Source organism: Triturus cristatus, chromosome 2_1 (assembly GCF_964204655.1).
Source record: "Triturus cristatus chromosome 2_1, aTriCri1.1, whole genome shotgun sequence".
In the NCBI taxonomy this organism is placed as follows: domain Eukaryota; kingdom Metazoa; phylum Chordata; class Amphibia; order Caudata; family Salamandridae; genus Triturus; species Triturus cristatus.
In genome coordinates, this window is record NC_140581.1 from 676,867,352 (window position 1) to 678,020,784 (window position 1,153,433).

The 1,153,433-nt window shown below is 45.3% G+C and overlaps 1 protein-coding gene across 4 annotated transcripts; it reads right to left on the reverse strand.

Annotated features, from left to right (window-relative positions):
* Nucleotides 1-41,794: 41,794 nt before the first annotated feature.
* EPB41L4A (erythrocyte membrane protein band 4.1 like 4A) lies at nt 41,795-863,179 on the reverse strand. Of its 4 annotated transcripts, XM_085632595.1 has the most exons (24): nt 862,859-863,167; nt 705,757-705,861; nt 614,178-614,229; nt 558,226-558,304; nt 500,634-500,731; nt 458,610-458,730; nt 427,169-427,256; nt 415,976-416,064; nt 411,111-411,174; nt 348,220-348,311; nt 293,124-293,201; nt 226,500-226,621; nt 158,474-158,558; nt 143,894-143,977; nt 133,910-134,023; nt 114,987-115,034; nt 103,823-103,900; nt 100,881-100,931; nt 92,591-92,710; nt 68,765-68,812; nt 68,422-68,490; nt 59,969-60,079; nt 58,883-58,964; nt 41,795-42,506 (listed from the first exon to the last, which is right to left on the reverse strand). In XM_085632595.1, the coding sequence occupies exons 1-24, from the start codon at nt 862,955-862,957 to the stop codon at nt 42,372-42,374; spliced, it is 2,112 nt and encodes a 703-aa protein (XP_085488721.1). In that variant the 5' UTR covers nt 862,958-863,167; the 3' UTR covers nt 41,795-42,371. The 4 variants fall into 4 exon arrangements, with proteins under 4 accessions (XP_085488721.1, XP_085488722.1, XP_085488723.1 ...); XM_085632596.1 differs by lacking the exon at nt 100,881-100,931 and having other exon boundaries at nt 862,859-863,177; XM_085632597.1 differs by lacking the exon at nt 59,969-60,079.
* Nucleotides 863,180-1,153,433: the final 290,254 nt, after the last annotated feature.

Consider the following 1,153,433-nt stretch of genomic DNA (forward strand, 5'->3'; position numbering starts at 1 on the left):
TTAATCGAGTGATCACTTTAATTGATCATGCAATTGTGTCAGGGAATCCATTGAGCCTTATATTACTGGATGCAGAGAAGGCCTTCGATCAAGTATCGTGGGCCTTCTTATGGGACTTGATGAAGCTACAGGGGTTTGGGCCTAACTTTATTAAATCAATACAGGTGCTCTATCAAAAACCTAGTGCACGGATCAATGTAATGGGACTTCAATCCGCAGTGGTATTAATTCAACGAGGGACTAGGCAGGGATGTCCATGCTCCCCACTGCTGTTTGCTCTGTATATAGATCCCTTTTTAAAAATGATTGAGATGAGTAGTAGGGTACCTCCAGTTAGGATACAATCACAGCAGTATCGTGTATTGGCGTACGCTGATGATGTCGCAGTGCTCTCACCAAGACCGTCTATGGCTATGCCCGAAATTGAAAATCTTGCAAAGATATATGGAACGGTATCGGGATATAAATTAAACACTGCTAAGACCCAAATACTTTGTATGAATATCAAGTCTTATGTTGATCCACGAGTCTTAGATGAGGTTACTTATTTGGGAGTACAGATTTGTGCTGGTGCTTCGACTACGGTAGAGGCTAACTGGCAGAAGCTGATACACGGGGTCCGTAAACAGCTGGATCAGTTAGAATGTTTACATTTGACACTGGTTGGCAGATGCAACATCTTGAAAATGATGGTATTGCCTAAGGTGCTGTATCTTTATAGATGCCTACCATTAGAAATCACTAGTGTACGTATATCACAGTTGCAAGCAATATGTATGAGGTTTATTTGGTCTCAGGGGAAAGAACGACGGGCTAAGAAATATATGATGCTGCCTAGGGCAGTGGGTGGTTGGGCAGTCCCTGACTTCCTTTTGTACTATTATGTATGTATGTTGCAGCTTATGAATGGTTTACTAACTGGTCAGGGACCTGCGGAGCCAGCACTACAACCCTCTATATATTCTTTGCTTTTAGGGACTGATGCTAGGAACCGCCTTTTTATTGACACAGATTGGAATTATTACAAGCGTACTAGATTTAAGGTGATAGCCGCTGCATATAAGGTCTGGAAGGTAATAAGGAAACAATATAATATTCGAAATGTGTCTACCTATACTCCTTTAATTGCACCGGTATTACACCCCAATATATGCTGGGATCGCATAGTAGTCAGCTGGCGTTTAAGAGGTTTAATAACAGTGGGAGATTTATATACACTAGACGGGTTAAAATCTTTCTCCCAACTGAAGAAACAATATTTGTTACCCACTTCGCACTTTTTTAAGTATCTTCAGTTGCGTGAGTATTTTGTTAAAATAAATATTTTGAATAAATCTAACCCTCTTATTGAGGCAAATAAAAAGTGCTCTCGTATAGGAGTACTATACAATATAATTCTTGAGACAATGTCCAACGATCTGGAAACTCATCGTACGAGATGGAAAGAAAGATTGGGATGCTCTGAAATATCGCTGGAGCTCTCGATTGAATTGGCTAATTGTTTATTTATGTCAGCCAATCTTAAGGCACAGCATTACAAGACTATGTTCTATCTCTATCGTACGCCCGATAAAATTGCAAAGTGGGGAGGAGATCCAGATGGAAAGTGTTTTAGATGTAATATTTTACACGCTGATGTAGCACATATCTTTGCCACCTGTGCTAAATTATCAGAATTGCTCGGACATATAAATAGATTCTTGTCTGAGATTCTTGGTGTTTCTATACAAGTGTCAATTAGTGAGATTTTATTGGGTATAGATGCAGGTGGGGCACGCACAGACTCTAGTAAGGAAGTCAGGTATTTGATATTTATGGCAGCAGCAGTGCTTAGGATGTGTACTGCCTCAGTGTGGCTACAAATTGATGCCCCCACATTTGAGATGTGGAGAACTCGTTTTTTGTTCAGGTATAATATGGAATATAACCTTTATATTGTTAAGGGGAGGTGGAAAATGGCATTGGGACAGATGATTTGGGGTGCTGTCCGTGCATATATGGATAAGTAGGATGGTCTTGAGTTATTTGGTGTACCTATTAAGTACCTGGCCTTATCTTTTTTTATTCTTTATTTTTACATTGAATGATATAATGGAATTATTTTTCCTTTTGTATCAGTTATACTGGCTGCTATACAGCCTGAAATCTGCCGAATATTATAGCAATTTAAATTTTGTGAATTGATCCTGCATTATATAACAAATTGAATCGTGTGTTATGCTTTTCTTTTGTTTGTACCCGTGATCTCTATTCAATAAAGAAATAAAAAAAAAAAAAAAGAAAACAATGGAGTGCTCCGGGCTTATAATGGCTGGTATAAGCCCGGAGCACCAACATTCCAATGTGTCTTTGTTCACAGCTCTGGCTGTGAACAAAGACTTCAGGGAGCCTGAGGGGATTTCAATCCCCTCTCGCTCCCTGAAGGCTTTGTTTTGTTAGAACATTCTGCCCTCTAGTGGCAGAATGTTCTAATAGCCTTATAGCCCTTCGTAGCAGGGCTATACCGGCTTTTAAAGTCCCTCTGCTTTGTTAAAGTCCCTCGCCTTCGACTCGGGCCTTTAACGCTGCAGCGGGCCTTTAACAGCCGGTATAGTCCGCTACGGCGGGCTATAAGGCTATATTAAAGGCCCGCTCCAGCGTTAAAGGCCCAAGCCGAAGGCGAGGGACTTTAACAAGGGAGCGAGACATTAATAGCCGGTATAGCCCAGCTACAAAGGGCTATAAGGCTATTAGAACATTCTGCCACTAGAGGGCAGAATGTTCTCACAAATTAAAGAAAGGCTTCAGGGAGCCCGAGGGGATTGAATGCCAGCATTTGTAAAGCACAAAGCTACCTCCGGAGAGGTGTCTCAGCGCTGGGGGCCATCGGGAAGATGAAGCAAGCTATTGCCCAGAGTCACATGGTGATGGGCTAACCTGCCACCAGAGCCAGGGATCGAACTTTGAACTCTCTGGTCCGAATTCAGGCACCCTGGCCGCTGCGCCACACCTCTTCCACTGCACCACGCCTCTTCCTCTCCCCTCAGGCTTCCTGAATCATTTGTTCACAGCTAGAGCTGTGAACAAAGAAGAACAAAGAAGAATTGGAATGTTGGAGCTCCGGGATTAAACTAGCCATTATAAGCCTGGAGTACTCCATTGTTTTCAATGGAGCTACCAACATTCCAATGTTCTAATACATATTAACAGTGTGAATATGTTAATTGATAACTGTTAGAACTGGGGGTCTCTAGTTGGCTGAGGTAGGTACCTTAGTCCAAATAGGAACCCTTGCTTCTAAGTTAGGGAAAGGAAGGACACCTTCTGGGATTGCCCCTGCTCACCCCCTCGGTAGCTTGGCACAAGCAGCCAGGCCTATCTCCAAGGCAAATGTGTAAAGTATTTGCAACCACGCTCTCAGTAACCCAGTGATAACACCACATATGGACTCCACTGGAGTTTCATGAAAACAATTATATGTTTATTTAGAAAAGGATATACGATGAGACCACACGAAAAAAAGCCAACATATGCGTATTTGTAATATTTCACCTTGCTGGTTATTAGGCCAGCATGTACCGGTATGTTCTTGCAGTATTAATGAGCAATTTTGAATGATCTAATGCAGTCCTAATGCAATGCTATACAGTTCGTAATGCAAGAAACAGGCAGTTCGTAATGCATCAATCAGGCAGTTCGTAATGCAAAAATAACGCAATTGGCAATGCTCAAATCAGGCAGTTAGTAATGCAAAATCAGGCAGTTCGTAATGCAAAAATAATGCACCTCATAATGCAACAATCAGGCAGTTCGTAATGCAAAAATAATGCACTTCGTATGCAACAATCAAGCAGTTCGTAATGCAAAAATAAGGCACTTCGCAATGCAACAATCAGGCAGTTCTTAATGCAAAAATAATACACTTCAGCACCAATCGTGGTGCTCTGCACAGTCTCTATGCTACTCTTATTGACTCGCGGTCAGCTACTGCCAAAATATGCCCCCAACACTGTTACGATGGAAAACCAAGTGCAACTCCACACTCTCTGGTTCCGGTACTGCCACTCCTCGGCAAGTACGGGCCCCGATTCAGACTGGAGCGGAGGCTCGTGCTACAAAGAGGGGAAAGGCCGAGAGCGTTTCTCTCGGAGCCCTCACCCCACCCCAGGTGGCGACACACGCACGCTCGCTTAGCGTTACTTGGGGGGTGCGATCTCACTCTCCTCTTCTCGCGGCTTGGGCCTCCGGTGCGATTTTGTTGATCTTGGGCAGTAAAACTCGACCCCCGAGGGTGATGGTTTAGGGTCTCTCCTTGGGAAAGGCAGGCTCAGGCCGGCGGCGGTGAATTCTCCCAGCTCCTCTGGGGATGCCGGTCCGGGCCGATGGCAATGACGATCGCAACGCTTCTGGTCACGCTGTAGATCGACGCAGAGAACAAGACTGCTCCGGGACACACAGTCACCGGGAGATTTCTTACACAGGTCTCAGGCTGCTACAGGTCACACGCACACAGCATCGCTGAGACTCACTTGGACTCCGGGTGCACACGATCAGAGGACAATCCTCACGAAGGTCTCAGGCTGCACGAAGCAAAAAACACAGCGTCGCTGATACTCACTTGGACTCCGGGTGCACACGATCACGGGGCAGTTCTTACAACGGTCTCAGGCTGCAAAAAGCACGCGCACACAGCGTTGCTGAGACACACTTGGAAACTTTTATGTTCCTGAGTTTCCACAACAGGGAGCCAGCTCTCCCTGGGCCCTGAGGACAAGTTACTTCAGGACACAGCACACAACAAAGTCCTTTCAACCAGGGGGACTCAGCACACAGCAAAGTCCCTTAGCCTCTCCTTGGTTAAATCAGCAAACTGCAGGCAAGCCCCAGAACACACAGCAAGGGTCAGTCCTTTCCTTTAGTCTCTTCAGCTGTTTCTTCCTTGGCAGAGGTTCCTCTTGACCACGAAGTAGTTTCGATCCTTTTCAGTCTTGATCAATCCAACGTTCAGGGGTTTCAGTGCTCATAGTTATACCCCTAAATGTCTTTGAAGTCTTTGTATTCAGGGGGCACTGACCCCTGTCCTTCCTTTGATAGTGGGGGTCTGGGTTCTCAATCACTCAGCAGGAGATGGAGCCCTTGTTTTATGGAAGCAGCCCAGGCCTCTTCACCTCCAGGGGCTACTCCCCCCTACACTCCAGATGCAAGTCAGCCTGTTGCTGTCTCACCTCCTCCTCCCCTGGGTCAAGACATTCTCCGGATCCTATCACAATCAAATCCAGACACTCAATCCACTACCAGGCAGAGACACACAGAATTGTTAGAACAAAATCCACACAATCCAAAAACCACCTTCACAAAAAGATGTGTTATTAAATTGTGAGTTCAGGCACACTAAACGTCACCTCTCCATCTTAAGCCTATGGGAAGATAGGCGGGAAACATATTACACAGCCTCCCCCATTCTGTCCTATGGGCAAGATGGCTTTGCAACAGTGAAAAATGAAATGGAGAGCATTTCACTGTCAGGACATGGCACACACCTTAGTAGATGTCCTACCTTTCACATACACTGCACCCTGCCCAGGGGGGTACCTTAGGGCTACCGTAGGGGTGTCTGATGTGCATAAAAAGTGAAGGGTAAGGCCAGGCAAGTGGGTGAACTTGTCAGGACAACAACGCAGTTTAACACTGCGCACAGGCACTGCAGTGGCAGGACGGAGTTCTCTCGTTAGGGCTACCGGTGTGGGTGGCACAATTAGTGCTGCAGGCCCACTAGTAGCATTTGCATTACCAGCCCTGACACACATAGTCATAGTACACTTTACTAGGGAATTTACTAGTAAGGCAAACATCCCAATTATGGACAACCAATTACCATAACACTTTATACAGGGAGCACTTGCACTATGACACTGATCAGCAGTGGCAAAGTGCCCAAAGCATCCAAGTTGGCAAACACCATGTCAGAAAAAATGGTCTAGGGGAAGGCAAAAAGTTTAGGGAACTTTAGCCAAAAAGGGCCAAGTACAACAATAACTATTTCTCCCCTTGGATTTCAATTCACAGATAGTTGGCACTCTTGGTATGAAATATTTTAATGTATGCATATAGGAACGTATAAAGTAAATATTATGTGTAAAAAATTGGATTAATAAACACACTTTTGAGAATGTCTGACTCTTGAAGTGATGCCTTTCAACAGAGTTAGTGGGATTATCCCTAGTAAAATTAGTGGAGCTATACCCAACTTATTCAGTGGAGTCAGCAATGTGGTTTCTTTACGTTAGAGGGTTGTCAGGCCAGGATAGTCTCAATATTGGCCTGGAGGGGCTGTATCTAGCCCCCATCCACCATATGGCCCAGTTAAACCATGGACCTGTGCCCTATCTGGCACTAACTGTCCTTGATAGTCAGGCTCACCTGCTTCAGGGCCTGAAGCCCCTCCTGCAGGTGGTAAAGGTGTTATTACCAGCTGGAGTTGTAGACAGCTAGGTCGTCCAGGTAGGCAGCACAGAATGCATCCTTCCCAGCTAGGACCCTGTTGACCAACCTCTGAAAGGTGGCAGGAGCATTCTTCAAACCATAGGGCATCACTCTGAAATGAAAGTGACCCTCTGGGGTTGAGAATGCAGACCTCGCTTTTGCCCTCTTAGTCAGAGCAATTGGCCAGTACCCTGATGTTAAATCAAAAGTACTGCGGATCATGGCAGTGCCCAGGCTATTGATGAGCTCATCAATTTGCGGAATGCGGTGTGCGTCACTTTTTGTGATGGAGTTGAGACCCCAGAGTCGCACCCGGTGAGGCTGCTTTGGGTACCAGCACTACAGGGCTGCACCAGGGACTGTTGATAGGCTCAATCAGCCCTAACGCTAGCATCTTAGAGATTTCTTCCTTGATACTGGACCTCACCTTATCTGACAGTCTGTAAAATTTAGTTCTTAACAGGTGGACTGTCATGATGTCATGTACGCACAGGTGTGTGAGTCCAGGGATGAGGGAGAACAAAGAAGCAGAGAAGCGAACTGTCCCAGCAACTGGTAGCAGTCCTTCTGCTGTCCAGGAGTCAGTGTAGGGGAGAGGTTGACACCTTCCACTGACCCATCATGTTCCTGGGCAGACAGTCTTCCACTCACTCACCCGTTATCAGCAGCATGCTCATTTTGGACGTTTCAAAGTGGGGTTTGAGGCGATTCATGTGGAGCACCCTTAGGGGTTTTTAAGGGTCTTGAGATCCACCAAGTAGGTGGACTCTCCCTTCCGCAGGAATCTACAAATTTTAAAAGGCTTATTACAATGAGCAATAAATAGCATGTCTGCAACAAATAACACCATGGCTAGGTGTTTTTAAAATGTTACATTCCAGTTTCCCCTGACGAAGGGATCCTTCCTGAAATGCATGCGGTTTTACGCATATGGATGTATTTTGAATATTTACATGGATGGAAGTCAACCGTAGAGGTTTTTACTATAAATTTTGAACATCAGAATTACCAAGTTGAATGAAAATGGAAATTTGGAACATTATTGTTTCAGAGTGTTCATAACTGGATAAAAGTGTATTAAATAAGTTAACTGTTTGAGTCGGAATGGCCCACGGGCTTGCGAACAGGCTGTGCACCTTGAAACTGATGAACCACTTGGTCATCAGCTTTGCTCAAGTAATTGTATGCGGCTACAGGGCAGTGCTCGCAGCAGGAGCTGCACGCCGAAATTCATGCCTTTGAGTGTTTTGTAAACATTGTTTAAAAGAATTGTTAAAGAATGAAAGAGTAGTTGTGTGCATACTATAATTTATATTTCAAAAAGTTTATTTTGCCAGGTCGAAATTTCAAGCCAAGTGCGCTGCGGGAAAGTCATAAAAAGTGACGATCCAGCGGCTCACTGGGCTTGTTAATAAGCCCCTTAGGGCCTTAAGTACAAGTCCCTTGCACCGCAGGAAAGCAATTTTTTCCCATAATAAAAGTGCAAGGGGTTTGTAAATAAGCCCCTTAGTCTTTTTGCCAGCAGTATATGTATCAAAGACCTCTTCATGTTGGGAGCTGTCCCTTCCACTGGGAGTTTTTCAACTCACCCTTGAGCTGAAGACATGTCAAATACGCTGGGAGAAAATTTGTCAAAGAGCCATAATCAATTAGTTGATTGCCTCTACATGATCAATATTTCTGATAGTCCCACGAATCTGAGTGTCGGTATAGTCACATCAAGAACAAAGGAGAGGGCATTTCAGTCCCAAGCTCAGGGCAACGCAGTTCCTGGAAAAGGAGATCCATTCTGGGGAAGCAAAAAAAAACAGTTCTATGAGCATTGTGAAGCAGGAAGCAAGAATTATCCGCTAGACAGGTCTTTGGTACCAGGGCAGATTCGGTCTCAATCCAGTTCATATCCTTATTCTGAAACGAGAGACTGATTACCTTCCTCGGGTGCGCCACCGTGTGGTACAAATAGAAACCAAGTAGAAATGTGCCACTGTAAACCTTGTACACACAAATGTAAGCACATTGTCCTGCCTATTATTCAAGAATCTTTTGATACCCATATAAAAAAGCTTTTCGTAGCATGGATAAAATCAAGAGGAACTTTAATTTTAATATAATATATACTTAAGTGTCATTGTCTTTCACCATCTATTTAAAGCTGTGTTGAAGCTGAAAAGGAGTGGGTAAATATTAATGGCATTAAGTGGGTAGGTCTAAGGGAAATGACACTCAAACATTTAAATGAGGAGTTACCCTTTTAAAAAGCACTGCTGTTGTTTTCTTCCTGCACACATTTCGGCTGGTAAAACCTACTAAAAGTGCGAGGGAAAAGGCCCAGAATAGGTGAAAAACATGTGGAAATCAACAAACAAACACTGATTCCTGCTGCCATTCCCTAATGTGAGGGAGAAAACTTGAGATGCCCTAGAATTTTTATCCCGGAAAAATAATGATTCACCCAGTATCAGAACTTCCCTGCGATGAAATGCCCAGCGCACAAGAGGGCCTTAGTCAAATGACCATGAATCCCGTAAAGACATCCTAAATCGCATCACCTGAAGCAAAGCCCAAAGAGAGGACTGGGGTGCAACAGGTATAGGAGCATGTATTGGGAATAGGGAGAACTTTTATGTGTCTTGTGACCGAGTTCCACAAGTTTCATATCTTGTTCATTATCGGTCGCGAGGGAACAGGAAACTGCCCTTCTTGTCCATCTACACAGCAATCTCTCAAGAACAGAGGGCCCAATTCACAAAAGCAATCTGAGACAAAATCCTAACTTTACGACTTTCGGTATTCACAAAGGACATTTAGGAGTAGTAAAGTTAGAAATCCTAACTTTACTACTCCTAAATGCCCTTTGTGAATACCGAAAGTCGTAAAGTTAGGATTTTGTCTCAGTTTAGGGGTAGTAAAGTTAGGAATCCTAACTTTACTACTCCTAAATGCCGTTTGTGAATACCGAAAGTCGTAAAGTTAGAATTTTGTCTCAGATTACTTTTGTGAATCGTGCCCAGAGATCTTACAATGGCTGGACAACAAAACTATCCCTGGGTCAGAGATCTTATAACAGCCGGACAACAAAACTATCCTCTGGGGTCAGAGATCTTACAGCAGCTGGACAACAAAACTATCCCCTAGGGTCAGAGATCTTACAACAGCCGGACAACCAAACTATCCCCCAGGGTCAGAGATCTTACAGTAGCTGGACAACAAAACAACCCCCCAGGGTCAGAGATCTTACAACAGCTGGACAACAAAACTATCCCTCGGGGGTTAGAGATCTTACCAGCTGGACAACAAAACTATCCCTCAGGGTCAGAGATCTTACAATAGCGGGACAACAAAACTATCCCCCAGGGTCAGAGATCTTGCAACAGCTGGACAACAAAACTGTTCCCCTAAGGTCAGAGATCTTAAAACAGCTGGACAACAAAACTATGCCTTAGGTTCAGAGATCGTGCAACCGATGGACAACATAACTATATCCCAGGGCCAGAGATCTTACAACAGCTGGACAACAAAACTATCCCCCAGGGTCAGAGATCGTACAACAGATGGACAACCAAACTATCCCCCAGGGTGAGAGCTTTTACAGCAGATGGACAGCAAAACTATCCCCCATGGTCAGAAATCTTACAGCAGCTGGACAACAAAACTATCCCTCAGGGTCAGAGATCATCTAACAGATGGACAACCAAACTACCCCCCAGGGTCAGAGATCTTACAACAGCTGGACAACAAAACTATCCCCCAAGATCAGAGATCTTACAATAGCTGGACAACAAAACAATCCCTGGGGGGTCAGAGAGCTTACAGCAGCTGGACAACAACACTATCCCTCATGGTCAGAGATCTTACAACAGCTGGACAACAAAACTATCTCCCAGGGTCAGAGATCTTACAACAGATGTGCAACAAAACTATCCCTCGGGGTCAGAAATCTTACAACAGATGTGCAACAAAACTAACCGTTATCAAAAAAAGGGGGGAATTAGAGGTTGATGGTTAGGTTCACCCTCCAGCAGTATATGTATAAAAGAACAGCCTGAACTAGTCAAGTAGAAGAACCTAACCTAGGGGGATGGGAGGTGTCAGAAAACAATTTTGATTCTGAAATACACCAAATGTAGAAAAAGGAAAAAAATGTCCTTTTCTTGAGTCCCCTCACTCACCAGGGTTTCCCCACGGTGACATGCTTCATCATTGGGGTCCTCCCAGTCCTCTACGGACTGAGGCGTGCTGCGACTTGCGAATTACGTAGGAGCACTAAAATCAGACTATGTGTAGTGCAAGTGAAAAGGTGGAGTGGAATTTAAAATTAATCAGCTAGTGGGCCAAATAAACTGTATTGATGCTCTAAGCTGAAAAAATTAAAAATGGGGTGATATGCTAAAGTCCCTAATTTGAGACAGTGCCACTCCTAGTCAACCTTAATAAGGTGCAAAATGTGAGACATGCAGAGACAGAGACTTATTATCTCTAGAGACGAGCAAGGAACCCATCAAAAGAGGCAAAAAATGTGTAGAATGAAGAGGCAGCTGCTGTTACTAGACATTTAAGCCTCGGTGCTTAGACCAGTGGGAGTGGGAAGACCTTTGTGTTCATGCAGAATGACAGCTAGTCCAATAAAGAGGTATTGAATGAATTGTACTGAATACAGTTGGTGTAAAGATCCCAGCTTCAGTTTCTGTTGGGAGCCACCAGGGTCCAGATTTATTGAAAGATTTCCTTTGGCACTAAGTGGCGTAAAGCAACGTCTTGCAAGTATTAACCTTCCAGTGCAAAAGATATTTGCCATGAAATGTGCCATTTTTTGGCACAAATAGTGTTTTGCGTTGCTTTGTGTGACTTTGCTAAAAAGAGGTGTTACTGAGGTGAAATTTGGGTGGATCAACGCAAACACCCATAGTTTTTGGCGCAAAGCCTGATATGCTAAGATAGACAGGCCAGGCTCTGCTTTGAATCAGAAAACAAAGCCTCCTTGAAGAAGGTATTAAAAAGGGGAAATGCTATCATTTCTCCAACCAACCCACACATTGCATTGTGCTGCGGTATAAATCACACAAGATAAGAGTTTGTCTAGCCATAGTAATTTTTGCTGGAAGTGCATGCTTCCAGTATAAGCCCTATGCTAGACAGCGCATACTGACCTCTGCATCTTGCTGTGAGGCTTTGCGTCATGCAACTCAGCCTTTTTCAGTGCGACAACCCTGAGGATGACAGCAGCAGTATGGCAATTTTAATAAATATGGCTGCGCGCTGTTTTCTTCCCCTTGTGCAAGGCAGAATCTTTGGTTGCTGCTCTGCCTTGCACCAAAAGACTCATGAATCTAGGCCTTATTGTCCTTCCGCGAAGTAGTACTTTTAAAAATTTACCCTCAGGAATAAGGTGGAATATGGAGCTATTGAGCACATGTCCAACAAAAAAACCTGGATTTCCAAAAGTTATTTCAGGCTGCAGTTCCCCTTTGGGATTCATTACGTTTCTGAATTACAAAGCATTTAGATCATCCTCCACCTTTCTTTGGGGCATATCAACAACAACCGGCGATAATTATCGCTAAGCGCATTTAGCGCTAGGATAATTATCGCCGGCTAGCGTGAATTTTTATCGCTGAGATAGCGTGCTATTAGCAACGCTTATCTCAATAGCGATAAAAATCCTCACGCTAACAGGCTAACGTGAGATTATCGCTGGTAACCCAGCGATAATCTCACGTTACCTTGTTGATAGGGACAGGCAAATCTAGCCATGATATCCTCCTTCCATAGGATATCATGGCTAAATCAGAAAAATACCAGACGTAAAAAAGCAGCATTAACCGCGGTTCGCGCTGCTTTTTTGTCTCTAACAGGGTTAGCGACATTCTTGATAATAGGAGAAATGTCACTTAGCGACATTTCTCCTATTATTTTACTCTGGAACGGCCCCTTTGCATCTCATTAGAGATGCAAGGGGAAGCGTAGAGTAAAAGGGTGCTAACATGCAACTTTGCATGTTAGCACCCTGTTGTTGATAGGGCGCTAGTTTTATCTCTCCTTTTTTGGCTTTTAAAGCCAAAAAAGCAGAGATAAAGCCCTTGTTGATATGCCCCTTAATTCGTAATATGTGAATGTCGTTGCATTTTAATCGTCATAGTATTTTTGGATCCGCTTTTTATGGTCTGCTTTGACAGCGCAGCTGTAGCCAGACAATTGTGGGGCATATTATCAAGACAGGCGATAAAATTATCGCCGCTTTAGCGACAGAAAACTGCTGCTAAAACGGCGATAATGGGCTTGATAATATGCTCTATGGAATTCCAATTGAAGCCCATGTTAGATGTGCAGGATATCTAACATGGGCTTCAATTGGAATTCCAAAGAGCATATTATCAAGCCCATTATCGCCGTTTTAGCGGCAATTTTCTGCCGCTAAAGCAGCGATAAATTTATCGCCTGTCTTGATATTATGCCCCTTTGTGAGCACCACTACAGAGGGGCTTTGGCTCCACGTTGGGAGGGGCTTTGGCTCCACGTTGGGAGACAGGAGTAGTGTTGACTGGGCCGAAGTTGTGTGCTTCCACAAAAAAAGTGCTTGCCCACTAGCAGCTGTGATAATTTTGTTTATGTATTCAACTGGTTCAGTTTGACCTTTCAGGGGCACACAGTAACATTCTAATGGTGTAAATTGTCTTAGATTACTAGTAATGTTTGCATTTTGTATTTCTCTGGCACTTAAAGAGATGAGAGGAGGGTGATCATTATCCTATGTGAATTTGAAGGCCTGGCTCGACAGTGCAACTGTCGCCTGTCCTTTTAACCTACGCCAATGTTATTCTGCAGTTCTTTGCTTCCTTAGAAATACATTTTTTGTTTCCATGCTATTTACTTGTAATGCTTCAGATTACCATACAACATTTATTTAAAACCGGACCTATTGACATTGCCAATGCGTGTTTCCTTTTAGATTCCACCTTTGTTTGTAAACTACAGTGCATGCTTATTAATTAGAATCATTCAAGAGCTAATGCGTTCTTAACGAATGCAAATTAACTACTAATCTTAGTGTGTAGTTTGACGTGCTATTTTTTTTTTTTTTTTTGCTTTGGTGCCGAAATAGATATTTCTTACCTTGCAGTGCCACCAAGAGGTCATTACGAAAACATATGATTGAGAACTTCCAAAGATATTTTTCACTTTAGCCCCCATCTATGGAGTAAACAGACTGGTGGAAGTTCAAATCTTATTCTATTTTTTTTTTTTTTTAAATCACTATAGCAAACAATGTACACCTAGCGATTTAATTAAATTACAAGTTTCAGTTACGACCATTAATAAATAAATATGTTAAAAAAAAAAATGAAAGACAAAGACGAGTCTTACTTACACAACTCAGTCCAATTAATCACCTTTCAGAGATATCTTCAACTGTTCTTTAGGAACTTTTTCTAGCAGCTTAGGCAGTTGCTTTATATACATATAATTTACATACAATCAGATAATCTCCATTACAGCGCTGCTGCATTGTGCAGTTAGACATTAATTCCGTCTCCTGCACTTTGCATAGCTAAATCGAAATTAGAAATAGTATGTACATTATCGGTTCAGTAGACCAGAATCATACAATTTGATTACTTCAGAAACAGAATATTATTTAATCTTACATCGTTGAACACATAGTGGCCCTAATATCGGCACGTGTGGGGCAAACACACAGAAAATAGTCCGTAGATTCGAAGTCAAATAAATATAGGTGACAAAAGTTATAAAGTAAACGTATTTCTTCCAGGGGTTTGTAGTCGTCACTGGGTCCAAATGTCTCTCTCAATAATGTAAAAACCCACATCTAACATAAGAGACGATTCGCTCTGCTAAAATAAATCCCATATCTCATATAAAGCCTTACAGGTCTTTGACTGACGCAATGAGGTCATATAATCAATATAAAGATGTTCATGAGTCTCATACTTTATATTTCCATTTTTTTGTTTCCCGATATCGCCATGCCCTTCCAAACTGCCCTCAATCTATATTTATTGAGCATTGAATTTAAGCAATGCTTCCGACCAGATATCCTTAACATTGTTGTATGCTTACCTCTATTCCAACTACTCCGTAAAAAGGCTGCAATAGTGTTTGATGAGGCATATTTAAAGCATATGGGATAAACTACCCAGTGCATACATTATAAGGATATTGCAAGTCACAGAGGAGTTCCCTGACCAAGTAGAGGAATGGAGTCTAAGGCCAATTTCCTTTATAAAGTTATGGAACTTCGAGATGACAGTATCCTTATCATGTACAGCACGGGGTACCTTTTCCTTATAATACATGGTCACATCATCAACTTTCCCATAAACCACTTAAATCCTTGGTGCGTAGCTGTTTTACATGAAAGGATGAAACTGAACTTATCATAAAAGCTGTAAGATTTTGTTGCTAAAAGATATTAAACTTAGTTTAATACAAGTCAGTTTTATAAAGCAGTAGCTGGAAATGGTAGAAGCATGCAGACATATTCTATCTTTTCTGTAATTACTGAAAGAGTCCATAAAATAAACATCCTGCCATAAATATCTACTTTCTGCCTGTCAATGTACAGCAAGAGGAAACAGAACAAAAGAAAGAAAAGCCATGTGTTGTTTATGTTCTTTAACCCCTTCGCTGCTGCGGACATTCCGCTGCAGCGCTGGGGGGGGCAGGGGGGCAGCGCGGCGGGCCTGTGCTCATGACGGAGCCGCTCCGTCATGAGCCACAGTTGAGCTGTGCTCATGACGGAACGGTTCCGTCATGACTCCGCCCATTTGCGTTGTCCCCTCGCACAGGCGGGGAAACAGCGCCGCGCAGGCGGAGCGGCCGCCAACAGGATTGTCATGACGGAACCGTTCCGTCATGAGCACACGCCAACCGTGGCTCATGACGGAACGGTTCCGTCATGAGCAGGGAAGGGGTTAAACAGCTGCTTTAGTAGTGGCCTTCCACTCGGCTGCTGGCTTCGGCAGCAGGCATTGTGACGTCAGAACTCAACCGTAATAAATGATTACAACTGAGCAGCTATGTAATTTCTTTATAATTGGCAACAGGGTGCATCACAAGTTGCCTACTAGTATAAAGAAATTATAGGCGTGTTTTTAGGCAAGGTTTGCTGAATTCTAAGTCTTATAAATAAATTAGAGCTGGTTTGTATACAGGGATTGCAGAATCCCATGTATTATAAAGGCATCCTAGCAGCCATTTTCTAACTCTATATAATGCCAAATTCAATGCAGAATAACATTTAAGAGGCAGCACTTAACTTCACAGATTAAATATGTATTATAAAGCTTCACTTTTAGTGGTATTTAACGCTTGCCTAACAAATCATTGTAAACTATGAAACAGCAGAACAACAGTGGCAGAAGTTTGCAAGGAAAAGCATTCAATAACGGAGCCAGTGATAACCCTACATATTTGGAATGAAATATTTTAACCCATTGCATGCCATATTAGATATATTGATTAGATTATGAGTCTGAAAATACCAGGATAAATTTCTTGTTAAACTAATACCCCAAGTAACACTAACGTTTTACTGCTCCACAACTTACACATTTAGTCAATATTTGAATTTGCTACCCTTACGAACCAATCTTAGTACTTTTGTTTTATTAATACTGATATTTAACTGCGTGTCAGAGTTGTGTGAAGACAAGTATTATTAGCTGGACACGGAGACTTCTTTGACAGCTTGGCCTAGGCAAATCCTAGCTAAGGCCACCTTGTTCCCTCATGAAATAGACTGAGAAAAGGATCAATGGCTCTCATTGATGGGATTTTGATGGGATTTTGGCATAGGGCAGGGCAGCAAGTCACCTTGCTGCACTGCCAGTCTAGCACCAACGTAGGCATCCTTGGGATGCCTCCGTTGCATGCAGGATAGTTTTTGTGCAGGAAGGGACACCTTCCTGCACAAAAACAATACTAAGAACCGTTTTCCTCTTTCTATGAATAGAAAGAGGAAAAAATGAGGAGAAATGAACAAATTTCCCCACGTTACATCTCACCTCAGGAGGCCTATGGATTCGGAGCTTCCACAGGTTTACATGATTTTGTCAATCTGGGCACTGTCAAATTCCATGGGTTTTGCATGGGAAAACCCACAGCAATGCTCATGAAACACCCCCCAACCCCTGGGCGCAGAATAATACAACACAGCGATTTGCTCTGTGTTGCCTTACTCAAGATTTATGAGGGCATTCAAAGCCACACAGGGTGACTTTCATTGGGTATAAATCAGATTGAGAGCCCTGCATCACACATGTACTACTTTACGTGGTGCAAACATGACGCAGGGCTCTCATAAATAAGCCCTGACCAAGTGTCTGTGATAAAGGGTCACAGTCTCAAAAGCAGGGAAGCATGCCAAAGGCATAAAAACTCCTTAGAAAATTTGCTGGAAGCAGAACCAGGAATTTAGCAGTCTCAAGAAGGATTGACACAAGAGACTTGGAAACATGACTGAAGTATAGGATCAAACTGGAGCTAGAACTGTTGTGGAAACAAAAAGACACGTGTGGCACAGTGCATAGACACCAAACTTAATGAATATTTTGAAAACTATATGGCATTGGGTTCAGGAGAAAATTACCAGTTTCTAGGGTCATACCACCAAAAACATGGCTGCTGCCTTGTCACCTGGAAGCAATGATATCTTGGAGTGTCGACCAACAGCCAACCAAAGCAGCGCCCAAAAAAACAAGACCAAGCACAGTGTTCCATGCCAGCAACTGCCAGAAACCAGAAACCACGCACCCAAAAAGCAGAGGGTGGGAAACACTTCTCCAGGCATGCAGAATGGCTAGGAATGCAGGTGACGTGTAGCCCCAAACCCGCTCCCAGACCGAGGTATAGCTGGATCACCTTGGTTAAGACCACAACAGATGTGAAGTCTTAACACCAAACTCTGCCTGGTCTGTGATGACCATATCATCAGAGTGCGTTTGTATAGATAATTATTGGTCTTTAAGAAACTTGCCTGATCACCCATGTACAAACCAAAGAGAGGCAGGGCCAGAATGCATCTTTTTTTTTTTCATTTAATTTCATGTTACATTATGTTATGATATGTTATAGGATTTGTAGAGCGCAGCCTATCACCTGTGAGGGTATCCAGGCGCTAGGAGGGTGTTATCTGAGCCTGGTTGAGGAGGATGGAGGGACTAGCATACTAGTCGAAGAGGCAGGTCTTCAGCTTCTTTCGGAATTCCGGCAGCGACGAGGCAGTCCTGAAGTGGTCCTGAACACATTTCCTGTGTTGATTTTGGTACTTGAATGAAAGGCCACTATAAGAACTAGGAGACCATGATCAATTCTCATAGTAGACAATTTAAGCCATAATCTACCCCTATGTATACAATCAAATACAGTAGAATAGTCTACGATACAGGGAAATTACTGTTTCATGCGCTTTGTTGAGCTTTCGTGCCAAAGGGAGACAAGAGTCAAGATATTATCTGTCATACTTACTCTAATTCTAAGCCTCGATTCCTCAATGGGTAAAAGTGGCTTTGCCTTGATCTAGTTATTTAGATGTTTAATCAAATGGTCGTTTTTGCATGTAGTTCACCCTTGCAATCCAGCAGAGCTATTTTGTGGCAATTTGTATGACTAACTCTTGTGCCCCTATTGTGTATTCACCTATGGTTCTCACCCTTCAAAGACTCAGAAATGCAGCAAGTTGCTGAGACAGCTGCAAAAGAGGATGAGGGGAGCGGGTGTGGCCTAACAGCCAGAGCTGCCGACTTTGGAGCTGGGGATCCAGGTTCGAATCTAAGCGTCGCTTAACATTATTTGACTTTGGGCAAAAGCACTCAATGTCCCAGTGTCTAGGAACAGTGTCTAGAGAACCTCACGGGGGATTAGCTGTGCTAAACAAATCCCAGTATTATTATTTATTATTAAAAAGTGGAAGGACTTGAGAAGCCAAGAATTTGGCATTAAATTCAGCTTTAAGATTAGGACCTGATGCTCGTTTAACAGCTGAATTTATTTTATGCTCACTTCTTGGCCATCTAAATCCTCCTTCGCTTGACGGCTGTAAATTTCTTCAAAACAAAAAGATGTACATCGTAGGGATTTGCAATATGTTATACCATCGTGGTTCTTCTGTTTGCTTTCCTATCCTTTAAATCACTATTCTTTCACATATTTACATAGTGCTCATGCATCACTAATGGGAAGGATATTACTATGCATTCCCCAGAGCAGTGATTGGCAAGGCTAGGCATCAGGATGCAAGAATTGGCTTCAGAAGTAGCGGGCTCACCAGGCAGTGTCTGAGGGATGGGAACGGGATTTGTCTATCAATGGGCATGCTGTTCCAGATCTGTGGTCCAAGCGTTCCCTTTTGGTTTATGTATTTGGTAATCTCCCTACAATCAGTAGCGGCTGCTACATGGCAGTAGTGGTGGGCAAGGAAAGAGGGCGGCGCGGGAGTTATATAAAAAAAAAAAGTCACTTACCTGCGCTGTCGGGCGACGCTTCTCGTCTGTCCTCTTCGATCCAGCAGGAACCAGACTCTCTTACCCAATCACGAAGCTGCTGTCACCATGACAGCAGCGTCGTGATTGTTCTGGGCACTGCGGTTCAGCGTTCAGACAGGCAGTGGGAGCATGTGCATGTTCTCCAGCCAGGCTGTGAATTACAGCCTGGAGGAGAACACGCTAAGTGTGCATGACTGCTTGGCTGGCCCAAGACGACTGACCAAAGCATCATGTTCACCACTCCTCCCCTTGCTCTGTGGGCAGCCCCGCCACACATCTTCAGAGCCATCGGAAACAAAAAACGATATTAAAATGAAGTTATTATCATTTTATTTTTCCAGTGCGGCGATGCTCCTCCACCTTAGCGGAGGAGACGCTGTTGCCCACGATTCCCCTAACTAGCCATCAGGGACAAATGCATAGTGAGAATGCGCAAGCTTCCAGGGAGCCAATCTCGTGCAATATTGCCCGCTCCTATCCTCGGCATGGGAGGGGTGTACAGTCCAAAAATCCCACACTGAATACTTGGCCGTTGTATGGCTCTGACTGACAGCCAAAAGTGAGATGGCCAGTTTGTAAATCTCGTTATTCACTGCTATAATTTAAGAACGAATGAAAACAAAGGTTGTTTCCCACTGTTGCTACGTCATAAATGAACTCTAGGCTGCTCTTACAGGGCTCTCAGACAGCCTATCAGCGCAGAGCTAGCTCTCTTCTCTGAAGGAGAACAGACACAACAGCTTCTGGAGGAGAGTGAAGAAAAGGCACAGAGGGTGGTGAGGGTAAATGGCAGGAAGCAAGGTATTGTTGTGTTATATTTGGGGCAGGAATGGGAGGCTTTATGTGTGTGCCCCAATTACTTCTCTACCTCTGCGTAGTAGCTGAAAGTAGGGGCAGGTGATTTTGGGGGCCATACATAACATAAAATATAGATGGATAAAAAGTGAATGCCAGGGATATTTTCCACTTCAGGGTTCTGAGAGATATCAAAGAAAACTCAAGCTTCGCTCTCATGGTCTATCTGATGTCACTCTGAACCCTTCAGTGAAAAGCATCCTTGCTATTCACTGCTACCCATATATGTACAATGCAGGAGGGTTCAATACGCGTCCACTGTTTGTACGAAGAAACAGTCTGCAAACTGATAGTTGTTTTATTCACAATATTTTGTATACTTTTACTGATTTTATAAGCAATTTGTTTATGGTGTGTATTTGATTAAGATTTTAATTAATCAATCAATAAAACCTTTCTTATGTTACCTCAATTTGAATCCTCACAGACAAACCATGTATGTTTTTTAACCCCTTGCGTGCGCATGACGGAACCACGCCGTCATGAGCCACGGGCGGCGTGTGCTCATGACGGCGTGGTTCCGTCATGCTGCGGCCGCTCCGCCCACGCGTCGCTGATTCCCCGCCTGTGCGGCGAAATAAAGAGTGGGCGGAGTCGTGACGGAACCACGCCGTCATGAGCACAGCTCGCCCATGACTCATGACGGCGTGGTTCCGTCACGAGCATGGCGGCGCCGCGCTCACCCCGCACCCCCCCAGCGCCGCGGCGGAATTTGCGCCGCGGCGAAGGGGTTAAAGACAAGCTGGAGATTATCACGTGGGAAACTGCTTTCCGCAGTCCTGGTCTGAGATCCCTCACTGTTTCATCTTCACTTACTGTGACACTGGCAACAGTTAGGGATCTCGCTGTGACGGAACATGGCGAGTAACAGGAAAAGGTAAGAAAAAGCAAATGAAGGAGACTTTGTTGATGAAGGTAAGGTACTTGGAGGTAAGGGAGGAGTCAGGATGAAAGTAGATTGCTAAAGAAACCTTACTTAGACCCAGCTGAGTTGTGGAAATATAAACTAATCACCCAACTCTGTGAGAGCTCGACTGAGTTCCTTGATGGCCTCTTGGTTGGATTGGAACTTTGCAAGACACCTTTGAAATTAGGTATTGTCTTGTTGAGATGAAGCTGGTCGCATTTGTTTGCCACCATCAGCCTCTCAGTTGCTTTTCATTTAGTAAATCCATTCCATGAGCCATCACTTGAGTCAGTGAGAGATTTTGTGAGTTCACTTTGACGTGTTTTACGTAGTTTCAAGTGATCCTAAGCACACAGTAAGAATGGAAGAACCTCTACATTGTGTTTCTTTGGTGTGTCTCTTAGTCACAGCTCACATCCAAGTGTTTGGAGCTCATCTGGGATCGTAAACTATGGTTTCGATTTTCATAGTTCCGGACTCCATTTCTTCCATGTTCTACAATCCATGTTTTGTGTTTGGCATAAATAGCTAGGACTACATCACACCCCCTTTGAATGCCTCTCCATAACACCCTCTAAAGAAAAAATCAAACTTCAAAGTCTTCTATCTCAATCATAAGTCTTTACATGGAAGATCAAAGGACTAACTATTCATGCCTTTCCATCCATCCAGGAGCTTGGGATCCAAGGACCACAGCTTGTTTTTGCTCAGACTGTTCCGCTATAAGACGTTTGGCGGCAGGTGCGGTAGTAATCCCTATCCTCATTCCCTGTATGTAGCGTCTGAAATGCTGAGAGTGAATGATGCAAAAGAATGATGGTGTGTGTTGTGGAGTAGTAGCTACATGACTGGGACAGTTAATGGAGGGTGGAGTCCTGACAGGACCTACCTGATGTTGCTGTAACCTACGGGCCTAACTTAAAATAAAGAAATTACCTTCTAACTGAATAGGTCCATAATCTTTTATGAAGACCATGCCCTCTAACTTCAACATTTTGTCAATGAGTTGTTAAAAAGACCTGTGCGGAAATGTAGGTGGAAGATCAGAGCCATTTCGGGGGGGGGGGGGGGGGGGAGGTCTGGCTTGAAAACCATGGGGGTGGGACCATGTAGGAGTAGCTTGTGCCCCCCGCCCTCCCCTCAAATCCACTGGCAAGTGGTGTCAGCGCTGGTTGCTGAGCACGAGAAGCCCAGTGGGGAGGGTGGGCAAAACAGCCAGCTGAGGGAGGAGTTAGGAACTAAGGTGTTGTGTCCCACTGAATAGTTTTAAGCTTAAGGACAGTGCTCATAAGGCCGGCACTGTGGAGACAGTGGGAAGAGGAGGGAACTCTCCTTTACAGTAAGCATAACTTTGAAATGACCCACCGAGCTTCAGGTAGTAATGCATTGGTGATTATGACATTAGAAACATTTGCGAGTGTTCAGTATGTTTTCTCAATTATGTCACAGACTAGTCCATGCCCTTGAAGGGTCCTGTGTATTAGTGTACTATGACAATTATACATTGTTCCATTTGAATTCAAGTATCAATTGTGCTGGGCATTTAAGCCATTCACAAGCTGTCCGCTTCGCTAGAGGGGCATGTGCCACACTGGAAGCAACAATCCTTGTGAGCACATGAGGCCTGACTGAGCTTGGGGAGGACAGAGTGTGGTCTCTAAGAATTCTGGTTAAAGACATTCTGCATTTATGGGGCCCAGCGAGGAGTGACCAGTGGAGATGGTGGGGCTATTGCCAGCACTGTAGTCAAGGTGATGGACAGAATGTTTCTGATAATGCGCAGCGCCAGGTAAATGGGGACTTTCCACTCTGGCGCAACTCAGTTGGTGCAGGAAGAAGAGGGTGTGGTGTTTGAGAGCATAACAGTGCAACTTGTTCATGAGAGATCCCACAAATGTTTTGGATTCCAGATCTGGGTGCTAGAGTGGAGACTTGGCCATCATGAAAGGGGAGTAGTAAACCAACGAAAAACTGTGAAAAGTCTTGAGACATTGAAGAGAGACTACCCAAGCCCTCCTGGTTAAGAGAAATAAGATTATCTCCAAAGACAATCACGATAGAAATGTGACTGTGTTGATCGAAGATCTACTGTGTCCTGAAATCATGAGAAGGTAAAACCTCACCTGTTGGGCATTCAATTGTGATGTTAAAATATGACAATTAGGTAATTAATTTGTGGGGTTGTTTGGCATTCATTGAGTTATTATTGTATGTGCTCTGTTGTGAAATGGGCCTTGTGTAGATGTGTGCTGGTTGTGTGTGTCCAATTGTCACGGATGTGGGAAAGAGTAGTACCCCATCACAATAGATACAAGTGTACTACAATTGTGCAAGTGTTGGTGCAAACTGGAGTAAGAGCAGTAACCTGTTGCTAGAGGTAGTATGTAGGGAGTACCCTGTAGTATGTGCAACTGGGGATAAGTAGTCTTCTGTTGTGAGAAGTTGCCTGGGGAAGTACCCCATGGTGTGCGAAGTTGGAGGATAGTAGTACCCTGTTGTAAGAGGCTGCATGGGGAAGTAACCTGTTGGTAAAAATGTAGAAAGTGTAGTACCCTATTGTCACAAGTTGCATGGGGGAGTTCCCTATGGTATGGGATGTGGAAGAAGAGAAGTACCATGTCACAAGAAGTTGCAGGGGGGAGTACTCAATGCAGTGAAAAAAACTGTAAGTACCCCGTGGTGTTTTGGGTGATAGCCACAATTTTTACCAATATGTTGTGAGTGATACCTGCAAATTTCTTCAGATTCGTCATTCGTACAAATGGAAAGATTTGGCAGGTGTGTGATACAGGAGGTGTAGTATGTTTGCGATTGTGTTGTGGTCCATTTCATTGATTTTACCTATAATGGAGTTGGTCAGTGGTATGTTTGAATAGTAGTTATGTTAAGTTATGTTAAATTCATTTGTATCATGCACAGATACTCAGCAGAGTGTCCCGGCGCAAACTCCAAGGAAAGAAACCACTAACTATTCAGAATAAGAAGGTTTTAAGCTTTCTTTTAAATATCAAAGGATCAGGAATACTGCGTAGAGTCAGGGGTAAGGCATTCCATGCCAGAGCAGCTTTACGCACAAAGGCACTCCCACCCAGCCTCTGGCATTTGAATCTCGGGGTCAGCCTCAGGAACAGAGAGGAAGACCGCAACTCTCTCGCTGGTTTATAAAAAACAAATCTCTTCTGGAGGTAAACAGAACCCAGCCCGTATAAGGGCCTGTGCGCAAACACCAGGGTTTTGAATTTAATTCGTACCTCCACTGGAAGCCAATGCCAGGAGCGCAAATGAACGTGCATACTACACCTGCGAGATAAACCCAGCAGAAGTCTGGCAGCGGCATTCTGAACAATCTGTAATTTGTTCAGAAGGAAGCCAGGGATGCCGACATAAAGTGCATTGGCATAGTCCAAGCAAGTAGTGTTTGATGTAGCCCTGGTGTGCTCTAGGTGAGCACTTCTTTACCTGCTGAGGTGGTCTAGTTTCAAGGGTTGTAGTGCTGGACAGTTTCTTTGTTGTGTTCTGTCACATTTTCTGCATGTGTATATCGAGACTGTCATCATTGTGTTCAAAATATATCCTAAAGTTTGTTGCTGAAGTTTCTACAGGGTGTGTTACTGGGTACAGATTAGATGTATTCTTCAGCCAGGCAATTCGTCATGTTAGTTTGACTGGATGTGAGGCACGTTAGAGTGCTGGGCTGCCCTTTTGTGTGTGGTGGAGTGTGTTGTCCTAAGGGGTCGTGTGTGTGTTGCTTGTGAAAGATGTGCGAGATTGTTGTCTGTCAGCTGTGTAATTTAGATGTGTGATGTGGAAAACTGGGGACTTTGTGTATGATTGTTGTTGTGAGGACAGGTTTTGTGTTGGAGTCGTTTCAAGGGAGTTTTGAGTTAAGGTGATGAATGGTTTAGCTTTTTTGTTTGTGTATCGAATGTGCAGACTGATGGGAAAACCTTTGTCGAAGTAAGCTGGTGGGTTCTGTACTCTGGCTGTTGCGTCACTGAGTGTTCGTGAATGCATATCCAGTATTCTTCAATCAAGTGAGTTGACTAAGGATGTGGCGTAAGCTCCATAAAATGGGTATGCATGCAGTTTTAATGAAACTGTTTCAGGCTTTGCATTCAAAGAAGCAAAGATGCACTATTACTTCTCATGTATGCTAATGATCTGGGTTAAATAGTTCAAATCCAAATAGGCCTACAAAGATTAATTAGTTCAGTGGGAGATCATAACATTGCGAACTACCTCACATTGTATCTGTTAAAAACCAAGGGGCATAGTCACAAGAAAATGTTGGAGCATGGAGTTGCGTCAAATTTTGCAGCGCCACACTGCAACATTTTCAAAATGAAGGGATGCGCCGTATTCACAAAAATGCGGCGCACCCCTGTGTTTTCCCGAGTGCTAAAATTAGCTGCCTAGCGCCAATGTAGACATCCTTACACCATAGTGAAAGGGTGCCTGTGTTACAGGAAATTATTCTTTGTGTGCAGGAAGGTGTCCCTTCCTGCACATAAACAATCACTAATGGTGATTTGTTACATCTATGTGTGCTGCATAATGAGCACACATAGAAGTAGCAAATCGTCATTATTTAATGATTGCTTATGTGCAGGACGGGACACCTGCCTGCACATAAATAATCATTAATGGCACTTTGCCCTTTCTATGTGTGCTGCAGAATGCAGCACACATAGAAGAAGCAAAAACGAGGAGAAATAAAAGTATTAATCCTCGTTTCGCCATTCTATCGCCTGCTCTTGCATGGTGTTAGTTTTTGGCTCTGCCTCAGATTTACACCTCCTTGTAAATCTGGAGCAGAGTCAAAAAATAATGGATGTTGCAGTGAAATGCTCACAGCAACACCCCTTGCACGCCCCTTTCATGCTAAGTGATGTGTGTAAAGGGGCCTTTTTTACAAGGTGGCGTTAAGCCAAAAATTGTGGCTTAACGCTGCTTTTTAAATATGGAGAAGGGCATGTTGCCACCAGAACATCGCTAAAAGTGACGTATTGGTGCCGATAGCCCCTTGTAAAAATGCACCAAATGTTCTTGTTTTAGGCAAGAGAAACAAAAAGGTTAAACACAACTATTATGTAAATGGAATTACAAGACGCACTGTATAAGTGTTTTTTAATGGTATGGGAGACTGCATGGATTTGAACTTGCTGCTGGCAATGTTTGTTTTAATATCAAGCAAATCAATTGTAAAAACCAGCTCTCCAAACCACAAAACAGGTCCACAAATAGCCCAAAAGCCAGCCCACACACTGACCTGTCTGGCCAGCCCATTGGGCATTGCCTGATAGCCCGAAAAGCTAGTCCGACCCTTTCCATCAAGGACGAACTGCAGAGCATTATGCCCATCAAAACAGAAAAGACTGAATCCTTCAGAAGGACCCAGCGCAAGAGGAGACTCACACACATGTAGCAATGTAGATGTAGAATTCCGGGCCTGCAGCTACTGCAGTGCTAGAACCACATTCTGCATCCCAGTGGCCTACATGAGGAAAGACATACTCTAATTGGGGAAAACTAAACACTACATATAGGCGTGCTGAGGGGGATGCAGAGGGTGCTGCCTGCAAAACCCATTGCCCAGAACAAAAACACTCCAAGCTGTCTCACATTAACTGGGGGAGATGAAGTCAGTCTGCCCAACCACTTCTAACCTACTACTATGGTTAAGGCGATGAAGATAACAAGATATTCCCCATCTCATTCATGATCTACTCTTGTGTGTGTTAAGCAATTCAGGCGACTACACCCCCACCCACTCCTAACCACGACCAGAACATATATTTGGAAATTCTAAGCCCATTCCATTAGTGGGAACCTTCATAGGCAGAGTAGCCCAAGGAAGGCAGGCAACCAACACAAAGTTCTTTACTACCAAGACTGGAACTGACATGCTGCGCAGCTGCGCAGCTGCGTGATAGCAGAGACACTGAAACTTGTACCATTCTCAGGTCAGGTGCATATATATTGGAATCTGGGATCTGGGACTTTCAAAAACATCTTAACAGGGCTAGATTGTCACAAGTCAAACCCCATCAAGCTACACATTAACTGTTCCGTCCATTCCACCCTCTCAGACATTGGTGGAGGAGTATGAACTGCGCAAACTAGAGGAACTTGACATGATCGAAAAAGTATCTGAGCCAACATCCTGGGTGTCCCCCATGATAATGACTATGAAACCCAAACATTCAGGCACCACTTGAATTTGTATTGACATGACACTACCTAACAAGGCCATAAATAGGAAAAGCTCCCCTTACCCCTATCGACAACACATTGAAGGACCTAAATGTAGCACAGTGGTTCTCCAAGCTAGACTTGAATGCGGGATACTACTAACTTCAATTGGAAGAAGCCAGCTGCTACATAATCACTTCTTCATGTGTGTAAGCCTGCACCAGTAAAAACGCATAAACTTTGTAATTTCCCTACGCCTGACATCTTTAAGAACACCATCAGGAGAGCAAGGGGACCTAAATGTTAGTGATGACATTCTTATCCACGCCAAATCCATGCCAGCTTTATGGCAATGCAACTGGTGATGTCACACCAGGCGCCAAGCTCTCGGGGTGCTGCAGTCCGAAATAAACTCTTGGGGGTAAAAGCACCTGATGCAGACTTCTTTGAGTGCTCAGCAATTTTCAGGCAATCACAAACATTCAAGATAATTCTGATGATCAATGTACCTATCCGAGAGATCCGAGTTTTGTCTAATAGCACTTTTGACTCAACTGAAACAGTGGTGGCAGATGAAGTTTGAGAGTGGTGGGGCTGGGCTTAGCGGGGTAGAGGCAGGACAATGGGGGTTCACGTCGGTGGGGGCACAGCATTTTTTGCGAGGTATAACTGAACTCGAGGGCGCAAAGTTATTCAACTTGGAATGATGACTGATTTGTCATTTAAACTGCTGAAGTGCAGGTTGCACATATGCTTCAGCAAAGTGCTCATTATTTTGAGCCCCTAGCACATAACACCAAATATTGTCTGCCACACCTATGGGGTAACCCAACACTCACACTTGTCTTGACTAAGCACCACTCTGCCCCTCAAATTATCCCTCACCTGCACGCACATACAACTGTCAGGGCCCATGACAAACTTTCAGCGTCAAGTTGGCACTGAAGGTTTGTGATTGGCCCTGACAGTCTCTCAGTGTTATCAATTCGAGGTGCTTTTTAGCTCCCTCTCACTGTTCCACACGCACTTATTGTGTTATATAACTGAAGGTTGTGTAAAGTGCTCCAAAACCATTGGGCCGAGTTCGCACTACATAAAAACTGCAGAAAAATACACAAAAGGTAAAAGCAAAGCCTTAACATACAGAAAGACAAATAGATACCCAATTCCTGGCTGATCTGCACAAAGTGAAACCATAAACCTAGGGAAAATCGAGGCTTCCCCGCTTAAATTGCATGATTTTAGGCAAATATTTTATTTTACCAAAACTCCTTTTTCGTCATTATGGTGTATGAAAGTACTTTCAAATATATGAGTTCAGACTATCAATTACACAAAAAGCTAATTCTTTTGATTTAATAGACTGCATTGTTGTTCAATAATAATCTGGGACACGTACAGGGTTTACATGACAACTACCTTGCCTCATAGTTCACTGATGGTTCAAGTTAAAAACCATCACCATTAATAAAAGAACTTCTCAGTGCAGCCCTTGCAGACGCCTACTATTGGCTGCAGCAGGTTCCAGGGGGTAGCTGCAGTTTTAGCCTCATGAAAAGGTGACTGCTTACTTAGCCGCTGTCAAACTGTATGCAAGCATGCTATGCCTGGCACACTCCTCGGTTTGTCTCTCTGGTACCTGTTACGATGCCGTAGTGGCATAACAAGAGCCACCGCAGCCCCCGCGGTGTGGGGGGCCCCGAGCTCCAGGGGGCCCCCACAGTAAAAGTGATAGGCAATGGGCAGGGGGTCTCCATGTACTTTGCAGGGGGGCCTCCTCAAGATTTGTTACGCCACTATGGAGGTCCTTGTCATAGCGCCCACCCTTGCCAGGCTCGAACTCTGGTACACTAGGTCGCGTAGTATTATTAATAGTACACTGCAGTCACCTTTTTAAAGAGGAGAAGCACTGGAGATTATGGAAGGCCCTGTCACTCAGCCTGAAGAAGGGAGCATGTGATCTCTTTTGCTGCAGTGGTGATGTAGGCTCCACACTTGAGCAGATCATTTTTCTTAGAGAAACTGATTGTTTTTGTCATTGGCAGTACTTTGGAAAAAGATCGGCTATGTGTTCCCCTCCAAAAAAAAGGTGGCAATTATGTTCCAGGTCCTCATCACCGATCATGAAGCCCACACCTTGCTAAAAGTGTCGCTTCAAAAGATTACCCTTTTTTTGCACTTTTATATAGCGCGAGCTTGACCCGAAGGTGAGTGAGCACTTTACACGAGTACCAGTTACATTACACAAGGACACATTCATGTTTTGTTTCAGGCATGGAGAGATTGTGCATTTCCCAGAATCATAGGATGCTGAGCCGACGCAGAGACTCCAGCGAGGTTCTCCAGTTCCAAAGTCGGCAGCTCTAGCCCTTAAGCTACATCCACATCTCGGGGTGAGCTCATTCTCTTACTTGTCAGCTGTCCACTGCCTCGACCTTTCCCTTAATCTTCACCGTGGAGTTAACCATATGTCATTTTTGAGGTCATCAGAAGCCAATTAATTTGCACTTTAGCATGCATTGGTTGACTTCAGGGTGAGTGCTAGTGTAGAAACTGGTGTGCTATACTAGCTTAGTAATCAGTCAACCAATTAACAAATGACCTTCTACCACTAACCCTGGTCTGAAATTGGCACATTTGCAATCAGAATCACAACCCAATCAATTTGGTTTCATATCCAGTTTGCAAAGCTTCTTTCATCTTTGAATGCAAGTCCACAATTGAATACCATTTAGCTATATTCTACCACTCCTATTTATTTAATTAGAAGAACACTCGGGCTAGACGGTTTGAGGATGCTTACCATGACTGCAGCCATTTGTGTGTTAGCAATCCACAGCAGCGATTGCATAGCTGCTATTTACATTAGGCCAGACCTGCAACTGCTAAATGTGTCTTTTACTTACCTCAGATGGTCGGGGCTGCAGGGCAGCTCCTTCAGCTTGGAGACGCCGATTCCTTTACAGTTTAAACAGACACACGCACCTGCAGTGAGCACCACTTTGCTCCACATCATTAGTCTACTGGTTGGCAGTGAAACACCAGAGCCTGATGGCGTCCTGCATTCACTGCAGCGTGGGAAGCAGACACAGCGAGTCTGCGCAGTGTATCTTTAAAAGTCCTGATGACAAATTGTGCAGACTCAGTTTCTAGGCTTCCCACCTGCCTGCAGCCTCTACACCACCCTTTCCCAACTCCCCCCGTGATGAGTTTGAAATGGGTGGGGTGACCATGCCCTCCCAGGGCTAATTCTATCCCTATGTCATCAGGGGGTGGAGACTGGTTCCCAGGGCTAAGTCTTTGCCGAGCTGATGACCTAACAGGCCCGAGAGTTGTGAGATCATCTGCCTGGCAAATAATCTAGACTTTGTGCCCACCCACGGGCAGCAGCTTTAGGAAGTGTGAGTGTCACTGCAGCCACAAGTGCGGTGTGTGGCACTGTGCAGCAGGCTGCACCCCCGGCACTCAGCAAGACAGATAAAAGTGCGTGTGAATTTTTTTAAAGAAGCAGTTTTTACCCTTAACAATTTGCTTCCTTTGACTTGCCCTGGGGGTTGAAAGTAAATGAGGCAGAGCCCCGACGTCCTCTACCACCAACCGCCACTGATCTGGAAGTAGCACAGATGGTTAATGTTCCTGCTGCAAAGCATATCTAAGATGCAGATAACAGAATTGTATTTCATGTAAATAGTTCAGTGAGTTACCACTTTTGGCACAGACATCCTTTTGTTAATTGCATTTCATATGTTACAATCCTTCTTATATAGCAGCGTGAGCGATAAACTAGCATTAAAGAGCTGCATGTAAACTGCAAAGCATAGGTGTAGAACCTTATGTTTTTCCCCAGTCTTTCCGTATCCTAAGGTTGCTAAAAAGGGTTTGGGTAAAAATAAATTCTTCTTAGTGAAGCCAACCCTAGCCACTGTGTTATCTATTAAATCTAGACTTTGTGCTTCTCCGGACCAAGTTCTCTTAAAATATACTTCCTGCCAGTATGGATGACATGTGACTACTACACCTTGGGCGGGACCTCACTATCTCATGTAACATTTCATATAAATTGATTTACACACTTGTATGATTCACTGTCACTGTCTACTGTGTGTGTGAAGTAAAGGTCTCTGACACCCTACACTGGTAGGAGTAATGCTTTCAAAGAAATGTAATACACATGAGAGAGGGATCGTGGAGAGATGAGGGGCATCCTTGGAGAGTGATAGTGAGGAAATAAATGGAGGAGGAGGTAATTGGGGCAACAAAGATTGCTGCACCGTGCGCCACCAGAGCTAAAACTAGCACTGCCCCACATTGATCACTGAACATCACCAGAGGCTCAAAGCAACCTAACAGAGGATATCTAACTGTGGCCTCACTCCATAATGCCAGAAAGGTGCCTTCCTCATGGACAACATCCATTTCAACGGATAAGTGTAGACTCCCAGATGGTCATAAGCATTAGAAGTATCAAAGCCCATGAAAATGGATACAAAATGAGCAGCTTCCTTCTACCTATTGCAGGAAGTTCATCCCCAACCTGGCTCTTCTCACAGACCACCAAGACAATAAACAAAGGCCAAATCTCTATGACTGTAGAAGGAAGAACACCCAGAAGAATGTGTGAGAATCAAAAAGACCTTGGTCAGTGACAGCCTTGAACTACTTCAGCTCAAAGCTGAAGACAGAACTGGCAGTGGATGCAAGTCTAGTAAGAGCTGTCAAAACAGCAAGCAAACACACGTGTGCCAGTGGCGTTTGAAATCTACACACTGTCTGACAAATAGGCTTGCTCCTCTCACATCGACAAATAGGTTCTGGCTCACAAATGAAGTTGCACTCATTTTCATCACTAACTGTAAAGAACAGGACTTCAACATTTTCACAGACCACAAACCGCTGATACATTTATTTGTGAATGACACCACACCACTCTCAACTGAGGAAAGGAAAATGGGTCCTCCAACTACAGAAGTATCAGTCCAGTGTGTTAGACCATCCTGGCTGCAGCAACGCAGCTGACCTCCTCTCTTGCTGGTCCAGAAACTGCTAGTTTCTCCAACAAGATGACACCAAGGAGCACATGAGCTTAGTAGGGTGAATGGCATGTCCAAAGGTGACATACAGGTAAAAGGTCAGTCCCTAAGAACTGTTATGTATGTAATGTAGGGAAGAATGTAGGTGAAAGTTTGCAATTTTACCTGCGCCTATATAGGGTACCTATATGGAATATAACAGGGTCTGATGTCCTCTTCCCAAATGGCTTCTAAATCTTACCTTGGATGTGCAGTGGTGGGCTCATAAAACACTCCAATATAAAGATTACCATGGACACTATCCATGGTAGTGAACTAGAGGCGGTGGGTCCTCAAGGGTGGGCTGGCCTCCAATCACAAGTGTTAAACACAACTGAGCCACCCACTAAACTATTTAAACCAGTGCTACACCTTACAACAGCCTATCTCTGGGCATACACAAAAATGTGAGGGGATGTCCTCATACTTCACCAGGTCTCATGCTTCATCATAGGACTCCCCACGCTCTTCAAAAACCCGGTTTGCTGAAGAGCAGGCATACACATGGAAATCAGGGAGGCACTTCTAACTAAGAGTGGACCTGTGACAGTAAAAACCAGAGTGATATGCTAAACTGACCTTTATATTAAATGGAATATCACTTGGTATTAAAAACCAATGTGGAGAAAAGGGGAACTAGTACCTCATCACCACTCAAACCATAAACATGTTTCTGCTTGTTGGCTCCTCTGAGTTTGTGGCATTCTTCAGGATGGAAGCACGGGATCGCTGCATAGCACACACCCTTTTGCATGCCACGATCAGTTTAGGGCTGACCTTTGTCGACCCTCTCAAATCTTAGGTCTCTAGGCACCCCAGCTTTGAGTTATCTGGGCCCCATGGAAGAAGGGCTCAGGAACCCATGTAGTCACACATTCGTCAAGGTCTATTCCGCTCCGTAAACCTACTGGCATTGGCTCCTGCCTCCCGACGAACCTACACATCACAACATTGCCTCAGGTCTCAAGTTACAGCATGGCCTTCTTCCTTGCCCCATACAGATTTATCTTTGTGTTCCCCCAAACAAGAGTCACCTCTTAGCCCAGTTACGTGCACAAAGTACCTTAGGCAGATAGAAGTCATGTTCCTTACATGTAATGTATATAATGTAATGTACATGTAATGATCTCATCAAGGCCTTAACACTCCCCATAATTGGCTCAATCAGGTAGAAGGAGGGTGGGGGCTGCATACTGGATAAACAATCACCTTACCTGCTAAGGAGACAGAGAATTACAAACACATGGTCAGCTTTTCACCAGCCGATTTGGGTGGGCATTCTGGGACTTTGCTGTAAGGTGTGGAAAATCCCAGAATGCGGTACTCTAACCCCTGATGGGTGAGACTTGGCACAGCTGCTCTTTGGCTGCTGCCTCTAGCTTGAAATCAGTCTTCAAGTTGCTTAAAGTGCAGTACATAAGACCATAAAAATTAAGTAACAAAGTGAGCCTGAATTCAAACTAGGGGTGGGCGGAACTCATAGAGTTACCTAAAACTCTGCGAGACTACACAAAGCTCCACAAGTGACGGAATATCAGTCCATCGCCCTGCTCGCACTGATTTTTAACGCCAGGAGCTTGTCCCACGTTGTAAAATCAGCGTGAACTGCACCACGCGGCATGCAAGAGGGCTCTGCTTCTTTCTGCTGCTCGAGTAGATATACTCAAGCTGCAGCTTTCGCAATGTGATCTGCAACTTTTTAATGTGAGCAGTAGCGACCTGCCGCGACTGCCCACATTGAGAAATCTTGCTGCCAGGCGATCAAGCGCTCGCTTTTCTCGCTCACGCCACCCTTTTAACATTAGCGAGCCACACACAAAAAAACTCCGCCAATACTTTGTTGCGTTTTTCTCGAATTCCGCGCTCCGCGGAAAAACTCCATGAACTCTGCTGCCAGAGCGGAGTTTACCACCCACCCCTCATTTACACATGTCTTTGCCACAAAGTTGCAAAACACTCCATACATTATTTAGTTAGGCGTCTGATTAAATGAATGGGGAATAACAATTATATTGAGAAATGTGCCACTAAGACCCCAGTAAATGCACCAACGCAAGTGATAAACTCTTGACAGTGCGCAGCCATATTTGTGCATTCATGATACAAGAGGAACACGGAGAAATGATCTGCAGAGTAAAAACCTACTGGACCGGGGAGCGTGGCTTGGATGCCGGCGGGAATGGTCGCTCGTCTGTGAGCTCCGAGGCGGGGCGGAAGGCTGTGACCTTTTCTGCAGAAAGAGCTTCTGTGAGCGGTTCGGAAAGAAACTGCTGCGAGGATGAAGCTAGCGGCATCAGTTTTCAAAACTTTATAAGGTCCTGGCAGTAAGCGGGAGACCATATTTCACAATTCTTTGAGCTGACACGAGCTCCTCAGTACTCGCGTCCGCCATTTTGATTTTACCGCGAGGTTGCTTTCTCCTCAAAATAAACACAGCATGTCTTCATTATCATTCGATATCAATGTTTTGTTGCCTTTCTGGATGTTTTAATGGAGAACTGCTCTGATATTCGTTACTTTAATGCCTCCTAAATGGTTTTGAGGTATTTCTATTATCCTCTGGCACCTCTGGCTTTTACCTGATGTTTTACTATATGGTGAAAGCTGTATTACGGCGCTCCTCACCAGACTGTCTGTTGCCTGCTCTTTTGTGATACTTATGTATGGGGAGAACAAAACCTGCTTACCGTTCTATGACAACTTCCTCTCCATCTGTGTTTGATTTCAATCCTTTCAGCGTTCTCCAAGATAACATTGCAGAGTCAGAACAAGAGGTAATAACAAGTCCACCAATAACACAAATTTTGTTACCTACCTCCAAAGTTATATCTAAATTATCTGGCACGTCGACGCTTTCATCTGGGAAAAGAGTCAAAAAAGACCCTCCTTCACCAATGACATCTCCACCCCCAATTTCAATGGAACTAATTCTTGAGGAAATTTGGGCTCCTAAGCCATACATGAAAGAGACTAATAACCGTCTTTAACAGCTGGACGATAGATGGTTGCAAATGGAATGTAGGGTTGTTCAATTGGAGAATAGAGAGGAATCTTTTCATTCTGTCGCTGTTCAGGTTCTCTCTATGCAATCTCAGATTTCACATCCTCAAAAGATTGAAAATCTGGAAAATTGCAGCAGACGCAATAATTTGTACAATAGAGGGACTTGAAGGACCTAATACTCTCTCCTTTTGTCAATCCTTTCTTCCAAAACTTTTGGATATTCTGGAATCCCCACAATTGAACATTCAGCGGCTCATTGTTTGGGTCATGTTCCACTGTTGACGACCACATCGAGTAAACCAAGAGGAGTAATATTGTATTTTTTAGAATTCACAGACTTGTTTAGAGTTTTACAAGCAGTTAAAGCCAAAGGTAGGATCTCCTGGCAAGGCTCTACTCTTTTCTTTTCACAAGGTTATGCCAAAGCAACAGCGGATATATGAAAGAAATTTTTGGATATGAGGCCCGTGCTACAGAATATCAATGCCAGATTTGGTCTTATTAATCCATGCCTTTTTAAGGTTATATATAATAACAAGACTACGTCCTATGAGGATCCTTGTCTTCTTCAACGATTTTTGGACAATTGCAGACTGGAGGATATAGAAATTACTAGATCCACTGTTTAACTTTTTTATTATTTATTATTAATCTATTATATTGTCCTGGTTATATGTTTTTTTATATTATTTCTGTTAATATTTGTGTAACTTGTTTTCTTTTTCTTTTCATTAGGTAGAATCTTTTTCATAACCATACATGTGACTTTTTGTCCTTCTGATGGTATACCATCTTCCTCCCTTACCCGTTCCAAGAGTTCCAGTCATTGTACTGTTTCCTTTTGTGGCTCCACCACCTTCGAATTTTGTGAGTTTTCTCGTATGTCATTTTTTGTATCTTATATATGGTTTGTGTCTTTTTCTTCCTTTTTTACTCTATCCCTTCTGTTTTTCTTCCTTCTACTTACTCTTCTTAGATGGTATTTATCAAAATCTTATCTTTCTCTTTTCATTCTTTTCCCCCTTCTTTTGTTTTTTGATTCTATTTCTACCTGTAAATCTGCTACTCTTTTCTCCTCTCTCTTTATTTCTATCTTAAATATTTACTTCATTTGCAATCTACTTTGTTATAGTATCACACTTTCAAGGTTATATTTTACCATATTCGTATTGTTTTCACAGAGCAAAAGTTACTATTACTTATTTTAATACTTCTGATGTATTATTGCGTTGTAGATGGCTTTAAGAATCATTTCATGGAAAGTTAAAGGTTTAGGCTCTCCTATAAAACGTCAATGGGTTTTATCTCATATCTCCAATTTAAAGGGTGATATTGTTTTGTTACAAGAAATACATATCCCACACAAAGAAGTCTCGAAGCTTAAAAGACAATGGGTTGGTCATGTTTTTGCTTCTCTGGGCTCAGGAAAACACAACGGGGTAGCGATTTTATGTCATAAACGTCTTAACATACAAACTCTTGCCCAAGATGTTGACTGTGATGGCAGATGGGTCTCAGTTGCCTTACTTGTCAATAAAATTCCTGTAACTATTGTTAACTTTTATGCATCTACTCATCCAGATTGCTTTTTTGGGCCGGGAGTATTATCTAAATTGATGACTTATACTGACCATTATTTGATCGTTGGTGGTGATTGTAACATGGTTTTTGATCATATTTTAGACAGACACTCCAAAACTAGATTCATACCTTCACAAATGCATTCTCAATTTAAAGCGACTCTATCCCAATGATTTCTTGTTGATGCATGGAGATTGTGCAATCCAAAGCTTTAAGAGTACACTTTCTTTTCCCCTATCCATTTTCTCAGTCTCAGATAGATTATATTTTTATTTCTGATGCTCTTGATCAATGGGTTATCAACTTGGACATAGGATCAATACTGATGTCTGATCACGCTCCTGTAACTCTGGACTTGGAACTCCTTCCATCTTTTCAGGGAACTCGACGGTGGAGGTTTAATAACTCTCTTCTGTCAGATTTGCATTTACACGCAATTTTGAACAACTTGCCCACACATTCTTTAAAGAAAATAAATCTCCTGAACTATCTCCTCAGGTGGTTTGGGATGCTTTCAAAGCCACCTCTAGAGACTTTAGTATCATTTATGTTTATCAGAAACTGAAATCAGTGGCCAACAAGTTAAAGACACTTAACTCACGTAGCAAACAACTAGAACATTCCTTTTACACTTCCCACTCCAAAAACATTTTGAATGATCTAATGACTGCTAAATTTGAATTTAATACGCTCTCTACAGAAAATGGCAACTCATATTTTCTTAAGTCCGGTGAAAAATATTATGGGGGTCAAAATAGAGCGGGGAAACTTCTTGCCAATTATCTGAAAATCAAAAAAGAACGCACTAAAATTGATTCTATATTGACTTCCACTAATCAGAATTTACATAAAAATGAGGATATACTTTTGGAATTTACAAAGTTTTATCAGACCCTTTATTCCCGGGAATCCCAATCTGGTTCCCAAGCACCTTATCATTATTTATCATCCATTTTCTCGCCTACACACCCTGAGATTGATTTTTCTATGTTAGAAAAAGATATTCTAATACAGGATATTTCTAATGCTATTTGCTTTATTAAACATGGAAAAGCTCCGGGACCAGATGGTTTCACAATTGAATTCTATTTGTATTTTCTTCATTTCTTATACCTAAACTACACCAGCTTTATCTTTATTTCATATCCTCTGAGGCATCAGGTGGCTCTTTTCAAGAGGCACTGATATGTCTTCTTCCCAAGGATAATAAAGACCATAGACTATGTAAGAATTATCGCCCAATTTCTTTAATTAATTTAGATTATAAAATGTTTGCAAAAACGTTAGCTCTCCGTCTGGATAAACTATTACCCCAATTAATTGGGAGAGAACAGTGTGGGTTTATTAAAGGTAGGCATCTTTCAGATAATATTAGTTTATTTTTTAATGTTATCAGCAAATCCAAATCTTATAATTCTTCTTTGGCAGCTGTTTCTTTAGAAGCGGAAAAGGTGTTTTATAGAGTTAACTGGTCTTTTATTTTTGATACACTTTCCTAATTTGTGTTTGGTACTCAGTTTATTAAATATATCTCTTTGGTATACTCTTCTCCCAAGTCCTCTATTTTAGTTAATGGCCTTATGTCTCCATTTTTTCCTCTTGATAGAGGCATACGACAAAGTTGTCCACTCTCTCCTCTATTATTTATACTCGCCTTAAAACACTTTTTAGTAAAGATTTTCTCTAATCCACAAATTACAGGCTTCACTTATGGAATTAATCAACTTTAATTTTCCGCTTATACTGATATCTTGTTGTTTATCTATCATCCACAGACATCTTTACCGGCGTTTTTATTTAAAGTTGATAACTTTGCATATGTCTCAGGCTATAAATTAAATGGGGATAAATGTGAAATCCTTCCATTAAATAATTGATGCTTTCATGCTGATTTTAGTGAGTCTCCTTTTCATTGGAATCCAGATAAAATTAAATATCTTGGTTTGTGGTTCTCGGACAGTGTTAAGAACTCCATTGCCCTAAACTTGAAATCATTATACACAGTCTTACTTGAACTTACATCAGGTTGGAACCATTTATTATTATCTCCGTGGGGTCATCTTGATACTATAAAAATAATGCTTGTTCCTGTTATATTTATTTTTATTTATTTTATTTTGAAGGTTTTATATAGCGCGAACAAGACCCTTGCGGGTATCAGAGCGCAATCAGCTAATATAGGAAATAGACATATACATAAAAAATACTATTAGTTATATTAGTCCAACAGTGGTAACTATTAAAGTATAAAAAATATCTACAAGACGGCATCTAATTGTTCAAGTGAATTTGGCCAGGAGAATCGATTTCACTTATTTTTTGAAGGATGCCGTGTGAGGGTTCTGTCTTGTTTTTGGGGGCAAGGCATGTGATCAGTCTGGCGGCTGCGTTAATTGACGCTCTTAGAGGGGCTGTCGTTGATCTGGGTAGGCCTCAGAGAGAGACACTCCCATACTTCACTTTGGGGATTACTAGCTTTTGAACTGCCTGTTTAAATTCATTTGCGGGTATGAAGGGTTTCAGTCTTCTCAAGGTGTTCATCTGAAAATTTGCTCCTTTAGTTTCTGCGCTGATGTGCTTCTGCATATTTAGTTTATTATCCAGAGTTATTCCTAGCGATTTGGCAGAGTTGATAATGAGCGGTTAGCTGTTGAGTGCTGTTAATTGCTTCATCCATTCTTGGATGATGGTTGTTTGGCCGGGGGCACTATAAGGAGGAATTCTGTTTTTAGGGTGTTTAATTTTAGGTGGTTATTTGCCAGCCAGGTCTGCGTTTTTTGGAGCGTTGAGTTGAGGGACTTGATGTCCTCAAGTGAGTGGACCTTAATGTAGAGTTGTGTGTCGTCTGCGTACATATGGTATTGGACATTTGAAGAGTTGAGAAGCTCGGTGAGTGGTTACATAAACAAATTGAAGAGTGTCGGGGAGAGGGAAGATCCTTGGGGTACTCCTAAAGTGACTGGAGTGGTCTTGGATAAAGATTGATTGGTCTTGAATCTTTGTGTTCTGTTTTGAAGGAAGGAAGTGACCAGTTGAGAACCGGTCCAGATAGTCCCATTCTATATTTCAGGAGGTCTAGTAAATTGTCGTGTTTGACGTTGTCGAAGGCGGAGGATAGGTCCAGCAGGATTAGTAAACAGGCTTTGTTTTGGTCCAATATTTTTAATGTGTCGTCTATTATGTGGGTCATGGCAGATTCGGTACTGTGCACTGTTCAAAAGCCTGATTGGAATTTATCGAGCAGGTTGAAGTGGTCAACGTGGTTGATAAGCTGCATGTGAACACATTTTTCTAATAATTTGGCCAGGGTAGGGATGTTGGATAAAGGGCTATAGTTATTTAGGTCTGCTGAGGGTTTCTTTAAGATGGGTGATACCTGCCCAGCTTTGAGGATGTCTGGGATGGTTCCTTGCAGCAGAGAGGTGTTTATAATCCGGGTCCATTGAGGCACTAACATCGGTATGAAGTCTTTTAGGTGGGTTGCTGGGAGTGGGTCTGAGAAGTGATTGGTTGCTGGGAGTGATTGGAGGGATTCAAGGCCGTGAGCATTTTTCGAATAGTTTCTTCGCGGTAGAAGTTGAAGGAGGCCCAGTCGGCGTTGTTTCTATTATTCTATATTTCAAATATACCTATTAACATCCCCCAATCTCACTATAAAAAGGTATATTCAATTCTATCTACATTTTTATGGAATGGCAAAAAATCTAGGATGTCTCTCTGTAAACTTAAAAGATCAAAGCATATGGGGGAAGTCAATTTTCCGGACTTCTATAAATATCATTTAGCATTTTGTCTTAAACAAACTTCTTTTTTGCTACAAGACAATGATTCTGTGCTCTCCCCCTTATGGACAGATCTTGAGAAATCCTTTTTGTATCCCTTTTCCCTAAGGGAGTGTTTGTCTTTCACTTCTAGACCTACATCCTTATCTCTTCCGATTTTTAAGAACACATGCAAGATACTTTCCCCCATCTTTATTTCTTATAAATCTCCCAAGGATCAATTTTTAAACTCATCAAATGCTTCGATCAAAATAAATAATAGAATAATTTTTTGGAAGGATTGGTATTCTAAAGGTTTTAAATGGGCTCTTCAGTTGTTTCACAACGGTACTTGCCTGCCCTTTTTGGTAGTACAGTCACTCTTCTGCTTCCCAGACTCGTCTAAGGACAAATATAGATTACTTGTCTCTGCAACTCAAACAGATTATCACAAATTCTCCCCTGAACAGATATCTTCTTCCCCCCTCCTCCTATTTACAAGTTACTAGATGCATTACCATCCGCATTTCAAGTATATGAACATTTAACACTAATCCCTGAAGAAAGAGATAAAACAGAGTTAGAACATCTTTGGGAACTTGACTTGCAAACTACTTTCCCCATTTCTTTTTGGAATACAATTTGGACCAAAATAAGAAAGTCTTCTAGAGCGGCTAATACAACTCTAACCTTATTTTTTGTTTATAATCGGCTTTTGATTACACCTGTTCAATTACATAACTTAGATGCTGTCATCCCTTTCAATTGCTGGTCTTGTTCTCAGCCTTCTGCAGATCTTAAACACATGTTATTTGAATGTCCCCTTACATATGATTTCTGGCTGAAGGTTTGGCAACAGATATACTCTATTTTTAATACACAAATCCCTTTTAATGTTATTAATCTTGTCCTGGGTAGTACTTCCGACCACTGGTCATCTCAATGCAAAGATTTTTATATAGTAGATTTACTTCTTGTGGTTGCCTTTCAACAAATTACTAAATCTTGGAAAGATACATCTCAAGTATCTTTTCAAGCATGGTGGTATGGAGTGTGTTACCACCACAGACTCGATAGAGCATATGTGTCTCCTGTTACATTACCTATTAAAAGAGACCTTTTATGGCTCCCAGTAACCTCTTTTTAAGACAAGTCTGCTCGTGAAGCACAATTACACAAGCTACATGACTTGTTCTTTATTAATAAGATTAACCTATTTGTTTTATGCCCTTAAATCTTTTTATAGAATGTTCTATTATGGTTACATAATTAATATTATTCTTCCTGATGGTGTTACGCTTTTCAAACCTGTGATTGTATGCTCAATGAATATGTTGCTTCTTTTTGTATTATAATTGCAACTTTTTCTCAATAAAACTTTATTTTCAAACTAACATTTTTTTTTTTTAAACCACTGGACCCACCACAAAGATATTACAAAAAAAACCAAGAAGCAAGCTTAGGTAAATTATCAGCATTGTTGGATTTAATGTCGTTTTAAATACTTCGTTGCATTGAACGTATAATACTGCAAAATAAAAATATAAAAGTAGCACGATAAACCATATAAAATATATTCCAGTTCGTGGGGTAACGTTTCACTTAATGCACAGGAAATGGAAACTACCAACCTGATGACCTAATAAAACTACTTAGTAGAAATTCCAGTTAAGCGTGATAGCGGGATCCCGCTTCTTTAAATTGTGAACAATGAATCTGTCTGTCAACACGAGTGCTCTTTTCAACCAGTGCAGGAGTCAACAATTGGCCTACGTCACATGCATACACCTGTTAGTCCGTCCAGCAGTTTTGAAGGTAGTGTTTGTGCACTCAAGAGTCTTCAATTCTTCTGAATTGAGCAAACGCCTTGCAGGGGAGGCGGGGGTCGAACCTCCCCGACGCCAGGGATGTGCCTGACCTGTCAAGCAGGCGGGTTTGTGTTCAAAACAAAGGTGAGTGGTCACAGTGCACCGTTTCCGCCCAGGCTCAAGGAGCGCGTCTCGAGCATCCGTGACTGTTCTCGCGCCACGTTGTGCGGACGCTAACATCCTATCTCTGTTTTCAGCCGCATCACCTGTACAGTTTTTATTGTCTTCACATTGTGCTTTCCGTCTAGGCTGCTTGTGGACACCGGGGACTTTCCGTCCGACAGACTGTCTTTGGATCCATTTCTCCTCTGAAAAGAAAAGGACAAGTGAAAAATCTAGATTCTGAATATGTGGAACAGGTCGACACTAACCACCAGGTGGAGCAATTGCACACTGTATGAAAAGGCTACTGCTGGTTAAACATTCACTACTAACATAGAAATCTGTAGATTATAATGCGTGCATTAATGCGGAGCTTCAGTTGCCTGATGCAGAAAGGGAAGGAGAGGCGAGTCGCATGCACTGTGAAGGGAGAGAAGAAATAGGGCAGGAAATCCTCAGCAGGGGGCATGCTTCTGAAAGAAATACAAATGGGTACAATGAGCGAATCAGCACATCTCAAGCTACGAGGGAGCGTGTAGGGTTTTAATTCATAGAGACATCTGAAGGTTTGTGCAGGGTCCTAATGCAGGCCCAGCCCTTTGTAGAGGCAGGGAGCATTTTGCCGAAGATCAATCAATATCTGCGAGAAATGGGAGACTAATATGCCCCTATTCACATTCGATTTCTCAAAGTGGACCTAGCCCATTTCAGTGGTGCGTTGCATTTCAGCCCCAGAGTAATGGCTTAGGTATTCTGTGTATATATTCACAGAAAAAACATATATATATATATAGACGCACATTCTTGTTCTGCTCACAAATAGTGTTGGCCCCCATCTGGTGAATTTCTACAAATCTATAGATGTACCTCACATTTGTGCACCTTTCTAAACTCAGGTATACATTATAGATTAGATCTCATAAACTGCATTTCGACTTAAAACTCTCCAAGGATTGTTTTTCTTAAGCACACATGAACTGCTGGGTGGATTTACAGCAACCTTGAACAAGAAGACAGCTTTGGTTAAGCTCAGATTCTGGACGCATACTGTAGCAGCTGGTGACTTTTGAAAGTGGTGTGGCGTAAAAGTTGCTGACGAGTGTGATGGAGCGAAGAATATATATATGAGTCCACCTGCCAAATGAGGGGGGGAAAGGAGCTCTCTTCTTAGGAAAGTATTTGAAAAATAGGACAAAATAATGCAGTTTTTTTGCACATTTTCATAAGGAATTTGTTTATAAAACCCAACCAGATGTGGAGTATTTTTCCATGAAAATTAATTTCTTAAATCAGGCATCAGGTATAAAGAAGCGCGTGTACAGGCCTTTACTCCCCGTCCAAAGCATGATGAGAGATCAGATACACTAAATAAATTAACATTATTTTTATAGAGAAGGGTACATGGTAAATTGTCTCTGGAGATATGAAAGGGTGTATTTTTATTTTTGGAATAATTTGAATGAGAGGAGGGCTTTAGCCATGTTGTAAGACCTTGGAAAACAAAGTCAAAGAACAGGAAGGAAATGCCATCTGTCAGATTCACTTCAACTAATTAAACTACTGCCGCAGTTCAACTAAAAAAAGACAACCGGTCACTAAAATTGAGTACACAGGAGGTTACACTTTACAGAACTAATTCAGAAAAGGGTTGCATGCACCCTAGCACCTTGGAAACCGTCAATCTGCAGTACGCTGTTTTTATTTTGATTTTGACATAGCTTTTGCAATCCTAGTTTTTGTATTCTTGCATCCAGTCTTCACAATCTATCTAGTTACTGGTTTTTTGTTATCATGCTCCCTAATAGTTGTGCAGCTTTGAAGCACTGTGAATGCTGCCAAGGCGCACTTCATCAATAGTCTTCAAACTAAACGACTGCGTGCTCATTTTTGATCGCACCTTATTAAAGATTGAATAAAACTGGAGGGGCAGCCCCACCTCAGTTACAGTCTGCAGTTTAATAAGAGCTGTTAGATGTGAAATTTGCCTCACCCTAATAGATCCATGAGTTCTGAACCTATGCTCACAAACTGAAATACAACTTTGGTATATTTATAAACACTGTATTTCTAGACCGTGTTAGCCATTTCAACAATTCTATGTCAGGACTGGAGGCGAGGATTTTGCCTTCTACCTTCACTTTATTTCCATAGCAGCATGAAGGTAAACAAAGACTACGTTTCCCATGAACCATAGGGAAAAAGGTAGTCAAAAAAGGACAACATGGTAACAACCAATCAACAAACAGCATCAACGTCCAATCCAAAGCGAGAGCGTCCCACATAGTCCTTTGCTAGTGTCCTCTCTTCCTCTTTCTTCGCTGCTCCGCAGCAAGATAAGTACTCTTCAGTTTCTTTTACTGTGTAGTGCTTAATCGAGGTTATTGTGCTATTTAGATGTTCTAGCGTTTAGGCTATGATTGTATTTTCGTATATGCTAATTTGATTTCTTGTGGGGGGTTTTACCTCATGTGTATTGCTGTCGCGCTTCTCGGCGCTGCTACCCCCTTTTTATAGGCTTCACATTTGTTGGTATAGTGGTTGTGCAACACGCGTTGTTGTTTCCGCGCTCCGGCGCATTTGTTTATTCAAGGGCGCCGCGGGGTCGAGGATCTCCTCGTCCCTACGCGGCGCGTTGCTGGCTTTGCTCTTAGACCTCCCGCCACTAGAGGGCGCAGGAGGTCGCGGAAGGCGCGTCGCGGGGTTTGATTCTCTTCAGGGAATTCAAACACCGCGCGCGCCATTCCCAAAGAGCCCGGTCTGAGGAAAACGCCCGCTTGGGGGTTTGTAACGGCGATCGACAGTAAAGTTAACCCGCGATCGGCCGTACCTGCACATTACGCTCTGTTTTTCGCCCATAGTTGTTAAGAGCATTTAAAAACAGAGTCTTGTATCCTTTTATTGAACGCCTCGCTAGAGGTCTTGTACTTTCCCTGTCCAGGGATTCCTAAAGGGACCCAGCCCAGCCTGGTGAGCCCCCCTCTCCTGGCATTGGGGTTGTGGTGGCTACGTGTATTTCTTTCTGCCAGCAGTGGTCCCTGGGGGCTTGATTCCCTGCAATTGCGGCACTTCAGTTGCGCAAGTGAGTTGGCTGACACCCAGCCTATTGTTGAAGGCCTGTATAAGGGCTGTTTAAGTTGCCACTCCATTGTCTCTGGTCATGGAGTATTACGACCAATTCCCGGAGGAGGAAGATCCTCTAGCTGAGATGCCCTGGGGGATGCCTTTTATGAGGCGGTGGATTCCTCAATTTCCCAAGCCGTGGGTCAGGCTATATCCCCCCTTGAGAACAGGCTTTCGCGCCAGATAAATGAGGCGTTTTCTCGCCTGAAACAGCGCATGGGTTACCCGGCCGCTCTGCCTACTCCCTCTGTTACCCTTCCCACGGGTTCCCCACCGAACAAGCACCCTCGTGTGCCTGGAGTGGATTCTGACGATTTTGAGCGTTTTCGGCAGGCTTTCCTGGACAATCAGGCGGTACAGCCGAGTGTCGTCCCCCCCCTTCACCCTCCTGCCCCTAGAGATGCTGACCAGGATGCATCAGGCGATCCAGACTCAGATCCCGGCCCTTAGAGGCCGTGGCTTCCTCCTCGCCCTACTGTTCCCCCTTCGGTTACCTCGGATATGTTGGATCCAAATGATATTGTTCATCCCCGCTCTTTGGAGTGGGTACCCGGGGAGAAGGTGGTGGCATATGTTGCAGAACACATCCGTCGGCCCTTAGAAAACGAGGCCCGTAATTGCCTGCGGGTGGAGTGCCCTCGCCCCTCATTGGAGGGTAAAGTAGCTCTCACCCCCGAAATTGACCCCAGGATGTCCACTTTCTTACAAAAGTTCATACGGGACCCCAAAAAAGGCCAAGGAGTCAGGCTCCATTATTTCCCCGGAAACCCTCTCCAACTGGGCTCAAAGGGTGGTTATATTTCTGGGCAATGCAAATTGCGCCCTTTCTACTGAGCGCCGTAGGTCTCTCCTTATAAAGATAGATCCCAAGTTGGGAGACCTGGCGGATTCCGAGGCTGGCGCTGTGGCTCAAGGGGGCCTGTCTGGCGAGCCTTTTGTGAAGGAACTGGACAAGTTCGGGAATACCTTCACATCCCTCGATAGGGCACAGTCCACCATCAAGAAAGTCTTTCTCCGTGTTTTTCGCGGGGCCGGCCGAGGCAGGGGCCGCTCGGCCGGTCGAGGTCACCAGCAGGGTAACCAGAGAGGCTCCGGTCAGTCGCAGGACCAGTCCCGATTCGGGAATTTCTACCCTACAAGAGGCCGCAGAGGCAAAGGAAGAGGATTCCGCGGAGGATCCACCGCCTCAAACTCCGGTGAGTCTTCACATTTTTTCCCCGTCAAAAATAGGGGGGCGGTTGGCAAGTTGCTTCCAGGCTTGGTTGTCTCTCACGCACGATGCTTGGGTTCTCCAAATGGTGCAGGGGTTCCATATAGACTTCACGGGGTTCCCAGTCCAGTGGGCAAGTCCCCGTCCCATTCAGTTTTCGGCTACAGATGCAGCCCTGGTGGACGAGGAAGTTGCATCCCTCCTGCAGAAGGGCGCCATTCTTCCCGCATTCCGCCATTCAAGGGGATTTTTGAGCAATATCTTCTTAGTAGACAAAACAGACGGCAGCAAGAGACCCGTCATCAATTTAAGCGAGTTCAACGAATGGCTTGTTTACCGCCATATCAAAATGGAGGGGATTCACCTCCTGCGGGATGTCTTGCGACCCCACGATTGGATGGTTCGCCTGGATCTCAAAGACGCCTACTTGGTGATTCAGATTTTCCCTTCACACAGGCGGTTTCTTCAGTACACCTGGCGCAACCGTGTTTACGAGTTTGCTTCCCTCCCGTTCGGTCTCTCGTCGGCTCCGTGGTGTTTCCCCAAGGTTCTCAAACCGGTGGTGGAATTTTTGAGAGCAAGAGGGGTCAGGATGATCGTGTACTTGGATGACCTCCTTTTGATGGCCTCTTGCCCGCGCCAACTGGAAGTCCAACTGCAGATGGCGGTGGGTCTCCTTCAAGATCTCGGGTTCGTCATCAACCAGAGCAAATCTCTCTTACATCCAACCCTGTCGCTTACCTTTTTGGGATTCGTGATCGACTCAACGTCATCCACTCTCAGCCTTCCGGCCAAGAAAATCTCCAAGATCAGACACGAATTGCGTCGTGTCCTGGCCAGGCAGAAGATCTCCCTCCGTCAGCTCGCCCGAGTGGTTGGACTCCTGTCAGCCTCCATTCAGGCCATATTTCCAGGCCCACTTCATTACCGGGCTTTACAGCGCCTAAAAGCTACTTTCTCAGGAAAGGTTTCCCATATTCTCACACAATGTCACTCACTCCAGAGGTGAATGCCGAGATCCAATGGTGGCTGGACCATATGGAGGCCTGGAACGGCCGAGCAATTTTCAGGTCAGCCCCGGATCTGGTAATCGAATCAGACGCCAGCCGAATCGGCTGGGGTGCACGCTGCGGGGAGTTGTCCACAGGAGGTTTGTGGTCTCCAGACGAACAGAAGTTACACATAAATTGTCTGGAACTTTTGGCAGGCTCGTTTGCCGTACGTTGCTGGACGAAAGACTTGGTGCGGTCGTGTGTTCTGCTGAAAATGGACAACATTTCCGCAGTCAGATATGTAAACCATCTGGGGGGCACCAGGTCCAAAGCCCTCTCGGATCTAGCGGCAAGTTTCTGGCAGTATTGCCTGGACAGCCAGATCTCAGTCACGGCAGAGTATCTCTGTCTCTGAGTACAGGGGAAGTTCCCTTAGATTGGAAACGGGCGCTGGTAAGACCTCTCAGGAAAAATAATGCCATACCCTGGACAGAACTATCTAACCCGAGACCAATCTCTCTTCTTCCCTTTTTGGCCAAATTAACAGAGAAGTTCGTTAATTGCCATCTATTGACGTACATCGAAAAAGCTGGGATTCTGGACTCCTCCCAGTCAGGGTTCAGCCTAGACACAGCACGGAGACCACCTTGCTGTCCGTCGCAGACGATCTACACATGCTCCAGGATGGGGGTTATTCCGTTATACTGGTGCTGTTGGATCTGTCTGCGGCGTTTGACACTGTGTCACATAACATCTTGACTTCCAGGCTAGTTGACAGTGGCCTGAGAGGTAAGGCACTGGCCTGGCTGAGGAGTTTCCTAACAGATCGTACCCAAAGTGTTACCTTGGGTACATTTCAATCAGAGGAGTTAAAGATCTCTAAATGGGTGCCGCAGGTCTCTTGCTTGAGCCCTACGCTTTTTAATATCTACGTGGCCCCCTTGGCTAACATCATGAGATCCCATGGGTTCATCCCGGTGTCTTATGCCGATGACACCCAACTCCTCTTCCCATTCAAAACTCTTACTACAGAAACTAGGAACTCTTTTGCCCAGGGTATGAAAGCAGTGGCACATTGGATGGCGTCCAATTACTTACAATGCAATGTGGCTAAAACGGAGGTGATGCTATTTGGCGAGGCTGAACGCCTGTGGGCTCCGGATTGGTGGCCTCTAGATCTTGGGTCGGTCCCTGAGCCCAAATTGGTAGTGAAAGACTTGGGGGTTAGGCTGGACCATGAGCTTTCCTTAAAACTACATGGGAACCAAGTGGCGGGCTCATGTTTCCACATCATTGGGCTGCTCCGGAAGGTGTTTCCTTTACTCCCAGACGCCACACGAAAGACCTTGGTGCAAGCGTTGGTGTTGAGCAGATTAGATTATTGTAACGGCTTGCTTCTATCTGCCAACGAAGGAGTCAGTTCAAGATTGCAGGTGGTTCAGAACACTGCTGCCCGCCTTGTATTAAATGCACCTCCTCGAACAACCTCCAAACCTTTGTTGACTAAACTTCACTGGTTAACTGTGAAACAGAGGGTGAAGTTTAAAATATGTTGCATTATACATAAATGCCTGATGGGGACTGGCCCGGCCTATTTGGCCAACAAGTTCACTCCATATGTCCCCACACGCTCCCTTAGATCTGGTGATCAGGCGCTGTTATGTGTCCCCAGAGCTAGGAAAGCAAGACAAGGGTCCAGAGCTTTATCTGTGGCAGGTCCCATGCTGTGAAACAGTCTCCCTATAGCCATCAGATTACATAGGGAACATCTGTCTTTTAGGAAACTTTAAAAAAAATTCCTCTTTCAAGACTAAGATATCATCTCATGTTACAATTTATAGGGCTGTTATTTGTTCTTGAGCTTGAGGCTGATGACGCTAAAGGGCGCGGAGATACTCCTCAGGGAGTTGATTCTAGCGCGATACAAACATGCAAATAAATAAATAAATAAATCTCCCCGGTCGGGACAATTTGGAGGCGGACTTCCAATCCCGCCATTTCTGAGACTCCAGCATGTGGATGTTGGACACAGTCATTTTTGTGGCTCTGAACGAGCTGTGGGGCCCGTTTTCAGCAGATCTGTTTGCATCCAGACTGGACCACCAGACACCTCGGTTTTTCAGTTGGAGACTGGACCCGTTGGCGGCGGCCACGGACGCGTTCATCCAGGATTGGAGCTTGGAGCAGGGGTACGCGTTTCCCCGGTTTGCAATGATCACGCGCTCTTCGGCGCAGGTTCGCAGGCAGAGGGCGGACCTGGTGATAGTCACTCCCTTATGCAGGTCGCAAGTTTGGTTTCCAGTTCTTCTGGAACTTTCCTGGGAGTTTCCAATCCTACTCCCCCAATCTCCCACTCTTCTCACGAATCCCGACGGGGTTCCTCACCCGCTAGTGTCAGCGGGTTCGCTGTTTCTCATGGTGTGGCGGATTTCCGGGGTAGATGGGAAACCCCAGGCCTTTCGCGAGCGGCTGAGAGCCTCATCTCAAAGGCTTGGGCGGACAGCACAGTTAAAAGATACAAGTCCGCGTGGAACCGATGGGCCAGTTGGTGTGTGCGACGGGGTTACGATCCCTTGGTCGCAGACGTGGTTGAGGTAGTGAATTTTTTGGCCCAGCTAGCTTCTGAAGGTTTGGCCTATCGGTCCGTTAATACCTTTAGGTCGGCTATTTCATCGGGCCACACCCCGGTTGATGGCGCACCTATAGGGGAGCACCTCTTGGTTTGCAAACTGCTTCGGGGGGTGAGGCTTTCGTTACCTCTGGAACCTCGTTACTCCGCCTTGTGGGACGTGAATCGGGTTCTTAATCTTTTTCTCTCATGGCAGCCTAACCGGTTTCTTTCTCGGAAGGAGGTTTCAGCGAAACTGGCGATGCTCCTTTGTTTGATCTCTTGCAGGAGAGTCTCGGATGTGCGGGCCTTGGATATTTCTGGAAGGATGTTCACCCCTGACGGGGTAACCTTCACTCTTCTACGGCGTACTAAATGCCATACTAGGGTAATCTCGTACCCGGCGTTCCCGGACTCACCAAAGTTATGTGTGGTTAAATGTCTAAAGGCTTACGAGGAAATGACGGAAGAGTTCCGTCCCCCAGGAGAACGGCAGTTGCCCATTGCGCTACGGAAACCCTTTAAAGCGGTTTCCTCACCCACCATCGCCAGATGGGTCCGGTGGGTGATGCAAGAGACTGGTATAAGCCTTCGAGACTTTGGAGCACATTCTGCTCGTGGAGCAATGGCATCAAAGGCGTTTGGCCTAGGCGCGCGCATTGAGGATATCCTCAATGCTGCAGATTGGTCTTCGGACTCTACTTTTAAGAGGTTCTATTTGAAGCCAGTCCTGAATATGGCTCAGCTGGTTGTGGGCAAGCTATGAACAAGCATAATCCTCACCTCCAGTCCTGATATAGAATGAAAAATTTCCTAGCTAACGTAACGGAAAGTTTCAATTCTATTAAGGACCCGGAGGCGAGGATTATCCCTCCCTTCGCTCCTGGAGGAGATCCCTCCCCGTATGACAGTAAGTAGATGTTTTCCAGTGCTGATTGACACTTTACTGATGTGTGTAACCTGTCTTGCTCTGTAACAGGGTTCCATTGTGTTTCCTGGTGTAATGCGTCTCTATTGTTTGCAGGTTCAGACGCTCAAAAACAGGATATTTGAAGAGTGCGGACCAGCTGTCGTCGCGCTCCGAAAGAGGAAGAGAGGACACTAGCAAAGGACTATGTGGGACGCTCTCGCTTTGGATTGGACGTTGATGCTGTTTGTTGATTGGTTGTTACCATGTTGTCCTTTTTTGACTACCTTTTTCCCTATGGTTCATGGGAAACGTAGTCTTTGTTTACCTTCATGCTGCTATGGAAATAAAGTGAAGGAAGAAGGCATAATCCTCGCCTCCGAGTCCTTAATAGAATTGAAACTTTCCGTTACGTTAGCTAGGACATTTTTCATTAATCAACAGAGGATGTAAGAGAAGTTTATGGCAGAAATTAGCAGAAAAATAAAAATTAGAAGGAATATATTTTAGTAAAGAGTACATTCGTAATACTACTGCCCCTTCATCTACCGGGCACATGGAAAGTCAAAGGCTAGCATTTACAGCATTAAATGGAAATATTAAGCTTTAACGAAAACTGGACTACTCTATCTTACGGGCAAAATTTTGGAGCCACAGAAAGTTGCATAAGATGAAAACGACAGATGTCACGCAATCATATGATATCACAAAATGAAAATCAGCTATATTAGTAAATATGTATACTGCCTGGCACTTTTAGGATTTTGTAAATAATGTGAATAGCTGTGTTTAAGCATCAAATTTAGGCTCTGCCTATAGGCGCCTTGTGTAATCATGTGCCTCAAGTCCCTACTCGGCTGAAAGCGCTTAGCAAACTGATTTACTGGTGTGGATTATGGTATGATCATATACAGACCGCCGGGGCCGGCAGGTGGTTTTTTAGAGTCTATCGGCCAGGCTACAGCATCTATTGCCACAAGATATAACCATTGCATGGTCCTTGGTGATTTGAACCTACATTTTGACCAAAAAGAAGACCCCGAGGTCAAGAAGCTATGTGACTCTTGAAACATTTTTAGTATGGCCTCATACGTGTCTACTTCAACCCATGACAAAGGTCATATTTTAGATCAGATCTTTTCCACACATAATATTGAAGTTGAGAACCCCCGACCGATTGCCTGGTCAGACCATTTTCTGCTCACCTTTTGGCTGAACAAAGAGTGCAACAAGTCTTGGGCTCAGAGCACTAATCAAAAGAAGGAAGCTAGATCTTTTAAGGCTATTACTTCTGACTCTCTAGCAGAAATAATAAGTCATCATCTGATCCTTGTGGAAGGGCTTTTAGAGGATGCAGCATCTGCGCTAGAAAGCTGGCTTCACAAATGGACACTTTTCTCTCTAGCCACCGGTAATGTTCCAGTAAGGTGGAAACAGGGTAAAATCATCCCCCTTCTGAAGAAACCTTCTGCTGATCCAGCTGTTGTTAGCAACTATAGGCCCATAACACTGCTTCCTTTTTTTGCTAAGGCACTTGAAAAATATGTGAACTCTGTCATCACCAACTATATTGAAGCTACTGAGGCCCTTCATCCCAGTCAATCGGGCTTTAGAGCTAACTACAGCACCAAAACAGCCCTACTGGAAATTACAGAAAGCATTAAAGGCACCCTTGATAGAGGAGGAAAAGCAGTTTTAATACTGCTCGATCTCCCGGCTGCTTTTGATACCGTGCCCCACGACCGTCTCCTTCAGAGACTTAGGATTTGTGGTCTTGGGGGCACGGTTCTCAGCTGGTTTGCCTCCTTCCTGCATGATCGTAAACAATCTGTCTGGTCCCCACCGTTTTCAGCAGATATTCCCTTACTGAACGTTGGAGTGCCTCAGGGCTCAGTATTGAACCCGACTCTTTTTAATATCTATATGGCTCCTCTGGCTTCACTCGCCGAAAAATTTGGCGCTCAGCTCATCACCTACGCAGACGACTCCTGTTCACATACGGAAAGGATTAATCTTTTAATGATAGCAAAATTAACCTGTGTTTGTCCAACATCTTTGACTGGTTTCGCCGGAATCAACTTTCGTGTAATTCGGCTTAAACCGAAATCATCTTTTTTGGACCCACACCGGGTGATGAATGGAGGAATTGGTGGCCTCAGGACCAACCTTCCCCTTCCTCCCCCAGCCCTGTCACCACTGTAAAAAATCTTGGAGTCCTATTAGATTCTGATCTTTCTATGAAATCACAGGTTAAATTGGTGACTGGCATGTGTTTTCGGCTTCTAAAAATGTTAAGAAATTTTCTCTCACTTTTACCTTTGCCTCACAGGCAGACGGTAGTTCAAGCCCTGATTACCTCAAGGCTGGACTATGCTAATGTCCTGTACTTGGGCATTCCGAATTACTTAATAAACCGCCTCCAGTTGGTGCAGAATGCGGCGGCTAGGGCTATCTTGATGGTCGGGCCTAGGACCCATCTGCCAAGTCACCTAAAAACCTTACACCGGTTACAACTGAAAAACAGAATTAACTTCAAGGCGCTGGTACTAGCTTTCAAGGCCTTGCATGATAGCGGGGCATTGTATCTCAGAAAAAGAATCACCCCCTATTGTCCGGGTAGGACACTAAGGTCTTCGACCCAACATCTGTTAGTGGTGCCAAAATTTCTTTTAGTGCGGAAGGGAGGACGCTCCTTCCAGGTGGCCGTAAGCAGAATATGGATTTCTCTCCCTCCCTCCCTTAGAAGCGAACGTGAACTCCTTAGCTTTAGACACCATCTTAAGACCTGGATGTTCCATCAATAATTTTCGCTGTGTAGAAATGGAAGTGTGCAGGACTTCTCCCTTATCGAGGTGCGACTTGAGCGCCGGGACACTCTTTTTGAGTAGCCGTGCACTCTTTACAAATCCCCATAACATAACATAACATTAAGTGCTCCTTAAACATGTGAATATTAGTAACTCACATCCTTCCCTGACTCAAAGGCAGCTCGTCACAGGGCTATTCCCCCACAGTGGGAAAACTTTAATACCATGTCCACATTGTTTAGTTTCAATAACGTAAAATATAGGAACCCAATAATTATTTCCAATTTTTAAATACCCATTATGTATACAACTCTTTAATTCAAATGCGTTATTTCTCTCTGTCAGAAACAGATAAATAATGCCTTTTGAAAAAAGCTAACTGAAGTCGTAGTTTGGACGGTTGGATGAGGAACTGCCTCTTGATAAACAGGCATGGCTGGAACTTGCGTGCTTGAGTCATGATTTTTCAGGACAAAATATGCTCTCACTCGCTCACTCACCCGGACGGATTAGATTGTCTGTCTTCTTAATATCCCTGCAAGATCAATGCTTTTTCTCCCCCCTCCCACCAGCACTGACACGGGCTCCGCACCTCACCTCGTCTTCACATTAGCGCTGAATCGATCCATGAGCCTGCCCTGCCCTGCCCTGCCCTGTGCATACCGAGACAGAGGACAAACAGGCACAGTGGCGTAGCTAGGGGGGGCAGGTGGGGGCAGTCCGCCCCAGGCGGCACTAGCTTCTGGGTGGCAGCCGCGCGGCACTTGTGGCCCGTGGCGGCGGCCTTTATGATTTATTTGGGGACACTCACTGACACTACTGTCAGTCATTACGCGCCCCCCGTGTGAAGTGCAAGGCAAGCGCACCTGCTTGTAAAGGCTGTAGAGTAGTGGTGGGGGTGCGGTGCGCGACGTACCGCGTTTGTGGTTGTGGGTCCCGTGAGGTCCAATGCCACACTCACCCCCCGATCTGTGTTAATGCTCCCTCGAGCCTCCAGGTCTGCCTTGTCTTGCTTACTTTTCAATCCAGGGTTCTCCTGCTACTGCTGATGGATAGTGGGGCCATGTTTCTGTAGGCGCAGTGCAGGTTTACTCCAAACTGTGTGCCAATGTGTTCAAAATGGACTTTACAACCAATTCATCTATTATCAATGATTATTAGTAGTGGGGGGGGGGGCAGGGGTGGCGGTCTGCCCCGGGCGGCACGAGTTTTGGGGGCAGTGGCCTTCCCCTCGCCTCCCCCCCCTTACCTGCGGCTGCACAGGGCAGCAACTGCAGGATTCGATTGGCAGCACACACACCCTCTTAAGGCTGCCGCGGGGTGGCAAAGGCTGGGAACGCCATGGGCGGCAAAAGATCTAGCTACGCCTATCCACCCCCGTGCTCGCCTGTCCTTTCTCCCCACTACCTGCCATGGGCGGCAATCTGGGGGATAGCCCCGGGCGCCAGAAGCTCTAGCTACGTCACTGAACAGGCAGCTCTCTCAAGGGCAGTGCTTTCGTTTAGTTCCCTCACGCACAGTGTTGTCAGTTGTGCACGAACGGAAGGAGCACGCGACATGACCAGAGAGACTGTTACAGACACTGCTGTCTTGCTGTTCATTTCAGCAAACAACATGAGCGCAGTATCCTGACTGGTTGGGGCAGGCAAATCCTCCGCTCTATAGGAGACTGGGGGCTGAGTCTTCACTCTCTCTGGCTCCTACTACAGCAAGTATTAGGGAGGCTTTGAGGGCACATGTCAGGCTGGACAAAGCAAGGTAACTGTCCAGACTGGCATGCACACTACATATACCCTCACAAAGTTCATTGCTCTTGCTTCTGCCAGGATAGGCCCCGCCCTCAAAAACACTAGACTGGAAGCAATAGAAAGAGCGCTACAGTCAGGCAAGACAGAATGGGGACAAAACAGTGTAGATTCGTAAAATGCTATCAAATTAAAACTATGTGATGTGCAGCACACAGAAGGGGTGGGGCAACGCCCTCACGCCCCAATGAAGGAACCGCCCTGGACACCTGTAAAATGATTCAGAACCAAAATTTGCATGAAAAATCTGATTTGATTTTCTGGGTATGCACCCTGAATATTGAACGCACAATATCAGTCAGAGAGAATATTGTGGGCAAAATATCAAAAAAATATATTTACAGGTATGTAAGTCTAGATCTTCTATACCTAACTCCACATATATGTACCTACGCAGCACATATATCTTCAAGGTACATAGATGTGGAATTAGGAATAGTAAATCTATACTTCCCTATATGTACTTACCTTTCAATATTTTTCCCTCAATATTCTGTCTCTCGATATTGTTGGTGTCCATATTCAGTAGTACAACTGATATTCTGAGCAGCTTTTTTCTCGTCAGCGTCAGCGATAAGCAAATTACTAGTCTCCGTTCGTAGATCTTGTAGAGTATGCACTCTTACTTTTTCCTTCTCACTTAAGTTCATCCAAGAGTCAGGTGAACAGATTTACGATTCGAAAAGAGGGCCCTGAGGCCACAGCTTCCTTGTTACTCCTGCAGGAAATATTCATGGAAAATAGAGGCAGTGGTAGACTTTGATGACGATTGCATCAGGTAGCCCATAGGACAGGCAAATATAGTTTCCTAATAAATGTATTGAATTTGGTCCAAAATGCATGAAACATTAAGAAACTATTTTTTGATAACTGTTCAGTCCTCGGATATTTTGTATGGAATGGTTAAGGCAGTGGGAAAGCATTAGGGGGAACCTACAAGTTTTGTGAGGAACTACAGAAAAAACCCTGGGCCATATGTATGACGAAGCGGCGGAGCGTGTTGATAGCCTCCTGGGCTTAACAACATGCTCCGCCACTTCGGAAACGCAAGGCTGCACCATATTTACAAGAATGTGGTGCAGCTTTGCGTTTCCCCAGAGTGCAAGGGTGTCTGTGTGTAGGGGAGGATTGGTTATGTGTAGGAAGGTGTCCCTTCCTGCACATAAACAATCCTAAAATGCCATTTTGTAACTTTCATGTGTGCTGCTTCATGCACGCATGAAGCAGCACACATGAAAGTTGCAAAATGGCATTTTTAAAAAGGTTTGTTTATGTACAGGAAGGGACACCTTCCAGTACATGAACAAACCATGGCATTTTGCTTTTTCCATGTGTGCTACACAAGGCAGCACACATGGAAAAAGCAAAAACGAGGAGAAATAATGCATTTCTCCTCGTTTCGCCACCTTAAGACCAGGGATTTCCTAATCTTAATTTTGGCGCTGCCTCCTATGTACGCCACCCTTGTACATAGAGGGCAGCGTCAAATACAATGGGTGTTGCGGTGGAACGCCCACCACAACACCCACTGCATGCCCATTTCACACTAAACATAGCATGAAGAGGTGCCTTATGTACAAGGCAGCGTTAAGCCACGTTAAGTGGCTTAACGCTGCCTTGTACATAAGACAAGGCCCCTATCACCACAGGAACGTTAAAAAAGTGACATTCTCGTGGCGATAGGGGCTTGTACATATGCCCATCTGTTTTTATGAAAAGATATGGGATCTGATTGGATGTTAAGTGATGGACATTTTCAATCTTTTCGCTGTTTTGTGATGACACACAATGTCTGTGGATTGCTATGAATTCTGCTTATGCCATTCTGGACAAAATGGGCCTTGGGACTCTGGAGAAAGGGGGGGGGGGGCAGGGGCGAGTCACATCCACTGTCAGGGAACAGGAGCAATCCCCAGGGGTTTGGAAAATATCCTCCCCCACATTTACGGATAAAATGTGACAGGACTCAGCAAACAATATAGATTGTTTTTCAAAGAACGTTTAGGGTGAGATAGCATTAGAGTTTCTTTGCCAAATAACAGTATAAGTAGACCTATTCGTAGCATGAGCTCTACACTGGTGCCAACATGAACTGTGTGCAGGACGTTTTCAGTACCAATTGATACTGGTACAGACAGTTATTGTTTATAGTTACAGAAAAATTAATTTTGGATTGCTCATGTTTTTGCCTTTGTGATACAAATCTGCATGAGATGTTCCAAAAACAGAATGTGTTCACCTGAGTTTGATCTTGGGGAGCTGTGTGCAGGTTTGTAATGGGAGGGGATAGTTAGAAAGATTGTAAAGTTACATTTTCAACACACATTCTCGGACACAAAAAATTGATATGGAGGAATTAAAACATTTTTGCCTACGGGTCAAGGTCAGTCAGTACTGCTAGGGGGACATTGCACAGTTCATGCTTTGAGGCCAGTGCCTTCTGGGCATGGCCGTGTGTTGTGGCATTTAGGGTGGAGCTCCTGGTGCAGTGCCAAGTCAAAGGGCACATCTGCTGGGCAAAACCAAATTCTGTTGACACTAGGGGCGAAGGCACAGGTTGTAGTGTTGGTTCTTGACACAGCAGTTGGGCACAGCCGAAGAAGCAGGTGCCCACCACCCCTCTAGCTATGGCCGCAAGCAACATTCTACAACACAATATCGTGCAATGCAACTGCAAGAATTACAATGGCTTCAGGATCAGGAGGCAGTCTGTGTTTCAGCTTGAAGAAATTCAACCACACCTCAGTAGCTCTAAAACCCAGCTTCTGGTTTTCGTAAAGTTCAAGGTCAAACTGTTTGCTGTGTGACTTGCACAACTCTTTTTCAATAATGTATCCTTAAGTAACACATGTGCAGCATATCCCTTCTGGATCCATTTTCTCAATTTTTGGCCAGGTGCACAATCATTCTGTCATATCAGCTGGTGCAATATCTGTTTGCTCCTCTTCGGATCACACACACAGCAAACGGATGTAGCTGCTTCATTGCACCATTGTAAAGTTTTGTGACAAGGCCCATCGACAGTAGTACTGGTATGAAAGTTGCCTTATGACAACAAAACTGTGCTCAACAATACAAATTAATACGTAGGTATATGGGAAGTGCAGGTTTTATGTTCCCTACTCATACTGACCTGCTGCGAAGCGGGACCACCAGAACACTGTCCATCGGAGGCACGCGTCACAGGTAATGGAGGCACCAGATCATTCTTCGCACTGAAGAAGAAAATTACAGTTTTAACTCACACAGAACAAAAATGCTATAAAAAGAAAAAAACTGTATGGTTGCATTTTTCATTCCAGCTCGCAGCCTGTCTACTTTTAGGAAAGGCGGTCCTATTATTATCTTGGTAAAAGTTCACGGGATCTCAAAGCAAAGTACATTTTTATCTCTTGTTAATTATCATGAGAGAACACTACTGTTTTTTGTGTTTTTTTGGTAAGGATATGTTTTTAACATTATTATATAGCTTATTAGTTATTTTGGAACTTGATATGGAGAGAGGATGTAGCTTAACGGTTAAGGTGGCGGCCTTCAAATCTGGGGAACCGGGTTCGAGTCTCGGCAACGACGCTCAACATCCTGTGATTCTGGGCAAATCACTTAATATCCCCGTGACAAACAATAATGTGTCCTAAAGTAATGCAACTGGTGCTCGTGTAAAGAGCTCTGATACCTGATTTCGGGTCAAGTTCGCGCTATATAAAACTTTGAGAAAAGGAAAAAAAAACGAATAGCCATATGTACCCTATATTATGAGTAATGTGGATTTATATGGAGGGATACTTTGTGGCAGGAAATATTTCCGGCCACAATCTCCACACATCAATCTGGCTACTATGAATTAATCCCACGGAATGGAGGAATGCTTGGGCACATCTGTTTTTTCAAGGTCATATTCTGCATGGAATTCATAATTCCAAGTAGATTACCTAGCAAATTTACCACCTGCTTTGAGAAAGTGGTAAATGGTTGGGGTGGGGTGGGAGGAGCAGTGGGCAGGAGTAGGTACAGCTTGGCACCGACAGCGCTGACATTCGCCCCACTGCAACGTACAAAATCCAACAAGATCCCTAATCACGGCAGTGGGTACACCCCAGAACTCAGAACCACCAAGCGCAACTGCCACCAACTAGAGAAACGATGGCGCGCCACCAAGAACCTCGCCGACAGAGCAGCTCACAAAAGAGCCCTCAGCATCTATCTATGTACCACTTACTTGACTTCAGATAGGACTGATCTCTCCCCATCCGAACCTTGGGAGCGTCTATTCTGACGGAAGCTCCGAGGTGAATGGGAATGCCTGATGCGAACAGGGTCCCCCTGAGTCCTGAAGATATAATAATTTAAAATATTTATTTGCACATGTACTGTTCCAGCACTTCAAAAAAATACCACAAGTTTCACCAGGCTGTATGACAGAACACTATGGCAGAGAGACATGCTTTGCAAACCATTTTAGGGTACTTCACAATTAAATGTACTTAGAAAAAAAATAGTTCATGTTAACTGAAAACATTCCTATGTCTCCAATTTTAAAAGCAAGGGATTCCAACAAGAGGAAGTCTGTACAGATTTTTTTTATTGAGTAGACAGAGCACCTCACTCAGTAATTTATGCAGGATATGTATGCTCATTGTATAAGGGTAGGAATGATAAAAGGGCCACCTTAAGTATGCCTAAAGTAGGCTTTATTTCCAATAAAATATTTCCCAAAAATGACAAAGCGAGATCAATCTGACTCCTGTTTTCATTTGGAAGGCCTGGTGAGGAGGCCTCTATGACAAATGCCACATCGTGACATTTCAGGAAGTGTGATGGCCAGGAAATTTCCCTTTCAAAATGAAATAAATAATGAAATACCAGCATTTGTAAAGCGCACAGCTACCGCCGAAGTGGTGTCCCGTCATTGGGGGCCGTCGGGAAGATTAAGGGAGCTATTGCCCAGAGTCACGTGGTTCTGGGCTAACCTGCCACTGGTGCCAGGGATTGAACCGTGAACCCCGTAGTCCAGAGTCAGGGACCCTGGCCACTGCGCCACACCTCTTGCACTTCTAAAATGTATCTTAAAACTTGACCGGGATCAAAATAAGTATTAATTAACCCATCAGACCACTAACAGGTTTTTTGACTGAAAAATTAAAATGTGTCTGGAGTTCCCCTTTAACATATTTTGATATGTTCATATCTAAATGACTAGTGTTCATTATTTCCTGCTTTAGAGACGGTCTTCATCATAGATGAGGAACAATATCCTGGAAAAGATCAAAATAGTTCAACCATATGTAGTACATTTGGCACAGAACCTTGTGGTGAAGACAGTATTGCTATCATATCAGCAAACACTAAATGTCCATGGACCCGACGTACCAAACATTAGTCGCATTATACGATCAATGTGGAATTCTGCCAACCAACCTATGTGCTAATAGGTCAGCTTGCAAAATTCCCATATGGAGTGTGTTGCAATTCGAGGCAAGTCGCAAATTGTGGCTTACTCTGACTAAATGCCACGACAGGGATGGTGGCCTACTGGGGTCAGCAGACCACCATGTCTGCGATTACATTCAAATAAATGTACTGCATTTACAAAAATAAAACAGATTCTTTTAAAAAGTTTGTTTGAGAGTTGGCAGTGGTCCCCTGGGCGACTATTTACTCCCCAACAACCTTTTTTTAATTCACAAAGGGGGAGGGATTCAATGGGGACCCCTTCTGTTTTGTGCATGGCTTACCACCCTAATTCCAGCATCTTGTGACTACATTTCGGTCTGAAAACACTGACTTATCTACTACAGAATTGTTATTTGGAAGGGACGTCAACAATACACCCCTTTCAAATAGAGATTCCTAAAGGAGTTCCAGACGTGTTTTAGGAGTCGATAAGACAATTAAAAAAATAGTATTTTAAAATGTTTCTTACAGGCACAAACAGTCCGAGTCTGAAAAACATTTAGTACATCAAGCCCTATTTTCTTTATTTGCTACATAAAACCTTTAATACATGCTTGCATTCTAAAACAAGTGCATGGGGTTCAGAGTTCGGGGTTAAATTAAACTGCAGAAACAGTAGAGGACAGTCCTGTCTGGTTCCTTTGGTAAGACTCACATCTCCAGAAAGCAGTGCATTTGTTTGTGAATCTTACCAGAGAAACTTTATGTAAACTTTATATAATTAAAAATGTACTATTATAGAAACACTTCCCAAAGTTCATTCTTCTAAGGGGCCGATTCTGACCTGGGTCGGAAAGCTCTCCAACCGTGCCGGATCCGGAGTGTTTTCCGACCAAGCCGGACTCCTGCAGTCCGCCCGAGCGAGTACAATGAGGCCTCATGCTGCTGGACTCGGTTCGGTCGGACTCCCATAGAAGTCAACGGGAGCCGGTTGTACGACGCGTACATGGGCTCCCATTGACTGAATGGGTACGTCTCGCACAAGGGCGCCCCCTACAGTGGGTACGTGTCGGTGCCATCCGCACCGTACATGCCTGTGTTGGGGAGACCCTTGGGTCTCCCCCTGTGTCCGAGTCGTAAGGCTGCGGTTGACGGGGGGTCCGATGCGGACCCCCAAAGGCAGCTTCCAGGACGTTTTGCGAGCTGGAAACTTTGGCTCAATCCGGCTGTCCAACGCGTGCATCGTACTGGCTCGGTCGGAAATCGCATCCATTACACGGCGCGGTTTGCTTACGTACGAGACGTACGGAGTGGTTCGGACCCGGAAATGATTCAGTCGGCGAATTTCGCGTTGCTCGCATTGTACTTGCTCGCTCGTACAGCTTTACGAGTCTGGCAGAGAACACGCGTACGGCTCGTACTTTTTCCGGCCGGATCGCGTTCGGAGCCCTTACGAGCGAGATCGAAATCGGCCCCTTAATGGTAGATTTAATCAGAGCACATTTTCAAATGCATCAAGACTTAATAAAACATGGTGATTAGGCCTATTTTAATGAATGCATACTATTTCTCTTCCTGGTCTTATCAGAATCCTTTCTTCATTTAATACATCTAGACTGATTGGTGTCAATTAAGCCTTTTTGCCCACATTTTGGGTAGGATGTTGAATAAAGATAGGATGATAGATAACATTCACACGTTTGGTGATCTTTCCCTGCTTTTGGGGCTAAAGTGAAGTAAGATAGTTTAATATATTTTGGGAAGTTTTTATGTTTGATAAACACATTTACAATAAGCCAATCCGATCGAGTGATTTACCTTTTTAAATATTGTTAATTATCTCAGAGAAATAAATATTTTATTGAAGAATATTTTACTGGGCACATTAGAATGAGAAACAAAGTTATCATTATTGTTTTTGTTAGCTGTAATAATTGACCCCTCTATGTGATTATTAGTGGATCTCCTTCTTATAATCCAGCTGTTTAGCTGTAGATGTGATGATCTCTGCTTCTTCTCTACCTTCCCAGGATTTTCGTTGACATTTTATGTATTTTATTTTTGTTCTCAATAAATTAAATTTCACTTTGTTTGTGTACACTTTGGTTATTTGGTGTTTAAGAGTTTCAAGTTGCCTTTTCAGATCAGTAGATGCATTATTAATCTAAATGTCTTTGTCAGGTTTCCTGAGAACTCTTTTGTCTCCAGCTCCTGTGGTTCTGTCCTATCACATTTCGATCATTTGATTCACAAATAAAATTCTCTGATGAAGCATTTGAAGCTTTCACACACTGTGACTATGCTACTTCGAATGAAAGCAGAAATAATATATTTGAGGATAAATATTACCATAGATACTAATCTATAGAAGTGAAATTTCTACCAAGAATTGTATACATCTTCTAGAACCTAAATGCAGTAGCTCAGTATAGGGTATGGCAGATACCATGATAATGAGCGTTATTTGATCCCTCAAGATCTTTTATGAGACTTTCTCTCTATCATCGTCACAGAGACTCCAAAATTGAGCATAATTTGAAATATGGCAAGGAATATTGAATCTTTTTCAGTACCTTTATTTTTCTGAAACTTAAATACATGCTGTTTTACCCAAGATATTACGATTTCATATTGAGTGGGTTGCTATCTGAAACTATACTAAAGTGACTATTCAAAGCAAAAAACTGTTTTGGAAAATTGGGAGCCGACAGAAAGTATTTATTTCTATACAGTGTTAAGAGACAATGAAAGGGTTTTCTTTGGATCACTGAAGAAAAATTACTGTTTACGTAAACATTACTTATTTCATGGAGGAACAGACTATTAAATGTTGCGATATTGTTAGAATTTATTTTGCACTCCTACACATAACACACTCAATAGAAAAGCTGGACCATTTCACCAGTGAGAATAATAATAGACTAACAAGGAATCTTGTTAGCATGGAAAAAGTACTTACTTCGCTTCCTTCAGTTACCAAGAGAAGGGGGATGTCTGTGAAGGATTTGCAGTTTAGGGACCTAGGATTATACCTATAGGTTTCTCCCTACGAGTGTGTGTGAGTTAATGATGGATGCAGGATCTTTTGGCATCCTCCCTGCCAGAGTGTTGTACGCAGTGAAAACAAGTTTTAATTTTCTCTTAAAATATACGGAGGATAAATTGAGTAGTAACCAACAGTTTCGGGCATTGCTTCTTACTTTTCTGTTTTATTAGATAGCCTTCAGGGAGGTGTATTAACCTGCAGGTACACTCACTTAGTTGCTGACTGCCTATGGCCGACATTCTTGTGCGGCAGTACATTGGGCTGGAATGCACTGAAATGCTCTTGCACTGCTCCCAACGTAATGAAACGGATCATTACCATACTTCCCATCGAAGCGCATTAGGCACAATGTAGGGTAAAGTTCGTTGCTTGGCGCACACCATTAAGGGTCAGATGTACGACCATTGGCAATTGCGAATCGCAAATTGCGAGTCGCAATTGCCAATGTATGACAATGTCTGAGACACTGTTTGTGATTCCCAATAGGGTTGCAAATTGCATGCCTCATGCATGTTCATGAGTCTGTCGCAATTTGCGACCCCATTGGGAATGGCTGGCACTCCCAGGGATGGTGGCATGCTGGGGTCAGCAGACCTCCATGTCTGGGACTACTTTTAAATAAAGTAGTTTATCTTTATTTAAATGCAGCCCGTTTTCCTAAAAAGGAAAACGGGCTGCATTTAAAATAAAATTTAAAAAAATGTTTTTTCAGGGCAGGTAGTGGTCCCTGGGACCACTGTCTGCTCTGAAAAAATGTTTGCGCACCCATTCACAAAGGGGAAGTGGTCCCCTGGGGACCCGTTCCTGTATGGTTTACCACCCTTTTGAAGAGGGTGGTGAACGAGTGTTTTGCGACCGTAATTGCGGTTGCAAAACATTCTTAAATAGGGTTCAGACACGCTATTAGGAAGGGACATCCTTGGAACACCCCTTCGTAATAGCGAGTCGCTAACCCTATTTTGCAAGTCGCTATTCAAGAGAACTGTAAATGGCTCATCATTTTGTACAGCTTTAATGCTTAGCTCTCAGTAAAGAACGATCAAGGCAATAATTCCTCTAGCCATGTTAGGTTAGTCATGTATTGTGGCTGACTTTAAAGAGTACCTTATGAAACTCAGCTCAAGAGAGGTTGGGCAGTGGCAGAGTTTGCGGTTTGATATCGGCCAGTGTCGCTATAGCCGATGCAGTTGGCAGTGCCAGGTTCTGCTGTTTCAATGGGAAAGTCCCATGCAGTGCCAGGGTGTGCAATCAGAGCGTGCATTGCCATCAAGTGCTCCGTCAGGTTGAACAGGCTCTACTGGTTTCAGTGAATGCAGTGCCAGCCTGTACTGTATCAAGGTAAATAATGTCGGAGTGTGTAATACGTTTCGGAGCCTTGCCCAGATGACTTGGTTGCTGCTGAGGTTTTCTCAAATTAGTCGGACAGTTTGTCTTACTTTCTGGTTGTTCATGAGATACCTCACAAAAGTCTAAGGGCTTCTGCGTAGGATACCTAATTTAAAAGTGATATCCACTGAATGAAAGATCATTGCCCTGTGCTGAACACTCAAGCACAAATATGTGATGGTTTCCTCAGCTATGTTCTAAAACTTTCAGATGGCTTCTGTCATTGACATTACTAAGTAGATTTTGCTCTAATTTACTTTCCAAGCCCTTTGATGCAGGCTTCCTAACCCTCAAACTGAGGTAAATAATTAAAAACAGCTAGTCATTCACGCAAAAAGTTACCATAAAACTGATTAGCTGCTGTGCCACCAGAAAGCGGGAGCAATCATTAGTCTAACATTTTGCCCAATCTTAATGGCAATTACTGAGCGCAAACAAAGGTGCTGCAATTAGGCTGTGCATTATTTTTCCTGTACTAAGAGTTTTAATTCATAAACTGGGAGACAAGGTTTGGAAAAAAGGCATTTTATTATTTTACTACATTTATGGGTGCAAAGGAACTGTCAATATTAGCTGGTAGTAATTATCATCGCGATATAGCATATTACTGCAGTAATTACAATCAGCGGATAGGGCAGAATAAATAGTTTTGCCACATTTTTACCATTCCCTCATCTCACTGCTCTCTGCTCACATAGGCAACTCAGTGTAATCTATTTTTTTTCTGCTGACTTCCGGGATCATTTAAATAGAGCAATTTCTCTTTTTAACAAAACGCGAAGTGTCTGTTGCACACACTGCAGCACTCTATGGTATTTATGATTCCTTTTCGACCATGTAGTCAGGAAAACTAGTAAGGTCAAGTTATTTGAAAAATAGAATTAAAAACAGTGGTGCAAAGCAATACAAAAAGTGTGTAACAAGAACAAATATGTATTTAATCGCCTGTAGGTAATTAGAGATCCTTGCATGATAAATGCATTTATTTTTCCAGTTGTCCTTAATGAAATAGGGAACATGGACCTTCCACTTCATTTTACTTTGTAAATAAATAGCCCCCCAAATCAGACAAAGTGATCCAGAGAACTCAAAAAGATGTATTCGTGTAGCTGTCCATTTGTAAGTTCCACCTGCCTACTCTAGGAGGACTATGCAACTTACACAAGATTTACAAAGCTGCTGCACCTCAAGTGCACCGTACAAACGGGCAACTATTTCAATATATCTGTTTGGGATCTACAGATCACTTTGTCTGATACGGAGGACTACTACTTTCTAAATTAAAATAACGCAAATTATCAATGTATTCTACTGCTGCATTAGAAGTAACTGGGAAAAAATACATGGGTTTCAATTTAAGGTTTCTCTGATGGTCTACAGTCGATTAAATAAAGTTTTATTCTCTTTGAACAATTTATGTATTGCTGTGTATCAATGTTTTGGGTTTTGCGCAGCCTCGTCATGCACTTCTGTGTGTTGCACACCCCAACCACTGTCACAACCAACCCTTTAGGTGACAAGGGTTGTCACAGGATTCAACACCCTTTGTGGGAAAATTATTCTCATCCAAGCTGGTAGCAAATTTTACTCTGAGAATTTTTATGAATAAGGCTAGGCATACTTTTGTCACCCTGTTATAATGGGTTATAATGACATATGTAACAAGACAAAGAAGAGTGCGAACAGACCACGTGTGAGTTTGCGACAAGGAGGTTAACCTGGATTCGGCACTACTCAACTACCAAGCATGATCAGCAAAAAAAATCTAGGCTTAACTGAAGCCATACTGCACTGCCATGCACCACTCGTTATATGGAGATGTTGTAATAGTTAGCAGAAAAGGAAAGACCTGTGTTTTGTGTGCTCTTTTTCAGCCGCGGCCCATGCAGATAAGAGGGGTGGGGCATGGTGGGGGGCCCCACCGGGGGAGTGGGAGACGACGAGGAGGGAAAATTAAATAAATAATTAATTTTCCCTCGTTGTCGTCTTTCGAAATCCCCCACCCACCCAATCCAGCCCCACCGCTCTTACCTGCACGGCCCACGGCTGCTCTTTTTAATCAGGAGGTCCAGAAGCTAAGGTCTGTGAGCTAAACATATTGCGCTCTGAAGGTTGCAGTTCAAACTGGTCAGAAGAGTATGAGCAATTCAACCGCGTACATATAAATAGCTTTCAAAAGGGAATTCAAGCAGTTGAACATAGGTACAGGTGTGTGTAGTAATTTCTGCTGTACACTGGATTTTGATGCATTTGTCTTCCCATCACACAGTGAGGGTAGTCAGTAGCTAAAAGTAGAATATCTATCTATCTATCTATCTATCTATCTATCTATCTATCTATCTATCTATCTATCTATCTATCTATCTATCTGTCTATCTATCTATCTATCTATCTATCTATCTATCTATCTATCTATCTATCTATCTATCTATCTATCCATCTATCTATCCATCTATCTGTCTATCTATCTTCCTTTTAGATGCTGACTGCCCTCACTTTCCTCTGTTTATCTGAGGTTTAGCTTTAGAGTGCCCTTTCACTTTTTCACCTGATACACCTAACTTCCTTCTTGAAGATGCATGACATTTTACTGCTTCTATTTTGGACTATCAATAATTTGCTTAAACTTTTTCTCCTGGTGCACTTCTGCTGCGTCAGGTACCAACCTGCTGCCTGATACTAAATTCCAGGGACGTTTGTGCCACTTTTCCGGAAGACCCTAAGAGTTGCTAGGAGGTCGCACTCACATACACATGTATACAATATCCCGTTCATCAACGTATGTGTGAACCTATCCAGGAATTATCCACAAAAAGTAGAGAAATACTGAAAATGTATCCACTCACGCTATCTTCGTGTATGGAATCTCCTTTAATTGGTCGACTGACAAACCAGATGGGTCAACGAGTTCCTTCCTGAAAAACATTAACAAGGAAATTGCACATATTTATCTGAATGAAAAAGGAAGGCAAAAATGCTCTGGTTAAACAATAGGGCCAGATGGCCCTGCCATGTACATAAAGAATCATGACATGAAGAGGGCTCCTGGCATTAATTAATGCTTCCTTCCAGCACTGCTGCTGGGCTTCAAGGGAGAGCTCAGCTCCCTGTGAAGACGCTCCCTCCTCCCCAGCGTCAAGGCTCGTGTTTTTATTGTTGTACATTCTAAGGTTATGTTATAATACTCACTGTATATATTTCCACAGCTCTTCCTTCGCTTGCACATCTGGACTTCTCCTACAAGAATGCAGAAAAGAAGAGGCACCTTAGAAATCTGAAACACCCTGAGATGCTTCCTCCTGGACCTGCCTGTTCTCAAGGCAACAACGAATAGTCAGTTCATTTCCTAGGTCTCAAGACTCTAATGTGATTGTAAGAAGTTAGGTTATTAGTTGAAAAAGGTGGGAGCCCCGTCATCACCCAAAAAGAAATCGCAATCCTTGAACCACACACATCACTAAATAAACTTGTGATTATTCCTCAGGTAGCTTGGTACAAAACACTCAGGCTTAACTTAGAGGCAATGTGAAAAGTATTTAGGCAGCACTCAAATAGTGATAAAGTGAAGACACAAAACAAGAACGATCCAAAACAACTTATAGAAAATAGAGAATTTGTTAATAAATAAAATGAGTGACACAGAAAAAACAAAAATCAAATCAGAAGAAATGGAGTTATGAGTTGTTAAAGTTTAAGGTGAAAAGATATCCAAAAAGGTGCATAGAGCCAACTGTGGGTATTTCGTAGTGCCGACCGGGACAAAGTAAAATTTTCAGGCCAACCATGACGAAGCACCGGTTGGGTATGGGACCAAGTGCGGCCCGCTGGGAGTTGCACCTTTTGTTATCGATGCAGGACTGAGTAACGCTGCATCCCATCCATCGAGCCACTGATCAGGAGCTGTGCAGTGCTACGATGTGAGTCTCTGCATCACTCTTCATCATATTCAGTGAAGCCATTGATCGGGAGCTGCACCGTGGTGCAACGAGAGGACCTGTGTCATTCTGCATCGAATCTGGTAAGGCTGCGGACCAAGAGCTGCAAGGCTCTGTTATGCGAGGCCCTACATCGCTCGGTGCTGCACTGCATCGGATCTGGAGAACCCTTCATTTAAGCAGGGAGTCGTACACTCTGACCCCAACCAAGGATCCAGGAACGTGAAGGCAGCACTTGGGGAGTCAGGAATCCCTCCCACAGAGGCCAGAAGAGGGGACCAAGTCACGTTCAGTTGGGTGTGGTCAGCTGGAAAGCAGGAGAGGCCTCTGGAAGCTTGTTGTGTCCCTGTAACTCAAACAGGAGGTCCTGTGTTCAAGGCAAGCAGGTCCAGTTTACCTCCTTCAGACAGCAGGCCAGTCCTTCTGAATATTCTTGGGTCTAGGAGTGTTATGATTTTTGGCTCTGAGGGTGGCACATTTATACCTAGTTTCAGCCTATTGCGGGGAACACCCCTTTCTAATGCTAAAACTGGGTCTGGTCAGTTTCCCCCTTTCCACTTTGTTTGGCTGCAGTCTGTCTATTGAAACAATGGCAAGGCAGACCCAGTATGAACTGCCTTTGCCAGTGACAGGATAGGTATCTTCTGAAGTCAGGAAGGGGTTGGATACAGTCCTCAGACTACCATCTGAGGCTCAGAAAGGGGCTGGGTACAACCCTGCAGGCCATCCTGCTCAGGAAAGGAACACCCTTACCCCACACCCAGGTCCTTTGTCCTCTTTCAGGTAGGAATACACATCAACCCATGGAGAGCCATTAACAGTCATGTGACCCTGAACAACACAGAAAGACTCATTTGATTTAGGCAGGAAAATGCAGCTTTCTAATAGTGGCATTTTTGAAAATATTAATTTAAAATCTGACCTTACCATTAAAGAGGATTTAAAATTACAAATCAGTGAGTGGAAGAAGTATTTTTCTATGTCATCTCATACTGAACATATCATGTATTAAATGTAATAAGATAAACCATTGCTAGCCTATGGATGCCAGCCGTGCCACAGCTAAAAACAACTTTGTTTTTTTTTCACTGCCGGGACATGTAAAACTTAATTGCACATGTCCTACTTTTTAAATACAATGCACCCTGCCCTACAAGCCTTTAGGGCCTACCTTAGGGGTGACATTTAAATATTAAGAACGAAGATTTGGGCTGGCAAAAGGTTTATTTTGTAGCCACAAAATGAGAAAAAGGAGGGAGAGATGGTGGACCAAAGGTATCAACTGTCTCTTTAGAACATTTTGAGAAAAACATGAGGTTTGATAAAAACTACCATCATCCACTAGATCGTGGCATGCTTCATCATAGGGCTGCTACATCATCCCAGAGCAGGCCAATGCCTGGGAAGGAGCAAAGAGAGGGGAGGACAAAACAAATATTAATGTGTTGGGATCCGTGCAGTAAACAAAAGGACAGTGAAAGAAATAGTCTAAAACTTACTCAGAGATACCGTAAATCAAACTTTATTCTTAGGTTTACTGGGTCGAATTAAAAGATAAAGAGGAGGAGATGGTTTAGGGGAAATTAGGGCCCTCTTCTTCTCCTGTACTGCTTCTATGCCGGCATGTTTCGTCCTTTACCATTGCCCATAAAGAGTAATTTCGGCCTTCTTCAGGACTAGCGATCCATGATCTGAGTCACTCCCTTTCCTGGTCAATAACCAAATCTTCAAGGGAATGTGTGTGTTTGACGTGATAAGTGTTACTACATATAATGAATGACCTGGCTCGTCAATTTCTGTGTAGACACTTTCATGTGTGTTACTGAAATGATAAACACACCACATAAATATAGGTACAAACCAATACAAAACCATACAAGACCTCACGGTTTTCAAATGCCATTCAAAAACACATGTGTATGTATATGCACATATCTTTTGATTAAGGTTTATAGGGAATACGCCCTCTGTATGTTATACCTTAATCCCATGTGTTCATAGGTATAATCAAGGAAATCCCTTGATTACCACCAGCCACAGTTGTAATCACTTTTCACTCAAAACTCCCATCCCATTAGTGATTGGGAAAACAATGGTTTAGATAAATTCATCAAAGAGAGAGAAATGTCATATGATTTCTTACCTAGTTTTATAGGTACGTTCCTCAAAATAGAGTGCAAGGCGGAGCATCCCCCTGTAGTCACACTCTGTGTAAATAACTTCATGCTATTACTCCAGACTCTAATCTGATGCAATATAGAAAGGACCATAGAAGCGGTTTCCCAGGTTGGTTTTAGCACGCTTCTTGTGTTGGTTTTCATATACATAATTATGTCAAATGAAAACAAACCAGGTTCAAAACAACTGATTGCCAAATGAATGATATTGCACAGTGACTCTACCAATCGGCTAAGATGACACGCACTGAAATGATGAAAGAAGGTTGCGCATCGGATGAATACTAAGCATCCGAGAATGTGATTTTATGACCCCTTCTGAGAGGCCCAGCAGCCCGAGCCAGCCAGCCTCCGAAGGGTTTCAGTGAACCTCCATGCCCCCGCCTCTTGTTTTCTTTTAGACTGGCGTCACCAAGGTGATATCTTTGCCTGACGGCAGGGATTTCACCTAAGCACTTCATGTGTTGTGAGCATGGGGTGGGAGTGGGAAGATGTGCACAGCAGGGTGAAAGGGATGGCCAGTGCAGGTGACGCTTTTCCTTTGTAAAGGAATTTCTGCTGGCATCATAGGCAGTCTGTGCACTTGTAAGGATGTGTATTCCATACAAGTGCACAGACAGCAAACCCTGGGCTATGACGCCGGCAGGAATTACTTTAGAAAGGAAAAGCGTCACCTGCACTGCCATCCCTTTCCCCCTGCTGTCTGTGCACTTGTATGGAATTCACATCCACGGCGATGCTCACCAGATAAATGGTGAACAGGGCCATGGATCTGTCTCTTTTTGCATCCAAGGGCACCAACGAAGAAGCAGAGGAGGCCCAGGCAAGGACAAACCAGGAGACATTTGACCCACATCTATCTACACAATGAGCCCTTCGGGAGGGGCTGGATGCCAGGACGACAGTGCTGCTGATCAGCCCGACTCCACAGAATAGTATCAGAAGAGCAGGTAGCACTTTTTGTGTAAGTTCCAGTAACTTTAATGCATTCTAGAGCATCAGCATTACAATCTGCCTGTTTATCTAGGTTACTCTAAGTGAACAGTGTTCTTGACTTACATTCAAGGAAACATCAAGGAGGACAGTCCCCTCCGAATATGCAAATGTAGTGTAAGCATGTAGTGTTCAGCTTTTGGGGTGCTAGGGGGTACCTTTAGGGTTCAGGGTGGGTGTGGGTTTTAGGGTGCCAGGGAGTAATTTTAGGGTTCAGGGGGGGTTAGGGATTGGGGTGCGAGGGGGTAATTTTAGGGTTCCTGGTGGGTATGGGTTTTGGGGTGCCAGGGGGTAATTTTAGGGTTCAGGGTGGTAATGGATTTTGAGGGGTAAGGGTGAAATTTTAGGAATCAGTGCAGGTATGGGTTTTAGGGTTCCAGGGGGGGTTATTTTAGGGATCAGGGCGGGTATGGGTTTTGGGGTGCCAGGGGTAATTTTAGGGCTCAAGGCGGGTATGGGTTTTGGGTTGCCAGGGTTAATTTTAGGGTTCAGGGTGGTTATGGGATTTGGGGTGCCAGGGGGTAATTTTAGGGTTGAGGGCAGTAATGGGTTTTGGGGTGCCAGGGAGTAATTGTAGGGTTCGGGGTGGGTATGGGTTTTGGGGTGCCAGGGGTAAATTTAGGGTTCAGGGTGGGTATGGGTTTTGGGTTAATTTTAGGGTTCAGGGTAAGTATGGGTTTTGGGGTGCCAGGGAGGTAATTGTAGGGTTGGAATGGGTTGAAGGGTTTTAAGGAAGTGTGTGTGTGCGTGTGTGTGTGTGTATATATATATATATATATATATGCTTTACTAAAAAAATAAGCCATTTACAGGGAAATATAAACCTATAAACATGTATATATATATATACATCCTTCAAAGTGAGTCCCGAGCTCGAGGACGCACTCCATCACAGGCTAACTGTCAAAATTATTTTCATTTAGGGGAACTGGCAGTTGCATTACTGAGTTTATTCACGGCCTAACATGTTTCAGAGCCCCCAGCTCCTTTCTCACAGGCAGTCCTCAGCCTCGCGCAGAAAATCAATGTGCACTCGTTTTTTCTCTCATTTAAATACCTTTAATAGGTTGCAGATGAGACAGTTTACTAAGGATTCTGGTATCCGTAGTCCACAATGAATTAATTTCAACCCTCCAGTGGGTGTTGCACGACTGAGGAAATTGTCAAAAGTATTTCAACCCTCCAGAGGGCCCCAGTTACTCAATTGTACGGTTCTAATACATGTCATAGTCTGGTAACTTCTTATCTAGTACTACAGACCTGCACATTACGTCATATTCTAAAATTAAATTTAGTTCTGGAATACCTTTCTAAAAAAAATAGTTGGACGATTATAGATTCAAATTGCTTGCCCAGTTTGTGATTAATTTTTCAGCCCTTAATAGATGCAGACACCTCTCAGTAACTTTAATTTCGGGTGTCAAGAAGTTTCAGCTAGCAGGTGCTCTTCGGTTTCAATAAGTTTCAGATTATTGATGAGGCCCAAAACACACACTTTTTTAAAGCACGTCCAAAGTATGTTGATTGGCTCTTCGAATGTGAGATTTTCCTGCAGGTAATCCAGTGTATCAAAAATGTATGTCAAGCAGGCGGGGTGTAGATTGGGGGTATTTTGAAAACACCATCTTGGTTACTCAGACGTTACTAGGGCTGGACTTTTACATGAGAGCGCAGAGCTCAGACATTTAAGGGCTCCATTGGTGAGCCTCTATCCTGACTTGAAACATGCAATCATATTGGGGTACTGAGCCATTTAGAGTGTATTTACGTTGCTTGCTGATGTGCACCACTCCCTAATATCGCAATTATGAGAGCATAATATCCACATTTGGTAAACGCACTTTGCAATGAACTCTGTAACCTGCTGGTAAATCGGGTACGCATGTGTTATCCTATCTGCTATCCTTTCATCCGTCAATCCAACCATCCAGCCTTTCTGATTTCAATTTTCTCTGCCAACCTTACACCAACCCATTTAGCCATCATCTCAGATATCTATTTACTCTACCATCCCTTTACCAACGCATCCATCCACTCACATTTATTCTGCTATACTTTCACCCTTGTATCCATCCATTCTGATTTTCTTTTACATTACCATCATTTTACCCATTTAATTGGGATTTACCTAAACCACACAAAGCCACTTTGTGTGGTTTTGTAAATCCAGAGTAATGAGAGGCAGAGCATTGAGCTGCCTTGAGTTACCTTGCGTTGGGAAGTCGTTCCATGGGTGGAGCTAGGGCATTTCCACACATCCGTCTATGGATTTTGACACAATCCCACAGTTACTTTGGTCAGTAAACCTGGGAATGCTTCCAAATGGTGCGCCTCCCAGACCCAGGCGTTATGAGGAGCATTATCTTTATTTATCCTTGTTGATTCCTTTTTCAATGTGAGCTGCTGTTCCTTCACAGAAAGAATCCTGCTCATAACGCAGGCACCATTGCACCATGATGTCTGCATTGGCACTATGAGGCACCAGTTGAGGGAGACAGCGGAAATGTGTCATATTTTTGTAAATATGGCACATTTCTGTTCTCTGCCTTTCATGCAACACAGAGCAGCATGTTCCCTTGCCAAGTTGTGGTGCATGAAAGTTTAGTAAATCTGGGCCTAAGTAATTTTTAGGCCTGTTCTTTCTGTAGGTAAGCGTACATTGAATGCATAGATGGCAGAAGTCTTTGCGTCAAACATTAGAAACTGTAAAATTCTAATTATATACCCAGATGGTTTTGCACAATTGTTTGGGGCTGATTTGCATTGGACATTTTCATATTATAAGAAATTCCAGCCATTTCATTGAAGTTTAGACATTTGGTAAGTGTGTGATATAATTGTACAGAAAATCAGGCTACTTCTAGCTTGCTTCTTTAAAGAGTTTAGGGTAATTTAGAGAGGTACTGGATGTTTAACTTGTATTTCTTGGCTTTTTAATGTTGGTTTATTGTACAAAATGACAGTATTCTTTCCCCCCGCAGTTTTGTAATAATGAAGTAATTGACCTGAGGGCCTTTTTTATATTTCACTAGACATCGCTATCTGCATACAGCAGGATGCCGAACACCAGAGGCTTTGGACCACAAAATGTTAAGCGGCGAAAGATAGAGGATTTTTTCACTCGTCAGCCAGCCACTCAAGACCCTTTGACACCATGTTCTGATTTAGGTGTAGAACCTGCCCTGCCAGCTTCCGGCTATACTCCAGAAGAACATTTAGCATTACTTCATTCTGACTCTCCTGCAAATACAACCACTGGTATGCCAGCGACTAGGAGTCCATGTTTGAAAAAGTCAAGGAGTTCATACATCTTAGATATAGGAGTATATATAGATATCTCAAAACTCAGCACAGTTTCATCATCAATCCCAGATGATTTACGCTACCAACTTTTGCACACTTCATGGACGCCAGAGACATCATACAAGTTTCCAGTAGCTCAGCAGGGAATTCAAGCACGTCGCTTTCAACATGAATGGTTATTATTATTAACACAGTTTTATATAGCGCGAACTTGACCCAAATCGGGTATCTGAGCACTTTACATAGCACCAGTTGCATTACATGAGGACACATTCATTTTTGTTAGGTGCAGGGAGATTAAGTGATTTGCCCAGAATCACAGGATGTTCAGCGTCATTGCCGAGACTCGACCCCAGTTCCCCAGATTCAAAGTCGCCCGCACTAGTCGTTAGGCCAGCTCCTCTCCCCTAAAGAGGTTGAAAACCTATCGCCCATGGCTTGCCTAAAGTGCTAAACTTGAGCGGGCCTTATGCAAGATGTGTGTACTCTTTGCCTGTAAAGAAGTTGGAAGAGTTTCTCATCAAGCTGTGAGGAAATTAGTACTTTGGCCCATAACAAAATGGAAACATGCACAAAGTGATTTTCGTTTCCATGCTTCTTCCTTGTATCACAAAGAGAGTATGACAGCGGCAGCTAACTTCTCATATGTTTTTGAAGGGAAGTCTTATGCTGTTACAACTATGATCGAGAGCAACTGGAAGAAAACTATTTTGGAAAACAGAAAACGACTTGTGCCAATAGTGGAATCAGTACTCCATTGTGCCAAACAAGGTATAGCTCTTCGAGGACACAGAGACAGTGGACAACCTATTGCTTGAAAGGAACCCGAAGAGAATGATGGGAATTTCCGTGCTGCTCTGCGCCTACGACTTCAAGCTGGTGATGAAGTTCTGGCATGGCATCTGGCAACGTGTCCCTCTAATGCACCTTACCCAAGTTGGAAGATTCAGAATGATACTATCTCTGCTTGTAACATTCTAATGAGAAATAGAGTTGTGGAGCACGCAAACAATGCAAGATATTTTGTGCCATTTTAGCAGATGGGACAACTGACAGTGCCACTATCGAGCAACTTGTTCTAGTAATTCGTTTTATACAAGGTACATCTGTGTATGGAGAATTCCTTGGCTTCGAAGAGCTTCAGGATGGAACAGGGGTTGAAATTGGAAAGAAAATTCTCACTTCTTAGAAACATATGGCCTGAATGTAGATTGTATACGTGGGCAAACATACGATGGTTGTGCTGCAATGAAAAGTTCTGTTAAAGATGCATAGGCGCTAGTTTCAGTGCGTGTGCCAAATGCATTTTATGCACATTGTGGAAGTCATACACTGAACCTTGTGATTGGACATTCATGTGATATACGTCAAATCCGTAATTGTCTTTCAACACTTAAAGAAGTGTCTAATTTTGTAAGAGGCTCTGCAAAAAGGATGGCTGTCCTAAAGGCGAAATTTGCTACTTTGCCAGACACAAAAAAGAAGCTGATAAGTGGTTTATGTGAGACACGGTGGGATGAAAGGAATGCATCGGTTGTTCGTTTTGTTGATATGTACCCAGCTGTGGTTGACTCTATGCTTGAGATCTCGGACTGGCAAGATCACAATGCCTCTTCCAAGGCTGAGCAATTTCTTGCAGCTGTTCAGTCCCAATAACTTAATTGTTGCATTACACATCCTGGCACGATTTTCTGGGCTAGTACTTCCTGTTTCAGCTGCACTCCAAAATCCTAATACAGATATGTTGGAGAGCATAGGACAGACTGAAAATGTCAAGAAAGTAGAGACAAAGCTGAAGAAGCATTTAATGAGATTTTTGTTAAAGCCCAAACCACAGCAGGGGATCCTCTGACCATGCCACACCTTACTGGCAATTGCAAAAACAACAATTGATGGACAGAATGCAGAACAATGTCATACATTCACCCCAGTACAGAGGTCTGGGCTTAAATCCATCGTTTTTTTGCTCACCATGCCGTTCCAGTTTGAACCCAGCCATTTGCAAATCAGTCTTGACCCTGTGCCTCATGGGAACAGTCCAGCCCGAACTGCCAAGCCAGGTCCTCCCTGAACTGGAAACAAGCATCCTAGGACCGGTTTCGGGGTTTCACCCCTCTTCAGCCAGGATAGCTTGATTACAGTGGCATGGAGAGCAAGGGACCCACGTCTTGGCATACCTTTCCCACTCGGGGTGACAATTGCAAAAACAACAATTGATGGACAGAATGCAGAACAATGTCATACATTCCCCCCAGTATAGAGATCTGGGCCTAAATCCATTGTTTTTTTGCTCACCATGCCGTTCCAGTTTGAACCCAGCCATATGCAAATCAGTCTTGACCCTGTGCCTCATGGGAACAGTCTAGCCCGAACTGCCAGGCCAGGTCCTCCCTGAACTGGAAACAAGCATCCTAAGACCGGTTTCGGGGTTTCACCCCTCTTCAGCCAGGATAGCTTGATTCCAGTGGCATGGAGAGCAAGGGACCCACGTCTGGGCATACCCTTCCCACTCAAGGTGACAATTGCAAAAACAACAATTGATGGACAGAATGCAGAACAATGTCATACATTCACCCCAGTACAGAGGTCTGGGCCTAAATCCATCGTTTTTTTGCTCACCATGCCATTCCAGTTTGAACCCAGCCATTTGCAAATCAGTCTTGACCCTGTGCCTCATGGGAACAGTCCAGCCCGAACTGCCAAGCCAGGTCCTCCCTGAACTGGAAACAAGCATCCTAGGACCGGTTTCGGGGTTTCACCCCTCTTCAGCCAGGATAGCTTGATTACAGTGGCATGGAGAGCAAGGGACCCACGTCTTGGCATACCCTTCCCACTCGGGGTGACAATTGCAAAAACAACAATTGATGGACAGAATGCAGAACAATGTCATACATTCCCCCCAGTATAGAGATCTGGGCCTAAATCCATTGTTTTTTTGCTCACCATGCCGTTCCAGTTTGAACCCAGCCATATGCAAATCAGTCTTGACCCTGTGCCTCATGGGAACAGTCCAGCCCGAACTGCCAAGCCAGGTCCTCCCTGAACTGGAAACAAGCATCCTAGGACCGGTTTCGGGGTTTCACCCCTCTTCAGCCAGGATAGCTTGATTCCAGTGGCATGGAGAGCAAGGGACCCACGTCTAGGCATACCCTTCCCACTCAAGGTGACAATTGCAAAAACAACAATTGATGGACAGAATGCAGAACAATGTCATACATTCACCCCAGTACAGAGGTCTGGGCCTAAATCCATCGTTTTTTTGCTCACCATGCCATTCCAGTTTGAACCCAGCCATTTGCAAATCAGTCTTGACCCTGTGCCTCATGGGAACAGTCCAGCCCGAACTGCCAAGCCAGGTCCTCCCTGAACTGGAAACAAGCATCCTAGGACCGGTTTCGGGGTTTCACCCCTCTTCAGCCAGGATAGCTTGATTACAGTGGCATGGAGAGCAAGGGACCCACGTCTTGGCATACCCTTCCCACTCGGGGTGACAATTGCAAAAACAACAATTGATGGACAGAATGCAGAACAATGTCATACATTCCCCCCAGTACAGAGATCTGGGCCTAAATCCATTGTTTTTTTGCTCACCATGCCATTCCAGTTTGAACCCAGCCATATGCAAATCAGTCTTGACCCTGTGCCTCATGGGAACAGTCCAGCCCGAACTGCCAAGCCAGGTCCTCACTGGACTGGAACCAAGCATCCTAGGACCGGTTTCGGGGTTTCACCCCTCTTCATCCAGGATAGCTTGATTCCAGTGGCATGGAGAGCAAGGGACCCACGTCTAGGCATACCCTTCCCACTCGGGGTGACAATTGCAAAAACAACAATTGATGGACAGAATGCAGAAAAATGTCATACATTCCCCACAGTACAGAGATCTGGGCCTAAATCCATTGTTTTTTGCTCACCATGCTGTTCCAGTTTGAACCCAGCCATATGCAAATCAGTCTTGACCCTGTGCCTCATGGGAACAGTCCAGCCCGAACTGCCAAGCCAGGTCCTCCCTGAACTGGAAACAAGCATCCTAGGACCGGTTTCGGGGTTTCACCCCTCTTCAGCCAGGATAGCTTGATTCCAGTGGCATGGAGAGCAAGGGACCCACGTCTGGGCATACCCTTCCCACTCGGGGTGACAATTGCAAAAACAACAATTGATGGACAGAATGCAGAACAATGTCATACATTCACCCCAGTACAGAGATCTGGGCCTAAATCCATTGTTTTTTTGCTCACCATGCCGTTCCAGTTTGAACCCAGCCATATGCAAATCAGTCTTGACCCTGTGCCTCATGGGAACAGTCCAGCCCGAACTGCCAAGCCAGGTCCTCCTGAACTGGAAACAAGCATCCTAGGACCGGTTTCTGGCTATCAGCCGTCATCAGCCAGGATAGCGTGACTCCAGTGGCGTAGTGAGCACGGGTCCCACGTCTGGGAATACCCATCCCACTTAGGGCGAAAAGCGTTACAACAAACAAATGATGGACGGAATGCTGACAATGCAGACATTCTCCCCCAGTCAAGAGATCTGGGTTAAATCCATCGTTCTTTTGCCCACTACGCCACCCCAGTTCAGACATGGCCATATGCAAATCAGTCTTGACCCTGTACCTCTGTACTGGGGTGAATGTATGACATTTAGTAGTTGGACTCCTAAACTGAGAAAAATCCTAATTTTAAGGCTTTCGGTATTCACAGAAGGCATTTAGGAGTCCTAAAGTTAGGAGTCCTAAACTTAGGACTACTAAATTGAGAAAAATTCTAATTTTAAGACTTTCGGTATTCACAGAAGGCATTTAGGAGTCCTAAAGTTAGGAGTCCTAACTATACTACTACTAAACTGAGAAAAATCCTAATTTTAAGACTTTCGGTATTCACAGAAGGCATTTAGGAGTCCTAAAGTTAGGACTCCTAACTTCTGTGAATACCGAAATGAGTAAGTGCCTTCTGTGAATACCAAAATGAGTAAGTACCTTCTGTGAATACCAAAATGGTAGTAAGTTTAGGATTTTGTCTTAAGTTAGTTCTGTGAATCGGGCCCTACTCCTGTAGGTTCCCTTGCGCGTTCAGAATAGATTTCATAATGTTTAGACAGTCGTAAATATCTGCAGCAGTACTCCTGAAAATATACAAAAATAAAAGATGTCCAGGGTTATTCACACTGGCAAGCATTTACACATATGGGTTTTCACTGGGTAGAAAATTAACATGAGCTAGTCAGGGAGAACTGTGCATTTGTATAGTTAAGGTTTAACTTTTTTGCTCAACAAGCATAAAATCCTTTTTAATATAAAAAGATATTACTGGGCGGCACAACTCACTGACATAAATGAATGTATGTATAGGCCGCAGGGAGAGCCAGGATTTAATATGGCTAGATGGCTGCTCCCAGGGAGAGGCTTTATGGGTGCGCTCTATGCTAACCCCTCTAAATTGAAATTGTCGGGATTAACTGGACATGCGGTCCGGGTGTGGCGGACTGCCACGACAAGTTTGGTCTGGAAGGATAGGATTACACTGGCTACCCCACTTTGGGATGTTGACTTGCTAGGCAATCTACAATACACTAAAGGCTTCGACCGGTGGGACTTAATAGGCATCTCCACGGTTGGTGACCTATGGAGGAGGGGGGGACAGTTGCCTTCACCCAACTGCAGGAGGAATACGACCTGGTCAACACAGAACAATTCAGGTACCTACAGATTAGACATGCACTGCAAGCAGTAATACCAAAGGGGGAAACGCCACCAGAGTCCTCTCCGCTAGAGGATAGGATACTAGATGGGAATCTCCTTGAGAAGTCAATTTCGTTGATATACAAAAAGCTTTCAACAATATGCCTGATCCCCTACTTTGGCTCAGAACTAAATGGGATCATGACGTAGCGGGACTGGATGATGAGGAATTGCTTGAAGCCCTCGCTTCTCCTAGGGAAACAGCCATTTCCTCCAGGCTCAGGCTCGTACAGCTCAAGATACTCCACGGAATATATCTCGCAGGGCCGACGCTGGTGAAAATGAGCTATAGGACTGACACAGACTGCACAAGGAGATGTGGGCAAGAGGGCCCTTTCGTACATATGCTTTGGGAATGTCAGGTTATCCAAGGGTATTGGGCTGGATTGGCTAAAAGCATGGAGGAAGTAATGGGCGTTAAGATTGATTGTAACATAAAGCTGTGCCTCTTGAATATTTGGGGTCCTACTGACTTAAATACCAAGGAGAGAATATGGGTGACACTACTGGGAATGATGATTGCCCAAAGGAATATCGCAAGGTTGTGGGAGGCGCAGGAAACGCCGTCATTGAGAATATGGGAAAATGATATGGACCATTGCATGTTTACTGAGAAGACAGTGTATGAGTCTAGAGGTTGCCCCAACAAATGGACACAAATTTAGAGCAAATGGAATGGTTATAGGGGAGAGATCTGTGAACCGCCGATGTCTAGACGAAGGCAGGAGTCAGGGTAGATTAGTCCCACTTTGATTGACCGTGCAATGTTTGTAATTGGATATTTACTTATGTTTTTGGGGGACCGGTACCAGCAGACGAATCCTTGGCAATCATGTTTGTACACTGTTTTACCTGTGCGACCTTGTCTTTAATAAAAAGAAAAGTTGGGAAAAAAATCCTTTTTTAAGAGACCACTTCACCTACAGAACTATGAAATTCATTTTTTTTTTTTACTTATTACCAAAAAGGAAACATAACTACTCTATTCTGTTGTTTATGAGTAGCTTTGCAGGGTGCGATGCGCACATAAAATATGTGTGAATAACCATAAGATTCTGGGTGATACTCACAATTTGTATGGCTTCCTCCTCTCCGCTGACATGCCCTCTTTTAAGACTCTGATCCTAAACTTATGAATCTCAAATTCCATGTACCCTAATTCTGTGAACCAGGACGTGGAATTGACAGTGGCAAAGTTTTGTCTGCACCAAATTCAAACTAAGTTGAGCAAAAATGTTTGTGTATCTTGTTCTACGAAAGATAATTGCCCTGCTGCTTGTTTTCATTGACAATAAAGATACTGGTGGCCTGGACTTGGATGGACAGGCTTGAAAGGATTCAGTTGGAAAGAAAGGTTGGACAAACGTGTCTACCTACATACAGATGATATTCTGGGATGGTCTCAGGACCCAGCCTCGTGGGTTCCCACCGAATTTGATTGACAAACCTGTTGAGTTGGAAGCACTCTGTAGTAAAATAAATGCGAGGAAAACTGTGATTCCATTCAGTGGTACGAGCATTGCTTCATTTGTGAGAGAATGAGTGCCAGTGTCCAGAGCTCTGTTCAGAAGATTGCGGCCATTGCTATTTAATGTCTATGACGGAAAGTTTTTAATCAAATGCTAGATTAATCTAGTTAAAGTCACATGTGCAACGTTAACATGCAATTTATATTGAACTGACATGACATTAAAATGTGCAAACTGCAATATGTAGCTTGTTAACACTAGGCCACAAAATATTTGAGCAAGCTTCATTTTTATAAGTAACTAAACCAAATGTAGTGAGACGTGCACAAAATGCTTAAAAAGTTGACCTTGGGGAGCGTGGCTTGCCAGCAGCCAGGATGGCCGCCTTCGGGTAGAGCTCCGACAGTCACCACAGCTATAATCCCCCGTATCCGCTGCAAATATCCGTTTTAGGCTCAAGTGTCAGTGTTTTAGATCACGAAGGCAGCCGATCTCCCCTGGTGTTGGTCCGAGACTGATCAGTGGTCGAATGCCGCAGATATTGGCCCGGCGTCCCGCAATGCAATGGAGGCATAACATTGACTGTGACGCCGCACGGATCTCCACGACGAGCAACGACCCGGGACTCAAAGTCGCCCTACTCATCGATGTTCACTGAAGTTGGTGTTGGGCCCCGCTGGGGAAATTACCGACGACAAGTTCACTGTCTTCGAAGGGACGATGACAATTCCCTTTGACACAGGCGTCCATAGCAGCCTGATCCGGCAGACATGGCCACTGTGAAGGGCACCAAACAGACCCCTGCTGCACGTCTTGCTAGGTTTGGAAACATTAAGATGCACGGAGCGGATGGTCAGAGAGGCTCCCCGGAGGTGAAGCAGCGATCCGGAGATGAGGCTCTTACCCTGGCTGATGTCATGGCGGTGATCCAGGGAGTCCGAACTGCTCTTGAGGGGAAAATCGATACAGTGACCACTGAGATCACTTTGATCCGAGCTGATCTACGGAAGATGAGTGATAGGGTCAAAACAAACAACGGTTCTATCGCCAACCTTTAACAATCCACGAAGGCAAAGGAAGGTGCGATGAAACGCCTTCAGACACAGACCACGGATTTGGCTGCGAATCTGGAGGACTAAGAAAGAAGGGCGCAGCGGAACAACGTTTGCATTTTGGGGGTTCCGGAGCGGGTGGAGGGGCAGGCGGCAGATCTCTTTGTGGAAGATCTCATACAGAAATCTTTAAAGACAAGATCCCTGTCGCAATTCTTCTCCGGTGAGCGGGCCCATAGAGTCACTGAGAGGCCACCGAAGCCCAGGGCCCCGCCATCTCCTCTCCTGGCTAGAATTTTCAACTTTAGGGATAGGAATGTGATCCTTCAGACAGCAAGGGCTGCTCCACCGCTTAAGTGGGACAACTCAACTATCACCTTTTTCCCGGATTTCAAGCATAAAGTTCAGTTGCAGCGTCGTTCCTTCTTGGAGGTCAAGCGGGTTCTAAGGGGCCATAACTTAAAGTATGCCATGCTGTTCCCAACGAAACTCCGAGTACAAGATGCTGGAAAAATGTGGTTTTTCCAAACCCCGGAGGACACCTGGGATTGGCTTGAGAGTTGGAGGTCAGCAGAATCACGACAACATTCCTCCCCGTTGACGATCCCTAGTACCGAAGAGTGACAAAACTTTTTCTGTCCCTCTGGGGTGACTACGGACTTGTTTCAGGTGCAATTGTATTCAGGAGGGGAATGTGCCGCGTGGAACTGGGATGGTCTATGGCACGGGGTTGCATTGCCAAGCACTACAGTGTTCTTAGTGGGCTGCTTGATTCTGTCAATAACTAATGGCCTTAGTCCTTATTCATGGCGGTTGGTTTGGTTTCGAAGGAATTGGGTTCCGAGGGTGGGGAGGCTCCAACACTGTGGGAGTAATGGTTCTAGTAGACTGAGGAGCCGAAAGAGTCACCCGACATGGAGCACACCTATGGTGTTGACTGGGGGGGGGGGAATTGCAAAATTTCTGATAAGCTGTGTTCCTGGTTTGTCTAGGCTGAGTAGTGTTTCCCTAAATATAGTCTTGTTGTTTTTAGGTATACAGGCACTCTGCATGGTTGGGGGGTGGGCAGTTCTAAGTCCACGTTGTAAGGAGGCAGGGAGGGGGGTAGGATGTAGTAGTTTTGGGGATTTCGTTTGTAGACTTTTTTGTGTTTTGTCACCTTATTTTAGCAGTCTTTTCTCAGTGGCCTACTTTCATGACGACAACTGGAGAATATTGAATCCGAGATTGCGGAACTTGAGCATGACTTAGTGGTGGGGAGGCCCTCGGAGACCTCGCATAAATTGGCGATCAAGCGAAAGGAATACAGAGACATATCGAGCGAGGCAGCCAAGGCGTACTATAGGGCCTCTCAGCATAGGATCTATGATATCGGCGATAAAGCGAGCAAGCTGCTGCCGTGGCTTGATAAAAGAGAACTGGTGAATAGGTGGGTGGCCGGAATTGTTGACGACGATGAGACCATGTGTCACGATAAGAGTTGGTATTGCAAACGCCTTCGCTACTTACTACAGCCGGCTATATTCTCCGACGGCTACCTCCACTCAGGAGGAGGCGGCGGAACTGTTAGCGACGTTGCCCCTCCCAAGCTTGGACCCACAAGAGATAGCAGATCTTGAAGGAGCGATCACGGTGAAGCAAATCTCTAAGGCCATTTCCTCTTTACAATCGGGCAAGGCTATGGGACCCAGCGGGCTCCCGATCGAATTATGCAAAGCAGTAGATTCACAAATTGCCCCTTTCCTCCTACGTATGTATAATGAGAGTGTGAGCGAGGGCTTTCTTCCGGCCACGCAGCGTTTGGCGCATATAGTGGTTATCCATAAGCAAGGGCAACCCCCTGAGCGCTGCTCTTCCTATCGACCTATTTCATAATTGGACTCGGAGGTAAAGATTTTGGCAAAAATCCTAGCTCGTCGGATTTCTCCTCATATTCAAAAGCTGATTCATCCGGATCAAAACGGCTTTATGCCAACCAAAAATACGGCACTTAACCTGCGTTGCCTGTTCGGGGTGATGGGGCGGAACGCCACAATACCAGGAGGATGCAGTTATTATGTCCTTGGATGCCAAAAAGGCATTTGACATAATCAAGTGGCCCTTTCTCTTTGCGGCCCTCGAGAGATAAGGCTTTGGGAGTCAGTCTATATCTTGGGTGCGACTTCTATATTCCGCACCACTGGCGCGAGTCGCCGGGGAACGGGGGTAGGTCGGCTGCTTTTGGGTTGGGGCGAGTTACGAGACAGGGGTGTCCTTTGTCCCCCTTGCTCTTTGCTCTCACGCTTGAACCTCTCGCGATATGGTTCAGAGGTGATTCTGCTATTCGAGGTCTTAATTGAGCACCGGATTGGAGAGATTTGATATCCCGCTACACGGATGATATTCTCCTGTATTTGGCGAGACCCAGGTTTTCCATTGGAGAGGTCCGCCACGTGTTCACCCTTTTTCAAAAGTACTCCGGGTATACCATCAATTGGAATAAGTCCCTTATATATGTTCTAAGCGGCCATCCACCTATGCTCCCCTCCGGTTGCGAGGCTAAAATTGTAACCGAGGGATTTCGATATCTCTGTATATATACCACGACAGACGCAGAAGTCTTTTATCAACGTTATTTGCAGCCCCCCCCCAGAGCGTCTCAAAGCCGACGTTCAACATTGGAAGTCGCTCCCTCTTACACTCCTGGGATGGGCAGCGCTTTATAAAATGATGACTTTACCCCGCTTCTTATATGCCCTTCAGAACACACCGCACCCTGTCCCACCTCATAATTTTACGTCTATTTAGTCAGAGGTGCGTAGTCTATTGTGGAACGATGGTCCGCCCCGTATTGCACTGGCCAAATTAACCAAGAGTTGGTATGATGGCGGGATTGCGTTGCCGGCCATTCAGTATTATTATTGGGGTTCACAGCTGGTGGTTCTCAACCATTGGATGCACCGGCCCATTACGGATCCATCATACAGAATGGATAGGCACAATATGTTGCCCGGCACCTATCTCAGAGCGCTATATGGTGGATCAAAGCTAGAGCCTAGGTTCACTCCGACTTCGACAACTGTCTCCATTTGGTATACGGTGAGCTCAGCCCCCGGCTGGAGGGGTAAACTTACGCAGGCAACCCCTTTGTTGGATTCCGGCTGTCTGGGTCGGCTTTGGCGTCAGCCCGGTTTCGACAAATGGGATCTGATTGGAATATCGAGATTGGGAGACATTTGGGTGGATGGTGCCGTTATTCCATTTGGTGACCTGCGGCTAAAATACAATTTGCATGAAAACGAAACCTTCCGCTATCTCCCAGTGCGTAGTGCTGTATCCAAAGTTCTCTCCAGGGGTGAAGTTTTACCGGTGTCTTCTCCTCTCGAAGAAAGGCTCCTGGATGATTATCCCCCTGAGATGGCCATCTCCCTAACGTATCGTAAGCTCCAAAATAGCGCACCCGACCTTATGGTTAAAGTTCGGGCACAGTGGTGTTCAGATGTGGGTGATATTGACAATGAGGACTGGAGAGAGGCCCTCGCTTCACCTCGGGAAACGGCAATCCGGTCCCGGTTTAAATTAGTCCAATTTAAATTACTTCATAGGATCTATTATACAAGTACTGTCCTGGTAAAAATGGGTCTCATTAGTTTTCCCGTCTGCCCGCGGGCTTGTGGCCAGCTGAGCATATATCTACATCAATGGTGGGACTGCTCTGTCCTCCAGAAATACCGGGGAGAGATTACCGCAGCTGTGTCCCAGATTTGTGGGAAAGAAATTGCCAGCTCCCCGAGACTTTGCCTTTTGAATATTTGGGAGGCCACGGACCTAACGAGGCCGGAGAGACTGTGGGCCTCCATGGGATGCATGGTAGCCAAGCACAATATTGCCAGGACGTGGAAAGGTGGAATTGAATTGAAATGCTCAGATTGTGAATCTGATATGGACTGGTGTATGCAGGCTGAGAGAGCGGTGTATGAGAGTAGAGGCTGCCCAGGGAAGTGGACCAAAATTTGGGCCCCATGGAATGAAAGCAGAGGTTGGCTGTGCATCCCCTTTAGAGATACTTCCCCATTCGCGATGGAGACGGAAACAATGTAATCTAGTGCCCTATGACTGCAGCTCCACTGACTATGCCTTAAAATTATGCATGTGTAAGAAGAGCTCCCCCACCCTTCTGTATGGTTTCTTATTGAATTTGTGCCACATTTTCTTTATCCTGGTTTCGTAATATCATGACTGTTTTTGTTTATGTGTTTATGTTGGTGTTAATATTTGATTTGTTGCCTTAAATAAAAAGATCTATTAAAAAAAAAAAAAGTTGAACTTACCTTGACAAGCCTTTAATAAAAGCTTCACATCATATTGCAGAATGTTCCTGAATAATAATAACGTTTTGAAATCTTTGCTAGAAACACTTTATTGTTAAATAAAATGAATCCTTATTTCACACAATAAATACAATGCAAAAATAGAAAATGTTGATCTTTTAACATATTTTTCCTCGTTTTATAATAAAAGATGTGGTGCTGAATAGTATTAGTTGTAGCTGATGTTTCCATTTAACATAGCCTATTGTTTAGTAAACATACAATTTATTTTACTAGAAGGTTAAGACTATGATCATACCCCCCGTGTCCGAGGTATTAGGACAGGAAATCTCCCTGGAGGCTAGATAGGACATTTTGTGTGTGACGGGCGAGTAGGCATGGAAAAAATTTCAATAGCTGTGGCTAATGGTGGCAGCAATGGTGGGTAAGAGAAACATTGCCAGGGCCTAGGGGTTGAGTCCCCCCCCCGAGGGTAGAGTAGTGGAAGTCCAACCTATACTGGTGCAGTGCAACAAAAAAGGTGGTCTATGAAAGCAGAAGCTGCCCCTGGAAATGGGGGAAAATATGTGGCTGGAATATAGGGGAATTTGAAGAATAGGTGGCGGGGAAGGGAGGGGAGTACACACAAGACACTATTAAGTGAATTAATGCTGATGTAAAGCATATGGATGGGACAGGATCCATAGTAAATGTTGTAATAACAAACTGCAAATGTAAAATGTAAGGATTCTATGTATTACCAACACTCATGCACACGTGATAATGTATACTGCAACTGACAGAAGTTTGATAAAAAGACAGCTTTAAAAAAAAATATATGATCATATCCATGGGGAAGGAGCTTTAAGAATCGAAAGGTCTCATACGTAGACAAATATGCCCCTAAGTGCTTTGAGGGGTAGATGGTGTGATCCAGTAGGGTGAGAGGACTGGGAGGAAATGGGGCATATTTACAAAGAAATGACACAGCGCGGCACTGCAAGCGATTTAGCAGCACCGCACTGCATCATTTAAAAAACGCAGAGATGCGCCGCATTCACAATAAAATAGTGAACCCCTGTGTTTTCCCTTGCGCCAGCACTAAAAAAGCTGCCTAGCGCCAATGCAGACACCCTTGCGCCATGGTGCAAGGGTGCCTGAGTTGCAGGGATGATTGTTTAGGACGCCTTCCTGAACATAAACAATCAATAAAGGTGATTTGCTCCATCTATGTGTGCTGCAGAATGCAGCGCACATAGAAAGTGCAAAAACCAAGGAGAAATAATAATATTTCTCCTCGAAGCACCACTGTAACGCCTGCTTTTCAATGGCATTAGTTTTTGACGCTGCCTCTGATTTACAGAGCCTTGTAAATCTGGGTCAGTGTCAAAAAGCAATGAGTGTTGCGGTGGAACGCACACAGCAACACCCATTGCATGCCCCTTTGATGCAGAAAACTGAGCGAAACGGTACAATATTTACAATGCAGCGTTACGCCACGCAAAGTGGTTTAGCACCGCATTGTAAATATGGAGCAGGGCATTGTGCCACCGGAGAGTCGTAAAACGGGACGCTCCGGTGGCGGAATGTCCTTGTAAACATGGCCCAATGTGTATCTACTGATGGTCTTCTTGCATTGTAAAAAGTGTCAACGTTATTCTATAATACGCCACTAGATGGCAGGAGCCGCTTCGTTGCTGAATTGTACCCGATTGCTGCCACTGGGAGAGGACTTCAGTACCCAGAAGGCCCTGAACCCGCGCCTGTAGGCGCCGACGCTGCTGCTGTGCGCCCGGGGGCTTTAAAAACAACTCGCGGCACCCGCTTGGCGGGATCCGCTGCGTTGCTGAATTGTACCTGATTGCTGCCACTGGGAGAGAACTTCAGTACCCAGAAGGCCCTGAACCCGCGCCTGGAGGCGCCGACGCTGCTGCTGTGCGCCCAAGGGCTTTAAAAACAACTCGCGGCACCCGCTTGGCGGGAGCCGCTTCGTTGCTGAATTATACCTGATTGCTGCCACTGGAAATCCTTCTTTTAAGAAGATTGTTATCAGTACCAACCTCTACTGCCACTATTATATTGCATAGGGAGACTGATACACCATATGTAAATGACTTGATCAGTACAGCCGCTCTAACCTTGTGGCATCATATTTGGACTAGGGAGGAAACACATTTTACGAGGGATATTATCTTGGATTGTCTCACTCAGGATCATAGTAAGAAAATAACATGGTTAAATCATATTTGTGGTCTTTTAAATGAATGAAAGGTAGCTGCGAATCTCAAGCCCCTGAGGACATCCAAAATTCTAGTAAAAAAGAACTAAAAAAGAGGCTTCTAACGTTAGGGCTTCATCAAGGGGGGTTGCCTTGAGCACAAAATCAAGTATAACCTTCTATCTTGAAGGACCCTTAGCAGTGGGCATCCAGCCGTATCTCATTTTTATAACTAACATACAACACAGATTTTATTTAACTAGCCTACGGCTGAATACGCTCCACTGCCAGGTTGCATTCCCAAAGATGAGTAAGTGGAGTGCAAACTTACCAAATTGCCCGTGTGATGGTAGATCTCTTCAGACTACCCTCCATTTTTTACTTTTCTGTAATTTTTATAGAGACATTAGAAAAGCCTTTTTACGCCCCCTTTTTATTGCTAACAATCTGTACTCTTTTAAAACTGCTTTTAATCAAATCTGAAACTTGGACAATGTATTAACTTGTAATGCGGTAATTTGCTTTATAGTGTCGGCCATTAAACAAATAAAGGTCCTTACCTACTTGGAAAATTTAAATGATGAAACTTGATTAAATCACATTTTGTTAAGCTGCCACCTTTTATGCAAAAATATTAGGTTATAAAATGCCTTTTTTTAACTTTTTGGAATAATTGTATATAAATGTATCTTGGTGTTTGATGTATTACTTTTTACATTATAGTATGCTTTTATGGACATTTTTAATGTACCGAATAAAGCTTGATTAGATTTGATTTGTATCCACTGATGGTCTTCTTGCATTGCAAAAAGTGTCGACGTTATTCTATAATACACCACTAGATGGCAGGAGCACGCAAGAAGTCACCATTTATAATTCCAAACCAACCAATTACAATGTCACCTTAAGGCTTAACCTGAAAGCATGAAACTTGATCTAGATAGGTAGATCACAGAGTTCAATCACTGTGGACAGTAGTAATGCTTTCACCTCTATTCAAGAGTCAGGAGAAAGGTGGGCGGTTGTGCTCCCACCACAGTACACACGGCGATACTCGATGGTGACGCCATAACATTTTGTGTGCTCCTTCAGCAAGACTAGGAGAAGGATCCGTGTAAGGGGGGTTGTCTAATTACCTTACTTACAATAAAAATAAAGTCCACGCACAAAATATGAAATGCAAGGTAGGTAGTGAAAACATCCAGAATGTTCACTATATGAAGGGATGCCCTCTGCGGTGCACAAGAGATGGCTGACTGGTGGATGCTGCTCAAGAGAGCCAGCTCTGGAACTACACACGCGCTATCCTGGAATGTGTGTTACCTGGTATAGCGACTGCGTGTAAACTCCTACGATAGAGGGCTACTTTAGCCCGAAACACTTCCTTCCACTCAAAAAGGGTTGCAGTGGTTTAATGTATTCCTTCGTCACGGCACCCAATAGCTCACACGTTGAATCCCAAGTGACAGCACCGCCCTACTCTTCCCTAAGGAGTAATCAGCGCCTTTTCGATGACCTCACAGACGGAGACGTCCCTTCATTCTTCCAGCCAGGGCAGCCTTTAGTCTAACCTTTCAGGAAGTTCCCATATCCAAGACCATTACAATCAGTTCGGGCCTAAAAACGGTGCTTTAAAGAATGTCCTCTCACAACATCAAGAGACCCACTGTACTTGTTTGAGGAAAATTGGGAAATTACAGCAGGTGAGCAGCCCTCCCAAATGGCCCCTCTTACATTTACCATTCTGTCTTTCAACTTCAGGCTCACATGAAAAACAAACTTGATAGCTAGAGTGAATAAGATGTTAGGTGTGCTGCTGCACAAGAATGGGAGTCTACTTACGACCGGGATCTGTGCCTGGATCTCCTGAAGTTGGGATCCGCCTGGTTCTTCTCTTTTTGTCGTCTCAAAACAGCTTCCCACTGAGGCGCAGAATCCACCATGTCATTCTCCTGCCGCAACCTGCAAGGGAGGCACGCACAGAGATGAGCATTTCACAAATAACATACTGATCCCTTGTTGTACATACATCACAGTAAAGTACATTAAACAATAGTAATAGCAGTTATTTACAACCCTTAGAAGCGACAGAAGTGCTGTGAGACGCACCATCTAAATACAAGTTATGATGCATGTTCTGTGGCCTCCTAAGCATAGAATGACACCTGCTTGGCTGGGTCTCTTTCCAGAGGGGCGAAGACCACTTTAAACGGACCCTTGACACCCCGGCTGTGTCGCCCCGGTCTACAGGGTGCGCAGATTCCTGACCTGGGAAGGCTGCGTATGTCACGAGGCCAACGCTTTCTCCAAAAGGCTGATACATTTCCTCAACCCAAAATACCTTTTCGCCTACTGAAAGATGAAGCACTTTTTAGGTCACTGCCTTCCCTGATAAGTACTTGCATGCTGGCCATTGCTGGCAGCCGCCTCATTTAAAATGCAGCAGAACCTTCAAAGCTCAGTGGAGATGAGAGGGACACCTACATTTGTGGTTTAGAGCAGCTAGAAACTCAGAAATAAAGAATCCAGACACAGATCACCTCTGACTAAAGCAATGAAGACTCGTGATATCTTGGTTTATAAAACTCTTCTTTTACACGAGCAAATTCATAAAACGCACACACTCCTCTGATGCTGAAACTGCTTCACTCTGGATGGAACACTCTGCCTAAAGCCTTCATCGTCAACGTGATCTCATCTCCAACGGCAGACTTGTCCGTCCATCCATCCATCCATCCATCCATCCATCCATCCATCCATCCATCCATCCATCCATCCATCCATCCATCCATCCATCCATCCATCCATCCATCCATCCATCTATCCATCCATCCATCCATCCATCCATCCATCCACACACACCTCCCACCCCAGAGCACTGTTAGACAGTGCTTGATAGGGTGACTGGTAAAAGGGAGCGGTCTGCGAAATCCTGATAGGATCCAGACAAGTGGAAATACAGGTGAATCTCTGGGCTTCAGACTTACGCAGTACAGAATGGCCAAAGCCGCCGAGGTGCCAACATCTGCTCCAGGGTATTACAAAAATGAAGGCTTTAAGGGGCATATTATCAAGGACGGCGTTAAAATTATCGCCCTGGAGAATTCCAATAGAAGTCCAGGTTCACACGAGAACATAGACTTCTATGGGAATTCTCAAGGGCATATTATAAAGCCCATTATCGCCGCTTTAGCGGCAGTTTTCTGCCGCTAAACCGGCGATAATTTTTAACGCCGTCCTTGATAATATGCCCCTTAAGGTTCAACTTTTCTTGTGTGGTAAAAAACAGAAGGAGACCTATTGCAAATAATTGTGTTTATTGTGGAGGATGGATTTTGTAGTGATTGTTGTATTCAGGTAGGGAACATCCGTTAAATTACAAAACCTCAAAGAACAAAAATGCACAAGAAGACAGACATCACACCCTCATGAGGTACAGCCGGCAGGCTGCTATGACGCACTCAGCTACGGAAGTGACGTACCACATAGAGCACATGATTCCTTGGGACCGAATCTACATAAGGTGAAAGTCAACAAGTAAGTAATAATCAAGTGCCTACTACTGGATAGTAGCAATCTCTTTCTCTCACGCATACATTTATTGCCGCGCCAGTCAAAGTAAAGGTTTGTAAAGTATTTGGAACAAGGGCATTAATAAACACAGATTCACACATGTATTACTATTGTGGTAAGCTATTATTACCACAATAGTAACTCACTTGAAAAAGTATCCAAATGCATCATATATTCTATTCAGTTTACCAAAGAAAACAATTGGGGCCATGCTCATCAGACCTAGGTATTGTGATTTGTATCTCACTGCACCCATTTAACCCTGTGTTCTTGTTTTGGTTATTACACTCTATGCATCGGCTTGCATATCTCGCTCCCTCTCCCTCGTTCCCTCTCTCTCTCTCTATATATTTTTCTCTACTAATAAACAAAGGTCGAAGTGAAGTATAATTAGCGTTGATCATAACTCCATAACATATATTTAGAAAAGCTTGTGAAATACACTCAAAAAGCACAGTTACCATGCAGTTACGGTTACAAATTCAAACCAAAAAACCACTGAGATTCACAAGTTATGGTTAGGAGCACGATCCGTTCTTGCACAACAGCCATGCAAACCCTACCTTGCACATCAAAATGTGGCCATGCGCAGAGGGAGGTTGGCCACAGACCCTGGCCTCTAGTCAGTCTATACTCAACTCATTGCAGACTGCCACCACCTGCAGCCCATTGCCTTTGGATGTGTGTAACCAGGGCCTGCTTTAGGGCAGTGCAACTGGTGCAGCCGCACCTGGTACTGACTTTGGTGGGCGGTTGGGGGGCTGTGTCTAAAAATAACTTTTGGTTTAAAAGCAGTGAACTTCCTTGTGTATCCAGTTTTCAGGCAACAATAAAAGTGTCAAGGTAACTCTGGTGATTAATGTTCCTACTGGTGAGAGATCGGAATGTTGTCTTGTTATAATGAATGTTGAAAATGAAGAAGGCCTACTCATGTCAATGAAAGCACCAGCAACGAGACGTGGTCAGTGTTACCAGTGCTTTAAATGGGCCGGTACTCACCGGTACTGAGTACCGGCACTTCTCAGTTTTCTCCCCTAGAGTACCGGAACTTCTCCTTGTGTCAAGAGAGTACCGGTACTCCGAGAGGCATGTTGGGGTCAGGCTCTGGGGTATGGGTACATGCAGCGCAGGTGCTGCTCAATACATTCAGAGGGAGCGTGTCTGTGAGGTGCTCTGATAGTCAATAGTGAATGTATTCCTGTTCTAGGTTGCTGCTACCTTACACTCCTAACTGACAGCGTGACAGGAGTAAGGAAATGTGGCCTGACGGACAGAGCTCCTCACTTTGGAACTTTTGCGCTGTCAGTTAGAGTGTAAGGCTGCAGCGCTGGAATACACTCGCCACTGACTCTCAGAGCGACCAATGCCTTTGGCTAAGTTCGGCTCGTGTGTACAATTTGTACTTTTTTTGCAGTTATATATAGCGCACACTTGGCAGGTGGTATTAAAGCACTTTAAATGAGAAGTGCAAGTTGTACACAAAAGCATTCTTTATTTTGTTTTTTTGGCACGGGGAGTTAAAATCAAATCCTATTATTCTGGGCAATCTCCCCTTGCCATAAAAACAAAAAAGGTATGTTTTCATGTAAAACTTCTGCTTCTCAAGTAAAACGCTTTAATGCCCTTTTGCCAAGTTCACACTATATAAACTGCAAAAAACACCAATTACGCCCTGCACATATGAAGGAACTTAGCCGAAGGACACTAGTGGGCTTTTGCATTGAATAAGAAAATGACACTATTGTTACAAATACATGCCTAGAGGCCACGCCCCCAGGCACGCCCCCACCAGCTCCTCAATCAATTTGGTGAGTACCGGCACTTTTCGTTTTTCATTTAAAGCACTGAGTGTTACGTATTATAGGAGGAGTACAGGCCTAAGCTGTCATCGGTAGCAGAATAAAAACTAGCACAGATGGAGACCGGACACTGGGGCGTGGGAAGTGGATAAGAACTTCAGTAGGATAAAGAATTATAATTAGGCCCAGAACAAATGGAAGGTCACAGGCCCAGGTGCGTAGGGAGTAGAGCACTGCTATTATGAGACACAACAAGGCAACTATTAGTGAAGCGGTGATGTGGAAGCGCTACTTATGATAACGCACACACCTGAGACGCATTTTCGTAACCACGTGACTAGCTGTTTTTACAGAAAGTATAACTTTTGAGAGAATGTGGCCTTATGGCTAGGACGGTCTACCTTGGAGCTGGGGAACCGGGTTCGCGTCACGGCAGTGACGCTCAATATTCTGTGATTCTGGGCAAATCACTTAATCTCCCCGTGCCTAACAAAAAAATAAAACTGTACAAAAAAAAGAATATTTTTTTTAAATGTTGTGCTTAGCAGATGTTCATTGATTATGCAGATGTATGACATATTCATGACTATAAGACTATAAAAGTAGCTGTCCGTTGCATTGCAAATTAAAGCTCAGATTTCAGTTCTTCAGAGCTGACTGGCCTTCTGCTTGCGCACTTGCAGTTTTTTATTTTAAAGTCTGTACTACTTTGCCAGCAGAAGTTGTGTCATCTTTTTCTTCATTTGGCAACATTCTAGTGGCAGTTTTGGCTGAGCAGAAAGTAGCGAAGAGGGTTAATGTGCCTGCTGCAAAGAACGTCTACCATGCAGATCAAAGAACGGAGTGTGAATGAACTATGAGTAGCACTATATAAAAAATGAAATGTTTGTCAGAGAGAGACTATGGAGAGATGCGGTGCATTGTTGGAGAGGTGTAGTGAGCGAATTCATGTAGGAGGTCAGGAAGAGGTGCCAAAAAGATTGTCGCACGGGACTCCTCCAGTGCTAAAGCCAGCCCTGTGCGCAACAGAGGTTTGATGCAGGCCTGGGCCTCCAACCAGGCTCTATGTCCATCCCACCACAGCCTGCCAGGTTGTGATTGAACAATACTCGCAGCATACAGCTTTAGGCCAACTATAGTGGGGTTGACCACAGGGCCTTGCATCCAATTAGCCCTTCCTTCTATACCTCTGTGGGTAGCCAACTCCTGCTGTGCATTCCCTCTGGCCGTGCACAGCAAGGGTTGGTGCAGGACCTGGCTTCTGACCAGGCCTTGTGCCCAACTATCCTTGGGAAACCAAAATACCTGTTGTGCACAGATTTTAGCCTCCTCTCTGTAGAGATAATGAGATACAGAATGGAATTTTTCCTGTGTAAGGAGGATGCACAGAGTTGGGGGAATTATTATTGAGTACGAATGTACATAACTGGGAGACACAGGGAACTTTCCTGTCATCCGAGTGCAAGTTAAAATCTCCAGGGAAATTATTGCTCAGGGAGGAGATAGATATTCCAGTGGGCAGCTAAAAATATTCATCTTTGTGGGTTATATAATCTCCTGAGAGTGACAGATGATATGCCACATTGTAGACTAAGCGCCCATCATTTTATGTCCACAGACAAACATTGAACAGTGAGGACTTTGTCAGGTTTCAGGGTCTTGCAGACTAGGAACTCATCTATGGAAGGCAGATAATAGACTATGTTGGAGGAATGAGTATGGCCATCAGTGGCTGAGACGTCTTGCTTTGCCCAGGCCCCGTCAGGCATAAAAGGTCAAGATTATGAGACGTGATCAGATCAGGAATTTCAAGGCTATGAACAGCGGTCAATCTACACCACAGATGAGTCGGATGAAGGAGGACTGATTGGTGCAGGATAAAAGGATAGGCAAAGTAATGGCACAGATGACCAAAGAACAATTGTCACAGTCATTCAAGGAAATTCCTTACCAGCAAATTTGTGATATTTCATAGTTACGTTTTAAGGCAAAATTGATACTCTTAGAGCAATCGTCTCTAGCACCATTATTTTCTGGCATGAATTCATCGGGGGGAGCTTCAGACCACATTCCATGAGTTTGTCTGAGATGCAACAGTAACTAAGATTATAAACCCGCTGACACCGACTGTCTCTCAATTCAAAATCTGCAGCACAAAATACATCAAAACATCCAACCAGAGTTCACACCTCTCACCACAAGACCCTCATGACATCTGGATGTGGCTCTCAGCAGGTCAAACACCCTGTGATGCATCCACTTTGGAAACAGCTTCATGTAAAACCTGAGACCTTATCCAATCACAGACCAATCACCAGAGTCTACTAAGTGAAGATGGTTGAGACAGCAGTGATTGCTAAGCTCTACGCATATCTAAAAAAAAAACCTCTCATAAACGTATAATCTTGATTTTGATTCCAGAATTGCAGAAAGACCTTCTTAATGAAGGATAAGGAAGAAACATCATGCTTGCAAATGACCCCAAATGAAGGTTTCTGGGATTCATCACTGTTGACTATGAAAAAAAGGCAAAAGTAGATCAGAAAAAAATCGGAAATACTTCAGAAATAAGAACATTTCCACTAATAGTACACACAGTTGCCCTTTGCTGAAAACCCAGATCCTTCTCAATGTCATGAGCTATGTTGATGACACCTTTAGAGCTCGGCTCCCTGGGAAACACTGTGATAAAATAGGAGCCCCTGTGAAGAATGACTCGCTTTTAGAGAACATCGGATTTCTCCTTCAGTCCCTCCCAGGACCCGAGGAGTCATTGCTTTGTGTGATTTATTGTCTCCTTTGTCTTAAAACTTGTGATTTTTTTTACCTTTGATGGTGCCGCCAGGCTGATCCATATCATCTCTGGCTGTTATATGTTGACACTGAATCTAGCCACCCTACAGTAAATCTTACCCTTAATACAGTCCCTGACTTTTGTTTTCACTAGATAAAAACCACAGAAGTCAACAATGATGTACAATGAGCAGTACTGACATTTCAGGAAGTGCAAGCTTTGCGTATCCTGGCTGCACAGCAGCAGCAATACCTAATCTATTACCTAAAGAAATGGCACTACTTACTGATTTACATGTGTTACCAGGTAATATATAAACCATCCCATTTATCTGGGGGCAGAACTTTCATTTTAAAACCTATTTCTTAAAATTACTTTCTTTGATTTCCATATAAAGTCAACAAGAAAACAGTCTGCAGATCGATTGTTCAACCAGCGTGTGCAAGAAGCAAGAGGCACGATTTGCTCAAACCGCCAAAGTTTAAGAAACCATTCCAACTGGCGAATGCGCCAGTCCGACTGTGAGACGCTTCCTCCTGATTGTGCTCAGGACTTGGCTGTGCCCAAAACCAACTCATGCAAGAACTTGACAGTAACATGGAGCCCTCTCCACCTAGTGATCCATTGCCAAGAATGGTTCATTTCCAAACAAAATATTCCTATCTACAGTTCTGTTCGCTGATGCACTGTTCTGAAAAGATGGAAACAGCTGCTTGAAATGGACATATGTGGGATCTACAGATTTTAGTTTTCATGTTGGCACTCAAAATTTGGTTTAACTAACCCTAATCCAGTGTGTGCCAACGGGTTACTGTACATTAACTCTTGACACCTTGATTCTACTGTAATCGGCTTGTAGACACGATACAGTGAAGATATCTGAAAACACGCACCTGCTAAATTAGCAAAGGTGTCCTCTATTAGGTTATCTCAACTGATTTTGAGCAGCATGTCAATGCTTCAATGATGTTTGCACCACATGAAAGGTAGCACCATTAACTTGGACTGAAGCCAATGGAGCTCAGGGTCAATCCTTTGATTAGAAATAGGCCTGCTTGTTACAGGAATACCTGCAAGTACTTGGTCCTGCATATTAAACCCACCTATTGCAGCCATATAAGCTTGAGAAGTGTGCTGGATTCTTCATCTATGAGATGCTACAGGGTTACAGAATGTAGTGTGTGAGTAGTGTGTGTGTGTGTGTGAGTGAGTGTGTGAGTGTGTGTGAGTGAGTGAGTGAGTGAGTGTGTGTGAGTGTGTGAGTGAGTGAGTGTGTGTGAGTGTGTGAGTGAGTGTGTGTGTGTGTGTGAGTGTGTGAGTAAGTGAGTGTGTGTGAGTGAGTGTGTGTGTGTGTGAGAGAGAGAGAAAGAGACAGATATTGTGTGTGTGTATGAGTGTGTGTGTCTGTGCGTCTATGTCTGTGTCCGTCTGAGTGACTGACTGTAGAAAAACTAAGAAGGGACACTTAGTGTATGGGACATCCAGATGGCCAGAACAAGTGTCAGATGGGCAAGGGAGTGGGTCTAAGGATATGCGACTGGATCTCTATTTTGCGCATATGACCAAATAAAATAAAACAAACATGACAAAAGAATAGGCAGGTTTTCAACAACTGCAGTTGAAGGTCCAAAAAACATCAGGTATGGTAGCACTGACAAAATACCAAATTGTATTTGCTGGTAACATTTTTACAAAATACAACTGATGAATTATATGGAAAAATAAAAAAAGCCGTAGAACAGTGTGCATGCTGGTATGAATATCAAAAATGAGAACGAAGTCATAGATAATTAAGTAAAAGTCGCACCGTATACAGGAGAGTTATGTTACCCCAGGGGTACAAAGGGCATTGTGCTGATCAATGGGCATGTGAGTCAGGCACCTTCCATACTACATGTCAGTTCCTTTTCGTCATACGTTCCGACACAAACAATGGTGGTGTGAAAGAGAAAAGAAAGCATCTCACCTCGTCCAGGAAAGTATGTTTTTACAGCTGATAGCCCTGAGAGAGAGAGAGCTAAAACAAAGAGGAGAAGAGAGCTCACAAAGACAGCATTGTCAGGTTACAAGGAGAATCAGGGGGAGAAACATGAACACACAACGCCCTCAGCTGGTTGCCTGGCTTTCCCTTGACTCAGGGCTGCGTCTCAATGTACCCTGGAGCTTTTGAGATCAAACAGTGATTTACAACATGGCATACAAAGGTCACCGCATGCAGACAGCCCTTTTCTACAGAGTTGCCCTGAAAAAGGCAAACATCTCCCTTTATTCCAAGAGTGGGCACCTTGCTTTCGTCAGTAGAGGCTCAATCAAATATGTTCAGTTCTATCTCTAACTCACCCACCTCCACCCCCAGGAAGTGACATGCACTGAAATAAGGGTGACTTGTATCAACCAGTCACATAACGTAAATGGAGGGGTCACCCTGCAGAATGCATAAGGGGCTCCAGGGGCTCCCATAACACACACACACACGCATTGCCCTTGGGCGGAATGGAGCCCCTCAGATGGGTTTTGGGCCCCGCCCTCCTGCGCCACAGGTGCTGCAGGGACCTGTGTTACGCCCCTGGTTTCAACTAGAAGGAACCCATCGGAATATGCCACCAGACAAGCCAGGCTGTCATTTCACTAGTGTAACATGCTAAAAGCTTGCAGAATATCGAATACTGCATTCATACAGAGGGAGTCTGTCCTGCTTACAGACTGACAAACAAGACGAGAGCATTTGCAAGACCAGAGAGTCATTAGAAGAGTACACATTTCAAAGCAGTGATGAGCAAGAACACACTAGCACGTTAAACGTCTATTTTTTCAAAGAAGCACAATTAAAAGTGGTGAAAAAGAAAAATGTGGTACATGTGAAAAATGAGAGCTATTGTTTTTGTTTTTTCAGCTTACTTTTCAAATTTGTAAACTTTTCTACATCATTTGTTCATTGAAAAAGGAGAGAAGGAAGACTTGGATGTAGCCAAATAAGTCATTGCCTCGCCATCACGCTAACACTCCTGACAAATCACGGAGTCGAGGGTGAAAATAGCATCTTGAAACAAATGAGCGAACAAAACACGGCTAGAAGATGGCCGACCATGTATGATCATGGATAACGTTGCCCTAAAATAGAAGATAGCTACCAACTATACTGGCACTCCTGAGTCAAAATAAGCAGCACATATTTAACTGACCTCAGTAGTTGGTAAGAGAACATGATTAGCTTATGAAGCGCAAACAGAATTATCCCCCGGTCTGTATTAAGAACCCAGCTCCACTCATGCAACAATGGGCGCTCCTGGCAGCCATCTTGCCCTTTCGAACCTTCATCATAAGAACTGGGCCTGCTATAGGCAGGATTAAGTAAGTCTTCAAAATGGCGTGTCCAACTCTGTTCAGCAGTATGAATAGGCTCTGGCTTTTCTGGACATATTACAGTCACGTCTTAAACGTCTGTCATCAAAAGCATATTTTCCACAAGTCAACATCTCGTGCTAGATTTTAGAATTCACTGGTGGACTTTCCCTTTTCTTAGCTAGGAGAGTGAACATTTTTTTTTATTTTGGAGTGAGCCTCCCAAATCAGAAAAATATTAAACGACTTGTGTAAAGTCTTTGTATTTGTTTTTATATATTAATTTTGCATAGCACACAGAAGTATCAAGAGCTTCACTGCGCTTTACAAAAATTAGTCATAGATCAAGAGTTACAACAGAGCAGCAACGAAGAACAAGTAATGTAAAATCCAATATGACTGGCATTGGACACCAGCCTTTTGGCTTTGTCAATAAATGTTTTTGTTTTGTCATGATGTGTGCAAAACGTTACTATTGGGAAATCTAAAAAAAACACACAATGGTTAAAAGCAAAACACCATTTTCGGTCACAGAAAGCACTCATTGCCATTGAAGTGGCTAGCACTTAAGGGAAGTACCTGGAGTGCAGATGTGCTCCTTGTCAAGGACAGAATACCGTCACTCACAGTGAGGTTAGCCAATGGCCAAAGTGAGCTAAGCCACTGCCCTGTGGGGCATTCTTGAGCATTTTCACATACAGCAATACAAACTCTATTACCAACCATGACTAAGCCTGCTACATCCCGATCTTGTAGCAAAGACTTCTTCCAACCATTAAACAACCTTTTAAAAATATTTGAGGGGAGTGGATCACTTAGTATCAAAGCATGCCGCACTATTCTCAGAAAAGTACCTTGCTGAGCAAGTTCCCAGACACAGAGAGATCGCTAAGAGCAGCCAGAATGTAATGTCCTGATTGAGACTTAAATGGCGTTGACATATTTGCCAGAGTAGCGGTGTCTCACGCAGAGAATTCTGCGTTCCTCCATAATTATAGGGCATTTTCCTCCAGTAAATTTCAGCAGGTTAAACCTGCCGAAATTAGCCTCGAGCAAATTGCGCCTGGTATTTACATCATGCCGAGAACTCCCCTGGGCTCAGAACTCAGAAACCTGTGCAAACTGGCGTTTATGCAGGGATAGGCGTCCTGCCCCATATTCACAATCCGGCCTATGTTGTGGACATTGGCATGGGGTTAGAAAGTGCGTGGCCGAAGAGCACATGGTGAATCATCAGCAAATCTGGACTCTTAATACAAAACTCCCGCATCCAATGGCCCTTCGGCCACAATCAGGCAATACCTCATCATCTTGAATTACAGATGCCGTTGAGAGTAACAAAATGTCAATCACTCAGAAACCTATCCGGAGATGCCACATGTAAATGTTCCCAGCAGAAAAGTGAGGAGGTAATACCCATCACAAGAATTCATAAACGATAAGTGGTGGAACTCAGCATTGCAAAACAACAAGCCTGCCCCTTAGCAACAAGACCCCCTCTGGGCTCACGAACGGTATGGAGCTGTGCAGTCCCATCATGCACTTCGAACCATGCAATATCTTCACCTGTTTCTCTTTTTTCGATGCTCTCTGTTGCAATTTTCGGATTCACTGCCACTGCTGGTATTACAACGAGACCGTGATCTTCAGTGAGTAGAGACAATAAGGAGAAACAGAAAATATAACAACAAAAATTAGTAAAAGGATCGACTTCTTGCAGATGTCTTTGAAAATAATATATAGATCAGGCATTTAAAATGTTCAACAAGAACATATACTTTGAATATGTATGCCATTAATATAGCCTTTGCAAAACCTACACCTGCAGCACCAATACGGGGATGAGACTTGAACAGCGTACTAACGTACAGGTGCAGCACGGCTTCACCGACAGCGGCAGGCAAACAACTAAATATTGATTGGATGTTTTTTTTTTAAAAACATTCTTTTTATTAAACAATTGCTTGGTACACCATTGCAATAATATAGAGACCGGATGCCGTCCGGCGGTAGTGAGCAGGAGCAAGCTATACAGGACTCAATCCCCTTCCATTCCAGCACCTCCCCTGTCTCACACAATTAGTTTCTAATTTCTCCTATGGGGTCCAGATCTTTTCCCAATTTGTAGGGGATCCCTCTACTCTGGTAGACCACTTTCTTCGCCTGTTGGCACCAATCTAGTTTGCGTTCCCAGTCTCCAATCTTTGGGGGAGTGGCAATCCCCACATTCTCGCAATGCATTGAATGTTTAAGGCTTCTTCCAAGGACCAGAGCAAGAATAAAGTGAAGATGACAAAGGTAATAGATGGATGAACAGACCACAAGACACCGGTTAAGAAGGCAGCACCGAGTCGTTTTGACAGGTAGAGCGTTTGAAGAAATGAGCAGGCATCATTTTATTTTGTGTATCAATATATCTGACAAAATAAAAAAAGATTGGAGGACTCTTCATATGGCTTCACTTGAAATGTTATCATTAAAACATAATCATAATCCAGTTGAAGCGTATGTAAATGCTTTATGCGAAGAAAAAGTAGCAGTCGACGTGTTTTGCTCCAGAGTATCACCCAAAGAGCTTTTTCAAGGCTGAGAAATATGTTTATCTCGTTAGTACGGGTTAAATGTGTGATAATTACTACACCCTGTGAGGTTAATGTTCGAATGGTGTCCAAAATTGTGTGAGATTTAACTGAAACCAGAATTGAGTACAGATCCTATATTATTAGGCAAGTGTGGGAAACATCAAAGATAAGGGCAATACCGCGACCCAATGTGCAAGAGAATGTGTGAAACATGCACAGCGGTTCCACCACAGTAAAATATGAGCAATAGGCTTGTGGACGGCAACATGAAAGGTCCTTAATTTAATAGCAGCAAACTTAAGGAAAGCAGTTGAAATAGAACATCAAGTTTGCTATTCTTTTGTTGGAGGGCGTACATAAACTCCATTGGGGAAAAGATAAATCCCACCCGATTAGTTACCCACAGGTATTGGGGTACAGATGAGACCAAGGATCCATTACAAAGGACAATGTATGGGTGTACGTGAGCGGTGTTCAAGCTTCCCACCGCACATCAATAATCAACATTTAAATGTATGTGCTTTGCACAGGACAGAGGTGTGCCTGCTTGTTAATGTTGTTGGTACCCATATATGCTGAAGATTCTTCGAATATAGTCAGAGTCAAACTTAGGATGCAAACACATGTAGTCAATAGCGTGGAATAGTCAATTTGTATATAGCAGACAAAGGTATGCAAAATGGTAATAGATGACAACATAACGGTAGATTCCAAAGTATAGTAACCTTTCAGTTCATCTTGTTGTAAGTGAAATAGCTCATCACTGTCTTATCTGGAAGTACAATAAAACTGAGGTTCAGTCATGGACTTAACCAGATTAATATAATCATGTTGGTACAGCATCACAAGTCAGACAAAAGCTCTTATGGTCACCGTTTATGTCATGTAGGCTCCATGTTCACACGCAAATGTTTGAGCATTATCAAACACTGGAAGCCATCCTGAATGTTGCCAAGTATGTTTGAGGTTGGCATTCATAAGGTAAGAAAGTGAAACGTTGGTTGCCATCTTGGGTGCAAGGGCACCCTGATAGTGAAACCCGAGTATAATGTAACACGTGTCATGATGGAGTATAAAACAGTAGGCAACAGCCCTTTAGAGGCAATGGTCTGGAGACATCAAGAGGTTTACTCTGATCGAGTGCTAGTGATAGGGAACAAATGTATATGGGAAATATCATGTAAAATGGTAGACAAATCAAACCTGCATTGAGAACCATAATAAGGATGATTAAGCCCAGCATGATCACGCCTTGAGGATGCCTTAGTCCAGTGTGGAGCAAAAAAGTAGGGTGGCTTGAATGGCTTAATTACAAAGATCATAAACTGTGGTCGGAAGCAACAACTATGGCTCGGTCTACCTTATCCTTTATTGTGGTCTACAGACGGCTGAACGGGAGAGGTCACTGGTTGGTGAGTTAGAAGCAATACGTGTGCTACTGTATTACTGTTGACCAGTTGCAATACAAGCGAATTGTCTTAGCTTAGCTGATGGCCTCAGGTCAAGTTATTTAATATCGATTCTTATGTAAATAAGTGAGTAAAAGGAACCTCATGTTTCACAATAACTGTTAGTCCATCCAAGCTATTCAGTCTTGGGACAGTCAATATGCAAAGTCAATTAAAAGGGAGAGTATAGTGCATGAGGAAACAGCTCATATGTTAATTAAGCGGAGTGTTGTTGAAGTTTGATGGGACCAGGCTTGTGCAATGTCCAAACAAGTTCAATATTTAAAGAGTCATTTTATGATACTAGTTCAGACTTGATTACAATATCTACAAAAATGGTCAAAGTAATCATGTATACATATCGGCAGCTTTGTTGAGGCCAAACGCGACGATCTCTTTTTGGATCATTCGATGGCGCTCACATTTCTATAAAGGAAGTGCTCTATTAGTTCTGGGTCTTAATATCTTTACTTGCGCTGTTTCAAGAAAGAAAAGTTTATATTTATGTATACGTTTATAATATGTGGTATTTGATTACAGTAGGATGGCTAGAGGAAAAGAACTGTATATCTTCCAGGTCTCACAACAATTGTCAGCCACTTACAAAATGCAACATCAGTTGACAGAGTGAAGCAGATGATCGACATGGGAAAATAGATTATAAATCCGAACAATACAGAACAGAAACTAAAAGTACTGACTGGTGTTTTCCAAGTAAAGCTTGCAGCAGACTTCAAAGTGTCTCTAAAGATGCTAGAGATGGCATCTGTGGCGTATGATACGGTGTAATACAAAAACACAATGGCTAGGTTCCCTCCAAGTCTTCACTCATACAAAAAGAAACAATATAGCATACCCTTGCCAGAATTGTACCTCACACTCACTAGAGTCATTCAATTTAACCGATTTTTCCAACCCCCTACTGAAGTCCTTACGCCTGCGTTTTATGCCGTTGGAAGTCAATTTGTTTGAAAAAACTGATTACTTAAGTTATCTTTGCAGTGGTTTCAGCGAAGCTCCATAAAGTGAAAATCTATGAAGACTACACATATATCAATTACTACCCTTAACAAGTACTGTCAATAAAAGTAGAAGGGTGGGACCCAGTATAATAGTCTCTCCTCTCCTTCTCCTCGTCCCCTCCTGGTTCAGTCTTACCTGGGGCTTGCCTACCCATTATTCTAACTAACTCATGTGGAACTGATGAGCAGATTTGCATTTCGTTTGTACGGGTGCATTATAATCATGAGTAGTCTGCACCTGCATATAATCTTTTATTGTGTGAACATCTGTGCCATTAGCTCATGTATTGTGCTAACGTGCAAAGTTAAGTGATAGGCATATTTTCGTATAACGTGGAGAAATCAACATTGCAATTTATGATTAGATCTATCATTAGATGAAAACCCTAGCGTGAAGAATTGTGACTGTGACTAACGAATGGTATAATTCATATGTATTTATTTCATTTCTTCATTTATTTGCGAAGTTTTATATAGCACTGGCTAGACCCGGAGGCATCAGAGCGCTTTACATGAGAATCAGAACGTTACAAGTTACATAATTACATCAAGTTACAGGCTTCAAGTAAAGACATAGGAGAAAACAAAAACATGAGCTGCGGGAGAGGGAAGGAAACACAATGGGGCAACGAGGAAAACAATGTCAGATGTCCGGCTGGGGAGGTGTCGGCCGAGGGGGTGAACCAGAGCCAAAACTCCTCTATAGCTGCATAGGACAGCGCCACCGGGCATCGGCCAAGGTTGCTCGGGCTCCGAGGTAAAACATATGCTTATGCAACACATTCATCTAAATGTGCTCGGTAAAAATGATATGTATACGTGTGTTTTATGAGTTACTTGCTGTTTCTTATGTTGGCCGATTCTGTAGACCTAATGTGTATTTCTCCCTGCTGCTCTCACGATAGGTGTGCTAGTAGTGTTCTTGCATAGGCAGAATTTGTTCTTTCTAACGTTTCCCATTGCAGGTGGAGAAATGCATCTTTGTTAGGGAGAGGAAGATACATTGAACAGCGATGCTGATAAGGTGGGATGGTGTTCTTTCTCACCAGAGAGAACTTGGGAATCAAGGTCATCGAGCCAAGGCCTAGGAGCATCGCTGCCGAATGAAAAGTTGCCTACGAGGAGGTGTCTTGCGTGGGTGGGGTGATGTTGCACAGAATTATGGGAAGTCTCACACCCATTCTTGATTGGAGCTAGGGACAGAGTCTGGGGACTTCAGCCTTGCCTTGAGAAGAGAGAGCATCTGAGAACGAGCTCTGTAGCACCACGCTACTTGACCCATTCACCGTGAATGGTCTTCTTAGGAAGCCCTCACGCGCTGACACCTTTTTCGGAACTTGCCTTTGGGAATGCTAAATAGGAATGTCACTTTAACGATAGTGTAGGGACAGACTAATGGTTTTTACCTACGAACCTCCAATGAAGGAGACTCTTGCCATCGGAGCTGTTATATTCTGCGTACAGTATTTCTAATCCATTGTCTTGAAGTGTTTGTATGTCCAGTTGTTCTTGGCTTTGTAATAAACTAACTACATTTTGAATCGAGAGTCTGTGATTTTTTGGAGTCATGGTTCATTGGAACTGTAATGTATAATTGGCTAAAGATATTTTTGCTCCACTCCCCACTTTCAAGCAGACAAAAAGAGATATCTGCCAGGGGTTCCAGAGTAAGTCTAGAAAATGGAACCCGGCTCCTTCAAAACCAAAAATTATCAGGGCATCTTAAAATTTAGAATACATATTTAATAGTAATTCAAGTTGGTGTTTCCATCCCACATAATTTCGTAACCTATTTCCTTGTAAAAGAATATTTTGTAATTCAATACATTATATCTTCTGTAGGTAAATCGTAGAAACCGAATATACACATTATGCCTCGTGCAAAATATACCTGAATTATAATTGGGAGGTCATCCTTCTCGATAGAAGGAGCATGCTCAGCTATTACTTAAAATATGCAGCTATGTCAACGGAGCATTGTTATCCTCAGTAGAGCGTTTTAACAGACGTAAATTACCCAACCCACAATTATGGATCCCTGCCAAATGGAAGGACAGATAATCAATAAGGAGAGTAAACAGCAACTGGTAATGCCCATCAATCTCAGCATTCCACAGACTGTAAAATCAATCAAGTTACTTACCTTCAGTAACATTCTTTCTGGCGAATGCTCGATTTTACCGCCGATTCCCCTGCTTTTGAATATCACACAGGCACCAGACTGCCTCGCACACTGGTAGAGGGCATTGTGCAGCTCTGCGCTGACTCCATACCACCCAGAAAGTGACGGAGAGGAACCACATCTAAGTGAAACCCCTGTGTGCTGATGTCGGTTTTGTGTCTTTTCCCTTTCCCCACCCGCAGACATGGAGTGCAAAAGAAATGCAAGGCAACAGTGTTCTGATATCTAACTTGGGACCTTTGCCAATGTCGAATAGAGACCATTTGACAGAACAGGGCCGCAGGAAGGCAGTGAGGAATCTGCAGTTGAAAACATATCCCAAAGCAAAATGACACGTACTGCTGATGGATACTTCTGCTGCAGATTTATCACATTTTGAACAGATACCAAAGCACTACCTTCCGAAGGTGAAGGGTTTGTGGAATTAACTCAAATAAAAAAATCCTGTAGGACAGACCAAGCAAAGTGACCTTCTTGTCGGAACTGGCAGTCAATGTAGTAGTGCTTTGGAACATAGGTGCCGATGTCCACGTCGCTGCCTGGCAAATATCGAGAATAGGCACCCCTCATGCCATTTCTGTTGTAGCAGCCTTGGCACTGGGAATGCGCTCTCAGTACCTCAGGATGCTGTTTTTTGGCCAGTATCGCATATTGATGCAGAGGACTTTGCACCTCAACAAGAACAAGGTCCTCCGCTGCACAGCCTTCCCTTTCTTTGCTCCAGAAAACCCCATAAAGAGCTGACTGTCCACTTGATGGGCCTCAGTACTATCAATATGAGAAATGCAAAACCCTGTTTGGGTGCCTCAAATGAGGCCACTTTGCTTTCTAGGGGTGAGGGCTAGCAAAAAACACAATTAGAGTGACTGACTGCCTAATGAGGAAGGGATTTGTAACCTTAGGTAAAAAGGCAGCCTAAATCCACAGCACCAATTTGTCTGGGAAAAAGCTGGTATAGGGTGGTTGCACTCAAACCTTTCATAATGTGCCTGGGTACCACACCAGGTTATAAGATTGTCCAACCATCCACCATAAATGGATTTAGAGGAAGGGCGTGTGGCAGCCAGAATCACATCCACCACATCAGATGGCAAGTCAAACGCAGTCAGTTCCGGCTGCTTACTATCCATGCATCGAGGTGTAATTTGTGTAGGTTTAGATGAAGGATTCCGTTGCTTTTTCTGAGACAGACAGTCCTCCTGAAGTGGTAGCCTCATCAGAGGACAGAAACTCGTGTTCAGGCATTCTAGGTACCATGATTTCCTGGTCCATTCCCAACAATTAGGATGAACTTGTGCCCAATCATTCTTGATCTACAGAACCAGAGGCAGAAGAAGTAGCAGCAGAAAGGCATACAGGCATTCCTTTACCCATTCCAGCTGGAATTAGTCTACTAATGAGTGTTCTTGCAGAAGCTCCAATGCACAAAACTGTTGACACTGCATTTCTCAGAATGGCAAATAGATCTAGTCAGAGCTCTTCCCACCTATGCCCTGCACCACCACAGAAGATAGAGGCCACTGGTGATCTGCCAGACAACATCTGCTTAATTCTTCTGCATTGGCATTCTGGCCCCTGTCAGGTGGTTTGCGACTATAAAAATGTTCTACTACTCCAGCCTCCGGCAGACACACAAGGCCTCTTGACATAGGCCCAAGGATCCCACTTCACCATGTTTGTTGGAGTACACATGGCAGTGGTGCTGTCCATGAGAAATTGCACCAGCTACCCCTTGATGGATGGCAGGATAGCCTTCCGGGCCAAACGAATGGTTCATAGCTTCAGTAACTTCATGTGGAGCTGCCTCTACACTGGAGACAAGAGGCCTCTACATCTCCACAAATGACCCCCATTCCCAGTAGCGATGTGTCCATGATTTCTGTCAGCTCCTGTGTGGGGAATGGAGAGTGGTCTGCAGCAGGACAAATTGTTATTGTCTGCCACTACTACTGATATTTGTTTATCTCCATTGAGACCTGGATGGAACTTAAAAAGCAATCTTAATGTTGGGCTCACTGGAATTTCAGGTTCCACTGCAGGGCCAGTGTGCGCAGCTGACAAGGAAGAGGCCACCCTCACCAAGATCCAGGATCGAACATGAAATATTGGCATCATAGCTCAAATGAATGTCTCTGACTCACTGTGGTGAGGAAAAAGCCTTGAACCTCACCCAATCCAGGATCAATCCAAGGAATGGAAGCATTTGTGAGGGAAGCAGGCGGGATTCCGGCTCGTATATGATGAAGCCCATTAATGTTTGGCTTTCTGCCATCATCTGAAGATGGTCTATGACTGACTGCGGTGAGCCCAGTTTCAGCAGCCAGTCATCAAGGTATGGGCATACAGGAACTCCTGACCTCAAATGAAGGGCAGTGACCACCACCATCACTTTTGTGAACACCCGTGGGGTGGGGGTGAGGCTGAAGAGGAGTATGGAAAATTGAAAATGTTTCTTGATCACCATGAAATGCAAGTAACGTCTGTGAGACTGCAGAATGGGTATATGAAAACACAAGTCAAGTAATACAAGACACCACGCAATCCCAGGTCCACAGCAGATAAAATATGAGCTAACGTAAGCATTTTTAATTTGTCCTTCCTCAGGAAGGTCTTCAGGAGTCGAAGGTCAAGGATAGGCCTGATGCCTCCATCATTTTTTGGGACGAGAAAGTAGTATGAATAGCTCCCATTCTGAGCCTGGCCCCCTCTTGCACGCACCTTTAAATAGTAAGAATTGTACCTCCTGCAGCAGGATAAATAGATGCTCCTCCAAAATCTGTAATGGTGCAGGAGGAATGTTAGCTGGTGAGAAATGAAAGGCAGGGCATAGCCCCTTTGGATAATCTGTAAGATCCATGTGTCGGATATGATGAATTACCAACCCCAGAACAAATATAGATTCCTGCCTCCCACCAGTCAGTCGAGAAACACTGAGGGGAAACTAAAGTGTCTAGGTTGCTGGTGTAGTTGGGGATGTGGAGATGGAGGACTGATGCACCTGCAGGCCTGTGCGATGTCTGCCAAAGTTGCGCCCCCTGACCCCGAGTGGGAATAGTAATTTTTACCTCTCCACTATCCAACACTTTCCCTACTGTTGCATTCACTGGAGTGGGAATAAAAAATGTTATCCCTCCGCTATCCAACACTTTCCCTACTGTTGCACTCTTTGGAGTGGGAATAGTTATTATTTCCCCTCAGCTATCCAACACTTTCCCTACTGTTGCTCTCACGGGAGTGGGAATAGTAACTTTTACCCGTCCGCTATCCAACACTTTCCCTACTGTTGCACTGCTTGGAGTGGGAATAGTAATTTTTACTCCTCCACTATCCAATACTTTTCCTACTGATGCATTCTTTGGAGTGGGAATAGTGATTTATTTCCCCTCCTCTGTCCAACACTTTCCCTACTGTTGCTCTCACTGGAGTGGGAATAGCAATTTTTACCCCTCCCTATCTAACACTTTCGCTAATGTTGCACTCACTGGAGTGGGAATAGTAATTTTTACCTATCCCCTAGCCAACACTTTCCCTACTGTTGATTCACTGACATGGGAATAGTACTTTTTACCCCTCCGCTACCCAACACTCTCCCTACTGTTGCACTCTTTGGAGTAGGAAAAGTAATTTTTTCCCCTCCGCTATCCAACACTCTCCCTACTGTTGCTCGCACTGGAGTGGGAATAGTGATTTTTAGCCCTATGCTTTCCAACACTTTCCCTACTGTTTCACTCGCTGGAGTTGGAATAGTAAATTCAATTATTTTGCTATCCAACACTTTCCCTACTGTTGCACTGATTGTATTGGGAAATGTAAGTTTATATATTTTGTAACAGTTTAATCTTTTAAATTATTGTAGAATGTTTTTTATATTTTAAATTATTGATATATATATATATAATTTTAAATAACTTTAAAATTTTAGAATAAATTAAAGATAATAGTTTATTAAATTATTTTAAAATAAAAATATATATGTGTATACATTATTGTTTTTGTGTTTATTTTTTTATTGAGTTTATTTGTTATATTTTGGTAAAATGTATATTCAAATTTAATGTATTTTGTTAAAATTAATATTAATATTTAATATATTTAATATATATTATTTTATTTTATATATATATTTAAATCGATATTTTTTACCTCTATATTTGTTACATCGATATTTTTGATTCAATATTTTTATACTTACCTGTGTAGGTATGTGAGTCGATATTTTTGTATTGTTTTTTTTCTTTTGATATTTTTAACATCGATGTTTTTGTCATCGATATTCTATCAGTAAACCGTCTACAGCATTACTGGCTGGGAAGATCGCACTGCTTATAGACTAAGCTCCTGGAATAACTCCTAAATCTTCAGAACTGATGGGGGATTGTTTTGCAGGAGTCAAAAGCTCCAGGAAACATGCTGTGGCCATACTATCTTTAGACAGTTCCATATCTATCAATGATGCCTGCACATCACCAGAACGAGCAGAACAGTGGTACTAACTGCTCTACCAATGTAATCTGTGGTGCCAGCCTCTGTGGATGACATATTTTACAGCATCCTGCCCATCATGGATTGTCGTAGCAAGATCACTCTGACCAAGTCATATAAGGCTTGTATATATCAGTTTAATAGGTTATGTTTATGGACCACAGTGCCGAACTGGCAGAAGAAAATATTGCACAACAACAGCATCCGTTCTGTTGGATTCTCAATCCGAGGGATTAGTCAGAAAAGTATTAGGGCTAAGCTTTTTGGTCAAAACCTGTACAATGAAACTGTCCAGGGTAGGGTGCCTGGTGAGGAAATTTAGATCTCAAGGCACAGGCCTGTATCGTAGGGCTGCCTGCCCCCTAACGCTCATGACACAGCTTGAATCCTGTTGTCTTTGGTGGGGAAATCGTGCCCTTGCACACTGAAAAGTTTTTGGAGTTGATGGAAGACTAACAAAGTTTGGGAGTGTAGCACAATTAAGGCCCAGGAAGAGGCTGAAAGAGAAGAGCTGATGTCAGAGTGCATGGTGGTGCTCCTCAGCGTCACTCTGGGGCGGTATGAAGCCAGTGTAGAGTCACACAATGCCACATAGTGGCACGAGAGAGCACTGATGAATAATTCTCTGTGTTCAGTCTGGGCCTGAGGGATATTTTAAAGGTGATGAATCTGCAGTTAGAAGTATCCATCAGAAGTGCCTGATTTCTTGCCCACATTCACTACAAAAAGGGAACTTTTTTAGTCATTGCTAGGTGTGACATATAAATCAAGCTGCGAACTAGAACAGATATGACCAGTGGTACATGTAATCTAAATATGTATGAATATTCTAAAAGTATGGTAATTACTTTCTTAGCAATGGCTTAAGTAGCTACTTAAATACTGCTTCTCGAATCACCATACAAATTATTTTACTAAATCTATATATGGTTCTTCTAAACAATATAAGCATTATAATCTCAACAGATCACTTAACCTACAGCCTCTTCCATGTTCTATCACTAAATTACATACCTCCTTCTTTGTTTTAGATCGGAGGACTCTCCACTGTTTTGACCTTTCCTGAAAAAAGACCAAGAAAATCATTTTAGTGTAAAATCCAACTTACCAGCGGCAAATGACAAGCTCATAAAACCATATCACACTCCAATTCCTCTAAAGAGGAAATAATATTATTCTGCGCATGCACATATTTTGAAATAAGGATTACAGCTCAATACGGGTCTGATGTTTAAAAAACACAAAAACGTTTTGTGGTTGCAAAGAATTATATTTGCAACATCACAGACTTTGGCTTTGCCACCACAAACAGTTACGTCACAGTGTATTAAGTTACTTGAGTTGGAAAAGTATGCCTGGATCACAAAACAACTTTAGAAACTCATTCATAATTGCACATAAGAGAGGATGTGAAAGGAGTGCCCCCCCCCCCCCTCTGTTTGCACGTCACAATGTAAGACGTCAATCACAGAGAACACAGGTAAAGTGGCAAACCATTTATCAGCTGCTGACCCCCGACTTGGGGTGGTAACCAATGCACAAAGGTGAAGCTGTGTCCATGAGACGCCCCCCCCCCACTTTAAGAAAAACATATGAAAACGCTTTGGGGGAGCTGACACTGGCCCAGGGGGGCACTGCACGCTCACTCTGTTGTCATTCATTCCAAGTGAATATTTTAAGAGGGCATGGGCTTTTTAATGTTCACTTTGAAGGAATGCTAACGCTGCAATAAAGGTCTTCTGTCCCTCACAGGCCTCCATCCCCACATGCACAGGCATTCACAGGGGATCACAAAAGGCCCCATCTTCATCAATATTCATCGGCAGGAGGCTTTGTGACCTCCTGCAAATATACATTTTGCATAGCGACAGATCAGAATAACAGTTGGAGCGCAGGATGAGGCCCGGTCGGTGTACAATTTACACGTACTTGTTTGCGAACAGGGATTAGTAAAACAACCCTCATATTCTCTGGACTCTAGACAGCTGGGACATTAGTATGCGCGGTTTTCACATTGAAATATAATATTTTCAAAATCTATTCAGTTATTTATATTTGTATCAGTGCATCGCGCCTACAAACTTCGTGCAGCAGATTCTAGGCACTTGGTACTCAGAACTTGAAACAACATGAAATAAACGCAGTAGCCATAATGTTGACATTTTTATAAGCACCTCCGTGGCACTGGCAGTGCATGCCACCCTCTCCATGCAACCCCTTCCAGAAAGGTATGGGACCCGCCAATAGATAGGATTCGAATGCAAAAGAGCATTGTTAGGAATAACCCTGTAACATGTCATGGGAAGTGTTGAATGGCGCTGCTTTGTATTTGTTTCACTATTCACAACGAAGGGTGGCTTTTTTGGTTGTCTTTGGGAATTGTTTTTTTGTTGGTTGTCTTTGGGATTTGTTTTTTGTAGCGTCCAAGCTTTGTGGCCCACGTCTTTATTCTTCGACATGCCACTGTTAACTGAACGTTCTATGTCATAAACTTTATTGATCACACCCAGAGACACCGAAACACCGCCCAACGGGTTACGTAACTTTGTAAGAAGTTCACCGAGGACCACAAGGGTCCAGCAGCACATGATCAGATGACACTACACGTTTCATAGCATGTGAGAGCTTGTGATGTCTCAAACATTTTAAAGAGTTGTTCCTACAGACATCCTTTGTGAAGATACACTTGCATGCATGATGATAAGGAATGAATATTGAAGAAACCTTGTAGGTGGGTGCCTACTGAAGAATATATTGAATTATGAGAGAAACACCATCTACTTGAAATAAAACTATTATTTATTTTTAACATGCGTATTAAGCACAAACAATCCACAGAGGCACCTCAACAGGCATGCTGGTTTTCAAAGGAAATGTGTCATGTGGACTAGGGCAGCCTCAACATAAATCAGAGTGGATCTGGGACTGTAACACTGCTGAAAAAGGGGGGACAGGTCTGATCATGGAATGGCCTGGATTAGTGTCCCAAAGGCTTGAAAAACACACCGCTCACCTTATATTAAAGATGCGCTGACAGTGGCACGTCTGGAAAAGAAGGAACCTCTGTCTGTATAAGAAGCAGAACAACTGTGCTCTATTGCCAAAGATTTAGCCTCGATTACAATGTGCCTACCAAAACTGAGACCGCCAACATCCTGCTTTATCACCGGCCTAAGCGGTCACTTGCAGGCTGGCATTGCTACTCCCTGTCAGCTGCTTGTAGACCCAAGAGTCATGAAGCTAGTGTGCTGTTGCCTTTGGAGTTCAGGAGAGCGGAAGCCAGAAGGATAATGGAAGTAGCTCTTCTGAGACGACCAAGCTCTTCACCCCGCCACAAAGTCCAGTAGCAGCACTTAGTATGTCTTCGGAATGTTCTACCATTTCCCATTGGTTTAAGTGACTTCTATGCAAACAGTTTACTCTAGTGACTTCCATCCATTGTTACTATTTTAATTCTTTTATGATATTGGTTTACTGATTCTCTTAAATGAACTGCTTTTGAATATTTCATCCTACAGTACTTCTCAGAGAATCAGAGGGAGTTATGTCCATGCTACGAAAGCTAACAAATTACAGAATTTTAAGGTGACCGTTGACTTGTATCTTAGAGTGTTGTAGGAGTTCAGGCAAAGCTAACATAAAGGTATCTAACCTCTACCCCATTCCTGCCCCGTCTGCTATATTTTGTACAGGTTACCAATGATTAAAATGTCTTTGTTTTGCTTGCAGTTTAATTATGATTCAGAACTTTAAAAAAATATTAAGAATATTCATGCTCACATCAATTACGGGTAAACGACATTTGTTAATGTGTGCAGACTAGGCAGATGACTTCTAAACCGATGCCATGGTGCCCTACACACACACCTCACTGCAGGACCAACTCCAATGACGAGGTTCCTCTCTGCCACAGCTTGTTTAGAGGTTGCACTGTCCCTGGGGCTTCAGAATGAAGGTCACATTCTTCACTTTGAAAACCCACAGTACTGTTGGGGACCTAGATGATATATTGGCTTAGTTTATGGATTTTACCTCCAACCACCCTTATTGTTAGAATATTATCCACAGAAGAGCAAGCATCATAAGAAGGGGGCTATGTCCAAATACAGCTCTTTGAGATTGATTTTCTTCAAAGTCAAGCTATTCAACTAATGTGTGATCCATGTATTAATTAAACATATTTGTATAGCACGGACCTACTCAGATCGTCAGCAGAGTGCTTCACCATGAATATGAATACAATATAGATAAGGAGTCAGATGAACACTAAAGATGGTAACGTCAAACGTCAGATGTGAGTCAATGTGGGTGGGGAGCACACAGTGACAAAACTGAGTTTCACTCTAAACGGCAGGTATAATGAGAAAGTTATGTCTCATACTTAAGCTTTGAATAGGGGGGTCTTCAGGGTTCTTCCGAATGACAACAGAATATCATGAAGCCTGAGATCCTCTGGCAGGTTGTTCCAGAGTCTTGGCGCTTGATACGTGAAGACTTGGTTCAGGATTTTGGTTTTCCTTACTTTTGTGATGTCTAGTATAAGTTGCGATTTGCTTCTGGGCTTCTCTTTTCTCTGGTGATCTTATGTTTTTCACCTAAGTAGGAGAGTACATCTGGATGAAAAGTTCTGTGTGCTATGCATGACTTTTAATTGGATTTAAGTGGATTGGGACATTCAGGGGCAATCCCTCATTGTGAGGTTGACATGGTCAGGTTTCTTGACGCCCTTGACAAGATGTCATGCGGCATGTAGGTCATGATGTGAGTCTAGTTTTAGGAAAACAGGTAAGTCTTGCATTACTGCGACGGAGGTGAAAGAGGACCAGGGCATTAATAATGGTTCTTGAGGTCTTCGGTTGGGGTGAAGGGCTTTTGTTTTCAGAGGAGGTGGAGCTAAAATTGAGCTATTTTAGCTATCTGGAAAATGTTTATACTCAGAAAAACATTTTGTAAAGTGGTAAATTCCAGGGACTGTGCACCAAGGACCAAGGTGTCAGCGATGCCCAGGTCAGTTAGACACATTATCCAAATATGGACCAGGAGTGAACGGTGTTGGAAGGATTCAATTTTGGAGGAGTTGAGTTTGAGAGGCAATGTGTTCATGTATTTCAAAAGATTCTACAATAATATTTATTGGGTAGCAATAGGTTTGATAGCTTAAGGTACATTTGGGTGTCATGTGAGCACAGATATATTCTTTTCCATTCAGTGTGCAACATTGGTCCTAAGATTGCATTTAAAGGCAGTCACGGCCGGCATGGCTCACAGGTAGGAGGGGGTGGGTGCGGGGGGGGGGAGGGGTACGGGCGAGTGATCATGCGGGGAGGGGGGTTTTAACAATAAAAAAGTACCTTTCCTGGGTCCCGCCTATTCCAGGCTCTGGCACCTGCTCTTGCTTTCCTACCTCCGCAGCAACAGAAAGCAGGTAGTCTCCCTTCCTCTCCGAAGCCAATCATAATGCTGCACTGGCAGCGTTGTGATTGGCTGGGACGCCGACCGCACAGGCGTCTATGAGGAGGCCAATTTCTCCAAGTAGGCTGCATGCAGCCTACATGGAGAAAATGGAGAGTGCACATAACTGGTTTGGTAGGTCCCAGAGGGCCAACCAAACAGTCATGGCCCACAACATTGGGCTAGCCACTCCTCCCCTGCCCTGTTGCAGTACCGGCCACCCCCAACAAAACCCTTTTCCTGCTTTCTTGCAGTGCGAGAAGAAGAAACATACAATGGTATTTATAATACCATTTTATGTTTCTGCTTCTCGCACTACGAGAAAACAGTGGGGCGACGATCCTCCGCCCACATGGAGAAGCCGCCCCTGTTTAAAGTCTGAATAGAAGAGAGAGTTCAATCACCTGTCATTATGCGCAGACAACTAGAGCTGAGTCAGTGAGCATCACAGTACTAGCCATTAGCATGCCTATCGCAATGAAAAGGATTTAATAGCCTTTCTGATACTCCTCAGGGAGGTGAGTCATTGAAGCTCCAGGGACACGATGTTCAACAGAGCCTGAAAATTATAAAATAATAATAAACATTGAGTTTTCTGAGTGAGCCAGAGAATGCTGATGAGAGAAGAAAGTGCTATGAAGTCAAATCTGAAACTTGCAGGAAGCCAGCTAGGCTATTTATTTTAAGGGCTTGCTGACCACCAATTGACACTTGAAATTTACAAACTAGGAAAAGAGAGCCACAAAATGGAATCATAGGTTTGGGGGTTTAAGCTAAACAGAATGATTAGTAAAATGTCAAAAATTCTAAAGTTGTGTCTGAAGATCAACCACTATTTATCTCCCTATTTCAAATGCATTGGGCCCAACATAACTTTCTTCACCCAAGAAACCCAGAACTATCAAGTAGAATCTGCCATGGAGGGACAGATGATAAGGTTCTTCTAGGCCACACAGCTCGCTGAGGATGCCATCTTATGGATTTTTGGGTTCCAACAAGACATATGTTGGAGACCGCCGTTTAGAACAACTTTGAATGTATTGCACATTTTCAGCTAATCCAAGCCCTTGTGATGCCAAAGAATGTTGAGCTATGTTAAACTTTCAGAAAGGACTGCACACAAAACAGCTGAAGGAGTTCAAACTGCCCAGAGAACACCAGCTAATTTGAAAAAAGGAAAGTTTAAACGTGCATTGATAAAGCCTTGTTTGCGCTTGGATCTAGGTACTTTCGCCTTCCAACATCAATATTTTACATCTAATTCGATGTCTAATCAGTCTGTCTGTCCCATTGTAGGAAGGAAATGGTAATGGTGGCTTCGTGGATTTTCAGCAAACTAGTGCATATTGCTAAATAAAAGGTATAAATATAGTGCTTTAAATTGTGGCTTTAATTACCTGATATTCGTAATAACAAATAAACCACCCTTCCGACCTGCAACAGTGAAAATCATAACACTGCTCTGATGATTTTAACAGTCCATCAGATCAAATTTGACCATTTTCTCCTTAATCCTCTTCCTCTGCTTGTCACTCCTCTCCTCTATGTGTACACCTGTCTAGCTAAACAGTGACCTCTGATGGTTGAGTAAGAGAAATGTGAGGGAGTGGAACACCACAGAAAGACATGGAGGTTAAGAGAACAGTTTAGTAAGAGTGCTGAAGTAGAGGAAGGAGCAAGATAGAGATAAAAAGAGGTAGCGCAATAGATTATCTAGAGAGAGACAAAAGGTAAACCGAAATGTGAAGGAGGCATAAAAATACAGAGGTAGAATGAGGAAGAGGTGGGGAAGAAAAAGAGAGGATGAGAAGGTTTTAAGGGAGGAAGAAAGATCTAAAGCTGGGGAGAAGAAGATTTAGAGAGTGGGGTGTGATGAGGTAGGCAGTGAGGTATGATAGAATGAGAACTGAGTTCGAGAGAGGTAAAGGATAGTAGTGGTAGACCAGTAAGGAATTGTGGGGCATAAATAATGAGAAAGGCCGGTCTTCTTTAAGCAGGAAACTTCTTTATGTCCAACCCTGTGTACACCTGTCAGCTCTCTACTCAAACCCCCTAGCAACTGCCAACACATACAAATATGAACGACATTCGAATATCAGGTTCCATGACATCACAAACCATGATGTAACTTGGAATCCTGAACTACAATACTACACAAATGTCCCTCTTTAGCAAAATTAAAAATAATAGTAATTTACAATAAGGAACAAGAACAATTTGATTAAATACATTTGAAAGAATACAAAAAGCAAACAAAAAAGCGTGGGTCTCATTTGAAAATATAATACCCAGTCCAAAATATAATCCTTGAATTTGGTGGGTAACTGGAGGTGAATGTTTGCATAGTTCAGCATTCCGTCCATCATCTGTTCTTTTTGCTTTTGTCACCCAAAGTGGGAAGGGAATGCCCAGACGTGGCTCCCGTGCTCAATGTGCCATTGAATTCAAGCTAGCCTGACTGATGAGAGGTGATACCCCAAACCTGGTCCCAGGATGATTGTTTACGGTCCAGGGAGGACTTGCACCAGTACAATTCGACTCTTATGGTAGTAGGTTTAAGACAATCTTTTAAAGAAAGCTATCCTAGTGGTAGCTGTGGAGAGCAGCCTTCAGGCTAAGTCTTTAGAGGAATGTAAAGCAGCTTGTTTTACCTTATAATCTCTTAAATTACTAAATGAAAGGACACCACACAGGTATATATATCAAATATATATGTATTTATTACTAACAACTCTCTGCTAATCTCTTTATGAGATTAGAAGTCAGGAACATATGCGCAAATCAACATTTCACAACAAGTTAAGCACAAATATGGCTGGGGCCCTAGGGGCGTACCAGACCATATACTAAAAAAGAGCCTTAGAGATAACGACTTGCAAGGGGACAAGGCCTTGGGCCTTCAGAAGTACTGGGGCCTCACTAATCCACCCAAGGCAGATAAGTAAAGGACCCACGGGAGACCTATGCAGTGTGAGAACACAGCCGCGGATCACAATTGACTTTAATGGAGCAAGTCGCGATTGGAAATTTAGAGTTTAAGGATACTTTGGGAGAGTCTACAAGCAAGTCACTTACAGGATAAGTAGTTCTAGAGCCAACACCCACAGGAGCACCGTAGTGCTGGAGTTACTTCACCCAGGGAAGCCGGGTGCATAGGTGTCTTTTGGTGTCGGGTCGCAGCGTTGTTTTCAATGGGAGCCAAAGAAGACTTGCTGCTTGTGAAGACAGGAGAAGTGTCCGGTGGAATCCAAGGCTGGATTCAGAAGAAGAAAGACCTGAAAGCAGAGGGGACAGTGTTCAAAGTCACTTGGCAGTGACCCGGGGCAAGGAAGATGGATGCCCACAGTCGTCGGGGGATTTCAGGTGATCCACGGGTGTCTTGACTCTTCAACCACGAGGTCCAGAAGGCGTCGACGACGACCAGGAGCTGGGTTCGGCGTGTGCCACGAAGTCTGCAGCTTACTGCGGTGTCGGCGACCAGATTGGAGCCAACAAGCCTTGGCACCAGCAAGTCTCGTGGAAAGTCTAAAAAGTCAGCGGTGCAGACCAGCAAGGTCTGAGGGACTCACCCAGCGAGGGTAAGTCAGGGCAGGCCTGGAGCAACCAGGGGAGCCCTTTGGAACTGTAGAAAAGTCTTCTGGGGACCCACAAGTCAACCGGCAAGAGATCGCGAAGACGCCTCGGAAGGATTCACTTAACAGGGGCCCACGGTCACTCGGGATGGGGTAGGCCTCTGATCCTTGGTGGAAATCCTGCTGGAGACTTGGACCACACGTGGTCCAATGCACAAGTTCGTAGAACGTCGTGAAGGGGTTGCACGGTACCCAGGGATTTTGGTTCCTCGTCACTCGTGGGGTCCACTTGCCTCAGCGTCGCTGGGGACTCACAATAGCCTTGGAGAAGTCAGGAAACCCTCTTCCTAGGATGCAGGGACTTCGGACTCCAGCAGGAGCGGGAAAGTTTGCGACCGTTGATTGCGAGATTGGGTGCCTGTCAAGCAGAGGAGTCACTCCTTGACTCCAAGGGAGATTCTTCAGTCTTCCAGAGGTAGTGGAACGTCGAAGGTCCAGGATTCTTCTTCAGAGCGTCGTCCAGGGATATCTAGTTTGCAATGGCAAGGGTTCCCTAACTTATACTGAAAGGAAGGGAGGGACTAGCTCTATGACCCCACCTATGGGAGGGTCAGGGGAGTGGGTGGCTACACCCACTTTCCTTTGTCCAGTTTCGCGCCAGAGAGGGGCAGGTAGCCCCTGAGCCGGTTTGAACTGGTGTATGCACAGAGGAGCCTACTGCTCTCCCGGTGCAGGACTTCAAAGCACTCTAGGAGTGCACCCACCCAGCCCCAATACACTAAACCCTGTCTGGGAGGTGGTTACACCTCCCTGTGACAGGATGCCTATTGTTGGGCCTCCTCCATTGTGAGTTCCGGTCATCAGCAGGAGGACAGCCCAGTGTCTGTGACTGGTGGTATCCATTTTGTGATGCCAGGGCTCTTCAGGATTCTATGATGTATCCAAAGTAGGTACATGTCTATCCCTCCAGAAGGGTGGGATCATAGTCCCACACCAGTTACTGGTGTGGGGGTATGATTCCAAAGCTTTGACACCAAACACGACATGTTTGATGCAGCCATCCCACAGTTAGCATTTACCGCAAGGTTATAATGCACTTAAGAGTATATGGTTTGACCGCATTCACAAACAGCCCCAGAGAATGGACTCTGAGAGCTGCAGAGGGGCCCTGCTCAGGCAGAGGCACCCCCTCACATGGAAACCAAGCACCCTGCCCTCAGGATTGATAGGGCCTGCCTTAGGGGTGACTGATAGGATTAAATGTGTGTGCAGGGAGAGATATAGTGAACCTATATCTCAGTGATGAGTGCTAACACTACCTCACCCAGGCTGCAGTAGCAGGACTGTGGTGTCAGATTTAGTCTGCTTCCCAGGGGTGGCATAATACATGCTTCAGCCCCTGGTAGGCCTGTGAAGTACCTATGCCCTTGGTACCTAAGGTACCATATACTAGGGGCTCATAAGGTACCACAGTATCCAATCACTAGTGCACCTAATATGCACTCCAAGTTGTTTAGAGAGAACAGAGAGGCTGGGGCCCTGATTAGCAGGGTCCCAGCCAGACTATAGCCAGAAACCAGTGTAAACATAAAAAAAAAAAGTGGGGGCAACATAAGAGGCAGATCCTACTCCCCTACAGCAATGTTCAGCATTCCGTCCATCTGTTTGTTTTGCTTTTGTCACTAAAAGTGGGAAGGGTATGCCCAGATGTGGGTCCTGTGCACTACCATTGAATTCAAGCTAGCCTGGCTGATATGAGGTGATACTCCAAAACCGGTCCAAGGATGCTTGTTTTCTAGCTAGGCAGTTCGGGCTGGACTATTCTCTTGAGGCACAGGGTCGAGACTGATTTGCATTTGGCTGGGTCCAAACTGGGGTGGCGTGGTGAGCAAAAAAACAATGGATTCAACCCAGAAGACTGGGGATGAATGTATGCATTGTTCAGCATTCCGTCCATCATCTGTTCTTTTTGCTTTTGTCGCCCTAAGTGGGAAGGGTATGCCAGGACGTGGCACTGCTCACTCTACAAAAATAAAATTCCCTTTTTTAATAGGTTTGTCAGGGGTCTAGTTTTGTCTGCAAAATGGGGAACACATTTTGAATAATACTTGGCTAACCCCAGGAAGGATCTCAACTGTTCTTTATTACTTGCAATGGGAGCTTCCTCAATAGCCTTAAGCAGCTTTAATTTGGGGTTGATTCCATCCTAAGATATGCGGTGTTCTAAGTAGTCCACCCCAGACTGTTCAAATTTCCATTTGTCTCCCCTCAAAGTTGCTCCTTGGTCCTGCAAAATTTGCAAAACCGTGTACAAGCGTATGTTAGGCTGTTAGAGATCTTGGCCAAAAATCAGTATATCGTCCTGGAAACATGGATACCCTCACAATCATTGAATATTTCCTTCATAAGCTTTTGGAATACTGATGAGGCATATGCAAGTCTGAAGAGCATTCACTTAAAATGGAATTCTCCTTCTAGAGTCACAAGTGAGGTCAAGTGTCTCGACTCCTCACACGCATTTTTTGCTGAAGCCACATAATTGGGAATTCCACACCTAAAGCACACAGTAAAGACACCAATTTTATTTCATTTGCCTTCTAAAAGGATGTGTAACTTCCTGTCTTTACATCCTTCCTTTGCCTGCAGGGCTTTCACACCTTTAAAAATACTAGTATTACTATAGCCTGACAATTCCTTCAAGTATGCATCCAAATTCTCTACTGCCCTAGCTATGGTGATCGCCATTTCTGAACTAGGATCTTCAGTAGAAAGCAGTCTTTCTTGGGTTTTTTCGCTGTGAGTTTTTTTGATTAACAGGTCACAAATTATTTCATTCCTGTACTCCCTACAAGGGACCACTAGTTGACATAGGGCTGGCACAAAATCATCAATAGATTTGCCTTGCTGTTGGTCCCTTTGTAAGAATGTATGTCTCTCCAACACAACGTTCCTTGAGGGAGAGACTCTCTTGTCCAAAGTTTTCATAACAGAAGCATACTTGTCCAACACGTCTACTGCTACTAACTAGCAGGATGCCCCTTCCTGGTGTAACTGCACCTTTACTTTTATTTTAAAATGTATCTACCTTCTGGGACCAAATTGTGTATGTGTAACTTTTATTTTAAAATGTATCTCCCTTGTATCTACCTTTTGGGACCAAATGGTGTATGTGTAACTTCTTTTCTTTTTGTTGATGAATGTTTCACTAACAATGGAGTCCAATTATGCCTCAATAAAGGGGGTGTATCAGGTGTAGATAAAAATGCAGGAGGTGCTCCAATACTTTTCATTTTAAAATAGTAAGTTAGGTGAAAAGAGCGCAAAATGAACTATATAAATATGCAGCTCAGCTATGAGCCCAATTCAAAATGGCTGCTCCAGAATAGTAAAAGTGAAACCAATCCAAAATGACCACTACAGTTACAGTAATGTTGATCCAATTCAAAATGGTTGCTCTGTAACAATAACCTTGAGCCCATTCCAAGATGGCAGATCAAACAAGGCCGTACCGGGTGACTTCTACTGACACAGCTACAGCTTTGCCCACAGACAAAATGGCAGATAGGCACACGCACTGAGGAAGGAGGCGTGGTTTGCTAACATTGGCAATATCTGTATAGGTTTACTGCCTACAGTTAAGATGGCAACAAGTGATGCGCTAAGGAAGGTAGGCGTGGTTGCTGGGCCTACCTTTACGCTGGCGAACTTCGAGTGCGGCAGAGGTGGGCTGCACTGAAGAATTGTATAGTCTGGGAGATGGTAGCCACTAGTGTCAGTGCCAAAATCACATGCGTCAGAGGTGGGTGTGCCGGAGACAGTCAAAAATGCAGCTGTGGTGAGCGTGTCGAGCACCAGTGGCCAATGTGGGATGGTGGCAAGCGATGGATTCAGCACCTGTTCATCGCCAATGAAAGATGATGCCACACACCTGAAGGTAGGACTGGAGGCTTTATTTTCAAGCAGTTACTGATATAACGCCATCAGTAGGTCACACAACCTTACAACCACCGTTTTTCCCTGTTCTCCAACCGCCGTCCTGGAATATTCAACCCAAAACATTCCACGTTCTTTTTCAGGTTCCATCCAGGTGCCGATCCAACACAGTACCACCCCATTGCCAATTCAGACTCTACGATGCGAAAATAGACAAGGTAATTCTTGTTCTATTACCAAAGTGTAGAAATACATTGGTCAGTTCTCTACTAAAAATCCTTGCAACAGCCAAAACATACACACATTTAATGACATCCCAAACCCTGAGGTAACATGAAATCCTGAACTACACACTATAACAGGTGAGGTAGTGTAACACAATGTAGAGAAACCAGTAATGCAAAGCAAGATTTGAGAGGTAGAGAAAGAGAGGTGAGGTAGTGAGAGAAAGGCGATGTAGAGAAGTAGCGAACAGATGGCAAGATCAATTAAGAGACTAGGCTTTAAGAGCAAACAAAAGGTGGGGTAGAGAGAGATGAGGAACTGAGAGATGCGAAGTAAAGAGAGGAGAGCTAAGGAAGATAGTGGTGAGGTAGAGAGAGGGATGACAGAGGAAGCGAGAGTTGATTTATAAACAGATGGAGAGAGATAAAAAGATAAGGTAGAGAGAGATTGGTTTGAGAGAGAGGAGAAGTAAATGGAATTAAGATACAGAAAGTGAGGGGGAAACAGCAGTGAGGCACAGAGGAATGAATGAGGTAGAGAGGGTGGAGACAGACAGATAAGTAGCAGCAGGCACAGAGTGGTAGAGGTCATGAGAGAGGGAGAGAGAAGTGGATTAGAGGGAGGTCTATTGAGCTAGAGGTAAGGTAGACATAAATGAGGTAAACAGAGATGAGATAAAGCAAGAGGAGTGGTACACAGAGATACTAGATGTAGGTAGAGGGAGAGAGAGTTAAAGAGGGAGGGGATGAGGCAGAAGAGGTGAGTTGAAATAATGAGCAAGAGAGAGAGAGAATGATTTGTTTCATTTAATTGCCACTAACTCTCTGAGAGCTCAAGTGTTAAGGCTTGACATGCAGGTAATGCTGAGATGTCATGAAATGAATCTGTTTTTATGCACACCCTTACAAGAGTGGGACATCTTACTGGCCCCATCATTTTACAAGGTGGCTGCAGGAAAGATGTGGGCATTCGGCCATTACACATTTTGGCCAGGCATTACAACAGCTCTGTAGGGATGGTGTTTACAACCACCTCCACTATTCTCACTATAGTTATCCAAACCACTTTTGATTAAATGCTATCGAAAATTATTTAGGGGTAACTGTTTATGTTTTAGTAGTACATGTGTGAATAGGACTGCAATTGTGTAGACATCTGCAGTGGTTTAACTGCAAATGTCCTCTGAGCACGTTTAGTTATTTCTTCGTGTGTGATCGCAAGTCTTCCAAGGAGTAAATCAATATTCTCATGGATATATCTATATTGTGTTAGAGGGTCTCGATTCACAACAGATTGCATGCACCTACGTTGGCCGCTGTGTAGGCAAATGGCAGATACAGGTCAGTATTTGGAATATCTGCCAGGAAGGTTGATTTTCCACAGTGACAAATATAAGGTTATTGGTGGGAACATGATTCAAGGGAAATGGAAGAGAGTTCTGTTATGCTTTATCTATTCTTAGAATGTTATGTTGAATGCCATTGTTTAGAACCTTGGAGGGACAGTTGATAGGAGGATTTGTGTTGGCTGTCTGTGCTGCAATTGCCGGTGTTTCGGGTTCAAATAGACTTGAAATTCTTCAACTGAAGGGTGGATCTACTTTACAGGTGGACACTGAGAAGGTGGTGAACATCCACGATGTAGTAGCTCTCAGGTAGCCACTAACCTTCTCAATAGTATTCCACAACCAATTATTGCTCCTAAACCTGTTGCCATAAAGGCTAGTTTACATGTGCAAAGTAACTGTGAAAAATACTCCCACGCAGCCCATTTTCACGGAAGAGATTACTAGGGCAGCAGATTCGTTTTTGGCAGAGAAAAAAGTTTAATGTGCTAATGCACATTCCAACCTTATTAAATAATCTTGGTCGTCTTCCCTGTGGATAACTGATAGGAGCAAATATGCAACAGAAGGCATAATCATGGAAATCTACTACACCTTCTTTTGAGGATTTTGCGTGCTTCTCCAAAAAGTCAGAAATCTACTCAAAAGTTGACGGGAAATTTATGATAAACAGATTTCCAACTTTCAAAGAAAGCATCAAGTAGAAACGTAGCTGATGTGTACTTAATTTTAATATGCACAATGATAAATGTTCTACATTTTAGAATGCAGAATATTTGGTTTTTAACAGGGTTTTAACAGAGCAGCTCTCAAACAGATCTATTAATAACAGTATAAATAGAATGGGTGGGGGTCTGCTCCTTTATACCTGCTGGCTTCGACCAGCCTCCTTTATCCATCAGCTTTAGACTTTGTCAATCATGTGTTTGCTCAGTTCTGAAGAGTAATCTCTCACCTAATGCTTTTGGTTGTTTGAGTGTATCCTTCTACCTCCACTTGACTGCCTGCATTAAACTGTATGATGGACGCCTTTACAACTATAGCCCTCTCTGTCCCTTGCTACTTGCTCTATGCTGTGTGTCTTGTTCCAATGTGGTAAGTATGCATGTGTTAATTCATTAAACCCAGACCTATTGGTTTTACCAATGCTTATCGTTTTCTCAATCAAAGAAAGGGACCAAGTATTCTATAGAAAGCAGCAATGAAAAGCAGCACATACAATGCATAACAGTCCACTACTCCATGCAGTGATCTCAATCCATCCCACTCCTTGGTCAAGATCAGTTAATCAGGATGTTTAGAGATCATACACCATGATCGATAGCATCTATCCATAAATGTGGGACCATACTAAAAGCCTTCCTTCATGCTACTTATTTCCATAATCTTGATCTATACCTAAGGAGGTACACACACTAGAGATTAATATTGAGTATCTGTGTATTATTCCCCAATAATGCATTGGTCAATTCAGTCCATTTCAGAATCATGTATGTGCCCCACTTGTGTATACTGAGCTGAATATTAGGAAATATACAGTTTTGGTAATATGAACCTCTGTTCACATTATTTATATAATCGTGTACGTTTTTCTGCAAAACCTTCTGCTACATAGAATTGCATTCAGGAATGAATTTTTAAAGGCTACCTACTCTATTCTGTGCCTCCCCCAACCAAGAAGAGCTGAGGTAGTGTTACCCCTATTGAAAATTTATAAAACTCAGTGTGTACCTACAGCAACATATGGAGCAGAAATTTGGGGCCACGCGAACTGCAACAGCATCCAGGTAGAAGAAAATAGATTCTGTCGGAGAGTTTTGGGGGCACCGATTTGTTCTTCTTTTATCTGTCACCATGAGTGAAAATTACCTTTTATTGAGGATTACATCAGGACACGTCCAGTTATTTTCTGGATAAAAGTATGGCAAAACTCGGCAGCCACGTTAACTAGAGACATTATAGCTGATTGCCTTAATTGCAGCAAGGGTGGCGATATACCATGGTTGGCGGCTGTCAAGGATAGCCTGACCATTGTAAATCTGTCACACATTTTACAGACCCAGGCATTATGGCAGGCATTAATAAAAAGATTATCCAGGGGGCTCTGTACGAATACTATGGCGACCTGAGGTGTAAACAAGAAACCCTGAAATCCTCAGTCGCCTGGTACATAACCATGGTGGATGCCGACGGCCCGCCGACAAAACTTCCAGCTAGTTATCTTTTAAAGGTGACAAACCGCTGAGAACACAGCCTGCTTTTCGCCTTAGGGCTGGCACCCTAAAATATTTACTTTGCTTTTACTTAGACTTTAACATAAATTTAGAGCAAATGCCCTGCCCTTGTGGAAATTGGGGGAGCCAATCCATGCTTCATTTTTTATTCTTTTGTAATTTTTATCAAATATATAGCAAGCAGCTGCTGATCCCTTTCTTTAAGGCTTCAGCCATTACTGATTTTAAGGTGGCATATAGGGATATTGTTATGCTCAACGGGGAAAATGTAATCCTCTGTCAGTACCTTCTTAAGACTGGCTGTTCCCTGCCGCGCCTCTATGAGCATAGCATAAACAGTTTTGACTGCAGGCCCGATATCTGAATCTTTTACGGGCCGCACAATTTTATTAGATGGATTTTATCGCATATAAAAAATATTCTATATGCTATATTCAAGTTCATACTGTTACTACCCCTGATTTAATGATCTAAATTACAGGCCCATGATGAATTTGTTGCATTGACCTTCTTTTTGCACTATGTATACATTTTTATGTATTTATAGTCATGCGTCTATCGTACTAATTGTTTTTAACTTTGTATTTATGCATGCATCAATTTAATGTTGTGCTGGTATTCTTAATCTGTACTTTTATGGATATTTTTTATAGCCGAATAAAGAATGAATTGAATTGAATATGCATTACCCTTTCCTTTATCCAGGTTGGTAAGGTTAGGTGCTTTACTTTCTGAGTTACTTAAAGGAGGTTGTGTATTGAGTATCAAATGCATTAACATACGCCCATTCCTTCACCTTACCAGTGGTCAGACACAAAACGTCAACCAGATTAATCCTTTTTAACCCCTTGCATGCGTCAGACAGAAGCATAAGGGCTAATGTGACAGAAATGTGAGGAAAATGTGTTTTTTTTTTTAAAGAAATGTTTAGGTTTGCAAGGGATTCTGGGTAATAGAAACTGGTGAGAGCCAGTCAAGTCACCCCATCCTGGATTCCCCTGGGTGTCTATTTTTCAAAAATGTATAGGTTTGCTAGGTTTCCCTAGGTGCCGGCAGAGCTAGGGTTCAAAATCTACAGCTAGGCACTTTGCAAAAAAAGGGTCAGTTTTCACTGTAAAAACAAAATGTGTCCACGTTGCATTTTGAGCCGTTTCCTGTCGCGGGCACGAGGCCTACCCACACAAGTGAGGTACCATTTTTATCGGGAGACTTAGAGTAACACAGAATTGTAGAGCAACAGTTATTACCTATTGACTTTCGATGCATTTATGCCTTCCAAATGAAAGACAATATGTAAAAAAGAAGTCATTTTGAAAAATGACCTATAATTCTCATGCTAGTATGGGTACTCACAATTTCGGAAATGTGAAAATATCTACTGTTTCTAAACTCTATATTTTGTTCCAATTTCAGAAATACATATAGGTGTCTTTCATACCGATTTTTCCATGTATATATTTTCCCAAATTAATTGCTATAAACCCAGTACATAATAAAAAACCATTGCAAGACACTGCTCAGTTATTGGCTCTGGGTTCGTCGGGTTCTTGCTGGACCTACAAGTCCTATATATCCCCACAACCAGAAAGGTCCAGCGGATGTAACGATATATTGCTTTCAAACAGCTATCATAATTAGAAGTTACAGGTGAACACGATGACACAAATGGCTGTTTTTTCAACTAATTTTCAATTTTTCCTATATTCAACTGTTAGTTTCTATAAAGAAGCCTTGGAGGATCTACATAAATGACCCCTTGCTGAATTCAGAATTTTGTCAAATTTTCTAAAATGTATGGCGTCCCAGGATCCACAAAAGTCTGCTTGTCCCTGAAAGCTGGGAATATGGTGATTTCAGAACCACAGCCTCTTTGTTGATACCATTTACAGGGAAAAAAACAGATGCTTTCATCTGTAGCCCTTTTTTCCCATTTTTCCCCAAAACCCCAAAATTTTGCTGTATTTTGGCAAATTTCTGGGTCCCCTCCAGGGGAATCCACAAACCCTGGGTACCTTTAGAATCCCCATGATGTTGGAAGAAAAGGACCTTATGTGGTCAAAACGTTACAGGGGCCTAAGCGCGAACTACCCCAAATAGCCAAAAAAAGGCTTAGCACAGGGGCGGGAAATGCCTAGCAGCGAAAGGGTTAAAATATAAGGAACCCTCTGGTGGGCTTTGTTCATAACATGATCCTTCATCTTAGCTAAGAGAATTCCTTCCTTCCACTCACTACAAGGGGGAAACATGTAACAGGATGGAGGCCATTTCATATGTTGATGCACACTCCCAGTTTCATGAGAAAATGTGTATCAGCATCATGACTTTTTCCACACTTAACACTGTCCTGCTTCATTCACGAAAGAACTAAAGTCTACCCACCCATGTTAGCCACGTACTAGAGGCGCCATATTTCAGCCTTCAATTCAAAAAGATAGAGGGCCAGTCTACCAAATCTCTATTTGGAAAAGAACAGGGTTTAGCAGGATTCATATTGCTCATTATAATATTCATCACATCCACAATAGGAGATCACTTAAAGTACATCTATTAAAGGAGACATGCATATATTTGCATGCAGTCTAGGTAATGTAGTAGAACACCCTGCATTCTGAGGACCCATGTTAAGTAAACCTTTAATAAGCTCTGTACATGGTAATTGGCATATTGCATGGACTGGAGTAGGCATATCTATATTTGTTTTTATTAGTCACACTAGAAGGGGCATTTCTCATGAGAATTATGCCAACCGCTGTAGAGTTTTGTGGAAAAAAGAAAGCACAATCTAGGACTATCTCTATGACCAGTGAGGTAGCTCCAAGTCTGAGTATAGTAAACTTCACATTTTATGGCAATGTGTTGATTCTATGGTATGCTTATGACCTTCCTTTGTGAGCTAGCACCACCACTCCACTTCTTTTGTGATTGTCATGGCAAATGCATGTCCTTGTAACGAGTGAAACAAAACAAAAGAGCTGGAGACTTCCAAAGCTCTGGTACAACAATGGCTTTATCACAAAGTAAATTCTCAAGCAATAAACGTAAGTTTGAACACATAATAAAGTAGAACATGATTCTCAAAGATGCATCGTTGTCATATTTGAAGAGTTTAAGCAAAAATGAGATGAGAGAAAAAGGCATATGGGATGTTCAATGCGGAGATAATTTGTTTGTTTGTACCTTCTTCGCCCAGGCTGGCCAGAATCATTGTCACTTCCACCTGAAGGGTTTCGTCGTCGAGGGGTGGGAAACTTGGGTGACTTGTTGCGGTCAGTGGGAGAATTGTACAGTCCACTGTAGTGAAACAGCAAAAGTCAGCAATCACCCTCAGAAATATAGCCAGCCAAAAACAAATAATCCTGATAATGCTGACGTTTTTAATAAGCATGTTAATCATTCCTAGGAGGAATACTGGCAGACCGTGTAATACAAAGACTTTCTGTGACACAACAATCATTTTTAGCAATACTCTATGGTCAAATACACTATCTACATTGCTATTTTTGAACCACTTTCTAAGAAGAATGATAATGACAAACCGATATCAAGAGATAGTAGTAGTTTTAATTATTTATTATAAAGTGATTAACAACAAAGGTATTTACAGAAAATGATATATAATCAGGATTGTAAAAAGAAACTGGAGCTCTTAGGTAAACAGTTGTAACCGTTTTTTTAAAAAGACTGAAATTCATAATGAAAAGACTATACTTATAGGCTTGTAAAAGTTTGAATTGTTAAATAACCAAGATTTAACAGTTAACTCCAAGTTTAATCAATTTTAAAGAAAGCTGGCTTTGAAAGTAGAAATTTAAAGAGGTTTTCAGAAGTTTTAACATCTTCGTATTATGAATAAAAAAACTGTAAAAGTCTTTTAAAAGTTAACAGAATTTTACATTGTTAAAAAGGATGGCATTGTGGTTACAACACTATACATGCTAATATGAGCTAAACATTGGGACTGACTGAGGTATATAAAACTGGAGTTCTAATTAAAATGGAAATATATTCTTGGTGAAAATGTTGGATTTGTAAAGCAAGTAGGGTTATATAGAAGACATGTTCACTTGTTTTTCTTGCCAGAATTCCTAAAGTCACAGAAAATAAAAAAAGTTTTCCTGCTGGAATTTCAGAGGGAAGAATAGTAAGAACCTTTTTTAACTCCCTTAGATGCCTGGGTGGTTTAACGCTATGTTAATGGTAAATTTAGGTTACTGCAAAGCACACCGAAAAGGCAGATATATGCCTTTGACAGCCTCAATGGAGTCAAATTGGCAACTGTCTTCCTCTGTTGATTTCACAGGCAGACATGCCTGGGTGGAGAGATCTTATTTCATTCTTTCTGACCACACTTCACTCATATATGGTACATTAGAGTGTTCAAACCCTCAGAAATCTAAAAACAATTATAAATCAAAAATGTAAACAATCACCAGATAGACTAGAATGGATTAGGAAAGGGACAGGAATAAATTATAGTTGAGGGCATATGGATTAGCTACAATAATGTAGCGCTCTTCATGAAAGAAAAGGGATCTGATTGCGGCCTTGAAATTAGAGTGTAGTTTTAGGATGTACTTTTTTGTCAACAGTTTCTTACCAGTGATCTAAGGAATGGTGTCTCTAATTTATCTTATTTTATTTATTTGAAAAGTTTTATAAAGCGCAAACATGACCCTTGCGGGTATCAGAGCACTGTACAAAGAGGCGAAAGCATGAATAAACTCAACAATGGAGGTCAACACTGTCAAAACAAGAAGGAGTAGACAAATAAGGTCAGGGACTGGGTAGTGGGAACCGCTAGTTACGTTTCCGACGAGCCATAGAGTGCAAAGGAATTCCTGTAATATTCAGCAAAACAATCATAAAGTGACTCGGAACAACATAGTAAAACATAGTAAAATAAATTACAAATCTGTAGTCCGCCTAGCTAGTATAGTTTCAGAGGGGCCCTAGCATAAAATAACAACTAAACAAACTAGCATAAATAAAATCAAGACCAACATGTTAGAAAAATTGTCAAATCGGTAACAGGGTGACTTGAGAAAGGGAACAAGTTGATGCAGTTAATGTACACATCGGAAAAGCCATTTGGCCTATTTCTTGAAAGAGGCAGTGGAAGGATTGAATCTGATCTCGGGAGGAAGAGCGTTCCAAATTCTAGGAGCAAGACCGGAGAAGGCACGTTTGTACGTACTTTTCTTTTTGAATCTGGGAGGTTTCAAGAGTAGGGGGGACGTACTACTTAAGTTCTGACCCGAGCCAGAAAGAACAAGCTTGTTGGCCAGATAGGCTGGAGTATTGTAATGCAAAGTTTTATGCATTAGGCACGCTACTTTAAAACGTATCTTCGCATCAATAGACAGCCAGTTAAGTTGCAAAAGGTTAGGTGTAATGTGATTGTTTTTTTTTTTAGCCTGTGATGAGCCTGGCCAATGTGTTGAGAGTGGCTCTGAGAGTGGCCAAGCTCACTTTAGGATGCCCCGCATGGGTCACCAGACCATATTCCAGTCACGATATCACCAGAGATTGTACTGCAGGCCGAATGTCTTAAGGCGGAAGGAAAGGCTTGATCTTAAGGGTGTTAAGATGAAAGTTGGCACCCCTAATAGTAGCACTGATGTAAGCTTGCATTTTAAGGTATTTGTCCAGGGTAATGCCTAACGATTTAGCGGAGTCAAACACGTGAGGGGTGCAGTTTAAGGGTGTGAGTTATTTTAGCCAGTCCAGAGTAGGTGCAGAGTGGTTGTGGGGGTCAATCAGCAGGAATTCAGTTTTGAGAGTATTCAACAAACGATGGTTCTGGGCTAACCATTGTAGAGTTTGTGAGAGAGCCTCATTTAAAGTTTTAATGTCATCCGGAGAGGAGATTTTCAAGTAAAGTTGCGTGTCATCCGCGTACATGTGGTAATGAATGTTAGAATGGTTCAAAATGACAGTACGTAGTTCCATAAAAAGGTTGAAGAGCGTGGGCGAGAGTGCAGATCCTTGCGGCACTCCAATCCTGACCGGTGTACTGGATGCAAGGGAATGGTTGAGTTTAATCCTTTGTGTGGGGTTATGTAAGAAAGCAGCAAGCAACTTTAGGACCGGGCCCGAGAGACCCATCCTATGTTGAAGAAGATTAATCAAGTGTTCATGTTTGATGGTGTCGAAAGCACAGGATAGGTCAAGAAGGATCAAAAGACAAGGGACATTTTGATCTAGGGATTTCAGGGCGTCGTCCACAATGTGAGTTAGTGCAGTTTTAGTACTATGCCCTGCTCTGAAGCCGGATTGATAGAGGTCAAGTAGTTGAAATTTCTCTATATAGTTGCAGAGCTGCTTGTGGATGCATTTCTCGAGCAGTTTGACTAGAGTCATGATGCTGGTGATAGGCAGGAAGTTGTTATGATCAGATAAATCAGTGTTGGGCTTCTTAGGGAAGGGAGTCACTTGTCCAATTTTGAGGCAATCAGGGAGTCTCCCCTGCAGGAGAGATTCATGAATGACCCTCGACCAAAGAGGTAGAATGGCCGAATTGAGGGCTTTAAAAATTTTAGCAGGCAATGGATCGCTAAAGTGATTGGCTGGTTTTAGAGTTGCCATATCGTGGAGTAGCTCTGTGAAGTCTGGCAGGATAAAGGAATTCCAAGAGGAATCATTTTGGGAGAACAACCAGAACATAAGGAGACTGCTGAGGGAACCACAAGCTCCGCTGATGATGTGGTGTATATTAGAGGCAGCACCATGGGAGTGACAGGTTGCAGCTCCAGTTCAATTTTCCTAGTTTTTTCAAAGAAGTGCACTGAGAAGTCCTCCCCACTAGGAAGCGGACTCAAGGGAGACAAGGTGGGGTTGGAAGTGTGGTTAGTTTGCTGCTTGATGATTTCAAATAGCATCCTGGGTCTGTTTTTAGCGCCGTCCAACTGCGTCCTGAAATAGTCAGTTTTAGCAATGCAGATTTTTTTTTTGTAAGTACTTCTCATTTTCCTTAGCTGATAGAGGCTAGTGGTGGATGGCTCGTTTCTCCAGAGCCTCTCTGAAAGCCTAAGTTTACGTCGTTCGTCATTTCCGGAACCATTAAACCAAGGTTTGGATTGTTTGAGAGGAATCCTTTTGAGTTGTTTCGGCACAATGGTGTCAAAAATATTAGCCACGGTGCTAATGTAATGATTAGAAAGATCGTCAAGGTTGGTCATGTTAGGAGAAGGCCGAAGTCTGTTCATAGTGATGGAAGTAAGAGCATTGATGTTGAAGTCTCTCATGTTGCGAGTCAGTTGTTTAGCTTTAAGCTGTTGTCCCTTTCTGCGAGTGATCTTTTCCAGTATGTAGAAGGAAATTTGATGATGATCCGACCAGTCACATGGTAGGATGTCACGCAGTTGAATGATATTGTCTTCAGCAATAATGAGGTCGAGGATGGCTCCTTTGTTGTGGGTAGGTCTCTTACAAACCTGAGAGAAGTTGAGATCGGAGAGGAAAGACTTAACGGAGCTGACTAAAAGATCATTGGTGTCATTCCAATGTAGGTTAAAGTCTGCAAGGAAGATATGGTATAGGTAATCCGAACACAAGCTAATTACCGCCATGATTTGCTCTATGAAGAACAAACTTTCACCTGGTTGATGATAAATCGTGTGAAGCACACAGACAATCTTGCCCTTATTCCAAATTTCTGTCACTAGTTGCTCAGAGGAAGATAGCAAAGCATTCTGAGAATGTTTTATAGTTAGGCTGGAACGATGAATGTATGCAATACCCCCCCCCCCATTTTAACCAGACCATCACATCTGATAGTGACATAATCAGGTGGGATTAAGATGTCGAGAACAGGGGAGGAGGCATCTTTGAGACAGGTTTCAGTGAGAATCAATAAGTCCAAATCTTGCGCAATGATGAGTGCAGAAATGCCAGCAGCATGTTTCGCAGTTGAGCAGTATCTAATTAATGTGAGGGGAGGTTTTAGTCTCCTCATGATGATATCTGGAGTAGGTTTTCCTTATTAACTGATCTTAATCGGTTAATAGTGTGGCAAAGCAGACAGGGAGTAAAGCACAATCTTAAAGATCAACTCGTTTGCCATCAGTTATAGGCAAATGCCCTTCATCCCTCCTATATTTGAAAGTCTGTGATTCTGCCACTCCTCAGGCTCTTCAGGTTGCTTAGTTTGACAATTATTGGGCTGACAATTTGCTCAGCCAGTGCAAGTTAAAAGTACAAGAAGCTACCCAGATCTTGTGTTATATGTATATTGGGACATTAGTTATGAGGTCTTGCATGCCCTTTGTCAGCACAGACTTTTCTTTATTATTGAGGGCAACAAGTTCAGAAAAAAAAGTTTAGGGTACACTTGTTAAGTGGGTTGCTGTTACAGTCCAAAATCTGTTGACAGAGGCTGAGCTTTGCTCTGATGTAGGGGCTTTGGGAATTTGACCACTGTAAGGCTTTGGGGAAGACCTCATGCGTGGTATTGGAGGCACTGCCCTCAGTCCAGTTTTTGATTCTGTGACCTTGACAAGTTTGTTTCCTATTTCAGGGTGCAGACTGAGAAAGATTAGTCTAACGGCTTGAGGTTGTACTAACAGGGTTGCTTTTCCCGTCTGTAGACTTCTTTGGTTCCTCTTGAAGGCTCTGTATTTTTCTCTCTGCGCTTGCAGGGAGTCCCTGAAATATTTGTAGGACACAAATAGAGTGGCAGGCAGAGTGATGTCTTTGAAGAACTCGGAAATAAGCACCGTGTCAGGCTCTTTGTCATCAGGCGGCTATTGTGGTAAATCTAATCTTGGATTTATGCGTTAAATGATTTAGTGCAGCAGGGAACAGGTTGAGCTGGAAGTTGGCAGAATCACACGCCCTTCTTGAGACTCTCCATACTCAGATCTCTTGGACCCTTGTACAGAAGAGGCCCATTACTTTGATCACTTTTCTCAAACATTACAGACAGTTAGCGATAGCCGTAGCCTCAGTTCCTCTATCAACCCCACCTGCTTTGGTTGCTGAAATAAATTCCTCACCATCTTTAAGCACTCCCTCTGTCACAGTTGTGGGATTCTTCTTAGAACAAAATGTCATCCTTGTTCCCTCTGCTCCTTCACCAGAGCTTCCTGGGTCAGTGGGTGGAGCAGGAGAATTAATTCATGGTGGCTGGCAGCCTCCGTTTGTGACCTACTTGCACAGTCCTCTGGTCAGCATATTACTAATATTTATTTGGCTCTCTTCTTTTGAAACCAAAAGCTTGTTTTTTGGGTACAAGAGTAGTATAGGGAGTCTGTGTGGCACCATGCACCTTAAAACTCATTGTGCTTCCTAGAGTTGAAAGGATAGATGGATTCGTTGATCAGCTTATCAACCTAAGGGGCTGGGTGACACTCTTGACAGAACCTTGCGTTAATGCTCTACTGTGTGATAATAGTGATGGGTGGAATGCTTGAATCAATCTGAAGCACTGGTCATTACTCTTGATGCATTTCAAGCTCTATTCTTTTAGCTTGTCTTGTCACTATGTGCCCAAAGAGATTACTCATTTGGTTGTGACATCACTGGGAGTTCCCCGAATTTCCGATGCGCTATTAAAATAGCTACAGACCAAAAATGGAATCCTTAATTACTTCGCTTCTCCTCACCTTGATGGAGTTCCTCTTTAATGCACCCCATCATCCCTGGCTACTTGCCCTAATTGCTGCACTGCAATAGTTTCAATTTTTAAGCGTCATAAAGAATCGGTCTCCGTGAAGACTATTTTCTTAATTTGCTTTTTTGCACAGATTTCCATCCCAAAGCATGCACCCAAGGATTGCTATATCAGAAGTTTAGCTACACCTTCTCACTGCTACACCAACAAGTTATTCTGTTAATGTCCTAAAATTGTGGGGTCACTAATTTTGTGTGGCTCAATCACACAATTATAGGATGGGCCAATACTCATTTGCTTATGGTTTGCCCCTGCCTTTAATAGCACAGATAAGCTAACAAACAACTGACTAGAAGAATACGAGGGATTTCCTTGTTGTTAAAACTGATACAAGCATTTTGTTGTACCAAGTCTTGCTGTTAAAAGGAATCTCCACGTGGCCAGACGTTCTTCCCATACTCGCTGCACGACGTCAGTAAAGCAATACAAATGTGAAACGTGTTTGCGGCGTCTTGTGTTCCTTTTGAGAGTGTGCGAAGTATGGTAGTTCATGTTGGCATGCTCATTCGGCTGCAGGGCCTCAATTCATAGGCAGGCAAGTTGCCCATGTTGCAATGGCATAGGTGAGCAACAAATAAACAGAACAGAAAGCTAGCCAGAGAAACTGATTGATGAAATTCAATTTATCAGCTTTTGCTTTACATTTCTATAACGCTCAACTTCTTCGCATCCTTTAACATGAAAGCATTTGTCCAGCTAGACCTTTCCATTCAATGCCTTGGACTTGAAGAATGCTTCAGAATATGGGATCAGGAAACTGCATGAATTTTAGCACGAAAACGAGAATTATGACCTTGGAATCAGAGTATCTTGAGGGCTATGCAACAGTAGCATGTTAAGGGTTTCTATAAAAAGTAAAAACCATTGTTTTTAAACAACAAACATTGGCAAATTTGATACGTCTGGCGTTGGCCAGTTTCTGTAAAACTTCATCGTTCAAGATGCAGCCAGGTCCTCATTAATCTAACAAAAACATTGGCTAAAGGCAAAAATGTTTCTGGTCTCGAAAAGGCACCCATAATCATAGCACTCCCTGGAACTGAAGGTTACTACTTTTTCTGTGGATGGGCTCCTTTTGAAAGGGCAGCATGCCACAAGTCACAGAGAAGTCAGCCAATGGCTGAAATGGGCTGATGCATTGCCCCATAATGCTTGCTGGACTGGATGGAAGAAAAATGAGAATGGCACGACAAGAGAGTAATGGATGAAACCTGCCTGAAAATCCCTATAAATAAGTATATTATATACATAATTATATTAAAATCAAAAAGTCTTGGCTAACACTGCTCTAAAAAAACAACTGGTCTGGCATTGGCTGCTAGCTTCGTATCTTTGAGAAATAAGGCAATTAAGGAAAATGGCAAACAAGAAAATCCAGAGGAAAGAAAGACATGGTTGCAAAGAAAGAGTAATTAGCTTATATTCAGAGGTCATGTGCACTGAAGGTAAGCAAAGAAAGGGGGGAGGAAAGAAGAGAATAAACAAAAAGAAGTAAAAAAGAAGTAAAGTAAGAAACAAGGAAGGAGGGAAAGAAGGAAAAGGGGAAGAAGGAAAGAAAGAAGGGGGTATAGAAGGAAAAAAGTTGAAATCAAAGAAAGGAGGAAAGATATAGATGTAAAAGGAAAGAATGAAAGAAAGAGAAAGAAAGAAAGAAAGACAAAAAAGAGGATGGCAGAGGACGAAGGCAAGAAAGAAGGAAGGCAGGAAAGAAAAAGAAAAAAGAAGGAAAGAATTAAACAGAGAAGTTAACAGAAACAAGTATGGCACGCTGATTAGTTTATGTTCAGATTTCTTGTGAACTGATCAGAAAGAACAGCAGTCGGGTAAAAGTCTGCTTCAAAGGAGTTTACAACAGCTTTAGAAGCAGATGGGGTCTGATAAAGCTGCAATGTGCCTTGTGATCACATCAAAAGGGCCCTGCTATCTCATTAGGCTCTGAACACAAAGGCAACACTAAATACATTATAAACTAAAAACAAAAATACTGGCACTGAAGGGAACTGACATATGTAGGTGTGCTCTTTGTGAAAGAGCAAAATGCAGTCATTCAAACTGAAGTTAGCCAGTAGCTTAAGCAGGCTGACCCACTGCACCATGTTATATGCTGTAGTGGGCGGAAGTAAAATGTGAAGGACACAACAACAGACCAATGCATGAAGAGAGGTGGCGGAAAACCACTGGAAGTATATTACACATAATTTCAGTAAAATCAAAAGGACTTGGCTAATGCCAGACCTAAACATGTCATTATCACTTATCTCTAAAGCATACTTGTATTACTTAGAATTGCATGGTCGGTGGGTTGCTATGTAAGCTTTTTTCATTGGCCACCATCCATGAGCAAAACACGGAATATGACTGACCTGCGGTTGGCAACATAACAGACACAGGCACTTGGTGCAAGCCGTACGACAGCTCTTAATACAAAATCAGTTAAAACTCCAGTTAAAAGGTTTCTAAAACCATGTTAAGCCAGTACATTAAAGGTGCAGACACAACAGCTGCTCTAATAAAACATGCATTAACTTTTAATTCAGATCGAAAATACTGAAGATTTGTGCATTTTGAAATAGTTGCAAAAGTTCACTTTATATGTTACTAAAAATCATGGATTCCTTTCTGTAAACTTATTCGTGTAGGAAAATTCAAATATGAGAGCGGAACGGGTATGTCTGCATTTCAGGGCTCACAGATGCCTTCTTCTGGAACAATATGAACACAACAGAATGATATCAGCACAAGAACACCAGCATCTGTTGGTGCTTTATGGTGAACATATTTGACTTCATTTCAGGTGTATCTTCTAAAAATACCTTTAATGAGACCATATTACAACTTTACATTAGTTTGCTGATACAGTATTATGTCTTGCGGGAAACTATAGCCCACCTATGCTTCTTACCGGCTTCTCGTGCCAATGAGCTGTAATGATTTAGATTTGCAAGATGAAGTTCAGAGTACTAGGTTTTGCACCTACTACTAATAAAGTGCCAAATCCAGTGTTTTGATATGTGAGTTTATAATACTCATTACTGGAACATATGTTGGCATTGTTTGGCTAGCCCACCTCCTCTCATTCAAAGCAATTGGATGGTAGTGTCAGCAAGATGACTGAAACATCATTGCTAAAGCGCAGACACCCCACACCCCAAAGTACCGCCCAATTAGTTTACATACATTAAGTCTGTGTGGGAGGATTAACTGTGCCATAAGCCCCCTACTCCATTGCACCCCTCGCTGCCACCAAGGCGTTTCAGGAGACAGGAGGGGTGTGGGCGCGTTTCAGGAGACCTTTTATGGCAAAGGTCAACTGCTTTCTGTAATTCCAACCTTCCTCACCCCAGGACGCATTTTTCTAAGAAAAAATCTGCAGGGGTTGAAAGGGGCAAGGGATGGGTTGAGTAAGTGATTTTAGGCCTTTAAATACTAGGCTTTGAATATCAAACAGGTTAGCACTGCTCGGGCAATCTTTGCTCCTTGTCATACTGTACCTCTGCGGTCCATTCCCTTCCCATGGTGCACTTGTTTTTCTTTGTTGCGAGTCTGGGCTGTTATCACATTTTACTTTCTTTGAGCTGTAACAAGATTAAAAGGTGAACATCAAAATAAGATTTGCACTGTTGGATAACAGAGCAGCAAGCTGGAAAATACAAAAACAATCTTTAACATGTGATGTAGGAATGTATTTGCTTTACCAGTCAGACTCCAACACAAGGTTTGTTTAGGAGTTACGACGGTGACCGTGGCCAAGCTGCCAAAGGTATAATAATGTTCTGACCGCAGTTCAGAGATACTAGAAGGCTGGACAGGGAAATGTGAACGGTGGGTGGTGGTTTAAGTGTGTGTCTACTAACTCACCTGCAGTCTCTTACATACACCCAAAGGCAATCAAACAATGTTTCAGGCTACAAAAAGGCAAGGTGCGCACAAGGGAGATACCTCTTCTAGAGTCAGTGAGTCACGAACCGTGCACAGATGATAGATGTATCTGGTAATGTTCCTCTGTGTCCCTTATACAGACACTCCGGCCATACTGTTCCACTTCTACTAACTACAGAGACACACTGCACTCATGAACTCCCTCATCTACTGTCCCCTTGCAGTCCAACCATATGAAAATCTAGAGCAAAACAGGCGGCGATCTGCACTTTACATACTTCTATGTGTCCCAGGTAACACAAAGAAGAGTCCATGCTAGCTCTGTCCAGCGAAGAGAACAGGGGGCTTTACTAGAGCAAACACCTAGACAAAAAGGGTTATTTCTTGATTCTAGTGGGCTAGAGAAATGCCAGGCATGGCCTTCAGCGCCCTAATGCCCCCTTCGACTGCCCTCCCAGAAATCAGCCACCAGTAGGGAATTATTCTTCTCCTGTTCTTGCTTGCAGTGACGCTCCAATGGGCTCAGCACACATTGTTAAAGGATTAACATGCAAGCCATTAGTAGGCACCTCAAAACCAATGAGAAACGAATTCTTAAAGTACCCGCTCACATGTTCCCATCAGTGTGATGGAGTTGGTATATTCACACCTTCCTGAGAAGCGGGCTCAGGATAGGAAATGTTCACCCGCTAATCTGTTATACAGTCTATTCATCCAGTTAGCTCAGTGCTGATTATTTGGAACTCATACCTCCATATGGCTTATTTGCACAACCACTGTACTTGGGTTCTCAAAAATAAACCTTGAAAATTGGTTCTGGCAGAAGAGGGGCTTAGAGAGACATCCCAAAACGTTGCCTCTTGTACCAGAAAGGTGTCCCCGTCTATTCTGAGAGTAGAGGTAAGTCATTCCATCCAGCTGAATTTTGCAAGTGACATTTATAGACAGGCTCTAATGGAGATACATGGAGGTGACACACGCCTTTAACTTCTTGAAATTCTAAATCCAGGGTCGACTTACAAATGCAGAAGTGGATCAAACATCCTAAACATTGACTGTGATGCATATAACTAGTTAATTTAATGGTCTGAAAGTATAAAGGACAACTTTACAACATTACAACATAAGGACAACTTGAATTACATTTCACTTGATGTCTCCCAGAAGCGCAATTGATATCATGGAAGTAGTTAGTGTCCCTTGGTGAAGAATGGAAACTCAGACATATTCTCACAGACCTGGTTCTCTCTGTAGAAATGTGACCTTTGACACTGCTCTTGCTTGTCCACGTGTCTTGTGTTCCCTAACCTAACGCACATAGATATACAGCAGCTACGAGTACACTTTGAAAGGCTTGTTCACTTACACGAATATACCCTCCCACCAACACGCATATATTTGGAATAGTTCCACATTTCTAAATCTACATTTCAGTTGCAGCCAGAGCTGGGAGCGATATATAGTCAAAATACCGCAGATTCTTTTGCTTTTAGTAAAGCTCTTCGGCATCACCAACCTTTGGGGGTCATTATGATGGCGGACGGACTGAAGTCCGTCTGCCATCACCCCGGTGATGGCGACCATCGGCCTATAAGGCGGCAGTCCCACATATCAAATCACAATGCGTCCGCCACCACGGCAGCCAAAAAAGGCATTTTTCACACTGCGGCAAGAGCTGCTGGCGGCAGCACCCCCTTCAATGTAAAAAAGGCAGGTTTTGCTTTCCACTGCACTACAGGGAAATGTAGGTGACAAACTGACCCTGCACAGGGGGGGCCCGCAATGTGCCCCCAAAGTCAATCCCTACCAGCCTTTCCATGGCTGGTGAACCGCCATGGAAAGGCTGGCGGAGAACCTGCATCCTAATCTGGCGGACGGTGTCTGATAGGCAACACCACTATTCTGTAGATGTGGGGCGGTCCGACAGGCAATCATAACGATTGCTACAGTCAGACCAGTGGCGGTTGGGCCCACCAGCCCACTACCCACCAGCACAGTCTTGTGGGCAGTAATTGGCCTTTCGATACAGCCACCGACAGCCTGTCAGTGGTGGGTCCACCGCCATCGTAATCAGGCCAATCAATCAATCAGGGGTTTATAAAGCGCGCTACTCACCCGTAAGGGTCTCAAGGCCCTTTGTTTTCTTTTTGTAACAACCTTTTTTTTTTGCCGATGCGGTTAGCCTCAGCAATAAGAAAAGGCCAACACTTGTAATGACTGAAGTCCACTTTGTGATACCGTTCATTTTACTAGTAAGACGCAGGGTTTACTTATGAAAACAGTGAGGCTGACTTAAAAAAGCTGTCACACAGCCTCATTTCTTTCTGTTCCGTACTCTGGCCTTTCACTGCATTCCAGTGGTAATATGCAAGGCAAACACCCCAAGGCTCAGGAATGAGGGCGCCTTAAAGGTGTGTTTAGTACTATTCATTCGAGCAGAGGCCTAATCCCCAATGTGACAGAGAACGGTGTTCAGTTTCATGCACTGAAACAGATGAAAGAGAACCAGCTACCGTACTGGTAAGTGATGTGTTGTATGAACTGGAAGGAATGTCTCTACATCACACAGCATGAAGATCTGACTTTGGCTACTGATGGTTTTCATTTTGTACATGGGATAAGATGCCTCGGGTTGTACTTTATAAGATCATTGCAAGGTATCAATGATTTCCCTGATCATTTAGAGGCACCAGCCCACGGCGTAGTCTAAAATTTTACTAAATCCAGGATTTCACAGGTTAGGATCTACATTTGTGTGTGTGGAAAAGTAGACACAAAATGTCATAAAAGATCACACTGGATATGCATTTGGTTGCATTTTATTTAATGGCAGCTTGCCAAAACCTCTGAAAGGCCCCAAAGTTACCCTGATGCCTATGCCTGGTGGGTACAGTGTGGGTTTGTAGACTGGTCAATACATGAAGCTGTTGTGTTATGCATGTCGTCCACTCTACATACATATATCTATCATGCTGGGGCAAAGCTTCCTGCCACACTGTCTATTGGGTGGTCTCTTCACAATAACAATGCAGCCTTACTCTGCTTCATTCAGGGTCATCCATGAGGATCGGGGAGTCCTCCCATCATCATGCTGCAATGCTGAGGCTGCACTCACACATGGAGTGTGACAGAGAAAAGTGACGCACATTAGAGAGCCTTTGACCTGTAATCGGACACTAGAGGGCAGAATGTTATAACAAATAAAACAAAGGCCTCACAGAGGCTCAAATCCCCTCGGTCTCCATGAGGCTTTTTTTCACAGCAACAGCTGTGAATGACAACATTGGAATGTTGGCGCTTCCGGCTTCTACCGGCCATTAGTAGCCCGGAGCACTCCATTGTTTTCAATGGAACTCCCAACATCCCAATTTTCTAATACAGCCTTAGAACCCACTGTAGCGGGCTATACCAGCCTTTAATAAGGGAGCAGGCCTTTAATGGCCGGTATAGCCCAGCTACGGCGGGCTATAAGGCTATTACAACATTCCGCAACTAGAGGGCAGAATGTTCTTACAAATAAAACAAAGGCCTCATGGAGCCCGAGGGGATTTAAATCCCCTAAGGCTCCATGAGGCCTTTGTCCACAGCAAAAGCTGTGAACAATAAGCATTGAAATGTTGGAGCTCCGGGTTTTTACCAGCCCGGAGCACTCCATTGTCTTCAATGGAGCTCCGAACATTCCAATGTTCTAATTTTATATTTCAGACTGTTATAAATTTTGAGCATATGCTACCACTTCAAACATCACTATTCTGGGGTTATGGGTTTACATAGAATTTTCTAACAGAAAATGCCACACTTTATTCAAAGTTAAACAACCAGAGCATTAAAAACAGAATATGATCAACTATAAGGATTGAATTTGTCACACCCATTTGTCACACCCATGTACTGGGAGATATCGATTATGTATTGCTCCTATAAAGGTTCAATAGGGCTAAGGAATGGTGGCCATTTGTAATTGTTTCTATTTACGTCAAATGTGTAAATAAATTATTGATTTGGCTATTGATGCAGTGATTTGCTCGCACACTCAAATATTAGCTTGTGATAAGCAATATTGCAAAAACAAACTATCGGGGTCACTTCCCTTTCTTTCCTAAGTAAGTACAGACTCAAACCCTTGGGTCTAATACAGGGACCCTCACCCTTTGTACATGTTAAAGATCAACCCCTCAAACATCTTGCAGTGATAGTAAATCTTCCTGAGCACATCAGACTTTAAAGAAAGCCAGATCAAGGAAAATGGAGGCGGAGATATAATAAGCAGAAACCTAGGTACAAAAGCAGTGGATATGGATTTAGTTGCATTTGTATTTTATTTGCGATTATGCATTTGATTCATGTCCCCTTTCTTTTTCAGACACTCTGTAAAATTGAGGTGTTTTTGATACACTTCTCCTGCCCTCAGCTCTTTATCCCCATTTTCATCCTCTCATCCTTTCTCACATGGTTTTCTCCAATCACTTCTTCACCCTCCTTTTCGCTCTATACAGCAATTATCCCACTTTTCCATCCCCTTTGCTATTCACCCTTGTTTCATCTTTCTGCTTATTTCTCTTTTCCCCTCTTCGCATCACTTCTCCATACCACGGGTTTCCCATTTTTCATAACTTAGCCCTCTACCTAGCATATTCTCAGTTCTCCATCCTCGATTCCCTTGTAAAGACCCTGTTCTCTCTGCTTTATAGCCGCAGCTCTTCTCACACCTCCGTGAGCCCCATGTCTTCTTCCTCTCCTAACAGCATGGGTACTCACAAACTTTCTGTCGGGGACCAAAATTACAGTGTGGTTTGTGGCCGAGGTCCGCACCGGTAGGGGTGGGGTCAGTGGGGGGCGGGGCTAGTGAAGGGGATGTAGGGCTAGAGTAAAAAAAAATAAACCCCTTTTCAAAACAGTATCTGGGTCAGCCAGTCTCTCTCAGTCAGACAGTCTCTCTCTCTGTTAGTCAGTCTCTCTCGATCAGTCAGTCTCTCTCTGTCAGTCTCTCTCTGTCAGTCAGTCAGTCTCTCTCTCCCTCAGTCAGTCAGTCCCTCTCTCTCTTAACAGAGAGAGAGGGACTGACTGAGGGAGAGAGAGAGGGACTGACTGACTGAGGAGGAGAGAGTGACTGAAAGAGAGAGACTGACTGACAGAGAGAGACTGACTGACAAAGAGAGACTAACAGAGAGAGACTGACTGACTGAGGGAGAGAGAAACTGACTGACTGAGGGAGAGAGAATGACTGACAGAGAGAGACTGACTGACAGAGAGAGAGAGACTGACTGACAGAGTGAGACTGGCTGACAGAGAGAGGCTGACTAACAGAGAGAGAGAGACCAACAGACTATGGGAGAGAGAGACTGACTGACAGAGAGAGAGAGACTGACTGACAGAGAGAGACTGACTGACTGACTGACAGAGAGAGACTGACTGACGGAGAGAGACTGACTGACGGAGAGAGACTAACAGAGAGAGAGACTGACTGAGGGAGAGAGAATGACTGACTGAGGGAGAGAGAATAACTGACAGAGGGAGAGACTGACTGACAGAGAGAGACTGGCTTACAGAGAGACACTGACTAACAGAGAGAGAGACCAACTGACTGAGGGAGAGAGAGACTGACTGACTGACTGACTAAGGGAGAGACTGACTGACAGAGAGAGAGACTGACTGACTTATTGAGAGACTGGCTGACTTAGAGAGAGACTGACTGAGGGAGAGACCAACTGACTGTGGGAGAGAGAGACTGACTGACAGAGAGAGAGACTGACTGACTGAGGGAGAGACTGACTGACAGAGAGAGAGACTGACTGACTTAGAGAGAGACTGGCTGACTTAGAGAGAGAGACTGACTGACTGACTGAGGGAGAGACTGACTGACAGAGAGAGGCTCACTCAGTCACTCTCTCCCTCAGTCAGTCAGTCAGTCTCTCTCTCCCTCAGTCAGTCAGTCTCTCTCTCTGTTAGTCAGTCTCTCTCGTCAGTCAGTCTCTCTCTGTCAGTCAGTCTCTCTCTCTCTCTCTCTCTCTCTCTCTCTCTCTCTCTCTCTCTCTCTCTCTCCCAGTCAGTCTCTCTCCTAGTCAGTCAGTCTCTCTCTGTCATTCTCTCTCTCAGTCAGTCTCTCTCGCTCAGTCAGCCTCACTCTGTCAGTCAGTCTCTCCCTCAGTCAGTCTCTTTCTCAGTCAGCCAGTCTCTCTCTAAGTCATCCAGTCTCTCTCTCAGTCAGTCAGTCACTCTCTCTCTGTCAGTCAGTCTCTCCCTCAGTCAGTCAGTCTCTCCCTCAGTCAGTCAGTTAGTCTCTCTCTCTGTCAGTCAGTCTCACTCTCCCTCAGTCAGTTGGTCTCTCTCTCTCTGTTAGTCAGTCTCTCTCTGTCAGCCAGTCTCTCTCTGTCAGTCAGTCTCTCTCTCTGTCAGTCATTCTCTCTCCCTCAGTCAGTCAGTCTCTCTCTCCCTCAGTCAGTCAGTCTCTCTCTCTCTCTCTCTCTGTTAGTCAGTCTCTCTCAGTCAGTCAGTCTCTCTCTGTCTGTCAGTCTCTCTCTGTCAGTCAGTCAGTCTCTCTCTCCCTCAGTCAGTCAGTCCCTCTCTCTCTGTTAAGAGAGAGAGGGACTGACGGAGAGAGACTGACTAACAGAGAGAGAGAGAGTCTCTCTGTTAAGAGAGAGAGGGACTGACTGACTGAGGGGGAGAAAGACTGACTGACTGACAGAGAGAGACTGACTGACGGAGAGAGAGAGACTGACTGACTAAGGGAGAGAGAGAGAGGGACTGACTGACTAAGGGAGAGAGAGAGAGACTGACTGACAGAGAGAGACTGACTGACAGAGGGAGACTGACAGAGAGAGAGACTGGCTGACTGACAGCGAGAGACTGACTGACAGAGAGAGACTGACTGACGGAGAGAGACTGACTAACAGAGAGAGAGAGACTGACTGACTAAGGGAGAGAGAGAGGGACTGACTGACTGAGGGAGAAAGAGACTGACTGACAGAGAGAGACTGACTGACAGAGAGAGACTGGCTGACAAAGAGAGACTGACTAACAGAGAGAGAGACCAACTGACTGAGGGATAGAGAGACTGACTGACAGAGAGAGAGACTGACTGACAGAGAGAGAGACTGACTGACAGAGAGAGACTGACTGACTGAATGAGAGAGAGACTGACTGACAGAGAGAGACTAACAGAGAGAGAGAGACTGGCTGACTGACAGAGGGAGAGAGAGACTGACTGACTGAGGGAGAGAGAATGACTGACCGAGGGCGAGCCTGACTGACAGAGAGAGACTGGCAGACAGAGAGACTGGCTTACAGAGAGAGAGACCAACTGACTGAGGGAGAGAGAGACTGACTGCGAGAGAGACTGACTAAGGGAGAGACTGACTGAGGGAGAGACTGACTGAGGGAGAGAGGCTGACTGACTGAGCGAGACTGACAGTCAGTCTCTCTCTCCCTCAGTCAGTCAGTCTCTCTCTCTCCCTCAGTCAGTCAGTCAGTCTCTCTCACCCTCAGTCAGTCAGTCTCTCTCTCTCTGTTAGTCAGTCTCTCTCTGTCAGTCAGTCTCTCTCTGTCAGTCAGTCTCTCAGTCAGTCTCTCTCTCCCTCAGTCAGCCAGTCTCTCTCTCTCTCTCTGTCAGCCAGTCTCTCTCTCTCTCTCTCTCTCTCTCTCTCTCTCTGTCAGCCAGTCTCTCTCTCAGTCAGCCATTCTCTCTCTCTCTCTCTCTCTCTCTCTCTCTCTCTCTCTCTCTCTCTCTCTGTCAGTCTCTCTCTCTCTGTCAGTCTCTCTCTGTCAGTCTCTGTCTGTCAGTCAGTCTCTCTCTCTGTCAGTCTCTCTCTGTCAGTCAGACTCTCTCTCTGTCACTCAGTCTCTCTCCCAGTCAGCCAGTCTCTCTCTCAGTCAGCCAGTCTCTCTCTCTCTCTGTCAATCTTTCTGTCAGTCTCCCTCTCTGTCAGTCAGTCTCTCTCTGTCAGTCAGTCTCTCTCTGTCAGTCTCTCTCTCTCTGTCAGTCAGTCTCTCTCTCTCTCCCTCAGTAAGTCAGTCAGTCTCTCTCTGTCAGTCAGTCAGTCTCTCTCTCCCTCAGTCAGTCAGTCTCTCACTCCCTCAGTCAATCAGTCAGTCTCTCTCTAAGTCAGCCAGTCTCTCTCTTAGTCATCCAGTCTCTCTCTCAGTCAGCCAGTCTCGATCTCTGTCAGTCTCTTCCTCTCTGTCAGTCTCTCTCTCTGCCAATCTCTCTCTGTCAGACTCGCTTTCTGTCAGTCTTGCTTTCTGTCAGTCTCGCTTTCTGTCAGTCAGTCAGTCTCTCTCTCTACTCTATTTCCACTCTCTCTCTTCACTCTCTCCCCACTGTAACTCTCTCTCTCCACTCTCTCCACTCTCTCTCTCTCTCTCTCTCTCTCTCTCTCTCTCTCTCTCTCGGGGGCCATGGGTACATCACCTGCAAGGTCCACGGGCCGCCAAGGAAGGTCTGACGGGCCGCTGGCGGCCCACGGGCCGTACTATGAGTACCATGGCCCTAGAGCACCCCTCAGAAGAAGTCCTCAGAGAGTAGAGCTAGTTTGTCCCAACCCACCCTGAGTCAAGAGGGCTGACTTGTACCACACAATCAACCTAACAGAATACACACAGGCTCCTCATAGGTTGTGAAACAGCCGTAGGTTTCTATCACTATATACTCCTACAAGACTACTGGCCAGGGCTGGCAGCCTCCAGAGAGAAGTGGTGAGCCCTGGCACTTGTTATTCCTTAAAACAAACCACTGCTGCTAAACCTTTGGTGATGGCTCTGGTAGGAAAGTGGCTGAGCGGTGAGGTACATGTTTTTGAATACTTGGGGTGGGAATGGGTCTGTTGACGCGCCAGTCATCCCACTTGCCTTGACCAGTTTTTCAAATTTGGTGCCAGTGAGCAGCTTGAAAGATGGATGCATGAGCTGCTGCAGTGCAGTTTATTAGGTAGGGGAGCTGAGGTGGAATACGGCATTACATTTGCACATGAGGTCACTTTACAGACCCTTTGCTTTGGAAATATAGTGGGCAGATAGTGCATTGCAGACATCTTGGAAGAGAGCGATGACGGAAGTGGTGCATTCTGGATTGTAGAATTTGTTGATGATTATGTGCAGTCCCTTGGATGGCCATGGTGTCTTGGAAAATTGATGGGAGTAATGGGGACTGTCTGCCTTCTTCTTGGGGGATGCTTTGTGTATTCTAAAGTGTTGTAGGAGTTGGTGCTAGTCTTGGGAGCAGCTTGTCTTTCTCCAGTATCTTTCATAATTTCTACTTTTAGTCTTCAGAGTCGTCACATCTGGGTGGATCCTGCTGTTCTTCTGTTGGTTTTGTGGGTGTATGGATGGCTTGAAGGGATCAATTCACTGAATGATTCAGAGGGAGTTTGTACTTTTGTACTTCTCGTATGTGGCTGCTTGGCCCATCAGCTTTGATTGGGGGGTAAAGACATTAAGCTTCATTCATGGTCTGAGAATGGGGTAGAAGTGGATAATGAGGTAGTAACCTCTGATGATGGGATGATCTGCTATCACACGAATAGGTTCACGCAGGTTGGCAATTATGTCAAGTGTATGTCTGGTTGTTTGCACAGAAACACAAACCTGTCAACGGGAATTTCAGGTTTTCTAGATCTGAAAGGAGGGATCAGGTTTGAAGCTGTTCTGATTTGCTTAACCAAATGGTCAGGATGCACAAAATACAGAGATTTTGATTTTTTTTTCTACATGGTACCTAACTGCAGCTGCAAATGGGTGGTGCTATTGTGTTCATGGCCATTCATTCTGACCAGCACCCTCATTGTTCCCACTTTAGGCTGCTTCCCACGCTGGTGTCCACAATGCCATTGAGGAAAAGTATTTGAGAAAGAGTGCTTGTTCCATAGTGATTTATAGATGGTGATCGGCAGATAAGTAGATATGAGCACAAGTAGGTTAGCCAAGATGAGCAGGGGCAAAGTAAATATTTGTGTTATGCAGCTGAACGATCTTTGCGGTTGGTAGCTGGTACAGAGTTCTTGAAGATGGCTGTGACCGCCCCACCTTTGTTCTAAGTTGGACGGTTTCTTATTTAGATTTGATAACTTGATGCTGTGGATTCATAAAGCATGAGGACTGGATCATCCCCTATGCAGGTTTCTGTGATGAAAAGACGGTTGTGAGGGATCAAATGAGCCCATGAGTAAGATGTTTAACTTATCAGGAAGAGCCAGATTAGTTCCATTCAATACTGGACTTGGTTTAGGCAGTTAGCAGGTGCTCACTAATCCACAGCCTACCTCATATGTTGCGTAGTGATCAGAAGCGGCTGCTACCAGACCGGGGTGGTGAGGCCGAGGAGGGTATCCAGTCCAGGCCGGCAGCAGCAGCAGGAAGCACCAGGGCACGCAAGCTCTCCTGTGCCAATCACAATGCTGCAATGCAGCGTTCTGATTGTCTCCCCATAGCCAATCACAATGCTGCAATGCAGATCAGCACTCAAATGAGGCCTCAGGCCTGGGTATGTTCCCCATTAGGTTGTGTAATGTAGCCTAGTGGGGAAAATGCAAAGTACGCATGACTGCTAGGCCGGCCCAAGGGGGCAGGCCAAGCAGTCATGCGCAATTAGGGAGTACAAACCACGCCTCCCCCTGCGCTGCCCAGCCCTGTCCTGCCCTGCCCTGCGAGCCACTGACTTCCATAGGAAAAATACAATGATAATAACGATATGTTATTATCATTGTATTTTTCCTTTTGATCAGTGGGGTGAGGCTCTTCTGCCTTAGCGGAGGAGCCACCACAGGTAGCGAGCAAGCCTAACCACTATAAATCGATTTAGGGGAGGTGGGTTTATCCACAAAGAAAATTTGGGGAACAGTTGCGAAACTGGTGTTTTCTCTTTTAAACATAATAAATGATGACACTGCAGTGTACCAGAATACGACAATCTTTGTTGGGGCCCTACAATGGGCCCTACAATGATTTCCTCACTATGACCCTCCAAAAGTGTCCCTCGTCAGTCCATAGCCCCTCTCTCACATGTATTTAATTTGTTTTATAGTGCCTCTCATACCGATGTAGTGTTTTTAGAGGACTTTCCAATAGACACACATAGAGATAATGTATAATATGTGTGTAAAACAGTGTATAGAAAATTTTACATAAGACAAAGGAGACTATGACGGGTTGTATTCACGTCATCAATACTGGTAGATATTTTTTCAGAGTGCTTGGTTTGGAGAAGAGCTAACTCAGGATTCAGAATGTAACACAGTCGTAAGGGTTGACTATACTAATAAGAGTTTATTTCTACACAAAAAACAATTTGAGCAACATTAGGATAATGAAAAACTGGCAAAAAGCATAACTTTCTAACCTATACCATGCAGTTGGCATGCTGCTCTTTGATGGCAGTTCATAGGTCACTGTGCTAGATTATGATTGTAATTGATGAACTGCACAGTAAAAAAAGGATCTCTGTGACAAAAGCAGTAAGTCACTGAGCTATGAACATAAAATACTGTTCTGTGATCTGCGTGGTACACGTTAGTTGCAGCAGGAGTATTACCCCTTTGCGCTACCTTAGATGAGTCACAACTGTCACTAGACAAAACTCCAGTCTCTCTCCAGCAGGAAAATTAATCACCAGAGATATCTTGAAACTGCTGGATATACAAAGACCTCTGTAGCGAGTGCTTTTAAAACAACTTAAAAAACACAGGGAGGATGGAAACAAAAGTAAGTGCTGAGTGGATTATGCTCGATCTGCTGATTTTGTTACTGGGGGCTCATATTGTGGCACTGCTGCAAACCCGTCGTCCAGAAACAAAACAGGGCCCCCACCCTTCCAGCCTACCGGGGAATCACCCGATGACCGGTGCGGCCAGTCCAGCCTTGAGTGGACACAAACTCAGCAAAATCTCAACCTTACATGAATACCTCTGTGTGAACATTGACTGCACTTAATCCAGATTTGATACTTTGGCAGTTTATAGTATGGGTCCTATGTCTTTCCAAAAGAACATTTTGAAGTCCGTTTTCACAAGGAACCACAATAACCCCACTATGGTGCTTAGCACCGTATGCTGGTGGGTGTCCAAGAACAGCCAAAACTCAATCTCACCAATTCTGAAGTCATATTCCCACAAACGGTAATTTTGTCTATGGCCTCCATCGCCCTCAACAATGGTCCACAATCCTGGTACGCTTGTTGAACAGCATGTCTTGCTGAGTCAGCAGATGAATACAGTTTTAGTTAAGAACTACTTTTGATCAACTTAAACAGTTAAAGGATGCTCATGTTTCTGTCATTTTTCTAGTGCTTGCAACACAGTCAATGAATTGATTTCAGGCCATCTGGATTATGGAACGCAATCTGCAACTGCAGTCAAAATCCTGCCACAACAAGACATCAATCAGGCGAACGACCTTTACAACGCGGTCGTTACACCGCAATACTTTTACATCGCTGTCATTACATCGCAAGTCGTTACAACTACTTGCGCTGGATGGCGCTCTGCACTAAGGAATAGTATGATTTACTATTCCAACACCTTCCCTACTGTTGCACACACTGGAGTTGGAATAGTAAATCATACTATTCCAAAGTCCAGCGCCTCTAGCGCAAGTCGTTGTAACGACTTGCGTTGTAATAACCGCGATGTAACGTACCGCGATCTAAATGATCGTGTTGTATCGTCACATGTCCCATCAATCAGTGCCTATACAGAGCACCGGCTTTTACCCACTCTTTATTATTTAAGGCCCCTGTTTCTGGGAACCTGAGGCCCACTGTACTAGTTACTGGTTGCAAAATCTAGCTGCGATTTACAACATTATTGTGCGACCAAAAAAGTAATTAACGACCGAATTTATGCATTAATGGGTTGGCATGCTAAATTCTAATTCAATATGAGTTGTAGTATGACCTACCGCTTAAATATTAATAAGATAAGTCGCAACTTGCAATTCACTCCAATTAGTGGCCATTGCAGGTATAGTGGCCTGCTTGGCTCCGCAGATCACAGTGTTTGTTATCACCTATCACCTCTCAATAAAATAAACTTTCTTTTAATGCATACATTTTCCCCTAAGAAAACAGTGCTGTGTTTAAAAAAAAGTTTTATTTTCGGAAAAGTTTTTTGAGGGTTTGCAGTGGTCTCCTGGAACATTTCCCCTTCTCTTTTGCAAATGCATTACTATCCCAACTCAGGAGTCTGTATTCTTTCAATGTATTGCTCCCAGTTGTAGGGTGCAAATCATTGATACACTGCATACCGATTCGGTATTTGAAAAGGACACCTACAATACGGCCTTTTCAAATACTGACTCGGCATTGCGCGCATTCGCATTTTAGGAGTCGGTAAACATTTACTGATTCCTAACATGGATTAGTACATTTAAAACAGGAATTCTGCAATAGCAAACTCTGATTCAGAGAGTTTGTGACCATAAAAATGCTTTGTACATCTGCGCATGTGTAAATTTGCTGGACATGCTCCTAGAAGCCTACTCAGATATACCTTTAGTCCCCTTCTAGAATCCCTTAATGCCTCCCTACCAAAAGGATTGATGGACAACAGAGTTTTAAGAATGAAGGCGGCAAATCGGTGGACCTCACTGTCAAATGCAAACCAATAGCCATCGAACCGTTGCAGGGTCCAGTATTGTAGCCTAACTTTTAAAAATCTTTCTGTGTTGTTATAAACACCACCATGATAACGTAAAGGAGATTATGTTCTTCACAAAAGATAAAACATGGTCGATAAAACTATAACAGTCATTGTGCATTAAGAAATATAAACGAATCCACATACAGATAACGCAGCACACTATGCTAAGTGGCTTCTTACAGACCCACTCCCTCTTCTCTACCATTACCTTCCCTTCCTGCTCTGATTGCATGCACCTAATGTGCCTGCAACCAGAGTCCCTGGCTGACTGCATTCATTTCCTGCACCTTTACTCAGCCTGTCCTTCAGGGGCAATGGCTACAGGACACCCCAAACTCCTACACAAGGTAGAGTGTGTTCTACCCGCTCTCTCTCTGTCACTGCACCAACCTTTTCTTCAGTAGGCGGCCATTTGTTACAATAGGGAAATTTCCTATAGTTTGAAAACAAACTCTGATTTTACTGCCATTTTAGAGTGAACTAAAAAGTGTATTGGGGCATTTGAATATTTTTTTTAGTTGTAGGTAAGTATGAGTCTTTTCAAAATGCTGCTTGCCAACTCACCTTTTCACTGGGGATGGAGCAATAATTTTAGTGGTTCCTTCATTTTCTCCATTTTCCATGTGTGTGCTGTTTACACTGTGCGATCCTGGGAAGAAAATAAAAGAATAATAAACAATGTTATCTGCAGTTAATTGTAAACGTCTTCTACAAGAGGCTGTACCAGGTCTATGTTACAGGCCAAGATGTTTTACCACGCCTATTCCAAACAAGCGGCGCCAGACATATTGACGACTAACCAGACCGCCCCTACTGTAAAAACAATACAACACCGGAAAGGTGGAACCATATAAACTTTGCAACAGGATCTTCACCTTCTGTTGAATTAGTGGCATTTCACCTGTATCACAAGCTGCAACTTCCTAAATCTTCACTGCCAGGTGCAGTGGTGGCTGGCACCTACGGGGATGGGAGAGGGTGGGAGAGGGCACGCACGAATAAAATTAAAACATTAAAAAGTAAACACACTTACTGAACACATCCTCCACTCTGGATCTCAGACCTATTCTTCAACTGCAGTGCAGGCACCAGCAAACTCCCTTGACCAATCCTGGCGCTGCACACATGCTGTTAACAAGCATGAGAGCAAAACTCTGATTTGAGAGAGCGGCCTCACACGGCATGCGCACTTATAACAGTGCAAAGGCAGCCCTCTGCCCACCGCTCCTCCCTGCTGCCACTCAGCAGGCCCCGCCCCATCCTGACACTAGGTTCAGGATGGAATGATGAAAAATAAAATGGTAATAAACTACCATTTTATTTTTAATCTCTGGAGCTTTGAGGGGCATTTATGTGGGGCGACGCTTCTCTGCTCTAAAGGAGGAGCCAACCCTGGCAAAGTGATGTCATAAGTATTTCGAACAACAATGGCCTCCGGGGTATGGACCCAATGCTAGTTTATTTGGGAAGGCCCAAACCTACAAGTACACCCCTGTAACATTATGTGGTTAGCACCCAGCTCCCAGATAGTGGTAAATGACCTTCCAGCTGTCCACCACTGCAGACCTTAAACATGAATGCAATGTATGGAGAGAAGTTAGGCAAAGTTCAGAGTCTTCTACAATTCTTAGTTTTTAAGAAAACTATTTTGTTATGAAGAGCGATCTATTCATGAACGTGATACCCTCCCTGAACATTGATTTAAAGGTAAGTGTATGTACACATTCATAGTCAACACCAGCTTTATTGTGCTGCATAGCGTTCAGCATGCAAATGCACCACAAATGTGTGTTATCATCCCCCGCTGACAGAGCTTTTGAGTCGCTTCAGGTTTTGAGTTGCAACAAAGGTTTGAACGCTCAACCCCCTGAGAGCAAAGCCCTGCCCCTCGGTGCCTAGGCAAGCAGTAAACATCCTCCACGCGCTTAAATAAGCGCATAATAAAGGTATTCATCTGTCACAAGTGAAGTGTATGCAAATAGTCCTACAGCATTATCAGATCTTGACGTCGCGTGCCTGATATGTAAACCAAGCACGTCCAACTCAACAGTAAATTATTCTACAATTGCTAACCTTTGGAATATTTGTGCTAACCCTAACACCGAGCAGGTTTTGCATTCTAGGAGGAATGCAATATCACACTGCAACAAGGTACGCCCACTGCGATCATATTGCGGATACCTGTGTCACAAAAATCGAAACTGTATGAAGAGTGTGGCGTTGTGGTGTGTTGTGAAACTATCATACGAATGGCATTGTAGCGCACAGAGCGACTGCTGGCAGACCAGCGTATTTGTTGGAGATTGTGTGGCTGCAAAGCCTTGGCAAACCTTCGACTTTAACCAGGCCGCTCAGCCCTTACTGACCGCCTCCAAGCGCGTGGAGATGCCTCGGGCATTCAGATATGTCTTAGCTTTCCAGAGCGCCAAAAGGTCACCTTCTGGCCACTTCCAAGCACAGAGAAATGTATACCACATATTCAAAGATAACCTTGCCTTCAAGTTAGCAGCGAGACTAAAGTAAGCTGGGATGAATGAGTGAATGGTTAGATTTGTAAAGCACTACAGCTACTCCAAGGAGTGTCCTGACAGGGGCGGCTCCCCCATTAGGGTGGAGGTGCGTCGCCCCACTGCTTTCTCGCAGTGCGAGAAGCAGAAACATAAAATGGTATTTTAAATACCATTTTATGTTTCTGCTTCTCGTGCTGCGAGAAAGCAGAATGGTATGACTCGTTGAGGGCGGGCGGGTGTGCGGGTGGGGGAGGAGTGGCTTGCCCAATGCTCAGTCACGCGCACTCTGCATTTTCTCTATGTAGGCTGCCTACAAAGAGAAAATGGCCTCCCTACAGGAGCCCGGCTGGGAGCGCCGTCCACACCAATGACAACGTTGCTATTGCAGCATTGTGATTGGTTTAGGGGAGGGGAGGGAGGATGCCTGCTTCCTGTTCCTGCCAGAGGCAGGAGAGCAGCAGGAAAACATGGGTGCGGGACCCGGCCAGGAGCAGTGGCGGCGCAGGACCCGGTAAGGTAAGTTAAAAAAATAATTAAACCCCCCCCCCTCACCCACAAGTCATGTGAGCCGCGACTGTGTCCCGGCGCTGTCTAAAAGCCATAACATCTAGCCACACCCCTCAAAATAATCCAGGACAAATAATCTTGTTTTAAAGAATTCCCTTACGTGTCTCATTGCTGTTGAGGAGCTCAGAAACAGCAGTCCCTAATCTGGTGTAACTGAGCTAAGAGTTCTGGTTGTCTCATAATGGGAAACACGCTCTGAGAGATACTTAGGCCCAGAATTGTACAGCGCAAAATGGACCAGGACAAGGACCTTGAACAGGACCCGTTTTTGTTACAGGTAGTCAATGAAGCTACTTAAGATAATGGGAAACAGAAGCACATTTAGGGATCTTCACAGTAAGCCATGCGGCACCATTTTGAATTGCCAGTAAAGGCTAATCAGTCTACACAGAAGGCCAAGGCATGGACTACAGTTTTGTATGTCGAAACCGGGAGGAGGTCCAGAAATGTTTTTAGAGATCGAAGCAACGCAAAACATGTGCCAACCATCGACAGTCCTTAAGGCCGAAAGGACAGCTTGCTATGGAACTTCACACCCAGATTTCTAGCCACCATGACAGGCTGCGGTGGTGGCGGGGATAGTTGTTCGGGCCAGCAGTTTGTGAACCAGTTCTCCATGTGACGTCCAAAAAGTAAGATTTGGATTTTACTGGATATACACTGCAGATAGCTTACTCTCAACCAATAAAAGATCCTGGACAAAAATGTTTTAAAAGTGGACTGCCTGCAGGCTGACAACATACCAATGGTAAACACCAGCTGTGTGTCATCTGCACACAAGATTAACTTAAGGCCTAAAGACTCAATACGAAGAGCCAAAGGTGCTCACCTATGTTGAACAGGGTCAACAAAGGGAGGAATCCTAAGGTACCCAAAGAATAGCTGTTTACTGCATGATGAGTGTAGGGCCATCCAGACAGTTCGCTCTCTTTCGTCCTAGAAGGACCTAATCCAGCCAAGTGCACAACCTCCCACACCCTCAGCGGTTGGAGGAGGATGGCATGAGACACAGTACTGAACACAGCCGATAGATCTAAAAGAATAAGTGCTCTGTTCTTAAGTTGATCCAGTGCAATTATGATGGTATCGGAGACTTCTAAGAGTGCCGTCTCTCTGCTGTGTGGAGGTCTGAAACCAGACTGGCTTGGGGGTTAAAGCTTGTTATGCTTCAGGCAAACAATTGGGTATTTGAGTCACCAACGCTGAATCCAACAAGTAATGAAATAGCCTGTTGAAGATTAGTTTAGTGACAGTTCCAGACATCTCCAAAACTGAAAGAGGACAGGGTTCATAAGGTGAACCCAATTTGCAGAAGAGAAAAGCTTATGAGGCTTTTTATAGAGATATGGGTCTGAATGTATGAAGAGCGTGTGACGATTGGCGAGGGGGGAATCCGTGAGAGAAGCTGCCATCTTCCCAGCTTCCTCACTTGCGGGTAATGGAGAAAAGCCAGACAGAATTTTAAAAATCAGCTTTTCAAAATTGGTGAAAAGTCTTTCACAGCGGGCAGGCAACACAGGAATTACAGGATTGCAGGCAGCAAGACATAAAAAGATTTGGCAATACTAATGATTTCACACGGAGTGTCTTTTGCTTGATTTTTTTTTTTTTTTAGCATATAAATTAGATCGTGCTCCTTCAATAGATTTATGGTAGATTCTGGGAGCCATTCATCATCATCAACAAAACTTTATCCCCGCTGCCACACTCCTGATGCCCCATTTATCCACATGTTTTGGACATGCCCCACGCTACAAGCTTTCTGAGCAACAGTGCATACTACATTACAGGAAGTCACGGGCCTGACAGAACTTCAACATGGGAGGCGTGCGCCCTCAGCATTTTCAAGCGACTTAAGCAAGAAAAGGTAGAGACCAAATTTGAAACACTAGCCATACTCCTGGCTAAACGTAGCATAGCTATGCACTGGAGCTCACCGGGGGGCCCCCCAATAACCGCATGGTGGGGGAAGGTCAAGAAATGGGGCGCGGCCGATGATATAATCAGGCAGGAAGAAGCACGCGGTGCGCGACGAAACCCCATATCAATGGACTGGGCGATGATCCTCCATAACTTCATACAAACACAGGCTACCCACGGGGAGACCCCACAGGCCACCCAAAAGGAACTAGGACCCAACGCACATCGACCCTCACAACCCCCACCCCGCACTAGCTCACCCCTCCAGCCACCCTCAGTAGACCATTCCACCAGCAATGACGGGAACCATTGCCCATAAATAACAGACCAGAGGAGTGACGCTCCCTACCCCCCCCACATCTTCCCGAGTTATATATTCCCAGTTCGGTTATGAACATGGATTACCCCTTCTGCACTACCACATACAGACAATAAATGTCTAGCAATTGTCATAAGGGAATGAGTGACACAGTAGTCCTCTCAATATCACCTATGGGCATGTTTCCAGCATACCATACATAAGCAGAGCGGCACCCCCCTCCCCCCCCCCCCCCCATCAACGGACACGCAGCTATCCCCGTTGAAATGTTGATACCAGATGTAATACATTAAAAAATGTACCTGATTGTTGTAAAACATGTATGATAACTAAAAATCCAATAAAAAGGTTTTCCCACAAAAAAAACAACAAAACTTTATTTGGTTCTTTAAAAACAACATAAACGTCATACAAACATCAATAAAACGTCACCTATATACAGAGTATTCCGACAAGGTGACCATGATCAAGTGATTACAGTAAGATGACAAGCAGGAAAGAAAGAAGAAGCACCTACTGACAAATTAATCACAGCTTAAGCTCAGTCTAATGGCAGCCCTTAAAAAACTAAGAGTATACAAGATAGTTTCGTTAGATAAAAGTTGTAAAAAGATAAAAGCAGGTCTCACCCGCCTAAAACCAACCTTTTTAAGAATGGGAATAATAAAAGACTTTCTAGGGTCCTCATAGAAACTGCAAAACATTAATTATATACGTGTTGATATTCAGGTCAATAGTTGCTATCATTTGCAGTCCAATTACTTGCACACCTTTTTTCTGTTGGTAAAAAAAAACCTGGGGGGAGGCAGGCTGAGATCTCTAACTTTTGAGGATTTGTTGTGGGGCAAGTAAATCTGCGACTGACCCTAACCAGCTGCTGATCATCTCCAGATCCTCATCTATGATGGCCCAGAGGTTGGTGACACAGTGTGGAGGACTGGGGAGAGTATATTAAGATCAACATTATTCAAAGTGCAAAATATATTTTTTTTGCCCAAGTTGTCCCTGAAGGACTGCTCTGTAAATTGGCAACTAAATAGAATTAAGCAATGGTCAGACCAAGTTAGCTACAGAGGAGCATCAGTATGAAGCGTGGAGTTAGAGAAAAGCAGGTAAAAAATATGACCTGCCTTATGTGTGGGTGCCACTGCCTGCTGATACAAATTAAAATACATCAATAAATCTAACAAAGATTGTGCCAATTTGCCATTCACATCATCAATATGAAGATGAAGACCACCCAAAATTGTAAAATTTGGCTATGGAAGACAAAATGGTGAGATCGCTTCTTCAACAGAATTTAAGAAGTCAGCTGGATTTGGAGGGTGGAGGTGGGCTAGAGAACAACTCCAAAGAAGGACATCTTGGGACAATAGGTAATGCAAAATCTTAAACTTTCTGCCTCTCCGTCAGTCCACCCAGAAGATACAACACTGTAATGAATTACTTAAAATGATTGCAATTGCTCCCCAAACCTGTCCTCTCTATTTGATGGAGGATAACATAACCCGGTGGAATAAATGCTGCAATATCAGCATCAGATGAACTATTCTGACAGGTTTCTCTTTAAAATATGACAACCATGGAATCTGCCATCAAGTAAAAAGAATATGTATGGTGTGTTTGGACAACGAGAGCACGTTAACCAGACAGGCCCAGGGGAAAAGATGACCCCCCATGTGTCTGCCTGATCGTTAATATTAGATATCATATCAAATTCAAATGGGAGAGAGGCGTGCCAAGTGGAACAGGACATGGGAACACTACAGGGATCTAACAACTGTTTCACGCAGCAGTTCCAAAATCTTTAAAGCCTCATAAAATCCTCCAAGAAGTAAATAAATGTGCTGCACCGATCGAACCCAAAACGGGCTTCATGGCAGGTGCTGTGTGTGGCAAGGACACAGACAGGCGCAGATAGGCTTGCCTTTAGAGCACCAGCGGCGTGCCCATTGTGCACATCTGCACAGTAGTCTAACATCTAGTGTTGTGGCATGGAAACATACCTGGCCACTAGAGCGTGCACCACAAAACTAGCACCTATAGATGTGTGTCCACCATATTAATGTCCAGTATTTGTGAAGTGCGAACAATAACCCGAGGGTATCAAGGCACTGGGAGCCGTCTGGAAGATTAAGAGAGCTATTGCCCAGAGTCACATGGTGTTGGGCTGAACTGCCATCGGCTCCAGGGATCGAACCATGAGGCCCCGGGTTCCGGAGTCAGTTGCCCTGTCCGCTGCGCCACACCTCTTCCCTAGATGGTGCAGAGGAGGATCATTTTCCATCAAGAAAACACTCTCTCTGCCAATAATCGTGGACTAGAGAGTAGAACACTCCAAGGTATAGCCTCCCTTAAAGATACAAAGGGGAAAGGTAAAACCGCTCAATAAAAGTAAAAAGAAAGTGCTACAGTGCTATAGAGCCTTGCACTCCTGTAATCCCCTCCACACAGAATACTAAACCGATTCAGAGATTTTAAAGAATAAAACCAGAGTACCTAAACCTTTAGACGCACTGTTTGTCACTGCTCCATGTTACAAAAGAAAGAGGCTAGAAGAATCCTTCTCCCAAATTAGGGTAGGCTAATATGATTATATGGGAACGAATATGTCAGCACAATATAACTAAACGTGGAATGTCCGAGAGCTGCGAAACACGGTTAAGAGACATCGGGTACATTCATATTTGAAAATGTGGGGTGTACATTTTGCTCTGCTACAAGAAACTAATCCCACAGCCCGCAACGGTAAAGCGTTACAGTGCAAGTGGATGGGACAACTGTACTCGACAGGTCATTCTGTCTTTTCCAGGACGGTTTTGGTGTGGATTTGCCTGGGAGTTCCCTTCCAGATTGTCCTTAGGTATGGGTATCTGGGATTCTAGAGGTAAGAGAACTACACATACTGGCATTATAACTTACCAACAGACGGCAGGTTGCCATGCTAAATGGGCTTAATCTCTTATTGACTACTGACCCACGTATACCACTGTTGGTCGAGAGTGACTTCAGTTGTATAATAGACATACACAGGGATAAATCGCATTCCCCCATGCCATGCACAATGTACAACAGCATTGAAAACTGGTGAAGCACTCTCAGTATGGGGACCTTGCTGGGGACTTGCAGATAGCTAGAGGGCATTATTACCTACGAGTCAGGAGTGCTCCTATTATTCCTCTGTCCATGATCTACACACACACACAGACATGATACTCCTGTCTCTAAATATTTAGAGACGCTTACATAGCCTTGACTATTTAGCACGCACCCTGCCTGATCACGACCTCTTGCTATACACATACTACAATAGGGAAGGGTGCCTACCAAATCTCGACCTGGCAACATCAGCTGAGGAGGTATTTGTGAGCTCAGTTGCAGACTAAATAGATGAGTATTTCAAGTTCAATCAAGTTTCAGTGGGTAACGCTTAGGATGAAAAGGGAGGCCTGCAAAGTCTATATCAGAGGAATGTTCATCAAGACTACAGTGAGGATGTGGGACTGTAGGACCAGCTACATAGAGTTGAAGATGAATTGCATAAACTAGAGCAGGCAGCAGTAGGTGGAATCTCTGGCAGGGCAGCAAGCACTATTAGACATGGCACGCAAGCACAAAGATTTAAGTATCAGGCCAAACCTCAATCATTACAGAAAAAACGTAACACAACAACACCTTAACAGAGACAAGTCAGTTAACTGTTAGCCCACTTGACCCACCCTGATGGGCAACAAGCCCCCTTGACAGCGATGGGACATAATGACAGACATCTATTGAACTACTCAGACATAAATCAGTTGTTCATATGCTATTATAGACAGCTATACTGCTGTGGGCTAGATAGGGATAGACTAACCAAACAAACACCACAGCAAAGTGAAGACCAAGTAGCTTGATTGGTAACAGAGGAAATACAATCAGCCATGAAGCAATTGACGGTGCGGAAAACACCCGACAGTAATGTACTACTGACTGAGTTTTAACAAGCTTACCAACATTAATTGACACTTGCTGGAAGTATACACTGAGGCCCCTGAGCTCTACCACGCACAACGCAAGATACAGTTAGAGCTGTGTTGCCTAAAGCAGGCAATGACCCAATGTCCTGTCAAGCATATCGACCACTGTCGATGTCGACTATTGATTGCAAGATTCTTGAAAAGGTCATTTAAAAAAGGGACCAGGGACATAGATATAGTACACCCATACCAGAATGGGTATATCCCAGATAAAAGACTGCTCCGAATATACGAAGGTTCTTCAGTGTACTGGATGATGCAACTGAGGCACACACAACGGCAGCACCTATCCCGACTGATATGGAGAAAGCCTTTGAAACATTAAATTAGAATTATTTGTTTGACATGTAGGAGGCCATGGGATTTGGGCTAAACATCAGGATCTGGATCAAACTCCTATACACGCAACCCACAGCCAGGATAAAGACAGGAGCTACAAGACCTGAGGAGTGGCAGAAATGCAGGGGCATGATTCAAACTGGTAGGTAATCACCTTCCAAACTCAAGCCGCTACAGCTATGCGAGTAGTCCATTTAAGGAGTCTAACATTCAGGAACCACATTTAAACCATTTAATCAATTGTGATCCATATTTTATTCCAAAAGTTCTTTGATGTTATTACAAAGACAGTGTAATGCCACACTTTTAGTGCAGTAGAAATGCCAATCCAGGCCTTATTCTGTAGCATGTTAGAATTCACTTTATATCCTTGGGAACCATGCAGATATATATACCCAATGCATTTTGGGCCAATGAGCCCTTCGTCAGGGGTCTGGAATGTAAATAAAGCACATCAGTTAACAAAATTAAGCAAAAATACGCATGTAATCATAAATCCACCATTTCAGTAACTTGCTCTTATACCCTATGATACTCTCTATATTTAAATTAAACTCATCCTGAAACTGAAACACTATCCTGTGACTTCCCTGTTATGAGCACCACTACTATAAGCTCAATGACAACCAAAAACGATTATGCAGGGGCAACAGGCAAGGATGTCTCGTGTCGCCACTCGTCTTCACCCAGGCAATGAAACCCTAAGCCAAACATATGAGAGACATCATCGACAGCCAAGACTAGAGATCTGGGGTCATAAACATATAATTTCACTGTACACGGACGACATATTGTTGTACGTGGGGGACGTAAACAAGGCACTACCTTAGATATTGGCTAAGCTGGAGCATTTTGGGGCTGTATCAGGTCTGGTTATGAATAGGTCCAAGACGTGTATTATCCCAAAAGTTGGACAAATGATGGGGAAGACAATTGGACAAAAGAGGCCTCAAATTCGAACATCACACATTTAAGTGCTTGAGTATTAATATTTATAGGCACGGTATTTATAATATTTATAGGCAAGATAACAATATCTTGCCAGGTTACTTTAAGAATGTGTTGTCATCTGCTAGGGCATCAGTGGTCCATGCATAGACTGGTACTGGCCAAAATGGTCGTTCTGCTGTGACTGCTCTGCTTCTTCACCAGTACACCACTGGCACCTGGGAGGGTGTTTTTTCTGACCTAAAGTCAATATTAATGGATTTGATGTGGGGCACAGGCAGGCGCAGGGTAGTTCTGTAGAAACTTTACTTACCCACAGATGAGAGGGGTTTGCGAGCAAATGATTCCGAATCCTACTACCAAGTGGTGCAACTTCAGTGGGTGCCGGCATTGATGAGTCAAGTGCTATGCCCTTAACTTGACTATGTGATTAGGGAGCTGGATGGAACTCCAACAGAAGAATATGTATATGGGCGACAATATCAGAAGGGCTCACAAATGAGGCTTCTGCAGGTAGCTAAGACTTTTTTTAGGAGGTGTTCCCTTCTCTTACTACCTTATAAGGAGATTGATGCCAAGCTTTCGAGAATGCAAAGGGGTCAGAGATAAATTTGTGAACACCCACTAATGTCTAAGTGGCCAATTTAGACTACTCGCGAGTACCACTTTGAAGTGATATGACCAAAATAAGGTGGAGAAACCCCTTGTATTTAGATTGAAAGCAAAACTATGGTATGCCTACATCAACTCCTTCAAGAATAGGAAGAGAGAAAAGTGGAAGGGCGAGGCAGAAAAAGTGGGTAGCTTTTATCAGTAATAATGTAGGGCTGAACCAGTCAGTCCAAAACTAGTGTAGGTATACATTGGACAAGCTAAATTATACAAATTCTCCCTCAAACAGAAAATCTAGATAAACCTATAGAAAAAGAGAAAGTTATCAAACCTATCAAAAGCCTCACAACCTCTAGATTGTGAACGATGCGGGTCTTTCACAAGTAATAGGTCCACAATCGTCTCTTTACTGGGAACCAAGTATCCCATTCTAGCACTAGGGGTGGGGTGTGGGCTAAAAACCTCAGTTCACAGGCACCCAATGTCAATACTTAATAAATTATTGTCCCGTCAGAGACTATTCTTTAAAAAAAAAAGAAAAGTACTTTTATTGCGACCCACTACTAAATACTACACAATAGGTTACAAATATATACATTCAGGGAGCTGGAAGTACCTTGGTGACACACCCACATCATATTTCACCCCTAGTGGGTCCTGAACACCACGATCACCATACGCCTACCCCACCTATACCAGACACATCATAATATAGGGGGATGTAATTAGACATAAGGCAGGCCTACTAGCTTTGTCAGGCTGTCACCACATTAATAAAAACGTGTTTTATTTACCAGTCTATCACCATTAAAACCACTTTTGGACAATAATCAGGTTCAAGTGCATTCAGTAAAAATTAATCATTACAATGTTCATCACCAACATGGTCAGTAAAACATTTAAAATTGGAAATGTGTGATAAAATCTTTCTTCACTGTGTACAGGTCATATAATGTAGCTTAAAGACTAATCGTCCCCACACTTCAGACCCTGAGAACAACAACTCTGTACTTTCAAATTAAAAAAAATCTCCCCTGGGGTCATGTGTGCAAGGTCCCAGAAAACCCAAGGCTAATTTTCGAGAATACATTGGGGGCACTGCTGCACTTCTGCAACCCCCAAATACTCCAAAGCAAACATTGGTGGTGCCCCTGCCAATTGTGTGACCACCACAAGAAAAAGTAAAACTGATGAGCGGGTCTGTGAGCTGCGAACAGCCTCCACCTGGCGTCTTTTTCACTTTATTTTTAGGCGCAGCCTTGCACCTCTGTTCTATTTTTATTTGTGGGGTGCCCTGGTCCCACCTGGGTCACCTTTGTGCTGCTTGGGTCGTTAGGTGCTTTGAAAGGATCCCCAAGGCCTTGCGGCCCCAGCTGGCTTCCCAAATGTCTTCCAAATGAGGAGCGGGAGCCAGCAATCCTTTAACTCGGTTCCTGACTCAAATTCAATCAACGCTGCCTTGCTCCAAAACAGCTCCTACTCCTGTTCCATGCCCATCTGTGCTCTGTTCTCCCCCAGGTTTGGGCGGTGTAAGGTGCCTTTGAGCACCTGGTCTTCCTTGGTCCCTGGGTAAATGGCCCCTAGGGGACCCCGAAGAAAACGTTTTAGAACTGAAGTGCTTTGTGCTGGCCCCACTAGAGATGGAGGCCTCTGAGGCACAGGGAGGGAGCCCATGCATGCCCCACCACATCAAAAATGGGAGTACTTCCTGATGTGCTGATTCTTTGGCACAGTGCCCTTACGCACCCCAGGAGTTCATAAAAGACATCAGGCAGAGTGTCATACACTTGGTTATCTTGTTCTTTTTGCTTTAAAAGTGCATATCATTAAAACTGTACATCTCTAACCCCGTTGGGCTAATTTTCTCAATCTTTGGTTTGTTCTTCCTCCTGGAGGCCAGCCATAGCCACCAGGACATCCAGGAGAATTTTCTTCAGGCCTCCTGGCCTCTACAACATGCTTTTTGGAGAAGTGTGGCTTAATGGTTAGAGCGGCAGACCCTGATGCAGAGGTCTGGCCCGGGACCAGGGTTCAATTCCCGCCTCGGCGGGTCTTGGGCTCAATTCCCTTGGACCTGTTAATTCTCGCCTCAGTGCCTATTCTAATCATGGGTCCCACTCTGTAACTCTGGGCAATAGCTTGCTTAATCTCCACAACGGTCCAACAGCGCTGGGATGCCTGGCTTCACCTTCGGGGTGCCCAGGAGTGGACATTTCACAGGGAAAAGCCAGGAAGGGTTCCACAGCGGTATGAGTACAGCGCCAGGACACCCCAGGGTAACAGTGCGCTATACAAGTACAACACATTTACATTTGTGGGGAGCACAGTTTTGTGGCTCCCTGCGCTAGACCTGTTTCCTGCTTGGCTCTTTGTGCTATTCTCCTGCTGGCGGGGGAATTGTGTGCAGCTTCTCAGGGGCAACCAGCCAGCAACATACCCACAGTGCTGTGCCACACACCCCCCCAGTCTCAGAGCCTGCAAGTTTTTGACGGGCAGCTGTGTGTCAGCGGAGTCGAGGAATACTCCACAGAAGTCTACAGGAGAACCCTCCAGGGTCCCGGACAGATCTATTAATCAACTGTTTCTTCTGGAGGATAAGGGTGCCAGTGCCTCTGGCCCTGAGGAGGCTAATCCTATCCATGGGTGTCAGCTGGGGTAAAATTCATTAGCCCATCTTTGCAGGGCATCATCTGGCTTCTTCTTCCAACTGTGAATCCTTTGGTGTTGTAGCACACAGGTCCACACAGGTCTAGCATCTTTTCCTCTGTCTCGCGACTGTACAGGGATTTTTAAGTGGTGGTGGAAACTTGTTGATGCTACACACCCCTGGCCAATCATAGGATGCCACATTATCTCTCTACCCCTGTCCCAACCCTCCTGCACAGCATTCTGGGACATCCAAGATGGCGACCAAGTTTTCTCTAGTAAAAGCTCCTCTGAGGGCCTCAGCTCTGCCCCTTGCTGACACAGCTGACTGATCCCTGCCCAGGAGCAGCGTGACAAGATAATTATCAAATGCAGATTTCCTCTCCATTCCTCACCATCTCCTTTACCAGAAACTGAGTCAATCACTGTCAACTGCCTTTTTGTGTGTGGAGGCCTTAGATCCCTCTGCTGGGGACCAGAATATTGAACTTGGCTCAGCAAATAGGAAAAAGGTCTGGAATCTGAGTTGAGAAAGAGAAATATGACTAATGTTGAAGTTCCATGGGGTCTGGATGTAGGTTAATGAGGACTGCAAATTCATACTCGGTGTGCCCGTTTCGCCTCATGTTGATACTTTGCTAGATCATGTAGGCCTAAGTGAAGCGACATTGTAATTTAGGCAGATTTCCCCTGTAATGTATAATACAGTGAAGCACTACAGCCCTACACCATGAATGCCCACTAATTGTATAAGGCTTACCTCAGATCAGTGCTAATTCTTGCAGAGTCCCTTCAGTGACAGGCTAGCTGTGCGCAGATAACAAGCTGTTGTCTAACACATACACTTGTGCTCACATGTTCACGTGTGGCACTCCCAGTGCTTCTTACTCTAGCTGTGCAGCAGCGACCTTATCTTAAAAGGTGAACACTTGGGGTTAGCACCCTCAGTCCGAATATCATGAATTTATCAGGAGCGAGACTCAGGTAGTGAGACTCACTCACAGTAAAAGTCTAAAATATGGGTATTCAGAAGCAAAAACTCCTGGTGGACTCAAAGGGTGGAACCCATTTGCTAAAGGAATATCAGACTTCCTCTAGAGTGCAGTTTACTTGAGATACTTATGGAAATGGTTACGGGAGGAAGCAGAATAGCAGTGGTGCTTTTTGGATCACATGTTGGCTCCCATAGATGAGACAACGAGATAAGCAGAGGCACTTTTGGGATCACTAGACCTTGGCAAAACACTTAAAATATGGGATGTGATGAACATTAAAGTCCCCCTTTGTTCCCAGAGTGAAAGGTTCCGCTATACATTAATTCGGCGTGCAAATAAAGGGGCAGCAACTCCGGAGTAGGCACCATTTGTGAAATTTTACGGACGGCCCACACAGGCCAGACCTGGTCTCAAAATTGTACCCAATATTGAGGACTGCTAAGGAGGTACCAAACTGGAATTTTCAGGGTTCTTGGGAAAGGGAACTTTGTGTGGGCCGAGCTGAATTTAGTTTGAAACCACTGCTAAGATAGCACATTACCCTAGTGAAACTACATGCAACAGATACAAAGAAGCTAGAGACATGTTGGAGGGGGGCACACTAGTTCATGTTCTATCCAATTGCAGCAAATTAAGACTGAGATGAATTACAGGATTACATGTACCAGATCACTGGCTTTAAGGTCCCAATTCCTGCCTATAACAAGACAGACCCACCTAAGAGAAAAGACTGGTATCACAGACCATGGCTTTTATTAGGAATGGAGAACTGTCACAGCACTGGGGACATGGAAACACATTTTAGTGAACAGTGGGGCTCAATACTGGACCTTTTCACAGAAAAGTTTAAACCGCTCACATGTCCAAGAACTTTGAGAGAGCTTAAGCTCATCTCCCGCAACAGCTGAAAGTCATGGCTGTTGAGTGGCTCTGCAGGATTCCCTCCCTAAGAGCTGCATGTCTTGATTATTCTTAGATAATTCCGCAAACCAGCCTTCCCATGATATTCATTACACACAGAAAATCACCCAGGTTGGGGAGGGGGGACGATAAAGAGGGGAAATAGGAAGGGGGTAATGGTTGCATTATTAGATGTGTCCAATAATTTAAATTTAATTGAAATGTATTGAATCACAAATGGATATGGGTACCTGCAATGGTGGATATTTAAGACATGTCATAGTGCTCAAGCCATGCTAATAATCAGTCACTTAATTGATCGATATATCAACATATGCAAAGGGTATTAAAAATGCTCTAAGTACCGACCCCTGAATGTCGCTGTACGTTACACAAATAGATAGCAAAAAATTGTGACATCCATTTTTCTGAAGTATATTTTTCCATCTCTTTTCTCCCCATCTCCGCCTAACAAAGAGTTTTTTTATTACAATGTTGAATTCTCCAATTAACTGCCCTTGCATTGAATGTACTGGTATGGACAGGTTTTGCCGCTTTGAGACAAGAATGACAGCTAAAAACATAGGTTACCAACTGATGCTACAGGATGAGTCTGTCCGCATAGAATGGCATGGTTTCCTTTGCAAATTAAATTTAAATAGAAAATAATTGCATGAAGCACTTTCCTTACACAATGCAATGTTGTGGGCAGCTCTATCCAGAACAAAATATCAGCTTTTAGATAAAATTGACCTATTTTAGACACTAATGCCTGTATTTCCAAATCCCTCTGTTTTGCATGAACCTCAAGGTGCTAAGCCCACACATCTTGGAAAGCAATGATGATTTTCTAAGTTGAGGCTGTTATCATTTATAAATGTCAACCAAAGGAAGAAATGTGACTGCAAAAACTGTAAAATAAGTAACTGTCACCAGCTCCTGTGGTTCAATCCACTCTGAGAGTCATCCCACACAGCTCTAGTCATTATGTATTTCTTCCTGCATATAACATATTTGTTGACAGAAACAATGGTAAACAGAGATTGTCTGCTTGCCCAAATTTGAGGGCACTTTCTTTATTGCACTGATGTTGATTGGAGGTGGCTGGGATGGTTATGGGGAATAACGATGGGAACAGGAACATCCCATTACCAGTAGTTCCTTCCTTTTGGGAGTAGACAGATTTATTGTAATCCAAAGACCTGTCAGAATGAATACGTATTATCAGTTTTCTGGTGTCCCAGAAAGTTTTATTCGAGGAGGCAGGGTCTATGGGGTGAGTTTCAAAGGGAAGAACCAGGAACATTGGGAGTTCTAGGCCGTAGGCTCAATCTAGATGCAAACAGTGCTCTACAATTCCTCCCTTGTCACCCATGCAGACAATCTTCCCCACTAATGCTAGGCATGGGCAAAATACACTGGTTCACCACTGCTACACTTATAAAAATCTGAATAAGTAATTGAAAAAAAGGAATGGCAGCAAGTTTAAGGCAACCTTATACAGAACAAATAATTAAAGGGAAGAAAAGTATTTTCAACAAGAATACAAGAGAAAAATCCTCAACAGCAAGTTGTTCAAACTGCTTAAGACATAGAAAATTCTATAAATGCTACCTCAAGGTTGTGAGAATCACCCAAGAACTGTCGAATTAACCAAACATTTCTCAGCAAAAAGGCAGATAGGTGAGGGGACAAAATAATCGCCAACCAATGTTCTTGTCAAAAGACCCAGAATTTAATTTAAGTTCAAACCATGCTTAGTAAAATCGCAAGAGGAAACTGTTTAATTTAAAACAAATAATTGAAGCTGAAATAAATAAAAAACTGAGATTAAGCTTTAGAGTATCAGGATGTAGAGGCAATCACGCTCAATCAAAAACTCTAGTTGAGAAGGCAAATAATCCTGTTCAGTTTTTCTCTGACATCATCAGTGTTTCTTTTGCTCACTCAACCGTATCGTCTTGCTTGTTTGTCCAGCTATACAAGAAACGATCGCTTGACCATGAAGACCTTTACATTTTAAATCAATCAGTGAGCATCATTTCTAGTAAACACATGCAGAAAAAGACTCTAGGGTGGAGGAGTCCCATCACTGTCATTTCAAATATAACCGAGCTGGAAGACAAACATCTTTACTTGATATCAGAGGACAACTCCTAAAAGAGATGATTTGGGGCATTTTGTAGGTAACGTTTGATGCTTGTAGTCACCAAAGATCACAAGAGATCATCAGGCAATTAAAACACCATTACAGTGAATCTAATCACTGATGTCTCATAGGACGTAGAAAAACATATTGGCCACAGTGAGAAAGATTCTTGTATTTCAACATCCAGAGATCCATAGGACCCAAACTTGTAGCCCCAATTGTCCAAATACCAATAAGACAGATATGCTGCAAGAGTTATCCCTCAACTAGTACTATACTGTTATATTGCCGGGTTAGGCCTATGTAGCGAAGCAGCTTCTTACATTGTCCTCCCAATAACATTTCAGCCGTGAACGTTTGCACATATTTGCATGCACAACAATGTTGGATTTGTTTTTCTGAAAATACTTTGTTTACACATCTAGCTTCATTAACATTATCACGAGGCCCAAAACATCATGTGCCAGGCCTCGTTATGTACTATGTACAAATGTACAAATGTCGTCCTGACCTTATCCATGGGCTGGCAGGGCTATCTACATATCCATAACATCGCTAATCTACACATACATCACAGGCTGCTTTCTTTTATAAATAATGAGCATCCCAATAGATTAGCAGAGGAGGCACTTCAGCTGACACCGAGGGTCCCTGCATGCTGAGACTTCACTGCGCAGCGGTCTGACATCTCTGTGAGGGGGTGTCCAGTTCATGGCCAAGATGGGCTCCTACATTTTCTCCCATCAGGTTATGGGGTTGGATCGTCCCTTGTAATCACCAATAGAACAGACATAGAATAAATGAAGATATATGCCACATACTGCTGGACAATTGAAGGACTCTAATCTACATCCACTACTGAAGGTCCCAACTAGCTACATACTATGACCGCTTCTTTTTTTTGTTTGTTTTTTATTTATGATTTTCACAATGCAACACAATACATATCGACAATAATGCAATATAAGAACAATGTGGACAATTCAAGGCTAGCAAAAAGGGATAATATCATCAAACATAATAACAACAAAAAAGGAAAGAGGCCGTATTAAGTACGCATAGCAAGGTAGATTCCACTTGTTACCACATATCAACAATGACAGTACATCATATTCAAAGACAACATTAGCAGTTATACAGCTTCCATAACAGAGGCATCAGGCACAGCAATGGAACTTAAATAAATGTATAGGGGTTCCCAAATATCATTTGGCCGGGAGGGTACAGGAAGCTCTTCGGCATATAACACCAGATTCTCCCTACAATATGTCAAGTCCTTAAGCCATTGTGCCTCCGTGGGATTGCGTTTACTGTCCCATACCATCGCCACTCGTCGTTTTGCAATAAGCAATGCTACTCTGGCTAGTTTACCTATAGCGCCTTTTAAAAGGGGGAGCAGGCCCAACAAGCACACCTGGGGTGAGCAGACCAAGGTAACACCAAGGACCCTTGACAATGTGGTGGTCACTTCGATCCAGTATGCCCGTACCTTGTCACAGGACCAGGCTAGATGCCAAAAATCCACCCCAGAAGCACCGCAGCGGGTGCACCTATCTGATTCTCGGAGACCATATCTAAAAAGCCGCTGTGGCGTGTGATAAATTTGGTGAAGAAAATGTAAGTGTATGATGCGAAGATTCCCATTAGATGTGAGGGCCCCAGTTAAAGGACAGCAATGTTCCCAATCTTCGCTAGAGAGTGGCAGATCTAAGTTCTCATTCCATTTATTCAGACTCCTATCCTCAGGAGGCATTCCATCCGCTCTGGCGGCCCGATATAGTTTAGTGACAAGTTTATGCCTGGTGGGGCTGATTAGCAAGGTCTGTAAAGCCATTGCTGTCAGAGGTTCCATAGGAAAGGTAGGAAAGTGCACGTGTGATGCCCCTCTCAATCTATGCAACGTAAAAGTAAACAACAGGGATTGAATTTGGATATATTCTGTATCCACAGAAGTCAGAAATGAGCCATTAGGGAATAGATCCTGCATCTTTTCAATGTCCGCCTGAGCCAAAATGCGCATAAGTCCTTCCTCATGCGTCACCATTATATTCGCATGATAAGCAACAGGGAGCAGTGGCGAATATAGGGGTAATTTAACGGCCAGACGACCTAGTGCCTGCCATGCTGCAATTGTCGAGTTGACAGTATTTATTTCGTCACGGGGGTGAGGCGACGATGATGAGTACGAATAGAGTTCAGCGGAATGGGATGTGCATCCCAGTGTTCCACCGCCACATGAGGAATGAAGTCGTGATGCGTGAACCAAAAATGTGCGTAATGTGCCTGAGCACATTAGTAGTATAAATAGAAATCAGGTGCATTAAAGCCCCCATGTTTGTATTCAAGAAGAAGAGTCTGCCAGCTCACTCGCACCTGCTTCCCACTCCAGACCAAGGGAAGCAACATGAACCGCAATGTTTAAAAAAAATGTTGAGTAAGAGGAATAGGACAGCACCACCATTTTTATAAGCGTGAGCCGGTCCGCGAGAGAAAGTGGAAGGCGAATCCATTTGTCTAGCTGGCAGTCCAACCACGTAATAGCCGTACCATAACTCTCCCGAAAGACCATATCTGGATCACGGTGTACCCAGATTGCCACATACTTGACAGACGCCGAGGCCCACACAAGAGGGAAGTCCAATTCATGCGGTTCCGTGCAGACGGTCAAAGCCAGTACAACCGAATTTGCCCAATTTATAGACAGCCCAGAGAAACGCGCAAATCGAATATATTCGCAAAGCACCGGCGTTAGATGATTGCGTGGCGCACGGATGAAAAGCAGCAAGTCGTCTGCATAAAGCAATATGAAAAGAGGCCGATGATGTAGAGTTAGAGCCGCCTGTTTGTGGCATTGTCGAAAAAGACAGGCCAGAGGCTTTCGCGTCAGGGCAAACAGCAGCGGTGACAAGGGGCATCCCTGCCGAGTGCCCCTAGTGATGGTAATCGGTCTCGAGGTGTGACCCCCTACCCTAACCCGCGCCGTCGGTCGCGTATACAGTAGTTTAACCAAATTGATAAAAAAAGGGGGTGAAGCCCATGTGTTGCATGATAAAAAATAAATACCCCCATTCAATTGAATCAAACGCCTTGGCTGCGTCCAGCATAACAGCTACAGCTGGCAATTCAGGTGAGAGTGTGTGGAACAGTGCAAATAAAGTACGGAGGATGTAAGATGTAGAACGAGTAGGTATAAACCCTGATTGATCTGGAAGGACCAGATTCTGCATTAGCGGTTGTAGGCGTGTGGCCAAATTTTTTGCTAGAATTTTTACGTCAGTATTAATTAGCAAAAGCGGCCTATAAGAGTCGCAGTATTCAGGAGATTTATCTTTTTTCAAGAGCGTGATAATTAAGACCTCGCGTAGAGACGGAGGGAGGATACCCGAATCATAAGCCTCCGTATACATCTCTAGCAAAAAAGGGGCGAGCTCTTCCGCGTAAGCTTTCATAAAATTCAGAAGTAAAGCCGTCCGGGCCCGGGGCCTTCTTATTAGGGAGAGAAGCAATAGCCATATGGATATCCTCCACTGCAATAGGAAGACCCAAATACTCCAGCTGCCCTTCCGACAGCCAGGCAATAGCCACCTGTGACAAATATGCATCTAATTCTATCCGGTCAGTCTCGCCTTGAGATGTGTACAGTGTCTCGTAGGTCTGCCTAAACTGCTCCGCAATGTCAGGAATATTATAATGATCCTGACCCGAATCATCTGTTATCTTAGTGATGATGTTGTGGTTCATACGGCGTTTGATTTTTTGGGGCTAAGTGATGCCCAGGGCGTCCACCCTCCCCGTACGAGCGAGCCACAAAGCGCTTGGATATACCTCACGGATTGTTTCTAAATAAAGAGGATCTAGCAAGGACTCAGAATGGAAGCACCACGTGAAGAGCTGTGTGAGTATCGTAGGAATGCATAATGTGAGTTGGACAGGGCAGTGATCTGAGAGCGTACGCGGCAGATTCTCAACCACCATCACCCAGCCTGCCACCTCGTCTCCCACCGGCCAGTAGTCAAAGCATGACCAGCTCCTGTGCAGGGAAGAGATATGCGTACCAGCAAGTGTGTCTATATGTTGTCAAATGTCTAACAGGCCGAACTCTTCCAGTCCAGCATTTAATACCTGTGCTGCTCCCAGTGAATGCCCATCCCTGCCACTAGATTTATCTTTCCTGGGGTCTAGGTGCACGTTAAGGCCCCCACATGCTCGCCGCATCAGGCCAGCTGCGCAGTAGTTCTAAAAGGATCACGTATAGCCCAGGGTCATCTGTATTTGGACCATAGCAGTTGACTATGGTGACCAATTTGCCTGCCAATGTAGCAGGTACGATAGCATATCGCCCCTCATAGTCAGTATGTGTGCGATGAGCTGTAAAAGAGAGACCTCTCCGTATCAGAGTAAGAACCCCTCGGCTATAAGAGGAATAGGAGGAGGCAAGACGAAAGCCAGCCCAGCGGGCCCCGACTTGCTGATCCGTGTACTGCGTCACTTGAGTTTCTTGTAGGAGGGCAATGCTGATATCGTGACGATCTAAGTGTGCCAGCACTTGACGGATCTTTTTCAGTGAGTTTAGCCCCCTCACATTCCATGTTAAACAGGGAACAGTCACATCGCTACCATGCATAGTAAAAAGGAAGCATATAGTTTGCGGAATCTACCACTTGTCCTGGATGCATAGAGAAAAACACAAGCAAACATCGATGGAATGAATAGCCATCCAGCCACATGAACAACCCACAAACCCTCCCCTCCCCCACTCAACACCCCTCCCACTTCAGCAACCCCAACACGCCAAAGCCATCCCGAACACCCACAAACACATACTCAGCAAAGTACCAAGGAGGTAACCATTGGCGTGGAACACCCATATAGGGGGGCGCTGAGCGCAAACTCCCTCCCAGTATAAGTAGGAGGTGGCCAAGCTAGCACGATCAATTGACCTAAGATGCATCAAGTATGTACCCACCCAGTACAAGTAGAATAGCCGTCTCAAAAAATTTGCATCCACCAATTCCGGAGCCACCACCACCCCTAGTAGTCCCAGCAAACATGTACATAAGGCAACATCAAAGAGGAGAAATCAGTAACAGAGCACTCTTGCAAATCCGTGGTGTCAGCGTCCGCCTCATGCTGCAGCTGTATTCTCAGGATCCCCAGCATCTGCGTCTTCCGTGGCCCTGGGGGATCGATTGCGACGGGACACAGCCTTTGCAAAGTCTAGAGCTGATTTCAGACAGGTAAATATCTTGTATTTCCTGCTGTCCTCCACACGAAATCTGGCTGGGTAGAGCATGGCGTATGGAATTTACGCAGCCAGGAGTCGTTTCTTTGCAGGCTGGTACTCCCGACAGGCCTCCTGTACTGCCACTGTAAAATCGGGATAAAAAGCAAGGGTGTTTCCATCATGTGTGAAGGTACCTCTCTCCCTAGCAAAGCGAAGAATCACATCCCGATCTCTATAGTTTAATAGGCGGACAATAATGGGGCGAGGTGGGGCACCCGATGGGGGTCTGGCAGCCAGTGAGCGATGTGCACGCTCCACAATGAAGACCTGTGATAACTGCTCCCGACCAAAGATATCACTGATGAGCTTCTCCATGTACGTCTCTAAACATCCCGTATTTGTGGATTCTGGCAGGCCCGTAACGCGCACATTGTTGCGGCGCAATCTAGCTTCCAAATCCTTGTTATGGGCCTGGATGACAGCAAGGACCTTTTCCATAGAAGTCATCTTCTGAGTGACCTGTTGTAGGCCATCTTCTGCATCTGAGATGCGCGTCTCAGCCTCCCCCAGACGCTGCGCATGTTTGTCCAGCTTGGATGACATGTGATCTATACGAAGATTAAGATTGTCTATCTTGCCATCGATGGATGGTAGGCTGGCCTGCACCGTGATGAGAGTCTTGTCTATGTTTGTCAAACGATCTGTGGGTGCGTCCGCCTCCGAGGCCGCATGCTGAGCTGCTCTCCCGCCCTCCGGGGCTCGAATGTGTGGCACGGTTGGCTTTTTCCCATAATGCACACCCAGAGTAGCACGCCCCACAGTTGGAGTGGTCAGGCCGCGGCAATCGTCACAATGTCCAATATGAGCTGTTGTCCCAGGAAGCGGCCGTGTGCTAGTAACCGTAATGCCAAAGCACTGTAAGAAGCTCGGGATGTCTCATAGACAGCATCGTGGATGAATCGTTAGCTCCTCCACAGTCCAAAATCCTGTAATTCCCAGATAACTCCAAAGGCACAGTCAGCAGAATAGCTACGCCTCCGCAGCATGCAGGTGAGGACACGCACGAGTGGTGACAGTATTTTCAGAGCAAACGGCCCGCACCTCCGGTCTGTGTTATGCCTGTGGAAATGGCAGAGCACTAGGCCTCAACAGTAAGCCACGCCGGTCCGCTTCCTTGTGCTGATGCCTCTATCTTAAGTGCTGGTGCGGAAAGGTAGGCCCAGACATGGAAGGGTGGATTGCGGCCGATAAAGCACCTCACAGACAGCACCGATGAGGCAGACACAGAGGGTTATATTTCACAGGCGGGTATCAAGGATCTCGTAGCACAGCAGCGGTCGTCCTGAGCGCACCGCAACTGGAGCTGAGGCAATGTGGCCGCCCACATAAGACAGTACAGTATCCTCCGCTGTCGTGAAATATTAGCAGGGAGGCTCACCAGCCAGTTTTAGGGCACTGTGTAGACCAAACTCACTCGCTAAGCGGCAGCAGCCCAGTGTGTAAAACGGCTCGGCGAGCAGCTCGCAGCAGGCCCGCAGACCCGCGCCGGCAAGCCATGAGTTCCAGAGACGCGGCACAGATTAATGTCAGCCCCGCCGCCGGCAGGCCACGCAGTCTAGGCCCCCGAGGTAGTGTGGCACCTCAGTGTACGATATACAGGCAGCTGAGCGGCGCCGCCCCCACCTGAGCCGCCGCACAGCACACCACAAGCCAGGTCGGAAAACCGCACCCAGCCCGGCACCCCCAGCCTCCCCAAGCGCCAGCCGCAGCCTACCTTAAGCTCCCAGCCCGAGCGTGCCCGGAACAGCCATGCTGTCCACGCCGAGTCCAGTGCCTCACATGCCAATATCTCTGGAAAGACGCTGCAGCTCCTCCCAAACTCCAGCCACTATAGTCCACCGCGGTCAGGGAAGCTAATAAAGCAATTTGAGGCAGATAACGGGCAGGATTACAAGGATAAAGGCCGGAGCTTGAGCTCGGCCGGCGGAGCAGCTCTAATGAGCGGCCATTTTGCAATGCGCCCTCTAGCGCCCCCTACTATGACCGCTTCTTTACATCTCACAAAGTCAATCAGATATGGGATGATAGTTAACCCTGGGTGGGTAACTCCGCTCCGCCAGTGGAGTTTGCGGAGATTTTGCTTGTTCCTGCTCCAAGCGCAATTGTTAGAATTCCTAGATCCCGGGTTGATCAGGATCATACCGGTACCTAGAGTTTCCCAACCCAAAAAGTATCCAAGTATGAAAATAAAGGCAAGCTGTAGGGTTTTTTTAATGATATTTCCCAAAAACTTTTTTTTTTAACTAATCTTTTTTAAAAAAAAATATTGAGAGCAGGATACATTCATTAATCTTTAACATTTCTCAGCGTGATCTTTACTCTTATTTTATTTTACCTCTTGCTACAACCTCTTCCTTCCCCGCTTCCTTGCACACACGGGTCAGTTAGTCTTTTGAGATTTTCTATATAAGACATAAAACAAATATTCCACAAGGACACCTCGAATTTTATAACAGGTTTGTTTACTATGAAGCTTATTGAGTGGAAATAGAAGGGGGACGATAGGGGAACTTTGTAATCTGTGCAGCTCTAAAAACTGGACAATCCACTCCATTCAGAGAAGGAGACTTACACATAACTCACAAAAATCGAAAGAATAGAAAAAAATACAAAGAAACAAATATATAATTTGTAAAATGTCAGGGGCTGCTGCTTTACCTATGATGTTGATATAAAGGTGCATTAATTAAATGAATTAAATTAATGACCTTTCATCATCATGGCCTCCTAAAACTTTAACCTGGTGAAGCAGAATAGGCATGATAAGAATAATGATCGTGCCACTCATCAACTTCATCTCAAGCATGCTACCTATAAACCTAACCACCCAATTCTTCACATCTGTAGATAAAGTTATTACAAAATGTAAATGGCAAGGAAAGAGAGTCAGAATAGCGGGCCCACTCTAAAAATGAACAGAAACAGAGGAGGTCTAAAATTGCCTGACTTCCATAGAAACCAACAATCTTTCCTGGCAGCACAAGGCTACTGGTGGTTAAAGAACTCTTCGGACTCCTCACCCATTTGGCTGCAAATTGAAACACACCTACTACACCCTTTCCCACTAAAATCGACCTTAACGATGCAAAATATAAAAAATCTACCCATCTCCCACTCTTACCCCAAATTAGACAATACAGCATCAGCTCTCCATCGCATTGACAAAACACTCCCCAACCGGCTCATGGACTCTACCATGGCTTCCCTGTGGCACAACCATAAATTCAAGCTGTATTCAAAAACCTTGTGTTGAAAAACCAGGACAGAAAAAGGCATTAACTGCATCACCGATCCACTTGATCACCATACAGGCACTTTAATGTAACTGTTTGATGAAAAACTGCAAATGTTGTTGTTTATGCTCGTGTACTCTGTCTGCATCAGAAATCTTTAAAAAAAAAAGGTTTAAAAAAAAATCCCACAAAAAAATTTATTAGCGCTCTAGGCTTCACGACTAATCACATTTCCTTTGCTGATTTAAGCTCATGCTACAACCTCCCTCCAATTGATCTCTACAATTTCTTAAAACTTAAAATATCAACCAGGTCTCTAAAGAACCCTCACAAACCAGACTTACCTGATCTATTGGGGAAACTTAAAAGAATAGGCCACGTGGCTTCCCACATCTACAAAATCCTAGATCCCCAAAGACAACACATTACCAAAGCATTTAAAAACAAATGGTCGACCCAAATGCCTGTAATACTGTCCTCACATTTCTCAGAACCTATCTGGCACAGAATAAGGCAATACCCCCTTTCAATCAAAAATTCCTCCTTCGATTCCCAGTCAAGACTCTGGACTATTCACAAATCCCACTGGACCCCCTCCAGGGTACACAAACTGGGGATAAGACAGACTGATATATGCTGGTGCTGCAAAGAAGCTTCTGGAACACACAAACATATGTTCTTCACCTGCAAAATGGTCCAACCCCTATGGTCCAAGATACAACAATCCATCCAGAACATCTTCAACATTTACTTTACACTGACTCGACTCACAGCAGCTCTTCGCCTCAATGTACATCACCCACCCATCGCCTTATTGCAGCAAGACTCACTCCTACTCGACCCTATGCTAGCCCTCGGCACCAAAACAATTTGACGGATTGTAAAGCAACCACAGAGTCATCTTACTAGAAATGGTGGAACCTCTATGCGCCACCAGAGGGGCTGACAATATCATAAACTCTCTTGACCTTTTCCTCCAGAAGGTTGACCCCACATAAGGACACTTACGCCAACACTGTGCCTTGTAGACCTGCTCCTTCCATAACCCCTCTAGTTGTAATTACAAATCACCTGCCTGCCTTTCCCCGCCCTCTGTCCCTCTTCCATATTTTTCATTTCGCACTCTTGCAAACGTCGCTAATTCTCTCTACAATTAGACTGTACACCTCAATAACATGCTTGCAAGCACAATAACCTCTCTCTTAAGGACTCATCATGTGCAAATTGATGTAGATGGAGGAGGAGGATGCCAGCGACTTGTAATGCTCCCGCCATGTCATTTAGGCAAGGTTTTTACCAAGACCCCAGATTAAAAACTTCCCTCACTTCAGACAGTCACAAGGAAACAACACAAAAAGACTTGTAAGCATTTGTATTACTCGATGCATGGATACAGTTGAAAAGAAATTGGAAATCTAGAGTACGCCGGTGATGGCTCCATTACCTTCTCCTGCAGCAGTAGCTGAATAGCTTGCCCCTTCCTGAGCTAAAGCACCTCCAGGTGAAGCTAATAAAAGACAAGCATTGTACTTGGATATTGAGGAGTAAGAGGCCAGTGTAAAAGGGCATTCCTATTGGATATCTCACTAAAGGAGTGAGCATTATACATGCAGTCAAGGCAGGGGTGTGGAATTTAATAAAATATCTACTTGTCCATGGGGCAGGTTGCTTCATAAATCTACTTGTCCTGTAACAAAATCCACTTGTCCCTTGGTGCCATGTAGTGCGGTGACAAATTATGGCAGCAATCTCATTCTATAAGAGCTCTGATATAGCCTCCCTGATTATGACAGGGCTCATACCATAGTAGTGTTTGAATAGTTGCAATCCCCTTATGTTGCCACGCTTCCGCAGATCTACATTCTGGGGCTGAAGGTAGTGGTGAGCAATAGTTCCATAGTTAGAATGCCCTTTTGAGTCTGTGCAAACCTACTAACTTGCATGTTTTTAGGGTTTTCAACAACTCTTCTCTAATCCTTTCCCACACTGTGAAATGTTGGAAATGTACTCCTGACATAAACCTTCCTCCACAGTTGGGAAAAAAGTGGTTGGAGGGAAAGTGAACCTGCAAACACTCAGATTTTCGCATAAGCAAATCTACGCATGCATATTTGCTCAGGCTAAAATGCAGTTCACAAATATTTTCTAGGAGTACATTTCTTGTCCTACTTCTGTAAATTCTTAAGAATTCACAAAAGCCGTATAGCTGCACTTAATGCAAGGACATATACCATGGGTGCACTATTGAGACTTTCTTTAATAATTGGGCCCCTCATTTGGTCTGCCGTTGACTATGACCTTTTGCGTTTATTAAAATTCTGTCTCTCTCTCTCTCTTTATCGGCTGGCTTCACTGTGAGTTACAGCATTCTGCTCTTTCACAAGAAGCATATCGGCACACAAAGTAGGTTTTTTAAGGCCAGTAACTACTGTGGGAGTGTGTGCTTTTTGAGACCAAAAACAAGTGTTGCTTTTGCCAATGTTTGTTATAATGGTGAGGCCCCGGCAGCTCCCACACCAATAAGGTTTTACAAAAACCATGCCAAAACAATTCACACATTGACAAAACCAAAAATCTGACCACCAATTTCAGACCTACTGGCTTTGCCAATGCTTGTTTATTTTTATTTCCCATAATCTTATTGAAACTGGTTACACTCATTTTCCATTATGAATATTTTGGGAAAATACTACCATGCAGCAACACATTATACTAAATAATGCTGCAAAGAAATGGTACCTGAAATTTTACAGTAGTTTAGCTAAATGTTTTTTTCCTGCTTTACACAGTACCAGTTGCATTACATGAGGACACATTCATTTTTAGGTCTCGGCTGGTGATAGCAGCATGCATGCGCTGCTCTCGGCATTTCTAGAGCTTCTGAAATCAATACAGTTGACGAAGGGGACTTGAAGCCCCGCCCCCTCTTCCCATTGGCTTGCGTCATAGCTTAGGCTAAACGCTGGCACTCTATTATTAAGGAGGCTTTTTAGTCCCTCCTTGGTGTCGCCCTGTCCACTTTTGGCCTTGCCCAAAGGGACTGGATCTTTTACTGGCGGCAGTACACACACTCCTTTAATAATTAGCTAGGCACTTTTTTCCCCATTCGTGTAATGTGTTGCAATAACAATCGGACGACTTGTTGCCTTCGGGGTGAAAAAAAAATCTTACCTCTGTAGCAGTGCCACTCGTCACTACTTTTGAGGTAACTTCAAGGAGACTCGTTATAGTTCTTTCAGTCTCATCATTTCAGAACGGGAGCATTTTCAATGTTGTATACAAGGAAGCCGTAGTTGTTGCTGATTTATCTTACACAAACAACAACCATTGGCAAAGCCAATAGCCCTGACTTGCTGTAGGTGTAATGTTACTTGTTTTATCAGTATTATATATCTGTATGCAATGACAGAAGCAGCAAAATACAAGTTGTCATACACGACCACCAGCAAGGCTCCCTTTAATAGAGCTGTGTGTCTTAATCTCCATGTCTATCCAGCTGCAGGGTTGACTGTGGCGTTACAACCAGAAATGCAGAATTTGGAATTTGAGAACCATGACTGAATCTCAGCGTGCTCAAAATCCTGTGATTCTGGGCACATCACTTCTCCCCGTGCCTCAAAACATGAATGTGATCTTGTGTAATTTAATCAGTGCTCATGCACAGTGATCCAATATCTTTATGTGGAGTTTGCGCTATATAAAACTGCAATAAACCCTACTCCATCACGGTTTTACATTTGTTTTCATCTTGTTACTTAGAGGAGTCGAGCGAAATGCTGCGCATGGGCGGCCTGCTGTGCCACTTCTTTTCAATCTCCTAGTACTTGGGCCGGCTTCTCAGGCGTCTCTCCGACCCCAGCTGCACTAAAAACCTCTGGTGTGCCTGCGCAAGTAGCCGCTCTTCCTCACACTTTTCAGGTTACTGGTGCTGCACTTTGACTCCAGGGAGCACTTCAGCTGCAGATCCTCGCTGCCCCCCCTGCTACCCCACTGTCGGGGTCTTTAATGGTGCACTCGTGTGTGCCCCCGATCGAGGCTAACAGAGGGCACCTTGGCCCCAGCACTGCAGCGGTTCGTATTCCTCGAAAGCGTTTGCCTCGAGGTTAACTGCAAACGTGAAGCACTCTTCAAAATTTCACCACGCAGCACGCTGTTTATTTGCAGTCTGCACCCATTATTATGTGCCACTGTGCTTGTGCAAATTAACAAAGCAGTGCTTTCTTTTAGCTACATAAATAAAAACATTCCGATTTTGAAACGCAACGGTCACTTTATTTTCAGGCACCATTTATGGGTGCTTTTTGTTGTACATGTTTTGTGTTTAACGCACTATTAATTTATTTATAGCCTGTAAGATTTATTGCTCAATGTTTCTCATTTTTGTGCTGGAATGAGGGGAAAATGACTTAATCGGCGTTAGTTCAACCCAGATATGAAGCGGCAGGGCTGTTTCAGAGGTCTCCCTTCTGTTGCTCTTTCCCCCACATCTGTGCTTTTATGGCTGTCTCGCCAGTGTGCCTCTCTGCTTCGTGCACTTCTCCCACATGACGGACCTGGCATGCTGTCCTGCTCCTCTGTATTCTATCTGCTCTGCCACACTTTTCACACATAACAGGTATTTATTTTCTCACATAAGCGCCTGCTGAGTTGGGCCTCTTTGCTTCGCTAGGTGGCTGTTTTCCATAAATGAGCTCCCTGCCGAGATTAATGGCTGAATCTGCTACTCCACCCTTCTACAGTGAGCCATTAGACTTCACATGTAATGTCACCAGGGCAGTGTCATAAACCCAGCACACTATCAGGTCAAGACTTTGTATTTAGATTACTGTGCACTTTGTATGTCTGAGTTCTAATCCTATTTCAAGAAACATGTTTAGAGTTTGCATTTTTAAACATTTGAAATGCTGCTGAAGCTTTATTCCTTAAAGCTGCATTCGCCACCTAAATTATATTTAAAAAGTTATTTCTTTTCCAAGTCATGGGCAAGGGATGGTTTAAAGTGCTGCATCCAAATTGTAATATCACCTGAAACCCTTCATTTAAGTACTCTTTCTGGCAGCATCTCCAGGATCTGTGTTTATTTATTTTTTGGAAATGTTGTGGCGGTTTCTGTCTGGTAACTTTGCATCCAACAACTTACTAAGGCTGAAACAGGCCCTGCAAACACATATAATTTTGACAGTCCTCCTGCAGCCGTTTTTACCGTTATTCATAAAGGATAATAAAGTACATTCAATATAGCCTTTGCACATACGTGCACATTAATCATTGCCACCTAATTACCTAATTACCTAAATACCAGATAAATACATCCCACATAAAACCACTATGCCACATAGCAACCATCCATACAAATACACTCCACACCATGCCACATAATTCCCAGCAGCATAATTTCACTCAAAATACCACACAGTTCCACGTCACACAATTCAGCTCCACACATTTCCATTCTGCACCAAATAATTCAACAACAAACCACATAATTCAAATCAACACACTTACACAACAAATGCATCTAATCCACACCTCAAAATTCAACATCATGTCACAAATTCAACAGCTCACCACATAATTAAATTCCACTACATACCACGCCACAAGACAACATACCAATACACATATTTACACTCCATAACACTCAATCCCATTCTACATAATTACAGCTAATTTAATACCACCTAATTACTATCCACGTAATTCCACTACACAAATACACACACACTATTCCACCCCACACAATTCCACAGCTAACAATTTCAATCCAATCCATATAATTAAACTCCACACTACATACATACACTCCATAAACAAAAGACATTGTCATTTACAACACCATTAACTCCAACTTTCACTAATGGGAGACTAATTGCATTGCAAATGCTTGTGTTACTGTACTTTGTGGCAGATCTGCTCCACAGTATCTCTTGGGGCTCTACAAACAAATTTGGTGATGAAGAGTAAATTGTATTGTTCTTGACAACTTTTTAATTAAAAAGTTCTTCTCTTTACAAACAGAAGGTCCGTAACCTCATAGGCCCAACGGCACACTCAATTCATATATGGCACGTGGTAAATAAGCACATTGGCTGGCTAGACAGACTGACACAGCATACTCCATTGTGGGACAAACTAGGACTACTGGGTAACAGCAAGGAAAAGTCCGATTGGCCGCACTCTGGTCGTCCTACCAGCGTGTTACCCCAAGGCATTGTGGTCCATGAAGTAGCGTCGGCGAATACGCCTGTGCCAAAGTTTTAAGTGAAACTACTGGGTAACAGCAAGGGTTTCCAAAAATGCCATCTGATTGGCATCTCTCTGTTGGGGGACCTCTGGCACAATGGAGAGGTTGTCAGCTTTCCCTATTTGCAAGAGCAATACAAGATGGCTCCAAGCGAGCAATTCCGATACATGCAAATCAAACATGCGATTGATGCAGCCCTTTCCACATCGGGCACACTCCCTGAATCATCCCCTTTAGAGGACTGATTACTCACCGATTATCTACACATAGAGGCAACTTCACTAACCTATAAAAAAATTATTAATAACCGGGCCGACCCACTTGACCGACTCAGGGAGCTCCGGCAATCAACGGTTGGGGACATGGATGACCCCGACTGGCGAGAGGCAATAGCATCGCCCAAAGAAGTGCCAATCTCCTCTAGACTGTCATTAGTGCAGTTTAATATACTACACAGGACAAAATATACATGGTAATACTACACAAGATGGGGAGAACTCTTGACCCATGCTGCCTATGCCTCTGCGGCGCCGTGGGCACCTTTTACCACACCTTGTGGGAATGCACCAAGCTTACACCATACTGGGAAGCAGTGATGGGAACCATCACAGAGGTCACTGAGAAACATGTACCACCTGAGCCTAAATGCTGCCTCCTCAATGTCTGGGAGCCGACAGACCTCACCCACGCTGAACGCCAATGGGCAACGACTGGCATGATAACAGCCAAGCGAAATATAGCGCAAAAATGGGGAGTAGGGAGTATACCGACTTTAACAAACTAGTGCAGAGATATGGATGTTGTCATGGTAGCGGAGAGGGCAACATTTGTTAACAGGAGATGCCCGAAGAAATGGGGAAGGGTGTGGGGCAAATGGAACGATTATAGGGGAAACATCTGCACGCCTCCAGAGTCAGAATGTGAATCAGACGATGACATGTAATATAGCTGAAGTCAAGAATATGCTAAAGTACATTATATATCGATTGACTGTGAAAGATTGCCATTATGATTGTAAACAGTATACGCAGATCATTGTTGTTTAATAAAAAATAAAAAAAATAAAAACAAAAGAAAAGTTCTTCTCTTTAATTTCCTGTAATTCCCATAGTTGAAACAACAAGCATTTGCAATGCAATAGGTCGTGCATTACGCGAGTTTGAGCTATTGGCAAGTGGGCTGCTGGATGCTGGTGGAGTGGTTGATCATAAAAACTTGCAGGAGACACATGTGAACTCTCGTTCAACGTTGTGTGGTGCAGTGTGGCAACAGTGCGGTGAGCGGCAGCCAGGCCTGAAAGCACAGAGGAGTGCAGCATGGTAGCGGGGCTTGGGACAGAACCAGGTTCCCTGGTGCTGGACATGGTGCAGGTACAGATAGGCTCAACTGTGCCTGCTGCACGCATCCTTTCATCATCCGTTTTACAGCTACCATTAAGTTGTTTGTGGGAAAAGAGGAGGAGTGCAGGGTGCCGTGTGTGGGAAACGGAAACCAGTTATGTCACTTCCTGTACGATGGATGATCGGAAATCCAGTGACGTCCCTTTCTGTGCAGATGGTTGATAGGAAATTAAGTTCTCTTTGTAGGTTTCTTCTACTGCCTAGATATAAGCCCTCATTTATTCCCCATGCTTGCAGTGCAATACAGCAGGTTAAACATTCACACTACACATATAGCCAGCGCACCTTTGTGCATGATGGTGTTTACATGCATGAGCACATTGAAGCTTGGTACAAACAGACTACAGCATTAGTTCTGTATTGAAGAGATAAAAGTTGGAAAGATTGTGGCTCTTCTCGAGAGTACATATGGAAAGATAAACTGTTTTCAGAGCCTGAGTTCAATACGTTTTATCTTGAGTAACACAGATGCAGGCCATGGAACTGCTAAGCTCGACATTTCATTATTGCAAAATATCCAAGATAAGGATTGACTGAAAACTGGTAAATATAAAACTTTGCATCACTTTGCAATTAACACGAAGGTGTGTTATTACCATGAGTGCTTGGTGCTGTACCTGTGTGCGTTCCATCAGTGCTTGGCGCTGCACTGTAATGGCCTTCTTGTAAAAAAAACATCTCTGGGGTAAAAACAGGGCACATCATTTGACAGATTATTTTCCCCTTCTTACTACCATACTCCCGTCGGTGCACTGTAGTCACCAGCAAGCCACTTTCGTCCTCATGAGAAGGAATGACGGCAGCCGTTTCACCAACTCTCTGAGTAATACGGCTGGGTTTGGCAGGTACCATGCATGCAGTCGGAACAACTCGCAAAAAAAAAAGAAAAGCATTACAAATGCAATAGCTCTCGCCTTTCAATAAGTTTGCTTTGCTATACAATACCATGAGCAAAGCAAATGGCTTTAACTTAATCAAAGGTGAGGCCTATTGCATTTTCAATGCTTGTTCTTTTTTGTTAGGCATCAAATCATAGCGCATTCTGGGAGCATTATACATAGCCTCATATTGCTAAAATTTGAAAACGTGTGTACACATTTTCATACTGGAACCACAGTCCGTATTGCAGTCAGAGCTAATAATAAAGGCTTTCAATTAATGTATCATAAATACAAGTTTGAACAGCAGTAACATATGGGTAAAAATATTACCTTAACTGCAGACAGTGCCCTTCCCTGATCCATTATGTGGTACTGCAAACTGGCAGCCAAAGGGTTTGAGCTGCAGGTATTTGGGACTTCTTGTCCTAAGGACAAAATACCCATGAAAATGTGTTTCCTTTGACCCCTAACAATATGTCCAGGGAGTCGGGCTATAGGAATTCCACATCCCTGCAAGGGAATACAGCAGTCTACGTCCATGACACTTCCTACCTATCGGCACTTGAATATGCTTTAATTTAAATTTTTCACTCAATCAGAAACTAATATGGGTCACCATATTTAGATGTGGCTGCCGGCTACTGAACTGTACTGAGGGAAAACCTTAGATGACAGGGATGTCATTGTATTGCTGGCTAGCTGTCTACATCCAATCACAGTCGATGGAATCAGGTGGAGTCGTCGTGCATTATTCTGTGAATTTGATTGACTTACAATTAGGGTAGGTATTGCAGAAGTTACTCCTTCATGTGTTATGCTCTAAGAGACAAGGACGTCTGGTGGTGTGGCCTGACACTTATCCTGTCTATTATGTTACACACAATCACAACAGTGACACTGCAATTTCAGACATGTACGCCCTGGATGAACCCGTGCAGTTAAAAGTGTGAAGAGCCATTCATCTCAACCTCTAGAACGCATCAGATCTTCTTTAGACCCCAGTTGGCCATATGGACAGCTGTGGCTCATGCAGGTAAGAGTGGTGGGGCCGGGTGGGGGGGATTTTGACAGACAACGATGAGGGAAAATTAAATAAGTAAATAATTGTCCCTCATCGTCATATGTTGAACCCCCGCCCCACCCCCACCCGGCCCCGCCGCTTTTACCAGCATGAGCCGTGGCTGCAAATGGATGTAAAAACACATCAATAAAATTGCACAGTGCAGTTTCGTCCACACATGCCAATGGCTAGCACTTAATTTGCACTTTATAAGAATAATTACCATACTCAAATGTTCACATCTTACTGTTTTTAGCAAACTAAGTAATTAGGTGCTTTTGTAACGATCTTCAGCTCATCAGTGTTTCAAGCTGCAGCACTGAAGCAGACAACGTACAACACTGGGCCTGGAGGATGACCATCCACATGAGAAATTAAGTGTAAAATTAAACCACACTTGATTTTAGGGTCAAAGTAAAAAATGTATGTCCTAAAGGGGTTGATAAAAGCTAGATACTGGAATTAACCCCCTATACTAGAACCCCGGTCAGTGACCGCTCAAATAAATCAAACCCCTTGTGAAGTGGGCCTCCAAATAATGAGCAAACCACCATCCAACACATGGTGCTGACTGTCACCTCGCTAGCCTCAGTGCCCACAGTCACGTACCTGTGATCTGCACGCTACCCCAAAGTATCCACACCGACAGCCTTGAGTGGACTGACTCAAAAGGCAGCTCAACTGGTGAAGAAACAGGATATGCTTGAGAGGTTGCAAGTCACCTCTTGACAGCAATTAGTCCTGCTGTAACAGAATTCAGGTACAACCCACTAGCCAAGCTACAATGGACAACAATCGAAGAACTATGAGCTCAAATTCAATATCAGGCAGTCGGACCTTTATATGCTGTTGTGGCATTCAGGAGAAGTCAGTAGTTAATTTTCTGAAAGACCTATGTATAAACAAGTCCATTCAGTTAAAAGAATTCTGATCTGGAGTACGTTGTAATCTAGCTAACTCATTAATATTCATAGAGTAGGTCAAAAATTGGAACTGACTAATGGCCATCACAGGGATGGGGGCTACCGAGGTCAGTAGACAACTAAGTCTGCAATCGCCTTGAAGAGTTAGACGATCTTTTTTGACACCTAAAATTAGAAGTAGTACATTGGAAAAATCATTTTATCAGTCGCAAACACCGAATCTGAGCATTTGCGATTGTTAAAATGTTTTGTACAATTGATCCTATGAGACTAGAGAGAGTGTTAGCAAGCAACAGAAAGACATGTTCATGCCTGTGTTATGTTATGAAATTTATAAAGCACATGGCTGTCCTGGCAAAAGGACATCCCAGCGCTAATTGCCAGAGGTGAGGATGCGAGAGGAGCTACTGATCATTTTAAAAAAGTCTGATCTTTACTGCCCTTCTAAAGGACAGGAGGTTAGGAATGTTTCTGATAGAAAGTGACAAGAGTTCCAAAGAGTAGGTGCAAGCACCTTGAATGAGCATCCTCCTGCTCTGGATCTGTGGAATCGGGGCACGTGCGCCAGATGAAGGTCGGCAGAGAGAAGGGGGCGTGGCTTGCCATGCTGCGAAATGGCCGCTAGCTAGGCGAGCTCCGCCGGCCAAGACAAAATCCTGCTAATATCCTTGTCATCGGTGGGCGCATGCCGAACTAAAAAACCCCAAGAATATAGCCCGGGGAGTTCTGTACCTGATGTGCCGCTGATCGCCTCTGGATGTGCCAAGGGGGGCGGCGAGCGTGCCCTGATCTGCGGTGGCTGCTGGTCGCTTGAGGGTGCAGAGCGAGGGAGGCGGCCAGCACGAAAATTGAAGCCGCGGCGTCACTGATGCGGTAGGCCACGATCACTGCACGCAGCTTTGCACGCAGTGTTTTCCCCGCAACAATATCGCTGGATCGGAGCCACCAGGGGTTCAGAAGTATCCGGAGCGGACCTGCAGCATTGAGTTGAATCCCCCGACGGTAAGAGGGCGGCGAGGAGGAGGCGAGCCCTAGTGGCTGATTCGGCCGAAGTAGGAGGCTGGCACTGAGACGGCCATCGCCCATACCCGGCGGAGGGGCCCTGTGACAGCGCGTTTTGGGAAGGAGATGCACCAGAGCCTGCAGAGCGGGATTGCGGTGGTTGCATATTGACGCTGCATGAGGTGGCCGCAGTCAGAGTTGTGAGAACGGTGGCCTTCCGTGCGGGGCGGTTGGAGGGCGGAGACGGCGCTGCACCACTGGGGAGGCCGGTGAAACATTGCACCTACCTCCAGTGCCCTGGGGAAGGGTAAGTGATGGCTCCTGTTGCGGTCTGTGACCAGTTTCTTGTAGCCTACAGGAACCCCTTAACCTGGGAATAACCTCACTCGTTTTGCTTGGACTTACCTCTGCATACACACCCTGCAACAGAAACACCATCGGAGAACACAGGTATCAGGGGCCCTGACCATGGACTGTGTGATTGCTCTGGAGGCATATGCTGATTGCACAATGGCAATGCGGGCCTAGACCACAGAGGCTCAGGTCCAGTGGATGGTTGGTAGACGGTGTGGCCCGGCCTGATCATTTCTGGATCAAACCACGATAGATTGGTGCAGTGCACGTTTTACATTTCGGTCAGTTACCGTCGGCGCCATGGGCAAACAAGACGCAAAACAACCGAAGGTAACCTTCGAGCAGCGGAGAAATACACAGCTCACAGAACATGATTTGGAGGCAGGAACAGAGAGGCCACCAGACCCACAAACGGAGGACCAGGGAGAAGATCTGCGCACTTTAATGCTTGAAATGATGTCCAGTTTGCAGACTATAGACTTAAAGTTGGACGCACTGACCTCTCACCTAGACGCTGTGAAGACACAAGTGGGGACAAACGAGACTAGGCTGGATGTCCTGGAAAACAGGGCCTCAGACTATCACGACTTTCAAGTGGAGATGAAAGAACAACTCCTCCAGATGGACAAAGTGCTTGGCATAATGCAGGCTAAGCATGAGGATTTGGAGGCCAGGTCTCGGCGCAACAACCTCCGTATTACTGGCATACCGGAGACAACAGCAATTTCTAAGATGGAGACCTACGTGGCTGACTTACTACACAAACTATTTGACCCGCACCTTTCTTCAGTCTTCGCCGTGGAAAGGGTGCACCGTGCTCTTGGCTCTCGACCACCTGTTGGCGCTACTCCTTGACCCATCTTGGCCAAGATCCTGAATTATCAAGATCGAGATACTGTCCTGCATCTAGCCCAAGGCAAAGGGACGATTACATATGGGGGAAATACCGTCTCCTTCTACCCAGACTTCACCCCCACTGTGCAGGTGGTGCGGCGGGAGTTCCTGCAGGCCAAACGTCTCCTGTCGCAAGCCCAGATTCCATATGCGCTTCTTTATCCAGTCAAACTGAAAGTATCTTATGATGGCACTTCCCATTTCTTTACGGATGCTAAATTGGCCCTCAAATTTGCAAAATATATCGGTGGGAAGGCATCCAAACAGCGCTCTAAAGAATTGGCTACTGAAGAGACATGTTTAAGCGACAATGACTGACATGGATGTCAATCCTGAGACCCCCTTGGAATATTCAAAGATGACTCTCACTTGCATGAGTTTTTCTTTTCAACTGTTGTAATTGGGAAGTGCGATTTATGTGTGTATTTTTTCATTACTGGTATATGCTTTACTGCACTGTTGTGGTTGTCTGATGGTTCTGTGGGCCCTACATCTGTTCTTACAACTTGTTGGAGCTAACAGAGGCATCTTAAATTAGTATAGATTGGGAACTGTCTGGACAAGTACATGTTTATCGAAAGCAAACCCGTGGGTTGGGGTATCTGGGGGTATCTAGTGTTACGGGAAGATAGGTATGGCTCATCGTAATGTCCTTGGCCACCCTGAGTAATCAGGGGAGTATGCCGGCGACACTGCGCCCCTGCGGGAGAGCTCCCACTAGTAGTTACAAGTTTTAAGCTGTTTGGGATGGGTATTCTGAAACCTGATTGGGGGATTGTAGTGGGTGGTGGGTTGGGGGGGGTGGGGTTGTTTTAATGTTCGCCAGATCTATACTTTTTTGTCTGCTACATGTCATGTGAAACTGTTTACGACACTATGCTATGCTCCTAATGATTTGCTGCCTTATATTGATATAACCCCCCAATGACCTCATTCACTTTCCTTACATGGAACATTCGTGGGTTAAATGATGGTAGGAAGGCCAGGTTAGTGTATTCGTTTTTACTCAGACATAACATTGATATTTGCCTGCTACAGGAGACACACTTAAGCATTCCCACCTCACCTAGATTGTGCCACAGCAGATGGGGTGCGGTTTATTCCTCTGTATACTCTAACTACGCTAGAGGAGTTACTGTGCTGATGAGACGTGGAATGGATTGGAAGGCAGATGAATAACAACTAGACCCTGAAGGTATATATGTAATTATACAAGGTACTCTAGCTGGCAGTCCATTGGTGATAGTTGCGGTGTATGGCCCAATACTGACACCTCAGAATTTTTTCAAAATGTATGGGCTAAAGTGAAAGCGACAAATTGTGATACTATTATCTGGGGAGGGGACTTTAATGCCCTTCTCGATAACGAACTAGATAGGAAGGGGATATCTCGAGCATTACACCCTCTAGCTAGCGCTACATTGCAAGCCATTCTATCAGATGGGGACTTGGTTGACATCTGGAGGAGGGAGCATCCGTCGATTAGGGAGGGCACATGCATTTCAGAATACCATATAAGGCATGGTCGCGAGTTGATTATTGGTTAGAATCCCGAGATGTAACTACATGGACGAGAGAGGTCCTGCATCTTCCTTGATCCCGTTCAGATCATGCACCCTGTCTATTGCACTTGGAAATACCACATTCCATACCTAGGATGTATACCTGGAGATTGCCCCAAGAAGCCCTTTTAGATGACGCCTTTAAAGAAGAAATTAGAGGTGACATTAACGACTATTTTTCCTTAAACACGGGATCTGTGGATACAGTGGCTACGTTATGGGGAGCCTTCAAAACTGTGATAAGGGGCAACTGTATAGAAAGACAGGCCAGAGTGTTGAAGGCCATTCGGGGGACTCTGAACTCACTTGAGAAACAGATTAGAGACTTGGAACAACAATTTTATACTCCCGGCGAGCCCAACACTATGGCTTCGCTGAAAGAAAAACTATTGGAATTTGAAGAAGAAGCGATCAGAGAAGTCAAATTCCTTGATAAACATGTTCAGGCTAGGAGATATGGAGAGGGCGCAAGGCCTGGGAGGACGCTGGCGGCAATGCTGCGACCCCCCAGATCCTCTACATTTGTCACTGAATTGAAGGCGGCGGATCACTCTACAATCAGGGGACAGAAAGCTATACTTGAGGAGTTTTCCAGTTTTTATTCCCAGCTCTACACCACTACACAGAGCTCCAGCCCAGAGGGCCTGCTGCCATTCCTAGACTCTCTCGAGTTGCTATGGCTGAGTAATAGATACGGGGAATATCTGGATTTTCCATTTACAGCGGACGATGTAGCGCAAGTCATAAAAAGCCTACCATTAAACAAAACCCCCGGTTCCAATGGTCTAACCACAGCTTTTTATACAACCTATGTTGAGTAATTAGCGCCCCGACTATTCGAACTTTTTGAGGAAGCCCGCGAAATGGGTGTCCTGCCGTCGTCAATGCGAGAGGCTATTATAATTACCCTTTTAAAACCTGGGAAGCCCGAGGATGAACTAAACTCCTAAAGGCCACTCTCACTGATAAATGTGGATGTTAAAATATTGGCAAAGCTCAATGCTAACCGGTTGCAACCCTTGCTCCCATTGGTGGCCTGTCCGGACCAATATGGGTTTATACCCGGGAGGAACACCTCCCAAAACCTTAGGACTTTATTCTTGGTATTGCATTATTTGCACCCAGAATTACAGGCAGGCGCTGTATTTTTAGATGCCACAAAAGCATTCGATACTTTTGAATGGCAATACTTATTTGCGATCCTTGGTCGTATGGGTTTCAGTCCGTTGTTTATCAATTTAATAAGTCTGCTTTACACGCAACCACAGGCATGTGTGAGAGTGAATGGTCTCATCTCGGCACCCTTTAATATTTCGTGGGGAACAAGGCAGGGCTGCCCGCTTTCCCCCTGCTATTTGCGATTGCGATGAAACCACTCGCGGCGCGTATCCAAGAACATCATACTGTCAAGGGGATTGGATTTAGTGCCCGTAGTCTTCTAATTTCCCTCTCCGCAGACAATGTCACCTTGTATGTTTCTGATCCACAAACAAATCTAGATCCGTTATTGAGAGAATTCATCAACTTCGGTGGCCTCTCCGGAATATCGATTAATTGGACTAAATCTGTTATTTTCCCTCTGACTGACACAACTGTCCAATCCCAATCTGAGTTTCCCCTTACATGGACGACAGACCCTGTGAAATATTTAGGCATATGGGTTAGCAGGGATATCCAGGTCTAATGGAACATGAATTATTGACGTGCCTACACTGGTTGGAAGAGAAGGTCGCTGCTTGGGCTGGGCTCCCGCTCTCATTGGCCGGGAGGATAGCTTTGGCCAAGATGGTGGTACTTCCTAAATTAATTAATTTATTTGTAAATCTTCCACTCCCGCTAACGCAAGCCTTTTTTAAAACCCTACGGTCCCTGTTGATTTCCCTGATATGGGCGAGTGGACAAGCTAGAGTTTCCTGGGAACTTCTAGCAATTCATTTGCGGCAGGGAGGGCTTGGAGCTCCGGACATGCAATTATATGCGTGGAGCGCACAAGCACAGTTCCTACACTATTGGGCACACCCTACTCCATTTCAGCCCCATGTGGCAGTGGAAGCAGCGGTTGCGGTGCCTCTCCCTCTACAGGTTGCCCTCTATAAAGACTATAAACGCCCTAGAGAGGATATAGATACAGTAGAGACTATGCGATGGGCCTGGAACGAGCTGCGTAAGAGGGCCGGCGCTCCCATTATGTATGCCCAAGCAATGCCCATATCACATAACCCGATGCTGTTCCCCACGGGGAGGGTATTGGAAAGGACCTGGCACATAACATGAAACTACACACATTTGCGGATCTTTACCCAGAAGGGTCTTTCCGACCACCCCCTTCGGCCACGGAGGAGCGACAAGTGCCTTTTTCTGAATTGTTTACATATCACAAACTCAGAGCTGCATGCTGGTCCATACGTGACACTTTTCCTGAAGCCCCACCCACCCTCAGCGCATTAGAAAATGTTCTAAAATCAACCTCCCCCCGCCGACTAATCACCAGGATTTACAACCACATGCAGAATTCAGCCGCCTTGACGAAACCACGGGCACTACAGGCATGGAATGTAGACTTGCAGACTCCGCTCACAGAAGACCAATGGCTTTATTGTTGTAGCCAACTTGCAGCCCTCTCTCCTAATTATAAGCTTCGATTAGTCCATTTTAAGTTCCTACATAGATTTTCCAGAACACCTAGTAACATGCATCATATAGGTCTCAAGGAGGATGATAGTTGCTGGAAATGTGGGAGGGCCCCGGCTGGCTTCTTACATGTTGCATGGGATTGCCCGAGGATAGTAAAATACTGTCTCGATGTATTTCATATAATCCACCAAATAATTGGGCAGCCTGGAGAGCCTTATCCTTTACAGGGACTGCTAGGGTATGTTAAAGACACTCCTGCCAAGTTTAGGAAACTACACGCACTGTTGCTCCTTTTCGCTAAAAGGCGGGTCGCTATGCATTGGGGGTGTAAGCGGGTCCCATCCAAAACTGACTGGATAGCAGATAGAACATTTGGACACTCACAATTGACCACCTTCTGGGAGCTGATGCCTTCCACATCTAGACCCAAAGACATATGGGAACCATTTGTGGTGTGGGCCCGTGAATATCAAGAGACAATACTACCGCGGTACCTTAGGAATACTCATATGGGAGAAGGGAAGGGCCGCGACATACAGGTTGGGGATATAGCAAATATGTAAATGTGTCAGATTATGCTATTCGCTTTTCAAATTTTTGGGTTGTTTAATTTTGAATGCAATTTGTCCTGCAATGATTTATTGTATTGATGATACTGCTGCATTCCCTCTGAAGAAACTACCTTTCATGCTGTTGGGACTATATGTCGGAGTGATTAAGTATACATATGAAGTAGAAACTCACATGACACTGTTACGAAAAGATGATTCTGTATTGCAAGAGCAAATGACTGGCCGTGTTTGCAACTGGTTGTCTTGTTGTATCATTGAAAATGTCAATAAATTAAAGCAACAAAAAAAAATAAGGAAAACAAAAAAAAGGTTGGCGGAGAGAAGAACACGGGTCGGAATGTAAGGGTGACACAGGTTGCTCAGAATCGCTGGACCTAAGCCTGCAAGGATTTTGTGTGCAATGTAAAGTGCTTTGAACTGGATTCTTTGCTCTAAAGGCAGCCAGTGAAGGCAGCACAGCAGACCAGAGACTGAACTATACCTAGGGAAGGCAAACAGTGTTCGGGCTGCCGCGTTCATGGTGTGCTGTAGCCTATTGATCACGGATTTATATGAGCCAAGCAACAGACTATTGCGGTAGTCCAGCCTGGCCAAAACTGTGAAACCTCATGCCCTTAATATGTCTCCATGAAGCGTATCCTCTCACTGTGAGATATATTTATAGCTGTCCAGCCAGAGAACCAGCGGTGGCTGTGCACGTGCATGCACACAACTGGCTGACAGTGACCCTGAATGCACACTTGGAGTGCATCTTGCAGCTTCCACCATGCCTCACACCAAGAATAGGGAAAAGAAACATGGTGCCCAAGGTATTCAGCATAATTGACTTTCCCATGTCCTGCCACCTGCTCCCCTCCCCCAGTCCTTGCCACAACATGCCGGTCCATCCACACACAGCACATGTATGTACCCCCTACTAGGGCTCCCTGGTAAACACTGCCGCAAAAAAGGATTTCACCAACATCCGTTGGACCCGGCGAGATTGTTAACAGGAGGAGGCGGAAAGGCCTTCTGCCACCCCGTGAGTTGCTAGCACCTTCCCTTTAAAAGGACTACAGAGAGCGCCTGCTGCCGTCGGGTGCGTCATCGCTGCTGCCAGGGTTTGGCAAAGGTGTTTATTGGGTAAATTATGCTGACTGCAGGAGTTTCTTTGGAGACGAGCGGCGGCACTGAAATGCAATTAAACTCCTATGCAATTATGTGCTATGATGGCGGGGTCAGGGAGTAATGGAATAAGGAAAGGGTGGAGAGGCTGTACCAGAGAAATGTGTATGTTCTGATTTTAAAAAGCCATTAAAGTTTTATGCTCGAGCTTCAAAGAGGTGCTAGGTACGGTATGCATCGCGCAGAATCCAGCCATATAAAGGTAATAAAAAACAGAGTTTATACTTAAATGAAGCCTGAAAATAATTGCTGTTTCTTGGCCTCTTGGAATGTGACACACGCCCACATAAGCATTAGGGACAGCACACCTGGGCCGGGATTACTGCAGCACAGCAGGGTTAAAGCCTCGGCTCGCGTCTGGACTATTGGCACAGACATTTATTCTAAAAATATTGATTCCCGAAAGAAAAAAAAGCGGAATTTAGAGCAACATTTTTTTGCGCTGGGCGCATTGCACACCTGCTCACATGAACGTACATCTATACTGTTAATATTTAAATAACGTCGGACAGAGGATACCGCAGCAAAGCGGGAACATTTAACTTTTTGTTCCATTGCGAGTGCTTGCAGGCATTTGGGGTGGAATACTGACATTTAAAGAATGGACGAGGTCACCCCGTGTCTCGCTGCCACCTTAAATAACTGTATAACAAAACACAACAAAACACAATAGTAGTTAAAAATAACATAACGTGAAATTAGGTAAAAACGAGTTAAACATACCATGAACCCAGTCGTCCCATTTATATCACTCTGTTCACAACTCCTGCTCCCCTGGATTACGCCTCATCACACCTTATACCGATGAATGCACATTAATATGTCACACTGCAGACACCAGCACAACATATTAACCAGGCGGCATCTTCGTCAGCCGCTCTTGGTTCACACTCATCCATGCGCACCGTGAATGTCCTTGCCCAGCAGGCTAAAGCATACAATATATTGAGTGCACACCCAAAAGCCAGAGGAGGGGTTGCCATCATTCACAAGTCTGTCTGCCCAGGTGCACTCCAGAATTCCACCACCCTCGCCTCCATGGAACTTTGCACCCAGAACTTCCCCTCTCAGCAACACAGAAGAACATTTTCCATCTGATGTAGGCTCCAGCGCCCCCACTCTGACGAAATCACAGACATTGTGAAGACACCATATAACATCCCATGACAACATCTTTATCTGGAATCTCACCCTCCCTACCTCAACCCCTACCATGAATATGATGTAAGTATTCTTTCACTTCTTGGGCACCGTTAATATCAATCATTTCATCACAGAAGCCATTCCAAAAGCAACACTGTCAAACTTGTCTACACAATCAAGAAAACCAAAGGATGGCAGAACCCACTGAAACTAAAATCGTCTGACTATGCTGCAGTTCCAATATTCACCCACCTTTGGCAGCCTAAACATTACAACACTACCTCCTCTTCAAGAACAGCCCTACTGAAATGAGCAATCAAGAACCCCACACCACCAAACTGGAATGAATTGGCTTGGGTGGTATTTTACCAATCCAAAGCTGTAATACTGTGCCTAGAGTGGTAAAAGGCGTTCATCATTTTTTAGCGCAGTGTGGATACATTAGCTAATATACAAGTTACTTACTTGTGTAACGATATATCTGTAAGAGACATTAGTTAGTGATAGATTCCTTACCTTAGAATATCCCCAGATGTCAGACTGGATCCGGAAAGTTGCGCTTAGCAGTACCCCTGCGCGTCAGTAGGTGGTGAAGTGCGACTCCGCGTCCGTCACTGGCGTCGTAAGCGCCGATATGACGCCACGGAGGGTACTTAGGTGCCCTGCCCCATGCGTGCTGACGTCAGTTCTGTACACGACTTTCCGCACCAGAAACGCAGAGCCATGCAAGATACTGACCATTGGGGCAGAAAACTAGGGCCCTAAGAGGGATCACCTTAACCCTAGCAACCAGTTCACAGAACGGGGAGGATGGGTGGGGCGGTAAGGAATCTATCACTAACTAATGTCTCTTACATATATATCGTTACACAAGTAGTAACTGCATCTGAAAGAGACACGTTAGTGATAGATTCCATACCTTAGAATAGATAACCCAGCAATACCAACCCCGGTGGTGGGTCTACGAACAAGATTACACCAGAAAGTCATGGAGCACAGAACGGCCAAAGAAGCCGTCCCTCCAAATTTGACTGTCAGGGCAGTAGTGCTTGGTAAACGTGTGCAGCGAGGCCCACGTAGCTGCCTGACAAATGTCCTGCAAGGAAACGCCGCGTCCCTAGGCAGTAGTGGCTGCCATTGCCCTGGTGGAATGGGCACGCAGCCCCATAGGAGGCTCCTTCTTAGCCAACGAGTAAAATGCCTTGATGCACAGAACGCCCCACCGAGAGATGGTCCGCTTGTGCATGGCCCAACCTTTTTTGGCGCCCACGTAGCCAACAAAGAGTTGGTCATCCACCAGAACCGCTGTGTGTGCTTCAGATAGAACGAGAGCGCACATTTCGGGTCCAGATGGTGGAGCCTCTCTTCCGCTTTCGAAGGATGCGGAGGCAGAAAGAAGGTGGGTAAAGTGAAAGTGATGGTTTGCCCGATGTGGAAGGGCGTAACAACCTTCAGCAAGAAAGAAGGACAGGTCCTTAAAACCACCTTCTCTGAATGAACAGAAAGGAAAGGAGGTTTGGAAGAATGGGCCTGGAGCTCACTCACTCTTCTGGCAGAGGTCATAGCAACCAGGAAAGCAGTCTTTAAGGTGAGAAGACGCAAAGGAGAGTTGTGAAGCGGCTCAAAGGGAGCGCACATCAAGTAAGTCACCACAAGGTTCAAGTCCCACTGGGGCATTACGAACGGAACTGGAGGGAACATGTGTGTAATGCCTTTCAGGAAACGGTTAACAACCGGAGACTTAAAAAGAGAAGGCTGATCAGGAAGCCGGAGAAACGCGTAGATGGCAGAAAGATAACCTTTGATAGTGCCCAGACCAGAGCCCTGCCGGGCCAAGGAACGCAGGAACAGAAGAACTTCTGAAAGAGGGGCAGAAAGGGGATCCACAGCCTTCGCTGTGCACCATGCCACAAATTTGTTCCACCGACAGGCGTATACTGTTTTAGTGGAGGGACGCCTGGCTGCCAGAATGACATCACAGACTTCGGGAGAAAGATCGAAAGCTGTCAACTGTCACCGCTCAATCTACACACATGGAGGTGGAGGCTGGACAGGTTCGGGTGGAGGACCGTCCCCTGCCGCTGCGATAGAAGATCCTCCCGAAGAGGCAGTCAGATCGGGGCATTGATAGCCAAGCTGAGAAGCTCGGGATACCAGTATCTTCGTGCCCAATCCGGAGCCACAAGGATGACTTGGGCCTGGTCGCGCCTGATCTTCTTCAGCACTCTGGGCAGAAGTGGTATAGGCGGAAAGGCATACAACAGACCGCAACACCACTCGCGATGAAAAGCGTCGCCGAGCGAGTACATCCTTGGAAACTCCTACGCGCAGAACTGCTGACATTGTGCGTTCTCTTCGGTGGCGAATAGATCTAACCAAGGTTCTCCCCACTGCTGAAAGAGACCTTGCACCACCTCCGAGTGAAGACGCCATTCGTGATCCAACATGCACCCTCGGCTGAGTTTGTCCGCCCTGGCGTTCAGAGAACCTGCCAGGTGTTGAACCACCAAGGAAATGCCTTGACGTTCCAGCCACGTCCAGAGACGTAGAGCCTCCTGACATAGGGTCCACGACCCCACCCCGCCTTGCTTGTTGCAGTACCACATGGCGGTGGTGTTGTCTGTGAACACCTGCACTACTCTCCCCTTGACAGAGGGAAGGAATGCTTTGAGTGCAAGTAGGATCGCCCTTTGCTCCAAAAGGTTGATATGGAGCTTGGACTCTGCCAGAGACCAGAGGCCTCTGATCTCCGTCTCTCCCATGTGGCCACCCCAACCCAGGAGGGACGCGTCCCTCACTACTGTGTGCTCCGGTTGGGTAAGGGAGAGGGATCTGTCGCTGACCCAAAGCTGGTTCGTGAGCCACCACTGCAAGTCCTGTGCAGTACCCTCTGAGATCTGGATGGAGTCGGACAGGTTCCCCTGATGCTGAGCCCACTGGAACTTCCCACTGCAGAGCCCACAAATGCCATCTGGCATGGTCGATTAGCAGGATGCAGGAGGCCATAAGGCCCAGCAGCCTCAGAGTCTTCCTGACCGAAACCCAGGACCAGGGCTGAAAGATCGGAATCATAGCCCGAATGTCCCGGACTCGCTGTTTGGGAGGATAAACCCGAAACTGTGCTGTATCCAGAACCGCTCGGATGAAAAGGAGCTTTTGAAAGGGAATCAGGTGCGACTTCGGCACGTTGATGGAAAACCCCAGCAAATGCAGGAGGTTGGCCGAAGTCTGGAGGTGCGAGACGACTGCCTGGGGCGAGCCCGCTTTCAACAGGCAGTCGTCGAGATAGGCGAAAACTGAAACCCCTGATCTGCGCAGATGAGCTGCGACCACCGCCATCACTTTCGTGAACACCCGAGGGGTGCTGGTAAGGCCAAAAGGGAGCACGGTGAACTGAAAGTGCTCGTGGCCCACCGTGAACCGTAGGTAACGCCGGTGGGCTGGCAGGATGGGAATATGAAAATAAGCATCCTGCAAGTCCAACGCTACCAGCCAGTCTTGCGGGTCTAGAGCAGACAAGACCTGAGCTAGCATGAGCATCTTGAACTTCTCCTTCTGGAGGAAGCGATTGACGTTCTGGAGATCTATGATAGGGCGCATACCTTTGTCCTTCTTCGGAACCAAGAAGTAGTGGGAGTAGCAACCACGACCTACTTCTGGGGTCGGAACGCGCTCGATGGCCTCCTTGGCCAAGAGGGCCGAAACTTCCTGCTGGAAAAGTGCCAAGTGTTCCCCCGACAAGCGGTGGTGCTGAGGAGGCATGGCTGGAGGGGTAGATTCAAAGGGGATGGAGTAGCCCCTGCAGACTATTTGCAGAACCCACCTGTCCAAGGTTACGGAGCGTCTGGTGGGACTGAAACACCGGACTAGGAAGGTTTAGAGGTGGTTGGCGGCAGGGGAGGTGGTGGACTGACCCATCCGCTGTCCCCGGGATCCACCACGGCGGGTCCCACATGCGCGGCTGCGCTGAGACTGTGGCTGCGCAGACTTGCGGGTCTGAAAAGAACGCGGCTGGACGCTCCGACCTTGGCCTCGAAAGGACCGAAAAGCAGACCCCGAGGGAGTATGCGTGGTGGGGAGACCCAAAGACTGGGCCGTAGCCCAAGAGTCCTTAAAACATTCCAGGGTGCTATCCGCCTTATCATCGAAGAGGCGTGTACCGTCAAAGGGCATGTCCAACAGAGTGTTCTGGACATCCGCAGAGAAGCCAGTAGTGCGGAGCCAAGTATAACGACGGAGCGCCACAGTTGTGGAAAGTGCCCTACCGAGAGAATCACTGTGTCAAGCCCACAACGAATAGTAAATTTCGCAGCATCTCTCCCCTCAGGAAATGGCTTGGGAGAGAACCGCCCGTGCCTCCACAGGGCACTGAGGTAGCACCTGTGCCACAGTGTAACACACAGAATGGGAATAGCGGCCTAGAAGGCACGCAGTATTCACCGCCCGCAACACAGAGCTGGCAGATGTGAAAATCTTTTTCCCAAATTGCTCCAGTTTCCTAGCTTCCTTGTCCGGAGGAGCAGAAGGGAACGCACTCGGCGAGGCAGAAGCCTGGACAACCAGACTCTCAGGTGTTGGGTGTTGAGAAAGCTGGGGTCGCCCGGCGCCGGGCGATGGTGGAGCGCCACACCCTTATCCACAGGGACTCCTGTGTTAGGTTTAATCCAGTTGCCCAACAGGATATCAGTAAGCACTTCATTGAAGGGCAGTAACGACTCCGCAGAGGAGGACTGCGGCTGCAGGACCTCAGTCGGGAGATTGGTCCTGATAGGTACAGAACGGAGCTCGAGGTTAAGAGCCTCAACTGCCCGACGTAAAACCACCGAAAAAGTCCCAACCTCCTCCGTGGCCACGGAAGAAGGGGACAGAGGGCCAGGGTGTGGAGAGAAATCCAGATCCACTGGACCCTCCACATCGCCTTCCCACTCAGGCTCATCCTCGCATTGAGCTGCAAGAGGGTCCTCAGACCCCTCCCAGTATCCCCCTTCGTCCACCGGTTGCTGAAGGGGCCGGTAAAGACGAGGAGCCCTGGGAAACGGGATAAACTCCTCTCCAAGAAATGGAATGGGAGGGTAAGATACCAGTCCCAGGTAGGCACCATCCGGCGTCTGCGGAGGTGCCTAGCGCCGGAGCCAGATCAAGGGCCAGCACCGAGTCCGGAGTCGGCACCGGCGCCGAAGCCGGAGCCGGCGCCCTGTCCGAGGTGGGAGCCGAGGCTGGGGCTGGCGGCGCCGCAGGGTATGGTGCCGGCGTAGCCAAGGCCTGAGGCGGCGGCACGGGGGCAAACCATTCCGATGGATCCGCACGGCCCGAAGGCGCTCTGGAGGGACCCAGCGGGGCAAACAAATGACGCATGGCCGACATAAAGGCCTACACCTCGTCCGAAGTCGTGCGCAGCCCCGGAAAGGGAGGGTAGGCCGCAGGCAACGACGGAGGCTCCAACAGAGCCGCGGGGGAGTTACCGCCCAACCCCTCCACCGCGTCCCGTGAGGGGTAGAAGAAGAGCGACAACGCTTCTTCGACTTTTTATGGCACCGAGACTTACCTGTCCCCGCTTCCGACGAGCGATGCTGATGGCTCCGCGACCGGTCCCTTGACCTCCCACGGGATCGGGACCTCGATCGGCGCGGAACCGATTGCCGGACCTCCAACTACTTTCGGGAATGCTCCTGCAAAGCTTTCTGCGCCATGGCCCGGCAATCGGGGCACGCCTCGGGGTCATGGGCATGCCCCAAGCAGAAGAGACACACGTCGTGAGGGTCCGACACGGACATGTTGCGGCGGCAGGCCCTACAGGACTTAAACCCGGGAATCTCTATTGCACCAGGAGTCAAGCACACGACAAAAGAAGTTGTTAGAAACCAAGTTAAACTTTTAACTAGTGGTACCGCTCTCTCTCTCGGATCTGCGCTGTTGCGCGGAAAAAGAAAGAACTGACGTCAGCGCGCGTGGGCGCGTCTAAGTATCTCTGACGATGTCATCTCGGCGGCTACGATGCCAGCGACGTACGCTGAGCCGTACGACGACGCCTACCGACGAGCAGGGGTACTGCTGACGAAAATTTTGCAGATCCAGTCTGACGCCTGGGGATATTCTAAGGTAAGGAATCTATCACTAACGTGTCTCTTTCAGATCCTATGCTTAAAAGACTGCCACTATTCTATCTTGGCGTAGATGGCACTGTGCTTATCCTATGCTTAAAAACTCTGCTAGAAAAATAGACATTTGTGGTGAGCATTTTTAGAGTGTCAGTGGTGTCATAGAGTGCCCTTTATAAAAGAGCTGCTCTCCACCTAAAACTTGGGAATTAGAGAGAGAGAGAGAGAGAGAGAGAGAGAGAGAGACAAGGCCTGACAAGGTTCCTTTCACTTGCCACGTTTTTTTTTTAATCAGTTTAAAAAATCTATTTTATATGTGGGGTCCTGCATTTGCTGCTGGGAATTGTATTAAGTGTAATTGTTGTTTACGGTGCTGCTGGGGAACTGTTCATTATTCAGGGAGGAAGCAATTTTTAAAAGACACAAACGCTGCAAATTTTTTAATCTATTTTGTGCCTCCTCAACTCCGGTTTTAAAATCAATTCGCTGGCCTCATTATTTCCTGATCCTTGGTGGGGTGTGAATCTCCGCTTTTTAGCGGCCATTTTACCTGTGCCATTTCCATTCGCGAGTAGTGTTCTAGCTCTCGCACGCTGCACACGTCCACTTTAACCCTACTTAATGGGCGAGGCTCGGACGCGCAGTGCCTGACAAGGTTCCTTTCACTTGCCACGTTTTTTTTTGATCAGTTTAAAAAATCTATTTTATATGTGGGCTCCTGCATTTGCTGCTGGGAATTGTATTAAGTGTAATTGTTGTTTACAGTGCTGCTGGGGAATTGTTCATTATTCAGGGGGGAAGCAATTTTTAAAAGACACAAACGCTGCTAATTTTTTTATCTATTTTGTGCCTCCTCAACTCTGGTTTTAAAATCAATTCACTGGCCTCATTATTTCCTGATCCTTGGTGGGGTGTGAATCTCCGCTTTTTAGCGGCCATTTTACCTGTGCCATTTCCATTCGCGAGTAGCGTTCTAGCTCTCGCACGCTGCACACGTCCACTTTAACCCTACTTAAAGGGTGAGGCTCTGACGCGCAGCGCCAGACAAGGTTCCTTTCACTTGCCACGTTTTTGTTTGATCAGTTTAAAAAATCTATTTTATATGTAGGGTCCTGCATTTGCTGCTGGGAATTGTATTAAGTGTAATTGTTGTTTACGGTGCTGCTGGGGAATTGTTCATTATTCAGGGGGGAAGCAATTTTTAAAAGACACAAACGCTGCTAATTTTTTTATCTATTTTGTGCCTCCTTAACTCCGGTTTTAAAATCAATTCGCTGGCCTCATTATTTCCTGATCCTTGGTGGGGTGTGAATCTCCGCTTTTTAGCGGCCATTTTACCTGTGCCATTTCCATTCGCGAGTAGCGTTCTAGCTCTCGCACGCTGCACACGTCCGCTTTAACCCTACTTAATGGACGAGGCTCGGACGCGCAGCGCCTGACAAGGTTCCTTTCACTTGCCACGTTTTTTTTTGATCTGTTTAAAAAATCTATTTTATATGTGGGGTCCTGCATTTGCTGCTGGGAATTGTATTAAGTGTAATTGTTGTTTACGTGCTGCTGGGGAATTGTTCATTATTCAGGGGGGAAGCAATTTTTAAAAGACACAAACGCTGCTAATTTTTTTATCTATTTTGTGCCTCCTCAACTCCGGTTTTAAAATCAATTCGCTGGCCTCATTATTTCCTGATCCTTGGTGGGGTGTGAATCTCCACTTTTTAGCGGCCATTTTACCTGTGCCATTTCCATTCGCGAGTAGCGTTCTAGCTCTCGCACGCTGCACACGTCCACTTTAACCCTACTTAATGGGCGAGGCTCGGACGCGCAGCGGGCGCGCCAAAGGCGCGCCTAAGGCAAGCCTGTCTGCGCCCGTCCGCGCCATGTCAGCGGCAGAGGCTAGTTATGCTGCCCATTTTGTATCTTCTGTCGGAGCTATCCTCCAGCTGTCAAGTGAGTGCCTTAAATCATTTCGACCACCCCCCTGCCCCTGTTTAGGGATTAGGCCCTCGCTCCTTAGCGCCGATTTTTTGTGTGTCGATTGTGGCTTTGCCTTCAATTCCGAGGTCCCCTTGGTCCTCACTAACGCTCCGGAAAGGCAGCGTTTGAAAGCCGCTTTGATAAACGCTAGATCAATGAGGAGACATCATTTCGAGGTCTCTGAATTACTGACGGATAATGCTCTTGATATATTGTTTATTACAGAGACCTGGCTGGACGATGTATCCAACCCCATCATTGCATTGGTCACACCCGCTGGTTTTAAATTTTGCAGGGTTGACCGCCCTGCTGGAAGGGGAGGCGGTGTAGCGATCCTTTATAGAGAGAACCTATTATTGAATAGCGAGGTCTCCACCCTGTGGGATGGGTGTGAGGTCTTGGATTTTAGTATTCATCTTTCTGATCACTTTACTCTAGGCGGTTCACTTATTTATCGTCCCCCTGGTTTAGCCAGCGTGTTTTTGAAATCATGTGGGGATGCGCTAGCTGATCGCTCACTACGCTTCTCCCACTATGTGGGTTTAGGGGGATGTAAATCTTAACCTTGATCAACAAGACGCAAAGGAGTCGATGGCCTTCCTTGACTTTCTGCAACTTGCTCACCTTACCCAGTGGGTTTCCTCACCTACGCATCAGGGTGGCCATATACTTGACCCTATTTGTTCCAATTTCCCATTGGTAGTCGACGAGCCTGTGCCGGTCCCTTGGTCGGACCATTTTTTTTATTAGCTTCTCCTGGGACATTAGTCGGCCAGTCCAGTCTTTGTGCTCTCTCCGCCCCCTATGTTTACTAAAATTGATCCATTGCAACTCAAGATGGCCTTGGCTGCCTCTAGGCCCCCCTGTCAACAAGATCTTACAGGGAGTGTGGTTGAGTTCACAAGGTGGATTGCTGATGCAGTGTCCTCTCTTTCGGCGTCCCACCCACCCAAGCTTTCCAGGGAATCGCCCTCTAAACCGTGGTACCTGCCGGAGCTGAAAATTCTGAAACATGACTGCAAAGTGTTGGAGAGGGCCTGGCGCTCTAGTGGCTACTGCCCCTTGGCGAAGCTCACGCTGAGATCTAAACAAAAGAGCTACTACGCAGCGATTGCGGTGGCTAAAAGTCAATACTTCACCAGGCGGATCGACCAGGCGAACAACAACTCTAAAGAAATCTTCTCAATAGTAAAAAGCTTTATGTCTCCGATAGCTCTGGTGCGTCCTGTTCTTGCTACAGAGGACTGGTGTAATATACTGGCCAAGTTCTTTCAGGACAAAATTTTGGATATTCAATCCACCGTTCCTACTAATTCTCATACATCTGTCCGAGACATCTCTGTCTCTCGGCCACTTGAAACTTCCCACAATTTCTCCTCTTTTTCAGTGGTTGATCTCCCTACCTCTCTTAAAATTTTGACGGCCCTAAAATCGGGCTCGCCCACAGATCCCTGTGCGGCCAGGCTTGTGGCTGCAGTTGCGGAATGTGTTAATCCTGAGGTCAATCAGATTATAAATATGTCATTGCGGGAGGCCTGCGTTCCATCCTCTTGGAAGCAAGCTAAAATTCTGCCTCTTCTCAAGAAACCATCTTTGGACCCTCTTTCCCCAGGTAACTACCGCCCTATTTCTTTGCTTCCTAGCCTCGCCAAGGTTTCCGAAAAGGTGGTCACCAATCAGCTCACGGATTATGTGGAGGCCTCTGGCCTGCTCCATCCGGCACAATCAGGGTTTCGGACGTCTTTCAGTACGGAGTCTGCCTTATTGGAGGTATCGGAGGCAATTAGAGAGTGCCTTGATGCCGGGGGGAGGGCTGTGCTGGTTATGCTGGACCTCTCGGCAGCTTTCGATACGGTGCCCCATGCTTTACTGCTCAATCGCCTCCTCGAGATTGGAATCTCTGGGTCGGTATGGGGCTGGGTCAGGTCCTTTTTGGAGGGCCAGTCTCAGCTGGTATGGCTTCCACCGTGTGCTTCGACACCACAGATAGTGGCTACTGGCGTCCCTCAGGGGTCATCCCTTAGTCCCCTTCTTTTTAACATTTATGTTACTCCGCTTATTTATCTGGCCGAAACCTTGGGGCTAAGGTGATGGCCTATGTAGATGACACTCAACTGCTGTTTTCCTGGGGTCATGACGAGATCTCTGTCCTCCCTGCGCAACAGTGCCTCTCCTCGTTTTTCGCTGGCTCGCCCAAGCTCAGCTTAAATGTAATGAGGAGAAATCAGAGATCCTCTTGTACGGCTCCTTCCCGGATGACTTTAGAAGGATATTATGGCCTCCTGGGTTTCCACTCCCTTGTTCTAGGATGACTCTGTTAAGAACCTTAGGATTTGGTTTAGCGAGAACCTGATTTTTTCCTCACAGGTAAAGAAGTTAACAGGCTGCTGTTTTAGTATCCTCAGGTCTTTTAGGAAGTGTTTGCCTTTTCTGCCCAGAGCGGCTAAGGAAACTGTGGTTCGTGCGCTAATCCTCTCACGCCTTGACTATGCCAATGCATTGTATGCTGGCATTCCAGTTTACTTGTTGGATAAACTGCAGGTGATCCAAAACGTGGCCGCCCGTCTTCTGCTGGGCCTTTCAAGCAGATGTAGTGTGCGTGCACACTTGCGACTGTTGCATTGGCTTCCGGTAAAGGACCGTATAAAATTCAAAATTGTATCCATCGCCCATAAAGCCTTGTATGGTTTGGGCCCTACCTATCTACAGAATGTAGATAGGTTTTATGTCCCGGTACGACAGCTGCGCTCCTCCTCTCAACTCTTGGCAGAGATTCCTCGCTTCAAGTGTGTAAGATTGGGCGGCTGCTCTTTCTCACGGCTTGCGGCTCAGGCTTGGAACGCGCTGCCATTGACTCTGAGGGGCATTAAAGATCCTGTTATTTTTAAAAAGCATTTGAAAACCCTCCTGTTTTAGTCCCCTTTCTTTGGCTGTGTTATCCTTGTTGGGTTCGCACCGGGACACTCCTCGGAGTATCTGTGCGTGCTACAAGTGCATATAACATAACATAACAGAGAGAGAGAGAGAGAGAGAGAGAGAGAGAAAGTGTGTGTATATATGTATGTGTATATATATATATATATATATATATATATATATATATATATATATATATATATATATATATATATATATATATATATATATCAAAAACACAAAACGTGATGGGAGGAGAGGAATAATGCATTCACTTGGGGTAGCATTCCAACCCATCATTCTTTTGCCCACCATGCCACCTCAGTTAAGAGTAAGACCCAGACATATGCAAGTCAGGTTTGACCCTCCTCCAATAGAAACAGTTCAGCCCGCATTGAGGCAGGGCCTGGGCTGGCAGTTTATCACCAGGCCCAAAGTTATCCCCTCAACAACTTCCTGTTTGTTGATCAAGTGCCGTGGCATAGCAAAGATGCCAAAGGACTTATTGAAAACAATGAAAACAGGCTCCTATATGCCCCTGTAGAAGTAGTAAAAAGTGATAATTATGGTTTACTGAAATATTGCTCAAGTGGCTGTAGATGTTCTATATTTTAACCTAATGAGCCAATATACTGTAAACAATATTTAGGAAAAGATATTTTTGACAGACTATATTTAAGTCACGATATTCTGGTACCACACCAGTCGAAGACAATAGCCACTACCCCTTAAGAATCCCAATGGATCCTAAAGGATGTCTATGTGAGTGATCCCACGCATTAAGAAAAACAAAGCAATAATGGACGATTGTATCAAAAAAGGAACACAAGCATTGTATACTCCTCCAGTGCGGACCATTGCACACAGTAAATGTTTCTTTTTAAAACTACTTACATCGAATGACAAAAATAATTAGCTGAACCTTTAAAAAAACTCTTTAACATCTTTACAGAATCTGACAATGTTCAGTACCACTCAAAATGCTTTCAGATGGGAAGTATGGCCTATTGCAATGAATGTTGCAGGTACTGCCATAAAAGTCTCAGAAAATATCTAAGATGAGTGCTATAGTCCACCTCACAAAATTTCCAAATATTTAAATGAAATTTTCTGTGATTCCAGTACTGGAAGTGGGTATGGTCTCTGGCCAATATGTTGAGGATCATTGTTGCATGGTACGCTGTTCTTGGACAGAACATTACTTCAGAGCACAGAACTATTATGGGACATAATACGAGGCTTTATTTCTACTGTAACGCAACTGGTGCTCATGTAAAGCACTCTAAAACCTTCAGGCCGAGTCTGCGCTATATAAAACGCTCCCAAAATCTGGTTACAGAATAGTTATAATGGTAATGATTATGTAGCAGTGTACCTTATGCTATTTTGTTTACCAGAAGGCATTATATGTGTTACTGATTAAACAGTATTTTAACATTATGGTACCCCACGCTGTAACACATTTTCACATAAATGACTTTTGGGACTCTCTTTATCAACTCTCTTCTACTGGACTCCTGTAGACCATTAGCTCTTCCATTAACATCAGGAATTTTTGAGGCCCTATGATTTTAGTAGACCGGCCAGCACCCCCATATTGAAATGTGTTAAAACACCAGTAGACCTTATGTGTTATTATTCAATCATGCAATCAGGCCGCTGCTGATTGGAGCTGCATGGAGAAGGGTGGGCTGTCTAATGCACTGTTCAAAGTGCGCAAGTCTTTATGGCCGGCCGGCGCACACATGAGCACTTTAAACCTCTCCATCCCAGCTGTCTTAAGACAACTGGGTTGAGAGTAAGTGCCTGCCTCCAGTGAGCTGCGGAGCGCCGAGTGAGGCCGCTCCCTCCAATCGGGGCGCTGCTCACATGCTGCATGTGAGCAGCGCCAGGATTGGGCAAGGGAGTTATAGCATCCGGTTCCTGTTCCTGAAAAGAAGAGACCCGGAGCGAGGACGTCGCGTTAGGTACGTTTTCTTTTTTGTTTGTTAGTTTTTGTAATAATATTTTGGGTGCCCCCCCTCCTGTAAATGCCAGCCACTACTGAGTGGGATACTGGGTTGTAAGGACATAGGTAGCTTGTAAAGAGCTGCATGAATGCAGAAGTAAGTTTTGATGGGAAAGGCAACCATATATTGACGAAGGTGACACTCAAAGTCTAAGTCAGATAGTGTTTATTTTGAGCCAGTGGTGGACACCAGCACTCTTTCTGGGGGACCAGGGCTTATTTTTCATCACCAGAGTTTGACCTGGGACAAGCAAGAGAAAAGTAAGAAAGAAGGAGGGAGGGAGAAATAGATAGGACAATTGTGCAAAGTAGGGATGATATAGGATCTGTAAAAGTGGGATAAAGATGCACGAAGTGTAGGGTGGAAGAAAGAGGGATGGGTTGGGATTAAGAGTAGGCGGCCTTGGTATTCAGAAACGAGGTGTATGTGTCTGTGTGATGTGTGTGTGTCTTACAAATTAATTAAGCACTTAATCAGAGGTCCAACGTCGGTCCAGGGGTGATGGACCCATGCCCAGAATGTCAGGCTCACCACTCATTACATCAGAGTTCCACTTAAATGCACAGCCTATTCATTTGTATGACGTGAACATCCTAACAATCTGCCATGGATCCGGTCCTTCTCGACCTATGACGTCCAGCCGTGCTCTATGTAATGGCCGCTCGTGACGTCGGTATGTGACGCGCACTGAACAGTGTTTACATGAGAACTATAAGCTCCTTTATGTAACAAAGACAAACTCTTGGTGCCAATGACCTCGGGTGGCGTGGGTGCCACAGTCTGCTAACCCTGACTGACAGACATGCGTCAGTCTTGGCTCAGGCGGCCGTACACCCAAAGGCGCCGGCTGCTTGAACACAGCGTAGCTGCATACACGAAGAGGCCTTATCTCCAGGTAAAATCTAACTCGTCACGGTTCGCTGCCTTCTAAAGGTTCCCGTGCGGGGGTTCGGCGGCTAGCAATTAGTAACTGCTAATTTTCCGGATCGATTTCCTTTTGTGAGCGCCAGATTACGCCCGGGTGGCAGCAGCAGACCGAGGGGCCCGCTGCCCGGTGACTTTGAAATCCATGCCTGCTAAGCGGGGGCCCCGGCGACCCTCGGGGCGCCTGTTCACAGGGGCCCCTCGCGGTGCGCCCAGCCGGTAGCACTGAACGTCTCACACTGCTCCTAATTACAGACGGGTTCCATTTCCACGGGGCAGAGACAAGACACATCATGCTGGCTTGGCCTGGGATACCTGCCACGTGGCTTTGATAAATGAATTCAGTGTCTGTCTACTTACACCCTAGGCGCATTCCAGGAAAATAATCGCACTTTTAAAAGAATAATCAGGAAGAGTCGTGAAATATTAACATTCTTATAAATGTTAAGTTCGTATTGCCAGTCTGGCCGAACAGCAGTCGCACAGAGGCATTTTATACCGATGTCAACCCTGAACGCCCTGCGGTTTCTGTGCACGCTCGGCTGAGACACGGCCTCACGGCGCTTGTCTGTTGCTGTCCTGGACCTAATAACACAGATGACAGACATCCCATCTGGGCGGGCCGTACTGGCGCATGGAAGCAGCAGGATCTGTGTTCTTTTTCCAACCATCAGTGCAAGAACTTAGGGCTCGACACATTACACTCTTTCAATCAATCAATCAGTGACACTTATAAAGCGCGCTACATACCCGTAGGGTCTCAAGGCGCTGGGGGGGGGGTGCCGCTACTGCTCGAACAGCCAGGTCTTCAGCTTCTTCCTGAAGGAGAGGTGGTCTTGGGTCAGGCGCAGGTCGGACGGGAGGGAGTTCCAGGTCTTGGCGGCCAGGTAGGAGAAGGACCTTCCTCCTGTAGTTGCTCTTCGGATGCGGGGGACGGCGGCGAGGGCGTGGCTGGCTGATCGGAGGTGGCGTTTGGGAGCGTAGAAGTTGACTCGGCTGTTGAGGTAGCTCGGGCCTTGGTCGTGTAGGGCTTTGTGTGCGTGGGTGAGGAGGCGGAAGGTGATTCTCTTGTTGATGGGGAGCCAGTGAAGGTCTCTCAGATGTCCGGAGATGTGGCTGGATCGTGGGATGTCGAGGATGAGTCTGGCTGAGGTGTTTTGGATCCGCTGGAGTCTCTTCTGGAGCTTGGCCGTGGTCCCGGCGTAGAGGGCGTTGCCGTAGTCCAGTCGGCTGGTGACGAGGGCCTGGGTGACGGTCTTCCTGGTCTCTGTGGGGATCCACCAGAAGATCTTCCGTAGCATGCGTAGGATGTTGAAGCACGCCGAGGAGACGCTGTTGACTTGCCTGGTCATGGAGAGGGAGGAGTCCAGGATGAAGCCCAGGTTACGTGCATGGTCTGTCGGTTTGGGTGCGGTGCCCAGGGCGGGTGGCCACCAGGAGTCGTCCCAGGCGGAGGGAGAGGAGCCCAGGATGAGGACCTCCGTCTTGTCCGAGTTCAGTTTCAGGCGGCTGGTCGTCATCCACTCGGCTACCTCTTTCATCCCTTCGTGTAGGTCGGCTCTGGCGGCGGCGGGGTTGTTGGTCAGGGAGAGGATCAGCTGGGTGTCGTCGGCGTAGGAGATGATGCTGAGGTGGTGTTTGCGTACGATGGCCGCGAGGGGGCTCATGTAGACGTTGAAGAGGGTGGGGCTCAGGGATGATCCTTGGGGGACGCCGCAGATGACTTCGGAGGCCTCTGACTTGTACGGTGGTAGGCGGACTCGCTGTGTTCTTCCGTCGAGGAAGGAGATGATCCATTCCAGCGCTTTGTCCTGGATTCCGATGTTGCTGAGGCGCCGTATTAGGGTGCGGTGGCAGACCGTGTCGAATGCCGCGGAGAGGTCTAGGAGGATGAGGGCCGCTGTTTCTCCATTGTCCATCAGGGCTCGGATGTCATCGGTGGCGGCGATGAGGGCGGTCTCGGTGCTGTGTTTGGCTCGGAAGCCGGACTGTGAGGGGTCGAGGGATCCGTTCGTCTCGAGGAAGGCGGCCATCTGCTTGTTGACGGTCTTCTCGATGACTTTGGCTGGGAACGGGAGAAGCGAGATGGGGCGGTAATTCTTGAGGTCGGTGGGGTCCGCTGTTGGTTTCTTGAGTAGAGCGCTGAGTTCCGCGTGTTTCCAGCTCTCGGGGAAGATGGCGGTGTCGAAGGATGTGTTGATGATGTCTCGCAGGTGGGGTGCGATGACAGCGTCGGCCTTGTTGAAGATGTGGTGGGGGCAGGGGTCGGTTGGTGATCCGGAGTGGATTGAGTTCATCGTGCGGATGGTGTCTTCTGTGCTGATCGGGGTCCAGGCGTGGAGGGTGGTGGTGGGGGGGGGTGGCTGGTCGGTCGTGGTGTGCGTTGGTTGGTTGTTGAAACTGCTGTGTATGTCTGTGATCTTGTTGTGGAAGTAGGAGGCGAGGGAGTTGCAGAGGTCTTGCGATGGGGTGATGTCGTTGTTTCCTGCGTTGGGGTTGGAAAGCTCTCTGGGGGTCACAAAACCTAAGAGTGGAAAAAAACAGTGTTTTGCGACTACAACAGATTGCTTTCAAATGTACTAAACCCTTTTGCAAATCGTAAAAGCCTTTCTGACTCGTAAAAAGGATAAGGGAATCACAATTAAGAATGTGAAAGGGGAGTCTCCTATTAATGCCGATTCAAAATGACATGTATCTATAGTTTGTGACCACAACTGCGGTCGCAAACCATTGATAAGACACCTGGGGCCGTAATAACGGAGGGCCCTGGCATTTGCATCCACTTTGCGCGTCGCAGGGGCACTTTGGTATTACAGAAGGGGCAGCAGACGCGCGTGCGTCCCTTTCTGTAATACTGAAAGCGCTATGGGATATGGGCTGCTTTTTAAATATAAATGTTTGCCATTCACAAATGCAAATGTTGGAACGAGGGCCACCATTTGCAACCAATCACAGGAGTTGCAAAATGCAACATTTCCAATGTCAATTTGCAGGGTCTGTGAAGGGACAATTGGTGATGCCGCATCTTTGTCCATCAGCAGCACTGCATATTGCATCCCTACTCCAAAACCAGTCGGTGTGCAATTTGCATATGCTGGTTTGTGAACAGAGATAACTGCGCCCAGCTACCCTCCCAAAAACAGAGGCTTCTTCCCTCTAAAGAGCCATAGAATCTGCTGGACGGCCCTAATAACCAAAAGAGTTTCAGAAAAAGTTATAAGATTCTTGCTCAGCACGCTCCGGCCTGAAATGCATTGAGGTTTTATGAACAAATTAAGCCATATGAATGGTTTGTTCAATGCATAACTATTGTAGGGTTCCATACAACATTTTAAAAATTACATAAATATCGATCATTTATACAGAGTTATTCATTAATCACATGTACTCTGACACCAATTGTTTCTCCAATTTATCATTAAGATCACCCCCCTTCAATTAATCTGACTTTACCTAAATCATCCTAAATTTTCTACCAGCTCTTTTGCAAAGTACGTACATGTGCTCATATTTCAGGAATCCCCTCATTTTAAGTTGCCTTGTATCAAATTCTGGTCCTAGCGTGGACATCCACAGATAAGTTATCAATAGCCGAGCTATGAGGGATGAAAATAAAATAAAGTCATATCATGGGGAATAGTAGAAGCACGAATTGTCGGCCTAGCAGGTTAGTATTGTTTTTCTTACAAACTGTGAGGGCATTTAGGAAGTACCACTGACCCAGAAAGACAGAACTTCAGATCTTATCAAGCGAGAGTATTTGGTAAGAATTCAGTTTTTGAAGGTATCTGGAAATTGTACCGTTTTCTTGATCAAAATAGAAAGAAAACGACTAGATTGGTTTGGGTTGGGTCTTTCAGGTTGAAAATTGGTATCAATTCTTCACAAGTAGCACTAATCAAAATACTTCACAATAATACTCTGGATGTCAGCAGGCGCATGGGGGACTGGTGCCACACGGCGGGGGTCTTTCTCAAATTAGAAGCCTGATTTGGAGCTAGAACCCTGTCCCATAATCAGCCTCGGGGAGGGGGTGAGAGGCGGGGGGGGATTCCACAGATTTGCTATTAGGAAAACTAACCAGATTTTGGAGACAGAGCTGTGCGCAGAGAACCACGTTACATAGTGTAGCTACGTGAATAGTGTCTATAGCGCAAAAATGATTGTATGTTTTTCCTGTTACCAGTAGTTCGTAACCACTGTTGCAACACAAACTATTATCAAAATGTCATCCTAGGAAACCGTGAAATGATCGTAAAATGGCAAAACAAAACATCATAAACATTAGATTATCTTCTTTTACTTTCCATCGACTCATCTAGGGATTCAGCTAAACCCAACCATCCATGCAACCACCATACACATGAACCTAATGATACATCAACTTGCATGCTTATGCATGGATGTATGATGTAACAACGCGTACCATTACAACGCGGTATGTTACATCGCGGTTTTAACAACGCAAGTCGTTACATCGACTTGCGTTGGAGGGCGCTGGACATAGGAATAGTGTGAATTATTATTCCAACTCCAGTCTACGTACAGTAGGGAAGGTGTTGGAAAGTAATTCACACTATTCCTTATCCTACAGCGCCCTCCAGTGCAAGTCGGTGTAAGGACTTGCGTTGTTAAAACCACAATGTAACCATACCGCGTTGTAATGGTTGCGTGGTAAAGGATGTTTCCCTTATGCATCAATGAATCCACCTATGAGTGTTGTCTGTGACAGTGTAATGTGAATGGGTGCCTGTGCGCATGTTGCTCTTTATGCGTGTTGTTGCAGTGCCTGCAGTTCTGTTCCTCTAGCCTCATGCATGCGTATATCTGTTTACCTACTCCCATATGATGCTTCGTCTGGCTGCATGCCCTGTACGGACTACATATTCGCTGCTATTGCAATGATTCTTTACCAATTCTGCCCCAGAACTATTTGTCATGGATACTGATTCCCTCTTTTAAAATTGAATGAAATGCGGCAGAACACAATGTGAAATGCCACTGTGTTTTAAAGTGTAACTGCACTGCAGCCAGAGCACACTGCTCCATTCTAATGTCTTCACCTTGCCACCCCCTTCTCTTCCAGTCCTGTTTCACGTTTAGAATGTATATTGCGCCTTTAAGCAGTTTTGGGTTTGGGTTTGAAGCAACTGTTTCTGCTATTTCCAGTTTTTATTCACAACATTTACACAGCCTTACATAAACAAGAGACTAAAGCAGTGCTTAATTTGCAAAATAAGTGCCAGGGCCCTGACCAGGAGGCCAATGCTGCTTGCACCCCCCATTGCCTCTGTCATCCCTCCCAAACCAACTACTAACCATCTCTATCGCCTGCAAGTGTGACGGTTCGTATTATTCTAGGTCCTCAAAGCTAAAGGAATGGCTAGAGAGGCAGGAATTGGTCATTTTCAATGTGTATTGTATTTATAAACCACCGTTGTTCTGCTCATCTCTAATTTAGGTGAGTAACGCCACCACGTGGCCGACTTTCTTAAATGCAGTGTTGACAATTAAGTGCAAGTGCCAAGCCACCAGAAACCAATTAAGAGCAGGTGCTCAACACCGGAAACAACCGGCTCAAATTAAGCACTGACATTAATGAGAGATTGAAGTCTGAAGAATGGATGAATGGACTGCTGCCAAATACAGGGCCTGTCAATCAAGAACCATACTTACCTGTGACTTACATGAATGAGACATTAAAGTTTGAACAATGGATCAATTTCAATGCTGTACAATGTATGGTGTTTGCAAGCCACTATGGATCCACAATCATCCTATTTTGTTCTTGCATGAATGAGAGAATGAAGTCTGAGCAATGAATGAATATGACCGCTGTAATAGAGGCGCTGTGGATGAAGGACCAATGTAAACTGTGCCCTGGTTGGATGTGATTTAACAGAAAAACGATTTCTGGGAAACCATTTCACCTAAACTTGCAGAATGAATGGCATTTACCATTTCATAGAAAGTGTAAATACAATGATTAGAGGTCTTACTTTCAGAAAGTGTTTGTGTCTGAGGTATTTATTTCAGTGCTTTACTTTAGTGGACATTACTTCAGATCTATCATTTACATTGTCAGACAATTACTTTGCATACTTATAATTCACTGACCTCCTCGCCAGCCCTAAAGACCATCCATCCGTGACCACTTGCCATCCATCCTTGACCCCTCAAAAGCAGCAACCATGCCTAAACCACAACCATCCCTGATACCTAAACTCCACCCACCCCTGAACTTAAGAACCCCTCACTAACTCCACCCATCCTTGAACCTTTAAAACCCTCACTACCCAAAACTCCGCCCATTGCTGAACTCCAAAGCTCTTTGTCCATAAACTCAACCCATTCCTGGCCCCTAACATCTACCCATTGCTGAACCCTAAAAACCCTTCATACTGCAAAACTCTACCCATCACTAAAACTTAAAAAACCCTCACCAGCTGTCCATCTGTGAACCCCAAAAATCCCTCAACGATCCTACACTTCACCCATCCCTGAATCTTAAAAAATCATCACCACATTTAAACTCCAATATTCTGTGATCCATGAAAAACCGTCACCACCACTAAAGTCTGCCCATACCTGATCGCTAAAAACTCCCACCACCTCTAAATCCATTAAACCTAAACATCTTTTTCTAAACCTGAATCCACCTGTCCCTGGCCACTATAACCCCTCATGACCCCTACACTCCACCTGATCCTGAACCCTAAAAATCCTTCACCACTGTTAAAGTTTATCCATCACTGGTCCTTAAAAACCAATCACTAGCCCTAAAATCCACTAACTGTGAACCCTACAAACTCCGCACTCCTACACAACACCCATCCCTGAACCATAAAAGCCTCTCACCACCCCTAAGTTCCAATATTCCATGAACCATAAAAAACCCTCACCACCACTAAGCTCCATCAATTCCTAGGGCAGCATTAAAAAAAGTGCCCCAGGGGTGCAACAGGCATGTGTGCCCACTCTGCATGCCCCTGGGTCACTTAGGTATTACAGAAAGGGCCGCAGACGCTTGTGTAGCCCTTTCCGTAATACAGAAGTGCCATTGATATCACTAGAGGGTGTTCCCTAATTTGCATGGGAAAATGGCCCCATGCAAATTCGGGAATCCCTTTGCCTCTGCGCCGTATTAAAGACACAGGCGCAGAGGCAAAGAAGCTGTCAGGAGACACACTGACAGTGTGCCATCTCAAGGGTGGCACAATGTCAGTGCGCCCCCTGATTGCAACCTTCTAAAGGAGAAAGGGCCCCCCAGACATCCCCTTGCAGGAAGGTGCAAGTCACTCACTGCTCCCGCCTGCAAGAGGATCTCTCATCCCCCTTAAAAGTTCAGGCGAGTTGCAGCCTGCACAGTGAAACACAGAGCAGCTGCTTCAAAGCCGCTCTGCATTTCACTTGAATGTGCCGTCCCTGGGGAAGCGTGACTTTGGGGTGCCCTGGCGGAAGCGCATTCAACGCAATACAAGATAATACAACGTACTCTCCGTGTTAGCACTGAGCGAATCTTTTGAAAAGTGCGCACGGCGCTTACGAAGAGAGTGCGCTGTATTCTATAATACGGCCCCTGGTCGTTAAAAACTCTCCTCAGCTTTAAACTCCACCAATCCCTGAACCTAAACTCCCCTTTCTACACCTGAACTACAGCGGTCACTGACCACTAAAAACACCTCATCAACCCTAAACATCAGATAGCTCTGAACCCAAAAACCTCTCCTTACCCCTAAACTACACCCAATTTAAAGTCGTTTTAAATTTCTCCCAAAATGATCTTTTCTTTAACATATTTACTTTAATTTTTGATTTTTTTGTATTCCTTTAAAATGGTCTTTCCTTAAAATTGGCTTTCCATGATTTGTTTTCCTCCAATGCGGTTTCTCAGTTTCCGTTTTTCCATTATTTCACATATATTACTGATCCTTACATGAAAGACAGTTTGAATTCTGAAGAACTGATTAATGTGGCTGCTGTAAAATACATGGGCTTCCCTGGCACTGTGGATCCAGACACATACTAGCCTGCATTACTGGGTGGCTGTTTTTAGCCCAATACTGTATTTTGTGTATTTTAATGCAGCATATTTTACATGGTGCAGAGTTGCTCCATTTCTTTTCTTAGGGACACAATTCCTCTACGTTGCTCATTCCATATATTCATGAGGCAGATGTATGGCTTTGGCATGTATCCAGGCTCTTATTTTCCAGCAACTAAGTCACATCCCTTTTAAATGAGAGAAGACATTAACTTCTTGGATGATACATTAAAAAGAAGAGACAGAGGGTGGACAACAAGCAAAGAGGAGAAGGTAATGAAAGAAACAACAGAAGCAAGCGGCACAGGCAGTAACATCTCCATTGCATGTAGGTGCTCGCCTACTGCTTACCGCTCGGCTGTGAGTCCCCTGTCCTTTTCGGGTAGGTTTTACTCCGGCTCCTCTCCACGTTCTGGTTTGGCCGTGGCAGCTGAACAGAAAGGTCTCTGCTCATCTGAAACGCTGTCCTGCCACTGAAAAGAATAACTTGTGATGAATATGTGATTCAAAAATGTAAACAAAATAGATAACAATGCATTTCAATATGAGTAAAGCGCCTGAGTCGTGCTTGCCAAAACCGCCTGGGTGATTGTGTTAACACACATTCACCTTATATGTATGTGCATGGCCATCAGGTCACAAAAATTCCAGGGGTAGCAGAAGTGACATCACATACACTTTGCCTTTAATGACATCGCAGGAAGTGAAGTCCTATGACTTTTGACTCTGAATCTTCCCAAGAAGTGATGTCACATTATCTTGACCCAGATGACATCACAATAATTGAGACTGCTGAAATTCCATAATAATTGTGTGATTAATATAATATAACAATACAACACAAGTGCACCTTTATTAGGGTACTGACGTGATCTTTGAAAGTGGAGGGGCACGATACAATACTTGGCCTCAACTGCAGCGAGTGAAGGCAGTGAGCCGGACCTCGTCCACTGACACTGTACAGCCAGCATACAGTGCCTCCACTGTACAGCCAGCATATTGTCATTGCTGCGCCCCACATGCAATGGTTTCCCGGGTATGCCAAATAATTGAATACAATATGCCAATGATAGAATTTTGCCAATAATGCCATCTATAAAGTGTATGCCAGTAGTTACCTATAGTAGGTCAGAACCAGAATTATGTCATACCTATTCCCCTCCAAAATGCCACAGTTCTCCAAAAAGTACCTCCAATGCATTAGCAACTGTATTTTGCCAAGAGTGCCCCTATGCCAAGAATCTCCTCAAGTATGCCAGCATCAGCCTTTTTCCACAGCTGTCTATATGCCAACAATTACCTCTACTACGCCAGTACAATATTCTACCATGAGTGCCCATTACGCCAAAAATTATTTACAGTTTGCTAGCACCAGGACTTTCCAAAGATGCCAAGAATTACCTCCAGTGTGCCAACCTTTTGCCATGAATGTCCAATATTCCAAGTATTACCTCATGCATGCCAGTGCCAGTATTGTGTCATGTATGACTGTCATGCAGGGCCAGTGCAATTATCTGACGGAGAAGGACCAAATTAAGCAGTAGGGTTGACTAAATAATGTGTATAGAATTGGTAAATTATGCAGCACGCTTTGTGATAGTATCACTTCATTATTTTGACATTTATACACATTAACACTATCTGGGTAAAGGTTTTACCCCATTAGTACCAATTTAATATGCAGTTTAACACCCAACAACTGTAATAACCTTTGCAAAAGGGCCTTACACTGCGCTGTAACAAACGTCACTCTATTTTTTGTGACTTTTGATGCATTTGAACAAATTATGCACAAGATGATGGATTATGTGGCAAATGCGTAAAAATCATAGTTATTCAGAAACCACAGCAGCTACAGAATTGCGTGATTCCAATGGCGTTGCTCATGTTAAGAACTGCCTCCAGTATGCCAGCGCCAGTATTGTGCTATGGGTGCCTCTACAAGCCAAGAATTACCTTCAATATGCCAGTGCCAAAGGTATACTCGCAATCATAATACCATATTCCCACTCGCATTCACTCATGTACACTCATTTAAAGTCAGTCCTTTTCACTCAATTAATCTCACTCATTTATTCATCCTCACTCTCATTCATTCATCCTAACTCATTCACATTCACTCGCACTTATGCTTACTCTGATTCACAAATACTTTCTCACTCACACTCCTCAATACTCTCCCTCCCTCACTCTCACTCACTGTAAGTTATTCTCACTCACTCTACTCTCATTTTCAAATTCACTCTTACTCATACTTCCTTACTCTTATACTCATTCATTTTCACTCCCTCCCACTATTACGATCACTCATTCAACTACATACTCTAACGCTTCTTCATACTTATTTTTATTCATTCACTCTCTCATCCACTCACAATCACTTGCAGTGATGATTACTCTCAGTCACTCATGCCCATTCACTGTGATTCACTCATGCTTGCTTCCTGACCATGAATCTCAATCATTCTCACTCACTTGTGACTGTCGCTTACTCATACATGCTAACCCATACAGACACACACTCTCACAAAAACTCTCATCTGCAAGTACACAACATGCATTTAAAAGCATGTTTTTACTTGCCTTAGCTGCTAGAGAAGGTTCTATTCCAGCTTCTTGTACTCCATTTTTATTACACCAATGGAGAATTATTATTCACTATTGGTACAATAGAAATGGTCTGAAAAAAAGGTATATGTAGTTCTGGTGCCAATAAGGGAAAGCTGTCTTTCTTGGCAATCATTTTGCCACCTCTGAGGCAAGGGGTTAGGAAGGCAGTGCTGGAGGTCGGAAGGGGTAAGCCAGGGGTCCCAGTTGCGACCGCTGGTGACTCCTAAATGCATGCATATGTTTCTACTTTCCTTATAAAGTGCACACTCCACAATGAAACAATTTCAGGGGCTTCCAGCACCAGATCAATTCTATAGAAGATACAACATGACAATGTCAATAATGGAGGGTTCAAGGATTTTTGGTTCTCTATGCAGAAAGGGAATGTACAACGCCCCCACTAACTTGCATACAATGTCACAATACAGAACATTACATCACAGGAAAAGCCATCAATTGACTATTTATTCTCTGGCATTGTAGAAACGACTTTGCCAGAAGAAACTTTCCTAGTGCAGATATCAATAAAAAATGTTTTTTTTTAAACCCTTACTCAAATAGGTACATATATTTAAAAGCTCTATTACATGGAAATTCATTATATTAATCACAATGGGTACAAAGGCTTGGCTCAGGTCTCTTCAAAACGTATGTATTTACTCCAATATTAACATTATTTTGCAGATTAGTATGTCATTATGTATGCATGTGTTATTCAAATAGCACACATTTCATCTTACAAGACCAAAAAGAACTTTCAGTGTGCAGGATTCTGTAGATTTGTACTTCTGACTGCGTATTCTACCGGTGATTAGTTGCCACTTAATCCAGTTTCTGTGCAGGTTGTGGCTGGGGTGTTTTAAATAAAGACCAGAGTATCCAATTATGGATCTATGGATTTTAATTTCACAACAGTCAAACGTATTAGGAGGGGTAGCTGGTTTGAATATTGTTACTGCATCATGAGGTAGTGAACTTTAAATAGTTGAGTATTCAGCTTTTTCTTAATGTAGGAATGAGTTGAGGGTGTCTGGACCGATACAGGGTTAACCATTGTTCCAGATCCTTAGTGCACAGACGAAGAGAGCCTTTTGCCTTGTTTTTGTTTCTTTTGCACTTCTTCATCTGAAGGTATCCAGGAGAAGAGAGTGCTGGAGCCACCAGATATGGTGAGACGTCATCCAAATAAGGGTGAAAGTGGCGATGGCTTTGTACATGAAGGACCTGGGGAGCCTGTGGAGATCCATCAGGGTGTGGTGATGTGGCCATAATTTGATCAGTCTTTAATGTGGTGTGCTGCAGCATCTAGGATGAACTCAAGGGGAATAGTGGTGATTACAATTCCAAGATTTCTTCCCAGACACCTAGTGCAAGATAAGATATGTGGCACAGAAGAGCTCTGAGCAAAAAGATGGGAAAGCAAACAAAATAGATAAAAATAGCCTGACGTCTATTAAAGGAGTCACACAAGTTACTGCAGAGCAGGGCAATGAGATCTAGAGAGATACATTTGAGTGCTACTATATTTCGCTTTTTATTTGAAAGATTAGAAAGTTTAGGAAAGACACAGGAAAGGGCAACGGAGTGCTGTATGAACAAGTTATTAATGTTTACGTTGTTCTCTTACCGCGATTAGTATTCTGTGATTTTTAAGCCCAAACATACACTGTTAAATGTACCTATCAGAATACAATGTTACATAGGCTGAAAGAGTTCATTCGTATGTGCCCTGAGCCAGAGTTACAAGATCTCCATCAACCCACAGCAGCCTTTAAAAGTTATGTCAAATATTATTAGTATACGCTTAGAGGAACTCAGAGCATATTTCCTTTTGTAAATGAGCATGATGCAGACTCAGGCAACAGGTTTGAGATATATATCCTTTCACCTGCATTCAATCCAATTTCCATTTTGGCAGCACTCCTGAAAAGCAGATATCTAAATGGAATTACATGATGATGCAAGCTTGGCTCACTGGAATATTGGGTAGCAGGCCCAAGGGGCGAAGCCAACCCTCTAGGTTTGCAGCCTGCAAGTCATTGTGCAAGCATGGCCACAATTTTAATTTCTAAAACAGAAAGAAGAAACATTGGATAAAGGAGAAAAAGACAATATTTTTTTATGGGTTCTACACTACAGGAGGACCAAGGCTGATTTGGACATGGCTGATCTTCGCCTGTAGCACAATGAGCAAAACAACGATGGCCTTAAAATGTTTACTACAATAATTAATAGGGGCTCAAAATAATTCAAGAATTTTACCAACAAATACAAAAAGGTGAAGGATGAAATGCTTGAATTTATATCAGTGAAATGTCCTAAGTACAATTAGTGTGCTCAGATATGCATAGCTCACTGGGCCTTAGGGCATCATTTGCACCTCATTGAGGAGGTCTAACAATGTTGAGACCAGTCTGGGGTTGTTTGTATTTCTGTTGAGAGGTGACATGACATAGTGGACTGTTCTATATGATCAGGACCAAGACTGAGTTGCAGAATGTTGGTCCCGGACAGTACTAACATTTCCGCACAAATAATTACCCATGTCTAAGATCAACTAAAGGACTGCTCTCATCACTATTTTTGCTTAGCTGAACAAAAGAGAAAACATCTTAACAGAATTGCAATGATATAAGTATATAAAACAAAAAAACATTGGTGCACTAACAAGTTAAAATCTCTCAAACTGGAAGTGCACAGAGTATAAAGACAATGGTGCAGGGACTAAGATATAAATAAAAAAACAAAATCTGTCAACATAGCTAGCATGTATAAACTTAGAAAAGCTGTTTCTCTAATCATATCTCCCAAGTTTTGACCCTGTCATAAGAATTATTCCACATTGTATCACAACTTAAATTTCCTTCAGCTTCCCCAGCTACTACACAACACTTCAAACAGCTATGCGTTAATTTTACTGAATTTCTCTTCAACAAGATATAAATAAAACACCAGTAAACATCCAGTCATAGAAATATCCTACACCTTATAATCTTCCTATCTCAACTCAGAACATCCAAACTGTGACTACCTTCAACTCTTTGACACCGATTGATACGGCTTGTTTTGAAGCTGCTCTTACAAGCTGTTGTCCGCTCAGGTCATGCACAGCTAAAGTCCTGAAACATTTTTGTCTTTTCTCAAAACTTCACTGCTCGTCATTTCACTGCTTTTTAGGAAAGATATTTTAAATAAATAAATAAATAAAAACATCTGGGACCCAACAACTTTCCGCCAATTTCGCTTCTACCATTCTTTGGCAAACATTTTGGAAACTGGCTTTTACACAGCTACAGCAATTGGTTGAAGCCAGTAACGCTTTGGATGCCTTCCAAGCTGGATTGTGGCCCGGGCACATTACAGAACTGATGATCCTATTGGATTTGGATGGTCTTCCATGCCTGGTCGACAACGGGTGTGTTGGGGCACTGGTACATTCAGACCTCTCAGCACCCTCCAATAAGCCTTCAATATTATTATTCGTTCTATCATGAAAAACTGATAGATGAAGAAGTGCTGGGTGGCCACGTCATTAAATGGATTACAGCAGTTTGATCTGACCATCAGCAGTTCATTAAGTGGCTACCTTTCCACTCCACACACAAGCAACTGAACTGTGGTGTCCCACAGGGCTCAGTCCTGTGTCTGCTGCTTGTTAATCCACTCTCCTATAACACCTCATGGTCAGACATGAATGTTAATGACATTCAAATCCTATTTATACTTGTACAAGACAGAAAGACTTTGTTCAACTCTGCTACTTGAAAAGGCTAGTGGATGTCTTCTAACTTCCTGAAGATGAATCCTACCAAACCCCAGGTATTGCTAATCCCCAAAGCATCTCCTTCCTGGCTCATGGCCTGCTGTGCTAAATCTGTGCAAACCTATGCATCACCACAGCAGGTCACACAAAATCTGTGCCTTCATGTCAACACCAATCTATCACTCAGAACACAAGTGATAAAAGACGCTGATATGTGCTCAGGCCAACTCAAGATTTTAAAACAACTTTTACTTTACATCAACAGCATTTGGCAGCTATCAGTAGTCAGCGTCATGATTCAATCTAGGTTGGATTATGCTAAGGCCATTTATTTTATTTAGCTCTCCTTGAAAAACTCCTACATAAACTTCAACAATTAGTGTGTTCTTCACAAAAAACAAAGCATATCTTTTTTGAACAGACATGGCCATGTGCAATCTGAAAAGTCTCTGTGTAACAAACTTTTGCATGGATTTTGTGCACGGATGGATTGGGATATGAGACCATCAAATCCAGTTTGCAAGCTGGAATGCAACGGAAATTATTCTTAGAACTCTAAAAGTAATCAAAGGCAAACCCAGGGCCCCTTTACCATGGTCTCGCAGTGCTTTACCGAGGCTGTTAAGTCCAAGGGAGGGGCCTGCCCTGGACTTTGCACCAATGGCCCAGCACTGCAAGGCCAGGGAAATGCTCAGCCTCCATTGATCATCCTCCCCTGGCCCTCACAACAATGACCGAGCATTGTGAAGCCCAGGAAAAGATCCCCTTCACAGCCACGGTCTAGCAGAGCGGGGTCCAGAGGAGGCACCTGGTAAGCCAAGTATAGCATCCACAGTATTCAGTGACCAGTTAATACTTAGGCCCTGAATAAAACCTACACGGTCTAGGTGGGTCAGAATTACTAGGGGCCTAATTTACCATTTCTGGACAGTAATCCCATCCCTGAACCATGCAATTACAGGTTAAACAGGCTGTAAACGGAGATAACTATGCAGACCCAGTGTTCTGAGCCAAAAACCAAGTTTCACACCTTTTCAGGTGAGAAATTTCAGCAGGTGGTAAGTGGGAGTGCCAGGGCCGGTTGGAGGGCAGGGAAGCGGAGGAGTCAGAAGAGTGCCTGCTGGCACCTTTGCAGCTGGGCTGGGGTGAGATGAGGCTGCCTCCCAGGGTTCCCCATCAGCCCCCGTGGTATGCAAGGTGATGGGATGTGGGCACTCTCAGCCTCAGCTCTCTGGCCAAGGGCCATCTTTACTGTTCTGGGTGGAGGCAGCCGGGGAAGGGTGAGTACAGCGCTGATGGTGGTGAAAGGAAAGCTGGGGTGGAGTGGAATCTGACAACATTATTAAATGTGAGGCTGATCCTGGGGTGATGACAAGCATGAAGGAGGGAACGACTTCCTTCTAAGTGCAGCGCGACCCCCAACCAATCCTGGAGTTGCTCTCATGCTGTTTTCTGCATGAGAGCAGCTCCAGGATTGGCTGGAGCAGGCTAACCCAGTGCCCATTTTCTAGCTGGGAGCTTGTGCCAGCAATCCCTCGTCTGTTTCTTAGCACAGGGCTTGCTGGGTCTGAAGTGAACATGTCAGACAGGTTGGCTGTAGACAGCCGGACAATCTGAAATGCGCACTGAGCCTTGGGAGACCCCCTGCAATCCGCAGGAATCTGACCCAACGCCACCCTCACACTCCAGCAGCGTGGGCCGGCAGCACACAGAATAATAAATTGGCAATGACCATTTTGTTATTCTGTATTTACCGCTGTGCTTGCAGCAGGGCGACGCGCTTCCGCCCATGAAGGGAAACCGCTGCTGGGGAGGTATGGATAGCTATACCACCATGCTGCAGAAGGCAGGCAAGACCCAGTATGTGCTTCTCCCTGCATGACCTGCACGCCGCAGACACCAGCCAGGTTTTACAGTGCAGAAACTAACTTGGTGAAGCAGACTTAGTAGCCTGGTTCACACCCGATTTTACTGGGTGTGTCAAAATCGCACCCTGTCTTCCCAAGTGCAGAAACACTGGCCCACTTCGAATGGTGCAGAGTGATAGCTGCAAGGGGATAATGCTCCAGCTCACGTGTAATCAGGGTTGTAATAGAAGCGACAGCGCAAGAGCAATATGTTGCCATTGGATGAGCAGTGCCTTCATAGTGTCCACACTGCCATGAAGAATCTCACATTTTATTGCATTCTTCAGCCACGCCTGGTGGCAGGGTCTTTTTCTCTTACATGAGAATATTTGTGTCTGAGTTTGGAACAGAGTTAAAATCTCTGATAAGACTGTTTACCCACGGGTTACTGGTCAATAATCGGGTCCTAACTGATCTACTTTTTTCAGATTTCCTGCTGGAGTGAGTCTTTGTACAAGTGCCCACGTTACCCACACCAGCGGTTTAGTAAGGGGCACGGCGGGTGTCATTGCAGCTCCAATCTGCCTCTGCAGGGATAGTATGCATTTCAGAAACTTCTATAATTTTCTGTAGATACTGTAGGCTTTCCTTTAACATACATTCCACAGATTTTGACTTTGCCTAAAATGATGTGTATTTAAAGGGGCATTCAGCCAGCCCTCTTCGTCTATCAGTCTATTGTGTTATTCACATTTCCTTCGGCCCATTACAGAATACAGCATAGGGCAATAGGTCAGCCCATCTCAGCCAATGGCTAGTTTCTCTGGGAGTGATGTATTCTGCCCTTTCATAAGAATCACATCCACATATAAACTATTTCCCTTAAGTACCAGGGAATACAACAGCAATGTGTGCTGTGAGTCCAAACAAATATTTTTGTGTTTAGCCAATACTTTTTTTAGATTGAGGTGTACAGAAAGTTTTGCAAAAAAGCACGAAAAAACAAGCACTGACAAAGCCAATGTCAGATCTATTGGTTTTGCCAGTGCTTGTTTAATCTTGCAACCACCACTGAAAGACCCAGTATTGTGCTTAGTTCCCAGTGATGGTTCAACACAAAGGAAATAGGAGGTCATATGTGCTTCAACCTTTGCATGCAGAAAGCCAATGCTGTGCTAAGTGGAATATTGCAACCATACATAACCCCAAGTTACAATGCACTAAATGGATAATGTGATTCACAATCACAACTGGAATTTGTGATGGAAGCATTGCAACTCTTTGCAAGTAAGCATATAAGGATATTTTGTGCCACCCTCCTTGTGGCTGGTGTTGCCATCGATCCACAGTACACCACTTCCACTGCACAGGGAGTAGCTGCCTGCACTGAGGATGAGTAGACAATCCATTAGATCTTACGCCTCCTTCTCCTTTAAGCAATGAGTAGCTACTACATCTGGCACTGTCACTCATGTCACTTTAGTGTACATGGGTTGCAATGCAGGTGCATTGTGAAACTGAAAGCAGGACCAGAGGTTTGCTATCCCTTTCAGGCATAAATCCCCCGCCTTCCCATCCGTGCATAATGATATCCGGATTGTGAGCTGCATGTGCCTCAATGCACCAACCTCCATTGCCCTCTGCCCAGTCAGTAGGCAGGAAAGGATTGGCACTGTCTCTAGGGTGGACTATGAAAAGACATCACAGTGTTGTGACATGGCTAGTCCATATTATCTGATCCAGTACACTCTCTGATGGGCACTAAATCTAAACACATCAAAATGTCCGTTATTAAATCATTTGATCTACCAACATTAACTTTGGTTGATCCACATAGTTTATAGATTGACCCCAGCCACTCCTGAGACAGGCTAAGAAAGAAGTACACTTCGGGGCACGAGGGCCAAGATACTTATGGCCCGATTCACAAAGATTCTACTGTGCTTAGGTGTGGTGTACTCCTGTAGTACTTGTGTCTTACTCCAGGAATTGAGTAGTAAGCCTACAGTACTCCAAGAATGAGTCACATCAATGCTTTGTGAATCCGGCACTTGCTTTGTAAGCTTTGTATAAATGAGTGTATAGGATTCAGCTTCAAAAGGGAAGTACCTTCCGGAAGTGAGGAGTAAATCTCCCTGAGTGGAGTAAATCTCCCCGAGTGGAGTAAACTAATAGCAAGCAGTACAAGTTAGAGAGTTTGATTTGCTGTTATGATTATGGCTGTTTGGATATATTATATAATATTTGGATATATTAATCAGTATTTCCTGATTAAGGAAAGTAAGCAGTGGCAGCAAAACATACCAATGTCAGTAGCAACACCAGCAGCTGAATGGGGACAGTGTGCTCTGCCGAAGGCAGCATCAACTGTGCAAGACACAGCTGGAAATGTGAGGAAATAAAAAAACGCTGAGAAAAAAGCTATAATTGCATTAAGGAATATTTTGGCAAAACTGGAACATTTGATTCAAGGGGGTAAATTGCATCGTCCGTGTGGCACTGAGTTCAGAGAAATACTGCCAGAATAGCGCGTTCTAAATATAGCGTAACACAAAAATATAATGGCCAGAATATCTACTATAGAAATATTGTAAAGGTAAATATGTATAGTTAAGTTTAGATTTATTATCCTTAACTCCACATATGTTTAACTTGATGACATGTATCTCTTCAATGTACGCAGAAGTGGAGTTAAGTATAATAAATGTATACCTGCCTATATATACTCATCATCCCAACATTTTGCAGTCGATATCCGGTCTACGATATTTCTCTAGCACAATATTTTGGCAGTCAATATTCTGACTTGCAGTCCGCTCATAGTAGGCATTAGTTGTTTCTATGCTCTGGCTTTCCTGGACTGCTATGTGTTCTAGCCCCTGCTGGCATGATCAGGGCCTGGCTGAGCTCCTGCTTTACTCTGGGCTCTGCTAAACTATCTAGAAGAGAACTCTGCAGCGTAGATAAGTGCACTAAGGATTACCCAGGCTTCTCTGAGGTCCAGTCTGGCAATGCAACCGGTGGAGGTAGAATGAACTCACCTTTGATGGTGGCAGGAAGGCCCACTGAGCCCATCACAGACCACTGATTACCTCTACCTCAACAACCCCAGCCTGCAGAGTCTGCATGTCTATCCAGCTCCAGCCTGTCCATTATTCTGATATGCTCTGTTTACTGGAATTCTTCATGTGCTAAAGGCCACCTAGGGCCTGCCCACACATTGATTGCTATCTGAAGCAAACCCGGAGCTTGATAATGATTGACATTTCCATTAATGATGGCTGTTATGATTCACATAACTGATCTTCCCGGTGTCACCAATATATCCTGGGCGGAGAAACTGAAATTCTGGAGAACAGCACCACCAACCGGGAAAATTTAGGAAAGTACTGAGCTGATCTGTTGTCCAAGTAAGGTCTAGATATAATTACAATATACATAAAAGTATACTACCACTTTACTAGCTCCAGACCCAAATTGCACGGTATAGAACAAATCTTTGTAATCCTTCCAAGGAGATCACAACACAATTTTCTTTGCTTTTTTGAAGGACCCTCACTCACTCTAATAGTGGCTTGCTGCATCATCGGGTCGCATCCTGGTCCCTAAAAACCAAGGGGAGCTCAACCATATTTCAGGGAACACTTTGGAGATTGTTGTCTACTGGGGTTTACAGTAAATTAAAGCTACCTCAAGACATCCAGGAAACTATTTTAATAGCAGATGTTTTTGGTATGGATAAAACCATGTTTCTACGGTTATAGAGTGGTATTATAGCCATAAAGCCTTATTCAAGTCGACATGTTCTAACCCTTGTTAGAGAATGGCCCATTAGGGTAACCTGGACTTTCACCCAAACCAAAGAAGAGCCCTGGAACATACTTGGCCTGTTGCCAATATCTGTCTGTCTCTTGCCCTGGCTCAGTCAGTCTGGATGTGCAATACACAACAAATAAAAAATACAAGGTTTTGTCTATGTGAGGTTTATTGGCTTTGCTAATGTTTTTTAGGTCTCGCCTGAGACAGCGCTTTAGCGCTGCTCTGGCGAGACTTATAGTAAGGGACTTTTGGAAGTGGAAACGAGTGCATTTCAGGCCGCCAACTACAGTGCATGTGCTCCGGGCGCGCGCACCATTTGGCAGCCTGAAAGCATTCGTTTCCTTTCACTTTCGCGGCCGCACGGCCGCTTTGATGTTTGATCGCGATTGCGATCACTTTCACTTTCGCGGCCGCTTGTTCTTGTTTAAATTGCACTCTGACATCTGCTGGGGGGTGTGTGTGTTTTTTTTCTTCCACATCGGGATGGTTCACGTAGAGGTGTTTTCGTGTCCTGAACTCAACCGGCTCCCATGGCTTCAGGCTTACACCTTATACATCCAGGCAATCCTCAACTCAAAGTTGACCCTGCTCCAAAGCCTTCTCCCTTTCATTACTTTAACTTCAGAACCCTACTGCCGCCTTCACATCCAAACGGGCGTAGCTGGTCAGTAAAATTGGGGAGCATGTGAGCCTGAGATTTCCAAACACTCACCATGGCATATCTAAATAAGGTCTACTTTCCTATCTTTAACTTGGGAGCTTGCGTGACAACACCGTTCAGCAAATTCGTTTTGCGGCTGAAACCTGACGTGACCAAAGCACAAAATGAATTTTTAACATGACGCATCAATGCCACCTATTATCTGCTGCGATCGCTACAAAAGTAAATAAATAAAAAAGAAATATGGCAGGCGCACAACTTTTATTTTCTATTTAGTGACTTGTGGCAATGGCGGCACGCCGCCCTTTAGCTTTAAACATCTAAAGCCAAAGCGCGGCATGCCGTCATTGCTTCAAAAGTCAATAAATAGAAAAACAAAGGCGGGAGGAAGGTGCATTGTTTTCCGTTGATATACTTTTATAGCAATCACGGCACGCATTGCTTTACACATATTAAGCTAAAGCGCAGCGTCCCAGGATTGCTACAATAGTAAATAAATAGAAAAAAATACGGCAGCCACAAACCTTCTTTCGATTTAGTAACTTTTTTAGCAATGGCAACACACCACGCTTTAGCGTTTAACATCTAAATCTAAGCCGTGCCGCGATTGCTACAAGAGTCAATACATTTCAAAACAAAACCAGGCGGATTGCACATTTCTATCCCATTTGCAAAGCCAATAGCTCTCCATTTTTTTTTTTTACCACACTCCTGGCGTCCCTGAAATTATTCCTGAATCACGCCTGTGGGTATCGCTGCCGCGTGTGAAGGGTTCCCAACCCTGCCGCACATGAGACACGACGGTCGGTGTCGTATTGACCCAATTAACTGTCTCTTGCTCTGTGGCTCTTGCAGGCTTCCAATGGCTCTTGCAGGCTTCCAATGGGCCCTGCAGTTTCCCGCCTTAGGGCTTGGGCGGCGACCGCTCTGCTGAGGTGTGCGGGGTCTGGGGCAGGCCATTAACATTCTTGCGGCCCTCTTGACCTGAGTAAACACGCCCCGGGCAGGCTCTGGCCTGAGGAGTTCTGGGGAAATCCCAGCAGCAAGGCCCGCACTACTGAGCACACAAAAGAGGCAATGTATTCCGGAAAGACCACCAACTTATTCCAAAGAATGGACGCCAGAGGGGGCTTGAAGATAGAGCATGCCTGCAGCGCTTAATTTGTAAATCAGTTCACCACAGGGGCCCAGGGCTTTGGGTTTGTACACCAAGCCTCGTTCTTCATTGTAACCCAATCATTGCTTCTAAATTCAACACAAAAATAAACTACGCAGTTTATGGATTGGAAGAAAGTGACGCAAGTTTATTCATCCTATTGACACACAGGTGGGGTTAATTTACGGGCGATCCGAGTGTTCAGCGCAGTGTTACAATCTAATCGCTGACACCCCATCCTGACCACCAAGCCAGAGCAGCGGGAATACAATACTTCAGTGCACGGCATCCGGTACTCGCTGTGCTGGGCTACGGCCTACTTGTAGAATACTTAAGTAGCGGCACCCGCGAGACACGGAGCGATTAAAAGCATATTCCCCAGTTGTCATTATACCAACTGGCCCTTAATGGATAAAGGGGTCAACATCGATTCCTTCTCAGGGCCCCCTATGGCCTGAGGACATGAAGTGTGTGGCCCCATTTCCATTAATTGGATCCTTTTATATGTCTTGCCTTAGGATGGCCCTGTAACTCCGCTTGTGACACTGAAAAACAGAAACATCACTTAATAGCTTCTTGTTCTCCAAGCCGGGCGGGCGGATTTTACTGCAGCCACGAGGAGGAAAGAGGGCGAGCATCAGCTGTGAGCCCTCGCCAATGCCCCCATCCCAAGCCTCGCGGAGCCGCCCAGGTTGGACTACCGCCCCGCCCCTCCGGGCAGCAGTTCCCGCACCCGCCGAAATGACCTTGTGGTAGCCACAGAAGACACACGTCACCGGCTGATGGTAAACACTGAGGCTGGGCGCTCTATTGTCATCCTGCGGGCGGCGTGGCCACCCCCTTCCTTACTGCCCTCGGCAGCACTGCTGGATGCCAGGGTTGCTGAATACCAAAGCTGCTGGTGCAGAATCCCAAGGCTGCCAACTCTTGGTTCCACCTTATGAGTCCCAGCACCCTCTCTTCCTGTCTCTTTATCTCTTACAAGTTCTTTTCCATCTGCCGTTGTCACTGTTTCCTTTATTTCCTTTCCTTCTCTCTTCTGTTTTTTCTGCCCTTCTCTCTCTTGCTCTGAGAGAGTCTGATGAAAAAGTGAAGTTCAGGTTTCCAATTCTGGGTCAGTGTGCTAAAGAGAGAAACCGACTTGACGTATGTTATTGAAACAGGTGCAGTGCTATCTTTTGGGAGGGTTTTCCCTGGAGTAGCCTCAAGCAGTATATCGTTTAAAAAAAATAATCTTGGAGTGAGAGTATCAAACTGGTTAAAACCCTCCCCGCCTGTCTGCCTGATCACTTCGCGGCCCCTTTGATGTCCTCAGTGAGCCGCGCGGCCACTGAGGACATCAAAGTGCACACCATTTGCACTGTGCCCGCCCACACTCCCCCCTCCCACTCCCTCCTCGTCAACTTCAGTGCGCGCTTGTTTTTTTTTTTACCACACTCCTGGCGTCCCTGAAATTATTCCTGAATCACGCCTGTGGGTATCGCTGCCGCGTGTGAAGGGTTCCCAACCCTGCCGCACATGAGACACGACGGTCGGTGTCGTATTGACCCAATTAACTGTCTCTTGCTCTGTGATCCGGTTAAGAAACCACACAGAATGCGCATTTAACCCCATAATAATGTTACCATAGACGCAACATGCTCTCCTTCCTAACCCTGGAAATGGCCGCCGACACACCCAGTGAGCTAGTTTTTTCTTGTCTCTGGGGACCCGCGGTAGCGGATGTAATATATGATCACGTTTTATATAATTGTTGCATACATGCCTAGAGACCCGATTCAGGAGGGATACACCCGATTTTTTTACGCCAAACATGTCTATTTTGGTGTCTACATTGCTTCTGATTCGATACAAATCAATGAAGAAAATACATTCTCCCGATTATCGTTTTTTTAAGGCTCCCAGCTTTTCCTCTTCCAAAATGCTGGCACGTACGTGGTTTCATTCCTTGCTCGTTCAGTGTTTCCACCACTCAGTGACATGGCCGAACAGGAGGTGATTAGATATACGTAAAACAAAGTGAAATGACTAAAGTCACACACATCCTTTGCTTACGTTAGGCCAGTGTGCGCTGTTTTGTTTTATGTTAATTAGATGCTTTTTATTTCTGTGCATGTGCAGTTTCAGTGAGAGTTTTTTCCCGTCGCTTTTTGTTTGTTTAAACGATTGTGCGCAAGAAAGAATCATGGTAACAGCTTGTTTATTTTTACCTTTTGTCAATCACACGGATTGATGCTCAAATCAGTGATTTAGCAAGCACTTGTTTGGGCGTGATGTTTTGTGCAACTACTATTTAGCGCACGTGGATGTAAACAAGGGCCAGTTGCTTTTGAGTTTATGCTTTATTTTGCTATGTTTGGATAAGTCTAATAATGCAAAGAACAAACACGATTAGAATACAATTCCTTGGAGTTTAGCCAACATGCGAAATCAGTGGCAGCACATGTAATGTTTGCCCCTTTTTTGCCGGCTTGTGATTGCACCTGGAAATCCGCCCTTGTGTGTTCACCCGTGCCGACTTTGCGAATTGGAGCCTACAGTTATTATTATTATTATTTTTCTTTAAGATTGGTGACAAACATTTGCCGGGAGCGGAAGAGGAATAGAGAGGACATGGAATAGCAGACATTAGGTAGTGGATACTGCGAACTGTATGGAATGCAGTGGCACAGTCATTCGACCAATGAAACAGGAGTGAGGCTTTAGGAGAACTGGCCTCGCAACATCTGTGGGAAACACACTTAACGCATCACACTTCTAAACTCTCAGTAAACAAACAAAGAAGGCTATTATCCTGGGCACAAGATAAGGAACGCTTTCACAAGCGCAGACACTCGTGGCTATGCATCAACACATACAAATCGCCGACACAGAGGTATCTCTTCAAAAGAGAGGGAGAGGCGTGGTGCAGTGGTCAGAGTGGTGGACTCCGGACGGCAGAGCCTGTGGTTCGATCCCGGCGACAGCGGCCTCACTTCCTGCATCCCCTCTTACAACAATTAACTTTCGTTATAACTCACACCCCATATGCTCGTTCCCTCCCACCCTTCCTTTGATGTCCGCTTTTCTTGTTGTTTACAAACCACACCACACTGCTGCACACCACACACTGCTGCACGCCGCACACTACCGCACGCCGCACACTGCTGCATTACACACTGCTGCACGCCTCACACTGCTGCACGCCTCACACTACTGCACGCCTCACACTGCTGCACGCTGCACGCCTCACACTGCTGCACGCTGCACGCCACACACTGCTGCACGCCACACACTGCTGCACGCCTCACACTGCTGCACGCCTCACACTGCTGCACGCCGCACACTGCTGCACGCCTCACACTGCTACACGAAACACTGCTGCACGCTTCACACTGCTGCATGCCTCACACTGCTGCATGCCTCACACTGCTGCACGCCTCACACTGCTGCACGCGCACGCTGCTGCACGCCACACACTGCTGCACGCCACACACTGCTGCACGCAGCACACTGCTGCACGCCGCACACTACCGCACGCCACACACTGCTGCGCACACTGCTGCATTACACACTGCTGCATTACACACTGCTGCATGCCTCACACTGCTGCACGCCTCACACTGCTGCACGCCTCACACTGCTGCACGCCTCACACTGCTACATGAAACACTGCTGCACGCCTCACACTGCTGCACGCCTCACACTGCTGCACGCCTCACACTGCTGCACGCCACACACTGCTGCACGCCACACACTGCTGCACGCCACACACTGCTGCGCACACTGCTGCATTACACACTGCTGCAGTACACACTGCTGCACGCCTCACACTGCTGCACGCCGTACACTGCTGCACGCCTCACACTGCTACATGAAACACTGCTGCACGCCTCACACTGCTGCACGCCACACACTGCTGCACGCCACACACTGCTGCACGCCGCACACTGCTGCACGCCGCACGCTGCTGCACGCCACACACTGCTGCATGCCGCTGCATGCCACACACAGCTGCACGCCACACACTGGTGCACGCAGCACACTGCTGCACGCTGCTGCATGCCACACACTGCTGCATTACTCACTGCTCCATGCTGCACGCAGCTGCTGCACGCAGCACACTGCTGCACGCCACCCACTGCTGCACGCCTCACACTGCTGCACGCCTCACACTGCTGCACGCCTCACACTGCTGCACGCCTCACACCTCACACTGCTGCACGCCGCACACTGCTGCACGCCGCACACTGCTGCACGCCGCACACTGCTGCACGCCGCACACTGCTGCACTCCACACACTGCTTTTATGCGAGTTTATGCTACCGACATTGTAAATGACAATGCCTTTTATTTGTTTTCAAAACAAAACATAAATAAAAGGCATTGTAATTTTACAATGCCAATAGCTCAAACTCTTATAAATGCGAGACCTATTGCATTGCAAATGCTTGTTTAGCTATGTTGCAAATGGTTGAAAGTAATGTAAAAAAGCTGTATGACACAGCCAGTGTTGTCTGTGTTACAGCGTTTTTATGTTTTTTTTATTTTCTTCAGTTATGCTGCACTGAAGCTAGCGCTAATGTACCATATGGCTTAAAAACATTGACAAAACCGATAGGTCTTACATAGGGAAGACCTATTGGCTTTGCCAATGCTTGGTAAGGAATGCCATATGGTAAGTTATACATATTTATATAATATTTACAATGGCTGAAGTGCTAATGTTATACAATAGAGAATGTCCTTGCCAAGATGTTAGTGCGTCCAGATTCAGAAGAATTTTAGGACCATACAAAAACTATAAAAATGTGCCATATAAATGAGCTGAATGTAACATAACTTTTAGGTAGACAGAAAAGTCCAATAGATTACAGCTTTTATTACAGTGATGCTTTGTGTTACTTTGGGTGCAATGGTTACAAAAGAACCAAAAACGCACTCCTGACTGCTTGTTTAGTAGTGAAATATCGCAATAATCTGTGCTCAGCGGTTTCCTAGTGGGATTCCTATGCCACTGCACCTGCTGCACTGTTGAAATCATAGCCCTGGTGCCTGCAAGGTGAAATATACCAATAATCGGTGTTCAGTGGGTTTCCAAAACCTTTTGGTCCCTGTGTCAATGCACCTTTAAAATCACGACCCTAGTGCATTCAAGGACAAATCATGAAATCGTTTAGATCCAATGATGTGTGTGTTCCAAAAAAAGCAAAGTTGCAGATGGAATTTATAATTACTGAGTGGGTAAACATAAACACAAAAGCTTTCACAAAAAATGCCTTTAAACTTATCCAAATCTCCAAAAAGAAGTTGCCGTTGATGTCATAAATAAAGCATATGCTTTACACATCAAAGTGAAAACCAAGCATTGTTAAATTGTGGCTGTCTCTTTCGTGTGAAAAGATCTTAGCCTGTGCATGACGGTGAATGGGTCACAAACATTGTAAATTGCCCAAAATCCCCATATGTTAGGCTGACGCTGAGACTGAAATGCGGTTTTGTACTTTGTTCCTAAAAAGGCAGTTTCACAAATTAAATGAACGCCCCAAAGATGAGACACGCCTCACAAATCAAAGCCATCAAACACAAGGTTGAAACCACAAGGCCAATAGCAAGCCACTGGCGGAATGTATCCCCAGGTCAACTTTGTGAAAGTCCCAAAATGTCTTTCGCATACCACAGAATAAGAAATATAAGTGCACTCTAAGGACATGTTTCAGCCTCTGAGCATAGTGCTGCCGCTGACATAATTAGAATAACATCAAACTTGATAACAATATTTTTGATCCACTATGATTTGTTGAAAACCATTGGTAATAGGCTGTATTACATTGTAAAGAGATAGAAGGTTCGCTCCACTTAATGACAGATTGCTAAGAAGTGAACCCGCTCTCAGCAGTGGCCATTGGTAAATAACAACTCCTTCAACTTGAAATAAAAATGAAGGCTGGTACTGTGAATGAGGAGACAGAAGCGAAAGGTTGTGTGTATGTGCTAAGTCCAAGTCATTGTAATGTAAGCAAACATGAAAATACCAGCAAAGTGAGATTTATTGGGGCCCTCACAGAGCAGGTTTCCAAACAGAACATTCATTAGTGTTGGCTTTGACTGGGTAGTAAATGTAAACAATGTCAGGTCGTCAACAGGAAGAGCTCCAGATAAAGAGTGAGTATTTGTTGCAAATTCCGCTGGGGTTCTTGATTAAAAAATTAACTGCAAAATTCAGTGTTTACTATTTTTTGGCCCTTACATAATCATGGTGTTTTATAGTGTTTATAAAGAAATTTGCTTCCATTTACATCCTTACTTGTTCATTCATTTTTATTAAATATATCTCCCTCCTTTCCTTTCCTGCTCCTAACTCCCTTATTTGAACCCTTTTTCTGAATCTGCTCTTTCAAGTACATTTTCATTATTTCACCTCACTCCCTGTCCAATTTTCCAGTACTCAAATCCCTCCTGCCAGCAGTCCACTTCTGCCCCATGTCAAACATCTGCATGGCTGCAGGTATGTTTACACCTCATTACTATCCAATGTAGCAAATAAAAGGTTAATCATGGGCATTCAACACACCTTCTTGCTGTTCTTTTCTTCAGGAAAATAGCAAAGATTTGCTGATTGAAGGTTTTCTACCTAGGAATTGATTTATATATATAGGGGGCGCTCTGTGCTCAGCTATTGCAAACCAGTGGCAAACCGTCTTGTTCTTTGCATCGAGACACCAAGGAAGTACTGGGCTAATACATGTATTATTACTGTCTGACATGGGCCTTATCCCTGCTCTACACAGTCATAGAGGAGAAAAATGCAAAGACATTAATTTGTATATTGTTAGCAATAGGGTCTTTGGTGGTAGAAAACTGTGCAGCTGAGTGAACAAGCAACTGAGGTAGTAAAGAAACTCCATGACCTACAGGATGCTTTGAGCCACTTCCTTATGCAGTTCACATTGTGAATGAAGTTGAAATTATATTGTTGGGTCGTGTTGATGGGATTTTGATTTTATTTAAAAGCCAGCCCAAGGACCCATAGGAACAGATGTTTACCAGGCATGTAAGTGGGCCTTTGTTTTTAAAAGCAGTGCAGAGATTGTCTTCTTGCGAGAAAGGTATGACAATTGCACAGGGCACTTTACTTTTGTGAACTGGGCAGGGTGCACTGTTCCAGTGGATTGTTTATCTTGCGGAAAGAATGATCACAGCTCAATATGTTTAGATTAAATATTATCATAGATATTTGTACTGGTGATGTTACCAAATGCTGAGGTCAAGTCTCTTTGTGGCACCATAAGTTTCAAGCTTCATTTTGACACGGAGGCATTAGGACTGAAAGTTGAACGAGGTGATCTTGTGGCTATATCATGAATGTATTATGTTTTTGCTGAAACTACACTGTCTCAAGTATCAATCAATCAATCATTGATTATGCACAAAATCACCCGTGAGGGTCTCGAGGCACTGGAGATGCTGGCTTCTGCTTGGTGATTTGCTCATTTGAACATCCAGGTCTTGAGTTCTTTCCTAAATAGCTGGAGCAATGGGGAAGTTCTGAGGTGCATGGGAAGGTTGTTCAAAGCCTTGGCCACCAGGTGCGAGAAAGAGTGTCCTACTTTGCTGGTTCAGCGGATCCGGGGGGGTGTCTGCAAGGAAGTGGAAAGAAGATTGTAGGTATTTGGTCGGTTTGTTGATTATGGACCTTCCTTGTGCAAGGCTTTGAATGTGTGGGTCAGCATCTTGAACTGACATCTCTCTTGGATTAGGAGCCACTGTAGTTTCTTGAGGTGGGGTGTGATGTGGGTCCTTCTGGGGAGGTCGAGCTTGAGTCTTGCTGCTGAGTTTTGTATTGTCTATAGTCTCTTCAGGAGGCATGAAGTGATTACTTCGTAGAGTGTGTTCCCGTAGTCCAGCCTGCTGGTGACGAGGGCCTGCGTGACGATCCTTCTGGTGTTGACTGGGAGCCACCTGAAGATCTTGCGGAGCATGCATTGCGTGTGGAAGCAGGCAGTAGAGACTGCGTTAAACTGTTTCTTCATAGAAAGCTTGCGGTCCAGGCTGATGCTGAGGTTGCGGCGTGACGTTGTTGGCCAGGGGGGTCATGCAGGTGTTGAAGATGGTGGGGCAGGGGGATGATCCTTAAGGACGCCACAGATGATCTTCTTGGACTCCGAGGTGAATGGTGGGAAACAGGTTCTTCTGGTGAGGTATGAGGCGATCCATTTGAGGGCATCTCCCTTGATTCCGATGTGGTGGAGTCTATTCATCAGGATTTGATGGGGGACGGTGTAAAAAGCAGCTAACCAAGAGAATGAGGGCTGCCGTTTCACGCGGTCTAGGTGGGCCCTGATGTCGTAGGTGGCTACTTGTGCAAGATAACTAGCAATTGAACAACAGTTATCAAATCTTGGGAGGACATGAAAGGTTTGCTATTCCACAGACATTATAGTTGGCACCGGGCAGTTTTTCTCTAATATGGAAGTCGAAATTGGGAGTTTTAGCTTGACTACAAGAAATTTAGTGGTGGTTACACTTTTTGGGAGGATGTGGTGGTCTTTTGAGTTACTAAGACCACTCATTAGAGAGTTACAAGAGTTATCAGGTAAGAGAAGGAGACTTGTTTTTGGGAAACTGAGCTTGAGTTTGCTCTGGACTGCCCATGAACTACAGTCAATGAGACAGGTAATGAGGTGGCAGCTGACATGGATTTTCCTATGTTAACACACACAGATTTGTTTGGCAAATAGATCTTAGGCAAATTTAGTTCTGTGCCTTTGATGTCGATCCTATTATTTAGCATGCATAGAAGAAGGTTATGGGCCAGTATGAAAGGCAGCAGAGACGTCAAGAACCACCAGCAAGCACAAAGCACCTCAGTCAAAGATTGCGACCCCGAAAAAGCTGTGTTTTTCAGTATGGAGGTTTTGGTTCTATGTCCTTACTTGAAGAAAGATTGGAACTGTGCCAGTTGAGGTGAAGTTGTCTTGCTGAGACATCTCACATCTCTCAAAGAGCTTTGCAAGGAAAGGAAGGGCTGTGATGGGGTTACAGTGTTCTGGCATATTAGGATCTAAGTTAATATTTTGAGCCAATGATGATGAAGGCCAATTTTTAATTCTTCAGGGAAGATAGATGCAGTGCTTGAGAGAAGTATCCAGAGAGAAGTATTCATGATTTTCAGCCAGAGGCGAGAGTATCCACATGTTGTTTTGCAAGAGCGAGAGAGATCAGATGGGAAGTGTAAGATGGTTTGGTAGTGGATAAGGTGAGTTTAAGATTGGATTCTGAGATAAATTAGAAAGAAGTCTCTGATGTGTTGTGGGGATTTTCCTTGAGTGCAAGAGCTTTGCATTAAGTGATGGAGGAAGGTAATCAATGTTATCTCTATGTTTCCCAATTATATATAAAGTAGTAATGTAGTCTGCAAGATGACTGCAATCTATGTTGTACCAGGAGTAAGAGGGATCTTATGGCATTGTTCTGTAGGTGTGCTAGAGGAGTTGTGGAATTTAGCACTGAAAAATGCTGCTTTTGCCTTCCAGAGAAGATCCTTGCTCTCAAATCAAAGGTGGCCTATTTAGAAATATACAACATTTTCTTCAAGCTCTTTCTGTGGCACTGAGAGCATTCTTTTTTCTTTTTACCTAAACCAAGAAACGCTTTCCTTCAAGGATTTTGATTTGGTTTTAGGAGGTGCAACTTTTTTGTACATCAGTTATTTTTTGATATACTGGCCAACAAAATATGAAGGGAGGTAGACATGTAAATGAAACATCTGGAACATAGAGCCAATAGGGTTGTGATTAATTCCCTTAATGCATCTAATGCTGGTCATTATTTTAGCAAAAGACACACAGATTATAGACAGAATGCAGAGCAAATCAAACCTTCACCTTCAGTCAATAGATCTGGGTTAAATCCATCGTTCTTTTGCTCACCATGCCATGCTCACAATGCCACCCCAGTTTAGACCCAGCCATATGCAAATCAGCCTTGACCCTGTGCCTCATGGTAACAGTCCAGGCCGAACTGCCGAGCCAGGTCCTCCCTGGACCGGAAACAAGCATCCTGGGACCGGTTTTGAGACATCACCCCTCATCAGCCAGGCTAGCTTGAATCCAGTGACACAGTGAGCCCAGGACCCACGTCTGGGCATACCCGGTGCACTTAAGGTGAGAAAGCAAAAGACACACAGATGATGGATGGAATGCAGAGCACATCAAACATTCACCCCCAGTCGATAGATCTGGGTTAAATCCATTGTTCTTTTGCTCACCATGCCATGCTCACAATGCCACCCCAATTTAGACCCAGCCATATGCAAATCAGTCTTGACCCTGTGCCTCATGGGAACAGTCCAGGCCGAACTGCCAAGCCAGGTCCTCCCTGGACTGGAAACAAGCATCCTGGGACCGGTTTTGGAGCATCACCCCTCATCAACCAGGCTAGCTTGAATCCAGTGACACAGTATAAGCCCGGGACCCACATCTGGGCATACCCGGCGCACTTAGGGTGAGAAAGCAAAAGACACACAGATGATGGATGGAATGCAGGGCAAATCAAACATTCACCCCCAGTCAATAGATCTGGGTTGAATCCATTGTTCTTTTGGTCACCATGCCACCCCAGTTTAGACCCAGCCATATGCAAATCAGTCTTGACCCTGTGCCTCATGGGAACAGTACAGCCCGAACTGCCAAGCCAGGTCTTCCCTGGACTGGAAACAAGCATCCTGGGACCGGTTTCGGGGCATCACCTCTCATCAGCCAGGCTAGCTTAAATCCAGTGACACAGTGAGCACGGGACCCATGTCTGGGCATACCCCTGGTCATTATTTTAGAGCTGAGTTCTTTTAAGGGTTGAAAGAAGTTTTTCATGCGGAATGCGATGGACGATTATTCTGACGAATCTACAATGGATGGTTTATAGAACTGTATGTATTCAGTCTTGTCAGTCTCTAAGTCCACACTGAACCTTTTAATGTCTGTGTATTCCAAGGGCACTGTTGTGTTAGTTAATTTTCCATGAGAAAGATTTTAAGGTGAGGTTATATTGTCGTTGGGATTACTGCAAGGCAAGTTGAAGTCACCTAGAAAAATGACTTTACCTTTTGACAGGGAGTGGAATCTTAAAATTGACTTTACATTATGACAGGGAGCGGAATGTTAAAAAGTCCAAATCATCTTCTTTAAACAGATTTTGTGACATAATGTGAATTCTGCTTTTATGCAACAGGAGGTTCCGAGATCTATGGTGAACGCTTAGAAAGCTCAGATGGGTTATAATCTATCATTTTGCCTGTGAGGGATTCTTTCTGGATAATAGTTGCACCAGCCCCAATTCTATTTTGTCTGTCAAGGTATAGAATCTCATATCAAGCAGGCAGGAGGATATGAAGACGGAGTTTGAAAGAGGAAAAGAGCCAGAATTTTATGGCGTGTTAGAAAATCCAACTCATGGGCCAGCAGAAGAGGAGAGATGGCTGCTAACTTGAAAACAGTAGATTTGCAGGAGAGGAAGAATTGTTGAAATTGCTGCTGATAATTATAAAGTTAGTTGGGCATACTTCTCTGTGGATTTTCTTGTACTGTCTAGGTCTAGGAATGGCAGGATTCAGAAGGGAAGTAAAAATGAAGGTGTGGGGCAGAATGGTATCAAGGGGGGAGCTTGGGGGTTCAAGGTGGTATTAGGTTAATGGGGTGCAGTATTGCACACTTTTCTTTGCATCATTGTTTAAGAAAAAGTAATCTCACATGTTACAGCACTCTTACACTCTTCCACCAAATCAAGTGCATTTATCTTGTTATCCTCGGGGCTATGTAGCAATCAGTGTTCCATCTTCAATAAATTACAAGCCTTTCCTTATTTGATGTCTTTTACTATTTTTTGGAGAGAAAGAATTCACCTTCTCTGTAGCAAACATTAGATATACTATTCTGCTTAATGCTTCCTAGCATCCCCAGTAACTTCTCCCCAGATAATGAATCTCTGCTCTCACTCAACGGTGTTATATCTAATTTCGAAGCTGAAAACTTGGATAGGACGTATTTCCGAAACTCCAGTTCATTCCACATCCCGGGATCAGGGCCAGACTGGGAACAGAAACCGGCCCAGGCAAACTGCTCAGCTGCCGCCCCCTCCCCCTCCCCCCCCGGTGAGGGGGGAGTGCAGCCGGGCAGTTTGCAAAGGCCGGTTTCGGCCGATTTAGTTACAGGGGGCCGATATTGCCGACCCCCGGTAACAAAAACGGCCCCCAGGGGTCCAAAACCGGCCCCCACCCTAGCGGCCTACCGGGGAAACGCCCGGTGCCCGCTATGGCCAGTCCAGCCCTGCCCGGGATACTGCTTGAGGTATATACCCCCACCCTAATTTGCTCAACAGAGACTTAGTGAATATCGTAGTACCAGTGGCCTACTTACTACCACGGCCAGACTGGAAACAGCAACCAGCCCTGCCAATTCGCTTGACCAGCCCCCGGACTGGGGGTTAGGGGTGAGGTGCTAGTGAGAAGCGCCACTCCCGCTGCACCGCTCCTGCTTTTGTTACAGGAGGCCGATATTGCAGCACTGGTGCAAAACCAGCCCCCAGTGACAAAACTGGCCCCCAAGGGTCCAAAACCATCCCCCACCCTTTCAGTACACCGGAAAACCGCCCAGTGCCCACTACGGCCAGACTGGCCCTGCTTGATTTCATACATGATACATACTTATTTTCGTGTTATGAAACTTGGGTTTATAAAAATCATGGCTCACTCATAATGATTGAAGAAACAGAAGTTATTATCTATCTGTCACGAGTAAGTTTCCATCTCACTGTGATCTCTTCTGAAACAATCAACTCTAGTTTACCTCAGCAGTGTGTCATTATGGAAAAATAACCTTAGGCGCTGCAAGTAGGTGTGTGGGGGTGCTGCAGCACCCCCAGAATAATCATGCTGGAGTTCATAAGGTGAATGAGCAATAAAGATACCTTTAGATCTCGTTTTTATCTTGTCACATTTGCTGTGCATTCAAAGACAAAGGTCAAATGTCGGGCTATGTCTTCTGATAAATTGGGGCTTATTCTTTTAACATGGAGATTGGTGTCTATGTTACTTTGTTGGACATCAAATCTAGAGGATTCTGTAAAGTGAACTATCTGACAATCTTGCTAAGATAAAGAGAGCGTGAAAGGAAAGGCTTTAGCATGTACCTTTTTTTCTAACATCAAAATGTAAATGGCTGTAAATAAACTGTACAAATATTTCAAAATATACCAACATTTAGGAAAGCACAAATGAAGAGCATGTTTTTGTAATTCTGAAATGTGATGGAAACAAAGATTGTAATAGGATCAAAACAAATAAAAACACTTTACTTGGTGATATGCAAATGATACATATTTGCTGAAAACCTGGTTTTCACACATTATTGCTTGTGCGCTGTATAGTTTTATCAGTACAACTGCATGTTAGTAAGAATTTTGTGGCCATTTCAATTGAAAATGTGCTGTCTATAAATGACAGTGTACTACCACATCATGATGATGAACAGAAATGTATAAAGCTCACAGCTGCTCCAAGGAGTGTCCCAGCGCTAGTCCTCACAGGTAAGCACTTAAATCCAATCAAAGAGCCATGGTACCAGCTTCTTCTAAAAAATCACCTGTTCAGATCTTGCAAGACGAAGGGGAAATTTATTCCAGGTCCAAATAAGAAAAAAGAACAAGCACCTGTCCTAGAGCGACAAATCCATGGTACCATTGCCAAGGCCATTTAGATGACTAAAGCTTCCTAAAAGGAAGACAGAAATAAATTCTAGTGGTAAGAAAGTTGGGACATATGTGATGTAAGGCTCTAAAGGTAAGAACTGATGACTTAAACAAAATAAATTTCCTCGCAGAGAGCCAATGCAAATAATGGAGGTATGGGGATACCTGTGTTCTCAAAGGACGATTGAGAAGCAGCCATGCATGCCACTGCCTTCTGAACCACTTAAAGCGTTTTGATTAACCCCTTCAGCGCGGCGCAGATTACCGCGCCGTGCTGAATGTTCGTTGCGCGGGCGGGGCCGTGACGGAGCGGTTCCGTCATCCGCACAGCGCGACCGATGCGCATGATGGAACCGCTCCGTCATGCGCATCGAAAGGGTTAAGAAGTCTGGCAGGCCCAGATACAAAACATTTGCGTAATGCTTCAGCAATATATTTGCCACAGTGTGCTCCAAAATAGACTATTGCCAATATACTACTCCCTTATTACCATCCTCGACTGAATGGACGGGGCTCATTTGCTGTACTTGTTGCTTGTGAAATGATTAGATTTTTCACAATCCCTATGACTTCAGTGATATAGCATTGATGGCAGTACCCCACTCAGAAAATTCTTCCAGCACCATTGAAAACAACCTGTCAGCAACGATACATCACCAATGGAAGCGGACAATATCCAGTAAATGAACCACTGTGGGTCACTGTGTGTTCAGACAAACACAACTTAAATTTCCTGATAAGACTATTAATCAAGCACAACCCAATCAAACTTATTTGCAGCAGTGTTTTTCTTGGCAGTACAGCGTGTACTGTATGTAATCAGACTATAAACAAGCAACGGTATGATCAGCGGCGTCACTAGGGTCGGTGTCACCCAGTGCGGTAACTCATGGTGACGTGCGGTCCGCACCCCAGCACCCTCCTAGTGACGCCACTACTTGCCGCCACCTTTATGACACTTTAAAATAGAAAATAAACTGTGGAGAAAATGTGGTCTTGTGTCCACCGGAGTCAAAACCAAAGTGGATCTTACTTCGTCTTCCGCTTATATAAACACTGTGATCTTGGGCAGACCGCTTTAACTCATCGAGCCAAAGCCCCCTCAGTCTGCCTAGTTTAAGCGCGGGCGGGACACACTCAACGGACCTTATGTTATCTATCATCCATAGTTGAAAGGCTAAATGTCACTAAGACTACCCCCTTCCACTGGCAAAAGAGTGATTTACTGTCAGTCAGTGCTACAGGGCATCTTTTGTGGAAATCTGGCCCGTAGGATCCCATTTACAGCCAAGGGCGGGGGGCGGGGGGGCGCAGACCTTGATGATCCCAGTGCCGGGGAACGAACAAGAGTTTCTGCACCCCCTCCCCCAACCCAATTTAAGAATTACCAATCCCTTTATCGCCCCCACAATGTCACATTAAATCCCTTGTTCTTTCAAACATCAGCCATTTCCAGTAATTGAAATGCCTTGTGCTGTTCTTGCACAGATGAGGCCCCCGTCCATTCTGGGGAACTGCTCTGCCCCTACCCCCACCCCACAACCAGAGATGTCCCCGTCAGAGACAAAGGCCTCTTTGTTGCCCAGACGGAAGGCAGCCTCTCCCACCTACACATCCCTGACTATAAAACCCCTATCCCACACGGACACTCGTGAACGGGAAGTCAGAGCCCTAGCGAGACCCCCGCGGTCGTACCCCTAAGATCCTATAACACTGCGAGGAATGATTTCTAAATGATTCCTGAGGCGTCAAGACAGACTCACCCCTCACAGCTCGACCCACCCCTTATAACTCGAACCACCCCCCAGGAAACCTGAGGGCACCTCGTCTGGCCTATCCAGTGTGACCCATTGGCTTTTATTTATTTGAATATTTTATGTAGTGCCGCTCTGCCAGAGTGGGCTTCGGGGTGCTAAAAGAGCGAGGCAGGTAACAGACTACGCACGCTGTAACTAGAAAGCAGACACCCGGAGTGTCACGGTGTCACCCCATGTGATGGTGTCACCCGGTGCGGTCCGCACCCCCCGCACCACCCTAGTGACGCCACTGGGATCGTGGGTGCACTGTGAGCGTTTTGGGTGTCCCCGCAGTGCATTTTTCATATCTGAAGCCTGTGGCTGCAGACTTCAAGTCCTTTTCTCAGTTCCAGTGCCTGCAGCATGTGTTCCCTTCGATTACAAATGCCTATCACGTGACTGTGTGGGAGGAGGGCTTGCCTGAGGAAAGGAGATGGGCTTTCCAGCCCATTGCTTCTCTTTAGGGTGATGCATTTCACATATTTTGCAGTTCTTAAAGGCATTTTATTTCTGTTCTGCTATGAAAGATATTCAAATAGACTTAGCTGGTTTGTCCATGAAGTATCTGATAATGAGATTAACATTTGTGATAACAGGACTGCATTAGCACAATTGGCACCTCAAGTTACACACCCCGTTGGGCCTATGAAACAAATGCTTCTAGATTTAGAAAATAGAAATCATCAATATAATTTGGGCATTTTTAATTTACTGGAGAGCACTGAAGGACAGAACTACAGAGCCTTCTTGAAAAATGTATTGCCATTGTTACTGAAATTACAATTTTCACAGAAACTTGAAATAGCTAAGGCCCATTGCATAACATCACATCGTAAACTTAACCAGTCTAAACCGTTATATTCAAAGTGTTGCAGCATCATCACCTCATTATGCTAATCAAAGTGGCCTAGGAAATTCCATCATTAATCGTAGAAGGCAATAAGGTATATATTCATCAGGACTTTGCAAAAGAAACTGCAGATATATGTAAAGACTGTTCTGATCTACATCCTAGACTTCATGATGCCAGCTCTAAATATGGACTATTTGATCCTTCAGTCATGAGAATATGGAAAAATTGTTTATCTGAGTCTTTTTCTGCACTTGTAGATCTGGTTGCTTACTTGGATCTTCATGCTCCAGATTCTCAAACTTCTGTATTTAATGCAAGTTTCATCTGTATCACTTTTATAAACATTTTTTCTTTCCTCAGCAGGTTAAATGGTGGTCTATCGCCACTTGGATTGTGTTTTCGCTGTTTCAATGTTTCATTTAATGTTTTCTCCCCTTAGTGATATATCTGTTTTGCTTATCTTGTTTGTTATTGTATATGAGTTACATCCGATTCCATCTTCCTTTCTCTTCTTTCTTATGAGATGGCAAATAATCGTACCTTAAAAATTGTCTTGCTAAATGTTAAATATTTTTTAAAAAAAACACACATTGATGATCATATACTTGCCTATATGAAACAATCGCGGGTTGGTAGTATAGTTTCATTAACCCAGCTGCACCACATTGTCCGTTTAACCCCAAGTATATAACGGGAGCCGCCACTGGCACCAGTTCCCGCCTGCCCCCGGACGTGTGCTGACCGACCCGACGACTCCACAATTTGTGGTAAGTGCCGCCGCTCCTTCCGCCCGTAGTTTAGCTGCACTATTCCTTACGCGGTGAGTAGTGACGTTTCCTCTTCTTGTACTCCACCGCAAACACTGCCCGGGAGACGCTCTCCCGCGTTCTCCACTGTCGCTTCACACTAAGCGCTGCCAGGGCGAACCTCGCAGCAACCGTCAGCACATACAGCGCGGGCACATAGGTCCCGCTTCAGAGACTTTAGGTCCCTTCCTCAGATGGCAATGATCCTTATTAGGCAGCAGTGGTCATGCATCCAGGCTGCCACACCATTTTTACAAGCACTGGTGAATTATTCACGAACCAGCGAGACCCGTTTCTTCACCGGGTCCCATAACATGTTTGTTTTCAAGATCTCTACATAATCCCCAGCATGTTTCTGTGTGTTGACCTACAGTTAGGCCTACGCACCGATCAAATCTTGCTACAACCGCGTTCAGCGGTTCTCGTCTTGTGCACCCTTCTCTGCTCGGGCCTCTATTTCTCTAAAAAACAGCAATTTTGCATAGACATCTTATGCTGAGGCACCTTACACGCTAGAGGTCTTATGATTCGCAATCACGCTCTATCTCAATGTCCCTTTCTTGGGATTTTCTGTTTTTAATGCCATAAACCTTCTTTGACAGGTTTTGGCGCATGTACCAAATGTCTAGTATGCTGGGACAGATGTAGTGAACTTCACAACCAAAAGTGGTGAGTCATACGTCACAGTCTATTACACATTGATCTAATATGTAAATGTGTTTTAAAGCACCACTAAATGGCAGGATTAACTGTGTGTTGTACTCATGCTACAACTTCCTTGCACATATGTATGCTATGGTGACATGTTGCCTTTTGTCTCAACTATAGGTTGTACACAGAGCATACTGAACAGTCAACCTACTGGTTCAGTATCACATTATTGTCTTATGCACGTGTTTTTTCATGGTTTTTTTCACGTTTATTGCACTTATTTATCGCAGTAGCTGAACCACTGACCCTGAAGAACGTCGTGACACTACCTTAGGTCGTTTGGCCGAAACATGTTGGGCTAGTTTCTACAGAGCTGCCTTCAATGACGGCACCTGTGTTACCAGCTATTCACTGTTTTTAATCCTGACACCGGGTAGCTGAATAAAGTTACAGCATAGCTAACCCCGTAGCCAATTTTAACTATTCACATCACAGCACTGCACTCTGACGAACACGCCAGACTCACATAGGGCCTTAGTACACCCGCCCTGACTCAATAAAACATCCCTGAGCTCCTCCCTCGTAGCAAGGGGGTTGTAGCCCGCGTAAAAACTAGGTCTTTCACGTGAGGAGGCACACCTCTGGTGTGTGAGGGAAACCGTCCTGAAAAGGGAAACCCCTCCCCTCACGCAGTAGAGTACACCCAGTCAGTTATATAACCTCCTTTTGATTTCTGACCCGTGGCTTTTTCTGTGATTAGTATAGTTTTATTACCTGTACAGGAATATAAAAATGGTGTGGCTATATGTTTCTCTCCAAAGTTACAAGTTTCCATTTTGAACTGCAAACTGATTCTGATGGTCGGTATGTTTACGTTCAAACATCAATTGACAAATACCCTATTCATTTCTTAACCCCTTCAGTGCCCATGACGAGCTGGACTCGTCATGGGCCGCGGTGGCGCTGTGCCCATGACGAGTCCAGCTCGTCATAGACCCCGCCCGCTAATGCAACGGCCGGCACTGGGCGGGGAAAGGGGCGGGCACTGAAGGGGTTAAATATTTATGTCCCAAAACAAGATGAGCCTAATTTTTGGAAATCAATTTATTCAAAAACGTTGCTTATTGGGAATGTACCTCTTATCATTGGAGGAGACTATAATATGATTTTTGATGCACTTTAAGACAGAAGGTCCACTGTGAAATTCCATCTTCCAAGGTCCCATGTTCATTTTAAAGCATTCCTAAATAATACAAAGCTAGTTGATCATTGGAGGCTCGTTCAACCCACTGGTAAGGACCTCACATTCGACTCTGATGCTCACTTTACATATTCCTGTATTGACTAATTGCTTTCTTCTAGGAACTTGTGCCATTTAATATCTATCCCTACAACATAACCTAAAACTGTTTCAGACCATGATTTAATCTAATTTATCTTACAACTGAAGATATTCACAAACATATTCCTACATGGAGAATGAACACTGATTTTGTATTATCAGATATTAATAAGAAAACAAACTGTTATCTGCTATTCCTGAATACTTACATAACAATCAGCCACAGGACACCTCCTAACTTACTCATAAGGATGCTTTTAAGCCTTACATCAGAGAGGCAGCTATCTCAATGAGGACGCATGAGAATAATATTTTCAACTTAAAACTTAATAGTTTAGAACAGCAAATATCAAAAACTGAAAAGCAGTTTTTGTGATCTACAGACATTAAGGTAAAAACACATTTACAAAACTTGTGCTATAAATATAATACTTTGCTTAGTAAAAGAGCAGGTCTTTTTATTGACAAGCAAAAAATTTACTTTCAATTCACAGCAAACAAATCTGGCCAAATATTTGCTAATTACTTACGAATTAAAAAGGATAAAAGTCAGATACATGTTATAAGTAATTCAAACGGACATCTATTTCTATCTGCCATGGAGATTGCTACTCAATTACAGAACTTTTATTCACACCTTTATAATAGTCCTCTAGATATTCCTAATTCCGTATTGAATAACTTCCTATTCAGTTGCAATTTACTGTCCATTTCACCCTCTGACCGGAGTACTCTTGATGCTCCTTTCAGGAGGTTTTGTTGCCATTATATCTCTTATTGCCAAAAAAGCACCACGTCCTGATGGTATTCGAGGAGAATTTTAAAAAGCTTTTATAAAGCAACTTTTCCTTCTCATACTATCACTGTTTCAGGAATTTATGCATAAAGCTTCTGTGGAAGGTTTGTTTATGAAGAAACAATAATTATTTTCCTCTAAACCAGACAAAGATTCCCTCATTACTTCCTAATATCATCCCATTTCACTCACCAATCAAGATTGTAAAAATTATGACAAAAGTTTAGCAACTGGACTTTCTTCAATTATAGACCACATTATCCACCTTGATCAGACTGGTTTCCTGAAAGGTAGACTATCTTCCCACACACTAGACTACTATGACACACATTATCTTACCTTAAAAATTGTTAATGCTCTATGGGCTTATTAGCATTAGATGCTGAAAAAGCCTCTGATGAGGTCAATTGGAAATTATTTAGAACTATGCAAAATGTCTGTTTTGGTGATCCATATATTTCAATGCCTAAAGCGTTGTATTGCTCACCCATAACAACTATTTTTGTTAAAGACATTACCTCTTCCCCTTTTCGATTGTTTAGAGGCACACAATGGGGATACCCTTTACTTTTTAAATGGGCCACTGAACCCTTTTCAACTCTTATTCATTTGTCTAAGGAAGTCGCAGGTATTACCATCAATAATATAGTTCTCAAAGTGTCTGCGTATGCTGACGATGTATTATTATATGTTAAGAACCCTATGCTTTCTATTCCGTGATTTTAGATATTATTGATGGTTATGCATCAGTTTCTGGATACACTTTAAATATTCATACAACAAAATTCTTTCCCTTTAAATATATTTTGTACTGCTGATATGTAACATGGCACAAACATCCTTTGGAATAATACAGCTCTCAAATAACATGGTATTTATTTTTTAAATACTATAAAAATTGTTGATTTCAATTGGAAAAAGTTATTAATTAAAATTATGGGAAAATGTAGATAAATGGACTTCCCTCAACCTATCATTGTGCGGGGGAATAGAGATAATTAAAATGATAATAGTGTCACACGTGTTATTTCTATTATCAATGTTGCCTGTTACTTTTCCTTTCTCTTTTTTTACCAATATTAATAAAACCCTTACTACATTTATTTGGAATAAGACTTCACTTATGAAATACATGTATTTACAAGCTGTTAAATTAGAAGGGTAGGTGCTCTAGATTTTAAGAAATACCATACCTCCTTTTTGACTGTGCAACGTGTTTCATGGTTTTTTAATCTGGATTCCCTCATAACACCCTTTTGAAATTTACTTGAAAGAAATATTGTAGCACTTTTTTCTCTTTCCCGGCCATTCTTACTATAGATCTTAAGAAAGTAAAGCTTTCTTCTCCAATCCTTCATATTAACAACAAAACGCTATATTAAGTCTGGATGCAACATTTGGTAATAGACTTATATTTTCTTACAGGGTATCTTTATGAAATAATCCTCTGATTAAACTAAGTTCCCTGGTCTCTTGTTGGGAAAAATGGATTCATGCTGGTATATTTTGTACATCAGATATTTGCTTTAGTAATATGTTTTTATTGTATTCTGAGTTCGAAATTTCTGATTTTGAATAACATAGATATGTTATATTGTGTAATGCAATTGTCAATGCTTACAATAGCTCAATACCAGATTCTCAATGTTCAGGAATGGAGTTGTTCTTTGGTATACATAGACTCACCAGTCATATTATGTCAACAAATTGATCATCTCATTACATACAAATTATCGGCAAATCTTCACTCATCTCATTTCCACTCTTGTATATGGATGCTAAATTATTTGATTTACTCATTTCTTCTGCTATCAAATCATTTACTATGAATTGGAAAACTGTGATTAACATATCTTCAACTGCCTCGTGAGATTAGATAGTATACATGAGAACTTGAATTGAATTCTCGTTCAGTAAGAATAAGAAGCCGCTTTATATCACATCATCAATTTAGGACTTTGGATATCTTTCTCACTATAGCTAATTGCATATATTAATTTTGTTTGTATTAGACAGTAATCTACAAAGGTAGCCCTATATTTGTTTGAGTATTTTCTGCTCTCTCTATGAGTTATATAATATGATAATATTGTTCAGCACTTCCTCAGCTCTTATATAGCTTTCCACTAGTGTAAGGCTATTTTGCTGTAATTTTATATATGTCATCGTGTTCTTGTATTACAAAAATCAATAAAATATTTTGAATTAAAAAAAACTAGCAAAGGTTTAATGTCGGAATGCGCAGCTCACCTTCAACTGCACACTTTAACTTGCCTGTCAGAGGGGCGCTAGAGGGCGCCAAACCAAGATGGCCGCACAAGAGTGAGGCTCCCGCCAGACCGGGCGCTTTCAAGATCCTTTCAGCTATCCTGACCAGGCTATCCTCCACCTCACCTCCACGGCTGCATCCGCTGTGACCTGCGCGACGCCCCGATACCCGCCACGTCTCTGGAGCCCGCCGGGGGTGCTGAGTTATTTGCTGGAGTTCCCCCGGCCGAGAGCGAGGGCTCGTCTGCGGCCGGCGCGCGGTGGGGGGACGCGCTCCGCGGCCTTCACGACGCTGGACTGGAGGGGATGCAATTGACGCCGGAGGATCGACGGCCATTCCTGCCTGGGACGGGAGCTCTGCGGAGGGTAGGCGAAAACATCTCCGAAGCTGGGCCGAACTGGTGGGCCTTTCGCCCGCTCGCCCTCCGCTGTTTGAGGCCTGCACCCGGGACCTACGCTCGCAAGCTGCCGCTGACCTCGCTTGGGTATCCGGGCTCGAGCTTGGGGGCCATCCTATCCCTCCCCTCCCCTCTCACGCATCCTCGGGAGGAGAGACCCTTCCCCGGGACTTTGCTGCTGGATCGCACCAGGGGAGATTGAGGAGTGCTGCCTCGGTGGCGCCCGCTGACCCACATTGACCGGTGGCGCGGTCTGGGAGGCCGCGACGCCTGCTGCCCCCCGCCTCGGCGGCTGGAGCTGCGGGTGGGTAGGATCTGCGGCTCCCGGGACGGGGGCTGCCTGGAGCCCTTCGCCCGCCCTGTACTGCGGGGGCCGCGCCCGGACCGGCTGCTGGCCTCCCTGGGGGGCTGCCTGGGCTGGGCGGGCTGGGGCCGGACGCCCCCCCCCCACTCCCTACTATCCTGCGGGTGTGGGCTGTGGACTGCGGGGCGGCCTCGTCTGGATCGCCTCCCCCTCCATCTGGGCCACAGGGGGCATTGCTGTGCTTACTTACTGACGGCGGAGTCGCCCCCACCCAGCCCTCCCTGGTCGTCCGGTCGCTTAGGGGCTGCCCCTGGACCGGCCGCCTCCCTCGCTTCCACGATCCTTGCGGCGTGATTGAGGAGCCACACCACCCCTATCCACTCGCGGGGCTGTGGCTTGACCTGTACGGGTCCCCCCCACCTCACCTGGACTGCCGGCGGGGTGGACTTGGCGAGTTCGACTGGCAGGCACCATGGGGCGCAACGACGCACGACAGTCCAAGTTACCGTTTGACGCCAAGAAGACCCCCGCGCCGGCGTCCGAGCCTGGCCCATCCGCCGCTGGCCCTCCTGACGAAGACTGGAAATCTCTCCTGTTGGGATTGAAACAAAGCCTAACGACCATAGATTCTAAAATTGACACCATCACTACCAGGCTGGATGGTGTAGTGGCCAAACTGGAGCGGCACGATACCCGCATCAAAGAGACTGAGGACAGGATCTCCACATTGGAAGACGGCGCCACCTCTACAGACCGACATGTTACCCAAATGGACCGTCTCCTCAAGATAATTGCGGACAAGAATGAGGACCTAGAAGCGAGGTCCCGTCGCAACAACGTCCGCATCCTGGGCCTTGCGGAGACCACCAACACCGGGAAGATGGAGGTCTTCGTCGAGAACCTGATGGCCGACCTGTTCGGGCGGGAATCCTTCTCCCCACACTTCATCGTGGAGAGAGCCCACAGGTCCCTCGCTGCCCGCCCCCCCCCTGGCGGCCAGCCACGGCCCATAATTGCACGCTTCCTTAACTATCGAGACCGGGATGTGGTGCTCAGACGTGCGCGAGAGATGGGAACAGTGCTCTACTGCAACACTACGCTGTCCTTCTTCCCCGATTTCACTGCATCTGTACAGGAGGCCCGTCGGAAATTTGCTGGGGTAAAAAAGAAACTGCAGGCCCGGGAGATTCCGTATGCAATGCTATACCCTGCTAAACTGAAGGTCTCACACCAAGGCAAACAATTGTTTTTTCAGCAGCCGCAGCAGGTGGAGGACTTCCTCAGGCGGCATCGTGGGGACTCGGGCGGGGGGGCTGCTGGGCCACAGCCCTCTCGGTCGCCCTCGCCGATGGAGCAACAGGACTGAACAAACCGGGGGGCTGCCCCCCCCCCCTGACTCACGCTCCTGTTGGGACTGCACTTGCCCGAATGGATCAACGTCACTCCTGGTGAGGTACCTCTCTTTGTTTCATGTCAATGACACTAGGCTTGGTCGTTGTTACATTTTGTGCCCGGTCGCCCACCTCCGTCCCACATTTAGGGCCTAGTGTAACTCTGGGTTCCTGTGGGTGCAAGTAGGGAGGTGGATGGCAGGTCTGGCGCCCCTAGAGTACGATCCCCCAATGGGCGCACCCCAATGCACCCCTTTCCTCATCAAGGCAGGGGTAGTTACTGTATTTTTTCAGTTTGTTAGGTTGGGTTTGTTAGGGGGGGGAGGGGATGGGTGGGTAATGTATACCCGACCAGTTGGGGACGCCGGCGTGGGGGGTCGAAAACTCCGATCTGCATCTGGGTTATCTGTCTCCTCAGTACAGGATGCGGGAGGACGGGTGGGGGGGGTAGTTCACTGGGGTTTTGTTAGGGAACTCGTTACTGAGTGCTACGAGCAATTGCAAGCTGCGAGAACATGCCACTTATGCCTTTACACGGGGGAATGGGGGACTTAGCTGACAAGCGTCCTGCGCATAACTTTCAGTTGCTCTCATGGAACGTGCGCGGGTTAAACAACCCGAGGAAGAAGAGGCAAGTCCTGAGCTACCTTACTCGGCAGGGAGTGTCCGTGGCCCTGCTCCAGGAGACGCACCTACAACCGGGGATGGCCCCCCCATTTGCGTCACGATGGGCTGCGAATAGGGTGTTCTCGTCTTACTCGAGTTACGCGAGAGGAGTGACCATTCTAGTGAGACGTGGGATGGGGTTTACACTGGCGGGAACTGAAGTAGACTCTGGAGGGCGGTACTGCATGGTTTGGGGGACACTACACTCACATACGATACTGTTTGCATGTTACTATGGCCCCAACACGGATGACCCTTCCGCGCTCCTCACACTGTGGGGTAAGATTCAGTCCCTAGGTATCTCCCACATTATACTGGGGGGTGATTTCAACACTGCACTCAAGCCTGGGATGGACAGATCGCACCCGCAGGCGTCGCACTACACGCACACACATCGCGCGTTGTTGAACATAGTGGACGAGCACCGCTTAATTGACGCTTGGAGGCACTTCCATCCCACGCTCCGGCAGGGCACCCACCACTCCGCAGTACACTCCACCTGGGCGCGTATTGATTACGTATTCCTTTCATCCGGCCTCTCCCCGTGGCTGGGTGGAGCGCTTCATCTGGCTCGCACATTCTCTGACCACTCCCCGGTCCTGCTGTCCCTGCGTGTTCCCCTCACGGTCTCCCCATACCTGAGTTGGCGACTGAATCCTGCACACCTCACAGATTGAGTGTTTCAAGCGGAACTTGAGCAAGACATAAAGGACTTTTTCGAGCGCAATATAGATTCCGTATCCAGCCTTACTACAGTCTGGGAGGCGTTCAAAGTTACCGTGAGAGGTTGGTGCATAGCTAAGGGAGGTGGTGTCCTTAAGTTTCTGCGCGGAGATTTACGCAGGCTCGAGGCTGAACTTCGTAAGTTAGAGAACGAAATGGAGCGTAATGGGCGAGAGCCTGGCACTGCGGCGCAGATGCGAGAGAAGCTAAATGAATACACGGAAGCCGCAGCCAAAGAGAGTAAGTTTCTGGGGAGACCCTTTGTCTCTCGAGTGTATGGCGAGGGCGACAGACCTGGCAGGGCATTGGCCGCCGCAACTCGCTCCCCTAGATATAGTTACTACGTTACTACCTTGCTGGATGAGCATTGCACCCCGCAGCGGGATCTTGCTGACCAACTCAAAGTCCTCACGGATCACTACACTAGGCTATACACCTCCCACAGGACCGCACCGATTGTATTGCATGAATACCTCGATGACACTGCGCTTGCATGGCTGGGCCCCACACAGCAGCAGTTCCTCCATCATACACTAGAACTAGATGAGATAACGGATGCAATTATGTCCATGAAGTCGGGAAAGGCGCCAGGGTCGGACGGGTTACCGATTGACTTCTACAAAGCCTTCAAGCATGTGCTGGCCCCCATTCTACAGCAGGTGTACTACTCTTCATTGGAGGAGGGTTCCCTGCCAGCCACGATGCGCGAGGCCCTCATAACGTCTTTGTTAAAGCCCGGTAAAGCGCCGGAATATTGCGACTCCTACAGGCCCCTCTCGCTGTTAAATACGGACGTTAAAATATTAGCGAAGGTCCTAGCTACGCGCCTTAACCTCTTGATGGAGCGCCTCGTGCTCCCAGACCAGGCCGGGTTTGTTCCCAACCGTGCAACTTCTCATAACTTGCGCACTCTTCAGGCGGTGTTACAGGATATTGACCCGACGAGCAAGGCTGCCGCGGTCTTTCTCGACGCCACGAAGGCGTTCGATTCCCTTGAATGGGATTACCTCCTGGCCTTGCTGGAACGGATGGGCATGCCTTTCAATTTCCTGGATTGGATCCGACTGCTGTACTGTCGGCCCCGAGCAATGGTGCTGCTTAATGGTGCCCGCTCCCCCCCTTCGCGATTCACAGGGGTACCCGACAAGGATGTCCCCTCTCCCCGGTGCTGTTCGCACTTGCCATAGAGCCCTTAGCGGCCAAACTTCGGCAGCATCACAATCACCGATCTCTCATCTATCCTGAGCGCCAACTGCTCATTGCATTATATGCGGATGACATGACTCTTTATGTGCATAAGCCGCGTGAAAACTTGAACCCTTTGCTGCGGGAAGTCACTAAATTCGGTGCCATCTCGGGGATTCAGATAAACTGGACGAAGTCTGCCTTGTTCCCCTTGACTGACAAAACTACGCAGTTCCCCCTGGATTACCCCCTGGTGTGGGAGCAAGAGGAGATCAAGTACCTGGGCATCCAGGTGACCAGAAATCGGGAAGCCCTGATTAGAGCCAATTACGGGACTGTTGTGGATAAAATCACGGACAAAGTTACCCAATGGATTCGCCTCCCATTGCCAATGGCGGGTCGGATCTCATTGATCAAAATGGTGGTCCTCCCCAAGCTGCTGTATCTCTTTACAAACATACCATACAGCCCTGGCGCATACTTCTTCCGTGCCCTCAACTCCCAGTTGTCGCGACTCATCTGGGGAGGCAAGCAAGCCCGACTCGGGCTGCGGACCCTTATGCTACCTTACCACCAAGGGAGGTTTGATGTCCCCAATTTCCAGCGATACTATGATTGCGCACAGGGTCACTTCGCCGCCTATTGGCTTCACCCCCCCCCTTTATGGCGCACCTGGCAGTCGAAGATGGATATATGAGGCCGGAACAACCTTCCGGATACTTGTACACGTCAGCCCGCATAGAACATAGAGACCCCACCACGGTCGACTGCACTGTCAGTGCCTGGAAACGACTGGCGGAACACATGGAAGTTAAATTCCTATACTCCCCTCGCATGGCGTTGGCACATGTTCCAAGGGTAAGTGTGGCCCGTGAGGAAATTGGCCGTAAAATGCTCGCAAAGCTTGCGATCCACACCTGGGGGGATCTATACCACCAGGGGAATTTCCGCATGGCGACGCACTTCTTCGGGGATACCACTCCTTCCGTTATGGATACCTTTCTTTACATTCGGCTCCGGCAAAATATCAAGGCGGTCACGCCCGACTTTCCGAGCGAGCCTGATACCGTGGCGCCCCTCCATGCCCTATTGCAGAAGGGAACGCCGACACATGTGGTCTCCATGTTATATACCCACGCGCAGGCGGCCCCGTCCCCCCCCCTCTCCGAGCGCGTAATGACTGGGACTGCGATTTGGGGGAACCACTGTCGGACGCTCAGTGGGAGGAGAGTTGCTCCCATACCAGCGCGGTGACAGGAAATGCCCGCCTTCGACTGGTTCATTTTAAATTTCTGCATCGCCTCTACTTTACACCCGCTAAACTACACCGTTTCGGACTCCGGGACAACGATTGCTGCCTACGCTGCAGAAGACCAGGGGCGGACTTCATGCATCTGGCGTGGTCTTGCCAGGCCGTCGCCGCCTATTGGGTGGAGGTGTTTGCAGCTCTCTCTGAAATGATTGGGGTAAGCATTGCTCCTTGTCCTAAGATTGCCCTGCTGGGCCACTCTAACCCCGCTGTTAAGGCGCACCGGAAATTCTTCGCGATGGGCCTTCTGTTGGCAAAACGCCACGTCGCATGCAGGTGGGGGCGAGGGCGAGCGCCTAGATTCAAAACTTGGCTGGATACGATGACAACTTGGCAGGAACAACTGCACAACTATTTGGACCTTTTACCTCACAAATCGCGCCCCAGGGACCTTTGGGGTCCTCTCACTGCGTATCTTCTAAAGACGCAGTTCACAGACGTGCCCACGACAGGCGCGAGTGGGGAAGAGACAGTGGAGGGCCAGTCCACCTCGTCGGCTCCAGCACCTAATCCACTGCCAGCTGACACTGATTTAGCCCCCTCCCCTCCCGCACTCCTTTAGTTCCCCATACATGCTATGCCTGCGCTCTCGTCACACTCGGCTGGGCTTCACACGTCCCGCGGGATCACCTAACATCCACAGGCTCCATGGGTGGGAGGGAGCTGCGAGCTTACTGTCCCCCCCCTCCCCCACCCCACTACGGCATAACATGCACGACACTACAGGAAGTAGCATCATGTCATGTTCTCTACTAGGACCATTGCCACACCCTCCCAGATCACTTGACGGTGCCTTGAGGCGTGGAATGTCAACGCCCTGGTTACTGCCTGCACTCCATAGCGTGATACTCGTCCCGCGCAGCCAGGCGCCACACTGCCATAAATGCCTCGTACTGGGTGTGGTGGATCTCTGCTGGAAGGGCACAGTTTATGTAGCACTTGTTTGGTTCCGTTATTAAAGTTGAATGAAACCTCATGTTCCTCATGCTTGATCGCCTCATGCTGCTCTGATTGCTCACTACTACATGCTTAAACAGTTCTAATTCCTATGCTACGCGGCCGGCCCGTCAGGGTTGTAGGCGACATGCTGTGTAAACCAGTGGCTGCTTTTCAAACTATGCTTATCGATGCCCCCACTGCATGTTGTCGCTGCCGGCCTGATCATTCAGGATGTAGGCGTACAGCTGTGTACTATTTCTTCATGCTCAATAAAGGTTTTTGGAAAAAAAAAAAAAACTTGCCTGTCAGCCCTCAGAGACCCTGTCTAATAGGCTAATTCAAGAAAGACCATTATCATTTAGCAATTCCTATCTCATCCTTTAGCAACTGTTGTCTAATTGTGCACAGTTCACTCATACTGCATTTTGTTTGCTTTTTAATTATCTCCTGTACGCTTGCGCTCCCCTGCTCTAGCACTGCATACAGTGTCTTCCCACCAATGTCATCCCCAGAGACACACCGGACAGTGGCTCATGCTCGTATCAGTTTCCTGCAGGTTTTCATAACTGATACCGTGCAGCACTGAGCGCCTCGCCTTTTGGCCTAATATTACATTTGCCATAGTTTGCTCTACTTAACATGACCGGTGATGATGGGCATCCTGTGGTATTTCTCAAAGGCCCTCGATATCTGCATTCTGAACAAAACTGCTTATTCCAGCCTTGCTTTTCACATTTCTATGAAACCTGTCTTGCATAATTGGACAATTTATAAACCCATGCTTCCAATCAGTTGTCACACCAATCAAAGCCACAAAGGCATCTAAGCAGTTAAACTTAATGCTGGTCAGATTTGTGTGCAACCCGCAGAACAAGCTCAAATCCCAGTGAGTGCACTTAGCCTTTTTTATTTCCGAGGATGGTAGCAATAAAAAACAATAATGCAGCCTTTTTTATTTCCGAGGATGGTAGTAATAAACAACAATAATGCATCCCTTTAAGTTGATATGACTGAAGTAAATGAATGAGTGACCTCCTAGGAAGTCAAGGGTCAAAAGATTCCAGAAATAGTGTTAGTAAGGGTCCTTAAGAATCCTTCACTAAGGGCAAGGTATCTTCACAGAATGTTGAATTCACTCATTACAGATTACATCTCATAAGAAAGATTCTAGTTCAGCCAAAGTTGTTTTAAGTCATGGGCACGGTGGGCAGTTGCCCAGGGCTGGCATCTTCCAGAGATCTCTCTTCCAACTGTTAATGGTGTGCATAAAAATTGGATTATTTTAATTTGAAAGATCAGCATGTTCAGCCCGCCCAACCTTAACCCTCAACCTTTGATGCATTTGGTGGCAATTAAATACTACACCTACCCCTGGTATTCCTTACCTATTTCATCTTACCTTCTCAACCTAATATCTATCTCTCTTTGTCCATCAATTTACCTTATCTCAGTCTCTCCCACTCTCTACCACCCAATCCAGTCTCTCTTTTTCTCTCTGCCTCTGTATAAATCTCATCTCTTTCTTTGTTGCACCTCTCTCTCTCTACCTCACTGCTTTTCTTTTCAGGTCTCTTTCTGCCTTTCAATACATCACTCTAGCTTTCTTTTTTCCTCACTTCTCTTTATCTGACCTGTCTTTATATACATCTTATCCTTTTACCTGATGTTCTATTCCACTTCTCTCTTTACCGTTCATCCCTATATACTTCTCTCACTACTACACCGCTCGACTTTGCCTAACTCCTCTCTCCTCGTCTACATTTCCTTGTCCCTAACTCTATGTGTTTCTACCTTGCTCTAAAACCTTACCTATGTCTCCTTCTCTCTATCTATCTATACGTCTTTCTGACTCTCTTTATCTTTCCAACAATCCTTATCTTGCTCTCTTTGGGCCCGATTCACAAAGGTAAAGTTCAACCAGAAGTCTAACTTTACTACCTTTCGGTATTCACAAAGTAAATTACTAGTAGTAACTTTACTACTAGTGAAGTTACTATTATGGTAAAGTCTGAATGCTGATTTGCAATCCTACCTAACCTGTTTTGTTGATTGCAGTTGCTACTGCTGCTGCAGGATTTATTTAGCTTTTTGTGATTTTCTCTTTATGGGAAGTTTAGCTGACATTGATTAAATTAAATTTGAGCTTTATGCTCACTCTTATTCTTTACTTTTGAACTTAAACTCCTAAAGGGTTCGTGCTAAGACCCATTTTTGCCACATTCTTTAGAATAGGGATTCTTTACTTTATGGAACACGCTGTACTGCTTATTTGATGATTTGCTTTAACCAATATGTTTACTATCAATTCTGTAATTTGACTGATGCCTTTTGAACTAATCAAATAAAAAGAGAAAGAAAAACTTTACTAAACCTTTTAATAGAAATAAAACCCTGAAAACAAATTAAAACTCTCATTATTGACTGAACTTAGTTTATTGCGCACTAGGCGCACGCGGCTGTAGTCACTCTTTGTCAGGGTCCCAGGAAGTAGGTGGGTGTAGGCACAAGGTCAATTAAGAGGCAGTCAGCAAAAGGGGTTAGGTAACCACTTGAGAAAATCACCCATAGGAGGCAAAGCAGACACAGGCCAAGTGCAATAGAGGGTCATGCCAAAGAGGTCGCCAAGGGCCCTCTGGCACAGCCCAGTTCTGCAAAGCACGGGGGATCATGCAGTCACTTGACCACCTTCCGATCATTCTCGTAAGCGTTCCTCCAGCCCAGTCCAGTCTCACACCCAGGCCTAAGCTGGGCAATACTTCATGGCAACACAGTGTATCTGGGGAATGCCGGGTGAGGAGAAGGCAAATGGTCTGCCACTCTGAGGGCTAAGTAAGGGAACAGTAGATGAATGGAGAATGAATCGAGGGGACCTCTCGGAGGGAGAAGGCACCCCGGCAATCCAGGCACAATGTTGGGTGCCCAATGGTACGGGTCACACCAGACTGTTGCGGTCACACACAACTAAGTTTTGCAAACTCCGTGCCTCCCTGGAAATGAGACACAGCGTCCAGTGCAAGTCGATATTGATCGCACCAGACAGTTCCAAACACACACACAGGCACACATTTAGGAATGCTTCGCCAGGTTCAGCTGAAGAAGGGTACTCAAGATGGGAATCCTGGATTAATCAATCCTTGGATCTTGTGGCCCCGAAAATTGCACTAAAACCCCAAACCAGAACTAGAGCAGAAGGATGGATCAATTCCCAGCTTCTAGAACTGAAGAAACAATGCAAAAGGCTTGAAAGGGAGTGGAGAAAAACCTACGATCCTGGACTCAAATCAGAGTATAAAAAAGCATTCAGGAACTATCATAATAATATTAAATTAGGTCAAGCTAAATTCTTTGAGGAGAAAATCAATAGGGCTCAGAACTCCTCAAAGGAACTGTTCCAAGTAATTAAGTCCCTGACAAAACCAAGTACTGATACTGGTCCGACCGAAACATCGGAAGACAGTTGTAAAGACCTGGCCACATACTTCCTCTCCAAAGTAATGGACATCTACAGTAGCTTTAATAATAAGGGAGATATCAGAAAAGGAAGAAGATTTGGAAATAGCTCCCCCCCAGCAGGTGATCACCAAATTCCCACCTATCGAACAGAAAGGCATAGAAGCTTTGATGGAAAAGGTGAAGTCCGGCTCACCTCTGGACCCAGCCCCTCCACAAATGCTCAGAACAGTAGCAACCATCATTACACCAGATCCTATGAGGGTGATGAATCCATCCCTAGAGCTCGGCGAAGTCCAAGGGGCTAGGAAACATGCAGTGATAAAGCCCTTATTAAAAAAAGCCAATGCAGATAGAGTGCAACTGGGGAACTTTTGTCGAATCTCTCAACTACCATTTGTAGGCAAGATGCTAGAAAAACATGTCAACAGAAACCTGTCTGACTTTCTCGAGATCAACCAATGCCTCCACCCAACTCAGATGGGATTCAGAGCACAACACAGCATGGAATCCGCCCTGTTGGTAGTGGTAGAAGATCTGAGACAATCACTAGACCAGCGGAAATCGGCAGTGCTGCTCTTGTTGTGTTTTAGTGCCGCATTCGATACGGTGGATCATCAAATACTATGCAGTAGACTGGCAAATATTGGGATACAGGGCAGGGCACTCAAATGGCTATCGTCATTCCTGAATGAAAGAACATTCTAAGTACAAGAAAACTCTACACTCTCCAAAACCATGTTGTTAAAATTTGGCGTACCACAGGGATCAGCATTAAGCCCAACCCTCTTTAATGTATACATGGAGCCCCTGGCCAAGCTTGTACAATAATTTTACATATCTATGAACTCGTACACCGACGATACACAGCTAGTAATCTCACAGGACCCAGAAAACAGCAGAGATGAGGAGAAAGTGGCCTCCTGCTTGATAAGAGTTAAAGACTGGATGACGAAAAGCTGCCTACTCGGAAACAAACCAATACCCAGGCCCATTTCAGATTGGCCTGCGAGCCTAGGTAATGCACCTATACCTACAGAAATAATAAAAAGCCTAGGATTTTGGCTAGAATCTGACCTATGCATGGCAACACAGGCCAAGAAGGTTGCCGCAACCTGTTTTGGACTACTGAGAAGCTTACGAAAATTTTTGGATAGGGTGCCAATGCAACTCAGGAAGACGGTGGTCCACTCTCTGGTCACTTCTCAACTAGATCATGGAAATTCACTGTTCTTGGGGGCCCCTAAATACGTCACACACAGACTGCAGGGTCCACAAAATGCAGCCGCCAGGCTGCTCTGCAATGTTCCCACACGGGAATCAGTAAAAAAGCATTTAGTGGACCTCCACTGGCTGCCGATAGAAGCAAGAATAAAATTCAAAGTCTTGATCATTACTCACAGAGCACGCCATAAAAAAGGTCCGGAAAAATCAGCCAGTTAATATCTCCTTATACTCCCAACAGGCGGTTACATTTCAGTAAGGAAGAACGCCTAACACAAACAAAGGCCAAGAGGTAAAGATGGGGCGGAAGAGCCTTTTCCCATCTGGCTCCCGGATTCTGGAACTCCATTTCGTTGGAATGTAGAAGGATAGAAAGTGAACTACAATTTCGAAAGGAGATCAAGACTTGCCTGTTTAAGCAATATCTCTAAGTTACCAGCACCCTACTTAGTTACTGATCTTATAGCGCTGGGAAGCCTTAGGGCAGCCACACGCTCTATAAATCCCCCAACAATAATAATAATAATTACACACTGCTACAGTTATGCCCCCACATCTGAGGGTCGCAACCTGTGAATCGGAGACTGCACGCAAGGAGCATGTAATTGACATGTAGAACGTGAGAGATGCAACACGATCGACGGAGCAGGCCACGTAGGTTCCATAACCGGTGAATCCGCTCACCACCAACAAGAAGCTTATACGTGCCAATGTCCCCACGATGAGAGGGCCACACGCCTTAGATGAGGGCCAGACTTCAGGCTCCGCACAAGGCAATCCGGTCTCCAGGCACAATTCTTAGTTTCACGGCCACCCCGCGTTACCAGTTGGAATCTAGTAAACGATGTGGTCACTTGAGAGGGGCACCGCCCATACGGTGTCACAGGTAGACGATGTGGGTCCCTCTTAGGAGATCTTTGATGTCCCTGAGACTTCCGAAAGAACATGGGGCAAGCTTAATAAGCCCTTGGAGAGCACACTCAGGGTCCCATACAGCAGCAGGAAGTTGCCCCTGGCGAGCCATTATTCAGAAAGGGCACACGGTCCATTTCAATGGCAGCAATCCTCCTTGTGCACGACAGAGTTCTCTGGCAATGTGCACTACGTAGTCCAGGTTCTTCAGTCCTACGTCCCCATAAGCAAATCTCACCCAGTGCTGAAGTATGGCACCAGTAGTTATACTGGAGTGTGCCTTTGAAGTTGGGGGTGATTCAAAGGAACTCCCTTTGAACCATAGATGTCTCCCCTAAATTTCAGTCCTGTCTGCCTTGAGGCTGTGGAATGTAGATTTGTATCTAGTGCGGCCATGATCTGACTCCAGAGGCCAAATGTCAGAACTTCTTACTCCAATCTCTCCAGTCGGCCCGCATATGGCAGAGCCCTGTCTTTCCAGTTGCATTCCCAGTGATCTATAGATGTCACTGGGGAATGCCCATATGTGCTCCCCACCCTCCAGTGAGGACTGGAGCCAAGCACCAAGGAACAGAAAGTGTTTAGAGCACAGAAATGCCCACTTTCTAGCAGTGCTAAACACACACAAACATCCAGCTGGCTTTTTAGTAGGCTGACACTAATTTCAGCAGACTAAGACCAAACTATCTGATAAGATGGTCAACATAATTTAATGATAAATCTTTGTTCATTACTTTTCATAATTTCATCTAAATTTAAACAAGACAGAAAAATGAAACACATCACAATTTACATGACGTTAACATGAATTACAAATAACAATCAATTTGCAAACAATTATGCTGATATTCCAGTCATTAGCAGCAAACACATAACATTGTGAAAGGTAATCCGTGCCAAAAACATTCAAAATAGCACTTTCTAGCAGTGCCATTTACGCGCAAATTACAACAAGGCCACCTTTACCACTGGCTAGGGGTTGTCGCTGGGAATCCAATGATATTAAAGATCATCAGGCTGCTCTACTACAATCCACTATTGCAGTCTGAAGTGATTTAGATCATTTCCCCATGTTAACCAATGGGAAGAGCAAATCTAATAGGCAGTGAAAACAGGCATGGGGTAGTCCTCACTACCTGGGCAGGGGACACACGTGTACCTACCCTGCCATTCACCTTACACTCACTTCACCCCTTAAGATGTACCCTCAGAGTCCTCTCAAGATGGCTAGTTACTTAAACAGGCCAGTCTGAGTAAACGCACAATTTTGCGCATCAGTCTACAATGGCAGGCTGAACATCTCTTTAAGAGCACCATCAGGGCAAAGCACGCACCAGCCTGTAATAGCAGGCTGGACACGTATTTAAGAGCAACATCGGTGCAAGGGCACACACTAGCCTGCAAAGGCAGGCTGGACACATACTTGCAACCCCAGGTAAGCACCACTTCCTAACGTGTGTAGGAAGGAGAGACCTTTGCACTGCACTTACAGTGGGAAAGAGTCCCAGGCCTTTAGACCCAAACAAGAGAAAAACCCAGAAGGAGAAAACAAAAAGTCTGGGGAAATGCTATCTGAAGGGTTCAGGTCTAACAGACATACAATAGACTTCTTATCTGTAATAAGAACATTGCATCACTGTTTACAGGTCATCACACTGATTCCTCATAGAACCAAAAACAGAAACTCACCAAGCACTCAGTAGTTCTGCTTTGAGATGGCAGGCATGATCTTTACTGAGTTGCTAGGAGAGGACATAATATTATATATGTTTAGACTGAGTTAGGTACTATGAATTTATAGTATTACTACAGATATGTCCACTAAAACTCCTGTGCTGTGTTCTGTGTTTCCATTCCAAGGAAATTATAGGAAATGTGGAGTTATAAATAGTTCGTCAGAGTCTTCCCAACTTATAGCCATAACACTGTCAGTGGAGGGTTTCTAAATTACAGTCAAACTTCAATAAAAAGAGAAAATATGTTATAAATGCCTGTAGAACTCTGTATTTCTATGAACTTTGTATACGTTTCAATGTAAGAATTTACAGACATTTGCAAGGAGATGTCAGAAGGTACTTTAACACATTTCTGGGACCGGCTCACAACCCTTTTTGTGCACCTGAGATGAAGGTAGGAATCAGAAACAATTGAGTCTACGTTCCACATCCTGATTCTAAGACACAAGATGGGTGAAACTTTAGGATCGTAAATTGGCAGATTTCTCAATGCCGTGGGGTTATGGGCGGAAAGTGGGACTACCAGCAGGGTGGCTATTTAAAATGTATGAAACATCCACCAACACATGTGTTTGCAGGTATTCACAAGTATTTGGTCTGGTCAATCTCAACATGAAAACATTGATGACAATTCTCCCAAAAGGTTGAAAATTCTGTATCCAGACTGGCAATCAGAATAAAACACCTACAATTTTGTGGCAGAAAATACAAGCAGTGCCTAATTTGTGCCAACGTTTGTAGGTTGGGCCGACCGACACTCATGTTTGGAAACCGGCACTTATTTTTCCTAACTAGACTTTGATCCGGAGCAAGAGAAAAGAAAATACAAAAGGGGGGAGGAAGGAAGGAAGGAGGAGCAGGACGCAAAAACAGTGACAAAGGGAGAAAGCAGGGATAAAAAGGAACACGTAGAAGTAAGATAAAGGCAGGAAGGGTCTAGTGGTGGATTAAAGAGATATGAGGTGGAAAAAAGCACTTTAACGCCTCTTCAAAGGTAGTAAGGGATATATATATATATATATATATATATATATATATATATATATATATATATATATATATATATATATATATATATATATATTACCTACTGGCGGTCGCCAGTAGGTAGTTATAGTTAGGACCCTGTTTCCATAGGAAAAGCGCAACATTCTATTTTGAATAACTTTGGCGCCGGACGACGGATCCTCGCGAAATTTAAAAAGATACGTAGAAAAATGTTTCAGAGAAGAGTTATGTCCAATTTGATAAAGGATGTGAAGAAATATAAGCAAAAGGCTAAATTTTATAAGAGAAAAAAAGAAATTGAAGCCATTGCAGCTAAGGGATTAGAATTAAAAAGGAAACTATTCATTTTAATTTTGAATAGGATGCGTACATTAGATAAAATGGTCAATGTACTGAAATCACAAAGCAAAAGGAAAAGAGTAGTGAAAAGAACAAACTTTTGTAAAGTGTTTTTAGGAGAATGGATGCATAGGTCAAGTAGTGAACGTTTTTTTAATGAAGAGAGTTATTTTCAAAGTAATAGTTTGCTGCATGCAGTTGACACCAGAGGTCGTGCTTACGAAGTGAAAAATGGTTGCATAATGGAGAAGGAGAAAATGGTTCCAAGAGATGAAGTACAAGTGATGGCGGATGAGGCTATGGGGAGACGTCCTAAAGCCCCAGTGTACACTTGGAATTGTAGTAGTATTTGCACTGTGCGTCAGGAATCTATTGATAAATTTCGTGAGTTTCTAAGAGAATATAGTAAAAAAAGTGTGAAACAGAAGATTAAGGTGCTTCAAAGTCTAGATCCATGCAGAGTGAGAGAGAATACTGGTGTGCAGGGTCATTCTCTGGCTTGTCTATCTAGAAAAGTGTGTAAAAGTGTTTTTCATCATTTTAGGATGCTGGCTGTTCATCATACTGAAATGAGAAAGTTTGTGAGACGGTTGTATTTTGCTAAAAGTCCAGCAATAAAGTTAGATGAATTGAATAGGACTCTGTTCCGTGGAACGGTATCAGATGTAGAGAAGGTTATTGATGAAATTCAGTTTTGTTATTTTGGTCCTGAACAAGACAGTGCAGAAAAGGACACAGTAAATGAGGAAGAAGTGGAAGAGAATGTAGAACCCTCTGTAAGTAAGACATTTAATGATCACATAACAAAATTTGCAATAATCTCTAATGAAAGACCAAATGTTACTTGTATTTGTTGCCGCAGAACTCATTATAGAAAACAAACCAGGAATGTTGATCTCTACAGAAAAAGTGAAAATGAAGATAATTATAAGTGGAAGGATTTTGCCACATATATATTTCTTGAAAATTGTTTTGAATTGGGTGAAGATCAGCGTATTTGTAAATACTGTTACAACAAGTTAGAGGAAAATAGAATGCCGACCAGAGCTGTACATAATAATTTAGAATTGGATGTTATTCCTGCCGAACTTTCTGAATTAAATACATATGAGTCTATACTTATTCAATGTGTTCATCCGTTCCAGACCATAGTACGTATGGAGCCCAAAACTGGTAAATTACCTCCTTCAGATTTACTGAGGGGTTTAAAAGGTAGAGTGGTGTATTTGCCCTTGGATTTGAAAAAAAATATGGAAACTATTGATGCAGATACTTTGGAAACTGAACCATTAGTTATTCTGGTTAATGGTGTACCTACAAAGAATAAAAAGATTTGGCAGGAGCTGGTAGATGTACGGAAAGTACAAAGAGCAAATTTGTATTTGAAAAGGAATAACAAATGGTATGAATCAATTTATATAGAAGAAGAAGAAGATTTACAAGAAGACACAGAAACACCAACTGGACAAATTGAAAAAGTGGACAAGTCAAAGGAAGAAGAAATTTATGAACATTTTAGCATACATCCTCTTCATTCAAAAGAAGTTATGGGAGACAATATTGATCTCTTTCAGACGAAGAAAGCAAAAGGAACTCCCGTGAGTGTATGGGAGGAGAGCTTGGAAGCTCAATGTTTTCCCCAGCTGTTTCCTACAGGAAAAGGAGGACGATACGATGAACGTCCAGAACAGATTCCAGCTTCTGAGTATCGGACTACAAGACTATATGCAGAAGATCCAAGATTTCGACAAAGTATTCCTTATTTATTCCATCTTTTATTTGAAAGCGACTTGTCTGCATTATCATATGCAGTAAATCACATTTTAAAAAGTGGAGTACATTTACAAAATGTGTCTGCTAAGGATTTTATGGAGAAAGTGCAGCACCGAGATGATCATTTGGAAACACAACTGATCAATCTGATGGCTTGTCAGCGTGGGACAAATGAATATTGGTACCGACGCCATGGTGAATTAAAATGCATGTTACGAAATTTAGGAACACCAACATGGTTCCTTACCCTAAGCTGTGCTGAGTACGCTTGGGATGATTTACTGGATTTTCTACGAGAGGCAAACTCAAACATTAAAAACATCGAATACAAGACAGCTGGAGAACTGTGCTCATTGGATCCGGTTAATGTTTGCAGATATTTCAATCATAGATTTGAGGCTATGATGTCCTTCATCTGCAATAAAAAAAATCCACCTCTTGGAGAAGTAGAGGTTTTCTTTTGGAGAAAAGAGTACCAGGCAAGAGGTGCTCCTCATATTCATATGCTGTTGTGGATCAAGGATGCCCCAAAGTTTGGAACAGATACTGATGAAGCAGTGTTATCTTTCATTGAAGAATATGCAACATGTGCTATACCAAAAAGCACAGAAGAGAAAAAGTTAAAGGAGCAAGTTTTACGTTTCCAAAGTCATCGGTGTGGAAAATACTGTCGACGGAAATACAAGAGCAAAGATAAATACTACATTAAATGTCGATTTGGATTTCCTAGACCTGTTCTTTCAAATGGAAGAGTAAACAGTTTTATGTCTTCTGTGAGACATACTATTACAAGAAAATCACCTAAGAATACCTACAACCTTAAAAGAAAAGAAGAATCAAAAAATATAAATGACTACAACCCAGTCATTTTATCCATGTGGAATGCTAACATGGATATACAGTATGTAGCTGACAATTCCATTGCTGTTGCTCGATATGTAACGTCTTACATTACTAAATCAGAAAAAACTGAATTGAAAGAAATGTGGGAAGAGATTTCTCACGAGAAGACTGTCAGTAAGAAGCTGTACAGTTTCAGTTTAAAGATGTTATCGCATCGAGAAATTGGATCCTACGAATGTTCAGATAGGTTATCTTCTGCAAGTCTCTACTCGAAATCAAGAAGAATAATTTGGGCAAGTTTAGGCCTTGCAGCAATGAGAAATCGGGTACTGAAATCTGTTGGAGAAATTGAATATTTGGCCGAGAATGACCCAGAAAGTACAGATATTTTGAAATCAAACATGTTGGACACATATTATCCCAAGAGAAGTCATCATCTGGAGAACATGTGTCTCTATGAAGTGCTGCAGAACTACATTTATTCACGGAAAGCTGCAGAAGACATCAACAATGGAAAATATAAAGTCATTGGTGAGGAAGGATGTTTGGTGAAGCAAACAAAAGGAAGTTTGATAAATCACAGGAAGCTGAGTTGCGACACTACTGACAAAAAGGAATTTTACTACTTGGCTCTTTTACAGCTATTTAAACCATGGCGTACAGAGGATGAACTACTGGGAGAATTTCAAAGCTATGAAGATTCATTTAATGCTTGCAAAGACAGCATACAATGCAGTACATTCACAACTTATGTGCAAATGTTAAATGAAGAAATTGAACAGGAAACTATAATTGCAGCTGAAGTAGCTAGAGACAGTTCTCAAGACAGCCAAAGTTCAGGAACACTCAGTCAAGATCCCCTAGGACAACCAATCGTTGAAAATGAAGCTGCAATAGCCATGAATGAAGTGGAAACGGCTATGAATCAAGCTCAAGAAGAATTTATAGACTTACCAAATTTGGAAAGACAACTGAATGAAGAGCAGCAACAAATTTATGAAGAAATCAGAAACAAAATTGATCACGGATTACTACATGAAAAAAAAGAGTGCTCATGCACATCATTTCATCTAATCAGGATGTATGTAAGCGGACAAGCTGGAACTGGAAAAAGTTTCCTAATAAAAGTCATCAGAAGCTACCTACAGCAAAAAACGGATTCTACTTTGTCTTGTGTGGTTACTGCTCCAACTGGGTTAGCAGCATATAACATAAAAGGAATCACCTTACATCGTATGCTAATGTTACCAGTGGAGCATGAGAACAAAATACAATACCACAAGCTAACTGGAGAAGCATGCTTGGAAGTTTCAAGAGTATTGAAGAAGATGCAAGTTCTCATTATTGATGAGGTGAGCATGGTATCAAACTTAATGCTTGCCTTTGTGCATTTAAGAATGCAGCAAACTCTAAGGACAGACTATGACGTGTTATTTGGTGGAAAACATGTCATAGTTTTTGGGGATCTTCTACAGCTTACTCCAGTTAAAGGACAACCAGTGTTTAATACTGTGACACATGAAGACACAAAGAAGTCATTGGGAAGCATCGGTAATGCAAATATTTGGTCCTTCTTTGAGTACAAGGAACTTACTACTAATATGAGACAAGCAAACGATGAAGAATATGGAAGTATTCTGAAAGATATCAGAATTGGACTACTCACTGAAGCTGGCACAAAAGCATTACAGAGTCGGTTGCTACATAATTTATTTCCAAAGGAAGAAATAGTTGCAGAGAAGATATACAAGAACATTGCAGAAAAGAAAAGTGTCATCTGCTTAATGCCAACTCTACGTGAATGCTCAATATTCAATGAGGAGCTTTTGAAATTGGAAAAGGAAGATATCAGGAAATTGGAAGCAGTGGACAAAATTCAGGATGGAAGAATTACTATCACATTAACAGGCAAACTGAAAAATAAATTGGATTCACTAGAGAAGAACATTTCCAAAACTGCTGGATTAGAAAAAAATCTATATGTTTGCATGAACTGTAGAGTATTTTTAAGGAGAAATTTGGATGTTGAAAAAGGTTTAGTTAATGGAGCTATGGGAAGAGTTGTGGGTTATATTAATTATCAGAAAAAAGATGGAATTGAATGTTTAAAAATAAAATTTGATCAGATAGAAGAAGTTATAGACATTTGTCGTTGTACAGTTCGTTTTATGCTTGTGAAAGACTTATATGTACAAAGGAAACAGTTTCCGTTTTCTCTAGCATATGCTGTAACTATTCACAAGTCTCAAGGATTGACTGTAGATTGTGCATTTGTAAACATTGGTTCAACTGTGTTCAAAGAAGGTATGGCTTATGTAGCTTTGTCACGAGTGAAAACATTATCTGGTTTATTCATGATAGACTTTGATGATTCAAAAGTTAGTGCTGATGCAAATTGTGTAAAGGAGTACAATAGTTTAAGAAGAACCTATGCTCCTCATTTAGGTCAGTATCCTGTGTTAGAGAAACGTGTAGTTTCTCGTAAAAGGAGAAATGAGAATATCTGTAATGAGGATGTAGAGAGGAGAAAAAAAAAGATGAGTGATGTAATTGCAAGCAAAAAGAAAAAGGAAAATGAAGAAGAGGTTGTAGGATGTCATTTTGAAAATAGCTCTGGTGTCAACTGCTATGCTAATGTAGTGCTGAATGTTGCATTTTATCTGGAAAGTTTGCAAGAGCAGATAATAGTAAATCAGAGAAAAAGATTCTGTTCTGAGTTGAGTCTCCTTTTTCAAAAGCTGAGTAATGATAAAACTCAAATAGAAAGTGCTACTGAAATTAGAAAACTTTTAGATGTATGTTCAGGATGTACACAGTTTTCTCAAAATGTACAGCAAGACGCACAGGAATTCTTGTTGTATTTTCTTCAGGTACTGGAAGAAGAAGGTGTACACATTGAAAATTTGTTTGGTCTCTCTTATAAATGGGAACATAGTTGTGTAAACTGTTACAATACATGTGGCTCTAATGTTGATTCTGAAAGGTTTATTTATTTAACATTGCCAGAGAGTAAAACAGTCACTTTTGCTAAATTAGTTAAAGATGCTAATCATAGCATGCAATGCGGTGAGTGTAAATCTGACATGTTTTCAACGTTAATTTTAAAGGAATACGGACAGTATGTAATTTTAATGATGCAACGATGTAGAGCTGATGGTTCAAAATTGGATACTTTAATAAAGAAGTTTACAGGACAGCAATTATCAATTTCAGGAAAAACTTTTGTAACAGTTGCAATAATTTTCCATGATGGACCTACTGTAACTTCTGGTCATTACACAGTTTATCTAAAATGTAAAAAAGGCTGGACAATGTGTAATGATTGTCAATTGGTTTTTAAGCAACGTTTGCCGTTTGATTTAGCAAATTCCTATCTAATCTTCCTGAAACCTAAATTTTAGAGAGAATTGGCAAAATCTGTACAAAACAATTTTACCATTTTATTGGATTACCATTGGAATTTACAAATTAAAAGATTTTTAAAATTACCATTTGGCCTAAAGGAAAGGTAACCAATTGTATTGTGGACTTATATAATTCTTAATTAATGTTTCGGAAATCAACATTTTAGAGAGAATCGGTAACATCTGTACAATTTAAATTTTTTTATTTTATTGGATTACCGTTGGAAATTTAATCAAAAAAGATTAATAAAATTACCATTTGGCCTAAAGGAAAGGTATCCAATTGTATTATGGACTTAATTAAATCCTAATTAATTTTTCGGAAACCAAAATTTTAGAGAGAATCGGTAACATCTGTACAATTTAAATTTTGGAATTTTATTGGATTATCGTTGGAAATTTAATCAAAAAATAATTTCAAAAATTAACATTTGGCCTAAAGGAAAGGAAACTAGATGTATTGTGGATTTATTTGAGATATATATTTTTTGAGATTATGCTTCTGAAAGAAAATTGTCAGACGGTATTTTTTAGAAATAGTTTTTGTTATTAGATGATATTTTAAATGAATAATATTTTGCATTTCTATAATGTTATGTTTAACTGAGAATTGATTCTGGGCTTTTTTTAAACAATCTTTGAGATTGTTATTTTTTTTTTGCCCGCTGTTAAGTGATGAATGCAATTGCTTTCACGATTTATAGTGAAATGCAATATATTCTGAAAACAGCAAAAAAAAGGCAAAAAATTGTTTCTGGAAAATATGTAAATATGTGTACTGTATTATAAAATGTTTTATTAAATATTAATACTTTTTTCTTTTTTTTTCAGATTGAGAAAGAAAATTTACGAAAACTTGAACCATTTTTATAGCAATTATAATTACATTTTAATTAATAAATAATTTTTTGAGTGGGTATGGTAAGTCAGAAATTTTATGGTCCCTTTTTTCCACTTCTCCACAATCACATTTTCAGTTTTTCATTGTAATCTTTCAAGGACCTTGTAATGTGATAATTGATTTTTAGTTTTAAAAAAAAAAAAAAAAAAATTACGTGTACCGTAAAAATAAAATAAAAAAAAAGTTAAAAAAAATATATAAAAAAAAGTTGAAAGGTAAGGTTGGCTCTTAAAAGAGCCGTTGTGTTCGTACAGGGACAGAGGAAAGAAAGAATGGGAATATTAGTCGGTAGGACAAATGTGCTGGTCTATTTTATTGTTAACTAGGGCAACACTGGTCTCCCTATGAACAATTAGACCATAACAAGTGGCGCACCGCATAGTAACCCTCGCAAACCGATGGTTAGTTTCCTGAGGACCAGAAAAAGGAGATGCTCCCCCCACAGATGAAGGGCTCAGCTGACCTGCCGAAGATGGACTCGGCCCTGCAGATGATGGACCAGGCTGAGCTGCTGTGGATGTGCTTGGTTGACTTACTGAAGGGTTACCACCAGTATGTCGAGCATATGTCCTACCGTGTACATCATGAAGGTGTCTCAACATAGTGTGATTCCCGAAGGAATACTTCTTGTTAGGATTCCCTCTTGAAAGTACACGGTCACACAGCTTACAAGTCACCAAAGCAGCATTTACCTTTTTCTTGCCCTCAGGAAAAGAAAAATACTCCCATATGAAAGAGCTCTTTTGTTTCCTCCTTCTCTGCCTCAAGGTAGTGCTGCTAGCCTCACTCTCTGAAGAGGTCTGCTGTTCTGCCATCGTATCACAAAGACAACTCAGCTCCTTCTCCAAAGGGATCACAAGCAGAAATGAGGGGAATGGGTGTGGTGAAGAAGAGTTCTAGAACTGAAAGTAGTAAAAACCAATCAAAAGTGTTGTTTCTTGATCACATGACCCAACGTGCGCGTACGTTACGCTTACGGTGCGCTTACGGAGCGCTTACGGTAAAAGTACGCATGCGCGTAAAAAAGACACGCGCGCATGCGCAAAACAGGCACGCCCCTTCACTTCCGCGTAACATGCGCGTGCAGCGTTCGCGTTACGCGCCGCATGCGCGTGACGCACGTCTACGCAAATTGCGTAACTGAACGCAAACAGCGTAGAAATCTAACGTACTAAAAGCAAGACGTACGCTTACCGTACGCGCACGTTAAAAAAATACTAATAAAAAAAAAAAGGGAAAAAAAGATTCACTATGTTATACTACTAAATCTTACCTGTTTAGTTTAAAAAAAAGGTAAAAAAAAAAATATATTGTAGTATTTTTAAAATTTAACCATAGTCTTTAAAGAGGATATACATTTTTTTTTAAAATATGTAAAAAACATTGCAAAAAAAAAAGGTAAAAAAAAGAATTAGCATTTAAAAAACCTTGCAAATTCACTGAAAAAACCATGGGTTTCACACATGTTATAGTTAGGAATTAGCATTTAAAAAACCTTAGAAATTCAATGAAAAAACCAAAGGTTTCACACATGTTATAGTTAGCTGGACATTTCACTCGTAAAAAACCAATGAAATTCCCCCGTTATAGTTAGTTCAGCTAACTATAACTCGCGCGCCCGCAATGCACTGCTGATGACGTCACATATTACATCACTCATGACATGGTCAGTGACATCACTCATGACATCACTGATGACATCTCAAATGACATCACTGATGACATCCCTGATGACATCATCCAGTGAATGTGTGTTTTTCTGAAAATTAAATATGTTTTATATATGTATATCTCAAGGTCGATGGAAGAATAAATGGTTATATAAGTGTCTAAATGGATGATTTGTTTTTGAAAAATTGATTGTGTAACTGACAGATTAAGTGTATCTTAGTGAATACATGGCTTAGTGAGTAATGTTTAAATATGTAAATATCTGTATCAGTTTCTCACTTTGTGTATAAGTGGCTGCATGGGTTGGTGAGTAGCTACATGGGTGTCTGTAAAGGTGTTAGTTGGTTTTTTGAGTATCAGTCTGAGTGTCTGCATGGTTCGGTGGGGGGTATTACGTAGTGCATAGGTGCATGAATGAGTGACTCACTGTTTGTATGTGTTGAAGACAGCATGTGTGCAGGACTCTATGGGTGGATGAGTGTGTGTACGGGTGTGTTAGTGAGTGAATGACTGTCTCAATAGTGTCTTTATGAGTAACTACATATGTTTTAAACTGGTATATGTGACTATTGGTGTATATAAGTGAGTATATGTGAGAGAGAGAGATTGAAAGAGTTCCTGTATGAATAAGTATGTGGTTCTATAAGTGATTGTTTAATAGTCTAAGTATGTGTAAGTTTCCGTAGAAGTAAGTGTGGTGGTGTGTGTATAACTGTATATGCAAGTAAATGTATGTTTGATTCTTTATTAGCATGAGTGACTATGTGTGTGAGTAACTCTATGGATGAGTGGCATTGTGTAACAGGATGTATAGGTGCATGAGTACATATGATAAGTGAGTACATGTATGAGTGACTGTATTGGACTGTTGGTGAAGGAGTGGATGTGTATGTGGATCTTAGAATTACTGAAGAGGTTGTTGTAACTGGTATTGGTATGTCCATTGTTTTGAACATTTTAATCTCTATTTATGAATGTGTGTATCAAAGGATATATTAGGGTGAGAGGAGGTCTGCCACTCTATCACAAGGATGATGTCATCAGTGATGTCATCAGTGATGTCATTTGAGATGTCATCAGTGATGTCATGAGTGATGTCACTGACCATGTCATGAGTGATGTAATATGTGACGTCATCAGCAGTGCATTGCGGGCGCGCGAGTTATAGTTAGCTGAACTAACTATAACGGGGGAATTTCATTGGTTTTTTACAAGTGAAATGTCCAGCTAACTATAACATGTGTGAAACCTTTGGTTTTTTCATTGAATATATATATATATATATATATATATATATATATATATATATATATATACACAATTACAATACTGTACAAGAAGTATACAGTTATTCATACAAGATAGATGCAATGGTCTGATATGAAGAGTTTATTGAAGAATAGCATATCTAATGGCTGGGTATGTGTGGTCTGAAAGTGAATGCAGAATGTATGGAGCTGTATTTAAGTAGATATCAACAAGAGAAATGTTTTCTATTGATGGTACTGAGTGGCATCATAAACAATCAGCAATAGAACACTTGTCTATGATTCCACTCAGAAATCAATTTTCAAAACATTCCACTGTTGATATCCATTCACGTACAATTAATGTGAATGATGGTACTTCTGCTGTGTGGCCTGTAAAACACACACATTTATAGAGGAAAGCTGGACAAACAAGAGCTGTTTCTGTAATGAAGTAAGGTGCTAGTACTGAGATGCAGACGTTATCAAGGGTGTCAAATATATTTCCTTGATGATATGGATGTTAAGAGCTCATTTTATTACGGTGGGGTAGTGGGAGGCGGTCTTGTGACCGTTCATGCTCTATAAGAGTGCTGCCCTTTCTCCTTCACCTCCCCCTCCCCCGGATGTGTATCTGGCTCCCCTCCTTCCCATCCCTCCCTCCTTCCCTTTGCTCCCCTCCTTGCTCCCCTGTCCCCCCCCTCTTCTTCCTTCCTCCCCCCTCGGTGCAAGCCCCTCATTGGGGTTCTTAGGCCCGACACACACCGGACGCAGGTACATCAGCGTGGCGGTTAGTCTACAAAGCGGCAGTTTGGGTTTCTTGTTTTGTTGGGGTGTTGTTTAGGGAGGGTTCTAGTGGGGGGGGGGTGAAATGGGTACTGCACTGGGTAGCATCTAATAGAATCGATACTAGCGGTCTGAGATTGCAATTTGTACACTTCAGCTGTAAGAACTGCTGTACTTCCTGTAAGCTCCTATTGCTTTTAGTATGCAGAGTAATGATGAGTGAACATGACTTGTGCCAAATTGCGCTATTGTATTATCTTCAAAAAACATATTACTTCCAGTGTACATATGAACCATTTGCAGTGTTCAATAAAGATATTGACCAGGCTGCGCTCATTCTGTGCATTGGCCAATACATACTTCCTACTTCATTGACACACAATTACTTTGAGACTCCCAATAAGTAGATGAGCGAATAATAGAAATACTCAAATCTGACTTGGTTCTGAAAAAAGGCCCGCCAGAGGCAGCCAGGCCTTGGAAAAGGCAGCTTCTCCGGATTCCATTACAGGCTCCTTTTTTGCTGGGAGGGTGGAGAATACCCATGCAGACAGGCACTGCCAGTTTGAGAAACCTAGAATTAAAAGATATATATACTGGTGGATTTGAGTGTCATAGCACACAGCTCAGGGCTGTGGAGGCTTCATTCCCACAGCATCACCAGATAATTGTAAGATGCCAAGCTGGCCAGCTTTGCCCAGATCAACCGCATTAGAGGCTCAGAAATCCAGCCTTGTCGAGTGGACAGAACAAGAGTGAAGAGGGAGGCCTGAGACATGACTGGACAGTGACCTGCACTCTTTACTGTGCACTCAAATAGGTGATGTTGGCAACAAAAAGGGTATGTGGGACGTAACCATCGGTGGGATGCATCCTGCAGTGCAGATGACTGTTGGACAGCAACGCTGTCCAGAGCGTAGTGCTGAAGACTGAAGTCTGGGCACAGAATCACTCGAGGGAGCAACTGCAGACACTGGACTGCTTCCTTGAGGAAAGGCGCTCTGAACTGGGAGTTCAGGTGCAAGCGGCTTGATGAGAGGGGAGTGCGTCCTGCCGGCTGTACCGAGGATGATTTAGGAACCTATAGATAGAGTCTTGAAAACACGAGGACAGCTGATTGCCAATCCAAGCATCCTACAAAGGGACCTGTGCTTAACGAATGCTTGATCAGGGGCGCACACACAAATTAATGTACACATATACAGAAACGTACACACACACAGATGTTTCTATAAAGGGGGAAGCCTTGTGAGTACCCACCAGTATTGCATACAAGCAGTAGGTGAACTAGGCACTACACTGGTATACCAGCGTAGATAGAGATTATTCTTTACACAACATGCATACTAAATTATACACTGAAATCATAACGTGCACTTTACACACGTTGAAGAACGCATCACAGCAATAGAAATTTTTTGAAATTATCAGCACAGTGAAAGCGTTCTTGATTATCTAGAGACAGTAGGATTAATCAAATCATAAAGATAAGATGTGTAGTAACTATTTACCTTTGATTAATAACAAAGGTGTCATGAAAACTAATCAGAAGTTTAGCATTTCTATTGCTTTCAATTGCAGAGTATTACAACAAACTCGACATTGGTGCAAATGAAGGTTGTTATGAAGTATACGTTTGAAACTTTTGGTATAAGTACTTAACATCATAAAGGACGTATATTAATGAAAACCTATTTGTATTAATGATTTTTGGAAACAGTTTACGTGTTGCTACCTTTGAAAATCGTATGAGTAGGCCATATTTAGGATCGTTCATTTCTATACAATAATTCCTGACAATACTAGAATGATTTTTATATGAAATGTTTGATTTGCTTCATTATGTTTTGAATCTTAATAGTGAGTTGATTAACAAAAGAAATAATTTTAAATGCATTGAAATTCTCTTGCATTTGCTGCATTATTTTATGGCCTAGTGAAATGAAGTTTGACATGTTCCCTTCAAATATTACGTTAACTGTTCCTGCCTAATGTAACAATTCAACTATGAATGAAGCCTTATTCTTCCTTGTGTGTTAATGGGCGGGATCCGATCCTGGGACTGTACCCATGAATTAACAATAGATACATTTTCGTTTGTAACTAACCTGTGAGGATGGCAAAGACTGTAGCTTCTCATGGCTAGCTTGAGAAACAGTGCTGGAGTAGCAAAATGTACCGGACAAACGGAAGGTGACCGCACAATGGGCAGACCACTGGTTCTGATCACTGATGTCACAACTGCATCATCTTTACTATTAAGACAGACACCCCAGAGGAGGGGTCAGGAGAGCAGCTTTTGGCTTCTCAAGCTTTTGCCCAGAACTTTCTTTTTGGGCATTTTCTTCCGCAGTTGCTGATCGACCAGATTACTATCCATGCTTCTGATTTTCTCTTTTGCAATGAACTTGCTTACTGAACTCTTTTGGACTGTCTGGTGAGAAACCAGACCTGAACTTTCTTGATTTTGCTCAATTTTCCCTTTTTCCCACGTCCGTGGACATTTCCCTAGTGGACTGTAACTCGACCCCTCGTCCCTTTATTGAATGAGTTTTCCTTTAGAACCATCCTCCTGCCTTTAATGGTAGTGGGACTTTGTAATGCTCAATCGTTTTCTTTGAAATTCTTTGATTAAATGTATGGGTTTATATAACGTGCTATTGGCATTTTAACTGAGCTACTTAAAACGCTGCTTGCATGCATTGTTTTGGATATTTGACCCAATAACTAGACCGTCTAAATTGTCCGTGCTATTAGTTTAATTCTAAATGCATAACAGAGATAGTCATAAATTATTTATTTTGAGTGGCAACAGCAGAGCAATTGGTTTGTATTATTCTAGTTAGACTAAACTTATTTAGGAGATTGGCTCTTCCAATTACAATACTTTATTTCTACAGTATGGTTCTTAGAGTAGTGTATTTGAACCTCATTTTGAATATGTGAGTCAGCCACTAATTAATGGTCCTCATTAGGTGGGTAACAATATGGACATCCTGAAGTCTCACCCCTCACTAGGACCGGAAAACCTTCATCAGCGGACCAATGCCTCTTTGGGTATAGTGCAAAATCTGTGTTTGGAAAGAGAAGTGATAGTTTTCTGGGGCCAGTGCGGTTGCTGAAAAAAAAGGAAAAAGCTTCCACTGCATCACTGGTCAAAGACCAAGATACCACAATGCATGGGGAAATTATATTAGTAAGAAGTCAACCTTAAAGTGTCAAAAAAACAGGCGTAAAATAGCAAGTAGGTGTCAGGTAGATGCATCCTTGTGGATCCCTATATTATGTACTTCACGCTCTATAGCCTTGGTAAGACATGGTAAGACATGCTTAGACATGCTCAGAAATATCTTAAATTATGCCTATTTAGGGTTTCATGTATTTTACACATCCAGCTGGCGATGGAAAGAGCCTCTTGGACTGTCTGCTGTAACCTGCTTCTGAAGGTCTTAGTTATTAAGGTGTGCACTGTCTAACCCAGGGATACTTAAAGTACGCCAGGGGGCTGCATGAGGCCCTCCTGGCCTTCACAGGTGGCCCCCAGGGCAGCAGCACTGGGCTGCTGTTTACTCCACTCAGCACTAACATGAAAACATTTTTTTATTATACAGCAAGCCCTTATTTAAAGGTTAATTGCAATTAGGGAAAGGAAGTAACCAGGCCCTTAACTTTAAGGGACACCTTCATTTTACAAAGCCAGAAAACGTGTAAAAATACGATAGTCTAGTCAGAATTCAAAAAGTGTATTTCATTGACCTGTAGAACCATTTTACCTTAGTAAATCAAATTATAGCAGTGCATTCACAATTTTTTTTTTTTTAAAGTGATGATTTTCAAACATGAATTTAGAAACGTTCATGCTTGCCCCCACCCTGACAACAATGCAGTTAGTGATTACATCCAAGCACAGATGGTTTTGTACCACACGCATCCTGAAGTCATGTAATTTGAGTTCCTCTTCCATTTGATAATAAAGAAAAATGGGGGAAATTGAAATAAAACAATTGTCCAGGGTCACACAATTTGGTCATGTGGAGAAGCTAAGATTCATGCCAGTTTTTCTGGTTTCACATTGCACAATTGAGTTCAGCCACTAGTTATACGTGCTTTGATTCTACTACACCCACTTTACACCCCCACTGGCATCGGTGCAGCCCTCAATCACACCAAAGACCAAACTTTGCGGCCCCCGGGTAAATATTTGTGAGTATCCATGGTCTAACCCAACTGAGCATGGAGGAGACTTTCGTTGTCTAGTATCTGCAACCACATGTAGCACCATATGGATCAGGGAAGAAAACGGACTCACAGAGCTTAATTTACTCTTGGTCTGTTTCTTCACAATCGAAGATAACCAATCTGTGAGGTCAGCAGACCCATTACCCTGCAAATTACCTACTGTAGCCAGCCTGAACACCTTGTGCCAAATCTTATGTTATTTACTAAAACCTGGACTGTGGGCTGGTTGGCCATGGGGACACTGGTCGAAGTCTTTTTGTCCCTCGCAATACTATCGAAGGCGAATGGAGCAATGGGTAGACCCAGACAGGAGTAAGTCACAGAGTTGTGACCAGAATAACCCTCCATATTCCAAACAGGTAGAAATGGTTACTTTACAATGTTTTAGGATAATGCACCAACAGACTTCTAAAGAAATAACAAACTTTAGTACTCACCTGAACCGATGCTTGCTACCCAGTGAACCAATCTTGCTTAGTTTCCTTGACAGGGAACTTGAATCATTTTCTGGCAATCTGTGTTGAAAAATTACATACATGCATGAAAGGCTACATTCAAGATAGCGTCATGTCAATAATGCGTCAGTAGGCAGATGCCATCTAAGTACAACTAGTAGCCATCTGGCAGCAGCTCAGGACATTTTGCTACACAGAAGTCTGTATTTCTCAGGACTCCAGGACCGCTGGGCCTTTACATCTTGTACTTGCAATACATGATTTTTGTTTTTTACACTATTATGGTCAAGCTGAAGCAAACTTATACAAAATGGTAATCTGCAACGCATAGTACTGAATTACTCACAAAATCTAATATGTTGTACTTGTAACAAGTCATCAAGCATCCCTTTTCAGCCAGGAGCACCACACTATATGCAACTTACAGCGCTTTCATCAAATATATTTCCCTTTTCATAGCCAATGGACAATAATTAGAAATCACTTTATTTACTCTCTTGACCATTTAAAGAAGTGTTCTTAGTATTTTTCAGAGAAGAAAGTTTTTCTGTCACCGATTAACAAAACACACTGCATGTAGATCTACCAATGTGTAAACTGAAATCTCTGCATGAACGTAAAACTACATTTTCTGATTCCTAGCTAAATGTTTGTTCATAAATGTAAGTTTTAGAGACTTGTTTTGCACAACTCAGAATTCGCAAATATCCTAAATGGGTGCAACAATGTTCATAAACATTTTGGATTGTGGATCCACATTTGTGAAAATTAGAAAGGAGACATTTGCTGCATACATTTATAAACAAACATAGTGGAAAGGTTTCAATGGCAGCATAAAGCACATTGTACCCACCTGATAGCAAGACTACACCTAAGCAGGTGAGCAGCTGGATATTTGCTATATCCCTCCTTCTTGCCTGCATTGAGGTGTGCTCACATCAACAAACAAAGATGGAGGGCCATAACACTGAAGAGGCAGATATGGTGGACCACTATGTGGTGAATGAATAGAACATTTTAGTCTGCCACCATCAGTCCAGCTGATAAGAAGGCCATGCGGCAGCGTCTCACCAAGATGCTGAACGCCATAGGGGTTGTGGACTGTAGGGTTGGGGGAAGTCCAGTGGAAATGACAGAAGAGTCACCTGAAAGAGAAGCGAACCTAAATGCAAAGGGGGACAGCTGCATTGCTTGGTGGCAGACCAGCAGCATGCCTTGGAGCAGGAGGCGATTACTACACAAGTATCCTCTTCTAAAATGTTGTAACAAAAATGGCTGCAAACTTGTAGTCACATTATCACTCCAGACAATCCCCTGCCACTCCAACCAACGGGGGAGGAGCGATAGTATGTCCTCGAGTGATTATATAGCAACAACTGTGGTGGGCCAAATAAGAGTGAACCTTAAGGGTGTTACCCAGGCTGTCTTACCTCTTCACTAGCCACAACCATTCCCCTAGCATGTATGACTCCGTCATGGGCATCGACAAACAACAGAGTTCTATTAAAGTATTGTTTGTAAAACCTTGGGGCCTGATTCACAAAGGTAAACTTACACTTTTCTGTAAGTGTACCATTCTTTTACTATTCACAAACAATGAACCAACAGTAAGTTTACAACTGCAGAGACTCTGCAAGAGCGGCACAGAACTCTGCACATAAAAAGATAGGACAGGCATTATCATTATGTAGAAATTCTTGTGTGGACCGCTTTTGAGTACTGACTCAGGCAGTTTTGGGACCATGAAGCCGGTCATCTTCTCAACTACCAAGTAATTAATTGATGACTTTACCCCCCAGGCAAAGACTGCATGTTTTTCCAGACACTGTGATCCCTTATGTTAACTCCATTGGTAAGCTGACAAGACTACTAAGTGTCTACCCTGGACAAGTTTGCCATCACCAGGTATTCTTGAAACCATCCTCATTCTGTGGGCACCAAACCACCATCCCACCTATGGCACCATGGGAGAGTTGCGATGCATGCATGGTGCGTGGGCATAGGACAGACCTATACTAAGGGAGGAAGATTTCTTTCAACAGTGGAAAGCAGTCAGATCCAGACAGATTTTCATGGATAGCTACCTCACCAACATCCTGGAAGCACTGACAACCAGTTGGAGGAACAGAATGACACAGAATGACATCCTGTGATTAATAATAGAGTTGCAAAAGAAACACAAGGAGGAGTTGAGGGAGGAAGCAACACAAGGTGTACTGATCTCCTGCAGAAGTTAAGAAGCCTTGCAGGAGGCATGCTGCAACTACCAGCCGCATTAGGTAGTCAACAGCCACAAGCAGCAATCCCAATTAGCCCAATGTCTTCAGGCACCCCGGGGGCTGTTTCTACTGACACAGCACATGTCCTGCATGGCTGAGGCAGAGAGTGCCACCGCTGGTGATGCGAACATAACCTCCAACATCTGTGGACCCATCCCTCACCAGGAATTCACATTTACCTTTTTACATGCCGACCCTCCACATACTGCAGATATCTATCCAAGCACATATAACTACATGCAATAATACATATCACAGCACATCTCCCGCTGGATGCCAAATAAAACCTTTTTGTACCTCACCAAACATGGTCGATTTTATGAATGTGGACCATGACGTGTGCTGTGTGTCTAATGGGAAGTACACATCATTATACTGCTGTTACATGTGACAATTCTATACACAAGTTCACTCACCATTCACTCTAAAACAACTTAAGCAATGGATATGTATAACTGTGCACCGTGAACAGTACGATTAAATGATGAATGGGGCAGGGAAGAGTGAATGTGAAATGGGAAAGCAAAGGTTTATAATGGAGCATGGGTAGGATGTGGGTGCGCACTGACACAGCCTAGCTTCTGAAAAATAAAAGCGGGTTTATGTGAAGAATCATTGGCTTAGCATTGATGGCTTCCCTCATAGCAGATGTGCGAAAAGTAATTTAGCAGTAACAAAACCGTATTAGTGTCAGTAACCCAATCACACAAAATTCCAGATCAATTTAGTAACAAGACAATTCTACCTGTCAAGACAATAAATCTATTTGGATTATCAGGGGTGCTGAATTTTTAACGGAACTATCCAGTTCTAAAAATGGTCTTCTGCATAGTGTTAGCTAATGTAGCCTTTTGAAGTCAGCTAAAGAAAAAACAGGATGTGACGAGCAAACTGCTCAGCCCCGCACAGGCTGAGGGCTGGGACAACCTTTCTGATCGGTGCACACGTCCTGTCTTTGAATGGATCTTTAGTCTCCTTCACCTCTTCCCAGGAATGATGTTGCAGGCACTTCGGCTGTGCAGAGTATTGGAAATCCTTCTTCACGGCTTCTGCCGACTATCCCACACACATAAGCAACAAGAATGAAAGTACCCCAGAGGCCAGCTCTCTCAGTCCGGTGGGCATACAATCTTCAGGACACATGAAGCTGGGTTGCAGCATTGCTCAAGTTCAACTTAGCTCAACAGCCGCCAAATGTGGGTGGGATGGGGGGAAATATGTCTAGCAGAAGGGCGGTCCAAGAAGGTCTGCAATGTAAGAAAACCCAAAGACAGAAGAGCAAATCCATTCCTCTCTGGTCCTGGAGGAGATTCAAGAAAGTGGCAGAACCAATCCTGGGAAGAGAGCCCAGCGGGAGCTAAGAGATAACGCGAGGAGCAGGAGACTTCCACAAGCTCTCCTGAGTAGGATTCAACAGGAAAGCAGGTCCAGCTCCATGTCTCCAAAGCAGGACACTCTATAAGCAGCGACCAGCAGTGGTGGAGGTAACACTCTGAGCCTATTCTGGCTGTGTTCTCACGCTGCCTACTCCACAACTTTTCAGCACTTCCTCGTTTTACAGCAATAGCTATCCCGAAAGTACCAGTCCACCACGGTGATGGGGAGTATCAGGCTTTCTGGGTTTCCTAGCTACCTATGCCCATGTAGTGGCTACTAAGGGGTTACCTCCCCTCTAACAAAAACTCTGCCATCAACCTAATCACTCTATAATTGATCCCTAACTGCTACAAAAGCCATGGTGGTTGGAAGGAGGCCTACAACAAAGGCCCTTTTCCAAAGGATCGGGATTGCAGAATGCGTGAACGGAATCCAGGCTATCTTATTCGACTGATGGGTCCCAAGAGCCCACTTTCCAATAATTAGTGAAAAAGGGGGCTCTTGGGACCCTTAATTATCACTTAAATGCACATAGAGAAAGGTCAGACAAGTTGATAGGAAAGAGCAGGTACATATATTAGTTGGTGTAGGGTAGTATTTCAAATCCTGTGGGTAAACCCTCTGCCCTACAAATGTCTAACTATTGACAAACAGTGGGAATACCTGTTCATATTGATCTATCATAGACTGAAATCAATACAGAAATAAGCATAGCTCAATTTATATATGCTTAAAATAAGGGCAAAAGGGAGGCAATCGTTTGATTGCATCAAGAAACCTCACTAATCTTCTAATCAGAGCTTGATGCACAGGCAGAGAGTAAAGCCAACACATGTTTCAGCCTCTCCCGCATGCAGGCCTGGGGCCTTTCCCTCAACCCTTCCACAAGGGATCGTTAACTTGACGGCAGTGCTCCCTTTACAACCAAAGACATGTTCAGGTGAAGATGATTCTCACAGAAAGAACACCCAGTTCGTAAGGAAGAAAATGACCAGACTTTCTGGAGGTAAGACAGTGGTACAACAAATATAAGATTAACAAGGGATAAGAGTTTCACTGTGTAAAAAAAAAAAAAAAAAAAAAAAGGTGTCTATATTTGGTCCATGAAATACAAATGTGCCTATTAAAAAGGCACTATTGAAAGCTGCTATCAGCCGTGCAGTAAGGCACCTTGTAATGCAAGCTTAGCACAACCAAGAGCACTCACTTCTAAAGAAAATGCACCCAGTCCTTGCGGCTTCAAAGCATTCTTTACACATGACTTATCTACTGCTGAAGAATGTCTTTCACATATCAAAACAATTTTAGTCTGACATGGTAGCCTTGCATGACTATGGAGCTGCTTGCCAGCCCTTAGGCGATGCCTTTAAATCGTCACATTGGGCGTTTTCACATTTATACCACTGACACGCCCACACATTTACTCACCTTGACTATGGGCTTACCTATAGGTCAAACAAGTCAATTGGGGTTGTCAAATCCACACTACATTTTAGGGTTTCAGCACATGTAGTAGGAGGCTGTTTACTAATGTCCCACTGCCCAGAGTTAAGATTTGTGAGCTAGCCAGTCAAAAATGTGGGAACCAACCAGAACACACTTTCCTATGCAGTTGTTTTTAAATGATTACTTTTCTAAATGGTTTGAAGACCCTCACAAGAGCTGACAAAGAGCCGAGGTCTTGCAACCAGGAACAGCAATGTGCAGTGAGGTGGTTTGCACATGCTGTATTAACTTCAGACAGAGCAACCAGGAAAGGGAGTTGTTCTATATTATTCTGTCTCTGACTCATCTCATCCAATGAAATACTCAAAACTTCTTTCGAATCACCACAACTGGCCCTCACTGTTCTTGTGAAACTCTGATTTTAAGATGCAAGTCTAAAGACCTTTCCCCATTACTGCCCTCTCACACTAGCTGTCCTACCCTTATTTATTTAATTTTTTTTTGTCCTTTTATACAGCATGGACATGGCCCGGAAGCATCAGAGCGCTTCACAATAAAGCCAGAGCATATCAGAAACAAATCACAAATATACATGGAGTGCTTTACATGAGCACCGTATTTACATTACACATTCAGGCACGGGGAGATTAAGTGATTTGCCCAGAATCACAGGATGTGGACGCGACCCCGAGGCTTGAACCCTGGTTTCCAGCACCGAAGTCGGCAGTCTAGCCGAGGACCACATCCTCTCCCCAGTACTCTGTGATGATCATCAATAGTTTGTGCAGGTTGAGTTTGGAATGTGACTGGAGGGAGCATGAGATGGTAATAGCATTTTAGGCCAGGTGTTGTTCAAAGAGAAGTACTCTGCGCTTCTTTTTAGGTCTCGGCTAGCGAAGGCTGCGCTTGCGCAGTCTCGCTCGCGAGATTTAATGACTTTGAGAAGTGGGGCTTTAACCCGCCGCTCTTCTCTCCTCTTCTCCATTGGCTGGCCTCTTAAATGCTGGTCAGCCATTGGAGAAGAGCTTTGTCTCTCCAAACAAGCCCCGTCCTTTTCGGATTCGGGGGCGTGTTTTTTCGATTCTTTCTCTCCTCTGGAATGTAAACATTCCAGCCAATGGCAAGAGGAGAGAGAGAAAAAAACCACGCCCCCGAATCCGAAAACGCGTGCTTGTATACTTATATGCTAAACAAAGGGAACCAACGTTTGCTGACTGGTTTAACCATATATTGGCAAACTTAAATCGATATGCGGTTTATCTGTGTGGCCATAGCTTTGTATAGGACAACGTTTGTTTTGTTTTTTTCCTATGGAGTCCAATACGCATCATGTTCGTGGCTGCACTCACTTTTCACCAAAGGCTGTGCCTCTATGCCAATACTGACACCTCTGCTTTGTATTACAAGCCTGGACGTAAGAACAAGTGTATTTGAATATATTCTCACCGATACAAGTCGCTGTCTCGAGTATGATTGCTCTATTGTTCCTGATATAATTCTTTCTCCATATCGGAGATTAGATTGTTTAGTTGTAAGAGTCGTCATTTTAAATTACGCCTGTGAGCATGGAGAGGGGAAAAAATATTTATAACACCGCAACGCTAGCGAGGACAGCAAACTGGGGAGTATATTGACGTGGTCTGAGATTATCTAAAAGGCTGTCCTCTTAAGTGCGCAGCATCCAGCGACCTACTTCCTTTGCGCCTCACTCACTTCCCGTGAGTTCTTTTTCCGTTTTAAATAATCAAGCCAATGTATTAAGACAGCTGGCGATACTAAGACACACGCGGATGACGCGCATGCTTCCAACTCAGCGCCTGCTGATCAAAGGGGCGGGGCCATACAGCCGTCAAGTTTGAAAGTTGGCTCGCTCCCCGAGTAGGAGGCAATGCAGGTCGCGTGCCGCTGGTTGGCTCTTGCAGTGGTGGCCGGTTCTAGGGCCGGAGGTTGGCTTGCGCCGGCGCTCCTCGCGCCTCTCACTGTGTCGCCGGCCTGGTCTGTGACTGGAAACAGCGGTGCGAACCCGCCCCCTCTTCTTGCCCCCCTTGGACTGCAGCACCCGCTTGTCCCCAGGACAGGGTGCCAACCCCACAGCCAGGTCTCAGGATGCAGCGCCCGCACAGGTCCCTGGGAAGATGAGGAACCTGCGCTGCGCCGTGCTGCTGCTCTGCCTGCTCAACTGGTAAGGCCCGTATGTATGCCTTGACCCTCTTCTTGTGTAATGAGACTCCTGCGTGAGAAGCCCCTCTGTGTGTTGATATTGAGTATGTACCAGTGTTGTGTAAAATCCTACATTTCCCTCTTGGTGGAGTAAGATTCTGAAGATGACTCTTCCCTCTTTGGTTTAGAGAGACATTAGAGAGTGAGCCCTCTCCCTGTGTAGTGAGGCTGTAGGTTATGTTTATACCTTGTGTATTGATGCTACGAACCCTGAAGCTTTAGTGGAATGGTAGGTGTCCACTCTCACATACAAAGTGGAACAGTGTAGCGTGAGTAGTGAGATGGTGGGAACAACCGTCATGGTAGTGAGTCTCTGAAGCATGCGGCCCCAGTAATAGTGAGACCTTTGCTTGTGTGCACTAACTTGTGTGAGTGAGGCAGTGAAGTGTGACTACCTGACTTCATAACATTGCAGTAAACATCATCAACAAAACCTCACTAATACATTAAATTCCTGTAATTCCCCCTCCCTTAAACTCCAGACTTGTGAACATTGCAATAATAAAACCCCGCCATACGCTTCCACCTCTTTCCTTTCTTTTTCCATTCTGCCTTTTCCTTGCATTCCCCAATATCTCTCTCACGACCCAGCAAGCATCCCCAAGCCATCTACCCTAGTGTTGATCCAAAGCTATTGACATTGTAAATAACAATGACGTTTCTTTAAATGTTTTAAAAACATAAACAAAAATAATGTCATGAGCAATGCCAATAGCTCTAACTTCTACAATGCCGAGACCATTGCATTGTAAATGCTTGTTTAAAGGTGACATGGCATGTGGTCAGGCAGACGCTCGGAAGGAGGGAGCTCCAGGTTTTTGTGGCGTTTCCGGCAAGGGATTGGTTCATGTATCGCTACTGCTTAAAGGTGGGGGTTTGAGAAGCAGTAATTGAGGGTTTCTTGAATTTAGCTCGGCACCTAAAATGTGCAGTTTCTCTGAGAGGTACGAGGGTAAAGAGGAGTGAAGGGCTTCATGAGTGGTGCAGGCAGTTTTAAACTGAGCTCTTGCCCTTCTGGGGAGCCAGTGAAGGGAGCGTAGGATAGGGAAGATGTGTTTGAATTTGTGGTGTCCTGTCACGAACCAGGCTACAACATGTAGGGCTGCTCTGAGTAGACTTAGGTGGGCTTTAGAAATGCTGGACAGGAGTGCAATTCCATAGTGTCTGGAGAGCATGTGGACAACAGATTTTGTCTTGTGCTGGGATTAGATCCCTGATTCCCCAAACCATTCTTAGCTGGAACCGAGCACTCTTAGTCATGGAACAGATATGGCTCTGGAAGAAATTTGGCATTCTGAAGGATGGAGGTGTGGCAATCAATGTCCGGGAGGAATTCCATCCAGTCTTGGATCGAAGAGTTAGTTTTCACTGGGTTAGGTTTGAGGTGGTTGTTTGCCATCCAAGCTTGAATTCTTTTCAGGGAGTTGGACAGGTGGGTGAAATTTTCAGGGCATGAGACCTTCAGGCAGGTTTGGGTGTCATTGGTATTTAGTTGGAAGAGGACTCCTAAGTTCCTGAGTATCGCGCAGTGGGGTTTGAGGAGGAGGTTGAAAATGGTTGGTGAAAGGATTAAACCTAGGTGGACCCCTTGTTGCAGGCTGACTGAATCTGAGACAGAATTTCCAATTTTTACTATTTGGGAGAGGTTTATTAGGTACAAGATGAGCTACCTTTGTATGACACCATCAATACCCACTTGATGTTTCAGGGTGCCTAGCAAAACCAGGTAGTTCACTGTGTCAAACACAATGGAGATGTTGAGGAGCACAAGTAGACAGGAGGTACCAGTGTCAAGGATGTGGAGAGCTTCGTCTACAATCTGCAGAATTGCAGTCTCAGTGCTGTGACCCTGACGGAATCCGTATTGAAGAGAAACAAGGAGGTTATTATCCTGTATATGCGATGAAAGCTGGGAGGTAAACTGCTTTCAGTATTCACCCTGCCTAAGAGAGGCAGGGTGAATACTGGGTGGAAGTTGTTATGGTTGTCAGGGTACAGAGATAGTTATTTTAGGAGCAGATAAATTTGACCCCCTTTTAAACAGTCTGGGAATGATCCCAGATCCAGCTATGAGTTAACCAGGGTTGTCCAAATGGGGAGAAGCAGTTTAGCTAGGGATTTGCTGATAGAGCTTGGAATACCGTCACAAAGAGGGTTAGAGGGTTTCATGTTGGATAGAGTTTATAGAAGCTCTGCCTCTGAGACTGGGGAGAAAAAAAGGACCAGGGCTGCAGTGCCTTGCAAGGCAGATTTTCTTCGACTATGTTGTTGATATTCATAGGAACTGAGATGTTTATGTCTTTGACTTTTTTGTCAAAGACCTCTGCAAAGTTATTACATAGGGTCTCAGATGTCTTAAACAGGGGCATGGAGGGAGGGTTATTGCCTTGATTAATTAACTCAAAAAGTTGCTTTGGTCTGTTCTTGGCCACTTCCAGGAGCGAGATATGTGAAGCCTTGGCTTTAGAGATGTGGCCTTTGTAGTTTTGAATTGCAGCACAAAGCTTTGTTAGACAAAACGGTAAGGGTGCACGTCGTCAGTCTTTCCCCAGCTTTCTGATATTTTTACTTTCTTTGTAAAGGGCTTTGGAGTACCAAGGGCAAGAGGGCTTGGGTCTACTATATTTGATTTAGATGGGAACCTATTCCCAATCAAGGAATCCCAAGCAGGAGTTGAAATTGCCTATGGCTTAATTGATGTTAAGTTGAGAAACTATCAAGGAGAGGTTTGATAGGACTAGGTTAGCTATGGTTTCAGATTCGATGTTACTGGTGTCTCTGAACCACACTTTTTCTTTCTTTGGTTGTTCAAGGAATTTCTTCTTTGAGGAAGACACTGTCAAAGGAATCTGCAGGTGATCAGGCCAATCAACCGTAATAGGGGTCACTGGTCGACAGGAGAGGAGTTCTAGAGAGGATCAAGTCAAGAGTGGTACCTTTGTAGTGTCTGGGTTTCTGGTAGTGTTGGTGGAGGTCATTGTCTTTTAGAACAGCAGCAAAGTTGTCCTGGGGTTTATTTCATTTGGAACCCCAGTGGAGGCTAAAGGTACTGGGAAAAATAATGTTGTCATAGCTAATTAACTGTGCTGTGACTAATTTGATGCACTCTTCAATGAAGGTGTAGACTTGACAGAGGGTGGTAGATCATGTTCAACTTGCAATTCGAGGTAGTTTGTGAGATGATTTCCAGTGATAAGGATTAAAACTGGGTAATGAGCAGAAGCCTGCAGGTCAGAGAGTTTTCTGTATATGACCGCTAGGACCCCACCTTGATTGCCTACCTAATTGCTGGTCAGAATGGTGTGGGGGGGGGGGGCAGCAGGAGAGGAAAAGCATTGTTTGTAGTATCATTCAACCAGGTTTTGATGAGGAACAGGATGTCGATGTTGTGGTTGATGATCATGTCTGAGATCCCGAGGCAGTGTTTGAATGCAGAGGAGCAGTTGTGCAGCATGTAAATGAGGGAGGACCTGGCCAGTTTGTGCCCAGTCTGACAGATAGGTAGAGTGGTAATATGGATCATGTTAGCAGATAAGCTGCGATTGTGGGCGGGCATGAGAAATGTATCTTGCATATGGTTCGAGATACTAGTGTTTTTGGCTGTGGATCTGAGTGTCGGAGGCATTGGTGTTTTCATGCCTTTTTACCAGATTGTGTATTTTGTTCTCTTTGAGTGAAGAGTAAGCCTATTTGGGTCTGGGTGAACTATTGACCCTAAAGATTGTCTTTGGAAAGGGGCTCTTGAACTGCTCCGGATGTGGTGGGTTACATTTGTGGGAGATAAGTGAGTTGTTGAAATGAGAGAAGGCCTGGATACAGATGTCTATTTTCTTCGTGAAATAAGAAATAGAGGACAGGAGAGCAGGGAGTGAGGGTTAAATGGTGTGCCGGGGCGGGCTGAGGCTTGTGTTGCTCTTTGGTGGTAGGTGTTGGGATGAGCTTGTGTTTCCAAATAGCCTGATGCGGGTGGTGTGGAGAGGGCATAAGTGGAGAGACAGGGTAAGAAGGTTTTGGAAGGTGATTGTTACTGTTGGAAGTGATGGAGGGGGTGAGTTAATGGTCTTGGGAGATGTCGGCGAGCAAACGTGGGAGGTGTGGCAAGAGAGTTGAAGGAAACATGCTCCTCAACCTAGATGTTTCGCTTTTAGCTTCGATCATCTTATTTCTCCTGAATTACCTAACCTTGCTTTCTCCTTTCATGTCTCTGCTTAGTAATTATATACCTATTTAATTTTAAAATGTTGACTGATCAAGGGCCCTCTGCTTCAAACTTAGCTTCTTCTCTGCTGCAGATCAGTCCCACACAGTCCTGCTTTTCATTCTTAAATCTTTCAACTGAACCTTTATGTGGAATTATTTTTTCTACTTGTCTCTGGCAATGTATATATCCTTGGGGTGGGTGTGTGACACCTAAGAAATCTTCTCCAGTGCTCCACTGGTGCTGCTACTTAGACCACACTCCTCCCACTGTTAACTTTCAGGTAGGTTAGGCGGACTGTAAGTCTCACAAGAGGATAGATGTTCATGAGTTCTCAAAAGCTGGTGACTTTTTCCATTATTAGCCACTTCTGAGAACAAGGATGTCAGATTCAGCTGAATCCGGCCAATAAGGGCTATGCATACACATGCTCATCAACTTCCTAGTTCAGAAGAATCTAAATTAGTCTCATATAATTCCTTCAAATGGACTAATGATACCATCCTTCCAGAACTGCTTGTTTAATTACTGCCATAATCTTATCTAGGAAATAAATGATCAATGTGCTCAATGCATAGAAGATTCATTCTCCAATCATTGTGATTTAAGCCAAATAAACATCAATTTGGAACCAAGACTTTCTTCATCGCTCAGGATTGACACCGTAGATGGAGAATATGAGGAGAATAACTCAAAAGAGCAGCAAGCTCAGAAAGATAGTAAAGTCCTGGAGGAAAGTACAAATGCAGATAAAAGTCTGGGCCAATGGGCAAATGCCGGCTACAAGTCTCTGGAAGATATGCTACGTAATAGCACCGAGAACTTAGATTTGTCGGCAACACCATCGGCATCAATGCTGGACATGATTTTAATGCTACAAAAGATCTTGCAAGGCCTGTTAGAGGTCACACTTTCAAACAATATAATACTAAAAGCCCAGGAAATGAGCCTAAAGCTCACCGTATGTGAACTACAGGGCATTAGGGGTCTAATGCCGTCGGTGGTTAGACCAGTGTTGGACACTACCACCTCAGGGGGCATCGGAGACACCGAGGCATTAGACAAAATGGAATATGACCATGATGTGTACATATCGAGACAGCCAATGTTAATTAGGAGAAGAAATAAACAGACAAGTCATAGGTGGCAAAAGTTTAGATTCCCATTAAGGAAACCTACCCAGTATATAAGTAAGCATAAAGGGAAACAAACGGGCAGTAAAAAAGTAAAGTGTAAAGAAGATAAACCACTTGTATCACATGTAAAAACAGTAAGAAGAGACCCCTCTACAGCTACTAAAAAGGAAAGGAAGAAGAAGCAAGAAAGCCTCCATGATGCAAGACTGGAGAAAATAAGAGAAAAAAGGTTCCAACAAAAAAAAACCCGGGAGGTAGTAAGGGAGGAGAAATGGTCAGAAAAAAGGGTAAATTTAAGGGAGGTGAAAAACAACCCAAAGAGTATAGGGAAAGGGGGTGCTAAGCTAAATGGCCCAAATAGAAAAAGAGACATATGTGAAGAAAAGATTAGAGTTCTGGAAGTTACAGAGCTAAGTGATAAAAAGTGGTTATTCTTTGAACCCCAGGATGCACCTAAGGGCAGAAAAAAGGTAAGGAAAATTACTCCGTTAAATCGCTTGCAACTTTTATTTTCCTTCTCAAAATGTCCAAGCCTATGTAATATTGAATCTAAGGATTTAAGGCAGGTTGGATTTTTACCAAGTAGTAAAGGCAAGGAATTGACAAAAGTCGAAGTATATTCAGGGATGATTAAATCTGCAATAGTAAATGCCGAAAAATAAATATTAAAGGATGGAATAAGATTAATCACAGAGGTGGAATTAGAAAATGTAAGACAGCCAGATAGCATTTTCTTGAACTGTCGTGCAGGCCTGGGGAAAAGACAAGCAAGATTAATTACAGGGGCATGTGGAGCAAGAGAGAAAATCAAAATTGTTGTTAAAAACCACAAGCCGGACAAGAACTGGGGAAATTGGAGCATTGAGGATAGAGACTTAAACGCATCTTGGTGGGCAGTAAATGAGTCCAGTCATCTTAGTGAAATAGATTAGGGAAATGGGTCGTCGCATAGACTAAGAATAATCTCGTGGAACATTAATGGTCTAAAAGAGCAAATAAAGATTGATTGTGTAAAAAATGTTTCACGGCAGGCAGACATTATTTGTCTGCAAGAGACTTGGCTATGCGACAGTACTCCTGTAGTTGAAGGCTTTACCCAGGTGGGATCATGACACTAATTTCTACAAGAACAATAAATAAGGTGACCTCGATAAATACCTCTTGTAAATGGATGTTGGCCAGTGAGGTACGCTTACAGGACCAGGGAAGGCAAAATGAATATGTGATTGTGGTTAACATATATGTACGATGGAGTTCCCAAGAAGAATATATAAAATAAATGGGGCTCTTTAAAGAAGATCTGATATCCCTAAATGATAAATATGGTAAGGATTTTCTAATTATTAACGGGAGATTTTAATCATAAGCTAACTCCCGAAAAGTTGGACCCTTGGATGAAGGAAATTTTAGACGCATATGAGATAATGCCGGCCCTTTTTCCCAGTGGTAATATGAATAGGCAAGATGAAGAGCTAGGGAAATTCTTAGGGTCACATGGACTACTTAGCTTAAATGGCAGATCGGAATTCGATAGACCAGCAGAGCAAACATTTAGAAGGGGCAATCAATTGTGCCCCATAGATTATTTCTTTGTACACGCCTGGAATTTTGCCTTAGTAAAAAAGTTTAAGGTAATTAAGCGCAAAGAAAGTGACCACTATCTACTGTATTGTGAAATAGTGAGAGCTCCCCTAAGAGTCTGTGAAAAAGTTCTATTACAACCTATGGATTACCCAAAACGACTGTCTACAAAATTAACTGAGGAATATATAACAAAATTATCTAGTTTTCAACAAAATCTAGCCTCTGAGATAGCATGGAACCTGAGAGTCTCATGGTTCGAAGAAAAAATCACGCAGGCAGTACAAAGCCTTTGTGCCAATTTAAAGAAGACGGAAAAGGGGGAAAAATTCTGCAAGGGGGTGGCAGACAGCAAATGGGCTGGTTTGACTCCACATATAGAGAGAACAAAAAGCTACTGAGGAGAGAAGAAAGAAAGATGAAGTTAAGATACGATCAGGAGGGCTATAATAATTTACTAAAATTGAGGAAGGAATACATAATGTTAATGAGATCTAAGAAAAGAAGTTTTAAAGAAAAATGTTGGGACTCTCTACTGGAAACCATTGAAATTAAAAATATTAAAGGTTTCCGGAGGTTGATCCAAGACGCAGCGGGTCGATCTACGGGAACAATGAGTTGTGAAGTCGATGAGGCTTCCTGGGAGGAGCACCTAAACCAATTATACATGTCTAGTAATGGGCCAGAATTTAGTGAGGAAAGAACCCGTATGCGGTATGTAGTAACAAATCTAATCCCTTTATGCTCTCTTGAAAATGTGAAGAATACCATTAGGAAGCTAAATCTAAACCGTGCGGCAGGGCCTGATAATTTACCTGCAGTAATAATTAAAACAGAGCTAAACTGGTGGGCCCAATTTTTCTCAAAAATGTTTACAGCCGTACTAACCTCAAGTATAATTCCAAAATCATGGAGGGGAGCTGTAATCAGGCCATTGAATAAAAAAGGGGATAGAAAGGACCCAAAGAATTATAGATTAATTAATCTACTAGACATTGGTGTGAAAGTGTTCTCCAAAATAATCCTGGGAAAACTGAAGGAATGGGTCGAATTAAATGCGATTGTCCCGGTAGAACAAGGAGGGTTCAAAGAGGGGCATTCAACACTAGATCATTGTTTTGCCTTGTGGGCTGTGGCTCTGAAGTCAGTGGAACAGCAGGGTAGATTACACTGCTGTTTTGTTGACTTCCTAGCTGCATTCGATCTAGTGGACAGAGAATGCTTATGGGAGATGCTAAAAAGATATAATATCCCCGAAGACCACTTAGCAGTCATTCAAGGGCTGCATAGTGAAAATTGGACACAGGTTATTAAAGATATAGCAGGAGGTTTGACTCACGAGATAGAAATCAATAACGGTTTAAGACAGAGTTGCGTATTGGCCCCTCTTCTTTTCTCAATTTTTCTTGCTGATTTACCTAATCTATTAATAACCGAGAGAGGAGCAAGCCCAAAAGTAAATGGAAAGCATGTATCTTGCTTACTGTATGCAGATGACCTAGGTATTTTTGATCAAACAGAACTAGGACTGCAAAGAAAGTATATTGTTTATCCAAACACCTAACAGTAAATATGGAAAAAGCTAAAATATTGTGTTTTGGAAAGAAAAATCATGAATATAGTTGGTTCCTGGTGCAGACAAAATTAGAAGTTGTTAATGAATACAAATACTTGGGAATATGGTTCGATAGAGCTTTGAATTAGGGCATGCACATACAGACCCAGAAAACCAAAGGCCTAGCAGGAATTTGTGGGTTGAAAAAATTTAACAGTAATTACGGAGCTATGTCGCACAGACCGGTGTTGAAGGCCTTTAAGGCTATGATTCCCCCCGCATATGCAATATGGTGCAGAAATTTTGTGCTTAGGGGGGAAATGTTCATGGGATAATGAGGAAGGGAAATGTTTAAAAACTCTTCTTTCTTTGCCCAGCTCTTCAATGATACAGGACATTAGGTTAGCACTAGATTGGCCAGCATGAAACATACAAGTCCAGGTAAATCTATGTAGATTTTGGAAACGGCTAGGATCAGGAGAGGAGGAGAAAGTGTCTTGTTGGTGTAGGAGGGAGATCAAACAGAGTGAACTGAATTGGGCAAAAGCTACTAGAAAGAAGCTCCACTCCATTTGTGATCATTTAAAGGTGAAAATTGACCCGGAGTCGTTATGTATTGAAGAACGAAAGAGTGATCTAAAAACCTTGGGAAATTAAAAATCTAGACAAATTGATATGGATTACCAGAAACAAAAAGAGTCTGTGCATTTTATGTTAAATAGCTGGAGAAATGATAACTGGTATCCATATTTAGATACTGTACCAAATCACTGGTTAAGATTGGAATTGCTAAAGGTGAGAATAGGCATTAATCCCGCACGTTCAAATGAGAAAATAAAAAGCATATTAATGGATGATGACAGTAAATGTACATGCGGGATAGGCTTAAAATGTACCTGTGTCCATATTGCAATGGATTGCCAAAATGTGTTATCTATACGGCGATTGATTTTAAGGCCAGTTTTTAAATAATATGGAATAAGGTCAAGGACGCAAGCAATCGAGCTCCTCATTGACATGCAGTTCTTTGACATTGCAATTGCTTTGGCGAAGTTTGTCCAAGTAGCTAAGAGATTTCTCATGGAATAAGGAAATGGAAAGAGTGGTCCATGGAGGGACAAACAGAGTCAAATTGGACAATTTTAATTATTTTATGTACTTTCTAAACATTGAACTTTTATGCATTTGGACCTGGTTCACAGTATGATACCATGGAAACAAGTTTTTCTTTTAATGAGAAATAATGAACTTTTGGTTTTAGGTACTTTTACAAACCTTAATTATTGTACTTTTAGCTGTTTTATGATGGTATATTTAGTTTGAAGATCAATTGGTCATAATAAACTTATTTTTGATTGATTGATTGATACTGCCATAATCCAGCTCTTCAACCTTAACATTAATTTTTTTTATCCAGCTTCAGACATCAGCAGATGCACCAATTGCGTGAATTTTCTTTTTATAATGAGACTGAAATTAATGCCACTCTCAGCTTTCTTCTTTCTCTTTTACAGTTCTGCTCTTAGCCAGGACATTCAACTAAACGAACATCAAGATATCCCTTTTAGTTCAGATCTATTGGATCTAAGCTCTGTTCTTGACTCAGTTGACCTCCATATTGTTATGCAGGTCCATAATATACTTGACTGATGTTCCTCTTATCTGTCATCTCGCATGTATTCAAACATATTCAGTTTCTTAAAAGGGTTCTTGTCACTTTTTACATCTTTGCCCTTTAGCTTTAGAGCTCCGCTCTCAGTTCACTTCTAATCTCTGACTATAAAACCCATCTCTCATCTATGATGGCTCCTATTTTCTCCGATCATATTTCAATGCTGATAATGGAGAGGATTATTGTTTTATTCTATGACGATATTCCTTCTCATTTTTTGCATTTTTCTATTAGAAAGCGAAGTTTCAGGACTGGAAGCTGGTTATCTCTAATTAGCACATCCACAAAGTACTATGGGCCCGATTCACGGAACTAACTTAAGACAAAATCCTAAACTTACTACTTTTGGTATTCACAGAAGGCATTTAGTAGTAGTAAAGTTAGGATTTTGTATTAAGTCTGTCTTAAGTCTGTCCTAATTCTGTCCTAAATCTGTCCTAAGTCTGTCCTAAGTCTCTCCTAAGTCTGGGCTAAGTTTGTCTTAATTCTGTTTTAAGTCTGTCTTAAGTCTGTCTTAAGTCTGTCCTCCTACTTTTGGTATCACAGAAGGCATTTAGTAGTAGTAAAGTTAGGATTTTGTCTTAAGTTTGACTTAAGACAGACTTAAGACAGTCTTAAGACAGACTTAAGACTTAGGACAGACTTAGGACAGACTTAGGACAGACTTAGGACAGACTTAAGACAGACTTAAGACAAAATCCTAACTTTACTACTACTAAATGCCTTCTGTGAATACCAAAAGTAGTAAGTTTAGGATTTTGTCTTAAGTTAGTTCTGTGAATCAGGCCCTAGTTTTTCAGACCCTGGTTCTCAAATCCTTTCAGACTAAACCACTGTTTATCCTTACAGCATCTCTTGGGCAAGTCTAGGGGCGCCAAGGCATTCTCCCCCAGGGTAGTTGTTATTAAATTCCCTCACCTTTTGGCACGATGGGTGGATCACGATGAGTGATCCACTACCACTGTACCTCAGCAAGGCAGAAAGATCACCTCTGAATCCCCCTCACCATATCAGCAGCAATTTTAAAAACAAATCCTTCTTATGTTCACAAATTTCAGGAGAGACTTTCAGTTTTAAAGACTGGGACCAGAGATTTGGGGTGTATAAAAGGAACACCCAACTAATCCCAAGGCTTGTTTATAACTAGACTTATTGACTTTGCCAATGTTGGATCCTGGGGCACACAAAAGGGCTCCAAGGGCTAGGCAGCGCACGCTGGAGAAGTGGATGGACAGAGGCCCTGGTGGAGGAGCAAACAAAGGGACTGCAAGGGCAGGGTGGCACACATGGGCTGTCAGGAGAGGAGGGGGGCTCACACAGGGCAACAGGGCAAGGTAGGACACAAGGGATTTAGTAGCGGTACAGCTACAAAGAATGGCTGCAGGGCGCCATGGCACATAGAGGATAGGCAGGATCCAGACACAATGGCCACAGATGGGCTAGAGGGGATGGGCACATGAAAGGGCTTAAAGGCACAGCAGGGCATCACATGTGAAATTCAAAGCAGCGGAGGAAACATTGGGTATGCAGGGGTAGGGTCACAAAGAGGGGAAGCGGGGCAGAAAGTGACTTTGAGACCCTCAGGGTGAGTAGCTTGCTCTATAAATGTTTGATTGATTGATTGATTGATTGAAAGTGAGGTGGCAAGGTGGGTGGGGCACATGGAGGAACTGAAGGGTTGAGAAAGGGCAATACAAAAAGACGCTGCAGGCCAACACATAGGGGCTGCAGTGGGACAGGGCACATAGAGGGGTTACAGGCAATTGAGCCACAAAAAGTAAAATGAGGCACAAATATGGGCAGCAGGGGGTGCGACATATAGATGAGCTACAAAGGTGTGGAAGAAAGGTACACAGAGAGGCTTCAAGTAGGCACACGGAAGGGCTGCAGGGGTACTCAGAGGTACATTCAGGAACATTAGTAGCAATGCAGGGAGGTGGCCATGGGGCAGAATGGTGCACAGAGGACCTGTAGTTGGGTTGGGAAGCACACAGAACAGTATTCAGAGGTGCAGGGGGAACAAAGAATGCTACCAGGGGCAGGTTATTGTAGGACACAGGTGCTATATTTGTGCTGAGAAGAAAGTTGAAAGCTTACCGGAGATCCTGTATGGGCCACAAAGGAAGATGCAGTGCCCACATTGTCAGGCAACATGTTCTGAAGTGCTCTACACGTACTGCAACACCTTCCCTGCTATTTTCTAGCTCACAAGCACCCAGAGGAGTGTTCTGTGAGCTATACGTTCAGAAAATTGTCAAAACTGGACTTTTTCTTCACATACCACACAAACATGATATCCAGGAAGAGGATGTGGTCCAGCTGCATGACGGACCCTTTTTTGCTCAGGAACTAGTAACATAAAATCATATTCCTAAAGGAGCCAAGATGTCAGAAGCGATTCGAAGTGTAAATGGTTCACCATTACCTTCTGGTCCAATAAGGGAAACTTTTTTTCCACTTCAAGTCTATAAAAATGATCTTATTGACATTATTGCCTCTTCCAATTATTTATGGAATGCCTTGTTTGAAAACGCATTATCTTTATGTGAATTTGACAGCTCAAACTATTTTGTTTTCATCAACAATTTATCATGGTCATTGTTATGCTTCAAGAAGTTATACGTCTCTCAGTGATGAGACAAAGGACTCTAAATCTAATTTAAAAGCAGCAAAACTTTGTTTAGTGCCAATGTAATATCATACTTTTTTCATCAGTATCTGCAACTCTAAGGTTTGGTCTCCTCCCTCTCATATGGCACATGTCTGTGTTACACCAATTCAACATGGAGGGGTTGCTTTTGGATGAATGTACTACCGGAATGAGAAGGATAAAGAAATACTAAAGCTCTCTGTACATGAGAATTTACAGAACAGATTCAGTATTCCTTTTTCATTCTCTGCTGAGTGCCTCCTGATATTTGTACCCAAGAAGGATCAGGATCTTCAACATTAAATTGGTTATAGAGCCTTGAATCAGGTCACAGTCAAGGACGGATATCTTTGGCTCTTATTATGAATATACAAGAGTCAGTTCTTTGAGAACGAGTCTTTACAAAGTTTGATTTATGAGGTGTTTATCATTTGCTTTGCATAAAGACAGCATTAAGCATGGACGTCTTTCGGAGGTAGTCAAGGGTCGCTGCTGTGATCTCTAGCTTGCTCCCTGCTACGCCTGTTACTTCGTTTGTGACCCCTTCAAAGGAAGCAAACGTTTTCCCTCTTCTGAGGCCAGGGGTCGCAAAGGAAGTGCCAGGAGTAGCTGGGAGCAAGCTAGAGGTCACAGCTGCGACCCCTGACTACCTCCAAATGATATCTATGGCTATAAGTGAAAAACTGTTTACTGCACCCCACTTGGACACTTTAAACATGGTTTATTTCCTTTTGGGTGGTGCAGTGCTAGACTTCTTTATCACCTCTCTAAGGACTCAATCTTTTCTGAAATATTGAATTAGTTCTTCTTGTTTTATTCAGATGATATTGAGGTGTTTGCAAAGGCTCTTCGAGAACTTAAAAATCATGTGACTCTTGTACAGTCAAAGCTCAAACAGGATATTCTGATGTGTAAGCCTGAGAAGTGCGAGTCTGACAAGAAAGAAGTTGAGCACCTTGAGTTAAAACTGAATCCTTCATGTCTTTCTGTGGACCCCAAGATACTTCTCCTTCCAATGTTAAGGAGACAAAGGTTTCCTGGGATTTACTGAATTTTATTGGCAGTTTATTACGAATTTTTCAGATGTAACCAGTAATATTAGGCATATCATGAAAAAAGAAAATGTCAAAAGGAATTTGTTCTGATGATCAAGCTGAAGAAAGCTTTTATTGTAATCAAACAGATATTAACTCACATACCCATTTTAAGTCATCCTGATACTTCGAGGAAAATCATTGTAGAGACAGACACTTGAGAAAAAGACAACAATTTCCACTAAGAGAACACAGTCAAGCTTTTAAACTGACCCTTTCCAAGATGACGGTCAGCTCATAGGATGTTATCAGAAGATTCTGATCCAAGATGAAGTAAAGCCTTTTTTCTGTGATGTAAGTTCCTGTTAAACTACATATAGAACGGCAATACTAAGTGAAGGATGTGTGGCATTACATTCTTTTTCTAATTTTCCATTTCATTCTTTGTCCTTGGTTTCTATTTTTGTCCCTCTTTTTAGTCCATGTGGCTAGATCCTCTGCTGACTTCTTCTCCTGATATTTGGCATGGCTTTATTTCTCCTTGCTGTCCCTTCTGGGGGAGTTTGGTGCTTGACATTTCTCATGATTTCTATTCATCTTCTTCAATAAAGACTCTTGACACATTTCATGTATACTACCACCATGGCTATTGGGAGGAATTTGCCTTTCTTTACTCAATCTAGAGGTGGACCACTTTTTAAGCATCCAATTCCTGATAATAGGGAATGAAGTGGGGTAGGGCACACAAAGGTTCAGTAGAGAGGTAAGGAGCAAACTGAGGAGATATATGTTGGAGGGCACACAAGTTTTGCATGAGCTGTGCAGTCCATATCAAGGAGCTGCAGGGGTGAGGTATGGTGGTACACAGAGACAACAGGACTGTGAGGTGGGATATTCCCACCACCATACATCCAAAATAAATCCACACACCAACCAACCATCATACATCAATAGTCTCAGCACTATACATCCAAACAACCAACATTTAATGTCAGCATACCAACCATTACACGTGGGGCACATGGAGGAACTGAAGGGTTGAGAAAGGGCAATACAAAAAGGGGCTGCAGGCCAACACATAGGGGCTGCAGTGGGACAGGGCACATAGAGGGGTTACAGGCAATTGAGCCACAAAAAGTAAAATGAGGCACAAATATGGGCAGCAGGGGGTGCGACATATAGATGAGCTACAAAGGTGTGGAAGAAAGGTACACAGAGAGGCTTCAAGTAGGCACACGGAAGGGCTGCAGGGGTACTCAGAGGTACATGCAGGAACATTAGTAGCAATGCAGGGAGGTGGCCATGGGGCAGAATGGTGCACAGAGGACCTGTAGTTGGGTTGGGAAGCACACAGAACAGTATTCAGAGGTGCAGGGGGAACAAAGAATGCTACCAGGGGCAGGTTATTGTAGGACACAGGTGCTATATTTGTGCTGAGAAGAAAGTTGAAAGCTTACCGGAGATCCTGTATGGGCCACAAAGGAAGATGCAGTGCCCACATTGTCAGGCAACATGTTCTGAAGTGCTCTACACGTACTGCAACACCTTCCCTGCTATTTTCTAGCTCGCAAGCACCCAGAGGAGTGTTCTGTGAGCTATACGTTCAGAAAATTGTCAAAACTGGACTTTTTCTTCACTTACCACACAAACATGATATCCAGGAAGAGGATGTGGTCCAGCTGCATGACGGACCCTTTTTTGCTCAGGAACTAGTAACATAAAATCATATTCCTAAAGGAGCCAAGATGTCAGAAGCGATTCGAAGTGTAAATGGTTCACCATTACCTTCTGGTCCAATAAGGGAAACTTTTTTTCCACTTCAAGTCTATAAAAATGATCTTATTGACATTATTGCCTCTTCCAATTATTTATGGAATGCCTTGTTTGAAAACGCATTATCTTTATGTGAATTTGACAGCTCAAACTATTTTGTTTTCATCAACAATTTATCATGGTCATTGTTATGCTTCAAGAAGTTATACGTCTCTCAGTGATGAGACAAAGGACTCTAAATCTAATTTAAAAGCAGCAAAACTTTGTTTAGTGCCAATGTAATATCATACTTATTTAAGTCATCCTGATACTTCGAGGAAAATCATTGTAGAGACAGACACTTGAGAAAAAGACAACAATTTCCACTAAGAGAACACAGTCAAGCTTTTAAACTGACCCTTTCCAAGATGACGGTCAGCTCATAGGATGTTATCAGAAGATTCTGATCCAAGATGAAGTAAAGCCTTTTTTCTGTGATGTAAGTTCCTGTTAAACTACATATAGAATGGCAATACTAAGTGAAGGATGTGTGGCATTACATTCTTTTTCTAATTTTCCATTTCATTCTTTGTCCTTGGTTTCTATTTTTGTCCCTCTTTTTAGTCCATGTGGCTAGATCCTCTGCTGACTTCTTCTCCTGATATTTGGCATGGCTTTATTTCTCCTTGCTGTCCCTTCTGGGGGAGTTTGGTGCTTGACATTTCTCATGATTTCTATTCATCTTCTTCAATAAAGACTCTTGACACATTTCATGTATACTACCACCATGGCTATTGGGAGGAATTTGCCTTTCTTTACTCAATCTAGAGGTGGACCACTTTTTAAGCATCCAATTCCTGATAATAGGGAATGAAGTGGGGTAGGGCAAACAAAGGTTCAGTAGAGAGGTAAGGAGCAAACTGAGGAGATATATGTTGGAGGGCACACAAGTTTTGCATGAACCAACCAACATTTAATGTCAGCATACCAACCATTACACGTTCACACAACCCACATCATATGCTAATACACCCCCCATCATAAGAAAACAAATGCATTGTCATACATAAGCATACATACCGTGAAACAACCAAACAACTACATTCAAAGATCCGCAACCACCAACATATGTACATACAGCCAACATTATCAAACACAAACGTATACCAATACAGCAACCAAACATCGTATATATATATATGTGTGTATGTGTGTGCGTGTGCCACCCATCATGTGTGCACACAGCGACTACTTAACATTGCTCATCAATGTCACTTCAGAAGGTTTCTCATGCCATCAGAGAATCTTATATATATATATATATATATATATATATATATATATATACATATATATATATATATATATTTTATTTCAAAGGACCGCCGTTTTAAAGACGCACTCACAAGCGGCATGATTTCGGCACCCAGCGCTTCCTTTATTCAATTTTTACAGATAGCCTTACGCGTTTCAGAGCATAGCGGCTCCTTGATCACAGGCAGTTCAGCATGGAGGAGCAGAAAAGTCAAAGGAGGCGTCGCCCAGCATGTGTTTTGTAACGCCCTCCATTAAGCAGCAGGTGTTAGCAGCTTGTATAGCATGCTGGTACTTGAAGTTGTAGTACATTCCTTAGTAGGTTATGCGCCTCCTTTTGTCACCATTGATTCCTTGTAGTAAGGTTCGCTGCTCCATGAATTGACTGAAATTGTTCATAGCCCTCAAGTGGGCTTTGGATTAAAAGAACGCCGTATTGCGGTGTAAGCCATTCGCCGCTTAAGCCAACGGGAGACTGCCAGATTCTGTGTCTCCAAGGTCCCCTTTATTTTCCACGGGGCGGTGCAGTCTTCGCGGCTCGGTCTGCCGCATATAACATTTTATTTCAAAGGACCGCCGTTTTAAAGACGCACTCACAAGCGGCATGATTTCGGCACCCAGCGCTTCCTTTATTCAATTTTTACAGATAGCCTTACGCGTTTCAGAGCATAGCGGCTCCTTGATCACAGGCAGTTCAGCATGGAGGAGCAGAAAAGTCAAAGGAGGCGTCGCCCAGCATGTGTTTTGTAACGCCCTCCATTAAGCAGCAGGTGTTAGCAGCTTGTATAGCATGCTGGTACTTGAAGTTGTAGTACATTCCTTAGTAGGTTATGCGCCTCCTTTTGTCACCATTGATTCCTTGTAGTAAGGTTCGCTGCTCCATGAATTGACTGAAATTGTTCATAGCCCTCCAGTGGGCTTTGGATTAAAAGAACGCCGTATTGCGGTGTAAGCCATTCGCCGCTTAAGCCAACGGGAGACTGCCAGATTCTGTGTCTCCAAGGTCCCCTTTATTTTCCACGGGGCGGTGCAGTCTTCGCGGCTCGGTCTGCCGCATATAACATTTTATTTCAAAGGACCGCCGTTTTAAAGACGCACTCACAAGCGGCATGATTTCGGCACCCAGCGCTTCCTTTATTCAATTTTTACAGATAGCCTTACGCGTTTCAGAGCATAGCGGCTCCTTGATCACAGGCAGTTCAGCATGGAGGAGCAGAAAAGTCAATGGAGGCGTCGCCCAGCATGTGTTTTGTAACGCCCTTCATTAAGCAGCAGGTGTTAGCAGCTTGTATAGCATGCTGGTACTTGAAGTTGTAGTACATTCCTTAGTAGGTTATGCGCCTCCTTTTGTCACCATTGACTCCTTGTAGTAAGGTTCGCTGCTCCATGAATTGACTGAAATTGTTCATAGCCCTCCAGTGGGCTTTGGATTAAAAGAACGCCGTATTGCGGTGTAAGCCATTCGCCGCTTAAGCCAATGGGAGACTGCCAGATTCTGTGTCTCCAAGGTCCCCTTTATTTTCCACGGGGCGGTGCAGTCTTCGCGGCTCGGTCTGCCGCATATAACATTTTATTTCAAAGGACCGCCGTTTTAAAGACGCACTCACAAGCGGCATGATTTCGGCACCCAGCGCTTCCTTTATTCAATTTTTACAGATAGCCTTACGCGTTTCAGAGCATAGCGGCTCCTTGATCACAGGCAGTTCAGCATGGAGGAGCAGAAAAGTCAAAGGAGGCGTCGCCCAGCATGTGTTTTGTAACGCCCTCCATTAAGCATCAGGTGTTAGCAGCTTGTATAGCATGCTGGTACTTGAAGTTGTAGTACATTCCTTAGTAGGTTATGCGCCTCCTTTTGTCACCATTGATTCCTTGTAGTAAGGTTCGCTGCTCCATGAATTGACTGAAATTGTTCATAGCCCTCCAGTGGGCTTTGGATTAAAAGAACGCCGTATTGCGGTGTAAGCCATTCGCCGCTTAAGCCAACGGGAGACTGCCAGATTCTGTGTCTCCAAGGTCCCCTTTATTTTCCACGGGGCGGTGCAGTCTTCGCGGCTCGGTCTGCCGCATATAACATTTTATTTCAAAGGACCGCCGTTTTAAAGACGCACTCACAAGCGGCATGATTTCGGCACCCAGCGCTTCCTTTATTCAATTTTTACAGATAGCCTTACGCGTTTCAGAGCATAGCGGCTCCTTGATCACAGGCAGTTCAGCATGGAGGAGCAGAAAAGTCAAAGGAGGCGTCGCCCAGCATGTGTTTTGTAACGCCCTCCATTAAGCAGCAGGTGTTAGCAGCTTGTATAGCATGCTGGTACTTGAAGTTGTAGTACATTCCTTAGTAGGTTATGCGCCTCCTTTTGTCACCATTGATTCCTTGTAGTAAGGTTCGCTGCTCCATGAATTGACTGAAATTGTTCATAGCCCTCCAGTGGGCTTTGGATTAAAAGAAATCCGTATTGCGGTGTAAGCCATTCGCCGCTTAAGCCAACGGGAGACTGCCAGATTCTGTGTCTCCAAGGTCCCCTTTATTTTCCACGGGGCGGTGCAGTCTTCGCGGCTCGGTCTGCCGCATATAACATTTTACTTCAAAGGACCGCCGTTTTAAAGACGCACTCACAAGCGGCATGATTTCGGCACCCAGCGCTTCCTTTATTCAATTTTTACAGATAGCCTTACGCGTTTCAGAGAATAGCGGCTCCTTGATCACAGGCAGTTCAGCATGGAGGAGCAGAAAAGTCAAAGGAGGCGTCGCCCAGCATGTGTTTTGTAACGCCCTCCATTAAGCAGCAGGTGTTAGCAGCTTGTATAGCATGCTGGTACTTGAAGTTGTAGTACATTCCTTAGTAGGTTATGCGCCTCCTTTTGTCACCATTGATTCCTTGTAGTAAGGTTCGCTGCTCCATGAATTGACTGAAATTGTTCATAGCCCTCCAGTGGGCTTTGGATTAAAAGAACGCCGTATTGCGGTGTAAGCCATTCGCCGCTTAAGCCAACGGGAGACTGCCAGATTCTGTGTCTCCAAGGTCCCCTTTATTTTCCACGGGGCGGTGCAGTCTTCGCGGCTCGGTCTGCCGCATATAACATTTTATTTCAAAGGACCGCCGTTTTAAAGACGCACTCACAAGCGGCATGATTTCGGCACCCAGCGCTTCCTTTATTCAATTTTTACAGATAGCCTTACGCGTTTCAGAGCATAGCGGCTCCTTGATCACAGGCAGTTCAGCATGGAGGAGCAGAAAAGTCAAAGGAGGCGTCGCCCAGCATGTGTTTTGTAACACCCTCCATTAAGCAGCAGGTGTTAGCAGCTTGTATAGCATGCTGGTACTTGAAGTTGTAGTACATTCCTTAGTAGGTTATGCGCCTCCTTTTGTCACCATTGATTCCTTGTAGTAAGGTTCGCTGCTCCATGAATTGACTGAAATTGTTCATAGCCCTCCAGTGGGCTTTGGATTAAAAGAACGCCGTATTGCGGTGTAAGCCATTCGCCGCTTAAGCCAACGGGAGACTGCCAGATTCTGTGTCTCCAAGGTCCCCTTTATTTTCCACGGGGCGGTGCAGTCTTCGCGGCTCGGTCTGCCGCATATAACATTTTATTTCAAAGGACCGCCGTTTTAAAGACGCACTCACAAGCGGCATGATTTCGGCACCCAGCGCTTCCTTTATTCAATTTTTACAGATAGCCTTACGCGTTTCAGAGCATAGCGGCTCCTTGATCACAGGCAGTTCAGCATGGAGGAGCAGAAAAGTCAAAGGAGGCGTCGCCCAGCATGTGTTTTGTAACTCCCTCCATTAAGCAGCAGGTGTTAGCAGCTTGTATAGCATGCTGGTACTTGAAGTTGTAGTACATTCCTTAGTAGGTTATGCGCCTCCTTTTGTCACCATTGATTCCTTGTAGTAAGGTTCGCTGCTCCATGAATTGACTGAAATTGTTCATAGCCCTCCAGTGGGCTTTGGATTAAAAGAACGCCGTATTGCGGTGTAAGCCATTCGCCGCTTAAGCCAACGGGAGACTGCCAGATTCTGTGTCTCCAAGGTCCCCTTTATTTTCCACGGGGCGGTGCAGTCTTCGCGGCTCGGTCTGCCGCATATAACATTTTATTTCAAAGGACCGCCGTTTTAAAGACGCACTCACAAGCGGCATGATTTCGGCACCCAGCGCTTCCTTTATTCAATTTTTACAGATAGCCTTACGCGTTTCAGAGCATAGCGGCTCCTTGATCACAGGCAGTTCAGCATGGAGGAGCAGAAAAGTCAAAGGAGGCGTCGCCCAGCATGTGTTTTGTAACGCCCTCCATTAAGCGGTCCTTTGAAATAAAATGTTATATGCGGCAGACCGAGCCGCGAAGACTGCACCGCCCCGTGGAAAATAAAAGGGACCTTGGAGACACAGAATCTGGCAGTCTCCCGTTGGCTTAAGCGGCGAATGGCTTACACCGCAATACGGCGTTCTTTTAATCCAAAGCCCACTGGAGGGCTATGAACAATTTCAGTCAATTCATGGAGCAGCGAACCTTACTACAAGGAATTAATGGTGACAAAAGGAGGCGCATAACCTACTAAGGAATGTACTACAACTTCAAGTACCAGCATGCTATACAAGCTGCTAACACCTGCTGCCTAATGGAGGGCGTTACAAAACACATGCTGGGCGACGCCTCCTTTGACTTTTCTGCTCCTCCATGCTGAACTGCCTGTGATCAAGGAGCCGCTATGCTCTGAAACGCGTAAGGCTATCTGTAAAAATTGAATAAAGGAAGCGCTGGGTGCCGAAATCATGCCGCTTGTGAGTGCGTCTTTAAAACGGCGGTCCTTTGAAATAAAATGTTATATGCGGCAGACCGAGCCGCGAAGACTGCACCGCCCCGTGGAAAATAAAGGGGACCTTGGAGACACAGAATCAGGCAGTCTCCCGTTGGCTTAAGCGGCGAATGGCTTACACCGCAATACGGCGTTCTTTTAATCCAAAGCCCACTGGAGGGCTATGAACAATTTCAGTCAATTCATGGAGCAGCGAACCTTACTACAAGGAATTAATGGTGACAAAAGGAGGCGCATAACCTACTAAGGAATGTACTACAACTTCAAGTACCAGCATGCTATACAAGCTGCTAACACCTGCTGCCTAATGGAGGGCGTTACAAAACACATGCTGGGCGACGCCTCCTTTGACTTTTCTGCTCCTCCATGCTGAACTGCCTGTGATCAAGGAGCCGCTATGCTCTGAAACGCGTAAGGCTATCTGTAAAAATTGAATAAAGGAAGCGCTGGGTGCCGAAATCATGCCGCTTGTGAGTGCGTCTTTAAAACGGCGGTCCTTTGAAATAAAAAAAAAATATATATATATATATATATATATATATATATATATATATATAAACATAATCAATTAATCAATTAGTCTCTATTCACAGGTCACTTCAAATTATGGGGGGTAAGACAAGGCTGTGTCCTAGCCCTCCTGCTTTTTATTTTATACATAAATGAATTAAGCACATCTTTGGGCAAACTAACTACCAATGTCCCGCTCGTCAATAGTAATCCTCTTCCTGCACTTCTCTATGCGGACGATGCGGTCCTCATAGGTCGAACACCCAATGCACTGCGCACTTTAATCTCAGGCTTCGTTTCTTATATGGCCGATCTCGACTTATGTACAAATTTTAAAAAATCTTACATAATGTCTTGCGGCCCAAGGAAACACAAAATTCGCCATATTATGTCAGGGAATAATGTTTTAAATAGCACTTGCACTTTCCCTTATTTAGGCCTGTTGTTTTCTGATTTTGGATCCTGGCAACCTCATGTTGCCAGAGGGAGGAATAAACTGGGTAAAGCTATCAATTCTATAATTACCTTACGTCAACCAAAGCATGCTGAGGTCATTCTACCACTCTTACAAATTTATAAGACCCAGTGCCTACCTACAGGAACTTATGGTGCCGAGGTGTGGGGATATTCGAATTGCACTAATATCCAGACAGAAGAGAATAAATTCTGCAGGAAGGCCTTGGGGGGGGGGGGGGGGGGGGGGGGGGGTCATTTCGGCCCCCTCCTATGTGTGCCATAGAGAATTGAATCTCCCCAATATAGAGGATTTTATAAAATCAAGACCCGCTTTATTTTGGTAAAAAATTTGGCGAAACCCTGCTGCCTCCTTGACCCGTGATATCATTTCAGACTGCCTAAAAAGTGAGCGGGCCAATAATATACCTTGGCTCAAGGCAGTACAGAAGAGTTTAGTAAGCGTGGAAATCGGGCACCTTTTCTTAGCACCCCAAACAATAGACTGCTCGCATAAGAATATAGTAAAAAGGGCTTTATACGACCTGTACCGAGCGAATAGAGAAAACATTGAATTTGTAAAGCCAGCTATCCTTAGGTACATCCCCATTCAAGAACCTTGTGGTAGGCCACATAATATGCCCCACGGTTACTTGCGTAAGAAACTGGGTAGATGGAATAGGAGCTTGCTATTTCCGTTCAGGGATGGAAGTGTGGTAAATTTACTTTGTTTCCCCTTAGGCTATACCCATAATTTGGGAAATTTAAACTGCCCCTGTAACCAAGGTGGAAAAAAAGTTTGCTACATTTTACATTGTTTTGTGGTTTTTATGTAAAATACACCAAACACTTCCTAATCCCCTATTTTAGAGTCAGTGCTTTGACGGATTTAATGCAGCTTTCAGAGATTTACTGATGTTAAGCACTGACGATGTAATCTTTAGAGTTAGTTGTTTTCTCCAAATTGCTGTCAGTTCCCGCGCCTCAACGAACACGGCCTGATAGGTTGCATTACTATTTTGCATTATTTGCACACTGCTTTTTTGCACAATGGGTGTTTGCACACTTTAATGAATATGGCCTGATAGGTTGCATTATTTGCACATTGCATCTTTGCACAATGGGTGTTCCTCCATACATGTTATGATTAACAATGTTTGTTTTTATCGTTCGTTTGGATGATTATCATGTTTTATACATATTTTAATGGATGTAATTTTTAGAGCTAATTGATTTTTATCTTCTGCTGTTTGATGTTGAGCGAAATGATCATGATTTGTTAAGCCTGAAGTATCTTTGTATTATTTGCACATTGCTATTTGCACCAATATCGGCCCCTTTGTACATATTATAGCTATTTGATGTAGTTCCTATTGTTTATAGGGATGAATGTTGTGATTTATATGTACTTTTATGGATGTTTTTAAATATATCCGAATAAAGATCATTTGAATTGAATTGAATTGAGAAGAAACAAGAGATCTTGCGGATAATCCGGAGGGATAGAAAACAAGAAGAGACAACGGAGCTGATCTGTGGGCGCATAGAAAGGTCCTGGCTGATTTTAATGCCAAGGGTTCTGACTGAAACAGAAGGGGCCGGGGAGGGACCAAAGCTGGAAGGCCAGAAGGCGGAAGACCAAGGGCTGGCGGTCCCACCAGTCAAGATCAGTTCCGTTTTATCCGGGTTGAGGTTAAGGTGATTTATCTCTCATCCAATCAGAAATGAAAACAAGAGTGTTTTGAAATTTGGAGAGGGACTTAGTGGGGGAGGAGAGATCAAATATTAACTGAAGGTCATCCGCGTAGTTATACACGGAGACCTCCATGTTGAGCAAAGAAACAATGAGAGGGTAAATGTAGAGATTGAAAAGGAGGGGGGAAAGAGAAGAGCCCTGGGGAACACCACACGTCACCGTGCGTGGCGGGGCAGAGAAACCAGAGAGCTGAACAGCCTGCAACCGGCCTTGGAGAAAGAACGCAAGCCAAGAGAGGGCGGTGCCCTGGATGCCTGCCGCCCTGACACGGTCGAGAAGGATGGAGTGGTCGACCGTGTCAAAGGCGGCAGATAAATCAAGAAGCACCAAGGCTTGGGGGCAGTTGGAGTCCGCCTTATTCTTGAGTTCGTCCAAGACAGAGAGGACCACGGATTCAGTCGAGGGAACCGGGCGGAAACCGGCTTGGTGGGAAGCCAAGAGATGGTTGTCCTCGATATAAGTTGAGAGGCAAGAGGTAATATGACTCTCAAGGATCTTGCCCAGGTACGGGAGCAGGGAAATGGGCCTAAAATTAGAGGAGAGAGTGGGATCGGATCCAGGTTTTTTTAGGATCGGAATGACCATGGCTGATTTGAATTGAGAAGGCACTTTTCCCTGAGAAATAGATGAATTCAAGAGAAACAGAGGAGGGTCAGGGCAGCCAGCAAGTAGCTCTATCAAGATACGAGCCGGTCCGCAGTCGGCGGGAGAGCCTGATTTGACCTTCATGAGCAGACTCAAAAAAGATTCTTTCGAGATGGGAGGGAAGTGGGTAAGAGAAGAAGACAAAGGGGGAGAAGAAAAGGGAGGGAGTACGGAAGATGGAGGGGGATGTTCGATTTGATGTTAATGATTTTATCAAAAAAGTAGTCGTTGAGAGAGAGACAGAAGGTATGTGAGGGAATGAGATTGGGATTGACTCTATCAGATGCGGCCAGGTTGTGACATCCACAAATCACTCTGCAGAAATTGCCATTTTGGAAACATGAGGGTCATGCTGCAAAGGAAGACCAAATTATGCAGCAGATTATCTAAATTATGCGGCAAGAAAAGGCTAATTATGCCCGGCAGTATTATTTTGTACATGTGAGCTGGTAATATTGTTTAATCAAATCTGCAAATTATGCAGCAAATGGTGTGCGAAGTGTGGTAAATTAATAATTATGTTGTTAAAGTCCCAGACACACAATCAAATAATTTAACTTGCCCTGTCCACTGCCCACTGTTTTAACAACAATTTCTGGAAAGGGAAAAAAGCTAAACATTTTAATTTCAATCAGTGCCCATTGCTAGCTGCACCTTCAAGAGAAAAGGTTCATCAATCTGTCACATCTACAGATCGAATGTGCTTTAACCAACACAACTTGGGTTTTTGTTATAAAATTCTACATTCTTTATTATGTGATTATTCCTTTTACTGCAGAAAACCTAAATGTATATCCCAGGACTTTATTTACGTTTTTCAATAAACATCTCCCTGCATGGAAAACACCTTATTCCAGCACACTACCCCAGTATAAACACGTGATATGTAAATACATAACAGGTAACAATGCAATAAGGTACAATATTATCATCAAGAGGGTCTAGTAAGTGACATCATAAATCATGAGCCAAAGGCAGAGTGGTGTGTAAATGTTACCAGGACTCCAAGATGTCAATATAGGACAACATCAAACATGCACCATTATGTGTTTTTTCATATTGCATGTTTATTGCGTGGTAGTTACCTTCAAAAGGTGTTTTTCTTCAAAGTGCAGCTAACAATGGATAATGAGTGGAATTAGAATGTTTTGATTTTGTTTATGTTTCTTGAATACATTTTAATTAAACAATGAACAGTGATGGACTTTATTGATACTGAGTCGCACTGTGAGAGATAGCATGCCTTGAAAGAGGTGGGAGGCATATCTGTATGCCTTGCGTAGGAAAACATTTTCTTACAGTTAAATGTACTTTTACATGAGAAGGTGCTTTTACTAAGCTTGTGATTGTTATACCATTCTGTGGCACCAGCTTTTATCACATAATTATGTATATGCCACATAATTAGTATAATATGCAATTTCCCAAAATGAATTCCTAGCTAAAATGAATAAAAATAAAACTGCCACAGAATGTGCTGAACAATTTGCATTTTTACTACATAATTTAGACAACCTTGCTACATAATTTGGTCCTTCATGCCGCATAACCCAGTCGCCCCAACAATAGTAAAACTATGCAGAGTGGTTTGGGCTGTCAGGATCTTGATGAAATTCATATGTACATGGAACTCCATATTCTCTTCCTTATTTCATAATTCCCTGTGACATATGGGTTTTGTATAGCACTGCATTTTGTACGATAAAAGCACTCAAACATGTAAGAATACAGAAATGTGTAATATGACCCAGTATTGTTAGTCATGCGAGTCATTGTTATGTTATGTTATGTTAAAGTTATTTGTAGAGCACACCTACACTGGTTGTTTTCTTGGTGCTATTCATTCATATTCATATAAGTCAATGCCCTTACCACAGTCAGCAATGGTAATAAACAGCATATTATGCTCCACATTTCTGCATATATACTATACACTTTATGTTTGGGTGCACAAAAGCATTAGTATAAAACTCATATTTTACATGGTCCATTTGAAATACGGGTCTGGTCAACCATTCTGCACAGCTTTGCCATTGACCACTGTTTAATCAACATTCTATTCATGAATGGTTAATAAAACGTGAAAATTATAAATCCAATCAGTGTCCATTATTTGCTGTATTCTTGTACCAACAGAATATTTTTTTTAACAAATCATAAGGTGTTTTTTCTGAAATTCCACATCCCTAACTACAGCATTTTTCTCGCCTACATAAAACAGCTTCATAATTCATAACTCACGCACCAGCCATTCAAACCATAACTTATACACTAAATGAAATGCTTAGGAGCTCTCAATATTTATAACAAGTACAAGGATTTTATGCCACCTTTTTAAATGTGAACACATACATGAACAAAACAGGATGGTGTAGCTCTTAAATCAAAGGTGAAGTCATGTGCACTACATTTGATGTGTGCCTTTGGTTTGAGAGCTCTGAATATATTATGCTTTCTCTTCAAGTCTAGCTTCACATGAATGCGAGACTTCTCAATGTGTATGGTATCTTCACCAAAAGGTTCTTGACAAGGACACTAATGATCACTAACAATCTTCTTTTAAAAAGAAATATCTTTGTTCCTATTTTGTACAAATTACCTGCAGGCTTTTTCCACAACGAAGGACATGCCTCAGTCTATAACCCACTGGTGATAGATTTACATTTTAGGATAACGAGCTGGTTTCCGTGTTCTAATGTGAAGGGTCTAGCAACAAAAGAGTCATGGATCCCTGCACATAGACTGAACCACCTTGTGAATAGCATCAAAGACAATGCGCAGTAGCTTGAATTCGCGATATAAGGAATGCAAGGTTGACGCAGAGTGGCAGCTTGTTTTCTGTTTGAGATGAGACATGCTACACTAATCTGAATAGCCTCAAGTGTAGTGCCAAGTAACCTTGGCAATTCAATGCACAGTAAATTGAATAAGCCTGGGTGAGATGTGATCAAAGCCTAGATTGTTTTTTTTAGCTCAGATTTGACAAGTGGGGCCCAATTCTGGGTTACTAGTTGACCAATGTGATACAGGTCTGTAACAGAGGCTATATCCATGTCCACATTTAAGATAGCAGTGTAGCATTCTGAAAGTACAACTTAGAAGCAGACATGACGTCCAAGGTGGTGAAAATGCCGCACGAAAAGAGTCCTGTTGAGAGTGATCTTCAGAGCTCCCGTCGATGTGAGAAGAGAAAAAATCTTATCCAGAAGGGGGCATTGTTTAATGAGGAATATAATCCTGTGCTTCTGTTTATAATGTGATTGAATTTCTGTCTACTGCTAAATTTGAGCCCACTATTGCAGATGGTGGGCCCAAGCACCAATTTTTGGGGTCAGGAAGTAATCTTTATCATTAGACTTTACCCCACTGCTGCAAAAAAAAGTGAAATAAGGAGAAAGAAAGTACAGGCAGAACACAGTGACTAAAGGAGAAAGCAGGGATGAAAAAGCACCTGAAGGAGTGATCTAGAGAGACAGGAAGTGTAGATGGTGGAAGATTGAGGGGGAATCAAAACTAGGAAACCTTGGTATTTGGCAATCCTAGTATTGGGCAGAAGGCTCCTAAGAAAAAGTTTGAACTCTACCTCTGTTTTATGAGTTTTGCACTGGTTTTCTCAAATTGTACAACGAATACTCAGGACAGGATCGCAATGTTCCACAATCACTTAGAGCTATAAGTGCTTCTTAATATTTTACACATCAAAACATCATTGATTGGGCAGCCACTTTTGCTGTCTCTGCTACACATCTTCGGAAATGAACGCTGGAAGGAAGATCTTCAGAAAACCTTTCCTAATTTTTAAATAGTTGACACCGGATTTATGTCAGACTGTAGTTTTGGGAAGGAATGGTGTAGCCACTGGAGAAAAAAGATTAACTTGAAAATGATTTCTACTGTAAAAAAAGAGCATGGGAAACAAATACCTGCGTCAATGCTTTATGAGTCGAGAGTTCCTGTTACCTCACAGTGTTTATCTGAAGGCTGTAAGATGAATGTGTCAACCTTGAAGTCGCGCTGTGAGAGGCCGCGTGCCTGGAACATCGAACCCATGTGCCTCACCTAGAAAAACATTTTCCAACTACATCGTCAACAGCTAAGTATACTTTTATATAGCACTTTAATTGGGATGAAAAAGGAGGCGGGACATAAAATGAGTGTGGCTTAAGAAACTGAACATGAGAGGTGGCCTGTGTAATTAACAGATGTAAAACTGCATTCTGCGTTTGACAAATTCACAAATGGGGTTACACTGGACAAAGCACTATTAAAGTCAGGAGGTTATTTTATTTAACAGTTTATGTAGCACCTTTATCCAGGGCCAAAAGAATTTAAAAACTTGACAAAGTAAGTTTAAATGTAGGTAGTTATATATCAGTTATTCAGTTGTAATGAAATAATGCTTTAGGCCAATAGTAAACAACAGTAGCCACCTCTTCACTAGAAAAGGCCTTGATGACTTATTTGTAATATGATGAGAATCTGAGTTGGCAGCCAAAAACGTAGTAAAATTATTAATCAGCAATAAATTGATTCTGAAATTCACATGTGATATCAATAATAATAAGCTTTATTGATTGGCTAAAAAAACATTTACAATTTAAAACACGACTGATTCGAACAATAAAAACTGACAATAATAAATGTTAAAAACGGTGGGTTTTAAATTACTAAAGATTAGGGAGATCATTATGGGCTAATAATGTTCTGCTGAAAGACCTCGCTCTGGTTTTCTGATATTGTAGTCTCTAATTCAATTGTTGAGCCTTTTAACTCAGCCGCCATGCTAATATGAGGAGGGTTTGGTTGCGGTTGTGGCTTCCAGTAGTTTTGACGCTTTGTGGACAAATTTCGTAAGCTCAATGTTCAACTTAGTGTTGTCAGGATTTAGAGCGGCCATTATTGTTTGGCGGCAAGATCGAACTCCCAACCTGATCCATTGGTCCCGCAATAATGACCGTCTGGCCATGAGCAATGCAGGGCATACACAAACAATGTGTTCCATTGCTTCAGAATGATAGCCACACCACCTGCATTCAGTAATGCTACCTGGTCGGCACCATTTGGGAAGGTTCTTCAGAAAGGGCCAGTCACCCATCCTCAGGGCTGAAAACTTTTGTTTCCAATAAAGTGCGTATGTGCTTGATAGATAGGGCGGCTGAACACCCAATTTAAAATTTACAGCCCAAGCGTGTTTCCTTTTTGACAGAATAGCCCTATCCGAGTGAAAGGACCACAGTCTAACAGTTTTTTTAATGGCGACCTTTAACACCGGGTGGGTGGGATTTGTTTCCCAGAGGTCTTTTACTCCTAATAACTGTGAACTGCGATCCAGGAGTTGCCGATGCTTTTGGCTGGTCTGATTTTTCTGTATTTCCTGCCATAGTCGGGCCTCCAGGGAACCCTCCCGAGCACGGCGCAGTCTATGACACAGTTTTATAAATGCGCCTGCCACTACTCCATGGTTATCTTGTGTGATATCAATAACAGCCAAATTGCGTTCTTGGATGTGATGATGAAAGTACAGGGGAATCACCTGGAAACTAGTCTAATGTAAATCTACAGCTGGCAATACATTACTCCATGCTAGGAGCACTCATCCTGAGCACTTTATTTGGAGTATTCCATATGGTGAAATGTTGAGGGCTAGACGGAATTGTAGCTCACAAACAGATTTTGAAAATGAACTTCAAGTTATAGTCAACAGATTTCTCAAAAGAGGTTACCCTTCATGGGCACTGGATCACGCTGAGAGGGAGGGTGAGAGAAAAAAACAAGGAAGAAAGTTTGTTTACGAATAATCAGGCGAGAACCAGTCAACACATTCAGGAGCCCCCCGTATGATCACTGTTTTTTGTAAAAAATAAAAACAATTTTTAACAAAAATTGGAATATTCTGGAAAGTGATATTACTATAGCAAATCATATTCCAAATAACCGAAGATAACATATTGCAGGAGTAGATCACCTCGAAACAGTCTGGTGCACAATGATGTTGTAGAAAACAAGGGGACGGGCATGGATATAGGTTTGAAAGGGTTTTATGTCTGAGGGAAAGGCAAAGCATATAAATACAGTACTAACATGAAAGGTTTTCCAGTACCATAGGGTGCAAAACAAAGGTCAACTGAAAAGTTAATGATATGTAGCACAGGATATGGGATATATGCTTTATCCTGTGACAAACTTTACATTGGTAGTATGATCCACCAGGTGAAATAAGTATACTGGAGCATATGAGGGCTAATGATAAGAATGATAAGCATTACCCTGTGGCCAGCCATTTCGCAGAATTTCACATTTCTGATCATAGTTTGCTGAAATACTATGGTACTGATAAGACTGATCTTGATCTCAGGGGAGGCAAATGAGTTATTGCTGAGAAAGACAGAATCCAAATATATTATTTCCTTAGAAATTTAAACCCCGAAAGGTTTGAATACCGAGGAGGAACTGGCAGTCTATTTAGGACGACAATGTAAATGTTACTGATGCCTTACTATTCTATATTGTTGTGAGAAGCTGGCCTAGTATAAGATGTCCACTTATGTAAGTGGGCACCCTGCACCAGTCCTGACAACCCTTATGGTCATTTAAGAGGTCTTGAACAACCTTAGAAAGCTCTCTAAGTGGTAGCTGTGGAGAACAGCCTTCAGGTTTTGTCCAGAAGCAGTGTAAAGCAAGTTGACGCGGAGCACAGGGGTTTGGTTATTGCAGCCCCCACAAGGGATTCTGGTGTCAATCTTAGTGAGAGGACAGGGGAGGTCTCGGGAGCTGTGTAAAACCGCACCCGGGGTTACAGAACCTTTCAGAGTCCGGAGAAGCCAAGGTTCAGCAGACCGGTCGACTCAGTTGCGGTGCCTGCGAATGCAGGGGAGTGACTCCTTCACTCCAAGGGAGATTCCTTCAGGTGTCTTTGATGCCCACAAGCCTTGGAAGATTCCTGTATGGTGCACAGGCACAGACGATGCAACAGACTGGATGGAGAGATGAAGCCGAGCCCAAACGAAGTCCAGAATGCCCAGACAGTAGAAGAAGAAGTGCTGTCTGATCTGAATCTTATCCCACGACTAATCTAGGAAACTACACCCAGGTAAGCCCTTAAGTACCCTAAGGAAAGGGCTGGGACAGGGGGAGGTTACTCCCATGTTCTTTGTCCAGTTTCGCGCCATAGTGGGAGCCAACGGATCCCAAGACTGGTTTGAACTGGACTATGCAAGGGGACACCAAATGTGCCCCTCGTGGTGCTGGCAAGCACACCCACCCGGTCCCAGTACACTAAATCCTGTCTGGGAGGTGGTCCCTGTGATAGGATGCCTATTGTTCTACCTTCCCCTGCTCGAGCTTGGCTCAGCAGCAGGAGGGCAGAAATGTGTTTCTGGTCTGCAGCAACCATTTTGTCCTGTCCGGGTCTAGAAGGTTGGCACCGGGAACACTGCGAGCCTAACAGAGAGCTCTTCCAGTGCTTGGAATCATACCTCCCACACCATCTATGGTGTGGGAGGTATGATTCCAACATGTTAGATACCAAATATGAAAGGATTTGTTGCAGTTAGCTTCAAGATGGTTATATTGTAATTATGTGGTGCCCCTCTATATGGTATATGGCTGCTTCACTGACAACCCGGGAGAATGGACTCCATCGGCCGTAGGGGTGTCCTGCTCATGCAGGGGTGCCCTCTCACTTAGAACCAAGCACCCTGCCTTCAGGTTTGCAAAGGCCTGCTATAGGGGTGACTTATAGGTTTTAAGTGCAGTGACCCTAGATAAAGGAAACCTATATCTTTAGTAAGTGGTGCTAGCACCAGCTTACACAGTCTGCAATGGCAGGCCTGTAGTTCCATTTGGAATGTTCTCCCATGGGTGTCATAATGCATGCTTCAGCCCATTGGGGACCTCTGGGGTACCTATGCCCTGGGCACCTTAGTACCATATACGAGGGGCTTATAAGGGTACCCTAGCATCCACTCTGGGATGTACCTAAATACTGATCATAATACTTTAAGGAGAAAGCAGAGAGACTGGGGTCCTGATTAGCAGGATTCTAGTCAGACTAGTCAACAACAGCTTAGCACCAGGCAAAAAGTGGGGGTAACCATGGTAGCAGATCATACTTTTCTACAATTGTTCTTATATTTAGTTCTTTGTATATTAATTAATTTTCTTTCACTTTTTTTAAGAGACGAGGAAGGGACTCTCACATGAGAGGCGGTCATCACCCCTACCCTTGTCTTCAAGTCACACGTAGTTTGGTTATATGATTTGTAACTCCAAATTGAGGGTGATAAAGAACTCACCATTAAGGTTCTCTTTTGGGAGAACCTGATATTTGGCTATGACATTCTCTAGGCTGAAAAATATTGGCCACCTGTGTTTCCAATGGAAGCTACACCAGGGGAAACTGTGATAACTTCCAGCTTTCTCCAACACTGTTCCAAAATCAGTTAAACATGAGTATACCTAGGAGTGGGCTCTTGCATAAGCCCTAGCATAAGCCCTAGCGTTATATCACAATCATGTAGGCTGGGATGAGGATTCGCCTTATCATTTAATACCCATAAGGTTCAGCCCGAAACTTAAACCCATTAAACATGAAGCTAAAAAACAGTTAAAGATATATTAACACAACTTCAATTTCAAGGCATCATTGAGCCTTGTAACTCACCAATGAACAATCCTTTGTTTCCAGTAGTGAAACCAGATCACTCATACTGATTAGTCCTAGACTACAAATAGCCACCCTCACACATTAACAGTACAAAATACACACAAAACAGCACTAATGAATAAAATAGTCCACAAAAAATATAAAACCACATTAGAGATTTCAAATGGCTTTTTCTGCCAAAATATAGCACCGGAAAGCAGGTATTTGACAGCATTTACTGCCTTAGGGACACAATAACAATTCTGACATTCGGCACAAGGGCATAAGAACAGAGCAGGTTGTTCTCAGCCCGTGTAACAACTGTTACAAAGATTAGAAAATGAAGCATTGTCCTACGCCAATGACATATACATTACTGATGATGACTTAGATGCCCATTTGGTCAGAGCAGTTGCATAATCCTAGGACTAGCTACCGATGGATACAAATTTGATTATATAAATTCAAAAAATGCCTATCTCAGTGTCCTGTTCTTGGGATATGAGTTGTCATATGAAGGCAAAAGCTTAGTGCGTTTACAACCACCAACCTCAATAAAAAGCTACAATCACTTTCTAAATTTTGGTAGACATATATACTAGATTATGCAGAATGGGTAAAACCGTTTTATGAACTGGTCCATCCAGACATCTGAAGCACAAATTGGACACCAGAACACACATATATTTTACATACAATACAAGCTGACATGCTAGCTGTGAAACACTTACACACATGTGTAAACACAACTAATTTGTTAATCCCCCGTAATCGTGGGGACCACAGTATACACATGTCACATTCAATGAGAGTGACACTATAGCAATTGCATATAAATCACATTTATCATCCAATGCAGAGATGCATTTTGCTCCTACAGAAAAGACTCACTGCTGTGGTGAGAGAAAGATTGTTGGCTCAGAGAAAATTCATAATTTCGGAACTCCCATCCCGGCCTTAGAGGCTGTCACAAAGGCTAGTGTTCCTAACGTGAAAGCCTTACTTTCAAGATGGATACAATGGGACAAAATAGATGTAGATTGCAGATTTGACTCTACACTACAAACACAAGCTTACCTACAATATCAACAAGAATAACCTCTGCTCAGTGAAATGATGCCTATTAATCAGAGCCACTTTATAGTCTATACTGATGGTTCTGCCCAGTCTGCAGTTGGAACAAAACATCAATACTGCACCGCTTGCGCAGTGGTGAAGGGCAAAATGAGAGATGGAGAATTTCAATCTCTAAAAACATATACACATTGTCTAGGTGATTGCACTGCACAGCTGGCTGAACTGAAAGCTCCAATTCTGACACTAACAAATACGGATTCCTAGTTCCCCGCAATTATAGTGTGTGATTCATATTACTGTGTCCAGTCTTACACTATTGGAACAAGAATGAATTCAGAGGCTCATAAGCTTATACTATCAAGCATAAAATGCTTGGGGAGTAGTGTTAATTCTCAAAGCAAAATTGGCATGGCCTCATGTTATTCACAAACGGAGCCACGTCGCAGGTAATTCAATGGTTGATAAAGCGACAAAGGCAGCAGTGCAAACTGCTGTCGTCGCTGCAGTGACTCATTCAGTACAAGAATAGATGGAGATATCATGAAGGCTGTCACAGCTTCACACTGTGACACCCCTTACCAAAATCCCTTCCAGGAAAATACTCCTACCAACTAAGTGCCCAAAATATTCAGTTAGCTCATCTTCCAGGAGTGGGAGATAGAGTAATAACAAATTCGGACTTCAGGCCAGAATTAACCTTAGCAGCACGAGGGGCTAGCTTCTGCTCACGCAGGGGCAGTGGCAACAGTTTCACTGCTACTTCAACGATACTGGTGGCCAGGTCTATTTAAACAGACTAAAACTTATGTGTGTGTCTCACTGCTACATCAATGATACTGGTGGCCAGGTCTATTTAAACAGACTAAAAATGATGTTCTTACATGTGACATTAGTCAGAAAATTAAAGTTTCCACCATAGCATTCCCACAACAGACACCTCTCAATTTCTAACAATGGCTGTTCTAAAAACATACTACTAGCAGTGGATTCCTGCTCTCGGTTCCTGTCGGTATGGCCACATTGATCGGCTGACGCTCGAACTGTTATTAAGTCTTCATCTGGACATATGCAGTAGCTGCATTCCATTCAGACCGAGGACCCACTTTTGCATCCAAGGGATACCATGGAAACATTGGGTGTCACAGTGCAGTACTCCTCCCCATATCATTCCAAGGAAAATTCTGATGTAGAGTGGAAAATCTGGGACTTAAAGCAGTCTTTAACAGCTAGAGTATTAGGTTCAGGTCATAGTTAGATGTATCTCCTATATGGGGTTCAGAGAGCTTTAAATAATCTGCCAAGAAGATCCTTGGGTGATCGGACTCCCAATGAGATCCTGCTTGGAGTCCTGATGTGTGTACCTGACCTACACAATGCTGTCCGGGGGATGGGGGGGGGTGAAAGAGAAGGCTTTTGATATTAGTGAATGTTTGACTGTTTTACAGGAACTGAATACCTTCGGGGAGGACAACAGCAACAAACTGAAGAAACGTTCAGTCACCGGGGAAGTGAAGCCTCAACCAGCAACTCCTGATTAGATTCCAAAGATCAGGGACTTAGTCGGGGAGAAGATTGTGGACAAAAAAGAATTTGGGCCATCATACATAGCACCTATGTCTATACTGGCGGTTGAAAATACCAGAACTGTACTTTTGCCACCTCTTTCTGGTTTTAAAAACAAACGGTTTACATCAACCAATCTGATCAAACCACACCATGTGGCCAGTACTAGGCCAAGAAGGATCCTGAGTAGTTGCCCGCCACCTCTCTCTACCATGCAGGAAATTCCGTTACAAACCTTGGCACCTGATACTGAAGTTCTGCTACTTTCAGTCACATCAGCTAACAACATTCAAGCTTCACACGTTTTTTACTATGTCCCACCATTGGAGTCAATTTCAAGTTCAATATTACCAACCAATGTCCCTATTTTCACACAAACTGCCTCCAACTACTTTATCGACATTGATGATTTTTCTTCAGATTCGTTAGTACCCCTACCACATGGAACACGTGCATTTATAATTTGACTCAAATAAACATATTTGGTTCTACTGTGGATTTATATTTCGATTTCACTAGCATTGCTTTTTGTTTCAATCTGAATCGGCTTTGTAACTGTGTTATTTTTATTGTTAAATGGACATTATCTCCCGGAATGTTCTGCAGTTGAACCTGCAGTTGAGGTATTGAAGCCTCAATCGTCACTACACAAAGTGCGACAAGACATGTCCCTTGTGAACATCTCAGAGGCTCTAGTACTTGATGAAATTGTTTGGGATAAGGTACCTTTTGAAACATTTGTACCGACAGAAACACTACAAATGCATTATGTTTTTTAATTGACACTTCAATATGTTATTACCCCTGGCACCATCTTTGATGATTGGGGCTTAGACACGGTTAAGTCTATGCTCACTGAACTGGAACTGTATACTGTATTTGACAATGAAAATATGCATAGTGGGAAGTCTAATTATGATGAAATGTATTGTTTTCACCATTACGCACACCATTTCTTACACAAAGCTAGTATTCCATGTGCAGTATTTGATTATATACAATGGGAACATTGTCCTACACCACCGATGGGCAGTTCAAAAACATATGCCAATAATTTTGAATCTTTTTCTAGCAACAACCCAGTAGACCCAGTGTCTTATTATAAACATGTTCCTTCCCCGGCAAAGAAAAATAGACTAACAGGTACCAAATTGATATATTCTGCTTCTTTTATTTCCCAGTTGTCATTAGAAGGGTTCAGGTATTGTAAAGACAATGTTGACTTAACCAAGGAGCAGAAAACGAAGGCTAAAAAAGATGCGACTTACACCATGTTACACATAGAGCATTTAGAGAAATTACCATTCACTGTGGCATAAACACCTTCATCAGATTGGATAATACACAGCATTATATCTCTACCGATACCAGCATTCCACTTACTGAGCTGTTTGCAGCATTTTCAGGCTGGCAGATATGAAGCGTTAGGACAGAGATTTGTGCATGAGCAGTGGGTCCTACCTTTTGAATACAGGTGCAGGCATGGGGAATTCAAGGTACTTCTCAGAGGTACAGACTGCAAGAACACTTTTGCAGGGAGTTGACACTTCATTGGGTTTGTAACAGGTCCAAGACAAACTTACCCTGTTATCTCAAAGGTTCTCCAGCTGCCGTGCCCTATGCAGTTACTGTTTCCCAGATTGTGACCTGTTGTGGTATTGTCTTATTTGCACCGGCTCGTATAGATAGGGGAGTGACAAGTTGGCCTCAAATTGATATTTCTGCTGTCAACTTTGATAGTTTAAGCCGAATGAAAGACTTATTGTTTCAGAAAGAAGTTTAATTAATATCTACAAGCGATAAGATTGATATACAAGTTGGAAGGTCTTCTGCTAAAATACAATCGCTACTACGAACCAACCTCCCACAACATTTTGGACCACTTGTGCACAGCATATTTAATGCATCTAATACTGCGGGAGTAGTATACTTTTTGAAGGCGATTTGGTCTGGGTTCGTCAGTACGTTCCAGCCTATCTTCAAAGTAATTCCTTCTTTTATACAATGTTGTGTGTCGCTTTAGATACCCGTATATAGGTCTATTGAATCATGTCCTTATATAGGCACAATTCGACTTGTCCTTATTTAGGCATAGTATTCCAGTCCTTATTTAGGCATTGGCCATGTGGATCCAAATACAGGCATGGTCACCTACATCCGTCCTTCCCACGTCACAATGAGTTCTTAGAAACCAGACCCTTAAGCCGTTGGGATTTTCCCTGCTGGAATTATTGATTTCTCCAAGAACTCATCTATTATGCATGAACTACTATTCATTAGGGGTTCATTCATGACGTCTTCCTCTGTCCAACTTTACGTCAATGCTAGCATTCCTAGGCACCTTCCAGGTATAAATATACCTTCACTTGCCCTAGCAATTCATGGCATGGCACAGCTCGGCTATACGGCTTGCCATGGCAAGTCCTGAAGGAGTTCGAGTCCCCGCCTGACGCACTGAACAGACGCTGTCTTCCCTGCATGCAGAGATTCCAGCTTCCAGTGTTCCAACTCCCCTTGCCGGGTTTTAGAGTTCGCGATCTGGAAAGAGATTCCCACGTCTCTCATTCTAAGGTATTGAGCTGACTAGAACCCAAGGACATTCTTGGCATCTCATATAAAATACTAACTTAAGCTCAGACCAACTAAACCTTAAATCAGCACCTACTTCCAACCTCGCACTAAATTCAAGTAAGGTACACTGGGGTAGAATTATTTAGTAGCACCAGATGAGTATCCACTTTTAGCCTGTGTATTTATGTGTATGTATAAAGATTTAGGTCATAGCTAAAAGACAATGCTGTTGCAGTTTTACTTCTTCTTACTGCTGACACTGTGCATATTATATCTTGCTTACTGTCTAATGATCGTGACAGCTCATATCTCTTACATGACAACTAAGACTGTTCAATAAATCCTTTTTTATTGAAAACGCCCATCTTCCTATTTTCTGTGCAACTCTGAAGAAACTAAGCATGCAGTGAGTGAAACTGTTATCTATTGTTTCCACGATTCTGAGACACGTTCCGATTCTGAAAGGAAACAAAGTTGTCATGTTTATGCGGTTGTCAGAAACGAATCCCTTCTTGTTCATTCGAGAAGTTTCTAGTGACCTCTGAGTTAGCTGGCACACAAGTAATTAAGTTTAATATACACGATAGGAGCATACTGACCTCAGTCCTATGCACAGAACTATAGTATATATTATTCCAATGCGCAGAGCCTATAAGGGAAATAGGAACTACACTACAACACTCGGTTATGTCCAGCGTGTTAGTAAGTTTGCCGCTCGCCCTATTTTTGATTGCTGGCATGTTGGTTCTAGTTTCGCTGCTCCGCAATGGATGGTCCACCCCACTGCTGTGTCAGGATAGACTGATACAGTATTTTTGTGCACCCTTGCTGCAGGAACTTAGTGAGAATTGGTCTCTGTCCTTTCGACTTATATTGTTACATTTTGTACAGCCTGTGTTCCGCTGTATATTGTGCACCTTAAAGTGGGCAATAGATTTATGCCTGGTTAAACAACTGGTCCAATCTCTGGATGTAGAGTTGCTGATGGGCCCATTAAGAATCCATCTGCACAGATGTCCTGAGAGATTACCTTAGTTACAGAATGCATATTATGAGCTATTCACAGATGGGGAACCTGGCTCCTCATCATTGGGTACACTACTGGCTGTCACACCTTCAGCGGCCGCTTTGTGGTTGGACATGACCATGTTTGTTCTTTGGAACTTGTCTCTGGGGTGCCAACGGAAACATCATCTGCGGATGCTGGGAATAGTAGTGTTCCTATTGACTCTCAGAACCTTTGAACAATCACAAAGTTCCAGAACCTTTTTTTAATTCAGTATATTTTTTAAATTGCAACATTTTACCTTTTCAATGCAGAAATGCATTCAATATTTCTTTTCTTTTTTTTTAGCAATTTGGCTTTCTTTAGGCTTTTTATTACGAAAGTGGTGCATATATTATTGAGACTTAAGTTTTAAAATATATAGTGTGTTAGTTTAAAGATTTATTTTTATGTTTAGTATATATATTTAGTCACCTCACAGACAAGGAGTGGGTGGCAAGTGGTTGCATAGGCCCTGGGTACAAACACTTCCATATTACATATTCATGTTTAAAGTTGACATCATTTAAACAGTGACCTTTGTGATACATTTTGCTTGCACATCAGTGTACTCACAAAATAAATGCTTACATATACATTTCCTCGTAGGCACAATATCATCTCTTGGAAAACTCTGTACAAGGTCCCCGGTACTATGAGCAAACTATGCAATGGATTGTTGTCTGTTAGGTGACAAACCTGGGTGGGTATAATAAACAAGATGGACTAGAGCACGGGCACTGAATGTATGGGTTAGTTTAATATATGTACCAAACATGCCATTGCTTAGGCAGAGGAGGATTTCAACAGGATTGTCGTGGTCACTCTGTGCCTGAATGCTATCCTAGCTGGATTTCATCACTATCCTGATAAGGATGGCTGGCTGCTCTGCACTAGACCTGGCTGTCGGATGACACACACAGTTAGATGGGGAGTTCCATTATGTGTATTCATATAATTTATTTCAATTGTACAATGGTTGAATTATTCATCCTGTTTCCATTCTTGTCACGCTGGTGAGATTGGTTTGCTTCATTCTATTAATCATTGCAGCACATATATTATACACAAGATTCCAGTTACCTCAATAAATATTTGAAACACCACTTGTGTATTTCTTGTGTATCTCTTTGGGCATGCCTGAGTTATAAATGAAAGGGTAAGATTTGTTTCCACGATTTCCTTTGAGGAATTAGAGTTGTCATGTTCTCAGGTTGCAGACACCATCCGGTACCATTTCAGGTTTAGAGGTCCAGATGGCGCACTGTGAGCTAGTAAGGGAACCATGTCAACATATTCTGATGGCATGTGTGGACTCAGTTCCACATCGTTTTGATGCTTATGTCGCCTAAATGCAGTCTTACTGAGAAAGTAGGTGCCATGAGACAGTTTGATTTGCGACGGGTTACCTTCCACTGAACATGCACATTTGTAAAGTCCACACTTCAGCTTCCAAGGAGACACCTTCACTTAGTAACTGTTTGTGTTATTGTTACAGCATTTAGCAGCATTCGCAGCTAAATTAATGGACAAAGACAACTCATGTTCCATACGGTTGGATCCATGTTACTTGATATGAATAACTGTGTGTGTTTATGTAGTGTTTTTGCACACAAACTACTACCATTTGATTCTCTTTTCCTTCATGTAGTCTGGCGATGCTCCTTTTGTCAGATTACTGCCTTTAAGGGAGAGACGGAGAGCAAATATAAGAAAATGTAACAAGCAATAAAAGTGCCTTCTCGCAGTGCTGTAAGAAGGTCAGGGCCTGTCAGAGTCAGGCCCTGGCAAAGCAAAAAAATCACATGGACATTCAGCTAGTGATCTACGGGGCTCTTGTAATGCAATGCAAGGGTTTTTCCTCGTTTATTTAATGCACCTTTTTAAATATCTACTGCACATGATATGCATGCAGCGCATGCTGTATGTCCATGCACCTTGGGTACCATTGTAGAGCGCTATGATTGTCTTTAAATATGCGCTTATGTCATGTTGGCAGAGCGCAGTGTTTTCTTTTGATCTGTTTTCCGTGTGCGCCCTTGTACGTATTCAGCCCATTTCGCCCTGCTGGAACCGGTAAGGAGTTGGAATCCGGGCTGGATGTACATAAATTGGAATAAAGAACTTCTGGAAAGGTTTTCCTGCTTCAGAAACTCATCATTACAGCCCTCTATTTCTGTCATTCACCAGCTGAATAAAAAACATACCTTCTGTCCTGCCTGTCACATGCTAATGCTGCAACGAAATGTCCATAGAAGTCCCATCAGGGTCACTGATAGAGCTGGATTATAAATTACTTGGAATGTAACACTGGCAGAAATTGTAGGAATAATAAAAGTGCACACAGACTAAACACAAATGCCAATGATTAATCCTTTTTACCAAGATATATATCAGAAGTCACAACTACTTTAATTAAATAAAGTAAATCCTCAAAAGTGAAATCAAATATTGACAAAATATCGTGTCCCTTGGCATAGGGCTTACTCTGTGGGAGCGCCGGTACTTTGCACCGATTGGCCTTTTCAAGTGAACAGGTGGCTACTGTTGTTTACTACTGGGCTAAAGCATTATTTCATTTCAACTGAAGAACTGATGTATAGCCACTGACATTTAAACTAACTTTGTCAAGTTTTTAATTCCCTTGGCCCTGGATAAAGGTGCTACATAAACTGTCAAATAAAATATCCTCCTGACTTTGATAATGCTTTGTCTATTTGTGAATTTGTCAAACACAGGATGCAATTTTGCATCTATAATACATAGGCCACCTCTCATGTCCAGTTCTCAAGCCACACTCATTTAATGGCCTGCTACCTTTTACATCCCACTTAAAGCTCTACATAAACGTATACTTAGCTGTTGAGTGAGGCACATGGGTTCGAATTCCAGGCACGCGGCCTCTCACAACCTGACTTCAAGGTCGACACATTCTTCTCACAGCCTTCAGATAAACACTGTGAGGTAACAGGAACTCTCGACCTAATAAAACATTGACGCAGGTATCCGTTTCCCACCCACCTTTCTCGTTTCCCACCCTCCTTTCTCGCAGTGGAAATCATTTTAAAGTCAATCTTTCTTCTCCACTGGCTACAGCTGCATTTCCAGGCAACATTCCTTCCCAAAACTACAGGCGGACATAAATCAGGTGTCAGCTATTCAAACGTTAGGAAAGGTTTTCTGAAGATCGTTGTTCCAACATTCATTTCCCAAGATGTGTAGCAGAGACAGCAAAGGTGACTAACCAATCAATGACGTTTTGACTTGTACAATATTAAGAAGACCTTATAGCTTAAGTGATTGTGGAACGTTGCGATCCAGTCCTGAGCATTCATTGTACAATTCACTGCTTTGAGGAAACCAGTGCAAATCTCATAAAACAGAGCAGGAGTCCAAACGTTCTATTAAGAGTCTTCTGCCCAATACTGGGATTGCCAAATACCAAGGTTTCCTAGTCTTGATTCCCCTCAGTCTTCCATCATCACACTTCTTGTCTCTTTAGATCACTCCTCTAGTCACTGTGTCCTGCCTGTGTTCTCTTTCTCCTTCTTTCACCTTTTACGCTTTGCTGTCGAGCAAAGTCCAACGACTTGTGCTCATTTTCAGTATGATGAATAAATCTGGTTTATAGTGTGAAATGACCATTGCAATTTACAATAAATGTCTTAGGAGTTATGAAAATAGTTTATGTAGCCCTACTATACACAAGGACTATCAGACATTGGGAAGTGTAAGTGCGTAATAATTTTTATTTTGGGGCAACAATTTTTTGAGTGTATGTGTACACGTGCAGAGCAAAATGCAGTCACTCAAAGTGGAGGCATCCAGTGGCTGGAGTGAGGTGGCCTGTTGATCTATACTTTCTGCTGGGATGGAAGGGAGTACACTTTGAGTGACATGTCAACATACCAATGGTGAAAAGGAACTGATTGGGAACCCCTTTATATGGAGGAGTAAATAGGAATTTTAACTCTTCTTTACCATGAAGATCTACATTTCAATAAACAGGAAGGGTTTTAAGTTGGCTGTAAATACTGGCTGTGAGACTGCGGCACAATGTTCGTCTACGATGGCATTTCAGTCTGGCAGTCGGCTCTGGCTTTATGTACCTTAGAAATACATAACAAATTTAGGTTTACTGAGTGCAGTGCCCTGTGAGGTGTATGTTTTTTTTACTTTCTCCTGTACATAAGCAGGGTGCTTTTGTATGTCTCGCCTAGGCAACGCTTGCGCTGTCTCTTCGCAACATGCTGTATTCAGGCATGGACTTGAAGCTCTGCCAATTTTCGTCGTTCATTTCAATTGGCTCCTCTTACTGTCCTTTGTAAATGGTGTTTTTTATTTTGTGAATAGGCTCAGTAGTCCCTCTTTAGTACCTCCTTTTCTCATGTTGTAACCTCCCATGAGGACTGCCCATGTGTTGTTAATCAGTATGTTTTCGTTGCAGTCTGTGAGCACTATTTTCTTAAATGATTTTCTCCTATTGCACACACGACATGCTCTCCTGCAACTGCTTGTCTTTTTTTTAAGCATCACAGCATGCCCTGCTTTATCTTATCTTATGTTTTAGCTTTAACAACGGCAGCCGCGCCATTAATGCTGCACATGACCCAATATATTTTTTTAAAGAAGCGCTTCACACCGCACTTTACTTTATGTTTTTTTAAAGTCATGCTTTGTTTTTGTTTGTTTTTTATCACCAGCGCGGCACGCTTCAGGTTCAACAATGGAATTATGAACAGGCGGGTGCTTTATGTTGCAGTACGTGCCAGCTTTTCAATCCTCCTCTCCTGTGCCTCATCCTCCGATCCCGTCCTGCCCTCCTACACAAACTTAAATATGCATGGGCGCACGCTTTAGGTTTCAGCACGGATAGCTCTTTCATATTAAAACATGGGTCCCGTGCTTTTATGTTGCAGCACAGCGCCCATTTTTCATTCCTCCTCTCCTGTGTCACAGCCCCCATTCCTGTTCCGCCCCCATACACAAACTTAAATATGCACGGGCGCCGTGCTTTAGGTGTCAGCACGGTGCCCGCTTACATACGTTGTTCCCTTCCCCCACTAAGTCGCCACGCCACTTCCCTGCTTTCCCACAACTGTCCTACATGCAATTTCACTCCATCAGTGCTTCCTGCTTACATATACGCTTCCATACTCATAGTGTGCACTTACTTTCTATAAAAAAAATCTCCACTACAAATACATAAACAAGCATTGGCATAGCCAATAGGTCCCGCCTTTGGGACCTTATAAGTGTTTTGCCATGCAACAGTTGATGTTGTTGCACCAAAGATATTGTGCTGCATAACTAAATACTTATAAGGTGCCAAAAGCGAGACCTATTGGCTATGCCAATGCTTGTTAAGAACTGCCGGTGCTCAGCATCGCCAAAACCCGGCGGTCTTAAAGCCCTGGGTATATTTTATTAATAAAGTTATTTCTGCTTTCACTGCTACTGCATGTAAGCATTGCTCTGGTGAAAAGTTCCCACCGCACAGGGACCTTATGCCATTGTGCTATGATATATGCACAGTGGTTTTGTTTAGGAGCATGGCCCCCGGTGCTGGCACATTCTAAGAGTGAGTAAGTGCTCTAGTTCTATCTCAATGGCGCTTTGCTGCCAACAAAGACAACGGACTGTAGTATGAGCGCCGTTAACAGAGACGACGGGCTGTTGTTTTCCCTTGACACATCTAATACATAGGCTCTCAGCCGTTTCCGTTTTGAACGTTGCAGGATCGGAAAGCAAACCTATACCGTTTCCTCGGTTACTGACATACCCGCCCCTAACCGCTCAGTTCTGCCCTTTCTCTGTGCCCCGCCGCTGGTTCAAGTATAAGGTGAATAAAAGGTACAGGCTTTTTGGGATTGTCTGATTCAGTTTTGGGCCGAGCGTCAGGAGAGTGAGAAGAGGCAACATGAGAACACCCGTAAACGGCAGAAGGGGTTGCGTGAGAGGTGCAGGAGCCAGTAGAGGGAGTGGGGTGGAGAGCAGCAGAAGAAGGGGAGCAGGGGGTGGCAGGGGTGGCAGTATGAGGGGCAAAGCAAGAGGAGGACGAGGAGGGATGAGTGTCCAAGGAGGGAGCTGCATGGTGGGCAGAGGGCGGGGAGGCGTTATAGGAGGGGGCAAAATGAATGCCTGCAGTAGGGGAAGAGGCGGCAGGGGTGGACGAGGCAATGCCATAGGAGCAAAGGGTAGCTTGAGAGGAACACCTACTTGGGGTGGGAGGCTGAGAGGCACGAGAGGATATGGTAAATGTGGAATCATAAATAGAACTCGAGGTTGTCTCATGGGTGGGATGAAGGTAGAAGAGTGCGAAATGACATGAGAACAAGGAAGCCGCGGGGCAAGAGGGATGGATGGCATGAGGGGTAGAGGTGGTGGCATGGGAAGCAGAGGCAAATTTGCTTACTCGGGAGGCAGAGGAAGAGAGATGGGTAGCATGGGAGGCAGAGGAAGTGGGGTGAAAAGAGAAGGTGTAAAAAAGGGACTTACGCCGGGCGGGTGTGCTGAAAGTGATGACGAGTGTAGTATAAGCGAGGAAGAAGATTGAAGCAGTGAGGAATGTGGTATGAGACTGGGTGGCAGGAAACATGTGTGGGCCTGTGAGAGACTAGGTAGATGAAAGCTTACGGCTGGAGGGCAGAGTAGGAGTGAAGGTGGCCTGAGACAAGGAGGAAGTGTTATAACAAGCATTGGCCGCGCGGCCGTGAAAATAACACGGCCGCGCGGCCTATGAAAGTGATCGCGGACGCGATCAGGCATGGCGGAGGTGAGACACATGGCAGCTGCGTAAGGCAAAGAAAAATATAGGAAGGAAAAACAGTGTAACTGAGTTAAACAAGGAGGGAGGGACGTTAAAGTAGATTATGATAATATTAATGGTAAGAAGGAAAGACTAAGGAAAACAAGCGCGCGTGCTGCGCGAGTGGTGCGCGCATGACGGCAAAAGTAGGCTGGCGAGTGGTGTGCAAAGGAAAGCCATGGGGTTGAAAGCTGGAGGATGCGCGTGTGCACGCTCGCGCGAACGCAAGCGCTAGGCCAGCCAGCAGCACTTTGAAAACTCACCTACAAAATGTCTCTCCGAGCAGCGCATGCACGCTGACTCAGCGAGACCTAATAAAAAAACAGTGTCATTTATACACCAATAGCTCTAACTTTACAAATGCGAGACCTATTGCATTCAAATGCTTGCTATATGTCCCTATAGGTAATCACTAGTGCTTCACAGTTTACTTTTTGCCTAACTGGCAGCTAGTGGACATGCTTCAGACCTTTCCCAACTGACTGTCTTCTGAAAATATTCCGAACCAATCAAAATCAAAAAGGCTGGTTAATTAAGCTATTACTATGAATTCCTGCTGGCAGTGCTAGTCATTTTGTTCCTTACTTCCCTTTATCCAGTTGTATAAATATTCTGGCAGTGGAACTTCTTGTAACCACAGCTCCAAAAATGCATGAATCCTAGTCAAATCCGGAGACCATCACATGTATGTTGGAAACGTTCACATCTCTGTAAATATTTCAGGGTGCAAGAACCCTGAAACCCTTGACATTACGCCCAGCTCCTCCCTATATGTGGTAACGCAAATTGAAGAGACTAGAGAAAGGTTAGTGGCGCTCGAGGCTGCTGCAGCACACGCACACCGGACTCTCAGGGTAACCCCGAGGGTCTAAATTGTTCCCACTAAAGTACCTTTCTCTAAGGGCTTTTTCAGAATCCTCCATGGACCACTGTGGGCTCGCACTGTCTAAGCAGAGAAAAGCAAAGGGGCTCACCTGAAGAAGGTGTGGTACTCCACGCAGCATTTCCAGAGGTGCTTGCAAGCGGTTTTGCTGTGTGTTTCAAAAAAGAAGGACGTCTCATTGCACTGGAACAAAAAACACAAAACAAGAAATCCCTGTGAATTATTGTCCACACGGGGCGACAAAGAGCTCTGAATCACATCAAGGCGACATAAGACACCCGAGCTACATACCATGCCACCCCTACAACAGTCCTGGTGAACTGGGCGACCCTTCACCTTGCTCGACCTCACAATTATGAAATGCATCTACCCACTTTTCTAATGGAGACTCTTCAATTGAAAGTATGGGGCACTAATAAAATATACGATCTCTTACGAAACAGGTAAGTTTTTTTCTAGTGCCTTTTTTAAACAGGCACGCTTGTCTAGCAGACTAAGGCAAATTATGGGACCAGAAGCCAATTAGACAGATTTTGCTCTTGGTGAATCGCACTTAACTGAACTGCTAAAAACTGTCTCTTACCCATCCAAACATCTTACATTTCACTAACATGTACCATACATAGGTTGCCATCGGAGAAAACATCTGGCAAACGAAAGTTGCCAGCAAAATAAAATTCTGATAATACAATGTAATTAACAACAGGCGACAGCTCATGTGTATCAACATCAGCACAACTGCAGCAGGACACTTCAGCAACAGATACCTTCAAATGTCCCTTCCCCCATCCTGAATGGTCAATTTCAAGTGACCTGATCACGCATAAAAACGTGCTGCTTACAGGTGTTCCACTCAAGGCAAGTCCATATGTGTCGTGAGCACAACATCGTCTTCAGCCTACAGATTTACCACACCTGCCAGGCAGTATTGACTTTCCTTGGGGGCAGAATTATTCAATATGCGCCTCAAAAAGCACCCATATTGTCCATTTATGGCAGATATGATGACTCAGCCCTCACTATTATATTTATTTGGCTACTTATGGAAATACCACAGGGTCAAGAGCTTTTCCTGTACCTGCACACCAATGAGGCGCCTGAATGTGTTTTCTATACCACCTTCACCTATGAGTTAAGTTAAATCTTTATGCCTAGAGTTTGTTGCGTTTTCAGATCATCTTTTAAATGTCGATATCTTTCATTTCATTTTTCCAGCAGACCCTTCATCCCCTGAAGCACTGTTCTCTTGACTTAAAAAACCCATTATCGCTTTAAAAATACTGTCTTTACATAGGGCACATACCTGTGCATGCGCACACACATATAGATGCAATTGCGATATGATACAATATGCATGCCAGCATACCAACACAAACCTTCTCCTCTCTTCAAATTATAAATATTAATATACACGTTTTATATGCAGCCAATTACAATACTGTTTCTATGTTTCTTCTATTTTGGTGGTGTTCCTCTAGAGATGCCTTCTTCACACTTAGACGCAGCATTGCATTTGAAAGTATCTCCAAGGAACCATACATTCACTGTTCATGCTTACAAAAACGGTTTCCTATAGCTTAGCTGGCGTCTACGTATACAGACAGTTCACTGACGTCTATACCGCCCTCACACTGCTTTGCCACCTGTAGTGTTCTCCGCCCCAGGAGACACGCCAGAGTCAGGTAAGGGTCTTTATATTATTGATTGTTACAGTTGTGATTGCCGATGCTGCTGCTGCCCACATGTGCCTCACCCTCCTTGTTCTCATCCCCTCCCCACTCCCTTGACCGGAAGTGGTGTCCAGTTCCTGTCCCCTCCCCACCAGTCGGGTACAGGGTCCTAGTGCCCCTTTACCCAGGTCACGACATCTGCCCTTTTGTTGCAAGAAAATGACAGAGAAATTGGTGAGAGAGATAGAGCTACAGAGATAGAGAGAGATAGAGAGAAAGAGAGCGAGAAAGAGAGCGAGAGAGAGAGAGAGAGAGAGACGGTTCGTTGTCCCTATCATTACATATCTTCAATCAGTCTTTTTGGTCTTTTGGTCTCTCTTTTTGGATAAGGTCCTTCCCAGTCTTTTTGCAATTCCTTGTCTTGTCTCTCATCTGTGTCTGTGTTTACTGCTGCTGTGTCCTCTCCGTCTTCATCCATGATCTTTAGTCCCTTGAAGTGAGAGCTGTTCCTTGTTATTCGGTAGGGGCCTGCTCCCCCCGTTATCATAGGCCTCTTGACATGTGTCACTGTTAAAGGTTCTTTTGAGAACGCACTGTCTGATTTTCTCAGTTGCCGCTGACGCACCACCACTGAGTGCCCTTGCTTGAGGTGCGATGGAGTGGCTTGTCTCCTAGCACCAGCATACGCTTTCATTTTCTCTTTGGCCTCGTGGTCTCTGACAGCAATGCTGCTGTGTTCTGGTGGCGCCGTTGCTTCTAATTGTGGTAGTCTCGTCCTGCTTGTTCTGCCCAGCACCAATTCAGCGGGGCATCGTCCCGTGGAGCTGTGAGGGGTGTTTTGATAATTTCTTAGTACTTGACAGAGTGCCTGTCCGATTGATGTCTGCGCCAGCTTTGCTCTTTGGATAGCCTTCTTTATGTTCCCCATGAACCTCTCCACCATGCCATTTGCTTGTGGCCACAGAGGTGTTATCTTCCTGTGATGAATGCCTAGGTAGTCCATGAAGTTTCCACGGTCGCGGTTTTCTTTACCTGATGTTTCTATATTAGATTAATGCGCGCTCGCTCTCTGTTTTCCACAGGGGCATCGGACATAGTAGTTCCACGTTTTCTTGTACTGCTTCTCCGTCTGATTCAGCTGAAGAACTGCAATTTGCTTTTTTCATGTGCCTGGCATATCTGTTTGTTGCCGTCCGTGGTCTTCCTAGTCTTCCTCGCTCAATTTTAAATTGTGCACCCATGCAGGCGCTTGCAAAATGATTATCTCTGTTGCATTTCCTGCATTTTTGACCCATTGCCGGGCGTACGCCGACATGTGGAAACTCATGCGGTTTTCTTGGCAGTGGCGCATTGTTTTCTTTCTTCCTGTTGCTTCCGGTCATGCGGTTAGTTTGTTCTATTCTTCTTTCTTTGTCCAGTTCCATCTGACTTACATGTGTTGCTGCTCTCGCTTCCGCCCGGGCCATGGTCAGAATTTTCACCAGCGAGGTCGGTTCTTTCAAAATTTGTGTGCGGAATTCCACAAACTGACAGTCTTCAATGATGCGCAGGCGAATTGCCTGTTCGTTGTCTAACTTATCGAATTCACAGTATGTGACCAATTTACGCAGTCTTGTTGCAAAGTCATCGAGGGACTCCTCTGCTCGTTGGCACGCGATGGCGAAGGTGTATCTTTCGAAATCAATGTTTATTTGAGGGACAAACTTGTCTGTGAGGCACTTTATCAGTCCCTTATATGTTGCTGTTTGATCTTGAGGAAATGTTACTAGAAGGTCTTCCACTTCATCCCCTACGAAGTTTAAAAATAGATCTATGTGCTTAGCTTTTACGATGTCTGTGGCGTGCATGTATCGTTCGAACTGGCGAATCCATCTTTCCCATCTGATACCTATCTGTGGTTCAGAAAGGCTGAATGGAAGTGGCCTGCGGAATATTGCCTGTGTACTGTTCTGGTCACTTGTTGGTTCAACCATTCTTTTGACGTGCAGCTCTGGTGCAAGTCTCGTTTGGGCGTACTTCTTTTTCCTGTTGACACTGCAATAGTGTATGTTCCTTCTCTTGTTTGTCTCTTTATTTCTGCTCTTTATTATTTCCGTTTGTTATATTTTCTATATCTGTTTTTTTCCTTTTAATTCCCTTATTGTATGCTTTTTGTAGTTTGCCTGACTTTAAAATGGTTATCTTTTCTTTTTCTGTTGTTTTTTCCTTCTAATTCCTTTTAATTCCCTTTTTGTAGGCTTTTTTTGTAGTTTGCCTGACTTTAAAATGGCCACCGGGCCTCCCCTGCTGCTTATTGGCTTAGTATGCCACACCTCAAAATGGCAACCGAAGTCTCGTGAGATCACGGGACTTCCAGTGTCTTCGCCTGGCATCAAAATGGCCGCCAGGCCTTCCTGGACGCTGACTCGCTGCTCCCGCCTGTTCCAAAATGGCCGCTGTACTCGCGCGAGACTTCCTTCAAATTTACGCGCGATGCTGCAGTCTTGATGCAGCGGGCAGCTGGGGCACGAACACAGTCGGGTGCACCTTTTTAGATTATGCGCACAAAGCTCACACGCACAGATGGGTGCACCACTTGATGCCAGGCAGTCGGGGGCCTCTTACTGCTTATCACTGCGGCCGGGGTGGGCTCCCGCATCGTATCTATGGTATTTTTTGTTTTTCTTCTTCAGCACTCGGACCAGGGTGGGCTCCTGGCTCCGCTTTTCTGCACTCGGGTGTCTTTTGTAATTGCAGCGATTCTTCTCCTGTTCTTCGCCGGCGGACCAGAGTGGGCTCCTGGCTCCGTCACTCGGTCACGAAGGACCTGGGCACACGCGTTTGCAGTATCCTTGCTTGAAATCCCGACTTCGTCGCCAGTTGTCGTGTTCACTGCCCCAGGAGACACACCAGAGTCAGGCAAGGGTCTTTATATTATTTATTGTTACAGTTGTGATTGACGATGCTGCTGCTGCCCACATGTGCCTCATCCTCCAGCACTCCTTGTTCTCATCCCCTCCCCACTCCTTTGACCGGAAGTGGTGTCGGGGTTCCTGTCCCCTCCCCACCAGTCGGGTACAGGGTCCTAGTGCCCCTTTAACCAGGTCACGAAACCACCATCAGGTGCTCAGACACAATCACGGCTAGACAACTCATTCGTTTAGTAAACAACAGTACCTGTCATTGCAGCGCTGGTGAGAACTGAAGCAGCACTCCAGCCAGAGCACCTTCTACTTGAAAAGAAGTTCAAGGGGAATTTTTCTCTGTAGAAGACTCGTGTATTTTATTTTGCTTGTAAAAGAGGGGGAGTAGCAATATTCACAATAAGAATTTTGAAAGTCATGGCCCAGTGTTGGTCTGTTGTAGATTGCTCTGGTGTGCAACCACCACCTTTAACAGCATACTGTGTCCTTCTGGTACCACTATCAGGTTGTTACTGCCACGGTTGTGTGATGGAACAACACCTGCCTCGACAACGCATGCCGGAACCACACAGTCTTAACATGACCGCGTCTTTACCACGCATGCCTATACCACACATGCCTTTACCATGTAATTTTGTGGTAAAGACATGATTGGTAAAGGGACATGTGTGATAAAGACCACACTCCAGCCCCCCTGCCCTGAGCACCTAAAATGCAGCCCTCCTGCAGTCTATTTTATCCACCCCAGCTCTATAAACTCCTCCAACCCATTATCTTGAACCTTAATACTCGATCCCAGCCCCTAAAAACTACTCCGACCACAGACCCCCTCTCTGAGCACTAAAACCAGCCCCCACCCCCTAGAACCTACCCCCATTTCCCCCCAGCCCCTGCCCAACTGCCCCCTCGACCTGAAAACTGCCCCTTTCCTGTCCCCTGCTCTAAGCCCTAAAACTCAGCCCCCTAAAAACTACTCCGACCCCAGCCCCCCTCCCTGAGCCCTAACACCAGCCCCCACTCCCTAAAGCCTACCCCCACCTACCCCCTGCCCCAGCCCAACTGCCTTCTTAGCCTGTAAACTGCCCCTTTCCTGTCCCCTGCCCTAAGCTCTAAAACTCCCGACCCCCCAGCCAGCCCTGAAAACGACCCCAACCTCTCAGCCCCCAAAACTACCCCTAACTCAAACAAACTACCCCCACTCCACCCTTTGCCCTCTGCCCTGAACCCCAAAACTCCCACCCCACAGCCCTGAAAACTAACCTGACCCCCAGCCTTGAAAACTAACCTGACCCCCAGTCCCCCAAACTACCCCCAACCCAAATAAATGACCCCCGTCCCCTGCCCGAGCCCTAAAACTCCTGGCACCCTCCAAATCCTGAAAACTAGCCACAACCCATACAAACTACCCCCAACCACTCCAAAACCCCACTTACCTCACTACCTCATCCTGATCTTTCCTCTTCCTGCTCTTCCGCCGAGCTGCAGCCAGCAACTAGACCGCACATATGCCTTAACCACGCATATGCTTGGTTAAGGCATATGCGTACTTAAGGCAAGCATGGTTACGCTTGCAATGTCAGAACACGCGTGGCTGAGGCCGTGGTGTTCCTCCTGTTTCCTGACTGCCACAGCCTCATGTTTGTGTTGGTATACGGGGGCAATTTCTTACACCCATACTCTCCTATAGTACAGGCAGCTCCGCCCCCTCAGGGAACTGACCCAGCCCTGCCTTCCAAGCATGAGGGGTGGAACCCCACAGAAGTGTAGAAGGCAGAGTCAGCGCAGAACTTCATCTATAAAACGCCCCATTATCAAAAGAGAGTAGTCTTTGCAATTTCATCAACTTTGAAGGAATCCCTGCCAGAGTTGCTGGCATCACCTTTACTGATTTAGGTATTTAGCCTTGACTACACTCTCTAACTTACTTACTTAAAACCTCCTAGTGAGGGCAGTGCCTTGAATTTCCTCTTGTACAAAAGCCTACTTTTCCTTCTCTTTCCTCCCCAGTCCTCCAAATGGCCCAATTAACTTAACAAGTTCTGCAGAAACCACACATAAAGGTCAGGCAGCTTGACCTAGTTAGCAGTTTAGCAAGATATGACCATGCTCTACGCGGCCACATAAACATGCGCTATTTTATGTTTAAATTCCGGGAACCTTCACCCACACGGTGGGTTTCTGTTAGTCATCACAGAAACTACTAAAGGTCAATATGTCGTGTGATGTTGTACTTACTTTGTGGTTTGTGGTTTCTGCGCACAAATTTCGCTGCCTGTGTTTACTACTTCGGACATCAGGTTGCATATCCATGGAGGTGACCGATCTCACCTGCAGTATTTTAATACATCTATATTACTTTGACAATTGTGTCTTGGTTTTTCTTTCTCAGATTTTCCTCCATCATATGGAAGTGCAACCAGTCTACTGAAGAAAGTACTTCAGCTAGCCAGAACCTTGCCTCTAGTCTGCCCATGCCTCCCAGCCAGGGGCCCATGATGCAGTATGGAGAGCCAGTGAATCCAAAATGAAGTGTGCAGCAGAGTAGCAATATAACATACAAGCAACACCGAGTTGAAAACGGCAGCTGCTGTACTGCTTTCCATATGTACATTATGATCCTGGAAAACAAATTAGGACCAGTCTTCTCATGATTCTTCTTTGCACGCGTCTTAGCCTCTTACAAGATGATAAATGCACCATTTGCCCTGGGACGAGGTAAGCAATTTAAAAATTATTAAAACACATATCGCAATTGGCACAGTTCAGGAAAGCCTGGGGGATGTTTTATCTGCTACTGATTTGCCAAGCTGCCTGCAGGTATATCATGTTTTATTTAATATTATTATGCACAGTAGTTATCGAATAAGTTATGGACGGTGTAAGAACTATGCTAAAATCTCTTATTAGTAAGATTAGAAAAATGGTAAAAAAATATTTTCTGAAAAATAAATGTTTTTTTAATCTCCTGATTGCTGAGAGACCTGAAAGTCATTTGTTAATATTTAATCATGTCTGCGTTCAAACCTTCATAACCATTTTCTACAAGATACCAAACACATATTTGTGTCTTACTTTACCCACGTGATTCCAAAGATTTCTAATTTGCCTTTGACAGGCGTCAGAAAATATTTGGTTTACAAGGCGACCCGGATTTGATTTAATAACAGGTTCTTGAAAGTACTAAGCTATTATCAGCCTCTGGAACTTTTGCCACCTGTCATTTATTGTATAGAGCAAACACAAGGAGATGATGGACGGAGCGCTGAAACTTTTCAGATACTCACCCCCAGTCACAGATCTGGGTTGAATCCATCATCATTCTTTAGCTCACTTCGCCACCCCAGTACAGACATAGCCATATGCAAATCAGTCTTGATCCGGTGCCTCATGGGAACAGTACAGCCCGAACTGCCAAGCAATGTCTTCCCTGGACCGGAAACAAGCATCCTGGGATCGGTATCTGGGTAACACCCTTCATCAGCCAGGCTAGCTTGAATCCAGTGGCAAAGTGAGCAAGGGACCAACGCCCGGGCATACCCTACCAACTTAGGGCGAAGAAAGCAAACACAAGGATATGCCCAGACGTGGGTCCCTTGCTCACTTTGCCACAGAGTCAAAAGAGTGGTCAAAATTAAATGCCATGCTTGCCCGAAGCCATTGAGCTAAACTGATAGAAATGATGCTATGATTGCACAGATTCCATTACAATCCTGAGTGTCAAAGTTTTGAAAAGCACACTACTCATTACTTTGTGAAGGGGCAATGTCCAGCTACATCTATCACATGACCAAATATGGTCTTGTATGACCACATATAGCCTCATACGTGCACATGCAGACTTAAATATAGGTGCAGCCATCAAATGCCACGAACAGCCCTATATACTCAGGTACAGCTATTAACATACCCAGCTACTACTAAAACATGCCTATGACAGCCACACATGCTAAATCGTAGGTCCAAGAGCAGCTTTAGGTGGCTAAGTGTAGCCTGTACTCAGTTACAGCCTAACATACTTAGGCACTACCATCACATTACTGCTGCAGACATACATGGCCAAGGGATAACATCACACATAGAATGCCTTACACAGAACAGAAGACCATTTTGCGAGGAAAATGTGATCTTTAAAAATAACCATTGAATAGAAACTAAAGAAAGGTGATGTAGCTGAGACAGGTGGAGTTTGAGGAGGGAATTTAAGTCACTTGATTGGTAGGATGCAGTGGCAAGAACAAATTTGCTCTTCGACGTAGTTGCAAAAGAGGATTTTTTAAATACAGGTCAAAAGGGTAAAATATTCACTTGAAAAGGGTTAACTTTGAGCTTGAATTTATAAGAGTTTGTGATTTTACAGTCACAACAAGAAATGGCTTCTGAGGTCTATGAAGCAACTTGAGATGGAGAGCACAGTGCTCAGGACTGAAGGCTTGTGGTTGTTTTAGAACCATGTTTGGGAAGGGGGAATGATAAAGATAATACTGGCTAATTGTTTTCACAGTACTGGGTAACATGGTAAAATGTTCAGCTGCACATTCCCAGGCACTGCCAACCTACGCCACATGTAGCCTTAAACCCCCATGTGTTAAATTTCAATTTGCACAATGGGTTACACATGACAATTTGTTTCTGGCGTGCCATTCTAGCTTCTAAGAGATAAAAGCACTGAAACTACACTCTGCAGGTGTTTCAAGTGCCTACTTCAATCCCACTGGCAGGCTGTTTACTGGTCCTACTGGATAATCTCTGTGGTTTGATGCAGTTGAGAAAGGTTCTCAAATTAGCATCCTCAAGGCCACTTATGATTTCAGTACTAGGGAATGACTGGACTCTCCTCCCATCTGGCAGGAGAATCACAGTAGGTAGGACGGATAAGACTTAATACCGCCCTATCCTTGTCCTTTCATGGCTCTGCAATGGGTCTACTCTTTCAGCCATGCTTTTCAACTTGTATACAAGAGCTAACATATTAACCTCTCATTTGTTAGAGACATCTGTCCCTTAACACACTCTTTTGCAGTTATTGAGGACTGGATGGGCCAGTACTGTCTTATTTTAATTCCTTCTCAAGCCAAGCCCTTATATAATTTTGGAGGGCAGTGGGGGGAGGGCTCCTATTAGCTTGTCCAACCATGGCTCTGTGAGAAAGGGAGTTTATTTCAGTTTCAACCAGAGGTTGCAGGTATCCCAAGGTCACCCGGCTAGCTCCACTGTGCTTCTTGGGTCAGTCGCAGTGTCTTGTAGAGGGGGCCTGATCTTAGTGTTTCCACCAATACGTGTTGAAGGCTATGATAATGAGGAGGGCCAAGAAAAATCCCTAGTTTGGGGTTAGAGGCAAGGCTCATTATCTTGGCAAAGGTTCTTAATAAATATATTTGAGATAGGAGTAGTCCCCTTAACTCTTTTTTTGTTTGTTACACTCAATCGATGCAAAGCTTCATTAAGGCCACGATATTCAGAGTTTTCGATCCCAAGGAAAGCACTGATTGTGTATGCTATAAACGGACTTGGTGTTGTTGAATACACAAACTGGGTGATCAGGTTTGCAATATCCACTGTCAGATGTTCCTATTTCTGGATCATCGTGAGCATCTCATTGAAAAAGAGACTGAGCTATATTCCGCAGAGTACGAGCCCGACCACAAACTACTTCAGAGTAAGTGACCTTCCAAAGTTCTTGTGACCAGTGGAAACATAACAATGGGCAGAAATTTCACAGTGGGGCAAACACATCACACTCTCAATATCGGTGTTTGCCCCAAGGTGAATGTGTTCTTTTTATTTTATGTGGCTGCCCCTCTGTGGCACCGCTGCCCTTCCCACCCTGCCCGTGGGCATTTCGCCACTTCCAACTGCAGTGCTGTTTCATTTGATGCTGCAGTGCAGGCATCAAAATCTCTGTTGGCAAAATAAATGTGTCACCAAGTCCACATGACAAACATAACCATCTCTCTGGTACAATTCAAGGACCAGGACTGATTGGTAAATTTAGACCTCAAAGTCCATTACCTAACAGTCACTCTGGAGAAGAATGTCTGAGAGAAGAAAACCGGTTAATCTTGAAGTCAAAACGATGCCCTAAGAATACTCCGCAGGATGACATAACTTATTTGGCACATTAAACGTTGCAATGATGACTCCTAGACCAATGTGATGAAAGACACTGGCAATCAGTACCTTGATATCTAATGCTGTCATCTCCTTCCCTAATCTGTGGTCCTTTGAAAAATGTAACTGAAGTTCTCCTGATTACCCATCTGAAAAGTAAGCTATAAAAAATGTAGTTCAAAATCCTGAATTGACTGAAGGACCCTTGGATTCCCTGTACCAAAGAGACAGCTGTGGGCTTTGAAGTACCATCAGCCAGACCTAGATCTGCAAGGAGTGCAACGAGGAAGAAAGGAAAAAGAAAAGGCACAGAAATATGGGGTCTGTTTGAAAGGTCTCAAAAATGTGGTTAGGAAGCCAAAGTCTGTTTTGGAAAATCAGGAGGTTGGGGGGCATTTTCAAGACCTTTCTAGCACACCTCACCGTTCAGCCTTGCCTGCACTATTATGGATTAAATTATGGACTTTAAATACCCTGAGTCACATGCCTTCTCTCTTATGAGAGTCCTTTGAAGAAAATCTGAGCCTTGAGAAAGCCCAGGCGCACGGCCACCGATGGCAAAACACGTGATGGCTGTCAGATGTATCATCCTTTTCTTGCATGAATACCGTACACAACTGACTACCTCAACTCTGAAACTTCGACTTCACAGACTTTGGATATCTTTACTATGATTGTTCTTGTCATATTACAAGCTATGAATACAAGTATAATAAAATGAAATCACCAAGTGTCTCGCCTTTTGATATTGTAATGAAGAAGTGACTATGGGGGTCATTATGATGGCGGAAGGACCGCCACTGCCGGGCCAGCGGTGGTGGTCCTTCCGCCATCACCAAGCCTATTACCCACCGCCGAATTAGGATGGCGGTGGGTACCGCGGCAGACGCAAAGTCCGTCCGCCGCTTCACCGCCAAAGGCAATCACACCGATTGCCTGGCAGACGGTTAGGGCCCCTGAAATGGTGGTGGTGCCTAGCTGGTACCATCCACCAAATTAGGATGTGGGTTTAGAAAGGCCTTTCCATGGCAGCAATGCCGCCATGGAAAGGCTGGCAGGCATTGGGTTTGGGGGCCCGTAGCGGGCCCCACCTTGTTTGGGGGTGTCACTGCACTGGGGGGTACACATGGTACCTCCGTGCATTTCCATGCACCAAGTGTCAGGCACTGCATGGTGCCTGCCACGTAGTGCAGGGAAAGGCAATGTAAGCAGTTTTAACATTGTGTACGGTGCTGCAGCCAGCAGCAGCGCCCGCAATGTTAAAAGCCATGGATGCGCCCGTCAGTATGGCGGGCACATCCTAATTGCTGTAGTGGGACCGCCGCATATCTGGCGGGCGACCCAAACACCGCTACAATGGCGGGCGGACATAGTCTGTCCGCCATCGTAATCAGCCCCTATATATTGTTCTGATAGAACAATTGTTAGCATTGTATTTACCATTATTACCCTGCATTTTTTAGTATTCTAGGCATCTTCTGCTTGCTGGTCCAGACCCACCTGGAACTGGTTAGCTATTCCATTCTCATTGCTTCACTTGTGTCTTGGGCAATTCTCCTTGAAGACAAAATAGGATAGGGTGAACTAACTGAAAGACAGGTGAATCCGTAGGGTCTTAAACAGCTTCAGAGGAAAAATGATTGTCCTATTGTGCAAAAATCATACAAAGTCCTTTTTGGCCTGTCTCTTACGTTACTGGAGAACTGAAAGCGAAGTCCACGGACCTTTGCTGATGCCTCACTCACTCCTCTACATCCTTAAGCCGAAGTAATCAGAGACAGAAAAGAATCAACTTACTGGTCCATTGGCAGGGGGCTCCCGGTCTATGACCTGCATCTCCAAATAAAGCTTTAGAAATATTTTAGATCAGTCTACCAACTGGGCCAGTTCCAAGAGCAGATACTACACCAACCCTGAAGAGTATAAAAGGTGCTAACAATGTCTTTTTTTTCTGAGTTTTATATAGCGCAAACTTGAGCCGAAGGGTATCAGAGTGCTTTACATGAGCACCAGTTGCATTACATAAGGACACATTCATTTTTTGTTAGCCACTGGGAGATTAAGTGATTTGCCCAGAATCACAGGATGTTGAGTGTAGCTACCAAGACTCGAACCCGCTTCCCCAGATTTGAGGTCGACTGTCCTAGCCGTTAGGCCACATCCTCTACCCCTTTAATCTTAAACCTGAGTCTTCCCATGACAGAGAGGAGAAAATATCTCAAAACATATTTTGGGGCGCTGAAAAAAGAAATGTTTACTGGAATGGACTCCAGTTAAGACCTCATTCAGTCCTAGTGAAATCGTGGAAAATATAATTCAGAGTTCACTTGAAAGGTCTCTCTTTTCAGTGCAATACTGGTGTTGGTGAGCAGCAAATAAATTGAGTTTGCTTACTATTCCAGTTTTTGTGGAGTGCCGAAATATTGGCGTGGTACTGTGCAGGCTTTCCAAAGCCAAAACTGTTTCATGCCTTCTGGGTAAAAGAGAGAGCTTCTTTTTCAATTAGTCTGTCACGTTGTTTGGCTGAAATCTTGTTCTGTGTGCGAGAGATTTTATGCCAACTGAAGTGGCAGGTTCAAGGACTTTTTAAAAATCAGCATTTGAAAGCAATCCGACTGAAAGAGAAAAACCAAAACCTATCCAAGGAAGCACATCATTGGTCCATTCTGCTCGCGCACTGAAAGATGCTCTTAGAAATAGTGTCTGTAGATGAGTTGAATCAATGGGTCACTGGTGTCGCGTTGATGTGAGGTTGGGATTCCAGAGCTGTCAGCTCGGAGAAACACGAGAGCCTCAAATAACAAGCATTTGCAATGCAATACGTCTCGCATTAGGAAAGTTTGAGCTATTTGTATTGTAAATTGACAAATTTTTTATTTATGTGATGGTATTGAAAATATTGAAATTACTAGCTTTCTCATGTACAATGTCAATAGTTTTAACTGTTGCAAATGTGACACCTATAGCATTTGTAATGCAATATGTGTTGTATTTACGTGACTTAGATGTATTGATATTACAAATAACAATGGCTTTTAATTTTTGCAAATAATTAATACTTAAATAAAAGTTAATGTAAATTATAATGGCAATCGTTTAAACTTTTGTTAATAACTCTAGTGAAGATTATGTTTAGTGTATTTAATTGCGCCTAAAATCCAAGAACAGAAGTTAAATAATATAATTTTTTGTGCTATTTGTAATAAAGCCTAAATATTGAGGGAACATATTAGAGCCAGTTGTTGTTGAATGGTTGTACAGACTGATACTGTGGTGGCGGTGAGTGATGTTATGGTAGTGTCGAGTGATGCTGTGGCGTTAATTGATGCTGTGGTAACGCATAGTGATGTAGTGGTGCCCTTGAGTGATGCTGTGGTGATGCTAAGTGATGCTGTGGTGATGCGTTAGATAGATAGATAGAGTGCAATAGTCCGATAGATAGATAGATAGATAGATAGATAGATAGATAGATAGATAGATAGATAGATAGACAGACAGACAGACAGACAGACAGACAGACAGACAGACAGACAGACAGACAGACAGACAGACAGACAGACAGACAGACAGACAGACAGACAGACAGACAGACAGACAGACAGACAGACAGATAGATAGATAGATAGACAGACAGACAGACAGACAGACAGACAGACAGACAGACAGACAGACAGACAGACAGACAGACAGACAGACAGACAGACAGACAGATAGATAGATAGATAGATAGATAGATAGATAGATAGATAGATAGATAGATAGATAGAGTGTAATTATGTAGAATATAATTGTGTGACACTGGTTTTGTGTGGAGTTTATGTTGATTTTAGTGGCATGTAATTATGTGGCATTGAGTGTTATTTTGAGTGTATCTTGCATTGTTTGCATTGTAATTAATTGGTACTGAGTGTTATTTGGAGTGCATGTGGCATTGAGTGTAGTGTAATTATGTGGTGTGTAATTATGTGGCGCTGAGTGGTATTTGAAGTGTATGTGTAATTATGTGGTGTGCAGCTATGTGGCACTGATAGGTTTTTGGAGTGTCTGTTGTATTGAGTGCATTGTAGTTATGTGGCATGTAATTATGTGGCTCTGAGTGGCATTCGGAGTGTATGTTGCCTTGCCTTGTATTTCTATGGGTCCATAAACCCTTAGAGGCAATTCTTTTATTTTAACTAAAAGGATGGTAGTTAAATGGTGTTTACGGCAGGATGGTCGTTAAATGGTGGCTACGGAGAAGCTGTGTGCTGAAAGGCAAAGAGAACACGGGCATGAAAGTGAAAGCGAGGATGAAAATGTAATGAGTGTGGCAGGATGGTCGTTAAATGGTGGCTACGGAGAAGCTGTGTGCTGAAAGGCAAAGAGAACACGGGCATGAAAGTGAAAGCGAGGATGAAAATGGAATGAGTGTGGCAGGATGTTAGTTAAATGGTGGTTACGGGGAAGCTGAGTGCTGAAAGGCAAAGAGAACACGGGCCAAAGCTGGAAGAAAACACGAGATGCGAGAGGCATGTGTGTGTGGCAAACACTGGTGGGGCTCAGAGCATTCTGTTGCTGCCTTGATGCCTGTGTGTGTGAGCAGTGGGGCTGTGTGTGTGAAGTGCCTAAAGTGGCAAGAAAACATATGGTTATTTAAATCCTTAGACGCAGAATTAATGGAGCTAATGTTATCGACCTTAGAAGGATGAAAAGGGAATGAGCGCGGCATATGTTAACTTTGTAAGCGCAGAAAGCGTGCAGGGCAAACTTATTATTTTGGTTGTTTGAGACTCAGATCTGGGCAAAGCTGCAAGAAAACATGGAGGGAGGAGGGCGGGGGAGAGATAGGCGAGAGGCATGTGTGTGTGGCAAACACTGGTGGGGCTCAGAGCATTCTGTTGCTGCCTTGATGCCTGTGTGTGTGAGCAGTGGGGCTGTGTGTGTGAAGTGCCTAAAGTTGCAAGAAAACATATGGTTAAAATCCTTAGACGCAGAATTAATGGAGCTAATGTTATCGACCTTAGAAGGATGAAAAGGGAATGAGCGCGGCATATGTTAACTTTGTAAGCACAGAAAGCGTGCAGGGCAAACTTATTATTTTGGTTGTTTGAGACTCAGATCTGGGCAAAGCTGCAAGAAAACATGGAGGGAGGAGGGCGGGGGAGAGATAGGCGAGAGGCATGTGTGTGTGGCAAACACTGGTGGGGCTCAGAGCGTTCTGTTGCTGCCTTGCCTTGTATTTCTATGGTTCCTTAATCCCTTAGAGGCAATTCTTTTATTTTAACTAAAAGGATGGTAGTTAAATGGTGTTTACTGCAGGATGGTCGTTAAATGGTGGCTTCGGAGAAGCTGTGTGCTGAAAGGCAAAGAGAACACGGGCATGAAAGTGAAAGCGAGGATGAAAATGGAATGAGTGTGGCAGGATGGTCGTTAAATGGTGGCTACGGAGAAGCTGTGTGCTGAAAGGCAAAGAGAACACGGGCATGAAAGTGAAAGCGAGGATGAAAATGGAATGAGTGTGGCAGGATGTTAGTTAAATGGTGGTTACAGGGAAGCTGAGTGCTGAAAGGCAAAGAGAACACGGGCCAAAGCTGGAAGAAAACACGAGATGCGAGAGGCATGTGTGTGTGGCAAACACTGGTGGGGCTCAGAGCATTCTGTTGCTGCCTTGATGCTTGTGTGTGAGAGCAGTGGGGCTGTGTGTGTGAAGTGCCTAAAGTTGCAAGAAAACATATGGTTATTTAAATCCTTAGACGCAGAATTAATGGAGCTAATGTTATCGACCTTAGAAGGATGAAAAGGGAATGAGCGCGGCATATGTTAACTTTGTAAGTGCAGAAAGCGTGCAGGGCAATCTTATTATTTTGGTTGTTTGAGACTCAGATCTGGGCAAAGCTGCAAGAAAACACGGAGGGCGGGCTGTGTGCTGAAAGGCAAAGAGAACACGGGCATGAAAGTGAAATCGATGGATTGCAATGCGTCCGTGAGACTAGCCCTGTGGTGGGGGAGGGACAGTTGTGAGAGGCGCCATGAGGAAACAATCTCTCGGCATGCTGTGGCGGGGGCGGGGGAGCGCATTCCAGGCGGGGGAGCGGACCCTTTGAAGTATGATGCCGAGGCTGTGGCTACACGTGCACACGCCAGTGGGCTGAAGCGCTTCCCCAAACGTATGCATGGCGGCACGATGCACGTGATTGTGCGCGTGCTCGCCATGCAATCCACTTTTGGGAGCACTTCGAAATGCCCCTCTTACTAGAGTCTCGCATAGCGATTGCATAAACGCAATAGCTAGGCGAGACCTAAAAAGGCTCACAGCGTAATATTCATTCTCACGAAGCACGATGACACTAAAGGCAAACCTTTGTCCTGATGCTAGGCCTTTGAGAGATTTCTCAATGCCCTTTTGTGACTGCAGCAACTGCTGCTCAGGGCAATTGCGAGGGCCTGACACTCACTGTGACTAGAGCTGCTGTGTCACAGCAATGTTTAGGAAAGAACCGCACTGAAATGCTATCACAGGGCGCTCACTTCTGATTACGGACGAGACCTTGTTAGGTCCCGCCTGAGCCAGCGCGCATGCGCTGCACAGCGAGGCTTTAATAAGGGCTTTTAAATTCTAAACTTTTTTTTTTATCACCCGCAATTGGATTTTGCATGTGTCTTTCTAAGAAAGACAGCACGCAATTGGTCCAAGGCGGTTGGTTGTCCCACCTTCTTTGCTCCCTGGCCTAGGGTGCTCGGGAGTGAGCATTAATGCCATCTGTTTGCAATTATCGCGTTCGCGTTAATTGGAAACAGATGGCGCGATGGTGGTCAGCGCTGGTTTTTCACCACCACTCCCGGGCTTGTATCTTCTTTCATCCTTCCTGTTCTCCACTCACCTAATTTTCTCCCACTTCTCTTCTCTGTATCTTAGTCTCTGTCAGTCGCCCTTTCTCTCCGTCTATAATTTTCCTTCCTCGGATCTTTCACCGACCATTCTACATCCCTTCCCACATATCACAATGTTTCTTCTTTCCTTTTGTTGTATCTCCCACTCCCTTCTCTTTCTCCTCGCCATAGCTACGTAGCTCACTTTTCATTCACTTTCCTTTCGCAGCTTTCTCGTCACTCCTCGTTTTACTCTCTTTCATAGCTCTCACTAACCCACCTCTTTTCGTTCTCCCCGTCTCTCCCACCCTTCCATGTTTCATTCTTTCTTCTTGCCTACCTCGTCCCACTATTGTCTTTTCTCGCATATCTCTGACTCGCTTTTACATTTCCCTCTCACACATCGCTTCGTCAGTGGTAATACGCGCTTTGTAAATACAATTACAATCTTCAGCCGCTCTTCCCTTTGTATCAAATCACTTTGCTCGCTTTCTTCTCTACCATTCTTCATCTCCAGTACTATATTTCTTGCAAGCTTCATGTTCGCCCTTCCTCTTTATTATTATTCGTGTCCCTATTTCTTGTTCTCCCCTTTCTCCACCCTTGAGCTCACACGTTTTTTTCCCTCCACTGTCCCTTCTCTACCCTTCTCACTTTCTATCTTTCCCTCTTCCCTATCTTCATTTTTGCTTTTCCATTCTCCTCCTCTTGCTGTACTTTCACTCCTGCCGCTCTCATCTTTTTTTGTTCCCTCTGGTCTTCAGTTCTTCCTTTCATTCCGCCCCATATTTTAAACACAGTCCCTCCTTTCTTATCTCTCGTAACTCTCCCTCTTTATCTCTTTTTTCTCCCACTTGTTTTAGCCAGACTTTCCCTCTTTTCAATTTTCACTTTCTTCTCCCCATTTTCTGCCTGAAGCTAAGCTTAAAAGGACTGTCTGAATTCATGAAAGCCAATGAAACAATAGTAGTAAGGACATGAAATAACTACAAGGAGTCTACTTGTTTGTCTACAGTCCATGTAACCCAATGGGCGCTGCGCACGAACCCTCTTAATTGTCATTGTATCTTGAAAACGTAAGGACGTCAAAGTAAAGCACGTTCTTGTGTATGCACTCTTGCTCTTCATCTTGGCTGTAAATGTATATTTCACAAAAGTCCACATCATATTTGTAGACTGCTCTGTGAATAAACACATGCATGCCCTGAAGATTTTTGCATCTCGGAATGAAGACTATCGGATGCGCAGATCCAACTAAAAGCATGAACTACGGAACCCCTTTTGCAACTTAAATTTGCTTTTTAGGGACAATATCTAGAACATAGTCTAATTTGATATCTATATGGTTGGCCCATTTTGGGTGAATTGTCACAATGACATGTACACATCCAGTACATATCGTTATTGTTGTGAGGCTGCCTTTTGTATGGCGTTTACTGCCAGGGCCTCAGCACTTTCCTAATCTGAACGCCACATGTTCCGCCCTTTCATGTAGAATCCCCATTTAACAAGCATTGGCATAGCCAATAGGTCTCGCCTTTGGGACCTTATAAGTGTTTAGCCATGCAACAGTTGATGTTGTTGCACCAAGGATATTGTGCTGGATAACTAAACACTTATAAGGTCCCAAAGACAAGACCTATTGGATATGCCAATGCTTTTTTTACCTGTCGGTGGGGCGCTTTAGGGATTGTCTACGAGGAGAGCACGCTATACGGGGGGGGGGTGTTGCAAGACTGTTGCCCCCGCTTTAATCCTATGCGGTAAGTGTTATGGGGAGACGAGGAAGTGTGAGATTAGACACACATTTTTATTACGTTTTGAGGCTGGCAGCTCTGATTCACCGAGAAGGGCCCTTTTATTATGCTGGTGGTGACTCTTCGATGTTGTTGGGTGATGTCCTGTGTTTTCTGTAGCAGGGAGTCTTCCACGCTGTAATCATATGGGTCTGCAGAGGGGCCGTGCCCCAGGAGTTGATAAAGAGTGCGGGGTGTCAAAGATGCGCCAGGATGGCCTGCGGTTAGTGCTCCTTTACATAATTTGCCTTATGATATGTCAGTTGAATAGATTGCATGATGGGCTGCGTTATCATTCTTTTTGTCATTAGGGGATATCAGTGCACAGTATGTGACTATTTGGGACCTGTAGAGTGGACTGCGTCAGTCTTCCAGTGACCTGTAGTTTGTGGCAGACATCTTTGCTGTCGGCAGGCCTGTCTGGTTGAGACAGAGTAGTTATTTAACTCTGTTTGTGTGCAGTCTGTGTGTGTGTCATTAGTTGCCAGCAGTGTTCTACATACCTCACTACTCGTATGTCTGTCCATTTGTTAATAAGAGCAGGTAATAGGCGAGTTTGGTGTCTAAAGGGGCGGCTTTTTGTCTGAAGTGATGATAGATCTGGCTGGGGTCAGTCAGTTGCCAGACTTTCATGTCCTGATTAACTTCCCATCTCTACTGGTCCTTCTGGGGCACTAGCCTGTTTGGCGATCGCCAGATTTCATAGAGGATGTGGATTAACGGCCAGAGCTGCCGGCTTTGGAGGTGGGGAACAAGGTTCGAGTCTCGGCGTCGGCTGTACGTCCTGTGATTCCGGGCAAATCGCATAATCTCCCCGTGCATACCAAAAATGAATGTGTCCTTTTGTAATGGATCAAGTTCCCGCTATATAAAACTAAATAAAACAGGCACATAACGTGGCAAGAAGCGGGTGGCTCTTACTCAGTGGACCACGTTGAAACGCACCCATAGGGATTCTATAATATGGCTGAGCGCTTGCTTGGTAGTGTCAGGCTTTCACGTTTAGAAGACAGGATATTTTTTGCAATTCGTGGGAAAATAAAACCCGCTGATGTTTGATTGTAATTAGATATACTTTTAGAAATAGGCCTTACACTTGCTGCTCTCAAGTGTAGTTACTGTAACCCCAGGTCCCGCCTCACATCCTAAGAGAGGATTTATTTTAAAATGGCAGACTTATGAAGAATGTCTTTGAAAACAGCACCACTTGCAGCGCAATCAGTTGTTCGGTAAAAGTTTCAATCAACTTCGTTGTGTTTGGCATGTGGATGTAAAAGATTTCAGGTGTAATGCTCCCACTCTAAATTGGAAGCACAACTTCCTGTCCAGTGGCACAGTGATAGAGTCCCAAAAATGTTCAAAAGAACAAGAAGACTTGAAATCAAAAAACTCCAGCGACAAGGTGGAACTACCAGCTTTTTGGATGTCATTGGACATTACACCTAACCAGTAGTGTTTTATCAGATATTCTTTTGATGGAATATGGCCACCATGTGGTGATTCCCATAAGTCTTTCATACCTTCATAATGCAGTGCTGTGTCTAAAAGCGGTGGACAGATTGGCTGCAAAGGAAAGCCTCACGCTGCTAATGTGTTTTATTTTATTACATACCTCTGATGCAGACACTGAAGACAGCCAAAAGGTGACACCTATTGGCTATGCCAATGATTGTTTTTTGTAATTTGAGGAAACAAAGATGCGCATTAGTGTCTTTCAGCCATGAGTGAAAACTGTGTCATTTTGACAGTATGCCGTGTGGTGCCTCGGACATCATTCAGGAAACGTAATGTGCTGGCTTAAGACATAGATGAAATGGGCGGGCCTGTCTATGGTGTGATCAGACCTGGACCCCGTATTTCTAGAGTGCACAGATAAGATAGTTGGTTCCACCCTGGCCATTATCATGAGCTGACGCTGAGTGTTTGCACGTGGGAGACGGGCCAGAGCAAAGGAGAGCTATATTAGCATTATTGTCCAAATGCTACTGGACGGTAACATCAGATCATTGCCTTTCACCGTCATTCTGTCTATTACCTTCGCCTCCGCTCTTATGGCTGGGCAATAATAACTCCCTGACCAGGGGCTAAAATGTTTAATTATTCTACAGCAAACATGTGGATATTTCTTGTATCAAAAAATACATATTTGAAAAATATAATTTATGGCTGCTAGCAACAATAGCCTCCTTTCACGAGAATCCTCAATATCTGGCTTCTTAGTATGTGGAACTTTCTGGTTGACTGTGCCAGTCGTTTAAAGAAGAGCATGAATTTTGAAACACTTGCTGTGCACCTATTGAACACTGACACTAAACCCACACTGATGCACTGTACAGAAATTCTTACCAAAGTCCAGTCCAAAATAGGCTTATGTTTCTTCAAGGACAAATAATGTGCAAAGGAAAATGAGTCGCATGTATATGGTTATACATGCGGCACGTTTTCCTTCATCGCGCTTGGTGCACCTTTTAAAACTTGCGCCCAACGCAATGAAGGCAAATGCGCCGTATTATGATGAATGTGCTGCAGTCAGGACAGCTGCGAACTTGCTCTACCCTGGGAACAGAGCATTCATGTGAAAAACAGAGAGGCTGCTTTGAAGATACTCTGTTTTCACAGTGCAGGCGTCACCTCCTGTACTTTTAAAGGGGATTAGAGATCCCCTTGCAGGCGGGTGCAATCAGTGACTGCACCCGCCTGAAAGGGATGTCTGGGGGATCCATAGGACCCCCTTTCCCGCCACTAGATGGCTGCTCTCAGGGGCCACACTGACAGTGTGCCACCTTTTAGGTTCTTTGAGCTTCTTTGCCTCTGTGCCGCGACTTTAATACGGCGCATCGGCAAAGAGACTCCCTCATTTGTATGGGGCACGCCCCCGTGCAAAGGAGGGAATGCCCCTTGAAGATAGCACTGGCGCTTTATGTGCACCAGCACTCCCAGTATTACAGAAGCAACCGCACAAGTGTCTGTGGCCCGTTCTGTAATACCAAAGAGCCCCAGGGGAGCACAAAGCAGATGCAAATGCCGGTTGAGCCCCCAGGACACTTTGTGTAATACGGCCCCTGAAATACAAATCTGTTTGGCGTGAAGACAAACCAATTTACCAAAAATGCTTTTCACTTTTATGTATGTACCTAGCTTACTCCTACATTTCATGCAAGAGTTACATAATAAATTGCTTACAACGAAAAAGGGTTAATTGTTTGAAAAGTGTTTGCTTAAATGTGTTTACATGGAGACATTCTCAGCAACCTTAACATTTTGTGAAACTAAGACAGTAATGCTGGTTATTGCATTCAATATACAACTTTTCAAATATTCGTGTGCGTCTTAGTAGAACTGGGCACTGTGACACAAACTACTGGGTACAATTCATGTATGTATGGGATTTCTCTAATTGCCAGAGGCAATACCCTCGCACAAGCAAACATTGTGAACTGGACATAATCCTTGGATCACATTCCAGTGGAAGGTGGAGGGCCAGCAAGAAATTGTACATATGAAGTAGCTTTGGAACAAGCTGTGTTAAGCAATTTCAGAAACTCCACAACAGACTCCGATGGGATGTGTGTTACTTTTAGTAAGTAACCATATTTCTGGTACTCTGGCTCTGGAAAACATCTATTGATAAAGCCTCTTTTGAAAGCTCAAAAGACAAGAGCAATGGCTTGTGAAGCCTGGCCATTGCTGGCCTCACCAAGTAAGCTAAGATTCCTAACCTATCTCACTTACAAAGTACATGGGTCAAGGTGGCTGAGACAAAGCCCGTTTAGGTGTATTGATAGGGTTCTTCATATAAGATCTTTCAGCCAGTTAAATCTGTCTGTACCCAAAGAACTAAAAGAAGCACATTTGCTAGACATTATCGACAAGCATGTTTATAAAAGAAAAATACTCTTTTGTGGGCTATAGTCAATATTTAAAAGAGAACAATTCGAATAACTGGGTATTTTTAGAAACTACATTCTTCACAACATGCGATGTGTATTGTACATGCTGTAGTGTTTGAAACTGGTATGTTATATTTACATACTCTAAATCTTTACATATAACCTTGTGCAATATCTTATTCATTTTTATTCTGTGGGGGAGGGCGAGGGGGAGTGATTTCCTCTGAATTCGCCACCAGGTACCTCCAGTATGCGCCACGGAGCTGCGTTGCAGACAGGTGTTCAGAGACCATGCCCCTTTTTACACCTCTCTGCAACGCAGCTCTGTGGCGCTTACTGGAGGTACTTAGTGGGCTACTTGGACCCTAGGGACACTCAGGATTCAAGGGGACTTCTTCTCCCAAATTAAAATGGACACAGGGCACGTTTACACAGTGGTGCAGGGAGGGGATGGGGCCTGAGGTGACATGTGAAAACACGCCCTGTGGTGCGTTTTAAGTTGGGGAAATAATTCCCCTTCAATCCTGAGAGCCCCAGGGGGCCAACTAGCCCACCAGGTGCTTCCAGTAAGCGCCACTGCGCTGTGTTTCAGAGAGGTGGCCCAGGCCGTGCCCCTTTTTACACCTCTCTGCAACGCAGCTCTGTGGCGCTTAATGGAGGTAGCTGGTGGGCTAGTTGCACCCCAGGGACCCTCAGGATTCAAGGGGAGTTAATCCCCCAACTTAAAACGCACCACAGGGCGCGTTTGCACAGTGGTGAAGGGAGGGGGCAGAGCGTGAGGTGACATGTGTGCAAACACGCCCTGTAGCGCGTTTTAAGTTGAGGAATTATTACCTCTTCAATCCTGAGGGTCCCTGGGGGCCAACTAGCCCACCAGGTACCTTCAGTAAGCGCCACGGAGCTGCGTTGCAGAGTATTGTAAAAAGGGGCGTGGCCTTTAAACACCTCTCTGCAACGCAGCTCTCTGGCGCATACTGGAGGTACCTGGTGGGCTAGTTGGCCCCCAGGGACCCTCAGGATTGAGGAGGAATTAATCCCCCAACTTAAAACGCGCCACAGGGCGTGCTTGCAGACATGTCCCATCAGGCCACGCCCCCCTTCCTTCACCATTGTGCAAACACGCCCCGTTGCGAGTTGTAAGTTGGGGAATTAATTCTCTTTCAATACTGAGGGTCCCTGAGGGCCAACTAGCCCACCAGGTACCTCCAGTATGCGCCACGGAGCTGCGTTGCAGACAGGTGTTCAGAGACCATGCCCCTTTTTACACCTCTCTGCAATGCAGCTCTATGGCGCTTACTGGAGGTACTTAGTGGGCTACTTGGACCCTAGGGACACTCAGGATTCAAGGGGACTTCATCTCCCAAATTAAAACGGACACAGGGCGCGTTTACAAAGTGGTGCAGGGAGGGGATGGGGCCTGAGGTGACATGTGAAAACACGCTCTGTGGCGCGTTTTAAGTTGGGGAAATAATTCCCCTTCAATCCTGAGAGCCCCAGGGGGCCAACTAGCCCACCAGGTGCTTCCAGTAAGCGCCACTGTACTGTGTTTTAGAGAGGTGGACCAGGCCGTGTCCCTTTTTACACCTCTCTGCAACGCAGCTCTGTGGCGCTTAATGGAGGTAGCTGGTGGGCTAGTTGCACCCCAGGGACCCTCAGGATTCAAGGGGAGTTAATCCCCCAACTTAAAACGCACCACAGGGCGCGTTTGCACAGTGGTGAAGGGAGGGGGCAGAGCGTGAGGTGACATGTGTGCAAACACGCCCTGTGGCGCGTTTTAAGTTGAGGAATTATTACCTCTTCAATCCTGAGGGTCCCTGGGGGCCAACTAGCCCACCAGGTACCTTCAGTAAGCGCCACGGAGCTGCGTTGCAGAGTATTGTAAAAAGGGGCGTGGCCTCTAAACACCTCTCTGCAACGCAGCTCTCTGGCGCATACTGGAGGTACCTGGCGGGCTAGTTGGCCTCCAGCCACCCTCAGGATTGAGGAGGAATAAATCCCCCAACTTAAAACGCACCACAGGGCGTGTTTGCAGACAGGTCACCTCAGGCCACGCCCCCCTTCCTTCACCATTGTGCAAACACGCCCGTGGCGAGTTGTAAGTTGGGGAATTAATTCTCTTTCAATACTGAGTGTCCCTGAGGGCCAACTAGCCCACTAGGTACCTCCAGTATGCGCCACGGAGCTGCGATGCAGACAGGTGTTCGGAGACCATGCCACTTTTTACACCTCTCTGCAACGCAGCTCTGTGGCGCTTACTGGAGGTACTTAGTGGGCTACTTGGACCCTAGGGACACTCAGGGTTCAAGGGGACTTAATCTCCCAAATTAAAACAGACACAGGGCGCGTTTACACAGTGGTGAAGGGAGGGGATGGGGCCTGAGGTGACGTGTGAAAACACGCCCTGTGGCGCGTTTTAAGTTGGGGAAATAATTCCCCTTCAATCCTGAGAGCCCCAGGGGGCCAACTAGCCCACCAGGTGCTTCCAGTAAGTGCCACTGCACTGTGTTTCAGAGAGGTGGCCCAGGCTGTGCCCCTTCTTACACCTCTCTGAAACGCAGCACTGTGGCGCTTACTGGAGGTGCCTAGTGGGCTACTTGGACCCTAGGGACACTCAGGATTCAAGGAGACTTAATCTCCCAAATTAAAACGGACACAGGGCGCGTTTACACAGTGGTGAAGGGAGGGGATGGGGCCTGAGGTGACGTGTGCAAACACGCCCTGTGGCGGGTTTTAAGATGGGGAAATAATTCCCCTTCAATCCTGAGGGACCCTGGGGGCCAGCTAGTCCACCAGGTGCTTTAAGTAAGCACCACTGCGCTTTGTTTCAGAGAGGTGGCCCAGGCTGTGCCCCTTTTTACACCTCTCTGCAATGCAGCTCTGTGGCGCTTACTGGAGGTACCTAGTGGGCTACTTTGCTAGTTGGACCCAAGGGACACTCAGGGTTCAAGGGGACTTTATCTCCCAACTTAAAACGGACAAAGGGTGCGTTTACACAGTGGTGAAGGGAGGGGATGGGGCCCGAGGTGACGTGTGAAAACACGCCCTGTGGCGCGTTTTAAGTTGGGGAAGTAATTCCCCTTCAATCCTGAGGACCCCTGGGGGCTAACTAGCCCACCAGGTGCTTCCAGTAAGCGCCACTGCGCTGTGTTTCAGAGAGGTGGCCCAGGCTGTGCCCCTTTTTACACCCCTCATAAACGCAGTTCTGTGGCGCTTACTGGAGGTACTTAGTGGGCTACTTGGACCCTAGGGACACTCAGGATTCAAGGGGACTTAATCTCCCAAATTAAAACGGACACAGGCCGCGTTTACACAGTGGTGAAGGAAGGGGATGGGGCCTGAGGTGACGTGTGAAAACACGCCCTGTGGTGCGTTTTAAGTTGGGGAAATAATTCCCCTTCAATCCTGAGAGGCCCAGGGGGCCAACAAGCCCACCAGGTGCTTCCAGTAAGCGCCACTGCGCTGTGTTTCAGAGAGGTGGCCCAGGCCGTGCCCCTTTTTACACCTCTCTGCAACGCAGCTCTGTGACACTTACTGGAGGTACCTAGTGGGCTACTTGGACCCTAGGGACACTCAGGATTCAAGGAGACTTAATCTCCCAAATGAAAACGGACACAGAGCGCGTTTACACAGTGGTGAAGGGAGGGGATGGGGCCTGAGGTGACGTGTGCAAACACGCCCTGTGGCACATTTTAAGTTGAGGAAATAATTCCCCTTCAATCCTGAGGGCCCCTGGAGGCCAACTAGCTGTATTCTAAGTGTCTTTTAGCATAGCACTGGCTCTAGGACTGGTTAGTCACAGTCAGTTACCACCAGTACCCATCTGAAAAAATTGTAAAAACTGCACCAAAACCCAAACACTTATAAATTCACCCAGGTACTCTCCTTGCAGTACTCTAATCATTCAGTCAGTACCCAAGTACTCATGCAGTGAGCCAGGCCTTAGCACATGGACTGCTTTAAACGCCTATCCACTATGCATGCAGTCCTCTAACCACCTACACACTTGTCTTTTACCCCTTCAATTCTCCAGTCAGTATCTATGCACTCCAGCAAACACCCTGTCACTCTCCTTGCACTCCTCCAGTGACCCATTCAGCACCATCTACTAATCCATTCACTGCGCCAAAACCCAAACACTTATAAATTCACCCAGGCACTCTCCTTGCAGTACTCTAATCATTCATTCAGTAACCAAGTACTCATGCAGTGAGCCAGGCCTTAGCACATGGACTGCTTCAAACGCCTATCCACTATGCATGCAGTCCTCTAACCACCTACACACTTGTCTTTCACACCTTCAATTCCACAGCCAGTATCCATACACTTCCTGCAAACACCCTGTCACTCCCCTTGCACTCCTCTAGTGCATTTATCCAGGTGGCAAAACGACTGTCAGTACTTTAGTTTTGACTTCCAGAGTTGACAGTTGCAAATCCAATATTTCCGCTGCCCGTCTCATTACCATGCAAAAGGACGCAGTCTCTGCGAGCGATGCGCTGGGGGAGAACACAACCCAGTGTCCAGGGAAGTTCATCCCACTGGCCTCCTGCAAGTCCATGTAGAAATTGTCATTATCATAGCGTGGTGGAAAACAATACCCCCCACCTCCATTGCCATCCCCAAAGGTGGGATGAACCTGATCAGAGTCCAAATCTTGGAGTCATGGGGTGAGGCTCTGAGACAAAGGCATGTTTCTATGTGAGTTGGATTAAATTGGGGTCTCAGTCCAGGTAGAGATTAATTTTCCTTGGAACCGGAAAGGACTGTAGGAAAGAGGTTTTATTCCGGCAGCGTGAGGATCAGCATCGGCACCAAAGGGACTGGCATGGATTTTGGTGCCAGATTGGAAGATTGGAAGTATGATCTGATGTAGGAACAGATCCTGAGGCGCTGAGAACAGATTTACCTGTAGTAACCCAATTGGAGGCCTCTGCAGATCCTTGGGGCATGAAGGCTTGCCAAAGGAGACTGAATAGTGCCAAAAATGTGCAGCATAGCCTCTCTAAAGGCCTTGATCTGGTGCAACTTCCCAGATAAAGCCACAATCCCAGGATGCATCAGAGTCAGTTGTAGGAAGAGTCCTGGGTTGGGGACCTGGAGCGAACCAATGAGGCACCCTGATGTTTTCACAACTTCTCAGACTGAGTTGCGGGACTGGGACAAATCTTGCTAGGCCTTCTTGTGCTTGTGTTTTGACCGCGACTTAATGGATGACTTGGACTGCGATGAGGACCTGTCACAGCACTGGCATAAAGAGCGGGAACAGGTCTGCGCCCTCACCTTCAAATGGGAGCGGTTCTTCTAAGACTTTTATCAATGTTCGGTGACATACAGCTTTGCTGTGCATTCCCAGATCACCTTCGGATTCATGAGAGCACACTCCTAACAGGACTTGGAGACATGCGCCGAACTAAAACACCAGAGGCACACCTTGTGGGGACTGGTCACAGACATTTCATGACAGTCCTGACAAGACTTATACGCTATAGTTTTAGATTGGGACATAGTTCTCACTTGCACACTGGAAAAAAGTAAAATTTTGTAAGAAAAAACTTGTCAGCAGATGAAGACAAAGTCGGGAGCAAGCCCTGGATCCACGTGAGAAGGTGCAGAAAGAAAGGAGTTGACATTGATGTAGAGCTGTGTCGCCACTTCTAGGGTGGAACAAAGTCAACATGTAGCCACATACGTGCATACGATGAGCGGAGCAATGCTGTTTAAATCTTCCGGATTCAATCTAGTGCCTGGGGATGTTATAAAAGTGAGGAACCTGGGGATAGAAGTATCCATCAGAAGTGCTCACACAATTCTCCACGGTCTTTGTTTGAGTCGTCCCAGGTCACAGAAGGTTTCCTCGTTTCTACCAGGTAAGCATACTATATGAGCAATCTGGAGACAAGTGGGATCGCGTTTGCGGAACAATAACTATGCGGGGATCAGATGGATAAAACAAAATGGAAGGCTTTATACAGCTCGAGCATTTCCATCAAAGCAGGAAGTGGAATGATATAACGAGGTAAATACATCGAAGACATATCCTGGCCTCGAAGGAAGAGGTCAGTTCGCCAAAACTGTGCCTCAGAAAGTGAAGCCATGCTACGGTGGATGATTAAAGGCGGAGGAGCCGGTAAGAATAGATTCTCGGCGACAGAACCCTTCACAAGAGACCCGAAGCCGTACAATGGGCGCTTGCCCCGATCCTCACAATTATAATGCAGGCTTTGAGGAGGACAAATGCTTAAGCGAGACAGCTCTGGCGGCCATAGCTACAGAGAAGAAGCGCAGAACACACCAAGTTCAAACACGACGCGCGGCAATTACTCTGGGAGGCATGATACCATCGCGCACAGAATGAAAAGCATGGCACCTTGGCTAATATCTGGAACGTGTCCGTAACTGCTCGCTGGATGGCCATATTTCAAAACATCAAACAACGGGGGAATTTAAAACGATTCATTTTGGCAGGGCGTTATTAAAAAAATGCGCTTTCAGTGAAATGATATGGGTAAATCAGTAACGCAAAAAAAACAACTTGAATTAACAAACGTCTCGCCAGTCTATTGAAACAGGAGTAAGCGATTAGGTGTCGAATTAACCAGTGTTTGTTGAGTGACAGGGGTGTGAAATGCACCTTCTTTATTTCTGCAAAACAAGCCTTTTCACTGAAGACTGTTCAGGAGTGCTACCAACAAGAGCTGCTGTGAAGTACAGGCCTACGAGAAGTTTACTCTGTTTACACCCGATGTTCCCACCGGGACTGGCACGTTTATTATGTAATGAAAAGCTATGCATTGCCCTAGCTGTCACGAGCTCCATGTCATGTGTGTGCAAGTTCAGGTAACTCTAAATTTTTAGCCAACAGCATTATGCTTTCTGACACTTGTGGTTTCAGTTTTTCTTTAAAGGTATAGCGTTCTAAAGCCCATCAGGCGTGGTGCCGCTGGACTAAAAAATACAAGAACAGCTGAATGTGTCAAACACATCAGGAGTCATATGGCCGTCGTCTGAAGGTCAAAGTAAGTTTGGCCTCCACCATAATCCCACCTAAATGCAACATATAGTCGTCCCGGTGCACTGAGCAGACAAAGACTCCACTTTACCTCCCTTCTGCATGAAATAGACGCTCTAACCAAGCAATGACAAGGCCAATAGGTCTAACTTACATGTATTGATTGGACACAAGTGCAAACAACACTACAGGCACACAGAACATTCTCCCATACATTCACGTAAGAAACACATACAGGGGGGGGAATGAACACAAAAGTAGAATACATGCAGGCCCAACGAAGAATCACATGTAAACCCATGCACATAAAGGCATCACTTCGGCACAAATGCACACACTGAATACATAAAAACAATGGGCCCGATTCACAAAGGTAAGCTGAGACGAAACTCCAACTTTACGACTTTCGGTATTCACAAAGGGCATTTAGGAGCAGTAAAGATAGACTTTTGTCTCAGTTAAACTTAAGTTTTGGTGTTAAGTTTAACTGAGACCAAAACTTAAGTTCACTGTGACATGTTTAACTTTATTGCTCGCAAATGCCCTTTGTGAATACCGAAAGTCGTAAAGTTGGACTTTTGTCTCCGTTTACCTTTGTGACTAGGGCCCAATGTTTAAGCATTGTCATTTTGAAACGAGCATTGGCATAACCAATAGGTCCCGCCTTTGGGACCTTATAAGTGTTTAGCCATGCAAGCAACAGTTGCATAACTAAATACTTATAAGGTCCCAAAAGCGAGACCTATTGCCTATGGAAAGCGGCCGTGTGGCCGCGAAAGTAAAAGTAATCGCGATCACGATCAATCATCAAAGCGGCCATGCCGCCACTAAAGTGAAAGTAAACGCGGTAAAGCGCGGCGCGCGCGCCCGCGCACATGCACTGTAGCTCCAGGCTGACCTGGTAGCACTTTTTGGAGCCCTCTCAATAAGTCTCGCCAGACCAGCGCATGCAATAGGTCAGGCGAGACCTAAAAAAGGAAGCACGGCTGGTCTTGTAGTGTCCTAAGGCAAGCACGTTTCATTGACACTTTTTTTGTCAAAGGGTGATACTTAAAATACTAAACACTCTGAAGAATCAGGTATTCATTTATTTACATGTGTGGTGAACAAAAAAAGCCACTGCAGGATGTCTCAAGTCTCTTTATATGCATAACATGTCGCTCTTATCTCGTCTGTCCTTAAATAAGACACCTGGGAAGGGCCCAAGACCTGAAGGATGGGTTTATGTTGCTGGCCACACCACATTCCATATCCCACTAGCAGAGGCAAGGCGGCTGTCATGGAGCTCAGGCAGGAAGTGACAGATTTCGCCCAGGAAGTTCTTTCTGCTGGCATCACTTCTCTTCAGAATGGCCAGTCCAATTGTCACCAATCCTTACCTTATTCTCACTGTCAATCCGCTTGAGAATAGGGGAAAATGCTGCTTATGCCATGCCGTGAGATTGGCATACTATCTCAGGTTCTTCACTAAACAACAAAATGTGCCACTTGGTGAGGTGGGATGCAGGAGACTTTCTATGCTGTGCAGCCGACCCTTGGTAAACAGATAGGGTGAAGCTAAATGCAGCAGCAAAGTAGTAAGAAATGTAAAAGTTGGGGAGTGGACAACTATGGCAGCCATTCTGTGAGAATGAAATCCTTTACTTTCCAGCTCCATATATCCTAACCGAGCCGTATGGTGGCATCTCAATACCATGTGGAGATGATAAAAAGCCATCGCAGTATAATGAGTCTTCAGTAATGTCTGGTAGCAAGAGAAATGGGCCATAATGCATTAAGTGAATAGAGGCTGCAGTTTTCACTGTTAAATTCAGACTGCACGTCAGACCATACAAAGTGGAACTGTTTTTACTTCCTATTGTATTACCATGCCACTAATCGACCACTCTGAACCATTATGAATGCACACAATTATAATTATAATAAAATTACTCCGCACTTCCTCACAGGCACTCTTGCCAAAGCTACACAAGCATCCGCTTAGGAAATTCCACTTTTTAAGGTCAACGTTGCCAAGAAACGTTGCATGGACCTTAACGCTGTCTGCTGCCTCTGCCAACAGGTAAAGTCTCTTGATTGAAGCTCTGCATTCTTTGAAAACAACAGAAGGACATTTACACAGCGAATGCCAAGCATAGCGTGGGCAGAGAAGAATTCGCGGCCTTTTCCGCAAGGGTATGTAAACAGAAACTCCGTTACAGAACAAATATGCCTGAGAGCACACAGTGCGGCCACCTGCAGACCCCAGAAACAATGCTCCAGGGTTGGGCCGGGCGAGGTCTTCAGCATCTAAAGAATGTCACCGGAACAAGGGCTTGTCCTGTGCTCCAAACTGAGCACGGTGTGCAGCTGACGTGTGCGCCATGTTGGCCTTTTCTGCTCTTGTCGTCGATGGCGGTGACTCAGGCGCCTGTCATCCGGGGCTCTTGGCGATGCACGTGGCAGGTGCACTGGGGGAGCAGGTGGGAACGCGTTTGCCTTTTCCAGCTAACCAATGCTCACTTTTTGGGTTTAAATACAATAAAAGGTTGCTAGTGGCACTGCCTGCGCAAGCAACAAAACACACAAAAAGCTGTATGCACACCCGGGGGTCTTTTCTCGACATGCCGCATTCCTTAGGTGCTGTTGCCTGGTCACACCCTCACAGGTCAGCTCAGCCCTGTCTCCCCTGTGCACAGCACAGATCTTTGGTAAACAGCCATTCATTTCAACAGCCCTGACGAAATGTTAAAGGAATGAACGCTCTGGGCAGCAATGGAATGCAGGACTGCCCGAATTATCGTTGGGAATGGTGAAATATCAGCATTTTTGTATGAATCAACGCACAATAAAAACCCTATAGCGGCAGTGGACGCAAAGATATATTTTATTCCAAAGCACTCCGCCTTTTTTCTGCACAGAAGAATATTATAAAATGGCATTTACACATAACCACTGTGAAAAGCCAATCTGAGTAGAGGAGAAGTGTCAAGGGGCTAAGGTGCAGACCTGAAACATGGAAGTATGAGTTCCAATCAGGGCTTCCCTGCCTGACCAGAGCATGTCATCCCAGGCAAACCCTTTCACCCTATTCACAAAGTTTTCAGAGGTGTGTGTAAATGCATACACATGTGAGAAATTGTAAGCCGCACCTGCTTGAAATAGATGTGTTTAACAATCCTGAAATGTTTCAGTTAATCATATAGTTACATCAAGTATGCAGCACTTCAGCAGCCTTAAGTGGGGACTTGGGCCAGATGTACGACCATTGGATTTTACGACTCGCAAATTGCGACAAATTGCGAGTCGCAAAATCCAATGAAAAACAGTGTCTGAGACACTGTTTGCGATTCCCAATGGGGTCGCAAATTGCCTCATGAATATTAATGAGGCTGTCGCAATTTGAGACCCCGTTGGGAATGGCTGGCACTCCCAGGGATGGTGGCCTGCTGGGATCAGCAGACCACCATGTCTGGGACTGCTTTGTCAATAAAGCAGTTTCTTCTTTTTAAATGCAGCCCGTTTTCCTTAAAGGAAAACGGGATGCATTTAAAAAATAATGACCACTGCCTGCCCTTAAAAAATATTTGCGCATCCCATTTGCGAGTGCTTTGACACGCTTCTCAGAAGGGTGTAAACTTTGAGTGTTTTGCAACCGCAATTGCGGTTGCAAAACATTCATACATAGGTTTTGGACTCGCTATTAGGAAGGGACGCCCTTGGCACGCCCCTTCCTAATAGCAAGTCGCTAACCCTATTTTGCGAGTCGCTAATTGATTAGCGACTCGCAAAAAAGGGTTAGTACATTGGGCTGACCTATTTTGCAGTCGCACAGGGGCCGAAATCTCCTTTGCAACCGCAAAAAGAAGGTTGCACATCTGGCCCTTGATGCATTAGTTCAGATCAAAAAAAAGTAAAATACACGCAACCTAAACCTTGACTCATCTCTGATGTTATCATCCTTTTAAAAGACGTCAACTTTTGTCTGGAAAACCATGTTAACAAATATGTTTCAACCAAAACAAAATGTGCAAGCCGAAACCTTCAGCATCCTGGCACTCTAAACAACTTCCCAACAACAAACATTCATCCACAGACATGAAAGAAAATAGAATATAAACAGACGCCCACAACCTCACAAAACTAAAGTCCCTTCACATACCGAACAGACAACTCATCACATTAGCCCAAACAATGTACTTTATCAACACTATCAATGAAGCTGCTAAAAGAAGCGGAATACACTCCAAAACATTTGCGTACCGCATCAACACCTTGCCTGAACCTGCTATCTCACACTCAATGGATAAGTGTGAAGCAACTAACCACTTCTTCAATGAAAAAGATCCAAATTCAAACCTGTTCCTCCCCTGACACTCACTCCATCCCACTGCATCCAAAATGGCCCTCTTTCAAACCTCTGTCTCTCAAACAACTCCTTAGCTCCTTCGAAGCCAGCACGTATGAAGATGATGTCTTACCCTCATCTGTCATCAATGTCCTCTTTAGAGAAGTTCTTTCTCCACTACTCACTATAATATTACCTCTCTCACTCAAGGCATCTTCCTTCAAGCCAGATCCTTCCGCTCCTGAAAAAACCCATTCAAGACTCTAATGACCTTGCCAACTACCAGTCCATCTTTCATCTACCTTTCATAGGCATGACCGTCAAAAAAAAAGTCTCTGCACAACCTAGCGAGCACATTACCCATCATTTCCTGCACAGCTAACAATTCAGCTTCAGATTACACTGCAGAACTTTAACAGCTACCTTTAAATTAGAGGATCCCCTACTTACCACAGATAAAGATAGCCACCCCTTCCTAATATTATTGGGCCTCTTAGCTGCTTTTAACCGTGCTGACCACCCACCCTCATTCACACCCTGGAGTCTCGAAGGGGATTCATGAGAAACATCCTTGCCTGGTTGTCTTCCAATATAAATTAATTCACATGAGCACCATCAGGTCCCAGAATATTCCATTCACCTGCAGAGCTGCCCAGAATTCTATCTTGTCCCCTGCCACCTTCTACCTCTACACGGAGCCCCTTGCAGCTCTCCTCAAAGAAAACATCAAATTTCACAGATTTGCGAATTACACACCACAGTATTTAAAAGTGTCCTCAGTAACATAAATCAAATGCTTGAAACATTACTTTCATCTCATCCAGACTTGAACGTCCAGAAACTACCCGTAGCTTAACCCCACCAAAACAAAATTATTTTTCTTCACCAAGAAGAAGCAATGTCTAATCCTAACCTGGCTAGCCAAAATGAACCTCGAAGATTGGAGCCCCAACTTTCACCCAATGTCATGTCGCTCACCCTGGACATTAATGTTACCCTCAAGAAGCACATCAATCAAAAAACATAAGAGCGCCCAGTGCCACCCCTCTCTGCTAATGAAGTGAAACCATTTTTCATAGAAAGTGATTAAGAGCTCCTGTTCAAGCCCTCTTAATGTTGCATCTGGATGGTGGCAAGTCCCAGCTTCACAGACTCCCAGACTGCACACTGGCACCCACTCAGGGAATCCTACATGCAGCAGAACATCCCATCAAAGACCTGAAGAAATATGATCACATCAGCCCCACCCTGATGAAACTCCTAAGGTTGCCCTTGCCATCCCGTACAATCTTCAAAATCAGATGCATAATCTACCACACTCTCACAACCCTGCTTAGCTGGCAAGTAAACTCACCATCTCCGGAGGCTCTCAGCACTCCAGAATCAGGGAACCATCTATTGTACTTCCAGAGAGATAGAAAGCAGGAGACAAAAGTTATTGGTCGAAAGAATGAAGGAAATAATGATTCACAACATCTCCAATAGGATTTTATCAACAGCTGAAATCTGTCTCCTGCTTCAAGGATTATCTTTTGAACTGGCAAGATTTGTTCAAATCAAAAGAGAAATAGTTACGTTTTCTGCATAATTTCCCAGAGAATTATTAGAAACATTTTGCCTCTCCTCTGCTAGAAAGGATCTAGTGTAAGCTATGATCCTTCATATATTATTGACATTTTCTCTTCACTGCTCTGCCGAGCATATCCTAAAACACTACAGCTGCTTCAAAATGCCACCACCAGGCTGGTACAAGGTCTGAAGAAATCAATTCCGATCCTCAATGAGCTTGAGAAATCGCACTAGCATCTGATTTGAAAGATGCCAATTTGAAGCACTTTGCTTATGCCACAAAATATTACACAGGCAATGCCAGTATTCCTCTTTAGATTCCTTCTAGGCCTGGTACTTACCATCTAGCAATCTAAGATCTTGATAGGCCTACAGAGGGATTAATCCGAAGTCCAAGAAGGCAATAATTGGTGTTCAATCATTGTCCCAACATTTGGAACTCATTTTTCTTGGCTCTTCGTTCTCAACCTAATTCGGGAGCTATCAGGAAAAACTTCAGAACCTTCATGTTCATGATTAACATCTAAAGACATTGCCCCTTTCTCCATCTCAATTTGGGAGTTATACCAGGTGCTTTTCTCTGGGATCACGTTTCCTGAGATCAATTTCCCCTCTAACACCAGGTACACTTTCTTCTGGAACTATATGATTAGCACTTGTACAAATGCAATAAATCAATGAAAATCAAATTCAAAAACGTTTTTGGTAACAATGATCCGTAATCAACAGAGTTCATTAATTTTTAACCAACTTCCACTTTCTTCCCTCCTGCTCTTAAGTTTCTGACAGAGGTAAAAATATTTGAAAAAAACATAATGATGGAACTAGACCAGATAAAATCATATAAAAGCTACACAAAATCCAACCTAATGAAGGGTGACATACTGGAAAAGAACGAATTACAAGAACACAAAAATATAATTACTAAATGTGCCCATAAGGGTGGGAAAATTTGTATACAGAATATTGATGATTATAGGATGAAAATATGTCATCAGCTAAACAATCAAGATCATTATAGGAGAATACCAACTAATCCAACCAAATAAATTCAATGCAACATAAAATACAGCTTATTAGAAGGCGAGGACGGCCAAGCAAAAAAGAGTTTGACTTTCCACATGATAAGAACCCTAGAGCTCCCTTTTTGTTCACTCTTCCAAAAATTCATAGAAATGCATGCACATTGCCAAGCAGACCAATTGTCTCTGGAGTCAATATTGTCTCAGAACCAATGGCTAAGTATGTTGACCACTTCCTGAAATATTTTGTGGAAACAGTACCTTCTAATGTGGAAGACACAATGGACATCATTTATAAGACAGAAGGAGCAACATTTACAGACATGGATCACATTATGGCCACTCCTGATGCTGAAAGTCTTTACACAAACTTCCAAGGGGATGGGTATATTGAAGTAATTGAATGGTGCCTTAAAAAAGTGAGAAGTCACACAGCATTCATTTTGAAACTGGCTAAGATATGCTTAAAAATTGCTTCTGATTGAATTTTACTTCCAGATGAAGGGGACAGTAATGAGATGTCCCTTTGCTCTAGAGATGACCATTCTTTTTGTGGTCAAATATGAGAAGTTATGGGTATTTAACAACAATCGATTCAATTAAAAAATTACCCTCTCAAAAAGGGATATAGACAATATTCTCATTATTTGGGATAGCACATCAGAAGAACACACCGTATTCTGCGATTGGTCAGATGCTTGCCCCTCATATATAAAGACTATTTTATATTGAAGTGAAAATGAAATCAAAATCTTCGATCTAAAGTTGAAAATGATGATGGTCAAATTCACTTGCCACTGTAAAATAAGAGTATTGCCCAAACATTTTTTTGCTCAGCTTCAGCTTCATTACCACCAAAGAAAGTTGAAGGACAATCTCATGTTCAGTCACTTTGCGAGAGTGAGACAGAGTTATTTCAAGAGAGAAGATTATTTTACTCAAGCAGCATGTTTGGACCGAAGATTAAGACAAAGGGGTTACATCCAAAAGACTCCGAAGGGGGAGCCTGAAGAAGGCATTGTTCACCCCAAGAGAAGCATTATTAACACTAAATACCAAGTATGACATATAGAAACAGGTATATGTTACAACATTCAATAAAGGTATACATAGAATAAAGCCAATCATCATGCGCAACTGACATTTTATCTCAGGATTAGAACCCAATGTGAAAGAGCTCATCTTTGCACCGAGAAAAAAAAGGAATTTGAGAGAAGACCTGATAAAATTGAACATAAAGGACAAAACACACAACAGCAGTGGGGACACCTTGATAGTTTTGAACACTGTCAACACTTTCAATAATGCTGGTAGCTGAAGTAGAACACTCTTGAAAGCAATTAAGCACTGCAGTAACCTCCTATACCACACTCCGAGGACAAGTGCAACATCATCAACAACTTTTTCAATGAGAGTTACAGGACATAACAAATGTGGCCACTGTGCATAGAAGGATCTTAACTCATGTTACCAAGGCATAAACACAAAGTTCAAATTCACAAACAGTAAATCATAGAATGTGGCATATTTTAGCATCGCTCCATGTGGTAAAGGCTACATTGGAAAAACAAATCAGGTGATTTGCAACAGAATCACAGAGCACAGGGAACACATTAAATGTAAAGTACAGACAGAATTGATGGTTCAACTCTTCATAAGTGCTCAACATTCAATCACAGATTCCAAGTAGAGCGTCCTGAAAATAATTACAAGAAACAAAGAAGAATGAGACATAGACAGGATTTTAATAAGGCAGGAAACAAAAGTAGTTAAGGATCGTAGAAAATCAGTTCAGTGAACTTTCAGAATTAGGAAATGTAATTTAAATACCTCATGACTCACTGGGGGATACTTGGGCGATGAAAAACACTACTTTGAGAAGCGAACTGAAGGAGTTTATTAAATCTGATATAATCAATTCAGAAGGATATTATGAAATACACAAAAATAGAATGATGACATATCGTGTTGGGATGTACAACCATAGATGCACAAACTGTTTGAGAATTAGTTATGTAATCGTGTCCTTGGAAGCCTTTTCCAAATGTCCACATCAATAGCATTAATTATAATTAAGAATAACATACTATGCATGAAAAGAGCCTCTACAAAGGCAGAATTCTGCCAGTAAAGTTGATTCAAGAATTTCTATATTAGACATATCGAGCAGATGGAGTGATACGAAAGTTCCTACTGCCCTGCACTTTCGGCTTCCACAGTACAGCCACTAAACCCAGAATACAGTGTCTTAATAATTTTCTTGAAGTAATGCTGTAGGGAATCCATCTTTTCTCCATGGCCCCCAAGATTTGTTGCCTTTGCTGTTTTCTTGGCTTTGGGATTCTATGGACTTTATCCATGCTAAACAACAGTAAAGTGCCTGTGCCACTCCTTTAAACATGGTTGAATTGGCCGCTTCCTAATTAGTATATTTAACTTGCCTACAAGTCGCTACTTTATGGTGTACAAATTACACCCTGGGACTGGAGTTAAGTGCCACCCATGGACTGGAGCACCTATTGTGCCTTCTACTACAGTGGCAAAGCAAGCATGGCTTCAGCCCCATCCTGTGTAGCGTGACTGCTGCAGTGCGACCTGTTAAAATGATCATTTTTGACAGGTAAAAAAAAAAACTATTAAATATTAGTAAGTCACCTATATGTAAGCCTTGTAGTGCACGAGTTAGGATGCATGGTATTAAAAGAGAGGAGTTGGGGAGAGGAGTTGGCCTAACCACTAGGGCGGCCGACCTCGAATCTGATGAACTGGGTTCGAGTCTCGGCAATGACGCTAAACATCCTGTGATTCTGGGCAAATCACTTAATCTCCCCGTGCCTAACAAAAATGAATGTGTCCTCATGTAATGCAACTGGTGCTATGTAAAGCGCTCTGATACCCGAGTCGGGTCAAGTTCGCGCTATATAAAACTCTATAAAAAAATAAAGTGGGTGTAAATACCCTAAAAGCTATTTTATGTACTGTGGCAGGCCTATCTGTTTTATATACAGATACACTATTAATACTATATCTCAAGAGTGGGACCAGCTAGAAAAATAAACAAATCACTATATTTATACTTATTAAAAATACAATTCAATGGTGACGCAGGATTTTTAACCAATATTAAGGAAAAAAACGTTTGAAAAGTTATCCTTTACATAGCTGAATGGTCAGAAGGGTAATTAGCATAAGCCCCAGCCACCTCTCAGCCTGTGTGTAGCCTTGAATAGGCGTTAAAAAGGTGTGAAAAACCTCCCAGAAGCAAACAATAGGCTCACCTGAATGGGCAGAGATGACTCCTCTGATCTCCACAACATATGCAGGGTGGGATGGGCATCCTTTTTCACACTACAGTCTCAAATCTTGATAGTCACGTCTGTTGAGACACCTGTAGCATGTGGGGCACAGTATAAAGGAGGAGAATAGGATGTCAAGAACATTTTTGACAATCCCCTATCTAGTTGCTGAAGGACCCTACTTTTGTCCAACCAGACTCCTGTTTCTGGGTTTATTGTGGGTACAGTGTCTCCCTCAAAATAGATATTAGTGTTAGATATGGAAGAACACTAGAATTTCCATAGTACACTTCCACACACAACACCAGCCCTCAGAGCCCAAGGTATATGAGGACGAAGACCTTTGCCATTTTGAAAGTGCCCTGATATTTTGCATTTTGTGCGTTTCCAGTAACACCAAAAGAAACTACTCAAAAGGTGGGTAGCGTTGGCCATTTGGTGAGGCAACTTTTAACCCATTGGTTAGGTAGGAGCCAGGACTCACCTCTATCAACTAGCCTGTACCTTGCATAAATGCTGTGTCCTCAGACACCCTCTTCACTTTACTTTCTGGACCTGCAGAAGACCAGAAGAGGACTGGACCTGCTGTATGTAACCTGAGAGTAGCCCGGATGGACTGAACTTTCTCCTTCTGGTATCCAAGACAAAGACGTGGGCTTAAAGGGTAAGGTGGTTGACCTGCTTTGTGGCTAAAGAGAGAAAACAAAAGTGCCCAGCTGACCAGCAGGAACTGGACCTTAACTGGACACTACTGTTGGCCTCTGCCTGACACCCTGTGAGCCTGTAAGGGCCTCCCGTGAGGCCCTCAGGGCCTGAGACATGTACTACTTTGGCTGGTAGAGACTTAAGGACTAACTTGGAAGGTAAAATCTTTGACCACGACAGTCCTGGTTGGTTTAGCCGACCGGCGCTCCATTGCAGTGGGCCACTAGGTGCACCTAACCAGTCTACTGTGTCCATAAACTCTCATTGATGCTTTCTGATTCTTGGCACTATGGTCTCTTACATTTTTAAACACTCTTATCCTCAGTTCCTCTTATTAGATTTTTGTAATTTTGGGGTCATTCTGTTTATCAACTTTTATGCCATTTTTCTAATTCAACTTGCGATTTTTACTGTTTTGCATTTGAATTTATTACTGTATTCGTACTGCATAAATACATTACATATTCCCTGTCTGCTCTGTGCTATAGCTCCCAAGGGATTGAGCTCAGGTTAATTTAGTGACTTTGAGGATTCACCCTGACATTCAGTCACCCACCTCAAAATAATTCAATTTCTTACAAATGCTGCCAGGTATATGCCAGACAGCGAGTCCATAATCCAATAATCGATGTTGCAGTACAGAGCTCTAAACTACACAGGTGGCCTTCCCAGTATCTGAAAAGAAAGGTGGAATATTGCAATGCAAAGTAAGTACCAGGGGCTATTGCTTAATGAAAGACTGCACCAGGGCAAACAAACACAGCAGGGTCCGCACTAAGGTGAAAAATCAGGCACCCAAAAGTCTGGTACATTTCACTATAAACCAGCAAAATAACTCATGACAAGAAACTATTCACTTATCATGTTCTCATCTGCAGGCTCATATCAGCAACACAATGGAACCTTGGGGTGCTTTCTCCAGGAGACCACCGGGGTGCTTTAAATTAATGATTAAAGAGTTTAAGGATTTACATAACACGTGCCCCTTTTCAGAAGATTTCCAAAGACACTATGGAAGCTTGAGGACAGAACTCCATGAAGTTACATGGGTTGTTTTGTTTAAATAGATCACTAATTTCACTAGTGAGACTTAAAATATATTTCTTTGCCCTATTTCAAAATTTACAAAGCGGGATTGGAAGTAAACTGGTATGCTGCCCTCATACAGTAGCAGACACATGTGAACAAAAACAGCCCAGCATGTCTACATTCATAATGATTGTTTTTATTAATCCAGAAACCTAGTTCAATTACATTATCCTCCTGAGGAAGATCTCCAAAGACGTGTTGCCCTGATCAGACGATTGAAATGTGTTGACCTATTAACTAAAGAACGTTTGATAATTCAACAATTAAATGGACTTATGTCATAAACATAAGCCTACATATAAACAAAGAAAGGTGTATTAACTAGTGTAGTCATGGGCCCTTAGGTGAATTATATTGAGTACATTTGAGACATATTATAAATATTTGCATTTTGAACAAATTGGGATTCTGTCAACTCTCTTTCTCTTTTTAAATACTTCTATGTGCATATAGTAGTCCACAAATATGCTAATAATTACTAAAGAATGACAGACACACACACACACACACACACAGATGAGCGATAATGAAAATATTGCTAAAAGTGGCAGAAATATTTTGTGATATTAAAGAATTTATCAAACAAATGCAATTACATCTAAAATAAGTACGCAGCATTAGAAAATGGTCTATGTGTTACAAGCTTAGAAGAATAGTGAATTGATAGATGACTGCTGTTTTTGCTTGATTTTTGAAGCGTTGGGATGTGGAAAGCTTGCCAGCTAATATTAGCATAGGACAGGACATTTTGCGGCTCTGCTTGCAGTATGCAGTACTGATGTAGTTCACATTGCAAAATCCATTCCTAGAATTTGCCTGAGATTGGGTACTGTTCTGCATTATCCCAGGCATTGACAAGAGGTTGCTTGTTGGCAAGGCCACTGAGGGCACTCTAAAACGATGAGTCTATAGCATCACACAAACCTAGGTAATCACTTTCTTAAGGATCAAGGAGCAGTGACTGCCCTATTCATACCATGCACTGCCCATTCAGCACACTTAAATCATCAGACTTGGTTCTACATCTTTCAACTACACACCTGCATGACGCACTTCAATATGCTCACAACTATTTCCTTTTCCCTTAATAGAACTTTATTTGTACACTATTTACTTCTTCCACACTAGATATCTTCCCGAATTTTGTCACACTGCAGCAACAACAACACTTGCATTGCCCCTCCCTCTCCTTCAGTTGCTGCTCAATCACCCTCAGAGCCTCATTCTTTCCATCCACCAAAGACACAGCTTCATGGTAGGCTTGTACCCTCAAAACAAGTCAAATGGCGCCTTCCCCAAGAATGTCTGTCACTCTATATGATGCCAACATCTCTTTAACATTCGCACTCCACTGTCAAACCCTCATTTTAGAAATCAAGGCACACTCTATAATCATTTAAATCATCCTCTTTTACCACCCCATTCTTCTCTGAATGGCACAATCCAGGTCTGTGCATTACTATCCAAATCTTCAACAGATAACAATCTATCTCTCCTGACATCAACTAACTCCTTTGTGAGTAAATACAACAGATGGATACCCCTTCCATAATCTAATCTACTTACGATAATTTTTATTTTTAAAGTGCACTTATGCCTAGGATTCAAGGTACCGAGTAGATTCAAGGTACCGAGTATATAAAACCAGCACTACTCATCGACATATTGAAGGGGGATTACAAAGAACAAAGCCAGGTTTTAAGTTGTTTCCGGAACTTCAAAAGGGAGGAAAGGTAGACTTCCACAGACTGCATGTGGTCACAGAGAAAGTGCTGTCACCAGAGGGAACTTCGGATTAAGTTGGGATTTGAAGCAAAGCCAGGTTGGATGACCTTAGAGAAAGTCAAGTTGGATGACCTAATAAAATGGCTAGAGCTGTGCAAGCTAAATTTGGATGCCTTAAAGCCAGGCTGTTGGAAAACAATAGTAAGATCCTTAACTTTGATGTATTTCACACAAGCAACCAGTGAAGAGAATGTAAATCAGGAGAGATAAACTCCTATTTTCTGAGATGTGCCATGATTCTTGCAACTGCATTCTGAACTATCTAGAGATGACCAAATGTTTCTCAGCTTCTCCAAGATGCATGTAGACTGGTTCCACAGTCAATTCTAGATTGTATTAGGGTCTGAATGCTGTAACATTGTGGCAGGAATAAAATGTTAGAATGTGGCAGGATTCTCCATTGACTGCAGCTGGTAAGAGCTGGTAACAGAGGTAACATGGAGGTCCAAAGACTGCTTGTGATTGCGCCGTGAACCCAGGTTAAATAAAGATTTAGCAGTGGTAGGGCTCGTACCAGTGGCTAGTTGATTGAAACTCAAATGGACTGGTGGCATCAATCAGCAAAATGTCAGGACTGATGTTTTAAAAATTGGATTGACATTCAGCATGTCACCACTGCTAAATATGAGATCTGCATGAGGTCAGTGGGTTTCTAATCTTAGAAGCCACTGTTGGGGAGAAGTTTTCAATAAAGTTCTTAGTGGAGTGAAAACCAGCACAGAAGGAACCTCCTACTCGATAGGATTAAATCTTCCTCCCCAATGGATCCTTTACCGCTAAAAACACTGAAGGGGTGCAGAAACAGCATTCTTCCGCCCATGTTGGAAGTCATGAATAGGGCTATTGTCCAGGGTTCCTTTCCACCAGTGTGGAAGAAGGCTATTGTAAAGCCTCTCCTTAAGAAACCGTCTTTGGATCCTGGCCTTCTTAAAAACTTCAGGCCAATCTCTCTGCTCCCGGCCCCTGCAAAAATACTGGAGGCACACCTCAACTCCCACCTCTCCACTTTTCTTGAGACCAGTGAGTATCTTGATAACACTCAGCACGGTTTCAGAAAGTACCACAGTACCGAATCCGCACTTACTGTTGTAGTAGACAACATCCGACGTAAAGTGGATAGTGGCCAAACTACAATACTGGTCCTATTAGATCTCACAGCCGCGTTCGATACCCTGTCTCCCGCCATTTTAACATCTCGGCTTAGGGAGGCAGGGGTTACTGGGCCGGCCTTGAATCTTCTTAACTCCTTTCTCCTTGGTAGAGAACAGAGAGTAAAGCTTGGAAATTTCCTCTCCCCTGCCAAGTCATTGCAATGTGGGGTGCCACAGGGGTCGGCCCTTAGTCCGACCCTGTTTAACATCTATGTGGCCCCCCTTGCTAGACTAGTAAGATCGCAGGGGATGGAGGTGGTGTCCTACGCCGACGACACCCAGATCCTGGTGTCACTGGCTCATTCCTCTGTCCATACATCCGCCATTAGCTTTAGGTCATGCATGCAGCATGTGGCAGATTGGATGATCATCAATTCCCTAAAGCTAAACGGCGACAAGACAGAGGTCTTGGTCTTTGGGAAAGACCAAGATGTTTGGTCGAGCGAGTGGTGGCCTTCATCTCTTGGCACCTGCCCCACTCCCTCCCAATCAGCCAGAAATCTCGGCGTGGTCTTTGACACCTCACTCTCTATGATGCTCCAAGTAAATAGGACCGTGGCCACATGCTGGGGTGTCATCAGGATTCTAAATAGGATCTGTAACTATCTTTCTCTCCAGGCTCGAAAGCAGATTGCAGTCGCTCTTGTTGGCTCCAGGCTCGATTATTGCAACTCCCTGTATGTGGAGTCCAACAAGGGCCTTATCCATCGACTGCAAACCGTACAGAATGCTGCAGCACGTTTTGTTCTGGCCCTTCCCTTGGCATCTTCAGCCACGACTGCTAGGAGAGAGCTTCATTGGCTCCCTGTTCAGCATAGAGTCTTTTTTAAGATTCTATGTCTTACATACAGAGCTCTTGCGGCTGGCACGGACGATGCACTTGGGTCTCTGCTTACCCGCTATATCCCAACCAGATCTCTTCGATCTGCTGGGTTATTTCAACTGGTAGTGCCCCACATAAGGCTAGCCAGATGGGGAGCGAGAGCTTTTTCTGTTGCCGCTCCTAAGCTCTGGAACTCTCTTCCAATTGAGGTTAAAACCCTTCCCTCAATTGATCTGTTTAAAAAGGCCCTCAAGACGTGGTACTTTACCAAAGCCTACTAATGAGAGAATGCTGGTTTGATTTGCGAGCTGTATTATTTGAATTAGGCGCCTTGACGCCCATTGGGCAAAGTTTGCGCATGACAAAATTTATTTCATTCATTCATTCATAGTTGAGTAAGGAATGTTTTCCCTCTCATTCACAGCTCTAATCTTGGCCACTTTTGGCAGAAAATGCATGAATACATCAATCAACCAAAAAGTTATTTTGAGACTTTGTCACTATGCACAACCTACTCACTGTAATATAACCTTTGGCCTCTTTACCACAGCTGTGTATTCCTTGGATTTAGAATTATAAGCTAGATGAGCCTCTAGGAAGTAGTCACTTCTTCAGTAGAGTCTACCCTACCCTTAGAAATCACCTCCAGCCACTGTATAAAATAGCCATCCAATACAATTTCATTGGCAATAGACCCTTCTTGACCAACAGGATTAATTCTGTGTGACCCCACTCAACCTCAGGATACCTTCTGAACCTCTAAGCTAAACAATGATTGCTGTTCTCTGCATCATCTCAATTACTGCATATGCAACGAAATCCCTTTCGACCCTATCAATAAACACAGCCACTCTGGGTCACCAAAATTCTGCTATTATCCTGTGAATGGGTCAATCAAGACCCCTATGTTTATCCTCGGCACTACTCATAAGCTTCTCTATAGCAGCTTTAGGCCGAAATACTCTATCTCTCTTCTACAAAGAAAATCATCTATTGCTCATCTCTATTTGACCAATAATTTTTCAGTGCCATATACAAATGATTCACTTCTGGCCACTGGCTCTAGGGAACCAGTCATATTGCAACAGAATTGTGTCCTGTGGCACACGTTCCAGCCACTCCTCCTTCCATACAGACACATCAACTACTTGAAATACGGTTTCTATTCCTTTTTCTCCTTTACCAACTAAACCAAGAAATCTCTTTCCAACCCATGTAGACTTGATATTCAAACTGACATTGTGTTCTTCGCCACACTACATTTTCATTTATTTATTTAAAGAGTTTTATATAGCACTCGCAAGACACGGGGCTTCAGAACACTATACAGACATTGTCAAGGCAGTGTTAGCAACCATAGTGTATACAATGAAAGCTGGTTGAGAGTCAGATCAGAGAATTTCCTAGAGAGAAACATTACAAATAATATACAATTCGAGGGAGAGACTCGTTATGCTGAACATCAAAATTATCTCTGCATAATTGTGTGAGCTACATGAGCACTCTTACTGAAACATTTCCAAGCCTGTTATGTATAAAAAAAATCCTTAGGAACTGTGTCAATTATCCTCACTTAAAACCAATCATCCCATCAAAATGTCTTGAATTGGGCAATGGTCCAAACACGTCAGAGGCTCCTTCTATATCAGTGAATTTCACACTGTCACATCCATCTAAACCCTAGATCCACCTGTCGCTGTGTCAACACTGCACCTACGGGCATATGTCTGTGTACACAGTCACCTAAGTCCTCACTCTTAACACAAACCTAATCAATATTTGAACTCCCACTTAGCAACCCTTGACCGACTCAAATTCCGCTTAGTATTATTCTGTCCACACTAATTTCCCACCATTTTTTTAACAAAACCTTAAACTGACCGCCGTATGTGCAAGTTAATTCTGAACTAGACAAAAAATTCAGCAATGCTAATGAATGCCTGTAATAGCTCATTTACTGTTGACCTTTGTTTTTTTAGGTGCATATAGCTTTCCTCAGTTTTATTACGTACATTCTCCACCAAGTGCTACTGAATGTACATCTATCACTTCTTGAAGGCAACCCTTTCTTGCCGAATGTAGTAAACCCCTTCTTTAGGCGGTTTAAGGCTTCAAAGCTTAGAAGTAAACTCTAAAACAATGCCCCACGACTCAAGACTAGGAGTGAGCACCCCTTCCGATGACAGCAAATTAAGGTCTCTTGTTCTAGCTGCACATAGTCAGTAGAGATCTGCGCGATACCTGCCACCTAAACGAGCCCCATCACCACTAAACAAGTGGCAGGCAAAACTGTAGCTGACCTGTGTTATGTGGGGGACATGAATCACCAAGCAGAAAAACTGCGTACACTTAATGCATCTACATATGTGAGTAATCCCACCTCGGCTATGACCAGGGCCGGACTAGGTACCAAAACCGGCCCTGGCAAAGTGCTTGGCCGGCCCCCCAGGGGGGTTGGGGGTGCCGCCGAGCTCTTTGCCAGGGCCGGTTTTTGGCCGATTTTGTTACAGTGCCGATTTTGCAGCTATACTGCAATAACGGCCCTGTAACAAAAACGGCCCCCAGAGGCCCAAACCGGCCCCTACCCATGCGGCCCACCGGGGGATTGCCTGGTGCCCGTTACGGCCAGTTCAGCCCTGGCTATGACATCCACACCCTCCATACCTCTGTATCTACACCAACGTTGATCATTGGAACCTTCCTCCTCCTCAATGAAGACACTTTGCTGGGAGAACCCAAAACTGCAGACTAAAGTCTGCATTCAAAAGCAAGAGGCCACGTAATTCTTAAATGCTGCACTATAAAAACACTCTAAAGCATAACACAATGTACAAGAATTTGGGGTCAGATGTATAACCATCCCATTTTGCAGGTCGCAAATTGTGATTCGCAAAACGGAATGTACCAATGTGTCTCAGACACATTTAGTGATTCCCCATGGGGTCGCAAATGAACTGCCTCATCAATATTCATGAAGCAGGTCACAATTTGCGACACATTGATAATGGGCTACTATCACAGGGATGGTGGCCTGCTGGGGACAGCAGACCACCATGTATGTGTTTGCTTTTTAAATAAAGCAATGTTTCATTTTTCAAATGCAGCCCATTTTCCTTAAAAGAAAACGGGATGCATTTAAAAGAAAAAAATGAAAAGGTTTCTTTTAATTTTTTAAGGGCAGACAGAAATATTTTTGCATATATTCACAAAGTGGAAGGGGTCCCTCCTTCCCAATTGCGACTGGCTTACCACCTACTTGAAGTAGGTGGTAAACTGTGCTTATTTTGTGACCGCATATGCGGTCGCCAAACAATCGTACATCCCCCTGCGACTTGCTATTAGGAAGGGAAACCCTTGGCATGCCCCTTCCTAATAGGGACAACTCTTTATAGCAGTCGCAAACGGCCCGAATTTTTGTTTGTGACCGCAAAAATTGTCATACATCTGGCCCCTGATGTGTTGTTTATGTTTATTGTGCAGGACTATTACTTTATGTAACTACTTGCTCAACCACTTTACCTCCTGAACACTTAAAAAGAGAATCCACACCCATTTTATGCCCTGGTGTGACATTAATTAGAAAACAGCCCAAGAAAGATGATTTTGAAACCCTCCTACATTTTAATCAATGTTACTGTCCTAACGCTCTTAAGAATATACAATATTTCCACTTGTTTTCCAAGCAGTTGGGAAATAACCCACTGTTGTCCCTGTAAAATGGTGTTTAAATCCAATAATTGTGCAGCCGATTTGTTGGCTTGTTATCCGTTGTGTTTCTTTTGGAAACATTTTTTAGAATGCATTCATGGCTTGCCCCCTATTTACTCTGGGATATCTCTGCACACGATCCAGGACTCTTTTTTCAACTTGTTCGTGTCTTCTTTCATTCCCAAGGCCACCTTGCGCCACATCTCTCTTCCAATCATTTGCTTTACTTGTCCCAAATCTACAAATTACATGCTCCTCAATTCTACCTAATTTCGAGGAACAGCTGAAATAATATTTGATGCTATCATTTAGCTCAGACATATACTTTGGTTGCTTGCTAGTCTCGTTAGTCATATTTTTGTAGTTTGTGTATCACTTATCTTTGTGCAGTGCATTAATAAATAAATAAATAATGTTATAACCTAAACAAGTTAATTTCTTAATATGCTTGAGGTTTATGGCACATTTGCCCTTGCCGCAAAATTTTCCAAAAACTCTTCGTGGAGTACCAATGCCATGTAAAGTGGGTTTTATGTCTTAGCAGTACCAGCTCCCCTCCTCCTTCCATGTTGACCCAGCCTTCCTGCAGGAATCTCCTTTTGAAAGATGGCTGCCAAGGCCTGATGCCCTGATGCTGAGGTCTGGTGTGAAGTGTGCCTGTCTGATGTCCAACAGCCAGGCCCACTTTTAGATTCCAAGCACACAAAGCCTGTAAGGCACGTAGGTAATGAAGTCCAGAGATAGCAGCTGGCGCCAATCTAACAAACGCATGCTCACATTCAAGCTTTAATAGCAAGTAGGAGTGAGGACCAGGCTCTAATGAATAAATCATAGTGCAGAGAAGAAGAAAATGACCTACGGCAGGGAAGGCAAATATACAGCAAAGGAGGGTTAATGGCAAAAGCAGGACTCTGTGCATTCTTTGTTAGGTCAAAAGTACTGGCCTGGCTGGCAGAATTGATGCTTCGGACAACATCGCATGCCTCAGCAATTGTAGAAAATAACACCGCTTCCAACACAATTGGGGAAAGGTCATTTCGTGTAAATAAATCCTCGCGGGTGGAAGATTGTACAGAATGGAAGAGCCTTCACTGTGCGACCCCAAGGGAAGAACTTACTTAACTCTTCCATTTTGCTGAAAGTCATTCTGCTCTTGGTGGAAAAGTCATCGGAGGATGTGGCCCGTGTCTGACCTGAAGTGATGGAGAGTGGTCCTCAATACATTAGCATTGCTTTGTTGAGCCTCCATCCATCCTGCCCAATCCAAGTAATTGTACCAGGGCACAATTCCGCGACAGAATCCTATTTGAATCAAATTACAGCATTGGCACGTCCTGCATCTGTGCAAGTGTCCATCGGCCAAATGCCATTAATGTCCTGGCACCCTAAAGCAGAAAGATATAATATCCTCCTAGAGAGTGATACTCCTGACCTTTACATGCGGCCCCCTGGTCAACAGCAGCACTGGGCTGCTGTTTCTCGACTCACCATGGAAAATATGTTAAATAAAGGGGCCACATTTATTTACAGCTTAACTGCAGAAGCCTTTCGTCTTAGTACATTAGACTATATCAGTGCATTGAGAATTTATTCTTTAAAGTGATAGTTTGCAAAGATGAATTTAGAAACATTCATGCTTCCCCTCCACCCTGGCAACACTGCAAATAGTGAACTAAAAGGCAAGTCATTTCTTATGTTTACCACCTGAGCGGCCAGGGTTCCTATTATACATGGATGACATTATAGTTTAGCAAATGAAACTGAAGAGAAGGTTTCATACAGTGTGCATCCTGGAGTCATGTACTTCGAGGTCCTATTATATGTGATAATGAAAAAAAGAAGGTAAAGTGAAATAAAATAATTGTCTAGGATCACACAATTTGGTCAAGTGGGGAAGCAGGGACTGATCCCATGTTTTCTTGCTTCATAATGTGCAATTCAGCCTTTATATGTACATGCTTTGCTTCCCCTATGCCCATCTTACACCCCCCCCCCCCCACCCTCCCGCCCCCTGCCATCAATTCGGCCCTCAATCACAATACAGGCAAACTTTTTGGCTTACTGGAAAATGTTTGCCAGTACCCATGTCCTATTGTCTCGTAAACACCCATAGGGTATCCGCAGTGGCATTTACACTGTCAGGTACCTCCTCCGCCTCTCTAATGTCTCCTGCCACAAATCTGATGGTGCTACAAAGTTTTACATTTAGGATGGTCAGATAACCGGAATCAACCCTCTTCAACTGTCGGAGCAGTAAATCAATTTAAATTCGCTATTAGGGCAGCGAACCTTAAGGTGTTGTAAAACAGGCAACCCAACGGCAAGATAGACAGCCGCATCAGCAGTACTCTAATGTACAAATCTTTACTGGATGGTTAGCCATTAAGAACAGAAACATATTTGCATATTGCTCAGCTGTCATTTACATTTTACACATAGGTGAAAACAGATCACCAGGCATGATCTTACTTGGTTATTGGCGCTAGATGATGCAGTGACGCTTTTAAAAATACAGCCCACAAGAAGAACAGCTGTTAGTGCCTATCAGGGCTTTAGGAGGGCCGGGTCCTGCCGGTGCTCAGCATCGAACTGAAGAATTTTCAACATTATATACTACAAAGCCATAGTTGTCGCTTATCTGTCTTATGCAACTAAAAACCATTGACCAAGCCAATAGTCCTGGCTTGTTGTAGGTGTAATGTTACATGTTGTATTATATATCTGGATGCAGAGTCGGACTGGGAAGGTGGGCAGTTGGGCATTGGCCGATGGGCTGGTGTCTAAGGGTGACATGTGGGGCAGTTTTTAAAGGGTCTCTGGTCCATTCCTGCCCTCTCAGGCCGTCGGTCTTCAGGCTAAGGTGTGCGGGCGAAGGTGTTAAGTGTGAAAATCTACCTTAATGGTGGCCAGGTGCTGCTCTATTTGTTGGGTCATTCTTACCTCGGTTCCCCAGTGGGGCTGCAAAGCAGTGTTTTGCCCCTGACCTCTCCCCTGACAGGCCATCACATTCCGACAATGGTGGGTGGGGCGGGTGGGAGCATGCAGGGTCCTCACTGGTGGAGCAGGATTTTGGGATATGGGCCATCTACATCTCAGGCCCAACTTGAGCAGCAGTAGCTGTGTCCTTTTTCTTGACCCCTCCACTGCAAGGCCATCACCCTGAAGCTATGGAGGGATGTGGAGGGAGTGAACTAAGAGAAGCCTTCCTGGAGGGTGTGTGTGTATTTGCATTGGCCTCGCTGTGAGGTAACCTTTATTAGGCTTTTATTAAACTAGAGAGGATGTGGCGTTGTGGCCAAAGCTGCCTACTTTGGCAGTCAAAGACCTGGTTCCAGTCCTAGCGTCAGCTCAACATCCTGTGATTCTGGGCATCTCCCAACGCCTAAAGTAAAAATAAATTTGATCTTGTGTAGTGTAACTGTAGCTCATGTAAATCACTCCAATGCCCTAGCGCCAAGTTCACCTTAACTAAAACTATAAAAAATCAAATAGAAAATAAAACGACAACCTATTTATGTTAGGCCAGAGCATAATAATTAGAGAGCACTCTTTATATAAAAATATCCATATTAATTCTTAACATAAACATGACTTTTCTGTCTTTTTTCTGTTTAACTATTAGTCACGGTTGCGTAAAGCAGCTTTAGAACATATTGTAAAGTTATTTCAACTTATGTTGACTGTTTACATACTGATTAGAAGAAAAAATAGAGACTTTTGCATTTTTCTTCATTTTCGCACCGGCCACGATATTAAAATACAGGTCATGTCGGTAAAAAAAACAGCCAGGTGGCACCTCTAGCCAGATCATGTATTGCACCCCCGGGGCCATTTTATTTCAACTCGCACACCTGGCAAATATGCAGTGCTTCCAGTTTTCACCAATCTTACTAATTCTATAGGCTTTAAAATGCTTAGGTTTCCAAATATTTCTCTAACAATGAATCCAATGAGTCTAATCAAATGATGTTTTCTGAAAGGGCACGACCCGCAAATGTGGGCCACTTTCTTGGGACTGCCCGGGCCTAATTGTAATCCCATCTGGATGCAATGACAGAAGCAGCAAAAGAGCAGTCGGGAGGCACACCATGCTAAACACAGATTTTTAGCTTACGTGTTTTAAGCCACGCCCCTATTTAGATCAGCCACGCCCCCATGAGAGACTCCCCCACCCCCAGTTTTTTCATCCTACTTAAAGCACTGGGGCCTAGTATTCATTCACTCGGATGCTCAGTGTGAGGCGCGCGCAGTGAGAGCAGGGGCCCTCTGAGCACCAGTCTCCAGTTTGAGCTTAGATACCTGCTTCTAGGAACACAAATAGCTTACAGAGCTCTGACATCCCTGCAACGTCGGCTCAGTCTGTCTCCCTTCAGAGCTCGATAACACGAGGTTGTGTTGTGCGCTGTAAAGTTATTATTTTTTTGTCAGTCCATCTCAGCCCAGTCTGTCTTACTCCTACAGAACTTCCTAGTGATTATATAAAACCAGCATGCCTCTTCAAACACACACACCGCTACAGTGTGGGCAGTCAATAAATTGCACCAGCATGGGCCTCTGGTTTATGAAACTTGGCAGGTGAATGTCTGGAGTAAGATGGTAAATGGGGGCTTACAGAGCTATTCATGTTCAGAAGATCAGTATAGCCCACAGAAGTTACAACAGCATGTTGGGCCTGGAGGGAATAGAGCTTGCGATACCTTGTATTTGACTAGCAACATTCCTAGACAGGTGCTATTAATATACTTACGGATTTGAAGAGTTTAAGACAACGTGGCGCACACGAGATAAACGCGGGAACGCTGCAGCATCTAACGCCAGGGAGGGGAGGGGGAAGCGGGACAAGGACAAAGAGGCTAAGGCCCTCATTCAATGCTCTGGTAACTCCAGCTGTCCAGTGAAACCCCGAAACAGGTCCTAGGATGCTTGCTTCCGGTCCAGGGAGGACCTGGCTTGGCGGTTGGGGCTGGACTGTTCCCATGAGGCACAGGGTCAAGACTGATTTGCATATAGCCAGGTCTAAACTGGGGGACATGGTGAGCAAAAGAATGATGGATTTAACCCAGATCTCTTGACTGGGGGTGAATGTTTTGATTCGTTCTGCATTCTGTCCATCAATTGTGTTTCTTTTGCCCCTCAGATCTTTAACACCTGTTACAAGAAACTTGAATGGTGCAGGGAGTTGATCTTAAGGAATATTAAGCATATTGTAAACCTACAATTGCTGGGGTAAAAGGCCACGAATGGGATGGTCTTGCAAATCTTTTGAGGTTAGGATGTAATTGGAACTACAGTGAACAGACAGGTGAACATCAGGAAGATAGGATTCTCAAAGTCTTCGCATTAGACAGGAATATGTTCCCTTCTGAAATGCTTATTGAGAACATCCATATACCCCCGGCCATAAACAGTGGTGCCACCTCTTAAAAACAACAGGGGTTATTTAAAATGTAAACTCTACATACCCATAAAGCTGTTTTTCTTTAATAGGTGACTTTAATGCTTGAATCATAAGCCAATAGATCTAGTTCCCAACTGATAGTGCAGCCAGGCCTATTGGCTTCGCTAACACTTGTTAAATATTGAAAGGAAGTAGATTTGTGCTTCATTTTCTCCCTTCATGTATGTTCACAGGTCTATCAATGCAGCTGGCAAGTTGTGACATCTATCACTCTGTAGGAAAAATGCTGGTCAAAAGATGCAGGATACAGTCTGCAGCTGGTCTATGCATTGTGCTCACTCATTGAAACACAGGCCCAGAGTTATTAACATTTGGTGTAAACAATGCAGCAAGACAACTCGCTGCCCTGCGCCAAATAGAGAGAGCAGGAATGCGCCATATTTATTCTTTGAGCCGGCCCACATGTGGCTGCCAAGCACCAACACAGGAACCCTTTGTGCAAGGGTGCCTGCTTTAGAGGGACCTTCCGGAGTTACAGGGACCCTTCTGCACAAAAATAAATCCTCAGAGGCATCTTCCACTTTCTACCTGTGCTGCATAATAAACATATTTCTCCTTGTTATGCCTTTGTTGGGATGGCGTACCATTTTGATACATTCCCTGGTTTACTAGCTTAGTAAATCTGGGAATGCCCCAAAATCCAAGAGTGGATGCATGGGAACACCTATGCTCCATCCATGGAACGCCTTCCCAACTCAGAGTACTGTCAGGCAGCTACTTGCGGTGGCTTGCGTTACTCCATAGTTACTAAGCCATGCATAGACACGCAAGGTGGTTTGTGTGGCTTAGTCAATCTGACTCAAGGGCTTGTATTGCCTACGTGATGCAAAGGTGACTCAAGCCCTTAGTAAATATGGCCCATACCATCAAGGGCTGATCACATCTGTGAAACTCAATAGCATGTCCTGGGCTTTTCACTCTAGGATAACACTGCATTTCTGTAGGGAATGTGTCCAAATCATTACTTAAATGTACGGCACAAACTGTGATTTTACAGCGACAATGCAGTACATTTGAGGGAGATATAGCATGCTCAATAACGAGTCAGGCAATAAAACAGGTGTACCCAATTTTACCAGTACCAGCCATAGAAATCATTCAGGAACCAAGAAAAATAGCTCAATTACAAGTATTTTTTCCAGGTCCCACTGTAACAATGGCTAATACGGAGATAAATCACATCTCAATTCATTTTGAGATATTTTGGAAAGTCTGTATTACTACAAGTGAAGGGCAATTCGGTTAAAAAATCAAATATAATTGTTCCCAAGAGATGAAGCACCAGTTTATCACAGGCACCATTCTTAAACATGTGGGGTACTGTGCACTCAATTTTCCCCATACAGATATAGAACGCATTTACAATTCACAGCTTGGTATTTTTTGACTACAGTCCTACTGTACAAAGAAATAACGAATGGTGAACTCCATAAAAGCACACGCACTGTGAAAATAAACTATTGTACAAAAGCCAGATCGGAAACCAGTATCTCCTCGACTATTTCATTTTCCTCCATACTTCGGAAGTCCACCATTATGAATTTCTCCCTATACTGCAATGCAGCTGTATAGTCTTGATAGGACAAGTGCTTGGACCAGCAGTTTCTTGTGCTGGATGCATAAGAGAGGACTGATTTTAGATATAAGTGGTAGTTCATTTATTTGATGGTCATTTGAATTTGAGCGTTGAAAGATAAATAGGCTTCAAATAGGACTTAAAGTTTGCACACTACGTCTTCTATGGGAGGAGGCTGGTCAAGTGAAGGAGGCTGATAGAAATTTGGAAGAGATAATTGGGCACTATTTAGCACTACAAATTCTATCTTAAGACTGCTGAGGCAAAGGTCATTGAGGTTCATCTAGTGTTTGAAAGCGAGAAGGCAGTCATGAGTGTTTCAGTCAGTGTTGGAGTTGCTGCTTAGGTCTAATAAAAGTTGTGTGCTTCAACGGCATATAACTGGAATTTAAGGCCTTTCATATGGATCAGGTGGGCTAGAGGGCACATCTATACATTGAAAATCAGTGGGGAGAATGTTGATCTTTGGAGGTTCCCACATATCATGGAGGATGATTGTGAGACATCTAGATCGACTTATTTGCTGCATTCATTGTTGTAGGAAAGATTTAAACCATTCCCATGGTTTTCCAGTAGTGTTAAACCATAGTGTTAGATGGTACCAGTCTGTTTTGTGAACTAAAGTGTCAAATGCAGCTGAAAAGTCCAACCGGATGGTATCCACCGGGTGATTTTGGTCTCTTAAGGTTAGCACTTTTTCTCTGATGCCCGTCACTGTGGGTTCAGTACTTCTGAGCGGGAGGAATCCAGATTGTGTGACGACAAGCAAACTGTTGGATTCTATGTAGGTCGGGGGTTGGGTGGCTCCCTCTACTTCATTAATTATCGAAAAGGAAGGAAAGCCTCAAGATAGTTGGCAGTTGCTTGGAGTGGAGGCATCAAAGTTTGTTTTTTTGAGTTGGTGTAAAAACAATGCCATGTTGTAGAGTGTCATGGAAGTGACCTCATTGTATGGAAGCACTGGCAATGCTGGCAATATCTTAGGCCAGAGCTGCAATGTGTGCTTTAATGAGTTTGGCAGGCCATGCAGCTAGCATTTATACAGATGGTCTGTTCTTTGTTACGCTCTTGATGATGTCTTTGGCTGAGATTAGCTCGAAGGAACTGAAATTGCAATTAAAGTGGCGAGGCATAGCAGGCTGTTCACCAGAGTAACTGAGGGAAAACGTAGAGAGTCTTTTGTGAATGTGTTAGATTTTCTGAGGAAAGTATGAAGCCAATTAATTGCACATTGGTTTAGCGTTTAGGTTAGAGTGCTTTGGGTTGAAATTTAGGGAAGATAGCACTTTGTAGATTTTAAAGAGTTCTGTGTGGGAATGTTCTACTGACAAGATTCCATCAATGTACAAAGATTTCTTGGAGGCAAAGATTTCTCTCTTATATTTGGTGTGATATGATTTAAGGCTTGTCTGCCTGATTCCTTGTGGTTTTTAGCCAGCGTTGTTCAAGCTTTTTCCTTTCTTGCTTCTGCTGGGTGTGGTGTTGACTGAATCAGGCTCTGGATGTGTTGTTTTTCATCAAGACTTTTTTTATGTTAATGATGTTATGTAATCAAGTTGTATTTGCCTTTGAAGTAAAATTGGTTAGTGAAGGGGTCAGGACTATTTGAGATGTTTAATAGATAAAGGGATGTGTAATATGCTGAAGGTAGAGAATTTGGAAGAATGGTCTTTGTAGTTTTTCATTGAAATATAATAACTTTGTCTAGGAGTGTGGTGTTTCACTTGGGATGGGAAAATAGAGAATTGTATTAGTGCACCATCCGTCAAGATAGTGGAGTGGTGAGGAGGTTTAAAGGGGCAGATTATGTTCTAGAATGAGGTTGAGTAGGCACCCTGATTAGTCAGATGGACATTTGGAATGCTGGATGAGGTGGATCACTGACACAATATTGTGGTAAAAAACATTGTTTAGAAAAATATCATGTCAAAAATATTGTTTACCACAATATTGTGTTCCTATACTTATAATGGTAAGTACAAAACTATCTGGGAAAAATATTGTTGATGGTAATATTATTCAAAAGCATACAAAAATATTGCTTTTTTAATATATATACAATTTATAGTAGGGAGTCTTAAATATTTTGATATATAACATTAAAATAATATAGTAAATAAATTCCACAAATATTTTATCATATCTATAAATATATACTTATGTGTGTGTATGTATATATATGTATATATATATATACATATATGTATGTATATATATAAATACATATATATATAGAGCAACACAATTAATAAAAATATCGATTTTACATGTACATTTGTTTAATATTATAAATGTACTACTACAAAAAGCATATATATATATATTAGTTTAGCCAGTAAAAAATATTTTAAAACATTTAAATCCCTAAAAACACATTTACTAAAACTACTATTAACACTAAAAGAAAAAGAACTAATAATATAAAATATAAAAAATTAACAAATAATATTATAAAATATATGCAACCAATATTAGGAAACTTATTGTAGTCAGGGAGTATTAGATATACTATTCCCACTCCAGTTTATGCAACAGTGGGAAAGTGTTGGACTTTGGAGGAGTTAGATTCACTATTTCTTCTCCAGTCAGTGCAACAGGAGGAAAAGCACTGGACTTTGGAGAGGTTCCATTTACTATTCCCACTCAGTGCAACTGTAGGGAAAGTGTTGGATTTCAGAGGGGTTAGATTTACTAATCCTACTACGGTCAGCGCAACAGTAGGGAGAGTGATGGAGTGCGGAGGGGTTAGATTTACTGTCCCCACTCCAGCCTACACATCAGTAGGGAAAATACTTCACTTCAAATGCATTGCACACACGAATAATCCTATTAATGTAGAAAATATAATAAACTGTCAATATAACCATTATTAAGATAAAATATATATATGTATTTAAAACATAAAAATAATTACATCTATAAATAACAAGCATTTACAATGCAACTGGTCTCGCCTTTGGGACCTTACATGTATTTAGCTATGCAGCACATTAGCCTGGATGTTGAAATATCTACTGTTCTTTAACATGGAGAGAAAGTAAGCACCAAACTGCGTGACACACCAGGTATGGTAACACATGGAGAGAAATATTGCCTTTCAGCGGGAAATGGTATAGTCCAAAGCTCTGTTTTTAATATAAATCAGGGCCTTCAGTGGTCATATCTCTGAAAATACAAGATTTGAAAAACATATTGTGGTCTACAGGTGCTCGTGGAAGACAATGTCTATGGACTGGAATCTAGAGAATGCTAATGTGATTCTGGTATTTTACTGACCTCTGCAGGCTGTTTTCTATCAAGAAAGTTAAATAGAGGCAGTTGCCAGAAAAATTAAAGAAGAAAGTCCCTAAGCAGAAAGCGATTCTGGTATTTTACTGACCTCTACTGGTCGCTTTCTATCAACACAGTTAAATGGGGGCAGTTGAACTAGCAGAAAGCAATTCTGGTATTTTACTGACCTCTAATGGTCGTTTTCTATCAAGGCAGTTAAATAGAGGCAGTTGAACAGAAAAAAAGTCCCTACGCGGAAGCAGACAAGTCCTAGGGCTGATATCCAGAGCTAACAAAATACATACACATATAAGTATGTACTAAAGTATGTAAAAGAGTATATACTAAAGTATATACAAGAGGTCTTGAATGCTCGACCTAAAAAAAGGAAGAAAAGAAAAAATCTACTTACATAAAATATATTCAACTTCCCTTACTACCAAAAAGAATATAAATCATTTTGTATTGTAGATCTATAAGGTCTGAAATATGAAGTGGGCATTTAACTACTGAACTTGCATTTATATGGGCACAGGTGGTGTCCATAGTTCTGGTAGACAATGGACAGAATCAGTAGATCTTGGGTGGAGAAAAAAGTGATATTTCTATTTGAGAACAGGCAGGAGAGATTGGGAAGTGAGTGGGAAATAGAAAGGAACCTATTTAATTTCAATTAAAAACAATTCAAATAACAAATATCATAGCACAAACTTTCACAAACACTTCCCATAGAATAAATTAAAAGTGACTGTATAAAAGTATAAATTGTTTAAAAATATACATAATTATCAATTAATAAATCACATATAAATATTAATAATTATAAAAATATACATGAATTTTCTTCCCATCCAACTCATCAAAAAAAGGTTAAAAAAACACAACATTTAAAAATACATGTGTAATACACATATAAATACTAAAATCCATAGAAAACTAAACATCAAAACAATTACACAATTAGTAATAACTTAATTATTTTACATTGTAAGCACTCAAAAAACAAATGTAAAAAAATTACATTTCATTTAATGTAACTTTCCACCCTATACCCAGCAGCCTGCACCTAAAACATAACTGAAAGAAATCAGAATTAAACAATTTACATAATTATTAATCAATTAAATATTTAATCAACAATTATTAATTAATTGTTGATTATTACTTAAATACCTTCCCACCCTACACCCCTACAAACTCAGCAGCCCACACCTAAAATCTAACTAAAATAAAGCAGCATTGAACAATTTAAATAATAATAATCAATTACATAATTCGTTGTTAATTATTCCAGCCCTATCCCCCTACAAACTCAACAAACAGCTACAACCTTACTAATTACTATTAATAATTAAATACAAAATTCTAAATGACAACGTTATAAACAATATATTTTTTAAAAGAATAACAATCAGGCAAACAATAGTAACAGAAAATTAATATATTAACTAAAACACATTAAAATATTTCAAAAACGATATTTCTTCAACTTCTATTACTGAAAATGATATTAAAATCAACAATATCCTTAGAAACGATATTACCTTATATTCTTGGATTTAACTACCTTTATGGTAGCTGAAACGTTTGATGTTGTGGTGCGTTTTACTTACAGGTATTGAAGAGAGGACAAAGGGGGCCCTGGGATTTCTGTGAAGATGAACTGAGGAGTTGTAAATGATAGCTGATCCTCCTCCCTTACCCTGCTGGCTGTTGCAGCATACAGCATTGCAGCTGGATGGCAAGATTTTGTTTAGGTTAACTTCAGTGTTGATTCAAATCAATATGTTTGCAATAGCTAGAAGGTGGGTATTTCGCAGATCTGCAGGGTCTGAGGTATGGAGTGGGTGCGTAACTGCTGAACTTGCATTTTATAAAGGCACAGTTGGCGGTGTCCATTGTTCTGGTAGATGATCGGTAGATTTTGAGTGGTGAAAAAAGTGATATTTTTATTTGAGGACGGGCAGAAGAGAAGGAAACGTGAGTGAAAAACGGAAGGTGTACAGCAGAAGACAAAGAGAGTGAAGAGAGTGGGAAGAGGGCGTTAAAGTTGCAGAAAGGAGATAGATGTGAATAGCCAATACTGGGGGATCACAAGCAGCGACCTGACTAATTCACCTTGCTTTTTAATAGCTGGATTAGCTGTTTGCATTACCCTGTCCCTGTGCATAGACCATTATTAGTACATTTGAAACGATGAGACGTAAAGTCCAAAACTAATTAGCACAGACGGTACACTTGCCTTTACTCGTGGTAAAATGAAACTGAGCGAAACAACAGAAATATAAGTTTCAAAATTCAACAGCCGGGTCTGGTGGCTTAGTGGACTAACGTGTCCACTGTTGGGGCCTGTGACCTTATGGTCATAGGTTCTTATCCCGGCAGTCCACTCAGCCTTACATCCTTCTGAGGTCAATAAAATGAGTCCAACTGAGTTAGGTAACAATAAACATCTGTTATTCAGCGCCAGGAGGCCCATGGGTGAATGTGGCTTTACAGATACACGTTATGTTAACAATATATTTAAAATCTCCTACGAGGATTCCACCAGATCTGTCAATATTTCTACCAGATCTTTCACAGCATATTTGCTTGAAACATTATGAGTGTTGTATGGTGATAAAATTACTCGGAGCTGTATAGGTCTCTTTTTTAGTTTCAAAATCTTCTGTTTCACCTATTTGAATAGTGTTGCAAAAAGTGACTGAATTCTACATGTTCACCACTGAGTGACGTGTGAAAGTCCGCCATAACTGTTCCCACACAAGGAAAACAATCTGCTAAAAAGAAGCAATACTAAACTAGACACCTTAATACGCACTTTATGGCTTACAGTACACAAATAAAATATTGGAAGGAATATCCAATATATCTCGAAAACGTAAATAACAATATTATTCAAACGTTCTCTACCATACCTGGAAAGCAAACTGGCATGTATTCGAGAGTTAGCAGAATAACAAAAAATAGCAACTTACATCCTTTCCCAGGACCCGGAGTTCAAATTGCGTTTCTCTGAAGTGCACTTTCGTAATTCTGGGCCTAAGAAATTAAGACAATTTATGTTAATCAAACATCTCATACAAACAAGCTACCAAGCAGAAAAAGGCAGGTTTTCAGTGGGGGATAAAAGAGGAGTTATTAAAGGGCACAGGGATACATTCTCACCCACAGCAGCAGGAGTAACAGAATCTCGAAGGGCTATAGAAATCATGGCTGTATAAAACACTGTTGCAAAACCCGCGAGTTGCAAAAACATAGGGTTAGCAAAAGGTGCTTTGGGATGTACACAGCCTCCTTTGCCAGGAGGAAAAGCTTTTCTGATTCGTAAAAGTGGTTCTGTTGCTCACTCCAAATTGCAATTAGGAGGGTGCGTGAAAGGAGCAGGGACAATGCCAAAAATCAATTGTTTGAGACAGAAACTCCAGCACTGAACCATTCATCAAATACTGACAACTAAGTTGGAGGGGTATGGGATACTTTCCCTCTGGAATGTGGTCTGTCAGCCTGGGGTGGGTCCAGGGGCTCCTCTCGACATCAAGCCACATACCATTTTTTTTAACGCAGCACTTCTCCCTTTAATGGAGCAGACTGACTTGAGAAAGGATTTCTTGTTTGGCAATATAATTGATGGGATGGAGTTTAGTTCTCCCTTGCACACCACCAATCCTGCATTTCCAGCCAATTGAAAGGGGTCACAATATTGAACTAATTGTGACTTGCCTAACTAATTGTTATGATGAAAATGTCCAGTAGTCGAGGTGTAGATTATAGATCATGGTTTATTTATAGGTTCTTGGCTTAGATCTTAGGATAGCCCTTGGGAAAGCCCCACCCGGAGTAGCCTCCCCGCTGCTCAGCCCATACTCCAGCTGACTCTCCCAACCTCACAGGCACCTAAGCATTCCATTGCATCACCAAGCACGCCAACATTCCACACAGCACATTCATACTGACTGAGCAGCAAGCACCAGGGAAGATGCATAATACAATACACCAGATATAACACTAATATTAGTTAGGCCATTGGTGGCCATTTGAAGATAGTTGATTTATAATGTGACCTCTTACCAGTTAGTGTGCAATTTGCACATACTAGTTTGTGAACAGGCAGCAAGAGGTACAAAGGCTAAGCCAGTGTAAACCTGATTATTAAACATGCCAACAGTGCATTGGGATAAATCTGGCTGAGACAAACTCATGTAATGTTTTCTTGTCAATAACCAAGGAGGCCGCAATAGCTACAACCAAGAGTAAAATTGCTGAAAGGTTTACCCTTTTGCTAGTATTTCACATTATGAAGCTTAGAGTGTCTCATGTTTTCACAGTGACATAGTGAGAGAAGAAATCTTTAAAAAAAGATCAGACTTTCCCCAAAACTTGGGTTAAAACCTGTGATTTTTTTGTCTCTTGCTTTTTAGATGCAGCTTCATTCCATTAAAATCACTTGATGTTTCCTGAAAAAACACTCTAGCGAGCCACAGTGAGGAGCACAGGGAATCATGCTCTCAGGCACGATTTCTGCCTGTGAAGACCACAAGTCTCACTGATTCAACAGCATGGAGCTGAGATGACCGTGGAGCAGTATCCCATCTTAGAAAAAAGACACGAAACTCAGAGAAAAGCATTCTTCCAATGCTTGTGTCTGTGGGCGTCAAGGAAAAGAAGGCACAGCCCACACACAGGATCCATAAAAGGTGGTGGTCCAGAGGACTCACAAGCAGCGGCGGCCGGCACAGGTAAATGCAGTCCGGCGGGATGGGAAGTGGGGGACAGAATAGGTCAAATGAAATAAATAAATAATACCTATTCCATACTCGGTCGACTCCCCCCTGCCGCACCCTGCCCCCCATCCCACAGCGCTAACCTGTGCCAGCCGCCGCTGCTCACCTCACAAGGGGGTGGTGAAGAGAAGAAACGACAGACCCTTTGCAATGGTTCCGCAGTGTGGAGAGGAGTGCTACGGAAGTGGCCCCCTCTTTCCCAGTAGACCATTCATCCAACATGGAGCCACCTTATATTCATGAATCCACAATAGCCTGCAGCCACTGATGCTAGAATATTTGTCCTCCAACCGTCCCTAAAATCTCTCTTACACCGTAACCCACTGCACATGCGCCACTGTCCACATATTTATAAAGACTCCAAGAAAAAGGCAGGAAACTTGTGTTGTTGAAAGACATAGCATTCCATAAGCAGACAATTCAAACCATGTTTCACAATATCCATTCTTCTAAAAGCGTCCTGATCCCCCACAGCCTGAAATATTTCAGAAAAAACAGACTGTCCATAGGTGTAACCACATAAAATATTTATCATACAGCGAAGATTTGCGAACGGGGATTTACATAGTGACTTATCTGACAATACATTCTGTGACCACTAGCAGCAATTTTACAAAACTTGCACGGGACAAACAATAAGTAAATTCATTTTACACCAATATTACCGCATAAATAATACGTAATGTCTGGTACACGTAACAGTTTACATTGGAGCAAAAACGATGCAAACTGATCATCCACTAATTATGCTAATTACGATTATTTAATAAGGAAATTAGCGATTTAATACTGCTTTAATTTTAAACTTCATAGCTATTTACATAAGCTGCAAACATTGTGCAAAGGCGAGATTTGCCATATTTACAAAATTGCTATGTAATATAGCTCGTCAGCAACACCTTTCTCCATCCTACATAAAACAAGCATTGGCAAAACCGATATGTCTTGGCAAGATGGATTCATGGTTAGATTTATTTCAACAACAAAAAATTGCAAGCATACACCATAAGAAAACATACCACTGCCTAAGCTTGTTGGCTATATGCTTTCAATAACAAAGTTATTTTTACAAATAAATTAACCATCATGAAGAATTTTATTAGAACAATATGACTGCTTCATAGCAGGCAAGAATACTTATAAAATTTACCGGACAAATTCTTTAGGAATGTCGACAGTGAGTTGCGAACGTTGCTATTGGACGGGGGGAGCACGGATAGCACTAGCCAAATTGCAGAAAGATGTGTACGAGGGAGGTTTAGCCATTCCAGACCTTTATAAATATTATTAGGCGTCACAACTCATGGTCATTAATGACTGGGCCTTTGCAGATCGGAGCGATCCGGTCTACAGAGTCGATCATTGGATGCTGGGGATGGACGGCTTTCTACGGGCATTATATGGCCAGGAGAGACAGGAGGGAATACCCCTATATACTCAACTAGTGCGGAAGGCGTGGACTAAGGCTAATCGATTCCTGGGCTGGGAGGGACGGCTAACGGAACAGACTCCTTTGTGGACCAGTGACATGCTCCGGGAGGTGGGTCGATTACAGGGCATTTCGAAATGGAAACTAATTGATATTGTACGCTTAGGGGATGTGAGGCGGAGACAGGCAGTGTTGTCCTTTTCGGAGCTACAGACAGAATTTCAGTTGTCAGCCGCGGAACACTATAAATATCTGCAATTGAAACACGCGTTGGGCTGTCATATTAAGGATGGGGTCCAGATCCCCGAGTATAGTCCACTAGAAGATAGATTGTTGTTGGACCCAATTTCGGAGAAGGCATTGTCCTGCACATATAAAAAAATAGTAAACAATTTACCAGATTTGCTAATTAGGGTGTGAGAGGCGTGAGAATCCGACTATTAGAAGATGATGATTGGGTAGAGGCAGTGCAGAGTCCCCGAGAGGTGGCAATCCGGGCACGATTCAGATTAGTTCAATTACAGATACTGCATAGGTCCTACTACATCAGTACCCTTATGTTTAAATTGGGGCGCATATTGACCGAGGAGTGTCAGAGGGGGTGTACTCAGAAAGGAACATTTTCCATATCCTGTGGGACTGCCCGATCATTCAGAAATATTGGAAGAAGGTGCTCCGGGTTATGTCAGAAGTGTTGGAGCAGGAAGTCCCCCTGGATGCTAGATGGTATTTATTGTGTGTGTCTGGGGAACTGACCTGGCCCAAATATCATAATCTCTGGCTACAGGTGGCTGCAATGGTTGCTAAGAGGAACATTACCAGGGCTTGGGGGGCAATTGAACTACCTAAAGTCTCCCAGTGGAAAAAAGATATGGATTGATGCTGCGCCGCGGAAAAGACAATTTACGAAGGCCGGGGATGCCCCAAGAAAAGGGGGAAAATCTGGCAGAGATGGGAAGATTATAGGGGGTTCGGGGGGGGGGGGGGGGTACGGACTAATTACGTGGGGAGGGCGTCGAGGATGGGTGGACTTGACGGTTGGACTCCGAAGGAACTATTAATATAATATCAGGGTATTTGAATAGCTGAATGTGTATGCCATTGAAAAGTATGTAACCCATTACAAGAGTATGATTATGTTTATGAATGCGGACTATTGTTTAATAAAAAGAAGTTAAAAAAAAATAAAAGAATACTTATAAATTATAGAGAAACCCTTACTACGCGTCACAGGAATGTATGATTCATATGGGTGCAAAGAAAAGGTCTTATAGCTTTTGAATTACTGTAACCTGAAGAGATAGTTTAAACACACAAGGATGATTTTAAAAAAGGATAATGAACTGAAACAATAAAGCAGAGGTATGCTAAAAGCATTTGTCCATCAAATCCTAGCAGATGTGCACAAGTGATCTGGGTACATGAGGCTGGTAAGATACCTAAAACTGTCTCTGGGCCAAACCTTAAAAATTGTGCAAAATGGTGCAATAAGGTCAGACCCACCATTGTCCCAATAAGAAACTAACAGTCATATGGACCTATGAGGTTCTGCACCACTACCGGGTGAAGTCTGCCTCCTCTCCCATCACGTCACGCATTCATGTTAATTTTGATTGCAAGTGGTACGTACCAGAAATACTTTCCTACTTGTTTTTTGTTCTTGTAAACCACGACTCCTACAGGTGTTAATCCTAAAAAGTACTCAGATTTGTTTTCTCCCTGAAAAAGACACAAAAATATATTATTTTATTTATACATACAGTTTAGTTAATGACGGCAATGTTTCATCAAAGTCCTTTTTATTTTCTTCAGGTGTGTAAGACTGTATGTCCACAACCCTGCCTTTACTGTACTCGCCAGATTTAAAGAGGACCGCCAGCCCTGTCTACATGTCTATACAGTGGTAGGAACTGCCTTTGTGGCGGCTCCTGTCAATGTAGGAAACGTTTGACAGACGGCTCCATCAAACATGAGGGCTGACTATCAAACGTTTTTTATTTTTCAAAAACAAATACCAAAAATGTGAGCTTGTTTTGAAAAATAAAAAAACTAATGATGACCCTCAGACCATGGTAATTTTCTCCTACGGAGTACGGGGGTATTTTTCTGTTTTTTACTGTCCATCATGGCCAGGATATATCTGCTGGGGGGGGGGAGAGGGGGATAAAAAAAAATATTTCAAAAGTCAGCACCTACTCCATTGGGCCATTGGAAAAAAAAATTGGCTAACAGTTTACATTTTGCTGTCTCTGCCTGACTGAAAATTAAATGAGCAGACTTTGAGTATGGCAGACAGGGTACTCTGTCGCCATTGCAATGGAGTGTCTTTATGCCAAACTCTAGGCCCACCTAATGCAATCAGTACTGAACCTGTTGTTCATGGGAAGAGTCCATCCCGAACCTTGATCATCTCACGCATTCACCCTGCATAGGACTTTTTTTTAAGTTAGGAAATTTGAGACCCCTTGAATCTCACTATCTGAGCTATGCCTAGACCAGTTAAGTCGCATGTCCTTCATGTTTATAGTCCTTCCATTCGTATCCACTGCACTAGGAACAAAACCGAAACACACCATTTAATCAAGACACTCAGATAACAATTTAGCAGATGCCATCTGGTGATTGTTCTTTCCCCTAATCCGCCATGCCATAAGTTACCAGTACTGTGCCTTGCTATTTTGAAAGGGCTCTTTGCAGGCTTCCACGTAACAAATATTATTTCTGATCTGAGAAATGCCAGCAGGTGATAATTGCATTGCAAATTCTGATAGCACACCCCTTCACTTTACCAATATTTGTCTGTTATTAGACACAGCAGCAAGCAGCCCTAGGCATTCTGGTAGATGTAATCATTATTATTCTCAGTCACGTACTTTTGAGCAAGGAGGGTCTTTGTGGCACATAGTTGTGAGGTTTTCGGTTTTCTTTTTTTTTTTTGCAATACGGATAAACTCATAGCAGAAATATTCTTAAGAGCATTCCGTGCTCATTAGCAATCACCCAAAAAAGATTCCAGCCCTTTATCAGGGTGAAGATCTAGTATGCTCTTCCTCCAGTCAACTTTGGCACAATACCTCTAAGAAATGCAGTGGCGGCTACAACTATAAAAATATGGTGAGGTGCTACAGCGTCAACCTCACCATATATGGCTTCCCTGGGTGCACACCTCTCTCCCCGCTCAGCATCTACAAGCAGAAAAGGGAAGAACTTCCTTCATGCTCAGTGGACACCAATACAACCAATCCTGGAGCTGCTCTAATGCTGAGAGCAGCTCCAGGATTGGTGGGAGCAGGCAGACCCAGCACTCATTTTGGGTCTTGAGCCTTTCCAGCAATCCTCCGGCTGTTTCACAGCCATGGGATTGCTGGGGGCACACTGCGCAAGTCAGGCTGACCGTAGCAAACCAGCCGACCAACCTGACATACGCACTGCAGAGGCAGCTGTAATCCTGCAATTGCAGGATTACAGCCGCACCTCCTACCCTCTCACTGCAGCGTTTATGTAAAATGCCATTGACATGCCATTTTACTTATTCGTGTGTGCCTGCTGAACTCGAGGAAGGCGAGATGATGCTCCTCCATTCAAACATAGAAGCCGCCCCTGAAGAAATGAGGTGTGCCTCCAGAGTGTTCAGATGTACTCGATGAGATGAAAATACTGCAGATTCTAGTGGCACACTCTTTCACCTTAACCAGGGGCGTAGTTTAAGGGGGGGTGATTGTGGTGTGAAACCCCCTCGCTCACATAAATGTATTTTTGGCTTCACAGTTGGGTCTGGGCCCTGGGTCCCAGAATCGGGTATGTGTTACGTTTTCCTACTTGTTTAGTTGGGAAATATGAGAATTGCACCCCCTGAATGTCACCAACTAAGCTACACCCTTGACCTTACCCGCTCTTGCACCACATGCTGTCCTCATGATTCTCAGTCCAATACTGCTGCGCAGGGAGCACGGGGTTTGGACACGCCTTTTTTATAGTCACATTACCCTTATCTAAGACAGCATACCAGATTTTGCGCATAGTGTTTAACACTGTGCCCTGGTAATTGCTTGTGTAGCTGGTGGTGGGAGACAGAATAGACTAGCAAATCTTTCAACTCAGATACCAGGCCTCGGTGCATATAGAAGTGCAAAAAAACGTGCCCTGTCCGGTCTTTGTTTGCCTCTTATTTCTCTCATACAGGCGTGTGAATGCCATTTCAATGTTAGTCAGCCAATGGGAGTACAAGTTCAGTCAAGGCTACTCCTTCATTCTACCATGCTTTAGCCAATGGGAGCACAAGTTCAGTCAAGGCTACTCCTCCATTCTACCAGGCTTTAGGCAAAGGGAGCACAAGTTCAGTCAAGGCTACTCCTCCATTCTACCAGGCTTTAGGCAAAGGGAGCACAAGTTCAGTCAAGGCTACTCCTCCATTCTACCAGGCTTCAGCCAATGGGAGCACAAGTTGAGTCAAGGCTACTCCTCCATTCTAGCAGGCTCTAGCCAATGGGAGCACACATTCAGTCAAGGCTACTCCTCCGTTCTACCAGGCTTTAGCCAATGGGTGCACAAGTTCAGTCAAGGCTACTCCTACATTCTACCAGGCGTTAGCCAATGGGAGCACACGTTCAGTCAAGGCTACTCCCCCATTCTACCAGGCTTTAGCCAATGGGAGCACACGTTCAGTCAAGGCTACTCCTCCATTCTACCAGGCGTTGGCCAATGGGAGCACAAGTTCAGTCAAGGCTACTCCTCCATTCTGCCAGGCTTTAGCCAAAGGGAGCACAAGTTCAGTCAAGGCTACTCCTCCATTCTACCAGGTTTTAGCCAAAGGGAGCACAAGTTCAGTAAAGGCTACTCCTCCATTCTACCTGGCTTTAGCCAATGGGTGCACAAATTCAGTCAAGGCTACTCCTCCATTCTACCAGGCTTTAGCCAATGGTAGCACACGTTCAGTCTAGGCTACTCCTCCATTCTACCAGGCTGTAGCCAATGGGAGCACAAGTTCAGTCTAGGCTACTCCTCTATTCTACCAGCTTCATTGATCCCGCTTTCCAGTACAGCGTGGGGCCTGGCTGCAGCTGCAAGAATGGGCTGATAAACAGCTGCTACGGTGCACTTGTGCAAGGAAGCAGAAAGTTCCATGTTCTATTGTTTGACTTTTGGGGGCTTCACAAAGGATCCCAAGAGTTATACAGAAAGTCTACGACAGTTGTAAATTTACTACAGTATTCTATTGTGCCTTTACTCATGTTCAGTGTTCACTATGTGTAAAACTTTGCATCAATACACGTGATGTTAATGTGCTTCCTTGCATGTAAAACCTGTAAATAAATCTCTTCTCCTATATTCCAATAAGCAGGGCTTTAAGTGGGCTGGGTCCTGCCGGTGCTCAGCACCAGCAGTTCTAAAAAGCAGCTGCTGAAACAAATCCCTTTAGGGCAATCCACTTTTGCCCTCACCATCATGGTGAACAAAAATCTTTGCTCTGCAACAGTGCCACCCTTTACTGCCTTTGATGGAACTTCAAAGAGCCTCTTTATGGTTCTTTCACAGTCTCATCATTTGAGAACTGATGCATTTTCAATATTATATACGACGAAGCCATAGTTGTTGCTCACTTCTCTTATGCAACTAACAACCACTGACAAAGCCAATAGTCCTGTCTTGCTGTAGGTGCACTGTTACTTGTTTTTTTAAACATCTGGATGCAATGACAGAAGCAGCAAAATAGCAGTCGGGCGGGACACTATGCTAAGCACAGATTTTTTAGCTTATGTGTTTTTAAGCCACACCCTTAATTACATCGGCCACGACCCTTTGAGAGAATCCCCAGTTTTATTTTATCACACTTAAAGCCTGCCAATAAGTAATTTAAAGATTTCGTTCCGTTTCCCACCCTAAAAATGCATTTACTCCTGACTTTTGCAGGAGCGAATTTGTAAGAGTCTCCGAGTGACCGGCAGTAGTATTTGATGTACGAATGTGTCAGTGTTTGTCCTCTTTTCCAGTGTGCCCCACCCAAAGAATCCGTCCACTAATCTAAAACCAATTCCGCCAAACTGACGGGATTTCCGTATTTGTAAGTGCACCATCGCAGCACTCTTGCTTCGGGCTTGGGGTTTGATGCACACAACGTCTGCTTCAGCGGCGTCACTAGGAGGGTGCGGGGGGTGCGGACCGCACCGGGTGACACCATCATGTGGTGACACCACCAGTGCTTGCCCGTGCTTAGCACCGGCACTTATTTACGAGGGCCGGGTCTATATAACACCACGCCACTCACTTCAACTCTGGCTCTGCACGTCATATGGCAGGCAATCTGAATGTGGATAGACAGGAAACTACTACAGTAGTCAGTATATAAAATTAAATTACCGCAGGCAGGCTCAGACTCCGCGTGCGCAGACTGTCAAACTAATTTTATTTATTTATTCTAATGACGATGCGCATTTAAAATTTGCATTAGGCGACAGGGGGTGGGCTGCAGCCCTTCAGTGTTGCTGCGATGGGCAGGCCCGGACGGGAGACACTGATTGGGTGAGGGGGCTGGATTTGGTTCTGCAAGGGAAGGTCTGTGGTATGAAGCAGGCAGCGTGCGTAGATTTTTTTTCAAAGTGCCACGCCCCGGCACACCAGCACGCACCGTCCCGCCAACTACCCTGACGAGTGCAGAGGCAGCAGCAGGCCTAGGCCACCTATTGAATAAAGGCAGGCAGGACGGCCAGTGCCCAGCTGCCCACCAGCAGCAGCAGTAACTGTAAGTATCAACGCTGCTTTTTTTGGTGGGGAGCGTGTTGGGTGGCGTGACACTGTCTACGAAGGTCACATGCGTGGTAGGCTAGCTCCGGCTCGGAGACTAAGTCCGGGGTAACAGATTTAAACTTTAAAGGCCCTGCTCCTGCTGCTCTTCATCAAGCCTTCTCTTGTCCCAGGCCGGGCAGACTACGTAAGGTTTCATAGTTTTCCTGAGACCGCACTTGCATTTAATTGGTCTCTCTGTTGTTAGCACCATCTTGCATGCATATCAGAGAGATGATCTCTCTGCCAGAAACTGAATTCTCAGAATCTGTTCAGCAGCCTCCGACCCCTCTGCCACACGTGCACAAGCACCTTGGCTCGCGGGCACTCAGCGCCACCAGTTCCTCGCGGGGGCTGCTCACACGAAGTCCCATTTTGTGATTAGCCCAGGGTCTCTCCGAGCTCGGGTTGGGTTACAGAGAGGGCAAAAGGTGACAATGTAGTGGTGTTCCAGGCCCTCACATTTAGGAATTTCTCTTTTGATAATTCTAGAGATTCAGTGGGGCCCTCGTTTATGATGTATGAAAAACAGTGAAGCCGGTTTGACGGATTTATTGAAGGTGGAAGAGACCGCTTAACTGAGTGGCCCAGAGTCTGCAAAAACAGCGCCTCGAGCCCCATGCGTCTGACAGTGACCTCTTAAGCAGGGTGCTATTTTAGCACCAGGCCACCTGCGTGTTTCACAGACAGAAACTTACTTATTATCTGGGGTCTCATTAGAATGTATTTAATTACCATTTTACTTGTGGGATGGAATCGCACTCCCTCTGTTTAGCACATAGACATAGATGATACCGGAGAAAAAGTAGTGCACACCATTCTTGAAATGTGGATGAAAAAGTACCCGGTTGCCTCTCTAATTCTTTGCTGTGCTTTGTGCATATATGCGGAGTAGGTATGCAGCGCGTGATACGCTATTTATTACCAAAGTTGAGATTGGTGGAGGGCCATGACTCACAAGAGGCGAATATGGAAGGTGGTATTTAACTAAAACCCAGATGTAGTGGTGTAAGATTGCACTGAAGAGATACATGAGTATTAGGACAGGTTTACCTGTGTAAAGTAATTGTTACAGCCAGGGTGTGACGAAGTAAAAAATGTTTTCATCCTTTCAACTTTCTGCGGTAAAAACTTGAATTTGACCTTTGCCCTGAAAATAAATATAGCCAATAACGTTATTTAGTGCCACTGCACTAACAGACATACATGTCTGTTAGTGCAGTGGCACTAAATAACGTTATTGGCTATATTTATTTTCAGTTACAATGGCATACAAATAAGTGAAAACTGCATCTCACTTCTAATCTGCACCTTATGAACAGTGACTAATTTGAGCCGGTGTTTTCCAGTGCTGAGCACTGGCACTTTTCAGGAGCACTAGTTAAGGACATATTCATATACAGGGGGAGATTGAGTGATTTGCCCAGAATCACAGGATGTTGACTTGAGCCGCAGCCAAGACACAAACCTGGTTCCCGTGCTCTGAAGTCGCCAGCTCTGGCCATTACGCCACGTCCTCACTCCACTTTTATGGTTAGTAGATGGTTTTGTTGTAGGCGGCGCAGGTGCTAACCAGAGAAGTGGGCTGGTGCATGCTGCCTCCTGATGAGAGCTCCGGCACTTTGCTTTTTTACAAATTAAGCACTGACACCAATCTGGTTAGCTGTGTAACACAGCTCTGCAGCCTCGCCTCTGCTCTGCTTTATAATCAGGAGGAACCCTGAGCCTAATGAAACGTTGTACCTCTCTGACAAGCGCAGAGGCTGCTCTCCCAGGTTCCTTGACGTCATCGCTGAGTATCAGCCACGCCCCCTCTGCTGGTTAATTGATGTTGATGGGCTCACGCTGAGCGGGATCGGATCAACAGATGAGCGCAGTCGCAGTCAGTTCCTGCAGCCACCAGCGCACTGTCACAGGGTCCCAGGAAGTTGCCCGACTAGGCCTCAGAAGGCCGCTTTGCCTATGTTACATTTCACAAGTGGATTTCTTCATGTGAGCCCCGTGCTGCCTGCCCACCCTGGAGCCCCTCTAGCGACAGTCGACAGACGACTGATGTCGCCGCAGAACAAGCTGGTCGTTCCTGAGGTGAGAGCCGAGTGAGCAGCAAGGCAAACGCCTTACTCGGAATTAATGCAAACTAAGTTTGACTTTTGGTTAATAGGCCAGAAACAATAACTCCATCAAAAACAGCCAGCAGAGTAGCGCTGCTGCGATGAAAGTGGGCTAAAGAATGATTCACACTGTTGTTCGGGGGTGGCGCTACCCTCTCCCCCACCCAGACCCTTTTCTTCTCGTGTACCTTCCCTTGTATTCCAATGCTAGTGTATGTACTATATTTTGCCCATTTTGCCTTCTCTACCCGTGCCTGCGCCGTTGGAGCGCTTCGAGACCCACGGAGAGCGCTTTATTATTTCATAGGCGCTTTTCCCTCCCAGTGTCCTTGTCAGGCAGCCTTGTCTCTGAGCGCGCAGATTGTTCAAGTCTCTGCAGCGCAGCGGGGACGCTCCCTGTAACCCAACACCAGGCTGTCCTCACTTATGAAGGGGCACTGAGGGGTTACTAGGCTCAACTGTGTCAAATCGAGAGTTTTACCCCCAGTGTCCTTGTATCGGACCCAAAGCTGCGCTGCCTGTGCATCAAGTAAAGCCCTCTAGTATTGACCCCCAGGGCAGTAAAGTAGGGTAGTCCAAGCTTTCCTCAGGGGGGTGGTACAAGACTTCTTCAGGGGGCAGTCCAAAGTTTCCTCAGGGTGTCAGTCCAAGACTTCTTCAAGTGGGGCAGTCCAAGGTATTTGTAAAGCTCGAACATAGCAACCCCTTAAGGGTGTCAAGGCACTGGGGGCCATCAGGGAGATTAGGTGAGCTATCACAAGTGGATTTCTTCATGTGAGCCCCGTGCTGCCTGCCCACCCTGGAACCCCTCTAGCATGCTCGACAGTCGACAGACGACTGATGTCGCCGCAGAACAAGCTGGTCGTTCCTGAGGTGAGAGCCGAGTGAGCAGCAAGCCAAACTTCTTACTCGGAATTAATTGGAACTAAGTTTGACTTTTGGTTAATAGGCCACTGGCGGACTCGGAGTGGAGGAGGTCCATGCGGTAAGTCGTGAGGGGGTGCCACCATGAGTTACCCGCACCGGGTGACACCAACCCTAGTGACGCCACTGGTCTGCTTCTGTGCACCGGAGTTGAACTTGGTTGTGGAGAGGGCTGGCATGACCGACGCCGACTGATGAAGCAGCAAGAGCCCTCAGGCAGTGAGTCTGACCCAGAGAAGGAGGCAGCATCCAACATTCTCTGTGCAGGAGACAGAATGACGAATCGGCTCCAGGGATCACTTTCATATTTTCAGCTGGAAAGTGATCATCAGAGGCAGGATTTATCTGATCTGCCCAGCTGCACTCCAGATCTCAATCCAGCGGTCTGTTTTTTCTCCAATAGATCGCTTATCACTTGTATTCATGAACCTGAGTTTCTATTTCTTGTTCTATTTACAAGTATGCCGAGAATGTTCACTTCAGAAACGAGTTCTAATCACTGTTAATAATTCTCCCCCCTCTGATCATGACGAATGGAGCGCTGACTACAAGCCCAGACGCAAGGCGCCAATCGCTTCATAACGTCTTATCTGTAGAGGTGAGGGGCTGGGCGGGCCAAACATAAAAACAGCCATTTACACCCTGGCACTGTTCTGTAGCGTCAAAGGTGAAATGGGTGAGCCCAAACAGTATCTATCATACATGTGGTCAGGTCCAGTGAAGTGGCAAGGCAAGGCTAAGAAGCTGCAGAGGGCGCCAGGGTGTTCCTGGAAGCACTATGAGCCAGTGGGCAGCATAAAGCCACCTTATCTACAGCACCAAAGATCTTGGCCCCATCCACGAACCGAGTTTGTTTAAAAGTCTAACTGGGAAAATTGATCGTGTTTAGAAAGCAGAGCTTCAATTGACCCTACAAAAAAGTGATCTTCTGCCAGTGGCGGGCGACACTGATAAGAAGTGGTGAGGCGGGAGGAGGGGGCACAGGAGGGTGAGTGTGCGTGGGAAGCATGCTGGGGGTTAATAATAAAAAATTAAACTTACCAGGTGCTGCTTGCCGCCTCACACGCCTCTCCTACCAGTTCCTGGTCCCAGCAGTCTCTAGGCCAGAATTACGGACTCCCCATCCAATCTTCATGCTGCTCTCAAGCACAAGAGCAGTGGGGGATTGGCCTGAGCCGTCTGGTTTAACGCTCGCTCAGGCACAGGGAGTATGTCTTGTTTCTCTAACCTAGCTGTGCAATACAGCTGGGTTGGAGAAATCTAAATGTGCATGTCAGTTTGACCGGCCTAAGACCGGCCGGCCAAAGTGACATGCGCACTTAGAAGTGCACATAGCACTCCTCCTCCCCCCTCCCATGGCCTGGCCCTGCCCCTCCCTGCAACCTCTGGCTCAGTCAGCAGCTGGAAAAAAAACAATAATATAATATTTTTTTATTTTTCAGCTGGTGGCTCTGAGCCAGTGAGGTGACGCTCCTCCGCCATTGCGGAGGAGAGTTGTGTCTTCGGCTCAAGTCCTCAGTTGGCTGTGAATTCATTTTTGGACCAACTTAGACTATGGGGCACACGGGTTAAAACATCTGATATTGTTCTGCTTGTATGTTTTCCCTTTGAAATAACTAGGGAGTGTGTGACGCCAAAAGGACCGATTTCAGTCTCTGAGAAAAAGCCCAGAACTTGTCGAAAAGACAGCTGAGATCTAGGATTCATTCAGGAAAGAAGGCAGTGCAGACGGTTTGAATAATAACACATCCTAACCCCTTGTCCAGGAAGGGGGATTTTTCTGCTGGTGATACCACTGTCCTTATAAGCAGGCCACCGGAATTATGTGGCAGGGGAGCACAAAATTATGCGGTGGAATTGACTAAATTATGCGACAAGAAAACGTAAATGATGTGGCTAATGCAGCACATTTTTTGATAGTATCATTTCATTATTTTGTCTTTTTTACACATGGTAAAGCTGCCTGTGCACAGATTATGAGTAAAAAAACTGGAGCCGCAGAATCACATAATTCCAGTAGCCCTGCTTATAAAATACGATGCGGTTCAAGAGACATTCAAATTTATAAAGACTCCAACCAGCAACTTACCCTGCAGCATTACACCTTTTTAGACTCTCTTCTCATTTTAGAGCACTGAAATTCCCTCTCATGTTAGAGAGCTGAAATACTAGCGCTTCTGGGGCCAGCTCGAGCGAAGCATATGAGCCAGCCAGAGAGAGGACTGTACCAAGGGAAGGGGGCGAGGAGAAGAGAAAGGAACAGGCAAGGGGAAGAAAGGGTCTCGTTCAGCTCACTGCCTTGCTCAGTCACCTCTCGTCGTCCACATGAAAACCAAAGTCAAAGAACTGAGCAATTAAAGTCAGGGTCACACTCAGTGCTCTAGAAAACGCATCAGACTTCCCAATGGCCTTTGACCCGGGTGAAGAGGGCAAGGGGGTGACAGGTCAGAGGGGAAAGAAGTGTAGCCTGGGGGAGTTTTTTAAACCACATAAAAATACACATGACAGCCATCACCCCAACCATAAGGCACAGCTGTAAATCTGACAAGCGACTGCTTCCATCACTGAAGGCGTCGGCCTCATCACACACTGCGAGGTGCATTATTCTACAGCTGCATAAGGCGTCTCCATTCTGTGAACGTCAGTAGTCGGGTGATGTCTGTGTAGGGATCATGTAAGTAACTCCACAGTCACAGCAATGTTGTAGCCACATTATATGGTGTTGTATTGCAACATGTATATACCGCTGACTATCCCTTTGTGGGGCGCTGATGCGCTTGCCTACAGGTGCAGCACGCTACAGCGTGTAGGGTGAGTTATTGGAAATGTGTAGTCTCTGACAAGTACCTTCTCGGGCAAAACATGGCAGCCCTCCCTCCCACGGTCCCGGGGCCAAGAGGCGGTACGAATGGTACATATTGGGCTTCACGCACACTGCAGAGAAATACCACGAACAAACAGATGCCTGGTCATGTCATATTTAAATTATAAACTGAGCGCGCACTTACGTAGACGGGATGCAGGTCCACACCATACATTTCAAGGGATTTGGCAACTCCTAAGTAGTTTGTTTCCGCCTCAGCAGGCACCTGCCCCCTAGGAAAGAACAGCAAACACGACAGGTTATTTTGTCCATCTGTCTGTTCGGCACGTGATACCCCCTACGAAAGAACAACAAACAAGACAGGTTACTCCCCCATCTGTCTGTTCGGCGCGTGTTATCGGCCCAGACGTGAGGGCTGCCATTTCACGCATCTCCAGGATTCCAGCGCGTGTCTGAGGGCTGCCTTCACACCCCCTGACACTGCGGGCTCCTGGTATGCCTCTGTGCTCAATCTATTACCTGGCTCTATTACAGGCTGTCACATCAGCTGTCAGACGTATGTGAACTCCACCAGCAAACACTTTCACCTTTCCACGCCATGAACTCCCAGCGGCCCCTTTGAACACAGCCACGCTACTCATCACAAACATCACTTTGCAGCCTCGCCGGCGCGAGACAAAGCAGATGAAAGGGCTCATTGTAAGAACCGCATCATTACTAAGAGTTCATCAAGATACAAGGGCTCCCAAAGGACAATATTTTGTCTGCTGGTAGGTTTTGTACAGTGAGACATCAACACTTTATGTGCAGTGTGCAGGAAGCACAATGGGGGCCGCACCGATTACATCAACGAATATTTCTCAGTGTATATGGGCTGACAAGGTGAGACCCGTGCATCACAATGTTGTAATATATTTATGAATAAACCTGATCACATCACTCCGGCCTTTAAACTCCCTCCTTCCCCCCACACACCACCGCTGGCTCCTGGTTGAACAAAGATAGGACCCAATCACTACTACATCTAGGTGTATCTCTCCACTTTTTTGCTATTCATCATTTCTGAGTGGAGTTTTACTCCAAGGTTTAGACTTACATATCTCCACCTACTCAAATTAAAGGGTGGTGCATCCTGTAACAGAATTTACAAGTGTAAAGTTACTGCTGGTAAGCTTCAACCTGATCGTTGAGATCCTTGCCATGTAAGTGGAGACATCCCTGTAGGAAAGTATATAGAAAAGTATAAAAGTTTATATATGGAAACAATTATGTATAATTATTAATTAATGATTTTATTATTTAAAAACTAAATTAAACGTTTATTACCAAATTAAACATTGTTTAAATTGAATACATGTATAACTTTTAACCAAATATACTAAGTATTAAATAAAAATAAAAATGCTAGGGAAAGTGGGTCATTTGTTTTAATCATTGTTTAAAATATATTATTTATACTTTTAAATCATATTTAAATTAGTGTATTATTGAAAACATTTATTTTGATGAGGTATTTGTGCTGTATTGTATTTAAATATTTCTAGGTTGATAATAAATGTTTTACATTAATTTACATTTATTTTAGATATTTAAGTACTTTTGATAACATTTTTGCAAGAATAATAAACTTTTATCATTTTCTATATTTTTTCCTACAGGGAGATCTCCACTTACATGGCAAGGATCTCCACGAACAGGTTGAAGCTTACCAGCAGTAACTTTACACTTTTAAATTCTGTTACCAACCTTTAATGTTTTAAAATATTTAACATTTATTTTAGTTATTTAAATACTTTTGATACTTTTTTTGCAAGAATAATGCACTGAAAATAACCAAAAGTTGAAGTGATGTTTATACTTAGGTGAAAATTTCAGTGACAATGTAAGTTTTTACATGATAGTTATCGCAAGTAACTATAACTTGTGCCCTAAAGTAACTATAGCTCATGCAGTGATGCTATCAATGATGAAACAGAACATCACATTGTTATAATGAGTGATGTAATATGTGGGGTAGTTAGCTGTGCATGGCAAGGACACGACACGAGTAATAGTTACTTTTGGGCTTGACAAACGCGTCTAACACTCTGCAGGCAAATAACCCCAAGCCTTCGTCCATCCCTCTGCGGGCAGCCAGCCCCACACCACACACAGCATTCTGGCATGCACAGTGTGCGGTTGGTCACACAGGTCATGACTGCACTCAGGTAGAGTTACATTGCCAAAGAGTCACAACCCCAAAATATAAACAGTGACCCTATTATCAGCTTTCTCCAAAAGTCACCACTATATTTAATCAAGTGTATTTTTCAGTAATTTACATAATGCAATGTTTAAAAATAGTGATATCATTTGAGATGTCATCAGTGATGTCACTGACCATGTAATGATTGATGCAATATGTGAGGTCATAAGCAGTGCATTGTGGGGTCACGAGCTATAGTTAGCTCAGCTAACTATAACTACTGAGTGAAATGTCAGCCTAACTATAAAGTCCCTCTAATCGTTGTTTTTTTCAGTGAATATATATATATATATGTATGTGTATACATATACATATATATTACCTACTGGCGGTCGCCAGTAGGTAGTTATAGTTAGGACCACGTTTCCATAGGAAATCCGCAACATTCTATTTTGAATAACTTTGGCGCCGGTCGACGAATCCTCGCGAAATTTTCAAAATAGGTGGGGCGCTCCGCTCCGCTCCTACCCTGAAAGTCTCGGGGGGATTCGTCAAGCGGGGGCTGAGATAAAAGGGGGGTCCCAAAACGCGTTTTTCCCATGCATTTTTCCATAGGACCTTTAGACAGGGCTACAGCCCGAACGGCTGAACAGAATTTAATGAAATTTGGCAGAGAGGTAGTCCCCAGGTCAAGGAAGTGCCTTTTGTAGGTTTGGTGTAAATCTGTTCAGTAGATTCTGAGAAAATAGCCTTTAAATCAATATATATATCTGAGCCAGCTTACGGTGCGCTTACGGTGCGCTTACCGTACGCGTACGGTGACGTGCGCGAGCGCGATTCTGATTGGCCGTTAGATCTTAGTAAACATTCGAATCTGTCTAAACCAGGAAGCGGCGGCCGCCATTTTCTCTCTCGCACTCTGACAGGGGGTTGAAAAACAAAGTGAAAAAACATGTAAAGGGGCTGTTTAGACAACTCCCAAGCACCTAGCCATGTCGAGGGAGTCCCCAACGATCCCCTTAGTGAAAAAAAGCAATTTTAATTTTTTCGAAAATTTCGCCGATTACGCTTACCGTACGCGTACGGTAGCCAATATTAAAAAATAAAAAAAATATCCACATTCTCTCCACCCCGTGTGCAACTGGTGGCCGAAGGGCACCAGTTGTGCATGGCTTATCTTTTCATGACAAAACATATATTTTACCTGTCACAACGATGCTCATCATATGTTTCCTCCATGTGCGCACGGTGCGCGAAGCGCATCGTGCGTTCAGGGCCCATCTAGCGTAACGTGGACACGCGGTGCGCGAAGCGCACCGCGTGCTCACTGTGCGCGCACGGTGCGCGAAGCGCACCGTGCGCGCACGGAACGAACTGCGTTAAGTGGGCGCGCACGCCACAAATGGCGTAAAGTAACTTAGCATTTAAAAAACCGTACAAATTCACTGAAAAAACCATAGGTTTCACACACGTTATAGTTAGGAATTAGCATTTAAAAAACCTTGCAAATTCACTGAAAAAACCATAGGTTTCACACATGTTATAGTTAGCTGGACATTTTACTGATAAAAAACCAATGAAATTCCCCCGTTATAGTTACTGTAGGCAACTATAACTCACGCGACCGTAATCCTCTGCTGATGACATATGTGTCTTTATGAAAAAAAAATATTTGTAATATATGTATAGCTAAAATTTAATGGAAGAAGACATGGGCAAATAAGTGTCTAAATACAGTATTAGCATCAGCAGAGGATTACGGTCGCGTGAGTTATAGTTGCCTACAGTAACTATAACGGGGGAATTTCATTGGTTTTTTATCAGTAAAATGTCCAGCTAACTATAACATGTGTGAAACCTATGATATATATATATATATATATATATATATATATATATATATATATATATATATATATATATATATATATATATATATATATATATATATATATATATATATATATATATATATATATATATATATATATATATATATATATATATATATATATATATATATATATATATATATATATATATATATATATATATATATATATATATATATATATATATATATATATATATATATATATATATATATATATATATATATATATATATATATATATATATATATATATACACACACACACACACACACACACACACACCCAGCTCAGGGGTTGCCCATCAGTTAAGAAGCACTCGAGTTGCAGAGTTCGCATACAGCATTTATTGAGTACAAACAGAGTCCAAATGCGAACTCTGCAACTCGAGTGCTTCTTAACTGATGGGCAACGTCTGAGCTGGATATTATGATGCGGCCGTCCTGCCGCAGAGAATGCATCACCCCGCTTTAAAGGGGACCACTTGGTGAGATAATCGTCGCACCTACGAGTGGAGTCGCGAAGAGGGATAAAAACAGAGCCAAGATGCTGAGGCTCATACAGGGCTCGACATTTCAGCAGTATTAAGTTGTGCAGCCATTATGGATTGTATGGCACCACAAATCCCAGCATTCACGGCACAGTTCTATTCAGACAGCCCACCTATGGGCGTGCCATCAAGAATTTAAGACGCTGGAAACGCCGAATCTGCACACAAGCCGCCATGCCTCTGATGAAGAATTTTTCGAAACGCGCCAGGCACACAGTGCAGCTGGTTAATTGTGATCGCCATTTGGACTCCGTTTGTACACAATAAATGCTGTATGCGAACTCTGCAACTCGAGTGCTTCTTAACTGATGGGCAACCTCTGAGCTGGGTATATATATATACACATATATATATATATATTATCCAGTGTCAGTAGCCACTGGGTATTTATAGTTAGGTGTGCGTTTGAACTAATTCGATTTATTTAACATCAATTTCTATGGGGTGGGTTATTTTTTTTAACTGCCTCCATATTTTCACTCCAAGGCTGGGCTGAAATACAATTACACCAGTTTTGACACCATTAGGGTTGTAGTAACTTTAGACGAGTAGTTTGTGAATAACAATGGACTTACTCTTTTGCAGATGTATGTTTATATTAGTATGTCCTTCCCTAACCCCCTCCTTAAATTTACCTAAACCCGTCCCATTTAATAGTAGATATTCTCCCACAACTCCCCTGGTACTCCCATATTTACAACTCAAACATACACCTATGCGTACAGAGATTGCTACTACTCTGACAGAGATCTTTGCACAGAAAAAATAGGCAAGGCAAAGGCCTTCAGCTGTAGGTTTGTGAATTGCATTCTGTACTAAATGAGTAGTACTACTTTATGTATTAAGAATTGCAGTTCTGAGTACAGTTTTGAACCACTGCACAGAGATGATACCTCCAAACTAAGCGCTCCCTCCACAACATAGGGCTACATCCCAGATCTAGCAAAGCAGATGTGTTTGTCTCCCTTAAAACAAGAGATGTGAGGGGAATCATCAGCGCAAAAGGAGTCAACCTCTGCAAATCACTAGATCCACATTTAAAAGAGATATCTATGAAATCCTACATCTTAAAAGAGAAATGTATTTAATAATCAACCCCCATCGACTCCCCCTTTTTTTGTTGAAGGGCTGGTCCCTTTAAACAACTCAGACTTATGCATGTAGTGTTTCTACACCAACAATGATTTATAAACCTACATAAATATATAAATTACATTGTTTGGTTTTTTCCATATCATGCATTAATAAATGTACAAAGTTGTGAAAAATACTGCAATACTGCATTATTATTTACATTTATTCTTTAGTCAACAAAAAATGCAACACTGCCCTCTAATTCCAGCATGCAATCGGTATCACCACAATCCCATGGCCCCTGCTGGTCCTTCATTGTATAACATACAGCATGGAATTCACACAGCACAATTAACATGTGTTCAGCACGATACAGTGGGATGTCTCCTTAAGTACATTAATTGATTTATTGTAGAGCAAAACTCTCACCACAAGGGTTGGGGAGCACTGAAGGTTCAAGAAAAAAATTCAAAGTTCTCTATATCATGCACAAGGCCCAGGATTTCTGAGAGAACTGGCTTTTCACTACATGCCCAACAGAAATGTGTGACCATCAACAGCATACCTGACCTCTCAGAAGCCTTAGACAGAGCAAACATGGAGGCGGATATTTGGAAGCCCAGGCAGCTGGACTATCAGAACCCACTGAAACGCGGCCTTAATGTGGAAGAAAATTACAACCTTTCCAGGAAAGGCTTTAAAAAGGACCTGCCCAGTGCTAACTTCCCTACACAACATGCATACAGACAGAAAATATGGGACAGGACAGTCCTCACACTCTTTGAAGTAGCCAAGACGCTTATACTATAATCAATAAATAAGTAAAATGCCCATTCAAAGACCTATTTCAACGTACTGCCTAAGTTACCCCAAAATAGCAGCACTGGGTCTACTGTGACTGGAGGTGTGGAACACCTTACCACTAGCCACAATCGACAAAAGGAACATTTTAAGGAACTAGTTTCATAATAATTAACTTAAAAGCTACACGTTTTGGATGTTTGTGAATTTATAGAACATGAACAAAGCTACAAGGCAATGCAATGGTGTACAGAATGGTGTGAATTCAACACAACTAGGAACAGTGATGGGGAGTGCATACTGCACAGTAATGCACAGACGTACAGAGAGAGGGGTAAGTTTTACAGACAATATAAACACTCTGGGTTTGACAAGGTCATTTTCAAAATATAAAAGTATCTCCTGTCACTTCTATCTTCTACATACTTTCATTTTCCCAGTCTAACACGTCCAATTAGATAACCACACAAATAACATGACAGGCAATCTTGCAGGGTCAGGATGGGAAATGAAAGTGTCATAGATCTCACAATTTCACACATTACACTCCAGAACTATTCTTTTGATCAGACATCTCACTGGTTCAGAAAACAATACTGGAACAGGTTAGAGAGGCCTTTCTGGTTCAAACTGCAGATTTATCCATTAGGACTCACCAATCGTACAGACCTGTTAAGCAGAATTATATTTCGTGATAATAATGTCATAAAAAGCAAGCACTATAGATCATGAAATGTTTTTACAAGCTATGAAATAAAAGTAGCAGCAAATGCCATCTCGCACCAAAGAAATATTGGCACAATATCAGAAACTGCAACATTGATTCCCAACTCAGCTCTGATTAATGACTTAAATATTGGACTGAAATGTATGTGGCAAAGTGCCACTAAATACTAGCTTTCATTTCCGAACTATACACTAATTTCCCCCATAAAATATTTGTCTTCATTTTTCGTAAATAAACTCATCTCCCCTGTTGCAAAACTAAAATGTTCAGAGCATGCACTTTCACTGGGGTTCTATCATTGGCAAGAGCTGTGCAATGCGGGGGTGGGGGAGATCTGCCATTGACAGTGGCTTATCGGTGCCATGGAAGCTACTGTACCTCTGGAATGGTTTAAGCATTGACGAGGACCGAATTTTAGCTTTGAGTGGACCTGGCATTGCCATAGAAGTATTTTGTTACTGACGGGGCCCGGGCACTGCTCATGATCTGACACACCTAGGGCAAGGATACACAAGATAGTCCAGGACTGATAATGTCACAAAATCTTCGAACTATACTAACAAAGTCATAGACTTGATTGTGACACCACCAGAGGTGGATACACACTCACAGAAGTGATGCTGTTACCAGGGTCATCACAGGAGATGGGGGAAGAGGGGGATTTATGCTCCAGGTCCCACACTTTTGCAGGATCCCACACTACAAAATCACTTTCTAAATGTATAAAGCTAGCCTGCCTTTTTATTTATTAATGATGAGACAAACACTAGATGGAGTCAGATACTGTAGCTGCTCTGTTTTCTCTGTGACAGGAGGGCCTTTGTTAGACGTAGAATCAGTTGTTTTTGTCAAGTGGGGCTCCAGCATGCAGTTATTGACCCAGGCCCCTGACTGTTTCCCACAAGAACTGTCAAGAGCTCCTCTAGTACAAGGAGTGGATTCTAACTACGGAAGCCTGTGGTGAGCCAGAGTCATATATCCCACAAGAATCAAATATTCTATCTGCTGTTAACCTTAGGTACGCATGGTGCAGTTCAAAGTTCAGACTTCTCATGTAAATGACTATCTACAGTTTTATGCCGCTAGAAAACTGTTCCCTCAATAAGATGCACAAAAGTAGATACCGCCTTTTTCTGTTGTTCCTAGCCAAATCAAAGTTCCCAGCAGGAATCGTCCTGACAGTTGAAAGCTATCCTGCTAAAAGCCTTTCTCCTATTTTCAGTGAGCTGCTAATGAGATTAATTTGCCTCATTAGCTTCATTTTCGAGATATGGAAGTAATTGCATTCAGGCAGGGAGTGGCAGATCTTTCATTTTCATGCTATCTTGACGTTAGATCCTTTCAAAAGGCAGACAAGGTTTTGAAAGAGCCTCAGCAAAAGGGACCTTGCGTGGTAATTACACAGTACTAGACACACAGCAAACAAATAACATAAGGAAAATAGAGAGCTGGTAATTGAGTCGAGAGTGGGTAGAAAACCATCCACAGAGCACACACATAAACGTGTGACGTGTGAATGTTGGGACAGAAGACGAGTAAATATTTATTCCAAACCTTTCAGGACTGCAGAAGGTGGTGGTGTTCTCACATTTTTGGGAATTTGTATAGAATGCAATATGCCATTAGTATAAGCATCTAAATTACACAGCATAGGTAAGAACACGAGGACTCGATCCAAGGCTGCAATTTCATTACAATTCAATTGTAGCATTTATGAACCTGAATGTAGTGATTTTTACAATGCCATTTTTAGGTCTCGCCTGACCCAGCGCATGCGCTGGTCTGGCGAGACTTTTTGAGAGGGCTCCAAAAAGTGCTACCAGGCCAGCCTAGAGCTACAGTGCATGTGCGTGGGCGCGTGCGACGCGTGCGACTGCGATCACTTGACATAGCCAATAGGTCTCGCTTTTGGGACCTTATAAGTATTTAGTTAAGCAACTGTTGCATGGCTAAACAGTTATAAGGTCCCAAAGGTGATACCTATTGGCTATGCCAATGCTTGTTATGATTTTTAGTAGTCCCAGGGAGCTCACATTTTGTCAAATAAACTTAAGCCTCAAGCCAACAAGTGTTCAGTGACTAGAAAGTACAATGTGGCTTCATCAACGCCAATTTTTGAAAAACATACTTTTTTTGCCCGCATAAGGTGAGTGAGGGGGGCTTCGAAGAAATAAGGACCAATTTGATGGGTCTGCTATGGTGCGGACGTTGGGTCATAGATGTAGGGCACACAACGGCGCAGGGATTCATTGTAAGTGTTCCAGGCGGTGGGGTACACTGTTTAGAGTTGTATATCTGTTTTTATTTACTTGCTCCTTGTTTAAATCTGTATGCAAATATAGCATGCTAAGGACCCACAATTGGAGCCTATAAAAGTTAATGGTTTTGGAAATGTGGAACATAACAAATGTATTAGTTGTTTATACATAGATTCAGTCTGTATGGTGACACACCCTTGTGTAAATGTACTGTATACAGTGACTATAGTAACAATAATAATAAAAACAAAGTTATACAAAAAAAAAGGACCAATTTGATGGGTAGGCTTCCAGGTTGCAAGGTTTGAATACAGCACATGGTGTATGTGGTTCCGAAGTTGAGGTTCAAGGGCCCAGTGACAGAATGCCATGATCACCGGTGACGCCTTCACAAGAACGCGGAATAGTCAACCTCAATTTCAGAACTGGTTTGTAACCAGTTATCATGACTTTCAGCCACTCTGCCCTTGAATCTCAACTTCGGACACACCTTCTGCTTTATTCCACCTAAACTTCAGGACTACCCAGAGTTCTCTGCTTCTTTTTTGCATAATTTATTTGTCACTCTATGCCTGAAAGGGTATTTCTTTGACTTATACTGGGTGCTCCCTTGTGTCTGGACAAAGCTATACCTCTCTGAAGAGCTCTAATTAGAGCGAAACACTGTGTCAGGGGTTGCTTTTACTCATTTCAGGTTGGCTCGGTTGGTATTTTACCAATTCAAAGCTGTAATACTGTACCTGGAGTGATAAATGGCTTTTATCATTTTACAGCTCGGCAAGGACAGCACTGTGCTAGTCCTATGCTTAAATACTTTGCTGTAGAAATGGCAAAAGACTTTGTCCCTTTTTATCTCGGCGTGGATAGCACTGTGCTAATCCTATGCTTAAAGACTTTGATAGAAAAGCAGACATTTGAGGTGAGCAGATCTAGAGTGTCGCTGGTGTTGAGAGTGCTCTATAGAAGAGCTGCTTTCCACCTAAACTTGAGAACTACCCAGAGTTCTCTGCCTCTTTTTTGCATATATATATATATATATATATATATATATATATATATATATATATATATATATATATATATATATATATTATGTATATATATGTTATATTATGGCGACGGTGGAATAAACACTTTTTAGCACCAGTTTGGGTCCGTGTCCGTTACATTGGGAGAAAGGCACCTGCAGCGGAATTCACGTTATATATATATATATATATGTATATATATACATATATATATATAGAAATTTACTGGCAGACGCCAGTAGGTGGTTATAGTTAGGAGCAAGTTTTCATAGGAAGAGCATTTCTTGATTAGCTTATAACGTTGGCGTTGTTTGATGAATCTTCATGAAATTTTCCAAACTAATTCTTTGTTCATATCAGCTCCTATGTTGAAAGTTTGGGGGTGATTCGTCAAGGGGGGGCCGAGAAAGAAGGGGGGTCCCAAAACATGTTTTCTCCATGTTATTTTCCACAGGAAACTTTAGACAAGGCTACAGGTTAAACGGGTGAACGGAATTACCCCAAATTTGGCAGGGAGAAGGGCCTTGGTCTGGAAAGCACGCTTCTGTTTATTTGGTGTAAATCCGTTCAGTAGTTTTTGAGAAATAGGCGTTACGAGCTTGAGCTTGCTGCTTATTGGTTGGGAGCGCTGCGAGCGGTTGCAACTAGGAAGTGTTGGCCGCCATTTTGTGATTCTGTCGAAGCAAGTAAGGGGAAAAAAGTAGGAAAGAGGAGGGTAGGAGCACTGTAACCTCTGTGGGGTGTTTAGGGTGTGCTATAGAGGGGGTGTGAAGCGAACTACTCATACCTACCGGTCTGAAAGTGCTGGGTACGGAAATTAAGTGAGGTATTGCGTAAGGACAGGGAGTGCACAGGTAAATTTGCACGTATCAAATCAATACGGTATTTGTAAAGCGCAAACTACTCACCCCTATGGGTCTGAAGACCCTCGAGGCTGGCGTGGAAATTCTGTGAGCTATTAAGTGAGCTATTGCCCAGAGTCACATGGTGCTGAGCTGAGGTGTCCAAGGTGTCCTTAGTGGCACCTGGAGTACTCAGCGTGTGCGCACCCTGCGATGAGACGTGGTCTGTGCAGCACATCAGCGTTACACTTGGCATTGTGTGCTTTATTGCTGATGGGTGACTTGTCTCCTTCATATATAGTTGGTTGCCACATCTCCCAACATTCAGCTATTGTGTGGCTGAGGGGCATGGCGTTTTGGGAAGGTCTGTTGTCCTGTTTTGCGATGCCTCGTGGTAGTAGAGGGGGTGGTGCGGGGGGGGAGGTTCTGGTGGTGGTGGCGCTGGGTGTTGTGGCCTTGTTGGGTGTCGGAGCTGCATGATCAGTAGCTCTATCACGTGTTGGTCTTTAGATGTGGCTGTGAGTTGGGTCCAATTCACGGAGTAGATAGTCTACCTCCTTACACCACTTAAAGGTTGATGTTAATTTGTTACTGCTAACTCGGCTTATCGCCTGCTTTTGGATCACATTGCAGATTTGGCTGGTCGTTGAAAATGTGGGGAAGTGGTGTTTTCGTGTTTTTTTGCACGGGAACGTCTACTTTGCATTTCATTAGCGTTAGTTGTGGCTCTCATTTGTGGCGATTTTGTTGGCGTAAGATATCGATGGAAGAGTGGTGAGATGTGCAGTTTTCACCAAGTTGAGAATGGGATGATAATTAAAAAACACAGAAAAAAAGATAGGTTTAATGAACATTATATTAAGAAATTAGCATTTAAAAAACCTTTGAAATTCACTGAAAAAAACCATGGGTTTCAGGCACGTTATAGTTAGAAATTAGCATTTAAAAAACCTTAGAAATTCACTGAAAAAACCATAGGTTTCAGGCATGTTATAGTTAGAAATTAGCATTTAAAAAACCTTTGAAATTCACTGGAAAAACCATAGGTTTCAGGCACGTTATAGTTAGAAATTAGCATTTTAAAAAACCTTTGAAATTCACTGAAAAAACCATAGGTTTCAGGGATGTTATAGTTAGTTGGACATTTCACTCATAGAAAACCATCGAAATTCCCCTGGTATAGTTAGTTGAGCTAACTATAACTCGCGCCCCCGCAATGCACTGCTGATGACGTCACATATTACATCATTCATGACATTCATTCCCTCATTTCCTGGGAACATCTCCAGGATAAGGTTGGGGAGGACTCTCCCGGTTCAAACATTATCAACTGGCAAGCTGGGTTCAATCTCGCCCACGAAAAAATGCTATGGGTTGTGGTAGCATTTTAGAACACCAGCTTGTCACTAAGCCCCCTGGGAGGAAAGAAGTCTCCTTCTGGTATCAAACCCTGTTGGAAGAAGTAGATGGCGAATTCAAGCGAGCCGAGGAATTGTGGGGGGGCTCTTTAACTACACAGGACTGGGCCAAATTATGGCAGAAATCATGTAAGATTCTACATGAAGTTGTGAAACCAGCTTGGTTAAAAAGAAACCACCTGTTTACCATCCATAGGGCCTATTTTACTCCTCACAAATTGACATTAATTTCCAACGGGCCACCGGTTAGTTGTAAAAAATGTGGCCAGGTTTCTGCCTCAGATATACATATGTTTATGGAATGCCCTTCTCTTGCCACTTTCTGGGGAGAGGTCGGTGATTTTCTGACAAGTGTTTTGGGCTGTACTATCAATATGGATCTACCTCTAATAATATTTGGCCTTGCAGAAAAAATCACTGGTCTCGCTGGAGTGCTCCTTTTCTTACTCTATTCTACTAGCTAGGAGGCAAATTTGTGTAAAATGGACGGAATCAAGTCCTCCCACTTATACGGACTGGCAGTCTTCAGTTTTGGCAGTCTCTAAATTGGATTTGGCCAGACAAGGAAGTGACAAGAAGAAGGCTTTCTGGAAGCCTTTGCAACTTAGATGGGCGGTTCAGATGACGAAGTAAAATCGTGGAAACCTTGTGTATTTTTTTTTTTCCTTTGAGTCCTATGATTATGCCATTAAACTCTTCAGGCTAAGCCATGTACTGCCAGGTATTGTGGCGGTTTTTCGGCGAAAGTCATCTTGCTCTTAGAGCTTGGTAGAAGAGGTATCTCAGTGGTTTCTTTATTAATCTCCAAGGTGTTTCTGGTACCAGGAGGCGGGGCCCTACTTCCAATATTCTATACTCCTCAGCTCTTGAGAGAAAGTACAGATACCTAGAGAGCAATTTGAAGTGAGATTAATGGCGAATGAGGAACAAAAAAACAAAAAAAATTATTCATGACATGGTCAGAGACATCACTGATGACATCTCAAATGACATCACTGATGACATCATCCACATCAAAATCTGATGCACCTCATCAGACCCTAATATAACACTTGATACACCCACTCTAAAATACAGACTATAATTTTCGAAACCATGTACACACCAATACCAGTTAGTACATATCCACTCACTAATTTGTAGGTCTACACACACATTCATTCATTCACCCATAAACTCACTCATACATACAGTCAGCCATCAATACAGCATTATCATATCCAGTCACATATTTATACAGACACTCACACACCGCCTCTCATTCATAGAGTTATTTACACACCTAGTCAGTAATGGAAATAATCAATCACACTTTCATTTACTCGCCTGTACAGTTATACACATACCACGTCACTTATTTAAACATATACTGACACATACTTACACTCTAATACAATAACTAATACAAGCACACACTCTCACAGGCACTCTCACAATCACTCACTCTCACATATAGTCATTTATACAGTCCAACACTCACATATATCGCCTTTCACATATGGAGTTATTCACACATGTACCACTGAGGCATCCATTCACTCACCAAGACACTCATACACACACTCACCCCGCCATACAGACCTTCACAGATACAGACTTGAACACATATACCCAGTGAACTATCCACTCAAACATCTATGCACAGAGTTACACCCCCCACCCACCCACACAGCCACTCAGGCACCCATACAGGTACTCAGACAAGCAATCAATAGCTCATATAGATCCTCATTTAGTTGCTAACCAAACAATGAAACTGCTTACACACCAACTGACAACCTAAACTGTGTGAATGTCTGTATCAGTCGCTAACACATGCATTAAGCAAGATACAATTAATCACTCACTTATACAGTCAGTCACACACCTACTTAATCATCCATTCATTCTTCAACACACCTTGGCATATATATATAAAACATATTTACATTTTATAGTAAAACACATTCAATGGATGAATCATCAGTGATATCATCAGTGATGTCATTTGAGATGTCATCAGGGATGTCACTGACCATGTCATGAATGATGTAATATGTGACGTCATCAGCAGTGCATTGCGGGGGCGCGAGTTATAGTTAGCTCAACTAACTATAACAGGGGAATTTCTATGGAAGGGAATACACAAGATCTGATATCTATGTCTTTATGGTACAATTGCTCTTGCCACTCTCCTGCCTGATCATTTTCGACTCAAGTTATGTGCTATTCCTGATTCTGCCACAAATATTGTTTCTAGCCAAATGGGGAACTACAAAGCATGCAGGAATGCAATATTTATGAAAAGTTCCACCTTTCCTGGACGTTTCAACAGCTAAAGACAGTTGAATCTTGGAGTGGAAAAGTCAGTGAAAATGGAGAATTACAACTGATATCAGGTTTAACACTCATGATTTTTGCTATAAATCCCCGATTTTCAGAGAACAATATGGGTCCCACTCCTGATGGGAAAGTTACTCCACATCCGAAAATTACTGATACCCAAGGCATCGGTCACCTGTGTTGCTAAATCACTAATGCGGATTTACAGCAAATGTTGGAATCGAGACCTTAATTTGCCCATGCCCTTGCCAGCTTTTCTTGGTTTTACCATTTATTGGTTCCGAAGGCGCACTGGTTGTGAATGGCGTCCACAAGACCACACGGCACAATGGTGAATTAGCCCTTGAGTGAAGGCGGCTGCAAGCTGCAGCTTTCTGCCTCCTAACTGCAGGGCCACACTGGTCCAGGAGCAGGGGAAAAGCCAAGGCTTGAGGAGACATGAGGTAGTGGTAACACATGAACAGAACCTAGCAGGAATGGTTGCTACACTCTGCACTGTCTAGTCCACGTTCCTGTCTCCTTGCTTCCACCGTGCTCCGCCACGCCAAACCAATGTAGAAAGAAGCACTGACAATGCCAATTGGTCTGTGTTCAAAGAAATGTTGTATGGTACGGGAATAGATATGCATTTGTGTGGAAGCAAAGAACTAGAATAGTGCTGGTGGAGGTTATAAGGTCAGGTGACAGTTGCACTGTCGAGCTAGACCTAAAAGTCCATGTAGGTTAATGACAGCCTTCTCCCATGTGTGTTTGCTGCCAGTGAAAAACAGCATAAATTATCTAGTCATCTAAGACACATTAATAGCTTTTCAATGTCATGTGTGTGCCACTCAAAGTTCAAGCATGGGCAGTTGGATAAATAAAACGATCTGTTTGGAGGGCAAGCACATTTGTGTGGAAGCACACTACGTCTACCCAATCAAAACATGTGCTTCTGGTTCCCAACAAGTGGGCAGAGCAAAAGCAAATCTCTAGTGATGCTCACATAATTATCTAGTGACTGCTGCGCTGTCAAGCCAGACCATAAAAAGGAGAAGACCTAGGGCAGTGTTGGGCTCCATTCAGTAACTGAAGAGAGAAATGTCACTGTCTCCATATGAACAAATCTACCCAATGTTGCCTTGGAATAGGGTATTATTAAATTAAAACAATTGATGGATTGCATTTTATCTCCAATGAAACTTCCTCCCACTTACAATTGGTATATATTGCTATTTCCCAAATTAGAGAAAATTCAACCCAGGGGTTCTCTTGACTAGGAGGTGGATCTCTCCAAAATAGTATTTTCCTTATTTTACTGAAATCCGATCCAGGTTTTCCTTTCACCAGGCTGTTGGATCTCCCCACTGAAGTAGTTTCCTGATTTTACTGAAATCCAGTCCGGGTTTCTTTTCACCAGGATGCTGGATCTCTCCATGAAAGTATTTTCCTGATATAACAGAAATTCAACACAGGATTTCCTTTCACCAAGCTGTTGGATCTCCCCATTAAAGTAATTTCCAAGGATTCCCGCTATTTTACAGGAGCAGACAGTGTCGCTCATGATACCCTTCTTCTAACGGGCCAATGTCCTTCCCATTCCTGGGACCGGAGTCCTTTTTCTTTTAAGCCAGATCCTGAAAGGGCAGAAAGAGTCACAAGATCATAGTCAGGTCCCCAGTGATGTTCTAGTTCCATGAGAGTTAGGTCTCCAGAGTTTTAAATAGGAAAGGAAGCTCTTTGGGTACTTAAAATGGGCAGATACACAGTTCACCCTTCCCTTACTCCCTTTCTTGCTCTGTGATTAAATTGGGAAGAGAATTCTCATCCCTAGGTCAAAAATGGACCCTCCACTCTTCTTCCCTCAGGCCCCAGGAGACAGGAGGTAGAAGTAATGGTGTGTCTGTTGCTAATATGACAATGAAGAAAGGTGAATATACTTTATGAAATGCAGTGGAGAAAGGTGGATATACTTTATGAAATGCAGTGGAGAAAGATGAATATGCTTTGGGGAATCTGTCGGTTAGAAGAGAATCCATGAGTTTGGGGAAAATTCCAAAAATAGGTGTTTCCCTACTCTACGTACATGGGTTATTGTACTTTCCATGGGGATCATGCAAACACTTAGGTCATGAGGCACAGGTGGCCTGCAAAACAGACTTCTACCGGGTTCTAAATAAGGTATGATCAATGTATTAGTGTTCAATTTATTACACTCAGATAGTGGCAAAGCTGTAATTTTCGACAGGGGTGCCTGACTTGATTTCTGCCTTCATTAGTTTGAGACAAATGTTAAGGTACCTCGCACTAACACCTCTCATCGGCGCAGAGCCGTCTGCTAAACCTATTCCTTATTACCTGCTCCTTTGGTAGGACACTACCCATAACACCATATTCGAGAAGCCACCACTGGTCTAATTTCTCTGTTTAATGATGTGTTCCTCAATTTGCAATTGTTTGAATGGACCTAAAAGAGATAACTACTTGACCCACTGTTGTTCTTCATAGGCACATCAATCTATACAAGTCAAATCTATGATGGAGAAGAAGTTCTACAGAGTACACCATTTCCATAGTTTAGTGACTGGGAATTGAAAACCCATCTGTCATTTTTGTCATTTTTTTATTTTTATTTCATTTTTATTTATAAAGCGCACTAACACCACTGGGGTTCTTTGGCACTAAAAAAACAGAAGGGGACAAGAACAAACAGACAAAAACAGCAAATTAACAAAAAGCTATCAGTACTTTTCAGAGCCATACATTTATCCAATGTCCTTAACCAAAAAGCATTCCAAAGTTTAGGTGTGAAGTGGTGGAACAAGGTCATGCCTTTTTTCCACAGAAGGCATACTGCACAGGTGTGACGATATCAAGGATCGGCCAGGTGCATAGGAAACAGTAAAGATCTTTAATCCAGGTTTTCTAAACTCTTATAAATCTTGTGAGCAAGGCAAAGTGTCTTAAATTGCACTGCAATTTAGGGCCTACCAATCAATGAAGGGCCTACCAAGCCTCCGACACATGGTCAAACTTTTGTAATTCTGTAGTCAGCCAAATTCTGAATATGCTACACATTATTGAGCACCTGACTGGGAGGACCCAAGTGCAGATGTATAGTTATCTAGCTGCGACAAGATAAGAATGGACACTACAATGTGATGTTTGCCAATAGGGAGAAAGAGAGGAGTCCTAATAAGATTTGCAATGCAAAGAAGCACAAGTAAACAACAGCATAAATATGTGCCTTTATAGCGGAATATTAATCAATAAAGAAACCTAGGGCCTTAGTTTTAGAAGCTGCCACAGGCACAGAAAGCAACTTGAAAGGCCACAGAACATTCCCAACAAGCATGACCGTTGCCTGGAAGAAAGAAGTTCTCTTTTTCTCATGCTAAGGTTTAGACAATAGTGACTCATCCACCATTGTGCCATGGTCAGACATTCCTTCAGTCTAGATGTGAATGGCCGGACCAGGTGACCAAGTCTGCTGATTATCTTAGTATCATCCTCACAAGGAAAAGCTCTAAATCAATGACCTAATAAGCTCGGAAAAGGGATGAATATATAGATGTCAAAAGGGTCTGGCAATAATGAGGAACCCTGTGGAGCTCCACACCGAATGAGAGCCTTTAAAGATGTAAATGGTGGTACAGACAGGAGCTGAGCTAGACCGGACAGATACAATTTGAACTAGGCAGGAACAATACCCTGCACTCCAATCTCAGCCAAAGGGTTTAACAGAAGGACATAGTCCAACTCAGGGATTTAATAAACATCTCCTTCATCCTGAATCTGACCGACTTATTCCCTAACCAAGAGAAGTGTTGACTCAGTCCCTCAGCCCAGACAAAAGTCCAGGTGCTACTGGAAAAGAAGGTTAGGCTCTTTCAAAAACTTTGCGCAGCCACCACTTTTTCAAAGTTAAGCACAATCTTGGAATTAGCATAATTGGCTGGTTTTTGCCAGGATCATCAGGGTTAAGATTTTTTTCATGAAGGGATATACTAGCCCTACTTTACATTCATCAGGTACAATGCCTGCAGCTAAATTGGAACCGAACAGTTTTTTGATGGAACTACTTGGTGTGCCAGACTGTGTAGTACCTCCACTGAATAGGATCCAGGGTAGAGTCAGGCCTGTGCTCTTCTTTAAGGATGTTCATGCATTCAGGTGGAGACTTCAGGAGCTAGAACATAAGATTGAGTGGCCTGGTGTCTGGGTGCTTGACTCTCCATGGTTGTGATGAGAAGGTCAGGCCTGTTGGGGAGCCTCTCATGTGGAACCACCTGAGATTTCCAGTAGTGTCATTAACCAGGGATGGCTGGCCTAAGTGGGAGCAACCAGGATGAGGGTAAGGGACATCTGCTAATACCTCCGGATCACAAACGGTAGGCGGAAAGGCGGAAAAGTGTAGGCAAATTTCCTTGACCGCTCCATCCACAGTGTATTGGCCATGGACTGCGGGTATCTGGACGGAAGCTTGGGCAGTTAGCGTTTTCCACGCTGGCAAATAGGTCTACCCGACAGTACGCCTACCATTGGAAGTAAGGGAGGAGGACTATCGGGTGGAGTTCCCACTCTGTGACTTGGTGCCACATTCTGGTGGAGGTCAGGAAAGTCGTTGTCCACTCCCAGGAGATACACAACTAGGAGATGAATCTTGCGACAGAGAGCCCACTGTCAAATGCTCCATGGTAACCGGGAGAGCTGGGGTGATCGAGTACTACCCTTTTTCGGAAGATAAGTACATAGCTGTCATGTTGTCCGTCAAGACGAGGATAACCTTGCTGGTCAGATGGGGTAGAAAGCCTTCTTTCAAGGCCATGTGAGCAGCTAACATTTCCAGGAAATTGATGTGGAGGTCCTGGTGTCTGTGCTCCCATTGGCCTTGGAGAGTCAGAACTAGCAAGTGCATACCTCACCCTGTAAGGGAGCTGTATGCTGTCATGGTCACCTGCGGAACTGAGTTGAGAAAAGGCTACCCTTACAACAGGTCATTGATGTTTCACCACAGTAGAGAACGGAAAGTGCGGCAGCAGATCAACACTAGATAATCTCAATGAGCCTTCATTAGAGACCACTGCAGTGCTAGGCACTCCTGTACTGGGCGTGTAACAGATGTGTAGTCTAATATGTGGAACTATGGCAGGAGGCTATCATGCCTAGAAGGTGCATGACTGTCTTGACCGAGACGCGACGGCCCGGTTGGAATTGAGGAATCAGTGCCTGGAAAGTCTGTATCCGGGCAGGGTTTGGATAGGTCATGCCAACTTCTGAGTTGAGTATTGCCCACAGGTACCGTTGTATCTGGAGAGGTTGGAGGTGGGATTTTGTGGTGTTGATGGCAAACCCTAGCTTGTGTAGGAGGTTTATTGTGACCTGAGTGTGCTTGCCGCATTGTTGGCAGGTGATGGTCTTGATTAGCCAGTCACCCAGGTAGGGGGGAGACGTAGAAGACCTGCCCGCGCAGGTGAGCAGCCACTACGGCAAGGCGTTTGGTGGTCACCCCGAAAGGGAGCACCTTGAACTAGTAATGCCTTCTGATGATCAGAAACCTGAGATAACGGCAATGGGCCAGGTGTATTGGTATGTGCAAATAGGTGTTCCTCAGTTCGAATGCAGCCATGAAGTTGCCTTGCTGCAGAAGCGGGATGACATCCTGGAGAGTGGCCATTTGAAAGTGTTCTGAGAGGATGCCTTTGTTTGGGGGCCTGAGGTCCAGAATGGGTCTGAGGGAACCATCTTTTTTGGGAATCAGGATGTACAGAGAGTATACTCCTGTGCTCTGTCAATAGTAAGGGGCAGGTTCTATGGCTCCTTGAGAAGGAGCACTTTAACCTCTTCACTGAGAAGTCCTGAGGTTCAGGGGAGAGTCTGTGCCAGTGGGGTGCCATGGAAGTAAACTACAGACAATTGCAATGTTGGATAATATCTAACACCCACGGATCGGAGGTGAGTTCTGCCAAACAGGAAAGAACCCTTCTAAATGCCACCGACAGGTGTTGTGTGTTTGGGGGGGGGGGGGGGGGGGGGGTGAGAAAAGGAAGTCAGGATTTTGCTATGGTAGCTGCAGCTCCTTTGGGTGAGCCACCTTTGCCTCTAGCTCTCCTGTTGGTAAGTCTGACGCAGTTGATGAAGTGTCCCCTGCCAGAGGACCTCAGTGTGTTGGCCTGCTGTGGAGGCGTCCGGGGTGGTAGTCTTCGGTCCCCAAAATATGGTGAGCAGTAAAAGGACTTGTGATGGGTGGGTGTTTGTAGCGCTCCCATAGCCTTCGCTATTTCTGTATCTTTTTTAAATCTTTTTCAACATCTGGTTAACCTATGGTCCGAACAGATGCTGGCCATCAAACGGCAGGTTGAGCAGAGTTTGTTGGACTTCAGGCTTGAAGTCGGAAATGCACAGCCATGCTTGCCTGCACAACAGGACACTGGAGTTGACACCCCGAGTAGCAGTGTTGGCAGCATCTAGGGCACAACGGTTAGTGGTATTAGAGATCGGGTTGCCTTCTGAAGCAATCTTGTACCCCACTCTTCCAGTGCTCTTCTGGGAGATATTGGAGGAGTTCCTCCATTTCATCCCAGTGGGCACAGTCGTAGAGCAAGAGTTGGTAGACTGCAGAGCGACCCTCTTCCCTGCAGCGTCAATGCACTTACTTTCCTTTGCTTGTGTAGGGGCATCACCAGTAGCCTGAGAGTTAGCTCTCTTGCGGGAGGTGTGAACCACTAGAGTCCGGTGAGAGCTGGCAACATATGCAAGTGGGGTCATTAGGGGAGACCCTGGGTGTAATGACTCTGGCGCAGACAGGGTCCTAGAAGATGTATGGGGCCTGTCAAAGCTTGCCTCTGAGAATGGGAAGGGACTGGGTCGAGCTGTGGCTGAAGGATAGAGTTTTGAAGAGAAAGTCCTCCCCGATCGGTTCAGTGGGGAGATCCACCTTGTAACAGGAGGCAGCCCTGTCGTTTAGCTCCTGATAGGAAGTGAAGTCGTCAGGGGGAGGGACAGGCAGGGTATAGGTCAGTATGCTCTGGTGGGCCATCACTGTAGGACTCCCATGGGTCACCTAGTGAAGGTGTGTCGAAGGTGCCCCTTCCCCCACCTAGACAAAGAGTGAAAACTATAGAAGGCAAACAAGGCTCTAGAAGACAGCCTGCATAGTTCACTTAGCCTTCTCATAAAAACCTATCACTGCCATTCTTATAAATTCAAGCATCACAAAACAAGTCAACACCCACGGTCAGCCAATGACAACTGTCTCTGCATTCTCAAAACCAGGAAGGTATCCACTGGTCATAGGGCATAAATGAACCAGCTACATCAAGCCACAGTTCACATAGAGCACTCCAATTTCACATTAAGGAAAAGTCTAAGGATTCAGGGCCGGGATCTTATAATATTTTTAGCTGGCTCTATTATATGTCCCAAGTAGTACATTAATGCAGTGCCCAGGGGAAGCCCCATTTTTGGAAGTGGTATTGTATGATGAGAATATTTGTGCATATTTACACAGAGAGACTCCAACTGAGGTACAGCAATGTCATAACAATACAACATCATATTACAATAGTAAAAACACAACAGCAATAAAGCACAACACAGCTTTAATACAACAGCAAATATACAACGCAACAGCACAATACAATGCACCAACATAAAGCAACAAAACAGCAAAACGACAACACAAAAATACAAGCCAACAATACAACATATCAATACAACTGTGTCAGGGGACTGACTGCAACGAACTGACAATCGTCCCATACTTCCCCAATAAGCCACCGGCTGATGTACTGTCCTTTCGTATACAGGCATGGAACGGGCCCTTTAAGGAACATCTCGACTACCAGGAGGAGACGCCCCGAGAGGAGTGGCCTGTGACGTTGCCACTAACGGACCTATGATGACCAACCCCGGAAGCAGTGACAGGAACAAAAGCCGAAGCGAGGGCAGCTTGAGAGACGCTGGAGCCAGGAGAACAGCCCATTCCGAAAAGGAGAAGAGGAGCAACTCTGAAGACGCCGACAACAGCAAGAGGGAGACGCCAGGAGGCCATCGGGACCATGTGCCGCCCAGCCACTCTCCAGGAGGGGGGTGGCTACACAAGGTACGTGCCAGGTTCCACGGGTTTGCTAGGCACGGGCCGGGGATGGGACCGCTTTAACAGGGAAGTCACTCCGTTACACATGGTGGAGGTATGCAGGTGACAATTCCCTTGCACTCCCTTCCCTTCAACCGAAGTGTTGTTTTCACCAATATTGATATTGGTCTTCTTTTGTTTATTTTTGGTACGAGCCAAGCAAGAGGCAAAACGCGGCTCAGGACAGCAACAAGAAACCGAGACCCTACGGGAACAAAGGACTTCTATGCAACAGGCATTATCTTTGTTTAAATAAAGAACTGAATCGAAGTTCTACCTTCTTGCCCTGTAGTTATTCTCCGGTTTGGGCACGGTTACAACCTACTGCGCGACAAAGTGGATGAGAATACAGGCATAACCAACCAACCAACACAGGATGGAGACTCCCATGCATCAGCTAAAGGAAGGACAGGGGAAATTGGAGTGGGCCATTGAAAAGAATACGAACCAGGCAGAGAGGAACCGGGCTGTGTTTTCTTCAGCCATACAGACCCAGGATGATAATCTGGTTAAGCTAGCTGAAGGCCAGTCCCAGTTACTCCTAGGCTTAGGACAAGGGAGGACACCTGCCCCTCCTGGAACAGTGGTTCCACTCCAGAAGTATGTGCCGGGAGAAGACCCCATTTCGTTCTCTTTGAACTTTGAGAGAGCAGCCCGAGCTATCAACTGGCCAACGGATCGATGGCCCTTTTATCTCGCTCCGTTGCTCACCGGAGAGGCACAGGCTGCCTATCAGATTATCAATAGAGACGGTACTACTGCATATGGCCTGATAAAGCAGTATATACTGGACAGGTTGGGGGTTGACGAGGAGGCACATCGTCTTAAGTTCAGGCAAGAAAGAGGCGCCCTGGGGACACTCCAAAAACCCTCTATTTCAAGATGAAAGATGCTGCTGACCGTTGGCTTAAGCCATTGGACTCTACAATGGACGACGTAATGAACAAAATCTATTTAGAACAGTACCTTGAAGCATTGCCATACGGAACCCAGAGGTGGCTCCGGCAATACGCCGGTCTGACGATTGAACACGCTGTGGAGATGGCCACCTCTTTTACCCAAGAGCAATCTTGTAGCGTGGGTAAAGAACCCGAGGCAGTACAAAAGGGGCTTCCCCAACCCCATAACGATAGGAAGCCAGCAAAATCCTTCACTGACTCTTTCAAGTCCTGACCAGGAAGACCTGAAGCATTTCCCTCTACGGGTCCCCAGTGCTTTGAGTGTGGTGAGTGGGGCCATATTGCCAGGTTATGTCGGAAAAGAAAGGACAAACCAGAAGACGAACCTAGGGAAGTTAGCTATGCTTCCTGATCCATACTATATGCGCAAGAAATGGGGTCAGTCTACTACGTAAGTTTGACAGTAAACCACCAAACAGGGACCGCCCTCCTGGACTCGGGGTGCAGACACTCCGTAGCCCGGGCAGACATAGTACCCCTTTCCCTTACATTACAAAGAGGACTGTTAACATACGAAGTGTTCATGGGGACGTGAAGGAATACCCTGTGGCCCGGTTACAAATCTGCACTGAAACGGGACTCGAAACCACGGCAGAAGTAGGGGTTCTCCCACTACTCCCCGAACAGCTCATCCTGGGTATAGACAACCCTTGTTTTCCTGCTCTCTAGGCCAATAACTTAAAGGGCTATGCAACCACCCAGACCTTCCACAACAACCTCCTGACTTTCGAGCCATAGACAATCACTTCAGAAAATCGCAGATAAACGAGGCCTCCCTTACCAATGCCTGGCAGAGCGCCCATGATAAACGAGACAGTCCCCAAAAGACCTATCCTTGTTTTGAGGAGCGAAATGGTCTCCTTTATAGGGTCGCCAAGGAAGGAGCAGAACCGCAATTATTTGTCCCAGCTAGTTTCAGGGATCAAATCCTGTTCTTCGGGCATTCCCACCTCTTGGCTGGTCATTGTGGGTCGGTGAAACCCAGTCAGGCGATCCTGAACAGCTTCTATTGGCCGGGGGTCTACCTGCAGGTAAAGAAATATTGTCAGGAGTTCCCTATCTGCCAAAAGCGTAATCCCTATGTTCCCCCAAAAGTTCAGCTACAGTCCCTGCCTATCATTGGCCGTCCCTTTGACAGAATAGGCATGGACCTTATCGGTCCTCTTCCCAAGTCCACCAAGGGGTATCATTACGCCACCAGGTATCCCAAGGCGTTCCCCTTGCGGTCTGCCACCACCTCAGCAATAGCCCAGAGATTGATCGAAGCGTTTTCCCAAATGGGATTTCCCCGGGAAATCCTTACTGATCAAGGGACTCCCTTCGTCTCGCGATTGATGAAGGAAGTTTGTAACCAACTGCAGATCAAACACATTAAAACGTCTGTATACCGTCCACAAATGGACGGCCTTGTAGAAAGGTATAATGGTAAACTTAAGCTCACGCTGAAGAAACTCTTGACAGGGGATGGGAAAAACTGGGACCAGCTCCTCCCTCTATCCCTGTTTGTTATCAGGAGTACAGTCCAAAGTAGTCTGGGCATCTCCCCATTCGAGCTGCTGTTTGGGAGGAAGCCTCGCACCTCACTGGAAATAACCAAGGAAAGCTGGGAGGAGCAGGGTGTGACAGAAGTCCAGGCCCTACTGGATTAAGCCAATCAAGTAAAGGCGCATCTTCATAACTTGAGGACTTTGGCACATGAAAACTTAGAGAAAGCACAGAGCCGGCAGCAACGGTGCTATGACAAAGGCAAAAGGTGGAGAGAATACCAAACCGGAGATTGGGTCCTGCTACTCCTTCCTTCCTGTTCCCATAAGTTGAAAAAAGAGTGGCAGGGACCACATGAGATAGTGAGAAAATTCGGGAAGACCACTTACATACTGCGTCTTTCACCCACCAAAACCCAGATGTACCACGTTAATTTGCTAAAGAAATGGTTGGGTCCCATTCCTAACACGAAGTCTGCGGTTTTGGTGGCAACCACCTCGTCTACCACAGTCACTGCCGCGGTCCTTACTCCTGATCTGTCAGAAGGGAAACTGCAGGAGCTAAAGAGTTTCATGCTCTCATTCGCTGAGGTGTTTTCAGATGTCCTAGGCAGAACCCATCTAGCCAGCCATTCCATACCCACTAACCCTAGGGTCACCATTAAACAGAAGCCATATAGTGTACCAGAAGCCCGTAGGGCAGCCATAAAAAGAGAGGTGGCCGATATGCTTAACTTAAGGGTGGTGGTTCCCTCCCAGAGCAATTGGTGTTCCTCTATAGTGCTCGTCCCTAAACCAGACGGGAGTACCCCTTTTTGCATAGACTTCCTATCTGTGAACCGTATTTCCAAGCAAGACGGGTACCCCCTTCCCCGAGTAGATGAGCTCATCGAGAGACTCGGGGAAGCTTGTTACATCAGTACTACTGATCTCATCAAGGGCTATTGGCAGATTCCACTAGACCCTCGAGACCAGGAGAAAACAGCGTTCGCCACTCCAGACGGGTTGCACCAGTTCACCGTACTACCGTTTGGCCTGCATTGTGCTCCTGCTAGTTTTCAGAGACTCCTGGACGCCCTTTTGAACCAACACTTAGGGTACGCCTCAGCTTACTTGGACGATATTGTTGTGTATAGCAAAACGTGGGATGATCATCTAAACCACCTTGCTGCTATCCTGTTCGAATTGAAGGATGCCAACTTGCACATCAATGCAAAAAAGTCCAAATTCGCGTTCCACAAGGTCAAGTACCTGGGCTATTTGGTAGGAAAAGGGCTAATAGAACCGCAAACAAAAAAAATCCGGGCATTCAAGACACCCCCTATTCCACCAACAAAAAGGAACTGAGGGCTTCTCTTGGTTTGGGAGGATACTATCGACGCTTTATACCCCAATTCTCTGACATGGCCGCACCCCTCACTGACCTAATTAAAAAGACCTCTACCCCTTCTCGCCTTCGGTCCCCTTCAGATCTAGAGGTTTTGGCTTTCCAAAGGCTGAAAGACTGTCTGACATCCTCCCCCATCTTACTCACCCCTGACTTCCAAAAACCCTTCATTTTGCAGAGTGACGCCTCTGGGGTGGGCATAGGTGCCGTCCTCTCCCAGTTGGACCCCGACAGACTGGAAAAGCCGATCCTTTACATAAGCCGTAAGCTTTTTCCCAGAGAGCAGGCATATCCCATAATTGAAAAAGAGTGTTTAGCCCTGAAGTTGAGCATAAAAAAGCTTCTTTATTATCTGGAGGGACGTCCGTTTATACTGTACACTGATCACACACCCCTTACCTGCTGCAACGGAACAAAGGCTACAACGATCGGGTTCTTCGATGGTTCTTAGCCCTACAGCCATTCCAATTCGAGGTCCGCCACCGGAAGTGCAAGGAGCAGGGCAATGTGGACTTCCTCTTGCGCTTCCCTCTTCCCCCGATTGGGGAAATCCTAGGGGGGTATGTGTCAGGGGACTGACTGCGACAAACTGACAACCGTCCTGTACTTCCCCAATAAGTCACCGGATGATGTACTGTCCCTTCGTATACAGGCATGGAACGGGCCCTTTAAGGAACATCTCGACTACCAGGAGGAGGAGCCCTGAGAGGAGTGGCCTGTGACATTGCCACTAACTGACCTATCACGACCAGCCCCGGAAGCAGTGACAGGCGCGAAAGCCAAGGCGAGGGCGAATGGAGAGATGCTGGAGCCAGAAGAACACTGACGAACGCCCATTCCGAAAAGGAGAAGAGGAGTAACTGCGGAGAGGCCGACACCAGCAAGAGGTAGACTCCAGGAGGCCAACGGGACCACGCACCGCCCAGCCACTCTCCAGGAGGGGGGTGGCTACACAAGGTACATGCCTGGTTCCACGGGTTTGCTAGGCACGGGCCGGGGATGGGAACACTTTAACAGGGAGGTCACTCCGTTACACATGGTGGAGGTATCCAGGTGACAATTCCCTTGCACTCCCTTCCCTACAACCAAAGTGTTGTCTTCACCAATATTGATATTGGTCTTCTTTTGTTTATTTTTGGTATGGGCCAAGCAAGAGGCGAGATGCGGCTCAGGAGAGCAACAAGAAACCGAGAGACCCTTTGGGAACAAAGGACTTCTTCGCAATGGGCATTATCTTTGTTTAAATAAAGAACTGAATCGAAGCTCTACCTTCTTGCCCTGTAATTATTCTCCTGTTTGGGCACTGTTACAACCCGCTGCACGACAAACACAACATACGAACACAAGACAACACACCACAGATGTACCAATACATACAATACCAATGTAAAACACAGCAACATAATTGTGCAAATATATGTGTTAGATTGTGCTGTGATATTTTTCTGGTGTTCTGCAGGTGTGTGGTAAGTTTGTAACTGTGTTTTTTGTGTTCTGCAAATATGTTGTTTTTATACTGTGCTGATGTCTTCTTGCATTGTGGTTTAGTTTGTGTTACTTTGTTGCTATGCTTCTTTACTGTTTTGTGTCACTGCATTGTATTTTTGGTGGTTGCTGCAAATTGCATTTCTTTGTTTGTGCTTTTGTATTGCATTCTTTAATTGTGTTATGTTGTTGTGTGATTGTTGTATTGCATTGTATTATTATTGTTTTACTGTGCTTGGAATGTCAGATTTTGCATTATCTTCTGACACTGTTTCGAGCTTACTTTAGAAACATCTACGAAAGCAGATATATTTCCAGTAAAAAGCAGCACATTCTGGTAGAGTTCCAGTGACAAACTACCAATTACTGTAGGTGCTAATTTAAGACACGGCCACTGCAACAGTTCTGTGATGATTGGTGTCTTCAATATTTGAAGAGCTGGGGCAGCGTTATTCCCCCACCTTTACCACTGGTAAAACCTTTTTTGTACAGGAACTTTAAAGGCAAGAGTTACTCATGGCTATAAAAGCAGCAGCATGTTTTGACATATTGAAAGTAAACAGCAGAACTTAGCACAAAAACATGCACAAAGCAATATAATACAAGTAAAAAATTGTCAGGCACATCACAACAGTCAAACAGAAGGCAATACCACAACCACAGTATAAAACACCACAGTGCAAAGCAACATCACACTGCAATAATGCAGTACAAAGACAAAGCAGTACAAAATAATAACAGACTACATCTCCACCACAACAAAATGTCACACAACAGATGTGCACATTTTAGTTGCACGTTATCACCCCCAGAATCCTGCCTTCATTATATTATGTTAAAAGGTGTTTGTATCCCAAAAAACTATATATCTATGTATATATAAAAATATATAAATGTATGTGTGTATTATCTACTGGCAGTCGCCAGTAGATAGTTATAGTTAGGACCCTGTTTCCATAGGAAATCCGCAACGTTCTATTTGGAATAACTTTGGCGCCGGTCGACGAATCCTCGCGAAATTTTCAAAACTAATGGGGCGCTACGCTCCGCTCCTACCCTGAAAGTCTCGGGGTGATTCGTCAAGCGGGGGCTGAGAAAAAAGGGGGGTCCCAAAACGCGTTTTCCCCATGCATTTTTCCATAGGACCTTTAGACACAGCTACAGCCCGAACGGCTGAACAGAATTACTTGTAATTTGGCAGAGAGGTAGTCCGCAGGTCAAGGAAGTGCCTTTTGTAGGTCTGGTGTAAATCTGTTCAGTAGTTCCTGAGAAAATAGCATTTAAATCAATATATATATCTGTAAGCGCGCTCCGTGCGCTTACCGTGCGCTTACGGTAAGCTTACCGTACGCGTACGGTGCTGTGCGCGAGCGCGATTCTGATTGGTTGTTAGATCAAAATAAACATTCGAATCGGTCGAAACCAGGAAGTATCGGCCGCCATTTTCTGTCTGTCGCACTGAAAAAAAAAGGTTGATAACATGAAAAGGGGGCAACGAAGAGAGTTGCAGACCCCCTAGCGTTCGTCAGGGGGTTCACGAAGGACCAAAAAGTATGAAAAATAATTTTTTTTTTTAAAATCGCGTGGTGCGCGTACTGTAAGCTTACCGTACGCGTACGGTAAAAAAAAATAAAAAAAAAAAATAAAAAACTAACAATCACATTTAATATATAAATCTAAGGACCCCCAAGGGAGAAAAAAACAATTGATAATTTGAAAAAAATGGCGAGGCGTGCAGGGTACGAAATGCGCAAAACTTAAAAATAAATACATAACTTAGCATTTAAAAAACCGTACAAATTCACTGAAAAAACCATAGGTTTCACACACGTTATAGTTAGGAATTAGCATTTAAAAAACCTTGCAAATTCACTGAAAAAACCATAGGTTTCACACATGTTATAGTTAGCTGTACATTTCACTCGTAAAAAACCAATGAAATTCCACGTTATAGTTAGTGTAGGCAACTATAACTCACGCAACCGTAATCCTCTGCTGATGACATATGTGTCTTTATGAAAAAAAAATATTTGCATATGTCCTCCATGTGCGCACCGTGCGCACATGGAGGACATATGATGAGCATTGTTGTGACAGGTAAAATATATGTTTTGTTCAGCTGTCATAAGCCATGCACAAATGGTGCACTTCGGTCACCATTTGCACACGGGGTGGGGAGAATGTGGATATATTTTATTTTTTTTATTATTTATTACCGTACGCGTACGGTAAGCGTAATCGGCGAAATTTTCGAAAAAATTAAAATTGCCATTTTTTAACTTGGGGGAGCGTTGGGACTCCCTCGACATGGCTAGGTGCTTGGGAGCTGTCTAAACAGCCCCTTTACATGTTTTTGCACTTTGTTTTTCAACCCCCTGTCAGAGTGCGAGAGAGAAAATGGCGGCCGCCGCTTCCTGGTTTCGACCGATTCGAATGTTTACTAAGATCTAACGGCCAATCAGAATCGCGCTCGCGCACGTCACCGTACGCGTACGGTAAGCGCACCGTAAGCGCACCGTAAGCTGGCTCAGATATATATATTGATTTAAAGGCTATTTTCTCAGAATCTACTGAACAGATTTACACCAAACCTACAAAAGGCACTTCCTTGACCTGAGGACTACCTCTCTGCCAAATTTCATTAAATTCTGTTCAGCCGTTCGGGCTATAGCTCTGTCTAAAGGTCCTATGGAAAAATGCATGGGGAAAACGCGTTTTGGGACCCCCCTTTTATCTCAGCCCCCGCTTGACGAATCCCCCCGAGACTTTCAGGGTAGGAGCGGAGCTCAACGCCCCACCTATTTTGAAAATTTTGCGAGGATTCGTCGACCGGCGCCAAAGTTATTCAAAATAGAATGTTGCGGATTTCCTATGGTAAGAGGGTCCTAACTATAACTATCTACTGGCGACCGCCAGTAGATAATATATATATACATATATATATATTTTTTTTCTTATTATTATTTTCAAACTGAGCACTGGAAGAGACCATGCCGTAAAATTAGTACTTTCAGTGCCTCCGTCTTGTTGCCCTTTTTGCGAATGCTCTCTGATGTCCAAAAAGAATCGAAACAGTAAATAAATAGTTATTTCTTACACGAGGGTTTTGTGTATCCTTTCTATGGCATCTTCGAGCTCGACCTTCTGGTCGGGGACAAAGCGGTATTCAGACACGTAGCCCGCGAGGTGTTTGTATGGGTCGTAGTCTCCGAGCTCAGCTGCAAAGGAGGAAACAGAAAACAAAAAACACATTTAAAAAAACCTGCCATAACCTTAGAAAGCATGAGTTTTAAATCACACGCTAGCACGCGTATCTACTTAATTTGCATGTGAATAAAAAAGATTATAACAGGAGAAACAACCCTTTAATGCAGGCAGTTTGATAGGACAGAGATTGAAAAAGACACACGAGGATGAAAAGCTAAAGGTCAGATAACGAGCGCCCATAATAGAAGCATAAATATTTCCTGACATTTCATGGTGAATTATTTCCTGTTATTGTCAGCTTGGGAAGATTAAATTGGTACCTTCAGTGCGAATAGTCAGCCATGCTAATCACAGCTACTGCCGGCTGGGAACAGTAATTTTATCAATAATTTACTGTTGCGCGTTAATGAGGCGTTTTAAATGTGAACTTAAAGCATCTCTGCGTCCCTTGGCTGTGACCCCAATATTTCTCTCCACCTAACGAGTGAGTGTTTGGAAGCGTCATTAACCGAAGCTCGAAGACTGAGGCTGCGGTGCAGCGCTGGTCCTCTGTGCATCCTCACAGGAGCTCGAGTGTTTCATACTTACTGAGGGTCCCACTAAACATCCCATGACCCCACGAGGGAGCGGCTGGGGCCGACGTCACCCCCACTACACATGTATCTGAACTCTCCATTGCACCTCCACACCCACACCTGGAACGGCGCTCCCTCACGGGCGTTTGCAAGGGCTGGGCTGGCCGCATCTGGGCGCTGTCCCGGTCCAGGTGGCACCGCCACAGTGCCAGGCAACGGATGGGCCACTCGTGGCCTCGCTTCAGTGATTCCATTTAAAATGGGGAGAACCTACTGTGATCCCCCTTCCTTACTGCTTTCTCACCCGGCACTCCTCTTTCTGTCCTTTCTTCTGTTTATGTGGACAACGTGGCTTACTTTTCTCACAATTTTGTTCGCATTGTGTAATCCTTGCCAAAAGGTTTGAACCACATGCAATTCTAACAAGTTCTTCTACTCGTTCTGTAAACACAGAATCGGCCCTCTCTCGCACTTGGCACCCTCACCATATGTCCCCACTTCCCTTTCTATCCACCATCACCATTGCACGTTTCCTCCTACTCTATATCTAAATCTAGCTCATCTCTTTTCCCCACATCACCTTACAAATCTTTCCCCTTTTCTCTCTCCCTGCCCTCTTCACCCATTCCATTAGAAAGTTCCTCTCATGCTCGCTTTCTCATGTTCGCTTCCCTTCGCCCAATGTTCACACCCGCCCCCTTTCCAATGATGCCACAAGCCTGTTTAGCACCGCTGCAGGGGCTTCTGGATACCCCTTTTTCTCTTGTTTTCTCTCTAGTCGCTCAAGGACCTGCCTGTTACTCCCCTACAATCTCTTACGACCACATTTCGCTTCTTATTCATAATTCATTAATTCTTACTTCCATGATGCCCCACCATCACCAACTCCAGAATCACTCCTCTCATGAAGAAGTAGCTGGGCTGCTGATCACTCCCCTGACCTCTTGTTCTTTCCATCTTCTAAGCACCTTGACCGAGAGATCTGGGCAGACAGTTCAGTAAAAAGTACCCACCCATCCACTCCTATTGCTTCATCGATGTGTAAGGCCCTCACAACAAGTTAAACATCAAATTCCAATATATTTGGCAGCTCCTGTTAAAGTATCAGAATTATGAGTATTGCAAATAATATCCTCGGAATACATTTCAAGAGGTCATCCTGCAGCTATCTATCGGTGGAAAAATGCAAGGTAAATACCGGGGCATGCTGCAAGGTAACAGATGGTCAAATAGTTGAAGAAATAATATATACATAAGATGATTAAATGTATAAGTTATAAAGGGGCCTGATCAACATGATGCGAGATTTAGAGTGTCTACACAATAGAATATTGGGTACTACTAAGAATTATATCCAGTGTTATGGTATGTAAAGTTTCGGTTGCTTTCAAACTATGGAAAAGAAGATGGTGGTTTATGATCGCGCTGCACCATTTCATCATGATGTTCATATTTTCATGTCATTTCAATATCCTGTTTCCATCAAAATCAATAACATTTGTTTAAAAAAATAATAATACCGGGACATGCAGGTTTTGGTGCTGTAAACACTAAGGGGTCTATTACAATGGTGGGCGGACAAAGTAACAGTACACTGGACTAACCGCCAGAGATGCGGCGGTCCCGCTATGGCAATTAGGATGCAACCGCCACCCTGGCGGTCGCATCCCGCATATTTTACATTGCGGCAGGTAGTGCTGTAAGTAGCACCCGCCGCAATGCAAACTATGCATGTTGTGCATTGGTATGCATAACGTGACAGGCACCGTGCGCTGCCTGCCACCTTGTTTATGCCAATGAAGGAGGTTACCATAGGTACCCCCCCAAGTACAGCCCCCACCCCCCCGGGGCCCACTACGGGCCCCACTACGGGCCCCCAATGCCAATCTCTGCATGCCTTTCCATGGCGGAGTCTCCTCCATGGAAAGGCAGGCATCATAATATGGATGGCGGTGCCTGCACGGCACGCCACCATATTGAGGGCCTTTTCTGCCCGGCCGGCAATCCGAGCGGTGGACGGACTTTCCGTCCGCCACGGTACCCCCTGCCATACTAATATGGTGGGGGTAAATCAGGTATGGATGGCGGGCGGATAGCCACCGCCGGCCTGGCGGTGGCGATCCGCCCGCCATCCTAATAGACCCCTAAGAGCCGCATGTGATTCCTCATTACCAGGGAAAAAGTCCTATTTTGTGGTAACTTTCACACTGATAAATTGCAACACAGTGGGTTAGCTTTTATTCGAATGACATATATGGTACTCATCACCCACTGACTCACACTGAGTTTCTACGCGCTTCCCATGTCCCTCACATGTCACTATATCACAGGTAAGTGTATAGAGAGTCATTACATCTTAGCCACTACACTGCGAGTCACTCCATTGGAAGGACCATTACTTCACAACTTCGTATGGAGATAATATTTTTTATGTATATTGCACAGAGTCAGTTGTCGCTGTATAGTTCTGATGTGCCTATAACTTTTTTTCCCTTATGGATGAATGTGCACCAAAGTTGACGCTTCCATATGGCATTTAACTATAAAAGACTGCCATACCAATATTCATGCCCTTTTGTCCTACGGGAAAAGAGTCAAAAGAGGGAGGGGAAGAGATCAAGAAAGATGTTTTACATTTCAGGAAATTCTGCTTGCAGCTACAGGAAATACAGCTGAACCGATTTAACCAAACTTGCATTGAAAGTATAATTTTACTCAGAAAACAGGATTTTTGTGGTTTGGAATTATTACGCTCAGTAGTTTTTGGAACATTAGTATTTAATGAAGGTTCCAGGTGGGCTCGAAAAGGTAAACACTTTTGTATACTTGTTAATTGGCAAAGATATTTGTTGATTTGCTTTGAACCTTCACAGGGTTTGACAGATGTGCATTTGGCAGACAGTATGTTGTGCTTTTCCTTGGTAGTTTCACATCTGGATAGATCCATCAAGGGGGGGGGGGGGCTAGTTAAAAAAAGGAAGCATAAATGTGCTCACTTGACAAAACTTTGTTATTCTGTGATGGATTTTCAGAACATTTGGCAGAAGTGTGGAAGTTTTGTGCTGATCCCTCAAGGGGCCAAAGTTAAGAGGGAGCAATACAATTTTCATTTGCTTATATATTTGGCACTGTTTGAAGAATTTTCCAATTTCGCAGGAAACCAGCAAGTTACACCCAGTGCAGGTATTTCAGGCATAATGCAGCTCCAGTGGGTGTTGGTTAAAAACAAAATGATTTATTAATAAATATTGCACTCTTTCATGGATCTGCATGAAATTGGGCAGATACTTTTAGTCTACCCTTGGTATTTCCAACTTTGTGCAGCTCCATCAAGGAGGGCTGTTAAAAAGGGTAGAAGATGATTTTTTTAAAATTTGCTAATAATATTGGTGTTATGTGACAAATCTGCATAAAATCTGACAGAAGCTTAGAAGGGCTGGTCTTACATTGCTATGTCAAATTTGGTGTCAATCCATCGGGCTGTGGGGACAATAAAATAATCCTATACTGATAGCTTTAGCAGTGCTTGATGAATCTCCATCAAACATGGAAGGCAGTTAGAAAGTTACACCCAGAGTAAGTATTTAAGGATTTGTGCTGATCCATTGTGAAGTGACAAAATGATAAGGGGCAACAAAACTGGCCCGTGCGGTTAAGGAAAATTTATGAAACCAGCAGAATCCTACTCGACTTTACTGTGAGCTTTTAATTCAACACTACCCGAGGGAAGAGTTATACCTCGCTCGTGTAGACAAACTGTGCATATTGATTGATGCCCTATTTTTATTGCCAAACTGGACAAGGAATGACAGTCCTTAATTTGAGTGACTAGATTCTTGGGAATCCTTCTGTTGGTTTTCTCTATAATCCATTGGGTCCTAATTGAACATTGGACTGTTGTCAAGGGACTTTTTAAACAATTGACTTTACATCCTGAAGATGGTCTGACGGACAGTTTTGCCACAACAGACCTAAACGTCGACTCCTTCATCTATTTCCCCAACATTTGTTGTACAATAGTGAATGTTTTCTGTGTATCCAGATTCATCACTTGTCAGATCACGTGGAATGGATGGTTTTGTTCATGATTTGTAGGCAGTATTATACATCCTCTATCATGATGTATTGTCATATTTGATTGTACCCTTTTGAATTTTATTTATATTAAAAATAACTTTTTGTATTTTTGGAAAAGAACTTCCCCGTGCATTTGAATTTCTTTTGTTATTCATTGATTGCATTTGTCTAGTATAGCCTTTCATATGTATTGATTAATTCAGGGGTTCAAGACCAAGTTGGGTTGAACACACAAGTTATTACTTGGATTTTATATCAGAATAAGAATCTTCTAAAAAAAATCCCTTGTAGGCATCTTTGTACTTATTTTTGAAGAAGTTTAGAAGGGCTGGTTTTACATTGCTATGTCAAATTTAGTGTCAATCCATCGGGCTGTGGGGACAATAAAATATTCCTATACTGATAGCTTTAGCAGTGCTTGATGAATCTCCATCAAACATGGAAGGCAGTTAGCAAGTTACACCCAGCGTAAGTATTTAAGGATTTGTGCTGATCCATTGTGAGGTGACAAAACGATAACGGGTAGCAAAACAGTTTTGATTTGCTAGCAACTTTGGAATAGTTTGAAGGTCCGGCATGAAATTTGGCAGAGACTTAGCGTGTTTAGCCTACCCCACGTTTTCTCGATTATTAAGACCCTTCATCAACGGGGCAGCTTTAAAAGAGGGGCTAGCAAAACAAGCCCAGTGTAAGCTGAGGCAGGCTCTGTGACCAACCACACTAGGCCTGGTCAAAGGAGGATGGGCTTGTGGCCTTGTTCAAGGCCATGCACGGAGCAGAATAGGTACAGAGGTAGTGAATGCGGTACTTATTACAAAAACATAATTTCTTAGAAAAAACATGATAAAAAGTTAGTCGCAGTTCTGCTAGTACAAATCCGAACAAGCACTGAAGCGCACCAGTTACTGTGTGCAACACACAATGCACACCATACTGATATATATATATATATATTCTATATTCACTATAAGAATATAGTTAAGACTCACCCTGGACCTACACAAACAAACCCACATCGCCCTCCACCAGCAAGCCTGTCACTGGCTCCCCATCCAGAAGAGATGCCAGTTCAAGATCCTCACACATTCTTACAAAGTGCTCCATGACCTAGGACCTGCCTACATCAAACATCGACAACTTCCACCAACCCTCTAGACACCTGCATTCCTCTTCACTCGCCCTCGCATACACACCACTGCCTCCATCGCAGCAGTAGCCGCTTCCTCTCCTACATTGCTGCCAAGACCTGGAACAACCTTCCCCTCCAGCTCCACACTGCCCCCTCGCTAGCAGACTTCAGTGAGAGACTTGAGGCCTGGCTGTTCGATGAAGACACATCGGCCAGATACCCCTGGGGTGACAGTGGTGCGCTCTACAAATCCTGCTGGAATAAAAATGAGCTATGATCGAGGAAACACAAAACTGAAATAGCCCCAACTTTTACCAGTTGCACAGTGCACGCCATAACCGGTGAATTTCAGGACTTTTTTCAATTTTATAAGCAAACCCAGCCCAATCAAGCTTAGAGATTGACACAAGTTATTCAAAACAGGAGAAGGGAACTGAGTAGCCCCGAGCCTATACTTAAAAATGCTGCTAGAAAAACAGACATTTGAGGAAGGCAGATTTATAGATTTTGGGGTGTTGTAGAAGCACTGCAACAACAGGACAAGTGCTCCACCAAGCAACTGGGATCCAAATGTTCCCTTCTGTTCTGCATAAATCACGTAGCATTCGAAGATTTCAAAGGGTTGGACACATATTACATGACACCTCTTGTGACATCACAACGCTATGTATTTCTGACAAGCTCTAACAACAACAACACATGTCAGGCACTGCTTTTTCTTATTCCAGGTTGGCTTAAATGCTTTTTTAAAATTCCAAAGCTGTAATATTCTACCTAGAATAGTAAAATGCCTTTGTCATTTTTAAAGTCTTGCATAAATATGTGTTAGAAGCTTATAGTGGGCTTAGAGACTGCCCACTGCTTAAGACTATTTAGATTAATTGTCATTTGCTTGCTTCTTTTTCATTAGCATGTGTGAGCTTTCCTTCCTCTTCTTGTATTTGTCCCTACCATGGAGTGTTAGTCCCTTCCCTGGAGCAAGGGCACATTATTTGAGTCATTCCAGTACTCCCGTTTCACGCTCTACTTTTGTTTAAACACTCTACGAAATTGTGTGTGTTTTCCAACTGGCTCTCTCATGTACTTCTACCCTTCTGCCACACTTGGTGTGTTGCTCTTCGGGCCAGTGTGCTTCTCCCCTGCACTCCTCCATGATGCCCTTGAGTGCTTATTCCCTGCATTTTTACCTGTGTGGTTCTCCTTGCTGCTTAACATTGCGCATTCTCATCCTTCTGTTACCCCAACATTCTTCTCTCTCATATGCTTCCCTCCACCCATACTCTCTGTGATCCTTCCCCATACACACACCCCATCCATGTTCCTTCACCACACCTGTGCCCCCGTTTTGCTTCGCCACCTGCCCGCCTGTTGCTTTGTCAGCCCTCTGTCACTCTGAACACCTCTCCATATTGTTTTCCCTTACCTGCGCTACATTTCTCTCTTTATTTACAGATCCAACACTGGGAGCGGCACAAAAAGCTTGGTGTACATGCCTACAAAATAACACATCCACCCTGCATTTTTCAAAAGTCATGCTGCAAGGCATCAGAGATGATGTACAGCATGGCTAAATCCATAGGTAACACCAATAGTTCTCAAAGCGAGACATAGTGGCTTTGCCAATTTTTTGAAGCGTTGATCTCATACCCGGACACTATCCCAAATTCCAAGGCTACCTTAATTATTTCCGGGAGAGCCGTACGAGCATCAGAAGTGAAAATAAGGATATCATCAGCGTACAGGGCCACTTTCCTCTCCCAACCACTATACGCGAACGCCTTGATGTCGACATTGTCTCTTAAATTTTGAGCGAATGGTTCAACGTAAAGATCAAAAAGAAGTGGGGAGAGTGGGCAGCCCTGTCGCGTACCCCTCGAGATGTTAAAGGGGTCAGACAAGATGCCATTAATCAGTACACAGGCACTTGGGTTCTGATACAATAGACTGATTGTCCGGCGAAACCCTGCCCCCACATTGAACTTAGCCAAGGCCTCCGACAGATACAACCAATTGACTCTGTCGAAGGCCTTGGTGGCGTCCAAGGTAAGAACTGCCAGGGGGAGGGACTCCAGAACTGCCAAATCGATAGCCCCTATTAAGTCGAAAGTTAGTTCATATAACTGTCGCCCCCTGACAAACCCTTTCTGATCCGGGTGCAAGATTTTGGGGGCAACAAGAGCTAGTCTATTGGCCAGAATTGAGGCAAAAATTTTGTAGTCAACATTTAATATGGAGATTGGCCTATAGGAACCACATGCAGTAGCCGGTTTCCCCGGTTTTAAGATTACCGTGATAGACGCGCTGTCCCATGATGTCGGGGGCCGACCTCCATCAAGCAAAATATCATTAAACAGTAGTACCATGAAGGAGACCAGTTCCTGCTCCAGGACTTTATAAATTTCAGCCGGTAGGCCATCTGTACCCGACGCCTTCCCCTTTTTAGCATTATGTATAGCCTTGGAGACTTCCTCCTCCGAGATTACACTATCCAACCTCTCACTTTGCTCATCGGAGAGTGCTGGAAGTGTGATCTTACTAAGCCAATCTTTAATTCTAGCCGGACTGATGTTCTTATCCTCACAGTAGATATTTTGAAAAAAATCTCTAAAGGCTGATCTAATATCTTCATCTCGGGAGAGTGGGGAGCCATTGACACTAATCGCCTCAATGTTATTACGAACTTGGTCTGTTTTGAATTTCCATGCCAATAGCTTCCCCGCTCCCTCTCCATACTGAAAATGTGCAAGCTTACTGGCCTCCCATCTTTCTTGTACCCCCTGATTTAAGACCGAAGCGAGGTGGTCTTTTAAAGAAATTAATCTTTCAGACAGAAGAGAGCGATCCTCTGATGTAATGGAATCAGCGTCTAGGTCTAACTGAGTCTTAGCGATGTCTGATTCCACTGATGTCACTGCCTCTTTGTATTGCCTCCTCCTGTAGGCCATTTTATGTGTAATAAGGCCTCTCACAAACGCTTTAAGGGAGTCCCACACCACTCCGATGCTTGCCGATCCTACATTTATAGTTAAGAAGTATTTAACATCTTTAACAGAATATACTAATGTATGGCTGACCAGAACAAAGTCTATTCTAGATTGGTGGTGGTATTTTTGATTCCTATAAGAAAAACCCAGCTGTACACCTACCCTCAACCTCCAAATATCCACATAGCCATATTGCTTCATTTCACTAAGCAAAAAAGATCTAGATTTTGATGGAATTCGAGATCGACTATTATGCGATTTATCAAGAGTGGGGTTTAAAATGATGTTAAAGTCACCTGCAAAAATAACAGGCTCTGGGAAGGACAAAAGGTGGGAAAAAATGACCTCCAAAGATGACGGATCGTCCTGATTAGGACCATAATATCCCACAATAGTAAACTGGCTGCTCAAAATAGACAGGGAAGCAATAACCCATCTACCCGCTGGATCAACCTTAAAATCTAAGACTTTAGCCTTAAGTTGTTTTTTGAAGATAAGTGAAACCCCTCTACAAGTCAGAGACTGAGAGTTAGAAATTGAAAAATCGATCCACCTATTCTCCTTAACTAAGGTATCCATTTCATCTTGGACCAGATGTGTCTCTTGCAGGATAATGACCTGTGCTTCAGAATCCCGAAGATATTGAAGTACTTTCCTGGACCTAGGTTTAGTACGCAGGCCATTTACATTCCAAGATATTATCTTTAAATTAGCCATCTGACTTCAATACCTCTCAACCCAACCCAGAGACTTGGGACATCACCCGTATGACCTAGCCTAATGTCTGATAATTGCATATCTGAAACTGTCCTACCCTCAGCAGAATGCAATAATGCACAAGATTGGCACATGAGGAATTTTCTGATACATTTAACCCCGTGACCCCTGTACCCCCCCACACCCCCTCCCACCCATGGAGAACCCTTGGTGTATCTAACCGGAACAAATCCAGTAGATAGCACCCCCATCTCAAGCTCCCGTGACCCTCTCTGACGCTAAACCAATTTCCCCTCAAAGGATGAGCTAGTTACGCACATATTCTAACAGAATCTGTGGATGCTGGTATTTGAGAATGAGAGTTTATGGACACAACAAGGATAGAACAAGGAAAGGGGGAAACAAACAAAAAGATTTTTTTTTTTTTCTACATGATATGTATATATATATATGTTTTTTCTCTTTTTCTTTTCCTCCCAAGTCTCCCCCATCCCCCCTCCCCCCATAATAGTTGTGTGATAGCCAAACTACCTCTACTTCTACTAATGCCTAAAAAAAGAAAAAAAAAAACCTAAGTTTAATACCTACAAATCTGCTAATATATTTTAACACTCCGAAGCCCATTTTTTTTTTTTTTTTTTTTTTATCTGGAATTGTTACAAAAGTACATATCAGCCAGCTGCCTTATTGCCCAACTCCAGAAGAAGCTCGTCAGCGGCTTGCACTGACCTGATGTTAAACATCTTATTATTGAACATCACCTTCAGGGCAGCAGGGAACACCAACTGAGCCGTTGCCCCCAATTTTCTAAATGCCTCAAGCCGCCTACCAAACTCCCACTGCTTCTCTAACGTAACCCTAGAAAGGTCAGATCTAATGAGGAAAGTAAATCCCTTTCCAAGGAGGGATTTTTGTTTCAGGGCTAGGTTAAGGATCTGCTCTTTGAGTGCATAGGTATGGAAGTTAACCAAGATTTTACGAGGTTTAGATCTTTGTTGATTTCTCCTAAATGGATCTCTATGGACCCTCTGTATATCGGTGGTCAGATCCTCTAGAGATTTATCAAGAGATAACGACTCTTTTAGCAATTGCACCACAACATTTTTAACGTCCGAACCCTCAGAACCTTCAGGCACATTAAGTATACGTATATTGGCTCTCCTGGCGTTATTTTCCAACAATTCCATCCTATCAAGTAGGGCCTGATCCTCCTTTCGTAGATTAACAATGTCTTCCTTGGCTTTGTCCAAATGGATAGACATCACAGCAACCGTCTCTGAGATGATGACCTGGGGTATGGATAAGAGCTTTTGTATCTCGGGTATTCAGCCAGGAAATAAATTGAGATACCTGGGCCTTGATATCATGGAAAATATAGATCAGATTGTGAATATCAATTTTTCCAAAGTAGCTAAGGACTGTCGTAAATTGCTTCAGTCTTGGTCCCATCTTCCTTTGTCGTTACTAGGAAGAGCTAACTTAGTTAAGATGGCTGTCTTGCCAAAGATTTCCTTTCTTTTCAATACTATCCCTCTGTACTTCGATCCAAACCTTATTAAAACTTTTCAGGCTGAGATTAACACTTTTATCTGGAATAAACACCTTCCAAGAATCTCGTGGAAAAAGTTAAGAAGGCGCAGGGAAAAGGGGGGGCTGGCAGCCCCGGACATCCAGGTCTATGCCTGGGCGTTCCAGTTGTCTCATGCTAGGGTGTTGCTAAAAAAACCATTGGAGTATGGGGTGGGAACTCTATACACCACTCTGCTTAGGGGAGAGGGGGTTAGCCAGTCTGGGTTTCTGTTGAAATTCGGAGATCCCAAGTTCTTTAAAAAAATTAAATTGAAAATTCTATTGGGAATGGCAAGGACTTGGGCCCAGGTTTCAAAATCCATTAATATAGGGTACTATAGTAGTAGAACCCCCTTATGGGATCTCCCCGATTATCCACCCTGGTTGGGAGACTCACTTGCAGCACCTATTAGAGAGGCGGGTTTGGAGGTCTGGGGTGACCTATTTGTGGAGGGGGAACTGCTCTCCTGGGAGTGTTTGAGTAGAAAGATTGGCCCGGGCCTTGCTAGGCTAAAATATCTGCAGATGTCTAGCTGGTCTCGTTCCTATTCTGCACAGCCCGTTCGAAAAAATAAATTCCCAGTAGGTGGTTACAGTACCCTTATAACTCTGTTAATTGATAGACCCCCTGCTAAGAAGGAGATCTCGTCCTGGTACAATTTGATTTTGGATGAGATGGACGGTGTATTTAAGCTTCCACATGAACTCTGGGGGGAGGACATAAGTAATATTGATTTGCATGAGGTATGGAGAACATCTTGTAGACTGCTGTGGGATGTGGTGAAACCGGCGTGGTTGCGTAGAAACCACATCTTTACTATCCACAGAGCATATTATTCCCCCCTTCGACTTTCTAAATTTACTCAGGGGAATATAGTTGTGTGTGCTAGATGTGGTCTCCTAGCAGCCTCTGACATCCACATGTTTTATGAATGCCCCCTTCTGTCTCAATTTTGGGAAGCCATCTGTAAGATCCTGTCGTCTTCAATAGACTCCAAAATAACTGCTCATCCCCAGTTGGTGATTTTCGGAATCTTAGAGGGGATCTCTAGCCCGGCGAAGAAGCTAGTATTCTACGCTATACTACTGGCTAGAAGGGAGATATGCAGAAAGTGGAAGGATCCACTACCTCCCTCTATCAACGATTGGTACGCCTCTGCCCTGCATGTTTCTAAGCTTGATTTGGCAAGAGCCGGGAACCCAGACAAAAGATCATTTTGGCACCTTCTCAAATGGGATCAGTGAGACTCTGGGTTTTTATTTATTTATTTATTTATTTTTCCCCCCCAGGTCCAATGATTAAGCCATCTATCCCACCGCTTGGCATAAGCGGTGCTCTGATCCCTTTTCGGCATTGGGTATCACCCGGCCTGAATTTCTGAGGTTATGGTATGGCGTTCGCTGGTTTGTCAAGCTGTATTGCTGTGGGACGAGGCCCGGCTCCACGACTATCCCTCCCAGTTGGTATGAACTGTGTTAGCATATTGCTTGTAAGCCGATCGATTGCATATATAGAACCTTGGTGGCATATATGAGGACAAAAAAAATAAAAAATAAAAAAATAAATAAATAAATAGTGGCTTTGCCAATGCTTGTTTGGATTGACATGGATAGTACTTGCTAATCATGTGCTTAAAACCTTGCTGAAAAATGTCAGGAGGCCTTGTCACATTTCTAGGCTCGTGTGGCTTGCCTTGGGCTAATGCCATTCCCAAAAAATGTGCTTAAGAAATAGATAATTGAGATAGGCAGATATTGGGCTTTATTCCCAAAATCCAAGTTGGAATATATAAAGTGGTACTACTTTACATATTTCAAAATGCAATTCCAGCTGGAGTTTCCCACCTCTCCAATTTTTTCTATATGGTGAACTCTGCTATGGCAGAGATCTCTGTAAATATAGATATAGGTTTTAGTAGTAAATGTGGGAGGGTAATGGTGGTGGTAAAACTGGAATTGATTGCTATAAAATAGGTGGCATTTAAGGAAATTAAAAGAAACATTCAGAGAGGGACATGGCACCTACATTTACTTCTATAGTACTACGGACAAGCAGGCTTAAATGTACTCTAGCCAAGCCCTAGAGTAAGTAAAGCACCACTCATGGCCAATAACTGGTATTGCAACACACTCCCTCAGAAATCAATGAAAGCAGGAAGTAAGTAACACTACCACCAAAGGAAAAATATAAAAGAAATTACATTTACAATTTTAAATATTAAACGTTATTTAAACTGACAATTGTTTATTAGTGGTTTGTAATGTCATCAGAACCCCCAAACAATCAAAGCAATTGCTAAAAATGATTGAGATTCATCTAACAATGTCTTTATATATAATCATGAATTCTATCAATAAAAGTGTGGGACTGCAATGGGTACCTACTTTTCCCCAGTTGTGCAAATTAGTCCATGGGCTGGTGAGATAAGGAGATTGATTGGGCAGAGAAGAATGAATAATATATGGGAAGGATAAACATCTCTCTCTGATACATTGATGATCTGTTTCTAATTTGGAGAAACCCCCCAGAATTTAAAAATACTTTGAAAAACGGAATAATGGCTGTGGCCTAAAAGGTGTGTCTACTACCAGTGCAGTAAACGTGTGTTTTTTGGGTATAATAACTTATATTGAAGGTGAAAAAACTTAAACCAAGTTGTATCATAAGAAGACAAACAGTATTTTTAATGTCTACAGTGTTCATCAAAAAGCCAGAAAAACAGTATCAACTATAATGAATTGCTAAGATTGAGGCTTAACTGTTGAAAGAATGTGGAATTCTGTCAAAACTGTAAAGAGATTAAATAAAGTTTTCTACACTTCAAGCAGTGCTGGATTCTGTTAACTCCATTTCAATGCTGTATACCGAATGTTCATGATTCCTGCAATGCTACACCTCTTTAACCCTGACACATCAAGCTGCTGCCCCAAGTGTGTCATCCAGGAGGTTACTTATTATGAACTGGTATGGGATTGCCCGAACATGGCTGTATACTGGGGGAAAGTCGTGAGTATGTACTCAGAACATATGTCATTAACTGTGCTGATGACTTCATCTGCATGACTTCTGGGGAATGGTGTCACTTAAATGAAATACAAAATCAAAAAGAGGTTTTTACAGCTCCTGCCCCTGTTGGAGATGCTCATGTGGTGATTCATTGGCTGAGTACAAAAATCCCAGAGGCCCACAGCTCAATACTGGATGTGACAGAATGGACAACGGCGGAGGAAATCAGAACGTCACTAGCTAGAATAGATAATAAAGCACAAAATAACCTGTGGAAAGCACTGTGCCGTGCAGTCATTTACCCCCCCGACGAATGCCATCCTTGTAACTCTGTATGCCCCATGTCATTGTACACTTTAACAACGAAGCTCACTATTTGTTGATTGTAACTATACAATATAATGTGTTCACTGTATCTTGTACAGGACTTTGTCGTAAGTAGCACAATCTGCAATGCGTTGCCTTGTGGCCTTCACACCAGTAAGATGTGTGTATTTTATGTTCAATCCCAAATAAAAAAGAGTTTAATAAAAAAAAGAAAAGGCAAATATTTCTACAAACAGGGAATAGCAAGCATGTCATAGACATGGGTTTGGAAAAAACGACCCAGAGCCAGAGAAGAGAAACATTAAAAACTAAAAAAGACAACGAGCCACAAGGAACTGTTATAGAGAGCACCTTAAAATGTATCTCAACATACAACGAAAAGAACACAAAAATTATAGATGCGTTTAAAAAACATTGGAGTCTTATCAGAGATGACCAATATAAAGGTCATTTGTTAGAGAATCATCCTACAGTACTATATAGAAAAGCTCCATCGTTAATGGATACAGTGATAAGTAGCCATTGTGAAAGTGTTTCAAATGAGAACTGGGTACACAAACAACAAAAATGATATGCCAAGTGTAAGATGCGTAGGGCTCGTACAATTGGACTAACTAAGATCAGCATCTGAGAAGCAAGTGGATCGACACTCGTCATCCACAAAATGAATACATTACATGTAGCTAAAAACTTATAATATATGTGCTGGAATGCACATGCAAAATAAAATATGTCACAAGTACTCTCTGTCAACTCAATAAAAGAATTCTGGACCATATTCATAGCGAAATTAATAAAGATGTAGTAATGCCTTGGCTAACCATTACTGTAAAACAGAGAAGATTGACAAATCTAAGATATGATGGCATTGACAAAGTGACAAAAGGTGGGAACGGTGACGACAGAGTATGCCAGCTAAGAAGATGTGAATTAAAATACAACATAACAAAAGAAACATGGGTTACATTTTAATGAGGAGCTGCGTGTGTATCACTAATACCATCAGGTGATTATTTTTTACACTAGACCTTTCACGAAAATCATATGGAAAGAAAACTTGTCACGTGAGAGTGTGATCGATAGAAAGAGACAGTCAGGGAAGGATTTTATTACAGGGTACCACTTCAAAGAAGGTATTATATGCTAGAGCAAATATTGTCCTACTGAGGGTAGACATTATAAGATACAAGTTTTGATCTGTTTTGGGCTATGTCCTTTTTAACACTTCATTTCACTGTTACACGATTCAGCAATCATGGACCACCATTCCCACCATCCAGTTCTAAGGCAATTAATGTGAGACATGACATGGGTGACCGAAAAAAGACCAGTAGGATAATGAAAGGTAGTGACTCCTGATGGAGTAGGGGCGATGTAAAGGCCCCGATACAGAGCCCGTGATGCAATGGGTGCACCTTTCCATCACCACAAAAATCAATACAGCATCCAATCTATCTCCTCCTCAATAAATAACCTAGCTAGGCAAAAAACATTTATTCTTCCAATATATCCTCCCTCATCTGCTCCTAACCAGCCTTGTCTGATGCTATGGTGCTTTATATCCTGGGTAATCCCTGACCATAAATGACGCAGAGAGAGAAGTGGAGATAAAGAAATAATACTGTAAAAAGAGGGAAAGGGGCAATGTGACATGCTCGTTCCACTCACATCCACTCCATGCCAAGCGTCCGCATGCAAAAGGTGTGCGCTGTTGATAAATGAAACACGATCCTTCACTCGACCATGCATGCTTGTCTTTTATCAAATGTTTGCAATCGCTTGCAGGGTTTTCTGGAACCCCCAGTTTAGGCTGTGATACCTTTTGATTACATTTCACGCGTGCTTGAGGTTAAGTCATTGCACATAGGCCATACAGTGCTTAATTTGTGCCGGTGCTTAGCGCCGGCACTTATTTCTTAGGGCCGGGTCTATGTCTCCGGGACACTGGTTGTAACTGCCAATGCTTGTTGGCCGCCATGTTACATTGCGTTATGGTCCGTTTTCTGTTTCTCACATTGCACTATGTTGACTCTACCTTGGAAGCGGAAGTCGAATTGCAGTTGAACTGGGGAGAGAAGAAAAGTTTTACTGCTCGGACACTGCTTGTTCCGGATGAGCTTACTATAGATGGAGAGAAGAAACCATTGCTCCATTTCAATGGCATGTTTTGAATGGTGGGAGTGGGGGAAGAGGCACAAAGTGATTGAGGCAGGTGTGATTTTTGCCGCCTCCTTCCACTGTAAGTTCTCGGCAAACGGCGAGATTTGTTTTAAAGGTGGCACTCTGTTATGCTTAAATGTAGTGCATCATTAGTGAATTTAGGAAGTTAACGAGCAACAAGGTGTCATTTTTAGGTCTAGCCTACGCAGCGCGCATGCGCTGCATAGGAGGAGACCTTTAGGCATCGGTCCCATTTTTCACCCACAACCGTGCACGCGTTCCATTGCCTTCAATGGCAACGAGTGCACGTGTGGAGATTCACTTGCGGGAGCGAGTGCCCCCATATGGTAGCAATTATCGCTCTTGCAAGTGAATCACGCAGGCCCCCCTCCTCCCCCCTGCTGCAGCGCGAGGCGCGCGCCTCCCCCTGCTGCTGCGCGAGCTTGTTTGTATTTATTATTGTACCGCCTAACTTGCGATCGGCCTTTGTAAACTTAGATAGCAAAATGAAACAGCATAATCGGCTTTTGTAACCTTCGATCATGTGTAAGCTGTTTTATTTTGCTTAGTATTTCGCATCATGTGTATGCTGTTTTATTTTGATTATTATTTCGCAATATACTTTATTGTTGTGTTATCTCGCCACGTTATTTTTTATTTATTATTGTGCCGCCTAACTTGCAATCGGCCTTTGTAACCTTAGATCGTGTTTATGGTGTGAAGATTACAAAAGCCAATCGCAAGTTAGGCGGCACAATAATAAATAAAATAAAACTAGTTTTTGTATAGCTGTATGTTATCTCGCCACTTTATTTTTTATTTATTATTGTGCCGCCTAACTTGCTATCGGCTTTAGTAACCTTCATAGCATAAACACGCTCACTTTCTCTTGCTGCAGGTAAGACGTGCTCTGGTGCCTATTTTACCCCCCTCCCTCCCGTTGTTGTGCCTTCCCCCCCCCCCCGTACCCCTCGTCCCCGCAGCCCGCCCGCTGTCTGTGCCTTCTGCCTCCATGTCGATACTTAAATATATCATGCCTTTACAGGTCTGTTTCTCCTGCATGGGCTTTATGCCTCCTTTAAGGCGAAAGTGTGCCATGTGTTTGTTATGTCGTATGGTTTGGACGGTTGCAGCCATCAGGAAACTTTTTGCCTGATTTTAAGATGGCACCTATAGAAGCAACGTATGCACATGCAGCTGTGTGTAAACCATAGACACAAGCATTTGCAATGCAATAGGTCTCGCATTTACGCGAGTTTAATTTATTGGCATTGTAAAGGATAATGCGTTTTATTTATGTTTTAAAAAACAAAACATAAATATGAAGCATGGTCATTTACAATGCCAATAGCTAAAACTCGTGTAAATGCGAGACCTATTGCATTGCAAATGCTTGTTTCATTAACAGGCGTCAATTGGCTACAGAGCATGCCTTGGAGTTTAATGTCTCCCACTTACTATTGTTAACACATATATCATTTGGTAAGCATTAAAGTCCCTGCATTGTTTACCATTTATGCATAGGTGTCCACTGTGCTGTCTCTCGGCCACAGCGCAGTTTCAGACCAGCATTCCCTGAAGTTAGTCGTTTACACCTGCTTTGTATGTGCGCTGTGCAGAAAAAATTATGAATCAGTCGCCAGTGAGTTGAGCTGCACAGTAATGAGGAGTAAGAATTATTTTTCTTTGCTGTGGAGTGAGAGTTTAAAAGCAAATATACCAAGTTTTGTACAGGTGTGTAAATTTTGGACAATAAATAGGATTCTTAAATGTCGATCATTGTGCAGTCGTCCTCACAGCTCCAAGCAAGGTACACACCGGACACAGTTCTGATCGCTTTGATGCCCTAATAAGGCAATCGATGAAAGGCGACCAGTTGACCTTCACAGAGTGTCCGAATTTGCATCCTGGTTTGCATGTGCAACGTTTAAGTAATTTGTGACCCATTACAGCTTGAAACATGTTGTTTGAGGATGTCTGCAATTTATGCAAAGGGCCATGGATTACGTGGGAAGTTTTTCAAATTCATATCTAAGCACAAAATGCTGGAGCTGCAGACTTGCACAATCCCCATGACCCTACGTGTAATAAACTACAAATAGTAGAGTTGAAGACAATGCTGGGTTTGTGGGGACAAATGCAGGAAGGAAAAAGGTGAATCTGGCACTCCTCTGTTGGTAAACTATGTTTTAGAGGATCTGTTGTTAGAAGCACATTTAGTGGCTGGAGATAAATTGAATTAAGAAGCATAGTGATCACAACCAGTGCCCACATGCTCAATAATCTCTTTTTTTGATATTCCCCTTGTGTCACCCTCTAGAACAAGGTCACAACACATGCATAGACTTGGGTAGCAGCGTACACACGGCCGTGCAGCAAGTGCTTGATTTGTACTGCTATTCTCCTGTGATCAGCACTGACCCCATTTCTAGGCCCTGGCATAGATTTATCACTACCCTCCAAGTGGTTTTACAGTACAGGCTCTAGTAGAGGCAGCAGACTTAGGTGATATTTGCAGCTTGGTGTGGCCTGAACTTAATCCTGTCTCATTCACAACACATTCCGCAATTATAAGCAAATCACTTTATTCTCCATGATTGCGATACTACTACGATTACAGCCCGATTCCTTTCCTACAAATTCTACTGCCCCACATACATTTGTTTTTATTCCTTGTGTTTGAGAAGCCAAAACTACAATAGGTATTCTCTTTACAGCATTTCACTGCTCTTAGAAATTAGACTTCTGTTAGTATCAAGCGAAACAGAATAAGCATTAACAAAACCAATAGGTTGGGCTTTTGAATAGTGGAAGCACAAATGCATGCAAACACACAATATCGATGATCATATTAACACAAATCAGCCTAGTCTGCAAGTGTGGTGCCCCCATGACTGGCAGCAAAGTTCCGCTGAAGTGGAGTACCAGAGCAGGGAATGACAGGAAGGTGCTTGTATGAAGACCCAGGTCTTCAGCTTCTTGCGGAACTCAAGAAGTGAGGAGCAGGCTGTGATGTGTTGGGACTTGTGAGTGGAGCCATACAGGAAGTAGGTGGGGCCAGTGGATGAAGTGGGTGGAGCCGGGAGAGTGGGTGTGGCCTCCTTGAAAAACGTCAGCACCTGCACTTCAGATTTTACAAATTAAGCACTGAGGCCATACCATGTTCTGGAAGTAGTTGGTATATCACTTATCAGAACATCTACGCATGTATGTACTGGCTTTCACATCTTCGTCTCAAAATCACCACAGAACAAGTAGGGGCAGTTGTTGAGCAGGTTCAAAGGCAGGGTTACAAAAAGCCAAACAAAAAAGTGATTATTTCCAGAAAACGGGGCTCCTCTCTAGATTTAAAGAAGAGCTTTGAGTGTGAAGTGAAGAGGCCCGCACATACCTCTGGAAGCGTTTTGTCTTTGGTGTCGGAGCTCAGTAACATTACACCCGGGACCCTTTGAAGAGATGCAGGGTACACTGTGGCACGGCACCGAAGGGTGTAACAGAATAAGCAACTGGCTCCGTTTACTGCCTGCTTTCTTTATGAAGGGAATGAATGAGACACCAGCTTTTGGTGTTTCAGCATCTTGTACACAGACTTGATGTCATCAATTGAGTGATTAATGGGGTGTCCGGTTACCTACCTGCTTCTGCCAAATAAGAGTGAAAGGCATACTGGAAACCAGCCAAGGCATGTGTGGAAATACCACGACCACCCAGCTCAGAGGTTCTATGATCAAAACTTTACCTTTCTTCCATTGCACCAGCGGGTTCAAGTTGGGTCTTGACAATAAGGGGATATTGGCTTACTGAAGAGAGCAGAAATCCGCAAGTTGGGTTTGCAGTCCGCCATCTTAGAAAAGAAAAGGCTTTCAGTCTTAAGGGGCTGCTGTAAGTGTGAGGCCGGAGGACCACATACCCCACATGAATTCTAACTCTCGAGATCGGTTAGCCCCCTGGTGTAAGATGCTTAAGCTCGCTGCTCAGTAGCACTAAAACGGACATGCCGCAGAGTGCTTTGACATTGCGCTGGGGCTACAAACACAGTAGTCATCCATCCAGTGGATACTGCCCATAACAGAGCTAGGAAATGTGTCCAGTACACTGTGTCCAGCTCCGAAGAGCTGGATGGATCAGTTTGACATTGTGCTGGGTTTGTAACCACTTGGACCAGAATTGGTTTATAGGAGTTCTATTCTGGAATTCATGCTAGTTGTGTTCTGAAGGTTCCAGTTTCTGTGTCAGCTGAGCCATGGCCCTGTGAATAAATATCTTTGTTGCCATGTCTTATAGCCTTATAGAAAGGCCCTGAACCCAGGTCATAGGCCTGAGCTGCAGGTGAGGGCCTATAACAAGTGGGGGGGGGTCTTTAACAACCCGTATAGCCAAAGGCAAAAGGGCTATAAGGCTTTTAAAACATTCCTCCCACTGAGGGTAGAATATTCTAAATTAAAACAGGAGAAACATGAAGACAAACATTGTAATGTTGGAGCTCTGTGCTTATACCAGCCATTATAAGCCCGGAGCTACTCTATTGTCTTCAATGTAGCTCTCAACATTCCAATGTTCTAATATGCATTAAATACTAGCAGCGTACAATAAGGTCCAGATTTACAAACACTTTGTGTCAGGTTTGCATCACTATTTTAATGCAAACCTGATGCAAACTGTAGTGGTGATATTTACAATCCAATGCAAAACGCAAGTTGCTTTGGACTGTAACGAAAAGTAACGTAAAGTTGTGCAATACCCTGCCCTGCTCTACTTTGAGTCAAGTGGGCGTTACATGGATATTGCATGGGTGTTCCCATGCAATCTCCTATAGGTTTTTATGCAAATCCCTTTCTACAAAGAATTGTAGAGAGGGCTCTGGGTCAAAATCCAGCACCTTCTCCAGGCAGGCATAACTAGGAGTAATGTTTTCATTTCTGCTACTTTTTCCCTATTTGCATGTGTACTGCATTTACATTCTACAGCACATATACAAAGTGTGAAACACCTCAAAGCATAGTTTATGTACTGGAAGGAGCCTCTTCCTGTCCAAATAATATGCTTACCGCTACGCAGTCACCCTTCCACTATGGCACAAGCAGCCAAAAGTGGGCCACCACAGAGAGAGAGCAGAACAGTGTCACATCTTGGTAGATACAGCCCTGTTCTTCTCTTCCATTCAACCAACGCAACAACTTTACTTGCTGCACTGTGCTGCATTATGTTGCATGAACTGTAGATAAATCTGGGGCTATATTTTTACATAGTTTGGCTGCTCCAGAAAACCAGGTTTAAGGAGATAAGAGTCGTAGATGAGTATGTTTCCCAAGCTCACAATGATGGAAGAGTGAAAGCGATTAAGACTGGTCAAAACTCTGGATGGAGGGATGGGTGGAGTGCTACAGAAAAGCAACTTAAAACAGTCAACTATGGCGGAGTAGCGTCGCCCCGCTGCATTTTAGCAGTGCAAGAAGCCAAAACATAAAATGATAATAACTTTTAGTTATTAACATTTTATGTTTGCTTTGCGGGCGGGCGGGCTGCTCTGCTCTCTGATCAGGGCAGGGGAGCAGTGGTTTGTCCACTCCCAAGTGCGCACAGACTGTTAGGTCGGACCTCTCGGGCTGCCCAAACCACTCATGCACACTTTGCCCTTCTCCATGCAGGCTTCATTGCAGCCTGCATAGAGAACATGCACACCCCTCTACCCCCTGGCAGAGCGCAGGGCCAAGGCACTCCAGACCAATCACAACGCTGCATGCACCATTGTGATTGGCTATGGGGAGGAAGACTGGCTGCCTGCTTCCTGTCCCTGTTGGAGGCAGGAGAGCAGTAGCAGTGAAGACACGGACCCAGTGGAAAGGTAGGTTTTAAATTTGTTTTTTTACATTATGACTTCCCCCTAACCCCACCTCCCCGCGTGACCCACCCCCCACACCCATCCCCCCACCCACGAGCCATGCCAGCCACTACTGCAACCTGCAGGCTCTATGAGAGCTGCATCCCAAAACATGGTATTTCTACTAGGCAGCCCAAAATCCTAATTCACTGAATCGATATCCTCAAATATTTCAAGGCAGGCGTAGCACTTATAACTTTAAAGAATCTGTAAGAGATGCATATTTTTCTGCCGTTGTAAGTGTGATGGGAACTGGGTTTTCAAAATGGAGGACTCGTGGAGTGAACAAAGCAAATGTGATCACCCGCACAAGGTGGATAACTTTGTGGGTATTTACAAGCATTTAGCGTTACGTATAAACACTAACTGCGCTTCTAAATGCAGTACTAAATTAGGGGGAAGTGAAGAAGTGGTGGAATAAGCGTTAGAAAGAGAGAAAACACCTATATTTTAGGAGGGTAAGGGGGAAAAGATTTTTTTGCCACACCTTCATAAAATTTCTTTGTGAAGAAAAAAAAAAGAGCAATAAAAATATGCAAATTACATTTTCCCCATAGAGAATCTATGGTAAAAAGATGAAAGGGAACAGGAGTATTCACAGAAACCCTCAAAAATCGTAGACTTTCCTAGTGTAGGCATGAGTCTTTATCAGTAGGGGACAATTGTAAATATCGGCAATGTAGACACAAGTCTACACAACAGGCATTTACAACTTCCACTGTATATCAGATCCCAGATGAAAGTGAAAAGTTGGAAAATGCAGCACTGAAGGAAAGAAGGGTCAGGACAAGTTAAACAAATAGAGTGAAGTTGGAAGGGGAGCAGGCAGATGAGTGGTATGGTCAGAAGAGGGGAGTCAGTGTAGGTCCAAGATGGTTTATTTCAGGTCAGATTTTCAGGAAATAAAAGCAAGATACATTGACTTCTAGTGAATTTAAAAGGAAATCACTTACATTCAGAGTGGTTAGACCGGAAATACACACGAGTGTCACTGGTTAACCCTGGGTAAAATAAGAGGGAAAAGAAAAAACTGTGGAAACGGGAGGTGAACTAAAGTCGAACCACGAGGAGAGGATTCATTCACGTCCTTAAGTAACACTAAACTGGGTGTGGACTGATAGATGCAGAGACTGAAAGCTCACCCAAGGAGCACAAGGCCATCTAACCCTCAGGCCCTTTCCTGAACTAGTTTATGTGACTGATGACTTTTATGACTCCCTTGAACATGGCTAGGCAACGCAGTGACGGCTGGATTCAATGGCAGAGGTGCTTTGCAAATATCTACCCACGAGACTAGGCCATTTGCTGGAGCGACTCCATTTGTGAACTGCAGACACAGAAACCGCAGTTGAGGTGCCTAAGTGTGGATACCTAGGTTATATGGAGTGCACCCTGTATCGTGAATAGACCCAAAGCACTGTAAAAGATGTTTAACTCCCAGGGAGTTGTATAAGGAGTCCACCTTGGAGTGACAGAGACTACATCCAAAATGAAGGCACAACTAAGCCACCATACAATGTTGTATGGAGTTCACCCCTCCTGGAGGCTCTGTTCAGCAACCAGAAAAATACTAAATGGAATTCACCCAGGAGCGAACAAAACCCCATCCTGATGGCACAGTTAAGGTACCAGTAAGAACTGCATGGCATCCACCCAGCAGCCACACAGGGTCAACCCTGCTGGAGGCACTGTTAGTCCACCGGTAAGTGCACCATGAAGTTCACCCATAAGCAATAGGGACCCAATTCCTAGATGCGCTGTTAGGGAACCAGGGACAATTTTATGGAGTCCAGGGTTTCTGTGCTACGCATGTTCACAGTGGTCAGGCAGATTCAACTGGTCTGTTTCATACCGAGGTTACACTGTTTTTAATAAACGACAAGAGGATGGGTGTGCTACATTATCGAGTGCGAGTTAAGTCTGGAATGAACAAAACATGAATTTAAGTTTGTAAATTGTTTTGCTCATAGCTAAAATTGCAGTAGTATGATGTCATTTTATGTAGGAGTAAATCTGTTCCATAGAGTGGGGAGTATACAGTAAGGGAGAGAATGCCATAAAAAAAGTTAGCGAACGCACACAAGCTTGAGAGTTTATGAGGATTACAAGCGTCTCCCGGCCTTTTCCCGCCCTTGATGCGGTTGGAGATTTACTCATATCAAGGGCAGGAGTATATATTTCTAGCCATGTTGGGATTGCGGAAGGAACATCCCCAAAGCTAGTGGGGGTACAGTGAAAGGGTTTTCTCCTCTGAGAAAGCTATTTATGACATGGAGAAAAAGAAAAGAAATTAACATTTGCAAAAGCACTGTTGCTTACTCATGCGTAAGTGTATATAATGAACATTCACACAGGCTGTAAATGCTTACCTTTGCAAGAGCTCCTGAAAAGATGCGACTACTACAGACTCCCAGCAGGACGCTGGAATTTAGAGATAATACCACCAAAAAGGCGAAATGTACTCACAATCTAGGTGTAAATCTTCTAGTGTCATTTTACATTATCTCTTTGTGAATCTGGTCTCTGTTGTTAACTACAGAAACACCTGGCCACAGCCCCCTAGAGTTCCATCACACAGGGCCAGGCTCGCTCTGGTCTGCTGGAAATCCAGCACTGTGAAGACCATTCAGTGCGAGCACGTGCTGACTCTAGGCGCTCGATACTTTGCTTTAGGCTCTACTTCATCAGTGGCTCTGATGCTCACTTACTTTTGGAGTTCATTCATTGATTCGTTTTATTCAGTCCGAAACACATTGCACGGTGAACGTTTCGCTGTATTTAATGAAAACACTATAGCGGTTGAAGTGTTTGCCTACTAATGGCGTTATACTGCATTGCATCACTCCTATATTTGAATAAATACATACGGTATTTTCTTTTCTTGGTCCAGCTCTGACCTGAGATGTAGCCTTCACTGTCATGCTATCTCTGAGGTCAGAGTGCCTCTATGAACCCCTGGACTAGAGGTAGCGAGTCCCCAGAGGCAGAGCCGAGCCAGGGTCTGTCTTGGTCCTAGCTGCTAAAGCAGAAGGCGGACCACTGAAGCACCTATCGACTGAATCCTGCAAAAGATGACACTATTAAAATAGTTCATTCTTTTTGTCATTTGTGCTTTACATTGAGATGTTAGCTTACATTACTGCAATGGGTGACATTCATTCAATCCTTTTTTCTAAACAGAGTAGTTTAATAAGAATCATATATCTTTCCGACATTGTAAGAAGCGTGCTAAAGAACGCTTCCATATCTGGTGTGGGCTATGTAAATGGTCATGTATATGATAACAGTCTGTCTGTAGAGGACAGTGTCACTCAAGAAGCAGTTTTCTGGAACTGGTAACAGATGATCAGTTTTACCCCATTGGTTGGTGCTCATTGTACAGACCTTGTAAGAACGAGAGGATCCGCAGACCCACCAGGATTCAAAACTGCCAGCACATGGCTCAATAGAGGACTCTCCAGGGGATTCATCAGTCCACTGAGCTATCACACTGCCGGGCGAGCACCACATCAGTAACATACCCCTACTTTATAACCCGAATAGTGTAAGTCATCAGGAATTGTGTGACAGTATAGAGGCGCATGCCTTTACCAGGTCATGAAACTCCAAGATAACCTGCTATGCCCTTTTAACATAGATATGGTTTTTTTTACACATTATAATACATTAATTCTCGAATACTGAATAGCTATTCGTATGTTTACCTACCTAGCAGATATATGCGTATATAAATGTATGTATATATAGGCAATTATCTGTCCATAGCTATTAAATGAAGTGAAACCCATGCGTGGATACAATTAAGTATAGCAACTAATGTTGAAAGAATTTTACCCTATGCATGGATTCAGTCAAGGTAAGATGTAGGGACAACCTAATGTAAGCACACGCGCAGCTGTTGAAACTTTCGGTACCAACATTTTAAAGATCTAATCACATGGGCCACCAAGTGCGCAACACACGCATGAAATAACACTGCAGAACATAACACAGCACCCTTTTTAATAAATCCATCATATAATGCAAACAGGTCAAATCAACAAATCCGAGAAGACTATAAATATACAAAAAGAAACAACTTAATAGAGCAAACAATATTCAAGGCGATTCTCTGCCACATCACTGACACCAACACAAAGTAAACACTACTCAGCACACCAGCTCTTAAGCACACCAGACACAACAGGATGCCATCAAGACCCCAACCTACAAGGAAAGCCAGAAAGTGTGTCAACTTTACTCCTGACAGACCCAGTGCCACAAAATCATATCTATGGCAGAAGTGTGCTATGGAAGTGTTGGTAACACAACCTAACTGTATTCCAGTCTTCGTAGACAATCTAAGGCAGGCCAGTTCTTTATGGCCACCAGCAGCTGCTTCACTCTGTGACACTTCAAAAACTGATATACAGACCAAAGTTTACACACAGGAGCTGTAAGTCAGAATACTGTGAAGAAAAATCACTTCTCAGATAAATATTGTCTTAAAAATCGTGTACAAAAGTATCACCCAGCTGGGTGTAGATTGTCTGTTACTAACAAAAATCGGGCGGTGTTTTTGTAGACGACATTTAGAGCACGGTACTTGTGTCAGGGGATATTCTGATAAAGTCAGCCTATCAGCACCCCGGCCGGGGCGGGGGCCAGCAAAAACTCGAGCACGGTTAGAGTGAAAATCCGAATCTGCAAAGCATTTGAGGATGCAGCCTTGAATGTCCAGCCTCAGAAGCCTGCTCGTCTTTATTTTGGGCCTGGCTGTTCCATTCAGTGTGCCAACATTATCCTTAAGGTGGTTATCTCAGTGGCTGGCAGCCTGGCACCCGTGGGCCAGGGTTTCCCATGAGTCACGAACCGTTATCTGTTTACTTGCACTCTCAGAACATTCATTCCACACCACTGGCGTCTGGCTGGCTTCACTGACCCCGCTGCCATCCGTTTATCAGAAAGTAAACACCACAACATTGCTCTACCAGGCCGTCCCTCGCACCGCAGCTCCCACCCTGCAGCTCCTGCCAGAGCTCCGGGCGCAATGCTTTTCAGGCCCTCCCTCGCACCGCAGCTTCCACCCTGCAGCTCCTGCCAGAGCTGCGGGCGCCAGGCTTTTCAGGCCGTCCCTCGCACCGCAGCTCCTACACTGCAGCTCCTGCCAGACCTCCGGGCGCCATGCTTTTCAGGCCGTCCCTCGCAACGCAGCTCCCACCCTGCAGCTCCTGCCACTGCAAGAGCTCTAGGCGCAGGGGCGGCCTTAGGCATGTGCAAGCTGTGCACCTGCACAGGGCCACCAAACCTCAGGGGCCACCACGAGGAATCGGATACAATACATATTCGTGGCGGCCCCTGGCAGGGATTTGGCGCATGAACGACTGAGGCGTGCTAAATCCAATGTGATGCACGCTGAATGGTTATTCTTATACTCTTTTCCTTTCTAACCCAGTCTCGTCTTTGTGTGGGGTCGGCCTTGTTTCGGGCTCTTCTGGTAGGTCTTGTGCTTGTTTAGAACTTTTTTCCAGGAGAATCGAGCTTGTTTTAATAGTCCAGATCTGGCACCTCCGGAGGCTCGCATGCGCGCGCATGCGCAGTGCCCGCGAGTCCTGCAGCGAAGGGGTTACAGAAGCACCACGCATCACTGGCGGCAGGAGGGGTGGCAGCACCCGTGCCCGGCGTGCAGCGAGCAGCACCGAGACCGGCCGAGGCCATGCACCGGCGCGCCTAGAGACCCTGGCCAAGAAAGGCCGCCTTGCAGAGGATAGCATGCCAGTGTGCAACCTTTGGTGCCAGCTGCGAGGTGAGTAGGCCGAGGGTCAGGGAATGGGGAGGGGGAGTGAGGAGGTCAGCGTGTGCCACTGCAGAGTGAACCCGAGGGAAGGTGAGCCATTGGACGAGGGTGTGAGGAGCCCTGGGGAGCCCTGGGGAGGAGGGCAGATCAGGCGTAGGAATGTATCCCAGCCCGTGTGGGTGAGGAGCCGGGGGCGTGGGGAAGGTTGGGTGAGGATGTTATTGTAGATGGTGTGTGCTTTGGGTTTGGGTGGAGGTAAGCCATGTGAGGTGGTGAGCTGGAGGTATTCTGGTGGTCATGGGGAGGGAGGGCATGATGAATCGTGAGAGAGAGCCTCTCTCTCACGATTCATCTCTGAGAGGGCGCGGGTCGGAGAGGTGGTCACCGTGCGCCAGGGGTAGGGAGTGGTACAGATCGGCGCTGTATGTTGAGGGAAGAGTGAGTCAGGAGTGCAGGGGCGGTGTTTACTTGTGGCTGAGGGGAGGCATGGTGACTTTTGGAGGTGTAACTTGGGAGGCACGGTCGTGTTGGGGGGAAGAGGAGAGCAGGGTACGAGGTGTTAGACGTAATGTTAAGGATTCATTAAAATGATTACAATTACTTATCAACAATCATGAAAACAGAGTATGAAGCTGATACTTGTGATCTAATGAGTGGATCTGCCTGCACAAATCTTTTAAATCATCGAGTGTTCGAATGTACTTGGCATTTGGTTATGTCTGTTTATATGGTGTTGAGGCAGACATGAAATGCAAGCACCTGTGGATGGACGCCTGGAATAGGATGGCAGTGCCTACCCATGTTAACTCAATCTAATGCCATTTTGCAGAGACCTTGGTAGGAGACTGGCTCCTTGATCATTTCTTTAATTACCTTCCAGTGTCATGTGACTAGCAGAGAAAACTAGTTTAACTAGTCCTCAGTTTGCAATTGGTGAAGCAGCCTTCTCTGTCCATACTAGGGGCATAGTTACCATTGGTTCAGCAAGTACAGTGGTACTGAGACCCAAAACCCTCAGGGGCCCATTGAACCCTGATAATTGCTATATTTTACTTCCTGAGCAGCAGCCAAAGGGGCCATTTTCCTTGCTTATGCCACGGCCCATGGGGTTGTTGGTACGCTGTGCTAGTGATTCGTACGTCTGCTTGAAAGTTGTCTCCTGACTGGATGTTCCTTGCACATTAATTTTGCTTCAGTGAACCTCTAGTGCCTTTTCATAGCCTTAGGACTCACTGTAATTAATCCTTGTTTAATAGGTGCTTGAAAGCGAGCAGAACTGGTTGCTGGAATATGGCACTATACAAGAAACCTTAATTAAATATATTGTATTTTGTCTTTTGACAATGTGGTAAAGTGGACGAGTCTTTGGTTACCTGTAGGCTGTCTTCAGGATCAGTTAGTGACGTACTGAGACAGGTCTCTGTGTGCCATGATTTCAAGGTAGCTGACTCTCTTCCTGCTAAGGTCACTTCCCAAATAGATCATGAACTATTCTCCAGGCTCTACTGTTCTCAGTGGACTGAGAAAACAGACCTTGTATGCCAAGTTACATGATCTACCCTATAGTTTTATAACACTCTTCAAATAAACCTTCCATATGTGGCTAGTCCTCATAATGTATCATACATGTAGTGGGAAGGGTAATTACTATCAATCAATCAGGGTTTGTAAAGCTCAGCTGCTTCACACATAAGGGTCTCGAGGCGGTGTGGGATTCATGCTGCTTGATCATGCTGCTTGTTGGTTGAACAGCGAGGTCTTGTGGTCCTTCCTGAACTGCTGGAGCGATGGTGAGGCTCTGAGGTGCAGGGGGAGGGTTTTCAGGTCTTCACTGCCAGGTGGGAGAAGTAGCGGCCTCCACTGTTTTATCAGTGGCTGTATTGGGTGGCTGCTAGGGAGATGGTTCTGGAACATATTTTCCTGGTAGGTTGGTGGAAATTCACTCGTTCATTAAGGTATGCTGGTCCTTCATTGTGTAGTCCAGGGAAGACATGGCTTGGCAGTTCGGGCTGGGCTGTTCCCATGAGGCACAGGGTCAAGGCTGATTTGCATATGGCCATGTCTGAACAGGGGTGGTGTGGTGAGCAAAAAAACTATGGATTTAGGCCCAGATCTCTGTACTGGGGTGAATGTATGACATTGTTCTGCATTCTGTCCATCAACTGTTGTTTTTGCAAGAAAATAAAAATGACACATCATAATCTTTCAGCAGCCGCCACTGCTGATTGTCTTCTTTTTTTCCCTACCCACTGCTAGCCTCGCCCGCTGCATTGCAAGCAAAATGAAGAGAATTCGAGTACACAAATCTGGTTATTCGAAACGAAAGAGAAAGGTGGCTCAGCAGGCTTTCATAGTGTCACAGGAAGGAGCAATCCTGAACTTTATCACCCAAGGGAAACCTAAAGATGGAGAATCCTCTGGCCAGAGTACTGCTGATGCACTAGGTAAAACAGGCGCTGACGACCATAAAGAAGAACAAAAAAATGATGATATCCATGAGCAGAATGATACTCATGAGCAGACCAATGAAAATGAACAAGGTGACTCTGAAATTGATACAAACATGCAGTAATTACCAACTCAGGATGAGGATTATTACAAAAGACCCTCAGACAGAGAAACTGAAACATCATTCATCGGTCCATCAACATCTGGCATTCTGAAGGAGGTTCAGAGTTTACAGACGGATGATGCTGGTATTGAAAAGGAAGCCAAAGAGCAAGACCATGTTACAGACCCGTGTTCTGAATATGATTTATGTGATTGGAGGGATCCTACTTTGTGGCCGAACTCTCTTACGGACGCGCAACGTGTTTTTCTTGTTGAAAGGGGTCCCTCCAGAGACCCAGATTCTAAAACAAAGTATCCAAGTGATGAGCACTCAAAAAGTAAACGTCGTTTTTCTGTTACCATGTTACTGGTCATCTAACGCCTTTTCTGGACGTTTTATTAAAACACCTTCCTGAGCTCCGCCCCGCCCGGACCCCCTCTTCCGGGGCCCCCTACCTGCGCTGCCTGCACAGGGCCACCATGAGCCTAGAGCCGCCCCTGCTAGGCGCCATGCTTTTCAGGCGTCCCTCGCACCGCAGCTCCCACCCTGCAGCTCCTGCCAGAGCTCCGGGCGCAATGCTTTTCAGGCCGTCCCTCACACAGCAGCTCCCACCCTGCAGCTCCTGCCAGAGCTCCGGGCGCCAGGCTTTTCAGGCCGTCCCTCGCACCGCAGCTCCTACACTGCAGCTCCTGCCAGACCTCCGGGCGCCATGTTTTTCAGGCCGTCCCTCGCAACGCAGCTCCCACCCTGCAGCTCCTGCCACTGCAAGAGCTCTAGGCGCCATGCTTTTCAGGCGTCCCTCGCACCGCAGCTCCCACCCTGCAGCTCCTGCCAGAGCTCCGGGCGCAATGCTTTTCAGGCCGTCCCTCACACAGCAGCTCCCACCCTGCAGCTCCTGCCAGAGCTCCGGGCGCCAGGCTTTTCAGGCCGTCCCTCGCACCGCAGCTCCTACACTGCAGCTCCTGCCAGACCTCCGGGCGCCATGCTTTTCAGGCCGTCCCTCGCACCGCAGCTCCCACCCTGCAGCTCCTGCCACTGCAAGAGCTCTAGGCGCCATGCTTTTCAGGCGTCCCTCGCACCGCAGCTCCCACCCTGCAGCTCCTGCCAGAGCTCCGGGCGCAATGCTTTTCAGGCCGTCCCTCGCACCGCAGCTCCCACCCTGCAGCTCCTGCCAGAGCTCCGGGCGCCAGGCTTTTCAGGCCGTCCCTCGCACCGCAGCTCCCACCCGAGCTCTTGGAGCCACGCTTTTCAGGCTGTCCCTCGCACCGCATCTCCCACCCTGCAGCTCCTGCCACTGACAGAGCTCTAGGCGCCATGCTTTTCAGGCCGTCCCTCGCACCGCAGCTCCCACCCTGCAGCTCCTGCCAGAGCTCCGGGCGCAATGCTTTTCAGGCCGTCCCTCACACAGCAGCTCCCACCCTGCAGCTCCTGCCAGAGCTCCGGGCGCCAGGCTTTTCAGGCCGTCCCTCGCACCGCAGCTCCTACACTGCAGCTCCTGCCAGACCTCCGGGCGCCATGTTTTTCAGGCCGTCCCTCGCAACGCAGCTCCCACCCTGCAGCTCCTGCCACTGCAAGAGCTCTAGGCGCCATGCTTTTCAGGCGTCCCTCGCACCGCAGCTCCCACCCTGCATCTCCTGCCAGAGCTCCGGGCGCAATGCTTTTCAGGCCGTCCCTCACACAGCAGCTCCCACCCTGCAGCTCCTGCCAGAGCTCCGGGCGCCAGGCTTTTCAGGCCGTCCCTCGCACCGCAGCTCCTACACTGCAGCTCCTGCCAGACCTCCGGGCGCCATGCTTTTCAGGCCGTCCCTCGCACCGCAGCTCCCACCCTGCAGCTCCTGCCACTGCAAGAGCTCTAGGCGCCATGCTTTTCAGGCGTCCCTCGCACCGCAGCTCCCACCCTGCAGCTCCTGCCAGAGCTCCGGGCGCAATGCTTTTCAGGCCGTCCCTCGCACCGCAGCTCCCACCCTGCAGCTCCTGCCAGAGCTCCGGGCGCCAGGCTTTTCAGGCCGTCCCTCGCACCGCAGCTCCCACCCTGCAGCTCCTGCCAGAGCTCTTGGAGCCACGCTTTTCAGGCCGTCCCTCGCACCGCATCTCCCACCCTGCAGCTCCTGCCACTGACAGAGCTCTAGGCGCCATGCTTTTCAGGCCGTCCCTCGCATGCAGCTCCCACCCTGCAGCTCTTGCCAGCTCTAGGCGCCATGCTTTTCAGGCCGCCCCTCCCACCGCAGCTCCCACCCTGCAGCTCCTGCCAATGACAGAGCTCTAGGCTCCATGCTTTTCAGGCCCTCCCTCGCACCGCAGCTCCCACCCTGCAGCTCCTGCCACTGACAGAGCTCTAGGCTCCATGTTTTTCAGGCCCTCCCTCGCACCGCAGCTCCCACCCTGCAGCTCCTGCCAGAGCTCTATCCCATGCTTTTCAGGCCGTCCCTCGCACCGCAGCTCCCACCCTGCAGCTCCTGCCAGCTCTAGGTGCCATGCTTTTCAGGCCGCCCCTCGCACGCAGCTCCCACCCTGCAGCTCCTGCCAGAGCTCTAGGCGCCATGCTTTTCAGGCCTTCCCTCGCAGGGCCGGCTCTAGGGCAGAGCAACTGGGGTGGCTGCACTGGGCGCTGACCTGTGGAGGGGGACGCTTGTATAGCAATAACATATGATTGGAGAGATGAGGGACAGTTATGCCTGGTGGTACTGAGAGAATCGAGGAGGCGGTAATAGGGTGTGGGGACGCCAAAAATGAATCTTGCACCAGGCGCCATCATTGCTAAAGCCGGCCCTGGTCACTCGCACCGCAGCTCCCACCCTACAGCTCCTGCCAGAGCTCTAGGCGCCATGCTTTTCAGGCCGTCCCTCGCACCGCAGCTCCCACCCTGCAGCTCCCGTCAGCGCTCCAGGCGCCATGCTTTTCAGGCCGTCCCTCACACTGCAGCTCCCACCCTGTAGCTCCTGCCACTGCCAGAGCTCTAGGCGCCATGCTTTTCAGGCCGTCTGTGGTGTGCTGCATATGTTTACATGCTCTCGCGCTGAAGGCGCGAGACCTCGTATGTATTTGATTGTAGTTCTACGGTCTGGCTGCGAACGATGCGTGCCAGGATTCTACCAACGTTAATCAGTTGGTGGAGATCCTGGTACGCAGCGGGAGCGCCTGGCTGTGGGTGCCTTGAATCTTTCATTAAATTCTTCAAAAAGATTGCCTGCTTACCGCATTTATTACATTGGCGACGAGGGTCTTCTTGCTAGTTTAGGGGGTGCAACATTTTTTTCATTAATCGATCTTCGTTCAGCCTATCACCAAATTCGTTTAACAGATGATTCCCAAGATTTTACCACTTTTGTCACACCCTTTGGTGTCTATAAATATCTTAGGCTTCCTTTTCGCCTGGCATCTGCGGCCAGCGTTTTTCAAAAGATTACGGATAGCATATTTCAGGATCTTCCAGGGGTCCAAGCCTATCAAGATGATATTCTTGTTTTTGCCAATGACTGGGAAACACATGTAAAAAATCTTACTTGTGTTTTAACAAAATTGAATGATGCTGGCATGACTATCAGACCTGACAAATGTCAATTTAGTAAACAACAGTTAGACTACTTAGGTCACACGTTGTCTTCCCAAGGAATAAAACCATCGTTTTCGCTTGTTGAGGCCATAAGTCATGCTGTTCCTCCCAAAGATAAAGATGCTCTTCGATCATTCTTAGGTTTGGCAGAGTACTATGCCCGTTTTGTTAAAGGTTATGCTCAGACTGTGGAGCCATTACGCGCCCTATTGCGCAAAGGCTCAAAGTTTCTTTGGTCCAATGAGGTTTCTTCTTCATTTGATCAAACAAAAAAACGTATTGTTGAAGCCCCTGCACTTCATGCTTTTCAAGATGATTTTAAATGTTTCATTATGGTGGATGCCAGTCTCACAGGTTTGGGTGCTGTTCTTGGCTAGTGGGTTGCAGGAAAGGAACACACCATAGCTTTTTCATCTAGAATGCTTAAACCTGCAGAGACCCATTATAGTACAATTGAACGCGAAGCACTTGCTTGTGTCTGGGCAATAGAGAAGTTCAGGAATTACATTTGGGGACGTGAGTTTGAACTATTCACTGATCATAAACCTCTTACACATTTACTTGATGGTGATGGATTTGGGAGAACCTCTGCTAAGTTGGTTAGGTTATTGTCAAAATTGCAAGAATTTCATTTTACTATCAAACATATTTCTGGCAGAAGAAATTTCAGGGCTGATTGCCTTTCACGCATGGCATTTTATGAAGCTCCTGATTTGGATGTTGTTGAAGACACGGATTGTGTTGTTGCTGCACTTGATGCAATCAAAGAATGTCCTAACATTACTGAACAAATTTGGTTGGAAGCTTATAGTAAGGATACGCTTAAACTGGTCATGCAATATATTGTAAAGGGTTGGCCAGAAAATAGAAAGCTATCGAATGAGTTAAAAGCCTTTTCCATGGTTGCTTCTGAACTTTCTTTGGTAAATGGGATGGTTATGAGACATGAATCCTTTGTTCCCCCATCGAGTTTAAGGGAGGATATCATTAAGTGTGCACATCAGGGTCATTTGGGGATTTCAAAAACCTCTCAACTCATTAAATTGTATTATTGGTGACCATCTTTAGAATCACAGGTCAAGTTTTATATTGACTCATGTTCAGAGTGCCTCTTATCAGACAAAAAGTGGAAAGTTATGAAAACACCCCAACATCCTGTCCCAAATAGACCTTGGGAAAAGGTTGCTGTCGATTTTTCAGGTCCTTACGTTTATTTATCTCCTGATTTAAGGTTTTTGATTTTGTTGATTGACTATCATTCCAAATGGATTTATCATATGTTTTGTGACTCACCTAGTTCTAATAATGCCATTAAGTTTTTGAGGAGGGTGTTTGCTATTGAACGTTCACCCTCCATTATTGTTAGTGATAAGGGTACACACTTCATTTCCCAGAAATTTTCGGAATTTTTAGCGGAAAAGGATGTCACTCACTTCAAGGTTGCTTTATACTCACCATCATCTAATGGGTTAGTTGAAAGGGCTAACAGAGTGCTCAAAGATGCTATTCAAGTAGCTCTGTCATCAGGAAAAAATGTTCAAGAGTTTATTGAGGAAAAGTTATGGTCATACAACATTTCACCACATTGTACAACAGGTATTCCACCATTTTCTCTGTTGAGAGGTAGGAATGTTCACACTATGCTGTGCCCTAGTTGGTTGCACGATAAACAAGTTAAGAATACACCTCAAGATATAAATCTTGCATCACGAGTTATAGAAAAACAATCTTATATGAAAATGGTGCATGATCAAAAGAAAAGTTTTAATGATGTTGATTTAAAAATTAATGATTGGGTTCTTATAAAAATCTAAAAAAAGTGGCAAAAGGTTTGTCTAAATTCTCTTCTCCAGTGCAGGTTACTAATGTGAACAAAGGTTCAGCACTCCTTGGTTACAAAGGGTGGTGGAACAAGAGATCGCTTGTCCGACTTACTGATTCACAAGTTTCCTCTTTGTTGAAATTATCCAAGCAACTGTTTGAACAATCTGATTGGACAACTTGGTTGCATGATGCCTCATCTAAGTTCGCTTTGCTTGGTTCTCAGGTGGAAGCTGTTGAATCTATGGGTGGACAATTGGTTGATGAGGTACCTCATGATAGTACGGGGCATGCATCGTCTTTACCCATTGTTTCGGATACACGTCCAAGAAGGTTGCCTGTGAGATTTAATGACTATGTTTTGTCTTAATAATTCCAATTTGTAATTGCTGTATCATCAGTTATCTTTTCACTTTTGTTTGTTAGAAAGAGAGAAGTTGTGGTGTGCTGCATATGTTTACATGCTCTCGCGCTGAAGGCGCGAGAGCTCGTATGTATTTGATTGTAGTTCTACGGTCTGGCTGCGAACGATGCGTGCCAGGATTCTACCAACGTTAATCAGTTGGTGGAGATCCTGGTACGCAGCGGGAGCGCCTGGCTGTGGGTGCCTTGAATCTTTCATTAAATTCTTCAAAAAGATTGCCTGCTTACCGCATTTATTACACCGTCCCTCGCACCGCAGCTCCTGCCAGAGCTCTAGGTGCCATGCTTTTCAGGCCGTCCCTCGCACCGCAGCTCCCACCCTGCACCTCCTGCCAGAGCTCTAGGTGCCAGGCATTTCAGGCCGTCCCTCGCACCGCAGCTCCTGCCAGAGCTCTAGGCGCAATGCTTTTCATGCCAAACTCTGGGCACCTGCTTCACCTCTGTGACTGAACAGAGTGTATTGTACGCCCTGTTTGTGCCCAGCCCATTGACTAGTCGCCACCGCCTTCCCTGCACGTGTTTCTCTTGTTCACTAGGACTCGTGGTTATTTACCCTGTCATTGTCTTTGGGGCACCACAAGAAGAGAGGCGTGTTTGAAAGGGTTGTACCTCGGAACAGCCATCAATCATCCCACAAAAGGTCGCCTTGTTAAATCTGTAACTTTAGTGTGGATTTCGGTGGCAACTATCACCTGTAACCAGAGCTCTACCTATCCAACTCCAGGAGTGTGTCACCCGAGAGAGGTATAGACTAGAGCAGGACACAATCACAAGGCAAAGCTCACAATGGCTTCCCTGTGACACAATCTCATGAAGGCAGCTCTTTAGTGCTCCCTAACTGGAAGATACCCACAAACGAGGCCTAGTTTTGGAGGTGAAGCCTGGAGGAGAGGAGGCCTCGATGGAGACGAAGGCGAAGTTGTGTAAAGAGTTGAGGGTTGTGGAGGGGTGTTAGTCTGGAGCACTCCATTTCCTAATAAATGAAGGTGTAAATAATGCTGGCAGTAAACCTTCTGTGGGCCTTATCACACCTTGAAATTCAAGAGAGTACAAAAGGCCATTATAGAACAAGGTATGCTATCACTAAAGACAAAACTTCATTAGGCCAGATAAAATGCACCAGTTCAACTACTTTGATCTTAAAGAAATGTTTGTCCAACTAGAGCACATGTACACTTTTATCTAAAATTACACACGTTTGTACAACTGTAATTTTCAGGCCCCACGTCCAACTTCTTGACGTCTGGGCATGATTAAGATAAAGCTGAAACTATCCTGACATTTAATTTGTTCTTTAGCTCTGGGTTAGGTCTTATGCATAATGTATTGGGATGTAATTAATTGCTATAGCCTGTTTTGTGCTAGTTATGATCACCGTCTCTTGAGTATGAACCTCCTCACTATAACTCTGCTCCTTCTAAATATCATCTTCACTCATGGAACTTTTGATCACATTTATTAAGACATTGATGGATTCGCCACCCGTGAAAGAATTTGACTTTGAGTTTTATAGAGCGCGCAAATGCCCAATGAAGTCCTGGCGTTAAAAGGGCCAAACAGGAGCAAACAGACGCCCTACCACAAAGAGAGATGAGTTTTCAGAGCCTTTTGGAAGTGCTTATGACTAGGTTTTGCTCAAGTAAGACTCTTCCAAACCTGGGCAATGGTGACAGAAAAGCTTCGGCCACCAGAACACACTCTATGCAATCTAAGTCTAGTAACCAGGCATCTGGAACTAGGCAGTAGCTGTCTGGGGAGGGAATCACGAGTCAAAAGGGAGGTAATCTAGTTAGGTGGTCACACATCATGAAATGCTTTATGGCAATACCTCAAGGCCTTAAAAATATAGGTAACCAGAGTAAGTTAATAAAATGGGATGAAATGCCAGCCTATTTAGGAAGGCCCAGTAAAAGCCTGGCAGCCACATTCTTAATAAGTTGCACTCTGTATCAGATGAGATAACAGACCGACAAAGATGTGCAATAGTGTCATCTACTAGTAATGAACACCTGCACCAGGGTTCCATGGGTGTATTGGGCACACAAGGATGTAGTGTTTGCCAGAACAGGTAGGCATACATTTGTTAACATGAAACTCAAGAGCAAGTTTGGCATCGAATATGACACCCAGATGGCGCATGGCTCGGACATGTGCCAGTGCTATTGAAATAATATTATTTTTGTTTTATGCATTGCTAAACAACTTTACTGCACATTGTAAATGGGGCTAGAAGGCATGTATGTGCCCAAAGTGATTTCAATCTGTCTTTAATACATTTAACTAAAGAGGACCTTGTGTAGATCTTTCTCTACGTGTTCTTTACAAGGACATCTAGTTGATCACAACAATACTCCAACTTTACAACAAGTTTATGGTAGTGATATCATTCATGATGTAATGTATGATGTCACCAAACCTTGCAGGTGATGTGATTGTGATGTGATGAACTAGTGTATTTCAGCATTTTTATATTTATTAGTAAATTCGCATAGCAGATAACTATAACAAATAACAATAATTGTATCGGATAACCATAAATTACCTCAATTCTTTGAGGCGATATTTAGGATTCGTAATGATAAAGCTTAGAAAGCGCCTTTTATTTGCTTGCCCAATGCAAGTATTACCAAACTGAGACAACAGGGCATTGCCTGTTTGCACACACGGCACTTAGGCGCTGCCTCAAAACTCCCAGATCTATGTCCAGCAGATGCTTGTCAGAAGGTTTGGCACTTTGACTAGCATTTTGATCATCCCTCCCTGCCATAGCTCCTTGCATGTACCCAGGTCAGAGGGGGTGGCCTTCCGCACCTCCCTAAACCTCGGACCCTATACCGAGCCTGCTGATTATGATCTTTTGCAATGTCCATTTCACAATGCCCCTCAGGTTGTGGGCAGATGGCATGATCTTTAGACATGCCCTGCACTCAGCCCCCTGGTGGGAGCAAGTGAAAGGCAATGGTGACCACAACATTGCTCCCCATCTTTGAAAGGTTGGCAGTGCAGACAAAGTGAAGCGGGGTTGGGGCTTTTGTCACATGGGTTGTGTTCCCAGATGCTGGGTGAAGAGTGGGGATGAAAAAGGGGAGTAACCAAAGAGAGATGTGGGAACAGCCCATATATTCCTGACCCCCTCTCAGTCACCATCTCAAGGGAAGTCAAAAGGCTGTGGCCACACAGGTTTGTCGGTCCCTGGTCTCTGGGCCTTGTCCAGAATCTTGCAACTTTGCCCACAGAACAAGAGCGAAGCGGATCGTGGGAGATTTATGACCCTACATTTAGACTGCCCAATTTGTGAGTCCGTTTTAGTCCCCTCCGTTTAATGCCATTATCCATACCTCAGCAGAGGTACTTCCCGTTCCGAAACCTAACATCAGGAACCAAAGCAGCATTCCTTCCACCAGTGATAATTGCAGGGGTGGCCAGGTTATAATGGGGAATAGAGTGGTGATGGAGCACAATCCCAGTCAAGCTGATTTCCCTGTCCACCAGCTGTGGCTGTAGTGCCGCCAGTGGGAAAAAGTGCATCTCGAAGAACACTGAGCATTTGGGAACTCTCGAGATTCACTCTGCACAGCATGCATGGCAGTGCCAGGAATACCCCAGAGGCCTGGGGTCCCAGAGCACCATGGGGATACTGCAATATTTTTCTATTGGATGCACAGTTACCCACTGACAAAAGGGGAATCACCTTTGCTGGAATCCCTTTCGTGCAATGTTTAGCAGTTAATTGTGTGTGAACTAAATTATGTTTTATTTTTAACAATACAATTACTGTCCAGACACTGATTTATTAATCCCTTTGATTGATCAGTTTCACTGCCCTGAGGATCAAGTGCTAGAGTGGTCAACTTGGTGCTCAGTTGAATAGAATTCTAAAACAGATGGGTCTTAGAAGAAATGTTCTGCATTATACCTGAAAAGGCGCACAAGACTAAATGTATGGATTATAAATCGGAAGGCCAGAGAACTGTAAAAGGTCATTTTTGAATGTGGCATCAGGACACCATGAGTAAAAGACTATATTTGCCACAATGCGCAGGGACCTCCCAACCAGTTCCCAACTCCTAACTCTAAACATACAAAGGCAGAACATCTGCCATGCTGGGTCCACTTTATCCTATCTTAGGTCTGTGACTCAGGATGTGGAATCGAGGGTCATGAACGCCTTTTCAGCATCTGAGCTCCACCAACAGGTTGTGAATTGATCTAACAGTGTTAGGACCACTCAGTGCACGATACTAACAGGCTAGCTGAAGTTCTGTAATCATCATACGGTAATCAGTCATTATCACGTACGTGGTCATTCCCACGCGTGACCGTTACAAATAAGCCATTTACTAACAGATGAGCATGCTGGGATTTGTAGGCCGAAACAGGTCAGTATCGGTCAGTGCTATTCGCTGCCTTTCCTCCTACTGACTCTGCTAACCTTAAAACACTGCCATGTCTGCGCACCTCTATACTGCGCCTACCCTCAAAGCACAGCCATGATTGTGTGCTCTATACTTTAAGAGCTTTAGATTGGCTATCTGTAAGAAAGTGTAATATGTTCAAACTCATGTGCCTTACTCATAAAGCACTTTGGGAATTGGCCCTACATATCTTCGTACGAGGCTTTCAAGGTACCACCAGGTAGCAAATTGAGGACTATGCATCCAGCAGTTTTGAACACACGGTGCACACATACGACCAGGTATGAAGGTTCATTTGTTTTCCAACCTAGCCCTCCACCACTGAAACAGTCTACCCTTTCATATTCGCTCCTGTCAGGATTTTGGAAGGTTTAAATATTTGCTGAAAACTTCACTTTTTTAAGTATCATCTGCGACCTCACCCAAAGACTGCTTTAACACATCGAGATACTCCTCTGGGAGCGAGTTATTGTGCCAAACAAGTTTAGCTAACATAACATAACATGACACAACACATGTGACAGTGTCTGTACAATTCTGCCACAGCACGACGTAATCAGATTTCTAGCCCTCAGACAGCATATCCTACTTTTCCTTCGTAGGACATACCCACCTGTGCACAACACCAATCAAACATGCAGGCTCAGGCTTGAAACTGTTCCAGGAAAGGACAAAAATACTACATGTTATACCCGCAGCAGGTGCACGCTAAACAAATACCAGATAACATAACATTGCATAACATGATATTCTCTAACATTTTGATCTACAAGAAAAGTGAAGATACCGTGGTAGACAATGGTAGGGGTGTCTATTACCCACTGCAATAAGAGGTCACTTGCTGATCAGACAGTGCTTATACTGCAGGATGCTCTTGAGGAAAGGACTACACATGCTAGATGATGTCCCTAAGATGTAGTACAGTGTTGTAATCACCAGACACACTTACACTGAACTGCGTAGGCTCCCAGTTGAGCAGCAATATTAAAAGGACAGGGGATGCGACCTTGTAAGACATCTTGCTTCACCTGCAGAAAAAACTGGTACCTGCAAGAAACCAAGAGAAAAGCAAGACTTAACATCACAGTCAGTGGAACCTGCATACTGGTGTGATCAATGTTTATTTTTTCTTTCATTTTAACAATTCATAAATGCAGCATTTAAATCCTACCCTATTCCTCTGGTCCTGTCTAGCAGCGCACTGAGGCAAACATATTGTTGCTGGGCATGGCGAAACATCTTGCAGTAGTAAATGGTTGTTTATTTCTACAATTTGAGTTATTACATTCCTGTAGCACACGCTGCAAACTATTTCGGTCCCACAAACTTTTTCCTGTATTCGAAAGGGGTTTCATTACAGAACCAAACATTCGCAAATAAGTAAGATTAAACGGAACCGGACAAGGCAAATATTCCTGCATCACAACAGCCTCCCAAGAGCACATACATCTGAGCAACAATTCTACTGCTGCTAATTATTTTAAAAAAATACCCCATCACCATATGTGTACATTTCAGAGATGGAAATAGGTAGAAAGTGTGCATATTTCTATTTTCTCTTAAGAACATTCGTTAAGGATCTGAATAAGAGGGGGCGTGGCTAGCCGCCTAAGATGGCGGTCGACTCCTGGTAGAGCTCCGGTGCCTGCGGGGGGCTTTAATTCCTGGTGCCGCCTTCCCCGACCACCAGTCGACCGGAGAACCCGACGACTGACGTCCTGGAGTCCCCCGCACCGCTGGATGCCCTGGGGGCCCGTCCAGAGCGAGGCATGGGGCAGTGGTGAGCCCGGGCCGACTCGTTGCGGTGACTGAGCTGAATCCGGGACCTGCGCTGTGGAGCAGATCCGTGCGCGCGGGGGGCTGAGAGGCGGGGCTCCCGCTCGCTGCTGGCCACAATCGGGAGCATCGGAGAAACAGGCATACACTCCAATGAACAGCCCGCTCGGTCGCATGAAAGGATTGCGGGCGGCCTGACGGGTCTAGGCTGCGTGCACCAGGAGGCGGCTACGGAGGGCCGCGCTGACGCGGGGAGGCCCGGCGGTGACAGACAACGCGCAGCCTTCCCCGGGAGGTCCTACGAGAGATAGGCGGTGAGTGGCGAGGATTACTACGGTGTGCCTACTGCCTAACTGTGAGGCTGGTGTGCGCAGTTGAACTTCCCCTCCCCACCCCCCGCAACTCCCCCGGCACGATTTGGAGCCTGGAGGGGCCCTGTTGTATTGGACGTAGGGGGTTGATTCCTTCTGAGGGCCAGGGCATGTCATGGACCATGCCCAATGGGCACTGAACAACTATCCGCCCTCATACAGCCACACTCATACACCGACGCTGCTTTCTCTCCCACGTGCGCACCCAACGGCGGGGCCTCCATTGCCCATTCCGGGTTCCCCTACCAGCCAGGACACGTAGTGGAATCACTGCCAGGGCCAGCAGGACTGTGCCGGAAGGGGGGGGGTCGTGATCGGACTGAGCGGAGTGGCACCATCACTAAGCAGCCTATCCTGACCAGCCGGCCATCCGTGTGCGACCCTGTGACCTACACTGGCCGGCTGGTTCTTTCTAATGCAAACCTGATCCTTTGGCCTGTCAATTTGTGTGGCTGGCAGGGGGGTGCCATCACTGACTCATATCCAAGACCCTCCAAGCCGATAGATCCTCCCACCCCTTATTTACAAAAGGCGTAATATGGTCGGGGTCATGCACCCGTAACCTACCTAAGGGTAGTCTGGACCTCTCCTCCCGACCACACAGAGTTCCATGAATAGTAATTTCAGGCGCCAACGGAGTAGGGATCACATTACCCTACCACAGTGATCTCACGTCTTGGGCCGAACAAAGGCGAAGACGCAGGATGGCCGGCGGGGGCCCCCCTGCCAGGGCGGACCCCTCCGGTCAGCGGGACGAGGCCATCTCCCCGGATCCGTCTGGGGGCCGCTCCAGACAAACTGGACCTAATCCTGAAGGAAATCCGTGATTCCAGGGCAGAATTTGCGACGCAGCTCGGTACACTTACAACCGGCCTTACGCTACTCAGGGCGGACCACGGAAAACTAGCAGACACCTTCAAGGACCATGGACAATCCCTCAAGGACCTGGATCCTTGAGTGACCACGAATTCCACCGCGATACGGCAGCTGCAGCAACAAGTGTCGGGCCTTCTGGACAGGGTGGAGGATGCGGAGGGCAGAAACAGGCGCAACAACATTTGCGTAATCGGCTTACCAGAACGCAGCTAGGGGAACAAGGTGACAGACTTTATGGAGGCATGGTTCCGGGACGATGTAGCACCGGAGGGTCTCTCCCCATACTTCTGTGTCGAACGGGCTCATAGAATACCAACCGGGCCGCCCCAGCCAGGCGCGCCACCCCGCCCATTGATAGTGAAAATCCTGAATTACAGGGACCGGGACGTACTGCTACAGAAAGCGAGGGGAAAATCCTTAATTCAGTTTGGAAACCATCGCATCTCATTATACCCAGACTACACTATAATGGTCCAGAGACAGCGAGCGTCCTACCAGGCGGTCAAGAAAAAATTGCAAAAAGCGCAACGAGAAATGGATAGAAGTTATGTGCATAGGGTCTAGTCAGCTCAGCCATTTGGATTCATCATCACAGGGCTCGGGTAAACCCCCGATCCCTCAGAAATCAGGCTCTCGCCGATCCCGGACCCCCACCCAGGAGAACAGTGGAATGGGGCCATCGCGTGAACAACAACGTCGTGACCGGGAGGGGGCTCTGGCCGCTGCTGGGGCTTTCCGCGAAGACTCCAATAAAACCACTACAGACTCAGAGGACAGTACCCTGAATTCGGATTCTGAACAAAGTATTATCCTTTTTCCTAGAATCACCCCCAGGGCGGCAGATGACATAATTGATCATTAATAGCCGAAGGACCCACTTGTCGAGCGTAGAACTTTTCTGAACCATGGATCGGCAAGTGAAATGCAGAGGACATGAAGCTAACCCCTGAAGAATATCACATCCTTTCCTGTATTCCTGCACTTGCTCTCTGTTATCTGTTATCTCGTAATAACCTACATAATAATGCTGGAGGTTGAATACTGTTGCTTAGATGGAACATTCAGATTGATTTTTCCCAGCAGACACAAGGGAAATGGGTTGCGGGGACTCCAGTTCTAGTTCTTGCTTTTGTACTTGTATGTTTTATTATGGCGGTACCACTGTCCCTGTTCTGTCTATTCATAATCCCCCCTCTGCGGGCCCCGTGGAGCCACTAGGTAACTGACATTACCGTAAACATGGACATGATCAAGGGCGGCGGCCCCCCTACAAGCGTACGCACTGTTATTTGTTATGGAATCATTGTATATTTTTGTTGGGCCCAGCGTAGTTAAAACGCCGTGCCGGGTTTTGTTGTAGTTCATGGGGAAGGGGACTCCTGGTCGAAACTGGTTTGCAGGCTCTATATACATGGAAGCTTCTCTTTAAAAATATTATCATGCCAACTACGACTACCACCTTAGGGTTTTATAATCTAGTCACATGGAATGTACGTGGGTTGGGGGCAATACAGAAGAGACATCGCATACACGCTTATCTTCTCCGGCGTAAAGCACATATAGTGTTTTTACAGGAATCCCACTTAACAGATTCGGAAACGGTAAAAACACGCAAAAAATGGCGGGGACATATATACTCCACTAACTACTCGGCGTTCACCAGGGGAGTGACTATCTGGGTGCGTCATGGGGTCCCATTTATGGAATTGGAACGTCGGGTTGATGACCAAGGGAGGTACATATTATTGAAGGGCACGCTAGATGGTTCCCTGATAATCCTAGGTAGTGTATATGCCCCTAACTTTGAACAGGATCGTTTCCTGTGCCGCCTGGGTACTGCACTGGCGGACTGGGATGGTATCCCCTGGGTGCTGGGGGGAGATTGGAATGCTGTGTTGGATGTTACCCTAGATAGATCTCACCCCCCCTTAACTGCGCAAATACTACTAGGTTGTCTGCACTATTTGCTACCTGGGTGGATGGCTGGAGACTTGCGGACGTATGGAGATGTCTATATCCTACTCACAAGGAGTATTCATTCGTCTCCCCAGTGCATGGTCTCCACACTAGAATTGATAGATTTCTCTGCTCTCAATCCAGTATCACGCAGGTCTGTCAAGCCACTTACCTAGCTAAAACCTTCTCAGACCACAACCCCCTAGAGCTTACACTAAACTGGGGTACTGTGCCTACCCCAGTGCCCACCTGGAAGTTACATCCGCAGCTATTAGAGGACGCTCCTTTCCGGACAGCCCTCTCTACCACTATTACTAATTATCTAGCCGAAAATTGGAACACAGCCTCTTCTAACTTAATGCGCTCAAGGTGGTAGTACTGGGGGCATCGATAGGACAATTAGTGGGGGCTCGCCAGGAAACGCACCAACGATTACACAGAGTTGAGCAACGGATGACTATATTGGAACAGGAAGCCGTGACTGACCCTGATAAACAAATGGAACTACAGACCGCCCGTATCGAACACGCTGAAACACTAGAAATACTACGGGTAATTGATCAGAGTGCATTCCTTCAACATAAACACACAGAAGCAGACAGGTCTGGTACACTTCTAGCCCGCATAGTTCGGGATAGGCCCGACTCACTGGCAATAACTAGTGTCCGTTCAACTCATGGCAATATCGTCCATACCCAGCGGGACATCAACTTAGCCTTCCAGGACTACCTTACTACATTATATGCTACGCCCCTACCTGTTGAAAACTCCTCTATTGTAGAATTCCTGCGGGATTTACCCATGCCGGGACTTCCCGAAGAGATACGAGCGGGAATAGATGGTCCCATAACGCAACAAGAAATACGAGTTGCGATAAAAGCTATAAATCGAAATAAAACACCTGGGATTGACAGGCTACCCATTGAATTTTACCACACGTATTCAGAGGCATTGGTGCCTGCACTAGAAGCAATATATAAAGCAGCCTTCGTGGAAGGCCACTTACCACACTCCACCATGCAAGCATTGCTCATATCCTTACCCAAACCAGGACGTGACAGCCTAGATCTCCATAATTATAGGCCCCACTCCTTACTAGCGACGGAGTATAAAATCTTAAGTAAGGCTCTTGCCAATCGTATACAGCCCTCCCTCAATACGCTCATACATAGCGATCAGTGCGGGTTCCTGCCGAATCGTAGTGCGTCTCTCAACACCAGGCATCTGCATTATGTAATGGAGGCCACTCTGCATGCTCATCAGTCGGCGGATTGTATAGCCCTGGACCTCAGTCAGGCCTTTGATTCTCTTTCCAGGGAATTTATGTCCACAACCCTTCAAAGATTCGGATTCCCAGACACATACCTTAAATGGGTACACCTTCTATATACGGCCCGGGCCCGCACGGGTCGCTACATCTCTAACCAATACACTATTCACAAGGGCACGCGACAGGGATGTCCGTTATCGCCATTAATATTTGTTCTCGCACTGGAACCTTTAGTGATAGCACTCAGAAGGTCGGCAGACCGGCTTGGTATACCAATTGATGGAGTGACCCACCTGACCTCCATCTTCGCGGACGACATTCTGTTCTATTTACGTGACCTGTCGGCCGAGAATGCTCCCTTACCTGACATTTTCGACACCTTCGAACGCCTCTCGGGTCTGGCTATAAACCCGGGGAAATCTGTGGCCTTCTTTTTCAGGGATAGACCATATCCGGATGCCCTGCGCTTTGGCGACTATACCTTGCCAGTGGCACCCACCACCTTTAAATACTTAGGTATCCAAGTCTATAGAACACAGGTGGATCAGATAGAAGGTAATATCGCACCAGCCATAACGGGGCTCTGGGCTAGTGTGGCCTTCTGGTCCTCCCTACCGCTCTCAGTAATGGGGCGGGTTGCCATCTCTAAGATGGTGATGCTCCCTCGCCTAGTATACTACTTTGTGAACCTACCGGTCATAATCCCACAGTCTACCTTTAATACATTAAACAACTTATGGGTGGATCTTATCTGGGGCAAAGCCTGCGGAAACTTCAGCTCGAGAGCGGAGGTGGGGGTCTGGGAGTTCCTGACTTTCGTGCCTACTACTATGCTAGTCAGCTCCAGTGACTATCTTATTGGACCGCAGGGAGACACCTACAGGAAATCGGGTACTCATCGCTGGAGATGGACCGGGGGGTGCCTTACAATGCTGGAAGAAGGCATTGACATACACTTCCATGGCGACTCCTTACTCGCCAAACATCCCTCTTTTAGGTATCCCCACACCACGGGGTAGGCTCGCGAAGACCAGTATACAGGATTGGATAGAGGCCGGAGTAGAGGACATTGGAGCGTTCTTTACTGACGGACACTTGATGGACCACGACACCTTTTTACAGACCACAGGAGCATCGCCACGATTATATGTATTGCACGCCACTATATCCCACTACATAAAGAACACATGGGCACCACAGCGCAGTGAACCCCCACAGCACAACCTAGTACATCTTTTATATCACATGGGGAAGGGGGACATTTGGTTCATTGGTTATACACAGGTATACGGACGCACGCTGCAATCACGCTTACTTCACTTAGAGAGCAATGGTCTGGGGACTCTACCACGGAGATTACCGATAAGGCTTGGCAGTGCATGCTAGAACACCCCAAAAGAGTTTCCCGTAATGCCAAACTAACATTCATCCAGACCATGATCTTACATAGGGCATATCTCACCCCCAAGCGGATCCATCGTATGTTTCTTTACGCCTCACACAGTTGCCCCCGCTGTAAAGGAGATGAGGCGGACTTTCTCCATATGCTGTGGTCTTGCCCACACCTTCGGAACTACTGGGAGGGAATTCGTCAAGCCCTAGGCGAAACCACACAAACCCTTATATCAGATGACGCCCTGAACTGCCTTATGGGCCTCCGCAAACGCTCAAGAGTCCTGAAAGTACGACTGAGATTCATAGACCTAGCCCTCATTTTAGCGGTAAGAACTCTCACTATGAGGTGGAAGTCCCCCAGGTGTCCAGCGTTATCCAGTTGGCAAGATGACATGATCCAATGGGGAAAGGCAGAAGCGGCGGCACTTCGGAGGGAAAAGGAGAGGGGGCTTCGGATGCAGCCCATCTCAATGGATTGGGAGGCAATGTTACACGAGTTTGAATCACTTGACTTACTGCCCCCTCCGGGTACTCAAAATTTGTAGGCACTTAGAGAGAATAGGCGCCTATCCCTCAGTAGCTGAAATGCTGTCACTGGGGTTTTGGGTTTAGGTAAAGGCGCCACAGGGAAACTTCACATACGTTATCTGTTTTCTTGCTAAGTAGTTTGACGGTGCTATAAGGTGGGAAGTACCGCCTGACTTCCCAGAATTAAGAGCCTTTGCTCTAAACAGTTATGCAAACAATCCTTAGCACACGCCCTCGTGTCACAAAGTAAAAGTTATTTCGTATTTTCACATTTACAGTTCAAATCAGTTAGCAGAAGAAATAAATTAGTCTTCTCTTCTAGGTGGTTCTTTATTCATTAGGTGTCTTCTGTATGGTACATAACAGCCAGCCAACACGTGTTTCGTCGCAACAAGGGAATGTAGTCCCGCAACTTTTTCAAGGCTATTCTTGGCTTAGTAGAAATATTTTATTAGGTGGTGATAATTCCAAACCACCTATGGTTTCTGCAGTAATGGCATCACTTTCCTCATGAGTTAATGTTCCTTGATCAGGTTCAATAATTTCTCAGTACTTATATGACTGAGAGTGGAACCGAAGTGACGCCCGTCTCTGGTTTCCAAACCGGGAAACCAGAGACGGGCGTCACTTCGGTTCCACTCTCAGTCATATAAGTACTGAGAAATTATTGAACCTGATCAAGGAACATTAACTCATGAGGAAAGTGATGCCATTACTGCAGAAACCATAGGTGGTTTGGAATTATCACCACCTAATAAAATATTTCTACTAAGCCAAGAATAGCCTTGAAAAAGTCGCGGGACTACATTCCCTTGTTGCGACGAAACACGTGTTGGCTGGCTGTTATGTACCATACAGAAGACACCTAATGAATAAAGAACCACCTAGAAGAGAAGACTAATTTATTTCTTCTGCTAACTGATTTGAACTGTAAATGTGAAAACACGAAATAACTTTTACTTTGTGACACGAGGGCGTGTGCTAAGGACCTATCCCTCAGTAGGCCTCAAAATTGGGACCCATACATTGCATTGCATGATCATCGCGTACCAGTTCGTGCTACCCTGTTAGTACTCCCCTTTGAGGTCCTACTGGACATAGAAAATACCGAACGACCAGGAGCGGGAGGGATGGGAGGGTTAGGGAGGGATGGGACATAGTTGAATTTGTTATCTATGTTAACTGGAAAAAGTAATAACACTATGCTACTCATTTATTTGCCATTATTGCAGTGGGCAGCTATACGAGAGGTCACCGGACCGTATTAATTTCCCATTGTCAGCCTAACGGAGGGAGGGGGGAAAAAAGGATAATTTCGCTAAGTATCTATGCTGTATCCATTGTAAGAGGAAAATGACTGTCTTTATGTAAATTTTCATTGCATTGGATTTGATATAATGGTCTTTAAATAAAGTATGTTACAAAAAAAAAGGATCTGAATAATGCAATTCGCTAAAAGGTAGTGTTACTTAAAACTTCACTTCAGCAACTAAAGACTGACATCTCTCAAAATTGAAGGAAAGCAAAGATACAGATAAGAAGCGGGGGTATCGAAGTTAAAAAACAAAGCTGCACCTAATGTTTGAGTCTGGAGACTGAGATGAAAATCGTTGATAAAACGCACCAGATTGTTATGCTGCGAATAATCGCCCCATGAAATGTGTCTTTTCAAATGTGTAATGCAGTAGGTGTTTTTCTCACTCATATCTATCTACTCACCATAATAATATTGTAGAGAGACACATTACGTAAAAACACTGAATCAGCCTGTAGTGTCGTAAGTCAGTAAGCACGACACCGACACGCGAATACTTATGAGCGTTTATTTATTCTCTTACTTTACTGTACCCTGCTCTTACTCTATCTGCTCTTCCCCGCCTTCGCTCCTCCCTCTTAGTCCCTGGTTAAGCTCCCCTCGTGGGCTGGTCCTAGCGCCCAGCATGTATCACGATCCTACATCTTCCCCCTTCTCAGCAATTTGAAATACTTCAAGTGTGTCCATGCATGTCGGAGTATACAATAATAGAAAATGCGAAGTGGGTCGCACACTGCTCGTCATACTAGCTCTAGGTTACGCACCTGCGTTGTTACGAGAGGTACCAGACCTGATATGATTTTAACAGCCTACACTAGCAACCCTACACTCTTCCTACTCCCTGCTGACGAGAGGCAACAACCTCGAAACACGTGTCCAGGGATGGCTAACGCTACTCTGACTTGCACGCACCACTGAGCATAGGCGTACCCGCCGACGCTGACTACAGGGACCACAGTTCATTGGGGTAACACGTTGGTAGGTAAGCAGTGTGCGACCATTTTGTTTAGTTATTTAGTGGCTCCCTGAGCCCCGAGAGCCGACGGGCTCTAGGTTACGCACCTGCGTTGTTACGAGAGGTACCAGACCTGATATGATTTTAACAGCCTACACTAGCAACCCTACACTCTTCCTACTCCCTGCTGACGAGAGGCAACAACCTCGAAACACGTGTCCAGGGATGGCTAACGCTACTCTGACTTGCACGCACCACTGAGCATAGGCGTACCCACCGACGCTGACTACAGGGACCACAGTTCATTGGGGTAACACGTTGGTAGGTAAGCAGTGTGCGACCATTTTGTTTAGTTATTTAGTGGCTCCCTGAGCCCCGAGAGCCGACGGGCTCTAGGTTACGCACCTGCGTTGTTACGAGAGGTACCAGACCTGATATGATTTTAACAGCCTACACTATCAACCCTACACTCTTCCTACTCCCTGCTGACGAGAGGCAACAACCTCGAAACACGTGTCCAGGGATGGCTAACGCTACTCTGACTTGCACGCACCACTGAGCATAGGTGTACCCGCCGACGCTGACTACAGGGACCACAGTTCATTGGGGTAACACGTTGGTAGGTAAGCAGTGTGCGACCATTTTGTTTAGTTATTTAGTGGCTCCCTGAGCCCCGAGAGCCGACGGGCTCTAGGTTACGCACCTGCGTTGTTACGAGAGGTACCAGACCTGATATGATTTTAACAGCCTACACTAGCAACCCTACACTCTTCCTACTCCCTGCTGACGAGAGGCAACAACCTCGAAACACGTGTCCAGGGATGGCTAACGCTACTCTGACTTGCACGCACCACTGAGCATAGGCGTACCCGCCGACGCTGACTACAGGGACCACAGTTCATTGGGGTAACACGTTGGTAGGTAAGCAGTGTGCGACCATTTTGTTTAGTTATTTAGTGGCTCCCTGAGCCCCGAGAGCCGACGGGCTCTAGGTTACGCACCTGCGTTGTTACGAGAGGTACCAGACCTGATATGATTTTAACAGCCTACACTAGCAACCCTACACTCTTCCTACTCCCTGCTGACGAGAGGCAACAACCTCGAAACACGTGTCCAGGGATGGCTAACGCTACTCTGACTTGCACGCACCACTGAGCATAGGCGTACCCGCCGACGCTGACTACAGGGACCACAGTTCATTGGGGTAACACGTTGGTAGGTAAGCAGTGTGCGACCATTTTGTTTAGTTATTTAGTGGCTCCCTGAGCCCCGAGAGCCGACGGGCTCTAGGTTACGCACCTGCGTTGTTACGAGAGGTACCAGACCTGATATGATTTTAACAGCCTACACTAGCAACCCTACACTCTTCCTACTCCCTGCTGACGAGAGGCAACAACCTCGAAACACGTGTCCAGGGATGGCTAACGCTACTCTGACTTGCACGCACCACTGAGCATAGGCGTACCCGCCGACGCTGACTACAGGGACCACAGTTCATTGGGGTAACACGTTGGTAGGTAAGCAGTGTGCGACCATTTTGTTTAGTTATTTAGTGGCTCCCTGAGCCCCGAGAGCCGACGGGCTCTAGGTTACGCACCTGCGTTGTTACGAGAGGTACCAGACCTGATATGATTTTAACAGCCTACACTATCAACCCTACACTCTTCCTACTCCCTGCTGACGAGAGGCAACAACCTCGAAACACGTGTCCAGGGATGGCTAACGCTACTCTGACTTGCACGCACCACTGAGCATAGGTGTACCCGCCGACGCTGACTACAGGGACCACAGTTCATTGGGGTAACACGTTGGTAGGTAAGCAGTGTGCGACCATTTTGTTTAGTTATTTAGTGGCTCCCTGAGCCCCGAGAGCCGACGGGCTCTAGGTTACGCACCTGCGTTGTTACGAGAGGTACCAGACCTGATATGATTTTAACAGCCTACACTAGCAACCCTACACTCTTCCTACTCCCTGCTGACGAGAGGCAACAACCTCGAAACACGTGTCCAGGGATGGCTAACGCTACTCTGACTTGCACGCACCACTGAGCATAGGCGTACCCGCCGACGCTGACTACAGGGACCACAGTTCATTGGGGTAACACGTTGGTAGGTAAGCAGTGTGCGACCATTTTGTTTAGTTATTTAGTGGCTCCCTGAGCCCCGAGAGCCGACGGGCTCTAGGTTACGCACCTGCGTTGTTACGAGAGGTACCAGACCTGATATGATTTTAACAGCCTACACTAGCAACCCTACACTCTTCCTACTCCCTGCTGACGAGAGGCAACAACCTCGAAACACGTGTCCAGGGATGGCTAACGCTACTCTGACTTGCACGCACCACTGAGCATAGGCGTACCCGCCGACGCTGACTACAGGGACCACAGTTCATTGGGGTAACACGTTGGTAGGTAAGCAGTGTGCGACCATTTTGTTTAGTTATTTAGTGGCTCCCTGAGCCCCGAGAGCCGACGGGCTCTAGGTTACGCACCTGCGTTGTTACGAGAGGTACCAGACCTGATATGATTTTAACAGCCTACACTAGCAACCCTACACTCTTCCTACTCCCTGCTGACGAGAGGCAACAACCTCGAAACACGTGTCCAGGGATGGCTAACGCTACTCTGACTTGCACGCACCACTGAGCATAGGCGTACCCGCCGACGCTGACTACAGGGACCACAGTTCATTGGGGTAACACGTTGGTAGGTAAGCAGTGTGCGACCATTTTGTTTAGTTATTTAGTGGCTCCCTGAGCCCCGAGAGCCGACGGGCTCTAGGTTACGCACCTGCGTTGTTACGAGAGGTACCAGACCTGATATGATTTTAACAGCCTACACTAGCAACCCTACACTCTTCCTACTCCCTGCTGACGAGAGGCAACAACCTCGAAACACGTGTCCAGGGATGGCTAACGCTACTCTGACTTGCACGCACCACTGAGCATAGGCGTACCCGCCGACGCTGACTACAGGGACCACAGTTCATTGGGGTAACACGTTGGTAGGTAAGCAGTGTGCAACCATTTTGTTTAGTTATTTAGTGGCTCCCTGAGCCCCGAGAGCCGACGGGCTCTAGGTTACGCACCTGCGTTGTTGCGAGAGGTACCAGACCTGATATGATTTTAACAGCCTACACTAGCAACCCTACACTCTTCCTACTCCCTGCTGACGAGAGGCAACAACCTCGAAACACGTGTCCAGGGATGGCTAACGCTACTCTGACTTGCACGCACCACTGAGCATAGGCGTACCCGCCGACGCTGACTACAGGGACCACAGTTCATTGGGGTAACACGTTGGTAGGTAAGCAGTGTGCGACCATTTTGTTTAGTTATTTAGTGGCTCCCTGAGCCCCGAGAGCCGACGGGCTCTAGGTTACACACCTGCGTTGTTACGAGAGGTACCAGACCTGATATGATTTTAACAGCCTACACTAGCAACCCTACACTCTTCCTACTCCCTGCTGACGAGAGGCAACAACCTCGAAACACGTGTCCAGGGATGGCTAACGCTACTCTGACTTGCACGCACCACTGAGCATAGGCGTACCCGCCGACGCTGACTACAGGGACCACAGTTCATTGGGGTAACACGTTGGTAGGTAAGCAGTGTGCGACCATTTTGTTTAGTTATTTAGTGGCTCCCTGAGCCCCGAGAGCCGACGGGCTCTAGGTTACGCACCTGCGTTGTTACGAGAGGTACCAAACCTGATATGATTTTAACAGCCTACACTAGCAACCCTACACTCTTCCTACTCCCTGCTGACGAGAGGCAACAACCTCGAAACACGTGTCCAGGGATGGCTAACGCTACTCTGACTTGCACGCACCACTGAGCATAGGCGTACCCGCCGACGCTGACTACAGGGACCACAGTTCATTGGGGTAACACGTTGGTAGGTAAGCAGTGTGCGACCATTTTGTTTAGTTATTTAGTGGCTCCCTGAGCCCCGAGAGCCGAAGGGCTCTAGGTTACGCACCTGCGTTGTTACGAGAGGTACCAGACCTGATATGATTTTAACAGCCTACACTAGCAACCCTACACTCTTCCTACTCCCTGCTGACGAGAGGCAACAACCTCGAAACACGTGTCCAGGGATGGCTAACGCTACTCTGACTTGCACGCACCACTGAGCATAGGCGTACCCGCCGACGCTGACTACAGGGACCACAGTTCATTGGGGTAACACGTTGGTAGGTAAGCAGTGTGCGACCATTTTGTTTAGTTATTTAGTGGCTCCCTGAGCCCCGAGAGCCGACGGGCTCTAGGTTACGCACCTGCGTTGTTACGAGAGGTACCAGACCTGATATGATTTTAACAGCCTACACTAGCAACCCTACACTCTTCCTACTCCCTGCTGACGAGAGGCAACAACCTCGAAACACGTGTCCAGGGATGGCTAACGCTACTCTGACTTGCACGCACCACTGAGCATAGGCGTACCCGCCGACGCTGACTACAGGGACCAATCAATCAATCAATCAATCAAAGGCATTTATAAAGCGCACTACTCACCCGGAGGGTCTCAAGGCGCTGGGGGGGGGGGGGTCCGCTACTGCTCGAACAGCCAGGTCTTGAGCTTCTTCCTGAAGGAGAGGTGGTCTTGGGTCAGGCGTAGTTCGGTGGGGAGGGCGTTCCAAGTCTTGGCGGCCAGGTGGGAGAAGGATCTACCTCCTGTAGTCGCTCTGTGGATGCGGGGGACGGCTGCGAGGGCGAGACTGGTCGAGCGGAGGTGGCGTTTGGGAGCGTAGAAGTTGAGGCGGCTGTTGAGGTAGGTCGGGCCTTGGTTGTGTAGGGCTTTGTGTGCGTGGGTGAGGAGCCGGAAGGTGATTCTTTTGTTGATCGGGAGCCAGTGCAGGTCTCTCAGGTGTCTGGAGATGTGAGTTCGTCTGGGGACGTCGAGGATGAGTCTCGCCGAGGCGTTCTGGATCCGCTGGAGTCTCTTCTGGAGCTTGGCGGTGGTACCGGCGTAGAGGGCGTTGCCGTAGTCCAGTCGACTGGTGACGAGGGCCTGGGTGACTGTTTTCCTGGTCTCGGTGGGGATCCACCGGAAGATCTTACGTAGCATGCGCAGGATGTTGAAACAGGACGAGGAGACGGCGTTGACTTGTCTGGTCATGGAGAGGGAGGAGTCCAGGATGAAGCCCAGGTTGCGTGCGTGGTCTGTCGGTTTGGGTGCGTTGCCCAGGGCAGGGGGCCACCAGGAGTCGTCCCAGGCGGAGGGTGAGGAGCCCAGGATGAGGACTTCCGTCTTGTCTGTGTTCAGTTTCAGGCGGCTGGTCGTCATCCACTCGGCCACGTTTTTCATCCCTTCGTGTAGGTTGGCTCTGGCGGTGGCGGGGTCGTTGGTCAGGGAGAGGATCAGCTGGGTGTCATCGGCGTAGGAGATGATGTTCAGGTTGTGTTGGCGTGCGATGGCCGCAAGGGGGCTCATGTAGACATTGAAGAGGGTGGGGCTGAGCGAGGAGCCCTGAGGGACGCCGCAGGTGACTTCCGTGGCTTCTGATCTGAACGGGGGCAGGCGGACTCTCTGTGTCCTTCCGGTGAGGAAGGAGATGATCCATTCCAGTGCCTTCTCCTTGATCCCGACGTTGCTGAGGCGCTGCACTAGGGTGCGGTGGCAGACAGTGTCGAATGCCGCGGAGAGGTCCAGGAGGATGAGGGCCGCTGTTTCTCCGTTGTCCAACAGGGTTCGGATGTCGTCTGTGGCAGCGATGAGGGCGGTCTCGGTGCTGTGGTTGGCCCGGAAGCCTGACTGGGAAGGGTCGAGGGAACCAGTCGTCTCGAGGAAGGCTGCCAGTTGCTTGTTGATGGTCTTCTCGATGACTTTGGCTGGAAACGGGAGGAGCGAGATGGGGCGGTAGTTCTTGAGTTCGGTGGGGTCCGCCGTTGGTTTCTTTAGTAGAGCGCTGAGTTCGGCGTGCTTCCAGCTCTCAGGGAAGGTGGCGGTGTTGAGGGAGGTGTTGATGATGTCCCGCAGGTGGGGTGCGATGACAGCGTCGGCCTTGTTGAAGATGTGGTGAGGGCAGGGGTCGGTTGGGGAACCGGAGTGGATGGAGTTCATCGTGCTGATGGTGTCTTCGAGGTTGATCGGTGTCCAGGCGTTGAGGGTGGTGGTGGGGGGCGTTGGTTTGGTCGTGGGGAGCGTTGGTTGTGTTCTGAAGCTGTTGTGTATGTCAGCGATCTTGTTGTGGAAGTAGGAGGCGAGGGAGTTGCAGAGGTCTTGCGATGGGGTGATGTCGTTGGTTCCGGCGTTGGGGTTGGAGAGCTCTCTGACGATGTTGAAGAGTTCCTTGCTGTTGTGTGCGTTGTTGACCACAGTTCATTGGGGTAACATGTTGGTAGGTAAGCAGTGTGCGACCATTTTGTTTAGTTATTTAGTGGCTCCCTGAGCCCCGAGAGCCGACGGGCTCTAGGTTACGCACCTGCGTTGTTACGAGAGGTACCAGACCTGATATGATTTTAACAGCCTACACTAGCAACCCTACACTCTTCCTACTCCCTGCTGACGAGAGGCAACAACCTCGAAACACGTGTCCAGGGATGGCTAACGCTACTCTGACTTGCACGCACCACTGAGCATAGGCGTACCCGCCGACGCTGACTACAGGGACCACAGTTCATTGGGGTAACACGTTGGTAGGTAAGCAGTGTGCGACCATTTTGTTTAGTTATTTAGTGGCTCCCTGAGCCCCGAGAGCCGACGGGCTCTAGGTTACGCACCTGCGTTGTTACGAGAGGTACCAGACCTGATATGATTTTAACAGCCTACACTAGCAACCCTACACTCTTCCTACTCCCTGCTGACGAGAGGCAACAACCTCGAAACACGTGTCCAGGGATGGCTAACGCTACTCTGACTTGCACGCACCACTGAGCATAGGCGTACCCGCCGACGCAGACTACAGGGACCACAGTTCATTGGGGTAACACGTTGGTAGGTAAGCAGTGTGCGACCATTTTGTTTAGTTATTTAGTGGCTCCCTGAGCCCCGAGAGCCGACGGGCTCTAGGTTACGCACCTGCGTTGTTACGAGAGGTACCAGACCTGATATGATTTTAACAGCCTACGCTAGCAACCCTACACTCTTCGTACTCCCTGCTGACGAGAGGCAACAACCTCGAAACACGTGTCCAGGGATGGCTAACGCTACTCTGACTTGCACGCACCACTGAGCATAGGCGTACCCGCCGACGCTGACTACAAGGACCACAGTTCATTGGGATAACACGTTGGTAGGTAAGCAGTGTGCAACCATTTTGTTTAGTATACAATAATAGAAAACCCCATAGTTACAGTTCTTCGATCCAGCGCACGGGTCTTCGATGAGTTCGCTGAGGCCGGAGGGGTACTTCTTGAGTCGACCGGAGACATGGCATGTCGATGATCGCTTGCTACCTCAGGTGCATCTCTTTGGACCACAGTACGGGGTGCAGTTAGCATATCTCTGACATGAGGCGTGCACTTCTGAAAATGCGTCACATTCCTCGTGATTCTCTTGTCCTCCGATTCAGCTGTGATCATAGTCCCTTTTTGTTTCGTCACCACTAGAGGACATGTATGATATCGACAGTCTGCTTTTCTCTGTTGTTCTTGTCGCACCAATACCCTGTCTCCTTCCTGGATAGATGGCTGCGCAGCTTTTCTTCGTCTGCCTGCGTATTCCTTCATCTTCTCCTTTTTTAGTCTGTCTCTTGCTGATATTTCTTCGTGGTCAAAGTCTTGAGACATGCCACTGGCTGCGTCTTCCCAGTCCGGTATTCTTGTGTGCACGGTGCGACCCGGTGTTGCTGGACACCTGCCTGTGGTAGAATGCGGTGTGGTGCGATATGCTCGTAATACCTCATTCAATGCCACTTGCACGTCACATTTGGACAGTTCTGCTTGTTGAATGGTCTTCTTTAGGGTGGCCATAAATCTTTCCACCATTCGATTGGCCTGTGGCCACAAGGGCGTAATTTTCCTGTGTCAGAAGTTTAGATGGTTGGCAAAAGCAGCAAATTCTTGCCCATTGAATGGTGGGCCATTCTCCGTTTTGACTACCTTCGGTATGCCCCATGCTGCGAAAACCTCATCCAATACAGGTATGGTGGAGGCGGCTTTAGTTGACGCTGTGAGATGCGCAATTGGGAAACGTGAGTACTCGTCCATTAGTACCAGGATGTACTTGTCAGAATGTAACGGGCCAAAGAAGTCCACTGCGACATGATGCCACACACCATCCGGAAGTTTAGACATTTGGAGAGGCGCAGGAGGCTCCTCCTGACTCACCATCTGACACTGTGGGCAGTCCTTCAGTGTAAGTTCGACCATCTAGTCAAGCGTCGGGAACCAGACTCGCTCCCGCAGGGCCCTCTTTATGGCAACAATACCTCTGTGCCCTTCATGCGCTAGGTTGATGACTCCTTGGCGCAGCTGTTTCGGAATGATGATTCGTTTGTCCCTTAGTATAAGACCATCTGAGGTGATAGATAGTTCATCTTTCACATGCCTGAAAGAGGACAGCTCAGGACTGTCAATATGTTCACTCTGTCCGGATTCCTCCAGATGTCTCCAGCTATTTGTCTGTATGCGATATTTTATATTTCGGAGTGTGGCATCTTCATTGGTAGCGTCAAGGATGGCCTCCAAAGGGACGGCTGGTGGTCTGGCTTGAGCCACCACAAAATGAATATATTCTTCAGCTACTGAGGGATTAGATGTGGACGTTGCCTTGGGATGTCTGGACATATACTCAGCTGGATTGGCAGCTTTTCCTGGTTTGTGGATGATGGTGTAGGTATATTCTTGAAGGCGGATACCCCAGCGCTCTATTCTGGGCGGCATCTTGGCTCGAGGATTTCCAAAGATGGTTACCAGGGCCTGGTGATCAGTGATAAGTGTGAAATGCTTTCCGTAGATAAAGATGTGAAAGTGTTCGCAGGCCCAGACCACCGTCAAGCTTTCTTTTTCCGGCTGAGAGTATGCTCTCTCTGTGTCCGTGAGACTCCTACTGGCATATGCTACAATATATCGCTGATCATTCTCTCTGTCATATTGAGCTAGTATAGCTCCAAGTTCTACAGGACTCGCATCTACAGTGATTTCCGTTTTTCTTCTAGGAGTGAAGTATGCCAGGTTATTGGCCGATTCAACCACAGCTTTGATTGCATGAAATGCTTGATCACATCTCGTGGTCCATTGAAACGGGTGTCCTTATTTGGTCAGCTTTTTCAGAGGGTAACTGATGGTGGCATAATCCTTGATGTATCGGGCACAGTAGCTTGCCCTGCCCAAAAATGAACGCACATCTCCTGCATCTCGCAGCCTGGGGGTCTCATTCAAGGCAGCAATCTTTTCTGGATCGGGTTTCATTCCTGCGCCGGAGAAGATGTGTCCGAAGAATTTTAGTGTGGATTTGTGAAATTCCCATTTGTCTTTGTTTAACGTGAGATTGGCATCCAGCAGAGCATGACAGACTCGGTCTAGTGATGTGTCATGTTCTTGCAGTGTCGCGCCATAGACAAGGATGTCATCACTGTAGTTCAGCGTGTTGGGAATGTGATGAATTACCTTCCTGATAGCCTCCTGAAAAATCTCAGCAGCAGATGAAACTCCAAAACTGAGTCTTTTGTATCTGAACAGGCCTTGATGAGTCGAGAATGTGGTGATATATCTCGATTTCTCGTGGAGCTCCAGCTGATGATAACCCTTGTTAAGGTCTAGTTTAGAGAATATCTGCGCACCGTTGAGGGACGCAATCATGTCACTGATGTGAGGCCCTGGGTGTCTTTCTCTTTCGATGGCGGTTTTGGGTGCTCTCATATCTACGCAGAGACGCACTTTGCCAGGTGAGCCTTTTTTGGGCACTGCAACCACTGGAGAAACCCAGGGAGTAGGTCCTGATGTCCTCTCGATGATGTCAGCCTGGAGAAGGTCCTGCAGTTCCTCCTCTACAGACTGTTGAAGGTGAAACAGGATTTTTCTGTGATGTTGTGCTAGGGGAGTCACACGTTAATTTATGTGCAGTCGAACCTGACAGTGCGCCATCTTTCCAAGTCCGGTGAATAGCTTAGGAAACTTGTGAACTATGTCAGGTTCATCGTCAACTTTGTATAAAATTTCAACTAAGCGAAGTCGTTTCGCCGTTGGCAGGCTGAGAAGACAATCTGCTTCAGGACCATCAATGACATGGATGCGGGCTGGAATAGTCCTGTCTTTGTATGTGAGATTAGTCGGGAATTGTCCCAAACACAGGAGAGGTTCCTTTGACATCCAGGTGTACACGCGGACTGAAGCTTTATGCAAATGCGGTGGCGGATTCATTTTCTTGTATTCTGCAACTGAGATATAGTTGAGAGATGCTCCACTGTCCAGAACAAATTTGGCCAAGTGAGTGTCCATTTTGAGGTGTAATCGCGGGTACTTTTTCAATCGGTCCGGATCCGTGACCATGCAGACATACTCATCACCAGTGACGGCCCGTGTAGGGCGTTTTACCGGGGCGGTGACGTGGCGCACAGGAGGGGCAGGGTGGGGGGTTGCAAAAAGCGGCAAACGGACGATTTCAGGTAAGTTACGAAAAAAATTTATAAAACGAAATTCGTTTTATTAATTTTTTTCGTAAATTACCTGAACTCGGCCGTATGCCGCATTTTGCAACCCCCCCCCCCCACCCTGCCCCTCCTCTGCGCCACGTCACCGCCCCGGTAAAACGCCCTAAACGGGCCGTCACTGCTCATCACTGTCTTGCGATATTGGTGACAGCGACCTTGACTCGCAAGATTGCGATCGACGGGATTGATAGGTCCCATGAGAATGACGGCTGGACTGTGAAGAACCAGTGGACGAATCTCTGCGGTCCCACACCGCTTTGGCATGATGACGAGTGTTGGACTGTCTGGACTGTCTGTAATTGTCTCCATGATTGTCTTTGCGTGGTGCTCCGCACACATTCCGGCCACACTTCCTGCATTTTTGGCCTAACGCAGGGCAGGTCTCCGTGTGAGGGAAGCCATATCCACAACGATAACATTCAAGCTGGCGCTCCTGTCTTGTCAGTACGACTGGTACTGCACTTTGGATCGGGATGGTCGTTGCTTTTCAGGGGAGTACCTTTTAGTGTGGCGAGATTGGAGCCTAAATGCCTGTTCACGTTTTTCGCCTCTTCCAGCTTCCATTCTCTTGGCATGTTCTTCTGCCTGATCGTGTACTCGCATCATTTCTTCGATTTCATCCAGAGAGTAGCTTTTCTTTAATAGGCGTCTGCGTAACAACTCAGACTGGCATCCTTCTATGATTCGCAGGCGAAGGGCATCTTCCGTCGTGAAAGTCAAATTCACAGTAACGAGCCAAACGTCGCAGTCGCGTAATGAACATACTCATGGGCTCATCTTTTTCTTGAGATGCCAGGTTAAATGTGTACCTTTCATAATCAATGTTTCGTTTGTGAAGACATTTTCTGTTTAGAGCGTCCCGCACATTGACGTATGATGAAGCAGCGTCAGCCGGAAGTTCTTTTATGATCTGACCAACGTCTTTCCCAATCAAATTGCGTAGTGCAATTAGTTGTTGCTCTTCCTCAGTCACATGTGACCCTTTCATAAAGTCTTCGAAGTCCTCTAGCCATTCTTGCCAGCGAAGACCCATGCCTCTCCCAGAAATGAGGACTAGAGGTTCCGGAGGCCGTAAAAAGGGGACTCCGAGCATGCCAAGTCTTTGGCCATCCATGTGCACGGTGGACGTGGACGACACCGGTCCGGCGCTAGTACTCGCAGAGGCATGGCCCTGCAGTGATGTGGGTGATCCAGACATTATATGCGACTGTGTAGAGGACAGTTGATCACCTCCTTGGTAGTGACCAGTCTTGCACCAGAGCCCTCGCAGCGCTTGTCACTCAATTTAATTCAGTATATGTGACACTTATCCACACTTTTATATTCTGTAGACTCACCAGCAGGGAGCCTAATAGGGATACAATCCACGTATAATGCTAATGTGGCCTTGTAATTGTCATTTAAAGCATTAATAGTCTTTCAGAGGAACGTTTGCCAAGGCTTGTTGCTCTTTTCAGCTATTTGCCTGACTTCAAAATGGCCGCCGGGCACTCCTTGCAAGGGATTGGAGGAGATGCCTGACTCAAAGATGGCCGCCGTGAGATCTCGCTCTTCGCGAGATTTGCAAGCCCAACTCACACGAGGGCAGCAGCGGCAGCAGGTTGAACATATACAGGCACCGGTACCTGAACACAGCTGGATTCGGCCACCGGCACCTCACAAGGCTCAGCGCTCCTCCCACGATGGCAGCAGCAGCACGAGCTCGCAGGGCACAGGCTACGCGACCGGGGTGGGCTCCCGGGTCGCGACTAGCAGATCCAACATCTGAGGGCACGCACACGACCGGGGTGGGCTCCCGGAGCGTGATGATGATGGCAGCACCACAGGATCCAACGCGGCTGGGGCAGACTCCCCAGGGCGCAGCAGAGCTCCGAGGCAGCGGAGAACGACGCGGCAGGGTCACAGCGCGACCGGGGTGAGTTCCCGGTCCACGAAACAGCACGGATTCAAGGCAGCGAAGCACACCAGGATGCAGGTAAGGGAGGCAGGGTCCTCGTCGCCAGTTGTAGTGTCATAAGTCAGTAAGCACGACACCGACACGTGAATACTTATGAGCGTTTATTTATTCTCTTACTTTACTGTACCCTGCTCTTACTCTATCTGCTCTTCCCCGCCTTCGCTCCTCCCTCTCAGCCCCTGGTTTCCCACCCCTCGTGGGCTGGTCCTAGCGCCCAGCATGTATCACGATCCTACACAGCCTATGCGTTTTTTATATCGGGCAATAATGTTGAACAACAGATCAAAATGTCTGGGTCCTCCTGAGCCTGTAAACCAATTTAATTTACTTCTAAAACAGATACTATTTCTTAGAAAAGAATGAGGTTTATGAATTATAAGTGTGAAGGAACAGGAGATGAACTTCATGGATTATAAATCTGAAGGCGATAAAACCGAGATGGCTGCTTTGTATTGGGTTTGGGAGCTGGAAACAAACATAAATGGCAACCAATGATTGCCCTCCTCTGAGCCCATGGAAGCGTGGAGAAGCGAGGGTTATCGATCCTGGGCCGGGCAGTGTCCATGATGGATAACACCAGCAGCAGGCACGAGCTGAGGCAGGGATTCTGAAGTGGCCTCGAATCTGCTTTACGTCCAGGTCAAAGGTGAGCAGGGTATCAGTCTAAATGAAAAAGCACTTCAACACCTCATCAGGGTTAGCAAGTGCTATATAAATGCAAACCTTTTTACCTCTTCTACCCCTTCGCTATCCTTCTCAACCCAAATAACTGTCTAACATATCCACCACTCAAATTACTTTCATATTTCGCTATATCAATTCACCACTAACACTGTATGGGTTCCAGTGTAGCGTGCTACTCGCCGAAAAAGCACTGCAACACCCCCATCAAGGGTAGCAAGCGCTATATAAATGTAAACCTTTTTCCCTTCTCTATCCCTCCACTATGCTTCTCAATCCAAATAACTGACTAACATATCCATCACTGAAATCATTTTCATATTTCACTATACTAATTCACCACTAATCCTTTGTGGGTTCTGGAGTAGCCTGCTACTCACCGAAAAAGCGCTTCAACACCTTGTATGGGGTAGTAAGCGCTATATAAATGCAATTACAATACAATACATGTGAACATTTGTAAAGGAACACTGACAATGGAATATTGAATTTGAGAAAAGAACACTTGTTTAAGGATGCTGATACAGTGATATTGGGATAACTACAATACAGGGACAAAGAAAGATTGCCACGGGGCATTCACTCTGGGACAATGATGAAGGAATACTGCTATAGAGACACTGACACTCAGACACGGTTTGGAAACTTGGAAAATAACACGGACATATGGAGACTCACAATGGAACACTGGATAAGGGGACCCTGACACAGGCAATTTACCAATGTCACATGGCGTGGGAAGGTGACACAGGACAATGATCATGGAAAACTGATACTGTTAGACCTGGCATCCTTAGGGTGGTCTTTCCCTAGACTTTCTGTCTTTTTCCTCCTGTTTTTGCTGATTCTTTTTTGTTGGCCTTAGGACTCTGAGCACTTTACCACTGCTAACCAGAGCTAAAGTGCATGTGCTTCTCCCCTAAACATGGTGACATTGTGTATACCTGATTGGCATATTTAATTTACTTGTAAAGTGGTAAACCATATACCCAGGGACCGTAAGTTAAATGCCAATAGTGGGCTGCAGCACCGATTGGGCTACCCACAGTAGTAGCATTTCTAAACCTGTCTTAGGCCAGCCAGTGCAGTGCCTGTGTGAGCAGTTTACTGAGAAGTCGACATGGCATTTAAAACTATTTAAACAAAATACACAAGAGCCCTCGGGTCTATCAAGAGAAAAGGGGGACAAAGAAGGCTGACTAAGAAGAAGACATCCCTTTAAAGGACGGTTTCCCTCACCCACCTGAGGTGGCATGCTTCATCATTGGGAATCTTCCGCGCATGATGAAGCCTAGTCGTGGTGCGGGCTACAACCCCTCGCTGCGAGGGAGGAGCTCAGGGATGTTTTTTGTGTAAGAGGGGTTGTTACTAAAACCCAATGTGAGCTAACGGAGTGTTGTGAGGGGTGCAGTACTGGGAATGAAGTGGATTAAAACTAGCTACAGAGTTTACCATATAATTTTTATTCTGGCTACCTTGTGCTAGGATTAAAAAACAAAAGCTATGACAGAAAACATTAGATCCAATCGTACTGAACGCAGATCGACATGTTTCAGCAAATGGCCTAGAGAGTGTCATGGCTTTCTTCAGGATCTTAAGTAAGCTACTGCTGTGAAAATGATAGATACAAAAAAAGGTGTGCAAAAATTATTATACAACAAGACATTGAGCCGGTGTATTGGATTTGATACATAACCAGTGACCCAAGGAAAGCAAGATGATGGATTGACCTGTGGTACATGGACAGGCATTCCTGTCCCCCGGCAAAACACACAGAGGACCATCCTAGATCACAGAGATAGGTTGGAGACGCAGTTGCACCTTAAGCATCTATGCTAAGGACAGCTGGGGAAGGAACTATGCCTTACTTTTGCAGGTACCACTGGTGAATCCATCATCTTGCTTTCCTTGGGTCACTGCTTATGTCTCCTAAGTTAGCATTGGGAATTCCCTTATACCTTTGACTTGCTCACCTCTGCCACCCCTAAAAACAGTGCCGCTCGGGGCAGATTCCCCCAAGCTACACCACTAGGGAATACACAGTAAATGGGGACAAGGTAAAGGTAATTTCAATGTTATCGATAGATAGGCAAAGCGGAGATGAAGTAAAGGTGTCCGAAAGTAAAGGTAGGAGACGTAAAAACAGGAAACCATGCTATGTCTCCATCCCCAGAGTAAAGTAATTGGCTTTTGGGTGGTGACGTCCCTCCTCAAACTCCTCTTACTTCTCTCTAATCCCATCCCCATTTAGAGTAAGTCTGTCCCTTTTTTTGCCCATTCCCCTGTGGCTCTCCCACATTTACTTCTAAAACCTATACTTACGTCTGTGAAGACTCTTCAGTCAGGGAGGTAAACTCTGCACACACAAGTATAGGTAATGTGGAGGCGTAGACTCTGCACATAGTATGAGAATTGCAATTTGTAGAAGGTTTTGTAGCACTACAAAATGTACTACAAAGTGCAATTTGTGGATCAGGCCCTAATGCTTAAATATTAGTCTGTCTCCTACATTTATTACCCAATATTCAGCTCATAACTTAAATCACAAGTCTGATGTGTGGCAAGTGGTGGTCCAGGCCGCCAAATATTGACGTTATTTCACTAAAGTAATTACGTATCACACAGAGGAGACCCGCGATACAGGCAGCGAAGTGAGAAAGCATAATTTTAGAAGTCTTTGGGCTTAGAAATGCTTAGCAGGTAAAAGAAAAGAACAAGCTATGCGAGGAGCCCACAAGGTGTGACCAATTACTCTGAAGTGACAAAGTGACCCGCAGACACTCTCTCTCATAGTTCCTGCCGCCAACCAGCTTTGTAGGAGCCATTAGCAATCAGGGGATAGCAGCATTCACATTGTATGTGTCTCATTTTAGAATGGGGTTATCAAACAGAAAATCCACTACTCCTGCAGCTCAACTCACGCAGCTCTAAAACTGAAAGGGAAGAGATCCTCAACAAATTGGATTTGAGGCGACAGAGAGAGAATCTAACACCTCTCACTGTTTAATGTAGCCTATAGAAGTTCACTTTGAAGTTGAAAAGCGATTATATTCATGCCTGCAGTACGATAAAAGTCGAGCTTTTTTAATCGAACAATAGCATGTTCTGGCCTGAAAGAATTTTAGCTCCTGCTGACAGCACAATGCATGTACAACCACAGTGGTCTTATGCAAATACCTAAGCAACGAGCTGCAAGCGACAGCTGTCTTTCAAATATGATATAAATATTCACTACTGGATTAAGCTTTCTTGGATTTTTCAAAGTGTTTCTCCGTGCATGAGGAAAGTATTTTGGCACTACTACAGCACAGTGAAATGCATCTTAAGGACACTAACTCAAAACACTACAGTGCATCCTAGCCACACAGTCACACACTTCATTACATCCTAAAGATAATAACCCATCATAATGCAATGCACGGCATTATTAGCACCACACGATAAACTGCATCTAATGGATGTTAAACCACCAATTGTGGAGATTTTCACCCACTCTACTGCATACAGAGGGGAAGCACCAATTCACCATGCAGCATCCGAGGAACACAATCCACCTGACTGCACTGACGAACATGGACACTAACCAACCACTTGGCACTGCACTGTAGGAACACTGATCACTGCACAGCAACGTAGGAAAACTAACCCACCACAAAGCACTGCATCCTAAAAACACCAACAGAGCAAACTGTGCTCTATCCTGGGAACACCCACCCATGTTAATCTACTGTTTGCAGAGACAATGGTCACCATACTGCAACCGAAAAATGGCAACATACAACACAACACTGAATCTGAACACAAATGCATATCTCAGCTCTACACCACAGTGACACTGGAGCTTCACACTAATCAGTATCTTCGATGTGCTAAATCCGAATTCTGCAATACGGAAAATCACATAACTGTGCTGAAGAGTGTCCCAGTGACCGAAATCGACAGCACTGCAAACTAATGCACAACAATGTGCTGCTTCCTAGGAATGTTAACTCACTGCATTGCATTTTAAGAGCACTAACTCACCACATTGCACTACACTTTAGCTACACTGACCTGCAACTCTGCACAGTACCACATGGACCCAAAACGGATGCAACTCATTTCCACTTTGAGGCACAAACCCACTACTGTGTACTGCATAGCAGGGACACGAAACCAGCACGTTGTGCTACATTCTAGTGGCAATTACCAATACTGAGAAAAAGAGAAACATATTGCAGTGCATCTAAAGGACACAAACACACCACATTGCACTTCAAATTGTGACCCATTAACCAAGAACACTGTACTGCATTGCAGGGACTACTCACTGCATTAAATTCGAGGAGTACCATCCCAGCACATTGCAACACATTCTCTGACCATTATCACATAGCACTGTATTTGTATTTTTCTAATTATTTATTATGGCAATTGGTCAATAAAAAACCATTACACAATCGGCATAAATAACTTTCAAATCTTTTTTTTAAAAGTCCTGTAGACTCACATTTTGGAGAAAAACAAATTGCTTTTGTACAGTTCTCATGAGACCTTGGCTCGATTGATTGTTCTTTACAAACCTTCTACTAGGAGGGTAGCGGTTTTCCTTTGTTCTTAGAGTAGTCCAATTATTAATAAGTGCAAGAGCTTTGTGCAAATCGGTCGTTGCCTAATATTGTCCCAGTTTGATCTAAAGGTATTTCCTTCCAATAATAATATCTTACAATTAAAATACGACTGATTGTAAAACACGAGTGGGAGTCATGCTTTAATATTTAAAGTGCTATTATTCTGAGGTATATTTTAATTCATTTGTCTTCCTTCTTGTTGTCCCGGGGTTTAAAGTGCGATGGATTTGTTCTTATTTTTCACAACTCCTTTCAACACTTGGGTTCTATTGATTGACCTTCAGTTCTATTGCTCAGGGTAACAACTGTTCTTCTTTTGTACCTTATGTAGACCCTGGGTAAAAGTGCAGCTGCTTTGTGCCGATTAATTGTTTTTCGTTATTCATGAAATAATCTGCTGGTTTTGCTTGCCAGTCGTAATTCTTTGTTAAGGTGCAGGTGCCTTATATTGGTTTTTCTATTGCTTTCATGTTTACTTTTGCAAATTTTACTCCCTGACATATAAGTGGTATAGAGGAGCCGCCCAGCCAATAGGTTACCGCTTGCCTGTATGTTTGTATTTCTAGCTCTCTAAAAATTCCTTTCACAACTTTTTCCTTTCTGTCAGGTATCTCGGGCAAATGCAGAAAATGTATGCAAGAGTTTCTTCCTTATATTTGCATAAGCAACATTCTTTATCTGATGTCTGATCCTTCCAGGATGGCCTTAGATCTTTTGTTTCCCATTTTACAAAACGGTACTGCATAAACTGGTGTTTTATTTTTAGTGAAAGTGTGCTGTAAGGTATTCCTGGGGCCATAGTTTTTTATAGGAATTTATCACTGTCCAGGCATGTTGTCGGAGTGCGAGGCTGGTCTTGTCTCTGAAGTATAAAAGATGCTTGTTTGTGGCTTTTATTACTTTATAAAAGGCCTGTTTCCCAATAATTGCACTCCAGGCTTCTTGTATTCCCAATTCCTCAATAGCCTGTTTTAGTTGTAGCCCCCAGGAATAGCACTGTATCAATGGGAAACTAACTCACCCCACTACTGTGCATCTGAAGGATGTGAATTAATTACAGAGAATTGCCTTTAGACAGTTACACTAGGCCATTAAACTGCATTCTAATGGTGCTAAACCACCAGACTCTATGCTAGCAACATGACTAGTGACACTACACTGCACCCTAGCCTAATGACCCTTCCCCCATTCTGTAATGCATCATATGGGGCTAACCCATCACAATTACTGCACTCTGAGCACTTTAACCTACAATGCTACTTTTAGGAACACTAAACCACCACATTTTACTTCATTTTACGGACACTAACACAGCAAGTGCACTCCACAATATAGGACCTTAACCAATGCATTGCATGGCATCCAATGGAAATTAACACACCACAATACATGCCATAGAAGGGACACTAACTACTCTGCAACTTAGGGATACAAATCATATGTTCTATTGCGCCACCTCCTAAGGACAATAATGCATCATGAAGTACAACATTATAAGAAGACAAGTACACTCCATCCTAAGAAGACTGACCTACTACACTACAATGCATTGTAGGAACATTAACTCAGCCCAACACATTAAACAGTTCCCTCAGGATGCGAATCCAATAACCACTCTGCTTTCTACAGGCACTATCCAACTATACTACAAAGCATTATCTCCCTATCAAGTCACTACATTCCCCTGTCTAGGGATGTAGTGTACTGAATCACATCCTACGAGTAATCACCCAACAAAATGCACGGCTTGCAAAGGTAACAAACCCACCACACTATCATTTGGACATTTGTTAATCATGTGCTTTTAACAAATATATGTAGAGGGCATTAACCAGGGCAATTATCTGCACAGAAATTTAAAATGGCCACATCTTTAAAGGTAAAGATCTTACCCATTTTGGTGTGAATATAAAATACTTTACATGAATCGGCATCATAAAATAAAATGAAAACATGCCACTGAGCAAGTGGTAACTCTGCCTGATTACAATATGGAATTGTATCTCTTCTGCTATGAGAGAGGTTGTGTCCTTTGTCTGTTCTTACTCACAACCACTGTGGAGTCATGAAGCCAACTGTGAACCTATCCGCTGTGTTGAATCCAGTAGCTGCATCTCTTCATGGATGTCTGAAATTGGTTGCCGCTGTTTGCAGTGCAATTGAGCAAAGTGGAGGGATTATGATGGGACATAGGCTAATTGTATTTGCTCTACATTCAGTTGAGAATTTGCTGACCCGTACCCGGACTCAGCACAACAAACAGTCACCTGACCTGATATGAACAAGCCATACTGGTAGCTAAGAACATCTCTAACAGAAGGTATAGATTTCTGAATCCTGCAAAGCTGCTTCCTGTTTCAGACAGCAAACACTAAGACAGGAGTGATGATGATTGCATTAATGTCACAGAATTAAGCACCAAGTCAAGAACAGACATCAGAAACATTTCTCTTGAAATGGCTGATCAGATTCTGTTTGTAGTTGGTTCTTGTTTGCGAGCATTGATAACTGCTGCCTGTGCAGTATGTTCCATTTCCGAAATTCACGGAGCATGATATCTATCTGAGGTAACTTCAGCACAAGCAGCAGAGTAGATTTTACTGACAAGAGCTTGTTGCGTTGAACAAGATTTGAATGAGATGATAGGAGCTTGTAATTTGAACACAATTTGAATGTGATGATCTACGAAGACAGCCAGTATGGTTTTAAAGTGGTTCATAACCTTGGACAATTATGGTCACAAAGGACTTTTATTACGAATCAACAACATAATATAGATCAATACAATAACGAAACAAAAAAAGTTCGGAAATTAAACATTGATCACAAAAATATTGACTTCCGATACTTAACTAGTAAAACCGCAACTATCGAGAACAAAAATATAGATGATAAAAATATAAATTTTGAACTATATAGAAAACAAAAATATCGGAAACAAAAATATTGTTACCTTTAAATAAAATCTGTCAAAAATATTGATACCCACAATATCGATAACAATATCACCAAAATAATAAAATAATCACTAATAAATATGTAAACCAACCACTTAACATAAAACAATTACTTAAAATAAAAATAAAACATTTTATACACATACTGGAGTAAAACAAAAATATATTTCATTTACTTTTCATCCCCAAAAATACATAACAAAAATTAAAACAATACAACCCCCCAAAAATATAAGCATAAACTAAAAACATTTATACTGTAACACATATATATATACATATATATATATAATAACTTATATTCAAACATAGCAAAATGTATACTATACATCTAAATAATACCTAAATTAGGGTTACCGTAGAAAGACAGAACAAATTAAAAAAAAATCTAACTTAAACTAAACCAGCCATTGAAATTGATCTATAAACAACTTTAAGCAATAATATGAAACAAACAATTAAATCAACAATATGAAAGGCACACTAATTTAAACAACTAACTACTTAAAAAAATTACAAATGCTGTAAGACAAGGAAACTCTGGTGGATTTTCTCATCAAACGATTACCGAACAAATATATACATTTCAATAACTATCTAACCAAGTACGTAAAACGGATATTTACACTAAAACGTAATTGTTATTAAACTTAAAAAATATTAAATTACAAATAATTAATAAAATATTTTTCAATTTCTATCTTTTTACATAGACTTGTTAAAAGAAAAAAACACACCTGAAAACAGTGATAAGCTGCCTGAAAACAAAAACCTGCAAAATCGTGAGAAACATTTATATACAACATACATACACAAAACTAGTGATTGCATAATTTTAAATGTAAATCATAAATATACAAACGTTAAAATATTCTACGTATTTATACCATTACACAACTTTCAAATACCATGACAGAAGCTGCAAAGTGTATCACTTTGCAGAAAGGAAAGCTACACCTACAGCCAAGAAACTGCATCAACAGGAACTATAAACTGGAAATGTAGTAAATATCATTCTAATGCATGCTATGGGAGAGTAACTACAAAAGATGATGTTGTAATTCATGCAAGAGAGCACAAACACCTCCCAAATGTAACAGAAACAGAAGTAAAAGAGATATTTCAGGATAAAAGAGCATCAAGCACTAGCTCCCAGGAACCCACAAGCAAAATTCTCAAAGATATACTATCTAAAGTCCCGAAACACATAACAGGCCAACTATCGCTTATTCCCACTTTAAAACATTTAATTGCATGAACTAAAAGAGTCACTAGCGATACCCCATCTGTCCGTAGAAGATACCAAGACATACACATTCCTGAATACTTAACATTGACCAATATTGAGGAACATTTCCTTTTACATGACAACCTAAGTAACAAAAAACAAATCCTAATATTCTCTGCAAAAGATAACTTACTAAAACTGAAACAATGTGAAACATTAATGATGGATGGGACCTTCATATTGTGTCCCAAGCCAGTCACTATATTACCAAATAAACAAAGCAGCACTTACTTCGAGCTCCTACACCATATTAAACACAAAATAAATAAGTACTAACCCTAAAAAATAATCATAGACTTAAGCAAGCCATGATTCAAAACATTCTAAAGATTTACTCTCACACAACCATACAACGATGTTAGCATCATTTCAATCAATGTATATGGAGGCACCACCAAAGATCTGCACTAAGGGGGTGATTATGATGGCGGGCGATCACCACCGCCCGGCCGGCGGTGGCGATCCTCCAGCCATCACAACCACATTTACCCCTGCCATATTACCATGGCGGGGGGTACCGCGGCAGAAGGAAAGTCTGTCTGCCACTTTTCTGCCGGTTGGCAATCGTTACGATTGGCGGCTGGGCGGAGCTCGGGCATAATATGGTGGCGGTGCCTGGAAGGCACCACCATCCATATTATGATGCCTGGTGGTAAAGGCCTTTCCATGGCGGCATGGAAAGTCTGGCGGGAATTGCTTTGGGGGCCCGTTGAGGGCCGCCGGGGGAGGTTGGGGGCTGCACTTGAGGTACCCCCTTCATTGCCAGGCACAAGGTGGCAAACACCGCGCGGTGCCTGCCACATTGTGCATGGCAATGCACAGCATGCCTCTTTGACATTGGGGCGGGTGCTGCTTACAGCAGCACCCGCCGCAATGTTGAAGATGCAGACTGCAACCGCCTAGGTGGCGGTCGCATCCTAATTGGCGGTGTGGGACCGCCGCACTGCTGGCGGTCTGTCCCAGCACCGCTAGGGTGGTGGGCAGACTAAAGTCAGCCCGCCATCCTAATCAGGCCCTAAGTGTAGAATATTCTACAAGCAGACATTTTGCCATAGAAATAAAAAGAAATGATAGCACTAACCTATGTCCCTTTCACAGAGAGAGTCAACCACTACAATTTTCTAATAGAAAGCCCTTTCTCATATTAAAATGAAGACAAACTTAGCCCCTAATAGACTATTTCAAAAACACTTAGGTTGGCAAACTGATGCCAACTCAACTTCTAAATACCATGGTGTAATGTCTATGGCAGCAACTTGGCACAGGAAGCCAAAACAAACAATGCAGTGGAAGGATGGCACAATGCCCTCCAATCAACATTAGGCAGAACTCAACCTACACTGTACAAATTTATAAAAGCATTATAAAAAGAGCAAAGCAACCAACAATAAGGGTCCGATTCCGATGCGGTCGGAAACGGCTCCGACCGGCGGTCGGAGCCGTTCCGACCGCATCGGAATCGGCTGTTCGGATTTCTTTCCGACCGACCCATTTTGATGGAATTGGTCGGAAAGGAATCCAAACTGAATTTCCGAATGGCTTGCGACGGGCTCAGAGAGCCCAGCTGCCATTCGGAAATCCACCATCAATACATCGGCGGCTCTTTCCGGCCAAGGGATTACGATGGAAGATTACCACAGCCTTTCTGTGCCAACCTTTCAGACACAGAAAGGCTGTGGGATTCCCACTTTGGGGGCCCCCAGCAGTGCCCCCATGGGTGCAAAGCCTCCGGATGGGGGCCTAGAGGGCACCTAGGATGCCCCCTTGTTGATCCCTGCACTCCGTGGTAGGCACCTTGAGGTGCCTGCCACAGGGTGCAAGGATGAACTGCACCTCTTCACTTTACATGGAGAGCATTCATTCGAGTCAGAATGCATGCTCCCAGTGTAAAGAATAGGAATGCAACCTCCTAATTCCTGGGCTGGAACTGACGACAGTAGGTCGTTCAGTTCCAATGATGTCGGACGGAATCCGGTCTGTCCGACATCAGAATCGGCTCCAAAGACTGGATCAATCTGCAACCAAAATTGGCCCTAAATTTAGCAAGCAAACAAAAAGAATGTACGATATGCTACAATTTGAAGTAGAACTCTTCATAAATAACTAAGGAGTAGGTCACTTAAAAATGATAGCCAAAGCATATTATAAAATAGATAATTACCTAGCAATGTCCTCAAAAACTCAGACAATTTCATAACCAACTAACCAAACCTTGTCTTTTTTAAATAATAAATATAACATTTTATTACAGTCAACAAAGTAATTAATATTTATATTTTAATAAAGACTGATAATACAATATATAAATTATTTAAAATAAAATGTTACCGTCACTAACAAAAAAAGATTTTAAAAAAAACTCAATCCATCACAAAACATTAATTGCAACACATAAACCAAACAATACCACATAACAATCACATAATATTTGCACAAACATTATAAATGGGCATTTCCAAACAAAAGAAATTTAAAGAAAACTTACTGTTCTGGGGTTGCAGATCTTTCTCTTTATCCATGTAATGAAAAAGTAGTAACCCACCCAAAATTGAAAATTATTGTCCAAACAGCCCAAAACAAAATGCATAAATGAAACAAATCCCTTGAAGTAATCCAAAGTATGTAAAAACCATGAAAACCCAGAAAAAGTGATTTAGAAAAAAATATATATTCTAGGAAAACCAAAAAATGGAACTGTTAATCATCAAAATATTACAAACATAACTTAATTTAAAATAACATAACAACATGTTACTTAAATAGTGTACAAAAACGCAAACCACAAACTATTGAAAAACGCTAACATTAATACATCTAAATATATATATTTTTTAAATCTACACTAAAACTACCTTCTAAATCTCCCCTTTTAACTTCCCTACTCTCAAAACTCTTACAAAATCCATAAAAAAAGACTTACCTGTTCCGACAAACAGGAGCACCTTACTGCAACATCGTTCCAGGAAAATAGACTAAAAACAACACAAATAGATTACAAAATAACAGGTAGTGGTAAAAACAAACTGTCAGCTAAATTAAACTAAAAAAAGGCTATCTCCCTGAGAAGAAATTAATGGGAAAAACTGTAGAAACATTGAATAAATGTATAAACACATGTTTAAAAATATTAAACATCAAAAACATCAAAAAAATATTGTGATAAAAAGTTATCAAATGTATAAAATATAAATGAAATAGCATAAAATATATATAATTATTTAATATATACATTAAAAACATGTTAACATTATGTAGAAAATATGTACATGAAACAAATTAAAACATTTTCAAAACTGTTGAACAATGGAAAATAAAAGTTGAAAATGTACAACACACAATGCTATGTAAATATATTTTATATTTTTTCATTAATACATGTTTAAAACAAAATGTGTTATTTACTTACCTGTAGGAAAATGTTTGTATTCAGATAACATATATATCATTAAAATGTCAAAATATACAAAAAATGAACTTTGAAAACAGAAATAAAATGAAAAAAATGTGAGTGACACGTTCTGATCAAAACAATGTAATTAATATTAATATTGTTTACAAAGGTTCAACTATTTTTATGTTTTATTACTAATAAACAATACTAATAAAATAAAAATATATATCTACTACATACAAATACAAATAAAATAAAAGATTTCAGAATAAAAATATAAAATTAAATAATCACACCCTAACAGAAATCATTTGTGAAAAATTTTTAAACACTAAAGGTGATGAAATGTATTATTCCCACTCTAATCTAAACCAATTTATGGAAGGTGTTGGACACTAAAGGGGTGACATTTATTATCCCTACTCCAATCTAAAGCAATTTGGGGAAGGTTTTGGACTCTAAAGGGGTGACATTTATTATCCCTACTCCAATCTAAAGCAATTTGGGGAAGGTTTTGGACTCTAAAGGGGTGATATTTACTGTTCCCACTCCAATCTAAATCTATTAGGGGGAAGGTATTGTACACTAAAGGGATGACTTTTCCTTTTCCCACTCCAATCCAACCATATTGGAGAAAGGTATTGGACACTAAAAGGGTGACCTGTACTATCCCCACTCCAATCTAAATCAATTTGGGGAAAATGATGAACACCAAAGTGGTGACATTTACTATTCCCACTCTAATCTAAATCTGTTTATGGAAGGTGTTGGACACCAAGGGGCCGATTCCGATGTTGTTCAGAAACTGTTCCGAACAAATCGTCTCAGAATCGTTTCCGAACGAATCCTGTCCTGCGAGTCCGAGTGACCGATGGTTCGGTCGGACTTCCATTAACTTCAATGGGAGCCTGTGTTCCGAACGAGAACACAGGCTCCCATTGAAAAAAGGGGTGGTTGGGTAAAACCTTGCACCCTGTGGCAGGCACCCCATGGTGCCTGCCACACCGTGCATGGTTGTGAACAGGAGTCCCATGGGTACCCCGACTGGACCAATACGAAAGGCCCCAGGTGAAGGGAGGCCTGCTACAGGCCCCCAAAAAGAGAGCCGGGCAGACAGAGTAGGAATGGCTTTCAGAATCGGTCATCGTAATCGCTCGTTCGGAAACCATTTCCACAGAGCTGTATGATTCGGATCCAAAAGACTTGGTTACTCCCAATGCCTTTCGGAACTGAGTCAGACAGTTCGAACACTATCCAGCCATCGTAATCGGTCATTGGGAAAAGTGTACGAGTCAGTCCAAAAGGCGGGTTCCGAATTTGATTCGAACGTATCGAATCCCATTCAGAGGCTTTCTAAACAACATCGGAATTGGCCCCTAAATGGGTGATATGTATTATTCCCAATAAAATCTAAATCTAAATGGGGAAGGTATTGGACACTAGAGGGATGATATTTACTATTCTCACTCCAATTCAACTATATCGGGGGAAGGTATTGGACATTAAAGGGGTGACATTTACTAATCCCACTCCAATCTAAACCAATTTGGGGAAGGTGTTGGACACTAAAGGGGTGAATTGTACTATTCCCACTACAATCTATACAGAATTGTTCAACCTTTCCAAAACTATAAACCATAAAATAACAAATAAACTATGATTTAAAAATTAACAATCATAAAATAAAAAAATATTATTATTATTAGCGTTATAAATCTTTAGTCAGTTGAAAATGTAACCATAAAAAATACATACTAACAGTTAAAAACCTTAACACCAAAAGCAAGAGAAAAGTTTAAATGGATTAAGAAAAAACATAAAACCATAAAAACATTTATATAAGCAGATCTCCAATAAGACTTCAATGAGCACATAATATAGGGTCCGACCCACATTTGGACCATTTTAGCATTCATTACAGTACTGTTTTTAACATAAAAATAGACCTCAGGCATTTCAGATAGTCCAAGGAGCTTCCACCAGGTCCACCAGGCTCTAACCAAAGAACAACCGCTATCTCATGCCCACAGTAAGATTAAATCCATGACTCCCAAAGCTTAATTATACTAATCAAAAAGTTGCCTACACACACATAGGTATGGACATCCTTGAGCATCAGAAGGTGTAACATAGCCTCAATTGTTTGAATTTTACATCTTTTAGAAGCAGTATTAGAAATAGTTTTCTGAGCCAGATAACATATGGACAAAACAATACAAAACAGCCCAATGAATTATCACACTCACAATGACCCAAGGTAACCTGAGCAAACTAACACTTGGGAAAACTGATCAGCTGTACAAAGAGATTTAACCTGAACCTTGTCAGTAACTGATAGTGATAAACATTAGTTACCCACATCAGATATGGTTCAGTCGAGGGTATTGTTTTTATTAAACAGTGAGGATGGGCAGCAGATTTCTGTAGTTCAATGTTTTCCCTTAGTGCAGTGGCACAGAGGGTAAAATTATGTTTGACCCACTCGTAATCTGCTTTGGTGATCTTTTCAGGGCAAAGATATAAATCCAGGCGACCCAGTCTGATAAATTCTTTTTTTAAGCAACCAAGCCACTAAATCACCCTTACATTATGCAGGGTAAGACAGTCCTAAATGTTTACTCTGTTGAGGGATGGCTCGCTTTTGTGCCACACAAACATCCACCGTAGCACATGCTTTCATACAATGGTGTCTGATATTTATTTGAGACCTAGTTCCTCGTGGACGGCAAAAGTAGAGGTACCTTGCTGGACTGTCAGTAAACGTTATGAAAAGTTTGTATATTTTTATCAATTTAAAATATATATTTTAAATAAAATGTTAATTTGAAAGAAAATGTTAACACATTTCTACAATTTTAAAACCAATTTATAAAAATGATAAAAAATTATAAAAATGTTTAAAAATATTTACATTTCCAAATATTATTCGTATGAAAAAGTTAGCAATTTTTAAAAATATTTTGTTATGCCATTAATATATATCTTGATAAAAAAAATGATTGCTAAATATTTTTTTCAAACATTTTAAAAAACACGATCACAAAATTGCTAAATTAACATTATTTTTATTTTAACCTAAATATTTCAAAAATCTCCCCACCCATATCCTCAAAAACCCAATATCCCACTACTAAAAAAAATATTTAACAATTATTTATATTTAATACAACTAAATAAACAAATTTCAGAAATTTAATAACTAAAGATTTAGCTTACTAAAAACACTAATCTAAAAAAGGTAAACAGATACAAAAAATATAATACAGTAAATTATATACTAATTGAAACATTAAGACAATATTACATACAATGATATTTTGAACATCAATATTTTTTACAATATTAAAAACAACACTAAAAACAATATTTTTACCTTCAATATTACTGTCAGCGATATTTTTGATATCTCGATATTCTTGAAACACTATTTTTGTGTAACAATATTTTTTTTCGATATTCTATCCAAACACCTTTTATCACATCCTCTGGAACTCCCTTCAGAAATGATTCATAACTCTTGATTTGTGGGAGGACATGCAATTGCCAAAAGAAATTACAGTGGTCAGATGTAATGTTCATAAGGCTGGAAATAAATGGTCATGCTTGGAAATAAATATGGAGGCCAGGTAGCGACCTAGGGGTCGATTCCGATCCTGGAGAAATATTCCCCGTACGAATCGTATCCGGATTTTTTTACGTACGAATCGTACAAGTCCCGTACAAACTGGCAAGTACGATTCGTATGTAAAAAACACCATACCAATCGCATTGGGAATATACCCCGACACGTCCTCGGGTCGGAAAAAGTGTCCGACACATCCCCGGACGTTTTTACGTACGACTCGGTAAACCGACGTCCGAACGCGCAAGTACGATCCGTCCCGTCCGTCCGAATCCACAACCGTATGGTAAACACACCGTACGGAGCGGACCTCCACAGCAACCATGGAGACGTCCAAACATGTGCCCGCATACGTGCCGAACACCCCCCCGTACGTCCGCGACGTCCACCCAGCCCCCCCCGTATGTACGGTGCGGACCCCCACCCCACCCCCGTATGTACGGTGCGGACCCCCATCCCACCCCCGTATGTACGGTGCAGACCCCCACCCCCGTATGTACGGTGCGGACCCCCACCCCCCGTATGTACGGTGCGGACCCCCACCCCACCCCCCGTATGTACGGTGCGGACCCCCACCCCACCCCTGTATGTACGGTGCGGACCCCCACCCCCGTATGTACGGTGCGGACCCCCACCCCACGTATGTACGGTGCGGACCCCCTGGGGGTCTGCACCGTACATACGGGGGGGGTGGGGTGGGGGTCCGCACCGTACATACGGGGGTGGGGAGGGGGTCCGCACCGTACATACAGGGGTGGGGTGGGGGTCCGCACCGTACATACGGGGGTGGGGTGGGGGTCCGCACCGTACATAGGGGGGGGAGGGGGTCCGCACCGTACATACGGGGTTGGGGTGGGGGTCCGCACCGTACATACGGGGTTGGGGGTCCGCACCGTACATACGGGGGGGTGGGGGTCCGCACCGTACATACGGGGGTGGGGAGGGGGTCCGCACCGTACATACAGGGGTGGGGTGGGGGTCCGCACCGTACATACGGGGGTGGGGTGGGGGTCCGCACCGTACATAGGGGGGGGAGGGGGTCCGCACCGTACATACGGGGGTGGGGTGGGGGTCCGCACCGTACATACGGGGGTGGGGGTCCGCACCGTACATACGGGGGGGCTGGGGGGACGTCGCGGACATATGGGGAGGCTGGGGGGACATCGCGGACATACGGGGGGCCTGGGGGGACGTCGCGGACATACGGGGGGGGCTGGGGGGTGTCCGGCGCGTACCGGGCCCCCTTTTCCTCACGCTTCGCGGCGTACTTAGCTTTACCGGCACTTTTTGTGTGCCGTAAAAATATAGCTGTCCGGAGTGCTGTCGTACGCAAAAAGCTGCCTTACTCCGTCCGCATGTCGTGTACGTGCCGTCCCGGATCACATTTGTATGTGTTTTTGTGTCGGTCGGTGTTTTGTACGAATCGTACGGAAATGGTGTTTCCGTACGAATCGTACTTGCATGTTTGTATGGTGTTTTTACCGGGTACGAGTCGGACGCAGAAAACGCTCCGACCGACGGTTCGTACCCGGTTTCTCCAGGATCGGAATCGACCCCCTAGTGTGCACTTGAGAATGAAGCTATGAAATCAAATGATTAAATTGCGATAGAAGAGATCGAACAAAATGGATCAAATGAGATTTCCATTGAGGGTGCAAAAAAATGTAAATTGTTTCTTGTTGAATCCAATACAGACTTCCATGAGTGAATTGAGGGATCTCCAGAGGAAGTGCCAGAGGATGAGAAAAGAAGGTGGGAAATGTTGAGGTGCAAAAAAAGCTACCAAGATGTGTAGATCAGTCTTGAGTATAAATATATCCTATCTGATTCAATTTTGAATTCCATGGCCAGATATTTGCAAAGTCAGTCACACGTGGGAAGGGATGCTATGTCCAGAACTTTTAATGAGTATTGGTCAAATTGTAAATTCAAAAGTGTTGCTGAAAATGTATGTCAGAGATGCTTCATTTGTCAGAGAAATAATCAGTGAAAGAAGACTATATAATTCTTCTGAACCACATTGGCATATCAGAGGACCCATTTACGAGACTCCAGGCAGATTTCATAGAGATGCCAGTTTACAATGGTCTTAAGTACATTCTCATGATTGCATGCTTGTTCTCTAAGTCGGTCGAGGCCTATTCTACCTGGTGGTCAGAGAGCATGACAGTTGCCAAGCTTTTGTTGAGGGAGTTAATACCTCGTTTTGGTCTGCCTACTTATATTTAGACAGATCATGGTTCTCATTTTGAGAGTGAAATTCCAAAATTGAATTGTACAGCTCTCCAACTTGATCAAAGGTTCCACTGTAGTTTCTGTCCTCGATCATCTGGTGTGGTGGAGAGGTTGAATGGCACCATCAATAATAAGCTTACTAAAGTGCTGACATCCAGTAGTCTGAAATGGCCAGATGCTCTTCCACTTGCCCTGAAGAGCATTAGAAGTACCTCCAATAAAAAGACCGGTCTCTCGCCTTATAAAGTGCTACTGGGCAGAGCAATTAAATTGGCCTAAATTCCTACAGCTGCACTTGTTTTAATGACTGATAACATCATACTAAATTACTGCATCATACTAAATTACTGCAAAGATCTGGCTCATATCTAGAAATCTGTTTCTTATCAGGATAATTTGGCAACAGCATCAATAAAGGAAACTCTGTGCTATCCCCTGAACCCTGGACATATGGTACTCATGAAGAAGCACGTCCGCAAACGTTGTCTCAAAGAATGCTGGAGAGGCCCTTTCCAAGTCGTGATAACACTGCTGTGAAGTTTGCTGAGGTCCTGCAGAGGTTCCACGTCACTCACACCAGAAGACTGAAGGCGATGGATAAAGAAGTGGTGACAACAATAAAGATCGACATACTAAACATATACATTCAAGTACCAGCTCCTTAGTTTACTACGGTTTCAATCCACAGGCATTCCTGGGTCTAATCCAAGACACAATTTTTAATTTATGCCTAATATAGTATCCTTTAGTTCACAATGATATTGAGTTATATCTCAAGCAATCAAATATGCACGCAGCCTCTTGTCCCATCAAGATTTTAACTTTAGCCCTCATTTATTCTTGTTACAGGTTACTAACCAACCTTGTCCTGGTGTAATTCAGGCGCCAACCACCGCCATTATTGGACTGTGGTTACTTCTATTTACTTACAGTGAGTTTTCTACAAGGTTGCAGTGTTTTTTATTTGTGTTTATGTTATTGGATCCTCTAGTAGACTACTCCTGATTTTCGCCTCTGACCTTTTTAGGAGCTTACGGGCCCTACATCTAAAACACAGCCGGATTCTTCGAGCTGTATCACATTGGTAATTACCCCTTTAATTTTGGTAATAACTTTACTGCCTCTTTGTCCACATCACCCAATTAATACTTGCTTGAATTAATTCCAGGTTCTTTCGTCCACCCCTCGTCACGAGTCCCCAAGGTCCTGATGTCGACCCCCCAATAAGTCTGGAATCACCTTAATGATTACAGGGGTCGAAACGTTGACATATTTTGTTGTGTATCAAACATAGGTGACAGAGATTTGTGTAAGTGTACCTATTATCTCATGTTTTCCTCTACATACATTTGCCAAGTAACTAGCGGGAGAGGTTTACAATCCTTGGATGGATGTAAAACACATTACCTTCCCCTTCCTCTACACCATCACGCAACCCTTCCTAAACACTCACCCCCCTCCCCTCCCCTCCCCCTTTTCTTTTGAGCACCAAATTATATGATCTTTTGATTCATACTATCATTATTTGTTTGATTTATTCATTAGTTTGTGGTGCAAATTAAATCACAAGGACTCATTGACTTCTTTTGTGATGTCTAAATTATTTTTATGTATGCAAGAATGTATCTCTTCCAAGTTGGTTTGCAATTGAACTCCACTATGACCATTCTCTTTGTGTCCCAGTTGTGAAATAGAGACTGAACTTTGCAAAACAATCCTGATGAAGAAAATAGTTTTTTTGTATTATTATTTAACAAAAATAAGAAAGGAAGATCAAATTAAGTTCTATTATTGATTCTTAATTGGCTTTTTGAATTTCTACATTCCTTTTCATTTTTGATCTCAACAGAAATGACACATAGAAAAAGCTGTAAAATTGTTGACTTGAACTCCTTGATAATTATACTAATAGTTTTAGTTGGCTTATTGTTGTGCCTCATTTCTACTGTGGGATATGACTCCAAAGAGGTGGAAATAACTACAGTACATAATGGAGTTGGAGCAAATTTTGGCGGTGCGGTGCCGGGTCCGCCCGCCACTGCACTGCCAAACCTGTGGTCGGACCACCTGCCAGATTACGGGTATTTCTCGTGTCTGGCGAGGTTTTTTTTTTAATGTTTCACTGCAGTGCCCTTAAAATGGGCACCACAATGGGACACCAAAAACAATTCCTGCACGCCATGGATTGTAAAGTCTATGCCATGCAGGAACTGGGGTGCATGCTCACAGGGGGGCACATGCACCCCATGGCACAGAGGTACAGGCCCCCTGTGTGCCCCCTCCGCAATGGTTTTTATGGAGGAGGAACTTCCATGAAAACCGCGGCGGAGAGGAAATTCGTAATATGGTTGGTGGGACAGCTGCAGTCCTACCAAGCATAACACGGCCTCCTGACTGCCGCAACACCACCAGGGAACGACGTTTCCCTGGCAGCTGCGGCGTGGCAATGGCGGTCCGACCACCCTAATTGTAATAGGGTGTCAAAAGACCACCATTGCTGCTACCCCACAAGTCTGGCTGTCAGGGGACTGCCAGACTCTTAATTTGGCCCTTCTAAACCCAGACTGAAGTACATGTGCTGTTTGAGTGAAGAGGAGCGTGAATTTGTTATGGAATATAGTGAAAATTGTGAGAGATTGGAAAGAGGAGAAGAAGATAAGAGAACATATTAAAACGGAGGAAGAATTTAGTTTTTTGAATTTGCATCCAGGAATGAAAATGGAGCATGAGAGAAAGTGTGAGTGGTGCATGGTGCGTCATGAACTTACTGGAGTTAGGACATTAGAACGTGTGGGTGAGAGTGAGTGTGAATAAAGGTATGTTGTTAGTGATTTTCTGGTTCATAAGAACCAATTTTGAGATTTATTATGCTTGTAGTAAGACTGTTTATTTCAATCTGCGTCCTAATTTGGTGGAATCATGATATTTAGCTTTAGGGCCTGATTACGAGTTTGGTGGTCTGACCGCCCAAATGCCTTGACTGCCAGAAGACCACAGTGCTGGCGGTATTCAGACCGCTGTATTATGAGCTTACTGCGGTGTAGCTGCGGAGTTCCTGCAGCAGTGGTGATTATTTTTCTATATGTATCGATGCCTGTGCGAACATTTTGGCTGCATATGTGTCGAATGCACTTATATGCATGATACATGTGGAAAAATACCACCTACCCATTGCCTGGCCCATATCAGGGCAGTACAGGCAATGAAGATATGGCACAAAAAGGACTCACCTCTATTTTGCCGCAAACAGGGTTGTAATCCTCTGGGTGAAGATGTTGCTGTGAAGGGGGGACCAGAATTAATGGATCCACGTCAAACTCTGACGGAAAGAACAGGAAAGAGGTGACTACACACCCCAAATCTTTCAATTCCGCTGCCTTGAAGATGGCGGTCTCACTGCCATTGTCGGCTCGTCGGAAAGCCAACTCATAATACGGACGTCGGTGGAACTCCTCTGTACCACCCTAAGGCACCTGCTTTTTTCCAACAGCTACCCCAGCGGTCTGCGGTGTGCTAGTGGTGTCTGCGGTTTAGCTGCAGTCCTTCTAATAGTAAACTGCCCATTTCCTAAGACAAAAGTCAGACCACTAGTACGGCGGTTCACGGACCGCCAAACTCGCAATAAAGCCCTTAGTGTATCTTATGATCTATCACGTGAATGGAAACAATGATGATGTTGGTTTGAAACTAGTGAAACTTGGTTTGGGGCAGATATTATTAGATATTTATTAGGAACGATTCAATCTATAAGTGTGGCTATTAATGATGTGAAAATTAGAAGGTGGTCTACACTTGTGGGCCGGTTTGCTTCTAACACTGCCATGGTTTTTTATTTAATTTATTTATTTAGTGTTTTCTATAGCGCGAACATGACCCTGCGTAGGGTATAAGAGTGCTTTACAGCTGTATTTCAGTGAAACAGAACCATATATGTTACAAGTCATAAGATGCTTACCAAGTTTAGAAAAAAACATTAGGCAACAAAGGATAATATATACACATATAGTCATCAGTCAACATTTGCATTACCATGAGTAGTTTAAAGTAATAGGCTACATTTTGAACATGTATATACAAGCCCATATAAGGTTAGTGAGCGGCTAGCGGGCGCATGGAATAGTCATGAGAGGTTTGTAGACAGTGACAAAGATTCTGCTCTATGGACTTATGGGAGAAATGTCCTCATATAAAATGCTTTTGCTTCCTTTTTGAATGACGTGATGGATGGAATTCTTCTAATGTTAGGGGGGATAGCGTTCCAGATTCTCGGAGCTGCCCCGGAGAATGCTCTGTCATAAGTTCTTTTCTTACAAAAACGAGCCGGTTTCAATAGTAGGTCTGCGCGGCTCCTGGTGAATCGTCACCCTCCTGATAGCGTGAGTTTTTGTGCGAGGTAGACTGGAGTTTTGTGGTGTAATGCTTTGTGCGTGATGCATGCCAACTTGAATTGAATTCTTGCTTCGAAGGGCAGCCAGTTAAGGGCTTTCAAGTGAGGGGTGATATGGTCGAATTTTTTGGATCCAGATATAAGTCTTGTGGCTGCATTCAGACATGCTTTCAGTGGTGCTGTTGAGATCTTGGGGAGCCCGGCCAGAGTTGTGCAACCATACTCAATCCTTGATATGACCAGTGCCTGAACTGCTATTTTGAGATCTGTTTTATTTAGAAATGGTTTTAGTTTTCGCAGGTAACTTAAATGGAATCGGGCGTTTTTTGCCATTGTGTTAATATGTGCTGACATGTTCAGGTTTTTGTCCAGGGTAATTCCCAGAGATTTAGTAGAGTCGACAATCTTTGGAGTACACTTTAGAGCAGTGATAGTGTTGGTCCATTCTACTATATTTGATTTGCTTTTTTGGGGTGTAATCAATAGGAATTCTGTTTTCTGAGGGTTTAGCTTCAGGTGGTTCGCCGTTAACCATTGGATGGTTCTCGTTAGTGCATGGTTCATGGTCTTTATCTCTTCTGTTGATGTGACCTTGATGTACAGCTGGGTGTCATCTGCGTACATGTGGAAAGAAATGTTTGCTTTTGTAGTATATCCGTTAGTGGTTCTACGTATAGGTTAAATAGCGCCGGAGATAGTGTTGATCCTTGCGGAACTCCGATATTGTTTCTGGTTGGGCCTGAGAGGGTTTGGTTGACTATGAATTTTTGCGATCTATTCTCGAGAAAGGATCTAAACCATTTTCGGACAGTTCCCTCTAGTCCCATTCTGTTTTTCAACCGATCGACTATTTTGTCATGGTTCACCGTGTCGAAAGCCAACGACAGGTCCAACAGGATTAGGAGACATGTTTTGTTATGGTTGAGTCTTAACTCTGAACGAATAGCAAGGACAAAAATGATTTGGCAAAACAGAAGGCAGTCTTTGCAGGGTTTTGAGGGTTAAAGAATGCTGTACCTCCATACCAGATAAGCGTAGGGTTATTAATGCCTATGTGTTAAAGATAACTAACACTTCTTGTGAAGTCCAAGCTTTTGAGGAGCATGGCTTGTGGAAATCAGCGAGTTATTTGGTTAATAACAAAGGAAAGATGTTTAGCAAGGTTTGAAAGTTTGGGTGGTGGTATGTTTATGTTGTTCTAATTCATGTAATTATTGTGTTAATTTGTGCAATTGTCCAGTTTCTCCTGTTCAAAATTTCCAAATTGGTGTTTCTAAAATGTGGGTGTAAGGAGTGTTGCAAAGTCATCCTGTGCCGTGGGCACCCGCCAACTTTTTGCTGACTGGTACTGGTGGTAACTGACTCTGACTAACCCTGGCCTCTGCCTGACCATGGACAGTGGCTATGTTGAAAACACTTAGAATACAGTGAAAACCCCTACATACACTAGGGTACACTAAGGGTTGGGGTTCTCCTGTGATTGGCATGACCTACCCCATAGGGCCCTTGTACATATTAGGGCAGGGGGATTGAAACTACCCATCAGTCCATAGTATAAATAGGCCATGGCAGTTTAGAGGCAGACCTTTCTGCACTTGCATGTGTGCACTGCTGAAAACTGGGGTATTTTAAAAAGTGGCTCTGTGAGGCAGGACTGCTTTTAAAAAGTAAATTGTGCCCAAACTCGAAAAATGGATACCCTACAATGTTTTGGCATATTAGGAAACCCCAGGGTCTCCCCTAGGTGTCCCAGGGGTGGGGGGGGGGGGGTCAGATATTTATAAGGTGGGCCCTTTTAAAAAGAGTTTTATATGCCCTGGGTTAAGTGAAATTTTACATTTCTTTTACATTTCACACCCCACAATGTGATAATGTGCTGCCCAAATTTGACTTTGATGCTAGGAGCACTGTGGAGGGAGGATCTCCAATATTTCTACAGATTCAGAACCCCTAAAGTCTCCCCTAGTTGTTCCATGGGGTGGGGGTCCTGTAGATATAGGCGGAGTACTTTTAAAATATGTTTTTATAAGGCCTGGTGCTGGAAAAATGGCCCAAGTCATTTCTCCCATTGCAAATCCCATGCCACATAGGTTAACATGGCAAGAGGTTATTAACTAATAACTCCTGATAGTAGACTGATAGAACTTTCATTCAAAGACTTCTCAGAATGGTAGTGATAAATCCAACAATATGATATTGTTGAATTTCTCCTAAAATGTACAGACAAGAAGTTTTAAGGCTTTCTTGTTTGTAGGTCCAGATTCAGCCTTCCGGTGGTCTGTCCTGATTGGTCAGAGTTAAGTGGGTGAGCCTGGCTGCTTTGAAGAGGTGATAAAGAGCCCTTGGGGTTAACCAGCTCTGCTGGGAGGGCAGTGTGCTGCTACACAGGAATGCCAGAGCAGGGGGAGAAGTCGTAAACCATGGTCTTCAAATGAAAGGGGAAGGCCTCAGTGTCAGTTACCGCTCTACTCTTTTGACCTCAAGCCAAAGCTAGGATTAAGAAGGAATGAGCAGATGCAAAGGGGAGAGTCTACGGTAATTAGCCACCCTAGGGGTGTGTTTAGCCAGCTCTTAACTCCCTGCTGGAAAATCAGCCATTATGAATTTGGAGGATTTGGTGCACTCTGGGACAAAATAATGCCACACTCTACAGGATATGGTCATACCCTTGGGGAGATACCCTGCTCCCATTGGCCAGGAGTGACCTCCTGCTTGACCCAGAGAACTTGGAATAAGTATCTGAGAAGGGCAGAGCCCTTCAGATCTGCTGCTTGAAACTTAAGAGAATCAGAAGGGTCTGCGCTACAGAGTTTGATGTGCATTTCCAAAGGCTAGGACTCTGAGATTTAGCCTTTGTGCACCATTTAAAACTACCGCCCTGTGGATAAACCTGCTTCAAAAGGACTAAAGAGTGGACTCCCTTCAAGCTACATGTTAACAGAGCTCACCAGGACATCCCCACAAAGAATCCCCAGCCGGGAGTACTACCAGTGGATTTGTAAGGGTTTCGTTCAAGTGGATTGTGGGAATTGAAGTTTCACACTTTCAAGGACCTTCTTGGAGATTCAAGAACCTTGGATTGTGTGTTGAATACTTTGGGACCCGCAAGAGAAACTTCAGGAAGGAGCTCTAACTGGACCCAACCAGCTGGAGAAGGCTGCACAAGAGTGGTGAGAAATCCTCCAGAACAATTGCTAAATGTGAATGTGTCCCTGTCAGAGCAAACGAAATGACTAAAAGGGACACTGTTGGTTTCTAAGCACTAAAAAGTCACTAATCTTTAAAACTTCATATCTCTGGTTCCCTACAGTAGATTGTTTTCGTTTTGGTGTCATTTAAAAGATACAAATATTTCCTATGTTTATAAATTGGTGTTGGATTTTTATTTTGTGTTGTGTCTTAATTATTTACTGAATTGGTGTTTTTAAATGCTTTACAGACCTGTCTTTGAAGTTAAGCCTGCCTGCTCGCAGCTACGTTACCAAGGGTTGACCATAGGAATACTTTTCTAAGACCTATTCTGAGCCCTATACTATGTTCGTGGCCTTATTGTCAGTGGCAGACCTACATTTGCCCCTACAATAATCCACTTTCCAAGAAGGAGGAAAAAGAATCGTCTAAAAGGAAAAGAGAAGAATCTGAGAAAGAGGATGCCTGAGATTGCGCTTATATTCACCTGAAATTGATGGACGAATCAGATCAAAAGAAGCAGAAAGTGATGCAGACTGTGTTATAATTTCTAGACTAATCATATTAATTGTGGCTTGATTATAGAATAAGTGCATATTTTTGTGCATCATTAACAATTTGCAGAATATAGTGTTACTCTTTATTACACCTGCACACACTAATATTGTGCTATTGTCTTTAAAACAAATCTTCTATGGCATGCAGAAGTGTGTTTTCTTGACTTGTTAACTAGGTCTCAATTTTGGGACTGGAAGCCATCCTTATCACAATGATTGTCTCCCCTTGAGCATTTCACTGTTTGTTATTTCAAGCAGTAATGTTTGTGCTTAGGTGCTACAGCAATATGACATTTAATAAAACTGTTTCCTGGTTTGCTAAGAACGTAACATTTTTGACCATACATACCATGAAGAATTAGAAATTGTAGTGATTAATATGCTAAAATAGTGTATATAAGCCCTCGATTTTGAGGGTGAATCAGAGCTTTCCTGAATGCTACTAGAGATGTTGTACATTTCTCTATTGATTTTGCTGCTTATTTGGTACTTAGAAACTTTTCTATTATTTGCACTTTATTCTGTACACCCATTTTGCTAAGAGCCTTCATGGCAGTGATTTTCTGCTGACTCTGTATCGCAATTCTTTTCAATTATTGTTAAAAAACTTTTAGATGTATTCTGTTGATTTAGAACTTAAATATTGAGTGGGCCCTTTACTTAATTAACTCTGTTTTGATGTATTGGGAGGTACTTTACCTTGGGGACACAATGCCTTTTGAAATTGCGGGTGGTGTTTTACAGAAACAGGGATTTCTCTATCAAGTTTTAACAAGAGAGGGACAGGGAGCCGAGTTATGAGGTCTTGCACACTGGCTCCCAAAGAAGCTAAGTCTGAAGGGGGTGTGCAGTTCCTGGCTGGGTGTGGGGGACAGGGAGGTCTTCGTGATGCCCTCACACACCCCGGAGGATGTCATGCTTCATCATTGGGCATTTGCCCATCATCAGGCCGGTGCTGCAATGCCTGACGGGCTCCCGTACACGGGGCTCTTTATCGGAGATCTTTTTGAAGTAGCCGTTAGGTGAGTGCGGGTGTGGGGGCTGGGTAGTGCACAGGAAAGTGAAATAAAATAGGTCTGGAGCAGTCCTACTTAGGTCACGTTTAATGGTTTAGATAGCTCAAGCCTGGTTAAAAGCGGTGCGAGTGCCCCTATGTGGAAGTAATGTTCCAAAAGGGCTATCAAGGTGAAGTTGGTCAACATGTTTCGTGCCTAGATTGCCCCTAATGGGTCAGTTGGCACTTCATCAGGACCGGAGTAGCTAAATGTGAATGGTGCACTACCGTCTGGTATTGTAATTCTGTGAGCTATTTACCAGATGCGGTAGGGTGTACCCTAGTAGACATGTACTGGGGAGTACTGTAGACCTGTGGAAGAAGGCGAGAAGAAGGAAGGTACAACCCAGGAAATTAAACACAAGGGTGATAAAAACATGAGTCAAATACCAGACAGGGTAGCCAGTGCGCCTTGATGTTAAAAGTGAATGAATTAAAAATAGTAGTTCAGGCATCAGATACCAAGCAGGGTAGCCAGTGCGGCAACACATAGACTTAGAACGTTAATGGCAGTGATGAATAAAGCCATACCTGCAATTTTCGGGCACGAACATAAACTAAATTAGGATCCAAAATTTATGCGCGCAAAGGGGTAGTAGGCGTGCGGTCATATTAAACGGTGTCAATTGAACAAATTAGCGTAAACAAGCAAGATTAAGATGGTCTTAGTGCCAGGAAAAAGTGCGCCAGATTAGCGAGCACACTATTTACTCCTAGAAACTAAGCCATTGGAGTTCGGTCGTATTTAAGAAGTGCCAATTGGATGATGGGCCAGTCGGTATAGTGTGAGGTGGCAGAAGTAAAACGGTCTGGGTGCCGGAATTTATACTACAGGGACTTATAGATGTTAAAAACACAGTGGTCACAAACTCACCCCTAGATACACAGTCTAAGGCTGACGGGGGAGGCGGAGCACGTCGTTGCTCCGGGAGCTGTAGGAAAAACAAACAGATGACTCTCAACCAGTTGCAATAGTGGGTGCTTACCGGACAGGCAGGAAGCGTGGATGGTGCATACTCACAGGTGTAGGCAGCCGACTTGCATTCGTCCTACCCAAGCTCCGGGCCCTATAGTAAACCCTTCCGGTTCTCTGCTATTTGTAGCAGTGTCTAGAGCGTGCGTCACCTGGTAGAAAAACGCGGCGGCCATCTTGGGAGTGTGTTTTCACAATGAAACTTTATTGAGAGGAGATGACGGGATGAGCTAGTTGGTGTTACTAACATACGGGTAGATTCTAGTAGTGGGTGTGCCACATATGAATATCAGGATAAGATGCTTAAGGAATTGTTAATTCGCTACATACAGACCGCCAGTGTGGGGTCTTTGCGTGTTGAAGGGCGCTGGGTGTGATGCCCTCTCAAAGTTTCATTGTGAAAACACACTCCTAAGATGGCCGCCAATATTGCAACTGCTTGACAGTCATCTGTTTGTTTTTCCTACAGCTCCCAGAGCAATGACGTGCTCCGCCTCCCCCGTCAGCCTTAGACTGTGTATCTAGGGGTGAGTTTGTGACCGCAGTGTTTTTAACATCTACAAGTGCCCGTTTATTTCTAGTATAATTTCCGGCACCCAGAACGTTTTACTTCGACCACCTCACACTATACCGACTGGCCCATCATCCAATTGGCACTTCTTAAATATGACCGAACGCCAATGGCTTTGTTTCTAGGAGTTCTACATCATAGTGTGCTCGCTAATCTACCGCACTTTTCCTGGCACTAAGACCGTCTTACTCTTGCTTGTTTATGCTAATTTGTTCAATTGACACTGTTTAATATGACTGCAAGCCTACTACCCCTTTGCGTGCATACATTTCGGATCCTAATTTAGTTTATGTTCTCGCACTTTTGTTCGTGCCCGAAAATTGCAGGTATGGCTTCATTCATCACTGCCATTCACGTTCTAAGTCTATGTGTTGCCGCACTGGCTACCTGGCTTGGTATCTGATGCCTGAACTACTATTTTTAATTCACTTGTAACATCAAGGCGCACTGGCTACCCTGTCTGGTATTTGACTCATGATTGTTAATAAGATAATTCACCTCCAGCATCGAGTCTCTTATCACACCATTGCCGTATTTAACCACGCTCGCACCTGATATAGGCACACAGCACCTACCCCGCTCCCTGCTTTGTCTCAGCCTAGCACAAAGGTCTGGGCTAACCTGTTTACACTGAGGACCTTGGTCTCCAAATGGGAAGCATGTTTATAGCTCACTTACGTGTAAATCACAATCGACCATTGTACGACATGACAAGGCACTGTATTTCTACATGAATATGTTACCACACCATGTTTTTATCGCCCTTGTGATTAATTTCTTTGGTTGTACCTTCCTTCTTCCCCCCTTCTCCCACAGGTCTACAGTACTCCCCAGTACAAGTCTACTAGGGTACACCCTACCGCATATGGTAAATAGCTCACAGAATTACAATACCAGACAGTAGTGCACCATTTACATTTAGTTACTCCGGTCCTGATAAAGTGCCAACTGACCCATTAGGAGCAAACTAGGCATGAAACATGTTGACCAACTTCACCTTGATAGCCCTTTAGGAACATTACTTCCACATAGGGGCACTCGCACCACTTTTAACCAGGCTTGAGCTACCAAAACCATTAAACTTGACCTAAGTAGGACTGCTCCAGACCTATTTTCTTTCACTCTCCTGGACACTACCCAGCCCCCACACCCGCACTCACCTAACGGCTTCTTCAAAAAGATCTCCGATAAAGAGCCCCATGTACGGGAGCCCGTCAGGCATTGCCGCATCGGCCTGACGAGGGGCAAACGCCCAATGATGAAGCATGACATCCTCCGGGGTGCGTGAGGGCATCACGAAGAAAGACCTACCTGTCTCCCACGCCCAGCCAGGAACTGCACACCCCCTTCAGACATTTCTCTATCAAGGACACCTCTGACATAACATATAGAAGCCTTGTAAACAAAACATCCCAATGTGAATGCTTTCCTAACACAGGTTATGAAAGGGAGAGTGTTTCTGTGCCTGCAGTGTGACTAAGATACCCTTACTGATTCCTCAAGTCTGCATAACAGTGCTGCTTCATCATGCACACTGAAAATGGAACATTTCGTCGTCCTACGCAGTGCGTGCTACAACTGGTTCATCCGCTGACCTCCAAGCCCTCCTTAACAACAAGATATGGGTCACTTAGCAGCCTTGGGCTACCTGGAAATTTGAACTAAGTAGGCAGGTGATGAAATATGTTGTGTACAATGAACCACACAATGTAAACATCACTCGAGGACAACAGGGGAGCTGTTTTCTGCCTCAGCTTGGAAAGTACAAGGAAAGGGAACAGGCCCTGTGCTGTAAATCTGTGGAGGTCGTATTTTGCAAATCACCCCAATTCCCCAGCACAATCCGAGTCATAGGAGCTGCGAGGTTTCCAATGGTGGAATCTCAGAAGGCTCCAGTGGCTGAAACCTTTAATCACAGCCCCATGCCTCAAAGGGTCACCAGTCATTGTACATCAAAATGCCCACTGTATGACGAACAAACTAACCAACATGCATTTTTTTCTTGCTGACCACCGGACGTAAAAGCCTGGAGTCACAAACAAAAAAAGCAAGCAAGCAATGGCAAGGCCAATAGGTCTCGCCTATGCCAGATCTATTGGCTTTGTCAATGTTTTTAGCCGTGTTGCAATGCGGCTAGGCGCTGTGTGTGGTGTGGGGCCTGCACAGCGTACCAGGTGACAGGGAGTTATAATAGGGGCCTATTGGGGATACCCAGCAAGGAACGACACGTCATGCCAGTGTATAGTAGTGGCGGCAACCACGAGCGGTTGACACGCCCTTTATTTATACCCTCCCGTCCGCGCCCAGCCAGGAGGGTGAAATTGCTACATTTTAATGCAGTGGTCGGATGGCTCACTACACCGTGCAGCATGGCTGAAAGTAATAAATACAAGAGCTATGTGGTCAAAGCTAGCCACATCAAAGCGCCTTTTTTCCATTACTTTCAGCCATTCACAAATGTTGCACAGCAGCCACACGACTGTGCAACATGGCTAACATAACAATGGCAAAGCCAATTTATCTCACAAAGGCGAGAACTATTGACTTTTCCAATACTTGTTTTATGTATAAATGGAGCTTGCTCTTTAGGAAAAATGTTTTTCACCCCCTCCCCCTCCTAACTCCTCTCAAAAGGACAGGAGGGAGATAAAAACTGCATTAGAGAAAAAAAACTGCATTCTGTCTGTCCCAGAATCTTTTTGCATGCTGTTGTCACCCCGCCCCCCTTTAGATCAAACCACCAAAAGAAGGGGCAGATTTGCAAATTAAGCCAGACACTCTGCCAGCTTTCCTTTTCCTATTTACAGTTTTATATAAAAACAAACTCGAAGCAAAGGTCTTGGGGTGCTCTGGGTAGGGCCAGGGCAATTTTTGCAGTACACCCGCCTGGCCCATTCAGCCCGAGAGGTCTGGACTACGTTTCCAGATGAGCCAGAGGAACACGCAGTTATGCAACAACTAGTAGACCTAGAAGGTTGCAGGAGGCTGATAACGCGTTTGCATGTGCCCTTGCTTACAGATAGGGGAGGCAAGACAAATCACATCAGGGACGATTGGAGTGTGCATTGCCCGAACAAGATGATCAGAACAGAATTGTGAAGAGCAGGTCTGGCAGGTGTTCCCTAACACTAGAATTAAGCTTATCCTGTTACATTTCTTGCACCGAACATACATGACTCCCCAGAGAGCTCTCTAAGATATACCCAGAAACCCCTACTGTCTGTGGTAGATGCAGACTGCTTTCAGCAGACTTTTTTTTTACACATGACTTGGTCCGGTCAGACTTTAGAGGAATTCTGGGCAGAAGCGATTAGTACATTATCGCTCACAGCAGGGTTGGTTCTGACAAGAACCATAAAACTGTGTTTGATGGGGGGGCTCCCACGATGCAGGTAAACAAATACGGCAACACAGATGCTGGCACTCGGGGTAGCCCTGGCAATGCGCTGGATCGTCATACACTGGACTTCACCCTGAGCCCTAGAGTAAAGAGCCTGGAAGAGAGGTTTATTGGAGTGGGCACTTGGGGGATGAGAAAACTCACCCAGAGAGATGACAAAGTAGTAGAGGATTTAGTGACTTGGGGAAAATGATTACCAAAACAATGGACCTCCCAAATAACAGGCCTCCCTGAACTATGCAGTGGTGACATTTGTGGGGTCTGGTAGAGTAAAGTTATGGTGGAGCATTATGTGGAGAAATGGTCGCTCAACAACTGCTGTGACTAGATGGGATAGTATGCTCAAATACTGAATATTAATTGAACACGTAATAATGAACTTTTGAAATGTTTGTCTGAAAATCCTAATAAACATAAAAATGTTTAAACAAAAGGTATGGGAGTGCTTTACATGAGCACCTGTTGCATTACACAAGGGCACATTCATTTTTAGGCACAGGCAGATTAAGTAATTTACCCAAAATCACAGGTTGTTGAGCCAACACCGAGACTTGAACCCGGTTCTTCAGTTTCAAAGTCAGCAGCTCAGGACATAACTTCACATTCCACCATGTAACTAACATATTTGTCATAGTGTTTCCATAGTATCTCTGCACAATTCAGATAGTAACATTGATGTTTACATGCATGCTGTCACAGCTTGGAATGACAGAGGGTAAGTTTATAACAGTCCAGGAAAGTCCACAGGCGCACCAAGGAAGGCAGCACCACTCCAGTGAACTCATACATTTGCATGTTACATTTCAGACAACAAAGCTCAGGGGGGGTGGTGAAGCATCACAAATCAATGAAGAGAGAGCTGAAGAGAAAAACTGCCTGCATTGATATACAACACGTATAGGGCCAGATGCATCAAGTAATTTTTCTCCACGCAAACGAGCCGATATGCAGAATCGGCCCGTTTGCGATCGCCAAAAATGCTTTTACGATGCATCAAACCCAATTTTGTAATTTAGTAACCTGTTACCGAATCGCAAAATTATTCGCTATTTGGAAGGAGCGTGTTTAGGGCGTTCCTTCCAAATTGGGAACCCTAACGGTATGCATGAATGTTTTGTGACCCTGAATGCGGTCGCAAAACATTCGCATTTTACCACCTACTTCAAGTAGGTGGTAACCCATTTGCAAATAGGAAGGTGTCCCAAAGGGACCTCTTTCCCCTTTGTGAATGTTTGTAAAAGCATTTTTAAGAGCAGGCAGTGGTCCCACGGACCACAGCTTGCTTTTGCAAAATGAAAAGAAAACTTTTCAGTTTTCTTTTTGTAGAGCATCTCGCTTTCCTTTAAGGAAAACGGGCTGCTTTACAAAAAAACAAGATTGCTCTATTTAAAAGCAATCACAGACATGTTGGTCTGCTGATCTCAGCAAACCACCATCCCTGTGATTTTTGCGATTCCTAGGGTATCGCAAATTACGACCTACCTCATTAATATTCATGAGGTAGGTCATTTGCGACCCCTTAGGAATTGCAGAAAGTGTACTACATACTTTCATGCATGCCGTTTTGCGATTCCCTAATTGCGAATCGCAAAGATTTGCAATTTGGGAATCGCAAAAGATTTTTTTTATACATCTGGCCCATAGTCCAGAGGATGTCAGAATTCATGCTGCCATCATTGAACAAGGTGTCTGCACAGAAGTCCGATGCTAACCTTGCAGCCATCATTGCTATGAAGTTCAGCATCAAAAATAACATTATTGGATGGAAGACTTTGGAAAGGCATTGTCTCCAAGCAAGATTCTCCATTTCACGCTCAGCAGTATGAATACAAAAAAAGTGAATTTGCGACACTCTACCATGCAAGTATCAAATGGGTCCCAATCACATGATACTCCGTCCATTCAGACTAGTTGGCCTTGTCTAAATAAAACGTCATCTCCTTGACAAGGGAGGGTGGGGAGGGGGTGGTGGGGGTGGTAGTGGGGGTGGTAGTGGGGGTGTGTGTGTGTCAATTCAAAAGAGGTGAAACCAAAATCCTCTCAAAGCTGTCTAGATCGAGACCAGCAAAATGAAACCAGCAAACCAGCTGTCACTGACCAATGGAAACAAAAGAAATGAGAGTGATAAAGAAGCCAACTAATAAAAAGTAATGGGTGGTTTCTAAGGCCATTTTAGATTTATGTTTAAGGAAGAATAGATCTCAGAAGCAAGCGTGCATGCGCTGTCTCAGACGAGAAGTAAAAATTACAAACACACTGGAAGAAAACATCCAGTGAATCAAGGATTACTGATATTTTGATTTTCAGCAACAAATCCACTCTGCAATATATTTAGAAAATCAAAAAAATGCCAGGCGAACTGCAACAATATGATGGCCTGCACAGCATTCCAGTTTGGTGAAAGTGCTTCTGCAAAATCACAAACAGCAAAACGATCCCCGCCAACATGGCAAGAATCTCTGGACTGGGCAGGTGAAGAGGCGAGGGCCTTCATCACAACAGCAGACTGGCGGGCTGTCTGCTGATTTAAAATCTGTCCCTTAGCTGGAATGCTATCGCTAAAAGACAGTGCAGTGGGACCATTAGGATAAACATTGCATTACTATACTGATTGGTATTTCATACATTACCTAGTTATTTCTTCTTTAAGCTTGCAAGGGTCTTCTGTATAGAACTTGACACCAAAATAGAGGGTGAATGGCGGTCCAGCTGCAGAAAAACAAGATCAGACAGTTTTACATGGGTTGTTAAAACTTTACACGCAGTGTTAATATCTACATTATTAAAATTCTATTAAGTGTTTTCTGTAATGAGCAAAGTTTCATAGAGACTATTAAAGTGAACTTTTAGCATAGCCTTAAATTTGGTAACATCTTGGTAGCAATGCAATCAGACAACAGCATAGAAACCCCATGACAGATTTCCACCAACAAAAGCAGGTGGTAACTTCACGCACATCAATGCGAATAAACTTAAGATAAGGCAAGTCATTCCCCATTTTTGGGCCAAACACCCTAAACTCAGGAGTAAAACGCCTACCCATTGTGGTAACAATATTATCGCATCAGGGTATTACCCCTATGAATGAGCACCAATTTAGTAGGTTTAATATACTTCAAATTATGGCAGTCTGTCAAAGAAAAAATAACTAAAATGATTTCATACAAATTGGTAAACAGTTAAATAGGGAGATCAAACTGTGCGTTTGTATTTTTCCTTACACTGTGAAAGTTGTAGTGTTATGTGAGTTTGTAATGATTGAGCCTTATGGCTCATGATGGACTCAGTAGAAAGTAAGCATTACAGCCTTGTGAAGTGAATGCAGGTTTAGAATGCTGAGTTTACAGTTACACGCAGAAGAATAAAGACATGTTATATGTGGCGTAGTCATAGGCGAGTAGCCAGGCTGGGGAGGACACTACAACTGGTGACGAGTTAGGGGATAAGCAACCCGAACCCAAAAACAGGCAGTGCTCTCCCAGAGAGTTTGCCATGGTCCAGAAAACTGCTTGTGTGTACCACGTGTACCTCTGTCAAGGTGCGGAATCGACGTTTGGCATATGTGGAGTCAAAGCACAACTCCAGCCAGTGTGAAGCATTTGAAGATAACAAAAGCTTCGCTGAGAAGTCGACATATCGTTGGCTTAAAACTTGCTGGGAAGGCCGCAAAGAGAGGTACAGTGCTACTACGCGATCTAAAGCCAAACCTCATACGGGGTGGTAACTATGCAAACAGAAACGCTGCGAGGCAGAGATCAACCAGGTGTCAGACATCACACAGAGACATCTATAATCAAAGTAATATGGGTACAAGAAATGGTCATTTGCTTACCTTTACTGAGCAAAGGGAGTCATCGTACCACAGCACTGGGGGAAGTAATCCCAGAGGAAGAACCAGGGGTTGTACTTGCGGAGCTGTCCATACCCAAGGCAGAACACCACCAAAGATGATGGGTGGTGGCTCAGCATAACTACAAAGGCCTCCAGAAAGCAAAGGGCTCCATAGAAACCAAGAGGGAGGTCAAGGTTCCACAGATTGTCGAAGATGACCCAGTGCGTAGCACGATACAAAACCTTAGAGATGGTATGGATTAAGTTGGTCCTAGCAGGCAGTGTTGGAGAGAACTCCACCTTCAGTGCCAGACAATCTCGTAAATGGTTACAATGCTACTGCCTTCTTGAACCACCCTTGTCATTCGATTCTGCCATAAAACTGAATATTGGTGTTATGGATAGAGATATTTGATGATTTCATTGATGCGATAGAAGAAGCAGATAACAAGAAAATGATCAAGTACCTTAAGAATCTTGCTGGTGAAGGCATAGAAGTAATCATGAAGAAAATGCAGAGAGCTAACAAAATTACCTACTGTCAAATCAAAGCAGCCTTGAATCTCAACTTCACTCAAAATGCCAAATGTAGATTACGAAAGGTACATCTTCAGTCAAGAACGGCAGAGAGCTGGTGAGATCATTGACAAATTCAATGAGAGACTGGATACTCATCAAACACTGTAAGTTCAATTAATTTAATAATGAGGAAGCTATACTCCTCAGAGTGATTGACAGATGCTTGTCAGCATCATTCAGACAACGAATGCTGAGAGAAACTCTTAGTTTGGAGTGAGCTCTCATGGCTGCCAGAGTTGAAGAGCATGATGATCGACAAACTGCTGACATGGAGGCCGGAGGTGCCCAGAGTGAGTCAGTCATGGATGTGAAAAGTAAGCCAAAGCCACAAGGCCGAGGGATACAGAGTGATGTCTCAACAGAGAAAGAAGTTGTACTTCAAGCTAGGATTTTCGTTTCCACACAAAGGTAAATGTCCTGCCATTGGGCAAATCTGCAAAGGCTGAGGAACGGTTAGCAAGGCGAATGTAAAACTAAGTGCGTCATAACCTGGAAACAAAATAGCCACCCGAATGTTCCCTGAAGCGATGTTCGACGCACTCCCATAAGACCAAGTGACCACATCACATGAGGCAAATTGACTCCAAATGAAGTCGTCAACATCATTGGCCCTCGCCGAACACTTCCACAACAAGATGGCAACCATCTATAGAAACTTCGATCCCCAACCTTCCGACATCCTTTGCATCCCATCGACTACCACTGCCGATCACCCGCTCATCACATGGGGACAACTCAGCACACCGAACACAACCACTCTTAGGAACTCCATCCACTTGGAAGCACCCACCGACCCCTGAATCTCTCCCCCCCCCGGCTCTTCCACCTCGGAGGACACAATATCAACCTTCGCTCACCACCATCCTCAAGGCCTCGATAACCACAGTCATCTTTCCCGATACCTGGAAACACGCAGAGGTCAGACCCCTCCTCATGAAACTCTCTGCAGACCCCAGTGAGCTCCAGAACTACAGTCCCATCTCACTGCTCGCATTCACTGCCAAAGTCCTGGAGAAGGTCATCAACCTCCAACTCACTGAACACCTGGAGAGAAAGAACCAACTGCGCTCTTCTTAATCAGGCTTTATAGCCAACCACAGCACCCTAGACATTTCTGATCACCACAATGGATGACATCTGCACCATACTGGACAAAGGAGAATCAGGTGCCCTGATACTGCTTGACCTATCCACAGCTTTCAACAGTGTCTTCCACCACACACTCATTGATCGACTACACCAGATTGGAATCACAGATAAAGCATTCAGATTTGTATCTGGGTTTTGTATCGCGCCAACTCACCGACAGGTCTCAAAGCGCTACTGACCAAGTACAGAACAAAAGATGGGAGAGATAGATAGGTGGCAGGTCTAGCAGTTCATTATTGAAGTGGGAACGCGTTCTTGAAGAGTAGAGTCTTCAGAGACTTCCGAAAGCGGAGGAGATTGGGCTCTCTACGAAGTGCCTCTGGCAGCTTATTCCAGTTGATAGGGGCCTGCACTGAGAACGATCTGCCTCCTTTGGTTGTTAGCTTAAAACGTGGTTGAGACAGTAAGAAGGAACCCGATGATCGCAAGATGCGTTTAGGTTCGTGGAGCTCGAGCCTTTCTTTTATATAGGCTGGCGCCTGTCCGTGTAATGCTTTGTGGCAGATACACATGCTCTTGAACTCCACTCTCTGCAGCATGGGCAGCCAGTGTAATTGATGGAGCAGGGGGGAGGCATGGGTCCTCCTTGGAACTCCAAAGACCAGGCGTGCTGCGTCGTTTAGAATGACCTGGAGACGGCTAATGGAATACTTCGGAAGACCGAGGTACAGCGCATTTCCATAGTCGATTCTAGACACTATTGTGGCTGACACAATAGTTTGCAGCATATTCCTCGAGAGCAGGGGGGCGAGTTTGCGTAGTTGCCTGATTAAGTTAGTGCAGCAGCCAACTACAGCAGAAACTTGATTAGCCATTAAGAGATCTTGGTCGATTTTCATCCCAAGACTCTTGACATTGGGGCATGATTTTGGGGCAGGGCCTAGCCCTTGGGGCCAGTATAGATCGCTCCAAGGGGACACCGCAGTTGAAACGACCAGGACTTCCGTTTTATCCGGATTGATTTTCAGCAGATTAGATGACATCCAGTTCACTGTGAAACGTAGGATGTCTTTAGCCACTGATTGTGCTGAGGAAGTGTTGTCGATGCTCAGCAAAAGCTGAGTATCGTCGGCATAGTTAAATACTTTGCACTTCATCTTTGCCAGCGACTCTACCAGTGGTTGCAAGTAGAGGTTAAATAGGAGTGGCGAAAGCGCTGACCCCTGCGGAACCCCGCAAACTAACCTGCCCACCTCTGAGGCCTGGTCTGCCAACTGGATCCTCTGCGTCCTTCCTGTTAGAAAGGCTGTGAGCCATTTAAGAGCCTGTCCCCCTATCCCGAACTCGGCCAGCCTATCCAAGAGCAGTGCATGGATGGCATCCTTTCTTACGGGGCGCACCTTGAGAGTCCGCCTCCCTCCCTTCACCTCGCAAGCCAAGCACACAATCTTCAGCATCCCCCAAGGCTCATCCCAACCCTCTTCAACGTCTACATGACACCACTCGCAGACAACATCAGATCACACAACATCAAAATCATTTCCTACATCGCTGACACACAGCTGGTTCTCTCGCTCTCAGTGACCCCACCTCAACGAAGACCAACTTCCACAGCTGAATGAAGAATGTCTCAGCGTGAATGAAGCACAACTGCCTGAAGCTCAACATTGACAAAACTGAAGTTCTGATCTTCGGCAGACACTCCGCCTTCTGGAATGACTCCTGGTGGCCATCGGAACTCGGACCCGCCCCCACGCCAAAAGACCACACCTTCAACCTCGGCATTATCCTTGAAAACTGATTCTCCATGAAATGTCAGGTCAACGCCATCTATTTAGCCTGCGCCCACACGCTCCGTTAAGTTTTCAAGTGGCTCCCCATCAGCACCAGAAAGATGGTGATTCAGGCCCTCATCACCAGGCAACTGGACTATGGAAACAGACTCTATGCAGCCACCACCATCCAACTCATGCAAAGACTCCCAGGAACCTCCGCACTGCACACCACGCCCTCGCACAGATACCTCGCATATGCCACTGCCGCTCCAGAGGACGCTTTTTCTACCATCTTGCCAGAAAAGCCTGGAACGCCCTCCCCCTCCACCTCAGCACCGCATCCTCATTGACCCACTTCAGGAAGTGGCGCAAGACCTGGCTATTCAACTGATACCTGCAACAAGCGCCTGGATACCCTCACGGGTGACAAGCCGCGCTCTCCAAGTACAACATAATTGATTGATTGACATCTAAACCTTCATCAAACGGATCTTCACTATCACTGTCAAGTAAAAGTGAAAAAGATTGTTGTGCCATGTCGATTTTTACATCAGAGAAACATGTGCATGTTGGATTGGCATTCAAACATTGTCCAAAAATCACACTAAAAGTCAACGGTTGTTCAATACCTTTCATTATCGATAGTAGTGTGTCAATAAATATTATGCCTCAGGAGAAATATGTATACGTGGCCTGCATCGACGCTCCTAAAAAGTCATGGTTCATTTGTAGCTACGATGAAGCATATGAACACAAACGTTTGAGCACCCATTTATGTACTTCAAGGTACAGGAGCAAATATGGGACTGATATTAGAACTATGACATGAATGTTCATTATGAAATTGTGAATTAATTCCTTTCGTTGTTTCATGGGTGGGAAAACTCAAGACTATGAAAGTACAATTACACATTAATGAGGACATTCGTCTGATTGCTCAAACATACAGATGAATTGCCTTTCACTTTCAGGAAGCTGTTGAAAAAGAACTTGAATCCTTACTTAAACACGAAATCATTGAGCGTTCCACTGGATCAACTCCATGGGTTTCTCCCATAGTGGTAGAACCCACAAAGGACAGTGAAGGAGCTGTACGTATCTACGTGGATATGCATCAAGCAAACAAGGCAATTGAAAGAGAACAACATCCAGGTCCGAACATTGCCCACATGATAACACGATTAAATGGTGCAGAGGTATTCTCTCGCCTTGTTCCGAAAAAAGGGTATCATTAATTGGAACTCGAGTAGAATTGCAGGTACATTACAATGTTTTCTACACATGTTGGCCTGTTCCGTTACAAAAGAATACGTTTTGGTGTGTAATCAGCTGCAGAGCTATTTCAAGATGTCATTTGACGTATTATACAACCTGTCATGAATGCTTTCAATTATAGTGATAACGTATTGGTTTTTCAAGCTACACAGGAGCATGACAAAGCTCTCACACCAGTGTGTAATTTGCTCACTGATATCGGTTTAACTTTGAATGCCAAGAAATGTGGGTACCATAAGACAACGTTAAAATTCTTTGGCCATATCTTTTCTGATGGTGGCATGACACCCGATCCAGTTAAAGTGCAAGCGATGTCAAGTGCCTTCCCCCACACAATGTTTCTAAGTTGCGGTCATTCTTTAGCATGGTCGGCTACTATTCTAGATATATGTGAGACTTTGCCACAGTCAGTGCGCCATTGAGAGAATTGACAAAAAAGAATGTTTCTTTTCTTTGGTCACATGAATGCAAGCAAAGCTTCCAGAAAATCCATCAAGCTATTGAGAAAGTTATTGAGATGGCATACTCTGACCCAAAGCTTCATACTAAGGTTGTTGTTGATGCTAGCCCTGTCGGGTTAGGCGTCATCCTTGCACAGCAGACACCGAAATGCTCAAGGACGTATCGTGGCATATGCAACTCAAAGTTTGTCCCAAACTGAACATGCTTATTCACAACCTGAGAAAGAAAGCTTAGAAGTGGTGTGGGCTGTTGAACATTTCCACGTATTCCTGTATGGGAAGCCCTTCAAGCTTGTGAAAGACCATCAAGCACTGTTAATTATGTTTGGCAATCCAAAGACAACAAGCATTGGCATAGCCAATAGGTCTCGCCTTTGGGACCTTATAAGTGTTTCGGTATCCAGCACAATATCCTCGGTGCAACAACATTAACTGTTGCATGGCTAAACACTTATTCGATCCCAAAGGCGAGGCCTATTGGCTATGCCAATGTTTGTTTTGTATTGAAGCTGTACACGAGGACACATTCATTTGTAGTAGGCACGGGGATATTATGTAATTTGCCCAGAATCACAGGTTGCTGAGCCGACTCCGAGATTAGAACCCGGTTCTCCAGTTTTAAAGTTGGCTGCTCTGTCCCTCTAAATATGCGAACGAGGAGACTTACACAGGCCCAAGGACAGGTGTGACTGAAGATACGTGAATAGGTCCCTCATCATGTGTGAAACGAACAGATATACACAGGTCCCTTTCCATGTGTAACCGAAGAGACTTGCACAGTTCCCTCTGTCGTTGAGGAAACATGCAAAGGGCCCACTACATATATGAATTAAGAGACATGCACAAGTCCCTCTACACACGTGACTGAGGAGACCAACTGGTTCCTCTGCAGGTGTGACTGAGAAGCCATGCACAGGTCTCTCTACATGTGTGATTAAAGAGAGATGCACATGTTCATCTGCAGGTGTGACTTAAGAGATAAGCACATGTCCCAGTATAGGAGTTAGACTGAGTGACATGCACAGGTCTCCCTACATGTGTGGTCAAAGAGACATACACAAAATTATTTGTAGACGTCACTGAGGAGACTATGTGACCAAAGAGGCCTACACATGCACCTTTGCAGAGTTTACTGAGGAGACATGCAGAGGTCCCTGTACAGGTGTCACTGAAGACAAATGCACAGGTCCCTCTGCAGATGTGACTGAAGAAAAATGCATAGGTCCATCTACATGTGTAGCTGAGGAGAAATACACAGGTCCCTCTGCAGGTGTGACTGACGAGACATGCAAAGGTCCATGTACGTATGTGACTCAAGTGACAGGCTTGGCCCCCTTCAGGTGTGAATGAACAGTCATTCACAGGTCCCCCTACAGCTGTGTCTGAAAACATGCACAGGTGATTCACTCAAGAGACATGCTCGGAGATCACTCTACAGGTGCGAGAGAGGAGGGTCACAAAGATCCCTTCTCAGGTGTGGACGAGGAGACACGCCCGAGCCCCCCTAGAGCTGTGACGGATGAGACATGTGCAGATGCGTCACCGTGACAGATGTGCTCTGATACCTTCTACGGTTAGCACAGAATATCCCTTGTGCAACAAAGCCCCACGCGCCTAGATAATGCAACATGCCACGTGCGCATTCAGTGTGTGTCGGTAAAGAAATGGACTTTCAATGCCACTTACAATCATTAACATTACCAACAGAGTGAAAACAACTATGCGCTGGCTGCCGTGTAGCCTAGCCTTGTGCAACTCGGGATCACTTGTTCCTAACATTGTGCACCTTTTCGTGTGCAGTAGAAATAGTCCTACCTTTCTTTCTTGCTTACTAGCGGGAATTGTGAATGCTAGAACACACACTGCATGTGCAGGTCCAGCTTTTCACACAGGCTCCCCTCCAGACTTGTAGCAGATAAGGGAGCCAGTGAACACGGATATCCTCGAGCAATCTGCCCAGGATCACACATCGCGGTCCCGTGTGGAAGTCAGGATTGAAGTTTTCTGGTTCTCCAACTGTAATCTCAATTACTAGTCCGCACCCGCCCCGTCCCAGTGCCCTCTCCCTACAGGTCAGCGCCACTCACTCGGATAGCGGTAGTAGAAGTCGTTCTCGATGTCGGAGGCGCTAAGGTTGTTGGTGAGCTCGTACCACGCCCGGGAGTCGGTCTCGTGGTCGTAGCGCACGAAGATGGCGAAGAGGATGATGGTGATGCCCTCGAGGATGGCGCAGATCACGGGCAGCTTGACCCGCATGTTGGTGGAGTAGCCGGTCATCTTGATGCGCGCGGGGTCAGGTGCCAGGGATGAGAAGAAGGCGCTTTACACACTGGTGACTGGGAGAGGAGCCCCGCAGCAGAATGAAGGGGGCCGGGCTCCATCGCAGCCGGTGCCTCCCGCCCCTGCAGTCAGCCGGTCCACTGGTTCGGCCCCGCCCCTGCCCCTGCCTTCAGCAGGTCCACTAGTCCAGCCGCGCCCACTCCCAGGGGAAGCGAAGTTATAAAGGTCCTCGGAACTGACGGTGAAGCAATACTCATCGCTGCCAATTGTTTCATGACGGGAAAATGCCCTGCTGCGTATTGTGAATAGCGCTGTAACTCGAGCTGTGAGTGAATACATACGCACGAGCTCTGCGGGATGAGTGGGAATTTTCTTAACGAGGAACCCTCTCGTAGCAGGACGACGTCTAGTATTTATATATATATATTTTTTTTTTTTATACCGGCAACATTATCCAAAGGTCCTAGTGCACTTTACAATAAACTTATGTGGTACAGAGGGATCAAAATTACCAAATATTACCCAATATATTCACATAAGGTCAAGAATGCCAAAATACTAAATCTTTAGAGAAACAAGCCTGCGAGTGGTGCGCGCGCGCGCCACAGCGAGCGATCTGTGTCTGGGCACGATAATTGAAAACAGATGTGGCCTGTGCGGGTAACCGCAAGCAATAGGCCGTGGGCGGAGAAAAGGCCTATTGCGTGCTGTCTTGCTTAGAAAGACACCCGCAAAGCCCAATAGCCTGGGAGACAAACGAAAGCACACGCACAAGCGTGTGGTGAGCTTTCTAAATTGAACGATGGGGTCTGTGACTGCAAGAATACAACATCGTGCATTGTCTGGGGAAAGATCAGAACCCTGCTGACTACTTCTCAAAAGTGCCTCTACAGTCCCCTGGCACCCATTCTAAGATGGCTTTCGCCTACCTAAATTTCATCATGAAATCAAGCACCCCAGCTGCCATATTGTTGGAACAAATTGTCACTGCCACGAGTCAAGACAGTGACATGCTAAAACTCAAGGACATTATTACACATCAGTCTTGGTACCAACACTCTCAAACTCTTACCATTGAAAGTGAATACCAGAAGTTTTAAAATGTCAAAGATGAACTGTCAGTCACTCAGGAAAGCATTATTCTAAGAGGTTTGGAAACTGTCATTCCAGAGAGTCTGCGACAACAGATAATTTAAGCGGCCCATGAAGGGCATTGTGGAATTGTTGTCACCAAACGAGCTCTCCGAGGCTGGGTCTGGTTTTCCACATCTCGACGAGAGAGTTGAAAGAGAATTAAAGGCCTGTCATCTATGCTACTGCCTATCATCATAAACCACTCAACACACCTTAAACATGTCAGAGTTGCCAACACATGCATGGGAACGCATTGCTATTAACTTCTTTGATCCTCTTAACAAATGACCTCACCTGATGGTGATCGTTGATGGATACTCCCATTTTCCATTGATAGAAGGTCTCTCATCCAACACTCAAGAAAGAGTCATTGAGTGATTAGACAGCATCTTCGCCACATGGGGTGTTCCTGTGATCTTAGAATCTTATAATGGCCCACCTTTCAATAATCAAGAATTCATAGACTTTTTCAGTCATCTTAATGTGAAGCATCAGAAGAGCACACCTCTTTGGCCACAGTCCAATGGCCTTGTGGAACGTTTCATGAGTACTCCAGTGTGCTGTACTAGAAAAGCTCGACCTTAAAACGGTCTTAAATTCGACTCTTTGAGCTTACTGTTTGAACGCTCACTCGAACAACAGGTGAAAGCCATGCAACCCTGATGTTCGATAGAGCCATGATGACCAAGTTACCTCAATGGACCAACAGAAGATCAAATACTGAGGAAGAAACCCACATGAAAGACTTGGATCGTAAGAGGAAAACGAAGGACTATGCAGACATGCGCCGACATACAAAAGGACATTACATTCACTAGAGGAGATCAAGTGCTTGTTCGTGAACATAGAAAATAAAAGTCTGATACTCATTTCAATGTTGAACCATTTGATGTTGTGACCAGCAGAGAAAACATCGTGACTACCCAATGTCCTGGAAACTCCATTACGCGAGATTCCTCGCATTTCTGATATATGGCTCATCACTAGTCAGGCACTAAAGTCAATATAGAGACTGGGTCTGAAAGGACAAGTGAAGACACTCTGACTGTCACTGTTTCTAGATCACCAAAAAGAACAATTGATGGACGGAATGCTGAACAATGTCAAACATTCACCCCCAGTACAGAGATATGGGTGTAAATCCATAGTTTATTTTGCCCACCATGCCATTCCAGTTCAAACCCAGCCATATGCAACTCAGTCTTGACCATGCTCCCCACGGGGACAGTCCAGGTCGTCCCTGGACTGGAACCAACAATCCTGGGACCGGTTTCGGGGTATCACCAATCATCAACCAGGATAGCTTGAATCTAGTGGCATAGTAAGCACAGGGCCCATATCTCTCCCTTGAGGAGCAGGGTCAAGACTTATTTGCATGTGGCTGGGTATAAACTGGAGTGGCATGGTCAGCAAAAAAAAGAACCAAATATTTTGACTGGGGGGTGAATGTTTGATTTGTTCCGTATTCCGTCCATCATTTGTGTGTCTTTTGTTTTGGTTTCTACATCACCAACGCCAGTCAGGGACACTTCTACTGCCTGTCCCCAGTTTCCGAAGTCATGGTCGAGATGTGTGACCAAAGCGCCACGAAGACTTGATGGAGCGCGATGGTGCTCTTTCATTTGTAGGGGTGCAACATATTCACGAGTAGTCTGCACCTACATTTAGTCTCTTGTTGTGTTAACATATGGTTAACATATGGTCATTAGAATGTACTCGGTAATAACATGTGGAAGTGAAATGAATAGAGTTATTACGTGTCATGTAAAGAAGTAAACATGGTTGTTATTTTTTGAGTAATATAACCTTTAGCATTTGTTTGTAATTAATTAACAAAGTCACTCATTTATAATGTAATGCATAGATTTAAACGTGCGCCAGATTAAAGTTGTACACAGATGTGGCAACACGAGTTTAAATGTGTAGAAATCAGAATGATTTGTGCATTCTTTTTTTTTTTTATTGATTGCTTGTAACAGATTGTCATGGCAGATACATTGCAAATAATACATTCAAATTCTATGATGTCTTCGCACAAAATTAAAGAAGGAAGAAGAAAAGGAACAAAGAAACAGGTCATAACAATGCATTATGCAAATCCCAAAAAAACAGTAGTCGGGGTAAAAAAAAAAAAAAAGAAAAGCAGACCGAAGGGATGAAAGAAGAAAAACCTTATTTTACTCCAACCATCTAGTGATTGGGGCCCAGATTTTCCTCCCGTATTCTCGTCTCCTCTGCCCTCTCAGCCTATGTATGGCCGATTCCATAATATATACAGCCAATAACCTATCCCGCCAATTGATAAACGTAGGAGACTCAGAGCTAATCCACTGGGAAGTTATACATAGTCTTACAATAGACATTGCAATAAATAAAAATCGGATCTCTGAACTTGTCCGAGCATTGCCCTCCGGATTACCTTCTAAGCCCAAGAATCAGGTTCAGAAAGGATTCAATATCCTGTAAATATTTTGCTAGATTAGGACAAGCAAAGAACATATGTAGGGCTCAAAAAATCCACAGCAGGCGATGTCCCACGCCTGCTACATGAGCTGCCCCGTGAGCCCCCCCACTTGGAGACCTTTACAGGAGTATAATATAAGACGAAGACAGACATAAAATATTGGGTCCTTAAGCTACCCGTTATTCCAATCTTATTGGCTAAGTCAAAACTGAATTCTGAATACTCATATCATCCGGAAGGCTTTCCAATAATGATTGATATATTATCCCTATCCGAGATCTAATCCCTATTGTGTCCACCAGAGCTATTTTCACCAGATTTAAACCCGTATGTTGCATAATTTTGCCCAAGAAACTCCTAATCAATAAAAACTTTAAAAAAAAATTCTCCTAGAGAGACCAAACTTCTCTAGTAAATTGCTAAAAGAAGCAAGTTGTCCTTCACAACAGACATCCCCCAAAACATTAATTCGTAGGTTTCCCCAACTAAAAGTGATTAGGTCTTGAAATATTGGAGGTAAAAGACCACGAGACAAAAAAGGAGTATATGCATTGATATTAGAGATCCTAAACCTGCGTCGTATCTTCCTCCAAATCGATTAGGTCGATTGAATTATTTTGAATTTAGTCTTCTTGTAATAGCTCGGCTCTACAATTTTGACTAAGCATTGCCTAGCATCGTCCCCAAGTGCTATTTCGTAAATGGTTGGTCTAGCTGTGACCGGAACATTTGCCTTGGCTCCTGTCAGCAATATCCCCATATGTTGTTACAGTGCTGCCCAATGATACAGAAGAAGGCTGGGCACACCCCAACCACCCCTCAATCTTGGAAGCCTCATTCATTTGCTGGCCCTTCTAGGTCTACGATATCCCCATAAAAATTTTAAGCATGCTCTTTCCGCTTTATCAATACAAAATGCCGGAACTTCCAGGTGTATAGACCAGAACAGATATAAAAACTTTGGAAAGATCAGCATTTTGATGACATTGCAGCGACCATGCATTGATAAATGTAGATGATCTAATCCCTCCAATGTCTTGTTAAAACTACTAATCACTGGCAGAATATTTACCTCTGGTATACACGCTACTGAAGCTGTAATCTTCACCCCCAGATAGGTAGCTACAGAAACGGTTGGAATATCTGCCGGGAGCATTGTATCTGCATGCAAGATCTGAGTTTTATCAACATTTAATTTATATTCTGAAACAGAACCAAATTGTTCAGCCAGGTCCTTCACTGCCAGAAGGGCAGATCTTATATCGGTCGTAAATATCACAATATCATCAGCGTATGCCAATGATTTATACTCTATATTATAGACCTTTGCTGCTTTAATATTCACATTTGCATCCAATTTATTAAGAAAGGGATCGATATATAACGCAAATAATAATGCAGAACAAGGGCATCCCTGCCTGGCACCTCTACTTATGCCAAACGCTTTAGACTCTTGTCCAGATAAACAGATTCGAGCTTCAGGCAATGCATAAAGTGCCTGAATTGCTTGGATAAAATCGATGGATAGTCCCTTCCATTGTAGGACAGACCACAGAAACCTTCAGGAGACCCTGTTGAACGCTTTCTCTGCGTCCAACAGGATCATCCCGAGAGGTGACCTCGTGGCCTGAGCCCAATCAAAAAGGGCGCTGGCTCGCCTAATATGGTCTGTGGTGTCCCGGTCAGGAATGAACCCATCTTATCCACCCTTGAAGCTAAAATTTTGAAAAAATCTTAGTGTCAGCACTAATAAGCGAGATGGGCCTATATGATGAAGGGCTAAGTGCGAGTTTGTCTTTTTTTACAAAAACTACCATAGTGGTCTTCCACCAAGAATCCGGTGTCTGACCCTTTTGAACTAGTTGAAATAGAGACTCGAGCTCTGTTCGAAGTACTTGTTGGAATGTCCAATAAAATTCTAGGGGAAGCGCATCGGGACCCACAGCCTTGCCAGCAGCTAATGAGGTTATTGCATACTCAACCTCTTCCCAGGTAATCGGGGCGGCAAGAATCTCAATTTGTTTTGGCGTAACCTTCACGGTTTCATGATCCCTAAACCATTCTTCTAACGGTGCCGCTGCCACATCCCCTTCCTCTGTATATAATTGCTGATAGAAATTCTGAAATACCTTCATAACTTCCACCGGAGAGTCCTGAATCTGATCCAGATGGTCTTTAATCCTGCAGATCCTATTCGCGACTCCCCTCTGTTGTATACGTATGGCCAAGAGTCTCCCTGTGTTTTCCGCGTATTCATAAATATCCAGCCGGCGCTGTGCATATATAATGGTGAGTTCTTCCCCAAAATATTGGTGTATTCTGGCTTTTATTACCGCAATACGCTGCAGACACTCATCAATATTTTGATCCTCCCTTATTTCCCTCATGAGCTCTGCCTCAGCCATCCTGAGCTGTTCCACCCACCCTCTAATCTTTTCCTGTATCACCCTCTGCCGATTCAGAGAGAAACTAAGAGTCTCTTTCCGCACAGCCACTTTAAAGGCATCCCATACTGTAATTTCTGCTGCAGTGCCTCTATTCATATTTAAAAAAATCTGTTATCCATTTGGCCATGTGCACACAATATGCGTGGTCTAATAATAGCTTCCTTTCAAACATCCATGTTGTCTGGGGTCGGGGGGAGCTACTTATGGGAAACTCCATGACTAACAGGTTATGGTCAGACATTGTCCTAGGGTGGAGCTCAATACTGACCTTTTCGGCAATTTGGTTTGAAATAAAAAAATAGTCCAAACGAATACATTTATTAAGGGGTGCCGAAAAAAAGTTGCACCCTGGATCTCCCAGCCTATGCCTATGCCAGACATCAGCCAATCCATGTTACCTAATGAGTCCCTGTAATGCCTTAAAGGTCCTACCCTTTCTACCCTGATACGGAATGTTGCTAAAAAAATCAAAACTGCTGTCAGGATTAATGTTAAAATCCTAACGGAGATGGCCATGAGGCCAGTTCTATGCTTAAAAGATTCAGCACTTCTGGATCGTCCAAGTTCGGTACATACAGAGAACAGATTGAAAACAGGGTACCATTAATTCCTGCTTCCAGAATCGCCCACCGTCCTGGTTTATCCTCCTTGATTCGGTTACATGTTATCACACCATGCTTTGCTAAAATAGCTATGCCCCGAGTGGTAGTACCTTGACGAGTACTAGCCAATAAATCAAGGCCCAGATCCTTCAACCAGCCGTGATTGTTCCAGGGTATGTGGGTTTCTTGCAAACACAGCACATCTATCTGCATATATCTAATGAGCTTAGCCAGCAAGCCTCTTTTCTTCCTATCATTAAGACCACAGATGTTTAAGGAGCAGATACGGATTTTACCCTTTCTTTCCAACATCCTTATAAATTACGAGCACTTTGACAGAATTCACAGAATGATGCAAAAGATTCAAGTAATCTGTCCGAAAGACATTATTAAATGCGTTCAATCTAACATAGAAATGACTGCCATGACAATCCATAAAAGACGACAATAGTAACCCCCAACCCCCCAACCCTCCAACCTGGAACCCCCCACCCACCCCCCCCTGCTACCCCCCACCACAAAAGGCATAAGGACCAACGGTCCCTGGTGATGAAGAGCTAAGCCACCACCCCTTCCACAAAGCTAACCCCCCCTTCCAGTTAAGTATCCTGCATACTGCAAACACACAAAACTACAACTCACAGGCCTTTACAGAAAACTAAGAACAAAACAAGAAGAAAAGGCAAAGAAAGGAGCTAAAAAGAAGGAAATGCCGCCTCAGAGATCAGGAGGCCATAAGTGGACAGTCCTTCTGAGCCCACACTGGAGAACCAAAAACCTTCAATTCCCATATCCTTCCCATCACCTACAGTGATGCCAAAAATTATTTTGCCTGAACTTCAGACTGAAAAAAGTGTGTTTGCCCCTGAGACACCACCTTTAATTTGGCCGGGTTAAGCAAAAAAACCTGAGCCCCCTTTGCCTGGAATTGAGGGATTAACTGACGCAACAGCCACCTTTTCTCGACAGTTGCCTGACAGAAGTCAGACCTCACAAAGAAATCACAACCCTTGCCCACCCTTTTCCGATCAGATCTAGCCAAATCATACAGGGCCTCCCGGGCTAAGAAATTATTAAGGCAGATAAGAATTGCACGTGGCCGATTGTCGACTTGATCCCCCTTTCTATGTTGAATAAAAGGTAAATCGATGGGCCCTCTCAAATTCTGTTTTCCAATCCCAATGCTTAAGTTCTGGGAGTGCTTCCTCAAAGAGTTCAATGACAAACTGCCTGACATCTGTACCCTCATTCCCCTCAGAAATACCCAAGATTCGCAAGTTATTTCTTCTTGACCGATTTTCAAGATAAGTCAATTTCCACAGTGTGTCATCTTTCAAAGTTTTTATAGACTCGGTCAGCGTTTTCTGTACGGCCACCTCATCTTCCAACAGAGAAATTCTGGCTTCTGCTTCGCCAATTCTCACTGCAAAATCAGAATAAGTCTTTGCTACCCTGCGTATGGAATTTTGAAGTTTGCGACACACACCTTGGATGCGAGAGCTCTCTGCTCTAGTCTCCTCCCGATGAGCCATGATAATCTGATATATTGTGGAGAGCGTGATTTCCTCGGGTCCCCTTACATTTGCGCTGGCCGTTCCTGAAGGTGCCGCTCCATGCGTAACTACCTTCCAGTCTAATTTTGGTGAAAAAGAATAGTCCCATATCATTGAACCACCCGCGATCTGCTCAGAGAGAGTGGCTTGAGCTTTCAATTTACAGACCGTTCCCAGATTACATGGAAATTTTCACCGTCATCCTCCCCATGCAGGCTACTGATGTCACTCTCTTCCCCAGCCCAGTCTTTCCCACAGCTATCGTCGCCTGAGGAGTTAGAATGGTCCGGCAAAGAAAAACATTTATCAGCTGGGTCCTCCTTTTTTGTTGTTCCTGAGGCAGCAGCCTCGTCATGAGGTATCTGTAGACTAACTTCCACATGACGAACCCCATTATCAATATTATTCCGATCCGCTACCACTTTTGCCAGTCCAATACTCGTAGAAAAACTCAGAGACTCCAATAATGCATTGGGTTTGATGATTAATCGCTGATCCAACTGAAGCCACCAGAGAGCTACCATTGATCACCAAACCTTCTTGGTTTCCGGCCTCCCTGCTGCCACCAGGAAGGTTGTCAGCGACCTCAGATGTGCGATCACCCCCACAACCAGATGCTACCCCATTCACTTCTTTCACTGTAGATTCATCAAAAAGTACTTCCCTACCTTGGGTTGCATCTTCCACAGGTATGGGAGCGGCCGCTGGGGTCGACAAATGCATTCCAGTTCTCAAAAACGCTGTTGCACCGTCTACGGGATCACGCAGTAACCTGCCCTTCCTGCTTTGTGCTTTGAAGAGGGCAGGGACCGTCTGCCGCCCTCAAACAGAGACATTGCTTTTTCCAATTTGGTCCCCCGCCCCTGATAGTCCTGCTGGCGCTCCCGCAATAGACCAGCGTCCTCTGGCATCAACAGTCACCCAATCGCCATCCGGGGTAGACTTCACTGGACTTCCTGCCCCCGAGCCCGTCACCGGCCCGCGAGTCTTGCTGCCCCTGGTGGACGCCTTCAGCTGCATCCGGAAGATGAAGCAGGTAAGCAGGGCGGGAGAAGCTGTCAAGGTAGAGGTGCTCACGGAAGCCAATCTTGAAGGCAATGGCAGCCCTCACAGCCAAATCCACGAATGCCAAATCAGTTAGGATTGTCCAGAAATGTAGACTTTACTGCCACACTGCATAACTCCAGTCGGAAACCATGAAAGAGGAGGTTCGCAGGGAAGAGGTCTTTCGGCCAGCTCACTCGGCCGCCGCTGTGGCCGCCATCTTGCCAGCACTCTATGATTTGTGCATTCTATGGGCCCGATTCACAGAACAAACTTAAGACAAAATCCTAAACTTAGTACCATTTTGGTATTCACAGAATGCACTTACTACTTCTGGTATTCACAGAATGAACTTACTACTTTTGCGATTCACAGAATAAACTTACTACTTTTGCTATTCACAGAATGGATTTAAGACTACTAACTTTACGTCCGCACTCGGGCCGGAAATTCCGGCCCGGAGGCGGAGCTTCCGGCCCAGAGGTGGAGATTTTAAATCTCCGCCACTGGCCGGAATCCCCACCTCCGGGCCGGAAGCACCGCCTCCGGCCCGGAAGCCCCGCCTCCGGGCCGGAATTTCCGGCCCGAGTGCGGACGTAAAGTTAGTAGTCTTAAATCCATTCTGTGAATAGCAAAAGTAGTAAGTTTATTCTGTGAATCGCAAAAGTAGTAAGTTCATTCTGTGAATACCAGAAGTAGTAAGTGCATTCTGTGAATACCAAAATGGTACTAAGTTTAGGATTTTGTCTTAAGTTTGTTCTGTGAATCGGGCCCAATGTGTTTATGTAACATGATGGTTTAGAACTGCTTAAGTAAAATGTTTTTTTATATGCATGTTTGTAGGGCCCAAGTGCTTATTCTTATGTTGGCTGATTTCTGTAGGCCTGAAATGGCAGCTCACGTAGAGGGGTAAGAAAAGCTAAAATTCATGTGCACGTTGGATTTATTCTGTTCTCACGTTTCTGTTGCAGGTGGAGAAAGTCGTCTTTGTTAGTTAGAATAACGCCTTTTGTTTTAGGAGTTAGGCTCGGGGAGGAGAGGATACTTTTATGCAAGGAATGCTGATAATTGGGAGTCTGTGTTCTTTCTCACTGAAGGAGGCCTGGGAATCAAGGTCATCGAGCCAGGAGCTGGGTGTATCCAAACTAACTGGAAAATCACCTTTGAGCAGTGCCCAGCAGGATAAGGTGATCGAGATGCAAGCAATGGGCGTGTTTTGTGCTTTGTGTTTTGAAGTAGGGACAGTGACCCAGGGGTTGAGCCAGGAGAGGAGGTGAGGAGATCGATGGAGAGGGAAGGAACATCTTAGAACGAGCTCTGTAGCTTTAGCTACTTGACCCATACAACGTGAGTGCACTTCTTAGAAAGTCTTCATGTGCTGAAACCTTGTCCTGATCTTGTCCGGGAAATGCTAAGTAGGGATGTCACAGTAGTAATAGTGTAGGGATAGACTAATGCTTTTACTCACCAATCCCAAATGTACACTGATCTTGACGTGGGGGCAATCATTGCCTGCGTTCTGATTCTGGAATTTGTCATTCTTTTCATGCTACAGTGTTTTAATCTTGCCCGTAGGTTCAGAATTGTATTAGTTCCAATGTACTTTTACAACCTCGTCTTGAGGGGTCTGTGCATATAGTTATTTTTGGCTGTGTAATAAACCCACTAAATTGCAATACTGAGTCTGTGATTCTTCAGAGTCATGGTTCTTTAAAGTTGTTATTTTGCTTTAATGAGTTGTTTCTCCCCTCTACACTTCTCAGCAGGTAACAAAAATTAATTGGCATAGGGTTCTGGAGTAAATTTGTAGAGAGGAAACCGGCCCTATCAGGCTCATTGAAGAGTGTGTATATATATTTGTAAAAATTGTCATTTTTTATTTAACAGAGGGGGAGATGTAGTGTTATGTGGGTTTGTAGTGAAGGAAGACTTGTGGATCCTGACTGACTCAGTAAAACTGTGACGTAAGTATTAGAGCGTAGTGAAGTGAAAGCAAGTTTATAATATTGAGTTTGTGGTTACACGCAGATGAATAAAGACGTATTATATTATGCTCCATGTGTGGCATAGTCATTGGCGAGTACCCGTGTGGGGAGGACGCTACAAAAGTGATGTAGGTTCAACATACGTTAAATAGTTTGTAGAAACATAGATGAACTGCAATATTATTGATTAAAGTGACCTTGAACAAAGTGTGTCCATAAATTAAAATGTCCATAAAAATGCTTTTAGTAGTCCCCAACAGAGATAGTATTAAGGCACAATTATTGCTTTCTTGATAAGCCAAAAACATTAGACAAAACTAAAGGCACTTAACCCAGACCAATCTGGTGGCCAAGCATTTTGTAGCACTTAATTGTACTATCACAACTTTACAGAGGCACTCAGATTTTCTTCACCTTCTGCTCCCCGACTTCCCACCAGAGATCAAGAATCTCTGACTGCCTCACATCCAAGTGACATGGATGGCCTCTGCTCTCTAAAGCTCTACTGCTAAGATCCACCTACCTGAAATATTAGCTTTCACATCATGCCTATCCCTACTACTACCAGTTCCTCTTCTCAACACACACCTACAATCGCTCCACCGGGAATACTAGTGTGCAATATGACATCAGCATAAGTTTGATGTGCTTCGTCACTTCCACCTTCAGGGGATTTCAACCACTGACATTCCAGAAAATGTGCCTACATTTAATTTCTCACATCACCAAATAGCTGATCAATCGTTTGATGTAGAGCAAAGAGCTTCCTACTTGGCGTATCAAGTACTACCTTGTTTGAATGAATGGATGAATAAAAAAATGAATAGATGAATGAGAAACGTGGTATAGTGCAAGGAGAACTGTGGAAATCGAAAATAATTGCTGTTAGCATGGGCTGAAGCCATCTTGGTTGTGGCATCCATTTTGTTAGCCATGTGATTCTTCCGTCTTCACTGTTGCTTGCCTTTCTATTCTGCTTGAGTCATCAGCTTTAGTTAACTCCTTCTATTCTAAGCTCAAGAAATGTATGAGCTCAGAAAGGCCTGTAGCTGCTAGAATGCACCTGTTTGAAAATGAAACTGCCCATCATGTCTTACTGATGTAAGCAGTTCTGTTTCCCCTCCCACTTTGCTGACTAAGTGATTTCCCATTTGCCCATGTTTGTCAGTAGTTATTCTTGTGTAGGCCTGTACCTTCTATTTGTAACTACATGCTTACCAGTACAGAAAACTCTGTATATAAGCACCATGGTCTGTGTATTCAAGCCACTACCTCCTGGAACACTTGAGGGTGTTGTATGGACTTGGTCTCACTCATGAGTGAATAAACTTGTTCTTTGAATTTCAGCTTCAGTGCCAATCTCTTCTTTGTTGGTTTAAGGACCCGTGGACAGATAAGGACGAGCCCCTGCACGGGTGGGCCTATAAAAAGGCTAATTTCCACAGAACCATCAGTGAGCTCAACAAGTTATGTTGGCATTCAACTGCAATCGAACCACATGCTTCCGGTTAACCTGACAGACAGAGCGAGCAGTTATGCTATTGGTGGTGAATGGAAGAATGTTCCTCCAGCTTGGGTGGGCGCAAGGTGGCAAAAAAGAGCTGCCATCAAGTCAAGCACAACGAAAACAAGGAACCATCAGCAGGTGTGATTCTAACGAGTGAAGGTTAGATGTGGAAATTTGTTGTATATGGTGACAGGGTATAAAAACAGGGCCGATACCATGGAATATCATTAATGCAGGTAAATGCATCTACTGACAAAAGGGAATGGTACAAACTAAAAAGAAAGCATTAAATGTCCAAACAGCAATCCATTTAGAGGGTACCATTAACTACTAGAGCACAAACTATTTGTTTCAAACAGTTTCCTGCACCTTTAAAAATCTACTCTCATCCATTTAAATGGAACATTAAAAAAAAAAATGTTGAAGTCTACCAAATGTTACTATTTTCAAATTAAGGACCTGTTAAGCAACAGAGAGGATGGTTAGCCTGAGTAAACAGATGTGGTTAGGGGATGATGGACTCACATAGGAGTCTCTCATTAACTATTTCAGCCCCTTTAAATACATCATGCAGTAAGTGACTACAAACTCATACTTCCACTCACAATTTTAAAGCAGTTGAATTCATATTTGCATTAACACACCAATGCCCATTTACTTCAGCCAGCTTCATTGAAAAGGGTTACATTCAACAGCGCCCATTCCAGCACAATGAGCTCACTTTAGTCTTGAATCTAGAATGTTAGCACTCCTGCTGTTTATTAGAAACCCCTATGAAGTATCTATGGTAGAACACTGGAGAGTCAACTGACAGACTTCTGTGGGTCTTGTTTGTACAAGTTTTTCTCAGCATGCCAGACTTTTTATTCCTGGCATCAAAAAGGAAGATAGCTGAAAATGTATAGAAAATGTGTCTTTATTTTAAATTTATAGATTATTAACTATAATTCATGTGAAATAATAAATCCCCTTATTTTGTTCATTTGCTGCAGTCTCTGCCATAGAAAATGACTTCAGTTCTTCAGCCAGGAGTGCCAATCTTTGTCATCAATATAGGATGCTAGCGTTTTATTTGTTTTATAGTACTCTGTGCTAAGGTTGCAGTACAACACTGGTGTATCAACTGACTGACTGCTGTTGGTGTAGGAACTTCATGTGTCTTTCTGCATTTCAGAATGTTTTACTGAAATGGATGAGCAAGATATTTGAGAACTCAGAGAAAATATGTCCTCATTTTAGCTTTCTGGAGCACTAACCATAATTTCTATAAGAAAATTAATCCTCTCATTTTGTTCATTACTAAAGGAAATGCTTTAGGTTTTATAGCTTTAAATCTATCAAGATAGCTTTAGCTGTGCCACACGTTTGTCATATAAATACAGAATGTTATCGCTCTAGTTGTTCATCAAAACTCTGTTTTGAAGCAGCAGTAGAACACTGGGGAATCACCTGACAGACTGTTGCTGTTGTCGAAAGTAAGTTTTACTTGGCATGTCAGGCAACTATCTCACATGGATGAGGATGAATTTATAGAAAATGTGCGCTCATTTTAGCTTCTCGAGCGCCTTCCATAATTACCAAGAAAAAATCCATATTCTATCAAACACAGTCTATAAATTTAAGCAGAAAAATCAGCCTTTTTCACAGGATAAAATGACTTTAGAACTCACCACAATTTCTAAATTTATTATGAGACCAACTAAGAATTATTTATGTTGTGACTAATATGTGCTATAGCTATATATACAAGAGGGGGACAAGGAGCTAATAAAGGTCCAGTACCCAGGCACCTAAAACATAAATCAATAAATCCAGAGGGTACTGTTCTTATAGAAGGGGAGGAAAACTAGGTTTGAAGTGAATAATTGTGAGAAGTTGGCCTGGTATATGATGCTCACTAGTTAAAGTGATCACCTTGTACCATGCCAAGCAACCCTTATGGTGTGGTTGTAAGTCAACCTTTTCGGACTAGCTGCCCTAGTGGTAGCGTAGGCTAAGCAGTCTTTGAGGCTAAACTCGTGAAGCGTGTTAAGCCAGCTGTTTTACCAAATGTAACCCCCTTTTATACCAATGAAAGGACACCACACAGATATATATTCAAAATATATATGTATTTATTTCTCAAAGTAACCCCTAGTCTCTTTATGAGAACAGGAGCACAAATCGTCAAACAAGATTACAGTAGAATACACAGAAGTTGCACTTTATATGGATAGGCCCTGGTGGCCGCTATACTAAAATAGTGGTATAAGTACCATGAACAGAAAAGGGAAAAGGCCTAGGGCCTCTAGAATCGCTGGGCCTACAAGGAGCTAACTTCAGTTAGTGACCAGGAGGTCCACGGGTGGCGTGTGCAGAGCAAATAGTCACACGCGTGCTCCCATAGGTTTCAATGGGTGCGTAAAAAGTACAAAGTTACTGCAAAAAGGATCTTCCGGATGGACTAGGAACTCAAGATTTGGAACACAGGCACTAGAGATGTAATACTACACTTGGGCACAGGAGTGCCAGCTTCACCTCACCCACAGGAAGCGGGTGCATAGGCCTCGAAGTGCGTCGGGTTTCTTCTATCTGTTCCGTGGAGCCTGAAGACAAAGATGCTGCAGGCGGTCGGTCCGGGAGAGATGCGGTGGATCGGAGCGGTTGAAGACCTGTAAGCAGAGGGGACAGTGTTCACAGTCACTAGCCAGTGACCAGCGTGGCACCAGGTGGGTACCAGGCAATGTCGGGTGCAAACAGGAAGAAAGGTGTAGCTTGTCTCTGCAGCCACGTGGTCCCTGGAGGTTGACGACGTCCAGGAGTCGGTTCACGAGCTGTCCCACGCAGGCTCTCGCTGTCGGCGGTGTCGGCGACTTGATCGAAGCAAACAAGCCTTGGCAAAAGCAATTGTTGTAGGAGATGAAATAAGCTGATGGTTCTGACCCGCAAGGTCAGAGGGACTGCTCCTTTGGAGGGGAGCAAGGGCCAGTCTGGAGCAACCAGACCAGCGGTGTATTTCTTGAAGTTCGTCGCCAAGATGGCTACTAGCCAGCGGGCCAGCAACCGGTTAGGCGCGTCGAGTGGCAAAATGCAGAAGGGCCCCACGCAGATCGTGGAGATGCTGGAGGGCTCACCTTTGGTGCAGATGCTGCTCGAGGGTTGGGCTTCTCAGATCCCAAAGCACAACTTGGAGGGAGTCTCGGTTGTTGCACTTGTCAGCTTGTCGTGGTCGTTTCAAGATGGCTGGCTCCACGTGTCTCGGTGCCTCCACGGGTCTCCTCTTTTCAGGGACTGTGGATCGGGCGGTGAGAGGTTTGGAGGTCCAGGTCTTGTCAGTCTCTGGGCTCGGGCTCCGGCGGGAGGCGGCGGCAAAGCAGACGTTGATTCGCTGGATGGTGCTTGCGTTAGCAAGGTGGTCACTCCCTGACCACAGGGGAGATTTCCTTCAGTCTTCTGTGCAGCAGAATGTCGAAGTTCCCGTCTTCTTCTTAGTTTCAAGTTGATTCCAGGATGTCTGAAGTCTTAGGACACAGCTCCTACCTTTAAGCGGATTCTAGGGGCCGGACTACCTGCTAGGTCCCTCCCTATGGGTGGGACCAGGAAGGGGGGTGGTTACACCCCCAATCCTTTGTCCAGCTCGCCCCAGGCCCGGGACTGGTGTGCCCCAGGACCGGTTTGAACTGGCATATGCACCGAGGCTCCTTGTGAGCCACAGGCATGTCTGGTTTCTTTCAAGCCCTACCTGACCAATACAAAAAATCCTGTCTGGGGTGGTGCATGCACCTCCCCTGGCAGGAAACCCTTTGTCCACACCTCCCAAGCTGGAAGGACTCCCAGCAGCAGGAGGGCAGACTTGTGTCTGTGGTGGCAGCATCCATTTTGTGGAGCTGAGGCTATGTCTGATTTTACCCGGGTTTCAGGTACTGTACATGTTGTGTCCCTCTAGAAGGGTGGAATGCTAACCCCGTCGCCAGAATTGGCGAGGGGTTAGTATTCCAATTCGTATGACACCTTACTCGACATGTTTTGATAAAGCCAAACCAAAGATAGCATTTAACCGCGAGGTTCATAATGCACTTAAGAGTATATGGTATGACGATATCTGGAAACAGTAGAAGGAAGTTGTTCCGACCACTGCAGACAGGCTCAGCTCATGCCAGAGCACCATCTCACATGGAACCAAGCACTCTGCCTTCAGGATTGTTAAGGCCTGCCATAGGAGTGACTTATAGGTTAACATGTGTCCCATTTAAGGTTAGGTATAGGTATACTACACCTAAGTAAGAGGTGATTACACCAACTTACCCCAGCTGAGTGATCAGCCAGTTGTGTCAAATTGTTAGGCCAAGCCTGGGGTGGCATAATACATGCTTCAGCCCCTGGCAGGCCTTGGGTACACCAATGCCCTGGGTACCTAGTGTACACTGGTACAGGGGCTGACAGGGTGATCCACTTCCAATTGGTTATGCACCTAGGGTGCATAGTTTTAATTTAGTAGATAGAACAGCAGGCTGGGGGTCTGATTGGCAGGCCCACATCCTCAATATGTCAAAAACCAGTGAAGCAAAAAGCAAAAATTTGGGGTGACCATAGGATAGCAGACCCTACTCTCCTACACAACCCCCCCCCCCCCAAACGCTGGGACATTAAACTAGCCTTGACCAGTCTCGTCTTCATGTCCTAAGTGGAAGTACCTGAAGAGACCATCTGCATTCCCATGGTCAGTACCTGGCCGGTGCTCCAATGTAAAGTCCATCCCCTGTAGGGAAATGGACCACCTAAGCAGTTTGGGGTTTTCACCCTTCATCTGATTTAGCCACAAGAGGGGCTTATGGTCGGTCTGAATCTTGAAGTGAGTGCCAAACAAGTCTGGCCTCAGCTTCTTCAGGGCCCACACCACAGCGAAGGCCTCCCTCTCAATAGCTGACCAATTCTTCTCTCTGGGGGTCAACCTTCTGCGAATAAAAGCAATGGGTTGGTCTTGACCATCTACATTAAGTTGTGACAGCACAGCTCCCACACCCAACTCAGAAGCATCTGTTTGGACAATAAACTCTTTGGAGTAGTCAGGACTTTTCAGGATAGGTGCAGAGCACATGGCCTCCTTCAGGTCATCAAATGCCTTTTGACAGCTTACTGTCCACTGAACCTTTTTGGGCATCTTCTTGGATGTCAGATCATTAAGAGGAGTCACAATGGACCCATAGTTCTTAACAAACTTCCTGTAGTACCCAGTCAAGCCCAAGAAAGCTCGAACTTGAGTCTGGGTGGTTGGAGGAGACCAGTCCTTGATGGATTGTATCTTACTCTCCAGTGGTTGAACTTGGCCTCCACCTACAAGGTGGCCCAAATATACAACCTTACTCTGCCCTATCTGGCACTTAGTAGCCTTGATAGTGAGGCCTGCCCTTTGCAGAGCCTCAAGAGCCTTCTTCAGGTGGATCAGGTGATCCTCCCAGGTGGAGCTAAAGACAGCAATGTCATCAAGATATGCTGCGCAAAAGTCATCCAACCCAGTAAGGACTTGGTTCACCAGCCTTTGGAAGGTGGCAGGTGCATTCTTCAGACCAAAGGGCATCACCACAAACTGGTAGTGCCCACCTGGGGTTGAGAATGCTGTTTTGGCCTTAGACTCCTCAGCTAATCTGATTTGCCAATAGCCAGCTGTCAAGTCAAATGTGCTCAAGAACTTAGCAGAAGCTAGTTTGTCTATGAGCTCATCTGCCCTTGGAATAGGGTGTGCATCTGTCCTGGTGACAATTGAGTCCTCTGTAATCCACACAGAACCTCATCTCTCTCTTGCCATCTTTGGTGTGAGGTTTGGGGACCAGAACCACTGGGCTAGCCCAGGGGCTCTCTGAGGGTTCAATGACACCTAATTCCAGCATTTTATGTACCTCAGCCTTTATACAGTGCCTGACGTGGTCAGGTTGTCTGTAAAGCTTGTTCTTTACAGGCAGACTGTCACCAGTGTCCACCACATGGGTACACCAGTCAGTTTGACTAGGTATCAAGGAAAACATATGTGAAAATGATTGTAGAACCTGTCTACATTCAGTCTGCTGATGGGCAGTGAGGTTGCCTCCAAGGGTCACTCCTTCAACTGAGCCATCTTCAGGGTTCTGAGACAACAGGTCTGGGAGAGGGTCACTCTCTTCCTCCTGTCCCTCATCTGTAGCCATGAGCAAGCCCATGTCTGCCCTGTCAACATATGCTTTAAGCCTGTTAACATGGAGTACCCTGTGGGGACTCCTGGGAGTTCCTAGGTCTACCAAGTAGGTGACCTCTCCCTTCTTTTCCAGGATTGTATGGGGTCCAGACCATTTGTCTTGGAGTGCTGCTGGGGCCACTGGCTCCAACACCCATACCTTCTGTCCTGGCTGAAACTCAACCAAGACAGCCTTTTGGTCATGCCAAGCTTTCTGTAAGGCCTGGCTTGCCTCAAGGTTTTTAGATGCCTTCTCCATATACTCAGCCATCCTGGAGCGGAGACCAAGTACATAGTCCACTATGTCTTTCTTAGGCTTTTTGAGAGGTAACTCCCATCCTTCCTTCACTAAACACAGTGGGCCTCTTACAGGGTGCCCAAACAACAATTCAAAGGGGCTGTAGCCAACTCCTTTTTGTGGGACCTCTCTGTAAGCAAACAGAAGGCAGGGTAGAAGGATGTCCCATCTTCGCCTGAGCTTTTCAGGTAATCCTTTGATCATACCCTTTAGGGTCTTGTTGAATCTCTCAACAAGCCCATTGCATTGTGGGTGATAAGGAGTGGTGAACTTGTAGTTGACACCACATTCCTTCCACATAGCTGTCAAGTATCCTGACATGAAGTTGGTACCTCTGTCAGAAACTACCTCCTTAGGAAACCCCACTCTGGAGAATACTCCCAGCAGGGCCCTGGCCACAACAGGAGCTGTAGTGGTCCTAAGGGGAATTGCCTCTGGATACCTGGTGGCATGATCCACTACCACCAGTATAAATCTGTGCCCAGATGCAGTGGGAGGATCCATGGGACCCACTATGTCTATTCCCACTCTTTCAAAGGGGACCCCCACCACAGGTAGTGGTATTAGGGGGGCCTTTGTTGTGCCACCTGATTTGCCACTGGCTTGGCAGGTCACACAGGAGCGACAAAACTCCTTGGTATCTTCATTCATGTGAGGCCAGTGAAAGTGAGGGACAAGCCTGTCCCAAGTCTTATTCTGGCCTAAGTGTCCTGCTAAAGGAATATCATGGGCCAAGGTAAGAAGGAAGCCCCTAAATTGCAGAGGTATAACCAACCTCCTGGTAGCACCAGGCTTGGGGTCTCTAGCCTCTGAATAAAGGAGCCCTTCATCCCAATACACTTTATGGGTACCTTGAGCATTCCCAGCAGCCTCAGCAGCAGCCAGCTGTCTGAGGGGTTCAAGAGAGGAACAGGATAACTGAGCCTGCCTCAAGTCAGCCCTTGAAGGTCCCCCTGTCCCCAGAAACTCAACCTGATCAGGTTCAAGCTCTTCAGGGACAGTTCCTTCAGGGTCCTCTAGATCAGCTTCCTGGGAAGGCTGATCATCACTCTGAGGCAGGGGGGAAGGCACAGCCTTGACCCTCCTGTTCTTCTTCTTGGTAGGTGCTTGGTCCATTGTTCCAGGATCCAAGACCTGATGTTCAGTGAGGCACTTTTTGGCCTGTGACCTGGTCACAGCAAGGACATGTGACGATATACCTAACATCTCTGCATGAGTCCTGTACTCCACTTCTGACCATAGAGAACTCTCTAGGTCATTGCCTAACAAACATTCTACTGGGAGGTCTGCACTAACCACAACCCTTTTGAGGCCAGTTACCCCTCCCCATGAGAAGTTAACAACTGCCACACTATGTGAAGTAGTGGCATTGCTGGCATTGGTCACCAGGTAGTTCTCACCTGGTATGTACTGTCCAGGGTCCACAAAGCCTGGTGTCACCATAGTGACACTGGCACATGTGTCCCTGTAGGCTTGAGCCACTTTTTCATTTATTAAAGGAGTCTGTCTGTACTTGCCCAGGTTACTGGGGCTCACAGTCAGGGACAAATCAATGTCCCCATCACAGATCAAGACTGCCTGTGTCAGGGTTCTGTCTAAGTCAGAATCTCCTTCAGTTCCCATAGTGATTCCCACTACACCCTTTGTCTGGGGACCAACACTGCTAACAGTAGTACTGGGAGCAGGTGCCTTAGGGGCAACAGTGTTAGGGGCTCCACCCTTCTTACAATCACTAGTCCAGTGAGTTGTATTCTTGCAATGATTGCACCAGGGTTTCTTTTGACCTTCTTTCTTCTTTCCCTTAGTTTGTTGTTGGGACCCACCCTCCTTAGCAGTAGTTTGGGGCCCTGTTGAAGACTTCTGGTCTTTAGATTTCTGATCTCCACCCTTTTGGTCTGTTTTCTTCTGATCACCCCCTTGGCCCTGGTTCTGGTTCTTTTGCTTAACCCTGGTTCTGACCCATTTGTCTGCCTTCTTTCCCAATTCTTGGGGAGAGGTCAGATCAGAGTCAACCAAGTGTTGATGCAGTTGCTGGTTTTGACAGTTATTTAAAATCTGTTCTCTCATCATCAAATTATACAATCCTGTAAAATCAGATACCTTACTTCCCAGCAACCAACCCTCCAAAGCCTTAGTGGCACATTCAATGTATTCAGACCAGTCCTGAGTCTGTGTCTTTTGGGTGTCTCTGAACATTAACCTGACTGTTCAGTGGTTAAGCCTAACCCATCAACCAGAACACTCTTCAGGACTCTGTAATTTCTGACATCCTCTTCTCTAACAGTGAGGAGTCTGTCTCTGCCTCTTCCTTCAAAGGAGAGCCAGAGGATTGCTGCCCACTGGTCTTCAGGAACCTGCTGTACTTTGCAGGCTCTCTCAAGAGCAGTTATCCATTTGTGGATGTCATCCCCACTTTTGTAGGGGGGCACAACCTTAGACAGGTTCCTATTATCAAAGACCCTATCTTTGTCCTTAGGGACAATGCTGCCACCAGTGGGTATAGACCCACTCTCTCTAGGTTGCCTAGCCTTGTTCAGTTTTTCTTCCATCAGGGCTACCTCTAGCTCCTGCTTCCTGATCCTCAGCTGGGCTTCCTGCATTCTGGCCTCATGTTCCCTCCTCTGAGGGGTGGTCATCCTTTTCCTGGAGTGACCTTGAGAGCCTCTAGAGGCATGAGAAGCATTAGAGTCGCCTGAGCGATTCCTTTGCCTCCCAAGCCTCTGGTTAAGTCCACTGGGGAGATCCAATGGGATGATCCCATTGTCAGTCCCCAATAGCCTTAGTTTAGCTGGGCCAAGTATAACACTTGGCACTGGGCTAGTTCTCCCTTCATCATCACTACTCTCTGTATCCTCTCCACTTTCCTCCTCTGTAGTATGGTTCTCATCTAAGTGATGGCTATTGGAAAGGGGTACTTCTGAAGCATCTTCAGAAGGGGGGCCTCCTGTTCCTGACCCTAAGGGGGCTAACTGGGAAGCTTTCTTGAGCTCTCTCTGATTTTCATCATTTTGCAAGAGTTCTCTGAGCGCAGCAGAGGTAGGGTTCTTGGGCTGTTTAAGGCCTCTAAGAGTTGCCAAATGCCTGAGCTCATTCTGATTAAGGGTAGCAAAGATGGATGGTGCCCTCTGGGGGTCACTCTCAACAGAGATGGGTACAGTGGACCCCTCTGCCCCAGCCATTGCTCTTAAGTGTGGGTGGATGTGTTGCAATCAACCTACACTTGGGTTTACCTACTAAACCTATCTAGTAGTTGTAGTCAGGGTGTGCTACTCCCTTTGCTCTACAACAACTAAGTTCAGTAGAACTTATGTATATCTAATCTTGTTTTATATGTACCTACAGGTATCTATGTGATCTTTCAATTGGTAACCAAGAGATTACAATGGTAAAACACAGCAAGCTCAAATCCAACCGCTGCTCACCAATGTGAGAAGTTGGCCTGGTATATGATGCTCACTAGTTAAAGTGATCACCTTGTACCATGCCAAGCAACCCTTATGGTGTGGTTGTAAGTCAACCTTTTCGGACTAGCTGCCCTAGTGGTAGCGTAGGCTAAGCAGTCTTTGAGGCTAAACTCGTGAAGCGTGTTAAGCCAGCTGTTTTACCAAATGTAACCCCCTTTTATACCAATGAAAGGACACCACACAGATATATATTCAAAATATATATGTATTTATTTCTCAAAGTAACCCCTAGTCTCTTTATGAGCACAGGAGCACAAATCGTCAAACAAGATTACAGTAGAATACACAGAAGTTGCACTTTATATGGATAGGCCCTGGTGGCCGCTCGAACCATATACTAAAATAGTGGTATAAGTACCACGAACAGAAAAGGGAAAAGGCCTAGGGCCTCTAGAATCGCTGGGCCTACAAGGAGCTAACTTCAGTTAGTGACCAGGAGGTCCACGGGTGGCGTGTGCAGAGCAAATAGTCACACGCGTGCTCCCATAGGTTTCAATGGGTGCGTAAAAAGTACAAAGTTACTGCAAAAAGGATCTTCCGGATGGACTAGGAACTCAAGATTTGGAACACAGGCACTAGAGATGTAATACTACACTTGGGCACAGGAGTGCCAGCTTTACCTCACCCACAGGAAGCGGGTGCATAGGCCTCGAAGTGCGTCGGGTTTCTTCTATCTGTTCCGTGGAGCCTAAAGACAAAGATGCTGCAGGCGGTCGGTCCGGGAGAGATGCGGTGGATCCAAGAGTGGATCGGAGATGTTGAAGACCTGTAAGCAGAGGGGACAGTGTTCACAGTCACTAGCCAGTGACCAGCGTGGCACCAGGTGGGTACCAGGCAATGTCGGGTGCAAACAGGAAGAAAGGTGTAGCTTGTCTCTGCAGCCACGTGGTCCCTGGAGGTTGACGACGTCCAGGAGTCGGTTCACGAGCTGTCCCACGCAGGCTCTCGCTGTCGGCGGTGTCGGCGACTTGATCGAAGCAAACAAGCCTTGGCAAAAGCAATTGTTGTAGGAGATGAAATAAGCTGATGGTTCTGACCCGCAAGGTCAGAGGGACTGCTCCTTTGGAGGGGAGCAAGGGCCAGTCTGGAGCAACCAGACCAGCGGTGTATTTCTTGAAGTTCGCCGCCAAGATGGCTACTAGCCAGCGGGCCAGCAACCGGTTAGGCGCGTCGAGTGGCAAAATGCAGAAGGGCCCCACGCAGATCGTGGAGATGCTGGAGGGCTCACCTTTGGTGCAGATGCTGCTCGAGGGTTGGGCTTCTCAGATCCCAAAGCACAACTTGGAGGGAGCCTCGGTTGTTGCACTTGTCAGCTTGTCGTGGTCGTTTCAAGATGGCTGGCTCCACGTGTCTCGGTGCCTCCACGGGTCTCCTCTTTTCAGGGACTGTGGATCGGGCGGTGAGAGGTCTGGAGGTCCAGGTCTTGTCAGTCTCTGGGCTCGGGCTCCGGCGGGAGGCGGCGGCAAAGCAGACGTTGATTCGCTGGATGGTGCTTGCGTTAGCAAGGTGGTCACTCCCTGACCACAGGGGAGATTTCCTTCAGTCTTCTGTGCAGCAGAATGTCGAAGTTCCCGTCTTCTTCTTAGTTTCAAGTTGATTCCAGGATGTCTGAAGTCTTAGGACACAGCTCCTACCTTTAAGCGGATTCTAGGGGCCGGACTACCTGCTAGGTCCCTCCCTATGGGTGGGACCAGGAAGGGGGGTGGTTACACCCCCAATCCTTTGTCCAGCTCGCCCCAGGCCCGGGACTGGTGTGCCCCAGGACCGGTTTGAACTGGCATATGCACCGAGGCTCCTTGTGAGCCACAGGCATGTCTGGTTTCTTTCAAGCCCTACCTGACCAATACACAAAATCCTGTCTGGGGTGGTGCATGCACCTCCCCTGGCAGGAAACCCTTTGTCCACACCTCCCAAGCTGGAAGGACTCCCAGCAGCAGGAAGGCAGACTTGTGTCTGTGGTGGCAGCATCCATTTTGTGGAGCTGAGGCTATGTCTGATTTTACCCGGGTTTCAGGTACTGTACATGTTGTGTCCCTCTAGAAGGGTGGAATGCTAACCCCGTCGCCAGAATTGGCGAGGGGTTAGTATTCCAATTCGTATGACACCTTACTCGACATGTTTTGATAAAGCCAAACCAAAGATAGCATTTAACCGCGAGGTTCATAATGCACTTAAGAGTATATGGTATGACGATATCTGGAAACAGTAGAAGGAAGTTGTTCCGACCACTGCAGACAGGCTCAGCTCATGCCAGAGCACCATCTCACATGGAACCAAGCACTCTGCCTTCAGGATTGTTAAGGCCTGCCATAGGAGTGACTTATAGGTTAACATGTGTCCCATTTAAGGTTAGGTATAGGTATACTACACCTAAGTAAGAGGTGATTACACCAACTTACCCCAGCTGAGTGATCAGCCAGTTGTGTCAAATTGTTAGGCCAAGCCTGGGGTGGCATAATACATGCTTCAGCCCCTGGCAGGCCTTGGGTACACCAATGCCCTGGGTACCTAGTGTACACTGGTACAGGGGCTGACAGGGTGATCCACTTCCAATTGGTTATGCACCTAGGGTGCATAGTTTTAATTTAGTAGAGAGAACAGCAGGCTGGGGGTCTGATTGGCAGGCCCACAGCCTCAATATGTCAAAAACCAGTGAAGCAAAAAGCAAAAATTTGGGGTGACCATAGGATAGCAGACCCTACTCTCCTACAATAATCCAAAGGAATCCTTATGATGGATGTCATACTTCATCATAGGGCCTGCTCCTCGTCAGGCAAGCGCTGCAATGCCCTACGGGCCCCGCAAGAGTGCTCTTTTTTGGAGATCTTCTTAGTATTCCACCATAATGATGAAGGTGTGTGTGAGGATATGGAATGTTTAATGTGGAGTAAGTGCAAATAAAGTGTCAAATGGTATTTTAATGGTATGGGCTACAGTAGGAATATTATTCTATATGGCGAAGGGTACTCCCAGGTAGTTATTGATCATGGTGAAGCAGGGCCCTCAGCGTTGCCTCGTCCCTGTGACACCACCCGAGTAATTAAACACCTGGGAGTGCCGTCCACACTTGGATAATATTGCTTAAATAAATTATGAGGTCAAACAAATGAATGTTTTGGGGGCATTAAACTACTTATACCCTTTGGAATAAACATCATCAACATGCTTGACTCGCCACTCACTTTGGTGATCTGCACAAAGGACACTGTGTGAACAGTTTATGATGTTCTTCAGGTCAGTAGCTATAACACATGCAGTAAGCACTGGTATTTACAACATCCGATCCTTTGACAATCAATACCTCTAACAGTGTTTAGGGATGAGTCTGTTGTGCAATACAGCACACGAGGCTGCATCTATGGATCTTCTAATGACAACCTCTATGCACTAATTGAATACCAATACACAGGAAAATTATACAGAAAGTTGCACTAGCATAGGAAATTGATACTGATGGCAAATATTTACAAACTGGGTTGTTTCCCCATAAACTCAGTTGCAATGTCAGTTATGAAAGGTTCAAAATGGCACGCAGATGGGTGCCTATTTTACTATAGCACACCAACACAATTAGCACTAATTAGCTCTACTGTTGACCAGTCTAAGCAGAAATCCACCACACTTCACATGCCACTTTGCAAAGACACTAATTCATGAACAAGTCCTGAGCAAGCTAGACTACTGTAACACCTTCTAATATGGTTTCCTCACACATCCCATCCAACCACAGTTTCTAACCTTCCTAGACTCACCTCCAAACCCTCCCACAAGACTCCCGGAAGGCTAGCTCACAACATACAGGAAGTCCACATATATATTTCTTATTAAAATACAAATCTGTTCAGGGTCAAAGGCCTCCACACCAGCCCTTCTCTTCTGCAGGCCATTGCAACCATCAACAACTATGCCTGTCGCTTCAGTTGGAAACATAACACTGCTTTTTGCACTAGCAAATGTCCCGCTTGCACCAACTAACAATTTATATAATTTTCACTCTTTTCATTCTTTCAGCTGAAATGCTCTCCTGTTCCAAGTAAATCTGCCGCCACTCTGCATACAAACTAAATGGCAATCAAAACAACCTTACCCAAACTGATGGCCCCAAGCACCTCTGTCCTCATGACTGACAGCCCCATACACACCGTGCATTATGATCAATAGTTGGGCTGTTGTGTACTGTCCATCTTTTCCCCACATCTTGATTTTACCAACAAGCCCATAATGAACTGTGTGTAGTACAGCTGGTGTACCTGCTATACAGTCTGTCTGTTCAAGGAGTTACAAATTAAATTAACACAAAACAAGCACAAATGCAATATGGTGGAAAGCTTAAGGCTCCATTTGAATCCAGACCTCTTTATCAACACCACAGTTTCAAAATACATTTCACACATTGGCCTTTATACGGTACCTAAACGCAAATACGCCAAAAATAAAACCAACAAATGGGAATGTAGATCAGAACAAGCCACCAACCTCACAACGGGTTATCTCCCAAATTGCAGATCTGTAGCCATGAAAGGGGATAATGCTATAAACATGATCTCCTTGACTGCCATAACAGGAGGTTCTAGTAATGCATATTGCCTTCGTTTCTATAGAGTGAACACGCTGATGCAGAACCTAAGTCTACTTTGTTCACAAACATGTAGGAGCATCCGGATCCATTGAAAGATGAAACCTTGCATGCCATTTTAGCATCCTATCTGCTCGCTCCTCTTCCTTTTCTCTTTTTATATGTCTAACCCACCAGAAGGAGGCCTGTATATACATATTAGTGAATCTGGTTGAGCGCTACGCTCAACCCTTAGTAACATAACAATCATTCTCTCAATTTGTTGGGTAAAAAAGCATGTATTTTTCTCCTGTTTTTTTTTGTATCTGCATTTTTATGATCACTAAGGGTAGAGTGTCAGGTGTATCGGACTTTGTGCTTCCTCCAGGTCCTTATCCTTTTTTATTCAATTCTAGAGATGAGAGTAAACTGAGGTTCAAAGAAAATTCACAGTGGGATTCAAAAAAACCAAGACATGGGTGCCGATCACGATCCGGCAAAAACCGTGTACGAACCGTCGGACGGAGCATATTCTCCGTCCGACGCGTACCCGGTCGTCAAAATATACAAACATGGAATTACGATTCGCACGGGTACACCATTACCGTACGAATCGTAAAAAAGACCGACCGAACAAAAAACACCTACCAATGCGATCCGGGAAAGCGCCGACCTGACGTCGGGACGCACGCAGCCAGCCATTCACGACCCAGGAATCACGATTCGCACCGACGTCACCCCGCACGGTGAATATTTTGCGGCAGCCAAAAACTGCCGGGAAATCAGGACGACGCGAACAAGGACCACCAGTACGCGACGGACAGACGGCGACGCGAACAAGGAGGACCAGTACGTGACGGACACACAGGACGACGCCACCAAGGAGGACCCGTACGCGACAGGACGACGCGATCAAGGAGGACCCGTACGCGACAGGACGACGCGAGCAAGGAGTACCAGTACGCGACGGACAGACATGGACCCGAACCTACGAGTCATCCCTGCCCTCATAGCAGTACACCTCCTCTACAGGTTACGACGCAGACGCCGCAGAAGGTCAGAATAACTAAGGGAGGGGGGAAAGTGGGGTGGGGTGGGGGTGGCACGACCAGGGCAGGCCACAAAACAACCACATGAGTGACACACTACACATGGCCTGGACATACCTGACTCCCATGCCCTGGTCACCACGAGGGGGTGGGGGCGTGTCCTGATAATCCAGCGACCGCCACAACGGAAGTCCGTCACCACGCGAACCGGCAACACAACCAGACAGGTACGTCCCGTACCCACGCCTGAAGAGCGTGGGTACGAGTCGGACCACGCCCACACACGTCACCCCAACAATGGCGGGACGGATCGCACCCACGTGGCAAAGGCCTGGGTACGGGCCGCACAAACATCACATAGCATGGGGACGGATATGTACGGACCCTACCCCCACCCCGTATGCAAGGAGCGTACCCCCCAGCCCAACAGTGCAAGTACGACCCGTACCCCCACCCGCGGACGTACGGAGCGTACCCCCAGCCCAACAGTGTAAGTACGACCCGTACCCCCACCCGCGGACGCACGGAGCGTACCCCCAGCCCAACAGTGTAAGTACGACCCGTACCCCCACCCGCGGACGTACGGAGCGTACCCCCAGCCCAACAGTGTAAGTACGACCCGTACCCCCACCCGCGGACGCACGGAGCGTACCCCCAGCCCAACAGTGTAAGTACGACCCGTACCCCCACCCGCGGACGTACGGAGCGTACCCCCAGCCCAACAGTGTAAGTACGACCCGTACCCCCACCCGCGGACGCACGGAGCGTACCCCCAGCCCAACAGTGTAAGTACGACCCGTACCCCCACCCGCGGACGCACGGAGCGTACCCCCAGCCCAACAGTGTAAGTACGACCCGTACCCCCACCCGCGGACGTACGGAGCGTACCCCCAGCCCAACAGTGTAAGTACGACCCGTACCCCCACCCGCGGACGCACGGAGCGTACCCCCAGCCCAACAGTGTAAGTACGACCCGTACCCCCACCCGCGGACGTACGGAGCGTACCCCCAGCCCAACAGTGTAAGTACGACCCGTACCCCCACCCGCGGACGCACGGAGCGTACCCCCAGCCCAACAGTGTAAGTACGACCCGTACCCCCACCCGCGGACGCACGGAGCGTACCCCCAGCCCAACAGTGTAAGTACGACCCGTACCCCCACCCGCGGACGTACGGAGCGTACCCCCAGCCCAACAGTGTAAGTACGACCCGTACCCCCACCCGCGGACGCACGGAGCGTACCCCCAGCCCAACAGTGTAAGTACGACCCGTACCCCCACCCGCGGACGTACGGAGCGTACCCCCAGCCCAACAGTGTAAGTACGACCCGTACCCCCACCCGCGGACGCACGGAGCGTACCCCCAGCCCAACAGTGTAAGTACGACCCGTACCCCCACCCGCGGACGCACGGAGCGTACCCCCAGCCCAACAGTGTAAGTACGACCCGTACCCCCACCCGCGGACGTACGGAGCGTACCCCCACCACACCAGTGTCAGTAGACTCGTACCCTCACCTCTAATGCAGTGTGCGTAACCCCACCGTGTATGTGCCAAGCGCACATATCCAGAAATCGGAGGTGTGTGTGCAGACTCCACCCAGCAGTGCCCTGAGACAGGAGGGGTGGGTGCCCATCACTCCCAGCAGTGCCCAGAGACAGGAGGGGTGTGTGCAGAGTCCTCCCAGCAGTGCCCTGAGACAGGAGGGGTGGGTGTGGAGTCCTCCCAGCAGTGCCCTGAGACAGGAGGGGTGGGTGCAGAGTCCTCCCAGCAGTGCCCTGACACAGGAGGGGTGGGTGCAGAGTCCTCCCAGCAGTGTCCAGACCCAGGAGGGGTGGGTGCAGAGTCCTCCCAGCAGTGTCCACACCCAGGAGGGGTGTAACACATGTGTGTGATGCCACAATTACCCACATCCATACTGCCTACAAGGGAACATGTCCCCATGAACTCATGTCAACTGACTCCACACACAAGTACAGTGATCACCAAGGATGCCACGATTGTTGCAGGTGGAGACATGGCCATGCATGCATGGCCAAAGTAGAAGGGCTCCGTCACACACACAGCTCATGTACACACAGCTCTGCGCTAAACATTGGGAACACCCTGCAGGGAAGAAACTGGGTACACAGAGGAAGGAATACACCCTGGGACAATTGAACCATGCAGTAACTGCTGACATGACCTAAGGAAGTTAGCCAACACCTTGTGATGGCACACAGATCCTAGGGTGGCCCCAAAGAGCAGAACACTACTACAAATCCCACACACCCAAAGCCTTAAACACCACCCAAAACAATGTAGCAGCCCCACCAACACCAATACCACCATAGCAGGAGTGTGATAATGAAAAAAAAAATAAAGCTTTAATCAGCATGAGCACAATGTCCGTGGATCAACGGCAGTTCAAAGTCAACAAAGGCCATAGGGCAGTCAATTATTCCCAGCTGCATGGGGGACACAGTGGGATGTGTGTCCCCTACCTTGCCTGCACAGTCAAATGCCATCGTCTTCCATACTGGTGAGGGCATCAGGGGGGGGGGAAGCAACAGGCACCGCAGGGACATCAGGGCAAAGGGGCGGCGTTGTGGGTGCAGGGATGGAGGACTCAACCACAGGGGGTGTGTCATGGCCAAAGGCGGAGGCCAGGATGGCACTACACACCTTAGCAAGGTCCTCCAGGGAGTCCCCTGCACCCGAAGTGACCTCAGGCCCCAAGGAGGGGGGGGGTTCAGAGGGATGGGTTGCAGCGCCACCGGGGGAGGGTGGAGACAGGGGGGGAGACTCAACCACCCTGACCGAGGACTTCCTTGACCGCTTGCGTGGTGGCGTAACTGTGGGGCTCAGGGACAGAGCGGCCATGAAGGAGTCCTTGGGGGAGATGTGGCCAGGAGAGCTGAGGGGAGGGGATTTGGAGGGAGTGGATTGTGTGGAATGCGGACTCCCACTCTGGCTGCGTGTCACACGTTTGCCCCCCGACCCAGTGGGTGTGCCTATCTCACCCTGTGTGTGCGTGTCAGGAGGAGTGCGGTGGACCTTCCCTGCTGGTGTGGTGCCTGTGTCTGTTGTGGTGGGTGCATGCCGACGTCTGGGTGTACGTGGGACAGGCATGGAAGTGGGAAGTGTGGATGGGGCAGGGGTAGGTGGGGGGAGGTCGCGCTGCAGGAGACCCACTGCTGCAGTCAGTGTGGAGTCTAGGGACCTCAGCAAGTTGCGTTGCTCAGCCTGCAAAGAATGAATGCCCTCCAAGAATGCCTCGATGTTGGTGAGGGTTTTCCCGTGGGAATGGAGGACATTCAGGATCGCAGCCTGACCAACCTGCATTTGCCGCTGGATGTCCATAGACTCAGCATTGGCGGCAGCAGTGGAGACAGGGGCAGGGGGTGCGGTGCCTGGCAGGAAGGAGACATGCGGTGACCGGGCACGCTGGGAAGGGACACGAGCAAGTGGGAGGCGGTTGGTGGGAACTGAGGGGGCGGTGGCAGGTGTTGTTCCACTGTCAGCTGCTGGTGCAGCCTCCGCCAACTCTGAGACATCCTCCTCGGACCTGTCAGCTTCGTAGTCTGATGTGCCAGTCGACAGGTCCTCGGCCACACTATCCTCCGCCTCTGTCCCACTCGATGTGCCAGCCCCGATGTCACGGCTGCCACTGGTGCTCGGTCCCTCCGCCTGGTCCGTGTCCATGTCTCCCTCTGTGTCCCCCGACGATGCTGTGGGCAGGGTGGAGAGACAGAAATTAATCAGACACCTGTACACATCTGTCACATGAGTTCAATCTACATAGTCAACATTGCATAGCCTGAAGAGGCAGATCCCTAACATCTGCAAAACAAGGTACCGATGTAGGGCATGAAACACAGTTGGTTGAGCCACCATGCCACTGAAATACCATGGAGAGCATGAGACAATAGCTGATGACAGGAAACGGAGTCTGACATAGCACCCAGGCCCTGGGGACAATCCTGCACTGCCTCTGCACCACACAGCGTTTGTGAAAATACCTATGACCAGGGACAATATCCATGAACTTGAGACACATGCTGCATAGGTAATGCTGCAAACATGCCCAACATAACTCGGTCACTGCACCTTGCGTGTGTGTCCAGTAACATCACACACTGTCCAGACCCAGCAATTAGGAATCAGGATTTGACACATAGGCATTGCCCGCCCCAAGCAACCCCCACACGATGCTAATTGCTGAGACACAGGTGGCACCAACATCTCATAGTCTGGGTGATAAACACAGTGGCAGGCAAAAGGCAAGATTGGACGCAAAACAGCAAAGGTGCGCCTGTACAAATAATGAGGTACCAGTGCCCATCCTCAGATGAGTATAACAAGACACACAGGCACTGGCAACTGTGAGTATGAAGAGGGACAATCAGGTCAGGCTGCACAGTGGACACCTGTACATAATTGCACGTCTATATACATGGTGACAGGGGACAATGGCACAGAGCACAACCTACGCTGTAGACAGTGAGAGTGTCCACGTTGATGATGACACAAACAACACTGAGGATAAGGTGCCCCAGGGGACAGTATTGGGCACGCAACTACATGCTAATGAATGGCTGAATGGGAATGACTGCTACACACGTCACCATCCCTGCACTATGCGTAGCGCACACTCATGCACGTCATGTCACAGGCCACTACATAGGACATGCGCGCTGTAAGGCATGACACATGAGAGACCAACTCCCATGTCTGGAGCCAGCATCAGTGCCAACTGACATGGAACCCACATGCAGTGAACTTGACTGTTCACAGGCAAGGTCCCACAACCTGTTACCCACCACTACCACCCATGATGCTACAGTCATTGTTCTCGTGGACAAAGCGCCAGCCTACATTACCTTGTGAAGGAGTGACTACACACAGACCAGGGAACACATTGCAAGGAGGGGAAGGGTGGCAGGGGCGCAGCGCTACACTTGGGCAAACTGGATGGGCACAGCACCTTTAAACCCTGCCAGTGAATTAATGCCACTGTGCCCTTACAAATGCCGGTGACACACAACAAACGCACATGTACCTACCCCCTTCCGCCTGCTGCATCGCCTGTAAGCGCCTCTCCAGGTCTGGAAAGACCACCGGCAGCACACGCCTGTGGAGGTGGGTCAGACGGCGGCGGCCGCGGTTCTTGTGGCTCTCAGGTGAGTCCCCCAGCAGGAGCCGTGCAATCCTCCGCGTCCAGCACCGGATATCCTGCCAGCGTTTCCTCACCTGGGACAGGCTCCGCCTCCGACCATCCACACGCCTCACGGCACTGACGGCGGTCAGCCAGATCTGCTCCTTGGCAGAGGCGCCTACCTGTGAGGAAGTACAAGTGACACCACATCAATACACCAGCCACATGTCACAGAGAGACATATGTGAACATAATAGCTGGTTACTACATGGCATGTAATGCAGCCAACGCATTGCACCTCTGTCATAGGGACATCATCCTCTGGTGAGGGAAAAGGCAGTACGTGCCATAGTGGGTACTCAGGTGGAATGATGGCAATGTCACAATCAATGATCAAGGCTCACACTGTGCATCACACCCACCCCTCCTGTCTCAGGGCACTGCTGGGAGGACTCCACACCCACCCCTCCTGTCTCAGGGCACTGCTGTTAGTGATAGGTCCCCACCCCTCCTGTCTCAGGGCACTGCTGGGAGGACTCCACACCCACCCCTCCTGTCTCAGGGCACTGCTGGGAGGACTCCACACCCACCCCTCCTGTCTCAGGGCACTGCTGGAAGGACTCCACACCCACCCCTCCTGTCTCAGGGCACTGCTGTGAGGTATAGGCCCCCACCCCTCCTGTCTCAGGGCACTGCTGGGTGGACTCTGCACACACACCTCCTGTCTCAGGGCACTGCTGGGAGGACTCTGCACACACCCCTCCTGTCTCAGGGCACTGCTGGGAGGACTCTGCACACACCCCTCCTGTCTCAGGGCACTGCTGGAAGGACTCCACACCCACCCCTCCTGTCTCAGGGCACTGCTGTGAGTTATAGGCCCCCACCCCTCCTGTCTCAGGGCACTGCTGGGTGGACTCTGCACACACACCTCCTTTCTCAGGGCACTGCTGGGAGGACTCTGCACACACCCCTCCTGTCTCAGGGCACTGCTGGGAGACATCAGGCACCCCCCCCCTGGTACCCCCCCGACAGTACATGGCATGTGTGTCACACCGGGTCACAATGCCTGAAGACACAGTCACAACATAGGGACAGTCTGTGGCAGTGGCCTATGCACTCACCTGATACCCTGGTCGCCCATACAGCATGGGGTACTGTGGGAGGATCACATCCAGCAGAGCCATGTTCTCCTCCAGGGTGAATGGCTGTGTCCTCTCCACAGCCCTTGACATGTTTCCAGGGAATCAGTAGCAGCAGCTTGGTCGACAAATGCAAAGATGTGCAGGCAAGTAATCCCTCATGGGACCTGGCTGCCTTATATGTGGCCTTCTGCCCAGTCTCATGCACAGGAGTACAGAGTGATTGGTCACTCACATTTGCATCCTATGTTTCCACCAATCCCTTCAAACCTAGCAGTCTGTGGGTTCTCTATCGGTTTCATTCTCCTGCATGATGTCAGCCCCACAAACACATTGCAACAAAGTAGAAGAATTCCAACTGACTTCTGCTGTGCACCTTCCAGAACAAAATCGAAATTTGAACCTGGTCGCCATGACAACCAGCATGCATGTAGGCCTTAATACTTGTCCCCTATGTAATTAGGAGAATCACACACAGGTACGGTGCGTTTCCGGGCCCTAGGGCACCCCAAAAGCATGGCAACGGCCCGTACATGCATGCCTACGTTCAAAATCACTATGGGTCTGCACGCGTATGCGTACACGTAGTGGTACGGACCGTACACACGCATGTACGCTCACTATCACTATGGGTCTGCACGCGTATGCGTACACGTAGTGGTACGGACCGTACACTCGCATCTACGCTCACTATCACTATGGGTCTGCACGCGTATGCGTACTCGTTGTGGTACGGACCGTACAAATGCGTGTACGCTCACTATCACTATGGTTCTGCACGCGTATGCGTACTCGTTGTGGTACGGACCGTACAAATGCCTGTACGCTCACTATCACTATGGGTCTGCACGCGTATGCGTACTCGTTGTGGTACGGACCGTACAAATGCCTGTACGCTCACTATCACTATGGGTCTGTGTACCCGTAGTGATAGTGAGCGTACATGCGAGTGTACGGTCCGTACCACTACGTGTACGCATACGCGTGCAGACCCATAGTGATAGTGAGCGTAGATGCGAGTGTACGGTCCGTACCACTACGTGTACGCATACGCGTGCAGACCCATAGTGATAGTGAGCGTAGATGCGAGTGTACGGTCCGTACCACTACGTGTACGCATACGCGTGCAGACCCATAGTGATAGTGAGCGTAGATGCGAGTGTACGGTCCGTACCACTACGTGTACGCATACGCGTGCAGAACCATAGTGATAGTGAGCGTACAGGCATTTGTACGGTCCGTACCACAACGAGTACGCATACGCGTGCAGACCCATAGTGAGAGGGCCGTACACTCGCATGTACGCTCACTATCACTATGGGTCTGCACGCGTATGCGTACTCGTTGTGGTACGGACCGTACAAATGCCTGTACGCTCACTATCACTATGGGTCTGTGTACCCGTAGTGATAGTGAGCGTACATGCGAGTGTACGGTCCGTACCACTACGTGTACGCATACGCGTGCAGACCCATAGTGATAGTGAGCGTAGATGCGAGTGTACGGTCCGTACCACTACGTGTACGCATACGCGTGCAGACCCATAGTGATAGTGAGCGTAGATGCGAGTGTACGGTCCGTACCACTACGTGTACGCATACGCGTGCAGACCCATAGTGATAGTGAGCGTAGATGCGAGTGTACGGTCCGTACCACTACGTGTACGCATACGCGTGCAGAACCATAGTGATAGTGAGCGTACAGGCATTTGTACGGTCCGTACCACAACGAGTACGCATACGCGTGCAGACCCATAGTGAGAGGGCCGTACACTCGCATGTACGCTCACTATCACTATGGGTCTGCACGCGTATGCGTACTCGTTGTGGTACGGACCGTACAAATGCCTGTACACTCGCCATCACGATGGGTACACATACGGCAGCACTCCCACAGTGATTGGGGAACATACACAGGCCCTCTTAGCAGCAGTACGCCGGTTTGTACACATCACTGTGGTGATAGTCGACACACAGGTAGGAATAGGGCGGACATACTTGTCCATGGATGGACATACTTGTCCAGGAATGGACATCAAGGCATCGTCTGTGCATTACTACATGTGTGGGGCACAGGTGTGACAGGCTGTGATGTGGAACATGCCTCCTGAGTGGAGAAGGCACCAGATGTATGATGAGATGTGTACAGGTGTACTGTGTGAGGGTGCAATGTGTGCCAGGCATGCCCTTGACTCCTTTGACATGTGTGCATGTCGTACTGCGCACTTGGGGTGAGCGTCACTGGCATGGCACGGACACCAACACACGGAAGTGTCCCATGATGGCCGGTACAGGGGTCATGAAACCTGACTTGTCACTACCCACAGTGCACAATGTGACTATGTCATTTATGTGTCCGGGATTTACATCAGGTTGATGTTGTAGCACCCTCAAAAGCTGCAGCCGTTGCAGCAACCAACATGTGTCTGTGTGTAGATTATCATTGCACACTGTTCCGCACACCATGCCACATGTGGTATCTGATGTGAGGTGCACATGTATGCATGGGACACGGAGTAGCGTGACAAGGCCATGTCAGCATCCTCACAAGGAATGTGTGGTGAGTCATGACATGTGCACCTTCATGGCAAGGTGTGTGGGCAGGCCTAGTGTAATGTCATGTGACCTGTGGCTCCGGTGTTCCGCTACCAGTCTCTACAATCGGCATCCTACTTCTGCTGATGTGTGGGTGTATGTCACTTCTGTCTTGCGTCGGGCTGTTCACTTGCACTGGGACACAGCTATTCCCATGGCGTGGCATGGGGAGGTTCTCAATCACCGTGTGTGGCTGGGTCTTGGAAGGAGTGTCACCTTGCATCCATACGTGTCCTGGGCATGTAGCACATGCCTGACTCCCTATGTGGCATGTGTGTATTGGCAGATTTACATGTGCTCAGTAGACATGAGTTGTTGTCGTAGTGCACTCACTCTTCCTTGTCACTTCCAAATTACTGCAGAGCGCCTCCTGTTGCCCGAAGAATTCCAGACTTGGCCACCATGCAGGAGAATGACAGGATCCGGCTCTACCGCTTCACCCAACCGTTGATTCTGGAGCTGACGGCGAGACTGGCACCACACCTGCAACCGCAGCACAGGTATCCTACGGCACTGACACCCCAGCTGAAGGTAATGGCTGCCCTACATTTCCTTGCCACGGGTACCTTCCAATATACCATAGCTCATGTTGGTGGCATGTCCCAGAGCATGTTCAGCGGTGTGCTGCATGATTTCTTGGAGGCCATGTTGATTCACCTGGATGACTTCATCAAGTTCCCAACCCCTGAACAGATGACTGAGGTCAAGCGTGGATTCTATGCCCTGGGAGGGATGCCCCATGTCATTGGGTCCATAGATGGGACACATGTAGGTTTGGTACCACCACACGCACGGGAGGTGGCGTACCGCAATCGGAAGCACTACCACTCCATCAATGCCCTTGTGGTGTGTCTGTCCAACATGGTGATTTCACATGTCTGTGCTCGTTTTCCAGGATCAGCACACGATGCCTACATCATGAGGCGTAGCGGGATGCCTGATATGATGATGCAGCTGCGCAACGAACGTGCATGTGTTGTTGGTGGGTACAGTCTGTCTGTCCTGTATTCTGTTTGGCCGAGCAGCACTACCGCTTCGCCTGTTCTAACGATATCCATGTGCTTTCCATTTAGGGGACGCTGGCTATCCCAACATGCCTTGGCTGCTGACACCTCTCCGCAACCCCATCACGCCGGCCCAGCTCCGCTACAACACCGCCCATGGCCGGACAAGGCGAGTGATAGAGAGGACGTTTGGCATGCTGAAGAGCCGATTCCGGTGCCTCCACAAGACCGGCGGCGCACTCCCATATGCCCCGGCGAAGGTCTGCAAGATCTTCATGGTCTGCTGCATGCTGCACAACATGGCAGTTGAAAGAGCTGTGCCCCTCATCCTGGATCAAGATGACGAGGACCATCCACCCGTGGAGGACGAAGGGCTTGGCAATGGGGCTAGTGATGTGGAGGATGTGGAGCCGCAAGAGGACATCCGGACTCGGCTCATACGCGACTTCTTTGCTTAGTGGTGAGTACCAGGGTCTGAGTGTGCACGCATTGGTCCCCGTGTGGCATGCGTTGTGATGTGTGTCTCCACCTGCATGTATGGCACGTGGGTCAGAGGTGTGTGTGGGTGTGTCACTGGAGTGATGGTGGCAGTGATGGTAGTATTTCCCCAGACATAATTGTGACATAGCATGTTGTCATACATACATGTGTCGAGTACATGCACATGCAAGTGGCTGTGCTTCTTGTGGCTGACTTCTTGTGTGTCTCTCTTCCCCAGGTACCTGCGCATGCCGTTTGCTGGTTGCATTGTTGTGGCACTGCTATTCCTCATGGACATGGCATCGTGGGCTGACTCAGCGTTACAGGCACGGACACGTTTGGAAGTCTCCATGGGGTAAGGGATGCATCTGGGGTGTATTGGGTGTGGCAGTTGTTCACGATGTGTGCACACTGCCCCGGTCGGGGTTTGGGTCCTCTGCAGACATGTGGCATCCCCATGGGACACGACATGCAGCTGGGTACACCTGAATAGATGGGCTGCCTGGTTGTCAGTCATCAGTGATGGGATGGTGGATTGTGATGAAGGCATCAATGTGTGTGACACTGCCCTCGGACACATCCGGTTAACATTGTCTTGACATGGCGTGGGACTTCCACATCAGCGGATGTATGGTGTATGGCAGGCTCTCCGTGAGCAGCTGTGGGTATTTAGCTATTATCCGACACTTGTGTGCCAGTTCCATGGCTATCACGCATTTGTGCTGCAGAAGGGGGGTGCCAGTGTTGGAGCCACATGTTACTCCACATGATGTGTTCATGTGTACTTCAAGTTGCCTCTGCAATCCCAAACACATGACTATTAAAGGTGTCCCTATGCCTCCAAGGTGCCTCTTCTCAGTCAATGCTGGTGTGTTGGCACGGTGCATCCTGCATGTCTGGCATGGTATTCCCTGATTGTGGCTATGTGTCAATGTGTCGAGTGGCAAGATGCAAGCTGTGTGTGTGTGCTGAGACTGTGTAATGGGCATGATGTCCATGACTGTGTGGGTATTGTGACATGTGCCATCCCCATGCATCCAACGTTATCCATGACCCCATTCTCTGCATCCACCGGACTCAAGCTTGCAGGACATGGTTCTGCCACCTGTCTACACGTACCTGGGTGCCCCCCAGGACACGGGCCAGGATCCCTGACCTCTGCGCATGACTGTTGCTGTACTCAATGTGTCTGTCAGCACGGTTGTTCGGCCACCCCCTCAGCTGGTTCTGACCATCACGGGTGTGTATGGTGCTCCATGTCTGTCTTGCCTAGAAAACTGTGACCCATGTGTCCTGTGCCAGACTCAGGCCCCAGGGTGTGGATGGTTGAAGTGAACAGATGACTCAGGCATGTTTAGACTGTACAAGACACATGTTAGGTAATAATGCTACCAGCAGGCATCTACTCTTAATAGTGTGATTTATTATTGGGGGGGGGGGGCCAAGTGAGGGCCTTTCCGGGATTAGGGAATCCAAAGTTCAGTAGGGGAGTTGGTGTCCTTGCCATTGGAAATCCTCAGAGTCCATGCCACAGTCTTTGTCAACATTGGTCAGCCAGTGACCAGCAGGGCCATGTGGCAGAGAATGTCTCTTGATGCTGTGATGCTGTTGCTCCAGTGGGCCAGGTGCCAGGCCAGGTGTCCTGGGAGATGGTGATGTAGCAGCCACCCTCACGGTCCTTTCCGTGGACGACCCGGCTTCCTGCGGGGAACCTCAGCAGCAGGCCGTGACGACGTCTGGGATGCTCCGTCGGATGTTTCCTCCTCCTCCTCATGATCCCTCCCTGTGGGTGGTGATGTTCTCCGCCTTCTGGCACAGGGAGGGTCGGCCATGGTGTCGGCCATCCGACGGAGTTCAGCGTGAATCCCCTGGGACGCCGTCACTTGCTCTGCCTGTCTGTCCTCCATCCTCCGTTGGTGTAGCTGTAGACAGGCTATTAGCTCCGCATGTTGCTGGGCCTGCTGGACCTTGATCCCCTCGAGGACGGACACAACCTGGGCCATGCCCGTGGTGTCCTGCCGGTATGAGTCCAGGATGTTACGGACATGGGAAAATACCGGATCCCCAGCCAACTGGTCAGGCTCGCGCCTCCGCCGCTCTCCACTCCCACCACCCCTGCCCACTTGCGTCTGGCCTGCACTTGTGGGCACATGGGGTCTCCGGGACCCCTGAGGGGTGGCATTGGCGTTGTCGCCTGCCTCCTCCTGGGTGCCCGGGACACCGTGTCCCTCCTGGCGAGCCTGGCTGCATTGTGGTGTTGGGGCAGGGATCCTGGGTGTCTCCTGGGATGTGGCAGGAGTGGGGGTGGTGGTTGGCACGGTTGTACCTGACGCAGGTGCTGCAGGTGGTTGGACACCAGAGGGGCCAGGTCGGTCGGGGTCGTCCGCAGAGTGGTGAGAGTGGTCGCTGCCGGTGGGATCGGTCTCCTGCAGATCCGGGTCCTGTGAGTGTTCCCCCCCAGTGTTGGGGGGTGCAGCACGACGTTGACCTGTGTGTGAGAGAGACAATGTTACTTTTGATCCATGCAACATCCATGTTGCATCCGTTACAAAGTTGGCACATTTCCTCTTGGAATTAGGATCTGTCTTGCATTCCACTCACAGTGCACTTGTGCATGTGTGTGTCCCTTGGGCACCAATTTGGCCCCTTTAACTATGTGTGGCACAGTCTTACTTGCTGCGTCAAGTGTGACTGCAGTCAGCAGTGGAGTGTGCATGTGTGCCGAGCTATGCGTTTGCGCCTTCCTTGTAGCACTGTACATGTGCACATGGAGTGGATCCACACACTCATATGATGCAGGTGGCTGTCCTTGTGCTCGTGTACAGGTTGTAACATGGCCCTGCGTTTTGCCATGATGAAGAGGGGGGGTTCTGGCACTGGGCACCCTTGTCTACATGCACGCAGTCCACCTGCTGACGAGCAGACATTCCCACACACCAAAGGACTGATTTGCTCTCCCTGTGTCTCCCTCCTTCTCTGTCCCCCTCTCCCTCCCTCTCTGTCCCCCTCTCCCTCCCTCTGTGTCCCCCTCTCCCTCCCTCTGTGTCCCCCTCTCCCTCCCTCTGTGTCCCCCTCTCCCTCCCTCTGTGTGTCAGCCTCCTCCCTCTGTCCATCTTCCTGTGTCTCCCTCCCTCTCTGTCCCCCTCTCCCTCCCTCTCTGTCCCCCTCTCCCTCCCTCCGTGTGTCACCCTCTGTCACCTTGGCCCAGCTTCCTGGGCACACACTGTTAGCAGATCTTTGAGTGGCCCTTGGCCTGTTGATGTGAGTTTGTTTCTGATCTCCAGGCACCCATTTTGTCTGCTGTGTGTCTGTGCGCTGCTGCTGTGGTGGTGTGTGCTGCCACTCTTTCACACTGTTGGCTGTTCATTAGCTGCTGGCATGTGCAAAACAGTGCCTTCACCCCCATGTGTTGATGCAAGGCATCCGCCATTTGCTGGCAAGTCATTCCTGTGTTGGGACACAGTGTTTGTCTGGCTGTGACCTAGGCCATATGGGCAGAGGGCATTGTTGTCTGCTTTGGAGTCGCACTATGTGATTCTTGGTGCCCACACTCCCGCCATCCGGGTTACCGTGTCATGTGTTGTTGTCTTCTGTGGCCTGTGACTTGACATTGTCCAGCTGGGTGCATGGGGCATGGTGGCAGCAGTGGCATGTGCCTGCTCATGGAGTGTGGTTGAGTAATGCGATGGCTTGTGGTGGTTGCGTGCCTGTTAGTAATTTTGTTTGTGGTTGCAGTTCCCCCCATGTGAGGTGCGTTGTTTGTGTACTCACCCGGGTCTCGGAGTCCTTCTACTCCTTCAACTGCCTCCACCGGCAGTATGGCCATCACCCTCTCCTCCCAGGGATGGTACTGTACGGGTCTGCGGGAGGGCCCTCCTCCGGTGGCGTTGGCCTGGTCGTGTTCCTCCTGTCTCTTGGCTCTGACCCTCCTCCGCAGATCGTACCACCTGTTCTGGCAATCCTGCTTGGTCCTCCTGGTGTCCGCAACAGCATTCACAGCATCGACGATGGTCTGCCACATGGCTGTTTTGGCTGCCTGGCTGGTGCTTCTGACCAATGTTCCAAAGATCTGTGGCTCGACTCTGAGGATTTGATCAACAAGGACCTCCAACTCTCGGTGACTGAACTTTGGATTCTTGGTAGTGGGCATGGTGAGGGGTGTGGGTGGGGATGGTGTGGGTGTGGGGGTGTGTGGATGTTGGGGGGGGGTGTGGATGGTTGTGTGTGTGTGTGAATGTGATGAGAGGGTGTTTGTGAGGGTGGTCGTGTGAAGGTGTGCAAGTGTAAGATGTGGTGTCGCTTGTAGTCTGGTTCTGTGGTGTCTGGCAGCAGTGGGTCTGTTGCAAAGGCTCATGGTTTGTGTGTGTGGGCCCTTTTTATTGGTCCATGGGTGGGTGTGGCAGTGTTTGAATTTTGGGTGGGTGTGTTATAAGGAGTGGTGGTGTATTGGGCCTCTGTTTGTTTTTGACAGTTGCAGGTCAGTGATTGTGTTATTTTAGTGGTTGTTGGCCATGTTTAGTGGCTGTGTGCCTTTCGAATGGTGTATTGTTGAGTTGTTTTGTTTTGTCCTTGTTGTGTACGTGCGTTTTGAGCGTGTGTACGGTGTGTACATGGGCCATTTGGTTGTACGATTTGGTCCTTGTGTGTGGCTTTGCACGACTCGTACATGCGGTTGTGATGTTGGGGCATGGGGTGCGCTCCGTACTTAGGAGGTTGTGTTGGGGGTGCGCCAGGAACGTACTGGGGTGGGGGTACGACTGGAACGTACTGGGGTGTACATGGACGGTGGTACGACACGTACAGGGGTGGGGGGGTGTACATGGACGGTGGTACGACACGTACAGGGGTGGGGGGGTGTACATTGACGGTGGTACGACACGTACAGGGGTGGGGGGGTGTACATTGACGGTGGTACGACACATACAGGGGTGGGGGGGTTTACATAGACGGTGGTACGACACGTACAGGGGTGGGGGGGTGTACATTGACGGTGGTACGACACGTACAGGGGTGGGGGGGTGTACATTGACGGTGGTACGACACGTACTGGGGTGGGGGTACGACTGGAACGTACTGGGGTGTACATGGACGGTGGTACGACACGTACAGGGGTGGGGGGGTGTACATTGACGGTGGTACGACACGTACAGGGGTGGGGGGGTGTACATTGACGGTGGTACGACACGTACAGGGGTGGGGGTACGACTGGAACGTACTGGGGTGTACATGGACGGTGGTACGACACGTACAGGGGTGGGGGGGTGTACATGGACGGTGGTACGACACGTACAGGGGTGGGGGGGTGTACATTGACGGTGGTACGACACGTACTGGGGTGGGGGTACGACTGGAACGTACTGGGGTGTACATGGACGGTGGTACGACACGTACAGGGGTGGGGGGGTGTACATTGACGGTGGTACGACACGTACAGGGGTGGGGGGGTGTACATTGACGGTGGTACGACACGTACTGGGGTGGGGGTACGACTGGAACGTACTGGGGTGTACATGGACGGTGGTACGACACGTACAGGGGTGGGGGGGTGTACATTGACGGTGGTACGACACGTACAGGGGTGGGGGGGTGTACATTGACGGTGGTACGACACGTACTGGGGTGGGGGTACGACTGGAACGTACTGGGGTGTACATGGACGGTGGTACGACACGTACAGGGGTGGGGGGGTGTACATTGACGGTGGTACGACACGTACAGGGGTGGGGGGGTGTACATTGACGGTGGTACGACACGTACTGGGGTGGGGGTACGACTGGAACGTACTGGGGTGTACATGGACGGTGGTACGACACGTACAGGGGTGGGGGGGTGTACATGGACGGTGGTACGACACGTACAGGGGTGGGGGGGTGTACATTGACGGTGGTACGACACGTACTGGGGTGGGGGTACGACTGGAACGTACTGGGGTGTACATGGACGGTGGTACGACACGTACAGGGGTGGGGGGGTGTACATTGACGGTGGTACGACACGTACAGGGGTGGGGGGGTGTACATTGACGGTGGTACGACACGTACAGGGGTGGGGGGGTGTACATTGACGGTGGTACGACACGTACAGGGGTGGGGGGGTGTACATTGACGGTGGTACGACACGTACTGGGGTGGGGGTACGACTGGAACGTACTGGGGTGTAGGTAGACGGGGCTGTGACACGTACTGGGGTGGGGGTGTGGCTCGAACGTACTGGGGTGTAGGTACACGGGGGGTACGACACGTACTGGGGTGGGGGTGCAACTGGAACGTACTGGGGTGTACATAGACGGTGGTACGACACGTACAGGGGTGGGGGGGTTTACATTGACGGTGGTACGACACGTACTGGGGTGGGGGTACGACTGGAACGTACTGGGGTGTACATAGACGGGTGGGGGTATACATATACGGGGGGTACGTGTCGGACGTACGGGGGCTGGGGGGAGTGTTGGGCGCGTATGCGGGCACATGTCTCCATGGTTGCTATAGGTGTTCGGTGCGGACGGTGTTTTTTCCATACGGTTGTAGGCTCGGACGCACGGGATGGATCGTGATTCCTCGGTCGGACTTGGATTTTTACGTTTGTAAGGTAAATCGTCCGAGGACGTGTCGGACACATTTTCCGACCCGAGGACGTGTGGGGAATGATTCCCGGTGCGGGTCGTATGGACTTTTTACCATGCGAATCGTGATTGCCAGTTCGTACGGCATTTGTACGATTCGTACGGTAAAAAGACCCGATACGAGTCGCACGGGGGAATTTTTTGCCGGATCGTGATCGGCACCATGGTGTTTTGCTCTGTTGTGCAAGAAAGAGGTCTTTCGTTTCTGGCTAGAGATTGCGCCCATTGTGCAGTAAAGTCTCATGTAGACAAGACAAGTTTACCTTTTTAAATGTCAGGCAAGTTAACCATCATCCTTTGGGTGCCTTTAACTTAAGCATCCTTCCCTTGATCACTTTTCTATGTGCATATTATCAAAAGCAAATTACTGAAAGGGTGGGCCCCTGTCTGTATTCCTCTATGGCTCATAACATTAGAAAGTGACATCTTCCGAGGCCTCAGTTATGTCTTCCCCTCTTTTAACATGTGTTCGGTTGTCTGCCTTTTTGCAACTTTTTGTGCTTCTCCGAACGTCCAACGCACTAACAGACTTTAGAAACTTGAATGAATTTGTATCAAGAATGTTTCCTAGTCCAGAAGCACAGTATTTGTTTCACTGCAGCCATCAGTTTTAATTTGCCCTTGCTTGTTATTGATCAGATGAAAGCTCTAATTGCACCCACTTAAAGGGGAATGGCAGCCAACATGCAGCCTTTCTTATACAGAATGTCAGCATGCTTTATTGCAAGACTTTGAAAAATTAGCGATCTTTATTATTTCTATGTTAAAACCAAATCATGGTTGGGTGGTGGTAATAAGAAAGTAGATGAATGAAAAGAATGTCTATTAGGAACAGACGAGACCGAATTTTTTGAAAATATAACAATCATTTAAAATGAGGAAAGATCTCAAAAGCTCACTTTTTAACCAGTCAAAATCTCACTATTTCACTAGTCAAAATCTCACTATTTAACCAGTCACAATCTCACTATGTAACCAGTAACCCTGGGCAGACAATTACGCTACGCTTGCGTAGTTTGTGCTACTTCGCGCTACGCGAATTGCATGTAGCACAGTGCAAAACATGTAGCGTAGCGTAGTTGGCATTTTTTGCTCACTCGCGGTCCTCAAGTCAAGTTGGCGGCCGCGAGCGAGCAAAATGACATCCCGGCGAGACTTTTTCCTCGTACACGATCAGCAACATCAAGTTGCCGATCGCGAGCGTGGAAAATAAACCTCCCGGCGAGATTCTCAACGCGGGGAGGTCAGGTTTCTCATTGCGAGTGGTCGCGTATGCTCGCGACGAGAAACTACCAGTCCACGTTGAGAAAGCTGCTGCTCGAGTAAAAATCTACTAGAGCGGCAGAAAACGAAAGCTCGCACTGATTGCACAGTGCAGACAAGCATCTGGCACTGTACAATCATTGCAAATAGCGCACTACGCAGTTCGCGTAGTGCTACACGTAGCTCACGTAGTGCGAAGTGCACTTTGCGTAGCTACGCGTAGGGCTACTACGCGAACTACGCCCAGGGTTAGTAACCAGTCTTTCCCAAACATCAGGACAAATTCTAGAAAACATGAGACAGGAAGCCCTTAACACATGTGCGTCCAACATAGGCTCAGGAGGGCCTGAATCATGAGTGATTTCCAGTATATCCTGTGACTGACTACATTAGTTCATTTAGCTTGATTGGATGCAAATTTATCCCAGGGATGGGTGTCTCCAGTTCTTGAGCAGATCTGGCCCTCCTGGCTCGTGCCACGATGGACACCTGATGCTTAATGAAACATTAATGGCCGCACACAGCCAATGGGTGCATTCTCCCTGATCGTGTCTAAGTTTTCAAGAGCTTGGGGAAGCCCTGCAGTGATGATGACGGTGATTGCTGCGAATCTAATTGCAGTTTGGTGCCTTCCTAACCAAACCTTAGTGATCCTATTAGCCTCAGGCGGTGCAAACATCTGTCAAAACTTTTTCTCTTTGGCAAACATTTATTTGTGCGTCCTGTACAAAAGTCAGTTATATAATAGTTAAATAATATCACATACTTTGTATGAGGTCTTTGTGCTCCGAGATCGTCCTTGCCGGATCCAACCAGTACTGCAAAAAAGAAAACACAGGAAATGACACAGTGGCACAAAGCACAGCTGGCACAATAGCTTCACGATTGCACCAAGAATGGTAGAGGCTATTCTGGTGTGAGCTGTCAAGTGAGCAAACAAACTTCAACAACAACAAATTAAAATGTGCTGTTCATTTTTGTGGCGCTCAGTCAAGTGCTTCAAGCTAAACAGAGCCTTTGCCTGCCTGTACCGCCTCACGTGTCCCTCGGCGTGCAAAAAGAAAGGTTTGTGATGTTTGCCAAACCTGGGAAACTTCACAAACCTAATCAACGTTAAGTTTAAAAAATACTGCAGAAATTACTTCAACACAGTATGTTGTGTGATAGTCACTGTAGCAAGTTTCCCTGCATGGCTCCTCACCGTCAGATGAAGTCTGAGAAGTTTTTACAACGTTGTCTATGTGTGGACATAGTCAACTCCAATTGCTAATTACTAATCTTGGGTTGCTACTCTGCAACTTGCGCTCCAGTGCCTCTTCAGTGGTCGTAAGCGCTATATAAATGCATTTACAATTTACTATTACTGAAGCCAAGTTAAACAAGCATTTGCAATGCAATAGGTCTCGCATTATTAAAGTTTGAGCTATTCGCATTGCTAATAATAATGCAACACCAATAGCTCAAACATTCAGTAATGCGAGATCTATTGCATTGCAGATGCTTTTTTTTTTAGCCCCCATACTAACATACTGACATGGAGTAAGGACCTTCAGAGGGTTTGTGCACATGCTGCAGTGCTGTGCGCTTATAGTACAGGCCTCAGGCTCTGCCACGGCTGGCTCAACCTTTCACTTCCACCGTACACATGATTTGTGTAAATAGCCGCATCTCAGAAGCGGCATCTGCTACTACAGCACTTAGAAGCCAGGCGTTGTCAGTAAGCAGTGTATATGCACAATTATTATTATTTTTTTGCAGTATTTGCAATGCAATAGGTCTCACATTGGTGAAAGTTTAAGCTATTGGCATTGTAAATGGCAATGCCTTTTATTTATGTTTTAAAAACCAACACGTAAATAAAAGGCATTGTCATTTACAATGCCAACAGCTCAAACTTTCGCAAATGCGAGACCTATTGCATTGCAAATGCTTGTTTAATATCTGGTGACCCTAATATCAGGGGACCCTATAGCTCTGTGGTGTCCAGAGGTCAAAGAGGGCTAGACCCGTACCACATTTTGAGTATAACCACGTACCATGGACATGAGTTTTAATTCAAATCATTGTATGCAAATGTATCTTATAGATATGCTGAAAATCTGTCATGTAGTGGACCTACGCTGGACACCCCTGGTATGCACACTACGCGCAGGATACCCCCGGTGCACACCGAATATTCACCACACCCCTGGTGTGCACACTGGATAGTCACCACACACCTGGTGTGCACACTGAATATTCACCACACCCCTGGTGTGCACACTGCGCACCGGGTATTTACCACACCCCTGGTATGCACAGTGGATATTCACCACACCCCTGGTGTGCACACTGGACATTCACCACACCCCTGGTGTAAACTCTGTGCACTGGATATATTCACCACACCCCTGGTGTGCACACTGTGCACTGGATATATTTACCACACCCCTGGTGTGCACACTGGATATTCACCACACTCCTGGTGTGCACACTGCGCACAGGACATATTCACCACATCCCTGGTGTGCACACTGGATATTCATCACAACCCTGCTATGCACACTGGATTTCCACCTCTCTCCTGCTGTGCACACTGGATATTTACCACCCTCCTGGTGTGCACACTGGATATTCACCACCCCCTGGTGTGCACACTGGATATTCACCACACCACTGGTGTGCACACTGGATATTCACCACACTCCTGATGTGCACACTGTCCACTGGATATATTCACCACATCCCTGGTGTGCACACTGGATATTCACCAGACTCCTGGTGTGCACACTGGATATTCACCACACCCCTGGTGTGCACAATACGCGGAGCATATATTCACCACACCCCTGGTGTGCACACAGGATATGCACCACACTCCTGGTGTGCACACTGTGCACTGGATATATTCACCACATCCCTGGTGTGCACACTGTGCACTGGATATATTCACCACACCCCTGGTGTGCACACTGGATATTCACCACACTCCTGATATGCACACTGTCCACTGGATATATTCACCACATCCCTGGTGTGCACACTGGATATTCACCAGACTCCTGGTGTGCACACTGGATATCCACCACACCCCTGGTGTGCACAATGCGCGCAGCATATATTCACCACACCCCTGGTGTGCACACAGGATATGCACCACACTCCTGGTGTGCACACTGTGCACTGGATATATTCACCACATCCATGGTGTGCACACTGTGCACTGGATATATTCACCACACCGCTGGTGTGCACACTGGATATTCAGCAGACCGCTGGTGTGCACACTGGATATTCATCACACTCATCCCACCTCAGGGAGCTCACCACGGCATGCAGGGAACCCACCTCTCAACTAGGCGTGCAGAAAGCCCACCTCAGGGTACAGGGAGCCCACCTCGGGGTGCAGGGAGCTCACCTTGGGGTGCAGGGAGCTCACCTCGACGTGCAGGGAGCTCATCTCTGAGTGCAGGGAGCTCACCTCAGTGTACAGGAGTTCACCTCTGGGTGCAGCGAGCTCACCTCAGGGTATAGGGAGTTCACCTCTGGATACAGGGAGCCAGCCTAAAGGTGCAGGGAGTTCACCTTAGGGTGCAGGGATTTTCCTTCAGAGTGCAGGAATCTCACCTCAGTGTGCAAGGAGCTCCCCTTTCGGTGCAGGAAGCTTAAATTAGGGTGCAAGGAGTTCACCTCAGGGTACATAGAGGTAGCCCACCTCGGGGTACAGGGAGCCCACCTCGGGGTTCAGGGAGTTCACCTCTGGGTGCAGGGAGCTAACTTCAGGGTATAGGGCGCTCAACTCAGGGTATAGGGCGCTCACCTCAGGGTATAGGGAGCCCACCTCGGGGTGCAGGGAGCTCACCTCTGGGTGTAGGGAGCTCACCTCACAGAAGCGAGTCTCACGCAGATAACTGCTTCCATTTGCCGTCCACAAGGGAGTGCTCCTCCGTGACCAGCTCTAGGGAGCTCGTGCAATGCACAGAGCAGGGCCTGCGGGGGCTCACGGTTTCTAAACTCGGACTAGGTCCATCCAGAGGGGTGGGGGGGCGTCGGGACCGACAGGAAGGGGTCACTTGTGCCCGCTTCTGACACACCCGTTACAAGCCCTGAGAACCAACATGGGGCCCACCGGCCCAGCAAAGTCTTGGGACGGGCCCAGAGTGCTGCGAAGTCCAGAGACTGAGAGGCCCATAGTGCTGCGAGGCCAAGAGTGCTGCGAGGTCCAAGACCCTGGAGTGATTTGAATGCGAAGCCGGAGCTCAGGTAGGCTGAGTGCCGCAAAGTCGTGGCGCTGCAAGGCTGAGTGCTGCCAAACTCGAAGAGCTGTGAATATGAGAGCACTGCGAGGCCCGGAGCGCGGGGAGTCAGAGTGTTGCGAGGCCCAAAGCGCTATGAGTTAAAGTGCTACAAAGCCCGGAGCGCAGTGAGTCAGTGTTGCGAGGCCCGAAGCGCTGTGAGTCAAAGTGCCGCAAAGCCCGGAGCTCTGTTAGGCTGAGTGCTGCGAAGCCCGGAGCGCTGCAAGGCTCGGAGCGCTGTGAGTCAGAGTGCTGCGATGCCGGGAGAGCTGTGAACCTGAGAGTCCTGCAACTGCTTGGAGTGCTGTAAGTCTGCGACCTCTGCGAGGCCCGGAGCACCCGAGTGCTACGAAACCCGGAGCGCTGAGTCAGTGTGCTTCGAGGCCGTAAACATTAGAGCAAAATCCCGTGGGCGAAGCCCGGCCTCAGAACCAAGCACATAGTAGGTGTCCTTAACCTATGGGCGGCCTGGTGGAGCCAAGGCCCGTAGCCTGGTGCGAGCTTTGAGTGCACGCACCTCAGCTGCAGAGGGGAAAGGTCCCTCCCATATGCCACTGTTTACACTGTCAGGGGGCTCTACCTAAGGAATCCATCAGGCTGGTGCCAATTAGTGAGCTCTGGCAGGTCACGAGAAGTGTGCTCTCACCAGGGCAGTGTGAATGGGGGCTGTGATTGGAGGGGGAAGGGGGGTGCAGGGTGACCTGGAGGCAAACACCCAGCCGAGACATTCCCACATACCAACATTCCAGGGACATCACCGCAAGTGGTTCCACATTTCAGCCGGGGCGGGTCATAGCCCCACTTCTGCCCGCAGCCTTTCAACCCCTTCCGAAGCCACATACCCAGGGCCACTGTAATGATGTGGCATTGGAGGATACGGTGCGTGTCAAGGAAAGCCATACAATGGACCATATTATACAGATGGAGTCACAACACATGACACATTCCGAGCCTTTTTGAAACACAAAAAAATCAATACAGCAAGAAAACATGGACACATTACAGACACCTAAAGATATATAGTCACAAACACGCACGAGACAAACAGGGGCATGCGCACAAAGCAAACACGCACAGATATAATAAAACTAGCAACAGCCGAAGGAAACGAGTGGTGCGCGCGAGCAGCCCACCTCTCGTTCCTTCTTTCATTTCCTTGCTTCCCTGTGAAATGGATCCAAAAAAGAAGAAGCCCACGAGTGGTGCGCACGCCACAGCGAGACATGTGGCTTCAATTATCGCGCCCGTGTCTGGGCACGATAATTGAAACCACATGACGGCCGGTGCGTGTAATAGACACCAATAGGCCATGGGCGGAGCAATGCGCCCGCCTTTGGCCTATTCCATGCTCTGTTTGTAAAAAACACACACGCACAAGCCAATCGCGGGGATCAAAAGAAAAAGCACACGCACGAGCGTGTGTGATTTCTAGGTACATTTGGAAACCCCCTACAAAAGGTCTCTCGCTGCGCGAGCAATTCTGCGTACTGCAACGCTAGGTGCGAGACCTAAAAATCATTCTGTTTCTCTACTTACAAATACTGACAGTTACTGGCCTGTCACAATTATGAGTACAGCGGGGCCACCACTGCTCAGAGACATTCCACCTGGAGATGTTACCTGCTTCAAGCAGAGGAAGGCTCCATTGGAAAACCAGGGCTAAACATGTCGAAACGGCGAATTCAAGCCCTAGGTCAAGAAATGTAAAGGGGAGACTGGCGCGATTCCCCACCCAGACAAATGGCATACTATAGACAGGGCCACTGGAATTAGAGGGCATTGAAGGATTGACTAAATTATGCGGCAAGAATGGTCAAATTATGCGGCATAATGCACCACATTTTGTGATAGTATTACCTCATTTTTTCTCTTTTTCAACATGTTAATACCATCTGGGCAAACGCTTCACCTCAATAGTACCAGTTTCATACCCAAATACAGCAATAAGCAACAGAACGACCAGTCAGCCTTTGCAAGGGACCTAATACTGCATGGCAACAAGTGTAACTGCATTTTTAGTAACATTTGATCCACCTGAATTAGATATAAAATCGTATTTTGTTAAATTCTACAGACTATGCAGGAGATTATCGATTATGCGGCAAAACATAATTATGTGTAAAATGATGTGGATTTAAAATCTCATAAATCCAGTGGACCTCACTATAGAAAAAGAAAAAACAAGTTCATAAAGAAGTGCCAGTACAAAAGGTACACTCACCTAAAACAGCAGGAAATAGAAAGCAGCACTTTACACAGACAGTTCTCACAAACACTTAACAGATAACAGCTCGCCAGTGCTCAGGGCGGCCTCCAACCACATATCTCATCCATACCCTCCTAGGATTCAGCTAGAGCATCGTGACCTTGAGTCGAAGGACCACACAAGTTTGATGATATAGGTAGAGGTTTCAAAACAGAGTTAAAGGGGCGTGGCCTGACGAGCCATCAAGGCGGACGCTTTCAAGGTGTACTCCGGCCCACCAGGCCATAATATCCGACTAATCTCCCTGTGAGAACGGACCAGACAGCACCCGTACCAGCGGGAGCTTACCTTCAGAGAGCTCTGACGGCAGAGGATCCACGGGGTGCATCGGGCGGGTGCTCCATCCCGAGGAGTGACTGGTCCGGGCCCCGTGTCCGTGGGACTTGCATTGCCTCATTCTGCCCTCGTTCTAGTGTGGCCGAGTGCTGGAGCCTCACTGAAGGCCTGATTCCTGTGAGCCTGCGGGGGCTCCCGCGGGGCAGCTGGCCAGAAGCGCCCGAGGGGTGTGGTGTGCCGGAGCTGTTGCGCACCGTGGGCAGTGCCTGGGCCATAGGGCCTGGAGCCACGAGGCAGCCTGCGGAGCCAGCGGGCAGAGCGAAAGCCCAGACAGGCCCCGGTCATGAACACACCGGTGGGGACTGTGGCCTTCGGTCGGCCGAGCCGGAACTGCCTGTGACGGGGCCACCCCATGGGGACTGCCACCGTACGGGAGAGGTTCCTGCCTACACTGACTCGCTACGCCGGACCAGCGGAGGTAGGCTCGCTGTGCGGGGCTGCAGCAACGGGCCACCTGAGGTACGGATGGGACCCTTTGTTGAATCGCCTGGCGCCCACCTTTGTTTGATTCGCCTGAGGTCCCTGCTGCATTGGGCTGGGCTCTGTTGCGAAGGGTCGCGCAGAAGCAGCACCTCAGTTTGGGGCCATATCCGGTTACCACACAACCTGCAGGCGGCACATGGCTCGAGCGTCGAGGTGACGCAGCTGTAGCTCGGGCAGGGCGCCGCGGGCTGATGGTCCGTGTTGTACATGTTCCCTATGGTACAATAAAGTTGTGTAAATTGTTAGGTTTGCTTTCACCCCACTCCCAACCATACTTGCTATTGCATTATGATGTCACTTAGAATCTTCCCTTTGTATATAGGACACGTCATGGAATGCTTCTGTCATTCCTTCGCCTTCCTCACACTTGTCAGCCACGCTCCTTGCTGGTTGCTTATGGGCCTCTTTAATTTAATAAATATCGAATTAATTACTACATGGTCGCCTTGACCTTTTGTATTCTGATACTTCAGTCCAGCAGGTGAGATACGCTTATGGTGTCCGCTATGCGGTTGGCCCCTGGGTGGCATAAGCGGCCAAGCTAGGCCCGGTGTGGCTTGCTGCCCAGGGCCGGCTGATTCCGCGAGGTCCAGCTCACGGTGTCCCGACCCAGTTCTCGCTGAGGAGTAGGAGGGGCGACCTGGAGGCTGTAGAGAGTGGGGCCCCACGTGAAATTACATGGTGCTGGAGCTGGTCCTGCCCAAAGGGATCCTCATACAACAACATGACAAAGGACAAATCCCTGGCCCCACCCACGAAACAGAGCCCCCTCGAATAATACACTACTGCGAACAGTGGGTTTACTTGTGGTTCGAACAGTCGGGGGTTGTCCATCCCGGACAATGCTGCACGCTCACAGCAATAACACAGTCACACAACATAGTGGACGCCAAAGATGGCACAGTCAGCTCGGAGGTTTAATTCCTTAGATAAGATCTTCGAAAGGCTTTAGACCGCATTCCCGAACCAGAGATCATGTTGTCAACCGTGGAGGACACAGTAACGTCGCTTCAACAAAAAGTCAACAAACTCACGGTGGTGACTCAGGAACTGGCTGCAGGGGTAGAAGATGCAGAGGGTCGCGCCCGGTAACATTAACCTGCGATGTGGGATTCCCGGAAGGGTGCGAAGGCGCCTCAATGGAAGAGTTCTTGACACAGTGGCTGCGTTCTCTCATGTCGGAAGACTCGCTCTCCCCTTGCTTTGTTGTGGGGCGAGCCACCAGAGTCCTCACGAAGAAGCCACCCCCGCACCGGGGCAAGGCCCGTCCTGTAATCACTAAACTGCAGAACTATATGGACAGAGACGCTGTTCTCCAATTAGCGGGGGCCACAAGGATAAATTCACCAACAATTCCCAAGCTATGATCTTCCCCGACTTTACTAGACTAGTTCAGCAGCAGCGCCAAACATTTGTGGCGGCCAAACGCAGACTCCGGGAACTCAACATTCAATATATGTTACTCTACCCGGCACGGATGAGGGTCATTTACAAGTCACAATCCCTTTTCTTCGATACACCTCAGACGATTTTCACATGATTCGATGAGATGGTACACCTCAGGCCACATATGCAACCTCCGTTGGAGTCAGATTCCTCCCAGGGGAATAGACGGATTCACCCAAAGAAATCCACGTCGAAACAGAGACATAGATCAATCTACAATTGGTGTTCCCAGACGCAGGGTGAAGATTCATAATTGGAACAACGGTGCAACCCAAGGGGGAGCCAACTCAACCTAGACTTGCTATATTCCGATGTGTCCCACTTGGTCTGTTTTCGAGGGGCCAGTAGGCCTAGTTGGCCTCAACGACTCCCACCTGCAAGCCCTAAAGAACTATGGTTGAGGGTGTTAGTAAGTTGGGGAAGCATTGGCGAGGGCCCCACCCGGACTCCCGTTGTGGTTCGAGGGGGTACCCCCGTCATAACAGATACTTCATATTTGCTGAGGTATTGGGGTGGGGGAGGGGGACGGGGATGTTGAATTTAGTTACTGATTGTTTAACACAGTTATGGCACAGACATAGAGGTACCACTGTTCTCACACATCCAGCCCACAAATGGCACCCCCCCTAAATATAGATTACTACAGATATATCTTGTGACCAGCTCGGAGGGATCCGCATTATGATATGGAATGTACGGGGTATACTCAACAAAATCAAATGAGGGGCGATCCTGAAACAAGCCAAAAGTCTGGAAATCAATACATTTTTACTGCAAGAAACCCACATGATGGGAGCTAAGGCACCATGCTTAGCATGCTATGGGTTTGACCAGGTCTTTCACTCACGGTTTATCCGTGAGTCCCGGGGCACAGCAATCCTGATCCATCGTAGAATCCCCTACAGATTGACCAGGGTTTGGATGGACCTGGGTAGGAGATTCACTCTTGTGATGGGCACACTATATGTGAAATAATTGACGTTGGGTAGCTTTTATGCCCCCCTCCCCTTAGGCAGGCTTTTGTAGATAGGGTCTTACACCTCTGGGGGGGAACTGCCGGACTGTTTATCAGTGACGTTAGGTGAATGGAATGACATCATGGCTCAAGTTGACAGGTGGCGTGCAGAGGGACCTAGCCACAGAACAGGAGATTCCAAGTTACACTTTCTGGCATCCTCCCTGAGATGGTTGGACATGAGGAGAGCCTACCACCCAGCAGATCTCAGATATACCTTCTTCTCAGTGGTTCACGGGTCATTCTCTAGGTTAGACTATTTTCCTACCCCAACCCCAGGTTCACAGGGCCTGAAGACTGTCAGATCACTCTCCAGTGACATTCAGACTATATATAGGGCCCTGGAGATCTCCATTTCGGTGGTGAATGTTGCCCTGGCAACTGAGAGATTAATCGTATAAAACCACCCTCCACCAGGCAGTGACGGACTAGGACTATTTAGCATCCAATGTATGCACCGCCCCCTCGGGCGTGATTTTGTGGGAAGCCCACATTGCGGAGGGTGGATATTAGCTATTGCATTGGTGAGAGACTTTGCCGCTATGCTCAAGTTGTAGAACTGTAGACCCGACAGCAAGCCCTAGAGGCCAATGTTAGAGATGGCGGCAGAGCACAAGTCAAATGCTGCCTACTCCTCTCCCAACAGCAACTGCACTAACTACTTACAAATGAGGCTCAGCAGGCATGCCAGTGTAGAATATATCAATAGGGAGACAAATCAGCAAGATGCTGCACCGCCTATGTCAAATGGCGTAATCGCCGGCCCCAGTGCCGGTACGATATGCGGAGGGTGGCCTGTCTACTAACCCTCGTGCAGTTGCTCAGGCGTTCGCAACTTACTATTCGGGCCTAAACGGGAAGTCCTGTCCTGTGACCAAATTAAGGAGTTTTGAAGGGACATACAGCCAAAATCGGTCTCTGATAGTATACGGGAACTACTCGACACACTGATTACTGAAGATGAACTCACTAAAGATCTGTCAGGCCTATGCCCTGGCTGAGTTCCGGGGCCCAATGGGTTCCAGAGCAAGTTCTAAAGACTACATATGCCCAAATTGGGTTCACACCTGCTAAAAGTACTCCAAGAAGCCCTTGAGCAACAAATCCTCCCATTGGACTGGCGACATGCAGAAATTGTGGTATTCCATACGCTGGGGCGCCCCCCAAGGAACCTTCCTCATATCGCCCTATCTCATTATTGAACTTTGAAGCTAAACTCTTAGGTAAGGTTCTTGTGGATCACCTCCTCTCGTGTATTTCCGATTTAGTCCACCCTGTTTAGGCTGGCTTTATGGGGCAGCGATCCACACGCCACAATATCAAAGGCAAAGGCACCAGAACTCAGTCGACCGGCAGCCATTTTATTAGCTGACATAGATAAAGCATTCAACTCGATCAGCTGGGATTATTTATTTCTCCTACTGCAAGCCCTCAACTTTGGCCTGAGGTTCCTGACATATATCCTCTTTCTTTACACAGACCTCTCTCCCTCAGTGTGCGTGGCCGGGGCGCTATCAGACCAATTCCCAATCCATATGGGTACCAAGCAGGGGTGCCCGCTATTCCCCTATTGTTTACACTTGCTGTCGAGCCATTAGCTGCTTGGGTGAGGTGGGACCCCCTACTGCGCAGATTCGAATGGTCCACTGAGACATCAGACAGGATCGCACTGTATGCAGACAACATTCTTTTCTTCCCGTCTGTGACGGTAGGCAAGGTTCAGGCTGAACACGGGGGCTAGCAAGACCTGGTTTTATTGCAAAAACTCTTTTCTTGCAGGATGCCAGAGTTATAGAAACATAACAACACTCTTTTCTTTTAGTCCTGTTGTGCTCCACAGGTGCTGGTTTCAGTCCTTTTGTATATCACAGGCCTCTTCCTTCGTATCCTTTCTCTTACGACTCCCCGTTCTTCAGGTATCCCGTGCACTCAGGAAGAGAAGACAAATGGAAGGGATCGTGAGGGCTAATGTCATATATAAAAACAAAATAGGGAGGGAGTGAGGGAGCACCGATACCGCAAATAAAAACCTAATTCCGTGAGTGACAGTGCTGGAAACCGGGTAACGTGAGGGGATAACAGGAGGTGTCTAATTGTTAACGTGCACCCTCCTCCCCATCCACCCTGTAATATGCTCCCGTACCTGTTTGAGCCACACTCCTCCAGGAGCGTGGCGGGGCGCTGCAGCTTGTCGTTGGCTTCCTGGCTCACTCGCATCCTCTTCTCTCCTTAATGTTGAGAGCAGCACCGCTTGTTCCTCCTTTGGTCGTTCAGCTCGGGACTCCAGGAACTCCTCGCTTTTTTCGACGGCTTCCTCTCTTCCAGGTCTGGGCTCTCCCTTGTCATGGTTTCCCTCGGCTCCCGTTGGCTGGCTGGAGATGTCGTCACTGTTGTGGGCGGCGTCCCCCGTGACGTCGTCCTAGTTAAAGGGGCCTGGTCCGAAACTAACGGTGTTCTTGTCGTCTCTTGTGTTCCCGTATGTATTTCAGTCATCTGGCTGGAAAGAGAGGAAAGGACTGATTTCAGGGGGCACAGTCCACCAGTCACCTTTATGCTCCTGTCCCTCCCGAGGCATGTTGGAATCGTGACCCCCCCTCCCCCCTAGGATTCTCCCAATCGGGGAGAGGGAACACTCTGGAGAGGAAGTCAGAGCTCCCATTATCCGCGCCCGTGCGGTGTTTCACTTCGAAAGAAAAGGGATGTAGAGACAGGCAGCATCGCAGGATGCGGGGATTGTGTCCCTTATTCCTACTCCTCCATTGGAGGGGAGCATGAGCGGTATATAAGGTGAATCGATTGCCCTCTAGATAGTACCTCAGTTTCTCTATTGCCCATTTCACGGCAAGACATTCCTTTTCGATGGTTGGATATTTTTCTTCTCGAGGGAATAGCCTTCTGCTGATAAAGTGGATAGGATGGTCGATGCCTTCTGGGGAGAGCTGTGACAGCACTGCACCCAGGCCATAGTCTGAGGCATCCGTATGCAGAATGAAGGGCTTGCTGAAATTGGGAGAGACTAACACCGGGCTAGTGGCAATTTTCTTTTTAATTGTGAAAAGGCTCCCAGCATCCCTTCTGAGGGGGTCAGTAGTGTCTGCGCCTTTACATCTTTACGCAGAACATCTGTGAGGGGTGCCGCCACCTCTGAATACTGTGGGATGAATCGTCTGTAATAGCCGAGTAACCCTAAAAAGGCTCTCGGTTCTCTTTTGGTTGATGGGAACGGGGTTTCAATGATTGCCTTCACTTTTTCTTTTTGAGGGACTATTTCCCCATGACCCAACACGTATCCGAGATTTTTTACTGACTGAAAACCTACTCAAGATTTTTTTTAATTGATCTTGAGACCCGCTTGTGCCAAGGAGTGTAGTATTAGGTGAAGGTGGGTTAGATGATCCTCCCACGAGGGGCTAAACACCACGACATCATCCAAGTAGGCCGATGAGTAGGCCTGGTGTTCCCGGAGCAACATGTTCATCAAACGTTGGAAAGTGGCAGGTGCACCTTGAAGACCGAAGGGGAAGACTGTAAACTCATACAGACCATCTGGTGTTACAAAAGCGTTTTTCTCCCTATCGGCTTCTTTCAGAGGGACCTGCCAGTAGCTCTTCATAAGATCGAAGCTGGTTATGTACCTTGCCTCTCCCATTTTCTCGATCAACTCGTCTATCCTAGGTATTGGGTAGGAGTCAAATTTTGAGATGTAGTTTAGAGCCCTGAAGTCCATACAGAACCGGGTCGATCAGTCTGGCTTGGGGACCATTATTATAGGGGAGGACCACTCACTCTTGGACGGATGAATGACCCTCATCCTTAGCATTACCTTCACCGCTGTACGCACAGCCTCCCTACGGGCGGCCGGTATACGATATGGTCCGGAGGAGTTGTAATGGAGTGCTCTATAAGGGGCGTCTTCCCTGGTTCATCAGAAAAAATGGAAGAAAAGGGACCCAAGACTATCTCTAAAGACTGCTTCTCCCAGGGTGAAAAATCCTTGTTTACAACCTGTTGGGTCAGAGTGCAGGAAGGAGAGGTTGTAGTCATTGGTAGGACTAGGTGGGCAGAACTAGGTAGGGGCCCTAACCACTTTTTCAGTAAGTTAATGTGGTATGTTTGAACACGAGTAGGTCTTATCTGTATTTTGTAACTGGTGTTCCCCACACTTCCCACTAGTCTGTACGGCCCCAAGCACTCTGATCGGAACTTACTTGTGGAAGAGGGCAGCAGTACCAACACCCAATCACCAACAGCCAACCGTCGCTACTTCTTCCCTTTCTCATAGAATTATTTTTGTTTGTCTTGCTTTTTCTCCAGGTGAGAATAGGCATGATCCCTCAGCTTTCCTATTTTTGATTTAAGGCTCCTGGTGTTCTCCAAAAAACCCCGGGCTTTATCTGCCTCCTCCTTTTCCCAGGCCTCCTTAGTCATTTCCAAGAGAGATCTCGATTGTCTTGCGGGATGCCAGAGTTATAGAAACAAAACAACACTCTTTTCTTTCAGTCCTGTTGTGCTCCACAGGCGCTGGTTTCAGTCCTCTTGTATTCCACAGGCCTCTTCCTTCGTATCCTTTCTCTTACGACTCCCCGTTTTTCAGGTATCCCGTGCACTCAGGAAGAGAAAACAAATGGAAGGGATCGTGAGGGCTAATGTCATATATAAAAACAAAATAGGGAAGGAGTGAGGGAGCACCGATACCGCAAATGAAAACCTAATTCCGTGAGTGACAATGCTGGAAACCGGGTAACGTGAGTGGATAACAGGAGGTGTCTATCTGTTAACGTGCACCCTCCTCCCCATCCACCCTGTAATGTGCTCCCGTACCTGTTTGAGCCACACTCCTCCAGGAGAGTGGCGGGGCGCTGCAGCTTGTCGTTGGCTTCCTGGCACACTCGCATCCTCTTCTCTCCTTAATGTTGAGAGCAGCACCGCTTGTTCCTCCTTTGGTCGTTCAGCTTGGGACTCCAGGAACTCCTCACTTTTACCGACGGCTTCCTCTCTTCCGGGTCCGGGCTCTTCCATGTCATGGTTTCCCTCGGCTCCCGTTGGCTGGCTAGAGATGTAGTCACTGTTGTGGGTGACGTCATCAATGACCTCTTCCTAGTTAAAGGAGCCTGGTCAGAAACATACGGTGTTCTCGTCGTCTCTTGCGTTCCCGTATGTATTCCAGTCATCCGGCTGGAAGGGGAGGAAAGGACTGGTTTCAGGGGGCACAGTCCACCAGTCACCTTTATGCTCCTGTCACTCCCGAGGCATGTTGGAATCGTGACACCATCAAAATCAGTATTGTTCCTGGTTTGTGGGGACCAAGGTAGAGGTACGTGGGTGGCTCATCTGACCCATGCTGCAGGGGCTTTCAAGTACATTGGTACATATATATATCCCCCAGCCCTACCCTCTCTTGAACGCACAACATTAATCCCTTACTACCACGTATCCAGAAGAGGTGAAGGCGTGGTCCCCTTTGCCCCTGTCCTTATTCAGTTGGTCCACCATTTTTAAAATGGTCTCATTAACATGACTGCTTTATCGGCTCCAGAATTTCCCCTACGATATTCACAATCGTGGTTTAAGCAGGTTAACGCAATTCTCAATCATTTCCCGTGGAAGGGCGGGGCAGTTAGAGTTGCCTGCCAGACCTGTATACAGTCCACCTATTGTGGAGGAATTACTAGGGGGAAATATACACCTACTACTCCGATTCCCACCTACTCAACATAAATGAATGGTGGTACAGCGCGCAGATGGACCCGGTATTTGCAGTTGAGAGATGCGTGATAGGCAACCTGGCGCTATTAGACTTCCTCTATAGTCAGGCAGGCAGGCATAGACGAGATGCCCCAATTGGCCAAAGTGAACATCCAATTACGGCGATGAACGGTCCAGCGGTTGAGCTTGGGGGACGGTTGACTTGTGCGGCCCCACTGTGGCACTCAACATATGTACGGGAGGTGGCAGAGCTTACCTGGGTTCTGCTCTTGGGACCTCGTCGGACTATCCACACTAGGAGACGTTATGAACAGGACGGTCCTCAAATCCTTTCAACAGCTGAGCTGCAGGAGGAATATCCGCTCCATCGCAACCAGTTCTATAAATATCTACAACTCAGACAAGGACTGACACCAGATATCAAGACTGACATACTTACCTGAATTCAACCCACTTGGGGGGCGACTGTTAATGGGAGATTTGGGCACTCACAAGATCAGACAAATATATAAAATCCTACTTTTACATACCGCCAAACCACGTTGGGCGTGTTACAGGTGACGTGGGAGGGTGATGTCACGGAACTAACTGACGACGACTGGACAGAGGCCCTGGCGAGTCCTCGTTGCACTACCATCGCAACACGGCTTTGTTTAATCCAATTCAAATGGATACATCGTGCATATTGCACAAGATCCCACCTTTGGCGGATGGGCGTGATATCGTCCCCTACATGTCTCAGATGTGGCGGTGAGGAAGGGACATTCCTTCACACAGTATGAAGTTGCATCGCACTCCAGCCTTTTGGTGCAGGGTAACCTCTTGCCTGGTTCAAATTACTTCTCCTACATAGCATAGACGGGTTCGGAGGCCACAGGTATGAACAACACCTCCTGTTCTTAGAACTAACACTAGCCAAGAGAGACATCTCCCAACGCTGATAAGGGGTTTCTCCACCTTCGGTGGGTGGGTGGAAGCGTGCCATGGACAGATGCATGGGGATGGAACTGGCAGTATTCCAGGCGCGAGGCTGCCCCTAGAAACATAATAGAATACGGAAGTGATGGGCAGACTACAGGGGCATTGATCTGACCTCTGCACAACCCCCAGAATCCCTTATTGAATAGGAAATACGGTCATATAGTCATGGACACAACATTAGCTCGTAGCTCTCGCCATTCCACTGCAATAGATCAATATCCTGTGCGGGCGGGGGTGGTCTTTGGTTTGTGCCTGGATTTTTGAAGTTCCGAAATATTGGTACTGCTCAGAACTATACTACATCTTGGTGTTGATACATGGGCCTTTTAGGCTGGGCTGTACTTCCAACAAAATCTCAATAAAATGTGTTCACACAAAAAATAACACAGATAAAGACACCACGGGGCCCTCGCTGAAGGTTTCTGGAGTTTCCAAGTCCTTAATACTGCTAAGCTAAAATGAAGAACAACACGGCCTGCAATACATCAGAATGTAATATTCTAGTATAAGTATGTCTTCTTTTAGGCAAAAAATATAAGGCCTATAAATGTGGGTCTATGTTAAGCAGTTGAATGTCAGCTTAGTGAAAGGTCCTCCTGATGTCTCGGATCTGATGAATTACAACTCATTCAAGTTTTCTGTTACATTCTTGGGTTGAGTTAATTGGATCCGTTCTATTGCGTGCATCCCTTTGTTGCCACTCCTTTGTGGTGGGTACTTTTTAGAGGGAGACCACACACCTCCTCTTTCTAACACCCTAGCACACCACACGAATTAGCCTCCTTGGCAGGCCCGACACCTCCAATCTCTGTCTCCATTACTTCCTTGTCTTTCAACCTCTTTTGAAAAACGTTCTTCTCATCCCCTGTGGCTCTAAGCAGTGATTCTCTCCTCAAACAAGCTTCCTTTTCCTTTTCCTCCTTGCCATATTCCCTCTCTAGCTCTAGCCTGCTCTTTCTGTCCAAGCCAGACTACGGTAGGCATAAAAACAAGCTAGTTCATCCTGTTTTTTTTTTTTTTTGTCCCTTACCCCACAACCCTTTGATAATTGCAAATGTAAAGGTTTAGGCAGTCCGTATTTTTTAATTGATTGTATATCAATTAATCAAAATATATATATATATATATATATCATCACGCAAGGTTGGCCCCTTAGAAGATGCCACACAGGTAGGGGTTACTGCACAATCCATCCCAGGCAGCCTGAATAACAGCATGTGGTAGGTATCCCATGAGCCATACGCGTTTCGAGCATCCTAACTGCTCTTGATCACTGGCAATACTGACACGAGGCGGGCTGTTTCAAAACAATGCTTTATTGCTAGTTCAGAGTCCTGCCCAAATGGGCGCAGGCATTGTGGTCCTTGTAGTCAATTAATGCCCCCAGACTCAGCGTGTCTCTCCCCCAGTGGAAACCCAAGCCAAGGTCAGTGAAAATGTCATACCCGGTTGGGTGGGAATCCCGTTCACAAGGCTGCATTCACGCCAATATATTCCTGCGATAAAGGCCCCCTGCCTTCCAACGAGCGTCAGTGTAACCCCGCACTCAGGATCCGCTTTGCAGGCGGCGGGGCATCTTCGCGACCGGGCTGGCCACATTAAATCATCACGCAAGGTTGCCCCCTTAGAATATGCCACACAGGTAGGGGTTACTGCACAATCCATCCCAGGCAGCCTGAATAACAGCATGTGGTAGGTATCCCATGAGCCATACGCGTTTCGAGCATCCTAACTGCTCTTGATCACTGGCAATACTGACACGAGGCGGGCTGTTTGAAAACAATGCTTTATTGCTAGTTCAGAGTCCCGCCCAAATGGGCGCAGGCATTGTGGTCCTTGTAGTCAATTAATGCCCCCAGACTCAGCGTGTCTCTCCCCCAGTGGAAACCCAAGCCAAGGTCAGTGAAAATGTCATACCCGGTTGGGTGGGAATCCCGTTCACAAGGCTGCATTCACGCCAATATATTCCTGCGATAAAGGCCCCCTGCCTTCCAACGAGCGTCAGTGTAACCCCGCACTCAGGATCCGCTTTGCAGGCGGCGGGGCATCTTCGCGACCGGGCTGGCCGCATTAAATCATCACGCAAGGTTGCCCCCTTAGAAGATGCCACACAGGTAGGGGTTACTGCACAATCCATCCCAGGCAGCCTGAATAACAGCATGTGGTAGGTATCCCATGAGCCATATGCGTTTCGAGCATCCTAACTGCTTTTGATCACTGGCAATACTGACACGAGGCGGGCTGTTTGAAAACAATGCTTTATTGCTAGTTCAGAGTCCCGCCCAAATGGGCGCAGGCATTGTGGTCCTTGTAGTCAATTAATGCCCCCAGACTCAGCGTGTCTCTCCCCCAGTGGAAACCCAAGCCAAGGTCAGTGAAAATGTCATACCCGGTTGGGAGGGAATCCCGTTCACAAGGCTGCATTCACGCCAATATATTCCTGCGATAAAGGCCCCCTGCCTTCCAACGAGCGTCAGTGTAACCCCGCACTCAGGATCCGCTTTGCAGGCGGCGGGGCATCTTCGCGACCGGGCTGGCCGCATTAAATCATCACGCAAGGTTGCCCCCTTAGAAGATGCCACACAGGTAGGGGTTACTGCACAATCCATCCCAGGCAGCCTGAATAACAGCATGTGGTAGGTATCCCATGAGCCATACGCGTTGCGGCCTTTATCGCAGGAATATATTGGCGTGAATGCAGCCTTGTGAACGGGATTCCCACCCAACCGGGTATGACATTTTCACTGACCTTGGCTTGGGTTTCCACTGGGGGAGAGACACGCTGAGTCTGGGGGCATTAATTGACTACAAGGACCACAATGCCTGCGCCCATTTGGGCGGGACTCTGAACTAGCAATAAAGCATTGTTTTCAAACAGCCCGCCTCGTGTCAGTATTGCCAGTGATCAAGAGCAGTTAGGATGCTCGAAACGCGTATGGCTCATGGGATACCTACCACATGCTGTTATTCAGGCTGCCTGGGATGGATTGTGCAGTAACCCCTACCTGTGTGGCATCTTCTAAGGGGGCAACCTTGCGTGATGATTTAATGCGGCCAGCCCGGTCGCGAAGATGCCCCGCCGCCTGCAAAGCGGATCCTGAGTGCGGGGTTACACTGACGCTCGTTGGAAGGCAGGGGGCCTTTATCGCAGGAATATATTGGCGTGAATGCAGCCTTGTGAACGGGATTCCCACCCAACCGGGTATGACATTTTCACTGACCTTGGCTTGGGTTTCCACTGGGGGAGAGACACGCTGAGTCTGGGGGCATTAATTGACTACAAGGACCACAATGCCTGCGTCCATTTGGGCGGGACTCTGAACTAGCAATAAAGCATTGTTTTCAAACAGCCCGCCTCGTGTCAGTATTGCCAGTGATCAAGAGCAGTTAGGATGCTCGAAACGCATATGGCTCATGGGATACCTACCACATGCTGTTATTCAGGCTGCCTGGGATGGATTGTGCAGTAACCCCTACCTGTGTGGCATCTTCTAAGGGGGCAACCTTGCGTGATGATTTAATGCGGCCAGCCCGGTCGCGAAGATGCCCCGCCGCCTGCAAAGCGGATCCTGAGTGCGGGGTTACACTGACGCTCGTTGGAAGGCAGGGGGCCTTTATCGCAGGAATATATTGGCGTGAATGCAGCCTTGTGAACGGGATTCCCACCCAACCGGGTATGACATTTTCACTGACCTTGGCTTGGGTTTCCACTGGGGGAGAGACACGCTGAGTCTGGGGGCATTAATTGACTACAAAGACCACAATGCCTGCGCCCATTTGGGCGGGACTCTGAACTAGCAATAAAGCATTGTTTTCAAACAGCCCGCCTCGTGTCAGTATTGCCAGTGATCAAGAGCAGTTAGGATGCTCGAAACGCGTATGGCTCATGGGATACCTACCACATGCTGTTATTCAGGCTGCCTGGGATGGATTGTGCAGTAACCCCTACCTGTGTGGCATCTTCTAAGGGGGCAACCTTGCGTGATGATATATATATATATATATATATATGTGTGTGTACGTAGTATCGCCTTTTGTCTTTGCCTCACACGGGTAGAAAAGGACGGAGAGCGGACCCAGAAATATATGTGTGTGAGTGTACAACTCGAGAATCAACACTGAATTACAAATTTGTTAACACAGTAATTTCTTTTTAATGACTGTCTATTTGTAGAACTAATCATTCATCAAAATTGTGATCAGTTAGCCGGCATTCACCAACTTGATATATTTCAAATAGCTAAAGCATTTACATGCCATAAGCATAAGAAAAGAATTAACTGAGCTTCAAAGCATTTTCATATGCACTTTTGTGCTTGTGATGCCACCCTGCCAAGTACCATGCATCAGGCATTAGACTAACGCATTTCATTGTGGTGGTCCGCATCAACGCACTGATATGCAATGTGTCTCACATAGTAGGCATAGTGCATGCAACGGCTGTCAAGTTGTAGTAGCGCTGATAATGCTGACTAAACTAAAGGAGTGGCAGTGCGCCATGTCGTGCACACTGCTCTCGGCAGGCTTGGGGGTTGGCTGAGGTAGTAGCTGCTAACTTACTTGGCTGCCCCAATATATTAATAAAAGGATAAGATTTCTGCCACAGCACGGCATTCATTGTGACTGACGTCACAAACAGTGCCCAATAAGTGTGTGCCGCAGGACTTAACGTCCTGCTGCCACCGGATGCACTTAAGTTTGTTGTAGGCCAGCTACGGTGTGAGTGCGCTAAATCATGGCAGCACTGGCGCTGCTTAGCAGCAAATTCAAATTGATGACCCCGTGACCGCCAAACCCATTTCCGCGGACTTCGGCAGCTGTTGGAGCGCACACTGTGCAGCTCGCTGTTCCTGCTACTGATCCTGAGTGAGTGAGTCTTATGGCCGGGCGGCCACGCACTTTGCAGAGGGAGTGACAGGCCAGGACTCTAAGGTGGTTGTTAGACTTGGTATCTTTTGGCGTGTTTCCCCTGAGTTCTTGCATTCTGCCCTCTCGGTTTTTACTGGCCTAGTGTTTCTGCGCACTTTCCTCACTGCTGATCAGTGGTAAAGTGCAAGTGCTCCTGTGGTAAATTGTGTTATGGATTGGTGTTTCCATGATTGGATATTTGATTTACTTGTTAGTCCCTAGTAAAGTGTACTGCATGTGCCAGGGCCTGTAAATCAAATGCTACTAGTGGGCCTGCAGCACTGATTGTGCCACCCACGTGATCAGCCCTAAGAAGGCAACTCAGACCTGCCATTGCAGAGTCTGCATGCAGTTAGTAACTGCCATGTCGACTTGGCAAGTGCACCCACTTGCCAGGCCCTAAACCTTCCCTTTTCTACATTTTAGTCACCCCTAAGGTAGGCCCAAGGTACCCCTGTGGGCATGGTGCAGTGTATGTGAAAGGTAGGACATGTTCTGATAGTGAATTACAGACCATTTCGTTTTTCACTATTGCAAGGCTACCTGTTCCCCATAGGATAGAATGGGAAGTTTGTTTATAATATCTTATAAACATAACTGGCCCTGGGAACGAGGTGGAAAAATAAAGTTTAGTATGCCTGAACTCAGAATCTAAAGATGCATCTTTTAGTGAAGGTGAGTTATCCATTTTGTGTTTGAAAATACCACTTTTAGAAAGTGGGTATTTTCTTGCTCAGTCATCCCGTGTGCCTCTGCTGGAATGTGGATTGCCTGTCTGGGTTTTGGATGACAGAAGGCTGGAGAGCAGGAGTGGCTACAGATAGTCTAGGTAAGGTCAGGAAAGGGCTGAATAGACGTGGGCTGCAATGGGGGAAGGGTGGGGGATTTCCTTGCACCTCAAAGGGCCTGGTCTGCCTCTGACAATGCTGTCTCCACCTCCTGCCAGAAAATCACACCAGAGAAGGCAGAACTGGTTCTGACTGGGCACAGACACACTCTGCCTAAGAGATCAAAGAATTTTGGGATATAAATATTGGGGCCCGGACCCCTGAACTTTATAACTCTTTTGGATCAAGAAGACTGCCAAGAAGAAGAGCTGGAGAAGCTGTGAGGAGGACCTACCACTTTGCTGTGTGCGTTGCTGTGTTGGCCTGCAGTGGCTGCTTCTGTCTTGGGCAGTGAAAGGCTTTCTGCAACCTACTTTGTGAGTTTCTCCAAGGGCTTGAGGTAGAGCCTGCCCCCTGTTCACGAAATCTCAGGAACAGCAAACACTTCAAGCTCTTCTGCCCTCAGCACTGGGGACTGTGTGTTTTGTGCTGTAACAGAAGAAAAGCAACTCGTCAACGTCTACGATGCCACAGCCGACTCCGTGTCCCGACGGCACCACAGAGGGCATAGCCGCAACGCCGCACTGCGACCCTGGTCTCACTGACGACCCCTGCTGATGCCGCCACCGAGCCCCTGCTCGCACGGCGACCTGTGGACACCGCACTCTGTACCGCCTCGCTTCGCTTCACGACGACGCCTTGGTATACCTGACGAAGCCACCCCACGCCGAAATCGGCGCCGCTGCTCGCACCGTGGTTCGAGGGCACTGGTCATAAATTTACATGACGCACCGCACTCATCCCGCACCACAGCCTTGGCCTACCGACACCGGCGCCATCGAATCCAGTTCGTCAGCCGACTACAGCGCTTCAGCAACGACAACGCCGCTGCTTGCACCGTGACCTGCTAGCACCGTGACGAGCGCCGCCTTCATCTCACACCGCAACCCTGTCTCACCGACGACGCCATCTGATGCCACCACCGAGCCGCTGCTCGCATTGCGATCTGAGGGCATCGCACCACTGCACTTCGCACCGCAGCACCCGATGCCGGCCAACGCCAGCGCTCCTGATCCCAACAGAGAGGAGATCGACCTGCAACGCGTATGACTTCGAGGGCCCCGACGACTCCTTCATTGACCTCCGGAAGCGAAGCCTGCGGACGCCGCGTTTTCAGAAACTCAGAGGTTGCCAGCGCCTTGCATTTCTAAAAAGTAATGTTTGTGGGTCTTCCCGACCCAGTAGCTGGACCGGGATGCCGTGGTCCGCCAGAACTGTTTGCATTTGTTTGCTCACAACGCCGTGATAGCCCCGGACGGAGCTATCGACATCAAGGAACTGTTTTTAAAGCTTATTTTGACAACCGTAGATTTTTAGGTACTGTATTGTGGATTCGTTTACCGTTTTTGGTCTTGTCTTAAAGTATATAAAAATATTGGCTATTTTTCTAAACTGGTGTAGTGGTCTTTTGTAGTGCTTACACTGTATTACTGTGGGTTATGTACAAATGCTTTACACACTGCCTCTAAGATAAGCCTGACTGCTCGTGCCAAGCTACCACGGGGGTGAGCAGGAGTTATTTTAGGTGTGTAACTCCCTTATCTTGACTAGGAAGAAGGGTCCCTATTTGGACAAAGGTGCAAGCTCTTGCCAACTAGAGACCCCAATTTCTAATAGTGGTTAAAAATGGAAATATCGGTACCCCAAAGTGGCTGAATAAGAGGATATGGTCTGTTAGCATCGGTGTTGCCGAAAAAGTTTAGTGCATAACAAACAATCGGGTTGTAACCAATTAGTGTCAAAGTGATACCATGTATCAAATTTCTGCCTCAGGTTGCCGGACAGAATCTGCGCTAGTGTCGATGACTGGTGGCTACTAACGTAGGGAAAATGAATACGACATAGTGTCCCTATGTAGCCAGTGTACCTGCAAGGGCTCTACTAGAAATACCTTGCTTGGGTGTGTCCCAGATATCTATGTCCTGGCGCTAAGCGTGTTACTGACACTGCACCTAATACATTGTGCAGAAATAAGATCAGGGTTAAAGGAAAATGCCAAGAAGAAATGCCAGTCTCTGGACTGCTACTGTAGGAGTGCTTAACGGTGGGTAAACACTATTGCAGAGAGTCTGTTCTATATCACCCATAGTGGGTTGAAGAGTATGCAGTGGCATTTGGAAGTACTGGTGCGTGTAAACTAATGTGCCTCGCATGGTCTCAATAAGAGAGGAGATATGTGCCGGTACCTGGTGTACTCAAAGGGTGGTACTGCAAATGTGCTTAAACGGTGCATAAATATGTTTTAGACACACTATCACGGAACTCTGACACAGAAGTAGCAGGATTTCAGGTCCTAACGAGAGTCGCCCTTAGATGTGCCCTCCATGTACAAATCATCAGCTGAAAATTCCACAACAGGTGAATATATGAAACAATTCTAAAATATAAACAAAATGCAAGGAGCAACATTAAACTGCATGCTGCCCTATCCCATAGGCGAATGCTATAAGTGACAAGTGTACAAATAGGGCAAAGAAGACAAAGATCTGTTTCTTATCTGTCTTGTGCTGCTCTTCACCCAAGTACAGGTGTGGATGATACACTGGATACATAGGGAAACTATGTGGTATTCATTCTCCCTACGTTAGTAGCCACCAGCCATCGACACTAGCGCAGATTCTGCTTGGCAACCTGAGGCAGAAATTTGATACATGGTATCACTTTGACACTAATTAGTTACAACCCGATCGTTTGTTATGCACTTAACTTTATTGGCAACACCGATGCTAACAGACCGTATCCTCTTATTCAGCCACTTTGGGGTATCAATTTTGAATGCTATCTGTAAATACAATGCACAAACAGCACAATGATCATTAATAAAGTATTTTACAATTAATTGTACATGCCTATACTACTGTAGTTAAAGCGAACAACCTATTTTTGGCATTTCAAGATGGATGCCAATTCGCATCAATATTGTGCCATGTAGTCCTTCTTTCCTTTCTGGAGACCCTTATGTAATGCCTTATTTCCATGCAATCAGTGTGTGAAGGAGCTCGCTGCGCGAGCGAAAAGCGTCGCTGTGAAATTAAACAAGCTGGTTACCTGACCTTTGAGTGATCGCAATAATTGGATTTGTACAGATTCCAAAACATGTGTTGCGGTATTGCTGGCGTGTGTCGGGATCTAATTGCCGGTAATACACTATCTGCCCTCCTGGTGCGAACCCGGCGATAGATCGACCGTAATCGGAAGCGACGTCGGAGACAGGGATAAGGGATGCAGAAGTCGGATAGCGCTGCCGATTAGTCGACCAGGATCACTTAAGTTGGACTTCTCCGATGACTTGCTGCGTTGGGCAGTAAGAGAGCGAGAAGCACAACCCTTCCGAAGCGCCATTGCCACAGAGGAAGGTGACGGGCTCACCGTTTCCTTTAACCTCTTCAATGCCCGTGACTAGCTGGTCTCGTCATGGGCCGCGGTTGCGCTGTGCCCATGACGAGACCAGCTCGTCACAAACCCCGCCCGCTAATGAAACGGCCGGCACAGGGCGGGGAAAGGGGCGGGCACTGAAGGGGTTAAGACTCCTCTGTTGGATGAGACGCTCAGTTTTGCAGTCTCTTGTAGAGGAGTTTAGGTGCCTGTTGAGGCACTTGGGCTTGCTCTCTCCCTGTTGGAGAAACCGAAGGTCAAATCCGGTTTCATGCAGGGAGACGTAAAGTGCCCGCGACAGATTCCGGTTTTTGTTGGTATTACCGCTGGCTCATCTTGTGTGAAACTTTGTTCCAGTTGGTGCTTTTGGTGGTAACACGACACTGTACTCTGGCCATTACCAGGCGGTGTGAATTGTTATACCGCCTATAACAAGACTGATTGCTGTGATTTAAAATGTTGCTAGGAGCATTGTGAATATTAACATTTCCTCGCAACTCCCACTCATGGTTCAGGGATAATCATTTCTTATTCCAGAATCCAAAGAATACCTTCTTGCACATTTTTGTTTGTTCTTCCTTTTGTTTCCATCGCAGGAGAGAGGGCGCTTTAGAGGGGGAACTGAAGGCATAACCAGGCAAAGCACGGGTTACAGGACGAGCACACTTGGTAGGTGTTTCTCAAAGGCACATTGAGCGTTAGTGTGGGTTAGGGGCACCAAGGAGTCTTCTCTCATGTGTTCTCTCTTGTTTTGTATTTCTCGATAGAGGTTTGTTCTGACTGTGCCACCACCCTCTGCTATCTTCTGATGTTTTCTCTTCACCTTTATTTGTTTCAGGTAGGAGTTAACGTATAGAGGGGCAATAGGTGTAGATATATGTTACAGTCATAAGGGAGAATTGACAACAGAACCTTCATGGTGTTTTCTTGTATTCTTCGCAGATCTTCCTCCCCGCAGATCCTACCCCTTCCTTCCCCCGCTCAATTGCCCCAATAGGCTGCGTATATATATAATCCAGACTTGGGTCGATTCAGAGGTGGGCCCCCTTTGAGCATCAGCACGACCCCGAGGATTCGGAACTGAGGAGCCTGACAGCATGCATCCATATCGCTGGTGGCACTTAGTGAGACTCCACCGCTGGTGCCTCTGTACAACTCCACAAACAATAGTAAGAGAACTAGCACTCGAAGGGAGGAGAGAATCAACTATTTTAATTGATCTGGTGTCTCCGGACCCAGCAACATTTTTGCTGGGTCCAAAGAGACCAGCTCAATTAAAATAGTGTACGTATATATATATATATGTGTGTGTGTATATATATATATATATATATATATATATATATATATATATATATTATCTACTGGCGGTCGCCAGTAGATAGTTATAGTTAGGACCTATTTTCCATAGGAAATCCGCAACATTCTATTCGGAATAACGTTGGCGCCGGTTGATGAATCCTCGCGAAATTTTTCAAACTTTTGGCCAGCTCCGCTCCGCTCCTATCCTGAAAGTTTCGTGGTGATCCGTCAAGCGGGGGCCGAGAAAAAAGTGGGGTCCCAAAACGCGTTTTCCCCATGCAATTTCCCATAGGATCTGTTGTCGCAGCTACAGCCCGAACCGCTGAACAGAATGACACCAAATTTGGCAAAGAGGTAGTCCTCAGTTTGGACTCGTGCCTTTTGCATGTATGGTGTGAATCTGTTCAGTAGTTCCTGAGAAAATTAAGGTAAAAAAGTTAGTGATATCTATGGCCGCGGAGGATCCGCGGACCGTACCCGCACCGAGCGCGCACCCTCCCCGAACCGAGCGCGCACCCTCCCGATCGCGCGCTGAATGCTAATTGGCTGTCGAGTGTCTCTCTACATTCGAAACCAGGAACTGTTGGCGGCCATTTTCTGCCTCGGTAGAAGCGAGGCTGAAGAAGCAAGGGGAATAAGTGTGTAAAACATATAAAGGGGGCAGAGTGGAAATACTCTGACCCTCTAGAGGTGCCCAGAAGGACCCCCTGGGGCCCCCCTTTTAAAAAATAAAACGGCGAAATGCGCGCATGGTGCGCGCATCCTATCGCGTTGGATGCACGGATCCTCTCGCGGTGGGTTCGCGGATCCAAAAACATGGAAAATATATATATAAAATAAACTTTTGCACATATAGTTAAAAAAATATTTTGAAAAATATAAAAAAATATGTTTGAAAAACCCATTGAGTTCAAATAATATTTTTAAAAGAATTAATTGAAAAAATACATTTAAAAATGGTGATAAAAAAGTATTTTAACAAAAATGTCATTAATGAAATGACACACTGAATTTGAAAAATATAGAAATCCAATCAAAATCATTAACCATGATATCGTCAGAGATAAGTTATAGATAGGAATTAGCATTTAAAAAACCTTTGAAATTCACTGAAAAAAACATAGGTTTCAGTCCTGATATAGCTAGGAATTAGCATTTAAAAAACCTTTGAAATTCACTGTAAAAAACATAGGTTTCATGCATGTTATAGTTAGGAATTGGCATTTAAAAAACCTTTGAAATTCACTGAAAAAACCAAAGGTTTCAGGGGCGTTATAGTTAGCTGGACATTTCCCTCGTACAAAACCCTAGAAATTCCCCTGCACTGCTGATGACGTCACATATTACATCACTCATGACATGGTCAGTGACATCACTGATGACATCACTGATGACATCTCAAATGACATCATTGATGACGTCATCCATGTGATAAATTAGTGCATCTTCTCACACCCTAATATAACCTTTGATACACCGACTCAAAATTTCAGACGGCCATTTTGACAACCATAGATACTCCAATACCAATAACTACTCACCCACTCATTGACTTTTAGGTCTAAATACATCTCCACTCACTCACCTGTACAGTCACTCATACTTACATTCACTCCGTGCATTTATACACCTATATAGACACTCACACACCGCCAATCATCCATTGAGGTACTGACACATCTAGTCAGTCATGCAAATAATTAATCACAGTAAAATTTACTCACCTATGCAGTTAAAAACTCTCAAATTCACTTACTCATAAAAATACTAACAAATTCTGTGTCTTCCTACAGAAAAACAAACAGCACATGACACAGATATCCTTGCACTATGGCGCATACAGCCACTCCCAAAATCTCACACTCTCACATATAGATAGTTATATACTCTTACACACATATACACTGCGTTTCACATATGTAGTTACTGACACATGTACAACTGAGATATACATTCAATCACTAACACCTATACATACACTCACCCAACCATACAGTCCGTCACAGATGCACTCTTAAAAACATGCACCCACTGAATCACCCACTCACGCATCTAGTCACAGAGTCACACACACCCTACCCACACAAACACTCAGGCACCCATACAGATACTCAGACAACCAATCAATAACCCATATAGACACTCATATAGCTATTCAAAAAACCATGCAGCCACTTATACACCAACACACAGACACATACAGACATTCACACAGTTTAGTCACTAGTCTGCAGTAAGATACATTTAATGACTCACTTATAGAGTCAGTTACGCACCTAGAAAATCATCCATTCACACACTTGTACACCCACTTATTTTTCAACAGTCCTTTCCCTATATATATTAAACATAATAAAACTGTTCAGAAACACATACTCAATGGATGATGTAATCAGTGATGCCATCAGTGATGTCATCAGTGATGTCACTGACCATGTCATGAGTGATGTAATGTGTGACGTCATCAGCAGTGCATTGCGGGGGCGCGAGTTATAGTTAGCTGAACTAACTATAACAGGGGAATTTCTAGGGTTTTGTACGAGGGAAATGTCCAGCTAACTATAACGCCCCTGAAACCTATGGTTTTTTCAGTGAATTTCTAAGGTTTTTTAAATGCCAATTCCTAACTATAACACCCCTGAAACCTTTGGTTTTTTCAGTGAATATATATATATATATACACATACATACACACACACATATCCTGGCCACTGGAATTATGCGGCAGGAGAAGGACAAATTAAGCATCAGGGTTGACTAAATTATGCAGCAAGAAAACGCAAATTATGCAGTGTAATGGGGCATATTTTCTGATATTATTACTCACTATTTTGTCATTTTTACACTCGTTAGCACTGCCTGGACATAGGTTGCACCTCAGTTTAATGTTCAAACATAGCAATAGGCAGCAGAAAGGTGACCAGTCAACCTTTGCAAAGGACCTTACACTGTGCGGCAACATTTTTCACTGCAATTTTAATAACTTTTGAACCATTTGAGCTAGAAACCAAATATATATATTTTTTTAATCTGCTGATTATGCAGCAGATGATGGATCATGTGGCACACAAGGCAGATCCCTAATTATACGAAACATGCCACAGCATTGCATATTTCCAGTTGCCCTGATATACATATAATTTACGGAGTGACACTAGCCACTCTGTAGTTATAGCTAGGATCCTGGGAGATTGGAATTTCTCAGATTTTGCTTGCTAATAACTTTGTCATTGTTTGCCAAATCTCCAGGAAACTCTGCAGACCTATTATTTTTTCCACATTGCCTGATAATGCAAAGTTTTTATTTGATTACTTGAAGGGGTGCGCCAAAAAAAAAAAAAAGAGGGGTCCCAAAATAAGTTTTTCTGCCAATGCCTTTTTCGTGGACTTTTTAAACAGTGCAGCAACAAATTGGCTGAACAGATTTACATTACATTTTCCAGGAATATAGATTATGCTATGGAGAGGGTCATTTTTGTTATTAAAACTGAATTCATTCAGTTGTTTTTAAGTAATAAGGGACAAAATCCTAGTGATATTTTGTGCCGCGGTACACCGTGGTTTTTTGGAGGCATACCACGGTACATGGCGATGACAAAATACAATATCATTGGTTAATCAAAGCTCTTGCAAAATAAAAAGGCAGCCGTAGGTCACACTTTGTCTTTGTTCTGTGTTTATTGTCAAATATAGCTTATTACTCTTTTTGTAATGTATACAAAGAAATAAGGCAGTTTAGCAAAGTCTTTAGAGTCAGTTTTCATTGATTTATATATATTTTTTAAGTTTACAATGTACTGCAGTACTTTCTTGAAAGTATCTAGAAAGTATCGCTGTAGTTATTGAAATCTACAAAAATAATTTATATATATTAAAATAAAATTAGACATAATATAGGGGAGTTTTGAAATAAATTTTGGTTTGTTTTGCTTTTTACAAAACATATGCGTTTGTCTCAAGCCAAGATTTTAGGTTTTAATTGAAAATATGGTTTCCACAGGTTGGAAAAAGTACACCATCAGGACGAAACAGTGCTGCATTGCCATACTTTATATTTAGATGAAAAATGGAAGAGATTTTATGATCACGAAGGAATGCTGACACTGACTTGTTGAGATGTCTTTGAGTCTCCTCAAACTTAGCAGCATTTGCAGTAAACCACTTACACTTTTATCTCTGAAAAATATCTGAGAACAAAATATAGGTGTTCGGGAACATAGACACTAAAATGGAAACTGTCTCTTTCATCTCAATTTCCAGTCTAACTCCAGTTAGGTGTCCTATATCATTGTCACCATAGTGGATAACCATAAAGTGGGGGTGGTCACAATTACTAACAGAGGAAAGTAGAGTAACTGATTCCATTTAAAACTCTTTCACCAATCCATAATAGATCAACTCCTTTCAAACCAAAATTATTTTCAACTATTTTGTTAGCACGGTGTCTGGTCCAAATAATGAAACTGTTCCCAACCAACCATAACCTAACCATCTTGCACATACATTAACAAACCAGAATGAACAACATAGAAGATGGCCGCCTTCTAATCGTGCTGCGCTAGCCGACAGGGCTCGCCCTGAACATCCGGCATATTCCGTCCTTCGAAGGGCCCCCCTGGCGCAGACAGCAGTGCGGAATTGCGAGGGCATTCTAGAGGTGCCCTTTGGTTCGGCGGTGGTGTACCAGACAGCGAGCGGCGGGACGACGAAGAGAGAGCAGCCGGCGGGGGAAGATGGCGCCTCCTGGTAGCGCTTGAGTGAAAGAGGACCCGCTGAGAGGTGTGTGGAGCGGTGAGTAGGGTGGCCGCGACCACAACGGGACATCGTGCGCCTCTGCCGGGGTATCGAAGTCTCGCAGCACCTTCGGCTAGCCTGAGAAGTGCGGGAGAGCACCCGCGATCGCAACGGGACATCCTGCCGCTCCACTGGGGCTTTGAAATCACGCAGTGGCATCTGTGAGCCAGAGAGGTGCGGGAGGCACCCGCGGCGGCACCGCTGGGCGGGCGGAATCCAGGACCGCGCCGACACGGCCGGGTGACATTGCAAGGCCCTGAGGCCCCGGCTGATTATCCTGCACAGCCATCATCTGCGAGGAGTACGAGAGGTGCAGAGGAGCTCTCGCTGAGACTGGTGTTGGGACACTGTTCACTCTGGGGCCTGTGAGTGGGTGACAGAGCCCCCCCGCCTCCGTGTCCATAGGGGGGGCACCCTAAGACACCTCAGGGGCAACGACTCACGCTGGGCCCCTAAGCACGCCGGGCACTAGGCTGGGGCCTGAGACAGCCACCTGCAGTGGCATCTGTAAAGAGGGCATTCGGTCCCCGGATTAGAGGTCACCCTCCACCTGCCAGGGCCTGCGAGATGTGGGGGGGCCTGTGACTTTGAGGAGAAGCACGCAGGGGTGAGGGCAACCCCTAGGAGGTGACAGCTGCGATCCAGGCGCGCTGGAAGCTGAAGGCGTTGCGGAGACCGCAGGGAATCCCAGTGAAGAGCCTGCAGTCCTAGCCATGGGTCGTAATAGGATAAGGGGCCCCGGCTAAGCCAACCCTATAGACAAGTACACAGTGGCCGTGGGTCGCGGTGAGGGGGCGTCAGGAGAGGGCTCGCAAGAGGAACCAGATGCCCAGTCCCTTCACTGAAAGACATCATGAGGGCCATCAGGGATCAGAAGGGTACCATGGAGCCGAAACTAGACTCAGTCACCGAGGAGGTAAACTTGCTGCGGGCGGATCAGCGAAAAGTCTCCGAGAAGGTGTCAACGGCGGAGGCGGGCATTGGGGACCCGCAGGCGAAAACCAAACGCCTTGAAGATTAAGTGGCCACCCTTACCAAGAACCAGTCGGACATCTTTGCCCGCCTCGAGGACCAAGAGGGAAGGGCCCGACACAACAACATTTACGTAATGGGCGTGCCGGAGGGAATGGAGGGACAATCCATGGACTTGTTCTTGGAGGATCTGATTCTGAACCACCTGAAGGCCAAACGTTTATCGAAGTTCTTCACCATAGAACGTGCGCACCGGGCACTGGGAGGCAGGCCCAGGCCGGTGGAATCTCCACGCACGATCATCACCCATATCCTGAATTTCTGGGACAGGGATGCTAACCTACAAGCGGCACGTGTGCAGGGCGATCTGCAGCTAGAGAACGCTACCATCCGTTTTTTCTTGGACTTCACACTACATGTCCAGAGGCAGAGACGGTCCTTCGATGTTGTAAAAAGAGCACTCCGGGAGCAGCAAGTAAAGTACGTAATGCTCTACCCAGCCAGACTCAAAATCAACGACAGGGGAAAACATATTTCTTTGACTCTCCAGCGGAGGCCAGAGACTGGCTGGAGGGCTGGCGCATGGTTGGCCGGAGACGACACAACCGAGCGGCGGTGGGCAACGGCGGCGAGGACACCGTGCAAGAGGTGGAGAAGGCATCCGATGGCCAGGGACAGCAGAGGCGGTCAGATAAGTGACTCGTGGGCCACTTGTTCGGATACCGGAACTGTTCTCCCTTTTACATAAACATACAATAACGTACACCAGGGTCCGTCAATGGGGTTAGGGGCTAAGGAAAGGGGGCACTAGGGCTAGAAAGACTTCCGTGACTGAACAGATGCATGAGGTATGCGGTTCCCCACCCGGCCTTCTCTCTAAATTGCCTCTTTGATTACTAAGCCGGAAAGCCTGGGTGGCACGCTAAGCGGGGAGGCCCTGTATTGTTCTACTTGGGCTTGATATCATCCGAGTAGCAGTCAGACAATACTTCATGCTGGAGGCTAGCCCACGGTCCCTCACAAATGTTTCTTTGCACACTGTTCGGGCGACAGGCACTCTGCACGTTTGGGGGGGTGGGAGGTTTGGGGCTCACACAGCAGGGTTGCAGGGAGGGGGGCGTTGGGTTCTTTGTTTGACATGTTTGAGAAGGTTGTTTTGTTTGCAGGGGGGGGGGGATTGCTCGAGACATGGAAATCCACCATGTATTAGGGATTCTTGCATGGCACTGGGGAATGACTAGGACAAGCCCCGTTTCTGTTAGACCAGGCTGGCATACATGGGTAACGGTGCGATGGTGAGGATTTGATCCTGGAACATAAATGGGCTGGGCCACAAGATTAAGCGCACACTGGTGCTGCAGCACCGTAGGAGACATTCCCCAGATGTGGTACTCATTCAGGAATCGCACTTGAGGGGGGGCAAATGCAAGGCCCTAGACCGATTTGGTTATAATCTGGTTGCACACTCGAGGTTTACGTCAGGGGCTAGCGGGGTGGGAGTTCTGGTGCGCAACACGCTGCCCCTGGTGATCACAGATACATGGTCAGTCACAGACGGCTGCTTTGTGGCAGTGGCGGGGACGTGGGAGGGGCTCAAGTTGATTTTTGGCTCTTGTTACATACCTCCGGGCCTGCACTCAGTGACTTTACCACGCATTGGTTCACTCCTATCTGATCTCCCCCTGGGCACACTACTCCTTGGTGGGGACACGAAGCAAGTCATGGACCCAGGAGTGGAAAGGTCGAACTCTCGGCCTGACAATAGTGGGGAACGGTTGGGTCTGGTGGACTTTGTGGGGGCAATGGTTTTGACGGACCTCTAGAGGGCCCACAACCCTACACAGCGACAGTACACTTTCTACTCGGCCAGGCATGGGTCCTTCTCAAGGTTAGACCATATTTTCACCCATGCGGATAGGGTTGGGGACTTCTCGGACGCTAAACACATGGTGAGGGGCATCTCCGACCATGCCCCCGTCAGTGTGATTCTCAATGGTCCAGTTGTCGACAGAGCTGCGTTCCCAAGGCTAGATCCCTGGCGGTTGAGAGACCAGACACTGTGTGATAAGCTTAGGGAAGGCTCTAAGGCATATTTCCAGGAAAACACGGGTACAGTGGAATCCCAGGTCACGCTATGGGAAGCTTACAAAACAGTTCTGAGGGGTCAGGCGCAGGCGCTGACTGGGGGGCAGAAAAAGGAGGAAGCTCTGCAGATCCGCCAACTGGAGCAGGAAATAAGCCAACTGGAGGGCGAGGTCGATACGCCCTCAGGTGTGGAATTCCTCCATAAGCTAGCATTGAAACAGCGTGACCTACGGGCACTGGCGGAGAGAGAAGCGAGGGCCTATGCTCTGGCCACGCAACACCGACTCTACGATGTCGGGGATAAGGGCCTTAAACTCCTGGCGTGACTGGAGCTTGCGACCGACTGGAGGCTGACATCACAGTGGAGGAGCTGGGTAAGGCGTTGGGCCTCTAAAATCTTGGAAGGCTCTGGGTCCCTGTGGGCCCCCGATCGAGATATACAAGAAACAGGTCGTGGTCATACTTCCCCCCGCTCCGGGAAATGCTACTCGAAGGCGCGCAAAGCTGGACACCTGCCGCCTGACCAGCAGGCCGCAAAGATAGTGGTGATTTATAAGGAGGCGAGGACAGCAGACCAGTGTAGCTCGTACCGACCCATTTCCCTCATTAATGCGGAGGCGAAGATCCTAGCAAAGGTACTAGCGGATCGGTTGCTGGCAGTGATCACAGACCTGGTACATGTAGATCAACCCGGGTTTATGTCTAGCAGAAGTACCCGGCATAAACTACGGAGATTGTACGGATAGTTGCATATGACCAGAGGCGCAGCGACACAACAGACGGCCTTGATGGCGCTGGACGCCTCAATGGCCTTTGACAGCATCGAGTGGCCCTATCTCTTCATGGTTCTCCAGAAGCTGGGCTTGGCCCCACCTTCTGTGGCTGGGTCCGACTCTTATACAAGAAGCCCACGGGAAGGGTGCGACTAAATGGTGCAATGTCCAGATCATTCCAGCTGCAGAGAGACACAAGGCAGGGGTGCCCGCTGTCCCCGCTCCTCTTTGCCCTCGCGCTAGAACCGTTGGCGCACTGGGTCAGGAGAGATCCTATGATTAGGGGAATACGGGCGCCGGAGGGTTGGGAAGAACGTATATCCCTATACGCCGACGACACCGCCCTATATCTATCAAGACCCTAGTATTCTATGAGACAGGTGCTTCATTTCTTCGAGCTCTTTGGCAACTACTCTGGCTATAACATAAACTGGGCAAAGTCGGGGATTTTTACCTTGGCGGGCTCGCCCCCCAGGGCGCCGCCGGGGTGCTTGGCGCCGGTAGAGCTGGACAGCTTTAAATACTTGAGGATCCACATCACGCGGAACCCAAAGGATTTCCTGGATAGGAACCCGGGTCCCCAGCTGGCCCGACTGTACGCCGATGTCACTCACTGGTGCACGCTCCCGCTCTCACTGATGGGCAGGGCGGCCCCTTTTAAAATGATGATGCTCCCATACTCCAGAATACCCCGTTTCCGGTCCCGCCGAGCATTTTTAAGCGCATATCTCAGGAGGTGCTAACATTACTATGGCAAGGGGGAACACCGAGAATAGCGCTTCATAAGCTGCACAGGGGCGTATACGATGGCGGCGCCAAACGTTCAACTATACTACTGGGCTTCTCAGCCGCAAGTCATCAATGACTGGGCATACGTGGGGGTGGAGGAGCCGGCATATAGAGTGGACAGAGTTGCCATGTCGCGGGGAAATTGTGAAGCCCTTTTGTACTCCTGTTGACCGCGAACGGAGTGGCTGGAACACACAAGGGTGGTGGTCTAGTGCTGGAGGGACGCCAAAAAAAGTTGGGCTATCGGGGTTCAAGGAGTGGCAATTGATCGGGATAGAATACCTGGGGAATGTATGGAAGGGTGACTCTCCCCGCACGTTCGAGTACCTCCAAAAGGAGTTTGACTTACATGACTCACGATTCCAGTATCTGCGACTCATGCATGCGCTGCGTGCTCACATCCAGAAGGGGGCTTCCATATCAGACTATTCCCCATTAGAGGACAGGGTGCTGCTCGATCCCATTCCGGGCCAGCCAACTTCCACGATTTACCGCAAACCTATTAACAAAATGGCGGATCCACTGACAGCTGTCAGGGAAGAATGGGTCAAGGACCTGGGAGACTTTGATGAAGAGGACTGGCAGGAGGCGATTCAGAGTCCTAGGGAGGTCGCCATGCGGGTCAGATTCCGACTGGTGCAGCTCAAAATCCTTCATCGCATGTACTACCCGCGCACTTACCTGTACGCTTGGGGCAGGGCTCTCACGGCACAGTGCGCGAGGGGTTGTGGGGAGGAAGGGACCTTCCTACACATGCTGTGGAGCTGCCCCGAGGTGTCTTGTTTCTGGAGGGGAGTCACGGAAACTATGTCGGAGGTGGTGGGTCAGCCCGTGCCATTGGACCCGAGGTCGCTTATCTTAGCCCCTTGAATGCCCATGACGAGCTGGACTCGTCATGGCACAGTTCTCGTGTGGCCATGACGAGTCCAGCTCGTCATGAGGCATTCCCTTGGAAATCCCTCTGGTGCGGGCACCAGAGGGATTCCCTTTCGCTATAAATAGCCTCGGGAGCTGGGGAAAGGCTTCCCCAGTTCCCGAGCCCCCCCCCTACTTTCAGTGTAATGACGATCGGCGCGCACGTCGCGCCGACGTCATTACACTGAAACTGAAATGAGCCAAGAGGCTCATTTCAGTTTCACTTTCTACATGCTCAGGGGGCTATCTCAGCCCCCTGAGCACGTAGAAAGACGGGAGAGGTATTGTTGGAAAGGGGAGAATCTCCCCTTTCCAATGGTACCCCTGCCCAGTGGATCCCTGCTTGGGGATCACCACAGGAGGGCGATCCCAAGCAGGCATCCACCCACTAGACACCAGGGAGGGGGGAGCGGCCCCTTGGGCAAGGGCCTTTGCTCTCCCCTGATTACTTTGGCACGATTTAGTCTTTCTGCCCCCCCGGGGGGGGGGCAAAAAGCCCACTAGACACCAGGTAATTTAAAAAATAAAACAAATAGGGGTGGGGGCTGCACAAAACGGTCAGGCCCATGCCCCCACCCCCCAATTATCACAGTCTTTCTGCCCCCCCGGGGGCAGATGGGGCATTGGCCCCTAATCTGCCCCATCGGGGGGGGGGCAGAAAACCCACTATACACCAGGGATTTGTTTTCAGTTTTTTTTTTTAGGGTGGGGGCTGCCCGAAACGGGCATGCCAATGCCCCCACCCACCCGCCAAAATTACAGCCTTTCTACCCCCCCTGGGGGGCAGATGGGGCATTGGCCCCTAATCTGCCCCTTCGGGGGGGCGAAAAGCCCTCTAGAAACCAGGGATTGTTTCAGAAAGTAAAAATACGGGTGGGGGCTGCCCAAAACAGGCATACCCATGCCCCCAACCCCCCCCCCCCACAATCATTAGTCTTTCTGCCCCCTCTTGGGGGCAGATGGGGCATTGGCCCCTAATGTGCCCCTTCGGGGAGCAGAAAGCCCACTAAACACCAGGGATTTGTTTTTAGAAGGATTTTTTTAGGGTGGAGGCTGCCCAAAACGGGCACGCCAATGCCCCCACCCACCCGCCACCATTACAGCCTTTCTGGCCCCCCGGGGGCAGATGGGGCATTGGCCCCTAATCTGCCCCTTCGGGGGGAGCGCAAAGCCCTCTTGACGCTGGGTAGCAGAACCTGGTGGGAAGCAGTCAATTCACCCCATCCTGGATTCCCCTGGGTGTCTAATTTTCAAAAATGTATAGGTTTGCTAGGTTTCCCTAGGTCCTGGCAGAGCTATGGTTCAAAAACTACAGCTAGGCACTTTGCCAAAAAAGGGTCATTTTTCGCTGTGAAATTGAGGTGTGTCCACGTTATGTTTTGCGCTGTTTCCTGTCGCGGGCACTATGTCGACCCACACAAGTGAAGTACCATTTTTCTCTGAAGACTTTGGGGAACGCGGGGTGGGTGGAAATTTGTGGATCCATGCAGATTCCAGAACTTTCCACCAGAGTAATGTGGGGAAAATGTGTTTCTTTTGGCAATTTTTTAGGTTTGCAAGGGATTCTAGGTAACAGAACCTGGTGGGAGGCAGTCAAGTCACCCCATCCTGGATTCCCCTGGGTGTCTAGTTTTCAAAAATGTATAGGTGTGCTAGGTTTCCCTAGGTGCCGGCAGAGCTATGGTTCAAAAACTACAGCTAGGCACTTTGCCAAAAAAGGGTCATTTTTCACTGCGAAATTGAGGTGTGTCCACGTTACGGTTTGCGCCGTTTCCTGTCGCGGGCACTAGGCCGACCCACACAAGTGAGGTACCATTTTTCTTGGAAGACTTTGGGGAATGCGGGGTGGGTGGAAATTTGTGGATCCACGCAGATTCCAGAACTTTCCACCACCGAAATTTGAGGAAAATGTGGTTTTTTTGGCAATTTTTTAGGTTTGCAAGGGATTCTGGGTAACACAACCTGGTGGGATGCAGTCAAGTCACCCAATCCTGGATTCCCCTGGGTGTCTAGTTTTAAAAAATGCATAGGTTTACTAGGTTTCCCTAGGTGCCGGCAGAGCTATGGTTCAAAAACTACAGCAAGGCACTTTGCCAAAAAAGGGTCATTTTTCACAGCGAAATTGAGGTGTGTCCACGTTGCGTTTTGCGCCGTTTACTGTCGCGGGCACTAGGCCGACCCACACAAGTGAGGTACCATTTTTCTCGGAAGACTTTGGGGAACACTGGGTGGGTGGAAACTTGTGGATCCAAGCAGATTCCAGAACTTTCCACCACAGAAATATGTGGAAAATGTGTTTTTTTTGGGCACTTTTTTAGGTTTGCAAGGGATTCTGGGTAACAGAACCTTGTGGGAGGCAGTCAAGTCACCCCATCCTGGATTCCCCTGGGTGTCTAGTTTTCAAACATGTATAGGTTTGCTAGGTTTCCCTAGGTGCCGGCAGAGCTATGGTTCACAAACTACAGCTAGGCACTTTGCCAAAAAAGGGTCATTTTTCGCTACGAAATTGAGGTGTGTCCACATTATGTTCTGCGCCGTTTCCTGTCGCGGGCACTAGGCTGACCCACACAAGTGAGGTACCATTTTTTTCGGAAGACTTTGGGGAACGCGGGGTGGGTCGAAATTTGTGGATCCACGCAGATTCCAGAACTTTCCACCAGAGAAATGTGGGGAAAATGTGGGTTTTTTTGGCAGTTTTTTAGGTTTGCAAGGGATTCTAGGTAACAGAACCTGGTGGGAGGCAGTCAAGTCACCCCATCCTGGATTCCCCTAGGTTTCTAGTTTTCAAAAATGTATAGGTTTGCTAGGTTTTCCTAGGTGTCGGCAGAGCTAGGGTTAAAAAACTACAGCTAGGCACTTTGCTAAAAAAGGATAATTTTGCATTGTGAAAATGTGGTGTGTTCACGTTGGGTTTTGAGCCATTTCCTGTCGTGGGCACTATGCCTACCCCTACAAGTGAGGTACCATTTTTATCGGGAGACTTAGGGTAATTCAGATTTGTAAAGGAACTGTTATTACCTATTCACTTTCGATGCATTTCTGCCTTCCAAATGAAAGACATTGTGTAAAAAAGAAGTCATTCTAAAAAATGACTGATAATTCTCATGCTAGTATGAGTATTCCCAATTTCGTAAATGTGCAAATATCTACTGTTTCTAAACTCTATATTTTGTTCCCATTTCAGAAATACATAGGTGTATTTCATACCGATTTTTCCATGTACACATTTTTACAGAATAATTACTATATACCCGGTACATAATAAAAAACCATTGCAAGTTGCTGCTCAGTTTTAGGCTCTCAGTTCGTCGGGTTCTTGGTGAACCTACAAGTCCTATATATCCCCACAACCAGTAATGTCCAGCGGATGTAACGGTATATTGCTTTCAAGGAGCTGTCATAATTAGAAGAAGTTACAGGTGAAAACGTTGACACAAAAGGCTTTTTTTTTCAACAAATTTTCAATTTATCCTATATTTAACTGTTAGTTTCTATAAAGAAACCTTGATGGATCTACACAAATGACCCCTTGCTGAATTCAGAATTTTGTCTACTTCACTAAACTGTATAGCTTTCCAGGATCCATTATTGCTTTTGTACCCATTTCTACCATTAACTGGAAGGAGGTCGAAAACACAAAAAATAGCAAAAATAGGCTATGTCCCAGAAAAATGCCAAAACTGTGTAAAAAATGTTGGGTTTCTGACAAAAGTCTGGTATCCCCTAAAAGCTGGGAAAATGGTGATTTCAGCCCCACAAACCCTTTTTTGATAACATTTGCAGGGGAAAACCCCAGATGCTTTCATTTGCAGCCCGTTTTTCCAATTTTTCCACAAAAAAAACTAAATTTTGCTGTATTTTGGCTCATTTCTGTGACCCCTCCAGGGGAATCCACAAACCCTGAGTACCTTCAGAATCCCCATGATGTTGGAAGAAAAGGACGCAAATTTGGCGTGTATACCTCATGTGGTCAAAAATTTACAGGGGCCTCAGCGCGCACTACCTCAAATAGCCAAAAAAGGGCGAGGCACAGGAGGGGGAAAAGGCCTGGCAGCGAAGGGGTTAATGATTAGAGGTGAGGCTGATTGGCCCAGATATAAGAGTATAAGCTGGCTCTAACGGCGCGTGTGGCTAAGCATAACATTGCAAGCTATTGGGGGGCGCCCTCATCCCCGCGGGTGGAGGATTGGAAGCGGGACCTTGACTGGTGCCAGAGGGCAGAGGAAACAGTGTATAAAAGCAGAGGTTGTGCCAAGAAATGGAAAAAAGTGTGGTTACCATGGTGGAGGTACAGAGGGCAGGAGGTGGAGAATTAGCGATGGGAGGGGGGTTAATACACCTGATTGCTGTGTCTCCTGAATGTGTCATCCCCAACTGTCTGTGCTTGATACCTGATGTACTCTTTGAAACACTAATTGTAAACTCTGGCCTCTTGAGCTTTGTTAATAAAAAAGATTAAAAAAAAAAAAAAACATTAACAACATAGAAGCAGACAAACAAATATATAAAGAGTTGGATGATTGCCATTAGCAAACAACATCATACCAACAACTTAATGTTGAAATGAGGTCAATTATTGGCTTGAATATAATTTGTGCTACTAATGTAGCACAATACTACCAAAAACCAAAATGAGGTAAGAAAATAAACTAGCCTGCAGCAATGACGTTTCACAAGTATTAGAAAGGCATTTGAAGCATGCATTTCTCATCACATAACAATTAAAATGAATAGAAAACTAAATAAGAACTAAAATTAAGACTTTAAAGCATTAGATTTGTTAACATCAGAAAGTGGGCTATAAACACAGCCCACTTCTATTAAATAACACCAATAACCACAAAGGATCTACTGCCTGTTGAAAAGCATTAGAGCTCTATCCCTTCTCCAAAGATATAACAGAGAAATTGAAAATTATACCTCATTAGCTCCATCTATAAATTCCTACACAAAACAGATTTCCATATAGATCTGTATGGCTGTTTCCTAAAAAATGGTACTTATGAGTTGCAGTTAGTTAATTCAGGAGATATATCATTATGTGACCTGGCATGGATGATGACATTTGCAAAAATCTGCTTTAAGTATTGTTGTCTTCTAAGCTTTCATATATATAAAATGACTTAGATATATTGACAGTTGGACATACACAACACCTATGGAGTTTTTACCCAACCCAGTTGATTTGTTTTCCTCAGTGTTTCATGAGGAGTACTACCTTATGATCATTTTGAACTGTAAATGTTCTAAATGATGACATAGTTGTGTAACAGAAATGGTGGTTTTGTCTGAAAACACATATATAATATGTACATATCGGGGCTCTCAGGCAGCCCCCTACACCTTTGGTCTGCTGGTGTGTTATTCACATAGTTCTCCCCCCAACCCCACTACAGCACAGAAACTGTCCTTCCCTAGTGAAGGGACAGTCTTAAACCATTAATGATCTTATTCCATCTTGGTAGGTCACTCACAAAATCAACTATGGCATCACCAATTACATTACGAGTGGCATCAGCATTTGCAGTGACGTCGTCTGTACCATCCCTAATTACAACACATATCATAAGACATCTTATATAAATTCCCCAACTGAATTGTCCGTGGCATCCAAAAAGTTGAAGAATCGCTTTACCTATCTAAGGCCAGTGAGGATTGCTTCAACAAAACAGGCCACATCTTCAGTAGAGCAAATAAGTAATGTTAGTGCTGACCGTGGTAGTCTTGATGTGATCTGTCTTGGTATTCTTGGTGCCATAAACACTATTGTTTCTGATCTCATTGATGATGTCACTGCTAAAATCCTCATAGATATTATGCCAATTGTTTTATGTAACAGAATGTTGGATGTGGCAACCTGTATCCTGGAGCAGAACACTTATTGTCCTGTTGCTGCTTCAATGGTTCTAATCAATGACCTGTGATTTCTGCTGTTCAGGAGGCATTTTGTGATGTTGTTCGGTTTGGTGTATTCTATGATTAAAACATCCCTCTTGGAAAGAAGGTGGCTACTGAGTAAGAGTGGCGTGAAATGCTGCTGAAAGCGGAAATGGAGAGAGGAGGAGTGAGAAGGCTCAATCAGCTTTGCTTTATGGTTCTACCACCCCACCTGTCTGGAGAGATGTCTTTGGTGATTACCACGTAGCCAAAGCTCATGCTCTTCCGTGTCAAAGTTATGGCAGAACACAAGATGCTTGAAACATCTGATCCTCTTTGCAAGTCACTGGGTGGATGCCGCACTGCTGGGACGATCTAAGAGTGTGGGTCACAAGTCTCACTGCGGAGTAACGGGTGGTGCGTCAAAGTATGTTTGGAAATGACTGGACAAGGGATGGATAAGGGAAAAGTCAGGAGACTCACGAGACTGAGACTGGAAGAAAGCCAGACTGGATAGAAAGATGAGAAAAATAATATTGTGGTGATGAACTCAAGTGAGGTGAAGCAGGGATGAGGCGTTCATTGTGAACAGAAGTGGGTTGAACCTGGGCCACTGAATATGTTTCTGGGCAGAGAGGGACTGAGCTCAGATGGGTCCAATGTGGGTCCCCTGGGCTCAGATGGGAACCAAATATACTTTCCGATATCAATTACATATTGTTAAATATTACAGAGCTAGAGTTAGAATAGCAAAATACCTCATCCTACAAAGGGCCAGCCTGGCACAAAAAATAGGCCCAAGCACCAAACTACAGATGGCCACTATTAACGAATCAGATGCCTAAAAGGTGACTTTCATTTGTAAATCATTGTTAAATTTGTCAAAACAAGCTGTATAGGTGTTGTGCAAGGTATCGGAGACGTTATGCATTTGTGCTTGCTGACGATAATGTTTGTGGTAATATGAGGGAAATCAACTGTAAAAACCGTCCCAATAAACCATAAAATCAGCCCACAAACAGCCAAAAAACCTGTACATACATCGATCTATCACACCAACCCACTGCTCTCAGTAAGCATGATGGTTTGGACGGCCGTCTCAGGCCGGCTAAACCGTCATGAGCATTAAAGCTCTTTCCAACCCGAGCTGCGGTGCCAGGTTGGAGGGAGCAGGCACAGGCTCCCAGTGTGTCTGGGAGTGCAAATTTGCAGCACTTAATCCAATCCTTAAGTTGCTATCATGCATGAGAGCATTTTCAGGATTGGCCGCAGGGCAGTCTGGGAGCCTCAGTCTACGAGGAGAGGAGCAAAAGAGCGCGATGCGGCAAGCTGCAAGTACGTTTTTTTTAATGTTTTCATTTTTTAGGTCTCGCCTGACCCAGCGCATGCGCTGGTCTGGCGAGACTTATTGAGAGGGCTCCAAAAAGTGCTACCAGGCCAGCCTAGAGCTACAGTGCATGTGCGTGGGCGCGCGCGCCGCACTTTACCGCGATTGCTTTCACTTTCGCGGCGCACGGCCGCTTTGATGTTTGAACGTGATCGCGATGGCCATCACTTTCACAGCCGCACGGCATAGCCAATAAGTCTCGCTTTTGGGACCTTATAAGTATTTAGTTATGCAACTGTTGCATGGCTAAACACTTATAAGGTCCCAAAGGCGAGACCTATTGGCTATGCCAATGCTTGTTTATTTTGCCGTCCGGCGAACCCCTATGCCCCCTGCCACTTGTCCATAACACCGGCCGCTACTGCTGATTGTCCTATAGGCTAGTCCGATCCTGGCCCTACAATATTTTGGGTTACAGCACTAGAACAGTGCAGCAGCACTTTGACTTCTCCTCCTTCCAAGTTAACACTGGCAGACTGCTCTGCCCCATGTGCAACCCGTAATTTCCCTTTAAACGTCTGTTAGGCATCAAACACAACTTTTTATCTACTTAATGACATGGAAACGTTTATCCCAGGGTTATACCCACCAATCAACTGAAACATAATGTACTTCCTAAGAAAGGTGAAATTGCTGCGATTAATGTGTCTTCAAGTAAGTATATGCACGCCTAAGTGACAAGTCTAAACACACCCATCACCCTTAATTCACAAAATATGGACTTTCCAAAAGGTGAGTATTGAATGATGAGTAAATCCTTCAAGTACAAACGAAAATTACTAACTGTGACTTTTTTACTAATTGTAGGAAAGCTGCATTAGGTTCTGGGAATGTCAACATGATGAAAAAAAACCTGGCATGTCTTTAAAGGTTAGGAATTCTGCATGTAAAATCTTTTAATGCCTCCTTAGCACATGATTTACCTGCAGAGCTTGGAGGCTTCAGGAAATGGCTGCACCGCGTGGATGCCATGTGAGAGAGCCCGCGTTTAATGGCATCCGCACCCCTGCCTCAGTCTCTGCAGTCCCAGAGTCCAGGAGGCGCAGTATTCAGTGTGCACTGGCATCAGCACCCCTGCCTCAATCTCTGCAGTCCCAGAGTCCAGGTGGCGCAGTATTCAGTGTGCACTGGCATCACCACCCCTGCCTCAGTCTCTGCAGTCCCAGAGTCCAGGAGGCGCAGTATTCAGTGTGCACTGGCATCAGCACCCCTGCCTCAGTCTCTGCAGTCCCAGAGTCCAGGAGGCGCAGTATTCAGTGTGCACTGGCATCAGCACCCCTGCCTCAGTCTCTGCAGTCCCAGAGTCCAGGAGGCGCAGTATTCAGTGTGCAGTGGCAGCAGCACCCCTGCCTCCGTCTCTGCAGTCCCAGAGTCCAGGAGGCGCAGTATTCAGTGTGCACTGGCATCAGCACCCCTGCCTCAGTCTCTGCAGTCCCAGAGTCCAGGAGGCGCAGTATTCAGTGTGCAGTGGCAGCAGCACCCCTGCCTCCGTCTCTGCAGTCCCAGAGTCCAGGAGGCGCAGTATTCAGTGTGCACTGGCATCAGCACCCCTGCCTCAGTCTCTGCAGTCCCAGAGTCCAGGAGGCGCAGTATTCAGTGTGCACTGGCATCAGCACCCCTGCCTCAGTCTCTGCAGTCCCAGAGTCCAGGAGGCGCAGTATTCAGTGTGCAGTGGCAGCAACACCCCTGCCTCAGTCTCTGCAGTCCCAGAGTCCAGGAGGCGCAGTATTCAGTGTGCACTGGCATCAGCACCCCTGCCTCAGTCTCTGCAGTCCCAGAGTCCAGGAGGCGCAGTATTCAGTGTGCACTGGCATCAGCACCCCTGCCTCAGTCTCTGCAGTCCCAGAGTCCAGGAGGCGCAGTATTCAGTGTGCAGTGGCAGCAGCACCCCTGCCTCCGTCTCTGCAGTCCCAGAGTCCAGGAGGCGCAGTATTCAGTGTGCACTGGCATCAGCACCCCTGCCTCAGTCTCTGCAGTCCCAGAGTCCAGGAGGCGCAGTATTCAGTGTGCAGTGGCAGCAGCACCCCTGCCTCAGTCTCTGCAGTCCCAGAGTCCAGGAGGCGCAGTATTCAGTGTGCACTGGCATCAGCACCCCTGCCTCAGTCTCTGCAGTCCCAGAGTCCAGGAGGCGCAGTATTCAGTGTGCACTGGCATCAGCACCCCTGCCTCAGTCTCTGCAGTCCCAGAGTCCAGGAGGCGCAGTATTCAGTGTGCACTGGCATCAGCACCCCTGCCTCAGTCTCTGCAGTCCCAGAGTCCAGGAGGCGCAGTATTCAGTGTGCATTGGCAGCAGCACCCCTGCCTCAGTCTCTGCAGTCCCAGAGTCCAGGAGGCGCAGTATTCAGTGTGCAGTGGCAGCAGCACTCCGATCAAGTATCCCAGAGTCCAGGAGGTGTAGTATTCAGTGTGCATTGGCCAGGGTCGTAAGTTGGTCAGTAAGATTTGGGTGGGGGGCGGATGAGCTTCAGATTTACCAACAATCGCTGTCATATGAAGGTAGGGAAAGTGGAAAGGGAGAAGAATGGAGGTTGGAAGGAGTACCAAGTGCGAGAAAACACAATATTTTGTAAGATAACCAACATTTTTAAGGACATTCAAAACAGATAGGGAGAGAGTGTGTGTGCATTTCTGTCTGTGTGCATGTACAAATTCCTGGTGAAATCCAGATACCTCACCTTACCCGACGGAAAGCACCTGTACCGAGATATTTTCTCAGAAAATACATGTATTAGGGAAGTGGAACACCCCGAACACCCCTCCTTGAAGGGAGGCCCCTGGCGATGGCATTAGCACCGCTGCCTCCGTCCCTGGAACCCCAGAGCTGGAGAGGCGCACTGTCCCTCCCCAGAGGCTCAGCAGCTAGCCTGCCTCCACCCTGGGCTTAGGGTCATAAAAGGAAGACAGCTACAAATTACTATCGGATGTCGGAGAAACGGTGGTGAAGTAGCGTAGGGAACATAAATACACATTGTTCTCTATTCCCTCCAGGGGACTCACCTGAAACACAAACCCCGGGTCACTCCTGCTAAGCACTGGAATCTACGACTTTCAACACCATGCAATGAGAGCAGGTAACAGGAGACAGGCGAGCTGCCCTGAATGTGCCCCTGTTTCTGTATTCCTGCCATGTTGTGGGTTTGTGGTTTACAAGAGAGTGCAGCGGGATCATGGAGACGAAGCTGCATGGCACAAGTCGGGGCTGGACGCTGGTGTACGGTCTCTCCTCAGTATTTTTGGAAAGAGGACTCTGTTCCCCTGAGCCCCAGGCTGAGAGATGTCACCGTGTGCCCTCAGCACTGCAGCGGCTTGTATTTGCAAACCCTGCATGGGTTTAACCTGGCGCTGGGTGTTAGTACACTTCATCCCACAGACAGCATCCATTAGCCTTGTGAGAAAGGACCACGAGGGGGTTATGTTTTAATTTCTGATCTGAACAAGAACCTCAGGCCATTAACCTTACTATTGCTAATTGCAAATGTGAGGCACACCAGCAGCAAACAAGCATGAGCTAGCAGCCACCTTAATGTTTATAGGAAATACACCCAGCATATTAAGTTCATTCACTAGAAGCTGTTTAAACATGTAATAACCAAGTTCCAAACGTCTGTTGAAAAATATTGCCTCTGTCAGCCATTTCCGAGCTTACTTGTGTGGAAAAATGTATGTGGCTTATGTAAAGTAAAACCTAAAAATGTTATTTACATAATTCTTTACGATTATGTAAATGTGTCTTTTGTCAAATAGTCCCTTGACCGTTAAGTGAGGATTATTCTACGGGCACGAAATCATTTCTTGATGCGTCATTTCCTCCCATGCAATTGTGCATTGCATATGATAGCCAGTACCCCCTCATTTGCCACAGGATGTGTGCCCTTAACATTTGGTACCCCCTAAACACGTGGGATTTGATCATAACTGAAAATACTTTGGTTTCTTAATTTCTTTATGAAGAGCTATATTTGGAGGAGACTCCACCTAAGGAATGTCCTCCACCATCTGACAGTGTGGTGGCATAGTGTGCTTGCGGTGCATCATGTTACATTTCAACTTAGGAGGCATTGGATGGGTGGAGCATGGGTGTTTTAACGTATCCACCAATGGATTTTTGCTGATTCCCAGATTGATTTACAATGACTTGAAAACCTGGGAATGCATCAGAATGCTACCCTTTCCCAAGTGAGTCTTAACGAGGTGAAATATCCTTATTTCTCCTCGTTATTTCCCCCTTCAATGTTATGCAGCACACAAAGAAAGAGGAAAATGCCACTAAGGATTGTATTTTTGCAGGAAGGCGTCTCTTCATGCACAAAAACCATCTTGCAGCACTGTTGTGCAAGGGTGCCCACGTTGGCGCTAGGCTGCACACCGTGCGCAGGTGCAAGGAGAAAGCAGAAATGGTCCATATCTTTGTAAATGTGAAGCGTTTATGTCCTCTTCCTTTCACGCAACGCATCACAGCAACTTTGCTTGCTGTCCTGCATTGCGTGAAAGTTTAGTAAATGTGTCTCTTAGTTACTACCAAATCTTCAATAATGCCCTTTGATTGCTTCCTCGGCAAGACATTAGTTAGCAGGAGGCACTGCTTGCGGGCAAACAAAATCTATAGAATTCTGACATTGTGGAAAAGCTAAAATATTCCACAAGCAAGACTAATATGTAGGAATATACCAATCAATGTTTTTGAGGACTTTCAAAACAAAAGGGGAGAGAGTGTGTGTGTTTTTGTCTGAATGTGTGTAAAAATTCCTTTTTAAATCTGACAGATAACATCACCATAACCGACTGAAATCCCCTGTGTCGAACTATTTATCAGAAAATGCATTTATGAGGAGGGTGTAACACCCTGAAAACCCCCCTAAAGCCAAGACTTGGCACTTTCACCTGGAGTTTACTGAGACTCTGAAGTGATGTATCCCGGTAACAGTCCCGCTGCTGGAGAATCAATGCTTTTCTCGCTTAGCTACCATGGACTACTTTGCCCTGCCATGTCACATCGTAGAAAGATAAATCAGTCTTCAAATATGCTGTGAGGAAGAAACATCTATAAACATCTATAATCACATGAGCGGTACCCTTCAGGATTTATAGTAACACTGTACATGACACAACATGGCGTTCACAGTAGACACCCCATAATCAAGGAGTCCTCTCAGTAAACATGATTATGCCCTGGATACTTCCTTTGGTCCCTGTATTAAATGATCAAGCACAGATCAGGTTTGGCCTGTTGTCCTGCTCAGAGTCAGCAAGCACCCTATCTACACCCAACAGGGACCGCAGTCCACGACGGGAGCTCAGGTTCCCATCATATACCAGGATGCAGAGCGGATGGTAGCAGAAGTCTTCTTGGCTGCATCATCACGTGATCAGGTGTCAGACATTACACCCAACACATCCTACAACCGATACTTAATTCACCTTATAAATGTGAGAAACAAGTTAACCCTGTCAATACCACTGTATTCCCACAATCCAGCGTAAATCACAATTCTATATTCTATCCAGACGAGGTGTACTTGGATTTGGTTTAGTTGTTGCAAACATCTCAAACATATGCGATGGTGTGGATAAACTAAAGGGAAACACAAAGACAACTTGAATTGTTTTTATGACATTTCTCAATATGTTGCATTGCTTCTCACAAGGCCAGCGAAGGCAAGAGGAGTGTGAGCATCCTGAATTCCATGCGTTTGTTGATGTAAATCATGTGGTTCCATAGGATGTGGTCTCCAGAGGTGGTAGAGAGCACACCCAATCAAATGTTCCTTGCTGAATACAAGAGTTTTATGCTCTTTCTACGTGAAGTAAAACTGCATCCAGACCCCGACTAAAAACAAACCCATTCGTTTTCTGATGCTGCATTAGTATGGAAGCTACAGACGGACTGAAAAATCTTGCATCCTAAACAGCGGATCAGGAAGCTTTGTAGAAACAGGCACCTTCATCTTGTTCATTCGTTTTACAAAGGCAGATATTTCCATACAGCCTATCACACCAGGAACATGGCCGTATGGTAGGAGGAACTTCAAGGACCTTGACCTACTGGTTCATACAGACTCCAGACATGTATTGGTTTCACCAGGTGCAGGTGCAGGTGCTTTGGTGACCACTTGCTCTGAGGCAAAAGAAGCACAAGTCACCAAATACTTCCATAATAACTAGAGTGATCTACCTCCTGTTTGGCAACAAGCTCCATCGTTTCCATTGTTACCAAACAGAAAAAATATTTTAGAATAGAAAAAAAGATTTAGTTTTGCTGATTCTACAAAGTCTATAGGTTGGTAGGCCTGCCTCTATTGTTTACCAACTGGATGGCCCAAGAGCTTTTCTGAATAATGCATCTTGAATTCTGGAAGATTTCTTGCAGACTTGGTGCCTATATTCCGCCTCTATCCATCTTCCCTTGCCAGAGAATGCTAGTGGGGTGGAGGTGGAACAAGATACCTGTCCCATGTGGTCCTCCGAATTTGGGAATGCCACACGTCTATACACTGCAGAGGACGTTCATCTTCAGAGTTGCCCAAGAAGGACTTTTTCAGAAAGTATTGCTGCAGAATGACAGGCATGATGTACCTCTCAATGTGATCATAAAATATACCACCAAGGCACTTCAAAATTATATATTTATGTGACAGTTTTATGGAGATCTAAGACTGAGCATTCACTTAGACGGCCCGTGTCTTTTATTGAGTTACGGTTATATCCCTTGTCTCAATGGACAACGTCAGGCAAACAAAACTGCTAGTACAGTACTTTGATGCTTAAATTCATGTCAGTATCTGCGGTCTAAGGCACGCCGCCATGTAGATGGGCATGGAACCAGATTAATCAAAACACAAAGAGCAGGCACATTTTTTGTAATTTTAGTGTGATGGAGACAAAAATTTTAATTGGATTAAAATAAATTAACATACTTTACTTGGTGATGCACAAATGATAGATATTCACTAAAACTCAATTTCCAAACATTATAATTTGTGTGCAATGTAGATTTATCAGTAAAAGTGGTTCTGCAAATGTAGTGGCCATTTTAATGGAAAATGTGCTGTCAATGGCAGTGCTCTACCACACGATGCTTTAGTTACATTTAAAAAACGCCATCCTCATGTCCATAAAAGCTAGGTGGGTTGTGGAAGCTTGTTGTTCTAAAAATTGGGTCGTGGTTATGAGACGTTTGGGAAGCACTGGTCATGTGAGAATGTGCATAGGTGCCCGGCCCCTCTCTCCCGTTGTATGTATTTGCTAAAAATACAGCCTCCTTCACTGAATACCATGTCCTGGAAAAGAGAAGCTGATCACTGCAATGTTACGCAAAGACCTCTAATTTACAAGCCATTACATTGGACGTCTCTCCTCTTTTAATTTTGAATAATTCACTTTGTTATATATGCTACATACATATACATATAGAGCACCAAACATGGCACCTCCTTGCCCTTTCATGCTTTGGTGTGGCCCATGAAAGAACAGGTGGCCACAGATGCATCACATGCAAATGCCTGCTCAGGCCATCTGGGATGAAATAGTAAACTCATTGTCTACAGAAGTCAGACCCCTTAAAACTGGGCTCCTGATACACGTGCTAGCCGCAGAGGACATGCCCAGAGAATGGAATGTAAATTGGGGGTCACTCGGCCCTCACGCCCACATGGCGGTGCGGCGCCCCCCCTCCCCCGGCCTTTCGGTGTTGGGGGTGTGTCGCGGGGCGATGACGCGCGTGGCGCGCCCCCAACACCGATAGGTTGATGCCTCCCCCGTGACCCGGAAGCAGCCATTCGGCTTCCGGGGCAAGGGGCGGGACGACCGGGGTGCGGGCTCCCTGTGCGACGTGCAGCCCCCTTTATAAGACGCGGGGAGCGGGGGGGGCGCCCTCTTGCTCCTGGCTCGCTCACCGCGTCTTCCGTGTGCCCCACACTCGGGGCGGATTAATTATTTCTTTTGTTCCCTCTTTGTCCTCTCCAGGCAAGTGGATCGGAGTGACTCGCTGGCGCGCAGCTGCACCCAGGTCGAGGGTCGACTTATAATCTTCACGGAGAAGATCGGCAGCTTTGCGGCATTGACGGCGGAGGACACACGGGGAACACGCGTTATCAACGGGGAGTGAACGGAGGGAGCAGAGAGCTTCCGTAAGCCAGTGGAGATCGAGCCCGATAATCTACACGGGAGCGCTTCAGGTGCCGTTCAGGACTGGGGAGCGCATCGAGTGTTTCCACCGACCGGTAAGGTGTGGGAGCTGGGGCTGGTCGAGCGGCGAGATAGGCTGCAGGCAAGAGATTTAAACGGAGATTAATTGAATTGGTGTCTGCTTGGTTTGTGCAGGTTGCGAAGCAGGATACAGCAGGGCAGCCACTGGAGGGGAGACTAAATAGTAAATGCTTGATTTCTAATTTGTTTGAAGTGGTTTTTTAGGTGTTTTCTCCCGACCAGTGCTCATTTCATTTTCCCAGGAAGGTCCATTTGCAGGGCTGTTGGTGTTGAACAGGTAACCCAGTTTTGAAGTAATTAATGACATTGCTGTGAATTGTGGGTCTGGAGAAGGGGTTTGTTGATCGCTACGAGTTTATTCCAGCTACAGGGATTGATTGTGCGTGAAACAGATGATCTGGGCGGGCAAATATGTCAACATTTTCTCCTTGCTGCTCGATAATAGGGAACTGGAATACGCCAAGTCACAAAAGGAATGGATGTTGCCCAGTGAATGGAGAACAGAGTTGGTTAAGTTCAGGGTTGAGGAGACATTTGTTAACTGGATGAGGGCCTTTTCCGTGTTTAGTGCCATTACAGCTGAAAGGTCGCCCAATTTACAAGCTGAAATGGCCTGCTACCAGAGCAGGATTGCCATGTGGAGCGAGACACAAGTGGGGAATGGGTGGAAAGAGTATGACATTTCATTCAGGAAGGCTAAGGAATTCAATCCTTCTCTAGCGTGGGATGTGGTGGATTCCTTGTCATGGTACAACCAGATATCTGGGGGGGCAGCTGCGATGGGGGCAACCACTTCACAGAAAATATACCCGGCCAAGCCGCAACAGCCCTTTCGGCATGCGCAGGGAGGTGAGGTTCCAGGAAAGGGCAAGGGTTGGGGGGAGAAAAAGGGCGTATGTTGGGATTTCAACAAACGGTCCTGCACTAGGGCAGCGGGCACATGTAAGTTCAAGCACGCCTGTTCCTTGTGCGGACACCCCTCACACCCCGAGACCTCCTGCAGATTTAAGGGTGGCAACCAGGGCTCCAGGGGGAGAAGGAAACCTGAATAGACTAGAGGAGGGTTTAGTATCGCACACTCCCATTGATGTCGTGGCAATGATTCCCTGGCTGAACAGATACCCAGATCACGCAGCGGCTAAATTATTGCAGGAGGGATTTTCTTGGGGTTTCAGGATACCGGCGGGAGGGTACACAGGCAAGACTGAGTGCAGGAACCAACTGTCTGTAAAGCATAACCCAGGGGTGGTGGCTGCAAAAATTGAAAAAGAATTACGCCTGGGTAGGTTAGCAGGACCTTTTAACGAGGTGCCAGTGCCTAACTTTGTTTGTTCCCCACTTGGTGTGGTCCCTAAGAAAGAGAAAGGCGAATATAGACTCATTCATAATCTTTCAGCCCCAAGGGGGGCATCCTTGAACGATGCGATAGATGAGAATGTCTGCAGTGTAAAATATGCCTCTTTTGACCACGCGGTGGTGTTGCTTAGGGGCCTGGGTCCAGGGGCATTGATGGCCAAGTCTGGCATAGAGTCTGCATTCCGGCTTCTCCCCGTGCATCAGGGGGATCACCACCTTTTGGGGTTCAAGTTTGATGGGAAGTATTACATGGACAAATGCATGCCCATGGGTTGTTCGATCTCGTGTGCCTATTTCGAGAAGTTCAGTTCCTTCTTGGAATGGGTAATGAGGCAGGCAACCGGGCATCAGCGGGTCATGCACTACCTGGATGACTTTCTCTTCCTGGGTGCGGCGGGGTCTCAGGAGTGTGCACAGGCACTGCAGGAATTTTGCGTGCTCATGCGGGCTTTTGGGGTCCCGCTGGCGCCGGGGAAGACAGTGGGGCCAGCTACCTGCTTAGAATTTCTGGGCATTGAAATAGACTCTGTGGAGGGTTGTTTCAGGCTCCCAAAGGAGAAGGTATGTAAATTCAAGGCGGCATTACGCGCGTGCCTGGCCAAAGAGAAGGTCTCGTTACAACAGCTTCAGGAAACAGTGGGCCAGTTGAATATCGCGTTGAGGGTGATACCAATGGCTCGCCCCTTTTCTCGCTCAATTGCGCAGGCTATGAGGGGCCTGCGAGAAAAACACCACCGCACTAGACTGTCGCATGAGGTACGCCAGGACATGCAGATATGGATGGCATTCCTGGAGGACTTCAACGGCAGGGTTGTGTGGTCCGGCCCCCCCATTACTTCAGCAGAGTTAGATTTATGGACTGACGCTGCTGGGAGTGTTGGGTTTGGTGCCATTCTTGGAAACAAGTGGGTCACCCACAGGTGGCCGGACGAATGGGTGGACAGTGAGTTGACAACTAACATTGGTTTTCTGGAACTGTTCCCCATTTGGGTTGCATTAACCCCTTCCATGCTCATGACGGAACGGTTCCGTCATGAGCATCGGTTGAGCTGTGCTCATGACGGAACCGTTCCGTCATGGCCCCGCCCGCGCTCGAACCCTTCAGCACCGCGGAGGAATCCGCGCAGCGCTGAAGGGGTTAATGGTCTGGCCAGACCTTCTGCGTAACAAATCAGTAATATTCTGGTCAGACAACATGACGGTGGTGGAGTGCATCAATCGGCAAGCGGCACGCTGTAAGTTCATACTCCGCCTCTTGAAGGAGAATGTGTTGAGATGCTTGCTATTGAATGTTGTATTTAGGGCAAAACATGTACCAGGTGTCCTTAATAATGCAGCTGATGCACTCTCTCGCCACAAAATGCAGGTATTCAGGGAACATCTTCCATCAGCAGAGCCTACACCAACTCACTTCCCGTCAGCACTCTGGCAGATTGGTGCCCCAAATTACAGGACCTCGTGGCGGCTAGCTTAGCTCCCAAGACAAGGACAGCATATGAAGGGGCGTTTGGTTCATATTGCACTTTCTTGGGGCGTGACTGGGAATCCAGATGGGCTTTAGAAAATAGCTTTACAGATTATCTGGGTAGTTTGCATCACGAGGGTTGCTCAGTGGCCACAGCTAACAGGCATAGGGCAGCTGTCTCCTTCTACGCACAGGCGAAGGGGGTAAAAGATCCAACTAACAGCTTTGCGGTGCGGAAGGGTCTGAGGGGTTGGCGCCGCATACAGGGCAGCACGGCTGACACTAGGAAACCAATAGGCTTGGAGAGGATGACGGCATTATTGCCTGCATTGCATGACGTCTGTAGCTCGGACTGGGAGATACAATTGTTTAAAGCAGCGTTTACATTAGCCTTTTATGGGGCGTTGAGGCTGAGCGAGTTGGTGGCAGCCTCTAAGGCAGATAGGCAGGGGGGTATCCAATTCCTGAACACAACAATTCAGGGAGACACATTGTGGGTGACGATTAGGAGATCGAAAACTGATCAGGAGTCCCGGGGGGAGACTGTGGTACTGCACAGGGCAAGGGCCAATCCTTGCTGCCCGGTACACCATGTGGAGACTTTCATCAAGCAGCGAGGTGCACTGTTGGGTGGGCCGCTCCTATTACACGCGGACGGCACCCCTTTAACTAAATATCAGTTCAGAAGAGTCATGGAGTTGACTATTGCCAGGGTGGGCCTTGACCCGAAGGAATTTGGCACACACTCCTTTAGGATAGGTGCAGCCACTGAGGCAATCACAAGGGGTTTACATGTGAACAGTGTTAGAAGAATTGGGAGATGGTCACCCAATTCCAATTGCTACAAACGGTATGTGCGGGTACACATGTTGTAAAGTACCTAGAGTATTACTGACATCAGGTTTTTCTTTTCTGGTTTTTCAGTTCCTTCGCTCTGTGACGCAGGCGGAGAGCTTGCTTCGGGTCATCATCAGGATTCATCGGCGACTCATCGTGGTGTGAACACAGGACGCGGTCAGGCAGGGTTTGGATTGTTGGTCATTCTTATGTCAATCGTGCTAAAACTGTCTTTTTTGCTGGCAAGGGTAGAAGGGAGCTAGAGCGCGAGGGTTGGTCCATCTCCTTCTTTGGGAGGGGGGGTCTCTGCCTCAGTCAGTTTAGGGGATTCTTTGCTGAGTTGGTCGCCCAACATACAGCCCCACCGGCGGTGGTGATTCTTCATCTGGGGGGGGAATGACCTTGCTAGACTGGGTAGGAGGGTCCTCCTGGAAGAGATCATTTCAGCAGCGGGTTGGGTAAGGAGGGTGTGCCCTGACTGCACTGTAGTCTGGTCTCAGCTGATACCGCGGCTGCAGTGGCGTGGGGGTGAGTCTGTCAAGGCATTGAATCACTCGGTAAAGAGGATCAATACCAAGTTAGAAATCTTTTCCGAAACTCTCACTTACAGACCATCCCACAAGGCACTATTTGGGGGGAGGATTTGTACTTACAGGATGGGGTCCGTTTGACGGAGGCAGGGAATAGAATATGGTGTGATAATATCCTAGCTTGGTTGAAGGGCTCTCTGAGGTAAGGATGACCTTTAGGCAGGAGTTTTTGGGGGGGCCAGATCGTCGGGAAACAATGCTGGCCTGTGGCGGTAAGGTCATGATCGGTGAGCAGCAATTTAAGGTCCTAAGGGGGGCGTCACCATCCACGGAGGGGGCGGCCCAGGGGGAGGGGCCACTGGTCCCTCCTAGAACTTCAGGGGCAGGAATATCCGCTAGCTGCTAAAAATGCGGGGGAGGGAGTCACGCTTTCCTTAGGCTGGTAGCCACCCCGCACATACACCATGACGTCAGCATACGACGCAAAGTGTAAGGGCCCTCCTTGTTGGTTAAATGGAGTTCACGATGCCGACGGGGTAGGCGGTCCCCTGTCGCGCATGCGGACCTCTAGGTAAGGGCGTGGTTAGTAGGACTTGACACCGGTTAGCGACCTTGCCGTCCGGCCAGATATGTTAGAATGCAAAATTCAGGCAGGATGTTAGATTCGGATAGGAAACACGCTGTATTAGACGTTTGTTAAGGTTAGCCTTTGATATTTGTCTACGATACTGTAAATCTAATGTCATGAATTTTGCTTATTCTTGCATAACTGATGTAATGTTGATATTCATCCTTTTTATTGTTTTGTATAATAAATACGGCCGGGGGGTCCCTGGCCCCCCGCCTTCCAAAGATAATTTGCTTAAGACAATTCTCCAAGGTGGTGTGGAAAGCTGGGAGGGGAGGGGAGCCAGTCACGGACCATGTGTAAAGTGGGGGCCACTCGGCCCTCACATCCACATGGCGGTGCGGCGCCCCCCCTCCCCCGGCCTTTCGGTGTTGGGGGTGTGTCGCGGGGCGATGACGCGCGCGGCGCGCCCCCAACACCGATAGGTTGATGCCTCCCCCGTGACCCGGAAGCAGCCATTCGGCTTCCGGGGCAAGGTGGCGGGACGACCGGGTGCGGGCTCCCTGTGCGACGTGCAGCCCCCTTTATAAGACGCGGGGAGTGGGGGGGGGCGCCCTCTTGCTCCTGGCTCGCTCCCCGCGTCTTCCGTGTGCCCCACGCTCGGGGCGGATTAATTATTTCCCCACCCACCAGCCCAAAAAACAAGCTACTAAATATTGCTAGTCAGGGGTGCTAGTTAAGTTTGACATAGGCCTTTTTCCCGTTGAAAGGTAGGATTAGTTGTGGTTAGTTAGAAAGGTTGTCTGCACTTAGGCCGTTTTTCCCGTTATACAGGTGTGATTATGTTATTAAACAAGGTTGTGGGTACCTAGGCCTTTTTCCCGTTATATAGCTGTGATTATGTTGTCATTAAAAAGGTAATATTGTGTGTACTTAGGCCTTTTTCCCATTAACACAGCATGCTTCGTATCTATATTGTTGGTTTTAGTGTAGTGTAGTTGTCCTTTAGCGAGTTCTTTTTTTCTAGGTTCATCGTCGTATTTATTAGGGTTGGTCAGGCGGTAAGGTCATGATCGGTGAGCAGCAATTTAAGGTCCTAAGGGGGGCGTCACCATCCACGGAGGGGGCGGCCCAGGGGGAGGGGCCACTGGTCCCTCCTAGAACTTCAGGGGCAGGAATATCCGCTAGCTGCTAAAAATGCGGGGGAGGGATTCACGCTTTCCTTAGGTTGGTAGCCACCCCGCACATACACCATGACGTCAGCATACGACGCAAAGTGTAAGGGCCCTCCTTGTTGGTTAAATGGAGTTCACGATGCCGACGGGGTAGGCGGTCCCCTGTCGCGCATGCGCACCTCTAGGTAAGGGCGTGGTTAGTAGGACTTGACACCGGTTAGCGACCTTGCCGTCCGGCCAGATATGTTAGAATGCAAAATTCAGGCAGGATGTTAGATTCGGATAGGAAACACGCTGTATTAGACGTTTGTTAAGGTTAGCCTTTGATATTTGTCTACGATACTGTAAATCTAATGTCATGAATTTTGCTTATTCTTGCATAACTGATGTAATGTTGATATTCATCCTTTTTATTGTTTTGTTTAATAAATACGGCCGGGGGGTCCCTGACCCCCCGCCTTCCAAAGATAATTTGCTTAAGACAATTCTTCAAGGTGGTGTGGAAAGCTGGGAGGGGAGGGTAGCCAGTCACGGACCATGTGCGCACAAGGGCACCGAGGCAGGTGGGTGAACTGCTGGGGCTTTTGAAAGGCACACAAAGCCCTCTCTGGTTTCAGTACACGCGTCATGGGCACACTTCTGCCTGGCACCAGCCACACCGGTGTATTCCTATACACCAGGGGTGGAGAGAGACGGACGCCAGAGTAACATGCAAAACTATTGTAAAACGCTAGACAATGCTGGGCATGACTGCTACGACACAGTGGCCTCGGGGCTACTTGAGAAATCTAATCCAGGTGAAAGTGTCTAGTGAACAACTGTGATAAACAAACAGCAAAGCAAAGGTCTGGAAGGTCTGAAGCTCTTTCCCTTCCATCCAAATCTGGGTAAAATCCACCTTCTAAATAAAACACTGAAGAATGGCCACTGAGACCAGCAGATTTTACTTATACCCTAGTTCTCACTGTCATGACTGCGTCTGCATTTTTTCTGACAGAACCCTGGTCACCAAGCACTCTGTCCCTAGAATGGACGCTGTAAAATGCTTTCTCACCCTCACGAAGATGACCAGAGCTGGGAAGGGCGAGGGAGGAGGCAGTGGGACTGGTGGTGACGGAGGGACGCGGGCCCAGAAAAAGGCGCTGGACATGGCGCTGCTGGTCACAGGGAGACACCATGGGGCATGGATGGTCAGGAAGATGGCGGGTACAAACGGATTCCGTCCCTGCCGCGTGGGACAGCGACGCCAGGAGCAAGGAGTTTCTGGGTTCTGACGCATAGTGAGGCTCTGCCCGCCAGCCAAGCGGATACAAGTGTAAGCCACAGACATGTAAACACCAACGTGCGCTTCAGTGTCTCTTCATCGCCCTGTCGCTCAATACACACGTGACAAGAGTTGGACAGATCTACACATGGGATGCCTGGCTGCTCCTCAAGGTCCCTGTTTAGGAGCATAATGTTAATCTTGGAATGAAACCCGCCCTCGAGACGTCTAGCAAGGAATTCTGTATCTCGTGGAAATATGTGTTGCAAAAGCAAATATGTATTTCATTATTAACGTGTTTGCCGTATATCAATATCTCTGGCGCAAAATATGCATTCCAGGCGAGGAGTTGCCTGGCAGGTACATGGGTCAGCTTATGGGTTCTGTTTCCGTATTTATGGTCCTGCACTTATACAGAACCGCCCTGGCCGCAATGCTATGGGAAATAAAGCAGTGGTAATAAGGTCAACCTCTGTGGCATCTGGCTAGTGTCCGATCTCAAGAACTCTATCGTTTTTTACTTGACTTCAGAAAATTATATCTTTCCCCCGAAAATCATGAAACCCTCTAGGAATGCATTGTCAAGCCATTATCAAAAATCTCCAAACTTCACAACGTCCTGCTTTCTGTTCCCTTTCTTATTAACATGAATCATATTTATTTATGCACCATTAATAAATCACCCCAGCTTCCTGAGACCTCGAGGTCTATCAAGAAGCCTGTGTGAAGCCTTTTGTTGGGGTTCTGGGTCCGTTGTTGCTGGATGTTTCTATTGTGGTCTACCACTGAGTGCTGGGGCCCAATGGCCTCCAATACAACAACCCTCCAACCGAACACCACATTCCGCCCTTTGAGCACTTACTCTCCTGCGGCGGTCAAGTTGAGCAGTCAGTTTATTCGAGGAAGCGATAAGGTCAAGACACCCAGATGCAACAACTCACAATAATGAACAATAATTAACATTCGAATTTGATATCAAGCTATGGCTACAGCTCCCAAGAAAAGTTTTTATTTATCAGTATGCAAAACAAGCCTGTAAAAACTAAGGAAAACAAAAATCACCTTCTGTGGCCAAGACAGGCCACCAATCATATTCTTAGCGCTTGATGCCACACAAGAAAAATACATAGGGTCTATAGCTACTGTTTTCTTATAAACGAAACGGCTTGACTCACTGAAGTCTACGGTGCGAGGCTCAAAGTCTGGTTCGAGTTTTTAAGAAAGGTTGTTTGCAATTGTCACCTAATGGTGCAAGGGTTCCAAACAGGGAAGCACAATGCGGCCAATTGCATATGACATGTCTTCCCTCTGCTCTGATTCTCTGAGTTCAAACCTGGACAAGCCAGTGGGTCTGAGGCCCTGAAGCTGCCTTTCCAGCATAAACTGTCCAAAACTCACTCTCACCCAAAACCTACCACCTGAGGAGAAACAGCAAAGTCCAAATGATGTCGTATTAAAGTGACCAATCCCAGCGTATGTTCGAGTAACTGGGGCTACCACTAGTGGTTCAGCACCCCCCCTTTCACAACAGGTAGGATTTACTTTGAAACAGGGAACATCACATCAATGCATCATTTACTGTACACGCACTGGTTTAATGACACTACATCTAAAATATACATAGGTCCTGATTTTCAGCATACATATCAGAGTTAGTTAAAATACAAATTAGAATTGTTATGAGAAAGTGCTAGGTGTATCATGAGGGGCAATTAAAGACATCCAGAATCTTCTAGCATGTGACTTACTGAACTTGTGTTGGCTCTGCCCCGAGGTGTATGTCGTTCTCACCGTACGCTATTGGAGGTTTGTAGCGTCATTCAGCCTCCTGAGGAGAGCTCCATTGTACTGCAGAAGGTGCCATTTTACACGCAAAGTACACGGTTTAATCACACATTACCTTATTTATTTCCTATATGCATTGTGTACAGAAAATCTTTTTTGTTTTGTTTTTTACTGCAGCCGGTATTTTTTATGTTCAGCTAGGAATGTGCTAAACACACCTATATGTACACTTATATGTTTAGACACACACATACAACATACACAAGGGCAAACAGTCCATCTGCTTAAAACAAAGCAAGCATTGGTAATGTCAATAGTACTGGCTTTAAATATGGCAAATACAGACATGCATGAATACATTTGCATATATTAGCACTTTAAAAAGCACACTTATTGCCTTTGCCAGTGCTTGTTTTTAATTTGGCTTTCAATCTGTCTTTAGCTTACTACTATAGCCAAATTTCTTGTTCTGTACTTTCTGTATCCCAGAGCTGGCATGTGGAAGGAAAAGAACAGACGCCAACCCTTCTCCTGCTACTCCAGAGACAATGGAATCCAACGTAGTCAAAACCTGCTGTGAACTAACCATCCTCCCTTTAGGCAAGAACCAAAGGCTCTGTTTTTCAAGTCACACCTCATCACAAGGTACCAACTCAGTTATCAAGCTTCTTGAAGAATTGCCCCTACCAGTAGCAAACTGTTCATTAACTCAAAGAGGCGATTGGCAGATGGGCCTGGCTGCATTAAAGGATCTGTGAGCAATCCCTTGCTGGTTTATGGCAGGTCAAATTATTGGTACATGACCGCTTCATTGTAGGTGTTCACTTTTCTCTATATTAGCATGTATAAAAAAAATGGTTAAAAAAATGTCAGTGCTGCAATTTTGCCCACCAAAGTAATTTGTAAACAAATGTTGGCCACTCAGAGGCACATCACAATATCCAATCTTCAAAGTGTTAGCGGCTTGCTGTGGAACATTCAGCTCATAAACAAAGGAGGGGTTGGAGAGGAAATTGAGCGGTCCACCACGTCCTCCCAACTTGATTACTAATCTGCAACAAAGGTGTACTGTTCTGTTAGTCCACCAACACTTAACTGTGTCAACAAAAATTGTGAAGGTCAGACAGTGGGAGCATGTTTTATAGGATGCACAGGGCCTCACCCACCGAAGTGGCATGCTTCAACACTGTGCTGTGCTCTTCGATGGGCAGGCGCTGCAATTCCCAGCGAGCTCTTCAAGGGAGAACACTGCCGGAGAGTTTAATGCACGCTAACCCCTGATGGATGGGCGGTAGAGTGATTAAATATGGCTTTGGGTTACCAGATATCAAATCTTTAATACTGCAGGGAACTCACGCCAAGGTATAATAATGGCGAACCAGTAATAAAGGCAACAAACCATAGGTTCTTATGAAAAGGTACTAATGTTTCTTGCCTGATGTGCTCCGACTAGTCAATGGCAATTCTTCAGGAGCGATTGTGAGTAACCTAATCTACCCTGAGATCGGATCTACTAGTTCTATATATGTTTTTAACCTAACTGTGTTCAAAGTCACATCTCATGTAGTGGTAAATGAGAATATGAAAAGTCTCACATTAAAGATCTTAAATCTGTCAGACCCATTTCCTAAGGCAAAAAGGCCCCTCAAAGTGCCATGGAGGACTTTTCCTTGCAGAAGAAACCCGAGAATGAACATTTCAATGGTTTACGTGCAGAGGGAAAAATGGGACCCTGGGAAAAGCTCAACATTTTCCGTGTGATGATCCTAGATGAACTGCTGAGCTATATTGGTTGTACGGTTTACCGGTTGTTAACTTTCAAAGTCCCTAGGCAGATACGATTAAAGAACAGAGTTAACAAAACACACGTGTTGTCTAGCATGGAAGACTGGATGGATGACTGAATAACTAAACAAGTTAATAAACATCTAGTGGCTGAATGCATGGATGCTGTTTCTCTCTATAACACATAGTAGTGCCTGCTGCAGAGTTGTGAAAGGATAAGGTTCCCCAAACAAATCCTCAATCCAAAGACACATCAAATTGAAACTGAAAGTTTACGAACTAAGGCAACAAAGTGTCCACTCCCTTGGGTAGCCTTCGTGTGACTGGTTGACTCAGGAGACCTCGGTTAACAAGCAGCAGCTCACAGGCTGGCTCATAAGGAAAGACGTCTTGGGACACTAGACAGGGACTGTACAAAGGAATGTTGTTTTGCATGTTCTATGTAGAGGGCAAGCAGATTTCCAATATACTCCCTGAGCCCACCCCCATATCCCCCCACCCCAAGAGCGAATCCTTTGTGCTAAAGCCCCCAAATCCGGAGCTGTCTGAGTAGCTACTTTTGAAGACAAAGCCCTGCCCAATGGGTTAGTCTAGTCGGACCTCAAAATGATCCTTGACTTGTGACTAAGAATTTATCTTCACTATTTGCTGTGACGCCACAACAGAACTTCCTAAACCACAAACCACCCTCACACAACTCTTTTATGCTCACCCTGTCCTTTATCTTCAAGTTCATGTGATGTTTGAATGTTCTCCTCTTTTCTCCCCCATTTACCGCTCTTCCAGCTTTTACAAAATGAAGTCTCTAAGTTTGTCTTGCGATGCCAGACCTTGCACAATGTCCACAGCTCTCCTCTCCACTGTGTTTGATCTTCATCTGTTTGCAGATGTAGCCTTCAGAACTGAAGACATTACTCCGAGCGGCACGTTAGCAAAAGTACACCGCAAGGCACCAGAACTTGAAAAGGATGGACTCCGGAACCAACTGACTCACTCTGATGGTCACTCACTTCTCCCCACCGTCACCTCTATCCAGGGTTGGATTGGGGCCACAATTCGAACCGGGCAGCCAAAAAAAAGTGGCCCACATTCGCAGATCACAACCTTTCACAATACGCTTCTTACTTGAATTAACTAAGCTAAATGATGACCAACATTTGCTGTAATAAACGTATTTTAAAGCTTTTAGGGCCAGTACATAAATTGGAAATTAACATTCCAATGAAAAAAATATATACATTAGAAGTTGAGAATTATCAAAAATACTAGGAACTCACTTAATTGTGTTTTTTTATCCATGTTTGCTGTGGATGTTTTGATTAATGTTCACTGGGGAATATGATATGGCACAGACCTAAACTGACTTTTACACGCAGTATTTTATGATATTTAGTTTCTTTTTTGCAGTACTTAAGAGAGGCCCTCCAATGTTCAGAGACTGGTGAAAGGTGCATCCATGTTTTTTGTTTTACTTGAGGCTAGCATCACATATACGTTCTGAAAAAAGGGAATGATGCTAGTGTGTAAATGCAAAAAGAAACAAAAAATAGTGTAACTTTTCTTACATGCAGTTTTATATAGCACGAACTAGGCCCAGAGGCATTTTATCACTTTACATGAGCACCAGATAACATTACAAAGGATCATCTTTTTTTTAGGTGCATGTAGATTAAGTGATTTGCCCAGAATCACAGGATGTCGAACTGACGCTGGGATTTGAACCTGGTTTTCAAGTTCCAAAGTCAACTAAGGCCACAACCAGTCCCTGTTCACAGCAGTAATTGATATCTGGCAGACAAAGGAGAAGAGCAAAGACTGATGTATCTCCGCCTGATGGAGTGGAGGAGGACAAAAATAAAATGAGGAGCTTACTCGCTGTCCCTCGCCAACCCCCACCACCTGATGCTCCAGTCCCCTGAGAAGTAAGTGCTAATGGCTTACCGTCAGCAGCCCCTTGCATACTCCGTCACACCTGGAGGGAGGCAGGCACACCTCATGCTGTGACAGTCAGAGCGAAGCAGCCCAGTGTCATCCTGCCTCTGACATTAGCCCGCTGGCGTGACTTCATGTCCATGGGGTCATATTTATTAAGGCTGTAACAACAGCCATTTGCACTGTGCACCAGGGGTGGAGTCCTTAGTAGACTAAAAAAACGGCCCACCAACTGGCCTCAGCCAGAGGCCCATCGGCTGATGCCCGATTGCCCACCTTGCCAATACGATGGTGCCTCCATCGCCTCCAACTTTTGTCTCCTGTCAAACCACCAGTTCATAGTCAGTGGGGCCCCACTCCAAGGACTGCTTGCACAAAACTAGTCTTTGTGCTAGTTTTGAAACTCAAGAGGCCACGGCCACCACTTCTCCCAGAAGCCTACTAGGGCCTACTATATTACACTTATTACATTAAGGCATAACTCCATAAACTTAGAAATAGTTCGGATCAGATGACGCCTGCAATCCCTTTAAGAGTCACTCTTTCCTCCTCTGTAGCACAATAAAGTATATATTTTTTCATCCTATGTTACACAATTCTGCCTTAATATGGGGATGAGCACTGAAAGATCGCTTTAAAATCAGAGCCCCCAAATCATCATTGTTGGACTGGCTGCTGTCAGGGTGTATCTGCCAGTGCCTGCCTCTTCATGCATTATTGTCACCATCCCTTCATGTGGCAGCGGACACTTTCTATATGGACTCTACTGATGTCAGGTATATTGGGAAATTATTCCACATGCACAAAACAAGCCAGGAGTCCCTTCCAGCTTTGAACAGCCCACCTCCAAAGTTCTAGTTTTCAAAGCTCTTCTGATGAAACAATGCACTCCTATCAAAGGGCAGAACTCTGTTAAATAATTCTGAACATCCAGGAGATGGACTCTCCTGGACACATATCACAGGTAAGTAGGGCAAATCGTAGGAAGTAGATTTCCGTATCAGGAAACACTATAAAGAGACACCCAGCACACAAGAAGGTGGATCACATTTCCCAGGCCCAGAACGGGCACCATGGGGACGTTCTTGACAGTTCACAGTTTTTTCACCGCTCTGAAAAAACTGTGTGCACATAAGCAGAGCCCAGAGCAGAGGACCGATGCCCATCGACGTAGCCGATTGGCTTTGCAGCACGCGCAATGTAATTCGTTTTATTTATTTATTTCTATAATAAACTCCATTCGGCCGTAAGCCAGAGCTTACTACCCCCACTCTTCCCCTGCCCCGCCCCACAGCACTCCCACGAGGACCCGCTACTGGATCTGATAACTTTTATGCATTTAGTACAGTTATGGCATCAACACCAGAGCATTTGGATGTGCTCACCGGAATTTAACCCCTTCAGTGCCCATGACGAGCTGGACTCGTCATGGGCCGTGGTGGCGCTGTGCCCATGACGAGTCCAGCTCGTCATAGACCCCGCCCGCTAATGCAACGGCCGGCACTGGGCGGGGAAAGGGGCGGGCACTGAAGGGGTTAAAGACAAACAACAAACACAAAACAAGAATGTGCGAGCCTCTCACATTATGAATAAAAAATAACAGAGATTCTGTTCTGAAATTTACTCAATGTTAAAAAAAGGTGTGGTCGGCTCTAACTTTATTTCGGTACTGCACAATATGAGTTGCATGTTTTTTAAGGCACCTTAGAAATTAACTCAGCAATTCAAATATCTCTGCGATGAGCCCAAAAGCTCATTGTATTACTTTCATTTTATCTCAATTACAATCTTTGTCCTAAAAGTTGCAGCCAACATGTGTTTCCTGATTTTGCCACTTTCTGAGGACTAAAACGGATATCTTGATTCTGGAATTTAGTGATTCTTACTAAGGTTTTAGTTGAGAGCATTGAGAACGCTACCAAAAGGGTGTCCTTTCAAACTAAGACATACAGGCCATATCATGGGCAAAATATTGAATGTATGGGAGACCAAAACTTGAGTAACAAGCAGCAAACTGAGATTAAATATATATATATCAGTCTACTGGCCCTGAGGAAGTGGAATAGCAGCAAAACATGTTGGCTGCAAATTGACAAAGATTATGATTGACATATAATGAAGATAAGAAAAAATTCTAGATTCAGAGATTTGAAATTCTATGTTATTATGTAATGTGCCTAAGAAACTAATTGAGAGAAGCAGCAATTTGAGGAAAGAAGGTGCGTAGCGGGACCCAGCATTCCTTTTTTTGCTCCCTCATCTCAGTGCTACATTACATAACAAGCACATCCATCCACTCTGTCACTGCTTAAAACAAAGCTAAACCCTGCCCCAATGAACCTTAAAAACTTTGTTCAAAGATGTCTGATTGAGATCTGCGTGCAGCCCGTCCCCATGCTAGGTGAGGCATGGATCCACAGATATTCCTGACAAGTTAGCTCTAAAACCCTACTATTACGACAACATCACTACTCAAGAAAATCAGATTTCCTCTTGCCCTAAAACCAGCGTAAATCATCATTTATCCCACACCACCATGGCCGGGCACAAGATAACCAGTTTTGGGTCAATTTGTCACGCAAAATAGGACCATGGAAAAGGCTGGACCTCTTTACAGCTCACTTTGATTACTACTGGAACCTTTAACCTGGGGGAACCCTTTTACTCTCCCTCCTGTCCAAAGTTTGTTTCTCGTGACAACGTGTTACCTCCTCACTCACCCTTCTTTTTCTCCAAATGCCCATGGTACATACTTCTAGGTTATATGTTTCCATTGATCTATCATAATAATTTGAATCTGTCTTGTGGTCTCTTCTGGTGAACTGGTCTATAGAAATGACCAGCCGTGGCCCATGCAGGAAAGAGCGGTGGGGCCGTGTGTGGGAGGAGTACGACGGACAATGACGAGGGGAAATTAAATAAATAATTAATTTTCCCTCGTCAACGTCTGTCGAAATCCCCCCACTAGGCCCCACCGCTCTTATCTGCACAGGCCGCGATTGGAAGTGACTTCAGTCTGTCCAGCTCTTGACTTCAGCTTGTCAGCAGCCCCTCATCACTGTGAGGTTGGTAAAGCTGCAACACTTATACAGGCATGCTACGTCTTGAATGGTATACACTAGATCAACGTTTCTTGCTCCAGGGCAATCCTTATGGCAAGTTGCTCTTATGTGTTCAAGTTGCTACTTTCGGTGGAAAAGGTAGTTTTGTGCAAGGGTTGCAAGGAGCGCTGAGAGCCTCTGTGCATCCATTTTATGTGAGTTGGGTCTAATCTATCCAAACTTTGAAAATGTAACTCTTTAAACAGCAGAAATGAATGCATCTCAATGTTTCCTTCACACACGGTACATTGATCCTTCAACTGTTAATGTCTTTTTACAATGAGAAACAAGGTGACAACTTAGTTGACAGCTTCGCACCTGCAGATTCCATAAGTTAAGAGGCAACTTGAAGGTGGTAGAGATTTTTCTCACTGTAAATTGGAACACCTTACAGCAGTGTTGGACTGGCCTATAGCGCCATCAGGAGGTGCCCAATGGGCTGGTCTGACAGGTCAGTATGTGGGACGTTTTTTGGGCTGTTTGTGGGCCTGGTTTATGGCATGGTGGGTCGGTTTGTACTGTTGATTTCCCTAATATTGCCACAAATATTGCCTGCAGCAAGCTCAAATGGATGCCGTCTCCCCTATGTTACACAACACATATAGAGCTTGTCTTTCCAAGTTGAAAACTGCCCCGAATTACAAATGTGGGCCACTTTTTTAGCTATTTGATTCCCTAATGGGGCCAAAAGAGGAAAGAAAAGTCACATTTTCTACGCTTAAGCATCCCCCTGGCAAGTAAAGAGATAATGAAGATGCAACACATCAGTTGTTGCTCAAGACCTTCAAGAAATGTTATCCCATAATACTGTCTAACATGGCTGAAGTGCTTTAGAGAGTGGATACGGATAACTTAGTCTTGAACTCCAAATTTGATGCGCGGCAGGAGTCTGCACTGGCACTATGGGGCATGGACTCACAACTGGAGAAGTGCATCTAAGCACTCCCCGTTAAAAGAAAAAAGTACAAAGAGAAATGAAGGGGCTGCAAGAGGGCATGGGGATGACTTCAGAGGGAAGATGCCTTCAATTGGTGACTAGAGCAACTGGAAAACACGTAAGCCCAGAATCTGCAGCTTCTGGAATGGTGAAGAAGGATTAGACCTGGGTGCCTACTTGCCGATCCTTATGGACGAAATGTCTTAAGGCATAATGTGCTTCTGACTCATGTCAAATAATCCATCAAATGACAAAAAAGGAGTGATAACCGCCATGTTGATACTGAAACAAGAGACTGTAAAAGACCAGAACCAACAATGAGACACAGGGAGAAAATAGAGTTTAAAGGTAGTTCTCTGACACCTCTTCGGTGAGGGAGGAATAGACAAGGGAATTTATAATACTTCAACAAGAATTTGGAGTCGGGTTTGTTTGCAAGTGAACATTCTTTACTCAAAAACCTAATTGTGGTGAAATTAGCAAGAATAATCAACTCTGCAAATTATTAGACCACGTAACCAACTAGACTCAAAGAAGGGTGGTGATGCCTCCCCATCGTAGACTAACATCAGACCTGCCAACTCACACGGTGCCACCGTGTGACACACACTATATCGGCTCCCTTCACGCGATCACCCGGTGAGCCGCCGATATCACGTGATGGCTGTTGGTTTCCAGCTCGTTTCCTGAGACTTTGAACTGTTGACATTCATTAAGGGGCGTGAAAAGAAGGTAGGACATGAGCACCAGTCTCAACAACTTTCTTTTTGTTATTTGGAGGAGGGGCTTGGGGCAGGGTAAAAGTGCCTCTTAGGTACTTCTTGGCATGCGCCCCCATCCCTCCAAGACCCCGCCCCTCCTAATACGGTGACATTTTTGTTTTAGTTGGCAGGTGTGTGACAGCCCTATCTCCCCTACACTAAGGAAGAGAAGGGACACTTCACCTGGAACACCTTCAGAACACTGAGCAACATTGTTTAATATGTATGTATTGACTTGAATATCGATGAGTGATCGAAGGGTTGCTCTGGCCACTGGCGCATCTGCAAACTCTTACAGGCCCCAGCGGTTGAATAGCTCCCCCCACACTATATCCCAGATGGAATGTTTAGTATGTTCTCTCTTTTCTCTCCTTTCATCCTTCCTATGTTACGATTTTCTTTCTATCTCCAATCTGGAGACCTCCTGCATCTCCAGAAAAGGAGTTACATCCCCTGATGAGACGATTGTGGCCAGGGAGCCCCCCCCCCCATTATATATTTATTCTGTTGCGAAGTGGATGCTGTAACCGCTGCTGTGCGTGATACCTCTGTTTAGTTTGACTTCAATGATGAATAACATTCAAGTACAAAAAAACTGTGACCACAAGTCCCATCACTTAGGCGAGTGGCATTCTGTCCCGGGAAACCGTAACCATCAGCACCAAATCTGCAAACATAAACAGCGCTAAATACTAATTTCATATAATAACTGAGGCAATAAACCTGCGGTCACTGAGACCCCAGAGGCACTGGGTGCTTGCTTTTGTGTCTGGGGTATTCACTCTTACAGCCCATTTCTCTTGCCAGATATGTCATTCAGGGCTCTTATTTATTTCTTGTTGCACTTCAGCGCCTATCTCCAATCTCCATGGCCCCATCCTTCCCCATACATACTGGCAGACCCTGGCTGGAATCTGCCACCATTCTGAAAGAATCCTTCTCGCGCCCTCTCTGCGCCAGACCAGCCAGTGTCTTGGCATCCTTCATCATTCTACTGAACTAGTAAATAGTCCAGGCAGCCCTCCCATCTGACCCTCGCAGATGCGCAGGAAGATCCTCCAGACCCAACCGCCCTTTGACCCTCCAGTCATGCATTTCATGCACAGCTGTGTACACATCATTCTCAGCTGGGCCACAGAGGCTGCATCTCTAGACCATTTAAGAACAAGCATTTGCAATGCAATAGATCTCACAATTGCGAGATTTTGAGTTATTAGCATTGTAAGTGACAATGCCTTCTATTTATGTCTTTAAAAAACCTGCAATAATATAAGCCATTGTCATTAACAATACCAATAGGTCAAAGTTTTGAAAATGCGAGACCTATTGCATTGCAAATGCTTGTTGTTAACAAGCGCCCCATGCTGCGCTTTAACGTTAATAGAGGCCACTGCCCTTTCTATAGACGAACCGGTGTCTAAAGAAAGGTCCAGTGTGCTATTAAATTGAGAGGTGGTATGGGGCACTTTTAGCAACAAAAAGCATTGTTTTTTATAGTTGAAGCATGATATCTCATGAAACACGCTGCAGCACATGCCTCCATAGATTAGATGCCATAGGCTGCCTAGCAGTACGTGTCCCGGGGCACAAGGGCTGTTAGTGCCTGCTTCTTGCAGCCCAAGGCACTGTGGTAGTATAAGAGGGGTTCCAGAGCCTTGTGTGGCCCTTTTAAAATACACATCGCAAGCTGCGCATTTTGAGCCAGTGCGATTACAAGGGGGCATTCCCTCATCCGGCTGGAGAGTGGCCCATGCAATGAGGAAACACTTTGCCTCCCAGACTACACTGTATTACAGACGTGCGCGCAGAGGCAAAGGAGCAGTTGGGAGGCGCATTGAGTGCGCGTCACATAGCTGTATCAAGGAAAAGGGCTTCTAGGGCCCTCCCAGGCAGCCCCACGGAGACACATGCAGGCACTCACCGCACTCACCCGCAGGTGGATCTCTGCCCCCTTTTGAAATGTAAGCCAGGTTGCCACCTGCACATTGAAAGGCAGGCTGGACGCTTCAAAGAGCTCCCCACCTTTCACTAAAGTGCTGCCCCCACGGCAGGGGCGGATTTGGAGGATTTTCTCTAATAGGGCACACTGTCTCAGCCTGTGCCAGGTGCATCCAGTTAAAGATCACAGTGCAAACAGGGACAGTGCACCCTATATACAATGCTGGCCTGTGTCTGTAACCTGTTTCACACCTTCCTTTGCTGATGTCTTTTCTTGTAAGGCCATTTGCTCACCCTTTAATAGCCCATATGTTTGTGTGCTAATACTCCCAAAACCCAGTGGAAGCTGTTGTACCAGTTAAAGGCCAACCAAAAAGGAGCCCAGGGCATTCAGACTCCTTCCTTACCGCTCTGTTCTTCGTCGTTGGCCGCAGTTACCAGCAGCTATTGCACCACCCAATCTAAATAACCAGTCTCATATTGATGCACAGACTCTGCACTCTCGTAACATTCATATTATTAATCATTCATCATCATACTTCCACTGACAAAGAGGTAGCAGCAGTAAAACACGCCCTAACCTTCAGCTTTTAATAATCCTGGATTAAGCGGGTTTGTAACCTACTGGTTCGTCCAGCTCTGAGCGGGTTTACTCTTGGGAGAGGCCAGGGAGGCCGAAGCACACGTGGTACTCTGGGAGGCATGACCTAAAACCCACTACAATTGACATGCGTTGAAGTATTAAAAGAACTGCTCACGCTCTCGACGGAGGTAGGGTATCAGCCATGACGCAGTCTAGCGGTGCGATGGCCATTGAACATGTGGCTGCTGCTAGAGGAGAAGCGTGCCACACGAGGACAGATACGGGGCTGTAACCCAACATCCTGGCATCCTTGTGGGTCAGGAATACCCATCATCCATGCAGATGGCGCGACAGAGCAAGAGCAGTATGGTCCGGACTCCCACAGGGCTGGCAGAAACTTCACTGTCAACAGTCAGGAAATCATGGGCTTCCCATTATCAGCTACACCGAGTAGCACCTGCCCACTGTGACATCCAGGGTGGTAATGGCGAGTATTGGTATAGTGGTTCATTTGTGAAAGGAAGAGTGCCGGTGCCCGAAGCTCTGCTCAGAAGCCGGCGGCTGGTGCGATTAAACGTCGGCTACACAAATACCAAGGTCGGTAGTCTTCAATCCACTACCAGACACCGCAGAACCTGTTTCTTTGCACCTGCAAGTTCCTGCTTTCTATTTGTGACGGTTTTGCCATTTTTCTTCATCTGCTTTTTATCAATCTGTGTGCATTTCCCTCTCTTGCACTAGGGAGCCTTTCTATCTCTTGTACAATGTAAATACATCCTACAGGAAAAACAAGTGCTGGGCCCTAAAAATAAGTGCTGTGCCGTGTGGTGCCCCCGACCGGCTCAAATTAACCACTGTTTTAACCTCTACCCTACAATGTGCCCTTGATGGGCCCTGGCACACTTTCACAGGCACTCTTCCGTAAGAACCCTCACTCTGCAGTGGGGTAACACAAAAGAATGGGCCTACTGCAGAATATGATGAGGGGCCCAGAGTCTCTGATATCTCAGAGACATTCATTGGTCTTGTGCTCAATGAAGACCCCCTAAAGGGTTGGAGGCCCCTAAAAAGTTGGGGGGCCCCTGCACCGTAGGGGCCTGAGTTACTCCTGTGTCCCTCTGGTAATCAGTAAAGTTTTCTCACCTCGTTCCTCAGACATGTGGACATTTCCAAAGTTATGGCACTCTACCAACTCCTTTCAGCAGCCTCTGTTCGAGCATCATAGGAGCTGTTACTTTTCTGTTATACATAGATAACGGTAGCCTTATTATTCCTTTCTCTCGCCCTCCTTAATTTTGTTTTTTCATGCCTAGAATGGCAAGTCTGTGCTTGGACAATGTGCTCATTCGTGTACAGGACTGGATGGGTCATACCGGGCATTGGGCGTTTCCCCGGGAGGCTGGAAGGTTGGGAACCAGTTTTGCAGCAGTGGGGCCGGTTTTGTTACTAGGGGCCTGTTTTGCAGCTGTGCAGAAATATCAGCCCCCAACAGGCCTGGTTCTAGAGGGTAGGACAGGTTGGCCAGGCCCACCCAAACATCACCCTGGGCCCTCCCAGTCACGGAATACAACCAACTGCAAAATACACATGTTAAATACCTCTTTCTCCGTGTCAACATGCCAAACGTTGCGGTGTTCTTGAGCTGCTTTGGACTCGGCTGGGCAGTGTCAGGTCTCCTATCTCAGTCGCACCTGGGTTTGTCACAGGTTTTTAAAAGTCTATTTACATGCCTTTGTGAGCTGGTGAAAGAGGCTTTGTTTTTTCTCACTGGTTGCAGTACCCCTTGGGTCCCCACTCTGCTTATTACTTACATTAGTTTTTTACTGCCACAGAGGGAGAATGCATTTTGTGAAAAGGCATACCAGGAATAGGGCTGCCACCTTTCAAAGAGAAAAATATCAGCCATTTGATGTTGAAAGCTCCTGCAAAGGCCTGGCTGTGATACTAACCAGGGCTGTAAATAAAATCTTATGTATTCATGTGTAACATTACTTTTCTCTGTCTTTGTTTCCTTTAATTATTAGTTGTGGATCATTTATGCAGCTCTAGAACGCATTTAAAAGTGCTTTCTGTTTATATGTACTGTTTGAAATATGCACAGATAACGGCTAAAAATACTGGCTTAAGGTGCTTTTTGTACTGGCCAGTGACAGTAGAAATCCGGTCAGCTGGCAACGCTAATCACAAGACTTTGTTTGGTGCGGAATCACCAAATTATTTATTTCCTCCATCCCTGACTGATGCCATAATAGCAATAGTTTAACTTGTATCTGAAACACTACTCACCAAACGTCAATAACATGCTGATTTACTCCAAGTGCCTGCACATACACCCTGAATTCAGACAATTCACTCATTCTCACTGCTCACACTCACCCTGCACTCACAGCAATCACACTGCACTCACACTGTTCTCTACACACCTCCTCTTACCCTGCGCTCACACGAGCACATTGATCCCCTGCACTTACAGCGACCAACCACGCTGCACTCGCGCCACTCGCCATAAACTCACGCTGTTCTCCCTCTGCTTACCGTTCAGTCACATGAGCACCTCGCTCACCCTGCACTCACAGCAATCACACTGCACTCACACTGCTCACCATGCACTTATGCTGTTACCATGCACTCACAGCGTTCATCCTCCTCTTACCCTGCGTTCACACGAGCACACTGATCCCCCTGCACTCACAGCGACAACACTGCACTCACGCCACTCACCATAAACTCACGCCGTTCTCCCTCCGATTACCCTGCAGTTACATGAGCACATCTCTCACCCTGCACTCACAGCGATCACACTGCACTCACCATGAACTCACACTGTACACTATGCACTCACCTTGCAGTCATACAAGCACACTACTCATCCTACACTCATGTCACACTTTACCAACTTGTCACACTCACTCCTCACCCTGCAATCTCATTCAAACATGCATATTACTCACCACAAATTCATTTCCCCTTCACTCAAATTCATATTGTCACATCACTCACCCTGCAGTCATTTCTCTCACCCTACTCTCACACTGGCACATCGCTCACTGTGTTCTCACATAAGCACTCCCACAGGTAACCCTTCACTCTCATGGGCACACCACTCACCCTGCACTCACACCATGCAAACAAGCATATCGCTCACCCTGGAGTCACACCACTCACCCTTCACTCCCTCCTCTCAAACTGCAACCACAAGGACACACCTCTCAGTCTGCACTCATACAGGCACTCTGTTCAACCTGACTGCAAACAGGCCCAATAGTCTGCCGGAATTCACAGGGTCACATCACTCACCCTGCACTAACTTCTCTCACCATGCACACAAGTCACTCCCTTCACTCTTGCCACTCACCCTGCACTCACACACAGGCACACCACTCACCTTGCATTTACACTGCTCACAACACCCTGCACCCACTCTTCTCAATCTGCACGCACTTCTCTCTCTTGACACTCACATGGGCCCTCCTCTCGTATTGCATTCATGCAGCTCACTCAAAACTCACATCGACACAGTTTCAACCTACACTCGCACTACTCATGCTGCACCATCTCCACTATTCACAACCACCCAGCAGAAGACAAGGGATACCAGGGTGCAGCAGGTGCAGTGGCACCAGGGCCCAGAGGCCAGAGGGGGCTACTGAAACCGGATTATTGCTATAGTTCACAGTTCAAACAGAGGACCCATTTTGTGTCTTGCGCTAGGGCCCATAACTCTCTAGCTATGCCACTGACAGCTGCCAGAAAAGAAAGCTCTTGGAGGTGAAGCTTGTTACATTTGTGTTTCGTGACTAATATTATAGCCGAATACTGTAACTTCTTCTTCAACTATTGGAGGTCTCTTCACATGAGAACACAGTGCACCTTTCTTAAGACTGCAGTGGGGTTGGCAGATGGGTGTGGTGGGATCGCCTGGACCCTGATGGAGCCAGATCATTCCCAATGGTGTAACCTAAAATGATGGGTCGCCTAGAAGAATGTGATGAGGGTCCCCTGAGATGCCCATATCTCACAGATACTCATTGGCCTAGAGATGACTGGAGCCCTGGATGACTGGGGGCGGGGCCTCCTGCACCGAAAGGCTGCAGAGGCCTGGTTATGCCCCTGAGCATTCCATTCTAAGCAATTACCAGTGTTGAAATGTTCAAAATTAAGGTGCCCTGGAACACAGCTCTCTAATGTAAATTACAAAGGGACAATAGGAGTTTATCAATGAAAGGTTTACCATACCGTCATAAGTAGAACAGACAAGTTTTAATCATCAGCTTTTTGGATTTTGATTGGTGGAAATGCACAGATCATTTAAATCATTATCAGCGATCACCATTCGTATGTAATTGTTTATTGGGGGTGGTTAGTTGGATCTGGAAGGAGCCTAGCTCCCGCTTTGGGGCATAGGGTTTGATCTCCTGCATTAAGTGGAAACCAACTCTCGTGAAAGAGGGAAACACCTTAATGCTTATGTAGGTTGACCTGTGAGCCAGTTGCACACCTGGGAATAGTCTTGTTGAGTTGATTTTGACTCTACTCCACAGCCAGCATCACTGCAAAGTGTTTTGTGTAGTTGCACTAATAGAGTAAAGGAGAGATTAATCCTGAGTGAGCTACCATGAATCTGCTGTGTGCTACGCTGTCCGCAACCAGCTTCCATTCTGTCTGGGATGAAAGGTGGCAATTTGTTGAAGGGCCTCACCTTGAAATTATGATTAAATGGCATTCTGAATCTCATGGGATAGGAGCTCTTTGGAGGTAGACCGCTGTTACTCTGGGTTCACTCACTTCTTTTGGACCTTCAATGTTTGATCTCGAGGATTTTGTTCTCACATCTTCACTTTTTGAGCCTTTGTCTTGCCACCAGTTCTTGTAGATTTCTGTTATGTTAACCTACTCTTTCTTATTTTCCAGAATCCCCTTACTCAGTTGTATGAGATGGTGGAATTGCATTTTTAACAGTTCCACTGGATATGGCCTCATGAGGCTTGCAGCCTGGAGAGTTGGTGATTTCAATCCCAATTCCAGCAGTTCTGTCTAGGCGGCATTCCATTTAGGAAGCTTTTTGGAGGTAAGAGGAGCGTTCACCTGTGTGTGTAGGATGACAACTTTCCTGCATGTTTATACGGACATTGTTTCCAGTCATACACTTCAAGCTCACAAATCATTGGTATTCGGTGTTTGTCTAATTAATTTGATAGAAGCAAACTAAGACTACAACACACAAAATGCTTACATCCCTGTACCGCTAAGCACCCCTAAACTCTAAAATGAACCTTAGCTCAATTTACTACCACTCTACCCTCTGTATTCTGTGTGTATATACACAGAATGTACAGTTTGTATCTGTTTGGAAGTAGATATGATGTAATCTAGGGCTTGTAGGCTACCTCAAGAAGGACCAACAATTGGGCGCTTTGTGGCACACCCAAAGGCATCCTTGACCCAGCCAGATGAATATTTCCAGCCTTCTGGGGCCAGGCAGTAACTGAAAATTTCTAGCCTTCTGGTGCCAGTTTGCTTCCCCACGGGTTGGTCCGTGAAGATTGCCAGGGCTGCTTTGGGTTCCCAGTCTGACCATGTTCGCGTGCAAGTCCCATAAAACTAACCTCTATAGCATGCATGTGGGACGCACTACCTTGTGGTCCAGTAATGTACTGCTTCTGTATGATGCTGTGCAAACTCGTGCAGGCACAAATTAATTAAGCCAAGAAGCTCTTATTTATATATGAATTCATCACCCAAAATAATTTTAAGATGATGGTACTGCTCTTGGTATAACATGAACTGCGACTCATGGAGTCATGAGACTCCTATGTGCACCCGTGGGACATGGAGGACAGTGTTCTGAATGGAGACCCTTACCATCCCAGGCACGTGCTCGACGGAGCACATGAATCTATTTTGGCTCTCACTCCATCAGTAGTGGAGAATGCTCTGTGTACCGCGCGCGAGCCCATGACACGGCTCCTATGCCTGGCCTGTGTGTCGCGTCCGCGCCCATCCAACCAGAACATCAACTGATCTATTACTCCTCATTACACCTACTGCTGTTGTCGTACCGAGCCCACGCTCTCGCTCTCTTTCCTCCCCTTTCGGCTCCTGTTTCTTTCAAGAGAACTCAAGGTATCCCTCTCTTTAGAAAACACCTTCACTCGATCCTTCCCCTGTGTAACTCAAAACCTAGCTCCCTGATGCATCTCGCCACTGTTACTGAAGCCTGCGGTTCATTACTAATTCCAACCAAGTTTCTCTATAACGAGCTTTTCATGCGGTGCGCTCTGTGGCGACTTCTCTTTTACGTCAGATTAAAAATCATTATTTTTAATTATCTTCTTGACTGAATTATCGCTAGCCTGCTTTCAGGACATTGTCATCCCGCCAGCATCTCACTGCCAGGCAGGTGCAGCAGACAATGGGCCTCATTTATGAGGCCCCTTGCGCCGTTGGAACGTCACTTTTTGTGATATTCCGTGGTGCAGGAACCTGCACCATATATACGAGGCAGCACTAAGCCACTTTTTTTGGCTTATTGCTGCCTCGTAAATATTGTCCCCTTTAACACAGTTTTCTGCATTAAAGGTGCGTGCAATGGGTGTTGCTGGGCCGTTCCCAGCAACATCCATGGCATTTTGACACTGCCCCAGATTTACGGGAAATCGTAAATCTGAGGCAGCGTCAAAAACGTATGCCTCCCCAGGTGAGGCATATGGGAGGCACAACGAGGAGTAATATGTTTATTTCTCCTTGTTTTCCTTTTTAGGTCTAGCCTGAGCCAGCGCTTTAGCGCTGCTCTGGCAAGAGCTTTAGTAAACGGGGGATTTGGAAGTGCAAACTAGTGCTTTCAGGCCTCCAAATACAGTGCATGTGCGCCGGGCGCGCGCACCATTTGGCAGCCTGCGTGATCATTTTGCGGCCGCTTTGATGTTCACAGTGAGCTGTGCGGCCACTGAGAACATCAAAGCGGCCGCGAAAGTGCTCACCATTTGCCAGCCTGCGTGCCTCTCTCCCCTACCCCCTCCCTTATCCCACTTCCTGCTTATTCTCTTTGTGTTACTGCAGCCCACCACTGCGCCCGGTTTCATATTTTAAATTAACGCGGTTGCTTCTAAGCGTTGCCAAAGAATACAAGGTGCTGATATCACCTATTTTATCACAACTGGCCGAGGGACTTTGTCTAAATGTCAGCAAGGATGTTTAAAGAGTGGGTCTGAAAAAATAAGCAGTGTTGGGAAGAGTCATTTGAAACTGTTACAGCGCAAACGGAATGGAAACTTTCGAACAACATTCTCATCTCAATAAGAAACTTGCCAGCTTGCTGTTTAAACAGCATCCATATGTACAACTTTATGAAAGCCACATTACATCTCCTACCAATAATAACGATCTTTACCTGGGGGCGACATTTCTTTTTATTATACCACTGCAGACTCGCAGGGTGCCATCTGCGTGGGTCATGTTACAAATGTTGCTTTCAGTTTCGCTGACTTGTTAAAGCTGGAAAACACCTCCCCGCCTCCTCCTCCCCTACCCCTTCCTTTCCTCCCCCGGCTCCTTCCCGCCTCCTCCTTTTTTGGCGGCAGAGCTAGTAAACAAGCGACAAAGCCACTCCACCCTAAATTAACATCAGTACAGCGCCCAATAACCCTCCTAATTCACCCTTCACTGTGATTGCAAACTTACATTTTTAGGGTAAGTTTTCCGATATTGCAGCCAATAAAGTTCACATTTCATGTTTTGCTGCTTCTCTCTTCAAATTTAGCTTCACATTAACAATTCTCCCCCAACCCCCCACCCTCGAACTATTTTTCGTATGGGAAAGATTCCCCTTTTAAAACACTTCCACCAAAATTCACTGAAAAGCACACTACAGTTAGAACATCGTGCCCTATAAAACTAAGCTCCATATAGAATCGACCCTCTTAGAAGCACACCACCCTCAAACAGTCCTTCTATGCCTACAACACCCATAAGACAATTTATCCTAAATGAACATCATCCTATGAGAAAATCCACATAATACACATTCTCCTGCAGCAGCATCCTTCTCACATTACTTTTTCTGCAGGGCCACTCACCTCCAGCTTTTTTTATTAAAACTTTGCAACATGCTGAACGCAAGCCACAATACTCCACAATATAGCTTAAACACATTAGCAAAGCCAATAGCTCTGGCTAAACACTTATAAGATCCCAAAGGCGAGACCTATTGGCTTTGCCAATGCTTGTTCTATGTGTGCTGCGTTCTACAGCACACATAGAAAAAGGGAAAAGCCTCTTGTGATTGTTTTTGTGCAGAAATCATCCTCTCAACGCAGGCACCCTTGCACCATGGTGTCAAAGGTGCCTGCGGTGGCGCACGGCAGCCCATTGTGCGCCGGCGCAAGGGCAAGGACAGGAATGTGCCTTATCTCATATATACCTGCCCTTTTCTTTTGCCGTAGGGCAGTGCAGCAGGATAGCCTACTGCTCTGCCCTACCGAAAAATAACATAAATGAGGCCCAATGTCTCTTTGTATGCCGCCTTCCTTGATGCAAGAGTCCCTGCCAGCGCTTCAGAGACAAGGCACACAGCCGAGGCCATCCAGTCACACACTGTGCGACCACACTGCGAAAGGAAGGCTCCTTCCCGCCAACTCGCAGGCACATGTTCATGCAGGTCAGAGGCGCATAGGGGTTATTTATAGGCTACATAACCACCCAGAATGGCCAAACCTGTCGGTCTTAACAATGTGGCCAGTCTTTGGGATGTCAACACAGGGTGGATGTCTCGGCTCCAGCAGGTGCCCTATTGCCCCTACAGTTTATATAATGTGGGCACCTTCCAGGAAGGGGCAGTTAAGTATCACTTTGCATATGGCACCAACATTTCTTGAAACCATACCAGCAGATTGCACACAGCACATGCATGAAAGAAGGTCCCCTTTTGTCAACTCACATAATATTGCGAATTTTGTTCAAACATATTTATGTATATATGAGGCCCTGATTGCAAGTTCAGGGCTAAATCTTGAGTCCCGTGCAGAGCTTATATATTTTTTTTAAGTTGCCAGGATTGCAAATATTCCTAGGAGGCCACTGCAACTTGCACCATCTATTAATCTCACCAAAACTGCTGAATACTAGTATTATTGAATACTAGTATTATCGAATACTAGTATTATCGTCACCTACTAACTTTCACACTGCTACAAATATGACAATCTGGACTAGAACAGATGACCTGTAGGTATAAGAATGCCTTGTTAAACACTCTGCTCCTTTTCGCTTTACTGAGCACTGGCTAACACTGGCACAAACTAAGCACTGTCTCTGTGCAAATAGGATATTATCACACTATTGCAGTTTCTCCTGATATATTCCGGCAGGACAAACCTGCTGATGTTTATTAAGAAACAATTCCAAATATGTGGGCTGCAGTGCACTAAATACCAATTCTGCATGTTATGTCCGAATCCAAAGTTAAAAACTCGCAGTCACTTAATACCTCATGCTGGGGCAATGGTTTTTACTGCCATTGTACAAATACCACCCTCTCCCGCACAACCTGGAATCGGGGCCTTAGAAGCACAGTACAGTTATGCCGGAGTCCCTCGCCATAAATGTAAATGTTATTAAATGGAATAATATTAACCTGTTTTGGGTAGGCTGCATGCAGCGTTGGTGGGAGTCTCTAACAGATTCCGGCAATGGACGACATCTGAGATGGTACCGGCAGATGAAATGATTTGCCGAGAATCGCACAATTTGGGTATGTGAGAACGCCAGGATTACAAGAAGGATCTCATACATCCGGTGGTATGAAAACATAGCCAGTAGAACACCGATGTACAAAGGAAATTTGTAACATTGCAACGGTGTTTCATTCTCAATGGAATTGCTGCGGGCTTGTATCAAGTCACAGACAGTTTTGAAAAGGATTAACTAAAACAGAGGCAAAACTGAAAAGACCTTGCTGACCATAGTATATCATGGCTCGCAGGGTCATGCCCCCTTGACGGTCTGAGTCCAGTCACGCCCGCATCATGTCGCCTGCTCTGCATCTTCTTCGTACACTCTTGTCTTCACTAACAGATAAAAATCGGTGCACAACCCTTGACAGTTTTCAGCCTCCCACCAGTGGTGGATGCCAATAACAAAGGGTGGTGGGACGATCGCATGTGTGTGTGTGTGTGTGTGTGGGGGGGGGGGGGGGGGTGCCAGTAACATTTGTAAAAAAGAACTTACCTGAAGCCGCCGGCTGCCTCCTGTGCCGCTTGTGCTGTCCTCTTCCTCGTCCAAGAAGCCCCTGAGGCAGACTCCCGTCCAATCCCCGTAACGCAGAGCAGCGCAGGGATTGGCCTGGGCAGGCTGGTAAAACGCTCCGCTCAGGGAGTCTGTGGGGTTTCCCAGCCTGGCTGCTGAATGCAGCCGGTCTGGAGAAACCTAAGTGCGCATGTGTGTTTTGGTCAGCCTGAGATCAATCAATCAATCAGGGTTTTATAAAGTGCGCTACTCACCCAAGAGGGTCTCAAGGTGCTGGGGGGGGGGGGGAGGAGCAGAAGCTCCGGATCAGTTGAAGAGCAAGATCTTGAGGTCCTTCCTGAACGCATGCAGGGTCGGGGCACGTCTGATGTTCACAGGGAGCTCGTTCCTGGTCTTGGCTGCAATGTGGGAGAAGGCTCTCCCGCCTATTCTGTTTCCGCGGATGTGGGGTACCTCCGCCAGAGCGAGGTTGGCGGATCGGAGGTTCCTCTTGGGTGCATGGAAGGATAATCTATCATTGAGGTACTCGGGTCCAATGTTGTTGAGTGATTTGTAGGCGTGGGTGAGGAGTTTGAAGGTGATCCTCTTCTCGACAGGGAGCCAGTGGAGGTCTCGGAGGTGTTGGGTCATGTGTTCGTGATGTGGTGCCCCGAGGATGAGTCTGGCTGCGACGTTCTGGATGGTTTGGAGTTTGTGTAGAAGGGTTCTGTTGATACCGGCGTATAGGGCGTTGCCGTAGTCCAGTCTGCTGGTTATGAGTGCATGGGTGACAGTTTTCCTGCAGTCGGGGGGATCCATTTGAAAATCTTGCGGAGGCTGCGTAGGCAGTTGAAACTGGTGGAGGCGACGGCATTGGTCTGGCGGTTCATGGAGAGGGAGGAGTCGAGGATGATGCCGAGGTTTTGTGCATGGTCAGTGGGGGTGGGTGGGCTCCTGAGGGCGGCGGGCAACAAGATGTTGTCCCAGGCGGAGGTGCAGGGTCCGAGGATGATGACCTTGATCTTCTCAGAGTTGAGCTTCAAACAGCTGTCTTTCATCCAGGCTGCCATGTTCTTCATTCCTTCCTGGAAAAAGAGTCTGGTGTTTTCGGACTTCTTTGTGAGTGAGAGGATGAGCTGGGTGTCGTCGGTGTAGGATATAATGCTGAGCCCAAGCTGTCTGACGATGTGGGTGAGGGGGGCCATGTAGATGTTGAAGAGCGTGGGGCTGAGTTAAGATCCCTGGGGTACTCCGCAGTTGATTTCCGTGGGTTTGGAGAGGAAGGGAGGGAGTCGGATCCTCTGGGTTCTGCTGGAGTGGAAGGATTGGATCCAGTCAAGGGCGGCTCCTTCAATTCTCGCATCGTGCAGTCTGGCTGCGAGAGTGCGATGTGAAATGGTGTCAAAGGCTGCGGAGACGTCTAGAAGGATGAGGGCCGCTGTGTGTCCCTGGTCAAGTAGCATGCGGATGTCGTCGGTAGCAGCGAGGAGGGCGGTTTTGGTGCTGTGGTTGCTGCGGAATCCCGACTGGGAGGCATCCAGGATGGAGTTCTCTTCTATGAAGGTGGTCAGCTGGGTGTTTACGAGTCTCTCAGTGACTTTGGCCACGAAGGGGAGGAGAGAGATGGGCCAGTCGTTTTACAGGCCCGTTGGGTCGGCTGATGGTTTCTTGAGGAGGGGTTTTACTTCCGCCTGTTTCCAGTCGTCTGGGCAGATGCCGGATCTGAGGGAGGCGTTGATGGTGCATCCTAGTTCGGGTGTGATGATGGTGGCGGCCCTGTGGAAGATGTGCGGTGCGCCGGGGTCCGTAGGGGGTCCAGAGTGGGTTCTCTTCATGGTCGCTGTGATGAGTTCGACGGTCGCGGGATCCCAGGACGTGATGGTCGGCTTATCGGCGGCGGTGGGTAGGGGGTTGGTGCTTGTGGTAGGTTCGCTTGAACTTGTCATAGAGGGCCTTGATCTTCAGATGGAAGTAGGAGCTGAGCTTGTCGCTGAGTTCCTGGGACGGTGTGACGTCCATGGCTTCGAAGGTGGGTTTTGCGAGCTGGCTGGCCAAACACATATGCACACATAGGGAGTACACAAGCACTCCTCCTCCCGCCTTCCATGCCCCAACCCTCTCTGCACAGCTGGCTCAGAGCCGGCAAATGAAAAATAAAACGGTGCTAGAACATCATTTTTTTTTTCCTTTGGTGGCTCTGAGCCAGGCAGTGGGGCGACACTTCTGCGCCATTGTGGAGGAGCCACCGCTGCTGCTTCCCACTGAGCTAAGCTTGCGCTATACAAATACACACACTGCCGACTGAATAAATAAAATAGGTCAGTTAATGAAATCCCCGTTGTGAGTCAAAGATCAAATATGTTGGTTGCTTTTTTTAAAGAAGTGTGTGCAAGACTGAATGACGCAGAATCTCATGTAGAGATGAAGGCCCTATGCAAGCCTTTGTTAGTAAGTCAGAGCTAGCGCGGCCGTTGCTTTTTGAATTAAAACAATAGCACTAATAAAAAAAAGATCCAAATAATTCAATAGCACTGTGACCTTAGAATTTTGCTGTGATCTTCAGTCCGCAAGGCAGAATTCTATGGACTCACCCCTGGTTGCAGATTGGTGTTGAAGAGCCTCTCGGCCTTCATGCTGTGGTCACTGCCTTCTAACAGTTTCACTTGATGGTGGTACACTTACAAATTACAAACTGGGGCTGTCTTATGCAAGGTACGCTGGGGGCACAATGGGCACTTGTGCCTGCTTTGTGCACCCCAGGGGCAATTTTTTATTATAGAAAGGGCCGCAGACGCTTGTGTGGCCCTTTCTGTAACACAGATAGCGCTGGAGCACATACAGCACCACAGCTCTCATCAGAGGGTGTTCCCTCATTTGCATGGGGGTGTGGCCCCTTGAAAATGAGGGAATCCCTTCGCATCTGCGCCTGTGCCGTATTATAGACACAGGTGCAGAGGCAAAGAAGCTGTCAGGAGGCGCACTGAGGGGGGTTAGGGTCCTATGGACCCCCCAGGTATCCACTTTCAGACAGATGCAGTCACTTAATGCACCTGCCTGCATGAGTTCTCTGGTTTTCATTTTAGTTGTTGCATAAAAACATCACCCTCCTTAAACACTACTACCACCAATCCTGATGAAACTTGCAAAGCCTGGATGTACTTACCATAGAGCACTGATTTAGCTTCTCAAATAATTCAACACAACACTTAAAGAACGCGACAACCATATAGTGTTTGAATTGCACGAAAACGTGCAGGAATCTCGGCTTCCACTTGACCAGAATGTGTGATCCTACGCATTTACTTTTTTCACAGTGCCTCCTTTTCCTTCTTCGTCACAAGAGAGCACCTTAAAATACATCAGTTCATTGTGTGCACTGCACAAATGCAAGACTATGTAGTTACTCCATCTACAGTACCACCCTAAGACACGTGTATAGGGGGAAAAAGACAGCTTGCTTTTGGTTCACGAAAAACATAGTTGTCAGGGTGGTGGTTTGGGGCATGAATGTTTCTAAATTCATGATTATAATCAGTCACTCATCCCTGCCCCCTTAAGCCCTGATAGTCAGCGCTGCTCGTGACGACCCCGTAGGAGACTAGAACCACCCATTTGGAGCACACTTTGTAGCCATTTGTTTTGCATTGTTTATTTATAAGCACTCGGTCCCCAGCAATAAAACTGGCCCGTCCAACAGCTAAACTGGCCCGCACCCTGCCAGCCTACCGGGAAAGCGCCGGTACCAGGTAGCGCCAGTCCGGACCTGATGGCTTCCTCTTTCATGCCTTCATCCACCAACAATACACCTACGGATGCAGACCTCCATGCCATTCCTTTGAAAGAGCAGACATGAAACAGGCTTATCGGCCCAGAGACACGGGTCAACAGATTGCCTTCACCATGCATTCTTATCGCTTCGTTGTAAAGGAAGATCTACAGCTGAATCCTCACATTAAGCAGGCCTGACAAACCAATGGAAAGCTCCTTCACGCGGCGTGTGGAATGGTTAAAGGGCGGGTCTGCCAGGCTACTGACCCAGACAGTGCTGATGCCCTCCCGTGGCACCTGGGCAATTGTGAAATTGAATCACTGTGTACAGGTGATGAACCAAATTATCATTGTGTCCCATTGTGAACAGTCTGTCCCGGTTCACCGGCATAATGTGCGCAATTAGTGTGTTTCGCCGGCTGCTGTCCTCACTCCCTGTAATTGAAAGCATCCAAGGTGGTGGAACATGGGTGAGTTGTTTCACTGTCTACGGCTGGCTTTGGTGGGAACAGGAAAGGTCATTGTCACCGCTGGGGGCAGTGGCCGAAGTGGGCGGGATCGGCAGGGCACGGTGTGCCCCTACCAGGGCCGGACTGGTGGTATCGGGCACCGGGCAATCCCCCGGTGCGCCGCAGGGGTGGGGGCCTGTTTTGGGCCCCTGGGGGCCGCTTTTGTTACAGGGCCGTTTTTGCAGCATAGCTGCATAATCGGCCCTGTAACAAAATCGGCCGAAAGCCAGCCCTGGCAAAGAGCTCGGCTGCACCCCCAACAGGGGGGGGGGGGAGGGGGGAGAACTTTGCCAGGGCCGGTTTTGGTTCCCAGTCCGGCCCTGGCCCCTACTTCTTAAATTCGAAAGATTCTGTTCCCCTACTTATTTATTTTGAAAATGCGTCCCAGGACGTAAGAAATCGGCATGGCCTATAGAAAAAGCTCGGCGTTCGGGGACGGGTGGGGCGGCAGAGAAGTAACAGGACTCTGTCTTTTCCTTCTTGCCCAGAGAAGAGAAAGACCGTGTCCACTTCTACTCTGCCGCTTCAGCGCCCCCTCACTCTTTCCTTCTTCCCTCTCTTTCTGTCTAGCAGTTCCTCTCTTACTGAAAACCGTGACTTCAAGAAGGGGCTCTCACTCTTTCCTCTCCTTTCTTTCAATTGCTCGCCTGTGAAATGGACCCAAAGAAGAAAAACACTTTTTCTGGAAGTGTTGTATTCTTCTGAAACTTTAATTCCATAGTAAGCATCGGGAATAAAAGGTTAAAAATTTGAAGAATAAATAAAGTAAGACAGAGTGGTAGCAAACAGGCCAGTTTGATTTTATTCACACCCAAACACGTTAACCCCACTTTTACAGAGTTTGCTAGTGAAGTGCTATTTTTGTTTTCCCCAGGCTTGGAACTAGTGCACCAATCCTGGAGGTACTGCAATGCATGGACTGGAAAACAAAATGTGTACTGCGTTCAGGGATGTGGTCTTTTTTGCCATACTGCTTAAGTTTTGTAAGGATATAAGCAATGAACAGGGCCCTGTAGTCATGTCCTTAACTTTTCAGGCAAAACTGCTCACTGATTTCTGAATAGTGAGTGTAAAAGTGTTAAGGTAACCATGTTGCTCCTGCTTACTTTTCACATGGTTTGCTAAATTTTGCATTCCCTATGAGTGTCTGCTTTTTCCAAAATGATGTTACTTTTATTTTGTATGCCGCAAATTGCTCTTGTCCAGTGCGTAATTTAAATTGAGCTGCATCCAGGTGTTTATAGCCGACAACAATTGCGTTGTAGTTGAAGGCAGTGTGAATTTTTCTCAGTGGGGCACTATGGTGTTCAGTGGGGGAGAGGATGTGGCACTATGGCCAGAGCCGCCGAATTTGGAACTGGGGAGCCAGATTCAGCCTTAATAGCCAGTCAACCAGACCAATCTCCTGAGGGAGCACAATCCCATGCTAGACCTTAGAAGGCTTCGCAAGACCTTAGAAGCCCTGGTGTCTTAGCACCAGCAGGTGGACCCTAGCAAGACAAGTTTAAGTTAACCTTCAAGGCTTGTCCACCACAATCTATATTGAAGTTCACCTCCAGTCTTGCGGGTAGGCCTATGAAGCAGCACACCATAGAGTGACAGTGACTCTGTCACTGAGGACCTAGGACCCTTGAGAAGGGCCAGCTCTAGGGCGGTGCGACTGGTGTGAACGCACCGGGTGCTGACTTTGGGTGGAGGCATCATTTTTGTAAGTATTCTATGGTTTTAAAAGCTCTTGCTGCCTCCTTCCTGGCCTCCAGCAATTTTCAGCAACAATAAAAATGCCATGATGAATCTGGTGATTAATGTTCTTCCTAGAGAGAGATCAGAGTTTTGTCTAGTGGAAGTTTAGACTCATGGAAAGGTACCTCAGCGGGTAAATGTGCCTGCTGCAAAGAACATGTACCATGCAGATCACAAAGTGCACATAATATAAATAGGTCATTGGGCTACTGCTTTTTTCAGAGAGATCCTTTTGTTACTTGCAATTTATAAGTTAAAATCCTAACATAGAACAGTGAACTATTAACTGTGATCTAAGAGCTGCATACAAGCTGCAAGGTATAAATTAGAGTGTTATGTTTTCCCCCCGTCTTTGATTATCCTAATGTTGCAAAGAGTGTTCTTTTAAATAGAAAACAATTCTGATTATTAAAGAGAACCCCCAACCTTGGTATTACTTTTTAAATTATGAGTTTGTGTTTCTCCAGACCAATCACTATTATAGCCTTATAGCCCACAGTAGCGGGCTATACCGGCTATTAAAGTCCTGCTGCATCGTTAAAGACCCGAGCCGAAGGCGAGGGGCTTTGATAAAGCAGCGGGACTTTAATAGCCGGTATAGCCCTGCTACGAAGGGCTAGAAGACTATTGGAACATTCTGCCACTAGAGGGCAGAAAGTTCTAAGAAATAAAACAAAGCCTTCAGGGAGCGCAAGGGGATTCAAATCCCCTCAGGCTCCTTGAAGCCTTTGTTCACAGCCAGAGATGTGAACAAAGAAGCATTGGAATGTTGGAGTTCCGGGCTTATACCAACCATTATAAGCCCGGAGCACGCCATTGTTTTCAATGGAGCTTCCAACATTCCAATGTTCTAGTAAACTATACAGCCTACTAGTATGGTTGTCATGTGACTCCTGCACCTTGTAGTCCTTAGTTTTATGTAACATTTTCTATACAGTGATTTACACACATATTGATTGTGTAATGTGTGTGATGTAAAGTGCTCTGACACCCTACAATGGTATGAGTGGCACTGTAAATCAAATTAAATGCAACGGAGAGAGAGTGTGGTTATGGAGACTTGAGGTGCACTGTTAAAGGGTGGTAGTGAGGGAATCCGTGGCGGAGGTGGTCATTGGGGGGCACCAACAAACATTAATGCACAGGGCGCCGCCAGTGCTAATACCGGCCCTGCCCTTGAGGCCAGTCTGCCTCACCAATTGGTACCTCCATTGGCCTTATTTCAGCAGTAGTAGCTGCAACTCACCAGGGATTGGCAATGCAGTAGTTGCACTAAACTAAGTTCGCAAACTTCACAATCTCACTGCTTCATGCACAAGCACTTTTAACATGTGCAGCCTGCTGTGGGGCCACTGGAATTAATTATGCAGCAAAGGAGAACAAAATTATGCCACAGTGATGATTAAATTGTGCATTAAAAAAGGCTGCAGCGTAATGCAGTATATTTTCTGATATTTTATTATTTTGACGTGTACCCACGCTAACCGTCTCTGGAAAGATTTTGCCTTATTAGTGCCAATGTAACATACAAATGCAGCAGTGAGAAAGGCGATCAGTCAACTTTTGCAATAGGCCATCCACTCCGCAGCAACGCAAGTCACATTTTATTATTAACATTGAATATGTTTGAGCTACAAACAATGTATTAGTTTAAATGGTCAGATCATGCAGCAGATCTTATGGCAGAGCCATAATTATATAGAAAACATTTGCAAACTAGGATATTTTGCTATTGATGTTTGAACTGATGTTGTGGAAAAAGGGAGAAGTGCTGATAACATAAAACTCCATGGCTCGGAGACAAATGGCTTAGGCTTCCACATTTTGTCATATTTAGGACATTCTGTGATTAGAAGCATATGCCACTTTGTGAATGTATTTTAATGTCAATAACTCATAACCTTAAATAATCATGTGTATCCATTGGTTGATTAAACTGGGCAGTGAAATGCCAAACAAATACTAAAAATTGGGATATTTGCGCATTCTGGCCACACCTCTGGCTCCGCCCACTGGTCCAAACCTTGGGTTATTCCCGCCCTCTGATTCTCCGCCCACAGTTCCCCTACTTTTTTTCCCCCACTTCGACCACTGGCTGGGGGATAGGTCCAGCTCTTCTTTGAAAAAAGAAAGGGAGGGTGGTGCTGCTACAGGCAGGTGGGGGGGTAGGCTCCTGGAAGGGGGCGTCAGCTCTGGAGGGGGGGGCTGTAGGGCAGTACTGAGCTGTGAGGCTCTGAAAGTTGAGGAGGATGAAGATTAAATGGACGGCCAGAAACAGCAGTAGGAGGGCAGTGTTGGTGTTGGACAGTGGCCGGATATGGAGGAGAAAAGGAAGGCTTAACAGTGGGTGGAGTTATTGATAGCGATTCTATTAGTGAGGCGGGAGTAAGTTACTTGTAACGGATTAAATAAGGTTAATTTTTAGACATATGGCCTGTTCTAATTAAAGCAGGCTTACTTACTATAAGAGAGTCTTGCGCCGTGTTGCCCGATACTTCAGCTTGAGACATGTAAATGATAGTAATGCACTTGCACATCCTTCAGTGGTCATAATAGGTTGAGCTTGCTCTGCGAGGCATGCTGTATTGAGGTGGGGACTTGAAGCTCCGCCCACTCTGCCCACATTTTTCATTGGCTTGTGCCATTGTCCACTGTAAACTGTGGCTGTTCATTGGTGAAAAAGCTTAGTAGTCCCTCCTTAGTACAGCCTTGTCTCGTTGTAACCTCCCATGAGGACAACCCTTGTTACGTGTGTTGTTGCTCAGTAGGCTTTAATAACAGCCTCCAAGAACTATTTTCTCAAATAGCTTTGTCCTGCCTGCTATTGCAGAAGGACACGATCTCCCCTAACGCTTTTTTAAAAAATTAGCACGCAATTGCAATGCAATCGGACTCGCATTAGTGAGAGTTCAAGCTATTGGCATTGTAAATGACAATGCCTTTTGCTTATCTGTTTTAAACAGATAAATACAAGGCATTGTCAGTTACAATGCCAATAGCTCAAACTCTCATAAATGCGAGAGCTATTGCATTGCAAATGCTTGTTTCAAGGTACAAATTGGCCAGTTAAGCCTAGATTTGGGACTGGGTGTCACCAGAGGAGGCTACATGTCTGTGGAGGGTGGACCGTGCTGAAATGGTTCTCTGTTTACTGCTGCTTTGACATTCGTATGTTTAGCCCAACAGCAGAGCCCAAGAACCACTGGCCTGGGGAGCTGACACCCGCACCGGGCAAGCTTCCATTCTGGAAGGAACACATGATAAGTACGACTATAATGACAGTTACCACATTAATAGAGGTTCCTACTCACCGTTTGATGACTCTTGTCGCAGTAGCGCAGTCCGAAGTAATCGATCTCCGCGAGGTTGAGGTGACGGAAGACGTAGTCCAGGACAACCGAGCCTTTGGTCGACTTCTGTGGGAAAGAATGCAGAGAGGCCTTTCAGAAGGAGGGACTCGGCTTTGCGCTGCCTGCTCGCCGCGTTCAAGCATTTACTGCTGCTTTGTCTGGCGCAGGGGACGCTTTTATTGATCGGGAAAGGTTACTTGTGAGCCACCAAGAAACTATGCATTGAGAGCGCGCAGCTGCCGGCGGTGTACAAACCTATCCGCCACCATGGGTTGGGACAGTGGCCTCTCTGGAGACATGTTCTACATATGGGACTGCGGCCACTGAGTCTGCGCGCCTGGGGGTACTAAACCAATAGGAAAACACGGGCACCACAAGATTCTTTTAGCAGCAGCATCATTAAAGTTATAAACCTCTTGGCAACAATATAGAGAAATGCAAACAAAACACGGATGGTAGGAGATCGAGTAGAGTAGACTCATTCCGAACCAATATTTAAACTATTGATACCCAGAGGAGGGTGGATACAGAGGGGCAGAACCCAGGCGGCTTTGTCTCATTCATTCTAGTGGGAGCAGCCAAACTGACAAAGAAACAGGCGTGCTGCTAATCTAGACACGTGCACTTTCACACTTTTCAGTTATCACAATTGTTAGTACACGTGCCAAATTATTTCCTCTGTAACGCATATTTTCTAAGAAGGCTGTGAATCTTGAAGCTAAAAAGACTATTAACGCTTGTTGCAAAGCTGTACTGTAAGGCCATAGGGAAGTAAAGTTGTAAAAAGCTGGGAATATGTCTCAAGAAAGGTCGGGGTTCACCAAACCAAATGTGTGGCGTTGCACAGTGATACACAGGGCCCAATTCTCAAATCGATTTGCCCACCTAAATTCAACCTACGCTAGCAAATGGCCTGGTTCTCAAGACCAAATCCATTCCTAGGATCACAGAACATAGATTTCAACGTGCAACTGATTCGCTGGCACATTCTTGTATCTGTGAGTAAAACTTTACCAAGGGTTGGGAGTGGCCTTTCCAGGGTGTTAATGTCAAGGGAGGTTTTGCACAACCACAAATTTCCCAGCTCATTCCACCTCTAGATATGTTCAGCTATTTACTCCTGCAAAGAACAAGTGTAAATCCATGTTCACAGTCAGAGTGAGGAGGGATCTCCCCCACGGTTGTGGTGGAGCAGGGGTAAGGGCTTCTCTCTGAGAAAAAAAAGAAAGATTTTGTAGTGCAGTTGTTGCACCATATAGGCTCATAGTTCTTCTGCCTTGGGCTGTACCAGTAGTTAAAAGCTCTCTCCCAAATTATAGGCTCGAACCACAGACAAAGGCCTATAACAAAGGAGAGGGTCTTTAAAAACTGGCATAACTCAAGGTAGGAGGGTCAAGGCTATTAAATTATTCAACCAATTTGAGGTAGAATGTTCTAAATTACAACTGGAGAAACAGAAAGGCAAATTTTGGAAAACTGGAGCAGAAGGCCTATACAGCCCACCATTGGCCCTAAGTAACTGCACTGCCTTCAGTGGAGCTCTCAGCATTTCAGTTTTCTAATATGTGTTAAATTTACTCATGAAGGTACGTTGTGAGGTGTAGGCATGCAGAAATACTTGAAAATGTCTCATCACCCCAGGCTTTCTCCTTGATTAATTTGTGAAATTCAAAAGTCAGATATATAATCCAACTGTATGAGTACATTCCCTACTTTTTACTGTGAATGAGGCCCACTGAGGCTTACAAGTTGACTGTCCGGCCACCCTTCACGATTTCTTCAGTCCGTTCTTATTTTTCACTTGCTTCCCTTCCAGGTACTCTGCATCATGGCTGAGAAAAGTGGTGAAGAGTTTCTGCACAATCCCCACCCTGCACTCCTATCACTGGGCTAGCTCCTGGAACAGGTGGTAATATAATAGCGGTCTACATGTTGACAGCTTGTGAAATGTTGCTCTCTGTATATCAGTAGCTCCCTAGCCACCAATTTCGGCCATGGTTTCTGCTTAAAGGTACTGCACTTGACACGCTTTGCACACAGATGTCAACGAATGAAGTATGTGCAACCAATACCCAAATGAATTCGGTAGAAACCGATAACATTTCTTTAGAAAAGCAGACACCGAACAGGCTTATTTCTCAAAGACACAACACGTCCACAGATTGCCATCATCACGTGAGGTTAAACGACACAGACTAAAAATATTTAGTAGAAATTTATAATTTCAGTGCAAACCGAGTTCCACATTAACAGAAGACTAAAAAATGAATAGACACACACATCCTTCCCGCTGCATGTGTGGCATGTGAGAGCAAACTACTGCCTGTGTTAGGATGATTACTGAAGCAGACAGTTTTGATGGCCTCCCATGGCTACTGGTCAATTGTGCCACTGAATTTCCGTCTTTGAGCAGCCGATGAACCGAACCATTGCTGTGTCTCATTGTCTACAGTCTTCTCTGGTTCATGAAACCACACACAGCCAGCCAACATAATATGAGTCAGTACCCGCCAGTCACAGAATCTCTCAAAACACAGCAGTGGATCAAGACAGCCTTGGCTGAATTTTGATAAATGACTGCCAATGCATGCTCTTTACACAAGAGGCTTTACAATAAAGCCTGGATCAACCATTTCCGCGGTTAGCCACACCAATAGGCAGCCCACAGCCGAAAACCAGCCATAATGAAAGCAGGACCCAGTGAGAAAAGGCAGGGTCATGCATCCACAACCAGAGCATTCAAAAGCTGTTGAAAATCCTTCCGCCTTTGCTCGCAGTGGGTGATCTGTGGAGAAAATGTACTAGGCTTCTGTAGTAACTCATGCGTTGAACACCAGCTTTTGTAATAAGAATGTTTATTTGTCACAACTACATCTGGAGGAGCTGCCAAGAAGTGCCCTTGCATCCGCATCCATTCACAGCCACTGTCCCGGTCTTCAAAAGGTAATATTCGATAAACAATGATGTAATATCATTCTGCTTAGAACACCACATTACATTTCTCCTTAGCAAAACAAAACTGGAAAAAAACATAAGATTGCTGTAACAAAAATATAAACAAAACAATGCAACCAAAACCTACAAACCAAACAACTAACACTAAATAAAACACAGCATAATGAATTCAGTAATTAAAAATATTACAACATAAAGTTAATGAATACTTATACAATTATAAGCTTATCTACATTTCCATGGAAGGCATTTTATCTGTGTGCTCCTGCTTACAGAAACAAGACTGTTGCCCTGTTCCTGTTTATATTGAAGACCAGACAAACTAACTCATTTAGTAACATCCTCTTAGACATTGTGAGAATAATGCCTCACTACTCTTACAGCATCCCACCAATTATTACCATTGAGCGTAACCACACTACCACACCCTTTGTCAATAACCACGGGTTCTCCAAACTTCTCTTCATCCTTTTTCACACAACCACTTTCCTGATGTATACTACATCACCAACATTGAACACACATGGGCGTACAGTCTTCCTTTTCTCAAAATACATATTTTGAGCTCTGACCACATTGTTTCTAACAGTGGCACCCGTTTTCCCAAAATTTCTACCAACTAGAATCTAGTCATCAAGCTAGGGCACACTTTGGTGCTTGGTTTGCAACATTTTAATAATTCGAATGGGGAACATTTAATGGTAGAATGTGGCCTGGTGCTGATAAAACCATAACACAGAACGCAGGCATCATTACACATCTGTTTGAAATAGCCCATTGCACACATTGAACCAAACCACAATACATCCTTTCAACCAGATTATTACTTTGTGGATGATACAGAGAGCTTCTCAAATCGTTGACACCACGAGACTTTAGAAAATGTTGAACTGGATCCAATAGTCCTAAACAGAAAACTGTGGAAAACTTCACATAAGAAAATATCTTTAAGAAAATCTACCACATCTTAGAATTTGGTTCAGCAATAAATCTGACCTCCGGCAACTTTGAGAAAAAAATCAACCAAGACCAACACAAAGTTTGAATGTGAAAGTAAAGAATTACATGGCCCCACAAAATCAAGACTAATTGTTTCCCAATCTCTTGATGAGTACTCTATAGAATGTAAAGGTGGAGAATACCAGCGCCTTGAGACCCTTACGGGTGAGTAGTTGCACTTTACAAGCCATTGATTGATTGATTGACCTTTAAAATTCTTCTCAGCACTACACCAATCATGCATGCACTGACTGATCTTACATCAACTTCCTTATCCATTGAAGGCTACCAAAAAGTTTGTCCAAGACGATGTCCAGTAAAAGTGTGCCCTAAATGCCCCTCATGAGCAGTCTTAATAAGTCTACATCATAGGCCAACAGGAAGAACTACTTGCTTACCACAAACTAGAATACCATCCTCCACTCATAACTCAGAATTAACTTTTTTCAAAGGTCAAACCTCAGCAACATAAGATAACATTTGTTTCATCACCTCATCCACACTAACTACTCTCCCACATTCTTCTGAAGAAACAGCACACATCTCTTCAAGATCAATAGATGCATTCAAACAGAGCTCGTTGTCCTCAACACTTACATCATTATCATCATCGTTTCCCACAACAGAAGGAAATCTTGACAAGTAAGCTGCCCATACATTCTTAACCCGTTTGGATGTGAAAAACTTTTAAAAATATATTGGGGTCATTTGGTGGATAATCAAGCAATTCTCAGTGTTTGATCTTTAATCTTCTCACCACTCAATATGGTTAACAAAGTTTTGTGATCAGTCTTGTCAATAAATTTCATACCCCATACATAAGGATGACATTTTTGAATAGCCCACCAACAAGCCAGCAATTCTTTCTCAATTGGGGAAAAATAAATCTCATTCTCCCCAATCACTCTAGATACATATCCAACGTGAACTCATTACAACCACCCCCTTGTGTGAGTGCAGTACCCAAACTAATGTTGCTAGACAGTGGCTTAATAAAATTTGAGGGGTGTCCCGGCCAAAGACAATGAGGGGGACCCACAGGCGCCAGATACAGTCAGAAGCTCTCAGTCCAGGGGCCCACCACTCATGCAGTGCCGAGGGGGTGCCCCACACCATGGAGGCTGCGGGGGCTACTGTTACGCCACTGTTGCTAGCGTCAACAGTGATGCAACACTGCAGTCTCGGATCAAAAGGTTTCAACTCCTTTGAGCTAGCAAGGTGGGTTTTGGTTCACTCAAAAGTCTTCTCACACATGTCACTCAATTAAATTTTTTTATTTTTCTTAAGCAAAACAGACAACGATTTAGCATGGTAGCATAATTATAAATAAAAGAAGCATACTATTCGTATGAACCCAAAAAGGACTTAAGACCACTTTTATCAGTTGGTGCCGGAGCATTAATGATTGCCTTGACCAAACCTGGCCTTTGTTCATTTTGATCTCCCCACATAACATGTACCAAATATTCCATCTCTGTTCTACAAAATTCACATTTCTCTTTTTAAAAGCAACTCCCGTCCTCCCGCTCGATGAACAGAATTTGATCCAAATATCAGCACATCATCCATCCCAACAGCTGCCACCCCTTTAACATCCTTCAAAAGACTGACCATGAACCTCTGAAAAACAGAGGCAGCAGATGCAGCACTGAAAGGTATCCAGTGTTGAAACCAATAAAGTGAAATGGCTTGACTCTGGCTCTAAAACAACTTGATGATGAGCCGAAGCTAAATCGAAATTATAAAACCATTTGGGGTCTCCAATTAAAGCCAACAACTCAGAAATGTTAGGTAGGGGATGTGATTCAATTCAAATTGTCTTACCTAGCCTTCTAAGATCAACACACACCCTAAGCTCCCCATTGCGTCTACGTGCTCCTACCAATAAAGACAACCAAATCAACGACTCAAGAGGCTCAATAATCACCTTGTTACACAATACATCTACTTCTTTCTCTAAATCCTCTTTAACAAAAAAGACACATTACATAACTTGTGTTTGTGTGAACCACTCCCTCTTTTACCTTAACATTATGCTGAAAATCTTTAATAGTTCAGACAGTGTTAGAAACAAACTAAAGAAGAATTCGTAATCACCTCCTCACCTACATCATTCATGTTCGGAAAATCTTGGTCTTTGGTACCAGGACTCAACGCCATGTGAAACACACCCTGGTGGAACCCACCTAACATACAAAGTCCTTTACCTGTCACATAAATCTTTCCAAAGATTTTTCTTCCTCTGAAAACCAAAATATCTTTAAGAAACTGACAACACTATTCTCCTTCCTTCATATGAAACGGGCACGATCAGGAGATTTTAACTCACTACCTGGCCAACTCTCCTCCAACATCTCCTGCGTAATCATAGTAACTCTGGCTCACGAATCAACCAACTATTTCAAGATGGTGCCTCTAACTTGAACCTCAGTGTAAGGATCAACACAATCACTAGGATCACCGGATACAACATCGCCGTCCTTGACAACAAGCACCATGTCCTGAAGTTCCTCTTGCATCTTAAGGAAACCAGAGTCACCTTCTTCAGAGGATTGATCAACTTTTTGCCTTGCTTCTTTTACCCATGGAAAGACGTTCGCAAAATGACCAACTCCTAAATGTTATGTATTTGGCTGGACATCCCTTCTGTCCTTTAACATGAGCAAGATTACCGCACCTGAAACACGTATTGGGTAAATTGAAAAATGATCTGCCAGCTTTATTACTTTCTTTAGAACATTTGACCTCCATAACACTTTTGTTTTCATTGGAATGTATAACCTTAACAGCATCATGACATATGTCGTTCAATTCCTTTACAGATATTTGGGCAGACTCAATACTTTTAGCGGTTCTAATTGTTTCTTCCATTGAGTAATTTCTCATAGACAACAGTTTTGTTGAATTTGTTTCTTTACACATTGAAAACAAACACTGATCACGCACCAACTGGTCCATAACATTTTCAAATTGTCAATGAACAATGAGATGCCTAAATGCAGAGACTTAAGTCTACATTTTCTCTTTTAAGTTGATCCTTTTAAAGAATTTGTGACGCAAAATGACCAGAATTGCTGCACAGCAAATATGAGTTTAAGTTTTACAAAAACTTCCATGTACTCATCCAAATTCTCTCCTTCACCCAAACAATCTAATGAAAGTGTTTAAAAACAGATCTACCCTTGAAACCTAAAGGGTGCAGCAGAAGAATTTTTTTTCAATCAGGTCTATATCTCGAAACACCTATTGCCCCCACATATTTAAGGGACGCATCAAACCAATTCATCCAAGATATTGGCAGATCGCCTGGTGTTTCCAAAAATTACAATGGATGAATTACAGTTTGCAGAGCAACTTTTTTTGTTAAACTTTTTGTTTTCAATAAACACTAGACGATGTCGACCCAAAACAACATAACCATATAATGTGGGTATTACTGCTGAATAAACTGCGTAACTCTTATTTAACTATTAGATAAGCAAAAACACGTGAATAATTTTGTTGTGAAATTTCTCTAGAAATAGTGTGGAATCTCTGTTGAAAGAATGATATATCACTAGATAATCCGCTAAAATGAAGCAGCTCAGATAGCAAGTAGGCACATCACTGAAGACGCAGATAATATTATGCACCTAGCCGATGAAATGCAAGGATAACTCAAAAGTGTGTCCATCACTGAAGAAGAAGAGGGGAAAGTCTGCCATGAAGAGCTTTTCCCAAAAAATAACCAAAGTTTGACAGGTGTATAATGTATAAACCAAGCATATACACAGTGCCCCAATTCATGATGGCAACCGACAGACATGTCACACACCATGCCTCAGCTTAGAATCCATGACGACGGGTGCATGTTTATACTCCTGAAACTGACGAAAGCAACCTGAGATCAGATGCGCATGCTCCAATTCAGCTTGTGCCAGCGCCGCGTCTCACGCATTTAACAAAATGCGGGCCAAGCAGCCAGCAGCACTTCCCAAATATTCGTGACCAAACTTATCCTCAGCATAGTACCTTTAAGCGGACGTTCATATGCTTAAGAATGGTTTCTCTTTAAGAAATGTAGCCTCGCCAACCTGAATCAGCCTGTGTGGATACTGCTGAAAGCTGGCAGCTCCACAATCTTCGCCAAAACATGATGTACTAACTCATGCGTTAAACACCCGATTTTGTAACAAGAATATTAATTTTTTTGCAACTACATCTGGAGGAGCTGCCAAGGAGTGTCCCTGTATCGGCTCATATCCACAGCCAACTGTCCCAGTCTTCAAAATTCAACATTCTATAAACATTGATGTAAACTTATTCTACTTAGAACACTACAGCTTCATTTTATCAACTAAGCTTACACGAAGTCTGCAACCCAAGCAGGATAGTGTAAATCTGTAAGAAACTAAGTACAGCTGAAAATGGTAGTGAGTGTACCATGCCTTCTTGGAAATGCATCTACTGTATCATCAAAACACATCACAATGTCTTTCAGTGTTAAGTTTCCTAATTTAAGTGGATATAGGATGTGTCACCATGTGTTTCCCTATATGGGCAAGCCCTCACACTCTCCCGGCCCATCTACTGCTGCTGTGTAAGGGTAATGAATGTAAACAGCCTTATTACTTCTGCAAAGTACACAGTGACCTCTGTTTACACACAGCACACAGGAAAGGCGGCCCAGGAAGTCGGTGGGCTCTTTGAGAGGCGCTTCAACTAGTTGAATGAATTGGGTTGTAGTTGATAGAAGGGGATTTGTGTATTACTCATAGACAGGCAGACACAATACAGAGCTTAGGTGTGCCTGGATGGGCCATCACTGGCAGGGTGGAAGGGCGGAGGTGCTCACAGCTCTACTTACACTTGAATAGGCTGTGTCCTGCCTCCACACAAAGGGATGCATATCCTTTGTAGTTAGTCTAGAGCCACAACAGGAAATGCAGGATGCCTGGGGACTTCAAAGGGAAACCTCTAGAAGCTTCTCCCCACTTCAAAGGCACAACTGGGTATAAATACTGGACCTCAGACACCAACCTTTCAATACAATTCTGGACCTGTGGATACTCTGCCAGGAAGGAGGACTTCTGTGCTGCTGAAAGGACTACCACTCTGCTGGACTGCTTCTCTGAAGGAACTGCTGCCCTGCTGCATTGACCTGCTGCCTGCTTCCCTCTTGCCTGGGTCAGAAAAACTGGACCTGTATCTGTTGAACATAGGACCCCCTCCTAACTTGAGCCTCAGGGACAGAAGGCTTCAATAACCTCAACCCCAGAGTCTGGACTCTGCCATCTGTGAGTCCACCATGCCAAGTGGTGCCACCCCAGCCCTTGGAAATGGCCCATTAGAGGTTCTGCCAGTCTTTGTGGATCCAGAGGAACCAACGAGTCTTCTCTGCTGTGCGGCGCAACCCCAAGCAGACCGATGCATCGCCGCTGCTGCGTGCATCTCCACCGGTGCAAACACCAGCATCGTTTAGCAGCCCGCCCCCTCACTAGAGGTGCCGTTGGGTGACGCATTCTAAGTGCAGGCACCCGCATCCCTCGTAGATGGCAGCCTTGATGACGGCGCCAGACTCTGCATTACATCCTAGCAGCTCCTCGGAACAGACGTATCGCTGGACTGCTCCTCTGAAGGAACTGCTGCCCTGCTGCACTGACCTGCTCCCTGCTTCCCTCTTGCCTGGGTGCGAAAGACTGGACCTGCATCTGTTGAAGGCTCCAACAACCTCGACCCCAGCATATGGACTTTGCCATCTGTGAGTCTACCCTGCCAAGTGGTGCCACCCCAGCTCTTGGAAGTGGACCTAAGATGTTCAGTCAGTCTCTGTGGATCCAGAGGAACCAATGCATCTTCTCTGATGTGCGGTGCAACCCCAAGCAGAACTGGAGCATCGCCGCTGCTGCGTGCATCTCCACCGTTGCAAAGACCAGCATCGTTTAGCAGCACCCCACCTCACTGGAAGTGCTGTTGTGTGACGCATTCTCATCTCAGGGCCTTGCATCTCTTGTAGATGGCAGCCTTGATGACGGTGCCAGACTCCGCATTGCAGCCTAGCAGCTCCTCGGAAGGAACGCATCGCCCCAGATGCACAAAGTATCCTCAACTCCAGACTTCGCATCACAAGCCCTCGTTGACAGGACCCTCAAGGACCTCATATCGCAGCCTTGTTGCATCCGGAACCAAAACATCTCTTTAGCAGCGCGACGCATCTTCGACACGGACCCTCGCAATGCTCTGCAAACCTGGATTTAAGGTACTCTGCTCAGCTGGCCTATCTGGGTCCCTGCATCTGGCCCACGCTCAATCGCGGTTGGCCTAAACTTCTGACTTTGTTCCAGTCCTGCACAAATAGATATCCACAGGTGGCACTTTCTGCTTTTTGGCACTATTGAAATCTTTAAACACGCTGATTGGATTTTTGTTTTGGTCTTGTTCTATTTATTAACTAATAACTCTATTTTTCTAAATTGGTGTGGGATCCTATTTGTGTGTTGTTGTTCACTTTATTACTGTTTGATTTGTTGCACAAATACTTTACACATTGCTTCGAACTTACACCTGGCTGCCTTGTGCCAAGCTGCCAGAGGGTTCAGCACAGATTAATTTAGTGTTGGCGTGTGCCCCACCGTGATAAGGATTGTGGTTGCTGCTTGACCAGGGCTCCCACCCCAGTCAGTCAACAACCCATTTTCTCACACAGACCCATTTGCCCTGTCCTTTTAACCACCTGTTGGGTCATCTAGAGACCATCGTTTTTGGTTTTACTTTGACAGTACAAACATTTGCAGTTTTTTTAGCTTTATATGCAATGTTGGGTGTGCTGTATCAAATTATTTTTCCCCTTTCAAATCATGTGATGTGCATAGCGGATGGTTTTGCAAGGGTGAAAAAGTGACATGTAATGTATAAAAGTGTCACTGTGAGTTGCAAATGTCTTGTACATCGCAAGAAAAAAATGGGATGCAATGTGACATCTCCCTTTTCATTCGATTCACAAATACATTTTTCATTTGTTTGCAACTGCTCAGGTGATCCAGAACACTGAAAGTCTACAGATTTTGTACATTTGCAAACTGGATGCTGTCCATGAAAGACAACCCACTGTGTAAGTTGTAGGTAAGGGCATCGGGAGGAGTAGAGAGACATCCCACGAATCGAGGCATGCCCCCAGATGTCCCTTTTACAGTGTTCGCTTTGTTTTGGCATTGTAACCCTGGTACTACAGGAGTTGCAATACTGGCACTTTGTGAATGTGAATGCAGCAAATGTAAGTCTGAAGTACCTTACAGTCTCTTGCAGGCTTCCATCTCTGCATTCATAGCTATTTGCAATCATGTGCAGAATGCATCTTGCCCCAGTAATATTAATGAGGAGTGACTTCCATGAATGCTTGTGAATTTCTACTTCATGTTTTGCTGATTGATACATCTGGCACAATCTAAGATTTGTGCAGGTCACTCCACAGGCACTGCACAAGAACAACACTGTAATTGAACCAAGCCAACGATGCAGCAATGATTCTTATGGCCATCACGTGTGTATGTAGACCTCTCAAGAGTGCCCACTTCTGAACAAGGTTTATCGCCCAATGACTTTCTCGCACCTCTCAAACAATACTACATTCAAACAAATCCCACCTGGCTTGTTCTTTCTGTTTTTTTAAAAGGGTGAGAGTGCCCTTGCCCTTAAGATGAGGCACACAAGATGGCATCTTCTGGCGGTCATGCGGGAGCCCAAACCTGAACGACCTCAGCTGGCTTCCCGTCCGGTGACACCTCCCTGTGCTGGCACAGGAGCTAGCATTCTCTCTTTGGCCTGCGTTGACTGCTGGTGGGTTTCTGCAGGACTGTGCCTCCCGGCTCTCCAAGACACGGCATAGGTAGCTGGAGGTGGTGCAGCCAAAAGCTCCAGGGGCTTTGGTATTCTCGGAAATAGACATTTTCGAAGTAAGGTGGCATACTTGTGCTATGGTCCTCGGGAACTGAGGGATCCGGAGACACCAAATTAAATGTAGAGCCACAGAGTCCATTCTTTCTGTGTCACTCTCCTGGGAACTGGACTGAAGGCCCCCCTGGAGACAAGAGCAATTTGGGGGTGGGGTGGGCACACTTGTCCCCTCCCATTCTTTAAGTATCTGTGCTAACACCCAGGGGACTTTGGCCTTTTCTGGGGGTATCTTAATCCTCCGGGAGGGGGGCACTACTTGTGTCTCAGCTGGGCTCGGTCCCCCACGGGACCAAACTTGTTCTTTATTTTCCTCTGGCCTTATAGGGCAGATTTCGATGACCTTTCTGTTGTTTTACTCCAGGTGGCCAGCTCTAGCCACCAAGACAGTGGCCGTTTCTCTTAAGGGGTAGAAGTGCATTAACCCATTGCTTTGATCCACAACCCACTTGGAAATCAAAATATAATATCCTTAAATGTGAGTTCTAATTTTTGGTGCATTTAAAAATTTGCGTTTGGTAGGGCTTCATACTGAGGCAAGGTTGGGCTGGCTAAAATAAACTGTTTAGGAAATCCCATCACAAAGGGAGCGGGTGTGACTGTTGCCACGGAGAGCTGCAGCGCTCTGTACTTAAAGTGCTCATGACAGACTGACTGGTCTCTGGACTCGGCCAGCCTGACATGCGTATTTCAGACTTCTCAGTTCTAAATCCTCTTTGCCTAGAAGGGAGGGGCTGGGCCAGCTAACACAGCCCTCCGTTTCTTCAGTGAGGCGCTACGTTGTCTTGAACACCCAATCCCGGCGCTGCTCTCATGCTATTTAATATTATAAATATCATAAGAGCTGCGTTGGCATTGGCACTTTGGCACCCAAGAACCTCCAAGCTCGGGTACAGAAGAGCCAGACGGCGGAGGGGCTGGAAGAACACACAGCATCGCCAATTTTGTTACCAATTTATTTTCTTCCTTCAGGCAGTATGCACGAAGACCCGGTCTACAGTATTCCATGCTGACAGCGCAGGTGTACGAGTGCCTGTCGTCCCGAGAACGTGTGCAGGCTTTGTTGCTTTTCTTCTAATGCTTCTACAAGGTGACACACACTGCAGACAAGTAAGGCGCCTGTGGTCGCCGAACCAGACAAGTGCACAGTGGTTTTATTTTGTCAGATTGAGTAGCGAGATGTGAGAGGAGTGTGTGCGCTGCAAATAATGAAACAGGAGCGGAGTTGGACGGCCCTTACAGAAACAAACAAACAGCGTGTGAAACCGGCACCGTGAGAAATGGCTTCTCAACGTGTTCGCATTTTTTCACTAATTGTTAAATGGAAAATTGATCTATTATAGGGCAATCTGATTTAGAATTGGGCATAAAGGAAGCAAAAATAATGTGCAACACCAATAACAAAATGTTTACAGCCGGCCTTGTTCCAGGCTTTCTTTCTTTACTCGGGGCATTTAGTGCCAAGAGAAAGATGGAAAAAAAAGTGCAGTGCTGAAGGAAAGGAGATGAGATAAAGTGCTCAGTTCAATTCAGAGACAAAGAGAGCCTTTCTGTATTTCAGTCTGGGTTGTGTGCATTTTGTTTCTGGTTCCAGCTGGCATTAATCTATGTGGTTAAGATTTGAAACGTACTGATTTTTTATAATTACACCAGATTTTGGTGTATTGTGGTACGGGGACACTACTCCCACAAGGCTTGCAACACTATTGTGTCATGATAGTGTACACACTATCATCTCATTTGACAGTCCCAGACACTAGTCACCATGGATTGGGACCCAAAACTACAATTCACTTCCCCATCGCCCATTTAAAGTCAATATAAACAAAAGAAGCTAATTTGAAATAATGTTGGTAGTGCCTTAGCAGAACTGTAAAATTCAAAGAAGCATTACAACATTACTGCCTTATTTGTGTGTAAAGTGCATCTGCATACATTTGCCTGCCTTATTAATGCCAGGACTATGTTATTTTTTTATTTTAGATTATCTGAAGCACTGCTGACTAAAAGCCATGAACTAGCTAGTTTTGTGTTGATCAGAAATTGCCTTTTGCCACAGTGGCCAGCTACTCGCTCACAGACGTCTGTAACCACACCTGAAACTGTCTTGTACTCTACCAGTGTATGGCATACTTTCAATAGCTACACTGGTATGCAATGAATGTGCAAGTGATAAAACATTATGCTATGCTTGTAGTAATTGGGTAAATATGACAAAATACTAAATGTTATCCATCATTTACTTAAGTTGTTTAATATAGCGATTATAATTTGCCTTCTTACCCCTTCAGAATCATGTTTTGGGATTAGGTTATTGTAAAGCCCAGCTGCATACATTTGCCTGCATAGTGAATGTGGAGACAGTGTCCTTTAGCCTGAAATCCCCTTGGGTCCTTTTGTGTCACTTGATGACAGTCGAAGGTGACTTTTATGCCTCACCACTTTCAAAAGTTACCAGCCACCACAGCACAAAGAGTATTTTCTTTAGACCTTATATTTTTCTACATGGAGCTTGGTTTCACTGCTCTTCTTCCAACGAGGGAAGAGCCCCAAACCTGTCCTCCTGCCCCTGAGCCTATCCTCTGTCTGTGCTCCTGGAACCTTCCTCCTTCAGCAGCACCTCAACAGTCTGCCAGCAGAGAAACCTGCATGCCACACTACCCAAGCACATGGGCTTTGCCTGTCTTGCAGAGTATGTTTGTGAGCAGCAGAGTCAGTAGCACCCACTTGATGGGGGTCACCAACGTTCAGGGCCAGTCCTCAGAAGGTCCAGGGGGATCCCCCAGGTCCCCTGGGAGTTCCACCCCTCTTCTGTCCCTCAGAAGCTTTAAGGGGGCCAGCACACCTGGCCTTCGGAAAACACACATAGTCTCTCTGTGTTAGCAAGAGTCTAAAAGTCCTTAAGTCCATCCTTGCAGTGGAGTCATGGGCCTCCTCCTTCCAGTTGAGCATTCCTCCGGCAGCGGCGCTCCCAGGTCCAGAAAATTCTCAAAAGTCTCTCCCTTGCGCAAGGGTTTTAAAGTGGCGATGGAAAGTTGTAGAAAGTTGGCACCTATGCCCATCCTAGAAGGGGCATATCATCACTCCACCCTTGCCCCAAACCTCCTGCACGTCATTCTTGAACATTCCAACATGGCGACTTGAAGTGGTCTGTTGAAGTGGTCTTCTCTGATGGCCTAAGCCCTCTCCTAACTGCTGCATCTCTTCATTCCAAGACGTCAAAGGGGAGCACATCCTGTGTTTGGCTCCAGAGGTCTGGTCTTTCCCCTTTGTTTCTGTGAGCTTAATCCTCCACAGACCATGTGCAGGGTGAAACATAATTTTCACATGTAGATTTTATCCGGACTCTTTCTTTCCTAGAAACAGGTCCAAGCACTGGAAAATGGCCCTATTGTGTGGAAAGGCCGTCGATCCTCCTTCTGGTCAACACAATAATTAACTTGGCCCAGTAGGGGAACATAAGCCAGAAATCTTATTAGAAGCAAAGTCAAGAGAATTATGACAAATCTGCAAGTGCCATAAGGAGAACAGTTATCACAAAAGTGTCTTTGGATCTGCACCCAGGACATATGTTTACCCTTGGATTGGTACATCATCTGTATCTGTAGGCCTAGGTATGAGGAAACCGTAGTTTGTGCACATTTTGTCCATAATGTATAATTTAGAGAAACACACAAGCATTTAGTAATTATTACAGATGTACACTATGAACAACCCACTCACTTTGGTCAGCATCAATCCATCAAAGCTCCCTAATGCATCAGGTGCCCGTGTGCAGATACCGGGCTGAGAGAGATAGTAGTCTTTGTGTGACCAGCCCAGGGCCTCCTACCCTAGCTGCGCAGCAACAGACCTTATCTTCAAAAACAAACATTGGTAGCTAGCACTCAGTCCATTTTCAAATTCCAGAAAAGGGTAGTACAAAAGCAAAAAAATCAAGGGGGTTAAATGGGTGGAACCCATTTGCTACACAGCCTAAAGTAAATCCTGGGAAGCTCAAGACTTACTCATAGGGACAAAAAGCTTTGCAAATAAGGTTCATGAGTAAGCCACATCTAAGTCTTGAGTAAGACCCAGCTACACCCATTCTTTGTGAAGCAGGTGTGTTGAGTATGCATGTTTCGATCCTTGAAATTCATGAGCAATTCAGACATACACCTACAATACAACATAACTACTCACAAAAAACCTTATGACTCCCGCTTGGGAAATCAGAAACAATTCACACCTAAACCAGAAGGAAGACTCAACTACTTACAGAAGAAACTTTATAAATTTGATCATGAATCACAATCTGTTAATAAAGGTAGTATGTGGCTGAAAAAAAATAATTTGGCTTTTGAAAAATGTAGTGAAGACTGTGGAAAACACCATAAATAGATGGAAGGATAGAGAAATATTGTGTGGTTAAAATCCATTGAGGGTTATTTATACTGTGCTTTCTTGTCATATTATAAGACATGAATTCTGCTAATTTCTTTAGGCTAGGCCATCTTTTGTGCTGTTCTTGGTAGATGAGTTGGTAGTCGAAGGAAGCTTAACATGTGCAACTGGCAAATTAATGCCAAATGAAGGTATCTTCCTATGCTTCTGCAAAGTCAGAACAGGACAAGATTATTTTTTAATGATGGCAATAGTAAACCTTTTCCAAACATATCCCAAAAGCTGAGTAAAATTGGCAAACATTGTTTAGAGGAGTTAAGGATTCTCCCGCAAAGTGTGAGTTTTTAAGAAGGTTAAACCTGCAAAAGTACTAAGTGCAGACGTTTTTTGTTTTTTACTTCAAGTTCGAAGATTCACAAAATTGAGAACAAATCTCTTCAGTACTTCTAAGGGTGATAAAATGAGCATCACTATTGTCATATCCTGGTGTAAGGATCCGCAGGTAAATGAACACACAGACATCAATGTCTTACTAACCTATTCTACACCCATGTCTTACTAATCTATTCTTTTTGAATCAAAATATCTCTTTTATTGTTTCTCTTCTTGTGGGGGAGCTTGTTTCAACTCGTGCTGGGTCTGCTCTCTCTAAATTGGAATGCCCTGCTTCTTCCCACACTTCCTGTTCAGTCCATGGGGAAGAAGTGGTGTCCAGTGTCCTCTCGGTGGTGCCCTATCCCCTGTGGGGTCCCATTGTAGTTATGACATGTCATCCATGGAGCAAGATAACAACACTGTATTAAGCACCAAGAGTTTTCAGCCTGAAGGGTAAGCATTGTAAATCTTCAATACTATCATTTCAGAAAAAACAAAAAACAAAACCCAGACAGTTGACAATTTTCACATGTTGTCAAATGTTGCATTTTTAATAAATACCATTAAACAGAAACACTTGATAAAATATACCCAAACTCCTCTTAAAATAAATAGCTGTGCGCACCAAGTTTTATTATCAAATGAGATGCTGAGCAGGTGGCATGTTTATCTCACTCAAGTTTCCTCTTTCTGTGACCAAACTAATTGGAATTCAAGATTCCTTTGGCTGTGGATCATAAATAAGTATAGCCGTCATTTCTACTATGGCTTTTCTAGGAAGTGACATTGCCCACAAATTTATAGATGTAAATTATGCAACTATAAACTGAATCTGGCTTGTAAACTGTAAATGTCAAAGCGCTCGCTATACATTCTTGTAATGACAGAGACTGCTTTGTATTTAGATCGGATATGCTGCAGGCTAACAGTCTTGGAGGAAAACCTCAGCTGTGTAAGTTTCAAAAGAATCACCTCCACTTTTAATATTTGAAGCATATTTTTATTGTAAACATGGATTATAAACTAGATTGACAGGTTTTTGCTAGCCATGTTTATGTTTATATTAATTTCACTCGAAACCATTTTTAACTTTCCACTTGAAAAGAAATAAATATAGTTGATCAGTGGCTAGTGATTAACGCTAAATATCTGAAAATTTCCATGGTAGGGAGTTCTTAAATAGTTGCAGTCCAGCATGGATCGCTATAGATAGGAAAAACCTGCCGGGTTCATAGGATAACCATTTACGGCCTCATTTGGAGTTGGATGTTAAAGGAAATCCTTCAATTTGTGGATGAAGTGCTGAAACCAGAAGAGAATGTGCAAGTGGAAATTACTTCACCATACGGTTCCAATGGTGGAGTTAATCCTACAGCAGGATTCTTGTCCGGAATTAGTACTCCAGATTTTCATGACACCACCGACAAGAAATTTGGGCATTAGGGCACAATTCCCAAACACTGGAAAAGGAAGGCTATATCTGTTCAAGTCGATTACCTCCTACATTTAGAGAAGATTTGGCAAGTAACAAGTGATCTATGAATATGCTCAAGAGTGCTGCTGAAAATCTACAAGTATTGTCGACCCAGCTGTTCATCTACTGACCAACATTTAGTTATGTGCATTTTCCACTATGTTCCAAGTTCAAATTAACCATAAAACGTTGTTGGGAAATGCACGCAGGTTTATATGTATTCCATGCATCTTCCATGCCTATCCCCTGAAGCTCCCCACTCTGAGCATCGAACCTTAAACTTTGTTTTCTTTTCTTTGCTGTGATGAAAGTACTTCACAGTTCTAAAATTCCAATTACCCTTATATTCTAAATAAGGACTTAGAAGTTATATACAAAAATCACTGGAATCAGACCCACAATAAGATGTCCCTTACATAAGTTTACAATAGGAGTCGGAGATCCTAACGTGGCATCAAATTGGGAGTGATGAGATGCCAAGAGAACCTAAAAAAGAACATTGATGTGTTCTTTTCCCCTCACCAGTACAATTAATGGACTGAATTAGACCTTGTTTTCTTTTTTCTTTTAACCACATATGAGGTTAAAGCCAATCGTCTCTCTTCAATATACAGGGCCTTTCTACTCTGCGTATTATGCCCCTTTCAACTTTGTATTTACTTAATCCCTCCTTCCAGGGAAACAGACGAAACCTCAGCTCTCAGGATGCAGGAGCAGTTTCAGTTCCCGCTTGCTGACAGCACAGTGTTTGCTCTAGCTTGGCGGGAGCTGTCAAAGCTCCCGCCAAGTCAGAGGAAACTACTATGGGTGCATCCCAGGAGTGGCAGTCCCCAGGGCCATTATTAGCTCCAGGAGGGGGGCCCGCATGGTCCCCCTACTTTTTTCTGTTTGCCCCAGGGAGATGGTGGTTCTGGCACTCGTGGGGGAGGCAGGGTCAAGGCGCCCCCGCATCATAATTTTAGAAAAGCTCCAGGAAGGAGGTGGTCTTGGGGTGTCCGTACGGCCCCCCGCATCATAAGTTTAAAAAGCCTTAGAGAGGTGGTGGTCCCTTGGGGCTGCAGGGGGCCGTGCAGGCCCTCCACATTCACTTGCTCTTTAGCCCTGGGGAGGTGGCAGTCTACGGGCTTGCAGAGGAGGCAGTACTGCTCCCCCCTGCATTATTACTTTGTTTTGTCCCAGGAGAGGTTTCGGTCCCTAGGGCTTCTAGGTTTCAGTCAGAGTGGCTTACCCATGTAGTAGTTTAATGGCGCCTCGTCCATTTCTCCCGGTCATTCCAATATTCAGAGGTGCTCTGCAGCTTCAATACACAGTTGGAGTACCTCAGAATTACATGGTAAATACTGCACGTGAGTAATGGGCCAATGGGAAATGATTGGCCTCTCACACATGACATTTGCATAGTTTGGAGCACAGAGGTACCAGCAAACACTTAGAGAGCTGGGGCTGAAAGTGTGGCCCACAGCTCTCCAGGAAAGGAATGGATGTCGGCACTCAGTCATTGAGTCTCTCTTGGAGTGGCTGACTGTACAGACCACTTCATACAGATACACGGTATGTGGCGTTAGCTAAAATGGCTATATGACACCATATTAAACCATATTGTTTGTACGTGTTCAGGGTCTGCTATCGGATTAGAAGAGGGAACTTGAAGCGAGTAGGACTTGTAGCAGTGTATAAGTGCAGAGTAAGTAAAAGGTCTTGATTGATTCTGGGCATTGTGCAATGACGGTCCTGTGATAATGGTGATTATTGATTGCATATTTTATATTGATTGTTACAACCATCCAAGGAATGATCATGCCCACTCTGGCGTGATAATGTCGCTGGAATAATGGTGGCAATTCCTTGCATATAGTGGGCATCCTTGGCACAATGGTGCCCAACAGCAATAAAATGTTTGCCCTGGTTCAGCTGTGGGAATTCTTGGTAATGGTGGGTATACCTGGAATGAGATGGTGAACCATGGGCATCGAAGGCAATATTTACATATATGTGAGGGTGATACAAGTTAGTACTTAATGAAAATGATGGCTGGGTGTCGAGAACCAGACACACTTTTTTTTTTTAATGTACATTTGCTTAAAGTGTTTCGGTTCAAACGTGCTTTTTAAGAAAATGACAAGCTTTTGTTTTGGGGATTTGTGTATATTTAAGCAATGTGCAGTGCTCATTTGTGCGCCCCTTCCCTCCCCTCCTGCATGGCATTACCGTAGCCTTGCTGATTCCATAGGTCGATAAAGAAGAGATAGTGCAGAAACACCCCATGTTTTCCCACTCTATGCTGCAACTCGTAGAACATGGTTTACTACTGCACATGTGTTGGCTGCTACAATTAGTGTGGGAACCCCCACGGGCCTCAGGTAGTTTTGGCTTGTGCCTGGTTTGCGATTACTGCTTGAACAAAACGGGGGACCTGATGTTTATGATCATCCTTATCCAGTCCGGATATGACGTACTGCGCTTTTCCTACGGATTTTTCTATCATGTTCATTCTGAGAACTTACTCTCAGGTTTCAGACACTTCTGGTGGCCATAGCAGCAGTTCGCCTCACTAGCTCCTTTTACCAACCTTGTTTCTTCTTGGAAGAAATGTTCTTTCGCCATTCAACACAAGTGCCAACATCTATTGCAAAAGCACCACAACAAGCACATGCAGCCATGGCAACACTAATCCACCCTTTGTCAGCACACCTCCCTCCGTTATCTGTTCTAGACAACATTGTTGTGAGCAGTACTTATGCAGAAGCAAGCCACTGGGCTCACTAGGAAAGCCCTCGCACAGTGAGCCCTTAGTGCAGCGTGCCTTACAGTCTTAGCTGCCTTCCTCCCTGTACCACCCCTTGGGACGCCTCAGATCACATGGTGCACAAGAACACCCAGGTGCTGCCACCGGGGCCTGGAGCACAGGAGACTGTGCATTTACAAAGCCAGCACAGGTGTCTTTTCAAATGCAATATCTCAACTCACAGAGCCATCGCCGATCACAACGTACTCACTGTAAACCGTTCCAAGGAAAAGGCAGAATCAAAGGGACACTGCCCCCTCTCAACAGAAAACTCAATAGAATGCACAAATGCTTTGGCTTTTCAGGTGGTAAATCTTCACAAACGAAAAACAGTCCATCTTTGACGGGTTGCACTCTGCGTGTGCAGGCAGCAGCACTGGAAGGTGCAGTGTTTCCCCCCACCACTGCATGCTCTCCCCTATGTCCAATTTATATAGGGCAACTTGTGTGTTTTTGTAACCTCTTGACCCTTTACAAGTCAAGAGTCGCAGTGCTAGCGTATTCTGAATGCTGGAATGAAGGTTTCTAGTCCCATGCAGGACTCTATGCCAACGTCGGATACTGTTCGCAATGAGGCATAACGTCAATTTCCTGATCCACTAATAATGAAGCGCTCGGTTTGCGCCTCACTGCAAAATGTACTTTTTGTGAATCATTTTCAGCGCTTGCATCACAACTCAAATCACTGCCCTCCAAGCACTCTCTATCTGCATCAGGCCTCAGGTGCCAGTGAGGGGCCATGTACGCCGCCAACCACCACATGCCCATACGGACCAAACTGGTAAGATCTGTAGGCCGCAGAGTCTGCTGTGCAACAATCCAGTCTTATTCCACTGGCTTCTCAGGTTACAAACACAACAAATAAAACGGCAACATTAAAATCACTTTAAACGTCCATACTTTTGCCTTTCATGTGAGTTCGGTTACATTTTTCCAACAGGGTTATCATTCACCTAAAGATGAAATCCTGTACGAGGATTGGAAAACTGAGACACAGGCAGCAGGTAAAACCGCTGTTAGAACTTGAAGGAAATAGAATTCTTGGCATTACATCGACAGAGTTATATTTCTGTTTGTTTTTCTGTGGGGTGAAGCCAAGAACAGCGAGCTGTAACCACAATGATGCCAAAGGTATCCCAGCCTCCATCCGAGAAGTTATTCCTCTTACACACTCCGTCAGCAGAAAGTGTTAATTATTGAAGTTAATCTAAATATTATTGGCTTTATTACATTTCTGTCAGGGTAATGCCTGTACGTAACATACAGTGGAGGCATCTAACGCTTATTTGCAGCAAAAAACAAAACTACTTCATTAAAATGGAATGTTTTTTGTAGGGGACTGGCCAATGCTGGGAGTCTACCGTTATCTGATACTCATTGACATGTCCTCACGCCTTCAAATAATAATGTACTCTTCTGAGAAGCATGAGGGAATGTTTCATAAAAGCGTTGGTCGCCCCTTTTCCATTAAAATGAACATGTATAAAAAAACCCTTATAAAAGAAATGACAGTTAAGTATTTACACTTCAATACAACAAGCATTTGCAATGCAATAGGTCTCGCATTTACGCGAAACCTATTGCATTGCAAATAGTAGGCATCACGGACAACGGGAGGGTGGGGGGAGACGGCACGGACAACGGGAGGGAGGGTGGGGGGGTCGAGAAGGCACAGACAACGGCAGGGTGGGCGGGGAGAAGGCACGACAACGGGAGGGAGAGGGGAGTAAAGAAGGCACCAAAGCATGTTGTGCCTGCAGTAGGAGAACCTCATTAAAGAAAATAGCGCTCACAGTCTAAATAATGCGTACTGTGTAACAACCAAAGTAATGAGGCCAGTCACCATGGGAGGTGAAAAAATGAATAAGAGGCGGTACTAAGGAAAGACTAATAAGCCTATTGACAAATCAGAAGCCAGCATTTAGGACGGACAATGTCAAATATGGGCGGAGAGTGGGCGGGACTTCTATTAACTATCCCTCTACAATAAGTCTTGCAGAGCAGCGCATGCGCACTGGCTGTAGGCTAGACCTAAAAATGAAACTGTGATGCTTTTAAGGGAAGCTTGAGAAACACTATCCTATAGGGCACATTCGCTTCCAGTTCTAGATGTCCTTCGGCGTAAAGATATTTCTCTTCCGATGAATGCACACAGGTATGGATCTTTAGACAGGTCAACAAAGGATGCCTCACCTGTTTCTTGCAGAACCTGACCAGCAGCACTCTATACCAGTCGCTCAGTTTTCAAATCTTGATTAACCTCCTTCTCTGGACACTAAAATGGTACCTTACTGCTCAATGATGTGATAAACTATTGGCATCTCTGGGTCTCTCTTGCAAACAGTAGCCATTTTAATTTCATGAGTTACCTTACAAAACTAGGGCTCCACTTCTGTCCTGTTGACAATCTCAGACTCTTCCTTACTTGAGATTATCAATAACATCATACCTTCCACTTGAGGACTACATTCACAGAAAATTGAAAAGCAATTGGATTATAATATTATGAATTTTGAAAGGGCACTCGTTTCCCGAAACAATTGTTACCCCACTGCAGCTACTTCTTTCCCAATGACTCACTTTTCAATTTAAAGCAATATAATGGTGACTGTTTCTTCCATGCGATCACCTCGTTCAACAGTGTGACTTCCATTTCTGTTCTAATACAAGCGGTCACATTTTTCTACAGAAATGCACATTATAGAGGTTTTTTTTCCCCACAAGGTGCTGTTATATTGAACATTGTGGCTACAACAAATGTGTAGTGAGCCTGTTCATAGTACTTGATATATGCAGTTGGTTGTGGGCACCTGTACTCATTTATAGGGAACCCTCTGATCCCTGCACTTATTTTTCTTTTTACATATTAAGCAAAAACTGTTCCACTCTAACAGCAGTGAACATGTGCTCTATAACTTTGTCCACATAGAATCACCGATCACTCTCTAGGAAGGGTCCAGAACCTCTTTGAAAAAAATGTCTATGGTTTACAGAAGACTAGTATGGATTGAAGTCATCTAACTTTTACTTGAATCCTTCACAACCTGGGAAGTCATGTAATATAACATTTGCCTGGGAATGGAAATCAATGTTGCTAAATTTGTGTTGCTGGGTAATACGGAATGGAGGGTTACATACTGAAGCCCGTCCGACTGTTACTGGATCATATGTCTTTCCAGGCTTGGCACGATTCGGTTTGTGAACAACTTGGGGACCTGTACCCAGATGAGCACTTCCTTTCCTTTGATGAGGCCCGAGATACTTTTATGACTGCCCCTGGTAATTTCCAGCAGTATACCAGATTAGCAGACATTGCTAAAACAACATGGCCCACTTATCCTGGGGCCCTCACATCCACCGAAACCCTTATACTGTTGCGTGGGGGAGAGAGGGTCGACACTTAGTTACACTCCTGTATAAAGCTATGTATGAAAACGCAGTAGGGCCTACTCTAAAAGCGCGCTTGGCCTGGGACATGGACTTAGAAACACCCTTCACCGACAGGGCCCGGGCCCAGAGTTAATGATCTTATACATACGGTATCCTGCAATGTGCGTTTTAAATTGACACATTACAATTTTTTGCATAGGGCCTACCTTATACCAAGAGGACTGTAGCACTTTAATCGTACCCGCTTATTGGAATGCCTGTAGGTTCGGCTTGGATGATCCGGATATTTTGCACTTAGCCTGGCGGTGTGGTCGGGTTCAGCTGTACTGGGCTCGGGTGGTGCCGGAGATTTACAGAGTGGTGCACTTTTGACCTTACTCCAGCCTGCTGGATAATATTGCAAGACCAAAGGGTAAGAAGGTGCCCTATACATTTTTGCAGGTACCTTGCTCCTGGCCAGGTGGCATGTGGCCATCACTTGGATGGGTCAGTGAGCCCCTCACTTTGACCGTGGGACGTTATGGGATGGGCGGTGGCGGAGGAAACTCACATGAGACTTAGCAGGCAGGACGATACGGATGAGGAGGATATCACTGTGTGGGGTGATCTGTATTTTGAGTTCTTGGACCTCGAATTCGACACTGATATTGAGGATACTGAAAGTGCTGGTGGTTCTGGGAGTGAGTAAACTGTTCTAGTAGCTAGGTGCCAAATCTTGATCTAACTTGCCCAGTAAAGCATGCTTTCAAGCAGTTAAATTTGTTCAGACGCATTTTCTCAAATTGCAAGCTAGTAAAAATGATATGTAATTTGGTCTAGGGAGGACTTTGCAAAATATGTTCCCAGAGCACATGCATGCTTTTAACACAGGTATTCATATGTTTTAAAAAATCCTAAACTATGCAAATGCTTCCATTAATAATTAGCAATACACACAAATGTCCGTCTGACACAGCCAGAAGGACTTTTGTGTGTATAGTATTCTCTTGAGGGATCAGTACCCTGTGGCTTTCATAGATCCCCCTAGGATCCCATGTGTGTATATGATTAATAATTTGCAAACATTTCTGCATTTTTTTGCCAACACACAAAATCATACAGGAGTATGTCTGAAAATCTACAAAAAATAAATTTCTTCAAATTTTCTTTCCTCCATGGCAAAGTCATTATCCCCTTGGAAAAACCTCTGAAAAACAACTTCATAAAATATTTGGGGGTAACTTTTCCTTTCCCACCCTGGAAATACACTTACTCCTGCTCTGAAAGCAAAAGCAATACAAGTATTTCCAGTGTGGGAAACGATGCTCAAAATGCGTGTGACTACCCATACATTTTCAAATGCCATTTTGTTTGGTCTCTGCTGTAACCCCGCCTCTCCCAAACCTAACCATAATATTAACCAAGGCAGGATGTTCTCCATAGTGGCAGATTGTCTCCCATCATCAGTGTACTTTGCACTTTGAACATTCAATTGATCCGGATTCGGTGAAACAGGGTGCGAAATTCAAAACAGCAAAGAGTTAAGACCTTAACTTGAGCCACAAGTTGCAGGCACTCTTTTTTGGAGACCGGGGCTTATCTTCAATCTGCAGACTTTGACCCAGAACAAGAGAGAGAAAAGCAGCAGAGGGGAAAAGAAGTAGGAAGAGTGCGGAGAGGGTAGACTGGTGGATGAAAGAGGCATGTGGTGAAGTTAATACTAACCCTGACGCTCAGCAGCGGAGCCGACGGGCTTAGAGAATGTTGGGCCCGGTGCGTATTCTTTTCCATGGCAGACACCGGTAAATGTTCTTTTGTGTAGAACCATGCGCAAAAAACATTTGACTTTGGGCCTGTGTAGTTTAAGCTCAAAAGCACAATCGTTAATTGCCCCCCTCCTCTGGTATTCGTGTAGTGAGGCATAATATGAAATAAAAGTGTCTGACACGGCCCCCAATGCGGTTGTGCTCAATGCACAGGAGTCAATCAGAAAACACATTCTACTTATGCGCTTCCATTTCGAGCTGCTACGACTGGTCTCTTCTGAGGAAACCTCCAACCCTCTTCAATGCAGTATTGTGCCACTGAAAGGCCCCAGGTGTGCTGCAGCTGGGCATGCAGCCAGGCCTGCGGATAGTGAGAGCCAGATTTAGGCTGACGCAAAGGTTAAATGTACGTCACAGTTTGGCCCAGGTATAGTACATCCTCTGCTATATTTAGATGTTTTTGCAGAAATCTGGCTAAGTTGCTTTTTTTCTTACTTTCGTGTTTGGTTGCATTTTGTGAATTAGGCTTCACAGTGTGAGACCAGACTACTCTATAAGGGGCAACACCGCAGGGCACTCCATCGCCTGGTTCGAGAGGGTGCTTTTGGGTCTCAGGGCCTAGTTTACAGCACGAAAGAAGTGCCACAGACGCATGGAACAAAAACAGTTGCTGAAACAGTGCAGAGTGAAGCAGCAATGTGTAAACCAGCTGGACGGACCAATGTACAACCGCGGAGGGACTAGAGAGAGACACATGCACCATCTGTGTCACCCCAACACAACTGCACAGGCACATAATAGGATGTTACATAGCACTTGCCTCTTCTAATCAAGCTGAAATCAGAAGTTGAAATGGCATTATAGAAGTGCAGGTACACACTGTCCCAAGGTACCTATGTGCTATTGAGAAGTACAGGTACTCTTCCATTAAAAGTCTTGAATGTCCGCTGAGAAGTCGTGGAACTCTCCCTTTCAAATGAAAGAAGTGCAGGTACTCAGTAAATTTGAGGGCCTGCCATTTAAAGCACTGCCTGGAATCATATCCAAGAGCTCAAAGCCACGGTTGCACTCTCTACCACTTCTCATCTCAGTTTATGCCATACAAATAGCCATATATACAAGCACCTTCAAAAATACTCTCGATGGTATGGGAGGAAGGCAAGAATGGCAAAAGTGCAGGCGCATCTTCCCCAGGAGGAGGGAGGTCTGGGGTTTCCCCATCTGGTGTACTGCTACCAAGCGGCCCAGCTGAGGTATATGGTCGAATGGTCCCGCCCCCAAACCGAAAAAAACTGGGATTTTATTGATTAAGAGGTGGCAGGAGTCCATATATAGAAAATACCATGGCTCCCTAAAGCTCATCGACCACCTGGGGTGTGCATTTCGCCAGTGCATCGCGCCACTTTGGGCGCCTGGGACAAGGTCCAAGTGCGGAAGGGATTATCCACTCCCATTTCTCCTCAAACACCATTGCTTGGGAACCCGGATTTCCCACCAGCGTTGCAGGGCCCTTTTTATAATGAATGGCAAGAAGCTAACTGGGGACCTTTTTAATGTAGGGGTGCTTATGGATTTTTGTCAGCTAACGAAGGCCTTTAGCCTCTCTTCCAAAGCCCTCTGGCAATACACCACGTTGAGTCATTGGGTCTCCCAACCTTCGATTCGACCTCATGCTTACGTCAGTCGAAATATGGGACCTTACATGCTCCTCTGATAAAAGATTGCTTTCCGATATATATGCTTTTCTCATTACACCACAGAGATTACCCAAAACAGCACAACACAGATGGGAGGTAGAGTGCGAGCGCACTTTTACAGACAAGGAGTGGCGGGACATATTACATCGGGTCCGCGCCTCTGCGTGCAGTACCTCCAGTAAGGAGATGTTCCTTAAGATTGTGCATTACTGGTACCACACCCCAGCGAGAATTGCGCATTGGAAGGTGGGTGAGGATAGTGCATGTTGGCGACAATGCAGACAGATGGGAACATTGACCCATATCCTATGGCAGTGCCCCAAAATTGACACTTTTTTGGCGGGAGATACTAGATGCTGTGGATACAATTTTTGAAAGAGAAATTCCACGATTTTCTAGTTCTATCCTACTGGGGATCCTGAACCCGTTGACGTTCCCCCTGTGATAATCAAAGGGCTGAGCGATTACTTTAGAATTGGGAGCGAAAAAACAGCTTTTACTGGCACGAATGGGCTCTGATGGTATTCCGACCCACAGGGATTGGTTTTATAAACTTTGGGGTTTACTGGGGATGGAGAAATTGATAGCGGTAGCTACACAAACTCTGACAACCTTTCATAAGATGTGGGCATCTCTCATACATTATCCTTCGGATGAATTCCGAGAGCTAACGTGTCCCACTTACCTCCGTGTTCTGCGCCTGACCCGGACCGGCCCAGATTCTGTTTAAAGGTACTATCACTCAAGGATGCCCTACTTAGTACTCTTGGTTCCCACTATGCCTTTAGGTAAGTCACACACAGTATTACCCTCGCCAATTTCCCTTTTGTCTCTTTCTTTCTTCTACTTTCCGTCTTCTGTTTCTTTTCTTTGTTTATTTGTTATTACCCACCGGCCGATGGATGTAGGAGGGAAATGTTGTACTCTTTTAAAACTCTAATAAAATATACTAAATCTAAAAATACTCTCCAAGGTTCCAAACTAATGGTCCTCCACAGGCCTCCTTTACTGACCTGCCAGACTTGAAACACGGTTTCACCGTGGGAGAGAGACGCAGGGTCCGGAGCCTGGAAAGGCCTGGAAAGTGTGCGTGGCGTTCAGCCCACCACTACCTGAGAAGTCATGGGGGGGCACTGAAGGGGCAGGGCTATGAAGAGGGATAGGTCCTTGTGAGCAGGACTGGCTAAGTAACCACCACTACTCTCCACCATAAAACACTGCCTCTCTTCTCCTGAAAAGCTTGCAAAATGAGAAATACACTCTTACTCCGCAGAGCCTCCACACGCTCGCTCATAACCTACCCTGCTCGCGGGTCTCCAGTGCACCTTGTATTCACTGTGTGATACGGACTCTTCCCAGGTGGCTGAGGGATCAAGCACTGTGTGAATTCGCTGTTCTGATTCCAGTGTCTAATTTATGAAGGTAGTTAGGTGGTTGGCACAGGTAGAAGGCTGCCTTGTTCTTCAGCAACCCCAGGCATTCGCCAGCCCCAAACTCATAAAAATAACCTTGGACCCGTCATACCCCACCTCCCGCCCCCACAAATTAAGCACTGACACTACTTTAAAATCAACTTAATAGCCACGGTTCCAACTCGAAGTTGCACTTTTTTTGTAAAGGTACGGCACTTTGTAAAATTACTAAAATGACGATTCCACTGTCATAAACCTTCCTTTGCACGACCCCCTAAAAAACAAGGCCAGCTGCAATATAGGAGTGTGCAAATCCACCACATAAATACTAATGGCGCACATTCAGCTACAGTAGTCCTGACCGTACATCATGACAATTCTGCCCTCAAGTCAACACTTCACCAACCCGATGTCAGCGCTCGGCCGGTTTTGTGACGTGGAACAACCTACAATTAAAACCGCCCTTCACTTAAAAGACTCTGGAGCCCCGGGAGTGACCCAATGCTGACACGCTGCCTCTTTACTTAGGCTAATGACCCAGAAACATGCAAAAACAGGCGCCACTGAGCCCACGTGAGCCTCCAATGAAAGGGAACGAGTTCACTGGTAAACGTGTCGAGTGGAGTTGCAGCATTCCTGTACAAGTGACCGACCGCTTGCGCCTGTCAAACAAACTCGCATCTCCAGTGAAGCCCATCGTGCTGACAGCCTCGAGGCAGCCGTGCAGCCAATCTCCTCTCAGCCCCAAAGCAGTTCTTACAAGGCAAGCCAGGTAAACGACAGCGCGGCACGCCAGGTAAACGACAGCGCGGCAAGCCAGGTAAACTACAGCGCGGCAAGCCAGGTAAATGACAGCGCGGGGAAAATCAACTGCTTCTGGGTCGGTGTGACTAAAGGACTATCATGTCCGTTTATTTGCATTTGTTACACAGGGCCAGCCAGACCCGTCAGTGGGGCAGAGTACTTCATAAAACAGGGTGACAGAGGTTATTAAGGAAAGAGGTATAAGACCGCTCTGCATACAGTGCGGAGTGACGAGAAACTCCTAACAAAATAAACGACGTGCGTGTGTAACATACATTTGGTGATGAGTAAATCCGGCGTCATATTGATGGACCTATGGTTCTGGCAGTATAGCTAATAAGATAAGAGCGGAGGCAATATGTAGACGTACCATTGGGCTCAAAGGGCATCAGACCCCCCCCCACCCCCAGTCGTGTGTGTCAGCCCGGCTGAGACAGCTTCCCGGGCACCACACAGCCGCATCCGAGTCCTTCACAGGTCTTTAAAAGACCATTTACTTGTTAAAGAAGCCTTGTTGTGTTTTCACCCCTTCTTAGAGCCCCCCCCCCCCCCGACATTTTTAGTGCCCCCCCAATCTTGAGTGCGGGGCAAGTCTATGACTAAAATATATATTTATATTTCCATACATACATGTATATACTAACACAAACATTCACTCAAATTGTTAAAAGTAGACTACGGTTTCTTCTGCTCATGTTACACTGAGATATGCTTATAAATCACTCAAAACACAGTTAAAAACAATTAAAGTGAAGCTATGGTAACAGAAAAACATGAAATGTGCCTCTTTGACTGGCCATTCAAATCATAATTCATAACTCGCAGTCCCACCATGCACTTTTCCTCATTTCAATCATTATATCACTGATGACATCTGAAATTACACTATCAACGACATCAAATATGGCGTGTCAAATTGAATCTTTGGTTACATAAGTCATGAGATCATATATGACATCACCAATGAGATGAGAAGAGCCCATGGGTGTGCACACAGCTCCTGCAAGTTCCTAAGCATTGTGAGAGAGATGTTCCGGGATTATGCCATGCAGCCAATACATTCCATGCAACTGGAGCACAGGGAAATTGCTTAATTTTATTTTCTCAAAAGTAAATTACACATTTGGAAAATTACGTGAAATTACAAGGAAATTATGCAAAGTACACCTAAGGCTAACCTGCTTGAAAAAATGAACATGAAGGCACACCTTGTGTTCAAAACTCGCTTAAGATACAAGTAAGGAGGCTGCTTTGCAGAAACAATGTCTCCCGCTAGACATTTTGCGCACAAAACAGACCAATGCAATAAGACCGTGGGACATTTCACGCATGAGTAATTTCTAACATTTCACGTGAATTGTCTAATGTAAATTATGCTAATGATCCAAGTGTAATGTAAAATTTTGCATGGGACTAATCCTAGATATACACTTTAATATTACATGCATGTATTCACTCTGTAGGCCCCTGTTTGCACAGTGACTTTACAATAGTAACCAAGGTCATCCACAGGCCTCCTGGGCAGAACAAGGACTTCATTGATGAATTCTCAGTTCTCCTCACCACCTCAGCCACCTGGCATGCCCACACCACCCTCTTGGTTCACTTCAACCTCCCAGACAACACAAGCTAAAAAACAAGAGACACCCTCTTCACCTCCATACACTCAACATGGACAACCACCACACTGCCATCCCTATCTCCCTGCTCAGCGACCTACCAACAAACCAAGGTCATCAGTAAAAAGAAAATTATACAATAATATTCTTTAAATACTGCTCCATATAAAACGTAATGCTTGAACTCATCTCTCACCTTAACAACTCCACATCTGAGGCCAGCACCTTTCTCAACAACGTCAACAATTTTTGGGAATGTTATGTGAACATCCATACCCATTTACAACACACAAGTGCAAGCTAAAGCCTTCAGCGCCCTGGTACTTTAAACGCCTTGCTGACGACAAACGAGCCATCTGCAGACAGGAAAGAAAATTAAAGTAAAACAGAACTCCTGAGGGTCTCTTGATACTTAAGTCCCTTCATGCGGCATTCAGATAGCTCATCACATCAGCCAAAACAAAGTACTACACCATCAATGAAAGCACCAACAGAAGAAGAATGCTGTTCAAGACAATCAGCCAATGTATCAACACCCTGCTGGACCAGCCTATTTGTCACTTGACAGAAAAGTGCAATGGCATCAACCTCTTCTTCGGTGAAAAAGATTCAACAACACATCAATGACGCTAAGATTGCTTCATCTCTTACACCCACCCCTTCCCATAAAATCAAAAATTAGTCATCCTTCAAAGCCCTTTCTCTCCCAGGTCTTGCTGAAATTCTTGGCTCCCTCAAAGCCACTTCTTATAAATATGGTGTCTTACCCACTGTCCTTCATCAAAGCTCACTCTTGGGATTCTCTCTTGCCCCTACTCACCACTGACGTATCTTCCTCATTCAAGTCATCTTCCTAGAAGCTCTCAAAACAGGCCAGAACCCCCCCACTTCTTAATAAATCAACACTAGACCCTGATGACCTCACCGAATACTGGCCGATCATTCACCTACCCAAGATCACTGAAAAAGCAGTCTATATTAAGTTCCAAAATCAAATCAATGCTAACCATGTCTTGCACGATAACCAATCTGGCTTCAGATCACATTGCAGCACGGAGGCTGCTACCTTACACACAGTCGATCATCTCACCCTCATATTCACTCTGAAGTCTCGAATGGCATTCAGTGTTTCTCCTCCTACCTTTCCAACTAACACCAGTTTGTTCACATGGGCATCTACAGGTCACAAAACACCGTATCACCCAGGGTTCAATGCCATCTCCTAGCTTCTTCAACTTTTATATGGAGCTGCTTGGTGCTTTACTCACAGATAACAGCCTCAAGATTCACCAATATGTTGATAATACATAACTCTGATTGGAAGTCTTCTCTGCTTCAGATATCCAATGCCTCAAACGCTGCTTGCACATCATCTAGACCTGGATGTCCAGCATCTACCTCAAGCATAAGCCAAACAAGAGAGAATTCCTGTTATGTGCCAAGAACTACAAACAAGATAAGTATAAGCCTTTCTCAATAACATGAACCTTGATGGCTTAGAACCCCAAACTTCATGGAATGCTAAGTCACTTAGATTCACCCTGGACATTAACCACATCCTCAAAGATCACACTGCCAATAAAAAAAAGATGGTTTGGTACCATCTCTCTCTTCTACACAAAGTCACACCATTTCTTCCAGAAAGCAACTGTAGAACCGCTGTTCAAGCCGTCGTACTCCCACATTTGGATAGTGGCAATGCCCTACTTCATAGCCTCCCAGACGCCACACTTGAACCCTTTACATGCATCCTAAACACTGCAGCACATTTATGCAGGGCCTGAAGAAATATGATCACATCACTCCATCCTGAAGGAAATCCCCTTGGCAGCCTGCACCATCTTCAAAACAAGCTGCATCATTTACAACCAAAAAGACACAGTCTAAACCTTGCTCAATAACATGAGCCTTGACAGCTTTGAATCCCAAAAGCTTCAAACCCCAACTTTCATAGAATGCCAAGTCACTTGGATTCACCCAAATCACCAACCTCACCCTCAAAGAACACATTGCCAAACAACAAAGATGGTATGGTACCAGCTCTCTGTTCAAAATAAATTATAACCCTTTCTTCCAGAAAGCGACTTTAGAACTGCTGATCAAGCCCTTGTACTCTCACATGTGGATTTTTTCAATTCAATATATCTTTATTTCGGTTCACATAAAACCATAAAAGATGCATCATAAATTTTTTATACAGTTGCTTCATCGAGATTAGGGCAATCGTTCAAAAAATACGTTTCATTTCCCAGCCGCAAAAGATAACAGATAAAATATATAAATAATTAAAACTAGACATAATAAAATTTTAAAATCATTTTTATAGTCAGTTAGAAAACAGTGACCATTTCTCCATGTGGGCTCATGATCCATTATATATATAGCTCTGAAAGATATTCTCATTTAATTAACACAGATTACAGATACTTTATAGCAATCAATTGATACACAAGTTGACTTGTAGCACCATTAAACCTAAAGTGCATGTGCGTGATTTACTGAAACCATTAGCTTAAGAATACATATTCTTATATTGTTAGGCCTTACAGTTTTAACCCTGCTTTTGCCCTTATGAGACTCACATTGAACAAAAATCTGCTCACACTAAAGACGATTATTTGTGATGTGTAGATTTTCAGTATTCATCCTGCCTCTAGGCAATGTCTAGTATTCATGTTACGACAAATGGCTTTAATCCATTTGTTCCTCGGTTTGACAAACGCCGGGCAGGAGAATAATATGTGTAGATCGTTTTCCTTGGACATATTTTGACATAGTTCACAATGTTCATTTCTATTTCCATCTCGATTTGTAGACCAGTTTAACGTATTCGTATTAGTTCGTAGCACTCCATATCTAAACTTCATGTATAAGGATTTGGCCAATTGTGGACGAACTTCATCTAAAAAAAATCTCAAAACTGGCTACCTCTTTAAACAGAAGGAACTTGATTGTTAATGAGCCAGTTTCCGAGGCATGAAACACATTGTTTTGGATATAGGCCCAAAATGTTGATTTTAGAAGTGCCCTAGATGTTGATGTCAACTGCGTCGGATACTCCCAAAAATGATGCAGGCCCAGTTTCTCAAACCAAGAAGAGACATGTTTAAGCCACAAGATATTCTTTCTCTGGTCTATACTTAAGATCTCCTCTAGACCTTACTTGTAGTGTGTCAAATCTGAAGTTGACCAGAGCCGCACCCAGTATATTAAAGGTCTTAATGTTGCATGATGGTCTGTAAGTTTGATATTTAGATCCATGACAATGGGAATTAGGGGTGTTCATACTGGTAGGTTTAACAATCTTCTAAAAAATTTATTCTCTCCTGGTTCAAAACTCCTTTTACAATTAGGCCCCCATATTTCTGTCCCATAGAGAGAAGCTGATTGAGCTCTGTGTTTGAAAACCGCTAGGGCGGGAAATACCGCCTTGAAGATGCTACTCCCATGTTTCTTTATTATGGGCAATGTGTTCTGAAGCGGGGTAATCTTATTTTTTTCTAATTGCGGCTTCCAAGACAACTTTGTGTCCAAAGTTATACCCAGATAGTTAAAAGATTGGACATATTCTAATTTTTTATTGTTAATTACCAAATTCTTTCTAAAAGACTTATGTGGGTTTATTGCCATGTATTTCGTTTTGCTGGCATTTATTTCAAGGCCCTTCGTTTTACAATATGTATTAAAATAATCCAATAAGCATTGTAGACCTTTGGGGGACTGTGATATTAATATTGTATCGTCAGCAAATAAAAGTGCTGGTACCAATTCCCCCCCCCCCCCCCCCCCCCAGTTTGGGCGAATCATGGGTACAGCCGGGGAAATGTTTTGGAATATCGTTAACATATAATGAAAATAGGGTGGGCGCCAGTACGCACCCCTGGCGTACGCCCCTTTTGACCGGGATTGGCTTAGTGAGTTCACCCCTCAGACCCCATCTTACTTTGGCGTAATTGTCCTCGTGTAATCTTATTATTTGTACAAGTAATTCATCTGGCAGTCCTTGAAGTTTCAATGATTCCCAAAGTAAGTTCCATGGAATGAGGTCGAAAGCGGCCCTGAGGTCTTCAAAAGCAATGTACAAATGGCCCTTTTTTTAAATAATATATTTCCAGCATAGACAAATCTAAATACCTGATCAATTCTGCTGATTTTGTATCTAAATCCCGTCTGGAATTTGGAGAGCACACTGTTCTCTTTGAGCCAGTCGTTTAATCTCATTAAAATATGCCTAGCAAAATGTTTTTGTAAAATATCAATTAAACTTATGGGTCGATAGTTTGCGGGGTCGTAACGATTGCCCTTCTTAAATATCGTAATAATCTCTGCCCCTTTCCATGATTCAGGTATGGGACAGCCAGTTGCAATTGCATTGCATTAACAATTTATATATGGCCCCCAAACACTACTATCATGCTTTAACATATCCCCCGGGATTTTATCGGGGCCGGTCGCTTTCCCTGACTTGACTGCATTGATTGCCATTCATGTTTCTTCCAGACTATTGCCCTTTGTAATTAGGCGCCAATAGCCTACTTGGTCCTTAGACTTAGCTGCATAAATGAGATCCGTCCAGATGTTGTCGTCCCATGTTTTTTTCACGTGAGCAAGAGTATATTTATGATTAGATCTTTTCTCCCTTATGCCCATTATATTGTTTGTTTTAAGTGCCAATATAAGATCGGCTATTGCTTCCCGACACTCTTTATTGTACCATGGGTTATCTCTTATCTTTGAGTCTCTCCCACTACGATCTTTGGTTTTTCTGCTCAGAATCGGGGCTAATGCTTCTATCAATGCGTAATGTGCGGCCAGTGTCGGGAACTCAGCTGCAGGTAAATCCATATGCAGAGAGATGACATCTGCAAAGGTGTCATATATCTGCGTCATAGCTTGGATGTCTCCTAGGATATATGGCCACTTTACAGCTCGACGATTGTTACTGACAAGAATTTCATCAGTTGGGATATTACTATCTTCATTGTACTCATTAAGGTAAGGGACAGTGATCACTATCGGTTCTGGAATCTATTATCAGATCAAGTACATTTGGCCAAAACTCGATTGATACCAATAAATAATCTATGTAGCTCTTACAACTGCATCTGCTGAAAGTAAAAGTTTTTGGTCTGTCAGAGGGTAAACGACCATTGCAAGCTCTGATTCCATGTCCTGTTGTCAATTTCACAATTTGTGCAACGGCTATTGAGCAAGGCACTGTCGAGCTACTTTCAAGAGCAGGGATATTATTTGCTATGTCTTCTTCTTCGAAGAGGTCCTCAAAACCCACCACTGGTTCAAAGTTGCAGTTCAAGTCGCCCCCTACAATAACCGATGACCCCGGCTCTAACAAATTTAAAAAAGAGTCAAGCTGTTTAATTTCCATGGATTCTTTTGTGGCTGGACTTGGCCTATTATAGATGTTAATCAAGTATATTGTTTTTTTATCCTGTGTTTTAATTTTCACACCAATCAAGTCTTGGGATGGAATGTCCAATTGAGTTAACTCAATTTTAAGAGCAAATCTTATCCATATAACAAAACCCCCTGAAGGCCTGCCTCTAGCTGATTGGGTGGCATTAATGCTAAAGGTCTTAAACCCAACCTTATGAGGGTATCTAGTGCCCAGGTCTCTTGCAATAGGCAGATATCACGTTCAATATATTCCAGCCATTCAGTGTCCCTTAGGTTCCTATTTGATCCTGCAATATTCCAGGAGGTTAGACGTTATGCTGGTACGTTTTTGACTTCTGTCATTGTATTATCAGGGCTCGTCTGGTTGGTTACTTCCTCTAAAGGGGGCTGAAAAGAGCTGGGCAGTGACCCCCGTATCTCTTCCACCCATAATTGTCCATTTGTCTCAGCTATACTAATGCGACAATTCTCCTCGCCTTGTTTCTCCTTTAGACACTGTGTAGAGGGGGATTTTGATAATGCCCTACTCCATGGCCACCAAGACGCCACAGTGGCACCCCTCAGGGGAATCCTACACACTGCAGCTCATTCCCACACAGTGCCTGAGGAACTATGATTACATCACCACATCCTGAAGGACCTCCAGTGGCTCCCCTTGCCAGCCAGCTCATCTTCAAAACAAGCTGCATAATTTATAAAACCATCAAGACTAGCACCCCCGCTTACCTAGCAGACAACCTCTCCTTCTCTGGTAGTTCTCAGCTCACCCCTAGCTAGGACACCATCAGACTGTGGATTGAGAATTGTAAACAATAAAAAACAAGACAGCAAGCCATTTCCATCTATGTACAAAAGATCATGAACAACATTCCCGTATCCATTAGAACCGCCTCAATGCTGCTCCAGTTTGGGAAAGAGTCAAAGACTCACCTCTTTAAAGAACATTATATTACAGTGCATCACCGCTCCACAACCCAGCTTCCTCTCCTAATACTCCTTGACTTTATGCTAGTCTTTGACCATGTGAAGCATGCTGTTGCTTTTTGGCTAGGTTCTTGCAATAGAAGTATCACATGCGTATATTAATACATGAAGACTTGAACATGTCACCATGGAAAGTGTGAACCATACAGATAAAACTTTTAACTTATGTTCTGCGAAGAGTTTTGGAAAGTTTGAGGAGTGTAGGATTAATTCCTCAAGAGCAGTGTTTTCCAAACTGGCAGTCACACTGAGTTCAGTGCTCTAGTGTTCGATAGGCAGGTCCCCGAGTCCCACTTCCCTCTTTCTAGTGGTAATGGTTATTCCCCATTCACTATAGGAGACATTCAAGTTAGGCCCCACTAGCAGTCAAAGTGTCAGGAGTCCCGCTACAACTCTTTTAGGAAAGTCAAAAGTTTTCCAGAGCCGAAGCTCTATCTGGCAGACAAGTGATCCGGCCCTTTGATCAGTCTAACCCCACCAGCAGAGATTGCACGAACAGAGCCTCCGAGGGCATCTTACTCACGGGCACAGAGACTGCAGAGGTTGCCTACAGTAAGTAACACTCACTGTTCTGCAGGGGCAGCAGCTGGATGTCCTAGGCGTTCCACCGATTAAATTGTGAGTTTCCTTTGATCCTCCCCACAGGTGGGGGCGGGGAGGGGATTCAACAACTTCAGGTTCCAATCCTCCATCAGGGCTCGGGCCTGCATGGGTCACAATGACGGCCTCTCCTTTTGACAGTGACAATAACAAGGGTACGATCCTTGTCCCTTCTAGTGGCCCCACTCTGGCAAACAGAGTCACCACTACTACTCTGCACACAGGCAACAGTACAACCGGCATGGCAGCAAGTTCCTCTTCACTGTGGCTCCCTCCAGCATATGGGGTTGCCGATTCTCCAGCTGCACATGGGCAATGGCTAACCTAACAGCAGCTCCTCTAGCATATGCGGTAGCCAATTTTCCAATTGCACACGGTAAATGGCCCGATAGGCACAGCAGTCCTCTCCTCACACCTTGCTACGGGGATGTGTGAAGATCGCCCACTGGAGCTCACTCCCCCCACCATCTCCTGTTCCTCATAGGGCACAGCGTGTGTGACTAGACATTCACATCTGGATGTCAGCCACAGTGATATGTGTATCAAAAGGTTATCAAAAGGCCGCCAGCCCTACTCTTTGTGACACTGCACAGTACTATACACTAACTTGTTGTAGGCCAAAAGTGAGCTAAGCACACATCAGTGGAACTCTATAAGTGAGCCTATAGGCCTCACTCCAGGACACAGGTAAAAAACGCATGTTCGCTTCTATTGATCACTACACGGTATGCTGCCACCACCACAATCGTGCTACTTAACTCCGGGCAAAGGCAGTAACCTTTCATCACTATGAGGGTAGCACTCTGGACATCCCTCCTGGTCCAACAAGACTGCAATCCGTGAGAAAGGCCTATGTCAGAGTGCCCACATATGATCTGTGTTCACCCATGACAACAAACATCAGCAAGAAGGATCCAGGCATCATTGCAACTTGGGTACTCAGGGAAGGGGTACACGTCAATCACCATGCGAGGGAGTTTTCCATCCCAACATATAGCTTTATTAGTAAAACTGTATGTTTAGTAGCATTTCAATGGAACAGTTTGTAGACATTTCAATGGAGAATGTGATGCTTTACTTATATATTTAACCCTTACCACTCTCCTACTGAACACATTTGCTACACTTCGTGTGAAGCTGGGGGTTTTCACAATCCCTATGACATCAATGATGTAACACTGATGTCAGCACGCCCACTCTAAAACTTGTTCCAGTACCACTGGTGCAAAGGTGCTAAACTATGTAGATAAGTCCAGTTTTACAACAAACCCTTTCAAGCATTTTCAAGCAAGACTCTGGGTGAACCTTCCAGTATTTTTTGCTGCTGTTTTTTAACTCCACAAAGCCACTTTAACAGAGAATGTGCTCAATATACATAATCATACACAATCATTCCACTTGTGTATGACTTTTACACATAAATTGAGTAATATGAATGTGGCCAAAGGGCCAGAGCTGACTACTTTGGATCTGGGGAACCAGGTTTGAGTCTCGGCATTTGGTCTGCACAAATCACTTATTCTCTCTTATTTAAAATACAATAAATCTGACCTTATGTAATGTCTTCTGGTAATCATGCAAAGAACTCCAGTGCCCTTTAGCAGTGTTCATGCTATTTAAAACTGCAATATATACATGTATGGAGTCCCAAATGCACCACTGGTCCTCGTTTACACACAAAAATAAATATGAGGACCTTCCACATCCTCTGCTGCAGAAGGTTTTTTTTAAATTTGCAAACATCACTGGTATGAACACCAAGATTTTTAAGAAGCCTTGTGATTTCAGTGAGGAGATGTCACAGGGAATATAGCATGTTATAACGCATGCTATTACTTTGCGTTCTATTACAACGCGGTCGTTACAACGACCGCAATGTTAGAACGTGATACCTTTCCATCGCAAGTCATTAGATCGACTTGCTGTAGGGGGCTCCCTAGACTTAGGAAGAGTATAATATACTATTCCAACTCCAGCGTGCACAACAGTAGGGAAGGTGCTGGAATAGTAAATCATACTATTGCTTATGTTAGAGTGGCCCCTCCAGCAAGTCGATCTAATGACTTGTGATGTAAAGGTATCACGTTCTAACAACACGGTCGTTGTAACGACTGCATTGTAAGTGTAACGCAATGTAATGACAGCATTGTAAATGCTGTTTCCCGTCACAGGCCAGAACCCCTGTCTGAAAAGTGTTCCAGTGCAGATCACCATCTGCCAATTTTATGGGCAGATCTATATCTTGGCTTCAGTCTGATAAAGACATGTCAAATGTTGTGACATTTACAAAAAATTGCTGTTAGAGAGGAACAAAAAGCTGGTAAATATGTTATGTTGGTAATTCAGTGTTACGAAAGCATGTGTTCTATTACATCACCTGCCTCATATCTGTTAAAGCTAGGTGGGCCATGAAAATTTGATGTTCTAAAAATTGGGTCATGGTTCTAACAAGTTTGGGAAACACCGCCTAGAGATAATTTTGAGAGGGGTGGTTTAACAGAACAGATGCTCAAAGGACTTCCAGAGGATCCAGCAAAAGCATTTATTATCAACCTAACCCCATACAATGAAAACGTAGTACAGACATATATTTACAAAATGTAATGTGTTATTATGAATGTTCAAAAATAGCGAATTCAGCACGTCATATCAAAACACACCGTTGTGCATTCTCCGAAATATGATAAACTTTTAGAACCAAACTGTTGTGGCTTCATGTGGGAGGATGGAAAAACATGACTGAATTTTATCTGAAAACAAGAAAAGTGCCAAGCTGAGTAAAATGCAGTGAGTCTTCTACCATTTCCAAGATCAAAGGTGGCTCGTGAAATGAAAAAAATGTCAAGCTCTGGGTGGTTTTCAGCACTGAGCAAGAGATCACGAAAAAAGGGGAAATGCGAAGAGCATTCTTCACATATGCCACTCAATGTCATCTGTAACACAGGAAAAGAAATGCTCATAGTCTTGGAACCAGTGGAAGAGTAAATATTTAGAACTAAATAATGTATGAAGGAAAAAACAGTTTTCAGAATGACCAATAAGAATTTCGAAAAAGCAATGAGAACTTAAAGTGGCTAATCAGACTTTAAAATGGCATCTGTTTATCTCATAAGTATTTAACAGTAGGCCCCAGAAAGATCAATTTTTTAGGCTTCACATGAGGCCGTGCATGCGCTGTCGATTGCAAGACATTTTGTTTAGTCATAGGGGGCTTAGAGCCTGCCCCTTGCTTTCCAGTGGTTGGCTTCAGCGTCACTCTCCTTTCCTTGCTTCTCTTTAGTCGGCACATGCCAGCTTTAGATCCTCTTTGTGTTTGTCCATCCCTTCGAGCATGGTCCAAATACTGCTTCAGGGAACAGAGTCCTTGCACTGCTCGCGTATTTGGGGTTATTTTTAGGTCGAGCCAAGCGCAGCACGCATGCGCTGTCTAGGAGATGACCTTTAGAAATTGGTCTGTTCTTTTCCACACACTCGTGCATGTGGCGGCATCCACCTTGCGGGAGCGAGCAGCAGCGCGCAAGGGCCATCTGTTTCTCATTAGTATGGCCGCGCTTGTTTAAAACTGCACCTGAGTACTTCACAGGACTTCAAGTGCAGGGGCCATCTGTTTATAATTAGCATGGCTGCACTTGTTTAAAAGCGCACCCGAGTACTTCACAGGACTTCAAGCGCAGGGGCCATCTGTTTATAATTAGCGTGGCCGCTCTTGTTTAAAGCTGTCAATGTCCTGCCAAGCACGCTCGTGATGTCACTGCACCCTATACACACATTGATTAGGCCACGCCCCAAATGTGCTTCAAGCTGTCTGTAGCATTAGTGGCATAGTATGTCCTTGCTTTGACACTCATATTTCTTTTCAGTCACAAATGATGCTGTACACCCAGCTTTCGCCAGACCTTAAAATTCCACTGGGGCCGGTCTTTTCTATGTAACCATATCTATGTTCAGAGACAGCGGTCTTTCCAAGTCAGTGAAGCGACAATGAGAGAGAGACGCTCATCAGGAAGAAAAATATTGAAATAAAAAAAGCCTTTTTAAAGCCTGCTGAAAAAACACACACGCTTTATCAAATCCGGACCCTTGCCTCAAATCCATGCCCTATTCAAAATGGTGGCTAATCTGACAGTTCTCCTGCTGTAAGGATGTGGGCTCTTTCCACAAAGAAAGGTTAATAAAAATGCAACCATTTACCATGCAGAAAATGTTTGACGTGTTTCAAGCAAAAACATATTTTATTAATTAATTTGAAGAAAAAAAAAACTTGTTTGCAGTGAATTCACAGGAAAGTTGTTTTTCCTCAAACAATAAAGCTAAGTTGTTTTCAGCCAAGGAATCAGTCAGTTAAAAAGTGGTTTTATTTGAGCCACTAGGTTGTAAAACAGTAAAAATATTAGATGTTCGTTCTACGACCTCAACACCCCCCCCCCCAGCCGTAAGCAATACAAGACACAAAAAATATCATACTAGGCTACCAAGAGCACAATACAAGATGGTTAAAAGCATCGTAAACCATAGATATACAGGGCAAAGGGACAACATCCTTAAAAATCTCCCCATAGCACTGGTTACATCAAAGGGTTGCATATGAAGTAAAAAAATTATTTACCATTCTTAACCTATGTTATACTTTACAAAGATCGGTTTTAAAAACTGCTGGGCCGCAGTTAAAAAACAAAGGCTATCTATCTAGTAAGATGTGTATTCTTATGCAACGCATCTACAACCCACATCTACATAGCTCTTCCACAGTATTAAAATAATTTATCCCTAATGAGTGAGAGGCCAATTCTAAATTAAACAAGCATTGGCATAGCCAATAGGTCTCGCCGTGTTTAGTTATCCAGCACAATATCCTTGGTGCAACAACATCAACTGTTGTATGGCTAAACACTTATAAGGTCCCAAAGGTGAGACCTACTGGCTATGCCAATGCTTGTTTCTTGCAGTTGCAGCACTTCTTAAGAGTGCATGTGATTGCAGGTCGTTTCTCCCCCACCACCTCATCCTGTTCTGCATTGCAATTTTTTTTGTTATATAGCCCGAAATCTGTAGACTATTGGAGGACTTTACATGAGTACCACATTACGTTACACAAAGTCTGATTCATTCATTTTTTTATAGCACAACGGCCTAAGGGCATTGGAGCGCTTTGCATGAGTACCAGAAAACATTACACAAGGTAAAATTATTTTTGTTTTTGTTGCTCGTCCCGTTTTTATGCATTGTTGCTTGCCTCCTCCCACCCGCACTGTTTTGTACCCCCCCAATGTCACTTGTACTCTCCCATTACACATTGATCGCCTGTGTTGTGTTGCTTCCCCCTTACAACATCCTGCATTTTCAGTGCTTGCTCCCTCTTACCTTTTCATCCTTGCTTGCCCCATTCCACATTACTTCCATCCCTTCTACCCTCCCTGTGGTAGCTTCCAGCCCTCCCAAGAGGAAAAAAAGCACTGGCAAAGCCAATAGGTTCCGCCTACACAACCTACTGACTTTGTCGATGTTTTCAGACAAGTTGCGTAGCAAGTTGCACAGCATGGCTGAAAGTCTTTTTTTTTTTAAATATAAAGCACTGTGACGCAGCTAGCCCTTTTTTTAATGTGGACTGTAAGGTGGGGTGGGAGGAATCTACACTCTCAAGTTGCACGTCCTCCTTCACTCCCACCGAGATGCCTCCCGCCATACTCTCCCGGCGTCAATTTAGAAAAAAGCACTATGCCACAGCCAGCACTAGCCACATCCTATTGCTTTTTTTTTTGTTTCGTTTTTTTAGCCATGCTGCACAGCAGGTGAGCTGCTCTGCAACATTGCTATAACATTGACAAAGGTAATAGCTCATATAGGCGAGACCAATTGGCTTTGCCATGCTTGGTCACTTGACCTTCTGGGAAGCGCTTTGGGGCTTTGACAGAAGGTAGGAAAGCGCTATGGAACTGCTACAATACATCTGTTATTGTCTTTGACATCCTCAATTACAATATCCACAGAGATGCTGGAAAGGGGTATTGTGAGTCAAATGAATGAGTTGTCCTGCGACAAAGACATAACGAGAGCTGCAGATTTGCTTCTTTTAATAGTCCTGACACGGGCCTCTGAGAATGTGGACATAAGATGATCAGGTCTTTTACCCATGTGTTTTCTTTGGCATGTTGAGGATGTATGTGGTGTGGAGTGGAATTATGTGGGTTGGATTGAAATTGTTAGGCATTATGATAAACACTGTGAAGGCTTGTGTGGCGTCAGATGTATTCCTCAGACAATCTGAAACACACATGAAAGCTTGTTATAAAATTGTCCGGAGCCCGTTTCACCTTAAGGATGTTAGTCGATCTATACCACTAGAGTGACCAACCCATGCCATTACAGTAAACCAGGCTTAAGCAATGTGGCCAGGACTATAGGAGAGTCTGCACTGTACAAAAGATTTGTGGATAGTTTGTTAACATCAGGGTGCTTTGACTGCAGTCAACCCATGGATCAGGAAACAGATATGGTGGGAGCCACTGAATGCAAAGTACTAGAAACTTTATCACAGTAAGAGCTGCTCATCATGAACACCATCGCTGAGTGCGGGAAGAGGAATAGAGAGGGGGGCAAAAGGTGCACTTTAAGAATAAAAAGCAGTAAAAATGACTTGCATTTGTTCTAATTCAACCCCCTTTTGCCGCTCCATTTAGCCCCAAATGACTGACCCTGACAAGCGACCGGTGGGTGAGTAAATTTTGCAGCCAGAGACAACATAACTTACACGAAGGCTCAAAAGAAGGACAACTATAGAGAACGGGATAAACAGTTTCACGTCGTACAAGGAAAGGAAAATATAATATGACTGCATACCGTATTTCTAAGTTTAAATCAAAATGGGCACCAAAGCTGCTGTGTCCAAACAATAAAGGTAGCAAGAGTTAGAGCTATTGGCATTGTAAATGACAATGTATTTTACCCATGTGTTTTTGACAGCAAGGAGACAGTTACAGTGAGCAATGGCTAAAGTGGAGGCAGACAGAAAAATAACAAGTTTCCAATTACAACTTCATATCGTGGAGAGGTATGCAATGGCAGACAGGTGGGTGTAAGTAATGTGTGGTGGGTGCGAAGTATGCAGACATAACTATTTGTTAGGCAGACAGCAGGCAGAGACTGTGAGGGTCCAAGGAAAGCAGGTGCTGTCATGCACTGCAGTACGAGCCACAATATTAATCACGAGTTCACTTTCATTTTCATTTTATATGATTGACAGTATTAAGAACTTTATATTTAAATAACTGGAAGCCAGGGAGCAGCCAGAGGCGAATGGGTTTGTAGTGTTGCACTGCTGAGCCTGATACTATTGTACCCATCTGGAAATCGATTTTGTTTTGCTAGAAATCTGCTTACTTTTCACTGGGTAATCTTGAAAATCTTACATGAAGCCTGTTCTGCAGTTAAAAAGAAAGATTCCCTGAAGACTGACAAGTCCACCCAGAGTCTGTTTCACCCCTTTAACAAAGAATCCACTAAGCCCTTCCCCCCTGCACCGGCAGAAGAAGGGAGGGCGGAGAACAGCAGGAGGAGGGAAAGACAGGATCAGAGGGAGAGACAGGATCAGAGGAAGAGACAGTGGGTGAGAGAGCAGGAAGGAACAAGGAAGTGAATAGGTAGGGAGAGGCAAATAAATTTGAGGAGAGGGAGAAGAAATGAGCACAAGAGGCAGGACAGAAGGAAGGAGGCAGGTGGAGAGCAGAAAAAAAGGAAAGACAGAGAGGAAGAAAAGTGATATAGTTGCCAAGCAGTAAATAAGGATGCAAATGGAGACAGGGGAAAATTAAATTATACACTGGGGAAAAGAAGAGAGTATGGAGGAAAGATGGAATGGACAAACTAAAGAGTAATTAAGAGATAGCCTTAGAGGGAAGGGGAAACATAAATGAGAGAGCGGAGAAGAGATTGAGACAGGGGGACATGAAGAGGGGCAGGAACAGAGAGAGTGATGAAGACAGACGCAGCTTTAGCTGTGTGAAAAGACTGCGGGCCCGGTTAACAAAGGTAAACTTACACTTTTGTGTAAGTTTACTACTTTTCGGTATTCACAAAGGTAAACTTGAACCAAATGTCTAACTTCAATACTTTTTGGTATTCCCAAAGGTAAACTTAGACCAAAGGTCTAGGTTTGTGAATACAGAACAGTAGTAAACTTGCACAAAAGTCTAAGTTTACCTTTGTGAATGGGGCCTCTCATGTCACCAATACACCCTTTACAATATAGAACATATGTTATCCATTGTGCAGATAGAGAAGGATGATTTTGCTCGGCCATCTTCAGCCATTGGTTGTTTCCTCCAGCTGCTTTCCAGTATTGGTCGGCAGTGTTGCTTATCAAGTTTGGTATCATCCCATCATTTGCAGATGCATACATTATTAAAATTGTAGAAAAGTATTTCTTTTTTTTTAATAGTTGCAAGGGTTATTATAATACCTTATAGTTGTTTAAATCATCTTTCCAGCAGTGGCATCTTCAACTACTATGGGTCCCTGCTTAACTTAGGTGCTCTATGGAGCAGCGGCTTCCTCGGTTTCATCTTCCCAGCAATATAGTAAAACGGAGTCATGGAGTCCTCATTGTCAGAACTCAATGGACCAATATGACTCCTCCACCCTCCAGCACTGACTGACTGCCAAACCCTCTGTTAACTCTTTATGTCTCTGCTCCTAACTGCTCCCAACGGATGCCAAATGGTTCTGGTGGGATAACACAATTCTCAGTGTCATTGGCCACTTTCCTCCCTCCTCTTGACATGCTCTGTTCAGCCTGACTCTGTTAAGCCGGCACAGCCAAGTAAGCAAATTTGAAGATGTGACCAGTACTTGCGTTCTATGCTTTACAGCGTCAACTGGGTCGATCTGCAGGTAGGTTCTAGCACCATGGATGGGTTTTAGCAGGAGTCACACAGGGAAGAGACAGATCATGGCTGAGAGAGGGACACAACATGGGAGCCCTTACAAAATAAGCAGAAACTGAGTAATGGAGGGAAAGTCACATTGCATAAATCAAATGAGTTATCATTCATCATAAGTGAAGAATTCTGTCAAAACAAAATATACCAGAGCAGTAAACAACGTTGAGTCAGACACAGTCAAAGAGGATATAAACCATGCTTATACTACAACTAGTGCTTATTGTTGCTATGCTCGGTCAGCGCAGTGAGAGCAAGGAAAAAGGGCTGCTGTGAACGAAGCTGCCGTCCCTGGGGCATCTGAAATCCGTTTGTGTTTGAGTGTGTACGAGATGCTAAGGCCCCCGCTGCTTAGTAGCGCCCCGATCTACCTGGCTGCAGTTACGGCGATGGTGCATAAATTCCCGTTTCGTCACTGAGAAAAAGACTAAAAACAAGCCCAATACCCCTTAAAAGGAAGCCTAAAACCAAATTAATATCTTACTGAAAGAAGACCAACTGACGGTCGACATGCAAAAAGACTAAAAAAAAATACAGACAGAGTGGAAGGCACAGCACGGAAGGCAGCACGGAAACAACTGTGGCATTAAGAGGAGGTGGGAGGGAGGAGTGCTATATTAAAATGTACGTAGCTTTGGTGCCAAAGCTGAACACAGGCAAACAGTAACAGAGCAGGAAACCAAGAAAAAAATAGTCCCCCAAAGAACAGATAAAGACCCATAGACAGTACTTACTTAGACCCTGCTCCATGGGAGGAACGGAAGACAAAAAGGAGGGACAAGGTGGCAGAACTGACCACTAACAAGCAAAGATTTTTAAAGGACACTGACATAGGCAAATGAAGGACAATGGCAGGCATTGGTGCGGAGTTGAACCCCACAAAGCATATACAACAGGTTGTTAAGCAACAGTGCAAGCACTGTCTAAACTCGACCTAAAAAAGGAACAAGGCGGCCTCAGTCCTAAGCCCACAATAGAGCCGGCTCTAACCACCAGGGGTTCTGTGATGATGACATTAGGAGCGGCAAAACCGGTCTGAAGGAATTCCCCTTGAGGCCTCAGGTGCACTTCCCTGAGCGTGTTATTCCAGATGCTTAGTTTGAAGGAGGGTCCGTTTTGTGCCACAGGCCTCTGTCGCACTGTGCAACAAAACATTCTGATATAACCAGCTGTAGAAGTATAGAAAGACAAACTCTGATTTATTTTGTGACTCCTGAGGTATGATTTAAAGAGAAGTTTCCATGTGGGTGTCTAGCGTAAACCACACACAAGTTCCTTCAATATACATTTCGCACACCAAGATGTAAACTAAATGTGTGTAATATACATAATCAGTGCTTTAAATGGGCAGGTGTTGTTCGGTACGGAGTATCTGCACTTCTTTAATTTGAAAAGACAAGTACCTACACTTCTTAGCACTGCTACAATACATTTAATGAGAGAGTACCAGCACTTTTCAGAAGCAACAGGTACTCTGGATAGTGAGTGCCAGAGCACTTCTACATTTCCATTTAAATCACTGTGCATAATGTATATGTAAATTATGCAATTCTATGTTCCATGTGGATATCTCTAAGTGGGACCTTCCAGGAGCATGTTGGAAAAGTAGTCTGGGACAGGAATTTCACATTAAACAAAGAGTATGTGACATGCACATGTGCTGTCTGGCGAGGAGACTTTTCTTAGGACATATAGCTAAATATTGCGATTAGAGGGCACCAGAGAGCAGGGGCCTAGGACGGCCATACTGGCCTCCCTACATAATCTCCATGGACGTATGACTGCTGGTGTGCAAATGTTTGGAGCAGAGTCACCTGCTGCATAAGTCCTCCAAGGGCCCCATTACAGATAGGGAGCACTTTTCCTGTTTGCGCCACTGCGCACCTTTAAATGGGTGTGTGTAGCGCAAACAGGAGACGAGCGCTCTATTATGAAGAATGCCCTGCCCCCAGGGCAGCTGCAAAATTGTGCTCCCCTGTGGGCAGTGCTTTCAAGTGAAATACGGAGCAGCTACTTCAAAGTAGCTTTGTGTTTCACGGTGGAGGCAGCAAGCCACCTGCACTTTCAAAAGGAACTAGAGATCCCCTTGCAGGTGAGTGCAGCGTATGACTGCACCTGCCTGCGATGGGGATGTGTGGGGGTGTCCATTGGACCCCCACCGGTTTCCCTCCTGAGGGCTGCCATCATGGGATGCACTGACAGTGCACCACCTCTTTGTGGTGCAAAATCAGTGAGCCTCCTGACAGCTTTTTTCCTTTGTGCCTGCGTCGATAATACGGTGCAGCGATAAAGAAATTCCCTCATTTCCATGGAGCCATGCTCGCTCAATGCAAATGAGGAAACGCCCTCTTTAGATTAGGAAAGTAGAAGATTTTAAAAAAAAATAATAATTGAGGGAATGTATTTTCCCCATATACCTTTATTGAGGTTTGACAGCTCCACATGCATTGGAGCCTCAACTTCAGAGCGTGGGTTATGATTGCTTTTCTTTCATGCTGATGATGTTGCTTTATTTGTTAAAAACCATAGAGTAACCCCTTTACCCCGGTGCTGCGGTTTTAAAGAGTGGGCGGGCCGCGTCGGCCAACGGACGTGCGCAGCACCAGCCAGGTATCCAGGTGTCTTGGGAGTCAAACTCTTTCGATGCGGATTCCATATGAAAGGAGAATTATGGTAGAGTCATTGTTAACGTATAGACCTCCATTAACGTTGGTCAACGGAATTGCCTTGATTAAAATGATCATCATGCCCAAATACATATATTTCTTCAGCAACGTTCCATATAGCCGAATAATCATTTCTTCACCACGTTTCAGTTGCTATTGATCAGATTGATATGGGCAGGCAAGCAACCCAGGACCAAATGGTCCATACTGATCCTACAATTTCAGGAGGGAGGACTTAAAGTGCGAGACCCAGTTCCTTATTATAACGGCACGTAGGCACAATTTAGGTGTTCTTTGCACCACCCCTCTACGATTAAACAACATTTGGTGGTTAAGGTGGACATAGCTGCTCTTACACCTCTGCAAACCGTACTTCGTCAAACAGTCCCCAAACCTACCAAAGATATCAACCCAGTCGCTAGCACAGTCAATGCATGGTGCTAACTGCTAAATAGGTAAACATCCTTTACACCGACTGCGTTACAATGCATGTCATTACCCCGCATTGTTTACTCTGCAGCAGCTTTTACAATGCAGGGCTTCACACCGCAAGCCATTACAACACATTCCCCATTACAACGCCCCGGTGGAGTTAGAATAGTAAATTGCGTTGTAATGACTTGCGGTGTAAAGCCCTATGTTGTAAAAGTTGTTGCGGAGTAAAGTGTCATATTCTGTAGTCCAAGAGACTGCATCTATACTCACCCCACCTGCCCCTCATCTGTAAACCTCTGGTTCCACCTGCTGTAGAACAGAGAGCGGGTATCCAACTTAGCAATTATGGATTACCTCGATGGGTAAGCAATTCCATAGTGCCCAGTTGCTGGCGCTTGAAGAATTCGCTGAGGCTCTCAAGAGATCCCATTTGGATGCTTTCTTTATTAGAGGGTCAATATTGCATTCAGGTCTTGTGGGGTTTCCCTTGACAGGGTTTGCATTGTCTCCACCAACACGAATAAAAGTTCAGAAGGGATCACACTTCCCCACTGTAGAAGAGTAGGAGGCTGATTATCCATACAGTACTGCGAATGAACTGTCATACCTTGCGGTGACCATTTTCTGAGAGCACTGCGAGTAGTCACTCTTCGTGCAACAATGCACCATAAAACAGCAGTGTAAGGGCCCCTGTATGAAGTGAGCATGTCTGGAAATATCAATTAACCCAAAGTCTCATCAAGGTATGGGTTTCTCGGTGGTGGGTGCTAAGTATGTCCTGAGGGGCACCAAATGTCTCTGGTCCGCGATGTCGAGGGCTGTAGTCCAGCATAGATCTTGGTCCGAGTTTTACAATGGGAAAGGTCTTGTGATCAGTCTTGTTTACACTCTTGGTGCTTGACCCTCAGCATATTGCAATCCGTCTTTTTGCTAATAAGGTAGCGTTTGCAGCTACTCTGCCCATTCCAAGTGGAATCCATTTGACATAGCCCAGGAGAACAGTCAGTTCTACGTGACTGCCTATCACATCGCCTTCAACTCAATTATGTCTGCTCAAAATACATGTATGGCAGGACAGTCCCAAATGGTGGAAGTCCGTCTGCTCCCGATGACACCTCGGGCATTGGCGGGGTAGAGTGGGGTCTATCCTGGCACGTTTTGCAGGTGTGGGAGTATATGTGGTGTAGAAATTGTCTATGGTTTATTGACACCAATTAGGTTTGCGTACAGCATTATTTCCATTTTGTCCTGGTAATTTCACTTCCCAAGTCTCTTTCCGAGGCTATCCCGGAGCGCTCTGAGTGGAAAGGGTGCAGTGAAGATTAAGCAGTGTGTAGTCTGGAGACCCATCTACTGGCATCCGATAAGCTGGGTCAGTGGGGTGTGGTCTGCGGGCTCCTCCACTAACCCCGGTAAATGCACCTGGCTGTGTGCCGCAATCTCAGAGTGATCCAGCGGAGGCGGATCATCACGCAGCATGAGCTGTTCTAGCGTCGCAGACTTGTGCATGTGATGCAGATCCCCAAATTCATAGGCATCCCATTGCGTCATGGTGCACTGCATCAAACTCTTTTCATGAGTGGCAATCAAGCGGGCTGTGTGGGAAAGGGAATGCCGGTGAATATAAATTATGGAAGCTCAGTCAACGACTTAGTCTTTTCAAAGCCTAACACATCACTGCAATGATTTTATTTCCCTCGGATCTCTGGGTAGGACACGTAGTAGCAATGCCTTAAGCAGTATGCCCTCTGCCTGGTCACGCTTGGCTAAAGATATTGTAATATGGCATCCAGGTGGTTCCAGTGACTGGTGTAATGCACTACACTACTAGGTAATAGAACTCTAGATCCGAAACTTTCAGTTCCCCTTTCTCAGATGGTACCATGCGGATGTCCGAGCAAATCCGGGGATGCCTCCCAACCAAGATCGATTTAGTTAAGGAGCTTTGAAGTGAGGCAAAGAAAGTTTGTAGAAGCGGGATGGGTATGTTTGCAAATAAATATAAAAACCTGAGCAGAATTACCATTTTAATATCAACCCTGCCCACAGGGTGTAAGGGTAGCTTGATCCACCCGTCTTTTTGTACCTGCAATCTATCAATTGCAGGTCTGTAGTTTACCGCGTCTTTGTCTCGATGAAGATGTACACGCATGTATTTAACCAAGTCCTCTATCCACTGGATGTGGAAATCCAGATGCACCGTGCAATCGGTGAGAGGGAGGGGCTCTGACTTTGCCCAGTTTATGGGCAATCCAGAGTAGCGGCTGAAACCTTTGACCCTCTCGACTCAGGGCCGTGAGATTGCGTGCAGGGTCTCTGACAATCATGGACTGTAGCTACCGGCCAGTGCAGAATGCAAGCCCCCTGTAGAGGTGCTGTTCCTGTAGAATAGGCACCTGTGGATCCATAGCTAGCATGAATAGCCGGGGTGAGAGGGTGCACGGGATCTGTGGTTCTTACTATTGATGGTTATAAATATTGGAGTTGTGAGATGAGTTTACCAGTGTTTGCTTTAGAATTGCCCAGACCGCCCCTGCTGCCAAGGTGCCTCTTTTGATGGGTCACACTCTTAGTTACTGCTGACTTTTTAGCCAACCACCCTTTGCAATTCTGGGACTTGTATTTTCATCTTTCCCAGTAAATATACGGCTCTGTCAGGTAAGCATATAGAGCGATGTTGGCTAAAACCCTTAGAATGGCTGAAAGTGTCACATATGGCAAGGGCTTGGGTTGCCATTAATGGTCAGTTTGTGGCACTGCAACACTCTCTTCCAGTATTTTTCATTAAGAGAAGCTTAACTCATGATACATAAATGCAATGTATATTTTAATTTGTGCGGTCCTTCAAAAGGAAGGCTTTAAGTAAAGGGAAACACTCAAGTACAATAATTATCTTGTCACTGCAGGAATAGGGAGGGTGGGTTAACAGAAGGATACCCGTGGAGTGTGGGCGCTGGCGACAAACTTGCTTTATATAAACCCAATCAGGTTCGGTTTCGCCCTGGCTCACCCCTCACCAGGTCATGCTGACCTGGCTACGCCACTGCGTGTGGGCCACAATATGTGTATGTACATTTCCAACAGTTCTACCCTGTTCACGTGCCTAGGTGTAAACTGAGGGTTGCAATGTTCGACCTGCTTTTATGAACCGGACTCTAAAAGACCCGATTCAGAAGAAAAAAAGTATAAGGATGTCTGGAGATTTCCTGGCCTGCTTGGACTCTTCACACTTGTCTTTGAATTCTCAAACATTCCCAGTAGTATGTCTGAAAGCAGTGCCTAGCACACCCCTGCAACATCCTGGACCTTTTTTGTTGTGGGCATTCCCCCACTGCAGATTTGATAGTCTAATTCTATGTTGAGAAAAAACAAACCTGCTTTGGAATTGCAAATGTTTTCATTGTTTTCTTTATTTTTTCTTCCAGGGGCAAAACATTGTTCCCCATGGTGAAAGTCTTCCTTTACAACGCCACAATGTTTATGGGTGTTCATCCCACTCTAGAAAGGAATTTACTCCTACTAGTGACTGGTGTGAATTTCCATCTATTTCCATGGTGGGAAGGAATCTGAGAGAGGTTTGTGAATGCCTACAAAGTGACAATTTCAGGTGTTCACAACCCCACAAAAAAAATATGTGCCTTTATATGTAACCTTGTCCTGGCTTTTAATTACACTTTATAATTTTTTTTTTTTTTTTAGAGATTTATATAGCGCAAACTAGACCCGAAGATATCAGGTATCAGAGCGCTTTACATGAGCACCAGTTTCTTTACACAAGGACACATTCATTTTATTTTTTAGGCACGGGGAGATTCAGTGATTTGCCCAGAATCAGAGGATGTTGAGCGTCGGTGCCGAGACTCGAACCCGGTTCACCAGCTTAGAGGTTGACCGCTCTAGCCGTAAGGCTACATCCTCTCAATTTATGAACATCAATTTATGAAAGCGAGGTAACCTTGAGTGAATACATGTACATCCAGCTATTTCCAGCCACAAACGCACGTTTCCACCAGAAACTCCCTCTGTGCATCGGGCCCTGCGACAATGAACCGCTGTGATGCAGATGCAATGGAAGGATGCAGCCGCTGGCTGCTGCAGCTGCACCCGGACCTCATCAAGGAGCCATTAGCTGGCCACCGGCTAGAGCAGCAGAGCGCTCTTTGTGGGTGCGAGGCCCACCCCTCCTGCAGCACTGGTGGGCAGTGGGAGGCAGAAGATCTGGAGGGTGAAAGACCACCCGGAAGCTGGCACCTTGCCAGGCCTGGCATCCCTGCAAAGAGGGCACTGCTTTCTTGCTCTATCAAAAGCAGCCTTATCTAATCTCATTAATATGGATTCTCTGTTCCTCATTGCAAACCCATTAGAGATTTAATTGGCTCGACTTGCTAGGAGACAGAAACAAACACATGAATGATAATAGGCGTGAAAGGCATCTTCCTTCAAAGAGACATGGCGGGGGAAAGCGGCACCTGCGAAAGCTTTTGCTGCAAGAAGAGCGTCTGCGATAAGAAAGTGATAGCTGATTGATACAGGAAGAAAGCATCGGCCCGGCATGAAGAAGCTATTATGGAAAAGCTCTCAGCCTGGAGGATTATGCACATATTCGTGCTACATCCGCATTGCCAGGTGCAGCGTCGTTCTTGAAAAGGGGGGAAAAATTCAACTTGTGCATAATTAGCATCACTGCTATACATATGTATGCATAAGAAGTCGAGATAGCTCCCGTTTACCAGAAAACAGTTGCACCCACAAGTGCAATCCTCATTTCACAACCCACAGGTTAGAACCAACCCAACCAGTAGACGGCTTCCATAGGCAGGTAAGCTAAGAAGGGTTTGCCTTGGCATTATATAGTTATGTACTTGCATATATAACAGTTACGGCCCACAATACTAAGACCATAATGCGCGGCGGTCAGTGGCAACTTATATCTTATATCTCTTACATTCAAAAAAGACATATATGATAAGAACTGTGTAGCCAAAAAAGCACATGCATCACCAAACAAGCAGGCATGGAATAACTGAAGAGATCGATCACAGTGTTGGATAATTCGGAGGACTTTAATGTAGCCCACCAGAGCAGGTTCCAAATATCTATGCACTCTGACCCCTTATCACATACATCTCACAACAACACTCATATATGGGATGATGATAACAATGCCCACTTCTCTCTCCCTCCAACCATTCCAGCTCAAAACTACAACTATGCACATAATCGTAGAATGGACAACGCATTGCAGTAACCTACTAAGCAGACTATATCGTAAGAAATACCATAAAGGCACCTGCAGAGCTGTTCAAAGCTACCAGCATACTGAAAACAAAAAAACTGAGCATCTGTCTCACACACTTCATCACCCACCACACTGCTGCACAGTGCGTCCCACAACACGATAACCGCACTTCGGTGGGCATCACACCTGACATGGAAACACTTCCCACATAGGATCAAAATAAATACATTATCCTTCAAATCACGCACCCCAGACTGTATACCATGCTACCCATGTAGGCAAGCACTCAGGGACCCACATAGGAGAAAGTAAGCACTATATAAATGCTGCAATACAATACAAAACTCGATCAGGCTTCTTGGCACGCAGACCAAAGTCTTCCGACTTTTCCTGCAAGCCACGTAACTGGTGGATGGCCCTCAAGAAACCAGAAGAGAGGAGCATTACGAAGGAAGCTGCACTGAGGCAACCACCTTCTCATTCTAGTTGTACAGAAACATGGAGCAGGTAACAGAAACTTGGCATCAGATCACTCAAATCAAATGAGCAGGATGCCACATCGACTTCTTGTAAAGTGTGAAACCCAACAGTAGCTAATGGAATTTTTAATACTTTTTAAAAGCAAAATTAAGATTATAAAAGCCGAGCGTTACATGTGAGGGTGCATAACACATTTCTAAGTTCAGCACAAACTTTAGAAGTCCCTCATGTATGTTTCTCAGGCATCCTGGACTCGTGTAGATTCGCACTGCAGTGGGAATCTGTGATTCACTGGAGTGCTCAGATCAGGATTCTGCAGGTTTGAGACTCTACCCCTGCTTGTACCTCCCTATATCTCTAGCTCAGATCTTCCCTGCTAATTCCTGTGCCTATTCTAGTGTGGGGTATAGTTCAAGTGGGTGAGAGCATGGATTCCTTCATTTTTATGATTTGGAGGGCATTAAGTTATTCTCGTTGTGTAATTTAACAAACCCCTTTTCTGGTAGGTTTTCTGGCCTGCTTAGATGCTTGTTTCAAATGTTCAAAAAGACTGAAATCCATTCAAGAAGGTCCCTGCTGCTGATCCCAATGCCATATCTTGTGCCACATCTCACGGTTGGAAATAAAAGAATACTCCTTCGTCCACAGTTGGGGGAGGGGGGTTATCCTTTGCGAAATAACTTGAAACATCCCAAGATCCCTTCACAACAGAGAACATCCTGAGACCCTCTAAAAATAGGGAGCATCTGAGACCCTGTCACCAGAGACAACATTCTGGGACTCTTTCACAAGAGAATACATCCTGAGACCCTCTCACAAGAGGGAGCATTCTGATCTAGAGACCCTCTCACAAGAGGGAAAATCCTGAGACCCTCTCATAAGAGAGAACATCCTGGAACCTCTCACAAGAGGGAGCAATCCAAAACCTTTTCAAAAGTCAGAGAATCACGAGACCCTCTCACAAGAGGAAGCTGCTTGGGACCCTTTAAAAAAACAAGAACATCATGAGACCCTCCCGCACAAGAGGGATCATCTGGCCACCATTTTTTAAATAAAAGAGCACAAATGCAAGTCCCTACACCAGCGCCAAAGTGAACACACACCCCTTAGATTTTTTTATGCACACAATTAAATCTCAGTTGGCGCCTTACTAAAGCAGAGGTCAAACTATACAAGTTCCAGGTCTCTCATTAGTGGGCACTTTCCTCTCTGACATCTGAGGCTTCTTCTGTCAGCATTATGAGTTTCCACCTGCTTGCTGAAATGTGAATGTCACTGTTTCATCTCCAAGGTGTATTTAACTTGGGTGTAGACTTTGAATAACCTGATTCGTTGGTTTGACTGCTTGCATTTCTTTTAGAGTACAAACAAAACAGATGGGTTCACGATGCTGAAGACACATGCAGTAAAATACACCGAAACTGTCACGGCATCAGCCATAAACTGTATCAACAAATAGAAATGCTTTAATCTCAGCTGGTGTTTAGGCTTCATAGGTGCAATGGAGGATTGTTGTACAATGTAGGACCATGCAGCTTGCAAGATTACCCCCCTCTTCTTTTCCGTTTGATCCATTGGACTTTTAGCAGTAGTGATTCTAGGATCAAGCAGGTACATAGAGGCAGGAATAGTTAACTAGACCTGAAGTCTCAAAGTTGTAAGAAGCTTTGTGAGGTAAACAAAGGCTCTTAAAATTAATCCTGCTTGCCAGCGAGCCAATGAAGACCTTTGAAGGACTGCGACATCACTTTCGCACCTCCAGAGGCCAAAGATCAACCAAGCAGCTACATTTGTGACTTGTACAATTTTACCAGTGCCCACACAGGAACTCCCTGGTAGAGATTTCTAGGTTCCATTAACATCATATTTTTGTGCCCAGAGCAACCTTCAATGTATGGCACATTGTTACCTGTAGCGAGACGATTGTAAGCCTACATGGTCAGTCATGTTTATTTTCATCTTTGCAACTCCTTCTAGGAAGCGGGGTTGCTTAATAAAGACATTAAACAATGATCCACATCACTGTTGTGTCAAGACCCCATTGATGCAGTACATTTGAATCTATCAAAAAATACGTTGAATAAAAGAGCAGCTGGGCAGAATAGGGAAGCAACATTAAGTATCGGCTTGAAAAACACACGCTGATATACAGAGGACCTGGAGAGAGCTCATCTGGCTAGAAATCTAGCATCAGGCTCAGATACAGGTGATTTGCATTGTGTGGACATTTGAGCATACATTCGCTCCTACCGCTCTCTTTAGTACGCTTCGGAATTTGTAGCAGCAAGCAGCAGGCCACAGAGACAAACTGGAGGGATGGAGTAACGTGTGGTCTCAGGGAAACATTTTGAAAAGTCTATGGCTTCAAACTGTGGAAGCCGCGCCCAAACCAGCTGGATGGCATTTTTATTTTACCAAATTCCATTTCTTTCATGTGTATCTTTATTGAGGCTTTTTTATTTATCACATGTACAAGGACACTGGCCACCTCTGTGAGACGTACAGATGAACGGTGGTATCTGTGGTTTTGTAAGTAACAAACTATAACTAAAGACACAGAGGGCGGCTGTGGTCAGAATATTGACTACAGGGATATTGTGCTATAAAAATATGATTGGAAAAAATGACAACAACTAAAATATTAACAAAGTAAGTATACTATACGAAGCAATGCATGTGTTACATACTGAGCGGCCAGCCCGAGGGGTTGTAGGCTGGAAGCTGTGTATCATGGAATAATGCAATAAAGGTCTTTATAAAAAAAATACAAAAAAGTAAGTATAGATTTATTATTCTTACCTCCACATCAGTGTACCTGGGCAATTACACCTACACCGAGGCACACAGATGAGAGGTATGCCACAGCTATTGTACACCAAACTTACTCTTACCTCTATGTACTCATTTTGCCAAGGTTTTGTTCCTCAATGTTTTTGTTACAATATTTTTGTAGCAATATTTAGCACTTGGTATTCTGATGCTATACCTGGAGATCCGGAGTGTGTGAGGAATCCTGTAAATGTCAACACTGCAATAAATGGCTTCTAAGTGCTTCCATGCTGAACTGCTTCTAAGCACTTACAAGATCAGCAGATTGGGGAAGGGAGCTACATTGTCATAGAGGGGCCGTTTCACAAAAGCATTTCTGATTATGGGAAGTAGGACTATAGGGGTTCCCTTTTTACATACCCTCGCTTGCTTTTTTTAATTTGCCTCAAAACGCCCAACTTCCTATTAGTGGAAGTGGAAAAGGGTAAGTCCATTCTATTTGTACTAATTGTGTATGAACATCTCGGGAATATTCCCATTTTAAATGTTTTGGGCGCAATTTACAAAGCCATGTAAGAGTATTTTAAAGGGAACAACAGGAGCACGTTTCACATTCTCACAAGTGTGCGTGATTATCCCAGGAGCACACAGCACTGTCAGCTGAGGGAGACAGAATTACAAATAGGCTCCCCAGGTTCCAAAAACAGCACGTTAGCCACTAAACAAGATTTCTCCCTATGCCTTACCTGTGTGTTTCGAAACTTTGCGCCCTAGGCCTTATGGGAAACCGTGGGCTTTCACATTAGAGAATATGGTGGTTTGGTGCCCTCTCGCCTCAAACCCTCTACCCCAGAAGCCAGGTCATGCCGGATGTGGACTAACACCGGATGGGTGAAGCAGTCCAGACTGCGCTCCTGCCTTCCTCAGGAGGGCAGGCATTACGCAATCGGTCACAAGTCCTTAGAGTCTGACCATCATAGGCTAAGGCCCTGCTCATAATAGGTAACACAGTCTGTTATCTTCAAAACACTGAGAATTATATCCTAATTACCCCTCAGAGAACACATAATAAGACTAGTGGTCAGCTGTCAGGCCACGAGGCTTGGTCCATTTACACCCTGAGGCCCTCTCCGGCCTCCTCTGTCCTTGTCCAGGGATGCTCTGAGCAGGGAGGCTGACAGAGATGGATTCCAAATAATTAATGGAAAAGGATGAAGCCAGCCCCCAGCTAAATGATCATTTTTAGGCGATTACGGATTCTTATAGAAAGAACAGGCAATGTAGAAATGTCTCTATGGGAACATAAACTGGATTAAATGCCTATATTAGAGATTATACTAGCTAAAGATAAGATGCATACCCTGAAAGCATTTAAAACATGGACGTCTGAACATTACGGTATTCATATTTGCCCTTTATGAGCAATATATATGCTGAATCTTGTACTGGGAACGATTCCACTGACACTAATAGAGGCAATAAAAGTTGTCGGTTTTTGGCTACAATTCATTTTATCGGGAAACTCGAGTGAAACGTGCTTTAATCTAATATGGACTATTTACAATCTTTAGAATTAAGCTTTCAAACAACTTTGCGTGTATGTGTGTCAACACTGATAACAGTAGTGACAGCATTCATTTAAAAAAGAGACAGAACACGTATACATGAATGTGAAAACACAAAAAGGTAAAAGCTTCATGCAATGACAATGTCAGAAGTGGAAGTGTCAGAAGCTCCCTACGAAATGTATTTATGCTCCAGAGAGTTCATGTGCTGAAATAGTTTCTGTAATGGAAATCCGCAGCTCTCTGGCAGTCGAAGGGTTAAAGAAATCATGCAATCCTTCATCAAAAGGACCAGCCTGGATATATAAGCTATGAGTTTCTGCTTTTGAAAACAGCAAATACCAATGTTTTAAAGCCAAAAGCCGGTACATTTACAAAATAGAAGAAGGACTACAATTTTATTTCAAGCGAGCGCACAGAATGACAGCGCTGCTCAGCAGAGAATTACAGAACAGGCAGTAAGAACATACATAAAATGCATTTTTTAAATCCAGTAGCTTGCCTGTTAATTAAATTGCTTTCTTGAAACAACTGTATCGCCTTTGCATTTATATAGTGCTTCGAAGTCCGCATGGGACTCCGAATGACATTACACCAGGGACACCAGAAAAGTGTGCACGGACTCCGCGTGAGGGCTCTGGCCGTGGTTGCGAAAAGCTGTCAGGGGGGCTATCGCAGCGATGCGTACAAATGCCCAGGAGACAGTTATTTATCACGTGCATTACATAATGGTAATTACATGTTGTCATACACTAAGGAGAAATAAATGTAGGTTTCGGTGGTAATTGCACCAAATAACGCGTCTCGGTATTTTCCAGGCCTTTGTTCACTAGTAACTGACGTCAGGTTTGACCTGCCAATATTTACCTCTGAGGGGGTCAGAAAGCTCCGACACACTTGAAACTGCGACACTTGTGCAAACGGGTGGCGTGGGTGCTCCGACTGAACGCAGCCTCGCAATCGACGCCTACGTCTCACGCGTGACGTGTATGTAGAGAACGCAGAGCGTCCCTAGGCTGGTTCTAAGACAGCCTCCACCAGCATGCTCAGGAAGACAAGAGGTACAATGCACCGTGTTTATCATGAATGGCACTGGTTCTGCCTGGGCTCAGTCTGGCCGAGTGGCTTAACTTGCAGAGGTGCGGCTGATGTGCTCCTGCAGTGGAGCGTCTGAGGGTGAACTGGATTAAGTTCTCTCCACGGCTCTAGTTACTGGTAAATTGCCTTCTAGGAGAGGAACAGGCAGCAGGTGACCAGACAGAACAGCAGCCCTGCGGGGTTCTGGCAGACGGACCTCCTTCAGGAGAATCTAAGCCGTGGAATGTCTCTCCTGGAGGTTGGCCAAGTTCCTCCGGACCCAAGGGCTGAACGATCAGGGTTATCGTCTAGAGACCTAGACACAGGCTTGCACAATGTTCCAAGACCATCCTGGTCCCAAGAATGAGCTACTAAGCACCAAGAAGGAACCTCGTGAATTCTAGAAGAAATGAGTGGCTTAACACACTGCAGTCACTACTTGATTGGGCTACCAACATCACGGGTGACTTAGAACACAGGGAGGGAGCTTGCTCATCTGTCCGGGAGTAGGCCTTGCCCCAAATCTGGCCCACAGCCAAGTTGTCCAGCATAGGAGCATTCACTGTATCATCAGCGAGTTTAGGAAGAAGGACCTTCACAGTCACAAATGTCTCTATTTTGCCTCCCAGCCCATTGCCCGCTTACCTTTGGGGACGCGAGAGATGCTCTTGAGAATCTTGAGTAATGTGGGAGATGTTCCTGGATTACTTTTATAAAGAGGGCAGAGGTTGCCCCAGTCCTGAAGAGAAGACTAGTAAGATTACATTCTTTTAACAAGTTACCCTCCAGTCCATGAAATAGGTACAAGGCCCCTTTGTATTACAGAGTCCCAACCTTTTGTGGGAATAAAGACCAGAGGCTGACACACAGCCAGCTGATAGCGACTGTCTTTATTATTTAGAGGTGACGTATTGAAGAAGGATTACTGGGCCCGATAACCAGATGGAGGCAAATGGTTATGGTGAGCGATGCGTAGACATAAGTGTGACATCTAAAGTGTAATACCTCCTGCATACCGAATAAGGTACATGCCCGTGTACAGGTTAGTGCCATAGAATGGCATACCGCCTGTGGAGGGGGCTGTCCTGGTTAGAGAACCTAGGGCTGCACTAAGTACACTAAATCATCATATAGAAGCGTGAATCTACTTCAGTGATTTACAGATAGCGAATTTGCAATTCTGTATGTATTTCCTCCCATAAACGTTTTTGCCAATATAGCAGAATTGCTATGTGAGGAAATCTTCTTAGTTGCCAGGTGGTGGACAATTTAGATTTTCAGGGTTGGAACAGGTGTCGAAGTGGAAAACACTTAATAACTTGAACATTTTGGGTTATTCACAAACCTTTGACAGGCACATTCCCACCCTCAAAGTGTTTACTATTGTCAGTGAAGGTAACAGAATATTGTTGTCAAAACATCGTCCGACTCAAAAAGCATGGCCTACATAACGTTTGCAAAAAAAGATAGCCCAATTTGTGTCAATAACAGAAAATCTACTCCTAATTGGATGGTATGTCTGTAATTTATACTTAGAATATTTATGTCAGATAATTCTGTCTATGATATTCTGACATTCAAATACCAAGAGAACGGGTAAGTCTCTTCAAGGTGAGATTGGGGCGAGAACACCATAAATAGTGGGGTGGAGGAGAAGAGTTTTCTCGGCAAACATGGGTACCCTATAGATACAGTATGAAAAAAGGAAATGTTTGCTTTATGACATAACAAAACCCCCCGCCAATTCCCACTGATACTGTGACTAAACCGATATGGTACCTGAACATACATCACTGAGATCCAGTACCTCAAGCGATACGGAGACGTGACAGGAGATATAGCAACTTTATCAATCACCAGACATTCAGGCTACTTGTACCTAGTTCCTCAAGATCAATGCCCTTGGGGGAGTCGACCCAGCACTCAGAGGATGCGCGGACTGAGGGATGAACAAGTGACTTCAGATTGCCTGTATTGCGTCTTAATGGTTTGCCCATCCTACCTTGTGCTGTAAAGTGGCAATGAGGTGATGTACTGTTACTATAAAAAAAACCTCACAAGTGAATAAATATATGATGCGGCTCAGGAATGGCAAACAACTACAGTTACACAAAACGGAAAGATAAAAATTACATTACATTTTTCTTAAACATTGGACAGAAACTAGGCTCAGTAATCAGAGTAACTTTGGTAATTCAGCATCACTTTGACACGGAATTACCTATAATAACGCGATTTCTCATGCATGCGTAATTAAGAGTAATTTGAGGAGAAAAAATTCCAAACACAAGAGCACATTTACTGAACACGAGCGGCTGCTCTGAAGAGTCTCCAGTGGATTAATCTTGCTCAAGGGCTGTGAAGGAGCACCCATCCTGTGTTTTGGGACTCTTTAACTCTACACTGCACTGCCACTTTACTTATCTTTAGGCCTAGAAGTTGTTTGACTGTGTCATTGAGATTCCCTGATGGTACCTTGGTTTATCTAATCAACTTCTTTAATAATCCTTTTTGGCAGGGCAATTTCTTCCCATTTGGGTGATCTCTCAGAATTTGTAGAGACTATGGAGAATGAACCAAACATTTCCTGTGTCACGCCTTCAAATGTTATTGTATTCAGGACCTTCAAACCAAAATTGGGGCTCTATTACCTGCATGTGAGCCGGAAGTCTACAATGGCATACTTAATGCTGTCATACGGGACCATATTATAGGCTGACAAAGGAAACGTATAAGTTTAACTGTGTTTATTTGGTACACAAATTCTCACCCTCAGCTACCAGGGCTAGTGGTACAAAAACAAAGGAGATTTATCATAGATGTCACAGAAACCCATAACCTGTTTATTGGTTAAGCCAATTTGATCAGCTTAGACTGGCTCTTATCAATCACATCAGAGACTCTAACAATGTATTGGGACTTGGAAATTAAACAGAGTATAAAGCAATAGCTTCTCCCTTGAACAAGTGTGTATCTTTTCCTATATTCACTAGTGCCATGCCTGGCACAATCTTTAAACCACAGCCGGAAGTAAATGGGTTCTAATAGATCAATAACTGGTTTGCAGACATACTGATAACTCGGGCTCCTTTTCTGCCAACTCCCTAGCAATGCAAATTGTTTAACAGAGCATTAAGTAAAGAGTGGCTAAATCCAACCTCCGGCCATTAATTGGGGGCGGGGGGGGGGGATTGTTGCACCAGAAGAAAGACAAATCCGGGTTAAAGCAGACAAGCTTGGAACAGCTTCAAGAGGCTTGTAATGCACCAGTTACTCATCGGTAGCTGCATCGTAGGCTTGAATCAGCTCTGGAGGTTGTGATCCCAGAGGACTGGCGATTTAAGCATTGTGTAAAGATGTGCATAGCTGCCAAGTTTTCCAGGTCCATGCTACTCCAGTCTAGGTTTTTTTCTTTGATTTTTGGGACTAATAATCCTGTTTTAAAGTCTAATAAACAAGACTACAAGCACCAGTATTCAAAGAAAGAACCTGGACTGGAACATCACATCATGAATGGACCTGGGAAACTTGGCAGGGCTGGATCTGTGGTACTTACAGTGGTAAAGTTATGGCGCCTAAGCTTAAAAAATAAACGTCAATACTTGCTTTACACTGGAGAGGATAGCCAAGGTGATTCCAGTGAGTCCCATAAACAAACATCCTGACTCAGATGAAGAACCAATGGACGTTTATAAATAGAATTTAGATCTGAGGACTCACTTTCTCATGATCCCTACTGCGTGCTCATTCTCGGGGGAATTGAATTAGGATATCGATTTTTAAATATGGCAGCACTGCAAGCCTATTCTTCTATCATTCAAAAGCACTTATAACTTCAGTGGTTAGACTCCTGTGGAAGATCACACTGGACAGGGTGCAGGATTAGGGAAAGAAAATAAAGGTTTCTTCTAAGATGTACAACTCGGCTTAGAACTTAGGCTCTAAATAAACGATTAAGACAACCAGATAAATTTGAGAAAATGACAAGAATTTAGAAGCTCTTCTTCACCCTCCCCAAATCCCTGTTGTTCACAAGGAAGAACAATCCCCTGCCCTACACAGGGCGCTCTACGCTTAAATTATTACTCTGACTTGATCCTCATGACATTTAGCATAGGTTGAAGCGGGCTGTTGGAGTACTAACCAGAATATGTCCGAACATCTCAATAAACAAAAACAAGTTCCTGTTCTCTGCCAAACATCAGAAACCAAGAGTATAACTAAGTTACAAGAATCCAACCACTTTTTTTAAAAAACAACTTATAAGATATAGAAGACCAATCCCGTATTAAGAAGGAAATGGTGCCCCGCTGCCTTAACCCCATTACCTTTCTTTGGCGTGCAAGGAGAAGTGGGATACACAAGGATTGCTTGTTTTGTGACTATGTTTAGGAACATTTCATTGTTTACACTGTAAAATGTTACTTTCCTATGTACTGTCAAAAGGTTTGGACAAATACAGTGAATTTTTAAATAAGGAAGAAGTTGATCTAGAGTTATTGTTAGAAGTGTGAAGTTTAAACCATGTTGTGGACAATGTGGAAACTGAAACAATACGTTATCTTCTATGAAAATAGCAAGCTAGTTGCACAGCAAGCAGCTACATTGACAGGTGTGTGTGCATGGGAGCAACCCACCCACTGAAGTAAATTTCAATTACTCCAAGGCAAAGATCATAATATGATGACACACTCCATACTGATTCCAACTCTGCTTTTGTAGTGGTAGAAATCTACAGCATGGTCTTCCCTAAACCCTCAGAAACACATTGTGGTCGATACATATGGGATTTTACTGACTGTTCTATTACAATAAACACCACTGGAATCTACTTGCACTACACCCCATGCTTGCATTCGAGAAATATCAGCCGTGGTGGAAGGAACGTGCCCAGGTCTAAGGGGTATTATGGGCTACGGGTGGACCAGCAAGTTGTGGTACTCCATCCTCCCACTTGCTACCGGCTTCTCAAATCTGTTCCTCATATCAGCACCATCATTACTCTACTTTTCCCATAGCAGAAGATGGCTTTCTGCATGTATCAGTGGTCCTGTCTATGGCAGATTGGTTAATAAAGTAACTCCAGGTTGTTAATCTAAGAATGAGGCTCAAGATAAAGGCTAGAAATATATTTGAAATTCCTAATTTTGGCACATCGGAATAAAATGCAATTCTTATTTCTGACGATATATAAATGTATATATTTATGTTTTTTAAGACAAAATATATTTTCTGTTTGTTAGGTGTGGAGTACAAGCAGGCAAATGTACACAACCGATGTAGTGCCTCAACATACATGAAGTGGAACCGGTAAATGGAGCAGCATCTGCACCATTCAGGAACGTGATGTGGTATTTGGGATGATAAATATGCCTAGATACTGGCCTAAGACATAGTGATGATGAGGATGAAAAAGGCACATTTTAGTAATTTTTTAAGAAGTATTGGTGCCCCATGTAATCCTGTGGGGAAGCAGGATAACGAGTAAAAATGCCTGGAAATAAATTAATGGAAAGAAGGATTCTAAAGCAAATAAGGTAGGTGATAATGCTGGTATCTGAATTAGTATAATTTTATTAGTTTTTCAATGATACAAAAAACAATCTCTTGTGGTTACAATTAAGGAATAACAATCACACGTTTTTAACTTTGTTGGTATGAACTGGGCTTAACAAGCATGCACATATACAAAAAGTATATTTTATATACAAAGAAAACTATTGAACCTTTCAAACAAGTGTTTTTTTAGAGCTTGGTGCATGCAACACACAAATTGTGAACATCACATATTGTTTTGGTAATCTGATCCAATTGCAATTTAGCACCAACGGAACCGCTCAACCTTTCAAAAAGTAAAGCTGTTACACGTATATGATATGTGTTTAGGATCTATTTGACTCCACAATGGTATGGTCAATTCATTTTTTAAAGGTCATAGTGAAAATAATATGTTGGAATTTGAGTTTTCTGAAATTCTTTTTTGTACATCCTTTTAAAATCTGCACATGTCAGTCTTTTGCATACTTTAAGAGACATTTATCATGATATATAGAGCCACACAAACTTGGAATGCCACAATAGGATTGCTTGGAGAATGTCAGGAGGTAAGGTAGAGACCTATCATATTGTCTCAGTGTTTGTAAATGGATTGATTCCCTTTGCATTTTTAGTTGCATTCTCATGGGTTACCAACTAGGTACCTGATAGGTAAGGGATAGGAGAATCTTTGTCTGACACAGGAATGGATTCAAAGCAGAATATCATGGTTGTGTCAGACACAACGCTGTTGCTTGGCTGCCACAAGAACGCAGGAATCAGACGCAGGCAGTGATAGCCAAAAATATATTTTTTTAAATTAATTTGTCCCTGAGCCCACGAACCAAAAGGAGACAACATGTTACACTGCCACACTGACCTGCCTCACAAGAATTCCTTAGTCAGGCAAAGTAACTTGAGTAAGTCAAGATGAATTCCCATGCAGGACATAAATACTCACAGAAAATTGCTTTGTGAATCAGGCCAGGAAATGACTGAGTAGTTCACACCTAAGACTGGGGTAAGGCTCATTTGCTTACAAAAAAAAATACTTTGTGAATGGGACCCTAAATGAGAGAAAGCACATGAATAAACCATGATTTAAAATGTGGACAAGAAAGTCCGATTTGATGTTTCACGCCGTCAGTTAATAGACTGATCATGTGTAGCTAACCGATTCGAATCTTGGTTGAGAATGCTTCAGTTTATTTGAAGATATGTGAAAGATCTCAAACCGAGACACCAGTTAGTTAGTACCCAATTATTATTAGAGAAAGTTTGTTTGATGGAACATGCTGGAACAAATTATTTATGTTTTAGCATTATTGGAAAAACATTATGGCTGATTTAACATATGGATAAAACAGTATATTTAATTGTTAGAACCTTTGAACCTGGGAAATAGCAAAACAAATTGGCACAGCAAACGTTTTAAATGTTTGCATTTTGACAAAGTTTGTGTGTTTGCAGTGCGTGAAATGGAAAAATAGAAGTGGAGATACCCTGTATCAGAGTGCCTGCTTGTTTCCGAGAAGTGCCAGTAATCTCCAATTAAAAGCATTATGTCACTCTTGGGAAGTACAAGATTAAAAAGTGCCGATACTCAGTACCGGACAGTACCGGCCCATTTAAAGCACTGTAGTTTGTGTGCATCTGTGTGTGTCTGTGGTGTACGTGTGTGTCCATGAATAAAATCATTTATTATATGTATTTATCAAGCCTTGAAAATCCCCTCTGCCCATCTTTCTGTTTTTTTTCCAAGCAACAAAGGTGAGAAATTGCTGCCTTCTAAATCCCCCAGTGATGAGAGCCGACTCTGCACTGGTTCTGCCAGGACTTTCATCTTGCTCATCTTTTGTAAAAGATAAAAAAGTGTATGAATAATCAGGCAGGAGAGCAGAGTCTGGGTTTTTCTACTCACCGCCATTACTTTAACAAGAATCAAAGGGTTTCAATTCTCCAGTTAGGGGCTCTCAGGGAAGATCACAAGACACTGGCCCGCAGAGAGAGAGTCTTTATCCCAATCAATACTTCCAAGTATGAGACCCAAGCACTCCGCTCGTCATTCATTGTGCCGACACGGCACCACGCATCGATCCTCGCACATGTATCATCTACTGAGCAAGATGTTGCCATCAATTGCAGGAACCATATACAGTTGAGCCATATAACAACACATAATGAAAAAAACAATGACCTATTACTCATACATTTGTCAATTCCTTTTCAGTACACTGCCAAGTACCATACGTACGAGGGCCCTTGAGTGAAATACTACAACGCACAAGAACAATGGTTTGCAATGTCAGTCCTCATGACTGCAGTGGTGTCAGGCTCAAAAATTGATATGTGGAGTCATCATTGAGTTCCAACAATGGAAATGTGAAAATTATGTTTGCAGGCCTCAACTGGTCACGGTGGATCCAGTTATCAATCCGAACGGCTTAAATGTGCTGAACCAGAACGCCGGTCCTTTGTCATCCCTCCTCTCCAGCCCTGCCCCAGACAAGACAGAGAGAGCGCAGATGTGCTCACAATTGCATCCTTTGGGACGCAGCTGGAAATCACATGAAGGCACCATAAAGAGCAGTCTGCACAGAATTTGGCAGGAATATTGAAAGTATTGAAAGTGAGGGTCCTTTGTGCCTTTGTGATTATATACATTAAAAAGAAAACACAGGAATTTGAAGTACAGGTTAGCAAAGAAGTGCCAGTGGTGCTGCACTGCATGTTTGGATCACCAGGGAATGTTGTGTGTTGACTGCAATTCCCTCCCCCTTCATCCAAGGCCTTTGTAGAAATAATTTACTTCACTCTTAGCAGAGGCAGCGAGGCGTGAAGCCTTTGCTTAACACACCCCCCCCTCTTGTGTCGTGGTTCTGAGTACCAAGTTTTTTGGCTTAGTGAGCAGACCGTCTTTGACTGTCTTGAACCCGCATGATAGCAAGATTGCCTACAGGGATTTGCTTGCAATATGTCCCACTGTAAGTCAGTCAAAATTTACAAGAATGCGGCAAGGAGCCTGGATCTCAGGGCTTATATTTTAACTTCAACACCATTAGATGTGAACTTCAATCTTTGATTTCCCACGCTTGACAATATTAGTAAGAGCTCTATAAAAAAGATGAATATTTACAATATTTAACTAGTGGTCGGTTTTACGACTGATAGATTTTAGGTGGGGGTCACATGCCCGTACTCCACTCTTCAATCTAATTATAAAAATAATTGTTCAAATAATAGAACTCAAATACATTGATTAAATGTATGAAGGAAGTATAAAGAAATATAACAATAATAAAGACATTTATTGATTTTAATACATGTCCAAAAACAAACATAAGTAGATCATTGTGTTTGCTATTATAAGGTGTGAAAATATAAAACTATAATAATTTACTCCTGAACAAAAAAATAGTTCAAGAATGTAGCTAAAATTACCCCAAATCTTTTCTTCGTTATAGTCATAATTTATCAGAGGGCAGCATATGAGACTCTCTTCAGAGAGAAACCATCAACCTAGCATTACATATACAAACTTTGTAGGAGACTTCAACCAATTGATGAACAGTTTTGCAATCAGAATAACAACAGACATAGTGCAGAACCATGAGGTGGGAGGGGGCGCAAAAAAGCAATTTAAGGCCTCCATCACACAGGTAACCACACTTTAGGTTTAGTTTTCTCCCACGACTTTGAAGTAGTAAACCTAAATGTACAACCACAACTTTGAAGTGGTGAACCTAACTGCACATCTTTGATGTAGTAACGCCAACACTGCAAACACAGGTACAACCACAGTTTTGATGTCATCATTCACCGATCACTCTCCTGTTCTCAGATGTTAAATGCTGACATTGCAAATGCAGCAAATCTTCTCCTCGCTCGCTGCCATGGTGTAAAAAACACACACAAAAAAGACAACGTAGGACTGCAAATAGAGCAATTACTAGTCTTGCTAGGATTCCTTCACTGTTGCGTAACCAGTACATCTGTCCCTCATTTTGGAGAAAATCCAAAACGCAAAACATCATCCTGGAGTAGCTGGTGAAACTTTTTTGGGTAAAATTCCAAAATGAGAAAAAACATTTTCCTCGAAAAATTCAAAAAAAATATTAAAGAAAAAGTGGGTACAGGGTACACGAAAATGGTAAAATAAAACAAGAAAGACGAAAAAGTGGCAGGAACCGTTACAAAGGAAGAGACACTTGGGTAGAAGCAGGGATAGATGTACTATAATATGTGCGACCTAGGGTATAGTTCATTTATTTATTTAATACTGGGAGTTTTATATAGCGCAAACTCAACCCAAAGGTATCAGAGCGCTTTACATGAGCACCAGTTTCGCCACAGACGCTCATATTCATTTTCTTAAGCCGGGGAGATTAAGTGATTTGCCCAGAATCAAAGGATGATGAGCGACCCTGCCGAGACTCGAACCTGGTAACCCAGCTTCGGGCCTTTAGGCCAGATAGAGACACTATGGTATACATAATTGCTGAGGTACTAATACAGGCAGGTACAGATGTACTAGAGCGTATGTAGTGGAAAAGATACGAGGAACAGGCTGGGGTTGTATGCTGTACTATGTATAGATGGGGTAGACATACTACAGTCCAGGTAAGGGTGGAGTTATTAGGTACTAGGGGAAGAAGTATAATAGTATGGGCACTGGTAGAGGTACTAGGGCAGATGAAAGAGTGGTGGGACAGGGGTGTATACAGGAATAGATGTACTGGGGTATAGGCAGGGGAATAGCCAAAAGATATAGGCATGGGTAAGGGTATTAGAGTATAAGCAGTTACTGAGATACTAACACATAGGTAGTTGTTGAGGTTCTAGGTATAAGTAGGGGTAAAGGTAAAGATACCAAGGTAGAGGTACGAGGGTTAAGTAAGGCCAGAAGCTATAGTGTATATGTAGAGGTAGATGTACCAGGCCATAGGTAGAAGAACTAAGGTATAAATACAGCTCACATACTAGGGTATAGGTAAAGGCTAGAGAAGCCATGCTATTGGTAGCAGTAGAGGCACCGGGATATAGGCACGGGCAGAGATACCAGGGTATAGACATGCATAGAGTACTGGAGTAGCATTAAGGAGTACAGAAACAAGGGTACGGGTATAGGCAAGCGTAGAGGAAGGGGTAAAGAAAATGTAGCTAAGGGAGAGGTGGGGCGGTTGGGGAAAAGGAAGAGCGGTGAATAAAGAAAGAAGAGAAAGAGTAGACCTGGTGAGATAGAGGGGAGGTGGAAGACGTTCCCCTCTGAAGAAAAACACAGTTATGTGTTATTATGCATGACCTGGCACTCTGGCCGATGCCTGGTGGAGCTACCTTGATAGCTAAAGAGGAGATGGGCCGTGGACTTCCCCCTCAACCGTCACCTACCCAGCTGTACTTTGGGTAGACTCTCCTTCGTCTCTCCGCCGTATCTCCCTCCTACCCTTTTACCTTACTCTCCTATCCTTCTACACTCATTTATCTTGTCTTCTTTGCTCTTTAAATGTTTTCTTCCAACAGATGTAACTTGTAACTGATGTAACTTTGTAACAATGTGGAACCTCATGTAAAGCACTCTGATACCTCTGGGTCTAGCCAGTGCTATATAAAACTTATCAAATAAAAATAAATAAATAAATCCCGGGGCAAAAGAGACTGGAGAGGATCTTTTCATCACACGCGCCATTCGCCAGGATGGATCCAACATCCGGTGAAGGCAGCGGCGCCTTGGAAAACGGTGGCAGAGACTAGTGGGGGAAGAAAGTATCTCAGAGTAGGTTTCCATAGGTGCGCTTTTCCCTGAAATCCCACACAACCGACTAATAGACTCTGTACAGAGGCAGAAACCGGAAAATGAAGTAACAACAAATGTTTTCACCTAAAACTCGCTAATCCAACAATGAAAAAGAGAAGGAAACAGCAGTACAGGGCAAAAGACCGGCATAATTCATAAGAAAAAAGACTAGCACGAGCTCATATGCCGTAATGCTGTTACATGCTGAAAAGCGTTTGATTACACGAGCTAGAACTTAATTATGCAAACATTAAAATGTATGAGATTTGGAAATACATTTTGCATGGATTTTATTACCCTATGTGAATGCTTCATCCAGTGCAGGATTGCATGCTCTGCACTAATGTCTGAACGTAGTGTATCATTTGATTCGCACTCCCTTGAGCTGCATTGCGATGGTATGTAAAATGTGCTAATACTAAAGCACGCAGGCCTATTTTGCACACTAAATATGTCTTTACTAAAGCTGATATACAATGTTTTTGCATCAATTTCATTAAACATTAACAATTTGTCAGGCAAATCATAGGTGTTGTGTCGAAATGGAACTCGTAGACGATTCAAACGTCGACATTAAAATGTAATTTCTGCTCCAAATGCGGATACATCTGTCCATATTTTAAGACATATCTGTGGATTGGCGGTTTACTAGCAGTACTGAGCTCGACAGAGAACTAAAAAGAGAAAAGGCGAAGTTAAAGAATCCCCAAAATTGCTCTCTTGACGGTAAAATTCTTAAAATATCCAAGTCCAAAACTGCACGTAAAATGTAGCGGAGAGGAACAAGAAATCGGAAGTTGGCCATCGCCAGCATGCTACACAGTCCCAGAACCTGTTGACCCAGCATCGCACTGTAAACTGCTGCTGAAACAGACAATGACACTAGCATCCTTCCACTGCCCTATGCAAGCCACCATTAGATATACAGCACCTTCATCACTCGCCCCATTCCCGATTTTCATATAGTCCTAGACATGTACAGCCACCACGTCGGACATGTTGTGTGACTCTAGAACAGAGGTCATTGGAACCGCAAACGCTTTTGAGATGGGAAAGCCAACACCGAGGAGGCAACGTAAGCTTCAGGGCCACATTATTAACTGAGGCATTCCACAGCAGGCCCTTGGCAGGAGTTCGGTCCCATACCCTCTGGGTGATCAATGCACCTTGGTGTCTAGCCGGGCATGGAAGGTTACCGGTGAGCTACTTATCTGACTGACAATAGATAACATGAGTTTACTCATTGACTGGACTGTCCTATCAAGGTTAAGGCGATAAATGGGCCTGATGTTTGTACAGGCCTCGCTGAGAAACTTTAAAAAACAGGTTCTCCTTACCACGCAGAGGACTGCTGATAAATTCGGAATATCGCACTAGGGAGTAGTCTGCTGAGCTGAGAACCTGTTTTTCACGAGAGCCATGCCCGAAATGTGAGGCAGTTCTGAAATGTCCAGGACCAAATAGTCCTCATAAAGCAAAAGGCCATTCTCAGTCAGAGACAATGCTCCTGGTGAGGACAAGGTTGGATCCTACAAACAGGAAACCTGAACTATGTACTACTGTTACAGACGGGGGTCCTTGAAAAGTCAGCTCTTTGGTTTGGTCTCCTCAGTTTGTGGCTCCAGCATATATTCTGAGCTGCATATTCTGCCAAGTCAATCTTGAGTCTAACAGAGTTAGCCGGAAGCACCATCATCTGTGGGATCTTAAACTTGCATGGATGCTATCGACAGCTCTGAAGCAAAAGGGGCTACTCTCTTTTGTCCCATTCGCTCCCCCGCTCGTGCCCTTTCTCTGTATTTATCTATCACATAATGCGCCTTGAGGTAAAGTCGATAAAAATAGACAGCTAGCGTTGGGCATCCGCACAAGGTTTGCGTAAGATCCATAGTAGATTAACTTGCAAATCTAGGTTTTTTAGATTGTGTCCTTCATGTTCCTCCAAGTGGTAACCTCCTGCTAGATCAGCACTCCTCGTAGCGGGTCAGGTAGAAAATGGGGTGGTGCAACAACACAGGGCACCAAGGCACATACAACCCATTTAGGTCTATGAGACTGGGCACCAACCAACTGACAGGCAGAACTCTGGGTGGGGCTACAAGACATGGCTCCTGACAAGTAACATGCGGGTAGGGCGATGAGACAACATACCTGCCACATAGAGGAAGAACCTGGAGAGAGACTATAAGACGGGGCACTTGTCGAATAACAGGTCGACCCAGGGTGAGGCTACGAGATAGGGTCCTTGTCAAAGAAAACCCGGGAGCGACTACAAGGCAGGACACCTGCCAAATAATTGGCTGAATCAGAACGAGGCTGCCAGGCAGGGCACGTGCTAATATCCTGGGGATAATTCACTGTTTAATGACTATAGGAAATTAACCATCAACAGAGAAGGGATGTCTCAATATTATTCCTCAAAGGTTTGAGTAGTGAATGAATGATCATTCTCCAAAGATATTAACCCAGTTACAGAAATATAAATTGTGCTACGTGTTCAGGAAAAAAATACGTGTGCAACTTATACGTTTTTATGTGTCTTTGATAAGCACAAACTTGACTAAAATATTTCGTAAACAAATGTGCCTTAAGACACCTGTTTAAGGAAAAGTATAGCTTCCAATAAATTGGCTAATTTAACGAACAATAGTTGAAGAATTATTTCCAGATGAAATACACCCAGTGCTTAATTTGTAAAAACAATAAGTGCCAGGTCCCTGTCAGGAGCCCACTTCCGCTTCCAGTGCCCATTACCACTGTCAGCAATCCCAAATACAGTTTCAACACAACTACTAAACCACAAACTCCTACAAGTGTGACAATTCTGACTATCCCAGACCCCCAAAGCTATAAGAATGGAGTTGGCAGCAAGTATTAGTTATTTTTAATATGTAGTGAATTAATAAACAACAGTTTAGCTGTGTTTGGCAATAAATTAGACAAACAGTGCCACCATGTGACAGCCAGTCATAAGTGCCAGTGTTGAAAATTAAGTGCCGGTTCTCAGCACAGGAAACCACTGGCTCAAATTAAGCACTGAATACATACACCCTCTCCTCTCTGAGATTACCCCCCGTTGTATCCATTATTTTTTCAGTTTTTCTGCAGCCTCGTAGACACAAGCTGAACTCTATCCTCACTACTGTTCAACACTGTATAAAGATCTACCTATCTAGTGCTACAGATTTGTTTCACCTGAAACCCATTGACCCCTCGTCCCCTCCCTTGCACTGTCTGTTGCAAAACCTGGAGGTGGAGACATTTTCCGTAACAAAAACAATAGAGCTCATATTGAGGAATGGTGAGACCTCTCTCTGCGTGTCGTTATTTTTGTTTTCCTAGCTTCAGTTGGATTCAAATTATGGGTGATATGTTTCCTTAGCTTTGCATCAACTTCCCGTTTTCACCATTATTTTCATCAGGTTTGTTTGGTTTGAGTTTATTTCAACTCAATTTAAATCAAAACGCTTATACACTATATTATAGGGTTCTGTCTTGAGACTCAGCAGGAGGGTAGGGTAAGTTTGTTTTTATGGGGCAGTCTCTCTATTGCTTAATCTTCTTTTCCGAATCATTGGAGATGCCGGCACTCCCCGTGGCGGGGTTTCTATCTGTCGGAGGTACTCCGGATAGACATGGGATCATGGACCTTGCATGAGGGGTCAGGTTTGTTTCACCTCTGATTTTCTGTCGTGACCACCATGTTTCAGCTCAGGGTGTGCAGCAGGAGTGGGCAGGGCAGGGAAGCATACTCCCTGAGAGCATAAAATCAGGATGTAGCCGATTTAGAAAAATCATGCGGGTATGGGTACTGCTCTGATATATTTCAGCCACATTGGATTCACCCCCTTCTCTGTAATGTTTGCCCTTCCTCTATTTGGCTTTCCTCAGACCTGGAACCAAGATTTCTAAGCAGTTCCTGTTCAATAGCTGTTGGTTCTTAGGGAACCCCCTGCAGCCAGGTTCTGCCACAGCTTTGTGAACTTTGTTAATACCCAAGATGGACGTTGTCTACAGAGGTTGCAATACACCCTTGTTGAGTGACTGTGTCATATCCAGACAGAATAATGATCCCTTAGGCAGAGGACTGCTTTCTCATTCAGCATCTGAAGAAAGAGAAAGAAATAAAGACTGTTCCCATTTCCCCATACAACAGCCGCCTTCCATGGAATATACCTGAGCGTGATGGCATCGAGAGCAGGATTCGGTCTGCAGCTCTCTCCATCTTACTACTGTGGACCTGGTGTCCATTTCAGCCGTCACTGAAAACAGACGGGCTTGGGTTTGCTCCAGGGCATGGACTCTAATTACTTCTTTATCATTGGACGTGATTGAACACGTCCAAAGGGGAGAGACGCGGGCCAGCACATATGTACATAGCACGATGCATCCATTATCGCTTTCTAAGGTAAATTTAAAATGTATGTGCTGGGTTTACTTTGAACAGCCCAACTAAACAATGTATAAAATGTTTAAGATGATGAATTATAAGACATGCTCTGGGTCAGGATTAAGCGTTTCCTTACTCTGGACTACGGGAAGTCAGTTTGCTTGCCCAGATAAGCTCGACTTCTGCAGTGCCCTATGCTTGCTTAGGATCAATGCATGTCTAGATCCACAGGGTCCCTCTCAGCCTTTTGGTCTTCTGAATCTAGCCAGTCCTTCAAAGAAACCTACACCAGAGAAATCGAATATGGTGCAATGTGGGATTTTCCTCTCCCATTGCCCTCTTTTCTGACTGAGAAGTGCAAGGAAAGAGCATTGCTCAAATCTCTTGGAAATACTTTTTTCTTATGCTGGTGGATGCGGAGTAGGGCTCTACTAGGGACCCCTCCCTCGCCCACAGCCCTTGTATCCCGGCCTCCAGGGATCAGTCTGTGTTGGTTGTAACCGCCAATCAAGAAAGTGCACAGACCCTCCACCGCCCAGCCATTACAGTGGGATGAACAGAGTATCAGAGGAACTCATATTCCGAGATATATTCTTCTTAATAAACTACTGGGTTTCACTCCCTATGTGAATGTGGGCAATTTTCGTCGTACGGCTCTAAGGCATGATTATTTGTGTTCTTCATGGCAGCAGTCGCCTTCTTGGACCTCCTGTATGGTAGGCATGTAAGATGTCCTAGGAGAGACAATCTTCCTAACATGCATACAATGAAATTGTAATTCTATGCTGGCTGTTACGGTGAACTGCTGCATATTAGTTTCATTGTCTATTTAACTAAAGCTGCGTCCCACACTAATTTCACCTGTGTTGATTATTAGGCTGGATTAGTCCAGAGACCCCATGGTGCACGGAATTCCTGAAACTTGCTTATGGCGGACACTGATGAGATGTGGTCCAGTGGATACTTTGCTGGCTTTAGCCTTTGATAACCCACCTTCAGCATCTGAACAAAACAAATTGTATGATTTGTGGTAAATAATTTAATTCCCAAGGGCTTCAAACTGTGACTATGTGTAATCTTGTTAGCTTTGGCAAATGTTCCAAACGCAGCTGGCTTTATGACTCACAGTGCACAGGGTTGCCTGGAAAGATTATTTGATCAAGGGCAGCAAGGTGTCAGGTGGTTCTAGTCACAGGAAAGACACAGTGATTCAATTTTTTGGTTTTGCCTGCAAAGCGCTTGTTAAATCCCTTGCTTAGAGCCCACTCTTTACTTACCTTTATGTACAATTCAGTGGCTGGCTCCCATTTTACTCCCACATCGCTCTTGTTTCCTTGCTTACTATTCCATCGGCACCTTCTCCTCATCTCCGTCTTCTCTTGGGCTTCACATCTTCGTCTTCATCCTGCCGTCCTGCCATGGAGCCTGGACCAAGTACTGCTGCCAGTGGGCAGTGAGCTTCCACTGCAGGCTCCTGCAGTACAGGCACTTCAAAAAAACTTTTCTAAATGCAGCCATACTCGTAAGTATGCCTCTTTCCTGCTGCAGAAAACGGTGTGCTCTGCTGTGCACCCTGATACCCTGGCTTCCCACTAGGCGCTCCTCTAAAGGTAAGCACTGTCATGCCTGCTACTACAGGTACTTTAGAAAAAATTGCCATGCCCTCTATAAGAGGGCATGGCTCTGTAAGGTTTCCCCGACCCCTTCCTGTATTTTTCTGCAAACAGAACAGTGCCTTTCAAACCAGTTTTGAAACTGTTCGGGTTCCCTCAAGCGCTTCTCACCAAAACAATTGTACCCACGAGACCTCATCTTTTTTTCTTTTGCAGTTTTTTTATAGTGCAAAATCAACCAGAAGGTATTGGAGCGCTTTACATGAGCACCAAACACGCGCACACCAGTATTGTTACAAAATGTTCTTCCTCTGTAAGGAAACAGTACTTTAATTATTTCCCCCATTTAAACTGGCAATGTGCAACATGTAAAAAAGCATTGACAAAGCCAATATGGTTCGCATAGGCGAAACCTATTTGCTTTGCCAATGCTTGTTATGTCTTGCCTACAGACAGTTTTAGCTGTTGTTGAAGGCATATTGTCTACAACACAAATACTTAGGGCTCTGGCGCAGCCCATTGCTTACCATTATTTGGCTTTCTTGTCAAAGCCATTTGCTTGCTTCTAACTGGATGGTTTTCCTTCCTCTTCACGCATTAGTTCTACCCCTGGAGCATGGTTATTTGCCATCCTTTTGACTACATGACTTATATCCTTCCACAACTCTACATCAGGGAACTCATTTTTACCTTTAAGCACTCTATGGAAGTGCATGCATTTTTTTGCTCTTTTCCAAATGTGCTGCGTCTGTCATCACGGTACAAAAGGGGGTGGTGATGGACGGAGCATCAGAACCAATCAAACACTCACACCCAGTCAACTGATCTGGTTTTGATCCATCACCGTTCTTTAGCCCACTCTGCCACCCCAGTTCAGACATGGCCATATGCAAATCGGTCTGACCCCGTGCCTCATGGGAACAGTCCAGCCCAAACTGCCAACCCATGCCTTCCCTGGACTGGAAACAAGCTTCCTAGGACCGGTTTCTGGCATTTCAGCCGTCTTCAGCCAGGCTTGCTTGAATCCAGTGGCAAAGTGAGCAAGGGACTCACGTCTGAGCATACCCTGCCAACTTATGGCGAACAAAGCGGTACAAAAGGGGGTGGTGATGGACGGAGCATCAGAACCAATCAAACACTCACACCCAGTCAACAGATCTGGGTTTGATCCATCACCGTTCTTTAGCCCACTCTGCCACCCCAGTTCAGACATGGCCATATGCAAATCGGTCTGACCCCGTGCCTCATGGGAACAGTCCAGCCCGAACTGCCAAGCCATGCCTTCCCTGGACTGGAAACAAGCTTCCTAGGACCGGTTTCTGGCATTTCAGCCGTCTTCAGCCAGGCTTGCTTGAATCCAGTGGCAAAGTGAGCAAGGGACTAACGTCTGAGCATACCCTGCCAACTTATGGCGAACAAAGCGGTACATCACATCCCGACACTCATGCTGCTGCCTCCCTAAGCTTGTGCATGTCTCATCCCCACCCCCTGCCTCTTGACTTTTTTTGTTCCTGTTTTTTAAAACCTCGCCAGACAGCAATTCCTATTGATCACCCACCCCTCCTGATTAAGATGCATTCTTGCACTTTTTATGCTTTTTGTGTAAATTATGGCGCCAAGTAGGGTATCCATCAACCCGAAGCTATAAATAAAAAAAAATATATATATATATATATATATATATGCGCGAAGTTCTGGGTCTGTGTCCATCTTTCGGGAGAACCGCTCGTTGAAATTCAGCGGAGGAATACTCACAATATATATATATATGGCCACCAGAGCGTTTCGACGCAAATGTGTGCATGCGTGGTGATGCACATGTAGACATCATCACGCTGAAGTCACTGTAGCATCATGATGTGTACGTGCACAGATGTGTATAAATCAGCGCGCTGTTTTTTTGTTTTTTTTTGCAGATGGATGAAGAGCATCGGAAAAGAAGCACTGTCAATGCCAAAAGTCGATGTCTCTGTTGGCCTTAAGCTCTTCTGCAAGTGCTTTAAGGGGTTGCAGTAGTACTTGTACTCTTGCTGGTAGTGAATCCACTTCCCAGTCCCCAGACGCACTATTCTATGACCCGTAGGTTAATACATTTTTAATCCTGATTCAACTGATGTTTCAAAATTATATTCCAACACAATTTTCTCATATGCATTCTTCAATAATAATCTTCTTATCTGTCATTCTTTTCCATTGATTTTTGCAATGACATTTCATATCTCCACAAAATAATCATATACACCATAGCAATACAATTATATTGTCCGGTGATTTCGCAGACCCAATGCATTTCGGGCCATGGGACCCTTCACCTTTGGTCTCTACAACACAGCACAATAAATCAGTATGTAGCACTGTAAGAACCACATCTCATTCAATTACCATATATACAATGACTAAGGTACAGCTTCACCCTGCGACTGTCGTGAATCTCATGAACCTGGCTATTGCCATTATTATAATCGAGTGACCGAAAGTGCAAACAAACAATTTATCACCATAATGTCATGCCAATGAACCTGCAAAGAATTACTCATTGTTTAACTGAACCTGCTGGGTCTGTAACTCATACACAAATAATGCCAAACGCTTCATTAACAAAAGAGTACTGTGTTGAACATGTCAATTAAGTGGCATGCCTCTGAAAAGGAAAGGTTATCAATGATAAGAAAAACTATGCATAATACTCTCATTCGCAATTTCCTTTAGTTAAAAAATCCATGCCAAATTCACTGCGTGCTCGTCGAACTAGGGTGCTCATGCTTTCACGAGTGCAAATGTGCAGATCATCATTTACACACCTCCGGGTCTCCAAGTGTACATGACCATCATGCAAAACTGTTAATAGGAATGAACTTACAATCACCAGCCATGCATGGAAGATACACTTCCGTTCGCTGAATTATTACTACTTCATGCCACGCTGAAGAGCATTTGGCTGTGTTCCCAATCAGAAGTAATAACCAGTGCCCCGCGTGATCTTAAGGCAGGATAAAAAACTGTCCCTGCACTGAACAGAACCCTGCAACCCTTGAACCTGTGCAAAGATACCTTCATTTACAAAAAAAATTAACAAAAAAAAATAGTAGTCAAAAAACGAAATAATGACCCTGTTCACAGAGAAAATCACATGTACATAATTTCAAAAAAATCTCTAAATAAAATTCTGCGTTCAACAAAAGGGACAATATTCACAGGGAAGTTTGTGAGACATCATATCAAGCGACTTCCTGTCACAATAGCTCATGGTTAAAAAAAGCTAGAATTGCACCTGACACCACTCCATTTCATGAACATTGAAGAAAGAAAATATTGCTTACCGCAAATTGTTATACGTGACATCATGATCACGATCAGGAATTAACACAATTCAACACCATATACATGAATCATAAATACACAATGAGCAGTCGTCTTAAAGAGAAATCCGAACTTAAAAGCATAAAAGAGTTTAAACAGCATCTGTGTGGGTGATAAAACTATTGCTATACATGATGTGTAATGCGATTATCAAAGAAAACAGGAATATTCCAGCTTGTCATTCATGCCATGCGGTTGTATGTTATCCAATCTCTTTATCCAGAAAAATTCAGTTTGCAAAGGTTTTTTGCGATTATCCATCCCCATCTTAGGTTGACTACTTTCAATAATTAGAACCGCAATTGAGATATATTGTGACCTGCGCCAACCCAGTGGGTGGCCACACCAGTTCTTACCTTTAATGCACATATTACTTTTATGTTCAGTAATCCGAATTTTGATCTTCCTTTCTATCTTCCCAACATATATCACTCTGCATGGGCACCTTAATGCACATACCAAATTCTTAGGGTTGCAATCAGCAGAAAGTTTCAATCTAATATTGTTACCATTTCTGTGGCGTACCACTGTATTCTCCTGTATTACATTATTGCAGTGGACGCAATTAACACATTTCAGTATACCCGACGTGTACCATCTTCCTTCTGACTTCTAGAAGGTACAATCTCTGTAATGTTTCTTGATCTGGTGTGTGTAAACAACGAATATTCAGCAAATAATCCTGCCCACTGGTGCACAGACCTTTCAACTCTTTTTTTGAGGTACGCACTGGTGTTTTAGAATGACAGTCAGGTAGGCTGTCTCAGGCACCGCCCCCATGAGCGCCCATGTCTCAGGTTCCCTCGTGGGAGCAAGTTTCAGCGTGGCTGTCCCAGTCCATTGCGTGGGAACCCTCGGGACCCCACCTACGGGTTTTTGAGACCTGAAAATTCTTTTTTTTCTTTCACAGTTGAAAGCTCTGAGCAAACACACCGCCAGGCCTTTCGCGTTAGAAACGAACAGCCGTTCAATAAGTCCCAGCAGCCAATACAGGGCAGAGCACGAGATTTTCTACAAGATAAAGATTTCCACCGAGGAATGTGCTCAAGGAGCAGGACCCGCGCGCTCACCCCCGACAAGCAAAGACCGAGTTAAAAGTCAACCCCGGGCTGACCTCTGTTTGCCATTGCCAGGGTTGGCAAACATGTTGACACCAATGAGCCGTGCAGGGGAGTGTAGGAAACGGCCCCGCTTCTTTCACACATTCCTCCCAATAATTATTAACAGCAGCTTATTTCGCATCCTGTTCACGAGTGACTGGGTTACTGGGCTGGAAAGCCCCGCCCTGTTCGCATAGAAGGGATCCTGTGGGTGGGTGTGCCACCCAGGCCCGGTTCTAGCGGGGCGCCCGGGGGGGCCAGGCCCACCCAAACATGAGTCTTGGCCCTCGCAGTGAGGACATGAAGGCCAGTAGAAAATGGGCAGCGTGATTTAAAACGTTCCTCCGAACGCTGTTTTCCTTTCTATTCTAGAAGTTGCGTGATTGGGCCTGGGCGCTTTCTGACATCATCCCCAATCACCCAACTCCTTTTAGAGAGGTGGGTTGTTGTGCAGGTACAAAAGGGGCATGGTGAAGGGGACACATTTTTTATTTGGCACCGAGTAACTTTTGCCTGCTGTCCTGCTACCTGAATATTTCCCTTTCTGTTCAGCGAGAAAATACATTTGTTTATTCTGATTCACCTTTCCTGACCCCCGCAGATGTTTATCAGATCAGGCTGTGACACAAAGTTTGACTCACAGAATAGGTAAGAGAATGTGTTACCCCTTTGTTTTTAAAATCTGCACAGGCCCAACAAGGCACATACTTTGTGTATACTTTATTTAAATTGTTTTTACATTATCATGGCCACGATGCTAGACAACAATAAAAATGTCCAGATAACCGGAGAATAATGATCCTGCTGGAGAGCAATCCTTTGCCTGTTGGTAGTTTTCAAATGCAGATAAGCTGTATTTTATGTGGATAGCTCAGTGGGTTATTGCCTTTAGCGCAGAGATTCTTGTTACTTGCAGTTCAGAAGAAACAATCCTACATAGGATAGTGACCTATGAACTTTCATCAAAGAACTGCATACAAACATGAATGGTATAGTTAGAACTTCACTTTTTTGTGTTACTATATAGTTAGAACTTCCCCAGTCTTTCATTATTTTAATGTTGCCAAAAAGAGTTTGGGCCGATATACATTTTTATTAGTAAAGCCAACCCCCAATCACTGGGGTATGCTTTACATCCTGAGTTTGCGCTTCCGCAGTCCAAAACCTCCTAAAATATACTGCCCACCAGTATGGATGACGTGATTCCTACACCTTGTAATCCTCTTTGGCTTATGTGACATTACCTATAGACTGATGTACATACTTGTATGATTCAGTGTCTCTGTATAATGTGTGCGTGGTGTAAAGTACTGACACCCTACACTGATATGAGTAGCGCTTTACAACAAATGAGATGCATATGAAAGAGTGGCAACGGAGAGATGAAGGGCACTGTTGGAGGGAGGTAGTAATGGTATCTGCAGAGAAAGAGGTCATTGGTGGGTGACAAAAAAGACTTTTGCACTAGCGCTAAAGCCGGCCCTGTCATGGCCTTTCGGTTTTTATTCAATTAGCAGTCAGGTCATTAGGGAAACTGTGGAACATATTTAAAAGTGTGTGCTAATTATATTTACTGCTATAATCAAAGTTTTAAGTTTGTAGGTGATTTTACTAATGTTTTTTACAGGAATAATGAAAGTGGAGCTGGATGGTGGGTGATATGGGGATGGGTCCAAGGTCAGCTGTGAGATAAGGTGCACAGGAGAGGGATGGTAGAAAAGTGGATAATCGGGCCTGTTGGAGTTTGAGGGTTTGCACTTATGTCCAGACATTGCTCTTACTCTCAAATAACTCTCTACTTGCTCTGTATACACACTGAATCAATCCGTTGTATCATGGTGACTATTTGCAAGTAGCTATGATGTAATCTAGGGTTGGTAGGCTACCACAAGAAGCGACAAATTGGGCCCACAGTGGCCCACCCAAATGCACCCTTGGCCCACCCAAATAAAAATTCCTGGAATCGGGCCTGGACTGCCACCTGAGAGGGATGGAAGTGGAGAAATTCATGCCCAAGTCTAAACTGGAGCCTGCCAGAGAGTGGAACCCGGGGCTCCGCGGGGATGTTGTCCCGTGTGGCAGGACTATTACCTGGTATCCTGGATGTTAGGGACATTCTAACAGCACCGCGTCCAGTCAGGCTTTAAAATAAAAACAGAGAAAAGACCCTGGCTGACGCCACTAAAACACAAGGGTTCATTAGTATAAAGCTGTCTTCAGAAAAACACAACTCCACATTTCTGAAAGTCACAAAATATACTGGTGAAAACCCTTCGGTTCAGTCAAGAGCAGTTACCTTCCTTTTACTAATGGGGCGGAAGTGTCATTTCTGGCCTCTCGCTGGACAGCCCCTTCATGTATGCAGGTTGAGCAGGGGCAGAGGGCCCGAGCAGAAGTGGCCTCACTTATATTCAGGTGTGGTTCACCATTGTTACCCGAACAAAGAGTCCTGGCAACATTTGCATTTTTTTTTTTATCTCAGTGAAGTTGAGAAAACATGCCCCTTTTAGACACGCTCTACCCTTCTTTTCATAATATTTAAAACATTGATGCAGGGTCTTGCAAAAAGGCGCACTGTACAAATATGAGCCACTTTTTTTTAGTGTGCCCCGGCCTATTTTGGATCCCAATCTAACTGCAGTAAACATAGGAAGGGCTGCACCATCATGTTAACAATAGAAGAATGCGCATGCGCGTTACCGCATGCTTAGTACTACTAGTGACTGAAAAATCAGGGCTGTCCCACAGCCACTCTAATGGCATGGGGCCTGATGGCAGCTGTGCGCGCGAGTGAGTGTCAGAAGCCATCGTTCACGGCCGAATGGGCGCGTTTACAGTTCTTATCTGACAAGTCTTCCGGGGCACTGTGACATTTTAGCCAGTACTATGTCTAAGCCAACTACAATTTGCTTCTTCCATTATAAGTGTGGGCCTATAAATCCCAGCATTAATAACGCGAGACCTGGCAGCCATGATCGCATAACAATAGAGAACACTTTGACATTTTTGAAAATGTGCCTCTACTTCCAAAAGGGATAATTAATGTAAGCAAAAATCACGACTCAAAAAAATCTTGTTTAAAAAAAAAAAAAGTGTATAATCACGGCAACATTTGTGCTTGATTAATTTAATTAAAAAGGCACACTGCACGCCGAGGCAAGGAACAGTGACCACAGGTACTCGTTTTCGGGACCAGTACGACTCATACTCTGCACCACACGGGCTGGTGAGGTACAGGCAGGAAGCTACTGGAATTACAGTTAAAGACGACCACATAAGGCGGCAGGGTTGACTAAATTATGTGGCAAGATAAGACAAATTATGTGGCAGGATTCAGCACAATCAGTGACTATTATTTAACGTTTCTTTTTTCCATTTTACCACACATTAATACTGTCTGGGCACGTTTCACTTCCTAAGAATAATTTGACGCCTGAATACAGCCTTTAGCAGTTAAAATGTAGCCAGAAACCTTTGCAAAGGGCCTCTTACTGTATGGCACCAGGTGTGACACTTGTGTTTTAGTCGTTTTTGATCCGTTTGAGCTAAGAACACATTTTTGTTGAAATCTGCAAATTATGCAGCAAATGATGCATTATTGTGGCACAAATACATAATTATACAAAAAAGCTTTAGCCCCAGAATTGCATAATTACAGTAGGCAGGATGCAGAGGAAGGCAGCATGAGAAAAGTGTAGGAGTTCAGGAATAAAACACTAAGAGAAGTGCCCGCCGTCTGTATATCAGACCGTAATAAACAATTTAAGGGTCACTAACTCAGGGTCGGAAATAGAAATTGAGGAAGAAAGGCTAGTAGAAAGTTGGAAAACTAGACCGCTAACCACTGTGGGGATTGAACTTCCAGGTTGCAATGCACTTCGTGGTCAATAGCAGGAGAAGAGTATTTTAAAACTTTATTTCCGAGCCTTTTCACCTGTCAACGAATCCTAGCTGCTTTGGCTCTCAGTTTCATTAGTTCATTCACCTGATTTAGCTTCCTACACTTTTGTAATTTCCGTCCTTTCCCGGTTCCCTCACATATGCTCTCCCTGCTACTCTTGTGGTTGTGTTGTACGCTGTGTCAAGAGTTTGGCCATCTGCTGTTACACTGTTGTCTCTGATGTCCGGGCATTCTGGGGAGCATCGCTGGTATCCAGGTCAAAATGCCTTCCAGCAGCTTAGGATTTGTGCAAGGCTGCTGGTTTGCAGCGCCAAGGTCTGCTCTGAAGTGACACCTTTATGATAGGTTTCCTTAATGACCTTTATGCTGTTATCTCACTTACTGAGCTCACTCCTTTCTCTCAGTAAGACAATTCTTCCGGCAGGGGATAAAGCTGAGTGAGAGAGGGCACGGGGAAGCAGGCCCCTTGGGAGGTAAGTGGATAGGGGTAGTCAGAAGGGAGCACGGCTGGAACTGAATAGGATGAGACGGGGTGGGATGGGACGGGACAGGACAGGCTGGGATGGGACGGGACAGAATGGGAACTGCAGTGTAAACTGAGAATCCTGGCACAAGAGGGAGTGAGGAAGGGTTAGAGAGTGTCTAAGAAAGGTGGGAAACGAGGAGGCCTCTGGAGTGCATGAAGTGACCTAACTGAGATAAACACGGTAGCACTTAGGACCATGAGGCCATTGGTCACATTGATTAAACTAATTCTTTTCAGCTCTGGTTATTTCGCCTCGACTAAACAGTTTATGTTCTTTAAGAGCAGAACCTACTTTAACTAGTACTTGAAGTGTAACTATAAAAGTGCATGCACCTACTATCCCAGCATACCTGTTTGCTACTGTAAAGTGCCAGTACTTTCCCTTCTAAAGTCTTTCCACCCTTCTTAGAAGTGCAGATACTCTGTGGCTGGCAGTACCCGCCCATTTAAAACATTAACACTGACTCTACTGTAGGTCCTTCTGCCAGCTTGAGCTCCAGGTTGGTCACTATTGACCGGCAGAAGCTGAGAAGAAAGACTAGGTGTTGGTTCAGAGCTTGTAAATTGAAAATTGAATTTTGCATTGAGTTTGGAATTCTGAGACATAGGCAGACAATGATGAGCAGCTGTTCTTACACGTTGTTGATACAGATCAGCACTTCAGACACCTTGGAAAGGTGAAGTATGCCTTGGAGGCTATATTAGCATAAATAAGCATTCCATAATGGCACGGGGGTGGGGCCTAAGCTGATGTTATCAGTTGTCATTCAACAAACACAATGTGAGGAAGGAAAGAGTGAAAGTCGCAAACTGAGCAAGTGCACGTTTGCGGAGTTGAAGTTTAGAAATTTGAGAGGGAAAACTGGTAGATGTGTACGCCTACTGGCAGCCTCTGGCCAAATTATGTCAGAAAAGCTTTTATCTCCAGAAATGTTGGGCTGCAGGATCTCGGCCTGTGACTCCCTGAACACCGGGGGTTTCGTTCAACAGAGCTCGTTAATACAGTCAAATATAGGGCGGCTGGACCCTTCAAGTAAGCATGCACGTCCATCGTATGTATATTTCAACAGATTTGCAAAATGTATGTTCACACTGATTCGCATCAACATAAAAATAGTAAAGTCTCTCTTAGTGAATATACAGAAATACGATTTGTCACTAAAACGTCAAAACTTTATGTACAATCAGTTTCCACAGTCAATCAACAGAAGGGGACCTCAAGCGTAATGTTCCTTCTTCACAAACCGTGTACGTTTTGTGTTTTTAGGTAACATTTTCTAGAAGTTAGTCTAGTTTGAGTTTCTTTGTCTGTTCACTTAATGACGGTAAATGTTCTTTACGTGCGTTTGTTCTTGCTCGGTCACTCCCCTCTTTGAAGTTTAAAAACTTGGATCCTGGATGAAAATATAAATTACACTAAATGTAGCTGCCTGCACAATTCAGCGATTTTGAAGAGCGTGGGAGTGAAAATTAGATTTTTTTCCCCAAGTTTAAAAAAGCACTCAGTAAGCCGGGCAGGTCACACCTTCCTCAGACTGGAGAGCCAGTGCACCTGGTCACATCTTCTAGCAACCTCCACTGGTTGTGCTTACAGGTCCATGTCACTTCCTACTCTAGCCAGGCCTGAGAGCACTTTGCTTCAAGGCTCTTCTGGACTGTCCCGACTCCTCTGTCCTCCAGGAATATAGGGCTTCCAGGAAGGCACAAAGCTTCCAGACACTTGGGATCGACACTGAGGGCAGTTCTAGCCTCACAACCAGTCGGGAACTCCACTGAGCCCGGCGGTCTGTCCAGGGTTGGGCTAGTCCAGTCCGGACAGCACAGCAAGTTTGAGTGCAGAAAGAACATCAAATAAGGGAGAACAGCTCCTGTCTTGTTATCAGGGGGCTCTGAATTTCTTTCGTGCAGGCCTCCTGTGATCGCGCGCGTTCAGATGCACAATCCTTTCCAGCAGCTCTGAAGAGTAGGAAACTCAGGCTGCTGGGATCTCAGTCTTCAAAACCATCCACAAAAGGATGAAGGAGTGCAGAGATTTGCCATCCTTGCCTGGGCAATATGGAAAAAGTTCACCTCCAAGACTCCGATTCGTGAAATCGATTTCCGTTGTCAATTTAAGAAAAAATAATAAACATCACCTTAACCAGTAAGGTTTCTGTCCAGACCCTCATAAAAGCACTTGTAAAATGTGCATCTGGATACCACCTGGGTACTTACTGTGCAATATAAAAATGCATTCAAATACTACAAGTTGCATTGGTACTAGCAGTTAAGTACTAGTAGTGGTACAGGGGGGGGGGCAGCAGTAGTACTAACCAAAGTTTGCTCCCATTTTGGTGCTCTTACATAGTCTATAGGTGGATTTTCAGGCCATCTTACTAACTAAGCAATGCCTAAGAAGGTGGGGACACCCTACTATATCAGCATGTGGCAAGACTTCGGTCTCAAAGAGTCATTCTGAAATTGTTTCTTCCTAGGACATCAGTGGCGGCTGCTAGCTGGGGGAAATCGATGGGGCAGTGCCGGGGGGTGTAAGAGGGAGGGTGGAGAAAAAAAAGTATATATAGCCTGACGTCCGCCGCCTTGCTGCCTTTTCAGCTGATGCTCACACGGGATCCCAGAGTCTCCTACGCCAATCCAGACGCTACTCTCATGCTGATATTACCCAGCATGATAAAAGCGTAGGGATTGGGCAGAGCGGACGGGTGCCATGCTACAGCCTGTGCTCCTGAGCCCTACCGATATTTCTAAGCAATAGCCTGGAGATATCCAAGTGCGCATGCTAGTTTGGCTGTCCTAAGACAGCTGGACAAACCTACATGCACACTGGCAGTGCCCTGAGCCCACCACTCCTCCTGCTCCTGTTGGCCCCGCCCTCAAGACTCGGCAGAGGCTCTGGAGTAACATAAAATGATAATAAAGCAGTTTTATTAACTGCTTTATTATAATTTTATTTTACTTACGTCTGCTGGTTCCAGCAGTAGTGCAATGCTCCTCTGCCATAATGGAGGAGCCGACCCTGTAGGACAGACCTCGTTTCCTCCATTGTCAACTTGAAAGAGATGATATTCCCAATGGCTTGGTGCCATTGGTATGATCAGAGCCACATGAAGGTGCAGGATCCCACCACAGAAGTGGTTGCAGACAGGCAATGGACGCAGGTCTATTTTGAAAAAATACATTGTGTCAGACACTAAACTTAAATAAATGCACCACAAGCACAACAGGCAAATTACCATTCATCAGATCAGCAACCTCATGGCATCTCCTGTGCAATACTTCAGACCGTACACAAGTCTGAAGACAACTGAGTGACTGGAATAACATTGACAGAACTTCCCTCTTCTCTATTGGTCTCTTGGAAGAAAGACCATCTCCTTAGAATTCTAACTGATAAAACCATTGCATTTACTCACGGATAATGAGAGCAGCAGAATAATACTCTTCCCTCTATTATATTTTTTTATTAGAGGTCCTCCATATCCCTTGTTTTTAGGTCTCGCCTGAGCCAGCGCATGCGTTGCTCTGGCGAGACATTTAGTGAGTGAGCATTAAAAAGCCTACCACAGGTTTTTGGGTGGCATACTGCGTGCGGTTACGCGCACATGTACGACAGAAGACACATTAAAGTCCGGCTCATTTTGGGCTCGGGGGTACAAGTGGACATAAAGCTCTCTAGCTCAAGCCTTAAGTGGCTCACACACCTCTATTCCTTTGGCAACACTTAATAGCCACAGCGCCGCCATCGGCTGACTACCTGATCCGACCACGCCACTCTTTTGCCCCCATAGAGAGAGCTTCCGTCAATCGCATCCATTTCGGGGTCCAACTCCTCCCCTCAAATCATTCCTCCGCCTTCTTCTCCCACTGGCCACCCCTAGCCTCAGTACGCGTCCCGTTACTTTCCTGGAGCCACGCCCATGGCTCCGCTTGCCTCCCCACACGTTCTAGCTTGGCCACGCCCCTTGCTTCTAGCCTCACCCCTGCCGTCCACTTTGGTTCTGCCGCTCTTGCCTGACTCTGTTTTGTGTCTGGGCGCTTTAAGTTTTCTTCTTCTGCCGCCCTCCTCAGTGTCCTAAGGATGGCCGGAGCTGGGACTCGGCTGCTGCTTCTCTGCCGCTGCGCGGGGGCTGTTTTTGGAGGGGGCAGCAACAAAAAGAACCGGAGGCAGGTGCAGCTTCAGCAAGCCGTGCAACTTAGAGGCCCCCAAAACAACTGTGAGTACTTCATCTCTTTCTCTGCGCAAATGCATCCTCTAAACAAAGGTGTACAAAGTGAAGCACGCACTTAAAGAAGGATGGTCCTGTGTGCAACAACAGTCCCAGATATCAGTCATTCAAGTACATGTATAATGGTTGTTACCAGTCATTCAGGTACTTATATAATGATTATATTCCGAGTCTCAGCCAGCAAGGCATTCTCTCGAATCAGTTCCTTGAGAACAGCCTGGCTGGTGGCAGCACCCTTGGATACGTCACACCATATAATTGGAAATACGGAGAACAACACTCCAAACTACTTCCATGGGGAGACAATAGGCTGCATTCCTGGACTGCACTCAATCGATTCTGGTGAATGTTTGCACCCAAATGTTCTGTACCCCAGTCCATTTAAACGTTTTGGAGTGGAATTTCTAGATGTTGTCCATAACTCGAAGTAGCATGTGGGAATGAAAGAAACCAGTCCTTTCCCACCCAATTTTTTTTCTGGAACACCACAACAACACTCATTACCACCACAGCATCACTATGCGCTACCACAGCATCACCACAGCATCAGTCAGGGCCACCACAGCATCACTTTGCGCTACAACAGCATCACTCTGCAGCGCCACAGCATCAATCAGCATCACCACAGCATCACTAAGGGACACCACAGCATCACTAAGGGACACCACAGCATCACTCAGGGCCACCACAGCATCACTTAGGGCCAGCACAGGATCTCTCAACGCCACCACAGCATCAGTCAGCACCAACACAGCGTCACTCAGCACCACCACAGCATCACTCAGGACCACCACAGCATCAGTCAGCACCACCACAGCGTCAGTCAGCACCACCACATCATCCCTATGCACCACGACAGCATCACTCAGGGCCACAAAAGGATCACTCAGGAAAACCACAGCATAACTCAGTACCACCACAGCCTCACTATGCGCTACCACAGCATCATTCTGCAGCGCCACAGCATCAATCAACATCACCACAGCATCAGTCAGCACCACCGCAGCATCACTCAGGGCCACCACAGCATCACTCAGGGCCAGCACAGCATCACTCAACGCCACCACTGCATAACTCAGGGCCAGCACAGCATCACTCAACGACACCACAGCATCACTCAGTGCTTCTTACACTTTTTAATTACAACTTCTCAGCATGCTGCACAGCAGACACACTTCTCTACAGCACAGGTTAGAAACATTGGCAAAGTCAATAGCAATACCTAAACACTTATAAGGCCCTCCAATGCATAGCCAATAGGTCTCGCCTTTGGGACATTATAAGTGTTTAGTTATCCAGCACAATATCCTTCATTAAACAACATCAAGTGTTGAATGGCTAATCACTTATAAGGTCCCAAAAGCAAGACCTATTGGCTATACCAATGCTTGTTTACTCTTACCTCCCGGACCCTTGAATGAAACTTGGTTTCTAGGTACCATAGAGGTAATTTTAACTCACTCTCACATCTTTTAGGCCCACAGACCCACATGCACAACGGCGGCGTCTCCTAAAAGATCTCTGACAAAGAGCCCTCTCGCGGGGCCCGTGGGAGACAGCAGCGCCGCCCTCATGAGGAGTAAACGCCCGATGATGAACCATGACACTCGCAAGTGTGTGTGAGGGCACTAATTCCAAAAGGAGTAATTCCCCCACCTTCATCTATTTCCAACTGCGTACATAGAGACTACACCTCCTTCTCTCTTCTTCTTCCTTTTCCGCATGCGCAACCAGAATAGGTAGTCTTCTGTCTTATAGGAACAGTTACCCCTTAGTAATTATGCATGGAGAATTACCACAACGCTCTTTCTCTCAGGGACACAAGGGTTGGTGTGCCTGTCCATTAGTAGAAAATGGCCTCAGGGCCATAATATGATCACTGAGAAGAGCACATATTTCCATGTTCATTTGCCAGGGGCTCACCATGATGAATTATTACCAGGGCAGGGATAAGACAAGCGCTCCACAACTTCACCGAATGTCTAAAATCAAACTTGTTGGATCAGCCGAGGCCTAGCTTGAAAAAGAAGGTCTGGGCTTTCTTAAAAATCCCATGAAGTAAAAAAAAAAAAAATCACGAAAGCCATAAGCGAACTTAAACCAATAAATAGTGCTTAGAGCCCGGATCCATGACGACTCATCACCTTAAAAACTGGGAATGGCCATCTGTAAATGAAAGCGAAAGACTGAGGCCAGGACCTCACCCCATCTCATAATCACTGGACCAAATAATATTTTGAGGGACTGAAGTCAGAACCTCCCTTCACCCCAAGATCTGTGAATGGATACCAGTCACTGTGGTGGGGAACTAAGGCCAAAACATCCCTCCACCTCAAAATATGTGAAAAGACTCCAATGTTTGTGATGAAGGAGTGAGGCCAGGATATTCCTCGCCTCAAGATCTGCAGATACACAGTAATTTTATTATGCATAATTAATTCAAATCAGTACGTACTGTGCCAGATCACCGCAAAACGGATATAACATTATAAAATTATTGCATACAGTACCAAATCACCATAGAAAAAGTTTATAGTTACAAAACACTAGAAATAAAATGGGAGAGACGTGAGACTTTGGGCAGTGTACAGCAGCTGTTACTGACAACAGAGGTCTATTTGATGCAAACACACACTAGTGAATGATTGTGAGGGCTCGAGGCCACAACCTCCCTTTATCTCAAGATATGGGTAGTGAAGGAGCATTGCCAGGACCTACCCTCACTTCAATAGCTATGAATTTACACCAACAAAAGTGATAAGAGAATGAAGTCAGGACGTTCCGTCATCTCAAGATATTTGAACAGACACTAAAAGATGGTTTTGTGGGACCGAAGCCAGAAGTCCCCCACCCAATAACTGTGAACCGTGCCAATAATAGTGGATAACGACTGAGGCCAGACCTTCCCTGACCTCACGTTGAATGAACTGATACCAATGAATGGTGAGAAGGGATCGAGATCAGGACATTCCCTCAAATCAAGATCTAGGAATGGATAATGAAAGGTGGTGCAGAGGTCATGTACTTGACTCATCACCAAATGTGCATGGAAAGAAGACTGAAAGGCATTTAAGGGCAATAGGAAAACTATTTTTATATACGGTAGTCCAGGATTTTTGCAAGTGTGGCATGTTGGTCTGTGGGTAAGCTTTAAAAGACAAGCAGTGGCAAAGCCAATGTGTGACTCTGTGACCTACTGTCTTTGCCAATGCTTTGTGATGATGCTGTGCAGCATCAGTAAAAAGCAAAATGAATTTGCCAAATAAAGAAATGCCTGATGAAGAAATGCATGCATAGCACGCTGGCTTCATGGCGCTATCGGTGTTGATTCATTTAACAGTCAGGTGCATGCATAATGACGTATGTGCCTGCATGAACACACCTACTGACAGCCATGGGCTGCATTTCCTTAATTGTTTTATTTACTGATCCAAGATGGCGGCGGCTACTTGAAGCAGCAAATTATTTTTGAAAAATGTTTTTTACTTGTGTGAAAGTGATTTTTAAAAAGCAGGCCAGCAACAAATGGCAGCTGACAGATGTCAAAAAATATTTTAAAAATCTATGTTTTATTAATGACTGAGAGGGATGAGGAAGCAACGAAGGAGCAGGTGGGAGGGAAGAGCGTGGACGGGGGGGGGAGCGGATGAGGGGAGGATAATAAAAAGCCAATGAAAAGGAAGCAATGGACAGGGAGCGAGCATCACAGAGCACGCGGGGTGGAGGTTGGGTATGAGACAAAAAGCACATGGGTTAGAAACAAAGGTGATCCAGGAGGGAGCAACATGGAGCGCTCGGGTAGGGGCAGCATGAGGATTTGGGGGGAGAAAGCAGAACATGAGAGTGAGATCCTGAAACCCATGCACTCTCACAGGATGTGTGAAGAAAAGGAAAAAAAGAGTTCACTAAATGTGAGAAGTACAAGAATACAAGTCAGCCAATGAAAAGGATGTTAAAGAAGCCATGCATCAAGGCAACGAAAACCACTAGCAGGGGAAGGCAAGTCATTAAATGAGAAGGAAATAAGAGTGTCAAGAAAGCCAACCAATGGTAAGCAGTGTACATTTTTGGTATGGTCCAAAAGAGGCCATCGCCTACAGACTGCTAAAAGATGTCTTGTGGATGAGACCTAAAAAACAGGAGCAGACACTTGAAAATTCACGAATTAGGAGCATGCTTAAAGTAAAGCCCATGAGGAAAGGCTGATGGAAAAGAGGACACAGAGGGCTTGGCTTCACATTTCCTAGACTGAGAAATTAGGAGATCTGCACTTAAGGATCCTGCTGAGCACCATCAATGTTGCAAACTAGCACTGGCTACATCAATTCCTGAGTATTTACGCGTAGCAAAGCCCCATTCATTGCTGGGTCTCCTATTGTTTCTCAGTGAGCTTTGGCAAAATGTGGAAATATGGATTTTTCTGGTCAGTTATGTCCCCTATCTTGGACCCCAACGGTTTCATGTATAAATCACAAGTACATGTATGTTCCCTCCAGTTCCAGTTATGAAGACGCAAACACATGTGCGTCCACCGTCAACATGTCCTCTTTCAGATCCGCCATGAATGGGCCGGATATTCCATTCCTAAGTATGAAAGGCCACCGGCCTTATATGGTTCACTTATGCCATTTTACAGTCCAGGCGAGTAGGCCCTGATTCTGCCATCAAGCCTTTTCTTCCCTTCTGCCTCTGAAAGCTCCAGTCCGAGCTCACATCTGTATCCATGAACTTTGTCCTATTCCCTGCGCGGCTAACGGTGCCTGACATCAGCCTGTTGCCTGCCAAAAAACTGTATTTCACCTTCGAAATTATCTGCTCCGCTCCCTACCCAATGCATTCCTGTCTAGTAGTTTAAGTAAACATTCTTCCAGCTACCGAGCAAAAGGCCCGGCTCCTCTGTCTTTATGCAAGTAATTCATAGCCCTATTACTATGGAGGATTTCTGCCCCCGCATCTAGTGTAGACACTTAGACGCTTGTACACGCACTAACAGTCAGTATAGTCAGTATAGAATAAGATTCCACTCTAAGAGACCTCTCTTTTGGATAACATAGTTCTTTAAACATAGGATATTAGATATGATTTGGGATTAGGTTGACTTGACCCTCTAGACTTCTGTCGCCACATGTAGAGCTAAATGTCAAGTCCCCTTCACCCCCTAGTTGCACGTCAATCACACGTCATGCTGCTGCGCGCGCATTTCTGCCAAGTATTTCTGCTGACATTGCGAAATTCTTTCATGGAACCACCCTATTATGACATCATATCTGATGACGTTCTCTAGTTACGCCCAGTTACACCCACTTTTGCTACGCATGTATGTTTTATCTTTACTATCAATTGTTACGCCTCCTGCATTTGCCTCACTGTAATGCCTATTGTATAAAAATGATTACTTATCAATAAAGTACGGTCTTCACTTCCTGAACCTTCGTGGTGATGGAATATGGAGCTCATCAATTTAAATTGTTTTGGAATAAAGCCCGTTCCGAACCTCTAATACCACGGATTCTGCCTCTTATTTTACTGAGCTATTGTTATAGATTTTCCGCATCAAATTAAGTTCCGGTAATTAAATTATTTACCACATAAATGGCGCCCGAACAGGGACACTTTCTCATCTCACGCGCCGGCGGTGCGTTGCAGGCCCGGTCTCCTGTCACAGCTGGACGGACAACAACGCGTACCCACAGGATTTCCTGTATCTCCCTCCTGCCGAGCGGGGGTAACTGAGGCTGCGATCAACACCCAGACGAGGCGGTGAGAAGTGCGAAGTATCCCGACCAGAGCCTAGCTGAGAGAGCAAGATCCGAGGTATACAGAGGCCCACCAGTTTCCGAAGTTTCCGAAGTTTCGAGTCGAGTCCAGTCCGGTTCAAGTTCAGTTCAGTTCCGAGGCCTTCCGTTCCGAGCTACCCGGTGAGTACCATTATCGGGGAGGCGTTCTGACGTGCACATAGGTTGTGCCGGTCAAGACGGGTTTGGGTACACAAATCCGGTCTGCACTGTTTCAGCAGTGTATCTGTACTGTTTAGCAGTATATCAAGTATGTCTAGTATATAATTCAGAATTACCTAGTTAGTATCGAGTATTATGCTTAGTGACTAGTTTCCCTAAATGGCCATCATTTGTCTATTTCATTTAAATGTTAAATGTTAAAATGTTTTAAATACGTTCTGTATACTGTGGTGTGAATGACTGTTCATTGTTGAGTTTTATGGTATTTAACGTGTTCAAAATTAGGTATCAGATCAGTTCTCAATATGCCGCTCTTTTCGAAATTAAGACAGATCAAAACTAGAAAAGGGGTACTCGAAGAAGCTGTTCCCATTCCTCCTAGGGACACTCCAGGGTACTTCATGTATCATAAACATGGCCTAGACGCCATATTATTTCTTGATCTATGGGTAGACTACACCAAGGAATTACCAGAAAGTCAGAGGTGGCCCGCAGCTGGGACCTGGGATGCAGATTGCATTATGAAAGTAGAAGAAGAATTGTGGAAGAAGAAAGCTAGACAGTCACAGAAAGATGCCATTGAATTATGGCGTAAAGAATCATATAGACGCACAGAGAAAGCGCTCAGACAGGAAGAGAAAAGTAAGGAGAATTCAAATAAAGTTCGAGGAAGTGTATTAATTGAAGAAGGTACTCGAGTAAAGTCAGAACAAACAGACAGACAAAGAAATGCCCTTGTGAATGGTATGTATCCTCTTCTGGCCGAAGGATTACCTAAGGCTACTCCCGAAATACCAAAAGACTTGCCACCCCCATTGTTTCCGATAAAAGTACATCCCAAAGGGCATCCCAGATCCGCAGAAGATGTTTTTCTTTCCTCTTATTTAGATGACGCAGCTCCCGAGTACGCTAATGCTGCGCCACATAGACCGTCTGCCGAGGGGGTTCAACGCCAAGACCCTCCTCCGTCTGTACCTCTGCAACAGCAAACTCCGACACAAGTTCCGGCAAGCACATCTGTTTCTACATCCGCATCCACACCTATGGTTGCTATAACACGTTCAACGAATCCTTTCACATCCAGCACCCCAGGTGGTGCTACCGGAGGTGCATCAAGCATTTTTTCTACGCCACCCAGAACAAATAAACTTTCCTTTCAAGAATTAGCCCACCAACGTACGCCCAAATTAGTAACTCCCAACACGCTCAAGGAACTTCTAATAGATTGTAGATATGACCCTGTGCCCGGAAAAGGGGACGAAATGATGCTGGCATCATTACGTATCCGACGAGCTGCAATATACTTAGGGAAGCTACCAGGAATGACTGCACATTTAGAAAATATATATCATTTTGTTCAGTCAGGGCGAGACCCTGAGAGTATTACCAGAGCCATGGAGTACCAAAAGGTGGAAATCCAGGGGGAACTGTTACGTTTCCTCATAAACTGTGTGATCAGAAATCAAGATCAACCAGGGGTAAATCCGGCAGAAATGCAAATTCTTACCACATGGGGTAAGAATATATCAGAGGGGAGGCACGATAAACGATCATGTGTAGTAGCTATGAGCCGAAAGATCCGCAAAGAAATAGAACGAATACACGAGGAAAGATTAGCAGTAGACGAACCTGAACAAACCGAGGACGAGGAAGAATTAGAACTGCCCACAGGACAGTTAGAAACTATGGCCTATGTAGGTAGAGGAAGATCTTGCAATAATACTAGATGCTTTACTGATCCGATATGTCCGATACGTCCAGATAATAACAGAAAATTCCAAACTCCTATAATAAATACAAGGTCCCCCGAACATTCATTCCAAGCCGCAGACAAATTACTCCGAGAACGAAGGGGTTATCATATACTCGATTCTATGGACGAACAAGAATTAGCCAGGTCAGCCGTTCACTGGGTTGATAGTCCTGGAAAATATGGTGATGATACACTAGCACATACGTTTTTGAACCTCGCCCCAGATGAACAGCGTTTAGCTGGTATCTATATGATTCAACAACTCCTTATATTATATAAAAGCCAACACTCCGATCCTGGCCCCTTACCTGATATATTGACTGAATTACTCACGAATAAATGGAGAGGTTCCGGTACTAAGTTAATTAAAGAAATACTAGAATCTAGAAGACAGTACATTCTTTTTGTATGTCCTGAACATATCTCACTGCCCATCAAGGAAAGAACGACGTATTACATGGATAGACAGAATCCCTTACGCGAAGTGCACCCGATAAAAGGTGATGACAATGAGTTTAAACGTGTGTTTGTATACATACCCGTATCCAAAATAGAACTATTAGAAATGAAGAAAGTGGTACCCAGTCAAGACAAAGACCCAGCGGGTTTCCATCGTGAAATTAAAGATATGTTACTCATGGGAGAATATACCTACCCCGACATTATGACTATATTGAAGGTATTATTGCCTACGGGCATTTACGAAAAGCTCAAGGAAAAGGATTGGGAGGTGGGAGACCAGAAGATAGATTGGACAGCATTAGAAAACGAAGAAAAAGCTCGAGGTCCAGGTTCAGGGCTCGGGGACAAGACCAAAGCACTACCAGGTTTATTAGTACAGGTATTGCCACGTTTATTAACTACGAAAAAGGAAGACTGGGGTGCAATCTCAGCCTGTAAACAGAAATCAGATGAAGACACTAGTGATTTCTATTCCCGATTTGAAAAATGTTTTGGTATAAATAGTGGAATAAAAGCAAGTAGCGAGTCGTATCCACATCTGTTTGTGACAAAATTGGTTGAAAATGCCTTGCCCCAAGTTAAGAATAGAGTATTGAAATTCGAGAGTACCTGGCAAGGTAACACTCCGTCACAAATGTTACAAATGCTACAGTACCATCACAATAGAATTAGAGAGGAACAAGAACATGAACATAGACGCATGAAAGACACAAAAATGAAAATGCTAGTTTCCCAGACAGTTCCAGCTGACGGTCATAAGAAGGGTATAACACAGTCCAGTGTTTCAGCAGGTCCTGTTAAAGGGACATGCAACTATTGCAAACAGCCAGGTCATTATGTACACGATTGTCCCGTTTTAAAACATAATATCGCCATAGGTAACACAAAAGAAAGACCAAGACCACTTAGACAGGATCAGAATCTACAAGTAACACCGCAGCATTCACAGTCCATGCCAGCTCCGCAACAGTCCATGCCAGCTCCGCAACAGTCTATGCCAGCTCCGCCACCGCAGCCTATTGCTGCCACACAAACAACGACCCGACAGATGTATCAGACCGCACAGTATGACTATCCTGATTATCAACGATACTCATGAAACAGCCTAGAGAGGGAAGTTGGCTTACCCCTTATTGAGGTCCCTGTAGATCAAGAAGGACCTTATGTACACAGTGAATTGTTAGGTCAAGATAGAAAATTCTTACTTGATACAGGGGCAAGCCGAACAACAATAAAACGTAGTGAAGTTCCAGGGGCACCCCTCTCAGGCTCACAGAATATTTCCCTTGGCTTTTCAGGAAAACCTATCATTAACGAAGTAACACAGCCTCTTCCACTTACGATCGGTCCCTTGACACGAACTACAGATTTATTACTTACTAAATCATGTCCAGAAAACTTGTTAGGTATAAAAACTTTGAAAGCTCTAGGAGCTATAATATGTTGTTCTCCGGAAGGAGTAAGATTGTTCTTACGAGATTTCAAAGGGCACTACGTGTCCCGAGACATGGATCACCGACTGCAGACTTTACCGACACATTTATGGGCACAAGGCCCTACAGATGTTGGTTGCATGAACATTACACCATATCGAGTCACACTAAAGGCAGGAGTGGTACTTCCACGAATGCGACAATACAAGTTACCACCAGATGCTGTAGTGGCTTTACTACAAATCATTGACGAGCTTATTACCCAAGGAGTGGTTGTGGAAACTGACTCCAATGTATGCAATTCACCGATAATTCCGATTCTTAAACGAACCGATCCAACAGCCCCGCCAGTATATCGATTGGTTATTGATCTGCGCGAATTAAATAAATGCATAGTACCACAATACCCCGTAGTCCCAGACATTTCTTCATTACTGACAGCCATTGATTCCGAAGCAACATTCTTTACTGTAATTGATCTCAAGAATGCCTTTTTCAGCGTCCCAATAGATCCGGAAAGCCAATACTTGTTCGGATTTAGTTTAAATGGACGAAGCTTTAAATTCACACGCGCACCTCAAGGATTTACCGAAAGCCCCAGCATCTATAGCCAAGCACTGAAACGAGAACTCGACAGTATCCACATGCCAGTCAACACTGCCCTGCTTCAATACGTCGATGATCTACTGATCACCGCTAGAAGCGAACCTGAATGTGAAAAAGCCTCACTGACGGTTTTACAATTTTTGGCCGAAAAGGGGCACAAGGTGTCCCGTTCTAAGCTGCAATTCTGTGTCCAGCGAGTTGTTTACCTTGGTCACTCGCTGTCCAAGGAGGGAAGGCAGCTTACACCAGATCGCATCCAGCTAATTGCTAATATGCCGACACCCAAGACACAAAAGGAGGTGCGGGCTTTTATAGGCCTCACTTCATATTGTAGGCAGTGGATCCCTCAGTATGCATTTTTAGCAAAACCACTCATTCAATTGACAACACAAGAGAAAGCCACATCGACTGTTCTCCCTTGGACTCAGGAACATACACAGGCTTTTGAAAGCCTAAAGAAAGCCTTATGCCAAGCACCTGTTTTAGCAACACCATGTTACAATAAACAGTTTACACTCTTCGTTACAGAACGCGAAGGTACTGCCTTGTCAGTACTCACACAGGAACAAGCAGGATCACACAAACCATGTGCTTATTTTTCTAGTACATTAGATCCCGTAGCTCAGGCTCTGCCTGCGTGCCTGAAATCAGTGGCAGCAACAGCTTTAGCAATCAGACAAAGCGATGCCATAGTATTAGGACATCCATTGACAGTACAAGTACCACATGCAGTAGAGGTTCTCCTGAACCGCACACAAACACAACACTTGACTATAGCACGACTTACTGGTTACGAATTAACATTGTTTCAGCCACATATAGAAATCAGACGTTGTAGTACATTGAATCCTGCCACACTGTTACCTGTAAATGGAACAGACCCACTAGCACATGATTGTATTGAAGTTATCACTATCACGACGAAACCCAGACAAGATTTGACAGACGTCCCATTGTCAGACCCAGACCTGACGTTGTATGTAGATGGTTCATGTATGAGAACAGGTACAGGAGAGCTAGTGGCCGCTTACGCAGTCACAACAGACACTGAAATCATTGAAACAAATTGCATAAATACCTTGTCCGCTCAAGCCGCAGAGCTCATCGCTCTGACACAAGCCTGTATTCAAGCCACAAATAAAAAAGTCAATATATACACTGATTCACGTTATGCATTCGGAGTTGTACATGACTTCGGCGTGCTGTGGCGAGAGAGAGGTTATTTAACTTCTCACGGTGCCCACATTCAGCACGGACCCCTCATTCATGCTTTATTAGATGCAATACATCTACCCACTACAATATCTATTATGAAATGTAAAGCTCATACGAAAGTTACTGATATCATTTCTCAAGGCAATGATCTAGCTGACAGAACAGCTAAACAGACTGCTCAAACTCAAACATCCGACATGACAAAGACAATAGTCCCGACACCAACATATTGCATGACGGTTAAGGATCCCGCTCTTGACGTAATTGACATACAGACACATGCTACACCAGATGAAATAAAGAAATGGACTGAATTAGGAGGGATCCAAACGGATCAAGGATGGATGACGAAGGAAAAATCTGTGTGGTTCCTTCCTGATTCAATGGTCCAAGTTATCATTAATACTGTACATAGTCCAGCGCATCTAGGAGAAAAAGCTATGCTAGACAGCATTCAACACATTTGGTTCAACAAACATTTACGAGCAGCAGCTAAACAAAAAGTTCGTACCTGTATGATCTGTTGTCAGTTTAACCCAGGTAAAAGCATTCCCGTAGAACAGGGTGGATTTCAGCCTCCTGATCACCCTTTTGAAGTCCTCCAGATGGATTATATCCAGATGGAACGATGTCGAGGATTCAAATATGTTCTCGTAGTCGTCTGTGCTCTTTCCCGTTGGACAGAGGCATACCCGGTTTCAGATTACACTGCCCCGACTACTGCCAAACAGTTAGTTCGAGAATTCTTCCCACGGTACGGTTTACCACGTGCTGTCTACTCAGATAACGGCCAGCCGTTCTCATCCGAACTAATGAAACACGTTTCACTTTTGTTAGGCTATCAGTGGAAATTTCACTGTGTCCGACACCCCGAGGCAGCAGGTCTCGTGGAAAGACATAATCAGACCCTGAAAATTAGATTGTCCAAAATATGCAGAGAGAAAGGTGTCGACTGGGTAGTAGCTTTACCCGTTGCACTCTTTTACATGAGAATGGTAGCACACTCTCGAACAGGGCTATCCCCTTATGAGGTGATCTTCGGTAGACCACCAAATATGTGGGGGACGCCTATACCACGCAAAATAACTGATATTGACTGTAATATGCTGACAGATTACTTGGCTTCCTTGATGTCTGCACTACAATCTTGTCGTTCACAGGTAGCTGCAGCCTTTCCCGACAACACCGAGGTGAAACCCCATGACATAATTCCAGGAGATTTAGTTTTAGTGAGGAACTTTGATCGGAAGTCTCAGCTGGATCCTAGGTGGAAGTCGCCTCAACTCGTATTGTTAACGACGAGGACAGCCGTGAAGATCGAAGGTCGCAAAGGCTGGATACATTCAAGTCATATCAAGAAATTTTATGGACTACCGTCAGACGTAAACGACACACCTTGCGTGTCTTCCCCGATTGACTCAAAACTTCCTTTGGTTGAACTGAATAGCCAGGAACAATACAAACTAAAACTTAGGTCTAACAAGTCAGGCAATTTGATTGTTTAAGTCCTCTCCAAGGTGAATCGGTCGAATTTGTCTCTGACATGTACTCCTTAGACCTGTGTAGAGAAAGAAATAGAAGGATAAAGCTGAAACGACATGCGTACTGTAAATCACTGCGTAGTCATTGCACAGTGACGTTATTAATTTTGTTTTTCTTAAGTCTTTTAATAATTACTGCAAGTATATTGTTGCACATATATTATCCTATTTCTAGACATGTTTATAATGTTACTGCTGAACATTCTTTTAGTGAATTACCTCCGCATGAATTGTCTTATAGATTTGCGCTGCGCAATAACACGTTTATTAGTATGTTACATCATTCCCATCAGGTTAGCAATGCTACAAATTGTTGGATATGTGGCCGACTCCCTCCCTATCAGAACTATAAAGGAATACTACCTCTCTTTCCATAGCCGTTCACACACAATGGATCCTGTGGAGCATGGTTTAGTTTAATTAATTCCCTAGATTCGAATTCTGCAGGTTACCAGAATAACTGGGTATGGGGAAATCTGAACTTAGGTTTACTTAAAGTCTGCTACCCTAACAAGGAGGGACTTCCCAAAAGAACAGGAACTGATCTAGAAAATGAAGTGTATGGATTAGGTAATTTTACGCTTAATCTCATGATCCTGAATGTCGAATCCGAAGCTACTCCAATTTTGCCCACCATGTCAGTATTTCCAGTTAAAGGTGAATTATGTGTAAGAAAGAATGGTTCCATACATATGGGCCATAGTAGATGCACCACTGTAATAGAATTTAGTGATCAAGGCAAGTCTACATTTAGAGCTTCCCGCCATTCCTACTTCATATGTGGTCAGACGGCATATATACGTTTGCCACTAGATTGGGATGGTACCTGCTACATCGGATTCCTTTTGCCACCTGTTTTCCTAGCTCCTCCTGATTATCATAGAAATACTCATTTAGTACACAATAGAGAAAGGAGAGATCTCCCAATAGTCGATTACACTGAGACAGCATGGGAAAAATACACAGATTTCAATAAAGGTCTCTTTCCCTATATAGGTACAGTTACCAATAGTAAGTTGATACGTAGATTAACCAGAACCCTTGAAGCAGTAGTGAATGAAACTATTTCCGCCTTAGGCAATTTAACAGAAGAGCAGTCTGCTATGCGGATTGTTGTGCTTCAAAATCGTCTTGTCCTTGACGTCATCCTGGCCGATAGGGGCGGAGCTTGTAGGGTCATTGGATCAAGTTGTTGCATTTTCATACCAGAAAATTCGCCATCTGTATATAAAGCCATAACTCGCCTTCATAAGATTGTAAGCCAGATACACCAAAATCCAGGCACCTGGACTTGGTCCGGTTGGTTTTGGAGTGTATTATCTACCTTTGGATGGAAGGTCCTATCCTTCCTAGGTATTGGCTTTCTCATACTATTCAGTTGCTGTCTATGCCTACAATGTGGACCAGCGATTTGTGGTCTGTGTGCCACATCGTGTATTCCACCACCAAGATTTCATTCACCACAGAAGAAAAAAGAAGAACAAATGATGCTATATGAACAGATCGATGGATTGATGAAGATTGATATCTCTTGACGGGCAAGTAGGGGACAAGGAGGGAATGTGGAAATATGGATTTTTCTGGTCAGTTATGTCCCCTATCTTGGACCCCAACGGTTTCATGTATAAATCACAAGTACATGTATGTTCCCTCCAGTTCCAGTTATGAAGACGCAAACACATGTGCGTCCACCGTCAACATGTCCTCTTTCAGATCCGCCATGAATGGGCCGGATATTCCATTCCTAAGTATGAAAGGCCACCGGCCTTATATGGTTCACTTATGCCATTTTACAGTCCAGGAGAGTAGGCCCTGATTCTGCCATCAAGCCTTTTCTTCCCTTCTGCCTCTGAAAGCTCCAGTCCGAGCTCACATCTGTATCCATGAACTTTGTCCTATTCCCTGCGCGGCTAACGGTGCCTGACATCAGCCTGTTGCCTGCCAAAAAACTGTATTTCACCTTCGAAATTATCTGCTCCGCTCCCTACCCAATGCATTCCTGTCTAGTAGTTTAAGTAAACATTCTTCCAGCTACCGAGCAAAAGGCCCGGCTCCTCTGTCTTTATGCAAGTAATTCATAGCCCTATTACTATGGAGGATTTCTGCCCCCGCATCTAGTGTAGACACTTAGACGCTTGTACACGCACTAACAGTCAGTATAGTCAGTATAGAATAAGATTCCACTCTAAGAGACCTCTCTTTTGGATAACATAGTTCTTTAAACATAGGATATTAGATATGATTTGGGATTAGGTTGACTTGACCCTCTAGACTTCTGTCGCCACATGTAGAGCTAAATGTCAAGTCCCCTTCACCCCCTAGTTGCACGTCAATCACACGTCATGCTGCTGCGCGCGCATTTCTGCCAAGTATTTCTGCTGACATTGCGAAATTCTTTCATGGAACCACCCTATTATGACATCATATCTGATGACGTTCTCTAGTTACGCCCAGTTACACCCACTTTTGCTACGCATGTATGTTTTATCTTTACTATCAATTGTTACGCCTCCTGCATTTGCCTCACTGTAATGCCTATTGTATAAAAATGATTACTTATCAATAAAGTACGGTCTTCACTTCCTGAACCTTCGTGGTGATGGAATATGGAGCTCATCAATTTAAATTGTTTTGGAATAAAGCCCGTTCCGAACCTCTAATACCACGGATTCTGCCTCTTATTTTACTGAGCTATTGTTATAGATTTTCCGCATCAAATTAAGTTCCGGTAATTAAATTATTTACCACAAAACACTTCCAATGGTTAATACCGATACATTTCCGTGTTATGCAGATTCCACTGCAAGATTTACTCAACACACGTTAAAGACGGCTTCCCAGACCTGCGAGTCTTACAGACAGAAAGGCTGCAGTCCCATTTTCCACCATCTGCACTTCTCAGTCAGTGTTCCATCAACAGCAGCTTCTAGAGAACAAAACTACAAAGGGACTTCTCTGTGCATGTAGTTATCCCGTATGCACACTGCGGACATGGTGCCTGATGCAAGGCAGTCCAAGGGCTGGGCATCAGTCACAGGCCCTGCCGACGGCAGACACGAAGAGCAGAAGAAGGTAGAACCACGCTGACCAGAAGAGGGTCTTGGAATCATTATATTCCTTTAGGAGACTCCTATTCCTGAAGTAGGTCATGCGTTCCTCAGGCACCGTGAATATATTCCTAAATTAGGCACGCCTCTTCCCGCTCTCCATCACTGTGATACAACGAAGAGCGTCACTGCCTCGTCCAGTGCCATGTTCTGTGTCTGGCACCTATTGCCAATCAGAGGTCACCTCTTATTTGTCTCAGCTGTCGAAGTATTAACTGCAGTTCAGCAGTGGACAGCGCATGGATGGCACAATGTGCAATAAGGAGCTGCCTCGCTTAGTAACTTAAATATCTTTGGTAACAGAAAAACTCTTCCCCGTCAGACTGCTGTGGTTACCCAAGAAGCTTAGACCAGAAAAGAAGTGAGCCACCACTCCATTAAAACGCATGCAGCAGGTTGTTTCCACCTGTGTTACCACCCTTTGCAACTAACTGCACTCCCAGTAACACTCACAACAACGTTCACCGGTTAAGCAGGGAACTGGCAATAGCCACTGGGCAACCGTCTAATCTAAGAGCAGCGGCCACGGTCAAAGTGACTTACTATGTGTGCAGAAATCCAGACTGGTGCCCTGTGCACTGTGTGCATATTTACAAGAAACACTGTAAGTAGGGAAACCATAGTGTAACCAACTCAAAACATAGCTTTTTAGAGCAAGAAACGCACACTTGACATTGCAGGGATGATCCCTTTATCCGGCCAACTTCTTTTGCAGGCCTGTACCTTGCAAGATCACTGAGCCAGCTCTTAGGCAGTGAAGGATCCGTTGTATTTCGAGAGCTAGCATTCAACAACAGGAGATCGCATAGTAAGGGGTCGCCTGTACAAGGTGGTATGATATACTACACGCAGGAATCAAGACTGCCGTCCTGCTTAAGGCGTGCCTGTGAACAAGACATGTCCGCAATCATATTTGCTTCTATAAGATTTCTGTTACCAACCCACATTGTATCCACCTGTGTGTATCCACCTTCCCAACCATTCTGGTTATCTGAGCTGCCAGGCTGGGCCACTGCCATGTTTCCAGATCCCTACATGCCATCAGGACACCTTGTTTCCAGTCAGGGCTTTAGTTATCGGGCTTGTTAGCGCGATCGGTTCAACAGAGGCAATCAATTGTCATGACTCCCAGAATCACTTGCTTAGTTCAGCCTAAGGCTTGTAACCTTGCAACCCTACCATGCCACAGCACTCTATGCAGCTGAGAATTAGCTTCACAAATACCACTCACTAAACTAAAAAGAAGTACAGTTATTGTTTTTGTTAAAAATAGCCTTTGTTGATGCCATATACATCGGAGAAACAATGCTTGTGCACACTAGTGATTACTGTAGAGAGAATTGGTACCTGAATTACAGAACTTGAAAATCCATAAAAAATATTGTGAACATACACAGTGCGAGGCGATCTTTGATGGTCACATCGCCAGCCACAGCTTAGGAGAATTGTTGCCACAACCACTGCAGTGTTTCCTCCACAGCACTCGAGTGAGGAGGTGAGGAGTGACTGGCCCGTGGACTCTCCCTCTGGAAGGACGACTTTGTTTCATTTTCTGATTCGTGCCAGGGACCAGTTTACATTTTATTTTCGGGTCATGAGAGACCTACAGGGCATACCACAGTGGGAGTAAAAGAAGCACCATGAGAGACTACGGTTGGGTGACTAGAGGAGACAACAGCTGATCAAGGCAAAGAGAGCACAGAGCAGTTTCAGAAACTGAAGTGGTGTGTGGGTGGTGGACGGCACCTTTTTTCCCACCAGTTTCATCACATATCTATAGTTGCTGCATCACCTTCTCCATCAGGTGATTGATTGTTAGGAGGCATTCAATACAGATGAGATCCTTGAGTGCAGTCCATGCATGGAAAGAGACAGTGCAGCATCAAAGTTACATCCTGAAGGATCAGCCAACCTGTTGCTTACACAGTTCTTCCATCCTTGAACACAGAGGGCCGGCAGCATTCTGCTTGCAAAACTAAACAAGCATTGTTTGGAACAAGGTCAGAAATCAGCCACTTGCAGTTTACTCACAGCCAGGCAGGACTGTAACAGTCAAACCAGCCAGAAAGGGCAAAGGGGAAAACAAAGAAACTAAGGGTTGCAACAAATGAAAAAGAACATGGCAGATACCAAAAACAAAAACACATTGCCTTCTATGAACAAAGCAACACACAAGTGTCTGTCTGAATGCAGTAATTATCCAGCACACCAAAAGCCGACCAAATGAAAATTTGGCCTCACGCATCACTTGTTACTTTAAACTCGCTTGTGAGATGCAAGCTTAAAACACGATGAAGTGTGTGACTCACTGCCTCTAGTAAGCCCCTCTGCAGCCATTAACCTCTCCAAGTGACAAGATGCAACCGCCCAGCAATCACACACATAAACTCAATGCACTTCTGAAGAAGTGAGCGGTGCTAGGGCCCATGGACTGAGTGCTAGATATGAACCTCTGAGTAGCTATAGAGTCACCTTTTGGCATTGTTTACTTCCCCACGTGTAAGAATAAAAGCACCAATATAACGTTATTTCACTAAAGGACGTGTTTTGTCATATTTAACCAATAGAGAGCTATTACTACATCAGTGAAGGTTACAAACAACATGTTTCCTTTTGCCCTCCCTGTGGATTCGTGTTTAGTGACTAAGAAATATGTAATTAGATGTGGGCGCTAGCAAGCACAATTCACCCAGCTCATGTTCTACCTGCTCTTGACACATAAATCCTGAATCACCTCCATATTGCCCCAGGCATTCTTGGCACTACTGTTCCACGTGCCTACCCAGATTATTTATAACTGATTTACTTGATACGCCTCAGACACTTCTGCTCTGTTCTGTGGATTCAGTACTTCCACTGCCAAAAACCCCTCTCGTTACTCGTGCGCCTCCCACCCTCTTGATCCAGTCTTAAAACGCGACCTCTATCTACAGATGCATGGTAAGCATTAATTCTGTCGATACATATTAAACAAGTTTCCCTGGCTTCATTGACCCTCCTGCCCTCTGCCTCCACCGCGTCCACCCTCTTGGGATTGTTCAGGATGTGCGGCTGCGTAAACATCACAATGCGCAGAGGCGCCATACCAATTCACGTGCGTAGCCTCAACCAGACCAGCATGAAACTGGTTTCCAAATAACCACAGGACCACAAAAAGAGAGGCCATCTCATGGCATACTCAGTAAAAAGGAACCAACAGGGACACCCCAACCTTCCCACCTATGAATGGTGTTCCATCCCACGGGCAGGATGTCTGCTGCGCTTCTGCTGAACTCAGAAGACTCCATTCACTGAAGAAATGCAATCTAGGGACATAATACAAGTTCCAGTGAGACTGTAGTACCCTGTTTGACAACGTGAGCACACGGTGCCTTAAAGATATAAACCAACCATACTTGAAAACCAATAATGTGCTTCTGGTTTCAGCTCCATCTATGCACTTGGCACTCATGAGGTCCTCAAGGCGCCCATCAGTGGGAGAATCCCCTCTAGGCCCTCCGTTAGCTTCGACCTTCGCTAACCTTGTCAATCCACGAAGCACAGCCCCTGGCTTGTCCAGCAAGCCCTGTCTTGAAACAGAATTTACAAACTGCACCGACATTCGACCTACAAACTGCACCCACTGCACCCTCCATTCTAAAGCCCAATTATGCACAGAAACAGCCGATAACACATTTGAATAAATAATAAACAGCAATGGATTATTTTCTACCCGGTTGTCTGTACTCTGCACCTGCACATTGCTTCATAGGTTCTCAACGAAACAGCAGCAATGGTTCTCAAAAGAGAAAAGTTTGAAAAAATATTCTGTTGCATGGTTCTCTCAAAAACTTAACTAAAAGGGAAAAATAAAAAATTTGAAAGAATCGGGAGACAAAGACTGTGACCCCCAACTTGAACACTCTCAAACAGGCCAGAAAAGCATACATAAAAAATACTTAAGGCCTTCCAGTAAGAATTAGAAGAAGCAAAAATCAGATCAAAAAATATTATTTGACATGGCGAACTAAAACGCTAAATGTAAAACAACCTCTGACCACAACAAACACGGCAAATTCACCAACTTCTTAATGGACAAGGCGCAAATAATATCCAAATAACTCAGTCTAATACCCCAGCTCCAATCTAAAGCTGAAATCTGTGATATAACGAGACTCCTTTTTACCCATTTCACGAATAACTAACTCCCAGATAAAAAGCATAAAACCCTGCAACCTTCTCCCCATGATAAAGAGCCTGTTCCAGCTTCCTTAACTGAATCTCTAGCACACATACATCTCCTTGCTATGCATGCTTTGCATTAGAAGATCATATGGTGAATACCAGATCCTAAATCTGGTTAATCACTGCAATGTTGTAGTAACAGAGCGAACACAAGTTGTTTTCCACTGTTGCTACAAGGTTAAAGAGGATTTTTTGAAAGGGCTCCCAGGGAGCCCACTGGTGTAGTTCTGACTCTACACAGCTTTGGTAGGGGATGAGGTGGGTGGACACAGAGGGTGGTGGGGGCAGTTGTAGGAGGCCAGGTATTATTGTATTTTATTTTTACAAGTGAAAAGGGGACGATAGGCCATGTTATGTACGTTACTCCCCTGCCCCGGAGTAGCAGTTGAAAGCACTGAAAGATGATCTGGATCAGCCATTCATAACATGGCATTTAAAATAGATAACAGTGAATAACAAGGGCTGTTTGTCACCTCCGGGTTCTGAGTGACATCATAGACACTTCAAGTTTCACTCTTATTTCCTTTTTGATGTCACTCAGAACCCCAAGGTGAAAAATATTCGCATTATTCACTGTTATCCATCTTTATAGTGTCTAAATGTAGTAAATTGTCCACAGGAAGAAGAAACATTTAGGGCCTCATTTAGAACACAGGGAGGGTTACGCCGTCACAATGGTGACAGATATCCCGTCCGCCAAAACCTTAATCCCATAATGGTGATGGAGTAACCCGTCCGGCGAGTTCTAAATCAGGTCCTTAGTTACTGCCAAAAAGGCCAAGTCAAGCACCTACGCATTCTTCAGAAAATAAGAGCTTAAATTCAAGCCAGCAAATAGGCATCCTCTCCTCAGCAAAACACTGGCGAGTGTGGTCAACAAACAACAAAAAGATCACATGAAGAATACTAACTTGCTAGACCCAAACCAGTCTGCTTTAGAGAAGGGTGCAAAACTGAGATGGCAACCCTATCAGTTAAAGATAATATATTTAAGATATTACAAAAAGAAGAATCCTGCCTACTAGTTCTCCTTGCCCTCACAGCAGCCTTTGACATGGTTGACGACAAGACCCTACTCAAATTCTCACAATAAATATAGGAATGGATGTCGCTGTTCTGAAATGGTTAAGATTTTACATAAAAAAACAGACCATCTACAATTAAAATAGATCACTCCTCCGATTCAACTGACCACAGTATATCACAACATTCTATACTAGCCCTACGCTGTTATAACCTTTATGTAGAACCACACAATGAGGCAATCAGAAAAGCGGACCTAAACATAAGCTACCAACACTCCGCTCTGCCCCAAGAACTGCTGGGAAAACGATGATAACTCAAAGACAGGTCTTGCATCTAAGACCACGTTGTGTAAGCACTTCCTAAAGGTCAGTTCTGACAAAACTGAGTGCTTCCTCATTATCTCCAAATGACAAACTGACACCTGTCCCCACATGGAGGTGAAACTCTTACTCTTTAGGAACTAGACCACTGTTAGTGAGTAAAGTCAAGTTCTTAAGCCTTACACTGGAAAACAAACTTTTGTTAATAGAATACATCAACATCGCAATGGCAATTACACTCCATCCACAACTTGAAATACTTGATCTCAGAACAACATCTACAAACTAACATCCAGCACTAAGCCTCCCTCGGATTGAACTGTGGTACAGCCTTCCTCACTAAACTGCCCAAATCAAGATTACTTTCCCCAAAAAAACTGCACTAAACTTTACAGTGGGGCAAATCACTAACCGAAAAATCAGTGTGTATCTCACAAGTCCTGCGAATCCTAAAGTGGCTAAACATCGACAAACAATGCGTATGAAGGAAGGCATGCATAGCATAAAAGGCTCCACACAACAGCCTCCCACGCTTTTCAGCACAATAAATCTAGAAATTCCACCAAATGGGGATTAGTTAGGCAGTATTCAAGTGACATCATGGCACGTAGACGCAGCATCACTGGAAGTGGCATCACAACTCATGACCTCAAAGGAAGTGACATGACAAGAAGGGACATCAGCTCTTATGTCCACACACTTATGTTTAGCGGGTCTACCATGAGTACATTTCAATGCATTACAATATTTAACAAATGAGATTTTGTGTTGAGGTTGTGCCAAAAAAGTAACGCAACCCCAACGCAAAATCTGAGCCTTAAGCTGTGCATTTATCTTTTAAAACAAGCCACAAAGAAATTGGCAACAAGGAGAAATGTGGCAGTAAATCTGTTCTGCATAATTGGTTGCAAAGTCTGCATTTTAAAATATCTTACGGGGGTAACGCACTTACAGAGATCTTTGTGTGCCCACTAAATCTCAGGGAAAAATAATGGTAAGATAACTCTGGAGGATAACGTATTTGCTGGGGAGATTTGTATGTTGTCTAGTCCCAGTTTTTAATCAAAATAGCACACAGAAATAATAGGTCTCCTGCAAAGCACATCATGTAACATGCAGATGACAGAGTTTTTAATTTATGGAAATAGATAAGGGGGTTACTTCTTTTAACATAAAGATCCTTTTGTTACAGTTCATAGATTGTAATCCTTCTAATGTAGCACAGCGAGCTATGAAGGAAATTCGACTCATGATCCTTGTAACCCTCACTGTCTTATGTAGCACAACCTGTACATTGATTTACAGAGAAATAATTTATTGTCAAAGTATAATGTATACAGGTGATGAAAAGCGCTCTGACACCCTGCATTGGGATGAGTAGCACTATGGCACTATAAAAGAAATAAAATAGTGGTATTTAAAAAATTTTTTGTATAAATACTCAGGCAGACCAACACATCTGACATTCTTACAGCACATGAATACTCGTATATACAGGGACTGAAAAATGTCAATGCCATGCCTCTTCTAAGTACTTGTGAAGTAATAACTAACTGTGTGCCTTTGTTTACCCTCCAATGTATTTGCATCTATGCTTGAGGCTCCAGATAGCTCCCAGCCAAGGCCACTCCAACAAACAGAGGCCTGATGGGTCCTTAACTTTGCCCTTTATTTTGGGCCCAGCTGGGATTTAAAATTACAAAGGTCCTCGCCTACAAGTTGATGCTCAGAACAAAGAAGGCGAGGTGCAGGCAGCGCTGAATATGTGTGTCCCTGTGTCTGAAATTACACCAGGACAAGTTAATCATATTTCTGAAGGGCCCAACGTCTTGGCAGGGTAGGCGTGTGCACCGTACAAAAAGAGTGGAGAGACGCCGTCTACCCGCGTGTACCCTCGACTTGTGCCCCGAGTTTAATAGAGCCGGAAGGATGGCACAGTGGGTAGAACCCTCGCTGAAATATGGGGTGATCTCAAGGTCACAAGTTCGACTGCCGACAAGGAGTACTCGGCCTACCCTCCTTCCAAGGTTGTTCAATGGTGTACCATAAATTGGGCAATTGTACCTTCTTGTTTTTAAAGCACCTAGAAATGGCAGGAATACCGAATGAAGCGCTATATAAACAGGTAATATACTTATTATAAGAGTAGGAACGGACCACTATTCCCCAAACACTATGTTTTGAACATTTTCATCTCACTTATATGGCCTAATAGTATGCTAGGCAATGACAGCTGTTTTTGTTTCTGGGAGTGAAAGCGAGCGTAAATAGCTTTAAAGGACGAGAATGTCTTGTTTCCTCAAACAAAATCATGTTCTTTACAGTTACCGTGGACTATTAAAATACAATCTGCCAACACTTGCCTTATGTTTTGTCTAGAGACCTTTTTGTGTTTACATGTTCTTTGTTATAATGTCATCACAGTGCTCCATCCATTCGACCTCTACCTTTGTTAATGTTTTCGCTGCTTCCAGTTTGCAGACATGCTTTGGACTTTCCACAATGAAACCCTAAAGGTGAAATCCTAAGATAAACAGGTAACTGTTGCCTCACATTTTTTGGTCTACCATTCAGGTCTCACTGCGTATCAATTGGCAATTCTATACCCGCCTCGTGTGCAACAATTTCCAATCATGACCCGCCTAATGACGTCACCAATCCTCTGACGCAGGCAAGATTGCTTTAAACTTCTGTCACTTTAAGGCAGGTTCACCTCCGTTAGAGTAAGGCAGGGGCCGGCATCGGACATGCCGCATGTATAGCGGTCGTGCCGGCTCCCCCGATGACGTCAGAGGGAGGCGGGCTGGACTGCGCGCGTTCGTGAAGCGGCGGCCTTGCCTCACTCCAGGATTGGCTAGTCTGCGTGTGACCCGGAAGTGATGGGAATCACTTCCGGGGCATGCATAGGCCAAACACCGGCGAGCCGGATAGAACCGGCTCCCGGCGCCAAATTTGAAGAATAGCTGGGGAGCGGTGCAAGAGCAGCCTATTTGCTCGCCGCCCCCACAGCGCAGCTTCCACGAAACAGAGCAGCCCCGGCCTTGTTAGGAGGCCTAATCAATTTCTTGATCAAGGTCATGATTGGTGAGCTTAAATTTAAGGTCCTTAGCGGGCGGCCCCATTCTTTAATGGGGACGCCCAAAGGGGAAGGACAAGTGGTCTCTCATGGAACTCCAGGGGCAGTTATAGCCGGTTGGCTGGAAGGGTGCGGGGAGTTACGCTTTCCAGTAGGCTGGTTGGCCACCCCGCATGCGCACAAGGGCGCAAGTAAACTGCGCATAACTGCAAGAGCACCTTATGGAGATAATCTGCGGGGCGTAGGGGGTGCTCGGGGCGGGGGGGGGGGGAAGTACCCTCCCAGTGAACGGGCCCACTTGCGCATGCGCACTCTGGTTGGAGTGCGGGCATAGTTTGATCAGGATCTGGGGCCAGTCATTGACCTTGCCATAGGCTCAAAAAGGGATACGCAGAAAGATAAATGTTATTTGTTGTTGAATGCTTAGTCTAGGATAGGAATGTCTATGTATTAGAAATATGTTAAGGATAGCAAACAAGACATATGTACCTATCAATATTATAGACTGGACTTTCTGCGTATTGTGTACATAATGGATATATAAATGTTTTGAATATTAATTTTGCAATAAATACGGCCGGGGTTAATGACTCCCTAATCCAAAAAGCCCTTGTGTTAATTGAGTCGACGCCCGAAGGGCAGATGGGAGGTGGGCAAGCAGCTTAGTTTGGCACTGGAAAGAGGGGCCGTGGCATTGGGGTTTGAATCATTAGGAAGAGGGGAGGTCTAGGCCGTACCGGGCCATATTAGCAGAGCTACGGATGCTCACTGCGGACAAACACAGGTGTGGAGTGACCTGACACAACCAGATGCGTGCTTGAAGAGCCCAGTGCATGTACAAGGCACAAGTGGGTCTGCTCGCCTTCAGTATGTAGAGATGGAGTCAGAATGACTCGAGCTGGCACTCGCGTCCAAAATCGACTGAAAACAAAAAAAAGATTACATTTAAAATGCATTTTTATAAAAGTTTTGACAATTTCTTTAGGAAAAGGGGTATGATATCGACAATCAAAACTTGTATTCAGGTACACACCCTAAAAACTACTTCGAATGCTATGTACAAGACTGTATTGAAGTTACAAAGACAATATGTTTTCCTTGAGCACTCTGTGTAAATGGTCTGATTTCCAAGTGCCCTCTTTGGATGTCTTTGCTAAGTTTGAATTCGTTTTCCCTTCACATTTCCATGAGTGTACCACTTTAGACTTGTATGGAATTTCTCCAGGTAGACGTGTATGGGCCTTTTCACCAACTAGGCTTATATCGGCTTTGTACTGACTTCTAGTTCTATTGGCATTTACCTAAACTAGAAATTCTCAAACTATCCAGTCATTTATAGATGTAACTTTGTTGAGAATTTCAATCTTTTGCAACATATAGGTCTTTAACTGACATCTACATTTTCTATGATCCTTTAAAGCTCGGAGTTTTGAATCTGAGGGTGGTCAACCAAGCACAATGGATGCTTTCTGAACCTTGGTGCTAGAGTCTTCCATGAAGCCCCTAGCTGCAATGTTCTTAAGAGCACATATTGCAGACCCCTAATGTTCATATGCATCTAAATAGGCATTCAACATTCGTACTCCTAGGGCCATTCGAAAGGGCAACACATGGATCAAGAGAACTTCTGAAAGTGATTGGGAAGAACAGAGTTTAACAAACAAAGATCTCAGGTAGTGGCAGAAAATATGATCGCACAACAATTGGATCAAGTGTAGAGAGTGCTTAACTTGCAAAAGAAGAAGTACCAGGGTCAAATCCTTCTCAGAAGCCCTCCAGTACTACTGCCAAATGTTGTGGTTTCCAAGTACCACAGCTTGAATTCACCTCTTTCTTGTTTCTTCCACCAACATACTCTTGCAGCCTCCTTTCCATCCCTGCGTTCTCCTTTTGGTACAGTTTTTCAGTCCTTCTTTGCTTCCTCCTTTGCTTCGCTTATACGCCTTGCTCCGGGTCAAAGTCTGATGATTAAAAATAAGTCCTGGTCCCCAAAAAAGAGTGCCGATGGGCCTCACCTGCAACTACTGCCTTAAATTAGGCACTGAGTGTAGAAATATGAAGTGATGTGGTTATGTGTACTGGAGATCAGGTTGGGTATTTAATGATTTAAATATAGAGTTTCATAATTCTGTTCGACCAAGCACACATCTGTCTTCCACATGTCACTGTCTTATTCATTTGGATAACATTGCTTTAATATTTGAAAAGCTAATTGGCTTTCTGACTGTGTTGAAGTATTTGAAATCTTACAGACACATACTCTTATCTAAAGCCACTGCTTCCCCCATCCACAAGCCCATGCAAACACAACAATGTCGAAATTAAACAAGGGCAAGCCATCCACACTCAAAATCTTATTAATGCCAAGACTGCCCACACATGGCACAAAACTCCTTGAACAAGCACTACATTACAATGTATCCTGATAAATGTGAGGTCAGCCGAAGCATACCTGCTGACCTCATTACTCACACCAGAGGCCTGCTCTTTATCACTGACATTTAGTTTTCTTCTACCTCCCTATGACATTTGGCTCCTCTGATACAAAGTCCATCAGCAACAAACCCTCTGACACGTGCTTCGCAATGGAACTCAACACCAGAAATATGTCAACAAGAAAGCTAGAAAAAATATGGAGAAAAGTTCATACTTAATGTGCACATCAATCCCTGAAAAACAAAGAAAAATCCAAACACCGAATACTATTTACAAAAGTAAAATACTACATAAAACTTAAAGCTGTGATCTTTCCCAGCGCTCTCTTCCGAACTTTCTGACATTGCAGCAGTCCCACGCAGCAATCTAGAACACCAAACTCACTTTCCACTGCAAACAAAGATGCCAAACTTTTTGCACGGAAATTACAAAAAATCTAACTCAAAACAAATCTCAAATATTAGCTTCCTGTCACTTACAGAAAGGAACCACCCAAAAATAGATTTTTTTCTCCTTCAGATAACTAAACAAACAAGAATGATTTCAGATCATATCCTCCACAAGTTCCTCATCATATACTGATAATTAAATACTAGTAACATCAATAACATACTGCGCCCAAGACTCCACTCCAATAATTCTCAAAATACTCAACCCTTCACAAGAATAAAGCATCTCTATTTCCTCACTAAATTCTGGACATATACATCTGTTATAAAAACTAAAATTAGACACCAGTAACTTACAGATCTAAGATCTGTTTCCAAGCATTCCTTCCTGGCGAAAAGTGGTAAGAAATCAGTTTCAACAAAACTTCTGACTCACTCATCCAACAATAACCTACTACACACAGCTCAAGCTCAATGATGTCTGAAATGCAGCACTGAAATGACAACACGACAATTACTGGTTTACATTTTCTGTATTCTGAACGAAGTGTTCATCAACCTTTCGGTGACATCGGACACAACTGACTAAGAAGGTCGGCTTGAAATCCAGTTATCCAGGGTGGCAATAGAAGATACATTCTTGAAGTGGTTCCAATCCTTATCCACATCAGGATTCAAATTTGTAAAAAAAAGAAAAGAAGTATTCCCACACATCCTCAACACTGCCTCCAAAATGCTGCATGCCACAAGGGTATTATTCTTACATCATATCTATTGAAGCTATACAAGGAACCGCTAGGCATTCCACTTAAAGAAAATGTCACCTGCATTCATCAACAGGATGATGACACCGAGCTGTATCTCAACCCTCTCAAACTTTTCATGAGTGCACTCTATACTCTCACATTGTGCCAGCAGGAGCTACCTAAGGGCGGCACTCTGATGGAGCACCTGCCCTCATCTATAGCTATCATCTCGAGCTGCAATCATGGCGTCGCCATCTCTAAAAACGCCAGACACAAGAAGAAAGACATGCAGAACAAAAGACCCACTTTGTCTTACATCCATCCCCAACTTTCCTGGGAAACCTGACTATCCAGATTCCTGGATGGCCATAAACAGAGACACATGCAGCAGTGAAATAAATGTCTAATATGAGATCTGTATCAACAACTGACACTGCCATTTTAATTGCGAATGCACAAATGATGCACACGTGCTAGTTCAATGATCACGGCTTGTTAGAGAGGAAGCATACAATGCACAAAACACATATTTTACTAGCGTTCTCCAGGCTGGGGTCTGTGCATCTGCACATGATTCCCTCTCCCCCTCTGTTAGAAGAGAACAAAGCACAGGATCTGGGTCTCCTGAGTTTCACGACCCTTCCACAGCAAAGGCACTGATGCTCGGTCTTTTTGACGCTCTCACATCAAGTTTTTTTTTTCTGTACATGCTTATATCAACAGAGGAACGTGGAGGCTGATGATCACATTTATTGCACTAGCCTGTCTGAAACCAGGAAAAATAAAGTTCTTCTGGGGACAATTCGTGGCTTCCATCTGCTTTTTATGGTAGAGTGCGCAGCATTGGGCAGATGTGCACGACGAAACTGACGACTCATCAATGAAACGGTTAGCTCATCCTGCCATGTATGAACACCAAGGGGGAAATCCAACTGGATGGTGCACACATAAAGTGCATTAAAGCTGCCAGCAGCAAGCGATCAAGAGACAGACACCAATCCGTTCATGCGTGAGGGCCAGTCAGGAGGAAACAAAAGCATGCTGATGTGTGCCGGGCTTTGAGAGGGGTCACTGCAACAGACAGAAGAAGGGACAGGACCACTGATGAACTAACGCCACGGGCACAGATGCCAACATCTGAGATAACCCAACAAAAAGACCTAAGAGTAGAAATTACGTTTGCCCGTTGAGTTGCCCTGCAGTTCGGCTTATCTTAGGAACAGGGCAGCCAAAAAGGATGATAATGAGCAATGTTGTTCACTAGGCAGCGGGGGATGATAGTGTTGGGGATGATCAGAAGGCACAAAGACTGGACTTTTGTCCTTTGTGGAATCTCACATCCTCGAGAACTGCAAAGTACAACGCTCAATGGAGCTTTAATGAAATGCAACGATTGATGCAACCATCACTGTCTTGAATATTTGACTCCCTTCCTAGCTTTCACAATATAGTGTCCTGAAGATCCCCCTCCCCGCATGTATGATTCAATTATCGACCCACACTTACCAGACACCACAACCGTCAAAAGGCGCGGTCCCATTCTTTGAAACATACCTTGTATTGGAGACCAACCCATTCCTCACTGCCCCCAATTCTGTCAGATAAGGTATTCATTGTATAGAAACCAAGAGTCCTGGTTTCACCACCGCCCGCCTTGCCCACCACTATTGACACTTCTTTCAGAGAAGGCATGAGGAGGATTCTTTTAAACTACCAGAAGAAACTCTCTGTTTGTCCCTAATTTCAGAAGTACGTTCTCAAAGAAGTCGCACTAACTACAAACATTTCCGCACCTACTAAAATACTCTGGAAATTCGCTAAACACGCCATTCAAATATCTGCTGCCGTGCAGATTACCACATGCACAAACTGCAGAGAAAAACCATCTTTCCTGCACATACAAGAACCTTGAGCAGGATCTCACAGACAAAACTGCACACACAAAATGAAGAGAATACTTCAAATACCAGTTGATCACCTTTCTGCGATCAGACTTGCTGAAGTCATGGCATTAAGCCCAATGTGAAGCCTCAACTCGGACGAGAGGTCCCTAGTATTTACGGTGTCGAGGACAAAAGTCCGGAAAAGTCCTCTTGAGAAATATCCAAGGGCTTGACTGGAACCACAAACAGGAAGGAAGTACCAAAACCCGCCGCATAGTTGGTGATCCATTTCACTGTTGCATCAACAAGATCTTGAGATTCAATCCTGAGAGCAGTGCATGAAATGTCAAATACATCCAGCACTTCGCACTAAGACAAAATGGAGTAAACGTGGCCCTGAAACAGCAGTCCGTTCCAAATACTAAAGACGTGCGCGCACTCACAGGCTCAGAACGTAAGCAGGAATGGATCAGAAGAACAGGAAACGAGAACTCAATTACCAAATGCACAAACCCCACCTCCACGTGCACAGGTCCAATATTCACAAATGGGACACCTGAAATTGCAGAGGACGGTGGCATACATGTTACACAACCATTCTCCCCATGAATGTTCGGAATCGACATTTGCTTGGCTTCTGTGTACGCATGCAACCGCACAGACCTTGCAAAGGAATCGGTGGTGGACTCATGCAAGCGACCAGAGGCTTTGCAATCTGTAGTCACATTTCCGTATTACTAGACCTTGGGGGTTACAGAGTGAAATCTGTCTTGAGTTCAAAGTAATCCAGTGTACATTAGCACTGGATACCAATATTCATTGGTCTTTCCTTGGTCACGGCCCTTCACAGGCAGGGATGAATTTTGTGCAGATTGGGCAACATATGTACTTGCACAAATGCTCTGTGGATGTACCCCTGAAGATACAAACCATGGCATGTCCAACAACTACCTGCCGTGCCGCAACTCAGCTGAGCCTGAACAGGCACAAGGGGAGGGGCCATGGGGGCTTGTTCCAGTTCCTGTATTTCAGATGGAAGTTTGAGACACATTTTCATCAAACCCAAAGCTACTGAATTTCACTGAACTTGTCAGATCAAAGGGACCACGAACATCGACTTCAATGTAGCAATTTTATGCACGACTGACAAGGGAAATGTTCAAACTGGTGTGAATTAGGAGGGCTTGTATCTGAGATGGAACACCCGAGGCGCAGAGCAGCCTGAAAGATGTTTCCACTGTGCTGCAACTTCAGCAGATTATCATAAAGTGTACACAAAATAGACATTCATCCCCCAAAATGTTAAGCTGACTATTTTAGTCCAGTGAAGGTACAAAGAGGCCGGGGCGTGGGGTCAGTAAACCATCACCGGGCATAGTTTCTGTGCACAAGTGCTGTCCCAGCAGCAGTCACATAATAGGCCAATGACCACATCTCACAAACACCGCAGCCTCTCACACATCCACTGCACCCTGGTGAGAAGGATTTACACTTTCCCAAGCCCCCAATCATGGGCCATATCTACCACTGTCGACAAAGCCAGTCCCAAGCAAAGTCTTCCTAAAACGCCACAGGCATGTCCGACTCACCGCCACATTCTGTCAGAGTGCCATAAGGAAACCTTAAGGGGCCCCCTGCAAGGAATGATGAGAGGGGCCCTCGCGATATCATACCCTAGAGCTGACTAGCTGAGCAGGCCCCCCTTTATGTATGGAAGACTGGGGTACCCCCACACCGTTGGGGCTGCCCTTTATGCCACTGTTCTGTCACTAGCCTGCAGTCCTTGGGCATGTGTGTTTCGCCTGTGGATGAGGACGCCCCACTCTACGGCATCAGAATGGGTCCTCAGGCATGTATGCGAATGTCCTACCTTCCCACATGGCTGGGAAGTAGGCTGCACAGCTTTCTGGCGGGGTAACAAGTCCAACTGAGAGAACAGCTTTTGGAACTAAACTACCAGTGGCATAATGCAAAAAGATGGGACACCCCTGTGGAATATTATGAAGGCCCCCTTAGTCTTCCATACCTCAGAAATACTCCTTGCCCGTGGTTTGAATAGGCGGCTCCCCTGAAGGGTTGGGGCCCAGTGCTATGCCCCTGTAGACTCCTGCTTATTGGCACCACTTGGTGGCCCCATTAAGAATGAAATGGTTGCTGAAGCCACTGGCCGGGTAGTCTGCAAGAGCCTGCCAGGGTCAGTCCTTAATTGCTGCCGACTGACAACCTCTGCCACAGGCCTTCACCCAGGTGCTAACAGAAACCCCACTGTTATCACCGTGTGTGCCATTCTAAGCCCCTCTTCAGTGTCAGTGGTACAGGTGTTTGCAGGTAAACAAGGTGACGTGGAATCATCGAGAACATCACTGTGTCCACCATCACATTTTGGGTTGTGGTCCAAGTTTCTGTAACTGCTACTCTGTAACTCTTCTTGCTGCAGGATTTACCCCACTGCATGGTTGTACAGCATATGTGACGTTTGTATCAATGTGCCCCCTGTGATAAACGTGCCTTTAGTTGGATGTTGCGTAACATTTCTCCGCAGGGTAGGTTTAGTAGCAGCACATTCCAGTCTCTGTCCCCCACCACCACATCACTATTAGCAACACTGTCCGCATCAATCTCAGACACCCCCCTCCAGCCTGCCGCTACCTTGACTTACTTTCCTCAGTGACTATACGATGACGAAGCAGGTAAACCGGAGAGCTTTGTCGCTGGCAGGCACAGTGCACATCATCTGGGGGAAATAGCTCTTGGCGCTACTTTCTATGTTCATTTTGTATTTGAATTTATAATCTATTTTTACTGCAGTAGGTACCGAAATTCTTCCTCTCAAAAAACAGAACGAAATAGTTACCGCTGAACGAAAGAGCACCAAACGAGATCTAAGCCAAGGAGTTCTAAAACCACTACTAAATTGGAAGTAAACTTGTTCTGTAGGTATTTCCTGGGGTGGTCCCTAACCAATGGGCTCAACTGATGCCATGAATTATCTATTGCAAAACCTAAGCACTGTGAGCAAAAACTAGAGTGCTGACCCTATGAGATTACCCAAACTCACTCATTTCTAGTCAGATTAAATTATACGATTTGCAATTAACTAAACAAAATGTGTTTAGGTGATGAAGCATGTGAATCTTAAAAACACGCTCTAAAACGATTAAATTAAGTATTTCGAAATGATTTTAAATAGTTACAGTGACAAAGTATTGCAGTCAGTAATAGAGAAATACTTAAAACGACATCTGACAAAATGCCCCAAAGTCAAGGGGCATTGAAGGGAAGGGAGAAGGTGTAAGCAGTAAAGAATGGAGACCCAGTGAGGCTCGGCACCTCGGAACCGTCCTCACAAGGTGGAAGGGACGGCTGCATAGCGAGATACCTGGAATTTGGAAGGCCTGTCTTCCCTACACCCTCGCCTCTAAACCTCTAGGTATATCTTTACTGTATGATGTAAGCATTTGTTTATTGGTGTGTATTGTATCCGGTTTATACGCCACTGAGAAATGTAATGTTTAATATCACCTAAGGGATAATCATGCAAGACATATTTCCTCCTGGAATGAGGTACACTTGTGTGATTTCGGTGTTTATCGGTAGTTTACAAATTACAGGGGCATTTCCTGGTGACCAGCGCAGAGCCTTCAACCCCAGTGTAACACTACCCACTTGAACCCTAGGCCACGTCGCCCAGTCTGGATCTGTGCCTTTTGTGGCACATCCAGAAGTGCCTGGGGAGACCATGCGAGGGGTCTCAGTAATCTCTCTTTTTGGTTACTATGGACATGGCAAACACAGATATGAACGTGCACTCAAGCATTAAAACAGGGGTGTAGCTTGGTCGGTAAGACAGGGGGGTTGTAAACTTCAGATTATAATGACGTTACAATATCGTGCAGGGTTAGGGGCCAGTGGAAAGAGGAAGGAATATGAATTTTGAAGGAAACTTAAAACACAGTATTTTGTAAATAACCATGTTTTAAGACCTTCAAAATTGCGTGTATGTGTTTTTGTCTGTGAGATGATTTGAAATTCCCACGTGAATTTCAAGACACCTAACCATAACCGACTGAAAGCTCCTGTACCCAACTATTTATTAGATAATGTATTTATTAGGGGGGGTGTAACACCCCCTGTAGCAAAGCCCCTGCATTAAAACATACCTAGCATAAGACCTTGTTAGTGTAGCCAGATCATTCGTAAACCGCTATGGAGAGAAAATCACTGGATTACTCAACATTTTTACACAAAGAACAGCTATAAAACCAAGGGATACCACCGACTGTGCATTGGCTCTGCACACACTCACCGGCCTGATCTGAAAGGCTCTTGCACACAACATCTTCCTGAAACATTGAGAGGTGAGGACTTAAGACCGTGGCCCATTGAACGTGTTCCCTTCCTGCGCACAGGATATACCTCAAAGACCCCACAGTCTCAGAGGATCTGTGGTAAGCCCTATAACCCACCAGTGCTCACCACTCAGTCACCAGCAGACCTCAAACCTGTCTGCTGAAAGAGCTTCTAGCAGGAAGTCCTTGCTTGTGATCTCTGATGTGTGCAGACCTTAAACAATTGCATGTGGTGTGTGATTCACTGCTCTTTGACGTGCAGTCTGCAAGCGTCGTGCCTGCTTTTACCTGGATACAGGGATCAAAAACATCGTGATCTACAAACAAAAAATATCCTGGAGGACCCCACGTGAGGATTCTCCTCTTCCACTATATACTTAGGCATTGAAGTGAGCTTCTAGGAGGAACCTCAGTGAGAGTGGTACACGACTGTGGATAGGGGAACTGCAGGGTGGTCAGACGTGCATATCCACATGCACGCCATAATGAAATGAAAAAGAATTTGTATAGCGCATTAAACCCAGAGATGTCAAGGCGCTGAGGGACGGCATTTCTGCCGCATTCTAAATATGCCCCGAGACATACTAAGAAGATTAAGTGGAGAAATCCATGTTTTCAAGTGTTTGTTAAAAACGGTCAGTGAATCTGTGACCAGGCAAGATGTTCCATAGTTTGGCCGCAACCACCGAAATGGAACAGCCTCCCCATCTGGCCTTTTGAAATCTGTGAATGATCACCTTATTATGGAAGGAACCCCTGAGAGGCCTGCTAGGCGTGTACCAGCGAAAGAGGGTATTACGTTGGCTGGGTCTCTTCTGTTGCAGGGCAAGGAAGAAAATGCAAAGAGCCTTGAGGGCGATCCTCTGTCTGACTGAAAGCCAGTGGAGAGAGTGGATCCCGTCTCTAGCCAAGAGGCGTCTGGGGATGTTGAGTACAAGGAGAGCAGCCGCATTCTGAATGGCAGCTTATTGAGGCTGGAAGCTTTGATGTTGAGATACAATGAGTTACAATAGTCCAGTCGCGAGGTGACAAGAGCGATAGTAACTGATTGTCGTATCTCCAAGGGAATATATGGGAAGATCTTTCTCAGGTTCCTAATGATGAGAAAGCAGGTGCTTGTGGTCCGGCTGACTTGAGCCTCAAAGCTCAGGGTGTCATCGACAATGACGTTTCTGGCTGACTTATCCAGAGTGGAAAGTGGTCCGCAGTCCACCGGCCATCAGATATTGGACCAGATGGATTCCTAAGAACCAAACACCAAAAACTCAGCCTTGTCAATATTGAGTTTTAAGGTGTTGTCCTTCATCCAATCACTAATGCTAGACATGCAAATACTGAACTTCTCTCCGATACATGTCAGGTCATTAGAGATAGACACGATGATCTGGGTGTCATCTGCATACGACAGTACATGGAACCCAAAAGAGCACACTTGCTCTTCCAGTAGGGCCACATACATGTTAAAAGGGGTCAGGCTCAGGGATGAGGCCTGGGGCATCCCACAGGGAAGACTGAAGGCTTCCGTCCTGAAAACCCCCACAGCTGACAATTTGAACTCTGTTGGTCAGAAAAGAATGGAGGAGCCTCAAGGCAGCATTGTACACACCAACTTGCTGAAGATGTTGCACCATTCGTGCAAGTGAGATGGTGTCAAACATGCAGACATGTCTAGCATCCCCAAGATGGCCGCCACCCCCCCCCCGTCCACCTGGCAACGGATACTATCTGTATCTGTCGTAGGATCGGAAAGAAGCTTGCAAGGGTGTTGTACTGTAATTTACCCCAGTCCAGGTAAGGACAGGATATGCATAATAGCTATTTACTAGTTTAAAGAAGAGGCATCAATTATGTGTACCTGAGTAGCTGAACATTGGTACGATATTTAGCAAACCCAATAAAGATATTCTGGGCACCAAAAATGTATCAGATGTGATAAACAGTGGCAGGTATAAGTTTTACCAGGATCTTGGGGAATAACATACAGATTTTGGTTCTTACTGCACCAAAATCTGCATGTTCTTTTTCGCCGATCTTTTTCTCCAGCAGCACATCTTGGCAGGTTTGACATGCCGATATTTACCTGTAGAAAAGTATAAGTGGTAGGAAAGCTCATTCGTAACTGCAGCACCCTTGGAAAGATGGTCTGCACCAGTGCTGCGATCTAACGCAGCACTCGAAATCGAGGCCCATATATTTTCTGTCAATGATGGTAAAATACTGTCATATAATTGGATTCCTTCTACTATTAATTACAAGAGAGCGTGAGTTCTCCCGAAGGAACAATTTCCTGATGCCACTATTTTATTTGGGGTCGAAATCTGAGAATGTGAAAGTAAGTTTGATCTAGTCTAGTCTGATCCAGGGTCTAGTCAGCCCTCACCCATCCCCATGTGTCGGCTTCTAGATGCCGGGTCGTGTCGCGTGCGTTCAGTCCAGTCAGGATTGATGGTATTTTCCAGGTGTGGTAAATAACCAACCCTAGTCATCATAACGTTTATTGAAAGCCTTAGTGGCACACACCAGAATTTCCATCTTATAAGTTCCATACAGAATGGAACACACATTACAACACAGACACCTTCTTTTATAGACTTATTAATTACGACCCAACATTTTCCACCCTGGAACTGAAAAAGTCTTTTTGCGATTGTATTCCACTCCACCTGCAGCTCTTTGTTAAAATAAATAACGCCGAGGGCTGAGGTCCCCAGGAGCACAAAATGGTCGCGAAGTTGTGGGGCTCACAGGCGATCCCAATTCTGCCAGCCATGTTCTGCCCCGGGGTATGGCCTTGAGTCCTCCAGAGTGGTTCCTTATCTGCTGAAGGAGTTGAGAGCCTGTTGTGATGGGTGGCTCTACCTACAGAGCCGTGCTCTGAAGAAAATAGCTGTATTTTCACCCCACAGCGGCCTACTTTCAGGCCATGGGATAGTTTCCTTTTAAAGATGGCTGAACTGCACAGCTTTCCCTCGTACAGAAACTAAAGTACAAAAATGCAGCACAATTTTAATATACAACAGACAAGTGTGCACAATGAGACACTACCTCGGAACAGGATTGGACAATGATTGAAGTGCGCCTGTGCAACACGTCACATCTGCTGCAAATGCACAAGGTGCACGCGCCTTGTCAAGAACTGAGGCGGCGGCAGCTGGCACGCTGGAGTTGTGAGAGAGCTGAAATCATTTCCCAAACACTATCGACCAATCAAAGGACAGCCTGAGACCTGGAAAGGAGGGCTCTTCTGTCTGAGAGGGTTCCCTCAAATGCACAGGGCCCGCCTCTCTTCTGCCTTGGAATGGGCATGCTGGACTTGGCAGTGCCATGTCACCTGCTTCTCACCCAGGGCCAGAGTCTCGATCTGCGTCCTACAGAAAAGGGCGATTCTTGAGTGCTCGCTGCTCCATGGCAAAGTGGAAACTTCCATGGAAAATTTCTAGGAGCAATGTGTAACCTAGCATGGTGGTGTGGAGGCTAATGTGAGTTTTCAAACCAATCTGAGGCTGGTATGGGAATGTACAAACTGTGAAGTCAAGTTACTGTGGGCAACAACAAAAAACTAGCATGGTGATGTGCACTTTACATTGGCACTTTGTGAAGTAGCGTGGCATTCTGGACACTGGACAGACATTTTTCTGACTGAAATCTTAAGTGGGGTTTTCTATAGTGAAAAAAGTCCACATTCTTAATATAAGAAATTATTTCAAAATCCGAGTTAAATAGAGCACTTTTCGAAACTCTGTAACACGCTATTTAGACAGGCCTGCCGTTGAAGCATTCTAGCTGTCCAATGCCCCAAATGGTAAGCCATTTTCACATTTTCAGTAAATTCTTACTCTTGCAAGGGTATATTTTTGCTGAAAAGCGAAGTTCAATGACAAACAGGGATTCCTCCATCACGTTTAAAGGTAATTTAAGAGAAGAAAAAAAATCAATCGCATTCAGCCAGGTTTCCAATTTCACTCCTATTTTCCAGTTTTTATTCTTTTCAAACATTTAATGATGTGAAAATCGCAGAAGCCCTTTGCCCTGCGACCATCAGAAACAACTGGAAATTATAAACACCACTCCCGGACTTCACAGCGCGAGCTCTGGTAATAGGCAAACTATTTTAGCGCGGGGAAATAAAACCTTCAAAACGGCCCATTCCTTAAGCACTCGTGCTCAGTGCGCAGGTTGGGCGCGAGGCGGCTTCATTAAAAACCTAATGTGTTTCTGTCGTGCTGTCATATTGGTTTCATTAATTTAGTTAAAGGGCTCGCGGTCGGAAGTGTCTCGGTGTGCCTTCATTAACCAGTCTATCCTCGCGAGGGCCAGAAATTGTTGGTCTCATCTGTAGGAGACAGTGGAGAAATTGCTAATCAATTTCAAATGTGTGACAGTCATTTTGAAGACTTGATAATTTATGGCTGGGTTCCCCCACACAAGCCCTTTGTTCCTGTCCGTTCTTCAGACAGTACAGCTGGGGGTGGAGTGTGTGTGTGTGTGTGTATGTGTGGGGGGGGGGGGGGGTAATACTGCTGCACGCTCTGCTTTGGTTAATCCCGTCACCTGCCCACACACCTCCCATGCTGCCTCGTGCATGGGTCATGTGTGTTCCATTCAGAAACCATTTACCACACTTCTTGAGACTTGCATTTTTTGAACCACTGTGCCCCTCTTGCAGATTATATATTAGCTCGGCCTGCGAAAGCTTCAACAATTTCCTGCGTGTTTTGCTGTCAGTCACTTGTAATGGGAGGCTGGATTTTCGCAGTAAATGAAATCCTGGTTTCTTTTATTTTAACTGAGGTTTTCCAAATATAGCCATAATGCTGACAGAATGTATCTGTGCCCGCAGGGTTGAGAAGGTGACACAAAAAACTATTAAAGAGCATTTTATGGGGAATGAACATAAAGAAAGTAAAAAACCAATTGCACCCTCCTCTTTTCAGCCCCATGTATTGTTCTTCCTCGCACTTGCGGCTGACCTTTGCTGCTCACCGTGTCGGTTCGGCTGATGGCTCCCCGGGCTGACCCTGGGGTGGGCAGATGATGAACGAGACGCCGCTGCTGCGGCGGGCCGTTCTTTCCTTTCATCGACAAGTCATCCCGTGATACTCTGGGTTCAAGGTAGGAGGGGTGCCACGGTCACACTGGGACAGAAAATAGGCCCGGGCACCAAAATAAAAGTGGCCCCATTAGCGAATCAGACAGATAAAATGTGGTCCACTTTCGAGAAATTGGGCAATTTTGAATTGGAAAGACACACTATATAGAGTGTTTTGCAAAGTATGGGGGAATGCGTGCATTTGTGCTTGCTGCATAGAATAATTGTGGTAATATCAGAGAATGCAATCTTAATAACCAGCCCACCAGGGTAAAACAAGGCCCACGAAATAGGCCACCACACGGACCTGTGAGACCATCCCACTGTCTGATTGCCCTACAGATTATTAAAGAAAAGAGAGGGACCCCTTAACACCAAAGGAATAGGGTACTATACAACTGTATCAGAAAGAGTTTATCCTTTGCAAATGATTTCTGAACTATTAATTGTGTGAGCAAAATAGTATCAAGGAGAATCCGACACACACTCAGTCAAGCACACCACATTCATGCAAAGGAAATATAATCGTATACCCAGGATTAATGCTAATAACAAGGCTTTTAGAAAAAGATGTACATCAATTTATTGATACAAGTACATTAAATGTGCTAGTATTACACAAATATCAATAGGTTTTTTACAATTAGTTACACATAAAATACATACTGCGAACATATGCAGGGCAACAGGTTTTCATTAAAAACAAGTAGTTAATTAAAAATAGAGAGTACAATCAACAGACAAAAACGATGTCTTAAAGTTTTACACATCCGCGATTTTGTATTTCTGGCTGACACCTGGTACTGTACTGTAGATAAGTGCTCAATGGTCCCAGTCACTTCATGGATTGTGTATTGGTAAAAGGGCGTCGACGTGTTTTGATGGAGAATTGATAATACCATCTTTATCAAGACTGAAATTTTAGACTCTCAGCGACAGACTGGTTCTATCTGGACCCGTTTAAAAACACCTCTTGTTTATGTAAGGTGGATATAATGGCATCTAAGGGTATATATGTAGGCAGAATGGGGCAGAAACCTCCGTCCTCCTCGCTGCGGTCCCAATGAGAAATTCAACATTTTTATCTGGTTTACTCCTTTTGAATATGCTGAGCCAGAAGAGTTGGCCTGGAGCTTGCCAAGATTTAAGGTGTGCTGGTCACCGGCCTATTAGTTGTGATGGGTCTTATTAGCGGAAGATGTCCTAAACTGATTGTTGTTTGTAAATATCCGGATCCAGCTTAACCCCTTCGCCGCGGCAGGAATTCCGCCGCGGCGCTGGGGAGGGTTTGGGGGCTGTTGCGGTGCCGCTGTGCTCGTGACGGAACCACTCCGTCACGAGTCACGGGTGAGCTGTGCTCATGACGGAGTGGTTCCGTCACGACTCCACCCACTGCGCTAATCGCCCACAAAAGCGGGGAATTAGCGCCGCGTGGGCGGAGCGGCCGCCAACGGCCGCAGCATGACGGAACCACTCCGTCATGAGCACAGCGCACCCGTGGCTCATGACGGAGTGGTTCCGTCATGAGCACGGAACGGGTTAAAAAGTCCCTTTAGTTTGGATTTGATTATAGTGCTTTCACAGCGCGCAGAAACGACATGATGATAATCCGGTATCCTCCATATGCGGATGATTGCCCTACAGGCCTGTCCGAACGTGGGGACGCCATCTTTGATGAGCCAAGGAAGCACCCTTGCTTGTGATGATCATCTTCACTGAAGGCCTGACTGAACAGCACGTTCTCCAGGACCCTTTGCAAGAGTCCATGGTTAGATCCCATCTCACTGCTGAAATGAGAGCATCTCCGAGCCTGGCTCATGGTGCTCAGATACCCTCCTGCCAGGCTTCTACATCATTTGTTTTAGATAGCATATCATGAGTACTGTGCTGACCATACAACTCTGGTCACTAGTGTGGGCAAGCTCCTGCGGCTACGAGGGCATGTGGTCCACTGAGCCATATGCACTGCACAGTGAGCTGTGAATTGAATTCTCCATTTAAGTGGTTGAAAAGTGTGAACTTGCAAAGTGGGTCTCATATACTCAACCGAATCATCTGATTTCACATTTGCTGCGGCATGTTTATGAGTTTTATGGGCTAGCCGAAGTAGATTATAATGGAATAATGAAGACGGCCATGAAAAGACTTTTAGCCAGTTCCCTCTGGTGGTTGGTTTAGGAGTTACAAGAACTTGTAAAGCTGGAAAGTTGAAAGATAGCGTTCTGGAGCACTTTATCTATTTGCAGCATAAATGGGATTACAGAGGCTACAGTGATTCTTTGCCGGAACAGGAGATGTTGGCGGGATTAAGGGTAATGGAAATAGGATTGATTCTCCTTTGTACCGCCTAGAAGCATGATATCAGCTTAGTCACTATTCAAGCAAAAATAATTTTCCTTCATCCAGAAGTGGAGATTGTGGACACTCATTGTTTGGGATTCGGACCAATATTACGGAATTTAGGGTTTTAGTCTAAACCATTTAGACTAAAATTTGTAAGTATGGATTGAAAGGGTTTGTTTTACAAATTGAGAGAAAGCTTTAATCGTACATTCCAGGTTTACTGATAAGGGATTAAACATAGGTTTAGTGGATTGAGTTGTACAAGTTTTGGTTTAGGGAGTAACCGTAGCCTAGAGGTTTAGGTATGGACAATGGTTTAGATTTAGGCACAGCGGCTGTGATTGAGGCTGAGGGATTTAAATGTGGGTTCAGGGAAATATGCTTAGATTCATGAGGTTAAAATCATGTATAAAAAGAATTTAAGGTTTAGGAGCCTGGTATTAACCTAGGGGTTTAGAAATATGTAGGTGGGTTGCCTTAGGTATCAGATTTAGACGTTTAGGCCTGATTGTGTATGAACAGGCATTTGAGTTTAGCATTAGGTTTACAGTCTTAGACTTGCTGTTTATGTTTAACATTCAGTGCTTAGGTTTAAGTGTTTAGGCATCTTTTTGAGGCCTATCCTATATGTTTACATTTTGGAGTTTTGGCTGAGAAGTGTATCCTAGGTTTACTCTCAGTCTGTGATATTTAGTATTCGTTTTGGAGTTGTAGCCCTTAGAGTCTAAGATTGCCTTTGAAGTTAGAGACTTTGTAGGTTTATAGGTTTGGGGTCACAGCTGGTTAAACTTCGATGTTTAGAGACATGTCTAAAATTCTTTAGTTTAGGTTCAAGCATTGGTGCCAGGCCTCAGCGATCGGGATTATGATTTTGATTAGGCAGGGGCATTGGAGATAGGCTTTTCTTTAGCATTTGGAGTTAAACGTAGCTTTAGAATTTGAAGTCGGGCACAGACACTTGAGTTAAACTTTCATGCTGGAGATGGAGGTTATGTCTGTTTAGTTTTAGGAAGAACAAGTACAAGTCTATGGGGGACGAGGACCTTGTAAATGATTATTCAGGGCAAGGACAGAATTTCCAGGTATATAGACAAGGAGATGGAGAAAAGGATCTTCAGGCACTTCTCCGCAGACAGTGGAGGGCTGGGCTTAAAGACTTAGGCTGGGAAGGAGAGTCAACCATGGCAGGGTCGGCCAACAGAGGTATGTCTAGGAGGGCGACATCCAGTCCAGGCTTCAGACTACCACATCAAATACATTTACATGCAATGAAGTTAAGATCGGGTATTTTATGCTAGAATGGTTTGTTCACCAGGGTTTCTTGGCCTTTAAGGAGGCCAACAACTTCATCTGCTTGATGGAAGAGCCAGGTTTTCAAGACCTTTTCGAAAGATGTATGATTGATGGCTTCAGGTCAGCCTATCATGTTCTGGTTTGCTTCACACCCCGATTGGGCCATGAATTCTAAACTATGTTAACTCATCTTTTCAAAGAGGGGCTACACACAGTACTCCTTCCCTCAAGGCGCTGTTAATCGGGCACAGCGCTCCTCTCATACAATTTAGGGTGAGGGCATTTCAAGCCAAGATATGTTTCCACTTCTCTGTCACCAATAGACTTGAACACTTTACCAGCGTTTGGTGATGAGTCGCATTTCGGTTTTGGTTGATCATCATATAAAAAGACAAGTGGCAAACCCAAAGTGTCACCGTAAAAACCTACAGGGCCGGCTCTAGGGCAGTGTGAACGGTGCCACCGCACCGGGCGTTGACTTGGTGTGGGGGCGCCCTGTTTGCAAATATATTATGGCTTGAAAACCACCTGCTGCCACGTTCAGTGCCTCCAGCAACTTTTAGAGATCAATAAAAATGTTGAGATAACTCCGGTGATTAATGCACTTCCTGGAGAAGAGAGATGGAGTTTTGTCTAGTGGAAGTTTGACTCCTGGTAAAGTAGCTCAGAGGGTTAATATTAGATTTGGGGGTTTCTTTGTACCTGTGACAAATAGGGACCCTTGCGTCTAGTCAGGGTAAGGGGGTACACTCCTAAAATAACCCCTGCTCACCCCCTTGGTAGCTTGGCATGAGCAGACAGGCTTATCTCAGAGGCAGTGTGTAAAGCATTAGTGACACATACAGTAATCAAGTGCCAATACTACAGATGGACACCACACAAGTTTTATATAAAAAATAAGTATTCTTTATATAGACTTATCACAAGACCACAAACGACACAAATCCACAATACTGTTACTTTAAAATGGTAGAATTTAGCTTAGTTCTCTTAAGATGGTAAATGCGACACTCAGAGTTCAATGTACCTTAGATGCGACACGCAGGGCAATGAAAGTGTTGCAAGGACGGTGATGCGTTGAAGATCCGGTGCAAATAAACAAAGATGGCGCTTTCTTCTTGATGCGACACGCTTCCCGGTGATGCGGCGGCACCTGATGCGACGTCGATCCTCTTCTCCGGTGATGCGAGATGTTTCCTCACGATGCAAGTCGCGACAGGCCCTGTGACACGCTTCCCAGTGATGCGGCGGTGTCTGCTGCGATGTCGATCCTCTCCCCTGGCAATGCGAGTTGCTTCCACAACGATGCGAGCCGCGACAGGCCCTGCGACACTCTTCCCGGAGATGCGGCGGCGTCTGCTACGACGTCGATCCTCTTCTCCGGTGATGCGCCATGACAGGCCCTGCGACACGCTTCTCGAAGATGCGCTGGCGTCTGATGCGACGACGATCCTCGGCTCCTGCGATGAGCCGCAACAGGCTCTGCGACACGCTACCTAGTGATGCGGCGGCGTCTGCTGCGATGTCAATCCTCTGATCCTGGCGATGCGAGGCGCTTCGTGTTGTGAAGCGGCAGCGACAGTTCGGCGACACGCTTCCTGTTCTTGAGTCGCGCTTCCAGCTCCTTGCGATACGCAAGTCCTCAAAAAGTCCAGCACAACTGCAGGCACTTTAAAAGAACTCTTGGGGAGCTGGTGGGTGAAGTCTGCTGGCCCTGAGACTTCTGCAGGAGGCAGGCTCTTTTCCAAGCCCTTGGAGATCCTTTACAAGTTTAATAAAAGTGCACACAAAGTCCTTTCTCCTTTCTTTGGCAGTCAGGCAACCACTGCAGGCCAATCCCCCAAGCAGCACTTCAGCTTAGGGATAGTCTCTCCTCAGTTTCTTCTGGTTCCACTCCTCAGCAAAGGTTTCTTCTTGTTTCCCAAAGTGATCTAAAGTTCTTGGGTTTGGGTCCCAATATTTATACCAAGTTTCTCTTTCTTCTCTGAAGGCAGAGAGGCCTTTGCCTAGTCCAAACCAGTTCTGGTCAGTCCTGGAGCACTTTGTTTACATGACTCCTTCTTTCCTTTCAGAGTGCAGGGCAGAGACATCAGACGCACCACAGGAGGTGGAGCTAGCATTGTGGAGGGAAAGCACAGCCCTATTCAGGTCCCAGGTGCAACTCCTCCCACCCATCTAGATGCAGATCTCTCTATTCAGCCCTGTGCTGACTCACCCTGTCTCCTGGAATCCCCCAGCCCCTGTCACTCAAACTCCAGACAAGGAATACACAGGCTAGCAGAGGCAGGTTTGGATGGTTAGACAAGAAAATACCTACTTTCGAAAAGTGGTATTTTCAAACACAGGATGTTAAAACCAACTTCACTAAAAGATGTATTTTATCATTCTGAGTTCAGGCATACTAAATTTGAATTTGTACCATGTTCCCTGAGTCAGTTAGGATTATAAGATGTAATAATAAAACTGCCCATTCTGGCCTATGGAGAACAGGTAGCCTTGCAATAGTGAAAAACGAAAATGGCTGTAATTCACTATTAGAACATGCCACACACACCAGGGCATGTCCTACATTATTCTTACAATGCACCCTGCCCTTGGGCCTACCATAGGGGTGTCTGATATGAAGAAAAGGAAAGGTTTAGGCACTGGCAAGTGGGTGCACTTGCCCAGTCAGCATGACAGTACCAGACTGCACGCAGGCTCTGCAATGGCAGGCCTTAGACACACTTTTACAGGCTGCTTCTGTTGGGTGGCACAACCAGTGCTACAAGCCCACCAGCAGCATTTGGATTTACAAGCCCTGGGCACTCCTGGTGCATTGTACTAGGGTCTGACAAGTAAACCAAACCAGCCAATCATGGAATCACTAATCCCTACATCAATTTACAATAGGGAGCACTTGCACTGTGGCACTAGACAGCAGTGGCACAGTCCCCAAAGCATCTAACACCAGCAAAAACATATGAGGCAACAACAAAAAATGGAAGGGAGACCCACGCCAAGGTGCCAGGTCTAACAGTTAATATGCCTGCTTCTAAGAATGTGTGCCATTCAGATCACAAAGTGCATATAGTGTTAATAGGTCAATGGGTTACTGCTTTTGTCAGAGAGATCTTTTTGTTACTTGCAGTTTATAAGTTAAAAACCTAATATAGAACAATGAGCTATTAACTGTCATCAAAGAGCTGCAAGCAAACTGCAAGGTGTATATTATATAAACCTAGATGTTGTTTGCACGGTCTTTCCTTAACCTAATCTTGCAAAAAGGGTTCATTAGGGTAGAAATGAATTATTAATATTAACGTGAACCCCTGACAATTAGTGTTATGTTTTAAAATCTGAATTTGTACTTTTCCAGACCAACGACTCAAACTATACTGCCTACCAATATGGATGACATGTGACTCCTACATCTTGTAATCCTCTGTCTTATGTAACATTTCTTATACACTGATTTACACGTGTGATTGTTAAATGTGTCTATGGTGTAAAGCGCTCTGACACCTCACACTGGTATGAATGGCGCTATAAAACTAAATAAATCTGAGAGATTGGTTCTGGAGACTTGAGGGGCACTGTTAAATGGTGGTAGTGAGGGAATCTGTGGCAGCAGTGGTCATTGGGGGGGGGCGCCAACAAAAATTGTTGCACAGGGCGCCACCACTGCTAAAGCCGGCCCTGAAAACCTACGCCAGGGTCTTAATTTTCAATGAGAAGCCACGGCTGTCACGCGGTCCGCAGACACCGCTCCTTTCACAAGGATACCTCACTTTTCACCATCACCACTGCACATGAACACAGCCCCCCTTTAATGAGAACGAGCAGTACAGAAGCACATTCAGAAAAGCGGCTTACTAGCAGAGCGAAGCCATCATCAAGCCGACCGTCGTGGAGGCCAAGGCCACGAAACCCGGAATAATGGACCCTGTGATGTCATTGTCGAATCGTCGAGCTCTTTATTGCTGCAGCTGGTGTGATGAGAACCGTGTCAAGCCTGTGCAGAGGCCACAGAGGGAAGTGTGTGTGTGTTGGTTACGTGCAGTGTGTGAGTCAGAGTGTGTGTGTTCGCACGTGCGTGGAGTGGGCGTGTGCGTGCAGTGTGTGCGTGCATGCACAATATACAGGAATGCTACGTCAAACAAGACCATCCAAGCAAAGCACGTGGACCATACTTGGTTCCACAAACACCTGTGCGTCCAAGGCCAATCCACTGACAACGTATAGTAGTTACTCTCAGTACTACACTCACACTCCGCCCCGCTTGCTCTCTGCCCCTACCAAACCCCTCGTGCGCATCCTGCATGCCACCGGGGGTCAGGTCTGCAAGCCCTTTGTAAACCCGTCCTGCATGCGCTACAGTCTCCCCCCCCCCCCAACCAAAGGCCAACTCAGTGGCGACGAGGCACGCCTGCCCGCCTCCTGCACTCCACCCTACCAAAACCCTCATCTCAGATGCCTGCACAATCCAACGACTGCCTATGACCCACGCGCCACCAACTCACACAACCACTGTGGGACTCAAAACAACACCGGAGGGGCACATACTGCAAGGATGCTGTTCCGACAGGCGAACATGAATCCAGCACCAGGCATAGGGCTGTCAGCTGGGCCCAAGCTCTACACCTCCAAACAGGTGTGTGCATACAACAACACACTACACACCAAAATGAAGACACGTGTGATACAACGCCATCTAACGCCAGGCGCAACCTCATCCCCCTGTCCGCGACTCCTAGAACCATGTACCAATGTTCAATGAGAAAGCGACTGCTGCACGGCGCAGCACATTACAGACAGCCAACAGTAGCAAACCACCATACTAGCAGCAGGCGAGCACTATACAGATACCAAATATCTCTGCTCATCATCACGCACGACACAAAACCACGCCCTACATAGCCAAACATAACCTCATACTCTTCCTACATAGTATAGCGCTATCTGTCCTCCAAAGGAGCGTCGGCGCCTTCTGAGGCCATGAAGCGCTACAATGGACGAATACAACTTCGATTCAAGCAGGGACGCAATATAACTTAACAAGACCGTGGAGCTGACATTGCACAAGCCCTCGAGCAAACACATCCTCTGTAGTCAAGACACTCCTTTCCTGCAACGTGATTTTTCGCTCAGGGGGATCACTTTCAGGTGTTGGCATAAGGAGGTATTTTTACGGTACATGTGACATTTCATTGCTAGACAAACATTAGCAAAAGCAGGTTCTAAGGTTATGAAAACATTCCTCTTGCCTAATCTCAACGTGAGAAATATTTTGGAAGACAAGTCACTCAAAAAGCTCTGCTGTCACCTTGTATCGTGTTCTTGAAAAATTACCGCTTAACATCTCGCAGCACAATTTATCCCCTCTTCACCTGACTTAAGTGGGTGGTATTAACCTGTTACCTACCCAAAAGAATTTTGACACCATGTATCCGCATTTTAGCAACCCGCCTTCTCGGAAGATGAGGAGCCGCTGAAAACGACATTTCGCTGACATTCTGTGTACATCACTGGGTGTGATCTTGTGCAAACCGCGGTGAAACATCTTGCTACATTTAAATGAGTGACGCTTCTTAAAGTTTGGTCACTTGACTGATGGGAGGCCTGACTCAAACGTACTACTGAACGCACGCTGGTCCTGTTTGCCTGTTTGCTGAAATCTGTCTTGAGTTACATGCATCTTTACATACAATAAGATGCATTGCTCACAGCGCCTACAAGATATAACTGGCTCCTGCGGCACTGCACGCACTCTCTGTGTCACCTGCCCTGCGAGAATTAACCTGGAACCACAGAACTGAGCACCAAACGCGACATGTATTATCTTCTGTTCACAGACTCCACGTGCTCGGCCATTGGCTTCTTGGTATTAATGCGCCTGAACGTCTTCCCTGCTTTGTCTCCATGACGCCTGCTTCCGCTCCAGGCGACCGTTCTTTCCATGTACAGGTGACGTCACTCCACTGGTGTCCAGTGTTTATCGAGACACTGCCCCCTGCGAGAGGCCGGGCGCGGGTTACCACTCGGAGTGTTTCTATCGTCCCTTCCTTCCTCGCCTGCAAATGTAAATAGAGAAGCGCAGGTACTGACTAGCACCTGTTTGCCCCTGAAGTCGGACTGGGCTATCGGGCAGGGCCTGAAGGGCTTGTCTGGAAGATCAGTGTGTGGGCCAGTTTTTTATCAGTCGCGGGCCGATTTTATGGATTGTACTGTTGATTTCCCTGATATCGCTCCTTTTACGCAAATGGGGACCACTTTTATTTTGATCTCCGGGTCTATTTTTTGTCCTGGTCTGACCCTGCTGAGCCGAGCAGGCACTCTCCTATTAAATGTACTGCAGCAGTGTTGAGAAGTGCAGGCACTCAGTACGGACAGCGCCTGCCCTATAAATAATACCAGGCTTCCTTCTCAGAGAATAGTACATAGGTGTGAAATCGAGCTTTCGCCTCACAAATGTGTCCCTTTTCTGCGTCGGCGCCGTTCCACTGAAAGTGCAGGGCCTGTACCGAAGTGCGGCTACCCATGTGTCTGACAGAACCAACCCGTCGAAAGCGCTGTTTTGTTCTTCAGGGAAAGCTAATGTTCACAGATGGAAGGTACAAGCATCTGGGAATGTGTTGAAAAATCTCCGTTTGGTACACAACCAAAAATGCAATAAAAACATGTAGTAGCGCATTGGCTGGTCGCGGGGTTGTAGCAAGGGTGCTGTGGGTTGCAAATTCAAGCAAGGGATATAGGCCCGCATCCTCCTGTTTGGTAGGGAAAAAAGATAACAGGGGTGTAGACGTGTAGTGAGCCCCTCCAACCCCTTGACCCTGGTGACACTGCGCCTGCTGCACTATTCATACATACACTCGCTAGGTGCACAGCCGTTTCCACAGCTGAGTTAAAACCACAGGACCTTCCGGAAGCATCTTAAGGCGCGCGCAATGAGCGCACTGGCACTGGATCCGGTGAGTGTGCACGTGAAGGTCTGGTGTCTCTAGGGACAGATGGAGTACTTCACCGCTATAGTGCAGTGAACACAAGAGCAATGCGCGTGAAAAGCAAAGACAACTCGATTGCTAACATAAGGTGTTAGAGAACTGTGAAACCGACCGAGAATGTGAGAGGCAAGTTCAAGCAGCCCCTGACAGGCAGGGGTGGGGGCAACCTTTCGCGCCCTTCCCCAACACTTTAGGGAGCCCCCAGTCAGTCACAGAACAATTAATATATGTGAGGCATAGGATATTATGAAGCGCCCGCACTATTTTGCGTTACGCCAATAGTGCCAGGGAGAGCAGTTTTCACCATAACAAACACCACAATGAGTATTTTCCAGACAGGCTTAAAATAGTCTCTGTTATGACAGGGTGGAAACCGTCAAAGAGTGTGACAGGAGCAACGGCTATTTCTCATTCCAACATTTCAGACCAAGTCTACCCCCTGAAGGAGTGGGTGATTTCCTCTGTATCAACACCGAACCCTCCAAAATAACGGCGACGGACCAACAGAACATACAGACAGCCACCAGGCAGCGCAGCGGGGTAAAGCGCCTGCGGCTTCGAATAGGTGCAGAGTTGACTCGGTATTTCATCCATCTAGGCTCGCCAGAAAGAGTACCGCTGAGTGGGTTAATACTATTACTTTATATCGAAGGGCTGACAGAGTAATCATTTCGTGGTGGGCGCTACATCAGTGTCTATTAATCCCAGTGTCTGTGACTGTCCTCAAATCAACATGACTGCTAGCCTGTTCCATGCAAAAGCAAATTCCAGGGCAGGATGGAATTCAAAACTTAAAGACCGAACATATCAGGATGGCTGAGCCCCCGACCCCGTCTCCCACCCTCGGTTCCTGTTGCAATCGGGTCTCGGAGGGCTGGAGTGTGTTTGCTGATACAGGTCAGTCATCTATTTGTTCCAGGCCTCAGTCTTTAAGAGGAACTGCAGGTGCTTCTCACACGCCCTCTTCCCAGTAAAGGGGCCTTTGTCCAAAATAACCCTTTCCCGAGCGGGCCTCTATTTCCTTCAATGTCCTGTGAGTGGCGCTGCTTCGCGCCGCACCCTGCGGCTGCTGCCAGGACCTGGGTGTGGGCGCCCCTCCGTGACCCCTCCATTGTGCCTTCTTCCTTCGGGAGAGGTGAGCCCGGCTCCAGGAAGCAGCGAGCACCGCCTGCCCTCGACCGCTCCGCGGCTCCTGCCCTTCCTGTGGGTGCAGGGACGTTTTAAGGATTTTGGGGGCCCTGGGCCAAATGTATTTTGGGGCCCCTGTTCGAATAGCTTTGATTTTATGATCCAGTTTCAGCTCTTTCATGCCCTCTTTGGTCTAAATGTGTGTACATCTGATATTCAGGGCTAGTGATGAGTGTTTTCACTATTGTAACACAGCAAAAGTTCATTGATATTGCTGCATGCAATTTCTGCTGCACCCTCCCATTACTCATATGTGAGGTCCTGTATTCATCTTAAAGAAACTTTTTATATCGATGTTGCATGAAACAAACATATTTTGTCTGCAAAATGTCTGTAATAGACTAACACATTAAAAATAATTGATACAAAAACGCTATTTACAACACTCTGTTTAAAAAATCATTCAAGGTCATCAGGGCAAGACTCTACAGAACATAGCTGGCTTTATCGGGGGCCCCTTGCAAGGCTGGGGCCCTGGGCCTGAGCCCACTTTGCCCATGCCTTAAGACGTCTCTGTGTGGGTGCCGCCGAGGGCCGCCTCAGAGCTTCACACTGACAGAAGGCAGCGCTTCGAAGGACCGGCCGTCTATAGCAAGCGCTGCCTGTCATTTAAAACTACTTTCAGGAAATATCGCGGCCTTGTGGCTGAATTGCCGGACTTTAAACGGAAAGCCGTAGTCTCCGACCCCTGCTTCCCCGTATGAGAATCCGTTTAATTTTGGAAAAATCGTGTTTTTTCCACATATTATCTTTCTCACGCGCGCTCGAGCTCCAAGTGTCCGCGTTTCCACGTGTGCTATAATTTGGGTGGAGCAACTTTGGAAAGGCTGAACAGCACTACTACAGCTTTGCGCTATATACAATACACAACAACACTAACCAGGGTTCACGAGGAAAAAGGTGGAACTGACAAGAATGTTGTAAACTACCGCCCCCCACTCCGCCTGCCCCTACCACCAAGGGTCACCACAGAACCTGCCAAGCACTTATCATTCTTTTTTACACTTACATTTGCACAGCTACATACACAAACAAGGTGTGACGCACTCCTGGTTCATAGCACTTACAGACCGGTACAGCTTTCCGCCAGGTTTCAAACCCCACACGCGCGCTGTGAGTAAGAGTCTGTATTTAAGACGTGAATTTGCACCGGTGCGCAGCTAGAAAGTTGAAGTATCGGTACACCTGTTTTTGCTAATAAAAGAGCGTGAAAAGTTTTTTTTGGTAGTTCTCTAACTTTTTCCACACACTTTTTCAGCGGGAATGTGTAAGGTATATTGGAAACAGAAGGTATGCAGTTCCTAGCATAAACGCAAGGTGTGACAGAATAACAAGTGAATCGCACAGTGGTGACAGAAAACTATAGTGAGAAGCAGGAGTAAAGGTTACTCCTTATTTGGAAAAGAAGACCCTCACACACCCAACAAGCGGGTGTCTTGCTTCATCACCGGGTCTTTGCTCCTTATCGGGCCGGCAAGTGCAATGCCCGATCAGGCACCTAATAGGGCCTTCCTAGCGGAGATCTTTTATTCCAACGCCGGTGAGTGATGTGTGTGTGGGGTTGAAGAAACAGTATTAAGACATATGTGAGTGTAGGTGCAAATGGAGTTAAAGTGATTAAAACAGGGGTAGGTGATCCACTAAATAATTTTAATGCAGTGTGGTCACCATCCTGGTTAAAAGATATATACAGTCTGCACATGTGACACCAATAGTTAAGTGAGTGTATGTGCTGACGTAATCAAGAGGTCAACATGTTTCTTGCCTTTGTATATAATAAATGGCAATTCATCAGGACCAGGGAATAAATGCGGCTACCTACACCTCTTTGGTGGTGCCCAATGTCTATAAGAGACTGAGTAGTGAGCACGCATACAGCACCCTAAAAAAGTGTGGTACCGTAGTTAAAAAGCACACCTGCAGGGAGAGAAAATAACAACAAAACAAGCATAAACAACAAATAATGTTAAAACAGCATATGCATTGCAGCTGCGGTTACTCAAGACAAATGGTGGTGTCAAGCCAACCGTGGCATGCAAAGATGGTGAGCAATGTATGGAGGACTTATAAGCAAGTATATGGAGGAGGCACAATATCCAATCACTGATGCCAGAACCCATCATATATTTAAATTAAATAAATCAGATTATGATAGATACTTCATCCAAAGGAACTCACCCTCCTTGGTTGTGCTGTATATGAGGCTGGGAGGAGTACACACTAAATTATAGTGTCCTAGGGTGAGGGAAAACAGACAAAATCAAAAGAAACAATTACAGGTGTTAGAGCAATTGTATCCAACATCATTGGGAGTAGTCCGTGAGGCAGAAATCCCAGTGCCACTCCAAGCTTGACTACTCGAATAACACATGGCAATTGACTTCGTGGTGACCGCTATGACACCATCAGGGGGAGCTATAAAGATGAGGCTGCCAAATTGACGAGTGTGAAGCGAGGAGGAATAGTAAAACCTCTCATTAAACAAGTCAGTTCCCAACCTTGTGCGTGCTATAATGAATGAGAAAGCCAGTGACCGAGGGAACACGAGGACGTGGGTCTGATCATGGATTACAGCGTTGTGCGCTAATTGTAAAGTATATCCGCTCGCAGAAACCATCCAAAATAGGAAGAAAAAGTGGAAGCGTGGCCGTGCAAGACGACGCTCTCAAGGTCAATGGTTAAGTACTCACAGTTCTGTTTACTCGTTAACCGCCGTCCACCTAGTGACGCGCCAGCCGCAGTAGACTGGTGGCGTCTGAACGCGCCTTGTCCGTATAAAGACCCCCACCGGCACGCTCACGCGAGAAGCACGAGTCAGATGGGAGCGTGCTGACGCCGGGTTAGCTAGACCGCTAACAGAAGCAAAACGTACGGGGCTGTGCGTCCTGCTCGTTGTCATGGCGATATGACGACGCACGACGGCAAACGACCGTCGATAATAGACGGTGCATATCAACATCGGCTGACGTGGCAAAGTGTAGGAGGCACTCAAGTTACGAAACGAACTCCATAGGGGTCAAAGAGGCCCGCTGGGGAATTGAGTAAAGCAGCTGAGGAGTTCATATTAGCAGTACCCCATCAAAACACCAGGATACTCATATTCACTGGCAAAAATGAGGGTTTTATATTATGAGGGTTCATAATAACAGTGCCCCAGCAAACACCAGGAAACTCTTAAGTACTGGTAAAAATAAAAGGTCTTTTTTATTTTTTTATAAGAGTGACAGCCAAGAGGAAGTAGTAACTCAAGGAAAGGAAACTGGTGAAATCAGGTCAGCATACTCCACGGAATGTCCTCATTAAGGCCCGTAGTGTCAGCGGATAACCTCAGGACCCAACGTTGTTCAAGTCTGAAGAGGCTTCTCTTTGACATTTGAGGGTGTGATTCAAGGACAATCCATTTAAAAGAATTTGGAGGATGACGTTCAAGATGATAATGGGTAGTCATTTTAGTGTTTGTTTTTGCGCATCGGAAGCTACTCTTATGTTCTAACATACGAGTCTTCACTGGGCGAGTCGTCATGCCTATATAGGGAAGGCCACATGGGCATTGCATCATGTAAACACAGTTCGAAGAGTTACAGTTTGTGTGTTTAGATATGTTCCATGTAAGACCGTTGGGCAATGTCACTTCCTTGCTGGTGAGAGTTTGGGCACACATGGAGCACGACCCACAGGGATAGTGCCCTTTGACTGGGGGAAGATCCCATAGCATTCTTTGCGAGCTGTGGATAGGTTTCTTAGGTCTAGTGTGGATCAATGGATCCTTAAGGTTGCTCGTGCGCTTAAATGCAAATCTGGGTGTCTGTAAATCCAAATCGCCGGTGTTGAGGATACCCCAATGTTTTTTGATGATGGATTTTATCCTATTGGAGTCCGGGGTGAAGGTCGTGACACATGTGATGCACTTATCAGGAGCCTTGACGTTGATTTCCAACAAGCTCTCCCTGTTGTTGTTTCTGGCTCGTTTGCGAGCCTTTGCCACTACATGGCGTGGATAGTCTCGTTTAAGTAGATCTTCCATGAGCATACCTGATTCTCTCTGGTAATCCAACACAGAACTGCAATTTCTCCTAATGCGCAAGAATTGCCCAAATGGCAGATTTTCCCTCAATGCTTTTGGATGAAAGCTACTAAAGAGGAGTAAGCTATTCCTGTCGGTGGGTTTACGGTAAAGACTCGTGGTGACCTTGTTGTCATTGAGGCGGATACAAAGGTCCAAGAAGGGAACTTCTGAGTCAGAAATGGTATGTGAGAATCGCAAATAAGGGTTCAATGTGTTCATCCAGGTGCAAAATGCTATGCACTCGGTGTATTCTCCTTTCCAAAGGATAAGGACATCATCAATGAACCTTTTCCAGAGCAGTACATTCGCGGCGAAGGGGTTGGAGGAGTGGTGTATGTCCCTAGCTTCGAAGGCCGACATGTACATACATGCTAGGCTCGGCGCGAATGTACTGCCCATGGAAGTCCCCTGGATTTGATGATATAACTGGGTATTATATTCAAAGAAATTTTGAGTGAGGGCAAGGCTGGCACACTCCATAATGAATGGCACAGGAGTGTGAAATGAATGATCGCTGTTCATCAGGGCATCCTCAATGACCTCAAGAGTCGCTTGTTGAGGAATATTTGTGTAAAGCGACTCAACGTCAAGCGTCACCAAAAGGTCTATTTCCTGTGGGTTCTGAAACCCTTCAAGAAGGCGCAAGACATCGGTCGTGTCGCGAATGTAGGAAGGTGTCCTGGTCACTAAGGGTTGAATGAAATGATCAACAAATTGTGACAGCGGTTCCAGGATGGACCCAATGCCTGACACAATGGGTCGGCCGGGCACCGGTGTAGTCCCTTTGTGTATTTTGGGGAGACAGTAGAAGAAGGGGGTTACTGGTTCTTTTGCTGTCAGAAATATGGCCTCCTTTTTCGAAATCCACCCTTCTAGTTCAGCAGTCGAGACCATAGTACAAATGGTCCTTGTCAACCTGGGTGTAGGATCGTCTTTGATAGGGACATAGTATCTAGTGTTGTTGAGTTGCCTCCGGCATTCAATGTCATATTCATCTGAGGACCAAATAACAGTGGCTTCCCCTTTGTCCGCTTGTTTGATAACGATAGATTTATCGTTGGCCAAGGTTTTAATGGCCACTGACTCAGTATTGGACAAGTTGTTAAAGGGGACGCACTTGGTATCAGTGTTCAAGTCCTTGAGGACAGCCTGTTCAAAAGTTAGTACTTCAGGAGGGACCATGCTGCGAGTGGGTGTGAATGTCGATGGTCTATGGAGCCCTGAATCATCATTGGTTGGTGGGGGGCTATCCCGGAAGAACGCTTGAAGTCTCACTTTGCGGAAAAGGTTCTGAACCTCGCAAGTATCTCGAAACCTATCAATTTTAGGTGTAGGAACATAGCCCAGACCTTTTTGGAGTACTAATTCTTCCACGGGAGTAATTATACGGGGTGAGAGATTGACAATCAATCTCTCATGTCCCTGGTTTGACTCCTGGTTTCCATTGTCCTGGGAGGGAGTTCCTGCCACTGGACTCTTTTTTGTTGTTGTCGCCCTCTTCTGCGCCCTCTTCCTCTGCCCCAACCTCTGTCTAAAAAAGGTTGTTGCATACCAGAAGGAAAAGGTTGTTGCATGCCAGGTGGAAAAAATGGTGGTGGAGGGCCTTGATGGTACATGGGATATTGCCACATAGGTGGTACCTGGTATGGGGGTATGTTAAATGCTGGAAATCTTGGTGCCTGGAATGGTCTAGCTTTCCTATTGTTACCGTTCCAACTCCCTGTACTAGAGTCACTGTTTGTTGAGGAATTCCGTCTAGAGGGTCCTGAACCTTCATCTGACGAATACCCTGTAACAGTTGAGGTATAATCTGCTCGGAGATAGGGGTAAACCTTTTCAGCAGAAAACTTCTTGATATCTTTTTGAAGCTTGGATATCTTTTGCTTCATCAGGTACTCCCTGTTCTCTGCAAGTTCAGCATTGATTTCTGCTAACTTGGTTTTGTATGTAGTGGTTTGAATGATGACCTTTATAGCACCCTCCGCTGTCTGGATCTTAATAAGTAAGGCATCTGCTATTCTCTTTGCGGTGTTAATAATGAGAATGAGCCAGTCCCTGGTGCATTTCCATGCTACCAGGGACCATTCTTTTTTGAATAGAGCATCCTCTAGGAATAACCGAGGAAAGTTATTCACGATAAGCCCGTTGGGTGCTATATTTGCTCTTAAATATTCAGTCATCATGGCCCCATGGAGTGTCACTTTGAGCCACTCATGTTTCAGGTTACTTAAGGATGTCCAATCTTCTCCGTGGCTCCCAGAAGCCGCAGAGCCATCAGCGGACAGCAGTGAAGGTGTTCTGAGTATTGTTGCTGCTGCTTCATCATCAAAGCTAAGTCCTTGGAAGTCCTCCATAAAAAGAGAGGGGGGGGGGTTTTGTGGGGGGGTTTGGTAAAGTTGTATGTTATATGGCGTACATAAATAGGTACGAATAGGAATAAGTCAAAGTTTGCCAAATTCCCAGGGTCAATGGTCCAAGGAGACACTGTCTAACTACTCGGTATCCTGATAATCCCGCGGGGATCACCCGCACAATCAATATTAAACAAATAGAGGGAGAAGAGGGCTTGAAAGAATAACAATAAACTTTATCGCTATCAAGGTCCAGCATACATGCCCTAGCAATAGTGGAAACAGAAGGTATGCAGTTCCTAGCATAAACGCAAGGTGTGACAGAATAACAAGTGAATCGCACAGTGGTGACAGAAAACTATAGTGAGAAGCAGGAGTAAAGGTTACTCCTTATTTGGAAAAGAAGACCCTCACACACCCAACAAGCGGGTGTCTTGCTTCATCACCGGGTCTTTGCTCCTTATCGGGCCGGCAAGTGCAATGCCCGATCAGGCACCTAATAGGGCCTTCCTAGCGGAGATCTTTTATTCCAACGCCGGTGAGTGATGTGTGTGTGGGGTTGAAGAAACAGTATTAAGACATATGTGAGTGTAGGTGCAAATGGAGTTAAAGTGATTAAAACAGGGGTAGGTGATCCACTAAATAATTTTAATGCAGTGTGGTCACCATCCTGGTTAAAAGATATATACAGTCTGCACATGTGACACCAATAGTTAAGTGAGTGTATGTGCTGACGTAATCAAGAGGTCAACATGTTTCTTGCCTTTGTATATAATAAATGGCAATTCATCAGGACCAGGGAATAAATGCGGCTACCTACACCTTTTTGGTGGTGCCCAATGTCTATAAGAGACTGAGTAGTGAGCACGCATACAGCACCCTAAAAAAGTGTGGTACCGTAGTTAAAAAGCACACCTGCAGGGAGAGAAAATAACAACAAAACAAGCATAAACAACAAATAATGTTAAAACAGCATATGCATTGCAGCTGCGGTTACTCAAGACAAATGGTGGTGTCAAGCCAACCGTGGCATGCAAAGATGGTGAGCAATGTATGGAGGACTTATAAGCAAGTATATGAAGGAGGCACAATATCCAATCACTGATGCCAGAACCCATCATATATTTAAATTAAATAAATCAGATTATGATAGATACTTCATCCAAAGGAACTCACCCTCCTTGGTTGTGCTGTATATGAGGCTGGGAGGAGTACACACTAAATTATAGTGTCCTAGGGTGAGGGAAAACAGACAAAATCAAAAGAAACAATTACAGGTGTTAGAGCAATTGTATCCAACATCATTGGGAGTAGTCCGTGAGGCAGAAATCCCAGTGCCACTCCAAGCTTGACTACTCGAATAACACATGGCAATTGACTTCGTGGTGACCGCTATGACACCATCAGGGGGAGCTATAAAGATGAGGCTGCCAAATTGACGAGTGTGAAGCGAGGAGGAATAGTAAAACCTCTCATTAAACAAGTCAGTTCCCAACCTTGTGCGTGCTATAATGAATGAGAAAGCCAGTGACCGAGGGAACACGAGGACGTGGGTCTGATCATGGATTACAGCGTTGTGCGCTAATTGTAAAGTATATCCGCTCGCAGAAACCATCCAAAATAGGAAGAAAAAGTGGAAGCGTGGCCGTGCAAGACGACGCTCTCAAGGTCAATGGTTAAGTACTCACAGTTCTGTTTACTCGTTAACCGCCGTCCACCTAGTGACGCGCCAGCCGCAGTAGACTGGTGGCGTCTGAACGCGCCTTGTCCGTATAAAGACCCCCACCGGCACGCTCACGCGAGAAGCACGAGTCAGATGGGAGCGTGCTGACGCCGGGTTAGCTAGACCGCTAACAGAAGCAAAACGTACGGGGCTGTGCGTCCTGCTCGTTGTCATGGCGATATGACGACGCACGACGGCAAACGACCGTCGATAATAGACGGTGCATATCAACATCGGCTGACGTGGCAAAGTGTAGGAGGCACTCAAGTTACGAAACGAACTCCATAGGGGTCAAAGAGGCCCGCTGGGGAATTGAGTAAAGCAGCTGAGGAGTTCATATTAGCAGTACCCCATCAAAACACCAGGATACTCATATTCACTGGCAAAAATGAGGGTTTTATATTATGAGGGTTCATAATAACAGTGCCCCAGCAAACACCAGGAAACTCTTAAGTACTGGTAAAAATAAAAGGTCTTTTTTATTTTTTTATAAGAGTGACAGCCAAGAGGAAGTAGTAACTCAAGGAAAGGAAACTGGTGAAATCAGGTCAGCATACTCCACGGAATGTCCTCATTAAGGCCCGTAGTGTCAGCGGATAACCTCAGGACCCAACGTTGTTCAAGTCTGAAGAGGCTTCTCTTTGACATTTGAGGGTGTGATTCAAGGACAATCCATTTAAAAGAATTTGGAGGATGACGTTCAAGATGATAATGGGTAGTCATTTTAGTGTTTGTTTTTGCGCATCGGAAGCTACTCTTATGTTCTAACATACGAGTCTTCACTGGGCGAGTCGTCATGCCTATATAGGGAAGGCCACATGGGCATTGCATCATGTAAACACAGTTCGAAGAGTTACAGTTTGTGTGTTTAGATATGTTCCATGTAAGACCGTTGGGCAATGTCACTTCCTTGCTGGTGAGAGTTTGGGCACACATGGAGCACGACCCACAGGGATAGTGCCCTTTGACTGGGGGAAGATCCCATAGCATTCTTTGCGAGCTGTGGATAGGTTTCTTAGGTCTAGTGTGGATCAATAGATCCTTAAGGTTGCTCGTGCGCTTAAATGCAAATCTGGGTGTCTGTAAATCCAAATCGCCGGTGTTGAGGATACCCCAATGTTTTTTGATGATGGATTTTATCCTATTGGAGTCCGGGGTGAAGGTCGTGACACATGTGATGCACTTATCAGGAGCCTTGACGTTGATTTCCAACAAGCTCTCCCTGTTGTTGTTTCTGGCTCGTTTGCGAGCCTTTGCCACTACATGGCGTGGATAGTCTCGTTTAAGTAGATCTTCCATGAGCATACCTGATTCTCTCTGGTAATCCAACACAGAACTGCAATTTCTCCTAATGCGCAAGAATTGCCCAAATGGCAGATTTTCCCTCAATGCTTTTGGATGAAAGCTACTAAAGAGGAGTAAGCTATTCCTGTCGGTGGGTTTACGGTAAAGACTCGTGGTGACCTTGTTGTCATTGAGGCGGATACAAAGGTCCAAGAAGGGAACTTCTGAGTCAGAAATGGTATGTGAGAATCGCAAATAAGGGTTCAATGTGTTCATCCAGGTGCAAAATGCTATGCACTCGGTGTATTCTCCTTTCCAAAGGATAAGGACATCATCAATGAACCTTTTCCAGAGCAGTACATTCGCGGCGAAGGGGTTGGAGGAGTGGTGTATGTCCCTAGCTTCGAAGGCCGACATGTACATACATGCTAGGCTCGGCGCGAATGTACTGCCCATGGAAGTCCCCTGGATTTGATGATATAACTGGGTATTATATTCAAAGAAATTTTGAGTGAGGGCAAGGCTGGCACACTCCATAATGAATGGCACAGGAGTGTGAAATGAATGATCGCTGTTCATCAGGGCATCCTCAATGACCTCAAGAGTCGCTTGTTGAGGAATATTTGTGTAAAGCGACTCAACGTCAAGCGTCACCAAAAGGTCTATTTCCTGTGGGTTCTGAAACCCTTCAAGAAGGCGCAAGACATCGGTCGTGTCGCGAATGTAGGAAGGTGTCCTGGTCACTAAGGGTTGAATGAAATGATCAACAAATTGTGACAGCGGTTCCAGGATGGACCCAATGCCTGACACAATGGGTCGGCCGGGCACCGGTGTAGTCCCTTTGTGTATTTTGGGGAGACAGTAGAAGAAGGGGGTTACTGGTTCTTTTGCTGTCAGAAATATGGCCTCCTTTTTCGAAATCCACCCTTCTAGTTCAGCAGTCGAGACCATAGTACTGAGCCCACTTTGCCCATGCCTTAAGACGTCTCTGTGTGGGTGCCGCCGAGGGCCGCCTCAGAGCTTCACACTGACAGAAGGCAGCGCTTCGAAGGACCGGCCGTCTATAGCAAGCGCTGCCTGTCATTTAAAACTACTTTCAGGAAATATCGCGGCCTTGTGGCTGAATTGCCGGACTTTAAACGGAAAGCCGTAGTCTCCGACCCCTGCTTCCCCGTATGAGAATCCGTTTAATTTTGGAAAAATCGTGTTTTTTCCACATATTATCTTTCTCCCGCGCGCTCGAGCTCCAAGTGTCCGCGTTTCCACGTGTGCTATAATTTGGGTGGAGCAACTTTGGAAAGGCTGAACAGCACTACTACAGCTTTGCGCTATATACAATACACAACAACACTAACCAGGGTTCACGAGGAAAAAGGTGGAACTGACAAGAATGTTGTAAACTACCGCCCCCCACTCCGCCTGCCCCTACCACCAAGGGTCACCACAGAACCTGCCAAGCACTTATCATTCTTTTTTACACTTACATTTGCACAGCTACATACACAAACAAGGTGTGACGCACTCCTGGTTCATAGCACTTACAGACCGGTACAGCTTTCCGCCAGGTTTCAAACCCCACACGCGCGCTGTGAGTAAGAGTCTGTATTTAAGACGTGAATTTGCACCGGTGCGCTGCTGGAAAGTTGAAGTATCGGTACGCCTGTTTTTGCTAATAAAAGAGCGTGAAAAGTTTTTTTTGGTAGTTCTCTAACTTTTTCCACACACTTTTTCAGCGGGAATGTGTAAGGTATATGCCTCATATGTGGCACACAATGCGATCTGCGAGATGAGAGTACTTTCGTCTGTAGCATGCCATAAGTTCGCATTCACAGCACCCAGTCAGGTGTATGGTTGCACCATCTGCCCCGCCCTTCTGGAGATATATACAAATCCGAACACAGCAGCTGATGAAGAAAGTGCTTTACTTTCCATTCTTAGGACGTCAAAATGCGGAAGTGATGTCACATACAACTACTAATAAAGGAGGACTGGCAAGGTGGGAAACATATAGTCATCTTAGACCGAGTTTCTAGAGCTATCTATTGTCATTTTTGCGAGCAAATAGTGTCTACTGATTTCAAGCCCTAGAACGTGAATGTTCCGCCCCTCAGCTGTCTGACAGGCACAAGCAAATGTTCAAAATACCACGTGCCACAAACAGACGCATTTGGTAGCAGGACGACGAGAATTTTCTTGTGCGTAGAAAGGAATGCCAATGCCAACCTGGTGATATTTTATTGGCAAAGCAGGCCTGACAGATCTTGCCAAGTTAAACACACAAAGTGCACAGGGAGGTCTGAGATGTCGGTTTCCAGGCCGGTTCAGGGTGAGTGTTGTATGTGCCATGGTGACATGCACAGGCATATTTTGCGTAGGGACAAATAAAAAATGTATTGTTTGAAGCGCCAAGGCTGGAAAGGAGGAAATACTGGCCATCCAAAGAAAACAGTGAGTTGAGCGCTTACTGAGTGTAACTCCGCAGTGCAGCCCTTCATCCACACGAGGGTACAATTCAGAGCATCATTAAAAAGGATAACGGCACCACTTGTTATTCGCAGCGCTACGAAACAGCAAGGCTGCATGCAGTAGCAAACGCTATATTGAAAAGGGAACACACAATAATGATGTATTTCTAATTTTCCTTTAAAAAACCCCACTGAAAATGAGAACTTCAGTGGGTTAATCACTCACTCTTGAAATCTGTGTCGTTGGAACCCTACAACGGCAAAGCAGCGTTTCAGCATAGAGATCAGTTTACTTTTGTTAACCACTTCTGTATAACAGTACATATATAACATAAAGAAACATAAATGCAGAGAAAAATCACTTACAACCAACAACTTACTGGGTCAAGAAAACGAGTCCGCTTTTGCACCTGTTATTCGCAGCGCCGCGAAAGGTAAAACTGTCAGTTATTATTATTACTAGGCAGGGTAAGGGGTATGTATGTTTTGATTAAATGTTAGTTCGAAGCGGCAAACCAGGCATTTTCTCCTGAAGGAACCGGCACTTTCCCTGCACCTTAAACTTGAGCGGACACTCTCCGTCCGTCTGTTACACACAGAAAGAAGGCGGCGTCTTGTCGAACGCACACCCCGCGTCCACGCTTGGGATCTGTCAACAAATGTCGTCTTCCTTAATTAACAGCGACACGGAGCGCAGTCGGCACAGCTCTCGCCTTTGTTCATCGCCTTAAAAACGAAAACAAAGGGAAGCGCATAGAGCAAGAGTGCAGCGCCCGCCCCAGACACACAAGAGGAACACAACACAGCAAGAATTAACAGAATGTGCAAAGAAGAACAAGAACGCCTGCTTCTTATATCTGTAGTAGGCTGTGCAGGATTAAGGAAATAAAATAGGGCTGGCAAGGAAACCTATTAGGGACGGGTGTACACACCCATCAGTTATAGGTGCCTGTCCGCTGCTTTCGGTGCGCGCTCCGACGAATCACTCTCTCTGTACAGAACATAAAACAGCTTTCGGAAAGGGGACTCCACCTTACCACGAGTTTCTGCATTGTAGGCGCGCCTGGCCTCAATGCGCTATAAATTACATATTCCAGGGAGCGCATTTTAAGTCAAGTGGTGTGCGGGAGACTCTTTTAAACAGTGTAATGGGACAGTTTTCAGAGCGGGGGTGATGTGTGTGACATTCTGTGTGTCAGGCCACGCAGGTGTTTTGTGCGCTCTGGGAAAGACACTAGATTGAGAGCCTAACGTGGTCCAGTGTTACGGTTGATTATCTGGAAATAGGAGCGCTGTGTTATAATCCTGCTTATAACTTGAACACAGTGTGACCCTGGGCAACGGCTTTATCTGCCATCGTCACTAATCTCAGATAACACGGACATGGTAATAACACTCTGTCTGATGCCGTGTGACAGGTTCTGCAGGAGCCTCGCGCACAGACCTTGCGCTGCACGCACACACTCGGGTCAGTGCGCACCTATCTGCCCCTGCAGCACTCCAGGCTCAGACAAAGCCCATCCCAGCCGCACTGACACCAGTGACAGGACGCAGGCTCTCGGCGCAGCCCGGCTGCCTACCTTGATGCCCTGCTGCTGGCTGGTGAGGGTCAGCTTGGACTCGTCCAGGAGCAGAACTTCACAGTAGAATTCCTCCGGGACGGCGCAGAAACACCCCATCCCTGCACAGGGGGCTCCGGCAGAGAGGGCGGCGGGGTGCGCATCCAGGCTGGGAGGGAGGGAGTCAGGTGCGGACGGGCTGCGTGTGCATGGCAGGGCGCGCGGGGGAGGCTGGTGGCACCTGGAACAGCAGGCACCGGCATGCACTGAGCCCGGGCTGAAGCCTTCCCTCGGCAGGAGCCCGGCTCACACCTCACAAGGAGGATCTGCTACTGGAACTCCCCCGGGAGCACGAACAGGCACAGGGAGGCGGGGCTCACCATAGAGGAAGAGTCCTCCAGCGGCTAGAGGGTGTCAGCCTCTTAAAGAGACACGCAGCACGCAGACCCGAGGCCATTGTGCCTCCTGCCTCCAGCCTCATTAATTAATAAGTGCGCTTAGGAACATCTATTCAAGACGCAGCCGCTTTAAGGGGGGGCGTGGCCGAACCAGTCATAGTATTTCCCTGTCTGCTCTCCAGACAGATAATGGGCCTCGGGATGGACAGGAGCTGTCAGGCTCCCAGGGCTGCCGAGCCCCTTTTAAAACGGACAGTGATGCCACACCTCTGAACTAGGGAAGAGACACCACCAGAAATCATCCACCCAATATTGTCATTTAAAGATTAGTTGAATCCTTCACAACACTTAAATGTTATATGTACAGTCAAACTAGCTTTTTCACGCAGAAGTGTGGTGAAATTGTCCTCCATAACTGCGTATATAAAAAAATCTTCATTCAACCATCTGGCACATACAGCGCCCTGCTAACTGCTTGGTTTCTTTACTTTCGCACCTCCCAGTCTAGAACCTTGACTACATCTAAATATGTACTATAACATACCATTATAAATAGTACAACCCCCCACCACTTTATCACACATGAGCCAGACTACAAGTCACCACAGCACATCTCCATTTCTAAAAACAACATTAACACTTGCAAAATAAACAAACCATACTTGTAAGGAGAGCGCAGTAAAATGAAGAACACAAAAGTTACTAGGAGTAACACATTCCATTACTCTTCAAAACAAATTATAAATACTGTCTTGCAGTTACATATTCACATTTAATTTGATACACATTGATAACCCTTTAACCACTTAGGTGGAATTACTTTTCTTTTTACTCTATCCACCTTACCATCTTCACTCTGTGTGCCATTTATTCTTATCTCTTCAGTTTCACTCCTCACATTTTCTACCTCCTTCAAACTTTCTCTTGACCCAATCTCATCATCCTTGTTCCTATGCCTTTCATGAACACCTTCTGCTTGGTGGAATCCAGCACATCCTTGTTCCTCTAGATTCCGACACATCCCAAACTCTTCAACCATCCATTTATGCTCATCATTATAGAACCAATTCTCATCCCTGCAAGGTTCAGCACATGCAGCAACACTGCACATATGTTAGACTTTACCACCCGACAATTGCACAGTATTCCTTAAAACTTCGACTTTCTTTCTAGGTTCATACAACATATTTTCACCTTTGGGCGCTCTACCTGGTTTCTTCACTCGCACCCATTTGGCAACAACCAGTTCAAATTCTTGCACGTTTTTCCTTTTATCATTGTACTTTCTGTCCTCTTGTCTTTTCTTTTCTATGCTTCTCTTCATTGTTTCAACAGACTAATCTCCCTTTTCGACTTTATAAAGCCTTTCAGGACATTACTTGGATTTAGGAAATCTAGCTCACATTGGTTCAAAAGGTACAGCATTAGTGGCTTCACCTTCTGTGGTTCTATATGACCATACTGTTTTCTTAATTTGTTCTTCCTAATCTAAATTACATTTCATGGCTATCTGAATAGCACCTTTGAGTACCCTATTAAAAAGTCCCACTGTGTCATTTCCACTTAGATTATATAAAGAAGTGGTTCTATGTACAACTCAAAACTTCTTAAAGTATGAAAGACAAAAAGTGTACCGCGTTATCACTTACCAATACTTTTGGTACTCCTTCCTCCTGAAAGACATCATACAGAACTTCAAAACACTGTCCATATATGCACTTTCAATCACCCCTACAACTGTCTACCTACAAAACGAATCTATCATAACTAAGACATACTTGTTACACACACCAACAGGGCCCATGCTATCCACGGCCACCCTTTGCCATGGTTCCTCCGATGCGGCGTCCACATTCTAGGTTTACATTTCTTCAATGCTTTGTTAGCACTTAAGCGTTTTCCACACTTTTCTGCCATTACTTCAATTCCTGAATCAATTGATGGCCACCAAAATACTCCTGTTATCGCTTGCTTAGTTCTAACTATGCCCAGATTCGCTATATGCCATTGTTATCACCCTTTTTTGGATAATAATTCTTCACCTGACCCTTCACCTCATTTAAAATTATATCCTTTTTCCTATTTTTCCCACTCTTCATTTCCAGTAGCAGGAATACCATCATTACATATCAAGGCCATTCAGCAATCATCCCACTCACTCACACCCCACTCTTCTAATTACAATTGCATCCTGCGAAGAAATCTGGAAATACATTTTGTTTTCCTGGAACATACATCACCTTACACATAAAATCTTACAGGCATTTGAGCATCTTGCTATTGTAGGAGAAGCATTTATCATCCCTTCTGTAGTGAGTACATTAGTCAATCAATCAATCAATGAAAGAACTTTATGCGGTTACTATGAAAAAGATAACCATAAAAGCACAATTCATAGGTCACACAAAACAAATTCCACAATCATAAAAAAGCTATACACAAGGGCTAAAAACATATAAAAGTCATATCACAATTGATGTACGAGATTTAAGAACATTTTTAAAGAAAGCAATTACAGAGGCAATAGTGAATACATTATCCAGAAATTGCAACACCAAGAATGCAGGGCGACATCATCTCAGTCCCAATCTTTTTAACACAGGGATGATCCATCTTTTTCTAGTATAGAGTAGAATGTGCAAAAAAGCAATATACGTATAGATGACTGAGCGGACAAGTCATCACATGGGCAGTTACAAAGTGTTCTCGACCAATCGTTTACTTCAGGGAAACTTAGAGATCTGTGCAATATTTTCAGTCTAAAACGTGTTAGCAGAAATCTGTCATAGTCTCTCGTAATTAACATAATATATGGTTGTGTAGTTCCAGAAGTCAGAGTAAGATGGTAGTCAATGGCTTCTGGTCACATCTCAAAACTAATGGCCTTCTCCAAAGAAATGGCCTAAATAATCTGGAGCCCACACACTGGCAAAGCTTCACGCTCAATGGCTGGATATTTTCCATATTTCGGTGACAGTGGTTGTGAAGCAAAGGCCACAATACATTCCTTCCCATTACTATCTTACTGTGACAATATGGCACCAATACCCTTAACAACAGCATCAGTGCTCCACAAACTAATAGCTTGTCGTTGAAATCCTTTTGAGAATGGTCCATTTACAATATCATTTGTGATTTTCTAAAAGTCTTTCTGACATCTTTAATCTCTTACAAATTTAACTTAGCAGTTAACTCATGTGGTATGACTTCTTTGGTAAACATGGACAACAGAGATCTATCCGCTTATACCTTTTTAAAGAGTGGAATCACTTTTGCCTGTTTCCAAATAGAGGGAACCTGCCCTGTCTGAAAAGAAGTACTGAAAAATTGGACATATGTTGGATTGATGATATCCACCACCTGAGCTAATAGAAAGAGAACAAGCATGTAATGGTGACCCTGAGCTACAGACCAAAATGGCCTTTTTTAATTCTTCAATATTGATGGGCTTGAACAGAGAAAATTCACAGGCTGGTGAGGAGACAAGTACTTTCATAAGGTACAATGCCCCTGCCATTACTGGCACAAATTGAAGAATAATATGAATCTGTATGATTTTTTTCCTCAAAGAAGTTCACTAATTTAGTACACAGATCAGGGCAGGATTTTATAGGAGGATCAGAGGCTTTAGGATGTTAAATGTTCGTAACACATTTTTACTTTTCACGTAACTTATTGCTGGCCTCAGATATTGTAACTGAAAAAAACTTTTTGGAGCTACCCTTATGGCCACATGATATGTCTTCAAAGCGCCTTATAATGTATTTGGTCCTTCAAAAAATAGCTCTTCTGCCAAATCCTTTCTAATTTTTCACATTGCTTTTTCTCATCTGCTTCCTCTGCTATAGTAGGTGTAGTGGTGCAGAAGAAGCCCTCATTTGTTTAATATGTGTTTTTGATGGATCTGGATGTTCAGCCGCTGGCTGCAGCCAATGGTTGACTGCCAGCGCATCTTTCTTTACACCACCCTCTAAGCTAGGTAAAGAGACTGCAAGAACATCAATTAATTTTGAGGACTTAACTTTATTCCAAGCTCGAAAAGACATCAGAATATCACTACTTCTGAGGACGTGGGGATCCAATAACCAATGGAAATTGAATCAAATAATGATCAGACTATGTGATCACCATAGGGTTCCCCACCACTAATGTAGTATTAGATCAAATAAAATCTATGGTGTACCCTACTAATATGGTGCTAATATGACCACACACACATTGAGGAAGGCCAAAGTTTCAACGCTTGCTGCCACTAAGGAGCCATTGAGTCATCAACATGCAATTTGAAGTCTCCCAATAAAGTGAAGGTGGAATATTGCAAACTCTTTTGAGCAAAAGCCTCATCTAGAGATCTAATAAACTCTCCGGCGTATCCAAGAGTTTGTGGAGAATACCATGCCAGACACTTACTACACAAACTCTTGAAAATCTATGCTTGCACACGTAGTGCAGTTCTACAGATACAAAACATGTTGAAACGAATGAGGCTTGTGGTCACTTCTCAGTAAGAGGATGTGATAACTCTTCCATTAAATACAAAAACCCAAGCCTCATCACAGTCATTGCAAATTATCATTCTAGACTGCAGAAAAGTAGTTTTACGATGCTTTTCTAAGCAAATTATATGTATCAAGTGATAGAGAAAAAACTTTTACCTAGATTCTGTTGTTGCACAACAAAATGGTGAACAAAGAGGAAGTCATAAAATAATTGAAGTTGTAGATCATAATGTTTTTCATTAGACTCGTTTTCTAAGCAGTGCATTCAAACTTGTAGTGGGAGTGTACAAGAAGGAACAGGAGAAAAGACTCCTCACTCGTGTAAGGGCCTACACGTGCACAAATATAGAATACAATCTCTTGCACTGTAGCTTCAATTACATGATTGCCTGCCTACAACATAGACAGAGTCACTATTTATTTGCTGCTTTACTTTTGCTGATATACTTGTTTATGTATGATTTCCTCACAACATATTTATTTATGCATTGTTTTAAATAATGTAACAAATTCAGTATCTGATATTGAAAATGAACATTTCGCACGTGAAAACAACTATTGGCAAATCTCAGGGGCGTAGCACAGGCCCCTGCTGTGCGGGGAGGCCCCAAACTCCAGGGGGCCCCCTCAGCACAGCACTCTGGCCCGAGAGCTCCTAATTGAGACCGGAGGGGGCCCCTCCACTTACCTTGCAGGGAGGCCCCCTCCATTTTTCGTACGCCAGTGGCAAAGCCAATAGGTCTGATGTTGGCTGACAACCTTTTGACTTTGTCAATGCCTAGATATAATTGTCATCTTTTTTAAACGTTATTGCTGTGTGAGCTTCTAAATACATTAAAAGATTTACCCTCATACATCAGGGATACTACTGATTTCCTTAAAAGAATATTTGATGTGCACTGGGAAGAGGACTATTTAATGGTTTGCCTAGACGTAAACTTGCTATACACAAGTGGCATGATGAGAGCTTAAAAGCAATGCAATATTTTCTGAATTTTAGGCCCATTCAGTATCTTGAGCACAATGAAATGTTGTTGAGCATGATTACTCGATGTTTGGAAAGTAATATTCTTTACAGACAAATAAAAGGGACTACCAGGGGCACCTGCTTCGTCCAAAGCTATGCAAATTTGCATATGGGCTGGTGAAAGGAGCAGGTGCTACACGTTCTTGGAATGGAATGCTCGTCCCGACACGTTGTATTGTGGCTAAGGTATGTCGATGACCTGTATTTGCTATGGAAAGGAGACACTGTATCAGTTGAAAGATTTGTGACCACCATCAACAAAAATGACTTAAATCTGTCCTTTACGAGCCAGATCAGCAACACCAGCATTTAGTTTTTGGACACTAGAATAGAAGTAATTGGCTCATGCCTAACACTATCAATCAATCAAGAAATTTATATAGCGCGCTACTCACCCGGAGGGTCTCAAGGCGCTTGGGGGGGGGGGGGTCTGCTACTGCTCGAACAACCAGGTCTTGAGTTGCTTCCTGAAGGAGAGGTGGTCTTGGGTCTGGCGGAGGTGGATGGGGAGGGAGTTCCATGTCTTGGCTGCCAGGTAGGAGAAGGATCTTCCTTCCATGGTGGTTCTTCGGATGCGTGGAACGGCGGCGATAGCGTGGCTGGTCTATCGAAGCTGGCGGGTGGGGGTGTAGAAGGTCAGGCGGTTGTTGAGGTACCTGGGGCCTAGGTCGTGGAGAGCCTTGTGTGCGTGGGTGAGGAGTCGGAACGTGATTCTCTTGTTGACGGGGAGCCAGTGCAGGTCTCTCAGGTGACCGGAGATGTGGCTGTGATGGGGGATGTCCAGGATGAGTCGTGCGGAGGCGTTCTGGATGCGTTGGAGTCTCTTCTGGAGCTTGGCTGTGGTTCCGGTGTAGAGGGTGTTTCCGTAGTCCAGTCGGCTGGTGACGAGTGCCTGGATGACCGTCTTACTGGTTTCGGTGGGGATCCATCGGAAGATCTTACGGAGCATGCGTAGGATGTTGAAGCATGAAGTTGAGACGGCGTTGACTTGTCTGGTCATCGAGAGGGAGGAGTCCAGGATGAGGCCCAGGTTGCGTGCGTGGTCCGATGGTTTGGGTGCGCTGCCCAGGGCAGGGGGCCACCAGGAGTCGTCCCAGGCGGAGGAAGATGGTCCCAGGATGAGGACTTCCGTCTTGTCTGAGTTCAGTTTCAGACGGCTGTTCTGCATCCACTCGGCTACGTCTTTTATCCATTCGTGTAGGTTAGTTCTGGCGGTGGCTGGGTCGTTGGTGAGGGAGAAGATCAGCTGAGTGTCGTCGGCGTAGGAGATGATGTTGAGGTTGTGTTGGCGTGCGATGGCCGTGAGGGAGCTCATGTAGATGTTGAAGAGGGTGGGGCTGAGTGAAGATCCTTGTGGTACGCCGCAGATGACTTCGGTGGCCTCGGATCTGAACGGGGGAGGCGGACTCTCTGGGTTCTTCCGGCGAGGAACGAGGTGATCCACTCCAGAGCCTTCTCTTGGATTCCGACGTTGCTGAGGCGTTGTACTAGGGTGCGGTGGCAGACAGTGTCGAACGCTGCGGAGAGATCCAGGAGGATGAGGGCCGCTGTTTCCCCGTTGTCGAGCAGGGCTCGGATGTCGTCAGTGGCTGCGATGAGGGCGGTCTCGGTGCTATGATTGGCACGGAAGCCGGACTGCGAGGGGTCGAGGGATCTGTTAGTCTCGAGGAAGGCGGCAAGCTGTCGGTTGACGGTCTTCTCGATGACTTTGGCAGGAAAAGGGAGGAGCGAGATGGGGCGGTAGTTCTTGAGGTCGGTGGGGTCTGCTGAAGGTTTCTTCAGGAGGGCGCTGAGTTCTGCATGGTTCCAGCTCTCCGGGAAGGTGGCGGTGTTGAAGGAGCAGTTGATGATGTCTCGGAGTTGGGGTGCGATGACGGAGGCGGCCTTGTTGAAGACGTGCTGGGGGCATGGGTCGGTTGGTGATCCGGCGTGGATGGTGTTCATTGTGTGGATGGTGTCTTCGGTGCTGACCGGGTTCCAGGCGCGGAGGGTGGTGGTGGGGTGCGTCGGTTCGGTGGTTGGGTGCGTGGGCTGTGTGCTGAAGCTGTTGTGTTTGTCGGCGATCTTGCTGTGGAAGAACGAGGCGAGTGAGTCGCAGAGTTCTTGCGAGGGGGTGATGGCGTTGGTTTCGGCTCTGGGGTTGGAGAGCTCTTTGACGATGCTGAAGAGTTCCTTGCTGTTGTGTGAGTTGTTGTCTAGTCGTTCCTTGAATGCTGTCTTCTTGGTGGTGTGGATCAGCTGGTGGTGTTTGTTTGCGGGTGGCGTGCTTGAGTGCAGTCATGTTGTCTGTAGTCGGGTCTTTGCGCCAGGCTTTCTCGAGGGTGCGGCAGTTCTTCTTGGAGTTCTTGAGATCGTCGTTGAACCAGGAAGCCTTCTTGCTGCCGGGCCTGCTGGGATGGTTTTTCAGGAGTGCGAGGTCGTCAGCGCAGTAGGTGATCCACTGTGTGAGGTTGTTGGCTGCTTGATTGGGGTCCGTTGAGCTGGCGGGAGGATTCTGGTTCAGGGATGTGGAGAGCTGGTCAGAGGTGATCTTGTTCCAGCTCCTATGGGGAATGTACAGGAAACCAACCGCAGGAAATACCACCTTGCATGCGAGCAGTGCACACCCAATACCCTTGAAGAACAGTATACACTTTGGGGAGATGCTTAGAGCCAAGAGAATCTGTACCTCAGATCAAACTTATGCAAAAGCAGAGAGTGAGATTTGCATGAAGTTGAGAGAAAGGGGTTATAATGACAGAACTTTAGAGGGGGCTAAGATGAAAGTATCTAACCTGAATAGAACAGAGTTACTGTTTAAAACTGAACCATCTGTTATCCAGCAAGACAATGAGTTTAGGTTTATCACCACCTACAGTAGAAAACATAAAAGGTTAAGACAAACCTTGAATAAACATTAGAACCTGATTAAGCGTGACCCTATAATAGGTGCAGAAGTTAATGCGAGACCTAACATAACTTATCAGAAGTCACAATCCATGAGCAATATGCTTCTCAAATCAGAGATCACCACCAGGTATACTTGGCTAAAACCGATTAACAGTTTTAGAAGGTGTACTAAATGCAAGGCCTGCCAGAATGGTAAAAATATCACAGAATGTAGGACGGACCTGGGTGAACGGATAGTGATCAACAAACCACTCCATTGTAAATATGACCATGTGCTTTATGTGTTGGATTGTCCGTGCCCTAAGAAATGGGGCATAGTGTTTGGTGTAATGATGAAATTGGCCATTTCCATAAAGAAAGATATTCAATATGGCATATATTCGTAAATGTTTGATTTATATTTTATTTTTTATTAATCTTATGATTATGATGTGAAATGAAACAGGAAAGTAATTGATTTAAGAAATTGTCCAGTGTTGATTAACAATGGAAACTGCCAAAATTATAAACAATTGTTCATATATTATAAGATGGCCACCATGTATTATGATAGCTGACGTGGAGTTACCAGTCCACTTTCTATGTCTATGTATTCCATGCTCTTAATGACTGTAGACACATTAGTTGGGTGTCGTGAACAAGGCTCAGTGGGAGCCGAAATGCGTAGATGCTTACGTCTGCAAAATGGAGTTATGAAATAAAATATCTTGATACCGCAGTACGTGGAGTGCCATCTCTTGTGTGTGGAGTGCGGAGAATCGGCAATATATATATATATATATATATATATATTATCTACTGGCGGTCGCCAGTAGATAGTTATAGTTAGGACCGTGTTTCCATAGGAAATCTCAAAATTCTATTTTGAATAACTTTGGCGCCGGTTGACGAATCCTCGCGATATTTTCAAAACGAATGGGGCGCTCCGCTCAGCTCCTACCCTGAAAGTCTCGGGGGGATTCGTCAAGCGGGGGCCGAGAAAAAAGGGGGGTCCCAAAACACATTTTCCCCATGCATTTTCCCATAGGACATTTAGTCGAAGGTACAGCCCGAACGGCTGAACAGAATTACTTGAAATTTGGCAGAGAGGTAGTCCTCAGGTCAGGGATGTGCCTTTTGCATATATGGAGTCAATCTGTTCAGTAGTTCCTGAGAAAATTGCAGTTAAAAGCACAAGCATATCAATAGCCGCGCACCGTGCGTGCACCGTGAGCGCACCTTTCGCGCACCCTTACGTGCGCAAGCGTAATTCTGATTGGTTGTTACATGTCAGTCAACGTTCGAATCGGTCGAAATCAGGAAGTGTGGGCCGCCATTTTGTTTGTTTTCAGTGCGAGAGTGGAAAAGGAAGGTGGCGAACGTGAAAAGGGGGCAGGGTAGAGAGTTCCTGACCCCCAGCCTTTGTCAGGGGGTCCCTGAAGGACCCCGAAGGCAGAAAAAAACATTAAATTATTATTTTTTTTTTGTTTTTCAAAATCGCGGGGTGCGCGCACGGTGAAAAACCATAAAAAAAAATAAAAAATTCATACGTAGTTTATTGACAAATAAATATATAAAAAAATAATAATACATACATAACTTAGCATTTAAAAAACCGTACAAATTCACTGAAAAAACCATAGGTTTCACACATGTTATAGTTAGGAATTAGCATTTAAAAAACCTTGCAAATTCACTTAAAAAACCATAGGTTTCACACATGTTATAGTTAGGTGGATATTTCACTCGTAAAAAACCAATGAAATTCCCCCGTTATAGTTAGTTCAGATAACTATAACTCGCGCGACCGCCAATCTATCACAAGGATGATGTCATCAGTGATGTCAAGAGTGATGCCACTGACCATGTCATGAGTGATGTAATATGTGACGTCATGAGCAGAGGATTGCGGGCGCGCGAGTTATAGTTATCTGAACTAACTATAACGGGGGAATTTCATTGGTTTTTTACGAGTGAAATATCCACCTAACTATAACATGTGTGAAACCTATGTTTTTTTAAGTGAATATATATATATATATATATATATATATATATATATATATATATACATACATACATAACCTCCAAGGAAATGATCCTGTTGTGATCATCAATTCGAGGCACACACCAGGAATGCTCTTTTTAAAGTTTATTTGCGAGCACGATAAAAAACACCGAACAGACGCGTTCCGGCACACTCGCCTTCTTCAATGTCAGTGTCACTTGTTTTTCGAACATTATTTAAAGATAAAAAACATAGAAGAAGGAAGCAGTTAATTTACAATAGAAATTAAGATAGTCTCTTTCAAATCACAAAGGAATGATTCACTGTCGGCCATTTTGTAATGGTATAGTTTTAACAATTGCTATATATATATATATATATATATATATAAATATATATATATATATATATATATATATATATATATATATATATATATATATATATATATATATATATATATATATATACACCAGATTAATCTTTTAAGATCCAATCGTTTTAATTGGTGATTATACCTCTGAATAAATTCATCAAGAGATAAAATTAATTGCAAGCAATAATCTTAGTGCAATGATATTCAATAGCGCCCTGAATGGGCAAATGCTCCAAACTAAATAATTCATTTTCTCATTTTCAAATCACTCTTTTAAGCCCTTAAAAAAAAATAATAATATATATATAACATATTCCAATCAGGAAAAAGAATTGAGGAGCATTATCAGAAGAAATTGGCACTTTATACGGGAAGATTCAGTGATTGGTTGCCTTATGCCCTCAAATCCATCAATCACCTTTCGCAAACCTAGAAATATGGGTAATATGTTAACTGACAATAGCCAAGAGAGCTTTAAAAAGCAAGCATGGTTACCAACAAGAAAAGGCTTTTTTAAATGCTCAACCTGCAAGGCCTGTCAGTTTGGTACAAACACAAAGACATATTGCACAGCATTCTCAGACACACGAAGGGAAATCAAACAACACCTTACTTGTAAAATGGATCACTGTGTATATGTCTTGAAATGTGCTTGCCTTTTAAAATATGTAGGAAGTACCAAGCTGGCAGTGCACAAACGTATTTTGCAACACATAAGAGCTATTAATAACAAAGATCATAACTACCCTGTAGCTAGACATTTTGAAAAAGTTCACAATAGTGACCACAAATGCCTCAGATATTTTGCCATCAAATCAGTTCCCCGTAAGCAAAGAGGTGGCAATAGAGAGGCCATCCTACGCCGTTTGGAAACTCAGTATATTTTGGAGTTTGATTCCAAATGGCCGGGGGGCCTCTATGCTACAGAGGATCTCCATACTTTTCTATGATTTGCCTCAACTGTACTGGATTGCATGATAGCTGTTAGGTTTATTTCTTTACAAGAACGAATCATGTGTACACGTAAGCCTGGGACAGTTTACTATTATTTTTAATGATTGGTTTTAAGGACACAGTAGGGTAGTTTTTTTATATACCTAGTGTCTTTTTATTGATCATTTTAAATATGTCACTAGTTCTACATTGTTTAGTACCTTGAATGTCTTTTACTGTACTTTAACCTTGACTTATTTAGCATGCATATCTCTTGAAGTCAACATTGCAATAACAAGTTGTAGAGTGACAAATATGGACAGTCACTGTTAACTCAATAGTTGTTTTTCATGATTCTTGGCATCTCCTGCCTCAGTTCCTTATGATTGCCGTATTTGCACTTTTAGGCATGAGTCACTTTATGTCTACTAAGTACTGTTGAACTTATGCACTTTAATAGACTAAATATTCACTATCTTTGGAGTGTAGATAATTAAGTTTTCTTTTCATTTTTTAACACGGTAAGGTGAGCACAACAGGAATAGTAAGATGATGTGGAAAAAATTGTTATTGTTTTTAAACAAACTAGTAAGGGGATATGCTTAGAAATATTAATTGTATAAATATAGGCATTTAGGCCTTCAAAGTTGTGATATATAATTTGATATTGGTTATGCATTAGCAAAAACAAACATGTATCAATGCAAATAGTTAACATTTTCTATTATTGCATTTGAATGCTTACTAGTATGTTTTCTATGTCCATCAAGATTCCAATCAGCACTTGCACTTTAAAAAACGGGTTTGTCAAAGTGCGTAGTCAGGTGATCAAGGCCGCTCGGTCGGCCGAAACGCGTCTGGACATCGTCAATGGGAAATAAATAAAAATACTGTTGGTATTACAAGAGGTCTGCGCCCGTGATTCCGTAAAGGGAAAGAGTTGCGAGTTGCTTCAATATATATATATATATATATATATATATATATATATATATGTAAAGTTTCACCAAGTACTAAAAAGTACCGTTGCACTCCCGTCAGGAAATAATAACCGCTCAAAGTCCATCCGTCATTTGCAAGATCAAATATTTATTATTTACACAGCTTTAGCCAGAAAATTACCCTACGCGTTTCGGCGACCTTCGCCTTGGTCACGGGTAAACAAACATCAAATAAACACATATTTAAAGCACAGCGTTACGTGCAACGTAACAAGCAACAAAATAAATGACGGACTGTCATCTTGAAAGCTAAAACTCAAAGTTGTCGGCCATCTTAGAGCAGTGTTGTGAAACAAATAAAGTTTTTCGTTTTTTAGTTGAAAAACAAACAAACATATCTGCAACAACGGACCTTCAAAGTTCATTGCAAAGACAATCCTCAATACCAATTGATTCAGTTCATCAACATTACTTTCGTATTTAAATGCATAGGTAATGAGATATATTTCATCGAAAAAGGAATCGTATCCAAAATGTATGTATTAGTGTAATAATACATATAATGATTACCTATGCTCTTATCCATACTAAGTTCGAGGAAGTGTTTAGTCCTCGACTGGCTCACAGACAGTCAGAAACTTAGACTTTACATAATGAGTTTCTGCCCATATCGGGTTTCATTATTGAAGGCTACTATCACACCCCAAGTGGGTGGGAACAATTAATAAATTAAATCATAAAAGAACAACATTTCAGTTCACAGCCTTCATTATAAACTGCAAGACACTGTTTGACCAGGAGCAGTGCAGTCCAAGTGGACAGTGGAAATTTCCCCTTATACGATATTATGAGCAAAATAAGTTTCAGTCCAAATTGACAAATGGACAAAAGTACTGTCCCAAACTGCAAAACATTACTAACACATATACATTTCATATACAACAATCCAGGAGGGGTGGATGGTGGAAGAAAAACAGCAACCCCAGTGGGAGTAGAAACAAGGGGACAAAAGAAACGCGGAAAATGAAGAACTGCAGAAATATGGTAAATCTCTCCTCACATTCTCTAACTGTTGTGGAACATGATGTTTTACAGTTTGGTGTATCTTTTTGTCCAACCTCTTTATTTTCTTATCCCCAAGAAAGAATTGATCTATTTTATTATTAGTATGCGTAGGGTAATTTTCTGGCTAAAGCTGTGTAAATAATAAATATTTGATCTTGCAAATGACGGATGGACTTTGAGCGGTTATTATTTCCTGACGGGAGTGCGACGGTACTTTTTAGTACTTGGTGAAACTTTATGGATTATTGTGGGCGGCTTTGGACCCATGGTTGCACCGGCGCAGGAAGTGTCCCAGTGATTCCGAAGAAGTAAAAAGGTCATATATATATATATATATATATATATATATATATATATATATATATATATATATATTACCTACTGGCGGTTGCCAGTATATATATATATATATATATATTACCTACTGGCGGTTGCCAGTAGGTAGTTATAGTTAGGACCTATTTTCCATAGGAAATCTGCAACATTCTATTCCCAATAAGTCTGGCGCCGGTTGACGAATCTTCGCAACATTTTCCAAACTTTTGGCCAGCTCTGGTCCGCTCCTGTCCTGAAAGTCTCGTGGTGATTCATCAAGCGGGGGCTGAGAAAAAAGGGGGGTCCCAAAACGCTTTTTCCCCATGCAATTTCCCATAGGACCTGTTGACGCAGCTACAGCCCGAACTGCTGAACGGAATTACACCAAATTTGGCAGAAAGGTAGACCTTGGTTCAGAGTCGTGCCTTTTGCTTAAATGGTGTAAATCCGTTCAGTAGTTCCTGAGAAAATCAAAAGTAAAATCACATATATATCTGGGCGGAGCCTAACCACACATCTCATTGTGAGATCTGATTGGCTGTCAGCACTTCATCCAAGAAGTGTTGGCAGCCATATTCGGACCAATATACATGATAGCACCTCATTAAAAAGAATTGCAGTTAATAGAAGGTTTTAAGACTTTAGTTACATTATAAATCATTTTTTGATGGTACCATACTCATTTTAGGAATTGTGGTATGTTCTAAGGTGATTTTACCATGTGAAAAAGCCTTCTGCTGGGATATCATGAATCATGTTTGAGAGAAAACTATTTTCTCATGCTTTTCCCACAGAGGTTTGGTAGGTGATCTATAAGCTAAACTGAGAGCATATTTTCTGTAAATTCACATTATCTTCCTTAGTCATGTGAGAATGAAGTCTGACATTCTCAGTAAAACGTGTACATCCAACAAGGGCAGAGACTGTCAGTTGATTCCTTTGTGTTCTACTGCAGCTTCCCAGAGTGTTCCAAAGAACAACTAGAGCGCAAACACTCCTACTTATGATAAACGTATGGCACACCTGAAGCCATCTTGATTGGAATAAAGTGGTAACTCTTAAAACATTTAATTTAAAAAGGAACAAAATGAGGGGGTTCATTTTGCCATAGAATGTATTATTAGTGCTGCAGAAAGAAAAAATAGGGCACATTTTGAGAGACTTCTCAAATCCTCTTCTATTTCATTAAAAAATTCTGACATGCAGACTGAAACATGCACTTTCAATACCAGCAGCAGAATTTCCTGGTGAGCAGTAGCTTAACTACAGTGATCTAATGAGCAACTAGAGTGCTAACATTCTGAATTTATGGCAAATGTGTGACACATCTGAATGCCTTCTTCATTGAATCAAAGTAAAAAACTGACAGTATGCCTACTGAGGAGACTGTAGTAAATTAGGAAATTAGGAAACTTCATAACAAGACTCCCAAGATGACCACCAGCGACAAAAGAGCCCAAATGTAGCACAAATATCACCGAGATGTAGCCCAAGTATAGCCCAATGACAGAAATCCCAGAGTGTTTTAAAGAACAACTAGAGCGCTAACAGTCTTACTTATGACAAAAGTATGGCACACCTGAAGCCATCTTGATTGGAATAAAGTGGTAACACTTAAAACATTTAATTTGCAAAGGAACACAATGAGGGGGTTCATTTTGCCATAGAAATTATGATTAGTGCTGCAGAAAGAAAAATTAGGTTACATTTTGACTTCTCAAATCCTCTTCTATTTCATTAAAAAGTTCTGACATGCAGACTGAAACATGCACTTTGAACACCAGCAGCAGACTTCCCTGGTGAGCAGTAGCTTTACTACAGTGATCTAATGAGGAACTAGAGTGCTACCATTCAGAATTTATGGCAAATGTGTCACATCTGAATGCCTTCTTGATGGAACCAAAGTAAACAAGCATTGAAAATTGTAATTAGGTGGCTTTTTAGCTTTGCTTTTATTAGTGTTTTTCAAATTTTCATGTACATAACATGCATATATGTATATGTATGCATGCATTTATATTTGTATTTATATAGATATGCAGATTATATATATATGTTTATATATGTATGTATATATATATTATCTACTGGCGGTCGCCAGTAGATAGTTATAGTTAGGACCGTGTTTCCATAGGAAATCTGAAAATTCTATTTTGAATAACTTTGGCGCCGTTTGACGAATCTTCGCGAAATTTTCAAAACTAATGGGGCGCTCCGCTCCGCTCCTACCCTGAAAGTCTCGGGGTGATTCGTCAAGCGGGGGCTGAGAAAAAGGGGGGGTCCCAAAACACGTTTTCCCCATGCATTTTTCCATAGGGACTTTAGTCGCAGCTACAGCCCGAACGGCTGAACAGAATTACGTGAAATTTGGCAGAGAGGTAGCCATAAGGTCCGTTTGGTGCCTTTTGCAGGTTTGGTGTAAATCTGTTTAGTATTTTCTGAGAAAATAGCATTTAAATCAATATATATATCTGTACGCGCGCTCGGTGCGCGCTGGGTGCGCGCACTCGGCAGTCCGCGAGCGCACTTCTGATTGGTTGTTACATCTTAGTAAACATTCGAATCGCTTGAAACCAGGAAGTGTCGGCCGCCATTTTGTCTCTCGCATTGAGAGGGGGGTGAAACGTGGGCGCGCGGTGTGCGTAGCGCACCGCGTGCCCACCGCGCGCAAAGTGCACCGTGCGCGCAAAGTGCACCGTGCGTGCACGGCACTAACTGCGTGAAGTGGGCGCGCGGTGCGCGAAGCGCACCGCGTGCCCTCCGTGCGTGCACGGCACGAACGGCGTAAAGTAACTTAGCATTTAAAAAAACGTACAAATTCACTTAAAAAACCATAGGTTTCACACACGTTATAGTTAGGAATTAGCATTTAAAAAACCTTGCAAATTCACTGAAAAAACCATAGGTTTCACACATGTTATAGTTAGCTGGACATTTCCCTCGTAAAAAACCATTGAAATTCCCCCGTTATAGTTAGTGCAGGCAACTATAACTCACGCGACCGCATTCCTCTGCTGATGACGCCAGATATTACATCACTGATTACATATGTGTCTTTCTGAAAAATAAATATTTGTAATATATGTATAGCTAAAGATTAATGGAAGAAGACATGGGTAAATAGGTGTCTAAATACAGTGATGTAATATCTGACGTCATCAGCAGAGGATTGCGGTCGCGTGAGTTATAGTTGCCTGCACTAACTATAACGGGGGAATTTCAATGGATCTTTTTACGAGGGAAATGTCCAGCTAACTATAACATGTGTGAAACCTATGGTTTTTTAAGTGAATTTGCAAGGTTTTTTAAATGCTAATTCCTAACTATAACGTGTGTGAAACCTATGGTTTTTTAAGTGAATATATAAATGCATATGCATATATATGCATATATATATATGTGCATGTACAGAGAGGTAGAGAGGTGGAGGTGTATAGGTAGAGGTGTAGAGGTAGAGAGGTAGAGGTAAAGAGGTAGAGAGTAATAGAGAGAGAGGTAGAGAGTAGTAGAGAGAGAGGTAGAGAGAGGTAGAGCGGTAGGGAGTAGAGAACGAGTAATAGAGAGTAGAGAGTGAGTAGTAGAGAGTAGTAGAGAGTAGTAGAGAAAGTATCACAAAGTGAGTAGTAGAGAGTAGTAGTGTGAGTAGTAGAGAGTGAGTAGTAGAGAGTGAGTAGTAAAGAGTAGTAGAGAGTGAGTAGTAGAGTGAGTAGTAGAGAGTACTAGAGAGTAGTAGAGAGTGAGTAGTAGAGAGTAGTAGAGAGTGAGTAGTAGAGAGAGTAGTAGAGAGTGAGTAGCAGAGAGAGAGTATTAGAGAGTAGTAGAGAGAGAGTAGCAGAGTGAGTAGTAGAGAGAGAGGAGTAGAGAGTGAGTAGTAGAGAGTGAGTAGTAGAGAGTAGTAGAGAGTGAGTAGTAGAGAGTAGTAGAGAGAGAGTAGTAGAGAGAGAGTAGTAGAGAGCAGTAGAGAGTGAGTAGTAGAGAGAGAGTAGTAGAGAGTAGTAGAGTAGTAGAGAGTGAGTAGTAGAGTGAGTACTAGAGAGAAGTAGAGAGCGAGTAGCAGAGAGCAAGTAGTAGAGAGTGTGTAGTAGAGAGTGAGTAGTAGAGAGTAGTAGAGAGTGAGTAGTAGAGAGAGAGTAGTAGAGAGTGAGAAGTAGAGAGAGTAGTAGAGAGTGAGAAGTAGAGAGAGTAGTAGAGTAGTAGAGAGTGAGTAGTAGAGTGAGTAGTAGAGAGTAGTTGAGAGCGAGTAGTAGAGAATGAGTAGTGGAGAGTGAGCAGTAGAGAGTAGTAGAGAGTGAGTAGTAGAGAGTGAGTAGTAGAGAGTGAGTAGTACAGAGTGAGTAGTAGGGAGTAGTAGAGAGTGAGTAGTAGAGAGTAGTAGAGTGAGTAGTAGAGAGTGAGTAGTAGAGAGAGAGTAGCATAGAGAGAGTAGTAGAGAGTGAGTAGTAGAGAGTGAGTAGTAGAGAGTGAGTGGTAGAGAGTAGGAGAGAATAGTAGAGTGAGTAGTAGAGAATAGTAGAGAGTGAGTAGTAGAGCGAGTAGTAGAGAGTAGTAGAGTAGTAGAGAGTGAGTAGTAGAGAGAGTAGTAGAGAGTGAGTAGTAGAGAGTGAGTAGTAGAGAGTGAGTTGTGGAGAGCGAGTAGTAGAGAGAGAGTAGTAGAGAGTGAGTAGTAGAGAGTAGTAGAGTGAGTAGTAGAGAGTGAGTAGTAGAGAGTAGTAGAGAGTGAGTAGTAGAGAGTGAGTAGTAGAGAGAGAGAGTAGTAGAGTAGTAGAGAGTGAGTGGTAGAGAGTGAGTAGTAGAGAGAGAGTAGTAGAGAGTAGTAGAGTAGTAGAGAGTGAGTAGTAGAGTGAGTACTAGAGAGAAGTAGAGAGCGAGTAGCAGAGAGCAAGTAGTAGAGAGTGTGTAGTAGAGAGTGAGTAGTAGAGAGTAGTAGAGAGTGAGTAGTAGAGAGAGAGTAGTAGAGAGTGAGAAGTAGAGAGAGTAGTAGAGAGTGAGAAGTAGAGAGAGTAGTAGAGTAGTAGAGAGTGAGTAGTAGAGTGAGTAGTAGAGAGTAGTTGAGAGCGAGTAGTAGAGAATGAGTAGTGGAGAGTGAGCAGTAGAGAGTAGTAGAGAGTGAGTAGTAGAGAGTGAGTAGTAGAGAGTGAGTAGTACAGAGTGAGTAGTAGGGAGTAGTAGAGAGTGAGTAGTAGAGAGTAGTAGAGTGAGTAGTAGAGAGTGAGTAGTAGAGAGAGAGTAGCAGAGAGAGAGTAGTAGAGAGTGAGTAGTAGAGAGTGAGTAGTAGAGAGTGAGTGGTAGAGAGTAGGAGAGAGTAGTAGAGTGAGTAGTAGAGAATAGTAGAGAGTGAGTAGTAGAGCGAGTAGTAGAGAGTAGTAGAGTAGTAGAGAGTGAGTAGTAGAGAGAGTAGTAGAGAGTAGTAGAGAGTGAGTAGTAGAGAGTGAGTAGTAGAGAGTGAGTTGTGGAGAGCGAGTAGTAGAGACAGAGTAGTAGAGAGTGAGTAGTAGAGAGTAGTAGAGTGAGTAGTAGAGAGTGAGTAGTAGAGAGTAGTAGAGAGTGAGTAGTAGAGAGTGAGTAGTAGAGAGAGAGTAGTAGAGTAGTAGAGAGTGAGTGGTAGAGAGCAGTAGAGAGTAGTAGAGTGAGTAGTAGAGAGTAGTAGAGAGTGAGAAGTAGAAAGTGAATAGTAGAGAGCAGTAGTAGAGAGTAGTAGAGAGAGAGTAGTAGAGAGTGTAGTAGAGAGTGAGTAGTAGAGAGTAGTAGTGAGTGAGTAGTAGAGAGTAGTAGAGAGTGAGTAGTAGAGTAGTAGAGAGTGAGTGGTAGAGAGTAGTAGAAAGTAGTAGAGTGAGTAGTAGAGAGTGAATAGTAGAGAGTAGTAGAGAGTGAGTAGTAGAGAGAGTTGTTGTAGACAGTGAGTAGTAGACAGTAGTAGAGCGTTAGTAGTAGAGAGTGAGTAGTAGAGAGTAGTAGCGAGTGAGTAGTAGAGAGTGAGTAGTAGAGTAGTAGAGAGTGAGTAGTAGAGAGTAGTAGAGTAGTAGAGAGTGAGTAGTAGAGAGTAGTAGAGAGTGAGTAGTAGAGAGTGAGTAGTAGAGAGAGTAGTAGAGAGTAGTAGAGAGTCAGTAGTTGAGTAGTAGAGAGTAGTCAGTCAGTGTCAGTCAGTGTCTGTCAATCAGTGTCAGTCAGTGTCAGTCAATCAGTGTCAGTCAGTCAGTGTCAGTCAATCAGTGTCAGTCAGTGTCAATCAGTGTCAGTCAGTGTCAGTCAGTCAGTCAGTTTCAGTCAGTCAGTGTCAGTCAATCAGTGTCAGTCAGTGTCAGTGTCAGTCAATATGTGTCAGTCAGTGTCAATCAGTCAGTGTCAGTCAGTCAGTGTCAGCTAGAGCAGCTCTGCTGACCTGGTTCTCTGGCTCGAAAGCAGCTCTGCTGAGCTGGTTCTCTCTCGCTAAAGCAGCTCTGCTGACCTGGTTTCTCTGGCTCTACAGCAGGTCTGCTGACCTGGTTCTCTGGCTCTAGAGCAGCTCTGCTGACCTAGTTCTTATGCTACAGAGCAGCTCTGCTGATCTAGTTCTCTGGCTCTACAACAGCTCTGCTGACCTGGTTCTCTGGCTCTAAAGCAGCTCTGCTGACCCAGTTCTATGGCTCTGAAGCAGTTCTGCTGACATGGTTCTCTGGCTCTAGAGCAGCTCTGCTGACCTGGTTCTCTCCCTCTAAAGCAGCTCTACTGACCTGGTTTCTCTGGCTCTGCAGCAGCTCTGCAGACCTGGTTCTCTGGCTCTAGAGCAGCTCTGTTGACCTGGTTCTTAGGCTCTAGAGCAGCTCTACTGACCTGGTTCTCTGGCTCTAATGCAGCTCTGCTGACCTGGTTCTCTCCCTCTAAAGCAGCTCTGCTGACCTGGTTTCTCTGGCTCTACAGCAGCTCTGCTGACCTGGTTCTCTGGCTCTAGAGCAGCTCTGCTGACCTAGTTCTTAGGCTCTAGAGCAGCTCTGCTGACCTGGTTCTCTGGCTCTACAGCAGCTCTGCTGACCTGGTTTTCTGCACTCACGATGCACGCACCCGACTTCGCGAAAATATATTTAAAAATAAGATAAGTTTATTATAAGTACAAATATATTATTTTGATGAATATCTTACATAATCTCTTGCCCACTCACTGATTCCTAAGTCTACACACACAACTACCCAATCAACAACTGAATCATCTATACATGCAGTCATTAATTAATAGAACACTATCAAATGCACTTATACACATATATAGACATTGACACATCAGCAGTCATCTTAGTCGGTTATGCGGTCATCCTACTCACTCATGAAAAAAATGTATTGCACTTAAATTTACTCACTTACACAATTATCCAACAACACCTCATTTATTCAAACACATAGTAACTCATTGTTAATATGTTAAAAAAGCACCATTACAATTATACACTCATTCATATAGTTACTCTCACAATCACTGACTCTTACACATACTTATTTATATACACCAACTCTCACATACAATGCCTTTTATTTTTTTACTTTGTTGAAGATGTACAACTAAAACATATATTCGCTCACCAACACACAAATAAATACACTCAGTCACCCAAACAACTGTTTCCACATGCACTCTTAAACCCATACACCTAGTCAATCAACCATACACACATCTATGCATAGAGTTACACACACCCCATCCAACCACACACAAACTCAGTGTCCCATACAAATACTCACCCAACTAATCAATAACTAATATACACACTCATGTAGTTAGTGACCAACTGATGCAGCATGTTATACAACAACAGAGACAGTGCTGCACACATTCACATAGTTTAGTTACTAATCCATGTATTAAGTGAGACACTTTTAATTACTCACTTAAAAAGACAGTCAGACAGCTACTAAATCCTCCATCTACACAGTTATATATCCACTCAATTTTCAATACAGATTGGTATATATATAATACATATTTAAATTTCAAACTAAACCACATTCAGTGGATGATGTCATCAGTGATGTCATCAGTGATGTCATTTGAGACGTCATCAGTGATGTCATCAGTGATGTCACTGACCATGTAATGAATGATGCAATATGTGACATCATCAGCAGTGCATTGCGGGCGCGTGAGTTATAGTTAGCAGAACTAACTATAACAGAGGAATTTCTATGGTTTTGTATGAGTGAAATGGGCAGCTAACTATAACACCCCTGAAACCTATGGTTTTTTCTGTGAATATATATATATATACATATTACCTACTGGCGGTCGCCAGTAGGTAGTTATAGTTAGGACCCTGTTTCCATAGGAAAACCGCAACATTCTATTTGGAATAACTTTGGTGCTGGTCGACGAATCCTCGCGAAATTTTCGAAACTAATGGGGCGCTACGCTCCGCTCCTACCCTGAAAGTCTCGGGGGGATTCGTCAAGCGGGGGCTGAGAAAAAAGGGGGGTCCCAAAACACGTTTTTCCCATGCATTTTTCCATAGGACCTTTAGACACAGCTACAGCCCGAACGGCTGAACAGAGTTACTTGAAATTTGGCAGAGAGGAAGTCTACAGGTCAAGGAAGTGCCTTTTGTAGGTCTGGTGTAAATCTGTTCAGTAGTTCCTGAGAAAATAGCATTTAAATCAATATATATATCTGTGGCAGCTTACGGTGCGCTTACCGTGCGCTTATGGTAAGCTTACCGTACGCGTACGGTGCCGTGCGCGAGCGCGATTCTGATTGGCTGTTAGATCTTAGTAAACATTCGAATCGGTCGAAACCAGGAAGCGACGGCCGCCATTTTCTCTCTCGCACTCTGAGGGGGGGAGGAAAAACAAAGGTTGAAAACATGTAAAGGGGCAGGTTAGACAGCTCCTAACCACCTTGCCTTGATTAAGGTGTCCCTAAAGAACCCCCAAGGGAAAAAATTCAAATTTATATTTTTTTGCAAAAACGGCGATTATGCTTACCGTACGCGTACGGTAAAAATTAATTATAAAAAAAAATATCCAAATTTCCCCCCCCCCGTGTGCAAAAGGTGACCGTAGGGCTCCTTTAGTGCATGGCCTATAGGTCAATGGAAAATTTAATAGTTTACCTTTCACAACGAAGCGCATAATATGTCCTCCGTGTGCAGACGGTGCGCGAAGCGCCACGTGCGTACATGGCCCATCCAGCGTAACGTGGGCACGCGGTGCGCGTAGCGCACCGCGTGCCCACCGTGCATGCACGGCACTGACTGCGTAAAGTGGGCGCGTGGTGCGCGAAGCGCACCGCGTGCTCACTGTGCGCGCACGGTGCGCGAAGCGCACCGTGCGCGCACGGAACGAACTGCGTTAAGTGGACGCGCACGCCACGAACGGCGTAAAGTAACTTAGCATTTAAAAAACCGTACAAATTCACTGAAAAAACCATAGGTTTCACACACGTTATAGTTAGGAATTAGCATTTAAAAAACCTTGCAAATTCACTGAAAAAACCATAGGTTTCACACATGTTATAGTTAGCTGGACATTTTACTCATAAAAAACCAATGAAATTCCCCCGTTATAGTTAGTGCAGGCAACTATAACTCACGCGACCGCAATCCTCTGCTGATGACATATGTGTCTTTATGAAAAAAAAATATTTGTAATATATGTATAGCTAAAATTTAATGGAAGAAGACATGGGCAAATAAGTGTCTAAATACAGTATTAGCATCAGCAGAGGATTGCGGTCGCGTGAGTTATAGTTGCCTGCACTAACTATAACGGGGAAATTTCATTGGTTTTTTATGAGTAAAATGTCCAGCTAACTATAACATGTGTGAAACCTATGGTTTTTTCAGTGAATTTGTATATATATATATATATATATCCCATCACTTCCGTCCGCAGGGAGTGACGGACCTCTTTTATGGGCGGTCAGAGCGCTGGGGGCGGACAGCCTCCAAAATACACCAAAAAACCTCCAATTCAGCAAAAGGAGCACGCCCGACCAGATTGCGGAGGTAATTTGCACTTTTATTTGTCAAGAAAACAGCCTTGCAAAGTTCTTCCTAACGCGTTTCAGCCGCTCGCGCAGCCTTGTTCACAGGTGAGCTGACATCCTTCTTTTTGTGGCGAGTCACATGATTTTATACGCCAGCTTCAAACTACATAGGTTTGGTTGTAGTTTGAATATTCATACAAATCCCAGGATGCACCACATAAGCAAAAGTCTCGTAGTAATGACTTTTAACTGCTAAGCATTTCCATAATACATTCCCTTTCAGCAGGCGCATTGAAGCAGTTGTATATATATATCCTCCATGTCTGACTCAAAATTCGCCGAATATCTGACACGTCTCAGCGGTGCAGCTTCCACGGCAGAGTCAAGCCATCACATATATTTCCAACCCTCTTTCTCAGAAGAAATGGAGCGCACTCACGGGTGACTTTCGCAGATTCCTTTTAATTCATAAATCAATGTTTCACGGGCATTTCCTCTCCTCCAACCAACACGTTTCGGTCTCTCCACGATATATATATATATATATATATACATATATATATAACTGAGAAAATCAAAGGATACAAGGGACGTTGTAGTTAGACTGACATTTCACTTATACAAAACCAGAGAAATTTAGCATTTATAGTAAGCTGAGCTAACTATAAATTACGCCCCCGCAATGCACTGCTTATGACCTCACATATTACTTCACTCATGGAATGGTCAGTGACATCACTCATGACATCACTGCCTGGCCCACATGTTTTTTGTTGTTGTTTTTATCACGGCCCCACATCCCTGGCCCGATTTTGGTCCTGGGGACCCCATCCCCAGGGGCTCAGCCTTTTCTTACATTTTTATTTGTACAGTAAAGGGAGGGGGGCCGAGTGGGCCCCCTCCCAGGCCGATTTCGCCCCTGAGGACCCCTGTCCCCGGGGCTTGACTTGTAGTGTGGGTGCCATGGTCCCACCTAGGGCACCCACTTTGTACAGTTGAGGACCACAAGGGAGCTTTAAGGCCCCATGGTCCCTGTCAGCTCCCTGCCTCCTGCCGGCATTGCTTTCACACACAGGGAGCTGCTAACATACAGTTCCCTGTGTGTAAAAGCAAATTGTGCTCCGATTTTAGCAAGCGAGAGCAAAATACTCTCACTTGCTCAAAGAGGAGCACCGTTTGCTATGGCTTGGCGGAAACGGTAAAGCTCCCGCTAAGCCATAGCAAACAGCTATGTCCCAGGGTGGCCCCGAGGCATAGCAGGAGCTGGCCCTGGGAGGTGGGAGTCCCTAGGGCCATCTAGCGCTCCACATGGGGGATCCCGTGGCCCCGGGGCTGAGAGGGGGGTCCATGCAGCTCCCCAGCATCATAAAGCTGCAGGGGAGATCCGCATGGCCCCCTGCATTCTTTAAACTTAAAGCCCCGTCGAGGTGGCGGTCTCCAGGGCCGGTGAGGATCAAAGAGGCCCCCCATCATTAAATACATAAGCCCCAGGGAGGAGGTGGTCCCCGGGAAAGCGGGGGGTGGCCATACGGGCCTTCACTGCATTATTTGTCACAGAAGCCCCGGGGACGTGATAGTCCCCATGAGAGGGGGGCTTTGTGCCCCCCTCTTTTATTATAATGCCCCCCTGGACCTGCCCACCCAGGGGCCAAATAGAAACAAAGTGCTTGTTTTTAAAACATTTTGGGCTTTTCTTGGCCCTGTTATGTAATATGTGAGGTCAGAAGAAGTGCATTGCAGGGGCGCAACTTATAGTTAGCCCAGCTAACTATAACTGCTGAATTTCTCGTTTTGTAAGAGTGAAATGTCAGACTAACTACAACGCCCGTGGAACCATTGTTTTTTTCTTTTTTTTAAACTTTTCATTGGGTTTTTAAAATTTTCCCCCCGGACACAGCAAAATAGACGATAGCCATACAGAAAAAAATAAGTCATCTGGGAAACGTACATAAACAGAAATACATAGATAAACTGTAATGTGAGCAAGATAACACCTAAAACAATAACGATATAAGGAAGATAATCAAAACAGCCCCTACTATTATTTTTCCTCCAACTAAAGATGGGTTCCCATATCATCTCCCCCTTCTGCCCGTCCTTGCAAATATCCCCTTCTCTAAGTGATGTACAGAAAGCAATCTAGCCAACCACTGCTGCAATGTTGGTGGGTGTTTGTCTAACCAAGCAGTTGCGATACACATGCGAAGAACGGACATAGCCATAAAAATAAAATAACTTGAATTGCCTTGCATATCCTCACTATTCACCCCTAATAATATTATGGAAGGTGTAAGAGAAATCTTAATTCCCAGGGATCCCTCTAAAAAGGATTCTATAGCCCTATGTAATGACTTTAAGTGGGTACAAAGAGCAAAGATATGTACTATTTCAGCGTCTAAGCTATCGCAGCGAGGGCATTTAATACCCGTTGTTCATTCCCACTGCGCAATCCTTGCTGGCGTGTGATACAATGAATAAATCGTTTTATAATGTTGAGCCTGTAGCGCCGCTGAACATAATATAGAACGTCCTAGCTCTAACAACAATTCGAAACAATCTTGACCTATCCCAAATTTGACAGCCCACTTATTTTCATATTTACCAAGATCGTCCTCTCGCATTACGATCAGCTCAGCATAAAACCTGCGAATAGTGCAGTCTGCACTACCCTCAATAACATCCAAAATGTTATTTTTCCCAAAACCAGCCGGCCCACCCTTTTTATTTACCAGAAAACTCCTGACTTGTAAATATTTAAATAAAATCCTCGTATCGATACCATAAGCCCTCTGCAATTCTGACATATTCCATTGGGGCCCATCAGGACTCCTAATTTCCCTACTCCACGTCGCCCCCATTCTGCAAAGACAGCATCCCCAAATATTTCTCCCGGAAGGGTGTAATTCCTGCATAACCTCCCCAATCCGCTTTTTCTCTTAAATGAGGTCCAGATCTTATAAGCAGCCATCAAGGTCTTAAATGTTGTTCTTTTAAAGTAGCTAGGGTCTGAATACTTTAAAAACAATTCTCTGCCTCCCCACCAAGCAATAACGAGTAAATATCTATAGATCCTAATTTGACCTCTGGATCAGTCACTACTTCCCCTAATAGCCCAGTCATAAACTGAAAGACTGCCGCCCAATAATACAGTTTAAAATCAGGGACGGGCCAGCCTCCTCTGTCCCTAGGCAGTACCATATACCGTAGAGCCCTTCTGGTTTTCCCATGTGCCCATATGAATCTGTTAATCAACTGCTCTAACAATGTAAACCATTTTGCCTCAAATATAAGTGGGATTGCCCTAAAGAGATAGAGAATCTTAGGTAATAAATCCATTTTAATGATATTACAGCGCCCTACTATAGATAAATGAAGATTATGCATCCTATCCAAATCTTTTTTAGCTTTGGCCATGATAGGTTCAATATTCATATCCACAATTTGGTCCAAATCTGCCAAAATTTTAATCCCCAGATAGACCCCCGAGTCCACTACTCGCGTGTCACTGCACACCGCCCGCTCGTTCTTAATTATCTGTGTCTTAGGCCCATTTAATGCATATCCTGACACTTGACCAAAAGTCAAGGCTTCCAACTCAACCTCGACCATGGCATCAGCAGGTCGTGGAGTAACGATAGCGACATCATCGGCGTACGCCAATATTTTACATTCCGCGCCTTGGGCTATTATAGGAAAGATCCTGTTAGTTGCTTCCAATTTACAAAGTAAGGGATCGATATAGAGCGCAAATAGTAATGGCGAGCACGGGCAGCCCTGCCTCGTAACCCGTTTAATTTGCAGAGACGCCATATATCCCCCATTTACTCGAATACGAGCTGTAGGAGCAATATATAAAGCCAGAATAGCCCTGATGAAGCCCTCTCCGATACCAGACCATGCTAAAGTTGCCCAAAGGTAGTCCCAGGAGACCCGATCAAATGCCTTTTCGGCATCCAGTAACATAACTGCCATAGGGTCTCCTAGGACTTCCATGGCATCAAAAAGAGTAATAACCCTCCGCACATGTTGCATAGTGCCTCTTCCAGGAATAAATCCATGCTTGGTAGAACTAACAAGTTTACTTACAAACTTACAGAGCCTAAGAGCCATAGCCTTGGAGAAAATGTTGGCATCAGAATTCATCAAGGTTATCGGTCTATAGGACCCCGGTTCTCTAGATGGTTTCCCCTTCATCAAGATAATTACTATATCTGCGCCTGCCCAGGAATTCGGAACCAAAGTTCCTATCTGGGCCTGCTGTACTGTGTGTATCAGATCTAGAGAAATTATGCCCTGGAGGGCTTTATAGAATTCAATAGGAATCTGATCAGGTCCCGCAGCTTTACCTGACGGGAGACTATTCAGAGCCATCAGAATCTCATCAGGAGTTAGAGGTATATCCAATTCTTCCCTATCTTCCTCAGATAGAGATGAAGCTGATATGTCCCTAAAATACCCATGTATTTCTGAGAGATCCTTTGGTTGATCTTCATTATATAATAAAGCGTAAAACTGCCTGAATACCTCTCGAATCCCGTCTGAGTCTGTGAGTATCCCTCCCTTACCATCCGAGATTTCTTTGACCTCCCCTAGGGCTACTTTCTGCCTTGTGCGAACCGCTAGTGTATGCCCGACACGCTCGCTTAATTCATGGCATTGCTCCCTTTTTGCGAGAAAGATAGTGGCTGCTTTACTAGCTATACTCTCCTCAGCTTCTGCTTTCGCCTTTGCAACGTTAAGAAGTGCCTGAACCAAAGGTGCCCTTGATATAATTGCTAAAGACAATTCCTCTTCCGCATCTGTTTTTGCTTTAGCCAATTTTTGGGATCTTACTTGCTCCTGCCTTTGACTATACAGGCTAAAACTCAATGTCTCACCACGAATACCCGCCTTAAAAGCGTCCCAAATAACCCCAGAAGAGGCACTACCTCTATTAATTTCCCAAAACCCTTTTATCCATTCCTTCATGTGTTGGACATATTCTTCGTTTTTTAACAATCCCCTCTCAAAAGTCCATGTACGTTGATGCCTAGTCATATTCGTAATTTCTAAAGTTAAAATGATCGGGCTATGATCAGAAATAATCCTTGGTAGTTTCTCAATCTGACTTCTTGCCAATAGACCATTAGAAACAAAAAAATAGTCAAGCCTAACGCAAATCTTGTGTGGGGCAGAGTAATAAGTGCTACCAGGGTCTTTAGGTTTCAGCTTTGCCCAAAGATCTACTAAGGAGTTATTCCGAGCCATGCTAAGAATTGCTCGACACGTTTTTTTTTCCGGCCCAGATAACGATCTCCTGGTTCCAAACCCAGTCCCCCTGCTCGATTTATGTTGAAATCTCCACAAAGAATAATGGGTACTGGCCATGAAGCTAACGCCAAGTCTAAAAATTCAAATATTTCTGGCTCATCTTCAGTTAAACCATAAATTGACCCCACCGTAACCCATTCACCATTAATCATACACTCCGCTAATACCCATCTTCCCCATTGATCTTCCAACTTTTTCCTAACCACAACATCATTTCTCCTGGAGAGTATAGCCACCCCTCTAGTTTTGGCTCCCTGTTTAGAATATGCTACCAGATGAAACCCCAATTGCTCCAGCAAATACCCCTTTCCCCCTTCAATATGCGTCTCTTGAAGACATACGAAATCTACTCGCATTGCTCTTAAAGCTGCTGAGACTCGCTGTCTTTTAAGACGGTCATTTAGCCCACATACGTTTAATGATACTATCCGAATATTCATTAAAACACATCAAATTGCTGTCCCAACCAAATATCCAACAAATTTCTCTTTATACCTTCTGAGTTTCCAAATTCCTTATTTTTAATCAATTTACTTTGCTTCCAGCTCACATGTTCACTGCCATTTCCCAGATACCAAACTGTGTTGTGCCCCCTACCTCCCGAAACCCCACCAAAACCCCCCCCCTCAGGACCCTCCCCCCTCCCTTACAGGCAAATAGGTCAAGCATGACCTATGTGGGACAGCTTGAGACCGCAGCATGCCACAACCCCCCCCTCTCCTTATATCCGGTAATGTGCTTATTCTATATTAGTATATTCATAAAACATGTATACTGAAAAAAACCCTGTTACAGCGTTGCATTAGTTGCCCAATTACTAACTACATCACAAAGCTAAACGCTCATTTCCCCTTCAACTCCCTCAATTGTGTTAAATACAATTGGGCTTTAACCTCGGAAAAGAACATTCTGACCTGCCCATTAACTAGCACTTTAAGGCGCGCTGGATAAGTAGGCCTCAGAACCCAGACCCTGAAATGGGGCAATCAACTGCCTTAGCCGCCATCTCCTTTCTACGGTAGTATGATAGAAGTCTGGGCGAGCGAAGAATGTGGTACCGTCAAACGAACGTCTGGCCTCAGGTCTTGCCTTATCCATGACTTCCTGTCTAAGGAGATAATTACCAACATAGACAAGGATTGCTCTAGGTCTATCAGATTGAGCTGGTACATAGGCTTTTCTTTGGGTCAAGGGAAATCGATGTGCTCGCTGTACCTCCTTCTCTCAATCCCATGTACTCATTTCAGGAAAGGCCCCCTTCAACAAGGTGACAACAAAAGCCCGTACGTCCTGCCCTTCAACCCCTTCCGCCACCCCTAACAATCTGATGTTATTTCGCCTTTGGCGGCTCTCAGAATCCTCCAGCTTCCACTGGACGTCCTCCACCACCTTTTCTTGTGCTTCCTTGAATGCCTGCCATTTATTCACATCATCCTCAAGTCTTCCTGTCCTTTCCTCCACATGAGTAACTCTGTCCGCCATATCCTCATATAACTTATTCATTTTCCTGAGGGAGCCCTGTATTTTTTTTGTAGCCTGCTTCGCCCTCCGGCTCTCTGACCTGGCTTCCCCCTGCATCTGCCTCAGAGTGGCATACAATAAATCCATTGTGGGAGTCTGTGGTGGATTAATGGAATTATTCTGTTGTTGTTGCTGCAAATTTATTGCACCCTCTTCCTGGTATAGCTGAGAAGTCGCCGAGTAGTCCCAAGAATTTTTTTTTTGCAGCGTCAGTATGAGATGGACTCACCGCAAGGTTAGTTTTGGATCGAGATCTAGACTTATTTTTCTGATGTTTAGCCCTATGGGCAGCAGATGTCCTATGCACCAAGGAACTTTCAACTGATTCTGCTGTGTATGAGTCCCCCAAGAGACTGCCTTCACTTGAAAGTGATGATCCTGAGTCGTCATTAAGGGAAAAAAAACAGTCTCCTTCAGGTGAACCAGGGATTACTCAAGACTTGACCGGACCATACAATTGCTTTGGAATTGCTCCCCCCGCGTTTGCTGTACATACTCCTGGAGGAACTATCTTATGTGGATTGATTCTGACAAGATCATCCATTAGCCCCCCAGGTCTAACCAGCCCGGTCCCCCCAGCGTTATTGCTCACATCAGTTAATGCGGAGGATACTGCCGACCGTACCTCTGAGACGGTCTCTGCGTCCAACTCCATCGCAAAGCGTGGATCTTCCCGTGCATCGATGAGCTCGTTGTTCAACTTCCTTTGGCTTTCTGTCAGATTAGCGTGCAAAACATCTCCGTGAGCTTCAATGCTCTCAGCCTCCCTCGTCGTGAGAGCTCCCGGCGTCTCCACCAATGCTGCAGCAAAGGACTCGAGCAAGGTAGGTTGCCGCAGTGAATGTTCCTTACTTTTGTTGCCACACTCCAGGCGGGTTTTGACACCTTTCCGGACGGCTCCAAGAGCTGCCATATCTTTATCGATACTACTGGGAATACTGTTGCCACTCACAGCATCCTCGAGACCCTCCGCATTTTTAGCGGCCAACTTTCGCGATTGCCCTGTGCCTCGCGAAGAGGTAATCGGTGCCAGTCCTAGAGCCTCCTTTTGCATACCTCTGGGTTCAGCCGACCCCTTCTGATCCTTATGGGGTTTCGGTCCTCTTGGCGCCATTCTACTCCTGTAATACCATGTCAAAGTAGTTATAATTTGCCGGGGGTGCCAATACTGCAGTAGTTCGTGCCTCAGTACTCCTTCCAGCAACCGCTTCAGCCAAATAGCATTATCCAGCATTCTAGATTTCCATACAGTTCATAGTAGGAGAAGAGCTTGCGGCTGTTTGCTACGGCCGATCAGCGGCCATCTTGCCCAATAAAAGTGCAGCATAACCTTTGTTTTTTTTCAGTGAATTTCCAAGGTTGTTTCTAATTATATTTCCTAACTATAATGTCTCTGTAACCTTTGTTTTGTTCAGTGAATTTCTAAGGTTTTTTTAATGCTAATTCCTAACTATAACGTCCCTGTAACCTTTGCTTTTTTCAGTGAATTTCTATGTTTTTTTTAAGTATCAATGGTGTTTGCAGAGTGGTGGGGAAAGGGGGTGTGGGTTCTGACCAGCTCTCAGAAATCCGTCTAAGTAGGACTTACAGAAAGTACCAATAGTGCTTCTTGGTCCCCAAGGTCCCTTAGCATCCAAGAGAACATCATTCCCCAGCCAATAGTGTGCCAGGAGACGCTTTTGCAGAGTGGAGCAGACAGGGGGCGTGACCTCTGTAGACCTCCTAGCAAACTTACTGTGTGGGACTTGCCGGAGGTAACAGGAGGGGTAGTTGGTCCCCAACGACCCTACCTAGTTAAGGGCACTTAATCCCCTCAACTAGTAGTGTTCTAGGAGGCGCATTTGCAGAGGGATGGAGAAAGGACGTCCTTGATGATTGCACAGGTAATGCCTGTGTGATTCTATGAGTGCCATTTCCAAGGATACACTGTGAATAACGGATGTTTTTGACAAAGTGTAAATCACATATATAGACATATTTTACATAAAGGTTCAGTGTAGCTAATTAGGTAGATGCTAATTTAACTTTACCCTTTGTATACATTTGTCGAAATAACTACATAAAAAAATGCTTTTTCCTTCTTCACAGCAACACCGAAGGTCGCAATGACATCAGCAGTCACAAATACAAATGACAAAATGTAAAACAGATATTTAAACATATTTTACGCAAAGTTTGAGTCTAACTGTTTAGAAACATAATTGTTCAACTTTATTTTAACAACACATTTAACAAAAACAACAATTTTCAAAGAATTACTTTCAACAGCTGAACTCACGAATAGAACTACAAAACACCCTTCACTACCCATTCTTACCCAAACTCAAAAGGAATCATAAACTGCTCCAAAACTAGTACAATGCACACTCTGTGAAAAGATCCACTCTAGAGGGATAAACAAACATTATTCATGTAGTATGACATCCATGGTCTATCATCTTAAAACCTAAAATAGAAAATATCTCTAACTGGCAACCAAGTAGAGGGAAGCTGGAGGACTATCTACATCAGTGACACCAGCAACAATTACCACCCAGAAAGTCCTTTGAGAGGTGTAGACTACTGCAACAGACATGGCTCCAGAGTTTTAAAGAATGGCCACGTACAAAACCACAAACAAATAATTCAAAAACAAAACAGAAAATCATGTTACTGAGAAACAAAGGAATATCATTGGATAATACACCTTTCAACTACAAAAATAAAAAGAACACGCCCATTTACCTATCTTGAACATAGTTTAAGAGGAGGTCATAGTGAGCAGATTAGCACAATGCAAAATATGTCACAAGACATTGTCAAGGGGTACAAATAAAAAATATTTTTACGGGACTGCGTCCATGCTTTGCCATCTAAAAACATACCAAAGCAATAGTGCAAAAGCAGCAAGGCTGCAGGACCCTGAACTTCAATACTAGCCACAACAACACTGGCGAAGAGAGTCCCTTCAGAGGTCCAATCACAACTTCCAGATTTGGCTCCACAGTTTTCCTGGATGGCATCATACTGCATGGATTGTGGAGTTGTAGTGAGTGCTGGAGAGCAGTCCATAAGAGCCCTTCGCAATGCTGCAAACAATCATAAATGTGGATTTGTTTTTATTTTTGGACCTGCACAGTTTTACTACATTAGCAGGCATTTTATTATCTTACAAAATGGGCATCTAATATATATGTGTTGTTCATTTTATTATCTTCTAATTTACTGTAACACTACTTACATATAACTTGCCATATGGACAAGTCAAAGAGTTCCACTACAAATAAAAACACAGCTAACTTTTGCCAGTTATCATTATTTACATTTTCACTTTTTAATACAAGTCAACAGTCTGTGTTTAAATCATCTAGTGAGTGTGTCGACAATATATACAAACATACTCTGGTTTTTAGACCACACTATATCAAATTTTGTAATCTCTTGCTCAAAACTATCAACTGTAATATCTATGTCCTGTTCTACAACTCCTCCTCTTAACAACTCCTTCCCTATGATCCTGCTGAGGACCAAAGAAACGAAACTGCACATCATCACAAACCTTTTCTACATCTGCCACAGTACCATACAAAGGCGCCCTATCCATTTCTCCTAAACATAAAGCAGGAGTTTTCACATAGTAGAGCCTCCTAACTAAAGTTCGCAATGTTGGGTGGCGTACAACTAACATCCTGAAATGATAAAAAGTGCTTTAGCACACTTAATTTGATAAACAAGCTAGTGAGTGTCCCTGCAAATTTGTATGCTTTCTAATTAAGGATCTAATCTTTCTAAAGTACTTGTTTTCTGTTTTAAACTTCGCCTTATACCTGTTCTCCAATAACTTGTTTTACATTTGTAGGTGCCATCACCTATTTCACTATAGGAGTGCCATTCTTCATTTCATAACATTGTCCTCTGTAATCAATAGCATGAACTAATCTATTCTCCTGGAGATAGCTTTCTTCATTAAAGAAAGATTCTATACTAGAAGTATGTATGCATTCTCGACTAAAAACTGTACAAAAGTTACTTCTATTCACTTGTCTTTTTTTTTTGTTTCCTCAAGTACAACACCATTTTGTCAAGAGTCTTCATTCTCTTTATAATCACAATAAAAACCTTCACCTTATCAACTACTCTTGCAACTCATGGAGTGCCGTCTCTTGTGTGTGGAGTACGGAGAGTCAGCAATATATAAATATATATATATATATATATATATATATATATATATATATATATATATATATATATTGCATCGAGGTTCTCCTCATAGATCCAAGGAAAGAAGACGAGCCACTCCGTTGTTTGCAGGAAAAGGTGTAAAGTTTATTCACACCAGACGACGCGTTTCGGCTGACAAGCAGCCTTGGTCACATGACCTCGCCTGTGAACCAGGAAGTACATATTGGAATCAGTTCCGAGCACGTCGCAGCGTGCACAATCAAAAGTGAAAATAGACTTGGTCCCAGAGGTGAAAAGTTCTTCAAAATATACAATAACATTCGTTAATTCGCAACTAAATCAGTTAGATAAATTGCAAGCTTAGACAGATGTATCCCAAACATAGAAACAAGATTACAATGATTGTAAAACATAATTAATCAGATTTCTTGATATCAGCAATCTTGTGATATCGTACATAGTGTTTGTGATCATTAATGTACAATTTCATCATAATTCAATCGTTGATATATTAAATATCCTGCAAATCGGTAGTATAGTACTATAAGGTCAGTAACGAGTGAATGAAAAGTCGAAAAAAGTCGTGGTCACTCATATCTCTACTAAAATATAAAGCTAATGGTAAAGTACCAAATAGTGCTTAAACCTATAATTATAGAGAGGACCACTACTAGCGATAGGTGCATGCAAATGCAGGTATAGTACCCCAAATCTATTACTGAACCTTCCATATCAAGTGAAGAACGTGCGCATACCAAAGAGTTAGCCAGTACATTCTATCGGTGACTATTGGTGATGAATTCATCTATTCATAGGCCCCAAGCTGCAGGAACAATGAAAGATAATAAATTATTAGTATTCGTTCATGTTTCAGAAAAAACAGTCACAAAACAAACAGTCTTTGCATCAAGACATAGGGTACAATCGAATGGCGTGCATACAGACAAATATCCAATCTGAGACCCCAAATTTTTTTATTTTTTTAAATCAATAGCAAAAGTCAAGTAGGTAAATCAGAATTAGACTCTAAAACTGGTTACAATGACAGGGAGGGAAGCAAAAAAGGGGGGGGGGAGGGTTTTCCTCAGACTTAATTACAAAACAGCAGATTAACAATGTTTACAGATATATATATATATATATAGATAGATATTTAGATATATAGATATATACATATACATACATATTACCCCCTGCATGTCTCCTTCTTCTATACTTCTTAATGTTTCTCAGTAGATTTATAACTACTCTACTACTAAACATCCTGGCTCTGATTTCCTCAAACTGCTTCTGTCTCCTGGTTAACCCCTTCCATGCCCATGACGGAACGGTTCCGTCATGAGCATCGGTTGCGCTGTGCTCATGACGGAACCGTTCCGTCATGGCCCCGCCCGCGCTCGAACCCTTCAGCACCGCGGGGGAATTCCCGCAGCGCTGAAGGGGTTAAGGTGTATACATCTTTCTTACATTCTTTCCTGGTTTTGCTATATATATTTTGTCCATTATTATTCTTACTCATAGTTTGAATTTTATTTTCATTTTTTCATGATCTTTGGAAATGTCCACATATATTTTTAGGTTATGAGTTTTTCCTCTTATCAATATCTCTTTTTTCGTTCACCACTTTTTCTTCGTTTTGCCCCTTTTGAGTCTCAGTTCTGCATAGATACTATAGTTGCTTCTTTTCCTTTTTCCTCCGAGCTTTTATAGGCAATCAGTCTGTAATTATACAGATATTGTTCTGTAAAAAAAAAAAATATATATATATTTGAACTTGTTTTCTAGCCAATGTACTAGCTACTTTACTAGTGGCTTACACATAATACAAACATAGTTTTTAGTTAGGTTGCAGTTTTAAATCTACAAATCAATCTACCTACACAACTACAAGCACTTACTTTAATGTAGAAAACCCAAACCAAGCACTAAACTTAATTTATTATTTACCTTCAATATTATAGCACCCTCTCCTACAACACAGCTGCACCATATCTCAGTTCTCATTTATACACGCTAAAAGACCACTTTATCCCTTATGTACTCAAAGTGTAAAAGTACATACAGTGTCTCAATACTGTAAATCCAAAAACACACCATAAGACCTATTTCTGTGCCTCTCTACATCTGTGTCACCGGTACATTTAGTGTTTCAATACTTTTCTACTTCGATGTGTCAGAATTACATTTTGAGAAACACTCCATATAAAAATCTGCATATTAATGTGTATCACAGCATACAGCTCACTAATTCTTCTGAGTACATGCAAACAGTGTGTGACAGGTTACATATATAATTCACCAGATGGCTCTAAAAGAGCACATATTCCTCACTAAAACTTGAAAATACATGTTTTTCTGATTGAGTACAACAATACTCCCTGGATGATTGAATGAGTGCATAAATAGTGCCTACGCAATTCCCTCCGAATATAGGCAGTGCCTGCATGATTCCCAGAGTATAAAGGAACTACATTAGTAGTTCCATATCTGCATAGTTAGTGCCTGTGTATTCACATAACTATAGTGCTACTATCTGGGTGATTGGATGAACACATGGGTGTTGCCTGTGTAGTTCAATTAGTACATAATTAGTCCCAGTGTGATTGGAAGAGTGCATGTGTAGTAGCAGGGTGATTGAATAAGTCTAGATATCACACTTTATATATAATTGCATACATGGCTCGCTCAGTGTATACATAACTCAGGGTCCACATGCATCAGTACGTTTCTAAAGCTGAAAACAACAATTCTTACCTTTTGAAAGTTCAAATCCTTTTCCTAATGGTATCCCTTCATCAATTTGCAAATATTGCTTGTGTCTTTAAAACATGTATTCTGAATTTCTCAAAGAAAGGTTACATGCTAGGTGAAGCTAGCACACAAACTCTCAACAGACATTCTGCACTATTACTCCTCCCCAATATTAAACAGAGCATGTTGAAAGAAGTGCACCACCCTCACTATACACATGAAATTTACAATAGCCTTGAAAAATATAGATCACCAAGTAAACATTTATGTGATGTCATAAAAGATATACACCTTCAGGCCATCTTTCCAAAAATATATAGTTCTCTGTATCTTTAAGTAAACTCAACAGTCTTATCGTGCATATAACTATCTGCAACCAATAAAAACATATCTCACCATCTAAACATATGCCAACCGGTCACATAAGTTAAAACCAACATTGGCCAACACAATCTAATACACACCTAACAAGTATTACTACTTTATAATTTATATACAGGCACAGCACATTTTCTTATGTTTTATACATGACTAATGTACTCGTGTTTAATAATGTGTCTAAAGCTACCACAACTCTCAGAATGCAGATTATATAGATGTATCTATTCTGCACATAAGTTTTAGACATTTAAAACAGTGTCATTGTTAAAGGCATTCTTGTGGTACTTTTCAACAGTACTAACATCTTAAACACATGCCCTCTGCCAGATACAGATCATCTGATATATTTTTTTTACATCACTTTGATACTCTTTTTAATCAACGTCCCATATACATTTTTTATATAAATAAAAAGTTATATAAATACCAGTGAACTGAGCTCATAGATTATATTGTTCTTTTAGCTCTTTCGGGATAGTTTTGACACTGTTAAGATTTGTAAAAACTAAGTACAGGAGTGGTACACCACTCTCACAGAAAGCAAACATAAAATGGCAACCTCTTCAACTTTCCCCTTGATCATCATGATAAAAGGCAGAAAATGAAATCATGTCTTTCATTTTAGATGACTCTAGCTCCACTGGTGAATGGTTAGCATCTGTCAACCCTTTCCCTCTCTTTCAAAACGAGGTTCCTACCGGCACATTTTTGTGATGTTTTAGTGATCATCGCGGAGTAATCGAGAAAAAACCTACATATAGCTTCATTTAAAAAAATTTTTTTAATACTACACAACAGTTTATTGCATAATCCTGAGTTGGAAATTAAAGCTTGCCAATACTTAAATTGTGTCATCACTCCTCAACTTTAAAAAAAATGTTCTGTCGCTTTAACACCCTTCCCCCGATACACTCTTAGCTCAGTGTACCTAACAACCCAGTGGAACCAGAAGGTTACAGGATCACAGCGCATTCTAGAAGGAACATGCTACTTCCAAATGAGATACAGCATGTGTGGTTTACTACACAGATTAAAAAGCATATCCATGTCTGTATTACATTTATTTTTTAAACAACAGCCAATAATAAGACTTCTTCCTAAGGCATCCAACACACTACCTAATTTTCTTCACTTTCATGCTGACAGCAAGCATCCAATTAAATAAATAAATATATCTATATCTATATATATCTCTATATATACATACACAGTGTTAACACTAGAACAATCCATCTTCCCCTTAGAAAAACCCCTTTCGAAATCCGGGGATGTTATTCATGTAAGACGGATTTCGCAGTATATGTTCTTCGCTGCACTTGCAACAAGATGTACGTGGGTAGTACTATACACCCCGTCCATGTCCGGATATTACAGTCACTAATGATGACCCAGCGCATCCTGTAGCAAGACATATAAACACACACCATGGGGGCAAAGCAGAGGAACTTTCCTACTTGGTGATCAACAGTATTGCTAAAAACATAAGGGGGGAAACAGACAATTGTCCCTCAGGAGACTAGAATCCAGGTATATCATACTATTAGACTGTAAAATCCCTAATGGGATGAACGCTGAGGAGGCATTGAACGTACACCTTTAACTGAATTAATAAGCCTCTTACCAATACTACCACACACACTGCTGCTCCTGCATCTTAACGCTATCTGCAGCATGAGGTTCTCTTTCCTTTATTAGTATGATACATTCATTTCCGTTTGGCACTAAAATTATAATTTTCACTGTTATATATGCAATTGTTATATATATCTTTTTGATCATTTGATATATCTTTTGATCAGATTTGTTTTTGATTTGTACTATTACACTGTAACTGGAGTATACACAAAGTTTATGCAGGCTACGCAATTTGTGTCACACATGACAGGAGAGAATAATACACCATCTTTGCCCACTTGGGCCATACACCACGCTAGCCATTATCAAAGATCCGATGCCTATTAAATTAAATTACCGGTGTTGACATAAGGAATATGGGTTATATCTACATAATACCCTCACAGTTACCAACAACATGTCATACGTGTTTCATTACTTAAACTGTTACATCACACACTTGTGTAATTTTTCCCCGTAATTTTTCCCAGATTTACCAAGGCAGCAGTATCAGGTGCACTTTATATATGCATCCTGATAATTGTGGAACTCATGGCAATAGCAAACTTCTCTATGGCACGTATTATGTTGCCATCACGTTATGTTGGACATTTATACACTTGTATTTTATTTAGTGGCTTCACTTTTAATATACTCCTACATATTGGTAAATATCACCTAATTTAATTTTGTTGTGTTTTTAATAACTGTTAAATATATGTTTATTTTGTTGGTAGGTGTTTCTCTCAAGAGCACATTTGCACGTTTGAATTTGTATTTCTTCTATGTCCTTTAAAGCAGTGACGGTTGCTGTGACAACCAATGTGTACTCTGTGCCACGTACATGTAGATAAAATTAATACACTGCAGAGATACCAGATGTAGTGAACAAGGCGGTCTCATCCGTCGAAACGCATCTAGGCGATCCTGTGGAATAAACACTTCTCTTTGGCAGAACGTCCCACGGTGTCAGCGCCTGCTTTATATACCTGGAATCAGGATTGGTACTATATACATATACATATATATATATATATATATATATATATATATATATATATATATATATATTCAGTGAAAAAACCATAGGTTTCACACATGTTATAGTTAGCTGGACATTTTACTCGTAAAAAACCAATGAAATTCCCCCGTTATAGTTAGTTCAGCTAACTATAACTCGCGCGCCCGCAATGCACTGCTGATGACGTCACATATTACATCACTCGTGACATGGTCAGTGACATCACTCATGACATCACTGATGACATCTCAAATGACATCACTGATGACATCACTGATGACATCATCCAGTGAATGTGTGTTTTTCTGAAAATTAAATATGTTTTATATATGTATATCTAAAGGTTGATGGAAGAATAAATGGGTATATTACTGTCTAAATGGATGATTTATTTTTGAAAAATTGATTGTGTAACTGACTGATTAAGTGTATCATAGTGAATACATGGCTTAGTGAGTAATGTTTAAATATGTAAATATCTGTATCATTTTTTCACTTTGTGTATAAGTGGCTGCATGGGTTGGTGAGTAGCTACATGGGTGTCTATATAGGTTATTAGTTGGTTTTTTGAGTATTAGTCTGAGTGTCTGCATGGTTCGGTGGGGGGTATGACGTAGTGCATAGGTGCATGAATGAGTGACTCACTGTTTGTATGTGTTGAACAGAGCATGTGTGCAGGACTGCATGGGTGGATGAGTGTGTGTATGGGTGTGTTAGTGAGTGAATGACTGTCTCAATAGTGTCTTTATGAGTAACTACATATGTTTAAAACTAGTATATGTGACTATTGGTTTATATATGTGAGTATATGTGAGAGTGAGAGATTGAAATAGTTCCTGTATGAATAAGTATGTATTTCTATAAGTGATTGTTTAAAAGACTAAGTATGTGTAAGTTTCCGTAGAAGTAAGTGTGGTGGTGTGTGTATAACTGTATATGCAAGTAAATGTATGTTTGATTCTTTATTAGCATGAGTGACTATGTGTGTGAGTAGCTCTATGGATGAGTGGCATTGTGTAACAGGATGTATAGGTGTATGAGTACATATGATAAGTGAGTACATGTATGAGTGACTGTATAGGACTGTTGGTGAATGAGTGGATGTGTATGTGGATCTTAGAATTACTGAAGAGGTTGTTGTAACTGTTATTGGTATGTCCATTGTTTTGAAAATTTTAGTCTCTATTTTTGAATGTGTGTATCAAAGGTTATATTAGGGGAAGAGGAGGTCTGCCACTCTATCACAAGGATGATGTCATCAGTGATGTCATCAGTGATGTCATTTGAGATGTCATCAGTGATGTCATGAGTGATGTCACTGACCATGTCACGAGTGATGTAATATGTGACGTCATCAGCAGTGCATTGCGGGCGCGCGAGTTATAGTTAGCTGAACTAACTATAACGGGGGAATTTCATTGGTTTTTTACGAGTAAAATGTCCAGCTAACTATAACATGTGTGAAACCTATGGTTTTTTCACTGAATTTCTAAGGTTTTTTAAATGCTAATTCCTAACTATAACGTGTGTGAAACCTATGGTTTTTTCACTGAATTTCTAAGGTTTTTTAAATGCTAATTCCTAACTATAACGTGTGTGAAACCCATGGTTTTTTCAGTGAATTTGCAAGGTTTTTTAAATGCAAATTTTTTTTTTCTTCTATTTTTTTTAAGCATATGTTTTTTTAAATTTTCTTACCTTTTATAAAGACTATGGTTAAATTTTTAAAATTCTTTAATATGTTTTTTTTTAATATATTTTTTAAAATAAACATGTAAAATTTATTTGCAGTACATTTTTTCTATTTTTTTTATTATTTTTTTTAGTACGCGTACCGTAAGCTTACGGTAAGCGTACGGTTTACGCAACGCCCGTAATTTTTCTACGCTGCTTGCGTATAGTTACGCAATTTGCGTAGCCGCGCGTACTCCGCGTGGGACGCGTGCGCGCGTACGCTACACGCGCACGTTACGCGGAAGTGTCGGGTAGTGACTGTTATGCGCATGCGCGCAAGCGCGTGTCTTTTTTACGCGCATGCACACTTTTGCCGTAAGCGTACCGTAAGCGTACCGTAAGCGTACGGTAGGTCATGTGATCATGAAACACAACTTTTGATTGGTTGAAACTACTTTCAGTTCTAGAACTCTCCTACACCACACCCATTCCTCTCATTTCTGCTTGTGATCCCTTAGGAGAAGGAGCTGGGTTGTCTTTGTGATACGATGGCAGAACAGCAGAGCTCTTCTGAGAGTGAGGCTAGCACTAGCAGCACTACCTTGAGGCAGAGAGCGAGGAAACAAAAGCCCTCTTATGTATGGGATTATTTTACTTTTCCTGAAGGCCAGCAAAAGGTAAATGCACCTTTAGTAACTTGTAAGCTGTGTAAGCGTGTACTTTCAAGAGGTAATCCTGACAAGAAGTATTCCTTTGGGAATCATACCATGAAGAGACACCTCAAGGATGTACACAGAAGGACACATGCTCGACTTTTTGGAGGTAACTCTTCAGAAAGTCAACCAAGCACATCCACAGCAGCTCAGCCTGGACCATCATCTGCAGGACTGACTCCTTCTTCTGCAGGTCAGGTGAGCCCTTCATCTGTGGGAGGAGCATCTCCTTTTGCTGGCCCTCTGGAAATTAACCCTCGATTTCTGAGGGTTGATATTCGATGCGCCTCTTGTCATGATCTAATTTGTCATAGGGAGACCAGTGTTTCCCTAGTGAACCTCAAAATAGATCAGCACACTTGTCGCTTTGACTAATTTTCCCAGTCTTTCTTTCCTCTGTCCCTGCATGAACACAACGGCTCTTTTAAGAGCCAACCTTATCTTTCATCTTTTTTTTACATATGTTTTTTAAAAACTTTTTTTATTTTTTTTTTTACCGTACGCGTACGGTACGCGTAATTTTTTTTTTTTTTTTTTTAAAAACACTAAAAATCAATTATCACATTACAAGGTCCTTGAGAGACTACAATTATTATTATTGACTTACCATACCCACTCAAAAAAATATTTATTCATTTGTTTTAAAAAAAAATTGCTTTAAAAATGGTTCTAGTTTTCGAAATTTTTCTATATCAATCTGAAAAAAAAGAAAAAAGTATTAATATTTTTAAAACATTTTATAATACAGTACACATATTTATATATTTTTCAAAAAATATTTTTGCCTTATTTTTGCTGTTTTCAGAATATATTGCATTTCACTATAAATTGTGAAAGCAATTGCATTCATCATTTTACAGCGGGCAAAAAAAAATAACAATCTCAAAGATTGTATTAAAAAAGCCCAGAATCTCTTTTTACTTAAACTTAACATTATAGAAATGCATAATATTCTAAAAAAATATCATCTAATACCAATATTTCTTTGCCAATTTGAATGCACACTTACTGCTCTTTTTTTTTGGCAAGTGAAAATCACTTTTACAGACTGACACATTATGAAACCACTTTTCAGTTTTTTTAAAAAGCCCATGTCCAAACTGCTTTTTCAGACCAGCACCATTTGTAACCTGGGTGACTACCTACACTCCAGCAAGGGCAACCAGCCTTAGTGATGCTGAATGTATTTGCATTACAGACTGAAACCTGAAAACCCCACTCGCTTCTAAATACTGTGCATGATTATACATGGAAAGGAGCTGGGTGTGTGCTAAGAGTCTGCTTCTTCCCCCAAAAAATCGCTCCCCCTTTTTCCTACTAATGCAACTGTGAAATCACCAGAGCAAAACGCAATAAATCTCTGCCTGTAATTCCTATTTCCACACAGAGTCATGTTTTCACATGAGTCCCAAAACGAAATTTCTTTGCCAATTTGAATGCACACTTACTGCTCTTTTTTTTTGGCAAGTGAAAATCACTTTTACAGACTGACACATTATGAATCCACTTTTTTGATTTTTTAAAATGCACATGTCCAAACTGCTTTTTCAGACCACCACCATGTGTAACCTGGGTGGCTGCCTACATTCCAGCAAGGGCAACCAGCCTTAGTGATGCTGAATGTATTTGCATTACAGACTGAAACCTGAATACCCCACTCGCTTGTAAATACTGTGCATGATTATACATGGCAAGCAGCTGGGTGTGTGCTAAGAGTCTGCTTCTGCACCAAAAAATCGCTCCCCCTTTTTCCTACTAATGCAACTGTGAAATCACCAGAGCAAAACGCAATAAATCTCTGCCTGTAATTCCTATTTCCACACAGAGTCATGTTTTCACATGAGTCCCAAAACGAAATTTCTTTGCCAATTTGAATGCACACTTACTGCTCTTTTTTTTTGGCAAGTGAAAATCACTTTTACAGACTGACACATTATGAATCCACTTTTTTGATTTTTTAAAATGCACATGTCCAAACTGCTTTTTCAGACCACCACCATGTGTAACCTGGGTGGCTGCCTACATTCCAGCAAGGGCAACCAGCCTTAGTGATGCTGAATGTATTTGCATTACAGACTGAAACCTGAAAACCCCACTCGCTTGTAAATACTGTGCATGATTATACATGGCAAGCAGCTGGGTGTGTGCTAAGAGTCTGCTTCTGCACCAAAAAATCGCTCCCCCTTTTTCCTACTAATGCAACTGTGAAATCACCAGAGCAATACGCAATAAATCTCTGCCTGTAATTCCTATTTGCACACAGAGTCATGTTTTCACATTAGTCCCAAAACGAAATTTCTTTGCCAATTTGAATGCACACTTACTGCTCTTTTTTTTTGGCAAGTTAAAATCACTTTTACAGACTGACACATTATGAAACCACTTTTCAGTTTTTTTAAAAAGCCCATGTCCAAACTGCTTTTTCAGACCACCACCATGTGTAACCTGGGTGGCTGCCTACATTCCAGCAAGGGCAACCAGCCTTAGTGATGCTGAATGTATTTGCATTACAGACTGAAACCTGAAAACCCCACTCGCTTCTAAATACTGTGCATGATTATACATGGCAAGCAGCTGGGTGTGTGCTAAGAGTCTGCTTCTTCCCCCAAAAAATCGCTCCCCCTTTTTCCTACTAATGCAACTGTGAAATTACCAGAGAAAAACGCAATAAATCTCTGCCTGTAATTCCTATTTCCACACAGAGTCATGTTTTCACATTAGTCCCAAAACGAAATTTCTTTGCCAATTTGAAAGCACACTTACTGCTCTTTTTTTTTGGCAAGTGAAAATCACTTTTACAGACTGACACATTATGAATCCACTTTTTTGATTTTTTTAAATGCACATGTCCAAACTGCTTTTTCAGACCACCACCATGTGTAACCTGGGTGGCTGCCTACATTCCAGCAAGGGCAACCAGCCTTAGTGATGCTGAATGTATTTGCATTACTGAGTCCAACCTCAAACCCTTAAACTATTCTTTTTTTTTCCAGTACACCTTAATTTATCGTGAAAACATAGTCCATATTATTTTACATGTTCCTCACATTTAAATTTCTCCCAAAACAGAAAATGATAAACGCAACTTCAACAAAAGGATTTCCATTTCTATTATTCATTTCTTAATTTACCATATACATCTCCTCTCAAACTCTAACCTCACCTTTAAAATTAGTTCGTTGTGAAAGAAATGTGGCACTCAAACAGCAGATTAGCAGAGCCAGGATCTCAGAGCTGTACACCTCTCTCCTCTCAGCAGAACCAGATAATGGCAAACTTTCCCTCTATTTTTCCACACATATACATGTAAGTTTCAAATCTCAGTGCTTCCCCCTTTTTTTCAAATGTAATCACACATTTCTATTGGTTGAAAACCAACCCTTTTCCAAAAGTACCCTGCCCCCAACTTGACTTCTGATTTAAAAATCAATAAATGTTTTCTTTGAACTTTACAGTCCTTCTTTGACCCCTCACAAATGTAAGGGGGTCTGTAACTCTCCTCCTTGCCCCCTTTTCTTGTTTTCACTCTTTTTTTTTCTGAGTAAAACACACAAAATGGCGGCCGCCGCTTCCTGGTTTCGGCCGATTCGAATGTTTACTAAGATCTAACAGCCAATCAGAATCGCGCTCGCGCACGCCACCGTACGCGTACGGTAAGCTTACGGTACGCGTACCGTAAGCTGGCTCAGATATATATATTGATTTAAAGGCTATTTTCTCAGAATCTACTGAACAGATTTACACCAAACCTACAAAAGGCACTTCCTTGACCTAGGGACTACCTCTCTACCAAATTTCTAGTAATTCTGTTCAGCCGTTCGGGCTGTAGCCCTGTCTAAAGGTCCTATGGAAAAATGCATGGGAAAAACGCGTTTTGGGACCCCCCTTTTATCTCAGCCCCCGCTTGACGAATCCCCCCGAGACTTTCAGGGTAGGAGCGGAGCGTAGCGCCCCACCTATTTTGAGAAATTCGCGAGGATTCATCGACCGGCGCCAAAGTTATTCAAAATAGAATGTTGCGGATTTCCTATGGAAAAGGGGTCCTAACTATAACTACCTACTGGCGAACCCTTAAACTATTCTTTTTTTTTCCAGTACACCTTAATTTATCGTGAAAACATAGTCCATATTATTTTACATGTTCCTCACATTTAAATTTCTCCCAAAACAGAAAATGATAAACGCAACTTCAACAAAAGGATTTCCATTTCTATTATTCATTTCTTAATTTACCATATACATCTCCTCTCAAACTCTAACCTCACCTTTAAAATTAGTTAGTTGTGAAAGAAATGTGGCACTCAAACAGCAGATTAGCAGAGCCAGGATCTCAGAGCTGTACACCTCTCTCCTCTCAGCAGAACCAGATAATGGCAAACTTTCCCTCTATTTTTCCACACATATACATGTAAGTTTCAAATCTCAGTGCTTCCCCCTTTTTTTCAAATGTAATCACACATTTCTATTGGTTGAAAACCAACCCTTTTCCAAAAGTACCCTGCCCCCAACTTGACTTCTGCCTAGTACCCTTCCCCCAACTTGACTTCTGCCTGCTACCATAGCAACAGCTCATGGAACACTGCTGTGTGGAGTTAGGTCAGAAGTTCGCCACACAATGTTTCAATTCCACAGAGCAAGAGTGCTTGACTTTTCAAACCTAACAGCAAATCCATAGTACTGTTCTTTGGTAACACATTTTTTTGTACCAATACAAAACATGCTTCTATTAATTTACACATACAGCCTAGTTTTTATTCTAGAATGGTATGAAACAGCCAATCAGTTCTTTTTGTTTTGAAAAAAATATGTATGCCTCCATTTCCAAACTGTCTTTCTTTTCATATTGCCATTCTACTGAAAGACACCTCCTGAGTGCATCCAGTTCTCCTTTGAAGATGTTCACAGTGTGGATTGTAGGGCACAGCTATGTCTTCTGGAGTGAAAAGTTTGCAGAGAAAACAGGTATGGTGAGAGACCTTGCTTTGCCAAATGTAGACATTAAATGGATTGGTCAGAGAGGGTTAAAGTGGCACCAATTGATGCCATTGGTGAAATCCTTCATGCAAATCCAACACCCTGACCTCATAATAGTGCACTGTGGTGGCAATGACCTAGGCACTTTGACTGGGGTAGGTCTGGAAATGCTTATGAAGGACACCTTTGCACAACTGTTTTCACTTTTCCCTAAAACTGCCTTTGTGTTTTCCAACATATGCCAAAGGCAAAAATGGAACTGGTCCAATCATTTCTGTCCGCAGATTGACAAAGCAAGAAAGCACGTCAACAAATCTGTTTCTGCTTTCCTCCGTGACTATGGTATGGGTGCCATTTACCACAACAACTTGCGTTATGACATGCAAGACATTTATAGAGGAGATGGTGTGCACTTCAATGATGAAGGGAACAGAGTCTTCCTCTTGAACCTTAGACTCTGCATCGGTACTTACTTGTAGGTACCACTAAAAAAATGACTTCATAAACACAACGGCTCTTTTTAGAGATCCCTAATATCTAAACTCTTAAATCTGCATTTCATTTCTTTTTTAATTTATTTTTTCTTCCGTACGCTTACCGTAAGCTTACCGTACGCGTACCCCGTGATTTTTTTAAAAATCAATAAATGTTTTCTTTGAACTTTACAGTCCTTCTTTGACCCCCTCACAAATGTAAGGGGGTCTGTAACTCTCCTCCTTGCCCCCTTTTCTTGTTTTCACTCTTTTTTTTTCTGAGTGAAACACACAAAATGGCGGCCGCCGCTTCCTGGTTTCGGCCGATTCGAATGTTTACTAAGATCTAACAGCCAATCAGAATCGCGCTCGCGCACGCCACCGTACGCGTACGGTAAGCTTACGGTACGCGTACCGTAAGCTGGCTCAGATATATATATTGATTTAAAGGCTATTTTCTCAGAATCTACTGAACAGATTTACACCAAACCTACAAAAGGCACTTCCTTGACCTAGGGACTACCTCTCTACCAAATTTCTAGTAATTCTGTTCAGCCGTTCGGGCTGTAGCCCTGTCTAAAGGTCCTATGGAAAAATGCATGGGAAAAACGCGTTTTGGGACCCCCCTTTTATCTCAGCCCCCGCTTGACGAATCCCCCCGAGACTTTCAGGGTAGGAGCGGAGCGTAGCGCCCCACCTATTTTGAGAAATTCGCGAGGATTCATCGACCGGCGCCAAAGTTATTCAAAATAGAATGTTGCGGATTTCCTATGGAAAAGGGGTCCTAACTATAACTACCTACTGGCGAACCCTTAAACTATTCTTTTTTTTTCCAGTACACCTTAATTTATCGTGAAAACATAGTCCATATTATTTTACATGTTCCTCACATTTAAATTTCTCCCAAAACAGAAAATGATAAACGCAACTTCAACAAAAGGATTTCCATTTCTATTATTCATTTCTTAATTTACCATATACATCTCCTCTCAAACTCTAACCTCACCTTTAAAATTAGTTAGTTGTGAAAGAAATGTGGCACTCAAACAGCAGATTAGCAGAGCCAGGATCTCAGAGCTGTACACCTCTCTCCTCTCAGCAGAACCAGATAATGGCAAACTTTCCCTCTATTTTTCCACACATATACATGTAAGTTTCAAATCTCAGTGCTTCCCCCTTTTTTTCAAATGTAATCACACATTTCTATTGGTTGAAAACCAACCCTTTTCCAAAAGTACCCTGCCCCCAACTTGACTTCTGCCTAGTACCCTTCCCCCAACTTGACTTCTGCCTGCTACCATAGCAACAGCTCATGGAACACTGCTGTGTGGAGTTAGGTCAGAAGTTCGCCACACAATGTTTCAATTCCACAGAGCAAGAGTGCTTGACTTTTCAAACCTAACAGCAAATCCATAGTACTGTTCTTTGGTAACACATTTTTTTGTACCAATACAAAACATGCTTCTATTAATTTACACATACAGCCTAGTTTTTATTCTAGAATGGTATGAAACAGCCAATCAGTTCTTTTTGTTTTGAAAAAAATATGTATGCCTCCATTTCCAAACTGTCTTTCTTTTCATATTGCCATTCTACTGAAAGACACCTCCTGAGTGCATCCAGTTCTCCTTTGAAGATGTTCACAGTGTGGATTGTAGGGCACAGCTATGTCTTCTGGAGTGAAAAGTTTGCAGAGAAAACAGGTATGGTGAGAGACCTTGCTTTGCCAAATGTAGACATTAAATGGATTGGTCAGAGAGGGTTAAAGTGGCACCAATTGATGCCATTGGTGAAATCCTTCATGCAAATCCAACACCCTGACCTCATAATAGTGCACTGTGGTGGCAATGACCTAGGCACTTTGACTGGGGTAGGTCTGGAAATGCTTATGAAGGACACCTTTGCACAACTGTTTTCACTTTTCCCTAAAACTGCCTTTGTGTTTTCCAACATATGCCAAAGGCAAAAATGGAACTGGTCCAATCATTTCTGTCCGCAGATTGACAAAGCAAGAAAGCACGTCAACAAATCTGTTTCTGCTTTCCTCCGTGACTATGGTATGGGTGCCATTTACCACAACAACTTGCGTTATGACATGCAAGACATTTATAGAGGAGATGGTGTGCACTTCAATGATGAAGGGAACAGAGTCTTCCTCTTGAACCTTAGACTCTGCATCGGTACTTACTTGTAGGTACCACTAAAAAAATGACTTCATAAACACAACGGCTCTTTTTAGAGATCCCTAATATCTAAACTCTTAAATCTGCATTTCATTTCTTTTTTAATTTATTTTTTCTTCCGTACGCTTACCGTAAGCTTACCGTACGCGTACCCCGTGATTTTTTTAAAAATCAATAAATGTTTTCTTTGAACTTTACAGTCCTTCTTTGACCCCCTCACAAATGTAAGGGGGTCTGTAACTCTCCTCCTTGCCCCCTTTTCTTGTTTTCACTCTTTTTTTTTCTGAGTGAAACACACAAAATGGCGGCCGCCGCTTCCTGGTTTCGGCCGATTCGAATGTTTACTAAGATCTAACAGCCAATCAGAATCGCGCTCGCGCACGCCACCGTACGCGTACGGTAAGCTTACGGTACGCGTACCGTAAGCTGGCTCAGATATATATATTGATTTAAAGGCTATTTTCTCAGAATCTACTGAACAGATTTACACCAAACCTACAAAAGGCACTTCCTTGACCTAGGGACTACCTCTCTACCAAATTTCTAGTAATTCTGTTCAGCCGTTCGGGCTGTAGCCCTGTCTAAAGGTCCTATGGAAAAATGCATGGGAAAAATGCGTTTTGGGACCCCCCTTTTATCTCAGCCCCCGCTTGACGAATCCCCCCGAGACTTTCAGGGTAGGAGCGGAGCGTAGCGCCCCACCTATTTTGAGAAATTCGCGAGGATTCATCGACCGGCGCCAAAGTTATTCAAAATAGAATGTTGCGGATTTCCTATGGAAAAGGGGTCCTAACTATAACTACCTACTGGCGACCGCCAGTAGGTAATATATATATATATATATATATATATATATATATGACTGAATTGCTGCCTTCCAACTTCCCCACGGGCGATGAAAAGAACCAGCACGAACTCCTCTTAGTTGGAATGACAGGATGTTTATTGCTCACTCAATATGTCATTACGCGTTTCGACTGACACAGCAGCCTTGATCACAATATATATATATATATATATATATATATATATATATATATATATATATATATATATATATATATAGATATATCCACACAATAAGTCCAATAAGGCACACGCTCGGAATGATGATTTGTTGTGCAAAAGATTAATACTCAGTTGCTACGCATTTCGACAGTTTCTTGATCACACACAGAGTGTTCACGTGAAAATGCATTACATAGAAGTATGGTAACATAAAGAAAGGACTTCTGATACACAGTTCATCAAAAGGGAGGTATTGATAGGGACTTGGGTTTGCCAAATGTGCAGATTACTTGGTTTGGTTAATTCCATTGTGGATTCCCAAGCTCCTCACCTCATGATTGTGCACTGTGGTGGCAATGACCGAGGCACACTGAATGGGGTAGGACTGGAAATCCTAATGAAAGAAACCTTTGCAAAACTGATGTCACTTTTCCCTCACACTGTCTTGGTGTACTCTAATATGTGCCAAAGACAGAAATGGAAGTGGTCAAATCAATTCTGTCCACAGATTGACAAAGCCAGGAAACAAGTTAATAAAACTGTTTCCTCAGAGACCATCGCATGGGCTGTATCTATAGCAACAATCTGTGTTTTGACATGCATGGAATGTACAGAAATGATGGAGTACACTTTACAGATGAAGGCAACAAGGGGGTTTCTAAGTAACCTGAAACTCTGCATCCGGTCTTATGTGTAGCAGCCATATACTCACAACCAACGCAATGGCCCTTGTGAGAGCCACCCCAGTACCTGAAATATTGTGAAGTTGTTTTCGAAAGTTTTTTCGAAAGTTTTTTTTAGTTTTTGCCACCATTTGTGACAACGTCGTGATTGTCGTCAACACATCGCAAAAACGGAAATCAAAATCAGACATTCAATGACCATCAACACATCCAAAAATAATATGTAAAAAAATCCATTCTGAACTTTGCACTACACATATTACTATATGCATACTTCTTTCAAAGCATGTTTAAACACATATTTTTGTACTAAGTTTCTTTAAAAAACATCTTTCAGATCTCTTTTCCATTTTCGCGGTTATTTGGAACGTCACGAGGATGTGGGTAACCATGACAATCACACCTTTTCCATAAAGTCTAAAACACATATATCCACACATATTACAGTATTTTACACACTAGAAGTTTCTTACAGTATTCTCTAAAATCATGTTTTTCTAGAGAGTTTCTATAAAACTCATCTCTAAAACCTATTTTTTGTGTTCGCGGTGATGTCGGAGATCGCGAAGACTTTAGTACTCGCGGTCATTGCGGATATGTCGTGAAAATGCAACGCAAAAGCAGGAATTCAATAGCCATCACCACATTCAACAATTATAACTAAGGCTCCCTGTTTCAGTTTTTACGGATTTTTACAGAATTTGACGCAGACTCTGCAGGAGGCCCGTAGAGAGTACCAGCCTGCTAAAAAACTCCTCCTTGCTTCAAATATACCATATGCCATGCTCTATTGTGCGAGGTTATGAGTGGTGGAAAATGGAAAATTTAAGTTTTTCACCTGCCCGAAATCAACATTGGCTTTTGATAAGACTGTCTTCCGCCGCGATCGGTCTCCCAGGCATGCAGAGGTGGACGAGACTGTGGGACTGGCCGACACGGATAGTGGGCCCAGCGTACTTTAACTCCTATTGGTCGGAGAGGTGTTGCGCTCATGGCTCTGTCTATTATTTATTATGCTGTATTTTGCATGATGGGGCCTCTGATGGGCTGCGGAGTGCACTGGGATATGGCATGAATGCTGAGCTTGACAATGTCTTTCTGTTCACATTAACCGGTTTTTGCCCTTTTAAGTATACTATTTTTGCCGCACAATTGGGAGGGCTCTCCTTCACATTCTTTTCAGTTCTGGGGTTAAGGGAGCCGGACTGGTACACCACGATAGCTCGGCCACCTCCTACCTGCACCGGGAGGGAGTTTGTGCTCGGCGCCCCCCCTACATGGGTGTTCCCCTTCATTGGTTACGTCCTTGGTATTGCACTGGGGATTTGTTTATGCGTGTTTGGGATGGCTTTAGCGTGTTGGGGTCGTGGGGGACGGGGGTGGATAGGGGTATGTACATGTGGCTAGACGGTCTTTCTAATGCACTGGTCATTGTTCACGCTTTCTGTTCGCAATTTGGACATGTGGTAGATTCCCTATTTTACATGCTTTGTTTTTGGTATGCATAGTACTGGTCTGACCATCTCTTGTTTAACATGGAATGTTCGGGGACTTAATTCACCGAAAAAGATCCGACAGGTGATGGCCCACCTAGAACGCCATTGCATTCACATTGCCCTCCTGCAGGAAACGCATCTCACACGACACACTGATCAACTGGTTGGGACTCGCTGGGCCGACTTCCGTCTAGCCTCCTCCTATTCCTCCTACAGTCGAGGGGTACTCACTCTGATAAAGAAAGGCCTTCCTTTTACAGCCCACTGAACTTCACTGACCCTGCGGGCCTTTATGCTTTGGTGCATAGTACATTAGCAGGTAAACTGGTCACCATTGTTAATTGTTATGGTCCGAATACAGATGACCCTGGGCTGTTTGAGAGTCTTCTAGCGGTTCTGCGAGACTGGCCAGATGCAGCTATCCTCTGGGGGGGAGACCTCAACACGCATCTAGATCCCAGCAAAGATAAGTCCAGTGGTAGGGAGGGGCATTCGCAAGGGGCGGCTCATATGATCAATTACAGTCTGGTGGAACTTGGCCTGTTGGAAATATTGAGACACCGACATGCAGACGCACTCGAGGGCACGCATATCTCAACAGCACATGGCAGCTGGTCTTGCCTTGATTACTGGCTGGTGAGCGAGGGGGTGGGGGGTTGGGTGACTGCAGTTGAGAGCCTACCACGCACTCTCTCTGATCATTGTCCTGTACAACTCACTCTTAGCATTCCTCAGGAGACTCCTCGAGCCTGCACCTGGCGCTTTCGCCCTGAGGCACTGATAGACCCTCTATATCTGGAAACTATTCGCGAGGCCATCACTCAATATTTTGCAAACAATGTGGGGTCTGTGGATAGTGCGGGAGTACTCTGGGAGGGATTCAAAGCAACTACACAGGGCACTTGCATTAGTACATCGGCTGGCATATTAAAAGACCTACGGGGCCAATTAGTTATGGTAGAAGCTAAGTTGACTCGCCTCGAACAAGATTACGAATGTGCACCCCTCGAGTCGATTCTGGTGTCCCTTAAAGAAAACATGCTTGAGCATGCAAAACTGGCAGAAGAAGAACTACGCTACATCTCTAAGCAATATGTAGCTCATTCGTATGGTGAGGGTGGGAGGCCTGGACACCATTTAGCCTTGAAAATTAAACGCCGCCTGATCCAAGACGTCATCACTAAGATCACAGACACCACGGGGCATGACCACTATAGCGCCATGGACATCATGGAACAGTTCAGGCAGACATACAAGTCATTGTACACATCTCACGGCACGACAGACACTGAGGGACTTGATGCCTATCTATCGCAGGTGTCCCTTGCATGGTTATCAGAGGGGCAGAGGGATTACTTAGGTCAACCTATCACGGTGGAGGACATCCGTATGGCCATAGCCTCACTGCCTTATAAGAAGGCCCCTGGTCCAGACGGCTTTCCCCCTATATTCTACAAGGCTTACGCTGAGGAGCTCACTCCCTATATATTGGAAATGTATGCGGAGGCCTATGACTCGGACGTCCTCCCCTCGTCTCTTCGTGAGGCATTAATCATTACCCTGTTGAAAAAAGACAAACCACCTGCACATTGTGACTCATACAGGCCACTTTCACTTATTAACACTGATGTTAAAATTCTAGTGAAAATACTGTCCACTCGCTTCCAACCAACTGATGCAAAATCTGGTCCTTCCAGACCAATTTGGATTTATACCCACGCGATCCACATCTCACAACCTCCGCACCCCGTTTGCTCTGTTCCACACCCTTTCTCCTGAGATGCCGGCGGCAGCCGTCATGCTTGACGCTGCCAAGGTGTTCGATTCAATCGAATGGGGGTATTGATTCTTTATACTCCAGTGGATGGGCTTCTCTCCCTTTTTTGTTAACAGGGTCAAACTGCTTTATGCCCGCCCTACGGCACGGATCCGAGTGGGAGGTCATACCTCAGACTCGTTCACTACAACTAGAGGCACTCGTCAAGGGTGCCCCCTCTCACCGCTGTTGTTCGACCTCACACTGGAGCCCTTGGCCTGTCTCATACAGCAATGTCACAAATACGCGGCTATCAATTTGCATCATCGCCCGCTCATTATTTCGCTGTATGCGGATGACATGCTGCTTTTCATTCGGGAACCCCGCACTCATTTGGCGCCGGTTTTGGGGGAATACATCCGGTTTGCTCGGTTCTCCGGTTTATCTATAAATGGGACTAAATCTGTGGTAATGCCACTGACCACATGCACACTCCCGCATGAGCTGGAATTTCCTCTTGAGTGGGCGACAGAGTCGGTTAAATACTTGGGAGTCTGGGTCCACCGAGATCCTGATAGACTGATCCGGGAAAATTATGGCACTGCCACAACGATATTGGCACAGCAAATGGACAGGTGGTTTAGGCTTCCACTCTCCCTTGCGGATCGCATCGCACTTGTAAAGATGGTGGTGTTACCGAAATTTTTATATCTTTTTAATAACGTACCGATCCCTCCAGCTCAACATTTTTTTAAGTCGCTGCGGTCGCTGCACCTTCGTCTGGTCTGGGGGGGAAACAGGCTCGGGTGGGATGGCGGACTCTTCTCCTTGATTATAAACATGGGGGATTCAATGCACCTGATATTTATTTATATTACCCATGTGCACAGGCACAATACACTCATTTCTGGTTTGCAGCTCATGACTTCATTCCGCATGTAGCGGTAGAGCATTGGGATGCACACCCCATACTGATAAGCTCCATCCTGACTCATAGTCGTCGACTTACGCCTTGCGATGAGATTAACACTATCAATTTGACGATTGCTGCCTGGCAGGCACTGGGTCGAGTAGCCGGGAAACTGCCTTTATACTCCCCTCTGCTCCCTATTGCCTACCAGGCGGATATTTCCGTGACCCACGAAAAGGGTTCATGCGCACCTTGGCTCAGTCGGGTATTGATAAAATGCAGGATTTATTTCCTAATGGCACGTTTCTGACATCTGCTGATGTTGATTATATCCAACATAAAACCCTAATGTTTACATTCTCACTTCACAGACTGAGGAGAGCATCACAGGCCCATTTCCCGACGATCCCTGTGGAACCCCCGATGTCCTTGGCACTACACACATTACTCACCAGTCCTGCCTGGCGCAAGCTTGTCACTAAATTAAACAGCGCCGCCCGAGCAGATCAGGACCTCCCTGAAGATAAGAGCCTGAATAACTGGAATGAGTGGCTGGCACCGCAGCTCACTCGGAAAGACTGGGAATACTGCTGTGCTCTGACTGGCGCACTCACCTCTAATGGTAACTTATGTATCATACATTTTAAATACCTTCATCAGACCTATCACACTCCCCTCCGGCTTTTTAAGTATGGCCTTAGGGAATCTGACATATGCACACGATGTGGGGCTCCGGGGGAGGATTTTTGGCACTTAGCTTGGGCCTGCAGCAAGGTGAGAAATTACTGGTCTGAAATGGTCGCCTGTCCAAGATCATTGGGGTTGCGCTGGTCTGTTCACCTCAGGTGTGTTTATTGGGTCTACTTCCTTTCCTAAAAGGGGGTACAGGTAAACTGGCCAGAGTGGCACTGCTGGTTGCCAAGCGTAGAGTGGCGATGGTGTGGGACAGCAAACGGAGTCCTACAGTTGCACTATGGCTCAAGGATTTGACGTACTGCAAAGAAAACCTAGTGTTATATGCAGAGGAGTTGCCGGTAACCTCCCGACTGACTAATATTTGGGAGCCACTGGTGAACTACTTACGGGCGATTGTTCCGAAAGATACCCCGGTAATTGAGACTGTGTACTCACGGTTCTATGTCAAACGTGTGTGATGTACGAGATTTACTGATGCATTGTCAAACCTGGAGTCTACCCATTGAGTATTTACTTTATAGCCACGAGTTGTTTGTTTTCACTGTTTTTTCCTTTTGCTTTTCCACAATGTCATTTAGTATCTGCTGTCGGCTTTATGTATTGTATGACGCATTATAAAAGTCAATACATTTTTAAAAAAAAGATTTAAATTATAGCCTAACAGCTGACCAGATAGACAGCATGGAAAATTAAAACACAGCATGAAATTTATTTAAATAACGGCATGTGTATATATACATTTTGTGGTATAATGCTGGTATTTACCAGTGGATGAATTGTTATGCAATATTTGGGAGCTTAAATAGCTAAAACACGACAGACATCAATGTATGACTGCATATCCATCAGTTAAATAAAAATGGAAATGTACAGTTTTACAACTTCATCTATATGCAAAACACAAAATAAATGTGGAAAAATACAGATAAAATGGCAAAAAAATAAATATGGATAAATAAAGACAGAAATGTTAAAAAAATAAATACCATAAAACCGGGAGCCCTAATTATCTTACTAATTCTAACATCACAATAGATAAATCACTATCTAATTAACTCTATGAAAACATTTAGCAATATCTCTATAACAGTCTGTATTAATGATTCAATCGGTTATGTAAGTGCATGCATAAGTCTCTGAGTGGGTCTGTCACTGCATATCTAAGTTTATGAGTGGATATCAGAGTAGACTCATGGGTCTTTTAGTAAGTGTGTCACTGGCTGAATAAGCCTCTGAGTGCATCTCTCTATCAGTGAATGTATGAGTGGAGGTATAAGTGCATGATTGTCAGACTGGAGCTGTGACTGAGTCAATCAATGTCTCATTGGGTGTGTGAGTGGAATTTTAAGTCTCTGACTGGGTGTGTGAGTGTCTGAGTGGGTGCATGAGTGTCTGAATAGGTCCTTGAGTAGGTGTATGGGTCTTTGACTGCATATGTAAATGGGTACATGAGCCTGTGACTGGATGTATGAGTTGGTGCAGAAGTGTCTGAGTGAGTCTGTCTATCAGTGAGTGTGTCAGTGGAAGCAAAAGTCTCACACTGGGTGTGTAAGTGAGTGTATGAGTGTCTGAGTGGGTCTGTCCATTGGTGCCTCACTCTCCAAATCAGTTTGTAAGTGAGTGCATGAGTACCTGAAGGGGTATGACAATAGGTACATCAGTATCTGAGTAGGTATGTGACTGGATATATGTGTGTGAGTGGGTATGTGAATGGGTGCATAAGTGTCTGAGTGAATATGTGAGTAGGTACATAAGTGACAGTCACTGGCTAGTGTTTCCAAATATATATTTTTTATATTTTCACCAATATTTGCGCTGTTGCCGCAATAGTCAAGACGTCCCTGCGATGGTACACGAGGGGGCCACGCTGGCTGTCGCGGCGTCATCGCAAATATTGCGTGTGATTAAAAAAATCCATTTTGGACACATAACTTGTGTCACTAACACCCCCATTTTTCAAACATGGGGTCAGAGTACTTCTACTCTGACCCCTTATGTTAGCTTTTTCAGAAATGTTCAGCCCCGGGAACCATTCCTGAGCAATAAAATTGCAGCCACAACTTTCTGTTCAGGTTCCATCCAGGCAATCAGAGCATTCCCGATGGCACACGCATCCGCGATTAATCGCGAAACCACTGCGAAATATCCGTGGACAGAGATATCACTATAACTTTTGACTTATATTTCTCAAAAACTACTGAACAGATTTACATCAAATATGCAAAAGGCACTTCCTTGAACCAACATCTACCTCTCTGCCAAATTTGGTGTAAGTACGTTCAGCAGTTCGGGCTGTAGGTGTGGCTAAGGGTTCCTATGGGAATTAACATTACAAATGCACCCTTATTGTGCCCCAAATTCTCGGTCCCCACTACATGGATCACCCCAAAACTTTCCATGACAACCAGAACCTACCTTGACACTTTTTTGGGAAACTTTCATGAAGATTGGTCAAACGACACCAAAGTTATAGGCAAGTCAAAAAATGCTTTTCCTGGGAACTACGTCCTAACTATAACTACCAACTGGCGACTGCCAGTAGGATATATATATATATATATATATATATATATCCATGAACCCTCCAGCAGAACTGTAGGAAGAGGCCACACGAGGAACTCAGGAAAGAAGCCTTTAATGGACATGCAGGTAAGGCATAATGCATTTCGACCTTGTAGTCTTCCTCAGATGCCACTGCTACACTGAGAACCAGCCCCACGCCTCCACTTTTGAATCCAACTGCAGACCTCCCACTTCAGAAAGGAAGCACCTCCCCTGCCATGTGATCGCTCACCTGCTGTAGTGCTGTCAGTCCTACAGCTCCCAGAATGCATCATCTCTGGGTAGGTGCTGCGAGGGGAATGGATGATTAAAGTACAAGTGGCATTGGTGCATTGCAGAGTGGGGCGCACTGGTACTAGTGCAAGTTAAGTCCTCGGGCTTCCCTGGGTCCCCGCATACGTCATAGCCGCCTCAGCACCAGTCCGCAGAATTGTAGGCCGGTAAAATATCCGAACCTTTCCGTGAAGTCACGAGCTGCCGGTTGACAGCTACCCTGCTTGACTCGTGCTGACGAGGTGGGCTGGAGCAATCCGATACCTCGGGTGCAAAGAAAAACTGCTCACGCAGACGCCAGTAATGCCACAGCCACTTGACAGACGGGGTCCTCTTAAAGCGTCCCTGGCCGACGCTGTAAATATCCATGAACCCTCCAGCAGAACTGTAGGAAGAGGCCACACGAGGAACTCAGGAAAGAAGCCTTTAATGGACATGCAGGTAAGGCATAATGCATTTCGACCTTGTAGTCTTCCTCAGATGCCACTGCTACACTGAGAACCAGCCCCACGCCTCCACTTTTGAATCCAACTGCAGACCTCCCACTTCAGAAAGGAAGCACCTCCCCTGCCATGTGATCGCTCACCTGCTGTAGTGCTGTCAGTCCTACAGCTCCCAGAATGCATCATCTCTGGGTAGGTGCTGCGAGGGGAATGGATGATTAAAGTACAAGTGGCATTGGTGCATTGCAGAGTGGGGCGCACTGGTACTAGTGCAAGTTAAGTCCTCGGGCTTCCCTGGGTCCCCGCATACGTCATAGCCGCCTCAGCACCAGTCCGCAGAATTGTAGGCCGGTAAAATATCCGAACCTTTCCGTGAAGTCACGAGCTGCCGGTTGACAGCTACCCTGCTTGACTCGTGCTGACGAGGTGGGCTGGAGCAATCCGATACCTCGGGTGCAAAGAAAAACTGCTCACGCAGACGCCAGTAATGCCACAGCCACTTGACAGACGGGGTCCTCTTAAAGCGTCCCTGGCCGACGCTGTAAATATCCATGAACCCTCCAGCAGAACTGTAGGAAGAGGCCACACGAGGAACTCAGGAAAGAAGCCTTTAATGGACATGCAGGTAAGGCATAATGCATTTCGACCTTGTAGTCTTCCTCAGATGCCACTGCTACACTGAGAACCAGCCCCACGCCTCCACTTTTGAATCCAACTGCAGACCTCCCACTTCAGAAAGGAAGCACCTCCCCTGCCATGTGATCGCTCACCTGCTGTAGTGCTGTCAGTCCTACAGCTCCCAGAATGCATCATCTCTGGGTAGGTGCTGCGAGGGGAATGGATGATTAAAGTACAAGTGGCATTGGTGCATTGCAGAGTGGGGCGCACTGGTACTAGTGCAAGTTAAGTCCTCGGGCTTCCCTGGGTCCCCGCATACGTCATAGCCGCCTCAGCACCAGTCCGCAGAATTGTAGGCCGGTAAAATATCCGAACCTTTCCGTGAAGTCACGAGCTGCCGGTTGACAGCTACCCTGCTTGACTCGTGCTGACGAGGTGGGCTGGAGCAATCCGATACCTCGGGTGCAAAGAAAAACTGCTCACGCAGACGCCAGTAATGCCACAGCCACTTGACAGACGGGGTCCTCTTAAAGCGTCCCTGGCCGACGCTGTAAATATCCATGAACCCTCCAGCAGAACTGTAGGAAGAGGCCACACGAGGAACTCAGGAAAGAAGCCTTTAATGGACATGCAGGTAAGGCATAATGCATTTCGACCTTGTAGTCTTCCTCAGATGCCACTGCTACACTGAGAACCAGCCCCACGCCTCCACTTTTGAATCCAACTGCAGACCTCCCACTTCAGAAAGGAAGCACCTCCCCTGCCATGTGATCGCTCACCTGCTGTAGTGCTGTCAGTCCTACAGCTCCCAGAATGCATCATCTCTGGGTAGGTGCTGCGAGGGGAATGGATGATTAAAGTACAAGTGGCATTGGTGCATTGCAGAGTGGGGCGCACTGGTACTAGTGCAAGTTAAGTCCTCGGGCTTCCCTGGGTCCCCGCATACGTCATAGCCGCCTCAGCACCAGTCCGCAGAATTGTAGGCCGGTAAAATATCCGAACCTTTCCGTGAAGTCACGAGCTGCCGGTTGACAGCTACCCTGCTTGACTCGTGCTGACGAGGTGGGCTGGAGCAATCCGATACCTCGGGTGCAAAGAAAAACTGCTCACGCAGACGCCAGTAATGCCACAGCCACTTGACAGACGGGGTCCTCTTAAAGCGTCCCTGGCCGACGCTGTAAATATCCATGAACCCTCCAGCAGAACTGTAGGAAGAGGCCACACGAGGAACTCAGGAAAGAAGCCTTTAATGGACATGCAGGTAAGGCATAATGCATTTCGACCTTGTAGTCTTCCTCAGATGCCACTGCTACACTGAGAACCAGCCCCACGCCTCCACTTTTGAATCCAACTGCAGACCTCCCACTTCAGAAAGGAAGCACCTCCCCTGCCATGTGATCGCTCACCTGCTGTAGTGCTGTCAGTCCTACAGCTCCCAGAATGCATCATCTCTGGGTAGGTGCTGCGAGGGGAATGGATGATTAAAGTACAAGTGGCATTGGTGCATTGCAGAGTGGGGCGCACTGGTACTAGTGCAAGTTAAGTCCTCGGGCTTCCCTGGGTCCCCGCATACGTCATAGCCGCCTCAGCACCAGTCCGCAGAATTGTAGGCCGGTAAAATATCCGAACCTTTCCGTGAAGTCACGAGCTGCCGGTTGACAGCTACCCTGCTTGACTCGTGCTGACGAGGTGGGCTGGAGCAATCCGATACCTCGGGTGCAAAGAAAAACTGCTCACGCAGACGCCAGTAATGCCACAGCCACTTGACAGACGGGGTCCTCTTAAAGCGTCCCTGGCCGACGCTGTAAATATCCATGAACCCTCCAGCAGAACTGTAGGAAGAGGCCACACGAGGAACTCAGGAAAGAAGCCTTTAATGGACATGCAGGTAAGGCATAATGCATTTCGACCTTGTAGTCTTCCTCAGATGCCACTGCTACACTGAGAACCAGCCCCACGCCTCCACTTTTGAATCCAACTGCAGACCTCCCACTTCAGAAAGGAAGCACCTCCCCTGCCATGTGATCGCTCACCTGCTGTAGTGCTGTCAGTCCTACAGCTCCCAGAATGCATCATCTCTGGGTAGGTGCTGCGAGGGGAATGGATGATTAAAGTACAAGTGGCATTGGTGCATTGCAGAGTGGGGCGCACTGGTACTAGTGCAAGTTAAGTCCTCGGGCTTCCCTGGGTCCCCGCATACGTCATAGCCGCATATATATATATATATATATATATATATATATATATATATATATATATATATATATATATATATATATATATATATATATCTCTCTGTCTGTCTGTCTGTATGTATGTATATATACTACACAGAGGAATCCTAGAACATTGTATCCTTGTTTTTCAGGCCAGAAGCAACAGGAATCTATGAGGTTGAAGGCGTTGGGGACTCGGGAGAGGAAATTGCTTTCACCGACAACGTGCTGCCTCAGATCACAGCAGCGTTCTACATTTCATCCAGTATCCCAGATGGACACAAGAGGCTGAGCAAAGAAACTTACCTGGTATGTGGTGAGAATTGCATGTTGGGACTTGTAGTCAGTCAACGCGACTGCAGGTCCGTTTGGAACTTTGACCCAGCCCATCTGGATGGCCACCAATGGTGGAACGACTGGGGCTATTTCAAAGATCTGGTGGGAGTGCCTTTGTTGAAGCTGGCATTTGAAAAAGGAAATTGCCTCGAAACGAGTCATGCCTTAAGCTTTTTTTAGTGAAAACAAATCATTTCCCTATTCCCCGCTGTGTCCCTCCCGTTCTTTGTGAATTTCAGAACGTTCCGTGGCATGTGTTTCGCGCTAGCCCTGAGCGCGATTGAGGTGACCCGCCTTTACAAAGAGGACAGAGCCAGTTGGGCAGCTTCGGCAGTTTTTTCATTTCTTCAAGGTATTGGTACGGCTCTGACCCACCGCATCCTCGCTTGACGGAAGTGCCGCTGGTCATCGCAGTCCGTGACTACATGGAGGAATCCTGAAACATTGTATGCTTGTTTTTCAGGCCAGAAGCAATGGGAATCTATGCGGTTGAAGGTGTTGTGGACTCGGGAGAGGAAATTGCTTTCACCGACAACGTGCTGCCTCAGATCACAGCAGCGTTCTACATTTCATCTGGTATCCCAGATAGGACACAAGAGGCTGAGCAAAGGAACTTACCTGGCATGCGGTGAGAATTGCATGTTGGGACTTGTAGTCAGCCAACGCGACTGCAGGTCCGTTTGGAACTTTGACCCAGCCCGACTGGGGCTATTTCAAAGATCTGGTGGGAGTGCCTTTGTTGAAGCTGGCATTTGAAAAAGGAAATTGCTCCGAAACGCGTCATGCCTTAAGCTTTTTTTAGTGAAAATAAATCCTTTCCCTATTCCACGCTGTCTCCCTCCCGTTCTTTGTGAATTTCAGAACGTTCCGTGGCGTATATATATATATTCACTAAAAAAAACATAGGTTTCAGGGGCGTTATAGTTAGCTGGACTTTTCACTCGTACAAAACCATTGAAATTCCCCCGTTAAAGTTAGTTCAGCTAACTATAAGTCGCGCGCCCGCAATGCACTTCTGATGACGTCACATATTACATCACTCATGACATCGTCAGTGACATCACTCATGACATCACTGATGACATCTCAAATGACATCACTGATGACATCATCCAGTGAATGTGTGTTTGTCTGAAAATTACATATGTTTTATATATGTATATCTCAAGGTCGGTGGAAGAATAAATGGGTATATAAGTGTCTAAATGGATGATTTGTCTTTGAAAAATTGATTGTATAACTGACTGATTAAGTGTATCTTAGTGAATACATGGCTTAGTGAGTAATGTTTAAATATGTAAATATCTGTATCAGTCTCTCACTTTGTGTATAAGTGGCTGCATGGGTTGGTGAGTAGCTACATGAGTGTCTATATAGGTCATTAGTTGGTTTTTTGAGTATCAGTATGAGTGTCTGAGTGTCTGTATGGTTCGGTGGGGGGTATTACGTAGTGCATAGGTGCATGAATGAGTGACTCACTGTTTGTATGTGTTGAAGACAGCATGTGTGCAGGACTGTATGGGTGGATGAGTGTGTGCATGGGTGTGTTAGTCAGTGAATGACTGTCTCAATAGTGTCTTTATGAGTAACTACATATGTTTTAAACTAGTATATGTGACTATTGGTGTATATAAGTGAGTATATGTGAGAGTGAGAGATTGAAAGAGTTCCTGTATGAATAAGTATGTGTTTCTATAAGTGATTGTTTAAAATACTAAGTATGTGTAAGTTTCTGTAGAAGTAAGTGTGGTGGTGTGTGTATAACTGTAAATGAAAGTAAATGGATGTTTGATTCTTTATTAGCATGAGTGACTATGTGTGTGAGTAACTCTATGGATGAGTTGCGTTGTGTAACAGGATGTATAGGTGTATGAGTACATATGATGAGTGAGTACATGTATGAGTGACTGTATAGGACTGTTGGTGAATGAGTGGATGTATATGTGGATCTTAGAATTACTGAATAGGTTGTTGTAACTGGTATTGGTATGTCCATTGTTTTGAAAATTTTAGTTTCTATTTTTGAATGTGTGTATCAAAGGTTATATTAGGGGGAGAGGAGGTCTGCCACTCTATCACAAGGATGATGTCATCAGTGATGTCATTTGAGATGTCATCAGTGATGTCATGAGTGATGTCACTGACCATGTCATGAGTGATGTAATATGTGACGTCATCAGCAGTGCATTGCGGGCGCGCAAGTTATGGTTAGCTGAACTAACTTTAACGGGGGAATTTCAAATTTCAATGGTTTTGTACGAGTGAAAAGTCCAGCTAACTATAACGCCCTTGAAACCTATGGTTTTTTTAGTGAATTTCTAAGGTTTTTTAAATGCTAATTCCTAACTATAACGTGCCTGAAACCTATTTTTTTCAGTGAATTTCAAACGTTTTTTAAATGCTAATTTCTAACTATGCCTACAGAGATAGGACATGTGAAGAAAGAAGTAAAAACGCACAGAAAGAAAAAAACAGAAATGCAGAAAGAAGCAACAGAAGTCCTCAAAGACGAAGAAAAGTGCAGGAAGAAGGATAACGTGCAGAAAGAACAAACAGAAGAGCAGAAAGAAGCCTTGTTGCAAAATCCTCCTGTACCCTCAACTTTTTCAGATGGATACTGGTGGTAACTGAGTCTGACTAACCAGTCCTAGAGCCAGTGCTATGTTAAAAGACACTCAGAATACAGTGAAAACACCTAAATACGATAGGGAACACTATGCATTGGGGTCCCCCCTGTGATTAGCATGACCTCCTCTGTAAGCCCCTAGTATATAATAGGGCAGGGGATTAAAACTACCTCTTAAAACGTGCCACAGGGCGTGTTTGCACACGTCACCTCAGGCCCCGTCCTCTCCCTTCCCCACTGAGTAAACACGCCCTGTGGCCGTTTTAAGTTGGGAGATTAAGTCCCCTTGAATCCTGAGGGTCCCTAGGGTCAAACTAGACCACTAGGTACCTCCAGTAAGCGCCACAGAGCTGCGTTGCAGAGAGATGTAAAAAGGGGCACGGCCTAGACCACCTCTCTGCAACGCAGCGCAGTGGCGCTTACTGGAAGCACCTGGTGGGCTAGTTGGTCCCCAGGGTCCCTCAGGATTGAAGGGGAATTATTTCCCAAACTTAAAACACGCCACAGGGCATGTTTGCACACGTTAACTCAGGCCCCGTCCTCTCCCTTCACCACTGTTTAAACACGCCCTCTGGCCATTTTTAGTTGGGAGATTAAGTTCATTTGAATCCTAAGGGTCCCTAGGGTCCAACTAGCCCACTAGGTACCTCCAGTAAGCGCCACAGAGCTTCGTTGCAGAGAGGTGTAAAAAGTGGCACGGCCTGGACCACCTCTCTGCAACGCAGCTCAGTGGCGCTTACTCTAAGCACCTGGTGGGCTAGTTAGCCCCCTGGGGCCCTCAGGATTGAAGGGGAATTATTTCCCCAACTTAAAAAGCACCATAGGGCGTGTTTGCACTCGTCACCTCAGGCCCCGTCCCCTCCCTTCCCCACTGTGTAAACACGCCATGTGGCCGTTTTTTAAGTTGGGAGATTAAGTCCCCTTGAATCCTGAGGGTCCCTAGGGGCAAAATAGCCCACTAGGTATGTCCAGTAAGCGCCATTGCAGAGATGTGTAAAAAGGGGCACGGCCTGCACCACCTCTCTGCAACGCAGAGCAGTGGCGCTTACTGGAAGCACCTGGTGGGCTAGTTGGCCCCCAGGGTCCCTCAGGATTGAAAGGGAATTATTTCCCCAACTTAAAACGTGCCACAGGGTGTGTTTGCACACGTCACCTCAGGCCCCGTCCCCTCCCTTCACCACTGTGTAAACGCGCCCTGTTGCCGTTCTAAGTTGAGAGATTAAGTCCCCTTGAATCCCAAGGGTCCCTAGGGTCAAACTAGCCCACTAGGTACCTCCAGTAAGCACCACAGAGCTGCGTTGCATAGAAGTGTAAAAAGAGGCATGGCCTCAGAACACCTGTCTGCAACGCAGCTCCCTGGCGCATACTGGAGATACCTGTTGGGCTAGTTGACCCTCAGGGACCCTCAGTATTGAAGGGGAATTAATTCCCCAACTTACAACTGGCCAGGAGGCGCGTTTGCAGAGTGCTGCAAGGAGGAGGCATGGCCTCCGGCGCGATGCCGGTCTTTTATTTATTTAATTTTTTTAAGAAGGAGGGCTGTGTGGTCCCCTTCTTTTTCTAATTTATTGGCCCTGGGGACCCCATCCCCCAGGGCCTGCACCCTAATTTTTTTTGTTGAAAAAAGAAAAAGAATTTGGCACTCCCAAGGCCTTAATCGGGACCGGGGACCCCAACCCTGGGTCATGGCCTTTTTTTTTTTGTTTTCTTTAGGAGGGGGGCTGTGTTGCCCCCCTCCTCCGCCCACTTATGGCCCCGGGGACCCCATCCCCCGGGGCAGGCCTTTTTTTAAAATTATTTAAAAAACAAAAAAATATATTTATAGAAACACCTAGGACATGCTGGACAAACCGTATGTACCTATCACCGTAACGATTCGCGTGATATTCATTAAAAGGCGACTATGCATACAATGAATCCACGTGGAATGTATTTACACCGCTCGTGAAGCTCTGACGCCCTACCGTGCCTAATCCCGGCACCCCCGCCGGTTGGTACTCTCCAAGTAGACACCCTTGTCGTTTATATATACAAACATGGGTAGCTATTGACGGGCACATTTAATACACATGCACACCAAGCCATTCAAAGGGGATTCGACAAAAATTCGACCAAACTATGCAAGAAACCCCCCTCACGGTTAATAAAACACACATCCACCGCCGGATGTGTAATACTTTTTATTTTACTCTCTGGAAAGGAGACCAACCTCATTTGAGAGTCACAGCGTACTCCTGGCTGAGCTCAATGCTGTGTTACACCCACCAGTGCCCGCCGAGTGCCACACACCTCTGTGTTGTATTCCACCAGCTAGTGCGTTTGCTATAATACTCTCTAGCCCATGTGCACTGTAACCCCACCCCGTGAATATGTCATGCCACACTTGCCTTCGCACGGGTTATATTGCCCATCTAACGTGCCTTCCTTGATGCCTATGTTATAACGCACAACGCTATGCCATACATATTACAATCTGGGATCCATATCTGTGTCACAGTGCATATGCAACGTTACACTCCCCAGCACATATTTTATATTACAACTTTAGAGACTAGTTAGGTTACACAACACTGCCCTGTGCATATTACACTCCAAGGCGCATTTCGCATAGCACGCGCTAGTGCCTGTGCTATCTCGCTCTCTCCAATGAATCTGTCATTGCGCACAATGTATTGCATATTATATTTCACGCCCCGGTTCATCTTATATCACACTTTTTGATGCATAGTTTATACCATATACTATATCTAGTTTTCATTTTCAATCGTGTTCTCGGACTATGTTCTATATAACACTGCGTCCACCTACCCTTTTCACGGGCATTACATTTTGCGATGAGGGGTGGAGGGTCAGGGGGTGTTTCTGCCAAGTGAGCTCAGAGTCACAGTCACAAACATCCTCTTCTTCCTGAATAAAAGTGAGATTATGCTGCATACGTGTTCATATTTTAAGTAGTTTACACAGACACACATTTTAAAAACAAGAAAGTTCCTAATACCCACCTTCTCTGAACAGTTAGCTTGCTGCCTCATCCACCTCCTCCCTATACTCTGTTGTCTGAATCCATGGACAAGCCTCCTCCCTCCTGCCATGCATGGTCTGATGTGCTGCCACTGCCCTCCATTTAGCAGATGTACCAGTCCACTCCTCCTGCCCTCCACTTCCCAATTCTATGGCCCATCATTGACCTCCTGCTTAGCCTTTGTGCTTAGCTTCCTGCCCCTATTCTCCTTCCCCCCTGCCCTCCGATGTCTTTGTGCATGTCCCTGCTCCATACTTTTTGCCCACCATGTTCCATGGACCTGCCACTCCTATCTACTCTGAGTGTTCTGTTGAGCTGCCACTCTCCTCCCACCTGCCTAGCATTGTCAGATGACTGTAACCTGTCCCTGCCACCTCCAACCTGCCTGTCCACATGCCATGCCCCTATCCCCTTCCTCCTGTCCTCCATGGTCCATTTTACTGCCACACCCTTCTGCCCTCCCTGGTCTGTTGTGCTGCAACTACTCGTCCTGCCTGCCCCACGCGGTCTGTTGTGAGGCCCCTTCCCCTGAACTCTCTTGTCTGTGCCCAGGTCCTGACCCTCCCTTCTATCCTCCATGGTCCTTTGTGCATGCCCCTGCACCCTCCTTCTTGCCCATCATAGCCATTGTGCTGCCACTAACCCTCCTGCTTGCCATGCATGGTCTTCTGTGCTGCCATGGCCCCTCCCACCTTCCCTGTGTAGTCAGCTAGCTGCCCCTGACCCCCTCCCACCTTCCCTCCATGGTCTGTGTGTATGCCATCATAGTCTCACTGTTGCTCTCCATGGTGTGTCTTGCCCATCCTGCCTGACCTCCATGGTCATCTTGCTGCTCCTGCCCTGCCCGCTTGCCCCCAGCCCTCTGTTTCCATGTGCAGACCCCTATTCCCTCCCTCCTGGCTTGTCTGTTCCATCGTAATCCGTCCCTCCTGCCCTTTATGGTCTGTTAAGCTGCAGCTTTCTCTCCTGTCTGTCTAGCTAGCTACCATTGCCTCTTTCCCCTCTGTTCTCTGTTGTCCATGTGCATGGTCCTGTCCCCTCCCTATTGCTTTCTATGGATTGTTTTGCTGCACTCCCGTCCCACATGCCCTGTGTGGTGTATTGTGCTGCTGCAAACCCTGATGCCTGCCCTGTAGGGTCAGTTTGGTGCACCTCTCCATGTCCCTCCTGTCCTCTGTTATCCGAGTCCATGTCCCTACCCCAATTCCTCCTGCCTACCATGATCCAATGTACCATACTTGCAAACATTTTGAACTTGGTAAGAGGGAGATTTTGAAAAAAAACTGGGGTATTGATTTTCCTCTTTGAGTTACATTGAAAAAGAGGAGATTGTAGACAGTAGACAGATCAAATAAAGCCCCTTTGAGCTTAAAAACATTGGACGTTTCCTGGCTGAAACGGGTCTGTTGGCATGTATGGTTGTACTACCACTGCCTCTTCCTTCCGCCCACAATGGTCTATTATATTGCCACAGCCTCTCTTGCCAGTCCTGTATTGTTGGTTTGTTGCCCCTGCCCCCCTTTCCACTGCCCTCCATAGTCTGTTGTGCTGCCACTGCCCTTCCTGCCTGCCCAGTGTGGTCAAATTGTTGCCTCTGCACTCTCCTACCTGCCTTCAATTTTCAGAGTCCGTGCCCCTGGCCTCTGCCTCTCAACAGTATCCCAATGAACAACTAGATTGCTAACATTCTATATTTATTACAAAAGTGTGGAACACCTGACGTCATCTTAATGTAATCAAAACTGTAATACCTAGAGCATTGCCTTTAGAAATTACTTATATGAGAGGGTCTTATTTGCATCAAAATTATGGTTAGTGCTCTAAAAAACTAAAATGAGGACATATTTTCTGAGTTTTCAAATAGCGACAAAGAACTTTTAAATTATTTGTAATCTTTATGTTTTTTTATCCAGTTGACCACTTGATTAAATGTTGCACCTAGGGGAGAGGATGTGGTGTTACTTCCAGAGCTGCAGACTTTGCAACTGGGGAACCAGGTTGGAGTTTCTGCTTCAGCTCAACATTCTGTGATTCTGGTCAAATCACTTAATCTCCCCATGTCTACAACCAAAATGAATTTGATCTTGTGTGATGTAACCAATGCTCATGTAAAGCACTCCAATACCTGACAAGTCTGCACTATATAAAACTGCAAATACACAAAAATAAGTGTTTTGCACACTTCTGTCACTGGGCTACATGTGGGCTTCATCTGGGTGATATTTGTGCTGCATTTGGGCTCTTTTGTCTCTGGTGGCCATCTTGGGAGATTTATTTGTTATGAAGTTTCCTAATTTCCTCATTTACTGCAGTCTCCTCAGTAGGAAATGCTTTCAGTTTTTTACTTTGATTCCATCAAGAAGGTATTCAGATATGTCACACATTTGCCATAAATTCTGAATGTTAGCACTCTAGTTGGGGGGCGTGGCCGAGCCAGCCAAGATGGCGGACTCCTCTTCCTGAGGCTCCTGCTCGGCGGCCCGTAACACACTTATTCCTACCTGCCCCGGGCGTCCATCGGCCCCGCAACGAAGCGCACTGAATCTGACCGCAGCAGCGACGCACCTGACAGTCTCCGGATCCCCGTGATCAGGGCCGGGACGGCGCTGAAGGCTCCGTGTGTGGCCTCGAACAGGCTGCACACAAGATGGCGGACGGAGCGGAACGCAGCGGTGACGAGATGAGGGAGCCGCAGTGTCCCAGACGATGTATGTGACCTGGCTGGGGGTCGCGACCGCCCGTGGAGGTGCACTGTGGCGCTGAAGCAGGAGCAAGACCCGGAGGCTCCGGGAGCGGGGTGACGGGAGAACGCTGCTCCCCCTGCCCTTCCCCCCTGCGGCAGTAGATAGAAGGTACTCGGCGACCCATAACACCATCGACCCTGCCCACCCGGGCGTCCATTGACCCTGCAGCGAAACGCACAGTGTACAATAACAGCGGCGACCCACCGGACCGGCTCCGACTCCACGCGGTCAAGGCTAGAACGACGCCGGAGGCTCCGTGTGTGACCTCGGACGGGTTACACACATGATGGCGGAAGGAGCGGAGCGAAGCGGCGACAAGATGGGTGAACCGCGGCGTCTCAGCCGAAGTGTGCAGCCTGACCGGAGACCGCGACCACCCGTGAGGGTGCACAGCGACGCCGAGGCAGGAGCGGGACCCGGAGGATCGATCTGGGAGCCCCATCGGCTCCGTGAGAGAGACGGCGTTGATCCCCCTGCCCTTCCACCCAGTGGCGGTGACCGGAGGATACCAGGCTGGATTCGAGCCGGGACGAGGACGACCGGACGAGACGACCCACCGGAGAGGCTCCAAGGGCCCCCCCAGCGTCCCATATAAGGGAGGGAGCTGGTGCAGCGCTAGACGGGGGTGCGAGGTGTGGTCCGACATAGAGAACCCACGACGAGGGACCCCAACCGCGACCCTATCGGGAAACCTCGGACTGGGACACCGGCAGGGGAGAGAGGAGCGCCCCGACCGTGTGCCGGCACCGGACTGGGCCTGTCGAACGTGCCACGCGGCCTCCGTGGGACTGGCAGATCGGGAGGTGCGTGCAGCGTGTGGCCCTGAATTCAAGAGGCCCAACGGACTCGACGGGCCTGGTCGTAACACCTGGGGACAGACGAGGACGGCACGCACATCTCCGCCCTAGGAGCGGGGCGGACCAGCGGGTGCTGTGGGATCGCGGCGCCCCGTACACCAGCCCCGTGACCGAGCCGAGGATAGGAGGAACACGGGTGGTGTACTTCCCGACGAGACGGTGGGACGTGACCCGATGGGGATGGCCACCTGACGTGCCACGACGGCGAGAAGAGCGGACCTACCGGACGAACCAGCGTGTGAGCATCGGTGAGTGGACGTGTTCACAGACGCGAAAGGACCCCTCCCCCTCCCACGATGGGCCGTCAAAAAACGGCGGGGATGCCGCCGGCCTCTCATCAGACTAGGACGACCGAGTCGACACCGGCGAGACCCCCCCACGCCACGGAGCCCGTCAAGGATGACCCCATGTCAAGAAAACTGGACCAGGTCCTGGCAGCCATAGAACAATCACGAGTGGCACTAGAAGGGAGATTCGGCGAGCTGTCATCGGACCTGGGCCTCCTTCGCGACGACCACAGAAAACTGGCGGACAAAGTGGCGCACAACGCGCACGCTCTCCAAACACTGGAACCGCAGGTGCAAAAGCACGACACCACACTCCAGGACCTACTCGCTAGGGTAAAGGTATTGGAGACTAAGACAGATGATTTGGAAGGGCGATCCAGGCGAAGCAACATCCGGATCATGAACTTGCCGGAAGGCATTGAAGGGCCCAATCCGGTCAAATACATCACGGACTGGATAGCCACATTCACACCCGCAGACGCACTACCGCGTTTTTCTCCGTGGAAAGGGCTCACAGAGTACCGGCTCGCAGACCGCAACCGGGTATGCCCCCTCGCCCCTTCTTGCTTAAACTCCTCCATTATCAGGACCGAGACGCTATCCTACGGGCAGCCAGACAGCGGGGACGGGTACAGCTGGAAGACAAACAAGTTATGCTGTTTCCGGACTACTCCCGTGCAGTCCAGCAGCAACGGGCCACCTTCCTGGCAGTGAAGCGTACCCTGCGCTCGAAGAACATACAATATGCGCTCCTTTTCCCGGCCGCCTCAAGATCATCTATGGAGGTGAGACACACTTCTTCACGGACCCGGGCGCCGCGGCGGTCTGGGCGGAGCAGCACACACGACAACCCGGGGATGGCCCCGGCCCTCGCCTGTCCACGAAACCCGGGCACCCGGGCCGCCGGACCCGTGGGGCGTCCTCCACACCGCTTAACCGACAAACAGGAACTACCACCGCCAGCTCTCCAGACCTCGCTCAGATAATCGCGGAACGACGGAGGGCGCTCCAGGCGGTGGCCACCCTGAGTCCCCAGGATAGGGGCTCGGACTCGGAGCGAGGCCCTCACATCTTTAGCTCAGATGACGAAAAGAGCGCAACGCCAGGATCACGAGAGGGCTCGGTGACACCCCCTGTGGTGACCCCCCAGACCGCGGACACGCTCATCTAACGAGGGACCCACGGATCGGGTCGGCGACAAAACAAGCACGACCAGCCCGGCAGACCACGAGGAACAGTATAACCACGAAGCCCGACACCGGGCAGGACATGTATAGACTCCAATGATTTACGGATGACCGCCGGAGCAGGAATCGGCAGCCACTAGATTCACCACCCCCGCGCTTACGAACTAAAGCTACGCCATGGCAACCAGTTTGGGCGCATCGCTTCGCACGATGCGCCCCCAGCATTGGGACTGTTTCCCACCCTTGTTACAGTTCATTTCCTTACCCCCTATGTTCCTTCCCTGTCATTCCCAGCGCGGGCAAGATTACCTTCGCAGACGAGGCAATACCCAGATGGATGATAGGTGGTGGACGAGAGACCGGGGGCGACGGCCGAAGGGCCCACACTACTACAAGGACGTATACACATGACCTCCCACAACATATCTCACAACTCTCCCAACACGGACATAAAATTCCTGACACTTAATGTTCGGGGGATGCATACAGCCCGCAAGCGCTATTCCGTTTATGCCTACATCAAGCGACAAAAGGCCCAGATAGCACTCTTACAAGAAACACATCTGACGGCGGGGGAGGTGGACCGACTACAGAGAAAATGGCGAGGCATCATCTGTGCCACGACCTACTCCGCGTTCGCTAGGGGCGCGCTCGTCTGGATCAGACCGGGGGTACCCTTTAAAGAGCAAAACAGACTTATGGATAAAGAGGGCCGCTATGCACTACTGACGGGACTGCTAGAGGGCCAACAACTACTGATAGGGAGTATATATGCCCCTAACACAGAGCAGGAGGGTTTCTGGGGCAAGCTCACCCACACATTGGCCCCCCACACATCGGTCCCATGGCTCTTGGGAGGGGATTTCAATTGCACCCTGGATCCACACCTCGACCGCTCACACCCGCCACAGGCCCACTCGCCAGCATACAAACAAGCCACGGACCTTCGCAGCTGGGCAGACAGATGGGGACTGACCGACATTTGTAGAGCACGCCATCCCACCACGAAGCTGTACTCCTTTCACTCGATCCCACACGATCTGAGGGTCCGGTTAGATAGATTCCTATGTTCCGCGTCGCTCCTATCCTCGGTACAAGAGTCGGACTACCTAGGCAGAGTAGTGTCGGATCACGACGCACACACGGCGGTCCTCAGATGGACACCCCCTCACCCCCCAATCCAAACATGGAGGATGCCCCGAGAATGCCTGACAGACCCGGTATTCCGCCAAAGCCTGGAGGAATTTATGCAAGGCCACTTTAGACAAAACGATAACACGGCGACCGCACGATCATTTGAATGGGATGCGTTCAAAGTAAACGCCAGAGGCCACTGCATTCAACAAGTAGTGGGGGTCAGAAGAATGCTAGATAGGACACTGCACGGGGCGGAGACCCGGCTCGCGGAACTCTCAAGACGAATAGACCAAGGAGCCGCCACCGAGGCGCAACTATCAGCGGCCAAAACCTCCCATGCCGCGGCGATGCGAGATCTGCGCAAATATAACTTTCGAGCATATGCAGCTCGGACACACAAAGAGGGGAATAGGGCGGGATCCCTGCTGGCTTGGCTAGCCAAGCAAGACACAGTGTCGCGCCCAATCACTGAACTCCGGACCCCGGACGGGCAACTCAAAGGTACACAGACGGATATCCTACACATCTTCCGCACGTACTACGCGACTCTGTACCGCTCCCCACGGGTCGAGCCCTCGGGAGACCTTACCGGATTCCTCGATGGCTTGACCCTACCCCAGATACCCCCGCGATCGGGAAAGACCTCGACAAGAAACTCAAACCGGTCGATGTAAAACAAGCGATTAAAGCCCTGGCACGCGGGAAAGCACCGGGCGTGGACGGATTCCCGGTCGAGTACTACCACACGTTCGCTATGCTCTTAGCACCGCGGCTGGTCTCCATATACAAAGAGGCGGTGACCCGCCAAATGCTCCCGGACTCGATGCGGACGTCGATATTAGTGACCTTCTTGAAGCCATATAGAGACCCCGAGCTCCCGGCGTCCCATCGGCCGATAACGCTTTTGAACACGGACTGCAAGATCCTCGGGAAAATCTTAGCGGATCGTTATAGCCAAATCCTTCCCGCACTGGTCCACGCGGACCAGTGTGGATTCGTTCCCCGGCGTAACACCTCACATAATCTGCGTCGCCTCTTCCACATTCAGGATCAGACGAAAGAACGATATCCCCGGGCGGCATGTCTGGTCCTGGACCTGGAGAAGGCGTTCGACACCCTGCTGTGGCCGTACCTCTTCGAGGTTCTACAGCTCGTGGGTGTGGGGCCCACGCTGCTGGCCTATACCCGGCTACTGTACAACGGCCTCACCTCCAGAGTGCGACTCGGTAAACTTATATCGGCGCCATTTCCGGTGACCCGTGGGACCCGGCAGGGATGCCCCCTCTCTCCTCTCCTTTTCGCCCTAGCAATGGAGCCTCTGGCAATACGACTACGACGGGAGGGGGACGCATGGGGGATACCCATAGCGGACGTTACCCACTGTGTGTCACTATATGCGGACAACCTCCTGATATATGTCCGTGATATCTCGGCTGACCTCACGCCCATCTGGGCAACGTTGCGAGGATACGAGGAACTCTCGGGACTCCGGGTCAACTGGGAGAAATCGTCCATTTTCCCTTTGAGCACCCGCACGGAACCCCTAGAGATCACGTTGGGCGATCGGGCGCTGCGATGGGACGGGACGGCCCCCAGATACTTGGGGGTGCGCCTATATCACTGCCCCAGTGACCTCTTTGAGGGGAACCACCGAAGAGCGCTGACGGGCCTGCGTTCGGCGGTAGGGTTTTGGAAGACATTGCCGCTAGCCCCCATAGGGCGCGTCGCTCTGGCAAAAATGATCATGGTCCCAAGGATGCTTTACTACTTCGCGAACCTCCCCATCATACCGCCACGTTCCTTCTTCCGGGAACTAGACACGTTGCTGACAACCCTGATTTGGGGGGGCGGCCGCCACCGAGTAGCGCTGCGCACACTGTACCTCCCCACGACCGCCGGCGGCCTGGGAGCGCCATCCTTTGAATCGTATTTCCTCGCGGCGCAGCTCCAGTGGCTGTCACACTGGACGGCGGAACGACATGTAGGGGAGACGATCACGGAGGGCGGCAAACTTCCTCTACCGATGATCCGCCGACTGCTCATGCCGGGCTCCAAACCGGCACGTACACACCCGCTCCAGGTTGCTATATCCCGCAGATGCATGATGAGGATACACCGCATGTCGAGGGGCCAGCCAATATATTCCCCTCTGCTCCCCCTTGTGGGCTTCCCCCGACGGAGCGGATACTACACCGCGGAGGCCCTCCGGGTGTGGACGGATCACGGGGTCACTGAGATGGAGGCGCTGTTCCAAGAAGGACAACTGCGGACGTACGCACAGCTGGTGGAGTGGCATGACCTCCCCCAAGGGCAGTTTTTGAAACACAGACAGCTGCTGGAGAGTGGCGGCCAATTCTGGCACACACGTGATGGGGAACCACCGACGCATCCGGTGCTGCACACAGTGCTGCGGATGGGGGCGGGCAGCCACCCCATCACCTGGCTATATAAAGCGATTCGGGAGCTCACAGAAGTCTCCCTAGACAAACTCCGAGAAACATGGGAAAACGACGCCGGCAGAGTATTCAACGACGTGGAATGGCGTAAAGCCCTGGAATCTCCTAAAAAGGTGTCCAGGAACGCGCGTTTTGAAAATATCCAATTTAATATCCTACACCGGGCATACCTCACCCCGGACAGGCTCCACCGATTTTACCCCGATACGCGATTCGAATGTCCCCGATGCCACCAGGTAGACGCCGATTTCAAACATATGTTCTGGGCCTGCCCGTCCATACAATGTTTCTGGGGGGGAGTACACCAAGCCCTTCAAGCAACGACCGAACTCCCGCCCGCCACCACCTGGGAGGAATGCGCGTTGGGGATGACCCCGAGGAGAAAATCCGCGAAGGTACCCGGGAAGTTCATTTCCTTGGCCCTTCTCCTCGCGAAGAGGAACATCGCGATGCATTGGAGGGCCCCGGAGGGGCCCTCCAGCCTGGCATGGGTGGGCGCGGTGCTCAAGTGGGGTGCAGCAGAGGAGGAGCTGCTGCGAGAGGAGGAGGCGAACGGCGCCCACAAACACCCGATATCTATGGAGTGGGCTCAGCTCCTCATCCTTTTTAAGCAAACAGGAGCAATGGGGGAAACCCCAGACCTGACACATTCCGCCCCCCACGCCCCAGTGGCCCCCCCCGACTGCCCCGATGCGACAGGAGACACAGGCGACCCATAAGGCAGACAACATGCCTAGACGCGAGGGCAAGTATAAACCCGACCCCCCCGCCTCATGCCAAGTAGCGGGCCCGCCGCCCCCCCACCCAGTGATACCCGGGGCACGCCACACACACCTACCACCAGTCCATACCTAATCTACCACGAGACTCTCTCGTCTGCCGACCCCGCACTCCCTCTTCCCCCCATACTTCCCCCATACTTCCCCCATCCCCTCCTTCCCTCCCCTACTCTACCCAGTTCCGAGACCCCTCCCCTACTCAAGGACCCTGTTCAAGCCGCCCCGTAGGCAGCAAGAGCCCCAGTTAGCGGTTTCAACACCGTTGTTTGTAGTTACATGACATGACAGGGAATCCAGGAAGGAAGGGACCGCAACTCGGACCTCGATGGGAAGGTGCAGCCGACCCCCGACTGAGGCCGAAAATGTAGGCACGACCAGGACGACATACATGGGGGCCAGATGGAGCCGACCACTGGGAAGACGAGTCTCTCAAGACACCACGGGAGATCTTAGCCACTGACGGACTACAGCACACGCACACGATAACTTCCTTACAGATCCCTAATGTTATGTTGTGCCGTGGTACAATAACTTACGCTTATACTGATGATTATTACTTGTAATGCATTACATGAAAAACCCTAATAAAAACATGTCAATTAAAAAAAAAAAATGTTAGCACTCTAGTTGCTCATTAGATCACTGTAGTAAAGCTACTGCTCACCACGGAAGTCTGCTGCTGGTATTAAAAGTGCATGTTTCAGTCTGCATATCAGAATGTTTTAATGAAATAGAAGAGGATTTGAGAAGTCACTCAAAATGTCCCCTAATTTTTCTTTCTTCAGCACTAATCATAATTTCTATGGCAAAATGAACCCCCTCATTGTGTTCCTTTTTAAATTAAATATTTTAAGTGTTACCAGTTTATTCCAATCAAAATGGCTTCAGGTGTGCCATACTTTTGTCATAAGTAAGACAGTAAGCGCTCTAGTTGTTCTTAAGAACACTCTGGGACATTCTGTCATTGGGCTATACTTGGGCTACATCTGGGTGATATTTGGGCTACATTTGGGCTCTTTTGTCTCTGGTGGCCATCTTGGGAGATTTATTTCTTATGAAGTTTCCTAATTTCCTCATTTACTGCAGTCTCCTCAGTAGGAAATACTTTCAGTTTTTTACTTTGGATCCATCAAGAAGGCATTCTGATGTGTTTCACACATTTGCCATAAATTTTGAATGTTAGCACTCTAGTTGCTCATTAGATCACTGTAGTAAAGCTACTGCTCACCAGGGAAGTCTGCTGCTGGTACTCAAAGTGCATGTTTCGGTCTGCATGTCAGAATTTTTTTATGAAATAGAAGAGGATTTGAGAAGTCAAAATGTGCCCTAATTTTTGTTTCTGCAGCACTAATCATAATTTCTATGGCAAAATGAACCCCCTCATTTTGTTCCTTTGTAAATTAAATGTTTTAAGTGTTACCACTTTATTCCAATCAAGATGGCCTCAGGTGTGCCATACTTTTGTCATAAGTAAGACTGTTAGCGCTCTAGTTGTTCGTTAGAACACTCTGGGACGTTCTGTCATTGGGCTATACTTGGGCTACATCTAGGGTGATATTTGGGCTACATTTGGGCTCTTTTGTCTCTGGTGGCCATCTTGGGAGATTTATTTCTTATGAAGTTTCCTAATTTCCTCATTTACTGCAGTCTCCTCAGTAGGAAATACTTTCAGTTTTTTACTTTGGTTCCATCAAGAAGGCATTCAGATGTGTCACACATTTGCCATAAATTCTGAATGTTAGCACTCTATTTGCTCATTAGATCACTGTAGTAAAGCTACTGCTCACCAGGGAAGTCTGCTGCTGGTATTCAAAGTGCATGTTTCAGTCTGCACGTCAGAATTTTTTTATGAAATAGAAGAGGATTTGAGAAGTCAAAATGTGCCCTAATTTTTCTTTCTGCAGCACTAATCATAATTTCTATGGCAAAATGAACCCCCTCATTTTGTTCCTCTGTAAATTAAATGTTTTAAGTGTTACCACTTTATTCCAATAAAGTTGGCTTCAGGTGTGCCATACTTTTGTCATAAGTAAGACTGTTAGCGCTCTAGTTGTTCTTTAGAACACTCTGGGAAGCTGCAGTAGAACACAAAGGAATCAACTGACAGTCTCTGCCCTTGTTGGATGTACATGTTTTACTGAGAATGTCAGACTTCATTCTCACATGACTGAGAAAGATAATGTGAATTTACAGAAAATATGCTCTCAGTTTAGCTTATAGATCACCTTCCAAACGTCTGTGGGAAAAGCATGAGAAAATAGTTTTCTCTCAAACATGATTTATGATATCCCAGCAGAAAGCTTTTTCACATGGTAAAATCAACTTAGAACACACCACAATTCCTAAAATGAGTATGGTACCATCAACAAATGATTTATAATGTAACTAAAGTGTTAAAACCTTCTATCAACTGCAATGAGGTGCTATCATGTATATTGGTCCCAAGATGGCTGCCAACACTTCTTGGATGAAGTACTAACAGCCAATCAGATCTCACGATGAGATGTGTGGTTAGGCTCCACCCAGATATATCTATCTTTTTAACTCTAATTTTCTCAGCAACTACTGAACGGATTTACACCATTTAAGCAAAAGGCACGAGTCTGAACTGAGGACTATCTCTTTGACAAATTTGGTGTAATTCCGTTCAGCAGTTCGGGCTGTAGCTGCGTCAACAGGTCCTATGGGAAAATACATGGGGAAAACGTGTTTTGGGACCCCCCTTTTTTCTCAGCCCCAGCTTGACGAATCACCGTGAAATTTTCAGGATAGGAGCGGACCGGAGCTGGCCATAGTTTGGAAAGTTTCGCAAAAATTCGTCAATCGGCGCCAACGTTATTCTAAATAGAATGTTGCGGATTTCCTATGGAAAATAGGTCCTAACTATAACAACCTACTGGCGACTGCCAGTAGGTAATATATATATATATATGTATGTATGTATATATACATACAAGCTACAGAGGCCCCATTCTGCAAGCTAGCCCGGGCTTTACTGGTTTCTGCTCCGGCAGTTCTTTTCTCCATCCAAGGTATTGTAACGACCCGGGCCTGCCTCTCAGTTCAAGTGAAGCAAGGGCGGCTGCTGTGCGGTTTGTGACTCCACGTAGGGTCGGATGCATTACCATTCCTGTCCCTGCCTGGTGGATACTTGCTCGTGTGAGGGGCTAGAACATTTGGGGACCCGAGAAAGCCCTGGGATTATATTTAAACAGGACATTTGCACTGACCACACCGCATATTGTCCTGCACCCCGCTAGCCCATATGGGCATACTCCCCATGCAGTACTTACCTGGGAAACGAATTCTGGGACTTGCAGTTCCTACGAGCGGCGAGCAGTGTGTGGACACATTAGTTGGGGTGTAGCGGATTCCAACTAATAGGAAAGCAGCAGGACATTTTAAAGAGCGGGTTGAAAGGTATCCTGAGTATTATGGCATCTGAGGAAGGCCGTCCAGGCCAAAATGCATTATGCCTTCATCCATTAAAGAGGTTCCAAAGAATCCCCTGTGTGGCCTCTGCTTCTTCAGATTCGGAGGAGTTCGCTGTGTGATGTTACTCGCATCAGCCAGAGACGCGCTACAGAGGCCCTGTTCTGCAAGCTGGCCCGGGCTTTACTGGTTCCTGCTCCGGCAGTTCTTTTCTCCGTCCAAGGTATTGGAACGGCCCGGGCCCGCCTCTCAGTTCAAGTGAAGCAAGGGCGGCTGCTGTGTGGTTCGTTACTCCACGTGGGGTCAGATGCATTGCCATTCCTGCCCCTGCCCGGTGGATACTTGTTCGTGTGAAGGGCTAGAACGTTTGGGGACCCGAGGAAGCCCTGGGATTATATTTAAACAGGACTTTGGACTGACCACACCGCGTATTGCCCTGCACCCGTCAGCCAAATGAGCATACTCCCCACGCAGCACTTACCTGGGAAATGAATTCTGGGACTGGCAGTTCCTACGAGCGGCGAGCAGTGTGCGGACACATTTGTTGGGGTGGAGCGGATTCCAACCAATAGGAAAGCGGCAGGACATTTTAAAGAGCGGGTGGAAAGGTATCCTGAGTATTATGGCATCTGAGGAAAGCCGTCCAGGCCGAAATGCATTATGCCTTCATCCATTAAAGAGCTTCCAAAGAATCCGCTGTGTGGCCTCTGCTTCTCCAAATTCAGAGGAGTTCGCTGTGTGATGTTACTCGCGTCAGCCAGAGACGCGCTACAGAGGCCCCGTTCTGCAAGCTGGCCCAAGCTTTACTGGTTCCTGCTCCGGCAGTTCTTTTCTCCGTCCAAGGTATTGGAATGACCAGGGCCCGCCTCTCAGCTCAAGTGAAGCAAGGGCGGCTGCTGTGCGGTTCGTGACTCCACGTAGGGTCGGATGCATTGCCATTCCTGCCCCTGCCCGGTGGATACTTGTTCGTGTGAGGGACTAGAACGTTTGGGGACCTGAGGAAGCCCTGGGATTATATTTAAACAGGACATTTGCACTGACCACACCGCGTATTGCCCTGCACCCCGCCAGCCCATATGGGCATACTCCCCATGCAGCACTTACCTGGGAAATTAGTTCTGGGACTTGCAGTTCCTACGAGCGGCGAGCAGTGTGCGGACACATTAGTTGGGGTGGAGCTTATTCCAACCAATAGGAAAGCGGCAGGACATTTTAAAGAGTGGGTGGAAAGGTATCCTGAGTATTATGGCATCTGAGGAAGGCCGTCCAGGCCGAAATGCACTATGCCTTCATCCATTAAAGAGCTTCCAAAGAATCCCCTGTGTGGCCTCTGCTTCTTCAAATTCGGAGGAGTTCGCTGTGTGATATATATCCACCTTTTCTAATGCATCCCAGGCGCTTCATAAAATTGTTAGCAAACATTGGTACCTGGTCAGGCAGAATGTAGTAATAGGCATACTGGTCAGCCCCAAACCCCACATCACATACCGAAGATGCAAATCCTTACAGGACACGCTGGTACATAGTCATTTTACACAACAAGCAAGAAGAACAGGCACATGGTTAAAGGAACTCCCCGGCTTTCACAAATGCGGCCGGTGCAAGGCCTGTGCTACAGTCGCAATGTCAAAAGTTATCTGTTACCTTTTGGAAGGAATGAGAGGATACTTCCATTTATCAATTGCAACACTGAATTAGTTGTTTATGTCTTGACTTGTATCTGTGGCTTGCGCTATGTTGGCAGCACTGTGTTTCCTGTGAAGAAGCTTATACTTGAACATCTCCGCGCTATAAGAAATAGGGACCTAACATACACTGTTGCCAAACACTGCGTGCTGGAGCATGGGGAGGTCTCTGATGTCAGCTCTAAGATCTCTTATTTTGGAATTGACAGGATTGCAGTGCATCCTCGCGGAGGTGACCCGAGAACGCCGCCTGCGACGCTTGGAATCATTCGCCTGCAGAGCAAGGCTCCTGGAGGCCTCAACCGTGAAGAAGACCTTCATGTTCACTTAGGATAGAGGAGATATCATATACTTGTGGTGCCCTAACATCTTGGACACTGTATATATATACCCTGGTCACCGTGGTTTGAATCCCTGTTCCTGCAGGCAGTTCATCCTATCATTCCACCTCCACTTTTATCTCCTTGATGTAAGTCCATGTTCTTTTCTGCAAACACTTTGGCTGTAACTCTTTCCAAGCAGCTGCTTGGATAAGTAGTATACATTGCCACCACGTTCCTACTATACAGCACTGGGGGTGGGTTTTTCCCAGCATTGTCCAAGCCATTCTTTACCTTTTCTTTTCTTACACTCACTGTGTAATTCTCCTACTCATTTTGTTTATTCCCATTACCCAGCTATGCCATATAGCGCTTACTCTCGGGAAGTTGACACCCATAGAGTACTGTTTATTCTATAACCTACCACTTTTAGGTAGTGCTATATACTCCTAAAGGGGTCCATTACCTACAAGCTCCACTCTGCCAATATCCACAATGCCACATGGCATGTTCACGGCCTGTGGAGGTAAACCACTTGATCCTGGTATACACTGTTTGGGAGCTTCTTCTTATATACAGCGATTTACGCCTGCGCTAGATAGATGGCTCGCGCTTTGTTTTTGTCTGTCTAATTTAATTTATTTATCTTATTTTTCACTTTCCACGCTATGCAAATTTATCAATGCATTATGTTCATTTTTTATAAATAGTATTTGACAAATGCAGGTTTAACGTGGAATGAGTCTTTCTTCATGCATATTAATGACTCTTTCTTTTATGTCTATTTCAAATTTTGCTTGGTCATGCTTGGTTGTAAATGCATTTATAAGTAACCACTTCCTGTCTTTGAAGTGACTTTGACATAGACCGTGAGGTTGAAACGCGTCAGTCAATAAATCTTTCTCTTGCATTCAATCCTGAGTGTGGCTCTACCTTTTTGTTGTAAAGCAAGAGGGATTTGCATATTACCTACTGGCGGTCTCCAGTAGGTAGATATAGTTAGGACCTATTTTCCATAAGAAATCCGCAACATTCTATTTGGAATAACGTTGGCGCTGATAGACGAATCTTCGCGAAATTTTCCAAACTTTTGGCCAGCTCCGGTCCGCTCCTATCCTGAAAATTTCACGGTGATTCGTCAAGCGGGGGCCGAGAAAAAAGGGGGTCCCAAAACGCGTTTTCCCCATGCATTTTTCCATAGGACCTGTTAATGCAGCTACAGCCCGAACTGCTAAATGGAATTACACCAAATTTGGCAAAGAGGTAGTCCTCAGTTCAGACTTGTGCCTTTTGCTTAAATGGTGTAAATCTGTTCAGTAGTTCCTGAGAAAATCAAAAGTAAAATCATAGATATATCTATGGCCTCGGAGGATCGGCGCACCCTCCCCGCACCCAGCGTGCACCCTGCTGTGCACGAGCTGTATTCTAATTGGCTGTCAACACTCCAGATCAGGAAGTGTTGGCAGCCATCTTGTGCCTCGGTAGAACCGAGGCACAAGAAACCTATAAAACAAATGCGAAAAACGCAAAAAGGGGGCAGGGTAGAAATACCCTGACCCCCTAGGCCTGCTAAGGGGGTCCCACAAGGACCCCCAGGGCCCAAAAAAAGCATTTTTTTTAAACAAATCGGCGAGATTCGCGCACCCAGCGCGAATTTCGACCGAAATGTTCAAAAAAAGAAGCACGGGGCTCCAGCGCTTCTTTGGTAATTGGCCCCCGGGGGGGGCCAAATCCCGGGGGCAGAATTTAAAAAAGTGTGGGGGGGTCCCAATCCCCCCCACACTGCCCCGGGGACCGCCACCCCCGGGGCTCAAAGATAGTATATGCGGGGGAGCTCATGGCCCCCCGCAGACCCGGGGACCGCCACCCCTCGGGGCTTCTTAAAAATGGGTGTCGGGGCTCGCAGCCCCCCCAGCCCCGGGGACCACCAACCCCGGGGCTTGAAGTAATTTGGGATGGGAGCTCTCAGGACCCCCAGTCCTGGGGACCACCACCCCCCAGGGCAACTTGTTAATGTGGGAGGGGGGCCACGCGGCCCCCCTCCTGGAGCCTTGAATAGGCCCTGGGGACCACCACCCCCCAGGGCCAGCTCCTGCAGTGTCCCGGGGTAGTTTGCAATGACAGGGCGGGAGCCGTCATTGCAAACTGCTTTGCTTCATTGAAGCAAGAGCAGGGAAACCTGCTCTCGCTTCAATGAAGCAAAGCTGATTGCTTTTCCACATGGGGAGCAGCATGTTAGCTGCTCCCCATGTGGAAAAGCAATGCCGGCTCCGGCAGAATGCGGGGAGCCGGCTGGGACTGTGGGGGGATTGGGGACCCCCCACGTCCCCCAACAGAGGTCAGGCCCCGGGGGATGGGGTCCCCGGGGCCATAAGTGGCCTAGGAGGGGGGCCACGTGGCCCCCCTCCCAGATTAAATTATTATTATTTTTTTTTAAAAGCCGGCCCTGGGGGATTCGGTCCCCGGGTCCTTAAAGTGGCCAGAGGAGGGGGACTACGCAGCCCCCTCCATAAAAAAAAAATATATTTTTTTAAAGGGCCATGCACCGGGGGATGGGGTCCCCGGGGCAAATTATGGTCTCGGGAGGGGGGCCACGCGACCCCCTTCCCGATTTTTTTTTTTATAAACAAAAATTGGGGGCAGGCCCTGGAGGATGGGGTCCCCAGGGCCAAAAAAATGGAAAAAGAAGGGTGGCTACACAGCCCCCCTTCTAAAAAACAAGAAGAAAAAAAAAAGACCGGGATCGGGCCGGAGGCCACGCCCCCTCCTTACACCACTCTGCAAACGTGCCCCCTGGCGCGTTTGCAGGATGGGAACTAATTCCCCTTGAATACTGGGGGTCCCTGGGGTCCAACTAGCCCACCAGGAACCCCCAGTATGCGCCAGGGGGCTGCGTTGCAGAGAGGTGTAATGAGGCAACACCCCTTTTTACACCTCTCTGCAATGCAGATCCGTGGCAATTACTGGAGGTACCTGGTGGCCTAGTTGGCTGCTAGCGGACCTCAGTATTCAAGGGGACTTAATCCCCCAACTTAAAATGCGCCACGGGGTGCGTTTGCACAGTGGTGAAGGTAGGGGGCGGGGCCTGAGGTGATACTGTGCAAACACGCCCTGTGGCGCGTTTTAAGTTGGGGAATTCATCCCTCTTCAATCCAGAGGTCCCCTAGGGGCCAACTAGCCCACAGGTACCTCCAGTAAGCGCCACGGAGCTGCTTTGCAGAGTGTTGTAAAAAGGGGCGTGGCCTCTGAACACCTCTCTGCAATGCAACTCCCTGGCGCATACTGGAGGTACCTGGTGGGCTAGTTGGCCGCCAGGGGACTTCAGGATTCAAGGGACTTAATCCTCCAACTTAAAACACACCACGGGGCGTGTTGTTTTCACAGTGGTGAAGGTAGGGGGCAGGGCCTGAGGTGATATGTGTGCAAACACGCCCTGTGGTGCGTTTTAAGTTGGGGAATTAATTCCTCATCAATCCAGAGGTCCCCTAGGGGCCAACTTGCCCACCAGGTACCTCCAGTTAACGCCACAGAGCTGCGTTGCAGAGTGTTGTAAAAAGGGACGTGGCCTCTGAACACCTCTCTGCAACACAGCTCCCTGGCGCATGCTGGAGGTACCTGCTGGGCTAGTTGGCCCCCAGGGGACCTCTGGATTGAAGAGGAATTAATTCCGCAACTTAAAACGTGCCACAGGGCGTGTTTGCACACGTCACCTCAGGCCCCGCCCCCTTCCTTCACCATTGTACAAATATTCCCCTAAAATCAGCCGAACTACGAATTCTGATTTACTCACCTGTTATCAGGAGAGAACGCAGTGCAGCATCCTTTAGCCCAGCACTGACCCTGAAAAGTAATTCTAAGCGTACTTACTAGTAACTTGTATTTCCTTCCATAGGAATCCATTGTGTGGTTTTCACCAGAAATGTTTTGAAGTGTCCATTTTTGAAACATACAAATATTCCTCTAAAATCAGCCAAACTACGAATTCCGATTTACTCACCTGTTATCAGGAGAGAACCCAGTGCTGCATCTTTCAGACCAGCACTGACTCTGAAAAGTAATTCTAATCGCACTTACCAGTAACTTGTATTTCCTTCCATAGGAATCCATTGTGTGGTTTTCACCAGAAAAGTTTCTAAGTGTCCATTTTTGAAACTTACAAAGATTCCTCTAAAATCAGCCAAACTACGAATTCTGATTAACTCACCTGTTATCAGGAGAGAACCCAGGGCTGCATCTTTTAGCCCAGCACTGACCTGAAAAGAAATTCTACTTACCAGTAAATTGTATTTCCTTCCATAGGAATCCATGTGTGGTTTTCACCAGAAAGGTTTCTGTGTCCAATTTTAAAACGTACAAAAATTCCTCTAAAATCAGCCGAACTACGAATTCCGATTTACTCACCTGTTATCAGGAGCGAACCCAGGGCTGCATCTTTTAGCCCAGCACTGACCCTGAAAAGTAATTCTAAGTGTACTTACCAGTAACTTGTATTTACTTCCATAGGAATCCATTGTGTGGTTTTCACCAGAAAAGTTTCTAAGTGTCCATTTTTGAAACTTACAAATATTCCTCTAAAATCAGCCAAACTACGAATTCTGATTTACTCACCTGTTATCAGGAGACAACCCAGGGCTGCATCTTTTAGCCCAGCACTGGCCCTGAAAAGAAATTCTAAGCGTACTTACCAGTAAATTGTATTTCCTTCCATAGGAATCCATTGTGTGGTTTTCACCAGAAAAGTTTCTGTGTCCAATTTTGAAACGTACAAATATTCCTCTAAAATCAGCCGAACTACGAATTCCGATTTACTCACCTGTAATCAGGAGATAACCCAGGGCTGCATCTTTTAGCCCAGCACTGACCCTGAAAAGTAATTCTAAGCGTACTTACCAGTAATTTGTATTTCCTTCCATAGGAATCCATTGTGTGGTTTTCACCAGAAAAGTTTCTAAGTGTCCATTTTTGAAACGTACAAATATTCCTCTAAAATCAACCAAACTACGAATTCTGATTTACTCACCTGTTATCAGGAGAGAACCCAGGGCTGCATCTTTTAGCCCAGCACTGACCCTGAAAAAAAATTCTAAGCGTACTTACCAGTAAATTGTATTTCCTTCCATAGGAATCCATTGTGTGGTTTTCACCAGAAAAGTTTCTGTGTCCAATTTTGAAACGTACAAATATTCCTCTAAAATCAGCCGAACTACGAATTCCGATTTACTCACCTGTTATCAGGAGAGAACCCAGGGCTGCATCTTTTAGCCCAGCACTGACCCTGAAAAGTAATTGTAAGCGTACTTACTAGTAACTTGTATTTCCTTCCATAGGAATCCATTGTGTGGTTTTCACCAGAAAAGTTTCTAAGTGTCCATTTTAGACACTTACAAATATTCCTCTAAAATCAGCCGAACTACGAATTCTGATTTACTCACCTGTTATCAGGAGAGAACCCAGGGCTGCATCTTTTAGCCCAGCACTGACCCTGAAAAAAAATTCTAAGCGTACTTACCAGTAACTTGTATTTCCTTCCATAGGAATCCATTGTGTGGTTTTCACCAGAAAAGTTTCTAAGTGTCCATTTTTGAAACGTACAAATATTCCTCTAAAATCAACCAAACTACGAATTCTGATTTACTCACCTGTTATCAGGAGAGAACCCAGGGCTGCATCTTTTAGCCCAGCACTGACCCTGAAAAAAAATTCTAAGCGTACTTACCAGTAACTTGTATTTCCTTCCATAGGAATCCATTGTGTGGTTTTCACCAGAAAAGTTTCTAAGTGTCCATTTTTGAAACTTACAAAGATTCCTCTAAAATCAGCCAAACTACGAATTCTGATTAACTCACCTGTTATCAGGAGAGAACCCAGGGCTGCATCTTTTAGCCCAGCACTGACCTGAAAAGAAATTCTACTTACCAGTAAATTGTATTTCCTTCCATAGGAATCCATGTGTGGTTTTCACCAGAAAGGTTTCTGTGTCCAATTTTAAAACGTACAAAAATTCCTCTAAAATCAGCCGAACTACGAATTCCGATTTACTCACCTGTTATCAGGAGCGAACCCAGGGCTGCATCTTTTAGTCCAGCACTGACCCTGAAAAGTAATTCTAAGTGTACTTACCAGTAACTTGTATTTACTTCCATAGGAATCCATTGTGTGGTTTTCACCAGAAAAGTTTCTAAGTGTCCATTTTTGAAACTTACAAATATTCCTCTAAAATCAGCCAAACTACGAATTCTGATTTACTCACCTGTTATCAGGAGACAACCCAGGGCTGCATCTTTTAGCCCAGCACTGGCCCTGAAAAGAAATTCTAAGCGTACTTACCAGTAAATTGTATTTCCTTCCATAGGAATCCATTGTGTGGTTTTCACCAGAAAAGTTTCTGTGTCCAATTTTGAAACGTACAAATATTCCTCTAAAATCAGCCGAACTACGAATTCCGATTTACTCACCTGTAATCAGGAGATAACCCAGGGCTGCATCTTTTAGCCCAGCACTGACCCTGAAAAGTAATTCTAAGCGTACTTACCAGTAATTTGTATTTCCTTCCATAGGAATCCATTGTGTGGTTTTCACCAGAAAAGTTTCTAAGTGTCCATTTTTGAAACGTACAAATATTCCTCTAAAATCAACCAAACTACGAATTCTGATTTACTCACCTGTTATCAGGAGAGAACCCAGGGCTGCATCTTTTAGCCCAGCACTGACCCTGAAAAAAAATTCTAAGCGTACTTACCAGTAAATTGTATTTCCTTCCATAGGAATCCATTGTGTGGTTTTCACCAGAAAAGTTTCTGTGTCCAATTTTGAAACGTACAAATATTCCTCTAAAATCAGCCGAACTACGAATTCCGATTTACTCACCTGTTATCAGGAGAGAACCCAGGGCTGCATCTTTTAGCCCAGCACTGACCCTGAAAAGTAATTGTAAGCGTACTTACTAGTAACTTGTATTTCCTTCCATAGGAATCCATTGTGTGGTTTTCACCAGAAAAGTTTCTAAGTGTCCATTTTAGACACTTACAAATATTCCTCTAAAATCAGCCGAACTACGAATTCTGATTTACTCACCTGTTATCAGGAGAGAACCCAGGGCTGCATCTTTTAGCCCAGCACTGAGCCTGAAAAGTAATTCTAAGCATACTTACCAGTAACTTGTATTTCCTTCCATGGGAATCCATTGTGTGGTTTTCACCAGAAAAGTTTCTATGTCCAATTTTGAAACGCACAAATATTCCTCTAAAATCAGCCGAACTACGAATTCCGATTTACTCACCTGTTATCAGGAGATAACCCAGGGCTGCATCTGTTAGCCCAGCACTGACCCTGAAAAGTAATTCTAAGCGTACTTACCAGTAATTTGTATTTCCTTCCATAGGAATCCATTGTGTGGTTTTCACCAGAAAAGTTTCTAAGTGTCCATTTTTTAAACTTACAAATATTCCTCTAAAATCAGCCAAACTACGAATTCTGATTTACTCACCTGTTATCAGGAGAGAACCCAGGGCTGCATCTTTTAGCCCAGCACTGACCCTGAAAAGAAATTCTAAGTGTACTTTCCAGTAAATTGTATTTCCCTCCATAGGAATCCATTGTGTGGTTTTCACCAGAAAAGTTTCTAAGTGTCCAATTTTGAAACGTACAAATATTCCTTTAAAATCAGCCGAACTACGAATTACGATTTACTCACCTGTTCTCAGGAGATAACCCAGGGCTGCATCTTTTAGCCCAGCACTGACCCTGAAAAGTAATTGTAAGCGTACTTACTAGTAACTTGTATTTCCTTCCATAGGAATCCATTGTGTGGTTTTCACCAGAAAAGTTTCTAAGTGTCCATTCTTGAAACTTACAAATATTCCTCTAAAATCAGCCGAACTACGAATTCTGATTTACTCACCTGTTATCAGGAGAGAACCCAGAACTGCATCTTTTAGCCCAGCACTGACCCTGAAAAGTAATTCTAAGCGTACTTACCAGTAACTTGTATTTCCTTCCATAGGAATCCATTGAGTGGTTTTCACTAGAAAAGTTTCTAAGTGTCTAATTTTGAAACGTACAAATATTCCTCTAAAATCAGCCGAACTACGAATTCTGATTTACTCACCTGTTATCAGGAGAGAACCCAGGGCTGCATCTGTTAGCCCAGCACTGACCCTGAAAAGAAATTCTAAGCGTAGTTTCCAGTAAATTGTATTTCCTTCCATAGGAATCCATTGTGTGGTTTTCACCAGAAAAGTTTCTAAGTGTCCATTTTTGAAACTTACAAATATTCCTCTAAAATCAGCCGAACTACGAATTCTGATTTACTCACCTGTTATCAGGAGAGAACCCAGAACTGCATCTTTTAGCCCAGCACTGACCCTGAAAAGTAATTCTAAGCGTACTTAACAGTAACTTGTATTTCCTTCCATAGGAATCCATTGAGTGGTTTTCACCAGAAAAGTTTCTAAGTGTCTAATTTTGAAACGTACAAATATTCCTCTAAAATCAGTCGAACTACGAATTCTGATTTACTCACCTGTTATCAGGAGAGACCCCTGGCCTGCATCTTTTAGCCCAGCACTGACCCTGAAAAGTAATTCTAAGCGTACTTACCAGTAACTTGTGTTTCCTTCCATAGGAATCCATTGTGTGGTTTTCACTAGAAAAGTTTCTAAGTGTCCATTTTTGAAACTTACAAATATTCCTCTAAAATCAGCCAAACTACGAATTCCGATTAACTCACCTGTTATCAGGAGAGAACCCAGTTCTGCATCTGTTAGCCCAGCACTGACCCTGAAAAGAAATTCTAAGCATACTTACCAGTAAATTGTATTTCCTTCCATAGGAATCCATTGTGTGGTTTTCACCAGAAAGGTTTCTGTGTTCAATTTTGAAACGTACAAAAATTCCTCTAAAATCAGCCGAACTACGAATTCCGATTTACTAACCTGTTATCAGGAGAGAACCCAGGGCTGCATCTTTTAGCCCAGTACTGACCCTGAAAAGTAATTCTAAGCGTACTTACCAGTAACTTGTGTTTCCTTCCATAGGAATCCATTGTGTGGTTTTCACTAGAAAAGTTTCTAAGTGTCCATTTTTGAAACTTACAAATATTCCTCTAAAATCAGCCAAACTACGAATTCCGATTAACTCACCTGTTATCAGGAGAGAACCCAGGGCTGCATCTGTTAGCCCAGCACTGACCCTGAAAAGAAATTCTAAGCGTACTTACCAGTAAATTGTATTTCCTTCCATAGGAATCCATTGTGTGGTTTTCACCAGAAAGGTTTCTGTGTCCAATTTTGAAACGTACAAATATTCCTCTAAAATCAGCCGAACTACGAATTCCGATTTACTCACCTGTTATCAGGAGAGAACCCAGGGCTGCATCTTTTAGCCCAGCACTGACCCTTAAAAGTAATTCTAAGCGTACTTACCAGTAACTTGTTTTTCCTTCCATAGGAATCCATTGTGTGGTTTTCATCAGAAAAGTTTCTAAGTGTCCATTTTTGAAACTTACAAATATTCCTCTAAAATCAGCCAAACTACGAATTCTGATTAACTCACCTGTTATCAGGAGAGAACCCAGGGCTGCATCTTTTAGCCCAGCACTGACCCTGAAAAGAAATTCTAAGCGTACTTACCAGTAAATTGTATTTCCTTCCATAGGAATCCATTGTGTGGTTTTCACCAGAAAGGTTTCTGTGTCCAATTTTGAAACGTACAAATATTCCTCTAAAATCAGCCGAACTACGAATTCCGATTTACTCACCTGTTATCAGGAGAGAACCTAGGGCTGCATCTTTTAGCCAAGCACTGACCCTGAAAAGTAATTCTAAGTGTACTTACCAGTAACTTGTATTTACTTCCATAGGAATCCATTGAGTGGTTTTCACCAGAAAAGTTTCTAAGTGTCCATTTTTGAAACTTACAAATATTCCTCTAAAATCAGCCAAACTACGAATTCTGATTTACTCACCTGTTATCAGGAGAGAACCCAGAGCTGTATCTTTTAGCCCAGCACTGACCCTGAAAAGAAATTCTAAGCGTACTTACCAGTAAATTGTATTTCCTTCCATAGGAATCCATTGTGTGGTTTTCACCAGAAAAGTTTCTATGTCCAATTTTGAAACGTACAAATATTCCTCTAAAATCAGCCGAACTACGAATTCCGATTTACTCACCTGTTATCAGGAGAGAACCCAGGGCTGCATCTGTTAGCCCAGCACTGACCCTGAAAAGTAATTCTAAGCGTACTTACTAGTAACTTGTATTTCCTTCCATAGGAATCCATTGTGTGGTTTTCACCAGAAAGGTTTCTAAGTGTCCATTTTTGAAACTTACAAATATTGCTCTAAAATCAGCCGAACTACGAATTCTGATTTACTCACCTGTTATCAGGAGAGAACCCAGGGCTGCATCTTTTAGCTCAGCACTGACCCTGAAAAGTAATTCTAAGCGTACATACCAGTAACTTGTATTTCCTTCCATAGGAATCCATTGAGTGGTTTTCACCAGAAAAGTTTCTAAGTGTCTAATTTTGAAACGTACAAATATTCCTCTAAAATCAGTCGAACAACGAATTCTGATTTACTTACCTGTTATCAGGAGAGACCCCTGGCCTGCATCTTTTAGCCCAGCACTGACCCTGAAAATTAATTCTAAGCATACTTACCAGTAACTTGTGTTTCCTTCCATAGGAATCCATTGTGTGGTTTTCACTAGAAAAGTTTCTAAGTGTCCATTTTTGAAACTTACAAATATTCCTCTAAAATCAGCCAAACTACGAATTCTGATTAACTCACCTGTTATCAGGAGAGAACCCAGGGCTGCATCTGTTAGCCCAGCACTGACCCTGAAAAGAAATTCTAAGCGTACTTACCAGTAAATTGTATTTCCTTCCATAGGAATCCATTGTGTGGTTTTCACCAGAAAGGTTTCTGTGTCCAATTTTGAAATGTACAAAAATTCCTCTAAAATCAGCCGAACTACGAATTCCGATTTACTCACCTGTTATCAGGAGAGAACCCAGGGCTGCATCTTTTAGCCCAGCACTGACCCTTAAAAGTAATTCTAAGCGTACTTACCAGTAACTTGTATTTCCTTCCATAGGAATCCATTGTGTGGTTTTCATCAGAAAAGTTTCTAAGTGTCCATTTTTGAAACTTACAAATATTCCTCTAAAATCAGCCAAACTACGAATTCTGATTTACTCACCTGTTATCAGGAGAGAACCCAGGGCTGCATCTTTTAGCCCAGCACTGACCCTGAAAAGAAATTCTAAGCGTACTTACCAGTAAATTGTATTTCCTTCCATAGGAATCCATTGTGTGGTTTTCACCAGAAAAGTTTCTGTGTCCAATTTTGAAACGTACAAATATTCCTCTAAAATCAGCCGAACTACGAATTCCGATTTACTCACCTGTTATCAGGAGATAACCCAGGGCTGCATCTTTTAGCCCAGCACTGACCCTGAAAAGTAATTGTAAGCGTACTTACTAGTAACCTGTATTTCCTTCCATAGGAATCCATTGTGTGGTTTTCACCAGAAAAGTTTCTAAGTGTCCATTTTTGAAACTTACAAATATTCCTCTAAAATCAGCCGAACTACGAATTCTGATTTACTCACCTGTTATCAGGAGAGAACCCAGGGCTGCATCTTTTAGCCCAGCACTGACCCTGAAAAGTAATTCTAAGCGTACTTACCAGTAACTTGTATTTCCTTCCATAGGAATCCATTGTGTGGTTTTCACCAGAAAAGTTTCTGTGTCCAATTTTGAAACGTACAAATATTCCTCTAAAATCAGCCGAACTACGAATTCTGATTTACTCACCTGTTATCAGGAGAGAACCCAGAACTGCATCTTTTAGCCCAGCACTGACCCTGAAAAGTAATTCTAAGCGTACTTAACAGTAACTTGTATTTCCTTCCATAGGAATCCATTGAGTGGTTTTCACCAGAAAAGTTTCTAAGTGTCTAATTTTGAAACGTACAAATATTCCTCTAAAATCAGTCGAACTACGAATTCTGATTTACTCACCTGTTATCAGGAGAGACCCCTGGCCTGCATCTTTTAGCCCAGCACTGACCCTGAAAAGTAATTCTAAGCGTACTTACCAGTAACTTGTGTTTCCTTCCATAGGAATCCATTGTGTGGTTTTCACTAGAAAAGTTTCTAAGTGTCCATTTTTGAAACTTACAAATATTCCTCTAAAATCAGCCAAACTACGAATTCCGATTAACTCACCTGTTATCAGGAGAGAACCCAGTTCTGCATCTGTTAGCCCAGCACTGACCCTGAAAAGAAATTCTAAGCATACTTACCAGTAAATTGTATTTCCTTCCATAGGAATCCATTGTGTGGTTTTCACCAGAAAGGTTTCTGTGTTCAATTTTGAAACGTACAAAAATTCCTCTAAAATCAGCCGAACTACGAATTCCGATTTACTAACCTGTTATCAGGAGAGAACCCAGGGCTGCATCTTTTAGCCCAGCACTGACCCTGAAAAGTAATTCTAAGCGTACTTACCAGTAACTTGTGTTTCCTTCCATAGGAATCCATTGTGTGGTTTTCACTAGAAAAGTTTCTAAGTGTCCATTTTTGAAACTTACAAATATTCCTCTAAAATCAGCCAAACTACGAATTCCGATTAACTCACCTGTTATCAGGAGAGAACCCAGGGCTGCATCTGTTAGCCCAGCACTGACCCTGAAAAGAAATTCTAAGCGTACTTACCAGTAAATTGTATTTCCTTCCATAGGAATCCATTGTGTGGTTTTCACCAGAAAGGTTTCTGTGTCCAATTTTGAAACGTACAAATATTCCTCTAAAATCAGCCGAACTACGAATTCCGATTTACTCACCTGTTATCAGGAGAGAACCCAGGGATGCATCTTTTAGCCCAGCACTGACCCTTAAAAGTAATTCTAAGCGTACTTACCAGTAACTTGTTTTTCCTTCCATAGGAATCCATTGTGTGGTTTTCATCAGAAAAGTTTCTAAGTGTCCATTTTTGAAACTTACAAATATTCCTCTAAAATCAGCCAAACTACGAATTCTGATTAACTCACCTGTTATCAGGAGAGAACCCAGGGCTGCATCTTTTAGCCCAGCACTGACCCTGAAAAGAAATTCTAAGCGTACTTACCAGTAAATTGTATTTCCTTCCATAGGAATCCATTGTGTGGTTTTCACCAGAAAGGTTTCTGTGTCCAATTTTGAAACATACAAATATTCCTCTAAAATCAGCCGAACTACGAATTCCGATTTACTCACCTGTTATCAGGAGAGAACCTAGGGCTGCATCTTTTAGCCAAGCACTGACCCTGAAAAGTAATTCTAAGTGTACTTACCAGTAACTTGTATTTACTTCCATAGGAATCCATTGTGTGGTTTTCACCAGAAAAGTTTCTAAGTGTCCATTTTTGAAACTTACAAATATTCCTCTAAAATCAGCCAAACTACGAATTCTGATTTACTCACCTGTTATCAGGAGAGAACCCAGAGCTGTATCTTTTAGCCCAGCACTGACCCTGAAAAGAAATTCTAAGCGTACTTACCAGTAAATTGTATTTCCTTCCATAGGAATCCATTGTGTGGTTTTCACCAGAAAAGTTTCTATGTCCAATTTTGAAACGTACAAATATTCCTCTAAAATCAGCCGAACTACGAATTCCGATTTACTCACCTGTTATCAGGAGAGAACCCAGGGCTGCATCTGTTAGCCCAGCACTGACCCTGAAAAGTAATTCTAAGCGTACTTACTAGTAACTTGTATTTCCTTCCATAGGAATCCATTGTGTGGTTTTCACCAGAAAGGTTTCTAAGTGTCCATTTTTGAAACTTACAAATATTGCTCTAAAATCAGCCGAACTACGAATTCTGATTTACTCACCTGTTATCAGGAGAGAACCCAGGGCTGCATCTTTTAGCTCAGCACTGACCCTGAAAAGTAATTCTAAGCGTACATACCAGTAACTTGTATTTCCTTCCATAGGAATCCATTGAGTGGTTTTCACCAGAAAAGTTTCTAAGTGTCTAATTTTGAAACGTACAAATATTCCTCTAAAATCAGTCGAACAACGAATTCTGATTTACTTACCTGTTATCAGGAGAGACCCCTGGCCTGCATCTTTTAGCCCAGCACTGACCCTGAAAATTAATTCTAAGCATACTTACCAGTAACTTGTGTTTCCTTCCATAGGAATCCATTGTGTGGTTTTCACTAGAAAAGTTTCTAAGTGTCCATTTTTGAAACTTACAAATATTCCTCTAAAATCAGCCAAACTACGAATTCTGATTAACTCACCTGTTATCAGGAGAGAACCCAGGGCTGCATCTGTTAGCCCAGCACTGACCCTGAAAAGAAATTCTAAGCGTACTTACCAGTAAATTGTATTTCCTTCCATAGGAATCCATTGTGTGGTTTTCACCAGAAAGGTTTCTGTGTCCAATTTTGAAATGTACAAAAATTCCTCTAAAATCAGCCGAACTACGAATTCCGATTTACTCACCTGTTATCAGGAGAGAACCCAGGGCTGCATCTTTTAGCCCAGCACTGACCCTTAAAAGTAATTCTAAGCGTACTTACCAGTAACTTGTATTTCCTTCCATAGGAATCCATTGTGTGGTTTTCATCAGAAAAGTTTCTAAGTGTCCATTTTTGAAACTTACAAATATTCCTCTAAAATCAGCCAAACTACGAATTCTGATTTACTCACCTGTTATCAGGAGAGAACCCAGGGCTGCATCTTTTAGCCCAGCACTGACCCTGAAAAGAAATTCTAAGCGTACTTACCAGTAAATTGTATTTCCTTCCATAGGAATCCATTGTGTGGTTTTCACCAGAAAAGTTTCTGTGTCCAATTTTGAAACGTACAAATATTCCTCTAAAATCAGCCGAACTACGAATTCCGATTTACTCACCTGTTATCAGGAGATAACCCAGGGCTGCATCTTTTAGCCCAGCACTGACCCTGAAAAGTAATTGTAAGCGTACTTACTAGTAACTTGTATTTCCTTCCATAGGAATCCATTGTGTGGTTTTCACCAGAAAAGTTTCTAAGTGTCCATTTTTGAAACTTACAAATATTCCTCTAAAATCAGCCGAACTACGAATTCTGATTTACTCACCTGTTATCAGGAGAGAACCCAGGGCTGCATCTTTTAGCCCAGCACTGACCCTGAAAAGTAATTCTAAGCGTACTTACCAGTAACTTGTATTTCCTTCCATAGGAATCCATTGTGTGGTTTTCACCAGAAAAGTTTCTGTGTCCAATTTTGAAACGTACAAATATTCCTCTAAAATCAGCCGAACGACGAATTCCGATTTACTCACCTGTTATCAGGAGAGAAGCCAGGGCTGCATCTGTTAGCCCAGCACTGACCCTGAAAAGTAATTCTAAGCATACTTACCAGTAACTTGTATTTCCTTCCATAGGAATCCATTGTGTGGTTTTCACCAGAAAAGTTTCTAAGTGTCTAATTTTGAAACGTACAAATATTCCTCTAAAATCAGCCGAACTACGAATTCTGATTTACTCACCTGTTATCAGGAGAGACCCCAGGGCTGCATCTTTTAGCCCAGCACTGACCCTGAAAAGTAATTGTAAGCATACTTACTAGTATCTTGTATTTCCTTCCATAGGAATCCATTGTGTGGTTTTCACCAGAAAAGTTTCTAAGTGTCCATTTTTGAAACGTACAAATATTCCTCTAAAATCAGCCGAACTACGAATTCCAATTTACTCACCTGTTATCAGGAGAGAACCCAGTGCTGCATCTTTTAGACCAGCACTGACCCTGAAAAGTAATTCTAAGTGTACTTACCAGTAGCTTGTATTTCCTTCCATAGGAATCCATTGTGTGGTTTTCACCTGAAAAGTTTCTGTCTATTTTCACAAACTAAAAATATTCCTAAAACATTGTCTGTATGACTTAAAAACATTATCTCAACTGTTTACAGGAGATTGGCCAGTGCTGGATCCAGGATCCACCACTGAGTAAGAAAAAGTAACAATAACACTACGTACCTGCTAAGTGTATTTTCTGCCATAGGATAACATTGGTGATTCTATGTGAAAATTTTTCTAAGTGTCAACTTTTAAAATACAATAATATTCCTTAAAGATTACTACTGTAACCAAAAGGCTTTTACTCAACTGTCTACAGGAGATGTCCAATGACTGAATCTAGGATCCAGTCCTCTGGTTAGAAAAGTAATCCTTAAAGTATCTAATTGCATTTGACTAGAAATTCACATTGAGCTCAATGTTGCATTGTGTTTGAAAGTGTGTTGCCCATTGCAACAACTGTAACTACTGTACTTAAAAGTCTATTGCCTATTTGCAAAGTATTTAATCTAAAGTAATTCATTCTGAGAAAGTATATTTTGTATTGTAATGTATAATGTAATTAAAAAAATAAAATATCTAAAAATAAACCGTTTACACAATGTAGTAAATCAGTATCAAAATAATCAGTATAACAATTAATACATTAAAAATTGTCATTTACAAAACCTTTGAAATTCACTGAAAAAACCATAGGTTTTCAGGCCTGATATGGTTATGAATTGGCATTTGCAAAACCTTTGAAATTCACTGAAAAAACCATAGGTTTCAGGCCTGATACAGTTAGGAATTAGCATTTAAAAAACCTTTGAAATTCACTGTATAAACAATAGGTTTTAGGGGTGTTATAGCTAGCTGGACATTTCACTCGAACAAAACCATTGAAATTCCTCCGATATAGTTAGTTGTACTAACTACATCTCGCGCGCCCGCAATCCACTGCTGTTGATGTCACATGTTACATCATTCATGACATGTACAGTGACATCACTGATGACATCTCCTTGGATTCGGATCGCAGCATTAGGGGCAGGGTGTTCCATATTTTTGCTGCAAGATAGCTGAAAGAGCGAGCACCCATTCTCACTTTATGAAGTTTAAGGAACCTTGGCCTGGAGAGTTCCACTTGATCTAAGGTTGCGAGAGGGAATGTAGGGCGTTATCAGGGATACCAGATTTTGTGGAAATAGCACATAGCCTTATAGGTAATTCTCTTTTCAACAGGCAGCCAATGGAGAGTGGTCAAAGCCTAGGAGGCAGAGGATATTATAGGGAGATTAAGAACTAAATGCGCTGCCGCATTCTGAATGCATTGAAGTTTGGTAAGACTTCCTTTGGCTGCTCCGAAGTACAGAATGTTTCCATAATCTAATTGTGATGTGACCAAGGCATGAATAGTTTTCCTGGCTGCTATGGGGAGAAGATCGGTAAGTTTTCTTAAGACTTTAAGGATTCCAAAACACTTGCCAGCGACTCTCCTAATTTAGTTATTGAAGGAGAGTTTCGAGTCAAACCGAACCCCCAAATTATTAGTTTCTGTTTTGGGGGTGGGGGTTTGTCCCAGTGATTCAGGCCACCAAGCTGAGGTCCAGATAGAGGGAGCTTTCCTTACTATCAGTACCTCCGTTTTATTGCCATTAAGGTTATGTTGGCATCCATGTAGCTAGCTCTTCTAGGCATAGGGAAAAACGATAGGCCGAAGCCTCAGAATCCTGAGATAGGGTGGCAATTAGCTGTGTGTTATCAGCATAGAACACAATTGTTACATTGTGTCTTTCCACAACGTCTGCAAGTGGGCCAATATAGAGATTAAACAGAGTGGGGCTTAAAATAGAGCCCTGTGGAGCCCCTTGCGTTAGTGGTAAGCTTTCGAACAGAAAAGGATTCTGAGAAACCTGGAAGCTAGGCTCATGGAGGAAGGACCGTAGCCAGCACCAAGTGCGACCTCCAACACCGCATAGGTTAAGCCTGTGAAGGAGTAGGCTATGTGATATGGTGTTGAAGGCCGCGCTTAAGTCCAGAAGGACTAGTGCAGCTGTTTGTCCGGCATCCGCACACTTTCTTAGAGTTTCAGTATTTAGAAAGAGGGCGGATTCCGTAGAATACGAGGCTCTAAAGCCGGACTGTGTTGGATGATATAGGTAATTTGTGTTGATATATGTAGTTAGTTGACTGTTCACCACTTTCTCAGAGATTTTAGTAAACAACGGTAGCAGAGAGATGGTGCGTAGGTTATCAAGTGCTGTGTGATCAGCAGAGGGTTTCTTCTGGAGTGGAAGGACAATCACCTGCTTCCACTTCAGTGGTTACTTGCCAGCATGGAAAGAGAGTGTGAAGAGTTGTTGAATATAAGGGATGATAGTGTTCAGTCCCTGCATCAAAACCTTAAGTGAGGCAGGGTCCAAAGGGGATCCTGACTTAATGCCTGCCGCTATGATCTTCAGCTCATCCAGGTTAGGGACCGAGAATTACTTCAAACCATTCACTCTAACTTGTTCAGCTGGGATGGCATCAAGATTGATGGTACTACGCGCTTCTTGAGGAAAGGTGTCATAGATGGTAGCTACTGTGGATGAAAAGAAATGAGCAATGTTATTGCAATTCTCAACCAATGCTGGAGCGGGCCCTTTAGTTCGATCAAATGATGACAGTGATTTGAGGAAACAGAATAATTGTCTGGATGAATTATTAGCAGTTACAAATTTTACAGTGTATAAGTTACACCTAGTTCTCCTAATAAGCACACGATGCTTTTTAAGTTCCGCTTTGTCATTGACTTTGCTGATAGAGCAATAGTCTTTCCACCGAATGCGCTTTAATCACTTACACGCTTTTTTGGCTAGGCTTAGCTCTTCGGTAAACCAAGGCGTGGAATTCTGCGTCCTGGGATCATCTAGGGTTTCTGATATCCAATTTTAAATCCAGGAGTTGGCTAGAGTGACATTTTCCCTCAAATGGGGGGCATTGCAGAAGAGAGACTCCACAAAAATTTCGGAATTGGGCGAGTTCCACTTCCTTCTTCTAGTCATATGGTTAGATGTATTATTAGGTGTGGTCATGTGAAATGGCACAGTAAAAGGCACCCCATAATGGTCTGACCAAAGAACTATTAATGGCGTCATAACTTTAATTGTGTAAAAGTTGGTGAAAATTGGATCTAGGGTGTGGCCTATTTGGTGCATCGGCGTGAGCACTCTTTGAGTTAGATTCATAGAGTCCAGCTCCCTGCAGAGAGCTAGAGCATCAGGGTTGGATTCTTTGTCAAAGTGCAGATTCAAATCGCCTAAGACTATCAAATATTTATGGTGTTTGGCAATTTTCTTCGCAAAACCTGAAATGAATGAGTTGTGGGGCCAGGTGGGAGGTAAATCATCATCATCATCATCAACTTTATTTCGCACCTCACGGATGCATGAAAGTACTACAATAAAAACATTTCATTACAGATGATAAACGTAGGATAAGAGTAGTGTAAATAACAGTCAGTAAACAAATAGCAGCGATCATGAAATAAAACAGGCACAATCAACTAAAGCAATAATTCTTAGGATTCAATAGATAAATTATTAAAAACCTTACAAGATCTCACAGCAGTCAATAAAAAGGAAGCAAGTGCATAACAGACCAATGGGGTTTCTAGTTGATAAAATAAGGAGAGGGCTAAAACTGGATTACGCAAGGAAAATATCTTTACAAGTGGAAAGATAAAAATCTTTCTCTCTACTTTATACAGAGGGCAAAAGAGCAATACATGTGAAGTTGATTATGTTGCCTTATTGTTACATGGACAAGGCGGTAAAAGACTTATAGAAAATAAGTTATATGGATGACCCAGCATTAGTGGGATAAAATTGAGTCGGAAGCTAGTCACGATAAAACGATGCTGGTTAGTCTCGACAAACCCTGGATATAGATGAGAATAATTTAGCATCTGAAGTATTCTCTCATAAAGCTTTACAGACTGTTTTTCTCTTTAGCTTTCCCACCTATCACGCGTAGCTTTTGTTAAGTAAATGGCCTTCAGTCTAGATTTCAGAAAGTGCACGCAAAGTGTAGGGGTGCAAGAAGGCAAGAACCAAAGAGGTAAAAGTTTGCCTGACATACGAAAGCCACAGGATTCTGTGGGTGTGAGCCATATTCATAATATCTTTCAAAATTTTCTGGTTCAGACCCACGGTATCTCTTTTCCATACAGATAACCAAAGTTGAGTTAGATTCAGAGAGTCCAGCTCCCTACAGAGAGCTAGAGCATCAGGGTTGGATTCTTTGTCAAAGTGCAGATTCAAATTGCCTAAGACTATCAAATATGTATTGCGTGGGGCCGTTTGGACAATATTTTCCGCCAAACTTGAAATGAATTGAGTTGTGGGGCCAGGTGGGCTGTAAATCAAGAAGCCCATGAGGGCAACATTTCCTGCTAGCAAGAGGGAGAAAGAGATGGCTTCACAGTTCTCAATATCGGTGTCTCTAATGGCACAATTTAAGGTTAACTTATGGATAATAGCAATCCCTCCACCTCTTTTTAAGGGGCGGTCATGTCTTGCAATCCCATAACCTAATGGGATTGTATCTAGAATGTCGGGTGCTGAGGATTCACTGAGCCAGGTTCCTGTCAGATAAAGGGCGTCTGGTTGCTTCTCCATAATGATTTAAAAAATGTCATTTTTGTGTTTGACCATGGATTGACAGTTGATCATTAGGAATTGGGCGTTGTTGTCCTTAGACACGAGGGGCTCATTGTTAGTGAGGCTGAAATCGCAGTGAGGGCATTTCAGTTGAGGATGTTCCCACAATAGACTTTGCACACATCCTGCAGCGATTGAGGGGGCTAAGCTTTTGAGTTGGACTGGTGAGTACTTTAGCTTGGATTGGATAGTAAAACTGGCAGGGGTCTGGCCCCTGGCCCCGTCTGGATGCGGATGAGCACAGACAGGCCTGCCTTTTGGCGTGCCAGCGGCGTGCCCACTGCATGTACGCACCGTGGCCATGCAGAAGTAGATGCCTCCAAGGGCGTGGCCCAATCCCCACCTGTCTGGAGTGAGCAGGGCGGGCGGTGGAAGCACTCACCATGCCCTCTACTCGGGAGCTGGAACAGGTAAGGTGATTGTAGGCAGAGAGCCGAAAACGGAGCAAAGAAACTCCTGCACTTAGGTGCAACAAGGAAAGAAAAAGCTACCAAAAGTTAACAAGCATTTGCAATGAAATAGGTCTCGCATTATAAAAGTGTGAGCAGTTGGCATTGCTAATAATAATGCAACACTAGCTATTGGCTTTGTAAATGATAATGGCATTTATTTATGTGTTTATTTAATAAAATAGATTAAAAAAGGCATTGTTATGAACAATGCCAATAGCTTAAACTTTTGCAAATGCGAGACCTATTGCATTGCAAATGCTTGTTTCAGTACTGCAGGCTTTTTAAAAAGTTTTAGTCACTACTCAAAATTAAATCCATTTTATCAGCATTGCCAGTGCTCCTTTATGTTTAATGCCATATATGAAACACAATGTTCTAAGCAGATTGCTAAATAGCATCTCCAGCCCCGATCACAATGTCTCACTTCATGCTGGACAGTGGGCACCCTGTTTTCATGCAGCACCAAGACGGGGTGAACTAATGCACAGACTGAGGTCTGTCAGCCTCCGAGACTCAAAGCATCCCTTGCAACAGTCCGCTGTGTCAAGGTATTGCCATGTGTACAGCACACACTCTGCAACAACAAGTGGTTTCAAAGTTGGGGGTGACTTCCCAAACTTTCCCGAGGTGTTCATAGTGTTTGGTGACAGCGTATTTATGCTGTCAGCCCAAAAAACAGTTTGTGGTTGTGTGTGGGTGTTGTGTGTGGTTGTGTATGTGTGGTTGTTTGTGTGTGTGGTTGTGCATGTGTGTGGTTGTGCACGTGTGGTTGTGTGCATGTGGTTGTGTGCACGTGTGGTTGTGTGTATGTGGTTGTGTGTATGTGGTTGTGTGTATGTGGTTGTGTGTATGTGGTTGTGTGTATGTGGTTGTGTGCATGTGTGTGTGGGTGTGTGTGTGTGTGTGTGTGTGGTTGTGTTTGTGTGTGTGTGTGGTTGTGTGTGTGGTTGTGTGCATGTGTTTGTGTGTATATGTGTGGTTGTGAGTGTGTTTGTGGTTGTTTGTGTGGTTGTGTGTGGTTGTGGTTGTGTGTGTGGTTGTGGTTGTGTGTGTGGTTGTGTGAGTGTGTGGTTGTGTGTGTGTGTGGTTGTGTGTGTGTGGTTGTGTGTGTGTGTGGTTGTGTTCATGTGTGTGTGTGTGGTAGTGTGTGTGTGTGTGGTTGTGTGTATGGTTGTGTGATTGTGTGTGTGTGTGGTTGTGTGTGGTTGTGGTTGTGTGTGTGTGTGTGGTTGTGTGTGTGTGGTTGTGTGTGTGGTTGTGTGGGTGTGGGTGTGGTTGTGTGTGTGTGGTTGTGTGATTGTGTGTGTGGTTGTGGTTGTGGGGGGTGTGTGGGTGTGTGGGTGTGGATGTGGGTGTGCTTGTGGTTGTGTGTGGTTGTGGTTGTGGGTGTGGTTGTGGGTGTGGGTGTGGTTGTGTGTGTGTGTGTGGTTGTGTGTGGTTGTGTGTGTGGTAGTGTGTGCTTGTGGTTGTGTGCTTGTGGTTGTGTGCTTGTGGTTGTGTTCTTGTGGTTGTGTTTGTGTGGTTGTGTGTGCTTGTGGTTGTGGTTGTGTGTGCTTGTGGTTGTGTGTGTGTGTGTGTGGTTCTGTGTGTGGCTGTGTGTGTGTGGGAGTGTGTGGGAGTATGTGTGTGTGTATGTTGGGGTGTGTGTGTGGTTGTGTGTGTATGTTGGGGTGTGTGTGTGTGCGGTTGTGTGTGTGTGGTTGTGTGTGTGGTTGTGTGTGGCATGTGGCTTCTGTGGCACAGTAGCATGTGGCTACCATGGCACAATAGCATGTCGCTACTGTGGCAAGTGGCTTCTGTGGCACAATAGCATGTGGCTTCCGTGGCACAATAGCATGCGGCTACTGTGGCATGTGGCTTCTGTGGCACAATAGCATGCCGCTACTGTGGCATGTAGCTTCTGTGGCACAATAATATGTATCTACCATGGCACAAGCCCTACGTGTTTTATGTATTCAAACGTATTATCATAATATGTGTGAATATATAAAATACTAAGGGCTTGTGCCATGGTAGCCATGTGCTATTGTGCCACGGTAGACGCATGCTATTGTGCCACAGTAGCCACGTGCTATTGTGCCACAGTAGACACATGCTATTGTGCCACTGTAGCACGGTAGCCATGTGCTATTGTGCCACGGCAGCCACGTGCTATTGTGCCACTGTAGCCACGTGCTATTGTGCCACAGTAGACACATGCTATTGTGCCACGGTAGCCACATGCCATTGTGCCGATGCACAGTTTTACTGGTTAGATAGAACATGTTGTACAGTTATGCATAATTCTATAATGCATTATTGTACAGTATTTTCAATCTAACCAGTAAAACTGTGCTGCGTCCGTCCCCTTGCAAGTTATTACATGACCACACAGGGTTCTCATAACTCACAAGTATGTAGTATACACGCACAACAAAACGTATAAGTAAAATATACATTTTCTGCTTTTATTCCACAGTTTGTTTGCTTCATTTTGCCTCTGCCACCTAAACCTGTGAAGCCCACGTTTGTTCCACTCCCTTTCACAGCAGTAGCGCGGCTGTGAAGAGCGCGAGCCGCCCACTGCTTGCACCAGTGCACAGTGCGTGTGCGTGTGCAAACACGACACTTGTACACACGGATCTCCGCTTCCTGCAGAGTGGTGGGTGTGCTAGAAAGGGGGGGGAATATCACATGGTTAGAACGAGGGGGGGGGGGCAGGGGCCGCCTGCATCCCTAGACAAGAGATGCAAGTATCTGACTCGGAAGCACCTCCCAAGTGCCTGGTGAAAGTCAGATCCAGCCGAGCCGCTGTCTAAAGTCAAGGGGAGAGAAAGAGATCCGGGGTGGTCGGACGTGGTTATGGATGCTAGAAGTGTACGGCACCTTCATGTCCCTGGCAAGGTTCATGTTATATAAATATCCACATATATACATATGTACATACATATATACATACATAAATACAAACATACATACATATATACATATATACACACCTGCATACATAGACACACACATACGTTCATATGTATGTAGTTACATACGTACATATTTACTTACACACATGTTCATATATACAAACGTATATTGATACGTACATACATACATTCACACATACGTATATAGATACATACGTAGATGCATACAGCTGTACATTATACATACATACGCGCATACAAGCGTAGACTGCTGCTAACCTCGCATTTTCACCTCTGGCTCAGACCTCACTTGCACCCATACCATGCCTGGCCAAGCCAGGTCTAAAGCTGTGCAAACACCCAACAATTCATGGCGCTGTGGCATTACCCATGCTCTGACCCTCGACCTCAGGCCCGTGATGAGGCTGTGATAATACACACATGCATTGAATATATACATCACAGGAGCGGCACGTGCGATGTGCCTTCCCATGGGTTCAGGCATCCAAAGGCTGTGGTAACACCCGGTGCATTGATTCTATGCCACCGCTAGCCGGAGCTGTGCTGTGAATTATGTAGGGCACTCCTGCTTGTGGAATGACGGGGACTGATAATGTTTACAGAGAGAGCTCTAATTTATAGGCAGACTAGTTTTATTACCATCCTTTTGTTGTTGATAATAGCAATACATTTTAAACAAGGAAGACAAAAGTAGCGTGTGTCTTCCCGTGGGCTCGTGCTCCCCATGCACTGCTGTACGTCAGTCTCGTGCCCAGATTGAAGTGTCTTCTTCTTTAAATCTTTATTTCGGCAATATTTCAGCCATAAAAGAGTACACAACATATTATACACATTAAAATTACACTGTTAAAAGAGCATCTAAAAATGACATAGGCAAATGCAAATCAGGGATGAAAAACAGTGTCAATGTTAATGTTGCTTTTTGGGGCACACATTGTATCTGTAACTGACATTGCACAAGTAGAAAACATGCCCGGCTACTAGGCAGTATTAGATAGTATAAAACTCCTTTTAATCCAGAAAGCATGCAAATATTTGGCTAAGGCAAATACAATGTGACCTGCAGTTTCAGTCTTAAAAACCCTTAGTGCGTCCGAGCATTTCCTAAAACCAAGGTTCCTACAGATAGGTACAATCCAATTCTGCCTTGCTCTGCTATAGAGTGGACAGAAAAAGAGGATGTGGCTTTCATCCTCTTTAATCATGTCACAACCAATACAGTGTGAGGACCTAGTCGGGTACCATTTGCTTGTTAAACACGCTAAGGGGAGTGCACCAAACCTCCATTGTATGTATAGCTTCCTAGCCATAACAGGGAAAATTACATCCATAAAATCTTCAAATGAATAGACTGATTTGATCTCTATGAATGCTTTCACCATGGTACCATTCTTTGAATCATGGAGCCACGCATTAGAGCATCGAGATCGGTATAACTCGGTGAATGTTTTCCCAGGCATCTCTCTGCAAGCTATTGCTGGATTCACCCACATATCTGCAAGACCCAGATTCGTAAATTCATCTTTGATGTATGAGAGCCAGGGGATATGTGCTACCCTGCCTAATCTCAGTATTTCTTGGAGCTCTGTTTTGTACTGCTCCAGCTCGGGGGTCAGCCAGATCCTCCTCCAAAACCTGAGAGGTTTGATGGCTAGTTCCTCCTGGATGGGGAGTAAACCTAAATCAAGCCTCAGCGGTAGTAGGGGTGTACTTTGGGGGAGCGCGAGCAGTTGTCTCAGGAAGTTGTTCTCAACCTTAGTTAGTCCTGGTCTAATAGCGTGCCCCCATAGTTCCCCTCCGTATAGTGCAGCCGCTCTGGCCCTCACCTTATAGATTTCGAGACTAGGGCTGATGGGTTTAAAAGTAGAGACATTTGTCATCTTTAGGATTCCCCCAGCTATTTGGGTCAGTTTAAGTTGGGATTTTGCAAGATGTGGGCCCCAGGAAAGTTTTTCACCTAGGGTAACACCAAGGTATTGGAAGGTGTGAACTCTCTCGAGTGCAACTGAATCAAGGGTAGGTGGTGGCCTAGTGTGTATTGGGGGATTAAAAATCATGTATTTGGTCTTATCTACATTGATCTGTAGTCCGTGCTCCCTACAGAAGTTGCTAAATCCCTCCAATATACGCTGGATGCCCATTGGTGTCTTGGAAAGGAGCAGGGTGTCATCCGCAAACATTATGGCTGCTACTTTCCTGCCTGCCAACCTGGGTGCATCGTTGTTAGGGACTGCATCCAGGCTGGCAATCAATCCGTTCACATAAATACAGAACAGAGTAGGGGCCAGGACACACCCTTGCCTAACTCCCTTGTTTACAGCAAACCTGTCAGACAATACACCTCCTCTTGCACACCTGACCTGGGCAAAATTCTCAGTGTGTAGCCTCACCAATATACCCAGTAGGGAGATGGGTACACCCAGATCGCGTAAAACAGCCCAAAGTTTGCCCCTAGGAACAGTGTCAAACGCAGAGCGTAAATCAACAAAAACCATGTGGAGACTGCCACCCTCCAACGACACAGTCTTCCAGTATAGCATTACTAGGCGGAAGATCTGGTCCATGGTAGATGTTTTACTTCTGAAACCAGCCTGATAGGGAGAAAGGATATCATTCTCATTGATCCAGTCCTGCAAGCGATCTAAAATAAGTCTTGCCATTATTTTTTGGGGGACGTCAATGAGGCTGATAGGCCTATAATTAACGGGGAGCAGGGGAGAACCCTTCTTATATATCGGTACGATTTCCGCTCCCAACCAAGAGTCCGGGACCTCCGTACCGTGCAAAATTGAGTTGAAGAGTGCACAAAGGTACGGTGCCCATATCTTAGGCTGATCTTTGAGCAAATCGCCGGGTATCTTATCTATGCCCGGTGCTTTACCCATTGCCAGTTTCCCTATAGCAGTCATAACATCATCTACGGTGAATTCCAGGGCTTCGGCATCCCCCACAGACGAGAGCCGGAAGGGCAAGAGATCTAGATCAGAAGTGGCAGCGTAAAGAGATTTAAAATGGGATTCCCACACCCCCGGGTCAAGATTAGCTTCAATGGCATTACGGGGTTCCGCGCACCCAGAATTCACAATGGCCCAGAATCTACTCAATTCCTTATTTGCGAGGGCCGATGATAGACTTTCCCATCTCTCCCAATCCCAATCTATCTTAGCCTGTTTTAAAACTTGTTTGTGGGCATCCCTAAGTGAGCAGATTGTTAGCTTGTCACTGCCGGTTTTGATGGCATTAATCAAAGCTGTTTTAGCTCTCCTGCATTCGGCATTATACCAGGATGGCGGGTTAGTCCTTGGTTGCCTAGCAGGAACTATAGGGTTTAAAAAGCCTGCAAGGGTATCAACTAATTCCCTGTGAACATTGAGGAAGCGTGCAGAGTTATCCTCGGACTGCCCTTTGTCCCAGATGTCACTTGCCAGCTTAAGCAAGGGGAGAATAGATGAATATAAGCTTGGCAATGCATCCCGCCTTTCGCATAGGGTTTCCCACTTAACCCTCCTCCTGTTGTTGGTGAGAACCAATCCTAGTTCAACAGTTGGTTCCAAATGGGCTTTAGCAGAGTATGGCATTTCCATTCTCAGCAGTAGGGCGTTATGATCGCTATCCGATCTATTCACGACCTCCAAATCCATAATTTTAGACCATAACCTAGTCTGGACCAAAAAGTAGTCCAGATGAGATTCGTGGTCTTTTTTGTTGTAAGTGCATTTGGATGGAATGTCCGAAGGCATTCGGCCATTAACCGCCCTAACTGAAAACTGCAAGGTTAGAGTCATGACCTGGATGGCCAGTGGGTCCATGCCTTTACATCAGTGGACCTGCACTGTGGGATACCCCAAAACTCATCTTCTTCCTGCAATGCCCCCTCACCCAGCCCTGGAAGGGGCTCAAAGTGACAATTAAAATCTCCTGCAATCACACAGTTAATATCTTGGTCCAAAGATTCCAGGAAAGATGATAGTTCCCCTACAGTGTTTGATTCTTTAGCCATAGCAGTAGGGCGTGAATATACATTCACAACTGCCAATTTATATGAGTTGGGCCAGGACAGTTGGACACAAAGAATGTCGTCCGAATTGGTCTGGATCAAATCCACACTACAGCCCAGGTGTACACCTATCCATGTTGTCAGGCCACCAGAAGGGCGGCCCTTGCCTCCCCACCGAGCTGCGATGTTAAAGGAAGCGAACCCGGCTCTATGAACCACCTCCCTGGCCCAGGTCTCCTGCAATAGAATCACGTCAGCAGTGTCCACAAAAGAGCCCCATTCGGGACATGCTAGCTTATTTGTTAGGCCTGCCACATTCCATGATAGTAAATTCATACATTGGGGGCGAAGTATGTGCTGGGATGGGGGATCTGGTACAGACGAGATGCTACTTCTCTGCTGGGGATCAATTCTCCCTCCAAAGATGGAACTAGCGCTATGGGAGGGGGCTGACATTGGAAGGGAAGCAAAAAACTGCAGGGGGTGCGCTTGGGGATTGCCATTGATGCTACTGTATCTGGTCTCCCCTATGCTAGTGGTGCAGCCCATAGTGTCAGGAGTCAAATTCCCTTCCTCATGCAGCCCAAGGGGCTCTAAACCTAGAATACTGTCCCCCGTAGAACCCTGAGCTACCTGAGTTGACTTGGCCAGTCAATCGACCTGGTCGAGGCAGCTAAACCTATTTGTACAAATAGGATAAGCCCATTCTGCGTCGGAGGGCAGATGCCTTGATTTCCCAGCACCTCCCCTTTGTCTATGCGGAATGTATGTCCAACCGCTCTCTTCTATCCTCAGATGATCGTTTGGGTAGAAGTAAGAGAGGGGGCGCACCCCAATGTTCGTGTCTAAGCGGGGTTTTTTCCAGTTGCAGATATAATCTGCTGTCCTGGCATCCCGAAAGTTAACTATGACACAATCGCCAGTTAAGTTTTTAGGAGTGTGCCCTACCCACCCCACCCTTCTAACCATAATAATCTCACAACTAACCTGCGGTGGCAGGGGCCTATGGTTTGAGAGCCAGTGGATTGCCTTGTTTTTTAGGTTCAGGAACTCCTCAGTGTTATGATCATTAATTTCAGGAACCCCTGTTAGGACCACCAAGTATGGACTAGCTTCCGGGGGCAAGTCTATTCTAGAAATCATCCTAGTAGCCTTATCCTGGGTTCGCTTTCTCACTGTCCTCATGTTATCGCTATTATTACCCAAGGGGGCCTCTCCCAGGATGTTACTATCTGTGTGATGGTCCGTAAGAGGCCTAGCTTCATGATGTTCTAGTGATGGAGTGTTTGGTGTAGCTGGAATTGCCAGTGATGTAGCTTTCGGGACAGGTGGTAGCCGTGGAGCTATGCAATGGGCCGACGGGACTGGTAGGGCCCCGGCTATAGTGGTACAGTGCAAATTGCAAAAGCATGCGGGGAATACTTTATTGTTGTTAGCACCCTCAGTGTGATCCTTAATTCCTTGTTCAAGCTTAGTCAGAAGGGTGACTATTCCCTCCAACCTGGATTCCAGGGGTACCAGTAGCGCACGCAGCATTAGATCTAATTGTTGCGGAACTATTGCGTCCCCTTCTGACTGTGTCATCAATTCAGACAGGGCTGATGCCTGGACAGGGTGATCCCCAGAAGACTTAGAGGAAGACGAAACTGGAGGGAGGGTGCAGCTACCCTGACCATCTCTAGCCACCAAGTCTGCCACTAAAGCTACACCATGATGTGCAGATTTAGCTCCCCCTGGCTTAGAGCGAACTTGCCTGGTGGCTTTTGGCTTGGAATTTGCGGACAACCCTACCTTAGTGGCCCTTTTTTCCCGTAGAATCGGTCCCGACCTAGTCACTGGAGGGGATGTAGTTCTAAGGTTGACCACAGGGTCGTTGTCACTAGAAGCTTCACTACTAGAAGTCTCATCAATAAATTGGGTGAGAGGGAGGGCATTACTAACAGTGCCATTTGGGGTGCGTGCAGATGCGAGGAGGCCCAAAGAAGATCTTCTTGCTAGGGCCAGATCCTGCGACACTCTGCGCTCCATGAGGACAATACCCTGGTCAATCACCGAGTTGGCTCTAACTATGAATTGATCTAGTGTACCAGTGAGATTTCCTTTAGTCGCATGGTTCCTACCCTCTTTGGCTGCCATACTCAATTAGGGTACAATACAGTGCGCGATTAATCTAGTATAGCAGCGATGTGGCCTCCACAAGACAATACGGACAATACAGCCACATGCAATGGAAATGACAAGTAAAGAACACATACGCGCTAGAGCCGTAGGTGAAAGAGGGGTAGCCCGGTCCGGTCTCTCTCGGTCTCAAACGGGCTACAACGGGCCCGCCCTTGGCCCGGGCTTCGCCCGCGCTGCGATCCGCGCTGCGGATTCACGTGGACATAGTTAAATAGTAAGGAGGGCGGGTCTTCGAGAAGAGGAGCAGGTGAGCCTGGTTAGCGGAGCGCAATGCTCGCCGGTCCTCGCAGTCCCGTTTTGTTCCGGTGATCCTGGAGCCCCACAGCAGCGTAGCGTCCTTGGACAGGGAGGAAAAAGGAAACCCAACCTCCGTAGCACAATCCGAGTCTTTAAGTGGTGATGGAGCCTTCGAGCGGCTCCCGCGCAGCGTGACGTGAGCAAGGTGGTCAACGGGAAGAGGAGCAGGTGAGCCTGGTTAGCGGAGCGCAATGCTCGCCGGTCCTCGCAGTCCCGTTTTGTTCCGGTGATCCTGGAGCCCCACAGCAGATTGAAGTGTCACTTTAATCTCGCTAAACGCGGGCTTTGAAGCGGCAAGGGGCGGGGAGCGCATTCCAGGCGGGGGAGCGGACCCTTTGAAGTCGGTGCACACGCCAGTGGGCTGAAGCGCTTCCCAAAAGTGGATTGCATGGCGGCACGATGCACGTTATTGTGCGCGTGCTCGCTATGCAATCCACTTTAGGGAGCACTTTGAAATGCCCCTCTTACTAGAGTTTTGCATAGCAATTGCGTAAACGCAATAGCTAGGCGAGACCTAAAAAGGGAGCCTGGCACCTCCCCGCATAAAGCGCTTAAGGAAACTAAAACCAGAACCAATACAGACACTCCAATCCGATTGGTGTAAGCACTCGGGTGGAAGGGGGTTAAACTTAAGAGTTAAAAAAAATCGCTCCTACCGGAGGTGAAGATCCAGCGCGTCCGCGCCGCGGAAATGCAGAAGTAGATGCCTAAAAGGGCGTGGCCCAATCCCCAGCAGTCTAGAGTGAGCAGTGCGGTTGGTGAAAGCACTTACCACTCCCTCCACTCGTGAGCTGGAACAGGTGGTTGTAGGCAGAGAGCCGAAAACGGAGCCAGGCAACTCCAGCACTTAGGTGCCTCAAGGAAAGAAAAAGCTACCAAAAGTCAACAAGCATTGGCATAGCCAATAGGTCTCGCCTTTGGGACCTAATAAGTGTTTAGTTATCCAGCACAATATCCTTGTTGCAACAACATCAACTATTGCATGGCTAACGACTTTTAAGGTCCCAAAAGCGAGATGTATTGGCTATGCCAATGCTTGTTGGCTGATGTCAGCGTACTTTACAATTGCTGAATGCTTCCAGGGCTCAGTCGAGCGAATATTCTAAAGATGAGAAATCTGTGGCTCGATAGAGCACTCATCAGAAAGAGCTTTACCTAAGATATAGATAACTAACTTGGTCTACAAGTGCATGCTGATGCTGCATCTGGGAGCAGGTTTTTCAACACGTGATGCATGCTTCCGTGTATTATACAAATGTTACTGCTCGCCTCCTGACTTGACTACTACTGCTTTCCAAAATGTCTAATGTTAAGCTTCATAAGAAATTAAAGTAGATGTCCGTAGGTTTATCTTTTTTATATAGCTTTCCCCATTCAAACTGCAGAGCAATTTATGCATTTCCGTCTGCTGACCTCTTCCTCGGTGTAGCAATGGCATTTCACTCAGTCCTCGGAGGGCAGTAAAACTGTCTTTATAAGGTGTAACACAGGCCTCTCCTGCCCCTGCGGTGCGGGGCTGGCCCTGGGGGTCACTCCTCATTCATGCCGCTCCGCTCCCCCCAAAGCAATGTAAAGCCTGTGTTTCAGTGGCATATTCGGTCCTTTTTGCTGTGAGACGCCACCATCTTGCGTAGCGCCACTGCTGCTGCCCTCATCCTTCCCCGAACACTTTGAACTGTGAGGGCTGTTGTGCTCTACAGGCCTGTGCCTCGCATTCCATGGGACTTAGCCTGGCACTTATCGAGGAGCACAAGTTTTATTTAGAAACATGACCTGCTTGTGTGGCTGCGTCGAGGCTCGCGAAACTAAGGGGCATATCAACAACCGGCGATAATTATCTCTAAGCGCACTTAGCGCTAGGATAATTATCGCCGGCTAGCGTGAATTTTTATCGCTGAGATAGCGTGCTAGTAGCAACGCTTATCTCAATAGCGATAAAAATCCTCACGCTAACAGGCTAACGTGAGATTATCGCTGGAAACCCAGCGATAATCTCACGTTACCTTGTTGATAGGGACAGGCAAACTTAGCCATGATATCCTTCTTAGATAGGATATCATGGCTAAGTCAGAAAAATACCAGACGTAAAAAAGCAGCGTTAACCGCGGTTAGCGCTGCTTTTTTTGTCTCTAACAGAGTTAGCGACATTCTTGATAATAGGAGAAATATTTTACTCTGGAACGCCCCCTTTGCATCTCATTAGAGATGCAAGGGGAAGCGTAGAGTAAAAGGGTGCTAACATGCAAATTTGCATGTTAGCACCCTGTTGTTGATAGGGCGCTAGTTTTATCTCTCCTTTTTTGTTTTTAAAGCCAAAAAAGCAGAGATAAAGCCCTTGTTGATATGCCCCAAGATACGTATGATATGCGCGCTGCAGAGTGTCACAAGCCCACTTGTGCTGTTGGCACACTGCTGTGAGCACAAGGGAAAACCTGCATGCGACTTTAATATTCGGAAGTTTTGCTTCCAAAAATCTTATTTTTGATGTTCAAGCCGTTGATGGCCATGGTGGTCGCGGCTGCTGCGTCAGATTTCGGTGCGGACAGCGTGTCCGATGATGGCAGCGTGGATTCTGACGACCTCCCGGACTGCAACTGCGATGTTTCGAGGCAAGGACTTTTTTCTTTACTTTCTTTCGCTTTTGGTGTTGTTTCAGTATTTCTTGCGTGCTATGGTATGGGACTTAATTATGCAACATTTGAATGTGTGTGCTGCTGAGTTCGCCTGTGGTATTTTCCTGGAGTATGGTAAGCCGATACCCCGCCCTTCCATTCACTGAGTGGCTGCATGTAAACATCGGTGTTTTTTCGAAATACTTAAGTGTGTTGAAATTTTGTGTAAACCTGCTTTTGCTTTTATAAAAGCACTGCAAATGCGAGGAACTCCGCTGAAAATGAATGTTCGTTCAATAAACAGGCACAGTTGTCCGCTAAAATACCCACTGTCTGACAAGCTGTAATTGTTTTTAAAATCAAGTTAGGCAGAGGGGATGAGATGAGTCTGCAGCAAAGCGCTGCGAAAATACTGAAATAAAAAATGTGAGTGAAATGTCCAATGTCGTTTTATTTAGCTCTTACAACATAAGAAACGCGAGGAAAGAGGGTTTCCTTTGCCAAAGTATGCTGGACGTTTGTGAAGACAGGAGAAACCAAGGCCATTTAAAGTAAAAAAAAAAAAGATAGATGGTAACGAAGCGGGTGTGGGGTGCATATAAGTACACACAAAACAGTGAGCACGGTAGACATTGGTTGCAAAAGCAACCTTATAAGTAACAGAACTAGTTTAAGAACCAGGCGGGGGAGCGGACCCTTTGAAGAATGATGCCGAGGGCGCCAGTGGGCTGAAGCACTTAAAGTGAAAGCAAATTTGTGACGCGGCGGAGCGTGGCGCGCGCGCTTGGCGGAGGCGGGGGAGCGCATTCCAGGCGGGGGAGCGGACTCTTTGAAGAATGATGCCGAGGGCGCCAGTGGGCTGAAGCGCTTCCCCAAACGGATTGCATGGCGGCACGATGCACGTGATTGTGCGCGTGCTCGCCATGCAATCCACTTTTGGGAGCACTTTGAAATGCCCCTTACTAGAGTCTCGCATAGCGATTGCGTAAACGCAATAGCTAGGTGAGACCTAAAAAGGAAGTCAGGCACTTCCCCTCCATAAGTGCTGTAAGGAAACTAAAACCAGAACCAATACGGACACTCCAATCCGAGTGGTGGAGTTGGTTAAGAGTTTAAACAAATCGTTCCTACTGGAGGTCACGATCCGTAACTGCTGTAGCAGGCATGCATAGCTTGCCTCTGAAATATGGTCCCAATAGTTTAACATGGGAAGAGGGGCAAACTTAAGCCCCTCTGGAGAGATTGTTCATCCAAGCTTTTTTGAGAAAGAGAAAAAATAAGCATGTTTCACTAAGTTGTTTGACATGTGAGAAAGACAAAAAAATAAGCATGTTTCATTAAGTTATGTTTGACGTTTGCCTTTTGTGGAAGGACGTGGGATAATTTAGTGGCATGGTGTGATTGTGTATGCCTCGCTATCCAGATGTGATGTCAAATTTGGAGTGTGGTTGTGGAGGAAATGTGACGATGCATAGAATGTTGGGGTGCACATGCTTGGAAAAACCTCGGTGCTGGAGGAAGGATGGAGTTCAGACAGGAGCTGTGGAGCTGTGGCTATAACCTGGGTCTAGTCTGTAACAAAAAAATGTACAAGACCACCCCTCCAGCTACCACACATGCCAATTCTTCATTAAGGGTATCAATTTGTGGTTCAGTTTGTGCAGATAGATGAACTCCCATAGATGTTCCACAGAAGTTCAAAGATTGAGATTCCAGAGCACCCATCACAATATAAAATATACTTGGAATGCACACACAAACACATGCAGACAAGCATGCGTACAAACATACATGCATGTGCACCACACACACAAATGAGCATATATGCAAAAGTGTCCAAACATGCACACTCATTTTCTAAACCATAAACCTAACTGACCAGGCTAGCTGTTCAACAATATGCAAATATGTTTTTAAAGCAATTGCAGAAACCAGGGTCCCTCGTCTGTGCAACCACACACATGTATTCCTCAGGGAGAAGACAACATTTGGTTAACCATTTCTACACACCCATTTTCATAATTACAAATCAAACCATATGCAGCGTGGAAGCCAGACTACATTAAATGACTTGAGCCTTGTAGTTAAGTGTATGTCAAAGATTTCTCTACACACCCCACTGGAATTCTTTTTTTTTTCAAGAGGTTTATATAGCGCGAACTTTACCCGAAGGTCTCGGGTATCAGAGCGCAAGCTGCATTACATGAGGACACATTCATTTTTTTTTGGCACGGGGAGCATAATTTGCCCAGAATCATAGGATGTTCAGCGTCATTGCCGAGACTCGTACCCGGTTCTCTAGATTGGAAGGCGACCACCGCCCAAGCCGTTAGGCCTACTCCTCTTCCCTCCTAGATCTTTTCCCTTCTCGTGCTATGGTGTAGCTGATGCCAACAGCTGGCATTCTCGGAGCATTGCCATACAGAACACTAGCTGCGTCACAGCTGAGGGGGAATGGAGGTACTGATGGGATTCTTTTTTCATAAACAAATGTTTAGCATTATATGGACATAAACATTTAGACATGAATATGCCATTAATTGTATATTATTCACATTTAGATTGACTGTAGCTAAAGTAGGCCTGTGTTTAGTATGGCTAGCGTTTGGGAGCCATATTGCTTCATGTCATGTATATTTTTACTTCTAGGAGAAGTTGAACTCACAATTAACAAACACAGCAGGTCTTTGCTTTCTTTCTCGTGTGAAATGTTTTTGTGTACATGATAAGAGCAGAATGTTTAATTAGTTGCTACTGTAAACCAGCACAGAACAGGCTGGTCTAATGTCTCCTGTTTGATACAGATATGTACGCTTGATGGACGCTTAGAGAAGCTTCAATGTATAGGATCTGGAGAAACTAGTGGGCCTAGTTTGTATCTGTGCGCCTTTACCCTGATTAGACTGTTTTATGGGAGCCATGTGTAGCTGTAGAAAATGTTAGAATGGTGTGATTTAAGCTAGTGCAGCGCAGAGCGTTTCCACAAGATGCTTTTGCCCCCGTCTGAGACAGCTTAGAGCAGGGTAGGGAGCTCTCTTTAAGGAAGAACGGGTTTACTTAACCCTTTCCTTTTGAGACAACTAATACTAATTTGATCTCTTATGTTGCTTTTATTGATTTGAATTTCATAATTGCTAAATGCATTCATGCATTGATTATTGATTTACACGAATTAAATGATTTTGAATTTGGAAACACTTTAACCTTTAATAAACCTTTACGTTTTAAAAACATAACACTTTCTGTCTTCCTTGTGGAGCCTGATGTGCTTCATGTTATTTATATGTATTTATTTGATGACAAGCCGCAGCTGTGGATTTTGATTTATTAGATAATGCTTTATGGGCCCTGAATTTGCACCGTACCATGGCGTGGACAAAGGACTCCGGCTCGCAGGTGACAGACCCATCCACATGGCACAACTTTATACCATCACTTTAGGGCAAAAAAAAACCTTACAATAATCACATACCAACAGACAATTCTGCAGCCCTTTTTTATTCATCTCTGTACCTTAATCTTAATTCGTTGCTCACTTTTACCAAATTTTTCATGTTACAAACGAGTGCATTCATGTGGCACATCTGACAAACATCTTGCTGACCGCCTAAGCACTTTCTTAATAAAATTGCAAGAATTGTGCTCACCCTGCACCTGTGAAGGAGATTAAATGTGCCCCTGGTCCACAATCCATTTTCTCTAACTTGTCTGTGAAACCAAAAGCAACAGGTGCAATTTCACTAAATGCACTTGTTGAAGCACTTCCCAGTGCAAATTTCGGAACCCATAAAGCACTTTCTGATGCCTAAGGATCCAGATCTGATGCTAGTTTTCAAATCAAATGCATTCAAATAACGTGAAGCACATTAGGCTCCACAAGAAAGACAGAGAGTGGCTAATTTTCAAACCGTAAAGGTTTATTAAAAGATTTAAAGGTTTAAAGGTTTACAAATAAAAAAATTATCAACTTAGTATCAATCAATAATCAATATATGCATGCATATGAATGCATAAAGCGGTTATAAAGCTTGAATAAAATCAAATCATATAATGAAAGGCACATCAATATAAAGTTTTCTCAAGAAGAAAAAGTTACGTGAAGTCTCCCATAAACAGAGCACCTCACTGTGCTCTAAATTGTCTCGGAGTGGGCAAAAGCATGTATGCAGTAGGTCTGGGGGAAAAGCCTAAAAGGGTTCTGTAAAGGAATCTGAATGTTCATCTACACTGCACTAGCTAAAATCACACAATTCTGGCAGACAGCTAAACAAGCCTTCTTGCCAGGAAGAAATGTTAATGTGCACAACAGGTTAAGCTACAAATGTAAATGGTGCCTGGAAGCTGGTACGGGTTTCAATTGATAGAAGATAGATATTCTTTTTTAGTGGTATTGCAAAAGATTTACCTGCTAAGCTGTGAAGTGTGTACTTTTAAAGGACAGTCTGGCTATTACAAAAATCTATATTTAGGAAATTTCATCGATTTGAAAGCAGCGTTCGACATGGTTTGAAGAGAGTGTCTATGGTCAAAGATGATTAAATGAGGTAGCCCCCCAAGCTACTCGAGGCCATAGTCAATCTTTACTAGGAGACATGGGTCAATGTCAAATTAGGTAAAGGCGACAGGACTACGGGGAAGAACCATATGCACACAGGCCTAAAACAAGGGTGCGTTCTCGCCCCAAGCCTATTTAATATCTACATGGTGGATCTGGATTCTCGGTTGCTGGAATCTCAAAGCGACCATCCCAAATTAGCTAATCATCCAGTGAGGTGTTTATAATATGTGGACGACATAGTCCTATGCAGCCAGAAATTCAAGTGGATGGTAGCAGGAAACAAATTAGACCTGGTTGGATCATACAAATATCTAGGGGTGGTCCTGGATCCCAAATTAAAATTAAAAGAACATCTAGCCAATAGATGGGTCCAGGCAAACAAATTTCGATTCACACTTAATACATTACGAACAAAGTTGGGGTGCCAATCCCACGCCCATCTGTTACAAGTAATCGCAGCAAAGTTCCTACATACCCTCACCTATGGGGCAAGGATGTGACTACCTTGAATCAACAGCAATCCACTCAGTTTAAATGTATCTTCTGCATCCCGCGAATCATCTCTCTGGCGCGATTGGAATTTGACTTATTCCATCAATCCCCAGTTAGGATGGCCGCACTGACCAATCTGTGCTGGAGACTGAGAGCTGCACTGCCAGAATCGCTGGCCACCTCATGCTGGACAGAAATAAAGAGTCAGCCAAAATCCAAGAACTGGCCAACAGTGCTTCAACAGGCACTAATCTCCCTTACACTGAATGAAGTATGAGACCTTAACATGAGTTTTGCTGCCTTTAAAAAACTGCCAACAAAGCATCTAAAACACTAGCTTGGTCACTCAACAAAGCTCAGCTGGCAAGGAAAAATAACGGATGGATGGTACTGCAATCATACGAGAGCTGGGGCAATCAACCCTATCTCATAAGTCACATATTCCCATCAATACAGCATTCTCTTCTCCTTATTCGCCTGGGAGCATTTGCAACAAAAGATCAGGTCTCATCTTGGAAACAAACATGTCCGAACCCGCTTTGCAGGCTATGCGGCACTTCTAAAGATACTATATTACATCTGTTGTGCATCTGCCCCAAGGTTGGTCCGCTGAGATGGCAATTATTATTAACAGCACTCCGGTCTCTTCAGATAAGATCCTGCCGACCCGCCGTGATGACACTCTTGAACAGCCAGTTGCTGCAGCTTGCTTGTAGGGCAACAAAGTTAATCTAGCTAGGAAAGAAACAACTACAAACAAAGTGGGAGGTGAGTGAGAAGTCAGACGGTGCAAATGAGGCACTTGGAAAGGAATTCAATATTAAAACCATTCTCGTATAAGCTTCAACTGCACGTTAAACATCAACCATGAATTTGCATTTCTTTGAGTCGCTCAATAAACGCACAAGGTCAAACCTGACCAGGAGCCTACACTTGGAGTAGAGTTGACGGGGTGACCAAACCCAGCCACACGCATCCACACCGCTCACGAAAGGCCACAGATGAGTGCACTGTGGCAAATTGAACTTTGAGTGATTCCCCTGATGTCAGGCACCATTGGGACAGCTCTACCCTCATTGAACTAAAGCTCACGCCCATAAACCAAAGTGACATTCAATACGAATTGGCTCGGCCTAAGCATTTAGATGGCTTTAAGCGGGTTCACAGACCTTAGTTGACCAATTACACCAGTACGGCCATTTAAAAAAAAAAAAATACATTTAAAAAAAATGTTTATCCTTATTATTAGTGCACAGCTTTTTATCTTTCTATACAATTTTTTAACATTAGTTGCTATGCATATGATGTACGTCTTTGTACAGGTTATAATTAACCAAACAATAAAGATATCTCTCTCTCTATATATATTTTTTGGAAATACTTTATCTAAAATATTTTTGCTCATTTAGTTGCAGCCTACTCTGTGTAATGCGAGTTTAAGATAATGATTTACATATTCACATTGCTTTGTGTCACAGACTGTGACCTTGTAGCACTTAACATACACAAGTCACTATTTTTCACCACATCAACCTAGATTAAATTCTGTGGCTCTCTGGTTACAGACACAAACCCCTGCAGTGGTTTAACTAATAAAGGTTTCATAAAGTACAATTGTGCCTTTCCCACTGATTAACTTAACTTGAATTTATTTTTCGTTTAAAGTGTGCCTTATTTTATATGTAGTTACATGAAGGTGAAAGACCAAAAAAAGTTACAGCATATTTTGTTTTTTGTAGCCATGCCTTTGACCATGCCCCCACACTCACTCACCCCACCCTATTTGAGCACAGCATCTGAGTTCCCATACTTTTTTAACACACTTCGGCCACTGGATACACCTATAGAGGGTCCCAACAAAACGCTCCAATCGGGTGAAAGCATGAGAAAATAAACTAAGCTCGTTATTTTCTCAGGATTATTCACAAAGAGGCTTCCATAAACGTATTTCAAATTTACAGTTACCTGCAACATAACAAAATACATTGGACAGCCTGTATTCTCCAAGTGCACTTGGTAAAATTAATTTAAACTTTCTACAGTTATCACGTAAGGGAAACATTTCAAATGTGAACGAAAACAAGGACACCACTTTTCTTAATATGGATTCAGTTTCTGCTAGAAATAAAGACATATGATCTGAAACAACATGGCAACTATGCGTTAGCCATTTTCAAATGCAGACCTCCATTATCTATGGTCAAGCTCGTGCATAATACACAGTTAACAGATTTCTGTGCATGCGCATGTTAATGTCAATATGAATGCAACACTTTTAATATAAAAATAACTCTATCACACAAGTGAATAACAACTTTTGCTGCTCACACCTGCATTTGACTGGCCTACAGTGTTTCCAGCAGTATTCAAATACTACATGAAAAGATCTGTCTTCTCTGTTGTCTCCTGGGCTACAATCCTTTCCCTTCGGCTACTGTGCAAAGCTTCGGGCCCCAGGCACTCTCAAAAAGACGGCTGTCTGTGATATCAGGTTTGCTGGTTGAAGAGGAGGATTGTTTGTGAGTGTTGACAAACGAGCAGAAGCTCCTATTACAATTCCTCGAAGAGTACTCAGATGTGTGCATCCTTGGATGCAGTGTGTATTATCACAGCACATTTCAAAACGTCTCTAGAATGCCTCAAGACTATCATCTATAATATATCCTCATACACAGTCCCTCATTTAGAGTGGCCTGCCGAATTAGCAATAATTTCCACAAAGGTGATTAACTTGGCACAGCCAATATGTGTTATGATTTCATCATTCCATTTTGCATTTTACACACCTAAGTGCAGGGTCGGACTGGTATAAAAAATAGGCCTGAGCACCAAAATTAATTAAGCCCTTTTAATGAACCAAAGAGCTAAAAAAAAGTGCCCCACATTTGCAAATCAGATCAGTTTCGAACTTGTACTGACAAGCTATAAGACTATTTTGTAAGATTTGGGAGACTGCATGCATTTGTGTTTGCTCTAGGCAATATTTGTGGTACTACCAGGGAAATCAACAGTAACAACCGGCCCACCAGACCATAAAACGGGCCTACAAACGACTTACAAAACAACCATACACTGGTCTGTGTGGCCAGCCCCTGGGGCACTGTCTCAATGCCCTGTGGGCCAACCCAACCCTGCCTAAGCGGGATACCTAGGGGAAACATACTTTCTGCATTTTTATTGGGAAGACTGCTATTGGTTAACAGACAACTTACTAGCACATGCATCAACAAAGACTTTTGCGATTCCTAAATTGCGATTTTTAAGGAATCACAATTAAGGAATTGCAAAAGCCTATGCATGTAGGAATCGCTATAAAAATAGCGATTCCTACAAATTCCTTAATTGCGACTCGCAAATTGCGAGTCGCAATTAAGGAATGCCGTCCCATTCATTCCTATGGGCCTCCAGGCCCATAGGAATGAATTGGAGATTGCATGAGGAAATTGCGAGTACCAGTATGTACTCGCAAATTGCTCATGCAATTTCAAGGGTGTCAAAATGACACCCTATTGCACCCCTGAAATTGATCTGTGCACATATGTTGTACACACACACATGCTCTAAGGGCATGTGTGTGTGCAACATGAAACTTTGAAAAATGCACAAAAGTGCATTTTTCAAAGTTTTTGCAAATTACCATGAAGTTCAACTTCATGGTAATTTGCTCCCCCTATTAGCGAAATCGCTAATTTTTTAACTTTAATGCATTGCATTTAAGGAATCTCAATTTGGGATTCCTTAAATGCAATCGCAATTTAAGGAATCGCTATTTAGAGATTCCTTAAATTGCGATTTTTGCATTTGGGATGATGCATCCCAAATGCAAGATTCTGCTAATCTGCCCGTTTGCGACCAGTTTTCTCGTTGATGCATGTGGCCCTTAATGTTTTTCTTAAAATGACAATGAACTGCAGTTTTTCTGATCATCTGTACTCATGCATTCCACAGGTAGGATGCTGAAGCTGTTTGAGAGTCTGCATCCGCCTACGGCTCACGGCTCACCTTGCCCCCTGCGTGACCTGTGCAGTATTTTCTCTCCACGCCAGATATCCTGGCCGGCCCTTCTGCAGTCAGTCAGCCAGTCAGTCAACCCTCGGGCGAAACTAAACAACCTTAACTCTCCCTTAACCTTGCTTTAGTTGTGTACATGCCATCTAAAGCAGGCCGACTGATTTAATGCAGGTCCATTTTCAGCGTCCATCACATTCTGCCACTGCCTCTTTTAACTTCACGTTTGCATTTTAATTACATGTTCTTCTACACGGCCATCCATTCCGTTTTAAGGTTTATTCAGCCCCCCCCCACGCCTCCTTCAGTCATGTGTAGCTACTGTTGCCGTGCCTGCTGACTCACTTCACACCCAAGGTTTCTTGTTACCAACACTATGACCATGTTGCTTTTCCATTCAGTCTCTGCCTACTTTCTTCTTCTTGTTTTTTGTTCATTTCCGCTCCTTTTTTGTCTTTTTCTGGTTGGCCATTTCTGTGAGTGATGGTTGTCGTGTGATGACCCCGTTTTCAATGACCCGGAAGCGCTACGTGCTACATCAGAGCGTCGTGCTTGTTTACCACAGTGTCTCTTGCCACTAATACGCCTGTGTAGATGTATTTGTTTGACGTGGTCATTTTTCACTTCATGTCCATCTCCCCTCCTCAACGCCGGACATATCCAATTCTACACCGCTCAATAGGAGCGAGTGTCCGGGAGCAGATAGCGATCTCCGAGGCAGCTGCTGGTGGAGGCAGCTGGTGCTGAGAGCACAACAGTGACAGATAAAAGATCCGGCATTGTGCGCACAGATACTCGATACACCTGGCTTCCACTCCAGGCCATGGAATGCACCATTTGTACTGCAGTGCAGTCCAGGGACCGGGAATAGGAAGGAACAGGGAGCAGATGCAGACATTCACCCCGAAACACACCCACATGGACACACCGCATCACACACTTTCACAGATTTGCACAAACACATACGCACACGTTCAAACACACACATGCAGGCAACATGCAGACATAACACAAGGTGAGTGGATCATTTTCATTAGATTGATGGGTTCACAAGCACATTAACTTGACTCAAACCAGATACAATGTATACATTCTCTGTTTTCCATTCCTTTTCTCTCATTTTTGAAACGTAAGGTGACAAAATTGACCCTTGGTGCAAGTGCAACATATGTAAATTGTGAATTTGCAGCGATCAGGCCCGCCTTCTTGTTGATTTCCAGAAGGCGTTTGACACAGTCTCTTGGCCAACGGGCTGGCTTTGGATCCTCCTTCCGGAAAATGGCGGCCTCCTTTATAACGCCCCTACTGCCCAGGTTCCGGTTAACGAAATCCTGTCTCCGCCCTTTCCGATCCACAGTGGCACACTTTAAGGATGTCCTTTGTCCCCACTGCAGTTGACCTTTGCCACACAGCCTCTGGCACGTTTGATATGATGCAAAGCGCAGATCTGGGGCTGGCAGTGGGTGGGGCATGAAGACCACAATGCTCTTTATACAGATGATGTCCTTCTCTTCCTCAGTGATCCACAATCCTCAGGCCCCAGATGTCTTGAACTTCTCTGTCTCTATGAGATGGCTAATAGCTGCAAATTAGTAGGCAAATCCCTCTTAGTGGTGGTGGTTGGGGAGACCGCTGGACAACCATGGTGTCCTGACATACCAGCCAGACAAAACTCATATATGTATTTGGGGATTCACATCTCATGCCTTCCAGACCTGGCCTGGTCCATCAATATTCACCCCTTGCAGCGACCTTAGATAGGGACTTATGTAGATGGAACGGCTTCCTTTTCATCTGATGGGGTGCATTGCAGTGTTTAAAATGATGTGCCTCCTCCAGTATCTATATAGTCAAACACATTTTCCACTACCGATTCCTTAGGCGTGGTTTTGCTTTTTGACTATGAGACTGACATCCTTTATTTGGGTAGGTGGGCAGCACAAGGTGGCCTTCATCTATGCGTGGAAATCCTCATTCATTGGAGGCCTTGGCATGACAGATATTCATGGATATTATCTTGCTGTACATTTGGTTCCTATCAATGTATGGTTTACAGGGGGATGGGATGACCCTGCATACCGTATTGAACTACACCTTGTGGGGTTCAGAGTCTTTTCGTCTTGCTCTATGGAGATCCCATGCCCTAAATGGGGCCCTCGTGCACCCAGGTGACAGTGCTCGGGTAGATAGCAGCACTGCACTTTATCCAATGGCATGGACATGACTCCTCTGTGACAGGGCTCCTGGCTTAGACAGGTATTGGGTCTGGCGGGATTTGCCCCGTAGGACCGAATAGGGATCATATACTTAAGGGACATCCCCCGAGGGGAGACACTTATGTCCTTTCAAGAACTGCAAGACCAATATAACTTATCCCATTCACAATTCTTCTGATATTTCCAACTGAGCCATGCCCTGCGAGTTCATCTCCAAATAGATATCCAGGTCCCCGAATACAGTCTTCTTAAGGCGCAACTTCTGCTGGGGCGCTTTAGCAAGGGAACCACATCAGCAATTGACCGCTCACTGATAATTAACACGCCGGATAACTCTCTTCCTCTCTGGGGAAAATGGGAGGGTTCGGTGGGCGAGCTGGATGATGATGACTGAAGGGAGGCATGCTTGGCCCGAGAGAACTGATGATCTCTTCCCGACTGCAGATGAATCATATTAATTATCGTTATGCAATTGATCTGTCTCCACAAAGGCTACAGCAGATGGGTCTCGTGGCACAGGCCACGAGTGCACAAGTGCTCATTCACCAGCACCAATTTCTTTCATGTAGCTTGGCTTTGTCCAGCCCTGCGCTCCTTTTAGAGTGGAGTGAGCCATGAAGTTTCTGAGATGCTAGGCCACTCCATTGATTTGGGTACCCGGGTTGCACTACTGGGTCTTCTGGAGGAAGTTGGAGGGCCACGCTCCAAAAGGACCTTCATAGAAGTGGTATGCTCAGTGGCCAAAAGGGATATTGCCCGCCATTGGAAACAACCCGATCCCCCTTCACTGGTAGTTTGGAGGAGGGGAGTTGCCTGGTGCCAGCGTCAGGAAAAAACAATATACGAGGCAAGGGGGTGCCCCCAAAAGCATTATAAGATTTGGGGTGGGTGGTGGGCATACCATCGGTTACCGATGTAATAAAGATTGATGTTCAATGGGATTATACTGTTTCAACACTCTGTCCAGGAACTTACATATTAATAATGTATGTACTGCAGTGGATGATGCCTCATGTTAGGAAATTCAATAATATTTGGTTTTTAAAAAACATTGTGAATTTACTCATTTTTGTCTGTGCTACGCAAAAAGCTTGTATCAATGTCAAGCAAAGCTTAAAAATAAAGCAATACCACATTGTAGACAAAGAACAGAGCATTCAGAATGTGCATATTTTGTAACCCTCTTCTAAAAATATTTTTAAAAGTGCAAAATGATAATAGTGTCGTTGAAGTGAGAATGTATTATACAGTATTAAACATATGGCAGCATGATTGAATACTAAAGTACAACTATTGTGCGTAATCTGTAATTAAGACTTCTGCAACTGATTATATGTTTATTATAAAACCCAATAAAACATATCATAGTGACAGACCAGATGTTAATGAAACCAAGGATGCCTTTCTACCAAGAGGAAACTCAAGCTCCACATTGATCTGTGTGATCCACCAACCAAGTCCACTGAGATGCCACGTGATACTTTTGAAATGTGTAAACTTTTGAATACTTCGGGGCATATTTACAAAGGCTTTATCTCTGCTTTTTTGGCTTTTAAAGCTAAAAAAGCGGAGAAAAAACTATCGCCCTATTAACAAGAGGGTGCTAACATGCCTTAGTGCATGTTAGCACCCTTTTACCCAACGCTTCCCTTTGCATCTCGAATGAGATGCAAAGTGGGCGTCACTGGGCAGGACAACCTTGCAAATATCGCTGATGTTCACATCGCGATATTTATAAGGCTGCCCCAGCATTTTAGCACACGTTACTTTTTGGAGAAAACCGCTGTTTTCTCCAAAAACTGACATCTGCTAAAAAGCAGACTTACCTATCCCTAACATTGGGGTGGATTATGCTGATACGACCCTGTGGGTTCATCGGGTTGGCCAGTGTGAGCTGGTCTACTCTGGACTGGATCTGATTATCATTCACCTCCCCTTGGGCATCAGAGCGCTTGATGGGGAGCCAGATCAGACCGACATTACCCCTATCCTGACATGACAAGAGCATCAGCAGTTCGAGGAGAGGGACCTTCTAAATGTAACATCTTTCTAAAGTAGAGAGTCTCTGCTCCAGATGCTGGGAGCTGGGCAGGAAAATGCTTGTTGTTCTTTGAATGTAAATACTGAAATCCATCCTTCTTACGCTTTCACACCCAGTCTATTTTTAATTACCACCTGATGACAACTAAAAACTTTCAAACAGATCACATCAGGTCGGTAAAAAATGCCCTGCAAAACCTTGCTACTACCCAGATGTTAGCTGATGTTAGAAGGCAACCATTTACCACAAACTATGAAATCACACAAGAGTCCTATAAACACAAAACTAGACAACACAAAATATTTAACAACACTCAGAACTGGAAAGGGTTGTAAAGAGATTATGTGGTATTTCTTTGGTATAAAATAACTGAAAATTTGAGATGAGACCGAGTGCTAGACTTTGCTTAAAATTCTGAAATAGTTCTGAGATGGGGGGATTCTAGAAAAGGCTACGAAATGCATGCCCTATAAAATACAGCTACTCTTGGGGTTCCAAGGAATGACAATCTTGTAACAAGCATTGGCAAAGTCAACAAATTTACCTATACAATATCTATTGGCTTTGGCAATGTTTTTTATATGTTGTACAGCAGTTGAGCGGCTGTGCAACATGGCTTAAATTTAAATAAAAAACACTTCTATGACATGGTTTAGCTGGCCGCATCATAGCACTTTTTAGTTTTTACTTTAATCCATATTGCACAGCAGGTCAACTTCTGTGCAACATGTAAAAAAACATGACAAAGCCAATAGATTTCGCAAAAGTGAAACCTATTTGGCTTTGCCAGTGCTTGTTATCTTTTACACCATCGATTTTGATAAGGTGGACTAAAACACACAGAGATATGAGTGACACCAAAAGATCAAGAGGACTAGGGCTATGTCAGAACGATCGCTGGCATCTGACCTAAAGCGGCGAGCCGTTCCCTCAGCTGCATTCACTGTGGTATGTCCTGGAAAGGGACTTGGCACACCAGCAGGGTGCAGGGCCAGATGATTTCGCTTTGCATGTGTTTTGCATGATCAAATAAGGTGGAAGCTAGAATGTATCCTACCCACCTACTGGCATGCATTTACTTTGACCTAGATCGTGTTTAGGAGGGTAGCAAAAAACGGGCAAGCGGGGACTGGTTAACTAACAACAGGGGTAGGGGGCAGCAAGACAACAGAAGCGAGAAGGGGTGGGGCAAACAACCACGACGAGAGGGAAAAGCAACGGGAAGACGAGCCAAGCAAGAATGGGATGGGTGGGCAAGTTGGTATGGGGCAAGCAACAACAGGTGGTGAGTGAAGCAAAAAAATTGGCAAGCAAGGACGGGATAACAAACAACAGGGGAATGGGGCATAAAGACAGTGGAAGGCAACAAGGATCAGGGTAAACAATAAAAATGAGAGGAGAGACGGACTGCAAACCCATGCACTCATATGGAGAGCTTGGAATAAAGTTTAAAAAAAGTACCTCTACAAATGACCGGCCAGTGAAGACGTTGGGCACAGGAAGCATTACTTGTTCCAGGAACCACTCCGCAAAAAAGGAGGTGAGGAGGAGGCACTGACCAGCAAGGAAAAAAGAGTGATGTGGAAGCCAGCCAATTAAAGTATTGTTATCAATTGTGCATCGTTCAGAAAGCTCGAGATATGTTAGAACCAAATGTGTTTACTCTTGAATATGGCCCGCACATGGAGTGGTCACTGGTCAGGGTTCGAATGGCATCTTGTCAGTTGCTGTCAATCACCAGGTAAGGAGGTCACTCCGTCTAGTGGGTGGAAACCTTAAAATAAATACTGCGACTTCTGAAACCAGTATTCCTTCGCTTATTTCATCTGGCGATGAAAGGGAAAAGTATTCCACCCACTAATTCACCCACGCAGCACTAAGGTCTACCTGCCTGCTCTTTTGGGGAATACAGATCATGGGAGCTCAGCGTTCAAGCAGATGTTTCCACGCTGTGATTGGACACAAGGGGAGCTCTGCTGGATATCGTGCCCCTTGTCATCTTGGAGGTTGGTGGTTGTTGTTTTTGGAGAGGGCTGAGTGGTGCTCTGCTCGAGTCCGAGCACACCACGTCATCAGTCAGCTTCTCGTGCGTCTCAGCTTCAGCACTCGCCCAGGTTGCATCGAAGTCGCTAGGCGCGCTGATGTCACAACGCGATGTAGCGGAGATCTTGGATTGGGGTAGCTACAGTTATGTACGCTATTCAACATAACAACGAGAGAGTTCATAACAGCTGATGTGAGGGCCACATTCTGAATAAATTCTTCTCTTCTATTCCTGCTGCAGATACTGGTATGTTCTAAGTTGGGGGCACATAAGCATTTCTTCGATCATCAGGTTCCCTCGAAGAGTGACCTTTGGTGCTGAGGAGTGGTCTGGTGGGAAGAGGTTAGTTCTCATCTACAGTTAACCCCTCCCCAGGCATTATTAACTGTGAACTGTGGCCCGGCCTGGATTTTTGCTAAACTTACTATTTTTACATTCTTTGGGATTTGTTTCTTTAAAGTACATTTTCCTCTGTCATGGCTAATGCACACCAGATTACACAACCTCCTCTCTTCTTCAGCAATCCCGAGAGGCCAGCTATCATTTGGTCTGAATGGTATAAACTTTTTGAAAACCACCTGGTAGCCATCGATGCAGTGGATTACAGTCCCGCACAGAAATTGTGGAGTCTAGGTCAAGCAGTGCAAAGGATTTTTGATAGCATTGCACCCATTTCCCCTCCACAGTCTCGCTCTGGAGATTGCCAATGGAATGTGTATTTGGAGGCTATTGCGAGGCAAGAAACAGTTTTCTGATGAGCCTAATATCCTGGAACGACATAATTTTTATAAAAGGAAGCAAATGGAGGAAGAGAAGGTGGAAGAATATATTTCAGCTCTCAGGGTATTGGTAACCACATGTGGTTTTGGTCCTTTAGCAGACGATTATATTAGGGACCAGTTTGTGTTCAACTGTGCTTTCCTTAAAATCAAAGAACAGATTCTAGGTTGCGAGAATCCACCATTGACTGAAGTGATTGACTTAGCCTTGAGCTTCGAACGTTCTGCGATATCTAGCAAAGTCATGCATGGTGACTCCAACTCTGGGGTTAATGTAGTGTCTTCTTCTTATTTAGTACAAGAGAGCTATTTATGTACTGTTAATGTGAAAGGAAAACTCAAACATTTACTCAGAAGAGAGAGTCAATGTTTTGTCTCAGATGCGGTTCAAAGAACCATATTAGAACCATAGCGCCAAGATGCTCCTTGGAGTGGACGTAGTGCTTTATAAATAAAATCATTCATTCATTCATTAGTAATTTTGCAGGTTGTCCAGCTATTAACAAGCGTTGTATTCTATGTAAGAAAGTAGGCCATTTCCAAGGGGTGGGTAGAAGCAATAGAAAACATGTAAATGTTGGCAGTGTTGGAATAGAAGTGGATTCATGTACAAATTCACTTAGTAATATAATAGTAACACTGGATTGTGTGGGGGATTCTGGAACGATAAAGGGTCCTTTATGTTACGCCTCGATCGATGATATTCCTCTCCAAGTGATGGCTGACTCTGGTTCTCCAGTTACCATTTTAAGGGATACCACATTTTATGATCTTTGGGAAAAAAAGGTTTCGTTATTGCAATCTGATGTTAACCCTAAAGCCTTCGGAGAGAAAGATATCAACATGATTGGGTATTTCATAGGTGTTGTGCAATGCTTGGGAAGAGAAACTGAAACAAAGGTTTCTGTGGCAGAAAAAGGGAAAAACATTATCGGGTGGAGAGACTTGGCTTGTATTGGACTATACTTTGTCCCAGGGGACGAAAACCCGATCAAAGTGGGGGAGTTATCAGTGTGTCAAGTGGTGTGTGGAAGGATGTATTTTCTGAGTTTAAATCTGTGTTTAATGACCATGTTGGTCTAGTGAAAGGCATGGAACACCACATAAAGTTAATACCTAATGCCCAGCTCGTGGCTCATAAAGTGCGTTCCATTCCTATGAGTGTCAGGAAGGAACTTAAGAGGAGACTGCATAGCTTATGTTCACAGAGCATCATTCAAACCAGTTTGTGTCTCCCATTGTGGTAGCACGCAAGAAGTCAGGTGAGACCAGACTTTGTGCGGACTTGCGTGCCCTTAATAAAAACATTATCATGGATTGCAGAATGCAAGAGTTGTTGGCAAACCTTGGAGGAGCAAAGTGGTTTTCTTTGATTGATCTAAGGTCAGCTTACCACCAAGTGGCTTTGTCTGTCGAGTCTCAAGACTTGACCACATTTGACCCCTTTCGGTGCGTACACATTTTTACGACTACCTTTCGGTCTAGCATCGGCAGGTAGCGTGCTCCAGAAACTTATGGACACCTTATTCCATCATATCAAAGGGGTACAAGCGTACTTGGATGATATACTGATCTATGTCTACTTATGAACATTCCCAAATATAGTTCAGCTAAACCAGCATTGGCTGCCCTGCACTGGCTCCCTGTTCAGGCCAGGATAGGCTTTAAGGCCCTTTGCATTGCCCACAAGGCCATCGCCGGGAAGGGACCATCTATGATTCAGTCGCTGGTCCAACTCTATGTTCCCAATAGGATGTTGTGATCTAAGCATACACTTTTGCTCAGAGTACCTATGATCAAGTGAGCCCGCTCTGGAGGTCGTCTATTCTCATACAATGTTGCTAGGCTATGGAATCGCTTGCCTGACCATATTTGCTCGGACTCCAATCACCTTAGTTTTAGGAAACAGTTGAAGACCTTCCTTTTCTGATGAGTTGTGCCGGGTGAATGAGGTGCCATGAGTAAGCGCTGGGATGCCGTTTGGTAGCCATGCGCTACATAAATGTGTATTCATTCATTCATTCATGCAAAATCTTTGGAAGAACATAATGCCATTTAAAAAAGTGTACTATCTATCCTGAGGTCTAGAGAAATGACAGTGAGGGCGTACAAGAGTTAGAGTCCTTAGGCCACAAGGTGTCTTGTAACATAATTTGTTCCTCGGTCTGGCCGAATATTATGCCAGATTTGTACCTTGTTACGCACAAACTGCAGAACCGTTGCGGGTGTTGCTTAAAAAAGGCCAGAGTTTCAAGTGGACAGAGGAGTTGAATGTAGTGTTTGGAAAAGTGAAAAAGTTGATTGTAACAGCACAAGCATTGCATGCATTCAGGGATGATTGTGTTTCCCTTATGACTGTGGATGCCAGCATTTACGGGCTTGGTGCTGTGCTTAGTCAGAGAGTGGAAGGTTGTGAAAGGACTGTGGCTCTTGCGTCAAGGTCACTTAAAAAGCATGAACAACAATATAGCACAATAGAGCGTGAGGCTTTGGCGTGCGTGTGGGCTGTTAAAAAATGTAAGATGTATATTTGGGGACGCAATTTTAAATTGTTTACCGATCATAAACCTTTGGTTTATATTTTCAATAAGGTCAACAACAATAGCATGTCCACTAGGCTCATGAGACTGGTGTCCAAACCTCAAAAATATAGTTTTACTGTTAAACATATTCTAGGCGGGAGAACTTTCCATGCTGATTGTTTATCCAGAATGCTCATGGAAAAGGATGACAAGAAGGATTCATTGGTGGAGGATGTTGAATGGGTGGCCGTAGTGGATGCTGTGCATGAATATGATTCCTTGATATCTGAGGATGGCTGGAAGGTAGCCTGTTAGAGTGATCAGGTGTTGCACTACACTACTCACAGCTGGCCTGATCCAAGTTCTTTGGATGGTGATTTGAGGAGTTTCGTTCAGGTGTCTGATGAATTGACAGTGGAAAATGGTACAGTATGTCAGGGGGACAGATTTGTTCCACCCGCTGATTTACGCTGTACGATTATAAACAAAGGACACCTTGGGCATCTTGGATCTACTAAGACCGGAATGAAAATAAAGCAACATTATTGGTGGCCCTCTTTGGATATTCAGGTTAAACATGTGATTGACAATTGTCTTGAATGCCTTCTGTCTGACAAACATTGGCGGACATTGAAAACCCCTTTACATCCAACAGGTTCCCTAAGACGCCATGGCAAAAAGTAGGTCTAGATTTTTCTGGTCCGTATTCTGTACTCAATCATGATATGAAATATGTCATTTTAGTTGTTGATTATTTCTCTAAATGGATGTATTTCAGTTTTGTAGCTGCACCAGATACTGAGGCTACCATCACATTTTTAAATAAGATATTTTTGTTAGAGGTGGCACCCAAGGTTCTTGTGACAGACAACGGCATGCATTTTACATCAGAGAAAATGTGCAAGTTTATAAGCAAGAAAGATATAAAGCATCTAAAAGTTGCATTGTACTCTCCTACATCCAAATGGTCTGGTGGAAAGGGGTATTAAAGTTGTGAAAGAAGGGATCCAGACTGCATTAGTGTCTGGCTTAGATGTAGGTGAGTTTGTTGAAAAAAAATGTTTGGAATTACAATACTTCCCCACACTGCACTACTGGACTGTCTCCTTTTACCTTGTTGAGAGGCAGAGAGGCACATATTCCTCTGTTTCCAATGTGGTTGAGTGAGTTGTCTGGTGATAGCAAAATCAACTTGAAGGAAATGTCCGACAGGGTATCCGGGAAACAAACTCTTATGAAGGGAAATTTTGACAGGAAATGCCGCTTAAACAGTGAGAATGTTTTGGTCGGGGACTGGGTTTTAATAAAATAAACCAATCAAAGTAAGGAAAGGAGAGTCAACATTTTTGATGCCTGAGCAGGCGACCAAGGTCAGCAAGGGATCTGCTTTTGTAGGAAGTAAAGGACGGTGGAACAAGAGACAACTGGTGAAAGTGTCCCCTGAGCAAGCTGGTTTCATGCAGCATAGAAGAAGTGTGTTGATGACGATCTGGAGTTGGGGTATTGGTTACAGATGGAGGGAACATCAGTGTCTGCTCCGACCCAAGAGGGCGCCATCATGTGCCCAAGTAGTTCAACCAGGGGCCGTGTCATTAGGACACCAAAAAAGGTTTGAGGACTTTGTTGGATATTAGGATTATATTTACACAGTTGTTTCTATTAGTTGTTTGAGTCAGCTCCTATTGTTTAGTTTTAGATAATGTGTAACCATTTTGGTATGAGGTTTTCTTTTTCATTTTTTTAAGGGGGAAGGTGTTGTAGTATTGTTATCAATAGTGCATCGAGCGGCAAGCACGAGATACGCTAGAACCGAATGTGTGGATACTCTTGAATATGGCCCGCGCATCGAGTGGTCAGTGGTCAGGGTTCGAATGGCATCTTGTCAGTTGCCGTTTGATCACTGAGCCAGGAGGTCGCTCCGTGTAGTGGGTGGAAACCTTGAAATAAATACTACGACTTCTGAAACCAGTATTCCTTCGCTTAGTTCACCAATGGTAACTATAGTCACGTGGGTGCCAGCCAATGGCAAGTAAAGTGATGTGGGAGCCAGCCAATGGTAAATAAAGGTAAGTAATGGGTGGGTTCTAAGACCCTTTTTTAAAGATTTTTTTTTTAATACAAGATATTCCGCAAGAAAGTGCGGTGCAGGCGAAACCAAAAACAGTAACAGCAGAGTTCAGACCTGAAAAGACTGGACTAAAATGTTCCTAATACAAACAGTCGAGAATGTGGGAATTAATACACTGGACACACATACATACACATAGTCATGCTGTCTTAATGTCCTATTACTTACCGGTAATCTTCATTACTCCTGGTCCCGTGGCCCTTGTCCCATTCCTAACAAAGTGGAGATTACTATCTCCGCGACAGAAAAAAAGAACAGGAGGATGCTGGGATACCTAACCCACTCCCTCCCGCTGGGAGTACATAAGCGGTACCAGCCCAGCATGCAGCCTGAAAATACCAAGCCAACAACCGGAAGGCCGGCCGCCAGGGAGGGAAGTAAGGAATGGCACGAGGACCATGGGACCAGGAGTAATGAAGATTACCGGTAAGTAATAGAACATTACCCCCAGGTCCCTCCGGTCCTCGTCCCATTCCTAACAAAGTGGAGAATACCAAAGCAGAGAACCCGGCCTTCCGGAACCCCACCAAAGCCAGGGGCACCAGACCGAGAAAAAAACGGCACCCAACCGAAGCAGAAGGGAGCCCACAAGAAAACGCAGGCAGGAGCACACAACCAGCCACGCCCCCAACCAAGCCGACAGAGCCGAGACCCCAAAACAAGCAGGGGACAAACAAGAAAGGACCGCAAACGAGCACAAGACCCCCCAGGCAAGAACCCCCAGAGGGGCAGAAAGAAAAACAACCCCCCCCCCCAAACCACCAGGGAAAGGGAGCCCCAGAGAAGCCGAAGCGCCCCAACGGAGCAACCCAGCCAGGAAGGGCAAACAACCAGGGAGAAAAACTACCAAGGGAGAAGCCCACAGCCCCAGGCACCACCAAGCAGCCGCCCCAACAGGGACAAAACAGGACATCCCGGCCCAACGCTAAAGAGCGCACGAGAGCAGGCTGCACAGGGAAACAGGCCAAAGGCCCAGGAAGGAACACAGCAGGGCAAGACAGAGAGTAAACCCCCAGAGCAGGGAAGAAGGCGACCCACAGCCGGACCAACCCACAAAAGACCACACCAAGAGGCGAGGGGTAGGAAGAGGAGAATGAAGAGGCACACCAAACCCAGAGAAACAACTAACGCGACCAACCACAGGACCAACCCCAACACACCAGGGGAAGCCACCAGCAGAGCCGCAAAGTCCGAAGAGGGAGGAACCAGACAAGAAAACAGGCACCGACCCAGAGCAACAACCAGGAAGAAAGGGGTCAAGGAACCCAGACAAGGCCCCCTCCCCCCCCCCCACGACCAACAGCCGACAACCGCGGCCAAAAGGAACCGGAGGCACAGAAAACCCACAGAAGGCCCAGGCCAAAAGGCAGGAAAGACAAGCCGCCAACCCCAGCAGAGACACCGGACGGCCGCAGCCAAGGCCGCCACACCGGGAGAAGAATATCCCGGGCACAGGAACCAGCCAGAGTCCAGGACCGAGGCAACCAAAAGCAGGAGACACAGGGACACGAACCCAGGAACCCACCCAAGCAAGGCCAGGGAGAGCAACAAGCTAAACCCAAAGCCGACTCCACACACGGCCAGTGCACAGCCAAGAGAGGACAACCAAGGGCCGAACACAGAACCGGGGAAACAAACCCCAGAACCGGGAAGGAGGAACCCCCACCAACCAAGAGCCGACCCACAGGACAGGAGGACACCAAGGAACCACCCAAGGCGAACCCCAAGAAGCACAAAACAGGAAGGACTAACAAGGAGGCCAACAGCCCAACAACGCAAGCAGCCCAGAAAGACCCAAGAAGCCAACCGGACAACCTACAAGCCAGCCAGCCCGGAGGACCCCTATACGGAGCCTCAGAACCCGACAGGAGAGGCAAAGGGTCAACCGACCCAACCCCAAAAACCCCAACCCAGAAGTGGCCCAGGGAACGGCACCAAAGCAAGCCAAGCCACCAAGAGAAGAGAAGCAGCAGGTGAACAGAGAGGGAGACCGGCAAGCCACAACCGTCAACCAACACAAAGGCCACAGTGCACCAGCCAGGCGCAAAGGAGCAGCACAGGAAAGGACACAGGACCAACCCGGTACCCAAACCAACAGGGCCAGAACCACCGGCCATCAAGAGGCCAAAAAAGAGGCCCAAAAGCACCAGAGAACGAGCGGCCAGGGAAGAACCCAGGCAGGAACCCAGGCAGGGACCCCGCAAAGGGAGGCCAAAAACAAGGACTGCAAGGGAGCAAACGCCACAGAGGCAGAGCCGAGGCCCCAGCAGCACCCCGGAACACCCCAGGCACCCCAAAACCAAAGGAGAGGAGCCCGGAGAAACCAAAGGCGCACAACCCCCGGGGGGAGCGGGAACAGACCCAAAAAGGGAAGAACAAACCACGCAGAGCCAGCAAGAGCAACGGCCAGAGACACCACAGGCCGAAGCAGGCCGCACGGGAGCAGGAAACGCACAAGCCCAAGGACAGGCCCACAAGGGGAAAACCACAGCCCCAGGGCCCAGGCAAAGCCAACCACCAGCACAAGGCCGAAAAAGGGGAGCGGGGACGCAGCAACGCGGCCCACACAACAGGGGAGGCTGACACCAGACCACAACCGGCAGCCCCACCAACAAATCCACCGGCCAAGCCCAAGAGAAGGCACAGCGAGGAGGACACCGGGAACGGCACCCACAAGCAGGAAAGAAGGGCACAGGGCAGCCCGAACCCACAGACAGGGAGGGGCACAGAAGCAGCGCACCCAAGAAACCAAGGAGCCACCCAGGCAGAAGCCAAGTAAGACCCACAACACCCAGCCACCACAGGAGGCAAAAGGAGCGGCAGCGAGAGGCACAGGACCCCAAGCCACAAATAAGAGACACAAGAGGGGAAAAGGAAACCACAACAGGAAACCAAACCCCACCAGCCAACCCAGCACAACACAACACAGCACCAGGCAAGAGGCAAGAGGCAAGCAGCAACACCAGCCAGAAAGCCCACCAGGGGCCCCACCAGGACAGCCCCGGAGCCAACAGCCAACCAAGGCCAAGGCCTACCAGGACAGAGGGAGGGCACAACAGCCCCCTGGGAACCCAAGAAACAGGGAGTCCGGAAGCACCAAGGACCCCGACGCAGGACGCAAGAAGCAACCCAGCCAAACCCAAGCAGGGGCCAAGAACAAAAACAGAGGAGCCGCAGACGGGGGAATATCGGGGGGCCGCAGGCCCACCTCCCCGACCCACAACCAGCACGAACCTCACCCACAGGGAACCCGCCGGGGAAGGAGCCCACCAGCCCGGGCAGGAGGGCACTTCGGAGGGTAGGAGAGGAGCGAACGCAAGGGCACCGGCGCGCCCAGCCGCAACACCCATACATGACCAGGCGCCAGCAGGAAGGAAAGGCCACAGGCCAGGAAACCCCACACAGCGAAGCCTAGAGCACCCGCCAGGCACAGGGGGGCAGAAAGAAACAAGGCACCCCGAGCACGGGCCACACCAACACCCCCGGAAGGACGCAAGAAGTGCCCAGCACTAGGAGCCGCAGGCAGGCACCCAGACAGGCACGCACCAGGCCCGAATCCACAAGAACAGGCAGGAGCCAACAGGACGGACAGGCAGTAGGCGGAAGAAGCCGGGCAACAGGCAAACAAGGCGGACAACCAACCAGGCACCAACCAGGGGGAACAGAAGCACGCAGGGCAGGAAGGCTGGAAGCCCACAGGCCAGAGGAACGAACCAGGCCGAACCCCACCTAAAAAACAAAAAAGCCCATGAGAGCAGACGCGTGCACAGGGGAACGGGCGGACGGCCACAGCACCCGCCAGCCCCGGCACACCCCCAGCAGCGGAAAACAGAGAGCCAAGGCCGCAGGCCAGCACAGCAGAAGAGCACAGCACAGGGAAGAAAGAAACCCGCTACGCAGCACCCATCAGGGAGACAGGCCAACACCACCAAACAGAGACCGTCCCCCAACCCCCCGCCCAGACGCCATCCAGCAACAAGCGCCGAGCAAGCGGAAAACAAGGAGGCCAGGGAACCCACAACCTAAGGAGGAAGCCCCCCCGCCCCCCGCAGTACCGGGAAGCAAGCCAGAGACACAGCGCAGAAAGCCACGCAACGCCCCAACCCAACAAGCAGGAACAGGGAGCGCCACAAGCCAGCACGGACAGTCCCCAACAGGAATCAACCAGCAGACGGAGAGACCAGAGGAAGCCGGGTCTCAGAGCACCAGAAAGCGCCAGCAGCAATCAAGGCGAGAATACCACCCAAGCAGCCGAGCAGATCCCCCAGCCAAGACCGCCGAAGCAGCCCACCGCGCACAGCCAGACCCAGCCAGGCAAAGCACAGACCACATAGCCAGAGGAACATGTAAGCGCGAGGCAAACGTGAAGAAAAGTGGAACCACTATGCGGTACTCACCACAGGGGCAGGAAGAGCACACCAAAAGCGTCCTGCCCCCAAGATCCAGCACAGGCGCCTTCCAAGACACCAGCGCCGGGCGAGGAAGAGGGTTGCAGCAACCAGCCAGACACTGACCCCCATCAAGGTCCGCCCCTGCACCAACATCAAGAACAGCAGGGGCAACAGGGAGGAAAGAAGGCGAGCAGCACACCAACAAGCCAGGCAGGGAGACAGGAGCACCGCCCAGCGCAGCCCCTGGACCCCCATAACAGCCACATCAGCACGTCCTCCAGCCTGGCCAAGCCATAGGAAGACGCTCGCTGTAACCCGGAAGAAATCCGGAGATCCGGTGCCCCAGCCGCAAAGGGCCGGGCGCCAGTCAACGCGACTCCCAGCAAGCCCGGCAGGCCAGGAGACGCGGAACAGGACGTCGAGGACAGCCCAGCAGCCCGACGAGTCATCCATGGAAGAAACACACAGGTAAGGAAGCAACACGTCCCATTCTGTCGGAAGACAGAAAAAAAGAACAGGCTGCATGCTGGGCTGGTACCGCTTATGTACTCCCAGCGGGGGGAAGGGTTAGGTATCCCAGCATGCTCCTGTTCTTTTTTTCTGTCGCGGAGATAGTAATCTCCACTTTGTTAGGAATGGGACGAGGACCGGAGGGACCTGGGGGTAATGATCTGCTATGGTTGTACAAAGAGTTTAAATCGAAGCTTTAGAATTACTCATACCAGTAGCCCTAGAACTAGGCGAAAGCAACCAACTACACATAAACCATCAGTTTTTATGACAACGTAACAAGAGGAGTGTGAACTCTTATGTGGCTTCAACATAATATAAGTATTAATGAGAAAAAAGTTGTTAACCGTCCCTAGCACAGTGGTGACTCACACTCCGTGGAGCTGGTGTCAAATCATCGAGTACAGAGGAGGATGCTGGATGTCAGAGAGGGGTGTATTCGTGGAAAAGGGATACACTATTTTGCCTTGGGATGGAAGTTTTACAAATATCTGGTAGGATGGTTTCTATTCGTCGAGAGGTTATACCAGCCCCCTCAAAAAACATGTAAAAATACGATAAAAATATTTGCGAAAAAGTGACGGAACAAACTTTTCGGGATGTGGCAGACTGAGGCCAAGCATAGTCACAGTACTCAGAAACAGAGAAGGAAAATTCAAATACCGGCGTGACAGGATCTTAGGAATCACTCTATTAGAAAACATGGAATGGGTTTCATAAAAAATGATGACTTAAGTGTTGCTGGTTATTTATACTTAGCGTTAGCTAAACTGGAATATATATTTCCACAAATTTGATAGAGCCGTTTGTATTACATCTATGGTGATTATCTACGGTTTCAAGTAGTACATGTCACCATGGCTAGGGTACAAAACCTGATTTACGCTGTCTGAATGACAGCCGACCTTTCGGCTTAAAGCCTGTCAGTCAGCAGAAGCCCTCTCTTGTTCATGTGCTGTGTGGACGTTTGCCAGGCTTACAATGCAGCACTAATGCCAGCGCGGATCTCTTCCTGAGGGGTTTGTGTGACATTTGTGGAAAAACTAAGGTTAAATGGAGAAGTGAAGAGAGAGACGGAGATCGTGTTTAAGGGGAAGGGTAAAGGGGAGATGAGATGGGGCAGGGAGGTAGAAAGAGGGAAGGTGGAGGTTGCTAGATTTGTGAATGATATGCAGGGCAGACATTCCGTTCACATTTGCAGTATCATAGGTCGGAAGGCAGTGGGTTTAGTAAAAAGTAATGTAGCTAAACACTGAGTAATAAAGATGACTATTTGGGTTCAGGTGCCAGAGGCAAAGCCTTTCTCAATTGTATGTGAGATGCTCAACTGCAAGGCGTGAGACTGGAGCGTGGCAAATTGTCAGCAAAAATAAAAAAACACAGGCAAAGCCAATAGGTCTTGCTTGTGCAAAAGGTATTGGCTTTTCCAATGTCTTTTAGACATGTTGTCCAGCAGCGAGGATGTACAGCATGGCTAAAAGTCAAGTTATTAAAAAAGAGCTATGATGCAGCCAGCACTTTCCACTACAAAGTGCTTTTTAGGTCTCGGCTAGCGAAGGCTGCGCTTGCGCAGTCTCGCTCGCGAGATTTAATGACTTTGAGTGACTTTTAGAAGAGGGGCTTGCTCCCGCCCCTCTTCTCTCCTGTTCTCCATTGGCTGGCCTAGTAAATGCTGGCCAGCCATTGGAGAAGAGGTCCCGTCACTCCGATCCTGCCCCGTCCTTTTCGGATCGGGGGGCGTGTTTTTTGCGAGAAGTCTCAGGGAGGAGACAACAGCAAAACACGCCCCCCAATCCGAAAACGAGGCTGCGTTTCTCCGAGGCATATCTTCTCTGCCTCGGAGAAAGGCGGTGGTGTCCCGGCGTTGCTCCCTCACCTGATCGCCTTGTGTAGGACTTGTTACTGGAGCTGTGAACAGAAGATTAATTATGTTGACTAAACAAAACAATGTATGCATTTAATGCAGTTTGATATAGCGCAGACTTTACCCAAAGGTGTCAGAGCGCTTTACACTAGAACCATATAGTACGTTACATAAGGAGATTTAAACAATGGTTCAAAAACAATGGTATTTGTAGTCGGAGTGTCAATAGACCCTGGGGGTCAATGAGCTGAATGTCCCCAGCCTCACGGGGAGAAAATAAGGTTTAGTAATCAGTGCAAACAGCCGCTCCACGTGCATTTCGAAGCGTTTCAAAACACGCAGCCATGCTTTCCAAGACAAGCATTTTTGTTCCTGATTCCCTGTTTTAGCAGACCGCACGTAATCGTCCGTTTACACCTGGTGTCCTGTTTGGAGAAAAACACACAAGGGGGCGACTTCGCAGGTCTCCTGCCTACAGCAGGCACTTCAGCTGAGCTCCCGTTTCCCCTCCCCCCAAATTGAGCGCAGTCTGCGCAGAGCGCCCCTCCCCTGCCTGCTGCCGTTGTAAGAGGCGGAGTGCGGGGCCAGTGAGTCTGGGCCGCCTGGGAAAGCGCACGCATAGCTCGTTCCGGCCGCCATTCCTCTGTCCCCGGCGACACCTGTTACTGCAGCACCGGAGCGGACGGAAGGTAAGAGTCCGGAGCCCGCGCGCCCGCTGCACCGAAGAGCACTGCGGAAAGGGAAAGTGCTGGGAGCCGAGGCATGCGGGAGACCCATGTCCGTTTAAAGGTACAGGCAAGCGGCTGAGCTCGCCCTCCCCCGCGCTGAAATGTGAAACTGGGCTGACCCGGTGGAAAGGGGACTTGTGTAGATTCGTGGTGCTGCACACTTCCCTGTTCCCGTTAAGTGTCCGAGTAGAGTCCAGTGCAGGTTGCTCCGCGGTGATGCCGTTCGTGTCTTCTGCCTTGGTAGCTGGTTGTTGTCCCTGCTTTGCGCTTTTGAAATCCTCCCGCGTGCAGTTTTGCTTTTGCTTCCGCGGCTGGGATGCCTCCGTGCATTCCTGCCTGCTTGGGAAGCCTCTGTGTTGTGGTCTGTGATATCCATGGTTGCTGCTTGTTTACCGCCGGAGTCTGATCCCTACATGTGATTCTTGTGTGCTCTCCCCGCAGGGTGTGTGCACTAATGCCCATGGCTCTGTGCTACGTTCTAAGGGCTGTCTGTACACCGTTGCTCCTGCTTTTGATGTCAGTGTATGGGGGCAGCCTCTTTGATGCTTCTTTTGCAACTGCCTGAAATATCTTGAATGTTTTGTTTCAGTACTAGTGATGGTTGTGTGTTCGTGCCTTTGGTGCTTGTGTCACACTGCCTTTTCACTGCAATTCCTGAATTTGGATGCCCCTGTCTGTATGCAGCTCCTGCACGTATCTACGGCATTTTTCATGACGGAGGTCCATATCTAGGCAACCAATTGCCCTGTACTGACGAGAGAAACACACGGTGTGCACAGGGCGCAGGTTCTACTTTTTGCCTCACCTGCCATGGACCCAGCCCCACACACCCTTTACTGTCCCTCCGTTTTTGTGCGCCTCCTACTGTCAGACTATGCTTCTTTGCACAGTGGTATATCCATTCCCAGCAGCAGGCGTCCAAATGAATCTGGTGGGTCAGTTAAGCGCTGCTCTCGAATTTAATTGTGGCTTTGTAAATGGAAACCCAAACATTCCACAGTTTTGTTTGTGCTGTGCTTTTTTTCATGCTTAACAATCCTTATCACTGGTGTTCTACCATACATCTAGAACAAGTCTGCTCGACAAGCCGTGTAAACCTGACAATTTACACCCGCGTGGTGTCACTAAGAGGACGTTGTTTTGCTACTTGTTGATTCAAAAATCACAATTTGATACAGTTATGTTAATCAGTAATTTTTGTCAAATTCGCTCACTTTTTTAAACGACTTTGCAACACTGGAGCTGTTAAACAAATCGAGTGATGGCAAGAATTACAGATTACAAATCTGCCCACTACTGCTGTTCACCTAGGCCTAATTTTAGGGAAGAAACGCCATCTTTGGTGTGGGGAATGTAAGGTGAAAGTCTTGTCTAGTCATTACAAGCCCCTTTCCGACTCTCAGGCGCCTCTTGAACAAATGGGTTATTACCCGTGGTTATGTTACACTTATCTACCATAGTGTAGGCTTTACTTTAATCTGTTTATTAATTATTCCGTGCGTTATCGTGTTAGTGATGCACTATTTTACGAAGGGATGAAAGTTCATGTGGGAATACGAACCTTAAACCTGCTGGCTGCTCTTAGATTTCTTAAGCAAGCTCGCAGCCCAATGGCCAGCCTTGGCTCCTGTAAGAAGGGTGGTGTTGGTGACAGTGCTATTTTTAGGTCTCGGCTAGCGATGGCTGCGCTTGCGCAGTCTCGCTCGCGAGACATAATGACTTGTGGTGTCATGCGTTGTAATGGTATGCGTTGTAATGGTATGCGTTGTAGTGCCATGCGTTGTAAAGGATGTTCCGTTGTAATGCCTGCTTTGTAAGTGTAGTGCGATGTAATAGTTGCGTTGTAAAGGTTGTTTCCCGTCTGGGAGGAGCGTCACCGCAACCTGTGCTGCTTTTGCCTTTAGTCTTTCACGTCTTTAGTCCATGATTTCCTCAATAGCCACTCTAAGATCTGTGTGTGTGTGTGTGCTAGGCTGTGTGTGTGTGTGTGTGGTAGGCTGTGTGTGTGTGTGTGTGTGTGTGTGTGCGCCTCTGTGTGGTTGGCTTTTTTGGTAGGTGGCTCTATGCGTGGGTGGCTCTGTCTGTGGGTGGGTAACTCTGTGTGTGTGTGTAGGTGGCTCTGTGTGGGTGGCTGTGTGTGTGGGTGGCTTTGTGTGTGTGGCTCTGTGTGTGGGTGCAAATGCAATAGGTCTCGCATTTGAGAGCGATTAAGCTATTGACATTGAAAATAACAATGCCGTTTCTTTAAATGTTTTAAAAACAAAAACATAAACAAAAATAATGTCATGAGCAGTGCCAATAGCTCTAACTTTAACAATGCCGAGACCATTGCATTGTAAATGCTTGTTCTTTCTTATGACGGGTGGGGGCCAAGAGGTAGGAGGGAGGAAACCACATGGACAACGGAAAGGTGGGGGGGTGAGAAATGGGAAGAATAAATGAAACAGTACAAGACGCACAGAGACCAGTGGATGGACAGCGGAAGGGCACTAATAAAAGCAAATCAATCAGTACTTGGTTGCTGCTCAAAACTGTTGAACATGAAGTGAAATCGGTAAGTACTGGCCAATTAGGGGCAGTGAAGGCAACGAATGGTAAACAATGGGTGGGCTCCAAGCCCCTTACAGTCAAAAAATCGACTTACAGCAACGGTGCATGTGCTGTCGGCAGGTGAGACCTAAAAACAAGACAGGCAGGAAGAAGATTCTGCCTCAATAGTGTATAATAGCACGCACAGAGAGTGGCATGGCAAGGAGAAGTGGGGAGAAGGAAGAACAAGCATTGGCATAGCCAATAGGTCTTGCCTTTGGGACCTTTATAAGTGTTTAGTCATGCAAAAGTTGATGTTGTTGCACCAAGGATATTGTGCTGCATAACTAAATACTTATAAGGTCCCAAAAGCAAGACCTATTGGCTATGCCAATGCTTGTTTACTATGGCGTTACCAGTGATGTCATTAATGTTGTCACTTGAAATGTCACCAGTGAGTTCATCAGTTTTGCCATTTAACATGTCATGAGTGATGTATTATGAGGTCATAAACGGTGCATGGCAGGGGAGTAAGTTATAGTTCACTCAGCAAACTATATAACTGATGAGTTTCAGTGTTTTAAAAAAAAAACATGTTATGTCATTTCAACATCTAACTATATTTTCCCCTATATAAATTCAGTAACATCAGAAACCCTCTCTTACATAACACCTAAAGAGCGCGTGCCCTTCATTCTCCTCAGAGCAGGTAGGTGGGAAGCACTGCTCGCGGTCGCTGGGAGGCTCGTGGACTGCTAGTTGCTGCTGTAACAGAAGAGGGGCTGCGCGTCTCAGTGTGGACTGCGCACTGTGAATGAACAAAGTCCTCTGTGTCAGGGAGTAAGAAGCCTGAGAAATAAGAAAATGTTTGCTTTTCCACCATGTCAATCACCCCTGCTCACCAGTGCAGAGCACAGCAGCCGCCCTGCCGGTTACTCTCAGCGCGGGCGCCGCAGGTACGGCTTCTGCCGGTGGGAGGCACAGCAAAGCGCAAAACATGCTTTTACCAGCCTAGGCTGCAGTGATACCTGTGCAGTGACGTAAATATTTTCTGCAAAATGGGCAGTCTTTTGTAACCTGCGGGTCTTTCACCTGCAGTTAGGAACTTACGGACTTCTCATGCCTCCTATCCGGAGGGGTAGACGGCAAAACGATAGGTCGCGAACGGCCAAATTTGGTTAGTAACAATAACTATAGCCCCCTCCGCAGCAGCTGGACAACCGACGAGCTACTTTTAAGAAGGCGAAAACTGACAAGGTCTTTCGCCTCCACACTTCTCTACCGCAATTTTAAATCATGACCTAAAATAAGATTTAAATCAAGATGACGTATCTTGGTATAATATGTGGTTGTTTTGTGACTGTTGGATTATTATTTTTCCAGTATCTCGGATTCTAACATAACCTATGCTTTAAAACTTAAAGTACTTTTTAAAAACAAGGGGGACCCAAATAAAGTCTGCCTGGGACCTTGGGAATCAGTTATTCTAAGCAACAATGGTCCCTAGGAAAGGGTTCCCATGACCACCTGACAGCATTCAGTCCTTCTTCTATTCTCACTTTTCCTCATGACCACCTGACAACATCCTCCAATCCTGGCACGTCTCTCTGTATATGAGACCTTGACATAGACTTCTCACTTCCCCCGCATCTACGGACATTGATCCCCTGAGACATCCCGCCGTAACCTACGGCTAAAGGTAAGCGCATCGCGACACCTCATGCACGCAGCAACTCACCCCCATCCTCGATCCTTTCTGAATGCTCTTATTTCTTTCACAGGCCATCGCGCCCACAGAGCACACTCCCGTGGCTCTTTTTCTGATTCAACATTTGATGGTGAGTCTCCGCATCCTGCTACGCGCTTTTAGTCATGCGGGTCCCTTCACTTACTCAATTTAATTATTTCCCTTCCTTCCTGCCTCAGCATTACGCTAAATTCCTAACTTTACATCGTGACCTCTACCTCCGCCACTCCCATTGAGGACATTCCCGCTAACCTTACTCATCGACGTATAAATCCACAGTAAGCTCCCGCACATTCACGTTGCATGCACGCATGCAGCTACAGGTTTCTTAACGCATTACCTATCACCTGACTTCGGCATGATTCATCGCTACTGCCGTATCTCTCTTGACCGTGTCCCCTCCGTTCTCATGCGTAACTCATGCGACAACGGACTTTGTTTTCCATTCCTGCTATTAAGTCACTCTTTCTCTCTCTTAAATCTCTAAATTTAGGGCTAGTAATTAGAAAAAAGCTACCGAGGTCTCATAATAGTGTTGAACCAATATTGTTTTCACTAAGTCACTGCGCCGTTTTTTGTAAATATGCACGTTGTCACAATACCTACTTGTTGACGCAGCACTTGTTGAAAAGTCTTTTTTGCCACTTTCTTGCGCCATCTTTCAATGCTGAACTCCGTGTTATTTGGTCTAATCTTACAGGTTGTTCCAATTGAATGCTATTTTTCCAGAATGACAAGCAAACTAAACTAGTTACGTTGTCAAGATATATCCTCCTAATTCCAATCTTCTTGTTTTTCTCCCCATAATCCCTTCTTTCTCCCAAACTGTTTGTTCATGTAGTAATTTAAGGCACCTATAATTCAGGAGGCATGCTTATTTAATGTCCTGAAGATGATCTACACATTTGTCTCCTGGATCGAAACGCCGTTGACACCCTAAAACACCTCATACATACACTATGATGTTACTATTTGTCATGTAGAGGTGTTCCTTGCAATTTGTTTACCTATAACTGTGAATTTTTCTCCTGAGAACAAACCGTGAGCGTTGCCTGAGCCTTGCTTAAATGTTTCCCAGACTATATGTTTTGTATGTTTCTACGTTTCTGTAGTGGAATGCAGGCTTGTGTCCCACTCTCAGTATATTGTCTTGTACATATCTCCAAGAATTGCTGAAAAATTAAACATTGAACCTCTGTCCAGCTGGACACGTTTAACTAATACAGCACTGACTGGGTCTGTATTTGTCAGTTTTGTTCACCCTTTCCTAGGGAGCATTGTTAAAACTTAAAGTAAGCAGATACCTTTCGGTTTGCCAGTCCAGTTTTTGATTTTTGAGCGCGATGCCCATCGCTTCACAGCACTGGGACGGTGCTCGGAACCCAGCAAGCCCCCTCCTTGAATCCCGCTTCTGCCCTCCCTTGATATCGGTAAGGAAGGGGCACTCCTCTCCACCTTGGCTTGAGTGGGGTAGTTCCCTCTGTGGGCTCAGTGTGCGCCTAGATTACGTGCATGGCGTGCGCTGCATTACTGGTGTAAATAAATTAAAGCAGCGTGAAACGGAGCGGGGGCCGCACGACCAGGTACTGGCTCTGGTTTTCCTCAGAGCTGGAGCGGTCTGTGCGGGGTCTCTTGTGGTGGCATCCAGACGTCAGACATCTGAAGCAGTCAGGTGTGGGCTGGCGGCAGACCAGAGCACCTGGGCCTGTCTCACTTCTACCTGGGTTCAGCAGCCTCAGCCATTTATTCATCACATGCCACAGGGGCATTCCCAGGCATGTCCCGAGCTTGGCATACAGGGCGATCGCCAAGCACCTCACGTGTATTCTGAGTTTGGCACAGAGGAGCATCGCAGGGAGTATCTTGACTTTGCCGCAACCATTTACTGTTTCCCCCGAGCTTTCTACCCCAGTGACATTTCTATGTGTACTTTAAGTTTGTAACGGAGCACACACTTCCAGGTGTGCCTCCGTTAGTCACAGAAGGGTATTTTCAGATGTACTCGGAGTTTGGCACGTTTGAGCTTTGAAGTATGGGAAAACTTTCGGCTCAGGCAGAGCCTGGCAGTGCTTCCTCGCAGCCTGCTCGTCCCACGTTTCTACTCAAAGCTCTGCCCGTTCCTCCGAGCCGTGCAGCAAGGCCAACTCAGACTTTATCCTTTCGAGGCCGCTCAAATGAGAGTAATTATACTTGGTAAAAGTAGCACATAACATGCACAGGGCGCAGAAATGGGAGATGTGTTGTAGGAAGAGCTATATAAAAACAAGCATGCGAGTGGAGTGTGCGCGCGTGCCACAGCGAGACATCTGTTTTGCATTATCGCGCACGCATCTGTACACGATAATGGAAGACAGATGTGGCCCGTGCGGGTAACCGCAAGCAATAGACCGTGGGCGGAGCAAAGGCGGGACATGCACCCGCCTTTGCCCAATTGCGTTCTGTCTTTCTTAGAAAGACGCACGCAAAGCTCAATAGCCTATGAAAAACAAAAACACACACACAAGCGTGTGGTGAGCTTTCTGAAGCCCCTTACAAGAAGTCCCGCCAGTGCAGCGCATGCGCGCTGCTACAGGCTCGACCTAGAAAAGTGATAATGGGAGTGTTCCCGTTACAAAAATGTGGCAAGATGGGGAAAAAAAAAAAGTCAAAGCAAACCAAATTTGGCAAATATGGGTGGAAGATTTGCTTTTTTTGGTAATGTGATTAAATTAAATTATCGGATTTGATGCAAGAGAGAAATGATTTCTCTCAAAGAGACAACTGAGTTCAGATATACTATCTCACGAGATAATCCGTTGTTGGGAGAGATTCATGTGTAACTTGCTGTTCACATGGTCAAGTCAGGACAGGGTTCCATCATTCTAAATCTGATTAAATTAGTGTGATTTGGCTCTGTTATTTCAAAAAACCAACAGACATTGGGTGGAGCTGCCAGAATTAGAATGTAGGCGCTGCAGGTGAAACAGAGACCTCTTTAGCAGTTGTAAATAAATGGATAACATGTACTGGGAGCAACCTCTCGAAAGTAGAGCAGAACACGTCACAGAATAAAATTATTATTATTTTTTTTTTTTAATAAAAACCTTTATTTTCAAAAGTCAGGACACAGCTATTCAGCCGACAACCCGGAGGTTCGGCAGCATCGATATATAGAAACAGAGATGCATCCCTAGTACCGTGAAAGGAGAAGTGCAAAGGTTCAATTTTAATTGAACACAAAAACACACAACAAACCCCAGCAAGGCAAGAACACTGAAATCCCATGATGAAGCCCCCCAGGGGAGGCCGGACCCCACTCATCTAACAGTTACAGTACAGAGTAAAGAGGAAGAAGAGGAACAGCAGAGGCCAAATAGTCCATAAACCATACTGAGCTGGAAAGAAGGTTAGGAGGAAAGCTGTTCCTCGGGAGGATCCAGATCCGGGGCAAGACATATTCCCCCCCTGTATTGATTCCACCGCCCCCAGATGGCGTGCCACTTCCGGGGGCGGCCTCTAGCGCAATAGACCGTCTTCTCCCTTAACATACTCCAGTCCATTTTTTCTTTCCACGCGGTCAATGTGGGGGGCCCCGCGGAGCCCCACAATCGCGCGATATCTCTCTTAGCAACCATGTTGCCCAGAGTCACCCATTGGGTCTGCGCCGCATTATGATCAGTGGGTCCCCAGACATTCAGGAGACAACACCGCGCTTCCGGCAGCATAGCAATGCCCGTCACCTCCCCCATCACTGCATGGACTCTCCTCCAAAATTCCGTGATGACACCACATTCCCAAATGATATGCAGGAAAGTACCCACCATACCACATCCCCTCCTGCATAGGCCGTCCTCCGAGAATCCCATGTGAACCAGCCTTGGCCCCGTCACATACACTCGATGCAGTATTTTAAGCTGCACCAGCCTCAGACGCGACGGGATCGCAACCTCCTTAGGAGAGGAAACAGCAGACTGCCAATCCTCGTCATCCAACTCGAGGCCATCCCTAGCCCACTGGTCCCTCAACCCCAGAAGCATATCCGCCCGGACGTTGATCAGTTTCTTATAGATGAGCGAAATCGTGCTCTCGGGCATATGGCCATCAAGGACCCTGTCCTCCAAAGGAGAGGACTCAGGCACCTTCTCACCCTCTATAAGGACTGATCGGAGGGCGTGACGCACCTGAATATAGCGGAAAAACTCAGATGGCCCCAGCTCATACTCCTTCTGCAACTCTTCAAAGGACTTCACCCTCCCCTTAATCAGGACATCTCCGACCCTGGAGATGCCGATCAAGTCCCATTTGTCAAAGCCTTTTGTGTGCCAAAGCCTACCCAGTCTCTCAGATTCAAACAGAGGGGTAGCGAGGGTGAGCCTATCCTTCCAGCCCAGCGAGTCAGTTGCCATCTTCCACACTCGCACCGCCACACCAGTGGGCCCCGTGAGGGACGAGTCCAGGGACCGCGAATACAACGCCCTGTAATAGTTACCACCACGCAGCAACCACCTGTCCATGGCATACCCAGGGCTGAGGGCAGGGCCATAAAACCCATGATTAATCGCACTCAGCTGGGTGGCCCAATAGTACCGTCGGATGTCTGGGAGCGCAATGCCCCCGTCGTACCATGGAAGCGTCAACTTTGCAATAGCTATTCGCGGCCGCCCATCCCAAAGCAACGTTCGTTGGAGGCCTTCGACCTCCCGAAAGTATTTGGCCGGAACCCAGTCCAAAGTATTCTGCAGTGCGTAGAGGAAGCGGGGAAGCGACATCATTTTGAACAGGGCCGCACGCCCAACGAGGGAGAGCGGCAGCCTCCGCCAGCCTTCAACATCCCGCCTCAGGCGTGCCAGGGGGGGGAGCAGGTTCTTCTCATATCGCACAGCAGAGTCAATGGAGATAAATATCCCCAAATAGACGAAACCCTGCTGAGCGACCTGTATCGAACATGTTCTAGGGATCGGGGGAACCTCGCCACTAAGAACATACAAATATGATTTACTCCAGTTGATAACAAGACCCGAGTTCCTACCAAAAGATGTGAGTACGTCACAGACCACTATAAGTGATTTCTTGGGTGAGGCAAGATACAGCAGGATATCATCGGCATAGAGCGAAATACGGTCCTCGTGTTCAGGCGACCATCTAAGGCCCCGTATATCCGGGTGCCAACGTATCCACGCAGCCAGCGGCTCAAGGGCGAGGGCGAACAACAAAGGCGACAGGGGACAACCCTGCCGAGTACCCCTCCCAAGCTGAAACGGAGTCGACGCCCGACCATTCACCACCACACTCGCAAGTGGCCCCTCATACAGCAACCTCACCCAACTCACAAAACCGTGGCCAAAGCCGAACTTGGTCAGCACGGCCCACAAATATGCCCATTCCACCGTGTCGAATGCCATCGTGGCGTCAAGAGACGCCACAATAGCTGGTTCACGCAGTGTGCCCGCCCTGGCGATTACACCATGAAGGCGCCGAAGATTTAATGCTGTGTTTCGGTGCGGGATGAAGCCGGATTGATCCGGGTGGACCAAGTCACCGAGTACCCTAATCAATCGGGTCGCCAGGATTTTAGCCAGAATTTTCGGCTCTGCGTTAAGAAGTGCGATAGGCCTATATGAGGCGCACTTATCTCGGGGTTTGCCCTCTTTGTGAATAACCACGATCGTCGCCAGTCGCTGGTCCAACGGGAGGGTCCCACTCCCCCGCGCCTCCATAAACATGGCGCGCAGGTGAGGGGCGACCCTATCCGGAAATAGCTTGTACAGGTCGACCAGCAAGCCGTTCGGTCCCGAGGCCTTGCCCGAGTTTAACGCGCGGATAGCCCCCGCCACCTCGTCAACCGTTATGTCACCATCTAGATCGTCCCTATCTATGTCGGAGAGACAGGGCAACTCGATATCACGGAGGAGGTCAGACGAGTCCTCGGGCGGCCTATCCGACACTGAGGCATAAACCCTACAAAAATAGTCCGAGAAACACTGTACAATCCTCTCAGGTTCCACAATCGCCTCTCCACTCTCTCCCGTCAACTCTGGCACAACTCTATTGACCCGTTCTTTTTTGTCCAGCCAAGCCAGGAGTTTCCCTGCCTTGTCACCAACATCATACAATCAGCCCTGCTGTTCCCTACTGAGGGTCTTAGCGGCGGTCGTCACCAGGTCCTTATACTCAGCTTGCTTCAAGCAAAGCTCATGCAGTGAGGACTCTGTAACCTCCTCCTCCAGCGCTCCCTCCAGAGCCGCGATCTCCTCCTCAACCTGCAGAACCTCGCCATCTCTCCGCCGCTTGGCAGCTACTACTAGGGAGAGGGCTTCCCCTCGGAGCACGGTCTTAAATGCTTCCCACAGTGACACTGCCGAGTCCACGGATCCCTGATTATCCTTGAAAAAATTATCTACTTTCTTTACCAGCGCGCTGCGCATCTTGGGGTCTCGGAAATACCACGGGTTGATAGGGGCCACCCTTCCTCCTCCCTCCCGACCTAGATCCAGCCGGATCCACACTGGCGAATGGTCAGATATACCTCGCGCCATGTGCCTCGCCTCGGAGACCAATGAGGCACGCGCAGCCAAAGTGAGTAGGTAATCAATCCTGGAAAGACTACCATGTGCCCCGGAGTGGAACGTGTATTGGCTCTGTGTGGGGTGCCGGAGCCTCCAGCAGTCTATCAGGCCAAGCATGTCTAGGAAGTCTGGGAGCCACTTCTGAGCCCCCCCTGTGTCTCTGGGCGGGTATCTATCCAGCAGGCCGGAGCCAACAGCGTTGAAATCACCTCCCACCACAAGCATACCCCCCGGGAGATCCAGCAGGGCCCTACCCAGATCTGTGAACGTGGAGGCCTGCAGGGCCGGCGGGACATAAACCGAAACTAAAACCAAAGTTCTTCCCTCCCACCGCCCCGCCACCGCCACAAACCTCCCCCTATCATCAACAATGGTGGAGTCCACCTCAAATGGTAGCGAGGCTCTGACTAGGATGCCCACACCCCTGGACCCAGAGGAGAATCCCGAATGTGCTATGAATTTATAACCCTTCCTATTCAGAGCATAGCACGTATTACCAATAAGGTGCGTCTCCTGCAGCAAGGCAACATCCGGCATTGACCGTTTCAAGAATTGCAAAACAATCCCACGCTTAATGCGATCCCCCAAACCATTAACATTCCAGCTTATAACACTTAAACCCCTACCCCCCATCCTCAAACGTAAAGAGGCCCACCCCACTCCCGAAGAGCCACCATGGAACAGTCCTGGAAAGAATCATCATGCCTTGCAGAAATAAACCCCCCAACAACAAACCCAAAATCCCAGAAACCCCCCCACCCTGCACCCCTGCGGCAGCTTACAAAGCCCCCCCAACTTGCAGTGTGCCTGTCGCCCTACAAAAACCCCCAAAATCTACAAAAAGTACCCTAAGGGAGGAAAAGAGCACCCCTCGTCCTCCCGCCGCCCTCCGCATTGACTGCACTCTATTCAAGTCTTCAAATATAGCCAAATTGAGTCAGACCGGCTCCGAAAAATCAGCCCTGCCCATCCCGGCCACTGTCCCCATCCTCGGCAATGTCCTCCCCCGTCCGTCGCCGGGGCAAAGCGTCCAGCCATTCATCGGCCATAACAGGAGAGTCAAAGAAGAATGTCCGATCTTCGTGCACCACACGTATTCTGGCAGGGAAGAGCATGGCATACTTCAGATCCCTCTCCCGGAGCCGCCTCTTCACCCCCAGAAAGCCCTGTCTCTGCCTCTGCACCTGCTGGGTGAAGTCCGGGTAGAAATTCACCGACGCGTTCTGGAAGGGGACCGGGCCCGTCACCCTCGATGCTTGCAGGATAGCGTCCCGATCTCGAAAATGAAAGAGCCGAGCGACGATCGGCCTCGGTGGGGCACCCACCTTGGGCCTCCCACCCGGCACTCTATGGGCCCTTTCAACCGCAAAGAACTTTCCAAGACCCTTAGGCTTCAGATGATTAAGCACCAAGTCCTCAACAAGCAGGTCAACCGAAGCCTCATCCGAGGACTCCGGGACCCCGATGACGCGCACGTTGTTGCGCCTGGCCCGGCTCTCAAAATCCTCCAGCCGGCGGGCGGCGAGATCACTCTCGGTCCTCAGCTTACGAACCTCGATCTGCAGTTCCGTGACATCATCGGTGAGGCCCGTGGTCTTGAGGTCCAGGGTCCTAACCCGTTCATTCGTTTTGCCCAAGTCCGCACGGATCAGGTTAACATCCACCAAGATGGCATCGACCTTATGCGCCAGGGCATCAAACTGTCTCCCAATCGAGGTCTGCATCCCTTCGAGCGCGCCCATGACATCCTGTAGTGAGAGCTCCGGGGCCAAAGGCGAGGCCGCCTTCTGGGTATCCGGCGACTGGCTCGACCCACTCGGTGATCCCTTCTGCAGAGCATAGCGGTCCATACTATTGACTTGGGTATAGGCTCCCCGCCTGGTAGACATAGCCTTCAGCCGATCCACCTCTGCTTTGCCCGACATGGTTGATACCAAGCAGGTCGGTTCAGATAAGACGGGTCCCTCTCAATGAAAGGAATCAGGGGTGATCAGTTCTGCAGTGGGCCACCAGAGTAGCCTGCAGAGCGTCCATAGGGTAATAAAGCCACCAAGAGCTCTCCAGGGGCAGGGCTGACAAAGGGAGAGAAAGCGAAAGTGAAAGGACGGGGACCTCCGTCCGACAGTTCACACCTCGCCTGGCCGTTGTTGTTCAACTAGAAGTCGGGCATCCTGCCAACTCTAGCCCCTGGCATCCCTCGGAGATAGGCCGCAATCTTCCGCCAGGCATAAGTCCGGTTCCCGGTGGGCAATCCGACCGCGGGTAGCATCAATCGCCTCCCTGACAGGTCATCTACACGATGCCATGCATACCGACAGGATTAGAGACAGGATAGTCGACGGAGGGCGCGAGGGTCTCGGGAGCTCAAAGCTCACGCGGCCATCTTGGTCAAGCGCTAGGCTCCTCCCCCAATAAAATTATTTTTGAGCACTTGCAATAGGCACACAAACCTTGCTTTTCTTGTCTTTTTTAATGTATTTGCTGGTGTAGCAAACAAGGGGCAGTTAGACACTTATGAATCAACACATTCTTTCCATAGACCTAGAATGAGTAAAAACCTTTGATACATCAAGCCCTTAATTTTGTAACAAGACTTTGTATCTGCCACTCAGGTTACTCAGGCATTGGATGACTACATAGAAGAATATGGCAACTTGGTTATTGTCCACTTTTACCATGACTGATATCTGTTTTGTGTGGCATAGTGGCCAAAAAAGCTATGGGCTGGAACATGGGTAGGCTGTCCGGAATTCGGTTTAAACTGACTCTGACCGACAGTACCCCACAGGATGAAAATCAGCTGACCCGGTTTAAACCGAGTGTCACTGATTTTCATAGTTGGCGGGGGAGAGGAGCTGTTGTGGTCTGCCGTCTGTCTGACTGCGGCCGCACCCGAGTACTTCACAGGTCTTTAAAAAGACCATTTACATAATGAGGCTTTGTTCTTCTTTCGCCCCTTCTCAGAGCCCCTGGGGGCGGGGCTGAGTGCAGAAACAGTCTTTGGTGCTTGCTGTTTTGGCTTGTCTGGCAGCCGGCCCTGCACCAGGGAGCTGTCTATTTTCTGCGCCCATAACTTGTATATACACAGGTGCTTTTAAAACCGCCATTTGAACCCCAGCCTGCTCCACTCCTTCCCCAAACGCTCATTAAAGCTAACACACCAGCATAGGTACCACTCAAATCAACAAAGAGAGCAAACGGCCCGCTGATCAGGGCCGCGCACGAGTTGATTCGCATGCAAACATTATACAGTGCAAGCAAAATATATAAATACTATCCCCGAGAAAGCCTGCTGTGAGCAGCGGAGCAGCCAAGCAACATGTGACTCAGGCAAGCGCACGACAGCTGTTTAGTGAGATATTAACTTCCTCTGGGGTCTCGCAATGTGTTCGTAATCTTCATGGTACGTGTTGCTTAATTTCATGTCGGTGTTCACGTTTCCATAAAATTACTCTTTTCCGCATCAAAACTAAAGATTTGGGAGGAGCCTAGCGCGCAACCAAGATGGCCGCGTAGGTGCGAGGCTCCCGAGGACCTCTGCGACCTCCTGAATTAATCCTGGCGATATCCTGTCCTTGTTGAGGGGACTGTGTCGGTGAACCCGAGCTGAGGCGCCACCCGTTTTTTGGGCTCGAATCGGACCCCGAACACCGGTGGGAGCATCGATTGAAGGTTGCGGCCTTCTCCTCGCCGGCCCCCCGGATTGGAGTAGTGGGGCGATCCGGGGACGAAGTGAATAACAGCGGCGAGCGGGGCTGGGCGACTCGCGTACCCCGCACTTTCACTTTCGCTTTTGCACCCTCCTTGCCTCAGGCGGGGTCGGGCTGCGGAGCGGGGTGCGGTGGTGTTGCCTTGTCCAGGTGCCCGGCTGACCCGCCGGCGGTGGGTTGACCCGCGGCCCGGTGGTCGCCCCCGCCCCCCCCCTGACACCCGTGATTTGGTGTGGCGGCCCGTTTGGAGATCTTGGCACGACGGTGGAAGGGCCAGCATGGCCACCAAACAAGATGGCGACCGGACGAAGATGAAGACAACCCGCCGTGGCACGGCGCACCAGGCCAATAGTATGGATCGCTATACGCTCCAGAAGGGTTCTCCGGAGACATCGCGGTCATCCCTGGTGGGCCCGACGGAGGCGCCTGCCCAACCGGTGGATCTGACCCTCCGGGACGTCATGGGCGCCATCGCAGAGATGAAGGCCTCAGTGGACCAGCGTTTCGACACCCTGGCGCAAAAAATTGACTCGGTCCTGGTGGATGTGGGCCTTGTGAGGGCAGACTTGTCAAAAACGAACGACCGAGTTGACTCCCTGGCCCACACCACAACGAGCCTCACGACGGACGTGGTGGCCCTCCAGAAGGAGGTGCGCCGGCTTGGCCAGGCGAGCGCCCTGATGGACCGGAGACTGGAGGATTCCGAGGGTCGGGCCCGGAGGAACAATGTTCGCATTATTGGTGTGCCGGAGGGCCGAGAGGCGGAGGCGGCAGATCTCTTCGTGGAAGAATTGATCCTGACCCATCTCCAGCCCCGGGGGCTGAGTAAGCTTTTTGCGGTGGAGCGTGCCCACCGGGTCCCTGGGGGCCGCCCTAAGACCGGTGCCCCGCCGCGGCCTATTATTGCCCGGATTTTTAATTTCCGGGACAGAGACGCCATCCTCCAGACCTCCAGGCAACAGGGACCGGTCAGGCTGGACAACATGGATGTACACTTCTACCCAGACTTTACTCCGGCGGTCCAGAAGCAGCGACAGAGCTTTCTTGGTATTAAACGTCGCCTAAGGGACCTAAACCTCAAGTACTCAATGCTCTTTCCGGCTAAGCTGAGGGTGGAGGTGGATGGCCGTACGCACTTCTTCGACCGGCCCGAGGCGGCTGGGGACTGGTTAGATACTTTGCCTGGAGATCGGGGTGGGGGGGGCGCGGCTGGCGGGGAGGGCCCGCCGGATCAGAATTGAGGGGTGACTGTATAGGCCTTGCTCTGGATATTGTTCCTTTACCATATATTGCTTTCGTATGTTCCCCTCCCATGGAGGTCGGGTGGGGTCTGCTGGGGGCTTCCCTCCTCCTCTGGGGGACTAGTTAGTACTTAGCTATGGGGCGACAGGCACACTGCACTTTGGGGGGGCTGTCTGGGCTCATGCAGGGGTGCAGGGAGGGGGGAGTTCTGTTGGGACCGGGGGGTGGGGGGGGTGTGTTGTTTGTTAACAACGCAAGGCAAACCCGCAACTGTTTTGTTGTTTTTAAGATGCTCGGTGGGGGGCGACCGATTGTTTTGACGTATGATGGGGGGTAGGGATTTGATTGTGTTGTCATGGAATGTTAACGGCCTGGGGGATAGGATTAAGCGTGGGGTGGTCCTGCAGTATTTAAAACGTATTTCACCAGATGTTGTCTTCCTGCAGGAGACACACCTTATAGGTAACACCTTTCATGCAATGAATCGGCGGGGATATCGTTTGGCGGCCCACTCCGGCTTCACTTCGGGCTCGCGGGGGGTGGGTATTATGGTCAAGAACTCGCTCCCGTTGGAGATTGACGAGGTGCGCCATGATGAGAGGGGACGTTACACTGTTCTGGTGGGACGAATGGAGGGTAGAGTGTTTATCTTTATATCAGTGTACGTCCCGCCTGGGTTACAAGCCACTACATTTGCGGACCTGGGGCGCCTCCTTCTGGACCTTCCGGGTGGCCTGTTGGTGGTTGGAGGGGACTTTAACGCGGTTGCCTCTGGGTCTATGGATCGCCATCCCCCTAGGGACCTCCCCCGGGCACAGGCGTGGCTGCCCGGCCTTTTAGACACGCTGGGCCTGGTGGATTGCTGGCGCTTAAAGCATCCCGTATTGCAACAGTACACCTTCCACTCGGGGGCCCATGGTAGCCTCTCGCGGCTTGATTACATCCTTGTCCCGGCGGCCCATGCAGGGAGGGTGGGGGAGGTGCGCCATTTGGCACGGGGTATCTCAGACCACTCCCCATTGTTGTTGCATTTCGATGTCTTCCCGAGGGGGGATGGCAGGGTGGCCCCGATCAATGCATGGTATTTGCGCGACCCCACCATTCGTGCCGACTTGATCAAATCCTTACAGCGCTATTTCGATGAGAATGTGGGGTCGGTCCCGTCTGCCATCTCCCTATGGGAGGCTTTCAAGGTGGTTCTTAGAGGGGAGGCCCTCTCCTTTATTTCCAATGCCCGGCGGCGCGAGCGGGAGGAGGTGACCCGGGTTGAGGCCGAGATTGCAGAACTGGAGGGTGACCTGGGGAGCGGGGTAACAGACGCTAAGTTGCATGTTTTGCACTTAAAGCAGGCGGCCTATCGGGCCCTCGTCACGGAGGCGGCCAGGGGCCTCAGTAGAGAGCAGCAGGGGCGATTGTATGATGTGGGTGACAAGGCTGGCAAATTGATTGCGTGGTTGGACAAGAGGGAAAGAGCGAGCCGCGTGGTGCCTTTGATTGAGAGCGTGGATGGTGTGTGCGTCACTGAGCCGGAAGCCATTGTCTCCTGCTTCGCGGATTATTTCCGCGAAGTCTACTCCCCGGTTTCTCCCTGCTCGGAGGAAGATTCCCATGCCTTGCTTCGGGACATCGCACTGCCCTCCCTTACGGTGGAGGACAGGGATTCGCTGGATGCCCCGCCCACCTCGGACGAAATTGCCTCGGCTATTCGCTCGGTTGCATCCGGCAAGGCCATGGGCCCCAATGGTATTCCCATTGAGCTATATAAGCTACGCCCGGATGTGTTGGCGCCCCACCTGCGCGCGATGTTCCTTGCGGCCCACTCGCAGGGCTCCCTCCCGCCGGACCAGCGTCTGGCTACAATTGTGGTGATCCATAAGGAGGGGAAGCCCCGTGAGCGGGTCACATCCTATAGGCCGATTTCGCTTCTGAACGCGGAGCCCAAAATCCTTGCCAAGGTGTTGGCCAACCGATTGGTTGGCGTGGTGGGCGATTTGGTCCACCAAGACCAATCGGGCTTTATACCACATCGCAACACGGCGCTTAATCTGCGGCGCTTACACGGGGTGCTCGCACGTGTCCCGTTTGTGCGGGAGCCGGCCATCTTGGCGTCCTTGGACGCCACCATGGCGTTTGATACGCTCGAATGGCCATATATTTGGGCGATGCTGGCGAAGTTTGGGTTCGGCCCGGGTTTCGTCAGCTGGGTCAAATTGCTATATTCGGGCCCGTTGGCGCAGGTGGTGGTGAATGGGCGAGTATCTGCCCCATTTGCGCTGGGGCGGGGCACGCGACAGGGTTGTCCCCTGTCGCCTCTCCTGTTCGCCCTGGCCATGGAGCCCCTGGCGGAGTGGCTGCGGTGGCACCCTTCTATCCGTGGTCTCCGCTGGACCCCCGAGCATGAGGACCGCGTGTCCCTCTATGCTGACGATATCCTTTTGTATCTCGCCTCCCCGCGCAAGTCACTGATCGTCCTGGTTGATGTTTTGCGCTCCTTCGGTCGCAACTCAGGCCTGGTCATCAACTGGGCGAAATCCTGTGTCTATGTGCTCTCCGGGGAGGCCCCGGTCCTGCCCCGGGACTGTCCGATCCAGATTGCCTCCCAGGGTTTCCGGTACCTGGGTATATATATCACTCTTGACCCGGAGGCCCGCTATGAACGGAACCTGCTGCCCCCCCTCCAGCGTCTGAGGGAGGACGTGGTGCGCTGGCGGCGTCTGCCGCTCTCGCCGCTCGGCCGAGCGGCCTTATTTAAAATGATGTCCCTGCCGCGCTTCCTCTACGCCCTCCAGAATACCATGGACTTGGTCCCGGCACGCTACTTTCGCGAGGTGGAGGGCCTCCAGCGGCGCCTGTTCTGGGACGGGAGGCCGCGTATTGCTCTGGCTAAATTGACGCTCCCGTGGTACGATGGAGGGGTCGCCCTCCCGGACATCAAACGGTATTACTGGGCCTCCCAACTAGCTGCAATTAACCATGGCCTTTACGGGCCCGCCTTGAACCCGGCATTTGAGATGGACAGGACGCTTCTGCCCGGTGGCGATTATAATCGAGCGCTCTACTCTGGCGCGCCCGACTCCCGTTTGACGGGACCGACGCGTGTCATGGTGCGTGTCTGGCACGCGGCTAATGCAGCTATGGGGTGGAAGGACCGTTTGACCCGAGCGTCTCCGCTGTATGCACCTGAGAGGTTGGGCTCCCTGTGGACGTCGAAGGGCTTCGAGAAGTGGGACACGATCGGAATCAGCACGGTGGGAGATCTCTGGACGAGGGGGGGATTCAAAACTTTTGAGACGCTGCGGGCGGAGTTTCAGCTGCAGGGCAGTGAGTACTTTCGGTACCTACAGGTCCGCCATGCGCTGGGCTCCGTCTTCCCGGATGTTGCATCCATTCCGGAGTCTTCCCCCCTGGAGGACAGAGTGCTAGATGGCCATGTCCCGGACAGCACGATCTCCCTCATATACAAAAAATTGATTAACGATAGATCGTGTCTGCTGACTAGTCTCCGCGAGGCTTGGGTTGCCGACGGGCTGGAGCTGGACGACGAGGATTGGATTTCCGCGGTGGCCTCTCCGAAAGAGGTGGCCATCCCGGCTCGCCTTCGTTTCGTCCAGCTCAAGATCCTTCACCGGGTCTATGTGACGGGGCCAAGGCTTTTACGTATGGGTTTTGCCGGTGATGGAATGTGTAAGCGTGGCTGTGGTGCGTTGGCGACTTTCATGCATATACTGTGGGAGTGCCCGAAGGTGGAGCGATTCTGGCGTGGTGTGCATGAGGTTCTACGAATGGTTACGCGTGTCGCGCTGCTGCCGGAAGCGAGGAGATGCTTGCTGAATGTCTGGGAACCAAATGACTACTCGGTCCCGCAGGCGCGGTGGGTGACTCTGGGATACATGATAGCCAAGCGTGATATTGCCCAATTGTGGGGATCCCAGAGGCCCCCTGCGGTGTCGGCCTGGAAAGAGCATATGGATTGGTGTATGTTTCGTGAAAAGGTGGTGTATGTGGCGAGGGGTAAGCCAGGGGCGTGGATGAAACTCTGGGGCCCCTGGAACGCCTACCGCGGGGGTATTTGTGAGCCGCCGCTGCTACCAGCGGCCTCGCCGGCTCCGTCTCCCTAGATGGCGCCCCTCTCTTGGCCGCGGGCGCGCGGTCCCCCAGTCCCTGATCTACTCCCGTCCCCCTCTTCAGAATTTTGCTGCTGGTTTGGATCCCCCACTTATGGAGCACGTGTTGTCACTTTGGATCGAGGGTTGCCTTGCGGTTGTGGTTTGTTTATGTTGTTTTGCATTAAGAAAATGGAACCGTACTGTGGGCATGGAGCTGTGAGGCCTGCACCATTGATCACTCCTGTCTTCCTATTGTGCACCGCTGAGAAAATTTTTTGCTGTATGTATGTAATATGCTTTTGATGCCCTAGCGGCCGGCCGTGTGGTTGTAGGCCCATACCTGTAACTTCTATAAACTGTAATAAACGGTTTCAAAAAAAAAAAAAAAAAAAAAAAACATTGGCACAAAGCGCCAAAAATAAAAATAAAAAAAAAAAACTAAAGATTTGAAACTCCTAATAGTTAGATTTTTTTAGTCGTTTGATAAAGTGACCCAGATATTTTAAATCGATTAAGTCGTTAGATTATTAAATGTATGCATTTAGATGCCTTTAGAAAACGTATTGAAGAGGCTTTTTGCTTTGTGAACAGCTTGGAAATAAATGGTTGCAGTCCTAAAAAAAAATAAAAAAAAAATAGAAAACGTATCGGAAGTTTAGATTCAAATGTGTGCCGTCCTTGGTTGAATAAAGTCGATCCAGGGACATCGCCAGCTTTAGTACTGCGTGTTCAGTGGCACCAAGGCCCTGGGGTCGAGGGGCCCGCTGCACCCCAATTATGGATTCCTTTTGCTACTTACCAGTGGGCGTGAGGTCATTTTTCCATGCTTGCAGTAGGGCTCATGGCATCTCACCACACCTTGACATTTGTTGCACCAGTCACGGAATCTCGTTGACGCTCATATTAAGTTGACTTTTTTGTGTTTTTTTTTGTAGTTTTATATAGTACGAACTCGAGCCGAAGGCATTGGGGCGTTTTACATGAGAATCAATTACATTACAAAAGGACGCATTCATTTTTTGGTAGGCATGAGGAGATTAAGTGATTTGCCCAGAATCACAGGATGGTGAACCGACGCAGAGACTCGAGCCGGGTTCCCCAGGCTCTAGGATGGCAGCTATGGCCGTTAGGCCACATCCTTCGACTGAAGGTAACTTGACTGCACCGAAGTCGCTGCACATGCACTTCGCTAAAGGGAGAGTGAAAAACGCACCGTATTTACTAAGATATGGTGTCTTTTCTCTTCCCCCCGTGTTGATGCACTTTTAGCACCCATGAGCCAATACACACATCCTTGCGTCATAGTGCAAGGGTGCGTGTATTCCCTGAAGCATAGGTTTTGTACTGGAAGGTGTCCCTTCCAGAATACAAACAATGCCTATACAAACAATGCTTTCAGGTGTTTCCGCTTTGTATGAGTGCTGTACAATGAAGCACAGATGCAAAGTCGGAAAAAAGAGGATCTATGCAGACATTTCTCCCAGTTACATATGCATCAACAGCAGGTATGATTTATCAGATTTGGCTACAGTATATTTGTCACCAACTGTATTATGAAAATGATTGTTTTGCTAAAAAAACAAAAACGATTGTTTTGTTAAAACCAAACAAAAAGACAATATTTTGACCGCCCCAGCCTTTACTTCATAGACCAATATGTTCCCTTCTACACATTTAAGAAAATTTGGAAGTTGAAGCTAATGTTCAGATAGAAGATTAGTAGAAAGCACACTCCCGTCAGATTTTCATTCTGAGTTTCCTCTCTACTCACACACTTAAAGCATAGACTCTTCCATAAGCCTTGAAAATAACAGCAGGAGAGGATGTAGTCTAATGATTAGGGCGGTGGACCTCAAATCTGGTGATCGGTGGTCAGAGTCTCGGCAATGACGCTCAACATCCTGTGATTCTGGGCAAATCATGTAATCTACCCGTCCCTAACAAAAATGAATGTGCCCTTGTGTAACGCAACAGGTGCTCATGTGAAGCGCTTCAATACCTTCAGGTCGAGTTAGCACTATATAAATCTCAGAGTGGAAAAAAACAGCAGTGAAAAGCAGCCTAGCTTTACTCAGAGCCGTGCCATCATGCTACATGATTTGTGAGGAGTGCCCAAAACCATGAACATGTCACCAAGCTCTCACTTTCTTCAAATGACAACACATTGATTCTAATGCAGTTAGGAACTTACGGACTTCTCATGCCTCCTATCCGGAGGGGTAGACGGCAAAACGATAGGTCGTGAACGGCCAAATTTGGTTAGTAACAATAACTATAGCCCCCTCCGCAGCAGCTGGACAACCGACGAGCTACTTTTAAGAAGGCGAAAACTGACAAGGTCTTTCGCCTCCACACTTCTCTACCGCAATTTTAAATCATGACCTAAAATAAGATTTAAATCAAGATGACGTATCTTGGTGTAATATGTGGTTGTTTTGTGACTGTTGGATTATTATTTTTCCAGTATCTCGGATTCTAACATAACCTATGCTTTAAAACTTAAAGTACTTTTTAAACAACAAGGGGGACCCAAATAAAGTCTGCCTGGGACCTTGGGAATCAGTTATTCTAAGCAACAATGGTCCCTAGGAAAGGGTTCCCATGACTACCTACAGCATTCAGTCCTTCTTCTATTCTCACTTTTCCTCATGACCACCTGACAACATCCTCCAATCCTGGCACGTCTCTCTGTATATGAGACCTTGACATAGACTTCTCACTTCCCCCGCATCTACGGACATTGATCCCCTGAGACATCCCGCCGTAACCTACGGCTAAAGGTAAGCGCATCGCGACACCTCATGCACGCAGCAACTCACCCCCATCCTCGATCCTTTCTGAATGCCCTTATTTCTTTCACAGGCCATCGCGCCCACAGAGCACACTCCCGTGGCTCTTTTTCTGATTCAACATTTGATGGTGAGTCTCCGCTTCCTGCTACGCGCTTTTAGTCATGCGGGTCCCTTCACTTACTCAATTTAATTATTTCCCTTCCTTCCTGCCTCAGCATTACGCTAAATTCCTAACTTTACATCGTGACCTCTACCTCCGCCACTCCCATTGAGGACATTCCCGCTAACCTTACTCATCGACGTATAAATCCACAGTAAGCTCCCGCACATTCACGTTGCATGCACGCATGCAGCTACAGGTTTCTTAACGCATTACCTATCACCTGACTTCGGCATGATTCATCGCTACTGCCGTATCTCTCTTGACCGTGTCCCCTCCGTTCTCATGCGTAACTCATGCGACAACGGACTTTGTTTTCTATTCCTGCTATTAAGTCACTCTTTCTCTCTCTTAAATCTCTAAATTTAGGGCTAGTAATTAGAAAAAAGCTACCGAGGTCTCATAATAGTGTTGAACCAATATTGTTTTCACTAAGTCACTGCGCCGTTTTTTGTAAATATGCACGTTGTCACAATACCTACTTGTTGACGCAGCACTTGTTGAAAAGTCTTTTTTGCCACTTTCTTGCGCCATCTTTCAATGCTGAACTCCGTGTTATTTGGTCTAATCTTACAGGTTGTTCCAATTGAATGCTATTTTTCCAGAATGACAAGCAAACTAAACTAGTTACGTTGTCAAGATATATCCTCCTAATTCCAATCTTCTTGTTTTTCTCCCCATAATCCCTTCTTTCTCCCAAACTGTTTGTTCATGTAGTAATTTAAGGCACCTATAATTCAGGAGGCATGCTTATTTAATGTCCTGAAGATGATCTACACATTTGTCTCCTGGATCGAAACGCCGTTGACACCCTAAAACACCTCATACATACACTATGATGTTACTATTTGTCATGTAGAGGTGTTCCTTGCAATTTGTTTACCTATAACTGTGAATTTTTCTCCTGAGAACAAACCGTGAGCGTTGCCTGAGCCTTGCTTAAATGTTTCCCAGACTATATGTTTTGTATGTTTCTACGTTTCTGTAGTGGAATGCAGGCTTGTGTCCCACTCTCAGTATATTGTCTTGTACATATCTCCAAGAATTGCTGAAAAATTAAACATTGAACCTCTGTCCAGCTGGACACGTTTAACTAATACAGCACTGACTGGGTCTGTATTTGTCAGTTTTGTTCACCCTTTCCTAGGGAGCATTGTTAAAACTTAAAGTAAGCAGATACCTTTCGGTTTGCCAGTCCAGTTTTTGATTTTTGAGCGCGATGCCCATCGCTTCACAGCACTGGGACGGTGCTCGGAACCCAGCAAGCCCCCTCCTTGAATCCCGCTTCTGCCCTCCCTTGCTCTCGGTAAGGAAGGGGCACTCCTCTCCACCTTGGCTTGAGTGGGGTAGTTCCCTCTGTGGGCTCAGTGTGCGCCTAGATTACGTGCATGGCGTGCGCTGCATTACTGGTGTAAATAAATTAAAGCAGCGTGAAACGGAGCGGGGGCCGCACGACCAGGTACTGGCTCTGGTTTTCCTCAGAGCTGGAGCGGTCTGTGCGGGGTCTCTTGTGGTGGCATCCAGACGTCAGACATCTGAAGCAGTCAGGTGTGGGCTGGCGGCAGACCAGAGCACCTGGGCCTGTCTCACTTCTACCTGGGTTCAGCAGCCTCAGCCATTTATTCATCACATGCCACAGGGGCATTCCCAGGCATGTCCCGAGCTTGGCATACAGGGCGATCGCCAAGCACCTCACGTGTATTCTGAGTTTGGCACAGAGGAGCATCGCAGGGAGTATCTTGACTTTGCCGCAACCATTTACTGTTTCCCCCGAGCTTTCTACCCCAGTGACATTTCTATGTGTACTTTAAGTTTGTAACGGAGCACACACTTCCAGGTGGGCCTCCGTTAGTCACAGAAGGGTATTTTCAGATGTACTCGGAGTTTGGCACGTTTGAGCTTTGAAGTATGGGAAAACTTTCGGCTCAGGCAGAGCCTGGCAGTGCTTCCTCGCAGCCTGCTCGTCCCACGTTTCTACTCAAAGCTCTGACCGTTCCTCCGAGCCGTGCAGCAAGGCCAACTCAGACTTTATCCTTTCGAGGCCGCTCAAATGAGAGTAATTATACTTGGTAAAAGTAGCACATAACATGCACAGGGTGCAGAAATGGGAGATGTGTTGTAGGAAGAGCTATATAAAAACAAGCATGCGAGTGGAGTGTGCGCGCGTGCCACAGCGAGACATCTGTTTTGCATTATCGCGCACGCATCTGTACACGATAATGGAAGACAGATGTGGCCCGTGCGGGTAACCGCAAGCAATAGGCCGTGGGCGGAGCAAAGGCGGGACATGCACCCGCCTTTGCCCAATTGCGTTCTGTCTTTCTTAGAAAGACGCACGCAAAGCTCAATAGCCTATGAAAAACAAAAACACACACACAAGCGTGTGGTGAGCTTTCTGAAGCCCCTTACAAGAAGTCCCGCCAGGGCAGCGCATGCGCGCTGCTACAGGCTCGACCTAGAAAAGTGATAATGGGAGTGTTCCCGTTACAAAAATGTGGCAAGATGGGAAAAAAAAAAAGTCAAAGCAAACCAAATTTGGCAAATATGGGTGGAAGATTTGCTTTTTTTGGTAATGTGATTAAATTAAATTATCGGATTTGATGCAAGAGAGAAATGATTTCTCTCAAAGAGACAACTGAGTTCAGATATACTATGTCACGAGTTAATCCGTTGTTGGGAGAGATTCACGTGTAACTTGCTGTTCACATGGTCAAGTCAGGACAGGGTTCCATCATTCTAAATCTGATTAAATTAGTGTGATTTGGCTCTGTTATTTCAAAAAACCAACAGACATTGGGTGGAGCTGCCAGAATTAGAATGTAGGCGCTGCAGGTGAAACAGAGACCTCTTTAGCAGTTGTAAATAAATGGATAACATGTACTGGGAGCAACCTCTCGAAAGTAGAGCAGAACACGTCACAGAATAAAATTATTTTTGAGCACTTGCAATAGGCACACACGCCTTGCTTTTCTTGTCTTTTTTAATGTATTTGCTGGTGTAGCAAACAAGGGGCAGTTAGACACTTATGAATCAACACATTCTTTCCATAGACCTAGAATGAGTAAAAACCTTTGATACATCAAGCCCTTAATTTTGTAACAAGACTTTGTATCTGCCACTCAGGTTACTCAGGCATTGGATGACTACATAGAAGAATATGGCAACTTGGTTATTGTCCACTGTTACCATGACTGATATCTGTTTTGTGTGGCATAGTGGCCAAAAAAGCTATGGGCTGGAACATGGGTAGGCTGTCCGGAATTCGGTTTAAACCGACTCTGACCGACAGTACCCCACAGGATGAAAATCAGCTGACCCGGTTTAAACCGAGTGTCACTGATTTTCATAGTTGGCGGGGGAGAGGAGCTGTTGTGGTCTGCCGTCTGTCTGACTGCGGCCGCACCCGAGTACTTCACAGGTCTTTAAAAAGACCATTTACATAATGAGGCTTTGTTCTTCTTTCGCCCCTTCTCAGAGCCCCTGGGGGCGGGGCTGAGTGCAGAAACAGTCTTTGGTGCTTGCTGTTTTGGCTTGTCTGGCAGCCGGCCCTGCACCAGGGAGCTGTCTATTTTCTGCGCCCATAACTTGTATATACACAGGTGCTTTTAAAACCGCCATTTGAACCCCAGCCTGCTCCACTCCTTCCCCAAACGCTCATTAAAGCTAACACACCAGCATAGGTACCACTCAAATCAACAAAGAGAGCAAACGGCCCGCTGATCAGGGCCGCGCACGAGTTGATTCGCATGCAAACATTATACAGTGCAAGCAAAATATATAAATACTATCCCCGAGAAAGCCTGCTGAGAGCAGCGGAGCAGCCAAGCAACATGTGACTCAGGCAAGCGCACGACAGCTGTTTAGTGAGATATTAACTTCCTCTGGGGTCTCGCAATGTGTTCGTAATCTTCATGGTACGTGTTGCTTAATTTCATGTCGGTGTTCACGTTTCCATAAAATTACTCTTTTCCGCATCAAAACTAAAGATTTGAAACTCCTAATCGTTAGATTTTTTTCGTCGTTTGATAAAGTGACTCAGATATTTTAAATCGATTAAGTCGTTAGATTATTAAATGTATGCATTTAGATGCCTTTAGAAAACGTATTGAAGAGGCTTTTTGCTTTGTGAACAGCTTGGAAATAAATGGTTGCAGTCCTAAAAAAAAAAAAAAAAAAAATAGAAAACGTATCGGAAGTTTAGATTCAAATGTGTGCCGTCCTTGATTGAATAAAGTCGATCCAGGGACATCGCCAGCTTTAGTACTGCGTGTTCAGTGGCACCAAGGCCCTGGGGTCAAGGGGCCCGCTGCACCCCAATTATGGATTCCTTTTGCTACTTACCAGTGGGCGTGAGGTCATTTTTCCATGCTTGCAGTAGGGCTCATGGCATCTCACCACACCTTGACATTTGTTGCACCAGTTACGGAATCTCGTTGACGCTCATATTAAGTTTACTTTTTTGTGTTTTTTTTTGTAGTTTTATATAGTACGAACTCGAGCCGAAGGTATTGGGGCGTTTTACATGAGAATCAATTACATTACAAAAGGACGCATTCATTTTTTGGTAGGCATGAGGAGATTAAGTGATTTGCCCAGAATCACAGGATGGTGAACCGACGCAGAGACTCGAGCCGGGTTCCCCAGGCTCTAGGATGGCAGCTATGGCCGTTAGGCCACATCCTTCGACTGAAGGTAACTTGACTGCACTGAAGTCGCTGCACATGCACTTCGCTAAAGGGAGAGTGAAAAACGCACCGTATTTACTAAGATATGGTGTCTTTTCTCTTCCCCCCGTGGTGATGAACTTTTAGCACCCATGAGCCAATACACACATCCTTGCGTCATAGTGCAAGGGTGCGTGTATTCCCTGAAGCATAGGTTTTGTACTGGAAGGTGTCCCTTCCAGAATACAAACAATGCCTATACAAACAATGCTTTCAGGTGTTTCCGCTTTGTATGAGTGCTGTACAATGAAGCACAGATGCAAAGTCGGAAAAAAGAGGATCTATGCAGACATTTCTCCCAGTTACATATGCATCAACAGCAGGTATGATTTATCAGATTTGGCTACAGTATATTTGTCACCAACTGTATTATGAAAATGATTGTTTTGCTAAAAAAACAAAAACGATTGTTTTGTTAAAACCAAACAAAAAGACAATATTTTGACCGCCCCAGCCTTTACTTCATAGACCAATATGTTCCCTTCTACACATTTAAGAAAATTTGGAAGTTGAAGCTAATGTTCAGATAGAAGATTAGTAGAAAGCACACTCCCGTCAGATTTTCATTCTGAGTTTCCTCTCTACTCACACACTTAAAGCATAGACTCTTCCATAAGCCTTGAAAATAACAGCAGGAGAGGATGTAGTCTAATGATTAGGGCGGTGGACCTCAAATCTGGTGATCGGTGGTCAGAGTCTCGGCAATGACGCTCAACATCCTGTGATTCTGGGCAAATCATGTAATCTACCCGTCCCTAACAAAAATGAATGTGCCCTTGTGTAACGCAACAGGTGCTCATGTGAAGCGCTTCAATACCTTCAGGTCGAGTTAGCACTATATAAATCTCAGAGTGGAAAATAAACAGCAGTGAAAAGCAGCCTAGCTTTACTCAGAGCCGTGCCATCATGCTATATGATTTGTGAGGAGTGCCCAAAACCATGAACATGTCACCAAGCTCTCACTTTCTTCAAATGACAACACATTGATTCTAAATGAACTATGAGAACTGCCTGCCTTGCCTACAACACCCAACACCCCCAGAAATCTCTCATTTCCAAAAAGTTCTCTCTGTACCCCGCAGTTCAAGAGGTGTGCCTTGCACAGAGCCCCCCTTTTCAGGCAAATTTCAGAAAGTGCTGACTTAACCTTCGACTTGTAAAAATGTATTTGGACCTCATCTACACTGTACGTACACTGTCTATATACCATGCATCAATGAAGAAAGCAAGCAATAAGAAAAGAAAAGCGTTCCATAAACACCGGTAAAACACCGTTTCAGTTGTTTTTTATGGTGCGAAAATGAGTAACCACTGAAAAGCACTGCTTTTTTGAGGTTTTGAAATCACTGGAAAACACTGAAAAAACACCACCAGAATTCACCCAAAAAAGAAACTGAAAACAGGAAAGCCTAAACATGGGCAAGATAAATTACTGGTAGCCGATATTAAGTCAAGCATTGTACTCACTATTTGTTTTGGTTTTCTAAGTAAGACGCCTTAGGTAGTATAGCTATGCCCAGTGGTGGGCTCAGTGCTCACTCTTCTAATAAACTCTGCAACTTACTAAGAAGAGCCAAAAGGCCTTAACTATTTTGGGAATGCATGTGTTCCAATGTAAAAGGGACCTGGTCTGGCAGTTTGGACTTAAGTGTTGCTATTTGGGGCCGATCAAAACTGATCTGCACATGTCTATGGAGTAGCAAAAGCAAATGACTGTAAAGCATTGCAGAATAATTTCAAATGGCTAAAACTAATTCAAGCATTCCACCCACCTTTTTGTGTTCCTCAGAAATCAGTGCTCTATACGGAGTAAAGTGTATGGCTATCATCTCCTTCTTGCATAAGTGAGTGATGGGTCTGCCTACATAGTAATTGACTTGGATGTTTGTTCCACATCTTGGGGACCAGCATCACAAACCATCTGTGTCCAACTCAGTTCTTTGGCGCGGGTAATTTTGAAGGAGAAGGTTGATGGATTACACAGGTCTCTTGTGGCTGTGAGGGAGTAGTTCCTACAATGCATTTTTAGTCACATGATATTTATCTTGAATTAATTTATTGGTTGTCACTCAAAAGCAGTAGCATCTTCAGAGGGTGGAGACTCTTATCGTAGAGGAATTCTAGACCGAGCACTATTGATGCTCCTCAAATGTTTGCTGGAGGTGGCACGCTGGAGGCTTGGGGGGTCATTTAGCCGGTTCAGCTTGTGTTGCTTGAATGTAGAAATACTTTGGAAGTCCAAGAATCCTTCAGGCAAACTCAGGCCAACTCAATTTACTTTCATGCACACAGTCCACTCTTCTTGGCTACCCTCATCCATGCTCAGAAGCTGGGCTGCTTCCTTGGACAGTCAATTCCCACCGGATCAAACAAAACTCTTCCATTTGCAGTTGGCCAGGCAAGCTCCCAGGTCAAAGGCAAACCAGCCTCTCTTCTGGATGTGCAGACTTCAAGTGATGTCACCTCACCTCTGGGTGACTGGCTGTCCGACAGACAATAGCCTTAGATCTCAGGTGCTCTGTACTCTGTGAAGTACTCCATTCCTTTGTCTTGAATAACTTGGAACAAGATCAAAGTGGGGTAGTTTGAGTCCCACTTTTGTACAGTGAAAGTATGTTGATCCTACTACCAATGCACGGGAACCAGTGTTGGGTAGTTCCTTTTCATTTTTTATGTTCTTTCTACAGCACAGTCACCCCTTGCCAATGGTGATGTCTTTCAGAGCAGGTAGTGAGCATGCTGGTTCAGGGAGGCATACTCACATGAGATCATTAACAAGCTATAACATATGAAACCTCTGCGTCAGCCTTCCTGAAGTAACATTGAGGGAGAAGCAAAAGTGGCAGGCCATGCCTAGAAGATTCCCTCCCTCTAACAACAGATTCTGATGACTCACCTCTATTCCCCCACCATTGACCTAAATGGCAGTGCCCAGCAAGGAATAATCAGCAACACCCTGCTAAACGTTCACCCAAAAATATCTCAAGACATCTCTGTCTTCATCCTCCCACACTGCAGTGTCTAGGGTTAGACCTTTCAACTCAGGAATGCTGGAAATACATTTCCCCTGTCTATACCATAACTTCTATCTCCATTTAAAACCAGGTGCAATCCAAAATTGATTGTGGCACTGTCAGAAATCTTACACTCACATCCAGATGGTGTCCTACTGCCTTGCATGCTTTACAGAATACAGACTCAACTGTCACATGGGATGTTAGCGACTGGATCTGTGTGGCTCCTTCAAGTGGAACTTTACATAAGTGGGGCAAGTAGAGAAAACTATCTGTTCAGTAGTACTAGGATTATTAAAATGTTGTGCTGCCACCACCACTTCTTGTCGACAAGCTAGAGGGTGAACAATGCTCCCATGTCAGCTAAGTTGAAAATGCTTGGAGCACTCTTCCAGGTCAGAGAACCAGGCTCTAGCCCTAAGACACAAACTTCGTGCCTAGGCATGCCTAAGCCTCCATGTGCATGCTGTATTAGCGTATGAGCTGGACCACAAAATGTCAGAATACCAGATATCCCAAGCATGCATGTGTGTTGTGTGTATTTAAATATAAAGATATATATAAATTACTCACACATACACACACACACCTACACACACTTATAACCCAGTTGTAAATGGGTAGTTATAGTTAGGACCACATTTCCACAGGAAAAGCATTTTTTGTTTCTTATAACTTTGGTGCCATTTGACGAATGTTCAAACAGGGACCATGAAAAAGCAGGCGGTCCCAAAACATGTTTTCTCCATATATTTTCCATCACAAAATTAGACACAGCTACAGTTAAAATGGTGGAACGGAATGACACCAAATTTTGCAGAATGCTATATGTTGGTCCGTAGAGCTTGCTTTTTTTTAATTTGGTGTGAATCCGCTCAGTATTTTTAAGAAATTAAGGTTTAAAATGTATGTATATATATCATGCCACGGAGGATCCACGGAGCCAACAGATCTAAAGATAACATCTGAATGACTGTCACCATAGCAATCAAGATGTGGTGGCAGCCATTTCAGAACTAGGGACTCACTCCCCAGTCCTGTAAAAAAGTTAAAAAAAATATAGGAGGCAGGCCAGAGATAATCTTCCCCTGTGGGCATGGTGGATGGTCCCTGAAGGATCCCCTTTCCCCGCCGTGCCAAAAACACAATTTTTATTCTTGGTGCCAGAGATCTACGGCGCTGACAAAAAAAAACCCACAGCTTATGGCACTCTTTGATTTTGTGCCCCAGAAGTGGGCTAGGGCACGGGGTAGTTGTTTTATAGGGGACATGCCCCCTTCGGAGCCTTAATGAGGCTCCAGGGACTACGTCCCTGGGGTTGATCCTTAAACTTAGGGTATAGGGTCACCAGGCACCCATCTCATGGCCGCTCACCAGGCCTAGGGTTTCCATTCCCCATAGCCCTGCTGTTTCCTGCACTGGGGAGTGTGGGCACACCCTGCGCACACTCTCCCTGGAAGGAAACTCAACTTTGCTGCCTCCTGACATTCCCATCCAGGCAGAAGTAAAGACATGGAGTCAGCTCCCACCAGCACCACAATGGATGCTGGCTGGGGAACCAGCAGGGGCCATGGGGGCCTTGGGGCTCCCCCCAAACCCCCAAAAATGTGGTGCTGGGAAGCCCTGGGTGGGCACCAGGCCACCCACTGTGGAAAATAATGCTGACTCCCGCTACCACCTGGTAAAGGTCCTGGCTGGGGAGCTGGCCATGGCCATGAGGCCCGGGGGCTCCCCCTGGAACCCTAACCAATTTTGTTGATGTAGGTGCCCTGTGTGGCCACCAAGGCACCCACTTTAGAAAAGCAAATGCCAAAAGAGAATAATAGCTGAGCGCCAGGAGCTGCTCATTTATTATTCACTGCTCTGTGCAAAGAGCACCTCATAATGCCCTAGAGCTTTTTTCAATAATATCTTTTGTTCATGGGGATGCCCTTAGAAAGAACAGGGGAAGCACCAACCTGTTTTATTAATGTTGTGGGGGGCTGTAGGGAGTGCAGCAGCACCCGAGTAATGTATAAAATATCATAGCAAGTTTCCTAGGTTATTGAATTCATGACCTCAGGGGAGTGCACAATATTTTTAAAAACACTTCAAGCTGGAGCTGTATGCTCTTCAGCTGCAGTGCAGGGCCCCCTGTTGTTGATTCTATGCCTGCACTTTTTGGCTTGAAAAAAGTTTAAAAAAAGACTCAAACACATTTATTGTTATTTTTAAATGTTTTTATAATTTGAGACAACCACAAGTATTGAACATTGCAATGAGTGAATTAGTGAACTATACATTTCTTTATAGTTATTAGTGATTATTTGACAATGTAAATAGGTCTCCTTTTTATATGATGATGTGCTGACGATAAAGGCAATAGGCCCGCCGATTTGTATATTTTGAGCCTTGAGCATTTATATCGCTCCATGACATAGTCAGCCGTACTTGGTAGTAGGGGTTGGGTGGCCGCAAAGGAGTTCTGCACCCAACCCTATGCTGCGCACTGCCAAAGTTCAGGCCTGCGCCCAACCTCATGCCATGCATGTCAATGGAAATCTTGTTTTACATTAAAAAAACATAGAAACTCACTGAACTACAAAGGTTAAAGTGACGTCATAGTTAGGGATTGTAATAATAAATGACTTTACATTAACAAAAACCTTAAAAATTCAATGAAAAAAACAAAGGTTAAAGGGATTTTTAGTAAGGTGAAAATGTCAGATAAAACATCCTATTTTAAATTGACAAAACCACTGAAATTCAGTGTTATAGTAACGATGACACGTGCTCTAAAGTAACTGTAACTTGCTCCTTCATCATGCACTGGTAATTACCTCCCATCTTGCAGCACTCATGACATGTTCTATGACATCATTGAGAACATGACTGCAACAGCTGAAATTACATCACTGAGGACACCATTGTGAATGGTAGGTGCACACGGCAATTGTGAATCTGTGCATCACAAATAATGTTTGAATGATTTTTTGTTGCTCTTGGTCCACAAACCATAATATAAGTTTTGGCCAAGTTCTTTATGAGGTCTTCTCAAAACCTGGTTGTTCGAGCAGTAGGCTCCCCACCCCTCAGTGCCTTGAGACGCTCACGGGTGAGTAGTGCGCTCTACAAATGATTGATTGATTGATTGTGGTTGCATTGGTTCATAAAACGAGCACATGAACGAAGAAATTTCTGGAGCCTGTTAGCCATTCTTGCTATTAAAACCACATCGTCAGCATAAAAAAGCACGGGGATTGGTCATGCACACACTTTCCACATAGTTTGGCCATTCACCACCAGATGCCACTCCAAGTCATTAATATGAATAATAAAAAAGAAATTGACCAAAAACACAACCTTGTTGGGCTCCTCTTTTGATCTTGAATGAACCAGTCACCACAGGGGCCACAACAGGCTCTAACTGAATAATCTGTAAGTAGTTGTCTAGGAAAGTGCACAATAGGTTTCTCAACCTCTGTAATGACATAATGGACCAGAACTTTGAATGACTAAGACAGTCAATAGCACTGTCAAGGTCCATAAACACGAGGTGTAAGGAGCCCTGCTTGACCATGGTATATTTGGTAGTTAACAGGTTCAAGCACTGTTCAATAGTGACTACTACAGTTAGAAGCTAAACTGGACTCAAGAGAGAACAAAATTCTCCCGGGCCCAGCTTTCATGTCTGGCCAATACAACTCCGCCCACAACCTTACCTATAGATTTCAAAAGTGCGACTGAGCAATAACACCTAGGATCGACGTGGTCAAATTTTTCAAAAATAGGAACATTAACAGACTGAGACCAGGGCAAAGGTGGATTGTTCCCTTCATTGGCCCTTAAAACATTGGTCAAAACTGAGTCCCACAGCTTACTAACCATACCCTCCTCCTAAACATAAACAAATGTATTTATGAGATGGCGAGGACTACCTGGCCTAGACCAAAACTTTCATACGCTATAGTTAGATATATATTTCGGTTTTTACTACAGACAACGTGTACCAAACGCAAGTCTGAACTTAGTATGGACTATGGAACTGGATATCTCTATTCTGTAGGAGGAAGTGGTGGTTTATATTGGAGCAAGAGGTGGGGTCACTGTCTGAAATGGTGATATCATTAGATCAAATGGTACTGCAGTGTGCACAATTAAATTTGTTTTATTTATTTATTTATGTACTTACCTCCATTTGGCCATATGCCGGAGTTTACTACCCCCCACCCTGCCCCTCCCCTGCCCCACATCACCGCCCGCAGCACTCCCTCCAGGAGCCGCTACTGGTCTGAGGTTCACAGACTGCCATGGACTCAGCACAGACAAGGATGGACACTACAAACCAGGGGTTCAAATATCAATATTCATGAGGCCCTCCTCCGGCTACCGTTGCAACCTCACAGGCCGGGGGTTGAGGGGGAAGTAATCTGCAAGGCCGCTGAAGGAAACTGGAAGGCACACACAGGCTTTGCTGCAGTGCGGACGGGGTCAGTAGGCTTACCTGGAAGGCACACACAGGCTTTGCTGCAGTGCGGAGGGGATCAGGAGGCTTACCTGGAAGGCACACACAGGCTTTGCTGCAGTGCGGACGGGGTCAGGAGGCTTACCTGGAAGACACACACAGGCTTTTTTGCAGTGCGTAGGGGATCAGGAGGCTTACCTGGAAGGCGCACACAGGCTTTGCTGCAGTGCGGACGGGGTCAGGAGGCTTACCTGGATGGCACACACAGGCTTTGCTGCAATGCAGATGGGATCAGGAGGCTTATCTGGAAGGCCCACACAGGCTTTGCTGAAGTGTGGACAGAATCAGGAGGCTTACCCGGAAGGCACACACAGGCTTTGCTGCAGTGCGGACGGGATCAGGAGGCTTACCTGGAAGGCACAGAGGCTTTGCTGCAGTGCAGACACGGTCAGAAGGCTTACCTGGAAGGCACACACAGGCTTTGTTGCAGTGTGGGTGGGGTCATGCAGTGCGGATGGGGTCAGGGGGCTCACCTAGAAGGCACACACAGGCTTTGCTGCAAAGTGGACGGGATCAGGAGGCTTACCTGGAAGGCACACAGATCCTTTGCTGAAGTGCAGACGGGGTCAGGAGGCTTACCTGGAAGGCACCCACAGGCTTTTCTGCAGTGCGGAGGGGATCAGGAGGCTTATCTGGAAGGCACACACAGGCTTTGCTGCAGTGCAGAGGGGATCAGGAAGCTTACCTGGAAGACACACACAGGCTTTGCTGCAGTGCGGACGGGGTCAGGAGGCTTATCTGGATAGCACACACAGGCTTTGCTGCAATGCAGACGGGATCAGGAGGCTTACCTGAAAGGCACACACAGGCTTTGCTGCAGTGCGGACGGGATCAGGAGGCTTACCCGGAAGGCACACACAGGTTTTGCTGCAGTGCGGACGGGATCAGGAGGCTTACCTGGAAGGCACACACAGGCTTTGCTGCAGTGTGTACGGGATCAGGAGGCTTACCTGGAAGGCACAGAGGCTTTGCTGCAGTGCGGACGCGGTCAGAAGGCTTACCTGGAAGGCACACACATGCTTTGTTGCAGTGTGGGTGGGGTCATGCAGTGCGGACGGGGTCAGGGGGCTCACCTAGAAGGCAGACACAGGCTTTGCTGCAGTGTGGACGGGATCAGGAGGCTTACCTGGAAGGCACACAGATCCTTTGCTGAAGTGCAGACGGGGTCAGGAAGCTTACCTGGAAGGCACACACAGGCTTTGCTGCAGTGCAGATGGGATCAGGAGGCTTACCTGGAAGGCACACATAGGCTTTGCTGCAGTGCGGAGGGGATCAGGAGGCTTACCTGGAAGGCACACACAGGCTTTGCTGCAGTGCAGAGGCGATCAGGAGGTTTACCTGAAAGGCACACACAGGCTTTGCTGCAGTGCAGAAGAGGGGATCAGGAGGCTTACCTGGAAGGCACCCACAGGCTTTTCTGCAGTGCGGCGGAGAGCAGGAGGCTTACCTGTAAGGCACAGACAGGCTTTGTTGCAGTGCGGACGGGGTCAGGAGGCTTACCTGGAAGGCACGCACAGGCTGTGCTGCAGTGGGAACGGGATCAGGAGGCTTACCTGGAAGGCGCACACAGGCTTTGCTGCAGTGCGAACGGGATCAGGAGGCTTATCTGGAAGGCACACGCAGGCATTGGTGCAGTGCGGACACGGTCAGGATACGTTCCTGGAAGGCACACACAGGCTTTGCTGTTTTCGGGATGGCGTCATGCAGTGCGACAGTGTCAGGAGGCTTACCTGGAAGGCAAACACAGGCTTTGCTGGAGTGCGGAAGGCATCAGTAGGCTTACCTGGAAGGCACACACACAGGCTTTGCTGCAGTGCGGACGGGATCAGGAGGCTTTCCTGGAAGGCACAGAGGCTTTGCTGCAGTGCGGACACGGTCAGAAGGCTTACCTGGAAGGCACACACAGGCTTTTTTGCAGTGCGGATGGGGTCATGCAGTGTGGGCGGGGTCAGGAGGCTTACCTGGAAGGCACACACAGGCTTTGCTGCAGTGCGGACCGGATCAGAAGGCTTACCTGGAAGGCACATACAGGCTTTGCTGCAGTGAGGATGGGATCAGGAGGCTTACCTTGAAGGCACACAGAGGCTTTGCTGCAGTGTGGACGCGGTAAGGATGCTTACCTGGAAATTACACACAGGCTTTGCTGCAGTGCAGATGGGGTCATGCAGTGCAGACAGGGTCAGGAGGCTTACCTGGAAGGCACACACAGGCTTTGCTGCAGTGCGGACGGGATCAGGAGACTTACCTGGAAGGTACACAGAGGCTTTGCTGCAGTGCAGATGCGGTCAAAAGGCTTACCTGGCAGGCACACACAGGCTTTGTTGCAGTGCGGATGTGGTCATGCAGTGCAGACAGGGACAGGAGGCTTACCTGGAAGGCACACACAGGCTTTTTTGCAGTACGGACGGGGTCATGCAGTGCTGGCAGGATCCAGGGGCTTACCTGGAAGGCACACACAGGCTTTGCTGCAGTGCGGACGGGATCAGGATGCTTACCTGGAAGGCACACACAGGCATTGCTGCAGTAAGGACAGGATCAGGAAGCTTACCTGGGAGGCACACACAGGCTTTGCTGCAGTGCGGATGGGATCAGGAGGCTTACTTGGAAGGCACACACAGTCTTTTCTGCAGTGCGGATGGGATCAGGAGGCTTACCTAGAAGGCACACACAGGCTTTGCTGCAGTGCGAACAGGATCAGGAGGCTTACCTGGAAGGCACACACAGGCTTTGCTGCAGTGCGAACGGGATCAGGAGGCTTATCTGGAAGGCACACGCAGGCATTGGTGCAGTGCGGACACGGTCAGGATACGTTCCTGGAAGGCACACACAGGCTTTGCTGTTTTCGGGATGGCGTCATGCAGTGCGACAGTGTCAGGAGGCTTACCTGGAAGGCAAACACAGGCTTTGCTGGAGTGCGGAAGGCATCAGTAGGCTTACCTGGAAGGCACACACACAGGCTTTGCTGCAGTGCGGACGGGATCAGGAGGCTTTCCTGGAAGGCACAGAGGCTTTGCTGCAGTGCGGACACGGTCAGAAGGCTTACCTGGAAGGCACACACAGGCTTTTTTGCAGTGCGGATGGGGTCATGCAGTGTGGGCGGGGTCAGGAGGCTTACCTGGAAGGCACACACAGGCTTTGCTGCAGTGCGGACCGGATCAGAAGGCTTACCTGGAAGGCACATACAGGCTTTGCTGCAGTGAGGATGGGATCAGGAGGCTTACCTTGAAGGCACACAGAGGCTTTGCTGCAGTGTGGACGCGGTAAGGATGCTTACCTGGAAATTACACACAGGCTTTGCTGCAGTGCAGATGGGGTCATGCAGTGCAGACAGGGTCAGGAGGCTTACCTGGAAGGCACACACAGGCTTTGCTGCAGTGCGGACGGGATCAGGAGACTTACCTGGAAGGTACACAGAGGCTTTGCTGCAGTGCAGATGCGGTCAAAAGGCTTACCTGGCAGGCACACACAGGCTTTGTTGCAGTGCGGATGTGGTCATGCAGTGCACACAGGGACAGGAGGCTTACCTGGAAGGCACACACAGGCTTTTTTGCAGTACGGACGGGGTCATGCAGTGCTGGCAGGATCCAGAGGCTTACCTGGAAGGCACACACAGGCTTTGCTGCAGTGCGGACGGGATCAGGATGCTTACCTGGAAGGCACACACAGGCATTGCTGCAGTAAGGACAGGATCAGGAAGCTTACCTGGGAGGCACACACAGGCTTTGCTGCAGTGCGGATGGGATCAGGAGGCTTACTTGGAAGGCACACACAGTCTTTTCTGCAGTGCGGATGGGATCAGGAGGCTTACCTAGAAGGCACACACAGGCTTTGCTGCAGTGCGGACAGGATCAGGAGGCTTACCTGGAAGGCACACACAGGCTTTGCTGCAGTGCGGATGGGATCAGGAGGCTTATCTGGCAGGCACACAGAGGCATTGCTGCAGTGCGGACGCGGTCAAAAGGCTTACCTGGAAGGAACACACAGGCTTTGTTGCAGTGCGGACGGGGTCATGCAGTGTGGATGGGGTCAGGAGGCTTACCTGGAAGGCACACACAGGCTTTGCTGCAGTGAGGATGGGATCAGGAGGCTTACCTGGAGGGCACACAGAGGCTTTCCTGCAATGCGGACGCGGTCAGGAGGCATACCTGGAAGGCACACACAGGCTTTGCTGCCGTGCGGACGGGATCAGGAGGCTTACCTGGAAGGCACACACAGGCTTTGCTGCAGTGCGGACGGGATCAGGAGGCTTACCTGGCAGGCACACAGAGGCTTTGCTGCAGTGCAGACGTGGTCAAAAGGCTTACCTGGAAGGCACACACAGGCTTTGTTGCAGTGCGGATGTGGTCATGCGGTGCTGACAGGGTCTGGAGGCTTACCTGGAAGGCACACACAGGCTTTTTTGCAGTGCGGACGGGGTCATGTAGTGCTGACGGGATCAGGAGGCTTACCTGGAAGGCACACACAGGCTTTGCTGCAGTGCGGACGGGATCAGGATGCTTACCTGGAAGGCACACAAAGGCTTTGCTGCAGTGCAGATGGGATTAGGAGGCTTACGGAAGGCACACACAGTCTTTGCTGCAGTGCAGATGGGATCAGGAGGCTTACCTGGACGGCACACACAGGCTTTGCTGCAGTGCAGACAGAATCAGAAGGTTTGCCTGGAAGGCACACACAAGCTTTGCTGCAGTGAGGACAGGATCAAGAGGCTGAACTGGAAGGCATACAGATGCTTTGCTGCAGTGCGGACGCGGTCAGGATGCTTACCTGGAAGGCACACACAGGCTTTGTTGCAGTGCGGATGTGGTCATGCGGTGCTGACAGGGTCTGGAGGCTTACCTGGAAGGCACACACAGGCTTTTTTGCAGTGCGGACGGGGTCATGCAGTGCTGACGGGATCAGGAGGCTTACCTGGAAGGCACACACAGGCTTTGCTGCAGTGCGGACGGGATCAGGATGCTTACCTGGAAGGCACACAAAGGCTTTGCTGCAGTGCAGATGGGATTAGGAGGCTTACTTGGAAGGCACACACAGTCTTTGCTGCAGTGCAGATGGGATCAGGAGGCTTACCTGGACGGCACACACAGGCTTTGCTGCAGTGCAGACAGAATCAGAAGGTTTGCCTGGAAGGCACACACAAGCTTTGCTGCAGTGGGGACAGGATCAAGAGGCTTAACTGGAAGGCACACAGATGCTTTGCTGCAGTGCGGTCGCGGTCAGGATGCTTACCTGGAAGGCACACACAGGCATTGCTGCAGTGCAGACGGGGTCATGCAGTGCGGACAGGGTCAGGAGGCTTACCTGGAAGGCACACACAGGCTTTGCTACAGTGTGGACGGGATCAGGAGGCTTGCCTGGAAGGCACACACAGGTTTTGCTGCAGTGCGGATGGGATCAGGAGGCTTACCTGGCAGGCACACACAGTCTTTTTTGCAGTGCGGACGGGGTCATGCAGTGCGGATGGGATCAGGAGGCTTACCTGGAAGGCACACACAGGCTTTACTGCAGTGCGGACAGGATCAGGGGGCTTACCTGAATGGCACACACAGGCTTTGCTGCAGTGCGGACGCACTCAGGTTGCTTACCTGGAAGGCAAACACAGGCTTTGATGCAGTGCGGACAGGATCAGGAGGTTTACCTGGAAGGCACACACAGGCTTTGTTGCAGTGTGGACGGGGTCATGCAGTGCGGACGGGATCAGGAGGTTTACCTGGAAGGCACACATAGGCTTTGCTGCAGTGCGGATGGGATCAGGAGGTTTACCTGGAAGGCACACACAAGCTTTGCTGCAGTACGGATGGGATCAGAAGGCTTACCTGGAAGTCACACACAGGCTTTGTTGCAGTGCGGATGCGATCGGGAGGCTTACCCGGAAGGCACACACAGGCTTTGCTGCAGTGCAGCTGGGATCGGGAGGCTTACCTGGAGGGCACACACAGGCTTTGCTGCAGTGCGGATGGGATCGGGAGGCTTACCTGGAAGGCGCACACAGGCTTTGCTGCAGTGCAGATGGGATCAGGAGGCTTACTTGGAATGCACACAAAGGCTTTGCTGCAGTGGGGTTGGGATCAGAAGGCATACCTGGAAGGCACACAGAGGCTTTGATGCAGTGCGAATGGGATCAGGAGGCTTACCTGTGACAGCAGCAGAAGACAATGGCTACCTCCTGGGCTCTAGACAAGGCAAGCAGCTGGCTAGAGAGTGCCTTTTGTCCAGAAGCTGGCACCGTCTCACAAGAGCTCCTACAGGTCTCCTGAGTGAAGCTGGGGTCTGGAATGCACTCAGGCAAAATCTTCTCCTGAAAGTTCATTTTCTTCACATACAGGAAGCTCTCCTCCATGCACAGTACAGCGGGTGGCCTTGCTTCTCCTTGAGTCTAGATCCAAGCTTACCCCCAGCTTAGAAAGGAAGCTATTCACCAGCAGAGTGCCATCCCTGGGCCACAGGTCTTCTCTGCCACACTTGTGTGCAGCTTCTCCTCTGAGAAAGTCCCAGAACAAGAGCTTGTTGCAATGGCAAGTAAAGATCATTACAATGTTTGAATTTTAAGGTCTTCTTCAATCGCAGGAGGCATGATCACTGCATGATCAGCACATTTAGCGGTCATGGGCAGCAGTTTCTTCTCCTGCATTGGACACATCATTCAGAGGTCAGGATTGAGGTAGGAAAAATGGGAGGAGGGAGAGCACCTGGCAGAGACTCTGCCCCAATGTAACGGGGTGATTGCCTGACAGCCCCATCCAAAGGAACATATATACTAGAAACCAGAGTGAAAGGGATAAAACATTCAGGCTCCAAGGAGAGTGCAGCCTGTGCAGACTCATACAAGGCCTGCCTCCATTTTGGCCTGGTGCACACATTCATCATCCATACATGTCATACATAAATGTAGAAGAGGGGTCCAGACAGGGTGGATCTTTAAATGGGGGAGGTGAGTAGGCATCGCCACGTGAAGGGCACAAGTAAAAAGCCATGTTTGATCACTAGAAGTCATGCTGCAGACTCACAAAGCTCAGGTAAAGAGGGCAGTAGTCGCCCTCTGAAACATGGGATCACCTCAGAGCACAGGTCTAGGGCCGTATTATGTACTTTCTCAATTTGTGCCATGGCGCACCTTTCAATAGGTGTGCAAGGTGCAAACACGGACAGAGTGCCATATTAGAAAGAATGTGCTGCCCTAGGCCAGCCATGAACTCGTGTTGCCCTCAGGGCAGCGCATTCAAGTGAAATACGGAGTGGCTGCTTTAACCCCAGTCCATGTTTCAAAGTGCAGGAGGCATGCCACCTGTACTTTGAACAGGGGAGAGGGATCCCATTTGCAGGCGAGTGCAGTGAGTGACTGCACCCACCTTCAGGCAAATGTCTGGACTATAGAACCCCCTTCCTCACCTCCAGTGGGATGCTTTTAAAGTCACATTGAAAGAGTGCCACCTTTTTGTGGGACAGTTTCAGTGGGCCTCCTAAGGCCTGTTTTTCTGTGTGCCCACATACATAATACGGCGCGGGTGCAGAGGCAAAGTCATTCCCTCAGTTGCATGGAGCCACGCTCTCATACAAATGAGGGCACACCTTCTCTTGACAGCACGAACACTGCATGTGCGCCAGCACTATCAGTATTACAGAAGACGATGCACAAGCATCTGAGGCTCCTTCTGTAATACCATTGTGCCCCAGGGGTGCGCACAACGGGTAAGCTATATATTCCCCAAGTATTTTTAGGACGGGTTATTAATTTTGAATTGGAGAAAGTGCTGCCCTGAGGACGCAGCTCAGGGCAAAAAACTAGGAATTCCACGCCCACGCCTGTTGTGCCACCCCCTCCCCAGGGCACAAAGTATAATAAGGCCCCTGGTGTCTTAAATCAGTGAACAGGGAGACTCCTCAGTGACCTTGCATGGTAATCAGTCCCAGTGGAGGAAAGAGACAGAATCTCCAGGGGACACCACTGGACAGAGCAGCATGGGGCTGCAAAGCCGCGCGGGCACCTTCCCTTCCTGCAGCGCGTGAAGGAGAGGACGGGGCTTGGCAGAGATGCTTGGGTGAGTGCATGCATGTCGGAGGGCAAGCTACCAGTTGAAGAAACATGTATTATAGAGGGGCTTCGCCACTGAGCAATAAGCTACATGCAGTCACCAGCGCACCTCCTACTGAGTGACTATCTGGATGTGAAGCACTCACCATTTCACAAATATGCACTGACAGTATAGGCACATTAGAAATGTGCACCTTAGACATTTTATTATCAAACAAGTATTTCATCAACCTCCCGTTTAATCCCTTACTATGTCAATCGGTTCGTTGTTTAACCATTTAAGATTCAACATCCTCGAATCCAATAAGTACTATCCTTTGAACTTTTGCTAAACATAATTACCCGCTCCCTGAGTGCCACTGATCAGCTGCGTTGGCACGCACATTGGCAGGGCCTTTTCATGCGTCTCCAGCTGCTGCCAGCTCTGAAGTTCCCTGCTCTCTGCTTCTTTCTGCATGGGCGCGCCTTCAGAGGGCAGATAGCAGGACTGGCCTCCTATGCTTTCTGCAAAAGCCGCAAATCCGTTCATGAGCGCGACATGCAAACCCATGAAAGTGATTCCACATCAACCAACCATGGGGCAATCAGCAAGGCGAGGCGATAGAATTATCTCCGCTTTTGCGGCCGTTTTTGTCCGAAAAGCGGCGATAATTCTATCGCCTAATTAGCAACTTGCGTTAGCGTAGGAATTCCTAACGCCCAGCTTTGCATCTCTAATGAGATGCAAAGTGGGCGTTCCTGACCTGACATGACCAGAGAAATGTCGCTAAGCGACATTTCTCCTATCATCAAGCCCCACGCTATGAAGCATGGCGGCAAGAAAAGTAGCGATAACCCCTGTTACCGCTACTTTCCTTACGCCTGCTTCAGGACTGACTGATCCATGATATCCTATGGAAGGTGGATATCATGGCTAAGTTTGTGAGTCCCTATCATCAAGCTAACGCCACATTGCATGAGATTATCGCTGGGTTTTCAGCGAGAATCTCATGTTAGGCAGTTAGCGCTAGGATTTTTATCGCTTTTGAGATAAGCGTTGCTAATAGCACACTATCTCGGCGATAAAAATCCACGACAGCCGGTGATAATTATCCTAGCGCTAAGTGCGCTTAGCGATAATTATCGCCGGTTGTTGCTGATATGCCTACATATCATTTACATTTATTCAGTTCTGTTTATTTAATTTGAGAGGGGTGTATAGTGCATTACAGCTTTTGCCTTCTATTATATTTTCAAAGTGAAATAGGCATTCTTTTCTCTCAAAATGTAAAAAAAAAATGCAATTGTTCCACGATGACATGTGTGGTGATCTGACCATGTGTCAAACAGGAGCGAGCGCCTTAGCAGAGGAGCCGCCCCGCCCCAAGGAGTTCAGTAAACTGAGGGGCATATTATCAAGCCAGGCGATAAAATTATCGCCGCTTTAGCGGCAGAAAACTGCCGCTAAAACGGCGATTATGGGCTTGATAATATGCTCTATGGAATTCCGATTGAAGCCCATGTTAGATGTGAAGGACGTCTAACCTGGGCTTCAATTGGAATTCCATAGAGCATATTATAAAGACCATTATCGCCGTTTTAGCGGCATTTTTCTTTCGCTAAAGCAGCGATAATTTTATCGCCTGGCTTGATAATATGCCCCCGAGTGTCTTTACATCAGATAATAGAAACAACTATGGGGCATGTTATCAAGCACGGCGTTAAAAATTATCGCCGGTTTAGTGGCAGAAAACTGCCGCTAAAACGGCGATAATGGGCTTGATAATATGCCCTTGAGAATTTGCATAGAAGCCCATGTTCTGGTGTCAACATGGGTTTCTATTGGAATTCTCTGTGCCATATTATCAAGCCCCTTATCGCCACTTTACCGGCAGTTTTCTGCCGCTAAAGCGGCGATAATTTTAACGCCGGACCTTGATAATATGCCCCTATATTCTACAGCTCTTAGAAACTCATAGCTTGCTTATGGCGCGCTATTTAAAATGGAAGCTATTTCATGAAACTTCCCGGCGGGACTTTCCCAAGGGGGCGAGTAGCATCATTCCGCCATTCCGATACATCAGAAGACTGACAGTATAAGGTCAACAGAGGGCTAACTTTGGAAAAGGCAGTTTTCTGCCGCTAAAGCGGCGATCATTTTATCGCCTGGCTTGATAATATGCCCCTGAGTGTCTTTACATCAGATAATAGAAACAACTATGGGGCATATTATCAAGCACGGCGTTAAAAATTATCGCCGGTTTAGCGGCAGAAAACTGCCGCTAAAACGGCGATAATAGGCTTGATAATATGCCCTTGAGAATTCCCATAGAAACCCATGTTCTGGTGTCAACATGGGTTCCTATTGGAATTCTTGGCGACATATTATCAAGCCCATTATCGCCATTTTACCGGCAGTTTTCTGCCGCTAAAGCGGCGATAATTTTAACGCCGGACCTTGATAATATGCCCCTATATTCTACAGCTCTTAGAAACTCCTAGCTTGCTTATGGCGCGCTATTTAAAATGGAAGCTATTTCATGAAACTTCCTGGTGGGACTTTCCCAAGGGGGCGAGTAGCATCATTCCGCCATTCCGATACATCAGAAGACTGACAGTATGAGGTCAACAGAGGGCTAACTTTGGAAAAATCTCAGGGGCAGATTTATAACGGACTTGCGCCACTTTTATGCCGCCGTTGCGTCACTTTTGTGACGCAGCGGCGGCGTAAACCCTGCGCCATGTTGCGCCCCATTTACAACGTGACGCATCTAGGGAGATGCGTCACGTTGTAAAGCTTGCGCCACATGTGGGCGTACCTGCACAGGGGGGGGGGCGTTCCGGCGCAGGAACGCCTCCGAAAAGTGGCTGAGTGAAATCTACAAGATTTCACTCAGTCACTTTTCCAGCCATGCTGCGTCAAAACCCTGCGCCTGCTTGATGCAGGAGTAAGGAATGACGCAGCATTGTAACAATAGGGCACCCCCGAGCCTTGCTGGAGCTGCGTTGCGCTTGCGACGCAACTCCAGCAATGCGCCAACCTTCCGCCATCAGATGCGTCACACATCTGTTTATCCTTGCGCCACAATGCGCTGCATTGTAAATGCGGCGCATCTATTGTGGCGCAAGGGTAAACTTTTGTGACGCTTCTTTCCTGGCGCATCCCTGCTGATTTGCAGGGATGCGCCAGGAAACATAAATCTGCCCCTCAATGTTTTAAATAGCGTTGAAGATGTACACCTTTCGTTTCAAAAACATGCATAGAGGGTAATAAAGGACAACGAGCCCGAGAAATTACCTTCAGGTGGTACATTAAACAGAGATAAAAATTCAAGTTTTCTAAAATTGTAAGTATACTGAATTTTAGTTTCCTGTGGAGTCAAGCATGGTCAGTTCTGCTCGCAGGATTAACAGTTATGTTATAGGAGCATCAAGGAAGTAAGAAGGAATGCGGATAGACCTTTCAGGAAGTCCCGCAGCGTGAAGTTTCAAGTCCTCATTTTATCATCCCTTCCACTTCTTTTTGATTGCAATGTTATTAACGAAGCGACACTGTCATCTACTGGCCGAAAAGAGAAATGCAGACCAAAAAGTTAAAGGCAACTGCATAATACATCATCAGCAAGGCATAATAATGTGTATTATTTTCTCAAAATAAAGGATCAGACTTCCACATAACAAGAGTTTGAGTAAAGTCACAATGAAACGATCATGAAACTTAGAATCAGCATGTTTGACCCGTCACACGTGGTTTTACTGGGAGGTTGCAGTAATAGAACTGCAGTTTAAAGAAAAGACTATTCCGAGTGCAGACTATCTGACATTAAAAGCATAGGAGATTTGGGGTAGGGGCTAGAGTGATAGAAATATAGTTTACAGATTAATTTAGAAAGGCGGAATTTTGTGCATTGAGGGAGCATACTATTTTGCCATATGCCAATTTTCTATGGCAGTATACAAGCGTATATTTTATCAACATATTTTTTCATTTTAATTACGGATCAGCAACATGAATCAATTTTTCAAGGTGGCCAAGGTATTTCCCAAAGAGGCTCATTTTCATGGAGCTCTTGAAGTTGTTGAAACAGAGACCTCGTCTGATTGATGCAGAGAATGAGTTTCCATTGCATCAGAAAACTTGTGTGGTGGAAGGTCTTTTCTTGAAACGATAGATCTGAAAGCAAAACGTTCCTTTACTTCTAACCGTGAAGGAGCCCCCCACTCCCGAAGGCCCCCCGCCCCCAAAATAGATGGACAGGTTGAGAGGCAGATATTCTGGGGGCATTTAGGTGCATGGTCTTGGATGTTACGATGTCTAATACTGCATTCTTGAGAGACATCCTTAAAGAAAAAGGACCATTGTGATGTTATCATAATCACTGGAATTAGAGATTGGGCGGGGGGCAGCAGCATGGTGAATAGTTTTGGTTCTCAAATGGTAAGGCTCGATTGTAGGCTCGATGTGGGCTTCTACGTCGAATTCTTATCTCTCATGAAGCCTAAGTATTTGGCTGATTCTACAATTTGAGGCTAAAAGTCTGTATTTTGGATCACAGTTATACAATTCTCCTTCATGGGGAAGTTTGGGTTTAGTGAGAGAAGGCAACATTTTGTTTTATTTAAATTTAGTTTTAGGTGTCTACTTTTCCCCTTTGTTTCTACGGTACTTGAGAAGGATGTCAGGAGTGAGTGATCAGAGTTTGAGGTTACTTTAATGTCTATGGGGCATATTATCAAGCCAGGCGATAAAATTATCGCCGCTTTAGCGGCAGAAAACTGCCGCTAAAGCGGCGATAATGGGCTTGGTAATATGCTCTATGGAATTCCAATTGATGCCCATGTTAGACGTCCTTCACATTTAACATGGGTTTCAATTGGAATTCCATAGAGCATATTATCAAGCCCATTATCGCCGCTTTAGCGGCAGTTTTCTGCCGCTAAAACGGCGATAATGTTATCGCCTGGCGTGTTAATATGTCCCTAACTGAGTATAACTGGTTGACTGGAGATGATAGTGTATCTCCAGTTTTGCAAGTGTGGCTCCGAAGGATTTAGCGTAAGTGGTAATTAGCAAAAGTGCCTGTATCCAGCCTCAGAGTACACCAGATGGACAGGTTCTCCAAGTTTTACTCAAAGAAGCCTCTTTGTAAAGGTAAGTCTCATCATTTTCAAGTCTTTATGCTAGTGTGCAGAAGCTTTCATGCTCCACCATGTCGAAACGAATCACTGGGTAGTTTTAATTTTTATTAAAAGAAACATTAGGCTATCGTTAACCACTGTTGCATTGGAGTTTCCAAGCAGAAATCTCATTGAATGTCAGCAAGAGGTTGTTATAAGAAACCACAGTTTTCCATGAGCCTCATGGCAAAAGCTATGCCCGTGATGGGGTGGTAGTTGTCATGACAGTTTTAGTCATCTGATTTTTTGAGGCCTGGCATATCAGTCATTAAAAGGATAGGACCTGTACCATGTTTGAGGGCATTTTTATGATTTCTAACAAATTAGTAATTAGGGTGTCTATTGTCAGATTAACAGCTATGGAATCTGCTGGCCTGCTCACCGTTTCAAAGTGTTTTATTATCATTTCAGACATAGGTTTGAAGTAGCTTAGTGATGAATTTTCTTTCTTGAAATTAGAGGGTTTCGTAGACGGAGTGCAACATTCCTGCCTGTCATAGTTTATTTTGCTTTTCAAAGCCGTCAAATTTGCTACTGTCTGTCTTGATCTTTTGTGTAATTATTAAAATAAGTACAAAACTAAGGGCCTGATTCCGAGATATCCTATCTACCATATTAGAAGTGCAGTATATCCTGTGTCACTCAAGGGAGGCTGTGGCAAAACAAAACTTTATTGACGCCTTTATTTGCCTCCAGAGACGCGTTTCGGCAATAATTGCCTTTATCAATCTGAAATAAACGAGTTTGCTAACAGTTCATGCAAGTAAAGTTCACTTCTGTAAAAATGAGGACAACACCCATTGTTACTTTAAACCTCCAAGCTGGCTCCCTGGTACACAAAATCTGCAGCTGGACAAGGAGTGCTGTCAGTATTTGAAGTTGTACATACCGCAAACACGGTGGCAGTTTTAAAAACAGTGCAATGAGTCTCCTTACGTAGGTCTTTTTCCCTAATTCCAGGGTTGCCACTCACCCTCGACTTCCCTGCTGTAAGCAAAACCCTGCTCCGGAATCCGGAATATATATATACATATATATATATATATATATATATGTATATATATATATATATATATATTACCTACTGGCGGTCGCCAGTAGGTAGTTATAGTTAGGACCACGTTTCCATAGGAAAACCTCAACATTCTATTTTGAATAACTTTGGCGCCGGTCGACGAATCCTCGTGAATTTCTCAAAATAGGTGGGGCGCTACGCTCCGCTCCTACCCTGAAAGTCTCGGGGGGATCCGTCAAGCGGGGGCTGAGATAAAAGGGGGGTCCCAAAACGCGTTTTTCCCATGCATTTTTCCATAGGACCTTTAGAACGAGCTACAGCCCGAACGGCTGAACAGAATTACTCAAAATTTGGCAGAGAGGTAGTCCCTAGGTCAAGGAAGTGCCTTTTGTAGGTTTGGTGTAAATGTGTTCAGTAGATTCTGAGAAAATAGCCTTTAAATCAATATATATATCTGAGCCCGCTTACGGTACGCTTACCGTACGCTTACGGTAAGCGTACGGTGGCGTGCGCGAGCGCGATTCTGATTGGCTCTTAGATCTTAGTAAACATTCGAATCGGCCGAAACCAGGAAGCGGCGGCCGCCATTTTCTCTCTCGCACTCTGAGGGGGGGGCTGTAAACAAAGGCAAAAAACATATAAAGGGGCTGTTTAGACAGCGCACATGCACATAGCCATGTTAGTTGAGTCATCAAAGATCCCCCAAGGCCAAAAACGGTAAATTTTTATTTTTTGAAAATTTCGCAGATTACGCTTACCGTACGCGTACGGTGCGCTTACGCTAAAAATTTTAATAAAAAAAAAAAAACACTCTCTGTGCATGGCATATTATTGTCATCACTTACAAATTAAATTTAACAGATTACCTATCACAAGGAAGCGCATAATATGTCCTCCATGTGCGCACGGTGCGGTCCCACCTTGCGTGTACGGCACTAACTGCGTAAAGTGGGCGCGCGGTGCGCGAAGCGCACCGCGCGCTCACTGTGCGCGCGCGGTGCGCGAAGCGCACCGTGCGCGCACGGAACGAACTGCGTTAAGTGGGCGTGCACGCCACGAATGGCGTAAAGTAACTTAGCATTTAAAAAACCGTACAAATTCACTGAAAAAACCATAGGTTTCACACACGTTATAGTTAGGAATTAGCATTTAAAAAACCTTGCAAATTCACTGAAAAAACCATAGGTTTCACACATGTTATAGTTAGCGGAAATTTTACTGATAAAAAACCAATGAAATTCCCCCGTTATAGTTAGTGCAGGCAACTATAACTCACGCGACCGCAATCTTCTGCTGATGACATATGTGTCTTTATGAAAAAAAAATATTTGTAATATATGTATAGCTAAAAATGTATGGAAGAAGACATGGGCAAATAAGTGTCTAAATACAGTATTAGCATCAGCAGAGGATTGCGGTCGCGTGAGTTATAGTTGCCTGCACTAACTATAACGGGGGAATTTCATTGGTTTTTTATCAGTAAAATTTCCGCTAACTATAACATGTGTGAAACCTATGGTTTTTTCAGTGAATTTGCAAGGTTTTTTAAATGCTAATTCCTAACTATAACGTGTGTGAAACCTATGGTTTTTTCAGTGAATATATATATATATATATATATATATATATATATATTCACTGAAAAAACCATAGGTTTCAGGGGCGTTATAGTTAGCTGGACATTTCCCTCGTACAAAACCCTAGAAATTCCCCTGTTATAGTTAGTTCAGCTAACTATAACGCGCGCCCCCGCAATGCACTGCTGATGACGTTACATATTACATCACTCATGATATGGTCAGTGACATCACTGATGACAGCACTGATGACATCTCAAATGACATCACTGATGACATCACTGATGATGTCATCCATGTGATAAATTAGTGCATCTTCTCACACCCTAATATAACCTTTGATACACCGACTCAAAATTTCAAACGGCCATTTTGACAACCATAGATACTCCAATACCAATAACTACACACCCACTCATTGACTTTTAGGTCTACATACATGTCCACTCACTGTTGAAAAACTACGAGGTCCAGAATTCTATGCTTTGAAATTGATGACATTAATAATCACATGAATAACAATGATTGTTTTTATTGGTTAATCTCAAAAGTGCAATGACAACCGTGATCAAGCTATCAGTGGATGGTGAAACGCGTTGGTTTGTCTTGAGACTGGATACCTGTTAAGACGAATAAAGAATTGGGACAAAACTTAGCAAAATGTGAGTGCGTGCTAATTGGTTTCCTGCCAGGGAACCGTTGGATGAATTTATGATGGCACAGATCGGCCTCAGCATCGCACCGGATAAAGAAGCGCCAGGGGCCCCCTGAACGGAGCAGAGGTGTGGAAATACGAAAATTTGGGGACCCGGTGAACGCCAGCTACTCGTGTTTGTCAGTGGATTTGCGGAACAGCGTTCAGCGCTCAAGACGGTGGAAACGGCAAGCTGACATCGGAGGGTGAAGGTAAGCTTTTTCCTACCGTATATTGCGCCCCGCTGTAGCGAACCACAACATACAAATCACATGAACTGTTGATCGAGCTGGTTATTTCCAATGTGAGAGTAGAGCAAACTGCACTGTTTAAAGACCGCAATACGGATACCCAACGGGAAGCAGCGGTTGACAAAGAATCAGCAGCAGAAGGAATCTCTTCTTATTTGGACAGTTCGCATAATCCCATCAATTGGAATGATTATTAAATATTAAGGACCTAATCCAGCTGACAATTTAAAGAAACATGGAGAAACGTGATGCTCAACGTCACAAATGCCTAAACTCCTTCTTTGATCAGGAAACACCGCTACAGGGTGCAAGCACAAAGGAAAGAAACAGTGATAATAAAACAATAGACACTCACAGTAAACTCAAAATGTGGGAGAGGTTAAGCAAGAAGTAGATCAATAAATGGTGGGAATTGACCTCACTGAAAAAATATCTGGAAGTACGGAGGGTCCCGAGAGGACTAAGAATATCACTAATGCCTAGCCAACAGGACGCAAGCAATGAATTATTGCAAGAATGGGGAGACTATGTTCTAAATTCCTCGTTAGGCCTAATATCGATTTTGATCAAACATATTGAAGTGGCATTATTGAAAATCAAAGAAGAATTACTTCAATTGGAAAAAGATCTAGCCTCTGTGGAAATGAACAGTGAAATGACCAAACTAAAGGAGGATCTAGAAAAGTATGTAGAAAAAGATGAGGAAGTGGTAAAGATGAGAAAGCAGTCCAAATTTCAGAGGGACAAAGAAGATTATGCGCAAGGACGCATATTTACATATGCCAAAAAATTTGATATATTCAAAAGCCAGGGCAGAGTGCCAATGGAGACACACAGTTCTTCGAGTGTTACATCTTTAACTTCAACAGGAGCGAGCGATAATGATGGAGAACTAAGTGGAGAACCAACGACAAGTAGTTTTTTAGGGGACATGAGACTAGTTCTTCAACAAAGATCGTGGGAACAAAACCAAAATCAATTTGTACCACACGGGGAAGGGGAAGAGGTCGCAGATGGACCCCCCGAACACCGGCATCAACGCCAAAAAACCAACAAGAAGAGGAAAAAGGAAAAACTGGACCCGAAGAAACAGGGACCAAAACCAGAAGTATGCGCCAGAAGACATCGAAATGAATTGGACGGATGACCCAGATGACAAGGAAGAATTAGTCATAATGAATCTTTCAAAACGCCCCCTATCTGACAACGACATATCGCTGTTGAAACATGGAATCAATTTCTGCCCGATCCAATCAATGGATTTAGCGCAAACACGGATTGACATGTATAAATACATACGAAAAATCAAACTTGCAAAAATCTTCAAGGAAAATCAAGAATTGGCAAAAACAACTGAAACACGGAGGAAAAAAATGCTACTTAATACAGAAGAACCTATTTTAAAAGTAACGGACATGCCAGCTCTCCTGACATTGGTCAATTTGGATATAACGGAACAAACAGACATCATGGAAGAATCTATGGTATGTCCACAGATGGGAGCAGGTTTAAGTGGAAAAAAAAAACCCTCACGATTCTACCCCCAATTGCCCCCAGGCAACAGAATTGACATCTTCCAAGAAGCAGTGGTACAGGAAATATACAAAATAAGAGGAACAAAGTTTCAAGACAATCTAAAACAAGAGGAAAGAATGGCTCTTAAAGAATTAATGGCAGATAAATCAATAACGATCAAAATGGCGGATAAAGGTGGAAACATCGTCATAATGAACACCGCGGATTATGTAACGGAAGCACACCTTCAATTAAGGAATAAAGAATATTACAGAAAATTGGAGAAGAACCCTACACAAATATTCAAAGAACATCTAGACAAGGAAATCCAAAGGTGGCAACTTTTGAATCTAATCGACGATGATGAAAGAAAATTCTTGAGCACAGATCATCCCAAAATGGCGAGAATATATTTCCTACCGAAAGTACATAAAAACCCAACAAAACCACCGGGCCGACCAATCGTGTCTGCAAAAGGTTCACTTATGGAACCGGTAGCGAATTACATTGATTATTTCCTGATGCCGTTGGTACTGAATCTAAACTCATATTTAAAGGATACTACGGATCTGTTAAGACACTTACAAGCACTTCCATGGCAAACTTCCAATATGTTAATTACAATGGACGTCACATCACTGTATACGAACATTGAAAATAATATTGGATTATCAGCATGCAGTTATTTTCTCAAAGACAGAGACATCAAATTCAAACAACACAACCAAATGTTAATGGACATGATCCAAATGTGCCTGACACAAAATGTATTTCTCTTTGGAGAGGAACTCTATATACAAACAAAGGGTTGTGCAATGGGGTTTTCTTTTAGCCCAGGATATGCCTGTCTCACCATGGGATGGTGGGAACAACAAGTAGCATGGCACCCTATAAATGACAAATATGTAAACAAAGTGATGAAATGGTTAAGATATATCGACGACCTACTAATAATATGGGACGGCACGAAACAGGAATTTGAGGAATATTTTAAAATTCTAAACTCATCAGATGCAAACATAAGATTTACATATAACATCAGTAAAGAAAGAATAATATTCCTGGACACGGAAATTTACATTGCCAACAATCAACTGGAAACAACATTGCACAGAAAAGAGACCTCAACAAATGCGACTTTACATGCAACCAGCTTTCATAAATCATCGGTTAAGGACAATATCCCATATGGTGAATTCCTTAGACTACGGAGAATCTGCTCAGAACAGAAGGAATGGGAAGAACATAGCAAAAAAACGGCAAAAAGGTTCAGACACCGGGGATATCAAAAAGGCATTATTCAAAAATGTTGGAAACGTGCGAATGAAAAGAGAAGACAAGACATCCTCGATGACAACCACCCAAGCACGAAAAAATCCAAATCAGAAGAACCAACAGTTAGATTGATCATGGATCACTCGAAGGAATCAACACAGATAGCGGACATCCTTCAAAAGAACTAGAAGATCCTACAATTGGATCCGGTTGTGAGTGAAATTATGGGCAAACATCCTAACATCACGTTTCGCCGAGCAAAGAACTTGAGAGACAAATTGATACACAGCCACCATCAAGATCATACCATCAAAAAAAAGGGTATTCAGTGGCTAAATACAAAGGGGTTTAAAAAGTGTCACAGTTGTAAAGTCTGCCAAATTGCCAAAAACATGACGGAAGTCGAACTACCCAACAACAAGAAATGGCAGATAAAAGAACTTATTACATGCAAAAGCCAATTTGTAGTATACGTGATTCAATGCCCATGTTCATTGAAGTATATAGGAAGCACGAAATGTGAACTCAAAAAGAGAATACTGGAACACATCAGAGCAACAATCAACAAAGACAGGAGCAGCGCAGTTGCCAAACACATGGGAACCAATCACGGAGGAGATTGGAAATCCCTGGTGTTTTATGCTCTGGAAACAATACCCCTACATGAAAGAAGGGAGATCGAGAAAAAAACTTGAGGCAAAGAGAATCACGGCAAATTCTCAATTTCAGGACCTTCACGCCATGGGGCCTCAATCAAAGTGAGGAACTGTATATTCATTTGTAGGTGATTTACTGACAAAAGGGGTGTTTAGGTAGATCCATTCGGGTTTTTTTACATATAAAAAATGTACCCAAAAAAAACATAAAACAATCTTTTTTCAAAACACATATAAAAAAAGCATAAAAAGACCTTCAAATAATTAATTTGCGACCACACAGATATAACCCTTTTCCCAAAAATCCAATTCAAAAAGTGGAATTGTAGCCCACTGGAGGGCAACCAATCAGTATAGATATCGACCCACTAGAGGGTTGTATTCTGGGTGGCAACCATCACCAGCGTCTGCATACAAAATACGCAGTACAGCAACCGGCTTTAAATCTGTTTGCGCAAACATTAAAAAGAGGGGGATAATCGGAAAATAAAGAACCCACAATACAAAGTTAACATGCAATGACACACAGCTAAGCGCTACCCTGCAGACATCATTAGAAAATGAAATTAAGCACAACAAACAAATATGAAAAGTCTTCTGACTAAATAAATACAATATGGATTGTAAGGCAAGGGTTATTCAAGTGATTACAAAACTGAGGAACCAAGTTTTTGCATGAATTGTTATTGACATGAGGTTGAAAAACTACAAGGTCCAGAATTCTATGCTTTGAAATTGATGACATTAATAATCACATGACTAACAATGATTGTTTTTATTGGTTAATCTCAAAAGTGCAATGACAACTGTGATCAAGCTATCAGTGGATGGTGAAACGCGTTGGCTTGTCTTGAGGCTGGATACCTGTTAAGACGAATAAAGAATTGGGACAAAACTTAGCAAAATGTGAGTGCGTGCTAATTGGTTTCCTGCCAGGGAACCGTTGGATGAATTTATGATGGCACAGCTCGGCCTCAGCATCGCACCGGATAAAGAAGCGCCAGGGGCCCCCTGAACGGAGATATATATATATATATATATATATATATATATATATATATATATATATATACATATATATATAATGTAACACAATCCCGATAATAATGGAGGCTGTCTGGCCGGGCGGTCCGTGCTGGGGCAATCGGCAGCCCCAAATATGTAACGCCAGCCAATTTCAAATCCGAAATCAAAGCACGGACACCGAGGAGAATTGTAATATGAGTCGGTTTAATCGCTGCAACCAAAACAACGCGTTTCAGCTTTCGCCTTGTTCACGTCAAGCGTACAGTGATTTGAATAAAGTTTAAGTATCTTACAAAATGATTGACACAAAGGAAGGGCCACTCAAAACATAAAGGTCAGGCTTAAGAAGAGTGGCAGCCATCTTAACACTGTAAAAGTTAAGTAAACAATGATACTGCTCAAACCATGTCAAACGATTTAGACAGAAATAAAGGTCAAAATCAAAACCAGACAAAGGAACAGAACAGCGCCCCAGTGGGCGTAATGCATCAATCCATAATGGATTAAATATATCACATAATGCCATAGATCCGTAATGTCTGCTTACAAATCAACCCAAGTTACAGATATAGCCCAAGTGGGCCAGAGCAGCACCCTATTGTCCATAGAGATAAAGTATGTACGTAACAACTTAATTACTTGAAATCCACAATGACCTGTTCTGCACTTCGTGGCCACTTCCTGAAAAAATACAATAAAATGTGTCAAAGTCTAAAATTACAGTTAACAGCAATCACAAAACATTTACTAAATGCACAAGACAAAGTAATTCTATTTAGTCTGCAGGTGTACAGATAATTCCTCACTAGAATTAAGCCCTCTAGGAGACATTGTATCAAAGTTCACTATGTATCTGGATTCAAGTTGTCTGAGCTGGAGTAATTTATTACCACCCCGTACATTGTCAAAAACTGCATCAATCACTACCATCCTAAGTGCTCCCTCATCCTGTTGATGTTGCTCAAAAAAGTGTCGGGCCACAGGGTACTGCCTGTTATTGTGGCGAATGGCCCTGACATGCTCAAGTACTCTCTTCTTAGCACGGTGGATAGTACTGCCTATGTATGCTTTTTTACATGGGCATGTCAGGGCATACACACAATACATGGTATTGCATGTGAGGGCTTTCCTGATCTTAAATTCCTTGCTCATGCTGGCAAATTGTACTCCAGTGCAGTCTGAGCTATTTTTACATGCGTTGCAGTTCTTGCAACATCGGAAACCCGGGCGGCCGCCCATATTAGGTTTAGGAGAGTCAGTAATTATGTTAGGGCTAAGCTCATCTCTGAGCGATTTACTTTTCTGAAAGGTGACTTGTGGATGGCTTTTAAGATGTTTCTGCAAGTTGCTATCAGTGAGCAGTACATGCCAATACTTGTTAAGAATATGGCGTACGTCTTGTGCTTGTCCTGAATATTTCGTGATAAAACGCAGATTATCAGGTTCCACTGAATGTTGACCAGGATGTAATAGGTCCCTACGTGCCACCTCATCCACTCTTTTACAGGCCTCTTTGATGGTTTTATTTTGATACCCTCTGTCTTTGAAACGTTGAATCATTATGTCTTTTTCCTTGAGGAAACTGTCTTCGGAGCTACAGTTGCGTTTCGCACGCAAGAGTTCTCCATAGGGAATGCTATACACTAGCTTTGGAGGGTGTGCACTGGATGCATTCAATATACTGTTCCCTGCAGTTTTCTTGCGATACAAATGAGTATGCATATATTGATCTTTGATTTCTACAACAATGTCAAGAAATTCCACAGAGGTCTTGCTGATGTTCGCAGTAAACACCAGATTATAAGAATTGTTGTTAAGCTTCTTCACAAATGCAGTAGCAGAGTCAGCATCACCTTTCCAAATAAGGAAAATATCGTCAATATATCGGAGCCACAGGACACAGTTGGTAAATTCCGCCATTTGCGAGACCACCTGCTCCTCCCACCAGCCCATAACTAAATTAGCATAGCTGGGGGTGAAGCAGGTGCCCATGGCCGTGCCCTGTGACTGCCGATAGATGACGTCATCAAATAAGAAGAAGTTGTTCATTAGGCAGAACTCAATCATAGCCAAAATCATCTGGGAGTGATTAAGAAGGGAAATAGATCGGGTTTTGAGAAAATGTTTCACCGCCTCCAGACCAAGCTGGTGTTTAATGCTGGTATAGAGACTGCCTACATCCAATGTCACCAGGGTATAATCAGCCTCCCAGTGTATACCATCAATTGTAGTAAGGAAGTGTGTTGTGTCTCGTAAATATGCCGGTAAGCTAACTACAAATGGTCGTAGGTAATGGTCGATGAAATGGGATGTGTTTTCTAACAGGGAGCCAATAGATGAAACAATCGGTCTCCCTGGAGGGTTAACAGAATCTTTATGTAACTTGGGAAGTAGGTATAGAACTGGGGTCCTGGGGTAGGGACATTTGAGATAGTTAAATTCTTCCCATTCTAATAGCCCCTTCTCTCTCCATTCCACCAACAATTCTCCATAGCTCCGATTAGATTGTAAGACTGCCCCTCTATTGGAGACTGAGTAACAAGACCGGTCCCCCAATTGTTTGTAGCCCTCACACAGATATGCAGCCTTATCCAAAACAACTACATTACCACCCTTATCCGATTGCCGGATAACGATAGTGTTATCAGCCGCAAGATTTTCTAAGGCTTTGATCTGATAACCACTGAGGTTTTTACTGCTGGTAGGAATTTTACTATACCTCAATTTCTTTAGTTCCTTAAGAACACCCCTCTCAAAGACCTCAATGGCATCACATTCAATGTTAGGCAAGAAAACTGATTTTGGCTTAAAACAACTACCCGGGTTAACATTAGGATCAATATCGTAATCTTCCACATTAACATCAGGAATATCCACATCAGATTCAGACATAGAGGACAATGCATGTAAAACCTCAATATCATCAATATTAAGATTACTCACAGGTACCCCAACATGCCTCAATTCCTGTTTGTTGTGTTTGGTGTCAAACCATTTCTTAAGTTTGAGTTTACGAGAGAAATAAAATAGATCAATCCTAGTTTGTACAAAGTTGAAGTTGGAAGTACGATAGTACTCGTTTAGAAAGATTAACCACAGTCATGGTTGCGTTGTTTTGCCCCTTGTCAGCATTCCCATTGGGCTTCCCATTTCTTTTCTTGCTCCTCTGTTTGGCCTGTTTGTTCCTCTTGTTTTTCCTCTCCCGCCTCGTCCTCTGCCTCTCTGCCCAGTTTGTTCCTGGTATTGTTCTGTCCGCCCTTGATTCAACATCTGGAATTGGGCTAAAAAATTACTTGATTTTTTGTGCACAGTTGGACCAGCATTACTCGAAGCTCCTGATGTGGATACATCCGACAGGTTACCGTCAGAGACATCACTCTCACTCATTTCCACAGCAGGTGTCGCCAATGGGAGGGAAATACCACCGTCTTTGTTGAAGAGATGATCGTATTTTTTGTGAAAGGTTAAGGTACGGCCAGATTGATAGTCTTTGTAATCCCTCAAAAACTTCCGTTGTTTTTTAGCCGGCTATATCTGTAACTTGGGTTGATTTGTAAGCAGACATTACGGATCTATGGCATTATGTGATATATTTAATCCATTATGGATTGATGCATTACGCCCACTGGGGCGCTGTTCTGTTCCTTTGTCTGGTTTTGATTTTGACCTTTATTTCTGTCTAAATCGTTTGACATGGTTTGAGCAGTATCATTGTTCACTTAACTTTTACAGTGTTAAGATGGCTGCCACTCTTCTTAAGCCTGACCTTTATGTTTTGAGTGGCCCTTCCTTTGTGTCAATCATTTTGTAAGATACTTAAACTTTATTCAAATCACTGTACGCTTGACGTGAACAAGGCGAAAGCTGAAACGCGTTGTTTTGGTTGCAGCGATTAAACCGACTCATATTGCAATTCTCCTCGGTGTCCGTGCTTTGATTTCGGATTTGAAATTGGCTGGCGTTACATATTTGGGGCTGCCGATTGCCCCAGCACGGACCGCCCGGCCAGACAGCCTCCATTATTATCGGGATTGTGTTACATTGTATCTATTATTCGGAGGCTGACCCCGTCTACCTTCTTCGAAAAGCTTCATTGCCACATACGAGCTTGGTGGCTTACTAAAAAGACGCGGCGGAGCAGTGGATCTTCGTGGGAATTTGTCATAAACAAAAGAAATACAGCGGACTCTTTACATCCTGGAGAGGCGGTTTTTCCTTGCTACGTGACCTGCGTTCGTGGTCGGCTGACTCGAACTGCTCCGGATAGCGAGGTACAATCCGGTCCTGGTTTTGACATTTCCATATTTCCCTTTGAAGAATCCAAGTGACGGGAAGGGAGCTGAACGATTATTGAGACTGAGCAGTCTCTCCTTTCAGCATTGGAGATTGCAGAAAGAACTTGGTTGATTATGGCTGCAGCCTTGGAAGCTAAGCGTAAGCTAACAGCGAACAAACATTTCTTTGCACAAGGCATTTCAAATGGTGATACAGCGAACCCAGTGACTAGTATCACTGAGGAAATTAAGATCCAGCAATTATACACACATTTGGAGAAATTACACAAGAAGGAACTGGCTAAGTGGTGGGAGGCGGAGTCTCTACAGAGATATATCGATGTAGCCCGGGTACCACGTGGACTGCGCATCTTTACCATACCAACGTATGAGGATCCCGACCCAGACATGTTGGAAGAGTGGTCCAACAACTCGGCGGCATGTTCAATGACGATGATGCGCATTCTAGTTAAATTTGCTCTAAAGGATCGGAGTAAATTACTGGCAGAAATTGATGTGGTATATGGTGAGCTGGAAAAACTGGTGGCGAAAGACACATTGGATACCTTTGTGAAGGCTCTGTTACTTCGTATGGATAAGTTGGAGGAAGAAATTACGGCTAAAAAACAACGGAAGTTTTTGAGGGATTACAAAGACTATCAATCTGGCCGTACCTTAACCTTTCACAAAAAATACGATCATCTCTTCAACAAAGACGGTGGTATTTCCCTCCCATTGGCGACACCTGCTGTGGAAATGAGTGAGAGTGATGTCTCTGACGGTAACCTGTCGGATGTATCCACATCAGGAGCTTCGAGTAATGCTGGTCCAACTGTGCACAAAAAATCAAGTAATTTTTTAGCCCAATTCCAGATGTTGAATCAAGGGCGGACAGAACAATACTAGGAACAAACTGGGCAGAGAGGCAGAGGACGAGGCGGGAGAGGAAAAACAAGAGGAACAAACAGGCCAAACAGAGGAGCAAGAAAAGAAATGGGAAGCCCAATGGGAATGCTGACAAGGGGCAAAACAACGCACCCATGACTGTGGTTAATCTTTCTAAACGAGTACTATCGGAGGATGAGAGAGATCTTCTTGGCCTAGGTTTGTCCTTCTGTCCTACTTCCAACTTCAACTTTGTACAAACTAGGATTGATCTATTTTATTTCTCTCGTAAACTCAAACTTAAGAAATGGTTTGACACCAAACACAACAAACAGGAATTGAGGCATGTTGGGGTACCTGTGAGTAATCTTAATATTGATGATATTGAGGTTTTACATGCATTGTCCTCTATGTCTGAATCTGATGTGGATATTCCTGATGTTAATGTGGAAGATTACGATATTGATCCTAATGTTAACCCGGGTAGTTGTTTTAAGCCAAAATCAGTTTTCTTGCCTAACATTGAATGTGATGCCATTGAGGTCTTTGAGAGGGGTGTTCTTAAGGAACTAAAGAAATTGAGGTATAGTAAAATTCCTACCAGCAGTAAAAACCTCAGTGGTTATCAGATCAAAGCCTTAGAAAATCTTGCGGCTGATAACACTATCGTTATCCGGCAATCGGATAAGGGTGGTAATGTAGTTGTTTTGGATAAGGCTGCATATCTGTGTGAGGGCTACAAACAATTGGGGGACCGGGCTTGTTACTCAGTCTCCAATAGAGGGGCAGTCTTACAATCTAATCGGAGCTATGGAGAATTGTTGGTGGAATGGAGAGAGAAGGGGCTATTAGAATGGGAAGAATTTAACTATCTCAAATGTCCCTACCCCAGGACCCCAGTTCGATACCTACTTCCCAAGTTACATAAAGATTCTGTTAACCCTCCAGGGAGACCGATTGTTTCATCTATTGGCTCCCTGTTAGAAAACACATCCCATTTCATCGACCATTACCTACGACCATTTGTAGTTAGCTTACCGGCATATTTACGATACACAACACACTTCCTTACTACAATTGATGGTATACACTGGGAGGCTGATTATACCCTGGTGACATTGGATGTAGGCAGTCTCTATACCAGCATTAAACTCCAGCTTGGTCTGGAGGCGGTGAAACATTTTCTCAAAACCCGATCCATTTCCCTTCTTAATCACTCCCAGATGATTTTGGCTATGATTGAGTTCTGCCTAATGAACAACTTCTTCTTATTTGATGACGTCATCTATCGGCAGTCACAGGGCACGGCCATGGGCACCTGCTTCGCCCCCAGCTATGCTAATTTAGTTATGGGCTGGTGGGAGGAGCAGGTGGTCTCGCAAATGGCGGAATTTACCAACTGTGTCCTGTGGCTCCGATATATTGACGATATTTTCCTTATTTGGAAAGGTGATGCTGACTCTGCTACTGCATTTGTGAAGAAGCTTAACAACAATTCTTATAATCTGGTGTTTACTGCGAACATCAGCAAGACCTCTGTGGAATTTCTTGACATTGTTGTAGAAATCAAAGATCAATATATGCATACTCATTTGTATCGCAAGAAAACTGCAGGGAACAGTATATTGAATGCATCCAGTGCACACCCTCCAAAGCTAGTGTATAGCATTCCCTATGGAGAACTCTTGCGTGCGAAACGCAACTGTAGCTCCGAAGACAGTTTCCTCAAGGAAAAAGACATAATGATTCAACGTTTCAAAGACAGAGGGTATCAAAATAAAACCATCAAAGAGGCCTGTAAAAGAGTGGATGAGGTGGCACGTAGGGACCTATTACATCCTGGTCAACATTCAGTGGAACCTGATAATCTGCGTTTTATCACGAAATATTCAGGACAAGCACAAGACGTACGCCATATTCTTAACAAGTATTGGCATGTACTGCTCACTGATAGCAACTTGCAGAAACATCTTAAAAGCCATCCACAAGTCACCTTTTAGAAAAGTAAATCGCTCAGAGATGAGCTTAGCCCTAACATAATTACTGACTCTCCTAAACCTAATATGGGCGGCCGCCCGGGTTTCCGATGTTGCAAGAACTGCAAAGCATGTAAAAATAGCTCAGACTGCACTGGAGTACAATTTGCCAGCATGAGCAAGGAATTTAAGATCAGGAAAGCCCTCACATGCAATACCATGTATTGTGTGTATGCCCTGACATGCCCATGTAAAAAAGCATACATAGGCAGTACTATCCACCGTGCTAAGAAGAGAGTACTTGAGCATGTCAGGGCCATTCGCCACAATAACAGGCAGTACCCTGTGGCCCGACACTTTTTTGAGCAACATCAACAGGATGAGGGAGCACTTAGGATGGTAGTGATTGATGCAGTTTTTGACAATGTACGGGGTGGTAATAAATTACTCCAGCTCAGACAACTTGAATCCAGATACATAGTGAACTTTGATACAATGTCTCCTAGAGGGCTTAATTCTAGTGAGGAATTATCTGTACACCTGCAGACTAAATAGAATTACTTTGTCTTGTGCATTTAGTAAATGTTTTGTGATTGCTGTTAACTGTAATTTTAGACTTTGACACATTTTATTGTATTTTTCAGGAAGTGGCCACGAAGTGCAGAACAGGTCATTGTGGATTTCAAGTAATTAAGTTGTTACGTACATACTTTATCTCTATGGACAATAGGGTGCTGCTCTGGCCCACTTGGGCTATATCTGTAACTTGGGTTGATTTGTAAGCAGACATTACGGATCTATGGCATTATGTGATATATTTAATCCATTATGGATTGATGCATTACGCCCACTGGGGCGCTGTTCTGTTCCTTTGTCTGGTTTTGATTTTGACCTTTATTTCTGTCTAAATCGTTTGACATGGTTTGAGCAGTATCATTGTTTACTTAACTTTTACAGTGTTAAGATGGCTGCCACTCTTCTTAAGCCTGACCTTTATGTTTTGAGTGGCCCTTCCTTTGTGTCAATCATTTTGTAAGATACTTAAACTTTATTCAAATCACTGTACGCTTGACGTGAACAAGGCGAAAGCTGAAACGCGTTGTTTTGGTTGCAGCGATTAAACCGACTCATATTGCAATTCTCCTCGGTGTCCGTGCTTTGATTTCGGATTTGAAATTGGCTGGCGTTACATATATATATATATATATATATATATTCACTGAAAAAACCATAGGTTTCAGGGGCGTTATAGTTAGCTGGACATTTCCCTCGTACAAAACCCTAGAAATTCCCCTGTTATAGTTAGTTCAGCTAACTATAACGCGCGCCCCCGCAATGCACTGCTGATGACGTTACATATTACATCACTCATGATATGCTCAGTGACATCACTGATGACAGCACTGATGACATCTCAAATGACATCACTGATGACATCACTGATGACGTCATCCATGTGATAAATTAGTGCATCTTCTCACACCCTAATATAACCTTGGATACACCGACTCAAAATTTCAAACGGCCATTTTGACAACCATAGATACTCCAATACCAATAACTACACACCCACTCATTGACTTTTAGGTCTACATACATGTCCACTCACTCACCTGTACAGTCACTCATACTTACAGTCACTCTGTGCATTTATACACCTATATAGACACTCACACACCGCCAATCATCCATTGAGGTACTGACACATCTAGTCAGTCATGCAAATAATTAATCACAGTCCAATGTACTCACCTATACAGTTAAACACACTCAAGTTAACTTACTCATAAAAATACTAACATATTCTGTGTCTTCCTGCAGAAAAACAAACAGCACATGACACAGATATCCTTGCACTATGGCGCATACAGCCACTCCCAAAATCACACACTCTCACATATAGATAGTTATATACTCTTACACACATATACACTGCGTTTCACATATGTAGTTGCTGACACATGTACAACTGAGATATACATTCAATCACTAACATACCCATACATACACTCACCCAACCATACAGTCCATCACAGATGCACTCTTAAAACCATGCACCCACTGAATCACCCACTCACACAGCTAGTCACAGAGTCACACACACCCTACCCACACAAACACTCAGGCACCCATACAGATACTCAGACAACCAATCAATAACCCATATAGACACTCATATAGCTATTCACAAAACCATGCAGCCACTTATACACCAACACACAGACACATACAGACATTCACACAGTTTAGTCACTAGTCTGCAGTAAGATACATTTAATGACTCACTTATAGAGTCAGTTACACACCTAGAAAATCATCCATTCACACACTTGTACACCCACTTATTTTTCAACAGGCCTTTCCCTATATATATTAAACATATTAAAACTGTTCAGAAACACATAATCAATGGATGATGTCATCAGTGATGTCATCAGTGATGTCATTTGAGATGTCATCAGTAACGTCATCAGTGATGTCACTGACCATGTCATGAGTGATGTAATATGTGACGTCATCAGCAGTGCATTGCGGGGGCGCGAGTTATAGTTAGCTGAACTAACTATAACAGGGGAATTTCTAGGGTTTTGTATGAGGGAAATGTCCAGCTAACTATAACGCCCCTGAAACCTATGGTTTTTTCAGTGAATTTCTAAGGTTTGTTAAATGCTAATTCCTAACTATAACGTGCCTGAAACCTATGGTTCTTTCAGTGAATTTCAAAGGTTTTTTAAATGCCAATTCCTAACTATAACGTGCATGAAACCTATGGTTTTTTCAGTGAATTTCAAAGGTTTTTTAAATGCTAATTCCTATCTATAACTTATCTCTAAAGATATCATGAAAAGCATTCTTTTTTAAAAGTAGGGTGCACATTAGTTTTGTGGAAAAGCATCTTTGTGATTGGTTAAGAAAAAGCAGTTTCAACGTGGAGTACATATCATAGGATAAAATTTGCTCTGCTCAACCACACCTGCTACTTGCATTTGGAAGGCACTGTTGGAACTTAAAACAATTGTGAACTTTTAACCTGCACGTGTCGTTAAATGTTCAAGAAAATGTTGCAAAAAAATATCGTTAAGTTTTAAAAAATTGATGAACTTTTAACCTGCACGTGTTGTAGAATGTTCTAGAAAGTGTATTGATAGAATACGTTGCACTTCTTACTTCTATGTGTTGTTGAATATTAAAAAAAAGTTCATATGGAAAATTAAAAAAGAAACCAATGGAGAAGTTTTGGAACCTAAAAGAATCAAGGAACTATTCTAATTTATTTTTTACATGTATTTATGTGTGCAGCAACAAAATTATAGACACAACAGCACTAGGAAGAGGAAGAAGCAGGGAGTGAGGGGAGGGGGGAGATGGGCAGAATGGCACACATGCACTATTAAGTACAACACACATATAGACTAACGATGGCCAAAATGAAACACACCAACAAGGAGCACAACTCACACAACCCACCAACATCACACCACTAAATGAGCATAGAAGTGAAAACCACGCTGCATTCATACAGGATGTGTACAAAGGCCAGTCGTTGGTGTTGTGGGATGTCTGCGACCGTGGTCATCATGGATGAGATGCCCAGCATGTGGCACGTGGTCGAGTTCACTGTGTGTTATGTTGCCAAACGGCTGCTCCTCCCTCCCACGAGCCCCCACACTTTTGTACAGTGCGCTGTTGTATCTCGTGCACTCGTACGGCACACCATTGTAATGCCTATTTGCGCATGTCCTGCTACATTCCAACTACCCCATCACAGTGCCGTTTGGAGGTGGTGCATGCCACTTTACAACATCGACTGCTGCGGCTCTTGTAGCAGACCACACCAGAACACAGAGACACACTTACCGCACTTCCTGTACACGGACATGTCCGAGACACCCCGTTCCCCTTGCCGGATAGGCACACCCCTGCACTGACCTGTGAACCCCAGACAGCACACGCCAGTTGTGCATGCAGGAGAATGCGTGCGTAGCTACACGTCCAGGCTCACTGCCAACGCTGAGGTGACAGCACGCTGTGATGTTGCAGGGCTCGTGCCTATCATGCTAAGACAATGACCACAGGGACACACTTACTAAGATGTGGGTTTGGGGGGCATTGGCAGTCCTGGAGTTGTTGAGATGAGTCTTCTGGCCCTCATGGGTATCCCTGTATCATGCTCATTGACTCTATGGCACCTGTGGGTGTTCTGGTGTGGCTCTTGGCTGTGTTCCCTTTCATGGTGCAGGTAGTTGTCCTGCTTAACACCAGCAGAAAGCAGGTGTAAAATCCCTGGTGCTAACGTGTCTTATCGACGGAATTTGTTTCGCATTGCAATTGGTGTGAAAGTTGTGATGTGATTTTTTTCATGTGCAGAACAATATACGAACTGAGCAGTGTATCTCGTCAAGATCCAGCACCTGACGCACTATTCCCAATCAATATAAATACAATGAGATCTCTTAATAGATTTTGTGTGTACACTGTAAGTGCAGCCAACACCTCAGTGCAATTCAATACAGGATTTTAGTGTTTAGAATAAATTGGAAAGGTGCACCTCGTGTCTTTTTGCACGAGAACGGCTAGTCTCCATTTCATTATCAGCACTTTAACGGAAGTAAAGTTGAGATAAATCTAACACACTATTCAGAAGTTGGTGCAAACTGCAGATATCACCAGTATTCCAGCGATAAGTGCCCCAAAAGTTAACACCATGGTGGACTCCATCAAATAACAGTAATAAGAACAAGAAAGAGTCACACAGCAGTTAAGAGAACAACCAAAAACATTATTAATGTTTTTTTTCAAACTTTATTTTTTATAATCATAAATATGTAAACGATAAACTATTTTCAAACTTTATTTTTTTATTAACATATATATGAACGATAAACCAATAAACAAAATGTAACAACAATAGTACAAAACAACAAGGCGGAACACTCCTGTGGAGACCATGGATGTCGACGACAGACCTGGAAAATCAGAAAGATTGTTAAAGAAAAACCAACATGGTATTCTCAACAAAGTACCACAAGAAACAAATCACAGATATATAACAAAATTTTAGAAGTTTAACTTACAAAAACTGTAAATGTTGCCACTTTAAAATATTTACTGAATCTGAGGAATTTTTTTGCAGAAGGCACCACGCCCACAACGTTTTTCTTCAGTGGTGAGGAAATTTTTTACTTTTCCCAAGGGGCAACAAAGACCAATGCCACCTTGATCACGTGCAAGATTTGCAAAAGAGTTCTCTCACGAGGGGATCCTAACAAGAAATACTCGTACGGCACGGCAAGTATGATAAAAAAACACCTAAGGACCCTTCATCCAAACAATCTTGCACGAGAAGAGTGCAAATTGATGAGAAACACTCCTATTCTGTATCTGTAAAAAAGAATCACAAATAAAGGTATATTAATAACTTTCAAAATTATACTATTCCATTACTGTACAAACACATTTTATATAAATACTGACTAAGAAACTATGTCCCTGAACCACAAGTGTGACGATAATTAAAACACTACATGCATAGTGCATACTACTTTGAAGCAGTTCATGCCCTAAAGCCTACTTCACTAAAACTCTACAGGCTAACTGACTAAGGGGCATATTTACAACAAGGCGATAAAAAATTATATCGCTATATTAGCAAGGCCAGGCTAACGCGTGAAACCTTGCTTTAGCGTGGGGATGTCTAACGCCCAGCTTTGCATCTCTAATGAGATGCAAAGTGGGCGTTCCTGACCTGACATGAAAGGAGAAATGTCGCTAAGCGACATTTCTCCTATCATCAAGCCCCACGCTATGAAGCATAGCGTCAGGAAAAGGAACTGACTAAATGTTATCGCTACTTTCCTAACACCTGCTTCAGGACTGACTTAGCCATGATATCCTATGGAAGGTGGATATCATGGCTAAGTTTGTGAGTCCCTATCAACTAGCTAACGTGAGATTATCGCTGGGATTCCAGCGATAATCTCACGTTAGCCAGTTAGCGCTAGAATTTTTATTGCTGATGAGATAAGCGTTGCTAATAGCACGCTATCTCAGCAATAAAAATCGGCGCTAGCCGGCGATAATTATCCAAGCGCTAAGTGCGCTCAGCGATGATTATCGCCAGTTGTTGTTGATATGCCCCTAAATGATTACAGTACTATAAGGAGACACACTGGGTGAGTGACAGGGTGTTTGCTAGTAGAGTATGAATACTAACTAGGGAATTGAAGGTGTGAAACACAACTGTGTAGGTGATTAGAGGACTGCATCCATACTGCATAGGCATTTCAAGCAGTCCATGTGCTAAGGCCTGGCTCACTGCATGACTACTTGGGTACTGACTGAATGATTAGAGTACAGCAAGGAGAGTGCCTAGGTGAATTTATAAGTGATAGGCTTTTCGCACATGGAATGGATTAGTACTTGGTACTGAATGGGTCACTAGAGGAGTGCAAAGGCAGTGACAAGTGCTGGACTGTATGGATACTGACTAGGAAATTGAAAGTGTGAAAGACAAGTGTCTAGGTGGTTAGAATACTGCATGCATAGTGCATAGGGGTTTGAAGCAGTCCATGTGCTAAGACCTGGCTCAGTGCATGAATACTTAGGCAGTGACTGAATCATTAGAGTACTGGAAAGAGAGTGTCTTTGTGAATTTATAAGTGTTTGGGTTTTGGCAGAGTGAATGGATTAGTACATGCTGTTGAATGGGTCTCTAGAGGACTGCAAAGGAAGTGACAGGGTGTTTCCTGGAAGTGTATGGATACTGACTAGAGAATTGAAGGTGTAAAAGACAAGTATATAGTATGTTAGAACACTACATGCATACTGCATAGACATTTGAAGCAATCTATTTGGTACTTAGAAACTGACTAAATCATCAGACTACTTCTAGGACAGTGCTTAGGTAAAACTTTTACATTTTCAGTTCTGCCACAGTGAACAGAATAGTACATGGTACTGCACCTTAGTGTCAAACCCTGACTCATTTTATCAATGCATAAGCAAATACTACCTTCTAATGCTACTAAAAATTGACAACATGACAGGTTTTAAAAGAGTTATCTGCTAAAAAATACACAATGTTACCAAATGCTTCTCTCACAGTGCTTCCCAAATGCACACAGAATCACAGTGGGATTCTAGACAACAACCACTATACCTAGGAGTTTACCAAAAATCATTCACTACTGTGGAAGTGGTAAGGGAACTGCACACAATCTTCATATTTCAGGACTGCACTTTTATGTCAAAGCCTGACTCATTTAATCAAAGCATAAGCAAAGACTGGCTTCTAATGCTACTAAAACTTGACAAAATGACCGGTTTTAAAACAGTTATCTGTCAGCAAATACACGATGTTACCAAATGCTTCTCTCACAATCCTTACCCAAATGCACACAGACTCACATTGTGATTTTAGACAAGCAACACTATCCTAGGAATTTACCAAAACTCATTCACTAGTCTGGAAGACTTAATGGTACTTCAGTGCTTCCCAAATACACACAGACTTACAGTGTGATTCTAGACAACAACCACTATCCTAGGAGTTTACCAAAACTCATTCACTAGTCTGGAAGAGTTAATGGTACTGCACACAATCTACATATTTAAGTACAGCACATCAGTGTCAAAGCATGACTCATTTAATCAACGCATAAGCAAAGACTGGATTCTAATGCTACTAAAACTTCACAACATGACAGGTTTTAAAACAGTTATCTGTCAGCAAATACATGATGTTACCAAATGCTTCTCTCACAGTGATCCCGAATACACACTAACTCACAGTTTGATTCTAGACAAGCACCACTATCCCTAGGAGTTTACCAAAACTCATTCACTACAGTGCAAGTGGTAAGGGAACTGCACACAATCTACATATTTCACGACTGCAATTTACTGCCAATGCCTGACTCATTTAATGAAAGCATAAGCCATAACTGTCTTCTAATGCTACCAAAACGTAACAACATGACATGTTTTAAAACAGTCATCTGTCAGCAAATACACGATGTTACCAAACACTTCTCTCACAGTGGTTCCCAAATGCTCACAGACTCACAGTGTGATTCTAGACAAGCACCACTATCCCTAGGAGTTTATCAAAAATCATTCACTACTGTGAAAGTGGTAAGGGAACTGCACACAATCTTCATTTTTCAGGACTGCACTTTTGTGTCAATGCCTGACTCATTTAATCAACGCATAAGCAATGACTGGCTTCTAATGCTACTAAAACTTGACAACATGACAGGTTTTAAAATAGTTATCTGTCAGCAAATACACAATGTTACCAAATGCTTCTCTCACAGTGGTTCCCAAATGCACACAGACTCACAGTGTGATTCTAGACAACAACCACTATACCTAGGAGTTTACCAAAAATCATTCATTACTGTGAAAGTGGTAAGGGAACTGCACACAATCTTCATATTTCAGGACTGCACTTTTGTGTCAAAGCCTGACTCATTTAATCAAACCATAAGCAAAGACTGGCTTCTAATGCTACTAAAACATGACAACATGACCAGTTTTAAAACAGTTATCTGTCAGCAAATACACGATGTTATCAAATGCTTCTCTCACAATCCTTATCCAAATGCACACAGACTCACAGTGTGATTTTAGACAATCAACACTATCCTAGGAGTTTATCAAAACTCATTCACTAGTCTAGAAGATTTAATGGTACTGAACACAATCTACATATTTAAGTATTACCATCCCTGGGAGGAAAAGGTGATGGCCCTGCTTCCGCCGGTGGGAGTACACGGAGTCGAAGGAGTTCGAGAGCCTGGTGAGTACACAAACTACTTACGTAACATGGGGGCAATGGCATCCACACCCCAAATACACCAAATGCACGCAACTACCCCCAAGCCCTCACTGGACACAACCACACTCAAAAACCACGCTCATGCCACTAACATGTCCATGCTCCATTCACCAAGCAAGGCCATGCCATGTCCCAGGCTACACGAACCACAAACCCAAGACTGGATGTCCGGGATGCTGGGAGGGTGGGCCTCACAAAACACATCGTGACACTCAGAAGCAGACACCAATGCCCTCAACCCATATGGCCTAGGTACATACCCATGCACCATGCCCAAGGCACAGAGACTGGCAAAGTACTGACAAGGTAGCTGACACTTGGCCCCGCTGTATGCAGCACAAGGCCCTCCTGTGACCACTGTACACTCAAACACCAACTCCACTAGCTCAGATATCTAGCACAGGAACTCACACTCACTGTCATGCCAGCATGCACCATGAGGGGACAGACACATCACCTGGGAGACCCAATGACAAATCAAACTACACACAACAGCAGGCCCGGTCACAACCCCCCCTTACACAAGCACACACCCCTGGGGCAGGCAACTGATTCATCCACTCTCACAATGGACATGTGACACAACAAGATCAATCCATAGCCAAATAAGCATTCTAGCCACAATTCTACAGGTCAAACACTCAGGAGAACATATAAATCTGTCCCCCGCAACATACCCATCCACAAGTGGACATTGAGAGGAATGCTAGGCACATCCAACTACCTGGAGGAACTGTGCCAACTTGAATATGTATGAAACATGGATGTCGCATGAAACAGCATTGACATTGTCTCTCTCTCACACACAGGGCAACGTCATGGATCTCCCCCCAACAATGGGGGGGAACAATCACAGTCCCAGGCTCGGCGTGAAGATGATCCCACCGGCACCGACGACTCTCACCACTCCGTGGATGACCCCGACCAACCTGGCCCCTCTGGTGCCCAAGCCCCTGAAGCACCTGCTTCAGGTACATCTGTGCCAACCACCACCCCCATTCCTGCCACATCCCAGGAGACACCCAGGAGCCCTGCTGGCACTGAACAACACAGCCAGTCTGACCAGGAGGGACAAGGTTCTCCGGGCACCCAGGAGGAGGCAGGCAACCCAGCAAATGCCATCCCTCAGGGGTCCCGTAGACCCGATGTGCCCACAACGGCAGGCCAGGCTCGTGTGGGCAGGGGTGGTGGGAGTGGAGGCAGGCGGAGGCGTGAACCTGACCAGCCAGCTGAGGGAACCGGTATGTCACACATACGCCACATCCTGGACACATACCGGCGTGACACCAGGGGCATCAGCCAGGTAGTGGGGAGCCTCACAGAGATGAAGGGGACCCTCGACGAGATGAAGAACCTGCAGGCCGAGCAACACGCCAGTCAACAACAACACCAAGGACGGATGGAGGCAAGACTGGGTGGGCTCCTGGCGATGCAAAGGGACATAAGCCATTCACTCCATTGGATCGCCGACAACATGGGAAACCGTCCCTGTGACACCAGGCGCAGACCAGCACCAGCCAGAGGGAGGGAGGAGGAGGAGGAGGATTCGTCCGACGGAGCGTCCCAAACATCGTCAAGGCCTGCCTCTGAGGGTCCCCGGAGGAAGGTGGGTCACCCACGGAAAAGACCGTGAGAGGCAGCGGACCATCCACATCTTCCAGGTCACCTGGCCTGGCACCTGGCCCTCTGGCGCAACAGTAGCACCACATCCAATGACATTCTCTGCCACATGGACTTGCTGGTCACAGTCTGACCAATGATGACCAACACTGTGGTCTGGACTCTGATGACTTCTAATGCCAAGGATACCATCTCCCCCTGTGAACTTTGGATTCCATGCACCCGGTAGAGCACCTCATTTTATCTACCAAAACACGTACCCCACCGCAAATAAAAATATTTATTTTGTATCATGAGATGGTGCAGTCATTTAGCATTAGTCCACAACATATGTGTGTGTAAATGTCAAACTATGCCTCAGTGTTGAACTAACTCCACCCATCCATACCAGCCTCAGGTGGCTGATGTTCAGCCATCCATCAATGGATCTCATGCATTCTTGATTATTTGAACTGGCAATGTCGGCGTCTTTGGTGAGGGTGAGGAGCACCTGGCTGTCAATGGCATACGAGCTGATGATGAAGTGCTGTGCGCATGTGATGGTGGTGAGGGGGGTCCTGGACACATTGTAGATTGACACGCTGAGAGATGATACCTGTGCCATGTGCCAGATGATAATGTCTCAACTGGAAATCATTCAAAGGCAAATTACAGAACAATAATGAAATCACAAGGGAAAGGACGGGAGACCACCAAGAAATTAGAAAAAAAGGGGTTTGTATTGCAGGTAGTTATAACAGCACTACGGTACAATAAAGGTACAAATGACCAAAAACACACATGTGAGCACTGGGCGTGCTAGTGATAGTGAACGGCGCAGTGAGCACAATAGGTGAAGACAGCGTGAACGGCGATAAATTGATAATGACAATATGGTCAAGATATGATTATGTACAATCAAATTTGAACAAATTTGTAAATGACCACAGAAAAAAGCCAAAGTTCTTTTGCTGGGGGTTGTCGACGGCGTTTCAGCCTGATTGATTCCAGGCCATCATCAGGACAATGGTCATAAATAAACGTGTGCTGTGGAGAGAGAGAAGAGAAAAAAGGGGGGGGGGGTGGGGTTGTGTTTTAGTTGTCTAAAAGAGAAAAGGCCCGAACGCATAGTCCAAGAAGAAGTGAAAAAGAGCTAATTACCTGGGCGTAAATTTCGTACACGAATTCCAAGGGTAGAGATAGACCAAGTTGTGAAACAATCGTAAATTCTAAAGGAGGAAGAGAGGGACGAAGGGGTCCGAGTTACTTAACCATGTAATCTCAAAGGGGTAGAGGGGGAAGTGAGGGACAAACAAATAATTACCAAAGTGTCAATGAATGCTGGACATCAAGGAGGAATGAGGCCAGGAAAAAACCGGAATTCGGGAGCCTGGCGTGGGCATCAAATCAAGCCTGGGGAGGGGAGGAGAGGCAGAGATTAGGGAAAGGAATTATAAATTAATTAATTGTTAGTGCCAAAGCGGAATCAAGAGGCGTCTTCTAGGTGGCCTGTTCTTACCTCGGGTGAAGTGACAGGGGACTAAATCGCTGGGGATCGCATGACTTGAAAGACAGGAACAAATCCTATGGACGGACGAATCAAACGTCCATGCCGGTGGCGGCACCCGCTATGAAAACATCGTTAAGAGCAACGTGTCACGTGATCGTAACAAGCCCGGGAGAGAACTAGACCTGTGACTAGCATGGGTTGAGCGGTGCCCCGGGGGAACAAGTTAAAAGGAAAACGGAGTGAAAGGCGGAAGTGAAAAAAAGGGGTGAAAAAAACGGGTGAAAAAAACACACCGAGAGTGGACGGTTCGAAACTAGAGTCAGCCACAATGGAGAGTAATAAACATTTTTTGTAATACATCAATTCAAAAATTAAAAATAATAATAACTGAGGTGGGGTAAAGGTTGGGGGGGGGGTCGGTTGGGTTGGGGAGTGAGTAGGGGGAGAGAGGGAGTGGTGGAAAGGAGTGGGTAGACAGCAAGAAGGGAGGGGTAGGGGGGGGGGGGGGAAAAGAGTGTTGGGTAGGGAAAGGAAGGAAAGAAGGATTGGGCAGGATAGCAAAATAACATACACAACGAACATTTTATAATACAAGTAAAAATTACAAATCATTTTGAATAACGTCATGTACGCAATAATCAAAAATAAATGAAGCAAAACATGGGAAGGGAGAGCAATGGGATTATAATAAAAGCAAAAAGACAAAACTAAAATATAATAACGGGCAACAAGATAATATATATTTGCTCAAGATTATATCAACTAGATATAAAAAAAAAAAAGGACCACGAGAAAGGAAGGGAAGGGAAAAGGGGGGAGGGGGGGGGGGGGCTGGGGGGGGGGGGGGTGGCAAGGGGGTGTGAGGAGAAGGAAGAAAGAGGGGGGGGGGGGGGGGGGACGTGTTCGGGGGAAAAGGGGAAGGAAAGGAGGGGCAAGGGTGGAAACACAAGGGAGGGAGAATGACAGCATGAAAGAATCAAACATTATAAACCAGATTCGGATTTAGCAACAGAGAGTTAAGATGTATTGGTGACTGTATTCCATTCATCTAAAGTGTTCAATCCATGATTGACTGAGTCACAGCGTGCGATCCAGCGGCATTCGCATTTATTCAGCAAGAGTTGAAGATTACCCCCTCGTAGTGGGAGTGTTGGATGATCAATTACTTGCCAAACCAAATCGGTTTCTGAGTGATTTTGTTCTTTGTAGTGTCCAACAAGAGGGGCAGTTTCAACATTACATCGTATGCGGCTTTGATGTTGGAAAATCCGTTGTTTTACCATCTGTGTTGTTTGGCCGATGTAAAGAAGATTGCAGGGACAACGGATGGCATAAATGACGTTGGTGGTTCGACAATTGGAGAAAGTTTTCAGTTGGTATGTTTGATCTGATGTTACAAAATCCTTGGTGTTAAACGTAAGATTGCAGGCTGCACAAGTTTGGCATTTGTAATGGCCTACAACTGGGGGAAGGCCCCAGAGGGTAGTTACAGATTGAATCTTCTTCTCTTTTATGGGCCACGTGATGGCATGGACCAGTTTATCTGACAAATTGGGGCCCCTTTTGTATGAAAACAGGGGGGGTTCTTTGAATTGGACATGAGTCCGAAGAAGCAACCAGTTTTTCTTGATCACTTTGCTGATCGAATTGCTTGAAGGGCTGTAGTTGGAAACAAAGGGGATACGCAAATTGCTTTTTTTCTCCGAAGGAGCAAGGAGGATCTCCCTGTGACAGTACCAGGCTCGTTTCTGGGCACGAGAGACAATGCGTTTTGGGTAACCTCTTGAGATCAGTTTTTCAGATAAAACAGCAGCTTCCCTGAAATAGTCCTTTCGCCATTTACAATTTCTTCGAATACGAAGGAACTGACCATAGGGTAAACCATCTCTTAGGCCTCTTGGGTGATAGCTGGAGTACATTAAGAGGGTGTTGCGTTCTGTGGGCTTGCGATAGAGATTAGTCCCTATGGATCCTTCTTCTGCATGCAACATAAGGTCAAGGAACGGAAGATCATTAATCCTAACATCACTGGTGAAAGTGAGATGTTTTTGAGAGTTGTTTAGCCAAGTCATAAAGGATACAAGGTGTTCCTGTGTACCACGCCAAAGTAGGAGAATGTCGTCTATGTAACGACGCCATAGATTAATCCTACTGAGGAAAGGATTCAAGGGGTTGAGAAAGACAGTGGTTTCCAAATGATGGACATACAGTATTGCAAAATTTGGAGCGAAGCAAGCTCCCATTGCTACACCTTTAATCTGTAGAAAAAAGGTGTCTTTGTATAAAAAATAATTGTTGGTAAGAGCAATGTGTAGCAAATCCATGAGGAATTCTGACGGGATGCGAGTGGGTCTAGGACGGGTGTCTAGAAGTGATCTTATGACAGTAAGGCCCTCTGAATGGGGTATGTTGGTGTATAAAGATTCAATATCTAAACCTACCATGAGATCATGGTTGCTGTCAAAGGAAAGATTTTCGATAATATTGATTAAGTGTGTGCTGTCCTTGATGAAAGTGTCTGTCAAAGGAACAAAGGTTTTTAGAAAGGAATCAATATATTTTCCTAAAGGCTCCAGTATGGAGCCGCAGCCAGATACTATAGGGCATCCCGGGGGGTTGGCAGAGTCCTTGTGGACTTTGGGTAGGACATAGATGACTGGTGTACGAGGGTGGGCATTATTTAGAAAAAGAAATTCTTTTTTGGAGATGATCTCCAAGTGTAAAGCTTGGGTAGTGACTGTCTGTATTTGTTTACGGATGTCTGGAAGGGGATCTCCTGGTAAAGGGCGGTAGTGGGCAGTGTTGTTAAGCTGTCGTAAGATCTCGGCATCATATTTATCTATGTCCATAATCACGATGCCGCCACCCTTGTCTGCTGGTTTTATGACTATCTGTGAGTTTTCGCTAAGGTTTTTAAGGGCGTGTTTCTCACAGATAGGTATATTATAAGGAACAAACTCATGTTGGGACTGTATTTCCTTGACTTCATGTAGGACTAGTCTCTCAAAAGTCAAGATTTCAGGTGGCATGGCGGAGGCTGGGGGAAGAAAAGTAGACGGGGGGTGAAATGGTTTTTCATAGGTCTGGGGTTGATCAATTTCATCCCTGAAAAAATACTTTAGACGAATACGTCTAAAGAACAGTAGTAGATCTTCCTGCAATTTGAAAAAATTACTACGATCTGTTGGAACAAAGGAGAGGCCCTTACTGAGAATAGAAATTTCTTCGGTGGACAGAATGTGTTTGGACAAATTGAAGATAGGAATAGGGGAAACCATAGGAGGCGAGGAAGTTTGTTCCACTGCAAGTGCAATAGATGATATAGAAGAATCCATTAGGGTTGTACAGTTCAAAGATCCTGTTGGTAGGACTGCTTGGGGATCTAAAAAATAGGTTGAAGATTGCATCTCAGTGTTTTGTTCGATATCCATGAGAGTCATCATTGTGGGCCCCATTTTTTTTTTTTTTTTTTATATCTTTTTTTTTTTTTTTTTTTTTTTTTTTTATATCTAGTTGATATAATCTTGAGCAAATATATATTATCTTGTTGCCCGTTATTATATTTTAGTTTTGTCTTTTTGCTTTTATTATAATCCCATTGCTCTCCCTTCCCATGTTTTGCTTCATTTATTTTTGATTATTGCGTACATGACGTTATTCAAAATGATTTGTAATTTTTACTTGTATTATAAAATGTTCGTTGTGTATGTTATTTTGCTATCCTGCCCAATCCTTCTTTCCTTCCTTTCCCTACCCAACACTCTTTTTCCCCCCCCCCCCCCCCCCTACCCCTCCCTTCTTGCTGTCTACCCACTCCTTTCCACCACTCCCTCTCTCCCCCTACTCACTCCCCAACCCAACCGACCCCCCCCCCAACCTTTACCCCACCTCAGTTATTATTATTTTTAATTTTTGAATTGATGTATTACAAAAAATGTTTATTACTCTCCATTGTGGCTGACTCTAGTTTCGAACCGTCCACTCTCGGTGTTTTTTTCACCCTTTTTTTCACTTCCGCCTTTCACTCCGTTTTCCTTTTAACTTGTTCCCCCGGGGCACCGCTCAACCCATGCTAGTCACAGGTCTAGTTCTCTCCCGGGCTTGTTCCGATCACGTGACACGTTGCTCTTAACGATGTTTTCATAGCGGGTGCCGCCACCGGCATGGACGTTTGATTCGTCCGTCCATAGGATTTGTTCCTGTCTTTCAAGTCATGCGATCCCCAGCGATTTAGTCCCCTGTCACTTCACCCGAGGTAAGAACAGGCCACCTAGAAGACGCCTCTTGATTCCGCTTTGGCACTAACAATTAATTAATTTATAATTCCTTTCCCTAATCTCTGCCTCTCCTCCCCTCCCCAGGCTTGATTTGATGCCCACGCCAGGCTCCCGAATTCCGGTTTTTTCCTGGCCTCATTCCTCCTTGATGTCCAGCATTCATTGACACTTTGGTAATTATTTGTTTGTCCCTCACTTCCCCCTCTACCCCTTTGAGATTACATGGTTAAGTAACTCGGACCCCTTCGTCCCTCTCTTCCTCCTTTAGAATTTACGATTGTTTCACAACTTGGTCTATCTCTACCCTTGGAATTCGTGTACGAAATTTACGCCCAGGTAATTAGCTCTTTTTCACTTCTTCTTGGACTATGCGTTCGGGCCTTTTCTCTTTTAGACAACTAAAACACAACCCCACCCCCCCCCCCCACCCCCCCCCCTTTTTTCTCTTCTCTCTCTCCACAGCACACGTTTATTTATGACCATTGTCCTGATGATGGCCTGGAATCAATCAGGCTGAAACGCCGTCGACAACCCCCAGCAAAAGAACTTTGGCTTTTTTCTGTGGTCATTTACAAATTTGTTCAAATTTGATTGTACATAATCATATCTTGACCATATTGTCATTATCAATTTATCGCCGTTCACGCTGTCTTCACCTATTGTGCTCACTGCGCCGTTCACTATCACTAGCACGCCCAGTGCTCACATGTGTGTTTTTGGTCATTTGTACCTTTATTGTACCGTAGTGCTGTTATAACTACCTGCAATACAAACCCCTTTTTTTCTAATTTCTTGGTGGTCTCCCGTCCTTTCCCTTGTGATTTCATTATTGTTCTGTAATTTGCCTTTGAATGATTTCCAGTTGAGACATTGTTGTTTTTGTTAAACATTATCGCCCGGTCTCTGCTGGGATAACGGGTCTACTCCTGTTGTTTGTTTCTATGTGCCAGATGATGACACCATACTACATGCAGAAGCCTTGAGTCCCACACACATGGCCTTGCTGGGGTACAGAGCCGGTGGGGAGTAGGAGGGACATGACCTGGTTGGTGTAACAGGGCCTGGAAGGCGTGGCAGCGCTGTGTAGGCAGTCGGAGTTGCACACTCATCATGCAAAGGTGTTGTGTGTGCGCTTAGTGTATGCCTGAGAGCAGTCGGTAGATATGCGGATGGACATTGCATGGAGGGTGGCTGCAACATCAGACTGTAGTGTGATGTGGGTCATGCAAGGACATGAGGGTCATGCAATGTGCACGTTGCATGTGCAGACGGTCCAGCCTTTGGCACCGCGTGGCCGCAACAGTGGCACAGACAAGCTGATGCCAGCAAAATGAATGGGTGGAGGGAGGAAGGGAGGAGCATCTTTGAGGCGTGTGTGTTGCCAAATCCGGAAACTCTGTGTGCCCTTGCTGCAGGGGCTGCAGTAGCAGGCGCCATGTCCTGGAAAATATGCCACAAGTTGCACACAAAGACAAGGATGTCAGAAAGGCCAACTGCAACAGGCGTATGTAAAGGAAGGAGTGTCCGATTTTCAATGGCACACCCCGAGACAATGGATGCACAATCACCAAAGATGACTGGCACCGGATCAGGAAACTGAAGGCCGAGCTGCGCACAGGAAACACACCCTCAGCAGGTGTTGAGGGCCCGTTGTGGGGACCAACATGGCCAAATACATACACAACCATGGACTTCATGCACAATAGAGATTCAAATCCATGAAGAACACCATGCATGTTGCTCATCTACACATAGACTCATATGCACAATCTTTGACAACTATGCCAGAGATGCCGCATGCACAGTGGCAAGAGACATGCATTAACATAGATGAGGCACCTTGGAGGGTGAGGAACACCTTTATTACTCAGGCCAACAGTAAGGGAAATGCATCAATATGAACAGACTCACAGGTCATTTGGCTGAACATGTGGGACCTACACTGGACACCCCCTTCACACCACAGATGCTGTAAATCCATTGAACTGGCACACAAGTGAAGGGGGTGAGCCAAACAACCCCTGCTGCACACGGAGAGGCTGCAATTCCCCATTGAGCCTCTTATGGGGATGTCCCACAGTATGTCCACCCGTAGCCTCCTGTATGTTTCAGAGTGAAGTTTCACACACATTGATGCCTTCCTCACAATCCACAATCCCATTACAGATGACTGTCACGTAGGGTGACTATCAAGTCATGGGAGTCATGCTACATGTCAGGTGCCCCATGGTAAGTCGACATGTATGCATAGTAACAAAACATGCACAGGAGCAGTGCCCACAAATTCCAAACAACTACCACTCCCAAAAAGCCTTGTTGCAATCCTACCCAAAGGAGAATTTTCACCATGTCCGTGCATGTAACGCTGATTCAGCACAGGTTGCAATACTCATGAGGAATAGCAGGAGCCCAATGATGCCACGAGCAGACAGCATGCACAAATACCTGGGGATGACAGACACACAAGAAGTCACTGAAAAGATACTCAACCGCATGCATGGTCATTGACTTTAAAGGAATAAGGTTGTCACCATGCTAGTTTTAAATTTACTGTTTTAGCCACAATGTGTGGAATGACATCATCACTCGAGTTACACATCAGAACACACCTCTAAGTCACTTAGCATACAGTCAGCTGGACACACACATCGCAACACATGCCACACAAGGCTAAAAGCGTGCACACTCAGACCCAGGGACTCACCATTATGAGAAGAAGTTGCGTATGAGCTGACTCCGGATGTCCTCCTCCTCATCCTCCTCCTCCTCACTTGCCTCGTGACCAAGCCCGTCATCCTCCACGGGTGGATGTTCCTGCTCATCCGGATCCAGGATGAGTGGCACAGCTTTCTCCACTGCCATGTTGTGCAGCATGCAGCACACGATGAAGATTTTGCAGACCTTGACTGGTGCATATGGGAGGGATCCGCCTGTCTTGTGAAGGCACCGGAATCGGCTCTTCAGGAGGCCAAACGTCCTCTCAATCACTCGCCTGGTCTGCCCATGGGTGTTGTTGTAACGGTGACCTGCAGCTGTTCTGGAGTTGCGGAGAGGCGTCATCAGCCATGGCATGTTGGGATAGCCAGAGTCCCCTACATGGAAACATCATGTGCAGAAGTGGGTCAGGAGATGCTGTAAGATACAAAGATACCACTAAATACAGGACAGAGTATACCCACCAGCAAGACATGCTCGTTCGTTGTGCAGCCGCAACATCATTTCGGGCACCCTGCTACGCCTCATGATGTAGGCATCGTGTGCTGACCCTGGAAAACGTGCACAGACATGGGAAATCAGCATGTTAGGTAGACACACCACAAGGGCATTAATGGAGTGATAATGTTTTCGGTTTCGATAGGCTACCTCCTGTGCCTGTGGTGGCACCAAAGCCACATGTGTCCCATCAATGGACCCAATTACATGGGGCATACCTCCCAGGGCATAGAACTCACCCTTGACACCTGTCAACTGCTCACGAGTCGGAAAATGGATGAATTCATCCAGGTGCTCCAACATGGCTTCCAAAACATCATGCAGGACACGGCTGAACATGGTCTGGGACATACCACCCACATCAGCTTTGGTGAATTGAAACGTACCGGTGGCAAAAAAATGTAGGGCTGCCATCACCTTCATCTTGGGGGTCAGCGCAGTAGGATAACTGTGTCGCGGTTGGAGGTGTGGTGCCAGCCTGTTTGTCAGGTCCTCAATTAACTGTTGGGTGAATCTGTAACGGCGTATGCAGTCACGTTCCCTCATGGCACCCAAGTCTGGCATTGGTCGGGGTAGAGGCGGTGCCCTGCAGAAATTTGGAAGGAATAACGAAGAGTGAGTACATCACAACACCAATGTCAATAAACTGAGCACATGTTCAACTGCTAATACACATCTGCGAAATACAGAGTCTGGTCTGTGCAATACATCCAGGACATGTATGCCAGCCAGATGAGACTCCTACGAAGAGCCAGCTACAACCGTTGATTGTCAAGTTCTACATTACATGCCCTGAAACAAGCTGTGGGCCAGTGTAAGTGAACAGCCAGAGACATCACAGAAGTGACATACATCCACATATCTGCATTTGAAGGATGTCATCTCATACAGACAGCTGGCGGCAAGCTAGACGCACAGGGCGCATGTCATTAAAAATTAGCAGCTCACACACATTGCGATGAAGGGGTACACGTGAAAAAAGAAAACACAGACATGGAGACGACGCAGATATGTCCTCATGTCAAAAGAACATGTTTGAAGCATCCAGACACACGTAACGTGTGAATCCACATGTGGTATGGTGTGCGTATATGTGTGACATGGCCATCTACGCACAGACACATGTTGGATGCAGCAACAGCAGATGCAGTTGACGGAACACCAACAGCAAGCTCATGGGAACACATGACACACATGACATAGTCACATCGGGCCACGCTGGTAGTGAGATGTCAGGTGTTAGTGTCCCTGTCCCTGGCATCAGGGGACAGTTGCGGGTGTTGGTGACTGTGCCATACCAGTGATGCAGTGCTTGACACGTTTGTACTACATGCACACATGTGCAAAATGTGAAGGGAAAGTGTGCCACATAGTGCCCCATCACACATGCCATCTGTCCACAGGTCATCACACATCTATTGTGCAAAAACATGAGGAGAAATGTGCCATATCACTGCCTGACACACATAGGCCCTGCACAAGAAGGACTGCACTGACAATGACTTGATGTTCAGCCTTGTGCGAGTGTGAGACCTCCATTCCTGTCCTGTGCACCTCCTATCACCAGTGGAAGATGTGAAACGCACCGTACACACGCTCTGAGGGCATGTGTACGGTACGTATCACTATATTGGTGTTGGCGTAGGAGTACGCGTGTGTGTAAGGACCGTACACACGTACGTGTACGACCAGTGTGTACACGGACGTGTACTACGGTAGTACACGTCCGTGTACACACTGGTCGCACATGTATGTGTACACAGTGGTCGTACACGTACGTGTACGACCAGTGTGTACACGTACGTGTACGACGAGTGTGTACACGTACGTGTACGACGAGTGTGTACACGTACGTGTACGACCAGTGTGTACAAGGACGTGTACTGCGGTAGTACACGTCCATGTACACACTGGTCGTACACGTACGTGTACGACCAGTGTGTACACGTACGTGTACGACCAGTGTGTACACGGACGTGTAATACCATAGTACACGTACGTGTACACAGTGGTCCTACACGTACTACGACCAGTGTGTACATGTACGTGTACGACCAGTGTGTACACGGATGTGTACTACGGTAGGACACATTCGTGTACACACTGGTTGTACACGTACGTGTACACACTGGTCGTACACGTACATGTACGACCACTGTGTACATGTACGTGTACAACCACTGTGTACATGGACGTGTACTACCGTAGTACACGTCCGTGTACACACTGGTCGTACACGTACGTGTACGACCAGTGTGTACACGTACATGTCAAACGCACTGTGCAACTGGTGCCGTAGGGGTACGTGTCAAACGCACCGTACCTGTGTGTGGATTGTAAAATTACATAGGGGACACATGAGGGACAAGTATTATGGCCTAAATGCATGCTGGTTGTCATGGAGACCGAGTTTCCAGTTAAAAATATGGAGACAATATACAATGTTGCAAAGTGGCTGTTGACTTGACATGATGCTCAAATTTTGAACCATGCAAAGGCACTCACTGGTGTATGTTTAAAGGGATTGGAGGAAACGTAGGATGCAAATGAATCTGACCAATGACTCTGTACTCCTGTAAATGAAACAGCCCAGCAAGGCAGATATAAGGCAGCCAGAACCCATGAGAGGGCACTTGCCTGCACAACACTTCATTGGACACCACTACTGCTGTCATTGCTTCCTCTGTCACCATGTCCAGGTCTGTGGAGTGGGCCCAGCCATTCACCCAGGAGGAGAATGGGGCGTTGCTGGACGTCATCCTCCCACAGTACCCCAGCCTGTATGGGAGACCAGGGGAGCAGGTGAGTGCTGACTCCACTAGCTTTGACTGTGCCCCTTTTTTGTGACTGTCACTTCTGGCATTGTGTCCAGGTGTGACAGACATGCAATGTTGTTTAGAGTGGGTCCCGGGGGGGGAATGCCTTATGTCTCCCATGCAGAGCATGATGTAGTTCATGTCTGCACTCCTCACTTGCATTGTGCTTACTGTGACAATCACTGCATGGTGCATGGCACATTCAGCCTGGCTAATCCTTTTGGGCATTTTTGTTCTATAGTCCTGATGTGATTCTGTGGTCCCCCGGTTTGACAGGTGACTGTACCCACAGATGTGTGTGAGTTGAGTGGAGCTGTGGTGAGAGTGTCCAAATGATGTGTATGCCCCCTCGACATTGATGTGTGTGAATGTTCCTTGTCATGTGGGTGAGTGTCTATGTGGAGTGTTGCACCACAGCTGCATGGAGGAGGCATATGCTCTACCCATCTGATGTGAGAAGGAAGCCGTGCTGTGTATCTGATGTGCTGCGCTAGCCCCACACCTGTGACACCCCCCAGGCAAGTGGCACATGTGCAGAGTGAGGTTTGTATCCGCTGTTGCCAATGGCAGGTGATTGATCTGTGCCTGTGTGTGTCTGTCTACTCTGCTGAGGTTGCGTCAGTGGCCTGGGGCATGTGACTGCTTTGAGGTGCTGCCCATCATCCTTGTGTTGCTTGTGATGCACAGTGTGAGCCATGATCAGTGAGTGTGTCGCACCCCTCATGCCACCTGTGTACTTTCAATGCCATGTAGTGCATTTGGACTTCCCCAGAGGCTAATTTCCCTATGACAAAGGTGCTATTAGTTGGCTTCATACTATGCCCTGTTCAAAAAAGCAAAGATGTTCAAATGTGTGTCTCTGTGACATGGAGCAGGTGTAGTGATGTTGTCTCACTTTGTCATCCTTACAGGTAACCGCCTACGAGAAGGGGAGAATTTGGAAGCGGGCCGTCAGGGCCGTGATGTCGGTGGAGGGTCGGTGTCGGTGCCTACCCCAAGTGAGGAAACGCTGGCAGGACATCCGGTGCTGAACCAGGAGGATCGCCCGGGTCCTGCTGGGGGACTCACCTTCACGCCCCCACGGCGGGCGTCGACGACTGACCCACCAGATGAAGCGTGTCCTGGCAGTGGTCTTCCCTGACATGGATAGGCAGTTACAGGAGAGACAGCAGCAAGGAGGGGGTAGGTACATGTGTGTTTGTTGTGTGTCACCAACTTTTGGAAGTGCTCAGTCCCCTGGATACACTGCCAGGGTTTATATGTGCAGTGCATATCCTGTTCCCACAAGTTAACCGGTGCTGTTCTTCTTCCCTTACCCTCCTTGACATGTGTTCCCTGGTCTGTGTGTAATCACTCTTGCACATGGTCATCTAGGCTACCAGTTAATCCAAGTGCACAATGCTTGCTGCATCATGTGTGGGGGTGGTCTGTGACATGTGCTGGTATCTTGCCTGTGCCCTGTCCTGTTCAGTCATTTGGGGGTCCATAATTGTTGGCACTGATGCTGAGTCTCAACATAGGAGTGTGAGGCTTAAAATGAACAGACTTACAGCATGCATGACCAATGTTGTGATCTCAGACATGATGTGCATGAGTTGGAGATATGCATAGTGCCGGGACGGTTGCTCCTGTTGCAGTCAGATCATTCCAGGACCATGGAGCAGTGTGCCCACTACTGTCCCCTGAGACACCTTTTCCTAGGAATCATGTGTGTCATCCAACACTGTGGACATTCTCGGTGTGTTCAGCATAGGTTGGCCTCTGTGGCATTGTTCCCTGGCCTCATTTGTATTTATGTAAAGTGTGCTACATGTGTCCACTGTACAGGGTGACCCCATTTGGCTTGTGCATACTCACAGTGGCCAGTGCCTGTGTGTCTATGTACAACTATCTGATGATGGTTGTTTGTCACTAATATGTGTGGTCAGCCTCACGAGGTGAGGTTGAGTACATTTAGGAGTTCTTGATGCACATTTTAGTAAACCCAGATTAGGAGGTGTAAGTACTTGCTCTGTCTAAATCACATTGTCTCAGGTAGGGGGGGTTTGTGCAGGCAAGGCCTACATGTCCAAACCTTATGTCTCCTTGCCAGGTCTGACCTGTGTGTGATAATTGTCTGGACAGACACTCAACATGCAGTGACCCAGTCATGTTGTGCAGGGTTTAATGATTGTGCTTTGCAGCATGTGTCAAAAGTTAAAAGACATGGTTCCTGCTCATCCATTTTTGGCAACGGTGTGTGGTCCAGATGCTACGTAGTTTGGTCTGTGTGTGCTGACATCTGTGTGGACAATCTTGGTTCCCATGAGGGTGTCTCCTCAGTGCAGGTGCTCCTTGTTCCAACACAATTGCAGGGCCATTAGCTAATGCATTGTCCTGTGTTTGGACATGTGTGCCACTCCACATGACAGGTAGTGGGTCAGATGTGTTGCCAAATGTGTCATGATGTTACAGATGGCCATGTGACAGGTGGCATGATTCAAGTTGTCAGTCAAGCAGTCTTGGACGTTGGCACTCACTACACTTGTCAACATGTCTCAATAGTTGAAATGCATGACTTTGATGTTTTGTGGTAAATGACAATAATGTGCCTGCATGACAGATGTCTCCCAAGGAAGTGCACAAGACACCACCTTTACACTTTTCTTGGACACGCTGGCACATTAAAAACGAAGGCACAGTTTAGAAAAATATTTGTTTAGAGATTATACATATACATGTTCCCACTGTGTGGTTGCATTTGGGTAAGTCCTTGGTTGTTGATTATACCAACTTACGAGTGTCAAGTCATCCAGACCACCATGGTGCCATGTATATGTACTTACTGATACCCCATTTCTTCTTTACAGTGGCCTATTTGATTTGGCCTGCCAGCTCATACAATGACTGTGTAAATGTAGTTTTCTGTGCACCTCCTTGTGTGACTTCTGTTATACAGGCACATGTGTGTTCTGATGAAAAAGTGGCACATTCACACATTCCAAACACGTCGATTGTGTAAAGTGTTGTGATTCCCAAGGGTTCACAATGTATTTATTTTGGCTTTCCTAATTACTCACAGGTCTCTGAGTGTGGGGACACCTTCAGCATTGGCGTCAGTTATTTTCCCTTGGGTGCACCAATACTGTTTCTTTCACAGTGAACAAGAGGTGGCATGCCTTCATAGTCTGGCTGTGCTCAAAAATTCCCAGACACCATATCCTCTGTCTAATTGGATATCGAGTTATTAGCTGTTGTGTCCTGATCTTCATTGTTTCCAAGGGGCATGATGGGTCAACCAACTGGGGAGTGCAGGCTTACATATGTGTGGAGTATTGTAGATGTTACTCATGATGCCTTTCATGATTTGCACTGTGACCTAATTTGTTTGGACGAAGGTGTCATATGTATACGGGTGTCTGATTATTTCCTGTCTCTTCACCTTGCCCACAGCATCGTCAGGGGACACCGAGGGAGACACCTGCACGGACGTGGAGGAGGGATCCAGCACCGGTGCCACCAGTGCTGGCGAGTCTGGCGCAGCAAGTGGCACGGAGGGCGAGGGGAGTCAGGCAGAGGACCTGTCTAGTACCAACACCGACTACGACCCTGATGGGTCCGAGGCTGAACTCCCAGAGGGGGCGGAGGCTGCTCCAACAGCTGGCAGCAGCACTACATCTATCCCCCTCCATTCCCATCACCGCCCTCCCAGTTGCTCCGGTCCCTTCTGTCCGTGTAGGGCAGCAACATGTCTCCTTCGTGCCAGGCACCGCACCCCCTGCCCCTGTCTCCCCTGCTGCCCTCACTGCCGAGTCTGTGGACATTCAGCGGCAGTTGCAGGTTGGCCAGACATCGCTGCTGAGTGTCCTCCATGGCCACACCAGACTGCTGACACAGATGGTGTCGTACATGGAGGGCATGTCATCAGCGATGTCTGACCAACGGATGTTGCTGAGGTCCATGGACTCGTCACTGATGGCAGCAGTGAGTCTCCTGCAGCGCTTTGTCCCCCCCACTACCCCTGCACCATCCACACTTCCCACTCCCATGCCTGGCCCAAGCACACCCAGACGTTCCCAGGCACGCACCCCACCAGACACAGGCAGCACACCAACACGGAAGGGCAAGCGCACACCCCCTGTCACGCACACTCAGGGGGAAGAAGGCACAACCATTGGGTCTGGGGCACACAGGCAGACACTCAGCCACAGTCGGAGTCCGCATTCCTCACTCCCCAGTCCCTCCAATGTCACTCCCCTTGGCACCCCTGCCCCACAATCTGAGAAGGAGACCTACTTGGCTGTGCTGGGCCTCAGCCCCACTGGTTCACCAGCCTGCAAACGGGCAAGGCACTCCATGGGTAGGGGAGTTGAGTCCCCCCCCCTGTCCACCACCTCCCCCAGTAGCGCTGCAACCCATCCCTCCGACCCCCCCTCCATGGGGCCTGTGGTTTCTTCGGGTGCAGGGGAGACGCTGGACAAGCTTGCGGAAGTGTGCAGCGCCCTGCTAACCACCACCTTTGGCGCTGCCCCAACCCCTGTGGTGCACTCGTCCGTCCCTGCACCCACAACACCTACCCTTCCCCCTCCTGTCCCTGCGGTGCCTGGTCCTTCCCCACATGATGCCCCCCCAGTGGATGAACATGAAGTGTCTAGTGTGCAAGCAAGCTAGGGGAGACGCGTGGCCATGTGTCCCCCCCCAGGACTTCGCATCGGGACTGGCCTATGGCCTTTGTAAATAGTGTCCTTTTATACGTTTTAATTTAATGCTGAATAAAGCATTTTGTTTTTCCTTTGCACACTATTGCTTTTCTGGAATTGATGTTGGTGCTGATGCTCCCTGAGTTGGGGTGGTGATAATGTGTTAGGTGTCTGGGAAATGTTGTAGTCTGCTGCTCATGGGGTGGACCCTGGTATCTGCGTGCCATCACAAGGTCTCTGCAAAGAATCTTTGGTCGTGTATGCTCTTTGTGTTTGGAGACATTGTCCCAAGGAGTGCTCCTTCCTCTGTGGCACCTGACGTCTTCCCTGCAGGGAGTTGCACAATTGTTGTGCTGACCTGTGTCTACATTTCCTTGGTGGGTGACAGATCCCTTCAACTATGGCCATGCTTGCTGAGGAATGTCTCCGCCTGCATCGTCTGTGCCATCCTTGGTAGTCAATGTACTTGTGTATAGAGTATGTTGCCATGCCTTCATGTAGAAATTGTCCCTTTTACGCACTATGCATGTGTGTACTCCCAGCATAGCACACATATGTTACTAGTTCTGCAGGGTATTTGGGCACCTGACTCACAATTGTGGGCATTGTATCTGTGGGAACTCCACCCTATTCCTTCCATGGCAGACAACAACTTGGTGGCTGTCCCAGCACCTGTACATTCCTATCACTCCTGGAATGTGCGTGACAGTGTGTGTTCCTTTTGGCTCTCTTAGTTTAGTAGGTTTTAACATGACTATACAGTCTTGTGGCATGATCTCAGTGTGTGTATTGTGCTGCAACCGCCAGGGGTGGGTATGCATGTGTCATTTGTCATCACACACACATGTGGTGTGTCATGCAGTGGGGGAAGGACATCCATCCTCATGGGAGTGGGACACTGCTGTCAGTGATGTGTTGTTATGGCACTCTCAACATAGTTGCACATTGTGGATGCGTTCATACACCCATGGAGTTGTGGTCATCTGAGGATGATGTACACCCCCCCATGTCTCTGTCCACTGCTCGTATTCCTCTGCACCCACCCCCATGTCTCTGTCCACTGCTGGGAGTGATAGGCACCCACCCCTCATATGTCTGGGCACTGCTGGGCGTGATATGCACCCACCCCTCATATGTCTGGGCAATGCTGGGAGTGATATGCACCCACCCCTCATATGTCTGGGCACTGCTGGGAGTGATATGCACCCACCCCTCATATGTCTGTCCACTGCTGGGAGTGATAGGCACCCACCCCTCATATGTCTGGGCACTGCTGGGAGTGATATGCACCCACCCCTCATATGTCTGGGCACTGCTGGGAGTGATAGGCACCCACCCCTCATATGTCTGGCCACTGCTGTTAGTGATAAGCACCCACCCCTCACATGTCTGGGCAATGCTGGGAGTGATATACACCCACCCCTCATATGTCTCTGTCCACTGCTGGTATTCCTCTGCACCCACCCCCATGTCTCTGTCCACTGCTGGGAGTGATAGGCACCCACCCCTCACATATCTCTGTCCACTGCTGGGAGAGATAGGCACCCACCCCTCATATGTCTGGGCACTGCTGGGAGTGATATGCACCCACCCCTCATATGTCTCTGTCCACTGCTGGTATTCCTCTGCACCCACCCCCATGTCTCTGTCCACTGCTGGGAGTGATAGGCACCCACCCCTCACATATCTCTGTCCACTGCTGGGAGTGATATACACCCACCACTCATATGTCTCTGTCCACTGCTGGTATTCCTCTGCACCCACCCTCATGTCTCTGTCCACTGCTGGGAGTGATAGGCACCCACCCCTCACATATCTCTGTCCACTGCTGGGAGTGATAGGCACCCACTCCTCATATGTCTGGGCGCTGCTGGGAGTGATATGCACCCACGCCTCATATGTCTGTCCACCGCTGGGAGTGATAGGCACCCACCCCTCATATGTCTGGGCACTGCTGGGAGTGATATGCACCCACCCCTCATATGTATGGGCAATGCTGGGAGTGATATGCACCCACCCCTCATATGTCTCTGTCCACTGCTGGTATTCCTCTGCACCCACCCCCATGTCTTTGTCCACTGCTGGGAGTGATAGGCACCCACCCCTCACATGTCTCTGTCCACTGATGTGAATCCTAGGCAGACACCCACCCACCAGCCTGCACCCTTGGTGCAGTACACTGCTCTCCTGGGCATACACACCCTCCAATATACTGGTTAGATGCTGCACCAGGCCCTATGACAACATTCGTGGCGTGTGTATGCCTTGTATCACTGATGTACTGGTGCCCTAGGGGTACGCGTGATGCGGTCTGTACCCATGCTCTGAGAGCGTGGGTACGGTCCGTACCCCTACATCACCACAACTATGGTGGTACGGGCCGTACCCACGCTCTGAGGGCGTGTGTACAGCCCGTACCACTATTGTTGGGGTGACGTAGGGGTACGGCCCGTACCCACGCTCTCAGAGCGTGTGTACGGTCCGTACCCCTACATCACCACAATTATGGTGGTACAGGCCGTACCCACGCTCTGAGGGCGTGTGTACGAGCCGTACAACCATTGTTGGGGTGACGTAGGGGTACGGCCCGTACCCACGCTCTGAGGGCGTGGGTACGGGCCGTACCACCATTGTTGGGATGACGTAGGGGTACGGCCCGTACCCACACTCTGAGGGTGTGGGTATGGGCCGTACCCCTACGTTACCCCAACAATGGTGGTACGGCCCATACCCACGCCCCCAGAGCGTGTGTACGGCCCGTACCACCATTGTTGGGGTGACGTAGGGGTACGCGTAGTACGACCCGTACCCACGCTCTGAGGGCGTGGGTACGGGCCGTACCATCATTGTTGGGGTGACGTAGGGGTACGGGCCATACCCACGCTCTGAGGGCGTGGGTACAGTTCGTACCACGCGTACCCCAATGTCACCCCAACAATGGTGGTACGGGCCGTACCCACGCCCCCAGAGCGTGTGTATGGGCCGTACCACCATTGTTGGGGTGACGTAGGGGTACGCGTGGTACGACCTGTACCCACGCTCTGAGGGCGTGGGTACGGCCCGTACCACCATTGATGTGGTGACGGGACGCGTCCACGTCCACTTCCATTGTGGTGGGACGCAGGCCTTGGTGGACACGCCCCCCGAAGTGACCAGACCCTGGAGGTCCTGTATGTACATGATATATGTGGTATAATTTGGGTAGGGGTTAAGTTGCATGCCCCTCGCCCCCCCCCCTTTGACCATGGGTGTTGTTCTGACCTTCTGCGGCGTCTGCGTCAGTTTCTGTGCACCAGGTCGTAGGCTAGGAGGGCCGGGATTACACGTAGGATGGGGTCCATGGCTGTCCGCCGCATACAGGTGCTCCTTCTTCGCGTCGTCCTCAATTTCCCGGGAGTTTTTGGCTGCCGTAAAATATTAGCCGTGCGGAGTGACGTAGGCACAAATCATACTTGCTGGTCCGTAAAACGCTGCCTGACTCCATCCGGACATCACGTACACGATGTCCCGGATCGGAATTGTGGGTATTTTTTAGCCGCACGTAGTTTTGTACGAATCGTACGGAAATGGTATTTCTGTACGAATCGTACTTGCTGGTTTGTAAGGAGGATTTCCCGGGTACGAGTCGTACGGAGAAAACGCTCCGTACGACCATTCGTACCCGGGTTTTACAGGATCAGAATCGGCACCCAAATAGTGCAATAGTAGGTAAAATGTTGGATAGCGTAGGGGTAAAAATTACTATTCCCACCCCAGTGAGTGCAACAGTATGGAAAGTGTTGGATAGCGTAGGGGTAAAAATGACTATTCCCACTCCAGTGAGTGCAACAGTAGGGAAAGTGTTGGATAGCATTGGGGTTAAAATTACTATTCCTACTCCAGAAAGTGCAACAGTAGGGAAAGTGTTGGATAGCGTAGGGGTAAAAATTACTCTTCCCACTCCAGGGAGTGCAACAGTAGGGAAAGTGTTTGCTAGCTTAGGGGTTAAAATTACTATTCCCACTCCAGGGTGTGCAACAGTAGGAAAAGTGTTGGATAGCGTATGGGTAAAAATTACTATTCCCACTCCAGTGAGTGCAACAGTAGGGAAAGTGTTGGATAGCGTTAGGGTTAAAATTACTATTCCCACTCCAGGGAGTGCAACAGTAGGGAAAGTGTTGGATAGCGTAGGGGTAAAAATTACTATTCCCACTCCAGTGAGTGCAACAGTAGGGAAAGTGTTGGATAGCGTAGGGGTTAAAATTACTATTCTCACTCCAGAGAGTGCAACTTTAAGGAAAGTGTTGGCTAGCGTAGGGGTAAAAATAACAATTCTCACTACAGTGAATGCAACAGTAGGGAAAGTGTTGGATAGCGTAGGGGTTAAAATTAATATTCCAACTCCAGTGAATGTAACAGTGTGGAAAATGTAGGATAGTGTAGGGGTTAAATTAACATATTCATTAATTAAATAATTTTTGTAAAATAAATAACATATTACAAATTAATTAGGTAAAAAATGAATAATAAATACCCCCCAAAATAAATTAATATTTAATTGAATAACATTAAATTACTTCCCACCCTATTCCCCCATAAACACACAACCCACTATACATAAAAGAAAACAAAAATAATTTAATTGACTATTAATCAATTAATAAAACTTAATTACTAATTAATAATAAGTTAACAATACATAAATTAACAGTAACAATTAATAAAAAATAAAAATAAATGAATTATAATTAATATAATTATAAATTAATCAATTAATGCAAATTAATTACCAATTAATAATTAACAATAAAGTAATTATCAATAACAATAAATAACAAAATATTAATTAATTAATTATAATTAAATTACTACCCACCCTATTCCCCTATAAACCCACAATCCGCCACACATAAAAATCAACATAATTAATGTAATTATCAATTAATCAATTAATATATTTAATTACCAATTAATAATGAATTAACAATAAATTACTTAACAATAAATAAATACAATAATACATTTATTATAATTAATATAATAAATTAACCAATTAATAAAAAATAATTACCAATTAATAATTATTTATCAATACATTAATTATCAATACCAATAAATAAAAGCATATTAATTCATTCATTATAATGAAATTACTTCCCACTCTATTCCCCTATAAACACACACCCTGCTCTGATACTAAAATGCAAAATTTACTTTAAAAAATGACTAATTTCTAAACATTTAATGCATATATTAAAAAATAATAAAAATACATTATAAAAAATGTTAAACATATATATAAAATACATAACACTAATATAAAATACTTATTATTAACAACGATATTTTTGCTAACGATATTTCTTACTTCGATATTACTAACTTAGATATTACTTACTTCGATAAAAAAAAACGATATTACTTACCATAAGGTCGATATTCTGGTCAACGATATTCTTGTACGATATTAAAAACTCGATATTAGTGTAGGTCGATATAAAAAAAAATATATATTGACTATTCACCCCGGAGGGGAGGCCACTGCCTCCGTCCAATCTTCCTCGTCTAGGGGTCAAGTTCTCCCTCCCACGTCTCTCTAAGTTTCTCTAGTGTAGTTGAGCTATTTGTCACTAGGGACTGGTAGATTTTGGATATTTTGTGGTCTTGTAGGTCTCCCATAAACACTTTGGCTTCGATGGGGCTGAATTCAGCAAGGGCTTCCAACCCCGTAATGCTGGGGAAGATAGCTTGTCTGAACTAGAGGTATCTATAGAATTGGGTCTTTGGCATCTGAAACTACTGCTGGAGATCCTGATAAGACTTTAGTACTGTGCCTCGCCTTACATCCCCTACGGTAGAGACACCAATATTGTCCCATGCGCGAAAATCAGATAAAGCCCCCATCTGTGGAAGGCGCCCGTTATGCCACAGTGATGTCTCCCTCGTCAGTTTGTTCCATCACTCCACCTTACGGAGAGCATGCTTCCACATCTGAAACAACACACTTGTAGCCGGCGGCAGGGAGTTATTTAGGGGTGCCAAGTATAAGATAGTGTGCAATGTGAGATCCCCCATGCATCTTCGCTCGGCCGCATACGTGGGATCTGTCCTGTCTCCGTACCACCATTCATTCAATATCAGAAGGTGTGAAGCCATGTAATATGACTGAACATCTGAGGTAGCCCACCCCCCACAGTATGTCGACTGAAAGCACGTCCGCAGTGCGACCCTGGATGCCCTTCCCACCCATAGAAAGTGACCCAGAGCAGAGCTGACCTGCCCAAACCATTGAGGCGAAACTGGGTATGGATAATTCTGCAATTGATACTGTAAAAGTGGCAGCGATACCATCTTACAATGGCCGACCTACCATACAAAGAGAGGTGCATATGCGACCATGTTTTTAACTTCAATCACCTCAGTCCTGATAGCTATAATAGCGCAGATGGTTGAGGAGATCAAGTGAGGGAAGGTAAGGAAGAAAACAGCATAAGCTTCTGAAAATAGGAAGAAGGATTTACTGATCTGTTTGCATGTTATGTATTTTTTTCTCATTTATAAATGTGTACACATTCTTACCCACCAAATGACTTGTATAGTATTACATCACGGGGGGTTGACCCAATTCACACCATAATGGAACCCCTGTTAAAGAGGAAAGGAAAATAATACTATGCATAAATCATGTGATCTTCAGATTCTTCATTTGTCGCTCATTAGAACCTTAGCATATATCTCCCATCTAGAAAGAAGGATTCTGACGTTAATCGCTCATCAGATCAGAGATGAGTGGTAAGAACAATTCCTGTAATCCAATTATCTCTGCACACAAACTACTATACAAACGAGTTCCATACTGAGTCTTTTATTCGTTCATGGACAAGTCAGAACCCAACAATTGTGATACGGTCGTATTTCCTTACAAAAAAATCTCTACTTTAGATTCCAAATATCTTCAACCTCAAACTACAGGCGTTTCCTGATCACGCCCCCACAAAGTGAAGAATCCGAATAACACAGCAAGTGTCTTTGAGTCACTTCCTATCAATGATAGGCTTTTCGTTAGCGGTTCCAGACATTTAGGATATTATATAGTTATAGAACTCGGGTGGTGAACATGTCAACCTTACCACACCGCAGTTCAACAGGATTCATAGCGCGTAGTTGGCTAAACCGTGCTGATCAAAATAAGCAGCAAGTGACTGTCATCGTAACCGTTTCTTATTCCTTCCGGTTCACAAAGTCATACTCTTGCGCATCGGTTGTACTCGCTTTGCCTAATGGGAAATGTAGTCCCACTCGCACCGATCTCTCGGGAGATGTGTGCCGCTCCAGTTATTGCCGAATACAAATTTGTTGTGCCCCTACCAACCTACTGGTAAGTGTCTTCTTGTAACCCGAGAATACCGCCCTCCACAGACATCATTCATTTAGTTCCCAAGGCAGCGATTTGATCAGGGTGTAACAGACGCAGCCTCCGTGGTAGAGCAGCATGCAGGTTCTTGAAGAGGACCTCGCCTTTGTGGAGTAGTTCTACTATTTTAACCGACCAGAATATCAGTGGATGTGGTGAGAACCCCTTTCTCACCTTCCCCTGGGACAGGACTACATATTTCCGCCAAGAGTGTAAATGCAGTAACTCAATGAGGCCACGCACAGGGGTTTCACGCGATCTTGCAATGATCGCTGTCATGTCGCCTTGCAACGTGACTCTCCCTTCGATGCTGCTGGGTCACCGATCAGGACAGCACGCCTTCATTGATGAAGACTGTCGGAGCTGAGGTACGTGGTGAAAGTGGCCCATGGCCTGGTATATGCTGTTGGCACCCAGCACCAGTCCAGACAACCCTTATGGTGATTTAAGAGGTCTCAGACAACGTTAGAAAGCTATCCAAGTGGTAGCTGTGGAGAGCAGCCATCAGGCTTAGTCTTGAAGGAGTGTAAAGTAGCTTGTTTTACCAGAATGCAATCTTATAGTATAGATTAAATGAAAAGAGAACCACACAGTAGTTATAAAAAATATGTATTTATTATATAACACTATCTAGTACGCTACAGTATCTCCTACACGGAGATATACACAAAGCACACAATCCTCTAGCAAAGAAATCACAGTAAATAGCACTAATACACAGTGGGCCCCAGGGGGGACTAGACCATATACTAAAAAAGTGGTATAAGAACCACAACTCGAGTCAGGACAATGTCGAGAGGAGGTAGAATTGCTGGGACCCCAAGGAACCGACCAAGGTGAGTCGATAGGGAACCCACGGAGTGTGTGTGCAGTGTGGGAAACAACTGCGTGCTCTGTACAAGTCTATGGGCAAGTCACAGTTGGAATTTTAAAGATTAGGAATCCTTCCCAGTGGACTACGAAGAAGAGCCACCCCACCTGTGGATACCTAAGTACCCAAGTTACCTAACCCAGGGAAGCTGGGTGTATAGGTGTGAAGTGGCGTCGGAAACCGCACTCGAACCCAATGGAGGATTTAAAAAATGAGCCGCTGCTGGAAGGGTAGAAAGTGTCCATTGGAATCCAAACATGGATTCTTGCCAAAGAGTACCTGGAAGCAGAGGGGACAGAGTCTGGGTCACTTGAGAGTGAGCAGGGGCTCGGTAGACGAATGGCCACCGATGTTGGGTGCTTCTGGGTAGTTGACGGTGACCTTGACTATCCAGCTGCGAGGGCCAGGTAATGTTGAGGACAACCAGGAGCTGGATGCGAGCTGTCCCATGAAGGATTTTGAGTGCTGAGGGGTCGGTGTCCGGTGGGAACACCAACAAGGAAGTGTACGGTTTAGACCAGGAAGGTCCAGGAGACTCACCACAAGGAGGGGAGTCAGGCAGGCCCCGAGCAATCAGGAGAGCCCAAGGAAATTAAAGATGACCCTCAATTGGACCCACATTCCGGAGGCACAGGATTCGCAAGAGGACCTTATGCAGCTTTACAAAATAACAGGCCACGGAGCACAAGGTCTGAGGTGGTTGAAGATATTTTTAGGAAAGGTTGCGGCTACTTGTAGCCCAATGCACTTGTTGCAGGATTGCCAACAAGCACATGCACTTGCAAAAGGGGGGTGCACAGGGGCTCGGGTATTGCAGCCACAACGAGGGATTCTGACCTAGAACGCAGTGAGAGGGCAGCTTAGACCTCAAGGGACATAGCAACCGACCTCCTGTGTTGTTGAGGCTTTCGGAGTCCGTATGAGCTTGGAATCATCAGACCGATCAGCAGTGTTGCGCTGCCGGCAAATGCAGGGGAGTGGCTCCTTCACTCCAAGGAAGATTACCTTCAGGTGTTTTTGATGCTCCACAGATCCTACACAGATCCTGTATGGTGCACAGGCGCAGACGATGCAGCAGACGAAGAGGGAGACGAAGTCAGGCCCAAACTAAGTCCAGCAAAGTCCCGAGTGCCCAGACAGTTGAAGTGCAGTGGTTTCAGTTCTTAATCTTGTCCACAACGAATCTAAGGTCCCACAGTCAGGTAAGCCCTTAAGAACCCACGGGAGAGGGTTGGAAAGATTATGGGGACCCTCCCAAAGGAGGGTCCGGACAGGGGGAAGGTTACTCTCATGTACTTTGTCTGGGAGGTGTTTACACCTCCCTTTGAAAGGATGTCTATTGTTCTGCCTTCCCCTGCTCAAGCTTGGCTCAGCAGCAGGAGGGCATCGATGTGTCTCTGGTCGACAGCAACCACTTTGTGCTGTCCGGAGCTAGAAGGCTGGTACCGGGAACACCAGGAGCCCCACAAAGGACGCTTCTGCAGGGTGGAATCATACCTCCAACACCAGTTACCGGTGTGGGGGTATGATTCAAACATGCTTGACACCAAACACGATAGGATTTGTTTCAGCTGTTTTAGAGTTGGTCATCACCCGGTCGCTTAATGCCCCTTTATAGTAATATATGGCTGCTTCACTGACAACCTGCAAGAATGGACTCTGTAGGCTGCAGAGGTGTTCTGCTCATGCAGAGGCACCCTCTATCTTAGAACAAAGCACCCTGCCTTCAGGATTGTAAAGGCCTGCTATAGGGGTGACATAGTTTTTAAGTTCAGTGGCCCCTTGTTATAGCAAACCTATATCTTAAGTAAGTGGTGCATGCACCAATTTACACAATGGCAGGCCAGTAGTTCATTTTGAATTGCCTCACATGGGTGGCATAATACATGCTGCAGCCCATGGGACACCTCTGGGGTACCCGTGCCCTGGGTACATGGGTACCATATACTAGGGACTGACAAGGGTGCCCCAATATCCAATCTGGGGTGTACCTAAGTACATACCATAACAGTTTAGGGAGAAAGCAGATAGACTGGGGTTCTGATTAGCAGGATCCCAGTCAGACTAGTCAAAAAGAGCATTACATTCAGCAAAAAGTGGGGTGACCATAAGAAGCAGATCCAACTTTCCGACAAAGACGTACTGTTGGAAGCGGGCGGTTCTGGTATCGCGTATTCCTGGTAAATCTGGGTGATCAGGAATAGTTAACACCGAACCATGTGTGGGTACTAATGTTGTTAGCACCTGCCTCACTTTTCTCACCAGGGGGACGCACACACGCTTTCCACTTGTCCCTGTTGAACACTAGTTAATTTTAGAATGTAAGCACACTAGTCTACACAAATTTACCACACATACCGTAAGTGGATTCCATCAAACAATCCTCAGTGCAAGTGCAGCGCCACCTGCTGCCATAATGCATAAACTACAGCCAGCAGTAACAACAGTGTTTCTGGCAATTATTCAGGGCCTGGCCACGCGTTGCGAATAAAAATCGATAAAACAAGTCCATTTCTCCTCAGCGCCTTGTAATTAGTGGCCATAATCCATTTCAAGTGCATGCTGTCACCGAGGATGCTTACGGCATCAGGCAAGGTGGATGTACAAGACTTCTTCAATTGGTTCTTAAATGTCAAACCTTGCAAGCAAGTTACTTCGGTCTAAAGTATCTTGGAATCTTTCGAATCTCAAGTTTCCTACATGGGAGTGAACCATCAGCAGCCAAGCAAGAAGCAACAGGTTTATATGTTCGAGAAACCATCATTTTGTGCGTTGTTTGGTGGTCCCCGGTGTGATAATTGGAAAGAAAGGAACACCAGTTAGGGAAAAACACACATCAACTCTGGTTGATTTCTAACTTTAACAGTGCTACTAATTTTTTTTTTAAAGTAGCTTTAATAATTTTTAATAATCTTTCCAGGATGTGATTGCATTAATTACTTAAAGTCACCTCAAGATAACTTCGCATGCGCGATTATACTTTGCAATAATTATGCTGAAAGTTCTGAAATAGAAACACTGCAGCATCAATCGTTTATAAGGTTGAAACACAGATTTCGTTTCTACCAGGAACTGTTTCTTTTGCACTGCTCAAACTCACACCCATGGTTGAATGTCTTCCTTATCCCTACTCATACCTGGTATTGGAGAAGGTCCACAAATCCCCCTCTCCCCTTATGGATTTTCCATGCTTAGCATTTCTGCTTTTATTAAATGCAGGGAATGAACATTTAGAAAGTCAACATCTCAAAGAGCGCAGAAGAGAAACTAAAAGATCGCTCATGAATCAACAATTTCCTTCTGCATCTGTGTGCCATATTGACACACCATTAATTTTGATGAGGCTTTAATATTTATTTTTGTTAATGGTATAATATTTTGCTTCTGAATTTTGACATTTGCTGCATCCAATTACATTGTTGCCTAAGTATAGAGAAAACAATATACAGTAGTGTGGTGACTGAAATGTTGGCACAGTGAGCTAATAGTTGGATGTTAGGAAGAACGTTTTAACAGTCATAGCTGTCCTGGTATGTTTCTCTAATACTTACAGTTAAATGGGTTTTTTAATTCTACCTTACGATACAACCGTGGATGCTCTCAGAATCCAAAAGGTGTTTTTATTAAAAGACCATCAGAGGCGCCATAATATGCAAAGTAGTATCAGCCTGCGTCACACCTTACAGACTTAAATTGTTTTGTGCCCTAATGATATCCAACTACAATTGCTTTATTAACTTTCTTGCTTTCTCAAATTTGCTTGAAAATGCACCATGTGCCCACTCTTTTAAAAAAAATAAAAAATCCCGGACAGACAACTCCCCCCGAACTCCCCCTTATGACAATCGGGAGCACTTGCTACACTCGCGCACCACAGAGTACTCTTCCTAAACTTTAATGCCTCACCACTTTCAAATGTCACCAGCCGCCACTGCAGCCAACTACAATATACCACTGAACGAGGTTATAACTAGTCGTGTAAAGTAACATGATGTTCTTGCTCTTTTAATTCCAGTCTTATATCGAGTTAAGGTACAATAACTCAATGGCTGTTCAAGGTCCCTTACTGAAGTTGAAGTCTAATGGTGCTACCAGGTGTCTGTACTTCTCTTTCTCTCAAATCCAATTCCCCTTTCCCCCATTACTGTGCTCCCACTAAGAGATAACTTCGTTCAGCATGTACAGACTTGGAGAGGGCATTGGAAATAACACCAATTGTCGTCTCTTCATCCTTCCTGCAAGACACAGCATCATCATACAAGGTTAGTGCTCATATACTTGTGACAATACCATTCCAAGGCAACCGCTCACTGCTGAGTGGAGAAGTGTGGCTCAATGGTTAGAGCGGCAGACCCTGATGCAGAGGTCTAGCCCGGGACCAGGGTTCAATTCCCCGCCTCGGCGGGTCTTGGGCTCAAAAAAAAAATTCCACGGACCTGATAATTCTCGCCTCGGTGCCATTCCAATCATGGAGTCCCACTCTGCAACTCTGGGCAATAGCTTGCTTAATCTCCACAACGGCCCCCACAACGCTAAGGATGCCTGGCCTCCACCTTGGGGGTGCCCAGGAGTGGACGCCTCACAGGGAAAGCCAGGATGGGTTCCACAGCGGTATTTGTACAAGCGCCTTGAGACCCTTTCGGGTGAGTAGTGCGCTATACAAGTATCAATTTACAATTTACTGCTGTGTTTAATTTGTTACTTTTGTATTGCAAGCATATGCCTGCCACATTTCTGTGAATGCAAGAATGAGGCAGTGGGTGAATGAAGCGATGCACGAGTGCAAGGATAAGCAACAGAGTGCGTGCATGTTGAATAATTAAGTGATGAAAGACACCAGAAACTGAAGAGGCACTCTTGGTTATAATCCAGACCTACTGGCATTGCCAATGTTGGTTAATATATTCATTTCAGAACTTCAGTTACAGTTGAATAAAGTTAACAGATTCCCTCCTAAAGCTGACCCACTCACATCTTCTAATATTTCATGCAGACAATATGGTTCTTTTGAACCAGTCTAAGCTGGGACTTCTACATCTGTTGACTGGATTGGGAGTTTATTACACACTTAATAAGCTAAAGATCAACTATTTAAAATCCAAGCCAGTGCAAGGGGTAAAGGATGGTGTCCAGATGACATCAGATAGATGTCATTAGGGAATACTGCTACCTTGGTCTAATGTTGGATAACTGTTAGCTCTAGAAACCTTTCTTGACTGACAAAAGTGCACTGTTAAAACCGCTTTGCATTTTCCTAACTAGTGTAATAGGCACATTGGCTGTCTTAAGTTGCAATCCCTGATATTAGTATGAAATCTTAAAATAGCTTCCATATCTAACCAATGGGTCTCCTATTTGACTGATTTTCATTCATGAAGTGCATGATTGCCCAGGAACCGGTTTGCTGGAGTAGCGGTTGTTGACTCCATGCTCACAGAGTTTAAGCCAAGTAGAAGAGATGAGTTTTCAGTAGTTTATGAAAGTGAGGGAGAGAGATTGTTGAACAAAAGTGCAAAGAAAAAGTGTTACAAGATTTAGTAGTGACTCATGAAAAGGCTTTGCCACCAGTTCTGATGCAATGGATCTTGGGAATTTGCAGAAAGTAAGCATTTTCAGAGTGGACAGATCTTGCAGGATAGAAAAGAGAGAAAAATGCCTGGCTATCCACTGTCAAGAAGCTCGATAAATCGCCCAATGACAAATGCACTAGGGTGGAAAACCAGCAACCAGGGGAGGGCTTTCAGGTGATTGGAGATGCTAGGATTATTGTTCAAATTTACAATAAGGGAGGATGCTGAGTTCTTAATGATTAATCTGATGATGGTGTTGCTGAAGATGACAGGGCAGCCCAACAAAAGTGAAAAGCAGGAGTCCAGTTTTCTGGAAACTGGGTTGATGAAAACCCTAGATTTTCCTGAAACCATCCCAGATAAGAAAATGCGTCACGTCAACCTGATTCTATGCTCATGACAAGGCTGGATGTGATGCTACGAAAGTATGTTGAATTTCCTTTTTGATTACAGGAGGAAAAACACAACAGCTCCCAAAAGACATGGTGCCACCCTGCTCTTAATAGTACAAGCGAAACGTGTCAAGTGTTTTCTTAAAAGGGTCTCAGTTAGGGCAGAAAACACACAAAGGTTATAAAACCCTTGCTAATCTTGTCGCTCTTGAATGAAGATGAAGATTAAAACAGAAGTTATCAGCAAGGTACCAACATCCCCTGACATCAAGAAAAAGGAAAGAACAAAGGGGCATATCAACAAGGGCTTTATCTCTGCTTTTTTGGCTTTAAAAGCCAAAAAAGCAGAGATAAAACTAGCGCCCTATCAACAGGGTGCTAACATGCAAATTTGCATGTTAGCACCCATTTACTCTACGCTTCCCCTTGCATCTCTAATGAGATGCAAAGGGGGCGTTCCAGAGTAAAATAATAGGAGAAATGTCGCTAAGCGACATTTCTCCTATTATCAAGAATATCGCTAACCCTGTTAGAGACAAAAAAAGCAGCGCTAACCGCGGTTAACACTGCTTTTTTACGTCTGGTATTTTTCTGACTTAGCCATGATATCCTATGGAAGGAGGATATCATGGCTAAGTTTGTCTGTCCTTATCAACAAGCTAACGTGAGATTATCGCTGGGTTTCCAGCGATAATCTCACGTTAGCCACTTAGCGTGAAGATTTTTATCGCTATTGAGATAAGCGTTGCTAATAGCACGCTATCTCAGCGATAAAAATCAACGCTAGCCGGCGATAATTATCCTAGCGCTAAGTGCGCTTAGCGATAATTATCGCCGGTTATTGTTAATATGCCCCCTTGCAATTATATCCAGAAGTATAGCCAGTAGATGTTCCAACTGCTAGAAGCAAATATTAGGGGACAAATTGTAGCAAGGGAGCTAAGAACGTGATGCAAACTAAGGGAAATAAGGCATTATAATACTTCTATTGCATGTCTGTGCCTCCTAATACATCATCCGAAAGAGACCATGAATAAAAATAGTAACAAAGGGGCAAGAAATGTGACAAAAAACCATGGCAAGAATGCTCTGCAATGCGTCCTTCTCACATGATTGCTTCCCACATTTGTCAATCAAACAGTAACTGACATCACAGAAAAAGACGCCACTACATCTTCTATTCTGAATCTCAGGTGGAATTCTCTGGACAGACCACCGTCTCTGAAAGGTAAGTTTATGAGGCTTATCTACACCTCTTTGCTGAAGTTCATTGTGTTGGTTTGGCACATGAAGAAGTCCAAGTTTGACATCCTTTACACATTGGTGAACAAGAGTCCCACCACTGCCCTTCTTACGTGATGCTCCATGTGACTCACAGGGCACTTCTCCAGGTGTCTGCAAGCATGAAAAACACTATTACAGTCTAGGCAGTGAGTGCTTCACAAAGAGGAGTGCACCGCCTTCTCCCCAACGCCTGCAGTATTTGGTAAGCTTCCAGTGCAGATGGAACAGCTCTTTGAAAACAAGATGAAAATCAAAAATAATGCTGAGATTGCGGGAAGAAGAGACAAGGAGAGGGATGACACCCAAAACTCCAAGCTCCCTATCCGACCCTGTGCAGAGGAGCTGTCCTGGATGAATTCAAGCTAGAACACGGGTTTCCATCCAGAACGCAATTGCACAAATATAGCCTCTAAAATTGGTTTTGACACCAGGACCTATCTATTGACAAGACGAGTTATGGGTCCTCAGCTACGGTGAAAAAATTCAGTCCAAGAGATCAAATTACAGTGGTCAGTGGGCTACATGCAGATTGAAATAGGTAGGGCTCATGGCAGAGCCCTAAGGGACCCCGCAGGGGACAACTTTAAATTCCAGTTCAAAAAGGGAGATTAAGACTGACTGAGGAGGATATTTCTCAAAAGAGGCAAGCCAACCAAGGGGACAGTTGTCCTCCTCAATATGTCATATCCTGTCTGGTTCAGGAGGATTGGGTGGTAGACAGTGTCACATACTGCTAAGACGAACAACAAAATCAAGGTAGCCTCCCCTCCTTTGTCAACTTGCGTTCAGATTTCATAAGAGACAGCAGCAAGAACTGTCTTGGTTCCAAAGGATGGGCACGTAACTGATTATTCACAATCTAGACAAGAATTTGATTCCAAGAACTGGAGATTTGACTATTATTAGAACTATATAGAAGTTTACAAAGTAATATGAGCAAAAAAAAAGCCCTAGGGTCCGCTGAGGTTTTTTTCAGGCTCGATATAACCATAACATTCCCAGAAGCCTGAGGGACCTTTATAGAGAATACATTAAAAATACACAGCTTAGTAAGAGCTGTAATAATGATAAAGGCAACTTTTTAAAAAGATTTTCATGGGCTAGGGAATTTAGATGTGAATACTGGACTTTTCTTCCTCTTCAGTAACAAAGGAAAAGGAGGAATGAAGAGGGAGACAATTAGGGTTCAAGACAAAAGATTTTTTATAAATTCTTTTTACTGAGTACATCAATATGGAAAAGCATTTATACCATCTATACCACTCAAGGCATTCAGGTATTGCTTTCCCCCCGTTTAGCTGTGCAAAACAACAAGGGTTCTGTCGGGGAAACACTATTCCTTTGTAAACAACAAATCAATCAGAGAATAATTGCTTTATATTCAATTAATTAAATGATACGATCAGTGTAAATGGAAGCAGGGATTTAAGGAAACACAATATAATGGAACACAAGACAAAGAAACTGAGTTATAAATATTTACAAAGGGTAATATTTATATAACTTAAGGTATTCATATATATATTTCTAAAATGTCAACCAGGCTGTCAGAACAAGGTACAGTATAAAGTGATGTGTACTATAGTGACATTTAGTGCTCAGTGATGAAAGTGCAGTGCATATCATATATACAAGGTGAAAGAATGTACAATTTTACAAGGGAGAGAGGATGAAAATGGCCAGAGTGATAGAAAAAACAATATCTCTGACAGATAGAGCAGTTGCCTATTAATTTGGAACCAGAGATTTGATAGGTCTGAACAATGTGGAATCATCGACGTTTCGACCCTGACAAGGATTTATTAAGATGTCATGGCGGGTCTTCATCAGGACATGAAAAGGGGAGACAGCCCAGTCGGGGTAGCCTCGGATGTCCTTCGTGAGTTAAGGGCGGCCAGGGGATCTGTAATTAACAGGAAGAATCTAACTAGGCGATGTGGAATCGTCTTGGGAGATCTGCACTAGTCAGGAAGGCTCGGGAAGGGCGAAATTAGGTAGTCTTAGAAGATCTCCGGCAACAGGAACGGTCTGTTAAAGAATCAATGTTATCACATGGGGGAAAAACACACATAGCAAACAGTTACTTGCAGTCGGAGTTCAGAGGTGCATTTTGGCAATTAAGGTGCTAGGGGGCCAAGTGCAAAGCACCACCAGCAGTTTTCTTTTACCTGCTCTGGTGTGTTTCCCAGCAAGTGCAACTATGGCTCAATAGCAACTCAGGGTAGGGGCTTTGGAAGCCATGCTTGGAGCTCCTGCAGAAATCAACCTCCTGAGGGTCTGCTACAGTGCCGCTGCAGGAATCACAAGATGGAGGCGATGGGAAGTGGCAGACCGACGGTGATCAAGCGGTGGCCCGGGTAGAACAATTTTTGTTACTGCGACTGGTCGCAACCCAGGCTGCCACAGAGGGATGTGTGTCCTTCCCCTGAGAAGCCCAATTTTGGAGTCCGTTGAATGACGGTGTCAGGCAGGGAACTGGATCGGGTGGCACAGACAGCAATTCCCCAGTGATGTGAGGCACGAAGAGTGGCTGTGTGGTGGGGTAACAGAGTGCCGAGGACCATGCTACGGGGGGAATGATTCCATTCTCTGTTTTGCTCCCACACAGCTGAAGGGGTGAACAGGGATGAGCTTGTCTGCTGGAGGCAGTCATCTCTGTGCGAGACCCGGTCGGGGCCTGCAGACTGAGAAACATAGGAGCGCCCCCCTGACACCTCCCTCCCCACACCAAGTGGAAGACAGCAGCCTGATAGGATACAGCAGGCCCTGAGCCCAGGCTGGGGAGTCAACAGATCCGGAGGGACAAGGCGACATCACCACCCTTGGCAGGGACATCTAGCAACCAAGGGGAGACTGCATTTGTGTGCTGGGGCCTGGCTCTCCTCGCTTAGCTCTGGACATTGGAGACCTGCTGAACTTGTGGCCATGAGATCTCCCTGCTCTGACAAGACCCCTAAAACATTTCAGAAAGGGTCACACTAGTAGAAAACAGAGTCTCAGAGTTGGAAGACAGGACCTAGGGGCTGCACGAGGAAGTGACAGAGCTCAGTGCTACTGTGAGGGAAGTGTTTTAGAGAGTGGATGATGCGGAAAATTGCGCAAGGAGAAACAACCTGCGCTTTGTGGATTTTCCGGAGGAGGTTTAGGGGGCTGATATCTGCGCCCTTTTGAGCAGTTGTCTGAGGGCCTCCCTCCCCCAGGAACAATTCTCATCCTGCTTCGTAATCGAACGAGCCCACAGGGCATTGAGCACCTTGCCGTCTATGGGAACACCCTAATGGCCGTGGATCGCCCGGTTTTCGAATTTCCAAGACAGGAATATGATACTTAGAGAAGTGCACAGCATGGGAGAGATTCAAGATGAAAATTCTAGAATGATGGCTTTCCTGGACTATACCCATAAGGTTCAGAGGCAGAGGGGTACTTTTGAAACAGTCGAAACAAAGCTAAGGGCCATCCAGCTAGAGTATTTGTTGCTATTGCCAGCAAAGATTACTGTCCTAATTGAGGGTAAAGCGTTTTCCTTTCACACACCTAAAGAGGCTTGGTCATGGATGGATGAATGCCCACCCCAAAGGGGGGTCGATGGGGGCCGGCCGAGTAAGCGTAATACCTTAGCTGTGGGGGCAAGAATAAAGACCCGTGGATCGAGGAGGGGACGGTGAAACGCGCCATGAGTGCAAGCTACAGAGGGACTCCACTGCCCGTCCGACAACAAATGCACCAATCTGGACTCTCATCGGATACAGTGGGGGAAGCCAGTGCTTAATTTGTAAAATATGAGGTGCAGGTGCTCAAAAGTTTGTCGGACGCCACACCTTCTTTTCTCTGGCTCCACCCACTTCCTCCACTGGCTCCACCCACTTACTATATTAGCTCCACCCACATCGTCAACTGGCACTGCTAAAAGTCAGATGTAATATATACCTGATCTGAATTTCTGCATGGGACCTGCTGACACCTTTATTTGCCCTTTACTGTCCTCTCAGTCTGTGTGTCAGCCATGGAAGAAAGGGTCAAATTTAAAGCCCCCTCCCCCTTAAATAAAACAGCAAACAGAATATCAAACCTGTCCCCCCTCCCCAGGCAAGGCTAACTGACAAGGACTTGGAAGGGCCATACACAGGAGCCCCGTTATGTCCTTTGAACTGCGAGGCCGCCGCCTACCTGCAATGTCGACCCTAGGGCTACGGCACACACACTGACTCACACACTGCACAATAGTTATTGCTGTGAACTTCTCGTGATGTGTAGAGCTATATATAGTGAACAGGTGAAGGAAGGTTAAATGACACCGCGCATATGCTGATGTGATGGCGTAAGTGTAGCTGACAGTAACATGGAGTGTGCGCCTCTCAGGCTTCCACTGCCATTTGGGCTGGTCATTTTATCTCTTGGCCTGACTGAGGCGCTTTCTTCGCACGTGAGGATAGAGTGAAATGCCGCCCATGTCTGTTTCCGGAGATGAAGGGGGAAGGGTGGGGTGGAGATATGCTCCGTGTTTTGTACTCTTGACGCTAAGCTGTGTCTAGAGTGAGAGTCTGAATCTGAGGTGTTCAGCGGCGCCTCGGTAGTAATAGCCCGGTGGGCTGAGGGAGCATGGGGATTATGTGGGAGGCAGTACTGGTGGGAGGGCGGCCCTGTCAGGATAGGCCATTAGTGGGCATGGAGTGATGGAGGTAATGCTCACAATGTTTTTTTTTTCTCATGGGAGTCCGTGTAGCTGAGGGCAGTCGTGTTAGAGCACCCACGCAGGAGGTCGCATTCCACAGTCCCCTGTTGCTTGCCCCCGTAGACGCAGGTAGGCAGCGTGCAGTGCTCCGCCTGGGTGGGCACTGGCAGGCCAGGATCGACGCAGTGTTGACACATGGCACGTAGGCTTTCTGAGGACAGTGAGGAGCCATGATACATACGATCCTAAAGTGTCCATTCATTCTGTGTTCATTCCCACAGAATCGAGGCACCCTTCCTGTGGCAGCGCGTGCACAGAGCTGCCAAGTCCAGGATTACAGGCGGCACATACCCAAGCGTCAGGACGCCGGCCATCATGTTTTGAGTGCAGTAGTGCACAGCCTGCAGGCTGCGCAACTTTATTTATTTTTCATTTTTTAACTGATTAGGGCAGGCTGTGCCAGGCCTGCTGCCAGGGCGGCCCTGCCTCACCTGGGTCATGGGTGACTGGTGCGGTTAGTGGTGGGCGCCGGGCGGCACTGGCGAGAGCCGCCAGAGTCAGACTGGGTCACTGCCACTGACCACTGTCTACACTCACTGCTGGCAGCGGCTGCGCCGGGTCCGGGCTACTCAGTATGTCTTGTCTAGTGTCTTAGTGACCACACCGTCATCCGCTCCACTCAACACGCATGCACAGACATCACCCAATGATTACACTGACACTTTCATTGTGGGTGAAGAACAACTGCAGGTTTATTTCATACAACAAAAGTATGACGATAAGTGGGTTATCTTACGGGCGATCCAGGGCAAGCAGCCCCTCGCTGCTCCGCCCGCCTGGCGAGCCAGCACGCACGGTGGGTCGACGCCCTGCAGTGCGGCACATATTTTTAGATCCTCCTTTGGATCACGTGACATACTCCCGCCCCTTTTAACGGGGGCGGAGCGTGTTGTGGCACACCCCCGGTTGGTCAGGCCCCCCAACCGCCCGAAGGACTAACGGGGCGCTGTCGCGGTCTTCCCAGAACCTCCTTCGGCTCCCGGACCTTGGCTCGGGCACCCTTACTGTGCCGGACAGGGGTACCCTTACTGTACCGCCTGTCGCAGAGGTACCCTTACTGTACTCTTCTGCCTCCAGATCGCCCTGTAACTCCGCCTGCAACGCAAGAAAAAACATTAAAACATTCCAATAGCGCGCTGCCTCCGCCGCGCAGGGTAAGCGGCAAGGGTGGGAATACGCGTGGCCAGGAGGAGCGGCGCAGGAAGAGAGGAAGAACTGGGGAGGTGAAGAGCCTAAAAGGGGGGTCTAGCCTCGCCCACCCTAGAGCACGCCTCCCCAGGATAAACCTATTGGGCGACTCCCCTCCCTGAGGTGCGGCCTCGCTAGAGAGGCGGAGCAGGGGGGGGGGGCTCCGACGGGCGGCCACTAGAGGGCTGCCCTGCTGATGTCTCCCTGCGTGGGACGCGGGCAGCGGCATAGTGACCACACCGTCATCCGCTCCACTCAACACGCATGCACAGACATCACCCAATGATTACACTGACACTTTCATTGTGGGTGAAGAACTGCTGCAGGTTTATTTCATACAACAAAAGTATGACGATAAGTGGGTTATCTTACGGGCGATCCAGGGCAAGCAGCCCCTCGCTGCTCCGCCCGCCTGGCGAGCCAGCACGCACGGTGGGTCGACGCCCTGCAGTGCGGCACATATTTTTACATCCTCCTTTGGATCACGTGACATACTCCCGCCCCTTTTAACGGGGACAGAGCGTGTTGTGGCACAACCCCGGTTGGTCAGGCCCCCCAACCGCCCAAAGGACTAACGGGGCGCCGTCGCGGTCTTCCCAGAACCTCCTTCGGCTCCCGGACCTTGGCTCGGGCACCCTTACTGTGCCGGACAGGGGTACCCTTACTGTACCGCCTGTCGCAGAGGTACCCTTACTGTACTCTTCTGCCTCCAGATCGCCCTGTAACTCCGCCACAGCTCTGGGGAGGCTCCCGTCGCTGCCAGAGCCCCCCCCCCTTCCTCCCTTCGCTGTTATGGGTGCCCTGCCCACGCAAGCTGGCTTTAGTGGGCTAAATTATGGGTCCTATTCTGTAACCCGTACATCACAACAATTATTTGCAACTTACTCAGGAACCCAGAGCAGACTATCCAAGGAGATTTGTACAAGAAGCGAATTGACGCAAGGATGTCTTATGGCCCCACTGCTGTTCAGCTTACACGTGAATGGTGTCCCTAACTGTCTTCGAGATGCAACTGCAGATTCTCCTAACGTACTTTGGTTGAAGATCTAAAACCTGCATTATGGGGGCAGAACTGAACCATATTTTTTTTTTTTTAAATTCGTCACCATCTATACCCTTCATTCCTTGCACATAATTCTTTAAACAAGCAAGAATATGTTCACTGCAGGTGAGGTGACTGATTTTCGGACAACCGTTTCTTTCCTAGCACGGAGGTTTCATTTCTCAGATTGTCTAAAAAAGGTGATGTATTAATAGCGTTTACGGTTACCGAATTGCTGCTGCTTTGGCATTTGCATGATTTCTAGGCAGGGCAAATTAAATAAAGCTGGCCGCTGCTCTGGACCCTTTTATCATGGCTCCGGGTAACCAATATGACTGACTGACTAAACTGAGAGTTTGCTTCAGAGGGATACATATCTTTCAGCTCGAGGACAATTTATTTATTTATTTATTTATTTATTTGGATGTTTCAAACTCCCTTGGCTACAAGGAAAGACTGATCGAAGCAGAGCGACACCTGAATCTGTGTCTCTGGACTGGAAAATATGGCATGGTTAACAAGGCTTTGCTGGAATAGGCGTTTTGGGACATGTAACCCTATTTTTGATTTTCCAATTGGGCCAGTTTAGGGTCCTTACTGGCTTATAAGTGTGTTTCCAACAGCTACAGCACGATAAAGCCAGGTGAAGGTAGCGTGTGAGTTAACTACCTTCCCTACGTTTATAGACACAAGCAAACATCACGGGTATCTCATGCTGGGATGGGCAGTTAAAAGCTGTGAACATCAGACAGTATGGGGGCAGCAGCCTCTGTCTTTATACTCTCACCCAGCACACGGAAAGCATATGCTCGCTGACCCTGGCTGCTTCATGTCACTGTCTCTTGAACGGTTAATGCCACAACCTCAGTTAGTGCCAGCATTATTGGCAAATGATTCGTAGAGACAATCTCGCCTCCCCACAGCCTGCTAATACAAATAAATGAACATCGTTAAAAACTGCAAACTCTGCCGTATTTACCTTTTCGGCCATTAACACCCTACTTCTGCTTCCTTTCCCGTTGTATTACTATCCTGTTGTTTACTTCAAATTGACCAATATCTCAGCAACATCTCCTTTTATCAGCCTTTCTACTGCCAATAATGGCCAGGCATTCTGGTGATCTATCTTAACTAACCAGGTAATACACGTTTTATTGAATATGTTCAAATTGAGTTATATTTAATGTAGGTGATGGAGTCTTATTCCAGCCTTGTCGTTCAACCGTTCATATAAACTCAAACTAAGGTAAATATTATTGAAACATTTCGAGTCAATCCCACTTTTTAATTTACTTACAATTAACGTATTATCTCCTGAATATGACCTGGACGCGGAACTGACGCGTATAGCATCAAATCAGTCCCAATAATTAAATTCGCTCAGCGCCTCCTTCCCTGATTAAAACATAATGCTAACCACAACAATCATGAACCTATGTGCAAATGTACAGGCCCTGAAAATGTCCACCGTTTGTTTATTGTTTGTTATACCGTGTTGTTAGTGAACGTTATTACTGATACAACTGGAACTACAATTACTTAGAATTGATTTTGTAAAACGAGGTAACCTCATCTCACCTTTAACCATGACTATTAGTCCAAACTATCGTTAAACTTGTATGCTTTTATTTAAATAATTTCAAAATAGTGTAATTTCTTTTTATTCATTGTTTATTCCTACAAGTATGGCTTGCTGTCACCTTGTGACACGTCCTGTGTGGTTCCACAAGCTCTGTTATTGAGTCTCTCAGTTTGTGCATAAGCACATTCTGTTCTGATCCTAAAAGATTATGCAAACCAATCCAACATATGTTATGTTATACAAAATTCGTAGGGCATGCGTACCAGGTTGGTTTCTTGGCGCTGTTCTGAAACCTGTGGGGGTGGTATGTTACACATATACCTGTCTAACTAACCATGTTTTGCAGGAAGTCATGAGGTCTGTGCAGGACCAAATCTCTAGGGGCAGGGAGCTCCAATATCTGGGACCTAGTGTGATAAACCTTGTTACACTACAGTGTTTCCTTTCAAAGGATCCCTGGGGAACACCACATGTAGTTTTATTCTTGGGGGGTCGTGCCGTGGCCAAGGCGAACATTTCACGTCAACACCTTTATATAGTATAATGGATAAAAGAGAGCAGTATACTTTTTTTTTTTTTTTTTGATTCCAAAACAAAATTACTTTCGAGATATTTCGCCCTAACCACCTGCTGAGCCATTGACTTGATTATTTGGCAATGTCCTTTCCGAAGGAGTACAGCTCTCGGATATCATTCCCCAACACAGTGCATCTATGAGCAGCACCAAATATTTACAGCTCCTTGTGCTTGCCAAAATGGACCCGCTCCTTAGTTTCCAGCACACAATGCACTTTAATGTCATCTGGCCCTGGTGCTCATCAACAACTGTGACCGCCTCTGGCACCTACATACCATAAATAAACAAACCTCAAAAGGTCGCAGGAGGAAAGCCAGGCTAAGTCTCGGAACACCACGTCACTCTGGGCTTTCCCTTGTCTCCCTGTGGAACAGGGAGAATAACCTTAAAGATGTTAAGTATGACACACAAACCCAGGCCTTCCGCATGTCTCAACACAGCTCAGGCTGCTGACTTTCCTGTATAGCCTAAGCTGCCACTATGGCTGTGAGTTGCAGAAAACATTGCACCAGCTGTTTTGGTGAAAGACAGCCGCATCTCTTGGCCTAAGCGTGGAACTCACACTAATAAATACCTTCAAGATGTTATGTACGACACACAAGCCCAGGCCTTCAGCTTGTCTAAAAACAGCTCAGGCTGCTGATTTTTCTGTATAGACTAAGCTGCCACTATGACTGTGACTTTACATTACACCAGCTGTTTTCAGATAGCAAGGCAAAGATGAAAGACAGCAGCATCTCTTGGCTCAAGCGTGGAACTCACAATAATAACCTTGGTAGATCAATTTCCGTGTTACACCTTTCTACAAGCTTACCCTTGCCTTAAGGTGGAGACTGGGTTTTGGGCTGAACCTTTGACATATTTGTACTCCTGCTACCAAGATAACATATATATATATGCACCCTCCCTTATCCCGTTGCACCACCCGGGACACATAACTTCGTCAATTCGTACCTACAGGCACGGAACTACTGCCAAAGACATTCCCCCCTAGTTCCGGATAACCCTAATAAATGCTGGATTTTGGGACAAAGATACCAAATAAACTATGTAAATGGGGCCTTCCAGTGCGTGTGAACCCATGCCCTTGCGATTAGTAACTGTTGCTCTGTTTGAACTAAAAACATGCTACTTTCTTCATTTAATCATTTAATCCGCAAAGCATGCTGGAGATGAAGGAATATGTGGCCGGCCCAAGGATATACCAAATGAGCCACGGCATTGCATGGTTCCAGAGACATGGCTGGGTGAAGCGGCCACACGACTTTCATGACCGTGCAGTGCAGGTACGACTGCCCCTTCGGTCCGATGCCGGCCTTGGCGATGCTGGCGCCCTGTGCCAGAATGTTGTTGGCGCCCCCCCAATGCCGCCTTCCCCACAGATTCTCTCACTGGCCCCCTTTAACAGTTGACCAAGTTTCCAGAACCACCTCTCAGATGCATTGAGTTAGTTATATAGCGCCACTCCTAAATCAGTGTATAGGAAATGTTACCTGAGCCAAAGGACTCAAAGTGTAGGAGACTCGTGTCTTCCCTACTGGCAGGCAGTATAGTTTAAGGCTGCTTGGTGTGGAGAAGCACAAGCTCAGTCGATTTGTAGCCAAATTAACCCTCTTTGCAACATTAATCAATGTTCTAATAATGCATGCATGGCGGTGTGTATGCAGCTCTAGGATGAGCGTTCGTGGCTCACTGTCCACTATTAGGGCATAAGATATACAGTGCACATAACAATCAATGCCTCTTTTGAACGCAGTAACCTGCTGACCTATTTACATCATACGCACTCTGAAATCTACTTGGCGCACGTTCTTTGCAGCGGGCATATTAACCCTCTGCACTAACTACACCGAAGTCAAAACCTACACTATACAAATTCCTGATCTCTCTCCAGGAAGATAACGAATAACACATACTATCTTGACATTTATGTGAGGCCTGGCGCGAGCGAGACTCGGACAGTTAAAACTTGGCTGTACAAGGGGGCCAGCTGCCAACTCAAAACCCTTAGTTAAGCGCGGGGGGATGATCAATGCTCCACGATGTCGAACGGCTCTGAGCTCGAACCTGGACTCTCCGATCTAAGGCGGCAGCTCACTCCCTGCAATCAACCCAACTATGAAGGCCTCATGGCAACATGCAGCCCGGTGAAGCACGGGCAACTGAACTCCTTGCAAATCCATAGCTAGGCATGTAGGATAAACAAGAATGCGGGCGGAACACTGCGCACCGGACACCAGCCCAGGCACCCTCTGCCCCCCTCGTGTCCGCACGGTGGGGCCTTGTGGTGCTGACAGAATTCGTCGGCCAACAGGGCAGCCAACCACTACATGCTGCATGTTTCTATAGCGCCAATTATGACCAGAAAGTATCGGAGCGCGTAATGCCAGCGCCGACTAAAGTACACACCGCGGCACTGGGGGCTTAGCATGCTGCGAGTTATATAGCGCGTGTTTGACCAGAAGGTATTGGAGCGCATAGCGTGTGCGCCGTATTTAAATTGCACATTGCGACACCGGGGGGCTTCGCATGCAACCTGTTATATAGCGCGCATTCCACCCAAAGGTATCGGAGCGCTCCGCGAGGGCAGCGCCGCAATGTGTACCCACATCATGGCACTGGGGCCTTGGCCTGCTGCAGCTTAGATCGCGCAAATTCGACCAGAAGGCATGGGGGTGCTTTGTGAGAGCGCCGTATTTTGCTCACACCTAACGGAACTGGGGGCTCGCTACCACATCTCATGCTCACATTTTTCCGGGCTTATATCACTTAGGCACACATACAGTCAGTCAGCTGTAATCACCCCGATGAGCACAAAGACTGTAACGATGGTGACAAGATGGTCGTGGTCTACATGAGGGGCAATAAGCCCCACGACAGTGGTGTTTCCATACAGGCTGCCTGAGAACAGTGTTATCGTGACACCAGCCCTCGGCACTGCAAGGGATTATCTTTACACAAATGCGCTCCCTTTGGGTTGAGAGGCTGTACTTTTGTGCACGGTGAATGATGCCGCCCCGCCTCTTCCTTTTTCCGTTCGCATGGTATAAATTAATGTCACTTTTTTGTCACAAGCGTACACTGGGGTCACGCGGCTGATTGATGGGAGTCTGTTTGTCCATTTTCTCACGCAAATGCGCAGAAGGCCATCGGGTTCTTGCAAATCGCACAAGTTGGTTTCTAACAGATTAAAGTAGGTCATGTAAACCTTTACGGCTTCTGACGCTGTTGAAAAAGTGGCGTCAATATTTCATTTTAAGTCTTCTCCTTATTTCATTTACGGCCTCCACCGCTCCGCGCATTTCAGTTTAACGGCGTGAAAGATATACCTCTGGAGCCAGGAGACATGTGGACTGCATTAGCAGCCTACCAATTATCCCACTCAGCGGCTCATAGAAACTGATTGAAAATAAACGTGAATATAGCAGAGTTTTTGTTATCTCCGCCAGCAGGCGAGGACTGGTGCACCCTCCCATCCGATGATCCCCCCACTGTGTTTCATAAGAGGAGAGGAGGGAAGGAATGTATGGGAACTCTCAGCTAGGATTGTGCCTCGCACTCTTTCTTGTGCGTTCTCCGACGAAAGCTTTCAAGGGGCAGCTGACTGTTACTATTCCTGTCTTTCTAGTAGTCATCGGCAGGGGCGGAGTAGATAAAATAAGAGATGCAGGTGCAGTGGTACCGGGGCCCAGGGATGCTTACAGCAAGCCATTGATTGGCAAGGGCCCCAGCCGCCCATATTGTCTGCTTCCGTTAGTGCTCAGAGAACCTTGAGTCTGCCCCTAAGGATCTTTCAAAGTAGATTATCATGAGCAGATGTCTCCAAGGGGAGCCGGGAAGATGCTGGGCAGTGTCCTTTCATGATTGCTGTGATGGTGATTCTTTGGTGCTAATGGCGGACACCACCATGGTACCACGCGCTAGAGCTCACAAGTCTTGCGCGGGACGGTAACCACTACCGCTGTTTCCCAGCCAGGAAATGCGATTGCGGGGGGGGGGGGGGGGGGGGGGGGGTTAGGGCGCGGGACGCGAATCGCCATCCCAAAACCCAGTCGAGCGACTCAAGCAACCCCACGCGGTCGGCGCTGCCGGGGCGATGTCCCCCCTAAACATACATCCCATCCCCTCATTCCTCGCGCTTCTCTCCGCAGGCCCCCCCAAGGCTCTCCCATCACACCATGAAACTGGCCTACTACCACCGCCGCAGCGTCCTTCAGAGGCGCGGGACCCCACTTGCGCCCCCCCCACCCATGGCCATCCGAGCCACAGGGCCCCGTCAACCTGGTACTGCCCAGGGACAGGGCCGGGGTGGGAGGGGGTTTGCAAGACTCACCGTTGCTCTAGCAAAGCGCACGACGGCGAGGGGCCCCGATCGCAACCGCGTGGTAAGGACGGCAACCGCAATACGCGTGGCCAGGAGGAGCGGCGCTGGAAGAGAGGAAGAACTGGGGAGGTGAAGAGCCTAAAAGGGGGGTCTAGCCTCGCCCATCCTAGAGCACGCCTCCCCAGGATAAACCTATTGGGCGACTCCCCTCCCCGAGGCGCGGCCTCGCTAGAGAGGCGGAGCAGGGGGGGGGCTCCGACGGGCGGCCACTAGAGGGCTGCCCTGCTGATGTCCCCCTGCGTGGGACGCGGGCAGCGGCATTCATAGCTGTTTTTCTGGTAGTCGGTGCAGGTGGTGAGAGGTGAGGCCGTGCGACCGGGTATGCTGGAGTATGGCAAAGCAGCGAATGCGCGCGGATTGCAATCTGAAAATATCTGCGCACGCTGCTTGCCGTGCACAGCCCCAACCCCCGCAGATTGATGAAACCAATTCAAAACTGAATCCAGCCCGGGCCGGCCCGCAACATCGAACTAGGGGCTGGCCGGCCACGCCATCATCATCATCACATCAATCAAATTCAACATATTATTAATCAGTGAGTCGAATCGAATATCCGAGTCTGGGACCTGACTCACTGTCTCACTCGGGACACTGCTCTCTCACTGACTGTTAGGCTAAGGCTGCTGCGAAGCTGCTTCATTAACTGATTAGGCGTCCCGGCTGGCCACGCCATCATCATCATCACGTCAATCAACATATTTAAATCAGTGAGTCGAATCGAATATCCAAGTCTGGGACCTGACTCACTGTCTCACTCGGCCCACTGACTGTTAGGTAAGGCTGCTGTGCAGCTGCTTTATTAACTGATTAGGCCGCAGCGCCTGCCCTGCCAGGCCCTGCGTCACCTCCTGCTGCTGCTTTGGCTGCGCAGCTTTATTTTAACTGATGATGATTTAGGCCTACCAACCAGGCCCTGCCTCACCTGGTGCTGTTGTACTAGGATGTACTGTATTGTCTACTACTCCTCAACGCGGCCAACCCAACGTCGTCCAGATCGCGATGCCTGCCTCTCTCACTCAGAGACTTTGAACAGCGGTGGCCGTGATCCACTCCACATCCACGATGACTCAGTGAGGTCAGGTGCGGCCGGGTATGCTGGGGCGTGGCAAAAAGCAGCGAATGCACGCGCATTGCAATGAAAATCTGCGCACGCTGCTTGCTGCCATCGCACAGCCCAAACCCCCGCAGAAGACCAAAGCCCTGCCCAGGCCCCAGTTACTAGGCAACTAACTCAGTGTGTCCGACTCCCGCCCACTGGGCCGGGCGGGGCCGGAACTAACTTGAACGTGTGACTCGTGACTATGACTCGTGAGGAAAGGAAACAGAATCGGAGTCAGAAAGAAACACAGTAAAGTTTTTAAAATAAATTTCTTCAACATCAGTGATCACTCAGTCATCAATAACACAAGCAACTGCATACTGCAAGCAACCAGTACACAGTACGTAACACCCTTAACTAAATAGCAGCACTTACGGTACCGCAGCACTCACTTTGTGCCACTAATTACTATCAAATAAATTACGTGCACTAAATGCGTGTAGACCCGGCCCTGATAATTATGTGCCGGTGCTAAGCACCGGCAAGCTCCGGCACAAATTAAGCACTGGGGGAAGCCCATCAAATACAAAAAAAGAAGAAATACAGCGGACAACAGAGGGTAGCCACGTCAGACTTGTTGGAGAGGAATCGGTCATCAGATTCGGAAGATGAACATCTACTGCTGGCAGAAATTGAAAACATGGAACAAGCTTCTGTAGAAATAAGAACTTTAGAGCCCGGCAAACAAGGGGAGCTGGATAGCTGGGGCAGTTGAACTGAAATAATGAGCCATGGAAGAACCTTGGGAGGTCGTCAGATTTTCACTCCCCTCCTCAAAGGAGGCTCTCAGTGTTTACTTGGAGTGAATCTGTCTTTCTTTCTCCTTTTTCTTCTCTTTCGGTATAAGTTGTTTCCTTGATGTGCAAATATTTATTAGCGGTTCCTGAGTTACCATGACAAATAGTGGGTTACAGACCTCCCTTACTCTCTCCGAGCATGGTTTGACCCAGTTTCCTTTGGTTCAATGCTGCAGGGAGACATCGGGGTGGGGTGGGGTGTTGGTTGGGGTGGAAGGGGAAGGGTTATATTTTATTATTGTTTGTTTTGTTGATTCTGGGTGCATGGTCACAATGCCGAGTAACTAGATTCAAAAACACTCAGACAGGGACACAGCTTAGATACTACATCAGATGTCTTAGACCGGACCAGCAGGAGATCCACCCCTGATGATATTGACATGGAATGTTAATGGCCTTGGCAACAAAATCAAGAGGGGCCTAGTGGCGCAATACATTAAGCAAATGCAGCCAATATAGTGCTCCTTCAGGACACCTGTGTCTACTGGAGACACAATGTAATGTTTTGGGAAGGGGGCCTACACTACACTCGCACATGCAGGATTCACCAGAGGGGCAAGAGGGGTAGCCATACTGGTGAGGAAAAGTCTTACTTTTAAGTGTACAAGAACATGGGTGGACTCCCATATCAGCTATATGGGAGTGCAGGGCCACCAAGGGTGGATTGAGATGACGTTGCTAAGTGTATATGCTGCCAAAGATTATAGCCGATGTTCTTTTAGACTCTACCTCGACATTGCACATTGCAGGTGGTGAATTCAATGATGTAATGGTTAGAGATCTTGACCGCTTCGGAACACAGAATGCAATTCCTCAAGTGACCGCGCTGGCACAGTTCGCTGATCGGCTGGGTATTGTTGACCTATGGTGCAGCCTTCATCCTGATGACAGGAGAAACTTCAATTTTTCAGGGGTCCACCGGGTCTATTCATGGTTGGACTATGTCTTTGTGCCCCAGGGTGAAGTAGGAGAGATACGACAAGCAGACTATCTAGAGAGAGGCATTTCGAGCCACTCCCCCCTACTGGTTCAGGTGGGACATTTTAGGGAAATGAAGAATACGGGGTGGAAGTTGAATACCTGGGACTTGAAAGACCGGAGGTAGCACTGGGTTTCCGAGTGGACATCGAATTATACTTTTCTGAAAATAAGGAGTTGGTGGAGTCTAAGGATGTGTTATGAGAAGCATTGAATACGGTACTCTGGTATTGGGCCCAGAACCTGTTTGCTCAGAAAAATAGGAGGGAGGCGGCAGAGTTGGAAGAGCTGGATAACCAGATTTTGCAGTTAGAAGGGTCACTGGAGGAGGAGACAAAACCTCTTTATCCTCAGACATATCACAACCCTATAGGATGAGTATAGGGACTTAGCAGAAAACAGGGCTAAAAAGCAGATGAGGGCCACACTACACTGTCTCTACGAGGCAGCAGACAAAGCCGTCAGATTCCTGGCGTGGTTCAGCAGGAGGGAGCAGAAGCTCGCCGGGTACATAGAATTTGCAGTCCAATGAAGGTGGTCTATGACACTGATGCCCTCATTGTTGTTGAGTTTGCTCACTATTATGAAGACTTTTATAAGGCCCAATCTCTTCAGAAGTCAGATGTCATGGTGGAATATCTGGACGCAATACCCACCCCTATATTAGATGCAGAAGGACGAGACCTCCAAGAGGGAGACCTGGCGTTAAATGAGATACAGGCCGCCATAGCGAAATAGAGGTTGGGAAAAATCTCCATGGCCCAATGGCCTCCCAGCATGAAATTTTCAAGCATTATGTGAGTCTTATTTGGACCCACCTGCTGAACCTGTTCCGAGAGGTGGGAGAACTTCCTCCGTACCTTCGTAGAGCTATCATCATGGTCCTCCCCACAGAAGGGAAACTCAGGGATAGATGCGACTCTTACCGCCCGATCTCATTGCTAATTGCTGAGACGAAATTATTGACCACAATCCTAGCTACCTGATTTTTGTAGGTCATAACCCCACTGATACATCGCGATCAATTGAGCTTTATGTCCAGCAGGTCTATACGCCTTAACTTGCGACACACACATAATTGGCTCAATGCAATGCGGACTCGTCAGGCACTACACATCCTCCTATCTCTAGACGCCGAAAAAGTGTTTGACGCTGATCACTGGCCCTTGTAGAACAAAGAATAGTGAAATTTGGCTTTGGCCCCAAATTCAGGAACTGGGTAGCTGCACTTTACCGAAAACCAGATGCAACAGTGAGAGAAATCATTCTCTGAATTTCCAATAGGCAGGCTGCCCTCTAACCCCACTGCTGTTTGCCCTCATGCTGGAGACTCTAGCATGTAAGGTGAGGCAGCATCCCGAGGTTGTGGGCGTCCAAGTTGCAGAGGACGATGGGGTGGAGGATGATATTCTCCTATATATTACAGACCCTGTGCACACAATTCACGCTCTTTCAGACACTGGGGGAATACGGGGCCCACTTTTGGTATAAGATAAACTGGGATTAGTCGGTGCCTTATACCACACAGGATACACTGGGATGCTGCCGCTTCCACAAAGGCTAAGGAAGGCAACAGACGGCTTTAAATACCTGGGATATTTGTAACATCACAGAAAGAGCTCTGCTTCAGTCATAGATATAGAAAGGTTGTTGTCATATTTTCAGGCAGACGTGGCCAGGCGGCCTGCCCCTTTCCTTGATGGGACAGACGGCTCTCTTCAAAATCATCATGCTCTCCAAATTACTATACGTGTTCCAGAATACATACTATTGGTTACCTCAGACAGTATTCACCAGGGTCAATGGGGACTAAGGACCCTGCTGTGGGAGGGGGACACCCAAGAATATCGCTCAAAACACTACAGCACACTCAATATAACAGCTGGATTGCATTTCTGGACATAGAGGAATATTACTGGGTGTCTGTTAGAAGGCGACCTCAGAGGGGCCCGGAGGGGGCCCTGACTGTCCCGAGACCCACCCTCAAAGTTTTGTAGCCGGGCACTGGCGGGAGACTCCGCAGGGGAGGAATCTCGTATCTAGGATCGTACACTCGGCACCACACGACAAAGAGACACCACACCGAGGGTTCTTAGGATTCAAGCTTTATCAAATCGAAGTGGTAGGATCTTTATGATCAGCAAGGCAGATATTTACAAGCAGAGCGTGGGCTCACAGAGTCTTGGCGGGGGTAGGAGGTAGCGGGACAGTCTTTGGGGGGATATGGATCAAATGCAGGAGCGTACCTGGCGCACAGCTCACAATCCTCGAGCTGGGGGATACGCTTGTCGTCGTGGGGTCCGGCGGGACCAAAGAGAGTCTGGGGGAGCCGCGAGTCACTCAGCAGGCTCAAGCACAAGTTCGGAGGTCTTACGATCTTCAGGGAGCCGCGAGTCACTCAGCAGGGCTCAAGCACAAGTTCGGAGGTCTTACGATCTTCAGGGAGCCGCGAGTCACTCAGCAGGCTCAGGTACAAGTTCGGAGGTCTTACGATCTTCGGGGAGCCGCGAGTCACTCAGCAGGGCTCAAGCACAAGTTCAGAGGTCTTATGATCTTCAGGGAGCCGCGAGTCACTCAGCAGGGCTCAAGCACAAGTTCGGAGGTCTTACGATCTTCAGGGAGCCGCGAGTCACTCAGCAGGGCTCAGATGTTCCAAGGCGAATCTGCCGGACAGTCCCAGAGCACCCCTTGTTATAGGTCGACCCCTCTTTGATGTCCGGAGTCTGTGCAGGCAGGGGTCTTGTCACCTGGGGGTCGCTTGTCGAGGTTTCCTGCCATTGTCTTTTGATCCTTTCAGGGCCGGGTCGGGAGGAGTCCCAGACACCCAGCAGGCGTGGAGCCAGCCCTCAGGGAGGCCGGAGGGCCGATCGAAACCCATCATCCCAGGGGAGTTCAGAGGTGCGATAGAAACGGCTCCTCCCTCTCTCATCCCCTGGAAGCGTGATGTCCTCCAGCCGGAGTGGCGCCTCTAGGCCCGGGTTGTGCTGGGGCCGGGCGGCCATCTTGGTGCATGAAGTGGGCACGCGTGCCCGGGGTGGCCGAAAGGAGAGAGGCCATGGACGGGGATGCCCGGGTCGCGTGTGTGTGTTCTGGTAGGAAGGATCGGCTGGGCCGTGTGCTTGGGGTCCCAGGTACCAGGTTAGGTAGTGCGGGGACAGGAAGAGCCATGCTACGAGGCCGGGTCTAACACGCGTCCCCCCCAGCTGAAAGCCGGAGAGAACTACCCATCATCTTGGGGGGTTCTCTTCGCTGAGGCGGAAGAACTGGGAGAGGCCGTCAGCGTTGGCGTGGTCCGTACCAGGGCGATGTTCTACGGTGAAATCCATACCCTGGAGGGAGATTGACCACCGCAGTAGCTTGGGGTTTTCTCCTCGCATCTGCATGAGCCATCGCAAGGGCCGATGGTCGGTTTGGACTTTGAAATGGGTGCCAAACAGGTAAGGGCGCAGCTTTTCGAGGGCCCAGACTACGGCAAATGCTTCGCGCTCAATGGTGCTCCACCTCTGTTCTCTGGGCAACAGCCGCCAGCTGAGGAAGGCGATGGGCTGGTCTAGGCCTTGGTCATTCACCTGGGACAGGACGGCTCCAATGCCATGCTCGGAGGCATCGGTCCGGACTACAAACTCCTTGGAGTAGTCGGGAGCCTGGAGGACGGGGGCCGTGCACATGGCCTTCTTTAGGGCATCGAACGCTTCCTGGCAGGCAGTCGTCCACTGCACCCTCTTGGGCTGTTTTTTGGATGTGAGTTCGGTGAGGGGGCCAACCAGGCTGCCATACCCCCGGATGAATCTTCGGTAGTAGCCAGTGAGGCCCAGGAAGGCTCGGACCTCCGTTTGGGTGGTGGGTGCTTCCCAGGCTAGTATGGCGTCGATCTTCGGCTGTAGAGGGGCGACCTGACCGCTCCCGACCTGGTGCCCCAGGTAGACTACTGATCCTTGCCCAATCTGGCACTTGCTGGCTTTTACTGTGAGGCCTGCCTGGCGCAGGGCGGTTAGCACTCTCTGGAGGTGCTGGAGGTGCTCACTCCATCCGGAACTGCAAACGGCGATGTCGTCTAGATAGGCCGCACTGAACTGTTCCATCCCGGCCAGGACCCTATTCACCAGTCGCTGGAAGGTGGCCGGGGCATTTTTCATTCCGAAGGGCATTACGCGGAAGCGATAATGCCCATCTGGGGTGGAGAAGGCGGACCGCTCCTTGGCTTCCTCTGTGAGCGCAATCTGCCAGTATCCGCAGGTGAGGTCGAATGTGCTGAGGAACCGGGCCGCCCCGAGTCGGTCAATGAGCTCGTCGGCTCGGGGAATGGGGTGGGCATCGGCCCGGGTGACGTCATTGAGCCCCCGGTAGTCCACGCAGAATCGGAGCTCGGGGGCGACACCGGGGGCCGCTGCCTTCGGAACTAGGACCACGGGGCTGGCCCAGGGACTATCGGATGGCTCGATCACCCCCAGGGTCAACATCTTCGAGACTTCAGCTTGAATGCAGGACCGGACCCGGTCAGGGACTCGGTAGGCTCGGTGTCTTACTGGCGGGCTGTCCCCGGTGTCCACGTCATGGACACACCAGTCGGTGACTCGGGGGATCAGGGAGAAGAGGTCGGAGAATTGTCCTAGGAGCTGGCGACAGTCCGCTTGTTGTTGGTCAGTGAGGGATGGGGAGAGGTTCACTCCTTCCACGGAGCCATCCTTCTCCTTGACACACAGGAGGTCCGGGAGGGGATCGGACTCATCTTCGGCCCCGTCATCGGTGGCCAGCAGGAGGCTCAGTTCTGTCCGCACGAAGTGAGGATTGAGGTGGTTCACGTGTAGGACCCGCAGGGGATCCCGGGGCGACTGGACGTCCACCAAGTACGTGACTGGACTCTTCCGCTCAATCACTTTGAAGGGCCCGGTCCACTTGTCCTGGAGGGCGCCAGGCTTCACGGGGGCCATGACCCATACCTGCTGGCCCGGCTGGAACTCGACCAGAGTGGCATTCTGGTCGTACCAGCGCTTCATCTCTTCTTGGCTTGCCTCCAGGTTGGCCTCGGCCAGCTCTCTGAACTTCCTGGTCTGGTTCCGGAGGGCCAGAACGTATTGGAACACATCTCGTGGGGTGGTCTGGGGTGCTGCCTCCCACCCTTCCTTAACCAAGCTGAGGGGACCTCGGACGGGGTGTCCATATAGTAATTCAAACGGGCTGAACCCCAAGGACTTCTGTGGGACTTCCCGGTAAGCGAACAGGAGGCAGGGGAGCAGGACGTCCCACTTACGCCGGAGGGGTTCTTCTAGGCCGTTGATCATCCCTTTCAGAGTCCGGTTAAACCTTTCTACTAGGCCGTTCCCTTGGGGATGGTACGGGGTGGTGAACTTATAGGACACTCCACATTGTTGCCACAGGGACGTCATGTATTTTGAGATAAAATTAGTTCCGCGATCGCTCACGACCTCGCGGGGAAAACCCACCCGGGAAAAGATCCCCATCAGGGCTCGGCCCACCACGGGAGCCGTGACGGTGCGTAGGGGGACCGCCTCAGGGTATCGGGTGGCATGATCCACTAGGACCAGGATGAAACGGTGACCTTGGGAGGTGGGGGGATCCAGGGGCCCCGACGATGTCGATCCCGACTCGTTCGAATGGGGTACTGACGACCGGGAAGGGTTGGAGGGGAGCCTTGCGCTTCCCCCCACTCTTCCCACTAGCCTGGCACGTGGGACAGGACTTGCAGTGGGCTTCTACAGCTGCTTTCATCCTAGGCCAGTAAAAGTGAGTCACGAGACGGCTGTAGGTCTTGTCCTGACCCAGGTGGCCGGCGAGGGGGACGTCGTGGGCCAAGCCCAGGAGGAAGTCTCGGAAGCGTAGGGGTACCACCAGCACCCGGCCGGATCCTAGCTCCACCGACTTCTGCTCACTGTACAAGAGGTTATTCTCCCAATAAACTCGGTGCGTTCCGGTTTGGTCGCCTGCGGCTTGGCCCTCGGCCTGGTGCCGCAGTCCGACCAGGGAAGGACAGGTGGCTTGCTCCCGGCAGAACTCCTCCCGGGTGGGCCCGCCCTCGTGGCGCCACAGGGCCAATTCGGCCAGATTGCCTAACTCGGGGACCGGGTGGTGTCGGACGGTGAGGGTTCGTCGCTGGCGGCTGACCCTCCCGATGGGGGGACTGGAGGACCCTCGGCGGGGACTGCTCTGACTCCCTCAGTCGGGGTGTCCTCGACTTCCCCCAGGGGGGTGAGTCGGGCGGACATAGATCGGGTGGTGGCGCACACCCACTTGGGGAGTCCCATCATTCCTAGGTGGGCCTTGCGCTCGACGTACTTCCAGGGAGAACTCTCCAGGTCGTTCCAAAAGAGGCAGTCGACCGGCTGGGAGGTTCTTACGGCAACCCTCAGTTTACCTATCACCCCTCCCCACTCAAACGGCACCAGGGCTACCTGACACATACTCTCTCTATTATCTGCGGGAATTACGGGGCAAAAGACGTTGGGTAGGATCTGCTCTTCGGGGACTAAGTGCCTGAGGACACCGGTGATGCTGGCCCCGGTGTCTCGCAGGGCTTCTATTTGGTGGCCATTGATCTTCACGAGCTGCCCGTACTTCTTCGTGTTGGAGGGCAGGAGGCTACCAGGGACCATCTCTCTATCTCCCAGGGATACTAGGGCCATAGCTGCGGGTTCCCACTCCCCGGTGTCCTCAACCTCCTCCCCCAGGGCTACGTTGGCTATCTGTCTAGCAGGGTTTGCAGCAGGGGGGACCTGGGGGGCCATGGGGCACTCCGGGTCATTGGCGTAGTGCCCGGGCTTCTGACAACGGAAACAAGTGATGGTTACCCGGTGCCCCCGTCTCCCGGGGGGTCCGGAGACTGGTGGGGGGGCCGCCGGGAAAGGTGGAGGTTGGGTCTTCGGGGGACTCGACTGGGACTCTCTCTGCCCTCCCTGGTTCCCTCCCCCTCTCTGGCGGGGTGGTCCCTGACTGGCTCGGGGGTATTCTCCTACAATGCTCCGGGGGACCCGGGTGTTGGTCCAACGGTCTGCTTCCAGAGCCAGCTTCCTGGCATCGGTGAGTTTGCTGTCGAGCAGATGCTGGCGTAGTTCCACAAAGCAGTTCGCAGCCAGGTGTTCCCACAACATGAGGTCGGTGAGTTCCTCGAGGGTGGTGACCTTGCTGCCCTTGATCCACCCATCGAAGGCCCGACTGAAAAAGTTTACATACTCCACCCAGGTGGTGCCCGGGATCTTCCTGCAGTCCCGGAATCGCTGACGGTACATCTCTGGGGTGAGGCCGTACCTGGTGAGGAGAGCCTCTTTCATGTGGCTGTAGGAGGTCTGCAGGGAGATGGGTAGGTCGAGCAGGGTGTCCCTTCCTTCGCTCAGAAACCGTCCCCACAGCCCTGCCCCCCAGTCCTTCTGCGGGACCCGATGAGAGGTCATGGCGACCTCGTAGGCCCTGAACCATTGTTGAATGTCATCATTTTTATAATATTCTTTGACCACGTCCTTGGGGATGTGGACCTTCTGTTCCGCCGGGGAGGTCGCCTCTCGGTTCCCCGGGGGCCTCCCTTCCTCGTTTCTGGCTTTGAGCTCGATCTCCTTCAAGCTGCGTTCGTGCTCTAGTTGGAGCTTCCTTCCTTCGTGCTCCCGTTGGAGCTTCTTCTCTTCCAATTCGCCTTGTACGCGCATTTGTTCTACTGCTAGCTTTTTTTCCGCTAATTTTAATTCGCCTTCGATTTTGAGTTTGGCTAACTCGAGTTCGTGATTGCGACTTCTCTCTCTGTCTGCGAGTTCTTCCGGGGAAAGGCCCCCGTCTGGCACGAAGCCTCGCACCTGATTGCTGCTGCTTTCGCCTTGGGGGGGTTCTGCTTCGTCGTGTCGCTCCCCCATGCCTTCTGGGCGGGAGGCCCCGGCATCCACCCAAGCTTTCAGTGCTTTCTGCAAATCTTCTTTGGTGTTGAGACCGGTGGTAGCGATTTTAAGTTCTTTGCAGAATTGCTTCAGTTCTTTGTGCGTGTATTCTTCTAGTTGTTCCACCTGGAACACCCTGTTGGTGTTGGTTTCTGAGGGGCTCATGGCGCTTCCTTCTGCCATTTTTGTCGGTAGTGTGTCAGTCGTTCACGGTACGATCTCTAGGTTATGGGCCCGAATCCCGTCGCTTGCCACCAATGTTAGAAGGCGACCTCAGAGGGGCCCAGAGGGGGCCCTGACTGTCCCGAGACCCACCCTCAAAGTATCGTAGCCGGGCACTGGCGGGAGACTCCGCAGGGGAGGAATCTCGTATCTAGGATCGTACACTCGGCACCACACGACAAAGAGACACCACACCGAGGGTTCTTAGGATTCAAGCTTTATCAAATCGAAGTGGTAGGATCTTTATGATCAGCAAGGCAGATATTTACAAGCAGAGCGTGGGCTCACAGAGTCTTGGCGGGGGTAGGAGGTAGCGGGACAGTCTTTGGGGGGATATGGATCAAATGCAGGAGCGTACCCGGCGCACAGCTCACAATCCTCGAGCTGGGGGATACGCTTGTCGTCGTGGGGTCCGGCGGGACCAAAGAGAGTCTGGGGGAGCCGCGAGTCACTCAGCAGGCTCAAGCACAAGTTCAGAGGTCTTACGATCTTCAGGGAGCCGCGAGTCACTCAGCAGGGCTCAAGCACAAGTTCGGAGGTCTTACGATCTTCAGGGAGCCGCGAGTCACTCAGCAGGCTCAGGTACAAGTTCGGAGGTCTTACGATCTTCGGGGAGCCGCGAGTCACTCAGCAGGGCTCAAGCACAAGTTCGGAGGTCTTATGATCTTCAGGGAGCCGCGAGTCACTCAGCAGGGCTCAAGCACAAGTTCGGAGGTCTTACGATCTTCAGGGAGCCGCGAGTCACTCAGCAGGGCTCAGATGTTCCAAGGCGAATCTGCCGGACAGTCCCAGAGCACCCCTTGTTATAGGTCGACCCCTCTTTGATGTCCGGAGTCTGTGCAGGCAGGGGTCTTGTCACCTGGGGGTCGCTTGTCGAGGTTTCCTGCCATTGTCTTTTGATCCTTTCAGGGCCGGGTCGGGAGGAGTCCCAGACACCCAGCAGGCGTGGAGCCAGCCCTCAGGGAGGCCGGAGGGCCGATCGAAACCCATCGTCCCAGGGGAGTTCAGAGGTGCGATAGAAACGGCTCCTCCCTCTCTCATCCCCTGGAAGCGTGATGTCCTCCAGCCGGAGTGGCGCCTCTAGGCCCGGGTTGTGCTGGGGCCGGGCGGCCATCTTGGTGCATGAAGTGGGCACGCGTGCCCGGGGTGGCCGAAAGGAGAGAGGCCATGGACGGGGATGCCCGGGTCGCGTGTGTGTGTTCTGGTGGGAAGGATCGGCTGGGCCGTGTGCTTGGGGTCCCAGGTACCAGGTTAGGTAGTGCGGGGACAGGAAGAGCCATGCTACGAGGCCGGGTCTAACAGTGTCACACTAAATAAACATTAAATAATTGGATCTATGCCCTGCAGGAGCCCCACGACATTCAAACTTGAATGTACTTAGCTGGAACATAGGTCACACGTGCACAATCTGTATGGAGGGAAGGGGTCTCGGGTGTTACCGCTGGCCACACAGGATGCACAGACTGCTTGGGATAAGGTCACAAAGACACTAGGGTGGGCACACAAAATCACAAGGGAAACACCCCTCTGGAAAGGGACATGGCTACTAGAGCTTGAGAAACTGGGGTGAATTGGAACATGGGACAAAATAGGTATCTCCAAGGTGGGAGATATCCTTGAGGCGGGGGAACTTATGCCCTTCTCCTTGCTACAGAGTTAATATCAACTACAACGGTCCCAATAACTAAAGTACGCTCATCTTAGAAATGCATGGCTGGCTGAGGGGCTGGTGGGAATCAGATACCCGAATATGCCCCCTTCGAGGGCGTATCTTAATGGATGAACTAGAAAGAGGCACAATTTCCGCTACATATCTAACAATTAATAATAATATGCCAGGTACACTGGGCACACTACGAGAACTGGAGTATATAGAATGGGAGGTTGCACTGATTCAGCCGTCGAGGTCGTCATTAAGTCCGGCCTATGCTTGATGCAGTTCAAAATTTAACAAAGGGTCCATGGTGACTGCCGTAGGCTACATAGAATGGGGAGAACATCTACCCCAGACTGTTTGCAATGCACAGATGCTTGGCTCCTTTATGCACACCCTCTGGGACTGTCCTCATATACAAAGCTACTGGTGGATGATCATTCAGAAGCTCTAAAGCGTTCTTGAGGTGACACTCTAGCTCAACCCGAGATTTGTCCTGTTGGGGATGCCAAATGATGTAGATATCCCAGGTTTCAAACTTGTCTTTAGTGCCTTGGGCGTAATCGTGTTCAAAAGAGATGTGGCTAGATACTGGAGGGTGCCCCTGTGTAGGAGAGTAGGGTCTGCTATCCTATGGTCACCCCAAATTTTTGCTTTTTGCTTCACTGGTTTTTGACATATTGAGGCTGTGGGCCTGCCAATCAGACCCCCAGCCTGCTGTTCTCTCTACTAAATTAAAACTATGCACCCTAGGTGCATAACCAATTGGAAGTGGATCACCCTGTCAGCCCCTGTACCAGTGTACACTAGGTACCCAGGGCATTGGTGTACCCAAGGCCTGCCAAGGGCTGCAGCATGTATTATGCCACCCCAGGCTTGGCCTAACAATCTGACACAACTGGCTGATCACTCAGCTGGGGTAAGTTGGTGTAATCACCTCTTACTTAGGTGTAGTATACCTATACCTAACCCTAAATGGGACACCTGGTAACCTATAAGTCACTCCTATGGCAGGCCTTAACAATCCTGAAGGCAGAGTGCTTGGTTCCATGTGAGATGGTGCTCTGGCATGAGCTGAGCCTGTCTGCAGTGGTCGGAACAACTTCCTTCTACTGTTTCCAGATATCGTCATACCATATACTCTTAAGTGCATTATGAACCTCGCGGTTAAATGCTATCTTTGGTTTGGCTTTATCAAAACATGTCGAGTAAGGTGTCATACGAATTGGAATACTAACCCCTCGCCAATTCTGGCGACGGGGTTAGCATTCCACCCTTCTAGAGGGACACGACATGTACAGTACCTGAAACCCGGGTAAAATCAGACATAGCCTCAGCTCCACGAAATGGATGCTGCCACCACAGACACAAGTCTGCCCTCCTGCTGCTGGGAGTCCTTCCAGCTTGGGAGGTGTGGACAAAGGGTTTCCTGCCAGGGGAGGTGCGTGCACCACCCCAGACAGGATTTTGTGTATTGGTCAGGTAGGGCTTGAAAGAAACCAGACATGCCTGTGGCTCACAAGGAGCCTCGGTGCATATGCCAGTTCAAACCGGTCCTGGGGCACACCAGTCCCGGGCCTGGGGCGAGCTGGACAAAGGATTGGGGGTGTAACCACCCCCCTTCCTGGTCCCACCCTTAGGGAGGGACCTAGCAGGTAGTCCGGCCCCTAGAATCCGCTTAAAGGTAGGAGCTGTGTCCTAAGACTTCAGACATCCTGGAATCAACTTGAAACTAAGAAGAAGACGGGAACTTCGACATTCTGCTGCACAGAAGACTGAAGAAAATCTCCCCTGTGGTCAGGGAGTGACCACCTTGCTAACGCAAGCACCATCCAGCGAATCAACGTCTGCTTTGCCGCCGCCTCCCGCCGGAGCCCGAGCCCAGAGACTGACAAGACCTGGACCTCCAGACCTCTCACCGCCCGATCCACAGTCCCTGCAAAGAGGAGACCCGTGGAGGCACCGAGACACGTGGAGCCAGCCATCTTGGAACGACTACGACAAGCTGACCAGTGCAACAACCGAGGCTCCCTCCAAGTTGTGCTTTGGGTCCTGAGAAGCCCAACCCTCGAGCAGCATCTGCACCAAAGGTGAGCCCTCCAGCATCTCCACGATCTGCGTGGGGCCCTTCTGCATTTTGCCACTCGACGCGCCTAACCGGTTGCTGGCCCGCTGGCTAGTGGCCATCTTGGCGACGAAATCTACGACAAACACCGCTGGTCTGGTTGCTCCAGACTGGCCCTTGCTCACCTCCAAAGGAGCAATCCCTCTGACCTTGCTGGTCAGAACCAACAGCTGATTTCCGAATCCTCCTGCAATTGCTTTTGCCAAGGCTTGTTTGCTTCGATCAAGTCGCCGACACCGCCGACAGCGAGAGCCTGCGTGGGACAGCTCGTGAGCCGACTCCTGGACGTCGTCGACCTTCAGGGACCACGTGGCTGCGGAGACAAGCTACCCCTCATCACCTGTTTGCACCCGACATCGCCTGGTACCCACCTGGTGCCACGCTGGTCACTGGCTAGTGACTGTGAACACTGTCCCCTCTGCTTACAGGTCTTCAACATCTCCGATCCACTCTTGGATCCACTGCATCTCTTCCCGACCGACCGCCTGCAGCATCTTTGTCCCAGGCTCAACGGAACAGATAGAAGAAACCCGACGCACTTTGAGGCCTATGCACCCGCTTCCTGTGGGTGAGGTAAAGCTGGTACTCCGGTGCCCATGTGTAGTAATACATCTCTAGTGCCTGTGTTCCAAATCTTAAGTTCCTAGGTCATCCGGAAGATTCCTTTTGCAGTAACTTTGTACTTTTTACGCACCCATTGAAACCTATGGGAGCCCGCGTGTGACTATTTGCTCTGCACACGCCACCCGTGGACCTCCTGGTCACTAACTGACGTTAGCTCCTTGTAGGCCCAGCGATTCTAGAGGCCCTAGGCCTTTTCCCTTTTCTGTTCGTGGTACTTATACCACTATTTTAGTATATGGTTCGAGTGGCCACCAGGGCCTATCCATATAAAGTGCAACTTCTGTGTATTCTGTGATAATCTTGTTTGACGATTTGTGCTCCTGTGCTCATAAAGAGACTAGGGGTTACTTTGAGAAATAAATACATATATATTTTGAATATATATCTGTGTGGTGTCCTTTCATTGGTATAAAAGGGGGTTACTATTGGTAAAACAGCTTGCTTAACACGCATCACGAGTTTAGCCTCAAAGACTGCTTAGCCTACGCTACCACTAGGGCAGCTAGTCCAAAAAGGTTGACTTACAACCACACCATAAGGGTTGCTTGGCATGGTACAAGGTGGTCACTAGAACTAGTGAACAGCATATACCAGGCCAACTTCTCACATTGGTGAGCAGCGGTTGGATTTGAGCTTGCTGTGTTTTACCATTGTAATCTCTTGGTTACCAATTGAAAGATCACATAGGTACCTGTAGGTACATATAAAACAAGATTAGATATACTTAAGTTCTACTGAACTTAGTTGTTGTAGAGCAAAGGGAGTAGCACACCCTGACTACAACTACTAGATAGGTTTAGTAGGTAAACCCAAGTGTAGGTAGATTGCAACACATCCACCCACACTTAAGAGCAATGGCCGGGGCAGAGGGGTCCACTGTACCCATCTCTGTTGAGAGTGACCCCCAGAGGGCACCATCCAGCTTTGCTACCCTTAATCAGAATGAGCTCAGGCATTTGGCAACTCTTAGAGGCCTTAAACAGCCCAAGAACCCAAACTCTGCTGAGCTCAGAGAGCTCTTACAGAATGATGAGAATCAGAGAGCACTCAAGAAAGCTTCCCAGTTAGCCCCCTTAGGGACAGGAACAGGAGGCCCCCCTTCTAAAGATGCCACTGAAGTACCCCTTCCCAATAGTCACCCCTTAGATGGGATGCCTACCACAGAGGATGAGAGTGAAAAGGATACTGACAGTAGTGAGGATGAAGGGAGAACTAGCCCAGTGCCAAGTATTATACTTGGCCCAGCTAAACCAAGGCTATTGGGGACTGACAGTGGGTTCAACCCACTGGATCTCCCCAGTGGACTTAACACAGGGCTTGGAAGGCAAAGGAATCGCTCAGGTGACTCCAATGCTTCCCATGGCTCTAGAGGCTCTCAAGGTCACTCCAGGAGAAGGATGACCACCCCTCAGAGGAGGGAACATGAGGCCAAGATGCAAGAGGCCCAGCTGAGGATCAGGAAGCAGGAGCTAGAAGTAGCCCTGATGGAAGAGAAACTTAGCAAGGCTAGACAGCATAAAGAGAGTGGGTCCATACCCACTGGTGGCAGCATTGTCCCTAAGGACAAAGATAGGGTTTTCGACAATAGAAACCTGTCTAAGGTTGTGCCCCCCTACAAAAGTGGGGATGACATCCACAAGTGGATAACTGCTCTTGAGAGAGCCTGCAAAGTGCAGCAGGTTCCTGAAGATCAGTGGGCAGCAATCCTCTGGCTCTCCTTTGAAGGAAGAGGCAGAGACAGACTCCTCACTGTTAGAGAAGAGGATGTCAGAAACTACAGAGTCCTGAAGAGTGTTCTAGTTGATGGGTTAGGCTTAACCACTGAGCAGTACAGGTTAATGTTCAGAGACACCCAAAAGACACAGACTCAGGACTGGTCTGAATACATTGAATGTGCCACTAAGGCTTTGGAGGGTTGGTTGCTGGGAAGTAAGGTATCTGATTTTACAGGATTGTATAATTTGATGATGAGAGAGCAGATTTTAAATAACTGTCAAAACCAGCAACTGCATCAACACTTGGTTGACTCTGATCTGACCTCTCCCCAAGAATTGGGAAAGAAGGCAGACAAATGGGTCAGAACCAGGGTTAAGCAAAAGAACCAGAACCAGGGCCAAGGGGGTGATCAGAAGAAAACAGACCAAAAGGGTGGAGATCAGAAACCTAAAGACCAGAAGTCTTCAACAGGGCCCCAAACTACTGCTAAGGAGGGTGGGTCCCAACAGTCCAAGAAGAAGAAAGAAGGTCAGAAGAAACCCTGGTGCAATCATTGTAAAAATACAACTCACTGGACTAGTGATTGCAAAAAGGGTGGAGCCCCCAACACTGTTGCCCCTAAGGCACCTGCTCCCAGTACTACTGTTAGCAGTGTTGGTCCCCAGACAAAGGGTGTAGTGGGAATCACTATGGGAACTGAAGGAGATTCTGACTTAGACAGAACCCTGACACAGGCAGTCTTGATCTGTGATGGGGACATTGATTTGTCCCTGACTGTGAGCCCCAGTAACCTGGGCAAGTACAGACAGACTCCTTTAATTAATGACAAAGTGGCTCAAGCCTACAGGGACACATGTGCCAGTGTCACTATGGTGACACCAGGCTTTGTGGATCCTGGACAGTACATACCAGGTGAGAACTACCTGGTGACCAATGCCAGCAATGCCACTACTTCACATAGTGTGGCAGTTGTTAACTTCTCATGGGGAGGGGTAACTGGCCTCAAAAGGGTTGTGGTTAGTGCAGACCTCCCAGTAGAATGTTTGTTGGGCAATGACCTAGAGAGTTCTCTATGGTCAGAAGTGGAGTACAGGACTCATGCAGAGATGTTAGGTATATCATCACATGTCCTTGCTGTGACCAGGTCACAGGCCAAAAAGTGCCTCACTGAACCTCAGGTCTTGGATCCTGGAACAATGGACCAAGCACCTACCAAGAAGAAGAACAGGAGGGTCAAGGCTGTGCCTTCCCCCCTGCCTCAGAGTGATGATCAGCCTTCCCAGGAAGCTGATCTAGAGGACCCTGAAGGAACTGTCCCTGAAGAGCTTGAACCTGATCAGGTTGAGTTTCTGGGGACAGGGGGACCTTCAAGGGCTGACTTGAGGCAGGCTCAGTTATCCTGTCCCTCTCTTGAACCCCTCAGACAGCTGGCTGCTGCTGAGGCTGCTGGGAATGCTCAAGGTACCCATAAAGTGTATTGGGATGAAGGGCTCCTTTATTCAGAGGCTAGAGACCCCAAGCCTGGTGCTACCAGGAGGTTGGTCATACCTCTGCAATTTAGGGGCTTCCTTCTTACCTTGGCCCATGACATTCCTTTAGCAGGACACTTAGGCCAGAACAAGACTTGGGACAGGCTTGTCCCTCACTTTCACTGGCCTCATATGAATGAAGATACAAAGGAGTTTTGTCGCTCCTGTGTTACCTGCCAAGCCAGTGGCAAATCAGGTGGCACAACAAAGGCCCCCCTAATACCACTACCTGTGGTGGGGGTCCCCTTTGAAAGAGTGGGAATAGACATAGTGGGTCCCATGGATCCTCCCACTGCATCTGGACACAGATTTATACTGGTGGTAGTGGATCATGCCACCAGGTATCCAGAGGCAATTCCCCTTAGGACCACTACAGCTCCTGTTGTGGCCAGGGCCCTGCTGGGAGTATTCTCCAGAGTGGGGTTTCCTAAGGAGGTAGTATCTGACAGAGGTACCAACTTTATGTCAGGATACTTGACAGCTATGTGGAAGGAATGTGGTGTCAACTACAAGTTCACCACCCCTTATCACCCACAATGCAATGGGCTTGTTGAGAGATTCAACAAGACCCTAAAGGGTATGATCAAAGGATTACCTGAAAAGCTCAGGCGAAGATGGGATATCCTTCTACCCTGCCTTCTGTTTGCTTACAGAGAGGTCCCACAAAAAGGAGTTGGCTACAGCCCCTTTGAATTGTTGTTTGGGCACCCTGTGAGAGGCCCACTGTGTTTGGTGAAGGAAGGATGGGAGTTACCTCTCAAAAAGCCTAAGCTAGACATAGTGGACTATGTACTTGGTCTCCGCTCCAGGATGGCTGAGTATATGGAGAAGGCATCTAAAAACCTTGAGGCAAGCCAGGCCTTACAGAAAGCTTGGCATGACCAAAAGGCTGTCTTGGTTGAGTATCAGCCAGGACAGAAGGTATGGGTGTTGGAGCCAGTGGCCCCAGCAGCACTCCAAGACAAATGGTCTGGACCCCATACAATCCTGGAAAAGAAGGGAGAGGTCACCTACTTGGTCGACCTAGGAACTCCCAGGAGTCCCCACAGGGTACTCCATGTTAACAGGCTTAAAGCATATGTTGACAGGGCAGACATGGGCTTGCTCATGGCTACAGATGAGGGACAGGAGGAAGAGAGTGACCCTCTCCCAGACCTGTTGTCTCAGAACCCTGAAGATGGCTCAGTTGAAGGAGTGACCCTTGGAGGCAACCTCACTGCCCATCAGCAGACTGAATGTAGACAGGTTCTACAATCATTTTCACATATGTTTTCCTTGATACCTAGTCAAACTGACTGGTGTACCCATGTTGTGGACACTGGTGACAGTCTGCCTGTAAAGAACAAACTTTACAGACAACCTGACCACGTCAGGGACTGTATAAAGGCTGAGGTACATAAAATGCTGGAATTAGGTGTCATTGAACCCTCAGAGAGCCCCTGGGCTAGCCCAGTGGTTCTGGTCCCCAAACCTCACACCAAAGATGGCAAGAGAGAGATGAGGTTCTGTGTGGACTACAGAGGACTCAATGCTGTCACCAGGACAGATGCACACCCTATTCCAAGGGCAGATGAGCTCATAGACAAACTAGCTTCTGCAAAGTTTTTGAGCACATTTGACTTGACAGCTGGCTATTGGCAAATCAGGTTAGCTGAGGAGTCTAAGGCCAAAACAGCATTCTCAACCCCAGGTGGGCATTATCAGTTTGTGGTGATGCCCTTTGGTCTGAAGAATGCACCTGCCACCTTCCAAAGGCTGGTGAACCAAGTCCTTACTGGGTTGGATGACTTTTGCGCAGCATATCTTGATGACATTGCTGTCTTTAGTTCCACCTGGGAGGATCACCTGATCCACCTGAAGAAGGCTCTTGAGGCTCTGCAAAGGGCAGGCCTCACTATCAAGGCTACTAAGTGCCAGATAGGGCAGAGTAAGGTTGTGTATTTGGGCCACCTTGTAGGTGGGGGCCAAGTTCAACCACTGGAGAGTAAGATACAGTCCATCAAGGATTGGTCCCCTCCAACCACCCAGACTCAAGTTCGAGCTTTCTTGGGCTTGACTGGGTATTACAGGAAGTTTGTTAAGAACTATGGGTCCATTGTGACTCCTCTTAATGATCTGACATCCAAGAAGATGCCCAAAAAGGTTCAGTGGACAGTAAGCTGTCAAAAGGCATTTGATGACCTGAAGGAGGCCATGTGCTCTGCACCTATCCTGAAAAGTCCTGACTACTCCAAAGAGTTTATTGTCCAAACAGATGCTTCTGAGTTGGGTGTGGGAGCTGTGCTGTCACAACTTAATGTAGATGGTCAAGACCAACCCATTGCTTTTATTAGCAGAAGGTTGACCCCCAGAGAGAAGAATTGGTCAGCTATTGAGAGGGAGGCCTTTGCTGTGGTGTGGGCCCTGAAGAAGCTGAGGCCATACTTGTTTGGCACTCACTTCAAGATTCAGACCGACCATAAGCCCCTCTTGTGGCTAAATCAGATGAAGGGTGAAAACCCCAAACTGCTTAGGTGGTCCATTTCCCTACAGGGGATGGACTTTACAGTGGAGCACCGGCCAGGTACTGACCATGGGAATGCAGATGGTCTCTCCAGGTACTTCCACTTAGGACATGAAGACGAGACTGGTCAAGGCTAGTTTAATGTCCCAGCGTTTGGGGGGGGGTTGTGTAGGAGAGTAGGGTCTGCTATCCTATGGTCACCCCAAATTTTTGCTTTTTGCTTCACTGGTTTTTGACATATTGAGGCTGTGGGCCTGCCAATCAGACCCCCAGCCTGCTGTTCTCTCTACTAAATTAAAACTATGCACCCTAGGTGCATAACCAATTGGAAGTGGATCACCCTGTCAGCCCCTGTACCAGTGTACACTAGGTACCCAGGGCATTGGTGTACCCAAGGCCTGCCAAGGGCTGCAGCATGTATTATGCCACCCCAGGCTTGGCCTAACAATCTGACACAACTGGCTGATCACTCAGCTGGGGTAAGTTGGTGTAATCACCTCTTACTTAGGTGTAGTATACCTATACCTAACCCTAAATGGGACACCTGGTAACCTATAAGTCACTCCTATGGCAGGCCTTAACAATCCTGAAGGCAGAGTGCTTGGTTCCATGTGAGATGGTGCTCTGGCATGAGCTGAGCCTGTCTGCAGTGGTCGGAACAACTTCCTTCTACTGTTTCCAGATATCGTCATACCATATACTCTTAAGTGCATTATGAACCTCGCGGTTAAATGCTATCTTTGGTTTGGCTTTATCAAAACATGTCGAGTAAGGTGTCATACGAATTGGAATACTAACCCCTCGCCAATTCTGGCGACGGGGTTAGCATTCCACCCTTCTAGAGGGACACGACATGTACAGTACCTGAAACCCGGGTAAAATCAGACATAGCCTCAGCTCCACGAAATGGATGCTGCCACCACAGACACAAGTCTGCCCTCCTGCTGCTGGGAGTCCTTCCAGCTTGGGAGGTGTGGACAAAGGGTTTCCTGCCAGGGGAGGTGCGTGCACCACCCCAGACAGGATTTTGTGTATTGGTCAGGTAGGGCTTGAAAGAAACCAGACATGCCTGTGGCTCACAAGGAGCCTCGGTGCATATGCCAGTTCAAACCGGTCCTGGGGCACACCAGTCCCGGGCCTGGGGCGAGCTGGACAAAGGATTGGGGGTGTAACCACCCCCCTTCCTGGTCCCACCCTTAGGGAGGGACCTAGCAGGTAGTCCGGCCCCTAGAATCCGCTTAAAGGTAGGAGCTGTGTCCTAAGACTTCAGACATCCTGGAATCAACTTGAAACTAAGAAGAAGACGGGAACTTCGACATTCTGCTGCACAGAAGACTGAAGAAAATCTCCCCTGTGGTCAGGGAGTGACCACCTTGCTAACGCAAGCACCATCCAGCGAATCAACGTCTGCTTTGCCGCCGCCTCCCGCCGGAGCCCGAGCCCAGAGACTGACAAGACCTGGACCTCCAGACCTCTCACCGCCCGATCCACAGTCCCTGCAAAGAGGAGACCCGTGGAGGCACCGAGACACGTGGAGCCAGCCATCTTGGAACGACTACGACAAGCTGACCAGTGCAACAACCGAGGCTCCCTCCAAGTTGTGCTTTGGGTCCTGAGAAGCCCAACCCTCGAGCAGCATCTGCACCAAAGGTGAGCCCTCCAGCATCTCCACGATCTGCGTGGGGCCCTTCTGCATTTTGCCACTCGACGCGCCTAACCGGTTGCTGGCCCGCTGGCTAGTGGCCATCTTGGCGACGAAATCTACGACAAACACCGCTGGTCTGGTTGCTCCAGACTGGCCCTTGCTCACCTCCAAAGGAGCAATCCCTCTGACCTTGCTGGTCAGAACCAACAGCTGATTTCCGAATCCTCCTGCAATTGCTTTTGCCAAGGCTTGTTTGCTTCGATCAAGTCGCCGACACCGCCGACAGCGAGAGCCTGCGTGGGACAGCTCGTGAGCCGACTCCTGGACGTCGTCGACCTTCAGGGACCACGTGGCTGCGGAGACAAGCTACCCCTCATCACCTGTTTGCACCCGACATCGCCTGGTACCCACCTGGTGCCACGCTGGTCACTGGCTAGTGACTGTGAACACTGTCCCCTCTGCTTACAGGTCTTCAACATCTCCGATCCACTCTTGGATCCACTGCATCTCTTCCCGACCGACCGCCTGCAGCATCTTTGTCCCAGGCTCAACGGAACAGATAGAAGAAACCCGACGCACTTTGAGGCCTATGCACCCGCTTCCTGTGGGTGAGGTAAAGCTGGTACTCCGGTGCCCATGTGTAGTAATACATCTCTAGTGCCTGTGTTCCAAATCTTAAGTTCCTAGGTCATCCGGAAGATTCCTTTTGCAGTAACTTTGTACTTTTTACGCACCCATTGAAACCTATGGGAGCCCGCGTGTGACTATTTGCTCTGCACACGCCACCCGTGGACCTCCTGGTCACTAACTGACGTTAGCTCCTTGTAGGCCCAGCGATTCTAGAGGCCCTAGGCCTTTTCCCTTTTCTGTTCGTGGTACTTATACCACTATTTTAGTATATGGTTCGAGTGGCCACCAGGGCCTATCCATATAAAGTGCAACTTCTGTGTATTCTGTGATAATCTTGTTTGACGATTTGTGCTCCTGTGCTCATAAAGAGACTAGGGGTTACTTTGAGAAATAAATACATATATATTTTGAATATATATCTGTGTGGTGTCCTTTCATTGGTATAAAAGGGGGTTACTATTGGTAAAACAGCTTGCTTAACACGCATCACGAGTTTAGCCTCAAAGACTGCTTAGCCTACGCTACCACTAGGGCAGCTAGTCCAAAAAGGTTGACTTACAACCACACCATAAGGGTTGCTTGGCATGGTACAAGGTGGTCACTAGAACTAGTGAACAGCATATACCAGGCCAACTTCTCACACCCAGGTACCTTCCATACAGAAATGGACACTAGGGGGTCTATTAGCATGTCGGTCGGAAAATCACTCCAACCGCCATGGTAGTGGGAAAATACCACATGCCAGGACCGTGGGAAAACCGCCGGTCCAATTATTGTGCTCCGTAGTGAAATCCAACCACAGCGGTCGGATCGCGGTGTTTAACATTGTGGCAGGTGGTGCTCCCAGCAGCACCTCCGCGATGTCCAAACAAGCATGTCCTGCATGTCCCTGCACTGTTTGGCAGGCCCTGCACAGTGTCTGCCACCTGGTACAGGGACATGTAGGGGGTACCATGGGACCATGGGTACCCCCCAGCACACCCACACCCCCCCAACACATTGGGGGTCCACAATGGACCCCCGGAGACATTCTCCGCATGCCTTTCCATGGCGTTCCAAAGCCGCGGAAAGCTGGCAACCGCCGGCATCATAATCGTGCTGGCGGTGCTTGGCCCTGTTCCTCCACAATTGTAGCGGTCTAGCTCCGCACACGACCGCAATGCTAATCGGACCAGCGGTGTTCAGTGCTTCGATGGCGGGCTGATGTCTGCCGCCGGTCCGGCGGTAGCAACCGCCCGCCCGGCAGAGGGAATCCGCCCTCCATCCTAATGGACCTCTAGGGGTGTACCTCTATATGGCAGCAGAGAAAGTGACATGTCGTAGCAGAGGTTGGCCTCACAAATTTTATAGCATTTGGAGTTGGTAGAGAGCATATTTGGAGCTTGGGTCTGCAGGAGAAGGTCTTGATGCACTGTCTGGCCACACTCCTAGTCAGTCTGAGGTGCTATGAGAAACTTATTGCTATGTGTAAAGGTGTGATTCTTCCACTTATAACATTAATATGTATCCACAGCTTGGAACTTTTGTTCTTGACGTGATAACGTATACTTTCCTCAAAATATTGTGGACAATGGTGCACGTTGCACATGACGTAATGCCCTTGTTGGTTTGTGCATCAAAATGGAAAATAAAAATATATTTTTTAAGAGTGGCTGCATTGGGGCACTTGGGGACAAGGCCACTGGAACCTAAAGGGGGCTCAGGTCATGGGGACTCCTAGCCAAGGGGATGCAGTCAGAATTCCCAGACTGGGGGGCTCGGGTGCAGAGGTGCTTGGCTGTGTTTGATGTCCCACAGTTATCGGTACTCCTGCAGAGGTGGAAAAACAAGACAGCAGGGCCACTCTGGTATCCGGTCTCATTGGTCCTGAAGTACAGAAGAATTTCCAAGGTGGTGGT

Bases quoted from the DNA above. Each gene is read 5' to 3' on its own strand.
- EPB41L4A (XM_085632595.1), bottom strand. From the start codon at position 862,957: ATGGGGTGTTTCTGCGCCGTCCCGGAGGAATTCTACTGTGAAGTTCTG. The intron at 705,862-862,858 runs GTAGGCAGCCGG...TCTTTCCCACAG, and splicing joins GCCAGCAGCAGGGCATCAAG to AAGTCGACCAAAGGCTCGGT. The intron at 68,491-68,764 runs GTGAGTATTATA...AATGTTTTTCAG, and splicing joins GAGCTGTGGAAATATATACA to GAAGGAACTCGTTGACCCAT.